Source organism: Ovis aries, chromosome 3 (assembly GCF_016772045.2).
Source record: "Ovis aries strain OAR_USU_Benz2616 breed Rambouillet chromosome 3, ARS-UI_Ramb_v3.0, whole genome shotgun sequence".
Classification (NCBI taxonomy): Eukaryota; Metazoa; Chordata; class Mammalia; order Artiodactyla; family Bovidae; genus Ovis; species Ovis aries.
This window is the reverse complement of record NC_056056.1, coordinates 114,798,678-115,798,806: the sequence shown is the minus strand read 5'-3', so window position 1 is coordinate 115,798,806 and position 1,000,129 is coordinate 114,798,678. Positions and strand designations below refer to the sequence as shown.

At 38.6% G+C, this 1,000,129-nt stretch overlaps 2 protein-coding genes and 1 non-coding gene across 5 annotated transcripts; 1 reads left to right on the top strand and 2 right to left on the bottom strand.

Moving 5' to 3' along the window:
* Nucleotides 1-40,821: 40,821 nt before the first annotated feature.
* On the top strand, nucleotides 40,822-156,420 carry PAWR (pro-apoptotic WT1 regulator). Its single transcript, XM_027967162.3, has 6 exons — nucleotides 40,822-41,515; nucleotides 115,147-115,278; nucleotides 126,818-126,852; nucleotides 143,848-143,995; nucleotides 146,334-146,438; nucleotides 148,760-156,420. The coding sequence occupies exons 1-6, from the start codon at nucleotides 40,985-40,987 to the stop codon at nucleotides 148,844-148,846; spliced, it is 1,038 nt and encodes a 345-aa protein (XP_027822963.2). The 5' UTR covers nucleotides 40,822-40,984; the 3' UTR covers nucleotides 148,847-156,420.
* Nucleotides 156,421-235,999: 79,579 nt separating this feature from the next.
* Nucleotides 236,000-870,294, bottom strand: SYT1 (synaptotagmin 1). 3 transcript variants are annotated; one of them, XM_027967160.3, is made up of 11 exons: nucleotides 869,911-870,294; nucleotides 739,155-739,259; nucleotides 651,551-651,608; nucleotides 472,788-472,970; nucleotides 414,679-414,863; nucleotides 408,000-408,122; nucleotides 403,628-403,795; nucleotides 400,347-400,514; nucleotides 352,979-353,096; nucleotides 244,243-244,376; nucleotides 236,000-239,091 (listed from the first exon to the last, which is right to left on the bottom strand). In XM_027967160.3, exons 4-11 carry the CDS (start codon nucleotides 472,951-472,953, stop codon nucleotides 238,885-238,887), a joined length of 1,269 nt encoding a protein of 422 aa, XP_027822961.1. In that variant the 5' UTR covers nucleotides 472,954-472,970; nucleotides 651,551-651,608; nucleotides 739,155-739,259; nucleotides 869,911-870,294; the 3' UTR covers nucleotides 236,000-238,884. The 3 variants fall into 3 exon arrangements, with proteins under 3 accessions (XP_027822961.1, XP_027822962.1, XP_060268462.1); XM_027967161.3 differs by having other exon boundaries at nucleotides 408,000-408,113; XM_060412479.1 differs by lacking the exon at nucleotides 739,155-739,259.
* Nucleotides 870,295-972,319: 102,025 nt separating this feature from the next.
* On the bottom strand, nucleotides 972,320-972,390 carry TRNAC-GCA (transfer RNA cysteine (anticodon GCA)). The gene has a single exon. It is a non-coding gene; the product is annotated as a tRNA-Cys (tRNA).
* Nucleotides 972,391-1,000,129: the final 27,739 nt, after the last annotated feature.

Here is a 1,000,129-nt window from a genome sequence, read left to right as displayed (position 1 = left end):
TTGACTATGCCAAAGCCTTTGTGTGGATCGCAATAAACTGTAGAAAATTCTGAAAGAGATGGGAATACCAGACCAGCTGACCTGCCTCTTGAGAAACCTATATGCAGGTCAGGAAGCAACAGTTAGAACTGGGCATGGAACAACAGACTGGTTCCAAATAGGAAAAGGAGTACGTCAAGGCTGTTTATTGTCACCCTGCTTATTTAATGTCTATGCAGAGTACATCATGAGAAACGCTGGGCTGGAAGAAGCACAAGCTGGAATCAAGGTTGCTGGGAGAAATATCAATAACCTCAGATATGCAGATGACACCACCTTTATGGCAGAAAGTGAAGAGGAACTAAAAGCCTCTTGATGAAAGTGAAAGAGGAGAGTGAAAAAGTTGGCTTAAAGCTCAACATTCAGAAAACGAAGATCATGGCATCTGGTCCCATCACTTCATGGCAAATAGATGGGGAAACAGTGTCAGACTTTATTTTTGGGGGCTCCAAAATCTCTGCAGATGGTGACTGCAGCCATGAAATTAAAAGACACTTACTCCTTGGAAGGAAAGTTATGACCAACCTAGAGAGCATATTCAAGAGCAGAGACATTACTTTGCCGACTAAGGTCCGTCTAGTCAAGGCTGTGGTTTTTCCAGTGGTCATGTATGGATGTGAGAGTTGGACTGTGAAGAAAGCTGAGTGCCCAAGAATTGATGCTTTTGAACTGTGGTGTTGGAAAAGACTCTTGAGAGTCCCTTGGACTGCAAGGAAATCCAACTAGTCCTTCCTAAAGGTAACCAGTCCTGAGTGTTCATTGGAAGGACTGATGCTTAAGCTGAAACTCCAATACTTCGGCCACCTGATGCAGAGTTGACTCATTGGAAAAGAAAACCCTGATGCTGGAAAGGATTGGGAGCAGGAGGAGAAGGGTATGACAGAGGATGAGATGGCTAGATGGCATCACCGACTCAATGGACATGAGTTTGAGTAGACTCCGGGAGTTGGTGATGGACAGGGAGGCCTGGCGTGCTGCGATTCATGGGGTCGCAAAGAGTCGGACACGACTGAGTGACTGAACTGAAGGTTATACCATTAAAATGACTTTATTATTCAGTACTTAATCAAGTAAAAGTGATGTTTCTATCCATTAGAGGACTGCTGCATCTGGGTGAGGTACAGGATCATTGAAGAAACTCCATTCCTGAGACCAGAGATACAGGGCTTGGCTGAGTCTGAGGCTGAAGCAGGACCACAGCTCTTCTAGCCTCTCATTGCCCACCCCACTTCTGAGCAAGCATCAAATAATAAGGACCAGGTAACTGGACCAGCCAACAGAAATGTGTGGTGGGGGAAGGAGCAAGAGCAAAGAAACATCCCTGTGAGGAAGAAATTAATAGAGCAGACTTAAGGTAGAAGCAGAACACTGAGGTAAAGTCTGTAGTAAACCAAGTCCAGTGAAACTTAAAACCAGTGGTAAATGTAGCACAATGAAAGACAAGCCCAGCTCAACTCACTACGTGGACTCAGCCTTCCATTGACCTAGCAAAAATGTCATACCTGGTAATAAATACTGTGTCTCAATCTCTATGGCTCTACATATTATGTGCAGCAAGCAATCAATAAGTATAAGAAAAAAGCAAAAAAGGAGAGGGTGTGGAGAGAAGGAAACCCTTGTGCACTGTTGGTGGGAATGTAAATTAGTACAGCCATTATTGAGAACAGTATGGAGGTTCCTTAAAAAACTAAAAACAGAGCTACCATATGACTGTGCAGTCCCACTCCTGGGCATATAATCTCCGAGGAAAACATTCTCTGAAAAGATACATGCACCCCAATGTTCATTCTTCATCCTTTTTCTCTCTGATCTTCAGTCAGTTTGGGTATTTTCTCCTGATCTTTCTTCCAGTTCACAGACCCTTTTGCCGTCTTCAGACTGGTGTTATGCTCATCCAGTGAATTTTTTATTTTAGATATTGTACTTTTCAGTTCTAGACTTTCATTTAGTTCTTTTTTTTTTTTTTTTTTTTTTTTGCGTGTTAGTTGCTTAATCAGGTGCAACTGTTTGCATCCCCATGTACTCTAACCTTGCCATGGAATTCTCCAGGCAAGAATACTGGAGTGGGTAGCCATCCTTTCTCCAGGAGATCTTCCCAACCCAGGTATCAAGCGCAGGTCTCTCTTACTGCAGCAGACGCTTTACCGTTGAGTCCATTTTTATTTTTTTCCTGAAATTGCACTTTCTGTTTATTCATTATGACTGCCTTTTTCTATTAAGTTTTTTGAAAATATCTATAATAAAGTCCTTGTCTGCTAATTCTAACATAGAGGTCATCCAGGGTCTGTTTCTGTTGACTACTTTTTTCTTGATCCTGGGTCACATTTTCCTGTGTCCTTACATGTCTAATATATATATTTTTAATTCTAAACGTTATATGTAATACATGAGTTCATCTTCCTCTGAAAAGTTCTGATTTCCATTCTAGCAGCTGAGTCACCAGCTGATGACTTCAAACTTGTGTGTGTGTGTTAGTCGCTCAGTCACGTCTGACTCTGCGACCCCATGAACTGTAGCCTCCCAGGCTCCTCTGTCCATGGGGTTCTCCAGGCAAGAACCTGGGTTTTCGTTCCCTTCTATAGGAGATGTTCCTGACCTAGGGATCACACCTGGGTGTCCCTCGTTGCAGGTGGATTTTTTACCATCTGAGCTACCAGGTAAACCTTTTAAACTTGTGTAAGTTTACTTTATATCTGTGTGTGCTAGTTGCCCAGTCGTTTCTGACTCTTTGTGACCCTATGGACTGTAGCCCACCAGGCTTCTCTGTCCATGTGATTTTCCCAGCAAGAATACTGGAGTGGGTTGACTTTCCCTTCTCCAGGGGATCTTCCTGACCCAGGGATCAAACCCAGGTTTCCTGCATTGCAGACAGGTTCTTTACCATTTGAGCCACCAGAGAAAACAGGAGTAAGCTACTGGTGGCTTTTTGAGGTGGACATATTGTGTACAAAATAATGTAGGAGAGAGGCTCATTCATTCATCCACTTGAACGTCTATTTAATGCAGTAGTGCTCAACGCTTTGGAGGAACAGTGGAGAAGTTTGTAATAATTTACTATTAAAATACCTATTTCAATTTTACTCTTACTCATAGAACAAATCTTCAGTTCTAGGAAACAGTCTTTAGTTCAAAGGTGTGGCCTCAAGTTTTGATTACAAATTTGAAGTGTTTACCAAGCCCCTCAGACTTGGTAGGAGCTATGGTCTGTATTAGGTTCTTGAGGAGATGATTAGGTCATGAGGTAGGTCACGAATAGGGCAGGTGCTTTTATAAGAGAGATCCTACAGAGCTCCCTGCCCCTTTCTGCCAGGTGAGGATATAGCAAGCCTATGACCTGGAAGACTGATCTTCGACTACCAGCCTCTACAACTGTGAGAAAGAAATTTATATTCTTGATGACCCTGTGACATTTTATTATGGTGAGTTCAATTCAGTTGCTCAGTCTTGTCTGACTCTTGTGACCCCACGGACTGCAGCACACCAGGCCTCCCTGTCCATCACCAAATCCCAGAGCTTACTCAAACTCATGTCCATCAAGTCGGTGATGCCATCCAACCATCTCATCCTCTGTCGTCCCCTTCTCCTGCCACATTCAAGCCTTCCCAGCATCAGGGTCTTTTCCAATGAGTCGGTTGTTGTCATCAGGTGGCCAAAGTATTGGAGTTTCAGCGTCAGTGCTTCTAATGAATATTTAGGACTGATTTCCTTTACGATGGACTGGTTGGATCTCCTTGCTGTCCAAGTGACTTTCAAGAGTCTTCTCCAAAACCACAGTTCAAAAGCATCAATTCTTCAGTGCTCAGCTAGCTTTATGGTCCAGTTCTTACATCCATACATGATTACTGGAAAATCCATGGCTTTGACTAAACTGACTTTTGTTGGCAAAGTAATGTCTCTGCTTTTTAATATGCTGTCTAGCTTTTTAATATGCTGGTCATAGCTTTTCTTCCAAGGAGCAAGTGTCTTTTAATTTCATGCCTGCAGTCATCATCTGCAGAGATTTTGGAGCCCCCAAAAATAAAGTCTCTCACTTCAGTTTCTATTGTTTCCCCATCTATTTGCCATGAAATGATAGGACTGGTTGCCATGATCTTAGTTTTCTGAATGTTGAGTTTTAAGCCAACTTTTTCACTCTCCTCTTTCACTTTGATCAAGAGGCTCTTTAGTTCTTCTTCACTTTCTGCCATTAGGATGGTGTCATCTGCATATCTGAGGTTATTGATATTTCTCCCAGCAATCTTCATTGCAGCTTGTGTTTCTTCCAGCCCAGCGTTTCTCATGATGTACTCTGCATATAAGTTAAATAAGCAGGGTGACAATATACAGCCTTGACGTACTCCTTTTCCTATTTGGAACCAGTCTGTTGTTCCATGTCCAGTTCTGTTGTTGCTTGACCTGCATACATATTTCTCAGGAGGCAGTAAGGTGGTCTGGTATTGCCATCTCTTTCAGAATTTTCTACGGTTTGTTGTGATCCACACAGTCAAAGGCTTTGGCCTAGTCAATAAAGCAAAAGTAGATATTTTTCTAGAACTCTGTTGCTTTTTCAGTGACCCAACAGATGTTGGCAATTTGATCTCTGGATCCTTTGCCTTTTCTAAATAGAGCTTGAACGTCTGGAAGTCCGCGGTTCATGTACTATTGAAGCCTGGTTTGGAGAATTTTAAGCATTACTTTGGTAGCATGTGAGATGAGTGCAATTATGCAGTCTAGTTTGAACATATGGCGTTGCCTTTCTTTGGGTTTGGAATGAAAACTGACCTTTTCCAGTCCTGTGGCCACTGCTGAGTTTTCCAAATTTGCTGGCCTATTGAGTGTAGCACTTTAACAGCAACATCTTTCAGAATCTGAAATCCTAAAATGGAATTTTAGAATTGAAATTCCATCACCGCCACTAGGTTTGTTTGCAGTGATGCTTCCTAAGGCCCCGTTGGCTTCACATCCCAGGATGTCTGGCTCTCGGTGAGTGGTCACACCAACGTGATTATCTGGGTCCTGAAGGTATTTTTCGTATAGTTCTCCTGTGTATTCGTGCCACCTTTTCTCAGTATCTTCTGCTTCTGTTAGGGCCATACCATTTCTGTCCTTTATTGAGCCCATCTTTGCATGAAATAATATAATGGTCACCTGAGTTAAATTCACCCATTCCAGTCCATTTTAGTTCACTGATTCCTAGAATGTCGATGTTCACTCTTGCCGTCCATGTCCTGTTTGACCACTTCCAATTTGCCTTGATTCATGGACCTAACACACCAGGTTCCTATGCAGTACTGTTCTTTACAGTATTGGACTTGATTCCCATCACCAGTCACATCCACAACTAGATGTTTTTGCTTTGGCTCTGTCTCTTCATTCTTTCTGGAGTTATGTCTCCACTGATTTCCAGTAGCATATTGGGCACCTACCGACTGGGGAATTCATCTTTCAGTGTCCTATTTTTGCCTTTTCATACTGTTCATGGAGCTCTCAAGGCAGGAATTCTGAAGTGGTTTGCCATTCCCTTTGCCGTCCCCTTATTATGGTAGCCCATGTAAACTCAGAGAGTAGGATTCAGACTCCAAACTCTGTCTGTTCTATAGTGGACAACAATTGAAACTCTACCCAGTATTTTCTAGCTGTTGCTTTCCTGGACATTTTTGAGACCATGTATGTGCAACTCAGAGGTCATCCAAGAATTTGAAAGAGGTTTGTGCACTGATTTTGATAGTCCCATCTTAATGGCTTTCATTTCTAAAATTTTCCTCCTGAATTTCCAACTGGTCTGTCAGCCCCAAATTCTGTCCTCTGATACCTCAAGCCAGTAAGGCTACAGCTAAATTTTTAGTTACTATCTACTCATTGGGGAATGCCCTCAGTGATCAATCTGTTGAAATGTGGATATCACCAAGACTAATTTCCTTTTCTCCAGGGCTAAGTCTTCTCCAGTTTGTAACTGCTTTTGGTCATTCCAGTTATTTTATATATTTTGTCCAAAGCCCATAATTACTGGGATTTCCCTAGGGATCCAGTGGCTAAGACTCCAAGCTCCCAGTGCAGGGGCCTGGGTTCCATTCCCTGATCACGGAACTAGTTCCCACATGCAGAAATTAAGACCTGACTCAACCAAATAAATAGTTTTTAAAGTTCAAAATTATTAGCCGTAGGGAAGCTTCACCCAATATAAGCTACTCTGTCATGACTAGAAACAAAATCTTTATTACTTTTATGATTTAAAACTAAAAAAGGCTTGGAAAATAACAAATAAGTCTTGAGCAAGTGGACCAAAATACAACATTTTATTTTAGGGAGTAGCTGTATAAGTAATATTTTCCCCTCTGTTTTCAAATTTTTCTGTAATATATTTTTAATTAAACTTTTAAAAAATAGAATTTTCATGGAGTGAGAAGCATCCCAGATAGTAGGAAGTATATAAACTAAAGTAAAAGGTGTGTTTATGTGAAGAACATGAGTCATTCTTTGATCAGCTGTTGGGTGGAGATGGATTGGTTTTCCAAGGGTATACTGGAGAAGCTTAAAGAAACCAGGAAACTACCATATTCAAAGGCAGTTAGCCTCAATTCATTGTTAAATGCCTGGGTTATAAACCTGTTGGATTACATTTTATAGTAGAAGAACAACTGAACTGAATCTGCTATAGAAAACCTATTTTGTTTAAAATGTCCAAATAAGAAAGGCAGTGCCAAAGAATGCTCAAACTACCGCACAATTGCACTCGGCTCACACGCTAGTAAAGTAGCGCTCAAAATTCTCCAAGCCAGGCTTCAGCAATACATGAACCGTGAACTTCCAGATGTTCAAGCTGGTTTTAGAAAAGGCAGAGGAACCAGAGATCAAATTGCCAACATCCGCTGGATCATGGAAAAAGCAAGAGAGTTCCAGAAAACATCTATTTCTGCTTTGTTGACTATGCCAAAGCCTTTGACTGTGTGGATCACAACAAACCGTAGAAAATTCTGAAAGAGATGGGAATACCAGACCAGCTGACCTGCCTCTTGAGAAATCTGTATGCAGGTCAGGAAGCAACAGTTAAAACTGGACATGGAACAACAGACTGGTTCCAAATAGGAAAAGGAGTATGTCAAGGCTGTATATTGTCACCCTGCTTATTGAACTTCTATGCAGAGTACATCATGAGAAACACTGGGCTGGATGAAGCACAAACTGGAATCAAGATTGCTGGGAGAAATATCAATAACCTCAGATGTGCAGATGACACCACCCTTATGGCAGAAAGTGAAGAGGAACTAAAAAGCCTCTTGATGAAAGTGAAAGAGGAGAGTGAAAAAGTTGTATTAAAGCTCAACATTCAGAAAACGAAGATCATGGCATCTGGTCCCATCACTTCATGGCAAATAGATGGGGAAACAGTGGAAACAGTGTCAGACTTTATTTTTCTGGGCTCCAAAATCACTGCAGATGGTGACTGCAGCCATGAAATTAAAAGATGCTTACTCCTTGGAAGGAAAGTTATGACCAACCTAGACAAAATATTCAAAAGCGGAGACATTGCTTTGCCAACAATGTCCGTCAAGGCTATGGTTTTTCTGGTGGTCGTGTATGGATGTGAGAGTTGGACTGAAGAAAGCTGAGTGCTGAAGAATTGATGCTTTTGAACTGTGGTGTTGGAGAAGACTCTTGAGAGTCCCTTGGACTGCAAGGAGATCCAACCAGTCCGTTCTAAAGGAGATCAGTCCTGGGTGTTCTTTGGAAGGACTGATGCTAAAGCTGAAACTCCAGTACTTTGGCCACCTCATGCAAAGAGTTGACTCATTGGAAAAGACTCTGATGCTGGGGATTGAGGGCAGGAGGAGAAGGGGACAACAGAGGATGAGATGGCTGGATGGCATCACCCACTTGATGGATGTGAGTCTGAGTGAACTCCGTGAGTTGGTGATGGACAGGGAGGCCTGGTGTGCTGTGATTCATGGGGTGGCAAAGAGTCAGACACGACTGAGCGACTGAACTGAACTGAACTGAACTGAAAATAATGAATGGGGCTTCTCTGGTGGTTCAGTGGTAAAGAATCTGCTTGTCAGTGCAGGAGACACAGGAAATGTGAGTTTGATCCTTGGGTTGGGAAGATCCCCTGGAAAAGGAAATGGCAACCCACTCCAGTATTCTTGCCTGGAGAATTCCGTGGACGGAAGAGTCTGGTGGGCTACAGTCCATGGGGTTGCAGAGTCAGACACAACTGAGCAACTAGTGCTTTCACATTCACTTTCAATCTCTGCTCAAGCCCTTTCCCCCTATTTTAAATAGCACATTTCATTCGCATCACCTTCTCTTGGCTTTTAGTAGTAACCTTCCCGCCTGGTATAACCTGTACTTCAGTCTTAGTTATGGCATGCAGGATCTTTTCTTGCAGTATGTGGGATCTAGTTCCCTGACCAGGGATTGAACCTGTGACCCCTGCATGGTAGCACAGAGCCTTAGCCACTGGACTACCAGAGAAGTTCCCAGTCTCATGTTTTAAAGGAGCTGATGGGATGCATGTATTCACTGGAAGGACTGATGCTGAAGTTGAAGCTCCAGTACTTTTGCCACCTAACGCAAAGAGCTGATTCACTAGAAAAGACTGAGGAAAAGATGTATTGGAAAATGCTGGGCAAGATTGCGGGCAGAAGGAGAAGGGGACGAAGGAGGTTGAGATGGTTGGATGGCATCACTGACTCGATGGACATGAGTTTGAGCAAACTTCAAGAGATAGTGAAGGACAGGGAAGCCTGGTGTGCTGCAGTTCATGGGGTCACAAAGGGTTGGCACTACTTAGCAACTGAACAACAGCATAGAAATGGACTCATTGGCAGGTTTTGTAGGGGAAAGAGATTGCAAGAATCCTTAACTTTCTTCATTATCTCTTTCCACCATGCTTGTGTTTATATCATGAATGTGTGTTTCTTTGTCATCAGGGAGAAGATACACAACTCTATAGTGCGTCCCAGTGAGGCAGCCTCTTCTCTAATTCAGCAGAGGAAACAAACAATGTGTGACCGGCATCAGGCACTGTGCCAGGTTTCATTCTTTGATCTGACTTTGATTTACCCTCTTTATACTCCATCCATGAAAAGAAAGTTGCATTCTCAGAACAGGCTTTGGCTTTCCAGGCCTTTGCCCACCGCGTACCTCGTTTCCTAGGCAGCTGTCACAACGCAGCTAAAATACACCTTTCTCAAGAAGCCTGGTGTTCTTTGGGTTCTCGTGGCGCCACTTTCTGCCTCTGCCACAGTAGTTATAATTGACCATGAGTACATCAGTTCCTTCCACCAGACCATAAGTCAGTAACACATCTTATTTTTGTCTAAGGCCTTAAAATGAGTCATTCCTTCCCTTTACAGTTGTACAAGTTGAATCCATTCTAGAGGCTATTTTAAGCATGAAAGAACAATGTGTATGATATGCTAGGAGATAAAACCAGCTCAGTGACATAGGGGAAAAAAAAGATATTATTATAACAAAAAGAAGATATTCATCATTACAACAAAAAAAATACTCATCATTTTAACAAAAATATAGTAATATCTGTTTAGTGAAGCATTTTGTCGTTGATGAAATTTAATAAAAAGAAAGTTGTAGTGAACACCGTAGAATCACAGAGTTGGGTCTGGTCTTATATAGCCTTTTGGTCATTGTCTCCTAATCAGGGAAAAGAATCCGTGGGCAAACAGGCTGGGATGTTAGAGAGCTGTGAGTGACGAGGGAAGAGCAAGGGAGGTGGGTGCTGGTAACTTACATCGCAGGTGTGAAAGGCGCTCCCTGTCCTCACAACTTCAGAGCCTCTGAGCACATGCCGGTGGGCGAAGCTATGTGGCTCACCCCATCTTTCCTTTCCGTCGGGATCTGGGGGCTGGAACAACGTTGGAAGCCCCTGTCCTCACTTGCACACATGCCTCTTTCCCTGAGATAGAAGAAAGGAGGCTAAGAGGTGAACTGTAACCACCTCGAAGGCAAGTTCAGTAACTGCTCGGATTGTAGAAATGCACTCCTGTGTGTCTCCTGCGGCCCTGGCTAGAACGCGTGCACGAGGAACAACACCGCACACCCACACCTCGCCGTATTGTGAGACACATCCCGAACTGAGTGATCAAATGAACAACTGAATGACCAGCTAAACAGAGTAATAGTAGATGTAAACAGAGACAATAAAATGAATTTGAAAAAGCAAAGAACAATATTGAAGGACTTTTATGTTTTAAATGAGAGAAAACAGACATATTTAGTGACTTAATAACAGAAATATTAAGCAAGATTTAAATGGCAAAGCTATATAAGTAGTTATACTTAGGTACTATTTCTTACATATAACTAGTACTCAAAGTTTTTAAAAGTTTATTTAAGTTTTCCATTTATAATGTTACTTTAAATATTTCCAGATTTTTTAAGAAAGGGCTGAACTCGTCCTTTATCAATGTTCCAACCGTCTTTTTCCTTTTGCTTCATTCATTAATGAACTACTGCATTAAGACTGGATGCCTGTAGGGACAGCTTATTAACGTGATGAGAGTGTGTGAGTTTTAAATTGTTGAGGAGCCCTCATGTAGACACTACATCTCAATAGTGACATTTTCCCAGTTATGGCAGGTTTATGTTTTGGATTTTGAACAGTAATAACATTGGAAGGCATAGTGAGTCTTAAATAGAATCCTTCAAGTTTCTACTCTGTATGTAATTTTATATCTTTGCAAATGTTAGTAAGAGCAAGAGTATTTTCTCAGATCTTAGTACATACAATAATCTCTTTAGATGCCACTGGCTTTTCACGTTTGGTTGACTGAACCCGCAGTCTCCCACATTGCAGGTAGATTCTTTACCATCTGAGCCACAAAGGAAGTCCATTTGGTTGATATTAATCCTAAAAAGGGACTTCCCAGGTGGCACTAGTGGTAAAGAACCCACCTGCCAGTGCAAGAGACATGAGAGACCCTGGTTCTGGTTTGATCCCTGGGTCGGGAAGATCCCCTGAAGGAGGGACTGTCAACTCACTCCAGTTTTCTTGCTTGGAGAATCCCCATCAACAGAGGAGCCTGGCAGGCTACGGTCCGTAGTATCACAAAGAGTCAGACATGATGGAAGCAACTTAAGCACGCTCACAATCCTAAAAATAGAAGTACTCTTTTTGTAGCCTACATGCTTATTTCTTTATTCTTTGAAAAGTTTCATGTTGGCTCTAAACTAAAAAATTTGTGACCTCAAGTTAAAATGGAACAAGTGAAATTCCCTATCTTGTAATTAGAAGATTTAAAAATATGTATCCCTAGGCACAAAACTTACTTGTTATAATTATATGTAATAATAGATTCTTAGGGCATTAAGAATTTTATGTGAGACTTATTAAAAACAGCTCGTGACTTCTTTGCCAGTTCAAGTCTGTGCTGCCAGTGAAACCAAAAGACCATGGGAAAGAATGCTCTGCTGAGTGCTTTACTAAATATTGTCTGGTATGTTTAGTCCCAAAGAAAAAAGAAATTAACATTTCTTAATCACCCATTGTATGCCAAGCATTATAAGCACCTTAACGTGTGTGTGTGTGTGTGTGTGTGTGTGTGTGTATGTATTCAATCCTCTTAACAGCCATAAGAGGCTGTATGATTCCCACTTTACAGAAGAAGAAACTGAAGTCATGAGCTCACGGCATAAGCAACAAAGCCGGGATCTGACCAATAGCTGACTCCATGTCCATTTCCTGTGACTTCAGGAAGTCTGCGTAAAAGACCTCATGTGCTTCCCTTTCAAAATCTATTTTGTTCCCACCTGTCTTCAACATTCAGTCTGAACTGTTTTTACTGCAAAAATCTGAAGGTATTCCAGTCGAGTTCAGAGCTTCAGTTAGTCAGTAGGTAGCTTGCATAAAGAACTTAATATTACCTGACATGACTAATGAGTGCTGCCCATAAACTTCATCTCTGATCCAAGTCCTTGGAAAGGGGCTACATTTGCATGTTTTCTTAATCTCTTTTTAAATTCGTGGTGTGAAAATGTACTTCTACTCAATAGTTAAAAATATTGAATTACTAAAATAAATCGGAAACAATAGCATACGTTGTTCAGGTTGAAATTTTTGTTCAGCTTTGCACAGGTTGAAATTTTTAAGTGAGCATGTAACTATGTTTTTTAAATTTCTCCTGTAGTTAAACTTTTTCAGCATTTTCTCACACCTTTTTCGCTTTTGCCCATGATGGTACCTCACCTCAGTTCCTTAAATGTTTTTCTCTTCTTTTTCTGTCACTGGTCCCATTTTTCTCAATGTCTGTTTTTGCATCCTGCTCAGATTCCCTCCACAGGCTTGTTAACAATTTCCCTTATACTTGTCTACCCAGTATCTTTTACGTATTTGAGTATTTAGTCATCATTGTCATAATTGTTCTGAAAATAGCTTTGGTAAGTGGGCCAGCCCAGAGGACCAGCAATTTCTAAAGTTAATAACACCTTTAGCAAACAAATTATTTTATGATTCACTCCTTCTATGACCCCTCATAAAAGAAAGAAAATTGTTATACGGTGAGAATATAGAAGTAATTAAGCATTTTAAGTTTTCAACAGTTGTTGCAAGGGATTGGTTTGCTCAAATAATTGCTTTGATGTTAGGAAAAAATTATATCTCTTAAAGTATAAGTTTTCATTGAAAGAAATATATGCACATTAGAAAACGTCAGAGTTAAAACCTAATTGTAATCCTTATGATATTAGTCTTTAACATGGTCATAAGTTTTTTTTACACAGTAATATTTAGTAAAAGGTCCGAATTGCAGATTTTGTAAAAAAATAAAAAAGAATGTTAGTACTTTTAAACTTGGCTATCAGTTTTACAGGAATCCTAAGGATCTGTACTAAGTAAGGATTCACTATTCTGACTTAAAAATTAGTTGTAATTAACAATCTGGGTTTGAAAATAATTAAGTGGTTTGCTCTATCAAGAAAGAAAGTTTTTAATTAGCAGATATAAACTTTATAGCTAAACCAAAAACATCTCTTATTTTATATTTAGAAAAGCATTTTCACCTAAAACATCATAGAGGTAAAGTGGCTGAGGCAGCTGGCAATGACTTGTAGTGCATTAGTTAAAATAGCATTAACAAAAGGGGGGACATAAAATGTCTTCTGAAGTACTAGTAATATCTATCACTTGAACCACTAGGTGGCACCAACAAGCTTTTCCCAAATATGTACACTAACTGAAGTATGACACTCCTTGAATTCCACCCACCTACAAACAATATCCAATAGTACCATTACCAACATACCTATAAATTCAACCCATCCATTTAAAGAAAGCTGTATAAAGTTATGTCTGCGTCTCTAGACAACAATAAATGTTACTACGTTAGCAAATTTATTACCTGCTTAAGCTATTTACACCATGATTGGGAGGGCGGGCAGTGGCGGGGACTGGACTATGGGTCAACAGCCTGAGTTCTGTTCTCAGCTCCACCACCAACTATCTTCACGTCTTGAATAAGTTGCTAAACCTCTAAACCTCTCTGGTTACCAGTCTCCTAGTCAATAAAATGAAAGATTAGGACTAGAAGCATTGTTTCCGAAATGCCTTAAGTAAGAAACACTTATACAAGATCCCTCAGAATTCTAATATGGAAAATAAATGAAAACAAGCTTGAGTGGGGAGGGAACAGGGGTGGAATGTTAGAAGGAGAAGGTTGTATAAGAAGCACTTACTACTCTGCTTCTCATCATTTTCCATGATGCCCAACCTGCAGTCCCTATGGTCCAGAAAAAAATACTTTGGAGACTAATGACTTAAGAAATTACTAATATCCCTCCTGTTCTAGAAGTCAGATTTCAGGTTTGTGGCTCTGTGAAAATTCTTAAAATTTTTTTCTCTTTATTTGCCACTTTCAGGATATAGGGCTTCCCTTGTGGCTCAGCTGGTAAAGAATCCGCCTGCAATGTGGGAGACCTGGGTTCCATCTCTGGGTTCGAAAGATCCCCTGAAAAAGGGTAAGGCTACCCATTCCAGTATTCTGGCCTGGAGAATTCCATGGACTGTATAGTCCATGGGGTTGCAAAGAGTCAGACACGCTCGAGAGACTTTTACTTCACTTCACTTTAGGAGGTAGTGCAGATATCATTTCTTCCATTTTACAGATGAGTAAACTAAAGCTGAGTAATTTAATGTCTTCCTAAAAATCACCTACACATAGGACCAGAATCCAGGATTTCTGATCCTTTTTTTTTTTCCATTTAAATTTTTTACTTACAGAAAATTACATATTCACATGCAGTTGTAAAACATAACGTAGAAATTCTATGTACCATTTACCCATTTTTCCCCAATGGTAATATTTTACACAATTATAGTACAACCAGGATACTGATATTAATAGTTAAGATACAGATCAATTACAACAACACAAGAATCCCTCAACTGAGTAACATGGAAACTTACATTACCATATGTAAAATAGAGAGCCAATGGAAATTTTCTGATGACTCAAGGAACTCAAACTAGGGCTCTGTAATGACATAGAGGGGTGGGATCGGGAGGAAGGTGGGAGGGAGGTTCAAGAGGGGAGGGACATATGTATACCTATGGGTGATTGATGTTAATGTTTAACAGAAACTAACACAAATCTGTAAAGCAATTATCCTTCAATTAAAAAAATTAAAAAAAAAAAAAGAATCCCTGCTCCTCCTACCCCCTACTTAGCCCCTGGGACTACTACTTTGTTCTCCATTTCTACGATTTTATCAATTCGAAAATGATATATAGATGGAATCGTACAGTATATAAAGTTCTATGATTTACGTTTTCTTTCTTCATACTTCTCTGGAGATCTATCTAGATTGTTCACATATCCAGAGTTCACACTTTTTTATTGCTGAAGAGTAGTCCATGATATGGATGTGCCAGCGATGGTTAGCTATTGACCCACTGAGGACACCTAGGTTCTTTTCAGTTCTGGGCTCTTATAAATCAAGCTGCTATGAGCATTTGTATGCAGGTTTTGTGAGAACATAAGTTTTTATTTCTCTGGGATAAAGGCCCAGAAGCACAGTTATTGGGCCATTATGTAGTTGCCTGTTTATTTTTTAAAGAAATTGCTATTTTCCAGAGAATGTGCCATTCTGCATTCCTGCCAGCAATGTAGGAATGATCCAGTGTTCCCCTGTCCTCCCCAGGATTTTCACCACTTCTTTTTATTTCAGCTTTTCTGACAGATAGTGATTTATCACTGTATTCTTAATTCATATTTCCTTATTGGTGCTAATTTTGTCAAACAGCTTTTCATGTGCTTATTTACTATCTATTATTCTTTTCAATGAAATGTTGCTATGTCTTTTGCTGATTTTCTAACTGTATTTTTTTCAGCTGTTAAGTTTTGAGAATTCTTTATGTCTTCTAAACACTAGTCTTTGTCTTTTCATCCTCTTAACGAGATCTTTTGTACAGTAAATTTTAAAATTTTGATGAAGTTCAATTCATCAGTTTTCCCTTTGATAGATCAGAGTTTTGGTGGCAAGTCTAAGAATGCTTTGTTTCTAGATCTCAAAGATTTTCTTCTATGTTTTTGTCTAAAATTTTTATTTATTTATTTTTTAATTGAAGGATAATTGCTTTACAGAATTGTGTTGGTTTCTGCCTAATATTTTACATTTATGTCCATGATCCAGTTTGAGTTAACTTTTTGGGTAAGATCTGAGATTAGGTTGAGATTCTTTTTTTTAATGAATGTCCAGTTGCTCTAGCACTGTTTTTTGTTTTTTTTTAAAGGCTACCTTTCTTCCATTGAGTAACACTTGTACCTTTGTCAAAAATCTGTTGTAGGTATTTATGTGGGTCTTTCTCTGGACTCTCTAACCCATCCCACTGATCTCTGTATCTATCTTTCCATCAGTACCAGACTGTCTTGATTAAAGAAGCTATATAATAAATCTTGAAATTGAAAGTATTGATTCCTCTGACTTCAGTCTTTTCTTTTTCAACATTGTCTTAACTATTTTACTTCCTTTGTTTTTCTATATACATTTCAGAGTCATTTTGTTTGTATCTACAAAAATCTTACTGGAATTTGGATAGCAGTTACATTAACTTTGTATATCAAATCAGGGAGTATTGTCATCTTTACTATGTTGATTCTTCCAACCCACAAAAACTGTATATTTCTCCATTTATTTAGATCTTTATTCCTTTTTTCGCTGGTATTTTGTAGTTTTCAGCATAGAAAACCTACCCATGTTTTGTGATATTTACACCTAAGTGTTTTGTTTTTTTGAGTTACTGTTGTTGTTGCTCAGTTGCTAAGTCTTATTCAATTCTTGGCGACCCCATGGGCTGCAGCCTGGCAGGTTCCCTGCCCTTCCCTATCTCCCAGAGTTTGCTCAAACTCATGTCCATTGAGCCAGTGATGCCATCTCGTCTTCTCTCACCGCTTTCTCTTCCTGCCCTCAATGTTTCCCAGCATTAGGGTTTTTTCCAGTGAGTCAGCTCTACGTATCAGGTGGTCAAAGTATTGGAGCTTCAGCTTCAGCATAAGTCCTTCCAATGAATATTCAGGGTTGGTTTCCTTTAGGATTGACTGATTTGATCTCCTTGATGTCTAAGGGACTCTCAACTCTTCTCTAGCACCACAGTTCGAAAGCATTGATTCTTCGGTGCTCAGCCTTCCCCTTTATGGTTGAACTCACATCCTTATATGCCTACTGGAAAAACCATAGCTTTGACTAGACGGACCTTTGTCGGCAAAGTGCTGTCTGCTTTTTAATATGCTGTCTAGGTTTGTCATAGCTTTTCTTCCAAGGAGTGAGCATCTTTTAATTTTGTGGCTGCAGTCACCACCCACAGTGATTTTGGAGCCCAAGAAAATAAAATCTGTTTCTGTTTCCATTTTAGCCCCTTCTATTTGCCAGGGAGTGATTGTAGGGTTACTGTATGGTAATATTATATTTTAATGTTGGTGTCCACATGTTAATTGCTGGTATATAGAAACAGAATCAGCTTTAATATGCTTACTTTGTATTATGCAACCTTGATGAATTCACTGATTTTAAGTTTTTTGTAGATTCTCCAGGATTTTCTATAGACAAATATGTCATTTGCAAATAGAAACAGTTTAATCTCTGCCTTTCTGATCAGTATGCCTTTTATTTCTTTTTCTTGCTGTACTGCACTGGCTAGAACCTTCTAGAGCTATGTTGGAGAAGAGTGGTGAGGGTAGACCTCCCTTCCTTATTCCTGATCTTAGGAGGAAAGCATTATCATTCACCATCAATTTCTGTTTTCTCTTTCCTGTCTTTCTATAGGTTGCTTAAACATTTTTTATATAATTCCATTTCTAGCTATGGGTCTACAAAATACCAGCGAAAAAAGGAATAAATATCTAAATAAATGGAGAAATATACTGTTTTTGTGGGTTGGAAGAATCACTAAGAACCACTAAGCCACAAGAGAAGCTGCCAGTCCCGGATGCATGAGGCAAAAAGAAAACTCACGGAATTTATCACCATGTCATTCCTTGGGTTCCAAAATTCCTAGCTGGTCTGCCTTCTTTTCTCCACCTTTCAGAGTCTCTTTATATTTGTTTTACAGAGAATGTGTGGACTGTTTAAGTATACTTAGCGAGAGAAGTAGGGACAAGTATATCTCCTCCCTCTTGCCAGAAGTAGAAGTCTATTTTCTGTTCTTTTTATCTAATGCTTTGAGGCAATAATCTCTACCCTGCCATGGAAAATAATAATAGAGGTATCTTAAGTGTGCAATTAGTGTCAAATGCAGAAGAGATTGTTGTAACTTAAGGACACTCATGAATCAAGAAGGACTTAACTTCCCATCCTAATAAGTAAATGCTATTGCTACAATTTTTGAAACGTTATCTACTGAAGAGCTCAAAAATAATTTATTGTGCCTTTAGTTTTTACCATGTGCCAGACACTATGCTGGCTGTCTTATATGCGATTAATACTCTCAATATTCAAGTACAGTAAGAATCATTACAGCTATCTATTTTAGAGTTAAGGAAAGTGCAACTTAAAGACTGGAAGTAAATAAGCCAGGTCTTGCATTTAAGCTGGGCCTGTCTGAAACCAAATCCTGAACTTTAACCACTCCGTCATACTGACTCATTCCTTTGAAAGTCGAAGCAAATGCCTGTAGAAGGGACCTTCAGGCACCATCTGTCTAATTCAGACCAAAACTAAACTGTTGCAGACTGACAGATATTGAAAAATTTATGAATACACAGTCATATTGGAAGCTACAAGTTCAGAGTAAGGTGTGGTGATACAAAACAAGAAATGAACAGAAATGTTTAATATAAAAGTGACGATCTTACTCCTATGTTGCTTGCTTTCATGTTCCTCAGTTTCTCTGTGCAAAGATGATGTGGGGAAAACATCATCTGTTCTTTAATTGAGTGTGATGTAAGATGTCCTAGCACCATGAATCACAAAACAATGAAATATTTTATGTGGCTTTAAAGCTTTTGAGCCTCAGGGGAGAATACATTCCTGGCCAATGAAGTCTTATGAAGTTGTGTATCAATTCTGTCCTTTCAAGTTCTATAAAAGTACTTTTTCTATAACCATTAGTGTTGTCCTTTACATTAATCAAATACATCTCAATGATATCATCTTTCAGTTTATTCTTTTTCTCTTTGCACAGATGGATTTTGATTAGTGTCTTTCTAAACAAATGCCTCTCACAACAATTTGAAGATTCAAGCTGAGTCGATCTTCTCTCATTTATGTTCTATCTGCTTTTCTCCAAATCTTCTGAGTTGATTTTAGCAAATATGCTTGCTTTTTCTTCCCCACCTTTTAAATTCCATCACTTTTAGGAACATTCTGTTTGGAAGAACATTTCCTTAGGATTGAAGCTTATGAATGGCAGCACCGCTGTGTCAGAGCTGAATGGAGATTTAAGGAGGGGAGGCAGAGCATGAGCGGTCCCTTCAGATGAATGGCACCGCTCTCACTAGGCCCTGTCAATCCGACTGTTGCCTCCTCTGGCGGAATAAACAACCAAATATGACTTTGTTTGGGCTTCCCTGGGGGCTCCGTGGTAAAGAACCTGCCTGCAAATGCAGGAGATGTGGGTTCCATCCCTGGGTTGGGAAGGTCCCCTCGAGAAGGAAATAGCAACTACGCCAGCATTCTTGCCTGGGAAATCCCATGAACGCAGGAGCCTGGCGGCCTACAGTCCATGGGATTGCAAAGAGTCAAACACGAACATGACTGACTACACAACAACAACACCAAGCCTTTGTTTACCAGAAGACCCAACACAATTTTTGTTTCATTGTATTTTTTTTTTCACATTTTGTCATATAGAACTCTACAAGCAGACACTGTAATTTTTAAGATACGTTAAACAACAGTCTTTGTAGTGTTTCTATGTGGTACTCATTTTGAAATTACAACATTGTTTACACATACAAATTATATGAAACAATGCATCTACAGAATTTATATTTCTAAAAATTCTAATTCACTTTAAAAAAATTAACCAATGACTATTACAGAATATTCAAAGATAACTTTGTAAAGTAAATGACATTTTAACCTTTTTTTTGAATTGGTTAATTTTAGGAAACTGTAATAATATATGCAGGTCAGTAATGCACTCAGGTCAATGTAGTTAATTATTAATAGTAATAGCTAAATTGATTAAGTGTTTCATGAGTTTTCCTTTGAGTACTTTACATAAATCATTTTATTTACTTTTCACAACCACCATAAGAATTAGGTACATCTTTTGCTCATTTTTCAGTGGAAAAAGATGATACTTAAATAAATTCCCACAAAGACAAATCCAGATCTGCTTGACCCTAAAGCCTGATCTTCTCTAGTAAATACACAAAAATACTTAGGAACTCCAAATTCTTATTTGTTTTCACAGAAATGAATGCTAACATTATGGTTTCCTTTCTGGTTGATAGAAATAGCATCATGCATGTAGTAAAAAATTGGTTCCTATGAAAGCACATTTCTAAGCTCATTACACTTTTTTTTAATTTAATCTACTCAAAACACCAATGAAGTATAATTATTTTTCCCTTTTACAGGCAAAGACACTGAGGCAGAAGACAAAACCACACAGTAAGTGGCATAAACAGAATTCAATTAAATGAAGTCTGTCTTTAAATCCATATCTTAACAATATGCTGTTCAGCCCCTGACAGTTCTAATACAGAAGGGCCATTTTCATTTTGTTGAGTCTTTCAAAGCATTAACATGGCATGTACATATCTTTTATTTTAGAAATACTTGCCCTCAATTTTCCTTTTCTTTTTGCTATTAGGTTAAACCATATGAAATTGGTAATATTCAACTATTTACAAAATGGCCAAATATCCCATACTTTCTCAATATAACTCTTTCCCATCCCTTGACTTCTTGATACTATGTCTTACTATTCAAACTTTTAACTCTGTAGACCATACATTTAGAAAAAGAAATTTGGGACTTGCTTCCCTGTGATACAGGCCTATGTCTTTCTGACCTGCTACCTTTGAACACAGCTTTGTACATTTATTGTGATTATTATATCATACCCATAATGATGTTAGTGGTTTAGAGACTAATATCAGTTTTGGAGAAGGAAGGAGAAGGAAATGGCACCTGACTGCAGTATTCTTGGAAAATCCCGTGGACAGAGGAGCTGATGCATAACAGTTCATGGGATTTCAAAGAGTTGGACACAAATGAGCAACTGAGCACCCATGCATGCACCACTCGTAATGTTAGTGGTTTAAAAAATATCGAGCATGGTTTTCCTTGTTATTTGTCTGGGTTTGAAAGATAAAAATGAAGTTAGAAAAAATTTTCAAAGTAAGAGTCTCCTTTCAACACTTTTCAATCAACATGAACTAAGTACCCACACTTAGTACCCCTAGGTGCTGGCACTCTATGAGGCCCTGGGGTGTAGAAAGATAAAACATGGGGGGAAATCATCAACTTGGCCTACAAGAATTTAAAGGACTGCTTATATATTTAACTATCAAGTGTTCTTTGGAATTTTCTGCTTTCCAACATCTATGCTTAGGGTGGAGTTGCTGCTGCTAAGTCGCTTCAGTCGTGTCCGACCCTGTGCAGCCCCATAGATGGCAGCCCACCAGGCTCTGCTGTCCCTGGGATTCTCGAGGCAAGAACACTGGAGTGGGTTGCCATTTCCTTCTCCAATGCATGAAAGTGAAAAGTGAAAATGAAGTCGCTCAGTCGTGTCCAACTCTTAGCGACCCCATGGACTGCAGCCCACCAGGCTTCTCCGTCCCTGGGATTCTCCAGGCTAGAGTACTGGAGTGGGATGTCATTGCCTTCTCCAGGGGAGAGTTACATATACATAAAAATCTGCCAGGAGCTATTGATCACTTCCTTTATTGTTACTAACATTGCAAATTACCAAATGATTTTTTTTTTGAAACTGTGGTTGAGAGTTAAAGTAATTTGGTTGTAAATCTAGATTCCCTTTCTTAAATATGGAGGTGGCTGTCAATAAGGCACTTCAGGTTCTGTGATCGGGTGGTCAGGTGGTTAACAATCTTCCTGCCAATGCAGAAGACATGGGTTCAACCCTCGGTCTGGGAAGATCCCACATGCTGCCGAGGAGCTAAGCTGGGGCACCACAGCTACCGAGCCCACAGTCTAAAGCCCGGGCTCTGCAAGGAGAGAAGCCCGAGAGCAGCGATGAATACCTGGGGCAGCCATAAATAGATAAACGTCCTTAGAATGTTCAAAAATGAGGTGAGGCTTCTGAGGAGCCGAATAGACACACACACACACACAAAGTCCTGTGGTCCTCCAGGTTACTCGGCCTCATAAACACGGGTTCAGGGGACACTGTAGACACAAGCAGTCCCAAGGTTCCACGGGACCCTGGGACCCTACACAATACTAGTGGACGTACAGTGCAGGCTGAGGAGGGACCAGTCCTTCCCTTTAACCTGTTCCCTCTTCCAAACTAGAGTGAAGGATATTTTGTAACATTCGCATCTCATGTTGTTTACTTAAATTTTATTATTATTATTTTTATTTTATTTGTGGCTATGCTGGGCCTTCATTGCTGTGTGGGCTGTCCTCTAGCTGTGGTGTGTGGGCCGTCCTCTAGCTGTGGTGTGTGGGCCTCTCCTTGCAGTGGCTTCTCTTGCTGCAGAACACAAGCTCTATGGCTCCTGCGCTTCCGTCGTTGTGGCTCCCAGGCTCTAGGGCACAGCCTCAATAATCGTGGCACACAGGCTTTGTTGCTCCACGGTGTGTGAGATCTTCCTGGACCAGGCATTGACCCCATGTCTCTTGCATCTCCTGCACTGGCAGGTGGATTCTTTACCACTGAGCCACCAGGGAAGCCCTCTTGTTATTAATATTAAGGGTGGCTCTTTTTCAGTTGTGTATCATTTGGCAAATATGACTTATTCATTTGGCAAATATTTGCTAAGAGCCTGCTTGTGTGCCAGGACCAATGCTATGTTTTGAGGACATAAAATGACTGGAATATGGTTGTTGACCTTGAGGGGCTCACAGTCCCAAAGTACAAATAATTATAAATAGGAGGAAGGCTAAGGCAGGGGACTGTGAGCCAACTGCTGCAGAGGTTGGCTTTGAGAGATGCTTTGAGAATGGGCAGCTAATTTATGACGAATAAGTAGGTGTTTTCAAGACAGAAAAGGGAGCAGCGGGAGCTGCTACAGAAGGAGAGAATAAAATTGTTATATGCTACTTTGTATGGATCCGAACCTACTTCAAAAGGAATCAGAGACTAGATTCCATAGTGCATTAGGTTATGCTAAGATTGGACTTTATCCTGAAGCAAACTAGAGAACAATGAAGGATTTTAATAGTATAATCATCAGATTTATATTTTGGAATACCATTTCTGTTTAACCTTAATGGTTAAGGAAGTCATTCAGGCTAGAACAGATAAGTTTCTAAAATGGAAAACAGGGCAAGAATTTAAGAGATTTGGGAAGTAGAAACGCTAGCTGTTCTAGAAAATACATGGACACAATTCTATCTATAGAAAGAAGTCAATAGGATCAACTACTATAATGTCATAACCAGTCTCCATACTTCTACTCCAGTTCTTCTAAAGTATATTTGCCATGCGTCCACATATCATTTAAAACTGAAATTTCATGTCATTTCCCTGCTCAAAACTGCAGTATTTCCCATCACCCTTAGAATAAAATCTGACTTTAACTCAGCCTACAAGGTCCTGTTTGGTCTGGGCCGCTTAGCTCGGTGATCTGATCTCTTCCTTGTCTCGCTCGCCTGAAGTCGGATCTGCTCTCACACTGCACCCTGCAGCAACACCCATCCTTCTCCCACCTCAGGACCTGTCCTTTTTGGTCCCTCTGCCTGGACTGTCCATCCTCCAGATCTTCTCATAGTGTTCTCCCCTCAGTCAAGTCTTTGTCAACTGTCACTGATCCAGTTAGGTGTTGCCTAAACACCTGACCTAATATATTCAGTGGCCTTTGCTGACCCCATCTTTCCCTTCAGCCTGCACTAATTAATACTACAACCTGAAATTATAGATTAAATTGTTGACAGTAAAATTGTAAAGTAACAAAAGAAGGATTTAATCAGATTCTAAGATCCTTGCCTCAGCAGAATAAAGCAGAGGTCGGGCCACAAATATCAAATATGTTCAGGCTTTCTTCTCCAAAGTGTGCCCTACAAACTCAGCATCTGTGAGTCTGTTAGAAATGCGGGATCTCAGACCGACCTACCCAATTAGAATCTGCGCTTTTAACAAGATCCCTAAGTGATTAAAATCTGAGAAGCACTGATCTATAGCATTATTTTTCAAACTGCAGAGTTACAAGTTACAACCAGCACTATTTTAAATGAATAGAGAAAAAGGGCAGGGGATAGTTTAGGAACAAAAAATAGGAGAATATAAAACATGTAGATCAATTAAGTATCATCTTAAGAGACTATGTGGCATTAAGAAACCAAAACAGTTTCTAGATGGGGAGAGTTCAGGTTAACATTTACTAAGAAGGCAAGAAGAACTGAACTTTGTACTTCAAAAGGAGGTTTTGGTTTTATGAGGTGCTGGTCGTATAAGCTGTTTATTTTTATTTCATCAAAGCCTGCAGGTGTTTGCATTCCAATTTACCATTGATAAAGGCTTACAGGGTAGCTTCTTTTTTAAAAAAAATTTATTTTAAAAGGGGTCAGGAATTAATTCTGTGGGAGAATGAGAATTATAAATACTAGCTTTCCCAAACTTTCAAAAGTTAAGGATGATGCATAATATTACAATTTGTTGTATATTGTGTTTGTAAGCATTCCCTAAAGTATTAAAATTCAGCTAATTTGTGTAAATTGCAAAAGCAGAAACTGTGATGCTTGGTTAGTAGTATATTGTATTAGAATTCTTTTTGAGGTATATGTTATATGCATAGTAAACTATTATTCAGAAAAAACTATATATTTATAGTTTAAACTTATACTATAATTTCATAATGTAAACTATATCTATTGCTATAGATTGTGGTCAAAATGCTTAGAAGCTGCTGATCCACAGGTTAGCTAAGAACCTGAGGTAAGACTAAATCCATGCCGGAAAGTGATACTATATTGTGACAAGTGAATCAATCAGATCTTCTAAAGAGACTTTGGAGAACAAAACCAAAGGGGTTGTTTTGACAAACCTTTTCCAGGCTATTAAAATTGTCCTAGATTCATCTTATCACATGTAGAACAGTGCTTAAATTATTCAACTCTTTCCTCCCACCACTGCAAACTTGAAAAAAATCAAAGGGACTAAAACCTCTTAAAGTCAGCAATTTGGGGCTTTAGAAATGTCCTTACCTCAACATGCATGCTGTTAATGAGTAACAGATTTAGAGGGTTACAGTGCCTTTTGGGTATTTTAAAAGGAAGATGAAAAATAGAATAGCAAAAGATAGAATTAATTTTAACCATATAATTGATAAAGATTCAGTACAAATCCAATTGTTAGTAATCCATAAATATAGGTTTCTAGTAATATGACATTTTGAAACTATTCATCATTAGCTTTTTCAAAAGCTAATGCATATTTAGGCTAAGGTTCCAAATAGGAAAACGAGAACATCAAGGCTGTATTGTCATCCTACTTATTTAACTTATATGCAGAGGACATCATGAGAAATGCTGGGCTGGAGGAAGCATGGCTGGAAGATGCACAGCTGGAATCAAGATTGCCGGGAGAAATATCAATAACCTCAGATATGCAGACGACACCACCCTTATGGCAGAAAGTGAAGAGGAACTAAAAAGGCTCTTGATGAAAGTGAAAGAGGAGAGTGAAAAAGTTGGCTTAAAGCTCAACATTCAGAAAACGAAGATCATGGCATCTGGTCCCATCACTCTATGGCAAATAGATGGGGAAACAGTGGAAACAATGTCAGACTTTTATTTTGGGGGGCTCCAAAATCACTGCAGATGATGACCAGCCATGAAATTAAAAGACGCTTACTCCTTGGAAGGAAAGTTATGACCAACCTAGATAGCATATTCAAAAGCAGAGACATTACTTTGCCAACAAAGGTCCATCTAGTCAAGGCTATGGTTTTTCCGGTGGTCGTGTATGGATGTGAGAGCTGGACTGTGAAGAAAGCTGAGCGCCGAAGAATTGATGCTTTTGAACTGTGGTGTTGGAGAAGACTCTTGAGAGTCCCTTGGACTGCAAGGAGATCCAACCGGTCCATTCTGAAGGAGATCAGTCCTGGGTGTTCATTGGAAGGACTGATGCTAAAGCTGAAAACTCCAATACTATGGCCACCTCATGCGACGAGTTGACTCATTGGAAAAGACTCTGATGCTGGGAAGGATTGAGGGCAGGAGAAGAAGGGGACGACAGAGGATGAGATGGCTGGATGGCATCACCGACTCGATAGACATGAGTTTGAATGAACTCCAGGAGTTGGTGATGGACAGGGAGGCCTGGCATGCTGCGATTCATGGGGTCACAGAGTCGGATACGACTGAGCGACTGAACTGAACTGAACTGAAAGCCCTTCTTTTGTTCCATAGACATTGCAACATATTGCTAATATAAAACCACACAAGGTGCACTAATACTAATCAACAGATCGTTTTAGACATGTTATAATTAAGGCATGGTGGTAAATAGAGGTGAAAGCCTTTGCGCCATCTCAAGGCAGTTTTTCTAGACAGGAAAAGTTGAGTGTTGATAGATAAGACAAGCAGGGGCAAATTTTCCATACATTTGGAGGAAAAAAATAGCCTCTAAATTAAGGCCAACCTTTAACTAATTAGAGGTTAATGAGTTACTGTAATACCAGGTTATTTGGATCTCATACTCCCTTCCTATTCTTTTGTTTGGCAATTTAATTCTCTCCTAGTATATCCCTTAAAGAGCGAGCTATTTCAGAGCAAGGCTCTGAAACATCAATCAGTTACATTTTCTTCGGGGGCATTTTGCCTCTGGATAGAGCCTGTAATCCTTGAAGAGACTGATTTCATATAGTCCTGTATGTATAAAATTGTTAGAATAGTGTTGGGGTAACAAAAAAAGGGTGAAACATGCTAGAATGTTCTTATCAGCACTATTTCTAATAGGCCCAAACTGGAAACTACTGAGCTGTTCATCAGCAGTTGTCTAAATGCATCATGGTATATTCACTGCTTGACTATAAGCAACCATGAGAATCAATAATCTATAGCTACATGCAATAATATGGATGACTCTTACAAAAATAATGTTGAGCAAAAGTAGCCATGCACAAAGATTGTACCCTCTATGATTCTACTTAATGTGAAATATGAAACCAGGCAAAACCAATCTCTGGACCTCTGAGAAAAAAGTCTAAAAAAGAGTAGATATATGTCTAAGTGATATACTTTGCTTTACAGCAGAAAGTAACATAGCACTGTAAATGAAATATACTCCAATAAAATTTTTTTTTGCCCTCTGGAGGGGGAAAAAAAAAAAAGAGTGAAACAAAGAGTAATCAGTGACCACACTGCCTATGGTAGGTATTCCATAAAGACTTGTCAATGAATGAATAAAAGAATAAATAAAAGTGGAAAAATCTCCAAAATCTATTTTAAAGCCAAGAAAGCAAGATGCAGTAGTTTATTCCGTAATAATAGTTTGTATATTTATATATATACATATATATACACACACACACACATTTGTGTATGTGTGCTGAGTCACTTAGTCATGTCTGACTTTTTGCAAGCCCCTGGACTGTAGCCTGTCAGGCTCCCCTGTTCATGGAATTCTCCAGGCAGGAATGCTGGAGTGGGTAGCCATTTCCTTCTCCAGGGTGTCTTCCAGACCCAGGGATTGAACCTGGGTCTTCTGCATTGCAGGCAGATTCTTCACCATCTGAACCACTAGGGAAGCCCATCTGTGTATGTACATGTGCATATACTCACCTCTGCAGAGACGTTCCGGAAGGATATGCCGGAAGCTGTTAGCAGAGGTAGCCCCTGCGAGCAGAAGGCAGAACTTTGTGGCTGGCCATCGTAAATCAAAGGGAACTTGATTTGTCACATATTGCCTTTACAGTTTTTGAATATTACCACACACATGCATTATGTAGTAAAAAAATTTATTTTTAAAAATTGCTTATTTAAAGAACCACCTGAGGAAAGCAGATGCTTCTGAAAGTGACAGAGAATTAACAGGCAGAGGCTCAAGAAGCAGAGAGGGGTGAGAATTCCAGAGGGAAAGTGGGAAAGGCCTCCTGTGCCTTTGGCCCTGTAGACTCAAGTAGTCCCGTTCCTGGGCCTGTGTCCCCTCTGGCCCACCTTTGTCTCCACTCCCAACCTTCCAGGAGCAGCACCTTCTCCATTCCTTGGAGGCACTGACATTTCTGTACTTTTGCCTAAGTGGTTCCATCTACTGGACTGCACAATTCCTCTCTTGTCTACTTAAAAAAATTTCCCATTCAGTCTTGTTGAAGCCATTCTCCTCAGTCTGTGCTTGCACAACTTGGTTGTTTTCAATTTTAAAATTTTTATCAGAGTATAGTTGATTTACAATGGTGTGTTAGTTTCTGCTGTGTAGCTAAGTGACACATAAACATATATCCAGTCTTTTAGATTCTTTTCTCATACAGGACTTTCCTGGTGGCTCAGATTGTAAAGAATCCGCCTGCAAGGCAGGAGACCCAAGTTCAATCCCTGGGTCGGGAAGATCCCCTGGAGAAGGGAATGGTAACCCACTCCAGGATTCTTGCCTGGAGAATTCCATGGACAAAGGAGCCTGGTGGACTGCAGTCCATGGGGTTGAAAAGAGTCAGACATGACTGCGTGACTAACACTATAGGTTATTACAGAGTATTGAGTAGAGTTCCCTGTCTACACATACAGTAGGTCTGTATTAGTTTCGTTTGTTTCATTTTTAAGGTTATTTGGCTGCACCAGGTCCTAGTTGCAGCATGTGTGATCTCGTTCCCTCAAAGTGAAAGAGTTAGTTGCTCAGTCCTGTCCGATTCTTCATTATCCAAGAATAATGAAGTAGCCATTCCCTTCTCCAAGGGATCTTCCAAACCCAGGGATCGAACCTGGGTCTCCTGCATTGGGAACATAGAGTCTTAACCACTGGACAACCAGAGAAGTCCCAGTAGGTTCTTATTAGTTTTATAACAACCCATTCTTATTTCTATTTAGAACTAAACATCATCTTTTTGTTTACAAGTCTTTTTATTCAGTCTTTTTTGCTCGCTCTCTTTGTCTACCTATGTGTTTACACACGTGCAGGCTCCTTGAAGGCAGGAGGTGTCATTTGCCTTTGTACTCTATTGCTTAAACAGTAACTTGTATGGAACAAGCCTGATGCATAGGTAGGTATAACCTGCTATACCTATTTTGTAGGTATAACCTTCAAAATATTCATTGAGTGAATGACCGAATATAATCTTCTTCTTCATACAGCTTATATACTGACATTAAAATTAGGAGGAGCAATTTCTACTGGAAGATCTATTGAGTAGCCTTAGAAAATACTCATAATGAGTACACTAAAGTTATAGTAGAATGCCCACCAATAAAATTGCCTTAGGGGAATTAAGCTTTTAAGAAAAGCCGTTAAATGGATTTTGCAATGATATGCAAATTCACCTGAAAGAGGCCTGACCAATAAAACGGGACTGTAACCAGATTAAAGTCATTAGCATATGCAAAGGAAGAATGTGTCCCTCAGACAAAGGGTGAGCAGCCCCTTTAGCAAACAAGACTAGGAATGCAAAGGTCCTGGGGAGAGCCATTCCGTTGTCTTCAGTTTGGCAGGACTCTCCTTATTTGTGGAGATAAATGTCTCAGGCTCTCTTAGCAGAGGCCAGTAAACACCGAATTCCTCTAATTAACCCCTCCTGTTCATTTTTCCATACTTATCAAGTAAGCTTCCAGGCTGGCTTTCACTCCCATGTAGGTCTGCCTTCTTGAATACACACTGTTCACAATGACCTTAACATTCCTGGATTTCTGACCTTCACATTTCTCATTATAAATTGAGTTATTTGGCTCTTAGAAAATGTAGTCCAGGCAAGTGAGCTATGTTAATGTGACTGTGTGTCCCTGAGACATTAATAAGCTCTTTAAATGCTGACAAAATCAGAGTTCTGAATCTGCAAAGCTGGAGGATCAAAGGCTATGGCACAAACATCAAGGAATACGTCCCCACCCCAAACTGTCTCCACCTCCCAAGTAAAGCTCTGGGAGACAGGCAGCTGACTTCCAGGGCAGCCTTAGGACAGCCATCCTGCCAGTGTGCCATCTGACAAATATTTATATGGAGAGTACCCGCTGTCTGCCAGACCCACGATGCAAGGACAGAGGTGGGAGGGGCTGTGCAGGGGCCTCACGATACGTGGTTTGTCTGGTCCACTTGTTCTTAGCCCTAAAATTCACTGATTATGAAGCCCTAATATTTTGATAAAATCAAAAGAAATCTTTCATAGAAAAATGCCCAAAAAACGAGCTGGTCAAGTTATTTTATTGAAAATTAATTCCTTTGACATATAAGGATGGACTGTGGAATCAGATAGATCCATGCTGAATACTTGGTTTTATCATGTATTAGCTGTGTGATACTGGTAAGTTACTTAATCTCTAATGCCTCAATTCTCTGATCTGTGAAAGGGATGTAATTTAATATTTAAAGGGTTAAATTAGACACTGTATATGAATTAATAGCCTGGTGCTTAGCTTGTGGTAAGCAATAAATAACTGCTATAAGCATTATAATGCAAAATGTTATCTTAATTTAAGTTAAACCTAGGCATCTGCAAAATATAAGGCAATCTTAGCTTTACTCAATAGTGAATTCCAGTGAAAGGCTCCTTTGATCTGAATAAGAAGTCATGTTGTGTCATCTATGTCATCCATTTAATTTTGATTTCTTTTAATGGCAAAAAGCTCTTTAAATTCATGTCTCCTCATCACCACTGTGAATCAATGGAACCATCTTGGGTGAGGTATACATTATTGAAGCTTTCTATGGGCCAAAAAGGATGATGCATTCATGTTTAATTTTAAAGTGATCTAAGTAACAGTAACATTCAAAAGAATCTTATGGTATTTGGGGGTACTGAAGATTTCTACTTGCAGAGAAACTAACAAGACTTTGAGCTTCAAACCACAGGAAGTCCGTCCTCTTCACTGGAAAGTTCACACTGTTGTTTGCTTTCTGTCTTTCTGTCCTTACTTCCTCACATGACAGTTGAGCTGTCAGAGTTGATGGGGTTTCTCAGGTAATGCTCTATGCAGGACCCCGGATCAAAAGATTTATTTAGTGTCATGGTCAAATATACCTATGATGTAACAAAACTAGGAACGCACACCTCTCAGTTGAGTTGTTTCTCTCTCTTCTCTGTCTCTGTGGAGCACATCCACAACTTATGCATGAAGTTCAATCACATACTTTACAGTTTACTCTTTGGAAAGTCAGTGGACTAAGTAAAATAGAGAAAAGTTTCCTTTTCTGATCTCTTTTCCAGTTAAAGTTTCTTGAAAAGGCTGACATCAGGACCGGGCTCTGTGAAAGACTTCCACAGCAGCAAAGTCTCATTTAGGAACCGCTGGCACAGCCCAATTCCTGTTGATGCTGAGAGCAATGAGTCACGATAGTGCCTGGGGTGTCTTTAGCAAAGAAGACCGACCAGGAGTGTCACTGAGCTGAGGTGCTCCATCGGTACCCAGAAACCAAAATATTCCAGTCACATAAAGTTTTCCAGGACAAAGACATTTTTTCACCATTTGGAAAATGACAAGGGCTTGCCAAGTCTCCAAAAGGGGGTCAGAAAAACTGGAATATGTGTTCACTGACACCAGTGTATGAAAAAAAAAGAACAGTAATGGAAGATCTGGTTAAAATGAGAGGCATCAGTGGTTTCATCTGGTTGTTTGCCTGTTGAAGGAAAGTGGTTTAGGAGCCAGTTGAAGAATCTGTTCCCAGATATTAGAAGAAAGATCCACGATTCCAAAGGGAAACATGACTTTTGATATTGGCATGACTTCAGTTTTCTTCCTTTGCCTTAAGCCGTAAACCATTTCAAATATTTCTAGGGTGCATGGCTTCATTAAAGTTTCTAGAATTTGATGTCTTCTTTTGCTTGGCGACATTTTCATGTCAAAGAAAGTGAAAAGTGAAGTCGCTCAGTCATGTCCGACTCTTTACCAGCCGGTGGACTGTAGCCCACCCAGCTCCTCTGTCCATGGGATTCTCCAGGCAAGAATACTGGAGTGGGTTGCCATTTCCTTCGCCAGGGGATCTTCCTGACCCAGGGATCGAACCCAGGTCTCCCGCATTGCAGGCAGATGCTTTAACCTATAAGCCACCACAAAGCCAAGTTCAATTTTGTTAAAGTTTCAGACTTTTAAAACCAAAACTTTTTGCATGAAACTTTATACTACACAAGTTCAAGCATTTTTCCTTTAAAAATTACTTTAAATTCCAGCATATTTCAAATATACAAAAGTCTAGCAAATGATATAACAAATAATCTAGGTAGCCTCTACACTGAGATTTAACAAATGATAATGCATTTTTCTTAGATCTGTTTCCTTTTTAAAGAAATAATACATAAGTAACAGTAACATTACAGCTCCTATACCTTTTCCTTCCATCTGTCTTCAGAAGTATTAATAACTAATAAGCTGAATATGGTATATTTGCATTTGAAGGACCTAAACTACTCCATTTTGTTAACGGAAAAACTCCATTTTGTAAGGTTCCAGGAAAAGAGCCTTTGAAAATCCAAGAGCCTTTGGAAATCCCCTGACCTCACCCCACCACCCTCGAGCCAATCAGACCCCAGACCAAAATCTCCTGACAACTTCAGGAACTCGTGGTCTACCTAGGTAATGGGAACCAATCAGAACCCGTGGCCAGCCCGGGAAATGGGAACCAATCAGAACCCGTGGCCAGCCCGGGGGGGAAATAAAAACCAATCAGAAACCAACACCTAACCCTACCACAGAAGGTAACCAATTAGACGTCTCCCAACCCGGAAACTCCCGTTTTTCAAATTTCTCTCGGGAGAATACCCTATATAAGCAATGAAACCCAGAGCTCAGGGCTCCTCCCTATAGCTGCTGTGTCGGTATTGGTGGGAGCCCCAGCTCAAGCTTGGTAATAAAAACTCTCTTGCTTTTGCATCAGATATCGGCTCCCTGGTGGTCACTGGGAGATTTCGCGACTTGGGCACAACACATTTATATTACAAAAGTATACATCTGTCAACAGTATGGAAATTTATGTGACTAGTGTCATACTGTACATCTTCTCCTCCTCCTTTTTTGCTGCACTGCACTGCTTGGGTGATCTTAGTTTCCTGCCCAGGCATTGGGCAGTGAAAGTGGAATCCTAGCGACTGGACGCACTAGAGTGCCAGGGAATCCCCTACATATCCATTTGAAACTAGTTTGAGATGATGTTTCTGAAATCATATAAATGTTCCATTGTGCTACTAAACAGTAATTTCTATATCCACTTTCCTACTAACTGCAAGTAACTTTTCCGTTTTCTCACTGTTATAATTAGCGCTGCAGTGAACACGTATGTCCATGTGCCCTCTGCTCGTGTCCTCGTCTCCGTAGGGCACATGCCAAAGAGTGCAACTGCTAGGTTGTCGGGAAATCCCATTTTCATCTTCATCAGGTAAGAGAGGAAACGCTGTGTTCCTTTCTTTGAACACATCTGACTCCAACTGTGTGCAGGGGTTTCCCACACTAACCAGTTCTCCCACTCTCTGGACACCAACTGGATGCCCTGCAGTTCAGTTATAACACTAACTAGCCAGTCTGCACAGAGCCCACGGGTTAATGGCCCAGTCCCACAGACTGCAACAGGGAAAGAAGATGACTGTTCCAAGACTTTTGACTGTGAACATGAACAGAGAAAAAGGACATTGACCGGATTAGATTCTAGAGTCAACGAAAGTTTTTTCTTTAAGAGAGGGACAGTAGGAAAAACAATGACTGCCAAGAATTCCAGGCCCTAAACCCCAGAAATTGTGAACATATTAAAAAAGTATATGGCAAAAAAAGATTTGATGTTGAAGATGGAGTTAAGATTGCTAGTCAACTGATTTTAAAATAGATTATCCAGGTGGTCCCAATATAGTCTCAAGGATCCTTACAGGTGGAAAAGGGAGGCAGGAGAGAGTCATGGGGAGATGTGACGGTGGAAGGCAGGCACAGAGAAGGGTCATTGCTTGCTTTGAAGATGACCAAGCGCCAAGGAATGTGGGCGGCCTCTAGAGGCTGGAAGGGGCAAGGAGATGGATTCTTCCAGAGAGCATCCAGAAAGGAATGCAGCACTGCCGGTTCCTTCATTTTAACTCAGAAAGACCCATTCCCTGTAAGGCATCTACAGAACTGTAAGATGATAAAATCATGTTGTTGAAGATGTCAAGTCTGTGGAAGCTTGTTATAGCAGTGAGTAGAAAACAGATACAGAGGGGATTAATATAGAGCGTATTTGTATGTTGGAGGGAATTATTTGAAAGAAATTGATTATGCATGAGAGGAGACTTTAATTGCAGGAGCGAAGCCCTCGAAAGGGGAAAGATACAGATGGCAGGACTGCCTCTGAAAGGAGCTGGGAACTTCATCTAGAAGTAAGGAGGCTGGGAGTAGATCCAGATGGTGGGTAGAGCTGTCGTAGCAAGGCCCTACTTAGCAGGTCCCACTTTAGTCAATGAATGGGAAGGCAAGTTCGTCGACTGAGAGCAAGGGTGGGTTGAGGAGGTTTTGGAGGCTTTAAGGGACTGATGTGAACTACTCATTCTGCGGCACAGGAGAACAAACTTACTAAGACTATAGGACGGCCAGACAGTATATGCTGCCTGCTTCCCCGGTTGAGGCTACGATTACACAATGCATCCCAGGTGGCTCAGTGGTAAAGAAGCCACCTGCCATTGCAAGAGACGTGGATTCGATCCGTGGGTTGGGAAGATCCCTTGGAGTAGGAAATGGCAACCCACTCCAGTTTTTGTGCCTGGAGAACCCCATGGACAGAGGAGCCTGGCGGACACCACGTAGTGACTGAGCAGCACACATAGGAAGGATGCCACCGTATTTTTCATTCAACCTTATTTTAGCTGAGCAGGTGTAGGCACAGAAGAGGCTAATAATGACCAGCTTTAAAATCTAAGCTGAGTAAGGAAGTTAGGACAAGAAAAAGGCGTATCGGATAATGAAAAACTGGCGGGATCAATAGATTAAAAATTGGCTGGAGTGGGGGGTACCAGATTAAGAGGTAGGAAGAATGGTTGAAAAATGGGACGTTTACACTGACAGTTTGGAGGTGCACTGACTGCTGAAGACGTAACTGTGGCAATGGCTAGCTACAGAAGAGTAAAGAGAGAATGAGATTGGAAGTGAGGAGCTCAAGCATCTGAGAAGCCTGGATATTGGATAATCTTTGTACCTATTATCACCAAGAGCTGACATAAGTAGGAGGAAAAGATAGTCAGCCAGGAGCAGAGGTCCTTAGTAAGTCAGAGTGACTGGGAAGTTAGTTGATGAAAGCAGCAAGGAGGTTGCTCTCTGTAGGAGGCAGCAAGTCTGATGGCATTAAATTCAGTCCGTGGGAAATAGCTCTAATCATCAAGGGTGTAAAATTAGCAGAAGATTCTGATTTCACTGACATCCAGTCAAAACAGAAGTTCTCGTCTATTAGTAATATATTCCATAATTCAAGGTGTGAAATGATATATTATTTTTTGATGCAAATAGTACAAATAGAATTTATCAGAGCTCCAGCATTTATGGTGCACAAATCTATGTATTTGTGTACTGCAAATAGAGGATACATGTATGAAGCCAGATATTTTATGCATTAACTCATAATCAATCATAAAAATGTAGATAAACAGGATTTTAGAAATATGTCTGAGAGTAAACTAGTGAATAATTTAGGTTGTTTTTCTGGGTTTTTGTGATGTTTATGGCACTTTTCAATTTGTTAAAATTTACAATTTAAAAAATTGTTCATTCTAAACATTTATTTTTTTAATCTTTTTTTTTTCCTTAAAAAAGGTGCCCTAAGTTTTATAAGCTTCAGACACAACAAAACCTAGATCTTCCCCAAATAGGCCACAAATCTTGCCTAAGGTTTAACAGCAGTCAATGGAAAAAGGGAATATTTTCTAGCTATAAAACACATAGTTTTACTACGGTTAAAAATGTAACAAAGGGAAATTCAACTATTCTTAGTATTAATGTCAGACATTTTTTCCTGGGAACATTATGTGATGCAATTTTCATAAACAGCCTCCAGAAAACAGTACATTTCATAGAGCTCTTCCCAATACTGTCACTCAATAGGGACTTAAGATGTACTTCAGACAGGGTGAGAATAAGAGGCAGAGGTCTCTACTTGTTTAGCCTCATCACAGATCAGATGTGAAAGTATCTAGAAATCTGCACATTGCATACATTAGACCTGTTAAATGTAACAGACTGAACACACTTATCATTACTATTCCCTCAAGTAACTTCACTAAAATGAAAGTAAAGTGATAAACCAGTAACAACCAAGAGGATGGGAAATGAGAGCAAGGTTTTGGAAGATGGAAGATGGAAAACAGACGTTAGCAGAGAAGAAAAAGGTGAATTCTAACCACCTTCAAGAGACCAAGTCAGCAAGGATTCCTTTATGTCCTAAAGAAGAAAGCTGAGGAAGTAGAGGCAGCAGCATATACTTCAGAAACAGAAGAAAGAATGGGAATGAAAAAAAAAAAAAAAGGATTGGCTAAAAATCGACATAAAGGACAGTTAGATTCTCAAGTCCTCGCTGTAAGGCCTAATAACAAGGAGGCTGTCTCTCCTGATATTGGTAGAAGACTGGAAGTTCATGCGCTGGAGCTGTCGGAATTACAAATGTAGGGAACTTGAACACAGCAGGCATTCAACATAGGGACTGCGTGAAATCTGCATATTGAGTTTTGAGACTCCCGCAGTCCCTTCTCTTTACCTGGCACTTGAAACAGCTGACAACCAGTGTCACAGACAGAAACAGTTTCTTTCTGGGAAACTGATGCGGCCAGGAGGAAACGCCAAAGATGCTGACAATTGACACATGCCTCCACCTGGCATGTGGGTCCACCTGGGTCCAAGTACCAACTCCCAGAATGGGGACCATCAGTCAACAAATTCTGCCTTTTGAGAAGAGCATCCAGTCAACTTTTCAATGCTTCAGCCTAAAATATGAATGAACAGGGACTTTCCTGGTGGTCCAGTGGTTAAGACTCTGCCCTTCCACTACAGGGGGCACAGGTCTGATCCCTGGTCAGGGAATTAAGGTCCTGCAGGCCACGCAGGGTGGCCAGTAAATAAATAAAATATGAATGAATAGCAGACCGATAAGGTGAAAACAAGAAAATGAAAAATGAAGACTGAAATAATCAAGAAGATGAAAGGGAACGTATAGATAAGAGACGCAGTGCAGGACCAGCAGAAGAAAAGGTCAAGGAATTTCCTTAGAAAGAGAAAAGATAATGAATGTGATACAAGAACAGGATAATATGGAAGAAGAACATTTAGAGACTAAGAAACAGATCACAGAAAAAATGCTGGCAGAAACAGAAAACTCAATAGGAAGTCTGGCAAATAAGAGACCAAATAGCCCTGAAAACAGAATAACATGCTAAACAGACAGAAACTAGAAAAGACAAATAGTTACTAGGGAACACTTAGAAATTCAGCATCTATTTAGCAGGGGTTCCAGAAAGAGAACAGAGGAAATGGAAGGGAAGAATTACCAAAGATATAAAAAAAGGAAATCTCCCAGCTGAAGGCCAGAGGGTGGATTTAGAGGGCCCACTGAGTGCTTAACATGTAATGAAAGAAGATAAACCATGGCAAACCTTTAAGATAATTAAGAAGGTGGGTTAGAAGTTCCAAAACTTTAGAGAGAAAAGACGAAGGAATCTGAATGCCATTGGTTTTCTGGCAACTCTAATTCTGGAAACTAGAAGACAATATAGTGATGCCCTCAAAATTATAAAGGAACATGGTTTCCAACCTAGAGTTCTAAGCCCCACCAAACTATTAACCAAGTGTGAAGACAAAGGAAAAACAGTTTTCAACATACACAGTCTCCAAGGATGTGCAATCTGATCTCCAGAGTATACTGAAGGAGTACTCAAGTAAAATAAGGGAAAAGAGGCCAATATGGAGTTCAGGAAACAAGGAGTTCTGTGTAGGAAATGATTCCCAGGATGTCAGGCAAGTATAATCCCAGGAGAAGCACAGAGCAATGAACCTTAGAAGTCAGTCCAGGGTAGAGTAGGGGGTGGAGAGCTCCAGGAGAAATCCCTCCCAGAAAACGAGAACCGATGGATCATCTGATATGACTAACTGCATTGCAAGGAAGAAAGTTTGGGACTGACATATAGGAAATACTTGACAAAGTCACAGCTGGGGGTGGACGCAACTCCTGGTAGGTCTCTAGAGGACAGAAGCCAAGGATGCTGCTAAACATCCTGCAGTGGACAGGACGACACCCCCAAATAACTATCCAGTCCCAAAGGTCCACAGTGCTGCAGGTGAGAAAACAGGCCTGGAGTCTTTGAGGATTATTTCATCAGAACGCTGTACATAAAGACTGATGACATGCAAGCATGGCAATTTAGAACTGACTCAGCTAAATATTTTGATGCAATGATGGAAGCAGTCTGGATGTGAAATATATCTTTGGGAATATTGAGAATGGTAAGGTAAAGACAAAAGATATAATAAACAATAATAATATACAGTGCTTTGTACTTTAATAATTGCTTTCATCCATGATTCCTAGGGCACTTTATAGACTAATAATAACTACTCTGGTACTCACATACTACCTTTTATCTAAGGAGCTCGGGCACTTTCACAGCACTCTCACAATGTAGGAAGTATTATTATCCCCATTTTGTATGTAAGTAAACAGAGGCACAAAAGTTAAACAACTTTCCCAAAGTCACACGGTCAATAGCAGCCAACATTCCTGACTCCGGGCTTGTTAATACTAAGAGAACTGGTCTAAGAGATGCCGTGATAAATTATGTGGCAGAGTGTTATCCTAGTTCATTCAGGATCTATTGTTTTCAAGTTAATAATGTGTATTTAGTACCTTATCTTTTTGGTCTGTATCTCCCCTCACCTTTAGAAACCCAGGACTCTGTTCAATATCCTATTAATAAAAGAGACTATATTTACAGAGTGTTTTCCTTGACCAAGCAATGCTCAATTCTTAACTTAAAAATATATGCAGTTATTACTGGCTTTATAGTAAAGCTGAGTTTCAGAGAATTTAAAGAACATGCCCAAGATTGCTCAGCTATTTTATGTTTGAATTCAGGTACATTATATCCTCTTGCCACTATATCCTGCAGTCCCTCCAAGAGAAAATCCTCTGGGAAGTTACAAAGCATATTAACGTGAACCTAATTAATGCCCAAACCTCCTCCCTCCTGCCCTCCTGGCCTTAAAACTCAGAAAACAGAGCAATGAATCATTAATTGAGGAGTTTCAAGTGGCGCACCCAGGTTGGTACCAGCCAGACTCAGCCTTTTAAACCGATTCCCGAGGAAGGCCTTTAATTTTTTAAAGGGTTTTTCCAGAACTCAATCCGGGTTATCCACATGTTCACTCCCAGCAGACAGACCGAAGAGGAGAACGGGGTGTCTTTCCCCTCTGACAAACAGCATGTGAATCACTGTGTCCTGTCCTTATTCCTGGGCAGGCCCACGCGGAGGGCTCACCACCATGTGCCACCTGGGCAAAACAGGTAGTACTAAGTAGGAAGAAAGATTTACGTTAGGTAAGAATGTGACTCAGTGCTCGTACACTTGATAGTGATGTGCCCTGGCACTACTCTGATACAGTGCAGTCTGCCTCCTCAGCTGCCTGACAGTGGAAGTTTAGCCTACCCTGATCCAGAAATCTGAGATGATCTGAATCTGAAGATAAGATTTATCCTATGGCACGTTAACGGCACAAGAATAGAGACAATCACCGCCCCAGCTCATATCAAATCAGCCTCAAAGCAGCTTTAGGACTTCGGGAGGAAGCTTTGCTGCTAAATTCACTATCTGTGAAGAGGTGTAGAGTCAGAGTTAAGAGGAAACTCCAATTTGATTGGGATCGCCGATACAATTTATTTTAAAATGAGTTTAACATTTTGTTCCTGCAAACCTAAGATAATAGTAAAGCCTTGATAATACACTGACAATTGAAGCCCCTCCTTTCAGCCGACACTCTCACCTGAGACCACAGACAGAGAAGGAGGGGGCCTGGCTTTCCGTTCTTCCTACCCTCCTGCCTGCCACCCTAGTGCATCTGAAAAGGAGGCAGTGACGAGGAAGAGAGGTGAGAGTCTTTTCCCATCCTGGCTAGTCAGGCCCTAAATCATCACCAGTTGATTGCCTTTTCCCCTTCAGCCAGCAGCATTTGAGACTTTTCTCTGGAAGAGTATGTCTTGTACTTAAAAGGAAGAGTGGTGGGAGACAGGAGAGGCGGAGAACGGCGTGCAGGGCCTTTCGCGCTCCAGAGTCAGAGGCGCCCGGAGGCCGGACGCCGCGCGGCTGCGCGCCCAGGACTGCGTGGTCGCCGCGGCGTCCGCGGGGCTGGCGGCGGCGGGCCGGACCCGGCGTCGCGCACCTGAGCGCCGGGGGGCGGGGCGTCGGCGGGCACAGCCCCCCGCCGCGCGCCGCGCCCCTCGCGCGCCGCCTCGGTCCTTTCCGCCCGCGCTTCGGCGTCGCTCGGCTCCGGTCCTTCCCCTCCCTCCTCCTTCCCTCCCTCCCAGCCCGGGAGAACCGCGGGCTCCGGACGGCGAGTTGGCGGTGGCTTCTCGCGCGCGGCCGCTTCGGCTCACCTGGGCGCCCGCTCCCAGCCCCGAAACTCGTCCCCCCGCAACTCCGCTCAGGTAAGGGGCCCCCGGGGCGCTGCGCGCTCTCCACGCGAACCTGTGCCCCTGGACTCGGCTGGACGGCTGGGTCAGGACACGTCCCGCCTCCTCCGCGACTCGGTCAGGGGGCTCGGCGCCTCGCCCCGCGATGGTGAGGGTGTTGGCGGCTGGCACCCTGGAGCCGGGCGAGGGCTGGAGATGCGACGGGCCGACAGGTGGCGGGTCTGGCTCGGGTCCCCCGCGACCGCCGGAGACGGGGACCCTGCCTCTCTCTTCCCCTCCAGGGGCGGCGACCGTCCGGGCCCCGCCGTGTAGGTGCGCCGGAGAAACTCGGCGGGGCGGCGACTCGGCGACTCCCCGCCTGCGGGGCTGAGTGGGGGCGCTCTCGGGGAGGAGGGCCCTGAGGGGCGCGGCCCCGGGGCAGACCCTCGAGCCGGGCGAGGACCTCACGCTTCCCTTCCCCGCCCCCTTTTGTGTTTCCCCTGCAGACCGGCCGGTCCCGGCGGGAGGCGCGGCCGCCCCAGCGCCCGGGGGTCGTTCCCTCGCCTCCTCCGGGCGGCGGGAAGGAAGAGGCGGCGGCGGCCGGAGTCGGGGCGGGCGGCCTGAGGTGAGAGCCCGGCCGGCCCCGCTGGGAATATGGCGACCGGTGGCTACCGGACCGGCGGCGGCGGCGGCAGCACCACAGACTTCCTGGAGGAGTGGAAGGCGAAGCGCGAGAAGATGCGCGCCAAGCAGAATCCCCCCGGCCCGGCCGCCCCCGCCGGGGGGACCGGCGACGCGGCCGGCAAGCTCCCGCCGGGGGCCCTGGGCACCTCGGCCGCCGCCGCCGCCGCGGCCAACGAGCTCAACAACAACCTCCCGGGCGGCGGCCCCGCCGGCGCCGCACCTGCCGCCCCCGGCCCCGGGGGCGTGAACTGCGCCGTGGGCCCCGCGCCGCTGAGCCGCGCCGCCCCCGGCCCGCGGCGGCCGGAGGACGAGTCCCCCCCCGCCGCCGCCGCCACTTCGGGGGCAGCGCCCGCCCGGGGCGGCGAGGAGGAGCGGGACTGCGCCCCGGAGAAGGGCAAGAGCTCGGGCCCCAGCGCCAGGAAAGGCAAAGGACAGATCGAGAAGAGGAAGCTGCGGGAGAAGCGGCGATCCACCGGCGTGGTCAACATCCCCGCCGCAGAGGTGAGCCGGGCGGGGCCGCGGCCGGACCCTGGAGGGCTGCCGCCTCCTGGTCTCATCTCTCCGGGACCCAGAGCTTTCCTCCTCGAGCCTGCACTTCTTAGCCTTTCTCTGAGTAGGCAGGCAGGGGGTGATGGAGTTTTACTCTCAACAAACGCTTCCTGGGAAGTTCCCCAACCCAGAGTCGGACACGTGCTTTTCAGGCTTCCTGGCTAAGATCTCAGACACCAGAGCCTTCTTTTCACTGGTGGAAGGATAGCATGGGGCTTCAGAACTTGCCTACCTCGTTTCTGCTTGATCAGTTAGAAAAATTGGTGAATGGTGATGACGACGTACTCTATTTAGTTTCCCAGGTGTCTGTCTTAAGTTATCGGATCGTTTATCTCTTCTTCCCTCTTAGCAGCGTTTAATAGCACCTGTAAAGAAAACTTGGCTTTAGCACTACCCCAGACAGCTTTATCTTTCAGTGGACCCGAGACAAGTATATCCAAACCAAGCATATGTACTACTTCATATATACACACCAGCTGTTGGAAATAGCGCGCGCGCGCAGACACACACACACACGCACACACTTTTTTCCTGAGTGGTATTCTGGACAATAGGAACGCTGTAGCAACCCACAGTTCTTTTGCTCTCTCCATGTGTTGAAGTATTTGACCCTATGTATTCTGGAAAACATTTGTGGTAGGTTTGGGAATTTCTGGGGTGGAGGGGGAGTGGTGGTTGATTTTTTTTTTTTTTTTTGGTATTTTTGAGCAGTCTGAGAAACATTTCTGTGGGCAACAGCAGCGTCTTCCTATTAGAATGCCTGGTGAAACTTTTTTACTTATGGTATAACAGCACTTCTCTCTACTCAACAAAACAATCGTAAACAAGTTTTTAGTTGCTTTCATAGTAACTCACCGGCTTGGGGAAGTGATTCAACAATCCCGTTTCACCGTAAGTAGTTACATCTTTTGCTCATTGGCTCTAAGGTTTTAACTTTTTTTTTTTCTCCTGGCCTTCTAATTTATTCAACTTTGACACACAGTAAGTAAATAGTAAGAATTCACCAACTTTAATTGTGGTTCAGATAAAAACATCTGCAATAAGTTAGGGTGTGTATCAAACATACCAAATTTTTGAGTCTTAATATGATTTCCATACCTAGAAAATCAGTTTGTCTTTGAAGGGTATATTTTTATGCATGTTTCAGGAAGATTTTTATCAGCCAGCAAAACTGTCCTCTGTGGTTTGCTACTTGCACAAAAGATCTGTTATTCATTAAATTGCTTTAAAAGGAATTCATGAGAGTGGTAATCAAATTTCTAGGGTTTTTTTAAGTTAAAAATATGAAGATTAAGGGGAAACTGAAGACAAGGCTTTGGAAAAGTTACATTCCTCAGCGTTATTTTTAAATGTAGCTGATGGTCCAAATAAAATAATTTGTCATTTCCAATCTTTTCCTCATTGTTCATTTGACAGGGATCTTATTTTGGGAGATCTCTTGGCAGATGTTAAAACTTCATTTTTTTGTCTGGCTAGTTGTGCTAAAATTGTTATTTCTCAGTACCTTTTTGTGTTTGTTTTTTTAACAAGGGTAATGTTTACTGGGAGAAATAAGTATGGTGTATCTTGTGAGGTCCTAAGAAACGTCCTTTGTTAATATTCGTGTTTTGGGTAAGGGAACACAGTGCTGAGAATGTAGATGACTCCCCGTTACAACTGAGTCTAATACTCTGGAATGTTTTTTGTTTGGGTGTTGGCAACTCCTAAATTTAATCTTCCTTAAAAACAAACAACCCAGGGTACCATTTTTTTGTCTGTGGAATTTGAACCTTTTTTATTGAATAGGGAATTGAGTACTGCTTTCTTTTTGTGGTAACTATGGCTCTATCTGTTTCATGCTGTAGGACCCAACAAAACATGGTAATATTTTACCACAGTATCTAATTAGCAGGCATATTTCTTGAGTTCCTCCTCCCCATATTTTCAGTTTTTTAAAAAATAAAGTCTTTCACATTATGTGAATCATGTGCCATTTATTTCTCTTAGCAGTTTCAACATTGTAAATACCAGTTGCTGTGGAGTTTCTTGTATAATACAGTTTAGCACTACTATTTTAAAAAGTCATATAATATTTTACGAAATTTTCAGGCATAAAAATATTATAAAATATTTTATAATATTATAAAATATAAAAAGATCATCAGTCAATATTCAAAAGTAGAGTTATATATGTGTATATATATATACACACATATATATATAGTGTTGAATGACTAATCTCTTATTTTCAGGCAGTATTCCCAACCAAGTTTATATTAGTAGATTAGCATGTAACTTGTATGCAAAGAGTCTGTTTTAGTGTTTGATAAACATTAAATTTCTTCAAAAGTATTTGTTAAGCATCTGTGTAAAACATTTGTTGTGACTTTCATTAACTTATTTTACTGATTACAGAGTAACTATAAAATTGTTACAAAAGAACCTGACAGCAGATGAAGATGATACCAGCAAATGGAAGATAGTTTTAGTAAGGAAGCAGTTCAGAATCTTGAAGTGTAGGTGGTGGGGGGATACTGCATGTGATGGCTATAATAAATGCAAATATACAGATACTCATTAATGAGATAAACTTCAGTTGCTCTTGTTTACTAAGAGTTTTTAAAAAAAACTTTTTTCTAAATTTTTGCCTTTTCTGTTAGCCAGAATTGGATAACTTGAATGTAACATACTTAATACTGCTATTTTTTGTACATTTGTTAGATTAGCCACATATTTATTACATGTCTCTGTTCAAGGCACGGTCATAAGCACTCTGGAGAAAACAAGAATAAGGCAGTGTATATTTTCAAGTAGCAAGACTGTAATCTAGGAAGAAGGCATAATTATATGAAGAAACTTAAGTAGGCACTGAGTTAACAGTTTAAAAGCCAACTTAACACAGCATGTAGCTAATTGTTAATTAAAACTTGTCTATTTAAAGGAAAGAGAGGATGGGGCTAAGAGTAGCTGTTGAGGTTGAGGGTCTTGAACTGAGACATTTCTTTACTTATATGTTTATACATATACATACATAAATGCATATATACCTGTTTGTGTAGTTTTTCAAATGTCAAAGTGCAGTGGTTCTTAGCTGTGGCAGCATATCAACACTGTGTGAGGATATTAAAAAATGCTTCCCCTTTGCTGATTATTTGCCTTCTTCCTCCTTGACCCCTTACATTTAATGGGTCTGGGATGGTATGGGTCGAGGTATTAATATTTTGATAAGCTCCCCATGTGAGTCAGGATTTAGGATTATTGGGTTTCATTCAAGGGATGCAGAAATGAATAGGACACAGGCCTTGCCCACAAGAGGGTTCTTAAGTAATACAGGGAACTGTATTAAGTAGTACACTATTAAGTACAGGCCATTTACTGAGCAGGGTACCTAACTTAAGAGGGTTAGTTGGGGAAGGCTTCCTCGACACTTATACCCACGTTTTCAGAGTGCTTGTGAGGTTATTGCCATTGGGTAGGTGTGCATGAATGGATTAACAGAGGTGGTTTTCATAGAAAATATAACATTTCAATAGATAGAGATCTAATGCTAAGTCGCTTTCAATCATGAAAACTCTTTGCGACTCGGTGCTCATCTGTCCATGGGATTCTCCAGGCAAGAATAGTGGAGTGGGTTGCCATTTCCTCCTCCAGGGGATTTTCCTGACCCAGGGATTGAACCCCAGTCTCTTACGTCTCCTGCGTTGGCACGCAGGTTCTTTGCCGCTTCCGCCACCTGGGAAGTCTCAGGTAGAGGTCAAATGATACTGAAGTTTGGATTTAAATATAAAAGTTAAAATTTATTGAAACGTAACTGTTTTCATTGTGGTCAGCTAAAGTGTTTTATGTATTGTCTTAATTAATGCTCACAGCAATCCCCAATGGTAGTTATACTTACTGTTTTCATCCTCATTTCCAAAGGAGAAAATGGAGGCTTAGAGAGTTTAAATGACTCAAGATCACATGGGAAGTGAATAAATGGTAGAGTAGTATTTTAAAAGTGTTTGGTTTTTTGTGTACGTGTGTGTCTAGGGGAAAAGGAGTTTTTAAGAGTTAATAAATCTTGCATTACTTAGCTTATTTCTCTAGATTTTTTTCAATAACTTTTTATTAGAGGTTTATCTTAAATGATTTAAACATATAAATGGGGAAAACAATGAAAGTATGAAATTGAATAGAAACTAAGGTCAAATTTGTAGGCTCAGATTTTGCTTCTAATCCTGTAGTCTGTAGTTTGGTTAGCAAAATTTTGAACACTGAATCATCAACAAAATACAAATCTGCTTTTGGCTAGCAGTCAGAAAGTGTGGATCTTTGATTTTACTTAAGTGATACCTTGTTTTTTAGTCAAGATGGGATTATAACACCTACTCCATAGTTTGAAGGAACATTTGATATATAGAAACTCTTCTAAGTGAACACAATTTAAGTCACAATTATTCAGCATATTTATTGACCATTATATAGGACAAGTTCCACTTAGTAAGTCTTATAAATCCAGGAAGCTTAAGAAATGCCTTTTGGTATGCCCATTATATTCTAGACTGTCTACCTTTCAATGTGATGAGTCAGGGGAAGGACTAATAGTGATTCAGAGTTGGAGAAAATTGGACTGGTGAATAGAGTAGATACAGGGTAGATACCAAGGTTTCTTAATAAGATTTTAGTCCTAGCCTTTCTACATGTTGAGCTCATTGATAAATTGAAATTTTAGTATTATCAGAATTTTTAGTGAGTTTTCTAAGCTGAGAGGCCTTTTTCCATGAAAATAACAATTATGTAATTAAAGCAGATGATACATATGGTATGTTTATTAAGACCCAGGCACTGATTTAAGCATCTTACATGTTTTAGTGCATTTATTCTTACTACCACCCTATGGGAAAATGGGACAGAAAGGGCCAGTTACTTGCCTGAGGGGAAAAAGAGAATCTGTCTTCAAAGCCTGGTTCTTAAGAACCATTTTATCATATTTCACTGTATTGTATAAGTATATACCCAGTTTAAGAAATACAAAAATTATTTTATAAGAAGCGAATAAATTACTGTAGAATTTGAAAATGACCATGTTACAAAAGACAGATGAAGTGGGACTTTATTGGAAAAATTCAAGAGCAAATAAATACATTAACAGTGGCATTAAAATTCTTATTTAAAATTTTTGTCAAGCTAGTGGTCTTACGAACACTCTTCATTATTTCTCCACTGGTTTACAGCATATGTGATATGGGTCAGAAAATAATTATGCTCTTTAATAGTGGTGCTAACATCTTAGAAGTTTAAAATTACTGGAAATATTAAGAGTTTGAAATTTTCCAACACTTTTTTCTTTTCAAAAAGTGAAGTATAATTTATATATCATGAAATTCACCTTTTTAAAGTGTATATCAGTGGTTTTTAGTATGTTCACAAAGTTGTGCTCTAAGTGCTTTTACATTTTCATCTTAATTTTTTATTCATAGAACCTGTGGTATTTGTGGTAGATTTTAGCTCCCTACTCAGTAAAGTACAGCAGTATTCAACAGGAGAAGTTATTAAATTAATATACTATCTGCTTTCCCTGCATTTCACAGAGGAAAATAAAATTGTAGGATCTTCTGTTTTTAATTTCTTAAACTTAGACCTCTACTACCACTTTCTTTACTAGAATTTAGTATAAGAGGTACATAATTTAACTGAATGTAGTATTTTCAACTGTTTAAAATTTTACATATCTTTCATGGAGGTCTGCAAAAACACATTTGGGAACTTTGATTCAGAGTAAACATGGAGTTTTAGGCGATTAAACTTTAGTCATTTATTACTTAAGTCAGGGTCTTAAAAGATGTGGCTGTGGGTGGGGGTATCTGTACCATTATCACCTATGTTATTTATTTTAAATGCAAATTTCTGGGATCTACCTCAGGGAAGAGTTACCTGAGACTTCATTTTAACATATGCTCACGTGATTCTTGTACTGAAGTTCAAGAACTGACTTAAATGCTCTATACTGGCTTACTGATCTGTAAAATGAAATTGATAGATTATTTTATTAATTCATTTAATAGTCCTGTGAGATAATATTTCTGAAAAAGCTTAAGAATGACTAAATGATAAATCATAGTTATTATATAGGTATAACACATTGATAAGTAGTTGTTGATGTCTAATGGAAATTTCTTACTGGGATGTTAAACATTCTTACTTTTTCCACTTAATAAAGAACTTTATAGATATTTTAACAGAGGCAACTTGAGATATTTGGAAATTGAAAGTTTCTTAAACATTTATATAATGTCATATATTTAGGACAAAATGTTGTGTCTGCCTGGCTTCTTGAAGAAGCCTCGCCTACAGAAAAAACCTCTAATACTTAATGTGTAATTTGAACTTTACGTTCACTCATTTTTCTGTGGTGTATTCTTTAAGGGAAAGTGTGTGTTTGTAAATGTTTAATAATTAGTTCAAACCTTTGAAACAGGTTTTGTCCATCTCATTATTAAATATTCTCAAGTGAAGTCTTTCCCTTTTGTTTACTATTACATATTTGACCTGTTGGCATCTGTAACTAGCCAGTTGATTCTTAACATATTTGCTTATTGCTGAGGCAGCGTTTGGTGTAAGTCATATGCGTTTTTGTTTATAGCTGCATACAGACTGGTGTTACAGTTGAGCATCAGCCATGTATTACAGTCTTCTTAGGTTACTTACAAATATACCAGGCTCCATGTCAGAATGAAGTTAGAGGAACATTTAATTTTTTTTTTTTTTCATTTAATTTTTAAAAACAGTAAAATTATTTACTTAAAGGGTAAAAAGAGCTCCAGTGAGTTAGAAACTTAGCATATGAATTGGTTAATAAATATTTATTTGGTGATAGTTTTTAGAAATTTCCTTCACCAGAGTTGTATGGGTTACAGTGTTTTTCAATAATAGTTTTATTCGCTTTATAAGTTGAATTTAAAGAAAAAGGGCTATTGTATTCTGAAAGTGAATGTTTTTTAGAGTTTTGCTGAAATGAGCAGGTAGGAGAGGACTTATGTTGTAGATTACAGTTCTGTGACAGCTAAATTTTGTTTGCAGACTTTTTTTTTTAATTGTAAGAGACTAACTGAATAAGATAAATAAGAATAATAAAATATCAGTTTGAAATACAGTTGAAAACATTAATAAAATTAACTTTAAAAGATACCTTTTAATATTCAGCAAATTTGTGGGCATATGTTTGAGAAATTTACAGGTTATATAAAGTATGAAATGGTTTTTCTATTACTTTTGGAATTCTTTGCAGGATATTTTTAGTAGTATTTAAAAAGAATGGAAATCTGAGTTAGGAAGAGCAAAATTAACATTCAGAAGATGGTGCTTGAGGAATATGATTAAAAATATTTTAGCTGACATAGTCAAAGAAGCTGCATTAAGTCTCAAATTCTTGACAAGACTTCTTGATATTCTGTAATGCAAGCAAAAGTTGATCCAAGCCAAATTTGTATAAACTTATTTTTTTTTCTCCTGCTGGTAAAAACTGTGTTGAAAAAGTAATGTGTTCTTTGTAGTTCTCCTGTGTAAATACAAAAGAAGATAGTGAAACCTATCACCTCTTATCTTATACATTTTATTTGTTTCTAATCTTTTGTCTCCATACAAAATGGAACCACACTGTACAGATTTGTGTGTATATTTAGTCTTTCATTTTATGGTGTTATTCTTCAAAAATAAGGATGGATTTTTTAAAAAATCATGGTAAAATACTATACATAAGATCTTAAATCATTTTTATTCAGTGCTATTAAGTACATTCAGATTGTTGTGCAGAAATTACCACTAGCCATCCCCATAACTCTTTCATCTTATAAAATTGAAACTGTATACTTAACAGTAACTCTCCATTCTACGCTCCTTCCAGCCTCAGACAACCACCAAGGTACTTCTGTCTTTAGGAACGGATATGTTTGTGTTATTTGATACTAAAATATTTAAGCATTGCTTTATTGGGAAAAGACCCTACTGTTAAACAGCTATTTATTTCTTTTCATATATTGTGTTTCCTGAACCATTCAAGAAAAGTGTTTGGGTCATTCAAAGCATCTTATAGGTATGGGCACCTTCAGGTAATTGTGAAGGATGCCCAGAGATTTTTTTTTCATCTCTATTGCCTTTGATTTTGGTGGGAAATTAAGTAGAACTGTAGTAATTACAAGTGTGTGTAAGCTGTATCTCAGCCTATAAGTTCATAAAACTCAACATGGTATGAAGTCACATGATTAAAAACCATAGGGCATATGGAAAAATGGAGTTTAGGGGAATAACACTCAAAAACTTTGTCAGTGACGTGAAAAGACAGAAACCTTGTAAGGACTAGTGCAATTTTATGCATGTTAAATGGTTAAGAAATATAAAAGTACTCAAATTAATATGACATGACTTTGTAAAAGCACTGGAATTTGCTTATAGAAGTGGGTCTCAAAAGGGTTGCGATTTGTGAAGTGATGGAAGAAGGGTCATCTGAAGTTGGATTGAAAATATAACACCAGATTTGGATGAGCATGGCTCACAACACATGCAGTGAACCTAGCTGCATGGTGGAAGTTTGTGGTGTGTATTTTGTGAGTTTCTTTGCAGCCGAGTTGTGTTTTCTCTACTTAGCTAGTGTTTCTTGCAGTTGCACAGAAGCAAATGTGAAATCTGGGTTATGCTCAACTTGTTCCGTAACACACTAGTTGCTTAGGAGCAAATTGAATTTTCTAAGCAAGTGTTACAGTATGTGGTGTGTGTGTGTCTCTCTACCCATACATGTACATCTGTGTGTCTGTCTGTATCTATATGCATGTGTGTGAGCTCAGTGTCTGACTCTTTGCAACCCCATGGACTGTACCCTGCCAGGTTCCTCTGTCCATGGAATTTTCTAGGCAAGACTACTGGAGTGGATCGCCATTTCCAAGAGATCTTGACCCAGGGATCAAACCCATGTCTCTTGCATCTCCTGCATTGGCAGGCAGTTTCTTTACCACTGCACCACTTGGGAAGTGCATAACCATAAATCCGATAATCTAATATGTAAAGTCCAAGTAATGAGGTAGAGAAAGGTCTAGAACTGAGAATGCTTGTTTAAGAGTTTATAATGATACTGATTGCTAGGATAGAGGTAGTAGAAAAGGAAAACAGTTGGATGGATTTTAGAGGTGTTTTATTGGCATTTGAAAATTACATAATTGGGATGTTTTGAACTGGAAAAGTCTTTAGAGATCATCTGTTCCATACAAAAAAGTATTTGGTATTGCCAGACTACTCCTGAAACTGAAATTGTCTGTCAGCCTCAGTCTTAATTCCAGCGGAGTGTTGCTCTCTCCCGCCTGCCTTTCAGCTCTATCCTGATTACTATTGAGAATCTTGCTGATTTTATTCCTTCTTAAATACTCAACCTCTCTCTCTCATCTTGCCATTAAGGAATGTTCCCTTAATTCTCCTTCACCTTTCAACTTACTTTTCCTTCCTTAATTGCTCAACTTAAAGGCCTTGTTTTCACCTGCCAACTCCCATTTCACTGCTCAGTCTCACTACTTTTTAAAAATCGATTTTGCCAAGTTTGCTTGTAGCCTCATAATTGCCAAACGTGACAGCTTCTTTTCTATTTTCATGCTACCTAACCTTTCTTTCAGAGAAGGCAATGGCACCCCACTCCAGTACTCTTGCCTGGAAAATCCCATGGACGGAGGAGCCTGGTGGGCTGCAGTCCATGGGGTCGTGAAGAGTCGGACACGACTGAGAGACTTCACTTTCGCTTTTCACTTTCCTGCATTTGAGAAGGAAATGGCCACCCACTCCAGTGTTCTTGCCTGGAGAATCCCAGGGACGGGGAGCCTGGTGCGCTGCCGTCTATGAGGTCGCACAGAGTCACAACTGAAGCGACTTGGCAGCAGCAGCCTTTCTTAAGCATTTGCCTTTGTCACTCCTCTCCCTTGGGGGCTGCAGCACTTTTGGAGGTTCTTTTTCAGTTGGTTTACTCAAAAGCATTGGCCAGCCTTCTCTGTGCCCCAGGCACAGTGCTAGCTGATACAGTGAGTCACGTTATCCATTATCACCCATCTTTAAGGAACTTCTCTTGGGGATTAAAAAAAAATACTGTCTTAGTTTAGGCAGCTATCACAAGAGTATCATAGACTGGGTGGTTTATAGACAATAGAAGTTTATTTTTCTGGAGGCTGTGAGTCCAAAATCAAGGCTGCAGCAGAATCTGCATTGTTGAGAGCCTGCTTTCTAGTTCACTTGTCCTCACATGATGGAAGAGGATGAGAGAGATCTCTGGGGTCTGTCTTATCTGAACACTAACCCCATCCTTGAGGACTCTAGCCTTGTGACCTAATCTCCTCCCCAAGGCCCCATCTTCTAATATCACATTGGAGTTGATGGTCCCCCCCCACATAGGGATGTTGGAGAAGTACACTCACTCAGTCCGTAGCAGATAATTATAAATTTGATGTTATAAAAACTATGATGGGGAAAAGAACAAAGTACTGAACTAGCTCAGAAAAGGGAGCCACCAGTTCTATAAGGGAGTCAGGGAGGACTTTATATATGGTGGCTTGACTAATGAGGACTTCCCAGGTGCAGAGGGGACACACGAACATTCTGGATAAAGGAAGGCCCAGAACCAGGAGATAATAGCATTATAGTGTGTGTGTACTGTGCGCCCAGCACTGTGCTGGGGGCTTTCTATGCATTATTTCCTCATCTTCGCATTAGCTCACAACATAGATTGAAACAAAAAAAAATTTTTTTTTCCCTCATTTTACAAGATGAGGAAGTTCAGCCTCAGAGAAGTTGTGACTTGCCCAAAGGTTATACTGGCAAACTTGGATATGACTCCACATTTGTTTAGGTGCCAGGGCCCACACGTTGGTTATCATTGTTGAAAGGGGGAGGGATATGTTCTAACTGAGGAAATATTGATGTGCAGCGAGTTCATGGTTGGGAGTGAATGGAAAACACTCAGTAAGAATGATATGGGCCAATTGTGATAGATCTGACGGTCACGCCAGGGAATTTAGACTTTATTCTGCTGTTTGTTAGTATTGTTGGCTGGGCATTTCCTTCCTTTGTCTATATCTATTTATACAATAAGTCTGACTGCTTCTGGAATAAGTTTTGCCTGCATAATTTGCAGTTATTAGGGAAATTTTCTTGTTCAGAGACAGGTACCTATTCAAGCATGGTAAACAATATAAAATCCTATAAAAATAATATGCATATAATAGAATAATTAAATCCATATTTTCACATGGGTTTAAAAAAATGAGAGGATAGGCTCTAAGCAAAGTTATACCAAGTGACTATTACAATAATAATTCTGTACTGAAAATAGATTTGGGGATACCTTTGTGGAGCAGGATTGAGTGAAGATGGATGCTCTGGTGACATTAAATTGTCAGAGTATGTTCTGAGTGTAATTATGGGGAGGTTTATACCTTAATACGATCCCTTGGTTTAGATTTTACCTTGTATTTCTTGTAAAGCAGGTTTTAATTTCCATTCCCAGATTCTTTTTTAGTTCATCTTGGGATATAGATGCTTGGAATACAGGTGCTAAAGGACGGGCATCACCTTTGTCTCTTTACTGCTTATTATTTTCTTAGCTCTACAGATGTTCCCTTTCTCCCTTCCTTCTGCCTTCTCTTACTTTGAGGAAGTGCTTAGCTAAATCACATTTTAGGAGGATTTATATTTGATAATTTAAAGGTAATAGCTTTGCATTATATAAAATTTGAAATTAAACAGCCAAAATAGGATTGTGCAAGCATCAGCTATAGATTACTATTATCAATTTGACATATATTCTTTTATTTTTATTAATTGGGATTATAACCTATATACATTTTTACAACTGATCTTTAAATTTTATATCATAAATATTATTATTCCCTTTTAAATTCTTTTTGAAAGCAAAGAAGTTAACTGCTGCATATTTTTTGGTTTTATAAATGTAATTTCCACTATCCAATGATAGCTATTACTTTATGGTTTTAATATACAATTCCTGAGGATATTTTTGTACATACACCTAAAATAAATATCTAAATCCAGAAATTTAGTCATTGTACAAATATTATAACCTTTTTCTTATCAGTATATTTTTTCTTCTTCTTATTTATTTATTTTTGGCTGTGCTGGGTCTTTGTTGCTGTGCAGGTTTCCATCTAGTTGTGCTGAGTAGAGGCTACTCTTCATTATGGTGTGCCAGCTTCTCACTGCGACTGCTTCTGTTGCAGAGCATGGGCTCTGGGGCACCTAGGCTTTAGTAGGTGTGGCGCGTGGGCTCTGGAGCACAGGCTCTGTAGTTGTGGTTCACTAGGCTTAGTTGCTCTGAAGCCTCTCTTAGATCATATGTCAGTGAATTTGTAACTGTGTTGTGATTCTTGGTGGCTACAGAATATTTAATAATTTAGGTGTTTCAGTAAAGCTGCAACACATTTCACTTCCTTCTTAGTACAGATTATCTGTTAGACACTGAACTTGGCCTTTGGGCATTTGTGTTGCTATATCTGTTCCGTTCTCAGCATTGCTGGGATTTGGACAAACTCTCAATTCCTTGAGAATTTGAAATCTAATATAGAGGACTAAGGTTATATGAGATAATTTTGAAACATTTAAAATGTGTATAATAAGGTGTTAAATATTGTGCCATCCTGTTAGTAATAGAGAAGTGAGAGTTCCCAAAGAGGACTGAATAGTCCAGAAAATTTCACTGAGGGTGTATGAGGTTTGCGTTGGTCTTGAAGGACTGATTAGAAATGGGCGGATAAAAAGGAGAATCACACTTCAGATTGAGAGAGAGCAGAGTGCGCTATGGTAGAAAGGTGGGAATTAGCGGCCCTTGGGATAGAGGCTTGCTTTGTTTATTTATTGGCTGTGCCTTGCAGCTTGCAGTATCTTAGTTCTCCAGCCAGGATTAGAAGACAGGACCTGGTGGCGAGAGCACTGAGTTCTAACCACTGGACTACCAGGGATTTCCTGGGATAAAGGCTTTATGTTAGAAAATGTCTCTACTTTCAAACACACAGAGTGGAAGGATACAGATGTTATAGTGGGTACTTGGATGTTGCCTTCAAAGCTCTACTCTGTAGATCATTTGAATCACTGAAGTTTATTCATAGTAATACTACTTCTTTTTCAGTTACAGGCATACTTCAGATTTTGTTCTAGATCTCCATAATTAACATTGCAGTGAAGCAAATCACATGAATTTTTTGGTTTCTTAGTGCATGTAAAAGTTATGAGTACACTATAGGAATACTATAGTTTCTTAGCATTATATCTTTAAAAATGTACATACCATAATTAAAGAATTACTTATTGCTGAAAAATGCTTACCATCTGAGCTTCCAGCAAGTCGTGATTGTTTTTTTGTTGGTAGAACGTCTTGCCTCAGTATTGATGCCTGCTGAATGATCAGGGCGGTAGTTTCTGCAGATTATGGTAACTGGCAATTTCTTAAAACAAGACAGTGAAGTTTGCCCCATCAGTTAACTCTTCCTTTGACTAATGCTTTCTCTGTAGCATGCAATGCTGTTTGATAGCATTTTACCCGCAGAATTTCTTTCAAAGTTGGAGTAAATCTTTTCAAACCCTGCCACTGCTTTATCAGCTAAGTTTATGTAATATTCTAAATCCTTTGCTGTCATTTCAACAGTCTGCACAGCATCTTCACCAGGAGTAGATTCCACCCCAAGAAACCACTTTTCTTTGCTCATACATAAGAAGCAACTCCTTATCCATTCCAAGTTTTATCATGAAATAGCAGGAACTCAGTCACATCTTCAGGTTTTACTTCTGATTCTAGTTCTCTTGCTCTTTTTACCACATCTGCCGTTACTTTCTTCACTGAAATCTCCCATGGGGTTTGGCATCAACGTCTTCCAAATTCCTGTTAATGCTGGTATTTTGACCTCTTCTTGTAAATCACGAATGTTTTAAATAGCATCTATATAGTGAGTCCTTTCCAGAGATTTTCAGTGTGCACTTGGCTGCCCAGACCTATCAGAGGAATCACTGTCTTATGGTAGCTTTTAGTCCTTGATCCTTGGGTTGCAGAATGAATGTTGTATTGGCAGGCATGAAAATAAAATAAATCTCATTGTCCGTCTCCATCAGAGCCCTTGGGTGACCAGGTGCCTTGTCAGTGAGCAGTCGTATTTTGAAAGGAATCTTCTTTTCTGAGCAGTAGGTCTCAACAGTGGGCTAACCATGTTGTAAATACATGTGCTGTTATCCAGGTTTTGTTGTTCCTTTTATAGAGCCCAAGGGCCTTGGATTTTCAGAATGGTAAGTGAACGCTGGTTTTAACTTCAGTCTGTATAGGCTCCCAACTGACAAGAGAGTCAGCCTGTCCTTTGAGACCAGGCATTGACCTCTTACTTCTGATTGTGAAAGTCCTTAATGGCATCTTCTTCCAGAATAAGGGTACTTTTTTTCCTTCATTGAAAATCTGTTGTTCAGCATAGCCACCTTCATTAATGAGCTTAGGCAGATCTTCTGAATAAACTGCTGCCACTTCTAAGTCAGCACTTCCTCCCTCACCTGTCCTTCCTGTCAGCGATGGCTTGCTTGCTCCAGCCTCAGCAGCCATCCTGCGCTAGCAGCAAGCTTGCCTTGTGCAGTTTCCTCGCCTCTCTCAGCCTTCATAGAGTTGAAAAGACTTAGAGCCTTGTTTTGGATTAGGGTTTAGATTAATGGAATGTCGTGGCCTGGTTTGATCTGTCCAGACCACTAAAACTTTCTCTGTGTTAGCAATAGGGCTGTTTTGTTTTCTAATCATTCAGTTCACTTGAATAGCACTGTTAATTTCCTTCAAGAAGTTTTCCTTTGCATTCACAAGTTGGCTGACTGTCTAGCAGAAGGCTACCTTTAAGCTTGTCTTGGCTTTCAACATGTCTTTCTCAGTAAGCTTAATCCTTCCTAGCGTTTAGTTTTAAAATGAGAGGCTTGGGACTATTCGTTTTACTTAAACACTTAGGAACCATTGTAGGGCTATTAATTGGCTTAATTTCAATATTGTATCTCAGGGAATAGGGAAGCCTGAGGAGAGGGCGAGAGATAGGGGACGTGCTGGTTGGTGGAGCAGTCAAAACACACAGCATTGATCAAAGTTCGTTGTCTTATATGATTGCAGTTTTATTTTTGTTCAGTTGCTCAGTTGTGTCCAACTCTTTGTGACTCCATGGATCCCAAAACATTAAAGATCATTGATCACAGATTATAGCAACAATAATGAGTAAGTTTAAACTGTTGTGAGAATTTGCAAAATCTGACACAGAGATAGGAAGTGAGCAAATGCTGTTGGAAAAAATGGTTCCGAAAGACTTGCTCAACTCAGGGTTGGTGCAAGAAAATGCAGTGTTTGCAAAGTGAGGCAAAGCAAAACAGTAAAATGAGGTATGCCTGTAATAGACTGTTAAAGCTGCTTTAGCTTGTAGAGAAATTGAGTAGAAAGTAGAGAATTCTCATAGTCTCCCTTACTGCCTGGTTTTCCCTATTATTAACGTCTTGCATTGGTGTGGCACATTTGTTACAATTGGTGAACCAGTGTTGATGAGCCAATATTAAATAAAATCCACAGTTTACATTACTGTTCACTCTTTGTTATACAGCTTTTATATATATTTTTATATATATATATATATATATATATAGAGAGAGAGAGAGAGAGAGATCATTGAATGTGTAATATCGTGTATCTACCATTGCAATATCATAGGGAGTAGTTTACTGCCCCCAAAATTCCCTGTGCTTCACCTCCTCCTCTTCCCTGGCAACCACTGATCTATCCACTTTCTCTATAGTTTTGCCTAATCCAAATGTCATATGATTGGAATCCCACTATGCAGCCTTTTCAGACTGGCTTGTTTGATTTTAGCAACATGCATTTAAGGTTCTAACATTTCATTTTTAAAAATCATAATAATTATATTAATTAACCTAATCACCTAAGTTACCCCAGGATGATCTGGGAGAGTTATTTTCAAAGAGTCTATCTACCCTCAGATGCCAAACATTTGTTACCAGTACAGGGTTAGAGCATAAACGAGGTGATGAGTCAATGTTTATCAAATGAACAGTTTTTCAGAAGAATATGCCAAAGCTCTAGTGGAAATTCTAAACGAGCACTAAAAATATTTTGGTTAATAATGGTATTTTCATAAAATGTGTGCAGTTTCATAAGTTGTATATAAAGCCTTGAGAAGGTCCTATTGCTTATTTGATCATGTCAATTAGAATATGTTTGTTAAAATATTAATCACATTCCTTTTGTTTTCTAGTCCACATTTGTAACTTTTTATGTGGTTTTTCACCAAATATCTAAACCTATGTTTTCACATTCTGTCGAAATCTTTGACTTTCCAAAGATCCTTAGAAAGGGATGTTCATTTTTCTTACTTATTCAGTGAAGTGTCAGAGGGGTAAACAATCTAGAGCTTAAGTGCTGCTTTCTTTCCGCCTGACTTCATTTAGAGATGACAGTATATTTGAATTAAGAAAGTTACTTCCACCTTCAGTGTATAGAACTTAAGACCAAGTTAATTCCAGTACAAGCTGGAATCAAGATTGCTCAGAGAGGTATCAGTAACCTCAAATATGCAGATAACACCACTCTTGCAGAAAGGGAAGAGGAGTTAAAGAGCCTCTTGATGAAAGTGAAAGAGGAGAGTGAAAAATTGGCTTAAAGGTCAACATGCAAAAAACTAAGATCGTGGCATCCAGTCCCATCACTTCATGGCAAATAGATGGGGAAAAAATGGAAATAGTGAGAGACTTTATTTTCTTAGGCTTCAAAATCACTGCAGACAGTGACTGCAGCCATGAGATTAAAAGGTGCTTGCTCCTTGGAAGAGAAGCTCTGACCAACCTAGACAGCATTAAGAACCAGAGACATTACTTTGCCAACAAAGGTCCGTCTAGTCAAAGCTATGGTTTTTCCAGTAGTCGTGTGGATATGAGAGTTGGACCATAAAGAAGGCTGAGCTTCGAAGAATTGACGCTTTTGAACTGTGGTGTTGGAGAAGACTCTTGAGAGTCTTGGACTGCAGAGAGATCAAACCAGTCCATCCTAAAGGAAATCAACCCTGAGTATTCATTGGAAAGGCTGATGCAAAGCTGAAACTCCCAATACTTTGGCCACCTGATGCAAAGAACTGACTCACTGGAAAAGACCCTGATGCTGGGAAAGATTGAAGGCAGGAGGAGAAGGGGATGACAGAGGATGAGATGGTTGGATGGCACCACCAACTCAGTGGACATGAATTTGAGCCAATTCTGGGAGATGGTGAAGGACAGGGGAACCTGGCATGCTGCAGTGCATGGGGTTGCAGAGTCAGACACGAGTGAGCAGTTGAACAACAAGGCCGGTGTCTAGCTCATTGATTAAACCTTTCCTGTGTCAACTAAATGTATCCACATACTTCTTCCAGAGAAGTGAGCCAATCTTGAGTTTGGCGGGAATATTTTAGGTGGTAAAATGATTAGAGAAAGGGACTTTAATTACATTCCTCAAATTTTCATTTTGTTGAATCCAAGGTTAAAAGAGTAAACAGAAGGACTTCCCAGATGGTACAGTGGATGAGAATCTGCCTGCCAATGCAGGGGACACCGGTTTGATCCCTGATTGGGGAAAATTCTGCATGTCATAGAACAGTTAACTTGTGCACCACAGCTGCTGAGCCCACATGCTGCAGCTGCTGAAGCCTGCACTCCTAGAGCCTGTGCTCGGCAACAAGGGAAGCCAGCCGCTGCAGTGAGAAGCCCGTGCACCATGACAGAGCGGCCTGCACGCAGCAATGAAGGCCCAGTGCAACAACAATGAACAGTTAAAAAGAGAATAAGGGCGAAAACAAAGCGACTTTAATCTATACCTGGTTCTCAACTAATTATTTGAATGTAGCGTTTTCCTTTTTGATGCTTACCTTTCATTGATAGGCCATTTATTTTAATGTCCTCAACTCTTAGCTCATTGCTTGCAAATGCATAATTAAGACTTTATTGAGAATGAGGCAGTTATGTCTGAATAAATGATTTCATTTATAAATTATACTTCCTCCTAGATTCCTGCTCTAAAAATCACAAAATCTTGAAATTGACTTAAAATTGGAGTTCAGTTGATGATAACCCTTTTTTATTGTGAACTACAGTAGGTAATGTTACGCATTCCAGTGAATAGTTGAGGATAACAAATACTAGAAAATATCTGCCAAAAAATTTGTGGGCATAAGAGTCAGTTACAGTAATTGCTGTTATTTTGCAATTTTGTAAATTATTCCCTTTGTATCATTTGTGTCTTAGGAAACCTTTTTTTTTTAAATGTCAAATGGAATTTTTTAGAATGAAACTGCATTAAAGATATTTTTAGCATTTTATAACCTAATTTTTCTATGAAGAATTTCATTGTTACTGATTGGAATTTTTTGTTCAGGAAAAAAATTTTTTATGATAGTATCACATAAGATGGGCATGATAATGATAAAATATTTTGCCCGTTTAGTTTTGACAAATCTAGGAAGAGATTTGATAGTTTCATTTGTTGTTGTTTTTCAATAGTCTTTATTTTTAAGAGCAGTCTTAGGGTCACAATAAACTTTGAGTGTGAGTTGTAGAGATTTCCCACATGTCTCCTCCCCTTCCATGTGCAGAGCTTTCCCCATTATCAACATTCCCTACCTGAGCGGTATATTTGTAAAAACTGATGAACCTACACAGACACCCAAAGTCCATGGTTTACATCCTGCTTCGCTCTTGGTGTTGTAAGCTCTGTGGGTTTGGATAAGTGCATAATGATATATAGGTATCGACATAGTACTGTACAGAGTAGTTCCCCTGCCCTAAAAATCATCTGTGTTCTCTCTGCCTGTACAGATCTGCTCCTAACCCCTGGCAAACACTGATCTTACTACTGTCTCCATAGTTTTGCCTTTTCTAGTACATCATATAGTAGGAATCATGCAGTAGGTAGTCTTTTCATATTGGCTTCTTGTACTTAGGTAATATGCATTTGAGTTCCTTCCATATCTTTTCATGGCTTGATAGGTCATATCTTTTCAGCACTGAACCATAGTCCATTGTCTGGTTTATTTATCCATTCATCTACTGAAAGACATCTTGGTTGCTTCTGCATTTTGGCATTTATGAATAAAGCAGTTACAGGCATCCATGTACAGGTTTTTGTGTGGACATAGTTTTCAGCTTCTTTGGGTAAATACCAAGGAGCATGATCGATAAATTATATGCTAAGACTATGTTTAACTTTTTAAGAAACTGTCAAACCATTTTTAAGAGTGGCTGTATTATTTCCATCAGCAATCAATAAAAGTTTCTGTTGCTCTGTATCTTCAACAGTATTTGGGGTTGTTACTGTTCCTGGTTTTGACCATTCTAATAGATATGTGATGGTACCTTGTTTTAATTTATATTTCCCTGATGACTCATAATATGGAGCATCTTTTTATATGCTTGTTTGCCATCTGTGTATCTTTCTGATGAAGTGTCTGTTAACAGGTCTTTGGTCCATTTTTAAATTGGCTTGTTTATTTTGTTGAGCTTTAAGAGTTCTTTGTATATTTAGGATGACAGTCCTTTTTCAGACTTGTCTTTTTACTGGCCATGCCACATGGCATGCAAGGCAGGTAGGATCTTAGTTCCCTACCAGAGATGGAACCTGTGCTCCCTTCAGTGGAAGCGTGGAAGTCTTAACCACTAGACTGCCAGGGAAGTCCTAAGATGTGTCTTTTGTAAATGTTTTCTCTCAAACTGTGATTTGTCGTCTTGTCCTCTTGACAGTGTCTTTTGCAGAGCAGAAAGTTCTAATTTTAATGTCTAATAATGTTTAATAATTCATCAATTATTTCTCTTCATAGATTGTACGTTTGCTGTTGTATCTAAAACATCATTGCCAGGGACTTCCTGGTGGTTCAGGGGTTAAGAATCTGTGCTTCCACTGCAGGGAACCCAGGTTTGATCCCTGGTCGGGAAGCTAAGATCCCATGTGCCTGGGGGCAACTAAGCCCACTTGCCACAACTAGAGTAGCCCCCGCTCACTGCTGCTAGAGAGGAAAAGCCCAAGCACTGCAATTAAGATCCACTGTAGCCAAAAAAAAAGAAAAAAATTAAATAAAAAAACAAGTCATTGCCAAACCCAAGGTCATCTAGATTTTCTTCTATGTGAGTTGTCTTCTGTAGCTTTATAATTTTAAGCTTTGCATTTAGATTTGTGATGCATTTTGAGTTAATTTTTATGAAAGGTATAGGTCTGAATCTTGATTCTTTTTTTTTGCACGTGGATGTCCAGCTGTTCCAGACCATTTTTTCTTTACTCCTTTGTCAGGTAACTGTATTTATGCGGATCTGTTTCTGGGCGCTCTGTCTGTTTCGTTTCTCCTATTGGCCTGTTCTTTCACCAGTGCCACAGTGTCTTGCTTACTGTTGCTTTACACTAAGTCTTGAAGTTGGATCGTGTCAGTCCTCCAACTTCCATCTTCTTCTTCAATATTGTGTTGACTACTCTGGGTCTTTGGCCTCTCTGTATAAACTTTAGAATCAGTTTGTCAATATCATTGAAAATAACTTGATTGTCTTTTGATTGTGCTCTTGGTGAATCCATAGATCAAGTTGGAAAGAACTGAAATTTTGACAGTGTTGTATTTTTCTAACTGTGAACACAGAATATCTGTATTTAGTTATTCTGGTATCGTCTCATCAGAATTGTTTTCCTCATATAGATGTTGCACATATTTTGTTAGATTTACATAAATATTTCATTTTAGGGGGAGCTAATGTAAAATGTTTTGTTTTTAATTTCAAATTCCACTTGTTCATTGCTGGTGTATAGGAAAATTATTGACTGAAAATACTAAGCATACATTCTGCAGCCTTGCTGTAATTGATCGTTAGTTCTAGAGATTTTTTGATGATTCTTTCAGTTTTTATACATAGGTGGTCATGTCATCTGTGAACAGTATTATTTGTTCCTTGCCAATCTGTACACATTTCATTTCCTTTTCTTACTGCATTAACTGAGATGATAGTTTCAATTTTTAAGTTTAAATTACCTGATTGCATTGTAATCTTTGAGAATAGTTTTAAAAACAGTAAGATCTCTTTGTAATTTATTAACTTGCCTTGCATTTTTCTTTTAGACTTTGGTTACATACTATCAAACATGCAGGTTTTTAAAATGTTGTTGTTGTTAAAACTGTTTACATTGTTAAAATGGGGGAAAATAATACAAATTTGTTTTGGTGCAAAGAATGAAAGAAACAGTGTGATTAACAACTTTTACTTTCTTGTTTAAAACTAACACCTATCTTTAGCTTTTTATACACCCACAGGTTAAAAATATTGGCATTCTTTTTTTAGAAAAGTAATCCATTAAAAGCAAAGAATAACTGGTATTTATAGAGAATAAGTTATACAAAATTTGGTCCACTGGAGAAGGAAATGGCAAACCACTTCAGTATTCTTGCCTTGAGAACCCCATGAACAGTATGAAAAGGCAAAAAGATAGGACCCTGAAAGATGAGCTCCCCAGGTCAGTAGGTGCCCAATATGCTACTGGAGATCAGTGGAGAAATAGCTCCAGAAAGAATGAAGAGATGGAGCCAAAGCAAAAACAACACCCAGTTGTGGATGTGACTGGTGATAAAGCAAGGTCTGATGCTGTAAAGAACAATATTGCATAGGAACCTGGAATGTTAGGTCCATAAATCAAGGCAAATTGGAAGTGGTCAAACAGGAGATGGCACGAGTGAACATTGATATTGTAGGAATCAAAGAACTAAAATGGACTGGAATGGGTGAATTTAATTCAGATGCCCATTATATCTACTTCTGTGGGCAAGAATCCCTTAGAAGAAATGGAGTAGCCATCATAGTCAACAAAAGAATCTGAAATTCAGTACTTGGATGAAATCTCAAAAATGACTGAATGATCTCTGTTAATTTCCAAGGTGAACCATTCAATACCATGGTAATCCAAGTCTATGCCCTAACCAGTAATGCTGAAGAAGCTGAAGTTGAATGGTTCTGTGGAAACCTACAAGACCTTCTAGAACTAACACCCAAAAAAGATGTCCTTTTCATTATAGGGGACTGGAATGCAAAAGTAGGAGATCGGGAAACACCTGGAGTTTTGCCAAGGAGTACGTCAAGGCTGTATATTATCACCTTGCTTATTTAATTTCTGTGCAGAGTACATCATGAGAAACGCTGGACTGGAAGAAGCACAAGCTGGAATCAAGATTGCCGGGAGAAATATCAATAACCTCAGATGTGCAGATGACACCACCCTTATGGCAGAAAGTGAAGAACTAAAGAGCCTCTTGATGAAAGTGAAAGAGGAGAGTGAAAAAATTGGCTTAAAACTCAGCATTCAGAAATCTAAGTCATGGCATCCTGTCCCGTCACTTCATGGCAAATAGATGGGGAAACAGTGGAAACAGTGACTGACTTTATTTTTGTGGCTCCAAAATCACTGCAGATGGTGACTGCAGCCATGAAATTAAAAGACACTTACTCCTTGGAAGAAAAGTTATGACCAACCTAGATAGTATATTCAAAAGCAGAGACATTACTTTGCCAACAAAGGTCCGTCTAGTCAAGGCTATGGTTTTTCCAGTAGTCATGTATGGATGTGAGAGTTGGACTATAAAGAAAGCTGAGCCCCGAAGAATGATGTTTTTGAACTGTGGTGTTGGAGAAGACTCTTGAGAGTCCCTTGGACTGCAAGGAGATCCAGCCAGTCCATCCTAAAGGAGAACAGTCCTGGGTGTTCTTTGGAAGGACTGATGCTAAAGCTGAAACGCTAATACTTTAGGCACCTGATGTGAAGAGCTGACTCATTTGAAAAGACCCTGATGCTGGAAAAGGTTGAAGGCAGGGGAGAAGGGGACGACTCAATGGAGATGAGTCATCACCAACTCAATGGAGATGAGTTTGAGTAAACTCTGGGAGTTGGAGATGGACTGGAATACCTGGCATGCTGCAGCCTGTTGTGTCATGAAGAGTTGGACACGACTGAGCGACTGAAGTGAACTGAAGTTATTTAACAGTTTCGTCATACTTTTCCATTTATTACCTAATTTTTTATTTTAAAGAACGTTTGAGAGTTTTTCAACTAACAGTGGATTAATAAGGTATTTGTTAGAGTTGCTTCTTTTGGAGAACTTGAAAATGAAGCCTAATTTGGGGTGATTATTGGATGTGGAGATGCTATTTACATAGGTTTCTTAGTTTTATGCTTATGGTGACTGTATTTCTCAAACCAGTAATAATGATATATGACCTGATGACAAGATAAAGTATTTGAAACTTGGATGATACTGGAAGAAGAGACGTGATCCTAGTCTATGATATGGCTTACTCTTGTCATGTGGAGAAAGTTTTGAGGTTTGTGTGATTCATGAATCTATACTGCAAATTACTTAAAATTCTATTAAAATCATAGTGCAGGAAACCGTCAGTTTAATACTACTGGTCTTATATCCTTGATCTTTACGTAGCTTCCATTGGATGGGGAATCTTATATATAGCTCAACCCAGTAACTTTTAGGACTAGTCTTTAAGCACCTCTAGGACTGAAGACTTTGAGAGCAAAATGTAAAGAAGACTCATCAAAGCCCATATCTGAAATAGAAAAGGACAAGAGTGCATTTTTAGCGTGCACCCGTTCCTTCCTTTCCATGGCTCGGTTTTGACCTTTTTCTTCCTTTCAGGGTCTTGGCCATAGCACACAATTAGAAACACATGTGCGTAAGCATGTTGATGTTTGTATTGGTATGAGACAGTATCCTTCCAGTGAGAAATCCCCAACATGCTGTCCTGATCCTTCTCTTTACGTTTGTCCTGTCTATAACCTTCCTTTCTTACCAGGTGTTGTTTTGTTTTGATACTCTTGGAGGTGAAAAGTTCAGAAATAAGATGCTGGAATAACCAAAGACATACTGTTTAGGATTACAGGCAGCTTAATGGGAAGAAATACTTGTTATAAGTATGTACCCTGTGTGTAAATATAATACCCAGGTCAGTAATTTTAACCTTTGGGCAGTCTTCTTATTTCATCTATTTCCCCCAGTTCCCATTATTTGAGGCAATTCTAGAATCTTGCCACTTCATTGTAAACAGTATAAATTTATAAAGATAAGAGTTCTTTAATAATAACCCTAATACCACTATTATATATAAATAATAATTCCTTAATATCAAATATCCAGTGTTCAGGTTTCCATGATTATCTTATGCATGTTTTTTACATTTTGCCCAAACAAGATCTGTAGTACAATGCAATTGCTGGCTGCGCCTCTTAAATTTCTTTTAATCTTCACATTCATCCTCTTTTATTCTTTTGCAGGTTATTGTTTGATTAAAGCTGATTGTCCTGTGCTGACTGCATCTGCATGGTGTTGTTTAATATAATCCTCTGTATTTGTATTTCCTGTAAACACGTAGATCTTGATTTAAACTAGATGTTTAATCAGATCCATGTTCAGCTTTATTTTCTCAAGAATACTTCATAGGTAGTTCGTTGTATTTTCAGGAGGATTAAAACCCTGGTCAGCTCTTATGTTAGCAGATAGTGATGAATTCCCTAGATCATCTGTCCCCAAGTTTTTTAGTTTCAGGATACCTTTATATTCTGTGTTGTTGCTCAGTCATTCAGTTGTGTCCAACTCTTTGCGACTCCATGGGCTGCAGCCAGGCTTCCCTGTCCTTTACTATCTCCTGGAGCTTGCTCAAACTCATGTCCATTGAGTCAGTGATGCCATTCAACTATATCATCCTCTGTCGGCCCCTTCTACTCCTGGCCTCAATCTTTCCCAGCGTCAGGGTCTTTTCCAGTGAGTTGACTCTGCTCAGGTGGCCAAAGTATTGGAGCTTCAGCTTTAGTATCAATCCTTTCAGTGAATAGTCAGGGTTGATTTCCTTTAGGATTGACTGGTTTGATCTTGATGTCCTTGGGGCTCTCAAGAGTCTTGTCCAACACCACAGTTCAAAAGCATCAATTCTTTGGTGCTCAGCTTTCTTTATAGTCCAACTCTCACATCCATACATGACTACTGGAAAAACCACAGCTTTGACTAGACGGACCTTTGTGGGCAAGTTATGTCTCTGCTTTTTAATACACTGTCTAGGTTGGTCACAGCTTTTCTTCCAAGGTGCAAGCATCTTTTAATTTCATGGCTGCAGTCACCAGCCACAGTGATTTTTGGAGCCCAAGAAAATAAAGTCTCTCACTGTTTCCATTTTTTCCCCTTGTATTTGACATGAAGTGATGGGATTGGGTGCCATGATCTTAGTTTTTGGAATGTGGAGTTTGAAGCCAACTTTTTCACTGAATTTTTATATTCTTAAAAATCATTAAAAACCCTAAGGACATTTTTTTTTATTGTAAATGTTATTATATCTATTGGTGTTTACCTTATTAGAAAAAAAGCTAAAAATTAGAAATGTCTGTTATTTATTTAAAAATAACAATAAACTCACTGTATGTTTAAATAAACATTTTTGTGAAAACTATTTTCCAAAACAGAAACTTAGTGAGAAGAGTGGTCTTATTTTTACATTTTTGTAAATCTCTTTATTGTCTGGCTTAAAAGAAGATAGCTGGATTCTCATATCTGCTTTATTTTTTAGTCTGTTGTAATATTACTTATCATGTAATCTTGGGAAACTTCATGTACACTCATGAGAGTGTGTATGTGGAGGGGGGGAGTGAGTAACATCTTAGGGCCATTATAATAATACTTAGTATCATTGTAATAATATAGTCTAAAGCTGTCATTTTTCTAGTAGTCATGCATGGATGTGAAAGTTGGACCATAAAGAAGGCTGAGCACCGGAGAGTTAATGGTTTCGAATTGTGGTGCTGGAGAAGACTCGAGAGGCCTCTGTCTGCAATGAGATCAAATCAGTCCATCCTAAAGGAGATGAGCACTGAATATTCATTGGAAGAACTGATGCTGAACCTCCACTACTTTGGCCACTTGATGCGAAGAGCTGACTCATTGGAAAGACCCTGATGCTGACAAGGATTGAAGGCAAAAGGAGAAGAGGGTGGCAGAGGATGAGGTGGTTAGAGAGCATCACTGACGCAGTGGACATGAGTTTGAGCCAACTCTGGGAGATTGTGAAAGACGGGGAAGCCACGGGGTCGCAACAGCTGAAAACAGCAATTACTGTAGAATGTTTCTGATTCTGCAGATTCTCTGAAAGGGTTTTGGGGACCCACAGGGCTTGCTTTGGACCTTGTTTTGGGGTCTGCTAGTTTATCTTCATTTTATTAGGGGGTTGCAAAATGGTGATACTCCAGTTCTTATTACATTGGAATTTGTTAGTTGGAGTGTTTTATGATGCTTTTCTTTTATCAGCTATTAATAATTACCTTGAGATGTGGCTTGTACAAATAAAGTAAGCTCAGTGCTTGGTTCTTTCCCTTTAGCGAGATGGAAGCTTTATTACATGTTTCACCATGTAAGAGAAAGGATCATGAAGCCCCCCTTTGTACTAATTGAAACCATTGCTTAGTTAGAATCTCCTAGAAGGGAAGGGAAGCCCTCTGCTAATACATTTGAGTTGCCTTCTTAAATTATTAAGGTGTAGTTTGTATCTTACAGGTTGCTTATTTAGTAGTATATCATATAACATTGTAATCTCTTTAAGAAACTACTAGAAGAAGCTAAAAAGGATTGAAGGCTTCCAGGGTATTTGATGCTTTTAGAAATGTATGAAGATTAACAAGCTAATGTCTGTGAATTGTTTTAAAACTCTTGTATATTGTGAGATATATTACTGTTAACTCCATAGAAGGAAGAATATAGGCTTTCTTATGGGATGTTAGGTTTTGCTGCAGTTTGATTTTAGAAAACTGAACTTTCTAATCTAATTCCAGAATTGCTTCCCCAATTTGAGCACTCTTGAAGCAAGACTGGGAGTTGTAAGCTGTCATAAATGATAAAATCCAGAAACTGAAACTTGGAATGAAGTCTGGAGAGAGAAGATATGTGTCAGAGCAGTATAAGCAATAGATTAATTAGGCATAATAAAACTTAATTTCTTAATTCATCTTCCCCACAAATGAAAGGGGAAAGTCATCTTAATTTCTTACTTGTGTGTACTTGAGATGAAGTGTACACTCAGTTTTCCTGTACTTAACAATTTTTATTTTAATTGACTTTTGGAATTTTTATGACACAATAGAAATATGTTGAGATGAGTTTATTGAGCCAACCATCTATAGATCGTAAAATATTTGGCAGTTTAAATAGCTATTTAATGTGGCCTGGAAGTGAGAAGGATGTGAGTTGAAGGATATAAGTTGAACCAAACAGAATAATCTGTCAGCAAAATAAATCTTTTCTAGTAGACTTAATCTCTTGTTGTTTTTGGACCTGGTGAAAATTATTTTAGAGATTACCATTTAATAGCATAGTTACGGTTAGATGGTATCTGTTTTAGTTTTATTTGTAGACTATAAGAAAAAATTTTAAATATTTATATATTTTGAATAATATTTGAATAATAATAAATATTGAATAATATTTGTATTTATAGAAGTTCATTGGAAAAAGTTAACAGTTTTTGGGAGAATCATTTGAGTAGCCACCATCATTCCATGGAAAAATACCTGTTTGGAAAATAAATTAAATCTTTTCATTGTTTGAATAGTTTTTTTCCCCTTATATATTGGGGGTAACCTATCAAACCTCTTTACAGTTGAACCTTATAAATGTTGTTGAATTTTGGGAAAATATTTGGTGAACTTGTCCTTCCTTCCTGGAAGCTGAAGAATTTTCTTGTTTTTAATGAAGAATGAAGTGACTGGATCTTCACTACAAAGTTAAAAAATTTTTTCGATTAAAGTAATGAGGATGCATATTTACTATGTTTACACAATTATCAATATATGTTTTGTTTTCAGTATTTTTTTTTCTTAAAGGATAACCTTTGGAACTTTACCAAAAAAAATGCTTACTTTGACTTTGAAATTTGAAATAGTTTAGTATCACATTTAGGACTTTCTTCTTAATGCTGTGTTTAAAAGCTGTGTTTAAAAGCTTTAAATAACTTTCTGAAAAACAATATATGACCCAAAACAAGCTAATTCCATGTGTTTAAAACATAAACCAAAATATACTTTCAGGGTTGCTGCTGTTGCTAAGTCGCTTCAGTTGTGTCCGACTCTGTGCGACCCCAGAGACAGCAGCCCACTAGGCTCCCCCGTCCCTAGGATTCTCCAGGCAAGAACACGAGTGGGTTGCCATTTCCCTCTCCAGTGCATGAAAGTGAAAAGTGAAAGTGAAGTCGCTCAGTTGTGTCCGACTCTTAGCGACTCCATGAACCGAAGCCTACCAGGCTCCTCCGTCCATGGGATTCCCCAGGCAGGAGTACTGGAGGGGGTGCGCACTTCCAGGGCATGTTCAAGTAAATATAGATTAAATATGGAAACGTGGTGTGATAGTTTATAGTAACTGACAATCTGTCTAAAAGTATGACATGACCCTAAAGGATCAACATCTAGAGAAGACTTAAGGTAGTAAAGAAACTTTTTTGGGTTTAATTTGTTACATATATATATAGAGATAGATAGATAGATAGATTTTTTTTTTTAATGGAGGGAGGATTTTGTAGAGGTGTAGTGAAAGACCAGGACTCAGACAGTAAAGAATCTGCCTAACACATAGTGAAAAAATAGGACCATTCATTCTGGTCATCCTGGGATCCCAGGTGGCACAGTGATAAAGAATTCTCCTGTCAGTTGCACTAGGAGGTACGGGAGACATGGATTCAGTCCCTAGGTCGGGCAGATCCCCTGGAATTGGAAACGGCAACCTGCTCCAGTATTCTTGCCTGGAGGACTGCAGTCTGTGGGGTCCAAGAGAGTCAGACGTGACTGAGCACACACATAGCCTTTCAAGTAATGAAAACTCATTTCAGAAAAACATTTGGAAACTAGCTACAGCCCCCAGACCTTGATTTGGTAGTCTCTAGTGGCTGACTATTTAAAGGACTATTTTTAGCTTTGTATAGCTTTTTGAAAATAATCATTTATGAAAAACAGGTAAATAGTCCTATTAAATTTCTTACTAGGTCTGGTTATTTTTAATAGGCAAATTTTTGTTTAGAATGTAAAATAAACTTCTTTATTATAAGCTGCTACTGCTGAATGTTTTGTTCTCCCTACATTTTTATATTGAAGCCTAGTCCCCAGTGTGCTGGTACTTGAAGGAGGAGTCTTTGGGAATTGATTGGGTCATCAAGATGGAGGCCTCATGAATGGGATTAAGGCCCCTATAAAGGAGGTTCTAGTGATTTACCTTGCTCCTTCCACCACATAAGAAGAGCAGAGAGACCTTCATCTGTGGCTTTGGAAGTGGCTCTCAACAGAAGACTCAGTCTGCCTGGGCCTTGATCCTAGCCTCAAGACTGTGAGAAATAAATTTCTGTTTGTAAGTCTCCTAGTCTGTGGTATTTTGTTTGTGGCAGCCCAAAGGGACTCAGATATGAACTATTATTCTCTTTGATAATTTCATATTTGCCAAGACTTAGTACTTCTCCTGGAATGTTTATTTTGCATGTGCTTTGTAGTTGGATTTATTTTTAATTTTTAAATTTATTTTATTACCCTATAAACACATAGCCTAGTTAACTGCTGCATATAGTATGACTTTATTTCATTTATAAGTTGCTGTATCAGAAGTTCACACTAGCCTGTTTAAAATAAATTTATAAAACTTAAGTTGCCAAATAATCACTAAGGGAGATTTAGTAAGTTTAGGATTGGACCCATGAATTTGCATTTTAAAGACTGTACCAGATAATTTTGGTGAAATGTGGACCATCAGCAGTACCTTTGAAAAATTCTGATTTACAGAATTTATTAATAACTTCATGTTAGCCGAAACATATTACTCAGTTTAAATCTCCAGTTTATTTATCTTGGCTTTCAAAGTTTACTTTTTAAAAGACTTCTTAGAGTTATTAAACATTTGGTATTTTGCCTGTGAAGGTAGAGTAAGGAAGCATTAAGAAAATGCTATTTAAACAATGCTGATCCCTAATCTTAAATAATGAAAATGATATTGTGTTGTCATTGTAAATAAAAATAGCCACCACTTATTTGAGAGCTTTTACTTGACAAATATTTTGGGTAAGCACATTTGATTTATTTAATCCTAACCTTAAAAGATAGGTGAGTGAATCTCCACTTCCCTAATGAGAAATCTGCACTTGATCAGTTTTACACAAGTAATAACTAATGTAACCAAGGTTGAAATCCATGTTTATCTCATCCCGGAATCCATCCTTCTTAATAATTAGCATTGTTAATAGTTAACAATATTCAGTAGTACTTATTAATAATATGAAGAATAAATATTTGAAATTAATAATTCTTAATAATTATCCTTACATTAAAATTTGTATAATGAGAAAATGATGAATAAATAGGTATTTGGTAATGTGAATGTTTATGTTCCCTCTCAGATTGCTCCCTTGGTGTTGGCTTTAGAACCTCAGTCACTTACTCTGAATTTACCATCTTTTTTCATATGGAATATAAAGACCTGCTGAGATTCTTTTTGGTTTCCTGCCCATTTTTCCTATCTCTCTTATGATTTTAAGTGTTGATTCCACATTTTAGAATTTATCTTCTGTCCTCTGGAAATAGACATGATGGGATTAAGTGCCATTTTATGACTTGAAGTTTGCTGATGCATACATAAATGGATGTTATATGATTTGGTATAAGCCATTGTGGATTTCTTACTCTGGAATCTGTAAGAGTTGGGTTCTCCCTTTGATCTTAATGTGTGAATGATGCTTTTGTCTTGAAGAAAGGATAAAGGGAAGCAAGCTGAACTGAATTCTAGTTCACTTTGATGATGTGGTAGGTCCAATTAGTGATGGGCCAGAAGAAGGATGTAAGAGATTATTAATCCCAGGCTATTTCGATTTACCCATAGGGAGATGCAGAAGAAGGGGCTAGATACATAAGAAAGATCCAGGCTAAAGACTTAAAAGATTTTTGATTTTTCTGTAGCTTTTACCTAGCTTTCCTGATCTTTGACTTCTTTATTTGTTAGGATACATCTTAATGTAGTTATTCTAATACCACAGCCTATTTACAGGACTGTTGTGAGAATCAAATGAATGTAAAGTATTTTCCTTGCAAATGATTTTTATCATCATTCCTGTCTCAGATGTCTGGATCTTTTAAGCTCTACTGTACTTATCGACTGGGGTTTTTCTGTATTTCAGATAACATTTACTGCATTTCAGCCTCTTTTGAAAAGGTTGTTTTTTAGCTTGAGAATATTTTCTAGCATTTTTGCAAGTGGCAACATTTGGGTTTTCATTTAAGATGTTTTTATTTATTTTTCATTCTTATTGCTTTCCCATTTTACTTTGTGAATGTGATTAACCAAGCTACAACCCTTCTATAATTCCCTGAATCCTGTCTCCTCTGAGCCCTGCTTAAAGGTATGGCCCTTTTGATTGTGTCTTTTTTACTGAAGATACACAGGCTTTTCTTAAGTGCTTACTGAAATAACTATTTATGGAGATAAGGGAAAGTAATGAAGGGAGGGAGCTTTAGTTTAATGCAACATGATGCAAACGCAGCATTGAACTTGGTAGTTAACAAATTTCCTAGTTCTAATAGGGCTTTAAATTTAGGTGTTACTAATATAAGAATTAGAGGGGAGTAAATAAGAAAGCTATCTTCTTATAACTAAAAGTGAAATATTACCTTAAATGTAATAAATTAACTTTTAAGTTACATGCCCATGATAAAACTTCAAATGGTACAGGCAACCAATGTTACTTTCTTGTGTGCCTTCCAGAGATACTCGACTTTAACCAATAAATATGTATGGATATCCTAAGATTCTTTCTTTCAAGGCTGATGATGAACACTGTCATGAATTTGAAATTTTTTGTTAGTAATTTCCTAGTTAGAAATATTATGGCTAAGAGTTTGAACTATAAGTTCTTAAGGGCAGATTTTTTTCTTTAGCTTTAAGTATATAATACAGTTACTATTTGTATTCTCCAGTTTGTATGATTTCATCTTTTTTCAAAGTCCAATAAAATGCTTTTTTACAGTGTTGCTAGAAAGACTGCATCTGGATTTCAGGGAAGAGGTCTGGCCTAGAGATAACGGTTTGGAGGTAGTCAGTCTACAGTAGTGGTTTTTGTGTTTTAGCACATATCATCACTTGGAGATGGAGAAGGAAATGGCAACCCACTCCAGTACTTTTGCCTGGAAAATCCCATGGACAGAGGAGCGTCGTAGGCTATAGTCCATGGGGTTGCAAAGAGTCGGACACGACTGAACGACTTCAGTTCACTTCACTTTGAGAGCTTGTTATATACACATTACTGAGGTCCACCCAGTGTCCAATTCAGTAGGTCTGGGTTGGTGTCCAAGAATTGCATTTCTGACTTGTTCCAAAGTGATACTGATGCTACTGTGATTTCACACTTTGAGCATCAGTGATCTGTTCTGTTTAAACCATGTGAAAGTAGACTGAGTTAGCTTGGGTGTAAAAGAGCTGACAGTTCTGAGGGCTGAGTCCCTTTAATTAATGGAGGCCAGGGCTGGGTGCGGTAGGGTGAGGTGCTGCCAGGTGGAGGAGGAAAGTTGAGGTAGTCAGGTAAATGTGGAAGAAGATCTTTTGTGTTTTATCACTCTCTTGAAAGTTTCAGTATACACACAGACATGGTAAAGGACTTAAATTCCTAAGAAAAGAATCAGCTGTTTTAAAGACTGGTTCTGTATGTCTGCCTTGAGGGCAGAAAGAAAGGGTTGCAGTAGGGACTGTTTGCCCTTTCCTCTTCGCCAGGGGAGGTTTGGCAGTTACCAAAAGCAAAGTCGTCTGAGTGTATGACAGAGGACATGGTACCAGAACAAAGGGCCTAGCAGAGTTCCTAATTGTGAAAGCAGTTTGCCTGTGCTTGAATTCCAGCCATGTTTAAGAATCACTGATCCTTGTGTTTGTAATTTTTTTTTTTAATATAATGTTAGACACAGTCAGTTCAGTTCAGTCGCTCAATCGTGTCTGGCTCTTTGCGACCCCATGGACTGCAGCACGCCAGGCCTCCCTGACCATCACCAACTCCTGGAGATTACTCAAAGCCATGTCCATTCAGTCGGTGATGCCATCCAATCATCTCATCCTCTGTCGTCCCCTTCTCCTCCCACCTTCAATCTTTCCCAGCATCAGGGTCTTTTCCAGTGAGTCAGTTCTTTGCACCAGGTGGCCAAAGTATTGGAGTTTCAGCTTCAACATCAGTCCTTCCAATGAACTTTCAGGACTGATCTCCTTTAGGATGGACTGGTTGGATCTCCTTGCAGTCCAAGGGACTCTCAAGAGTCTTCTCCAACTGCACAGTTCAAAAGCATCAGTTTTTCAGCAGTCAGCTTTCTTTATAGTCCAACTCTCACATCCATACCTGACCACTGGAAAAACCATAGCCTTGACTGGACAGACCTAGTAAAGTAAAGTAATGTCTCTGCTTTTTAATATGCTGTTGGTTAGTAATGTGTCTGCTTTTTGATATGCTGCCTAGGTTGGTCATAACTTTTCTTCCAAGGACTAAGCGTCTTTTAATTTCATGGCTGTAGTCACCATCTGCAGTGATTTTGGAGCTCCAAAAAATAAAGTCTGCTACTGTTAGACACAGTAGGTACTCAATAAATTATAACTTTCACCAGATAATCTTTTTTGGTTCCTGGTTTGTTGATATACCACAGAATCTTCTTTAATTTTGCTGGTATAGAGAGTTATACTTTTTGTATTATTGAATTCCTCATGCCCTTTTTGCATTAAGTTTTACAGGTTTGCTGTGATAGAGATACAGGGAGAGGGAAGAAGTAAAGGCCGCCTCTTTTAGTGGCTTCAGCAGGATAGGTGAGCATGAATGTCAGGGGCACAGCCTCAGGCCACAGGGGCTCTTTGTCGGTGCCACCACACACCGTTTTCCAGCCTAGCGGAATCGCTGCCACATGTGGTCACCGAGTCCCTGAAATGGGACAAGTTGAGACGGGCTGAGAGTTTAAGACACCCTGGCTGTGGAAGATATTGAAGAAATGTTAATGTTAAATTATTAAACATTATTAAAATGTTAAAGATATACAATGCTTTAGATGAATTATATATTGAAATGATAATTTTGAGCTATTTGATTAAAATGTATTATTGAAATTAATTTTGTCTGCTTGTTTTTACTTTTTTCAACGATGAAGTGGTAGAGACTTCTATAAATTTTTTTTTAATAAGCATTAATTATATAAATGACTTTGGAGAGAGAAAACAGCTGTTTATTAATATGCCCTTTCCTCAAAGAGGTGAGCCATAGTTTTTAAAAAACAAAGCAGACATTTATACTAATTTATATAGATAAGGCTTGACAGTTTGAAGGAAATAAACATGTATCATCTGATTATATTGACCTCATTTTTGGTAATTGTAGAAACAGATTTAATGTTAATGCCACTAATAGGTTTATTATACAAACCAGTGGTACTCAAACTGCCACAAGCAACTCTTGAGTAGGAGAGCACATAGTTTATGTCCCAGGGGGTCTGGATTGCATTAGTATAGCTGCCCAGTTCTTTGAGGTCTTCTGTACTATTCAACAGGATTCCTTGATGCCTCAGTCGTACAGAATCCGCCTGGCAGTGCAGGAGATGACGTGTTTGCTCTTTGGGTTGGAAAAATCCCCTAGAGAAGGAAATGGTAACCCACTCCAGTATTCTTGCCAGGAGAATCCCATGGACAGAGGAGCCTGACGGGCTACAGTCTGTGGGATAACAGAGTCAGACACGACTGAGGGACTGAGCATGCATGAGTGTGCTGTTCGACTCCTCCCACCCCCAATCTCTGAGTACAGTCAGTGCTTTAGGAATAGGTCCTGTATGCACCGTGCCTCTGTGTGCCGTGATGTGTGTTTCCAGGAAGAGCGTATGTACCCTCAAATAAGTACAGCTTCGAAGAAAGTAGAACTAGATCAGATCAAGTGTTCCTTGAAGGCCTCTTTTATGAGTTCTGGATATAATATAGGAGAAGATGATGCCCCTGCTTTCTTTTTTACAGTGTTGAAACTATTCTTAATTGGAGGTTAATTCTGTTACACAGTGTCTCCTTCTATCCCATCACGTATACAAAATTTTTTCTTATAAATGAGAAGACTAAATACTCTGTTTATACATTGCAATTTTTAAAAACAAAATTTTAGTTAACACTTTTATTATAGGTAAAATAACCAAATTCACCAAGTACCTAACTATTTACAGTAATCACAAATCCAAGGACTTAGTCTCTTTTAACCTCAACTTGCTCTCCTATAAAACAGGACTGATTCATCTTGGTGTTGATGTATGCGTTAGTAGTGATAGTGACATTGATGATGATGGCAGCAGAAGTTACTAGGTTTTGTTACTAGGCTCTCTTCCAGGCCTTGGGTGGTTGGTATTGTTACTCCTGTTTTATAAATGAAGAAATTGGCTTTATTTGGAATTCAGATCCATGCACTGTTGTTTTCCTTGAATTTACACATTAATGCCCTTGACCACCATGCTATTTTTGTTGTTGGACTTCGCTGGCGTACTCCTGATAGCTTACAGTGAATGGTGTCGGATTCGTGATCTTGGAAGAAGATTTAGCTTCCAGACCAGGGACCAGGCTTGGTTACTCAAGAGCTTTTGTGTAGCAGAGTTCTATTAAAGTAAGAAAAGGGACAGAGGAAGCTTCTGATGTAGACAGCAGAAGGGGGTGGAGAGTGCCCCCCTCGCTAGTCTTATCAAGGCTTTGTATGCTTTAACCAGACCCAGTCCCACAACATAAGTCTTAAGATAATGGGACTAGAACTAACAATAGAAAGATCTTACCAGACCCATGGGCTTCCCTGGTGGTTCAGTTGGTAAAGAATCCACCTGCAATGCAGGAGACCCTAGTTCTATTCCTGGGTCAGGAAGATCCCCTGGAGAAGGGAATGGCTACCTGCTCCAGGGTTCTTGGGCTTCCCTTGCGGCTCTGCTGGTAAAGAGCCCACCTGCATTGTGGGAGAGCCGGGTTCGATCCCTGGGTTGGGAAGATCCCCTGGAGAAGGGAATGGCTACCCGCTCCAATATTTTGGCCTGGAGAATTCCATGAACTGTATAGTCCATGGGGTCACAAAGAGTCGGACGCAGCTGAGCAACTTTCCCTATTGTTGTTTGGTCACTACGTTGTCTGTCTCTCTGCGACTCCAAAGACTGTACCCTTCCAGCACACAGAGTACTCATTAAATGGTAATAGGTTAATAAATAAGCACAAAACAAAATGGCTATAACAAAAGCCACTGACAGAATAGAAAGAGTGACAGTCAAGCCAGAGGTTAAAAGGCCAAAATTTTTGCCCAAGGCCATTCTACTAGGTGGAGAAGGGCATGGTAACCGACTCCAGTACTCTTGCCTGGAGAATCCCATGGACACAGGAGCCTGGTAAGCTGTAGTCCATGGGGTTGCAAAGAGTCAGATGCGACTACAGTGACTTAGCACTCACGCACGCATTCTCCTAGGAGATAATGGAGGAAAAACAGAGATTTGAGCCTGGGGATCCATTTGACTCTAAAGGCAAATGATTTCATTACATATAGCTTAGTTATGTTGTTCTTCAGTCAGTAAGTCGTGTCCTACTCTTTGGTGACCCCATTAACTATAGCTGACCAGGCTCCTCTCCTCTCTCCATGGGATTTCCCAGGAAGAATACTGGGCTGGGTTGCCATTTCCTTCTTCAGAAGATATTCCTGACCCAGCAATTAAGCCTGTGTCTCCTTCCTTGGCAGACAGGTTATTTACCACTGAGCCACCTGGGAAGCCCCTAGTTATCTCTAAAATGTGGAGAATAGTTATCTGGAGCGGTTGAGTAAATGTAGCTGGTAAGTGTCACTCTCTGACTCATGGAGACTTAGTGAGTTTAGTGATGATGATTAAGAGCATAGATATCTAATGGTAGTATATCCATAATGAATTCTCTTCTCCTCTTGAATTTATCACTCTTGCTGTTTAAAAATATCATCTTTATAATGATGCAAAATATTCATTGGTTTTTCTTCTACTTCTAACTTTTTTGCTTTTTCTGCATTTGTCGAATTTCTACGACTCATGCCCTCCCTATGACATTAGATTGATGTCCAGTTACTGCCATTCTCGGTAAGACTTGGGCAATTCTTTTTGCAAATACTTAAGCATTTATATTGTGCTTTTGTTTTCTATGTCTTTATGCTTGTGTTTCTCTTTTAATCCCCTCTCACCCCATTCACACTACATTCCGTGTTTTTCACAATGGTCTTTATTCAGTAAACAATATTTGGAGACTTATTATATATTCAGTATTGTGCTAGGTGATAGGGATAAGTGATAGGTTTAATAAGAGTTTTTCCCTGCTTTCCAGACAGCAAATATTAAATAAGTGATCATGAGTGGGATGAGTGTCACAAAAGGGTAAAAATAGGACAGTGCATCTTAAAGTGTGGTGTTGGGTCTAACATTATCATCACTGGGGATCTTGTGAAAAACGCAGAGTCTTGGGCTTCTCTCCAGACCTGCTGTCTTAGTGAGCTCTCCAGGTAATGCTGGTGGGTGGTAGAGCTCAAAACCTTTGATGTATGCTGTTACGAAACCGTGTAACACAGCAGAGTATTCTTATCTTCTTAGTTGATGAGGGTGGTGGTTATGGGGTGTGCATATGAAGGTTATCCCCATGAAGTATTTTTAAGCTCTGTTTTCTCTCATTCTCTCCCTCTTCTTTGCTTTTCTCAGTCCCAGCGCTTCTGCTGCTTGCTTTTGTCTGTTACCCTGAACTGTCCTGTGGTACTTCAGTGTCTACTTTCATTCCTGGTTTCTAACATGGTCAGGAAAGAACCAGATTCCCGTCAATGCCGCATTGAAGTTTACTCTTGAAAAAAAGATTTTATCTGTGCTGTCTTCTGCTTCCTTCATTCATTTCCGCTGATACTCCTGACGAGGCTGAACCAGTCAGAGGCTGTTCATAGCCGATTGCAGAACTCCAAGTACTTATATCTATAACCCACCATATCTGTTGGAGAAGGGAATGGCAACCCACTCCAGTAATCTTGCCTGGAGAATCCCATGGGCAGAGGAGCCTGGTGGGCTACAGTCCATGGGGTCCCAAAGAGTTGAACATGACTGTAGTGATTTAGCACCGTGTCCGTGGTAGATTTGCTTTTAATGGCTGGCTATGTCTCCTAAACTGTTATCACGTGCCTGGCACTAAACATAATGAGTACTATATTGTCTTCAGCTTTTTTTTTTTTAATTTATTTGTTGCACCCATATCTAATAAAATAGTTGATTAGAAGGAGTGAATCTTGGGACTTCTTGGTGGTCTGTTGGCTAAGACTTGGTGTTTCCAGTGTAGGCGGTCCAAGTTTGATCCCGTCAGGAAACTAGATCCTGCATGCCACAACTAAGACCTTGTGCAGCCAAATAAATGAAATAAATGAGTATTTAATAGTAATGTCTGTGTGCTCAGTTGCATCTGACTCTCTGAGACTGTGGACTCTAGCCCACCAGTCTCTCCTCTGTCCATGGAACTCTCCAGGTGAAAATACTGGAGTGGGTAGCCATTCCCTTCTCTAGGGGATCTTCCTGACCCAAGGATTGAACCTACGTCTTACGCATTGGCACATTGGCACGTGGATTCTTTACCATTGAGCCACTTGGGAAGCCCAACAATAATAATATGTCCACCCCACCCCACTCCACCCCCGCCACCATGCACGGCAAAAGAAGAGTGAATCTTTTGTTTCCAGGCCCACCCCTCCCACCTCCGCCTTTCAGTTTAGTTTAGCTGCTCAGTCGTGTCCGACTCTTTGCAACCCCATGAACTGCAGCATGCCAGGCCTCCCTGTCCATCGCCAACTCCCGGAGTCCACCCAAACCCACATCCATTGAGTCGGTGATGCCATCCAACCATCTCATCCTCTGTCATCCCCCTCTCCTCCTGCCCTCAATCTTTCCCAGAATAATCTCTCATATAATTTGTAAAACTGCTTTTGGGGAGTATGTAGTCTTTTAAACCCAAATATTCTCTTTTGTTAAATGTCAGGAGAAAAATGAAAACAGGATGAGCACTGACTCCTTACTGAAAATCACGGAAAATAATTTTTTAGAACTTCTCATGCTCTGTTTGTATCATTGATAAGTTTTTAATGAATGTCTGGTCTCATGTTACTATAGCTTATTTCCTTTCTCTTAAATTATATAAGAATATAATTGATGTTATGAATGATTACAGATAGAAATGTTTGTATTTTTAAAATCAGATTTACTGTGAAATTTTTTAACATTTTAGTTTTTTCTAGAATTCGTTGGTCTGGACAATATTGTGAGCTCAGGGGCTTTCTCCAGACATTTATTACTACTGTATGCATGGAGATGAAGCTCCTGAGATAAGGTAGAGAGTAGGGCAAGTGTTGTTTTTTGTTTGTTTGTTTTAAATTAAGTTTTTATTGAATTTGTTACAGTATTGCTTCTGTTGTTTATGTCCTGGTTTCTTGGCCATGGGGTGTATAAGATCTTAGCTCCCCAACCAGGGATCGAACCTGCACCCTCTGCATTGGAAGGCGAAGTGTTAACCACTAGACCAGAAGGGAAGTCCCAGGGCCAGTGTTTGTAATGATAGGAACAAATAAAGCGGGACTTCCTCGATGGTCCAGTGGCTAGGACTCCAAGCTCCCTAGTCAGGGAACTAGATCTCACATGCCCCAACTAAGACATGGCACAGCCAAATAAATACATAATAAAAAAATAAACAGACAAAGCTTGCTTCTGTTTGTGAATGATAAGCAGAATTTGGCCTTCTACATTGACCTATTTAATCGACTATCTAAAATGCTCCTGCTGCAAAGTATTAGAGATTTTTACCTCGAGCTTAGATTTTTATAAGTATGTTAATAGTCAAGAGACTTAACAGATTGAATTTAATAAATATTCCAAAATGAAACAAAAACAGTTACAATTCTATCTGTGTAAACATTTTAAAGAAGCAATTAAAACATGACTACTTACTGGTATTATTTACTTTGAAGGATGACTAGTTTAGTCCCTTGGAATTTTAATGTTAGATATATAAATCTGCATTTTGGAAGATAGTTCATTTAATTCAATTTACTAAATTAAATTCTTATGTGTACTGATGTGCATCTGTATATAAACATAAATTTTTATTCTAACATGAGGCAAAAATTTTACTCTGCTTGGTTGGCTGATAGGATGACCATAAATAACCCCATTACTCATCAAAAAAGAAAAACTGGAAGAATTTCAAGTATTTAGTTGCCTATTAAATTTAGATGGGAAGATAGACCTTCAAGTTGGACTTCCTCTCATGCTTAATGAGTATATGCATTAATAACTCTTAGCTTGAATCTGAATTAATTTCCTTTAAAAACTCAAGGACAGTTAATTACTGTTGTTTATGTTAAATATAACATATTAGTTAGGAGGGTACCAAGGCCAGATGAAAAATAATTACTAGCATCTAGGATTCATGATTTTTCTTAACTGTATTAACTTTAAATACCTATTTAAATACCTATTTTTTTTACTGTCTTTCTAGTTAAAGAAGCGTGTTATTTGATCAAGGATGACTGCCTTGGTGTTCTTTCTCCTGCCCATGAGGAGCACCAAGCCTACCTCATAATCTTCTCTTTTGTACATTGAACTTTTTCGAGGATTTATCTTATATTTGTCATTATAGTTTGCTCTTTCCTTGAAAGACTTCCTGAGAGAAAACTTTTTTCTTGGCTTCAGTTATGACTCATTCTCCAAGTTTCTGCTCTAATTCTTTGAACACACTCCATGATTTCTTTGCTTTATTACTTATTAAATGTTGGTGGTGTTTGTGGTCCTTTTCTAGGCCTTCTTTTGAATCTGTATGTAATTGCTCAGCAATCTCAACTACTCCTGCAGCTTTAGTTTCTGTATATATGTTGATCATTTCTTTGTGGAGATAGATTGACATATGATAAACTGCATAAATTTGAAATGTACCATTTGATAAGTTTGACATGTGTACACCCATAAAACCATTATAATAATCAAGATATTGAACACATCCATGACCCCCAAAAGTTTACTCATGATCTTTTGTAATTTCTCCCCCATCGAAGGAAACCACTGATCTGCTTTCTGTTACAATAGAATATTTGTCATTTTCTAGAATTTTATATAAATGTAATCATACAGGGTATACTCTTTAAAATCTGGCTTTGAGACTTCCCTGGTGGTCTGCTGGCTGACTGTGCTCCCAGTGCAAAGGACTCAGGTTCAAATCCTGCTCAGGGAGCTAGATGCTACAAGCTGCAACTAGGAGTTCACGTGGCACAACTGAAGAGACTGCGTGCTGCAGCCAAGACCTGGCTCAGCCAAATGAGTAAACATTAAAGAAAACTCTGCCTTCATTTAGCATAGTTGTTTGGCTTGTATTAGTTTCCCGCTAATCCTTTCAGACGGATTAGCCTTGGGGTGCATCCTCGTGTGGATGCACTGGTCAGTGTTGTTGTTTAGTTGCTGAGTTGTGTCTGCCGACTCTTTCGCAACCTCATAAACTGTAGCCTGCCAGGCTCCTCTGTCCATGGGATTCTCCACACAAGAACACCGCAGTGGGTTGCTCTTTCCTTCTCCAGGGCATCTTTCCAGTCCAGGCATCGAAGCTGAATTTCCTGCCGTTGGCAGGTGGGTTCTTTACCTCTGAACTACCAGGGAAGCCTCAATGCCTAGCTTAAATCTAGAGAGGAGACCCTTCCAGGTCCCTGGAGATGTTGTGCCGTTCTGTTCAGAACTCTGCTCTGCCTACTCTAGCTCCCTTGGCCTTTCTGGACTCCCACATCCACTTCTTCAGTTCAGGGAGATGATTGGTCCCTGCCCAGGTTCTTTCTCACTGTGCTGTACTCTGGAAACTCTTAAGAGGTAATTAGAGTCACCCTTAGTTTTCTGTCTCTCATTATGCATTAGTGTGTGCTGATAGTTACTGTCTGAAAACCATTGTTTCATGCATTTTATCTATGTTATTGTTTCAGGCAGGCAGATAAATCTGGTCCTTGTTTCTCCAACTTGGCCAGAGTGGATGTCATTTCTGTTAATTGATGAATCTGTATTTCCAATGCCTCTTTTCCTGTAGAGTTTAATACTTGTGTGTCAGTCTGCCTACTAAATGTTTCTGCTTTTTTCCCCTAAAAATATATAGTCTTCTCTGCTAAACCTTGTTCTTGTGTTCCTTAACTTGTGAATGAATAGTACAGCCATCTACCTAGCTTTTCCAGTTTACTGATATTCATATTCTGAGTTACGTGAATATCTTCCGTATTTCCCTGCCCCACCTCCATGTCACAGCCATTCATTCACTGCATGTTGTCAACTTCCTTTCCTAGATATTGCTCAGATTCATCTACTTCTCTCATATCCTAATGACTACTATGCTATTTCATACCACTGATATCACTCATTTGGATTACGGTAGTAGCTCCTAATTAATTTATCTGCCCCCAGTCCATTCTCCATCTTGTCAGAGCTAAATTTCAAGACACAAATAAATGCATACAATTTTCCTGTTGGAAAAGGATTTAGGAAGTCCAAAATCTTTAGTGAGTTCAACACTTTCTCCAGTATCAGAGCTATGTTCAGATTTTGAGTTGCTTTCATGCTTCCTTTCTGAAGTTTACAATGCTTGGAAAGTAGTAATAATATCTAATGAGGCCCGGGGCTTTTGGATGTCCCGCTGTCAGCATCCCTCAGATTTACGTGCAAATCACCTGAAGCTTTTGTAAAAATGCAGATTTCGTTGAAAGTGAGGGTGAGGTGAGGTGGGGTGCCGCCTGAGATTGTACGTTTAAGCAAGAGTAAATGCATTAGAAAACTAACCATGATGTTAAGAAATTTTAATGAAAACAAACTTGTACTTCCTTTTATCTCCTTTATTTTTTTCCGCTCAGTACAACAGCAATACTTCACATGCTGAAACTGTTGCAGATTCCTTCACTGTTACTGAGCAGAAAAGAGGGCATTTAAATATTGCAGTCCCCAGAACCTAAGTGATAATTCCCTCTCCCAAGGGGTGGTAAAGCAACACCAGAATTAGGCTTTTTGAGGAGCTTTCCATCTTAAGAGTCTTCCTTGGTTGGTTGATTGATGGGAAGGAGGAACACGTTTTTACAGAGAAACAAGAGGGCTATCTTTTGAGCCATTGTTTTAGAATTATTGCAAAGTTTTGTCTGTTATATTTGACCATGGCCTCTCTTTTTAATATATTGATTATAGGTACTACCTTATTACTGATATTCTTGTTGTTATTTTTGGCCATAGTACAACTATTTTGGATTGGCTAGTCCAAGTGTTCCCTCTTGGGGAAGCACACACATTCTTTGCTGATACTTTAGTGAAATAGTATTTGTAATTAAGATAAAATTTAAATATAGTCACATTTAACTAAACATTTATACAAATGGAGGGTGCTGTGATTGTGGGTAGACTTTCATCCATTATTCTAATCCCTATTTTTGTGCCAATAAGGGTATTATTTCCCTGAGTCATAGTACTGGGATATTCCACTATTATCACAAGCATCTTCTTGGTTTTCCCCATTTCTGTTCTTCAAGGACTGTCAATTTGTTTTTGTTAATCTTGTTCTCTCAGGTTTGCAGCAGCTCCTCAACATGTTTGACTACTTAAATTAAGCTGATGTGACAGTTTGAGTCTTACAGGAAGAGTGCATATTATTCACATGGTACTTCTAGAGTACTTGCATTTCTGTGATTTACCATGCTACGTGTAAGGATCCTTTAGAACAGTTTGAGTTTTTAGGCCTAAACTAAAAATTACGATTAAATTAAGTTGCCTGTTGTCTACAATTAAAATAATTTGTCAAACAGTTTAAAAAGTAAACTAGAATTTGAAATTGATGAAAGTGTTTTTTTTAAATAAATACTGATATATTCACATGAAAAGTGTTTGAGGAGATTGAAATTGCATCAATTAAAAGAATTATCCTACTTTGTGGTAGAGAACTCTTGTAAGTAGATCAGTTCAGAATTTTAAGTGATACAGTTGAAACAGGATTTCCTGCATTTGGAATATTTAATTTAGTCCCCTTTTTGCTTAAAGTAGAAATGTGATTTCAAATACTGTATTGTAGACAGATAACACAATAATGTGTAGAAAATTATCAAAGGATCATTTTAATTGAGATTCTTTGTTATTTTGTGTCTTTGCTAATGATGGAGAAAATAAATGTGAAAACTAACGAATGAACCTGTTAAGTTCCTCAGAAAAGAAACTCTTTGTCAAATCCTAAATCCAATTCTTTGCTTTTAAGCCAGGTTTCCGTCCCTCACAAACTAATTTAAATCCTCCCAGGAATGCACAGTGTCCCTGCCAAAGGTTTTCTCATGGTGATTGATGAAAAGATTTGCTGCATTCTTTGTAAATACATTTTAGGGACAGGTTAACAGAGAGGTTGGAAAATGAAGTAAGTGCACGATGGTCCATATTTTTGTCTTTTTTTATGATTGAACTCTTTCCAAAGAGCTTTCGAAAAGACGTTCCCTACAGAATCACCAATCTGAAGCTTTTGTATGTAAACAATTCAGGATGACTCTTTTTGAAAGCCTTTCTTTAATCAGCTCAAACACTCACATTTGTCAGGTTGTGGTCTGCATTATAAGGTACATTTAGCCAGTGAGCATCTCTGTGTTGCTTGGTGTATTCAATACTAAAATGCCACTAATGTTCTTCAAAGTTTTTCAGGGTTTTTATAGTTGTGCTTTTAAATTGTTTTTATCTTTCCTTTTTCTTTTTGTATTGTGGTAAAATACATAATACATAACATAAAATTTGCCATGTTAACTATCTTAAAATGTACAGTTCAGTGCATTGTGTATTTACATTGTCAAGCAACCGCTTTTTTATTCATCTTCACAAACTGAAACTCCATCAAACAGTAACTCCTTATTTTTCCTGCCTGGCTGCCTCCTACTCCTAACAGCCACCATTCTTTCTATCCGTGAATTTGAGTGCTTCAAGGTACCTCACGCAAGTAGATTCATATCTACATACTTGTTCATTACTGGCTTATTTCATTTAGCATAATATCTTCAAAGTTTCATCTGTGTTGTAGCATGAGTCAGAATTTCCTTATCAAGGGTGAATAATATTCTACTGTGCATCCATATGATATTTTGTTTATCCGTTCATGGGTCAAATGACACTGAGTTGCTTCCTTTTCTTTCCTTTTGTGCTGAATTTATTATAGAACAAATTCAAGATACTGATTGTATCAGTCGCTTCTGCTGTTTTACAAAAGTGGTTCAGAAATCCACTATAGAAGGGGATCAAGGGACCGAAGCTTTGGGGCTGACTCTTTCTTCCTTGATTTTTCTCATTGTCACTTCAGGCTTTATTTCATGAGTCCAGCCTGGATTTGAGAATAGTCTGATGATCCAGCCAGATCTAAGCTGAAATACCACATGAGACAACTGTGTTGAAAGACTGAGCTGAGATATGAAAGCCTGAGGGCTGGGATCCAGGATTCAGGCCTGGAAGGGAAAGCTTCAAATGAAAATTGTATATGTGCCGTAATTTCTGTAACCAGTTCTCTTTTGGTTGTAATTTGCCTTTCTTTGAAATTGTACGTGTTTACATTACAATTACTTACTATTTGTATTTCCCGAATTGCCTGTTCATGTTTATGGTATATATTTTGTTCATCACGTAGCATCAAAATCTAAGTGAAGAAAGAAAATGACTGTAAACTTCAGAAATGTAATAATGTGCTTTATTTTAAAATTTGTATTTATTTCTTGTGATTATGCTTTATTCATTTCTCAGGCATCTGGTTTTCTCTGTTCAAGATCATTTACTCTAGTATCCAGGGTTCCTAGATTTATTGGTTGCAGATTGTAGCTATAAAATGTGTTTGAATTGAATTGTTTCTTCCCATGCCATACTAGCCTCATTCACACTGCTGTTCTGTAATACAGTGAAGGCGTGCTATGACGTTAAAGTTTGCATTGGGTCTCACAAGCTATTCTTCTCTGAGAGCACTGGTGAAATATTATAACATGCAAATTGAATGTTTGCATAATCAAAATGGAAAGGCATGCAGTATAAGAATCAGCTTTTTGTAAATCCCATACCAGAAAACTAACATCTAAGTCTGTTGACTAGTTTAGCTAAATCTTGACTCAGGGTATGGACTCAGTTGGAAGCACAGTAAAAAGGAGCAGATGTTGATTATGTTTAAAGTATTAGCTCAACCTTTGGGTTTTATGTGAAGGGGTAATTCAGATAATATGATCTCCCCTTGCTCTATGTAACAAGGAGATTTTAAAAGTTAAATTGAGATTGGCTTCCAGTTAGGGAAGAATGCTCATCTAGAGCCAGTGGTATTTACCAACTGCGCCTGTGAAAACATTCCTTTTACCCTCAGATGCTCACTCAGCTTCCTGTTATCCAAGTGACATTATTATAGCCTTTAGTAGTCAGAGAAATTAAAAGCACATTTTAAAAGCATGAATAACAGAATCTCCCTTCAGTTTTACAGAATTACTGCTTTTTATGATAATTCAAATATCAGAGGATTTCTGAAAACGTACACAGTTTGTTTAACTGCTAAACTTCCTGTGACATTTTAAAGACACAGATCATAGAATTATAAAGCATATGTCAGTTGTTTTTGTTGTTTGGTTGAGCTGCTCAGTAACTTCTGACTTCATTTAATTGAAAGTGTGACCATTTGAGAAGTTTGGGCCATTGTTTTTGCTATGTTTTTTCATTGGCTGAACTAGCAATGTGATTAAGTCCTCAGCTATGGTAAGATGAACATATGAATATACTTATCAAATCAAAGTGTTCTATCTGAGTACAGTACCTCTGTGGAGTGCAAAATGGAGTAAGTTTAATTTATTGGCCATTTGTTTACCTACTAGTCTTTAGTCTTTATTCACCTGTTAGTCTTTAGTCATTTACTTTATGGATTTTTATGCAGATTTCTCAATGTTAGGAGTGTAGGAATGTAGAAAATTTTAGTATTGGGAGTGTAATTCTGAAATTTAGTGGATTAATAAATATTTTTTTCCATTATATCACACTTTTTCCTGTTCACCTACCCTTCTTTCCCCCAACTGGAACGTTAAGTAAATTCCTTTGAGTCTGCCTGCAGTGCGGGAGATGTGGGTTTGATTCCTGGTTCGGGAATATCCCCTGGAGAAGGGAGAGGCTACCCACTCCAGTATACTTGCCTGGAGAATTCCATGGACAGAGGAGCCTGGTGGGCTACAGTCCATGGGGTCACAAAGAGTCAGACACGACTGAGTGACTAGCACTTTCTGAGTCTTAGAATTTTAGTTTGTAAAAGGAAGTTGTGTGAAGACTTCCTCTATTGCCTGGCTAACTCGGTGCCTACTATGTAGTAGAAGCTCAGTAAATGATACTTTCAGTGGGGGAAGGAATGGATGGGATGAAGTGAGAGAGTAACATTGATGTATATACATTACCAGGTGGAAAATAGAGAGCAAGTGGGAAATTGCTGTGTAACACAGGTAGCTCAGCCTGGTGCTCTGTGACCTCCCAGATGGGTGGGATTGGCGATTGGGAGGCAGGCCCGAGAGGGAGGAGATACATGTATGCTTATGGATGATTCACAGTTATGGCAGAAGCCAACACAACTTTGTTAAACAATTATCCTTCAGTTAAAATTTTTTTAAAAAATGGTTCAGTTCAGTTCAGTCACTCAGACGTGTCCGACTCTTTTCGACCCCATGAACCACAGCACGCCAGGCCTCCCTGTCCATCACCAACTCCCAGAGTTCACCCAAAGCCATGTCCATCGAGTCAGTGATGCCATCCAACCATCTCATCCTCTGTCGTCCCCTTCTCCTCCTGCCTTCAGTCTTTCCCAACATCAGGGTCTTTTCCAATGACTGAAAGGTGGCCAAAGTATTGGAGTTTCAGCTTCAACATCAGTCCTTCCAATGAACACCCAGGAGTGGTTTCCTTTACAATGGACTGGTTGGAACTCCTTGCAGTCCAAGGGACTCTCAAGGGTCTTCTCCAACACCACAGTTCAAAAGCATCAATTCTTCGGCCCTCAGCTTTCTTTTATAGTCCAGCTCTCACATCCACGCATGACTACTGGGAAAACCATAGCCTTGACTAGACGGACCTTTGTTCGCAAAATAATGTCTCTGCTTTTTAATGTGCTGTCTAGGTTGGTCATAACTTTCCTTCCAGGGAGTAAGCATCTTTTAATATCATGGCTGCAATCACCATCCCCAGTGATTTTGGAGACCAGAAATAAAAAGTCAGCCAATTGTTTCCACTGTTTCCCCATCTATTTCCCATGAAGTGATGGGACCAGATGCCATGATCTTAGTTTTCTGAATGTTGAGCTTTAAGCCAACTTTTTCACTCTCATCAAGAGGCTCTTTAGTTCTTCTTCACTTTCTGCTATAAGGGTGGTGTCATCTGCATATCTGAGGCTATTGATATTTCTCCCGGCAATCTTGATTCCAGCTTGTGCTTCCTCCAGCCCAGAGTTTCTCATGATGTACTCTGCATATAAGTTAAATAAGCAGGGTGATAATATACAGCCTTGACATACTCCTTTTCCTATTTGGAACCAGTCTGTTGTTCCATGTCCAGTTCTAACTGTTGCTTCTTGACCTGCATACAGATATCTCAGTAGGCAGGTCAGGTGGTCTTTTAAGAATTTTCCACAGTTTGCTCTGATCCACACAGTCAAAGGCTCTGGCATAGTCACTAAAGCAGAAATAGATGTTTTTCTGGAACGCTCTTGCTTTTTTGATGATCCGGCGGATGTTGGCGATTTGATCTCTGGTTCTTCTGCCTTTTCTAAAACCAGCTTGAACATCTGGAAGTTCCCTGTTCACGTATTGCTGGTAGTTGCTATTAATTTAATTTACAGTTTTCCTCTTTTCTACCTTATCTGAAGTGTGAAAATTGCTCAGTCACGTCTGACTCTTTGCAACCCCATGGACCCCTGCCAGGCTCCTCTGTCCATGGAATTCTCCAGGCCAGAATATTGGAGTGGGTAGCCATTCCCTTCTCCAGGGGATCTTCCCAACCCAGGGTTTGAACCCATGTCTCCTGCATTGCATGGAAGATTCTTTATCATCTGAGCCACCACGCAAGCCCCTACCTTATCTAAGTGCTTTCTTATTCATGTGACCTATTTTCCAATTTTTAGAGCTTTAAGCTACTATAGCTCAGAGAATACTTTTTTATCTAATGTTGTATCTTGGGAAAATGTGTCTTGAAAAAGCACCACTTTGTTTAACCTGTGTCATGTCAGTGTACTTCCAGAAAACTTTGCTTCCTAAAGTATAGCTATTAAAAATATTCCTAGAATCAGAATTGAAGGCATCTTTGGAGTTTGAAGTAATTTTCGTTTACCTGGCATTAATTTACCATCCAGTTTAGTCATTGTCTGTGCAGTAGTATGCCTCAAAGTTTAGACATTTACATAACATCTGCTGTTTCTGTGAAGTGCTTAAGTTAATAGTTACTTAATAGTTTTTAAATTTAGCCTTAGATAAGCAATAATAGTTTTGAAGTTATAGGCTCTGTAAACTAGCTATATTATTCTAATGTATATTAAAACAATTATATAGCATTTTGTGACTGTTTAAAATTGTATTGAATTACCTTTTATGAATTGCCTGAAGTTTCCCTGACAAGATGATCATCTAGCCTCTGAATATAATTCCCTTTCTTTCTTGTTTCTCTCCCATTCTATATAAACTTGAAAGTAGTAAATCTTTCTTTTTAATAGTGAAATATGGCTCTTTGGTGAACAGTGTTAGTCGCTCTGCTGCTGCTGCTGCTGCTGCTGCTGTTGCTGTTGCTGCTGCTGAATCACTTCAGTCGTGTCCGATTCTCTGCGACCCCATAGACGGCAGCCCACCAGGCTTCCCCGTCCCTGGGATTCTCTAAGCAAGAACACTGGAGTGGGGTGCCATTTCCTTCTCCAGTGTGTGAAGGTGAAGTCGCTCAATCGTGTCCAGTCCTGTGTGATTCTTTGCAGCCCCATGGCCTGCGAGGCTCCTCTGTCCATGGGATTCTCCAGGCAAGAATACTGGAGCGGATTGCCATTCCCTTCTCCAGGGGATCTTCCTAGCCCAGGGATTGAACCTGTGTCTCCCGAATCGCAGGTGGATTCTTTACTTCTTGAGCCACCAGGGAAACAGGAGCCATTATAAATACTGCACACAGCTATCTCATAAGTCTTAAAATATGGCGAGTATTTAATATACTTTTTTCACTTCAATATTTTAAGATATTCACTTGGGGAAGGAGACTGGAAATACCACTATTTTATATGTAGATTTTCCATTCTTTGCAGCCAAAGATGGCATCACCGACTCGATGGACATGAGTTTGAGTGAATTCCAGGAGTTGGTGATGGACAGGGTGGCCTGGCGTGCTGTGATTCATGGGGTCTCAAAGAGTCGGACACGACTGAGCAACTGAACTGAACCGATATGTAGATTTTCCCTGGTTTCAGCAGGATCCCTGCCTCACCTCTACCCTTGACTATTACTAATATCTCAGTGGCGCTTCTTTGGTTCAGTGTTTGTTCAGTTCAGTTGCTTAGTCGTGTCCAACTCTTCATGACCCCATGGACTGTAGCGCACCAGATTTCCCTGTCCATCAGCAACTCCTGGAGCCTGCTCAAACTCAAGTCCATTGTGTCAGTGATGCCATCCAACCATCTCATCCTCTGTCATCCCCTTCTCCTCCCACCTTCAGTCTTTCCCAGCATCAGGGTCTTTTCCAGTGAGTTGGTTCTTCACATAAGGTGGCCAAAGTATTGGAGTTTTAGCTTCAGCATCAGTCCTTCCAATGAATATTCAGGACTGGTTTCCGTTACGATGGACAGGTTGGAACTCCTTGCAGTTCAAGGGACTCTCAAGAGTCTTCTCCAATACCACAGTTCAAAACCATCAATTCTTTGGTGCTTAGCCTTATTTATAGTCCAATCCTCAAATCCATACATGACTACTGGAAAAACAATAGCTTTGACTAGATGAACCTTTGTTGGTAAAATAATGTCTCTGCTTTTTAATATACTGTCTAGGTTGGTCATAGCTTTTCTTCCAAGGAGCAGGCGTCTTTTAATTCCATGGCTGCAATCACCATTTGCGGTGATTTTGGAGCCCCCAAAATAGTATATTACTGTTTCCACTGTTTCCCGTCTATTTTCCATGAAGTGTTGGGACCAGGTGCCATGATCTTAGTTTTCTGAATGTTGAGTTTTAAGACAACTTTTTCACTCTCCTCTTTCACTTTCATCAAGAGGGCTCTTTAGTTGTTCTTCACTTTCTGCCATAAGGGTGATGTCATCTGCATAGCTGAGGTTACTGATATTTTCCCCAGCAGTCTTGATTCCAGCTTGTGCTTCATTCAGCCCAACATTTCGCATGATGTACTCTGCATATAAGTTAATTAAGCAGGGTGACAATATACAGCCTTGACGTACTTCTTTCCCGATTTGGAACCAGTCTGTTGTTCCATTTCTGGTACTAACTGTTGCTTGTTGACCTGCATACAGATATCTCAGTAGGCAGGTCAGGTGGTCTGGTATTCCCATCTCTTTTAAGAATTTTCCACAGTTTGCTGTGATCCACAGCGTCAAAGGCTTTGGCGTAGTCAATAAAGGAGAAGTAGATGTTTTTCTGGGAACTCTCTTGCTTTTTCGATGATCCAGCAGATGTTGGGAATTTGATCTTTGGTTCTTTTGCCTTTTTTAAATCGAGCTAGAATATCTGGAAGTTCACAGTTCACGTCCTGTTGAAGCCTGGCTTGGAGAATTTTGAGTGTTTGTAGAGTAAACCTTTTCCATGGAGATAAGATAGTTGCCTGAAGAGGACAACTCCCTCTTATACAGACTTCTCACCATTCCCCCTGGTTTTGCCCAGTCCTCTCCCTTGACTTTAGGGACTTTTGAACTTTCAGTTCCTAAATCTTTTCCCCAATTTCTTGGTATAGTTTTTCCTCCCTTTTCTGGTTGAAATGTGGATTTCAGCTTTTTCTGCTCTGTGAAATAAGCAGTTCATCTGTATTTTAAAGTCAAAATTTAGCTGTCAGCTCTCTTTTGTCTCAATTTTTGTTGATAAGTGCTAATTTGTTTTTAAACATTTCTTCATTGTCATTTTAGTGGAAGGGAGTTGGGATTAAATATTTATTTCCCAGCTATCAATAGAATCTGAATTCCATGAGGAGAGAATTATTTGTCTTTTTTTTTTTTGCTCCATTGCTATTTGCATGTATATGTTTGAAAGAATGATGGATCCATTTGTTTGTATAATAAATAACATATTATGAAGTGCTTAATAAGCATAATTTCATTTGAAGATTCTTCTGTGTGGTTATAAAAACAAATGAACCTACTTATGGTTGAAAATACTGGTACTTGGGAGGAAGTGGAACTTGCTTAAAGTTAGTGGTAGCAGATCTTGGTTGCTACCCCTTGTTCTTGAGATCCTGAGCTTGGTTCAACTGAAAAGCCTTTTGAATTGCTATGACCAGATCAACATTGGGCTTTGTGGGCCTTGAAATTATCCAGAGGAACACTATTGTTGGGATAATGAGCATACTGTTATGTCAGAATATGGTTCTGAAAGTATTATACTTCGGAGAACTTTCGTATAATATTGACATTGTCAATGTTATATTTATTGTTACCTCGACCCATGTGAATTTGTTGAAGAAGCTGAGTCTTTATCATAAGAATACTAGGTAGTTGTTTTCCCTATTAGGGAAAAAAGATGAATTTGTGGCAGCCCAAATGAAGGCTTAGGAGCATTTTATTCCAGAGATAGCTGCAGAGGCACTAAACTCTTTAGACAAGAGCTGAGCAACAGGGAGAGATGGGGAATGTTCTTTGAACAGGTAAGGACTACTTCAGACATTTGTAGATAGAGTTAATAGAGCCTACATGGTCTTTTGAGGATAATATAGTCATTTAATGTTTCATTAAGTTTATTGATAGTCCCCACAGAGAATGTCGTCAACTTTGGCCTTTTTAGGTTACATATTATTATTTAGGGGGAAATGCTTAGGCTACACATAAAACCTAGTTCTCTGATAATCTAAGGAGGCACCAACTGAGGTCTGCAGCAGATTGTGTCATTGATGATATGTATCCTATTTTAGATTGATAGGAAAAAAGAGATAACCCCAGTTTCAGGGAGTTAAAGGAAAAGATTTCCACCATCTTTTAAAGGGTCTTAAGGTTGTTAGAAAGAAGCAACATAAGGCAGGAGGGAGATTTCTAAGTTTTATCCATATAACCCTCTGCTACTTCTCTTCTTCCCAATAAATAAAACAAGAGGCAAGGTTAAGAAAAAAAAAGTTTAGTGATAGTCCTAGTGGCATTTCATTTTAGACTCAAGAAGGTTCCCAAGCTTTCTCAGTTGACCACACCTCTAGTGTGCCAGTAATTCCTTCAAAGAAATACCAAATTACACCATTTATTAATACTTAGTAGTTAGGTCTAAACAGGTTAAGTATTTATGTTCTAACAACCAAATAATCAATATGAATTCTTTTACTTTTTTCTTTGAAGAAAGCGTTGTTTTTTTTTTTTTTTTTTTACTTAAGCATTGCTCCACTGCATGTGGAATCTTAGTTCCCCGACTAGAGATCAAACTCATGGCCCCTCCAGTGGAAGCACAGAATCCTAACCACTGGACTCCCAAGGACTTTCCCCAAGAAATATTGTAATTTTATTCTTAAGTAGCTGAAATTTTTTTCTAATGGAATGTGTACATCTTATATTGATACTAGACAACTTCTTAAAACTTAGAATGAAATGAGATGGGAACTTCTCTCATTTCATTTTACACATTTATTTTTTGTTTTCGCCATTATTTTTTTTCTTTCCTTTAAAAAATTTTTTATTTAGTTCCAGAGGCTTAGTTTTGCAAGATAATGAGTATGTATAAAGGAATGCAGTAGGATCTAATTTGAAACTGAACTCTTTTGAGCTAGTTGCTGATACAGTGTTCCATAGATGGCAAAAAACATTTGTTTCCCATGGAGGAGCTTGTGGGTTTACTGTACCTTAGTGTGCTGTTTGGGGACCATCATCCTTATTTAAGAATTATTAGAGATAGAATGTATAGATGCAAATGTATTTAAAATCTAACTTTCAATTTGAAATCCTGGTTTCAATTTAGACTTCACATAAGTTGTCTTTACTTCAGGTTTCTAGTCTTTAAAGAGAAAATATATTTATAGCCAAAGTAACAAACATACAAAACTTCCCCTCTCTGCTCATAGACTTTAAAAGTTAATCATTGCTGTAAGTAAAAGTTTTTTTTTTTTAACTTTCTGTAAAAGGGCAATATTGAAATACTAGTTGTTTGATAAAGGGAATAGGAAAACAGCTAAGGCAAGGAGAAATGGAATTTTTGTTACCTAGTGTCCTGTTTAAATCTTTTATGTAAGTGATTTGGTCAACAGTAAATGTGTTCTGAACACTGAAGGAAGGTATGTAAATGAATACTTCATGCTTGTAATTGTTAGGCATATAATTTGATCTGAACTATGTAATGGGAAAGGCATATTATTATCATTCCTTAAAAGACTTTGAAAGTAGGCTACACAAGAGCATTTTTCAGTAAATGGCAGAATTAAGACAAAATGAACTTATCATTTACTATAGACATTTTGTTTTCTGTCTCATTATAAAAGTCTGGTTCATTTTTTCTGACAATGAGTTCAAGAACTTTGGATCCTTTTAAAATAAACTGAAACTCAATGATATGGGATTTTGGCAATTTAAACCAATCTTAAATTTCAATTATAAAGAAAAGAAACCACATAATAAGCATATTTGTACTGAAGGAATGCTCCCCTTTCTAAATAATAAGTAACTATTGTTTGTCAACATTCATTGATTCAGATGTGTGAGATTAAGCATTATTATCTTAATGTTTGTTTTTATTCTAAATGATCTGTATTTATAAAGAAGACATGGACACAAATCAAATAGTAGACCAAAAATGATCACCCTTAGTTTATGTATCTGGTACTCAGTCCAGTAGCTTTGAAATACTTCTGATATGGTTAAGATCCTAATGAAACATTTAAATATTGCTTTCTTTCTGATATTCCTTGACAGTTGAAAATATTACATAGCTCTAGCTTCTCTTCACATGTTTTAAAATAATGGTATATTATAGGTCGGTGAAATTTTCTTTCTCCGTGGCGCATAAAAATAATGGTATTAGAACTGGCAATCACTTTATGACAAATAGATGGCATCACTGACTCAATGGATGTGAGTTTAAGCAAGCTCCAGGAGTTCATGAAGGACAGGGAAGCCTTGCATGCTGCAGTTCATGGAGTCACAAAGAGTTGGACACACTGATTAGAACCAGACGTGGAACAACGGACTGGTTCAAAATTGAGAATGGAGTACGTCAAGGTTGTATATTGTCACCCTCCTTATTTAACTTCTGTGCTGAGTACATCATGCGAAATACCAGACTGGATGAAGTACAGGCTGGAATCAAGATTGCTGGGAGAAATATCAATAATCTCAGGTATGTAGATGACAGCACCCTAATGACAGAAAGTGAAGAGGAACTAAAGAGCCTCTTGATGAAGGTGAAACAAGAGAGAGAAAAGCTGCCTTAAAACTCAACATTCAAAAAACTAAGATCACAGCATTTGGTCCCATCACTTCATGGCAAATAAAGGGGGAAACAATGGAAACAGTGACAGGCTTTATTTTCTTGGGCTCCAAAATCATTGTGGAAAGCTATGACAAACCTAGAGAGCATATTAAAAACAGACATCATTTTGCTGACAAAGGTCCGTGTAGTCAGAGCTGTGGTTTTTCCCGGTAGTCATGTATAGATGTGAGAGTTGGACCAATAAAGAAGGCTGAGTGCTGAAGAATTGATGCTTTTGAACTGTGGTGCTGGAGAAGTCCCTGCAAGGAGATCAAACCAGTCAATCCTAAAGGAAATAAATCAGTCTTGAATATTCATTGGAAGAAATGATCCTGAAGCTGAAGCTCCAGTACTTTGGCTACCTGATGTGAAGAGCTAACTCATTGGAAAAGACCTTGATGCTGGGAAAGATTGAGGCAGGAGGCAAAGGGGGCACCAGAGGATGTGACAGATGGCATTGCCGACTCAATGGAGATGAGTTTGAGCAAACTCTACAGTCCATAGGGTCCCCAAACCGAACACAACTGACTGAACAACAGCAACAGTATTTTCAGTCAGTGGCATCTTTGGATCAGTGAGATGTTTTTCTGATCCTCTGCAACCCCCCCCCCCCCCCGATTCACCCTCTGGTATCTCAGATGAATGAATGTTTACGATTCCTGAAAATGCTCAGGAAAGAGTTGTTACTCAGATTCCCTTGGTTAAATCATTAGACATTCTTAATCCTATTAGTAAACATTGTATAAAATACCTGCTGTATTTGAGATCCTTTTTTATAACAGTGAAAGTAAGGAACAAGCTCAGTCACACAGAATAGTAAATATGGCCTAGTGAATAAGAACGTAGGCTCTGCAGCCAGCTTGTCTGTGCCTAAGTAGCAGTTCCTTCACTTGTTGGGTGTGTGACTTGAGGCAAATTGCTTGTGAGTGTATGTGTGCTCAGTCATGTCCAATTTGTGACTTTCTGGATTGCAGCCTGCCAGGTTCCTCTGCAAGTTGCTTAACTGCTTCCAAATTTGTAAAATAAGGATTATAATAGTTTCTATCTTATAGTGTTGTTGTCTAGATTAAAAGACTTATGCTCTGAAAAATACTTCAAACAGTGACTGGCATATAGTTGCTATATAAATGTCATGTTCTTGTCATTTTTATATTTGAGTTAGCATGAATAGTGTTCTCTCTAAAAACATTTAAAAAATGACAGCTAACTTCGTATAATCAGTATACTTGAGAATTAAGAACAGAAATAGAGTTTGTTATCTAATGAAAGTTAAAGCAAAATGAACCCGTTTGTCTAATACGGTAATTAAACAAAACTTAGTTTCAGTGTTTACTTCCCTTTTTATTGATTCTTTTTCTAGCCACTGCCAATACAGTTGAATTATTTCCCCTAACTTCAGACTCTGAGATGGACATACACATATACTCATAATTTCTCATCCAGGATTCCTTCCCATCAAACCATTACAGGATTGAGTTTCTTTAAGCTGCATTCCTATACTCCCACCTGCTCAGTTCTCTCCTAGTTCCTGTATCCTCTTCATACCCAAGATCTGTGTATCCAAAGTATAAAAGAGCTTGAGAAATTGGAATCTCCTGGTCATGCAGGTTGGGTTGCTTACTTGGCTCATATTATGAGTAGAAGCCTGGGATAAAGGAAGACGGTACAGCAGGTAGGCCTGAGTCCTTGAGTCTTGGGGCCACGGGATGAGAGAGACATGAAAGATGTAGGACTAAGGGAGTGCTGAGGAGAGACCCTCAGTGAGGGGAGCGTGCTGCGCTCAAGTGGATTAGGCAGTTTACTTGTGAAGTTGCTCATTCGCTTATTAGTATTCAAGTACCTGTAGTATGCCTGTCTCTATATTAAGTGCTCACTTACATTCAAGATCAGTTTTAGTTTGTTTGCATGGACAAAACTTTATATTTTTCTGTGAGAGAAACTGTTCTTAAAAATGGAAGTATATATTAGTATGAATGATTTATATGATACATTGCTTTCAGATTGACCACTTGGGGGATGAGAGGATATGCATAGGGGACAAGGAAATTTAAACAGAAATGTAAAGCTTCCTGATGGGGCTAGACAAATGCTCCTGAAGAGAAAGAGGACTGAAAATGAGCTTTGTAGACACCACATCAAAAAGCTACGTTGTCTCTGTAGGATCTGTACAGAGGTTTAGCTGTGCGTGTGGGCCCTGTAGCAAAATTATGACTCTCCACATATTCTTCTCTAGGATCCCTTTTCCTCTAGCCTTTCCTTATTTAGTTGCTTTTTAATAGTACTGACCATTGGCGAAAATTCTGGCCGAAGGAAACAGAGAAGTTGTTTGGTGGCTTTGTTTCTAAAAGCAGAAAAGAGGATTCCAGGACAGTTGCTCATTTTCAGAGATTCAGTGCTATCATTCTTTTTTGTTCGAATATGTATACAAATTATTCTTCATTGTGTTTTTCCAAATATTTCTGAATTCTCAGACAAGCAAATTGCATTGGGGAAATCTTCTCATGTGTCAGATTGCCTTCTGTTCTATTGAATAATCTTTTTTCTCCCTGCCCCCTAAAACTTTAACAGGTGGTTTGACTATAGGAAATTCTGAGTGTTTTTATAAATACCCATACTCACAAAAGCTAGTAAGATAACTTATTTTAAAAGTTTCAGGGCTTCTGCCTACAGTCCTTTTAGACTTGTTTTAGTTTGGGGTCCTCTGAATTTATTAATCACTAGTTTTCATTCTTCAAGAGGAGGGATTTAACGCTGAGAATGATCATATTCATTATGTAAGAGGAAAGTGTTGCTTGCTCATTGCTGAAGAAATGAGCCTTTACTGCATTTACATAGTGTTTCTTACAGTATTCTGTATACAGTGAGTTTTGGAAAATTCTGTTTTTGTTAGAATCTGTAATGAAAGTGACTGTGATTATCAGAAGTTATTTCAAACAGTACAGATTTTTCAAAATGTATTTTTAAGCAAAAGGAATGTTTTTGAATAAAAGGGAATAAATATGCTGTTTAAATTGTTGAAAATTTGTATAGGCCAGTTTTCTTGTTTAGTAGCTAAGTTGAGTCCAACTCTTCTGTGACCCCATGGACTGTAGCCCACCAGGGCTCCTCCGTCCATAGGATTTCCCAGGCAAGAATACTGGTTTGGTTTGCCATTTCCTTCCCCAGAGGATCTTTCCAACCTGGGGATCAAATTCGCATCTCCTGCTTTGGTAGATAGTTTCTTTACCACTGAGCCATCAGTGAAGCCAAAGGACAGTCTTCGGTAAGATTGTTAGGGAATTTGCATGTATATTCATTATGTTCCCATTATATAGGTGTACTGACAAGAAGCTTAAAGATCCAGAAATAATACTGGATGAGGTCTCTGCAGTTTGGAAACCTTGAAACCTAATTAAGTAGGCAGAATTTGCAACATAAAAGGCACCGGTGCTATAAATATATAGTGTATGTAATCAAGAACTAGAATGAGTTAAAAATGAAGGAATTGAGAATTTATAATATGATGTTTTACATTTGAAATAATTAGACAAGGTTTCATTTGGTAAATACAAAGCACCTACCATTTTTGTGGTTGGATTAACACAGAAGAGAAGGGAGAAAGCGATTTCAGTTGAAACAGCATTGAGCAAAGGAATCCGTACTAGTACGTACCTGTGAGGATTAAATGTGATCATCCAAATAAAGTATTAAAATAGTGCCTAGTACATTGTAAATGTCCAATAAAAGTTAGCTATTACTATTATCAGCTTGTTTACTTGTACATCTGAGTGCTCTTTGATGGGAGTTGTTATAATGATAATAAAATATTTACTAAGTTATAATGTTGCTTTGTGCATCACTAGTTTTTAGCTTTTTGTATATGTATTTCCTTTAATCCTTAAAATTTTATGGGACTTAATTATTGTCATCCCCATTTTAAGATGAAAAAAAACTGAAGCATAGAGTAATTAAGTATATTATTGCCCAAACATCTAGGAAGTTGAAGAATCATAATCATGTGACTAGCATGCATCATTGGATATAGCTGTGGAAAGGTTGTGAATGTTGGATTGCTTAAATCAGATAATGTGTTCAGTTGCTCAGTCGTGTCCAACATTGTGCAATCCCTCTGTTTGTAGCTCACCAGGCTCCTCTGTCCATAGTATTTCCCAAGCAAGAATACCTGAATGGATTGTCATTTCCTCCTCCAGGGTATTTTCCCAACTTAGGGATCGAACCCAGGCCTGCATTGGCAGGTGAACTCTTTACTGCTGAACCACCTGGGAATCCCAGTACAGAAATATGGAACCTCTAATAAGCTGGACTGTATTTTTTAGAGTGTATTAAACGGGTGTGCTGTGTGCTCAGTCGTGTCCAACTCTTTGCAACCCCATGGAGTGTAGCACATCCCAGGCTCCTCTGTCCATGGAATTTTCCAGGCAAGACTATTGGAACAGGTTGCCATTTCCTACTCCAGGGACTGAACCCATGTCTTCTGCATTGGCAGGTGGATTCTTTACCTCTCACACTACCAGGGAAGCCCATGTTAAACAAGACATGTTCGTAAATATGCCACCTGGGTCTTTAGCTAATTTCATTTAGGCTGAGTATCTCCATCTTTCTACCCTTTGCTAAAACCTGTTTATACACATAGCCAATTTACTGCCTAGCTTGGGTTTCAGAATTAAAGTGATTTTTAATTAAAAAAAAAAAAGACAAATTATGTCATTGACATTAGTGACATTACTTTTAAAATATAAGCATCAATCAAATGTTCAGTGTGAAAGTGTTAGTTGCTTAGTCATTGTCTGACGCTTTGGGACCCCATGGACTGTAGCCCGCCAGGCTCCTCTGTCCATGGGATTCTTCAGGCAAGAATAGACGAGTGGGTTGCCATCCCCTTCTCCAGGGGATCTTCCCAACCCAGGGACTGAACTCAGGTCTCCTGCATTGCAGGCAGATTCTTTATCATCTTAGCCACCGGGATACTCTAAATGTTCAAAGGTATCTCTAAAATAAAAAAGAAAAAGAAATGTTCAGAGGTTTCACTATTTTTATTGTCATTTAAACCAAGTATGTTGTGAGCTGAAAATCTTAGACAAGGTGTATATCTGTTGAAAGCTAAATATAGGTATTTTGGGTTGTTTGTTTTCTTTGATTACTCATTGCTTCTCCGGGAGTATAATCAATAGCTTTTGAACTACTGAGCTTTAAGAATGTGATGTTTGTTTCTCCAGCCTGAGTACTAAACTTACTAAGAACCATCACTGATACTCTTAAGATAGAATATACTTTACATATTTGTCTCTTTTTTTGTAGTTCCTTTTGAAGATAGTCTCTCTCCTTATTCTCGTGACTAGTTTTTTTCCCTAGCGTTGTTTGTGTGACTCATGTTGAGGAATTTTTATGTTGTAAATACCAAAGGCTAGTACTTGGAATTACTAATCATTAAGACAAATACAGTTATGTTGAGACTTGGATTGTAGTTAATAAAAGAAAGTGAATAGTATAAAGATTGTAGAAAGAATTTTCACCTAAAACTAGTATGATTCTGGAGTCTTTCTTACTAAGTTTGGTAACTTGAAAAAAAAAAATCCAGTGGGAGAAAGTTAGATATTGATAGAAGATGATATTAACGAAGTTGTTATGTTCAAGTATAATTGCACAAATAATATGTTGGATAAGACTTGCTTCTGAGTTACCTGTTTGAACAGTTAAAGGATATGTGGAGATCCTCCTCCTTGCTCATTCCAAAAATTAGACAACTCCTGAAAATATTTATGAATTAAGTTTATACAGTAGAATTGGACTCGCAGCAGTGATAAGCTTTAAATTAGTAACAGCTGATCTGTGAAAAGAAGAGAAACTGAAAAGCAAAGGAGGAAAGGAAAGATATAAGCATCTGAATGCAGAGTTCCCAAGAACAGCAAGGAGAGATAAGAAAGCCTTCCTCAGCGATCAATGCAGAGAAATAGAGGAAAACAACAGAATGGGAAAGACTAGAGATCTCTTCAAGAAAATTAGAGATACCAAGGGAACATTTCATGCAAAGATGGGCTCAATAAAGGAAAGAAATAGTGTGGACCTAACAGAAACAGAAGATATTAAGAAGGGGTGGCAAAAATACACAGAAGAACTGTTCAAAAAAGATCTTCATGACCAAGATAATCACCGTGGTGTGATCACTCACCTAGAGCCAGACATCCTGGAATGTGAAGTCAAGTGGGCCTTAGGGAGCATCACTACGAACAAAGCTAGTGGAGGTGATGGAATTCCAGTTGAGCTATTTCAAATCCTGAAAGATGATGCTGTGAAAGTGCTGCACTCAATATGCCAGCGAATTTGGAAAACTCAGCAGTGGCCACAGGACTGGAAAAGGTCAGTTTTCATTCCAGTCCCAAAGAAAGGCAATGCCAAAGAATGTTCAGACTACCGCATAGTTGCACTCATCTCACATGCTAGTAAAGTAATGCTCAAAGTTCTCCAAGCCAGGCTTCAGCAATACATGAACTGGGAATTTCCAGATGTTCAAGCTGGTTTTAGAAAAGGCAGAGGAACCAGAGATCAAATTGCCAACATCTGCTGAATCATGGAAAAAGCAAGAGAGTTCCAGAAAAACATCTATTTCTGCTTTATTGACTATGCCAGAGCCTTTGACTGTGTGGATCACAATAAACTGTGGAAAATTCTGAAAGAGTTGGGAATACCAGACCATCTCACCTGCCTGTTGAGAAACCTATATGCAGGTCAGGAAGCAACAGTTAGAACTGGACATGGAAAAACAGACTGGTTCCAAATAGGAAAAGGAGTACATCAAGGCTGTATATTGTCACCCTGCTTATTTAACGTCTATGCAGAGTACATCATAAGAAACACTGGGCTGGAAGAAGCACAAGCTGGAATCAAGATTGCTGGGAGAAATATCAAGAACCTCAGATATGCAGATGATACCACCCTTAGTGGCAAAAAGTGAAGAGGAACTAAAAAGCCTCTTGATGAAAGTGAAAGAGGTGAGTGAAAAAGTTGGCTTAAAGCTCAACATTCAGAAAATGAAGATCATGGCATCTGGTCCCATCATTTCATGGCAAATAGATGGGAAACAGGGGAAACAGTGTCAGACTTTATCTTTTGGGGCTCCCAAATCACTGCAGATGGTGATTGCAGCCATGAAATTAAAAGATGCTTACTCCTTGGAAGAAAAGTTATGACCAACCTAGATAGCATATTCAAAAGCAGAGACATTACTTTGCCAACAAAGATCGGTCTAGTCAAGGCTATGGTTTTTCCAGTGTTCATGTATGGATGTGAGAGTTGGACTGTGAAGAAAGCTGAGTGCCGAAGAATTGATGTTTTTGAACTGTGGTGTTGGAGAAGACTCTTGAGAGTCCCTTGGACTCCAAGGAGATCCAGCCAGTCCATCCTAAAGGAGACCAGTCCTGAATGTTCATTGGAAAGAATGATGCTAAAAGCTGAAACTCCAGTACTTAGGCCACCTCATGCAAAGAGCTGACTCATTGGAAAAGACCCTGATGCTGGGAAGGATTGAGGGCAGGAGGAGAAGGGGACGATAGAGGATGAGATGGTTGGATGGCATCACCGATTCGATGGACATAGATTTGGGTGGACTCTGGGAGTTGGTGATCGACAGGGAGGCCTGGTGTGCTGCGGTTTATGGGGTCCCAAAGAGTCGGACACGACTGAGTGACTGAACTGAACATATTTTAAACTTTGAAGCCCGTACCCCACTACCTCGTCCTAAACTTTTACCCATGTATGTCAGCAGATAAGCACAGTTACTTCTCTGAGAAGCTAGAGAACCCTCTGTCAGAACTGTTTCAATTTTTGTTTGCCTGTATTGTCTAACTTATCTGCATTTGAGCCATGTTGAGAGCCTCCCTTGCGGTTTTGCTAGAAGAGGTTTAGCCTTTGAGTTTTCCCTTGGTCCTTCCTTTCCTCTTACATATGCTAAAAATATTTAGATGCTCCATACCAAACTTCTCATCATTTCTTCTCTTTCTAAATTATCTGTGTGCCAGAATGATACCCTGAACTAGAAATCTAGATGTGTCTTGTTACTACTGCTTACTGCTTTTCTGTTTCACTTCATTCAGATTCCACTGCTGTTGGCTGTGTTTGTCCACACTTCTTATCTACTTTCATTTCCTTAGTTCTAACTCATTGCACAACCCTGTTATGCTCCCGTTTTATAAGATCACACAGCTAATTAATGTTGTCTGATTTTCTCCAAATAATTTATACATTAATTCAAATGTGTTGAAATAATTATTCTACCAGAAGAATTTGTGATCTGGGAATGGCCAGACAGTTTTGAAAATGAACATTGTTGAAGGGATACTGCTGGAGACAGTGTGTGTTAGTTGCTCTGTCATATCTGACTCTTTGGGGCCCCAGGGACTGCAGTCTGCCAGGCTTCTTTTGTCCATGGGATTTCCCAGGCAAGAATACTGGAGTGGGTTGCCATTTCCTTCTCTAGGGGATCTTCCCCATCCAGTGATCAAACCTGGGTCTCCAGCATTGTGGATAGATTCTTTACTGTCTGAGCCACCAGGGAAACCCTTAATCCTATTAACTTTGGTGATAAAAATAATGTGATTTGGCCATTAACATAAATTGATCAGTAGAGCATAATAGAAAGCTAAGACATAGCCATATACAGAAACACAAAGATGCCATTTTGAATTGGTGGTGCAGAGTTAGGGATTGCTTAGAGCCCCAGAGGGTGAACCTAGAACTGTTACTCACGCAACCTCCTGCCAGTGCTGCAGCTGTGGGTTATCCATGCCTGTGACTAGAATACTCGCTTATAAAAAAAGAATTACTAGAATCCAGACTCAACTATACAAGAGATTAAATATGAGATGAGAAAGTTTAAAAATGGTAAAAATTAAAGTATGTGTTTATTAGGTCTTTAAAGTGGGAAAAACATTTTATTAACATAGAACCACAGGAAGAAAATCCCAGAAGGAAAACTTAAACAATTAAAAGGTGAGCTAGAACAATAAATTGACAAAATGCTAGACAAGGGTTCCATCTTATTGTAAGAAGAGCTTTTGGAAATACTAAAGAAATGAATAAACCGGTATAAAAATTGAGAGAGGGTATCAGTAAAAAAAAAAGTGAAAATATGTAAAGAACTACATAAAGCCAGTAAAAAGAGAACAGAAGTTCATCCTGCTAACTAGAATTTAGTAAAACCATTATTTGCCTCCTACGTTCGGTGAGAGTTAAAACAATCATAACGGTGTGTTCAGTTGTGTTCGACTCTTTGTGACTCCATGGATTGTAGTCTGCCAGGCTCCTCTGTCTGTGGAATTTTCCAGGCAAGAATACTGAAGCTGGTGGCCATTTTCTTCTCCAGTAGATCTTCCTGATCCAGGGATCAACCCTTGTCTCTAGCACCTCCAGCATTGGCAGGGGATTCTTTACCACTGGGCCACCTGGGAAGGCCAGTGAGACAACCTTAACGTTCTTGAAGGAAAATTTGGCAGCATGTTTAAAGAGCTATAAAAATTAGAGAGGGGCACAAACATTTATTTGAAAGGCTATTTAGCTTATATATCCTACAACATAGATCTGATTGAATAAATCATGCTGTGTTCATAATCTAATACCATACTATGCAGCTACTAACATTTTTGTGAAAATGAAGAGGTGGCTTCCCAAGTGGCCCTAGTGGTAAAGATCCTGCTGCCAACTCTGGAGACGCCGGTTCAATCCCTGGGTCAGGAAGATTCCCTGGAGGAGGTCATGGCAACCCACTCCAGTATTCTTCCTGGGAAAATTGCTTGGACAGAGGAGCCTGGCAGGCTATGGTCTGTGGGGTTGCAGAGTTGGACATGACTGAAGCGACTTAGCATGCACACATGGTATGACTAAATCTCAAAACAAGATACCTGCAACTATAGATTTATGGGTTTAAAAAAGAGTTCTATTAGAGTGATTTGTATTAAAGTGATGATGGTTGTTTATTTTAAAATAAAGGCTGATTTTTATTTTCTTCTTTTCTCTATTTTAAAAGTTTTCCTGTAATGTACATTAATTTTGTGATTAGGAAAAATGTCATTTTCTGTTTAAAAAGTAACTATAGTTTTTAAGCTGTTATTATTATTTGTTGAGTTTGCTGAAAATGAGAATGCTGCCTCTTTAATCATGAATGTTGTTGCTCTTCAAAGACCTTGACACTGCTGAGCCCTGAGATCTGATGGGATCCCAGCAGGAGGTAGTATGGTTGAATTGTCCTTGCCTGAGTCATGTCTGATAGTATCAGTATAGAATTTGTGGGTGGGGAAGGTACTTTAAAATTGTGGAAAATGAAATTCTGTGTTTTAGAGTATTACATTTTTAGGTTCTTTACAAATAAGATTGCTTTTTTAGTCTAATGGTGCAAATTCAGCTTTTAAATTCATGAACAGAAAGTACTTATGTTTTATGTTACCAAGTTGTTACACAGCATAACTGATTCAGTGTGATAGATGAAATTGGTTGCTAGTTTACAAAGTTAATCAGGATGTTTAATGATTAGTCTTGAAATTTTATATATTTTAATTTACCCCACTTAGTTCCCAAACTTTTTCTAGCTTGAGGCTGTGTGTGTGTGTGTGTCTACATGTGCACGTGCTTGTTTGTAGCAGTTTACAATCATTGTGTTACAGATACGTGTGACCTTTTTCAGCTACCTAATGTGAGAACCACAGTTATTTATTTTGCTTAGTTCTTTTTACATAAAAATGCTCATATTAATTTGATCTTCGGCATCCTTTTTGCTGTGCTGTAAAGGTTCTCTTGTTAACCGTTTCTTGACTTCGGAGCAGAGTGGGAAGGCTAGGAAAAGCTAGGCAGAGGTTGGGTATGACAGAGTAGTCTATGCTAGAGAAAGGACTAATGGAGGATGGAAGAAAGTGTCTTACCAAGAGGGAGGCACATGAAGCGACAGTGGTGCTGATAGGATTGGCGTGGTCTCTCTGAAGAGAGCAAGTGAAATCTATCTTTAAACTCTCCTGATATCTTTCCTGGACATAGTAGCTTTCATTTTGGGGAGCACAGTCACTTATCCAAATTCATGGTTTATAATTGTGTGATCCCAAATACAGAATTTTTTCCCCTCCCCTGGAGCTGTGTAGTTATTTCTTTTTTCTAAAAGCTTTGCTTAGATTGCTTAATTGATTTTCTTTTAAATGCGAAGGGAAATCAGCATGCTTTTAGAGCCACATTTGTATGATTTACTGTACATTGATACAATTAAGATTACTTGGGTGTTTAGTTCTGTTTTAATCATGTTCCTTGTTCTGATTCATATGATGAAAATGTACTGCTATTCCCTAGTGTTAGCATCTTATAGAGAAGTAATTATATTGTGCAAAAATTTACTGAAAAACTAAAACACCTGGAGAATTTGTATGGATTCCTTATAGTAAGATCAGATGTGCATAGATGTGCAGAGACTGAGGCATTTGGAAAGAAAAATACGATATTACATTTTGGGGGAGGGATTCTGAAAATTAAGGGAACTAATATTTTAAAATGGATTTTATGACCTATTGTTTGGAGGTGAATGAATTGTCCAATTCATTTGTAAGACTCCTCACTTATGATAGGGAATAAATAAGAAAAAGGAACGTGAACCAGTCTCTAGCTAGGTTTTCCAAAAACTAGATAGTAGACCACACAATTTATTCTAATTATGGAAGTGTCAAAACTTGGCTTAGGCACTTACTGTATTAGAAATTCAATGATTTTTAATGCATATGACATTTTAAAAAATTGTACTTTCTTTAGTTGAATGTGCATAGTTTCAGAAAAATAATAGTTCTGAGTGATGATTGTTGTGCTTAGGTATACCTTTACTGTCCAAGAATTCTAACTGATGTAAGTACAAAGCTCTGTTGACTATATCTCTTCTCCATATATACAAGCACACCACGTCGCTTCAGTCATGTCAGACACTTGTGGCCATGTGGGCTGCAACCTCCAGGCTCCTCTGTCCCTGGGATTCTCCAGGCAAGAATACTGGAGTAGGTTGCCATGCCCTTCTCTAGGAGACCTCGCTGACCAGGGATTGAACCTGCATCTCTTCTGTCTCCTCCACTGGTCAGCAGGTTCTTTACCGTTAGTGTCGCCTGGGAAGCCCCTCTCCGTATACTAGAAGCATTTAAAAAGGTTATTGTGAAGAAAGAAAAAATAATTTAATGTATATTGTGTTTAAAGTAGGCAAATGATATGTTGGTTGCTTTTTTCTCTGGGAATCTCCTTTTTAAAATTGGTAGTGAAAAGCTATCGTGAAATGGGTCCTCTTTAGTTATTTTGGTCTTTGAACCTATTAAATGTTTGATATTTTAAAAACCTTTTTTTGGACTGATAAAAGTGTGCTTTATTAGTGAGTCAAATACCACAAATAGCTTTGCTGCCAGTGACATTTTCCAAAATGTTGAGCAACTTAAAAAAATATTATCATTAACAAAAATGAAATATCTTATTCTCTGCTTTTAAAGGTTAGTTATCTTCTTGGAAAAAAATCCATATGTATTTTAAAATCCTGAAACCTCTACCCATAACACCCTCCCCCCCACCCCCATAAAATGTGTTTAGGCTCAGGTAATTTTTGTGCTCCAAGATCATTGCAGATGGTGACTGCAGCCATGGAATTAAAAAACGCTCCTTGGAAGAAAAGCTATGACCAATGTAGGCAGCATATTAAAAAGCATAGACATTACTTTGCCAACAAAGGCCCGTCTAAGTCTCAAAGCTGTGGTTTTTCCAGTAGTCATGTATGGATGTGAGAGTTGGACTATGAAGAAAGCTGAGCACCAAAGAATTGATACTTTTGAACTGTGGTGTTGGAGAAAACTCTTGAGAGTCCCCTGGACTGCAAGGAGATCCAAAGGAAATCAGTCCTGTGCATTTATTGGAAGGACTGATGCTGAAGCTGAAACTCCAAAAGTTTGACCACCTGATGTGAAAAGCTGACTCATTGGAAAAGACCCTGATGCTGGGAAAGACTGAAGGCAGGAGGAGAAGGGACGACAGAGGATGAGATGGTTGGATGGCATCACTGACTCAATGGACATGAGTTTGAGTAAACTCTGGGAGCTGGTGATGGACAGGGAGGCCTGGCGTGCTGCAGTCCATGGTGTCACAAAGAGTTGGACACGGCTGAGTAACTGAACTGACTAAATTACAAACAGATTTTTCTTCTGCATGACTGTTCAGTATTACAGTCTACATTTGGATGGGATGTGAGTCAATTCTTTCTTAGAGGGACTAATTTTTCAAATTATAAATTTTTCAATTATGCAAGATATCCATTTCATGCATCTGATCCATACACAAGTAATATATATTTTTAAATTATCAACATGAGCAGAAATTCCTCCACAAAATCGCCTGCTTCTTAGGGAGTGGTATTGACTGAATAAGAATCATTGGCCAGAGAAACAGTCAAAAGAACAGGGAATCCTTTCACCAGGCCCAAAGTTATGAAAGAACTTCAAAAACAAATAGCTTCAAGTTGAGTGCAACTTACTGGAGAAAGGTCTTTTTCAAGGAGCCAACTAGGTTTCATTCTGTAGCTGAGAAAAGCAAAATGTTAATCAGCAGGAATTCCAGAGGGCACTAAGGAATAATTTAGAAGGGAGAGGAGGGACAAAGGACTGGGTCAGATTAAGGAATATACCAGGCAGTATGGAAACAAGAGTCTGCCAGTGTTGGGGTGAGACCTGGGGAAGTTTGGTCTGCTGTCAGTGACTGAAATAAACATGGCAATGAGACCTGATAGAATTCCTAGAAGTCCCTTTAAAATGGGAAAAAAAAAAAAAAAAAAAAGGTAAAAATGTTAACGTATACAGAACTAGAGTAGATGAATCTTTATATAACTGTTATCCAGCTACAACAATAGTTAGCTCTTAGCTACTCCATTCGTCCTGTGACTTCCAGTAATTCTGTGTCCTGCACGGTGACCTAAGACCGTCACAAGTAGTATGAAACCAGAGTTCCACTGAAAAAGTGCTCACTGATGCTTTCTCTCTTTTTTCTTCATTTGAACTCTGGGTTATGGTGCACTAAATGGATTTCATGAGTGATATCTAGGTTATACGTGGTAGTTGGAAAATTGAGTTTGTGGTTTGTCTTTAAATGGCTTGGGCTAGAGTTCTGACTACACCCCTCAATAATTTTGTGTCCTTCAGCCTCTTACTTACTTCTGATCCTCACATTCTTCTTCTATAAAGTAGTACACACCTCCTGTGATTTTTGTGAAAATTACTTGTGTTTGAAATACTAGCTGTCAGTGCTCAACAGTGGTCTACACCTAGACGATACTCAGTTATTAGTAGATGTTTATCACTATTTTAAGTGACCAACCTGGAATTTGAATCTTGGTCTCTCAGATTCCAAATCCCAAATTCTTATAATTTTTTCATCTAACATAGAACTCATTTTAATACCTCCACTAACATTTCTTTCTTTGTGAAGTGAAAGTGTTAGTTACTTAGTTGTGTCTGACTCTTTGTGACCCCATAAACTGTAACCAGCCAGGTTCCTCTGTCCGTGGAATTTTCCAGGCAAGAATACTGGAGTGGGTTGCCATTTCCTTCTCCAGGGATCTTCCTGACCCAGGGATTGAACCTGTATCTCTTGCATTGCCTGCATTGGCAGGCAGGTTCCTTACCACTAGCGCCCCCTGGGAAGCCTCTGTTGACCTCTTGGTACTATCTATTGAGGAATTTCTGTACTCCTTTCTCTTTTCTAGAGTTTTTATCATAAGTTTTCATACACTTGAAATGATGAAAATTTATTTCTAATGCTAAAATCTCTTATTCCTCTTCCCCGGTTTTATCAGATAGCACTTCCAGAGTGATGCTAACATCTGTGTTGATCAGTTCAGTTCAGTCGCTCAGTCGTATCCTACTCTTTGCAACCCCATGAACTGCAGCATGCCAGGCCTCCCTGTCCATCACCAACTCCTGGAGTTCACTCAGGCTCACATCCATTGAATCAGTGATGCCATCCAGCCATCCTACCCTCTGTCGTTCCCTTCTCCTCCTGCCCCCAATCCCTCCCAGCATCAGAGTCTTTTCCAATGAGTCAACTCTTTGCATGAGGTGGCCAAGGTACTGGAGTTTCAGCTTTAGCATCATTCCTTCCAAAGAAATCCCAGGGCTAATCTCCTTCAGAATGGACTGGTTGGATCTCCCTTGCAGTCCAAGGGACTCTCAAGAGTCTTCTCCAACACCACAGTTCAAAAGCATCAATTCTTCGGCGCTCAGCCTTCTTCACAGTCCAGCTCTCACATCCATACATGACTACTGGAAAAACCATAGCCTTGACTAGACGGAACTTTGTTGGCAAAGTAATGTCTCTGCTTTTCAATATGCTATCTAGGTTGGTCATAACTCTTCTTCCAAGGAGTAAGCATCTTTTAATTTCATGGCTGCAGTCACCATCTGCAGTAATTTTGGAGCCCCCAAAATAAAGTCTGACAGTATTTCCACTGGTTCCCCATCTATTTCCCATGAAGTGATGGGACCAGATGCCATGATCTTCATTTTCTGAATGTTGAGCTTTAAGCCAACTTTTTCACTCTCCTCATTCACTTTCATTAAGAAGCTTTTAGTTCCTCTTCACTTTCTGCCATAAGGGTGGTGTCGTCTACATATCTGAGGTTCTTGATATTTCTTCCAGCAATCTTGATTCCAGCTTGTGCTTCTCCCAGCCCAGCGTTTCTCATGATGCACTCTGCAAAGAAGTTAAATAAGCAGGGTGACAATATACAGCCTTGACGTACTCCTTTTCCCATTTGGAACCAGTCTGTTGTTCCATGTCCAGTTCTAACTGTTGCTTCCTGACCTGCATATAGGTTTCTCAAGAGGCAGGTCATTGTTGATAGTGGACATCAATGTCTTAACTATGGCTTTGCTTTTAAATTTTGTTGTTACTTTGGCATAAAACATTTATTTCTTGGTTTGAAAAAGTCTTTTGAAAAGTTCTAAGAGATTCTTCTTCTAATCAGTACTAATTTCTTAAACTTTGTTACCCTTTGCTAGATTTCTTTTATTGAGTCTGTTTCCTACCTCAGATATATCTTTTTTTTTTTTTTTTGCCCCTGCTGCATGGCTTGTGGGATCTTAGTTCCCCAACCAGGGGTTGAATGTGGGTCCCAGAAGTGAAAGCACTGAGTCTTATCCACTGGATCTACAGGGAATTCCCAAATACATCATTTTTCATAGGACCACATTGCCTACTGTGTTGTTTAACTAGTCTTTCCACTGTTGGTCCCTGCCCCTATTAATCAGAACTCTGAATTGCTGGTACAAGTTCCTGCCCCAAGTCAGTCTTAATCATGTTTTATTTATATTCCAGGTAATTGTATCACTAGAACATCTTTCCATGTTATGTAACAAAAAGTGCAGACTTCTAAGGCTATTTATTATCTGTATTTCTTTGTGAACAGAGCATATGCCTTTCCATTACTCGCCTCTGTCAAGAACTTTAAAGGATCTGAGATCTTAGCCTCTAACAGGCTAACGAGTTAGCCTCCTATGGGCTCATGGATCCTGGTAGAAGACACTAGTCTCCTGGGTCAGAACAAGAACAGTTTGTTATAGCAATTGCAGCAGCCACAATCTTATCATATTTCTTGTACCAGTTACCTAAGCCCCAGTTCCTACAAGGTGAGATGAGGGCCAGGTGACACCTGTACACACTTAGTTGCATTACAGGAGGGACCCTGAGCATTTTCTGGAATCTCAACCTACCTGTTTCTTTAATTCATCCCTTCCATTCTGTCTCCCAGCTTTCTCTCCATAACATCTTGATTTAAGACTGCATCTCAGCAGATGCTTCTTCCATACCCGCCCCATGGCCCCTGTGTTTGTGAATGTGCCGCTGAGTTTCTGTGTCCTCCTATACCGTAAGCTCTAGTGACCCCTGCTTTGCACAGTGGCTTCAATCTTTCTCTGTGTACATTGTGTAAATCCTGTTGCCTTTCCTGCCGTCCGGCCATTGGTATATCTCAGAGTGCCTGCAGAGGGATTATTTATTTTTTGTCTCTTATAGAACACACAGAGGCACTGTATTGGTTAAGAATGTGTTCAGATACAAGGATTAGATAACCACCATTTCACATGGGGTGTAATGGATAGAGTTTTGTTTTTTGTTTGTGGTTTTTTCCTCCCCCCATGTACAAAGCTTGGAGGTAGATAATGCAGGTGTTGATTCAATTATTTAAACAGTGCTTTTTCATGCAGGCTTTCTCATATGCTCTTCCCATCATCTGAAATTCTTTTTCTGTATTTGCAATTCCAAATTAAACTCATTTTTAAAGTTACAAGTTCTACAAAGTCTTTTGTTGAAGATTTACTCTTGACGTGAAAATACTCACAGGTACTGCTGAGGTAGAAAGAGGGCCACTGTTGTTGAGTCATCTGTGCCCATACACACACATGCGCACACGTCTTCCCATTGGATTCTGCACTCCGTGTCTGTGTGGTGCATCTTGTGTTACCCTCCAAAAGTGCTCTAAGGTACACAGTCCATTTACTTGAAGATGGAGTGATAGAGCGTAAATGAACCCTAGCTTTAAGCAAACCCTGTCACTAGTCGTGATAGCCTCGAGAAAAGATGTTGACAGGGGTGTGCATGTGGAGGTTTGGCGTTTAAGCAGATAATTTAGTGTATAGGAATTAAGTGCACCTGTTGTTGAAAAGAACACTTTTATTGTGTAAAGCAGTTTCTGAATGCTCTGTATTTCTATTCATTAACAAATTTATCATCACGTACTATTAAAACATTTTATTAATATTATATAGAAATAAAATGAAAACTGTTCTTTCTTTCAGTGCTTAGATGAATATGAAGATGACGAAGCTGGGCAGAAAGAGCGGAAACGAGAAGATGCAATTACACAACAGAACACAATGCAAAATGAGGCTGTAAGCTTGTTAGATCCGGGAAGTTCTTACCTGCTACAAGTGAGTATTTAGAAATTCTAGAATGTCACTAGCTATTTTAACAATAGTTTTTTTAAGTTACTGGTAATAATTTTTCCAATTTTATTTTAATTGCATCAGCTCCACTGAAGTACTTTAAATGAATTTAAGTATGTATTTTCCTTATGTCTAAATACCTTTTGATGTAAGCAGTATTTGGTCCTTAGATCCTGATCAATGAATATTTACTGATCAACCAAGTAGGTTTAAACAGTATCCATTGTGAAAATAACCAGGAAAAGTAATTAGCTCTTTTGCTCTTAAAGAAGTAAGGTTTAGCAGACAGTTCTATTTTTAGCTGATATTTACTTTAGAATTACATAGCAAGTAGAGTTGAATAACAAGTTTCTACTAAGTGAAGTGTTTGAACATAATAAAACACAATATGTAGTATTATGAATTGCCAGATACATCAATGTTTCTGTGTAGTTATACTTTTTAAAAGAAAATTTAGGTCAGTTTCAAATTAGCTGTTATCTTGGCTTCTTGTGGCACAGAGAATTGGAAGATGTTGGCATTGGAGTGCCTCAGTTTAAAGCAGATTGCTCTGCAGAATCATTCCATATAAACTATCATTTGGGAATGATCTGTGTATATTTAATCTTAAATTAATTTGATGCTATTTTGAGATGTTAAGCTGCCGTGTTGTCTTTTCAGCATTTGATTTTTTTTAATGTATTTTATTATGATACCACTTTAAAGGAGATTTCCAAGCAGTACATGCATCTCCCTGTTTTATCAATGAAAAAAGATGAAATATAAGGTTGTCTATTAACTTGCAGGGTTATAATAGAAGGCATTTAGCTGAAAGAGGCAAAATGTTTTGAAGTGGTTTGGATATAAATGCAAAATTTCTCTTCCGTCTTCTCTTCGAGGCAGATGCTGAGGTGGTGACTGGTAGAGTAACACGGGTTTGTCTGTTGCCCTGTGTCGCAGTTGCTGCTGCTAGGGGAAGTAGTGCCCTATTGTATTAAACTATCTTTGTATCCTTTGTGTGTCACAGCAAAGTTGAAATGAAACCTGTACATATTCCAGGTGAAGAAATAGGCTTAATTTGTTAGGATAGAGACAGTATAGCATTTAGATTAAGAATCGAGACCTGGTTTCAGTTCTTGATCATGTCACTTAACATCAGGCAGCAGCTTTTGGAAAGAGAGCTGATTTATTTCTGTTGAATGAAGTCCTTACCCTTTCAAAGCTGGGGAGCTTCGTGTTTGTTTAGCTTATTCCCGGGTTTAAACCCAGATACGGAGAAGTGTCAACTGATCTGATCTCTTGCAGGTTAACTTCTTTCCTGTAGCTTTACTAGTCTCTTCCTAGATCTACCCTTCATTTCTCTCATTTTGATTTGTTTCATTAGCGATTAGGATGTGCCTCACTGGTGATCGTGGTTTTAAGTATCTATTTTTCAGGCTGTGTGCTTAGGGTGAAAGAGAAGCAGAGAGTCTCCCGTGGATTGCAGACTGCCACACTGAAGTGGGAATGGGAACAAGACCTCTTCTGTCTACATAGCTGGCCTCTCTCTGAATTACTACCTAAACTCATATATTCTGTTACTCTAAGATAGGATAGATTTTATTTATAATTCCAACTTTAAAAACAATAAATAGAAAATATTGGCATTAAAAAAATATGTATTTATGGCTGCATGAGGGCTTTCTCCAGTGGTGGCAGGTGGAGGGTGGTGGCAGGTGGAGGCTCCTCTCCAGTTGCGGGGCAGGGGCTTCGCATTGTGGAGGCTTCTCTTGATGTAGCGCACTGGCCTGGGGCGCCCAGGCTCAGTGGTTGTGGTGGATGGACTTGGTTGTCCTGCAGCCTGTGGAATCTTCCTGGGCCAGGGATTGAACCCATGTCCCCTGTATTGGCAGGCAGATTCTTAACCACTGGACCACCAAGGAAGTCTTCATTGGTTGTTTTAAGGCTTTCTTTTTTTTTTTTAACAGACCAGGGAGAAAGACTGTTTCTTAGTATTATCTGTGTGGTAGCATAGTGGCCAAGAATCCACCTACAGTGCAGGAGACACAAGAGACACGGGTTCCATCCCTGGGTCAGGAAGATCCGCTGGAGGAGGCAATGGCAACCCATTCTAGGATTCTTACCTGGGAAATCCCATGGGCAGAAGAGCCTGGCAGGCTACAGTCCATGGGGTCACCAAGAGTCCCACACAGCTGAGTACGCAGGGCACATGTGAATCTTAGCCATTCAGTGAAACAGATTTTTTGAAATGAATGAAATGGGAACATGGATTTGGGGTAATAGTATGCTTTGTGAAAGGTTAGAGTATTTTAAGTTTCTGTTTGGCTTTTTTCGAATAATATGGAGTAGCAGTAATAAAATATGAGCCTTTAAATTTTTTTCTTTCATTTTTACCTATGATTCTACACATTTTAACCATGTTTTTTCCTAGGTAGTCATGCCTAATCCTGTCAGTTTTTAAAGTAATATATTAAATCTCTGATTAAATAATACAGGATTAATGGAAAATGTGAAAGACAGGAAAGTACCTTTCTTTTTGTATTTTTATAATAAAATTGTATTAAATTTTAAACATTAGGCTTAATTTAAAAGGAAACATATTGTCACATGCTAAAAAATGCAAAAAGCATAGAAAGGAAAAAATAGTAAAGAGTCTCTCTCAGCTACCTGGTTACCTTCTTTGGAGGCAACTAGTGCTTTCTTTTGGAGAAGGAAATGGCAACCGACTCCAGTGTTCTTGCCTGGAGAATCCCAGGGACGGGAGAGCCTGGTAGGCTGCGGTCTGTAGGGTCGCACAGAGTCGGACACGACTGAAGCGACTTAGCAACAGCAGCAGCAGCAGTGCTTTCTTTTCTTGTACATTCGTCTCAAGGCAGTCCAGAAACAAGTTTGTGTGTGTGTGTATAATATACATATTCCTAATTTTAGGCACATTCTTACAGCTTGTTCTTTTCATTTAATATTGTAGAGAGACTTCTGCGATAGTACATAAAGAGCTTCCTTATTATCTTTTTTGTAACCACAGAATATTCTGTTTTATAGATGTATCATAATTTTTCTGACTTGATCATTTAGTTGAAACATGTAAGTTTTTGATGCTGCAAACAATGTAGTGGTAAAAACCTTTCGATACGTAAGAAACTTACAGTCTTTTGTATATTTGTGTATAAATCAGTAGAATAAAACCCTAGCACTGGAATTTCTGAGTGAAAAGGAATACATGTTTGTAATTTTGATGATATTGCCAAAATTCTCTTTGTAGGTGTTAGAGCATAACATTTTTTCATGTTATTCAAATCTCTTTATATATTATTTTCATTGGCATAGAATTTTCTTTTTTAATGTGAATAGTAGTTGACACAAATTTCCCATTAATAGGATTCCTCAGTGGTTAAACATTTTTACTATTATAAGTACTCCTGAAAGTAACATCTATGTAAATTGAACTTGTTTTGAATTATTTTCTGTGGCCAGATTATCAGAGATAAGCTTATTGGGTCGGAACAGTTTTTAAAAATTATTTATTAGCTATCCCTCATGACTTGTGGGATCTTAGTTCCCCACCAGGGACTGAACCGGTTCTTCCTGCAGTGGAAGCACAAAATCGTAATTACTGGGCCACCGGTGAAAGTGGAACTTGCTCAGTCGTGTCTGACTCTGCGACACCATGGACTATACAGTCCATGGGATTCTCCAGGCCAGGATACTGGAGCGGGTAGCCTTTCCTTTCTCCAGAGGATCTTCCCATCCCAGGGATCGAACCCAGGTCTCCCACATTGGTGGAGAATCCACAAAGGTGGATTCTTTACCAGCTGAGCCCAAGGGACCCCCAGGGAATTCCCTATAATGCATATTTAAGACTAAAAATTTATCAACATATTGCCTAAATTACTTATAAAGAAAAGTTTATCAGTTTATGTAATCAAGAGCATTTTATGAGAGGGCATTTATGAATTTTATTTTACTTCTTTCTTTGATTCATTTATTGATTTTCCTTTTAAAACATTCTGAGGCTAACTGAAAAGTTACAAGTACTGTGTAGAGAATTTTTTTTTTTCCCCTGAAAATGTTTGAGAGTAAGTTGCTAACTTAATGCTTTATTATACCCAATACTTCCCTGTGTGTTTTCTGCAAAGATCTCCTGCATAACTGCAACATAGCTCTTCAAGATAGAAAATTAAAATTGACATTGACACTTTTTTTTTTACCATCTAGTTTATTCAGATACCATCAAGTTTCACCAGTTGTCCCAGTTATAGCCTAAATTATAGCAAAGGGTCTAGTTCAGAATCACACATTCTGTTTAGTTGCTGTATCTCCTTAGTGTCCTTCAGTTTGATCCATCTTTCCTTAGCTTTCTTAATCTTAACACTTTTAAAGATTATAGGTCATTTATTTTTGTCGTGTGACATATCTAATATTTACTTCTGATTAGATTCCTGCTGTGTATTATCACAGAATTGACGCTGTGCTTTTCTCAGTGCGTGGTCTATCCGGTGACACACGGGTTTAATTTGTCGCGTTGCTGCTGCTGACCACTTTGATCGTGTGATTGGGCGACGTTTGCCAGGCCCCCTGCCGCTGCTCCATGAGTGTTTGCGGCTGAGCTCTCCGAGCCTGTAGACTCCTTCGTCTCCGTCAGACTCTCTACTGTCTGCACGCATTGGTCTGTCTAGTTATGTCTGTATCTCTCTAGCAACTCGCTACTCCCCATTTTATCTGATGGGTTTTACCTTGTTATAATCTGTATTAGCTTGATTGCCACAAATCTGGTATCTTAAAACAACACAGATTTATCAACTTGCAGTTTTTAAGTTGGCAGTCTCATTGGACCGGTAAAATTGTGGACCAAAATCAAAGGATAAAGTCAGGATGGCATTCCTTTTTGGATGCTATAGGAGAGAATCCATTTCCTTGCCTCTTCCAGCTCTTAGCAGCTACCTGAATTCCTTGTCCCTCTTCCTCCTTCAAAGTCAAAATTGTGACTTTTCTGCTTTGCTCTATCTCCCTCTGACTTTCTGCCTCTTTCTTCCACTTTGAGTGACCATTATGATTACAGTGAGCCCATTAGATAATGCAGTATAATCTTCCTATTTAAGGTGATTGATTAGCAACCTTAATTTCCCTTTGCTGTGTACCCTAATATGTTTGAAGGTTTTAGAAATTAAGATGTGAACATCTTTGAGGGTCATTATTCTACCTTGTTGTTCAGTTGCTAAGTCATGTCTGACTCCTTGCAGCCCCGTGAACTGCAGCACACCAGGCTTCCCTGTCTCACTATCTCCCAGTTTGCTCTACCACACCATCACTGTTGATTTTAATACTCACATTATCCCAGGTTTGGCCAGTGGGAGCCCCTGTAACCTTTTGTATCGTTTGCTGCATCTCCTCTCTCTCTTAGAATACTTCTTTGTTTTCTGGTGTAATAAGGTATTGCAGACTCATCTGGAGCTTTTACTCCAGCCTTGAAAGCAGCTGTGCCTCTAAGGGGCCCTGATTCCTTTTATTGAGAATGATACTATGAAGCCAAGATCTGGCCTGTAGTTGTGTTCATGTTGTTGAGGTGTCACCGTTCCTAGTCCCTCTGTATGTACAGACCTACTTTGTGTGTCTGTATGCACACACATGCATATCTGTTTGCCGCTTACTTACCTATCTAGCTAGCTACATCTATTTATGTAGATATTGAAACTAATTTATACCAGTATGGCAGTTGTCATCTGATATCGCAAGGCTTAGTCTACTATCCGTAACTCCCTTTTCTGACATTGGGTAACCTGTTTCACATTATCTTGATATGTTTTCTTATTTATTCAGTTCCCCTGTGTGTAACCTCTCGCCCATTGTGACTCCTTCCGCACGCTGATCCCCTCCTCACTGCATGTGGGTTCTGACATCACACGTTGGCTTCACCTTCTGCGTGAACACTCCTCACTTTCTTCAGGCTTGGCCGTTCCCTTGTGAGGCTGCAGAGTACTGTACCCTCTTGACCCTGCTTGATTCTGACTCCTCAGAGCAGGTCACGCCCCCTGTGGACCCCCTGCTCACCCTGCTTTGCTCCTGCCGTCCCATGAGGGCAGCTCCTCCCTCAGGCCTGTCTTTGCCCTGCGCAGACTGAGGCGTCATGCTGGATTACTCCTGTCTGGGGATGCCTTGTCAACCTGGTTGGGTTTTGACCCACCCAGGCCAGGCTACCACTCTGTGGATGCTCTCTTCATCCTATTTATTGGGGCTCTAGCACATCTCCCCTGCTCATTCCCTACAGAGATCCTCTCCACACCCTACACAGGCCGTGAATTCTCCATGCCAGGCCGCCTCTTTGAGGGAATACCTTCTTCACCCTTATGGGCAAAGCCCCCATTTTGGGCCACCCTCCTCCGTGGACGACCGTCATGCCCTCACACTCTGTTTGGGGCTCTCAGTTACCCCTTCATGGGGCTCCCTTTCTGACCTCTCCTCAGGCCTGGTAGCCTGACTTCCCTTTCCTGCTCCGTCCGCCTCTCAGAGTTCTGCTCAGGCTCTGATTTCTCATACCAGGCCAAGTTCCCCTGCTGTATGTCCATTATGTTCGGTTTTCTTATTTTCACCTTTAAATTATTTTATCAGTTATACCTTACAGATATTCCATTCTTCATTCATCTTCAACTTTGTATCCTTAGTATCAATACATTGTGTACACCAACCAGTATAGGTATTTTAATTTAGTCCTGAAAGTCATTTAACGTGGTATACCATAGTTTTACTGGGGGCTCAAATAAATTTGAATAACTTGAGTATTATTTCAGTATATTCTACTGGGCCAGTGTTGGTCTGGTCTTACTTCACATGTGCTTTTGTATTTGTTCATACTTTACAAATTGTGATCTCCCATCGCACCTGTAAGACAATGCTTGTGGGATTTCCTTATTGAGCATTGTAGGCTTGAATGGAGCAGAATGTTTTATTTAAACTTGCATAAACCAATTTGCTTTGCCAACATTTTCTAAGCTCTACATAGATCTTTCCCCTTTCCTTTGTAATATAAACCATCCCATTGCAAGGAAGATTATTTCAGGAAAAGTATATTTTAAATCAGTAGTATAATAGACTTTGGAGTTATTAAAGGTCTAATTACATCGTCTTTGAAACTTTAAAGACCAGTGTAGTCTTAACATTTGTATTTTTTATAAGCAGTTTCAGTGATGCTGAAAGTGTTTCTTCTCCCCCGCCCCCATGTTTAGACTAAAATTGTCAACTTTTTAACAGTTATAGTAATTGTTAAGTTATCACTGTTAGCTCAGAAGTCTTTGTGGTCCCTGAAATATAGAGGCTTATAGTTATATTTGTATAGAATTGTGTATTAACACGTAGAAGCATCAAGCATTTTCCTCCTCAAAATTGTAAGGGACTGTTAAACTGCACTATAGGTGTTGATTTTTTTTTCCTGCTGTCTAACGTTTTAGTTTTGTCTTTTTGTCAGGGCGTAAAGATGGCTTTAAACTCCTATCTGTACATATCAGTTTTGAATACACGCGAGAAGCAGGCTGCCACCCCTCCCAATCTCTGCTGACACTAATGTAGTCTGTCTGATTTGAGGAACATTTGGTTGTTAAGCAATGAAATTTGCTTACCAGAGTCACTGTGAAATAACATTTAGCTACAAAATGTATAATCTAATAAAAACAGTTTTTAAATCTGGCCAATAAGCAATAAGCTTGAGTGTTGGTCTGCGTTATAATCTTAACTTGAATATTAGTTGTATCGAAATAGACTTAAATCTGATTGTTTACATATCTTGGACTTGAGCATGGAGTAGTTTGGTCAAGTATGTCTGAGTTTATAATTTTATCAGTTGTACCAGACGGGTTGTACAGAAAATACTGTAAAACTTGAGATATGTTTTAAGTGACTGTGTGCTCAGTTATGTCTGACTCTTTGCAATCCCATGGACTATAGCCCACCAGGCTCTGCTGCCCATGGAATTTTTCCAGGCAAGAATAATGGAATGGATTGCCATTTCCTACTCCAGAGGATCTTCCCTACCCAGGGATTGAACCCACATCTCCTGCATTGGCAGGCAGATTCTTTACCACTGTGCCACCTGGGAAGCACCTTTTAAGTGACTAGTTGTTTTTTTAAAAGCTGTAAGAAATGAAAAAAAATTAGTAACATACAACTTATTTGTATTAATAGTATACTTCAGTGGTACTTTTAAGTCATTTATAGGTGGGTCAGTGCAACAGTAGTATCATGCCACTATAGTATAGTGTTGCTAAAAACATCCTGCATCTCACATTTCTGTACATGTTAAAATTCTAATCTAAATGTGTATTAGTCTCTAATTCTGCCATGTAAGGGGAAAATGCCTACATGAAGCTTCAGAAATATTTTTTATTGCCAGGTTTCCATACCATTACAGTCAGTATATCAGCTGCACACAAATCCGTAAATGCAGCAGAGGCTCTTATCATTTAGCAGTTATGCTAATTTCATTGCAGTAAGAAGTAGTCTGCTGCTAAGTCGCTTCGTTCATGTCCGACTCTGTGCGATCCCATAGACGGTAGCCCACCAGGCTCCGCCGCCCCTGGGATTCTCCAGGCAAGAACACTGGAGTGGGTTGCCATTTCCTTCTCTGATGCATAAAAGTGAAAGTGAAGTCGCTCAGTCGTGTCCGCCTCTTAGCGACCCCATGGACTGCAGCCTACCAGGCTCCTCCATCCATGGGATTTTCCAGGCAAGAGTACTGGAGTGGGGTGCCATTGCCTCAAGCTGATGTCATTTTTTGAAATATTTCAATTATAACCAAAATCAGAGAAAGGTGTTTATGTTTTGGACCTTACTGTGTCATTAGCATCTTTTCTAATGCATATTAATTTAGATGGACATCCTTTAAGGTCTGTGCCTAAAGTTTTAGTTCAAAAATAATAAGATTAGGGAATATTATGAAAGAAAACCTTGATAAAATATTAGTTGGAATACTGCTTATAAAACTTAAGGGGAAGAGTTGCATTTGAAATCATTACTTTGAGTGTATACACATCAGTTTAGTATTTCTTTCTGCTTTATCTAAATAACCAGGATTAAACATTTTAATCTAGTTACTATGGTTTAAAAAATAATTTAAAAAAACTAGATCTTATAAAGTATATTCTTTGTTGTTATTCACTTAGAGATATCATATTTTTATAAATAGGAGCTCTGTTTTACATGTTTGGTGTTAGATTACAAAGATTCATCTGTCTTATCTTTAGGGTCTCATAGTTTAATGACAGGTAGATAAGAAACTCTTCAAAGTTGACTTGCTAGGCTTTTGTTACTGTCCCTGCTATGAGATCAGTTGGTGCCCAGAGGAGGGTAAAATGTCTTTGAACCAGTTGTTGGACCATGGCTCCTCCAGGGTGATCCTATTAAGGGGCCAGGCCCACACACATGAGTACTTCTTGTATCGTATCACCTGGTTGCTTTTGACAACTTTTTAATTCCAAGGTGATGCTTTTTCTGTAACTGTAGATTACCAGGGAAGTTATTTCTATAGGTTGTCAATATATATTTATTGCCTACTGTTTATACTGAGATTTTTGGGGAAAAAGAAATCAAAGGTAAGAGACCCCTGCTGCCCCTTTATTGCGTTACTTAAAAATGTGGTAAAGTCATATTTAAATAGTGATGCAGGCTGTTGTGGCATGTGCTGTGTGTGCTCAGTCATGTCTGACTCTTTGTGACCCCATGGACTGGAGCCCACCAGGCTCCTCTGTCCATGGAATTTCCCGGGCAAGAATACTGGGGTGGGATGCCATTTGCTTGTAGGCTATAGTAATGGGAATTTATTGATTTGGAGGAATTAAGTCAGATTTATTAAAGTTCTGCTCAGAAAATTCAGTAAAGATTTTTCCACATCCTAGGTTTTTTTAAAAAAACCTTCGCTGTCAATTTTAAATTATTAACCGGTTGTAAAGGAGTTTTGCTAATTGTTTTGATCACTTCCATCATTTAATCCCCACAACAACCTGGTAAAGTAGACATTGTTTCTATTCCTGTTTTAGAGATGAAGAAACTGAGATTAATGGAAGTTAAATGACTTAACCACAATCTCAGAGCTACTGGGTGGCCTGTCTGGTTGGAACTTGAATCTAAGTCTTACTCATAACTGTATGGTTTTCTATCTTGTTTTTCCACATTGATACATTCTTTACTGTATCATGTAGTATTTGCTGTTTCAGGCTGGAATCTGATCATCTTATGGGCTTTCCTAGTGGCTCACATGGTAAAGAATCCACCTGCAATGCAGGAGATCTGGGTTTGATCCCTGGGTCTGGAAGATGCCCTGCAGAAGGGAATGCCTACCCACTCCAGTATTCTTGCCTGGAAATTCCATGGACAGAGGACTCTGGCTGGCTGCAGTCCATGGGGTTGCAGAGTCAAAGACTTACTTATTTAAAAAGTTTTTTTAAAAATTATAGGAGTATAGTTGATTTGTAATCTGTTAATTAAGACATCATTTAATTTTGACTATGTGTTAGTTGCTCAGTCGTGTCCATCTCTTTGCTACCCCATGGACTGTAGTCTGCCAGGCTCCTCCATCAATTTGATTTTCCAGGCAAGAATACTGGAGTGGATTGTCATTTCCTTCTCCAGGGGATGTTCCCGACCCAGGAATTAAACCTGGGTCTCCTGCATTGCAGACAGACTCTTTACTTTACCATCTGAGCCACCAGGGAAGCCCTACTTTTGACCGTGTTATTAAAATGAAACTGCAGAAGACAAAACAGAGTCTTCAGCCAGCAGAAGGCTGCCCTGTTGGTTTCAAGGCAACATAGTTTTCCCATTTCCCTGGTGGCTCAGTGGTAAAGAATCTGCCTGCCAAGCAGGAGATGCAGGTTTGATCCCTGGGTTGGGACAGTTCCTTGGAGAAGGAAATGGCAACCCACTTTAGTATGCTTGGCTGGGAAATCCCATGGACAGAGGAGCCTGGTGGGCTATAGTCCATGGGGTTGTGAAAGAGTTGGACATGACTTAGCGACTAAATAGCAGCAACAATAGTTTTCTCACCCCAATGCTTAATATTAACTTACAGCTATCTTTTGGGGGCGGGGAGGTCTAGCTTAGAATCAGCATAAAAATATTTTCTCACCTTTAATTTTTAGCTATTTTAAAAACTAAGCATTAATCATTATATGTTTGTGGTAAATTGTACCCCCTCCCCCCCCCCCCCAGCTTTTTTTTCTTTTTTTAAACTGAGGGCATAGAAAACACTAGAAGGGGGATATGTTGTGTCTTTTAATGCTTGACTTCCAAAAATGTTAAAATTGGTTGATGAATGATGACCCTTTAAAATTTTTTTCTAAGCTTTTAAAATGTTTCCAAATTAAAGATATAATTTTTAAACAGTGATTGGCTTTGTCTGAAAAATCAAATGTAGGATATTGTTTTGTTTTGATCGGCAATGTGAATTTTTTAAAATAATGGTAATTGTTCCAACATTCTCTATCAATTGGTTTATATAAGCTGAAATTGTGTGTGCTTTTATACATATCCAAACTGATATGTTGTTATTTTTACTTTATAGGAGCCATCTAGAACAGTTTCAGGAAGATACAAAAGGTAAGAATCCGTAAGTTAAGACTAAGAACATATTGTAGACATAAGTATAATGTCAGAAACCTTAATTGTCCTCTTAAAAAGAAACTGCATTGTAGGCAGACCACAACTTACTCTCACATACTCTGCAGTCCGAAAACTGCACACTACATGGATTTGTAAAGGTTTGATGAACTAAGCAAAAGAAAACTTAGAGTCATTTTCACTTGTGTGTTTAAACACTGAAAAGATAAGTATAACAGCTGTATTAGTCAGCTTGGAATGCCATAACAGAATGCCATAGACAGGATGGCTAAAATAGAAATTTATTTTCTCACAGTTCTGGAGGCTGTGAAGTCCAAAATCGATCAGAGTGACAGCATGGTCTGGTTCTGATGAGGGTTCTCCTCTTGACTCTCAGAGAACTGCCTGCTCCCTGTGACCTCATGTGATGGAGAGAGTGGGTAATTTGGTCCAATTCTGCCAGTTGCAGACTTAGCAGCTCGCCGCTGTGTCCTCACGTAGTGGGAGGGGCTGGAGAGCTCTGTGGGGGCAGTGCTCTCACACAGGTGCAGAAGGGCTCCAGCTTTGTGACCTAGGCGCCTCCCGCAGCCGCACCTCCCAGTGCCCTTACAGTGGACATTAGGGTTTCAACATAAGAGTTGGGAGGGACACAAGCATTCAAACCAGAGCAAGTCCATAGCACCACCTATTCACAATTGAATAATGCTTTTTACCAGAAAATGTGTTTGAGTGTATGTGCTTATGTATAGGAGGAAGATCAGAATTAAGTATGAGAAGTTGTTTAACAGAGTTGCCTGAAGTAGTAATGTCCTTCCCTGTTAAAGGCATAAAGTTGCAGAAGATGTGGTCATCATGCTTGTGCTAATAATTATAGAATAATGGAAAATCTTATCAAGTCTTCTAATGTCCAGGGTGCTTTATGGAGATCTCATTCAATTTTTGCAGTTATCTTATAAAGAAGGTACTGTTGGTAAAATATTTGCTTTTACTTTATAGGTGAGGGAAATGAAATAAAGAGGTAGAATCATTTCACTGTGGTTACAAAACTAGTCAGTATGAACCCAGATTTGAACTCAGGCAACCTGACTCCAGAACCCACATGCCTGTGCAAGACAATCTACTTAGATTTATATGTATAAAACCTCTGTTTTCCTCTGTTTTATGTTAAGTTTAAAATATATGGTTAAAAGTTGTGGATGTTATAGTGTATATAAATAAAATATTGAATAGGAAGAGCTGTAATTTTATTACTAACTTATTAAATAGAAAAGATGTAAATGTTTAGTGATAAAACAATGTTTAAGAAGGCTAAGGTAATCAACGACTGAGTAAGTAAATCTGACATATTTGCCACTGCTGCTGCCTTTCACTTTAATTCCTGAGTAATTTTGATATAGGTATAATGAAGACTGTGATTCCTTTAAACTTCTAACATGTAAGCATTGTTTGGTAATTTTTACCTAGCATGACTAGTTTAAACTGGAAAGAATCTTTTTTTGTTTGCTAGCAAGCATTGTCAATCAAAAAGCTTTGATTTGGCCCATTTGCAGGCCACGTTCTCAAACCAAAATATTTTTATCAGTTTTTGTTTTGGGAAATAAAAATGAACTTCAGTAATGATACCACATTTGTTGTATCATTCATACACATTTAGTTCTTAAGTCAGTTCAGTTCATTTGCTCAGTCCTGTCCGACTCTTTGCAACCCCATAAATCGCAGCACTCCGGGCCTCCCTGTCCATCACCAACTCCCGGAGTTTACTCAAACTCATGTCCATTGAGTTGGTAATGCCATCCAGCCATCTCATCTTCTGTCGTCCCCTTCTCCTCCTGCCCCCAATCCCTCCCAGCATCAAGAGTCTTTTCCAATGAGTCAACTCTTCGCATGATACACCTTAAATTATAATTGGCACTTTTCAGATTTGCATTCTTTAGTTAGAGTCATCAGGGGAATAATTTCCTTACAGATCTTCATCAAAAGCTTAACTTACCATTGATCATTTATTTACCATTTATCATTGTGTTAAATCAGGAAGACAATTGATTTCACATGGTGAATGTTTTTATTTTTAAGCTTTTTAGACCATTATTTTACTTGTGACCTGTTTGTGCACTTGTTGCTTCTTTTATTTTCTTAGCCTAGAACATGTGGTTTCTTACTTTTCAACTGTCAAAGGTTTAGCCATGTTTAATACTACTAAAAAAACAAAAAAATTTTAAAGTTTCTAATCATTATTCACAAACTCTTTGCAACTCAGACACAAGATAAAAAACAAAATCTAGATCTGAACTTATCAATGCCTTATCTAGAGGAATTTGTTGTATTGTATATCAACAGTTTATTGCATTCATTAATCTGTCAACAAGTTGCAACAAAGACTGCAACTCTATTTCTTAGAGAGGGTGTCTGCTGATTAATGGGAATGAAAAAAAGGAGGAATGGTCTAAAGGATAGACATTTGGCATTGTATGTTAGAAAATATTTTCAGTAAACCAAATAACTTATACATATGGCTAGACAAACTTTAAAAGCCATTAGAGGATACAAGCCATCCACAAGACCAGTTTGTGTGTGTTATTATAAATTATGAATTAAATATTAATTTTTTCTTACAGTTATCAAGGATGCATTGAATTTGTTAAGCAGTGACTCTAGTTATGCCCTATTTATTGAATCAACTCGTTTACCTAGAACATTTCTTAAATATTCACTGAACTCCTTTTCATAAAACATGTTTAAATGGGCCTCCCTGGTGATCTAGTGGTTAAGGCTTTGCGCTCCCAGTGCAGGTCCTATCCCTGATCAGGGAACTAGATCCCATATACCACAACTGAGAGTTTGTATGCTGCAGCTAAAGGCTCCTCCGCATGCCACAGCAGAGGTTGAAGATCCCTGTGTGCTGCGAGTAAGACCCGACACAGCCAAAGAAATAAATATTTCTTTAAAAAAACAACTATGTTTCAATAACTTTGGAAAATAATTTGGAGGTGGGGGTCATAAAGTTTCTGAAACTTAAGGTTTAGGAAGGCTGGACTGGTGGTCATGTACTTGTGGGTTTTTTTTTTTCTCCCCAATGTGTAATTTTCATAATAGAATGTTTACTTGGTTAAGTTTATAGTGATCTCTTTAAGATAATTTACTGTATTTAACATATGAGAAAAGAACATGTATGATAGCCCCTAACAGAAAAACTTAAATTTATAACAATGAGATAGTGTATATACTGTAATATATGAAAGTTACAATACGGACATTAAACTGATGTTGTAGAAAACATTACCTATAAGAATTAATAATTATAGGAAAAATATTGCCTATTTATATTAAACAAGTAGAGGGAGAGCATATAACAAAGGGTGTGATAATGAAACAGTGTCTCTTATATAAGGTGTTCTAAACTTGAGCTCTATTGACAAGCTGCTAAATTTCTATATAAAAGAATATCATGCTTATTTGGGAGAAGAGCTACATTTTTCATCAGATTTTCAAAGGGATCTGCAATCCAAAAAGGTTATGAGCTACTAATAATTGATATATTGTGGAATTGTGGCTCAGCTGGTAAAGAATCCACCTGCAATACAGGAGGCCTGGGCTCGATCCCTGGGTTGGGAAGACCCCCTGGAGAAGGGAAAGGCTACCCACTCCGGTAGTCTGACCTGGAGAATTCCATGGACTGTATAGTTCATGGGGTCGCAAAGAGTGGGACACGACTGAGCGACTTTCACTTTCACAACATCTGTTGTCTCTGGGTTATTGGGGTTACTGGAGAGATTGATCATATTATATGTTTCCCACGGTGAATGTGTATCGTAATTTTAATAGAGTCTGAGAAGTGACTTTTGTATTTAGCTGTTGCTCTGTTTGTGTGTGTGTGTTTAAAGGGAGAGAGAGCCTACACAGCGGGTGGGGCTGTTAGGACGGTGGGACTGGAGTGGTGGAGTGCAATAAGGCAGTGAACATATTACAACTCGAGGCTAGGCTTGCACTTGCTGGTTATTTAAGAATGTTACAGTTTAGCCAGTACTTCTGGATATTTGATATCCTTTCTAAAAGGAGGATTTTACTCATGAGCCTCGTATTACTTCTAATTGCGAAACTTTAAAATATCTTATTTTAGCATAAAATTCCTCTAGTTGTAATCTCATGGTGCTGCCAATCTTGTCCTTGTGGTAGTTTTAGAATAACAGTGTTTCATCCCCCAACACACCACCTTCTACTCTTCCCGCAGAAAATTCCCAGAGGGGGAACATTTTCAGTAAATGGTGGTGTTTATCCTTGATAATACTGTTTATTCTTTCTCCTTTTCTGAACATTTTGGTTAATAACTTTGTAACTAAGGGCAGAGGAGGATTCTTTTTGGAGGTGTATTAGTTAGAGATTTGTGTTAACATTCCTGAATAGAACATTGCAATCTTTTTGGAGTTAATAAAACAATCTTTTATTCTGGGTATTGTGCACTGTACATATCTAGCCCTGAAAATCAGTTAAAACATTTCTGTTTTTAAAATAAACAGAACTAAATTTGGCAATAAGAGCTAGTAACACAATTATTCACAATTATGACAGTATTCTTTACAAACATAATACATAGTAGGGATAAATCACTGATTTTTTTCAGTAATATTCCTTGTTTTGAGTTTGTATATTATCATTTGCATAAAGCCTAATAAGAAGGACTTTTTAATAAATAGATTAAACTTTTTGAAATCTTACTTTAAGCTTGTATGTACATCAAGCAAATACAAACATAGTAAGGCATATCCACAGTTGGGTTTTTATTTGTAGTTGTCAGCATTGTAGTTTGTATTTGAATAATCATGTGGTTGATGCAGGTGAGTGGACTTCTTTTAAGTGAAAAGAGGCCTTTAAAACGATTCTGGCTCTCTCTTTTGTATGCTGCAACTTAGGCAACACCTTGCTCTCTCGAGTCCCTCCTACCCCTCTGCTGGCATTTCCCGGTTTTGTTTGTATTTCTTCCTTTCCTGTGCTTACTCTTTATGTGTTGGTGTTACTCAGCACTTTGTCTTATTATTTTTATTCTGTTTATTTGCACTAGGAAATTTTTTTCACTCTGATGACTTCAGTTATTATATATGCCTATGCTGATGATTCCAAATCATTAGCTCCATTCCTATATAACCAGCAACTTTAAAATATATATTTTTAGATATCATAGAAGCATCTTAAACTCAGCATGTTCAAAAGCAAACTTGTGAAACTTAGAATTCAGTGAAAGTGAATGTGACGTTGCTCAGTCGTGTCCGACTCTGCCACCCCATGGACTGTGGCTTAACAGGCTCCTCTGTCCGTGGAATTTTCCAGGCAAGAGTACTGGAGTGGGCTGCATTTCATTCTCCAGGGGATCTTCCTGATGCAGGGATCGAACCCGGGTCTCCTGCAGTGGAGACAGACGCTTTACCATCTGAGCCACCAGGGAAGCCCTAGATTTCAGTAGTTGGTATCAAAATCCATTCTTACTCTAGTCAGAAATCTGGACGTTGCTTTTGACCCTTTTTTTTTTTCCCCCTCACTGCCTCGTTAACATTCAGTCATTTACCAAAACTTATTGAATTTACTTCCTGTGTAGCTCTAGTGCCTACCCACCAATCTAGGATATCATCATCTCTTACATAGATGATTATAATAGCTTCCACACTGGTCTCCCTGCCTTCAGTTTTGCTTATTTCCTGTCCACTTTGTTAAAATGATTCTCTCACTTTCCCTGCTTTAATGACTTCCTGTGACCTTTAAATGAGTCTAAGCTAGTTTCCAAGGCAGGGTGAATCTCAAGATAATGTTGGGTGCAGGAGGAAAATATTAGATCTTCTACTTTTATTTACCTTTTAATTTAAAAGACACTAAGACATTTACACTCATCTCTTGATACATGGGGTATTGGGTCCAGGACCACCACAAGATACCAAAATCTGTGGATGCTCAAGTCCCTTATGTAAAATGATGTATTTGTGTATAATTTATGCACATTTTCCTGTATACTTTAAATCTCTAGAATACTTATAGTACCTAATACAGTGTAAGTGCTATATGAATATAAGTTTTGCATTTTGGAAATTTCCGGAATTCCCTTACTCTGAATATTTTCTTCCATGGGGATTGGTTTAGTTTGTGGGTATGGAACCCACAGATTCATAGGACCCACTGATGCTTAGTAACTCACACGCTGTACTAATTCAGTTCAGTCGCTCAGTTGAGTCCAAGTCTTTGTGACCCCATGAATTGCAGCACGCCAGGCCTCCCTGTCCATCACCAACCCACGGAGTTCACTCAAACTCATGTCCATCAAGTCAGTGATGCCATCCAGCCATCTCATCCTCTGTCGTCCCCTTCTCCTCCTGCCCCCAGTCCCTCCCAGCATCAGAGTCTTTTCCAGTGAGTCACCTCTTTGCATGAGGTGGCCAAAGTACTGGAGTTTCAGCTTTAGCATCAGTCCTTCAAGAACTGAGAACACCCAGGGCTGGTCTCCTTTAGAATGGACTGGTTGGATCTCCTTGCAGTCCAAGGGACTCTCAAGAGTCTTCTCCAACACCACAGTTCAAAAGCATCAATTTTTTGGCCCTCAGCTTTCTTCACAGTCCAACTCTCACATCCATACATGACCACAGGAAGAACAATAGCCTTGACTAGACGGACCTTTGTTGGCAAAGTAATGTCTCTGCTTTTGAATATGCTATCTAGGTTGGCCATAACTTTCCTTCCAAGGAGTAAGCATCTTTTAATTTCATGGCTGCAGTCACCATCTGCAGTGATTTTGGAGCCCCCCAAAATAAAGTCTGACACTGTTTCCACTGTTTCCCCATCTGTTTCCCATGAAGTGATGGGACCAGATGCCATGATCTTCGTTTTCTGAATGTTGAGCTTTAAGCCAGCTTGTTCACTCTCCTCTTTCACCTTCATCAAGAGGCTCTTTAGTTCCTTTTCACTTTCTGCTATAAGGATGGTATCGTCTGCATATCTGAGGTTATTGATATTTCTCCCAGCAATCTTGATTCCAGCTGTGCTTCTTCCAGCCCAGCGTTTCTCATGATGCGCACTCTGCATAGAAGTTAAATAAGCAGGGTGACAATATACAGCCTTGACATAACTCCTTTTCCTATTTGGAACCAAGTCTGTTGTTCCATGTCCAGTTCTAACTGTTGCTTCCTGACCTGCATACAGGTTTCTCAAGAGGCAGGTCAGGTGGTCTGGTATTCCCATCTCTGTGCTAGTTACTAACTTGTTATTCCCTTGTTCTGTGTATCAGATAATTATTTGATACTGGAGGTATCCTGAAGAAAGTGTTCTTTTGTTTGACTACCTTCTAAATTTTATACAGTACTGTAATTTGAATGGTTAAATGGATTTACAATTTATTATGTAGTTTAATACTCATAAAGTCGGTAAGTCTGGTGAGGGGAAACTTACGGAGAATATCAAACCAAGCATATAAATGCAAAGGTGGTCATGTGGTTTTTTTAGTTGGCAAGATACATAAAATCAGATCTGTTTTTACAAATTAGAAAAAAAATTTTTGATGCTTTGGATTTTTAAGTGAAAAATTTAAAAACTCTGTGAGGCATCTCTTTCTGTTATAGCCATAAAGATAAAAAATGCATGCTCATCTTAGAACTGTACCTTTGAATCTTTATATTTCATAAGTTAAAATAAGTTCCTCAGAAGTAAAGAAGCATCTTCAAATTATACTTTCGTTAAAAACATTATAGTCAGTTTTTGTAAAAACAAAGAAAACTTACACCATAGTTAAAATGTACACTTAAAATTCTTTTCATCCCTTTATATTTAATTTTTTGTGATACAGATAATAATATTTTAATTATACCATATTCTAAATTATAGTATTTCATTTACATATATATTTGTGTAACAGATTATATATGAATATAATATATAATCACATATACTATAAATCATAATATAAAATAGATAAATATACATACCAATATGTATATAGTGAATAAATTTAGAAACCATTCGTTGAAATTCTTCTTAAAATAGTTTTCAGTCTCCTGCTTGCTTTTCCAGTGTCATATCTTATCACTCCTATGTTTACATTTCATGCTTTAGCCATATTGGATTTTTCTGTTTCTCAATAGACCACATACTCTTTCATATTTGCACATTCTTATTCCTCTTTTAAGTCTTGAGTTTAAACATTCTTTTAATGCTGTTCAAAGTGTGGTCCTTGAACTGTTTGTTTCTAACCTATGACAAAGTAAGAATAAAACATAAAAGTAAATATTTAGAAGCCTGAATTTCATTTTGACATTGTCGTCATCACACCCAAATGCATGATAAGTGGACTCCTTTATGAACAGGATATCAACTAATTCAAGTACCATGGTACATATGTTTTTTTGTTGTTGTTGTTTTTAACTTTTGCCCTAACTTTTTAGAGCAAAATTGAGGAAAAGGTACACAGGTTTCCCATGTAAACCTGTCCTTACAGGTGGATAGCCTCCCTCCTACAGGAGGTGTATTTGTGACAGCTGAGGACCGTACACATCGTAACCAAAGTCCCTGGTTTATGTGGTTCACTCTTGGTGCTGTTCCTTCTGTAGATTTGGACAAGTGCATAATGACATGCCTCCATCGCTATGTAAAATGATACTGTGGTATCATTTTAGTCTCTGATCTTTCTACACTCCATAGTTTTCCCTTTGCCACAGTCATATGATTGAAACCAAACAGTGTATAGCCTTCTCAGCTTGGCTTCTTTCACTTAGTAGTATACAGTTTAAATATCCTCCATATTGTTTCATGCTTTAGTAGCTTATTTCTTTTTATGCGCTGAATAATATTCCATTTTCTGGATATACCACAGTTTATTTATCCACTTACTTAGGAAAGGGCAGTGTGATTGCTCTCAAGTTTTGGCAGTTATGAATAAAGCTTCTGTAAACATCCATGTGTAGGTTTTTGTGTAGACATATGTTTTCAGCTCCTTTAGATTAATACCAAGGAGTACGATCCATGATAAGAGTATGTTTAGTTTTATAAGAAACCACCAAACTGTCTCAGAAGCAGCTGTACCAGTTTACATTCCTGCCAGCAGTGAATAAGAGTTAATGTTGCTCTATATCCTCACCAGTGTTGATCCTGATTTCAGCCATTTTAATGTGTGTGTAGCAGTATCTGATTGTAATTTGCATTTCCCTGATTACAGATGATATGGAACGTCTTCTCATATGCTAATTGGCCATCTGTATATCTTGTTTTCTGAGGTGTCTGTTAAGGTCTTTGGCTCAGTTTTCGGTCTGATGGTTTGTTATTGTTAAATTGTAGAATTCTCTACAGTTGTTTTGGATAATACTTCTTTATCAGATATATCCTTTTGTAAGTATTTTCTTCCAGGTGGCTTGTCTTGTTCTTTTAACATTGTCTTTCACAGAGCAGAGATATTTAGAATTTTAATGAAGTTCAGCTGTCAATCATGGCTTCCCAGGTGGCTCAGTGGTAAAGAACCTGCCTGCCAGTTCAGGAGACGCAGGTTTGATCCCTGGGTCAGGACGGTCTCCTGGAGAAGGAAAGGGCAACCCACTCCATTACACTTGCCTCGGAAATGCAATGGATAGAGGAGCATGGTGGACTGCAGTCCAAGGGGTTGCAAAATAATCAGATACGACTTAGTGACTAAACAGCAACAACTGTCAACTATTTTCCTTGGATTGTGCCTTTGCTGTTGTACCTAAGAATTCATCAGCATACCCAGAGTCTTCTACATTTTCTCCTATGTTAGTTGTCTTCTATGAGATTATATATGAATAGTTTGCATTTTTCCTTTAGGTCTTGATCCATCTTGAGTTATCTTTTGTTAAGGGTATAAGTTCTTTGTTTTATCTTTCATTGCATGCGCACGTCCAGTTGTCTTCCATTTGTTGAAAGACAGTTTTGTTCCATTATATTGCCTGTACTCCTTGTCAGAGAGTTGTGGCTTATTTACGTGAGTCTCTTTCTGCTTCTGTTGCTGTTCCATTGCTCTGTCTGTCTCTTCTTTTATCAGTACTGCACTGTCGTGATTACTGTAGCTTTAAACTAAGTCTTGAAGTTGGGTGGTATTAGCCCTCCAATTTTGTTAGTTAATATTGTGTTGCCTATTCTGGATCTGGCCTCTCCATGTAAACTTTAGAATTAGTTTGTCAGTAGCCACAAAATAGCTTGTTAGGATTTTGATTGGGCTTGCATTGAGCCAAGAGATCAATGGGAAATCAAAGTTGGGAAGAAGTGGCACGTTACCAACATTGACTCTTCCTGTCCACTAACTGGTTTCTCCATTTACTTAGTTCTTCTTTGGTATCTGTCATCAGTTTTTGTTGTTTTCCTCATATAGATGTTTTATATTTTGTTAGATTTGTACATAAGTATCTCATTTTGTAGAGAGCTAATGTAAATGTATTGTTTTAAATTTCAAATCTCACTTGTTCATTGCTAGTGTGTAGGAAAGGGATTGACTTTTGTATATTGCCCTTATATCTTGCAGACTTGCTATAATTACTTATTAGTTTCAGGAATTTTTTTGTGTTGTCCTTTCAGATTTTCTCCATAGGTGATCATATCATCTGTGAACAAAGGCAGTTTTATTTCTTCCTTCCCCGTCTGTATACCTTTTATTTCCTTTTCTTGTCTTATTATATTACCTAAACTTCCAGTGGTGGCTTCCCTGTATGGACTTCCCTGGTGGCTCAGATGGTAAGGTGTCTGCCTACAATGCGGGAGACCTGGGTTCAATCCCTGGGTCAGGAAGATCTCCTGAAGAAGGTAATGGCAACCTACCAGTATTCTTGCCTGGAAAATACCATGGACAGAGGAGCCTGGTAGGCTTCAATTCATGGGATCGCAAAGTCAGACACGACTGAGCAACTTCACAGTCACAGACTTCCAGTAAGATACTGAAAAGGAATTGGTGAAAGGGGGACATTCTTGCCTTGTTGTTGATGTTAGCAGGAAAGCTTTCAGTGTCTCACCACTAGGTATGATGTAGGGTGGGGGTGTGGATGTGGGTGTGGGTGGTGTGTGTTTGTGTGTGTGTGTGTGTGTGTGTAGATATTCTTTATCAGGTTTAGGAAATTCCCTTCTGTGCTTAGTTTGTACTTTTTTTTTTTTAAATCATATATAGATGTTAGATTTTGTCAAATGGTTTTTCTGTGTATGTGTGACACGTGATCCTTCTTTAGCCTGTTACTGCAATAGATTACATAATTGTGTGTGTGTGTGTGTGTGTGTGTGTTTTAACAGAACCAGCCTTGAATAAATTCCAGTTGATTTTTGGTGGATAATTTTTTCTATACATTCTCAAATTCGATGTGCAAATATTTTGTTGAGGATTTTTGCATCAGTGTTCATGAGAGATCGTAATCTTTATTTTTTAGTTTTCTTACGATATCTGTCTGATTTTGGTATTAGAGTGATGCTGGCTTCATAAAATTTAGACGTATTCTTTCTATTTTTACTTCTGAAAGAGATTTTAGTAATCTGTGTAATTTCTTCCTTAGATTTTGGATGGATTCACTAGTGAACTCATCTGGGCCTGGTACTTTCTGTTTTGCAAAGTTATTAATTATTGATTCAATTTCTTTAATATATACCAGCCTGTTGAAATTATTTGTTTCTTCTTGTGTGAATTTTGACAGATTGTTGCTTCCAAGCAATTGATCTGTTTCATCTAGGTTATCAAATTTGTGGTCAGAGTATTCCTTTTTTATTATTTTAATGTCCATGGAATCTTCATTTCTGTTGGTAGTCTGTGTCCTCTCTTTTTCTTAGCTTGGCTAGAGGGCTGTTGGTTTTGTTGATATTTTTAAAGAAATAGCTTTTGATTCATTGATTATTCTGTATTGGTTTCCTGTTTTCAGTTTCATTAGTTTCTGCTCTAGTTCTTGTTATTCTTTTATCTGCTTATTTTGGGTTTAAATGCTCTTTCTTTCCTAGTTTCCTAGGGTGGAAACTTAGAGCACTGGTTTTAGATCTGGCTTTCCTAATAGATGTGTTCAGTGTACACGTTCCTTTCCAAGCACTGCTTTCACTGCATTCCACAGATGATAAGCTGTAAGCTTCTTTGTTTTGTTCAAAATACTTTAAAATTTCTCTTGAGATTTCTTCTTTGACCCATGTGTTATTTAGAAGAGCATCGTTTAATCTCCATGTTATTCGGGAGTTTTCCATTTATCTTTCTGTTATCAGTTCTTGTCTAATTCTATTGTGCTCTAAGACCAGGCCCAATATGATTTCTATTCTTTTAAATTTGTGATGGTGGTTTTTATGACCCAGAGTTTGGTTTATCTTGGTCATCTTGCAAGCTAGAAAAGAATGTATATTCTGCTATGCCTGTGTTATTTTTATGTTAGTCATTTGTAAACTAAAATGTGTTAAGAATTGAAGAAAATGTGAAGATGTATTTACCTTAGAAATCTTGTGTTAAATTTAATCAGACATATTCTTGTTCCATAAATAAAACAATTAAGAAGTAGACATATACTTAAATAAGTAAAAGCTAAAAATCTTTTTTTATTCTTTTCAGTTTCTGCTTTTGTTAGAATTATCTAAATCTAGGAAGTAAATTTTACATTCTTTATCTTTTGTCTTAATTTACTTAGGATAAAACAAACTTTGCTAGACTTTTTAAAAGAAAAGATACATCTTTTTTGAATGTGACAGAAGTAGTAAACCAAATTATGATGATGGTGGAAGTAATTTCAAAGAGATACAGACCAAAAGAGTTTGTACTTGTTTTGTTGAGAAGTATTATCCCTCCTATAGTGAGTTCAGTTTTTAGCCATTATTGATAGGGAGCTGCTAAAACCATAATGGGGTTATTTGCAGTATTGTACTGGCTGCTGAAACAATAAAACCACCAAATTTAAGTGGCATTTATGTGCACAGTGTTACAGTCACAACCACAAATGGCTTATTTGAAAGACAGACTGTCACAGTTAAGAAGCTGACAGAAGCAGATCATCAGGATTTCATTAGTGTTTTGTGAGTTTCTTTTCCAGTCTGACTTCAGGTTGCTGACATTAAAAAAGTAGGTATGACAAGTGAAAGCTGTTTGCTGGAAGTTGTTGGATGAGTTTGTAGCAAAGTAGATAGTTAATGTAATGCTTCCCAGCTACGCCCATAATTTGTTATATTTAGGGATACAGAAGACCAACTGTTTGACAAAGCAGGATAACAGGGGAATTTTTGTTACAATATGATCAATACCTTGATTTTGCTGACATTACAGTAATGTGAAGAAAGAAGTTACTTTTCACCTTCTTTGCTGACAAACACAGCTTGCTGTGAAGTGTATAAAACTTTGAAGGGCCATTAGATGTGGTTTGGCCTTTTTGTTTGTTTTGCGGGAGTGTGTTCTGATTAGAGACAGTGACAGGGACAGTGCTGCAGCCTATGCCAGAGCGTGAATCTGTGTCTGTTGCTGTCACTGCCAAGGCCTGGTCAGGCCAGCTGAGACCAACAGTCACGGCAGGCGTGAATTACCGAGATGCCGATACATTAAAGTTGCAGGTTAAAGAAAATTAAAAGATATTAACTGTTAACCTATGCTGACGTATATAGTAATTTTTAGAGGGAAACATTCTGACAAAAGTGTTTGACTTTTGGGATGAACACTTCGTGTTTTTACAAGCCAAAAACAGGTTTTATAAATCATCTATACTTCAGTCTTCATTCTAATCCCCAAAAAAGGCAATGCCAAAGAACACTCAAACTACCGCACAATTGTGCTCATTTCTTATGCTCAAAATTCTCCAAGCCAGGCTTCAACATTATGCGAACGAGGAACTTCCAGATGATCAAGCTGGATTTAGAAAAGGCAGAGGAACCAGAGATCAAATTGCCAACATCCCATCATAGAAGAAGCAAGAGAGTTCCAGAAAAACATCTACTTCTGCTTCATTGACTATGCTAAAGCCTTTGACCGTGTGGATCACAACAAACTGGAAAATTTACCAGGCTACCTTACCTGCCTCCTGAGAAACATGTATGCAGGTCAGGAAGCAATAGTTATAGCCAGACATGGAACAACGGACTGGTTCCAAATAGGAAGAGGAGTACGTCAAGGCTGTATATTGTCACCCTGCTTATTTAACTTCTATGCAGAGTACATCATGCAAAATGTCGGGCTGGATGAAGCCCAAGCTGGAATGAAGATAGCTAGGAGAAATATCAATAACCTCAGATACGCAAATGACACCACCCTTATGACAGAAAGCGAAGCAGAACTAAAGAGCCTCTTGATAAAAGTGAAAGAGGAGAATTGAAGAAGTTGACCTAAAACTCAACATTCAAAAACAAAGATCATGGCATCTGGTCCCATCATTTCATGGCAAATAGATGGGGAAACAGTGGAAACAGTGACAGACTTTTATTTTCTTGGGCTTCAGAATCACTGCAGATGGTGACTGCAGCCATGAAATTAAAAGACACTAGCTCCTTGAAAGAAAAGCACAAATTTAGACAGCATATTAAAAAACAGAGACATCACTTTGCCAACAAAGATCCGTCTAGTTAAAGCTATGATTTTTCCGGTAGTCATGTATGGATGGGAGAAAGCTATGATTTTTCCGGTAGTCATGTATGGATGGGAGAGTTGGACCATAAAGAAAGCTGAGCACCAAAGAACTGATGCTTTTGAACTACGATGCTGGAGAAGACTCTTGAGAGTCCCTTGGACAGCAAGGAGATCAAACCAGTCAATCCTAAAGTAAATCAACCCTGAATATTCATTGGAAGAACTGATGCTGAAGCTGAAACTCCAGTACTTTGGCCACCTGATATGAAGAGCCAACTCATTAGAAAAGACCCTGATGCTGGGAAAGATTGAAGGCAGGAGGAAAAGGAGATGACAGAGGACGAGATGGTTGGATGGCATCACTGACTAAATGGACATGAGTTTGAGCAAGCTCTGGGGGTTGGTGAAGGACAGGGAAGTCTGATGTGCTGCAGTCCATGGGATTGCAAAGAGTCGGACGTGACTGAACAACTAGAAATATTTCAGTTTTAAAAAAAGAAACTAGTTTGATCCTCAGCCTTTTAAATATGTGTATGAGACTTATTTATCTGATAGCATCATTCTTTTCTTTAAAAAAATGATCTTAATTAGCCTTTTGTGCAAGAAGTGCTATATGTTTTCACTGTTACATAAAGACAAAGAAAAAAATGAAAGTTAGAAATTTGGGGGGGAGAAGATTTTTCAAATTGTTATGGTTCGTTCTACAGTACCTCAGTAAGTGATGATTTTAGTATTGCACATTTTCAAAATGTTATGATCCATTACCTTACAAATTTGATAAGATACACTTGGAATTTTATTTTCCATAAAAAAAAATCCATGCATAGGGAGTTAATGGATCAAAATTCTATTATTTTCATCAAAAATTGATTCACATTTAGCTGTAATTTTGATGGATAAATGATTGGAACTGGCTACCAGTAAAGGATTGAGGACAAACTTTGAAAAGTGTCATTTTCTGCATATTGGGTAAAAGTTAAAAATGAGCATCCTGGGCTTGCTCACATCACTTTAAAGTCTCTTCTCCTCTGGTCAGTATAATCGGTGAAACTGATTTTTCTGTTGTGAACGCTACTAAATCATAGAGGTAGTTTTATATATACTTTACCCCTTGTGATCAGCATTGTCATCAGTCCAACCTAGAGCAGGTTGATTAGCAAGAATGATTCCAGTCTCCGAGAGAGCCGCCAGGAAGCTCTGCCTCCTAGTGTTTTCACCTGATGTAATCCTTTCCCACATCTAGCGCAGGGTTGATGTGGTAGTGTGTCACTTGTGAGGTTAGGTCCTAGAGACTGCAGTGCCTGTCTTGGTGGCTGTGCCACTCTGTCTCTGGAAGCAGCTGTCTTGTGGTGAATGTCCAGTAGAGAAGCCACATACTGAGTAACTGAGGCTTTTGACCAGTCGCCGGTTTGAAACCGAGGCGTTTTGCCATCAGTCCTGTGAATGAGCTTACAGCGAAATTCTCCTCCAGTCCAGGCAAGCCTTCAGATGACTGTGGTCCTGACCAACGTCTTGACTAAAACCTCATACGAGACTCTGAAATATAAACACCCAGCTAATCTGCTTCCAGATTCCTGACCAGCAGAAGCTGTCAAATAATTTTGTTGTTTTAAGCCACTAAATTTTGGCATAATTTTTTATGCACTAATAGATAACTAATGCAAAAAAAAAAAAGAAGCAAGCTTACTATATTAAAGATTTACATGCTGTTAGTTCAGAGTGTGAATTGCTGTTTAATATGAAGAATTGCTATTTCATTGATAACTTTTGGTTAAATAAGAATTACAAAATGACAAAAGTTGCCAGTTTGACAGCTGTTTTTTAATAATAATTGCCTATATGCATACTTCCATTGATGATGACTCATTTTCATGTAATTCTTTTTCTTCTTTATCCTATTACTGAAATATAATTTTACAGGTCTGAATCTAATGCAACATGTAGGCTTATATTTTTTATGATGTTTTTCACTTTTATCTTTCCAGTGCATTTCTTACTAAGATATTGGCCCAGGAGGTAATGGAATTTAAAAATAAAAGGAGAAACGAAGTAGTTCTTCACTACTTTGTACATTTCTACTAGTCTACGTTAGGTCCCCGGTCATAGTTCTCAGAGTACCTTGCACTTAACCTTATTTGATGGTTGTCTTGGTTTATGTTCTTGTTACACTGGAAGTTCTGTGAAAGTCAGAGTCTGTGTCTGTGTTTCCTTTTACACCCTCAGTGCTCAAAACAACGTCTGGTGCTTAGCAGCTTCTCAGTAGATAGATTAGTCGAAAGAATTAATTTTTTTGTATTTTTATTGTATTGAAATAATTATTAACTTTAATAATTATAAGTAATTTGGCTATCATGATCATGTGTCCTCAGGGGAATGGTAATTGTTTATGGTAAATAGAAAATACTCTTGGCACTCTTCCTGCTGAATATGAGGTATCTTTAAAAAAATTTGTATCTTTTTAATTTCCATAGCACAACCACCGCCTCTGAAGAAGATGTCTCAAGTAGATTTCCCCGAACAGATAGAAGTGGATTCAGCAGGTATAACAGGGATGCAAATGCTTCAGGTAATTTGGTCTCAAGTAGCACATTGGAAAAGAAAATTGAAGATCTTGAAAAGGTATGAATTACAAATTATTTAAGATCTATGAAATTAATATACCATTAGGATTCCTTTTTCACTTTCATAGCAGCTGAGAGAGAAAAACTGAAATGTGTAAGGATGAGGCAGTACCAGAAAAGGGAAGAAAATGAGGGGCATGATGGGAGATAACTGTTACTGTTAATTGGTACTTGTACGTGTAGTCAAACAGCAGCTTTGAATCAGTCTTAATTAGATATTTCCTAGATGCGTAGTGGCTAAGCATTTTCTGATTTCTTAGTGCTTTTCTATCCAGTTCTGTTGATGTTAAAACTTTTCGAAATGGAGTCAGTTCTTGAATTGCTTAGTATTTAATGGCTCCTCTCATTCTGCCAAGAGTTATCTTTAATATTGATATATTGGACACAGTCTTTGCCTTTGCAATGGTTAGAAGTCCATGCTAGCAGTGTGTACTGCTGTGTGTTTATCATTATATAATCTATTCAGTTTGTAGACTTTCCTCTACGTTCTGAGTTAGAGCCTAGAGCTGCTGTGATGTCTGCAACAATTTTAAGAGTAAACCTGTTTAAGAGTATCTTTGTGTCTCAGACAGTAAAGAATTGGGCTGCAATGAAGGAACTGTGGATTTCATCCCTGGGTCAGGAAGGTCCACGCTGGAGAAGGGAATGGCTACCCACTCCAGTATTCTTGCCTGGAGAATTCAATGGACAGGAGCCTGACGGACCACAGTCCATGGAGTCATCAAGAGTCGGACACGACTGAGCGACTAACACTTGAGAACATGTCAAATGAATATTGACATTAATTTATTAACCATGGGTTCTCAAGTTTGTTCTGTAGACATTCAATCCCTAAAATTAATAATGATGCTGAATTACTTTCTGGTTGTTGAAAGCATGTCTTGTTGAATTGAAATTATTCCTTTTAAGATAAAAGTTGTTTTAAGTAGAGATTGAATTTTATTCTTTTTTATAACATTATGATTATTTTTAGTTCGCATTTGAACTTTAACACTAGTTTCTGTGAGTTTAAATTGAAAAACTTTAAGGGATATATAGTATAATAGTTTTCAAGTCTGTGCACGCTCAGTTGTGTCTGACTCTTTGTAACCCTTTGAACTGCTCCTCCGTCCTTGGGTTTGTTAGGCAAGAATACTGCAATGGGTTGCCATTTTCTCCTCCAGGGGATCTTCCTGACCCAGGGATTGAACCTGTGTCTCCTGCATTGTAGGGCGGATTCTTTACCTCCGAGCCATCTGGGAAGTCTTAATAGTTTTCAAGGGGGTTCATCAAAAAAGGCTTTTGAAGTTCACAGAAGTTTGGACTGAGTTGTTGGCAGCAGCTGATTAAGGAGACTGCCTGCCTGCTTTCCTCTGAGGTCATAAGAAAGAAGCCAAATTCTGGCTGGGACTTTTTCAGTTCGGCTTCACTTTTGCCTCTAAGATGGCTGACCCAGCCTAACGTCCTGGATTCTAAACAAGATTTCTCTGAAAAAGGTGTTGCACTGTTTCTTTCTGTTTGTTCGTTTGTTTTGTTTGGGGTGGTACTGCATGGCTTGGTGGGTCTCAGTTTCCCCAACCAGGGGTCAGACCCGCACTCCCTGCAGTTACGAGTGTAGAGTCGTAACTACTGGATGGCTGGGGAAGCCACTCCATTCTTTAAGGGGGAAAAAGGTTTAAAAGCTAACAATGATTTTCAGCTCCTTCATTTTACCCGTTTGTCAGTTAACTGGCAGAGCCAAAAGTAAATGGAGGATCCCTATTTTTGTTTTCCACAGAGCAATCTCCTTTTCTTAAACTTTGTATTTTGAACAAAAGTTTTGAATTTCCTTCAGCAGGGTATTAGTCATTTAATATTAAGAGATTTTATTATTAATGGTGGTGATCAACTAAAGAGCTAAAGTCATTGTGCTTAGTTGCTCAGCCATGTCCGACTCTTTGCAACCCTGTGGACTATAGCCCTCCAGGCTCATCTGTCCATGGGGATTCTCCAGGCAAGAAGACTGGAGTGGGTTGCCATGCCCTTAGACAGGGGATCTTCCCAACCCAGGTCCTTGCATTGTAGGCAGATTCTTTACCATCTGAGCCACCAGGGAAGCCCATTTGAGTATTGGTATTTGTTAAAAACTTGGGTAAACATTGCTTTAATCTGAAGTATATTTGACAACTCCTGTATTCCTCTCATTCCCTGGTTTTTTTCTGTGGGATGGGTTCCTCCTTCCCTCCCCAAGTGACTTAAGAAAGTCACTGGAAATCTTCATATGTCTAAGGTACTTCACCAGATTTAGTGGATGTATGCTATTAAGATTAGAAACAACTGTTACTTCTCAGCTAACACTTTGTAATTCTATGTACCAGGAGGTGGTAAGGGAAAGGCAAGAAAACGTAAGACTCGTGAGACTAATGCAAGAGAAAGAAGAAATGATTGGGAAACTCAGAGAAGAGATCGATTTGTTAAACAGAGTGAGTATTCACACAGTTCTCTTTAATGCTTTTGTGTTTTCCTGTCAGTTGGATGAAAATGCATAAATGTGAAGAGTTTAATAATGTGAAGTGAATGGTTCCTTCCTTTGTTAATGTCATGGTAATCTGAGGTAGTCAGGACTGTCGGTTCATTCCGCAAACTGACCTCCTCTGGCCAGTTATCGGTTGTGTTCCTGTTACTCTTCTGGGGATGGACTGTGAATGATTTGTTTTGTGTTATGCTGGAGTCTGGGGGTAAGAGGCGGCTTGGTCAGCACCGCACATAACACGTACAGCAGTCCTGGCACAGAGTTGCCTCGAAGAAGAACTGAAATTGCTCTTTCTTGCCATCAGAAACTCCACGAGTCTCTGTTTTTGTGGTATCTGACCACTTTTGCCCACTCCAGTTATACGTATTCATCCCCAGTTTTAGGCTTAGCCTTACTCCAAGTTCTCTGTTACTACCGGTCATAACACTTTTTCCCTTTCAGCCCCAGGATTTACTTCCTGCTTAAGAAGTAGGTATTAATGCTAGGCCATATTTAGGTAATGGTTATGAGAAGCGATTTCATAGTTTTCCTTTTTTGAAGGCTTTACATAAGATGGAGAAAAGAAATTTGTTTCAGGGGAAAAAGGAACAAATTCTTAATCCAGTCTTAACTCTGATTCTGAAAGCAGAGAAAATAGAAAGCTGCATTATATGCAGCTCATTCTAATACAGCTCCGTGGCATTAACTGTGGGGTGTACAGGAGGACTCTGAAGCTCAGAGTTTACCTTGCTCAAGGCCGTGTGTAGGAATTGCATAGTTATATGCTGAGCCAGTAAGTGACCTTCAGGTATTCAATAGCGTTAATTTTAAGTAAGCTCTTTCATTCTTGTTGACTGCCTTTCATCTTGGTTCAGAACATGGGCATTCCTCTGTTGGCTATAGAATGTGATTTAATAAAATCTGCAAATGTGTTTGATGTCTGTGATGTACTGGCACTGTCTTAGGCAGTGTGTTTATTAAAAAGCATAAGACACCTGCCTTTACAGAGTTTATAACCTAATGCTGCTGCTGCTAAGTCACTTCAGTTGTGTCCGACTCTGTGCGACCCTATAGACAGCAGCCCACCAGGCTCCCCTGTCCCTGGGATTCTCCAGGCAAGAATACTGGAGTGGGTTGCCATTTCCTTCTCCAATGCATGAAAGTGAAAAGTGAAATAATGATATATGAATGTATTATTTTATCATTTAATGATAAATCTTAGATAGGTCTCACTTTTAAGAATCTCATATCTTTATTATTGGTTTTTTTTCCCCCAACAAATTACTTTCCTGATATCATTTATTTAGTTTGTGAGTAAATACAAATTCTGTATTTGTACTTTTATAACTCAGTTCAAAGACAGTATACTAAATGTATCAGAATGCTGCTGTCCAATAGTGTGCTTATAATTCAGATTTATCTCTCCAAGTTTAGTATTTTGAATTGCAAGGGTAAATCTATAAATGTCTGCTTTTCTAACCATCAGTAAATAGTCTGCCTTGAAATCGTGTTTCTTCAAACTAAAAATTACGGTGGATTGTCTTTGTATTTATCGAGTGATTGTATTTATGGCAGTAGGATTAATATAGGCAACAGAGACCTGGAGTCTGATAATTTTAAAGCTGGAGGGTAATTACGTAGTGGCTTTTGCATTTTTGTAAACTTGAAAACCTTTCTCTTAAACGAATTATCATAGAGAAACCCTAATGTAATTTGAACCAGATCAACTCGGTAAGCCCCAGATCTCCTTTTCTGTATGCCTGTTATGTCACCTCCCCAGAGTCTCACTCCCCAACATGAACACTTGTTAAGGTCACCCAAGGTGGTGGAAGTCTGTATAGAACTTGTCCTTGGGTCCTTCGCAATGCCTAATGTGACACAATGTTTGCAGTCTGAGGCCCCAGACCTCTTACTGACTGCATATGTATTTAGCCCTTTCATTTGGGGAAGGAGGGATTTATTTTTAACTAAAAACTTGTTATTGATTATTAAAAATTGGAAGGTTCACAACAAACAGTGCTGCTTTCTGACTTCTCTCTAAAAGCTGAAAGATCTGACAGGAGCTGGTCTGCATCATCCTGGTGCCAGTGAGGAGTCTGGAGCGCGTGCTGCCTTCACCTGGGGCGCGCATTCCTTCCGAAACTGTTTTCAGAATGAGCCCGTGTTTCCAAAGTAATTGTTTATATGAATTATCTTTGAATGTGCATTTTGAAGTGTTTTTTTAAAATCACCTACAGAATATTTTTAAACATTAAAAAACTAATATATTATTTTCCTTTTTGTTTCCTAAAGGACCTAGATGACATAGAAGATGAAAATGAACAACTAAAGCAAGAGAATAAAACTCTTTTGAAGGTTGTTGGGCAGCTAACAAGGTAGAAGATTCAAGGCTCAGTGCGGAGAAATATTTTAAAACTACTGAATGTTATGGTTAATGCTAGGACAATATTCCTATGCTGTAATGCATTAAACTAACTATGTATATTTATTTCTAGAAAACAGTGGGTGTTTCTTTTCAAAATATTTCTTTTTCATTATCAGTTTCCAAAAGTATCAACCTTTTACTCCATGAATAAGTAACATCTTTTAGTTACTAAACTGGTAGGTTAGGCCTCTTTTGGTTTTGTGTGTTATGCAAATAATATATGGTTTAAAGTCACAACCATCTGAATATATTGCATGTATGGTAGTATGTTTTCTCCCTCAAAGAATATACTTAGTGTTTGTTTACATGAATTCAGATACTTTGGGGGAATTACCTGCAAAGGCCTTATTACTGATATGTGCAACTTTTCATATGTTGATGATATTTCATAAAGGCCTGTGTCTACTATCATTTTTCCTTTCAGCTTATTCTAAGCAATTTAGAAGAACATAGAGTCACATTTTTTATAACAGTCATCTTTAAAAAGGAAAGCTAAAAAAGTCACTTAATATCATGTACTAGTTGGCTAAATATAAAATTTAAGAGAATACTTGAATTGTGCTATATAGTAAATTAAAATGTACTATTTTGTATTCAGATATTGAAAAAATTTTTAAATCACTTTGACTTTGGAAAAACAGTTGTAATTTTAATGTATAATTTCTTATGTAGGTACTCCTTTTTTTATAATTATTCCAAGGTTTATAAGTGAACATGGAGTATTTTAAAGGTTGTTTATTCATCAAGCCTAAAGAGTATATATAATTTCAGTGACTGTATAAGAAAAACAATTCATATTCTTAACTACATGCATTAGAATCAAACCAAAATATTTATCCACATTTAAAACATTTATATTTACAGTAACAAAGCAGTGCATAAACAGAAATAGTACTGAAATATTTTGCTTAATTTCTGACTTGGCAGATAACACTGTGACACAGTTGTTCTCATATGAGAAAATTATTCCCCTACCTCAAATTTAAGGACTTTTCCTCTTAACTTTGGATTTTTAAAAACAGAATTATTTTGAAGAATTATGAAAATTTTCTCTTTGATCAAATAATAATAGTATTTAGACTTGTTTTATGTTACGTTTTCATGTTGAGTAAAGAAATTGTCTCCTTTAAGATACATTAAGAATGGTCTGTCTGATGTTGAATCTCTGATAGTACACCAGTTAATGTATGTAAATAGCTTGAACATAGTAAAATCCATTTTGGGTGCCTACCGACTCTTCACTTGCTATGTCACTTCATGATTCAGTTAGAAAATAGGGAGGGTAATTGCAGAGTAAATGGTGAATATCAGATGTTGAATTCTGACACTCTCTTCAGATTGCACCCTCTCGCCTGCCACATTCCCCCACTTCAGAAGTTCAATCTTGAGTAATCATCAGAGTCACCTGGATTGCTTAAAAGGAGTTCCTGGGTTACCACTTCTAGCTAGGTTTAGGTTGAGACCTTGGATAGAATAAGCTCAACATGTGGTGATTCGGATCATAATTTCGATTTGGAAACAGCTCCTCGTGCCTCTTTCCTCCCATAACTTCCATTGGAATCACTGAAATTAACATAATTTTAGCTGTCAGCATTATTTCACCCTTTAGTTTATTTAATAATTAACTTTGTTTCTCGAAAACTTCTCGTATGTCCATATATATATATTTACCAAAAAGTTCAATGATAGATTACCAAACCTGATATAGTTGTAGAATTACTGCATGAGGGCCTCCTTTGGGAGAATATTCCCAGCGTGGGAGTAGTGGTTTGCTGCCCGCTTGTCAGAGTGCCGTGCCACGCTCAGTCACTGGCTTTGGCTGTGAAGTCCTCATCTGCCTTTCTTTACCCTTGGATGTATGGCAGAAATACAGTATTGCCTTGTTTCCCATCTGTGGTTTGGATATTGTGAAAATGGTGTCAGTATCCAGCCTTAAAATATATTAGTGTACTCATTTTCCAAATAAGAGAAGTATTTTGAATTTTCTGTTTAATCCTTTGGGAAGTAGAGAAATATCTCATTTCCCTCTTTAAATTTATACCAGGTATTAATGCTTTTAAAGACCAAGCCATCTTAAAATTTTCCCTTTATTTCAGTTTACCAGGAACGTTTCCAATAATCAACTTTTACATAGTGGTACGTAGTACAGATGCAGAAAGGAGTCTGACAACTTTGGCAAAGCAGTTCATGTGCTATCTTCCCTTCCATCCTTAAAATGTACATTTATATCACATACAGGTTTGACACTGAATGTTGAAAAGCAAAGTAAGATCTGCTACAGATTCCCTTTAAATTTTATAAAAAGCATTGAGATTTTTAAAAGGTTACTTAAATGTACACTATCTTAAAATACTTGACTTTTGTCAATAAAGTGTTAGTATTTGTGAAATTATTAGTCCAATTCAGAAATATTTCTTATATTTCCTGGAAATTTGTGGCATAATAAAGCATATCCAGAGTTTATGTGTTTATGATATTATTTTCCAAACAATAAGTTTATTATCTTTAGGATAAACATGACTTGCTTCTGTGATTTCTGGCATATATTATCTTGCAAATTACTGAAGTTATCTGTTTTATCTTTCTAAAATTGTTACTGATTTTGTTGCACTACAGTTACCTTTAGAGAGGAAGAGGAAGGCTTTCCGCTGTATATTTCTAAGGGGATTTACTAGATGTAAATAGCTTGTCAAACCTGCCCAAGTAGTTTAGCTTGTCATACTTGCTCGAGTAGTTTATAAGCATCAGTAGATACCTGAAGCAGTGTATCTTTTAAAATAACTTTTTAATTCCAGTAGAAAGCAGTGTATTCCTAAAGGTGAAAATCCTACCTCAGTTACATGTGGTTTATATTTTCTGGATTAATCTGGATTTTTATAATTAGAAACTAAGATGCAAGTTTTAAAGTCCACTAATACTTTGTAGAAAACAATGCAAGTCAATGTAGTAGAATATCCACATGTTCAACACTGAAAGACACAATAGGAGGGACCTTGGGTTCGATGATCAGTTGGGTGTCCTAGACAATATTGCTATGTATAGTGATAGTCTTCTTTGTAATTCTTTGATCTTGACTCAGTACCTAGTAAGTTCATGCAGTATTGGCACTTATTTAATAACTACTCATAATGTTGTTGATAACCTGTTATAAGATTCAGGCATATGTTTTCATCTTGCAACACAAAAAAAACAAACACACCAGCTTTTCACTGAGGAGAATTTATTAAGTGAGGAGGAACTAGCATTTGGGAATTAGAACTTTAAGATAACATGCTAAAGTCAGTGGTAAATGTTATTATATCTAAACCATTCCTAATATGTAACAATAAACTTTCTTTTGCACTGGAACTGCGCTCTCATAAACAAAGGACTTCCCATTGATTAGGATTGTAACTAGTATTACTTATCTGAGAACTAGTAACACTTTTCTTTTGTTTCAATGAACTGAAGACATAGTACTAGTTAGACAGCAGATATTTTGCTCATCAGATCCATCAACAGAGGCACTTCCCCCCATGCTGTTGGTTTTCTCATTGATGGATAGAAGTTGGTCATTTGATTCTCAGTGTAGGCTTGAATCATTGCCCAAGAAAACCTGACTCCACATTGTTTTTTAATATGTTAAAGCATATTAAAGTCATATCCCCACCCCCACCCGCAAGTAATTATGTTGTGAGTATGTGGAAAAAGGTATGGTTAGGGGGGTATGTTACATTTTCACACTTACTCTTTTAGCAAGTATATATTAGTCAACTGGGGTATACAATTCTAGATATTACAGAAGTTTCCGAAAAATGGACATGGACCAGCACTTATATCTAGCAGTGTATAATCTGTAATGGTATGTAAGTAGCATTAGCTGGTCTAATCTTAATAGTCATTCAAAAGTATTCCTTTTTGTATTAGTTATCCAGCCATTGTATTTTAGCTCCAGATAATAGGTACTGTTTAATTTGCTGCAGCATTTACTGAATGGTGGAAAGACCTGAACATATTGGGAAGTATCTTTCCATGTTTCTTTCAGATAATTATATATTATGAAAAGAACATTTTAAAGCATTTGGAGCAGTAATGAAGTAAAAAGAATTCAACGTATGTTAGATACACCCAACTGTTGATGCTATTCAAATGTGATTTTGAGTTAGTTTTTCTGTATACATTATTGATTACTGATTTGTTTTTAGGTATTTAAGTCTAAAAAACAGTTCACATATTGGCAGTCACTTTGGTAATAATAGAATATTAGTGATGATCACTTGATGGACATTTATTACATGCTTATTTTGTTTCCCCTTCTGCATACCTTGATAGATGTATATTACTTTTTTTTTTTTTTTTTTTTTTTGGTAAACTTGTTTCTTGAAAGTTTTGACCATGCTATTCAGGGTGTTTAATGTTATGCTTTTCTTCTAAATTTAAGTCTAAGATGTCTGCTGTTACTAGTAAAGACCATATGAAAGCTAAAATTTACTGTTTTGTTGAAAAATCAGCTAATTCAGATAATCCAATTATTTGTAGAGAAATATCTGATAATTTATTGATTACTTTAGTATTGTGTAGACAACTCTCATAATTCTCATTGCATAGGTTTTTACTGGGGTAGTGAACATGATAAAGATTCACTTCTAATATGCTTTGCATGTAAAATAACAAATATTCAATAAAAAAGTAAATTTTCATTTAATTTTTAACACTGGTTAATTTTTTCTTCCTTCCTCTACCATCAGTAAAACCCTGACCTTGAGTTTTATTTTCAAAGTTAAAGGACAGTGCTAATTGTTCTAATTAGCTTTTGTGCCTCTTACTGAAACAATATGCAATACCTTAAAATCTTCAGAATATTATTGTAAAAGGAATTGTGTATTAACAGATGAAAATATAGTATTAATAAATCTGAATACATTTGTGGTGAGGCTTTTTGAAATAGTGAAGATGTGTACACATAATTGTCTTTGTGTTTTGAAACTACACAAATAATTTCTTAATCCAAACTTGGATCTATCATCCACTAAGTCAGATGGTGGTCAAAGAATTTCAGGTCCCTTACAGTTAGAAAAGATAAGTAGAGGTCTGGGAATGTAAAAATCCAGTCTTTTTTTTTTTGTAAATGGTTTACAGAACCTTTTGCCTAATGTGTCATTCTTCATACACCTGCACAGGCTAACGGGCCTTCTTTACTTCTAGAACTGTAGATTAATCTTCTCAGTAATGTCATACATGTCTAACAAGTGAACAGGCATCTTTCAGTCAGGCTGTTTAGACAATGTCTCAAGTCCTTATGTAAGAATGTACTCCATTAGCAAGTTTATCAAAAATATTTTGCAAAGTCTCCTAGTCTGCACTGGAACTGGAGCCCTTTATCTTAGACTTCATCAAATCCACCCCCTCCTCCTTTTTTTTTTTTCCCTCTCTCTCTCCTAGATTCACTCAGTGGGTGCATACAATTCTATGAGTAGCTTTAAACTACCTACATAATTTTTTAATCTCATGCCTCTAGTTTTCTCTTCCCACTTCTACAAGAGGTTACATTTTGTTCCTGGTCAGCTTCTTGGAAAGAACTATGTAATATTAGACCTTTATGTTAAAGAAACAGAACTAGTTATAATACCCTTTACAATCTCCCTCCTCCTCTTTTGGATGTCTAACCATGTAAGGCTGAAAAGAAAGCAAAATTTATCTCTTAATTCTGGACCAAACACACAATTCAGCTGTCACTTTCAAAAAACTACTATGACTAAATAAAGATGCTTTTAATAAAGGAGAAAGCTACTTGGTGTCAGTTAGTTGAGTGATATGAAAAAAAAATGAATATGACCCAGTTAGGAAAGGTAGATTTAAATCACTAAAGAAAATTATGCCAGTAATTTTCATGTTAACTATATTCTGTGTTGAAGTATGCAAAACCACTCAGTATAAATTATAGTCAATCCATATATGATTAGCTGCTGTACATGTTTAGATATACTATGGGACATGAAATTAACAGTATTTGAGCTTTTATCCAGGGAAATATTTGTGTTTCTTTAAAATGTAAACTATTAATATTTCTGTTATTAAATGAAGGTAAATGATGTCATCAGTGGACATTTTAGCTTTATGGAAGCAAATTTTTAAGAAAAATAGTAGAAAGGTATCTGATTCCTTTTATTATTCTTGTAGTGCAGAAGTATAAACAAAGATATCGGTCGGAGGCATAGGAAAGTTCATTTGAAGAACCTGCAAATCACTTTGGGTAAAAATACTTTCATCTTATACAGTGTTCAGAAAATGGGGAAAATTATAGCCTTTTGTAGTAGATTGAAAGTTTCATGTATGAATAGTTCAGGACAGTAAACATCACTAACTTGAAGTAAAATTATGCCAGTAATTTTCACATTAACCGTATTTATTATTTGAAGTAAATCAGTTAATCAGTGAAAATTGTAATTGGATGAATGGACATTTCAGAATGCTAATTAATGATCAATAGACGCCTAAGAGTACCTCTTGTAACTCTTTTAAGAGCAATATATCTTCAGTTCTGTTAAGCAGGGTAACTCAGTTAACAATTTGAACATAACTTTAACCCTAATTTCGTATAGGGCATCCTGAGTGGCTCAGTGGTAAAGAATCTGCCTGCCATTGCAGAAGTCTCGGGTTCGATCCCTAGGTCAGGAAGATCCCCTGGAAAAGGAAATGGCAACCTACTCCAGTATTCTTGCCTGGAGAAGTCCATGGACAGGGAAGCCCGGCAGGCTACAGTCCATGGGATCGCAAAAGGGTCAGGCACCTCTAGTGCCTTAACAATTTCATATATCGTGAAAACATTCGGTGGTTAGTTACTCAGTAGCCATATATGCCAGGCATTGTGTTCAGTGCTCTAAGTATTTATTTGATTCCTTAAACTTATGCAAGAAAAAGATTGGGAGATTAATTTGCTCAAGGTGAGAAAGCAGTGTTTTTTACCTTTTGCTGTGACATACTTTTATGACATAATCACTGTCCTGTTAAATATTTTCCCAGTGGTTCTGAGAGTCTGGTCCTCACACTGGTATCCTTGGCTTCTCTTAGAAACCTGTTAGAATACAAATTCTTGGGCCCCACCCAACAACAGAATGAGGTGAGGCCCAACAATCTGTTTTAACAAGCCCTTCAAATGATTCTCATGCAGGTCAAAGCTTGCAAATTTGCATCATGCATTTCTATTTTTAAGCAAAGATCTTGGTCTTTCTTTTGTCTGGACATTGTATAAGCAACATAACAAGAACTTGGGGGGTGGGGAAGTGATCTTCTCAGTGTTGCTTATGTTGCAAAAGATTGTATCAGGAAAAAGCCTCAGCATGGATACTGGCAGCTTGACATAAACCTATTAGTTTACTATTATCTCTGGAACTCAAATGAATTCTTAAGTCCAAGAGTCTGTAAATGAAATCTTTGTTTTTCTGTGTTAAGGTCGATCTCTTATTGCCTGAAGCTTTTTGGTATCAGAAGTGCATTTTTGTTAAACTTTAAACCTTAATGGGAGCAAATAAATGTATGTTTCATCAGAGTTATGGGTTTGTTTTTGTTTTCTTGCGTGTACAGATACTGTGGGGTAGTCCATGGGGAGACTGAATTTTCAATTTACTCTCTGTGGACTCAGAAATTGAATAGCATTTTCTCCTTAATTGACCAGTGATGGGAAATCCACAAACTTGCATCTCAATGAGTAAAGAAAATTAAAGTCTATTTGGGTTCATTGTTTTCTTATATTATGAGGTAGTTAAAGAATTACATTTTTTGTTTTGTTTTAACTTTCTAAAAGCTCTGGAGCAGGTTTTGATGACATAATTTTTATGAAGATACTACAGAGAGTACTCGAATACCCCCACACCCATTTCCCTCTGTTACTAATGTCTGACATTAGTGTGGTGCATTTGTGACAACTAATGAATCATATTGGTGCATTATCATTTACTGAAGTTCATACTTGGTTCAAATAGTCTCACTTTTCCCCTAATGTCCTTTCTCTGTTCCAGGATCCACTCTACTGTAGCACATGACATTTAGCTGTCATTTCACCTCCTTACACCCTAAATTCTGACAGTTTCTTAGACTTCCTTTGTTTTGATGACCTCAACAGTTCTGAGGTATTACTGGTCAGGTATTTTTCATATCTTACTATGGACATTTCAGATATACACAAAAGAAGAGAAGTTATCCAATCTTAGTTTATCTATGCCCTATTTTTTTTTTCTTTTTTTGCTGAGGTATTTTACAGTTAGATTTCACCTGTAAATACCTGAGTATGTGTGTCTAATAGATACGGGCTTAAAAAATAACCACAGTATGATCATACCCAACACATTTAATGCTCATTTCTTGATGTCATCTGTTTAGTTTGGATTCTCCTGGAAGGCCTGCAAGCTACTTAGTGGGGAAAACACCTGTGAGGAAACATGGGGAAGGAGCTAGGGCAGGTTGGGAAACCTTGGTGCAGATCTGACTGCAGCGAAGAAGAAGGGAAGAAGGATGGTTGAGCAGGAAGTCTTCATCCACAGTAGAGTTTAAAGAAAGTCTTAGCAAGTCTTGAAAAGTCCTCCTGCCGAAGATGCTCGTTCATCAGAGTGGACTCCTGCGTCTTGCAGGAGTGGGCTTGCCTTTGTATTCCTGCTATGCTCCTTTGTTGGCAGGGAGCAGTCAGTAGGAAGCAGGGTGTTAGCTGAACACCGTGGCAGGCTCAGATCGCAGCAGCTGTCAATCAATTGCCCACCCTACAGTAGGAGAGGGGAGAAGCCCATTTTCACGGCTGTCGCACCCTATAATGCTTTATGTTCAAATTTCTGCGCATCCCTCAAAAAACATTCTTTTACTGTTTATTCAAATAAAGATCCAAGTGAAAGTCGTTCATGGCATTTGGTTGCTGTGTCTCTTGTCTCTTTTAACCTCTAAATTAAACACACCTCCCACTTTTGTACCATCTTTCAGGTTAAAATTAGACCGTTTGTCTTGTAGACATTTTGGATTTGACTGATTCTGTCTTTAAGATGCTGTTAAACTTCTCCCTCTATCCCCTCTGTTATCTGTAAATTGTTGATTAGATGTAAGGGACTTTATTAGATTCAATATATATACCTTTTGGGCAGTAATTTTATAGGTACTGTGTACTTCGTTGAATAATCATATTAGAAGGTACTTATTGTCTGGGTTGTCTCATTTTTAATGATGCTAACACAGATGAACAGATTCAGATGTTATTAGATTGATTTCTCTATTTAAAAATTTTTCATATCAACCTTTTATGTAATAGTTTCAGCAAACTTTGATAGGTATTGCAGTGATAATTTTCAGATTCTTTCATTCTATTTACGTAAGTAGTTAGAATTCTTTAAAAAGAAACTCTTCCATCAATTCCTTGGTTTCCCTAGACTCTAAGGAAGCTAAGATCACATCCTCTTCCTTTAATTACCAGTTTTACAGTAATGGACCCTCTAGAGCCCAAGCAACCTCCAAAGGTAAGTCATATATTTGTTTTATGTAGTTGAAGTGTTTAATTCATTGCAGTTGTTTATTATGCCCAGATTATCTCATATTTGGCCACTGGGTGCCCCTTCCAAGTTGGCTTCTGTGTCTTTTATCATGGATAGCCTCCTTGTTTTTCTCTGGCATTAGTTGTTCCAGTCTCATCTTGTGCATTGCCTTTTTAGGACCTGGAATTAAGAGCTACCTTTCTTTTGTAGAAAATTAAAGCCTTGATAATCATCTAAATAATCAGATGAAATAAAAACCAGAGAGCGTTTGCAGAGCTCTTAACTGTAAAAGCTGTAAGGACTTTGAAACATTTTCCAACTGGCACTTTTACTGGAAAATTTTGAAATGATGGAAAGCTCCTTGCTGCTTTGCAGTTCCTCACTCACTCATTTTCCGTGCGAGTGGTAAGCAGATCGTAGATGTCCTGACTTGAAAAAAAATTTAAACCTATTCATGTCTATTAAGCATCTCAGGACATCACTATAAAAATCAAGTTTTTTGGTAGTTAAATCCCATTAAAATGGTGTTCAAATTAGAGTGTAGCACAAAAGTAATAATAGATGTATAGATGTTCATTGAGTTGGATGTGAAATATCAGAGAGCTTATATAATAAGGTATGCTAATAATAAAAGTGGTACCCAAATTGTGACACTCCTCCCCCCCCATTTAAATTTGGCCCAATAGACACTAGACACTTCCATCTCTAGTCACATCTGAATGAGGGTCAGTTCTGAAGTGCAAGCCAGGGAAGTTTTCACAGCGGTTGTGAGGCAGTCATGGTGAGGAGGAGGATGACTAGAGGCAGGTTGGGAAGTTGCCCTCTGACTGAGCCCCCGGAGTCCTTGCTCTTGAGAGTAAAGCCTGGTTGCTGGCAGCTGTCAGCCTAGGGCACCACTTAGTAATGGGCATTGACAAAACCTTTCTTCTCTTCCTGCCGATATCTCCATCCAGAAAGAAGGACCCTCTCTTGTCTTTCAAAATACGGAAACCAGCTGTGGTGCTTGTGGAGCATGGCCTTCTCAGTGCGGGAGCTTCTCTCGTTGCAGAGAAGTGCAGGCTCAGTAGCTGGTACACGGATTTAGTTGCTTCAAAGCATGTGGAATCTTCTCGGACCAGGGATTGAAGCAATGCCCTCCGCATTTGGTAGGCAGATTCTTAACCACTGCACCACCAGGGAAGCTCTAGAATTCTTGTATTTTGCATCTTGCATTGGTTCACAAATATTCACTGTATATTACTTTGTGCTAGTCTCTGATTCTGGGTACTCAGTACATCACAGTGAAGGAAATGACAAATCCTAGCCTACACAAATTTATTTCTATGTTTCCCCCAAGAGAATGTTGGCACAGAGTGGCTGCTTCCTAGAATGTCCTTTGGAACTTTCCAGAAGATGAGAATTGAAATTCACTTATCTTTTGACAGAGAGTAACCTTAATACACATCTTGGGCTATAGTTTGCATCATAAAAGTCATGCTGATAGGTCTAATGTTAGGGAAGGACAAATTTATTCTCCTAATTTTGAGAAATTAGGGATTTTGAGCATAAATTCATACTTCATTCATTTAATTTGTTGTATGAATTTTTTTGTCTCCAAATCATATCCTTAATGGCCAATGCTAGTAAGTTCTCAGTGGAGGTCAGGATTCTACATTTTCCAGTACATTCTGATCATCTGAAGCATTTGTACTTATTTACCATTTCTGTGCTTAATTTTGTAATGGATTTCCAAATATGGATCTGTATTCCTGTAGCTCATAACATTTCCAAAGTCAACCATGGTTAACTAAAACTTACTTCTTGTGTTTTTCTTTCTTTCAGAGCTCTGCAATTGAGGTAGAACTGAGTACAGTGTGCTTTATAAGCTTTTGGTATCTAGTTAGTTGAGAAACCTTCTCCTATCATCATCCATTTACTTTTTTTTACTTTTTTGTGATTGAGTGGTCAGAACAGTATCCTTTTCCTGTGATTTTTGCCTAAAGATTTATTTCTTTTGGGAAGAACCTATGTAGGGGAAGTAGAACCAGTTTTGCAAGGATAAATCCTTCATTCACTTAAAACTCAGGATAGCACTTTCCCTTTTATACTTATATTTTAAAAAGCACTCTTAAAGTAATTTAAATTGGTAAGAGTTATTTCCCTTTCCCAGGATACTTGAGAAGTTTCTCGTATTTTGTCTCAGACAGGTTTATAACATCTTCCTAACTTTGAAAACGTGAATATCTCCATGTTATTGGGGAGATAAGACTGAGAGGAGTATTCTACCTTGAGATCACATGGTGATAAAAACAGAATCAGATACCTTTCTAGTACCTGAAAATGGAGGTGTCTGACCACTAATAAGATTATTCTGCAACACTGGTCTGTTTAGAGAAAGGTCAGATCAAATAATACTATAAAGCCATGTTGTTGTTTAGTCGCTAAGTCACGTGCGACTCGGCCACCTCATGGACCCCACCAGGCTCCTTTGTCCATGGGATTTCTCAGGCAAGAATAGTGAAGTGGATTGCCATTTCCTTCTCCAGGGGATCTTCCCAACCCAGGGATCAAGTCCCAGCCTCCTCTTGGCAGGCAGATTCTGTACCATTGAGCCACCTGGGAAGCTTACTATAAAATCGTAAGAGAAAATCATAAAAATCATTTGAGTGGAGGGAGAATGGAAATTAACTTTTCTCCTTATTTCTTGAGAGCATGATTTCAATTCATGTGTCCAAGGTTCCTCAGGTAGTAGTGGTATAGCCAGGTTCTGAATTCAAGGAGGTCTGACTTGGAAGCCAGCCTTCCCACGTGACGCTAGTGGCAAAGAGCCTGCCTGCCAGTGCAGCAAAGGTAAGCGACACGGTTTGCATTCCTGGGTGGGGAAGATCCCTTGGAGAAGGAAATGGCAACTCACTACAGTATTCTCACCTAGGAAATCCCATGGACAGAGGAGCCTGGCAGTCAACAGTCCATGGGGTCACAGAGTTGGACATGACTGAAGCAACTTAGCATGTGACACGTGAACTTGGAAGCCAGCACTTCATTAGGTGGTGAAGAAACTTAGCTGTAACCCTTGGGTGGGAAACCATGGTTCATCAGATGTTGAGTGTATTTTGCTAAATAACTCTGGCTATGACTGACACCAACCCTCCCTTCCCAATTCCTTCAAACATGCCTCATATTCTAGCTCCTAAAGATGTCTTCTCAGTCCTTTAAGGGATTAATCTCTTCCTAGTTGGTGCACCTCCTGTCTAATCATTTAACCATATGTATGCATTTTGAGAACAGTCTGACTCATGTGAGTGTCCCTGTGAACTCCAGGTGATTCTGAGGCAGGGTTGGAGAGACTGCCACACCTCCTTGAATTCAGAATCTGGCTATACCACTGCTCTCTGAGTAACCTCAGATATACTGCTTTATAATTTCCTCATCTGCTGCCAGGACAAACCAGTGCCTAACTTGGCTGTCTCATTGTGAAGGTTAAATGAAAATGTGATGCTGTGCTTATTTATGACTGATGGGAGAAGAATGAAAATGAAGTACCTTTCATAGTGTGATTTGTACCAATGAAGAAATTGAGATTATAATGATTATCTTCCCTGAAATTAAGCAAAAAAAGTAATCAGGAAGCTCTGATGAGTAATAAAACTGCCATCTGGTCTTATATATCTGTTTTGCTAGGGAGACTGTTTGTACTCAGAAATCCAATGGAAGCAACTCAGAACTCTGTCCTAAGAAAGACTGTTGCACTGTGTTGATACAAATGTAACATGATCTCTTTAGCCCCTGGAAAATTTGTGACTACTCAAGAAACACTGAAGGAAATCTTGTTTGGAGGCAAACATATTTTAGAAAGAAAGAGCTTCTTGATTTAGTTTACTTGAGAAGCTCAGACTGTTATTTCTCAGTTAGCTTTCTCTTCCTTTCCATTCCCCAGGCTCAACCTGGGCTTGTTTCTCTACCGAGAAATATCTCTGCCCGGACTCCTGACCAAATATATTCCAGAGGAGTATCATTAACCGAGCTGATACGGGAACTAAACATGGTGAATCAGCTTGCATTCAGAAAGGCCGGCAGCGAGTCCGTTTCTTTGCTCTACTTCTCTCGTGTTTTCAGTGCACCTGATTACTAGAGACTGGCATGTCCTGATAGCGGAAAACAGGAAGTGTGTCAAAGCAAGGGGCTGTGTGTCCTCTGCCCTGCTACTGTAGAACAACAAACAGTTTCTCTTGACTTGGATATGTGGACTGTTAATGTAAGGCGGCAGAGCAGAGGAGGGCAGTTCCAGGTGTCCTACTAGGGATTTTTTAAAATTAAGTCACTGAGGCAGAACACCACAGTGGCAACCAAAAGGGCTAGAACATTCCGGCCCTCCCCCCTCCTGAATTGCACAAGTTTGAAAGTAATGTTTGTCTTCTGACCTAGAAAAGGAATCTTAACCGGAATGTGGGTGTTTTGTTTTTTCTAGTTACATATATGTATTTGAAATCGTACACACAGCATAATTCCTTTTGTTGTATTTTCTCCTCAGTATCTTGGATCTTAACGCTTGACCATTCTTACACCTAACGTGTGCGTTATCACTCAAGTAGAAAAATACTCTGCTCAGCTTAAATGTGTGTATTGTCATAAGAAATCTGTGGAGTATAAAAACGAAAGTTTAATCTCTATTTTAATTAAGTTCAGAAAGAGTAGGAATGTTTTTTTCCTCCATGAATGATACTGATGAGAAAAAGCAAGTGAGAGACTTTTCAACTAAAAATATTTGGAACTTCAGTTTAAATTGGTGGGGGTTATGAAGGTAATGGGCTTCCCTGGTGGCTCAATGGGAAAGAATCTGGCTGCAGTTCAGGAGGGGTAGGAGATGCGGGTTCCCTGAATTGGAAAGGTCCCCTGGAGGAGGGCATGGCAACCACACCAGTATTGTTGTCCGGAGAATCCCATGGACAGAGGAACCTAGTGGGCTATGGTCCATAGAGTTGCAAAGAGTTGAATATGACTGAAGTGACTTAGCATGCACGCACACATAATACGGTAATATGGATTTAGATAGATGGATTACTTTGAAGGGTTAGTGAAACTTCTTAAGGATCTAGCATTTTTAAGGAATTAAGATTTTTTTTTAAAAAAAATTGAGGTCAAATATGTGTTATTCACACATGGTAAATGCAGAACTGTTAGTATTATTTCCACATATGCTTTGTCTACCTACTTCACACGTTTCTTACTAATCTGTTATGGACAGTGTCTATATTTTTCAGTAGCTCTTCAGTCAATTTATAAATTTCTTTGACTTGATTACTTTTTCTGAAGGATTTTTGTGACTTTTTAGTTTTGTCTTGGACTGAGTTCTGACCAGTATTTTTTCTTTCTCTTTCTGTAGGCCAACTTACGTGTTTTCTTACCTTAATTTTGTGACTCTGAAATTTTTTTTCATGAAAATAAAATTCTAATACAGATTTCCATTGTAGCCTGCTGAATCCTGGAACTCGTCATATGATTTCAGAAAACTCATTTTCTAAACTGTAGAAAAGAAATCCATTTAGTTAACTCTTGTTTAGTCAGGTTTTTTTGGTTTGTGGATTATTCATATTCTTTGTTCCACATTTACAGCTTTGCTTTAATCTGTTTCTTTGCTTGTTAAGCATGAATAGAGAAACAGAAAGAAGCATGGGAACTGAAAAAAAAAAAAAACTGATGGCCAAAATAAGGCTTGGCTTGGAGCATTCCGTTGATAGTAAGAGAGGGTGTCACAGTTTTATCTTATTAGCAAACTCTGACCTATTGATCCTGGCACAGTTAGGATATTGATCAGGGATTTTGTCCTTTGATCCTGCTGCTAAGTTACTGTGTAGCTTGTGCAAACCCATCAGTCTAATAGTGTAATAGGGAAAATGCCTACATAATTTTGGGTTCATGCCCCAAAGGGATGTCTGCAAGAGGAATTTAAAGAATTCACTGATTGTGATTATGATATTCTAGATACTATATAAGAAACCTCGAAACAATGTACCTTCTCACCTAAGATATTGCTGAGCTGAAACTGGTAATGGGCTTTTTTCTCTCGCTCTTCAGAATTTGTGTAACAGCAGCACTAGGTACCATAGAAAATATTTTAGAATTAATGATTTTGTTATTCATATAAAATTTAACGAACACTTTTTATACACATTTTATAGTGTGTAAAACTGTGTCACAGAGCTTGACTCAGAGGATTAATTAGCTGAATAATGCTGAAATGGAAACTAAAATAGTTTTCCTGATTTCCTGTTCACCAAAATGACATACTCTCTAAATAGGAGCATGTTTGTTCTATTTATGGAAGTCTGATACTGCAGATGGTGATTGCAGCCATGAAATTAAAAGACGTTTACTCCTTGGACGAAAAGTTATGACCAACCTAGATAGCATATTCAAAAGCAGAGATATTACTTTGCCAACAAAGGTCCGTCTAGTCAAGGCTGTGGTTTTTCCAGTAGTCATGTATGGATGTGAGAGTTGGACTGTGAAGAAAGCTGAGCGCCGAAGAATTGATGCTTTTGAACTGTGGTGTTGGAGAAGACTCTTGAGAATCCCTTGGACTGCAAGGAGATCCAACCAGTCCATCCTAAATGAGATCAGTCCTGGGTGTTTATTGGAAGGACTGATGCTAAAGCTGAAACTCCAATACTTTGGCTACCTGATGTGAAGAGTTGACTCATTGGAAAAGACTCGGATGCTGGGAGGGATTGGGGGCAGGAGGAGAAGGGGATGACAGAGGATGAGATGGCTGGATGGCATCACGGATTCGATGGACATGAGTTTGAGTGAACTCCGGGAATTGGTGATGGACAGGGAGGCCTGGCGTGCTGCAATTCATGGGGTTGCAAAGAGTCGACTGAACTGAACTGGTCTGCTGTTATAATGTGTTTAATTTTTTTGTTTTTAATTCAAATGAGTTGGATGGTATGTTAAAGCCAAAGATTCAGGACTAAGCAGGAATCTTCTGAATCATGTGTTTGTAGCATAACAGAATCCCACTCCCTAAGTACAAACAGCCAAAAGTTTACATTTTAAACTGAACTTAGATTGAGGAAAAGTAGAAAAGCACACTGCTCAGATAGTCTTAAGATTTGGATGCACAACCTACTGAGTGATCTTGGATGTGTCATTTCCCCTTCTTTAGCCTCCAGTTCTTAATCTACAAAATACACCACATCATCATAATATCTTTCCTGTTTCATGAAAGTGATTTTGAGGTTTCAAAATACAGTGGAAGTTTGTGAGATGAGCCATGACGACGTTAGTGATTTGTCACTGGTGTAAAACCATATGTGGCTGTTACATCAGCTCTTAAATAGATAGCAAATGAAATTCACTTTATGTTAGAGGTAAATCTTGACTTCAAAAGATCTTTTTTTTTTTTTAATGTCTAAAATCCTGGAGATGAAAAGAATCCAAAAGTTACTGGTTGCCAGAATTAAAAGGGAAGTTTTTAATTGAGCTGCTGAATTATCAAAAGACAGAAGCAGGTAAAATGTAAAGCTTATGTTCACAGATTTCACAACATACACGAGGAATACTGAAGGCAGGGGAGAGACGGACTTTAGTGCAGACCTCGAGACCAGAAAAGCAAATAGTTCCCTAAAATCCCTTTTAATGTAGTAACGCCCATCAGTGTAGAGGTCTAATTGTATAACAGGTGCTCAATAAATATTTGTGCAGTGAGTGAACGAATGAATGATGAGTAAATGTACGTAAATGCATCTGCTTCTTCCTTGGCTGCTTCTGTTGAAAGACAATCTTTTCAGATTGAAATTCCACAAGAAACATCTCAACCAAGTCATGTGTTTGGGTCAGTCTGTTTCTAGGCTTGTCTGTGTTTTTCACACTCTTTTTTTTTTTTTTGGCCTGCAATACTACTCTGTGACCTCTTTCAAGAATTCCAGGAGGTCATTCAGTTGGGCCCCAAGGAAGTTAGTAAATTAAACTTGATTTGGAATGAAATACATAGGGTGTGTGGCTTGGATTGGAATCAAATTAGGTCTGGCTAATCTTATTTTGGTTTAATCTATGTGGGAAAGAATAGAAATAGAGGAAAAACAAATAAACAGAAAATAGTGGGAACTATTCTTGTATAATGATAAGCAGTTTCTGTAAGGAATAGTTCCAAGGGTCAAAACCTAAATTATTTTTATTAAACTTTTGGGGACAAGATTCAGCAATGGAAAGGCTAACTTCTCCAGGCTTCATAGCTGATGTTTACTTTTCTAGTTTTCCCAAGCCAGAATCTCTCAGCTTTTAAAATATTGATACTCCGTACAGAAGGCATGCTGCTTAATATATTTCATGCTTTTTAATCTTCTCCAGGGCTCTACAAATGGAAAAGCCCAATCTTTGGGAAACCTCAGCTACTAGGGAGGCAAAAAAGGTATCTAGTTAAATCATCCAGACTCAAGTCTTGAGCCTCTGATGCGGTCCATAGGCAAAGAAATGTTGAGAAAGTGCTCTCAATTCTTGCACTAATATAATTTCTTTAAGCTGACCTCCCTTCAGTCATTTCCAGCTTGCAATATATTGGATGACTGAAGACTTAACCTTGGTGCTCAGAGTTCAGGAAATCCCCTTTCATGGCTTGCTGAGAGCATTTGAATAAAATGGGAAACATCTTCAAAGCTACCTGGGAAGAGGGGTGGTGGGAAGGAGTAAAGTAAAGCCACTGAGTGAGAAACCCCTTAGTCTGGCGTTCTAACTGGGGCCAGGAGTCTGAATGGGGTTGTTGAATGTTTTTTAGTATTTATGTATTTGGCTGTCCCGAGTCTTAGTGGTGGCATGTAGGATCTTTGTTTGGGACATGAGAATTCTTAGTTGTAGCATGTAAACTCTTGGCAGTGTCATGCGGGATCTAGTTCCCTGACCAAGGACTGAACCCAGGTCCCCTATACTGGGAGTGCGGAGTCTTAAGCACTTACTCACCAGGGAAATCTGAATGAGACTGTTTCCTGAAGAAAGTTTCATGTGATTGCCTAATAAGTTCTTATAAAGGAGAGAATGAAGATTTACCATTGGAGTTTCTGGAATGTAGTAATATTTGTTCTTGACAATTGAATTTCCCCTCCCATGGAAGTCAATATTTTGTTCCTTTAATAAAGTAAATTAAGTCTTCACTTTAAAAGGGGAAAGAGTCATTATTTAATTTTTCGTATTTAACCTGTGGATCAAAGGGATGAATTAAGGATGACATTAATGAAACATGGGGAGATGATGTGAAATGTTTCCCGTGCTTCCTGCAGCATTCTAAGTACCCTGTCTCCCACTCGGTTGTCAGCTGTTGTTGAAGGCTTCACTTACCTGAGTAGAGGGAAATAATGGTTTTTCTTTTGTCTAAAGCAGGCAGCTAGACCAAATGGTTTTGTGCAGTTCTTTTAAGAACTCAGATTAATGATTCCAAAGCAGCAAATAAATTATGGCTTTGGTTAGTTTTCCAGGAGCAGATCTAGTTACAATTTTCTAAAAGTATAAAGGAGTTTTGGCTGCTTCAGCAACACTGTAAGTATTTTAAAAAAATTTTGTTAGGTAATATTTTGTATATATATAAAATTATGCACATATATACAATTACACATTCACTTGTAAAATATGTGGGCTTCCCTGATGCCTCAGCTGGCAAAAAATCCACCTGCAATGTGGGAGACCTGGGTTCGATCCCTGGGTTGGGAAGATCCCCTTGGAGAAGGGAACAGCTACCCACTCCAGTATTCTGGCCTGGAGAATTTCATGGCTATTCAGGGGCACAGTGAGTTGGACATGACTGAGTGATTTTCACCATCATACATACACTTGTAAAATACATATTATGCACTATTGATACAGGTTTTAAAATAAGAAAACAAAGACCCAAGTACATACAGTCCAGCTAAAGAAATATTCTGTACTGTTTTTACTGGAGTACAAAGGTCTTAACACGAATGCTGTTACAACAGAAAGGATACCATGATTTCATTTTCTGTTTTAGGAAAGAAGAGATGGTTACCCTTTCGTTAGTTCAGTTCTGATATTCCCTGATAACTAGCTTTTTTGTTTTTACAGCTTAGAAATGTAAACTTACTCCCTCAGGCACTGCTGATAATATTTTACTTAAAGTAACTGTTGAAATGGTTAGATTAAATAAGCTGCATTCTAATAAATGATCTCTTTAAAAGGTTTATAAAAATATGAAGGGATACATACAGATGCCTTAAATCTTTTTTGAAACGGGGATGCATGAATAAAAAAGATTTTTAAATGTTCACTTTGCTGACGTTTTAAAGAGCACATCTAGTATAATCACAACTACTCATCATGGCAGGAAGAAGAATTAAACATCTGTCCTTATCTCTGGGTGACAGAATTCTCTTTTTTCATAGTCATATTTTCCAAACTTTGAGCATATTTGTTCTTACAATGGAAAAATCTCTTTTATTATCTTTATTTATTTTTAGTTGAAGGATGGTTGCTTTACAGTGCTGTGTTGGTTTCTGCCATACCACAGCGTGCATCAGCTGTAAGGGTGCATGTCTCCCCCTCCCTCTTGAGCACCCCCCGGGGTGTCTGGAGCTCCCTGTGTGCAGCCCCCCGCTAGCTCTCCATCGCACGTGTGTGTCAGTGCTGCTCTCACTTCGTCCCACCTCTCCTTCCCCGGCTGTGCTACAGACCCGGTCTCTGACAGTGCCATGAGAAGCCTCTCTGATTTTTATGAAAATGCATGGGTTGCTGCTGCAGCTCCATGATGCCCAGGAGCATTTCTAGGGTGCTTCTGCCACCTTGTGCTCTCTGCAACCCACTGCAGTGATCAAAGAAGAGACAAAGCTCTTAGGCAGGTGGGCATTTCCTTGGCGGTGCATTTTCCTCATGGAGGAGGATGAGGGGGAAACATTTCAGATACATGAAAGGTACATTGTGTGTGTGTGAGAGATTTTTAAAGTTCTGGGGTACTGTTTACTAGATGACATCAGCATGACAATTTTATTTTGTGACTAGGACCTGCAACCTGGCAAAGGAGAAGAGTAAAGACTTTGGTTTCAGTGCTGATAACAGTAAGCTCCTTAATAAGGTTTTAAAACATATTTTGACGCTTTCTATCCTCCTGTTTTTTAAATGTGCTCCTTTCACTTGTACCTCCAGAGGTCTAGGTAGTTTATTGTTAAAGGAGCTTCTTTAAATTAAATCGCCTGCTGTGTTTACAGGACTGTTTCTCTTTTCACATTCTCATTCCAGACGACATTCCATTTGTTCAGTCCCTCCAACTGTTTATATGGTCTGCTGCCCTGGAGTTATGCTGAGCTCCTGAAAAGGGCATCTCACCTGGAACTTTGACCTTCCTGCCAGAGCGTAAACAAGTCCAGTTCCAGGACCTGTCTGAGGAGCTCTCAGATCTTTCTTCTTAGGAATTAATTTAAATACATTTGATTTTGAAAGGGTATTTAAAGAACCTGGATGCAAATGACTTATCTTTGTCATCTCGGTAAACAACTATTTCTAGGATAGTGGAAGTGTCTCCTTGTTCACTAACGCATTGGCAGTAGAAGGCCAAAGGCAGGCTTCTGTTTACCCTTTCGACTCAACGTATTGCATTGAAGAGCTATGACTTTGACTAAAACCACAGTTACAATCTTACAAGGGCTTGAAATGTCCAGAAAACAAGTTTATTGAGCATCCATTACAGAGCAGGCCCAGTACAAGGCTTTTTAAATATATATAGTTATTTATGTTGTTGTTTAGTGGCTAAGTCGTGCCCTTTTGTAACCCCAAGGGCTGTAGAGCGCCAGGCCCCTCTGTCCCTGGGATTTCCCAGGCACGAATACTGGAGTGGGTTGCCATTTCCTACTCTGAGGATCATCCTGACCCAGGGATTGAACTCACGTCTTCTACATTGGCAGGCAGATTTTCCCACCAGGGAAAGTCGCGGTTTTATAGAGTTTTAAATAAAAACTGTGAGATACGTACTTTCTTCCTCCTTCCACGTTTAAGGAAACTGAGCTCAGAGATGAGATGACTTACTGAGGATCAGGTAGCTTGATAATGTCAGAGCAGGAATTTGAACTCAGTGCCCCTGCCTCCAGCTCCATAGCCAATAAAGAGCAGACTGTGTTTCCAAAGCAGGCAGGCTCTCTGGTCCTGGTGCTCTGAAAAGGGAAGGCCCAGCGACAGGAAGCGGGTTAGGACCGACCAGGAGGCCTGCAGGCAGCCTCTGCACCACCTCTTCAGGAGACGGCCTCGCTTCCTGGCCCCGCCCGGCGTACCTTCCAGTTTTCCCCATATGGTCAGTTCTGAGTTATTTCAGAGAAGTAACCTTCTCACTAATCTCCCAGCCTCTCTGGACTCGATAAAGTCCAGATTCCTCAGCCTGGCAGCTTAGCCCCTCCAAGCCCAGACCTCGCTTCTCTCTGCTGCCCACCGCAAGCGCTGCGTCAGCTCACAGGACAGTTCAGTATCGCCCTCAGCATCTGGCTGCTCTGCTGGTCCTAGAGCGTTGCTCATTCTTCCTCCTCTGTCCCTCTTCCTCCTACTTGTCTTTTATGGTCTCTGCTTAAAAGTCCCTGCTTTCGGAAAGCACTCATCAATCTTACTGAGATTTGCCATATTCTATAAAGCTCACCCTTTTAAAGTGTATACAGTTCAGATGGAATCATCACCACTATCTAATTTCAGAACATTTTCATCACCCCAGAAAAAGCCCCACACCCATCAAGCCCCTCCTCACTCCCCTATGATGCCATGCACTGGCAAGTACTAGTTTAATGTCCGTGTCCTCTGGATTTGTCTCTTCTAGGCCTTTCATGTAAATGAAATCTCATAATATTTCTCCTTTGGTGTCTGGCTTCTTCCATTGAGCGTAATGTGTTCAGGGTTCATCCATGTAGCATGTAACAGCACTGCGTTCCTTTCTGGGGCCGGACATTATTCCATCGTATGGAAAAGCGACATTTGTTTATTCCTTCATCAGTCAGTGAACGTTTGCATCGTGTTCTGCTTTTGGTCATTGTGAACAATGCTACTCTGCATATCTGTGTACAGGTTTTCGTCTGATCATGTTTCTAGTTTTCTTGGATGTGTACGTAGGCGTGAAATTGCTGGATTGTATGTTTAGCGTGCTTAGTCACATCAGTCATGTCCGACTCTTGCGACCCCATGGACTGCAGTCCCCCAGACTCTGTTCATGGGATTCTCCAGGCAAGAATGCTGAAGTGGATTGCCATGCCCTCCTCCCAATCCAGGGGATCCTCCCAATCCAGGGACCTAACCCGTGTCTCTTATGTTGTCTTCTGCAGGTGTTTCCCAGAAGCACCACCTGGGAAGCCTGTATGTTTTCCGCAGCAGCAATACCATGTTGTAATTCCTGCTGGCAATGTATGAGCATTCTAATTTCTCCACATCCTTAACTATCATTTGTTATTTTTTTTTTCTTTCCTTTTGTTTTGTTTCAGAAGGTTACAGCTACCTTTGTGGGTGTTAAGTTATAATTGACTTTTCACTGGCTTGTTTCTCTCATGACTAAAGACTATGAAGGCAAAGACTAGGCTAGATCTTACTCATTATTGTACTCCAATGTCTAACACAGTGAGTAGCTGTCCAATTAATATCTGCAAAATGGGTGAGAAGACCCGAAGCTTAGCTATTTGCTGTGTGTCTATAAATCCAGGAAAGATAGGCACTGGAATGGAAAAAGAAGTGCTGGCTGCAGGTGCACACAGTTTTTACGAGGGTGCTGTAGGATTTTGATAACCTCACTAAGTAGCTGACTCTGTGGCGTTAATCGTCTTACCTGAGAAACTCCCCACATGGAGAGCATGCCGCGTGAGTGCTCATTTCAGCAGCTCAGAATGGGGAAGAACATGCTCAGCTCAGCTCAGCTCTGCTGGCATTTTAATCTGTGATTCCAGAGAGTCTTTCTATTCCAAACACATTTTCTGAGGGCAAGTGAACATTGCCTAATGAGAAACCCATTCATTGCAAGCGAAACTGGAGAAGAAAAAGAACAAAAGTTCCTTTCCTGGAAACAGACCACATTGAGTATACATTCCACATAATACAGATGGCAGCTTGGTTGTCATGTTCTGAAACCACTCTATTTACCCAAGTTATAGCTGGGATCTCATCTACTGTTTATCTTTTCCGAGCTCTCTGTTTTAACGTGTCCTCAAATCTTGGATGTGTAAAGGTGAGCTGGAAGCAAAGAGGTGCTTCTTCCCTCATTTCCTGGAGCTGGCGATGTCCTGTAAGGAAAGTGCCTGTTAGAGCAGTGGCCACGGTGCCTTCTTGGAAATGTTCCTGGGGTGAGTGGGTGTGAGGGCCGCAGGTGCCACCTGCAGCACTTGAACTGGGTCTCCACCCTCTGTCAGCATTCTGCCTAGGCAGGTCTTGCTCCATCGGGAGTCATCCTCCATAGCACCTTCTGTCTTTGTTTCTCTGTACTTTTTTCTCTATTCACCTGCTGTGAAACACAGGGCCCAACCCTGGGAGCTTCCTCTTCAAATACTTTTAAATTTTGGGAGTAGTTTTCAGCTTGTCTTCCCATCAGTACACGTGGATTCCCAGAGTTACAAGTCCCCACCCGACTCATTTCAATAAACTTTTCCTGTATTTTATTTTCCCCTTCAAAAGCACAGAATGGACTCATGATCCTTTGAGGGAAGAGAATGGGAAAGGAGAAGAGAGACCTTTGGGAAAGTCTTAGGTAAATAGTACTGACCTTGTTTAAAGAGTGTTAATGTTGTTATATGGCAGTGAAAACACAAAAGAGAAAAAAAGAAACCAAACAGCAACCTCTGTCCAAATATGGCCCACTTGAACTCTGGACGGTATTTCAGCATTGTAGGAAAATTCCAGCTATCCCTCTGGCTGCAAATACTTCACCTTATCTGCCTCTGCTGACAGACTGAAGATGAGCTGGATGTTAGTAGGTGTTGGCTGTTTCCAGAAGTACAGCACCCGTGTTGGGGCAGCGATATCCATGCCCAGGCCCCAGCCCTAACCTGGTACCTCTATTCCTCCCTGATGTATCACTTCCCCCAAGACCTTCAGTCAGTGGGTTCCTTTGCATGGCTTCTTCAAATGCTAATCTCAGGAGTCAGATAGGAGCCTGTCCCCTGGGCCTCAGAGCACCAGGGGAACTCACAGGAAGGGAAATTTTGCCAAAGCCCAAAGCTTCCAGCAACTTTGCTTTTCTTGGCACATTAGTAGGACTGAATCTACTGGGCTCCAGCTCACACTCCCAGAGTCTCCAGCAGAAACATGTCCGCCCCTCCCCCACACCCCCCACCCCTGTCCCCTTGTTTGCGCACATGACTAATCTGAATCGCTTCTGACCAGCCTCGCTTTTGAGCAAGCTGATCTCTTGCAACTTGAACACGGAGAGCAGAGTTTTGTACAAAAAAGGCTATGCACGATTGTTTAACCGTTCATTCCTTTGAAAATTCCTTTTGCTCCTGAGGGCAGAGGAATTCCGGAATGCAGGCAGAAATTCAGGAGGACCAACATGCAAGTTGAAAGCTCCAGCTTGTGACCTGTACCACGTGGCTCAGCAATATGGTTACAGATAGCCCGGAAACTTTGGCCCGGGCAGTTCATGCTGCGCTGTGAAGTGCATCTGGATGGATCCACCCCGAGGTTGTTTATTTACAATGAGTGGAAGGAAAAGTTCTGAAACATCCTGTCACAGGATGTGCGGCCCGGCCTGCCCGAACCCTGCCGCCAGAGAAGACCCGGAACGCTCACCGGGTTAGTGACGACACTGCCCCCCAGTGGTGCGTCTGAGGCCTAGGCGAGTCAGCCGCAGGAGTCTTGCAGTTTCTCCGGAAAGTTTAGCCTGGGAAACTCCCAGCGGGTGTGTGGGAAAGGGGGCGCGGGCGGGGGTGGGGGGGGGGGGGGGGGGGAGAGGCGGAAAGCGAGAGGGTTCTTGCCAGTGGAGCTCATCTCTTAGGCTATAGTGACCGGGCTTCCGAGATCCACTTAGGGCCTCAGCGAAAACGTTTCTCCCCACGGTTCTAGCATGTGATACTAGGGGAAATCCTGATTAAAGATTCGTGCTAGGGCCCTGGGTTCTCCTCCAGCCTCGGAAGCTTCCCCTGGCCCACGTGTGTTTCCCTAAGCAGGCTGAGCGGGAACCAGGTGGTACAAAGGCTCCCCTAGACCAAACTCCCTCACCCTGCGTGTGTGTGTGTGTGTCCAGAATCCGTCTGTGGCACCCTGCGTGTGTGTGTCCAGAATCCGTCTGTGGCACCCTGCGTGTGTGTGTCCAGAATCCGTCTGTGGCACCCTGCGTGTGTGTGTGTGTGTGTGTGTCCAGAATCCCTCTGTGGCACCCTGCGTGTGTGTGCTATCGTCCTCCCTAATACTCTGGCTGCCCTGCGCTTCCTTCCACCTTCCTCCAGATGAACTGTGGCCCAATTCCTCAGGTGCCTGTGGGCAGGAATGTTTATAGAGAGCTGCCTCAGGCCCGGGGGAATGACAGGAATGCTGAGAATTTCAGGCACTACTTTTCAGCCCCGGGGAAAGAAAGTTTGGGCCCAGAGGGAGACGGAGGGGCTTTCGAAAACACCTAAGATCGAAATGACCTTCAGCTAAGGAACCGGCTCTGAAACCAGTCTCCTCCAGGAGCCCTTCTCTGGACCTGGGCACTGTTACCCCTGGGCACGGCGGTGGTGGCGGCTGTATAGCTGACTCTAGATACGCTGTCTATATGTGCTTACTCGCTCACTCGTGTCTGACTCTGCAACGCTGTGGACCTAGCCCGCCAGGTTCTTCTGTCTGTGTGATTCTCCAGGCAAGAATATTGGGGTGGGTTGCCATTTCCTCCTTCAGGGCATCTTCCCGCCCCAGGGATTGAACCCCGGTCTCCTGTGTCTCTGGCGTGGCAGGCGGGTTCTTTACCTGCTGAGCCGTTCTGCCAGCACTATACCATAGACACGTTAGTTGCATCCAACATAATTGGTAAGGGAGCTGAGGCTACATTGTGTTGTAGCCACCAGTCTCCCTGGTTTGAGCTGTAAGTATTGTTCCTGGGTTTGCTCCTCATCCTGGAACTTGCCTTCATTCATGACAGGAAAGAAGGGGGAAATGGCAAGAGCTTGACTCAGAACTCTCACCAGGGCCCCACTGACTTGCTATTCACACTTTTTTATTTGGTAATTTTTTTTTAATGTCTTGCACTTAACTCACATAATTATGAGAATGACCATCGAACTGTGCACTCCATCCCCTTTGTAAAAATCAAGAATCTCACATGGGGAACGTGGTTTGGTTGGTTGCCTAATGTGAGGCTCCTGTTTCAAATTATTTATCATCCTGAGGCATGTCTGGCTCTTGAGAGTTTAAGTTTACCTTCAAACACTGCAGCCACCTCACCCTACCACCCTGCTTCACCTTTGTCCCCATAAACATCTCCTTGGAAACATGAATGTGTTACTTAGGGTAGGAACACTGCCCCTCACATTCAAGGAGTGCAAACATGAGCATGTGTAACCAGTTTTGTGAGAATCTTTCCTTGAGCGAGAGGATAAACATGAAAGGGTCTATATCTTTCCCATAATTGCTACTGTGTTCTGTCAAAACTCTTCTCCTTCTGGGTTGTAAGCGCTTTTAATGGTATCTCTTCAGGATTATAAGTGCCTTTTTTAAAATTTACAATTCAGCAAACATTTATTAAAATTTTTCTAAAAATATATTTAAAAAATTAATTCTAATAGAAGTATAGCTGATATATGATATTATATGCTATTATATTGTGAGTGCTTTTTAATGGTGTTTCAGCCCAATTCCATGATTTGTGTTACTCCCAGTTTATTGAAACAGGGTCACCGAAATCTTAAGACTCAGTCATGTTCGTTTTAAACACTAAATTATTTTTACTTTAAAAATAATTTTCTCTTCAAAGGCCGTCTTCTCTCTGTTGCCCGCGTTGCTAGAGGAACCAGTCATCTTAGATGCTGAGGGCGGGATGGAGGTCTTTGCGCCCTCACACCCCAGTGCCCTTGGCTCTGCTCGCCCCCTCTGATGTAGGAGCAGAAGATGGAAATGGCTCCTCTTAGCAGTCTGCTCCACAGGAGGTCTGGCCTCAGCTCTCTTCGCTGTAGGCTGTGGCACCTTTCTGGCCAACGCTGACTGCCCTTTGCTCGAATCTGTGTGGAAGGAGGCAGAACGCAGTTTCTCCTGGCTCTTCAGTGGGTTCTGCAGATTTTCCCTGGCCAGGCTCCAGGTGGAGCTCTCGCTCAGGTGCAGGTTCCCCTTTAGACCGTGGTCCACATAGCTGCGTGGGAAAGCATGATGGCCAAAGCTCAGTCACCTGTGAAGTCTATCAGAGTCCAGTGGAGTCCTTGTCCTCTTGCTGCTCCAAGGAACCCAACGCAGCCCATCATCTTGCACTGCCTGTCAGCGTCAGCATCTCTTTTGCTCCCCTTTCCACTCTTGCAAGGCTCAGATGTTGTGCCAGAACGATTTGCCAACTGCCAGACCATAGCCCTTCTCCAGTGCTCTATTTAGCAGTCGTGGTGGGAAGTGACATTTCAGCCTCAGTCTTACTGTGTGAGGAGCTCAGATTGAATACCAAGTTTCTAAACAGTGAGGGGCAATGGAAGGGATGGTTGCCACTCTACAGAACGCATTCCTCCCAAGAGGTACCCCCGGTCTCTCTCCCATTCTGTCTCATCAAAGAAGTGGGCCTGCCGGCATGTTGACTGTCTCCAGTGCTTTCGAATTGTGGTGCTGGAGAAGACTCCTGAGAGTCCCCTTGGACCGCAAGGAGATCAAACCAGTCCATCCTAAAGGTAATCAACCCTGAATATTCACCGGAAGGGCTGATGTTGAAGCTCCAATACTTTGGCCACCTGATGCGAAAATCCAACTCAGGGAAAGACTGAGAGCAGGAGGAGAACGAGGTGACAGAGGACGAGATGGTTGGATGGCATCCTTGACTCAATGGACCTAAGTTTGAGCAAACTCTGGGAGACAGTGGAGGACAGGGAAGCCTGGTGTGCTCCAGTCCATGGGGTCACAAGGAGTTGGACATGACTGAGTGACTGAACGCAACAATCCTGCATAAAGGCTTCTGTTTCCTATATCTGTGAGTTCTCAGGACATGGACCATGGTGGGGTGGAATTTTAGTTTGTCGCTACAGGCCTTCCTCAACAGTTCTTGAGCTTTAGTGTCAACAACTGAGTATTATCCAGAGATACACTTGTTCTCAGTTCTGCTTTCGTACTAGATTCAATTAGTCTGAAGTAGGACCTGAGTCTTAATAGTTAAGAGAGAAAAAAAAAAAGCAAACTAGTGATTTTGGTTTCCACGAGGGTTAGAAACTTGACATGAGCAGTGGAAGACAGAACAGGATCTGGAAGGGACGGCATGTAGAATTAATTCTCAAGTCAGGGGGGTAGTATAGGAAACGTGGTTCTTGAGCTGCAGCTAAAAAAAAGCAGGCCTCCTAGCAGAAAGCAGGTTGAGGGATGAAGGATTTTGGGGAGGGGGCCTAGAATAACACTAGTTCCCCCCAAATCTTTCTTTCTAATCATTTTGTTTTTCTTACCAGCAAATGCCCAACCCTACTCTGAAAAAGATTTATTGCTCTTGAACTGGTTCTGAGCACCACTGACTGGGTTGCACAGGGCACTGTGTCCAAGGCCTTGTTGTCAACATGGTCCTTGTCCTGTAACATAGCAGAGAGTAGGAGTAGGAAGAGATGTTTGCAGATAGTTATCAGACAGGGACTTCCCCCTGCTTCCAATGCAGAGCGTGCAGATTCAATCCCCAGTAGAGGAACTAGGATCCCACATTCCTGTGGCAACAAAAACAACAAAGTTCTGTAAAGCAATTATCCTTCAATTAAAAAATAAATTTAAAAATAAATAAATAATAATCATAGATCACTCATTTTTTAAAAATGGTCATCGGACAAACAGCAGCCTCTTTGAAGAGGCTTAGCTCCTGCCTGTGAGAATGATTGCCATTAAATACGTTCTCCTTTGGCACTTAACATATGGCTGCTCAGATACCTAGCTTTTTCTCCTTTCTGGACCTTCTTTTTCACCTGCTAAAATTGTAAGCCCACTGCATAGGTGGTTGACCCCAAAGTCCAGAGGAAGAGTGGGAACATCTCTTTTTGTGTCTCTGTTTTAGGAATGAGAAAACGTTCCACTTCTTTCCATGTCTTGGTAACTGAGATTGGCTCGTGTCCATTTTAGACCAATGACTGGTAAAGGGTGTGGGATTCCTGTAGGTGGATTAGTCTGTTCCTGTGGAGAAGAGTCAGCATTGGAGAGTCAAGCTCCAAGAGCACTTCACTCTGCTTATCTCTCTTACAGCACTTCTCACACAATTTTGTAGTGTTCTCTTCACTTGTCTGTTTTCCCTAATAGGTCTAGACCTTGTCTTACTGATCTTTTTCTCTTCATATCCTCCTAGAGTTATAATCTGGTTAGAAATATAATACCCACCCACACATGAACCATAGACACTTTAAACAGATACATAGTGGCAGTTTTGTTCTTCAACTTGAGTACCCTAAAGGAATCAGCCTTACCAGTTCAGTTCAGTCGCTCAGTCGTGTCCGACTCTTTGCGACCCCATGAATCGCAGCACGCCTGGCCTCCCTGTCTATCACCAACTCCTGGAGTTCACTCAGACTCGTGTCCATCGAGTCAGTGATGCCATCCAGCCATCTCATCCTCTGTTGTCCCCTTCTCCTCCTGCCCCCAATCCCTGCCAGCATCAGAGTCTTTTCCAATGAGTCAACTCTTCACATGAGGTGGCCAAAGTACTGGAGCTTCAGCTTTAGCGTCATTCCTTCCAAAGAAATCCCAGGGCTGATCTCCTTCAGAAAGGACTGGTTGGATCTCCTTGCAATCCAAGGGACTCTCAAGAGTCTTCTCCAACACCACAGTTCAAAAGTATCAATTCTTCAGCGCTCAGCCTTCTTCACAATCCAACTCTCACATCCATGCATGACCACAGGAAAAACCATAGCCTTGACTAGACGGACCTTAGTCGGGAAAGTAATGTCTCTGCTTTTCACTATGCTATCAGCCTTATAGATGGCCATTGTAGCAAAGACTATTGGAAATGCATTTCCACCTGGTAGATTGGCAGTAGCTTTTCCAGTCTCTTCAGCCCCCTTGAAGTTCCAATACAGCTGGAGGTGCCTCCAGCTATATCTTCTGCTAGCTGCATAGTCACGTGATGGTTGTTCAATCCGCCAGAGATGCAGTAATGTTGATGAGGATGTTGATAAAGTCGAAGGACTTCTGAGTAAGTCTTATTGACTATTGTCTGTTTCCTGGAAGGTGCCTGGAGCTGCAATACAGCAAGCATTTGAAGGCCTCCCGTGCTGTTCTTCCTTGCTCTGGTTGGGAAGTGCGGTACTGTCATTTGAGCAGCTTTTCTCAGGCATTATTGATCAGATCTATTTGCCAGAGCACAGAATAAATAAAGACCATACTGGACTAGATAAGACACTAAACTCAGGGCAGCATGGCTGAGAGAGTGTAGCGTACCTACAGCACTCGGCAGAGGGGGAAACATGCATTTGCCAATTATGGGGAAGACACAGAAACATTTATAAAATGCTTTTGGGAAATAATTCAGAAAAGTGGGCTTAGAAAGAATAGATGCTACATGGAATGACATTAACTGTCCTGATATACCAAGTGGTGGCATAGATAACTAGTTTGGGGTGCCTGTTCCACTCATATCTCCTTTTTCAGTTGTAAATGTATAGCCCTGCTGAAAGGATGGGCTCAGGTGGCCAGGTTTGTGCCGTGGAACCTACACACCTGTCCCCCAAATATTGCACCAGGGATGTGGAAACCTGATCCAAGCTGAAGTCATTCCATTTTCTTAGTTTCCTAATGACCCTAAAAGGATGGTCCAGTAATGTTGAGTTAGGTCCAGTACCCCAGTTGAGTTTGACTTTGAGGGGTAGAAAGCAAAAATTGTAATTTCTTAACAAGATAGAGATTTAGGGCTGCTGTGGCAGGCTATTTCATTGCCATCAGGGACTTAGGTTTCTTTTGTCCTACTGCTCTGCCATCTTCAGCACTTGCTTCTTTCTGTCCAGTGGTGTGCTGGTAAACTAATTCTCAGGGGTGCAGTGGGGCATGGGAGTAGAACATCTTGATCTGTAATGTTTGCCTGATTCCTATGTTGAAAATATTCCCACTATGGCCAATTTCAAGCTACCAGTGATTTAATCACTAGTTTGCAGAATTCTTGACTTTTAACAGGCTGCTCTCTTCTAGCCGGCTCTTCCTCATGGTCCAGAATGGCTGCCTCATCTCCAGCCATTAGAACTGCATCTCAACCAGTAGGGAAGAAGGAATGAAAAGGAAGAGTGACTCCTTTCCCTTTAAGATATCTCCCAGAAGTTGTGCACAGCCCTTCCACTTAAATCCCCTTGGACAGAACTTGATCACATGACCATGTCTACCTGGGGTATGTATTGTTCTGAATTTCCGCATGCTCAGCTAAAATTTGTTGTTGTTGTTGTTTTTACCAAAGAAGAAGAAGGGAATAAATGTGGGGGGAAATTAGCAGTATTTATCACTCATTGTGACACCCAGTTCCACATCCATGACTAAGTTCATGAGGAGCAGAAGTCCACATTAAAAAGAAGTTCATTTTCAGAAGGAGAAGAATTTAGTGGATGATAAATAGGTAGTCCCAGATAGAGACGGAATCGCTGCTTATTTTTATGGTTTAGGCTGACCAGTGAGAATACTTCTTTCTCTTCTGAGTTGGAACCAGTTGAGGGACACATACATAAGGCAGATGGAGCTAAAGTGTCATTTTTATTACTGGTTAAACTGTTTGATAAACAACAGCCCTGCAGTAACATAGGGTTCACTCACTTCACCCCCCAAATAAACTTACCCACCTAGTCCAAGCAGGACTGCCCAACTCTTTGCCCTGGGCACCTGCCCTTGAATGCTTCCTACAGAAGGTCCCCTTTCCCCCTCAGCACCGCCCCACCCTCAAAAAAAGGAGAACAAGAGGCTACACGAAGTATGAACTTTCTTTTCCCAAATTAGCCAGACAGGTAAATGAGATTGATTGAGGGGCAGGGAGAGAAGCCATGATATGTCCGTCCATTGCTAAATCATGAGGAATAAGTGTTCCCGTCTGCTATTTGTGACCTTTCAAGCCTCTTGAGGTTTAGCCAGTCATCCTACAGTTGGGTTACATGAAATCTCTCGGAATCCTTACAGCTATCTCTGTTTTTTTAAACCAACACAGATGGTTTCTCTTAAAACAAAACTGTGTCTAATTAAGAAGTGTTACTAAAGACTGTCTTGTGTGGGTCAGACACTGAGTGCTGTAGAATTTTACAGGAAAGATTGTGAGAGAGGATTGGAGCACACAATGGATTTTTCATGCAAGTGGTAGAACTTGAACTTGTTCTTAAAGTCTGGGCAGGATTTTGCTAGGTTGAGGGGATGGAAGTGTTTCAGTCATGGGGAATTTCACAGGGGAAATGAGTATCAATTCAGTTCAGTCACTCAGTCATGTACGACTCTTTGCAACCCCATGAACTGCAGCACGCCAGGCCTCCCTGTCCATCACCAACTCCCGGAGTTCACTCAGACTCACGTTCATCGAATCAGTGATGCCATCCAGCCATGTCATCCTCAGTCGTCCCCTTCTCCTCCTGCCCCCAATCCCTCCCAGCATCAGAGTCTTTTCCAGTGAGTCAACTCTTTGCATGAGGTGGCCAAAGTACTGGAGTTTCAGCTTAGCATCATTCCTTCCAAAGAACACCCAGGACTGATCTCTTATAGAATGGACTGGTTGGTTCTCCTTGCAGTCCAAGGGACTCTCAAGAGTCTTCTCCAACACCACAGTTCAAAAGCATCAATTCTTCGGCGCTCAGCTTTCTTCACAGTCCAACTCTCACATCCATACATGACTACTGGAAAAACCATAGCCTTGACTAGACGGACCTTTGTTGGCAAAGTAATGTCTGCTTTTGAATATGCTATCTAGGTTGGTCATAACTTTTCCTCCAAGGAGTAAGCATCTTTTAATTTCATGACTGCAGTCACCATCTGCAGTGATTTTGGAGCCCCCCCAAATAGTCTGACACTGTTTCCACTGTTTCGCTGTTTATATGCCATGAAGTGATAGGACCAGATGCCATGATCTTCATTTTCTGAATGTTGAGGTTTAAGCCAACTTTCATTCTCCTCTTTCACTTTCATCAAGAGGCTTTTTAGTTTCTCTTCACTTTCTGCCATAAGGGTGGTGTCATCTGCATATCTGAGGTTATTGGTATTTCTCCCAGCAATCTTGATTCCAGCTTGTGTTTCTTCCAGCCCAGCATTTCTCATGATGTACTCTGCACAGAAGTTAAATAAGCAGGGTGACAATATACAGCCTTGATGTACTCCTTTTCCTATTTGAAATAAGTTTGTTGTTCCATGTCTAGTTCTAACTGCTGCTTCCTGACCTGCATATAGGTTTCTCAAGAGCCAGGTGAGGTGGTCTGGTATTCCCATCTCTTGAAGAATTTTCCATGCTTTATTGTGATCCACACAGTCAAAGGCTTTGGCATAATCAATAAAGCAGAAATAGATGTTTTTCTGGAACTCTCTTGCTTTTTCCATGATCCAGCGGATGTTGGCAATTCCATCTCTGGTTCCTCTGCCTTTTCTAAAACCAGCTTGAACATCTGGAGGTTCACAGTTCACGTATTGCTGAAGCCTGGCTTGGAGAATTTTGAGTATTACTTTACTAGCGTGTGAGATGAGGGCAATTATGCAGTATTTGAGTATTCTTTGGCATTGCCTTTCTTTGGGATTGGAATGAAAACTGACCTTTTCCTTTTCCTGTGGCCACTGCTGAGTTTTCCAAATTTGCTGGCATATTGAGTGCAGCACTTTCACAGCACCATCTTTCAGGATTTGAAACAGCTCAACTAGAATTTCATCACCTCCACTAGCTTTGTTCATAGTGATGCTTCCTAAGGGCCATTTGAGTTCACATTCCAGGATCTCTGGCTCTAGGTGAGTGATCACACCATCGTGATTATCCTGGTTGTGAAGATCTTTTTTGCATAGTTCTTCTGTGTATTCTTTGCCGCCTCGTCTTAGTATCTTCTGCTTCTGTTAGGTCCATACCATTTCTGTCCTTTATCAAGCCCATCTTTGCATGAAATGTTCCCTTGGTATCTCTAATTTTCTTTAGAGATCTCTAGTCTTTCCCATTCTGTTGTTTTCCTCTATTTCTTTGCATTGATCGCTGAGCATAGGGGAATAGATATTGTTTTGTCAAGTCACTGATGGGAGACATATTACTCAGCCATTAAAAAGAATGAGAATATGCCATTGCGGCAATGTGGCTGGACCTAGAGATTATCATACTAAGTGAAATAAGTTCAAACGGAGCAAGACAAATGTCATATGATATGACTTATGTGGAACTAAAAAATGATACAAATGAACTTATTTACAAAACAAAAACAGACTGAGAGACATAGAAAACTATGGTTACGAAAGGCAGTAGCTGTTGGTGGGGGGCGGGGGAAGAGATAAATAAGGAGTTTGGAATTAACGTATACTCACTACTATATATAAAGCAAGTAACCAGCAAGGACCCACTCTGTAGCACAGGGAACTAAATATCTTATAACGTCCTATAATGGAAAAGAATCTCAAATAGAGTGTGTGAAATAGAATAAACCGTGACTCTGTTCGCCATATACACTTGTGATTAGCCCAGTATTGTAAATTAAGTATCCTTCAATTAAAAAAAATAAGACGTGGGTGGTGGTGCGGAACCATAAAGATTCTAGCTGTGGTACCTTTCGGAGAGCAGTGAGAAACCAGGTTAGAAAGGGAGCTTGGGAAAACTCTAACAAAGAAGTAGCTGATGGAGATAGAGGTTTGTAGCCATTGAAGAAGAACTAAATAAAATGTATTTCCCAGATTATTCTGGAGGAAAAATTACTCTGAAGTTTTTAGTTGCACAGACCAACAGATTTTTTGTTGCTGTTGTTTAATCCGTTTAAAATAAATAGCCCTGACTAATACATTCCTCTTACAGAATAAAGGGAACTGACTCTAAACTTTCGTGTGCCTGGAAGACGTGTTAACATACAGATTGCTGATGGCACTTACCCCCACACTTTCTGATGCAGTAGTTTGGGGAAGGGCTCAGAATTTCCGTTTTTATAAGGTCCCTGTGATGCTGCTGCTGGTGCTCCTGGGATCACACTCTGGGAATCACTGGATGAATGAGTGAATGAAGGAGAACGAATTCCCTAAGTCATAAAAGGAGAACTTAGACGAGATAATCTCTGAAGTCTTTTAAAGTCTATGCTGCTTCTAGGTGAGAGGATAACCCATTTATATTTTTTTCCATATAGTAAAAATTGCAGTGTTTACTGAGGTTGCTTTTATCCCCTGCTTGTGAATTCATTTTACATTTTACATGTGGGCTTCCCTGGTGGCTCAGATGGTAAAGTATCTGCCTGCAACACGGAAGTTCAGTTCAGTCTCTCAGTCATGTCTGACTCTTTGTGACCCAATGAATTGCAGCACGCCAGGCCTCCCTGTCCATCACCAACTCCCGGAGTTCACTCAAACTCACATTCATCGAGTCAGCGATGCCATCCAGCCATCTCATCCTCTGTCGTCCCCTTCTCCTCCTGCCCCCAATCCCTCCCAGCATCAGAGTCTTTTCCAGTGAGTCAACTCTTTGCATGAGGTGGCCAAAGTACTGGAGTTTCAGCTTTAGCATCATTCCTTCCAAAGAAATCCCAGGGCTAATCTCCTTTAGAATGGACCGGTTGGGTCTCCTTACAGTCCAAGGGACTCTCAAGAGTCTTCTCCAACACCACAGTTCAAAAGCATCAATTCTTCAGCGCTCAGCTTTCTTCACAGTCCAACTTTCACATCCATACATGACCACTGGAAAACCATAGCCTTGACTAGACGGACCTTTGTTGGCAAAGTAATGTCTCTGTTTTTTAATACACTGTCTAGGTTGGTCATAACTTTTCTTCCAAGAAGGAAGCATCTTTCAATTTCATGGCTGCAATCACCATCTGCAGTGATTTTGGAGCCCCAAAAAATAAAGTCTGACACTGTTTCCACTGTTTCCCCATCTATTTGCCATGAAGTGATGGGACCAGATGCCATGATCTTCATTTTCTGAATGTTGAGCTTTAAGCCAACTTTTTTACTCCCCTCTTTCAATTTTCATCAAGATGCTTTTTAGTTCCTCTTCACTTTCTGCAATGTGGGAGACCTGGGTTAAATCCCTGGGTCAGGAAGATCCCCTGGAGAAGGAAATGGCAACCCACTGCAGTCCTCTTGCCTGGAAAATTCCGTGGACTGAGGCTCCTGGTAGGCTACAGTCCATGGGGTCACAAAGAGTCAGACACGACTGAGTGACTTCACTTCACTTCGTGTCATTACATAGGTGGGAATCTGAAGGCATGTGATTGGATTGGAGATGCTTTCTCAAGACAAAAGATCCTCTGAACATGGGCTTCCCACATTTTCATGGCTTCCCACTTTTCTTTCAAGAAAAGAAAAACAGGAAAAAAAGGTAGTAGCTACTTCAAATAGTGTCCACACCACTTTCACAGATAAAAAGAGAAGGGGTGAGACTTTTCCTATAAAGGAAAAGCACATTTGACCCAGTACTTGAAGCCTTGAAGAGCATTTACTCAAACTGTTAAAAACATTCAACCTCAAGAAAATATTTACCTGATTCATCATTGTCCAAAACTACCAGCTGGATGTCTGGCCCCAGGGGTTCGAAGCTTCCTAGGTCAAACTCAACACAGAACCACGGCAGGCTGATCCCACCACAGGTGGAGGGAATGTTGTTAACATTTGCAGCAGCAGCAGAAGCAGCAGCAAAGCCCTCCCTGCTCCGCGAGGCCTGCATTCTGCTGGTTGAGTGAAGGTGGCCGACGACAGCTGTGGGCAGCCAGATGGCAAGCCCCACCGAGACTGGAGGATTTCCAGAGTCGTACCCTGAGTGATCTTTACATGTGGCCCCACATCAAGGAGAGGAGGCAGAGAGCTGATGTATCCAAGACAACCGGATGATGGGAACACGAAGCTCTCAGCAGCAGAGGCAAGATTCTGAGGGATCAGCAGGATGATGAATTTTTTTTTTCTAGTAAGATGGGTTTTGTGGTTCCAGCAAATGAGGAAGTGGTTACCCTTTTTGCTGAGAACTCGCCCACATGATTTCAGCTGTGGGTGAATTCTCCCGTGATCAGGAATTCTTCCATGATAAGTTAACAACTGCGAGAAATCTAAAACCCTCGAGTCTCTGACCTGAGCCTGGAGAACCTGATCTTTGACCCAGCCTTTTTTAGCAAAGGGAAATGTGAGGGTGGGACAGAAGGCAGACGAGTCTACCCACGCGGTCCTTCTGACTCAGGCAGGACTTTACAACGTTGACCTCGCCACTGGATAAGAGTTTATTTTCTAATTTTAATTCATGTATTTTGGATAGGATTTTAAATGCTCTTCGCACTGTGACTTCCTATTTGGAATCTAGACTGACTGATTTTGTGGCTAGCTGCCTTTACAGCCAGTTCACAATCCATTCTCTCTTTCTCTTAGTCTTGACTCGCTAATGTTCTGTCTAATGTTCTAGCTCCATCTGTTACATTGTGAATTGCTTTTCGATTAGGCTGTGTGTTACTATTCATTATATTCTGTACAGTGAATGTCCCTCACTAATATTCTCAGTCCATAGCTATGTTCTAAATCTGATCTCTTGTTTTTGAAAACAGTAGTATAATTCAAAGCTTTGATTCCTACTTGTTCCCTGAGCTCCTGGAGAAAAGTCATCCTGGAAGCGCCTTTGTTGTTGCTCACTCGCTCAGCCGTGTCTGACTCTGTGACCCCATGGACTGCAGCGTGCTCGGCTTCCCTGTCCTTCTGTCTCCCCTGTCTCCTTCTGTTTGCTCCGCCTCATGTCCATTGAGTCGGTGATGCTATCCAACCATCTCGTTCTCTGTCACCCCTTTCTCTTCCTGCCCTCAGTCTTTCCTAGCATCAGGGTCTTTTCCAATGAGTTGGCTGTTTGCATCAGGTGGCCAAAGTATTGGAGCTTCAATTTCAGCATCAGTCCTTCCAATGAATATTCAGGATTGATTTCCTTTAGGATTGACTGGTTTGATCTCCTTGCTGTCCAAGGGACTCGCAAGAGTTCTCCAACACCACGGTTCAAAAGCATCAGTTCTTCTATGCTCAGCCTTCTTTATGGTCCAACTCTCCCATCCATAAAGGAACACTGGAAAAACCATACCTTTGACTGTATGGACCTTTGTTGGAAAAGTGATAGCTCTGCTTTTTAATGTGCTGGCTAGATTTGTCATGGCTTTTCTTCCAAGGAAGAAGCGTCTTTTAATTTCATGGCTGCAGTTATGCAGCCTGCAATGAGCCCAAGAGAATAAATTCTGTCACTGTTTCCATTGTTTCCCCATCTGTTTGCTGTGAAGTGATGGGATCAGATGGAATGATCTTAGTTTTTTGAATGTTGAGTTTTAAGCCTACTTTTCACTCTCCTCTTTCACCTTCATCAAGAGGCTCTTTAGTTCCTCTTCGCTTTCTGCTATAAGTGTGGTGTCACCTAGGGAAGCTCCTCAGTTAGTTCAATTCAGTTCAGTTACTCAGTCGTGTCCGACTCTTTGCCACCCCATGAACTGTAGTACACCAGGCCTCCCTGTCCATCACCAACTCCCGGAGTTTACTAGTATATGAGATGAGTGCAATTGTGTGGTAGTTTGAGCATTCTTTGGCATTGCCTTTCTTTGGGATTGGAATGAAAACTGACCTTTTCCTTTTCCTGTGGCCACTGCTGAGTTTTCCAAATTTGCTGGCATATTGAGTGCAGCACTTTCACAGCATCATCTTTCAGGATTTGAAACAGCTCCACTGGAATTCCATCACCTCCACTAGCTTTGTTCATAGTGATGCTTTCTAAGGGCCACTTGACTTCACATTCCAGGATGTCTGGCTCTAGGTGAGTGATAACACCATCGTGATTATCTAGTAGAGGTTAATTTTAGTGCCAAGGAATTCAGATGTTTTCTTTAGAGGTTGTTAGACAGGGAAAGAACTTGAGAGCAAAACAGGGACAGGAGCATGGGGGAGGGTGGAGATGAACGGTTTATCTTGGGTTACCTAGGATATACTCTGCTTGCTTTGTAATTTCACAAAAGGTTGAAGCCTTCTAATGAGTTAGTCCGATGAAAAATCCAGTGTAAAGTGGAGCCTGAATCGCAATCCTTGAAGCTGGAAAAGAGACAATAGGTATTGCATCCATCAATCATAGATTAAAACTTCATCTGAAATGGCTTTAAAATCTTTAGATGCCAGAGTGGTGGCAGCCTTGAAGCTCTTTGAGTGTTGCTGTGTTGCCAGAAACCGGGCTAAGCTTTGATGCTTTGGAGACCCCGCATTGCAGTATATTAAAGCCTCTGTGTGTGTGTGCGCGTGCTTAGTCATTCAGGCGTGTCTGGCTCCTGGTGGCCCTGGGCCCGCCCGGCCCCTCTGTCCATGGGATTCTCCCGGCAAGACAGCAGGGAGCACTGCCACTTCCCCCAGGTGCTCCTCCTCACCCTGCGACTGAGCCCAAGTCCCCTGCTCCTCCTGCACTGACAGGCGGACTCTTTACTGAGCTACCTGGGAAGTCCCGTATTAAATTCTTCAGTGCAGTTCAGCTGCTCAGTCGTGTCTGACTGCAACCCCATGAATCACAGCACTCCAGGCCTCCCTGTCCATCACCAACTCCCGGAGTCCACCCAAACCCATGTCCATCAAGTCGGCAATGCCATCCAACCATCTCATCCTCTGTTGTCCCCTTCTCCTCCTGCCCCCAATCCCTTCCAGCATCAGAGTCTTTTCCAATGAGTCAGCTCTTCACATGAGATGGCCAAAGTATTGGAGTTTCAGCTTTAGCATCAGTCCTTCCAGTGAATACCAAGGACTGGTCTCCAAGGGACTCTCAAGAAAGTGAAAGAGGAGAGTGAGAAAGTTGGCATAAAGCTCAACATTCAGAAAGCTGAGATCATGGCATCTGGTCCCATCACTTCATGGGAAATAGATGGGAAACAGCGGAAACAGTGTCAGACTTTATTTTTTTAGGCTCCAAAATCACTGCAGATGGTGATTGCAGCCATGAAATTAAAAGATGCTTACTCCTTGGAAGGAAAGTTATGACCAACTTAGACAGCATATTAAAAAGCAGAGATATTACTTTGCCAACAAAGATCCGTCTGGTCAAGGCTATGGTTTATCCAGTGGTCATGTATGTGACAGTTAGACTGGTGAAGAAAGCTGAGCGCCAAAGAATTGATGCTTTTGAACTGTGGTGTTGGAGAAGACTCTTGAGGGTCCCTTGGACTGCAAGGACATCTGTTAAAATATTCCTAGACTTTCCTGAGAAAGATCATCAAGTCCTTTCTGCCCCTTTTCTCCTGGAAGCTAGGCCAGTTGGATATTAATTAGGTCTTGATTTCACATTCTCATAACTATTGGCAGCTTCATAAACAATCTTTTCCCCTAGGCAAGGCTTGAGGGATACCAGTTTGTGAAAAATATTCTTTTTCTTTTAAGAAAAGTTAGTGCTGCCTCTGCTGGTTCCATGGCTGCATCTCTATGCATCTGGATATAGGAAATCATTTGCCTTTTTTTTTTTTTTTAAGTGATTTTATTTCTTTATTTTGACTGTGCTGGGTCATCGTTGCGGTGAGGGCACGTCTCCAGTGAGCGAGGGCTACGTCTTAGTCTGGTGCTCAGTCTTCTCACTGCAGAGGCTTCTCTTGTTGGGGACTGCAGGCACTAGCCCATTGGCTGTTGTTGTGGTGCAAGGGCTTAGCTGTCCCTCAACATGCAAGATTTTCTCGGATCAGAGATGGAACACTTGTCTCCTGCATTGGCGGATTCTTTACTGAGCCACCGGGGAAGCCTGAACATCATTTACGTATAATCATATCATTTTGGGGTCTGACCAGAGTGAGCTTTGTGTTCTGTATTTGTGGTTTTTATATATGTCGCGGTGTCTACTGACGGAGATACATCACTTAGAAGAGAACACTGCTGAAAAGTTACCAGCCTGCAATGGAAATAAAAGAGGTGGGAAGATGGGACAGAATGCAAACAAATTAATCAGTCACTGAGAAGCCTGGGATTCATGTTTAAATCGCTTAGAGATTGTGTCACACCCAAGTAAGAACACAGCGCGCGTCATTGTTCTGCTGCCCTGTGCGTGTTTTTGCAGACTGCCCTGCTGCTGCCTGTCCCCCAGTTTTCTCACCGCTCACAGGTGGCACACCTTTCCTGTGTTGCTTGCCTTCCCCGTTTTTCCACAGAGTGGAGCTGTAACTGCACCGAGATGAGGCCAACAAAATTCCAGAGATCAAATGATAATGAAAACGACCACAAGTGTCTGTTTATCTATTGACAGGCCAGGGGAAATAACTCATCAGGTTTCGTTTGAAGATCTCAGGGTGTGGAAATCAGACTTTTAGATCTTAATCCAGCGAGAATGAAAGACGAACCACCTCTCATGTCTGCTCATGACAAGTCATTTCTTTACTCTGGGTACGAATCTCATCCTCAGTGGTCTGAAATATTCCTTTCAAAGAGATAAGTTGTTTGTTTTTCAGATGACGGCACCTCACAGGTGTGCTCAGCCTGGCAGGACGATAGCATCTGGTATGTGGAAAAGAAGATCCTTTTTTGTGTGTTATTCAGTGAGTTGGCAAATACTTATTGATGCACAGTTTCTGCCAAGAGGTGTTCTTAGTGTTCCCGAGGGTAGAGCAGAGAACTGAACAGGTGAGTCTCTGACCTTAAGGAGCTTCCACTTGAGTGAAGGGAGTCAGTTAATAAAAGTTTAGCCGTGCAAGAAATAAAATAGGGTCACATGTTACAGACTGGCCTAGACTGATCAGGAAAGACCTCTGAGGAGAGACTTCTGAACTGAGGTCTGAATGCTGGGAAGAAACCAACTGGCAGTTTTGAGGGAGCAGGGGCCGAGCTCAACATGCTGGATAGAAACAAGGTCCCTGCATCGGGATGTGATAAGGGAGGAGGAAGGTAGGATGAGGTGGGAGAGGGAGGCAGGGGCTGGGTACCAAAGGCTTTAGAGGCCATGATGAGGAGTCGGGAGCTTCTTCATGATGCCATGCGAAGTCATTGGCACAGGAACGGGGTGTGGGCTGATTTAATTGGAATAAATAACATGGCTGCTGTGGAGAGGATGGACAAACAGGACAGGTTGTGGTGGTGATGGAGACCTGTTAGTGGGCTTTCACTAGGGGGGTAGCAGGCGGGGAAGGGAAGGCGCCAGGTTAGACATACTGAAGTATTGTGACCAGAGCTAACAGACTGTAGATGGACTGGCTGTAGGGTATAAGCCAGAGGAATGGGATGGCTAGTGCGTTTTTGACTCGAGCAGCTAGTAAGTGATGGTGCTATTGGTTAAAGCTTCTCGTGGTTTTGGGGAGAGAGGAGGATTTGGCAGAGAAATGATACTCTGCAGAGTTCTTTTCAGATCTGCGTAAAGGACTTAAATCATTTTGTGCCAAGCTACTCCACTGATGTAATGCGAGCTGCATTAACACTTCTAGCCTATAGGGGGCACTTTTACAAGATAGTTTGATTCCTAGTACTTCGTGATCTATAATGAATGGCCTGAGTGAAGCATTAATATCAGTAATGGGATTTCTTTAGTTAGAATTTTCCCCCCAAGACTAAAATGGTACTAAGGAAGTGAGTTGGAACTGTAATTAATTCTCTAGGCAATAGAGGACTAGGTTACCATTTTATTTTCAGTCAACTGGTTTGCTTATCAGCTCTGGGACTTTTGGAATGTTAAGTGAGTGATTAAAATTAGCCTTGAGGATAAGAATATAAATACAAATAAATTCCTCACATTCTTGGAGCAAAGAATCCCCACTGAGAAGAGCAACTAGATCTAAAATGCCTGATTTTTTTGGGCTATCAGAGATGATAGATACATATTTATATGCGTAATCTTTTTTTCCTGTGAATATATATATTCTTATGACTTGCCTAGATTCACAGGGAAAGAATGATATTTCTATCTACCTATCAATCATCTCCTCCCCTGCCTTCCTCCTGTGAATATGAGACAGCAGGAACAGCCACAATTTTGAATCAAAACAACTGAACAGCATCTTGTAAGAATAATGTCTCAGTTTTCTCTCTATTTCTTCTTTCATTTTTCAGTCATTTGGTCAGTCAACAAGCATCTACTGTATTCTAAGCACTCTCTTACCCTCTGTGGGTACAAAGACTTAGTCTACTGTTCAGTTCAGTTCAGTTCAGTTCAGTTGCTCAGTCACGTCCAACTCTTTGCGACCCCATGAATCGCAGCACGCCAGGCCTCCCTGTGCATCACCAGCTCCCGGAGTTCACTCAAACTCACGTCCATTGAGTCAATGATGCCATCCAGCCATCTCATCCTCTGTCGTCTCCTGTTCCTCCTGCCCCCAGTCCCTCCCAGCATCAGAATCTTTTCCAATGAGTCAACTCTTTGCATGAGGTGGCCAAAGTACTAGAGTTTCAGCTTCAGCATCATTCCCTCCAAAGAATTCCCAGGGCTGATCTCCTTCAGAATGGACTGGTTGGATCTCCTTGCAGTCCAAGGGACTCTTAAGAGTCTTCTCCAACACCACAGTTCAAAAGCATCAATTCTTCGGCACTCAGCCTTCTTCACAGTCCAACTCTCACATCCATACATGACCACTGGAGAAACCATAGCCTTGACTAGACGGACCTTAGTCGGCAAAGTGATGTCTCTGCTTTTGAATATGCTATCTAGGTTGGTCATAACTTTCCCTCCAAGGAGTAAGTGTCTTTTAATTTCATGGCTACAATCACCATCTGCAGTGATTTTGGAGCCCCCCAAAAATAAAGTCTGACACTGTTTCCACTGTTTCCCCATCTATTTCCCATGAAGTGATGGGACTGGATGCCATGATCTTAGCTTTCTGAATGTTGAGCTTTAAGCCAACTTTTTCACTCTCCTCTTTCACTTTCATCAAGAGGCTTTTTAGCTCCTCTTCACTTTCTGCCATAAGGGTGGTGTCATCTGCATATCTGAGGTTATTGATATTTCTCCCGGCAGTCTTGATTCCAGCTTGTGTTTCTTCCAGTCCAGCGTTTCTCATGATGTTCTCTGCATAGAAGTTAAATAAGCACGGTGACAATATACAGCCTTGATGTACTCCTTTTCCTATTTGGAACCAGTCTGTTGTTCCATGTCCAGTTCTAACTGTTGCTTCCTGACCTGCATACAGATCTCTCAAGAGGCAGGTGAGGTGATCTGGTATTTCCATCTCTCTCAGAATTTTCCACAGTCTGCTGTAATTTACTATAAGTTACTATGAACCCTTTTATAGTTAAAATGAATAACGGCAACAAATTTAGTTTGATGGATCCTAGATGGAGAATTTTGTGTCAGATCCTGAGGGTAAGTAGACAGCATATTAAGGGGTTATCTTGACGGCAGTGGGAACCACTGAAGCCTACTACATGTGGAAGAGATTTGATCTAGCTTTGCACATTAGAAAGATTGCTATAGCAACAGTACAACGATGAAAAGTAAATGAGTCGGTGTACTCGTCACCTGCTCCCAGACCTTTGCCTTCCCTTCCAGGTCACTACATGTATATAGGCTTGGGACTTTTCCACCCTTAATTAGTGTATTCTGTGACTCTTAGAAAATATGTGCCTTCTTGAAATTCCCTTAGTAAATGCTTCTAGATCAGAGTAAGAAAACTGCCAAAACAGTTAATACAGTAGCTTTTAAATCTCATCATAATTGCTTTATTATATGCTATCACCTGAGTAATTTTCCAATTCAAGGATATTTCAAGGAAAAATGTGGTTGAACTTTTGCTTTACCAGTCTTTTCTTTTCTTTCCTCTAAGCCTTTTCTTATGAAGTCAAGCAAAGAAAGTAAGCTGGGTGGAGAGTATTACCTTTACAACTGAAGATTTGTAGTAGAGTTCAAGTGAAGTTTCCTCCCGAGGCTTAAAGACTCCTTTGCAATTAACTATATCTGTACTTTGGGGATTCTCTATTTTGTTTTGTTTCCTTTTCTTCTTTCGATCCTGAAGACTTTGGTTTTCTGGAAACATCTTAGAAGCAGCCCAGTGAATTTTCTCTCTGATGGGTTATGTATCTTCCTATTTGTAGGGAATGCAGATACCATGACTCAGGGACCAGTAGCCCAGGCAGAGAAATTAGAAGGAGATGAAAAAGGAGAGATATAAATGTCCAGTTTCCACTCCACAGTGCTTATGTAATATTGTCAGGGAATGAATGAGGGTAAGTTGCTGTGATCATCCAATTCGTCATTCACTTCCGCAGCAGACATCTGTGGAGTACCTCATCCAGCACCCGGCAATGCCAGATCAGCTCTTACCCTCGTGGTTATTTTGGCACAGCCTTGGAGAGGGTTTGGTGCACTCATGAAGGAATAAAAAAATGAGTTCCTTAAAACTTTAAAGTCATTACTGCTTTACTCTGCTAGCTTATTTAAAGATTCATTTATTAACTCACTCAGCAAATATATTTATTTTGATTAATTACTGTAGAAAAGACTATGCTAGGTTTCAGGAGTCATGAAAAAAATAAAGATGCTGCTTTCAAAGAGCAAAGAAGCTCCCTGCATTTCAGTGGTTCCTATGGTGTCAATAAACACATCAGTCGAGTTAAATCCAATATAATAACCAGCAGTGGTTTGGAACACTCGTTTGAAACGTCCTGGGGCTGGAATAAATAATGAATCATTACTATGAAGTGCGAGGTCCCTGGGGAGTATGACCTTCGGACTAGCCAGCGATGGGATGAAAGGCGTCTCTGGTCTCCGCGGTTGTGTGAGGAGATGGCATCTGTAATAATCCACTCGCAGCTCAGGGGCCACGACGGGAGGCAGTGCTGCTGCCTCTCCGAGATCTGCTGTGTGTCTCCAGGTCTTACTTACTGTGCTTTACCTCATCTAAACCCTCCTGTCATTTCCTCTTTGGCTGTAATGAACCTTTTTTTTTTTCTCCAGAAACTGTTGACTACTGTCCCTCTCACAGAGTTACTAACAAATCTCACAAGTTTCAAGGCCAACAAATGGCAAACCGTGTGCAAGCAGAGGATGAAAAGAAAATTCTGGAGTCAAGTGAGCACGAGTTCACAATACTTTTGTCTTTGTGAATCTACAAAGCATCACAACGTCCCTGCAGGCTACTGGGATACCAAAGGAATAAGGTCTCAGTTTTTGAAAGTTGGGAGAGGAGATCTAGTATTGAAGGGATCTGTTGTTATTTCAGGTCTGGAGAAACGTAGAGAGTTCAGAGAGACATCACCAAGATAATTTTTTAAAAAAATAGGTTGAAGGTAGAAGATAGGGTGGGAAAAGTGTGGCTTTCAGTAACAGAAGACACGATGGCTTGTGAAGGAGAGTTTTCTTGGGAGGTGAGCATGAGTGAAAGGGGAGGCAATGTTGAGGCCAGTCTCCTGTGATTATTTTTCAACATCTCTGCAAGGGAGGTTTTGGGCTGCCCCAGTATGTACCATTTCCATTGCAAAACTAGTTGCATTTGAAGTGAGGTGAGTGATTCAGCTTAGAAACATGTTTTTAATAGACGTGCTACAGTCCCAGGAAGAGCACAAGTTTCCAGCTCCATCCGCTTGGAATCCTGACTAGGCTGCTTGGTGGATTTGTGTGATCTTGTTTACATTACTTCGTATTCTCATCTGCACAATTGACCTAAATAAGCCTGTGCTGTAATTGAAAGATGAAGCAGGTAACTGTATGGGAAACACCCATATCAGGCACATGTTAGCTTTTCTACTAAATGGAAACTATTATTATCACAAAGTTACAGAAGATGTTTGCAAAATCCTTATTTCCTGAAGATAGTGAAAAACTACACAGATTTTCATGAAATTGCAATATTAGATGTGGTCCTGGAAGAGGGAATTTGAAAACCCTCTGTACATTCCCAACAAATACACTTTGTTTTATTTCCTCAGTGTAAAATAATGTGGAGTTAACATACTAGTATATAAAGTAAAATTATACCCCCTCTAATGCTATGCTTAAGGTGATCACCATGAACAGCTTGATGTATACCCTTTCATATCTTTCTCTGGTTACATGAAAAAGAAAAATCCCACACATATACATATGCATATATATACTTATAAAAAATAGAATTATATTGTACACGTATTTTTGCAATTTTTTTTACGTAACAATGTATCACAGACATCTTTCTATGACATCTCATGGGGTTCTATCTAGTTTTTATTTTATTTTTGTTTAAATGGTTGTATAATATTCCCTAGTGTGGATATATCATTCTTTGTTCGATCAGTCTCCTTCTGTTTGACTTTTAGATTGTTGCTTTTTTTTTTTTTCTGTAACAAATGATCCTGCAATGCACAACTGTGTAAGTTTTATTTCTGTAGGATTTAGTCCTAGAAATATGCATGGCTATGTCAATGCATATTTGATGTTGTAATAGGTTAGTTTTCAGAAGACATTATTAGTTTCTGGTTAGGATTTATTTTAACTGACTTTAAACCAATGTGTATGGCTTGCATTACTGAAAACAGCTTAAAAGAAATGGCCTATTGACCAATGAGCTAAATGGGACACCAAGTGAATAAAGTTGGAGTCTTTATTTCTCTTGAATTCTGGTAGTTACAAGATTGTCATCTTCCTAGAGCTTGTTTCAGTAATTCTGATCCCCTGGGAACAAAATCATAGCTCTGGGAACTTTGGGATTTGCTGAGGAAGAATATTCTTAGATGCTTTAAAGCTATGCTGGTGGCTCCAGTTAGATCATTAGTACCTTTCAGTCAACAGTGTCACAGAGGTAGGGGAGGTGCGGTTTGGAGTGTGGTCTTTGTTCATATCCCTGAGGACGCTGTCAAGATAACCAAGGCAGTTTTCTCTTGTACTTGTAACAGTGAAATCAGCTCGGAGAAAATTGGTAGCTTATTGTACTTTAGTGGGTGAAATGTAGCATGCTTAGTTATCCAACTCATATACCTGCCACAGGGCTTCGCTTGTGGCTCAGATGGTAAAGTGTCTGCCTACACTGCGGGAGACCCGGGTTCGAGCCCTGGGTTGGGAAGATCCTCTGGAGAAGGAAATGGCAACCCACTCCAGTACTCTTGCCTGGAAAATCCCATGGATGGAGGAGCCCGGTAGGCTACAGTCCATGGGGTCACAAAGAGTCGGACACGACTGAGCGACTTCACTGTGTTAGGAAAATGGAATCTGAGAGCCTGTGTCATTTGCATTGTGTGGAGCAAGAGGAAAACTGGTTGTACTGTAGCTGGGGTACTGTTTCTTTGCCCTCCTAGTTCCCTTATCTCCTATTTCAAACACTTTCACTGCCAAAACCCTAATCCACGTCTGCACAAAGAGAACGCTGCTACACCGCCAGCATGAGGAAAAGCTCTGGGGCCCTTAGAACTCTCCCCGGGTTAAAAGTGCTTCTATTAACTTGTTTGTTGACTTGTTTCTGATAAAGAGCCCTATTTTCTCTCTAGTGGCTCCAGAAGAGGAAATTAATTTCTAGTTTTGAATTCATTTTCTTCTTTATGTAAATAAAGCTTTGATAAAATATAATGCATGCACGTAGTTTAAAAATAAAATAATGCAGGAAGACTTATGATGGGAAATGATTTCCCCACTCCTTTCCCTGTCAGTTCTGATAGCATCTTTAACTTCTGTTTCTTCTGATGACTGCTTCCATCCCTCTGAACGGGATTCCTACACTGTACCTTCCTCTCTTTTGTTAAAATTAATTATATACATATATGTATACTGCACTTACATTTCCTCTTTCCTCTTTGTTTCCTTCTTCCCAGTACATTTAAATCATCATTTTACAATTCTGCAATGGGTTATCATATTTAGGTTGTTTTCATGTCTAGAAAGAGAAAATCAATTCCAAGTATTTAAGCAGTTAGAAAAATGTATTTTCCCACAATAGGATGTTCCAAAATAGGTTGGCTATAAGGTTGATTAATTTAGATAATGTCTAAAGGAATATGGAAGTTCCCTTGGAAAAGGAAATGGCAACCCACTGCAGTATTCTTGCCTGAGAAATTCCATGGACAGAGGAGCCTGGCAAGCTAGAGTCCATGGAGTCCCAGAGAGTCGGACGTGACTGAGCAGGCATGCAAAAGAACGGGAGAGGCTGTTTCCTCCTTCATATCTTTCCCAGAAGCTGCAGATTTTTCTCTCCTGTAGCTTTGGGCGAAACCGACCACATACTCACCACTATCGGCTGACAAGGGCTGTGCAGTTATCATGATGTAGATCAATCACGATTTACCCTTGATTTTTCTGAGCACATGCTTGTAAAGAATAATGTGGACACGTGAACACGATCTGGGCTCTGCTAACGAACAAGAAGCAGGGGGAAGGGGAGGTGGTGACGGGTCAGGCGCCAGTCACGTCCACTCTAATTACCTTGTAACGTTAATTCCTCTTGTCCCTTTAGTTGCTCCTCTGTGGACTCCCCAACCTTTCTCCTCAGCAGTCTTCCTTCCCTTTCACTTCCCAGCATTTGTCATCTGTGCTTTTACGTCACTCGCTACCCTTCACACTCTGCTGTGTATATTAAAAAAAAAATCTTCAAGTTTTGTGTGTAGATTGACTGACCAAAAGTCAATCATTGAGGTTGAGGACAGGGATGTAGGAACATACCTAAATTCGGCAACCCAGCCGTCTCACATGGGGTTCTGATACGAATTGAAGGTGGTTAAAGCTACTATAGAAACAAAATCTTTGGCTTGAGGGAAGTCTCAGCTTGCAAATGTAAATTGCAACACTCTATGATTCCTCTTCTCCCCAAGAATTGGAAGAATCTTCCTTCCAAAACAGGGATAGGGCATGCGTTACTGCCAGCTGGTGGGACTTTGTCCAGTTCTGGACCAGAAATCTGTGTGCAAAATAATTTCCTTTGCTCAGGGCTGGAGAACACACAGCTTTCACACAGATCATACAGGCTTTCAATTAGGATTTACCTCAACAGGCCAGCTCCCTGTGATAAATGACCCACAGGGAAAGACAAATGAAGCCCTGCACTGGGCAAGCTGTTCTCTGAGAATAACTCTGCTCTCTGGGTATTGTCAGTGAGAATTCCTGGTGAGGGGAAATGGATTGTGTCCCAGGGAGAAAAAACACACAGGAGTGAGGATTGCTGTGAGAACTGTGGGTGAGGTGGCTTCAAGGAAGAATCAATAACAGATGGATGGAGAGTTAGCAATGTGAGGTTTTATAGAGGAAATCTTTGTAGCGCTAATTAGAAGCGGAATATGGATTCTGCTCAGACGGCAGCTCTGGAATACTTGCCGCTCCGTTTCCCTATTCATGCAGTTCGCATGATTTAGCGTACTGGTGGGCAGAAACCCTGGTTACAGTGACGCTAATTAGAGTATCTGTACTTGCCCCTAGAGGACCATTTCCCCCAGCTTTGCATCTTAAGTAGTGAATGGAAGAGGGAATTTTAATGATGTCCTATTAAGGCAGCTAAACAGTGCAACAAATAGTTCTCACTTCCTCAGCTGGCATTGTTAAGAAAATTATTTGTTCTAGCGAAATTCTGGGTCCTTAACAATCGAGGGTTATTGTTGGTTCTCAAAGGACCACGGATTTAGATAGCTTTTCAGGTGGATGTAGGAGGAAGGTGTGGAAGATGTTTGGTTTGCACAGAGGAGAGGAATAATTCTTTTCCTCTCACTGACATTCTTTATCCTTATGATAATTATTTTGGAATAATTTTCTCCCATCACGGGCCAACTTAGAGTAACTGTGGAAACTGAATTACATAGAAGTTGTGAGCCAAAATTCCTGCATCATTAAATTTAGAATCAGATAATAACACGGGTTCTTCTAGCAAGTAGCCATTCAAGCAGTCTGCTGCTATTTCACACCAAAAAAGTTCGAATTGACCCTTGAGATTCAGGACTGTTCAATCTGGATCTTGGAACCTCTCTGAAATGGGCACAGCTCTTCCCTGTCCCGCCTCTCTCCTTCATCTTAGGATGAGCCCGTATTAACGCTTAGATGGCTAGCCTCAACCTGGGCCAATCCTCTTGCCTTTCGTCAGCTCCAGGCCTCAGTGTGTGGGTGAGTTGCTCGCTGGAATCTGATTGGACTTGGTGGTAGAGCAGTAGGGCCAGGGTGAATGCTACGATTCACACCATGCCAGGTTCCTTTCAGCATAGATTTATCACTTGGAATTGCTGTCTCTCTGCTCTTTGTATCTGTGTCTTCACTCTCTTTTTCCTCCTTTTTGTTGGTAGCCTGGGCCCTCCAGTGTCAGGCCTGACAGCAAAGAGCTCCATCCCATGATGGCGATGGTTGTATCTGCCTGAGACAGGTGGGCCGGGGCTGGAAGGAGAGCTGGAGAGGTTGCCCATCTGACATGGGTGGTGTGAAGGTAGCCTCTCTGGCTCTAACTGATGGCTGAGTCAGTTCTCCTGTTAGGACCCATCGGAAGTTTTAACCTAGTATCTCTTCTGGTTCACTTTTTTAGTCTTTCCCCCTCTGCTGGCTTCTTCCTTTAGGACCCACAGATGTGTTTTGATTTCATTATAATTGGCCAAGTCATAAGATATGTAGCTCAGCTGGTAAAGAATCTGCCTGCAATGCAGGAGACCTGGGTTCAATCCCTGGGTTGGGAAGACCCCCTGGAGAAGGAAGTGGCAACCCACTCCAGTATTCTTGCCTGGAGAATCCCATGAACAGAGGAGCCTGGTGGGCTACAGTGCATGGGGTTGCAAGAGTCAGACATGACTTAGCAAGTAAACCACCACCACATAATTGGCCAAACCATGTTTATTTCTGTATATGCGTTTATCTCTATCTCTGTCTCCATTTTCTCAGCCCGAGACTCCTCAGTGCTATGGCCAACATTCTTGAATCAAGTCTTCATATTTCATCACCCATGTACTCTTTGGCCCTTTAAAATCCGTCTTCTCCCTGTAATATTTATTTGAAATGGCTTCCTTCAAGGTCACAAGCGACATTTTATATTTAAATATTTTTATTATAGAAAATGCCAAACATACATAAAAGTAGAGATAAGGTTATTCTCACTGAATGCCTGTTGATTTCCTTTTTATAATACTTCCTTTTATAATCATCACTCTCACGTTTATCCCCTTTCCATTGTAAAGTAACTAATGATGTTGGACTCTATATCTTTAACAGAATGGTATTAAAAAAATATAACTACCATATATCTCACTTATCAAAATGAGCAATTCTTTAATATCTTCTGATTCCCAGGTATATATTTAAGTTTTTCTGTAACTAATTACCAAAACCAATGAACTTTTGCTTTTATTCCTTTGATTCAATAGTCATAGTAGACCATTTTAGAGAGGTGATATTAAACTCTGGGTATAACAGTCCCCTGACCTCAATTCCAGCTGTCATCACTTTCCCTTTTCTCAAGTGAGGATTGAGAGAATAGCCTAGACGGTCTCTTAGGTTCCTTCCAGTTCAGCTGTGCATCTCAGAGTCTGCAACAGTTCCCCAAGGAAGCCTTCCTTCCCCAGCTGCTTTCACCTCACCAGGTCCAATTCCTATCCAGCTGTTCCTTGAAAAAAAAAAAACAAATAAACATATATATATATATATATATATATATATATATCTTCACTGAAGAGAGATCTCTATTGGTCTATCTACCTATGTATTCCCATCATTTCTATTCTAGATTCCTGAATTTGTTACTTGTTTAACTGTCTGTCACTCATGGACAATGGACTTCACTGGTGGCTCAGATGGTAAAGAACTCACCTGAAATGCAGGAGACCCAGGTTCGATCCCTGGGTTGGGAAGATCTCCTGCATAAGGAAATGACTACCCACTCCAGTATTCTTGCCTGGGGAATTCCATGGACAGAGAAGCCTGGTGGGTTACATTCCTTGGGTTGCAAAGAGTTAGACACGACTGAGCAATTAACACTTCCACATGGACAATGTCCTCATAGTCATTCTTGTATGTCTAGTGCCTGGTTAAATAGTACTGAACTGTCTAATTAATTCTTAATATCAACATTTCTGTTACTGATATACAGCAGTTATTGATTGCTTACTATGTGTTATGTTGTATGCTAAGTGCTATGCATGCTTTATTTCATTTAATCCTGATAACTCTTTGAATAAAGCCCCATCATCACTCCAGTGCTCTTGCCTAGAAAATCCCGGGGAAAGCAGAGCCTGGTGGGCTGCTGTCTATGGGGTTGCACAGAGTCGGACACGACTGAGCCGCTTAGCAGCAGCAGCCATCATCATTATTATTACTTTATTACATTATTATTACAAAAGGCAGAGGAACCAAAGATCAAATTGCCAACATCTGTTGGATCATAGAAAACGCAAGAGAGTTCCAGAAAAGCATCTACTTCTGCTTTACTGACTATGCCAAAGCCTTTGACTGTGTGGATCACAGCAAACTGGAAAATTCTGAAAGAGATGGGAATACCAGACCACCTGACCTGCCTCCTGAGAAATCCATATGCAGGTCAAGAAGAAATAGAACCGAACATGGAACAATGGACTGGTTCCAAATTGGGAAAGGAGTACGTCAAGGCCGTATGTTGTTACCCTGCTTATTTAACTCATATGCAGAGTATATCATGTGAAATGCTGGGCTGGATGAAGCCCAAACTGGAATCAAGTTTGCCAGGAGAAATATCAATAACCTCAGACATGCAGATGACACCACCCTTATGGCAGAAAAGCGAAGAGGAACAAAAGAGCCCCTTGATGAAGGTGAAAGAGGAGAGTGAAAAAGCTGGCTTAAAACTCAACATTCAAAAAACGAAGATCATAGCATCTGGTTCCATCACTTCATGGCAAATCAATGGGGAAACAGTGGAAACAGTGATAGACTTTATTTTCTTGAGCTCCAAAATCACTGCAGATGGTGACTGCAGCTATAAAATTAAAAGATGCCTGCTCCTTGGAAGAAAAACTATGACAAACCTAGAAGACATATTAAAAAGCAGAGACATTACTTTGCTGACAAAGGTCCATCGAGTCAAAGCTATGGTTTTTCCAGTAGTCATGTATGGATGTGAGAGTTGAACCATGAAGAAAGCTGAGTGCAGAAGAATTGATGCTTTTGAACTATGATGCTGGAGAAGATGCCCGAGAGTCCCTTGGACAGCAAGGAGATAAAACCAGTCCATCCTAAAGGAAATCAGTCCTGAATATTCATTAGAAGGACTAATGCTGAAGCTGAAACTCCAATACTTTTGGCCACCTGATGCAAATAAATGACTCACTGGAAAAGACCTTGATGCTGGGAAAGATTGAAGGCAGGAGAAGAAGGGGAAAACAGAGAATAAGATGATTGGATGGCATCACTGATTCAATGGACATGAATCTGAGCAAGCTCCAGGAGTTGGTGATCAACAGGGAAGCCTTGCGTGCTGCAGTCTGTGGGATCCCCAAGAGTTGGACATGACTGAGCGACTGAACTGAACTGACAAGTGAAGAAGCTGAGGCTTAGTGAGGTCATTAGGCCAAGGTAAGAGAAAGAGTGGAACAGAGAGGTCATTTGATGTAGAGTTTTGAGTCCCAAGTGTACTACTCCTTGACTGTGATTATGGATGAGCTTTGTTGGATAAGGCAGACCTCTGCTTCTCCACTGGCAACATAAGGATTGTGGCAGATCTTTGCCTTACAGAACGGTGATGACTAAATTGGGTGGTGCATTTGAAGCTGCTTGAAAGCTGTTAGGCTTGTGAGAAAATCACACATAATCTTTCAACTATAATTTACTGTTCTCCTTTGCAAATAACTGCCTTCCATTCTTTTCCCTAGTCATGTAATGCACAGAGTTGTAATCATAGCATGCATTCCATTCCGTGACCTACTTTTCCGGTTATGGACATTATTATGTTGCCATATATTTTTCCTTTTTATTGTGAAGTATATCACATACATAGAAGAGTGTATAAAATGCATAAACAGAGTTTAAAGAATAATTATAAAATGAAAAGTTGTAATACACAAGCTAGATCAAACCATTACTGACACTTTGGTAATGGCTGTGTCCCTCTGTGATTGGTACCCTCTTTTTAAAATTTTTTTAAAATTTGTTTTGTTTGTATTAGGCTGTGTTGGGTCTTCGTTGCTGTGCCCATGCTTTCTCTGGCTGCAGCGAGCAAGGGCTGCTCTGCTGCCACGCGTGGGCTTCTCATGCCCGTGTCTTCTCTTGTTGAGGAGCTCAGGGCCTAAGTGTGCAGGCTTCGTAGCTGTGGCGTGAAGGCTTAGGTGTCCTGAGGCATGTGGTATCTTCCGGGACCAGGGATTGAAGCCGTGAGCCCTGCACTGGCAGGCATATTCTCAACCACTGGACCACCAGAGAAATCCTTGTACCCTCTTTTGAAAGGTGATGCTTTTAATCTAAAGGAATCCCTGTATTAGCTCTGTGTTCACTATGGTGTTTCTCATTATAGCTTTATCACTTATGTGTGTATACTTCAACAATACAAGCACAAACCTAGCCATGTAAGGAAAAAGCAATATTGCCCCTTTTAGATGAAACATAAAAAATATAACTTGTTCAGAGTCACTGGATTATAGCCTGGTCTCAGCTTTCCTAAACGTTTTTAAGAGCCCCTTTTTGGGAAGTCATGGTGCATGGTCACGTGTGAATCCTAGGAAGCAGAGCTTACTACAGTTAGGGCGTCTGGCAGGAGTACAGATGGGCCAGGTACTGGATATCTAGTAGGAAAATGTTGAAGGGGAGAGAATGCTTTGTGTTCTCCACTTTGAAGCTACAATGGCCTGCTTCAGACTTACAGGAATAGATCAAAGCAAAACGTTTCTCTAGGAAGAAATGAGTATTCCAAGCTGATCCAAGAGTCGAGGTGCAGAGTAGAGAAGAGAATCATCAAAGTGACAGTGAAGTCGCTCAGTCGTGTCCGACTCTTTACAACCCCATGGATTGTAGCCCACCAGGCTCCTCCGTCCATGGGGTTTTCCAGGCAAGAGTACTGGAGTGGGGTGCCATTTCCTTCTCCAATGCATGAAAGTGAAAAGTGACAGCAAAGTCGCTCAGTCGTGTCCGACTCTTTACGACCCCACGGATTGTAGCCTACCAGGCTCCTCCATCCATGGGATTTTCCAGGCAAGAGTACTGGAGTGGGTTGCCATTGCCTTCTTTCCAGGATCTTCCCAACCCAGGGATCCAGCCCAGGTCTCCCACATTGTAGGCAGATGCTTTGCCATCTGAGCCACCAGGGAAGTCCCCAGAATCACCAATGCATGGTTCAGATAAGCCAAGTGTGTATGGGTAGAGGCTTTAATCCCTCAGATTACAATTATGACAAAAAAGCAGGAGGACCTTGCTAGTTAACGGTAGCTCTCCACATGTCAGTGTCTTGAATAGGGTTGTTCTAGTTGCTGCTCTATACTTGTTCCGTAACTACCTTGGGATCTTCCTTCACTTTTCCCCTGAGAATTCCTTTTTCTTTCTTTACTTTGGATCTCCTATTTTCTCAAACCCCATGTTTTTCTCTTTTTTTGGTTTACTTCTTCATTTCGGTAGAACTAATTATTCAGTTTTACTCAACAATGGGTTAGTGGGAGTTTTTGGTGTTTTTTTTTTTTTTTTTTTGAGAATGTGGATGTCTGAAAATGCCTATATCCCATCGTCTCACCTGTTTGATAGTTTGGTTGTCCTTTGAAGCCAGTTCTCCAGTGTCTTCTCTCTATCAGTCCAGAAAGGTCCAGAAAGGTCCAGGAAGGTCCAGAGTGATATGGATTTCTTCTCCTTTCCTGTCCTCCTTCTCTCTCCCTCTCCCTCTCTGAAAACTTACAGAATCTCCTCTTCGCCCCACTGTTTTGAAATAATGTATACAAAACTGTTCACAGTAACGTGCCTCATTCTAGTCTACTCACCCGCTACTGGCAGACAGTGGGCCTTTTCAAGCTGGCATCTCAATTTTGGGAATGTTCCTTAATTATTGTGTGGATGAGTTTCTCCTCTTTGTTTCTATGTTTCTGGAGCTTGGATTTCCTGGATTGAGTTCCTTATTTTTCTTTTTTTTTTAATTTAAATTTATTTATTTTAATTGGAGGCTAATTACTTTACAATATTGTATTGGTTTATCTCTTATTTTTCTTATCTTTTTTTCTTGTTTCCCAGATTTTTGTCTTTCTTATGTGTGAGAGTGCTCAGTTCAGTCACTCAGTTGAGTCCAACTCTTGCGACCCCATGAACCGCAGCATGCCAGGCCTCCCTGTCCATCACCAACTCCCGGAGTTCCCCTAAGCCCATGTCCATTGAGTTGGTGATGCCATCCAATCATCTCATCCTCTGTCGTCCCCTTCTCCTCCTGCCCTCAGTCTTTCCCAGCGTCTTTTCCAGTGAGTCAGCTCTTCGCATCAGGTGCCCAAAGTATTGGAGTTTCAGCTTTAGCATCAGTCCTTCCAATGAATATTCAGGACTGGTCTCCTTTAGGATGGACTGGTTGGATCTCCTTGCAGTCCAAGGAACTCTCAAGAGTCTTCTCCAACACCACAGGTCAAAAGCATCAATTCTTCGGCACTCAGCCTTCTTCCCAGTCCAACTCTCACATCCATACATGACCACTGGAAAAACCATAGCCTTGACTAGATGGACCTTTGTTGACAAAGTAATGTCTCTGTTTTTCAATATGCTGTCTAGGTTGGTCATAACTTTCCTGCCAAGGAGTAAGCATCTTTTAATTTCATGGCTGCAGTCACCATCTGCAGTGATTTTGGAGCCCAGAAAAATAAAGTCAGCCACTGTTTCCACTGTTTCCCCATCTATTTCCCATGAAGTGATGGGACCAGATGCCATGATCTTTGTTTTCTGAATGTTGAGCTTTAAGCCAACTTTTTCACTCTCCTCTTTCACCTTCATCAAGAAGCTCTTTAGTTCTTCACTTTCTGCCATAGGAAATTTCCTCAACCCTTCTATTTTTTTTTAACTTTTGGTGATCACATTTCTAACTTATGAGAGCATTTTACACGGTTCTCTGAAGATCTCTTTTAAAAAACAGCATCCTATTTTTGTTTTATGCCCACAGTATCTCATCTGATTAATAACAAAATTGTTCATGTTTTCTCTTTTTGCATCGTCACTATTAACTAAGTTCTTTTCCCCTAATTTTGTGTTTTGGGTCTCTATTCTGTGCAGGATTGAGCATGTTTTCATATGTTCAAAGTCATTTGTATTTCCTACACTCTTATTACTATCTATCCATGGCTAGTATTTTAAGGTTGAGAATCATTAATATCGGCATGAATGCAGAACTCTTGGTGGAGTATAAATTTATAACAGCTTTTTTGAAGAGAAAGTAGCAGTGTTTCTCAAAATTTTGAAATGGATGTACCCTTTGATCAAGAATTTAGTATCAGAGAAATGCAAATTAAAGGTACATTTTGAGGTTTCTGGTCAAGAGAAAAATGAAGGGACAAGATTTAACTTGTTACCATAACTGAAAAACTGGACAAAACCTACAAAACAATCATTTTAAGACCTGGAATCATAGGCAGTGGGAGATATTCCTGAGAGAAGGACAGTAAGCACTCAAAACTGCGTGACTGTAGCAGCTTACTCCCTAGGCACTTTCTAGGCCCCAGCACACGAAGGGGAACCTGGCAGTCACAGTTAACTAGGGAGATGGAGGTCGGAGTTTGGGGAGGCAGCTGTTGCCAACATGGCAAGAATTTGTGAGTCAGAGTTCCCTAGAGAACAGGCAGAAAGGAAGGAGACAGAGAAGGAGAGAGGGCACCGCCGGGGGCTCTCCTGAGAGTTTGGCCCAGTACTAAGTGTGAGGGCAGAGCCCTATAAGAGCAGAAAAAGTGACCACCAAAAGGAGGAAAGCGTTTCCCTGGTGGTGCAGTGGTTAAGAATCTACCTGCCCGTGCAGGGGATGTGGGTTCAGCCCCTACTCTGGGAAGATCGTACATTGCTGCGTGGTGACTAGACCTGAGCACCACAGCTGCTGGGCCCATGCAATGCAACTGTTGAAGCCCGTGGTCTGCAACAGGAGAGGCTGCTGTGGTGAGATGCCCAGGCCGTGCAGCTGGAGAGCAGACCCTGCTCGCCGCAACGGAGAAAGTCCATGCGCAGCCAAGAGACCCAGCCCAGCCAGAATCAAATAGACAAACGAATGAGTGAGTGAGCGAAAGTCGCTCAGTCGTGTTTGACTCTTGGCGACCCTGTGGACACTATGCAGTCCATGGAATTCTCCAGGCCCGAATACTGGAGTGGGTAGCCTTTCCCTTCTCCAGGGGATCTTCCTGGCCCAGGGATCAAGCCCAGGTCTCCTGCACTGTGGGCGGATTCTTTACCAACTGAGCTATCAGAGAAGCCCAGATAAATAAATAAATCTAAAAAAAAAAAAAGAAATAGGAAGAACAATTACTGGGATTCAAACAGGCTGGGAACAGTTCATGTTCCCACAAGCCATAGTGGAAAGACCTCATTATATACACGTTGGATAGAAACCACCAAAGAATTTGAGCTTAGTACTCAAACTAAATTAGCTCTTGACTAATGACTGCTCTGGATACAACTTAACAAAGCTTAAAAGTAGGTCTTGAAAGTATTCTGCTTATTCCAATAGATTACCCGTGTGTCAGAAAAATATCCAATCTTATTTAAAGGCATACATAAACTCCAGAGATGGTAGAATTAGCAGAAAAGGATACTAAAGCATCTAAATAGATACATGCCATATGTTAAAAAAGGTGGAAGAAAACATGAGTGTGTTTAGGAGAGAAATGGGAATATAGATATGTGTTCCAAAAGGAATTTTTAAAGATGAAAAAAATACTGTATCTAAGATTAAAAAATAGACCAGGTAGGAGTAACAGCAGGTGAGGGAGTGAAGACATGTTCAGTACATGCTAAGGCAGTAACAGAAACCACCCAAAAGAAAGCGCAGGAAATGAGAAGACTAAAGAAAAACTTCACTAGAGCGTTATTCTGTGGGACAATATTAGGCAGCCTAAACTCTGTGTAATTGGACTTCTGGAAATAAAGGGGAAGGAGAGAGAAAAATATTCAGACGGCTCTGGCCATTACTAGTCATTGGAGGGACTTTGGACAATTTCAGAGGGGCTTTTGGTGACCAAGGCCCATGCTGGACCAGGTCCAGAGTTGGAGAGCCTTGTGTGCACGACACTGTTGTCTCTGGCAGGTCCAGGCAGCAGACTTAGAAAGTTTCAGGGAAGATGCTCCAGAGCACGGGGATCCCTGAGTGGCAAGATGCAGGACAGGGTCCCCACTGGCCTCCAGTCTAATGGTGTGACTGTATCCACATACATTTTATCCCAGGGAAAAATGCTGTGGCCCCCTTTCCTTTTATGCCCAGTTGCATGTCTGCTGCTGATGGAGTGAGATGTAAATAAGGGTAACGAACTTTTATTGTATTAAGTCAGTGAGATTTCAGGGCATGTCTATTATAGTAGCTACACAATAATTATTCAAATTAACCATTCCGCTTCTTCCAAGTTTTAATTACCTTTGAACTTGAGTAACCTCCAGAACGGCTAGTATCTTGTTCTGGTCTTTTTTTCTCATTCTTGTCTGAGTTTCCTCCATCCACCCACTGCACTGTGCTTTTTATAGCTGAAGAACTTCACAACACTTCTAGTTGGCTGATGGCACTTTGTTCTAGTTTCTTTATATCATTCCTGTCATTTTAGGAATTTGGGGTTAAGAAAGTAATTAAATTTGTGTGCTTAATCCACCATCTTGAGTCAATCTTCCTCTCATTGTATTAATTTGCATTTTTTGGATTCCTTATAAGCCTGAACATTTCCCCATATGTTTGTTTCCTGATTACTTCCTAATTTGTGAATTTGCTGCTCATGTCCTTTGCTTTTTCTTTATTGTAATATTCACTTATTATTAAGAATTGAGAACTGCTGCATTCAAATTTATGAATTCTAAAATGTGCCCGGTGCATTTCTGTTTCTCTTTATTTACTCATGTTGGTTCTATTCACTCTCCACTATCCTCTGCTTGTTTAAATTGGACCCTTTGCAACATATCTGAGAGACTTCCTTTTTAGTTACAGACCCAGTCTTCAGTTATCATTCCTCCAATAATGTCAGGCATATCTCATTTTATTTAGCTTCACTTGATGGCATTTTACAGATTCTGAGTTTTTACAAATTAAAGTTTTGTAAGCACTTTGTGGCAAGCAACTCTGTTGGCACCGTTTTTCCTATAGCACCTGCTCACTCTGTGTCTTTGTATCACATTCTGCCAATTCTTGCAGTATTTCAAAGCTTTTCTTTATTATTATATTTGTTACGGTGATCTGTGACCAGGGATCTTTGGTGTTGCTACTATAATTTGGGGGGGGGGCAAGGAGTCACACCCATGTAAGGGTGTGAACTTAGTAGATAAATGTTATATGTATTCTGCTGCCTGGCTGTTCTTCATCTCTCTCCCTTTTCTCAGGACTCCCTGTTCCCTGGGACATATTGATATGGAAACTAGACCACTTAATAACCCTGCAGTGGCTTCTAGGGGTTCAAGTAAAAAGACGAGTCACTTAAAAGAGTCTTTTAAATGACTTTAAAAGAGTCATTTAAAGTCATATCTCTCACTTTAAATCAAAAGCTAGAAGCTTAGCGAAGAAGGCACGTCAGAAGTCAAGACAAGAGAAAAGGCAGTCAGAAGTGCCTATTAGCCAAGTTGTGAATGCAAAGGAGACGTTCTTGAAGGAAATTAAAACTGCTGCCCCAGTGAACACATAGATAATAGGACAGAGAAACAGCCTTATTGGTGATCTGGAAGAAGTTGCAGTGGTCTCGATGGACGATCAAGCCAGCTACAACATTCCCTCATGCCAAAGCCTACTCCACAGGAAGGTCTCAACTTTCTCCCCTTCTATGGAAGTTGAGAGAGGTTAGGAAACTGTGGAAGTAAAGTTTGAAGCTAGCAGAGGTGGGTTCATAAAATTTAAGGAAAGAAGCCATTTCTATAATATACAAGTACAGGTAAAGCAGCAAGTGCTAATATACAAGCTGCAGCGAGTTATCTAGAAAATCTAGCTAAGGTGACTAACAAAGTTGGCTATGGCTACACTAAACTAGATTTTCAACGTAGACGATAAATTGAAATGTAGACAATACATTAACGATACATCAGCTAGATTATACATTAACTCTGTTGGAAGAAGACGGCATATAGGACTTTCATAGTTAGAGAGGAGAAGTTAATGCCTGGTTTCAAAGCATCCAAGGACAGACCGATTTTTGTGTTAGGGGCTGGTGCCTTGAAGTTAAAGCCAGCGCTCACTTACCATTCCCCTAATCCTAAGGCTCTTAAGAAAAATGCTAAACCTACTCTACCTGGGCTCTATAAATGGGACAACAAAGCCTGGATGACAGCACATCTATTTACAACATGGTTTCCTGAATATTTTAAGCCCACTGTTGAGATCTACTGCTCAGAAAAGAAGCTTCTTTCCAAAATATCACTTCTTACTGACAATGCACCTGGTCACCCAAGAGCTCTGATGCCGGTGTACAGTGAGATTCACGTTATTTTCATGCTGCTAACACAGCATTCATTCTGCAGCCTATGGATCAAGGAATAGTTTTAATTTTCAAGTTTTATTTTTTAAGAAATATACTGTGTAAGGCCATCGACAGTGATTCCTCTGACGGGACTGGGCAAAGTAAATTGAAAACCTTCTGGAAAGAAGTCACTATATAGATGCCATTAAGAACATTCATGCTTCATGAGAAGAGGTCAAAATACCAACCTTAACAGGAGTTTGGAAGCAGCTGATCCCAATCCCCATGGAAGGTTTCAGTGGAGAAAGTAACTGCAGATGTGGTGGAAGCAGCGAGAGAACTGGAGTTAAAGGTGAAGTCTGAAGATGGGACTGAGTTGCTGCAATTTCATGATAAAGCTTGAATGAATGGGGAGTTGCTTCTTATGGATGAGCAAAGAAAGTAGTTTCTTGAGATCGAATCTACTCCTATTGAAAATACTGTGAACACTGTTGAAAAGACAACAAATTTAGAATATTACATAAACTTAGTTGATAAAACAGGGGCAGGGTTTGAGAGGATTAACTCCAATTTTGAAAGGAGTTCAACCGTGGGTAAAATGCTTATCAAACAGCATTGATGCTACAGAGAAATAGTTTGTGAAAAGAAAAGTCAGTTAATTCAGCAAACTTCATTGTTGTCTTATTTTGACACAAAATTGTCAAACCCACCCCAACCCTCAGCAACCACCACCCTGATCAGTCAGTAACCATCAACATTGAGGCAAGACCCTCTTCTAGCAAAAATATTATGACTCACTAAGACCCTAGTGATGATTAGCACTTTTAGCAGTAAAGTATTTTTATATTAAGGTCTGTACATTGTTTTTCAAGACATAGTGCTATAAACAGTCAATAGACTGCAGTATATTGTAAATATAACTTTAAATATGCCGGGGAACCAAAACTTTCATATGACTTGCTTTATTGTGATATTCGCTTTATTATAGTGTTCTGGAACTGATCCCATGATATCTCTGAGGTAAGGCTGTATTTGTAATGGGAATATATATTGTGTACTTATTCTCAGTAGACTTCATACCATGCATTTTATGTATGTTATCATATTTGATTCTTTTTTTTAGAGTTCTATTGAATTTTTAAAAACGTTTAATTGGAGGATATTTGCTTTGCACTGTTGTGTTGGTTTCTGCCATGCAACAGTGTAAACCAGTCATCAGTCATATTTAATTCTTAAAACGACTTTGCAATAGTTACAATTATTAAACCTATTTTACAGATGAGGAAACTGAGGTATAGACAGGTAAATTGCCTAAAGTTGCACAGATGAAGTGAGATGGGACAGGGACTCAAGTCCACTCTGCCTGTTTGCAAAGCCCTTACACAGAACACCCTGTTGATTCCTTTGAATTCCTGTTGTCCCTTTGGCTGTGTCACTTGGGTGCAGCATACTTAATTTATGTATAATTATTTATTTTGCCCTATGTATATCCTAAATTTCATATTTGGTTGTAAACTTTTTATGGTTACCCACTTTTGCCATAGAACAGCTCTTCATAGCCTCTGTGTGCATCTCAGTGATAACAAATGATAGGCCTTCAGTGAAGTTTGTTAAGTGTATTAATTGTTCAGGATCACTTTGGGGTTAGATAATTACTTGATGGAGATTCTTTTTGCATGCAAATCTGAGAGGCACCTTCTTTGTAATTTGTCTCCGATAACTCTTGCCACACATTAACTATCACTCCTCTTTGATATGCCTCTTTTTATGGCCGTTTATTTAGAAAGTCCTTATGTGACAACAATCCTTCAGCACTCCATGGAATTCCACTTGTAATTATGAAGAACTAATATGCATGGAAGTTTCCACAAGTGGGCTTGCTTTTCTTGGCCCTTTTTCAACCAGGTGAAACTTCTTGATAGAACCTGGATTCTGTCTCATCAATTTTCCTCCAGTAAAAATTTTCAAGTCTCTGTAGTTACCTTTGAAAATTGCAGGGCAATTTGTCATAATGGCAAAGCACCCTGTCTTCAATGGAACCTCGAGAGTGGCTTGGGTTATTGCCCTTCCATTCTTACAGAGACTAACAGAGTTCAATCATATCTCCCTTCCCAGCCACTGACTGTCTAAAGAAGAGAAAAAAGATTACAGTGCCATCAAGATGATGATAATACTCAGCAATTTATATCCCCTACATTTCCCCGCGTATTTCAGACCTACCCATTCCACGGCATCTTCAAGGCCAGTTGTGCTGGGAACGGAGATGAAGTCCTATTTTCTCCATTCCAAAAGAACAAAGTAGAATTAAAGATATGTGTCTAGATCATGGCATCCCAACAGAAGATAATAATCCTTAAGGATAGTTATTGTTTTTTACAAAGGATGAAATAAAATGCACTACAAAATCTATTTTCATTATTTAAATTATGAATAAAACTATATTTACAAATAGAATTTATAGAAGGCAATTGCTACAGAGTTAAAACTAATGGTTTTGTATTCTTTGATCAATATTCAAGTTTAGAAAAACTTTTACAGACCACTTGTATATTTATTTCTAATTGCTGACCTACAGAAATTTGCAGTGTAGAGCTTGTGATGGTTATAAATACATATATATATATATATATATTTTTGAAGGTGCAGGATGATTTTTATGGTGCACAGTTTGTGTAACTTTTTTGAAAACATGCATAATGAAACCATGTCTTGTTAAAGTAACATGTAAATAGCAAAAGTTTAAAAGCACAAGAGAATGATAAATACCAGATTCAGGAGGGGGCAATTTTAGTGGGGTGGTAGGGGGGAGAAGACACTAGGACAAGCTCATAAGGGTCTTCAAAACATTAGTCACAGAGATCTAAGTGAAAGATCCAGTGCAAATATCTGTTCAGATTCAAAAGAACTAGGGGTGGATTCTTGGGTGTTTATTATGCTTTTAAATACATATATTTTTATTGATTAATATACAATATACCTATTGCCAAGAAGGGTTTGGGGTGATATACAATAAAGTATAAGAATAAGTCTAAAATACAGTCAACTCTTTGCACGATAAAAATGATGGGAAATGTTTGTAAATGTGACTCGATTAATTAAAAGGAAATGTGACAGACAATTGCTTAAATGAGAAAGAAGTTTATTTTTCTGAAACAGAAAGAAGTTCTGGAGCCCAGGGCAGCCCTGTAATGCCTGCAGCAGTCCAGGCTGCTTCCCTCCTGCTGCGTCCCTCTCCTTAGACTGTGCCTCTCCATGTCATGGTTGCAAGGTGCTGGCTGCCCCTCAGTGTCATGACTGTGTTCCAGGCAGGGAGCAGAGACAGAAGCAAAAGGCTATGTGGGCACACCGGCAGAATTTCCATGTTTGAAATAGCTTGCCTAGAAGCCATACCTAGTTACATCTGCTTAGATTTCATTTGCTAAAACTTGGTCACAATATCACAAAGGGATGTAGATTCCGTGTGTGCTTGTAACTGAAAACTTTGCCACATTGGACAAAAGGGATTTGTTCTGTTTTGTAAGGGTAGAAGAAAAAAATGTATATGAAAATATAACTCGCAATGTTTGTTACAGTGACTGATTTTAGTAACTGATTTTAAAAGAGGTATATGTAAAATATATACGTTCAAATGTTCTACAAAAATTATGCACAAAAATCATGTGTTACTTTAAAATAAAATTTTCTTGTTTTATGTCAATTATACCTCAATAATTTTGTTCTAATGTTGATAAACATTTTTTTAAAAAGGCATCTGAGTCAAATTAGTTTGGGACTTCATAATTAAGCAGCAAGAGCCAATAACGTAATTGAAATCTGCTTGTAAATCTCCAGGGTGGAGAATAGGATGAAATAATTCCTAAACTTTTTGGCCTCAGAACTCTTTTGTTGGTTTATTTTTAAGACTAGTATTTCTCAATTTGAGAAATGCTGAGTAGAATTTTATCTTGTGACTGGCCAAAAGAAATTCTTATCTGCATTGTATCCAAAAACTTGAGTTAAACCTATCCTTAGGGTATTTTTTATGAATAGTTTTACCGGAAGGAATTCTAAAGATGTTTTGAGCCATAGCAAATTCATTGGAACTCTCCCTCCTTCACACACACCACACGCAGAATCTTTTCCTTAAACAACCAGTCATATCAATTTCTGTCTTCTTGTTTGACATTATTATTAGTTTTTAATGGCACATGGTATTTTTTAATGGCACATGGCTCAAGAGCTGTTGGAGAAGGCTCTAGGTCTGAAGACATGACTGAGTGACTAAGCAGACATCCAAACAGTTGTCTTTATGGCTACTTTAGCTGTTCTTGAGACTTCCCTGGTGGCTCAAACAGTAAAGCGTCTGTCTACAATGTGAGAGACCTGGGTTCGATCCCTGGGTTGGGAAGATTCCCTAGAGAAGGAAATGGCAACCCACTCCAGTACTCTTGCCTTGAAAATCCCATGGACGGAGGAGCTTGGTGCAGGCTACTAACCGTGGGGTCCCAAAGAGTCGGGCATGGCTGAGTGACTTCACTTTCACTTTAGCTCTTCTTGAGCACAGCCTTTCTGGGAGTTTCTACCAAATGCCCAAGTTGTTCAACATGGTCTCTTTACTCTGACTGGCTGGAGCTCAAATATGTCCTAGGCTCATGTGGGCTTTGGTGGTGTTCAGCTCACAGCATCCCAGTGGCTGTTCCTTCCCTGAGTATTCTTTCTGGCCTAGCCTCATGGAGTCTCCTCTTACACACATAGTTTAGTATTTGGCCAAAAACTCAAGGGACACCTATGCAGAACTTTGGAGCTCCTTCTTTGCACATCTTTTTTTTTTCTAGTACCCTGCCCTACAAATTTCAGCTATCTCAGTAGCTATGAGCTTTGATCTCTGTTTCCTCAGCTCAGCAAGACCCCCATAATTTGTGTGGTCCCCACATCTTTCCTAGTGGCTCAGATGGTAAAGAATCTGCCTGCAATGAAGGAGAGCCAGGTTCATTCCCTGGGCCAGGAAGATCCCTGGAGAAGGGAATGGCAACCCACTCCAGTATTCTTGCCTGGAGAATTCCATGGACAGAAGAGCCTGGTGGGCTACAGTCCACAAGGTCGCAGAGAGTCAGACAGTACTGAGCAGCTAACACGTATTACCCTTCTTTCAGTATCAAAGTTTCTCCAGAAAGAAACCTGAGATGGTTGTGTGGTTCATCTCCTTTTTTTTTTTTTTTTAAATCAGCAAGCTCAGTCCTGTGTATCCTGTTTTTCAATATATAAAAAGTCACTTCAAATATTTTCTCTAGTTTTATAATTGTTCAGTTGTTATAATTGGAGAGGGTAAGTCCAGTAGTGTTTACTTTCATTTATTGTTGTTGTTGTTGTTCAGTTGCTAAGTTGTGTCTGACTCTTCCCAATCCTGAGGACTGTAGCACAAACTCATGCCCATTGTGTGAGTGACGTCATCCAACCATCTCATCTCATCCTCTGTCATCGCCTTCTCCTCCTACCTTCAATCTTTCAGCATCACGGTCTTTTCTCCTGAGTTGGCTCTTCTCATCAGGCGGCAAAAGTACTGGAGTTTCAGCTTCAGCATCAGTCCTTCCAATGAATATTCACGATTGATTTTCTTTGGGATTGACTGGTTGGATCTCCTTGCAGTCCAAGGGACTTTGAAAAGTTTTCTCCAACACCACAGCTTTCATCCTTCTTTATGGTCCAACTCTCACATCCATACATGACTACTGGAAAAACCATAGCTTTGACTGTACAGACCTTTGTCAGCAAAGTAATGTCTCTGTTTTTAATACACTGTCTAGGTTTGTCATAGCTTTTTCTTCCAAGGAGCAAGCATTTATTAATTTCATGGCTACAGTTACCATCTGCAGTGATTTTGGAGCCCAAGAAAATAAAGTCTGTCACTGTTTCCATTGTTTCACATCTATTTGCCACAAAGTGATGGGACCAGATGCCATGATCTTCATTTTTTGACTGTTGAGTTTTAAGACAACATTTTCACTCTCCTCTTTCACCATCTTCAAGAGACTCTTCAGTTCCTCTTTGCTTTTTTGCCATAAGAGTGGTGTCATTTACATATCTGAGGTTACTGATATGTCTTCTGGCAATCTTGATTCCAGTTTTTGCTATATCCAGCCCAGCATTTCACATGATGTACTCTGCGTATAAGTTAAATAAGCAAGGTGACAATATACAGCCTTGACATACTCCTTTCCCAGTTTGGAACCAGTCCATTGTTCCATGTCCGATTCTAGCTGTTGCTTCTTGACCTGCATATGATTTCTCAGGAGGCAGGTAAGGTGATTCCCATCTCTTTTAAGAATTTTAAAAGTTCTTGGTTCATGTACTGCTGAAGCTTGGCTTGGAGAATTTTGAGCATTGCTTTGCTAGCATGTGAGATGAGTGCAACTGTGTAGTAGTTTGAACATTCTCTGGCATTGACCTCTGGGATTGGAATGAAAACTGATCTTTTCCAGTCCTGTGGCCACTGCTGAGTTTTCCAAATTTGCTGACATATTGACATATCATAGCATCATCTTGTAGGATTTGAAATAGCTCAACTGGAATTCCATCAACTCCACTAGCTTTGTTCATAGTGATGCTAAGGCCCACTTGACTTCATATTCCAAAATGTCTGGCTCTAGGTGAGTGATCACACCATCATGGTTATCTGGGTCATGAATATCTTTTTTTGTATAGTTCTTCTGTGTATTCTTGCCACCTCTTCTTAATATCTACTTCTGTTAAGTCCATACTGTTTCTGTCCTTTATTGTGTCCATCTTTGCATGAAATGTTCCCTTGGTATCTCTAACGTTCTTGAAGAGCTCTCTAGTTTTTCCCATTCTGTTATTTTCCTCTATTTCTTTTCATTGTTCACTTAGGAAGGCTTTCTCATATCTCTTTGCTATTCTTTGAAACTCTGCATTCAGATGGATATATCTTTCCTTTTCTCCTTTCCCTTTTGCTTCTCTTCTTTTCTCAGCTATTTGTAAGGCCTCCTCAGACAGCCATTTTGCCTTTTTGCATTTCTTTTCCTTGGGGATGGTTTTGATCACCACCTCCTGTACAATGTCGCGAGCCTCTTTCCATAGTTCTTCAGGCACTCTGTCTATCCGATCTAATCCCTGGAGTCTATTTGTCATTTCTGCTGTATAGTCATAATTATGGCCCAAAGCATATGTCTGATATGAATGACTAAGGATGTGTTTTCTTATCTTTTCTGTTTTCTACCTCTCAACCACAGAGAATGAAAAAGTCAGATACTTTTCATTCAGTAAGCCTTCATCTTTTTCAACAAGGAATGGTTTGGACCTCACCTAGTCAATGAAACAGGATTTTTCTGGAAAGACAGCTTAACTTTCTGGTAAAGGGAGAAAGACACTAAGGGAGAGTTCTCTTTCACTGGCCTGACCTACCTCTCCCTCTTGCTTCAGTTTGTGAGCCCTTGATGTCTTCAATTATGACAGCTATTTTGGATGATGAGACAACCAACCCAAGGACAGAAAGCCAACCCACTGAGGATTGTGAAGAGGAAAGATGACGAGTCTAGGTGCTTAAAAACATCTTTAAGGTACTAAACCAATCCTGGGACTGCCTCCCTTTGGGCTTCGTGTTAAGTCTTAACATGTTTTTTTGTTTGTTTGATTTTATTTTAATTTTATTTATTTATTTTTTTAATTATTATCATTTTTTTACTTTACAATGTTATGTTGGTTTTGCCACATATCAACATGAATCCACCATGGGTGTACATGTGTTCCCAATCCTGAACCCCCCTCCCACCTCCCCCCCTACACCATCCCTCTGGGTCACCCCAGTGCACCAGCCCCAAGCATCCTGCACCCTGCATCCCACCTAGACTGGCGATTCATTTCTTATATGATATTATACATGTTTCAATGCCATTCTCCCAAATCATCCCACCCTCTCCCTCTCCCACAGAGTCCAAAAGACTGTTCTATACATCTGTGTCTCTTTTGCTGTCTCGCATACAGGGTTATCGTTACCATTTTTCTCAATTCCATATATATGCGTTAGTATACTGTATTGGTGTTTTTCTTTCTGGCTTACTTCACTCTGTATAATCGGCTCCAGTTTTATCCACCTCATTAGAACTGATTCAAATGAATTCTTTTTAACGGCTGAGTAATACTCCATTGTGTACATGTACCACAGCTTTCTTATCCATTCATCTGCTGATGGACATCTAGGTTGTTTCCGTGTCCTGGCTATTATAAACAGTGCTGCGATGAACATTGGGGTACATGTGTCTCTTTCAATTCTGGTTTCCTCGGTGTGTATGCCCAGCAGTGGGATTGCTGGGTCATAAGGCAGTCCTATTTCCAGTTTTTTACTTAACATGTTTTAAATCTCCATTAGTTTCTGTTGTTTTATTACTTGAATCCAGAACATTCCTACCTGACATAGAATTTAATCTTTTCCAACTGATGAAACAGCTATAAGACCTTCTACTTTAAAAAAAAGTCTATTGAAATAGCTACTTTTTCATATACTGAATTCTTACATGTATTTTTGGTCTCTTGTGGACTTTTTATTTCATCCAATTTTTGTATCTGTATAGTATGGTGACTCCTTGGAAGGAAAGTTATGACCAACCTAGATAGCATATTGAAAAGCAGAGACATTACTTTGCCAACAAAGGTCTGTCTAGTCAAGGCTATGGTTTTTCCAGTGGTCATGTACGGATGTGAGAGTTGGACTGTGAAGAAAGCTGAGCGCCGAAGAATTGATGCTTTTGAACTGTGGTGTTGGAGAAGACTCTTGAGAGTCCCCTGGACTGCAAGGAGATCCAACCAGTCTATCCTAAAGGAGATCAGTCCTGGGTGTTCATTGGAAGGACTGATGTTGAAGCTGAAACTCCAGTACTTTGGCCACCTGATGCGAAGTGCTGACTCACTGGAAAAGACGCTGATGCTGGGAAAGATTGAGGGCAGGAGGAGAAGGGACGGCAGAGGATGAGATGGTTGGATGGCATCACGGACTCGATGGACATGGGTTTGGGTAAACTCCAGGAGTTGGTGATGGACAGGGAGGCTTGACGTGCTGCAATTCATGGGGCTGCAAAGAGTCGGACATGACTGAGCGACTGAACTGAACTGAGTAGAGTGACCATCTAACTTTTCACTGTCTGGCAGGGCAAGAGTTTCTACTGTCCTCAAATCATGAATTGTGATATTTCTTTTCAACCTTGGAATACTCTTCTTAGGTCCAATTTTCTTGTAATTGATTTAACAGAGCAGCTCCTGCTTTTTATGTCTATAAGGGTTATGAGACTGGTAACAACTGGGGAGAAAATGTAGCCATTACCTCAGGGCTTTATGGAAAGAAGATGAAGGTTGTTGGTAGTTTGAAAGTTTCTTTAAAACATGCCAGTGTTACATACAAATAATAATGTCCTAATGCGATGTTATTTTCAGAAGAATGAAGCAAAGGGAACATTTACTTCAAAGTTTTGAGCAGCTGTTTTCTGTATGGATTGAAAAAAAAGCAATTCAAAAGTTGACATCACCATCTCTAAACACATTAGCAAATAGAGAAATGAAGTTGTACAGTAATAAGAAGATGTAACGTCCCTTTTCCCACTCTGCTTAAGTGATAGGCAATTAGTCTGCTTTCTGAGTCTCTTGATATGACAGGAGTCTGAGACAAGCAGGCCCCTTAGTTTGCTAGCTACAGCTGTCAGTTGGGAAGGATGTTTTGCTTGACAGTTGATTAGGGGTTAAATGAACTGAAAATATCAGTAATTTTGCTGCTTTTCCATTTATTGTAGCAGCAATTATCTACATTCCCCCTGTCATCTCTAAAGACTAGATTTAAACAATTATCTAAGTAAGAAAAACTGATTTTGAATGGCCAAAGGGCAACTAGGATTTGAAGCCACTAGCTCTTTGAGGGATGAAATTCTCATCTGAAAACTGGCTAAAGTGGTTGATGAGTCTTAAAAGATGCCTCTAGAGATCTATTAGAACTAAATAATACAGTTCTGAAAAAATATTGCAGCACCATTATCTGTCTCATCCTTAATTATTTGGCCTAACATTACTAATTCTGAGTCAATTAGTTTATGTATTTATTGATCAATATTTATTGAGTCTCTATGATCAGGATACAGTCTGTAGGACTGCACAGACTGGACACGATGGAACAACTGAGCACACACACACCATGAGCAAGGCACCATTCTAGGACTGAGCAAAGCAGGTGAAAGGCTCGGTCCCTAAGGATGCATTTCTTTGAGAAGAAGCAGGCAATAGGGGCTTGCCTGGTGGTCCAGTGTCTAAGACTCTGTGCTCCAAAGACAGGGGGCCTAGGTTCAATCCCTGGTCAGGGAACTAGAGCCACATGCCACAGCTAAGAGTTTGCATGCCACAACTAGAGATCTTGCATGCTGAAACTAAAAAGAAAAGGATCCTTCATGCTGCAACAGAGATCGAAGGTCCCATGTGCTGCAGCTGAGACCCGCTGCAGCCAAATACATAAATAAATATTAAAAAATAAACAACCAATAGACAGATACACAAGAAAATATTTAGTATGCCAAGCAGTGTTGTTTCATGGAGAAAAATAAAGCAGGTAGGGGGATAGAGGGTAAAGGAATGACGATGGTGGAAGTTGGTGTTTGATTAAGGACTTAAAGAAAATGAAGGAAAGAGTTATGGGCTCTCTGGAGAATGGCTGCTGAAGTGGAGGGAATGGCAAGCACAACAGGTGCAAAGGCCCTGACGCATGTTTGGCTTGTCTGAGTAGCGGCAAAGAGGCAAGTACAAATGCGTGGTGTAAGCCAACGGGAGAGTGCTGAGTCAAAGCAGTAGATCAAAGCAGTAGCTGTGCTGGACCACGCCAGGTCGTGTAGAACCTGGTAAGAAATTCAGTTTTGCTTTTGACTGAGGTGGAAAATCACTGGAGACTTTTAAGATGAAGAATGACATGACCTATGTGTTTTAACATGATAGTTTGGGCTGCTCTGTGAAAAATAAACTGAAAGGGAGAAGGATGAAATTATAGGGGCAAGTTACAGGGCTGAGTTAACCACGTGCAAGACAAAGGTGACTCGGACCAGATGGGAGGGTGCTGAGAAGGAGCAGACACTGGGTGCATTCACAGGTAGGACTGACAGAACTGGCTGATGTGTTTCCTGTGGGTCAGGAAACAACAAGCATAGTCATCGTTACCTTTGAGGTTTGGGGTCTCACTGAGATGGGGGAAAACTGTACCAGCAGCAAGGTAGGATGGAGATTGGGTTTGGTACTGGGGAAGAAAAAGGGTTCAAACAGTCACGTTACATTTGAAATGCTATTAGGCAGCCAAATGAAATATTGAGCAGGTAGCTGGATATGAGACCAGCATTCAAAGACGAGGTCTGGGCTGGAGGCAAAAAGTTTGGCGTCATCATCATGTAAACAGCATTAAAGTCATTGGGCACGATGAGAATGGAAAGCAGAGTCTGAGGCCCAAGCCTGAGCCCCTTTCAAAGTTCTTAGCACTGTTATTGACTTGATTCGTAACTTTTGATAAGTCTCTTGATCTCTGTATTTCTCAATTTCTAATATCATGTTGTCCAATAAAAATATAATGTGAGCTGCAAAAGGGGGCCACATAGGTAACTTAAAATATTTTAGTAGCCACATGGAGGAAAGTTTAAAAAGTGAAATTCATAATGTTTACTATTAAAATGAATTATTATAATTTAAATAATATTTATATAGAACAATGTGATGGGCAGAATGATGACCCCAAGGATGTCCACAATCTCTGAAATGTGAGTATGTTTCTTACATGGCAAAGGGATTTAGCCATGATCAAAGAGTTAAGAGTAAGCTTCTCAGGTGGTGCTAGTGGTAAAGTATCTGCAGGCAACGCAGGAGGTGCAGAAGACCCCAGTTCAATCCCTGGGTTGGGAAGATACCCTGTGTGAGGATATGGCAACCCACTACAGTATTCTTGTCTGCAGAATTCCATGGACAGAGAAGGCTGGTGGGCTACAGTCCATAGGTTCACACAGAGTGGGACACAACTGAAGTGACTGAGCATGCATGTACCTGACGGTAAGGACATTGAGATGAGGAGAGTGTGTTGAAGTATCCAGGTGGGCCCAATTTAGCCACACAAGTCCTTCAAAACGGAGAACTTAGTCTATGGTTAGAGAGAAGGAGCGGAGAAGGCAACGGCACCCCACTCCAGTACTCAGTTCAGTTCAGTCGCTCAGTCGTGACCGACTCTTTGCGACCCCATGAATCGCAGCACGCCAGGCCTCCCTGTCCATCACCAACTCAGACTCACGTCCATCGAGTCCATGATGCCATCCAGCCATCTCATCCTCGGTCATCCCCTTCTCCTCCTGCCCCCAATCCCTCCCAGCACCAGGGTCTTTTCCAGTGAGTCAACTCTTTGCATGAGGTGGCCAAAGTACTGTAGCTTCAGCTTTAGCATCATTCCTTCCAAAGAACACCCAGGGCTGATCTCCTTCAGAATGGACCGGTTGGATCTCCTTGCAGTCCAAGGGACTCTCAAGAGTCTTCTCCAACACCACAGTTCAAAAGCATCAATTCTTCGGCTCTCAGCCTTCTTCACAGTCCAACTTTCACATCCATGCATGACCACTGGAAAAACCATAGGCTTGACTAGACGGACCTTAGTTGGCAAAGTAATGTCTCTGCTTTTGAATATGCTATCTAGGTTGGTCATAACTTTTCTTCCAAGGAGTAAGGGTCTTTTAATTTCATGGCTGCAATCACCATCTGCAGTGACTTTGGAGCCCCCCAAAATAAAGCGTGTGTGTTTCCACTGTTTCCCCATCTATTTGGCATGAAGTGATGGGACCAGATGCCATGATCTTACTTTTCTGAATGTTGAGCTTTAAGCCAACTTTTTCACTGTCCTCTTTCACTTTCTTTCTTTTTTTTTTTTTAGTTTTTTATTTTTTAAATTTTAAAATCTTTAATTCTTACATGCGTTCTCAAATATGAACCTCCTTCCCACCTCCCTCCCCATAACATCTCTCTGGGTCATCCCCATGCACCAGCCCCAAGCATGCTGTATCCTGCATCAGACATAGACTGGCGATTCAGTTCTTACATGATAGTATACATGTTAGAATGCCATTCTCCCAAATCATCCCACCCTCTCCCTCTCCCTCTGAGTCCAAAAGTCCGTTATACACATCTGTGTCTTTTTTCCTGTCTTGCATACAGGGTCGTCATTGCCATCTTCCTAAATTCCATATATATGTGTTAGTATACTGTATTGGTGTTTTTCTTTCTGGCTTACTTCACTCTGTATAATCGGCTCCAGTTTCATCCATCTCATCAGAACTGATTCAAATGAATTCTTTTTAACGGCTGAGTAATACTCCATTGTGTATATGTACCACAGCTTTCTTATCCATTCATCTGCTGATGGACATCTAGGTTGTTTCCATGTCCTGGCTATTATAAACAGTGCTGCGATGAACATTGGGGTACATGTGTCTCTTTCCATTCTGGTTTCCTTGGTGTGTATGCCCAGCAGTGGGATTGCTGGGTCATAAGGTAGTTCTATTTGCAATTTTTAAGGAATCTCCACACTGTTCTCCATAGTGGCTGTACTAGTTTGCATTCCCACCAACAGTGTAGGAGGGTTCCTTTTCTCCACACCCTCTCCAGCATTTATTGCTTTCAGATTTTGGATCGCAGACATTCTGACTCTAATAATGAGTGATGTTGAGCATCTTTTCATGTGTTTGTTAGCCATCCGTATGTCTTCTTTGGAGAAATGTCTATTTAGTTCTTTGGCCCATTTTTTTTTTCATAACATCTTTCTGGGTCATCCCATGCACCAGCCCCAAGCATGCTGCATCCTGCGTCAGACATAGACTGGCGATTCAATTCACATGATAGTATACATGTTAGAATGTCATTCTCCCAAATCATCCCACCCTCTCCCTCTCCCTCTGAGTCCAAAAGTCCGTTATACACATCTGTGTCTCTTTCCTGTCTTGCATACAGGGTCGTCATTGCCATCTTCCTAAATTCCATATATATGTGTTAGTATACTGTATTGGTGTTTTTCTTTCTGGCTTACTTCACTCTGTATAATCGGCTCCAGTTTCATCCATCTCATCAGAACTGATTCAAATGAATTCTTTTTAACGGCTGAGTAATACTCCATTGTGTATATGTACCACAGCTTTCTTATCCATTCATCTGCTGATGGACATCTAGGTTGTTTCCATGTCCTGGCTATTATAAACAGTGCTGCGATGAACATTGGGGTACATGTGTCTCTTTCCATTCTGGTTTCCTTGGTGTGTATGCCCAGCAGTGGGATTGCTGGGTCATAAGGTAGTTCTATTTGCAATTTTTAAGGAATCTCCACACTGTTCTCCATAGTGGCTGTACTAGTTTGCATTCCCACCAACAGTGTAGGAGGGTTCCCTTTCTCCACACCCTCTCCAGCATTTATTGCTTTCAGATTTTTGGATCGCAGACATTCTGACTGGTGTGAAATGGGACCTCATTGTGGTTTTGATTTGCATTTCTCTAATAATGAGTGATGTTGAGCATCTTTTCATGTGTTTGTTAGCCATCGTATGTCTTCTTTGGAGAAATGTCTATTTAGTTCTTTGGCCCATTTTTTGATTGGGTCGTTTATTTTTCTGGAATTGAGCTGCATAAGTTGCTTGTATATTTTTGAGATTAGTTGTTTGTCAGTTGCTTCATTTGCTATTATTTTCTCCCATTCAGAAGGCTGTCTTTTCACCTTGCTTATATTTTCCTTTGTTGTGCAGAAGCTTTTAATTTTAATTAGATCCCATTTGTTTATTTTTGCTTTTATTTCCAGAATTCTGGGAGGTGGATCATAGAGGATCCTGCTATGATTTATGTCTGAGAGTGTTTTGCCTATGTTCTCCTCTAGGAGTTTTATAGTTTCTGATCTTACATTTAGATCTTTAATCCATTTTGAGTTTATTTTTGTGTGCGGTGTTAGAAAGTGATCTAGTTTCATTCTTTTACAAGTGGTTGACCAGTTTTCCCAGCACCACTTGTTAAAGAGATTGTCTTTACTCCATTGTATATTCTTGCCTCCTTTGTCAAAGATAAGGTGTCCATATGTGTGTGGATTTATCTCTGGGCTTTCTATTTTGTTCCATTGATCTATATGTCTGTCTTTGTGCCAGTACCATACTGTCTTGATGACTGTGGCTTTGTAGTAGAGCCTGAAGTCAGGCAAGTTGATTCCTCCAGTTCCATTCTTCTTTCTCAAGATTGCTTTTGGCTATTCGAGGTTTTTTGTATTTCCATACAAATCTTGAAATTATTTGTTCTAGTCCTCTTTCACTTTCATCAAGAGGCTTTTTAGTTCCTCTTCACTTTCTGCCATAAGGGTGGTGTCATCTGCATATCTGAGGTTCTTGATATTTCTCCCAGCAATCTTGATTCCAGCTTGTGCTTCTTCCAGCCTAGCATTTCTCATGATGTACTCTGCATAAAAGTTAAATACTCTTGCCTGGCAAATTCCATGGATGAAGGAGCCTGGTAGGCTGCAAGTCCATGGAGTCGCTGTGAGTCAGGCATGACTGAGCAACTTCACTTTGACTTTTCACTTTCCTGCATTGGAGAAGGAAATGGCAACCCACTCCAGTGTTCTTACCTGGAGAATCCCAGGGACGGGGAGCCTGGTGGGCTACTGTCTATGGGGTCGCACAGAGTCAGACACAACTGAAGTGACTTAGCAGCAGCCGCAGCAGAGAGAAGGAAGAAAGGTCAGAGGAGATAGTGCTGCATGAAACAAGGAGGCCACCAGACAAGGACTGTGGGCAACCTGTGGGCTAAAGCCGAATGAGACCCAGTTCAGACTTTTGAACTACAGAAAAGTAAGAATAAATTTGTGCCTTCTTGAGCCAATAATTTTGTAATAATTTGTATGGCGGCTACAGGAAGCAAATGTAGTCAACCTATACCCCATGATCATTTCCAGGTGAAATCAATGTAAAAAATTATTTTCAAGCTATTTCACATTTTAAAAGCAATTATACCTAGCCTTTGATCTGACGTGTATTTTTACATGTGTAGCACATCTCCACTTGGACTAGCCCCATTTCAAATGCTCAGCAGCCGCATGTGGCTCATGTCTATCATTTGTACGTGGGGCCTCTGACCTGTGAAGCAAGGAAAAGGCTAAACAACTGAGTCAAAGGAAGATACATATGATGGTTAACTTTATGTGCCAACTTAGCTGGTTCACAATGCTCAGATATTTGATTAAATGTTATTCTGGATATTTCTGTGAAGATATTTTAGGAACAAGATTAACATTTAAATCAGTGGACTTTAAGAAAAGCAGATTACTCTCCATAATGTCAGTGGGCCTCACCCAATCAGTTGAAGACCTTAAAGAAAAATTTGATCTTCTCTGAGCAAGAACTGTAGCTGTTCCATGAATATCCACAAATGTGTGAGTGAATTCCTTAAAATCTCTCCCTCCCGCCTGCTTAGTCACTCAGTCGCTCTTTGCCACCCATGGACTGTAGCTTGCCAGGCTCCTCTGTCCGTGAGTTTCTCCAGGCAAGAATACTGGAGTGGGTTGCCACGCCCTCCTCCAGGGGATCTTCCCAACCCAGGGCCTGAACCCACGTCTTCGGATTGCAGGAGGATTCTCTACCATCTGAGCTACCAGGGAAGCCCCCTCTCTCCCTCTGTATGTACATATGCATGTATATATGTGTACACACATCATATGTTACACACACATTGTGTTAGTTCTGGGTTTCTCTGGAGGACACTGACTTTGCATCTGAGACAAAGGAGACACAGCGTGTGTCTAAACCCCCTCCTGTCCCTGTGTCCAGAATCCAGAGGGATTTTTTTCATTATTATTATTTATTTATTTGGCTGTACTGGGTCTTCGTTTCTGCTTGTGGGATCTTTAGTTGCAGCATGTGGGATCTAGCTCCTAGAGTAGGGATAGAACCTGGGGTCTGTACTGGGAGCAGGGGGTCTTAGCCACTGGGCCGCCAGGGAAGTCCCCAGAGTCCAGAATCTTATAGGCTAGTAGTCACTCTGGGGAAAGAAAGATGTGCACTGGGAGTGTGCAAGTGGGGCTGGAGGAGAGCTGTGACATTGCCCAGGAGGCAAGAAGAGGGGAGCACGGGGGAAAGGGTCTGTGTGGGGACCGAATTTGGAAAGAGAGAGTCTATTCTGTTTCAGGTAACACAGGGTCAGAGAGGTCTGATGTGCTGTCCTGGGAACCCTGGTTTCACGTGGGCTGAAGCATTCTGAGTCCTGTCAAGGCCCAAGTGGATAAGCCCTGTATTCATTTTCTGGGATTGCTATAACAAAACAGCCCAGACTGGGGGTCTCAAACAAGACACATTTGTTTTCCCACAGTGCTGGGGGCTGGCTGGGAGGTGCTGGCAGGGCTGGCCTCCTCTGAGGCCTCTCTCCTTGGCTTGCAGATGGCTGCCCTCCTGCTGCCTCTGCACACGGCCTTCTCTCTGTGTGAGTGCAGCCCTGGCATTTCTGTGTCCTCAGCGCCTTTTCTTAGAAGGACATCAGCCAGATTGGAGTAGAGCCCACCCTATGGCTCCTGGTGATGCGATCACCTCTTTAAAAGCCCTGTCTCCAAACAGAGTCCCCTTCTGCAGCACTGTGAGCTGGGGCTTCGACATATGCATTTTGAGGGAGACACAGTTCAGCCCCTAACATGACCCCACTTCAGTCTGCCTGAGACTCCCAGCCAAAGGACTAGCACTCAGCTCAGAATAAGTATTTATTGTAAAGTGATTTTATTTGTTTATTTGGCTGTGCTGGGTCTTCACTGATGCTTGGGGTATGCTCTAGTTGTGGTGCACGGGGTCCTCTTGTTGTGGGGCCCAGCCTCTGGAGCATCCGGGATGTGGCACGCAGTAGGTGCGACATGAGGGCTCAGTGGTTGTGGCTCCCATGGGATCTTCCCAGACCAGGGATTGAACCTGTATCTCCTGTGTTGGCGGGTGGATTCTTTACCACTGAGCCACCCATGGTCCGGTATTAAATAAACAGGTAGAGATGATATATGTCTTGCTGAAGAACTGGTGAAGTAAAAGAACCTTTTCAGGGTGAAAAATGCAGGCTTGGGTGATGAGTCCTGGGGGTGAGGGCAGAAGAGGTCAGATGGTTTCTTCCTGGCCGTGGGACACAGGCTGGGATCATCCTGGCCAGATGCCAGGAGCCAGCACAGGAGATCCCACCCATGACAAGGTCATGTGGAAGAGAACTGTTAAGCAAGGCTTTAGGACTCGAGGGGCTCCCTAGACCAGCTCGAGCATCTACCCCCAAACCAGAATCTGTCTATCTTACTGTTTTGTGCCATTCACCAACTCTCCTGACATTAACAGGGGGCTATCCCCAACCACCTTTCTCTGGAGGAAATCAACTTAGGGCTCTAGCTAATAAGTCTCCTGGACATGAGAGGAATATTTCAATTCAAACCCCCTCTGTTAGCATTCTAGCTTGCTTGGCAGGTTTATCCAGACTCTTGCAGCTACGCATATGATTGTTCACAGCCTCCCAACTGTGAGAGGCATGGGAAACCTAAAACATAGAGCCTTTCAAAGAGTTAAAAGCTATTAGAGTAGTGCTGGTGTAAGATTTCATTATTGGGCCAATGCTTGCTGCTAAGTTCCCATATCTCTTATCCACTGTGCACCTGGGAGTGCATTAGTTAGCATAGTTGGAATGCAAGAAAAACAAGTGTAGCCTTGAAATTAACCACATCAGACCTTTGAGCTAATTGGTTCTTTCTTGTAACTCACTGCACCTTTGCTCCATGAGAAACGTAACTCTGTTTAATATTTTCTGAGGCTGACATAGATTAGAAATATAAAGAAAAAACACTTTGAGGGAAAATAAGTTTTCTGGTTGAGCAGCCTTTATCAAAAGAGGGTCATAAAATGTTCACAAGCCTCCAAGGCCAGAAGATAATGTACACAACATCATTTGTGGGAAAGGTATGCAGAAAAAATCCTGGTTTCAATAAGGGCAAAACTGCTGGAATGTTTGGGCTGACTCTGTATGACCTTGTATCTTTCACTTCCCTCTATGTACAAATTAAGGTATAAAAGTCCCTTTTGAAAATGAAGTAACGGGCCTCGCTCGAAGAAGCTTGGTCACCCCATGTCTCTTTTTTTTCTTTCTTTCTCTCTCTTACTCTCTTTTTCAGTCTGATCCCTTGGAGCATAGAGGCTCTCTGCGTTCACTTATCTGCCCAGGTTTCTAAGACCTGAATGGGAAGATGTTCTGCGTCTTCACTCCCTCGGGAGACTGGGAGGGTGCCTGTGGCCTCCGTGAACAGAGCAAGCTCCTTGTCTCGGGGCTTTATTGGCTTTCTGTGTAAACCAAGGAATATCAGCCTCTTTCTCTCCTCTGTTCCTCTCTCATTCATTCATTCATTCGCCAACGCCGTTTCTCCTTCGGGTTCCCCTGGATCCTGCGGGGGCTGGACCCCGGCAGCCCGAGGCAAAGCCAAAGCTAATGCATCGCTCAACCTAAAAATGACTGTCCCGAGCCTGCCTAATTTGAGTCAGCTGAGTCTGAGTTCTGGCTCTCAGAAGCCAGCAATGCAGATTTTAGAAAAATGTCAGAAAATGAGACCACTGTGACAGTGACAGGAAATTAGCCAAGGAGTGATTGTCCCATTCCTTTTTATAATTTATAAATCATCCGACTATCTCACATTTGCTGGAGGAAGCAGTGCTTTAATATTCCGAAATGTGTTCATTTTCCTCTGAATTAAAAAAAAAAATCTTCAATATATTCGAGGAAAGTGGCGTCTCTTCAGGCATGGTTACTCTAAATAGCACTGTTGCTTGCCTAATGGTCAGAGGTGTATGGGGCTTATGGGTGGCTGGAAGAGCCCAGGACTAGGCCTGAGAACCTCTGCTGTGCTTCCCAGAGACAGTGCATGTGGAACAAAATGTGACCTCTCTCTCCTTCCCCTAACTGCTCAAGTGTCTCTACACCTTGCCTTCCCTTTCTACTTCACTCAGCAACCTGTCAAGTTTCTACAGTATTAACCAATTCAGGAATGTGTTAACATCTCACCGCTCTCCAGAAGAGGCTGCCTAGAATATATAGCAGAGGACAGTTTTCCCTAGCACTACGTAGGAAGGCGAATGACTGTTTGCAGGTCATTGAAAAGTAGTGCATATACCTCTGAGATTTCCTTTCTCATAGTGCTTTTGGCCAAAAGGGAAAATGACCAAGCAAGCCACTGCTGAGGCCTGGCTTTGTGTCCTCTGCATCCCTTCTCTTTGGGCAGAGGTGAACCAGGACCAAAGTGTAGATGCCCGTCGTTTTTGTCTGCTCGGTACCTACTTTTCTTCCTTGGTGAGAGCCCTTTGATTTTCCTTTAAGGAACTATCTCTGCTTCATCTCTATGGCTCTTGGGCTGAGACATGACCTGCTGCTGCTGCTGCTGCTGCTGCTGCTAAGTCGCTTCAGTCATGTCCGACTCTGTGCGACCCCATAGACGGCAGCTCACCAGGCTCCCCCGTCTCTGGGATTCTCCAGGCAAGAATACTGAAGTGGGTTGCCATTTCCTTCTCAGATGCATGAAAGTGAAAAGTGAAAGTGAAGTCGCTCAGTCGTGCCCGACTCACAGCGACCCCATGGACTGCAGCCTACCAAGCTCCTCCATCCATGGGATTTTCCAGGCAACAGTACTGGAGTGGGGTGCCATCGCCTTCTCTGGAGACATGACCTAGGCCTGGCCAAAGTGAACACTGCTGCACATGGCCACAGCGGTAATCTGAGGGAGGGCATGCTCCCCAGGCATGTTGACTCAGGTCTGGGAGCTTTAGCGGCGTAATTGTGAAAGTGGCACTCTCTACAAGTGTGCTAAGCTGGAAGAATAGAAGTTTGAAGGTGCTAGAGGCCTTTGCGGAGACAATGGAACTTGACAATGAAGTAACCGTGAGAACAGAATTGGATGGGGGTGGGGAGGGGTGGGAAGAAAGAGAACAATGACATTGTGTGTGGCCCCTGATCCACCTGTTCCTCAATGGGATCATAACTTGAACTTCCTGGTTAGATGAGCCAACAGTTCCTCTCGTCTCTGCCTCTTATTGTCTCTACTTCTCTCTCCCTCCCCTGCATCCCTTTCCCTCTCTCTCTTTTTTCCCTTAATGCAGCTTAAAGTGGGAGTCTTGCAGAGGCAACTCAAACAATCCTGCCTATAAAGGTCATCAGCCCTTTGCTGCACTCCCCTGCCAGGGGAGGCAGGAAGTGACCGAGGTAAAGTGGACAGGGGAGAAGGCAGAGAGCCCTTCCTTTTTACAGTACCAAATCCTTTTTAACTTTGTGTGTGTCCTGGCAAGGGCAAGTCCACTTTGCACAGGGAAAAAGCCTTTGCTGGCAAGATGCTTACTGTCAAAGAAGAAGGATGAGTGTGGGAACTTTGGGGATGCGTATGGCTGGGGACAGGGAGGAAATTAGTATAGCTGAGGTGCAGTGCAATGCAGGTAACTCACGGCAGCCCCAGAGCTCAGATCACACAAGTCATCAGCAGCAGCTTTGCATGGTGCCTTTATTACTGCTCCCGCTCGATGGTTCCTCCAGCATAATTTTTATTCTGTATGCTTTGGAAATTTTCTTTGTACAGTCAGTATCAGGCTATTTCTCATTTTTACTTTCCTGCTTTTTTTTTTTAACCTTCTTATTCCAAAGTCACCACCTGACTATTTTACAGTAGAGATTTGTATGCAGCTTAAATCAGTTGCTAAACATCAAAGAGTCCTGTGCATACTAACAGAGTGTTGCAGGGAGGGGGTAACTGCACACAGGGTTGGAATTTTCAGATCTGTAATAGTCAACTCTGCATAAATGGAAGAAGAATGTGATTTCTTGCCTCTGTTTCATCAGGTGTGGCTCAGACAGGAATACCTGAATCTTAGGAGAAAGGAACTTGAATGTTTAGAAAGTCTATGCAGTTGCTCAAAGGTTTCCTAATGTTATGGACCAAATGTTTGTGTCCTCCTAAAATTCTTATGTTGAAATCTTAACACTTAAGTGATTGTATTAAGATGGTAGGGGACCTTTGGAGTGACTAGGTTACTATGGTGGAACCCTAATGATTAGGATTGTGCTCTAATAAAATGGACCCCAGAGAGCTCTCTCGTCCCTTCTACTGTGTGAGGATACAGCAAGAAGACCACCTCTCACAGACACTGAACCTGTTGGTGCCTTGACTTTGGGCCACCGACTGGTTCTGGCCCATGGTCGGTTAGGAACTGGGCTACACAGCAGAATGTGAGTGGCTGGTGAAACCGAAACTACTCTCCCCTGCTCCACCCCGGTCCATGGAAAAATTTCTTCCACAAAACTGGTCCCTGGTGCCGAAAAGGTTGGGGACCGTTGGACTGAAACACCTATGTGCTGGTCCTTTGCTTGCTTTTGCTCCATCCTCATCCCCACCTTTTTGTGCTGGTTGTGCCGAAGGCGGCGGGCGCTAAGACCCAGCAGCCTGTTTCCTGGACTCCCGCCCCCGCTGGCTTGGATGAGGTTCTGCAGGTGGAGGGCCCTGGTTGAGTTGGCAGGGAGGAGAGGGGCGGAGGGAATCCTCTTCCTATTTCCATCTTCTGCTGGCTTTCTCTAGCAAGAGTGAGCCGATACGGGACCGATCTTCTGGCAGCGCTAGGACTGCCAATGCAGAGCCTCTTTGTGGGTCGCAACGCCAGCACCTGAGACCCTGTTGTGTTTCCATCGTAATTCCCACAGGTCCTGGCCCCTCCTCTACAGTTACGGGCTATGTTAACATCTCTATTTCGTGTTTGCAGCCTTAGGGGTGGTGTGCCCACCCCCAATTTCTATATTGAAGTCCGAGTGCCCCAATACCTCAGAATGTGTCTGGAGATAGGGTGCTTGAAGAGGTAACTAAGCATAAGTGAGGTCATTAGGGTGGACCCTAATTCATCATGATCCATGTCCTTATAAGAAGTTAGGACAGAGACACACATAGGGGGAGGTCCACTGAAGACACAGGGGCAGGATGCCGCCTACAAGCCAAGGAGAGAGGTCTCAGAAACACCTTGGCCTCAGCCGTCCATCTCCAAAACTCTGAGAAAGGAAACCTGTGTTGATTGAGTCACCAGGTCACGGAATGTGAGCTGCCCCGGGAGGATGTGTGGCCCCAGGTAAGGCAGGCTTCCTGGTGGAGGGCACCGGGATGCGGCTGTGAGCTGTCAGCAGGCAGTGCTTCTAGCAGACTCTACAGGCTGAAGGGGAGTGGCAGTGGCCCACCACAGAGTCCACTAGGATGGGACTGGTGAGAGTTCTCAGGGGCTCAGTGCACGTCACAGCATCTTGAGATGGGGTGCATACATATGTAACCGCATTTATTTGCCTGCCTTGTGTCTCGCTTGAAACGAGGGATCTTTGTGGAATGATGTGAGGCTCTGGCTCTCTAGTTGTGGTCTGCAGGCTTGGTCACCCCGAGGCATGTGGTACCTTCAACCTGAGTCGCCTGCACTGCAAGGCAGATTCTTAACCATTGGCCAACCAGGGAAGTCCCTTGGGATAGTATATTTATATGCCTGCGGGACCTAGTGAATCGTATGACATCATTTGTTGTCTCTGCATCACCCAGGAAAAACACGGTACACAGCAGGCACCTAATAAATGTTGAATTTAGTGAAGGAGAGAGAGTTACTTGTTTTACCTAGTAATTGCAATGGGCAGGGAATTTAATGTGTCCTGCTCTCCTTTGAAAATGGGTTTTAAAATATTTTTATTTCGTCCCATTCTGGAGAGGCTTATGGGACTTGGGCTCTAGAGTATAAAAAGAGGACGCATTTTAGGCAAAGCCGGGAGCCAGAAAGTGTGCCTAGTGAAACGATGATGAATAGGAGCAGAGAAACACGTGTTGAGAATGACACTGCCTAGAAACACTGGGCAGGAACGGCCGCATGCTCTCTGAGCAGTTTTCCCTCCCCAGCCCTTCTGTCATCATAGACGCAGGGGTTGGCATTCAGGGCAAGCTTTTGCTTAGCTGCCTCTGCTTCCAGCTGGACTCCCCACCAGGGTCAGGTAAGAAAAAAGAGTTGAAAGGCGGCAACATCAACAGGAAATAAAACATTTTTATTGAATATCCGTGTAATATGTTAAGTCATTTTTAACAACAATCAGAAAACTACTGTGGAATTCACTACACGAAATGAAACAAAATTTAAACCACCTCATCAAAAATGAAGGTAAAATACAGCTAAAGTAGTTGGCTCGCGGGCCACGAGCCATATGGCAGAAGAAAACACCCCAACGTTTCTACAAGATACAGAGAAAATCCACACAGAGAAGCACTCAAGCAGGCAGTAAATATACACAAAGGCAACTAGGATCGTTCTAGAGCATCAGATTCTAATACTTTACACAGCTTTGTCAGAAGGGTTCGTGTGGCTTATTGGAGGATGAATCTCGGTCTTGAAGCAGGTTCGGTCACTGACTCGTGACAGGTGGTGTAGTACCAGCTGATTCTATGGTGACAATATCCCATGTCTGGCAGTGTTGCAAGAGAACACATTACTCATGCCTTAATACAAGAAATGATTTGTACTTGGCAACTTGAACCTGCTTGTTTCAAAATGTTTGTTTCGGTGCGAACAACTTAAAGCTGAATACAGTGAACTCATGTCAATTTCTGATATTCAAGGAACTTAAAAAAGTCAGTCAACTCCCTTGCTTTGGTAGGGTCTTATCTTTTAAATCGGAAGGAGTCTCATTTGAATCTTTTTTTTTAAAGCAGGTGTTTAATCTGACATCAGGACTTGTGCATTTTCTACTGTCTACTTTTTGGAAAAAAGTGTGGAGCATCCACAGAAGGGGGAGGTCTTATTCTCCCTTCGTCCTTCAGGTCTATCCCAGTCCCGAGGAGTCTGCTGCAACTGGGCTGAAAGGCCAAAGGGCTGGCCTCTGCTTTGATAAGGAAAGAACTAGACAGGAATTCTAGTTTTCTCAGGAAACGGCCAGCCCTACGATTGACGCTTCCCGTTAGGCTTTTTTGAATTCTCTTTGAGGTTTTAAGAACCGTGGCACGAAATCCAAAAGCCTGAACGTGAGGCCAATGCTTAGCTTCCTTCCATTTTGTTCTGGTATTTTTGAAGACAGACTTCCCCTTCAGAGCATTCCTACTCTCTCTGGCCTGGGAGTGAGAAGGAACCACAGAGGCTGGTGGGAGCAAAGGCTAGATGCAGTGTGAGATCAGAGGCTGCCCTTCGGTGAAGTGGTGGTCTGCTGCAGTGGGGATAAATGTGGTATATTGCACAGTGCTTGACAAAATGCTGTGTGATCCACCTCGTGCTTTCTGTCGTTCTTATCCTATGCATAGCTTTTCGGTGCTGAGTTGGTCCTTTGTAATGAGAACTGTTTGTGCTACACACACCTTGGGCAGTGCAGTAGGAGGGAATGGCAGTATTGTTACAATATCACTAAGGAATAGACTGAGTGCTATCCACTGAGGAAACTACGTTACGTGTCTAAGCACACACGGCAGTCACAGTGTTACACAGAGCAGTCCTTTAAGACGCTTATGGAATGACTAGTAGCTTCATAATAGTGCCGTTTACTACATAATAACATTGAAAACATTTAAAAACTCCTCCTAAATCAAGCATCTAGTATACATAAGAGGTTGCTTCAGTTTTCTAGAACTTATTCTTGGTTGTGTTTCACCTTTTTTTATTTTAAAGGACAAATTAAAACTTATTTACGTAAAAAGAGCATATAAAAAGATCACTAGCTAACTGTCTGTTTTGGCTTTAATGGAGGTGCATTCAGAACTATGGCTAGTTATTTCCTTCCTCTTTTGATGGGATTACAATACTGTCTGTTTACCACCAAGTAATCTTGTGTCCTAAGCACAGACTGCTGTGTTAAAAATATTCTGCATTCCTTCTAATCCAGTATAATAAAATGTTCTGTTATGGAGTCTGATGTGCAAACCTTTGGAGTCATTGTAGGTGTGACAGCTGGGACAGAATTCACAGGGTGCACAGGGTGTGTGAAGCTGAGAACGGAGAGCTACTTTTCTTCTTGAATAGTCAGGCAACATTTCGAAATGCCGACTTCTTCTCTCCTCTGCTTCTTTCCCACCCCTCCCATCCCCAGACAAATGTGGGTGTGTACACACACACACACACACACACACAAACACACACACACACGGAACACCATCATGTCGGTACTCTATGTGCAGTAACATGGAATCACTGACCGCTGGTCAGTTGCTTCCGCGAATGTCAGAGTGAAGCTCTGCCTTGAGCTCTGTAGATGTGCACAGACGGATGCTATTCTGTTTGTGCCTGGAGGTCAGGCTGGCTGGGTGCTGCTCAGATCATGCTAATTTGCCTGTGAAGAAATTCTACCAAATTGGATTCACCCACCAAATTTGTGGTGCAAGCGTATCTTGGTGCTCACATGATTCAACAGAAAGCTCAGGTTTAAGTTGTCCTTTAAGGTGTCAGCTTCACCGTACTAGTGCCTTACAAGTTGAGATTGCTGGAATGCAGATGATACTCTATTTACCGTATAATATATTATCAGCTCTCCTATATCTCAGTCAATTTACATAGTTTAAAATAGAACATCTTATTAAAAACATCTAGATATACACAGATTAGGAAACACTTACAACATACAAATACACAAACTAGAAATAAATCTTTAGCATACTGGTATATACAACGGTGTGATACAATAAAGAATTTCCGTCATGCTCTATCTACACATCATATTGCTTAAAAGAAGAGTAGATTTGGAGGGCAGTGGGATGATGAAGGGCTTTGGGGCTCTCTACATTTAAATTTGTGCAAATTAAAACAGGGTTTGAAGTACCACTGAATTGTGTTAGGAATGCATGGCTGGAAAAATGAAAGGACCCATATTACTGAGGTATTTACAGATACTGGCTAAAGAGCACTATGTGGGCAAACACAGAGAGGCTTCTTCCCTTACTTCTTGACTGCCAGCATGGCGTCCACCTCCTCCTCCACCTGCAGGGTGTGCCACTGGGCGATGGGGCGCCGGGGGTTGGCCAGCATGTCTGACCAGTGTCGCAGCTCCGCCCCAGTGCTGTTGTAGCCCACGAACACTTTGCCGATGGCATCGTTCTTGCCAATCTTGTCATAGTCCAAAACAGTTACCACCACTTGCACTTTCTGAGAGAGGACACAAAATACACATTAATCAGCCAGCTCTAGAGATACAGTCCTACCACCCAGCTTCCTTGAGATCCAAGCAATTGGGAGCTAAGAAGAGCCGATCCGCAAGTGCCAGGACGAGGCTGAAAATGACTGGGAACCTAACACAAGTCCAGTCCCTCTTGTCATTATCACATCATCATCATCTGCAGCATCTTCAAAATACTTAATAGATGTCCGTTTTGGCACAGTTCTAAGACTTTCGTGTGGACTGCTGAGTTACATTAGATCCTGTTAACTGCTGTCATACAGATAAGATGCTAAAGCTCAGAGGAGTTAAATCACCTGCCTCAAGTCATATAAGAAATGAGTGGTTTGGTTTCCGGGGTTCATCCTGTAAAATACCATGCCACGCCGCCCATGTCAACCTGTGTTCACTGTTAAATCCATTTGTTTCTATTGTTTTATCAACAAAATTTCTGACATTAGTACTCAGATCATTTTCTTGGAGGGGGCGGTTACAGTTTTCAAAGCAACCATATACTGCAACCCTATTTCAGGTGGGAAGAGCCAGCATAGTTTTATTTAAAACTACTGTAGAATTCCAGCTAATCAATGATTATTGTGAGTATGAAGTGTCACAATAGAGTAAAAGTCTTCAATAAGTAGTAATTAACTAAAGGTATTTTTTTCTCATTCATAAATTCTCTCAATAAAAACGAAGTAACTGTGTATCCAGTGTTGACATCAAATGGAAATAACCCTTTAGGCTGACAAGATTTACTCCAAGTGATTCCGTTAGGTTGTGAGGGTTTATTTTATTTTTTCCAAGATTTAAACTTATTATTTTGTACTGGGGTATAGCCAATTAACAATACTGTGATAGTTTCAGGTGAGCAGCAGAGGCACTCAGCCATACATATACCTGTATCCATCTCCTCTAAACCCCCCTCCCATCCAGGCTGGAACATAACACTGAGCAGAGTTCCATGTGCTGTACAGTAGGATAACCTTGTTGGTTATCCATTTTGAATATGGCTGTATGTTCATGATCTTCCCAAAGTCCCTAATTATCCCTTCCCCCTGAAAACCCTAAGTTTGTTTTCTGTTTCTTTCTGTTTGGCAAGTTCGTTTGTATCAGTTCTTTTTAGATTCCACATAGAAGGGATGTCGTGTGATATTTCTCCTTTTCTGTGTGACTTACTTTATTCCGCGTGACACTCTAGGTCCTGCCATGTTATTGCAAATGGCATTATTTCCTTCTTTTTAAATGGGATTATTTCTTTTTAATGGCTGAAAAATATTGTGATGGTGTATTTAATGCCTTACTATTTTGAACTGGTGAAAGAAAATCTATGCCAGTTTGACATGAAAAAAACATTTTCTAAAAGTACATTTTGGTTCTTTCTAAGTAACTGATTTGCTTAGTCAAAATAGGCAACAGTTCCGATCTAGAAACCAAGGGAAAAGATAAAGGACAAATTTAGAGTAAAGTGAATTTATAACATTTGGTGGCCAGAGTCAAAAGAAGCAGAAAATGTAACGATGGAAGCCAGGGCCAGATGAAGAGCCTGCCCAGCTGTGGCCCTTTACTGCTCTGTTGTCTGAGGATTGCATTCTGTATGAACGTCCTGAGAGAGGCGCCCACACAAAGCTTCAGATCAGAGAAAAAAGATCACTTCTGAGAGTGGAATTGAGAATGTAGAATGTAGCACACGGGCAGTTAGAGGAAACAAATTTCCCTTTTGTGCAGCCGTGGATTGATTCCATTATCAAGAGAATGACCTATTTACTGGATGGCATTCGGGACCAAGAAGAGCATCATGGTGGTTCTGTGTACTTTTCCCAAGTGAATTTATCTGGATGCCATTTTATTGCAGCAAATGGGGGCAGAGACACTAGGGGCATCGTGGACAAAGGGAACTAGGGTTTTGGAGGTTGGAGTGAATAGTTGGAGTGAGTTTTGGTTGTTTCACCTAGGAATATATTGATTAGTAGCAACCAGGACAAAATATCCTTATAAGGGACTTGAGTCAGTTTTTCCAGCTGTGTATGTAGTATATACATTTTTGGGGAGTGGAGGGGTGGTTTGCTGCATTTTCTTGTGATTTGGGGGAATCAGTATATTTTGTTTCTTTCTTGTTTCATGTGGATAGGGGCAGAAAGACACTCTTATAACCTCAGGATAAATGAAACCTAAGTCCCTATCACAGCATGTTAAATGCTCAATTATTTTCTCTTGGGAAATGCAAAGCTTAGGTAAGCAGCCTCTTGGGGGAAAAAAGAGAAAAAAGAGCAAATTGACTCACAGAACAGAGAAGACAGGATACAGTCAAAGGCATGCTCATTTTTTTCATGCCTCATGGACTCTGTATCAGGCTCTCTCTGTCCTGACAAAATGTTATCTTCTCTGAAAGGCTGCCTCAGAAACCCAGCACACATCTTGTTTCTAATGTGCTTCATTTTTCAATACGTTTGCATTTGCTGAAATTTATAGTTGAAAAGGGACATGTATTTTTTTCTTTTGATGTATAGAAGTATAGCTCAGAGGAATAGATTTACAATAGGATTTTTTATTTCAATGTCCTGCCTTAAATAGTTTTGTGGAATTAAAGCACAAAATGCCAGGAGGTGTTAATTTCCATAGGACTAATGTCTCAGAACTAAAAAAAAAAAAAAAAAAAAAAAGAGTTCATCAAGTAAATACTGTAAAATAAATTTCCCGAGAAATCTTGGATGTCTTAATTTGCCAGTGGGTCCAGAGCAGTGAGCTCACTGGTTCAGACTAGTAAACAAGTGACTGGGGACAGGGAATCTTCTGCAATGTCATTTACTTGTAGAAGAGCTATGGAAAGTAAATAAGTGTATACAATCTGCTGACGTGGAAATATATATAAGAAAGGTTATATAAAAACTGTGAACTCATGTGAGGATGGTGGGATTACTGGCAGTTAAAAAACTGGCCTATATTATACAGTAGCTACTAGCCACAGGTGCTTGCTTAGTCGCTTCAGTCGTGTCCGACTCTCTGCAACCCTATGGACCATGGCCTGCCAGGCTCCTCTGTCCATGGGATTCTCCAGGCAAGAATACCGGAGTGGGTTGCCGTTTCCTCCCCCACAGGTAGCTATTTAAATCTAAATAAATTAAAATCGAAGTCCCCTGTTACACTAGTGGCTAAGGTGCTCATGGCCAGCCTATGGCTGGTGGCTGCCATGCTGGACAACGCTGATATTCCCATCCTTACAGAGTTCTGTTGGACCATGCTGATTTACATAGTGCTTTAACCTTCCTGTTAGATCCATTTTCTAATCAAATGCTAATTTGAAAAAAAGATAGTATTGTGAATAATAATGATGGGAACCATTTCCTGAGCGTTCGAATGTGCTTAACACTGTTCCAGATGCTTTTACAGGCATAATCTCGCTTTGACATGGGTTCTGTTATTATTCCTGTCTTCCATATGAGCCTCAGTTTCCTTTTTTTTTTTTTGTTTAATTGTTTCTTTATTGGCTGTGCTGAGTCCTTGCTGCTGCGTGCTGGCTTTCTCTAGTTCTGGCAAGTGGGGGCTACCGTCTGGTTGTGGTGCGAGGGCTTCCTATTGCCGTGGCTTCTCTTGGCATGGAGAAGGGACTCAAGAGCGTGGCTTCACTAGCTGCAGCTTAGGGGCTTAGTTGCCCCGTGGCGTGTAGAATCATCCTGCACCAGGGATCGAACCTGTGTCCCCTGCATTGGCAGCTGGATTCTTACCCACTGGACCACCAGGGAAGTCCCCAGTTTCCTTATATGTATATAAAACTAGGGTAATAATGGGGCCTCTTTCACAGCATAAGGATCAAATGAGCTTACGCAGGTAAAGTGCATAAGTATGTACCTTGGGCCTACGTACAAAATAAGTATACAATAAATGTAGCTATTATATTAACTTTCTTCATGGAATAAAAGTGTGATTCATTCTTACAGTACTGTATTTTAAGAATGGATTAAAAGTAAAAATATGCAACTGAAGACTATTTGCTGACTTTTGTGGTTCTGAACCTGTAGAAGTTTCCATGCTGTAGTTTTAATGCCCACCCTTCATCTTTCCTTCACAAGCAAATTTCCATAGGACTGGAAAGATAGACCCACATCAGATATTTTATAAAGTTTAAAAATAGTGTTGCTTTAACCAGTTTGACTCTCTGCCACCCATTAAAGTTTAGTAAAAATAGCGTATAATTAGTGGATGTGAACTTTGGATCCAATAGCCTAACTATGGACTATGAGGTAAGAAAACCTAAACATATTTAAGAATTGCTAAGTTATTAGTGAAAGTGAAAGTTGCTCAGTTGTGCCCGACTCTTTGTAACCCCATGGACTATGCAGTCCATGGAATTCTCTAAACCAGGATACTGGAGTGGGTAGCCTTTGCCTTCTCCGGGGGATCTTCCCAACCCAGGGATTGAACCCAGGTCTCCCGCATTGCAGGCAGGTTCTTTAACCAGCTGAGCCACCAGGGAAGCCCTAAGTAGTAAGATCATATGCTATCTCCGTGGCTACATGTAGGTCCTATTTTGAACCTATTAACTGCAGGGTCTTTTAATAGAGTACTTTCAATCGTAATAAATATCATCTAGCGAATTAAGGTACCATCTTTACAAAAATAACCATCCATTCCAACTCAGAAACAGGAATCTGAATTTAAACAATTAAAAATACAACTTGGCCTAATTTTTCTACTGGTAAAAGATTAAATTATGCTGCATATCTAGCATCAGCCAAGATATTTTCTTTTCTTACTTTTTAAATTTTTTTTTTTTTTGCTACAAAGAGGTGATAATGAGAAATACTGTGGCTTGAGAGTCAAAAGTTAAAGCTCATTTTTTCTTGACCTTTTAACTTTTGTGGATGTACTTTTTGAATTAGCAGAGTTGTTCTGTTGATGTTCTTTTTCCTACTTTATTTCTGCTCACCAGAATGCCTGCTGCTGTTGCTGATGAAGCAGCATATCCTATGCTGTATATTTTATCATTTCCCTCTTCATGTAGCTTGAGCATCAGATGTGCGTGGAATAAGGATGGCAGTTCAAGTGGAGACATGTGCACTGAGAGTTTACAAGGTCTGTGTGTTTAATTTATGTGGTTTGAAGAAATGAAATCGAATGGGAAGACAAAATATGTTTTACATTACCTGGATTTGCTCAAAGGGTACTTCAAAGCTGAATGACTCATTGTAGTAGGGGTTAAGTGTATTCTTTTTAATTGTTGTCTTTTTCTTCTTCAGCCTCTTGCCATTCTGCATCAGATGAATCTTCACATAAGGATCTGAAAGATAGAAACAAAAACTTTAGGAGATCAGAGACACATATTTTAGATTATAACTGAGTTTATAAAAAATAAGTATTTCATATAGGAAAGTAATTGTGTAGCATATATTTAGAATTTTTAAAAATTTCAAGTGTTTCTTGTTGAAAGATTTTAAGTAACCTATGGGCCATGTTTTTTTGGTCATGATATCTCAATGTTTATAGTTGGGTTTAGGAGATGAGAGCAGTGGTGTGCTGGCAAACCTCCTTTTTGGGAAAAAAAGTCGACATAGCATTTTCTAATGTCCATGGTATAAATATTCTCAGCATGACTAATTTCAAGCTAACTGTTAAACAACTGGCTTAGTAAATTCCTGAAAATTTAGCAGTTGGCTCTTGCAAGCTGGCAAGAAACTGGCTGCAGGATACCACCGCGTGGAATAAAACTCTTGACAGAGAGGACAAAGGAGCCGTTTTGTTCTTTCACTTACTCATTTGCTCAAACAATAATAGCCCTAGGGATATAGCTGTAACCAAACCAGACCATCCCTGTTTTCAGGACAGAACTTCAGCCTTGTGGGAGAAATAGACAATGAACTTGAAGAGAAATACGTGTGAAATTATAACTTGAGAAGAGTGCTCTGGAAGAGAAGAGCAGATAGGTGTATGATCGAGACTCCCGGGGTGGTATGGTGAGTGTAAGGGAGGAATGGAATCATATAGTTAGATCACTTAGGTAAGACCTTTCTGCAGAGGGAACGTTGAAAGTGAGATGTGAATACTGAAAGGTGAGAAGAGGCTATGTGTCTGAGTGTGTATGTGTGTGTGTATGTGAGAGAGAGATATCCAGAAACTGTGCCAGAACATTTCTAGGTAGAAAAGAGCTTCAAGGGTTCAAGGAAAAGCGAATAAGCTGGTAGCACCCCCAAAAGTAATGAGAAAAGGAGCAGGGGAAAGATTCCCTTACCAGTTTCCCAAGTCTCATTGCTAGGGAAGACAATGGAGGGATAAGATGGTTCACATTACTAACAGATGAATGACCTCCCTCCAGGTTGTCAAGAACCAATGCCCAAGTTTGATAGTAAAATCTACTGTTTCCTGAAACATTGTTCCATCTGATAGGCAATGCATGTTCATTATAGAAAAGTATCTGGGGGCAATGACAAACAAAAAGAGGAAGAAATTTTAAATCATCCATGATTTTACTCCCCTGCCATGCCTTCCAGAATTTCTTTCCTTTCTTTCAGAACATGGAGAACTGTTGAAAAAGCTTTGCAGATAATCTAGTCTAATGCCCATGTACTTTTAGAATGTGCAGCTGCAGACCAGAGAAGGTGGTTTTTATACCCCTCTTCCAATCCTCCAGTAGAACATAACTTCAGAAGGACAGAAAATCTGTCTGCCATACTCACTAATTGAATTTACTAAACAGTACCCAGAAGTGTTCAATTTTTGTTGAATTAATAAGTGGAACTTATTTAGGGCCTAATAATCTGGGTCTCCTTACCTTCACTTCTCTGTCTTCTTCCCATTGCCCCAAAGCCCAGATTACTTAAATATGTGTAGTCTGCGTTTTTTGTTTTTAATTTTACATCCAGTCAAGGGGCTTGCAATTAAGATTTTAATCAAAATGAAGAATATCTTTAAAAGCCAGACCAAGAAATGAGAAAACAAGTGTGTCAACTGAATAGTTGGTCAGTTAAAAGAGTACGCTGTGAATACTTGCCAGTGAAGAGGAAAATGAGAAAAGCCTGCTGCTCTCAGGCAACGCTGAGTTTTGGTACAGAGACCTGGCTTGCCAACCAAGCTCCCTGGCTCCTCCATCACAGCCCCTTACGCTGTATAAAGATGGTCACGCCTCCAGTTGCGCCTTGGCACTGACAAAATACCACAGTATTAAACACTCCCAAATCAGCACTGATGGCTCCTATGTTCACGGGTGGAAACTCCATCAACCTAAGGCATGGGCTTTTGCAAGACAAGCATGGTTTATTCCTTTAACACAGTAAATGACAAGAAAATTCCTTGTGCATCTGCCTTTTGAGCAAGCACATTAAAAACCAAGATCCTTTCGGATTTCAACATGATCTCTGATGTGACCAACGCCTGCAGGAGAACAAGGTGACTCAGAAAAACCGATTAGCTAGATTCTCGCCGACTGAGGGGGCCAGGTGTGAGCTAACAACCGAGTAACAGGAAGGAGTCAGTCATCTGAAGGTGTGGGGGCATCTTGAAGCAGCTGGAAGGAACTGTACATGCAGAGCCCTAAGGCTCTCGTCTTTCCTCCTGTTTGTGAATCGTCTTTCCTCCTGTTTGTGAATCGAGAAGGCAAGGGGGAGAGAGGCGGGTGGTGAGGTCAGGGAGGTAACACTGTCAAAAGCAGAATCTGCCAGTTCCCACCCCAATTCAGAGGTACTCTATAATTTCATGACCCCTACAGAGGGCTGGAACAGGAGCAGGTTTGGGACCGTATGAATGGGCAGAGGGAGGCTTTGCCTTTGCAGATTCATTCCTATACAGGCACCAAAACCACTTACTTTATAGGCACAATTCCCAGCTTAATCATAAACAAGACTGGCAGGAACTCAAAGGTCTTTTTCTCTTTTTTTCTTCCCAGATTTATTGAGATATAGTAGACACATAACCTTGTGTAAGTTTAAGGTGTACAATGTGATGACTTGACGTGCATATGAGAAGTGATTACCACAATAAAGTTAGTTAACACAACTGTCAGTTCACATAATTACGACTTTTTTTTGCGGTAAGAACATTTAAGCTCTACTATCTTAGCAACATTGTCACCATGCTATCCATTAGATCCCCAGAACTTACTCATCTTATAACTAGAAGTTTGTACCCCTTGATCAACAACTCCTCACTTCCCTTGCTCCTCAGTTCCTGGAAATCACTATTCTACCTTCTAGGAGTCTGGGAGGTAATACAGCATTTGTCTTTCTCTATCTGACTTATTTCTCTTAGCATAATGCCCTTGAAGTCCATCCATGTTGTCTTCTTTTTTTTTTTTGTAGCTGAATAATAGTCTATCATATATATCACACGTTCATTACCCATTTATCAGTTGACAAACATATAGGTTGCTTCCATGTCTTGGCAGTTGTGAGTAACGCTGCAGCGGACACGGGACTGCAGACGCCTTTTTGAGATAGTGATTTCCTTTACTCCAGATGCGTACCCAGGAGTGGAATTGCTGCATCATACGCTGTCTCTATTTTTAATTTATCTTGAGGAAACTCCATACCGTTTTCCATAGTGACTGCACCCACTTATGTTCCCGCCAACAGTGCATGGGGGTCCCCTTTCCTTCACATCTTGAGCGCCTGTACTCTCTCGTCTTGCTGATGATAGCTAGTCTAGCAGGTGTGAGGAGATATCTCGCTATGGCTTTGATTTTTATTTCCCTGATTATTAGTGATGATTAGCATGTTTTCCTGGATCTGTTGGTAATTTTCATATCTTGTCTGAAAAAATATGATTCATATCCTTTGCCCATTTTTAATTGGATTTTTAAAATTTTACTTTTTTTGTTGTTGCTGTTGAGATGTATGAATTTCTTATATATTTTGGATGTTAGCCCCTTATCTGACATATGGTTTGCAAATATTTTATCCCACTCCACAGGTTGTCAGAAGTCCTCTTTTTCAACATTTGTGCCTGGATAAATCTTAACTGTCTAAGCCCAACAGCTTACATACCCAAGGTGGTCACATTTGAGCATCTTCTTTGTCCAGCCATCCGAAGTCTTACATTAATTCTCCATTTTCTCTACTCTTCTCCATTTTCCTCCACTCTTTGACTGGCTTGATTTTGTAAGTGTCCTCTGGTTGAAGTCTTGCCCTGAATTCTGGTCCCTTTGGAGATGGCCCTAATCTCTTGATTAGTTCACTAGCAACTTCTTTGGGAACCTAGACCTTGCTCCTATCTCCCTAAGTATGGCTGAGACTCCTTAATGGAAATATATGCACCTAACTATGAAACTCCAGTACTTTGGCCACCTCATGCGAAGAGTTGACTCATTGGAAAAGACTCTGATGCTGGGAGGGATTGGGGGCAGGAGGAGAAGGGGACGACAGAGGATGAGATGGCTGGATCGCATCACAGACTCGATGAACGTGAGATTCATGGGGTTGCAAAGAGTCGGACACGACTGAGCGACTGAACTGAACTGAACTGAACTGAACTGAACTGAACTGAACTATGAGACACACCCATGCTTGAAGGACACACACATTTTTCATAGTAAGGATTACCTCTTCTGTAAAGTAGAACTCTGAATACTTAAATTTGCTCTGTTTTAGGGACTGGTCCACAAGCAAATTCTTGTCAATTTCGTTTCTTAATGGCTTAGGAATACTGGTCATTGCATGACAAGACATAATTTTATGGAAATGATAAAATAGGCAGTAATGAGACTCCCTAACGTTGCCATTGCTCTTGAGTACAACTACTAGACACCATGCATGGCATCCAGACATCCATTAGGTTTTTGTAAACCTGTAAATACCACAGGGGAATAGGCAAGCTACAAAGCTGGGCTGCTGTCCTCAGGAACTCCATGTGTCTATGACTACACTGCTTATATTCTGTTCCCAGAACAAGTGCTCATGGAACCCTTCACGATCTAAATACTGACAACCCGCCTTCAACACCAGTTAGATAATCCCTATTGCTACTGAAACAGGGGCAAGACTTGGGACAGTTGGCCTTTTATTTGTTTAATTCATCCTAAACAGGGGGTGGGATCTTTTTGTTTTTCTAACTGTGGTAGAAATGAAGAGCTCTTTTCTGATATCTATCTCATCTCTAATAGTAAATGGTTCTAACTTGTCAGTGCTAGAAAATGATGAGCTAGCATTAAAAGGAAGGTTCTTCCCTCCCAACGGTAAACTGCAGTTACAGAGAGTGCAGATTCGTTGCCACGTTTTGGATGATTTTCAGGTTATCATCTGGTTTTGCTGTCCCTGTGGCACCGCTGCCCTCACTCACCATTTGTCAGGCTCTCTTTCTGTCTGAAATCAGTCGCACTGAACTCTACCTCCTTCTGTCATAATAGCTGTTGTAACTTGGGGGCATTTCAGGACACTCTAATAAAATCACCCTCAAACATTTATATGTTGACAGTCCTCTTTCATATAAAATTTAAGTTTTTTTGTTCCTAAGAAAAACAATTATAGAAGGCAGAGAGATAGTTCCCTCAAAAGACATCCATATCCTAACCCTCGGAATTTGTTAATATGTCACCTTATGTAGCAAAAGAGGCTTTGCAAGTGTAATTAAGGTTAAGGATCTTGAGATGAGAGGGTTGCCTAAGAGGACCCAGTCTAATCGTGTGAGAAAACAGAGGCCCTTTCCTGGTTGTGGTCAGAAGGACATGTAACGCTGGAGACAGGTGCAGAGACAAACCGCACCGCTGGCTTTGGAGATGGGGCAGGGGCCACCAGCCACAGAATGCAGGTCGCCTCTAGAAGCCAGGCAAGCACACAGTGCGCATTTAAAATGGGTAACCAAGGGCCTGCTGCATAGCACGCGAAACTCTGCTCAGTGTCCTGTGGCAGCCTGGATGGGAGGGGAGTTTGGGGGAGGATGGACACACCTGTGTATGGCTGAGCCCCTTCACCCTTCACCTGGCAGTATCACAACATTGTTAATTGGCTATTCCCCAATCCAAAACAAAAAGTTAAAAAAATAAAAGTTGGAAAAGGCAATGGATTCTTGCCTAAAAGGAACACAATTATGCTGACACCTTGATTTTAGTCAAGTGAGACCTGTGTCAGACTTCTACAGAACTATATAAACATGTATTGTTTTTTAAAATTAACTTTGTGGTTGTTTATCTTGGTAGCAATAGAAAATTAATACAGCAACCAAAATTGAAGAGATAATTCTGTTGTTTATCTAGCAAGGTTTGAAGATGAGAGTTTAATTTAAATAGATCTAGAAAACAGTATTTTGGTAAAAGTTGATATTCTTGCCAATCTCCTAAAAATTATTACACTGTTACTCAAAGCAAAATCTTTCAAAAATTTGCTTTTTTTGATTAAAATGTTAACAAATGACATGAAATCAAAAAATGATATTTATGTACAGATGTTTTAGGTCCCTAGGTAACATTAGTGAAAGTGACTGACATGCTAGCTGAGAAGAACTTTTAAAGTAAGATCCATTGCAAGGCTTAATATAATAATGTCCCTTTATATTTGTAGAGTGCTTGAAGGTGATTCATGTACGGGCTTCCCTGGTGGCTCAGACAGTAAAGAATCTGCCTGCAGTGCAGGAAACCCAGGTTTGATCCCTGGGTTGGGAAGTTCCCCTGCAGAAGGGAATGGCTATCCAGTCCAGTATTCTTGCCTAGAGAATTCCATGGACAGAAGATCCTGGCAGGCTACAGTCCATGGGCTTGCAAAGAGTTGGACACGACTGAGTGACTAACACTTTCATATAAAACATATACAATATACATAACATATATGTAACACACATATGTAACATATATATAAACATATTACATATATATGATAAATTATATAATCTCCTTTAATCCATACAACAATCCCAGTGAAAAAACTGGGGCTTAGAAAGGCTGATTTTTTTCCCCCAAGAATGTATACCAAGGTCTTCAGACACTGAACCTGCTACTCTGTGTGATATGTTGGAGAAATAAGTTAGCATACTGTTTATAAGTACAGACTCTGAAGCTAAACTAACTTGAATCTTGGCTGTGCAGCAGCTGTGTAGTTTGGGCAAGTTATTTAAGCTCTTTATTCCATAGTTCCTTCACCTTAAAGTGGTGAGACTGGTCATACCTCGCTCAGAGAATTGTGAAGATTAAATTGAGTTTCTCTTTTGAAAATGCTTCAGAATGTGCTTGGCATATATTTTGTTAATTATTCATATTTATTATAGTGTTGTGAAAGGACTGACATCTAAGTCAGCATCTGTGTGTCAGACCCTCCCCCAAATCACTTTGTAGAACTGGTGCCCACCATTAGCAAATGGAAAAAGTCATTCCAAGCTGACCCCAGTGCCAGATATATTTCTGGAAAGAACACCCACGCTGAGCAACCGGTTCATTACTGAAGAATTTACTCCTGTATGAGATGAAAGAAAAAGAGTTTCTTTCTTTTCTACCTGCAGAGATGGTCTTGAAGTGTGTGATGGGAAACTAACTCAACATCCAGTGTTCCACATCCTCCTGTTCCTGAAGTCAAGACATCAAATTACTCAGAGCTGAGAAGTTAATCTGGAGAGTTCTACCTTCAGTCTTATTACTGTGGTTCTAGGATAGTGTGAGCCAAAACTATGATTTATGGACGTTTCTTTCCAGATATTGAAGCCAGCTAATGTGGGTATACTTGGACATATTATGTATGGAGAATCTACTTTCCTGATGCTGCCCAAAATAAGGAAACAGAGAAAAGGAGGCCCTCAGCTTTGAGATTTGTTGTTAGGAATACGGTAATACCCTTTGGTTGTTGGAGAAAGGTAGTATCTATACCTCCACTCATAATTTTTCTGTGAATTCCTTTTCATTATGAGAAAAAAAAAAAAAGTCTGATTTCTTTCTTTTGCTTCCACCTAGCCTCCAAACTCTTCCATTCTTTTTTCCACTCTTTCCCGTCTAGAGTGAAGGATAGGAAATCATGTTAAAGTTACAGTGAGATGATTTGCTAAGACACTCATTGTACCTCACCTCATAAGCAGTGGAGGCTTGCAAGCACTGACTTTGCCAGGTGAAAGAGTGTGTAGAGGATCCCAGGATGGCGACCAGATGAATGCTTTTGTCTCATTTCCATTTTCAAGGATGAGGATGAAGACCTCCTTTGATTGGTTAGGTGGTCAGCTTCAGCTTATGAGCAACTGCGAAGGTGGGAGGGTCATTCCCTGCCCATTGGGAAGCCTCTTCTCATATGATTTGTGGGGCAGACAGCCTATGGTCTGGGGCCAATCATTGACTTTCATGGTTCCTATTCAGGTGTTGATTTTGAGTGGAAGACTTCTCACATGTATTTTTCACATTAAATGGTAGGAGTCTCCATTCTGCAGGGTTTATTCCAACAACCAATTCCTAGCAGTCTGATCTGGCCCTGGTGCTCCAATATTTAGCTCTAGGTGCAGTGAGCTATCACTACACATAGTCTTCAGACGTTGCCTCCCGTCCCACTCATTTCCACCTGATCCACCCTGGATACACCGAATCTGCCATCCTCTTTTGCTCAGGGAGTAAGAAGACTGATGCCCCTATTTCCTTGCTGTTCCAGATTTCCCCACCATCCACCCTGCTTTACAAAGGCTTGGTTGATTTAATGGCTTTGTCTCTGGAAGGGATGAAAATAGGGAGGTTGGGTATGGCAATCAAAAGAAACTCCAGAAGCCCTCATTCTGCCACGTAATCCTTGATACCACCTTGGCTGGCATTGTTGTGGACTAAATGTGTGTGCTCCCCAGATTTATATGTTCAAATCCTAACCCCTAAGTGTGATGGTATTAAGAGGTGGGGTCTTTGGGAAGTAGTTAGGTCTTGCGGGTGGAGCCTTATAAGAAGAGCCATGATCTTTCTCTGTGAGGGGACAGCTGTTAACCAGGAAGAGAGCCTTTCCTGAGACCCTGACCACGCTGATCTCTGACTTTCAGTGTCTAGGACTGTGAGTAACGAATGTCTGTGGTTTAAGCCACCAGGTCTGTAGTATTGTTATAGCAGCCCTACCTACCTATCCACCTACCTACTTACCTATCCATCCATCCATCCATTCATCCATCCATCCATCTATCGTCTATCCCTCTCCAAACTAAAATGGCATTCTTCCCACTAAACTCTCCCTGGTTCCCTCTGCTTTTTCTCCAGCATTACTGATCCTTCTTTATTTTCTCCGCTCCCTTCATCTGTCCCAAGATTCTCAAGGACAAATGTTTTCAGTTCAATCACATTTGATATTATTTTAGCACAGATTTCATAGGCTTTTTCTCGGTTCTCCTTTGCTCAGACACCCTGCAGTCCAACCTTATGCTTTCAATATTACTGCTACCTCAGTAAAGCAGAGCTTCTGACCACAGAGTCTGGCACTGGAATGCAATGTTTTCACCAACACTGGTGTCCCTGGCACAGTTTCAATGTGTGGAGATACATTCCCAAAAAAGGATAGAGAGTAACCTTGGAGGAAGACTTTGAAACTCAGTATAAAATTCAGTAAATTGTTTTCCTTCAGTTACAAGGACACAACACTGGGTGAACTTTGCAGAAACATAAGGACAGCCCACACACTGTTCTATAAGGTCATAACCATAACCACCTCGGCTCTGTGATCCCTGGGACAGACACCTACTGATCTCATCACCTCCCTGTAGGCCTGTTCTTGCGTCAGGAGTCCAGTCTGATTTGGAGCCATCTTTGATCCCTTCTCCACTTCCCATGAACACTGGGCCACCAGGTGCTGCTCGTTTGCCTTCATCTGGTCACTCTCGTTGGTTCTCTCTTTCTAACTGTTGCCATGCTCTAAAGGTCAGAAATCTAAGCTCTCTTGCTACTATACCTTCAACGTCAGACCAGTCTTCCTATAATTGTTAAAAGGGCATTTGATCCCACTGGCTTTCTCATTAAAAGCCTTTAATGACTTGCCAATGTGAAAAAGTCATTAAAAATAGAAACTCTTTCCATGTGAAAGATAGAAGGCAGGAGGAGAAGGGGATGACAGAGGATGAGATGGTTGGATGGCACCACCGACTCAATGGACATGAGTTTGACCAAACTCCGGGGGATAGTAAAGGACAGGGAGACCTGGCATGCTGCAGTCATGGGGTCACAAAGAGCTGGACACGACTGAGCAACTCAACAACAGCAATGATATAAAACGAATTCCAGACTCGGTCATGGCGTTCACAGCCCCATCCTGACTTCCACAAATCCTGTGCTGCTCTCCAGGTCGATTCTGACTCTTTGCCACAGAGAATTGAAAATGCTCTGTCTTTGAACTGCTGGCCCTTCAACCTGGAATGCCCTTTCTTTCTTTTCCCCTTGTAAATGTGATTTAAAAGTCACCTCTTCCCTGAAGATTTTATTGATGATTTTCTCAGTCAGAACCTTAAGACAAACCTTTCTTTGCCTGGCAGCCTTTTCTTTTGTACTATTGCAAAGCATGCATCTCTTTCTTTTTGGTATTGGAGGACTTCTGTGGTAACCCAATAACATAAAAACAATGTTCTTATGGGGAAATGTGTTTTGAATTCAGAACTACTGGCTTCGGGATGAACTTTGAGGAGACTGTCTCCTTGTAAGAAGGGGGCTCTTTCCATTACTACTCCATACTCTAATGCCCACGAACATGGTCACCCCCTTCTTCCCTCAGGCAGTCCTAATGTTAAATTATGCTAACTTCATAGAAATACAATTGGAAAACAGCTGGCTGTAAGCAATGGTCCTTTTGTGTGAGATATAAAGGAGCCCCTAAAAGCTTTTTGCATTTACAATGAGAACTAGAAAGCAGCAGTTCAAAGCGGAATAATGCCAGATGCCTGCAGTTTTCATCTTGACAATTTTGCATAATTATACTGTCTTCTTTCTTAACTACGACAGTGACTGTGGGCCCTTGTAACCATGGCCTTTCCATTTCAACCAGACTTGATAAGAAATAGCCTCATTTCAGCTGTTTCGTTCAATCCCTTCTGAGCCAGTTCCCAGCTTCTCAGTAACTATAGGTATCATTCCTTTAATCTTTTTTCTCCGCTGTGGATAATGAGTAAATTTCGACGCACAATGTTGGAAGAGGAAAGTAGTGGGTTTATCAAGTAAGGTCTCAAGTTTCAAGTGACTGAAAACTCATTTCAAAATGGTGTAAATTGCAAAGGTAGCTTATTGACTTATATGATGGGAAAGTCCCAAAGTAGGGTTGTGTGGCAAAGATTAATTGTCCCCTAAATCCTTTTCCCCCTTCTTTTAATTTTTTAAATTAAAAAAGTTATTTTTAATTGAAGGACAATTGCTTTACAATATTGTGTTCGTTTCTGCCATACAGCAACATGAGACAGCCGTAGCCATGTATGTCCCCTCCCTCTAGAACCTCCCTCCCACCTCCCACCCAATCCTGCACCTCTAGGTGGTCACAGAGCCCCGGTTTGAGTTCCCTGGGTCATACAGCAAGTTCCCATTGGCAGTCTATTTTATATATGGTAGTGTATATGTTTACTCTCTCTCCCCTCATCCCACTAATTTTTTTTTACTTTGCATTTTTTAAAACAGATGTGTGAAGTTTATTTATTTATTTTTGGTCATGTGGTGTGGCTTGTGGGATGTTAGTTCCCCAACCAGGGACTGAACCCTTGCCCATAGCAGTGACAGCATGGTCCTAACCACCGGACTGCTAGGGAATTCCCTCCGCCTCCTTTTTCATCAATAAAACTCTTTAATTTTACTGAGGCACCATTTCACCCAGCTAGAAAAATTTCTCCAAGCCTCTCTTACCACACAGTATGGTCCACCTAACTAACTTTTGGCTATTGGAAGGTGAATGGAAGTGATATATCTCAACTCCGTAGCATATCTTTTGAAACAGTGGCTCTCAGTGGGGAGCTATTTCATCCTCCAGACATTTTGCAAAATGTCTGGAGGATGAATTTACAAAATTTTGCAAAAATGGAGATACTTTAGATTCTCATAACTTGGGGGACGATACAGGCATCCCCCAAGTGGGTGAGTCAAGGCCAGGGATTCTGCTAAACATCCTACAATGTACAGGACAGCTCTTAACAGTAAAGAATCACAACCTCCTAAATATCATTAGGGCTAAAATGGGTAAACCCTGCCTTCAGGGCTTCCCTGGTGGCTCAGATGGTAAAGAATCTGCCTGCAATGTGGGAGGGAAGATCCCCCGGAGCAGGAATAGGCAACCCACACCAGTAGTCTTGCCTGGAGAATTCCATGGACAGAGGAGCCTGGCGGGCCTTAACATAAGCTTCATGCCCTCCACTTTATTATTTTTTTTCTTGCAACTGAAACATGGGTGTGATAGGGCAGTGAACTAGCTTTTACCTTGCAATGTAAAGACAGTAGGCGGTTAGGGGGACAGGACAAGATAGGAAGATCTTGGGTCCCTAAGTGACCTCACAGCCCTATAACTGCCCACTGATCTCGCCCACCCACCCGGCTGTGGACATGAGGGTGATGAGGAGCTTCAAAGCGCAGTCCCATCGTTTGGAGCCCCTGTGTGGTGGAGTCCCTTTGTTTAGCAGTTCCGTCTGCTCCCTACTTAATGCTCCTGACATCCAGCAGGGCCAGGGTCCCCGGTTTGCTTATGTCTCTACCGTTTTCTACAGACTCCTCTGAGAGCTCCACATGCCGCCTCCTTGAGGTACCCTAGGCTCTTCTCTTAAGGCTATAAATGACTGTACCAGCTTCAAGTCTCATATCACCAGACTATACCATCTGAGGGGAAGAGAATTTTACATCAGAATTTCCAGGAAAAGTCCCAAGTTTACTCTGATTGCACATGTGAACCCCTGTGGTGAACATATCTCAGTGTGATGGGCTAGGCTGGCTTGGTCCTGAGTCATCTGTCCATCCCCAAACCAGTCAAGAGGCCCAGGTATTCTGCCTTCAGTGCTGGGGATAGGTGCAGCTCTAGTCTAAGCCCAGCGTTAAGCATAGAAGAATATGGTGGTTCCTCAAACAGGAGTTAGAAGGCTCTTACCAAGAATGGCGAGAATAGAGATTGGAGGCAACCGACCAGTGTTGATTGAGCTTTTCCTGGGATCTTGAGGATTCCATCTGTGTCTAAACTCGAAAGTGCGCATATGCTTATTTTCAGAGAGTTGCCCCTTCCCACTTGAGATCAAATTCCTAGGAATGAGCCATGAAGCACTTGTATAAAGTGGTCCAAGACACGAAGCTTATTTTTTTTCCCCCAGAGGAAGGCAGAAAAGTATATGTTGGTGTGTCTTACAATAGACAGATAAATCTAATTATCATTGTATTAAAAAAAATAAAGTAGTGCAGTAGTATCAGAGACAGCAGAGTTAAAACATGGCAGATTTAGGATTTAGAGTTTCCCTGCCAGCTGCAGCTTTTTCTTGTAAGCTGATGGAGTATTTTATCAGTAAGCCAATCATTAAGCAGTATACAAATAATTAGATAGTAATAGGGTTCACAGAACAGACAATTTCCATTTCCATCACTGGCAGTTACAACACATTTACTTGAGGGAGGTCTTTATAAATAATTTACAAGTACTAAGAGAAGACTACACTGAAGAATTTAGAGGCCTTTATAGTTTAAAATGCTCCCTGCAATGGTATAGTAAGGAAGCAGCATTAAAAATATATTCTGGGGAAATTTTCCTTCTGAGCCCACGATTTGAAAATGAATTTACATTAGTTAAGTGCAGTGTTTTTTAGAAGAAAATAACGTCACACAAGTGACTGCCACAAAGGAAAGCAGCCTCATTTTAGTGAGACATCATAAAATAGCAAAGGCTGATTTAGTTCACTGATAGTGGCAGAGTGCTCTGAGGAGACAAACACATAAGTGCAAAATGCTATTGTTGTGAATTAAATGGAAAGCATTTCTGGTTGTGAAAGAGGAAGCCACTGAATTCCAACAATCATTTCTGTTGTTGCCAAAATGGACTGTGTGTGACTGCCAGCTTCTTGACTAAAGGTGCGGGAATGCATGTGTGAAACCTATGGAACAGGACTATAGGAAAGAAAGATTTCCCGGACACCGCATGTTTACGGGCATAAAAGAACAGTGTGAGGGTCTGAGGTCCACCCTTGGTAGAGCAAGGGGTTCACTGTGCTTGCAAAACTCAGATCTTTCCTGCTCAGTACTGAAGGTAAAACTCTTTGTCTATAATTCAATCCTCTTCTTCCTGAACTTTGGAAAATCTTTCGGGAAGGGCAAACACGTGAGAATAGGAACAGTGGTAATTATGTCTGATTCTTTCTGGATGACTACATAGAGCATCATGGGATGGCCAAGTATAAACTTTATGAGCTGATCTGAAAAACAAAAACAGGCAAAGGATTCAGCAAAGCAAACAAAATTGCAAACAGCAAATTCGACTTGCCTTTTTTTTTTTGACATTTGGGCTTAGCCTCTTATTTATGCCAGATGAAAGAACACTAGTAAGATAGTTTTTTTCCCTTCCTTCCTTTCTTTTTACAATTATTAGACATTTCTACTGGATGAAATAACATCGATAACACTGTTACTGGATAACATTGCTAAGATTTTTAAGCACGTGTATTACGATATGACAATAAGTGGATGCTACTCCTTATTCACATAGAGAAGGTTTCCAGGCAGCTCAGCCTGAGTTCAAAATAAAAACAACGTGCGAACAGGTGCTCTTACACACGCTAGGGCAGCAGGGCCGTGCTCCTGGCAGGGCCGTGCTCCTGGCAGGGCCACCTGAGGCTCACTCAGTTCTCAGATGGTTCAGTTGGAATGGATTTCATCCTCATTACCTCCCCGTTCCTTGCATGCACTTGCTTTAAAATATCTATGTGTCTTCTAGACATTCTGGATTGAGACTGTCTGGCATAATGGAGGGAAAGACTTGGAAATGTTCCCATGAAGGGTGGAGGAGTTTCTCTCCATGGCCTCCCTTTGAACCACTTCCAGAACCTGTCAAGGGCCTGGGTCTATCTCCGAGGGAGTGGAGGCATGGTCCCTGTTTTCTTCACTGGAAGTTGCCTCACCGCTTCTTTCTCTGCTTGAAAAAGGAAATGCATTCATGATCTCTACAAGGTTTCTTTCTCCTCCTGCTCCCTCCTGCTTTTAAGTGACATTGTTAGCCTGTGGGCCTGGATGAACAAGGTGGCTTTTTTCCATCTCTTCTAGAGAAAGAGATACTGTATTTAAACACTCATAATATCATTGGTAACTCGTGCTTTCCAGCTCTGTTTTAAGATTTTACTGTATGAATAATGCATGCCTTATTTTTAAAAGACACAAAACTTTGAGCACCCTGGTTGGCTCTCGTTATTAAGTTTCTTTATATGAATGTTGATTTCCTTTATCCTTCCAGAGAGATATTTCATTTTGGTTCATTGATGGCCAAATATGGTTCTATTTTCTAAAGCTGTGACACTGTTTGAAATAAGCGGGTGCTTTGCACATCAAGAAGATAAGTAGCTTTGCAAGAGAGATAAACTTCTATGTTGGTAATCTGGTTTTCTTACAATATTGTAGGAAGAAAATAAAAATAAACTATGACTTCAATATTATATTGCATATAAGAAAATGACATGGAGTAATATAATTCTGTGGTGATTTTTACTGCTTTTTATGAGGCAAATTTGTGATTAAAGTCAATCACTGCATCTCAGTATTTCAGATCTCAGTAAAAACTCATTATAATGTTATTGTACACACTGAGTTCTTTGGAATTGACATCATCTAGGATACTTCATCCCTAATCTTGGAGAAATTAGAGTTGAGGCGTTCGAGTTAGTCAGATTCTTTATACAGAAAATTTGGTTTCTGTGGGTTGGTTTAATTCTTTTCAAGATTCCAGAGCCATACACTAAATGGCCACAGAGATGGCCCAGAGGTATAAATGTTAGGGTGACCCCTATTTTCCCCACATTTTCCACTTTCTTGAATCACAGATATTCTGCGGGCTGACATCTTTCACTTTGTTGACTTTTGGTTTAACGTAACTCAAGTGGTTATTTTGTTTTTCTTGACATTATTCCTTAGCTCTGTGGTATAGAATTCACTCTCTTATTCACATGTCTATTCATTTATTCAGCCAGCTGCTCAGTTTCTCACTTACTGAGCTCCATAGTACACCAGGCACTCATCTTTCAGCCAGTGTCCCGTTCAGTCCTGTCCTCTCACGCCTGACATGGAGCTTGGCACCTGGTAAGAGTCCAGTAATATTTGCCAAATGATTGCATCAGCCAGTGAGGTTGAACACCGTTGAGTAACTCCCAGGGAAGAGAGTGAGGACATACAGCAAACTATAGAACCCAGTTAGTCCTTCAAAGAGCTCACAGTTAGTTAGAAAGGGAAGGCAGAAATTCCTGAAGAGTTTAGATCAACTCATAACTTCTGTAGTAGGAGAGAGAGTGTAAGACGGTATACGTTTTCTTGCTGAATGATTTGTATGGCGATGACTGTGAGAGGAGTTCGGAGCAGACGGACATCCTTCACTTGGTTGAAAACGCTTGGTTTGAATTCAAAGCTCTACACTCAGGGCGTCCAAACAAGTGTTATAAAGAGAGAAGCACCTTTAGTCCTAAAAACCACCAGCTCTTATGTCCTCTTTTCCTTCCGCCTCCGCATATAAATGTACAATTTCACAAAACACCAATACAGTGGTGTCTGGATGGTGTTTATGCTCGTGTAGAGAAGCAAAAAGGTCACTAGATGGATTCTTTCTTTGAACTTATTTTTTTCCTTGGCCTTTTCTAGTCTTTCTGGGCATAATGGAATTTCATGGTTACCCTAAAGTGATTTTCATAAACAGGCAATCCGTCCATCTTAAGACGGTTTAAATGAAATGGAATTTTGCATGATGTGCAGAATTCTACAGATAACAGGACGCATATATACCTGCTTGTCACGTTTGCAGGGGTGAGGTTAAAACTGCAAACCCAAGTGTGTGTACCACATGTCTAAACTGTTAATTTGTAAAGTGAAGCGAAAGTGAAAGTGTTTGTCGCTTAGTTGTGTCTGATTCTTTGTGATGCTATAGATTGTAGCCCGCCAGGCTCCTCTGTCCATGGGATTCTCCAGGCAAGAATACTGGAGTGGGTTGCCATTCCCTTCTCGAAGGGATCTTCCAGAACCAGGGATTGAACCAGGGTCTCCTGCTTTGCAGGTAGATTCGTTACCGTCTGAGTCACCAGGGAAGCCTGAATGTTGTAAACTAAGACACAAACTGTTAAAATATGTAGTTTCTATTCTCATGTATTGACAAATAAACATTGATAATAACCAGGAAACCCAGCTTTAAATCAAGAATTCTGAACCCTGGGGCTCAGCAGTGGAAACAGCTCTTTTCCCCTCACTAGACTCCTATGGACACCCTAAGAAGCTCCATCTACACTTATGAGGACACCGCAGCCGGCATGTCCCAGTGTCATTCAGCAGCCCCCACAGGCTGCGCCTCAGCCATGGGGTCCCACCTGTTTTCAGGCGGCACCCAGAGCCTGGTCCACAACGGAGCGCTGGGTCACCCTGAGATGCGCATGCTCTGTTGGTCTTGAGGACCTCTGTGGGCTGCGCCGGGTCTGCGCGGCTGTGCGTGTTCTCGCTGGCTCCTGTGGGCAGGGAATCTGCTTTGTTGCGCTTAGTGGGCTCCTCTCGCTGTGGAGCTCTAGGCACAGGGGCTTGGCAGTTGTGGCTCATGGGCTTAGCTGCCCCATGGTTTGCGGGATCTTCCCAAACCAGGGGTTGAACCTCTGTCCCCTGCATTGGCAGGTGGATTCTTATCCACTGGACCACCAGGGAAGTCCTTAGGGGCTCTTCATTCCCTGGAAGGGTAGGGAGAGGAGGGCCAGAGTGGGTCCTCTAAACTCTGGGTTCCAGGGTAAGGTTCCTTCTTGCCCACATCTAAGGTCTGTACTGCATATTCTTTCCAATTCTTGAAGAGCTCTTAGGCGCTATACTATTCACTCTTTATATTTTATATAAAAAAGCTCATTTATTCTCTGTGACCATCCTGAGAGACATTTCATTGCCTCCCTTTTACAGCCAAGGAACCTGGCTAAGTGGTGGGACCACGGTCAGACACTTAATATTAGTGATCATAGACACCCGGGGCCTTTAAATGTTCCTCCTAATCTAGCATCCATGAGCTCGATCAATTTTAGGCTCTATTCTTTGTATAAGGGAGGGCGATTAAAACACGCCCTAACTCCTTATATGGTTTTCAACCCAGTAATTATAGTGTAACTTACATGTCCACGTCTTAACTAGACTAACAGGCCCTGAATGAGCTGGCTAATCTCTACCCCTCCATTTTCATCTCTCAGGATACCACCCCCGACACCTGCTGTTCCAGCCACACGGCCCTATCAGCATCTTGAATACGCTGTGCTTCATGCACTTTGGGGATCGCATGCCTCCTCTTCATGCCCCTACCCTATGTCTCTGTAAGTTCAGCTCTATATCATGTCTTCATAGGAGCTCTTTGACTCTCCATTTCAAAGCATTCAAAGCATTCTCCTTTTATAATCTTCATCAAGGATGACTATCATCCATGAAAAGGACGGCAAATGAGACTCGGTGAAAACAGTCGATTTATCCAACAGCCTTTCCCCTGAGTTTCTCATCAGAAATACTCTCGCAGGTGCTGCTCCAGAGTGGATCAAATTTGACAGCTGAAATACCTGTGGTGAGCTAACCTCACAATTTGCCTTGGGTCACCAGCAGTGTGGGCATGAGCTTTCTTAGAGCAGAGGGGATAAAGTCATGAACTCTTCTTGGAGAAAGCTATTCCATATCATTCTTCAGAAAGTTATGCCTTGTTTGTAAAGCAAGTTTATCTAGCAAAAGGGGGTGAAATATGGTTTTTCTCTTGGATAACTGCCTGTGGTATGGATGAGGTTAGAACATGCTGTTCTCATTGCTCCCAGTTTGGTGTCAGGGTGGGAAGGATGATGAGGGTTAAATGCTAAGAATAGTCATCTCTAGGAGTGAAGATTAGAGAGCGAATATTCTAAAGCAAGTTTGTGATTTGCCTTGAAAGTGCATCCAAGGGAATGCAGAGTGAGTTAATTTAGTGGAATTGTTGGGCAGAGTGAGAGGTCTGCTGTTGAATCTTGAAACTATTTGGATGATTTGGATACAAGCCTAGTTTCAAAAGGGTTAATCCCTACCCAACCCACCAGAGCAGGTTGTGCAGATACTTCCAACAACTCCCAACTTGTTCGTCTGAAGACCATTTTAAAGGGACAGTTAAATTTCTTTATTGAATACATGAATAAGAGGGCAGACATTATGTTCTAAGATCATTTATGGGCTCTGATCTAAATGGAAAATCTCTCTGTGTTTTTGATACCTCTTTTAGGACATGGCATAAATGAGTCAAAGGCCATCTGCCAATGAGTAACGTTAATGCTTTTTAGGTAAAACTATTCCTAACAACTGTTAGATGGAGAGAAGTCTTACAAGATAAACTTGAATACAATGCTAGACTTTCGGAGTTAAAATTTAGCTAAGGAATTATTCATTAAAATATCAGTGTATTTATCTCTTAAAAATATTGAAAGAGAGTTAGATTTAGTCAAATGAAAGAAAATGGTGTCACGTTGGTATTTTCAATGTGGGAGTCAGAGCAGTCCAAAGAATTTAGTTAGGTAACTTATATGAATTCAATATTTGCCCTCCATTCAGAGTGATGTGACTTCAGGCCAAGGACGAGTCTGTGTACAGAAATTGAAAATAAGGCCTGAATGAGTCAACTGACCTTGACTCAAGATCTTTTCTGAAAACAGACTCACTGCATATTGCTTTAAAAAAGCGAGATTCCTACGTAATCTTGCTGAAGGCCATTGTGAACACGAACAGATGAAAACTGAGTTGGAATGTAAAAAGGTTTTGGACATTCTCAGAGGGCAAATTATAGGATGAGTGAGGCTTATTGAACATTTGTTGTGTGTCCAGTGCTTTGCAAGATGATCTGAAAAGATGGTGAGAAATATGGACACATTGCTATCACCTTGGAGGAAGTTACAATGAATGAGAGTTTTTTCACCTGAAAACATAAGAACAAATATTAAATTTGGAAATTTAGGTCTACTGGTCCTATCTTGGATAATGCTTGGTTTATGTTATGTTGTTTTTCCCCTCCATCTTCAATCATAGTAAAGGATTAATATTTATCACTGGAATTTTTAAGGTCCATATTAAAGTAGTATGAAAAATTTATCAAAAAAAGGCATTAATGGACAGGTGAAGCAGTGAAATGGACAGTAATGGGCAGTGAAATGATTAATGAAAAACATTTAAACTTAAAAAGTCTATAATCACAAACATTAGTTTCATGGAAAAATGGGAAACCAAATAGAATTTACAGCGTGGACTTTGTGGCATATTTCTGAGCAAATCAAAACAACAGCTATCAAGTTTATTCAGGAAATATTAATGGTCAATCAACTGGTTTGTAAAAATCAATCCTTACCAACCAGCTGTCAGCCACACTCCAGCACCCCTAGAAAATCCTCAAAAAACAGAGCCCGGGCAAGAAAAAGAAACTGGGCAAATGGAAGCTATGTTAACACTGCAGAGAAATCAATACAAGCATGTCCATGCATTTCAAATTGTAGCAAGAGGGGAGATGTCTGTATGCTTATTCCTGCTGTTGGGCTTACTTTCTTCTGTGCTCTTAAAGTGCTTTAAGTACAGCTGTCATTCCCCATACACCTTCGCAAATCCTTATTCCAGATAATCCACACCACACACACCCACCCCCACCCCCACCCACCCACATCATATCACATCTACAACATTTGTTTGTAAAGGCACTTTCAGGAAAAGAGCATCATTCCTTTGTATGTAACCTCTCTCTATGGTTATTTGTTTTCTGGCAATGCAGAAATTCCCCTAAATAGGTCATCATGATACTGATAATCATCTCCAAGGTAACCAGCTTTCAAGGCAACTGGCTAAGAATTACATTTCTGGTTAGGGGAAATTACATTAGAAGCATGGTAGTGCCGAGAAGATGCAATCTAGTGCCATTCAAATTCCATTCTAAGTACAGCATTTATCAAATGCTTTCTTCATAGTCTGAACTAAGTGTTTTATTTGGGAGATAATAACCTCTTACTATATACACACAACCTCTTACTATATACAATAAATGTACAACCCCTTACTATATACAGTAAAGGCATACGTGTTTGGTTATTTCTTCACTTAGGTTTGGCAAATAGATAGCTTTAGACACTTGGGTTTTCTCATGCTGACCCGGGGCCCATATCTTAGTTGAAGTCTAGAGACAGGTTTATTCTGACTTCCTGTCTCTGTCTGCTACTATTTGTGTATGCGTTTGATATACTAAGAGGAGAGATTGGATTCTTATGGCCTTGTGCAAGAAAAATCTTGAGCATAAGGTATCATGAAATCGAAGAACTCTCCTGACAAATGTGTTTCCTAGATGTGAAGGAATCCTTTTTTTTTAGTGTCCAGGGGTAAGACTAACCAGCTTCTTAGAAGCGCACTCAAATTCAAGTCCTTGAATGCTTTTTAGTGAAGAGGAGCTGGCGCACAACCCAACTGAACCACTTCAGCTCGATGTTGATTTTATCTGAGCCTTAAAATACTTGGATGATTTTGAGGAAGGAGCTCTTCATGGCAATCTTATATTTGCAGGTCACAGGTAGAGTATTTAATTAGAGTGAAAAAGAAAAGGTTGAGGCCTCCAGCTGAATGCAATAGAGTGAAAACAGAGCATGCAATCATCCCTTCTTTCTCTCACAACTAAAAAAGTGAATGCTGGACACATTTCTCTGGTGGTCCAGTGGTTAAGAATCTGCCTTGTGGTGCAGGGAACGCAGACTCGATCCCTGGTCGGGGGAACTAAAATCCCACATGCTGCAGAGTGGCTGGGCCCATGAGCCACAGCTAAGACCCAGCACAGCCAAAGATAAATAAATAGTTTTTAACAAGTGAGTGCCAACTCTAAGAAACACTAGCTTTATCCTCCCCCAAATAAACCAGCTACCAAATTAGGGAGAGGTGTGCCACCTAACAGTATGGACACAGAAAACAAAACAAATTCATGTGTGTGTGCACACACGTGCAAAATGCAGGCCAAGAAAAGAGAGATTCTGGAGCAACGCCGGGTAGCTCCCAACCTTGACCTACCTCCCCGCCGCTCTGAAGCTTCATTGGCAAATTCAATGAATCGCAAGCCTTCGTTACGGCCCTCAAGTCTAGAGAATGTTGAGCTGAATTACTGTTCTTATTTTTTCTCCTCTTTGGACTGAGGGGTAGGGGAATGGCCGTTAGGCAGAAGTGGGCAAGTTCTTTTGGGTGGGACATTGTATCAGTCAAGATACTACAATGACTATAAACTCAAGAGAAAGGGAATTTTTTCCTCACTTGTTCCCAGTGCCTGGATTAGAATAATGCCTGGCAGAGAAGACGTAATCAAAAGGTGTCAAATGATTGTGGGGAAAAAAAAAATCCCAGTGTTCCCCTTCAGGGTGGATATGAGTCCTGATTGTAGAGAGGGGTTCAAACAGTTCAAAGCACCTATCGAATTCCAGAGGAGAAAGGAGAATGCAGGAGTTAATTCACGCAGGCGCCATGCAGCTTTCACAGGGCCTCCCTTTCCCTTCAGTCTACAGGAAAGTGAGTGGTAGTCAACACCGAGTTCTCAAGCCACAGCTCAGTGGGGAAATAAATCAGAGTCGTGGAAACGGAGTCCAGGAGAAGTCATGTGCTCTAGATCAGAACAAAGAGAAGCTCTGGATAGAACAAGATAGGGGAACAAAACTGCAGTAAATATGCAGACGTGCTAAGGCAACGCGCCCAAACAAAAGCAAACAAGACGAATCAACCTTTAAGAGAAAGGAACCTGGCGTGCAGAGGGATGATAAAACCCCCACTCTTAAAGAAAACAAAATCCAAAGCACAAAACAGAATTCCTCAGAAAGGCTCTGTGCTATGAATCAAGTTAATGAGAACATGCACTCAGAAAAATATGGACTAAAGATGGGATGATAGAGCAACAGGAAAGCTACAGAAATACAAAGGTTGAGGACAAAAACAGTATTATACACAATAAGTAAAGATGATATAACAGGGGATGCGGTAAACATGGCTGCAAAAAAGATTAGTGACCTGGAAGAAAGGCTTGTAAATAAACACAAGGGGAGCAAAGGAATTAGAAGGTAATAGATCGGAGTTCCAAAGCACTTAACATAATTGAGGGTCCCTGAAAAAGAGCCTCCAATAAATGGAACAGGAGAATCTGCAAATATCATACAAGGAAGTATCACTGAAGACAAGCCCACAGATTGAAAGAGTATACCACATTCTCGGACATATTCATAATAGAATGTTTAACATTGCAAGTATATCCCTGAATGAATAATTGAAGTTCAAGAACACAGACATTCCTCAGGCATTGAAGCAGGAAAAAAAAAAAAAAAAAAAAACAAGTCACAGACAAGGAAGCAAAAATTACGCTGCCCTCAAAGATCTCCACGATACATTCAACACAGAAGCAATGTGTATGCCAACCAACACGTCAAGACATATTCTATTGTGAAAGAGTGTCAGTCGAGGATAACAGGTAATTGGGTCTCATGAATCTCTGGTTTCAGTGATTTGGGATGATGGGGTAGCCAGCCTTAGAATATCTATCCTTGCATCTTCTAAAGCATGTCTTCTGAATTCTAACCCTGTCCGGTGTTTCACGGAAAGGGGAACTGCAGTCAAACCACTCAGAAATGCAGAGCCTGCCAGTCTCGCCTGAGAGCTTTATAGTAAAGTGTGAGAGTGTTAGTCGGTCAGTCATATCCTACTCTTTGCAACCCCATGGACTGTAGCCCACCAGGCTCCTCTGTCCATGGAATTCTCCAGGCAAGAATACCGGAGTGGGTAGCCATTCGTTTCTCCAGGGGATCTTCCCGACCCAGGGATCCAACTCAGGTTTCCCCACATTGCAGGCAGGTTCTTTACCATCTGAGCCACCAGGCAAACCCAGAGATTTATAACACACGTCAGCAAATAAATGACTCTAAGGAATTTCTGCATTAGAGAAACCTGATTTTCCTTTAAAAAACATTCTGTAACCCAACATTTTTACTGACATAAATCTTACTCCCCAGAACACCTATTAACATCTTGCTAAAAGAGATCCCATTTGGAGAAATCTATGATAATGGAGGGGGAAAAGATTTAATAACTCAAAACCATAGCCAATCCAAAGCAAATCATATTTATTTGCCTACTTTCCCCCTTAGGAACAGTAATACAACTTTATCATTCATTCATTCATTTTAAAGTATTGACATTTAAAAATCCAGGTACAGGAAGAAAAAAATACTCCCAGCAGAGGGGTGATAGTCAGACTACTTTGAAAGTACTAATAATAAACTCTCTCCTAAAGCAGCCATTTTCAATCCTTAAGCACGGCTCAATTTCACATCTGCTTTGTTGAAAGGAATGCATCTCTGAAGGCTGCGTTCCCACTGTGGAACTCTGGACGTGGCAGGACTAGCTCAGTACAAATGATAGACATTCGAGGAGGTGTACTGAATCCAAACACTCTTTTTCTTCCTTTGTGAACTAAGAACGATGTAACTAAGAAGGCAGAGGAGTACACATCTTCTATTCCAGAAGAAAGACAAAGCCACCGCTGCTTTGCAATACTTTTCCCTACTTCTCAGTAATTTTCCAATTTACATAAACAGTTTCTGACAGTGTGCAATGCCTTCTAATTAGGTTATATACGACGCTGGAGAATGGTTGGAAGACTTTGCTGTCTACTCACATCCTCTCTTATGCCACTTTGAACTGGAGCAAGTATTTATATTCAAGTCTGAGTTGTCTCTATTTTCCTCCCACCCTATTAGGAGAGAGATAGGTGCCGGAATGTGGAGTGAAAGGTGGGAGGGAGCTTTCGGCTTTCAAGTAGTGTTATATATGTCTGTACTTGTAAGATATCACCAGGGAGCTGATGAAGATAAGGTTAAGGAGTAACTAACTTAGGGAAGGTCAAAGGATTTCAAGGAGTGAAGGAAGAGACCCACTAACTGGAATGCAGCCGAAACAACAGGAATCATCAGGATATGCTGCCCCCTGCAGGACATTTTGGGAACAACACACCAGTTAAAATGGTAAACAAAATCAGTGTTGACAGAGGGGTGTTATTTGGTAATGTCTAGAAAAGTTGGAGAAGGAAATGGTAACCCACTCCAGTGTTCTTGCCTGGAGAATCCCAGGGACAGAGGAGCCTGGTGGGCTTCTGTCTATGGGGTCGCACAGAGTCAGACACGACTGAAGCGACTTAGCAGCAGCAGCAGCTGCAGAAAAGTTGAAGATGTACATTCCCTATATCCCAGAAATCTCACTCTTACATAAACGTCCTAGAGATATTCGTCCATTTTTGTATCAGGAGACGTGTATAGGAGCGTCCCCTGTTGCACTGTTTGTGACAGTAAGAAATTGGAAACAACCCAGATGCTCATTAACAGCAAAGTATAAACCTTGATAGGAGTATAGTCCTACCATGGAATCCTGTACAGCAATTTAAAGGTAGCAAGTTTACATTAATCAATATGAATACATCTCAAGAATATTAATTTGGATACATTTCTGCATAAGGATACTTAATATGACGTATGTGTGTATTAGTCTCTCCGTCCTGTCTGACTCTTTGTGACCCCATGGACTGTAGACCACCAAGCTCCTCTGTCTATGGAATTCTCCAGGCAACAATACTGGAGTGGGTAGCCATTCCCTTCTCCAGGGGATCTTCCCCACCCAGGGATCCAACCCCGGTCTCCCGCATTGCAGGCAGATTCTTTACCGTCTGAGCCACCAGGGCAGCCCACATAATATGATTCCATTTATATATATATAAAGTTTGAAAACACATAAAATGCATAGAGTATGATGTCATTTATATAACTGAAGACATGCAAAAACAAACTATATGTGTAATAAAAACATACTTAAGAATAATGAACATAAAACATGAAACTAGGCTGAGAATCACAAACATCAAATTTAAGAAATTTGATTAACTGTTACCTCTGAGGACAGAATGGGAGCAAAAGGACCGGAAAGGGTGCTCAAGGTGGGGTGACTATATGTGCTAAGCTTGGTTTCTCTTGTGTACTGGGTATGTAAGTATTCATTGTATTATACGTAACATCGTAAGGCCTGAAATATTTCATAAAAACAACCGAGGAGCTCTGATCCAGATTTGACTAAGATGTCTGCAGCCCCTGCCGTGAGGGCCCCTTCACATTTGGTAGCATGACTGCTAACACTGAGCCAGTCTGTGCTTCCAAAGGTAACTGAATCCCACGGACCTGAGATGCCCCATGTTACCTTCAGAGGCAGCCCATGTGACCCCGCCTGACTTGCCTGTTAATCAAGCTCCCACCTGACCGCGCCCAGATGGCGTGAGCTCATCATCACGACTGAGGGGTTCATTCAGAGAGGGTGCAGGTAGAGGAGAGGAAAGCAAGGCAGGCTGGGCAGACTTAGGAAAAAGGGGACTTGGTGGGTTTGGAGCTGTGGGTTCCAAACGACGTCAGTTTCCTTCTGTTGAAGGAAACCTTCTCTCTGAACTTGATGAACACTGAGTGATGTGGGCGGAAATAAAGACATCCTCAGTTGTAGCACTGTGAGTGCCTGCTGCGTGAGGAAGAAGGTGAAACATCCTGGATTGCTTGTATTTGGCTATCATGGATAAGACTCAGAGGTCAGTTAGTTGGGTGCTTGAGGTGAGGCTGCTGCTGCTGCAGCTGCTGCGTCGCTTCAGTCGTGTCCGACTCTGTGCGACCCCATAGACGGCAGCCCACCAGGCTCTGCCATCCCTGGGATTCTCCAGGCAAGAACACTGGAGTGGGTTGCCATTTCCTTCTCCAGTGCATGAAAGTGAAAAGTGAAAGTGAAGTCACTGAGTCGTGTCCAACTCTCAGCGACCCCATGGACTGCAGCCTACCAGGCTCCTCCGTCTGTGGGATTTTCCAGGCAAGAGGACTGGAGTGGGATGCTATCGCCTTCTCCAAAGGTGAGGCTAGAGGTCCCATTTGGAGGCCCCTGGAGGGCATTTCAAGCATCCAGTGAGGTGACATCCTCTGTCAGTGTCTGTCAACACTGGCTTCACATTTTAATCACTGGAGACTTTGAAATACTACTGATTCCTTGGGCCACTCCCAGAGATTCTGACTCGGTTGGTCTGGGCCGGTGCCTTTGGTGTTCACACTTTCTAGCTGTCACTTTCCCGCGAGTCTTACACTCATCCAGCACTGAGGACTGCTGAGCTGCAGCTGTTATGTTTGTGGTCCTGATAGACCGTTGAGCAACTTTCTGGGCCACTGGTGGTTGGGATGGCCAGTGCAGGCCTCTCCCGTGGACACGTAACCAAGCAATCACGATAGTATGAGATGTGGAAGGCCGTACCCTCTATACTCAGGGTGTAAACTGAGGACAGAGGGAGCTCCATGCAGTCCAGCTCTGGAAGGGAGGAGTGTTTCCACAGAGGGAGGGATGACTAATGTTTTTAGAGCCTTGTCAGCATGGGTTTTGAGCAGCCTCAGCATGACCTGAGAACTTGATAAAAATGCAGAACTTCAGGCCCCATCCTGTTTGCTGTAGAACTTTGCTGCAGAAGACCAGCAGCAAATCTTATTTTAACAAGGTCCCCCGGAGATTCATATGGGCACGAAGGCCCGAGAAGCACCATGTTGGAGGATGGAATACCAGTTCTCCGGGCTGGAGGCTGGAGCATGGCCGTCCTGTGAGAGTACCGCCTGCGTGTGAAAGGGCGCGGGCCGTCTCAGCTCAGGCAGACGGTGAACGAGGAGCAAATGCTGGCGTCCAGAGAGGCAGGCCTGAGCCTGGTCACGAAGGGGCTTGTGGAGTTTTCTCAGGAATTTGGGTTTCATCCTGAAGGTGGTGAGAGCCTAATTAAAGCCAATTAAGGTTTTTCAGCAGGAGAGTGGCACAGTGAGAGTTTTGGTTTAGGAAGACAGCACCGGCAGGAGTGGGGAGGATGGAAGGAAGGTCAGGGCAGGAGCCCAGGGCCCCGGGTGTGGGAGGCTATTACCATCACAGAGAAGTGGTGAGACCTGAACCCAGGCAGCCCCGGGGTCGGGGGGGGGGGGGGGGGGGGGGGAGATGGAGGTGGGGACAGGGGTTATCTGCGAGGCCTGAGCAACAGGACTTATCACCACTGACAACTCCCGTTTCCTTGAAAAGCCCTTTAGAAATATGCTGTATATCACTGGAAGAAGAAAAACCAATACATAAACAAACCTCAGATCAAAATTTTCAAATACCTGATCCTAAATCAAAAATTCAAGAAAACAGGATTAGGAGGAAAACACAGGTATCCATGATGAATTGTAGAAGCAGGTAAGACCGGATGAAAATGTTTTTTGTTCCATTTTTCTTGTGCTGCCTCAAATTGTGTTACATGGACACTTTTAATGACTGATACTTGATGCACACTTTATAATTTGATGGCTGATAATTGATACACACTTTATAATTTAATTTAAATTTAAAAATGCATTGCTGTCGTACAATTTCGCAGGAAACAAAGCACAGAAAATATGTACACGCACACACACACACTTACACACACATACACACATATCTCTCCAGATTTTTGTTGTAGTTTTGTTGTTTATGGCTACAAAGTATGGTTTCCTTACTGGCCACAAAAGAGCTGTTCATGTCGCATTTCATTGAAGGTGTAATTGTTTTCTAGAGCATATCAAACCTTTTCTACCTCTGTTTATCAGTAGCACATTGGTAAAAGAATTTGTTAGTCCCAAACTTATAAGAGCAGAAATAGATTTCCAGTTGTCTGTTATTTGAAATATTAATGAGGCTGATTGTTTTTTATTCATTCTCTTAACAAAAAATTGAATTCAGTCTTTTCACTTCCATTTTCATCTTTTAGTCAATAACACTAATGGTGTATGAGAAGGCTTAGTTTATTATTAACTGCATTTAAAACAAGATATTTGACAAAACATGAAACCAAATTACCAATGCTGTAATTTTTTATACCTTTGAAAATGTGATTATCTGTTATTTTATCACGAAAGCATGAATGTAAAACCTCATATCTGTTAGGGGAAGCACACTGATTGAAACCGCCCACCCTGGCCAGGCACCATAGTAACCATTTGCATGAGTTGTTTTATGACAGGAGATCCTGATAAGGAATACGGAACTAATAAGCCACCACCAACCGGAAGAGTTCGGGAAAGGTCTAAAGAGACACTGCGTGTCCGTCCACTTCCCGGAATCCCTCTCGCTATCATCCATCTTGGCTGAGCAATGCGTGCGCCACCAGGAAAGACTCTGAATTAGAATGATTGGCCAAAGACCACCTGGAAACTAATCCCATCACCATAAAACCCGAGACTGCGAGCCACGCGGCAGAGCAGTTCTCCTGGGTTCCCTTACCCTACTGCTCTCCACCCGGGTGCCCTGTCCCAATAAAGTCTCTTGCTTTGTCAGCACATGTGTCTCCTCGGACAATTCATTTCTGAGTGTTAGACAAGAGCCCAGTTTCGGGCCCTGGAAGAGGTCCCTCTTCCTGCAACAAATCTACTTAGAAGAGGATTCATAAATATAAACATCAGATGCTAAGGACAATGACTGTTCATGTTTCTGAGCAGTACTGGGTTGGCCAAAAAGTTCTTTTTGAGTTTTTCTGCATGATGATATGGGAAAACGCAAACAAACTTTTTGGCCAACCCAGTGTTTGAACATGAGAGGAAAAAAGCAAAGGAGTTGGACTTTTTGGCTTTGCCCTCAGCCTTGTTGCTGTCTCCTCTTTCAGGCGAATGTCTACCAGGAGACCAGAGTGGTCAGGGAACCACTTCTTCAACTTCCTGACCTTGCCTCTGCTTTGTTTCTTTCTGTCTTTGTGACAACAGCAGCTCAGACTTAACCTTCACAATTCCCTCCTTCTCATTAGTTTACTTTCTCAACAGAATACTCCCTAGGTTTGGAATGAAAATCCTTTAATATCTATTCACACTCCAGAAAACTAACACACAGATGATTTGTAGTGTGAATGGCCCTGCCATTCCAACGGAGCTGTACTGCTTATGCAAACCGCCTGGAGATCTTCAAAGTTCAGAGAAAGCGGAATTTGCATGCATGGCTGGGATCCGGATTGCAGATAGGCTGAGGCTGGCAGAACGAGTTGTATGGTGGCATAGCTCAGCACTTTCTACAAAGAAACCCCAAAATGTCCAGACTGTCTCTTCCATTGACTGTTAACTGGAACATCCGGGGAGGGCAGTTTGGCAACATTTATCAGCGTTTCAGATGCACATCCCCTTCCACTCAGGGATTCTGCTTGGAAGTTTTCAGGCTGTAAATTCTCTTGCCTAAGTATCCAAGATAGCTATATATACGTGCTCAGTTGTATCCGACTCTTTGCAACCTCAGGGACTCTAGCCTTCCCGGGTCCTCTGTCCATGGGATTATCCCAGCAAGAATATTGGAACAGTTTCAGTGCTTTGTCATTTCCTCCTCCAGGGAATCTTCCCGACCCAGGGATCGAACCTGCATCTCCTGCATTGGCAGTTGGGTTCTTTACCACTGTATCACCTGGGAAGCCCAAGTATTCAAAGGTACATGTGAAAGGAGATTCAAAATAATATTGTTTGTGAAGGCAAACAATCTCTATGTATCTACTACTAGGGAATGATTTAAAAATTACTGTCCATTCACACACGAAAATGGTAGGCAATTAATTGCTCTGTGCTCATGCGGACACGCCTCAGTGGTAAAGCCAAGGAATTTCTTGGTGGGGCTTTACTGTTCCCTACCTCACAGCACTCCCCTTTCTTAGATATGGGCCCTTGATGTTCCATTTTATCTAAATATCTTACAACAGAGCTTCCAGACCTTTTGTCAACCAGATGGCCTTTGTCAAGCTCCTTCTAAATCTACATTATAGAGATATAACTATAAACATAATTACATTTTAAAAAGTAAAAAATGTATGATGATATTTATACATAATATAGAATCTATGCATATATGCACATGGAAAATTTCTGGAAGGATTTACCTGAAACAGTGGTTATCTCTGGTTAGAAGGGTTGGCTCTGGGGTTGGAGAGGGACTTTACACTTCAGGTCTGTTTTTACTGTTTTTTTCATGAACACATTACTTTTATAAATTAAAAAATGAATTTAAACAACCTACTCAATATGCACAAGTACATAGAATGAAAAACTGGGAAAGGCCATGGGAAAAGGGCGGTTATCTAAGTCCTTTGTGAGCAGACACTGTAACCAGATGCCACAGATAAGCACAGTCCCTGTGTTTCCTGTGGTGGTCGAGACATCAGAGATGTGTCCGTATTGCCCATCACTGTATCCCTACTGAAGACAGGGTTCCCCTACAGCCCGACTGCCACTTGATTCTTTAGGACCCTGGAGGTTTTGCCGTAAGGCTGGCAGGGGTAGCGAGCATCACGTCCTGCGAGAAGCCTCCTGTGATTCTTGCAGCCCTCACTGTCTTCTTTTCACTCCTATTATAAAAAATTCACTGCTTTAGGGTTCGTGCCTATCTGCCCTTTATTCATACTGACAGCATCCCTTTTCTTTCCAGGCCATTGATGGTAGGAAGAGGTCTTCAGCGTAATCACAGCTGCTCCCGTCATAGTGTGCCCTGTTGCCCTGCAGACTGACTGACAGCAAATGAAGGTTTTACTTCTGTGCCAGTTTGGCAGGTAGGGCTTCTTTGTGTGGCAAAGAGAGATCACACAGCATGTGCCAGGTTGCATACAGGGGGACAGTCCTGCACAGCAGACACAGCTGTCCTGGGAGAGTCTTGATTCAGGACAGAGTCTTGACCTCCTAGCATGAAGTATGTGTTTGCAGCCTGTCAACAAACACGCAATGAGTGTGCATGCGTGTGCGCGAGCACACACACACACAGACACACATACTCAGAGTCCTCATCTGCAGCCACTTCCTGCTACATACCCATACTCCAGCTTCACCAAATTATCTGTCTTCCTGGAATGCACAATGTGTTTTTTATACCATGATAATAATTTATCCCAACTATGGTTCAATGGCATCCAGAATGCAATTAACCCATATTCATTTTCTCCTTCCTTTGCATTTTGCTTAATGATGCTTAACTCTAAATAGCTTCTTCCATAGAAGGAGAAAAAAGACTCCAGTGAGACAGTTGGGAGGATGGGCAACCGCCACCGTGTCTTACAGTCTGATGGGTTTGTAGTGTTCCGTGTTATTGCCTGCTAAATTTTCACAGGGGTGTGCTCTCTATGAGTCACTGTACAACATCTAGCCTAAACTGTGAACAAAAACGAGTATTCGTTTTCCTTACATGTATGGAAGAGAATTGTTAGGCTCACAGAGAAAAAGAGAGAGTTATGGTTCAGTGTTTAATTTTTGGCTCTGCTGGTTGAAGATGAAGTCTATTTTCATTCTTCCTATTTTCGTTGCACCTTAGTATTCAGGCATGTGATGGTCTGAAGTTTTGTCCCCACGATCTAACTGGGAATTCTGTGGTGTTCAAGCGACTTCTTATATTAACTCTTGATTTACTAACTGGCTTCTAGACACAAAGAGAGGATTAAAAATCTGCAGAGATAAACTGTTCCAGAACAATGGATATAACTCACAAGCAAGAAAGTACCTCAGTCCCATTCATAGAGAATTTGTGTCTAAGATATGTGGAGTTCTCTGCTTAGCAAACATCAGGAAATGATCTGGCTACTTATATCGCCCTGGCTTTTGAGGCAGTGAAATGCCGTACGCCCTCAGATGCTTAAAGCCATAGCATTGCTGGCAGCTCAGTTACAAATTTAGATAGGAAAGTATTTTGCGTGAAAATAATTAGCAGATAGATCTTGTGGTTCACTGACTACTTAATTAAATTGGAGATCCTCTGAATAATTTTACCTGCCTCTCCACTGAGACAAGAGCTTGACAGTCAACTCAAGGGAATGACTCGGCTAGGAGAAAACTCACAAGTTACATGGGAAGGATTGTCTATCAAGATCAAGGCAAAATGAACCAAGATCAGGGTGGCTTCTTTCTTAAACAACGGGAAAACAAATTGAGGTACCTTACCTGAAGTGGTCAGGTGGCATCTTCACTGAGTGCCACTGAAATGGAAGGAAACCTCTTCTCTAAAGTTGCCGTTCATAAGCATACATGACTCATCCATGGCTAGGGTCTTGTTCCTTTCAGACCAAAGTTAGTATTTCCAAATTTGAGTTCACGAAGCTCTTTCTCTCATGTCCTGTCTTTTCACAGTAATAAAGAAGGCTACATCTAAGGCAGGGGGAAATGTTCCAATACAATGGTAATCCAAATAAAAGAAATCCAAATAAAAATGAGACTCCTGAGTTGGTTCTATCAGATTGGCAAAGACTTAGAACAATTACATAATGTTCATTGTTGGTCAAAGTGTGCAGTCATCTACTAGGATGGGAGGTAAGAACAATGTAGAATATTAACACTCTTTCTAAAGGGGAGTTTGGCATGCCAAAGCCTTAAGATATGCATATCTTTGAGTGGAAAATACGCCTTCTAAGGTATATTTTGGATGTAATTGAGGATATGAGAAAAGATGTAGTGTCAAAGATAATAACTGTGGTGGTGGTTTAGTCACGAAGTTGTGTCTGATTCTTGTGGCCCCCATGGACTATATAGCTCGCCAGGCTCCCCTGTCCATGGGACTTCCCAGGCAAGGATACTGGAGTGGGTTGTCATTTCCTTCTCCAGGGGATCTTCCCAACCCAGCAGTCAAACTTGGGTCTCCTGCACTGCAGGTGGATTCTTTACCAACTGAAGTATGAGTGAAGTCCTATTAATTGCAGTGTGGCTTATAATACAGAAAAATGAGAAATGACTAAAGAATTTAACAGTTGGATGTTAGTTAAATAAACTATGGTAAAAATCACATAAAGAAATCATCTATAGTCATTTAAAACAACGTTGAAAAATTGTTGATGCAGAATAATGTTCGCAACATCATGTTGTTAACAAAAGTAGATTAAAAATTAGCATGTTTTGTATATTCCAACTTCATAATGCAAAGTATATAGGTATACAGATGTGCATAAAGATAGGCCTAGAATTATGTACTAAAAAAATTAACCCCATTATTTCTGAGTGGTGAGATTCAAGATAGTTTAAAATTTTTTCTAATTATCTGCATTTTCAAAAATTCTATAATTTATATTTACGTTAGTGAAAAACAAAGGCTACTTCTAATTAAATTAATTGATATGAGTGTTCACGGGGAAGCTAAGTCTCCTATGACTGTGACAGTGATAGCGAGTCAAGGAGCCTGTGAATCCATGATGGATACTGTGTGTTGCCTACTCCAGCATCCACTTCACCCCGCGCCCTTAGTTTTAGCGTCCCAAATTGTAGGTGGGCACACTGCCAGAATAAAAAACTACTTTTCCCAGCTCCCCGGCAGGTAAGGTGCTCAAGACTAGATTCAGATCATTGAGACATAAGTGGAAATACCACGTGGGACTTGAAGAATTTTCACTGAAGGGCCTGAGTTTCCTTTCTTTCCCCCCTTTTCCTTCTCACATGGATGTAGCTGTGGCCACAGGGGTCCATGACATGGAAGCCACGTGCAGAGGATGGTAGAGGAGAAAGACAGCTGTAGGTTCCTGCGATACATGGAGGCGTCGTGTCAACTCTGGACTGACGGCTTTCATTCTGTTTCATATTATAGAATCATACATTTCTACTTCCTTTAAAGCTCTGCTATTCAGGGGTTTCAGTTATTTGTTGCTGTGCCCAAGCCTAACTATTATATAGACTAATTGTGTTTGTGGTTGTTGCTAACTGATCAGAACCCTTTACGGAAGGGCTTCTTACAATTGGTTGTCCAGAAAAAGAAAAAATAGGGAACCTTATTAAAACCATACTTTTGATGTAATTTCTTGAATTTCTAGATGACTCTCTCATTAGTTAATTTCTTTTGGATGCAGCAGATAAGCCTATCTGGACATGATCTCAAAGGTTGATACAGCCAATTATAATAGCAATAGCTGCCAAATAGAATTCTTAATTATACGAGTTAAACATTAGATGGATGTTAACGATGATGAGAATAATGACATTTTCACACCAGAGCAAATGTGGCTTTTTAAAGTACAGAAGCTTTTAATAAATGCATTTAGGAAAAAGAGCCAATTACTAAAGGAAAGTTTATCATCTGGGATGTATTGTTAAAGGAATTTTTGCCAAATGAATATTTCTGTGAACCAACTTATGAGTTTGAGAGAAAAACTGCATTGACCTCTGAAATGATACATGGATTCTTTAGCATCAAGTCTTATTGCTACAAAAATTAAGAGGAACAGTATAATTTCTACCATCAATGGATGCCATCTATTATTCTCTTTTGGGGATTTGTACCTTATTTTCCCAGATTTCATCATTATGTGGCCAATTTAGAGAGGAATGTGATTGGGTGCTTCAAGGATTTAAACCTTGATGATGATGAAAAGTTTCTTTTGTCAGTTCTGCTTCTATACAAAAACACTCAGGCATTTTGAAATGATTTTTGAAATGGTCTGGCAATATAGGCAATTAAAAAACATAAAGTTAATTCTTTCCATCCTCCAACTGTAAGACATTATTAGAAATGAAAGTGGCCTGAGTAGAAAAGAAGGAAGAAATTTTTTTTAGAGAGACCTCCTCTTTTTCTTTCTTTTATTTTTCTCCTTATCAATGCAAATGTTCATGTTTTCATCTCTGCAGGAATTTTTCCTCACTGCATTCCGCAAGCCCAGAGAAACTTGCTGGAACTCATACAAAACTCTCTCCTGTTGCCATATTAGGAATCAAAACGCGTAGCAGAGCCCCACTGCCAAGTCGAGATAATCAACAGGGAATGTCTGTGCCTTCAAGCCAAATGAGTGCAGAGAAATGATCAAGGCAGCAATGAATAATAAAACTGAGCACTGGCTTTAGATTATGGTCTTGTTATATCCCACTCACTAATAAAGCTGTGCTGGAAATTTCTGTACCTCTTGGCTAGTCAAGTACCAGAGTCTAGTTCTAATTTTACTGTGGATATAATACACTCTAGGTCACAAGTGTAGCAAAATGAAATAATATATCTCTGTCTTGTTGACTGCATCAAAAATTGTTGTGGTTTGCACACCTCTTCAATCTTCTACCTTAATACCAAACTGATTCTGCAATAGTTTAAGTTTTAGATTTTTCTTTTACCAACTTTTGGAAAGGGCCTGTCAGTATGTGGAAGTTACCAGAAAACTATCCGGCTATTGCTTTCACTCCAATTGAAACTGGTTGTGAGATAAGTATCTGCCTAACTTATACCCAGCACTTGGTCTATCACACACTTGACTGGAAATAAATTTTTAATTAATATAATTAAGAGCTCCTTCAAATCACAACACAGTGGTTCTGGGATCCTAGCGAGGGACAGGGTGGGGATTATATAGAGAGGGCTGAGCAATTATCTAGTGAATTAAACAGACTATTGTGGAACGAACTGCCTGCATTATGAAGACAGTAATGATCACACCTGATAATGTAATGCTAGCACGATGAGAAATTTGACCTTGCGGCCACATTTCAGAAGTTTTAAGGGAGGCAGGTGTAAGAAGTGAGGAGATCAGAGAACAGCAGCTTTCATAAATCAAGACAATAGATAACAAGAGCCTGGGTGAGAGCAAAATTGTAGACTCAGGATAAAGCAAAGAATTCAGAGCTATTACAATGTAATTTGTGTGCTGTAACACCCTGGGAAATTATAATTATCAGGGAAATAATGGACCCATGGTCAAATTGCCTCTGATCAAATTACCTGGATGAGAAAAAGAAAATAACAAAGGGGGAAAACGTGGTCTAGAACATTTGAAGGTACAGGGACAAATCAACAAAAATGCTTTCCTTGTATGATTATAGCATGCCATAGTTTACAGGATTTCCCTGGATCTTGTCTCATTTGACACTTTGTGAAGTCTGCAAGGAGGACCTCCTTACTCCCTTAAGCCAAGTGAGGGCACAGGTTGAATCAATTCTGCTAAATAACTTGCCCCAATTCTCTGCAAGACTGTGCACCAGATCTCAAGTCCTTTCTCAAACTCCCACTAATGTCAACCTAAGAGGTTGTTGGTGCCTTCTGGGGGTTCCTCCTTTCCTTTGCGATGAGACTTAGTAACAGCTTCCCAGTTTGTTCGTTTGGTTGTCCAGCCTTCCATTTGAGCAATCTGTAATAGTCGCGGGAGCCCACAGCTTGGCTTTGGGGAGGTAAAGCTCTGCCCTGAATGGACAGAGAGATGGGGGTGGAGTGCCGCTTGTCAGGAGGACTGGGAAAGGATGCCCAGATACCGTGGCTGCTGCTGCCATCTCCTGTTCAGAGTGCTCACCCAGACCTGCCCTAACGCGCGTTTCAGAAAAGGCAATGGCAGCCCACTCCAGTGTTCTTGCCTGGAGAATCCCAGGGACAGGGGAGCCTGGTGGACTGCCGTCTATGGGGTTGCACAGAGTCGGACACGACTGAAGCGACTTAGCAGCAGCAGCAGCAGCAGCAACACACGTTTGCTGTAAATCCGAGTGCCATACCCAGGTCCATCTGATTCCAGGTGAGGCTCAGGAATGTTCCTCCCTGCCTTTGAGGGTCCCTATTCAACCTCTTCTGGAAGCCGTGACTTCTGGTGGCCAGCATTAGAAGGTGGTGAGAACAGAATGAAGGGAGTGAAGGCTATTGTTTGCAGGAAGAGGGAGCTGGGAAGAAGAGGTCTGTGAGGTGGAGACGTGGTCAAAGATGGAGGCAAGGAAGACGGCGAGGTGCATCTATTCTGAGTGCCTTCCGTGAAACATCACTGCAACGGGAACCTCTGTGCCGGCCACGTGCAAGGGAGGTGAGGGAGCACAGAAAATCGGGCCTGCTCCTGATTTCAGGAGCAGTCATCAAAGGAGCCTCAGATGAAGCTGACTTGTCCAGATAAATCGGTTATCTGCATTCTGGTTACATATCTCACCATCCACCGAGGCTTGGAGATAACTCAGACAAATTCAGCCTTTTTGCTCCTGACGCTGTAGCGTAGATTCTTAAAGGGTCTGGTGAGACGCGTGGCCAGAGTATCTGCAGAGGCTAATGCTATGAGGGTATAGAGTATGTTTGGGGGCCAAGTGTAGCATAATATGGCCTTCCCTGGCGGCTCGGCAATAAAGAATCTGCCTGCAATGAAGAAGCCAAGGAGGGTTTGATCCCTGGGTCAGGAGGATCTCCTGGAGAGGGGAATGGCTTACTCACTGCAGTATTCTTGCCTGGAGAATCCCATGGACAGAAGAGCCTGGTGGGCTATAGTCCACCAGGTTGTCAAAGAGTTGGACATGACTGAGGCAACTTAGCACGTTTGCACGTAGCATAGTATAAATTTGATTCTTGCTCAGAAGTGACCACTTAACAGTACTATTTCTAGGGTTTCATTTTTTAAGAAGGAGAGTAGAATGAATTTTATGAAGATCAACCATTATAATTTAGCCTGCCATTCATGGGAATTTCATAGGCAATGGAGGCCTCCAACCAGACAGATGGCTATTAGACTGCTCCTGAATTTGATAAATTAGCTTTATTGGGACCCACAGTTTTGCTTTTACCCTGTGAGATCCGTACTCAGAGGCGAAGTCCCTTTGCAGTATTGTTATCTTGCTTATCCTTGGAGGTCTGGCTTAGTTCCAATTTTAAGAATAAAATGCATTCTGAGGCCCATTTATAAAATATGACTCAGCTTTATATATTTAAAGAAAATACACGGATTAAACAACATTTTCAGCCACACTGGTTGGAAAATTTCTCAGGTGGCATCGTTCCTGTAATCAAGAAACTTCTACAATTGTTATTCCCAAACGGCAGCCTTTCTGGTGGGCTTACTAAAAACAAATTGCTGAGCCCCACTCACAGATGCAGTAGATACTGGTGGGGTCTGAGAATTTGCCTTTCTAACAGCTTCCAGCTGTTGTTGATGCTGGTGGGCCTGGGACCACACTTTCAGACTCACACACGTTTTTTAATCAACCTCTTCCCACCTCTTTCTTTCTTCATCTCTAGATCATAACGATACTCACTTGGGCCTGTTATGGGCTGAATTAGGTTCCCCCAGTTCATATTGTTGAGGACTTAACCCCTAGTAGTACCCCAGAATGGGACTGTATTTGGTAATAGGGCTTTTAAATAGGGAATTAAGATTAAAACAAGGGCGGGCCTCATCCAATCGAAGGCCATCATATAGAAACGCTGACCTGCGCTGAGCGCCTGCGTTGTGTTCAGTTCATGTCTGACTCTTTGCAAGCCCACGGACGATAGCCCGCCAGGTTCCTCTGTCCGTGGTCTTTCTCAGGCAAGAATACTGGAGGGGGTTGCCGTTTCCTCCTGCAGGGGATCTTCTAGGCCTGGAGACTGACCCCGTGTCACCTGTGTCTCTTGCACTGGCAGGTGGGTTCTTTACCACTGAGCCCCCTGGGCGGCCCTGGCCTTTCCCAAGGAGGAGGGAATTCTGCCCGCAGAATGCCTGCGGATTTTTGAGCTGCAGCGTCAACTCTGCCCTGGTTCTCCAGCCTCCTGCCTACCCTGACAACCTTGAAAATTTCATGTGAGTCAGTTACTTAAATTTTCTTTCTCTTTACACACACGTATCCATCCTATTGGTTCTGTTCTTCTGGAGCAGAGGTCTGCAACCCTTGGTACCAGCCTGTTAGGAACCAGGCCACACAGCAGGAGGTTAAGCAGCAGGCAAGTAAGTAGGCGAGCAAGCTAAGCTCTCCATCACTCACATTACTGCCTGAACCATCCCCTCCCCTCCCCTCCCACCCACCATCCTTAGAAAAATTGCCTTCCACGAAACTGGTCCCTGGTGCCAAAAAGGTTGGGGACTGCTGCTCTGGAGTACCTTCATACAAGGTTTCATTCCCATTCAAGTTCTGGTTGAAGTCTGAGGGTGAATCTTTTCTTAGGAGTATTTTTCGGGATACCTAAAGCACTGGGAAAATGGAACTTGCTGGCTTTCCCTGTCTACCTATCCCCTATCGCTTTTTATGATCGTCTGTTCAGATATGTTGAAGATTTATGATGTATGGGGATTGCTGTGTGCTCAAGAAGAGAACTTAATGGGCGCTCTGTCAAGGGGACCATACTTGGCGTTGCTTTTTTAATAGTCTTGTTTGTGTTCAGTGTTATAAAAAACTCTCCCCCAAGTCTGACTGCTCGTTGGGACTGTGGTTTAACTGCAAGGGCTAATTGAGGCCCTTAATATGCAGGGGAGTCGCGTGGAATTTCCTCGGAGTGTTCAGAATGCTTTACAAATGTGTCAGCATGAGTGGCTATGGTGTCTTACCACCTTCATTTTGACTTTTCCCTAAGTCCTGCCTCACACACTGAGGATTTAATGAGCTTTCACAGAGATGTCTACATGAAAACAGCCCTCGAGGAGCCATAAGCTTTACTCGCTTGCTTGTCTCATCTTCTATTGTGTTTTTTTTTTCCCCTGCCTCCGGCATCCATGTGATTGAACTTAGGGGGCTATTTAAGTTTGCACCACAGAGGGGACACCTGTGAAAATCTGCCTTTTGAGGCTGCCCATCCTAGGGGGGTGTTCTTGGGCTGCCTTGTTTTTAAGTTTGCCTCGTGAACAGAAATTAGAGCTTTCAGAATGGCTTAGTCCTAACCACGGCAGTGAAAAAGCCTTCCATCAAACTTGAAACCTAGGCTTTATCTCCCAAAGCTGGAAACCCTGAGCTTGTGCTGAGGCTGGAAGGAAAGCTCACACCGTGTTGAGATGGTGGCACCTACTGGTCAAGCGTGGTACGGCAGCTTGTGGGAGGCGCGGCCTTGAGGCTGCCCAGGAGCTGGTCCCTGGGGGGCTGTGTGTAGCGGTTGTGGACGCTTTCCACGGGAGGAATGCTTACTCTCTGAGCTCGCGAGGGTTGAAACGACCCCAGCAGCTCGCGAGGGTTGAAACGACCCAAGCTGGAGGGTCGGTCAGTGTCAGAAGGTTCTCTGAAGGGCTTGGTGTTTCTGACAGTGCCACAGCACTCGTCTACAAACAGTGCTGTGAGTATGTACTAACCCACCTTTTTCTTCTTTCCTAAAAAGCTTGCGACTTCTTTATTATTTTTACTTTTTTTGCGATGTAATTATTTTTAATGTCTAGCTTCCATGAGGTAATCCCCTCCTGAGGAGCAAAATACAACTGAAGAGTAAAATGCTTCTCACAGGACTCGCCTAGACGACAAAGGCACCTGGAGAAGACAGGCATTCTGGAGCGGAAGAATGGGCCAGTCTGGGTTTCCCCCCCACAGGCTTTATCATCAGGAGACTTATATTACCAGCTTCATGAATGCCAAGTGAAAGTGTTATGGGAATACTACAGCGATTCTTGATATGTGGTCCATATGCAAACTGATAATTGCCTGCTAGTTAACGGGGTTCTTTCAAGCTAACCACCAGTGTTACATTTGCTTATGTTTGACTTCTTAAAGCATTTTGATACAGTATAATAACAATAAAAAGCAGAAGAGCCAAGCGGCATTAGAGCCATCTTCTAGACGGGGCAACAGACACAAGATACTGGACGTTTCCTGCAGGTCACATTGTTAGGGCTGGCACCCAGGTGACATGTCCCTAACTGCTACCGTGGTGCTTCTCAGACGTGCTGGGGTGATGGCATGCATTCCTAGATTATGATATTGTCTAAAGGGGTGAATGAACAAATAAGGAAGTCCTCCTTTTGGCTTAGAGGTTCTTCTAGGTTCGCGCATGGGCTTTGCAAAAGCCAAATACCCTGGGGTGTTCTACAGATACACGGCAGCGACAACAGTGAGTTAGGAGCGGTGAGTAAGGTGGCACCTGCCTTTCCACACTGTGCCTTTGGTCTCAGACTTGGTCTCGAGCATTAGATGGTCACCTGTCAGACGGCCTGGTTACCTGTAGATAAGCTGTACAGAGGTGACGAAAATGGCCTTCAAGTTCCAGAGCCCTGATTTCTGGCCCTTGACGTTCCTGCAAGCAGCCATCTGCCTACCCTCTTTGTGTTTCTTTGCTTTGTGAAAAATTGAAAACCTTGCCTCCCATCTTCACTCTTGTACTTTTTGCCTGGCACACTCTGTACAAAGTACAGTTGGTAAGGGGATTAATGTAATGACGTGGATGGCCCAGAAGTTCTAGAAGGAGGGAAAGGAAACTTGTTTTGCAGGCAGCAGGAGAGAATCTCCTGTGTGCTGGCATCGTGCTTGCTGCTGTACATGTATCATTTCATTGAGATCATCGATAATAACCAGGAGGTGTAGCTGTTTGTTGCGATGGGGAAATCACGGCTCAGCTGGGTTCTTTGCCTCAGGTCCCCAGGCCTGCTTCTCTCTCCGATGTCACACTGTGTCTGGAAACCTTAAGGAGGATCAGGTCTAGGGGAAGGAGGTTAGAGTGGGGACTCTGAAGACAATGGAAGGTCTTACTAGTGTGTTTGAAGTGAGGCTCAAGAATCGGAGAGAAGGTGGGGGACTAGGTATGTTCCACTCACCTTGGCTTTAGAGAGAAGGGTACTCAAACTCTTTGCTTTCATTTGAGTCATTGTGGTCTGTCCAGCTGTACATAAGTGTGGCGAAAGGCAAGGCTTCTCTTAAGACATTGTTCTTTTGGATATAATAATTCGCTTAAAATGTATTCCTCAAGAAAAGCAGAGGGAGGGCAAACATCCTTTATTTCATTGGTTCTCATTATCGTCAACACCAGCGTCTGCCGGGAGACTTGGGTGAAATGCACATTCTTGGGCTCCACTCCAGAGCTCTGTGGTTGGGTGGATGGGACCAGCAATCTGTATTTTAACCAGATCACCAGATGATTCTGAATTACGCCCAAGTTTGAGAACCACTTCTCTACTCTGTAATATCTACTACCCGAGAATTTTAGTCTTTCCTTATCTATATGTGAAAAGATGCCTTTAAAAACAAATCATCAGCAATCATCAAAAGTGGTTGGTAAGACTTAATTTATTTCTCTCCTGGTGTGTAATGGAAGATAAGTGCAATACTAGGAACTGTCTGGTTATTAGAAAAAAAGCCAGGGAAGGTTTTTCCCTTCCTGGCAATATATTTGAACACTTTAATTCTAGAGAAAATACACCTTCTAAATAGAACGTTACATCTGAATTTTTACTTTATTTTTTATCTTATTTTCTTTGAAATTATCTCCTGAAGACAATAATTGAAATTTTAAAAGGCCAAAAATTATTCAGATAACCACAGATCACTTGTTTCAATGTCCTATGACAAAATTCATTTAAAAGATAACTATCAAAAATACTTCTAAAACTTAAAGAGCAAAGAAAGGATCAATATTTCTTCTATTGCTGTCCTATCCTAATCCCCTAAGACAAGAAATATCTTTGAAATTATAATAAGATTCTGGGTTTGCAAGATTTCAAAGGAGACCAATCTTGGTGGTACTGGACTCTGTACTGATGTTGCCAGCACGGACTCGGTAGGCGGAAACATGGCGTGCAGTGCCCAAGGCTGCATGCCTTAACCTACATGACGAGCTGGATGGTGGTTTGTAGTAAAGGTCTGGAGAGAGACCAGCTAAAAGGGCTGTGACAGAAATACGAAGGGAATCACTGTGAAACATAAAAAATTGTCTTTCTGACTCTTCCAATATCAAGTTATCCCTTCTATTCAAACTCCACTGTTTATAAAACATGCCCGTCCCATATACTTATACCTTTTGGGGGGAAATATTAATTAAGTTCTCCCAGGAAACTTTTCTCATCCATAAATCCTATTTGTGTTTTGATAAATTTGTTACTGATGAAACTTTACACATGTTGATTTATGACATACATTAACATTGATTCAATCATGTTTTCAAATCTGTTTTATTCTTGGCTTCTGGACTAGAGGGACCACATTTCATTAAATGTTTTGTTCAGTGGCTATTTACTGTCCCCTATCACATTGCACCATAAATAAGGCATTAAGACATATGTGCTATATGATTTGATCCCTGTCACAAGGAAAATTGTTAAGTTGGCTGACAATACAAAGCCAGGATGAATTAAGAGGTAAGTTAAGAACTGAACGCAGTTTCATCCATCTCATCAGAACTGATTCAAATGAATTCTTTTAACGGCTGAGTAATACTCCATTGTGTATATGTACCACAGCTTTCTTATCCATTCATCTGCTGATGGACATCTAGGTTGTTTCCATGTCCTGGCTATTATAAACAGTGCTGCGATGAACATTGGGGTACATGTGTCTCTTTCAATTCTGGTTTCTCGGTGTATGCCCAGAAGTGGGATTGCTGGGTCATAAGGTAGTTCTATTTGCAATTTTTAAGGAATCTCACACTGTTTTCCATAGTGGCTGTACTAGTTTGCATTCCCACCAACAGTGTAGGAGGGTTCCTTTCTCCACACCCTCGCCAGCATTTATTGCTTGCAGATTTTGGATCGCAGCCATTCTGACTGGTGTGAAGTGGTACCTCATTGTGGTTTTGATTTGCATTTCTCTAATAATGAGTGATGTTGAGCATCTTTTCATGTGTTTGTTAGCCATCCGTATGTCTTCTTTGGAGAAATGTCTATTTAGTTCTTTGGCCCATTTTTGATTGGGTCGTTTATTTTCTGGAATTGAGCTGCAGAAGTTGCTTGTATATTTTTGAGATTAGTTGTTTGTCAGTTGCTTCATTTGCTATTATTTTCTCCCATTCAGAAGGCTGTCTTTTCACCTTGCTTATATTTTCCTTTGTTGTGCAGAAGCTTTTAATTTTAATTAGATCCCATTTGTTTATTTTTGCTTTTATTTCCAGCATTCTGGGAGGTGGATCATAGAGGATCCTGCTGTGATTTATGTCTGAGAGTGTTTTGCCTATGTTCTCCTCTAGGAGTTTTATAGTTTCTGATCTTACATTTAGATCTTTAATCCATTTTGAGTTTATTTTTGTGTGCGGTGTTAGAAAGTGATCTAGTTTCATTCTTTTACAAGTTGTTGACCAGTTTTCCCAGCACCACTTGTTAAAGAGATTGTCTTTACTCCATTGTATATTCTTGCCTCCTTTGTCAAAGATAAGGTGTCCATATGTGTGGATTTATCTCTGGGCTTTCTATTTTGTTCCATTGATCTATATGTCTGTCTTTGTGCCAGTACCATACTGTCTTGATGACTGTGGCTTTGTAGTAGAGCCTGAAGTCAGGCAAGTTGATTCCTCCAGTTCCATTCTTCTTTCTCAAGATTGCTTTGGCTATTCGAGGTTTTTGTATTTCCATACAAATCTTGAAATTATTTGTTCTAGTTCTGTGAAAATGTGGCTGGTAGCTTGATAGGGATTGCATTGAATTTGTAAATTGCTTTGGGTAGTATACTCATTTTCACTATATTGATTCTTCCACTCCATGAACATGGTATATTTCTCCATCTATTAGTGTCCTCTTTGATTTCTTTCATCAGTGTTTTATAGTTTTCTATATAGGTCTTTAGTTTCTTTAGGTAGATATATTCCTAAGTATTTTATTCTTTTCGTTGCAATGGTGAATGGAATTGTTTCCTTAATTTCTTTTCTACTTTCTCATTATTCGTGTATAGGAATGCAAGGGATTTCTGTGTGTTGATTTTATATCCTGCAACTTTACTATATTCATTGATGAGCTCTAGTAATTTTCTGGTGGAGTCTTTAGGGTTTTCCATGTAGAGGATCATGTCATCTGCAAAGAGTGAGAGTTTTACTTCTTTCCAATTTGGATTCCTTTATTTCTTTTTCTGCTCTGATTGCTGTGGCCAAAACTTCCAGAACTATGTTGAATAGTAGCGGTGAAAGTGGACACCTTGTCTTGTTCCTGACTTTAGGGAAATGCTTTCAATTTTCACCACTGAGGATAATGTTTGCTGTGGGTTTGTCATAGATAGCTTTTATTATGTTGAGGTATGTTCCTTCTATTCCTGCTTTCTGAGTTTTTATCATAAATGGATGTTGAATTTTGTCAAAGGCCTTCTCTGCATCTATTGAGATAATCATATGGTTTTTATTTTCAATTTGTTAATGTGGTGAATTACATTGATTGATTTGCGGATATTGAAGAATCCTTGCATCCCTGGGATAAAGCCCACTTGGTCATGGTGTATGATCTTTTAATGTGTTGTTGGATTCTGATTGCTAGAATTTTGTTGAGGATTTTGCATCTATGTTCATCAGAGATATTGGCCTGTAGTTTTCTTTTTTTGTGACATCTTGTCAGGTTTTGGTATTAGGGTGATGGTGGCCTCATAGAATGAGTTTGGAAGTTTACCTTCCTCTGCAATTTTCTGGAAGAGTTTGAGTAGGTGTTAGCTCTTCTCGAAATTTTGGTAGAATTCAGCTGTGAAGCCATCTGGACCTGGGCTTTTGTTTGCTGGAAGATTTCTGATTACAGTATCAATTTCCGTGCTTGTGATGGGTCTGTTAAGATTTTCGATTTCTTCCTGGTTCAGTTTTGGAAAATTGTACTTTCTAAGAATTTGTCCATTTCTTCCACGTTGTCCATTTTATTGGCATACAACTGCTGATAGTAGTCTCTTATGATCCTTTGTATTTCTGTGTTGTCTGTTGTGATCTCTCCATTTTCATTTCTAATTTTATTGATTTGATTTTTCTCTCTTTGCTTCTTGATGAGTCTGGCTAATGGTTTGTCAATTTTATTTATCCTTTCAAAGAACCAGCTTTTGGCTTTGTTGATTTTTGCTATGGTCTCTTTGTTTCTTTGCATTTATTTCTGCCCTAATTTTTAAGATTTCTTTCCTTCTACTCACTCTGGGGTTCTCCAACTCTTCCTTTTCTAGTTGCTTTAGTTGTAGAGTTAGGTTATTTATTTGACTTTTTTTCTTGTTTCTTGAGGTATGCCTGTATTGCTATGAACTTTCCTCTTAGCACTGCTTTTATAGTGTCCCACAGGTTTGAATCAGTTCTGATGAGATGGATGAAACTGGAGCCAATTATACAGAGTAAAGTAAGCCAGAGAGAAAAACACCAATACAGTATACTAACACATATATATGGAATTTAGGAAGATGGCAATGACGACCCTGTATGCAAGACAGGAAAGAGACACAGATGTGTATAACGGACTTTTGGACTCAGAGGAGAGGAGAGGTGGGATGATTTGGGAGAATGACATTCTAACATGTATACTATCATGTGAATTGAATCGCCAGTCTATGTCTGACGCAGGATGCAGCATGCTTGGGGCTGGTGCATGGGGATGACCCAGAAAGATGTTATGGGGAGGGAGGTGGGAGGGGTTCATGTTTGGGAATGAATGAAAAAAAAAAAATAAATAAATAAATTAAAAAGAAAAAAAAAATTGTCTGAATATATAGGTGTGCAGATACACACATCACAGTTCTGCTCACCTTAGTGAAAGTGTGCTACCAAGTATATGTCAAGTCCTAGATCTAGATTAAATGGAAAAATGTATATTCACTTCTATATCCTAAATGAAAATTAGAGACTATAATGAAGATATACTTGTGGAATATAAGACTAACATGCTGTATATCATCATATAAAGACAAAAGAATATATTTTTAAAAGATTTTCTCAGGAGAATGCTGGAAGCTGAAGTGTTACTACTTAGAGTACCCTATACTCCAAATGCTATTTGACTTTTCTGTTGCTTTTCTTAGTTTTGAAATAAAATTTAATGAAAGACAGAAATAATCCACAGGACAAAAATAAAGAAAACTACTGGTCGTGAGTTTTAATGATAATTATAGAAAATGTTAACTCTTTAATAATTGCTTTTCTTGTACTTGTGACCTCTCCCTCTTCATTCTAAAATACAATTAATTTCTATCAATTTTACATGCCTAAATGAAATATAATTAAATTAGTAATAGGAGAGTTTGAGTATCATGCTAATATATTTACTCTGGGTAATGTTCAAATGTCTTCCAAACATGCATTCTTCAAGCATAGTAAAATCAGTATTAACTTGTTAATCAAGTGAAAATATTTATTTACAAAAAGAGCTTTTCCTCTTTTAGATCCAAGAGTTTTTATAAAATAACATCAAAAATATCTTCATAAGGCTGAAAAGGAGCTGACAGAACTGACACTTGCTTTATTAGATACTTGTTAAATTTTTACATAGTAGGAGGCAGTTTGAACAGCAATATATCTAAATTCATTTTAGTATGAACTCTGTAGTTTATAATTTTAGTTATGGTGCAAATTCCCATGTAAATATAAGACAGTCTTTTATTTTGGTTTCACTTATCAGAAAAGGAAGACTTACATATTCTCATACATTGCCAGTATATTAGTATTTCTAATAAGCCAGGCAACAGACTAGATATTTTCTTATACATTAATTCATTTAACATTCACTATAAGTTAAAATTTAACTATTTTTCAGCAATGGAAATTCAAGCTCAGAAAGATTTTTTAAATGCCTAATATTATGTTGTTAGTAAATTAAGAGTTAGGCTTCAAGCCAAACCAAGATCTGTGTGGTCCTAAGGCTTATTTCTTTCTAGTATTCCACAATACCATTTAAGTACTTATATTACATTGCACATTTAACTTAGAGAATGTTGGAATCTTTGTATTATATCCAAATAATTGGCAAATGTAAAGTATACGTGTATTTTGAAGAAAATCTCAGAAAAGATAAGAATGAAAAAAAAAAAAAAAGAACTGAACGCAGTAACACAAATGGTCTTTTTTTTGGACAGTACTTGCTGAAAAGCCACATCAATTATTGAATACAAGATAATGATTGCTGTAAACTTAGAGTGTAGTTCTTAGTGTTCTGTCCACCTAAAGTGTGAAATTCCTTCAGTAACGTTTGGACAGATTTCCCCTGCTAGTTCAGAGGAGCTCAGCCGATGTTGTAGCAAGGGCCCTGCTCTCCCCCAGTTCTCCTGTTCTGTGGGTCAGACTGACCTTGCATACTGATTGCTTTCTGAGGCATAATAAGTGACAAATAGAATACAGTTGATAGTAACAGGAAAAATACTTTGTATTTAGAAATCAATTAGGTCAACTTTAAACAGCAACTCAGCATCTAATGTTTGCAGTATTAACGTAACCTGACCTCATCCAGTTATAAGGTTAAAAAATTCACCATGATTTTCTGAGACCCCCAAACTTGAGAGATTTCAATTCTACATAGTCATATAGAATTTACAGTTGCTAATGGAAAATACCGTGTAAGTTTTTCCTAGATTGGAAACTGTTGGGATTATAACATCATATAGATGTATAAAAAGATCCTGATATAACATATAAACCATCCTGATATATTTCTCTATGAATCATATCCCCCACCCTACCTCATGTTGAAGATTTAAGACAATGGTGTATTTGATCTAAAATAATGATGAAGAAAAACCATTACTTGAGACATTTGGAGGACCAACTGGAACCTCCCCAGAACCAGGCCATCATCATCTTACTGCAGGGAGGAAGGAAGGACGCTGCCCCCAGTTTTGGCCCTTTCTGCAGACCCTTTCCTCAGTACCAAGCAGAGCAATGTTCAACATTGCAGGCAGGTCTCCCCACTGTAATCTTTTCCTCAAGAACCCTTTTATGGCCAGCTCCCCAGTGCCACTGGATGCAAGCAAATACTGTCCCAAAGTTTCGTAGCTCCTGCAAGAACTTAAGTCTGCCTGCCTCTCAGACTTAATTCCCTTCATGCTCTCGATGGGGTACCAAGGTCCAGCCACACCAGCCTTCCAGATAGTCCTCAAATATACAGCATTTCTTCCCATCTCAGGAACTTGGCACTTTCCTTGTTGCTTGAAAAACTTTCTTCCAGAGTTTCAAACGTCTCTGTTCGCCAGAGCGGTCGGCCCTCTGCAGTCACCTTCTAAATTATTCTGTAGGTTGTTTCCTTAGCATTTAATGGTATCACAAATTATCTTACTTCTCTTTGGTTTTGTTTAATTCTTATTATCTTTCCCTACTAGAATATAAGTCCTTCTGGGTGAATGATCATGTTAACTTGTCTGTTCCCTGTATCTATATGATAGTGCCTGCCACTAAATAAATGCTCAGTAAGTATTTGACACAGACTGTCTGAAAAATACTAATTTTTGATCAAGCCGCACTAAGTATTTGAGCTACAATTTTCTCCATTCAATCTGTGATTATATCTCTTAGCCTGGATATACATGAATTTATAAAACTTCTATTCTCTGAGCTCTATCTCATTCTCAATCAGAAAAAGAATTTAATTTCAATTTGTATAAGATTAGTATCAACTGGGGAAATTAAAGTCATTGCTTCCTGTGACCTTTAGCCAGTGAGACTGGGCATCTATATTTTAAAAAATCTAAGGTGGCTATGTACTGAAAGGATTGAGGAAGACTGGAATAATAGCTTAATATTTAGATATTTAATCTTTACTTTAAAATGCTATAAAATGATCAAGTATATCCTCCTAGCATGTATTTAAGTAAAAAAAAAAAAAACAAACCAAGTATCAATTTAGGGCAGAAATCACATCAACCAACCTTCCTCTAGTAGGGTAAACCTAGCCATCATTACAAAGATTCTTTACTGTTACCTGGAAATCTTTAGCTCCTATAAAGAGTTTGACGTAATAAATACCTCACTTTCTAAAGTATTAAAAGATTTGGTATAGAAATGATTATAAATTATATTCCTAGATATAGTAACCAATTTAGTGTACAAAGTATTGAGTATTTTGCAGCCATACTATAACAAAGATTATCAATGGTTGACTGGGTAGACTATAAAAGTCTCCCTGAATTTAGTACTAAGGATTAATTTAGGAAAACCTGGATACTTTCTTTCTTTACTAAGTGTGGTATAGTAACAGAAATTTAAGTTTACTAAAAGTTATTTTAGTTTTGATATGATATGCATCAACTTCAATTGTTTTCCTCCCCATTGGTGTGTTTCCTGTATCTTTTCTCCTTTCATTATACTGAGTAGAGTGTATACTATACACAGGAGAAGAAATTTCTTTCACTTCATGAATCAAAGATTACTTTTGAAGTCTATAATGAATGTGAAGCTCTCTGCTTCACTAATTAAACAACTAACCCATTCAGAGGAGCTTTTGTAGTGTAGACATGATTGATTAATGTCTTTTCCATATCTAGTCCTCTCTACATCTTTTTCCTATCTTCTCAGTTTGACAACTGTGTTTAATGCCTATTTTGTATTAGGTCTTTTAAAGTCATCTTGGCATTAAGAAATGCTATAAAAAACTGAGTGGTGTGTAAATAGTTTTTAAACATTAGAGTTATCATGAAATTAATCTATTGAATCTTAATTCTACTGATAATTATGGAGGTAATTTTATGTAGACAGGCTAATCCATTTAATAACTAAATACACTCAATAGCAAAACAACTCTATTGTGTAGAAATGTCATTGGTAAGATGAAATTTATGGTCCAGGTGTTTTAGCATTTGAAAAACAGGAAAAATATATCATCTGTTTTAAAACAATACAGTAGAAATCTGTTTTGATGAAGTCTAGTTAGGTATTACAGTTTATTGATGTGGGCTGAAACAAGTTTTCTTTAGCATATGCCAAACAGATCGATTCCTATCCCAGTGGCAAGCATCTTTAAATGTAATAACTGTGAAAAGTGTTAACTCTGATAGGAGATGTTAGGATAAAGGGTAAGTCATATGTCAGTAACTTCTGATAGGTATTGATCTTTGAGCTTAAATAGGTTCATATTTGGATACTGAACCATGCTGCAGACTCTTCTGTTATATATAATTCATGTTAATACCTAGCTACAGACCCCTGGCACTTACTAGGTCCTTATCACCCAGCCATCTGGGCTATGTCAACAGTTTATATATCTGTCTGATTTTAAATAATACATGTGACCAGATGTAATGCATGAGCGTGAACTGTGGCCAGATAATACTGCTTCTCCAGTCAGCCCCTGCTAGAGCTCTCAGTTTATTCAGAGAGAGGGGATACATTGACATGGTGGTTGTTTCTGCCCCTCACGTTCCCAGACACAGATACGTTACAACACAGAGATGGCACAGTGTGGCAGAGGGTAAGTGTCGGCGACGGCTTCCCTGTGGCTCAGCTGGTCGAGAATCTGCCTGCAGTGCAGGAGACCTGGGCTCCACACCTGGGTTGGCATTCCAGTACTTTGGCCTGGAGAATTCCTGTATCAGAGAGGGATGCGGTGGGGAAGGATGGAGGCTGACACACGTCTAAAGAAGTGCTTTCGGGATTGTCTCTCTGGGCAGGGTCAAACTAGATATCCTCAGATTTCTTTAACTGGAGAGACCAGTCTTGACTAAACTGATGCATTTATTTTATGTACACTAGATAAACATATATGTACATACATATTTTATGTACATCATTATACCAACTTACATAGGTTTGCCTCTCTTGATATTCTTTTTCTACTGTTTTTCTTCTTTATACTTCAAATACTTCAAGTAAGTTGTACCTTACAGGTAGGGTCATGTGGGGAGTAAAGAATTACCCTGCATCTTCCGGTCTTCATTTGCTATTGTTAGGATCAAACAGACGCCATGACAGGCTTCAGGGGGCCAAGGTAGGCCTAAGGCTCCTTTACAGAGGGCCTGAGTTATTGCCAAGGAGGAGCTGAGATCATTCTCCGCCGTCGCCAGGACTCGACCAATCAGTGTACTCCCTATCAGGATGAGGATGAAAACCCCCTGAGAAAGCCCGCACGCGTGAAAATCTAGCCAATTAGTAGATGCTAAGGAACCCTTGCAACCACTCCGCCCCTGCCAACTCCCTGTCTTTGTCTTAACCCTATAAACACTGCTGTAATTCAGGGCTCAGGGCTCTTGCTCCACTCCACTGCGTTGGATGAAACTTGGGCCCTGGCTCGAGCTAGCAATAAATTCCCTTTTTGCGTTTGCATTGCTGTGGATATCTTGTTCTCTCAGTTCTGGGGATTGGGACCTTGGGCATAACATTTGGGGGCTCGTCCGGGATCCCCTGACTGAGAAGAACAACATTTTCCAGGCATAAGGGAAGCCTCACTAAGAGGAAGTATATCTGGACGCTGGCATCAGGTCAGGGGGTGAAAGAGTCGCCCAGCCAGCATAAGTCCAAGGCCCAGCATTTGAGCTGGAAGGCAGCTGGCTCTGTGAGGCATTCTGTAAAGGAACAGGGGAAAACGTTTCTCCTGATCCTGAGTCTGGTGGGCAGTGGACGCCCCTCAGTAAGGTAACTTTGGGGAACAGGACAACAGCAACCCGGGATAAACCTAGCTCAGTGTTTTCGGCCGATATCTGTTCGTCTACTGTCTGTCGCTTGTCTCTGTGTGCCGGCGCCGTGCTTGCTTTTTGTGTGCTTATTGTGTGTGTGGCCGGCATGGGTCAGAGTTATTCTACACCGCTATCCGTAATGACTGACGATTTTTCCGATTTTAAGTCCAAGGCTCAGAATCTATCCCTGCTAGTAAAGAAGAGCAAGCTAAAAACCCTATGCTCATCTGAGTGGCTGACATTTCAGGTTGGCTGGCCGCCGGAGGGAACTTTCGGCCTGCTGGTCATCCAGGCTGTTAAAGAAAAGATAATGGCTCCGGACCCTCGGGGCCATCCGGACCAAGCTCCTTACATCCTGGTCTGGCAGAATCTAGTAGAAGACCCTCCCGTTTGGCTGAGACCCTTTATTCACCACCCCCCGCCCCCCCAGTGTTTCTGTTCCACAGGTCCTGGTCATGGAGACCTCTAAGGAAGAAAACCGGGAGGCACGGGAGAGCCGGAAGAAACCGATACTCCAGGAGTCTTCTCTATACCCTAGTCTGATTGATTTAGACTGAAATCTCGCCTCCCCCATATATCCCGCCACCCTTGCTGCTGCAGGTACCTCAGGCATAGTCCGGAGAACAAACAGGGAACTCAGAACCCTCGGCTCCGCAGCAGGAAGGGGGGCCAGCCCAGGGAACTCGCGGAAGGACCCGAGGGGGCGGGGACTCGTCTGACTACGGGAGCTGAGAGGCCCCTTCGTCTACTGTTCGAGCGCTTCCTGTCCCGGTCGGGCTGGCAAATCCTGACGGAGAAAGGAATTATCAATATTGGCTGTTCTCATCTAGTGACCTATATAACTGGAAAGCTCAAAACCCCTCTTTTTCTGAAAAGCCCCAAGGCCTTATTGATCTTTTAGACACTATCCTGTTTACTCACAATCCTACTTGGGATGATTGTCAGCAGCTGTTACAGGTGCTTTTCACCACAGAGGAATGGGAGCGAATTCTGTCGGAAGCGCGGAAACACATTCCCGGAGCGGATGGGAGATGGACCATGCAGCCCCACCTAGTGGAGGAAGGGTTCCCTTCTATGTGGCCGAACTGGGACTTTGAGTGTGCGGACGGTAGGGAGCGTCTTCGGGTCTTTCGCCAGACTCTAATGGCCAGTCTTCGGGCAGACGAATTTATCTAAGGTGAATCTGATAAGACAGGAGCCAAACGAGAGCCCGGCAGCCTTCTTAGAGAGGTTAATGGAAGCCTTTAGGCAGTATACGCCCATGGACCCCCAGGCTGATGAGTCACGCGCAGCAGTTCTGTTAGCTTTCGTGAACCAGGCAGCTCCAGATATCAGGAGAAAGTTACAGAAGATAGAAGGGCTGGGGGAACTGTCAATACAGGATCTGGTAAGGGCAGCTGAGAAAGTGTTTAATAACAGACCCCTGAGGAGAGGGAGGAACGGATTAGACAGGAGGAAAGGGAATATGAGGAACGGATTAGACTGGAGGAAAGGGAATATAGGGCTGAAGAAAACCGGAGAAATCAGAAAGAGCTGGCTCAGATCCTTTTTGCGGGGACGAGAAAGGGGCCTGAAGCCCCGAGAACTAAAGACATCCGGTCGGGAGGAAAGGAAAAACCAGCTAGACCTGCCCTAAAGAGAGACCAATGCGCTTACTGCAAAGAGCAGGGACACTGGAAAAATGAGTGCCCCAAGAGAGATCTGAAAAAAAGGACTGTAAGAAAGGAGGAATCTTCCTCAGGGACCCACGTCTTATATGCAGGGGAAGATAGTGATTAGGGGGTCAGGGCCTGGCACCTCTCCCCGAGTCCTGGGTAACTATTAATGTGGAGGGGAAACCGGTTGGCTTCATGGTGGATATGGGAGCCCAATATGCAGTTCTCAACCAAAAATTTGGGCCGATGTCCAAAAAGACTAGCTTGGTCCAGGGAGCCACCGGGACAAAGAGATATTACTGGACTACCAAACGAAAAGTGGACTTGGGAGCCCAATGGGTGTCCCTCTCATTTCTGGTGATCCCGGAATGTCTGGCCCCTTTATTAGGAAGAGACCTATTGGCCAAAGTCAATGTGCAAATTCACTTTGACTCTGGGGGGATATCAGTCACAGACGGGCTTGGACAACCAATTCATGTTTTATCCCTGGCACTGAGAGATGAATACAGACTATATTCACCAAAACCCCCTGCAGTGGTGGATCCTGCTATGCAACAGTGGATTCAGAAATACCCTCTGGCCTGGGCAGAGATAGCGGGAATAGGACTGGCTAAACAAAGACCTCCCATTGTTGTTGAATTAAAAGCAAATGCTACTCCTGTGAGGGTGAAACAGTATCCCATGAGCCAAGAGGCCCGGCAAGGAATTATGCCACACATCCAGTGCCTCCTAAAGGCAGGAATTCTCGAAAAGTGCCGGTCCCCATGGACTACTCCCCTGTTGCCTGTGAAAAAGCCCGGGGGAGCAGACTTTAGACCAGTCCAAGATCTTCGTGAAGTCAACAAACGGGTGAGTGACATTCGTCCCACTGTCCCTAACCCATACACCCTCCTGAGCAGCTTGCCACCAGACTATGTCTGGTATACCATTTTAGACTTGAAAGATGCCTTTTTCGGCTTGCCTTTGGCACCCCAGAGCCAGGAAATCTTCGCATTTGAATGGGCTGACGAGGACGGCCAAACTGTGGGGCAGCTGACCTGGACTCACCTCCCACAGGGGTTCAAAAACTCGCTGACGTTGTTCAGTGAGGCTCTAGGTGAAGATCTCTGTGAGTATCGACCAGCCACCCTGAGGTTGTTCTGTTGCAGGATGTAGATGACCTAATGCTGGCCACTTCTACTATGGAGGTATGCCTAAAGGGCACAGGTGATCTCCTCCAGACTTTGGGGACATTGGGGTACCGGGCAAGTGCGAAGAAGGCCCAAATTGCTAGACAGGAAGTCATTTATTTGGGATATAAAATAAAACAGGGACAAAGATGGTTGACTCAGGCTATGAAAGAGACTATTCTACGGATTCCCGAGCCAACAACTCTCCGGCAGGTGAGGGAGTTTTTAGGGACGGTTGGGTACTGCAGGCTATGGATCATGGGGTTTGCTGAAAAGTCCCGGCCTCTATATGAAGGAAGCAGAGAAAATAGAGACTGGACTTGGACTGAGCCAATGAGGCGGGCATTTCAGGAACTTTGACAGGCGTTACTGGAAGCCCCAGCCCTTGCTCTTCCAGACCCAGCTAAGCCATTTCAACTGTTTGTGGATGAAAAGCAGGGAGTAGGGAAGGGAGTCCTGATGCAGCAATGGGGACTGTGGAGGCAGCCTGTGGCATATCTCTTTAAACGACTGGATCCAGTAGCTGCGGGATGGCCACCCTGTCTCTGTATCATCGCGGCCACTGCTCTCCTTGTCCATGATGCTGACAAGCTGACTTATGGACAGCGTCTCCTGGTCTACACTCCTCACGCCATAGAGGGGATCCTCAAACAGCCACCTGGTAAGTGGATTTCTAATGCTGGCTTAACCCATTACCAGGCCCTGCTGCTGGATGCTCCCCGGATACACTTTCAAACACCTTGTTTTCTGAACCCTGCCACTTTGCTACCCATCCCGGAGGAGGACGGGCCCCTCCATGACTGTGTTGAAGTGTTAGCTGAGGTAACCGCCATACAAAAAGACCTCAGCGACTTGCCATTAGAAAACAGTGAGCTGGTATGGTTCACGGACGGGAGCAGTTATATAAAGGATGGACAGAGAAAAGCGGGAGCAGCCATAGTAGACAACACTGGGAGGGTCATCTGGGCTGAGGCCTTGCCCCCTGGAACATCCGCCCAAAAAGCAGAACTGATAGCTGTGATACAAGCACTAGAGAGGGCAAAAGGAAAAAGAGTCACGATTTACACTGACAGCCGATATGCATTCAGCGCTGTGCACATTCAAGGCCCCTTATATAAAGAGCAGGGGCTCTTGATGGCGGAGGAAAAAGAGATTAGAAACGTGCCTGAGATTCGCAGACCCTTGGCAGCGGTCCACTTGCCCCGGGCAGTGTCCATAGTGCATGTCCCTGGACACCAGAAAGGAGAGGGTGTCAGGGCCCGAGGCAACCATGCTGCTGATGCAGCAGCCCGTGAGGCAGCCGCTGGAGACCACGAAGCCCATATACTGACTGTGGGATTGCCACCGCCGGGGATGGGAACACTCCCCCCAAGCCCCACATACTCCCCCTCTGATTTGAGCTGGGTGCAAGATAATACCACCCGTCCTGCTGGCAAAAATGGATGATATCGGCACCAAGATGACAACCTGTTGCTCCCTGCCGATCTGGGCAGGCATCTCTGTACCCATTTACATCAAACCACCCATTTGGGAGAGAAAAAGACTTTGACACTCCTACAAACAGCGCAGCTGTGGTTTCCCCAACAGAAGAAAACCATCCAGGATATAGTCCGCACCTGCAAGGCCTGTCAGATGATGAGACCGGGAAAAGGACAGCACACAGGTGTAAGATATCAGGGGGAAAGGCCAGGACATCATTGGGAAATAGATTTCACTGAGGTAAGGCCAGGCAAGTATGGGTACTGTTACCTGTTAGTTTTGGTTGATACGTTTTCTGGGTGGGTAGAAGCTTACCCTACTAAGGAGACAGCGATAGTAGTAGCTAAGAAGCTCCTAGAAGAGATTATACCTAGGTTTGGGCTGCCAGCATCTATAGGCTCTGATAATGGACCTGCATTTGTGAGTAAAATTGTTCAGGGACTGGCCTCAGCCCTGGGGACCAAATGGAAGTTACATTGCGAGTACAGTCCCCAGAGCTCAGCACAGGTAGAAAGAGTGAATCGGACCCTAAAAGAAACCTTAACAAAACTGGCAATAGAGACTGACGGGGACTGGGTGACCCTCCTTCCCTTCGCGCTTTTTCAGGCACGAAACACCCCCTATAAACTGGGTTTGACTCCCTTTGAAATCGTATATGGAAGTCCGCCCCGCGTTTGTCCAGCATTTGAGGAAAAGACCAAACCACCTCTCCCGCTATGCGCTTTCCAACAGGAGATGCTAGCTTTGAGTAAGGTGCATAAACATATCTGGTCATTGGTACGGGAAATTCATGAGGGCCAAAATGAAGGAACAATCCCGTCTCATAATATAGGCCCGGGAGATTGGGTTTGGGTTAGAAGACACCAGTCAAGGACCTTAGAACCAAGATGGAAGGGCCCTTATGTTGTTCTTCTTACCACCCCTACTGCCCTCAAGGTAGACGGAATTGGACCCTGGGTACATTGCAACCACGTGCTACAGGCCACTCCAGAAGAACAAGAGAGGGCCCAAAGAGAATGGAAGTCAACACTGCATCCCTCCAATCCCTTAAAATTGAAGCTCGTCCGACAGCAGATCTCGGACGGATCACTCTGACTCTCCTGATGATGGCTGTCCTCCTCGACCCCAGAACTGCCAGCAGTGACCCACATCAACCTGTCAAGATCACCTGGAGACTTCAAAATGGGCTGACGCGAGAGGTACTCAATATGACCACCGAGACACATCCTCCGAACACCACCTGGTGGCCTGACTTATATTTTGACCTCAAGGACTTAGTGGACACCACTTGGTCAGTGCCTTTGATCCAATTTAGAGGTTTTTGGGCACGTCCTGGTCATAAAAGTGACGGGGAAACTTGTGGGGGTATACAACACTATTTCTGTAGGTCATGGAGCTGTGTGACTTCAAATGATGGGGTAAGGAGATGGAAAACTAGCAACCGAGATTTAGTCAACTTCTCCTTCACTCAGCCTATGTCAAGAGATGAATTCTAAGAATTCTGTGATCAGGAAGATGAGATACCTAAAGATGAGATTGCTCAGGTAAAATTAATGTTTAACCAGAAGCTGGCTATGCAGGAAAAGTCCTGGGTGTCTGGATTATCTTGGGGCTTCCAGCTACAGGCCGATGGGTTCAGTGTAAACCCTGGGGGAATCTTGATCGTGAGTCAGATCATAGAACCTATCCAAACCCAAAGTGTAGGCCCCAATCAGATTGAAAATCCGGGCCCACAAGGGTGTTTAAGGCAGATCCAACTCAGAGGGCTACAATTCTGAGCCCTATACCCTCCGTTTCCTGACCAGGAGGCCAGCCTAATATAGCGGAGGCCCTCGACCCCTTGTCCTCCACCTCCAACCTAGAAACATCGGACCCGTTATGGGATCTAGCTAAAGCAGGCTTTAAAGCCCTAAACCATTCTAACCCCAGAGCAATTCAATCTTGTTGGCTCTGCTACACTCTTTACCCTCCCTTTTATGAAGCAATAGGCTTAGATGTTTCTTACAACCTGTCCACCAGCTCAGGTCCACCTCAATGTCACTGGAGAAAACATAGGGTTGGTCTCACTATGAAAGAAGTTTGGGGAAGGGGACTTTGCTTAGGTAAAGTTCCACTTGAAAAGACTCCCTTGTGCACCCGAATAGTCAATCTCACAGAACAGGACCAAATAAAATGGATTGTGCCCGGGGCAGGGGGATGATGGGTCTGCTCACATACCGGGCTGACTCCGTGTCTATATGCATCAGTCTTTAATCCGAATAGAGAGTTTTGTGTTTTAGTGACTGTGATGCCAAAAATCTTATATCACCCAGAAGAAGCTATGTATGAGTATTGGGCCAAGGAGACTATAGATCAGTTGGGGAAAAACAGAGTTAAGAGAGAGCCTATCACAACCATCACGCTAGTGAACATGTTCCGTCTCGGGATTGCCGGGGCAGGGATAAGAATAACATCCCTGACTATGCAAGATCAGGGATTCACTTCCCTACGAGCGGCAATAGATAAAGATATTACCCGTATAGAACAGTCAATCAGCCACCTTGACGAATCCCTAACTTCACTGTCAGAAATGGTTTTGCAAAACAGAAGGGGCCTAGACTTGATCTCCCTACACAAAGGCAGATTATGTGCCACTTTGGGAGAAGAATGTTGCTTTTATGCAGACCACCCTGGGGTGGAGAGAAAGTCTATGGCAAAAGTGAGAAAAAGATTAGCACAGCAGAAGAGAGAGCAAGAAGCCCAGCAGGGGTGGTTCGAGTCCTGGTTCCATCAATCTCCTTGGCTAACAACACTAATTTCTACCCTACTCAGACCGCTCATTATACTCCTACTCATTCTAACTTTTGGCCCATGTATTTTAAATAAATTAATAAGCTTTGTAAAAGAACAAATCAGTACCATTCAAGTTGCACTGAGGCAACAATATCAGGCAGTGTCTCAGAATGGAGAGGAAGATTCCTCTCAAGGATAAAAAGACAGGGGGGAATGTTAGGATCAAACAGACGCCATGACAGGCTTCAGGGGCCAAGGTAGGCCTAAGTCTCCTTTACAGAGGGGCTGAGTTATTGCCAAGGAGGAGCTGAGATCATCCTCTGCCGGTGCCAGGACTCGACCAATCAGTGTACTCCCTGTAGCCTGGTTCAGGCCTATCAGGATGAGGATGAAAACTCCCTGAGAAAGCCTGCGCACGCGCGAAAATCTAGCCAATTAGTAGATGCTAAGGAACCCTTGCAACCAATCCGCCCCTGCCAATTCCCTGTCTTTGTCTTAACCCTATAAATACTGCTGTAATTCAGGGCTCAGGGCCCTTGTTCCACTCCACTGCGTTGGATGAAACTTGGGCCCTGGCTCGAGCTAGCAATAAATTCCCTTTTTGCGTTTGCATTGCTGTGGATATCTTGTTCTCTCAGTTCTGGGGATTGGGACCTTGGGCATAACAGCTATAAGTTGTGAATATATTCTCACTTATGTATCAACAGTCAGCATTATTTGCTGTGTTCTTAAAATCTTTGTGCAGCTGATAGCTTTACTGTGAATTATGGGCTCTATATCATTATTTTCCTGTTGCATGTAGTTTCCCACAATGGCAAAAAGCGATGTGGTTTTTATAGATATGTGAGAAAGACAAGAGGATGTTTTAGAAAATGGTTTGTAACTGCTACTTTTTCAAATTATTGTCCACAAGTGCATCCCCATGGAAACTTGCCTATTTAGGGGATTTCAAACGTACATTTTAAAAAAGATTGAAAATGTGGCAGCCATGGAGATAGTCTCATGAAATGATATCTAAACGGTTCCTTTTATGGAGAAACAAACATGATTAATAGCATATTGTTATGTCTCATGTCTGCTGATCCCCGCTCACTCTCCAAAGAGCATTATTTCTGTGGCGACACATGCTGGTCACGTGGTGTGGGCGTGGCGCATTTAGAGAAGAATTTACAGTGTATGCAGATTACAGAGCTTTCAACAGTGGATCGCTATTCGCCACACGGCTTACAAAACTGCTGTAGTGATGGCCTCATTTTTATTCATGACATGTAGCATTTGGCCCATTGTCTCCCAAACCTAGCAGGAAGGTTTGAGCTTCTTGGTATTTTAAAATTCCCTGACTTCTTATCACAACCAATCAGCCACCCTGGATTAAAATAAATCCATCTATTTCTTTCCCTCATTTTCCTGACTGGTATAATCATGTGTAATTCTTACTGTCTACTCAAAACTGTTGGGGGATCAGCTAAAGATTCTATCTTCAGTGGTTATAAAAGATAATATCTTTTCTTTGCTCTTGGCAACATCTTTTCCACATTTAGAAAACAATGAAAATGAGCCATGTTTGTTCTTGGCCATCATCGTAATACAAGCTTTGGAGTTAATGACTTATGGACTGTGTCATTCTTTATTAAACTAGGTTTTTGCATTCTTAGGGGGCTTTCCAAAATTTCTGAGCACTGACTCCAGTGTCCCCCGATGTACACATTTCAGAACTGGGGAAGGAATTTAAAAAAAAATTTTTTTTTATTGAAGGATAATTGCTTTACAGAATTTTGCTGTTTTCTGTCAAACCTCAACATGAATCAGCCATTGGTATACATACATCCCCTCCTGAAAACTTTTTATTGTTTGTTTTCAAAAAACACTTTTGTCCTTTGTTTTGTGTTATATATTGTGAAGTTGGTGTTTCTTAGAGGGTGATTCTTCAAGACTTTGCATCAGAATAACCAGGAGTTGTTATATGCAGACACCTGAGTCTCTATCCCAGAGATGCAGAGTCAGAATCACTGGGGTGGGTCTGGGCACCCGCATTTTTAACAACTATCCGTGGAGATTCTATAATAACACACCCTTCTGATAGAATACAACTGTTTAATGTCTGTGCCTAGCGGCTGTAGCTGATCTTGAAAGTAACGACTCCAGGTGACGTAATTTGCACTGGATGGCTAGAGGGAAGCCCACGAAAGACTGAATTCAACTTAAAGAATTTGGCAATCAAGCTAAATATCCTTGGAAACTTCAGAGTTACATTTAAAATTGTGTCCCATGATATGTGCTAGACGTGAGACTTGAAACTCTTCAACCATTAAGATGAGGTGGCAGCATTTTATGGTGAGATAGCAAAGGAACCCTGAACATAAACATGAAGCTAGGGTGCAGGGTAGAATGATGATTACAGAGCCAGATGAACGTGACTTCTAGCTCTGTCTCCAGAACAGTGAACAGCTATGTAAGTCCTTAGAGTTTTAGCTTCCTCATCTGCAAAATGATGAGTACTTATCCCACAGGGATGCTGTGAGGATGAGACCAGCTATTCTCTGCTACACTCAGCACAGTGTCTGATTCCTATCAAGCGTTTGGCAAATAGCAGTATCTTACATTATTTAAGTTTGCTAAAAACGTTCTCCATTTCCATGGGCTGTCTAATTTAATTTAGGACTTACTAGATCTATTAGAGGACACATTACTGGGAAGAGTATAAATACTAGAATTTTTACAGTGGGGCATCAGTTCAGCATCTTTATACAAAACTATGGTTGACTATTGTGTTGTTGAAAGATGTATTGCTATAATATATTCTATAATTTATTGAAAATATGGCTTGAGCCTGGACTGATATTTCCATACCTTAATTTCCTGTCAGGGTGTGAAATATGAATGAGAATAACCTAATTACACAATTCTATTGCAAGTAGATAATCATGGAGAATAACGGGACAAATAGGATAATTTGACTTAGTAGGTATTTTTTATAAACATGGTATAACTAGATTCCAGGTAGCATGAATACACATCCCTAATAGCATTCAAAAATGAGTTCCTTAGGAGTTTGTTAAACAGCAAGACTTAGGTATGTCATAGGCTTAGCAGATGGAGACAGAAATCGTGTATATAAAATCATGAGTATTATGTCCTTTGTATAATTTTTATGATTAGTGCTAGAAACTGGGATTTGAAGTATCTGTTTTAAGTTTTCTGTGAATAGAAAGAATAGGGAAACCCTTTTTAGAAATTTCTACCACTACATGGTTTCAAGTATACAATTCTTTCCCTGAAATCAGTAGTGGTATTTTTTTTTTTTTTTAAGGAAGACAGTGATGTGTATATGTTGGAGAGAAAAAAGACATAAGTAAAGTGTTAAAAGATGGTGACTAAGGAATTGGAAAAATGTTCCAAGTACATTGCAGGTATTTTCAGGCCCAGCTCCACCTATTGCCCACCTCCCCCATAGCTACATGCAAACATGTTTAAGTATTTACACAACATAGTAGAAGAAAAAGTGTGTACTGGATGTAGAGGATCTTTTGTTTTAATGTAACAAAATGACATTAACTGTTCATGAGAACTTAACGGTGAGATGTTGAAGATTTTGGATTAAATACACCACCTAAAAATGCTCCTATTAGAAACAACTTCCTAAGAAAAGGGTTAAATATGTCCACTTACTAGCATGTATTAGTCAAACCATTCTAATTCTAGCAGTTATTTGTATATTAAGTATGAACAACCGGGATCTATACATAATTAGGTATTACAGATATTATAGAAATTTCCAAGACCATCTAATAGGCATTTTAGCCTCTCTCCTAGCAACTATTATTTGGGCATTTCTTAAGTCTATATTGACATTATAAACAACTTTAAAAATAAATCTTAATTGGCATCCCCAATAGAATGCACATAGAATATTTTGTGCATCATTCTTAATAAAATGCACATAGAAAAAAATCGAATAATAGAGAATTGATTGAAGCTAGTTAGAATTATCCTCCAAATGTCTGCTCAGCTGATATTTGAAATTATTTCTCTTGTTTTTACTCTTTACAGTAATTTCATTTGATAGATGAGCTTTCTAAACCTTATTTAATTAAAAAAGTAATAAAACCATTGATTTTAAAAATATAAGAAAGCTTAGATGTCAAACAGTTAAATTTTTTTATTTGAGAAATTTGATGCCTGGATAAGTTACATGACTTGCCCATAGCTATGGTTCGAATCATGGTATAATCATGACTAGAACTCACGGTGGTGTTTCTCCATTGAATGTTGGTAGAAAAAAGAGCCAGATGTTAACTTTAGAATTACCACTAATTTCCAACCACTTCTCTGGGCCACTGCTGTCTCTGAAAATTACTACCTCTTCAAGCAAAAGGGTATAATATGCAAAAATATTCCTTTTATGAAGGATATTAGCTAAAATATTTAGAGGTTATAAGGTGGGTAGGAGGGTACAGATAGCAGATGTGCTGACAGTGGAGATAACCTGCCTTTATCTCAGTTGCAGATATCTGCCGTGATTGTCATGTGTACTAACACGCGTGTCTACCATCCCACATTCACTTCCTTCATCCCCTGCAGGCAGACATCTTTATGTCAATGCATTCAGAATGACTTTATAACCTGTTGCAGTAGGTTATTCTTCCAACAGCCTGTTTTGAACGTGTGTGGTTAATATTGAGAGGGAAGTCAAGAAGGATGAGAAGGCAGAATGATAGAGGCATTGACTGTGAACAGACAGCAGGAGGAGAGAGAGGGAGGAAAGGGTGGGGAGGTGGACGCGGCGCGAGGCTGCGGCTTCAGGGCACCCTCAGAGCCAGGGCTCGGAGACTGGACACAGACGCCTGGGCCCTGCTAGCCTCAGGAAAGGGTGCTGAGAATGTTTGTAAAACATTATCAGGTTTCAGAGACTAAGGCAGTAATAGCTATTTAAAGACTCAAACACTAGGGAATTTCAGGAATGCAGAGTAGTTATTAATGTTTTCAATAGGAGTATAATGGGCAGGAAAACAGTCCATGCAACAGAAAACAAAAAGGAGAAAAAAACGCCCAAAGACGTATATGAGGGGGGGAGGGAAATGGGGCTGTTTCCAAAGAAATCTTATTATGAACTTTTTGGGGTTGGAAATTCATTGTTTTTAAATAAAAAATATATTAATTATATATTTCTCTATAGATATATTTGATTTGTCAAGAATCAGATACTTCTCTAAAGAGGGATGTGGTTCCTTTCTTTGGGAGTGGTTTAGAGCAATGTTATCTACCAGCAGGGTGATGGACTAGAAACCCTTATGGGTTAACTCAAGACCCAGGATCTAACAGAGCTGATTTAAAGTAGCAGTCCCGACAGCACAAACTGCATCAGAGACCGTGGCGGTGACATTTGCCTGACTGTCTTAATCTCGGACTGGACTGAGTTTCAGTAGCCAATTTTGTTTTCCTTTGGACTGCAGGGATTTTCTAGCTTGTTCATTGAATGATAGACCACTCTATGCACACACTGAAAAGAGCAGGAAAAGCATGGTCTCTGAAGAGGCACGAATCATTGTGCTCTCACCTAAGACCCCAGTGCACAGTCTAATCTTGGCTTTCTTTCACTGAGTGTGCGCATACATAACACATTTTTCTGAAATAAACAGGTAATCGAATTAATACCCACGAGTGATTGACGCTCGCCTCGAATTGGTAACCTCAACCTAATACATCAATTTATTCTAAAATACATAATTGTAGTCTGCATATGTAATCTAGCTTATAATTTTGCCATGACACCATTTTGAACTCTAAATCTTGGCATTCTGCCACCAGTAACTTTGGTATCATGACTTTAATTTTAATTGTGAGTGACATTTTTTTGGAGGGGTGAGCATAAAGAGTCAAGCTATGTTTTCAAGGCTAATCAGACTTGGAAAATCAATGAATATACATAAATCTTGATTGAGCACCCACAAATAGACAACAAAAAGTACACAAAAAGGCCTGGGAATCTACTTCCAATAACTGATTTACATAGAACTGATTTTTGTCTTAGAGATTTGAGGAAAAAGATTTTTGGACTGCTGCTTGTTCCACACTGAATCACAGTTACCCACCCCTGCCCCATGTTCATTATACATTGCTTGGTAGGTATAACTTTTAGCAGAAAAGAAGAAATAATCAAACAACAATTCAAAGACGTTGGTATTAAACACCTATGTATAAACAGATTAGGAACATGATGTCTGTGTAACTCAGGAGAAAGCCAATTAAACCTGTCATATAATAAGCGATGATGTTTTCTCACGTCTGCCCACAAAACTGAATCAACTTTCATTTTTGTTTGCTGACAATGCTTCTATTCTAAGCTTGAAATGATGAGACAATACATTAAAATCATCATGGCTCTAAGTATATGGTGTTCCAGAGCTCCCAGGATAGTGTGAAAAATGTTTGTCAAAACAACCCTGCAACTTAGCGCCACAGCATCTTCGTCCATAACCCATATGGTTAGGCAATGTAAAGCCACTTAAGAATTTTTGCTGAACTTAAATTTTACACGCCAGTGCCAAGTGGAATAATTTTTATACTTATATGAGATACAGGCCAATCTGGTTATAGGGTCTATGTAGCTTGATAAAGCCTGCTTATTTTAATACTAATCTGTTCAATTAGACTTGTTTTTGATATCCCAGCATTAGAGAATTAGAGACATGGAAGAGGCTGTCTAGAGATTTTTGGCATACAAATCTAATCCTATAAAATGTGGTTTCAATTTTGTATATAAAATATGTGTTATCAAAATGTTTACATAAAAGCTTATGGATGAGCAATTGTAATAAACATATGTTTAAGAGATGGTTACTTAAATCTGGGTATTTTCAAAGCCTGGGAACTTTCAGTTGCTGTGTTAACTGTGTTAATTCAGCACTCAACAAAAGATAAAAACATGATACATGTGGAGAACTTGCTTCAATTGCTAAAACTCAATTCCCTTTATTTATGAAAAGTCTTCCATATTAAAATGACCATCTCTCAGCCTACCCTCAATGTTAAGTTTTCCAGAGCAGGGAAAGTCCTTTGGTTGTAAGACTATGACACAAATAATACTTCTATTAAATTCTAGTTTCCATAGGGAATTCCCAAATAATAGGTATAATCCATAAGAGGTTATATTCTTAGGTACGTTGATCATAATTGAATAGTGTTCTGGAGAGGAATTCCTCTTGTTAGCTCATCAAAATAACAAAGATACAGGATTGGCGTCTTTTGGAAGGGCACACGTGCTTTTCCATGTTGATGAACGGAGGGATGCAATAGTTTATTCCTTTATTGTGAAATAAAGGAATCTAAAGATTCACTCCTTTATAAGATGAAAGATATTTGTTTTGTTGCAACAACAAAAAGACTAATTAAATTCTGATCATTTGATGGTGTGTTTTGTCTAACTGTAAATTCTGTGAGGGATGACAGCAAAATGTTCATAAAGATTACAGAAGCACAAGAGGTTTTTTCCATTTGTTTTAGGAAAAACTCTTTCTGAATTGAAAAAGTGGATATCTTGAAGAGCCATCTGTACCACATGAATGTATTTTGCTCTTGTGCCATATTGAACAGGATTAAGTATAGTTAGGGAGGAAACGGAAATCTTTTTTTTTTTTTCTGTAAAGCATATTAGGACCTCTACATTATGTTAGGAATAAATATTGCAAGAGCTCTGTTTAGGTGTGGATGAATTTCCCTTAGAGCATTCATAGTAGACGTAGAACCAGATGATCAATAGTACCAAACAGCACACAGTCTACTGGGGAGAAAATCATATTTTATAAGCAGTCCAGACGAGCTTGCATTTCTACAATACCTGAATTTCTTTAGAAATTCCAAGAGGGGACTGCACTCTGACATTTATACTTCATCACAACCCAAGAATCGCTACTCAGTGTTTGGAGTAGAAATCATTTACCATAGTGTTGAACCATTTTTTCCCCTCTTTGAAACCTTATAATCCCTTGTAACAGGGCTACAAAGTGTTAGAACCATATCATCTTAAGATGAATCATTTCCAGAAGGGCAGAACACGTGTACATATTCAACTTTTTGATAAAGCCTCATGTTTCTTTTATTTCTGTTACTTCCTTTTCTTCTCTGAAGTCTCTAATATTCTTTTTTTCCCCTTCTATAGATTCTTTACTATCTATGAGTACACAGCAAGGAGAATTACCCCCAGCTCTCCTTTTCCAGGTGAAATAAGGGTGTTGGGAAAGAGTTTCTCAAGAGGATGTGGAAAGGATCAAAGCACGTGGGTTTACGTACTTGTGAAAATAAATTTCCTGAGGTCAGAGTTCATTCTAAACATTATCCGGAACTATGTAGGACCTTACATCCAAATTTTTAGGGGGAAAGGAATCTCTCGGGGAATGTAAGTGTAGGAAAGTGTCTGGTGTCTCCTTTAGGAAGAAACTTACAGAGCAAGACAAGCAAAGACGTCCCTTTCAGAAAACGCCTCCCACAGTAAGATCAGTCTCTGACTGTTCAGTCCCTTCCCTGAAGCAACAGACTCTATGCCTGAGAATCGCTGTGTCATTTCCGTAGGAAGCATTTTTCTAACCAGGAGTGGGTACCTTGACAACTTGAATGAAAAGCGCGTTGACTAAAATGTTCTTAATAAGCATGCCTCATGACCTTCCTCCCCTGTGGTCTCATCAGTGGCCAATAAACTGGACTCATGATCCTCAATTCTTGCAGAAAAACTCATCTGTCAGAGAAGTAATTACCCAGCTAGAGGTATGCCCCTCTGAGGTGAAGCCCAGGAATCATTATAATACTCTGTAATTAGAGTTTATTATTTGAACCTTTCATGTCAGTGGCAGCAGAAAGAAGTGCCCCTCCGGCTGGACGTTCCTATCATAACAAGGCACAGAGGATATTCATGTAAAAGCTTTGCATTGTCTTCATCTTCCTTGCCATGGCAACTTAGAATCCGCTTGCTTCCAAGCAATTTGTAGCTCAACTTGCTCGCTTGACCGCGGATAGCAGACCTGGCATTTCATCCGGGAGTACTGAAATCTTTAGCCTGACAACAGGTGTTATCCTGACAAAGACCTGCATGCTAAGCTCCTCATTTTTCTCTTCGGGGACAAGTAGTGCGTCCAGGGCTTGTTCTTGGCAGATGTTACTCTAACAGAAATTCAGAAATCCAATCCCGATGTGAAGCCCCTGCCACGCTGCGGGCTGCGACGGGAGTGAGCGCGCAGATGCTGCTGCGTCTCAGTGCGGCCCTGTCACCTGGACTTCGGCTTTTGTTGCGCAGTGCTTTGCAACCACACTGGTCTTCTGTCTTCTTTACGGGGCTCGGATAAGGAATATTTGATTATGAGGATTTGAGACAGCCTCAACTGTGGGCTTTTACAAAGTGGAAATATACAGTTTTACCTTTGAAGAAAGGATAGGTTACTTTGGGGAGAGCAAAAGAAAGGCGCCTGTAATCCTTCAAAGGAAAACCAATGCTGTTGTGTTTTAAAGTAGAAATCAGGGAATTCAGAATAACGGTATTATAGCTTAATACAGGCCATTGATCTTCCATTTTTCAAGAAATGAAAGCTATTAAATCCTGAGAAAGTATGGTGCGGTAGCTAAGGGCATAGGCTTTAGATGACTTAGGTCTCTAAGCCATAGTTATCTCAACTGCAAATGTTGATAATGATAGTATATATTTCCTAGAACGGCCACTGGAGTCATGGGGTAAGGACTGTCGCCTGTTGAGCACGCAGGAAGCACAGACTTCTAGTCCTGCCACCTATTTCAGTCAGACTGCACGGGCTCACACGCTGGTGCCAGTCCTCGTAGGGGGTTAGCATCCTGGGACGCACGCACACTGCTCTATCTTAGAAATCCTACATATGGGGGTTGCTCAAGCAGGTCCAGGACACTTGGGCTTTCGAATCTGGGTGCCAGGAGATAATAGGATTGAGGGGGAAACATCTGGCAAAATTCCACTTGGGGGAACTGTAAGGGAAGCTGCTTCTAGTTCTGCTAAACAAGCCCTCTTCACTTTTAGGAAAGCGCTTGTTAGATGTCGGGTGCAGAGAGAGGAGTGACAGGTATTTACTGATTGAATAAAGGAGCCACGTGAATAAACACGCTTGAGGAACACAGTTCAAATCGTATCCATCCAAAGAGTGTCTCTAAACTCCCAGCCCTATCTGTCTTTCAGAGTATGCTAATTATTTCCTGCTGTTAATATCTGCTCAAAAGCTCCAAATGACAGGTGCTGTTAAATCCTCAATTTTCGGGGGAGTTGAAGGAGTGTTATAAGAAATGCCAAGATTAGAGTTAAAATCTTACTTTAGAAGATTCCATCTGCTATGAAAATTAAAGTAAAATAGGCCAACTTGAAATTTCCCAAAGAGGTGATATTGATTCCAGAAAGGGGTTTTGGATTCATCCATCAGGAAGCACGACCCAAGTAGGGTTAGAAGGTGGGGTTTGCATCCCTGGTTCAGTCATTTCCCTCTCTGCTGTGAACCTGGTGAGGTATGTGACTTCCTCATGCCGTCTCGTCAATGGGGTAAATAAGACCTGTCTTGGGTCTCTTATTGGAGACGGAAACAGCAATCCACTCCAGTACTATTGCCTGGAAAATCCCATGGACAGGGGAGCCTGGTAGGCTACAATCCATGGGGTCACAAAGAGTCGGACACGACTGAGCAACTTCACTTGATAAGCAACTTCAGCCTGATAAGATGTCAGGCTGCATGTAAACTATTAAGCACCGCTGGTGGAAAACCTTTAATAATGGCTATTTTTAAAATTGTTATATATCCTTTGGGTACTTTTAGTACTCTCTTAGTAAACATGCTTTTCAAATATAGAGTTGTTCTAGATGATTCTGTATACAGATATATCTATGATTAATATATTAAGAAGCAAAAGACGCAGAGAGATTTATTTGAAATCACAGCTTTCAAGGTGTTTGATACTGAGTGTGGAAATAAGGATTTCAACCATTCCAAAAGCTTGGGCTCACTAGGACTTTCCATAAAACATCAGGAGGCTTTATGTGGCTTTACTGTATTATTGTGTAGTTTAGACTGCTCTTTGAGATTTTAAGATAATTAACCAATCCCTTTAGTATTTTCGGAGTCCTCTAAGGACTCCTTAGAATGGTACGCAGTTCACACCTGCCAGTAACCTTCAAAAGAGCCAATTTTCCTTATTCTTTGAAAATGTACATGTCATTATCCAGAATATTTTCAACTGAGTTTTAAAAAAATGGCAGGGTTTCATTTTGTGGCAGTCTTGCAAACCTAATTAAGTAATCAAGTGATTTGTTATTTCAAGCGTCATCCCATTGTCTTGCCTGCATTTTGATTAATTTTCTAAAAAATGTCTGCTGATATGCTTATTGGGTCTGAGGACCATTTACGAAACCATAATCTCAGAACGGAAAATGAGGATGTAAATGATCAGAAACATGTCAAGAACACTAGAATTAAATTCATTTCTTTTCTCAGGAGGAGATTACCATGGAAGGATATAGAAGGTAATTCCTTCTAAATCCAGATCTTCAATTCCCACCCCCATTTTGAAAATAAACATTTTGACCCAAGCCCTATTTTCAAACATACACTCCTTTTGTTTTGACTTCAGAAGCCACTGTCGTGACTTCTACAAATTTCCTAGTCTCTTCATGCAAGTAATTGATGTAAGTGCTTTCCCAGTGTGGGCTGTAAGTTCATGCAAGTAATTGATGTAGGAGCTTTCCCAATGTGGGCTGTAAGTTCGTCTAGTGACCATTTTTAGTTATGATATTTGGTGCTTCCCCAAGTGGGGTCCTTAGTTTGGATGTGTGTGGGGCGTTCTAGCATATTCCTTGAGTTAATCACTGCTGATCTGGGTTCTAATCTTTATACTTTTGTTCTTGGCATGAGTTCATCATCTAATGCTAGCTTTTCATCCAAATCATGTGCCCAGCTGTGGGTCATGTTTTCTTTTTTATAGCCAATGAGATTAATAAATTGTGCTTTTGACCTTCACAAGTGGTTCTTAGGTAGGAATGGTGTGACAGTCACTGCCAAATCAGAACCTAGACTTGCTTTCAGTGCCTCATAAGCATTATTAAACTAACCTCTCATCAATTCTTTTAAAAATAGTTTCTTTACAAGTACATTTCTGTAAATTTACTTAATAGACTATATAGCCCTTCCTCTTTAGTAGTAAGAACCAAAAAGATTGCTTCCAATGGACTCCTTCTCTTGGAGCATTAAGAGTTGCTATTTGTGTCACAGATTATAAAACAGTAGACGTTTCTTGAAGCTAGGTCATTCTTGTGATATTTTTGAAGGTGGCTGGATTTGTCCTGGAGACAGGTATGGGCCGGTAAACTAGGGTTGGATTGAAAGGATTTCATAAAGGAATTAAGCCTTGAACACCTTCCAGTTAGTGAGGAAAAGATTTATAGGGGAAATGAAATCTGAGTTTGATCATCTGAGAGACAAGTATTGATATCTTCAGTATGGTGTGTGGCATAAGAAGTAATGCAAATCTAGGATGAGGATTATATGTGAGGATGAGAGTAAATTCCATGGCGAATGGCCTGTGTTTTCTATAATTTTTAGTGGCTTTCAGAGTGAGATGATAAGAGCAAGAAAGATACTCTAGCCAATAACTCTGAAATGTTCTTAATGGGATAAACACCTAGGAGTAATCTGTCATTGTTAAGATGAAGAAAAGGCAGGTTTAAAAGTTAAATGAAAGGAAAATATAAGCAAGGTGAAAAGACAGCCTTCAGAATGGGAGAAAATAATAGCAAATGAAGCAACTGACAAAGAACTAATCTCAAAAATATACAAGCAACTCCTGCAGCTCAATTCCAGAAAAATAAACAACCCAATCAGAAAATGGGCCAAAGAACTAAACAGACATTTCTCCAAAGAAGACATACAGATGGCTAACAAACACATGAAAAGATGCTCAACATCACTCATTATCAGAGAAATGCAAATCAAAACCACAATGAGGTCCCATTTCACGCCAGTCAGAATGGCTGCTATCCAAGTCTACAAGCAATAAATGCTGGAGAGGGTGTGGCAAAAAGGGAACCCTCCTACACTGTTGGTTGGAATGTAAACTAGTACAGCCACTATGGAGAACAGTGTGGAGATTCCTTAAAAAACTGGAAATAGAACTGCCTTCTGACCCAGCAATCCCACTGCTGGGCATATACACCAAGGAAACCAGAATTGAAAGAGACACGTGTACCCCAATGTTCATTTCAGCACTGTTTATAATAGCCAGGACATGGAAGCAACCTAGATGTCCATCAGCAGATGAATGGATAAGAAAGTTGTGGTACATGTACACAATGGAGTATTACTCAGCCATTAAAAAGAATACATTTGAATCAGTTCTAATGAGGTGGATAAAACTGGAGCCGATTATACAGAGTGAAGTAAGCCAGAAAGAAAAACACCAATACAGTATACTAACGCATATATATGGAATTTAGAAAGATGGTAACGATAACCCTGTATGCGAGACAGCAGAAGAAACACAGATGTATAGAACAGTCTTTTGGACTCTGTGGGAGAGGGAGAGGGTGGGGTGATTTGGGAGAATGGCATTGAAACATGTATAATATCATGTAAGAAATGAATCGCCAGTCTAGGTGTGAGGCAGGATACAGGATGCTTGGGGCTGGTGCACTGGGATGACCCAGAGAGATGGTATGGGGAGGGAGGTGCGAGGGGGTTCAGGATTGGGAACACATGTACACCCGTGGTGGATTCATGCTGATGTATGGCAAAACCAATACAATATTGTAAAGTAATTAGCCTCCAATTAAAATAAATGAATTCATATTTAAAAAATGTTAAATGAAATAGGAAGTTATAACTTTGGTTAAAGACATACTGGATCTTTCCATTTGTTCTAACTGGTGTCATAAATTAAACATGTTCCAGAGGAAGCCCATGCTGCCCACCCTCCCTGAACCTGACCTGTGTAGATTTCCCCACCCAGGGCACAGCAGCTCCATTCTTCATTTCTCAGGCCAAAAGCTATGCCCTCATCTCTGGCTCCTCACTCTTCCACAGACACAAATCCTGTTGGCACTTCTTTCGAAATATATTCAGAATCTGACCACTTAAACAGTCCCATTTTCATTTTTCTCCTAAAAACTGATTATCTAATACGCGTTGTAGTTTACTCATTTATCTTGTTTAGCATTTCTCTCCCTCTCTAGAATATCAGCCTCATGAAACAGAGTTGACTCTTATTCACTGCCATATCCTTAGCCTCCAGACCTGCCTAGGACATAGTGTGCATGCCCAGTTCCTTCAGTTGTGTCCGCCTCTCTGTGACCCTGTGGACTGTAGCCTGCCGGGCCCCTCTGTCATGGGGTTCTCCAGGCAAGGACACTGGAGTGGGTTGCTGTGCCCTTCTCCAGGGGATCTACCCGACCCAGGGATCGAACCTGTGTTTCTTAGGTCTACTTGCATTGGCAGGCGGGTTCTTTACCACTAGGGCCACATGGGAAGCCCAAGGACATAGTAGGCACGCTTTATTTTATAATCAATGAGCAAATAAAACTTACAGAAAAAGGGGCAGCACACACTAGATTTAACTGATTCAACATCTCATCCTCTGCTGTCCCCTTCTCCCCTCACCTTCAATCTTTCCCAGCATCAGGGTCTTTTCAAATGAGTCAGCTCTTCGTATCAGGTGGCCAAGTATTAGAGTTTCAGCTTCAACATCAGTCCTTCCAATGAATATTCAGGACTGATTTCCTTTAGGATGGACTGGTTGGTTCTCCTTGCAGTCCAAGGGACTCTCAAGAGTCTTCAACACCACAGTTCAAAAGCATCAATTCTTTGGCACTCAGCTTTCTTTATAGTCCAACTCTCACATCCATACATGACTACTGGAAAAACCATAGCCTTGACTAGATGGACCTTTGTTGGCAAAGTAATGTCTCTGCTTTTTAATATTCTGTCTAGGTTGGCCATAACTTTTCTTCCAAGGAGTAAGCATCTTTTAATTTCATGGCTGCAGTCACCATCTGCAGTGATTTTGGAGCCCAAGAAAGTAAAGTCTGTCGCTGTTTCCCCTGTTTCCCCATCTATTTGCATGACATGATGGAACCAGATGCCATGATCTTAGTTTTCTGAATGTTGAGCTTTAAGCCGACTTTTTCACTCTCCTCTTTCACTTTCATCAAGAGGCTCTTTAGTTCCTCTACACTTTCTGCCATAAGGGTGTTGTCATCTGCATATCTGAGGTGATGGATATTTCTCCCGGCAATTTTCATTTCAGTTTGTGCTTCCTCCAGCCCAGCGTTTCTCATGATGTACTCGGCATATCAGTCAAATAAGCAGGGTGACAATATACAGCCTTGACGTACTCCTTTTCCTATTTGGAACCAGTCTATTATTCCATGTCCAGTTCTAACTGTTGCTTCCTGAACTGCATAGATTTCTCAAGAGGCAGGTCAGGTGGTCTGGTATTCCCATCTTTTGAAGAATTTTCCAGAGTTTGTTGTGGTCCACACGATCAAAGACTTTGGCATAGTCGATAAAGCAGAAGTAGATATTTTTCTGGAACTCTCTTGCTTTTTTGATGATCCAGTGGATGTTGGCAATTTGATCTCTTGGTCCGCTGTCTTTTCTAAAACCAGCTTGAACATCTGGAAGTTCACGGTTCACGTACTGTTGAAGCCTGGCTTGGAGAATTTTGAGCATTACTTTACTAGCTAGTGAGATGAGTGCAATTGTGTGGTAGTTTGAGCATTCTTTGGCATTGCCTTTCTTAGGGATTAGAATGAAAACTGACCTTTTCCAGTCCTGTGGCCACTGCTGAGATTTCCTAATTTGTGGCATATTGAGTGTTAACACTTTCACAGCATCATCTTTCAGGATTTGAAGTAGGTCAACTGGAATTCTATCACCTCCACAAGCTTTGTTCATAGTGATGCTTCTTAAGGCCCACTTGACTTCACATTCCAGGGTGTCTGGCTCTAGGTGAATGATCACACCATCATGGTTATCTGGGTCGTGAAGATCTTTTTTGTATAGTTTTGTGTATTCTTGCCACCTCTTCTTAATATCTTCTGCTTCTGTTAGGTCCATACCATTTCTGTCCTTTATTGAGCCAATCTTTGCATGAAATGTTCCCTTGGTATCTCTCATTTTTTAAAGAGATCTCTAGTCTTTCTCATTCTATTGTTTTCCTCTATTTCTTTGCATTGATCGCTGAGGAAGGTTTTCTTATCTCTCCTTGCTATTCTTTGGAACTCTGCATTCAAATGGGTTTATCTTTCCTTTTCTCCTTGCTTTTCACAGCTATTTGTAAGGCCTCTTCAGACAGCCATTTTGCCTTTTTGCTTTTCTTTTCCATGGGGATGGTCTTGATCCCTGTCTCCTGTAAAATGTCACGAGCCTCCGTCCATAGTTCATCAGGCACTCTATCTATCAGATCTAGGCCCTTAAATCTATTTCTCACTTCCACTGTATAATCATAAGGGATTTGATTTAGGTCATGCCTGAATGGTCTAGTCGTTTTCCCTACTTTCTTCAAAAATGACAGAATTATCTCTGTTCATTTCCAAGGCAAACCATTAAATATCATGGTAATCCAAGTCTATGCCCCCATCAGTAATGCTGAAGAAGCTGAAGTTGAACATTTCTGTGAAGACCTACAAGACTTTCTAGAACTAACACCCAAAAAAGATGTCCTTTTCATTATAAGAGACTGGAATGCAAATGTAGGAAGTGAAGAAACACCTGGAGTGACAGGCAAATTTGGTCTTGGAGTACAGAATGAAGGAGGGTAAAGGCTAATAGAGTTTTGCCAAGAGGACTCACTGGTCATAGCAAACACCCTCTTCCAACAACACAAAAGAAGACTCTGCACATGAACATCACCAGATGGTCAATACCAAAATCAGACTGATTATATTCTTTGCAGCCAAAGATGGAGAAGCTCTATACAGTCAGCCAAAACAAGACCAGGAGCTGACTCTTGCTCAGCTTATTGCCAAATTCAGACTTAAATTGGAGATAGTTGTTTGGAGGATGATTAATCATTTTTTTCTCAATGCCCTTATTCCAAATTTTAAATAAATGTTTCAACATACTTATCCTTGCAAAACAAGAGGCATATATGGACTGCGATAGAATGACAAGGTAGGAGAATGTTGGCCTCGATGGAATTGTTTCATTTATTCCTTAACTACTTTTGTGTACTTGCTCTGTCCAACACAATGTTAGGCACTTGGTGTACATTGGTAATAACATGTTCCTATAAGCCAGAGGGTCATCAGTCCAACAACCAGTTAGCAATGACTAATGTTATCAATGAAACCATGAGCAATAATGGAAGCAAATAATGAAAAATAGAAAATTCTAGGGGAAGAATTATCTTTGTTTTGCTTTTCCATTATAGTTTATTACAAGATTCTGAATATAGTTCCCTGTACTATACTGCTGCTGCTACTAAGTCGCTTCAGTTGTGTCCGACCCTGTGCGACCCCATCAATGGCAGCCCACCAGGCTCTCCCGTCCCTGGGATTCTCCAGGCAAGAACACTGGAGTGGGTTGCCATTTCCTTCTCCACTCTGTACTATACAGTGGAACCTTACTATCTTTTTTACATATAGTTGCTTTTATCCACTCGGAGTTTCCCTGGTTGCTCAGATGGTAAAGAACCTGCCTGCAGTGTGGGAGACCCAGGTTTGATCCCTTGGGCAAGGGACTAGCTACCCACTCCAGTATTCTTGCCTGGATAATTCCATGGACAGATGAGCCTAGGTGGGGGTACAGTCCAGGGGGTTGCAAAGAGTCAAAAACAACTGAGTGACTAACACTTTAAGTTTGTATCCACTAATCCTAAACCTCTAATTACCCTCCTCTTATCTTTCCCCTGTGGTCAACATGCTGGTCAGAATGGCCATCATGAAAAAGTCTACAAATACTAAACGCTGGAGAGGGTGCAGAGAAATGGGAACTGTTTCTATATAGGAACTTACATTCCTACCTCCTATACTGTAGGTAGGAGTGTAAATTGGTACAACTACTATGGGAAATAGGATAGAGATTCCTTAAAAAAATAAAAATAGAGTTGTGACATGATCCAGCAGTCCTATTCCTGGGCATATATCTGGAGAAAAACTCTAATTTGAAAAGATCCATGCACCCCTGTGTTCACAGCAGCACTGTTTGCAACAGCTAAGACGTGCGTGCTCAGTCACTTCAGGCGTGTTCAGCTCTCGTGCCCTTGTGGCCCATCAGGCTCCTCCGTCCATGGGGATTCTCCAGGCAAGACTATTGGAGTAGGTTGCTGTGCCCTCCTCCAAGGGATCTTCCAGACCCAGGGATAGAACCTACATCTCTTATGTCTTTCACACTGGCAGGTAAGCCAAGACATGATAGCAACCTAAACGTCCATCAGCAGATGAATGGATAAAGAAGGGTGTGTGTGTGGGTGTGGGTGTGTGTCTGTGTCTGTGTGTGTGTCTGTGTGTGTGTGTGTTACTCAGCCATGAAAAAGAATGCAATAATGCCATTCGCAGCAACATGGATGGACCTAGAGAGTGTCTTTGAGTTTTGGACGAGAGGACTCAGAGTTAAAAGAGATGAGAAGCTAGTTTGAAGTTACATGTGTGGTCAGTGGTAGGATGTGGATTCTACATAGAGCTAGAACTGTCATTCCAGAATTCCCCACTGTTGATTATTCCAACACAAACTCCCTGCTTAGACCCATCAGTGTTACCCTAACACCCTGAGAGCATAACGTTCTAGTCCCTGGATCTGGCTTTGCCTCTCTCTAATTAATTGCTCCTTCTCTGCTGTAGCATTTTCATCACACTTGCCCATGGGTTACACACAGATGTGCCTTTGCTCACACTATGCTTAGGCCTGTCCTCTTGAGCGTCATAACCCCTCACCCAGTTCTTTCTTCAGGAAGCCTTCATGAATACACACACAGTAGGGGTTATCTTCCCTCCCTCTGGCCTCAGGGCTACTGAAATTATTGCCTTTGGACCAAATCTGGCTGCATTTTTTCAGAGGAGTGGGGCATGAACTAAAGAGGTTTTTACGTTTTTAAAAGTTGGAAAAAAATTTAAAAAATTCCATGAGATGTGAAATTATATGAAATCAAATGTCAGTGTCCTGAAATAAAGTTTTATTAGAGGATTGTGACCTCTATTCCTAACATACTGTCTATAGCTGTTTGTGTTACAGGGGCAGAGTTGAATAGTTCCAAGAAACCAGGTGGCTTGCAAAGCCTGAAATATTTATCTTGCAGTCTTGCAAAGTCTGAAATATTTCTCTCATTCGCTAGTCAATAAATTACAATGCATTGCCCTCCTGGTTAATGAATAATTGACTTTTTTAAGGAAGGATAATTGAAACAACGTGATATAATATCTTCTGTCTGTGGTATAAGAAAAGAAAGGAAAAGAAAATGTAGTATGATTGGCAGAGTTTTGGCATATAAACTGGAAACTTAGTTTTCTGGGGTCTTCAATGTAGAGTCAAGTGTTCTCCATGGGGAAGAAAATATTAGAATTTCTGATTTCATCTTTTTTTTTCTTCTAAGAATAAGACCAGGTTAGAGATTTGCAAAGAGTTGAGGCACAGAACCACTTGGGGCCTTTGTTTGGGCATTATCCACAGGCAGTGTGCAGGGGCTCCTGTGGGGGTGCCTGGGGGCCCTTGCTTGGCTTGTTTATTTGCTTACTGCATTCTGCTATGTACTGGAGCTTATGTGAATTAAGTGATACTTATTTATGGATTATATTTAATTTTAGCCAAACTAATCCTCACAAAATGATTCTTGAAAAATGAAGGTGGCTTAAATTTGATAATGCAAATATATTTTACATGAGTAAAAAGTAAGAATGTGACAGAACTCGTGATTTCTAGAGTGAGCTCAGTGTCAGACATAGAGGTAAAAATGATCTATTTCACGTTAGAGAAGTGGCTAAAAATCTTTTTATTTAAAAATGTCAGAAACTGATTTATATTTACTGTGAATCTCAATTCATAGTAAATATTGTGACTTTGTGAGGTATTTTTTTCAAATTTGACACTTCTTTTTAGAACTAAGTGAAATAAACTTGTGAATTCCTGTGTTACAAGGTTAAAACAGTATTTTCAATTGAGACATATTTACTGACAATAGCTATAGTAATAACATTGAAAGGGAGAATTATGTTTTTGTCTTTCATAAATGTAAAACATGTATTTTATTTTTGCATAGGTTTTACTTTTATTTTTAAAGTTCATAATGTTCATTTTATATTACTGTAATATTAAATGTATAAAATCTATAAACCCACAATAAACATGCAAGAAGAATGTGCTCTAGAAGTCTTACTAATTAGAAATCTTACAAGTGATGTTATTAGACAATTCATTATTAGAAAATGTCATTATTAGACAATTGTATGCTGCTTAAACATTGATTGTAAAGGGATAGCTTCTCCTCAGTCTGTTCTCACTTAGATCTTCATAAAATATTTAATTGGCTTGTAAATAATTTTTGAAAAAACATTTGCTTGAGAAGAATTGCTTATAACTCTGAAGTCGGAGTCTGCAGACATTGGGTGAGGGAAACCTTTAATTTCATACCTTGTTTTTTTTCTAATAAATAGAATTTGTATGCTTCATTCTTTTTGAGACTATAGAGTCCATATGGGGATGGGGATGGGCCATGTCTATTTTATTGGCTGCATCTTGAGTACCCAGTGTAGGGCTTACCCCGATGGTGACTGACTTGCTGATTACCTCTGACTTTAAAACCAGTGACAAGAGAAGAGTGAGGTGAAGGCCTGATGGTGCTGGACCTTCTCCCTCTCACAGGGCTGACAGCACATCTTGGACTGAGAAAGTGACTTAGCCTGGGAAATGAAATTTAAAATCTTCTTGTTGGAGGAATCCTCCTGTATAATCAACAGTGTAATGTTAATTCATGCTATTTTATACATTATTTGCTTTTTCAGACATACTGTCAGCCTTCCAGAGGTTTGTTCTTCATTTCCTAGTTATTCTATAAATCTACAGTGTTTTAGACTGTCTACCAGGATGGGCTCAGTTGAAGGAAATAACTACGGTATTATGCCTAAAGATACTGTCCTTTCTGTGATAGCGTAATGGGTGATCCGAGGAGTATCAGTCATTAGAATTGCACAGCGTCACAGCTGGGCTGTGCTAATGTTTGTCTATATGTATACGAGTAGTCTGGAAACTTTTATTGTGACACAGTGTACTCACTTCAGCTTTTGATTCCGCTCACTTCAGTTCATATTATAAGCCCAATATGGGAGCATAAAATGAATTCGCATTTTCACTTTATTTCAACCCTTAAGGGGCCCTACTTCAGGCAGCGCTGGAAGATGACCACACAGAAATGAATTTAGTCAGGTCTCTGGTGAAAGGAATTCAGAACGAGCCACAGACACCTACAACATGTGATAAATCACACATGGGAAGGGATAACTCTAGTGTGCTGGGGCAGCAGAGTAAAAGGAATAAACAGAGCGCCTGGCGGCCCTAATGATTAAAGAACGCAGTCTCCTGAACGAGGAAAGGCATTTATGGGACACCCTGAGACAGACAAGCATGTGTTCATGAAATCCGTGGAAGTTCAAGGTAAAGACCAACGATGACGGGACTAGGATAATGGGGAAGTTTCCTGGAGAAGCAAAGACTTAAATTGCTTCCGCTCAGTCTCATTGGTTCTGCTCTTCTTGAGACTTTGTGCCAAACTGGAGAAAGGAGGAGTGAAAAAGAAAGGCAAAGGAAGCTTTTTAGCTCACACCTCTGAGGCACGGCTTCTGAAATGATTAAAGGAAATGAAAACTGCCCTGGAACTCCCTGGCTGCATGTGACTGCCTTCCCACTGGGAAGCCACAGCTCTCTGTTTCATGCCTGCTCACTTCTGTATTATGTAAACTTGTAAACACTCGCCTTTTCCCTGTTCCCTGGATCTTTCTTTTTTCTTTTTAGTTGGAAAGAACATAAATTCCTTCTGGACATTATTTTCCAGCAGAAATAAGAAACACACAGAAAAAAAAATAGCAGCTTCTTTTTTGTTGTTCATGAGGACATTCACTGTTTGTCTGTGACGTCTCAGGCATTTGCATGTGTTGGCATTTGCAGGCACAACTGGATATCGTTACTTTGTCAAAATAATCTATAGAGGGTATTAATTGTGAGTCAACTGATCATTTTGCAGCTCAAAAGCACTTATTATCTCTTGTGGCTGAGGTTTCTATGGTTTGGGGATTATGGCCAATTGAAATTAGTGTGCATCGTCTAGACAGTGGAATGTAGTTGGTAAGCAGACAAGCTGAGGTAACAGACGCGGCTGGCGTGAGGAGCTGGAACCTGACTTCATTTCCTCTGTGGCCTAGAGCAAGTCTATTAATTTTACAAGCTTTGGTTTCCTCATTTGCATATGGGGGAGAATCTTGACCTCATGGGATTAGGATGAAACAAGACCAAAAGTAGCACTGGCTAGATGATAGAATTCTCCTCATCACCAGGCTTAGTCCTCCATTCTCATTTTTTTATGAAAAAAAATTACTGGTGCTTCATGGGGATAAACGTGTTTTTAATAGATACAGTCTTCCATGTGTTAATAGTAGCTTTAGGCTCAGCATGATCATTAGAGCTTCAGTTATCATCTAGAATGAGACAGTCTTAGGAGATGGGGGGTCAACCTGTTAAATCCTTCCAAACCTTTGGCAGTGAGTGGGTCACCATTTCTGACCCAATGTTCTACTAAGCTTGCCTATAAGCCTTTGGCTAGGTGCTGAAATGGAACTGACTATGGATCTCCACTGCATATACCCACTGATCCCTGTTCAGATCTTCAGAGTTAACAAGAGTAAATTCAATTATTTTCCCATGAATTTGCAGGTGGTTGACATCCTGTCCTGTCTAAGTCTGTTCTTTAGTAGCTTTAGCATGTCCAATTCCTTGAATGGTTCCTTAACTGAGACTGGATCTGCTTTCTACATGACTCTGATTTCCCTCCAAATTTGCTTCAGAAAGTTAATATCTCTCCTCTTAACTGTGCTTCCAGAAACTAATGTGGTATTCCAGATTTCTCAGTATAGAGTACATAAGCTCTGTTGCCAGAGTCTCATCTTTGAAATGTATAATCTCAGTTGGTAAGAAAATTATACAGCTGTTTTTATATTTCAAATTAAATGGAAATTTAAATGGTTAGGGAGGTAATGACAGGACCCATCCATACCAACAGAGGTCAAACATAAAAATCTTTGTGCACATGGACCCACTCAAGATGAAAAAAAAAATCCCATTCCTATATCTTGTTTGCAGGCAAATGTTAAGTTCTAGTAGCTTTTAAAACTAGTTTCTCTGATAGCATTAAAGATGGCTAACCTAGTTTTGATTAAAAAAATTTTCAAGTGGCAATTTTTAGAATGAAAATCTATATGCTATAATCATGTGGGTAAGTTAATTTGAAAGCTGTATCTATTTATATATAAAAATCTGTAAATCTAATTTGGATTAAGGATAGCATCTTCAGTTTTGGACTAAACTTACATAATACTTTAATTCTATTGTGTTGAATATTATTTCAGGAATACTAAATAGATCTTGATTAAAAAAAAATAAAAGCAGCCCTGATCGAAATAGGTTTGTGACGAGTTTTTAAATGTGAGGATCAAGCTGGAATGTACCTCCTAATCTTGTGTTTATATCTGTCTTGGCATCCTGTGAAGCTCTGACACTTTTTATCCCTGGAATAGAGATAGTCTTCAGGTTCTTGCTTCTACAGAAAATGCTTCTTAAGCAATGGGTTTAACCTTGGGTCAGGCTTGCTAGTTTGAGGGAGGCACAGTTCAATGTTACTGATGTAGGCAAATTTAGCAATTAGTTAAATAAATCAAAGTGACATAGAGGGGTCGTCTCTACTATAGGACAGCTCTTCACATTTCTTCACTACTTTCTTAGTATTTTATCTGAGCTGCTTTCCTGTTGGTAGGTAGAAACCATTCATTTGATTTAAGGTGAAGGCTGCAGAGTAGAAGCATAATTCAACCAGAATGTTCCCCATTTTTAAACATTCCAGGATGGCCCCAACCTTGGGGATATGTTTCATACAGAAAAGGAGAATTTTAGCTAGAGGAGAACAAGCTAAAGAGAGTCAAGGGCTACAAGGATGTGGGAGTTTACATGCGTACTTCTCTTTTGGTGGTGTAGAGATTTGAGAATTTGTAGAGCTAAGTTGAAAGCTGGAATCTTGACCACTCAGTTATGCAGTAACAATGAGCAACGAGTGCTGACTCACTGTATATACTTGGAAATAAAGGTATTCATTATTTGGAAAGACAAGGGGGAGTTGCCCTGGGACAAGGCCCTGCCCCTTCTCGTCAAGTGAACAAAGCAACACCAGGTTCCATCTTGCAGTGTTTTCATTTTAGAGAGAGTTTATGCAGCTACCAGGCCTCAAATAGATAATTAAGATAACAGTCTCTATTTTTTATTCCTATTTGTTAGCCCAGTGAACTGTGTTTATCTTGGGTCTGTGATCATAAAGAACCACTTGGAGGAGAACTCTTAGAGAATTCAAATATCTGAGTTGAAAGTGGTAGAAATACATACTCGGGAAATACACTGCTGGCCTAACTGCTTATCCGACCTGCTAGGCTTTGTGGTCAAGTACTAACAGAAGAGGAGAGCAGGCTCTGCTGGCCTTGGCATAGGTCTCCTAGAGTAGGTGAGCCCAAGCACGAGATGCCATCCAGCTAGTGGGAGCGCATTCTTTAAATATGTGCATTAGCTGCAGAGGACTGTATCTTCTAGGAACCAGGATATGGTGAGAAAAACAGTTCGCCTAGAAGTCTTTGGCTTTAGAATAACCAGCACTTACATAGTGCCGTCAGACTGGTTTCCACCGACATCCCTTCATTTGCTAATACCACAGCCTTGCTGTTAATACTGCAGCGGTACAAATGGTCAGAATCAGAAAGGTTAAAGGCTTCAGATCCAGGTTTTCCAATGCCAGTTGCTGTTCCTTTTTCTGCTGCATCCTGCCGTCTCTTAGGAGAGGGTCTGTTTATGGCTGAGCTGCCACTCCAGTGGAGACCGAGGAGACAGGGACAAATACTGGTGTTTTCAGATAGGTCTTTATTATTAGGCTCTGCCCTGTAATAACTGTTAAATTATGCCTAAGGCAGGCCTTTTGGCAAGGTCAGGGCACTATAAAGCCTTTCTGTAAAGCTAAATTCCTGTTGGGAGGCTTTTAAGGTTTTTATATTTTAATGAAGTTATTAAAATGAAAGTTCAGACTTGCATAATTCATAAGTGTTCACTGCCTCTTTTAAAATCTCTGCCACAAAACTCTTCTTAAAAATTTTTCAGTGAAATCCTTACATAAAACAAGTGCACACCTTCCAGTTAAGGTTAAAATAGATTTCTAATTATAGTAAACTGAAGTTTCCCTGTAATACAGCTTTTCAGGGCTGGTTTCCTTTATAATGTTCTCACTGCATGTAAAAAGGTACTAGAAAATTCAAGAGTATTTTCTAGATACTATACACTTGGAATTGGCAACTTTAGTATAAAGTGAAGTAAAGTGAAGTCGCTCAGTCGTGTCCGACTCTTTGCGACCCCATAGACTGCAGCCTGCCAGGCTCCTCTGTCCGTGGGATTTTCCAGGCAATAGTACTGGAGTGGATTGCCATTTCCTTCTCCAGGGGATCTTCCCAACCCAGGGCTCAAACCCAGGTCTCCCACACTGTAGACAGAGGCTTTACTGTCTGAGCCACCAGGGAAGTCTTGTTTAAGTAGTCTTGTAAAATCTAGAAATCAAGAAATCCTCTGAAACATGTTGGTTTTGACTTTGGTAAAGGTATGCAGTATGCTTTTACTTTTTAGAGATTGTCACAGATAAATGCAACTTTTATCAAAACAATGCTGCTGGATTGAGTGTGTTAATGGATTCAGAAACCTGCAAATTATACCTGATGAAAATTTGAAAATTTACAAGCTAATGTCCTGATTTTGTGTGTGAGTGTGTATATTCTTTGCAATCAATCCTGGTTGTCTTTTTAAGCAACGCATTTTTAGGTTTTGAACTTAGGGTAATTGCATCTTACTTTAAAATCTTTTCTTATTTAGAGGTATGATGAAACTGTGTAAATGTAATATTTTACCTTTCAACAACAGGAGCCAATAGTAGAAGCAGCAGCAAGAAAATTTTAGAAACATTAAAAAATTGGAACTTTCCCATTGGTTTCTTTCTCTTATTGATATGTAGGAATACTGTGTATTGCAGGGATATTGATGCCTTTGCTCTCTTTCAGTCTGTTCACGGGACTTGATTTGGGAGGAGCTGATATCTTGATTATATTCCTATCCAGGAACACATTATTCTATTTCGGTCTTGCTTTAAGTCCTTTGGTGAAGTTAGTTTTCTTTACAGTTATATTTATAAGGGAATTACTGAATATATTATGGTATATCCAAACGAGAGCATGTCATACAACTAGAAGAAGTAATGGTACATCTATACATGCTGGCCTGGAGGGGTCTCTATTACCTACTGCTAGGTGAAAAAATATTAGAGTAATTCTGATATTTATGATCTCATTCCTATAGGATGCATAAATTATATGTACATATATACAATATGTAAATAAAACACTTGAATAAGTTTCAAATTATTTCTTTGAACTCTCTGTGAATGGAAAGGGATTAGAAGGACTAGTTTGGGGACTTAATAGTTTACCTTCCATTGAAAATGAGTGGTGGAGTTGTAAGTTATCTTAGTTTTATGAAGCTTCTCCATAATTTGAAAACTAAAGATAAGGAAAAAGAGTGTAACAGTGCCATGTGTGAAGGCATTTGTTTACTTGATTAGGATATGAAAGTCCATAATGCTAACAAATGGCAGCTGTAACATCCGTAGATAACTGACAGCTCACAGTTCCATATGTACGTGTATTAGCTCTGCAAGTGTGCCATCTCAAAATATGCATTTAACTCTTTTTGGTTCACATGGAACAATTAATCACACTGTCATATTGTTGGCCGACATCAGTAGTTTGAAGTCTAGAATGTTTTAACTCAGTCTCAATCACATTACTTTAGTTTTGACTAAAAGCATTTTGAGATTTCCCAAGGAGATCAAATCATGTGCTCATCTCAAATTTTCCAGTTAAAAAGTTAACTTTGCGAGGAAACAGTCTTTTTTTTTTTGTAGAAGAAAAAATTATAGGAAACCTGCTAGTTTTCCTGGGAGCACTGAGAATGATAGCAAAAATTAGGCTATTAGGAATTCAAAAAGGCAACCAGCTGCTATGGTCTCTTGACTTTCATAAGGAGTTAGTCTATAAAGGAGTGAAAAAGTAAGGTGCTGAGCCACATTTTTATCTGTTCTTGCTGGGCTAAAGATGTGACTAGGGGACCATTTTTGTCTTCACTTCTTCACAGGAAAATGTCTTTATGACCCTCATTGAGGAATAAATATTGGAAATGTGTGCATTTCTGGGTTACTCTTTTCCTTTACCTCCTGGAGAGTGTCTGTTCCACTTTTGCTTTTTAAGTACTAAGGGAGTGGGGGAATAAAGGAAAAAATGAAAATCTGGAAATGACAGCTAAATTTAATTTCAAGAACGGTTTTGTTTCTAATCTTATTTCTTAGTTGGTATTTCTATTATAGTATTACTACTCTGATGCCAAAATAATTTCATTAAATGGAAAAAAATTAAAGTCAGATTAGTTGGAAGATAAAGGCAAAATAACCAATCAGATTGGCAGAATCTTAAAATCCATAACTGATTGTTTAGGTAGGGAGGGTTGAAATATTTCTCCCTAATATTAGTGCCAAGGCCTCTGAGAAGACAAACATACAATCCCTGTTCTCAAGGTAGCTTGTGGGACAAGCAAGTGGCAAGGCCATAAAAAGGAAGAAAAAAGAGATAAATTTATAACAAATCAGGAATAAGGGATGAAGGGGCCAAACACAAACAATATATCCTTTTGAAAGTGGAAGTGACTATAATAAAGTGCAATTTTTTTTAAAAAAGATTGTTTTTGATGTTTCTATGTCTCTGAGCATCATTATGGTATTTTGGACTTGATAGTATTTTCCATTTTTGTTACCTAACTGTTCCAGGCCTAATGGGAAACAGGCAGTTTCATGAAAGGAAGTGAAAAATAGCAAAGCCATTTGTAATATATTTAAAAAATTTTAAGTATAGTTAATTTAGGTGGCGCAATGGTACAGAATCTTGTAGGAGATGCGAGAGATGCAGGTTCAGTCCCTGGGTCGAATTCCCTGAAGTAGGAAGTGGCAACCCACCCCAGTATTCTTGCCTGGAAAATTCCCTGGACAGAGGAGTCTGGTGGGCTACAGTCCATGAGGCCACAGAGAGTAGGCCAGGAGTGAGTACACATAGTTAATTTATAACATTGACACAAATGCAATATATTTTTACTAGTTTTATTTAAAAACTAAAATAGTTTTTTGTTTTAAATAAATAGTTTTATCAAATACTTACAGTATAGATAATAAAACCTCTTAAAGCCCACCAAACACAGTTTTAAAAACAATTATTTTGGACTTCAACGCTACCAGTGCAATCATCGATTAAATCTGACTTTCCCTGTTCATTCTGTATCCTGAATGGAAAACAGGATAGTGGGAATGAATGGAAACTCAGGGAAGCAAATAGAGCCATTCTAGGTTGAATCAGTGAGTTGCACAGCTGTGGGGTCTGTTTCTGATGGTTACTCATGGGAAAGCACAGGGTCCTACAAGACATCACATGGTAAAGGCTTAGAGATTCCCCTTTCAAGCCTAGAACTCAAAACAGATCCATACATTGTTCTCAACCCATTCCACCTCCTACAGCAACAAGTTTTACTACTCAACTATAAAGCAGCAGAGAAATTTTGGCAAAGAACTTGAGTAGAAAGGTGCCTTTGAGATGATTCTCAGTGGCCCTCCCTTTTATCTATTCTCTTTCAAGCATCAGAGTCCCTCCCTAATCCTAGCATTGTGGGATGTGACAAACAGGTAGATTTCACTGTAGCTCAGCCTTTCATGATTCAGACTTTAATCATCTCTCTGTTCAGCTTTCCTTTTCCGTACTACAAAGTCCCAATCTTCTAAGCCTGTCCTCACACACAGCTCCTTCATCCCTGTTTCAGCTGCCTCTCTGGCAGCTGGTCCTTTAACCCTACTCTCTTTCGGACCATAACCACAGGCACACCATACATGAATGGGCTATAGTCTGGGTCAAGGGAGGGTATTTTCCCCTCTTGTATTTGTAAAATCCTCCATGACAACACCAAGCCTCTTTGGTTGTAATGGGACACTTGATAAATGTCTTCAAAGGATGACTCTAGGTGACTTTTCTTGGCTTATAATTGACCCTATTATTTTTATACTCTAACACTTTTCCTTTCAATATAGTCTAAGCTTACCCACACTGAAGCTCATCTACCACACTGGATTACTCAACCTACTCAACAAGGATTTTTTTTTAATTCACTGAGCTCAGAATTTCAGTGGCTGGAAACATGTATGTTACCTTCAAAATGGAAGCTTCAAGATGACTTAGTCAAAATACACAGGCTTCTTTGGAAGTATTTCTACTTCTCCATCTGTGGATCTTTTTAACATTGTTCAGCAGCGCTCTCTTTTCTTGGTATGTTGTCTGTTGCAATTCTAATTTCTTTGATTTTATTATTTAAATACATAAGATTGGCTCACAGAGTCGCATAGCATTTTATAGGGAGAGTGAGATTTCAATCAGCCATTGATGCTGAGTAGCTGGTAAAACTTTTCTTTAGTCTTCCTCTAGCAGCTAATTGGAGAGGGAAATGGCAAGCCACTTCAGTATTTTTGCCTGGAAAATTCCATGGACAGAGGAGCCTGGCAGGCTACATTCCTTGGGGTTCGGACATGACTGAACATGAATACCTAATAGTCACTCGGGTCCCTTAGACATGAACTTTCTTTCTTAATGTTCCCAACAGCATTCCTACTCTTCTGATACATTTGAAATCTCACTGTTTTGTATCTCATCCTCTTTGGTGCATAATGAATCAATCATTAAAAATAACCTACCAATCTGAACACTGAGAAAATGACACAATCAGCCTAGAAATCTACTAATAATTTATGTCTGATCTTATGAACTCACTGATCCTGTCTTTGCTATTTAAGTAACCAAAATCCAGTTGAACAGCCCATCAAATTTATTACATATTAATGGCTTCCATGGAGAAGGCAATGGCACCCCACTCCAGTACTCTTGCCTGGAAAATCCCATGGGCGGAGGAGCCTGGTGGGCTGCCGCCTATGGGGTCACATAGAATCGGACATGACTGAAGCGACTTCACTTTCACTTTTCACTTTCATGCATTGGAGAAGGAAAGGGCAACCCATTCCAGTGTTCTTGCCTGGAGAATCCCAGTGGCAGGGGAGCCTGGTGGGCTGTCGTCTATGGGGTCGCACAGAGTTGGACACGACTGATGCGACTTAGCAGCAGCACAATGGCTTACAGCAGCAATGGCTTACATGATCTAGTTTTAGTTTCAGCATAAAGCAGTTTTGGAATCAGGTAGAATTTTTGGCCATCTCTCAAACTATAACAGGTAGTTAACCATCTGTCATCCAGGTTGAACCTGGTGAGAAAGAATAATGCCTGAGAAGTCATGTTTTATTCATAGAGTCTGAAGACTTCTTGGGTTGAGATCCTAAATCTGCCAAATACTGACTGTGACCTTGGGAAAGTTACCTCTCTGTGCTTTACTTCTACCAATAAAATAGCATTAAAAATAGTTACCTACCTTATAGGGTTGTAAGTGGGAATTAAGTCAGCTCACACATGCAAAGCATTTAGAAGGGTATCTGGCTCACATTGTGTTGTGTGTGTCTGCTGTTGTTTTCACGTGTACAGCCAAGGACTGGCGTCGTGCCCGGCACTGACTGTGTGCTCAAATGATGTTTGTCGTAAGATTGGGTATGTACCTGCTGGCTAAGGGACTGATTTAGGAGTTTTGGTGCTGTTCTGAATGAATGCTTTCAGCCTGTTGTTCATATTTTCCGATGTCTGATCTAGCCCACATCTCATTTCTGCTCTTCTCACTTTATCCAAACCAGTGAGTCCTTCAGGCATAGCATCGCTGTGTGTTCGGTGGTAAATGGGGCTGCTAAGTCGCTTCAGTTGTGTCCGACTCTGTGTGACCCCACAGACAGCAGCCCACCAGGCTCCCCCGTCCCTGGGATTCTCCAGGGAAGAACACTGGAATGGGTTGCCACCTCCTTCTCCAATGCATGAAAGTGAAAAGTGAAAGGGAAGTCGCCCAGTCATGTCCGACTCTTCGCAAGCCCGTGGACCACAGCCTACCAGGCTCCTCCGTCCATGGGATTTTCCAGGCAAGAGTACTGGAGTGGGCTGCCATCGCCTTCTCCGAAATGTGGCTGGGTCTCACATTTTTGGATGATCCAGTTTAAAGATCTGTCATTTCTTTCACAGGTCAGTTTGTTCACATCTTAGGGATTCAGACGATTTTATCCATGTTGTAATTAAGCCTTTCAAGTGTCACATAATTTTATATTGCAACATTCAAGCCTAAAATTAGGATGAAGCCTCCTGGCATCATGACCAACTTACTATGCACGTTCCTATCTCGTTAGCTCCGTAAGATGCCAGTTTATGCATATTGTTGCTTGACCCTGATATCATGGCCAATTAATTTGCATATCCCTATCTAATTGGCTCAAATAAGTTTCTGCCACTTTATTTGTTGGCTCAGCTCCCAGACTAGTGTCTTTTGGTCCAAATCAATGGAATTTGAAGTGGTTTTCTTTGTCATGCTTTCAATACCAATGGAAAGACAGATAAGAGTGGTGGTCATGAATGTATAAAGGAATAACCTACCGCATTTGTTTCTGGTTGGAAAAAATTGAAGAAAAGACAATAACTTAGATACGTGGTCAAGGTACTTTTTAGGGAAGAGGATACAGCTAGTTAAGAAAAAGTAGGAATTTTTTTTTTTGTGTGTGTGTGAAATTTCAGTGGATGGGGCAAGGGGTGTATTCTGTATCACTGATGAAAATTCTAACTTGGAATTTGGCTGACCTGTGCCTCAACTGAAATTATGATGTAGAATCTAAGCCTCTATAACATATTTTTCTTTTTCTATTTTTTTAAACAAAAGACTTGTGGTATAATTGACAAACATTGTAAGTTTAAAGTGTACAGTGTGTTGATTTCAAATATTTATATATATTGCAATATGATTTCCACCCTAGCTTCAGCTAACTCTATACATTCCCTATAAAGTATATTTTCCTATTGAGATGCATAAGAATAACATAGAGGAATTTTAAAATGCCATTTTCAGATTCTCACTCATTGATATTCAATTATAGCGTGGTCTGATGTCATCTGGGAAATCTTAAAATTTAACATGTGCCTTGGGTGATTCTGATGTAGGTAGAATGTCACATCTTGATGAAATAGTACTTGAAAGAATAACAGACCTGTACTCATTCATGGTTTCTGTGTGGAGTCTAGTGGTTCCCCAATGGTGGGTAAATTGCTCTTTCCTAGATAACTTCAAGAATATAAATTATTATATTTCTGCTGCCGCTGCTAAGTCGCTTCAGTCGTGTCCGACTCTGTGCGACCCTATAGACGGCAGCCCACCAGGCTCCTCCATCCCTGGGATTCCCCGGGCAAGAACACTGGAGTGGGTTGCCATTTCCTTCTCCAATGCATAAAAGTGAAAAGTGAAAGCGAAGCCGCTCAGTCATGTCTGACTCTTCGTGACCCCATGGACTGCGGCCTACCAGGCTCCTCTGCCCATGGGATTTTCCAGGTAAGAGTACTGGAGTGGGTTGCCATTGCCTTCTCCCTGTTATATTTCTAGGCTAGTAGAGATGAGAAGACAAACCCATGACAATGAAAAAAACATTACACTTTGAAGAAAGGAAAGGAGTGTGTGTGTGTGGCAGGGCTGGGGAAGCAGAGCAAATCATACTGGTTTAGGCATCAGTCTGCCATAAAGTGATGGTGACTCCTTTACTACCGTGCACCTCCTTTTCTCTTTCTCCCATCATCTCCCTCAAATAGTTGGTGCCATTTGTTAAATCCATTGCCCCTTCTTTTGGGACTTAAGATGCTTTGGGGACCTCTCCTGTAATCCTACTCTTTGCTTTTCACAATATACATTCCCTAGTGATAAGACAGTTCTGGGGACTGGCAGGAAGAAGACTGGAGGTGAAACTTGTGGTGAAAAGTGAAAGAGAGAAAAAATGTCAGAGGGAACAGTTTCTGTTCACAATCGCCAAGACATGGAAACAATCTCAGTGTCCACTGACAGATGGATGGATAATGAAGGTGTGGTATGCATCTGTAATGGAATACTACTCAGCCATAAAGAAGAAGGAAACAATGCCATTGGCAGCAACGTGGATGCCACTAGAGGTTATCATACTGAATGACATAAGTCAGAAAGAGAAAGACAAACACCATATGATATCGCATATGTGGAATCTAAAATATAGCACAAATGAACTTATCTACAAAACAGAAATAGACTCAGACATAGAGAACAGATTTGTGTTTGCCAAAGGGGAGAGGGGGTGGGTAAGGATGGAGTGGGAGGTTGAGGTGAGTAGATGTAAGCCATTATATATAGGATGGATAAACAATGAGGTGCTATTGTGTAGCACAGGGAGCTATAATATGTTCAATATCCAGAGATAAACCATAATGGAAAGGAATATGAATAAGAATGTGTGTGTATGCACACATAGATACAACTGAATCACTTTGCTATATAGCAGAAATTACCAACATGTGCAGTTAACAACATTGTAAAGAAACTGCACTTCAATAAAAAAGTTTTAAAAAGAGAATAAGTTTCCGCCACACTCTTTCCAACCAGTCCTCAAGTTGTCGCTGAACTGACGGTACTTGGTGATCACCTCTCAGCATCCTGACATCAGCAGACTGCTGCGACAGCTGCATATGGATTCAGTCCTTCACATGTTTCCCCTGCACTCTCTTGCTGCCAATGGTTGGCAGATTTCTGATGTTCTTTTCACAATTTAAGTGAACACAAACCATATGAACGGGCTGGGCTGCAAATTTTTACCTTGATCTGCTTGCCATGGTTCCTAGCGGTACAAAAACTTTAAAAATTTTCGGAATAATTCTGTCCTACTTTAAGGAGAAGAGGGAAATGGAACAGCCTTTGAGATGTTCTGTGTTGAAATTGTATGACCTAGACTTCAGTCCTAGCTCTACCATCACAAATTGGGTGACTTTGAATGTCAATACTGACAAAAGCAATGGCCAGTATTGAATGCCACCTATGTGCCAGATGTGGAACAAGATGATTTATGTACATTATCTAGTGTCTCTAAGCTTCAATTTTCTGAGAATATTACCTTTATAACAACCTTGCAGGCCTATCTTGAGGACCACATGAGAAAAACATGTAAGAAAAGTGAAGTGAAAGTTGCTCAGTCATGTCCAACATTTTGCAACCCCATGTACTATACAGTCCATGGAATTCTCCAGGCCAGAATACTGGAGTGGGTAGCCTTTCCCTTCTCCAGGGGTTCTTCCCAACCCAAGGATCGAACAGGGGTCTTCTGCATTTCAGGCAGATTCTTTACCAACTGAACTATCAGGGAAGCCTAAGTAAGGAAAGGTATTCAACTCAGACGGTAAAGCGTCTGTCTATAATGTGGGAGACCTGGATTTGATCCCTGGGTTGGGAAGATTCCCTGGAGAAGGAAACAGCAACCCACTCCAGTACCCTTGCCTAGAAAATCCCATGGACGGAGGAGCCTGGGAGCCTGCAGTCCATGGGGTCGCAAAGAGTTGGGCACGACTGAGCAACTTCACTTCACTTCACTTCTATAACTATGTGATAATGAGTTCTTAACACTCAAAAACAATTTTCAGATTCAAGTTAAAAATAGAACTTCCCTCTAATATAGTAGACTTAGAAACTTGTCACTTCCATCTTGCTGATTCAAAAGTTTTGTCTTTCCTTCTTGAAACAGCTAGGTACTCATTGGAAAACTTCCAAAATTTTGTTTATCTTGTGATATAGAGCCCAAACTGAATTTAGAGTTTAGATATTCCTCATTAAAGCTGTACTTGGAATTCTCATTTTGGGGATGACTAGAAAACACACACACCCGCACACCCACACATCCACACACACACACCCACACACAATCAAAACAAGCAAACCTGGGAAGAGTAATTGTATAATAACAACCAGGACCAAGATTAGAAGCAAGGTATCTAATTATTTCACTTGTGAATCTACACAGGTAGAAATTTGAATATAAAAATTAGACAGGAAAAAAATGCAGAAATAGGACCTGACACCTTTAGGAATTCTCAACTCTTCTGATGCTTTCAATCTCTTAGACCTCTTTGCTATAGACTATTAATGTCCCCCTAAAAATCATACACTGGAACAGAGTCCCCAGTGTGATGGTATTTGGAGGTGGGACCTTTGTGAACTGATTAGGTCTTGAGGGTCAAACCCTCAGGGATGAGATTAGTGGCCTTATAAAAGAGACCCCAAAGAGATGCACTCCTTTTACCTGTGAGGACACAGAAAACATCTGTGAAGGAGGTTCTCATCAGACAGAACCTGTGGACACCTTAATCCTAGAAGCCTCAGCCTCCAGAACTGTGAGAAATACCTGTTTAAGAGATACTCATGTTATGGTATTCTGTTAGAACAGCCTGAACAAACTAAGGCACTCTTCATATTCCTACCTCAATTTTCACAAAGAGAAAACATGTGAAGGTTGCAGAGGTATATTAAGATATGGTTACTAACAGAAGGCTTGATTTATTCCCCCCTCCCAAGTACAGGGCACAAAAGCTACTCATTTCCTACCATACTAGTTTGCTCCTGAAGAATAGCCTTACAGCCTGAAAGACTTAATATTTCAATACAAATAGTTAGATTCAGAAACTCTTGTTGTTGCTTACAAATACTTGAGAGTTGGAATAGGAAGCATCCAGGTTCAAGCCTCTACTGTAGATAAGTGAATGGTCTGATTGAATTTGTGACTGTAAAGTAGGAGTTGGGATTTGCATTGCTAGCTATATTGGGCATATGATGGAGGCAGAATCTTTGAGCACTACATTTTGAATTAACGCAGTAAAAGAGACAGAAACTGACTATGTTGAAGAAAGTATGAAATTATTTTTAAACTGTTTCTATTTCTTATTTTTTCAATATTTAATTCCATACCTAGTCTTAATCTGATATTGGGTCTTGGTAAACATGGGTCTACTGATATCTTTTTGTTTGAATTGACCAGCCAATCCCATCACTTTAAAAAAATATACTCTATGTCATTTATCATCATATGTCAATTATACATCAGTAACTTTAAACTATAAGATGTTATAGTTAACTTAAACTATAAGTAACTTAAACTATAAGATGTTAATTGCATTCTTATTTATAGAGCCCAAAACAGAAACAACACACAGTAAGGGAATGGATAATTAAATAATAATGCATCCATTTCAGTGCAGTTAAGTTCAGTTGCTCAGTCGTATCCTACTCTTTGCAACCTCATGGACTGCAGCACACCAGGCCTCTCTGTCCATCACCAACTCCCGGAGTTTACTCAAACTCATGTCTATCAAGTCAGTGATACCATCCAGCCATCTTATCCTCTGTTGTCCCCTTCTCCTCCCTCCTTCAATCTTTCCGAGCATCAGAGTCTTTTCCAATGCGTCAGTTCTTCGCATCAGGTGGTCAAAGTATGGAGTTTCAGCTTCAGCATCAGTCATTCCAATGAATATTCAGGACTGATCTCCTTTAGGATGGACTGGTTGGATCTCCTTGCAGTCCAAGGGACTCTCAAGAGTCTTCTCCAACACTATAGTTCAAAAGCATCAGTTCTTCGGCGCTCAGCTTTCTTTATAGTCCAACTCTCACATCCATACATGACTACTGGAAAAACCATAGCTTTCACTAGACAGACCTTTGTTGGCAAAGTAATGTCTCTGCTTTTTAATAAAATTTCTAGGTTGGTCATAACTTTTCTTCCAAGGAGCAAGTGTCTTTTAATTTCATGGCTGCAGTCACCATCTGCAGTGATTTTGGAGCCCCCCAAAATAAAGTCTGTCACTGTTTCCACTGTTTCCCCATCTGGTGATGGGACCAGATGCCATGATCTTAGTTTTCTGGATGTTGAGTTTTAAGCCAACTTTTCGCTCTCCTCTTTCACTTTCAACAGGAGGCTCTTCAGTTCCTCTTCACTTTCTGCCATAAAAGTGGTGTCATCTGCATATCTGAGGTTATTGATATTTCTCCCAGAAATCTTTTTTTTTCTTTTTTCACTTTTTTTGGAAGCTAATTACAATATTTGGTGGTTTTCCCCATACATTCACATGAATCAGCCATGGGTGTACATGCGATCCCCATCCTGACCCTCCCTCCCACCTCCCTCCTCATCCCATCTCTCTGGGTCATCCCAGTGCACCAGCCCTGAGCACCCTGTCTCATGCATTGAACCTGGACTGGCGATCTGTTTCACATATGATAATATACATGTTTCAATGCTATTCTCTCAAATCATCCCACCCTCTCCCTCTCCCACAGAGTCCGACAGTCTGTTCTTTACATCTGTGTCTCTTTTGCTGTCTCGCATATAGGGTCATTGTTACCATCTTTCTAAATTCTATATGTATGTGTTAATATACTGTATTCGTGTTTTTCTTTCTGACTTACTTCACTCTGTATCCTATGCTCCAGTTTCATCCACCTCATTAGAACTGATTCAAATGTATTCTTTTTAATGGCTGAGTAATACTCCATTGTGTATATGTGTCACAGCTTTCTTATCCATTCATCTGCTGATGGACATCTAGGTTGCTTCCATATCCTGGCTATTGTAAACAGTGCTGTGATGAACATTGGGGTTCACGTGTCTCTTTCAATTCTGGTTTCCTTGGTGTGTATGCCCAGCAGTGGGATTGCTGTGTCATAAGACAGTTCTATTTCCAGTTTTTTTAAGGAATCTCCACACTGTTTTCCATAGGGTCTGTACTAGTTTGCCTTCCCACCAGCAGTGTAAGAGGGTTCCTTTTTCTCTGCACCCTCTCCAGCATTTATTGTTTGTAGACTTCAATAGCAGCCATTCTGACTGGCGTGAGATGGTACCTCATTGTGGTTTTGATTAGTATTTCTGTGATAATGAGTGATGCTGAGCATCTTTTCATGTGTTTGTTTGCCATTTGTATGTCTTTGGAGAAATGTCTGTTTAGTTCTTTGGCCCATTTTTTGATTGGGTCATTTATTTTTCTGGAATTGAGCTGCAGTAGTTGTATATTTTTGAGATCAATTCTTTGTCAGTTGCTTCATTTGCTATTATTTTCTATCATTCTGAAGGCTGTCTTTTCACTTTGCTTATAGTTTCCTTCATTGTGCAAAAGTCTTTAAGTTTAATTAGGTCCTGTTTGTTTATTTTTGCTTTTATTTCTGTTGCTTTGGGAGGTGGGTCATAGAGAATCCTGGTATGATTTATGTCAGAGAGTGTTTTGCTTTGTTTTCCTCTAGGAGTTTTATAGTTTCTGGTCTTACATTTAGATCCTTAACCCATTTTGAGTTTATTTTTGTGTATGGTGTTAGAAAGTGTTCTAGTTTCATTCTTTTAAAAGTAGTTGACCAGTTTTCCCAGCACCACTTGTTAAAGATATTGTCTTTTCTCCATTGTATATTCTTGCCTCCTCTGTCAAAGATAAGGTGTCCATAGGTGTGTGGATCTATCTCTGGGCTTTCTATTTCATTCCATTGATCTATATTTCTGTCTTTGTGTCAGTACCATACTGTCTTGATGACTGTTGCTTTGTAGTATAGCCTGAAGTCAGGCAGGTTGATTCCTCCAGTTCCATTCTTCTTTCTCAAGATTGGTTTGGCTATTTGAGATTTTTTGTAATTCCATGCAAATTGTGAAATTATTTGTTCTAGTTCTGTGAAAAATACCATTGGTAGCTTGATAGGTATTGCATTGAATCTATAGATTGCTTTGGGTAGTATACTCATTTTCACTATATTGATTCTTCTGATCCATGAACATGGTATATTTTTCCATCTATTTGTGTCACCTTTGATTTGTTTCACCAGTGTTTTATAGTTTTCTATATATAGGTGTTTTGTTTCTGTAGGTAGATTTATTCTTAAGTATTTTATTCTTTTCATCACAATGGCGAATGGAATTGTTTTCTTAATTTTTCGTTCTGTTTTCTCAATGTTACTGTATAGGAATGCAAGGGATTTCTGTGTGTTGATTTTATATCCTGCAACTTTACTGTATTCATTGATTAGCTCTAGTAATTTTCTGGTGGAGTCTTTAGGGTCTTCTATATAGAGGATCATGTCACCTGCAAACAGTGAGAGTTTTACTTCTTCTTTTCCAATCTGGATTCCTTTTATTTCTTTTTCTGCTCTGATTGTTGTGGCTAAAACTTCCAAAACTATGTTGAACAGTAGTGGTGAGAGTGGGCATCCTTGTCTTGTTCCTGACTTTCAAGGAAATGTTTTCAATTTTTCACCATTGTGGGTAATGTTGCGGTGGCTTTATCATATATGGCTTTTATTATGTTGAGGTATGTTCCTTCTATGCCTGTTTTCTGGAGGGTTTTTATCATAAATGGATGTTGAATTCTGTCAAAGGCTTTCTCTGCATCTATTGAGATGATCATATGGTTTTTATCTTTCAACTTGTTATTGTGTTGTATCACATTGATTAATTTGCAGATATTGAAGAATCCTTGCATTGCTGGGCTAAAGTCCAGTTGGTCATGATGTATGATCTTTTTAATATGTTGTTGGATTCTGTTTGCTAGAATTTTGTTAAGGATTTTTACATCTATATTCATCAGTGATATTGTCCTGTAGTTTTCTTTTTTTGTGGCATCTTTGTCTGGTTTTGGTATTAGGGTGATGGTGGCCTCATTGAATGAGTTTGGAAGTTTAACTTCCTCTGCAATTTTCTGGAAGAGTTTGAGTAGGATAGGTGTTAGCTCTTCTCTAAATTTTTGGTAGAATTCAGCTGTGAAGCCGTCTGGTCCTGGGCTTTGGCTTGTTGGAAGATTTCTGATTACAGTTTTGATTTTCTTGCTTGTGATTGGTCTGTTAAGATTTTCTATTCCTTCCTGGTTCAGTTTTAGAAAGTTATACTTTTCCAAGAATTTGTCCATTTCTTCCAAGTTGTCCATTTTATTGGCATATAGTTACTGATAGTAGTCTCTGATGATCCTTCGTATTTCTGTGTTGTCTGTTGTGATTTCTCCATTTTCATTTTTAATTTTGTTGATTCTTCTCCCTTTGTTTCTTGATGAGTCTGGCTAATGGTTTTTCTATTTTATTTACCTTCTTGAAGAACCAGCTTTTAGCTTTGTTGATTTTTGCTATGGTCTCTTTTGTTTGTTTGTTTGTTTTTTGCATTTATTTCTTCCCCAATTTTAAAATTTCTTTCCTTCTACTAACCCTGGGGTTCTTCACTTCTTCCTTTTCTAGTTGCTTTAGTTGTAGAGTTAGGTTATTTACTTGACTTTTTCCTTGTTTCTTGAGGTAAGCTTGTATTGCTATGAACCTTCCCCTTCAGTTCAGTTCAATTCAGTCGCTCAGTCGTGTCCGACTCTTTGCGACTCCATGAATCGCAGCACGCCAGGCCTCCCTGTTCATCACCATCTCCTGGAGTTCACTCAGACTCACGTCCATCGAGACCGTGATGCCATCCAGCCATCTCATCCTCGGTCGTCCCCTTCTCCTCCTGCCCCCAATCCCTCCCAGCATCAGAGTCTTTTCCAATGAGTCAACTCTTCGCATGAGGTGGCCAAAGTACTGGAGCTTCAGCTTTAGCATCATTCCTTCCAAAGAAATCCCAGGGCTGATCTCCTTCAGAATGGACTGGTTGGATCTCCTTACAGTCCAAGGGACTCTTAAGAGTCTTCTCCAGCACCACAGTTCAAAAGCATCAATTCTTCAGCCCTCAGCCTTCTTCACAGTCCAACTCTCACATCCATACATGACCACAGGAAAAACTATAGCCTTGACTAGACGGACCTTAGTCGGCAAAGTAATGTCTCTGCTTCTGAATATACTATGTAGGTTGGTCATAACTTTTCTTCCAAGGAGTAAGCGTCTTTTAATTTCATGGCTGCACTCACCATCTGCAGTGATCCTGGAGCCCCCAAAAATAAACTCTGACACTGTTTCCACTGTTTCCCATCTATTTCCCATGAAGTGATGGGACTGGATGCCATGATCTTCATTTTCTGAATGTTGAGCTTTAAGCCAACTTTTTCACTCTCTTTCACTTTCATCAAGAGGCTCCTTAGCTCCTCTTCACTTTCTGCCATAAGGGTGGTGTCATCTGCATATCTGAGGTTATTGATATTTCTCCTGGCAATCTTGATTCCAGCTTGTGTTTCATCCAGTCCAGCGTTTCTCATGATGTACTCTGCATATAAGTTAAAGAAGCAGGGTGACAATATACAGCCTTGACGTACTCCTTTTCCTATTTGGAACCAGTCTGTTGTGCCATGTCCAGTTCTAACTGTTGCTTCCTGGCCTGCATACAGATTTCTCAAGAGGCAGGTTAGGTGGTCTGGTATTCCCATCTCTTTCAGAATTTTCCACAGTTTATTGTGATCCACACTGGCATAGTCAATAAAGCAGAAGTAGGTGTTTTTCCGGAACTCTCTTGCTTTTTTGATGATCCAGTGGATGTTGGCAATTTGATCTCTGGTTCCTCTGCCTTTTCTAAAACCAGCTTGAACATCAGGAGGTTCACGGTTCATGTATTGCTGAAGCCTGGCTTGGAGAATTTTGAGCATTACTTTACTAGCATGTGAGATGAGTGCAGTTGTGTGGTAGTTTGAGCATTCTTTGGCATTGCCTTTCTTTGGAATTGGAATGAAAACTTCCCCTTAGCACTGCTTTTACTGAGTCCCAAAGGTGTTGGGTTGTTGTGTTTTAATTTTCATTTGTTTCTATGAAGATTTTGATTTCTTTTTTGAATTCTTCTGTGATTTGTTGGTTATCCAGAAGTGTGTTGTTTAGCCTCCATATGTTGGAATTTTTAATAGTTTTTTTTTTTTCCTGTAGTTGACATCTAATTTTACTGCATTGTGATCAGAAAAGATGCTTGGAATTATTTCAGTTTTTTGAATTTATCAAGGTTATATTTATGGCCCAGGATGTGATCTATTCTGGAGAAGGTTTCATGTGCACTTGAGAAAAATGTGAAATTCATTGCTCTTCTCCCAGCAATCTTGATTCCAGCTTGTGCTTCATCCAGTCCAGCATTTCTCATGATGTACTCTGTATATAAGTTAAATAAGCTGGGTGACAGTATACAGCCTTGATGTACTTCTTTCCCGATTTGGAGCCAGTCTGTTGTTCCATATCCAGTTTAACTGTTGTTTCCTGACCTGCATACAGATTTCTCGAGAGGCAGGTCAGGTGGTCTGATGTCCCCATATTTGGGAGAATTTTCCAGAGTTTGTGGTGATCCACACAGACTAAGGCTTTGGCATAGTTAATAAAGCAGAAGTAGATATTTTTCTGGAACTCTCTTGCTTTTTTGATAATCCAACAGATGTTGGCAATTTGATCTCTGGTTCCTCTGCCTTTTCTAAAACCAGCTTGGACATCTAGAAGTTCATGGTTCATGTACTGTTGAAACCTGGCTTGCAGAATTTAAAGTATCACTTTGCTAGTGTGTGAGATGAGTGCAATTGTGTGGTACTTTGAGCATTCTTTGGAGTTGCCTTCCTTTGGGATTGGAATGAAAACTGACCTTTTCCAGTCCTGTGGCCACTGCTGAGATTTCCTAATTTGCTGGCATATTGAGTGCAGTGCTTTCACAGAATCATCTTTTAGGATTTGAAGCAGCTCAACTGGAATTCCATCACCTCCACTAGCTTTGTTCGTAGTGATGCTTCCTAAGGCCAACTTGACTTCACATTCCAGGATGTCTGGCTCTAGGTGAGTGATCACACTATCATGATTATCTGGGTTGTGAAGATTTTTTGGTAGTTCTTCTGTGTATTCTTGCCACCTCTTCTTAATATCTTCTGCTTCTGTTAGGTCCATACCATTTCTGTCCTTTATTGTGGTCATCTTTGCATGAAATGTTCCCTTGGTAACTCTCATTTTCTTGAAGAGATCTCTAGTCTTTCCCATTCTGATCTCTGAGGGAGGCTTTCTTATCTCTCCTTGCTATTTTTTGGGACTCTGCATTCAGATGGGTATATCTTTCCTTTCCTCCTTTGCTTTTTGCTTCTCTTCTTTTCACAGGTATTTGTAAGTCCTCCTCAGACAGCCATCTTGCTTTTTTACATTTCTTTTTCTTGGGGATGGTCTTGATCCCTGCCTCCTGTAATATGTCATGAACCTCTGTCCATAGTTCTTTAGGAACTCTGTCTATCATCTAATCCCTTGAATCTACTTGTCACTTCCACTGTATAATTGGAAGTGTATGGGATTTGATTTAGGTCATACCTGAATGGTCTGATTATTTCCCCTACTTTCTTCAATTTCAGTCTGAATTTGGCAATGAAGAGTTCATGATCTGAGCCACAGTCAGCTCTGGGTCTTGTTTTGGCTGACTGTATTGAGTTTTTCCATCTTTGGCTGCAAAGAATATAATCAATCTGACTTCAGTATTGACCATCTAGTGATGTCCATGTGTAGAGTCTTCTCTTGTGTTGTTGGAAGAGGTTGTTTGCTATAATCAGCGCATTCTCTTGGCAAACTCTGTTAGCCTTTGCCCTGCTTCATTCTGCATTCCAAGGCCAAATTTGCCTGTTACTCCAGGTATCTCTTGACTTCCTACTTTTGCATTCCAGTCCCCTATAATGAAAAGGATATCTCTTTGGGTGTTAGTTCTAGAAGGTCTTGTACGTCTTCATAGAACCCTTCACTTTCAGCTTCTTCAGCATTACTGTTCGGGGCATAGACTTGGATTACTATCCTATGAATTGTTTGCCTTGGAAACGAACAGAGATCATTCTGTCATTTTGAGACTGCATCCAAGTACTGCATTTTGAACTCTTGACTATGATGGCTCCATTTCTTCTAAGGGATTCTGCCCACAGAAGTAGATATAATGGTCATCTGAGTTAAATTCACCCAATTCCATTCCATTTTAGTTCACTGATTCCTAAAATGTTGATGCTCACTCTTGCCATCTCCTGTTTGACCACTTCCAATTTGCTTTGATTCATGGACCTAACATTCCGGGTTCCTATGCAATATTGCTCTTTATAGCATTGGACTTTACTACCATCACTAGTCACATCCACAACTCGGTGTTGTTTTTGCTTTGTCTTCGTCTATTCATTCTTTCTGGAGTTATTTCTCCACTGATCTCCAGTAGCATATTGGGCACCTACTGACTTGGGGCATTCATCTTTCAGTGTCCTATCCTTTTGCCTTTCATACTGTTCATGGGGTTCTCAAGGCAAGAATACTAAAGTGGGTTGCCATTCCCTTCTTCAGTGGACCAGGTTTTTTCATAATTCTCCACCATGACCCGTCTGTCTTGGGTGGCCCTACATGGCATGGCTCATAGTTTCATTGAGTTATACAAGGCTGTGGTCCATGTGATCCGATGGGTTAGTTTTCTGTGATTGTGGTTTTCAGTCTGTCTGCCCTCTCATGGAGAAGGCTAAGAGGCTTAAAGAAGCTGATGGGAGAGACTGACTGAGGGGGACAATGGGTCTTGTCCTGATGGGCAGGGCCATGCTCACTAAATCTTTAATCCAATTTTCTGTTGATGTATTCATAAAATGTAATTATCCCATCAAAAAATTTTCCCCCCATGAATCAAGCCATTGATTTAACTGTCCACTGGTTGCTTTCACATTTTGCATATTTAGCCCAAGATTTTATAACATTCTTAATAGAAACAATTACAATAATATTTAGTGAGCACTTTATTGTGCTTTCATTTATTTCTCACAATAACCTGATAAACAAGATTCTCTTAGTATTCCAACTTTACAGATAATGCAACTGAGGCTTAGGAAGCTAAATAACTTGTCCAATGTCAAATTGCTAACAGTGGGAGACTGGGATTTAAACACTGGCAATAACCCCATTTTGGTTCCAATTTACTAGCCATTTCCAACAAATGTGTTTTGGCATTCAAATTACCTGAAATGACCTGATTATATAATTTTGGTCTCCTTGGTAGTTCAATTCACTTTGAGACAGACCATCCAAATACTTAAAGTTACTTTAATGGTAAGTAGGTTAAATAAATTTGAAATGCACGACTTGTTTTTTCAGGCCATAACTCCTTTCTAAATAATTCATTATTCATTTAGCAGCTCGGCTTGGTGCTACCGTCAGTGTGGGCATGGTGGGATATATAAATACAGATCACAGTCTAGTGAGAGAAGTGTGAAGTTTGAAGGAAGTAAACAAAGTACTGGCATTAAAGAAAGAGAAAGATTTTTTCTTTTAGGATAGATCAAAAAAGGCTTCATGGAATCCGTCCACCTAAATTGCCCTCTCTCCCAGGCACCCCTAGAGCTCACTTCCTCACCTCTCCCTGGCCATTGCCAAAAGGTTAGCTACTCATGGGACTTTCTCTGACCACCCCATTTAAACTTCTCCCCAGCATCTGTCATCCTACATGTCTGCTTTGCTTTCTTCATAGCACTTATCATCTCTTGTTGTACCATGTGCCTTTCGATTTATTGGCTTCCTGTTTGTTTCCCCACATTACAATATAAGGTGCCTAAGGGCAGGGCCCTTTGGTTATTTTAGCCACTGATGTAAACCCAGTTTCAGAACAGTGCCTAATATAAAGTAGGGAAACAATGCATAGTTGTTCAATGGATGGAGGAAATAAGACTTAAGCTGGGCCTGAAGAATGATGAGGATTTAGCTAGACCCTGGTGTATGGAAGAGAATTCCAGGTGAAGGGCATGACTTAAGCAAAGAGCGGAGGCAGCAAATCGCATAGCCTGTTCACTGTGCCGGTCAAGTTGGTTAAAATTCAAAAATATGGTGGGGCATAGTCTGGAAGTATCTATTATGCAGACCTATGTGCCTGTGATAATTTTACAGACAGCAGGAAGCCCATATGATTAGCACTCTTCAAGGGTATTTAGCCTTTAAATACCCTTAATTTAATATTTAACGGTTCAGCAAAATCATTTCAGGTAATTCAAATTTAGGAATGGAAATGGGATGAGTGGGTGGTGAAGCTAATATAATCATAAACACTGGCAAAAAAGCCCACTTTGGTTTCACTTAACTGTTTTCAGCAAAGTGTAGTTCAACATTTGAAAGAAGAATATATTTCTTCTTTTTTTTTTTATCAAGTTAGGAAGTCGAATCAGATATGACCTCTGGCCTTGCTCCTCTCATGTCACAATGTTGAGTTAGCACTATGGGTGGTACGAGTCACGCCAGGGTCCCTTCCTTCACTCAACACCCGGCAATAACCCAGCTACACATGGGTATGATGGCAATCCACGCAGATATGTCTGGCTAGACCCAACTTTCCTTAGATAAACCTCAAAAGTACCTGTAGCATCTCTGATGCTGCTAGATAACAAGCAAGATGGAAGATAGAAGTCAGAGTGTTAAGAGGCACAAGCTGTGATTAGCAAATATGTAACATCTATCTACATCAGTATCTATCTATGGCCACGGGAAGTCATTTCTAGGACCTTGGAAGGAGACAACACATAAGGGACCTAAAGTTTTCTTGGCTTCATGGTAGAGCTGTTTCTGGAACTCTGAAGGGTGAAAGGTGAATTGGGAGGAAGTTCAGGGGAGCATGAGATACAGGTGAGTGAGGAGGCGGTTGGCACAGGAGTCTGAACAGAAACGTGTGAGAGAAGATACAGACGAACTACATGATGATACTTGGCTGTTGAACCAAAGGAAGTGGAGAGGTCATAGGTGTCTGAAGTCAGACTTTAGGATACTAAGTAGTACTCTGGGAGTGAAATATTCTTGTGCCTCAAAGTTTGCACATAAATTCAAAACAAAAGAGTATCCTCTTTTGTTTTCAGGTTCAGATATACTGTATTTATTCTGTTACTGATGCTCAAATGGTCACATCTTTGGCCAATGGAAGTCACTGCAAGGTGACTCCTAAGCCTATTGACATGAGGCTTCCTTGCTTTCTGTTATGATGAGATGTTCTAGGCTTATCTTGAGTGCCTTCTGTGCCACACCTAGGATCTACCACAGAGCCAATAAACTCCATGTTCTTCTAGTGAGAAATTGTATTTCAAACCATCTCTGGTTCTAGGGATTCCCATGGCTACTGTTTATAGGCCTTTTTACTGGACAGAACCAGGACAAGGTGGATGTGTACAGACACACACATATGTGTCTGCATATATTTTGCACCTTTGGCACAATAAATACTCTACATTTTTAAAAGAAACTGCTCATTGCCTAATGGTATGAACAAAGCAAATTTAAAGCAGTAAGTTTTTAAATGGGGTCCCAGTGACATAAGTGAAAGAAGTGAAAGAAGTAGTGCAGATTTCCTGGGTGACTTATTTATAAAGAGAAATAAATTTAGGCACCAGGAGTATTTGGCTGACAAATTAGTGGTTCAGTACATGGAACCTTCACTTTAGCATATTTTAGCTGTTTTGCTTTAGAATATAAAATCCCCATGCTCCGTGAGAGTGACCTTTAGAAGTTTGCAATATTTTTATTAGAGAAAGCACTGGATAACCAGTAATGTTGGTTCTACTTCCATAGCCACAAACAGTGACAACCATAGTTTATCTGTGATGACCCTGTGCCATATCAAGGAAATTCCTCCACATTTTAAGTTATTAGAAAATATATATTGATTTAATTACAGAGAAGAAAATAAAAACAATGGTATTCAGCTGTGGAAATGATAAGCCCTTGAGTCTACTTTTCTTTTGAGCAAGAGTTTACTTCTTTGAAAACTAAAATTGGGTTGTACAGAATTTTAAATCTCAAAGTCTCTCCATTACCAACATAAGCTGTAGAGAATAAATATATTACCATGAGAGTTTACCCTCAGATTTTACTGTTCATATATATTCGAAATACTGAATGTTTAATAAAATAGTATTATTAAAAGCAACATTAGGCTATATTTGATAAATTTACCTAATATTTGTCTTTGCTTATATAAATATAAATACTTAAATAATACCTGACACATCTCAGATAAAAAATTATTTTTCACATCATAAATGAATTTTGACCAAATATCAAAAGCAAAAACTGAATGAAATCATAATTGGTCATAGATGTCACCTTTCAAAAGATAAGCAAACATTTTTAGCTTTCAGTGCTATAGGATAATTGATATTTGGGCTATGAAGCAGGAAAATAGGCTTCATCTTCTCTGCCAGTTCCAATAAATTGAGAGCAACTTCCTGGGGCTCTGTGTTGGGATGAATTCTGAGAGTGCTTTCAGGCTCCGAGGGAAAAGAGAACAGTCACCAATGAAGGAGTGGGGCGTCGTGGCGTGTGTACTATTTTGTGTCCATGATGAAATTGCATTTAAAAACCCCACAATAAACATCACAGACTTACCAGACAAGCCACCCACATCCATCTTCTTCAGGTTCTTTGCTTCCAGAATGACAACAGTCAGCTTGCCAGCAGTAGGTACATAGCGAAGGGAGAAGCAGATATCACCCAATTTCTCTTGCTATGAAAACCAATAGGAAAGTATAAATAATCTTTCAAATAAAGGTGAATGCAGTTTATATATATACATTGTAAACACCTCAGGAAGGAGGATTATCACAATTAGAATTGGAAAACTCGTACATTCACTGGCATTTACTCAGTGGTCTGTCATTCACTAAGGTATCATCAAGAGTGATTGTATCTTTCAGTTTTTAAATAGCTCATTTATGCTTTAACATTCATCAAAATACATCCATAATTCAATGGTTCAGGAGATGAGATCAAGATGGCTTTTTTTAGAGATTACATTCTGAATGTACTGTAGAACTCTTGGCAAATATTCATAACTTGATTAAATAGCTTTGAAAAGAGACTAGCAGGTTTTTTTTTTTTTTCTTGGTAGGATCAACCTACCTCCTTTTTTCCTCTTTTTACATTTCAAATAGGATTATGTGTAATATCTAGACTTTTGGAGGAAATGGACTTGCTTTTGTGTTTCTAAACTCTATTTATTGATGAGAAATTATAAATTCCTAACAGCAGAAATGCAACAAAGTATAAGATTTTGCACTTTTAGTTTCACTCATTGAGGTCTAAATTTCTTTTTCCTTATCCTAAAATTTATAAAAATCTAAGTGATGGTTTAAAAAGTGAAATATATGGTAATACAAAATTTCTCGCATGCCCTCGAGTTATTTCACTGGTACCATATTTCAGTTCCAAGAACATTCACTAATCCTATATTTGAGCATTTCTGAACAACTGATGAAGAGCTTAAAGTGATGATGCTATGTAGAACTTTTACCTTTTTCCGAAGACATCTATAGGTTCAACTGTCTTAAATGTCTTACTCTTTAAGATAACTAAGGACTGTATTGAACACAAGCAAGATTTCGTTCATTCATAAGTGTGAGAGAGGGGCAAGGGTGTAGACTCTGTTGCATTCTCAGATGCTGGAGGCACTAGACTGTTCCCTGATGTATGGGGTTAAGTATATGTAAAGAGCCTCTTGATGAAAGTGAAAGAGGAGCATGAAAAAGTTGGCTGAAAACTCAACATTCAAAAAATTAAGATCATGGCATCTGGTCGCATCACTTCATGGCAAATTGGGAAACAATGGAAACAGTGACAGACTTTATTTTTTGGGCTCCGAAATCACTGCAGATAGTGACTGCAGCCATGAAATTAAAAGATATTTTCTCTTTGGAAGAAAAGCTATGACCAACCTAGATAACATATTAAAAAGGAGAGATATTACTTTATCAACAAAGGTCCATCTAGTCAAGGCTATGGTTTTTCCAGTAATAAATGAATGGATGTGAGAGTTGGACTATGAAGAAAGCTGAGCACCAAAGAATTGATGCTTTTGAACTGTGGTGTTGGAGAAGACTCTTGAGAGTCCCTTGGACAGCAAGGAGATCCAATCAGTCCATCCTAAAAGAGATCAGTCCTGGGTGTTCATTGGAAAGACTGATGCCGAAGCTGAAACTCCAATACTTTGGCCACCTGATACGAAGAGTTGACTTATTTGAAAATACCCTGATGCTGGGAAAGATTGAGGGTAGGAGGAGAAGGGGACAACAGAGGATAAGATGGTTGGATGGCATCACTGACTCGAAGGACATGAGTTTGAGCAAGCTCTGGGAGTTGGTGATGGACTGGAAGGCCCCGGTGTGCCATGGGGTCACAAAGAATCAGACATGACTGAGTGAACTGAACTGATGGCAAATCCGGTTTTAATTCTTTGTATCTTTCCCCAGTCCCCACCTCTCCCCCAACCCCCCCCCCCCCCAGTAACTCCAAAGAAGGTAATGTAATTGTTGCGTCAGACCTCTGCAGATAGGTTTCTAACATAGGAATGAGGTATAGAAGGCCATATCCTCAGGTCTTCTCCTGTTGTATTCCTAATATGACTGCTTTGGCCTTCTACATAACTTGACATGTTAGGTTAGCTAAAGTAGCCAGAATCTCCACTGTGGAAATAATAGCCTAGATGTAATCCAACAATTTAAGAAAATGCAATTCCTGTTTTTGGGCACTCATTAAATCCATCTTTCAAAAAGGAAAGGGTATCTATCTGTTCTATGATTTATCTTTAGGTGAGAAGTAATATTTTCAGTGAGTGTGTATGTGAGAGAGAGAAAGAGAAAAGGAGAGAGAAAAACAGAAATGGTGCTGACGCAATGCGTTTGGAAATATCACTCTGTGTGTGTAGAACCATGGTTCTCTCATTCCTTGAGTTAACAGTGTCTTACCTATGTATCTCTTATGTTACTGAGTGCCGGGAGCCAGCACGGGAGATCCCATCCATGATAAGGTCATGCAGAGAGGCCTGATGGGCAAGGTGAGTCAGGCTTCAGGGGTTCCCCCTGGGTTTTCCTGAACATCTACCCCCCAAAACCAGAGTCTGCCTGCTTTATTACTGTGCTTTCCACTCTTCTGACATTCTCTGGAAAAAAGTTAACTCAGGGCTTCAGTCTCCTGCATATGAAAGGAATGTTTCAGCTCAAACCCTTTTGATGGCTCTCTAACTTGCCTGACAGGTTCCCCCAGACTTTTACAATTTGTGAATTGCTTACAGCCCCCCAACCGTGAGAGGCACAAAGCTTAAACATCTTAAAGATATAGAGCCTTTTAGAGTTAAGATTAGTTTGGTGAAGAGTTTGTTGAGTTAATGTTTGCCACCAGGCCTCCATATCCTTTTTCTTTTAGGCACCTGGGAGGGTATTAATCAATGTAATCAGAATGCAGAAATCGGAATATAGTAGTTTTGATGTTAGCAACACTAGACTTTTGAGTTAATTACTTTTCTCTTTGTTATAAATCACTCTACTTCTTTCATTGTTATAAATTGTTGTGTCCTTGTTATGTAAGAACGTAACTTTATTTAGTGCTTTCTGGGACTGGCACCAGACTTTGGCAAGAACACTTTTAAGACAAGTAAGTCTTCTGGTTGACAAACCCTTATCAGAAAAGGGCTGTAAAATGTTAATTGGCCTTCTGGCCAGAAGATGATGTAAATCACCTAAGACTTGTGTATACAACTAAGTATGCAGAGAAAAACCCTGGTCTTGATAAGAGTCGAGGCTGCTGACGCTGCATAATTTTATATTACCCATTGATTTCTATGTACAATCAAAAAGTATAAAAGGCCTTCTGAACAATAAAGGATGGACCAGTTTCTCGGACTAGTCTCTCGAACTAGTTTCTTGGAAATCTGGTTTCCCCCGTCTTTCTCTCTCTCTCTCTCTTTCTCCCTCTCCTTCCCTCTCCTTTATCTGGCTGAATTCCCATCTGGAGTGGGGAGGCTCACCACGTCTACTAACTTGCCCCAGCTTTTAAGTCCCGTGAGGGAGGGAGCCCAAGGCGGGGCACCCTCCACTATTCAAACGAGCGCCGGTGGCCTAACGTAGATGGTGCAAACTTCTTGTCCTGAAGTTTTATTGGCTTTCCCCATGAACCAAGTTATTTAGCATCTTTTCTCCACTAAATTTTCCTACTATACTATTTCTTCTTAATCTCTTTTATATTTCTAAATAAATAAGTTTTCCTTGCCTACGCTGTCTCCCCTTCGAATTCCCTGGATCCACCAGGGCAGGACCCTGGCAACTGAGGATTTTAATTTGGTCTTACCTGTGCAAGTCTTAATTTCCCCACATAACTAGAAATTCTTTGAAGACAACATCATTCCCTAAATTATCACTTTCCACAAGTTTTCAGAAAGGAAATACATGGAAATTTGAGATCATTCTCCCGTTTTGAATTTTCCAGGTAATGCCTCCCTTTCATTAGTGTAGATAATAGAGAGTTACATATAATGTGCTAAATTCACCTGAAGTGCCTAGTCACCCCTAGGAATTAATTTGCACATCAGGAGAATCTAGTAGAATAAATTACTTTTCATAGCCTGTGAAAATTCAGAATGGGCCTCAACAGCACAGAAATTAATACAAAGGATGGACAAATTCGTCTGAACCTTAGGAGACAAGAGAAATGTAAACGAACAAAATTGCTGTTCAGAAATGCTTGTTAGGAGGGCTGTTTTTTTGCAGGATTCTGTCTGTTCACCACAATAGCCTCCCTGGTGGACTCTGTTGGAGAACTGGGTTACTCTAATGATTCTAACGAGGCATTTTGACATGACTGTTCTCCCTCAAATGATACCTCTCTTCATGGCCCCAAATCTAATTCTGCAGTTTGCAGTCATCTCAGTTGTTCTGAACAGAGAGTTGTCCTAGCTTCCAGTCTACTTTTATTCTTCAGTCTTAAGGCATATACAGAATCTTTAAGATTTTACACAGTTTCAGAAGAATGCAGTTGCTGTTTTAAGAAGCATACCTCAAGTAGAAGAACTATGTGAAGTTACCTGTAATTTCACAGCTATGGGATGGGGGAAGAATGAGTGACTGAAAGATAACATTTCAAAATGGATGTTTTGGGAGAAAGGGAATTAAGGAAAAGTACTTATTTTAGCACCTTTTACAGATATACATTTAATTCATTAATTTTGGAACTTCAACAGGTAAGATTTCATTCACTCAAATGTCAAATTAAGCAAGCATTTTATGTTATCCAGTTGATGTTGCTTTTCAATGCTAAATATTTTAAGCTCAGTTTACATTAGATTACTTGATGTGCCAGCATGGAACAAAGGCTTTGGACTCAATCCCGAGTTTTCTTTGCTATCAGACTGCCATCTGGAATAATATAAACTAATACTGCTAACTGACCACCCACGAGGATATTCTCTCTTCACTTTAAGGTCATCTTACTAAATGTATGTTCATCAGCAAACATTCCCCTCAGCTGTTTTCCTTCCTAATACCCCTTTCTGTCAGGGTCGCCAACGAATCTGTTTCCACTGGCCACCTTCCTTTTTGCTGTCCTCTAGTCACTCAACCTGACATTGCTTGATTTTGGTAAATGTGTCTTCAAGTATATTTTGTCTTTCACTTTTTCCTGCCGCAGTCATCTGCATGGCCCCTGTCCTCACCACTTCCACTTCCAGTACAATTGCATCTCTACTGTATTTGCTACCATCACTACCATCATCCCACACCGTGGTCTCCAATACCACCTCTATCCCCTCTACCTCCAGTTCACCACTGCCATCTCCACTATGTGAGATCATGCCTTAAATACTTCTGTCATCTCTTTCGAAACAGTCTGACCAAAGATTGCCATAATCTCTCCAAAGTCCAATGTCAATCACATACTAACGACAAGCTTATCTTTGAAAGGCCCAAACCCATCTTCCTGTCTTTCCAGAAGCTCTATACTTGGCCCCAGCTATCCAAATATTTTTCTTCAACTTCACTACCTACTTAACTTTCAGAATATATTTTGAATTTGACACATACTTTCCATTTATAGGGTCATCATTCTAGTCTGAGAAGGGTGACCAACCATCCTGGTTGCCTCAAGACTTGACTAGTTTTAGCCTCATAAGTTCTGTATCCTGGGAAACCTTGGTCCCAGGCAAACCATGACTATTGGTATCCTTAAGTCTAAATCATCATAATTCTGGATCTAGGCTTCTGTAGTAGTCTCCCGACAGTGACTTTGTTTCAACTCTTGCTCTTTCCTTGACTCTTCTTCACATAAAAAGGCAGACTGATAATTTTAAATTGGAACCTGCTCATGAGACGATCCTTCTCAAAGCCCTCCCATGTATTCCCATTTCACTTAAAATAATCTGGATTTCTTATGCTAAGAGGCTTTATATGATTTGACCCCTTCATCTCCTACCACTGTTCTCCCAATTTTACCTTCTCTCCTCCAAACCTGTTAGGCACACATGGACCCAGAGCCTTTGCTATGCTCTTCTGTCTGCCTGCAGTCTTCTTCCCCTAGATACTATCAGGGACTGCTCCATTAGTTTACTCAGCTTTCTGCTTAATGTAACACCTCTTTAGAGAGGTGTTATATGGCCATGCTATTAAAGAAGTCCCGCCCACTCCTCAACACTCACACCACCTCCCCCTCGCCCTGCTTCTTTCCTATCCTGGCACATATCACCAGAAGGTCTATTTGGTTGAGGTTTTCCCCACCAGAATAGGAGACCCACAAGTGCCAGCAGACAGAATAGAGCCACATAGGCCTGTTGATGGAATAAGTGCAGTGTCCTCAGCATCCTCAGGTTGGGTTCTCCAGGGAAGCAAACTCAGATTTGCATGTGGGAGGTTGACTAGGATGTGTCTTTTGAATCAATACCTGTGAGAGAGTGTAGAAAGCAGAATGGTTTGGGCGAAGTTGGGCTGTGGTTCAGTCATATCAGAAGCTTCAGCTGATCCTATGGGAAGTTTTAGAGCTCTGATAACTCTTCAGAGTTGATCTGAATTCTGATGAGGGATGAGATTCTATGCTCCTAAATCTACCAGTGTTTCCCTACATCTTGCACCAGGGGTCTCCTCAGCTGTGATGGAGATGCTGAGAAGGGGGAACTCTGTTGCTCTGAGCTGTTAGCCATCAACATTCTTGGCCAGTGAAATCAGTGCCTTCATTATGAGGATGGTCCAACACTGTGAGTGAGTGGAGGCATCACCGCAGCAATGACTGTCTTTATGAGCTATCTTCTTTCCCCTCAGCAGATTTTTGCTTAGCTGGGGCATTCATCTACAATGACTTTGGTACCTTATGACTAATCAAATTACCCCTAAGTATGAAGCCCTTAGTCCAAGTTCCATATCTCTAATTCAGTATCTCTGTAGCACACAAGGATTTCTGCTAGTAATTGCTTGATAGCCATTAGCCAGTAGTATGGTGCCTAGAAATGATATTTTCTCCTATTCATGTATGTGAGTTTCCCCCACCCTAAACTCCAGAAGAACAGGGGTGTTACCTAATAAGGCACATAATAGGGACTTAGAAATAACTGTTGGTTGATTGCATTGAAAGGAGAGCCTTACCCATCTTACTCTGTAAATAGCTTGGGCACTAGTACTCAGGATAGCAACAGAGTTTCTAGTTTAGCCAAGGAGTCCGCTAATGAGCATATTTGGAAGTCCGTTTTTGTTCCTAGTGCTGTAGACACGGCTCTGTTAGTCCTTTCATAAAACTGGAAATGAAACATTTCTGAAAGTACAGTTTTTATACGATAGACCCCATAGAGTTGCAGCCAACAGATGAGTGCTTTTGCTGATGTGATTAGCTCGAGAAGGGACCTTATTACTATCAGGAATCTCAGCTTTATGTGTAATTTATTTTAGTCAATTGCCTTGATCACTAGGTGGAACTGCCAGTTAGTGTTAGACAGTTCCAAATGTGAGATTCAGAGAAAGTAACCTGCTCTTTTAGAATATGGAGCTGACAATCAGAAAGCACCTTTGTTCTGAGCAGCTTGATAATTCTGATAATTTTAAAAGCACCCACTGAATAGAGTGGACGTGAATTAAGGACTTAATAGAGACAACTACAGCAATATCTTTCCTTTTTGAAAAGCATTATAGATATTAGAACAGAGGTCATCTCCATTGGGTAAATAGAAAACTTGATTAAAATGAATATTTATTTGATGGCTTTTATAGCAGCATCCATCATTTTAAGTGTAAGAAGAGGTGTTCACTTTAATGACCTTTGCAAATGAGGCTAAGTTCACATGCTTGTTGGAAATATTGTACTTTTGAATGAGTTTTAAAAAGGTACCTGAATTGGCTCAATGCTGTGACATTTTAAAAGGACATATTCTATTTATATTAATCTTAAGATTTCTCTGTGTGTTAAATTGGTGATAAATTCTCTGAATAGAAGGTTTTTCTCTGAGGTTGAGAATCTATTTAGAGGTGACAGACAAATGGCAGTCCAACACTCTCTCCAAACGAATCTGGACTCTGAATGTTCTCCATTTGTAAAAATACAAAGATGCTATTCATTTATAGGAAAGGTCAATGTCAGGTTTTTAATTTTAATAACATAAGGGTGATTTTAAATATATCCTTTGTGTGGTGGTATCTTTCAAATTCATTTAATTCCCATAACTCCTCTTCTACCCCTGAAAGTGAAAGTGAAGTCGCTCAGTCGTGTCCAACTCTTTGAGACCCTGTGGACTGTAGCCCACCATGCTCCTCTGTCCCTGGGATTTTCCACGCAAGAGTACTGGAGTGGGGTGCCATTTCCTTCTCCAGAGGATCTTCCCGACCCAGGGATTGAACCCCGGTCTCCCACATTGTAAGCAGATGCTTTACCGTCTGAGACACCGGGGCAGTCCTAAGGCATCTGCCAAATTGGCATTTCTGTCTAATGGTCCAGATGGTGACAGTGTGAAATGTTGCTGTGGATGTACCCAGGTTAAAAAGACTGAATCTGACCTAGAGTGCAAATGGACAGTGAATCGTTTAGGTGAATAAGATTATATTATTTTAATATTTATTTTGTGAGGGTACTATTTAATTTGGATTAACTTTATATTCAGCCTCATTCATTGGTTTCTTACTAAGCAAAGATTGAGTTCCACCAAGACTTGTCCAGAGTCTAGCCTAGGCTCCATAGATCCCTAGAGGGATAGGATGACTTTAAAGAAGTTCAGGTTGCAGTGGAGAGACAAATTTAAACACAATAACAATGTCATGTGTTAGCCTCATTGAACAGGGAACTCAAATGCTCTGGCAGAAAGAGGAGAAGGTTGACGTTTCCAGAGTCTAGTGATAGGACTAAGGAAGGAAGACTTTATTTGAAGGTTAATATCCCCCAATAAGTAAGATCAGTTTTTCCAGCCAGGAAGGTTTTCCTTCTCAGGGAGGGCTGGGTGAGAGAGGGTGAAAGGTCTTCAGACCAGAGTTCTGCCACCAACCACCTTGGAGGGAGGGCATCTGGCGTGGCGGGGGTGCAGTGCTCCAAGCAAGTTCTTCCTGAACCATTAAACTAGATGCCTCATATCTTTTTTTCTTTCTGTGAGGATTGCATGAATGAGAATCACCTGTGAGCCCAGGGGAGTTCACAATCAGGGAGGAGAAGACCAGAAAGAAGGTGACAGAAAGAGCACGGCAGAAGCTAGGCTAGTTACACAGAAGCTGGCAAGGGGAGAAAAGCCATTTAAAAGCAAGGTTAGGAAGGGACAGTTAGGGATGGACATGTACACACTGATATATTTAAAATGGATAACTAACAAGGACCTATGGTATAGCATAGGGAACTCTGCTCAATGTTATGGGGCAGCCTGGATGGGAGGGGAGTCTGGGGGAGAATGGGTACAAGTGTATATGTATGGGTGAGTCCCTTCACTGTTCTGAAACATCACAACATTGTTAATCAGCTATGCCCCAATACAAAATAAAACCTTAAGAAACAAACAATCGAAAGCAAGATTAGGGTGGTCAGGGGTCCAAACTCAGTTTTCCACTTCTGGCTTCAGCTTGCCAAAGGGTCTGCCCATAACAAATAGGAGCCTTGAGAAAAGATAAAAGACAAGAACAAAAAAGCTGATAAATTGAGATTTATCAATAAATTGAGACAAAGCAGTGGGGAAAAAATAGAGAAAGGAATAGAAGGGAGAAACGAAACTTGGAAAAGAGTAAAGGGGAAAAATGGCCAGTTTGCTTATTTTATCTGCCATTAGCAAGAGGGCAGAAGGAGGGGAAAGATAAGGAAAATCAAATAACTTGGGACTGGTGAGGAAAGAGGTGGGCGGATTTTGAGGTGGGTGTGTGTGTGGATTCACCTCATAAGGGATGAACTGTTGCCTAGGGAGGGCCTCGGTGCTGGGACCCTAATTATTTGTTCAACTAGGAAGAACCCAGGAGAGATATTTGCCATAATTAAAATCTACAGAAATAAAGAGTTTGATGTGAACCTCAAATGACAGAGAAAATGGATATATTTTGTAGACTGTATCAGACGGAAAAGGACAAGGCGCTGCAGTGATTTCCCCCAAGCAAATGAAAGCCAAATCCTGTTAGTTCTCTTCAGGGTTGAAACAGGATATAGGTCACATGGCAATTTCATTGAAACAAAACAAAATATGAAACGTTGAAGCTGCATTAACAGCAGCAGAGAGATTTAGCATTAGGATAGGGAAGCGGAACAGGTGGAAAGAGAAAGCTGTTGAGAGGAATATGAGCACTCCACTTTGCAGCCACTTTTAACCCAGAATAGAAATGCATCCTGGCTATTGCTGGAACAGTCAGAAGCGTCCTTGATATGTGTGTCAACAAATGACAAGGCAACATGAGGTGTTAAGCAAGAAAGGAAAGTGAAGTGTTTGGGGTAGGTGGCCCGTTAAGAAGGTGGCAGTTGGGTTCTTCTGGGGGACATGAGAAAATTATTATTGATTAAATGAGGAAATTAGCATCAGTGCTACATATTATTTATGGTTCTTTGAAAATGGATTTGAACATGCACCAGACATTTAGATAAGCTAGCCAGAAAGGGGAAGAATTAAGGGAAAAATTCCAGGAGAAGATGGCAGAGTGCCAAAATCTAGAGGCAGAATGAAATCTTACAATAGAGTACAAGTACTTGACAATAAAGAGGGAGGTGAATATTCCTGAAGGGACTGGCTCGAGGCTTCCTGATACCCACCGATAGGGGAAGAATGTCATGGGGGGTGGGGGATGGATTGTCGGAAAGGGGTGGACTGTAGGTTAGATGTGTGTGTGAGGATATAGCAGGGGAAAAAAGACTAACTTTTGTGACTGTTCCTGGCTCTTATGATCCACATGAGCAAGAATTAAGACAGCAAAAAAGAGAGGAGTTAGGTTAAACAAAACAGCCTTTTTGAGAGACTCTTGGAAAGGGTGGTCCCACTTGAACAGATTTTTGACCATACAAAGGGCAGCCTATGAAGAAGACACTAGAGGATGAAGGCCTTGGAGATACAGAGGAAAATGGTAAAAGTATTATATAAAGATTTACTGCAGGAGGTATCACACTTACACAGCAGAAATGTTGCTTCATGAAAGCAAAGTCATTTTGGGTTGCAGAAAATAGAACCAGAACTATTGCATATTCTTAATGGCACCATGGTCTGTTGTGCTTTCAAGTCTTTGAACATCCGGCTTCCTTTGCCTGGTATAACCTCCTTCCCTTTGTTTTACTGCTGGACTCCTCCGTTCTCAGCTGTCATCTCTACTGAGTCATTCCCTGGCCATGCTCAACAGAAACTGGCTCTTCTTCCCTCTTTGCATTTCAATGGCACCTTTCCAAACTCTCAGTATAGCACTTGTAATATTGATATTCCTAAAGATGTCTGTTCCCTCTTTGCCTCTTTCATTAAGCAAGACCTATATTTTCATCAGTTTGGACTAACAAAGGGTCTGCCATATGGCAAAACGCTGATATAAAATTAGAGGTCAAGAGCAGTTGTGTTTTACTGTGGGAAAGGGACAGGATAGGGAAAATGACATTTTTTTTTAGTTTTTGTATTATTGTAAGAAAAATTTGGAATTAGTTGGCCAACACACTGATGGGGAGAAATGGAAAGCTATGCCAAGTGTATGAGTGACATTAAAAAAAATAGAACTGTCTAGCACATAGCTGATAAAAAGTTTCTTTAGGTTTAAGATCTCATTTGAGTTTCTTATTAAAGGCAAAGGGAATATGGAATCAGAGTCTTGGGAATCAAGCTTTCTGGGAGAGGATACATGCCAAGGACAATGTAGAAATATAATTAGTAAATAACTGGACAGGAAAAAAATATAAAAGAGTCAGAGAGAAAACAGTACTATTTGGGAATAGGTTTTAAACATGATATGTGAGTAACATTGGTAATTTGGCTAGTTTGCTTGGAGAGAAACTCTAACTAGATTCATAGATAATAGTGCAACTACGTTTTCTAGTAAGAACTGGTAAAATAAAATGAAAGAAAAGAGCTTTGAAATATTAAACCTATACTTGAAGCATATTAATCTCTTTTCTTGCTAGTTTAATATCAGTAGAATAATTTGAAAGTTTCTACTACTTCTTTACTATTCAACATTGAGCAACTGGCTCTTGTAAAGATGTGAAAAGATTCTCATTACTTGATGATACAATAGCTAAGGTGGAATATCTGAATTTCTGAATATGTATAAATCCCAATTATGACTATGGTCATTTCCAGGGACATTATCACCCTCCTAGATGGAATGCTGGGAGAACTGTAAGGATCCCTTGAAATGAAGGAAAAAATTCAGTCCATCTTCTGTACCACAAACGTCTTGCATCTACTTGACAGTTTGAGTGTCACTATGGAAATAGTACTATAATTAGATTGTGGATAATGGAAACAAACTCTTTCTCATGCACAGCCCAGTTAATTCAGTTTTCAAATAAAGATGAGACTATCTGGAGTAGCAAATTACAGGCATATAGATTAGATATTTGAATTTAGATTTTCATCTTGGCTATGTGATTGACTTGAAGCAGGGTTAAGAAATTTGCTTGGCTTGAGTTATCCCCTTCACACAACAGATCATCAGTCTCAAAGGTGATAACTGAACACCTCTAACAGCATCTACGTGAATCTTAGTTTCTTAGTGAAACTGTCCCATCTGTATATTACTTCTCTTTTATAATTTTTGGCTTTTCTCTCTCCAGTGGTGATCTGTTCTCATTTGTTTCTCCTTAAAGGTTATGCAGCTAATTAGTGTATTTCTCATGCAGACCTTCAATGCATTGCATGTTGTGCTAGACTTACATAGGAAGTCAAGATTATCTCTAAGCATATTTGGAATTCAATTTGCCAAGATTTCACAAATTGTTCATTTTGCAGAAGCAATTTTGTTTCCATCTGGTTTGCCTAGGGGAAAGGTCACTGGTGTTCATTGTTAAGAAAATCAGAGCATCATTTAGGGAATTCAACAGTCCTTTGCATGGAAATGTGGATATCACTACATTACACAGTACAAAAATATAGTTTATCTGCAAATGAGTATGATATGAATTTGAATGGAAGCTATCCTCTTCAGACAAAGAAGCACATAGGTGTATCTTATTTGCTTCATTTTGCATGGATTCAGACTGACAGATGCAGTGCCCTGCTGAGATGTCAGGGTTCTTTTTTATGTAAAGGACATCATAGCTTTTTATGAGACATGATGACTAAAAGGATGTAAGAACATGTGTCATGCAATTGTAACTCAGGGTATTTTAAACTACAGTACTTTCCCTCTTTCATTTACAATAGCATTGTGGTTTTCAACTTTTCCACATCATATTTTTAATGAAGAAAACTTAGTTTCTAGAAAATGTGACTGAAAAAATAGACTGATAAATTTTGGTCAGTTTCACCAGATGATTTTTTTTAATCATTTGATTAGGATGAGTTTTTATATATGATTTTCATATATGGTTTTACTATGCAATATCCTGCTCCTAGAGGTCAATACAAAAAATTTTTAAGAGGAGTTTTTCATATTTGAAAATCTCATAAAAGTAAGTTTGCCAACACTGTACCCTAAAGTAGCTTGCAAATTTCCATGGAAATCTATTTCAGAAAAGTAGTACCCTGATTGTTCAATAAATTCTGCAAAGGGACAAATCCAGAGCCTGAGGTAACCCTTATTTCCATTGCTTTGAAATGCATATTCTTGACAAATAAATGAAAAAAATTACATAAGAAAAATCACCATACAAACTTCAGATTATCCCCCCAAATCTTTCAACTAGGAGAAAGAATATGTGAAATCTAAGGGAAATCATTTCGAATTTGAAGCTAGAAAAATATGTATGAAATTGTGTTATCTGCAAAAATCCTATAGGTCCTTGAATATTTGAAAAGATTTGGTTGAATATAATGAATCGTAGATCATATGACTACTTTTATGAGATAAGATAGAAGAGGCTTACAGGCTTAAGCTCATGGGAAAAAAGACAAAAATGTAAATAAAATATGTAATAGTATAAAAGATTACTTTCAAATTTACCCCAAGTGAATTAAAGGCAGCAAAATGAATCAGTGATGTCCCTTGTTGGTTACAATGGTACAGGTTAAGGTGGGAAATCTTTCTGAAAGAAGTTGTGTACAGCATAAATTAAGAATAACCATTTTCGTGTGAGGGTAAATTTGAACTGCTTACAGAGGTAACCAGAGACAATTTTTCCTGATGTCATTGAGTAAGACTTTCCTGTGCTTACAAATAAGGTATATCAGAAAGGAAAATGGGTCAGAGGTTAAGTTTTTATTCCTAAAATGTGCGAGGTTCCCCAAACTGATTTTTAGAGACAGTTCCATGATTAACACTGCAGTGAGACTATCGAGTTCAAATCTTGACATATCATGTCATGTCTGGTTGTGTGATCCAGGAACATTTTTAACCTTTGGGTGCCTTTGTATCCTTATCAGTAGAATTGTTGTTCAGTCACTAAGTCGTGTCTGACTCTTTGTGACCCCATGAACTGCAGCACACCAGGCTTCCCTGTCTTTCACTATCTCCTGGAGTTTGCTCAAACTCATGTCCATTGAGTCAGTGATGCCGTCCAACCATCTCATCCTGATAATAAACTAAATTGAAGGACTGTTGTGAGGATGAAAGAGTTAATATATGCAATGTGTATACAACAGAAGCTGGCACACAGGAAGTGCTCAATTAATGTTAGTCGTTGATTGATACCAGACTGCCGTTCATAGACCAGCGTCTCTAATTTGGAAGCTGGATACTTCATATAATTTATTCCATATCTTCATAGCCCTGAAATACAGGTTATCATTATCTCCTTTTTATAACTGGACAGACTGGGGCTCAGCCCTGTGGAGTAACTTTGTTAAGATAAGATGCTCCTTCGAACCCAGAACGCAGGTTTGTTAAGCATTGAAGCCCCTGCTCTTTCTTCTCTGTGGCAAATACTGTGAATTTTAATATTCTTTTTATATGGGGTCATTATTCAATCATATCTAAGACTAATCCAGTAAGATACTATTAGCACGATGTGCTGAACTGGGAAAAAAAAATTCAGATGGCAGCATGTCCCTGGTGGACGTGTTCACAGCCAGGTTCTTCAACTCTAATCTTATGCATCATCTGTTAAGCAATTTGTAATTGCTTTCATGTCTTCCTGAGTGTGCAGGAATCAGCAGGCTACAATTCCTAAATGACTGTCTCAAGGTCTTCCATGGATATCTGCAGACTGTTGAAATGAAAGGGTTTCTCAGAGGAGCAGAAACATGTTGAAACAAACTCCCCACTTCTCCTTTCTGATCCTGAGGTTTTCGGAGTTAAATATATCGACTGAAAGGAGATGGATGACATCACCTTGAATCAGAAGGGATAATAATCAAATGTATTCTTCTCTTCTCATAGGGATTCACTGAGGTCAAATAAGGAAAAAAATAGGTAAAAGGATAAGCTTTCTGTAAAAGGGAAGATAAATAAATGCAAGAAAGGGATTATTTTAAGCAAGGAATTAGAAAAATAAAAAAGTAAGCCGCCATCTCTAAACACACGAGAAGTGCTATATTCTCTGGACTCATGTGGCCAGAGGTCAACAGACGTGGTACCAGGATGGCTCTGTGGCTGAGGAGGAAGCGGAGGTATAGAGCTGGTATGGTACAGGGATGGTACCAGTTATGGGAGAGGGATGGCTCTGTTAGGAAGTCCAGGTGCAGAGCTGGGGTCTCAGGCCATGTAGACCTAGATTAGAAACCCTGGTTTGCCACTGCCCAGCTGGGTGACTTTGGGCAGGTTGTTTTATCACCCTAAGCTGCGGTTCCCTACTGGATAAAAGGGGATAACGGTAGTACTGATCTCAACTGGTAGTTCTGAGGATCAAAAGAGATGAGATGTATCAAAGGGCTTAGAATGATGCCTAAAACATGGTTTAAGTGTACATTGCATGCTCGTTATTTTATTCTTATCCACAAAAAATTACAAATCAGTTTTTACAACATACTATTGTATCCATCTTTGTGTGTTCCTCACTCAGCTGGTGTCAGGTGCAGTGCCTGGCACAAAACACTCGTGTTTTCATTGTATTAGTGACCGGAAGGATAATGTCGCGTGAATGCTTATATAATTTATTATTATTATTTGGCCACACCACTTGGCATGTGCAATCTTAGTTCCCCAACCAGGGATCAAATCTGTGCCCCCGGCAGTGGAAGGCCAAGTCTTAACCACTGGGACACCAGGGAAGTCCTGCATGGACTTCCCACTCTTGTCAGTCCTTTTACGAGCTGATTCTTAGACACGCAGGTGGGCCACAGACATGGACAGCCAGCCGTGGGGACTGGTCAAATGTCTGCGGAAATGCCGTTCCGGCTGCACGTGCCCCCTGCCTACGGTCCTCCTTCTGCAGGGAGGCTCGGGGTCTTCTCACATCGTGGGTCTCTCAGAGTTAAAATCCACTGAATCCTACCCTGGGGTAAAACATGGTTTGGATTTTGTTCCCCACTTCACCTGTCAGTGGCCTTGAGCTTGGATCAGCCCAGGAAGGAGTGCGGCTTGAAGTGGTTTGTTATACTTGGCTGCTAACTGGGAGGAGTGGAAACGGAAATCAGACAGTTCCAATGGAAGCCAGGAAATATGCTAGCTTAATGGCAAAGATGAAGGCCATTTTCTTCACTTCCTTTTCTTCAGGACATTGTTTTTCTCCTTCAGAGATTTCTTTTCTGAAGAAAGGACCTGACTTTTGGCTTTATTTATAAGCAATTTAGAAAAGTACTAGATTCTTAAGGAGATGATGGAATCAGAAAAATTGAAGCAATGCAGGCTGGTAGGCATGGTACTATTTTGGAGAACATAAAATACAGTATATAAAGCATTTAAATTAAGTCTGTGGTGGGGGAAAAGGAGGGTGTTAAAATGATCTCAAAGGGAAATGAATTCTGTTTTAATCAATATGTCCAAAAACAGAACTTAATGTTAACCTTTAAAATTAGTGCATTTTTCTTTTTTAAAAAAATTAATTTAATTGGAGGCAGTTTTTGCCATACATCGACATGAATCAGCCATGGGTGTACATATGTACCCCCATTGTGAACCCCCCTCCCCATCCCATCCCTTTGGGTTGTCCCAGAGCACCCACTTTGAGTGCCCTGCTTCATGAATTGAACTTGCACTGATCATCTATTTTGCACATGGTAATACACATTTTCAATGCTATTCTCTCAAATCATCCCACCCTCAGCTTCTCCCATGTAGTCCAAAATCCTGTTCTTTACATCGGTGTCTCTCCTGCTGCCTTGCAAGTAGGATCATCATTACTGTCTTTCTAACTTCCATATATACACATTAATATACTATATTGGTGTTTCTCTTTATGACTTACTTCACTCTGTATAATCGGCTCCAGTTTCATCCACCTCATTAGAACTGATTCAAATGTATTCTTTTTAATGGCTGAGTAATACTCCATTGTGTATATGTACCACAGCTTTCTTATCCGTTCATCTGCTGATGGGAATCTAGGTTGCTTCCATGTCCTGGCTATTATAAACAGTGCTGCAATGAACATTGGGGTACATGTGTCTCTTTCAATTCTGGTTTCCTCGGTGCGTATGCCCAGCAGTGGGATTGCTGGGTCATAAGGCAGTTCTATTTCCAGTTTTTTTAAGGAATCTCCACAATGTTCTCCATAGTGGCTGTACTAGTTTGCATTCCCACCAACAGTGTAAGAGGGTCCCCTTTTCTCCACACCCTCTCCAGCATTTATTGCTTGTAGACTTTTGGATCGCAGCCATTCTGACGTGAAATGGTACCTCATTGTGGTTTTGATGTGCATTTCTCTGATAATGAGTGATGTTGAGCATCTTTCAAGTGTTTGCTAGCCATCTGTATGTCTTCTTTGGTAGTGCATCTTTCTATAATTTCATTTATTGCCCTGTTTGCTCACTTCTCAGTTAATATAGCTAGAACTGGAATCACTTTCAATGGCCTTCACACCCTTACCCTCTGTCTAATTGAAAACAGAGTACTATAAATCATTTCTTCAAAACTTTTCCAAATTCTTAGTTTCACTGTGATGTAGTTTCGTGGACTCTGCCTCCTAAATGGAAGCAAGAGCCTTCAACTCACAGTCATACTGCCAAATGATTAGCTTCCTAAACCATAGAGCTAATATGGCCACTGGCAGCTTTAATACCCTCCTGGCTCCCAGCTATCAGAATAAAATGACAGCATCCACATTCAAGGTACTAAAATATTACCCTTGTTTATTTTTCTGACTTAGCCCCTGCCTTCCTCATTTTCCTCTTACATGTACTAGATCATAGCCAGATGTTGTTTCTCTTTGAAATGTCTCAAATGCTCACCCTTCTTCCCTGATTGCAAATCCTTATTCTTGACCTGTTGAATTTCTAATCATTTATAACCCACCTCAAATTCACATTCTGATTATCCCTCTGAACTCCCCACCTCCAGACAGCATTATACTTTCCTCTTTGCCTCTGAACTACTTGAGTAGTGATATGTAAATCATCTTTATCACCAGGGCCCAGCACAGGATGATCTGTAATAGAAACGTCTGTTGGACTGAAGAATCAGCTTAACGAAAGACTTTCTTCCAGGGAGCTATTTGCTTTGCTGATGTGTTTTCACTTGAGATTGTTAAATGTAGAAGAAACAGAATAGGAGGCCTTTAATACACACAGTGGATTGATGGGTGGAAAAAAGGGGCTTTGTGGTTATGTGTCACAAGGAGCATAGGCTTATACTGACCTGAGCTGAAATACAGACCGTAACTTTCAATATTCATATGACTTTGCGGGAGAGGGAGTCCCTTTACTTTTCCTTTAGGAAAGGAGGATAATATTTCCAATACTCTGTAGGACAGCTGTGGCTGTTAAACAATATATGTAGCCTGGAATACAGTGTTCTTAATTTATTGAAATAAAGACTTTTATGTAATACAAATTTAAAAATTGGGTGGTGTATCAATAGTATTCCTGAACAGACAGGAAACAGAAATGCGTTGAGATACATAAAAGAGGTGTAGAGGTGTATTATTACAGCTTGCTATTATCTGGTTGCTAGACTGAACTGTTGAGTTTTTAGTAAGAGGAGGCACACAGCTTTCTTAAACTATTGTTTTTGTTGTTTAGTTACTAAGTCATGTCCACCTCTTTGCTATCCCATGGACTGTAGCTCACCACACTGCTCTGTCCATGAGATTTCCCAGGCAAGAATACTGGAGTGGGTTGCCATTTCTTTCTCCAGAAATTATTATATAATTCCTCCTTAAATTATTACTTAACTATTATTAACTTCCCTGGTGGCACCCGGGTTCCATCCCTGGGTTGGGAAGATCTCCTGGAGAAAGAAATGGCAATCTACTCCAGTGTTCTTGCCTGGAAAATCCCCCGAGAGAGGAGCCTTTTAGGCTGCAATACATGGGGTCGCAGAGAGTCAGACACAACTAAGCGACTTCACTTTACTTTAAACTATTAATTTTATATTAAACTACTATATATTATACAATATATTATATAAAACTTATAATCACATAATATAAACTATTATATAATTACATAATTTAATAAAATAATTACATAGTTACATAATATAAATTAGTAAATGGTTCTTGTCTATAGTAACTATGTAACAGGGAAATCTTCATTTTCCTCATAATTTAATTTCTGGTTGCAGCTGTTAACACACTAGAGCTCAAATAGATAAAAGGCACGATATTACACCAGTCACGCTGGTCATCCTAGGATCTTTTCTTCTGAAATTCAGCATGTGTTTTTCAACTGTCTGCAGACAGCATATTTATTTATGCCAGTGGCCGGGCATGTGTGTGGGAATCTGAAGTCTCTGGAATGAACACAACCATTAGGACTTTAAAATGCCACTTGAGGGTCATCCATTTAAAAGCTATTACCAATCAGCTGCCTCTTGTAGGCTGAGGCAGAAAAAAAATATCTGTGGGTTGAAGATACTTGAAATCAGAGATTAGCAGGAAGATGCCCTCTCATTACCAAACAGGGAGCCAGAATGTCAAACAGCTCTAGTTGCTGTAAAGACACAATCTCTTTTCCGGAGTTTTTGTAAAGGGCAAAATGAACTAAGACAACTCTTCCCTCACTGCACCATGCTTGCGGAAGTCATATCCTGTATCTCTCTGCCTGCGCCTGCCCACCCCCAACCCTGTGCCTGCAGAGGCAGCCCTGCTCTAGTGAGCGCATCTCATTCTGCCCTACCACTTTGCTCTTTCTCACTTCTGCCTGACCATATTTGGAAATGTCATTCACATTTATATGCAGGCCAGTGCACAAACCAAAATTAATTTAACTCACAATGGCACGTTAATATTATTACTTTTGACACCGTGGAAAACTTATTAACTCTAGCTTGTCACAGGCCTCTCAGACTGAATAGTTCAACTACAGCATGGAAAAAAATGTAATCTGAGCTAAAGGTTTTTTGGATTGCCAGAAAAAGTCAAAATAGTCAAAATAGTTGAGTTTTGCAATAGTCAGGCTAGAATTAACTGTCTATGAATGGCAAGAAAACCTTGGTCCCATTTTGTTGGACTGCCCTATAAAAATACTTTATGGCACAGGGATTTAGGCTTTATGTATCTTTCCCCTCTATCAATAAATATAGTCTTTGTATTTCAAAAAGGTAGTAGGGAATTTAAGTAATGGTTATTGTATAAGTTATAATAGTTCAAGAGTCTGCTGCTGCTGCTGCTACTGTTAAGTCACTTCAGTCGTGTCCGAATAGACGTCTGTGACCCCATAGACGGCAGCCCACCAGGCTCCCCCGTCCCGGGGATTCTCCAGGCAAGAACACTGGAGTGGGTTGCCATGTCCTTCTCCAATGCATGAAAGTGAAAAGTGAAAGTGAAGTCGCTCAGTCGTGTCCAACTCTTCGCGACCCCATGGACTGTAGCCCACCAGGCTCCTCTGTCCATGGGATTTTCCAGGCAAGAGTACTGGAGTAGAAGGATGAAAATGAGGAAGGAAGCTAGTGTTCACTGCATGATTCCTAGCTCTGGGTGTTCTGCAATAGTCTGTGATGAGTGTTTTTCTTACTGAGGTATAATTGACCCAGTGCTACGTTTTGTATTCTCCATCTTGCACAGAAGGAAATGAGAGCGCAGAGAGGTTAGCTGACTTCTCCAAGTTTGCACGGACATTAATAGCAGAGGCAGTTTGAACTGAGTTCTACCGAAGACCCTCCTTGATCTGCCACAGTATAAATCAATATGAAACGAAAACATCTTAGGTCTCCCACAAAATGGACAACCTTTCCTCTGTTTTCCATGAACTGTGGCTTTCATGGTAGTGATTTTACATACATTTTGAATTACTCAAAGCTGGCATTTACAGAGAGATCTCACCTTGGCATTGTAAAGGCAATAATAAGGTCAACAAAGTTATAACATGTTGGCCAAAAACTTCGTTTGGGTTTTTCTGTACGATGGTATCGAAAACCTGAATGAACTTTCTGGACAACCCAGTATATTTTTGGTATGAAACTAGGTGCATAACTGTGTTTTTTTTTTCCTTGTTAAGCACCCAATGTGGTTTGTTGTTCTGCATCTACCAAGAATGAGGGAATATGCTTATTTTTTTTTTTAGGGCATAGCACAATTTTTCCCCACCAAGAATGTATATACTGTATCATATTCTGTCTGAAACTGTGATTTAGAAAGTGACACAGTAAATACCAGGAAGTTCATTTCCTGAGCTTTTGGTAGGCCAGCCAGAAAGTCGAATCTCCTTAGCTGTCAGAGCAAGCCAAAGGTCATGTAGAGAGAAACACATGGTTCAGGTTCCCTCTGCGATGATACTGAAGTGGGATTCAGATACCACAGTGGGAAATCCATGGGTTCAGTTCAGTTCATTTGCTCAGTCGTGTCCGACTCTTTGTGACCCCATGCACCGCAGCACGCCAGGCCTCCCTGTCCATCACCAATTCCTGGAGTTTACCCAAACCCATCTCTATTGAGTCGGGGATGCCATCCAACTATCTCATCCTCTGTTGTCCCCTTCTCCTCCTGCCCTCAATCTTTCCCAGCATCAGGCTCTTTTCCAATGAGTCAGCTCTTCGCATCAGGTGGCCAAAATACTGGAGTTTTAGCTTCAACATTAGTCCTTCCAATGAACACCCAGGACTGATCCTCTTTAGGAATGGACTGGTTGGATCTCCTTGCAGTCCAAGGGACTCTCAAGAGTCTTCTCCAACACCACAGTTCAAAAGCATCAATTCTTTGGTGCTCAGCTTTCTTTACAGTCCAACTCTCACAACCATACATGACCGCTGGAAAAATCATAGCTTTGACTAGACAAACCTTTGTTGGTGAAGTAATGTCTCTGCTTTTTAATATCCTGTCTAGGTTGGTCATAACTTTCCTTCCAAGGAGCAAGTGTCTTCATGGCTGCAATCACCATCTGCAATGATTTTGGAGCCCAGAAAAATAAAGTCTGACACTGTTTCCACTATCTATTTATGGATAGATATGTATCCCCACTATGTATCCCCATCTATTTCCCATGAAGTGATGGGACCAGATGCCATGATCTTAGTTTTTGGAATGTTTAGCTTTAAGCCAACTTTTTCACTCTTTCATTTTCATCAAGAGGCTCTTTGGTTCTTTACTTTCTGCCATAAGGGTGGTGTCATCTGCATATCTGAGGTTATTGATATTTCTCCCAGCAATCTTGATTCCAGCTTGTTCTTCATCCAGCCCAGCATTTCTCATGATGTACTCTGCATATAAGTTAAATAAGCTGGGTGACAGTATACAGACTTGATGTACTCCTTTTCCTATTTTGAACCAGTCTGTTGTTCCATGTCCAGTTCTAACTGTTGCTTCCTGACCTGAATACAGGTTTCTCAAGAGGCAAGTCAGGTGGTCTGGTATTCTCATCTCTTGAAGAATTTTCCACAGTTTATTGTGACCCACATAGTCAAAGGCTTTGGCATAGTCAATAAAGCAGAAATAGATGTTTTTCTGGAACTCTCTTGCTTTTTCGATGATCCAGCAGATGTTGGCAATTTGATCTCTGGTTCCTCTGCTTTTTCTAAAACCAGCTTGAACATCTGGAAGTTCACAGTTCACGTATTGCTGAAGCCTGGCTTGGAGAATTTTAAGCATTACTTTACTAGCGTGTGAGATGAGTGCAATTGTGCAGTAGTTTGAATATTCTTTGGCATTGCCTTTCTTTGGGATTGGAATGAAAACTGACCTTTTCCAGTCCTGTGGCCACTGCTGAGTTTTCCAAATTTGCTGGCATATTGAGTGCAGCACTTTCACAGCATCATCTTTCAGGATTTGAAATAACTCAACTGGAATGCTATCACCTCCACTAGCTTTGTTCATAGTGATGCTTCCTAAGGCCCACTTGACTTCGCATTCCAGGATTTCTGGCTCTAGGTGAGTGATCACACCATCATGATTATCTGTGTCATGAAGATATTTTTGTACAGTTCTTTTGTGTATTCTTGCCACCTCTTCTTAATATCTTCTGCTTCTGTTAGGTCCCTACCATTTCTGTCCTTTATTAAGCCCATCTTTACTAAGTTTAATTGCAGTGGAGCAAATCTGCCAATCGCTAGAGTTTCTGGAGGTGACCAGGAGAAGGGAACACAAATTTGATGGCTATTGAGACTAGAACTCAGCTGGCAGGCAAAATGCAAGAGCTTTAAAATTCATGCTTCAAGGAAGCATTTTGAATCAATGTGATGGTATTTCAAAGGCATCAAAAGTTTTTAACAATTTATTTTCTGTTGCGTTAAACCAAGGTATAAGTCTTGATCTTTTTATTTGCCCTGTTTCTTTGTTGGGCATGGAAACACTCACCATAGAAACTTCTCTTTGCCAGTTAAGATTTTGTTAATGCCATACAGTTTTTGTAGCTCCTTTCAGATTTATCACTTTGCCACTGACAAAAGATGTGATATTACACATCTCAGCTGCCATGGAAACACAGCAGGACTGCTCTCTCTTATTTTATATGTTAATCTTTATATTTCTAATTAAGGGCAAATACTAAATGCTTTCTGGAACAATCTAGGGGAAAATTTCTGGGGCAAACTCATTTGGGAAAGGGAAAAGAAAAAACTCATCAGCTGAATATAAGTTAAAATGGAAATCCATTTCAGTATGTGGTTATTGCAGCTGGAGGGGATCTTAAGAGCAGGGAAGTGAATGACGGAGGGATCATGTGGGTTTACTTTCATATATATATATATATTTGTAACTCATCATGGTAGAGCATTAAGAAAAAAAGCATGTGCTGAAACCAGAACATACTAGACTGAAGTTTAAAAGAGCTGATCATTTGTTACATCAAATGTGCATGAGTGTGTGCATTTGTATTTATACATGTACGTTAAAAATGGGACCCAAAATACCATTTTAGCATCCTAAAACAATCTCATTTTCATAGATTTCCCAGATTATTTTCATCCATATACAATTACTTGAAAAACCTATAACACAAGTATGCATGTATTATAAAATTTTATATTTAGCTTTTTCTGCTTCACTTACTAAAGCATTTTTCCATATAATTATGTCTAATGGATAATATTCTATTAAGTTGCAGTATAATTAGCAATTTCCTTATTTCTGAGCACTGAGCCCATTATAATGTGTGAGTTATAAGTTAAAGCTGGCTTCCATGAATATGAATTTCTATGTAGTATAGATAGGATGGCCAGAGGCTCAGCTTGCTACTGCTCATTTGCAAGAACTCCACTGTGTGAAAGCTTACATCTCTGGAAAAAATGTTTTGCTGTATATAACCTTCATTAAAAATAGATTTTTAACCTGGTACTTAAAAAAAATCTACCTGGTAGAAAAGTCAACATGATACGGCTTTTGTTTTTATTGCATTTGTCTAAATTTCCACTGAGATATGCTGCCGGTGGGCACTTGACCAAGAAAAGTTGGCCAGGGGCTGATACATGGAAAGCTTCTCTGCTAAATCAATTCTCCAGATCTATCACTGGAGTCCAGAGCTTCAGGAATCGGTTTCTGCTATTTTTCACTGTCAAAAATTGATGAAAGAGACTGAAAACCGAAGTGCTGATACCATTGTTTGTCAAAGTAATTGCAGAGGGTACATCCTACAGTGATAGGTCCTATGAAAATGCAGGGAGAGATTAGAATTTAAAAAAAAAAGAGAAAGTGTATGTAGCCTTGATTTAGATGGATGCTGCGACTCTTCCTCTTTCATGGCTTTGCTCTTTAAACACCTTCTATGATGAATCACCAGGCTGCTAGATCCCATAAGAGATCACCTTGTTTATCCCCTTACTTTGAAGCAGGATTACAAATCCATGGCCTAATTTCTTATTTTTAAAAACCCTGCAGAGAGGTAGACCCTCTGAGATAGCGTTTCAACACTGTATGCTGCCAGGAGGGTCATCTTTGGTTTCCAAGCCGGATTCAAACACCTTTTTATTTGGAATTCAGTGGCTTCAGAAGGTCATTCTAAGCTGCCTCACATGGATATCTTACTGCCAATTAATAGACACTGATTATTCAGTTATTATGAGAGCCCCAGCCAGGCAACTAACACGGACGCCACAACTCTGAGACTTGAGGGAAGAGTGGATTCGTTTGGAAGCACAGGGCTGTTTCCCAGTGGCGTCGAGAGAACATGAAAGCATCCCACAAAAGCAAAGCAACGCTAACCACTGTTGCTGCTGTTGAGTCACTAAGTCGTGTCCAACTCTTTTGTGACTCCATGGACTGTAGCCCGCCAGGCTCCTCTGTCCATGGAATTTCCCAGGGAAAGTACTGGAGTGGGTTGCCGTTTCCTTCTCCAGGGGATCTTCCCAACCCATGGATCGAACCATTGAGCCACCAGGGAAGCCCAGCATTAAATATATTTACTGTTAAACTTGTAAAAACAGAGATAATATAAATCTTAGACTTATTTCTTATTTAATCTACATTTTGGGGGACACATATGAATTTGATGAATGTTGAAATACATGGGACACAAAAGATAATCCAGACAGATGCAGCCTTTTTTAAAAGTAAGAAAATAATCTCAGAATTATTTTAGTAGGAAGAAAAAAAAAAGCATAGAAGGTGTCAGTTAGAACTTTCCATTCGGGGATCGATTACCCTTAATTTTCACAGTCTGAGAATATGTTTGAATAACTGATGTCTGAAACTCTTAGGGAGATTGTTAGCTTACCATGCACAAGTCCTTGTTTAGATGTGCCAGAATTTGAGCTTGGAAAATGAACCATTTGGGTTTTCAGTTCTGAGGCCAAGTGCATGTGATTTTATGTGGAAAGAAGGCACTCAGAAGCATTTTCTTTGAGAACATTGGTGGGAGGGTATGCTGAGCATGTCCCAGGTGGCGCTGGTGGTAAAGAACCTGCCTGTTAATGCAGGAGAAGCAAGAGACGCAGGTTTGATCCCTGGGTGGGGAAGATCCTCTGGAGGAGGGCATGGCAACCCACTCCTGTATTCTTGCCTGGAGAAGCCCATGGACAGAGGAGGCTGGTGGGCTACAGTCCAGTCCGTAGGGGGTTGCAAAGAGTCGGACACTACTGAATCAACTTAGCACGCATGCACATGCTGAGCATGGGAAGAGAGGTGGGCAGTGGTGGTCACCACATGGGGGCCTGGAGAGAAATAGTTCACTACAGCTTCTCTGTTGGGCTCTCTGCCTCTGGTTTCTGCCTTCTGCACTGGCACTCTAATGGCTGGGCAAGCAGCTTCCTGCTCCACTTACAGGAGATCACGCAGTGTCTCAAGCATTATCTTCCTGTAGAAATGACACATGATGAGCTGGGTTTTGCTCCTAGTTACTTAAGTTCTAGCCCAGGGCACTGAATTCATTATGTGCTGAACTTGAGGAGTTGAAAGGGGGTTTGATCCTTGTGATTGTGTACTGGGTTTTTCTAAAAAATCATCCCCTGGTGACTTGTACAATAGTACATCCTGGTAAATATTAATACTTTTCTCAGACACAAACCAAAGGCCCCAAACAGCAGCTTGGGCCTAAATCAACCTTGTTAAAATGCAGCTGTGTCTCATCTCTTTTCTGTCTTGAGATTCAGCACTGTGGGATACGGAGTCACAGTCACAGGGATAAACAATGTCCTTTCCTCCACCACACCAAAAAAGGAAGAAAAAGAATTCAGACTGCATGTATGCTGTTTAAACAGGCACCCTTCTGATCCTGATTGCTACTTCAGGAAAAACCTCATCCATTCTTTAAAGGTCACCACCATCACATGCTACATTTCTTTCCTAAGTGAATTACCAGGGTCCCTTTATACTTGGCTTGAACAATTCCTAACTCCCAACCCCAGGAATTTGATTGTGTAGTCCCTACTTCACATCAGAATTTAAAAATAGAGTAAATAGTAATTAACATGGCTTTTAAGGCAAACTATTTAAATGTCTCGTCCTTACTTCCTAATTATGTGATTTCAGACAAGTTTCTGAGCCCCTGTGAGTCTTGATTTCCTCATTTGCATCTTTGGCTTAATATGTATACACAAGTGTGTGAGATTTCATTGAGCTAATGTATTTAATTATTTCAGCTTTAAATTAAATTTGTAAATTGCTTTTTACCTCCCAAGGGAATGGATCAGCAATTAGAATTACAAAGTTAGGTAATTTTTGGACAGAGACCATAAACCAGCAGGTGGAAGATGCTGGATTTGTGTGGGGTGGTGTTGGTGAGAGTCAAGGTCTCTAGAAATCAACTGATGTTCTGATGTAGGAAACCAGGTCTGGTGACTGATATGAGGCTTTGGAATTCATGATTGATAGTGACAACTGCTACTGCTCAGTTATTAAAGGCTAGTTATCTTGATAAAATTCAGACCTAATATACAAGATTGCCAGGAGAAATATCAACAACCTCAAATATGCAGATGAGACCACTCTAATAGCAAAAAGCAAAGAGGAACTAAAGAGCCTCTTGATGAAGATGAAAGAGGAGAATGAAAAGCTCTTAGTTTGAACATGGCATCCAGTCCCATCACTTCGTGGCAAATAGATGGGGGAAAAGTGGAAACAGTGACAGACTTTATTTTCTTGGGCTCCAAAATCACTGCAGATGGAGACTGCAGCCACAAAATTAAAAGATGCTTGCTTCTTGAAAGAAAAGCTATGACAAACCTAGAGAGAGCATTAAAAAGCAGAGACAACACTTTGCCAACAAAGGTCTGTATAGTCAAAGCCATGGTTTTTCCATTGCTCATGTGTGGATGTGAGAGTGGGACCATAAAGAAGGCTGAGCACTGAAGAATTGATGCTTTCAAACTGTGGTGCTGGAGGAGACTCTTAAGAGTCACTTGGACAGCAAGGAGATCAAAGCACTCAATCCTAGAGGAAATCAACCTTGAATATTCATTGGAAGGACTGATGCTGAAGCTCCAATACTTTGGCCACCTGATGCAAAAAACCTAATCACTGGAAAAGACCCTGATGCTGGGAAAGATAGAAGGCAGGAAGACAAGGGGACGACAGAGGATGAGATGTGGGATGGCATCACTGACTCAATGGGCATGAGTTTGAGCAAACTCGAGGAGATAGTGAAGGACAGGAAAGCCTGGCCTGCTGCAGTCCATGGGGTCACAAAGAGTCAGATGCTGCTTAGCGACTGAACAACAGCAACATACAAAGTGTTTAAAAATTGGGCTAAGGTGTATGTGACACTGATTGAGATAATTCACATAAAGATGACATGAAAATTTCCAGGCAGGAATGCTATGACTTTATTCTTGCAAATATTAAATATTTGGATTTGCCAAAGGTTAAATTGAAAACTGGAAGATAGGTACCTGGTAATCATCTGGTTTTATAAGATGTAGCTCATGCATTTTCTCTCCCTCTTATTTTTTCTAAGAGGTAGAGTTTTGAAATGGAAATCTAGGAGAATCATCGTCTTTCTTTGCGTGCTCAGTTGCTCAGTCATGACTGACTCTTTTGCTACCCCAGGGACTGTAGCCCACTTGGCTCCTCTGTCCTTGGGATTGTCTCAGCAAGAATACTGGAGTGGATATCCATTTCCTCAGCCAGGGGATCTTCCCAGCCCAGGGACTGTACCCGCTTCACTGCAGGCAGATTCTTTACTGCTGAGCCACCAGGGGAGCCCAGGAGAGTGGCCAGGGCCATGTTGTCTGCAGTGCCTCAGAAAGGAATCATCCATTTTTGGCAGATTCATTGCTCTTTAAAAAAATTATTTTGGGAGTGACAAAAAAAAATTGAGAAATTCTACAGAGCTCAAAATCTTCCATCTAGGGTGAGAATAAGGAGCTTTTCTTGCTTTGTAATACACAGGGGCTTAGAAAACTCTAAGCAGAAAAAGATACTTTGTTTTACAAAGAAATTTCTCTTTTAAGATGCAAGTATACCTCATTAAGCACCCTCTGGACAATGTTTCATTGATCTTTGGCGTCTTAGGGATAGGTACAAGGCAGATGTCCAAATCCAAGTTCGTCATTATACCTGGTATCAGCAAAGGTGGTGAAAGAGATGGAAGCAGTTAGATTCTCCTGCTGGAAACTTGTGAGGGGATGGAGTGGAACAGGTTGGAAGAGGGGGAGTAGAGAGCCTGGAAACAAACATGGGAATCCTATGTGGGTCTGTCCCAGATGGATTTACAGCACAGAAAGACACCCAGAAAGCTGGGGGATGGCTAAGAGGGTTGAGAATAGGGATGGGTGTCGAATCCAGCAGGCTGTGGCAGCCCTCTCTTTGCATCGTGTAGTGGCAGCCTTCGAGTTGAGAGCGTATGACTAAGAGAGAGTGCAAAGTGTCTGCAGAGTGGGTTGTGTGTGCACACTGAAACATCTTCCCTAGCACAGGCCCGGTAACCTTGAGCCTTTGCAGTCAGACCAAGTGTGAAGTTCAGGCCTCCCGTTAGCTGCATGCCCTCATGCTATTCAGGCTCTCTGAACTCCAGCTTCTTTGTCTATCATTTGGGGATACAGAGGGTACCACCCTAGCGTGTCATTGTGAGGAATAAATGAGTGAGCACACTTAACCCAGTGTCTGCCTCATATACCAATTCAATAGATGTGAGTTTAAACACAGTTAAGATAAGCTTGTGTTCTACCCCATCTTTCCAGGTAACAGAGCTTGCAAAATGCTGTCTACCAAAAAGAAAAAGATATCATAATTTCTCCTAAATATAGGCAATCCTACTGTGACACTCAGGTTCCACAGCCTCGATGTCATGTTCAAACGTGGCCTCAGGATAGACAAAGCATCAGTATGATGGTGCTTGGAGAGCCAATGGCCTCAAAGTACACATATCTCCTCAGATTCTTAGTTAAACATTGATGTTGATTAAAAAAATTTATTTTTTTATCAAGCAAAATTTCAAAGGCTGTTGTCTACATTCCCTCTTTTTGATGTAGGCTATCCAAAAATATATTCAATCTCAAAACATACAACTCCAGACTCTTGACCTATTTAACTATCCTCATCTCACTCTGCTGCACTCAATATGCCAGCAAATTTGGAAAACTCAGCAGTGGCCTCAGGACTGGAAAAGGTCAGTTTTCATTCCAATCCCAAAGAAAGACAATGCCAAAGAATGCTCCGACTACCATACAATTGCACTCATCTCACATGCTAGTAAAGTAATGCTCAAAATTCTCCAACCCAGGCTTCAGCAACACGTGAACCATAAACTTCCTGATGTTCACACTGGTTTTAGAAAAGGCAGAGGAACCAGAGATCAAATTGCCACCATCCGTGGATCATGGAAAAAGCAAGAGAGTTCCAGAAAAACATCTATTTCTGCGTTATTGACTATGCCAAAACCCTTTGACTGTGTGGATCACAATGAACTGTGGAAAATTCTGAAAGCGATGGGAATACCAGACCACCTGACCTGCCTCTTGAGAAACCTATATGCAGGCTAGGAAGCAACAGTTAGAACTGGACATGGAACAACAGACTGGTTCCAAATAGGAAAAGGAATACGTCAAGGCTGTATACTGTCACCCTGCTTATTTAACTTTTATGCAGAGTACATCATGAGAAACGCTGGGCTGAAGGAAGCAGAAGCTGGAATTAAGATTGCTGGGAGAAATATCAATAACCTCAGATATGCAGATGACACCACCCTTATGGCAGAAAGTGAAGAGGAACTAAAACGCCTCTTGATGAAAGTGAAAAGGAGAGTGAAAAAGTTGGCTTAAAGCTCAACATTCAGAAAACAGATCATGGCATCTGGTTCCATTACTTCAAGGGGAAACAGTGGAAACAGTGGCAGACTTTATTGTTTTGGGCTCCAAAATCACTGCAGATGGTGATTGCAGCCATGAAATTAAAAGACCCTTACTCCTTGGAAGGAAAGTTATGACCAACCTAGATAGCATATTTCAAAAGTAGAGACATTACTTTGCCAACAAAGGTCCATCTAGTCAAGGCTATAGTTTTCCAGTAATCATGTGTGGATGTGAAAGTTGGACTGTGAAGAAGGCTGAGTGCCGAAGAATTGATGCTTTTGAACTGTGGTGTTGGAGAAGACTCTTGGGAGTCCCTTGGACTGCAAGTAGATCCAACCAGTCCATCCTAAAGATCAGTCCTGGGTGTTTTTGGAAGGAATGATGCTGAAGCTGAAACTCCAATACTTTGGCCACCTGATGCAAAGAGCTGACTCATTTGAAAAGACCCTGATGCTGGGAAAGATTGAGGGCAGGAGGAGATGGGGACGACAGAGGATGAAATGGCTGGATGGCATCACCGACTCAATGGACATGAGTTTGGGTGAACTCCGGGAGTTGGTGATGGACAGGGAGGCCTGGTGTGCTGCTATCCATGGGGTCGCAAATTCGGACACGACTGATCGACTGAACTCAGCTGAACTAAGTCTCACTCTATTTTTACTTTTTGACACTGAGATACAGTAAGAATAGACAATTCCTGATACTATGCTGGTTCCTAAAAAACAGTTACCCTCTGCTCTCTTTAAACACTAGCAGATAGAACTCAGGGAAGCACCTGGTTGGAATATTGATTGATACATGTAGAAGCAGCGTCTTACACTGAAGAGCAGTTGGCTAACGTTTGTTGAACACACTCTTGCCATATTCCAGAGTGTTTGTGGGTTAGAAAATGAGAAGACATGACTAGAAATATTTTTCAAACAAAGAAAAAATTTTCCCTTTAATGGAATTGTCTGTAGGGGCCTCATACTTTACTCACAAATCCTCGTCTTTACACTCCAGTGTTATCTGAAGTTCAGAAAATTGTTCTTGCGTATAAACTAATTATGTTCCATACAAAAACAAAAATACTGATTTAGAAGGTACTTTCGGAAAGGATGTTGAAAGGAGGGGCTAGTTCTAGAAGAAGGGCATCATTTCTAAGAATCTTCTTCTCTTAATTGTTTTAAAGACTGTCTGTCCGAGGCTGGGTTCCCTGTTCTCTGGGGCCTCCTCCTGCCCGACGCTGTCCTGTGTTTTCCAGGGTGGGTGCTTGCTGGCTCATGGAGGGCAGGAAAGCCCCCAGGAGCACTCTGACAGACACGCCTGGTTCACAACCTTGCTGTGTTCCATCTCAGGGAGAAAATAATCGCATATTATTAGCAACTTGGGGGATATTTAATGTGGAGCAGAAAAGCAACCTAAATGGTTTATATGTTCCCTGCGTTCTCCTTCTGGGGAGAGAAGAGAGGAGATGAGGCCGGCAGGGGACAGCAAGCGCCAGGAGTTCTGTTTGCCAGGGACTGACAGAGTCCTCCCGTCAGTCTCCCCCAAAGCTGGCCTGCCACTCCTTTTCATCTTCAGGCACTTGAAATCTGGAAAGGGTGGACAAGAGTGCTGAAAGAGACGGAGGCTGTCAGTGGCCCTACAGAGAGAGGAAAAATACTCACGAAACTTAAATGGTACTGGAAACAATGAATACTTTCCCCCATAAAATGGAGCAAGTGATTTTCTACTTGATGTATCTGTTTACTTTAGGAATTTATTTGGCATCAGATAGACCTGGGTTTCAAAAATAACTTTTTCAAGGTCACATATTATGAGATTATGTTGACAGGCAGTGTCTAGAATAGGCACCCCTAAAGACAGAGAGTAGATGGCTGCTGGCCTACGGATGAGGGTGGGGAATGGGAGTGATTACAGATGAGCACTGGGTGATGGAAATGTTCTATAATTAGGTTCTGACAGTTGGACATTTCTATAAATTTTCTAAACATGATTGGAAAAAACCAAGAAAAATAAATTTCAAACACATAACTACGTATCATTTTGCATTTTTCAACTGCATTGTACATATAAGGAAATGAGGCTCAGAGAGCTGATGGGACTTGGAGCCCAACTTCTGTCCCATTTGATCCCTACCGCATGCATTCCTGGTGGCTCAGCTGGTAAAGAGTCTGCCTGCAAGGAGGGAGACCCGGGTTTGATCTCTGGGTTGGGAAGGTCCCCTGGAGAAGGGAATGGCAGCCCACTCCAGTATGCCTGCCTGGAGAATCCCATGGACAGAGGAGCCTGGAGGGCTACTGTCCATGGGGGTCATCAAGAGTCTCCTAAGAGCTAACTACTGCGATGTGCAAAAGTAGTTGACATGTTCCTTACTTACGAGGAGCTTATATTCCTGTGGGTAAGCAAGCCATCTTTTTGCATAACAGCACTATGTGGCTGACACTTAGAGAACAGGGATGTGTGTAATGAGGTGCCAATCATACGGTACAGCAGAGAAACATACTGTGGGGTTAAAGATCAAAGTGATACTGAGCATCATCAGGACACCTGGTGGAGATGAGGAGAAAACACCATTGAACGCCATACAGTATCACAGTACATTCCTGTATAGGCACCAAGATACCTTGGGGACTTCTAGATGGTAAAAAAATGTTCTGCAGCTTGATTGGAGAGGTGCTTATCCTGGTATGTACAGTTGTGAAGACACATTGAACTGTATACTTAATTTCTGCACCTCATTATATGTCAAGTTCGACCTCAATTTAAAAAGGCGTGATGTTGCTACGAAAGACGCAGAAAAGAGCACAGAAAAGGCTGGAGGAATCTCTGAGAAGCAACTGCAAAAGGGATCGGGTAGTCCTCATATTTAGAACACAGTTCTTGTGTCAGGAGAAGGAAGTTCAAGCTTCTTACCCCACAGGAGAGCAGACTAGTGGAAAATGGCTTTGGAATCAGAAAAACAAGTGTCTGAGTCCTGAGTTCTCACTGGCTAGCCACGTGGCCCGAGTCTGGCTTCATCTATCCAAAGGGGTCTTAGCATTGACCTTACACTGAGGTGTGGTGCTGACGAGCGGGATCTTGGAGAAGAATGCTCTGGTTTAAAGAGAGACTGGAAAAATGTGAGGAAATATCCCTTAACTTTGGAAATAGTAGTGGGAGAAAATTCATAGCATACCTCAGTTCTGTTTCAAATGGGGCCCCAGGTTAACCTAGATACCATGCTTCCATGTAGAGGGTTTTAGTACCCGAAACATTTTTTTTTTTTTAAAGCAGCGTCATTGAGGTAGAATTCATACACTAGAAAATTTACCTTTTTGAAGTATACAACTGAGTGGATTTTTAGTACATTCAGAGTTGGGTAACCATCGCCACTAATTTAAGAATATTTTCATCACCCCACAAAGAAACTCACAGCCATTAGCTGGCATTCCTCACTTCTTGCCTGCTCTCCACCTGCAGCTCTGAGCCTTCAGTTCAGCTCAGTCGCTCAGTCGTGTCCGACTCTTTTCGACCCCATGAATCACAGCACGCCAGGCCTCCCTGTGCATCACCAACTCCTGGAGTTCACTCAGAGCCTTAGGCAACCATTAATCTGCTTTCTGTCTGTGTGGATTTGTCTATTCTGGTTTATCCATGTTGTGGCACGTGTCAGTACTACATTCCTTTTTTATGGCTGAATAATATTCCGTTATGTGACTGTAGCATATATTGTCTAATTATTCACCAGTTGAAAGGAATTTGAGTTCTTTCCACTTCCAGCATTTGTGAACGTATGGCTACGGACCTTCTCGTACAATTATTTTCTGTGTGGAAATGTGTCTCTACTTTGCAGGGCAGGTATATACCTAGGAATAGAATTGCTAGGTCACATGAATCCTCTCTTTTGAACATTTTGAGAAACTTGTGGCTAAACCCCTCAGAGATGTGTGAGGGTTTCAGTTTCACCACATCTTTGCTGACACTTGGCAGTCTTTTTGACTTTTAGGAGATCCTGAACGTTGAGCTCTGTTTCGTGGTGGTAGAGCAGAGCCGTATGTGTTATGGCTTATCTCCTTGTATGTGCTAAGGCTTATCTTGGATTGGCCTTTGTGATCTCTCCTCACATCTAAGGTCTCCCACACGGGGCTAACCTTGGATATCTTGTCTTTGATCAAAACTGTATGACAATGTTCTCTGAATTGTTGGGCTGTCTCAGTCTCCTCATAAAAGAAAGGATAGAAGTCTGGTGGCCAGAGCCGTGCTTTTTCAGAGGCAAGGAGATAAGGGCTCTAATCAGTGTTTTCCATAATTTAAAAAACCCTAGTATTTATTGAGAGTTTATTAGATGCCAAATATTAATTAAGCACTTTACATGATTTATTATTATTTTTGGCCACGCCACTCAGCATGTGGGATCTTAGTTCCCTGACTAGGGATCAAATCTGTGTCCTGAGCATTGGAAGCACAGAGTCTTAATCACTAGACCAGCAGGGAGGTCCCTTTACATGAGTTATCTTTAGAGTGTATCACAACTCATGGAGGTGGGTAATATTAATCCCGTTTTATAGAAGGGTTAAGTAACAAGCCTAAGGACACACTGAGAGTAAGTGGAGTTATGGGTGGATACACACTGGTTTTGTCCAGGGCTAGAACTTTTATCTACTTGAGGGGCAGTCTCATCATTAGATTACAATCTACTATGCTTAATGGATCTGTTTATCTTCAGCATTGTTTTTCTAAAAGCTTGTACAGTCCCTGGCTCACAAAAGAGGCTTAATAAATACATGTTGAATAAATGAGAGAATGAAGAAATAAAAGTAATTTGCAGTATTGAAGGCCTCCTCTGGTTCAAAATTGGAAAGAACATTTAGCTACATGTAAAGCAAGTAGATGTGTGTGTGTGTCTGCATGCCCCCTCTCTCATCTTTTAATTATTTAAGTTCTTGTTTATCAGCAAGTCCTCATTCTTCTCCCTTATTCTGCAGCACAATAATTGTACAGCTAAACTGCTGACATTTCATCTAATTGCAGAGTAACAGATTGTAATGGATTAAAGATTTCACAATACAAACATTTTGGCCTGCTCAAAGCAAGGTAGGAGTAAAACAGAAGGTGAAAACATTTAATTCGAAGATGTCACAAACAAGATATTAAAAAAAAAATTGTCCAAAGCATGTGATGAACTCACTAGAAAAGGTGATACTGTAAAAGATCCAATTGAGATTGGAGGACAGGACAGAACAAGACATTCTCTTGCATTGATCACACTGTTTCCCACTCAAAGTCCTCTTTGCTGTTTCAGTAATAAAACAACCAGGGATGGGAAAGACGGTGCTTGTCTGTATCATTTTTCTCATTCTTCTTTTTTTTCTATTTGTTCCTGTTTCAACTCCCACTCCTCACTTTCTGCTCCTCTCATCTATATTCATGATATCCATGCTTCTGAACCACTTGGTTTTATTTAAAATTCTACTGAAAACTCTCACTCTTTATTCTTAGGGGGAAAAAAAAAACCCAAAAAACTAACACCTACACTAGTTTCTATTAAAACAGATTTCCTTGGCTCTGAATGTATCCAGAACTCCCATCTCTTGATGATTTTTCCCATAGTGAGGGAGCATGTAATGATGTTATAATGGACATGAACTTGGGCAAACTTCAGGAGATGGTGAGGGACAGAGGCCTGGTGTGTTGCAGTCCATGGGGTCGCAAAGAGTTGGACACAACTAGGTGACTGGACAACAACAATGATATTAGTGGCTCAAGACATTTTGGTCAGAGTCAGAATAGAAATCTCACAAGGATATCCACTTCATGACTTTACCGCAGTAACTATAACTGTTTTACTCAATTGGATCGTCAACTTATAAGCTGTACTTGGAGACAGCTTATGACCATTTCAATCGAAGTTACCTTTTAAAGACAGGCCAAAGGACAGAAAAATAGAGGACAGAGAGAGAGAAGGGCAGAGAGGACAGAGAGAAGGCTGTATCGTATATGGAGGAAGACTTTTGGAGAGAGGGGCTAGAATTCAAAATATATAGGGGTACCATATAGGCAGTAGGACCTGCCTACAAGGTCGGAGACCTGGGTTCAATCCCTACGTCAGGAAGATCCTCTGGAGAAGGAAATGGCAACCCACTCCAGTATTCTTGCCTGGAAAATCCCATGGACAGAGGAGCCTGATAGCTACAGTCCACGGGGTAGCAAAGAGTTGGACATGACTGAGTGACTAAACTTTCACTTTAAACTTATATAGACAGTACAACTGGAATAATTGCATGTCCTTCAAAGATGACTTCCTTGAAGGTGGCATGAAGCATGATGCATGTTTGCAAAATAAAATTTTTATTTTAATTTAGCCACCAATTCACTTGAAAATGCTTATCTAAGCACTTTGCATGTTTCAGGCACAGTGCCAGGCACTGGGAATAAAAAGATAAGACTGGTAATATCCTTGGACTCACTGAGTGTTAGTCAACTAAGTAGCAATATGGTGGAGTAGAGAGAAAATGAGTTTGGGAGTTGAAACTGGGTCTATCCTGGGGCTTATTTTCTGGGAGGCACTGGACCATTACATTTTCTGATATGTGAAATAGGGATAGGAAGAATTACTCCACAGGACCTCATCAAGGATTACCTGAGATAATGTGAAAAAGGCACTTAGTAGAGTGCTTTGGCATAGAGGAGGACCTGGCTTCCATATTCCAGTTCTTATCCTGAGAAAGAACAAGTTTTACAAGCTTTACTTGATGTCCTGAGTTTTAGGTTGATCAGTCTGACATTGTAAGGGGCAAACTGACACTAAGCTACTACATTTGATCTGTTTCTCAGAATATCTGTTCAAGCTCTCACTGCATTCCCACCTGGGCCTGTCCCTGGCAGTCTCAGCTCTCTCAACCAGCTCTTAATCATCTCTTAACTTCCAGAGGCATTCTTAGTTTCTTTCTGCCTATTCAAATGCTACCCAGTTTTAAACTAGCTCACTTTTTTCAGCTCTTCCATGCATCTTCCCTGTCCATGCCTTTTCTTTGTGCTGAAAACTTATGGTCCATTTTAATTTATACTTTGAATTTGGTGCTTTGTGAAGCTCCTTTTGTTCATTTGCATTATGAAATTTTACTATTATTCTTGACCATTTCTCATATGTGAATCTTAATCTTCCATTTTATGTACTTTACAGTGATAATTTCACAAAAGATATAGTTTTGAATAAATGAATGGGAATTTATATTCTGTTTAGTGAAGAATTGTTTTAATGGGAAGAAAAATCCCTCTGACTTCATTAAATTCATCAGCACTCATGAGTGAGTATATCAGTTTGGTTTTGAGTTTTCTGTTTGTGTGTGTTTTTGTTTTTTTTGTTTTGCATTTAAATTGAATTTATAGCTACACTTCTAGGCTAAAGAGACTGAGAGAGACTGTTTAAAGAAAAAGGTATGGTGAAGTAGAAAGAGTGTAGGCTTCAGACCCGTGTTTGAACTTTAGCTCTGGCACTGGTTGTACGACTTTGGACAAACTACTTAGACTTTCCTAGGCTTCAATTTTGTTTTTCCCTCATTTTGTAACCAGATTTAATCTGCCAGTTTTGAAGAATGTTTTAATAATGTTTTTTGTGGACATACAGTAGATTCTCAGTACATAGTAGCTTTTATTAATATTAATGTTTATAACTTAGGTAGAGAAGTTAGGTAAGCTTTTAATAAGATGAGACTTGGAAACTTGGGAGTTGGGCTGGGAATCCAGCGCTCTGGCTAGACAACTGTTGAGGGGAGGGTGATGCCGAAGGTTGAGGGGTGACGACGGGAAAACCATAGAAGGTCATTTTTCAAAGTGCCCAGGGTCTCTTCCTCCACTTAATTCTTTAGAGTCTAAATTTATATTTTCTAGGGAATTCACAACTTTTTAAAAAAGTTCCAAGTAACATAGGTCTCTTGCCATCTGTTCTACAAGGACTGAGGCATTAGCTTCTGTAGTTGCTGACCTCTAACGCCCCCTGAAAGGAACGCAGCTGGGAGAGCAGGAATGAGGCACTCTGTGCTCTGGGAAAACTGGCAGAACAAGGCCCTCACAGCATATTTTCAGAAAGATCTTATGAACCCACATGCTTACCTCTTCCTGTACTGAAAGCATTAAAACCATGAATGAAGATATCTGGACCATAAAGAAGGCTGAGCATGGAAGAACTGATGCTTTCGAACTGTGGTGCTGGAGAAGACTCTTGAGAGTCCCTCGGACTGCAAGGAGAGCCAACCAGTCAATCATGAAGGAAATCAGTTCTGAATATTCATTGGAAGGACTGCTATTGAAGCTGAGGCTCCAGTACTTTGGCCACCTGATGCAAAGAGCTGACTCATTGGAAAAGACCCTGATGCTGAGAAAGACTGAGGGCAGGAGGAGAAGGGGGTGACAGAGAATGAGATGGCTGGATGGCATCACTGACTCAAGGGACATGAATTTGAGCAATCAGGGAGATAGTGAAGGACAGAGAAGCCTGGCGTGCTGCAGTCCATGGGGCCGTGAAGAGTTGAGCATGAATTAGTGACTGAAAACAAGTTATCTGTCCCTTGTGGTTAGCAGCAGCCTTCTACAGAGATGCATCTAATGGCACAGACCCCCATTCACCAAAATCACATATATACTAACCTCTCCCCTTAAGTCTCCCACCTTAGAGTTCCTCAGAGCTCTCTGAGAGGCTGTCTCTGGAGCTACAGTCCTCTAAATCCCCCAATAAAATTGAAACTCACAGTTCTCACACTTTTATTTCTGTTGACAAATGATATCAAATTTTAATTTGGAACCTCAGTGAAGTGAGAATTTAGTTTCATCCATTTTCTTTAACTAGAAAGGCAATCAAATTACAGTCCTATACACTAGAGGGATATTTCAAGTTATCTGCTGTTTCCTATGATGATTTTAGAAACCGCATCACGAAGCTTGACAATAATTATTGTGCATAGCAACACAGTTATAATTGGTGATTACAATTCTGGCTGAAAACTCAGAGGCAAGTAAACCACAGCTACGGCCAAAGACATTTCAAAAAGTCAAATGCAACTCTACCTCTGTGCTAGTTTAAAGGGAAAGTATTATGTTGTATGTACCACAAGTGGACGCAGAGATACTAAGTACACTAAAAGATGGTCTAAATATAATAGTATTGAATTGTTTTATATCCTATTGTTATAAATTTGGCTAGAAACAAATAATCTAGATACAATAAACATAGATTTTGTTCATATTCTTGGACTTCTCCTTGGAGCTGATTCCTTCCCAATTCCCTCTGAGTAAATTTCCATGTTGCCAGCAGAGACTTAAATCAGAGCTTTAACTAAATTTTAGCCTTAAATAAAAGTTAAATTAAGCTAAGCCACAAGCTCTCCATGCATCATGGAAACTGGATAAAAAGGTTATAGAAAAAAAAAAGTTATAGAGAGAAAGGAGATTCTGAATAAGACTTTACCTCCATTCCGTGCAAAAATTAGTGAGAGAAAGCCATTATTTTCATGGCCATCAATAAAACGATAAGCCTGATTTTGCTGTTTCTATTCTGCCTACATTTGATAGAAAATGATCCAAAAAGCAAAAGGATACTAAATCATTCTCATCGTTTGGCACTAAGATATTTTGTTGACAGGTTTTCAGAATACTTTAGACTTCATTTGTAAAATAAAATAATTATTACAACATGGACTTTAAAATAAGAGTTCTGAAATATCTCTCATGGTATAATAAACTCCTCTGCCTCATTCATTCATTTAAAATTACACCTACTGTGTGCTTGCCTCTGTGATCAAACTTGGTTTCACAGTTGGGAACAACAGACATGGTTGTTTACAATCCAGTGGGGAAAGACAGACAATGAATAAGTAAATGCATACAAATAAGTATACCTTCCTGCAATGTTATGGGTCAAAATGAGTATCTTTGTGGCATTTCTGTGATAGATTGTGAGTGACAAGAAAGATTCTTCCTGGCTTTCATATTAAAGTTCCTGCAATTAATCTTTTATAAGAATTTCTGCTCAGGGCATTGATGTGTTGTGCAGACATTGTTGGAGGGCGTACGTTACTATCTGACTGCGAAGTAAACTTAGAAACAGCATCAGTTCATGATCCTTAGGCAAAAGAGATGCTTAACGAATAATGACCTGAACCCATTTCAAAGGACTATCAAGTAATTTGTATAAGCTTACAAAAAGCTTGGCTTTTTGATTGGATCTGTAATCTTGAAATGCTTTTTTGTGAAGTAAATGTTTTTCTAATTAGGCTTAAAAATGTGAAATTTTCTTGCAAAATTGATTTTCTATTAAGGCACTAAAGTAGTTTCTCTTTCCTTCTGCTTGGGTACTAATTAAATTATGTCCCAAACTTGTTTTAATTCAGCAATCAATTTTTTTTCCATTTGTACTAGATTACAGAATCTCATTTAAAAATCACTCTTTAATGAATTCTACACAAAGCAGAGGTGATGAACATTCTCTAATGGGGACAAAATTGTACTGGTCAAGCTATGAGACAGTCTCCTTCAAAAACAAAGGGATTGCATTCTGGTGGTATCTTATGCCATTTTTAGGGGTTAAAAAGCAGTAGTGGAAGGCATCGGCTTCCCAGGTGGTACTAGTGGTAAAGGACCTGCCTGCCGATGCAGGAGATGTAAGAGACTCTGGTTCCATCCCTGGGAAGGGCAGAGGCCCTGGAGGAGGATCCCCTCCAGGATTCTTTCCTGGAGAATCCCATGAAGGGAGCCTGGTGGGCTATGGCCCAAAGGGTCGCAAAGAGTCAGACATGACTGCAGCGACTCAGCATGCACACATGCAGTAGAAGGCTTAGGGATAAAAACTAGGAATACATGCTAAAATAAGGAGTCTAAATGCCTTGAAGATGTACCTGATGCTGGGGTACAGACTGATACAGTTTTTACAATAATTATAAATAAAATTTATTATAAAAAGAAAATGGAATCATAAGCTATTGATCATAACATTTGAAATAATTAAGTGAAAATGCTAAATGAATGGGTTTTTCCAAATGTTGTAAGGTTGGCTTCAGGTTTGACTTGTGGGTGGCATAAATACATATTTCTCGAATGATTAGAATGAAAAAAATTTCAAATTCATCAGGCAGTCAGAGGCTATACATGTTAGAAACCTTTTGCAAATGGAAGAACTGTATATACTGATTATAGAGGATGATTTTTGAGACCTTAACTTGAGAAGGGGGAAGACTAAGACAACGGTTTTATGTGTAAGTGTCTCTTGAAACTCAAAGGATTTCTGTTTTAAAGAGACAAAAAGAAGAGAAAGGCTTAGCTGTCTTGCAAGGTCAGATTCCCTTTTTATCTGTGGGAAATGGGAGAGTGGGTGATCAGTCAAAAAAAAAACAAAAAACAGGCAAGTGAACCTAAACTGCTAGTAAGGGGACTTGGATCATGTTAATGAGAGAAATGTTAATCAAGTCGGAATGGAAACTTTGGCAGAGAGGTTTTCTCCAGGGGCTAGAATCTTAACAGTGGGAGTTGTGTGCATGTTGAGGCTCTTCCGGCATAGCTCACCTTTGCAGCACCCCATACGCTTCAAACATGTGCTTAGTAACTTTCAGATAAGGCTCCTTTCCATTTTTTTCCCCCAAATTGCTTACACATTTAATTGCTTACTAAAATAACACATTAATTTTTTCACTTACATAATGAACACGTAATTCTTTAATTTACATAATTGCTTCATCATCTTATGACTTTAACTTTCAACAACAAAAGCCTACCCCCTTCTATCTCAGGGCTAGATCCTAGTGGGCTGTAATTAACCCATTTAAATCCAAATCTCTCCTTGAACAGACTATTATGAACAGCAGTTCAGTTTCTATTCAATAGATTCCAAATCTGTTTCTTGAATTCCTTTTTCTGTCTCTCTTTGGTATCTTTCACTCATTATGACATTAAAAAATAAGATTTAATACTTTAGAGGAAAGCAAAACAAAAAATCTTAAACAAAATTGCTCATGTAAAATGCAAAAAAATTTGTTTGAAACCATGAGAACTAAAGTTAATCTAAGACTTCCATTTATTCATCCCACTTTACTTTTCTCTAAATAATGAACAGTAAAGTGAAAAGAGAGCGCATATCAATGAGAATAAGTAATTCTTTAGACATAAAATGTAATTAGAATCTTATTTCATTTATTAAGAGAAAGTTTATATCTGAATCTAGTCATCCAGAGATATTCTGTAAGCTAGACATCTGCTTTATAAGGAAACAGTCGCTCAACTGAAAACCAAAAGTCATTATTCCCAAAGAGGAAAGACTCCAGAGTTTAAAAATACAGTTGTAGAATTATTTCCCATTAAAAACCTCCAGAGATATTCAATAAGTGCAGTGGTGGTGAGAAAAAGAACAGAGAAATACATATAGAGGAAAGCTGCTGCTGCTGCCCAGATGCTCAGTCGTGCCCGACTCTGTGTGACCCCATGGACTGCAGCCCACCAGGCTCCCCAGTCCCTGGGATTCTCCAGGCAAGAACACTGGAGTGGGTTGCCATTTCCTTCTCCAATGCGTGAAAGTGAAAAGTGAAAATGAAGTTGTTCAGTCGTGTCTAACTCTCAGCGACCCCATGGACTGCAGCCCACCAGGCTCCTCCGTCCATGGGATTTTCCAGGCAAGAGGATTGGAGTGGGGTGCCATTGCCTTCTCCAACAGAGGAAAGAGTGGAGAACAAATAGGGAGATGAAAGCTTAAGAAGGAAAGGACATCAAAAAGACTGGGTAGGAAGAAAAAATGGGAGATTGCTTGCTGATTGAACATATCAAATATCAGGCCCCATGCTAGCCACTTTATACTCTATCCTACTTAATCTATAAGATAATGTTAGACCACTTTCTAGATTAAAAAAATACTGAATTTTAGAGCACGTAAGTGACTTGTCTAAGTATTCAGAGCTAGTAAATGTATCGATCAGGACTGAAACCTAGGAGTGTTTGATCTTAAAGGCAAAATTTTATAGAATTCCGTCTATGGGATCGCACAGAGTCAGACACGACTGAAGTGACTTAGCAGCAGCAGCAATAAGCAAGGCAAAGATTAAAATGAGGGAGGAAAATGAGACAACACTGAACTCCATGAAAGCAGAAGCTGTGTCCACCCTTTTCACTTTTTTTTTTTTAAACACTTGGCATAGTCCCAGGAATACAGCAGTACATAATAAACGTCTGCATAATGAGTCATCTAGAATACGCTGAATGACAAAACCATCTTCTACAGGGAGAGAAGCCATGGAGGAAAAAAGTTAGGAAAGAAACAGAGAACAGGCAAGCCAAGGGTGAGAATGAAAATGTGATTATTTTGGGGCAATCTACCTAACGATGGAAATTTCAGAATCAAATCTTTCAGCTTAGTGTCAAGTCTCAAACTCTGCCCATATTCAAAGAATTTAAAAAAGAAGATAATGGTTCAATGGCTTACATTTCCTAATTCACACAAAAATATTTACCAATTTTTCAGAGACCTGGTGAGGTATGGTCTTGGAATCCCATATCACTTGACATGACCAGGTAGAGGGAAGAAACATGAGCCATGCCCTCTGGACAGGAGAGTTGTGAAGCACAAGTGGGTCACCTCTGGGACTCACCAAAAAGCCAACCACTTAACAAAAACCTATCAGCTAATGAATACTAATGGCCCCATGTTAGTCCTGGCCATGAGGAATTTACATGAACTGTACGTGAACCATGAACTTCCAGATGTTCAAGCTGGATTTAGAAAAGGCAGAGGAACCAGAGATCAAATTGCCAACATCCGCTGGATCATCGAAAAAGCAACAGAGTTCCAGAAAAACATCTATTTCTGCTTTACTGGCTATGCCAAAGACTTTGACTGTGTGGATCACAATAAACTGTGGAAAATTCTGAAAGAGATGGGAATACAGACCACCTGACCTGCCTCTTGAGAAACCTATATGCAGGTCAGGAAGCAACAGTTAGAACTGGACATGGAACAACAGACTGTTTCCAAACCAGGAAAGGAGTCTGTCAAGGGTGAATATTGTCACCCTGCTTATTTAACTTCTATGCAGAGTACATCATGAGAAACACTGGGCTGGATGAAGCACAAGCTGGAATCAACATTGCCAGGAAAAATATCAGTAACCTCAGATATGCAGATGACACCACCTTTATGGCAAAAGTGAAGAAAGAAGAACTAAAGAGCCTCTTGATGAGAGTGAAAGAGGAGAGTGAAAAAGCTGGCTTAAAACTCAGCATTCAGAAAACTTAAGATCCTGGCATCTGGTCCCTTCACTTCATGGCAAATCATTGGGGAAACAGTGGAACAGTGACAGACTTTATTTTCTTGGGCTCCAGAATCACTGCAGATGTTGACTGCAGCCATGAAATTAAAAGACACTTGCTCCTTGGAAGAAAAGTTATGACCAACTTAGACAGCATATTAAAAAGCAGAGACAATACTTTACCAACAAAGGTCCATCTAGTCAAAGCTATGGTTTTTCCAGTAGTCATGTATGGATATGAGAGTTGGACTATAAAGAAAGCTGAGTGCCAAAGAATGGATGCTTTTGAACTGTGGTGTTGGAGAAGACTCTTGAGAGTCCCTTGGACTGCAAGGAGACCCAACCAGTCCATCCTAAAGGAAATCAGTCCTGAGTATTCATTGGAAGGACTGATGCTAAAGCTGAAACTCCAATAGTTCAGCTACCTGATGTGAAGAACTGACTCATTGGAAAACACTCTGATGCTGGGAAAGATTGAAGGCAGGAGGAGAAAGGGACGGCAGAGGATGAGAGGTTGGATGGCATCACTGACTCGATAGACATAAGTTTGAGTAAACTCCGGGAGTTGGTGATGGACAGGGAGGCCTGGATTGCTGTAGTCCATGGGGTTGTAAAGAGTCGGACACGACTGAGCGACTGAACTGAACAAGGAATTTACACAAAGTCAAATATGCCGATAAAAGATAAAAATTCAATGAACAGATCACTACTTTGTTAAATGATTAGAAACTATGTCCAAGTGAGTAAATGTTTTTCATACATATATTGGATATTAAAATAGATATTGGTCTACTCATTTGGAAGAACAACTTATAAAAGTTATAAAACTTAAAAACTCAATATTATCCATGGGTGGTTCTATCCACGGTGGGGCTCAATGTATTTCAATATCCAGGAATCTAATTTTGACTAACTTCTTTGGGTAAGTTATGTATATTTCCTTTCAAAGAAAAAACAGAACTTAACTTAATTTTGACTTCTTTTGTACTACCAAGAAATTTTAGAGCACTAATAAAATTCAGTTTCAGAATGGTAGTAAACAAACTGTTCTAAAACCTCCCTGAGTAATAATAATGGTCACAGAAAACCTTAGATTGAAAGGATTCCCAGGTTATGGTCTTGGCTGAGTTTCTCTGAAGGCTTGGCTTACTTTCTGATTTCCCTGGTGGCCTCAAAGTGACCAAACCTTACAAAATCCATGAGGTTTAAGGATCCTAAATGACAAAGGCAGTTGAAATCCCTCTGGTAATTATAGACTATGTTAGGAACAAAAAAATGGTTGGGAAAGGAGTTGCTTTAGCAATTAAGGGAAGCTAAGAGTTGTTTGCTTCCCTGGTATTGGCCTGTTGAGACAGTAGCAGAGAAAAACGCTAGTGTTAGACTGGCATAGCATAATCATAGAGAAGTTTAAATGCACTAAGGATATTGAATTTCCCATTTTTAAATCATAGGAAAATCCTGGGCTAACCTATTAAAACTGGGGAAAAACAATGTGAAGGATACTATAAAAATGTGAATCATTTAAAAAATGGACTTAATATCTATCTACCTTTGTGAATTTTATTTGATGTTTTATTGTGCTCTGAAATTCTTAGAAACAATGATCTGACTGTGATATGCAGAAATAATCAATGAAAAAGTGGCATTTCATTTCTATTTAATAGCTACATAACCTATGTAGGAAACAAAATCTTTGTAGAAAAATACAAGGGGTAAGATGACTTTTTCCCTGTCTTTTTAAAGAAGTACATGTGTGTGTATGTGTGTCTGGCTCCAGGGAATGATCCAAGACCTGCACAAATCTCTCTTTTCCTTCAAATAAGATTCAGTAGACCTGCATACTTTTTAACGAGGTTATGCAATCCCCTGACCCTATTTTGCCAGCTGTCAGCAGCTGGAGGCCCACATTACTCACACCAGCCCAGCATCTCTCAGTAGGTTAGTTTGAGAGTAGCAACTGGCGAGTCCAGCTTGTCATGTTAGAAATGCTAATGTTTTCCTTACCTCTTCCTTCTCTGCACTTTGCAGATCACGCCACTCCTCAGTTACGTGACCAAAATCCACCGTGTTCATGGGGACTTTAAATTCCCCGATGATGTCATGCTTAGAGAAGCGATCAAAGTCATAGACAGCCATCACCAGAGTTTTGCCACCCAATTCCGAATATGGCACCTAGATAAAAAAGACCAGGATAAAATATCTGGTGACCAAAAAATGCTTAAAATATGTTACTTTTTCATAGTGTTTAATTTTAATATTTATGTTGGATAAACAGAACAGGGAGAAAAGTAGCACTTTTTTTCCCCCTTAAATTGCATCATTTGACTAACTACTTGGGGCTTAAGTTACTTGGGTGAAAGTGAGGGCTTACCATAGTGATTTATCACTTTCTCCCAAAGTTCTAGAAGCTGTTAGTGTTATTAATAATGGCTCCTGCTATTAGTCATGCTAGAAATACTTCAAGAGTAAAACAGGAGTAAACCAAGCTGATTGCACTTGACTATATAAGGCACTTTTTCTTGAAGAATGTTTTGTTGTTATTGTTAAGTTATATTGTCAGGGGACAACTTACTCAGGGGTAGTTATTCCAAAAGTTCTATTAACTCTTTGAGGTCATTTGGATGCCATAGTTTAATGAAGCAGTGCTTAATGAGAAGACATGCTAGGAGTCTGTAAGGATTGCAATGAAATTCACAAGGTGCCTCCCCTATTCCTTAAAATAATTTGCTGATTGACAGGAGCTGACTAGAAAATTGATGTTTTGAATATCAGATTCATTATAATCTAGATCTTGAAGTTCATTCTTAGGAATGACACTCTTTAGGATGAGCAGAGGCAAAAGGCCAAAAACTGATGAATTCTCCAGCTGTTCAAAAATATCTGGGACAGATGCTATGGGCTGGGATGTTTATTAGTGACATTTTTAATATTCAGAGAAAGCAGGGCAATTCCACGGAAGCTACACTTCAGTAACTGGGAAGAAATGCCTAATTAAGAAATTGTTTAGACTTGTATTGAAGGTTTCATCAATTTTCAGACACTTGTTATTATTTTATCAGTGTAAATAGTTGTCTTATGCTCCAGCAAACATTTCTCAATTAATTCCGTATATTAAGAAAGAAAGGAGAAGGAAGAAGTTTTGACCGTATATATACAAGAAATTTTGCTTTTTTCCAAAGAGCTTTTGTTGTCTATCATTTGTCATCTATTAGGAATTGGGTTAAAATACTATGATTAAAAACTAGGCATAACCCATTTTCCACTTTAGAATGAAAAAGTAAACCCTTCCAAAGAGATGACTTTGAAAGAAAGAAATTAATTTTAGAGTAGGGATGAGCTCTTGAGAATTGCATCTTATTTCTGAAATTTGTCTAGATTGGTTGGTGATTATACGAAATGACAGTCAAAAACCCGAGTTGGAGGTCAGACAGGTCCAAGACTGGGTTTCCCCCTCTTCCAGCTGAAGGGCCTGGGACAAGTAAATAAACCTAGAATGATGATAATAGTGTCTATTTCTCGGGAGCTGGTTGAGGCCAAATGAATACATGTAAAGCATTTAGCACAGTGCTGGCACACAGCAGGTACTTAATAAATATTTATTGTTTGAATATAAGTAGCTCTTTCAAGTGGACGTTTATTGTGGAGAAAAGGAGCGTTTCATTTGGGGCATGTCAAGTTCATTTTCAGTGGATTTGAACTCAGTTTTAAAGCCAATCCCCTTTAAACTATTTTGCTTCATTTAAGATGCATAATCTACAAAGCCTAAAAGGAGAAACTGGCTAGTTCTCTAGAAACAGTGGTGTATTTTTTAAATGTAGGAAAATATATTGTACTTTGGCTTGATTTATGATGTGATCAACTCTCTTAAAATGAAATGGAACCTGATTAAATTTTATAGGCAATTTCAAAATCTCCCGTGATTATAATTCTTGAAGTTATAGACATTACTAGAAATTATTAGCAGTACACATTTTAAAAAAGAAATAGCATATAGATAACTCAAAACAAAGCCTCACAATATTTCAAATAATTTAAGAATGTGCTAGCTAAACAGTGGCTAGAAACTACTGACCTAAATTGAGATCCACACAGAGTCAAATAGAATGATTCTGATTACCTTTTGCAATATTTTTGTTTTGTTTGTTTTCATTGTACGTTCTGTGGCATATTGATCTCAATGATTAGTTTTTCTTAAACTGAGTAGTTTCAGAATGTTTCTAGAGCTATTCTACATTAGCTGTCTTGGTTTAGAAAAGTGTAGATTTTAAATAGGATTGCTGACAGCACAGAAGGGATTTTTCTTGTCTTACAAACTGAAATTGTAGAGTGAATAGAACGTCAGTACTCTCTTGGAAAACTAGAAGCCAGGTTCATGAGACTGACTCACACCTGAAGTTTCCTCCATTTATTTGGGATATTTGTTGACATGCAGTGTGTGCTGTCGCTAAGGCTGGCTGGTAGATGAGTGATTCTGACTCTGCCTGCTGGCATATTCACAGACATGTATCGTTTTAAGGAATGCATTAAAGAATTTCACATGTTAAAGACACCAACCAAGAGACTGTTTTTACGCATGACTTCAGGTGGAGAACTACAGAGCTTGTACATAGGAGATGCCTGAAGCCCGCCAGGCACCTTTTCCTGTTATTCTGGGGCCAGAATTCCTCTTTGTTATCGTTTGTTAATTGAGGTGTCTCAACAAGATGAAGAACACCAGGAAGAGCCAAGAGGAAAGGAAAAATGCTAGAGCTGGAAAAAAAAAATAATTGGCTTGTATTCTTTTTATTTATGGATTTAGAATGTTTTCAAATACTCAGATTGGCCCTGTACACAAAGAATTTTGCAATGAGAGTAATACCTATTTGTATCATTTGAAATAATGTTGGATAGCTTACTTTATTCTGTGGTTGTGATTGGTTTTCAAAACTTGGAAACCTGGGAAAAGTCTGTAATTTTTTGGCTTTATTTTAGAGAGGGGGAAATGTTCAGGTCCATGGACACACTGGAAGCTGAACTCACTTTATGGACACGAATGACATCCTTGTTCTATGCCAGTCCACACTCTATTCTGAAATAGCTGAGCTGAATCCTATTTGGATCAAATTTAATGCATAGTAGAGCCCTCATTACATTGAAAATAAGAATTATGGATATTCTGAGCAGAATCACTTGTGAGTCTCTGAAAGTGGTCATGCGCATGTATCTGTATATGTCAGGATGAGACTGGTCTGTTATCTAAAACAACAGAGAAGAAGTTCAACAGTAAATACACACACAAAATATACCTTGAAAGTAAACTGCTCGTTGAAGACAGGATTAAGGGTCTTTCGGTGGACTTTTGTCTCAAATTTCTTCTTTTTATCGGGCAGCAGAAAAACCTTCACATAGGGATCAGAGGTGCCCCCCATGTCCAAGGCAGGCAGCTCGGCAGCCTGGATGATTCCTACCAGGAGCTGAAATGAGAGGCAGAAGATGGCCAACATCGGCATTGGTGAACATGTTGGAAAAGACTGATTTGTTCACAAGGCTGCACATTGTGATTGCTCTTTTCTTCTTTGCTTTTGATAAACTTCTATTCTCTTAAGAAGCTGAACACAGAAGGCAAAAGAAATGATATACCCAGACTTCAGAAACTCAATTATGATATACGCAAGCTCTAGGAAGCCTGGTTTTAAACACAAAAGAGGCTTTTTAAAAGGTTGCTGATTACATTTAAATATGGAATTCATATTTGCAAAAGGATTGCAATCAAATAACTTCCCAGTTGCTAAAAGCCCTTGTGTATTATTTTTCTTACCAGAGTGTGATTTGTAAGTGGAAATAAGTTGTTAAACAATCACAAGCCTGTAATTATAAAGCAGGAACATTTTATTTTGAACCAAAGCTTCAGACCAGCTAGATAGAAATTTCTTAGAAACTGGGTAGCTTTTTGAGATAAAAACAAGATCTTCAAGTTTCTATCACATTTGGCCTTTACTTGTATGCTAGCTACTTCTTGTTTTAACTTAGAGTAAAATAATTATTATATATTAAATTCTGTATTTAAATATAGGACATAGGGTCAAAGAAAAATAATTTCAGCTTCATCTAAAAGAGATTACAGTTATGGTTTTAATGCTAAGTGACTGTCTGATTTTATTCAAATATAGCAGAAATCTCTGCATTCTTCACATCTGATTTTCTCAGTGATACATTCCTATTTCTTATTATGAACATGAGTGTTGACTGGCATTGTTCATGTTTTTGCAAAGGAAACAGAAGGTGTGAGTGGACTGTTCTGATGCTCTGCCATCAGTCATGCTGTGTCAACAGACTGGTTTAGATTCATATGGGAAACAAAAGTAGACTCTTACTGTTATTCGAGGGATATACTATTCAGAAAATGCAGAATGTATAGCTTTCACATCTTAAAATGGGGTCTGAAATTTTGAGACTGTACTTTTTTCAACCAATAGGGTGGAAAAGCAATTCACCTCTGAAAAAAAAAGTCACAGCAACTTTTTACAAAATTGATCCATAAGTGCATAAGTGCACTTTGGCCCATTGGCTCAATTTTTAATCTAGACCAATACCCTTAAAGATTGCTATTTCCATTTTAATGTTTCAGTATCTTTTTGTGACTTCATACAACAGTAGCAATAATAATGCTGGATTGTAAGTACACAAAATGTAGACAGATGGTCAAAGGATGGCTAAAATAGACATAAGCTTATAAAGACATGATTAGTAAAGCAAACAGTTTGTCTCTTGCTTTGCCAAGTTGGTATTTGGAATTTGCTTTTGGTTAGCAATGTGAATAAGTGAGATTATATTCTCTCCTTCTCTCTTTTTGCAATACTTTTTCTTTGGGGCAGGGAAAGAACTAGTGATATAGCCTAAAGTCTTTTAAACTTGATCATCTATACTTGAAAGGTTTGGGGGCATTTTGTTGATAAGAGATGGAATTACTTCTTCCAACTCCCCTCTGGCTTCTGCTTGAGAGATAAACATCACATTTTTCTCCACCATGAAAGCTTCTTAGGGGACTTTAAGGATTGTCTTTTAGTTTTGGTAAGCAAGTGTGTATATTTGATTACAGCCTTATCTACAAAAATCCTCAGACTTTATGTTCCATGACTCACAGGAATCATTTTATAAATCAGATTAGCTAAGAACATTCAGAAAAATAAATGCAGAATATTAAATTTTATCAGGTAGAATATTATAGATGCTCAGAACGAAAGACCTCCTAAAATGTGTTTGTTAGAAAGAGAAGAATAAATACATTGCATCATGTTTGAGTAAAAAAAAAATTCAATTCTATATTTTTTTTCAGTACTATATTCTTAAAAATACTACTTTATAAAATGGTACTTATAATACTCAAAACCAATGTAGGAGTTTCAAAATTATGACTAACCAGGATGAGGTACCCCTAGATTTCTATTGAAAAATATGAAAGTAGAATTAATTAGTAGAAAAAGGTTGGATACATATATAAAAGCAGTTTGAGTGAGAATGGGTGAGTGAAAGTCGCTCAGTTGTGTCCGACTCTTTGCGACCCCATGGACTATATAGTCCATGGAATTCTCTAGGCCAGAATACTGGGGTGGGTAGCCATTCCCTTCTCCAGGGGATCTTCCCAACCCAGGGATTGAACCCAGGTCTCCCACATTGCAGGCAGATTCTTTACCAGCTGAGTCACAAGGGAAGCTGTCTGTATTTCTGCAAAAGATGTTTTGTGTTAAGATAACATTTGCTGACCTTGACCTCCCCTAGAATTTATAAATAATAGGCAGTTTTGCTCTTAACCAACCCCTGATAGTCAAATCATGGTATAAATGATAAAAATAACCTAAAATGCCATATTTACTTAAGTAGAAATAGTAGACCTATAATTCTGTACAAATTCATACTTACAAGGCTGTATCTGTAACCAACATGCGGCTTTCTGGAAAGTAAGATAAAATAACGAACTAGGACTGTAATGAAGCTAATTAAATGTAATTATTTACAATATGACCATGCATATCAATACATTCTTTGTAAGGAATCCTCTGGACACTTCAAAAAGTAAAGATGTTATCTGAACTAAATAAAGCCCAGAATTCCTGCCATTACTTAGGGCTCACAGTATTACTGACTTTGGGCATTAGTTATCAGAGCTGACTTTTGGTGTTTGATTTATTTATCATTTACTTCTCATTAAACTGGACATAATTAACACATGCTACAGTTAGGTAGTAACTGTATTTACGTCTATCAAGTTCTTTCCCACCCTGAAAGATCAGTGAACTGATCAAACCAGAAAGATTTAAAACAAACTGGAGAGATTTAAAGCTACCCTAGTTGACAAAGAACTGTGTCTTAATGATTCTTAAGAACCTGATCTCTAACTCAGCTAATTCTTATCTAATTTTTAAAATTTCTTGAACAGTTTAGAAGGTAAAGGGATATCATCATCAAAGTCATAGATCCTAGAAGGTCTTTTTAGGTAAAGAGATTTTTCTTTTTAAACATTTATCTTGGGGTACCATGAAAACAGGGAGTTAATAAAAGCTAGCTAATATTATCCCCCACTCCAGTACTCTTGCCTGGAGAATCCCAGGGGAGGAGGAGCCTGGTGGGCTGCAGTCCAGGGGGTCACTGGGAGTCGGACACGACTGAGCGACTTCACTTTCACTTTTCACTCTCACGCATTGGAGAAGGAAATGGCAACCCACTCCAGTGTTCTTGCCTGGAGAATCCCCAGGATGGGGGAGCCTGGTGGGCTGGCGTCTATGGGGTTGCGCAGAGTCGGACACGACTGAAGTGACTTAGCAGCAGATGCACCAGCAGCTAATATTATCATTCATCTTGGTGGCACTTCACGACTTTTAAAGCCGGAAGGTCTGTTTTTGACACAACTTTTATGGTGGCTCAGATGGTAAAGCATCGGCCTACGATGTGGGAGACCTGGGTTCAATCCCTGGGTTAGGAAGATCCCCTGGAGAAGGAAATGGCACCGCACTCCAGTACTCTTGCCTGGAGAATCCCATGGACAGAGGAACCAGAGTTCATGGGGTGGCCAAGAGTCGGACATGACTGAGAGACTTCACTTTCATTTCGTTGTTACTTTTGGGGATGCATGCAAAGGCACTAGAAGTCAATTAGCTGGTCTTTCTACTTTTCTAGAGCTGTTAACTCATTTGTGCCAGGAGTCCTACGCAGTGTCATAGAAGGAAATGAAACTCATGGAAAGTCGATTTTTAAATCCTTGATTCCTTATCAGGCAGTTAAATTTTTTCTTTTCAAATCTTTGGCTTAACTGATGGTCTAACTTGCCCTATTTGGAGCTAAATCCATGAATTCTGAAGAAGATCGTTATAGCTAAGGCTGAGGGATCTATGCCTAGGAACTCTCAGAATCAGTCAGATGGCTTCAAGGTAATTTGTATTCTGCCTGCCTGCTGAAAGTGCCATAGTAGATGTAATCAGCTGAACCCTGTGGATTCTAATTACCAGCAGTTAAATTAGCAAGTGGGGGACCACCTGTACTTAGAAATTATTTCATCAATAGCTTCGATAATTGCATTTTCTCCTTGTAGCAAATGAAATGTTTTAAGAAGTATCTTGTTTCAATTTCTGGTTGATATTTCAGAAAATGTAATGGAATTACAAGACATTTCCCCCCTCGGACCTGGTTATTCTGGAAATCATAATCCAGTGAGTATTGAAGTTTTCCCAGTTTCTCCTCTTCTTTGGGTTCTTCTTTCTCTTCACCATCAGTCAATCCGGTTTCAGCATCATCATCCTTCAGGGCCTGTAAGCAAGGGAAAGGGGATCATATGTGAATTCAAGTGAATTTTCACCGAACCCAAATGATACTGGGCCTGTGGTTAATACTTCCACGCTGTCAGAAGCAAGCACTGAGATGCGGGAATCTCCATTTGTCTGACACACATTCACATCTGCTACTGACATATTTTTAAAAATTCCATTTGTGCAAGGAATTTTCCCCCCAATCAGCAAGCAACATGGAAGCAATGGAAAAAGCCCCTCAGAATATTGCAAGCAAAAAATGTAAAGTTGTTGCAAAGAAAACATCAACTTGGCATTATATTTGACTCTGATAAAATCGCTTCTTTCTGAGGTGTGGTAAACATGCTATTAACCAGGCCAGTTTTCACATTCATGTAGTTTAAAGAGATCTACGCTAAGCACCATGTAAAACACCCTTGTTACATGCAGTGGAGTAATTTATATGAAATGTGTGGCCTTTTCTTGCCTTGCTTCCTAAGAAAAAGATAGTAGACTAAGTTATTCTCAGACAAATCATAATTTCCTATGTCTTGCATATACATTTACAATGGTTATGGAAAAAGAGGAAAAAAGAAACATGCCACCAGCAAATGCATGTTTAGAGAAAAATCTACTCCAGTTCCAGTTGAAGTTTGCTGTTTTATTTTTATAACAGCTCCAAAGAAAGCTAGGCTGAATTAAATTGATTTATGGGTCTATTTGATACCAAAAGGTAAAAGGAATTATGTTTGCAATTTTGTCAAACTGAACTTTGTATAAAAACTAATTTTGTGGTGACAAGCAAAAATCATGACATAAAATTCTCGAAACTCAGTTTGGACCAGTTGAATGTTCCTTATAACCTAAAACTTCAGTATGATGTAAATGGAAATACTAGAAAGCTCATAATTTCATAAAATTCACACATATGTTCCCTTTATTTAAAAATATATAATGTATTTTCCCAATATGTGTAAAAATTTTACTCAAAAAGTCATAGGCTGTAAAGATTATAAATAATAGAAGTTCTGTTTCTAGGGGTGTGCCTTCTCACTGCTTTAAAGAATTAGAAAAGATAATTAGAAATCCATAAGTAGTTATTATTCAAAGTGAAAAATGATACAGTGTTACATTTTCCTGAACACTATTGAGGTTTAAAACTTTAAAAATCTTTACATGAACCATTTGTATTTTTTCTTCTGGGGATTGCCTGTATAAGATACCCTTTGCTAATTTTTCTGCTCTGTTGTTTGCCACTTAGATATCTGTAGAGACTCAATCTTTCTGCTGTTATATATGGCAAGTATTCTCTCCTAGGTTTTGGTTATGGCATTTTCATTGCCTTCTGTGTGTTACTGAAGAATCTAAAAAAATTGCAGATAAGACAGATGAATGGTGGGCTGCTTAATATCTCTGACAATGTAAAAAAAAATCTAAACTCTTGTCAGTGATCAAATTATATCTGAGAACCCTTGTAGAACACAAATACAAGAAGTATAACCAGGCTTCAGAAAGGCTTCAGAGTCACTAGACTACAGGTCTACCACCAGTCTCCCCCCGTCATCCAGATTACATAGTCTTTTTTCTCTGCTCAGAGAAAGGTTTCTGTTCACTTATCCATTTATACAGAGACCTGCAGTAATGCCTGAAAATGGCAGCCTCAGTCTCCGAGCTGACAAGACTTTGCAATTTGGCTCTACTTATCGAACTCTAATTTGATCCTAAAAATCAGACTTGGCATCATCTTACTAGAACTTATTTGGGTGGAAAGATCGCAAAAAACAGAGAGCTGAACTGTAGTCAGAGATGCTTCCCATTTTGTGCTTCCTGAAAAATTTCAGGAGCCTACAATGACTTTGGAAAATTGCCATTATTACATCTGTGCAAACACCTTTCAGAACTGGTTAGCCATACCCCATATTATTTGGAAGTTTATACTTCGTTGTCTCCTTCAATAGTAAAATGCTGATTTAGCAATATCCCAAGACAGGAAAACAACATAATTATTTAAATATTAATCTTTTAGCTTGAAGGTGTTGCTAATAGAAAAATAATAGTAAAGTGACAAGAAACGACTGTTGAGTTTAATTGGAGGACTTGAAGCCTTTTCAAAACCTCAGCTGTGTATAGGTCTTTAACGCTGTGAAAAGATGTGTTCAGAAAATGGCAATGTAGGTAATTTGCTTCCTGCAAGATTTTAATTTTTTGAATGGCAAACTATTTAACGCAAATTTTTGCCTGAAAAAAATCTTCACACTATTCCACCATAAACATAAAAAAATTCATGGATTAAAATAGTTTTTCAAATTCTCTTTCAGAACTGACAATTTACATATCATATTTCAGCTCAGTGTAATTGGAAAGGGTTGAGATATTAAATCTCCTTTTCCCTAAGTGGTTTTTATCCTAATAAAAGGTGCAAGACCATCTCTGCAATTATTCTGCATGAAATAGGGCTAAATTTTTGATAATTTCTCAGTGTCACTGTTCATCTCTGATGTGATTAAGTCTATTCTTGTGCCAAAGGCTGAGCTTAAGCAAGACATTTTCTGTACCTTTACATTAAATTCAGACCTATTAAATCAGTAGCTATTATAAAATCTAAAGAGCACTTAGTCCCTACTCCCAAACCCTAACAGTATGCAGAGGAAAAGGCATGTAAGCCCACAAGTTCTCAGAGTTTGATAAACTGTACTAGAAAAAACTGTGTTGGGAAAAAGACTTTGTTTTAAATTGCAAAAATTTAGCGCATATGCTTCTGGCTTGATTCAACATTCATAAGGTGCTTAGTTGTACTTGGATAAACTGTCAGAAGGTGCTTTGTCCATGCTAAGTTAAACTGTGCAGACTTGGAATTGATAAGGCACTCCAAAAATGGAGCATAAGACACTGAATTTTCTTTCTGTGCCCATCGATTAAAACGTGAGCTTTCTAATACTGTTCTCTTTAATCAGTTAGGAATGTTTAAAATGAGAATCCTTTATCTTAAAAAAAATCAATTTAGTTCAGCCTTTTGATGTGTGTCAGAATGGTACACCCTCAGCTGTGGAGCCCCAGCTGCCAGGCCACTAAATGTATCTGAGCATTGACTTAGGGGTGTCTAATAGGAGAGGGAACCTACCGCAAGGGACAGTCCCGAACAGTCATGAGACACAACACAGATAGGGAGGACATAGAAGGAAGAAATAAAAATTTAAATATCCACACACATTAGTAAAAACCATGGAGAAATGACCTCTCCAGACCTCTGACTTTGCAAGCTGATATTGCGCCTCTGTATTTTTAGTGCTTTTAAGTTTTAAACCATTAAAAACCTTTAAATATGTTTACTTTGCTGTATAAAAATACTATCTATCATCACCATTTTGTTGTCATTGAAGAATATTTAAAAATTCTTCCTTGGTTATGAAATCATCATAGAGACATAGTCATGATTATTGAGCTTTGAATTTATATGGGTTCTTATTTGCAATGAAATGGTAAAAACTTACTGATTTCTCCTAGAGCTTAGGTATCTTAGGAAAGCATATCTAACATGCCTCTTACACCTGTCTACTTTCTAGATATGAAGAGCCATGCGTTATCACTATTGCTTTCCTCATGTTTATGTCAGTATTTTGTCTAAAATTGCTTGAAAATGTAAGTAAAGAATAATTTAACCTTGTTTATGCTATTTTGAACTTGGATGATCAGATGATCACCACATGACATAACATCTTAAAATCTGTACATTTTGTTCTGATGCTTTATCCTTTCTTTTACAAAAATGATAGAAATTGATTGGTTACTTTTATCTTCTTAAAAAGTAGCATAAGCTATTATTACATAACTGTTTACCAATGGGGCCTATTTTCACTTGCTCAAATTATATTTCCTTCTGTACATTTTATTGGTCATAAGTTAAAATAAAACCTATAAAATCCTAGTAGACAAACCGACCTACTTAAAATGATTAAAAAACACCTTTTGAGTTGTTGAAATTCTAAATGCTATATTGTAATAGTAGACTGCTATAAACTATCGATGACTTCTAGTATTTTCTTATTTGACTCATTTCCCTTCCCCTCTCATCCAAAAGACTTGGTGAGCAATGAAAAATTAACCATCAGTTCTCTGTATTTACTGTTTTTGAGATCTTGGTCATTTATCCATGTCATAACAGGGGTAATAAACATTGCTACTATGCTATAAATTACAGTCTTACATCCTACAGAACAAATTCCACAAAGAAAAATACAAATTTATTGTCCTAGGAAGAAAGGCTGTAGTAATCATTTAACATTATTTAGTGCTTTTAACTGTTAATTCTAGCATACATGAAAACCACATTTGAATTTTATTGAAGATATGAAAATGATAGTATTATATTTCCAGTTTGTTTCATAGATACAGATGAAATTCACATACAAATTATTCAGATCATCCATGTCCATCTAGAAGATTTTTAGTACATTTCATCTCCCAAATATGTTGTCTAAAGAAATCTATCAAGTCCTGCTGGTTACACAAAATGATGAAATAAGCAAGACATGATTTAAAACTTCAGTTTCTATGTAACAAATTAGCCCAAAAGAAAAATCCTTCTTAGACATCTTTGGCTGAACATTGGCGCCTGGGCTCCTCTGGCTGTGGTTAGGTACTTTGAGAAAAACGTAACCTTTGATACTGAGCTCAGAATGAGGCTCTCTGAATGGGAATGCAAGTATTGTGTTCATTCTATAGCTCTGAAACCAAGCAAAAGTTTGAAAATGAGCCTTTGTGAAATCGTTTTCAAGAGACATTACTGTGTCTTTGAGAAAAGTGTTTAAAACTCAAGCAAGGGAGAGAGATTAGTGTCCTGACTGTGTGGAGAACTGTGAAAATGTACTAAAAAGGCTCTCCTTAACTAAATTATTCTTAAGGGGATACACATATTTAAGAGTATAATTAATAGTAATACTATAGGAGAATTTATAAAACTACGTATATATGTTGCTATTAGGGAATAAATAGAAATTTTGATTTATTTGCAGAGAAGCAGTGGTAACTTGAAATATTATCTGAAAAATCTTTACATTTACTTTTTATATGAAATAAGTGTTCTTTAGAAATATTCCAAAATGAATATGATTCCAAAAAAGAAGTGAAGGGGCACTTAATTATTATAACTATTAATAGTAGACTTTATTCTCAACCAAATCATTTAGTCTAGGAAAAATAGACAATGGTGTAAAGCAGGGGTCCCCAACCCTGGGCCACTGACCAGGCTGCAGAGCAGGAGGTGAGTGACTACTGAGCAAAGCTTCATCTGCTGCTCCACGTCACTCACGGTACTGCCTGAACCCTCCTCATCCCCCTCATCCCCATCCACAGAAAAATTGTCTTCCATAAAACTGTCCTCTGGTGCCAGAAAGGCTGGGGACCGCTGGTGTCAAGGAGCAGTCGTTAGCCTTGGGGAGATAACTCAGGCAGATGGATTTTATAACCTGCATTATGGTTCTAACTGTCCTGAAGTGGAAGAATAAGGGTTTTGCCTTAAAATTCTACCCTGTTCTTTAGCTCCAATTCATCATTCTCTTCCTTCTCTTGTATAACTCATTGTTCCTAAAGCACTCATCACTGAGCTGGATGACTGCATAGGGATGGTAACTTTCATCATGTGTGATAAATAGCTATAAGACTCAGCATTTAATGGTGATTATGGACAGTGATAATGTTAAAAAGATGCCAGGCCCAAGAGAGAGAACAGATACTCTTTATTCTGTTTCTCAAAATCTAGACCCACTTATAATGGGTTAAACAGATGTAATAAAAATATTTAGGTATCATTTCAGTATGCTGGGCCTATCAAGATGGCCCTGACGGTCATGGATGCCCTTTCTCAGTTTATATGCCTGGTGGTGGTGGTTTGGTGGTTTAGTTCCGAAGTTATCTCTGACTCTAGCGACCCCATGGACTGTAGCCCACCAGGCTCCTCTGATCATGGGATTTCCCCAGGCAAGAATACTGGAGTGGTTTGGGATCTTCCTAACCCAGGGATTGAACCCACTTCCCTGGTGGCTCAGGTGGTAAAAAATCTGCTTTCAATGCAGGAGATGGAGGTTCAATCCCTGGGTCAGGAAGATTCCCCTGCAGAAGGGAATGGCTACCCACTTTAGTATTATTGCCTAGAGAATTCTATAGACTAAGAAGAACAAATTACTTTCAAGTAGGGTGGAACTGTATATGCTTAGGAGATTGGAAAACTACTGCTTGTTTTCATTGTACCTTTGGATGTTGAGCAATGACCGAAAGGATTGCAAAACGTTTCTACCACACTGGCAAGTGTCTGGATATTGTTATGTCTTCATTTGGCAAGAAATAATAAACTGTCTCTTCTTAAATTTTTAAAAAAATTTTTAAATTTTTTTATTTATTATTTTTTTATCTTTAATTTAAATTTTATTTTTTTACTTTACAATACTGTATTGGTTTTGCCATACCTTGACATGAATCCACCACAGGTGTACATGAGTTCCCAACCCTGAACCCCCCTCCCACCACCCTCCCCATACCATCGATAAAATCATATAAGGAGAAATATGGAGTGAACACGTTACCTGGTCTTTCATGGTCTTCCCCAGATCTTTCACATCTTTCATGTTAATGGCATTCTTCCCTCCCTTTTCCTTCCCCTTCTTCTTGTTTTTCTTTTTGAACAAGCATTTCTTACAGATACAAAAGCAGCAGGTCAGGACTAAAAGGACCGCAACTATGGCTATGGCAATTAAGGCCCATGGTGGCACTGAAAGAAAAAAAAATGTGCAGAGACTATTAGTAATAAAGCATTTACGTATGCAAGACCTTTAAATTCACTTGCTGGAAAGCTACTCACTCGCCCGTTTGTATTTAGTGAGCTCCAGGCACACTGCCGCACGCTGCTTTATCTGTGTTTGCTCTGCCTATAGCGTCTCTCTTTCCCTTCTCACCCTTCCAGGCGTGCCAGATGTCACCTCCTCTCTACAGCTTTCCCTGCCCCTCCTGCTAGATTTTTATTGATCCATTCCTTCATTTTTTCAGAGCATATCTCTGGAGTTTGGCCTTTGAATTTAAACCCTGGCTCCCTTACTTACTACTTGGGTGACCTTGGGCAAGTTCCTAACCTCTCTCTGTCTCAGTGTCTTCATCTCTAAGATCTGGTACATATATACAATGGAATATTACTCAACCATAAAAAGGAATTAAACTGGGTCATTTGTAGAGATGTGGATGGAGCTAGAGAGTGTCTTACAGAGTGAAGTAAAAGAGAAAAGCAAATGTTCGATATTAATGCAAATATGTGGAATCTAGAAAATGGTATAAATGATATTTTTTGGAAAGCAGAAATAGAGGAACAGATGTAGAGGACAGATGGGGGAAAGGGGAGAGGTGGGAGGAACTGGAAGATTGGGATAGCCATGTATATATGATTGGAGTCATGTATGAAAGAGACAACTGATAGTCTTTCTGAAGATTAAAATAAGACGTAGTGCTTGGCACATGGCAAAAACTTAATACATATTAGCTGCTGCTGTTACTTATCTATTAAACACTACAGGTTCTAGTAACATGTTCTGGGCACAGTGGAAGATGTAGACATTAATAGTAATAATAAAAAAAAACCAGAAAAGCAAATGTAAAATCCTAACAGTAGCGAAGGTTAGGAAGAAGGACTTGGGGGTCTGAAAGTAGATCACGGGGAGAGTTACCCACACAGGGTCCCTGGAAGCAGGGCAGTGCTTATAAGGCCAGGCTTAGATTCAGGCTTGACTGCTTACAGGCCGTGTGACTGGCCAGACTGTTTAACTGGTATGGATTTCTGTTTGCCTCTCCATAACGCGAAGATAATCATGGTTCCCATTTCATCTCCTTTCCAGGCTGAGTTAATAGACTAATAGTCTGAGAATGGCATCCAGCACATAGCAAAAATTCAATGAATAGTAGCTATTTTTTTTTAAAAAAATTCAAGGCATGAGGCTAAGTATTATGGGTGACAGAGCTCAGAATACATGTGGGGACATAAAACATGCACATATGAAAAAGGGGGTGAACAACTGACAGGATTTAGGTAAGAAAATGGGAGAAGGAAGAGAGATTTTTTTAGATATAAGAGCATAGACTTCGGATTTACAGGATCTATTTAATAAAGCATATACAAATAAAGATATGCAAACATGTTTTTCTATCACAAGTTGCCCAACTACTAAAAATAGCTCTATTTTCTCATTTGTTATCCCCTACATATGTACTTATAAAAAAATCAGTTCTCATGGAAACATGGAGGATTTCAGTTTGCCTAGAAAGTAATTATTTATCCACTGAGATTAATCAGAAGAAGTAGTAATTAGATTTGTCTGTTGTAATAAAAAAAAAAAGACATTGGGTACTGAAATGGTAAGGAAAAGTGCTATTTTCTTTAGTTACATAAACATCATTAGTATTAATGATTGTTGAACACAAGTCAGGAGTACTTCGGTAATGTAAAAACACTTAAAAGTTACCTTTTCTTCAAATCGAGAAAATTCACTCACTTGGCTCCTTTTGCACTTAGCTTCATAGTGGAAAAGACTTACTCTGCATATTATTCTAGCGTAATGACGACTAGATGTTATACCCTACGGATGTCTAAAACCATAACTGCTGAAACTGTGTTTTCAGCCAAAGAAAGATTTGTGTGAAAGTTACAGATGGGCCCTTCAGTTCAGTTGCTCAGTCGTGTCTAACTCTTTGTGACCCCATGGACTGCAGCGTGCCAGGCTTCCCTGTCCATCAACAACTCCCCGAATTTATTCAAACTCATGTTCATTGAGTCAGTGATGCCATCCAGCCATCTCATCCTCGGTCGTCCCCTTTTCCTCCCGCCTTCAATCTTTCCCAGCATCAGGGTCTTCTCGCATCAGGTGGCCAAACTATTGAGTTTGAAACTATTGAGTTTCAGCTTCAGCATCAGTCTTTCCAATGAATATTCAGAACTCATTTCCTTTAGACACCCCACTCCAGTACTCTTGCCTGGAAAATCCCATGGATGGAGGAGCCTGGTAGGCAGCAGTCCATGGGGTCGCTAAGAGTCGGACACGACTGAGCGACTCCACTTTCACTTCTCACTTTCATACATTGGAGAAGGAAATGGCAACCCACTCCAGTGTTCTTGCCTGGAGAATCCCAGGGACAGGGGAGCTTGGTGGGCTGCCGTCCATGGGGTCGCACAGAGTCGGACACGACTTAAGTGACTTAGCAGCAGCAGCATTTCCTTTAGAATGGACTGGTTGGATCTCCTTGCAGTCCAAGGAACCCTCAAGAATCTTCTCCAACACCACAATTCAAAAGCACCAATTCTTTGGCACTCAGCTTTGTTTATAGTCCAACTCTCACATCCATACATGACTACTGGAAAAACCACAGCTTTGACTAGATGGACCTTTGTTGGCGAAGTAATGTCTCTGCTTTTAATATGCTGTCTAAGTTGGTCATAACTTTTCTTCCAAGAAGCATGTGTCTTTTAATTTCATGACTGCAGTCACTATCTGCAGTGATTTTGGAGCCCCCCAAAATAAAGTCTGTCACTGTTTCCATTGTTTCCCCATCTATTTGCCATGAAATGATGGGACTGGATGCCATGATCTTAGCTTTCTGAATGTTGAATTTTAAGCCACCTTTTTCACTCTCCTCTTTTGCTTTCATCAAGAGGCTCTTTAGTTCTTCACTTTCTGCCATAAGGGTGGTGTCATCTGCATATCTCAGGTTATTGATATTTTTCCTGGCAATCTTGATTCCAGCTTGTGCTTTATCCAGCCCAGCATTTCTCATGAAACGCTGCATGTAAGTTAAATAAGCAGGGTGACAATATACAGCCTTGACGTACTCTTTTTCCTATTTGGAACCAGTCTGTTGTTCCATGTCCAGTTCTAACTGTTGCTTCCTGACCTGCATATAGGTTTCTCAAGAGGCAGGTCAGGTGGTCTGGTATTCGTATCTCTCTAAGAATTTTCCACAGTTTGTTGTAAGACATATTTTCTGAGAGTTCTCTAAGCAATCGTATTTTTTAAAAAACATAAAGCAAGTTTCTGTAACCAATGATATCATTCACAGTACTTCGTTTAAAAGCCTTTAAGTCTTTTGATCTAGTTAAAACCTTGCCATGCATGAATGAGACAGCCTATGAATTCATTATAGGCAAGACAGTGTTAATAATGACCCTTCATTTTGAACCTCGTAAATTATCCTCTTAGTCGGACTTGTGTGAGAGTCTCTCAGAGAGCTACATAAAACTCTCTTAAATTACCCAAGGCAAGATGGAGATCATTTGACAACCTCACAAAAAGAAAACAGCCTGTGAAAGCCCAGGAACATTATTTGTAAGAGTTAGAAACAGGATTACAGGAATAAGTTTGATATATAGTAACTTGAAGGTGAATTATAACCTTTGAAAACCTTTTGTTTTTGACCTCTGGTTTTTATAGTGCTGCCGTCTTCTAGATTTGCTTTCAGCTGATCTTCTGAATAGCTTAACTTTACCTTTGAATATGCTATATTAAACATATGAAATCAGCAAAAATTTCCTCACACTATATTGGCACCTTTAGATAGAATTAAAGAGAAAGCCTTAATGCTATAATTTTGTGTACCCGTGTGAAAACTGGACTGAATAGTTAATTATAAAACACCATTTTAAATTAAAAGAAGTTATTGGAATTGAATTTTCATGTTAATCTTTTTCTGTTTTGTAGAGCAACTAAATCTTGAGAATTTGGTAAGTTTAGTTAGAAATACTGTCCACAGTATTATTGCTTTGTAGTATTTATGAAAATAAGTTTCAATATTAGTGACCAAATCTCCTGAAATATATTTTGGATTACACCAAAAGTTTATTGAAGATCTACTTATGGGCCAGCAGCTGTGCTACAGCTTTACATATATAATCGTCACAGAAATTTTGTTCATTATTAAGCAAAATAATAGTGGGAGAAATTGAAATATGTTTTTATATCATTATTAGTTTAAAATGCACATATTATAAATGTGTACAAAGGAAAAATGCTTGTCTAGCTGTGAAGCCTGCTTCATAGGACATTCTACTTTTGAAAAAAATGGACAAAATAAATAACAGCATAAGATGCTGCCAAGAGTGATTTCTTTAATATAAATCTAGTTTCAATCAAAAATAGGCTCATCAAAATATTGCTACTGGCAGAAAGCTATCAATTTGTTTTTATTGCTATCTAAGGATCTTTATATGGAATTTTACAACATGAATTTTAACATTTAACTTAAGGACCTTTCAGCAGAATAGAATAGACTAATGGAAAAACGTCCCATTAAAAATGTTATTTTCATCTTCTAGTTAATGAATTAATCTCACATATCATTTAACCTGAAGGTAAACTGATGTGCAAGAATTTAGTCAAAGTCAATTCTGTTTCTGATGGTTGGACTTTGTGGTACCCAGAATAATGACTCTTCAACAATGCACACATTCTGTTCCCTGGAACCTCAGAATGTGTTACTCAACCAAAAAAAAAAAAAAAAAAAAGACTTTTCAAATGTGATCTTGAGATGGTGAGACTATCTTGGGTTATCTGGATGGACTTATACTCCTTCTAAGTGGGAAAGGGAGGCAAGAGTTTCAGAATCAGAGAGATGTGAGGATTCTGTGCTGTTGATTTTGAAGATGGAGGAAAGGACCACGAGCCAAGGAAGGTAGCTTCTCTAGAAGCTGGAAAAGCAACAAAATGGATTCTGTCCTAGAGCACCAACCGTTGTCGATGCATCCTTTCCCATGCCTTGAGCTTTAGGCTCGTGACCATGCTTGCTTCTGCATTCCAGAGCTGTGCTCCCAACTGCCTAGGAAACGTTCGTTATGAATCTTTCATTATCTTCTCAAACCAGTTCTCAGACTGTGTGGCTTTTGTCAGTGCTTCTATAATTTCCTGCCTCTTGGATATTGGAACCATATAACCCGTATGCAACTGATTGGAGAGTCTTGTCATTTCTATTTTGATGCATTTTATTCTATTTTTTTACATATATTTAGACTTGGAAGGCCTGATGTTACCTCCTATCTGATCTCCCTTCCCTTCAGTTACTGCTTCTCTCCATTTTATCTGTTCATTGTTATCAAACAAAGCTTTCTTTTTAAATTTTTTATTGAAGTATAGTTGATTTACATGTAAGAATCGAATCGATTCTTACATGTAAATGTCTATGTCCGACGCAGGATACAGCATGCTTGGGGCTGGTGCACGGTGAAGACCCAGAGAGATGTTATGGGGAGCGAGGTGGGAGGGGGGTTCATGTTTGGGAATGCATGTACACCCGTGGTGGATTCATGTCAATGTATGGCAAAACCAATACAGTATTGTAAAGTAAAATAAAGTAAAAAAAAAAAAAAGTATAGTTGATTTACAATGTTGTATTAGTTTCTGCTGTGCAGCAGTGACTCAGTTGTACATATATGTAATATATATTCTTCATATTCTGTTTCATTATAGTTTCTTAAAGGGTGTTGAATATAGTTCCCTGTGCTATACAGTAGGACCTTGTTTGTGAACAAAATTTTCTAATACATAATTTTCAATTATTTTGTGCATAGCTTTTATAGTCCTCTGTGATTTGGCCCAGTCCATCTGTACACCTTGCCTTCTCTCTGCTCTTCTATCCCCACCTGTAGGCTCATCAGACTGGACCACTTATTGGGCTTTGCTCAATTTTACCCCCATGTTTTTCTAAAGCAGATTCATTCTTTTTCAAAATGGCTGTTCTTTCCCTCTTTAGTCATTTAAATAATACTTTTTTTTCCCAAGGCTCAATACAAGCCTCATTGAATGTTGACAGATTTTAAAATACAAATATTGCATGTATTTGCTAAAATTGCCCTCTCTTACCTAGCTGGGAATGGGAACTCTGTGGTATACCCTGGGTGGTTTGTTAGACTGGCAGAAAAAAGATGAATGATGCAAAGATAAAAAGACAAACCTGTAAAAATGTGTAAAAGATATTTAAAAACCCCTTCTATACATGAAATTAACTTCTTGCTGACTTAAAGCTTAGCTCTTTGTAGATTATTCATGACACAAATATTTAATTCAAACATAATAAAAATAATTTGGAACCCATTAGAAATAAATTTTCATTAGCAAGTCTTCTGGTAGAGAAAAAAACCCTAAACTATTTTCCCTTATCAAGAGAGGCTGTAGGGGTTCATGTTTGGGAATGCATGTAAGAATTAAAGATTTTAAAATTTAAAAAATAAAAAAAATAAAATAAAATAAAATAAAAAAAAAAGAAAAAAAAAAGAGAGGCTGTTATTTTATGAGAAGTTGACAGTTTAAAAAAGTAATTATTTCATCAATTACTTACTGAGGATCTACTGTGTGTCAGACTTTTTCCTCAGGTTTGGAATACAGTGGTAAATATGGTTTCTGCAATCATGAAGCTTACTTTTGGCTTCCAAGTTGTTAAAAGTTGCTAAATTCAGTCATCAGAACATAATATAGTACATTTTCAGATGGAAACTGCATGGCTTAATGCACTCCTGTGGACAAATTTAGAACTCCAGGGGTACGTTCATGGATGAACTCAACTAGTAAATATTCTTTCTATAACAAAAATGCAACACTCAAATTGAAAAGTCTCATTCCCCCCACCCCAGAGAGTTTTGGCCCTAAATAAATTTCTTAAATTATTACTTAAGGGAACCTGACATATACTTTAAAACAGTAGACACTCCAAATATCCTTTTCTTCAATAGAACAAGAAATATTCTTTTCCTTAATACATGGTAAAATCAAAGATGAAAAAGGGTATTGCACAGAATACATTTATAAAAGAGAACATTTTAGCATTACTGATAGCAACCGTCTGTGTCAACTTCATGCTCCCAGATCATCATACGTGCATCAGACGTGCATCAGACGTGTGTCGTGCCTCAGACTTATGGTATGAGCAGTTGGTGAAAAGGGGTTTTTCTAATTTACATGGAAGGCCCTTATGGCTGAGAGGTGGCCTGCTTAAGCTCTCCTAAATTCTGAACTCTCACCGCCAAAGAGATTTTTTTTTTTTTTTTGCCTTCTCTAAAATACCTGACTCAGTACTTTCTACTTAATGGTGCTCAGTACTATATGCTTAAGGGTGCTCAGTAAATGAAACCCACATCCCTATGCTCCTTCTTTTTCTTAGGATTTTTTCTGTATTGAAGTATAATTGGTTTACAATATCATGTCAGTTTCAGGTATACAGCAAAGTGATTCAGATATATATATGTGTGTGTGTGTATGTGTATATGTATATATATATATATATATATATCTTTTTTCAATTATTTTTCATTACAGGTTATTACATGATATTGAATATAATTCCATGTAAGACCAAGGTTTTAATCTCAAATTTTATTTCCTTTTGTTCCATCTGTTATAAAAACAAACAAAAGCAAAAAAAAAAAAAAAGCCAACAAGAAACAAATCCTGTACAGTATGAAAATATTTACATACATTATTTCCCCCATTTTGAACTAGAAAAAATGGTCACTACACTCTATATTCTTGAGCTCAAGCAGGAGAGAACTGGACAGTTCCTAAGTCACCCCCATACTCCCACATTTTTTTCTGTAGGTCAGCTACTCAATTCCATGCTCTTGGCTCTGATTCTCTCCTTTATTTATAGTTAGCTACTGCTATCGCCTAGGCTGGCAAACTTTTGGTGGACTGGCTCATTGGTTTCAAGTTTTAATCAAGGGCGAAACTTAACTGGTTTTGTCTTTCTGCCTTGATTTCACTTTCTAGGGCTGCTCTGCATTTTCTCTCCATTCCATTTCCATTCATCATATTAAGAAACAACCTTAAATACTTATCTCTTTTACAAGATGGACAATATTTTCCTCTCTGAGAAATGTAAGCTTATACATTTACATCAGTCCTTGGTATTTGAGCCAAGAGCCTCAGGATACATAGGTGATATCATTGCTATGGCCACTGTAAAAATTCAGCAATATTCTTCAGAAATTTTTACCTTTCATATATCTCTATTTGTTATATGAGTGCCTCCCCACTGCCCTAAGGTCTGTGTAATTCATTTTATGAATCATTTATATAAAACTTAATTCTTACATTTATTGAAGAATTTGCCAACTTCTAGGTTTATCCCATACAAGCCATCTTTCTATATCATAATATATTGATGTAAGATGCAGAATATCATAGAAAAATAATAACTCTGCTCCTAGTCAGCCAGAAAAATAACCTATATTTTTCAAGCTTTGCTTTTAGACTATAAGTAATTATTAAAAACATAAAAGGATAATTTTTCAAAACTTGGCAAAAAAAGAAGCCTTGCATTTCAAAGATTTTCCTAAATTAAAGAATGCAAATGGCAAAAAGTTCTGAAAATATGTGAATTAATATACTCATTAACCACCTCTGGAGACAGAATATTAAATGGAAAATTTGAAATAGTGTATGAAGTGATTCAGAATATGACTTAAGATTAAACCCACCACTCAAAGATCAGAATGAAGAATTTCTCATTATAGCCTGAAATGGCTTCAAAGATCATTCATCTTTGGCTTCTAGGTATTAAGCTTAATTTTCTTCACTCTTTAGAATGGTGGTTGTAAGCCCCCTTTGAGTTGTATTCTCCTTTTAGAATATGACTAAAGCTTTGAATTCTTGATGGGAAAGTATGTATATGTATGTTTTAAAATTTCCACACAACTGGGAGAGTGTGGTACCCTTGTGGAAATCACAGTTCCCTAGATCAGCAAGACCACGGGACTCTGAATTAAAAACTCCTTTTCTAGAGCATCAGAATAAAACTCAAGATTAGTGAATTAGGGAGAATATATTCTTTATTTGGTCATTTAACCTTTTATTTCTGGTGCTAGTGGTAAAAAAAATCTTCCTACCAATGTAGGCATACTGCCTACCAACGTATGCCTACTAATCTGCCTACAAAATCTGCATATCAACATATGCCTACCATCTGCTTACCAATGTATGCATACAATACTTTGGCCACCTGTTGCAAAGAACTGATTCACTGGAAAAGACCCTGATGCTGGGAAAGATTGAAGGCAGGAAGAGAAGGGGACAACAGAGGATGAGATGGTTGGATGGCATCACCGACTTGATGGACATGATTTTAAGTAAGCTCTGGGAGTTGGTGATGGACAGGGAAGCCTGGCGTGCTGCAGTCCATGGGGTCACAAAGAGTCAGACATGACTGAGCGACTGAATTGACTGACCAGTGTAGATGTGGGCTAAGGGAATGGCAACCTGTTCCAGTAGTCTTGGCTGGGACATCCCATGCACAGAGGAGCCTGGTGGGCTACAGTCCATGGGGTCACAAAGTGTTGGACACGACTGAGCACAACATTTCACTTATTTCTTCTTGGCAACCTGCTGTGTGCTTATAAATGCTGGAAGTGGGGGGGGGGAAACAAAACAGAGAATATGGGCCCCTTTCTCCAGGAGCTTATGAAAACTAACTCCCAGGAAAGAACTATACGAGACAGGAGGCAATACCGAGTTAAACACGGGAACTCACTGCATGAGATGGGCTCTGTAGGTAGCAGGTTAGAGAAGGGTAAGATGAAAGTCCTAGAGTTCAAGGACGGCTTCATCAGGGAGATGAGTTTCACAGTGAATGTCACACAGTGAAAATAGCATTTGGGGAATTCCAGTTTTTTCCTTCCCTCTCTCCCTTCCTGACTCCCTACCTTCCTATCTGTCTCCCTCCTTCTCTTTGTTCTTTTCTCCTTCCTTTCCTTTGAGTTTTAGACTCCTTATAATCAAACTTATTACCCAGTGGCTACCTTGGTAAACAAAACTCTCAAAAAGACACAGACGTAAATCTATGTTTAGATTTTTAAAAATCATAGTAAATGGAAAGACATTTCCTTGAAGTAAACACAAATAACCTTCAGAATTGCCTTTGCTACAACACACTTCACATTTCCTCTAACATAGTTCTGTTTAGCTTTTCAGTATGAGGCCTGACAAGAGCAAACTGGGAAACGTATCTGTATAAATATGTGGTAAAAACGATCCGAGTTACCGACTGGAGTCAGCTGTGCTGTGATTAGTCTCTCAGTTGAGACCGACTCTATGTGACCCCGTGGACTGTAACCTGCTAGGCTCCTCTGTCCATGGGGACTCTCCAGGCAAGAATACTGGAGTGGGTTGCCATGTCTTCCTTAGGGGGATCTTTCCAACCTAGGGATTGAACCTAGGTCTCCCACTTTGCAGGTGGATTCTTTACCATCTGAGCCACCAGGGAAGCCAGGAGCCAACTAATGGTGACTCTTTGAGGGCGATGTATTGTGTAAAAAATAACGTCAAAGAGAGGCTCATTCAATCATTCATTCATCCACTTGATGTCTATTCAATGCAGTAATTCTCAACCCATTGGAGGAACAGTGAAGAAGTTTGAAATAATATACTTAAACAACTTACAGTCCAGTTGGGCAGATTTGATTAATAGAAGTGAAGCAATTGTGAACAATATCAGCATGTTAAATACCAAATTAAATGGTGGCTTTTGTTAGATTCCAATTTTATATGGTCACAGCAATCTTATTCAACTTGCCTAATGAGCACTAGCTTAAAATTGCTTTTAAAAACTTTAAAACTTAATAAAATAGGAAATCAGTTTCTTTGTTCATATATGCTTAAAAAACTTAACACAAAATAAGACTTCAGTAAAATACATTGCTTTGATAGACAGGAAATCACAACCTACACATTGATAATTTTTTTTTTTTTACCAGTATCTCTATTCGTTGATTTAAAATGCACTGTGCTACTGAACAAATTCAGTCCCTGCTGACAACTGATTAAGGTCATGGATATTCTTGCTTTAGCAAGGCTCGGTCATTACCAAAAGTTAGTTGACTCAAGGCCATTTTGTCTGCGCAGATATTAATCAAATAACTAATTTTATAAAATGTCTGTAATAATTGTCAGCTATCAATGATAAGGCCAAGTCATCCATATCTTCCTGATATTGGACTGTCTGAAATTTGACATGGAAAATGATGTTGGGTCTTTAGGCAGAGATAAGCCCCCTGCACAACTTTCAGGGGATTTAGATAAGGCTCCAGAGTCAGCTCAGGAGCTTGCTGTCTGCTGGCTCCAGGGAGAAGTGTATTGGTAAACATGGAGGGTTGCCAGGTAAGTTGGCAGATGTGAAAGCAATTCATGGGCTAATCAGTGCTGAAGCCCTTGGAAGTTCGTAACATTCTTCAATCATGCTGTGGACAACACAATTTCCTGGTTAAAGGGAAATCCATTTATCTTGTAACACTTGCAGCATGTTTTCCTTGAGTTTTGATTTCTAAGTTCAAAACTAATAAAGAATTATGTCTCAGATTGTTCTTCCCCTAGTAGAAGCTAACTTTTTTCTTGACCTTGGTACATAAAGGCTTCAAAATAAGCATCACTTGGATTTCAGTCCAATTAGTATTTGCTTTTATTTTGATGCTTTGAATTAGGTCAACCATGTCTTTAATCTGTTTTCTGTCTTTGGCAAAGATGGCCAAGAAAAAAGACTATTCCAAGAATTGAATATGGCACCTGTTGTTAACTTTGGGATAATTCAATAGTTGAGAGTCTATTTGTTTCTTTACTCAGCAATTTAATATTATTAGGATGAAATACAATTATGATAAAATATGGGCAGATATATTCCCTGCTTCCCTATGCTCTTTTACAACAGAAGAAACAAACAAAAAGGACAGTTGCCTTTATTATCTGCTTTTTGGAAGGATCCCCTCCTCCCCCATACTTCCTGCTTAGTATTCTAGGAGTGAACATTGCATTTTTAGAATTCCCTGTAACTTGGAGAGATTTGATTGTACTGACAGGAGAACCGTGTGGTTGCCATGCATGAGCGAAGAAGGGCAGGACTTTCGAGTCTTTCCAGTCATGAAAGGAGAGTCAGGTTCATTAATTTCATTACTATACAAAGTGACAGGTAGACAACAGTGAAAAGAAAGCCGCTTGCTTGTCTAGCTCTCCACAGGACATTTTTTTCCTTGATGATCCAACGGATGGCTGCTGCTGCAGACTACACTTATTAATTTTCCTCTCCAACTGTTGTTTTCTCTGTTTGTCTCAATCTATTTCTCCCCATGGCAGTTTTATCTTTCCAATTCTCAATTTGTAGCATTATCTTTTTGTTTCTTGGTTCTTGGATGTGAACTTCCATTTTCAGCTTACAGCTCCCGTGATCCTTGATCTCCAGTTTCTGGCTTTTGACAGGGTTTCCCTATGCTGGTCAGTCGTGTATACGGTGACTTTTTACATATTTGTTTTTTTTTTCCTTTTAATTATGATTTTTCTTCTGTGCAGAGCTTGTGCTTTTAAGCACTGCAACAGTGAGCATGTGACCTCAAAGTCCTGCACAGATCTTGGTTTTTGTAGTTCCTGACAGATCTCCACTAAGAATGCAGAATTCCCTTTATGCTCCTCATTAAACTCAGTTAAACTCAGTTGTTTCTTCCTCTGAATGACGACCATTAGACTTCCTCCAAACGCCCACCACCTGAGTAACACCATGCAGGGGTGTTCACATTGTCACTCATCCACATTCATTTACGCCTTCTGACTTGCATTATCACATCTTGAGCCGTGGTTTCTAGTATCTTTGTTATTTGTCTCTTCAACATGAAGATGCTATATGAAGAGGGATACTATTATCTTCCTTTCCTTTGCCTTCTATGAAGTATCAGTTAGGCTGAGTACATGGTAAGTCTTAAGAAATGCTTACTGAATAAATGAAAGTATAATCAAAGGCGGAGACAACCTTTTTCAAATACTTTTTACACATAGTGAGGGCCCGGCTTCTGGGACACCTTGTTGAAACTAAAACACACTATTTATTTATTATTATTATTTTTTTACTTTATAATATTGTGGTGGTTTTTGCCATATATTGACATGAATCTGCCACGGGTGTACATGTGTTTCCCATCCTGAACCCCCCTCCCACCTCCCTCCTTATCCCATCCCTCTGGGTCATCCCAGTGCACCAGCCCCGAGCACCCTGTATCATGCATCGAACCTGGACTGGTGATTCGTGTTACATATGATAATATACATGTTTCAATGCCATTCTCCCAGATCATCCCACCCTCACCCTCTCCCACAGAGTCCAAAAGACTGTTCTATACATCTCTGTCTCTTTTGCTGTCTCACATACAGGGTTATTGTTACCATCTTTCTAAATTCCATATATATGTGTAAAATGCACAATTTAAAAAAGATTACAGATTAAATCCTGTTAAGACTTCAAAGACATATCAGCTTTTCTAGATTATTTAGAAAATCTGTGCAAGTATCCTTTATTATTTTATTCTAGGCTGACTATGGAAAAAGCAGCAAACTGGCTCAATTTTTCCTGTCAATTATTTTTTCTAAATAATTTTTATGTTGTCTATCCCCTTCAAAGTTTCTCTTAAAATTGTACTAGTGATGCAGATGTGGTTTTCCTTTTCTTATATCCAGTCTCTGCAGTATCTCCTCATTTAACCTCTCATTTATAAAGTTCTTGCATTTTGTGACACTTTCACATTACCTCGACTGATTTGACCCTAAAAGCCAAATTGTAGAGTAGCTAAAGTAGACACCGTAAGTAGATCTCCATTTTATAGATCAGAACACTGAGGATTTGAACTATGGTTTCTGTAATGTGATTTCTTTTAGAGTGGGATAATACTTAAGTCATTGGGGTTTAATTTCCATGCTCTTATATATTCTGGCATTCTATATAAAAATGAGCAAATATTCACTAAACTGCTAAGAAGAGTTTAGTTTTGTGAACATATTTATATGTTACTGTCTGGCTTCTTTTAACTGAAATAATTTTTAATTGTTTATACCAAATCAATGAAAATCATGTGTCAGAAGATACTGATAATAATTATAATAACTGGGTAACATCAGATATAACAAAGATCATGCCATTTAAATTACCAAATCAATTTCATCAAGTTATTTAGACTTCCTGAATTTCAGTTTCTCTATCTGTAACAAGGAAGCTGGGTGAAGCAAGGAAATAATTATATAAACTCTGATTTGTGATATGTACATTTATGAATACAGAGTACTTAGAATGGTAAATAATATGAAAGAAAGTTTAAAATGTCAGTTAGTATTATTTGCCAGCAATTCCTATTAAATTTCACAACTTAAATGCTCAAAACTTGGCTGAAAAAACAAGTTCTAAAATTTAGGTTAGATAAAAGATGAAAACCAAGTAATTTTGTATGCATTATACAACTCCCAGTATACTCAATGTTTTCTGCCTTAACACTGTATTAGAATGTCAGGGTAACATTCTAAAATCAAGATTGCTGTCAAAAAACTGAAAGGCAAAGCATTTTGGTAGTGATCAAGCTATTCATGGGTAAATAATAGAATGCATAAATCATACTCTGGGGGAGAATAAATAATAGTCCCTCAAAACTGCAGTGGCCAACAAATGGTTATGCTATTCAAATATTGCAAGCAGCATTAGGATAATATTAAATTTGTATTAATGGAAATAAACATGTACTACTTTGCATTTTCAATAATTTGTCAATCCAGCCAACGCTTCCTGAGATAAATGTTTTAATATAGCAGTAAAGAAACCAGTGGAAGAATTTTTTACTCTTTCTACTGGCAGAATGGTAGATTTTGCTTGAACTCATTCCCCATTCTATAGTGCTTGTGCATTAATAACAACTTGCTCTTGAATGCTGTTTTTCTTTCTCCTTAAAAATTAGCCAAGTATTGTAAGTGATTGAAAAGCTATCTTGAATTCAGCATTATGTTCAGTAATTATTTACATACACATTTAAATTATAATGATCAATTTCTATCAGGAACAAACTTTGATCTTACACCATTTGTTTCCACTGAATAATTTATAAAACATTTGGGTTTATTATTTCATTTAGACAATATTATCCTTATTCGTAGATGGTAAATCTGAAGTACCCAAAATAATATGACTGTCCTAAGATTTTGGGAAAAAACCATGACTCAGTCTCGAGCTCACTCTTTTGAACATTAAGCTGTTTGTACTAATCCACTTGTTGATAATTCTTATTTCAAATCAATCAACAATGTTAGGATTTAAACTTACCTAGGATCATAATTTTTGGTCCTTTATTATTTAAATCGTTCAAATGTCATATTCATTTATAGAAAACCTTTATTTTCTTCTGGTTTTGCTCATTATTTTCAAGAAAATAAAGTTAGGAGCCTATAGTTTTCTTTTGATGATTTTGACTAGAATTGAAAATTAGCTGACATTATGATTTAGTAGAATAGTGAAACAGATAGAGGATTTTCTTTAAAGATTGAATGCTATGGAACTTAATGGAAGGGATGGCTGTGTTCCCCAGCCCCCGCAGTGTTTTGCTTATGTGTAACCGTCAAAGTCAAAATCCTAGTTGCTGTGCAAATATTGCAATATTAACATGTACCCTTGGAGGGTCACTAAGTCCAGATACTGCCTGGAAGAAATAGAATTATCTTACTAGACAGTGGCCTTTTATGATTCTTTGGAAAAGGATAGTAGATCCATTACTTAACATATTGAGGCAGATGCCTTTCAAGCAATATAAATTTTATATTTGAAGTTCATCTTAATTTCAAATGAAATTATAAAAATTGGAGGAATCTATGAACTGATGTGGGTAAATCTTTTTGACTAAAGGTCAAACTACTATCTCTGAAAAAGATGTTTAAATTAAATATTGATGGACAGAAAGGAGGAAAATATAGCACTGAACACAAAACAGATCATCAGAAGAAGTATCTTGGGGGGGAAAAAAGAGAATGGAGAGTGCTATCCCCTACTGAACAAGCATCCCGCTAATCTCAGAAGGATAGCTCACTGACTTAAAAGTGGCAATTGATTGCACTAAGTCATTTCTTTAATCATTGGTCTTAGAAGTTCTGTCACGCGTGTCTAGAACAAAACCAGGAATGCATTTTATGGACATTGGACAAGGGGCAGTAAGTGACCATGTGTATGATAACCTGGGTCAGCCCCAGCTTTGAACCCAGGGATCCTAACGTCACCCTTGGTCCTTCTTGAAGCACGTGATGCTGCCTTGTGCCTTGGTTTTCTTTTTTTCCATTCTCGCTACCTCCTCTTGTGCATACAGGATAATGCGGAGGAGTCAAGAGAGGGAAGAATACAGTACAGAGTTTGGGGAAGCTATTTTGGGGCGATATGTTCTTTGGCACTTTTTCTGATTGTCTCTGAGCAGCCATCTAAATAGTGAAATGTGGGGAAGGTGGGGAGCTTGTAAGTGGTCTGAGTTGCATGCATTTCTAGGAGAAGAGCTGAAGAGCCATCTCGGCTTCAACAGTGCAAAGAAGGAGGCATCAAAAGCATTTTCACCTCCTGGCTCCTAAATTGTGAGAAGGGTGTCAGTTGCTTTACTTAAGGGTTGTTTGGGTGAGAATCTTGGGTAAATTGCAAAAATACAAATGTGAAAATGATTAAGATGAGCTTAAAGAAGTAGATTGTTTTGTAAAGTTTCAGTCATCTTTGTAATTGGACATGTGGCATGATTACATAATGTTTAATGTAAAAAGTGATCTTGGCTCTGATCCTCACCCCAGTCTACCCCAACCAAAACCAAAGATTTTACAACAGCAGATGTTAACACCTACGGCTGAGAAAATATTAGGGAAGAGCCATGAGGCTGGCGTCAGACAGAAGTGTTTTTCTTCAGAAAGATGAGATGGTGTTCATTTTGAGGTTCTCTAGGCAAAAGTCCAACTATGGTATAAAACAAAATAGGTTTCTTGGAAAAAATGCAAAGCATAAGGAGAAAAAGTCTTGTTAACACAACTAATCAGAATCACAATTAATACACAATAATGGAAAATAAGTTTCTGAAATGGCTGAAACGTAGTGATTGAGTATTTGATTGCTGTTCTAAAGCAACGCCCAAGAGTTTTACCTTTCTAGATGCAAATAGATTTGGATTAATTTTCCTCGTAGAGCAGTTATTTTGGCTGCTTACATGTCAATATAATTTGATTTTTCATTAAGACAAATGTTTTTGTGTGGATTTTAATAAATGTGAAATGTAATAACTGAAACAGTAAAATCATGGAATATCAATTATGATGCTATATATTACTTCAACTCATGATGGTATACTAAAAGGTAGTCGAGGTTTAGAGTCAGAGGATACTGTGTTTTAAGCACTGTTAGTCTTTTTCTTCTTTGAGCCTCATATTTCTCTACTTGAGAAGCGGGATTAATAACACCACAGTAAAAATAGAGAAAATTCCGTGAGATATCACCATCTGACACTTGGCACACAGAGGAAGTTTAGTAAATGCTAATTCTCTTTCCCATTTTTTATGAAAATAAATATGTATCAAATTTTGTTCAAAAAATGTAATACTTTTCATTCAGAAAGTATTTCTCGGTAACATGTTTAAAATGATTAGACCCAAGTAATAAAACTATATGAAACCTGCTGTGCTCCCTCTAAAGATCTGGTTCTCTTTGCCTCTTAAAAATTAAAGGAAAAGAAAATTGGCCCAATGTAATTGCTACAAGTTGGAAGGAATATAGATAATTTGGAGTTAACCCAGCATCAAATAAAGAAGACATTTAAATCTTAGTCAGTGGGACTTATGAGGGAATTTAGGACCTGTTTCCCATGAAGGGAGAATGAGCAAAAATAAACAGAATGTAACAGAAGAGATTGAACATATTGGGGTCAGAGAAGTAGAAATCTCTTAGCTTTAAGTATCGACATAGACTGAAAATTTTAAAAACAGTAGATCTGATACAGATCGTGAAATCTTAGAGGCAACGAAGGCTGTCAAGCAATGATGCCTGGACATCACTTATACTGTCTCACTGGGTTTTAAGCATGTGGTCTTAAAGTATATTAATTCCTGTTTGAGAACCCTGCATATTAAAAAAAAAAATCTTGAACTGTAGTTGGTTTGCAATGTTGCTAATTCCTGCTGTACAGCAAAGTGATTCAGTTACATACATACACGTATATATTTTTCATATTTCCATTTATGATCTATCATAGGATATTGAATATATCGTTTCCTGTTCTATACAATAGGATCTTGCTTTATCCATCCTCTATAACCCCATCTATTGAATCTATTAACCCCTACTCTCTCTCCTTCCCTCTCCCAGGGAAAAGTGCATATTACTAGAAGACTACTGAGCACCAAGGCTTTTGGCGCCTCAGAGAACAGGGGCAGGCAGGAGAGGGGATTTGAGGGACTGCCCACGGAGGCTCAGGCCCTAACAGTGGGGTGACCCCTGGGCCATGCTGAGTGACTCAAGATGATTTCAGTATGCAGAGTTTCTCCAGCTAGAGGGAATTACTGATGATTGTCAAAGTGAGACTCTATCCTTTGATCTCATAATACGGTCAGATATTGTAATATAATAAAATTACTTCTCTTTCCCTTTAACAGGAGGGCTTGAGACCTAGGTCTATGGGGAAAAATACGACATTTCTATAAAAATAGAATATTACATTTTCCCCTAGGAAAATGATCCAGCGTTTACATATGAAGGGTCCTTAATTTCAGCTTTTGAATATTTGATCATTGAGAAGTATGGAGTAGAGGAAAATAAAATGGGATTTAGGATTTTCAAGAAGGATTTCAGCCACATGAGAGAATTAAAACCTGGGAAAGGTGAGGTGCTCATGGCTTAGCACCATCCTAGGCACAAGCTCCTTATGGCAGAAAGTGAAGAGGAACTAAAAAGCCTCTTGATGAAAGTGAAAGAAGAACGCAAAAAAGTTGGCTTAAAGCTCAACATTCAGGAAACGAAGATCATGGCATCTGGTCCCATCACTCCATGGGAAATAGGTGAACAAACAGTGAAAACAGTGTCAGACTTAATTTTTTTGGGCTCCAAAATCACTGCAGATGGTGACTGCAGCTATGAAATTAAAAGACGCTTACTCCTTGGAAGAAAAGTTACGACCAACCTAGATAGTATATTCAAAAGCAGAGACATTACTTTGCTGACTAAGGTCCATCTAGTCAAGGCTATGGTTTTTCCAGTGGTCATGTATGGATGTGAGAGTTGGACTGGGAAGAAGGCTGAGCGCTGAAGAATTGATGCTTTTGAACTGTGGTGTTGGAGAAGACTCTTGAGAGTCCCTTGGACTGCAAGGAGATCCAACCAGTCCATTCTGAAGGAGATCAGCCCTGGGATTTCTTTGGAAGGAATGATGCTAAAGCTGAAACTCCAGTACCTCATGCGAAGAGTTGACTCATTGGAAAAAACTCTGATGCTGGGAGGGATTGGGGTTAGGAGGCGAAGGGGACGACAGAGGATGAGATGGCTGGATGGCATCACTGACTGGATGGATGCGAGGCTGAGTGAACTCCGGGAGTTGGTGATGGACAGGGAGGCCTGGCGTGCTGCGATTCATGGGGTCGCAAAGAGTCGGACACGACTGAGCGATTGAACTGAACTGAGGCACGAGACACAGTTTTAGTTTAGAAAAATGGGATTACCAGAACAAAGCAGAATTTTCTCTTCCAGTTCATTTTATGAGCCTTGGAGAGTTGCTGTCACTTCATGGGTATTAAGACTGATTTTAAAATGCTTACATTTTGATTCCATAAATATGATTTTCTTAGCTAAATTTTATTTTTTTTTATTGAAGTATTAGTTGATTGTACAATGTCATGTTAATTTCAGGTGTACAGCACAGTAATTCAGTTATACATGAGTATATTCCTTTTCAAAGTCTTTTCCCTTGTAATTTATTACAAAATACTGAGTATAGTTCCCTTTTCTATACAGCAGGTCCTTGCTGATTATTTTATGCATACTAGTGTGTATATATGAACTCCAGACTCCTAATTAAGCCTGAATTCCTTGTTACGTAGCATTACATCCAAATGGAACTTTATGGTGTTTGTGGTTTTCTGAGGGAGCACCTTGGGCATCAGTTTCTGAAGGCATTTTGGTGTGTATGCATGCGAAGTAAGCCACCAATAAAACTTTCTTCTCAGAAGATTTCTGTACTGTTATAACTGCATTATTAACAAAGTCTTTGAGATTTCTTTTCTTTGCAGTTCAATGAAATAGCTTTTTTTCTCTAACAGCTTATTTACTTCAACTAGTCGTGACAAGATACTCATTTAGAATACTTGCCAAATTCCAAGCATTCAAGAGAACTTGACTGAAATTGATCAAAATGAAGTAAATCCAACAGAACTATAGCAGATAAATGAGAAGTTCTACTGCGAATTTTACCAAAACAATGCTGCCTTTGAATTTATCCAAGGCCATGGAAAATAAGGAACAGTGACATTAAAACAAAGAAAAATCTTTTTTCCCAATTAGACTCAGCAAGTTTTGCTTTCTGGCTGTGAATCCCTGTAAGAAAAATAAGTATTTCTAAATCTTAGTTGTTTTTGCTTCTTGCCTCCTATATCTCCATATAATCAAGTCCTTTTGGAAAAGAAAGCTGAACTTTTTTAAATGGCACAGTTATGACAGAAGTGAGAAATTCTCCTTTTATTTAATCGCTCTCTTATTTCACATGCCTCATTTAAGCTTTAAGCCTACAAGTGTTAGAATATATAAAATTCAGAATATATAATAAATAGGAAATTCAATTGAATGCCAATTATTGTGTTTATAATATATACAAAACCGTGGATGTACTTTCACCTTGTTTTAAATTCAGAGGTCTGAATTGTATGTTCTTGTAGAACTCTAAATGTTCACTCCTGGTGTTCATATGAAAAGAATTTTTCTTAATGGGAAGAATTTAAAATGGTAGAATGAATAGAGACAGAGGAGAGGAGAAAGAAAAAACCCAGGTCAAATTGGCTGTATGCTGAATGTTTAAACTGATTTCTACTGAACATTTCCATCATTTTATGTGAAAGAAGTTTCCATTTTCTTCAGATTCTGTTTTCCCTTTATTGATCACTGAACTTTCAGATCACCTCTCTCATCAATTTCCATACAAATGGCTCATAATTCTATTACTTTATGAAGTCACTTCTTTATATCTTTCCTTTCCCTCATCAGTACACGGTATATAGGGGATATTGTGTGTACTGTGACAGCACATGCAATTTTATATTCAGCTTTTTTCATTATGAATATTCACATGATACTGCATGGACTTGAATTCTTTCCAACATGATCACAATTTAAGTCGAGCAAAAAGGAGTAAAGCGTGAGGTCCATTTACCTCACACCAAGCTGAAAACCTTAAAAGATACTGACTGTGGAGGCCACACAGGCTCACTTCTGATTGCACTTCCTCTCTCTTCTCAGGAGGAAAACTCTGCATGAAGTAAAATGTTTTTTTTTTTTTTTTTTAAATTCCTGCCCATTTCTTTATGCTTTTACATAAGTGTTCTTAAGGAACTTTGTAGACTTAACTCTCGATTCCTAAGAGAACTGCAGTAAACATTATAGTGAAATCTTCACAGCAGTTTGAACTTTCAGTGTCACAGTCAAATTGGCCTTCGGTTCAGTTCAGTTTCACTTGCGTCCGACTCTTTGCGACCCCAAGGACCGCAGCACGCCAGGCCTCCCTGTCCATCACCAACTCCCGGAGTTCACTCAGACTCATGTCCATTGAGTCGGTGATGCCATCCAACTATCTCATCCTCGGTTGTCCCCTTCTCCTCCTGCCTTCAATCTTTTCAAGAATCAGGGTTTTTTCCAATAAGTCAGTTCTTTGCATCAGGTGGCCTAAGTATTGGAGTTTCAGCTTTCAGTCCTTCCGATGAATACTCAGGACTGATCTCTTTTAGGATAGACTGGTTGGATCTCCTTGCAGTCCAAGGGACTCTCAAGAGTCTTCTCCAACACCACAGTTCAAGAACATCAGTTCTTCAGCACTCAGCTTTCTTTATAGTCCAACTCTCATATCCATACAGGACCACTGGAAAACCATAGCTTTGACTAGAGGGACATTTGTTGGCAAAGTAAGGTTTCTGCTTTTCAATATGCTGTCTAGGTTGGTCATAACTTTCCTTCCAAAGAGCAAGTGTCTTTTAATTTCATGGCTGCAGTCACCATCTGCAGTGATTTTGGAGCCCCCCAAAATAAGTCAGCCACTGTTTCCCCATCTATTTTCCATGAAGTGATGGGATGCCATGATCTTTGTTTTGTGAATGTTGAGCTTTAAGCTAACTTTTTCACTCTCCTTTCACTTTCATCAAGAGGCTCTTTAGTTCTTCCCTTTCTGCCATAAGGGTGGTGTCATCTGCATAACTGAGGTTATTGATATTTCTCCCAGAAATCTTGATTCCAGCTTGTGCTTCATCCAGCCCAGCATTTCTCATGATGTACTCTGCATATAAGTTAAATAAGCAGGGTGACAGTATACAGCCTTGATGTACTCCTTTTCCTATTTGGAACCAGTCTGTTGTTCCATGTCCAGTTCTAACTGTTGCTTCCTGACCTGCTTACAGATTTCTCAGGAAGCAGATCAGGTGGTCTGGTATTCCCATCTCTTTCAGAATTTTCCACAGTTTGTGATCCACACAGTCAAAGGCTTTGACATAGTCAATAAAGCAGAAATAGATGTTTTTCTGGAACTCTCTTGCTTTCTCGATGATCCAGCAGATGTTGGCAATTTGATCTCTGGTTCCTCTGCCTTTTCTAAACCCAGCTTGAACATCTGGAAGTTCACAGTTCACATATTGTTGAAGCCTGGCTTGGAGAATTTTGAGTATTACTTTTTTTTTAAATTTTTTAAAATATAAATTTATTTATTTTAATTAGAAGCTAATTACTTTACAATATTGTATTGGTTTTGTCATACATCAACATGAATCCGCCATGGGTGTATTACTTTACTAGCACGTGAGATGAGTGCAATTGTGTGGTAGTTTGAGCATTCTTTAGCATTGCCTTTCTTTGTAATTGGAATGAAAACTGACCTTTTCCAGTCCTGTGGCCACTGCTGAGTTTTCCAAATTTGCTCGCATATGGAATGCAGCACTTTCACAGCATCATCTTTTAGGATTTGAAGTAGCTCAGCTAGAAATCCGTCACCTCCACTAGCTTTGTTCGTAGTGATGCTTCCTAAGGTCAACTCGACTTCACATTCCAGGATGTCTGGCTCTAGGTAATTAATCACATCATCAGGATTATATGATCGTGAAGATCTTTTTTGTACAGTTCTTCTGTGTATTCTTGCCACCTCTTCTTAATATTTTCTGCTTCTGTTAGGTCCCTACCATTTCTGTCCTTTATTGAGCCCATCTTTGCATGAAATGTTCCCTTGGTATCTCTAATTTTCTTGAAGTGATCTCTAGTCTTTCCTAAATTATTGTTTTCCTCTATTTCTTTGCACTGATCACTGAGGAAGGCTTTCTTATGTCTCCTTGCTATTCCTTTGAACTCTGCATTCAGATGCTTATATCTTTCCTTTTCTCCTTTGCTTTTTGCTTCTCTTCTTTTCACAGCTATTTGTAAGGCCTCCTCAGATAGCCATTTTGCCTTTTTGCATTTCTTTTCCTTAGGGATGTTCTTGATCCCTGTCTCCTGTACAATGTCAGGAACCTCATTCCATAGTTCATCAGGCACTCTATCTATCAGATCTAGTCCCTTAAATTTATTTCTCACTTCAACTGTATAATCATAAGGGATTTGATTTAGGTCATACTTGAATGGTCTAGTGGTTTTCCCTACTTTCTTCAATTTAAGTCTGATTTTGGCAATAAGGAGTTCATGATCCAGTCAGCTCCAGATCTTGTTTTTGCTGACTGTATAGAGCTTCTCCATCTTTGGCTGCAAAGAATACAATCAATCTGATTTTGGTGTTGACCATTTGGTGATGTCCATGTGTAGAGTCTTCTCTTGTGTTGCTGGAATAGGGTGTTTGCTATGACCAGTGCATTCTCTTGGCAAAACTCTATTAGCCTTTGCCCTGCTTCATTCTGTACTCCAAGGCCCAATTTGCCTGTTACTCCAGGTGTTTCTTTACTTCCTACTTTTGCATTCTAGTCCCCTATAATGAAAAGGACATCTTTTTTGGCCTTAAAACGTGGCCTTAACAAAATCCAAATAAATAAGAATCATTATTGTGTGGTCTTCTTAAACATGCAATTTGTAGGGATATGAAAAATGTGTACTTTAAGCTGGTTATCTTCTGAGAAAAGGATGTCTTGTTTGTTTTCATAGCAAAACAAGATAATCTCTTCTTCTATTAACTGTTTAATTTGCTTCTTCTTGAGAACTGATCCTTTTTTACTTTTAGTAGTCTCACCCTTAGGGAAATAAAATGCTAAACATCAGAGGAAATTCAGATGTCATTGTGAACATGACAGTTTTCTTCCTACTAAAACAAGTTAGTTTTCTTCCTACTCTTTTGACCCACTATGTATAAAACAAGGGATTTTCATTCCAAGGCCATAACCCAGGCTATCAAAGAGGCTATGGATGCAAACATCCATTTCCAAATGTACTGGAAGTTAATAGTGAGATGCTTTTCTTCTTTCTTGGTTCATTTAGTAGTAATGTTCCAGTGGGATGATGACAGATTCCTGTTTTCTGTTTGTTCTGTACCAAAAGTGTGACCTCGTGCAATAACCATTGGCAAGATGGTAGATTTAGTTAGTACTAGCCATGAAACTAATACACACTTTAACCTTAATGCATGACTACTAATCATCAAAGTCAAGTCATGTGCTGTCACACATGCTGATTGGCAGTTTTAGAAGGATAGAAGTTGACTGTTTTTCCACATGTCAATTAATATACCTTTGTCTACAGGATTAAAAGTGTTATTGTCTTATTCTAACCTTTAATACATTTCCTTCTGTTTCAGATAAAATTGAATTTTGATTCAAGCTATGAAATACCTGATAAGGTAAAATTCAACAAGGTCATTTATCTTGGCTTCAAAGTCATTTATTTTGGCTTTGAGGTCATTTATCTTGGCTATGGCCACACAGAGGCTCTTCTAACAAGTTGCTGGAAGCTATTTTTGTTGGCAAAATGCTTTCTGGTGGAAAAAGTACTAAAGTTATACTAGCACACTTAGACCTGAGATTTCCTAAAGTTAATTTAAAGGTGAATCATAGATATATACAGGGAAAGAGTACAGTATCCTAAAATTTAAGTTTTCGAATGTTTCTACCCAGAGATAAAATTCAAATGTAGGATAAGTAAGAAACATCAATTAATGAATAGCAGCTTTCTTTTGTATCAGGCAAAGTAATTGGCATTAAATTTTTGGAAGGATTCCTATTGTTAGGAATCTTCTGAAAGGATACTTACTATTAACAGTTGTGTAGATCTCTTGGAAAAAAAAATTGATTTGGGTTTATTGACCAACCCCTTTTAAAGATCTTGGAACTAGAGCGTGAGAAAAATACAAATTTCCATCACCAGACTTGATCAAAATATTCAGTAGAATTCTTGCAATTTTAGCACAGATAACTCAGAAATCACAAGTGTTGGCAAAGCATTTATGCTTGACAGGGTAATGATTTAATAATTTAAATGCCATTCTAAAGCGAGCACAATGGCAAAGAATTAAAAAAATTCCCCAGATTGCAGCTATGTGGTTCTGCAGGCCAACAAAGCCTGCAATTCTTTTTTGGGCTCCTATTTTCAACACTAAGTGGTTTGCGTTCCAACATTTAGAGGCAATTAAATACACCTGTGCCATCAGACACTGGAATTGCAAATATTAGGAAGGAAAGCGTATGCTGCGAGAAGGAATTTACTTTGCTGTTTCCCTTGGCATGCTGCATGCTCGTGTTATGCAAAGACACGGAGGCCACCCTCTTTGCACTTTGAACTGGAATTCATACTGTTAAACTGTAAATTGTGGGATATTTTCAAAGCCATAAGGGGTTGGAGAGTAGATCATCATTCTCTGGTAAGCTCTTCTCTTCCTACATCTCTCACTTTAGAGCAAACAAAGTCACTATTTATTTTGTATCCTGGGTATATATTGTTCTATATATATATATATATTGTTCTATATATATATATATATATATATATATATATAAAGTTGAGATAATCATCATTTAAATAATTAGTTTCTGTAACACATTCTTGCTATTAACATACTTTAGCATCCACCAGATTGTTAGGTATCTGCCTGACAAGGTTGCTGAGCAAGCCTATTTAGAAATCCACATTATTCACTGAAATATGTAAGCAGGGAGATTTACCAGTATACCCCAGAGTCTTCTCAGTAGACTTGAAGTTCTCTCCTGGGACAATTGCATAGACAGGAAGTACAGGGGAACATCATTTTAAAAAGTGCTCTTTCAGTTTTATAAGAAGGCTTGTAGAAGGCCATTGCTCTTGGGAAATATACTCTTGGTTGCTTAGAGAAACAGCCATTCTTCTTCCTTACTCTGCTAAGGCAACACTGACTTTGTTTCTGTATCATGCAGGGATTAGTATACTAAAGAATAGTAGGCCCTATATCGTAATATATATAAAATAGGTAACCACTAAGGAGCTGTATCGCACAGGGAACTCTACTCAATACTCTGTAATGGCTTATATGGGAAAAGAATTTGAAAATGAGTGGATATATGTTTACATATAAGTGATTCGTTTGTTGTACAGCAGAAAGTAATGCAACATTGTAAATAAACTGTATTCTAATAAAATTAAAAAGGAAGAACAGTAGGCCCCTTCCCCAGGCTTATGGGATGATTTACAATTGAATTAAGTCAGTTTTTGTAATTCCTTTTTTGGGGTCACTAATTGGGCTAGAGTTGGACATAACCAGTACTGCCAATACTACTGGGTTAGCCAGAATGTTCATTTGAGTTTTTCTTAAGATGTTATGGAAAAACCCAAATAAACATTTTGGCCAATCTACTGTATGAAATATAAGGGAAATCTGCAGGAGAGTCCTGGGAAAAATGTTTTCCCTGATAGAAGAGATAGCACTGGGGGAAAAGACCCTTTCTCCTTACTATCCCCTTCCGACTGGATTGTATGTATGATGTCTGCAGCTGCCATAGCCATCTTTCAATTATGCAGAGAAGGCCAAGGGAAACTCAGAGTTCCCAGCTGTAAACTAGCTCTGGAACTGCCTAAGGGGAAAAAAAATGTTGCTCAGTCATGTCCGGTTCTTTGCAACTCCATGGCTTGTAGCCCTCCAGGCTCCTCTGTCCCTAGAATTCTCCAGGCAATAATACTGGAGTGGATAGCCATTCCCATCTTCCCGACCCAGGGACTGAACCCATGTCTCCTGCAGTGCAGGCAGATTCTTTACTGTCTGAGCCACCAGGGAAGCCCTCTAAGACTTTATTTTATCTGAAACACTTAAATGCTTTATTGCTTAAGTTGCTTGCATCAGTCAGCCTAAGTTTAATTATGTAGCAGTAACAAACAGTTCAAACCTCAAGGACTTAAAACAACAAGGGGTTATTTCTCATTCACGTTAGAGGTCTTTGTGTATCAGCAGGGGCTTCTGCTTATTGTAGTCACTCAAAGATCTGGGTCGATGGAGCAAGTATATCTCCAAAATTGCTGGTTTGGGTTCTAGAAGGAAGAGTTCTGAATGTTCACACATCTGAATCAAATGTGGTAGCTCAGAAGTAACACACATGACTTTCCCCCACAGCCTGACCTCCCAGAACTAGGGACACAGCCCCACCTACGCTAGGGTGAGGCAGTGCAGTGATGTCGCTTCCCGCTAAGGAGGGACGACCAGAAATACTCCAACAGTACTGATGATCCCTATATCAGCCTAAGATGAGAATCCTGTTACTTGCAGGAAAAAGCAACCTGAGGATGAAAAGGTGGATGATGCCTAAAGTTTCCGAATGTTAACAGTTAGCATAAATCAGCCATTATGCTGAGTTTTAATGTATGTTAATATCTTTAATATGTACAACAGTCTTAGAATGTACTATTATTCTCTGAAAAACTTTCAGAGAAGTTTCTTGCTCAAGATCATTTAGTAGATTAATGTTGATATAGTGTTAACTTAGGCAGTTCAGGTGTAAAATTCAATGTTCCTAACTACCATGTCATAAATACCTAATAACTTTGCTTTTTAAATACACACACACCTATTATTTGCCAATTATCTAGCATGTTAAGAAAAAAATAAACAAGTACAGCTACCATAACACTATTGTTGGAAAAAACCATGTATTTCCTAGTGAAGTTTTATCAGTTGTTATCCAGTTGCCTGGAGTCAGTATATTGGACAAACAAATTTTGAATCAATTTTCCCAAAGCATGGGAGTGGGGGCAGTTTTTCTTCCATGGTTCAGAGGAGCAAAAATAAATTTTATAAATTACTAAGCCTGAGGCCTCAATCACTAATAACTTGAGCTTTCCTCACCTGGGGTGAAACAAAATTGAACATAACTTCCACCGTCTGTGGTAAGAAGAAAGGACCCATAGCCCAGAGCTATTCACTTGGTGGATGTTGAAATTCTATATACAAATAAACTTTAGACAAAGAATGCAGATAGCTCATATCCATGGAAGTGTGTCTACACCCCATTTACTCTCTTGGAAGACTATTTTCCTCGTAGTGTTTGTGGACTAAATGAGGAGGCATCTAGACCAGGTGATTCTGGAAGTTCAGCTGGATTCAAAATATCATTTTCTCCTATTTGAGCAAGTTCTACTTGTTTTCAGGAGAGACTGCTTCATATAAACTCCCTGAATTTGGATTTTGGAATTTTAACTGAACATTTTTCCTCCTAAGCTTAATTTGTTGTTAAAAGTATCCCCACTCTTCTTTCCCACTGTTAAGGTGATCTGAGTGTTATTTACCCTGTTTCCTCTTCTTAAGCATGGGTCTAAGTTGTAGATCTGAACAAGAACATGCCATTCCCCCAGGGCATGATGACTGGGGTGCGGCTGGACACGTGGTATTAAAGTAGTTAGGCCTGGAACTATTCTGACAAATAGTAGCTTTAGAAAAGGCAACGCAGAGACAGAGGTCGTACTGTCTTCTTCAGTGATGTATCTCTACATTCAGAGCGATGCTGGTACACAGTAAGTGTTCAGCGTGTGTGTTTGTTGAATGAGTGGAAAAGGCACTTATGCAGAGTTTGCTCCACTCACTGAATGTTAGCCTGAGCTGCTGGGCAGCTGCCACGTGGAAAATGCCATCCCAGAAGGGAAGTGAAAACTGAAGAAATTCATGCTATAAGCTGAAAAGAGAGAAACCAAATTCTGATGGCATCATTTGAACTGTAGCCCTCAGATATGTGGAAGCCATGGTAGGTGGGTGTTTGTTAGTTCCCAGAACCACAAAAAATCACTCTCATGGATAGAAATTAGAGTTGGATTCCACCAAAATAATGCTAATCAGCCATTTTATGTGTGAAGACTCTTCTAGCCCTGGGCTATTATGGTGGAATAACCCAAATTGTAGTGCCCTAAGTCACTGACTTGTACATTTTATGTATAAATATTTTATTAGAAACTACCTATACTGCAGGAATAAAAACATCTCCAGAGACATAGCACAGTTGTGCATGAGAATCGCTCTCAAATTTAAAATCTTTTAAATGACTCAAGGGAGTTGATATATATAAGAGAGCTTCACCTAGAGTGTTCTAGAGACGTCCTGATGGCAGTAGTAGGACTATGTTTATACCCTGGGATTTTATTAATTGATAAAGGGTATGTGAGAACAGCAGCTATGAGCTTTATCAAAACTGGATGATGACTCACCCTGAAAGGCAAACATACACAGTGGTGGCCTTTTCCTTCCTGGAAGAGCGTCTGGAAGGACTGTTGTTATGACAAGTTCATTCTGGTCAGTAATCCTCATTTTGACCAGACAGCGGTATCTTTTTGTCACATACTTAGAGATTTTCTCATCCTCCTGGCTACATACTAGCTGTGTAATTCTGAGCAAGTTAGTCTTTCTAAAATGGAAACAATAATACATGTATTATAGGATTATATGAGGAGTATATGCTTTGCGTAAAGCAATTATTACAAATTAATAGGAACTATTATTATTATTATTAGAGGGTCCAGAATCCCACCTGTTTCTTGTTTGGGGGCTTTAAGGCTTTCTAGCTGTCTATTAGTCTCATTCTGACTTGGAGATCCACTTCCAGTGTCTGGGCTTCAAAACCTTAACGTTCTACTTAACATTGTAGTTCAATTCCTATAATGGGTTTTTTTTTCCTAAGTCACTATTGGGATGAAAAGTCTTAAACTCCAATTTTTCCAGGGTGAGGAACCTAATCTCTTGCTCATCCAGCTGAAAGAGTGAGATCATCCCTCTCGTTGAGCTCCTGCTATTGCCTCCTCCTCCCGGGAAGTACTCACCACTTCACTGTGCTCAGTGTTTTGCTGGATGTTTGCATAAATAACTGACCTTTGATCCTTCTCCACCTATCTGATTAGGGACCAAGTCCCTAATGTTGCATATGTTCGCCTGGGTCTGTCTCCTCTAGAAGACTTTGTCTTCTCACCATTTACCCTCCCAACTCTTTGGATGGAACACTTTTGGGAAAACATGAGGAAAAGGGATACATTGCATGGTGGTCATCCTTCAAAACCTGTAAGCCTGGAAAAGTGGAAAGTCACCCAGCCCCAGGGACCATGCTTGAGAGATGGACAATATGTAAAATATATACATAAAGTGAAGCAAGTTTTTTCTGTCAAGGATCTTCTACCTCTGAAAACAGGATTAGATTTCATGCATTCTTGCTAGGGTCTCAGATTTTTAAAAATACAGTCAGTTTTTGTGTTATATTTGATCGGTCTCCTTAACTAGCTTCTTTTCATGCCTAACTCCCAACTATGATTTTCTATCTGTCAAGGTCTCCAACTGACTTCAACTTCTGACCCAAAGGTGTTTGTGGTGTTTAGCAATATCTGAAATCATAAATGTTGCAGAATTAAGCCTGTCTTGCCTGCCTGTATCCCACCTGAACTGCTGCTCAGTTTTTTGCTTTTGTTTTTGCATTTTGCTAGCTATATCATCATTTCATCATTCTTCTAGTTTTATTCTTGGGTTAATTCTGCCTTCTCTATCTTTTGTTGCCACCCATTTACGTCCTATCTTCTGCCAAATTCCCCTCGATGGCATTTTTGAGACTCCAGACTGCTTTACTTTCAGAAACACTGTGCTTCTCCTTGCCTTTAATATTTCATATCTGAATTGCTGTGATGATTTCTAAGCAAGAAGACAAGAGCGGTCTCTGGCTTTCACACTCTTTTTCAAAGACTTTTTCTTTTCCCAGAATATATGCTTTCCCCTCCAAGAATGTCAGGTGCAATGGAGGTTCTCCATCAGCTGCACAGCTAAGCTCCTTCTACTGAGTCCTTGTTGGTCATAACAGTCTATGCTGTACTCTTTATTCATCTCACTCCCCTCACTATTAAAAATCCTGTTCTCCATCAATGGAGAAATCTGAGTATTTTCATAGAGGTCACATTAGTTGTGCACTATCCTGTTCAGGTAACTGATTCACTTGCTACAATGGGGAGCATCCTGGATGGGATTAAAGTGTTCTTTGAGTACTAACTGGGTCAGTGGGCTTGCTTCAGCCTCAGTGAACTTTAAAAATTTGATTCAACCAGTCTGAGTACCTTTTTCTAATTTTTTGACCAATAAGATCTTTATTGACTTTAATTTACTTAAATCCCAACTCCAAATGTGCTTTCTTGAGGAGTATTTTCAGCCTACAAGATGGTTCTTGCTACTTTTCTTCTGTGTGCTCTTCCAGTGCAAACTCACGGTGGTTACTATAATTTCCTCTGCTTTTTTGATCCCCTGCTCTGGAGAGTGTCCTCCAGCTCTCTGGTGGTGTCTTGTTTCCTTGTATGGCTGTGAGCCGTATGAGCATCTACGTCTGTGTGCTCCGAGCATCCCCTGGGCTGTACCTCCCCCACTGCCACTGCTGTGCGTTCCAAAAGGTCACTGCGCACACCCCAGGCACTCCTTCAAAACTGAGTGATCACCTCCCAATGTGCAGGGGGCTGTAAAACACCCTGCCATGTGAAGAGGGAATATATGATCTTATTTTTTCCATTTGCTAGTGAGATGTCACTAATAATATCCCTTGTGTCCTTAATAATGCCTTATAAATTGCTTCTCTCATAGCAAAGAGTTGTGAGTCATTGATTTTGTTTGTGCTATTTTTCTTTATACCCTATATATCTCAGCAATATGTTCTGTTTATGCTAACAATGTTTAAAAACAATACTGTACAGGCTAACTATATGAAAAGCATTTCTACTGAATAAGTTGCACCACATACGTTGCTAATTTGCAGCTTTTGATGTCTTTTTAACAACAGTGAAGCAGAAGTGCTGGTAAACAGAAGAGATTAGAATGCATTTGGTTTATTGCCATGCAAAGAGACTTGCTAGTTTTTTACTTTGGAACAGCTTCCTTGAAGTCTTAATATTTTCTGTATAAAACTATACTCTGGAGGTTCACAGGGGATAAAATAATCAGTAAGTTCAATTAACTTCACTTTGCCCTATCTTTTATGATACCTGGAATTAGAGATGGATTTTAAAATTTTAAATTACACAAAAACATCTTCTTTGAAACCCTTGTGGTTATTCTTTGACTTTCCGGCAAGTGTATATTGCTAATTCTGTCACTTTGTCCATGTAACACCTCTAGCAAATACTCTCAGCCTTATACTGGACCCTTACATTCTAGTCACTGGGCTGGATAAGGGTGATAGAAACTAAAGCATCATCTCAAATCTTCTAGAAACTCACAGTAGTTGAGAAGAGGTCAACAGAGGTGACTATGATGAAAGATAGAATTCATAATAATTGCTTCAGAGATAAAGGTTAAAAAAAGAAATTCTGATAAATAATAGGAGAAAGTACAGAAGAATTGGAATGACCTCATTATGATGGTATCATAAAGGATGTGCAGAATTCACATATTTAGAACTGATGATGGAATGACCGCCATTGTGAACCAAAGAAAGGAGACAAAAATAAGTCCCTGATTGGGAAACCGGACAATCCCTTTTACACAGATTTCCTTCTTTGAATTTCTATTTCCACTGTTCAAGTCAGGCGCTAATATTACCTCCTGCCTGGAATACTTGGATCACCTCTTAATTCCCATTCTTCAGCCTCTCCCTTCCCTAATTCATTCTGAATTACAGGCCCAGAGGAAATGCCATAAGCTCTGGCCAGCTTACTTCCCTACTCAGAGTACTTCAGTGGTCTCTGGTGAGACTTGGCATTAAAGGCCTATGATAACTTGGCTCTACTTATTTTTATAGTCTTATTTCCATTTCCTATTAGGAAATACATAGTCAAAATTTCCAACTTTTATCATTGTTCCCCCATTCTCTCAACTTTCTCTGGGCCTAAAGTGTTAATCATCTCTGATTTGCATTCCATTTTCACTTTCCATGCTTAAAATAAAACGTGTATCATACCCACTATTCTCAACAGGACCCTTATCTTTTGAGATTGACTGATAATATGCCTTCTGGCCTTCACAGTTTACCCTCTACTATGTTTTTGCATAGTAGAGGATATGTTTTATAGTTTCTATAAAGTAGCATTTTCAGTGAAAGACTAGTTTGAGGTTTTCTCCTGAGTTATTCCTCAGAAAATTTTGTGTAAATATTGGTAAAAATGAACAAAATTGCAAAAGATGATCATTTTCAGAATTATTTTCTTTTTTTAACCATAATTTTTTCCAGCTATATTTTCTTAACATTTCGCTTATAAATTTCAGCACAAAAATACAATGTTCTACTTGAGAAATCATAGCAAAGTGAAAAGTTATTTATAGTTGAGTTTCCAAGTAATGAGGAGGTGACATTTTTTAAAGCATGGCTTCTACACAGAGATGTAACAATTTCAGAGTCATTCCTTTGGTGAAAAAAAAAAAATCATTGCTGACACTAGATTTTGTAGTTACAACAGCTGTCACTCAGTAAAAACAATGTCCAGTACTCTCATTTCCTTGCTAAGACTGCCACCTACTTCACAGACTAAGTTTTAGAATAACTTTTAAAGTGGTCTTTTCATTTTGCCATGTAAGAAAAGAAACTAAAGAGAGAAATCTTCATTTAGGACAAAATCTTTTCAAAAGTAAAATTAGAATCCCAAAAAGAATTAAAGTGAAATGTTTGAAAACTTGTGGGGAAAGGTAATTATAATATAGATACCTTTAGTTTTATGAGCAAATATATGTGTTTTCTGCATTACTATACAGGAAATGAGAATTTCTATGAAGAGAGAAAAAAATGCTTAAGGGCTGTGTAAAGGAAATCAGGTGGAAGGTTCCTGAGAATCAAGGTTACCAAACAGAGCAAACACAAGCAAATTATAAAGCTAATAAGGGTGCACCGATATGTAAAGCCAATGATGGTGATGAAGATATTAACAAGCGCACCTTAATTTTAGGCTTGGGAAAGAGCAGAGAACACTGGTAACTCACATACTCGAAGGTAGCCTCTACTGCAGTACTTCAAAATGCAATGAATGGTGCTGAAAATGAATCGATCAATTGTTCTAACACATTTGAGAATGTGGGATAAGAGTCCACTATGAAACTGGGTAAAACGGATAACTACTTCTTTTTTCTTTGTGATAAGGGTGTATAGTACCATGATTCTACATCATAAAACCTACACTAGATTCTTAAGCTTTATTAGGTGCAATTTTACTTCTCACCTCTGTTTTCTCCTCCCCACTTCCTTTCCCCTGCTAACTAAATCTGTGTGTAAGGTTGCCTTTCGTCCTACTCCTTGTCAGCCCCATTAACTTTGCTTTCCCTTCTTGAAGTAAGGATACTTAGCACTTGTAGAGAGTAGACTTCTGATCATCAATGCTTCAAGTAAAGCCGATCATTAGCAGCAATGACACATGCCACTCTGGGATGGGCTTAACTTCAGAGACCTCTTGCTGACAAATCTTCGAGACCACTGAGTTGGGAAATAGGGAAAAGGGATGAGATTTTCTGCCCTGCATCTCCAACTTCAGCAGTCCTTGCTCCCGAGTAGTGGCCTCTAATGTACTCTTGTTGCACTGATCTTGTTTTAGAATATTTTTAATAAATAGAGACACAAGAAGGATTTAACACATTTCTTATCTTAATTTACCAGAATAATTGCATCAGTGTGGGGAAAAAAAATCCTCCACCTGACGTTGTGCTTGATACTGAAATGTGAGAAAGCACGTGGCTATACTTGAGCAGTTCTTCAAATTCTATTTAACACACTTTAAAGAAAAAACAAAGTCATGAAAAATGAAGAAGTACGAAAATGATTGCCTTCAAATTTGGGGGACAAGTTAAGGGGGAAAGTGGCAAATAGCCTGTATTAGTCCATTCAGGTTGCTATAACAAAACTATCGTAGACTAGGTCACTTATAAACCAGAGAAATTTGTCACAGTTCTGGAAGCAAGATCAAGGGACCAGCAGATTCTGTGTGTGGTTAGAGCCCAATTCCTAGCTTACAAACAGCTATCTTCTCATTGTATTCTCACATGGCAGAAAGAACAAGGGAGATCTCCGGGATCTCTTTTATAAGGGCACTAAGGCTCAGTCAGTAAAGACTCTGCCTGCAATGTGGGAGACCTGGGTTTGATTCCTGGGTTGGGAAGATCTCCTGGAGGAGGGCATGGCAACCGACACTAGTTTTCTTGCCTGGAGAATCTCCACGGACAGAGGAGCATGGCGGGCTACAGTCCATGGGGTCTCAAAGGGTCGGACATGACTGAGCAACTAAGCACAGCACAATCTCATTCATGAAAACTCCACCTTCATGACTGAATTTCCTCCTAAAGGCCCACCTCCCCATACTGTCACGATGGAGTTAGATATTAGCACATGAATTTGAGGAGGAGGTATGTTGTTGTTCAGTTGCCAGGTTGTGTCCAACTCTTTGTGACTCCATGGACTGCACCTCGCCAGGCCTCCTTGGCCCTCACAATCTGTCAGGGTCTGCCCAAGTTCATGTCCATTGAATGGGTGATGCCCTCCAACTATCCTGTCCTCTGTTGCCTTCTTCTCCTTCTGCTCTCAATCGTTCCCAGCATCAGGGTCTTTTCCAATAAGTTGGCTCTTCCCATCAAGTAGCCGAAGTATTGGAGTTTCAGCTTCAGCATCAGTCCTTCCAATGAATATTCAGGGTTGATTTCCTTTAGGATTGACTAGTTTGTTCTCCTTGCTGTCCACGGGATTCTCAAAAGCCTTTTCCAGCAACACAGTTTGAAAGCATCAATTCTTCAGTGCTCAGCTTTCTTCACAGTCCAACTCTCACATCCATACGTGACTACTGGAAAGACCATAGCCTTGACTATATGTACCTTTGTTGGCTAAGTGATATCTCTGCTTTTTAGTAAACTGTCTAGGTTTGTTATAGCTCTTCGTCCAAGAAGCAAGCATCTTTTAATTTTGTGGCTGTAGGTGATTTTGGAGCCCAAGAAAATAAAACCTCTCACTGTTTCTACTTTTCCCCTTCTATTTGCCGTGAAGTGATGGGACCAGAGGCTATGATCTTCATTTTTTGAATGTGGAGTTTTAAGTCAGCTCTTTCACCTCACAAGAGGTTTTTTAGTTCCTGTTTACTTTCTGCCATTAGAGTGGTATCATCTTCATATCTGAGGTTGTTGATATTTCTCCCAGCAATCTTAGTTCCAGTTTGTAACTCATACAGCCTGGCATTTCACATGGTAGGCTCTGCATATAAGTTAAATAAACAGGGTGACAATATACAGCCTTGTTGTATTCCTTTTTCAATTTTAAACCAGTCAGTTGTTCCACATAAGGTTCTAACTTTTGCATCTTGATCCACATACAGGTTTCTCAGGAGACAGGTAAGATGGTCTGGTATTCCCATTTCTTTAAGAGTTTTCCACAGTTTGTTATGATTCACACAGTTGAAGCCTTTAGCATAGTCAATGAAACAGAATTAGGTATTTTTCTGGAATTCCTTTGCTCTATGATCCAGCGAATGTTAGCAATTTGATCTCTGGTTCCTCTGCCCTTTCTAAACCCAGCCTTTACACCTGGAAGTTCTTGACTCAAGTACTGCTGAAGCCTAGATTGAAGGATTTTAAGCATAACCTTACTAGCATGGGAAGCGAGTGTGATTGTCTGGTAGTTTGAATATTCTTTAGTACTGCCCTTCTTGGGAAGTGGGATGAAGATTGACTTTTTCTAGTCCTGTGGCCACCGCTGGCTTTTCCAAATTTGCTGACATATTGAGTGCATCACTTTATTTTTTTATTTTTTATTTTTTTTGAGTGCATCACTTTAATAGCTATACTAGGATGATGCAATAAGAGGATGTATATGATAGGAGGATGTACATAAGCACCCTTATATACAAGCTACTTATTACATACACCATAAGGTCTTACTCTGTATAGTATGTTTTGGGAGGCAAGAGCATCTTGCAAGAGTTAAGAACCTAGATGGATTTGGATTTGGTTCAAGTTAAACATCAGGATTAGTTTTGCATCCTGAGTGGCTCCTTGGTAGCTGAATGACCTTGATTGCTAAATCTCCCTACGCTTCATCTCATAGACATTATGGAAGCGGTTGATATGAACTCATTATCATTGCCAAAAGATAACCTTTGAAAAATTTGCTAGACTGAGAGTTCTGAAGGGCAAAAACTGCTTCAGCTTTCTCACTCTCTTTAACGTTTCTCAGACACCAAACTGTGTGCACTGAAACATCTCGAAACTTCAGCTCTGCTGCTGCTAATCCTGTGAAAGCACACTATGTCAGTGGCGGTAATGGAATGTTCCCCACTGCCCCCCCCGCCCCCACCCCAGCCAAAAAGGAAATGAACAAGATAAGAATGAATGATGCTTTCCAGTTCAAATCATCTTAATGTTATAAAAAAATGTACACAGTAGGAATAGATACTGGAGAAAAGGAAATCCCTATTGTTTTTTAATTGAGGAAAACTATTTTACTCTCTTTCACATGCTCTTGTTCCCTTTCCATATCTGTGTGGCAGAATTCTGCGGTGGGTTCCAAGACATCCCCTACCACTCTTAGGACCCCGCATGCACACATCCTACAGAATACCTTCTTAATTGTGAGCAAGACTGTGATGTGATAGGTTACTTTATATGCAAGGGTGAAGGGACTTTGCCAATGCAATGGACGTCCCAAGTTAGCTGATTTTGAAATAATCAAAAGGGGGACATTATCCTGGGTGTGCTTGACTTCATCAGTTGAAAGTCCTTTAAGAGAGACTTCACCCTTCCTGATATGAGAGAGAGATTCTTCTGCTCGCCTCAAAGACACAGACAGTTTGTGAAAGCGGTGCCTCTAGGAACTGAGAGTCTTGGTCCTACCACTGGCAAGGAACTGAATTCCTGCCAAAGATCTGAAGGAGCTCAGAAGAGGGGCTTGAGTCCCTCTTCCAGAATTCAGGGACACATAGATTGCAATTTGGTAAGACCCTGAGTGGAGGACTCAGTTAAAATGTGCCTGGATTCTCGACCCACATAATCTGTGGGATAATAAATGTGTGTTTTTTAAGCTACTAAGTTTGTTATAAGCTTTCATGCAGCAGTAGGAAACAAATCTCTCTCTGCAAACCATTTTTTCCATATATTTATAACAGTGAAACACAGACTATAAAACCAATTCAGTAAGTAATTATTTAGTATCTACTTTATAGGAGTAATGGTGTTCCCTGATTGATCAGATGGGAAAAAATCTGCCAGCCATGCAGGAAACTCAGGTTCAGTTTCTGGGTCAGGAAGACCCCTGGAGAAGGGAATGGCTACCCCCTCCAGTATTCTTGCCTGGAGAATTCCATGGATAGAGGAACTTGGCACCTTATAGTCCATGCAGTTGCAAAGAGTTGGACATGACTGAGTTGGACTCACACTTTCACTTTTTCACTATTGGAGCAATACATATAAGAATGTCCATCTCCAACTCTCCTCTAAAATTTTTTAGACTAACATGGAAGCATAAGAGAAACAGCTCTAACATAAGGAAAAAACTGGCAAGTGCCAGCGTGTGAGGCCTATGGAAAGAACAGGGAAAGGGAGACTCTGATCAAGGAAGTAGGAAAATTAGTGCAGACATGGTGGTATGTGGTCTCAGCAACACTTTACAGTCAAAGTGAATCAGTCATGTGAATGTATCAGAAAGAGGTTCTAAGCTTTCTAATGTTGAAGCTCTCAGTGGACAGGACCAGGTTCACAAGTTACTGCCATTGCCCTCCACCCCCACCCACACAAAATAGGGATTTTTGAGAATACCAGGGGCATGGATATGTGATGGTATTCAGAATTAGCCATGAAAGAGCTCACCTTGCCTGTGGTATTGACAGTCTATGTACTTTCATCTCATTCTGCTCTACACCTTAACATTTACCCAATTCTACTTCATCCTGTTGAGTGCGTGAGCTATCATTCTGTTTGGCTTGTCGTGGGAGAGGACAGTTCATACTGCTTTCACTTTCTCTCTCTACTTTCTCACTCACATCACGCCCTGCAAGCTGCTGTCCAATGCCAGCTCTCTAATGAAATGAGGCTTTCCAAGGTCAACAAAGAGCTCTAAATCCACAGGCCTTTTCTCAGCATAGACTTCTATGTTTCTTTATTTCTTCTGATGGTCATGAAAGAAAAAAGAGTTTTAGTTGGACCCATAGTCTGTTCTTTATAATGACCTAAAGGCTTGGGGATGGCAGAGTAAAGTATGACCTGCTTAGCCAAGCATTAAATATTCTCCAAAATGAAGTCATATGACTTCATCAACATGATTTCAATATGTCCTGCAACTCAATCACACTAACCTAAACTGTTAACCATAAGCTCTCTGTTGGCACATAGAACTCATGTTGTTCAATATGGAATGGCTTTCCGTCCATTTGTTTGGTTCTGCAAATCCTTCCATATCTCTCAAGGCATAACTCCAAAGGCACCTCTTTCTTAACTAACTCCGTCAGTTACTCCCATACTATTTCTCCTTCCTTTGTGCTTTGCTTACTTGTACCTTTCTTTAGTACTTACTTCATTATGCCCTGTACCAGAATATGTTTTGCTTAATATATTTGAGATTCTTTACCCCTTTACAAGATTAAAATCATAAATACAACAAGATTGTTATGAGGAATAATTGGTCAAATAATAATAAATAGGTGAGGTCCTGCACTAATCTCTCAAAAATATTGGTAATAATGATGACGATGGTATCTGCTCCCCTCCCCAACTATATTGAAAACATGGTAACGGTAGATCGCATGCTTTCATCATTTCTATTTTTCCAAACTTCAGTCAGTACACTCAGTACATTTCTTCTGAATCAAACTGGTTACTGTTTATCAGAAACTTTTTACTTAGCTTCTGTGACACTCTACACTTCTGCTTTACCCACTACTCTCTGACAGCTCATTTATCCCTTCATCAATTTCACTGCTCATCCAAGACCTTTACATTTTAAGAATTTATCATTGACTTCCCCATGCTCTGATCCCACACATTCTTACTTAGGACAATTATCTGCTTTCACAACCTAAATTTATATGTGGTCAACTCCACAGACCTCAATTTCCAGTGCTGAGCTTTCCCTTACATTCCCTGTTCCCTACAGAGCATCACCGTGAACTGATCACCCAGGTCTTCTGGAATTAATGTTCATTTTCCCCCCTACACACCCTCAGATCCAGTTGCTGTACCTGTCAAGTGCATGTTCATGAATCTATCACACCTGTCTCTTTTGTTCCTCATCAGTCTATGCTCTCATCATCTTTACTGCTCCTCCCCTTGCCTCCTTCCTGCCTGCTCCCTCTCTCCAGGCTCTCCCCTTGTATTCCCTCCTACCTACACATGACTTCCAGATTAATGTTCCTAAAACAAAGCTATAATTATGCTACTTCCATGTTTAAATATCTTGAATGGTTCCTGGCTCCTCTTTAACAATTTAATAAAGTCTAAGCTCTTTAGCCTGATATTGATGGCCCTGTCTAACCTAATTCCAAATTACAATTCCAGGCTCATCTTCGATGATTCTTCTGCTCATTTCTACTGCCTTACATCGCTATTGTCTCTATGCATACCTTGTCTCTCCTACTAGATTATAAGCATGACTACTACTCTATTTGGTATTCTACCACCAAGCAATTCATCCATGCCATACATATTTATCTACTGCCCATCCTTTGTTAGGCACATAGTATGTAGTCTAGAGTATGAAAAAATGGATCAACTCTGAGGTTATTTTCTGAGAACTTAAAATCGAGTAAGGAAGATATGTGCATAATACCACATAGTTGAAGATCTATGGTTAAAAGAATAATATGGTTATTCAGCAGGAGCTTTACTAGCATTTGAATTGAGCCTTAGTCTTTTAGAATATAGAAGCTCGGATATGCAGAGATGAGGGTAATGACATTTCAGATGTAGGATCCCCATGGACTGAGGTACAAAGGCAGGAAATGGAGGCATATCTCTGGGGAACAGTGGACAGTGCAGTTCAAAGAAGATGAATTGAGGCTGGAAAAGCAGGTTGGGGCTAGACTACAGAGGGTCTTGGATCACAAATAACAGAGTTCAAAAACCAGGGGGAAAGTATTAAAGGTTTCTGAGCAAGCGATTGGTGTGTTCAGAGCTGTGCTCTAGGAGGAATCATCTGTAAGATTTATGTACTACAGACTGGCCAGTGGGTAAAGATGATTATGGGAGCCTTTAAGGAGCTCTAGTAATTCTAATACAGATGGAGGACCCAAATAGAGCATAGTGGTGAGAATGGAGAGGAGAAAAGACAGCATTGGACTTGTTAATTACCTAGATGATGGAGACAAAAAATGGGGAGACTCAAAGACAAGGTTAAGGTTTTTAGCTTCTGGGTAGTGGTGCGTGTGTGTTTTGTTGGAGTGGGGGAAAGGCGAGTTTAGTTTGGGATATACTGTCAATAGCAAATGTCATATTCAGATAAATAGATCTTAAAAAGAGCTTTTAAAAAATGGAATTCATTGTAGTTTTGATTTGCATTTTCCAAATAGCTAAAAATGTTGAATGTCAATGATCACTTAATTAATCCTGATATGAGATTATTGGTCATGTGTATCTTCTTTCACTAAGTATCTGTTCAAATCTCTTGCTCATTTTTGTACTGGTTTGTAAAAAATTTTAAAATATATTCCACAAACAACATCTTTGTCAAATATATATACTGCAGATACTCATTCAGTCTGTGACTTGCTTTTTTATTTTCTTAATGGTGCCTTTCAAAAGCAGATGTATTTGCTTTGAAAGAAGTTTAATTTATCAACTTTTAATAGTTGAGCTTTTGGTGTCTTTTAAAGCCTGCCATTGCTGGGTAGGGTAAACGGAGAGTTAATGACCAAAGGGTACAAACTTCCAGTTAAATTAATCCTGAGGATTGAACCTACAACCTGGTGATTATGGTTAAACTATCGTATTTTATACTTGAAATTTGCTAAGAGTAGATCTTGAATGTTCTCAGCTCAAATAAGAAATGGTGATTACATGATGGGATTGAAGTATTAACTAATGCTAAGTTGGTAATGATTTTGTATCAAATCAACATGCTGTATAGTTTCAGTCAGTCAGTCAGTTCATTCTTTCAGTCATGTCTGACTCTTTGTGACCCCATGGACCGCAGCACACCAGGCCTCCCTGTCGATCACCAACTCCCGGAATCTACCCAAACCCATGTCCATTGAGTGGGTGATGCCATCCAACCATCTCATCCTCAGTTGTCCCTTTCTCCCCAAACCTTCAATCTTTCCCAGCATCAAAGTCTTTTCCAGTGAGTCAGTTCTTCACATCAGGTGGCCAAACTATTGGAGTTTCAGCTTAAGCATCAGTCCTTCCAATGAATATTCATGACTGATTTCCTTTAAGATGGACTGGTTGGATCTCCTTGCAGTCCAAGAGACTCTCAAGAGTCTTCTCCAACATGACAGTTCAAAAGCATCAATTCTTTGGCACTCAGCTTTCTTTATAGTCCAACTGTCACATCCATACATGACCACTGAAAAAAACCATAGCCTTGACTAGACAGACCTTTGTTGGCCAAGTAATGTCTCTGCTTTTTTAAAATGCTGTCTAGGTTGGTCATAACTTTTCTTCCAAGGAGTAAGTATCTTGTAATTTCATGGGTACAATCACCATCTGCAATGATTTTGGAGATCCCCCAAAATAAAGTCTGCCACTGTTTCCCCATCTGTTTGCCATGAAGTGACGGGACCAGATGCCATGGTCTTAGTTTTATGAATGTTGAGCTTTAAGCCAACTTTTTCACTCTCCTCTTTCACTTTCATCAACAGGTTCTTTAGTTCTTCTTCACTTTCTGCCATAGGGGTTTGTCATCTGGGTATCTGAGGTTATTGATATTTCTCCTGGCAATCTAGATTCCAGCTTGTGCTTCTTCCAGCCCAGCATTTCTCATGATGTACTCTGCATAGAAGTTAAATAAGCAGGGTGACAATATACAGCCTTGACGTATTCCTTCTCCTATTTGGAACCAGTCTGTTGTTCCATGTCCAGTTCTAACTGTTGCTTCCTGACCTGCAAACAGGTTTCTCAAGAGGCAGGTCAGGTGGTCTGGTATTCCCATCTCTTTCAGAATTTTCCAGTTTGTTGTGATTCACACAGTCAAAGGCTTTGGCATAGTCAATAAACAGAAATAGATGTTTTTTTGGAACTCTCTTGCCTTTTTGATGATCCAACAGATGTTGGCAATTTGATCTCTGATTCTTCTGCCTTTTCTAAAACCAGCTTAAACATCTGGAAGTTCACGGTTCATGTACTGTTGAAGCCTGGCTTTGATAATTTTCAGCACTACTTTGCTAGCATGTGGGATGAGTGCAATTGTGCGGTAGTTTGAACATTCTTTGGCATTGCCTTTCTTTGAGATTGGAATGAAAACTGACCTTTTCCAGTCCTGTGGCCACTGCTGAGTTTTCCAAATTTGCTGGCATATTGAGTGCAGCGCTTTCACAACATCATCTTTTAAGATTTGAAGTAGTTCAACTGGAATTCCATCACCTCCACTAGCTTTGTTCGTAGTGATGCTTCCTAAGGCCAACTTGACTTCACATTCCAGGATGTCTGGCTCTAGGTGAGTGATCATATCATTATGATTATCTGGGTCATGAAGATTTTTTTGTATAGTTTTTCTGTGTATTCTTGCCACCTCTTCTTAATATCTACTTCTGTTAGGTCCATATCATTTCTGTCCTTTACGGTGCCCATCTTTGCATGAAATGTTCCTTCCCTTGGTATCTCTAATTTTCTTGAAGAGATCTCTAGTCTTTCCCATTCTATTGCTTTTTTCTATTTCTTTGCATTGATCACTGAGGAAGACTTTCTTATCTCTCCTTGCTATTCTTTTGAACTTTGCATTCAAATGGGTATATTTTTCTTTTTCTCCTTTGTTTTTTGCTTTTCTTCATTTCACAGCTGTTTGAAAGCCCTCCCCAGATAGCCATTTTGCTTTTTTGCATTTCTTTTTCTTGGGGATGGTCTTGATCCCTGTCTCCTGTATAGTTTAATCTTATACAATGTTATGTTATCAATTATATTTCAATAAAGCTGGGAAAAATCAAGATCACTGAATTACACACTATGTTTTCTTCTAGAATTTTTTAAAATTTTTTGTTTAGATCTACAATCTGTTTTGAGTTACCATGGAAATGCACATTACCATTACAATGATATACACAATACCTGTACTACAAATGGCTAGAAAGCCCAACAATTCCAAGTGATAGCAAGGGCACAGAGCAACTAGAACTTTTATGCATCACTGGTAGGATAGAAATACCACAGTCATTTTTAGGAAAAGTTTGACAATCTTTTTTATACAAAGAAAACAAATATTACATTACTACTCAGCATTTCCTCACGTAGGTACTCCCCAGGAGGAAATATTGTGAAAGTAAAAAGTAAAAGTGTTAGTTGCTCAGTCATATCCAACTTTTTTGAGACCCCATGGGTGCTCCTCTTTCCATGGAATTCTCCAAGCAAGAATAGTAGATTGGGTAACCCTTCCCTTCTCCAGGGGGTTTTCCCAACCCAAGGATCAAATCCGGGTCTCCTGTAAAGAGGCAGATTCTTTACCGTCTGAGCTACCGAGAGAAAACATAAACATAACATAAACATATATCAACTTAAGGATTTACACAAGAATATTTTCAGCAGCTTTATTCTTAAGAGTTCCAAACTGAAAACAACCTGTGTTTTCATTGATTGACAATAGACTGTCGACTATAGAATGGAATGCTGAGCAATAAAAAGGAATGGATTACTGATATGTGAAAGAACATGGATGAATCCCCAAAACATTGGATTAAGTGAAAGAAGCCAGATGCAAGAGACTACACAGTGAATTGTTCCGTTTTTATGAAATTCTTGAATAGTCAAAATGAATTTATAGTGACAGAAAGCAGATCAGTTATCACCTAGAACCAGCGCAGGAATTGCTAGAAAGGGACTTAGAGGCATTGTTTGGAAGGGTGATTACATTTCGTATACTTGTCAAAATGTACATTTGCAATGGGTGCACCTTATTGTAAATAAACCATTTCTTAGTAAAGTGAATTTAGCAAAATGCAGGAGCTCAGTAAAGACATTAAGACTTGGGATTGAGTTTAAAGTGTGATTTACATAAAGAGTATTGGAAGTCCTAAATTTATGAAGAAATCATAGAGGTAGATGAATGCCAAAGGCAGATCATTGGAAAGTACCTATCTGTTAGTGACTAAAGGAGGCCGAGAGAATAAGAACTCTCAGAAAGATGATTAAAGTCTCAGGAACCAAGAGAGAAGAGTAAGGGGAAGGCACATGGCCCTGGGTGCCTGTACGAAAGGTCCACTGTCCCTGGCTGAATGAACGGCCAAGTCAGGAAGTCCAGAGATGCAAAGCAGCATCGAGCTCCAGTGGAGGATAAAAACAGTAGAACTGACTTTGGGAAACTGTGTTCGAGTAATTGAAACACTAGTGAATCACTTGGTGCTCAGGTTTTAGACAGATCATTAAACTGGAACTCTTATGGAAGTACCTGAGCTTTCGTATCAGTAGCAGTGGTGCTAGAGTTGAAGGCTACAGAATGCAAAATAGCAAACAGACTCTCTCCTGATGAGGACCTGGAAGATAGCCAGGTAAATCACATCACTAGAGCCACATTAACAGATCTGGAAAAGAAAGGTGGATGGATGTCAGCTGCAATGGAAAGCTGAGCTGACATGGAACAGTTCCAGTCAGTGTGGGCAAAAGAAGGCTGGCGAGGCCATTCTGAAGCACCGCTTCAAATGGTATCCACAGCGTGGCACCATCGACAACTATAGCCCTGCAAGACCAGAAGGCTGTGCTGTGTGTGGCTGATAAGCGAAACAGGGAGACTCATAGGGTATCCTGTAAACAGCTACTCCCCAGTGAGAACCTCACAGAAGTACCCACTGTGGGAAAAGCTGCTGTAACACATTTGCTGACATCTTTGGGCTCTCAGTGGATGCTCCGGAAACTGGGATGTGTAGTCTGGCAATTGTTAAAGATGTGAGCTCATCTTGTTTCCTGACAATACATTATTTTTAATTTATTTTATTTATTTATTTTTTTACTTTATTTTACTTTACAATACTGTATTGGTTTTGCCATACATTGACATGAATCCACCATTATTTTTAAAATTGAAAGATGAAACTAGTGTTAAATCCCAGGTCTCCACTTGAACAAAAATGTTTGTGGGGAGAACTGTGTACTCTGAGGACCAGTTGGGTGGCTATTTGTGTCTCAGAGCTGAATCAGACTGGCCAAAGAGAATTAATTAGTTCCTAACATTTTAATACAACACAGGCAAGGAAGAAAGAAAACAGATGACAAAGGCTGAGTAAAGTAAAAGAGCTCTGGAGGGTTGGGGATCTTTAGTTCAATGTAACGTTGAATTTAACCTTGAATGTTATTATTGTTATTATGACACCTTTCTGTGATTACCCCTTTGGAAGACCTTTTCTGTTTTTAATAGAGATATAGTTGGCATATGAGACTGTATTCGTTTCAGGTGTATAACATAATGATTTAGTACGTGTGTATGTTATGAAATGATCACCTCTAATAGATCTAACTAACATTCATCATATATGCAGTTACAATTTTTTTCTTGTGATGAGTACTTTTAATATCTAATCTCTTAGCAACTTTCAAATATGCAATACAGTATTATTAACTACAGTCACCATGCTGTGACTTACTTCCCCACTGGTCAGTCAGGGTTGACTGATTTCCTGCCTCTGGGCTCTGCCAGTCTGTCCTCTGTATCTATGACTGGAAGGCCTTTTCTTGTTAATATAATTACCTAGGATCTTTTGAGCTAAAAGAGAATAATAATTTTACCTACTATGAGCCAAGTTTTGCTGGGGTTGAGACAAAAAGATGAAAAGACAGTGTTTTGATCTCATGTAGATTGGTTGGTATTGAGAGAGGCTGGTATTAGGAAAGAAAACAGATAAGCAAACAGCAAAAATTATATGTAAAGCACAGACCTATCACAGGGGAGAATTGCTGATGGATAGTAGATCATGGGGTGGGGAGCGTGAGGACAGGGAGACCTTGAAAAAAAATAGAGTTCTGAAGCGTAACTAGAAGTAGTCCAGCTAGAAGAGCAGGGGCCACCAAGCCATTTCCGGTAGAGGAGTGAGTTTGGGCAAAGACCTAGAAGCATGCAACGACGTGGATAATAAATTCTGTAACTCCGAGGGTCTCTGTATTGCCAAAACAAACTGCGTGAGAGTGAATAAGTGGAGATGAGGTGGGAATGATGAGGCAAAAACAATATCATATCTTACAGTGCTGTCCATGTCTTGCTAAGACACTTTAATTTAGACGTCCTTCTGGTAGAAAAGGAGATAAAATCAGTCAATCTCAAGAGGAAGCCACCCTGAATACTCCTTGGAAGACTTATGCTGAATTTGAAGCTTCAGGATTTTGGTCATCTGACTCATTGGAAAAGTCCCTGATGCAGGGGAAGATTGAGGGCAGAAGGGGAAGAGGGTGTCAGAGGATGAGATGGCTGGATGGTATCACTGAGGCAATGGGCATGAACTTGGGCAAACGTCAGGAGATGGTGGGGGGCAGGGAAGCCTGGCCTGCTGCAGTCTATGGGGTCTCAAAGAGTCAAACACGACTGGGTGACTGAACAATAACAACTGGTAGGAAAATTCTGAGTCTGTAATGCTATTGAGGCCCCAAACAAATTTAAATGATGTGCTTTAGTTTAGTTCCTAAGCATGGAATACCAGCCTAGAACATAGTGGGAGTTATATAAAATAAACATTAGAAGTTTTTGAATTTTGAATATGTCCCATATTATATTCCAGACAACTTCCCAGAGGTAAGTACTATGATTATCCTCATTTTACAGAGAGATTAAATGATTTGCTCAAGGTTACATAGTAGAAACAGCAGAATTGGGACTTTGACCCCAGGCAGATCAACTCCAGAGCTCACACTCTGGCCTTTTATTATAGCAAACAATATTCCACTAAAGCAGGTTAAGTTCCAATACTTTGGCCACCTGATAAGAACTGACTCATTGGAAAAGACCCTGATGCTGGGAAAATTGAGGGCAGGCGGAGAAGGGGATGACAGAGGATGAGATGGTTGCATGGCATCACTGACTCAATGGACATGGGTTTGAGCAAACTCTGGAAGATAGTGAAGGACAGGGAGGCCTGGCATGCTATAGTCTATGGGGGTCACAAAGAGTCGGATACAACTCAGTGACTGAACAACAACAACTAATTTTGGGCCAGAGTCTCTGAGTGACCAACTCAGAATTATGGTCAAAGCCTTAAAACTTCAGGCTACTGAAGTGTACAGAAGTATTTAGGGGGTAATATTTGTTTAATAGCAGTGTTTTTAATCTATTGCAGTAGTTTCGTGATTTTAAAGAATCTGATACAAATCCTTATAAAAGAAAATTATTGTCATAAAATTTTATTTTCAAGGCATCAAATCATATAACTCCATAAATTAAGGCTTATTACCCTGAGATCTTGGCTGGTTTCTGAGTTTCTTTGGACAGGTGCACACTCCTTTCCATAAATGGCATAATTATTAGCCAAGTATATTTCTATTATTTGTAGCTTGCTGTGGCTTAAAAACAGACAAACTTGTTTGTATGTAAAAAGCTTGCAAAGGTGGAGGGTTGAAGTGATTTTGAGACTCCTCCGGGACAGTGGTTTCAGTGGAAGTGTTGCTCGGTGAGGAAATGTTTAAAAGGGCCACTGTCGTCTTCATCTTTATTTCTAAGTTAACTAAGTTCACTTAAAAGGCAGGCTGCGGAGGCATGTGGACTCAGATGATAGCAAGTTCAGACCTTTTATGATGAAAATCAAAATAAAGAAAAATAAAGCCGAGTGCTAAAAGATGATGGCGCACCACATAACTTCCCTCTGGTTTCTGCTTCTAAATTCTTTATCTAATTGAATGGAAACCAGCACAGACCTGACAGGTCAGCAGCGCGATTAAAGATCTACCTAGTCATTAGGGAGAGGAGAAAACAGCAGTCTCTCAGCTTCTTTCGTTTTGCTGTTTCCTGTATAGATTTGCATTTGCAGTCAGACTTCCCTGCGTGAAAACACAGCCTGTATTTTGACCTGCAACTGCCATGTGGTGAGAAATGTATTTAAAAATAATTGTAAACATTTATCTGTCTATTTGTACAGTATTTCGGCAAGGTGACTCCTGAGCTGTTATTAATATATGTCCAAAGTATTGTTCGCTCCCCTTATTTTTCGAGGGGTGTTTACATAATATCTTTGAAATGCTAATGGAATGTAGCTAAATCAGGTCTAGAAACTTCACTGAGATCTTAATTCACTTGGTGGCTTAACGTGCTTAGTGTTACTCTGCATTACCTATACTTTGGAAGCTTATAAAATCTCACAGAACTAGTTCATTTTAAAGGCATGCATTTCCTGGGGGAATTTTCTGCATAATAGACTTCTAAGAGGGAAACAAAATTCGACACATTTAGACAACCTTCCTAAAATACAGCATCGGTAGCACATAATTTTGTTAGGTTTCTATATTGAATATAGGATGTTGGTAGTCAGATTATATACTTGCTCTTTAAAATCAGTATTAAAGCTTTTATTTTATAATAATCCTTTTACTCATAGTATAAATAATAGATGATACAACATACCTACATAAACTTTACAAATCAATACAACGTGCTAACTATAACACAGGAGAAATAATAATTTGTATAATTCACATTTCACTGCAAAAATCTTCAGAACTTCAGAACTTTACTTGTGTCCCAATGAAGTGATCAAATGTTTACAGTTGCTAAAAGGGATATTTGTATTTGGAGACATAAGATGGAAATTCCGCAAAAAGTCAGGAGCAAAAGAAAGTTCAGAGGCAAATATCAGAATAAGAGCTAGAATAGTCAGCTTATATCAGAGCCTTGCAAAAACACTTTCACGTTGTATGTCAAGTTGTTCCAGGTTCAAATCATTATAAACAGGGGTTCCTTTCTTATGCATATCCCAGGGAGACTGTCTCACAAGTTGGAAGATGTTTATGTTCTTGGCCCAGGGCCTGTAAACGCAAGCAGCTGCCCCTCATGCCCATTTTTCAACACACTAAAAACGACCCAGCAAATATTCACAACAGCCTGTAGGGGGCAGTGTGAACTCTATTAAGAACCAAACTGACTAGAACTGTTTTTCCACAGTAGCCATACACACACACACACACACACACACACACACACACACACTGTATTCACACTATATATGTATATATATACACACATATTCACTTCATGTATTTTGAATCAGAATTAAATTTGAGAAATAACTAAATCAAAATGTTTATTGTGCATCAGCATGAAAGCATGCATCACTGCACTGTGCTGTGATGAAATACCACCCTTATCTCTAAGTCTCCTTGTCCCACATAGATCCCTTCAGCATGCACTGAGGGAGTCGCTCAGTATTGCAAAGCACAGAAAATAACCCTCATCTGCACTGTAACTTTTTTCTCATAGATATTTCAATTCAATAGAGGCTAACAATGAATCATTTCATTTAACATCTTAGCCAGTACTTTTCTCAAGTGTGGGAAGAACTGAGTCAACAGATGAGAGCTGAAGTTGGGTCAGTGGATGATAGCTGAGAAATTAATTTCTACAGGGCAGCAGACTCTAACTCTTAGTACTTTGATAGATTGTCATGTGAATAATCTATTACTATCTGAGTGAGTCCAATAAAAGAAATGCAGAAATATAAAGTGAATAAACACTTGTCTTTAAAGCCAAGTGTTAGTCACTCAGTCGTGTCCAACTCTTTGTGACGCCATGGACTGTCGCCCGCCAGGCTCCTCTGTCTATGGGATTCTCCAGGTGAGCATAGTGGAGTGGGTCGCCATTTCTTTCTCCAAGGGGAAACTCAGTATTAAACTTGTTTTCCAATTATTTAGTCATTAAGATGAATAACAAAGACGAACATCAGATATCAACCAGTGTCTCTGAATAGGCACATAGAGTGTTAAGAGTTTCTAGTCAGTTGAGATAAATAATAGTGGAGATGGTTACAGTCTTTGTGATACTCTGTGGAGGCATAATCACAGACGTGCAGAGCTTTTTCCTGACACAGCCTGCTCTATTTGTTCAGCCTCTGCCATGTGTACCTTACTAGGCCTCAGATTTCTTATCCATAAAAGAGGGATAGTAATTATTCTCTCCTAGTAGAGATTTTAGAGGGCAGAATGGAGGTCGATTTCACAAAATGCACAGCCCACGCTTCCCCGCAAAGTTCTCAGTGAACACTGGCAATTTTACAGTAATTATTGTTCTTCCCATGCTACTAAGGGTTCTCCTCTTATGTTTCTTGAACATATCTTCTTGAATTAACACTGCATTCTTGACACTAATAGATGGCAATGTCATGATGTTCATTCTGCAGCCCCATGAGGGAAAAACGTGCTGGACTGCATTGTTTCCTCAGCTTGTGACATATCTAACCAGTTATACCACTACTGGTTGTTGAGTTTCACTAGCTATTGCTGGGAGGGACGCCATTGACATGCTCACTGTTTGTTCAGGCCACCGTCTTCAAAGTGTGTTCCATACAGTCAGGTGTCTCTGTAGTTGGCTGGTATATCTTGGGAGGGTGAGTGAGGAAGAGATCTTTAACTCACCAAGGCAGCTCTGCCTCACTGTCCATAGGTTTCTGTACAATATTTTATTTGATCAAAAGGATCCTTGGCTAAAAGGTTTGAAAACGATTGCTTTCTAGATCATAGTTTCTCCAAGCATGGCATGAGAATCACAGTATTTGGTGTAATGTTAATATCTATAATATTGTTATACCCATACTGTTGTTTCTTGCATGGCGGCAGATACTTTCAGAGGATGCGGGATATGAATGTGTGTCAGAAATTGCATCTGCCCCTGAGCAGTTTGGATGAAGAGCTTTGAAAGCTTGCAGGATGAACTTCTTGTCCAAATGGTAACATTTGAACAGGTTCTTGAGTAATTAAAAAAATGTGTCAGGGTTAATGGGGAAACGGAATACAGGAAGAGAGAAAAGCAAATTGTTGACTGATTTTAAGCAGTTTTTTTTAAAGGAGATTTAACAGGACTTAAATGAATGCAGGTATGGAGCTGGAGTTGCAATAGATCAGGGAGAAAAGGATAATAGTGAGATTTCTTTCCTGAAGAGCAAGGGAATGAGATGGCTCAGGAGAGCATGTAGAATAAGACTGGAACAGGATTAAGAGTGGAAGCCTGTAAACTGTGACCTCTACCACTAAAGGGAAGGAAAGACAATGAAAAGGGAGGACCAGTCAATGAAAGAGAATAAGGAGGGAAAGAAGGAAGATGAGGAAATGAGATTATACTCTTAGGAAATCAAGATTCTTCAGATCATGACTTCTGATCATAATAGTGATGCAGAAATATCCGACCAAATGAAGGTTGAAAGTCACCCTCATAACTGTGCAAAAAGAAGTACCTGGTGACCATTTTACCCGTACCTGATGGATGGAAATCAGAGTGGAAGGAGCTGAGTTGTTAGTGGGAGTTGAAGAAATAGATGTCAGGGTCAAGGCTGTGTTTTCCACTCAGTTTGATGTAGATATGAAGGAGGAAGTAAGAATGGTGGGTGACAGAGGAGGTAAAAAGAAGAAAACTTAGCATGTGTACAGAGAAAACTGACATTTCCAAAGCACATACAATGCATAGAATTTCACTTGCAAATATGTGAACGTTGAGCACACCTCTAGGCTAAAAGGAATGAGGGAGTCAGAGAACGAAATGACAAAAGAAAAGAAAATTAGAGATGATGCAAAGAGGAAACACCAAGAGGGAATTTGTCTTTCCTGGAGCAGGCATCCTTGGAATGGGTTTGAAGAATGTAATGCTTGAATATTTGGCTGCAGAGTTTCTGGAATTTTCTCAATTTGGGTGTCTGTCTGACCTTAATGGAGGGCTTTTCTAAAAGAGAAATAGGCTCGTTAAAAACGAAAATTTGACTCTAATTAATAGCTAACACTTATCGGATGCTTACTCTGTGCCCGACACTCTGCTAAGCACTGCATCTGCATCGATGCTTCTATCCAGCAACTCTATATGGAGATATTATTTTTAATCCCCATTTTATACTAGAAGAAACTGAAGCACAGAAAGTTGAAGTCACATTCTCCAGGTCACATTGAATATGGCAGAGCTAAGAGCTGAACCCATGGAATCTGTAACCAGAGCTTGTGTTTCTAAAGCCTGTGTTAAACCGTCCACCCAATAGTATTTCTACATAAATTACATAACTATTCTCAGCCCACTTGCTCTTATTCTAGACTCAGAATCAAGTTTCAGCTATTTGGTTTTCTGCTGTACTTCAGGAAAGGTGCACTTGACTTCAAGAAGCTCATGAATATCAAAACCTTAATCACAGCTATTTGGATGACATGAGTTCATGCTTTACAAACCAACCATGGCCCTAGTCATATTAAAATCAAAGTTGCAAAATAAAGAAGCATTCTGCAAAACCTTGTCTGCTTCATTTACATAACAGTATGCAGAATGAATGGAAAGATAAAAATGCTCAGAATTTACCATTTCCTTTTCCTTTTTTAAATTTGAAACCCCTTGGTATTATGGATGATATCATCAAGCAGTTTGGTTTGAATATGCTCCGTGCTGGACTCTACAGATTACCCAACTGATGACATGCACACTCCTTGCCATTGTGACACCTCTCTTCTCTCAAGTGGGAATTTCAAGTGACAGACTAAAGCTGTTTGCTATCAATTTTGCAAAAAAACCACATCTGCCAGATAGCCAAGATTTAGTTCAGAGACAGAAATCAATTAATATTCTAATTTGTTACCTGTCATTAGCATCACACCATATTATGCCAAGTCAAAAGTGATAACCTTTATGTAACATATACTCCTAAAGGAGTTTGATTTAGGGAATATGTTTCATTTCTGTGGAGTGTTGCTCCCTGTGTATAAATCCCATTAGAAATTTCAATTACACAGGCAGTAAAAATTGTGATGGATTAAAATGAAAGTGTAAAATACGCAGTTGCACATTTATCATAAAGCTGTGTGGCTGTGTTTATGATTTAGTTTTTCTACTTATTTGCCAAACCATTGAAAATTTTAGGTATTTCAGTTGTTTTTTCCCCATTTAAAAAATCAAGGAGAGAGCTAGCAGCATCAGATTTCTAAGAGATGTTACCTAGATTCTCTGACCTTCTACTATTTTAGGTTGCTGGTCAAAAGTAAATCTCCACAGAGGAAGGCTGATGACCTGATCTGATTTCCAGTGCCCAAGAAAGAAATACAGGAATGTGATAGTGGCTTGGGAGGAAGGAATGAAGTAAGATTAGCCAAGAGAAAGAAAAGGGGAGAGTTGCACAGATATTTTCCCCTGTTGATTCTTTTCCTGTTGATGAACAGGGAGGAAAATATAAAGTATATATGGCGCTAAGTGGAAAAGGCTAAAAGATAAAGTTATCACTATAAATATGGAAAAAACTTGTTTTTTCAATGTGAATGACACAGTCAAGCATTGAAATGATGGTTCTTTGGTGTTAGAAATCAAATTTTTAAAATTTATTATACTTGATTTATAATATTGTGTTTGTATCTACAGTATAGATAGCAAAGTGATTCAGTAATACATATTTATATACTCTTTTTCATATTCCTTTCCATTATGGTTTATCACAGGGTATTGAATATAGTTCCCTGTGCCATACAGGAGGACCTTGTTTTTCACCTTAAAATTTTTTCAGATGCTTTAAAATTTTAGCCTTTTAAGGACTCAAAATCTAAGAGTGGAGGTTCAGCATGTAAGCCAAATCAACACTGGTTCATCCATGTTCTGGACAAACAGAAGTTGGGTGCCCTATATATATTAAGGATCACCAGGGTAAAACTATGCATAGAACAGACCCAGAATTTTCCCTTCATACCGGTTACACAATTTTGAAGAGAGCCACGACAATTTAAAAACCAGTAATAAAATATACAGCACTTAGAATGGTGCTAAGTAATCCAGTGAGAAATAAAGCAAGGGGGAGAGGACAGGAAATGCTGATGAAGTTGGGATGGGGTGAATGGATTATAATTTTGAATAGCATGGTTGGGGAAGTCCTCATGAAGATGACATTGGGTGAAAGCCTAAAGAAAGTGAGAGAATGGGTATTTAATGGGGAACATGAAATCCCACTGTCGTGAACGCTGCCATTGCCTCTCATATTGTTTACCCCTCCAGAGAAGGAAATGATGCTGAAGACAAGGCAGAATATACATTTGATTTGGTGTTAGTCATTGCTTTCTCTGCTTCCCTGTAACACATTTCTTTTAAAGAAAGCATTTTGATAAAATAGCCAAGTGAGAGTTTGCCCTCATGATAGATGCATTTAGTTTTCACCCTGTAGTTGTGACTTCAAAGTCATATCAAAAGTTAGCTGAATCAATCCATTAGCTCAGCAGCAGAGACAGGAAGAGAACCCGAGAGAGCCTGTGTTTCCCCTTTAGGGCTTGCTCTACTGGACCGTCTCTACCTTCCCTAGGTTATGAATCTTCATGCTGAGAATGGAAATTACTGACAGCTGTGCTAAGAGTATCTTTCAGATGTATTTGAATTCATTAAAAGTGGGCGAACAGATCAACAAGTTGTTAGTTCCGGGGAGGATAAGATCCCTTGCAGTTTAATTCAGTGTCCTTATAGACTCTTTCTCTTATGAATTTTGTAAATCTCTCATCTAGATTATTGCAACAACCTGCTTTATTTTTTCTCCTTGTCCCCCTAAGCATATTTTAATACAATAGCAAGAGTGAATTTTAAACTTTTATTTTTAAGTTTTTTATTTTATGTTGGAGTATAGCCGATTAACAATTTTGTGATATTAATAGTTTCTGGTGGACAGCAAAGGGACTCAGATATACATATGCATGTATCCATTCTCTTTCAAGCTCCCCTCCCATCCAGGCTGCCTGATTTTTAAGAAAAGCCTACATGAGATCATGGGATACCTGTGCTCAAAATCTTCCAAAGGCATTTTATTTCACTCAGAGTATAATCCAGTTTCCTCAGAACAATTCACAAGGCTCCATGTCTTGGAGCCTCAGGTTTGCCTCCTGCCATTGCTTTATTCCACCAAAGGCGCACTGAGTTCCTTGCTGTTCCAGGTGGATTCTTGCCTAAGGGGCCTTGTATTTCACAGGTTTTAGAACTTTCTCCTCCAGGTTTCCTTACAAAGGAAGTCAGCTCAGATCATCCAAGCAAATAATAACCTTCTACCCTCTACCCCTTTGCCTTTCTCACTTTACTCTCCTGTTTTCCATATATTATTTATTATTCCATGATGGACCATATACATTTGCCTCCTTATTGATTATTTCTTTTGTGAGGGCAAAAATCTGCTTTCCCATTAGACACTAGACAAGTATCTGTGCATTTAGCCACTCAGTCATGTCCAACTCTTTGCAACCCATGGACTGTAGCCCGCCAGGCTCCTCTGTCCATGGGATTTCCCAGGTGAGAATACTGGAATGGGTTGACATTCCCTTCTCCAGGGGTCTTCCTGACCCAGGGATCAAACCCAGGTCTCCTGCATTATAGATGCAGTCTTTACTGTCTGGGCCACCAGGGAAGCCCAGATAAGTGTCTAGTGTATAGTTAATGTTTACATATAAATGGAAAAGACCAACCTGTAGTTTAAGATTTAAATTAAATGCCATTGATTGGACTCAGTGCTACACAGACTCAAACTTAGGTTCAGTTTATGGTTTCTTTCCAGATAACCACAAAGAAAATATTAAAAATTGTGCAAACATTTTTGAAATATTAACATATGAGTGAACGAAAACTAAACTTCTAATAATGGGAACGTATGTTTTTGCTATTGTTTAGGAATAATCTTTACAATGGAATAATTTCATAAATAAAGATATAAAATACAGCACAACCCATAAACATTAATATTCTCAGGAGAGACAGACATTGAAGAAGATAAAAAGAACCCACCTACATTAAACACAAGATAGTTTTCTTTATAAGTTGGATTTTCATTTATTAAGTATATTTAAACACTTTAGAATACTCCATTTCCAAGACTATACCTTTTTATTTTTGAAATACTACCATTCTAATAGTAAAAAAAAATCAAAGGTACGCTTATATTAAGAAGAATTCTGCTTTTCGCTTCTAATGGGTAAATTGATTCTCAACCATATATTTTTCCACGAATAACAATATGTAATACTCACATGGAATTTTATGCAGCTCATTCATAAACTTCTCCTTCAGCTTGGAGAAGGCATCCTCCTTCCCTTCCCCGGGACTGGCTGGCTCTGTGGCGTTGTGTGGCAGGACCGTGGCCGCAGTGGTGACTGGCGGGGCTGCCAGCGCCTCGTGATGACTCTCGCTCACCATCGTAGGTTCAGCTGAGACTGTGAGGGGAGGGAGGCAAAAAGGCACAGTTCAGAATGGCTTGCCTGACCCGAGTGAGAGCTATTCCAGAGATGGAAGACAGGAGGGGGCACACCTGCTCACTGGGTAAATAGCATGGCATTAGCATATTACTTTATGTTGGCTCATGAAATATTTATGGAGCCACAGAGAAGGTTCTTCCCCAGAAGGGAAGGCCATACATAGTTATTGAAAGCATTCTCTCCTAACAATACAATGAAACTGTCCAATCTCTTAGTTACTTATGCAGGCAATTATTTGCTGTGTAGATTTAACTCTTTAACCCATGTCCTACTGAAATGCACATGAAACAATTATTGACAATATGCATGCTCTGTGCTCTAAACATTTTGTGTTTTTTACAAGGAAAGATGAGATGAAATATTTATATTAAAACTGCTGATAAATGATAGCAAACATTCAAAATGTTAGTCAATTTAAAAATGTTTGTAAAGAATACTATTGTAATAGTGATACTCCAAGATTCCTGAATGTTATACAGAAATTAATTTTTGAATCTCATTTATTGATAGTATACTTTCCTCCCAGGTTTTTTTTTTTTTTTTTTGACATTTACCATAGATAATACTGTGACCAGTAATTCACCTGTCTTGCTGGGTGAATTTTTGAAACCACTGTAAATGTGACATGATTGACTATATATATCAAAGCACTGATGATAAAACATGACTTGTCTAATTATTTTAGTTTATTTGGCTTGATTATATTATTGAACTATTTTATTAAATTTATTCGAGTACTTTATATGTTTACCTAGATGAAACTGTTGATACTGATGATACCTTAGCTTTCACATTTCATGTGACTCAGCAAGACTTCAATTATATACACACACAAATGCAATATGCATGAAATATTTGTATGTATTAAAAAATGGATTTGTTCCTCTACTGTGAGAATCGCCAGATGTGATATGCATCATTACTTGTCTCCATAGGGTAGTTGAGGATATTTGAGGAATTATGGTTTATTGTGGGATTTAAAGGAAATGATTGTGCTAAATAAAATAACTAAGTACGACAGTGTCATCATTAAATTAAAGGTATATTATCTGTTTCAGCTCAATTTCTGTCATGTTCTGAAAGTGGAATGGCATTCCTGGGATGAGCCTGATGTTCAGCTGATTCCTCTAACTGGCTACACACTTGTTCACAGCTTTTGCGCACACAGATGTTTGGGTCCTTTCTCTTGGATTACTAAATATTTTCGTATTACCACAGTTTATTCTGGAATGTAAAACATTTCTATAAGTAAGTTGAATGGTCCAAAAGACAATAGGAAAAATAATGCATGTTAAAGAGAGTCAACATGTAGAAAATGACCTTAAAGTTTATTCAGTATTTTTTGCTGTTGTTGCTAAGGAAGTAAATGAATGTTTCTGTAATTTGCAACAAAGATCCTTTTCAGACATAAGGTATACCTGGAAGGTGTTTCATTAAAAAAGGTGATATCTATAAACGTGTAAATTACTAACCAATGATATTATCCCAACTTTTTCTGATTTTAAAAAAATCAAGAAAAGATTATATAAGAAATATACAGGCAATACTTCTTTTTAGTTAATGTATACCATGTGAAATTAAAAAAGTCTTTTGCAAGTTATAAAGATATAATGGGCAGTTAAGAATCTAATATACTAACAAAGACTAATTGCTGAATTTATTTTTATTTTATATTCTGAGAGGTATTGTCTGTAAATAACAAAACTAAGAATAGTTATGTTGCTCTTGAAAATGCATATTTATGGAAATAAGATGCTTAGGAAGAAGCATCATTCTTGATAAAAAAAAAAGCCAACAATTACTGAGGATTTGATAAGTGGCTTAGATATAGGAAATCAGAGTTCCCATACTATTCCCATGAGATAAGTGTAATTAGAACCCATTTTACAGGTGAGGAGACTAAGACCACCTGGTTTGTAGATAGTAGTAATTAGTGGGGTTGAGATTTGTACCTAGGTGTCCTAGCCACTAGTATCAGAGATATGTATACTATGAGACTAAAATCTAGTAAAACTGTTTTTTGAAAGAGCTTTGGACCATCGCCCTTAGTAAGTAGTACATTGTGCATTGTGCTCCAGTATACACACTCTCCCACTATATGTTATATTTGGAGCACATTTCACATTGGGAAACTTGTCCTTGCTATATGCGAAATATTCTGATATATTCCATTCTATTCTGTTCTATTTTAGTAAATTCTAATTATGCTTATTAGCTTCACAAACAACTATTGGTTTCATAACTGTTTGGAAAATCACTATAGTAAGGGACCTGTTAAGATACAGTAATACTAAATGAGGCTAATAAGAACTAAAGATGCCATTTATTAAGAATTTACTATGTGCCAAAATGCTGGCATTGATTTTTAAGTATAATATCCTCAATCTCTTCCTGAAACTCTGAAAAGTAACTTGGTCTTATTTTATAGGGGAAACAAAAGGATTGTGAAGAGATTAAGTGACTTGTTCTACACAGATTTAGCCTGATCCAAGGTTAAATCTTCCACTAATCTTCTTCAATAATAACATTTAAGTGTTATTAAGCAATTAAATCAGTACTGGAAAGGTATTTTATGACTTTTGAGTTGGAAAAAATTTTGCATTTCTATTCACAAGTTTACCAGTGAATAGAAAACACAAGTCACCTTACTAATAGAAAAGAGATTGATTAATTTTAGAGGTATAGTTACTGAATTTGTTAAAGTGGAATTTAACATCTTGGAGTGTGCCAAGAAAAATATTATTGAATAGAAAAATAAATTCTCCCCCAGAAGAAAGCTGAAGGTCACAAACAAGCAATTCTAAAATATATACATATTGCCCCTGAAAAAAAACCAAAAACAAACCACACTTAATTTCACAAATAGTCAAAGAACTGAAAGTTAATATATATTCATTGTAAACATGGATAAATATAGATGTGAAGGTGAGTATATAAAAAACTTGACAATGGGTAAAAGACCATAGTTTAGAGAAATACTTTACAGAGGTCAAAGTACCAGAACATATAGAAGCATTCAATTTTTTTTTCTAGAAATTCACAATAAAGAATTAATATAAGGATGTTTATAGTAATTCATTTGTAGTATTTTAAGACCAGAAATTACCTAACGATGATATTAAAATTATGATAATCCATAAGATAATGTTATTAAAATTAAAGGCAAATGTTTACAAATCTGGAGATATATTACAGTATTAGATGAAAATGCAAATGACTAAACATTATATAAAGTATGTCCAACTTCTCTGGATAAGACTTTTTTGTAAAAAAAAAGGTTGGAAAGATATACTTAAAAATATCAACATTGTGGTAGTATATTCACATTTTTTAATGTATGTTTACATTGTCAACATATTGTAAGCCTAAATTGTTTTAAATTATGCATAGGGAGAAAAGCTTTAAAACTGTTTTGCTCTTGAGGAAACTGTACCTTGCAAAAAGAGATTTATTTCCTAACACCAGATTTTCTAAAAAATCCTTTATGATGTAATATAAAAAGCTAAATGCTAGAAAGAAGGATTCAGCTACATGTTTAACAAATATAATATGCAAAATAGTGCCTGGGTAAAATAGAATGTAGAAAAATTTTTAAGGTATCATGAAGGCTAATACATTTGTGGAATAAAATGAGGAAAATCAAGATTTTTGGTTGCCATGACAACTTCCCTCTGTTCCTTATGTTTATTCTACTTAGTAGGACTTTAATTATGTCTGTCCTGGGTCTACAAACTGATATGAATTTTTTGGCTTATACAGTGAGATAGTCTACCAACCTGCATCAACATAATGATTTTTGTTGAAAGAACTATTTCCATCTGTTTAAGTATTGCACTTTATCGTTCAGTTCAGTTCAGTTCAGTCTCTCAGTCGTGTCCGACTCTTTGCGACCCCGTCCCCTTCTCCTCCTGCCCCCAATCCCTCCCAGCATCAGAGTCTTTTCCAATGAGTCAACACTTCGCATGAGGTGGCCATAGTACTGGAGTTTCAGCTTTAGCATCATTCCTTCCAAAGAAATCCCAGGGCTGATCTCCTTCAGAACGGACTGGTTGGATCTCCTTGCAGTTCAAGGGACTCTCAAGAGTCTTCTCCAACACCACAGTTCAAGAGCATCAATTCTTCGGTGCTCAGCCTTCTTCACAGTCCAACTCTCACATCCATACATGACAGGAAAAACCATAGCCTTGACTAGACGGACCTTTGTTGGCAAAGTAATGTCTCTGCTTTTCAATATGCTATCTAGGTTGATCATAACTTTCCTTCCAAGGAGTAAGCATCTTTTAATTCCATGGCTGCAATCACCATCTGCAGTGATTTTGCAGCCCAGAAAAATAAAGTCTGACTGTTTCCACTGTTTCCCTATCTATTTCCCATGAAGTGATGGGACCAGATGCCATGATCTTCGTTTTCTGAATGTTGAGCTTTAAGCCAACTTTTTCACTCTCCTCTTTCACCTTCATCAAGAGGCTTTTAGTTCCTCTTCACTTTCTGCCATAAGGGTGGTATCATCTGCATATCTCAGGTTGTTGATATTTCTTGATTCCAGCTTATGTTTCTTCCAGCCCAGCGTTTCTCATGATGTACTCTGCATAGAAGTTAAATAAGCAGGGTGACAATATACAGCCTTGATGTACTCCTTTTCTGATTTGGAACCAGTCTGTTGTTCCATGTCCAGTTCTAACTGTTGCTTCCTGACCTGCATATAGGTATCTCAAGAGGCAGGTCAAGTGGTCTGGTATTCTCATCTCTTTCAGAACTTTCCACAGTTTATTGTGATCCACACAGTCAAAGGCTTTGGCATAGTCATTAAAGCAGAAATAGATGTTTTTCTGGAACTCTCTTGCTTTTTCCATGATCCAGCGGATGTTGGCAATTTGATCTCTGGTTCCTCTGCCTTTTCTAAAACCAGCTTGAACATCTGGAAGTTCACGGTTCACGTATTGCTGAAGCCTGGCTTGGAGAATTTTGAGCATTACTTTACTAGCATGTGAGATGAGTGCAGTTGTGTGGTAGTTTGAGCATTCTTTGGGACTGGAATGAAAACTGACCTTTTCCAGTCCTATGGCCACTGCTTAGTTTTCCAAATTTTCACTTTATCATAATAGCATGCAAAATTAAAGAGCAAACAGGAGAAGAAGGTCAAAAATATTGAAAAGTATATTATTACTAAGAAAATTCTTTGAATGTAGAAATGCTCCAAACTGAAAGTAATTCTTGCCGAAACTATTACAGAATCCAGGAGATACCACAGAATGTATTAGTATGTATTTCTGAGGTGGAGGGCAACATGTAGTGATTTTATTCCATCAGAATTTCCTTTGACCTCCTGTAATTTTAGGTGAAAATCCTAAGAAGATGCCCTGTACATCCCTCCCCCCACTTCAAAATGAGGTCTTCAGCTTCAGGGAGGGCTCTTGCCGACAACTCACAGCTGAAGAATCTCTCCTAAAGAAATGCCTTTGGCTAAAGAGAACTGCTTTGCCCAGGCTTATACCCACATCCCCAGGGACAGCCCACATCCAGTGCCTAGGATGCCAGTGGAAAGGTCTGTCCCCCTGTCTTAATTTGGTTCATCTCTGAAGTGCCCCCTGGGGTCAGCTAAAGGCTGTGGTAACTGCATCTCAGTTTCATCAACCCTCCTTGCCTCAGCCTGTTTCCACCACTCTCTTAACATGGAAAGCATTCACCAGTAAGCCACCTCTGACTCAGGGCAGCTTTCCAGGGAATCCAACTTATGATACCCACTCTGAAAGATTTTTGGGAAAAAAAAAAATAAACCACTGTCAAAAGCTTCATTTAAATTCTTTCCCAACCCAAGGATCCTTAGGCAGTAAGTGAACTCTCACAGCATGATCAAAACCCTCTACAAGTTTGCAAATATTTGAATGTGAGGCTTCAGGTGCTACGTCTCTCTCTTTATATACTTTCCCTTGCAGGAAGTAAGAGGACAGCTAGAGATTGTATGGTCCCTGTCATGGCAGGAGAAAGGTGGCTTCTGGTGACAATGCCAATAAAATGGCAAGAGAGAAAAGGTTGTTTATCAGAACTTAGAGCAAATGGAAGCGTAGCATGCAGACTATCTTTATGAAACCACAAACATACAGGGTCCTGGGCCATTTTTCTTCAAAATATTGATTCAAAATATATCCAGTTTATGTCCAGATTTTAACTATTTGTTTCATCACAAGTCTCCTAAGAGGTGCAGGAAGAATCCTGCTTAAGAGTGTGGTTCTCAGCCAGTGTCTCTCATAGATATCTGCAAATTGTATACAAATGAGCCTGCTTAGCTTTGCTTTGAAAAAAGAGTCAACATTCCTCCTCAGTCCTGCAAATGCCAGTTATGAATACAGCTGCTGCTGCTGCTAAGTCACTTCAGTCGTGTCCAACCCTGTGCGACCTCATAGACGGCAGCCCTCCAGCCTCCTCTGTCCCTGGGATTCTCCAGGCAAGAATACTGAATACTGAGATGTCCTTAATATGTGAATCCCAGTGCTTGCTCATCTGTAGCCCCTTTCCACTGGAACTTCCCGCTCACAGACTCTAATGGTGGAAAAGGATCTATGTAGATTACACCATCACCCCATGGATGCAGCAAGTTTAAGGAAGAATGAATATCTAATTCAAAAGCACCTCACTTAGATGCTGGCCTGAGGCCAATGACACTCTTTAGCATGAAAAGCTGAGTGAGGCCAATAAGATTCTCTCCTTCAGGAACTGAAGCTACGAGACACCCTAAAGAAAGTGAAGCATAGGGAAGAGAAGCAGCATGCACGCTGTCACAGAGTTAATAAGCAAGAGTCAGGGTTCCAAAGGCAGCTGACCCCAGGGCTCACGTCTATGACCACCGTGCAGTCCCTCCCTCTGGCTGTCCTGCTTGCTTTGGCTGGGTTTTCAGTTCTTTCTGAGTTTCACTACATAGTATCTTGCAAAAACTAGTATTGATTGTAATTTGAGTATCTGTACCTTATTAATCAAGAAAGCATAATGAGAAGTAAAATTTGCTATGTGGGTTCACTAGGCTGAGTTGTTTCCGGAGTATCTGAATTTATAGCCAGAGGTGCTAAATTCTGTTACTCAGTCCACTCTACATTCATAACTGGATGTGTGTGGAGGAGAGAAAGACCTGCCGATGTTGAGATATGGCGCTCCTATTGTGCAGGTTTATCAAAGTGCTTTGGAGACGCATTGATTAAAACATTCAGTGCAGTGATTAAAACATTCAACTGTGAATACATTTTTCTCCCACAATACGTTTTCCTCCACGTTTTTACATCTGTGAAATGAAGATTTATTTTCCATATAATCAACGGCATCTCACTATCACTGTCAGCCAGGCCTGTGCACACCCAACTGTCTTCTTACTTCCATTGATGTTCCAGTAACAAATCGTTTAAGGGCCATCTGAGGAAGAGATCTGAATCCTGGCAGTGGTCTGAAGCTTTCTATTGAAAGCTCATACAATCAAAACTAGCAGAATGAGAATCAAACAGTTTGGAAGATTTTAGAAGCACTAATGGAACAGTATTTAAAGAAATGCTTTATCAAAAAAAAAAAAAAAAAAGAAATGCTTTATCAAACACTCTTGATGGCACGAAGGAAAATGGTGTGTAAGAAAAAGATGGGTATCATCAGCTCTGAGCTGAGAACAGATTTACAAGTCTTTGTAATTTATTAACCAATCTCTTTTGCTTTCATTTTCCTTATTTGAATATACGAAAATGACACAAAATAAAATCTGTCTAAATAAGTCAATGATGATTCAAAAAGAACAGAATAAAAATTCAAGTGATACGAAACCATTTCTTGACATAGTTTGCAGTACTTTTTCTTATTGGTCTATGAAATATTGCTGCATCTTATAATTAATGGTTTCTTAGAGTACATGAAATAGATATTTCCTAAAGAATAAGAGAAAGTGTTAGCATTGTTTACAAATAATATATTATAAAGTAATAAACTGTATAAAATTTTAAGCAAACTGAGTTTTTCATTCCCAGAAGATAAATCACAATTATATTTAATAACTATAGTCAACACAAATTTCAGAACTAGCTAAACTAAAAATGAATCCCTGAGCTAAATGAAAACCATGTTCACTGTGACATTATTTCCCCCCTTAGATCTATAACAGAGAGAATAAAAGAATGGAAACAATACATATCCAAGTCAAAACCCAAGTACTGAATTACTGTGGTAATGACACAGAAAATCAAGAATTCTTATACAAATTGAAAATTTCCCACCTATAATAGGGAAAGAAATCTCAAAAACTGGGATATCAGAGATGTTTCTAAAGCATTTAATAATAAATTCACAAATTTAACATTTTTTTCTAGTAATCCACCTATGTCCACCCATTTATGTACTAATGCAGTTTCAAAAACTGTATTTTCAAAGCATCACTCAATAATGGAGAACTTTTATAGCTTTAAAAGGCCTCCCAAGATTTTGGTAAGAATGACAGGGTCATGATCAAGAAAAGACAGCAAAAGAGCTACTTCAAATGTATTATAAAGACTCAAGTGCATTTTGTAGTGTTTAAAAATGAGAGTTAAAGTCTCCCTTTTTAATTTTTTGATTAAAAAAAGACATGAAAGCCTAGAGATGGAAAGGCAATTTTGCAAGGATTAATTTGGCATAATTTTCATTAACAATGTTTTTGTGTACAATATTAATTGAAGTTCCCTCTTGTGTTGTTGTTTAGTCACTAAGTTTTGTCTGACTCTTTTGTGACCCCATGCACCGTAGCCCACCAGGCTCCTCTGTCCATGGGATTTCTCAGGCAAGAATAGTGGAGTGGGTTGCCATTTCCTTCTCCAGGGGATCTTCCTGACTCAGGGAAAAACCCGTGTCTCCAGCACTGCAGGCAGATTCTTTACCACCGAGCCAGCTGGGAACCCCATCTCCGCTATACAATAAGATAAAACTTGATGCTTTTGGCAGTTTTGGAACAGACACAGGTTAACTGGATCCAGCCAACTGACTCTCAAGATGTTTTCTATAGCAGTAACAGAATAATCATTTGGAATTCCCATTCTCCATCGCCTTGCTGAAATCTTGCTCTGAACTCTTGCTGTTTCTGAGCTGCAGGACTTGAGATAAAATGTAAGCTTGTGACTAAAAGCCCTCTTTGATCAAACAGTGTGCAAACTGTCAAAGTTTTGCTACACAGGGAAGGAAAACTTTAAAATTCATCTATCCACAACTCAGATTGTGATAAATATGATAGAAATTGCTTCAGTATCCAGTTAAAAACAGTATATTAATAAAGAAAACACCTAACACTTAATAAGCCTGTACTATTAGCAGACATTTTTTAAGAGCTTGAAACATAGCTCATTTAATGCTCACTAACTAAACCCATGAGTCAGGCCATATCATGTCTTTTATAGACAAGAAACTTTACCAAAGCTTACATAGCTAGTAAGTGTTAGAATGAGGCTTTGAATTGCAACAGGACCCATGGAATTTTGCCTCACTAATAAATAAATACATGTTGAATGAATAAATTTTGCATGTAGAGTGTGTCTGGCATGATACTGGGTACTCTAGATATTGTAAGAAGTTCATTCACCATCTGTATGCATCCCTATGCAGAGGGATGCATATAGATGGTTTAAATCCAATGTGATGTGTGCTCTAGTAGAAATGATTATGAAAGACGGAACCGAGAGGGCACACCAGGAAGAAAACCACACTGGGATTTAAATATCTGTGTAGTTGGTCCTGAAGGCTAAATATATCGGATATGAAGTCTTAAAAAGTGATTTGGCTTTTCCTTCCTGAATTCAACCTTCTATTAGTGTGCTAATGAATTCATTTGGGGATCTGAGACTTGAATGAACAATACACACAATTTACTAAATAGTAATAAACAAGATCATGGGTTAGTTGCTTACCTAACAGTTATTCCTTCCTTCTGATTTTGGAGAAGCCATATTTTTTTATTTTTTCCAGGTAACTACTACCCCTTATCCCCCGCTCATGGCTAAATCTTACTGTCTCTGTGTCAGTCATGGGCATCCCATGCTTCTTCCCATTGGATGGTTAGTGCAATGGCAAGTGATCCAGTTTGGGCCTTTGTGGTATAAGGGGAAGTCTAATGGGACTTGGAAGTCTCCTGGGTGATGTCTGGGAAAGTTTTTATAACTCCTAAAAATATATGCGCAGGAAGTAATTTATCTTTCATTGGTTGGTGTTATATTTGTGTGTGGCAGCTAGAACTGCTTGTAATTATATTGTGATCATGAGAGAATCTAGCAAAGAAGACGATGCTTTAGGGGTAAAGGAGCTGAAAGTTGGGAGGAATCATGGTGCTCAGGATAGGCTGAGCTGCTGTACTATTTAACCCTACAACCACCATACCTTGGAACTTCTTGCAGTGAGACAGAATATATTTTCTTTATGGTTTAATCCACTTTGTGTTGTATTTGCTGTTGCCTACAGTCCTAGGTGGTACCAGTGGTGAAGAATCTACCTGCCAAAGCAGGAGACACGAGAGACAAAGGTTCAATCCCTGGGCCGGGAGGATCCCCTCGGGAAGGAAATGGCAACTCACTCCAGTATTCTTGCCAGGAAAATTCCATGGTCAGAGGAGCCTGGAAGGCTGTAGTCCATGGGATCACAAAGTGCTGGACACAACTGAGCACGCGTGCATGCACACTCAGAGTCAAAAGCTAGCAATTACACACACTTTCTAACATGGTCTCCACAATAACAAAAATGAAATCTCTTCCACAGGCTTATTTTCTACTATGCTACGCTAAGGCTGCTTGCTCGTATTCTTTACTGTGTGTGTATCTGACCTCTAGTTTTTGATTCTTAGTCTAGGAGACACTCATTACATTTTATCCTAATCAGAAGAGACTCTTCCTCTACATGCCGTGAATTATGGTGAAGATCACAGTCCTGCACCCTAAAGTGTAAGATAAATACAAACTGAACTGATCTGAAGTACTGGAAAATTTTGGCTTTGTCATTGGTTATAATTTAGAAGATTTTAAAGGTTTAGGTGATCTAAATTTATACATTTTATTCAAATTGAATGATCTATGTTCTAATATGTCCATCACTAATCAAAGTGTGTGACTTTGGGGACATTGTACAACTGTGCCTTGATTCATTTGGAATATTACAGAAGTAAATCAGGGGGAACCAAACACTTGGAAAGCATATTTGAAAGGCAGGTACCCTATCATGTCTATTACGTGGCACATTCTTCAAGCGTTTCTTTGTTGTTGTTTAGTCGCCAAGTCATGTCCGATTCTCTGCAGCCCCATGAACTGCAGCGTGCCAGTTCCTTAGTGGGTTCCTTTTCTTTTGCTTCTCCTCCTCTCACATTTAAGGATCACTGTGAAAAATATGACTTTGATAAAAACCGTTATTGATAGTTTTTTTTTTTAACCTTCATTTAGCCAGCAATGGGACTCAATGCCATTTCCATTTGAGTAGTTCAGTAACAGGACAGATGAATATATCGCAGTTTGTAACTGAGATCTTCAAAGGAAGAATTCAGTGTAATAGTTTGATGTTAAGAAACAAGATCTGTAAATATCCTCTCATTTGCATAATCAGGCATTCTGGCTTATTGACAGCAATATGTAGAGTCAAATTGCTTTTTCATTGTAGATTTAGTAATTTTAGGCACTATAATTTTCTTGACATAAAGTCATTCCGTGTATAGTCTTATCTCTTTAGGTTTTCCCCCAAACATTTGAATAATCTGATATTATGACACGGTGGAAGAAAACTTGTCCTGAATGTGCCCATCTTCCTCTTTGAAAGCTGTGGGGTGACTTAATCTCAGAATGCCATATTACAACAACTTTCTGATATTTTTAATTAGAAAGTATCTCTAGCTTACTGTGAAGCAACAGATGCAGGGAAGATTTACAACTTGCCCCATTGTGTAGCTCAAGAGCATTGATGTTTAGAACCCCAGGTTTATTTTAACAACCTGGTTATAAACTATGATGCACTTGCTGGGAGAAAATGTTGATATTTAGCCAAACTTTTTTTCTCTCATGCCATTAATATGCAACTGCTTTTCCTTAAAACAGGTAATAGCAATAGCTGAATCTCAATTAATACCCAACTAAGAAGATATTTCAGAATGAGAGCACCCTGTTACAGAGTCATTACTGAATGTCATATTACAGATAAACTAACACTTTTACCAAGGTACAAGTACACTAATAGCATGAATAAAATATGAGTGCTGATTTCAATCAACCAAAAGTCACCCTGTATTATAGAAGGTGAAATGGAGAATCAAATAGGAGCTATGACTTAATATCATTTCAGTTGTTTACCAGAGATTTTATTTTTGGACATCACCTGGGGACTTTTGAAACCAAAGACCAAATCAGTGAGAAAGAAAAGCAACCAAAAAAAAAAAAAACCACACACACCACAAAATAACAAGCTCAAACCAAAAGACTGTGTGAAAGCTTTGTGCCAAACAAAGAAAGAAAAAGGAGGAATACTAGCAAAGCACCACTATAATTAATGGAGTAAAATTATAAAATTGAAGTGAAATATGAGGGTTTTTATAGCAACAACTTCAAATCACATAATGTTCAAGGCTAGAAGTAGAAAGAACAGGCAAAATATAGCTCTATTAGAAACCTTTAAGCTACACAGGTGAAAATAATAACATATTTAAAGGAAAAATAAACCAAAATGTAGGAATTAGGGTGTAAAAATGATAAAATCCATCAAGGGGCAAGGAGACCTAACCCAGGAATCGAACCCAGGTCTCCCACATCAGAGGCAGATTCTTTACTATCTGAGCCATCAGGGAAGCCTACCAGGTAAGTAGGGTAGTTAAAGAAGGAGCTTGTGAGCACACATGAGCTCATGGATGGCCAGCTTGAGAGGGATCTCAGTTCTGACTCTTGTCATAGCTATAAACACAAGAGCATTCTAAGCCAGGGTTCCACCAAAACCAGACAAAGATGCCACAAAAAAAGAAAACTATAGGCCAATATCACTGATGAACATAGATACAAATATCCTCATATTAAAAACATATTAATTAGATCATACTGAATGGATCTTAAAAAGATCATACATATCCTTAAAAATAGCTGTGAAAAGAAGAGAAGCGAAAAGCAAAGGAGAAAAGGAAAGACATAAGCATCGGAATGGAGAGGTCCAAAGAATAGCAAGGAGAGACAAGAAAGACTTCCTCAGAAATCAATGCAAAGAAATAGAGGGAAAAAACAGAATGGGAAAGACTAGAGATCTCTTCAAGAAAATTAGAGATACCAAGGGAACATTTCATGCAAAGACGGGCTTGATAAAGGACAGAAATGGTATGGACCTAAAAGAAGCAGAAGATATTAAGAAGAGTTGGCAAGAATACACGGGAGAACTATACAAAAAAGAGCTTCATGACCCAGATAATCATGATGGTGTGATCACTCATCTAGAGTCAGACATCCTGGAATGTTAAGTCAAGCGGGCCTTAGACAGCATCACTATGAACAAAGCTAGTGGAGGTGATGGAATTCCAGTTGAGCTGTTTCAGTCCTGAAAGATGATGCTGTGAAAGTGCTGCACTCAATATGCCAGCAAATTTGGAAAACTCAGCAGTGGCCATAGGACTGGAAAAGGTCAGTTTTCATTCCAGTCCCAAAGAATGCTCAAACTACCACACAATTGCACTCATCTCACATGCTAGTAAAGTAATGCTCAAAATTCTCCAAGCCAGGCTTCAGCAATACATGAACTGTGAACTTCCAGATGTTCAAGCTGGTTTTAGAAAAGGCAGAGGAACCAGAGATCAAATTGCCAACATCTGCTGGATCATTGAAAAAGCAAGAGAGTTCCAGAAAAACATCTATTTCTGCTTTAATGACTATGCCAAAGCCTTTGACTGTGTGGATCACAATAAACTGTGGGAGATTCTGAAAGAGATGGGAATACCAGACCACCTGACCTGCCTCTTGAGAAATCTGTATGCAGGTCAGGAAGCAACAGTTACAACTGGACGTGGAACAACAGACTGGTTCCAAATAGGAAAAGGAGTACGTCAAGGCTGTATATTGTCACCCTGCAGAGTACATCATGAGAAACGCTGGGCTGGAAGAAACACAAGCTGGAATCAAGATTGCCAGGAGAAATATCAATAACCTCAAATATGCAGATGACACCACCCTTATGGCAGGAAGTGAAGAGGAACTAAAAAGCCTGTTGATGAAAGTGAAAGAGGAGAGTGAAAAAGTTGGCTTAAAGCTCAACATTCAGAAAACGAAGATCATGGCATCTGGTCCCATCACTCCATGGGAAATAGATGGGGAAACAGTGGAAACAGTGTCAGACTTTATTTTGGGGGGCTCCAAAATCACTGCAGATGGTGACTGCAGCCATGAAATTAAAAGATGCTTACTCCTTGGAAGGAAAGTTATGACCAACCTAGATCACATATTAAAAAGCAGAGATATTACTTTGCCAACAGGTCCATCTAGTCAAGGCTATGGTCTTTCCAGTGGTCATGTATGGATGTGAGAGTTGGACTGTGAAGAAAGCTGAGCGCTGAAGAGTTGATACTTCTGAACTGTGGTGTTGGAGAAGACTCTTGAGAGTCCCTTGAACTGCAAGGAGATCCAACCAGTCCATCCTAAAGGAGATCAGTCCTGGGTGTTCTTTGGAAGGACTGATGCTAAAGCTGAAACTCCAATACTTTGGCCACCTGATGTGAAGAGTTGACTCATTGGAAAAGATTCTGATGCTGGGAGGGATTGGGGGCAGGAGGAGAAGGAGATGACAGAGGATGAGATGGCTGATGGCATCACTGACTCGATGGACATGAGTTTGAGTGTACGCCGGGACTTGGTGATGGACAGGGAGGCCTGGTGTGCTGTGATTCATGGGGTTGCAAAGAGTTGGACACGACTGACCCACTGAACTGAACTAAACTGAATATGTATGAGAAAGATCATACATCCTGACCAAGTGGGCTTTATCCTATGGATGCAAGCTGTCTTCAATATTCTCAAATCAATGAGTGTGATACATCACAATAACAAACTGAAGGATAAAAACCATACGATTATCTCAATACATGCAGAGAAAACCTTTGACAAAATTCAACACCCATTTATGATAAAAACTCTCCAAAAAGCAGGCACAGAAGGAAGATACCTCAACATAATAAAAGCCATATATGATAATTCCACCACAAACACTATCCTCAATGGTGAAAAATTGAAATCATATACCCTAAAGTCAGGAACGAGACAAGGGTGCCAACTCTTACCACTAATATTCAACATTGTTTTGGGAATTTTTAGCCACACAAATCAGAGAAGAAAAAGAAGTAAAAAGAATCCAGATTGGAAAAGTGGTAAAACTCCCTGTTTGTAGATGATATTATCCTCTACATAGAAAACCCTAAAGACACCACCAGAAAATTACTAGAGCTAATCAATGAATATAGTAAAGTTGCAGGATATAAAATTAACACACAAAAATCCTTTGCTTTCCTATACAGTAACAATGAGAAAACAGATAGAGAAATTAAGGAAACAATCCCATTCACCATTGTGACAAAAAGAATAAAATACTTGGGATAAATCTACCTTAAAAAAACAAAAGACCTATATACAGAAAACTAAAACACTGATGAAAGAAATCAAAGATGACACAAATAGATGGAGAAATGTACCATGTTCATGGATCAGAAGAATCAATATAGTGAAAATGAGTATACTTACCCAAAGCAATCTATAGATTCAATGTAATTCCTATCAAGCTATCAATGGTATTTTTCACAGAACTAGAACAAATAATTTCACAATTTGTATGGAAATATGAAAAACCTCAAATAGCCAAAGCAATCTTGAGAAAGAAGAATGTAACAGGAGGAATCAACCTGCCTGACTTTAGACTACACTACAAAGCTATAGTCATCAAGAGAGTATGGTACTGGCACAAAGACAGAATTATATGAATGAAACAAAATAGAAAGCCCAGAGATAGATCCACACACATATGGACACCTTATCTTTGACAAAGGAGGCAAGAATATACAATGGATTAAAGACAATCTCTTCAACAAGTTGTGCTGGGAAAACTGGTCAACCACTTGTAAAAGAATGAAACTAGAACACTTTCTAACACCATACACAAAAAATAAACTCAAAATGGATTAAAGATCTAAATGTAAGATCAGAACACTCTTAGAGGAAAACATAGGCAAAACACTGTCTGACATAAATCAACAGCAAGATCCTCTATGACCCACCTTCCAGAGACAAATGGGACCTAATTAAACTTAAAAGCTTTTGTACAATGAAGTAAACTATAAGCAAGTTGAAAAGACAGTTTTCAGAATGGGAGGAAATAATAGCAAATGAAGTAACTGGCAAAGAATTAATCTCAAGAATATACAATCAGCTCATGCAGCTCAATACCAGAAAAATAGATGATCCAATCAAAAAATGGATCAAAAAACTAAACAGACATTTCTCCAAAGAAAACATATAGATGGCTAACAAACACATGACAAGATGCTCAGCATCACTCATTATCAGAGAAATGCAGATCAAAACCATAATGAGGTACCATCTCATGCCTGTCAGAATGGCTGCTATCAAAAAGTCTATAAACAAGAAATGCTGGAGAAGGTGTGGAGAAAAGAGAACCCTCTTACACTGTTGGTTGGAATGCAAACTAGTACAGCCACTGTGGAGAACAGTGTGGAGATTAAAAACTGGAAATAGAACTGCCATATGACCCAGCAATCCCACTGCTGGGCATACACACTGAGGAAACCAGAATTGAAAGAGACGCATGTACCCCAATGTTCATCGCAGCACTGTTTACAATAGCCAGGAGATAGAAGCAACCTAGATGTCTATTAGTAGATGAATGGATAAGAAAGTTGTGGTACACATACACGATGGAATATTACTCAGCTATTAAAAAGTATGCATTTGAATCATTTCTAATGAGGTGGGTGAAACTGGAGCTTATTATACAGAGTGAAGTAAGTCAGAAAGAAAAACACCAATACAGTATATTAATACATATATATGGAATTTAGAAGGATGATAATGACAGCCCTATATGTGAGATAGCAAAAGAGACACAGATAAAAAAAAAAAAACAACAGACTTCTGGATTCTGTGGGAGAAGGCGAGGGTGGGATGATTTGAGAGAATAGCATTGAAACATGTATACTACCATATGTGAAATATATGGCCAGTCCAAGTTTGATGCATGAAACAGGGCACCCAAAGCTAGTGCACTGGGACAACCCAGAGGGATGGGATGGGGAGGGAGGTTGGATGGGGTTTGGGAGGGGGACACATGTACACCTGTGGCTGATTCATGTCAGTGTATGGCAAAACCCACAGTATTGTAAAGTAATTAGCCTCAAATTAAAATAAATAATTTAAAAATTAAAAAAGCCAGTGTTTCCTAACTTGTTAAAAATTAGTATAATAATATACAACTCATACAGTCATTATGAAATTAGATGATATATGAATAAATATATAGCAGGCACTCAATGATAGTTGATAATTGATTTAATGCAATGTTAATGATGATGATAGTTATAACCATCATTGGTAACATCATCATCATTAACATCATCATCACCATCACCATCGTCTTGTCCCTGTAGCAAATATATTCCCATTACAGAGCTAGATGCAAAGAACATCTCCTGCTCTGATACATGAAGGTTCGGTTCAGTTCAGTTCAGTTCAGTTCATTTCAGTTCAGTTGCTCTGTCTTAACATAATATTGTTTGCACGTAGATTTTCCTGCTAGGAAAGAATTTATAAGAGATCCCTAGATGCCTAGTCCTTAAACAAATATTGGCATTCTAACTTATACATTAGTCTCTTGTGAATTGGTAAGTGTTAATTATATCAAAAGATAACTTTCAAAATAATTTTCTATCACTTTGAAGACCAGATCCTGAAATATGGTCCACTTTGTCTGTCTACCTCTCTACCTTACCACCCTCTGCTCCCACAGTAACAATTCGACTCAGAAAGAAATGAAACAAAATTTTTTTTTCTGTTTCTTGATGAAGGTGTTCACCTTTCTCTGGAGTAGGATCTAAATGTATATTTCAGATTTTATCAAATGTTAAATAAAAGGGCTGCTGCTGTGGCTGCTGCTGCTAAGTCGCTTCAGTTGTGTCTGACTCTGTGCGACCCCATAGATGGCAGCCCACCAGGCTCCCCCGTCCCTGGGATTCTCCAGGCAAGAACACTGGAGTGGGTTGCCATTTCCTTCTCCAATGCATGAAAGTGAAAACTGAAAGTGAAGTCGCTCAGTTGTGTCTGACTCTTTGCAACCCCATGGACTGCAGCCTACCAGGCTTCTCCATCCATGGGATTTTCCAGGCAAGAGTACTGGAGTGGGGTGCCATTGCCTTCTCCAAATAAAAGGGCAGCTGCTACTAAAGGAGGTTTTCAGAATTCTGTGTCAAATTGGCTCAAATTTCTGAATTTCTTCATGGCCTTGGCAAGGTTTTGTAGGAAGCTGAGAGGTAGGCATCCATTTAAGAAGCCCCAACTTCCACATAGTACATATATGGAAACCACCTTTCCTAACACTAGCCACTCTAATATAGCTGTAAGACCATTAGCCCCCAAACCACGAGGCTTCCAGAAACCTGCTACTTCAGAAATTAACAAGTTCCGAGAATCAGAAAGAGCCAGGAATGGATCTAAGGCTGACTCCATGGAATAATGGTTGATCCATGTGGTAATGCTCTGGTTCCAAATTTTATTTCCTTGATTTTTTTTTTTTAAACTTTCTCAATACTTGTATAGGTGGCTGTTTCACCAACTCAGTACCTGCCTGACTTGTTAAACTATCCCCTCCAATTAGTAGAAATATGACATAGATGTGAGGGGCAAGTTCTGTTACTAAGTTAGGTAGACTGGGCCTATACATACGTGCTAGGTAAGAGCGTGGGCTCTGACGCCAGGATGTCTGTGCTGCTTAACATTAGCGACTGGTGTGGATTTCTTCTAAATGAGGCAAGTCTCTCACCAGTTAACTCCCTTGTGAATGGAGGGGTTGACTGGGAGCTCAGGGTACCTGGTTGGAATGTACTGATGAGCAGCCTTCTATAGATACCTGGGCAGGTAGTGGCAGGTAGGCCAGCAATGACCTCCATTATCCAGGTGGGGAAGGCACGTCTGTGAAAGTGGACCCTGCTTGCTTTTTGACAAAGGGCTGACTCCTGTTCTTTGTAATAGCCTTTGGGGTACACAGTGCCCCATTCTGCTTCTCCTTTGGTGCTAACTCTTCCCAGACCCCTCCCCACATTAGTCAGCATGCTCCTGTGTAAACTGGAGCCAGTGGCCTAGTTGTGAGTGGGCAATTTTCCATTAGCAAATTACTCCATTACAATTGCTCTCCAGGCAAAAGTCTTTGGTCAGTTTGTTAAAATATCTGGGGCCAGTTAGGGAAAAGGGTTCTTCTCTCTGGAATGCATTTTCATCAAGTACTTTCAATTATAGTCTTCCCAGATTTGGTGCCTTAATCAGTTATTATAAAATGCTTTCTGTCTGCAGAAAGTATTCCAACTTCTGATTTGTTAAGGTGCTTTTACATTGCCCAGTTTTATGCGCTTCACCCCTTTCTTTTCTATCATTTGAACAGCTTTTGGAAGGAAGCATAAACAATCTCTGTGGTAAATATGCCACCAGGAATATGATGAAAACATGACCATGTTTTCTGTGATATATAAAAAGACTCCTGTCCTTTATGTTGGAAATGGGGAAAAAATTAGGACTTTATGGTATTCTTGTTGCATTTCTAGAATTATATCATGAGTATCTACTTATGTATTTATTTTCCTCACCAGCATCTGAGCCCCTTGAGTTTTGGGATAGGATGGTATTTGCAATATTTGACACAAAGTCTCAATATCTACTATAGCATGGTAGAAATTTGATTGTGTTTAGGGTATATACTTACAATATTTGTAGAAGCAGATATTGTATTTTCCTGGCATGAGGGAGTAAAACATATAAACAGGTACAATAGATGAATTTGCCTGTGATTCTTCATGACTTTTCCTGAGTAGGTGTCACGAGTAGGCTCTAGATGCAGTTCTGAATTTTATATGTTAGATCAGCTTAAGTTCAGTTTTGAAGAGAATCGGGATTAGCAGAGATGACATAGTATTTGAACAGTGAGAATGGGGCCTGTTTCAAACCCTGAGTGAATATAAATCCTATGCAATATTAGGTACAGTTTGTCATTGAATCTTTTTCATCAAAAAATGCTGACAGTGAAGACAGAAGGCAGCTGGTAGACAGCAAAAGGATAGGGAGCATTCAGTGTTGAAAGAGAGATCTACAAAATCATGCTCTTATTCATGATAACAAGTAAAGAAGCCAGCCAGCATCTTGGGAAGGGTGTTAGAAGAAAAGAAGGAATCAGCTGATTCAGATGGCACATTGTAGAAATTCATCATCAGAGACTGAGTAGGGTTCTGAATGAGAAAACAGCATTCCAGATGAGGTAAGAAAGGTGTGGCATTGAAGGGAATAATTAGGAGTTTGGGATTAACACGTACAACTATTGTTGTTAAGTCACTAGATTGTGTCTGACTCTGCGACCCATGGACTGTAGCACATCAAGCCTCTCTGTCCTCCCCTAACTCCTGGATTTTGCTCAAAGTCATCTCCATTGAGTTGGTGATGCCATCCATTCATCTCATCCTCTGTCACCACCTTCTTCTCCTGACCTCAATCTTTCCCAGCATCAGAATCTTTTCCAATGAGTCGGCTCTTTGCATCAGCTGGCCAAAGTATTGGAGCTTCAGCTTCACGATCAGTCCTTCCAATGAATATTCAGAATCGATTACCTTTAGGATTGACTGATTTGATCTCCTTGCTGTACAAGGGACTCTCAAGAGTCTTCACCACCACAATTTAAAGCATCCATTGTTCAGTGTTCAGCCTTCTTTATGGTCCAACTCTCATATCCATACATGAAAACTGGAAAAACCAGAGCTTTGACTATACAGACTTTGTCAGCAAAGTGAAGTATCTACTTTTTAAGAAAATATCTGGTCTAGGTTTGCTTTTCTTCCAAGGAGAAAGCATCTTTTAATTTTGTGGTTGCAGTCACTGTCCACAGTGATTTTGGAGCCAAGAAAAAAAATCTGCCACTGCTTCCACTTTTTCCACTTCTATTTGCCGTGAAGTGATGGGACAAGATGCCATGACCTTAGTTTTTTCAGTGTTGAGTTTTAAGCCAGATTTTTCACTCTCCTCTTTCATTCTTATCAAAAGGTTCCTTAATTCCTCTTCACTTTCTGCCATTACAGTAGTATGATCTGCATATCCAACATTGTTGATATTTCTCCCAGAAGTCTTGATTCCAGCTTGTGATTCATCTAGCCTGGTATTTCACATGATGTACTTTGCATAGCAGTTAAATAGGAAGGGTAACAATATACAGCTTTTACATACCCCTTCCCAATTTGGAACCAGTTCATTGTTCCACATCCAGTTCTAACTGTTGCTTCTTGATCTACACACAGGTTTCTCATGAGACTGTTAAGGTGGTCTGATATTCCCATCACTTGAAGAACTTTCCACAGTTTGTTGTGATTCACACAGCCAAAGGCTTTAGCATAGTCAGTGAAGCAGAAGTAGATGTTTTTCAGAAATTCTCTTGCTTTCTCCATGATCCAATGAATGTTGGTAGTTTGATCTCTGGTTTCTCTGATTTTTCTAAACCCAGCTTGAACATCTGGAAATTCTAGGTTCATATACTGTTGAAGCCTAGCTTGGAGGATTTTGAGAATTACTTTGCTAGCATGTGAAATGAGTGCAGTTGTGTGGTAGTTTGAATATTCTTTGGCATTTCACTTCTTTGGGATTGGAATGAAAACTGACCTTTTCCAGTCCTGTGGCCACTGCTGAGTTTTCCAAATTTGTTGGCATATTGACTGCAGCACTTTAACAGCATCATCTTTTAGGATTTGAAATAGTTCAGCTGGAATTCCATCACCTCCACTAGCTTTGTTCATAGTAATGCTTTCTAAGACTCACTTGACTTCACACTCCAGGATGTCTGATCCTAGGTGAGTGATCACACCATCGTGGTTATCTGGGTCATGAAGATCTTTTTTGTATAGTTCTTCTGTGTATTCTTGCTGCTTTTTCTTAATACCTTCTGCTTCTGGTAGGTCCTTGCCATTTCTGTCCTTTATCGAGCCCATCTTTGCATGAAATGTTCCCTTGGTATCTCCAATTTTCTTGTCTTTTCCATTCTATTGTTTCCCCCTATTTCTTGGCATAGTTCACATAAGAAGGCTTTCTTATTTCTCCTTTCTATTCTCTGGAACTTGGATTACTGCGATATTGAATGGTTTGCCTTGGAAACTAACAAGATCATTCTGTCGTTTTTGAGATTGCATCCAACTACTGCATTTCGGACTCTTTTGTTGACCATGATGGCTACTCCATTTCTTCTAAGGGATTCCTGCTCACAGTAGTAGATATAATGGTCATCTGAGTTGAATTCACCCATTCCAGTATATTTTAGTTTGCTCATTGATGAAAGTGAAAGAGGAAAGTGAAAAGGTTGGCTTAAAGCTCAACATTCAGAAAACGAAGATCATGGCATCTGGTCCCATCACTCCACGGGAAATAGATGGGGAAACAGTGGAAACAGTGTCAGACTTCATTTTTTTGGGCTCCAAAATCACTGCAGATGGTGATTGCAGCCATGAAATTAAAAGATGCTTACTCCTTGGAAGGAAAGTTATGACTAACCTAGATCGCATATTCAAAAGCAGAGACAACTTTGCCAACAAAGGTCCGTCTAGTCGAGGCTATGGTTTTTCCTGTGGTCATGTATGGATGTGAGAGTTGGACTGTGAAGAGAGCTGAGCGCCAAAGAATTGATGCTTTTGAACTGTGGTGTTGGAGAAGACTCTTGAGAGTCCCTTGGACTGCAAGGAGATCCAACTGGTCCATTCTAAAGGAGATCAGCCCTGGGATTTCTTGGGAAGGAATGATGCTAAAGCTGAAACTCCAGTATTTTGGCCACCTCATGCAAAGAGTTGACTCATTCGAAAGACTCTGATGCTGGAAGGAATTGGGGGCAGGAGGCGAAGGGGACGACAGAGGATGAGATGGCTGGGTGGCATCACCGACTCAATGGACATGAGTTTGGGTGACCTTTGGGAGTTGGTGATGGACAGGGAGGCCTGGCATGCTGTGATTCATGGGGTCGCAGAGAATTGGACACCACTGAGCGACTGAACTGAACTGAACTGATTCTCTGGAATTCTGCATTCAGATGGGTGTGTCTTTCCTTTTCTCCTTCGCCTTTTGGTTCTTTTCTTTTCTCAGCTGTTTGTAAGGCCTCAGACACTCATTTTGCCTTCTCGCATATCCTTTTCTTTGTATGGTTTTGGTCACTACCTTCTGTACAATGTCATTAGCCTCCATTCTTCAGGCACTCTGTCTGCTAGATCTATTCCCTTGAATCTATTCATCACCTCCACTGTATAATCATAAGGGCTTTATTTTAGGTCATACCTTAACGGCCTGTTTTCCTTACTTTCTTCAATTTAAGCCTGAAATTTTGAAAAGGAGTTCATGATCTGAGCCACAGTCAACTCCAGGTTTTGTTTTCCATCTTTGGCTGCAAAGAATATAATCAATCTAATTTCAGTATTGACCATCTGGATGATGTTCATGTGTTGAGTTGTCTCTTAGTGTATATATACTTGTCTCTTGGTTAATATAATGCCATTATATAAAAAAAATATGTAACCAACAAGGACCTATTGTATAGCATACAGGACCATCTTCAATATTTTGTAATAAGCTATAAGAGACAAGAATCTGAAAAAGAATGTATATATATATGTGTGTGTGTATATATACATATATACAGAGGGACAGAACTGAATCACTTTTCTATAGACTTGAAGCTAACACAATATTGTAAATCAAGTACACTTCAAAGAAAAAAAACACAAAACCAACAACAACTTAGCAACAATTGCAGGAGTCCACACTGCCCTTGAGGCTTCTCCTTTGGCATGACTGGTTAAAGATTATACACACTGCCCCAGTGAAGAAGCCAAGAAATCTGTATCAGAATGTCAGTGGATTTCAGAATGTCAGTGTCCAAGGTTTGTAGTTCAAAAAATTCACCCACACTTCCCTTTCTTACTGCAGTCTGTCTCCATCATGTCTGGCCATTTACTTGACTGCATATATAATTTATAATTGAGGCCTGAGTCTTCAGCTGCTCTCAACCCAGATGGGAAGAATAGGACTGAAGTCCTTAAATTTAAGTATTTTTCTTTATGAACAGGAATGAAAGAGAGAAGAACTGTAGCAATTTCTTCCCACGTGATCAGTCTGTCATCTTTCACACATGCATCTTTTTCGCTGAAGCTGTTATCTACACAGTCACTCCTTTGACTTTCCACCCATAGACATTTACACAACTGCAAATGACGAAAGGCTCGCATAAATGAATGTTCAACTTGATTTAAGCATGAAATTCTAAAACCATCCAGAGAGGGATTATGCTGTTTCAAAATAATTTTTAGTGTAATTCTACAAATAAACCATTTATACCAATAAAATACTTGTTTTCTGTGTATTGCATAAAATCAATTTATATTCAAACATTTGGCTATTGCCAAATCCATGTTTTTTAGTAAGCTTAGAAACAAATTACTATAGAGACCAACTGTGAAACATTTTTACTCTATGAAGAACAATAAAACAAATTAGAATATTTAAAAGATAGTGGAGCAATGGTGACAAGATCACTTTGGTAGCCGTGGGTCCGCTCTAACAATTTTCTACCTCTGTTCTTGCAGCCGATATTTTTTTTCCCCCAGCTTTTGATTTACTTACTCATTAAGTAGAGGGATTCATAGAATTAGTTACAGCACAAAAGTTGATATAAGTACTAAAATATCACAGACGAGGAACATAAGTTTTCATTTTCTTTATAGTTAATTTCTAGAACTGACTTACAAAATGGAATTTATAACACATTTCTACAAGATTTTTATTTAAAAGTTAGGAAACCTTATGTGAGATGTGATGGATTCTTCCCTGTTTTGATCTAGAAGTAGATTTAATATTTAGAATTAGTTTTCTCTGTGAGTATTACCATGTTTTCCGGGTGATAGTGATATTTTGTTTGCCTGCCTTATTTCTTAGTTGTCCTATTTGTATCCAGCAGAGAGGTTTTTTTTTTCTTTTTTTTTTTTTTTTAGCAAGAGTTTATTCATTCATCAATGTAACGGTGCTACCTTTTTAAAAATGTATTTTCTCCGAGGTATTAAATTTGAGTAACTTTAGAGCATTACTCGAAGAATGTGTTTGGGTTTTAAATATTATTAGACACACACATTAACATCAGTAATTTATGTATTCCTTTATTGAAGTCTGGATAAACTAGTAGATATGTGAAACTGATCAGGGATTTGCATTCTGGGGTGAAGTAGCTTTGATCATTATTAAGTAAGGACAGGCAAATCTCCAAGCTTAAAATCTGGTAGAATTATGGCTTTGAAACTGCTTCTTATATCTTGCTTTAAAAGAAAAAGAATGTGTGTTAAAGTTCTTGAACATTTTGCTTGTTTCACTGTTTTCAGTGAAATGTTCTTGGCTATTTCTCATTCCTGTTTTCTCATTCCCTGGACCAGAGGGACTCCTTTGTCTTGCCAGGCTCAGACTTCCAGATTATTCTGCTGGAGATATGACTTTAAGTTCACTTAGAGCTAGACCATCACCCTTGGCCCACCTGATTTCTACCCCTACCTTGACTTTTATATGATGATATTGCAACAAAGAAATAATCTAGAATTCTATGTGACTCCATCAAATTACATTGACTTCAAGTTGACTTGAAATTGTATTTTTTGGGTGTATTTTCATCAATCTCATAAATTCAGAATACTCCTATATAATGCATTTTTCTAAATACAGATATGAATTAAATATGGACTCCAAAGAAAAGACACACCAGGTTGCACTGAATGATTTGTTCCTGAAATTTCCAAGCTAAGACCTATAGAAGGGGAGTCATGGAACTGCATCCTTAAATTAATAACGTTGAGCTTTTCAAGAACGCTTCAGCCACATCATGTCAAAGTGAAAATCAGCAGGTTTCCAAAACCAAGAACACAACTTGACTAGTTTTGACAGTCTATTTATTAATTGCTGCCAAACTGTAATTGCTATTGCATTAACGTTGCCTATCTGCAGAAGAGCAGTGTCAGCTAAGCATCTGCCTCTGAAGTTTGAATATAAATTTATTTCTTTAGGTTTCATCACTGATCTTTAATGTTCTTAATATTTTCCGGCAATTTCATCTACAGTGTCAAATAAATTGTGGAAACTGGAACTAATTGTTTCTCCTAATTGATTAACTCTCTTACCTCCTGTTGTGTGTACAATGCATGTCATCCCGGCTGCACACAGCAACAGGAGGGAAACTATTAATCAATCATTGAACAATTAGTTCTGATGGGAAGATTTCTCCCCTCTGTTGAAAGGGAAAATAACCTCCTCAAAGGTTAAAGGGACACACTTCTTTTCTGTATTTGCTGCTAAAGCAGAAAATATATAGATTAGGCTGATTGTTTTTCCACACAAAACTTTAATTCTCAGTTAGGGTTCCTTACACTTGGCAGGAGTACCCAGGCATTACGATTAGGACCCAAATCCCTTGATATGCTCCATCATAGGTCCACGAACGTCTGTTTCCACAGCCAGCACAAGTTATTGCTGTGAGTTATTTCTTGGTGTGCTTTAATTGCCAGGTTGAACAAGGGATGTGCGTTCACCACTGTATTTCCTTCACCGAACCCGAGTCACATAGAAGTTGCTTAATGAATATGTGTTAAGTAAATGTATAGCTCAATTGGTAAAGAATCTGCCTGTAATGCAAGAGACCCCGGTTCAATTCCAGCGTGGGGAAGATCCGCTGGAAAAGGAATAGGCTACCCACTCCAGTATTCTTGGGCTTCTGTTGTGGCTCAGCTGGTAAAGAATCTGCCTGCGATGCGGGAATCTGCTCATAATGAGGGAGACCTGGGTTCGATCCCTGGGTTGGGAAAATCCCTTGGCGAAGGGACAAGCGACCCACTCCAGTATTCCGGCTTCGAGAATTTTAAGGACTGTATAGTCCATGGGGTCGCAAAGAGTCAGACTTTCAAATGTATAAGTAGAATTTAATTGTCTTCAAAAATAAACGCTGCAGGCAATTTTAGATTATTCATGCCACAGAAGGCAGTTCTCTACATGAAATTCACAGACAGGACAATGCAAGTGAGATATGTTTGAACTCTTTTTCTTTTATTGGAGTATTATTGCTTAACAATGCTGTGTTAGTTTCGACTGTACAGTGAAGTGAATCGGCTATATGTATACATATGTCCCCTCTCTCTTGAACCTCCCTCCTAACTTTCATCCCATCACATCCCTCTAGGTCATCACAGAGGACCCAGCTGAGCTTCCTGTGTTTTACAGCAGGTTCCCCCTAGCTACTTATTTTACATATGATAGTGTATATATGTCTGTCCTAATCTCCCAATTCATTCCCCTTCCCGCACCATATCCATAGGTTTATCCTCTACATCGGTGTCTCTATTTCTGCTTTGTAAATAAGATCGTCTATACCATTTTTCTAGATTCCACATATATATGTTAATATATGATATTTATTTTTCTCTTTCTGACTTAGTTCACTCTGAATGGCAGACTCTAGGTCCATCCACATCTCTACAAACAACCCAGTTTTGTTCCTTTTTATGGCCGAGTAATATTCCATTGTATACATGTACTACTTTTTATCCATTCATCTGTCATTGGATATAACTTTACATGAACTTATAAAAGGGAAAAAGTAAGTGATTTTTTATATTTAAAATTATATATTTATATATCTTTTACCTTAGTTCCTCTGAAGTTAGACTACAAAACAAGGTAGGTCATGTATGAAACTGAATTTGTCACATTTTAATCTGTTATACCTGAATCTTTCCTCTATGTAAAGATGCCTTATCTCCTACTTAAGACATCCTTCCCTTTCCCTTTAATTAGCCCCAAAGCCTGATGATGACAATGTGCTACTCTTTTCAGTTGTCAAACAGTCCCCATGCTTCCAAGCTTCTGAATTCTCATGTTCCCCAGTTCCAGTTTATCTGCATTGTATTCTCTTATTTCAGGATTATCTCTTTTTCTTAGGTATATGATTGTGCAAAGGATAATTCTGAATTAAGTTGGAAGGCCAAATGTACTACTTAACCCAACAAAATACAGCACTCATTTTTAAAATAATGAAACAAATATGATCATTTTGGTGGAGTGAAAAAGCAAGTTAAAAATTTTGGACTCTGAAAACAGAGACAGGTATAGGAAAAAATGAGAACGTTAAGAGAGGAATGAAATGGTGACAGCAATCATTTTTCAAATGTTTTCATAGTTTCTACAAATGTAGATAAGCTACTAGTAAAGTCACATCAGGTAACCACATCTAATGTAACACGGAGAAAAGAGAAAATAAAGACCTAGCACATAGAGAACAGGTTTCATTACAGTCTGACATGCCCTTACAAATTAAAAGGGGTAGCCATAAATATGCAAAATGGGCTTAGTTAACAATAGGGATTTCTGCAGTAACTTGTGTTTGAATCAGGGCTTCAGGGTTAACAGAATTTGTGTTATTAAAGTTGAGCAAAGTAGCTTATTGAAATGCCACTTTTCTATCTATCTTCCTGACATTAAATTCACCCAGGCAGGATTCTATTGACAATTTGACCTCAGCATTTAAGGCATTCCCAGCAGATGAGAATTGGTTTTGCCAGCTCTGTGCATCAAAACAGCTCTACAGAGCAGAAGTGGTTATATTCACCACTGAACAACAAAGGAAGGATCAATAGATGAAAGAATGTAGTTGGCTGAATGATGCACACACATGGGCATTTTTTTTAAGAAATGGAAAAGAGTTTTACTTGAGTCAAACTGAGGATTGTAGCCTCAGAGACACAGATTTGAGAAGTACTTGGATTGTGTTTTGTTGGATTACACAATGGGGGAGGCTTATATAGTCAAAACCCAAAATTGCATAAATTGTTGAGAATTAGGATTGGAGCTGACAAGAAGCAAGGGTGCTTGTTAAGCAAGGATTGACTGGGGTCCAAAATGATTGCATAGCTACATGGGGGAGACCTTGAGACTATAAGGTTGTAGCTGGTAGCTGCTACCAGATACACTTTTGAAAACAACTGCACACATGGGTATCTTTAAAACACACACACACTCTCTCTCTCTCTCTCTCTCTCTCTCTCTCTCTCTCTCTCTCTCTGAACCAGCAGTATCAGCCTTATTGGTAATTTGTTGAAAATGTGAATTTGGAAGCCTTACTCCAGACCTACTGAGGGTAGAATTCTGCAGCTAGTTCAACAGACAGCTCTCTAAGGCGTTTTGATGCATGGTATATCTGCATGAGAACCACTGCAGTAGTGTTCTAATTAAACAGAGGCAACGTCAACCAAAAGCAACAATTAAAGTTTTTCATACAATATGCCTGCTAGCTTGTGTGATTATTTCAATTCAGTCTCTTGCTGAGAACAGTGATCTCCTTCAATGTTGTGTTAGATTTACTGAAATACAGGAAAAATCAGAATACTGAATTTTGTGGTAAGCTTATTTTCGAAAGTCATTTAGACTACAGATAAAGTTTGCTTCAGATGCTCACTCTGTGTAAAACACTGCTCTTCTAAAAAATTTAAACACGTTTCAGCGGTCAGCAGAGACTTGAAAATTCAGGGTTCAACAGAAATCAGATGATTGTCATAATAAGAGTCTATGAATTATATAGCCAGTTACATTTTTACTTAAATTTCAGTTTTTAAATTAGTCTGGGCATTTGATAATACCAATATGCTGTATGATTTACCAGAGCATATAGGGATTTTAAAATATCTAAGAAATAGAGAAAAATAAAACAAAAATGAAACCCAAATAAATCCACAAAGAACAAAATGTTTTGAAATTTGAAGTAAAGAAATAAGAAACATATCTAAAGTTAGCATCATCCATTTTCATGTATTGAACAAACTAAGATACATTTTGGTCATGATATCTTGATGGATCTTAATAACAGTAAAAAAAAAAAAGAAAATACAGAAATAAGTAATTTAAATACTTTAAAGAGAATTTAAAATAAACTCTTGGTGTAAAATACCCCTGAATTTCTGCTTTATTAAGTAATTTGCCATAATGGTAAGGGACCCAGCTACCTCCAGTTGCAGCAAATTTTCTATCTAAACTCTGTCCCCATCTAATTCTTTACTATCTGAATCATCTTAATGCTTCAAGTTCCAAGTCAATGGTTTCCTTCTCTGAGCCTGCCCACACAAAATTCATTAATTTCCCTCATGTGTCTCATATGTTCTACTGCCTGGTACATATATGTTTACACATACTCTTCTTACACTAGATTGTAAACTCCTTGAGTGTCCGGTAGTGGTAGTATTGCACCTTCTTTAGGTCTAGAACAATTCCTCGCATGATGAGGGTGTTTGAAAAACTTTTCTAGGGCTGTTTTCATTATCCTGTGTTTTTTCTGAAGTTTGTTGGAAAGTTACAAGAACCTTTTCAGCCTGCTGAGAAACTGTTTGGGGTCTTTGGGGTAGTACACTGATCACAGCACAGTGTAGAATGGAATGGAATGGAGAGTCACCTGAGTAGAACTGACTGTAAGGTCAGGTATTATTTGCTAGTTTGGGAGACCACAGTTTGAAAGGAATTTGTTCTAGAGAATGCATTTATGTGAAGCACAGCTAGTGGTATCAACTTATTTGAAAGGAAAGAAGGACAAAAAAAATACCAATATTGATTCTCTTAGAGGTCAGTGAGTGCTAATATTTGAATAAATGATAAATGGTAGATGCATTCACTTTAATCAGTTCTGACACCCTGGGGGTGATGTTGCGGGGGCAGTTACTTTGGCCCTCCAGGAATGATGAGAGACAGTCACCACAGCTGGCCCCTGAGTAAGCCAGAATGATTTCACAGAATCCATCAGGCGTAAGCAAGATCACTCAGCTTAGCTGTGGGAGAAAGGCCACTTTGCCATCATCAAAAGAGGTGCCCTGTCCTCATTTGTGTCTTTTTCTTTGCATTCTCTTTTCTAGATGTTCACATTAGGAAACATTACACCGTCAATAACTGAAGCATTTCTAACTTTATCCTCATTTCTTGAGAAATAAGCATCTGAGCTTAGAATGCTTTATATATGAGATCAGAAAACAGATTCTACTCTGACATTGGGTCAACTTGGGCAATGAATAAACTAGACTGCTTTGGCGGTGTTGACGGGTGGTTGTGTCAAAGGAACATTAAACCATGACTTTCCTTCTCCCCCTTCTTATTTGTAACTGATGAGGTATAAGGTTTTTCCTGTTTCCATCTTTTGCAATCTCTCTTTCAAGAAAACATAACTCTTCTTCCTTCTCACTCAGAGTCCTTGTGAAGTCCTCCCAATATTCTCCTGCCTTCCATCTCTTCCTCTTTTTCCTTGCTCCCTCATCTTCATGACACGCTTTGCCAAGGTATATTTCATTTATGTTTGTTTACCACAAGAGCAATGTTAGTGATACACATCTAAAGGGGAAGAGGAAGTCATAGGATTTAAATTAACATTAGAAATACCTCTTCTTTTCCTCTCAGATCTGACAGTAATATTACCTTTTCAAGGATGTTTTAAAAGTATCTTCAGATACAAGGAGACTTTCTTCTGTACATCTGTTGTTACATGTCTCTGTATTTGGCTTTTAGCAGTCATCATTGTATGTCTTAAGTTGTAGTGATACAGGGCATAATTCCCATCCTCCATACGATGAGCAGATCAGCAGGTAACTCACAGGTTGATGTGAGGATTAAATGAGGAGATTCTATGTATGGGTGAAGTTCCTGGGACACAGCAATGCCCAGTGCAAGTTTGACAGGCAGAGAAACAACACTTATCATCCAATTTTGAAGTCAAAATTCACATTAGAATCGCAACCAGATATCTCTACTTAATCACCGTGGTATAATGAAACCCACGTATCCTCATGTGTAAGCATATTGGGAGGTAGAAGAAAAGAGAAATGTTGATTGCATGGCAACTAAGATATAGGACGTTACACTGTAATTAGAAATATTCCTATTGGTAGGAATCATCAGTAAAAGGAATCATCTCGTCTTTGTTCCCAAGGCTTCTCATGTACTGGAATCTAATACTTCAGAAGAAAATTTCACGTCTGTATTTTTAAACAGTGACATGGTTTGCTTTACACATGTTCCTGATAAGTGCAATTTAACAAGTGAAAAATCTATTTTAATAAGATAGATAGATATTTAGATAGGTATTACTGATCCCTATCTATCCATCCATCTATTCATCTGTCTATACCTATCATCACTGGCTTTTGCTAAAGAAATAGGAATCTGTTGAGAGATCCTGTGACTAATTTGAATTTAGCATTAACAGTTCCAAGAGTAAACAATTAATAGGATACTTGAGAAACAGAGCAAAGAGTTTACATATATTCAGTGTAAATTAGGAGTCAATAATATGTTACACAAGCAGCTAAATTCCTGATCCTCTCTGCTCCAAGACTCATACTTCAATTGTTTCATTGCTAAGTGAAAGGGCTCACAGAACTTTCTGTGCAAATTAGCACAAGAAACACAAACCTTTTTGCTTTTGTAAGTACCTGCTCTCTTTGCAAAGGGAGTCTACACATCTTTTAGATGGAAATATGTCATAGATTACTCTATCAAAAGTGATTGTGGAACACAAGGTCCTGGAAAACAGGAGCAACTGGAAGTAAAAGGATCCAATGCTACAAAAATTAGCCTTGCAAACAGAACTAATGAAAAGCTAGGCTTTTTAAGTCCATCAATCCATGATATTAGTGAATGATGGCTGTGACTGAATGAATATAAATTGCTTCTCAAATGAAGGGCATATATCTAAAGTAGCTGAAAGTCATTTGTCTGAAATAAAGGAATTAATCTGGAGAATGAGACAGATGGTCTTTCCCAGTCTGGTGAAGTGTTGCATATGAGGACCTGGGGATTGAAATGTGGTGATTTCAAATGTCTTAATTTCCACCATCTGCAGAAAACAATGGCATTAAAACTCTGACCTCTGATATTTGAAATGAAGGTGTATGTGTGCTCATGTTGATGTAATTTTTTCTATGAGGCTCTTACAGGCCTTTCAACATTAGTTTCATCTAGTTTTAGGTGAATTCCAGATTGGATGTTAATAGGTCTCTGAGATTCCCAAGAAACTTGATCCTTAATATGTGATTCTGAAAGGAAAGGAGGGAGGTGAATAACGACTCATGGTTTAAAAACACTCTTTGACTATGTGGGGTTCATATCTTCAAAAAAGTTCACTGGCAATTTTGGAAGAGAATTAATGTAAATCAAATAGGGACCATGAAAATGATTCTGAAAGAGATGAGAGGTTTATTTTTATTAGGATCTCATGCTGCATGTAATTAGGGTTTAGAAATCTACATGGAAGCTTGAAGACTAGAGTGGAAGGGAGGATAGCATAGTGATTAAAGGAATGAACCCTGGGGGATAAACTCTGAAACACCACTTCTGGCAGTATTTTTTATTTGTTTGACTGTGTGATCATCTAAGCCTTTGTTTTGTCATTGGTGAAATAAAGATAATTGTATCTTCTACAGTGTGTTATTTAGAGGATTAAATGAGATTTACAAATGAAGGACTTACTGTTTGGCACATAATAAGCACTTGATAAACAAAATCAGCTATAATACAAATATCTAAAATCATATTAACATTTTTCAGTTATGCTGTTTAATGTATCTGTGATAACTTGACTTGTAACTCTTAAAATTAAGTAATAGCTAAAAATGAATAGATGCTAACTAAGCACTCACTCCATTTGATGCAGTTCCTTCCAAGGTAGGCACGGCAGTCATCTCTATTGTAGAGATGAGAAAAGTAAGATTTACACAGCTTAAATAGATTACATAAGATTCCATGGCTAGCAGAGAGACACAGTCCACATTTAAATCCTGTGACAGAAGATTGTTGCAGAGCCATTAAAATAGAACTGCCTTATGACCCAGCAATCCCACTGCTGGGCATACACACCAAGGAAACCAGAACTGAAAGAGACACGTGTACCCCAATGTTCATTGCAGCACTGTTTACAATAGCCAGGACATGGAAGCAACCTAGATGTCCATCAGCAGATGAATGGATAAGAAAGCTGTGGTACATATACACAATGGAATATTACTCAGCCATTAAAAAGAATACATTTGAATTAGTTCTAATGAGGTGGATGAAACTTGAGCCGATTATACAGAGTGAAGTAAGCCAGAAAGAAAAACACCAATACAGTATACTAACACATATATATGGAATTTAGAAAGATGGTAACGATAACCCTGTATGCGAGACAGTAAAAGAGACACAGATGTATAGAACAGTCTTTTGGACTCTGTGGGAGAGGGAGAGGGTGGGATGATTTGGGAGAATGGCATTGAAACATGTATAATATCATATAAGAAACGAAACGCCAGTCTAGGTTCGATGCAGGATACAGGATGCTTGGGGCTGATGCACTGGGATGACCCAGAGGGATGGTATGGGGAGGGAGGTGGGAGGGGGGTTCAGGATTGGGAGCATGTGTACACCCGGGGTGGATGCATGCTGATGTATGGCAAAACCAATACAATATTGTAAAGTGAAATAAAGTAAAATTAAAAAAAAAAGATACTATTGAGACTCCTAATTTTAGAGGAGGAAAATAACATTCAGAAAGGCACAGTTGCTTCCAAAAATCAGAATGCTAGTTAATGGCAAATCAGACTATACTTGGATTTTTGGTTTCCAACCTAGTCATCTTTATATTCAATTAGCTTTTTTCTTTCTTAAACTTAATTAACTGTGTTTAAAATTAATGGAAGTTGATGCAGCCATCATAGCAGGAATAAGTCCGACAGAGAGCACTTTCAAATTTGGAGAATCAAGATCATAAAATTTGGGTTAGTGATTGAATACTCAGTTGTTGGTTTTCATAAGAATAGCAAAATGGGACTCTCCCTACTTCTGTATACATTTTCAAAGACTTGCAAAATTTCCAGTTACAACTCCTAGATAACTATCTCACATTCATGACTGTAGTTCTACCATTAGTGATCCTTTCGTTTGGGTTGATTATTTCCTTTTTTTAACTCTCTGAAGGGAGAAAAGAGCAAGCTCTCTCTGGGCGATACTATAAGATAATAAGACCCTTCCTTCAGGATAGTGAAAAAGAGTGTTGGCTAGAAAGCCACAGAGCATCGATAATGGAGATGTAGGACTGAGAAGGTAAAATGGAACAAAGGGAAATGAAGCCTTATTTACAGCTCTGCCTAAGGTGCATCCTTGTAAAAGACCTGCGATAATATATAAGCTTCCTGCTCCATGAGGATGCAATGGGAATAAAGGAAGTCACACAAGTGAAAAAAATATAAGCCCTCAGAAAAGGGTTCAAAATCCAAATTACATCCTTCTTTCTCCTTAAAAATCAATTCAGCATGGCTACTTTTAGAAAAAGGAAATGGCTTTTAAATCACAGATCTGAATTCTAAAATCCAATAAAAAATCTTGTACTGAGATGTTCCAGATACATTTTTTATAAGTTTGAAATCCATTTTTCATTAGGCCTAAAATGGGAAAAAAAATCTGTCAGTTGGTGAATGTCTCCATTCTAAAAATATATTCTAGTATTTGGGGCTTTTCACTATATCACATTTTATATAATCTTATAAAGCTCCCTGGATGAATAAGGGAAATGGAATAGAAAATTAAAAAATAAAAACAGCACAGTAAATATAAAAGTTACAAGATACCAAGATGGTGTGAAAAATGATTTGCAATTGAAAAGGAGTAAACTTAATGTCTATGTACTCATTTTTTTTAATAAAGATTCAGCTCTTTCCCAATGCAATCTTGATTATCTCACAGAAAGAAATGAGGAAATAAGGAAACACGACACATCCTCTAAATAATACAAATGGAAAGATTTGGGGGGAACAAGAAAGAAAAGATGAACTGGTGCCTTACAATTCGTGAACAGACACATTGTGGCAGGCTGTCTGAGGAGAACCAAAATTAGATATTTGCACACATCAAGGAGGTCCTCTGTGGCTTGAAGTTTTCCTTTTGTTCATTACCAAATACGTTGTCTTTGAAGGGAATTCTTATCTGCCCTCTCAGGAAGAGAGAGAAAAAAACAGTCTACTAGAAAAGTGAGAAAGCTATTTGCAGGGCTCCTACTAATCTTTTATGAAGCCTCATCCGCTGTCTCCATTAGAGACTAAACATAACACGGGGTGAAACATGGACATGCAATGAAATTTTAAAGCATTCGCCCAACTTGGGGGGAAGGTTCTCACTGTTACAATCGGGAAATTATCAAAATTAATGTGAATTTATGAAATCCTGCAGGAATTGAATCCCAGGTGCTTGTCAGCTCTTGAGATTGAGTGATAGACAGGCATGAAAACTAAAGGAAAAAGTGGAGGCGCCTCAAGCGTTGCTTTCTGGACTGTACCTGCGGCATGATGATGGGAGAATTATTCCAGCGCTCCTGGAGCAGCTGCTGCTATGACCTCCTTATTATTCCCACTGTTATGCTCAATGACTTTTAAAAACCTATTTTGGGCACAGTTCCTGGGCTCTATCCAACATATATTTTTTTATTCTTCACTGGTATATTGCCACTCGAATGGGCTTAGAGAGTTATGTAAAACAAGCCAGATGGCAGCTGCTTGGGGTTTGAGAGACCTTGTGCTGTAAGGGGGTGGAGAAACAAAGAAACAAACAAAAAAAATCTAAAACCAAGCATAAATAAAATAATGTTTAGAAGAGGTGACTATATTTCTTGTATCTAATTAGCAAAACACTCCTAAAGTTATATGCAGAGAAGACAAATGTTAAGTAAACTCTTAAATGAAACCAGATTAGATGGTCTTTTAAGGAGGAAAACAATAATAATATTTGTGTTCATCATCTCCAAGAATTGGTGTGTCATCACAGCTAGAGAGTCTGTTAAGTATGGTAACATAACGGCTTTTGTCTTTTGCATGGACTAAGAAAACATGAACCTGACATTCACTAATTATTCATTTGCAATGAAAATGAATCTCAGACCTTAATTGCCTCGTCCTTAGAAAATGACAAATTACAATTGCAGGAGAAAGCTGGTGGGAGGAAGTGTATCCTACCGCTGATGTATTATGCTGGGGGAAACCATGGGGATGAGAGAGTCCATTTTCCACTTGGCCGCTTAATTTCTGAGGAATCAGCCTCTCGGAGGTATTTTTACTAACTGAAATGGGCTTCATGAATAAAATTACTTCCTTTCTTTCAAAGAAAGAATTCTGAAAGTTCAATTTCTTTTCTAGCACTGAGAAGGTAAGAAATTAGGGCATGTATCAATAAAAAACACACATATCATAATAAGTTCCAGGAAAATGAACACAATCAATTTCAATATTGCTATTCTATGCATGACGAAAGAAAGTGCCAAGCTCTGTGGGATTAAAACCAAAGTCTCCTAGACACTCTCCACTGTACTGTTAAAATACTTTTTACAAAGTAATAGTTGGTGTGCAATATAGATAAAATGCAAACCAACTACAGGTATGATGCATGTAAGGTGAAATCAGTACCAGGAAGTTTGAATGTGAAGAGAGGATAAAGTGAGAAACTGAATTTCCTGTTATGTCATTTGTTAGTATTTTACACTTGATGTGTAAAACCCAGGCAATACTAAAAAATTACAGGTAAAGAAAGGCAAGGGTCAAGTTTGAGAAGATGTGAATGTGTGGGGATCCTTGAGCCTCAAGAAAATCTTGTAGTTTTATGGAAAAGAGGACTTGAAAGGGCTTGCTGAACAAAGACAGGTGATATGGAAAATGCTCTAACAGCAATGTGAACTCTTTTTGGGGACTGAAATGTTAGACAAACACTTCAATTCCTGACATGCTGTAGGGTTGCACTTAGAACAGAAATCCTTGGCTATAAAATAACTATAAAGTGATAAATTACTTGGTTAGGTGGAACTGGATCATAATCACAGGTATTTTCAAACCATTTCTTCTATATACTTATTTTCTCCATCTTTAGTTCATACTGCTTGAAGATAGCTGGTACTATGATGATTTGTAGTAAGTCATATTTACAGCAAATTGATTTGTTCTAAACCAACAAAGTAGTTTTGGAATGGGTTATTTACTTTTTACATATATTTATGTTTTATCTCCAGGGAAGATATTGGCTGCTTGAAGAATCAGACCATTTCTTCCATAATGCAAACCTGGATAATAAGATGTACCCTGACTACTTGTTATCTGGGTATTGTGAAGAAATCTAACACAGAGGGGATGCTGGAAAGGTGGGATGGTGATTCTGTGAAATATCACAGGAGAATCATTTAGTGTGCATTCAACCTCCAAAGTACCTGAGGTGGAGATGTTACTAGAGTCAATAGGAGGACCTAGAAAAATTGTCTGGAGAAACTGAAGTACAAGTGGATAGGTGAAGTGTAAATGAAGTAGTGTTTAATTTCATTTAAATAAAACCTAGCTCAGAACCTAGCTATTTGTCAGTCAAATGGGTGACCTCTTGGGAGCACAGGTAATTGGGGAAAAAATCATGGAATCCAGAAATGATGTCTGAATTCTACTCCAGCTACCCACACACAAATGTGTCCCTTTTCCTTCTCTGGACCAAGAAATCATGGGGTTTTCTGAAAATGAACTATAGCACTCTTGAGGATCAGTAGCTGCAGATCAACATGCCAGGTCGTAGTGGATGGGACCTTGCTCTCCAAGCTTCTGTTTTGCTAGTGAAGATGTTCTTGCTGAAAGAACAGAGCTCACGCAGTTTTATGACAAGAATGAAGACACTGAGATGGGAGACTTTTCAGAGGAAATATTCAACTTTTACTAAAAATGAACATTTTGTTTATAATGTATAAGTAGTTCCTAGTGGATCTAAACTAGGTGTGCATGTTAAGAAATTTGGAATCATTGGGGTAAAAATTACATCTCCACTCTTATACTTCTGAGACTACAAAGTATAATTATTTTACTAGGAAAACACTGAAACACAAAGTTTAAAAACCTACCTAATTTTGGCCAATTCAGACATCCTAAATATTGGATGTCATCTCTTAGACACGTTGTAGGGTAATACCTAGTTGTGTCTATAGACGTAGAAGACACAGTCCGCATAACCATCTAGTGGTGACAACAGCAATGGCGAAAATCTTTGTAATACTCACCTTAATCTCACTGTAATCTCTACAGTCTAAATGGTGGGATGGCTCGCTGATGACATCACCGGTTTGGGCAGTGTGAACAAATTCAAACCCAGGATTCTCCTGCCAGGTACTAGCTCAACTTATTTATTTAATGCATCACAAAATTCAGCCCTATGAAAGATTAAGTGAGTTATCTAACGTTATGGAAGTCATAAAAGTATAAATTCCATCTGGAGTTCAGCTGTTATGTGACTTAGTTGATACCTTGCCATAGAGTTAGACAGGTAAAGTGATGACATTATAATCTATAAAGTTAAGACAGCATCTAAAAGAAAGGGAAAACACAAGTGAATTTTGGACTAACAACCAAGACCCCTGCTATAATATGAATTATAACACTGCTAATGAATAACACGATTAACTTGCCCTTCCATTCATGAATTAAATAATAACTTCTTGGCTATTTTATATAGCTGTATAACCACTGTAGGGGAAAAACAGTGATCCATATAGGCAAAAACTGCAGAATGGTTCCTCACCCTGGGAGGTTTGCTGCTTCTGATATTTTAGGAAGATGGCTAGAATAATGGTGGCTGGTGCAGACTGATTTGGCCCTGCTGTGAGCTGCTGAGGGCACAAACATATTGGAAAAAAAATAGTAATTTGTAGATTGTGCTTGTGCTTCTTGTTAGGAGATTCTGAAAATGAAGTTGTTTTCTATAATTATGCCCAGCAGGCTCAGAACTTACCTTAGTGCTTGCTCGAAAACTTTAGTAAGCATTGGTTGACCCTGAGAACAGCTCAGGAAAACAGAAGGTACAGATCTCAATTGAATATTATATGTTTTCCCATGGAACAAAAAAGAACGGAAAAATAAACCTGAAGGGAGTCTATATGATCAGAGGTAGGAGAAAGGCTGTGGAATAACCTGGCTTATGTCCCTCTTCTAAGAGAGAACTCAAGCCACCTGGGCTCTCTTGCCCAGAGCCTGGACTCTCAGCCTTGGCATTGTTGACCTTGCAGATGAAATAATTCATTAGGAGGTTGTCCTGTGCCTTGTAGGAACCCTTCCCCATCAGCTGGGTCAACAAAAATGGTTTGCTAACATTGCCCAAAGTTCCCTGGGGGAAAGATCACCCCTGGTTTTGAACCGCTGGCCACGATGAACAGTTCCTCCGTATAGAAGAGAAACATCTTCCTAGCTGCCCAGTTTGGTGGGTTCACTGAAAGCTGGTACACCCTGCACAGCATCACTCACTGCAGGCAGGACAGGTATAAGGTACAAGCTACAAATTCCATATCATCTAAGCCAGTCTAGTTCATTCAGATGAAAGGCATATGCTCCTAGGGCAAAGATTTTTGTCTGGTGCGAATCTTTAATGCTTGAACAATGGCTTGCATGTGATTGGTACACAACAAATATTTGCTGTAAATTAGGCAACAGATGTGTGATTAAATCTTGCCTAAATTCCTGGCTTAAAGGAATATAACATGTTTGGCTCTTATTCTGAATGTGAACTATAAAGACCAGGTTACATCATCTATGTCAGGTGAGGCTGTAACAATTTTTTTATTGTAGAAAATATGTATAAAATATTTTTAGGTGTTTAAGAAATAGAGCTGATTTCTAACAAGTAATGGATGATCATTGATGACTTAACTAAGGTCAGTTTAGACATAGAATAATATGATGCAGTTTGCTTTTGGGTATTAGATTAAAAGAAAATATTTTCAGTAGAAAAGTTAAAAAGAAGGGTTACCATTTTATATTTTTAAATTATAGTTCAGATCTCTGCTTTCAGTCAGTTAAAAACTGTTGTTGGATATTGTTGTTGTAATTGCCTAAGAAATATTGGCCCACAAATATTGTGATACATATTGGCCCAAGAAATACTTAGAACTACATGGCCCATTATCTGAACCTATCCATAACTGTTACCTACTGCCATAAATTTAATCTGAACCTACCCACATAGGTTCAGATTACCCATGACTCTCAGGCTTCATGAAGTGAAATGAGCTCTCCAGTATGCATTCTGCTGTTTTCACAAACCAGGAAACATACCCTCATGTGTTGCCTTCCAACTTGCTGTTTACGTTGTGAACTACTCAAATAAACCTTATGGAAGACTTTTAGGAAATCTCTAGTTTTAAGAGTTGGGACAAACTAGTGAACAAGAGGGAGAAGGAATGTTGAGGAGGAAAGCTGTGATAACAAAGGGTCCTGATAAAAACTAAGAGGGAGTTTAAAGAAGAAACCGATCAGGAGGGCCAAACATGCAGTGAGCTTGAGAAGTAAGAGACTTCTGGAATTAGAGATTAGAGGTCACTTGAGACTTTTAAAAGAACATATTTTGTTCTTTTGTTCTTTAGAAGCCAGATCACAAGGGCTTGATGAGAATAAACAGAAGTTGTGATTTTTTTAAAACAGTGACTTTCAGAATTTTGCCACTGAAAGGACAAGAAAAAGTAATAACTCCAAGAAGGTAAAGAAAGCTGCCTTTAGAATGTGAGAGGCCTATGCATGCGTGTAGACAGAGAGCAGTTGCCAGGAGAGAGATTAGTCAATTGCAAGCTAAAAAGGAGATGATTTATGGAGCATAGCCGCAGAGGGAGAGTGTGGGTGTGTGGAAGGAAGAAGGAGAGTTAATCTGCAGGGAGAAACAGGAAGAGCGAAAATAAAAAGGGAGGATAGAGTTGGTATAAATACAGATTGAATGCCCTTGGTTTCCAAGTGAAGTAAATGCTGAGGTCGTCAGCTAAAAGAACAGGAATACAGGGGTGAACTTCAGACATCTGGAACCTGGGGAAGAAGTACTGCTGAGTGGCAGAGAAAGCCGCTTGGTGGCCCTGCCATCTGCCAAGGGGAGTTGATGGTGGCTCAGTCACATGAGTTGATCTCCCACACTTTTAGTGGCTTGAGAATGGGACCTAATAAACCAGATTGTGAGATCTTGGGAAGTTTTTAAAATACTAGAAATCTTGTAGAAAGGTATAAAGTTGATACAGAGACTGAGAGCCCTACAGGAAAAATTAAGACAGAAGATTATGTTTTGAGTGAGAGTACCATAAGTACTATATAGATACAGTCACACTGTAAGAAGTAGCAAATGTGATATGTATTCCCTCATGTTTATGTTGTAAAGTACTTCATTTGCTTCTAATTCACAAAGATCAGTCTCAGACTTATTTTCACTCTAAATTTCCATTATATGGATTATTTAGCTTTATTTTACATTTTTAATTAGTCCAAGAGAAAAAGTCAAATACTACAATTTCAAAATAAACTACTTTTCCAGTTTTGTCTAGTACTACAGTCAGCTCTGTTTCTGTATATTTATATAATATATAATAATTACAATAAATACTATGTAATATACAATAATTGCAATAAATATTGTGTAGTATACAATCATAAATATTGTATAATATACATAAATACTGTAGAATATGTAAGAATATATAAATCTGCCATGCATATAATTTAAATTTGAGTTTGGAATCAAGAAGTGGATGTGTAAGGAATTCCTAAACTTGCTCTATAAAATTTTTAATTGCCTAATATTATTTAAACAATTAGCACTATTAACATTTTCAGGGAGAATGAATAATTTGGTTATTTTAAGAAGTACAATGACAGAAGTGAAAAGTGGCAGTACGGAGGGGAATTTGGCAGTATTTGATGAAAGTATCCCTGGTATCCTTCTAGGAATTTACCCTGAAGAGACACCTTCAAAAATACAAAACAATATAAACAAGGCTAGTCACTGTGGCCCAATATTGAAGAAAAGAACCCTCAAATGCCAAATTATAGATTGGTTGAGTAAATGCTGCTGTATCGGTAAAATGGAGCACTATGTGTGTGCCTGTGGGCTATGTTGCTCTAGTCACGCCCGGCTCTTTGAGACTCTATGGACCATAGCCCACTAGGTTACTCTGTCCATGGGATTCTCTAGGCAAGAACACTGGAGTGGTTGCCATGGCCTCCTCCAGTGGATACACCTGACCCAGGTATCAAACCTGTGTCTCTTAGGTCTCCTGCACTGACAGGCAGGTTCTTTACCACTAGAGCCACCCAGGAAGCCTGAAATGGAGTACTATAAAGCCATAAAAAATGAATAAAAGATATCTCTGTGAACTGGCATAAGCTTCAAGATGCATTGTGAGGTGAGATACCTTAGTGGTACATAGTCTATGTACATAAAAGAATAGTTTAGCAGTTTTGAGGGATAGGGTGGGAAGGGAGGTGGGAAGGGGATTCAGGACGTGGGGGACACATTGCTGATTCATGTTGATGTATGGCAAAAACCATCACAATATTGTAAAGTGATTATAATCCAATTAAAATAAATTAATTAAAAAGTAAAAATCTCGAGACTGACATAGCAGGATTTTCAGTACTGTTATTGGTATAGTAATTGAAGCTTTTGTGTACTATAGGATGGAGCAAATGAGAATACACAGATGATGTTAGAAATTTGTGTTCTCACAGAGGAATGTGGAGATGCGTATATGGAATGGAAAAAAGTGAAGAAGAATCCTGTGTTGTTGAACTTGACTTAGAGGTGTAAGTTTGAATGCATTATTAATTTTATTTTATTTTTTAAAAAACATATTTAGTTTAATTGGAGGTTAATTACTTTACAATATTGTATTGGTTTTGCCATACATCAACATGTATCCACCACAGGTATACACATGTCCCCCATCCTGAACCCCTTCCCTCCTCCCTCCCCATACCATCCCTCTGGGTCGTCCCAGTGCACCAGCCCTAAGCAAGCTCTGTCTACCAAGAGAGCCTAGAAGATGATATTTCAGTAAAAATGAGTATATCTTGATTTCTAAATAACCATTACCCATGGGAGACGGAAGTCACAATAGGACTTCTTGTGTCTAAGTCATGGGCAGGGAAGGTATATGATGGGCTTAGAGCACCTTTTTTTTTTTTAAGAATGTAAGGATGAGCCCATATCGACAGAGATGTGTCAGAAAGACACACAGCCAGTTTTCAGGGCCCCATATTGATCAAATTTGGTACAATGTGAATGTGAAAAGTAAAATGATAGTGATAAATGATAAAACAGGAGTCCATGAACCCAGGGTGATGCTATTAAATAAAAGGAAAAGAACTTTCTTCTTTACAGTAAAATGCTATCTCAAATGTAGAAGTAATGATAAAATTAGAAAATCACCTTGTTTGCAGTAGCCAGTATAATAAGCCATTCGGCAAGAATCCATAGATGTTAAAACCATTTTGTAAAAGGTATCTGAGGATGTTTATTGTAAAGACTGAAGTGTGCCTCTACAATGGAGCTATTAAGGGCATTTTGGATAATTGGGGAAATGTAAATTTAGATAATATATTTGATAATATTATTGCACGTATGTTCAATTTTTAGGTGTGTGATGTTGGTATTATGAGTATGTAGGAGAGTGCTCTTGCTCTTAAGATGCACAAGGAAGTAACTTAAGGATGAAACACGTGCATGCTAAGTCGCTTCAGTCATGTCAAACGCTCTGTGACCCTCTGGACTGTAGCCCACCAGGCTCCTCTGTCCATAGGATTCTTCAGGCAAGAATACTGGTGTGGATTGCCATGCCCTTGTCCAGGGGATCTTCCTGACCCAGGGATTGAACCCATATCTCTTATGTCTCCCTGCATCGGCAGTTGGGTTCTTTACCACTACTGCCATCTGAAGTGCCTATAGCTTATTTTCACACTGCTCAGCCAAAAAGTGTGTGTATATATGTATACACACACACATACACAAAGCAAGTGTGGCAAAAAGTTACCATTTGGCATAAGCAAAAGATATACATGTGTTCACTGTACTATTCTTTCAACTGTTTTGGTAAGCTTAAAATTTTTCCAAATGTGAAGTTTAAAAAAATAGTAATAACCAGCCAACCAAAAGTTCATTGCATGAAGCAGATTGTAGAGTGGTAGAGTTTAATAAAAATGTTTCAGTATTAATATTGGTAAGTGTTACGCCCTATATGATTACGTAAGTCAAGATCAAATGCAGTAACTCAAATGATCTATAAAGCTTCTCTCTATTGATTGTTGTCATCAGCTTTGCCTCTCAGCCTCAGTAGCATTAGATCTCTTGCTCACACAGTCCTGAAAATCTTCAGACAGTTCCATCATTTATGTCAATACCACCTTCTTCTCCTAACCCATTCTTTATTTTCTGAATTGAATTTAAGCAGTCTAAGGACAAATAGTGTGAAAATAATTGACAAATAGCTCCAATCACTTTAAAAATATATATATATATAACTCTAAAATTGAAATGATTTAAAATATTCCATCAGTTTAACATAGTTGACTGTGGTAACACTACCCTTCCAGGTCTTTAAGAACAATATCAGATACTAATGTACATTTTCTAGGGTGGCTTAGATATGTTTATGCCTGCTGATAAAGGGACAAACCAAAAGGCCTTTTCATAGATTCCCATCAGTGAACTATTTAGTAATTCCTCATACAATGATAAAGATGAAACTGTCACTATTCTTGCCTTTGTTTCATGAAAAGATAAAGTAGTTACCTCAATAAAGCTAATCTACCATGGAGATTCAAATAATGAATTTCTGTGGCAATGGAAAATTTTATTGTCAGAGGTTTGCATGTCCCAAATCTGATGTCTCTAAAAATATGTGCAATGAATTTGAAAGCTGTGCTTTTATAAAGATTTTGAGAGGGGCTTCTGCTAATGGCAGCTTGATTTATCTTGTTAACAGCAAAATGAAAGTTTCCTAAATAAATTTGCCCATGTAAACTTAGAGACAAACTGAGACTATGTATAAGTCAAGTCAAAGTAGGTACTATATTATTACTGTACTGAGTATTCTGTGAAGGATAAAACCCAGAACAGCAATAAAATCATAGCAGAAAATGTCCATTACTTCCCTATGATCAACCAGGCCCATGTCGCCAGTGTTATTTTCCGTTGTGTTTCTATTAGGACTAAAATTGAATACAGTGTAAGGGCCATTATTTCATGGTTCCTTATTGCATTAATTTCGATAGGAGACAGGCTAAATCATGTTTCCCATGCATAACACATATAGAAAACAAGCTGGATGTAACTCTATTAGTTTAGAAGTGAGTGACAAATCAAATCCCTCCTCTGTGATTTTTTGAAGATACAATAAAATGCTTTTCATAAAAGCCTGCTGAAGTGTAGATGAATATTCACTATAAAATAAATTACGTTCTTAAAGAGCAACGGACAGTATCTGTCAAAGTAACCAAACTAACCACTGGATGGCACTGTCACTAAATTAGAATGTGTTGGTGAGACCACATGTCTGTCTCTAAAATTCTGTCTCAGAAATTCCCACATTGGTTGCTAGCAGCAAGTGCCAATTCCTCTTCCTAAATATAAGGTGCTGGAAGAAAGTAATTTTTCAACATCCCAAAGTAGCTTGGCAATACCATGTTCAGAGGACTTTATATGATTACATTATGCCACCTCCTGTACTGTCAACAGTTCCCTGGAGCTTCACTCTCAAATGATTATTTCCTTAATCCTTGCTAGTGGTAGTTCCACATCCTTTTTCCTATCTAGATTTTTCCTCTTCCCCAGGTGACTTAGACTCTGGCCCAGTCCCTTTTTACTGACCCATGCATAGTATGTTATTGACTGCCTGCATTTCACTGCACCTGGTAATAAATCCTGGTGACAGATTCAAGGGACTAGATCTGAGAGAATGCCTGAAGAACTATGGACAGAGGTTCATGACATTGTACAGGAGGCAGTGATCAAACCATCCTCAAGAAAAAGAAATGCAAAAAGGCAAAATGGTTGTCTGAGGAGGCCTTATGAATAGCGGAGAAAAGAAAAGATGCAAAAGGCAAAGGAGAAAAGGAAATATATACCCTTTTGAATGCAGAGTTCCAAAGCATAGCAAGGAGAGATAAGAAAGCCTTCCTCAGAGATCAATGCAAAGAAATAGAGGAAAACAACAGAACAGGAAAGATGAGCAATCTCTTCAAGAAAATTAGAGATACCATGGGAATATTTCATGCAATGATGGGTACAATAAAGGGCAGAAATGGTATGGACCTAACAGAAGGAGAAGATATTAAGAGGTGGCAAGAATACAACTATACAAAAATGATCTTCATGACCCAGATAACGACAATGGTGTGATCACTCATCTAGAGCCAGACATCCTGGAATGCGAAGTCAAGTGGGCCTTGGGAAGCATCACTATGAACAAAGCTAGTGGAGGTGATGGAATTCCAGTGGAGCTATTTCAAATCCTGAAAGATGATGCTGTGAAAGTGCTGCACTCAATATGCCAGCAAACTTGGAAAACTCAGCAGTGACCACAGGACTGGAAAAGGTCAATTTTCATTCTAATCCCAAAGAAAGGCAATGCCAAAAAATGGTCAAACTACCACACAATCACACTCATCTCACATGCTAGCAAAGTAATGCTCAAAATTCTCTAAGCCAGGCTTCAACAGTACATGAACCATGAACTTCCAGATGTTCAAGCTGGATTTGGAAAAGGCAGGGGAACCAGGGATCAATTTTCTAACATCTGCTGGAGCATCAAAAAAGCAAGAGAGTTCCAGAAAAACTTTTACTTCTGCTTTATTGACTATGTCAAAGCCTTTGACTGTGTGGATCACAACAAACTGTGGAAAATTCTTCAAGAGATGGGAATACCAGACCACCTGACCTGCATCCTGAGAAATCTGTATTCAGGTCAAGAAGCAACAGTTAGAACTGGACATGAAACAACAGACTGATTCCAAATCAGGAAAGGAGTACATCAAGGTTGCATATTGTCAACTTGCTTATTTAACTTATATGCAGATTACATCATGAGAAATGCTGAGCTGGATGAAGCAAAAGCTGGAATCAAGTTTGCCAGGACAAATATCAATAACCTCAGATATGCAAATGACACCACCATTACGGCAGAAAGGGAAGAAGAACTAAAGAACTCCTTGATGAAAGTGAAAGAGGAGAGAGAAAAAGTTGGCTAAAATTCAACACTGAGAAAACTAAGATCACGGCATCCAGCCCCATCACTTCATGGCAAATAGATGGGAAAGCAATGGAAACAGTGACAGATTTTTTTTTTTTTTTTGGCTCTAAAATCACTGCAGATAGTGACTACAGCCATGAAATTAAAAGCTGCTTGCTCCTTGGAAGAAAAGTCATGACCAACCTATCCAGCTTGTTGAAGAGCAGAGACATTACTTTGCCAACAAATGTCCGTCTAGTCAGAGCTATGGTTTTTCCAGTGGTCATGTATGGATGTGAGAGTTGGACTATAAAGAAGACTGAGCTCCAAAGAATTGATGCTTTTGAATTGTGTTGTTGGAGAAGACTCTTGAGAGTCCCTTGGACTGCAAGGAGATCCAACCAGTCCATCCTAAAGGAAATCAGTCCTGGGTGTTCATTGGAAGGACTGATGCTGAAGCTGCAGCTCTAGTGCTTTGGCCACTTGATGTGAAGAACTGACTCACTGGAAAAAACCCTGATAATGGGAAAGATTGAGGGCGGGAGAAGAGGGGGACAACAGAGGATGAGATCTTTGGATGGCATCACCGACTCGATTGACATGAGTTTGAGTAATCTGCAGGAGTTGGTGATGGATAGGGAGGCCTGGTGTGCTGCAGTCCATGGGGGTCACAAAGAGTTGGACATAACTGAGCAACTGAACTGAACTGAATAAATCCTCAAAATTTTCTTCTAAACTCTTACTATCTTCTATTAACTGACACCCAAGATCCTGCTGATGTCTCCTAGTCTCTTATTTCCCTATAAGGGCAGGAGAAAGAGTCAGCAGAGTATGTATGTCTCAATACTACTTCCAGAAAATTAACTACAGCCCTTCCTTAAGCCACTTACATTTTCTGTACTTATGCTAGTCATTTCTTCATTATTGTCATGAACAATTTGTAGGATGGGTGTCCACCTTCCTCCACTGGCTTATACTGCATTTTGCCAACATCCTTTGAGGCATTCTTAGTGATTTCAATATCTCTGTCATTTGGGCATCAACATTGTTTCTTTTTTTTTTATTTTAATGATTTTTGTAATTATAGTATGGGTTTCATCTCTGGGCAGCACTCCACTTTCCATATTGTATATTCAAAAATTCCTTTTGAGATAGCCTTCTGTCTTCTCTTCATTATAAAACTGTTCATTGTTTTTTTTCTTCATTGACTACCCCTTCTAGTGTGTGATATAGATGCAGTTTCATTCATCCAGCAATTGAACCAGAGCCACACAATATCTATTATTAATATACTATTTCCACAGACTGTCACACATGTTAAATATACACTGCATTTGCTCACAAATCTTTAACACTGCATGACTGGCTATTTTTTTTTGCCTCCTAAATATTAATAAAGTCTCAATCATTTTAAGTTTATTAAAAATTCACCTCAATGTCAACTTTGATGGGTCCTCTTTGATGCCTGAAAATTCTTCTACTCATTTCTTCTGGACTTACTGCCAGGCTCCTCATGGAAGCTCAGTTCAGTGATCTTGCCTATCTAATTTATATTCCTTTTTTAGAACATATCCCCGATATTATCTACCTCTTTAAATTGCTTTCTGTTCCTTTCAACCATCTGAGACTCTTCTTTGAACCCCTATATATGCTGTCTCCTTTAGGACAAAAACACTTATTTTTTCCTTCTCATATTCCCACCAAGTGAAGGGGAACTTTCGATAGAAGCATTTAAAGGAAAGACCAAGGGAGTGATGTTCCTGTTTTTTGGGCTTCTTCCCTCTGTCTATCTTTCCCAAGAGAGGAATGCCTGGCCCTATTGATAAATGTGAGAGAAGCAATTGCAAGCTCAATTCAAGGAACTTCAGTGAGGCCATACATTTAAGCCCCCTAATGCAGTTAATATGCTCCCCAAAGCTACTGTTTTGAACTTCAGTAGCTTGATTCCTCAGTCTACCTCTCAGGTGGTTCTGGACTCTAGAGGGAGAAGATAGGTATGCTTTGAATTAATCCCCTTGAATCTTAAGAGTTGGTATGCCTTTTATACCACATCATTTTATTCCTTGAGCATCTCTAGTTGCAAAAGTTTTTTGAGGGCGAGAATTCTTATTGATCTGTGACATATGTAGTAACACCTTGACACGCATTCATTGAATTAAACTGTGATGCCCATGTAGGCATCTAGAATTTGAAATTCTGTGTCATTGTCAAATGATCATAGTATTTCCAAGGAGAGATATTTCTGCCATAGGCTTAGGAAAAAATGTCTTTTTCTCTAAAAAAATAACTGAAAGAAATATAGGATACATCATAGACACTCCAGATTCCAAGTTTCTTAATAATGGAGAACTCTAATTCACTTAGAAAAGTGATATATCCTAGATGATATTAATAATTTTTGTCACGGATAAATTTAATGCAGGACATTCTAAATATCATATTAGGTTGTCAATATGTAACTAACCCCATTCTTTAAAAAAAAATTCTAGGAGAAAGCAAAACAAGTAAAATGCATTAAACAATAACAGCAAAAAACCGAGAAAAAAGATCTATCTAATCTCTTCCAATTACTAAGACCTGCTTTTAAATAGACAGTAAAGTTATCTTAACCTCATACTGTCTTAACCACAGATACCGTCTTCATAAATTTTCATGATTTTATTTCTTTGCAACAAATGTCTTATCACTTAAAAAATGAATCATTTAAAAGTAAAGTTCCAAAGTAAGTTAGATTATCTAGTGTGTACATTTTATATTTTAAAAAATTTAGGATATGAAATTTTAGCTATTACTTCAAAGCGTTTAGAACCATTTTAAACTGAATGGTTGTACCACTCTGAATTAAAACATTGTTGTAATTTTAAAATGTCTATATCTCTATTTAGAAAAAACTTAGGAACTTATATAATTCAGTTTGAATTTTGCAGTTTTGACAGCACTATTCTCTATTACAGAAATCAAGATATACAGATTTACATGGAGTAGTAATGAATATACCTTAAAGACAAGTGATCTCTTTATCCTACAGATGGTAATAACTAGCATTTATTGAATGTTATAATACTAAATATTGAGTTAGTACTTTCTTGACAGCTCTACCATTTAGTCCTGTCATTAAAAAAGAGGGGAGACATTATGTTACCCCAATCTTATAGATGAGGAGACCGAGGTTAGGAGAGACTACATAGTTTATTGAAATTACACAGCTGGCAAGGAGAATAGCCAGAGTCCACATCCACATGGTCCAGAGCCCACATTTCTCCTCACTCTGCTACCTTATCCTTCTGGAAAATCATGCAATGGTTTTGGCAGATTAACCCTCTAATGAACAAATAGTTAAATTCTGGAGGGATATATGAAATCAGTGAGTGGGAATTACTTTGAAAGACCAGTTTCATAAATGGCAATGTGACTAATAGGAAGGTCAAATGACTCTTCCTCTTCTATGGTTATTTAGTAACTGCAGGGATCATCTTTGTGAATTATTGATATCCTTCTGCCACACTCCTTCTGAGAAACATAGATGGCAAAGCCCACAGCAGCTTTCAAAGGCAGCTGCTTCATCTCACACCGCCGAGAGGTCAGATCTGCTTGCAGCCCTGGCAGATGAATTTCCCCCACCTTTGAGCCTTCACTGATGCTATCTTCTTCCAGAGAGGCCTTCTGTTTACCTCACAGTATCTGAGAAACCTCTAAATTATTGACCATAGACTCATGTGATAAAAATAAGCAGGTAAAAAAGATTGCATATATTTCTATTTACCCCTGAGATAAGTTCTTATAATTCTCTTTAGTTTTTAAAAACATTTTTTTATACAATTTTTATTTAAACTTTCAGACGTCAGGACATAAATAATTTGTAGGAGTCCTCCAATAACCATATTTAGTGACATTTATAATTTGCTGGTGTATGTATAAAGCTGGCTATTTTACTTATTGGGTTCTTGTGTGAAATTTTAGAGCAACATTATTGCTCATATGTGGAATATAAAAAATATAGAAATGGATTTAACCAAACAGAAACAGACTCACAGATATAGAAAACAAACTCGTGGTTACCAGCAGGGAGGTGGGAAGGGGAGGGGCAAGATAGGGGTAGAGGAATAAGAGATATAAAGTACTATATATAAGATAAAAAAGCTAAAAGGATATATTGTACAGTACAGGGAATATAGCCAATAGTTTATAATAGCTTTAAATGGAGAACATCTATAAAGATTTCAAATCACAAATATCAACGCTGTACATCTGAAACTAACATAATGACTTTAAAAAGAATTATTTTAGGAAATACTGAGGCACTGGCATTAATGGGTTAACATCTGTAGGAGCTAAGGCTGACATTTTTTAGAAAGACATTTGCAAATGAAGAAAATCACAGACTTCCTGCTGTCCCTTGATTCATCCATAATTTCATTGGGACTCTCATTTAAAAGTATCTACATTGTTGAAAATCCATTTAATTTCCCATTCACAAAAGCATTCAACTGGTGATTGCTGCAAACAGGGAAAATTGCTGCTCAAGTATTCAAGAAGTCTTGAAAAGAATATTGAAAACTTTAAAGATGAAAGAACTAATGGCCCAAAGGGATATGTGAAAGCTATTTAGAAACTTGACTGCTGATTATTATTGTTGAGGCCAAGTTAAAGTAGAAAATCGTACTTGCTAATTAAGGCAAATCTATTTATAATTAGCCTCTCATATTCCTTTATCTTATACACATTTCATAAATAATACTGGTTGTGACCTCAAAAATCACATCCTTGTTAACTTCAAAACATGATAATATACCTGAGCTCACATATTCTGAGGATAAAGCACTAGTCTGAAACATTTCTTTCAGTGGAAAAGAATTTAGAAAACTATATGCTATTTTTTAAGCATAATGAATACTGTATTTGTTTTCCTTGTGACTATACTGAAAGCATTTAAAATGTGAAAATGAGATGTCTTTATTCCGTAAATACTAATGCTTCATCAGTAAGAACTAGCAGTATTCTATGGGAAAGGGAAAGAATCATTACATTTAGCACAGGGTATCTCATCTTTGCCAGACTGAAACATCACTTGTTGGGTTTATTAAAGTTGAACATTCCTCTTCAAAAAACTAAAAGTAGTCCGATCCAGCAGTTTCACTCCTGGGTATATATGTGAAGAAAAAAAAAAAAAAACATTTAAAAGATACATGCTCTCCAACGTTCAGAGCAGCATTATTTACAACAGCCAAGATATAGAAGCAACTTAAGTGTCTACCAATAGATGGATGGATAAAGAAGATGTGGTGTGTGTGTGTTACACACACATGCACACACATATAGACACAATGGAAAACTATTCAGCCAAAAAAGAATGGAATTTTGCCATTTGCAGTAATATAAATAGATTTGGATGGTATTATATGCAGAGTACATTATGAGAAACACTGGGCTGGAAGAAGCACAAGCTCGAATCAAGACTGCCAAAAGAAATATCAATAAGCTCAGATATGCAGATGACACTACCCTTATGGCAGAAAGTGAAGAGGAACTAAAAAGCCTCTTGATGAAAGTGAAAGAGGAGAGTGAAAAAGTGGGCTTAAAGCTCAACATTCAGAAAACGAAGATCATGGCATCTGGTCCCATCACTTCATGGGAAATAGATGGGGAAACAGTGGAAACAGTGTCAGACTTTATTTTTCTGGACTCCAAAATCATTGCAGATGGTGATTCCAGCCATGAAATTAAAAGACGCTTACTCCTTGGAAGGAAAGTTATGACCAACCTAGATAGCATATTGAAAAGCAGAGACATTACTTTGCCAACAAAAGTCCGTCTAGCCAAGGCTATGGTTTTTCCTGTGGTCATGCATGGACATGAGAGTTGGACTGTGAAGAAAGCTGAGCACCGAAGAATTGATGCTTTTGAACTGTGATGTTGGAGAAGACTCTTGAGAGTCCCTTGGACTGCAAGGAGATCCAACCAGTCCAACCTAAAGGAGATCAGTCCTGAGTGTTCACTGGAAGGACTGATGCTGAAACTCCAATACTTTGGCCACCTCATGGGAAGAGTTGACTCATTGGAAAAGATCCTGATGCTGGGAGGGATTGGGGGCAGGAGGAGAAGGGATGAGATGGCTGGATGGCATCATCGACTTGATGGATGTGAGTCTGAGTGAACTCCGGGAGTTGATGATGGACAGGGAGGCTTGGCGTGCTGCAATTCATGGGGTCACAAAGAGTCAGACATGACTGAGCAACTGAACTGAACTGATGGCTTACTGAAATGTCAGAGAAAGATAAATACTATACAATATCATGATATGTGGAATCTAAAAAATACAGCAAATGAATAAATGAATGAAAACATGCAAGTAGGGAGAAGAGAAGAGTGGTTGTCAGTGAGGAGAGGTCAAAGAAAGGGGGCATTATGGGGGTATGGGATTAAGAGGTTAAAAGAAAAAAGGAAATTCCAACTTGCTGAACATTGTTGCTTACTAGTTGAACTCCAAGCACTGTCTGGCCAGTGTGGGTCACTTTTGTTCATTATAATGCTGAATCCTACAACAATCCAGTAAGATAGAACTTTCCTCATTTACAGATGAGGGAACTGAAGCTCAGTGAGACAGTTTGACAACAGTCACTTGAATAAGGCTTTCCACCAGATCTTACTGATTCTTCTAAGTTCCCTGTTTAAACAGATCACTAGATGACTAAGAAGTTAAGTGTACAGACATGTGTTAGACCTTAACATAATGTCTTAATTCTTTGCTTTAATTATAGTATATATTGGAATTTGGGAAATTTATAGCTAAATATTCAGTATTTGGCAATCTTGTCTTTAATATTTATATTTTGTGGAAATAAAGACCCGTTTCAACATAGTAGGTGCAATATGTCCTGATAATACATTCTGGTACAAGCCTTTTTATACTCATACTATGCTTCTTCATGGTATAAAATTTTGATGTTTCACAAATGAATAAGTTTGTTGTATGAAGGGAGAAATTTTCACCTTTGTAGTATACATTTCAACTTCATTCTGCCCTCCCCACCCCACACACTCATACACTCCTACAAATCAGGGCATAGGACAATGTTTTGAACACAACTAATTCTCAATAAACAAGAATAACTGATGCTACATGACAGACTTAATCATTCAAGTGGCTTATGATGTGAATACATTTTTAACAATTTCCTTTATATCTTGTAGAGACTCAAAGTATGCCTTGAAATAGTAAGATGTTCAAGGCCAGGACTTGTCCACCATTTCTCTGCCCTTGCATAGAGACACTGTGATAGTCATTTGATAAGTACCCAAGAAAGAACTCACTTCAATTGCCTAACCTTTCTAAATAGATATTCTCATTAAACAATTTACTTTGCTATTATTTTGCCTTTACTATACTTAATAAATAACCACTCTAACAATATACCAGTGCTTTGTTCACAAAGCACTTTTACTGTGGATCTTATTTTGTTGGAGGGTGTTTACAAAACAGCAATGTGGTAGAAATTACTTGTTTTATGTATAGAAAAGTTAGACTCAATTTTAAATGAGTTGCTGAAGGAAACAGAGCTAGTAAAACTAAGGTGTTTCCAGCACTGAGTAAGAGTGTCCTACTGTGCCAAAGCTGTCTCTATTCCCCTGGAATCCAACTAGCATTTGTATAGCGTCGGTAGTGCTTTCATGCACACTGTCTCATTGATCCTCCCAAGATCTAGGGAGGTTAGGTATTTTTATACCTGTTTTGCTTCAACTGGATTTCTAAAACTAGAAGAAGAATATGCGATCACCCAGGATTTAGGACTATTTGTGATGTTACTGAATCGTTTTATCACAAAAATAAAATTTAATGAAATTTTGGTCTAAAAAGATGACTTAGATGGCTATGCTAGGTCATAGACGCTAGGCCTAGATGGCTAGTTTTTCTTCCTAAAATACTTTTGTTTAGAATAGCATCTCTGTCTCCCAGATAGCCTCCATGGTTTATACATCAATATAATGCTGTGTCTTCCCTTCATAGAATATGAAGTGACCACTATTAAAATCAGTTTTGAATTCTACTCTATATATTGCATTAAACTTTAATGTTCATTATTAATGCATTCTATTGCAATTAATAAGATAGTATTGACCAGAATTGCATTAAAGAAACTAATTACCATCAGAACTTTTTGTAGATTCTGACAACTGGTATACATTTCAAAATCCTGAGCTGCCTTCTAAAGGATTATCTGTATCAAAATGATGTTTTGCAAAGACATTATCTGTATCAAAATGATGTTTTGCAAAGACAGGTCTCACACCTCTTAAGTTTCAGAAAATATAAAAACATAACTTTTTCTCTGTAAGTACAGATCCATGTTTTGTATAATCAAGTTGGAACCCCCAAGTTGATGAATCTGGCACAATATCCAAATTTGATCATTGTCTTAGGTTTACCATTTCCATTTGAAAAGATAGGATAATGACTTCTTGTAAAATGTAAAAGGTAAAATGATTTTGTGTAAGAAGTCAGGTAGTCAAAATGAGAAAAGGTAAGGAAAACTAATGAATTCAGTGGGTGAACTTTTAGTAAATAATTAGATTTTAGCCTGAAGCAGCTAAGGAAACTTTCCTATAATCATTTAAAACAAAATGTGCTTTGGTGCTCATCCTATTGCATTTGCATAATAAATATCTCTAAAAACAATGGAGAAGGTGGACAATTCAGTTTCCTTTTTGTATAAACTCATTAGTTCATAGAATAGGCTTGTAAAAGATTTTGTGCTGCAAGGATTAAACATAAGCAGATTAATATTCACTTATTTAGGAATGGGAATCAGGTCTTCAAATAGCAAGTGCTTGATGATAAAAGCTCTTGAGTTATTATAAGAATAAATAATTGTTCCAAATTGCCATCTTCCACTGCAATCAAGATAAATTTCTTAGGCGTCTGTTCAAGGGATAAATTTTCAGTGAAGCACATTTTAATAGAAGCATTTTTACAGCACAACCATCTGATAAAATCAGCAACTATATCCTCCTTCAAGAATGTAGAACCTTAGAAAATTTGGAATAAGTTTAGTGAACGAAACCTTTCCAACACTATTCTAAATCTGATTTGGGTTGGCGCCCAACCTACAGAAATCTTTAATTTGTGAAAAATTCTCTCGATACAAATATGTAATAAATGAGGCTGTTTAAAGACCGCATAAGCTATTAATCAACAGAGATGCTATCTGTTCAATTACAACTTTTAACCATAAATGTCATAAAAAGTTTAAAATTGTTTCTAAAGATAAACAGCAAAAATTTCATGCCCGCTCACTTCCTTTGAATGAGCTTAGATGATATATAAGAAAAATAACATTTCTCAATACAAATTGGATATCGATGAACAAACTTTTTGAAGGTGGCAAAAAGCCCGTTATTATTGTTCTGCCACTTCCACAAGGGTTCAGATGGAAGGTTCCTCAGTCCCTGCCTCTTATCAAACTTTGTGCCCAACTGCTTTACCAAAGGCTAATGACAGTCAACAGGTCACTCTTCTAAAATGCATGCTTTTTATTTTATATCAAAGTCTTAGCCATTAAAGGGCTCTCAGATGGCTCAGCTGGTAAAGAATCCACCCACAATTCGGGAGACCTGGGTTCAATACCTGGGTTGGGAGGATCCCCTGGAGAAGGGAACAGCTACCCCCTCCAGTATTCTGACCTGGAAAATTTCATGGACTGTATAGTCCATGGGGTCAAGAGTTGGACAGGACTGAGCAACTTTCACTTCGCTTAGTCTTTAAAGGGGTAAGGTAAATCTCATCAACATAAACTTAGGTATCTACCAGAGTTCTGTCTGGAGAAGGCAACCCATGATTGGAGGAGCCTGGTAGGGTACAGTCCATGGGGTCGCCAAGAGTTAGACACGACTGAGTGACTTCACTTTCACTTTTCACTTTCACGCACTGGAGAAGGAAATGGCAGCCCACACCATATTTTTGCCTGGAGAACCCCAGGATGGGAGCCTGGTGGGCTGCCGGCCATGGCGTCGCACAGAGTCGGACACGACTGAAGTGACTTAGCAGCAGAGTTCTGTCTAGATCACCATTTCCTTCTGTGCCATTTCTCATTTGTTAAATACAAAAACTAAATATTTTTTGATCTGCTTAGAAATTAAATTTCAATCTAATTCATCCAGTTTGCAACACAATGTTTATTACTACATGCCCCCACTCATGAGAAACTAATAGTTTCACACACTAGAAAATGGTTTACACTAAATTCCCAAAGATAAAACAAGGGGCGCACCGGCGACAGCAACCACCGAAAACAGTCATTCCTAAAGAATTCTCTTTACATTGTGTTTCTCTGTGCGTGCATAAGAGCTAAATCGCTTCTGTTGCGTCCGACTCTTGGTGACCCGATGGACTGTAGCCCACCAGGCTCCTCTGTTCATGGGATTCCCCGGGCAAGAATACTGGTGTGTTACCATGCCCTCCTGCAAGAGATCTTCCCCACCCAGGGACTGGACTCACGCGTCTTACGTCTCCTGCACTGGCAGGCGGGTTCTTTACCTCTAGCGCCACCGGGGGAGCCCACTGAGCATGAGCCAAGAGTAAACGGATCTGGTTCTTTCCTGTGCTTCTCCCGGCAGAGGTGAGGGAGCACTTTGTGAATATCTATTCATACATACACTTTAATTTAGTGATGCATCTGACATAACTTCTTGCGATGTTTTTATAAGACGAATGGAAACATGAGGGCTGAAAGGACAGCCTAGTTTAGGTAAACCAATAGTTAGGGGAACACTCAAAAGCCAAAAAAGAAAAAAGTACAGCACACTGTAAATTCTCTGTGAATGCTTCCAAGTTAAATGGTTCTCCACTGCAGTGTCTTGCCATAGTAGGGATTCATCACTGACAGTAAAATACCAACGATTCTTAATTATCCACTCTACAAAATATATCTGACTTGATTACATAATTATTCTCATAAACAGGCACGATTTAGTATTTAATTCTACTCATAGGCAGTTTTCCTTTAGCTTTACTGGTGTTTAAAATAATGTATCTTATTAAAAATGGACAGTTTCACCCAGCATTTCAAGTTTGCACCTTCCCTGAAAAACAAACCTGAGGATTTGGCAATACAAGACTTTGAGGGGTTGCCACCTTCTTAGATGGGGGTTCTACGCTCCACTTTGCTATAGTCTTTATCATTCTCTGTGTCCTAGGTGTGGAATTCAAGCACCTTTTGCTGTTATTACATTGCTATTTTCTTAGGGAAGAGAAATATTTGTGTCTATGTTTCAATCAAAAGTGGGAAAAATGAAAATAGAGTAAGGGTCATATTTCTCTAAGAAAAGCTTTTTGTAGAAGTGAAGAATGTCTCTTCATAGTTGAAAGAAGGGTGACAGTCAGGAGCAGATGATTCGAGATAGCATTAGGGATAGATCAGCTCAGGTCTCTCAAACACTACTTACTTGTGTCCTCTCTAAGCATTTAGGTTTGTTACACGGGCTCTGTAAAGAAGAGGGGCAATATTGGACAGTGACAGGAAGCTGGGCTTTGTGTAGGCTGGAGTGCATTAGGAAGCAGGAGGGCTTGCAAGCAAAAGTCTTAGGTTCAAATCCCCATTAAGCCACTTCCTAGAGGCGTAACCCTTGGAAACTTACTAAACCTCAGATTTTATTCATTTATGAGAAGGAGATTTGAGTATTTAAGTAAATAGTCACTCAGTCATATCTAGCTCTTTGCGAATCCATGGACTGTAGCCCACCAGGTTCTTCTGTTCATGGAATTCTCCAGGCCAGAATACTGATGTGGGTGGCTATTTCCTTCTCCAGGAGCTCTTCCTGAAACCAGAGATTGAACCCATGTCTCCTGCGTTGGCTGGTGGATTCTTTATCATCTGAGCCACCAGCCACTTCCTTGATGTGTAACCCTAAGAAAGTTTCTAAACCTCAGATTTTCTTCATTTATGAGATGGAGGTTTGAGTATCTCCTATACAGCTATTTAGAAGTATTATAAATATCAGAGGTAAAATGGTCACACATATAAGCATTCAATAAATTATAGTCATTTTATCATTAAATAAGTCATTTATTGTTAAATAATATTATTTAGTATCAGATAGAATTACTTTTTTCACCCAAGTATAACTTACTTTCAGGTTCTATGATTAAATTGTTTCTACCATCCCTTTCTATTTTTATCTCAACAATCTTCTATACCACAGCAACAACTTTCACTATGAACAGACGACTCTCAAATTTATCTCTCTAGATCTGACCCATCTGCAGAAATACAGGTTATAAACTACTCTTAGGTCATTTTCACTTGTGTATTCTGACAGCACTTTCAACACAGAGTATCTAGAATTGAAATTTTTCCTCATTATCAACCAAACTGTTATACTTCTTAACTTGCCATATCATTCAATAGAACCACCTTTTTCCCACTCCTTAAACATTTTCAGCATCAAGACTGAGAAACTTTATCTTCATAGTATTTCTTGAATCTATCTCCACTCATTTATTCACAATGATTTCCCCTAGTTCAAGCCAATATTACCTCTTGGCAAGATTTTTAGGTGGCTCCATCCACTTCCACATTGTCACTGACCACATGATTTGGATGCTTCTTAAATTAATTTGTCCAACCCTGTCTTCTTTTTTTTAAACAGGAACCAGGCACTGATTCTAAATACCAGCTGACATTCCCACATGCAAGACCTATCTTTATTTCAACCTCAGCATGTCCAATATCAAACTCATAATGCCATGGCCCAATATTTTCATAAGAAGGCTTTTGGTCAGCCTTCTTAGACCTTTAACAGCTATCTTTAAAGCTTCTTTCCTTCTTTTTCTGCATTCAGTAGGACAACAAAACTTCAAAAGTCTATTTCTAAAAGATCTTATATCCCATATCATCTTTCCCTTAATCACTATTGCCATTTACTCTCAGCATATCCATTGTATTTCTATACAACAATATTCAATAAGCATTTGTTTGGTGAATTTAGGTTCTAATGAACTCAGTGACTGGTATAAGTTATTAAAGCTACTACCATCTTTCATAGATTCTAAGATGCACTCGTTCTTACATTTTAACATTAGTGAAATTGGAATGCTTTTTATGATACATAGTGTTTAATTGGAAGCATTTTTATTTCTTATATTTCTTAAAATCATGCACTTTAAAATCAAGGGTGCCTTGATGAAACATGCTAATGGTTTTCTGAATACCTTCCCAGCCTCTCTCTGTTTCATCTCTTCAACTGATTTGTTGTCATTGTTTGTAGTCAAAACAAGTCTTAAAATCAAAATGCTGACTGTGACATCTCTGCATAATCCCTCAGTTCAGTTCAGTTGCTCAGTCGTGTCCGATTCTTTGCGACCCCATGAATCGCAGCACGCCAGGCCTCCCTGTCCATCACCAACTCCCGGAGTTCACTCAGACTCACATCCATCGAGTCAGTGATGCCATCCAGCCATCTCATCCTCTGTCGTCCCCTTCTCCTCCTGCCCCCAATCTCTCCCAGCATCAGAGTCTTTTCCAATGAGTCAACTCTTTGCATAATCCCTAAGTTTACCTAATTTCCACATTGGAATTTTTTCTCTTATTTGATCTGAATCCATGAGCCTGTACTTCAGCTTAACATTTACTTCTACTCACCTGCTTTGGGAATCTCTGCTGTCTCTCTGTTGTTTGTAGGATGAATAGTCATACTTCTTCAGCATAATATAAAAGGCTCTTCAGCATCTCGTCCTAATGGAATTTCCCTGCCTCATTTCTTGAACACATTTTAAATATCATTTTTATAGACTTTGTCAGTGTTCCCTAAACAAACTGTCATGCCTCAGTATGTGGGATATGTTTTGCCTTGAAAGACTGTTCTTTGACTAATTCAATCTATCTTTTGGAGTTTAGTTCTAACATCATCTCTCAGAAGTGTTTCCTGGATGCCCTGGAGAGAGTCACTATTTTTAGTGTTCCAAAGCAGGGTGACTGATATTGTGGACTCTGGAGCCAGGCTGCCTAAGCTTGAGTCCTAGCTTCAGCTCTTGAGATAAATTAACCTGTCTGGATCTCATTTCCTCTATCAGTAAAATGGGAAAGTTAATAGCAACTGGTGGCTCAGATGGTAAAAAATCTGCCTGCAATGCAGGAGACCCATGTTCAGTCCCTGGGTTGGAAAGATTTCCTGGGAAAGGGAAAGGCTACCCACTCTAGTATCCAAGTCTGGAGAATTCCACAGAGAGAGGAGCCTGGCAGGCTACAGCCCATGGGATCACAAAGAGCTGGATACGACAGAGCGACAAACACACCAAAAGGTTTGGAGAATTATATGAGTTATACATTTAAATCACTTAGGAGAGTTTCAGGGCCATAATCAAGGTACAGATTTTAGTATAATGTTCTATAATTGTTTGCACCCCACTCCAGTTCAAGAGTAAGTCTTGCTCTGACAGGAACAATGTCCCCTTTTTTCTTGGCATCTTCAACCCCCAATCTAGTTCCTGCTAAATGTCCACACTCTATAAGTACGTACTGAATGAGTAGTGCCATCAGATACACGTCGAAACACAAGTTGATCATGATGGTCAATTGGGTAAGTTATTTTTCTGCTGTGTTTCATGTACAGAGGGAATTAAATATGCTTAGAGTTTCATTTAAGTAAGGGATACCTTGTCATCCCCTTTAAACAGGAAATCTTAAAACAGTGGTGGGACCGAGGCTGTGCTTGAGGTGGCTATTTCAGCTCTCTCACTTTCTGCCGGTCTGACTTCTGCAGTTTTTAATTGGCCAAGGAGAATACCTGGTGTCAGGACTCCAACTAGCCAAATCAGTGCAAGGGTGAATGATAGTCATGCCTATAGAACACTGTGCTTTTAAAGATCACCGCTGAAAGATTCCCTTGAGCAAGCAGGTCACTTTGTCTTGTGGAACAAGCCTGCCTGACAGTGGAAAGGATGGGGTCCTAAGCACAGTGGGGTGCGGAGGTGGCAGGAGATGGAATGATCTGTGATCAGGCTAGTGGTCCTACTTGAACTCTTCATCTTTCTCTTCTCAGCACCTTCCTCTGATACCATGTCCTGTGCTTCCTCTCCATCAGTCTGTCTCTCTCCTGTCTGAGCCAGTATTGGAGGGGATGCTTTGGACACTTTGTGTACCTGGCTTGGTGAGGGGAAAGGCTACCTGGAAATGCTTGTTCATGCAGTTGGCTCTAATGTTTGCCAAGGAGGACCCTTTTCTGAGTGATGTCACTGCTTGCATCCTATCAGAACTTTAAGATGTGTTAGATTTTACTATTTTTATTAAATAAATGAACAACAACAACAAAAAACAGCCTGTATTTTTCATGTAGTTTGGGGTGAGCATGGCCTCTGATGGCAAACTACCTCAAAGAAATGAATACACACAAATAATGACCCTACAAAAGCAAACTGCATATCAAATGAGTGCCTACTGACCTTCCCTGACAAATATGAGGCCATGTGGCCATAACGAAAGCTGAGCTCTGAAGAACTGATGCTTTTGAACTGTGGTTATGGAGAAGACTCTTGAGAGTCCCTTGGACTGCAAGGAGATCCAACCGGTCCATCCTAAAGGAAATCAGTCCTGAATATTCATTGGGAGGACTGATGCTGAAGCTGAAACTCCAATATTTTGGCCACCTGATGCGAAGAACTGACTCACTGGAAAAGACCCTGATGCTGGGAGGGATTGGGGGCAGGAAGAGAAGGGGACGACAAAGGATGGCCTCACCCACTCAATGGACATGAGTTTGAGCAAGCTATGGGAGTTGGTGTGGGACAGGGAGGCCTGGCATGCTGCATGAGGTCGCAAAGAGTCGGACACAACTGAGCGACTGACCTGAACTGAACTAAACTGATGTGGCCTTCTGCACGGATCCTGGGCTTTACAGTTATATAGACCTACCTGAATTAGCCTCAAAATTCTGCAGTTCTGCTAATTCATTTTGTAAAAGTCTGCTGAGTCTTGGCTTTGCCATTTGTAGAAAAAAGTAATAATAGTATCCATCTTGCTTGAGGTTGTTCTTAGTATGAGGTCGTATATGTGACACATGTATGAAACAGTACTTGATGTCGGTATATAATGACCAAAGGTTAGATGCACATGGATTTTAATTTGTGGTTCCTCTGGAAATACCGGTTAGATACTGAACATAGGACTGGGTAATCTTCCCCATCCATATAACAATAGATGATTTAGCAAGCAGATCATATACTCAAGTTACATAATTGTTACCAACTTTCCACCGAATGTTAAAAATACTCACTAAGTTCTACTCTGTAAATAGGGAGTACTTGAAAGGGGCCTGAAAGCAGTAGAAGAATTCCATCTTGTTTTTCCTGCTGAAATGGAATTACCACTAAAAACTTACCAGAGAAAACTTTCTTCAATTTTCATGCCTATTTTTTAAAGCTGAATTAAATATTTCTAATTTTTCCACAGAGTGCATTAATGGAATCACAACTCTGATAGACTCTTTCCTGATCTATAAATTGCATTTTAAACATGATTTGTATCCTTTAGAGGCATCACCCAGTGAATCTAAGGGAATCTAAGACACTACTAAATTCACAGATTTTAAACAAAATATGTACAGTTAATTTGTTGGCTAGATGGAAAGAAAGTTTTATTCTACTTTAAAAGAATACAGTGTCAACAAGGAAATTGAAGCATGTTTGCACTTTGGCTCAGACAGGGTGTATAGCTAAATATGGATTTTTAAAAATTAAATACTTGAATTCTAAAGAATCTTTACCTTTAGACATCTGAATTTTTAATCAATAAGGATGAACAACATCATTTCTGATATTCTGAAACAGAGGCTAAACAACCCTTCTTGGCTAAAAAACAGAGCCCATTCTAATATTGCATTATCTTTTTGATAATTCTTCCTTTGAAAAGTTACAGTCTTTATGTTCATCTCTCTTTAATTTGTTTGGCCCATCGTGGCAATGAGCATTTTTTTTTTTTTTTTACTACGTCCTTTAGCAAGACATTGCATATTTTAAGAAGAGCAGTCTCATTTTTCCATGAACTTGATGTTGGTATCCTTTCAGTTTCTAAACGTGGCTCATAAATTCAATCAAATATTTATTTTTACCTTTTCTGGCTCATCAGATCGTGAGCATAAGAGCTCAGAGGAGTGGAATGGTGGTGCCGTGGCCATACGGCTGTTTTATGTGGGAAGAGAGAGAATTTCTTGGCTCTTTTGTAAGTTTATTGGTACATGGATTCAGCAATGAGTGCCTCCCTGCTTACAGGGTAACTTCAGTCACACGGAAACAGCAATTCTCCGCACACTTTGGTTGTCATGTTGACTCAGATCCATATGCTTTCCCTTGTGAACGTGTCTCCACAAATTCCCAAATGAAGCCATGAAGCAATTTGCCTTCAGAGTCCCCTGTTCTAGACATTCCACAGTGTCTTCCTATTGTCACTGTGTGGTCACGCTTGGCTATCAGATGCTCCAAAAGTAAGATTCCCTCAGCGCTTCACTCTACTGAATTTTTCCTTTGTTCCACCCAAGTGTATTAGACAAAAGTCCTTAACTGGATAGAGTTTTATGATCCTTTTTCCCCTTATCCCCTCCTGAGAATGATGTGGAGCATGGAGGCAGACCTCTTAGCTTGTATTTTACTCTTTTGTCCTTCAGATTCCTTATTTGTTAAAAAGGGAGGGAAAAATGTATGTATGACACAGAGTTCTGAGAATTAGATAAATCCTACCTGTGAAGTTCTCAGAGAAATGTGGCAACCCCTTAAGAAGTGTTAAATACTCTTTCAAGGTAACACTGATAATCTAAAATAATAGTTTTCAGGGGAGTAATTTCTAAAGTCATAACTTTTTAGTGGCTTCCTGGTATCCTTTGAAGCATTTTAACTCTGAGTTATACCATGGAAATTTAATAATGAATCAGGTTAGTATCAATACAAGCCCATAAATCCTAGTCATACTAATGACTAGGAGAGAGTGGTTGAAGACCATATGATATAGTGAAGATATACTGGACTTCAAGTTTATAAAGTCAGAGGTTCAGTTCTCAGATTTGCCGCTTAAAATTGGCTTGGCTTTATAAGTTCTTTAACTTTTTGAACATAAATTTCCTTTAGTGTAAACTAGAGACTAGAGACTTCAGTCTCACTTTTCACTTTCACTCATTGGAGAAGGAAATGGCAACCCGCTCCAGTGTTCTTGCCTGGAGAATCCCAGGGGCGGGGAAGCCTGGTGGGCTGCCGTCTATGGGGTCGCACAGAGTCGGACACGACTGAAGCAACTTAGTAGCAGCAGCAGGTGGTATATGATTTACGTTCAGTTGATAAATATTCAACTTGGCTTCATTTCTGAACCTTGAATATCTAGTTGAATACATGGGCAGACCATTGAGAGAGAAATAGCACCATTGTGATAACTCACTTTAAAGAAAAACCTATGAAATTGAAAATTTCCTAAGAAACTGTGGTAACAACTAAACTGGTTTTTTCAAGCCAGAAAACAAACATCGTCTGTGAAGTCCACTCAACAAAGGGAAACCATCTGAAAGTCATACCATTTCAGAAAAGGAAGGATTGACCATGCTACCGAGTTTGAACCAGCCTCCTCCTATGGCAGGATAATTTGTGCAGAAAACATATTATCTCTTCTGTGCCTGTGTTTATTGTTCCAGTCATAATTAATGTGTCCCTATGGTTCATAAATTGAGTTTTTAATCATAGCCATTCTGTAACAGCGATGCATTAGGGTAGTCTATTAAAAAGTGTAGCTCAATTTTTCTTTTAGATAATAAAATAGAATTTTCCTGTACTTTCAATGGATGTTTTCCCATCCATAATTTTGATGAAATCCAGGGGCATAAATTTATTGTCAAAAATTTGAGCTCAGGAAAATCTGGGCTTATTGGCATCTTTCTGATGGTAGGGGTCATAAAGACTACCTAGTTTAAAGCTTCCATTTTCTAGATGACAAAATCCTAGGAAATTAAATAATCTGGCAAATCCCCAGACCCTGCCCTGAAATCTAGCCATACCTCCCCAACATCTCCTAGTGAAGCTTCCTTTTAAGTTTGATGTATTATTAGAATTCATGTTTTGTGTTGGGCCATTGATCAAGACCTGGGACATAGGTGTTTGTGGTTCACTGTCCAAATAAATCCTTTCAAGTCTTGATTTTTCTTATATATAATTACTAAGGAGAGTCTTAAGGCTGGATGAAGCTGGGTGTATCTTCATTTACTAAAATTAATAGATTTTCCTTTTGTAATTAACAATATCATGATATTGATCCACTGGAATTCTTCTATTACCTACATGGAAAATTTTCACACACTCCCCTGCTTTGATCATTGGAATTTGCTTAGTTTCCTAAAATCCTGGGCTTTATCTTGGATCAAAGTGAAGTGCAAACTGGAAAACACACTGATACTCTTTTAAACTTCATATCTATAAAATGTGATTTTTAATTGCCTAAAGTTGGGAATATTCTCTCTCTGCCCATCACCCCCCCCACCCCCTACCACTTAGAATGTTTAGAAGACAGGAAACACCAAAGAGTACTTATAGGAAAGGTTGTGGATGGGATAAGACACTTTATAATCATTGAAAGAATTAAAACCAGGAAACAACCTGTAACTCAATTTGGGACATCCATTTCATGCCAGAAATTCCATAAGGAAGCTGTCATTCAACAATTTCATGTAAAACTGTGCCTGAGAAAATACAGCTTGTGTATTCAAAAGGCAGGTGATGCTATATCCTCCAGAAGTTAAGTAAGCTGTTCATGAAATGATTCCTGAAGTTCTTCCTATATTTTTTAAGAACAAAGCAATCATGGGAGTAAAAAATTCCCAAGAATATGTGATCGCATTCCCTCCTGTTCTTCTAGCATTCCGCTCACTGCTTCTCAACCATCTACCAAGCTTCTCTTTCTGAATGAGCAGAGTTCCTTTCTCAGTCCTGTGACTCACTGCATCTCTCGAGCTACGTCTCATACACATGCTGCGGCCTTCAACTTTACTGATGAGCCTGAAATTCCTCTCTCCTGAGTTTCAGATCATTTTCTTCCTTCTCTTGGCAGCGCAACACTCATCTTTTTGTACCAATGATACCATAGAATTTTGTCCTCCTAGCCTCAACTCTCCAGACCAACCAGAAATCTGGGAGTTACCTGAGATTCCATACACCCCTGATCATGATAATTCTATATTCTAAGTATCTCTCCTGTCACTGCTGCTGCTGCTAAGTCGCTTCAGTCATGTCCGACTCTGTGCGACCCCATAGACGGCAGCCCACCAGGCTCCCCCGTCCCTGGGATTCTCCAGGCAAGAACACTGGACTGGGTTGCCATTTCCTTCTCCAATGCATGAAAGTGAAAAGTGAAAGTGAAGTCGCTCAGTTGTGTCCGACTCTGTGCGACCCCATGGACTGCAGCCCACCAGGCTCCTCCGTCCCTGGGATTTTCCAGGCAAGAGCACTGGAGTGGGGTGCTGTTGCCTTCTCCACTCCTGTCACTAGTCCCCTTTCTATTCTTAAAATCTTAGGTTCAACTCATCATCTCTAGACTGCCTCATTGCTCAAACTTAGGCAACTTCCCACTAGTTGATTGCTAGCCAACCCAAACTTCTATTACCATTAGGGTGATACTTATAAAATTTAATGTAAACTTGTAATTTCCCTAACAGAAAACCATCAGTGGCTTACTTTCTTCTGAATTGGTTGAAACATATTAGTTTGCTAAATGATGCCTTTCAACCTCTCTTGGTTAATTAAGTAGCACATATGAATCTAAATTTACAAATTCAAATAACAGGAGATATTGCATTCCTGAATTTTCTTAAATGCACTTTAAACCTGTCTAAGCTTCCGTCCTTCCTGGCAAGTGGGAAAGTCATTTAGTGAATATGGACTTTATCACCTCAAGGTTATCCCAAAGTTCCCAAAGTTGGGAATTGCAGAATGCCCAAATTACGGACGTTCCTCTGGCCATGATTCATCTTCTTCTCCTGGTCATCCCTGTGATATCCAGCATCTCAGCCAGCATGGTCTCTCAGTGGCTTTCTCACCCTAATAGCTCTTTGCTGTCCATCCCATGCTTGAGGCACAGGAATCTTTGGTGAAGCTGACAGCTTCTGGGTCTGTGGCACAGTCATTACTGTCATCCTAAGATACTGACATGGAGAAGGCAATGGCACCCCACGCCAGTACTCTTGCCTGGAAAATCCCATGGACAGAGGAGCCTGGTGGGCTGTAGTCCATGGGGTTGCTAAGAGTCGGCATGACTGAGCGACTTCACTTTCGCTTTTCACTTTCATGCATTGGAGAAGGAAATGGCAACCTACTCCAGTATTCTTGCCTGGAATATCCCAGAGACAGAGGAGCCTAGTGGGCTGCCATCTATGGGGTCGCACAGAGTCGGACACGACTGAAGCGACTTAGCAGCAGCAAGATACTGACAACCAGCTCTCATTATCTGTCTCAAGGAGTCTCTCTTCTTCCTCTCTCCTTGTCTTCCAAAGCATGCTCCCCTTATGCTCCTTTCCATGGAACTAAACACATTTCTTTAATGCATTAATGGTCTTACCAAATGCAACAAGTGCCATCAACTTCTGACTGTTTTTCTTCCCTGAAAAGAAACAGTCTAGGCAAGGAGCAAGGAGCAGGTTACTTGCCTGATGTGCAGAAAAAGGTTAAGATGAAAAAAACAAAAAAACAAAAAAACATATTCTGCATCACTGTAATTTCACACTTCTATGTGTATTCTAGCTGTTCCAGATAACAGCTCTGTGCTCCTTGTCACCTCTGTCCCTTTGTGTGTGCTATGCCTTTCCTGTCCATATTTATCTGGACTTTCCTTTATAGCTTAGTTGAGTTCTCACTTAAAATTGGTTTGGTCTAGGTTAAATAATAGAACATCCTATTTATACCTCTCATTCATCATTAACTCTTATTCATTTATTCAACATGAATGCATAGAGCAGCTGTTACATGTCAGAAATGGCGCTGGGCACTGATGATGCTAAGGTGAACAAGAAAAATATATAGGTCTCTATAGAGTTTATGGTCTATCAGGAAGATAGATTTGAAAAAGTAATTGGCAAACCGAATGTGGGATACTTTTTAATAGGGGCAGTTTAGTGTGCTAAGGCAGTATATTATAAGGGGATAAACCTAGTTTATTGGTCCCTGAGGCAGTAATGTTTAAGTGGACCCATAGAGCAGTCATCATACAATTTTTCAATTTTCCTTTGTCCATCTTTTCCATTATATTGTGGGTTCTTCAAGGACCAACGCAAGACTTTTCATCTCTTTCATATTAAAAAAAAAGGTGTTGTATATTGCAATGATGCAAGAGAAAGTCTATTTAAAAAACTATTTTATACTACTTAAATTTAATAGATATAATTTAGAAAAAAATATCATGAAAGCCTTAAAATAATATAAAAACAGGTCATTTTGCTTATAGAAATTATACACAGCTAACAAGTCTTAGTAAGAAACTACCCAAAGTTGAGTTAAAAATCACTGACAGAAAAAACAAATCTGTTTTTGTCATTTCATTTAGAAATGTCACACCATTATCTTTTAAGTAATACTTTCAAAGAGCAATAAAACAGTATTCACTTTCAAAGATATAAAGCAAACAGACACATTCTTCTTTCATAGTAACATCTTTTTGGGTTAGAAGGGGTCTATAACTCAAAAGGTCAAATAGAAAATGTTAATGAAAATAAAATGTAGTCAAATTAAACAAAATAAGAAAATAAACCAAGCTTTTCCTTCAGGCATTGCAAATCTGATTTAAATAGTATTCTTGGAAGATTAAAGCTGCTATTCACTGAAATGTAGTCATGTTCTTATACTTACTTATCAATAATTCTCCTTTTTAACATAAGAATGCAGCATTCTTCCGTATATAATAATCTAAAATTATTTGTAAGGACTAATTTAAATGATCATTGAGAAGCTAATTTTTAAAACCTATACTTAACAAATAGGTTAAAAAACCTTATGAAATGAATAATTGCAAGTATTTAATATAGAAAGCAATGGATAATTTCAATACTAATGTCTTAGAACCAAATTACAGATATTTTAGTGGTGATTAAACAAATCTATGATCATTACTGTTTCAAAGCTGTAGAAATTAATTTAACTTGTTGCAAATACAGACCTAGCACCTCACGTCTTTGGGAGCTACAGTGCATCATTTATAGGAGCCAAAGATGTTTCTGTAGAACAATGCCCACATACATTCTAAGGTGTGTAATCTTGATTACAGAGTGATTCTTGGACTCATGATATTCTCAACAACATAACACCTCAGGAACATTGAAATACTCTTCATTTATGTGAAATTATGCAATCTCTTCATTAGTTACCATGAAACATGTGCTTATTAACTGATCTTTCATTGGACAGGTCAAGGATAATTTGGGAAGCATTTTCTCCTAAAATTAAAAGTGTCCATTGCATAATCAAATAGCAATTTAACAGCAGAATTAATTTTGCACAGTTTTATGGAAAAGAAGATTATCATTAAAAACTATTTCCATTGTCTGCCGTGAATTGATTAGTCCTCTCTCAGGGTCTCCAGGCTTTCATAAAGGTTTTAACGGTAGATTGGAAGGAATTTGTTGCCCACTTGTGATGATGCTTCAGAAAAAAAAGGTTCTTCAGAATGGATCAAAGGCTGTAATTTCCATTCCATTTCTGTTCAATTTTCTTTTCTCCTAATGTTTTCATTTTTGAAATGGCTATGATTGCAATCCAATTTTGCCCACACAGCACTGTATGCCTAAATGAACCATTTATCACAAACTCTCTGTCTTTTTGATGTTTGAGATTTTTATTTGCTTAGAAGTCTTTTTTTTTTTTCTTCCCATTAATGTTTACCATTCAAGCTGCATTACAATTACCTTCGGTAATTACTACCTGTAGTGGCTCATATTATTCTATTCTCCAGATGTGGCATCAAAAGTTCCTATTTCAAACCAATTATATGTTAGTGCTGGAATTCACCACAACTGCACCGTAATGATTCCTTTCTACATCCCTGAAAGATTATAAACTTGTGTCATCCTGACTTAAAGATACTAAAACTTAAAAATTCCTAGGGTTGATATTTCATGAGAATCTCACAGATTTTCATGAACTCATTAGATGTAAGTTCCTTTCCATCAGTTGATATTTCTGAATTTTTGTGATATTGTAGCTACTAGTATATGGCATTGAGACACCAAGTCTAAGAAATATAGTTGACGAACTGTTGAATTTAAGGTCTTTTAATGTAGTTTAGCTTTACAAAGGCTACTTAAAATTGTCCAAACCTACATTATAGTCATCACAATCGACAGTATAATAATAAACCCTTTTCCCCACTTTCAGCACTTACAAAGATAGAAGAAAAGTCAGTTTGAATTTAGAGTAAAACAGGTATAGACCTTAAAGTATACACATTTCAGCTCCTTTCCTTGTTTTTTAATCTTCATGGAAATATACAATTAGGGGAACAGTTGAAGTATATTTGCTAAAGACCTGTGTTTTCTTTTCATGTACTTGGAAAATAAAGACATAATTGTTAAGAATAAGTGCAGAATTAGCTTAGATATGGAAGAGGAGAACACATAGTAGGCAACAGTACTTTTTGGTAATGATTGTAAAGATTCTTCTTATAAGCTAATTTTATATTCTGGAGATTTATGTATTTTTTAAAAAGCAGATACTATGCTATTTAGTTTTTCTCTCTCCTTTACCTTGTGGACCTATGTCCCAACTAAAATTTTCAACCTCTCTGCCCTGGGTCAGGTCTAATAACATTCAGAAAATATTTTCTGGTGAATTTCAATAGGTTCTGACCATTCTTCTACCTTATGACTCCATAAGGCCATATTTTGAAGTTTATTAATTTCCTGAATTGCTGAAGTGGAGTAACTGGTTGTCATTAGGGACATCTCCTACTAGGTTCTGTGGTACAATCTGTCATGGGCTTGGATTCAGAACCCAGTTTAAATTCCAGCTCTTTCATAATCATCTGTGTGGTCCTGAGAAAATTATTAAACTTCTTTAAGCCTCAGTTTTACCTTCTATAAAGTGATGAAGATTACAGGAGATGGTATATGGAAAAGGTCTGGCGTGTAGTTTATAATCTCTATGTGTTAGTTCTGATCATTTTAACAAACTGTTCTTATACACAGGTTAACTTAACCCTCCTGTAGCTTGCTTTGTACGTTTAAGTGTGTATATGGATCTGGGTATAAAGTGTCTTTGCTGAGAGTGTGCTCAGTCTCTCTGTGGGAATTTGTGGAGAGCTAGGAGGTTGGTTAACGTATTGGGCTATAAATTCTCTTATCATTAAAAGTTCTTTAAGGTCTGAAGTGGTTTTTATTTGTTGTTGTGGTTGTTTCTGTAATGATATTCTTTTCCCTTTCCCGTAGGACCTAAAATGCTATATGCATAAAGAGAAGCAGTGTAGATAGCATGATTATATAAATCTTGACCTCTGGAGTCCAGTTGTTTAAGTCTGAATCACTAGTTTTGTGATGTTTGGAAAGTTGTTTAAATATTTTCTCTCTTTACTCACCTGCAAAGGAGATCTGTTGATAATGATGTCAATCTCATTGGGTTTTTACCAAAAGTTTAATATATGAAAAGCATAAAAAATGATGATGTCCTCTTGCACACTGTGAGTACACACACCTGTTACTTATTACTAATTCTTAAATCACTTATGTTCAGTGTGGCTAAACAGTACTTGCCATAAACAAAATGATTTAAATGAACCCATTAAAATAAGCATTAAATATTTTTGATGAGTTCTGTGTAATTACAATATTTAAAATTTGTGTAAAACAGAATAAGGTATATAAAATCATATTTTTTAAAAAAAGTTAACATTCTAAATAAAGTTAGAAAAATAAACTTTTAATGAAGATGAGCAAAAGCCATATAGATTTAGAAAACTGGGCAATGTATTATTAGGCATGTATAGTACAAATTAGAGAATACTAAGTGAAATTGATACCATCTAAAACATTTAAGGTAATGGGGATAAAGGTCTTGATTTTTTTAAGAGTGGAGATTGTTCTGTAAAGTCAGTTAATAAACTGATGAAACAAATACTGAGAAAAGAATCTCCAAAAATCCACAATGCAGAAGCCACAAGCAATTTGGGCACTGGAAAATATACAGAAAGAATAGCATAGTTGCTTGTAGTATTGAACTTGTTAAATATAGTACAGATATTGTCATTAAAAAAAAGATATGTAGTAAGTTGCATAGTAAACACTACATATGTTTCTTGATTAGTAACTATGACTAAAATTTTCCTATTTAATAAAGATATCTCCTATGAAACTTGAGTGTGAGGAATTACATCAGCCATTTTTTCAGTCTCCAGACATCAACTTTTGCAATGATGTTTAGCCAAAATGATGCATACTTGAGTTAATTGATCTGTTGTTTATTATTTTAGAAAGAGTCTGGCTATTATTTTCTCAATGCCAAGCCATTTTTTCTTCTTGAGGTATAGTTTAACTCACTCCTTCAGTTTCTATTTCCCTGCTGGGTACTTCTCCATTAAGAGAGTGGAGTTCCAATGGTGAGAAATGACTCAGCTGGAAATCTAATACATTTTGTCCACCAATATCTTTTTTAAGATAATCACTAGCCGTTCTTTAGATATAGCTGAATTAAAAAGTAAGGTCATATTTATATTTCTAGGCCATTCATAACCATGCAAGAAATACTAAAAGTGATGATGTACAGAGGTTACTTTATCAATTGCTTACACTAATGGACATTTTATCAGAATAAAATTGTATCCATCTTTTCATTCATTTCTTCACTTGTTCGATAAGTATTTACTGTATAACTATTAAATGCCATATACTATGCTAGACACATAGTAAGTGAGTTGAGATGGAGATTGGATAGTAAACAAGATGTATAACTATTAATACTCCCTTCATAGAACCTACAATTTAGTTGAAGACTCAGACATTACACAAATAATTACACAATTACCTTTGTAATGGATTACATGAAGGAAAAGTTTTATCAGAGCGCTAAAAGGATGAAATCCATGCAAAGTAACTTACAGGCGTGCTCAAAATAACTTACAGGCGTGCTTATTTAAAAATCTAAAGTACTCATCTGGAAGCTGACATGGGAAGTTTGCTAAAGACATACGGAATTGACATTGCAGTGCAATGCTAGGGCACTTGCAAGAGAGGTTGTGACAAATGGTTCCAAGATGGTAAGCAACAAAGTAAGAAAAAGAAAGGATAATTGACTTGAAGAAATAAACACCAGTAAAATCATATCCTCTGTGGCATGGCTTATACAAACATCTCTTTCAATGCTGTTAATAGAACTTCTGGTGATTCTTTGGGAACTTAGTTTTATTCTTTATCGTTTTGTGGCTAGCTTTTATACAGCAATGCAGAATCTGAGTTTAATTAAATCTCCACTGTTAATTGTTGTACGGATAAGTTTTGATTTACAAAGTTTCTCTGAAACTAAATTTTACTAAATTTTCTAGTTTACCTTCGAGGCTTAAGAAACATAATGCTTTTATTTCAACTTGCTGTTTGAGAATAGAATGCAATATAACATTTGTTGAGCAACAGCCACGCAAAACACTTGCTATGTGATTTTAGGCACGAAACAGGCTTCTCTGACATGGTTTCAACTCCAAAGGAGCTTTGACACGGTGTGCAATATATGTGTACATTTGTGTTCAGGAGTCCTTCTTTTGCACACAGCTATCAGGATATGAAAAAACACAAGTGAGACTGAGAAGTATAGAAAATAAGTAAAATAAGGACTTGACCATACAATGAAATAAAATTCAATTGTCTTTTGAGGCAATCTAATTAAAAGTAGAAATTGCAAAACCTTACACTAATAAGCAATAGGGAATGTGAATATTATATTACAGAAGATAAATAAACACTGGTGCTTTGATCAAAGGAGAACAATACGTGAGAAAATCTTTAGGAAAGCATGAAGATTTAAAAAAATGACTAGGTTGGCCATCAGTATATGGAAGACTGAGGGGTAGAATTATAAAGCTTGGAAAGCTTGGAAGTACTCTGGGTCATAATTACAAATAATAGAATGGAATGAATGAAAATATAAAATTTGGTCTATCAGGAAAGGTCTTTGACAGTAAAAGTTATTGATTATGAGAGTTTTTCAAGGGTAACAGAAGGCGCTTCATCACTGGGACCTTAGAAATGAACGCTGGACAAAACCAGTGGTGCAGGGTAGACAGTGGGCAAGCAGGTTTGATGACTTGTTAGGTTTTTAATTTTTGGTTTCTCTGACTTTATGATTTTTCTACATTGCATCATTTAAGTTATGAGCAGCAATGTTCTAATTGCCTCTTGTAGCAGGAATTTATTTTTTATGATATATTTGCTTTTCCATGGGCATTTCTGTTTATCAAGTTTTGGGAAACACACACCTGGAACTTGAATTAATTTTGTAGATTTCGTATCTAAGGCTCATGAATGATAGTCACAAGAGAAATGAATTGTAAAATAAGCCCAAATAAAACTGGTTACAATTAGAGATATTAGTCTAATTTCCTTTTGAACCAGGTCTGCAGATAATGTAGAGGCTCTCCTATTTTCAAGAGCTTTTATATTCCAGTTACTGTACTATGGACCCTTATATGCATTATTTAGTTTAGGCCTCATTAATGTCCACCTGGGACTTCCCAGGTGGTGCTAGTGGTAAAGAAGCTGCCTACTAAGGCAAGAGACTTAAGAGACTTAAGTTTGATCACTGGGTCAGGAAGATCTCCTGGAGAAGGGAATGGCATCCCACCCCAGTATTCTTGCCTGGATAATCCCATGGGCAGAGGAGTCTGGTGGGCTACAGTCCATGGGGTCGCAAATAGACAACTTAGTACCAATAGTCCAATACCATGGAGTAAAGCAATGCTCTTATTTTCCTATATATGGAAGTGGAGGTTTACAGATGTGTTGACATCAAGGCTCTTGCTCTTTCTATGATGACTATAGGGAGGGCAGATTGTCCAGGGCAAAGTCAGGTTCTGATACTCTTGGTTACTAAGAGTAGCAAGCCCTGAATACAATGGAGGACTCTGACAGGACTGGAAAATTTAGTGCCTTCAGGCTACAGCTAAATGGGGTAGAGAAGTGTTTCTCATTTTGGTGGTGCAGGGAGACACAAGGGTTCTTCCATCCCGGCAAGGTAAAAGAGAATTCTTCCTTGTTTAAAGTGAAATCCTATTGGAAGCTTATCCCATGGATAGTTTCTTGGGAGACAAGATTCTCAAAGCAAAACGAGCCAGGCTGTGAAGAGGGTGAAGGAATATTCTAGCGTTCCCAGGGTTGGGTGAGCAGTTGTCATGACTCTCCAGGTTAGGGGTCTGGTGGAAAGATCACCTTCTAGTGCACAGTCATTTGTAAGTGGAATTACACCACGTGGACTGTGGATGTCTGGGGTCTGGGGAAGTGTGGTCACAGAGACTAGTCAGAAGCCTGTTTCCCTCCTCTCAGTGTGGCCTGATAAGAGTGTTAAGGCAGGCTCTCTTGCCTAACAGGGAGTGTCTCATTAAGGAATGTCAGGGAAGAGACTGGTGTCTGGGTCCCATATCCCTCTGTTCTCTCTATCACTGAGGTAGTATGTTATGTGTGCTGTTGGATGGATTATCCCTGTTAATAGGTGTTATTGACTCTGCTTTTCTGCCCTGTCTATCGCCTAGTTGCAATAATAGATAGCATAATTTATTGATAAAAATTGAGAGGGAATTTGATCTATAGTAAGCAAAAAGGAGCTAATTTTGGAGGAAAGGATAGGTCAAAGAAACAATGATGGGTGTGACATTACCAGAAGTATATCATGCTCAACTGTGGTGTGTTTTGTCTTTCGTGACACCCCTCCCAAATTCCCAACTATGGTATTTCAGGAAATCCTGCAGTAGTGCACAGTTTCCCAATCATGACATGTAAATGCTATTCCAGATTTGTCTTCTGGCAATATGTTAACAGTTACATCCTGAATTCAGACTTCAAATATTTGATTTTAGAGAGATCTTTAACCTGAGCTAACATATTCCTTGAACAGTAAACTATAGGCCTGTAATCAGTATTCTCTTCTGAAAAGAAGAGAAGTGAAAAGTGAAGGAGAAAAGGAAAGATATTCCCATTTGAATACAGAGTTCCAAAGAATAGCAAGGAGAGATAAGAAAGCCTTCCTCAGTGATCAATGCAAAGAAATAGAGGAAAACAACAGAATGGGAAAGACTAGACATCTCTTCAAGAAAATTAGAGATACCAAGGGAACATTTCATGCAAAGATGGGCTCGATAAAGGACAGAAATGGTATGGACCTAAGAGAAGCAGAAGATATTAAGAAGAGGTGGCAAGAATACACAGAAGGGCTGTACAAAAAAGATCTTCACGACCCAGATAATCACGATGGTGTGATCATTCACCTAGAGCCAGACATCCTGGAATGTGAAGTCAAGTGGGCCTTGGGAAGCATCACTATGAACAAAGCTGGTGGAGGTGATAGAATTCCAGTTGAGCTATTTCAATCCTGAAAGATGATGCTGTGAAAGTGCTGCACTCATTGTGTCAGCAAATTTGGAAAACTCAGCAATGGCCACAGGACTGGAAAGGTCAGTTTTCATTCCAATCTCAAAGAAAGGCAATGCCAAAGAATGTTCAAATACTACACAAGTGCACTCATCTCACATGCTAGTAAAGTAATGCTCAAAATTCTCCAAGCCAGGCTTCAGCAATACATAAACCGTGAACTTCCAGATGTTCAAGCTGGTTTTAGAAAAGGCAGAGGAACCAGAGATCAAATTGCCAACATCTGCTGGATAATTGACAAAGCAAGAGAGTTCCAGAAAAACATCTATTTCTGTTTTATTGACTATGCCAAAGCCTTTGATTGTGTGGATCACAAAAAACTGAAAAATTCTGAAAGAGATGGGAATATCAGACCACCTGACCTGCCTCTTCAGAAACCAATATGCAGGTCAGGAAGCAACAGTTAGAGCTATACCTGGAACAACAGACTGGTTCCAAATAGGAAAAGGAGTACGTCAAGGCTGTATCTTGTCACCTGTGTCTTGTCACTTATGTGCAGAGTACATCATGAGAAATACTGGGCTGGAATCAAGGCTGTTGGGAGAAATATTAATAAGATCAGATATGCAAATGACACTACCCTTATGGCAGAAAGTGAAGAGGAACTAAAAAGCCTCTTGATGAAAGTGAAAGAGGAGAGTGAAAAAGTGGGCTTAAAGCTCAACATTCAGAAAACGAAGATCATGGCATCTGGTCCCATCACTTCATGGGAAATAGATGGAGAAACAGTGGAAACAGTGCCAGACTTTATTTTTCTGGGTTCCAAAATCACTGCAGATGGTGACTGCAGCCACGAAATTAAAAGACACTTACTCTTTGAAAGGAAACTTATGACCAACCTAGATAGCATATTCAAAAGCAGAGACATTACTTTGCCAACAAATATCTGTCTAATCAAGGCTATGGTTTTTCCAGTAGTCATGTATGGATGTGAGAGTTGGTCTGTGAAGAAAGCTGAGCACCGAAGAATTGATGCTTTTGAACTGTGGTGTTGGAAAAGACTCTTGAGAGTCCCTTGGACTGCAAGGAGATCCAACCAGTCCATCCTAAAGGAGACCAGTTCTGGGTGTTCATTGGAAGGACTGATCCTGAAGCTGAAACTCCAGTACTTTGGCCACCTGATGTGAAGAGTTGACTCATTGGGAAAGACCCTGATGCTGGGAGGGATTGGGGGCAGGAGGAGAAGGGGACAACAGGATGAGATGGCTGAATGGCATCACCAACTCAATGCACGTGAGTTTGGGTGAACTCCGGGAGTTGTTGATGGACAGGGAGGCCTGGAATGCTGCAATTCATGGGGTCACAAAGAGTCGGACATGACTGAGTGACTGAACTGAACTGAACTGAATCAATATCTATGTAATGGAGTTATGTTAACCATATTTTTAAGGGAAAAAGTAGAGTAGTATTTTCCAAAGTTGCTTGAGCCCAACTCTTTTCCATTTGATCAGAATTTATAATTTTTAATGAAAAAATGAGAAGCCTATTTTAAGGAATTTGAGAATGACTACTTGTTCTGATTTTGTTTTCAAAATAATACTCAAGATAAGATTACTAGGTTATGGGTACAGCATGACTGAAATCTGTAGCAGTGCAAAGTTTTATTTGATTTTCCTATTTGATTATGGCACCACTCCATCAGGGCTGAGCACCCACTGCTGCTGTGATTCAATGTTCCCAATAAAAATGACTGTTGAGTTCAGAATATTAAAGTTTTAATCCCCTTATATGCTGAAGAAAGACAAAATTTCAATATAACAAAGTGACTGAGAATTTAAACTAATAAAAAGTGACAGTGGGAAAATTTACTCATGCTTACCTAAAAAAGGGGCTTAATAGATTATACTATCCACACAAGTGCTGCAAAGGGCAGCACTATAAAATTCTAAAGGTATTTTAATAAATTTCTTTTGAGTCTGCGTGTTATGTGTGTGTAAGTAATGCTTACTAGCAACGTTGTTCCTATGGTAACAATTCTAGCAACATGAAAAGATATTAATAAGATCGGCTCTTAAGAATCCACTTTTGAAGTATCATCAGAGGAATCTATATGTTACTCTCTAGATCTAATCATTCATCTTTTCTTTCTTTTTTTTTTTTCTCAAAATCATAGATCCATAGGTTACACAAAAACAATCTAGGGCTTGAGGTTCTGTTATTTCTGCTTCTCACTTGTCCAAGGACAACTTGAGTTTGACCTCTTATCTTAAAACCCACGTGAAGCATAGGAATATATCCTACCATGCCTACTGCAGTTTTCTGTAAGGAAAATTTATATTCCTCAAGCAATTTGAGGCTGACAAAAATCAAATAAATGATTCTCTGATTCAGACCCTGGACCTTGGACTCATAACACAGGTACATTCAGCAATAAGTGATAAAACTCTGAAAAGAATTCCGGTACTCAAGTGATTAAAACAGTGACAGTCATTTTAATTCTGCTTCTCAAGAGACAAATGAAAGTTCATATGAAATAGTGATCTGCTTACAGTGTCTTATTTCTCCTTATTTTACTAATGTTCATATTTGATTGATTAAGTCTGTCTCCACCTCCAAGCATTTTGCCAAATGGAAACATTCTATTTCATCTATCTTAGTAAGTGTCTGCTTCCTGGCATGGGAGATCAATAAAAAGTCTTATTGCTAAGTCTCTCATGGTTGGTCTACATTGTAGGTTGATTTGGTTTTCTGGCCACATTTTCAGTATACTTAGCTCAGACAGCCATAGATTTATTCCCATCTTTAGTACCCTCTGGAAAATGTACCTATGCAAGCCCTCTCATAAAAAGATGAATAATGTAAATTTATCAAGCAGCAGCTAAGAAGAGTCTTAATTTCTCCATGATGTTTTCAGTGCTTCAGACTAGTAGAAATGAAGGTGAGCTGCTTACCTGGTACCACAGGGGCTGCTTTGAACTCTGGATAGATGTGCTGTGAGAGAGCTATGGGTCCCCGGGCGCAACACTGACCTGCGCTGTCTGTGTGTTCATCGCTTGACAATGATCCTTTCCAGAGATACCAAACTAGACCCAGCCACTCAGAATTACTGCCTGGACACTGCTTCTTCTCTGGCTCTTGGTAATTCTGCTCAGTCCTCACGCAAGACAGCTCCTCAAGCACCTTCAAGGACATTCCCTAAGAAACTGCATGCTGATTCTCTATTTCAAACTGCTGCTAGCTGAGCTGGGTCCTGATGTACCTTAGGAGCGCCCCCAAGAAAGAAACCCTAGTCAATGACACATGCTGTTGAACCTAATGAATTATGCAGCCTAAGGCCATGTGTTCTTACAGCCCCATGATATTCCTGAGAAAGGATGGGAACAAAAAAAGCATGAAAGCAGTAGAAGCAATTAATATCACCTCCTGGGCTACCTTAACTATGTTAAATGAAACATTTCTAAATAGTTTATATCTTTTTAAACTTTTTTTAAAGAGCAATTTGAGGTTCACATGTATTGTTTTTTTAAAGAGATAATATCTGTCCTTCTACATTCAAGTCACTACTAGCCTAAATAGTTTCATTCTTTGCCCTGAAATCTAGCCATACCTGATTTCTTTTTCATCAACAATATTAGAACATTGGTTTTAAGTTATCAAATGCAAAATAATTTGCATTATTCAAATAGCAAGTATTTCTCATGTTTTTCAAATGTGTTAACCTATATAGCCACAATAATATTAATGGAAGTAAACAGAATAGCTTATTTTAATTAGCTATCCATTCTACTATGTCTGCCTAATGTCACATGTAACATTTCATGCATCTTAATAATAAATTTAAGAAGCAGCAAAGATACAAGTATATGTTATTTGTACATTGTCAAAGGAGTACATTTTTTAAAACAAAATCCATATGGTGCCACAGAATATTAAAACATAAAATTCCTTAGGCGTAAATTAAGAAAAAATGAAGCATAAAGTATAGATTAGTGAGACAAAGGATATATTGAATCTGATCATAGGAAAGTGTCATGAAAAGGGAGGTGAGGATGAATAAGAAGGGGTGAAGTGAATACTTGTTGTGGAATGAAAAACATTTTGGAGCTTTGATATCTGCAGGAGACAGATGGCAAAACATGCTTGCTTCCACAGATAACAGGCTTCATTTTTACAAAACTGAAGAGAGACGGCAAGGCAAAAGAGCTGGCCTACTTTTTTTCAAGATGAACACTTAGGAGTTGACTCCCTTGATTCTGACGGCCAGTTCATTCTGATGTAGGCAGGCTGAGCTCAGGGTCGGGGAGGGACTAGAGTCTGCTGACACCAAGCAACCGTGTGGGTTTTTTTTTTTTTTTTAGAAAGAGAGGCAAAGACAATTGTCATAGTGGTGCTGGTAACATGTAAACCTACAGACTCCTCCTCCTAAGATAACAAGACCTCCAAATCCATAAGGAGTCAATACAACCTGGGTGCAGATCAGGGGTGCTCAAACTTCAGGGTGCATGAGTCAAGTGGCAGCTCAGAGAAGTAACAGTTCTTTAGCCCCACCCTCGTAGAGTATGATTCAGGAATAAATCTAGGGAGCTGTCCTGCATTTTTAAAACATTTCAGTTGACCCTGATGCGTGGTAATGAAACACAGTCTTTATAAATCAGGTAGGCTTGGGTTCAAACTCATTCATTTGCTCTGAGAACTCAATAGGCACTTAACTTTGCACATGGTCGGAATAAATACATTTCAGAGATGTTAATCTGCTTCAGACCAAACTGTGTATAGAAACTGCCTAGTTAAAGTGTACTAAATCAAGGAGTGTTCTAGAAAAGCCAGAATTCTAGAGGCAGATATACTGTGAAGGAAACCCAGTTCCGCTTTCTTTATCAGAAGCAAATGTGAGCTTCCTGGGGAAAGTTTGCAGAAGAATCTGAAGGGTCTATAAAGTTTGTAAATACTCCCTTAATGGAAGCACATAGGTTACTAGACTGTGTCTCCCTGGTGTCATAGAGCCCATGTTTTCGGAGACTTGGCATAGTAAGGACTTGGCTATATTTTCAGTGCTAGCAGGACCTTCCCAGATGAAGGGAGTCTGGCAGCTGCGTGCCCCTCAGGGAAGCCAGGGGCAAGAGAAAAGCCATATGCTGCCTATCTGCTCTTGCTGTGGGGAGCCATCGCATTTCCATTCATTTCAGCATACCTGTTAAATAAACCGGGGACTTTCGGTAGCTTCCTGTGGTCTTTTCCTGCCATTCCTAGTTCACACGAAACGCTGCATATAGGGCCACACTCACTGCAGATATGTTCTGTGCATAACTTGGTAACTGAGGCATAGAAACACTGTCACCTACTCATTCTACTCCATGGCTTGGTTGACCTGTTTACCAGGTTGCCCACCGCTGACATAATTCTTTAACCTGGAGCAAACCAAAGAGGGCAAGGATTCTTGTTTCAGGGAAACAGCAATCCTAACCAAGTCACATCAAGCACTAACTTCATTATAATTTGGCTTTAGTAGATGCAGATTTAAATATTTAGGAATAGCTGCAATATGAAATACAAAAACCATTGTAGACAGAGGATGGACCAATCCTATTTTTCAAAAGCACAGTTAAAATTAGATAGCAAGTGGAAATTTGCTGTATAACTCAGGGAGCTCAAATCTGGTGCTCTGTAATAACCTAAAAGGGTAGAAGAGGGGAGGGAAGTTCAAAAGGGAGGGAACATAGGTATCAGCTCAGTTCAGTCGCTCAGTCGTGTCCAACTCTTTGCGACACCATGAATCGCAGCACACCAGGCCTCCCTGTCCATCACCAACTCTCGGAGTTCACTCAAACTCATGTCCATCAAGTCGGTGATACCATCCAGCCATCTCATCCTCTGTCATCCCCTTCTCCTCCTGCCTCCAATCCCTCCCAGCATCAGGGTCTTTTCCAATGAGTCAACTCTTCTCATGAGGTGGCCAAAGTAGACTCATGTTGATATATAGCAGAAAGCAACACAATATTGTAAAATAATTATCCTCCAACTAAAAATTAATTTAAAAAAGTTTAAAAAGCACTATTAAAATCAACTCTACATATACTGAGTACTTAGAAAACTGTTAATTATCAGGCATTTTTCTCCATTTGTTGTTCAGTTGCCAAGTCATGTCCAACTTTTTGTGACCCCATGGGCTGCAACACGCCAGGCTTCCCTGTCCTCCACTATCTCCCAGAGCTTGCTCAGACTCATGCATCGAGTCAGTGAGGCCATCCAACCATCTCATCCTCTGTCATTCCCTTTTCCTCCTGCCTTCAGTCTTTTCCAGCATCAGGGTATTTTCCAAAGAGTAGGCTCTTTGCATCAGGTGGCCAAAGTATTAACAGCAGTCCTTCCAATGAATATTCAGAATTGATTTCCTTTAGGTTTGACTGGTTTGATCTCCTTTCAGTCCAAGGGACTCTCAAAAGTCTTCTCCAGCACCACAATTTGAAAGCATCAATTCTTTGGTGCTCAGCCTTCTTATGGTCCAACTCTCACAGCCATACATGACTGCTGGAAACACTATAGCCTTGACAATACATACCTTTGTCAGCAAAGTGACATCTCTGCTTTTTAATACACTGTCTAGGTTTGTCATAGCTTTTCTTCCAAGGAGTAAGCATCTTTTAATTTCATGGCTGCAGTCACTGTCTGCAGTGATTTTGGAACCCAAGAAAATAAAATCTGTCCCTGTTTCTACTTTTTCCCTACCTATTTGCCATGAAGTGATGGGGGACTAGATGCCATGATCTTAGTTTTTTAAATGTTGAGTTTTAAGCCAGCTTTTTCACTCTACTCTTTCACTTTCATCAAGTCAGTCCTTAGTTCCTCTTCGCTTTCTGCCATTAGAGTGGTATCATCTACGTATCTAAGGGTATTGATATTTCTCCCGGCATTCTTGACTCCAGCTTGTGCTTCATCCAGCCTGCCATTTCACATGATGTACTCTGCATATAAGTTAAATAAGCAGGGTGGCAATATACAGCCTTGAGATCTTCCTTTCCCAATTTGGAACCAGTCTATTGTTCCATGTCCAGTTCTAACTGTTGCTTCTTGACCCGCATACAGGTTTTAGGAGGCAGGGAAGGTGGTCTGGTATTCCCATTTCTTTAAGAATTTTCCACAGCTTGTTGTGATCCATACAGTCAAAGGCTTTAATGTAGTCAATGATGCATAAGTAGATGCTTTTCTGGAATTCCCTTGCTTTTTCTATGTTTCATCGGATGTTGGCAATTTAGTCTCTGGTTCCTCTGGCTTTTCTAAATCCAGCTTGAACATCTGGAAGGCCTGGGGTCACATACTGTTGAAGCCTAGCTTGAAGGATTTTGAGCATTACTTTGCTAGCATGTGAAATGAGCTCAGTCTTATAGTAGTTTGAACATTCTTTGACATTACCTTTCTTTAGGATTGGAATGAAAACTGACCTTGTACAACCCTTGGCCACTGCTGAGTTTTCCAAACTTTCTCCCCTGCTCCAACAGAAAGGAAAATAATTCTGGAGTACTTTGTTACATTCACAGGCTTATGCACCAGAAATGTATTCAGTGCCTCCCCAGATCATTATAGAAACATGTCATGGTGAGAAATCCTTCTTGGATGACGAAAGCTGAAGGAGCAAAGAGACAGTAGTCCTTGGCCTTTTCAAGGCTGGCATATTTAGAACAAAAGCTCTCTCATCACTAGATCTCTGATGCTCTGCCCTCTCTCATTCTTAATTTTTCAAGTTCTCAGCTCTTACTTCAGCCTTTATTGCTATCTCCAATTTCAAACCTTAAAGCTTTTAGCCTTAAACACGGGGTAAAAATAGGCTGTGAGCTACCACATGCAAGAGGCCTGGGAGTAAGAACACAGACATGCTGAATATTTTTCCTACAGAGAGGCTGTGAGCGCTGAAACATGCCTAGGCGTGTCTGGTGACCGCAGTGCTGGGCTGAGCCCTAACAGAGCCCAGGGCAAAGGAAGGGCCAGCAATATTGATTTCACTTTGCCTAAAAATCTTGTTATTGTATTTATCTATCATGGAATTTTGATAAATTTTGATTTTTAAAAATTGCTTTAAAATATTTACTTGATTATGGATTTTTTTGTATTATCTTAAATTTTGTATATGAAGCAATTACCTCATTCTGTTCCTTCCTGAGTGAAGGCCTTAAAAAATATAATGTATTTAACAAATATGTGTATAGATTGTGATACAGAGGTAATACAGAATAGGGTAAAGTATAATGCATATTTACACATTGTACTTTATACATACAGTTTACAGTATGTGAAAAAAGTACAATATAGTTAATGGATACATATCCAGTAACTATATTGTAGGAAAAAAACGGGAAGGAAATTACACTTATTGAGAATGAACGGCATGTATGGATGCATGGAGGCATTGTTTCTATGAGATTATATTTATATATATATATATATATATATATATATATATATAATCATATAATATCTATATCCTGACAGCATTTAATGTATTTATCTTAACAAATTGATATATATATATATAATGTACATACACATATTTTCATTGAATCCATGGATTTATTTTATGTTAAAGATGAGGAAATGATAGTTTGGAGAATTTAAGTAACTTGCCCAAAGTTGCAGATCTGTGAACAAGGAAGAAGTGAATAAAAGTCAGAGAGAGTGATCTGTTTGTAAATTAGGAAGTAGGTTGTAAATTAGGAAGTCGACTATAAATTCTAACAGACTACTACTTTTTAGTATTATTGTATTTAGAAAATACTACAAAATACTTTTCAAGCTTTCATGAAAGAGCAGTGATGTTTATGTCTCTTCCATTGAGATTGAAAATATAAATTTGATGCTGAAATGTAAGTTTCTAGTGATATCTTTTTATTTTTTTTATTTTTATTTTTATTTTTTTTGACTTTTATAGAGCTTTATCATTTATTCAATGGCAAATTAATATAAACATATTTTTTGGAAGATTGGTGGTTATGTACTTCAATGATGGGGATGCTAGGACATTTAGACAGCACTAGTATTTTAGCAGCTAAATATACTACTTTCTATATAAAATAAACAAAATAGTGTTCTAAACACAGAGCCAACTCCCTTAAAATATGAATTGTTACATGAAGTATTAACTAGAATACAATCATTTCTGTGATGCTTCATGCCTTTATAAATGTCTTCCTTCCTTGATTTAGTCAGCAGTGGTTTTTCATTCTCTCAAAACAGGAATTATTTAAATCTTAAGCAACTTAAGCAGTTGCTTTTAAATTTTTTTTTTTTTTTTTTTTACATTTTAAAATCTTTAATTCTTACATGCATTCCCAAACATGAACCCCCCTCCCACCTCCCTCCCCATAACATCTTTCTGGGTCATCCCCATGCACCAGCCCCAAGCATGCTGCATCCTGCGTCAGACATAGACTGGCGATTCAATTCACATGATAGTATACATGTTAGAATGGCATTCTCCCAAATCATCCCACCCTCTCCCTCTCCCTCTGAGTCCAAAAGTCCGTTATACACATCTGTGTCTCTTTCCCTGTCTTGCATACAGGGTCGTCATTGCCATCTTCCTAAATTCCATATATATGTGTTAGTATACTGTATTGGTGTTTTTCTTTCTGGCTTACTTCACTCTGTATAATCGGCTCCAGTTTCATCCATCTCATCAGAACTGATTCAAATGAATTCTTTTTAACCGCTGAGTAATACTCCATTGTGTATATGTACCACAGCTTTCTTATCCATTCATCTGCTGATGGACATCTAGGTTGTTTCCATGTCCTGGCTATTATAAACAGTGCTGCGTCTTAAAGATATTTTTGGCTTCAGCTGGTTTCTCAAATTATTAGTTTGAATTACTGCTTTTTTGGTAGGTTTTTTTTTTTATGCATCTCAGCAATATTTTTAGCCAGCTATGAAATGGAAATTAAGTATTTAACCATCAGAGAGCTTCAGAGGTAAAGTATTTATCAATCCATCAGTACTAGTGAAAGCTGCATGGTTACAGGTAAGATCAGGGAAATCAATATTAATTATTTACATTGCTCTACTTGTCATAATGAACAATGTGATGCTTAAATCAGTATGTGTTTGGGCTTGAAAAAGGACATGAATATCTACAATCATATTTTTATGCATCACTGCCTGCAGAGTAGAATAAACATCTCCTAATAATGTGGCAGAAAAGAGCTTCGTGCAGGGGTAAAGAAATATCTATAGTTAATTCAAAAACATGCTCCTATACATAAATACCAGTGCTGGGAAAGGTCAGCCATGCTAACAAAGGGTTGATGTGATGTTGAATGTATAAAGAAATAAACTATAGAGTTACAGCTACATTTAATCCTTATTCATCTAAGATTAAAGAATATGTCTTAAAATGTTTATGAAGTGCATATATGCATAGTTACTCAGTTGTGTCTGATTCTGCCACCCCATGGATAACCAAAAGGAAGATCTTATTTTTAAACTGATATCTAATTTTCAATATTTTCAAAGGTATCTTGGTAGAAGCACAGTGACAGGGTAAAAGTTTACCGTCAGGGTGGAGATAGTCTTGGTTTTGGAAAAAGCTTTTGTCACATCTAATTTATGACGAGTTATTTAACATCTCTGAGTCACACTGCTGTTGTTTGATTGTGGGAAATGATAGCTACTTTGTGGGATAGTCATGGATATTAATGATGCAGTGGATATAAAGTGCCAAATACAAAAGAAGTTCTAAGTGTAGTACCTGAAACATATCAGTCATTTAATAAATGAGAGATCTAACTTGTCATTGATGTCTTTGGATACAAAGTAATAATACTTTGGAACAAATATTTGATATGATCTACAGAAATGACTAACCATACATTTCATATATGGAATAATGAAAAGAATTGATAAGTTTTCTTGTTTCCAGATGAATAATATCTGCACTAATAAAAGAGGAGAGAAAAATCAATTTTAATATGTGAGGGAACCCATATTTAAAATTGATCAGTGCCATTATAATTAATGAAAAACACAACTGTTTTTTAATAAATAGAAGAGATTTACCATTTACATGTAATAACTTCATTGAACAAATTTTTTTCTTCTAACAGAAACAAATTATTGGCTAAGAAGAATTAGTTAAGTAAAACCGCATTAGAATACATGTTAAAAATGAAAATTACATGGCCAAAATACATTGGCCATCTTCAATAATAATTGTCATTATTATAATGTTATTACTAGAAGCTTTGGAAAATAGCTTATCAGTAATGTACAATATAAAAGAAATACTTGGAGAGTAGAGGTCTGTATGAGGTCAGGAACTAACTTACCTAGCACATTCATTTGTGAAATTCACTGCTGGTCAAGTTTGGTAATACCAGACAGTGGTTAACAAGATGACTTTGGGGTTGGCAGGTTTGGGTTTTAATCCCAGCCTCACTTGTGAGCTGATAGATCTTGAACAAGTTACTTAACTTCTTCAGAGTTTTATTTTTTCCTCTGTAAAAATGGGATAAAATACCAATCTATAATATTATGTGAGTTTAACCAAGATAATTCAGTTAGCAGATGTCTGGCTGTTCATAAAAGCACAATAGATAGCAGCTGAAATGATGTCTGCTCTACTAATGAGAATGATATATTTATTTTTATAATAATGGAAAATTAAGTGATTTTCTGTCTAACTGTTAAACTTTTAACATTCCCCATTTATTTTAAACATAAACATATTTTCCAGTCTAGACTGAACTCTACACAAATCCCTTCAAGCAAATTTCCTGGAAGGAAATTTCCAGGCAGTGTTGTTTCAGGCTACCCGTCTGCGATTCAGAACAATGATATGACTTGGAGTGAAAGTTCGCCACATTGATTTGCCTTCCTCCAACTGAGATATAAAAAGCTTTTAATTAGCAGCTTATTCTAATTGCTCTTGCTAGGATCTTATTTGTTCAGAAACTCAACCACTCCAAAAGATACCTGAAGCCCTCCATCCTCCAACTACTGCCAAGAGAATAAGCATCCACTCACTACCTCAACCCAGGTCCTGTTGACCTGAAAGTAAAGCCATGGACTGGAACAATCTGATATCCCCATAAATGTCTTTTTTGATCAAAAGCCAAATGCTCATGTCAACCAAATTTGCACCCAACTCTTAATTTTCCTTATCGCAGAAAGAAAGTCAAATACTTCTGACTGTCTAATCTCGCCTCCCCAGTAGATCTTAATTTCTTCTGTCTTAAACTTCCATAATGTTCAGCCTTGTTTTAGACATATGATTGATAAACCATTGAACTCTTGCTACTTATTTATTGGTATCTGAGAAAAGCACAGAATAATTTTATGCTTACAAAGACACAAAGGTAGAAAAATACATTCAAATTCAAGGTTTGAAATTTAATGAGTGAGACATATATTGATATGTTAACCAAATAATATATTACTAAAAAGAGTATATATTAAAAGAAAACAAAACCTTGAATGTAAAATAAAGGAACATTCTAGTATAGTCTAGTACAGACAGTGTCTCTGAAAGTTGGATTTCATACCTTCATGAAGCCACAATCAAATCTTGCTATGTTCCAATCATCAGTGTGCGCTAAAGTACAAAATCATCATCGTTACCCCGACATTTTCCATTCGCTTCTGCTGAATTCCCAGCGAATTCTTCCAACATTCAGAAAAATGCTCCTTGGCATTTACCTTGTCATTTTGATGATGCTATACATCCCACAATCTGACAGAAATTGTCAGGTTTCCTTTGCTTTCATAATAATTCAAACATGCCTTCGTAAACTGGAATTACTTGTAGTGATTGATGAAAATGATTTTTTATTATTTTCTCACACTTTCATATTGCTCAGGGAAAGGAAGATGTAATTACTCCGTTTATATATGCACAACACTGCTTTTAAAAATTTTTACACTTAAAGAGAAGGTAGATTTGGGTTTGACACGCTGCAGCAAGGAAAATGGTGTTTGAGATTTGGGACAATTTATTGAATCACAGTGAAATCAGAATGTGGACTTTTTATTGGGAAGAGTAGCAGGAAATCGCCAGTATGACCAGCACTTCCAGATTCAAGAATAACGGGTAATTTCTGATACCTGAAGCCTGCAATCTGGACACAGATGACTACCAAATCTGTGTTTCTACCAAGGCCTTTATCCTGGATTCGGTCTGTTCATTAGGGATTTATACCAGATGGTCTGCTATCTCGTCAAACTCCAACTTTCTTAAACTGTGCTCATAATCTTTCTTTTCTAAACTGGTTACTCGTCAACTTTCCTACTTCTATCAAAGTTGCATCATTTCCCCAGTCACTTAGATGCAAGAACAATGATTAGATGTTTCCGCACATGAATCAGCCATTGGATTCTTTTTCTTTGTCCATATTGCCTTTTACGCACATCTCTTTTCCATTCTGGCTTGTTCCTCTGAAGTTCAGATCCATCCTTTCACCTTTGGAGATAGCATCACCAAGCCAGAACAAAAGAAAACTTTTTGTTCAAGGAAACATTTATGTTCAAGGAAACCTTTAATAATGATTTTCTGGTAGAAAGAAAAGCTACTGCAGTAAACCCACACTCCAAATTATTGCAGTATTCAACTCTTTGACCTCAGAAGAAACAATAGCATTCTCAAATCAAAAGGAAAACAAATTTCAACTAAATTATAGTAGTCCCACAAATAGTTAGCTTTTCTGCCTCTACTTCCCTTCTTTACTTCTCTCTCTCCAATTCATTATATTCCCTTTCAATCAGACATCTAACAGTCCTGAAATGCATCAGTGTTTCGTGTCTCTGATTGATAAAATCAGCATTTCAAAGTGGTTTGTTGCTTTTAACTCATTTAAATAGCAGTCAAAAGAAATAATTTTATCCGTGTCGGTTTATTTTTGAAATTAGATTGTATGGCCCTTGCAATTTGTAAGGTCCATGAGGCTATGTCCCTTCATTGTTGGTCTTGTCTTCTTTGTGGTTGCATTTAGCTTTTAACACATTTCAATATCGATGTGGTTTTGTTTCAATTTAAAAACTAGTTTATACTTAACATGAGAAATAAAACAATCAAGAATTCTGGAGTTTCCAAATCTTCTTTGAAGAATCCTGGAGTTTATTAGAGCATAGCTATGGAAATACCTGGAATAGATCGTCCCTAAGGAACTTCTGCAAGCTAATATTCTGTGACTCTGGTATATGTGGTTACCATATACCACACACCATATATATTTATAGGATACCTATATAAATCACATGGTGGAAATGAGGGAGAGAGTTATGGGAATACTGAAAGAATTATAAATCTGAAGAATTTAAAATCATAAGGACCTTAAAAGGCTACTTCCCTCCTCTGATTATTTTATAGATGAGAACATTGAGGGCCAGAGAGAAATGGAGTAATTTGTTCTTTCACTCAAAAAGGTTATAGTCTGGTGAGATTACAATTTATCTCTGGACCGCTGTCCCATGCCCTGTCTAGGACTCAGATTAAATATGATTATCACAATTGTGATTTGTTCTGCTCTGCCCTATCCATGTGTGTTAAGAGCTATAAAACAACTAAGATTTTGCCCTAAGTAAGTTAACAAGGGAGCCATCTACAAATCCATGGATGCTGGCAGAAGACAGGAAACTCCAGGGCCAAAGACAAAGGATTTCTATGCATGGCATAGCAAGCGGGCATGAGCTTACTTTTTCAATCCCCTCTGAAGGTCCAGGTCTCAGGAGGATTATGTGGATGAGCTGCTCATAGGGGAACAGTGTCACAGCTGAGTCCGAGGCTTAGAACACCCGAATCTTTGGTAATGATATGCAAAGAAACCAGCCTAACTTTTGCTCTGGATCTCTACCTGCCAAAGCTCTTTGCCACACAACATTCTTGAAAAGACTGAGAATCAAGGTAGTTGGTTCTTACACTCTCAAGAGTACCAAAACACGACACCCACAAGCTGTCTTGGAGCAACAATGATGCTTCTCCATTAGGTTAGTGATGACGGACAATACAAGGCATGGGATGAAAATGACTTCCAGGTAATGGCAGTTATTCCTAGAGTGAATATGTGTTCCAGTTGCAGTTGGCAAGCCTGGTATGGATCAAGTGATACTTTTTCATTTGTTTTAGCACCGTGTCTAACTCTCAATAGTGTCCTATTTTAGTATGCAAATTGTATAGCCACCTATAGTTCACTGTGGAAAAACACACAATTTTTGAAAAACAGTCCCTTCCAGATCAAAAAAATTTTTCATTGATCATGACAATATGCCTAAGAATTTCTGATGAATCTTAGCAAATTCTCCAGTTTTTATGTACAAAGAAAAGTTTACTTGTTTATAGAAGGGTTTCTGAGAAAGATCTTCAAATTTCCTTTAAAAGTGTTATTTGAGTTTTGTTTGTAGGTAATTCTCTCCATCCGTCCATTTGCAAAATAAAACATCTTTGAAAATGTTACACACAGATTGAATTATCTTTGATATAACTTTATATTCCACACAACACTATATAACACATAGGTTATATTTAACCTGTGACTTAAATGGAATTTTACACATTTATACTTAGATTCATTTATTAAAAAGTCTCTCTCTCCATCTGGTTATGGCATTCTGCTAACAGGTATCAGTAAGTCTCCTGATCTAAACTGCAAAATTTAACCCAGAGATTCCCAAACATTTTGCATTTTTAGCACCATTTCAAATACTAAATTTGTAGAAACTCATAGTCAAATATGGTGAATGGGGCAGTATATTTTGCAATAGAATTCCTCCCAGAGTCCATCAGCGTTCCTACATGGGTTTAGGAAAGAACCCACAGTCACTGCAATTCAGTTCCTTCTGTAGTGACTCTTCCTTCTCATACAATTTCCATTGACCTGACTGCTCTCTCACAGACCCACGAGGGGCAGGTTTTATGGGTCTACTGGGTGTGCGCCTTGACATGCGTCTGTGCTTGTTTCCTCTTACTCAGAGCAGACTGTGTCCTGTTCTCCACCGCATCTCACAGCCTGTTATGCTTCTTTTTTTCATTGACCTTAATAGCATGTGCGTTTGGTTTTAGCAAAAATTAATATATGTGTTGCTGAAGTAAAAACAAAACAAAAATTGTAAAGAGTTTGTATTTCAGACCGCACCAATTGTTGTGACTCTTTAACTAACAATGTGTTTCTCAAATATTTAACCAAACTGCCCATAAAGACAAAGAAGAAGGGATATCATTAGGAAAGCCTAGGGGACTGTAACCCAAGGTCACTCTTTTCTAACATAAACTGTCATGATTTTTTTTTTTCTTAAAAGTTACTCATGCCTTTATACCTTGTTGCATTATATATTTATACTTTTTGAAACAAACTAAAAGTTCTTCCCAATTACTTGAAGACTATAGAATTTCCAGGAAAATGTAACAGGTTTGTCTTGTAACTTGGGAAGGACGTGCTGCAGTCTAAAGATCACAGGCTTGAAAGGTTAAGTTTGCTTGGTTGTAGTTCAAAAGGGAGATAGGGTTCTAATAATTTCCCTCTTTACCTTGAATTCCATACCACGATGTTTCTCATACCTTATTCATAACATGACATCCATCTATCCATCCATCCAACGTACATGATTTCATCTTTCTGAATATATTTCTGTCAATGTATCCATCTAGGCATATATCTACCTTTTTGTCTGTCTGGCCATCTACCCATATATGATTCAATGTCTGTCTTTCCATCCATGCATTAATTTACCTAAGTTCCATCTACATCTTTCTGTCTATCTCTCTGTCTGGGTAGACACTTCATTTCTTAAATAGCTGAATGTAAACAATATTAACTCATATTAGTCACCCCTGCCAACATGATTCAACATTTATTCCTACAGAAGAGCTGTTCTATTGCTCTTAAGGTAATCATTGTTTTTCCTCTCAGGTTTTATTCTTATATATGGCAGATTAAAGACAGCTGGAAACAGAAACAGCCACACTGAGGCAGGATTTTGGTAGCAAGACAGAGTTCCATGAACTAGATCCTTCCCAGGGGAGGGCAGAAGAAAAGGAAATGAGCATGCTGACCCTCTCAGTGACAGCCATTTCCTGCCCACTATTCTTCCAGTCATCAGGACAACTTTGCTGAGGACTTACCCAGCATCGTTGTATCAGTCCTCTGAGCTAGGTGCTATTTTTACTCCTTTATAGTTGAGGAATCTAGGTTTTATAATATTAAGTAGCTTGCTCATATTCACATGGTTATAATTCTCAGACTCAGATATTATACAAATCAGGCTGGCTTCAAAGCTCTTGCTTTTAAATATTACTAAACTCTTGACCCTCCATTTATTTCATGACAGAAATAGTCCTGACTTTTTCCATCTCTTTCTTGCAACCAGTGCTAAATTAAGGGAAAGTCAGATTAAGGGTAGGTTAGTCTGGCATTTTCCAGAAAACCAATGCATAAGTGGCACTAAAATAAATCTATGGATTGTAAGAAGTGGAGAAAACTGTATCAAAATTTGCTTCTGCCTCTGGGAAGAATACTCTGATGAACAGCCACACTGAGGGAAGAGGCTCTAAAGGATTAAGGGATTATGCTTAAGTAACAAATGTCATTGGACTACTTTGAATGGGAGGTAGGTCTAGATTATTCCTCAGCTTTTATTTGGTTGAATAGGATATAAAGCGGAGGAGCCTGGTGGGCTACAGCCCACAGGGTCGCAAAGAGTTGGACATGACTGAGCGACTTTACTTACTTAGGATATAAAGCTTTGGGGCTACACTGTAGGTTAGGTGAGTTAATACATTCAATGCCAAGAGATAACTGCCAGCAATATGCCAACAGCTTCCTGGTAAAGTGTGGTCCTTCACCAGGGGTGGGGTCCCCTATGAATCTGAATGACACGAAGCTGTAATCAAGTAGCTTGAGTGCTAATTCTTCAGTTGAAGTCCTAAGATTTTAGTGACTTTAGTACTAACATCACAGAGCTGACAAACAGAGCTCATGTAACAGGTAGACCCTATCCTAACTTCAATCTTGAGTCCAAGATACGTAACAGAGTCACCAATCCCGTATCTCTTACTCTAGCAACCCTCCATAGCAGTTCACTTAGTAACCCAGGACATTTGGGGCCCTACCTTATTCTGGGCCTAAAAATCCTTTTTTACCAACACCATTTTGAAGTTGTCCAGATAACACACCCCAAATGAGGTCAGTTGATGCTGCGTATATAATCCTTCCAAAGTAGCTTTGCCATTGGAGTTACTTCAGTGACAATTCTAGCATATTACACCTTTAGTAGTGCTACTCTCTCTCAAGATGTGTACACACACACACACACACACACACACACAGTCTCTCTATGTATGTGTATATAACATACACACACACATGAACTACATAATAAAGATATAAGCTCTTTATTTTAAATATGCTGATATTGATTATTTATTTTCTTCCTCATAATCATCTCTTGGTTGCTATCCTTTTTTTTTGTTTTTTTTTTTTTGTTTTTTTGCATGAGGGAACGGACGTTCTGAGGGACTGGATTTTGTCTCTAAGATGATACAATAAGAAAGTTTCAGAGTATATTCAAACACTGGGTGTCTATGCTATTCCCATTATATCATGTTGCTGCTGGGGAATTCCTCCCTAAGGCAGGCTGCACAATCTGAAAGACCATAGATTTCTGTCTCTGCTTAGGGCAGAGTCAGAAATGTGAATTTGAGGTTAGCTTTGAGAATATAAGTCTTGGTCTTCAGTATATAAGGGTTTTCTTTGAAAGTTTCACAGTGACATAGTTCATGAAAACCCCATGCGGTTGTGGGAAGCATTGAATATATCAGTGTAGGTTCTCATTAGAATGTCTGGCATATAGTATGTGCTTGATAAATATTAGTTAAAAATATGACAAGAACATCAACGAAAAAGAAGCAGAGTAGGGAAAGATATTAATATTTCCCCCATTAGCATCTGAAAGAGTCCTTAACTAGTCTCCTATTCACTTAAGGGGAAGAGTAGAGCTATTCTGGACTTTTTTTCTCCTTTATTAATTTACTGGTCAAGAATATACAGAACTTTTACTTGTTAACTTTTAAAAACCATTCTTGTTTATTTCAAGTTTATGGGGAATTGCTAATTTGAGCTCAGTGAGTCTAACAGCAAAAATGGAAAACATAATCTATAGATATCTGCTGTCGTTTAAGGAAGTATAAAATGCTTCAATTTTATTTGAGCCAGTGGGGAAAATATAGTAAAATTATATGCACAAAAGAACCAGATTTGTGCAGCAAATATATTTCTAATGGGCTTCCCAGGTGGTTCAGTGGTCAAGAATCTGCCTGCCAATGCAGGAGCCACAGGAGATGCAGGTTCAACTCCTGGGTCTGGAAGATCCCCTGGAGAAGGAAATGGCAACCCACTCCAGTGTTCTTGCCTGAAGAATCCCATGGACAGGGGAGCCTGGAGGGCTACAGTCCATGGGATTGCAGAGTTGGACATGATGGAGCACCCACGTAGTGACTGTGTTTCTAAAATGTACCTAAATGAAATGTTGTGTTACCATAATATAGTGCTGTGATTTCAAGCTTGAATAAGTCACTCAATCCCCGTGAGCCTCTGTTTCCTTATCTATAGAGTGGGGCTGCTCTTAGTATCTAGAGGATCAGATGAATTAAACATTACATGTTGTTATTTTTAACATAATTACCTATTTTGTTTTCTATAAGATTCTTCATACTCTCCCCTATGTGATTTCTGATGTGATAGGTAAGGAATCAGAAAATCGGTTCTATAAACTTTGTTAATAGGACATGTATTCTTTCCTATTTTCTCTCTCACAACTACTCCCTACACACACACATACCACCATTGAGATGAACACCTTCAGAACAGTGGCCTGGCCTGAAGATTTCAACTGGATGATGGGAACTGCAATGTTGAGGCAGTCAGCATCAGACACTTTTTATTTTTTAAATTTACTTTTATTTATCTATTCATTTTTGAGCAAGTCATTTTATTTCTCTGGAGTTCAGTGTCCTCATCAGTTAAAAAAAGGCATTAGACTAGATGACTGCCTAAGCTCTCTTTCAAATCTTACATCTTTTGATATTGCAAACACCTTTTTAGACAGATGGAAGCTGAAGGTAGGAATCCAAGAACAACTTCTCTTGTTTAGTGCTAGAGCCTATTGGAAACATGGGGAATAAATGGCAAGTTGGTTTGAAGCCTTTGAAGGATATTCATTCTTTCTCCGTCATAACTGAATTAAACACACATTGGGTGACTCTGCAGAACTTGTCTACAAATGGAAGGAAGAAATACTGTCTTGTAAAACTAGGCTCCTCTGATCATAATCCTTTATTTTTAGACAAATTGCTTATAGAAATGATGGATGTTCATGATCACCTTACTTAGGAGATGTCATCATTTATTTTTAAAAAATAGAGCAAATTAGATTAATAGTTAGAATTATTACTTGAAGGCTAGGGATGTATGGGGGAGATAAAAACAATATTTCTCAAAATAATTAAGAATTTAATAAATGTGAAGTGAAGTGGGCCTCACTATGAACAAAGCTAGTGGAGCTGATGAAATTCCGGTAGAGCTATTTTAAATCCTGAAAGATGATGCTGTGAAAGTGCTACACTCAATATGCCAGCAAATTTGGAAAACTCAGCAGTGGCCACAAGACTGGAAAAGGTCAGTTTTCATTCCAATTCCAAAGAAAGGCAATGCCAAAGAATGCTCAAACTACCGCACAATTGCACTCATCTCACACACTAGTAAATTAATGCTCAAAATTCTCCAAGCCAGGCTTCAGCAATACGTGAAATATGAACTTCCAGATGTTCAAGCTGGTTTTAGAAAAGGCAGAGGAACCAGATATCAAATTGCCAACATCCGCTGGATCATGGAAAAGGCAAGAGAGTTCCAGAAAAACATCTATTTCTGCTTTATTGACTATGCCAAAGCCTTTGACTGTGTGGATCACAATAAACTGTGGAAAATTCTGAAAGAGATGGGAATACCAGACCACATGACCTGCCTCTTGAGAAATCTATATGCAGGTCAGGAAGCAACAGTTAGAACTGGACATGGAATAACAGACTGGTTCCAAATAGGAAAAGGAGTACGTCAAGGCTGCATATTGTCACCCTGCTTATTTAACTTCTATGCAGAGTACATCATGAGAAACGCTGGACTGGAAGAAGCACAAGCTGGAATCAAGATTGCCAGGAGAAATATCAATAACCTCAGATATGCAGATGACACCACCCTTATGGCAGAAAATGAAGAGGAACGAAGAAGCCTCTTGATGAAAGTGAAAGAGGAGAGTGAAAAAGTTGAGTTAAAGCTCAACATTCCAAAAATGAAGATCATGGCATCTGGTCCCATCACTTCATGGTAAATCAATGGGGAAACAGTGGCAACAGTGTCAGACTTTATTTTTTTGGGTTCCAAAATCACTGCAGATGGTGACTGCAACCAATACAATATTGTAAAATAAAAAAATAATAATAAATAAATGATAAATGGTTAAAAAGAAAAAGCAGAGACATTACTTTGCCAACAAAGGTCCATCTAGTTAAGGCTATGGTTTTTCCAGTGGTCATGTATGGATGTGAGAGTTGGACTGGAAGAAAGCTGAGCACTGGAGAATTGATGCTTTTGAACTGTGGTGTTGGAGAAGACTCTTGAGAGTCCCTTAGACTGCAAGGAGATCCAACCAGTCCATTCTGAAGGAGATCGGTGCTGGGTGTTCTTTGGAAGGAATGATGCTGAAGCTGAAACTCCAATACTTTGGCCACCTCACGCGAAGAGTTGACTCATTGGAAAAGACTCTGATGCTGGGAGGGATTGGGGGCAGGAGGAGAAGGGGACGACCGAGGATGAGATGGCTGGATGGCATCACTGACTCGATGGACATGAGCTTGAGTAAACTCTGAGAGTTGGTGATGGACAGGGAGGCCTGGTGTGCTGCGATTCATGGGGTCGCAAAGGGTCAGACACGACTGAGCAACTGAACTGAACTGAAGAACTTGGTGGAAATAAGGAATCACCTTAAATATCATCATGCCACTCAAATATTTTCATATCTCTAATTCAAACTTACCAGCCTTAATTCTAGGCAATAAAATGAATATATACGACCAGTTAAATTTTCTTTAGTTACCACATTTCAATCTGAGTTAGATATAATCAAGTTCAAAATAGCCCCATTTAAAGGAAAGTTTTCCAGTTGAAAAGCTTCCCCCCAAATTAATTTTTAGGAAACTAGTTAAAAATTCACACACTTGTTTGGAGTGTGAATCTTTTCATTGACCTTGTTTCAAAGAAATTTCATATCACTTCTGGTCTTTTATATCTAATTATATGAGTGATGATGAGCTTGAAGAACAAGAATATGATTAAGACATGTGCTTAGTTCTGTAATTTGAAAGATCTAAAAAAATCTTGCCAGGAAAGATGATAGACAGGTATCTGCCTCAAAGAGTGCTGAAAAGCAATGAACAGAGGGGAACAGTTACATTAAAATGTGTGGTTAAAATGCAGCTTTTCTAAGTTCCCTATCACCAAGACAGGCAGGACTTTTCATTTTTGTTTATGTCTGGTTATCATGTATTAGGAACTCAATAACTACTAGCTGCTTTGCCTGGCATCTTCTGTGCTGTGTATCACTCAGTGCCTTGGGGTTCCCCTGGTGGCTCAGATGCTAAAGCGTCTGCATGCAATGAGGGAGACCTGGGATCGATCCCTGGGTTGGGAAGATCTCCTGGAGAAGGAAATGACAACCCACTCCAGTACTCTTGCCTGGAAAATTCCATGGATGGAGGAGCCTGGTAGGCTACAGTCCATGGGGTCACAAAGAGTCGGACACAACTGGGTGACTTCACCTTGACATAGTATTAATACCTTAACACAGTATTAATAATTAAGCAACTAGAAGGTTTGACTTCTCTCTATAAAGTCTCTCTTTGGGACATTAAAAAACACTACATGAGCTCCAGAACATTTTTTGAAAGCAGGTAACAAGAATATTTCCTTTCTGGTAGCATCTCAGGTGGCCAAGTACACAAGTTTGACAGACTCATCAACCTGATCTCAAAGCTAACCCATAAATACCTGCCTCCTGAGAAACCTGCATGCAGGTCAAGAATCAACACTTAGAGTTGGACATGGAAAAATAGACTGGTTCCAAATCAGGAAAGGAGTATGTCATGGCTGTATATTGTCACCCTGCTTATTTAACTTCTATGCAGAGTACATCACGAGAAATGCTGGACTGGATGAAGCACAGCTGGAATCAAGATTGCCAGGAGAAATATTAATAACCTCAGATATGCAGATGACACCACCCTTGTGGCTGAAAGCAAAGAAGAACTAAAGAGCCTCTTGATGAAAGTGAAAGAAGAGAGTGAAAAAGTTGGCTTAAAGCTCAACATTCAGAAACCTAAGATCATGGCATCTGGTCCCATCAATTCATGGGAAATAGATGTGGAAACAGTGTCAGACTTTATTTTTCGGGGCTCCAAAATCACTGCAGATCGTGACTACAGCCATGAAATTAAAAGACGCTTGCTCCTTGGAAGGGAAGTTATGACTAACCTAGACAGCATATTAAAAAGCAGAGACATTACTTTGCCAACAAAGTTCTGTCTAGTCAAAGCTATGGTTTTTCCAGTAGTCATGTATGGATGGGTGAGTCGGACTATAAAGAAAGCTGAGTGCTGAAGAATTGATGCTTTTGAACTGTGGTGTTGGAGAAGACTCTTGAGAGTCCCTTGGACTGCAAGGAGTTCCACCCAGTCCAACCTAAAGGAGATCAGTCCTGGGTGTTCATTGGAACGACTGATGCTGAAGCTGAAACTCCAGTACTTTGGCCACCTCATGCGAAGAGTTGACTCATTGGAGAAGACCCTGATGCTGGGAGGGATTTGGGGCAGGAGGAGAAGGGCACGACAGAGGATGAGATAGTTGGATGGCATCACTGACCTGATAGACCTGAGTCTGAGTAAACTCCGGGAGTTGTTAATGGACAGGGAGGCCTGGCATGCTGCAGTCCATGGGGTTGCAAAGAGTCAGACTCTACTGAGTGACTGAACTGAACTGATGTCATAAATAGCCAGGGAGGGGCACGAGAGGAGCTTGTGGGTGATGGTGGATGCAGAGAGTGAGCATGGATTAAAGAGCCCGAAGTGGGAAGAGGAGAAAAGGGTAAACTTGAACTCACCATTGCAGAGACCCTGCTTCTGAAATTAACAAGAGGCTATAGCAATATTCAATAGCAGTCTGCCTTCCTTTCTGGATTTATTTGATGTCCCTTCAAAGTGCATTGTACATTTTATTCCAGATTGTTCTAGGATGTTAGAAAACTCTGTAGACAAAGCAGTTTTTCGCTTTCAATTAACATATGAGGTTGCCTGTTTCAATAGCTCAAAAACATTCGTATTTCAAGTCCAGGAATGCCTGGGAAAGAGGTAGCTTGCAGCATGTCTCCTGGTTTCTAAACTCAAGCGCCACATGTTGGGAATCAGGTAGGGCAGTGAGTGGTGTGGATGTGAACAACAGGATCCTCATGCCTGGGAAATGGGTTTGCCAGAGAAGAAAAGGAAAATATAGGCTAAGAGTCATTGCAGGGAAGAGAGACTGACCCCAACTTTGGAGTGTATATGGAAGAAATGTAACGATATGGACCAAGACCCACTGTCTCATAAGGGATCATTAGAGATAATACGTAGGTGATTTCTGCTGATTTGAAGCATGCGAACTCACTACTGTAAATACTGGCTCATACTCCTAAATCATTACTTTTTGAAGAAAAGAACTTACAAGGTCCAGTTGAACTTTCTTCTAGGTCAGGGGACAGTCATGAGTGAATATGGGTCAGATGATACCTGGATGGCTTCCAAAGTAGAAGAGTGAAACGTTTAAGGAAAGTCTCCTCTTGGAATCACATATTTGATCACATGAAACATCACGTAACTTGCTGATGAACATAAACTTTTCATATGGAGTCCTTCCTTTTTTTAAATGTGTTGATTTAACTAGCTAATGTATGTGGGGAAAAGAAATGTCTCAGTGGATGTCATGTAAGTGCAGCATTGCTGATAATGTGTTATTTTGGACAAGTTATATACTCTAAAACTCTTGATTATTCAATTGAATTCAGAAAATATGGACACCAGGAAGCTATCCTATGCAGTTCCCTTGCAAATGATGTAATTTGCATTTAAGAAATTACATGGAAGTTAATCGCGCTGTTCTCTTGAGTTGGCTAGGTTCACATCACTACGTAAGACAGAAGAATGTTCTGACTTGGATACATGATTTTTCTTATGTAAGTACAGGCTGCTTCTTTGTGTACTAATATTTCCCATTAAGTAGAAGAATGGGTAGCTGAATTCATTGCTTTGGGGAGGCCTTTGCAACCAAATGTTGAGCTTGGTTGGCTGGCCCTGTCTCTTGGACCCAATTGCTCCACAGCAGGCCTTTAGGATGCAGCTGGGATCTTCACTACATCTGGTTATACTGGGGATTAAGAAAGGAGGAAGGGAGATGATATTTTCCCATCTGTGCTTTGGAGGATGCCTGATTAGTTTCTGTCTGTACACAAGGGAAGAATACAGCTACTTAAGCAAATTAGCTTAGACAAAAAAGTACAAGTTAATTCAGGAAGTAAAGGAATCTTCCACAATGGATTTGAAGTGTTCCTCTTTGTTTCAGCAATTTTTAGGCCTTTCAAGGTCATTTGCAAGCATACAGTTCTGCTTCGTCAGCTCAAACTGTGAGGTCATGTCAACTCTCTAGACCTGTAGATAGCAACTTCCAAATGTAGGATTGGGCCAGAGAAGAATTCTTTTGATAGCGACACTTACTGAATCTTAAAAGGTGAGGAAGAAACAGCTAGAAAAAGTGAGGGTGTAGATATAGGACCTTCTGGGCTGAAGGACCCTGACGCTGGAAAGATTGAAGGCGAAAGGAGAAGAGGGTGGCAGAGGATGAGATGGTTGGATGGCATCATCCACTTAATGGACATGAATGTGAGCAAACTGGGAGACAGTGAAGGACAGGGAAGCCTGGCCTGCTGCAGTCCATGAGGTTGAAAAGAGTTGGACACAACTTAGCGACAGAAAAACAACAGTCTTCTTATGACTGAAGAAAAATCATGGTTTATGAAAAGAAGTATAAGGAGTTGGTGTTTCTGGAGAATAAAGTGAGACTTAAGGATGGAGAGAGATGAAGCTTTATGGGAGAAACATGGACCAGGAACTCATGTACACCCGTGGCGGATTCATGTCGATGGATGGCAAAACCAATACAGTATTGTAAAGTAAAATAAAGTAAAAATAAAAATTAAAAAAAAAAAAAGATCAGATCAAAGACGTGGTAAGGAGCTCAACCTGCTTTCCTTAGGAAACAGCCACAGGTTTTTCAAAAGGGGCGTGGCATATTCATATTGTTTATGTAGATTTCTCCAGCAGTGTTGAGGGGGTGAGTCTGAAAGTAGGAGGCCTTGATAAGAGTCTGCTGCTGCTACTAAGTCGCTCCAGCTGTGTCTGACTCTTAGCGACCCCATGGACTGCAGCCTACCAGGCTCCTCCGTCCATGGGATTTTCCAGGCAAGAGTACTGGAGTGGGGTGCCATCGCCTTCTCCATGATAAGAGTCTAGGAAAGAGATGATGATAGATGTAGTGGAGAGAGGTTAGGGAGGGCAGAGAGATGGACATAGACTCTCTTTAGTTGTACTTGGATGATACTGAGGAGGTGAAATATGTAGAAGGATATTGGGGTAGCAGAGGAAGATAGCATACACCCGTCCTCTCCTACCCTGGTTGGGTGGTGGTGTCAACAAACAGGAATACAGGAGCCAGGAGAGGGAAATCACTAGTGGGTGTCTGGAGTGGGCGGTTTCTAGGGAACAAGGAAGGGCAGATATCTTAGGCGGTTAGGCCTATAGGTCTGAGGTTCGAGGTTTGAGAGAGAGGTTTCAGTGGGAAATAAAGGATTTCAGAGTAAAAAGTAGCAACTGAAAGCATGCAAAGGGCTGAGAGCACTCAGGAATATGATGCACCATGGGACAGAAATCTGTGGAGTTAAAGCATTTAAGGAACCAGCAAGGCATATGTGGTAAATTACTTAACTCCCTGGAAAAAAGAACTACTTGATTTTTGTGTTATGAAACTTAACAGATGGTAACACACGTACAGTGTTTGACTCCACTTGAGGTTCACTAAATGATCCCTTTTCTTTCTAACTTCAGTCCTGTTTGCTTTATTACATAGCAGAGATGGTAAACTGGATTAGCATTTTAAACAAGAGAAGAGACAAAGGAGTGCCATTTGTTTCTGCACCAATACTTGCACATGAAAACTATATGTAGACCAGAATGAAATGACTTGTCAGTTCAAGTTAAGTGAAAAGAGTTTCCCTTAATATTGCATCTGAAAAATGCTTACCCTTGTGATGTACAATCAAAATCTGAAAATCTCCATTAGACTGTTGTGCATACACTTCTAGAAACATTCATTTCTTCACTAAAATCATACTTTTATGATTTTATAGAGGAGCCAGAAGAGCCTGACAGGCTGTAGTCCATAGTGTTGCCAAGAGTTGGACATGACTGAACACGCACGAACAACATGCAGTTCACAAGGGCAAGGTGATAGGGTGATTGATAATATAGTTCAAAAATAAAGGATCTTGTCAAGGATCGTTTCTATGATCATCCAATTATTTGGAACAGCAGATAAAGAAAGTCAGAGGCAAGAGCAGGGAGGTCAAGTGCACAAAGGGGAAGCTTTCCTAGCTTTGTGCTCTAGACTTGGTTATTGCACGTATCCACTTCGCTATAAGTTCATTTAGTAAATACAGCTATCTTAATTGATGACAGCCATTTGTGTAAAATTCCTAAACATTTAGGCTCCAGTCCCCTAGCCATGAAAATTAGGAGTTTTAAGCTGTTACCCTGAGAGATCTATACTTTTTTCTAAAACTAAATATAAGCATTTATGATATATGGCTATCACCAACTATGCTGTAAATATGACCTAACTTTTACATGGAATAAAGACCAGTTTGACAATTTTCTCTGTGCCATCTATATATTTTCCCTTATCTTCTCTGCAGCTTTTTTAAAAAAAGATAAAAATCCAGTCCTGTGCTAGAGGCAGCTCAGTTGCCTGCAGCTGTGCACTCCATGAGAGAAAATGGGGTCTCCCAGGCCCACAGCTGCTGCTGCTGACAGGCGACTGATTGCATCCATGCTCATACGTTGGGAGTTTTTTGCTTGATACGAGTTTACTCCTGAAGAGCGATGGTGTGGAACTGCAGTCAGCAGTCATCCACTGTGGAGTTGGTTCCTCCTTCTGAAATTGAAATAAATTGGCCGGGGGGATGTGCAGAACAGCAGTTGGTGAATTTAACATGGAGCACTGTGGGCCCACACGGATAACGACTGCATTATAAGATAGCACAGAAAAGGAAAGGGAAAACCCACTTAAGAATATAATGGTTCTCCATATGCATCAAGGCATCAGAAATGTCAACAGACCTTTTGTATTTTAAATGCAGCAAAACAGTGTGAAGAGGGAATTTAATTAGTCTATGAATGAGTTTACTGGAACTTCCATCTCTTGCTCATCTGTCTTTGTACATTGCTGCTAGATTAATCTTTCTAATACAGGACTTTTAAAATGCTACTCCCCAGATCAAGAGTTTATCCTTAGTGCAGAATTAAAACACTTTAAATTTTGTACCCTGGCTTTTTCATTACCCTTTATTATTTTTTTAACATTCATTTTTTCTTTATTATTATTATTATTTTTACTTTATTTTACTTTACAATACTGTATTGGTTTTGCCATACATCAACATGAATCCGCCAGGGGTGTACATGTGCTTCCAATCCTGAACCCCCCTCCCACCTCCCTCCCCATACCGTCTCTCTTTATTATTCACCAGTCTCTACATGCCTGTTTCTCCATTCACAAAGGTGCTTCCAGATTCTAAAGAGGCCCAGAAGAGCCCTAGTTGTCACCTTCACTGGAGTGGGAAATAAGTGATGTGCACACCAAGGCTTCGGAGGTGGAATTCAGATTCGGGTATAGGTCTTAAAATACTGAGATGCACAAGAAATTCTTTTTAACCTCCTGGAGCTCAAAATTTAGTGGAAAGAGATATTAGAGCAGATATTTATGCTATAATAAAGTGAGTAGAACATACAACAAGAATTAAAAATAGGTGATGACTAAGAGTTTGTCTGGTTTGGGAAGAATATTATGGGAAGAACTGATGTCCTGAAAGCAGGGCTTTGGATTCAGATTCTGGACTTTGGATTTGGATTCTGACTTTGGATTCAGAAATCTGAGGTCTGAATCCTTGTTCAATCATGTTGGGTGTATTACATTAATACTCTAAGCCTGGTGTTTCTATGTAAAGTGGGATACTTATTAGAGAATTTTTTATTTTATGAGAGATTTTGTGTGCCCTCTTAATACATAGAGGGCTTCCCTGCTAGCAAAGGGGGGTTTACGTCAGATGGTAAAGACTCTGCCTGCAATGCAGGAGACTTGGGTTCGATCCCTGGGTTGGGAAGATTCCCTGGGGGAGGGCATGGCAACCCACTCCAGTATTCTTGCCTGAAGAATCCCCATGGACAGAGGAGCCTGGCTGGCTATAGTCCGTAGGGTCACAAAGAGTTGGACAGGACTGAGCGACTAAGCAGAGCCAGTATTTTTGCCTGGAGAATCTCATGGACAGAGGAGCGTGGCGGGCTACAGTCCACAGTGTCACAAAGAGGCGGACGTGACTGAGCAACACAGTACGCGGTAATGCACAGAGGAAATACTTTGTTTCCTTACTAGTCGGTTAGCCGTCCTCCATTGTGCCGCGTGCACATCACTGCCAGGGTAAAATCCCAACCACGTCTCCGAGAGAACTCTAGTACCAACCCTAAATTTATCTGGGCTTCCTGGCCTTCATGCTCCATCATTCCCACAGACGTGGTGATCCTGCTAACAGCAAGAACACCAGCAACAGCGATAGAAAATAGTAACTGCAGACCCGGACCAAAGACCAGGGTGTTTGGCTATCACTTGTTTTCCATAAGTGATCTCAGTCCTTATCTGACTCTGAGGTGGACGTTATTATTTCCATTTAAATGCCAAAGGGTCTGAGACTCAAACAGTATACATGACATTTCCAAGGTCATCTAGCTAGTCAGTGACAGAACCAGGTATCAGAAAGATCTTTCTCACTTCGGAGATTGTACACTACCGTTTTCATATCACTAGAGCCTACCTCTAGTGATATTATAAGCCTGCCTTGTAATTTTCAGAGTATGGCAAAGAGAGAAACCTTGCAGGAACTAAGTATAGATTTCACTAACTGACAGATACATGGTCTCAGAACTGCTCTAGAAATTCTCAAAGCAGCCCCAAATTGTGGAAGGGCAGACTTCAGAAGTGATCCTTGAAGGTGTGCTGAGTGATAAAAGGAGAATAGTACATTATGTTAAACCTTTTAGGGGAATTCCAGCGTCTCCCAGATTTCCAATGAAAAATTTTAATTACAATCTAAGAAAATTACTAATGTCCTCCAACATCAGTGGGTCAAAAGCTATGCTGACATTATGGTTTCTGTCAGAATAACAAAATGTTTCTGTGCACAAGTTAGCTTATTGTTTCACTCTTAAGACATTTAAAAAATCTTTGACGAGGTGGTTAAAAATTTATCTATCTAGTGCTGTCTTTCAGACAAAAATAGAAATATCAAGGCAAACAAATGAAAGGGTTTTCAAAAACTTCTGGGGCAAAGTCAGTGACAGATTTCTTTATTTAATTTTGTGGTTTTGTTGTTGTTCAGAGACCATTCCTTGTGTTGAGGAAGTAAAATGTGATTTTTTTTGAGAATTTAATTGAATATAAACATAAGGAAACATTAAGAACTGTGGCATATGGGAAAAATATCTGTCTCTCTATAAGTGTAATTGAGCCCTGTGGCTAACAAGAATAATTGTTGGACCTTCTCTTTAGATAGTTATTTTTTCTGGAATTATTTGCAACTCAGTCCTGCCCAGAAGTAAGGAAAATGAGCTAGACATATTTTTAAAACTCTTTTCAGAGTTGCAATTTTATAACATTGTAATAAATTCCAAGATGACCATGGGGAGTGTGTTGTTCTACACAAGCATTTTACTGCTACTATGAATTTGCAATAATTGGAGATAATTTACCATTTTATGAAGCATAACAGAATAATTGCACCATTTTCAAATTTAGAGAGAAAAGAGTAAGAGGTCTGGGCAGGATGATAAATGATTCACAGCCTCCTGTGACTGCTTCCTTTTGAAAATGTAGAATCAATGCACATAATAACATACTCCAGTTTTTCATTTTTAAGAGATTTTCATCTTCATTTTATTAGAGTGCTGCCAATTTGGTGTTTTTTTAGTTTGTGTGAATAATGCTGACATTTTCATTTTAGAGACACTTTTCATTTGCTTATTTGGGACATGCATATTGGCTTCACAATCCAGTAGACCTCCCCCTCAAAGACAAATCAGTGTTTTGACAAGAAATGAACATCCATATAGACCCGGCCAGCAGTATCCTAACATATCCCACATTTAGTGATATACTTCAAATAGCTATATTCTGTCTCAAAGAAGTGTCTCTGGTCTTGATGTATGGTTGTCTCCACGGCTAAAAGTCAAATGCTGCCTGACGGAGCTTCGAGGTTGGATAAAACCATAGATGAAGCAGTGTAGGAGGGGCTGTTGGTTAGCTAGGTTCCTCTTTGTAACTCCAGACTTAAATCATGGTTGGGCTGGGAGGGTAATTCCATTAGCTCCTTGCTTCCACCTAATCAAGCGACAGAGGGTCAAGCTTCTAAAAGGCATGAAGCCATCTCCTCTTGCCTTTGGATTATCGTCCAAGTCCAACATTGGAATAGAGTTTCTACTATCCTAAGAAGGAAAATCTAATAGGAAGGAAAAGATTTTCCCTTGGAAGCCGTACTGCATGGTTGGAGTGAATTACTGCATTCAGTTTCCTCATAGCAGTACCTTAATCCACCAGGCAGTATGCACGCTCCTCATCTGTGTTCCCACACAGGTGTTTTCCTTAACAGGAACATAGCAGACTCTTTTCTTGTCCCTTTTTTTCACTACACTGCTTCTTTGTTAGGGTGAGCACCATAGGATCTGTATGCTATTTATTTCCAGAATATACCATCCTCCCTGTCATGGAGTCAGAACAGGGAAAACTTGGATCAAAAGAATGGATGATGGCAACGGAGATGGGGAGACACAAGCATCAGAGATAATGTCTCATTCTGTGGGCTACAAAGCACCTCATGAGCACCTATGATAGATCCGAGTAATCCGTGGTTGACTCCGTCCAGAACTCCAGTAGCAGTGTTTTAGGAAGCAGGGTTAGTGGTAAGCAGCTACTTCCTTAAAACTTTATATTTCCCTGATATGTAATGCTGTCTTTCTTATTCACTGGAAATATTCCATAAAGTCAGTGTGGAATATGAATAAATATGAAAGGAAAATAGATTATATGGCATATAAAGTTTGTAAAGGCACTGGGTTGAATAAAGTTAAATAGGTTCTATATTTAGGTAGGCTATATCAGACTTGACTGTGCTGATATGCTGTATATATCTCCAAGGAAAAAGACATACAAGTTCCCCAAATGTAACTGACAATAGAAATTTTCTTCTGTAGATCATCTCATGGAACTTATAATGCAGATTTTTTTTTGCTATCCAATAATATACTGTTCGTAAGCCGTATCTCTTTAGTATAAAACATCTATCAGTAAAGAAATATTTATTTAAAGCTCATAAGTTCATGCTTTAATCGTATATAGCAGTGCAACAAGTGTCTCCTTATTCTGTTTGATAAAGCATCATTAAGTCATGGAAATTGATCCCCTAAGGCATGTTGGGATATCAGTTATTAAAGACATATTTAGTCATGTAAACTTATATAAATACGATTAAAATTGACACATAGTACATAAAATATTTTGACTCACTTATACATGAAACACAAATACCTTAAAATGACTCCTTTTGAAAACAGTAATCAAAAGTGCTTGACCTTCCTGTGAAACACATTTAGGAATTGAAAGATCTGGGCTTGCTCATTCATCAGCAGCTACGCTAGACAAGTTCATTATCTCTTTATATAGTTCTGTTGGTATTCGTGGACCAGTCTGAAGAAACCCTTTTATTAGTCTAATTTATATGCCTTTTCCTGGTCTGCACCCTGCCAGTTTAGATGTCACCTGTAATAACTATGAAAAATTGCTATGTGCTTCATTCTCTTCTTCTTTTAAAAAGTGCAATGGAACTTCTCTACAACTACCAAAGGGAGTTTTGTTCTAAGAAAGAACAAATCTAATTTAGCTATACTGAGTGGCAATCTCTTGTCCTGATAGGCATTTTGTTTAGTATGAAAACTCATCAGTGGAGATTCTCTTAAATTTGTTTCATTTATTTTCAGGGAACATAAGAAAAATAAAAGACTGTATTTATTTTAGATCACCTAAATATTTTCTGTGCTATAATGGTATAATTAAATGACGCTACCTTATTATCCCTAGCTTTGAAACTTCAGTTTCTTACTGCATCCTACATATACCAGGTAGATAAATCTTACAAATCCCACCTTGAACAATATCATACTGGTCCTAAAAATTCTCATAAGATCCCATTGTTGTTCAGTCACTCAGTCAAGTCCGAATCTTTGTGACCCTGTGGACTGCAGCATGCCAGGCTTTCCTGTCCTTCACCATCTCCTGGAGCTTGCTCAAACTCATGTCCATTGAGTCAGTGATGCCGTTCAATTATCTCATCTCTGTCATCCCCTTCTCTTCCTGCCTTCAATCTTTCCCAGCATCAGGGTCTTTTCCAATGAATCAGTTCTTTGCATCAGGTGGCCAAAGTATTGGAGTTTCAGCTTCAGCATCAGTCCTTCCAAGAATATTCAGGACTGATTTCCTTTAGGATGGATTGGTTGGATCTCCTTGAAGTACAAGGGATACTCAAGAGTCTTCTCTAACACCACAGTTCAAAAGCATCAGTTTTTTAGCACTTGGCTTTCTTTATAGTCCAACTCTCACATCCATACATGACTACTGGAAAAACCAGAGCTTTGACTAGATGGGCCTTTGTTAGCACAGTAATGTCTCTGCTTTTTAATATGCTGTCTAGGTTTGTCAGAGCTTTTCTTCCAGGGAACAAGCATCTTATAATTTCATGGCTGCAGTCACCATCTGCAGTGATTTTGAAGCCCCTGAAAATAAAATCTGTCACTGTTTCCACTGTTTCCCCATCTACTTGCCATGAAGTGATGGGACCACGATATTAGTTTTTTGAATGTTGAGTTTTAAGCCAACTTTTTCACTCTCTTTCACCTTCATCAAGAGGCTCTTTTAATTCCTCTTCATTTTCTGCCATAAGGGAGGTGTCATCTGTATATCTGAGGTTATTGATGTTTTTCCTGGAATCTTGATTCCAGCTTATGTTTCATCTGGCCCGGCATTTCTCATGATGTACTCTGCATGTAAGTTAAATAAGCAGAGTGACAATATACAGCCTTGATGTATTCCTTTCACAATTCGGAACCAGTTCATTGTTCCATGTCTGGTTCTAACTGTTGCTTCTTGACCTGCATACAGGTTTCTTAGGAGCCAGGTAAGGTGGTCTGGTACTTCAATCTCTTTAAGAATTTTCCACAGCTTGTTTTGATACACAGTCAAAAGCTTTAGCGTACTCAGTGAGGCAGATGTTTTTCCTAGAATTCTCTTGCTTTTTCTCTCTCCAAAGGATGTTGGCAATTTGATCTCTGGTTCCTTTGCCTTTTCTAAATCCAGCTTGAATACCTGGAATTTCATGGTTCACGTTCTGTTGAAGCCTTCCTTGAAGAATTTTCAGCATTCCTTTGCTAGTGTGTGAAATGAGTGCAATTGTGCAGTAGTTTGAACATCCTTTGACATTGCTTTTCTTTGGGGTAAGAATGAAAACAGATCTTTTCCAGTCCTGTGGCCACTGATGAGTTTTCCAAATTTGTTGGCCTATTGACTGCAGCACTTTAACAGCATCATCTTTTAGGACACGATAAAACAGCTGGAATTCCATTATCTCCACTAGCTTTGTTCATAGTGATGCTTCACTTTGTTCATAGTGATGGAGGCCCATTTGACTTTGCACTCCAGGATATCTGGCTCTAAGTGAGTGATCACACCATCATGGATATCTGGGTCATGAAAATCTTTTTGTATAGTTCTTCTGTGTATTCTTACTATCTCTTCTTAATATCTTCTGCTTCTGTTAGGTCCATATTGTTTCTGTCTTTCAGTGAGCCCATCTTTGCAAGAAATGTTCCCTTGGTATCTCTAACTTTCTTGAAGAGATCTCTAGTTTTCCCCATTCTATTGTTATTTATCAAATTATGAATTAATTCCTTAGTCTAGCATATAAGGTCCTGACATTTCATCCTTTTTCATCCATTTTCCCCCTTTAACTCTCTGAGTAAACTGATTCTCTTGAAAACATGCCCCACATGTTTCTATTATGTTGCCTTTGGCTATTGTCTCTTTCAGAGAAGGCAATGGCACCCCACTCCAGTACTCTTGCCTGGAAAATCCCATGGAAGGAGGAGCCTGGTGGGCTGCCGTCCATTGGGTCGTGAAGAGTCGGACATGACTAAGCGACTGCACTTTCACTTTTCACTTTCATGCATTGGAGAAGGAAATGGCAACCCACTCCAGTGTTCTTGTCTGGAGAATCCCAGGGACGGTGGAGCCTGGTGGGCTGCAGTCTGGGGTCGCACAGAGTCGGACACGACTGAAGCAACTTAGCAATGTCTCTTTATGTTCCAGAATGACCACCTTTATTCTTATTCTCTGAAGGTCAAACAGCACTCTAAGTTTCCTCTCAGTTTCCACCACTTCCATGAGTCTAGTCGTAATTCAACCCATTGGATTTTGCTTTCTTTTGGGAACCCACTATCCCATTTTAAAATCTGCATATATCTAATCCATTGCACAAAGCCTGGCACAAATTAGCTATTTAATTTGTCCAGTGAGCTCCTGATTCTCTTGTAGCCGCTCTTTCTTGCCTTGAGTTAAATTTATTTGCATTTTCCTCTAATCCTTTCAACTGAGCTCTAAGTTTCCAGAAGGGCAAAGATTGTATCTATTATTTACTCCTTCGATGCTCTACAGTAAACAGTTCATAATTAATTGAAGAAGTCTTATTTTCTTCATTAAGCTTGGAATGAAAAGTTAAAATTTTCTGTCATGATACCACTTCAGTGTAGTAAAACTTTTTCAGAGCATGAAATCTAATACCTCTTATACTCCTCTTGGAGACTAAGATTTCTCATCTTAGTTATAAGGAAAACTCCAATGGACAGATTCCAAAGATACGCATTTGAGTCTGGGGCTTTTTTTTTTTTTTTTCTCAAAAATATTTTTAATTGAATATTTTCATTGATTTGCAATGTTTTGTTAGTTTCAAATATATAGCAGAGTGATTCACCTTATATATATGTTCTTTTTCAGATTCTTTTCCATTTAGATTCTTATAAGATATTCAGTATAGTTTCCTGTGCTATACAGCAAATCCTTAGTGTTTACCTACTTTATATACAGTGGTGTATATCAGTAATCAGTTTTGTTGCAGCACTTGTGACTTTGGACAAGTTTCTTAACTTTTATGCATTTCGGTTTCCTAATTATTTAAAAATAAAAAAAAGAATATACTCACTAAAGAGGTATAACATGAAAGTTAAATGCCTGAACACATGAGAAAAAACATTGAAACCTGTGAGATGACTTGAAATATATTTGTTCATTAAACAAATACTTTTTGAGTGTTGAGTCTGTGACAGGCACTGTGGTACTTGAGACAAAAATAATAGTTTTATTTTTTACAATTTATTACTACAGTAGGATGAGTGAAAAACTCATTGTCTTTGGAAGGATCTGATGGTCTAGAAGAGACTAACACGTCAATAGCGAATTAAAGTACCATGTGTGCATGTTAGAGGGAAAGGGAGTGAGAGAGAGGAACATCGTGTGATGGGAAAGAGGCGCTGTGCACTGGAAGGGAAAGGGCACCTAATCAAGAAGTACCTATAGGCAGGCTTCCTGGGGAAGGCAACGTGTGAGTGGAGACCTGCAGGATAAAGTTAGCCATGAACTAGGACAGAAGCAGAAAGCGTGTTCCAGGGAGAGGAAGAGTGTTTCAGATACGTACATACGTCAGGCATGAGAGAGAATGGTGAGAAATGCTGGAGCTGGGAGGTGGGTGAGCAGAGCATACAACAGCCCTCTTGGATTCTGATATATTCCTCTAAAGGTGTTTCCTTCTTTGCTCCATAGCCTCCTGTCTCAAATTTTGTTAGAAATACTACTGTAGACCAAGGAGTCATCTCAGGATTTTCTTTGAAGTGAAACTAGAATTTTTAAATTTTCAGTGAGGAGCATTTAAATTCACAATAGTCTTCATATTTGACTGGAGGGGGCTCAGGGGAACATGTGTACGCCCGTGGCGGATTCATGTTGATATGCGGCAGAACCAATACAATATTGTAAAGTAATTAGCCTCCAATTAAAATAAATAAATTTAAATTAAAAAAATAAAAAACAAGTAAGTTATTAAGAATTACTCATAGTGTGTTTCCTGGAGCTTCCCTTGTAGCTCAGCTGGTAAAAGATCTGCCTGCAATGTGGGAGACCTGTGTTCGATCCCTGGGTTGGGAAGATCCCCTGGAGAAGGGAATGGCTCCCCACCCCAGTATTTTTGCCTGGAAAACTCCATGACCAGCAGCCTGGTGGGCTGCAGTCCATGGCGTCACAGAGTCGTACCAACTGAGAGACTTTCACTTTTCATAGTATGGGTAAGTGGTAAGGAGTACTCTTTGTAGTTAGACCAGTGGGAGCATAGTCCAGCTTCATCACTTTATTGTTGCGTGTCCTTGGGCTGTTCGCTTAATCATTTGACTTTAAAATGACAATGGTATTTATTTATAAAATTATTGTGAGCATTAAAGGAAATGCTTGTGATAACTAGATGCTTGTGATAACTAAATATGACATCTGACACTTGGTTAACAGTTCAAGAATTGCTGGCTTTTGTTACTTAAAAGCCAATAAGAAGCAAGTTTCTCTGTGTTCTTCTATTTATGCTCTCTTTCAATCATACACGTTTAATGTTCTTTTTGGATTAGTTAATATTTATATAGTTAAAACAGACTGATTTTAAGCTTTATAAAATTAAAAACCCATTTTATCAATCAGTGATTTAGAAAAGTAGCAAATTTCTCATATTAACAATTAGCTTTAGAATTAAAATGCAAATATATTATACCTAAATTCAGAGTGAAATGTTTTCTGGATTTCCATAGATGTCCGATGATTTAAAGATTAGAGTCTCCAACTACTCGCAAGAAACTAGGATCTAAACCCTATGAAAATCTGTATTTTAGAAAGGAATGGATTTATTCACAGGTCGCTATGGACCTAAGGGAAACTCGTTCTTGTTTTCAGATTCATTTTTGGTTCTTCCTATATCTTAGCACAGAGAATAAAACCAGGAGCTAATATTAGAGATCAGCCCAGTTTCTCCCCCACTGGAAAAGTTGACCTAGATCTCTACCTATTTCTTGTGTAGGACTCTGGATTCCTGGCAGTCTTCCTTCAATCTTGTTTTCATAAATGAAAAAAAAAAAAAAAAGGGTGGGAGTTAAAATTTTTGTCACTTCTCATAAAATGAAGCAGAAGTCAAAAGGAAACAACAGGAAGAATTATATTATCCAGATGAAATTAAGGCAATGAAGTATCATAAGTAAAATGTAATTCAACCAAAAAATTTATTTAAGGTGATAAAAAATACTTGTCTGAAAAGTGTTCGCTACATTTTTAATAAGAAATGGTTAATGTTTTTTCTCTCACATCTCATCAAGGGCCCTTTGGCAGTAGTAATACATATGGGGAAACTTGCTATAGATATTATTGTTCTGCTGCATCTAAAGCCTTACATGCAAAGAAAGATTCTGTGGTTAGGACTGGCAGTAACTAGCAACACTGAGTGGACAATGCTTCAGATACTAGACTCAACAAAGAACAACAATTTCTTCTAGAACATATCAGATTTTTAAAAGGAGCAAGGAAAATAAATGATACTGAGAAAGATACTTTTTAGAAAAAAACCCTTATCTAAATACTTAACCTAAACTCCATTTTTCTACAATCTTGCTTTAAATTGACAGAATTTGCTATTCAGAGTGCTTTCATATATAGCACATCATTTGGGTTTTACAACACTGCCAAGGGTTATTATTTTCATTTTACAGCTGAGTTGAGAACGTTTTGGTGCAAATAAGTTATGTGATCTCTTAAAAAAGATGGCAAGCAAGCAGCAGAGCAGGGCATAAGATCCTGGTCTCCCATCTCAGCAGTCACAGTGCTGTCCTCCACATTTACTTAAAAAACAGTGTCAGAAAAGTTATCTGTAAATCGGTAAAGATAATAATACTCAACATATAGGGTTTGATGATTGTGTTAATTCCTCGGAAGAGCCTAACACAGTGTCCAGAATATGTTAATGTTAAATATTTTAACTATTACTACTCTTATTATTATTATTTATTTAACCAAGTATCCCTATGAGAAGAAATTTGTGTATTTTCATCTCAGTTACTAGAATATTATGGGTGAACTGACTTGGGAGAGGAATTGAGGCCATAGCCATGTTTGAAGCTCACAAGTAAATTAAGAAAAGCAGTGATTTAAGAAGTACCAAATTAAAAAAAATCCTAATTGCTGAATTTACATTAAACAACTTTTACTGATTTTTGAAAATGCTTTTTATTTTTCTGATTATAAAAAGTAGTATATAAACGATGCATAATATGTTAATATTGTAACATTTAAATATGTAAATATTATAGGAATTTTTAAAAATCCACAAAATATGAGATGGAAAATCAAAATGCATTGTGATCTCACAGACAAGATTTTTGCTGACCCATTTACATTTCTATAAGAAGAGTCCAGGAGGGCCTCTGTTATTTATCTTATCATTCTTAAATAGTAACATTTTAAACAAAATCAAAAGGGTAAATACTGTATCTATATTTTGTTTTAAATTTATTTTATTACTTATGATAGTAAACTTTCAATGAGTTTATTTTTTACCAGTTAACTAATAATATTACAGTTTCTACTAGAATACATTTAGCATTATTATTGAAATGAAATATATCTTTACATATTAAATATAGTAAGCATTCATTGTGTTATCTTAAATACTTACCAGATTTTCATATTTTATTGTTCTAATAGTGTCTTTTAAAAACTGAAAATGATAGGAGAAAGTAAAAATCATTCCCACTTTAAAAAAATAGGAAAAAACCCCACAAAACCTCACTGCTTTATCAAGCTCTTTTAATCCCACCTCAACTATTCTTATCTGCTTGGTGGATATCTTCATCTTTTGCTCTTTAAAGAATGTTAGAACCAGATATTTAAACTCTCAAAGTAGTCCAATGACGTATTACATAAGATTACATTAAATCTCTAAATTTAGTAAGGAAGAATTTATATTTTTATAATATTTAAGTTTCCCTTCCAGTATCCCATCTACTACATCTTCCTATTTAATTTTTTTCTTTTTAAATAAAACTTTATAGTTTCTTTGACATAGTTCCCACAAATTTTTCAGGATTATTTCTGGATATATCTTATTTTTTCTTAGTTGGTAATTATTTCTGTCTTGTAACTACTCACGGGTGATACAAATTCAAGTTGCCATTTTTCAGGTATTTATATTGTGTCTAAATTCTTGTAGCTAAAATCTTTAACAAAAGCTAAATAGAAGGCAATGGCACCCCACTCCAGTACTCTTGCCTGGAAAATCCCATGGATGGAGGAGCCTGGTGGGCTACAGTCCATGGGGTTGCTAAGAGTCGGACACGACTGAGCGTCTTCACTTTCACTTTTCACTTTCATGCATTGGAGAAGGAAATGCCAACCCACTCCAGCGTTCTTGCCTGGAGAATCCCAGGGATGGGGGAGCCTGGTGGGCTGCCGTCTATGGGGCCGCACAGAGTCGGACGCGACTAAAGTGACTTAGCAGTAGCAGTAGCAATAGATTCTTAGAGAATTTTCAGGGACTATTCTATGCAGATAAGCATGTGCTCTGCAGATAATGATAACTTTGTCTTATTCTAAAATAAAAGAGGGGATAAGAACACCATGTTTCTGATTCTAATTCACTGATTTAATTAAGCTTTCTGGGAACAAACCTACCTTCATCATAATGGATTGTACCTTTAATGTATTTTTGGAATTACTTTGTTAGTACATTTTAAATACATTTTGTACATTTAATTGTATATTTTGTACAAATACATTTCAGTTTGTATCCATCTTTATTAATAGGTTTCATGCATTTTTGTTGTATGTTTATTCATATTGATCAAATTTTAAATCAAGAATAACAAAGGATAGCTATTTTACTCTTTTTATATTATAGAAAAAAATGTTATTTCTTGAATTTAAAAATTCAATTGATAAACTTTCTGGCTCTGGAATTCTTTGATAATAATTAAAATTTCATCTTGCTTTACTGCTCTATTTACACTTCTTGAGTTAATTTTGATCATTTTTAATTTTCTACAAATTTATTTACCTGAAATTTTCAGGTTTATTAACATATACTTAGTCATAGCTTGTGTTTCAATATTTTATATCAGTTGTTGAGTTGCTAAGTGGTGTCCGATTCTTTGCGACCCTATGGACTGCAGCATGCCAGTCTTCTTTGTCTTTCACTGTCTCCTGGCGTTTGCTCAAATTCATGTCCAGTGAGTTGGTGATGCTATTTAACCATCTCATTCTCTGCTACCCTCTTCTCCTTTTGCCTTCAGTCTTTGCTATCATCAGGATCTCTTCCAATGAGTCCACTCTTTGAATCAGGTGGCCAAAGTATTGGAGTTCATTCAACTTCAGTATCAGTCCTTCTAATGAATATTCTGGGTTGATTTCCTTTAGGATTGAATGGTTTGATCCCCTTGGAGTCCAAGGGACACTAATTTTATTTATCAAAATAAGCCTGCCTATTTGAAGGAGAAAAACTTTTTTCCCCTATTAACTTTTGTTCTATACAACACAATGTGAAATATGGGCATGAACAATTAGGGTATGAAACAATCTAAATCATTTTTGTTTATATTTGCTGATTTTGTTTATACTTCCCTTCTATCATGATTAAAAGTAAAGCAAGGGGAAAGGTGAAGCATTAAAAAAGGGTTTTGTGATAATACCTCATCTATTATGCATTCCTAATGCCACCCTGGGAACTGAGTCATTTAAAGAGGCAATAATTCCATTGCCTTTTAGCTAATATGTCAAAAGAAAAGTTTTTTCATCCTGTTGACAGGACTTATTTTCTAGGTAGTATGCAGGGTCTGACTATTTCACAACTTCCTTATGAAATGATTCTATGCTTTACAAATGGAACATTTTAAAAAAGACCTCTTTATGAGGGTTTTATAAATAAAAAGATGTACACAAGAAAAAAGACACAGCTCAAGAATTTTACATTATCAGAGTGAGAAGCATCATCAACAAGTTTTGAATGAGTTGTTTTCGCATCCTGTAAACTAATTATCTGAATAAAAGTGTTCAAGTTCATTACTTAACTATCATTTACATACATCAATTGATGTGTAGCATCTGCTCAACGTGCTACTAGCTGTCCTGTTCACATGGCTTCCGCCCTTCCCTGTCTCATTCCCAGTCTTCTAGTTTCTTTAGTGAAATATATTTGGACACTGGGACTATGCCCTTAGCATCCTTTGCTTTTCTCTCCGTTCTCTCTGGGCAGAGATATCCCACCAATAGTCAGGGCTTCAGGTACAATCTGAATGTTGATGATACTCCAACCTACATTTCCAACTAATACATTTCCCTTTTTCTTTTTCTTTTGTCCTACATTTTCTCCCACTGGCTGGATATCCTACCTGTGTGCCGACAGCTGAGTCATCTTCCAACACAAACTGGGTCCTTTCATTGTCATCTCTTCAGTTATTCTCTTAGGCCTTGACGCCTGTCCTCATTCACTTAGTCACAAAGTCCTGTCAACTTGACCTCCATAACATCTGCAATCCTTTCTGTCCTTTGGGTCTTTATTGTAGAAGTAATTAAATTACTTCTGTAGTTCAAGTGTCCAAAATATTCTGTAGACAACTGATCCATTAATCTTTCCAAAGTACAACACTTCCACACACAACAAATATTTAATGATTCTTCCAGCTTAAGGGACAGTCTGGTGGTATACTGGTTGATTCTGTGTACTCTGGTTTCAGTTATATTTGTAGACTTACCTTCCCTTACTCTTCTTTATTTGTTACAGTCAAGCTAGACTAAACTATATTCCCCAAATACTCACATTTTTATTAGTGCCAAACATTTGGCTAAGCCCTTTTCATACATTATACTTATTAGTACTCACTGCAAACTGTAGCGAGTACATCATTGTAGTATAGGCATCATTGTTATTTTTGCATAAAGATGTGGAAAGTGAAGCCTGATGAAATAGGAAAGTTGGCCAATACTAACAGTTAGGAAGCGGAAGAGCTAGACCTTGAAGGCAAGCCATTTGCTTCCAAAGCACATGTGTGTTCAATGGCGAAGTCTGAATCCTTTCTGAGCTCATACCCAATATTTATTCATATTTTATTAAAATTTAGTATTCAGATTGTTGAACACTTATTGAGACATATATTTCCAGAAAGTCCTACCTTACAAAAAAAGGTCCTTTTCTCTCCTCTTTTAGCCAACTCATTCGCTATGATATTATCCTATTTTATTGTTTTAAAGAAGTTTCTCATATTGGAATTTGCTTATTAGAATGAATGACAGTTGGGATCTAGTCAGCTTTACTCAACCATTCTGTCAAGCCTTAGCAAAAGTACATAATACAGTGTTAAATTAATAACTTTAATCAACAGAGCTTTCTATTGTTAGGACCAAACTGGAGCCAGGACAGGCTCTAAGGGGCAGGCTAGGCCTGAGGTTTAGTCTCTAGGAAAGCTGAGGCACTGGGAACTCCTGCAGGCAGTGTAGCTCGACCAATCAGAAAAATCCCTGTAGCCCCCTGCCCACGCCGGACCTGAGCCAATCCAGATAGGGATGCGAGGTTTAAAAGTCCTGCGCGCGCGTACGGTTTAACCAATCAGCTATGCTGTTACAGAAACAAAGAACCATCTGTATAAAAGTAAATGTGATTCAGAGCTCGGGGCTCTTGTCGGATTCCATTGTGCTGGATGAAACCTGGGCCCCTAACTCGAGCTAGCAATAAACCCCTTTATGCTTTTGCATTGCTGTGGACGTCTTATTCTCTCAGGTTTGGGGACTCGGACTCTGGGCATAACACTATCTATACAAAGCTGACTAATCTGTCAGTATCCAAAATAAAGCCACCACTTAAAAAAGGCAGTGAGTTCTGTATCTTCACCATTGTTGCCCAGTCATACTGGTCATGATCACTTGTTTCTTTGGGAGGTCATAACTTAGCACTTTATAACTATAATAAAGGAACACGCTACTTATACATTGCATATACTGTATACTGTCGCTTTAAAATTCTACACCCTGCTACTTTGTGAGTTCCTAGAGGACAAGTATGGTCTCTCGCTCAGTTTTTTAAGCACCATTTTTCCTTATTTATATGCTCTCCATAGTTTCTCAATAAATCTCTATTAAACTTTAAGAAAGAATTCTCCATAGTGTGAGGTACATTTAGAGATGAATATTTTATAGTGGATAGACCAAACTACCAAAAAAAAAAAAATTGACTTCACTGAGTGATGTCAACACAATAGTTTTAATGATAACCTATCATATAACATTGCAATATGCTAAGCAAAAGCTATTTTCCAGTGACAATAGCCCATAATAATACACCAAAACAACAAATCCTGAGTAGGCTATTATTAAACAGTTCATTTTTCACTCTAGCAGTATTCTCATATTCTTTTCTATTTGCTGTCTCAAGTTCTTAAAACGTACTTTTGAAGTATCTGTAATGGTAGATTTATAGATCCAAGAATACTTGTGCACTACTAGTGTGGGTAAGAACATTACTTTTAGAGATCCCCATCCTCTGGTGTAATTTACTGAAGATTTTAATAACTTTTTTAGCACACAGAAAATTGCCTGGACAGACCAAACACTTTCTCAATTTGATCAGTGATCTGAGATACATGTAAATCAGGAGAGTTGAGTTGGACACTGATAGGTCACATCCTTCTCATTTCTCTGAAGATTCTAGAAGCTATTATGCATCAAACATTAATAACTGCTTAAAATATGTTTTTAGTTTTTAGATTAAATATTATGCTATATAGCTTGATAAAGACTATGAAAAACTCTTTATATGTACTTACAGGAAAAAAATATACCTTCTGTCTACCAGATAAGATTGTAAATGACATTTTTCAACAAACAATCCTCCACTCCTAATTCCAGATTATCAGTATCAGAAAAGAAATGGATGGGTAAAACAAACAAAACACTTGCAAAAGAAAAAACGTATCCTTTAAGAGTTTTCTTATCCTGGACTTTTACACATTTGTTATTTTCATTCTTTTGAGTTTCTTTTAAAGTGTCTGTGGGAGAAGGCAATGGCGACCCACTCCAGTATTCTTGCCTGGAAAATCCCATGGGTGGAGGAGCCTGATAGGCTGCAGTCCATGGGGTCGTTAAGAGTCGGACACGACTGAGTGACTTCACTTTCACTCTTCACTTTCATGCATTGGAGAAGGACATAGCACCCCACTCCAGTGTTCTTGCCTGGAGAATCCCAGGGATGGGGGAGCCTGGTGGGCTGCCGTCTATGGGGTCACACAGAGTCGGACACGACTGACGCGACTTAGCAGCAGCAGCTGCAGCAGGAAAGCAAAAATTAGAATAATCCATTTTAAAAGTAGTTTAGATGGAGGTTTAGGGATAATCTGTACTTTCTCACATTTTCGTATCTTTACAATTTTGAATGAATATATATGTTTTTATATAATAATAAAAATAAATGCCATGACAAATAGGTGTCTGTGTTTAAGGAAAATCATATTTAGTGCTGTTTAAAAGCACTGGCTCTAGAGTCATTGCTGATGCTGAAATTCAGCTCAAATACTGACTTGACCTTGGGCAAATTGCTATCTTCAGTTTTTATATCTATACAACTGGAATAATAATAAAATTTGCCTTATCTTTTTTTTTTTTTAGAATGAAATGATACAAACAATGTAAGACACTTTGGAAAATACATGACAAAGGTCAACATTCAAATTATTTCTCAGTAGAGACAAAGGGTGTCTCCCTTTCGTCAGCTTCATCAGTTTCTACTATCCACAGTCAGGATGTTATCTCAGAGGATAATGACCGCCAGTGCAAATACATAAAATGATTCAGACATGGCTCATTTTACTATTGAAAGCCTTAATACTATTTTATCTATATCAGGAATATAAATAACAGCCCAAGTGGTATTTTGCATATTTTTATGCAGTTACTGATGGAACGAACATTTGCAGAGTATTTACTTTGTGACAGGCACTGTTCTAAGTGTTAAGACACTGTAAATTCAGTGTCAGCAAAACAGTAAAGATGCTTGCTTCTCTAGAGCTTACATTCCAGTCTGCAAATGAAAACAAACAAACAAATACAGAAGTAAAGCATGATACTCCTTCAGTTCTTGGTAAATACTAGGGCAGAAAAGCAGAAGCATAATGGACAGAGTGCGGCTACATCGTACAGGCAACACTATTTCTGATGGGTCTTTAGGCCCATCACGGAGGAGGTACATGCAAGTGTAGGGGCAGCTTTCCAAGTGGAGAAAGCTGCGAGTATCAGGCCATTGACTTTCAAGGGTTGCTATGTACCAGAACCAGCAAGAAGCTTGTACAGCTAAGGTGAGGGTGAGGTGGGATGGGGAGATGGAGATGGAGAGGACAAATATGTGTACGTACATTTGTAAGCATGGAGACTGGCTTATCAATGGTCTTTTATAGAATTTAGATTTTATTCATAATGTGAATGATAGCCCTGAAAAGAGTGCAGGAGCAGAGAGAGATATATTATGATCAAAGAGGAGACACATTCAAGGAAACTTTTAAAAAAGATGCTGATGTCTGATGAAGCATCTTCATGAACACATCACTTCAAGACTTTCAGAGGGTGCTCATTTTTAAAGGCAGTAACAAATGAAAGAAATAATATGTAACATATTTCCACTTCTTTATTGTGGAAAATTATATATAAATAGAAAATTTCCCATTTTAACCATTTTAAAGTATACAGTTCTATAGCAATAAGCACATTTACATTGTTGTGCAACCATTACCATCATCTATCTTCAGAACTTTCTCATTTTCCCCAAATGAATCTCTGGACCCATGAAACACTAACTTCCTCTCCCTCCCTTCACCTAGAAAGGAATTCTGTTCTATTTCTTGTCTCACAACAAACTGTGGAAAATTCTTAAACAGATGGGAATACCAGACCACCTGACCTGCCTCCTGAAATCTGTATGCAGGTCAAGAAGCAACAGTTATAACTGGACAAGGAACAACAGACTGGTTCAAAATTGGGAAAGGAGTATGTCAAGGCTGTATATTGTCACCCTGCTTATTTAAGTTATATGCAGAGTACATCATGAGAAATGCTGGGCTGGATGAAGCACAAGCTGGAATCAAGATTGCCGGGAGAAATATCAATAACTTCAGATATGCAGATGACACCAACCTATGGCAGAAAGTGAAAGGAACTAAAAAGCGTCTTAATGCAAGTGAAAGAGGATAGTGAAAAAATTGGCTTAAAGATCAACATTCAGAAAACTAAGATCATGGCATCTGGTCCCATCACTTCATGTCAAATAGAGAGAAACAGTGACATAATTTATTTGTTTAGGCTCCAAAATCGCTGCAGATGGTGACTGCAGCCATGAAATTAAAAGCACTTGCTCCTTGGAAGAAAGTTATGACAAACCTAGACAGCATATGAAAAAGCAGAGACATTACTTTGCCAACAAAGGTTCGTCTAGTCAAAGCTTTGGTTTTTCTAGTAGTCATGTGAGAGTTGGACTATAAAGGCCGAGTGCCAAAGAATTGATGCTTTTGAACTGTGGTGTTGGAGAAGACTCTTGAGAGTCCCTTGGACTGCAAGGAGATTTGACCAGTCCATTCTAAAGGAGATCAGTCCTGAGTGTTCATTGGAAGGACTGATGCTGAAGCTGAGACTCCAATTACTTTGTCCACCTGATGCAAAGAACTGACTCACTGGGAAAGACCCTGATGCTGGGAAAGATTGAGGGTAGGAGGAGAAGGGGACGACAGAGGGTGAGATGGTTGGATGGCACCCCCAACTCAATGAACATGAGTTTGAGAAAGCTCTGGGAGTTGGTGAAGGACTGGGAGGCCTGGCGTGCTGCAGCCCATGGGGTTGCAAAGAGTCAGACACGACTGAGAGATTGAACTGGACTGCATTGACTCTGGGTACTTCAGGTATGTGGAATTGTACGTGATTTCTCCTTTTGTAACTGACTTATTTCACTTGGCATAACATCTTCAAGTTTCATCCATGTTGTAGCACATGTCAGAATTGCCTTCGTTTTTAAAGTTGAAGAATTCGCTAGCAATGCATGAGACCCGGGTTTGATCCCTGAGTTGGAAGATCCCTTGGAAAAAGGAATGGCAACCCACTCCAGTATTTTTGCCTGGAGAATTCCATGGACAGAGGAGTGTGGCAGGCTACAGCTCATGGAGTTGCTAAGAGTTGTACACGACTGAACGGTTAACACATAAGGCTGAAAAACATTCCATTGTGTGTATATACAATGTTTTGTTTATTCATTCATTCATTGACATTTAGGTTGCTTCTAAATTTTGGCTATTGTAAATAATGCTATGAAAATGGGTACACATATATCTGTCTTTTCCCTGTTAAGGTATGATTTATTTTTCTGGATGTTAATATTAAAATATATCATGTTGGTAATAATACAATAAACCTACTGATAAATAACCTTATTTATTCCCTTACGAACATATGAATATTGGGGAACAAGATATGATTTGATTAAGTTTACATGGCAGTGGTCTAGCAGTAGCATATTTATTTTTCATGCTATGACATAGTTTGATTCTTGTTTTTGACAGAGAAACTGAAAGTAACATAAAAATAAAGGATTTGTGTATAAAAATTAAGCCATTCAAATGAGAAAGAAAACCCAGCTACTGATAGATACATACTTTGTGGTTTTAAAAGAGTTAAGCATAAACAAAGTGAACTAAAAATTTAGATCAACTGATATTTTTATGAATTTTATCAGTCATTACTACATGTAATTATTCCATAAACTGACTCAGTTTTTATTTTCTGATTACAAAAATGAATCATTCTCACTCATTATCTTGTTACAGAGAAACAGAAAATGGAGCGAACACAATAAACACTGCAACCCCATAATCAATTAAGTGTTTTGGTCTCTACCTTTTCATTATTTTTGTAGGCATATTTTCACTCGTATTTGCAAGATGAAAAAAAATGAACGTGTTAGCTGTTCAGTTGTGTCTGACTCTTTGCAACCCTATGGACTGTAGCCCACCATGGTTCCTCTGTCCATGGGATTCTCCAGGCAAGAATACTGGAGACAGTAGCAATTTCCTTCTCCAGGGAATCTTCCTGACCCAGGGATCAAACCCAAGTTTCCTGCATGGCAGGCAGCTTCTTTACCATCTGAGCCATCAGGAAAGCTCAGTATAAGATCCTTTCTTTCCTTCGCCCTACCATCCTCTTTTCATTCTACAGAAACCAAATGTTGGGAGCATTTTTTCCTATTATTATGACTTTTTAAGTTGTCCAGTTTGCAATGACAAACACTTAACACAAAGTATGACCTGATTGTTAAGATGAGGCTTTGGGAGACAGATTGTGTGAGGTCAGATCTGTGGCCCTTTCTAGCTGTGTGACCCTGGGCAAATTATTCAGCCTCTCTGTGCCTCTTTCCCTCATCCTGGAAATGGAGGTAAACCTAATACCTCATACAGTTGCTGTGAGTGCTCAATAAATTAACATTAATGCATTATTGCTTAAAACACTACCCGGCATGAAATGAACGCTTACAGGTTGCTTACTATTATTTAACATCAAATGTATTTTAAAATTCTGTTCTATATTACGTATAGATAATGTATCTTCAAGTTGCAAAATTATGGAACTTAACACTCTGACAATACCTGGGAAATATCTATGGCATCATATGAATTACTGTGACTTTAACCCTTCAGCGTGTGTAAGAATCACTCGGATATTGAACAGAAATGTACCCCTGAGGTTCAGATCTGGAGGATCGGAATAAGGTCACAGTCTTAGTGCTGTGCCCTGAAAAAGCTGCGCTAGCTGCATCTCCAGCAGAACTCGACAAGTAAGCCACTGCCCTAATCGGAGACCAGTGTCACTGCCATTTAAATAAAATCACACAGGGCAAAACTAATATTTTAAAGTGTCCGAGTGTTTGCTGTTAACAAAGACACAGATTTACAAGAAAAATTCTCACTCTTTTAGAGATATTTACCAAAGATATTTATAAAAACTTTTCTTTACATTATTAGAAATAATCGATATAGTTTTTGATATTTTACTTTGTATTCACGAAGGACTCCATAACCATCCAAAAAGTTGTAATTCCATCAGTATTTCTGATTTTTGTATAATTTTCGCTCTTTCTCGAGTACATTTCTATCAAACCAGTTGCGTAACAACTATATGCTTCAAATTATTAATTTTTATTCTTCACTTAAAGGATAAGATTAACCAAGCATATGTTTATTCCAAGCTGCTTTGTTTAAGAACTCCTGGTGGCAATGAATAAATAATGGTCAGACAAAAAGAGCATTATTGTCCTAGGGCTTTTGTGGGGAAAAACACGTTTTATTTGTTTGTTTGTTTTGGATTAATGTATTTCTTGGTTGGTGAAAAGGACTAAGTCACATCAAAGAGAAATTAACATTTTTCTCAGGGTCAATAACAATGGATTGTGAGCCAAGTAGAAAAATTCACCTCCTGGCTGCATGGCCTTATTTGGTAAAGTTTACAGAGGTTTGTTTTTGCCAAGATTGGATGGTGCTACCGAGAATAACACTCAAGTAGAGCATTTATTTATTTTTTTTCCTTTCTCGTGTTCACAATGTAGAAAATTACCATTGACTGGCTTTTTGAAATGATTTCCTCATTTGTCCTTAAGTGGCCACACTAAATCTCTGAAGGACAGAAAAATCAATACTCATACATCAGGCCAGTTGAAGCTGCTCTTCACCCAACCTATTTAGTGGGCTGTCCACCTGTTCTGAAATAACAGAGGACAGGTAACAATTTGGGGATCATACTCTACTTAAATCTGATCTGGCACAGGAACTGCTGACTAGTTCACAAAGAGGTTCAGCCCCTTGCTGGGTCCTGATAGGTGCCTGTTCTGATGTGTGGCTCTCTCCTGCTGCCCCATCACTGGGCACCACCTGGCTCAGATGGAGCAGGGCAAAAGCATGAGGATGGAAACAGCATGTGAGTCACCACTAGCCAGAAACTCTAGAGTTTCCACTTGGGATAAACTGGATTTAGGGCCCCTGGTAGCTCAGTTGGTAAAGAATCCACTTGTATTGCAGGAGACCCCGGTTTGATTCCTGAATTGGGAAAATCCCCTGGAGAAGGGATAGGCTATCCACTCCAGTATTCTTGGGTTTTCCTGGTGGCTCAGGTGGTAAAGAATCCACCTGCAATGTGGGAGACCTGGGTTTGATCCCTGGGTTGGGAAGATCCCCTGGAGGAGGGCATGGCAACCCACTCCAGTATTCTTGCCTGGAGAATCCCCATGTATAGAGGGGCCTGGTGGCCTATAGTCCACGGGGTTACAAAGAGTCATAAGCACACCACAGCATAGTACAAACTGGATCCTCTGTAAAAATAATTCCTTTTTGAAGACTACTTTAAAATATTTAGTTGAAATGACTTCTTCACAACCTAAAGATCTAGTCTACCCTTTGACATGGGGTAACGTGATAACATGTTATGACACTGAAAGATGAACTCCCCAGGTCGGTAGGCGCCCAATATGCTATAAGAGATCGGTGGAGAAATAACACCAGAAAGAATGAAGAGGCAGAGACAAAGCAAAAACAACACCCAGCTTTGGATGTGACTGGTGATGGAAGCAAGGGCCGATGCTGTAAAGAGCAATATCACATAGGAACCTGGGATGTTAGGTCCACGAATCAAGGCAAATTGGAAGTGGTCAAACAGGAGATGGCAAGAGTGAACATCGACATTTTAGGAATCAATGAACTAAAACGGACTGGAATGGGTGAATTTCACTCAGAAGACTATGACATCTACTACTGTGGGCAAGAATCCCCTAGAAGAAATGGAGTAGCCATCATAGTCAACAAAAGAGTCCGAAATGCAGTACTTGGATACAATCTCAAAAACGACAGAATGATCTCTGTTCATTTCCAAGGCAAACCATTCAATATCACAGAATCCAAGCCTATGCTCTGACCTGTAATGCTGAAGAAGCTGAAGTTGAATGGTTCTACGAAGACCTACAAGACCTTCTAGAACTAACACCCAAGAAAGATGTCCTTTTCATTATAGGGGACTGGGATGCAAAAGTAGGAAGTCAAGAAACACCTACTGTAGTAACAGGCAAATTTGGCCTTGGAGTATGGAATGAAGCATGGCAAAGGCTAATAGAGTTCTGCCAAGAGAATGCACTGGTCAGAGCAAACACCCTCTTCCAACAACACAAGAGAAGACTCTACACATGGACATCTCCAGACGGTCAACACCGAAATCAGATTGATTATATTCTTTGCAGCCAAAGATGGAGAAGCTCTATACAGTCAGCAAAAACAAGACCAGTAACTGACTGTGGCTCAGATGATGAACTTCTTATTGCCAAATTCAGACTTAAATTGAAGAAAGTAGGGAAAACCACTAGATCATTCAGGTATGACCTAAATCAAATCCCTAATGATTATACAGTGGATGTGAGAAATAGATTTAAGGGACTAGATCTGATAGATAGAGTGCCTGATGAACTATGGAATGAGGTTCGTGACATTGTACAGGAGACAGGGATCAAGACCATCCCCATGGAAAAGAAATGCATAAAAGCAAAATGGTTGTCTTAGGAGGCCTAACATATAGCTGTGAAAAGAAGATAAGCCAAAAGCAAAGGGAAAAAGAAAAGATATACCCATCTGAATGCAGAGTTCCAAAGAATAGCAAGGAGAGATAAGAACGCCTCCCTCAGTGATCAGTGCAAAGAAATAGAGGAAAACAATAGAATGGGAAAGACTAGAGATCTCTTAAAAAAAAAAGAGAGATACCAAGGGAACATTTCATGCAAAGATGGGCTCGATAAAGGACAGAAATGGTATGGACCTAACAGAAGCAGAAGATATTAAGAAGAGGTGGCAAGAATACACAGAAGAACTGTACAAAAAGATCTTCACAACCCAGATAATCATGATAGCGTGATCACTCACCTAGAGCCAGACATCCTGGAATGTGAAGTCAAGTGGGCCTTGGGAAGCATCACTATGAACAAAGCTAGTGGAGGTGATGGAATTTCAGTTGAGCTATTTCAAATCCTAAAAGATGGTGCTATGAAAGTGCTGCACTCAATATGCCAGCAAATTTGGAAAACTCAGCAGTGGCCACAGGACTGGAAAAGGTCAGTTTTCATTCCAATCCCAAAGAAAGGCAATGCCAAAGAATGCTCAAACTACCGCACAATTGCACTCATCTCACACGCTAACAAACTGATGCTCAAAATTCTCCAAGCCAGGCTTCAGCAATATGTGAACCGTGAACTTCCATATGTTCAAGCTGGTTTTAAAAAAGGCAGAGGAACCAGAGATCACATTGCCAGCATCCACCGGATCATCAAAAAAGCAAGAGAGTTGCAGAAAAACATCTATTTCTGCTTTAATGACTATGCCAAAACCTTTGACTGTGTGGATCACAATAAACTGTGGAAAATTCTGAAAGAGATGGGTATACCAGACCACCTGACCTGCCTCTTGAGAAATCTGTATGCAGGTCAGGAAGCAACAGTTAGAACTGGATATGGAACAACAGACTGGTTCCAAATAGGAAAAAGAGTACATCAAGGCTGTATATTGTCACCCTGCTTATTTAACTTCTATGCAGAGTACATCATGAGAAATACTGGGCTGGAATCAAGACTGCTGGGAGAAATATTAATAAGCTCAGATATGCAGATGACACTACTCTTATGGCAGAAAGTGAAGAGGAACTAAAAAGCCTCTTGATGAAAGTGAAAGAGGAGAGTGAAAAAGTTGGCTTAAAGCTCAACATTCAGAAAACGAAGATCATGGCATCCTGTCCCATCACTTCATGGCAAATAGATGGGGAAACAGTGGAAATAGTGACAGACTATTTTTTTGGGCTCCAAAATCACTGCAGATGGTGACTGCAGACATGAAATAAAAAGATGCTTACTCTTTGGAAGAAAAGTTATGACCAGCCTAGACAGCATATTAAAAAGCAGAGACATTACTTTGCCAACAAAGGTCCATCTAATCAAGGCTATGGTTTTTCCAGTAGTCATATATGTATGTGAGAGTTGGACTACAAAGAAAGCTGAGCACCAAAGAACTGATGTTTTTGAACTGTGGTGATGGAGAAGACTCTTGAGAGTCCCTTGGACTGCAAGGAGTTACAACCAGTCCATCCTAAAGGAGATCAGTCCTGAGTGTTCATTGGAAGGACTGATTTTGAAGCTGAAACTCCAACACTTTGGTCACCTGATGCGAACAACTGACTCATTGGAAAAGACCCTGATGCTGGGAAAGATTGATGGCAGGAGGAGAAGGGGACAACAGAGGATAAGATGTTTGGATGCATCACTGACTCAATGGACATGAGTCTGCGAAAACTCCAGTAGTTGTTGGACAGGGTGGCCTGGCATACTGCAGTCCATGGGGTAGCAAAGAGTCGAACATGACTGAGCGACTGAAGTGAACTGAACATGATAACATTGTTTGACTTAGACAAGCTTAGATCTGGCCAATATTATTTCAGTCCCTATTGCTGGGTGTTTCATTGTTATTGCCTTCTTGTTGCCAGTATTTTGTGATTTCCTATCCCTGGTTTTATTACTAGCTTACAAATAGCTTGCTATTAAATGCTGTTATGGCATTAACAGATTCAAGGTAATGGATGATTGCCTGAGTAGAAGGGACTGCCTTCTACTCAGCTCATTTGGAGATGACAATGTTTTGGAAGCAGTGGGGACTTTTGTGTCAGAAAGATAGTTTCAAACACACATACTTCTACATGTGTGAAAGTTGGTTAGCCTATTTCAGATTCAGATTTCTGTATACAACTCCATGTTAAAATCTCATTCATATAAGTAACACAAGAGGAAATGAAATAAAGAATGTGAAACTCCTATGGTTTGGCACATCCAAGAAACTTATTAAATGGTGGTTAAGAGGAAACGTTAAGCACAGAGAGATTAAGTAAAAACATCACCAAGCAAACTGTTGAGGGGGGAAAATGAATTTTTAAAGATCATGGATGATATACTGGATTTACACACAGGCTTGGAAAGCAAGGGTCTCCTCTACTTAGTAATTAGCAATGTAACTTTGAAAGCCCTCTTTTCCATGTCTAAGCAGGATCTTCAAAAGGTAAAATTTCCATCATTACTAAATATACAGTGATAGTTGTGATATTTTTACAATTATTCCCTGGAGAAGGCAAATAGGCCATTTTTCAGAAGTCAAAAGGACTGCTTTCCTCCTTGAAAAGGGCTGGGTAAGGTTTTATTTGACAAGATCTTAGCTTTATTTTATGAGTGTTTTCATTTTCCAGAGGGACTTTCAAAGATTGCGCAGTATCTTGTAGTGATACCAGCTCCTGTGGGTATTCGTAAGTAAAGGGAGAATTATGTTTCTGTAGCCCCTCAGAAAACTGCTTTTTAAGACCCCAGAGGTTTAAACCTTGTGGCTAGATGATATCAGTGATCTCTGCTAATGGACTGTCTGGCAGTCTCATGCATCATTAAAAGATGAGAATACCTTACTTGAATTTTGCAAACCAGGAAAAGTATATTTGAGGTCTCTCAGAAGTGTGGCTGACATCCCTTAGACTAATTTAGAGGAACCAGCTCCATTCAGGGGCTCGTGGACTTTGACTGCAGTGGTAAAGGAACAAATCTGTGCTCTTGGAACAGTCTCAAGTGTTTCTGTTTCATCGCACATTCTGTATCAGTCTACACGGTCTACCTTGAGTCACTGTGTCCATGCTATGACTTTTCCACCTACGTAAAGACTCCTGAGTGTGTAACTCAGCTTAGCTCACAGGATCTTTACCCCCAGCACTTTCAAAACCAGTGATATGATCTTCCTCATGCTGGGTCAACTCCAGCCAATATCTCTTTCATTCTCTATTTGGTTAATGCTGCTGCTGCTGCTGCTAAGTCGCCTCAGTCGTGTCCGACTCTGTGCGACCCCATAGACGGCAGCCCACCAGGCTCCCCCGTCCCTGGGACTCTCCAGGCAAGAATACTGGAGTGGGTTCCCATTTCCTCCTCCAATGCATGAAAGTGAAAAGCGAAAGTGAAGTCGCTCAGTCGTGTCCAACTCTTAGCGACCCCATGGACTGCAGCCCACCAGGCTCCTCCATCCAAATAAATTTAACTCAAGGCAAGAAAGAGAGGCTACAAGAGAATCAGGAGCTCACTGGACAAATTAAATAGCTAATTTGTGCCAGGCCTTGTGCAATGGATTAGATATATGAAGATTTTAAAATGGGATAGTGGGTTCCCAAAAGAAAGCAAAATCCAGTGGGTTGAATTACGACTAGACTCATGGAAGTGGTGGAAACTGAGAGGAAACTTAGAGTGCTGTTTGACCTTCAGAGAATAAGAATAAAGGTGGTCATTCTGGAACATAAAGAGACGTTGCTAAGTTGCTTCAGTTGTGTCCGACTCTGTGCGACCCCACAGACTGCAGCCCACCAGGCTCCACCATCCCTGGGATTCTCCAGGCAAGAACACTGGAGTGGGTTGCCATTTCCTTCTCCAGTGCATGAAAATGAAAAGTGAAAGTGAAGTTGCTCAGTGTCCGACTCTTCACGACCCAATGGACTGCAGCCCACCAGGCTCCTCCGTCCCTGGGACTTTCCAGGCAAGAGTACTGGGGTGGGGTGCCATAGAGCCTGGGAATTGCCCTTTACTTCTGCCTTCTCCTGTACTGTGTCATTAACTGATGTGGAATCTGATCTCCTGTAAATCCCTTGATTCTGCCCCAGTCTCCTATGTCTGTGGCAGTAGACTGTCATTGCACTTGGTACCCATGGTGACTCATCTTCCGCGCTGCTTCTGATGGGATGATGGCTTTTCTCAGTCTTTTAGCAGCGGCCAGACAGCATCTGGTCCCTCACCTTCACCACGCTTCTTTCCGGTCTCATCTAACTTCCTTCTTTTCTCCAAATAAATCATAGCATCGCCTTCCTCTGTTCCCTCTATCATACTGCTTTTGGTAAACTTAAAATGCCTTCCCTCATTGGCAAATGTTTACTTATGCTTTAAGATTCGGCTGAATATTACCTCTGCAGTATTCCTTGATTGACCCAGAAAAAGTCAAAGCCCTCTCCTCTGGATAATATCTACAGAGAATGAATCTTCCTTAGTAGAAGCTGTCTACGTGTCCTGTTTCTCAGGAGTTCGGGAGATCCTTGTGAGCTGATGATATACCATCTGCCGGGCAAACATGACTTTCATGAGCCCCAATACCGAAAAAGGTCAGTGTTCAGAGTTGTTGCAGGCTATGGAAGTGAGGGCTTCTCTTTCTTTTGGGAGCTAGTCAGATATCTGGAACATTCTCAGCAACTTCAAATACTCTGACAACATGAGTGTTTTGAATTAATACCAGAACAGACCCAGGGAACTTACCATCTTAGTTAGAGTTCCTATATGAGTATAAACCATTTCTTTCCGGTTTACTCCCACAATTACTGAGTACAGACTACATGTGAGGCTCTGTGTGGGCCAGGGATAGCACAAAGGTGAACGAGGTGCCAGGGAATTTATAATCTAGTGGGCGAGTGAACCACGTGAACAGTTAACTCAATATAAATAAATAAATGTGAAGACAACCCGGAGCGTTACAAATTTTGTGGTAGTATAACAGCTCTGCTAAAGGACTCACCACTTAATTCAAAACAGAAACATACTATAGAGACCTAAAGTTAGACATGGCTTGAGTTGTGACTAACACAGCTGTGGAGGAAACTTTGCGGACTTGGTTTTCAGCTTTTCATTCATTTCTGACTGTTATAACTCTGGTTTTTCATACTTCAGTTCAATCTAATCAGGCTATTTCAAGCTTGTCAGAATATAATGTCAAAAGAATATTACAACGGTGATTGGAAAGAACATAAGATTAATTTGAAGTTAAAAACTGCTGCCAATCAACTAGTAAATTGTAGCTTCAACTGTTCATCCTAGCAGTCTAGGCACTGATCCCTTCTTTCCAGTTTTAATCCTTATTATCGTTCTACTTGATGCTTCTCATTTGGAGCCTAACGGTCTTTCTCTTTTATGAGTGCAATTTTTGCCCACCTCTCACTTTGGATCTTCAAGCCATGATAGTATCTTTCTTCATTTCATTTCTATCCCTCTTTCCTGAGCACGCATGCTCAGTCCTGTCTGACTCTTTGCGAACCTATGGACTGTACCCTGCCAGGCTTCTCTTGTCCATGGGATTCTCCAGGCAAGAATACTGGAGTGGGTTGGCATTTCCTCCTCCAGGGGATCTTCCCAATGCAGGGATCGAACCCATATCTTCTGTGTTGGCAAGGAGGTTCCTTACCACTGAGCGACCTGAGAAGCCCCACATCCATCCCCACATCCATCCAAGCCCCACATCCTAACCTGGGTCAATTCCTTGGTCTTTTATAATACCATAGAGTCATCAATATATTCAATATTAACTTGCTTGAAAATAAAATCTTTATTTTGCTGCCAATTTTCTTCCTCATAAATCTTTCTTCATTTCAAGAAATGCCAGCTTTGATCTACCACCTTAGGCCAAAATTCTGGAACCTTTTCTTGAACACCATGTATCCAATCCATCAGTGAATTCTCCCTGGAAATCATCAAAATATACCCAGATTTTGACCACTTTGCTCTGTACCTTTCATCCCCACCTCCGACCCCCCAGTATTGACCCCAAGCCACAGCTGTCTGAATAATCTTCTAATTGTTCTTCTAACTCGTCTACTCTCTCCACCCCTGCCTTTCTTCAATCTATTCCGTGTGTAATTCTTTCAGAGCATAAGTTAGATCTTTTTTTTTTTGGCTTAAAAGTCTATTTTTTTTTCACGTTTACAAAATTCCTATGCAATCTGTGTTTTCCCTCGCCCAGCAAATCTTTCAACTTCATTTATTTCATTCTCTCCTTCTGTCTTCTCTTGGCTACACTGTAAACTCCATGAAGATTAGCTTTTGCTTTGCTCACAATTAGTGTTTAGAGAAGTATCTGGCATTCTCATACTGCTAGTAAGAACCAGCTTATACAACACTGATTTTGAACCAAGCACTGTTTTATGTCACTAGCATACATTATCTCATTTCTGCCTCATAATAATCTTAGGAGAGGTATAATTGTTATGCTAATTTTACAGATGGGGAGTTGAGGGACAGAGGGAGTATGTACTCAATAACTATTTGTTGAGTTATCTCATTCAGATAACAGTCACTGAGTTGGGAACGCTGCAAGTCAGTTTTCTAACTTATAAGATAGGTATTGGTTTGTACATGGTAAGGATAACCCTGTATGCGAGACAGCAAAAGAGACACAGATGTATAGAATGGACTTTTGGACTCTGAGGGAGAAGGAGAGGGTGGGATGATTTGGGAGAATGGCACTGAAACATGTATACTATCGTGTAAGAAACGAATCGCCAGTTTATGTTCGAAACAGGATACAGGATGCTTGGGGCTGGTGCACGGGGATGATCCAGAGAGATGATGTGGGGTGGGAGGTGGGAGGGGGTTCAGGATTGGGAACTCAGGTACACCTGTGGCGGATTCATGTCAATGTATGGCAAAACCAATACAGTATTGTAAAGCAAAATAAAGTAAAAATAAAAATTAAAAGAAAAGAGAGGAAGGAGTGAGTGAATATATGAAAGTGCTATTTAAACATAAAGCCCCATGCATATTGTTCAGTTTCCCTGATTCAATTAGACTTTATCAATACTTGGATCCTTCCATTTACCAAATGCCCAAAGTCTGACTTCCCATACTGTCTGTCGTTATTTCACTCCTTTTCGTCTGACTCAGAGACCACTTTCTCCAGGAAGCCTTCCTTGAACTCCCATTCTCTTCTGCTGCTCCTGTATCTACTTCTTTGGGGCTTTGATGTACCTTACATATTCCTTGTTTGCTTTTCTTCCTCCTTTATCAGACCGAGAATGCTTTGAAGACACTTTGTGCCATTTACTTCTGAATTCCAAAAGTCAGGCACACAGGAAGTGCCAATTACATGCTTATTAAATGAATGGAACACATATTATGGCGGAGAATTTAAAGAAATATAGTAATATTTGAACCTGAATGGGCATTAAACTATATATCCAGGAAGAAAAAAAAATCTAGATTGATGGACTGAAATAAATGTCCTATTCAGATTAATCACCACATAAGCTAGTGCTTTTCCATCACGAGACACGTGATACCCATCCTTCTGTTTTTTCAGCAGCTTTTCCATAAACCAACACTGAAGTCCCACTTGCAGTGAAAGTCAGAGAACAGCCAGGAGTGTTCCAAATTTTAGAGAAGTCTTAACTGCTCTGTAAAAATACCCACAACTGAATTCAAAACAAAGACAGCATGTAGAGGCCTAAAACTATGCAGGGCCTGACTTGGCAGCAGTGCAGCTGTGAAGGTAACTTTGTAGACTTGCTTTTCATTTTTTTCAAGTTTTCAGGTTTTCATTTATTTCCGACTTTTGTAACTCTGGTTTTTTATACCTCAGTTCAATCCGATCAAGCTATTTCAAGCTTGTCAGAATATAAAGTCAAAAGAGTATTACAATGGTGATTGGAAAGAACATAAGATTAATTTGAAGTAGAAAGAAGGCATTTTATAAATGAACGTGAAATGCCTGGAGGGCTACTAAGAATACCCAGCTATGCACTAGTTTTTCAGCTCCGATTTGATGTACACAGCATGCCATGGCCTTGGGAGAAAACCCCATGTCAAATGTCATTGGAAGCTGCTCAGCCAGGCACATAGAAAGGCACATTGCATCAATGATATATGACAAGCCTGGTGGTGATTTTTCTGCTTCAGTGGCCAACTCGTTCAAAGTCTGGACAAGCCAACACACAAATAGTTCATAAAGAACGGGGGTTGTCAGAATCATCTTTACAAGGCAGTGACTAGGATGCTTCTTTTAATGAACACTTCACATTTCCATGTAGCCAATGTCTCAACCACTAAAATATCCAGAGAAGCAGATACTAAACTGTTGGGGATGGAGGAAAATTTCTAACAAAAGTACCATTAGCTCAATATTCAATCTAATCTGCAGAAAAAAACTATTTCTCATCAATGTGTTTTGAGATTGCTGTCTTAGCCCACCTTACTTTTGCATATACCAGTACTATGTATTTTTTGAGCCCCTTACAGAATGGATATCTTTGGCATTAAAGTAGGAAAAATGATGGAGGTGTAATACACATCTTGTGCCAGGCAACTGCTAGGGTTTTTTTTTTTTTAATATACATTTGATGAATTTCATATCAATGAAAACATCAATGATGATGGTGGTGGTAGTGGTAAATTGATCAGTAGATTATTGATCTTTTTGTAGGTTCAAGGCACTTTGCTAGGTACTTCACATGTATTATCTTATTTAATGTCCACAACACTCTTGAGGTAGGTTATAAGGAACTAATTTTATATCAGCTAGGTACTTTGCTCAATGTCAGACAGCTAGTAATTAGAGGATCTGGGATTCAGACTGTGTTGGTCATATTTTGGGGCCCTCAATTGCTCCTTAATTAATTTAATCTTAAATTAGAATTCATCTTGTCCAGTATATATTTTTTTTTTCCATGACTTATCTCTGGATTGTTCCAAAGTGTTCCTGGAGACATGTTAAAGGATTTGGGGAGAGTTCTCAATGTCCCCTTTTCCAGGCTCAAATGGATACATTTGACTTTGGCTTAAAATTTCAAGTAAATATACAAGTTGAGGAATCAGATGTGGGCTTTAATCCACACCTCACAACTCTCATGAGCTTCAGGAAAAATGCTGAGCCTCTTAGGGCCTGGGTCTCCTTCCATGGGATGAGAGAGTTGCTGTTTCCTGGTTATTGGAGGAGTTAAGGTATGGCAACCCACTCCAGTATTCTTATCTGGAGAATCCCATGGACAGAGTGGACAGAGGAGGCTGGCGGGCTACAGTCTATGGGGGTACAAAGAGTCGGACAGGACTGAGCAGCTAACGCTTTCAAAAGTAAATTATGGAGAGTGCTGGAGCCTAGTGGATGTTCAACTAATGCTTGTGATTAAATTACCATATCATTCCACTTTCCATCACAACATCTTCATGACATTACATGCTTAGGCATTACACGCTTTTAATATCTTGATGAATGGACTATGTGCCCTTTGACATTTATGGACAATTTATTCTGGGCACAGCGCCAGTTGTTTCATATATGCTGCCTGAGTACAGTTTGCTTCACAATAATACCATGTAAGTGATTCCATTACCATCTTCACTTTATAGGAGAAAACTTGGCATCTTCAAGAGGTTAAATAGTTCCCTGAAAGATTCAGGTCTAGTCTAGGAAACGGTGGCATCTGGATTCTTCCGTGCTTGGTCCCAAAGCACACCACCAAGCCACTGTCCTCTTTACCTCTATGACATTTGACCTTTCTGCTCTATCTTGTCCCCTGACAAGCCGTGGTTTTTGTCTTTGTTAAGAGGTGTGTCTGTGAACTCTCTCACTCTAATGTGGTTTCATCAAATAAAAATAGTATTACCCAGGATGTCCTCTGCCATGAATAAACAGATGCTGACCTCTCTGCATCAAGGCTCTCCTGTTCAGAATCAAATGTAGCACATGTAGCTAGAAACTACCCTCTTCCTTTCTCCTCCCTTCCTTCTCAGCTGTAACTACCTTCCTGACAATGATAGATGTATGCATAACTTTTATATTTTATAAAATACAGATCTCTTTGTAAACAATATATCATATTATAGACATTTTTAAAGTTTTTATATAATTTTTTTTAAAGGCATTTTCTACGTTGAATATATTTTGACGAGTTCAAATCATTTCATACTTAAAAAAAATTTACCTTGGTGTTTCAAAATCAGCTTGCCTATTGCAATTTATTCAGGTCAGTATTTGTAGATAGAGTTCATTTGTTTTCATTTTGGTTCACTGCTGAACTGTGTGGACAAATCTTATCCATTTATGCAGTGAAGAATAATTGGGTTGTTGCTATGTCTCACTCTTACAAAGGGAGTAGGCCTGAGCATTTTTGTACATAAGTTAAAATGAAAATGTGCCAGCGTCACTATGGAATTCACCTAGTAGGAACACTAGTGAGCCAGGGCTTGTGAGCACACTCAGTTTTACCAGGTGTTTTAAAGCTGCTCTCCCTTGTAGTGGTACCAAGCTTGCTGCAACCAATAATGTCTATGAGTCTTTCCTTTCCACAACTTCATTACTACCTTGGTATAAGATTAATTTGGGTCCATATTTCTTAATTGGTATTTCAGATGTTATTAGTGAGCTTTAATATCTTTTGATTCTTTTATTGGCATTCAATTTTTTCTCAATGAAATGCCTACTCTATCCCCCATTTTTCTTCTAGGCTAATCTGATTTTAAAAAAATATATTTTCTTTGTTTTGGCTTGTCCTTTCACTTCTTAAAGTTTATTTTTATGTAAGTTTTTAATCTTAGAAGGGTCATCTTGAAAAATCATTGCTCTTATGGTTTTTGACTCATGATTTAAAAAAAAAAAGCATTCGTTCACCAAGAAGCTGCTTAAGGCCTAGGGAAATTGGTAGACCCAGCAAGGACCACTCTTGCAGGCAGCCTCTGTTCATCCACCTCTCAAGCCAGACTTTCCTGGAATCTACCACATTCACTGGAGTTTTCCTTCAGGTCTCTTCCCCGCTGGTCCCTGCCTCTTCCTTGGCTCATGAAGTATAATCTCTCCCACGTGCTCTTTCTTTCAAGGCCCCATCAGCACATAAGCCTTTGTAGCTGCCTGGGTCAGAGACAGGAGCAGTAAAGGGCATAGGGAATACTCGAGCTAGCATCTTCCCATAATAATCCAGTAGTTATTCTCAACCATTGGCCAATTTGTTTCTTTCACTGAGCTTATTCGAAGGTGTGTGTTTGTATGTGTAACATACTTTGCTTTCCACACAATTCCCTAGCGGTTATCACTTATCACTGCAGAAATCGTATTTTTTGTGTGGGGCATGTTTGTGTTATTTTTCCTCTTGTCTGACTTCTCTGTTCTGTCAGCTCTCTGAGGATACGAACCACGTCTCTTCATAGTTACACCAAGTTATGCTGGGCTGGAGTAAGGATAACAAAAATTTCTGTTAAATGAATTAGCAAATGAGAGACTGAATTTCCTTACCACATCTGGGAGGTTGCTATTCTCTGTTGCTACCTGAGGCTGCTTCTTGCAGACCACTGAGCTGAAGATGGGCTTATAAACTTTTGTGAAAATTGATAAACTAAAAAATACACATGCCTGGATAAAAGGCCATGTGACTTCTACTCTTAGATAATGGCTACAGAATATCAAACTTCCTTCCCCAAATCTGTGTTGAATCTCCCTCAGCATTCCAGTATGTTTGAGGCCCAGGTTACTACACTATTCATCTCGACTACAGTAGTTTAGGTGAGAAAAAGTTTAATGACAATGTATACGCTATTTCTATTTTGTAGAGATGACTGAGACACAAAGAAACCAAAGTTTTAAGGTCACAAAGTCAGCTACAGTGTAAGAAAATAAGACACTTATAATGGCAAACATTCCTTTATAGTGAGATAAATTAAATGACAAGCAAGCCACTTGTAGTCTTGCTGCTGCTGCTAAGTCGCTTCAGTCGTGTCCGACTCTGTGCGACCCCATAGACAGCAGCCCATCAGGCTCCCCCATCCCTGGGATTCTCCAGCCAAGAACACTGGAGTGGGTTGCCATTTCCTTCTCCAATGCATGAAAGTGAAAAGTGAAAGTGAAGTCTCTTAGTCATGCCCGACTCTTTGCGACCCCATGGACTGCAGCCCTCCAGGCTCCTCCATCCATGGGATTTTCCAGGCAAGAGTACTGGAGTGGGGTGCCATTGCCTTCTCCACTTGTGGTCTTAGAAGCTCCCAAAGAAAGCTGGCAGAAGTGCTTGAACTGACAGAGACACGACTGAGCGACGGAACTGAACTGAACTGACTGATGTTATATCAGAAAAACAAATTATCGAAGGCAATTTATAATTTGATAGGGAGAAGACATTGTGGAATAAAGAGAGAAATCAGGACCTATTACCAGATATGGGAGAGTAAGCCATATTTATAACTTGGACAAAAAGTGAATTTGTGAGGCATAACAATGTCCATATTGCATCATACAGGTAAAAAATGCAGTAGTTTACTTTTTTCCTTTTTTTGGGTAGATCTTATACACAGGCTTTAAAATGATTGTATCTGTATGGTCTTCCCTGGAAAGGGAGTCAAAATGAGGGCGTCAAGGAGGAGAATGCACCAGGCTACATGGACAGGTTTGCACAAATATGAATATGCATACAGTGATAGCCTTGACATGATACAGGACTCTTCCAATCTCTCTTATTTTTTATCTTTTTAGTCCCAGTCTTTGTCAGTTCCATTCCTACCATACTCAGACTTCTCAATGCCCAGATATATAGCTCTAACACCTAAATAGCTTGGCAGCATGATTCCAAATCTCCCATTGGGCTGTATCAATTTTTCATCAGTCTGATCTTATCATAAAGCTACAACTTTAGATAAAGTATCAACAACCATAGACACTTTCTTATCTTAGTCCATTGTCAAGGCTTCTAAATTCCCAGACCCATCTGTCATTCTAAACCATTTTGATAAAATAATGACAGTGGAAATGACCAACTTGACCAGTCTAGCAGCATCCTTATGGCAGCTAGGTTGCCTCTTTGGAGCTGTGGTACCCAAGCAGAAGGCTTGAGTTGCTGCTTTAAGACCCCAATGTCTTTAACAGCAGTGAATCTTTCTCGTCAGCTTTTCACTTGTGAAATTAAGCTCATGAATCTTACATATATATATTCAACTCCACCATCTTTTTTGTGATTTTTGTTTTGTCTTAAAAATCAAAGAAATGTATATGCCTCTACTGTCAGCAATCATGATTTCTTTTAGATACAGATTTAGGCTACAGGCTTTATTGTAGTGAATGGCTTCTCTTTCTGTTTCACAACAGAAAAATTTTAGCTCTTCTTGGACTTGAAGGTTAATTAATAATAGTTAAATCTATTTCTTCTAGGTGCCAAATCACTTAAATAAAAATAAAATGCTTTGGTTAATCATATTATGTTTTGTGTTGTCAAACATTCAACGTCCCAAGATTTTGGTACAATATAAAAATAAATAAGTTATTTGCAGAATTTTTCTTTTTGTTGATCAACTATCATGATATATAAATGTGTAAATGTCTACATACTGAACCCTCAAGTCTGTTTGTCTGCAGGACCCAAGAATATAATCTTAAATTTGAAATGAGTGTTATTAAAAATGCTTGATATCATTGAAAGAGCAGGAGATTTCCTTCTGAAGTAAAAGTTTTAATTTTGTAATGATGACTCACATATGAAGAATAGAAAATATTGCAGTGTGAATTTAAGATTCTCTTCATCCATATCAATAAGCTAACCACAAGTACCAATGTTGTTTCTAAGATATTCTCATTGAGTTGGCAAAAAGGACAGATGGTCCATTTTTCATGTCTATGGATGTGTTCAGTGTTAATAACAGTCATTATAACCTTAAGACCTAAAGTCTGTTTTATCACTAGTATATTTCATTTTAGGGAATGTCAACAGCAAATAATTCTTTGAAATTATTGTGGCGTTTAAAAAGAATAAGGTTATTCATGTTTATAATATAACATATTCCGTAGTTTCTGTAGCTTATACAGAACACCACTGTAATTAAAAACGAACAAATGTAAATATCTGAAAATGTCATCTCTACTATCATATTCTGATACATTAATTTTATTTGATTTATCTCTCTATAAAATATCTAGATAGTTAAATAACATATGATCTCAATTAAATGAGATAATCTGATTTAGTGGGAATTTTGTTAGATAAAATTTCCTGCTCTACGTTCTAAAAAAATAATCCCACAAATATATGCTAATCATCTTATAACATTCTAAGGTTTTTATAGCCTGGACTTAGGGCCTTTGATATATCTAATGCTTCATACATCACAGGAGCCATTTAAATCACTGTCTTTATATGGATTATACAAAATAAAAATTCTTACCCTATTAATCTCTGCTTCAGGGAGAGGTTAAAATCATTGAAATATCCTTCTCACATTCTTTACAAATTGTAACAGTACTTTTTATAGTAGTCTTATTTTTTTCCCCACTGTGATTCTATGTTAAGTATTTTATATTATTTCTTTATTTCCTCCAAATTTTGTAGAGTATTCCAAAATACCCTAAATCAGAAATGTTCAATGTTCTGGGGATTCTGAATTGTAGCCTAAATGAGTCGTATCAGAAAGTAATTTTTAGTTGGATCTTGTGGTAGTCTTTTAAGTCGTGGGACTTTTAATTCAATCCCTTAACATAGCTGAGTTTACTTATTGCTTTCCATTGAGTACAGTTGACTCTCTGTGAAGTTGTAACATGTGGTTTAAGTATCCAGTAGCATCCAGGGGCTGGAGAAGGCAATGGCACCCCACTCCAGCACTCTTGCCTGGAGAATCCCATGGATGGAGGAGCTTGGTAGGCTGCAGTCCATGGGGTCGCGAAGAGTCGGACACAACTGAGCGACTTCACTTTGACTTTTCACTTTCATGCACTGGAGAAGGACCCTAATGGCAACCCACTCCAGTATTCTTGTCTGGAGAATCCCAGGGATGGCGGAGCCTGGTGGGCTGCCATCTATGGGGTTGCAGAGTTGGACACGACTGAAGTGACTTAGCAGTATCCAGGGGCAAGCCAGTATACAGAAGACCTTCATAAAAATATAAACCAGGAAATAACTCCCCTCTCTTTCTCTGTATAGGCATGTGTGTGTATATGCACACATATACACACATGTTTCCTGAGAAAGACTGAAGGCAGGAGAAGGGGATGACAGAATATGAGATGGTTGGTTGGCATCACTGACTTGATGGACATGAGTTTGAACAAGCTCTGGGAGTTGGTGATGGACAGGGAAGCCTGGCGTGCTGCAGTCCATGGGGTCACAAAGAGCTGAACACAACTGAGCGATGAACTGATGGATATATGTTTCTATATGTGTGTATGTATACATATGGCTAGCATGTAATATTATATTGTATATTTATATTATATGTAATTTACATAATCATGCAGTATACAATTATATTTTATAACGGTTTTTATATGTAATTATATAATTCTTAAAAAAAACAATTCTCTCATAAAATAGAATCTTACAGAATACTCTGTGTTTCAAATAGTAGCTATGGGTTCTACCTTTAAAAGTCAATTTATTAGCATTATGTAAAATGATGGAAAACATGAAGGCTTTTAGTAAAGCCATGGGTATAATTAGAACATTTTTGAGCATTGCATTATAACATCTACCTCAATTACTCCAGATGTACATAATTAATGTTATTTTTAATAATTTTTAATTAAGCTCCTACTGTGTGTCAATGAACTGAGTGCTTTACATACATTTTCTATTTTCATCCTCACAATGACGCTCAAATAAGAAAGACACCAACACTCTAACTGTTCAGCGATGAGACAATTGGTGGGCTAGAGGGGGTAAGATCTTAGAGTGGAATGGAAGGAGTGCAGAAGCCAGAATTCAGTGCCAGCTCCGCTGAATCTGCAGTGAGCATGCTTCTCTGCAGTATGTCTCTGCCCATCGAATGGTGGTCAGAAAGTTAAGTTAGAACTGGAGAGTGACCGTAGGTGGAAAAAAAGGGTAACCTTAGCTGGTGGCCCTATGAATAGCTTATAGAGATCTTAGAAAAATTTTCTTTCATGGGAAGTAACAGTTTCAAAAACCAGAAATACAATGCTCAATTTTAGTTTCAAAAAAATTTATCCTATTCCTACTAACATATCAATTTGTCTAGAAATACTTCAAAAAATGAACCAGAAAAAAATGTGAATAATATTTAATACTTTTTAATGACTTGAAATTTAAATGCAAGTAATTACCAGAAGAAAGCATATCTGTTTTAAAATGAGCATATTATTTCCAAAAGGGCCAGAAAGATTGAAGTGATAATAATGAATGGCCCAGGGAATGCTTATTTTGATGTGATGTTATTTTCAAACAGCTTTTTAAAAGTCCCCTTCAGCTAACAACCTGTAAGAAAAGCAAAAACAGACTGAAAAGCAGAAGATACATAATGCTCTTGTCGAAGTTTCTGTCTTTATCTAAATAATTCTTATTTACCTCTGTAAACACTACATGGTTGACTACCTCAATACCTTATTTAATTACTATTTTATTTTAAAAGAAGAATGTTCATAAATAGTCTTGATTGCTTTCCCATTGAATGCCCAAGTTATGAAAGAGTCAAACAATTATGTAATTTCCTTTCCTATGTCAGAATGAGTCAGAGTGATATTTCATCAACAAGAGGCAGTGGAAAGAGATCAGGGGGATGAAACTTGAAGCTGGAAAGCAGACTTATCCGTGGGGCTGTCCTGTGTAAAGTGACAAATCTCTGTGTGGTGACTGTGGGCGTTGCATCCAATGTATGCATGGGCCAGCTGTGGGACAACCAGCAGTAGTTCAAGGCCAAAACAGCTGCATGACAGTGCTGTGTCTTTAGGTTGAGGGACCCATTCCTGGAAGGACCATGGCAATGTGGGACTAAATAGCTTCTTGTTCTCTAGAGGTGGGACCAACAAGAACCAGGGAGACGAAGGACTTGTTTATGGGAGCTCAAGTCTGTCAGGAATTTGAAGCAGACACTCAATGGTAGGTCCAGGCAGTGGTTGGAGCTGGGCAACGAAGGCAGGGCTAGAACTTACTGGGGCACTTTTAGTAAGACATTCCAGACCTTCTGCTGGGTTGAGGCTGACAAACATTCGTACTTTGTCAGGAATGACTCAGGAATTGATAGGGTGGATCTAACAAGTGAGAGGACAGAAAAGATAAACCCCTTGCTGAGCTATACACATTTGTTCAGAAAATTAAGAAATCATTCTAACTAACTAAAAAAATCCTCATTATGTCGAATCTCCCAGATATTGTAATGGGGCTCCCCAGGTGGTGCAGTGGTAAAGAATCTGCCTGCCAGGGCAGGAGATGCCTGAGATGGAGCTTTGATCCATGGGTCGGGAAGATCCGCTGGAGGAAGAAATGGTAACCCACCCCAGTATCTTGCCTGGAAAGTTCCCTGGACAGAGGAGCCTGATGGGCTGCAGTCCATGGGGCTGCGAAGAGTCGGATGCCACTGAGCGTCTGAGCACACACACAGACAGTGTGACTGGCTGAGTCTTCACTCTCAAATAAGTTCTTTAAACATTATTCAGTTCAGCTAAGTTCAGTTCAGTCACTCAGTTGTGTCTGAGTCTCTGCAATGTCATGGACTGCTGCATGCCAGGCCTCCCTGTCCATCACCATCTCCTTGAGCCTCCTCAAACTCAAGCCCATTGTGTCGGTGATGCCATCCAACCATCTCATCCTCTGTCGTCAACTTCTCCTCCCACCTTCAATCTTTCCCAGCATCAGGGTCTTTTCCAATGAGCTGGTTCTTTGAATCAGATGGCCAAAGTATTGGAGTTTCAGCTTCAGCATCAGTTCTTCCAATGAATATTCAGGACTGATTTCCTTTAGGATAGACAGGTTGGATCTCCTTGCAGTCCAAGGACTCTCAAGAGTCTTCTTCAACACCACAGTTTAAAATAATCAATTCTTTGGTGCTCAGCCTTCTTTATCATTCAACTCTCCCATCCATACATGACTACTGGAAAAACCAGAGCTTTGACTCAATAGAACTTTGTTGGTAAAGTAATGTCTCTGCTTTTTAATATGCTGTCTAGGTTGGTCATAGCTTTTCTTCCAAGGAGCAAGCGTCTTTTAATTTCATGGCTGCAGTCACCATCTGCAGTGATATTGGAGCCTAAAAAAATAAAATCTGCCACTGTTTCCATTATTTCCCCATCTATTTGACATGAAGTGATGGGACTGGTTGACTCATTGGAAAACACCCTGATGCTCGGAGGGATTGGGGGCAGGAGGAAAAGGGGACAAAAGAGGATGAGATGGCTGGATGGCATCATGGACTCAATGCACATGAGTTTGAGTGAGCTCCGGGAGCTGGTGATGGACAGGGAGGCCTGGCGTGCTGTGATTCATGGGGTCGCAAAGAGTTGGACATGACTGAGTGACTGAGCTGAACTGATGGGACTGGATGCCATGATCTTAGTTTTCTGAATGTTGAGTTTTAAGCCAACTTTTTCACTCTCCTCTTTCACTTTCATCAAGAGGCTCTTTAATTCTTCGTCTCTTTCTGCCATAAGGGTGGTGTCATCGGCATATCTGAGGTTATTGATATTTCTCCCTGCAATCTTGATTCCAGTTTGTGCTTCATGCAGCATTTCTTATGATGTACTCTGCATAGAAGTTAAATAAGCAGGGTGACAATATACAGCCTTGGCGTACTCCTTTCCTGATTTGGAACCAGTCTGTTTTTCCAAGTCCAGTTTTAACTGTTGCTTCTTGACCTGCATACAGATTTCTCAGGAGGCAGGTCAGGTGGTCTGTTATTTCAGTCTCTTGAAGAATGTTCCACGGTTTGTTGTGATCCACACAAAGGCTTTGGTTTAGTCAATAAAGCAGAAGTAGATGTTTTTCTGGAACTCTCTTGCTTTTTCAATGATCCAATGGATGTTGGCAATTTGATCTCTGGTTCCTCTGCCTTTTCTAAACCTAGCTTGAACATCTGGAAGTTCACAGTTTCTGTACTGTTGAAGCCTGGCTTGGAGAATTTTGAGCAATACTGTGCCAGCATGTAAGATGAGTGCAATTGTGTGGTAGTTTGAACATTATTAATGTATACGTAATTCTGGAGTGTATTTTATGATACAAGTATTCCTCACGCTTAATAGTCTTATCAATAGACTCACACCGAACGTTTTACACTTGAAGCATCCAGTATGGAAAGCAAAAACAGAGGATTAGGAATCACAATTATGTTTCCTCTGATCTGTTTGACCTTGAAATAGCTAAAACTGTGTGTATAACTCACTTCCAAATAAAGCAGTAAAGAACTGACAGAAAGAAAATAGGTAAAAATATATAAGAGGTCACAGTCCTTCTTCTTAGGAAAGTTTAGTAATCTCTCTGTTTTCAACGCTGATATAATTTGTGATTTATAATCATCAAATATACATTTATTTCTAATAATTAATCATAGTTACCTCTTCTTATGGCTTTCTGAGAAAGACATATATGACTATGAAGATAGAAATCGTGGTATAGCAAACTCATGCCTTAGATCATTTTTGTTCTCTGATTCCATAGGCTTGTGTTTTATAAAGAGGAGAGGAACTGCCAAATGTGATGAATAATTGCATCAGACACCAAGAGGCGGAGGTGACCTTGGAGCTCACATAGCCAGTATCCTCCTTTTCTAAATGAGGAAACTAAGACTTGGGGATTAGGTTCACAGAACTAATAGTTAGACATTTTAGATGTGGAACATAAATATCAGAGCATCAGAAGCACTCTCCCATAGCAAAAAGGATATTTATGTTTCTCCTCTTGAGACCAAGTTAAACATGGCTCTGTTTACTTACATGGGGAAAGGCCCTTTGGCTAAGCTTTGCATCAGACTTCAGAGGCAGACACATTTCAGGACAAAAGAGCCAGATGTCCACCAGAGCCACGTTTGGACTAGCACAAAGATGAGACAGTTTAGTGGTGTAAGGGGGAAAGACTCAAAGAGATGTAACAAAGGTGTAGAGTGTATCTGTAGACCAAAAAGAGAAATTCATATGAAATTCAGTGAACCTTGACAACTTTGGCCAGGAAGAAAATGATGGCATGAATTGAGAGGGAGGAAGTCATGTTAACTCTTCTGTAAGAGTATGATTAGAAATGTTTTCAATTCTGCAAATACAGGACTCCTCTAATGTCTGGTTCTGGAAGCAGATAACAATACATACATGGTTCCTCTAATTAGTGATCCTTGAGATGTGCAATATTTATAACATTTTTGATTGGAGGGTTCAGAGTAAAGTAAGTAGAAATGTAGGACTTATTCTCACTCTGGAAAGCAAGAAATAAGGAGCAATACCCAACCAGTTCATTACTAGGCACAGGGGAGCGGCTTGGCTTACGTCCCAGTGTCCTAGCCCAACAGCTTCCAGTGAGGGCTTTCAGGGAATCATGTTCTGATTGAGTGTGAGTGTGTACACCGAGAGCAGATCCCCGTGCTGGTGCTCGGAGGAAGCTGGTCTATCAAGCAAACCATGACTTGTGTCAGGAACCTTGGCAACAGCGGGGCTCAAGTCCAAGTGAAAAGTCAAGAAAGGGAGTCTGAGGAGTTGATTTGGGCTGTCTTGGCCTCTGAGCAAGCAAACTTCCGGGATGAAGGACGATTTTACTCAAAAAACTATATCCGTAGGCAAAATGATTTCAACAACCAGGCCCGAGATCAGAGAACAAGTGGATTGTAGACGTGTTAATGACAAGAGAAAGGCCAAGTTCCAGGTCTCTAGGGGCTGGAATATTGGGAAATTACTAAGTCAGAGATTAAGGGATGAGAATGAAGGCAGAACTGGAACATAAATGCTATCCAAGTGTCCCTTGCATGAAAAGCTGTTTAAATCCCTGATGTTTAAAATGGGGAGCCATGCTGAATCCACCATTTGAGATGACGGAGACCACCTCCACGGTGAGAGATGGCAGTGTGCGGTGTGACAGAAGGTCAAATGGACACTGATTTTCAAAACAAAGAGTGAGATGAACAGTTGTGCGCATTTGAGTTCTGATATGTGGTGGTATTTTGAAGGTTTACCAATTGCTAGTAAATCCACAGGGTCTGATGAGAGATTTCTTTAAACAAAAATACTCCCTGCATCTCAGTCTGTTGCAAAATGCACAATGCGCGGAACTCTAACATACTTATGGAATATGAATGCATTCTTATTTATAGATGGAAGCTAATGACTGTAATGAAAGCAGAGCATTTTAGTTAAATAAGCAAATGATTAAAATTGACAACACAAATGTAAATAAGGCCCAGATTAATTAAGTTGCTCATTACTTTTCCTTGTAGCAGATATTACTTTGTGTTGAGTGTCCCCCTCCCCCTCAGTTCAGTTCAGTTGCTCAGTCACGTCCGACTCTTTGCAACCCCATGGACTGCAGCATGCCAGGCCTCCCTGCCCATCACCAACTCCAGGAGCCTACGTCAGTGATGCCATCCAACCATCTCATTGCTCCCCCTGTTCCAACACCCTGACTCTTGGTTCCCTGGGAACCCAACAGTGTTCCAGCCTCATATTTATACCTACTGTCTCCTTAGCCAGGAAAGCTCTTCCTCCAGGCAGGGGTAAAGACCACACCCTCACTTCCTTCGAGCATCTGCTCAAAGCTCTCCTCCTTGTTGGGTGTTTCTGTCTGATAAATGCATTGGTAACCCTGTATTTTGGCATCATCTCCAGTTCTCCTATCATTCCTGCCTTTTTCATCCTAGTATTTATCACCTATGCCACTTTTGCATGTTTTATTTTCTGTCTCCCTACCTTAGTACTGTCAGATTTAGCAAATAAAAATACAAGGCACCCAGCTAAATTTGAATTTCAGGTGAAATTCAAAATTAAAACAAAACACTTTTTAGTTTGAGTGTGTTCTAAATATTGTATGAGACATTCTTGTACTAAAATATTATTACTTGTCACTACTTAAACTGAAAACTCATTCATTGTATCAATATAATTATTCAAGTGTCCCAAATATTGTACTGCACATACTAAATGTATTCTTTGTTTATCTGAAATTCAAATTTAACAGGCCATGCTGTATATTTTCTGATGACACCTCTCTGCCCTCCTCCCGCCACCCCACCCCAGAATTTAAACTACTTGAAGACAGGAACTTGGAACACTGTTTACTGCCGCATTCCCAGTACCTCGAATAGTGCCACGCTCTCAAACATATTACCAGATAATAAATTAACCATTCTATTTTCCTGAAATATTGATTTGATCCTGCAGTTCTCATCCTGGTGAAATATCTTAGGTCCCTTATTTATATAAATAAATCATACAGCAATACTGTGCTCCTGGTAGATACCTTGTTTCTCTGCAGGGTCCAGTATACAGTTTGGAATTTGCTCAGCACAGTAAGTTTGTAATATGTAACTACAGTACACAAAAAGTTGCAAATATTTTAATGTACCATTTGTGAATTCTGGAGACTGTAGGAAACTCAAATATTACAAAATAGTGTATTTTCAGGTTGGACATGCATTATACACGTAAGTACCTTTTACAAATAAAATCTGTCAGTCTTATGTAAACATTTTTGCTTATGTGTTTTCAGATTTTGTTGTATCCCAATGATTGTCATTGAAGTTACTCTGGGAGGTCATTTTGTACCCTTCCTCAGCTGTAGGCAAGATTTCATCATCTTATTTCCTTAGCTTACCTATTTCAACAAATCACCAGTGATAGTGGTCCCATAGTGACCATAATTAGCCTGTATTAGAGCCATTGCTCTTTTTCAGCCCCATCTTTGCTAATTAGACCTAGTTTATCTTTTTCCTTGTTCAGAGAATCCTCTTCATCTGAACAGAATGAATAATAAATGGTACAGATAGGAATAAAAACCTGATAACTATAAATACATAAGCCCATCTATAGGCCTGTAAACTGCAGAAAACTGAGGAATTCTTTTATTGTCTGAATTTTTAATTAAACCATTATTATCTTTTAAACCAAGGAGAACAATAATTAGTGTTTTAATGAGTACCTCGGGTTGTGTTTTCAAAGGTGTCCCTCCAAAAGATATGTTGAGGTCCTGGTACTAGTCAATGTGATCTTATCTGGGGATGAGGACTCGGCAGATGTCTTTAAGATGAGGTCATAAAGTGAAAGTCGCTCAGTCGTGTCCGACTCTTTGCGACCCCATGGACTATGTAGTCCATGGAATTCTCCAGGGCAGATTACTGGAGTGGGTAGCCGTTCCCTTCTCCAGGATACTGCAGTAGGGAGAGCCCTAAGTCCAATGTGGTTGGTGCCCTTGGTAGAAGAAGAAAAGGGACAGAGACACAGAGGGGAGACAGCCACAGAAAGCCACAGGCAGAGACTGGCATTATGCTTCTGTGAAGCAAGGGATGCCTAGGGCTGCCAGAAGCTTGAGGAGGCAAGATGGGCTCTTTCTCTGGGAAGCTCTGGGGCAGCAGGGCCTAGCCAACTATTTCATTTTTAAATTGAAGTACAGTTGATTTATAATATTGTGTTAATTCCGTCTGTACAGCAAAGTGACTCAGTTACATATATATTTGTCTATCTACCTATACATTCTTTTCCATTATGGTTTATCACAGAATACTGAATAGTTCTCTATGCTATACAGTAGGACACTTGTTATCAGCTAACTCTCTTAGATTTCTAGCCCCCAGAACTATGAGAAAATAAATTCCTGTTTTTTAAGCCATCCAAAGTTCTGATAATTTAAGGCAGACCTAGGAGAGAAATATGGTAAACATTTAATAATACAACATTTACTGTCCTCAAAAGTAATTACTTTTCCCCTTGTACTCTCTTAATGCAGATTAATTTTTTTTTTCTTTTCTTCTCTCTCTCTTTTTTCTTAGGCTGAGCTTTTCCAAGGCCGGGTTCATGTCACTTATTACCATAACTCCCGTGCTCATAATAGTGTCTGGCATAAAAGATTGTATATAGAATGTTGTGAATTAACAGATTATTTTTTAAATAAGCAGTGTTGATTTACAAAGGTTTCCCTACACTTTAGCCCAATAATGTACTAAAGAGTGTGCTGCTTTCAAACACTAACCCCAAACTGAACAAAGATTGAATTCCCTCTGTTTTTGCATTGTTTCTCTAGTTAGGATAAATGGATCGAAATTTTGAGTCATCTGTTGTCTTTTGTCCATACCTCCTCACCTTTGAGAGGCAAAACTCTCTGTATTCAGACTGCTCTAAGAGGGATGAAAGTCTGAGTAATCTTATATTCATGGAGCTTGAAGAATTTTCTATCACTTGCGACTGTTATCTATGTCAAGTTTTGATTAACTGAAATATGACCAAACAGTTTTTTAAGATATAACTCTTCAGTTAAATTTTCTGGAAGAAGAAAATCAAGCTTGGGATAGAAAAAAAGAGCAAACCTTAAGCTAGTTAGTGAGGGAAACAGGACTTAAAATAGAAGTGTAATCTCAAGTACAAGTATAGGTTTGCAGTAACAAATGATGACAAATTCCTAAAATGAATTTAAAAAAAAAAGTTAGAAAAAAAAAGTGCAATCCAAATAATCAATTGGGCTTTAAAAATTAAAGCTGAAAACCTTAATGTGACTTTTGTTGGCCTTGGGAAAATTAGCTAGCCAAGAGTTTCTTTATCATAGATTGTCAATAAGAGCAAACTACCTCTCAGGCGTGGTTAGAATTTTTGAGGTCTATAAAATATTTTGAAGACAAAAATCCTACGACAAGACAAACTGTTATTCTTGCACTGATGTGTACGTAGGTTACTGAGTCTGTCCTGGTCAGTTTGGATGTTATTCATTCTGTAGGTTGGTAGGCCCATTAAATAACATAGTGGGAACTGGTGATAAGCAGCTTTCAAAAGATAGGCTATAGTTAAAATGGAAGCATTATTATTTATTTATCTATGACACCTTAAGCAGCTTTTGAAAAATTTAAGAGGATGAAAATAGAAGGCATTTTGAAAATTCTTAGCACTCTTCAAAGCTTTATGTTCAAGGTTATATTTGAGCTTCTACTTTGTATTTCTTTTTCTTATTTATAATGCATTCAGTCTGTTGGACAAGGTGATATTTAATTCAGTTCTTTCTGAGTTTTCCATTTTGCTTGTCAAATAGCAGCACACGCATTTTTAGAAAATATAAAAGTAAAAATTATCCTTTCACCCAGGCACTTTTTTTCCCCAATTGTAATATGAAGAGTTACACAATACTTATGTTTGCCAAGAGGGCTGAGCTCCAGAAAATAATTTTAACATCTGAGTTAAATACAACACAGGTTGTATTTATCACGTATTCATCACCAGACACACTTATATATTCTCCTGTCAATGGCATGTCATGGACAAATGGTCTGTAGTAGCCATCATTCTATATGGAATGGAAAGTTTCCTTTTTCTAAAAGGAAACTTAAGATTCCTTTTTATAGTTTAATGTTAATTTTTAATTGTTACTAAAGCTAATGTTATAATGTCCATAAATAAAATAACAAAAAAGAAAAAAAAAGTCATAACAGTCAAACACAAACCCAATTTTGGAAAAATAGGAATGTGCAAATAATAAAAATTGAAATTAAAAAAATAAAGTAACAAAAATAAAAAAGAAAAATGTGGAAAATTTTCTTAATTTTTCAAACACATTTTAAACAAGAAATTAAGTCAGTATCATGGCTTTACTTATATACATAGTATATTTTGTAAAACCTAAGAAAAATAGGAGGGCAAACAGTGTGGAAAAGAAGTTCTTGATTGCTTTGTCTGCTTATGAATCCAAGATCTCTGCACTTGCTGTGGTTTAACCATTTGTGAAACTCTTACCAGGGGTATTAGTTTCTGTGTTCACAGTTAAGAACACAGGCATATGTGTTCTTAGTCTCAGACTGCTCATTGCCATGAAAGAGAAGACTGGGGAAAATGTGTCTTCACATAACTTAAGAGACTTTATATTAAAGATAGCAACATTTAGAAACAAGATTCAAGCAAGAAGAGCTGTCACTCCAAATGAGAAATTTTAGGTTAGTTTGCAGAAAGGATTTCCATTGTTGAATATTAATAAAATTGAGAATTAGTCCTTAGAGGATGACATAATATTGTCTTTAAAATGATTTTTTTTTCTATTTGTAATTGGTAAGAAATCATACTGTCTTGTGTAAATATTAGGATGTGAGGTAATTATCTATATTTTCCACCTTTCATACAGTATCTCTTTCATATAGCTTTTCTGATGGAAAGCTCTTCAAAAAACCAATCTCACAGACAAGCCAAATTGTATTTAGCATTTCTGCTTGATTTCTTGTGAATGTGGCCTTAAAATGTTAGTTGAAAAAAGCTATTTTTCAAATAAAAACATACTGTACTAGCATCTGAAAGGGACAAAGACATGATACCAGGCTTCATGGAACTCATTAAAACATACATAAACCAGGAACAAATAATATATAAATGAGAACTCAGAGGTCTGGCTAAAATTAAGTACTAAGAATATTAAATGCATAAAAGAATAAAAACTATCTTTGCTAAGAATCATTTGAGCAAATAATTGCTCTTGCTTCCGATGCTTATGTTGGCTCCTAATGGTTGGTCAAATAAAATTTTCTATAATGAACAATGATATAATTCAAACTCAAGAGTTTGTGACTAGCTGTGTTTTACATCTGGTTACATGTAGGTCTTGAAGATCATTAGTGCCTGTGAAAATAAACAACTGCAATCTGGAATGTGAAGAATTAATTTAAAATACTTGGGAGTCCATACAAAATATGGTATGGTAGTGCAGGGCACACTTTTATAAGCACAAGTTATGTGCTGCTGTCTTTAAGGGAAAAAAAAATCTTTGAGAATGTCTTGAATGCCCTGTTTGAAAAATCAAACAACTAAAAATCAGGCTTAACAACTGAAATGATTCTATTAAGATATTTTTCTTGTTTGATAAGCGCCAAGCAGCAGTTTTATATTCACAAGTGGTGAAATATATATATTTTAAAATTATTATTGAAATGAAAGGACAGAATTTTAAAAAAGGTCTCAAGAACTAGGAAAACTTAATCTGGGATTCCCAATGTAACAAACACTAATAATGACAAAAGAGGGAGGCAGGGCAAAAGATTTGGAATTACAAAGGCCTGAATTCAGTTCCTCAATCTCATCCTTATTAATTTTAAAAATCATTCAGTCTTCCTGGATTTCTCCCTCTCAATCTGTAAAATTGACATATCAATTATAATATCATATTTTATTACTAGACCTAATGGGAAAATGTGGGTAAACTCCTCACTATAGAAGATCATACAACATGTACATTCTCCTGGTCGTTACTGTACCAACGTACAGATGATTAGAAATACTTAGAATAGAGTAAAAGGAAAATAATTCGTCCATATGCAGTGAACACATTCAGAGAGAGGGCTTATTTTGCCTAAGAGGCATTTGTCTGTTGGATGATGTTTATGAGATTTGAAAAAAGGAATAATATTAAGACAAGAAAATAATTCCAGAGCACACCTAGCACTCGAGCTGTGGAAGAATTTATCTCCCTCACATATGTTAGCAATTTATCCCTACAGTAATTTTTTTTCAACCTCCATCACCAAAGGATTATGCCCAATTATAATTAATTCTTTAATAATGAAATTGATACCTTTTCAAGTATTTAGACCAGATAGTAGATTAGACTACACTATGAAATATGCTTCTGAGTAATTATGACCTAATTAATTATTTTAGACAGCTTTAAAAGTTTGATTTACTAATTGGACTCTCTGAAATTGAAAGCAGAAAATAGAGCTGTCCAGCCCACCAGAGGCTTCATTCCATTTGGCACAAAACCAGAGTGAAAGTTGACTTAATTTGTGCTGTTCTGCATGGTTGGGTTTGACAAGTGTGTTTGGGTTTCATAAAATAATCAAAGGTCATTTCTGGCCTGAATTTTTGCAACTACAATCCAAGTTAATAAGAATGAAACCCAAAACCTGCCAGGGACTCTAAGCATAATGTGAACTCCATCTTCCTCCTTCAGACTTGCCCCTTGGGTGTGCAGTGGAGGAGATAAAAATGTAGAGGCAATGATGCCAAATGATGATTCTTCATCCTGAAATATGCAGGTATACCCCATGTGCTACATCATTTTGTACTTGGACCACATTTGTGTGTGGTCCTGAACAAATATATTCTCAGAGTCTCTGTTTGTAGCTTGGGGTGGTTTGACCTAGTGGGGGACGTAGGCTCTCGTGAAGAACTGGGGACATTTAAGTGAACCTTTACAGTCCAGGGCCTAGTGCACACCTCTGACTGTTTCCCTCTGCCTTTTTATACCACTGAGATGAAAGTACAGTTGGCATTTGATGTTTTACCTGGAAACCACAAAAGTCTATATCGCAAGATCTCCTTGCAAACTAACTGCTAGATAGCATCATCTGTGGCCTTGCTGGTGTTCATATCTTGCTAGTTATTGGCTTCCAAGTTCAGTTACAGCTGCTTGGAAAAATATGGTTTTTGTACAATCTTAGATTTATAAGAAACTTTTCTCTAAGGGATTCCAAGTCAAGAAGCTTAAAGTTTAAAATGAAAAAAATAACTTAGAATTGACTCTTAAAAATGCCTGTGTATCAGTACAGTTTCCTAATACTTTTAATATTTAAATGGCATTGAAGTGTGCATCTCCAAATCCTAATTCCATCATTCCATGACTATTTCTTTGCTTAATACAGGAAGTCGAATTTAAGTCAACTATAAGAATTCAATACAGATAAGAACTCTATTTTCGTAGGAAGGACATCTGAATGAATGGATGGCCTGAGGTATATTATTTTAATAACATACAACTATCTTTAACCAACATCTGTAACGTTCTCTTAATGTTTCAAAAAATTTTAAAAATGCTTTCACTTAAAAAAGTATGTTTATTTTTATAAACTGGGGTGAATCTCAGAACTTAACCAAGTTGTCCTAGCAGAAAGATTTCTCTGGTGTATGGATATATGATCTGAAGTTACAGTCAACTAGCTGCCTTGTGGAAATATATATGTAGTATATATTTCTTATATAGTATGTGTATATTTCTGTATATATATTCTATATATATATTCTATATATATTCTATATATATATTTCTGGTCTGTCTTGGAAAGTTTTAAGGTTTTATTCAGATTTCAGAAACAGATTAATGCAGACTATGTGGTCTTTAGTATTTCTTAGAAAATGAAAAGGTCATCAGATTGGAAAACAGAATTGCTTTATTTAAGATCTAAGCTAGTAGATTATATGAGGGAAAGCAACCAAACCAAGAGCAGCTGAAAATCATTTGTAACAAAGAGGTAAAATTTTACCTTGCCCTTCTTCAGTGCTTTTTTGTGTGTGTGTGTGTGCTCCAGGCATTGTATTGGTGTGTTAAAACATTATTTCGTTTTATTCCTCATTCAATTCAGTTCAGTCGTTCAGTTGTGTCCGACCCTTTGCGACCCCATGAATCACAGCGAGCACGGGCTTAGTGGCCCCTATTAGACCCCCGCGGGAAGGGGTCCCTCTCAGCGTGCCGTCAGCAGCACTTGAAACGCCGGGAACAGGCCTCCCTGTCCATCACCAACTCCCGGAGTTCACTCAAACTCATGTCCATCAAGACGGTGATGCCATCCAGCCATCTAATCCTCTGTCGTCCCCTTCTGCTCCTGCCCCCAGTCCCTCCCATCATCAGGGTCTTTTCCAATGAGTCAACTCTTTGCATGAGATGGCCAAAGTACTGGAGTTTCAGCTTTAGCATCAGTCCTTCCAAAGAACACCCAGGGCTGATCTCCTTTAGAATGGACTGGTTGGATCTCCTTGCAGTCCAAGGGACTCTCAAGAGTCTTCTCCAACACCGCAGTTCAAAAGCATCAATTCTTCAGCGCTCTGCTTTCTTCACGGTCCAACTCTCACATCCATACATGACCACTGGAAAAACCATAGCCTTGACTAGACGGACCTTTGTTGGAAAAGTAATGTGTCTGCTTTTCAGTATGCTATCTAGGTTGGTCATAACTTTTCTTCCAAGGAGTAAGCGTCTTTTAATGTCATGGCTGCAGTCACCATCTGCAGTGATTTTGCAGCCCCCCAAAATAAAATCTGACACTGTTTCCATTGTTTCCCCATCTATTTCCCATGAAGTGATGGGACCAGATGCCATGATCTTCGTTTTCTGAATGTTGAGCTTTAAGCCAACTGTTTCACTCTCCTCTTTTACTTTCATCAAGAGGCTTTTTAGCTCCTCTTCACTTTCTGCCATAAGGGTGGTGTCATCTGTTCCTCATTAGGCAAGTGTTATTATTTCCACTGTATGGATTCAGCATTAGGGTATTTTGTTTTACAGTGGGTCAGTTGTGTCCAACTCTTTGCCACCCCATGGACTGTAACATTCCAGGCTTCCCTGTCCTTCACCATCTCCCAGAGCTGGCTCAAATTCATGTCCGTTGAGTCGATGATGACATCCAACCATCTCATCCTCTGTTACCCCCTTCTCTTCTTGCCTTCCATCTTTCCCAGCATCAGAGTCTTTTCCAATGAGTCAGTTCTTTGCATCAGGTGGCCAAAGTATTGGAGTTTCAGCTTCAGCATCAGTTCTTCCCATGAATATTCAGGGTTGATTTCCTTGAGGATGACTGGTTTGATTTCCTTGCAGTCCAAGGGACTCTCCAACACCACGGTTCAAAAGCATCAGTTCTTTAGTGCTCACCCTTCTTTATGATCCAGCTCTCACATCCATGACTACTGGAAAAACCACAGCTTTGACTAGATGGACCTTTGTTGGCAAAGTAATGTCTCTGCTTTTTACTATGCTGTCTAGGTTTTTTATAGGTTTTCTCCCAAGGAGCAATCATCTGTTAATTTCATGGCTGTAATCCCCATCTGCAGTGATTTTGGCGCCCAAGGAAATAAAGTCTCTTACTGTTTCCATTGTTTCCCCATCTATTTGCCTTGAAGTGATTGGACTAGATGCCATGATCTTTGATTTTTGAATGTTGTTTTAATCCAGCTTTTGCACTCTCATCTTTCAACTTCATCAAGAGGCTCTTCAGTTCCTCTTCACATTCTGCCATAAAGGTGGTTTATCTGCATATCTGAGGTTATCTATATTTCTCTTGGCAATCTTGATTCCAGTTGTGCTTCATTCAGTCTAGCATTTCGCATGATGTCCTCTGCATAGAAGCTAAATAAGCAGGGTGACAAATATACAGCCTTGATGTATCCCTCTTCCAATTTGATCTCTGGTTCCTCTGCCTTTTCTAAATCCAGCTTGAACATCTAGATGTTCTCAGTTCACATACTGTTGAAGCCTAACTTGGAGAATTTGGAGCATTATTTTGCTACCATGTGAAATGTGTGCAGTCATGCAGTAGTTTGAACATTCTTTGGCAATATTTAATGCAAGGGAATGCAATATTGCTTGTTACTCCTGGACACGGACTCTGCTCTCTCACCTTGGATGGTCACTGAATTTGCTTTGGGAACCAAAAGATACGACATCCTTAATCTGAAGCAGAAAGACATAAATTTAAGACTTTTCTAGAATGATACTGTACAACAGTATATAAAGCGAAGCCTCTATGAGATATAGGAGCATAGCTTTGCTGCATCTGTGTGTGTGAGCACGTGAGCAGGAGTGCCATCTGGGCTTCTTTGCCTGTGGATGATACCTGGGTGGCAGTCTGTGCGTGTGTACACCCTTGTGTGTCGTCAGGATATGGTGTGTGTGGCTGATGCATGAGTGTATAAGGCTGTGTATGTATGTGGTCTTTTCCTTCCAACCCATAATCCAACTCATTGGTGTTAAATCTCTCATTTTCTAGCTTGTGAATAACTATTCAGTACTTTCTTTGGTAAGTTTTGCAATTTTGGGGGGTAATTTTTTTTGTACTTTTCGCAACCCTTCGTCTAGAGCACTCAATTTTCCTCTTCCAGTCTATCTTCTTTTTTCCCATCTTTTTTGACTTTCTGCTCATTACTAGTTGAACCATAAGATAATAATGAATGGAAGAAAAATTCAAACCAGTTCACAGTATCTTCTATGCTTGTAAAAGGACAAAGACTAATAAACATTCTCTTTGTGTAACATTTGACTGCCCTATAGATTTTAATAGTGGGACACATGTTGGTTAGATCTGATTTAGAAACTGGGAAATTATTATGAGATAATTATTATTATCAAGGTCTTATAAATTTTCAACAATCACCCTTGATTTTCTTTTTCTCAAGATTTATTTTTCATTCAATTTTGCTTTTCATGACTGCTAGCTATTGCTTTTGGGATATTTATCTTTGTGTAGCAGGCAGACAGGAAGAAAAATAAAACATCACCTTTTTATTTAAAACATTGTCTGTTTGCAGGTATTGCGAGATTTAGAACCCGGTCTCAGTCATTAAGCAGAGCAATGCATCTTCTGATACTCACAGTCTACTTGTGAGTGTCTGGCTGGAAAGCATGAAGAACAGCAGAAGGAGAGCATGCGACCCTTCCAGAGATGATGGAAAAACCAGAGGCTTCTTAGGACCCATGAGGGCAGGGCTGAGAAATCAAAGCCTCAGTGTGCCTGAGCAGGAGAATGAATAGTGAAGGGTGTTTCCCTGGAGAACAGTTAGTTCCTATTAGGAGCACTGGTGTCAATTAGCATAATCAGTCTCACAGATACCAAAACCGAAAACACACCCTCACACATGTGGATTTTGCATTATTTAGGAATATTTTAATGCAGTAATTTGTAGACTGGGAGATAAAATTCTTTTGTCTTCTTATTTGGTGCATTATAAATACACATAAGAAGTCTGTTTCTAAAATTTGTTAAGGAGTGAACAAAGACCTTGCCTTATAATAAAAGTGGAAATATTTTAGTAATAAGAACATTAAACTTCTAAATCAGTGGGAAAACAAATCTACAACCTGACTTTCATAAAATTCATTTCCCTCTGTGTGAGTTCTGAAGTACTCTGGAATATTTATTTGTTCAAATAAGTATCTTTGCTCAAAAGAATAAGTTTTCTATGTACCACTACATGCTAGATTAAATTATTACATTGTTATTTATATCCTTGGCTTTCTTTCCTTCCCCTTCCCCTCTCATTCTTTCTTCCTTTTTTTTCTCTCTTTCCTTCCTTCCCTACCTTCTCAATTTCCTTTCTTCTACCGTTCCTAGAGGACAGAGCTCAGAATTAGCATAGGGTCTGGTGCTGTAGAATCCTCTGCTGTTTGCTGGGCATTGTGTTCAAAGTGCTGGACTGCTCTCTGGAGAGACAGGGGTGAGGCGGTGGCGAGGCCACCCTACTGATGGCTGACTTTGCTCTTATCCAGCATATCTGGTGCGTGCTGTGGTAGATGCTCTGAGAATGTGGACGAAAGGTGGAAACTCAGCCTCGGAGGAAGTTAAATCTGGAAAAGCGGGGTCACACTGCTGAGCCAAAGCTCTGGTGTTTGAATGAATAGGGAACTTTCTGAAATGATGAGTAGGGTGGTTTGTGATCCCAAGGGGGATGGGAGACAACATATGGCTTTGTTTTATGTTTTTTTTTTTTAATATTTAATCTTTAAACTTTTTGTTTGTTCTCCCCATTACGCAATTGGTACTTTCCATCCCTTACTTAATGTCAGAGAATCTGCTGTCATTGAGTGGAACTACCAGTGATGAGATAGAATTGTGCTTAGTATCGAATCTCCTGTCACCCTATCCTGGTGTAATACTGTACGGTGTCCTTTTTCTCTGCGTTTGTCTATTTCCTCCCCTCTTCCCCATGTTTGTTCATGCATATGACTGAACAGGATGCTTTGGTACATGTGGAGATATGGGAACAGTCTGCATGGACTAGAATATCTTTATATTTCTAAACGGCAGGATGCTGTGGGCTGGGATTTCGGTAGGAGACAGTAAAAAAATAGCAGCTGTGTATATAAGCTTTACACAGACTTCTTGGGCATACAGTTTTGATCTCGAAACAGTATGCTTCTGCTTTAGGCTGTTATTGCCCGGGTAAGTATAATCCCCCGAATTCTTTAAGGACATCAACAAGCAAGCCCTCCAATTGCCTTTACCCCTGATAAAACGGAAACATAAACTGGTAGTGGTAGTAAAGAAGCCATTATGACAAATGATGCCAACTTAAGGCAGTGGTACCCCACTCCAGTGTTCTTGCCTGGAGAATCCCAGGGACGGGGGAGCCTGGTGGGCTGCCGTCTATGGGGTCGCACAGAGTCGGACACGACTGAAGCGACTTAGCAGCAGCAGCAGCAGCAGCTAACTTAAGAAGGGGTCATGTTTCAGCACCGGGAAATATGCAATCCCCCTCTGAATCTAGAGCTTTAGGATGGTCTTATAGAGAATAAGATGAAATAGAAAGTATTGATTTCAGTTCTGTGAGGTTAGAAAGAGGTACCTTATGTGAAACTGCTGTGCAAACTGGGAAGTGCTGTATAAGTAAAACAATCTCACTATCACTTTAGATGCTAAAATTCAAGCATGATTAGAGAGAGAGAAGTAATTATTATTATCTTGGGCAAGTGAAAATTTCTCAGAGTCTTAGTTTCCTCATTTGTAATATGGGGTAATACCTACCTTATAGACTTGTCAAAATTACATATAAAATGTGAAAACTGCGAGGCACAGAGCTTAGCAAATAGCAGGCATTCATTAAATGATAGTTACTTTTTATTATGATTATAACAGATTTCTAACCATCTTGAATTTTAGAAGACTCGTAAAGAAAACTTTTTTTTAAAATTATTAATAAAACAGGTATACGTATTTCCATCTATTGTGGATTCTAAGTGCCCCCCAAATAAGAAAATATCTATGACTTTATGTTTCAGTCAGCATGGGGGATTTCTAAGAATGAAGTTTAAAATAGAGATGCATTGGAGTGTCTGAAAGAATAAAACAGAGAAGGAAAAAAATGACAGGAAACACAACTGTGAGTGTAGCAGCCTCGGACAAGCGGTTATTTCAGAATGATAATGAGCTCTCACCACTCTGGTTCAGGACTGCTCCAACTTCATGCGCAGTGGGGAATCTTCTCTGCCCTTCAACATCAACTTGTACATGCACGTAATTTGTAACAGGACATTGAAAAGTCAATGAAGGCAAACCTGGTAGGCAGCTACTGCCAGAAAACATCTGAATCAATAGGTCACTATGAGCATTGTCTTCCCCAAACAAAACACAAAACTGTATTAACCAAACGCATGACAGCACTTGGAAGTTTCCTCACTATAGTAACTTAAAGCAACATACACCTTGGGAAGTAGGCTTTCTGACCCAACAGGTCAGAAAATAGCAACGTAATGTTATTATGAATCATACTACTGAGGATCCCCTGAGAGATGGTTCTGAACACAAGGCAAAGTCATACTCTTAAATCCTGACTCATTTCTATAATGTGAAAACATTAACAAGCTAACAACAATTATTTTTCTGAAGCTTTTCTTAACAACTGCTATTACTCTATTACTAAGGCTTCTATGGACTGAGATTAAGCAGAAAAAATAACAGCATGAAAACAATGGTTTTCTAGTGGCTAAATGTCAAACACTTGAACTTGACCTTCATGATCTTATTCAGCCTTGACCGTCACCAACCATACCATGTGCTTGAGTAAATTATTTGGCAATCAAAGTAGAAAACCAGCATGGAAGTCAGCCATGTAAGGTGAAGATGGATGCCTTTTTACTCTGTGAAGTTTTTCAGGCTATGTTAAGCCATATCCAGCTGGATTCCAAGTATTTATCTTTGTACTGTTTGTACTATTCTATTGAATGTTAGACTGCCCACCCATTCCACTAGGATTCGGATGACTCCAGGGTGGAGATGCTGTCTCGCCCTGCATGTAACACCGTGCAAGGCATGTGGGAGGTGGCAGTGTGAAGTAGCAGACAGCCCTGCACCTAGAATTCCAACTCTTGTCACTTACCAGCTGTGAAAATCACGTAACCTCTCTGATCCCCAGCTTCCTCATCTGTAAAAATGGTGACATAGCTTGTCTACTGGAAGATACACCCAGATATAAACATGGGTATGTGTGTGTATCTTGCATTCAGTAAATTCTATCTATAAAATTATAAGCACATAAGAAACATTTGTGGAAAACATGAAAGGATGAATAGATGATTTCTTATTAAGATGCATCCAGTAATTTCTTGAGCAGTGTTTCATAATGCATAGATGAGTAGTTAAATGGTAGTGTTAAAAAATTTGAAGGCTATAAATTTGCATTTTTATTTTGAATCAACAGTCCTCTTCTTACCATTCTATTTAGTTTCAGAGATATAGCAATTTAAAAATACCCCTAGGTTCTCAAATTTTCTAAAGAAAAGTTGATGGATAAAAACATCAATCAGATGAAGACTGGCTAACTCTAGTCACAGCAGTTAAAACACGGCATATTTATGACTCATACACCCTAATTATGTTAAATCTATTTCTTTTGCTGATTACCTACTCAGCTAGCTTTCTGTGATTAATTTTAGAGTTTATGACATAAAAAGATAGCTGTCCTAGAAGTCAAAAACTTGCTGCATTTCTATATTTGCAGCTTAAGTGAGGCAACAGCAAAAACATTCCAGTGGGACAACGGCGTTATTCAGTAAGTTATAGGATAAACAGATAAGCAATATAGAGCATATACACACAATGGCTTATTATTCAGGCTTAAGAAGGATAAAAACTCTAACACATGCTGTAACGTGGATGGATTTTGAAGACATTATACTAAATGAAGTAAGTCAGATATAAATACTGCATGGTTCCACTCTTATGAGATATCTACAGTAGTCAAATTGATAGAGAAAGTAGAATGGTGGTTTCCAGGGGCTGCGGAGAAAGGGAATGGGGAGTTATTGTTTAAAGGATATGAGTTTCAGTTTGGAAAGATGAAAAAGTTCTGAAGGAGCTGGCTGGACATCAGTGTGAATGAACATAATGCCACTGAACTGAACATTTAAAAATGGTTAAAACAGCCAAGTTTTATATTATATATATTTTATCACAATTTTGCAAAGGTCAAAATAAATGATGGATTTGTATAGGGCTAAAGATACAACTCTTAAAAGCTTCTTGTAATGGACTGTTTGGAGATGTGGATTAATCCAGCTTTGAGGAAAAATAAGAGAGAAGAAAGTTTTCAATAAAGCTACTTCTATGATAGATCTGAGAGAACAAAAAGTAATCAGTTGTTTGGTTAAACCAGCTCTGAGCAGCTACGCAGTCTGAGTCTGGGGTGCAAAGATGGGAAGCCTACCATGTATGGAGAGTTCACACTCCTGTGCAGATAGAAACTCCTCAAACATCGTTTTGGTTCAAGTAAGTCTGAAATTTGTTTACGAGTATGGATTTTAGCACTACATAGACTCGGGTCTGTATCTGGCTCAAAAATTAAAAGACATATTAAGAAAGTTAGTCTGCCTCTCAGAATCACAGTATGCTCATTTATGAAGCAGGGAAATTGCATGTAAAGTGCTCTGTGCTCTGCTTGGTCCTTCAGTCGTGCCTGACTCTTTGTGACCCCACGGACTGTAGCCCACCAGGCTCTTCTGTCCATGCGGATTCTCCAGGCAAGGATACTAGAGTAGGTTGCTATGCCCTCCTCCAGGGGATCTTCCCAGTGCAAGAATCGAACCCAGGTCTCCCATATTGCAGGCAGATTCTTTACCTTCTGAGTCACCAAGGAAACCCTGCAAAGTGCTCAGGAGGAAGTAAGTGTCCAGTTAAGGGTGGCAACCACTGCTGTCAGTCCCAGGACAGAGGCAAGGCAGGTGTGGCCGCCTCTGTGCCACTTCCATAACTGTTGACACCAGCACAGAAAGAAAATAGCAATTGTTTCATCATTACTAGTGGGGTTATTCTTGAAAGCGTAATCATTATGTTTATATCTAGAGTTGCGGTACAAATTAAACTTTAGTATTACTTGCTTGATCTGAGTTGTCTAATAGAACAGGTGGTACAGATGGTTGTGATGGACTGAAAGTTTATGTCCCTGCACAGGGCCTGTGGTTCCTGTCCCCAGCTATTTCCACCTACACCACCTAAGCTCATCATTTCAGAACTTTTCACTGTGTACAATCTCCTATGTCATTTGCTTATTTGGGTTAACAACTGTGTGTGAGGGGCTTGTGGGGAGCAGAGAGAATCCAGGGTTGCTGTGAATACTCTGAGCCAGTTTTTTCCTTCTTAGAAGCTTCCCTAAACCAGCTGCAATGAGGCATGCTGACCAAGGGAAAAGCAGGGATAGGAAAACTGAAGCTGAAACCACGTTAAAGAAAAGGCAGCTGGAGGATGTAGGGTGGGAGGCAGAATTACATCAGGAAAATGGCAAAGGTTAGAAAGAGATAAGGCAGTGTGGAAAGTGGCTTTACTTATTGTTCACATTTTGGACGGGGTTTGATGGAGTGTCAGGAGACTTGCTGCTGTCTCCCCTCATCCATCCCAACCCCATTCCTGATGCAGTAAATACTGTGGCTCAGCAGACACTGCAGGTTTTCATAGCTTTGTTTGTGCAACAACTGAGTAAATACCCCTCTCATGAAATAGAAAGAAAACATAACAGGTGAGGGACAGCCTGTATTTTCTCCATTTTTTTCCAACTGTCTCAACAACAAATTTGGCTCTGCCTTTTGTAAAAATATATTGACAGTTGTTCAAATCTTACTGTAATTTAAAATAATGGACATATTAGTGATTACACAGTTAAGCAGGCCTATCTTTTCTAGTTATGTGAATAGGCATAATCCAGAGAAGTTTTAAAAATCTTGCATTCTAGAATACAAACCAATGCATTTGGGGCATTTGTTTAGAGACCTTATTTCCTTGGTCTGAAACATTTTGTACCAATTCATAAATACAGGCTCTGCCAGGATACTTTTGAAAGTGGAAAATAAAAACAATAGCAGGGTTAAGCAATTTGTATTACATAAGAACAGGAGATGTAAATTGCTCAAATGTGCAGTGGAACATATGCCAAACTATATTTTTCCCATTTCAGAATAGGAATGAAATAAAGTTGTCTGTAGTTTATGTAAAGATTAACTTTTAAGGGAAAGAGACAAACAAGATACCATGAACTACATTTTGGTGATAAATGAATTGTTATTATTAAGACTGGGATATGCTTACCTTTATAGGTAGAAAAGAATTTGACATAAAATGGGAGAGTGGTGTTGCTATTGTTATTCCTTGTCAGTATCATAGATTTTTTTTTGATATTTGCAAAATAAAATGGTAGATATGAAATTTGCTAACAGAAAATAGTTGAGGTACTAAAATAAGGAGAACCTAAGATGATTCCTTATCATGGGGGAAAATTGGCAAGATAAAAATTTTGTTATCTAAGATTTCATTGGTGAAAGAGCTTTGTGATTTCAATTTTTCACGTATAAAATTTTATTTAACTTTTTAACAGAAGTGTTTTATTTTTGCCATGTAGTGGCATAAACTGCCCTTAACTTTACAGTGGCGTATGTAATAATGTGTTGGGTATAATTTATTTCTAGAAACCTGCTTGGCCCACAATTTGGTTAGATTTATTTCCTCTGATGAAAATGACCTCATTTGTAAGTTGAAAGGAAGGCATCTCATGGCAGGGTAGAAAGTGTTTTTGGTGCCCTTCACATCAAGATGCATCCTGATTCAATTTAATTTAAGAGCCATGAAAACTGTCAGAGTGTTTCAAGTCTTACTTTTGACCTCTCTGAGAGGGACCCGTGCTATCGACCTTGTTTCATTTCAGTAGCATTTGCTTTAGGGAGGAAGAGGCCTTCTAGGAGATGGCTCATGGTAGACTCCTACTGTATCAAAACCAAATTTCACCTTGCATTCAGGATTTCTAATCAGCCTTCATTCCTCCTCTTCCTTCATACCTCACTTCCTTTTTATTCCTTTCAGACTTGTATGTGTTTTAGGGTTTTAAAAGAACTTCCCTCACCTATTGCAAAGGAAATATCTTAAATAGCAATATAATACAGAAGTACTATTTGCTGGTATTACTGTATTAACTTTTGTAATAAACATTTAATTCTGGAATTCTCACATGAAAGCTATAAAGTAGGATTTATTATCTCCATTGCAACACATAAGGACATTGAAGCAAAGAAGTTAAATTGTCTTCCTGAGGTTTTTCAGTAAGTAAGTGGCAGAAAAAGGATCTGAATGCAGCTCCTTTCTCTACTGCCAATGTTTCTAATTACCCAAATGAATAACACAACCCAAAATAATGCCCCAGTGCAGACAAATAGGTACATAAATCTCAACGTTAGTGCCGATCAGATTTAACATTAATCACTCAGATAGCTGAGTCATTGGTTTTAAAATCTTACTAACTTTAGACTCCAAATATTTTTAAAACCACATTGCTGATTTTAAAGCAATTCCCCTTGTCTATTGTAGCTATACAACTTATATTGCAGAGTTATGAAAGACAAGAAAATTTTCAGAACAAATAACAGAAAAGACTAATATCACTGAAAGCATCCAATAAAAACTTAAAGTTTCTATTGACTTCTGTTGAATAAGTACAAGAGCTAACTTTAATGTAGTACTTAAAATTTCAGGGTCTACTAAATTGTCCTAAATCCCATTGCTAACAAAAGTAGAGCTGAGTTTTGAACACAGAGTGAGTTCCCAAAGCCAGTACAAGGCTATAATATGATTAAGAAGGCTCCTACTGAGGTGGTCTAGAAAATGCCCCAAGTCATGAAATAGAGTTTAATTTTGCTTTATAATGAATAATAATGATTGTGGGAAACCCATCTTACCCAATGTCCTAAATAAAGCAACAAAATTCTCAGTCATTTAGCAAGGCAAAGTGATTCTGACCACAGTGCATCAGATGACTATCTTCCATTATGGTAAGTCAAAGCACTATCATTCTCTTTATAAAATAGACATTGCAATATTTGTGATTACTAGATAAAAGCTCCGGCCCACTAGGCTCCTCCGTCCATGGGATTTTCCAGGCAAGAGTGCTGGAGTGGGGTGCCACTGCCTTCTCCAAAGAAAAGCTACTTGATTACAGAGGCTCTTCTTTGGTCACACCTGTATTTTAACACCTGGAACAGTGTAGACTACAGACACTCACTAGCAACTACTCAAAAAGAAGAATAATGAATAAATAATCAATTTCCAAAATTTGACAAAACATTTTAAGGGAATAAGTCCAGATAATGTTATAAGCATAGAAATCTAAGAAGCACATCTTGTAAGCATCAACTTAATTGTCAATTAATTTACAAATAAAATGTAGAATAAATACAGTTCTCTTTCTTTAGGTGATCTTTTACACTTAAGGCTATCATTCATTTCAATTTTGGTTCTACTTTTTCTATCTAAAGATCATCTTTAATAATTAAATCCTTCTACCATGCTTTAATTTTATCATATGAGGGACAAATAGGCATGACGCAATCTAATGCTCATGGTAAAAAGTGATAAAGTAGTATTATATGCACATCAAATATTCTTCACAGAGAACTAACACTTTAATAAGTGATACATTCTTTACTTTACCATGCCATCACTCATGGCTGGAAAATAAAACAGGCTTTGCCTTCATCAGTTGTTAAGGGTTTACTTGAGAGTGAAAACTTGAAAAGGGGTAAATCATGCAGAGCTGAGTTCAAATGGTAACTCTGCGGCTTACTAAGTTAGGCTAACTTATAAGGCTTTCAATTCTTGCTTTCATCATCTACAAAACCATTACAACAAAGGAGGAGTTCTTTTGATACCAAATGAAATTTAATTGTGTAAATAGTAGAGCTTCTGACACAAACTAAGCCCCGTTTCCTTTTCCTTTCCCACTCTCTTCTTTTTTAATAAGAAGTCTCTCAGGTCTATGTGTGAGAAAGCTGATCAAGGTTAAGGGTAAATTATAAATTCAAGAAAAAGGGAATTTTTTGCTGGATGACTATTATTGTCTAGAACAGATATCAATCAATAACTTTGATTTAATCAGCAATGACAGTTATAAATGAAATATTGGATTTCCAAAACAGTAAAGGCAAATTTTCACACAATAGGAAGTTGTTCTTTTTATAGAAACACAGTGTAAGGTTTTATATAACAATGTAATAATGAAAATTTATAATTATGCATCACTGCGGCAATCTAATTAGCTCTCAGAAAGTCTCAGGAAGTAGATTGGAAAAAACATTTTTCATCATCCAGACACAAGAGTGGAGACTTAAAGAGATAATTGCCTAATTGTTGCTGAAGGTAGAGTGAGTGTATGTATCACTGTTTACCGGTGGTAATTTAGCTGCGTCATCTTGAATGTCATCACCTTCCCTGGGACTCTTCACTATGAGAGGAGGAATTGATGAAGTCTAGATTCAAACTCAGATTCTCTAACTCTTTCAGCTATGAACATCATCCTAATGGACCATATGACAAAATTGTTGGAAGGTAGGGAATAGGCATTGTTATTTATATAAATTTTCATTAGAGCTTCGGTTAAAAGAAGTTTAAATTTTGAGAAGATGATATTTGAACCTGTTTAAGACCCTCAGTTTTTCTATAAGTGCTTTCAATTAACATGACAGATAAGAAAAATAGTGGGTGGTTAAGAAAGTCAGAATTTTCCTTGATTCCATCACTAGATACAGGAGCATAGATAAATGACTTGTCTTACCTGCTTCTCTCTAAATGAGGATATTACAGGAGGCAATGACTATAAAATAACATTAGACCAGATAAGTTTCTTCCATCAATCCCAATAGTATTTAAAGAGGTTTAACAAATCTAGAATAACAAAAATAGTTTCTAAGAAATCTTCCCAAGCATCTGATTTTTTCAAATGTATCCTCTCTGTATTATTATTTTCCAGTGTATTTAGAGTCTATAAAGAGCTGACCCATTGAGTTATTAAAAGTACCACTGAGTGTTCAGCAATTGAGAAGAAAGTTATTAATATACAATATCTAAAATTATCCTCTGTCCTTATTTTCTTAAGCACAAGAAGTTTGTGATATACAGTACAATGTGCTCTAAAAAACTTCAGTAATATTTTATCAATTATCATTTTTAATGATTGTTTCAAATGCAAGTTGTTAAAGGTCATTTAATAGTCATTTAATAGGCTTATAATACAAGCACATATTCTATAGATTAAAAACAAGAAAAACAGTCATTGTAACATCCAGTCTCTTCACCTTATTTCATGCTTTACTCAAAGCACTGACACCGCTTACTCATGAATTCTTTGGAGGTTAAGACATAAGGCAAAATGGTTGTCTGAGGAGGCCTTACAAATAGCTGTGAAAAAGAAGAGAAGCAAAAGGCAAAGGAGAAAAGGAAAGATATAACTTGTTGAATGCAGAGTTCCAAAGAATAGCAAGGAGAGATAAGAAAGCCTTCCTCAGTGATCAGTGCAAAGAAGTAGACAAAAATAATAGAATGGGAAAGACTAGAGATCTCTTCAGGAAAATTAGAGATACCAAGGGAACATTTCATGCAAAGATGGGCTCAATAAAGGACAGAAATGGTATGGACCTAACAGAAGCAGAAGATGTAAGAAGAGGTGGCAAGAATACACAGAAGAACTATACAAAAAAGATCTTCAAGACCCAGATAATCATGATGGTATGATCAATTATCTGGAATGAGACATCCTGCAGTGTGAAGTCTAGTGGCCTTAGGAAGCATCACTGTGAACAAAGCTAGTGGGGTGATGGAATTCCAGTTGAGCTATTTCAAATCCTAAAAGATGATGCTGGGAAAGTGCTACACTCAATATGCCAGCAAATTTGGAAAACTCGGGAGTGGCCAAAGGACTGGAAAAGGTAGGTTTTCATTACAATCTCAAAGGCAATGCCAAAGAATGTTCAGACTACCACAAAATTGCACTCATCTCACATGCTAGTAAAGTAATCCTCAAAATTCTCCAAGCCAGGCTTCAACAATATGTGAACCATGAGTTTCCAGATGTTCAAGCTGGTTTTAGAAAAGGCAGAGGGACCAGATCAAGTGCCAATATCCATTGGATCATCAAGCAAGAGAGTTCCAGAAAAACATCTATTTCTGCTTTATTAACTATGCCAAAGCCTCTGACTGTGTGGATCACCACAAACTGTGGAAAATTCTTAAAGAGATGGGGATACCAGACCACCTTACCTGCCTCTTGAGAAACCTATATGCAGGTCAGGAACCAACAGTCAGAACTGGACATGGAACAACAGACTGGTTCCAAATTGGGAAAAGAGTATGTCAAGGATGTATACTGTCACCCTGCTTATTTAACTTCTATGCAGAGTACATCATGAGAAACGCTGGGCTGGATACAGCACATGCTGGAATCAAGATTTTTTGGAGAAATATCAATAAGCTCAGATATGCAAATGACACCACCCTAATGGCAGAAAGTGAAGAGGAGCTAAAAGCCTCTTGATGAAAGTGAAAGAGGAGAGTGAAAAGTTGGCTTAAAGCTCAACATTCAGAAAACGAAGATCATGGCATCTGGTCCCATCACTTCATGGGAAATGAAATCGATGGGGAAAGAGTGGAAACAGTGTCAGACTTTATCTTTGGGGGGGCTCCAAAATCACTGCAGATGGTGACTGTAGCCATGAAATTAAAAGATGCTTACTCCTTGCAAGGAAAGTTATGACCATCCTAGACAGAATATTAAAAAGCAGAGACATTACTTTGCCAACAAAGGTCCGTCTAGTCAAAGCTATGGTTTTTCCAGTAGTCATTTATGGATGTGAGAGTTTGACTATAAAGAAAGCTGAGTGCCAAAGAACTAATGCTTTTGAACTATGGTGTTGGAGAAGACTCTTGCGAGTCCCTTGGACTGCAAGGAGATCAAACCAGTCCATCCTAAAGGGGATCAGTCCTGAATATTCATTGGAAGGACTGATGTTGAAGCTGAAGCTCCAATACTTTGTTCACCTGATGTGAAGAATTGACTCATTTTAAAAGACCCTGATGCTGGGAAACATTGAAGATGGGAGGAGAAGGGGACGACAGAGGATGAGATGGTCAGATGGCATCGCCGACTCAATGGACATGAGTTTGAGTGCACTCTGGGAATTGGCGATAGATGGTGAGCCCTGGCGTCCTGTGTTTCATTGGGTTGCAAAGAGTCCAACACAGCTGAGTGACTGAACTGACTGACTGATTGAATATACATGTAGGCAATATCATTTTAATTCAGATTATTTTGCTTCATGACTATTTTATAAAATCTTAAAGAAATAAAATATCTTTTTAAAATAATGTACTTTGTGTAAAGTGAAGCAGCATGAGGATACTATTCAGGTAGGTAAGTAAAGGAAAATTCTCTCCCTGCTTCTCTCACACTTCAAAACAAACAAGATAAAGCACATATATATCATCATTAGCATGATTAAATGTATTTAATTTTTTGAAATTAAGATGTAATTCATGCATTGAAGTTCTCTAGGTGTTAGAAAATCTTATTATATAATTTATGTATATCCTAGAAAAATTATTTATGAATTTCTTTTTTTGCATCACATATCCTTCCGTTGGATTTTATTCTATTTTGATATATATCAAGATATAGACCTATTATCATGTTACCTCATTTTACTTCAGTGATTCTGTTTTAGATAAATGCATCTGCAAACTCATTTCATAACTACCAGGGTATTAAAATAGTGGTATACCATAGGTCATCAAAGTGGGTTTTGCTTTTCTATATGTATTTTATTTTTTTGCTGTTCACATATTTAAAATTTACAATTGTTTACATCTAGGAAATCATTATTATATTACTAGTTCTACTAGAAAGAATGACATCAAGAACGCACTTAATTTTGTTTAATAAAAACATATTTAGAAAAGCAATTATTACTATCAAATATTAGCCATGTAATGCAATACAGGTCATAATTAAGCTGTGAAACGATTGGAAAGAAAGGCATTAATGAGACTAAGCTCCATCTTAAAGCCTGCAGATGGTTGCTATTTTTAAATAATACTAATTTAATGACTATAAACAAGCCAAGCACATTGTTTCTGCTTAAAGTTTTGTTTGAAGTTAAAAAAATTTTGTATCACATGCATATAATGTGAGATACTTTGATTAAATTTTACTTATTACTTTTCTTCTTCTATAGAATTTAAAATGATATGATACTAGTCAAAAGATATGATGGAACCAACATAAACATTTCTGCCACATATACCTATCACAAGGATTGCCCTGGCCTCTTATCTAAGAGGATTATAGGATAAATGATTATCAGTTTGCTCCAGTAAAGTGAAATTGAGTTTTAGAAGGCTGCACTTTATTTAGTATGTTAGTTTCTTATCTTAGAAAATAACAAGGTGAACATTTCTATTAAAAAAAATTAAGGTTTTCTAATTTTATAGAAGCTCTAGAATAATAATTGTCTCATTAAAATACTTACTGTTCTTTTGGAATTCTGGGTATTTTGTTCTTTGTTTTCTTTCTCTTGGATGTTTTTCCTAAAAGGAGACAATATGCCCAGTGGTTAGGTCAATATACATAGTGCAGAGACATTTCTTATTGTCATGAAGTATAATTGCTTCATTTTATTATTTAACATTTCTACTTAAACACCTTGCAATATATACATCCAAATTCAACACAGTACCATACATATACTTAGTAGATGCAGTTTGAGATGGATGGGATAGGGATTTTAAAGTTGAAGATTCACAGATCACGGTTCTGTGCATAATTTATACACTGATTTTGTGGAAGTTATGCTGTTGCCTACATTATAGTTTTTCAGTTTGAAAACTGAAATGCTACTAATAGACAGACCTTATTGGAGAATATTATTTTATTCAGTATTCAATTACCCTCTTGCTATATTATCATATAATTATTATAAATTAAACTTCTACATCTCATGTTACTCTTGGATTTTATATTTTCAGTCAAGTTAAGAGCACTTCAATATATTATACTTATTTGCCTATTTTCCGAGGCAAATCAGGTCCAGAATTTCCTAGTGTGAGTATATATACATACACATACTAGTATCTATATACATTATATCTATATGCACACATAAATATATATAATCCTACTGGGGCAAGGAAAAAACCTTACATCATCACAGAAAGGAAAATTTTCACTTTAGAGAGGAAAATTAAATCCTTCCCCAAAGTCAATATCAGGAATTGTTTTAATGTAATAAAGATTCAAGAATTTCTGATTTGGTTCGACAAGTGAGCAACTCAAAAATGAACAATATCACAGTGCTACACAAGTACTGTTTTATTATTATTATAAGTTCTCATTAGTTTCGGTCTTCCAAATATTTAAGTAGAATGAAAACCAAGACAATGAAATAGTCAAAAATAGGTTGATAACAGGCTCGTTGCTGTGTTTTGTGAGTTCTCACAGTGTCTATTTTACACAAAACTATGAAAACATTATAATGCCAGAAGCTCTGGCAGTTGGCTCACATAGGAACTCAGTGGAAAAGATCTGAAGTGACAGCTATATTTCCAAAGCTGCATTTAGAGCATCTGTTCCATGGTTAAGACTCCAATGTCTCCTTTCATTTTAGTCCTGCTTGAAACTCGAGTGTTTTCTAGCAAAATCCATTAGAAAGAGCAACGGGAAAACTGCATTTAGATTTACCTGACTGCCTCTTAAAATATGACTCTGAGCCACAATCAATTTTAGATAAGCTTTGCATACATGGTTCCTGAATACTGACACTTTTCTTATGTAAAACAAAAGCTACAATAGAATGCTGTGGACGTACATATTAAGGTAACACAGTGACAGAAACCTCTTTGTAAGAAATATGGGTGAAAATCTGTTAGAGCAAAAGGAGGCTTTCTACTAAAAAGCTAAAATATTTGACATTATATGTATTGCATGTCATTACTTACCAAGGGGCAGGCTTCCCAAAGGGATGCCGTGAAAAGATTAAACAGTTTTTGTGACTTAGGAGCCATCTGCAGGGATTCGATTTCATTTTGGTCTTGTATGCGTATCTATCACAAGGATGAATGGGTAAGCCTGTTCTACTGTAAGGAACAAACAACTATTTTATTTTTAATCTGTGTGCTGAATATGGATGTGCATAGTATTTTTCTGGTAGCTAATTTCTGTCTCTTGCATGTGTAAACATCTCTTGTTTTCAGAGGGAAAATGCGAAAATAACATGGGAGGATTTTGTGCCTCCTGTCATCTATCTGGATTTTCAGTAGTGTAATTGCTATCAGTGGATCTAACTCAGTTTTCTGGCATCAAGACTTGGTACTTTTGAGTGTTATTATAATACTTAAAAAAATAAAATGAATCTGTTTAGGTAGGTTCATTTACTTTAAAACCAAAGGCTCTTTCATGTTCTTTTTATCTAGTTTTAGAAGGAAGCCTGACATGGAAAAAAAAAAAGAAAATTTTCTGAGACTTAGGGATTACTATTGCTCAATAGTGACTAGAAATCACCGCTAAAACCCTGTAGCCCTCATCATAATTCTATTTATAGAACTAAGTAAAACACTGCATGCTTTGGGCATCATAAATACTACAAATCTGTGTTACTTGCTTTTTTTTTTTTTTTTGAGGGGAAGGAACTAATTGCATCCACTTTACTTCTAGACATTTAAAAATACACAGCTTTTTTTTTTTTAAAGAGGAATTTTGGATTAAAAAATGACAATATTTATATCCAAACTTTAAAAAATATCTCCAGCATTTCATTCTGATGAAAATATTGATTTTAACTGAGGTTTCACTAACACAACACTGAGCTAAATATTTATTTAGGTTTGGATTTAAGCGCTTACTGCAAATCTGTGTAACATGACTATTTGTAAACACTATTCTTCGACTAGAAAGGCAACAGTATCTCTCTCCCAAGTTTTAAATTTCAAAACTGCAAAGTAGTGATAAACTCAGAGTTCTCTTTCTTGTGCTGTCTTCCTATAATGCCAAAACTTGTGGTCACAACAGGGCTTTACAGCTGATGTGCTATTTCCTCAGCACAGACATTCCTGTTGCTAACGGATTTTGGTAGCCAGCTTTGGCTTCACTTTCTGTTCTTGGAACAGTAGTCAGCCTGCAGAAATCACTTTCAAAAGAGATACTGTCCAGGTCATTAGTGACTGAATATAAGCTTTTAAACAAAAAAACTAAAGCACAGCATGACAACTAAATGGATTACATGATTTTAGATTGGATCTTAGGCCAGTGGGACAAAACACTTAACTATTAAGAATGTTATCATGACAGAGGATGATATTTGAATATGGTCTACGAATTAGGTAACAGTATTATGTCAATGACATCTTACCTGTGTTTGATTCTTGTTTTGTATGATGTAAGAGAATGTCCTGTACTCAGGAAATACATTGAAATATATGCTAAAGTATTTAGGATAAGTCATACCCTGTCTGCAACTTAATCTCCAATGGTTTGAAAAATATATGAACTGTGTATACACACATATAATATGATGAATGCATATATAGGTATAAAATATGATGAGATATATATATAAATATGATGATATATATATGATATATATATATATATATATATAGGTATATCATGTTTTATGAGACTGAAAGAGAAATAGACATATAGGATAAAATATAAACAGTTGGTTAATTGAGGCAAAGGGCACATGAGAACTTCCTGTCCTATTCTTGCAATGTTTTATGAAAGTTTGAAACAGCAAACATGACCCCAAAAGAGAATGTAAAACTATCTGTTAAAAACCTTAAATAATAGAAAATGCCATTTTTCAATATCTCTATGAAACACTGCCCTGTAGCTATTCTTACTTTGTTCATTAGGCACAAGATGGTTTTATTCTGTCTGTAACTACAAAAGATAATGACATTTATCTGGATAACTATTAGGGAATATTAGGTGATAAAACGGAGAAGGCGATGGCACCCCACTCCAGTGCTCTTGGCCTGGAAACTCCCATGGATGGAGGAGCCTGGTGGACTGCAGTCCATGGGGTTGCTAGGAGTCGGGCACGACTGAGTGACTTCACTTTCACTTTTTGCTTTCATTCATTGGAGAAGGAAATGGCAACCCGCTCCAGTGTCCTTGCCTGGAAGATCCCAGGGACTGGGGAGCCTGGCGGGCTGCCGTCTATGGGGTCGCACACAGTCGGACATGACTGAGGTGACTTAGCAGCAGCAGCAGCAGGTGATAAAAGAAAAATATTCCATCAAGTAATAGCGTAAATAAACAAATGTTCTGAAACTAGATGCAATCACTGTAGTTGCTGGTAGGAATGATAGGGCAACAACACTGAATATGGACTTTCCTTAAAAGGAAGGTAGGAGGCCAAAGGCCATAGTAGAGCAAGGAACATTTTCTATTAAAGCTCAATGTTCAAAAAATGAAGATCATGGCATCCGGTCCCATCACTTCATGGGAAATAGATGGGGAAACAGTGGAAACAGTGTCAGACTTTATTTATCAACTGGACTCCAAAATCACTGCAGATGGTGATTGCAGCCATGAAATTAAAAGATGCTTACTCTTTGGAAGAAAGGTTATGAGCAACCTACATAGTATATTCAAAAGCACAGACATTACCTTGCTGACTAAGGTCCGTCTAGTCAAGGCTATGGTTTTTCCAGTGGTCATGTATGGATGTGAGAGTTGGACTGTGAAGAAGGCTGAGCACAGAAGAATTGATGCTTTTGAACTGTGGTGTTGGAGAAGACTCTTGAGAGTCCCTTGGACTGCAAGGAGATCCAACCAGTCCATTTTGAAGGCGATCAGCCCTGGGATTTCTTTGGAAGGAATGATGCTAAAGCTGAAGCTCCAGTACTTTGGCCACCTCATGCAAAGAGATGACTCATTGGAAAAGACTCTGATGCTGGGAGGGACTGGGGGCAGGAGGAGAAGGGGACGACCGAGGATGAGATGGCTGGATGGCATCGCTGACTCGAAGGACATGAGTCTGAGTGAACTCCGGGAGATGGTGATGGACAGGGATGCCTGGTGTGCTGCGATTCATGGGGTCTTAAAGAGTCGGACACGACTGAGCAACTGAACTGAACTGAACCATTGACAATCACTTAAGATGCTTAAGCCTAACAAGCCTGCCATTACAATAGAAGCAGATATTTACCAACAAAGACTGGAGTGGGTGGGGTCAGGGGAAGGATGAAGGGTTTGCTCATGTTTTTGATGTGACATTTTGTTATACAAGTCAAAACATACTGTAAACCATTTGTTGGCAGTCAGAGTTATAACAAATCACATATTGAGTTCAACCACATGTAACATTTTAATTATACTCAATTATTTTAGAATGGGGGCCTGATAATGAGGCAAAATGGCACCAAGTCAGGAGTCAGTTTGCACCTTGAAAAGGCGGATGAGAACTAATTAAATGAAAAGCTGGGGGAAGTTAATTGGGCCTGGGTGAAGATAAAGACACTATCAATGCTTAAAGAAATAAAACTGTTTTTAAAAAGGGATAGCAGAAAGCCACAGTGAAGACAGCTAAGGGAGAAGACACCTGAAGAAACAGTGTCGTGAACAGAAGTGTGCCTAGGGGAGCCTCTGTTGGCCTTCAGCTCCTAGGATTGTGCCTATCACACAAATACATGTTTTTTGAATGAATAATATTGCATGTTGATGAAAGTAAAACTGTCTTATCTAGTGTGTGACTTTAGGCAAATCACCTAATTTATTTTGACCTCAATTACATCAGTCTTGCAGGTTTCACCTTGCTCCTTTGTGTGCCATGAAATGAGAGTATGGAAAAAGGTGATTTTCTAACGTGCCTTTCATTTTTAAATATTTCTGTATGTAGTTCTATTTATTAAAATGGGCAACTGTAAACATTTCTGTAGAAGAGAATATCCCGGTATGAGTTTTAAATGATGAGAAATGGGGGTAGGAGGAGAAAAAGATGAATAAAAGAGGAATGTATTGATTTCAAGTAATGGGAAATAAAGCCCATGAGAAGAAACTTTAATATAGAAGACAGAATGTAAATTGTGATTTATAGCTTTGTGAAATGACATTTACATATACTATTGATAGAAGCATCAGATTAAGAAATTTTTATCTGTTCTTATTAAAATGACTCTATACACTCTCTGTTTCTACATCTAGAGTTTCCAAGTGAATAGAAAAGGAGAGTATTCAAAAGAAGCCATGAAATAGCAGGAGTTTACATAAATAGTCTTTTCTACAAAGTCATAGAATTGTTACTGTTCATCTGAGAAAGCTGAAGAAACTCTTAGGATCTATCCTTAATTCCATGAAGAGTTATTTCATTTAAGACCCACCAGGCACAATTGTAGATACCTCCATGATGCCTTTGATGATCAACAACTGGCTTCCTATCATTTACAATAGCCAAGACATGAAAGCAATATAAGTGTCCATCAATAGATAAATGGATAAAGAAAATGTGATATACACATACACAATGAAATACTACTCAGCCATTAAAAAGGATGAAATAGTGCTCTTTGAAGCAATACAAATGGACTTAGATATGATCATACTAGGTGAAGTTAAGTCAGAGAGAGACAAATATCTTATATTGCTTATATGGGGAATCTAAAACATAACACAAATGAACCTATCTGTGAAAAAAAAAAAACAGATTCACAGGCATAGAGAACAGACTTGTAGTTGTCAAGATGAAGGTGAGGAGGGATTGGGAATTTGCAATTAACAAGTGCAAACTATTATATTTATGTATAACTGAATCCCTCTGCTATATACCAGAAACGAACATAACTTGTAAATCAACTATACTTCAATAAAACAAATTGAAGAAAACCACTCTTATGTTTCTTTCCTACAAGCTTGTTGAGCACTCATATTCTGTAACATAATTTAGCTCTTGTTTATTATCTCATCGCTTTCCCCAGTTTCAATATTGATTTTGAATTGATAACTAGAGGTACACATTTGTTTCCCTACAATGAGGTGGTGCTTAAACACTCCTCTGTTGATGGAGATGGGCAGAGTATATTTTGAACTCAAAATACGTACTGGAATAATGATTGGTTCAGTTCAATCAGTTCAGTTGCTCAGTCGTGTACAACTCTTTGCAACCCCATGAACCACAGCACGCTGGGCCTCCCTGTTCATCACCAGCTCCCAGAGTTTACCCAAACTCCTGTCCATTGAGTCAGTGATGCCATCCAACCATCTCATCCTCTGTTGTCCCCTTCTTCTCCTGCCTTCAATCTTTTCCAGCATCAGAGTCTTTTCCAGTGAGTCAACTCTTCGCATTGGGTGGCCAAAGTATTGGAGTTTCAGGTTCAACATCATTCCTTCCAATGAACACCCAGGACTGATTTATTTTAGAATGGACTGGTTGGATCTCCTTGCAGTGGGACTTTCAAGAGTCTTCTCCAACACCACAGTTCAAAAACATCAATTCTTTGGCGCTCAGCTTTCTTCACAGTCCAACTCTCACATCCATACATGACCACTGGAAAAACCATAGCCTTGACTAGATGGACTTTTGTTGGCAAAGTAATGTCTCTGCTTTTTCATAGGCTCTCTAGGTTGGTCATAATTTTCCTTCCAAGGAGTAAGTGTCTTTCAATATCATGGCTGCAATCACCATCTTCAGTGACTTTGGAACCCCCAAAAATAAAGCCAGCCACTGTCTCCACTGTTTCCCCATCTATCTGCCATGAACTGATGGGATCAGATGCCATGATCTTCAGAGTTTTCTGAATGTTGAGCCTTAAGCCAACTTTTTCGCTCTCCTCTTTCACTTTCATCAAGAGGCTCTTTAGTTCTTCTTCATTTTCTGTCATAAGGGTGGTTTGGTAGCCACCAAAAAATGATTCTGTGCCCATCAAGCACAGTTGATGATCCTGAGACAGCTGTGGAGCCCCTACCTTATTTCCTTATCAGCACCTATTCCTCCACACATTTTTTGGAAAGAGAATCAAGGACCTAGCATATGAGGATGAAAGGTGTACTGTTCTTTAACTAGAAAGGCCTAGTCAAATATCCTGAAAGGCCCCTGAAGCTATGAGTTGATATTTGCCAATTAAGGCTGACCCACTTGAGAGGGGCCACTTTCCCAGCTTGTCATAAGACAGCAGAACGTGCTTTACGGTTCAACATTCCAATCAAGACTGCTGATGGCGATGCCCCTTTAAGAAAGCTGAAGGGTTGCTGCTGGCCAAATTAGTGTCTCTTTGGGTGGCCAGGGGTATAAAAGATGCGGAAGGCTTAAGGGAAAGAGAAGACAAAACAATTGGACTAGTTTCAGATGGTTTTGATGTCTACAGATTCTGGTGCTCCAACAATTAGAGACAGTGGAGAATATTCACATACCATAGATGCTGACATAATTGTTGGCTTTATAAAAAGGAGAAGGCCACCAAATAGCTTTACAAAGGGCTCCAAGGTAGATATAAAAACCACACGTGCCCTAATAACACATGATGAAGTGACAAGAAATGAAAACAAGATGACTCAACGTCCTCAGCTTTTTGAGGTTGGGTGGGAAGGGTTGGGCAGCAATTCTGGATACAGCTTTAGGATCAAAAGAGAGAAAATGACATTTGAACCTTGACTTACTGCAAATCCAAGCCCAAAGAACCATGATGTTGGGATGTATGCATGACATTTTTACAGTTCTATGCTGATGGGCTCAGTTCAGCACCATGGAAAAATACCAAGCTGGAAGTTCAAGGCTAGAGACAAAGTGATCTTCAGTCCTTTCTATTCAACTGGGGAACAAGTGTAGAGATAAAACAGAAAGTAAGCAATTTATCACATTAAACTAGTTCCAAGACACCATCTTTGTTATCTCTTTCTTGCTGGTACATTTTAAAAAGTGTACAGATACAAACATCAATACAAATTTGCTCCTAGGTATCCTGGCTCTTTATATTCACATGAAAAATGTCCTCCTCAAAGATTCATTTCCGGGAAGCAGATGATTTTAAAAAGTAATTATAACTGCTATTCAATAAGCTGCACTCAGCAGAAGGCATATATTTATCACATTCATCTTCACAAGGACAAAGTGAAGCAGGTGTTAAATCTCTATTAGCATATGAGCAAACTTAGGTCACCGCTTATTTGGAATTAGTAAGTGGTAGAGTCAGTATCTACATTCAACTCTGTATCAGAACGCTATTTTTCCTTTGCAACAAGGTCTCTGTAGTGTTGGAATGGACTTTGAGAATGTAGAAAATCTATTTTCTAGACATTCCTCTTCTACTTATTTGATGTGTATCACCTGAAGCAGTTCAAAAGTTTTCTGCATCTTAATGACTTCATCTGTAAGATGGGGTCACACAATACCTACCCTTAGGAAACAAAGACTAGGTTATTTGATTTAATGAGGTATCTTTGATTTCAAAAAGTAATTGAATATGTCTAATCTCCAAAGAATAAAAAAGCCTTAAAAGTAGAAGTCTTTTCAAGGAATGTTCAATATATAACCTTGTAAAATTCATTACTACTCCTGGAAATTTTACCTGAATAACATTATTCCTACACTAAACAAAAGATTTCTAAATCAACAGAATCGTTTCATCTACATATAAGGATTTACTACTGTGAGATTACCTTCAAGGGTATATTTATGAGATGCATAAAAGATTCATCCTCCTATTTTTAACTTCAAATACCTACATAGCTCACACAGAATTAGGCAGGAAGTAAAAATGCACCACCATGGCTGTGTAGAGATACATTTTCTGTTTCTAACTAGAGTCTACTGAGTGAATATCAAAGTTAAGAACTAATTGCCACAGGGATGGCTAAAAGATGTTATGTGATGACTCAACACAAAGTTCATGTTAATTCAAACAGCCACACTCTCAGCTCTTTAATTGGACAATGTTTATTTAATCTAAAAGCGTTAGAAATTAAAAACAAAAACAAAATCCAAAAAATGTTACTTGGAGAGTGTGTCTTTTAAAAACTAGTTCTTAGAATTAGATGTATGGGTATCGGAAATGGTAAGAATTTCAAAGCATAGAATGGGATTTCCCTTCTGATAATGAATGCATATAAAGCCAGAGTTTCAGAACACCAGATTCTAGATCCCCCATCAGTGGATGAAAACAAATTGATAAACAGAAAAGACCAAAAGCGAGAAGAAACTAAATAAGACACTGACTATAAGTGAGAACTAACCACTTAATTCTGATAAAACTATTTTTCTTAAAATAACCATAAATGCAATCCTATACAATCCTAAACTAATGATTTATACATAGATTTCAAAGATGTTGTAAAAACCTAAATATATTTGAGAGAAATGAGTATCCAATAAGTTAACTTATATATAGTTAAGTCATAATAAATTTTTCACTAGCGAAAGCAATTGAGTCCTCTTGTATTAGAAATTTGGGGGAGACTTCAATAAAATTTTATGTAAAAATTTGCCATTATTTTACTTAAGTTTGAAAGAGACTTTCATTTCATTTCACCCATGAAATGATATAATGAATAGAGTATCAGCAGATCAAGCGAGGCTGCTTTCTCAGCTTCTACTCTTTGATCCTTTAGGTGTCTAACATGAATGGCAACTAATTTTCACTGACAAAAGGAATACAATCAAGATTAATTCCTGAGAACTAATTCCTTAGAACAGGCAAATTCCCTTGCAGGCAGGATTCTAGGCAGGGATTATAAGGGCCTGAGTTTTAGGCCTTCTGATAGAAAACTCAAGAGAGCCATCTTCAATTTAAAATAAAAAATTTTTTAGAATTACATATTATACAAGTGAATTTTTACTGTGCCTCTCAGTGGTGTCACTGTGGTTTTTGCCATAGAATCCCCTAGCATTGTAATTTCCTCTTTAAGGTCATGTCATTTTTGAAAAGAAACTGATTTCATTATTGTCATTTCCATCTCTTTGATACAGGGGAGACCCAGAACATAATCATGCAATAAGTCACTTTAAGAGACTAATGGAGTCTATGTAATACCATCTACCACATGTGGATATCTAATTTTACTAACAATCAAAACATGGATGCAAATGTCAATGTAATGAAATCATTTAACTGCTAATTATATTAAGAATAGTAAACTTGGTTGGCAGAGGTTAGGGGAAGCACAAACCTTCTCCGAGCTGAATACAAATTATAATCTAATTTTCAATATACTGGAGGTGGTCCCATGTCAACTCACAGTTCCATTTCCCTAATAGGCAAAACTCAGCAAATGTCCTTTTATTTCTCTAGGACTATTCTAGGAGTGGCATGGAACAAATGAAGGAGAAGAAAAGCAGAAGATGCTATGTCCACAGCATCCCGATCCAGACATCTGTACCAAAGCAGTGAGCACATCATGTCAATGATGAACGAAGCAGTGGGCTGCCATGGAGACAGAGACTCTGGCAACAGCATCTTGGGAGGCGTGGCACCTGGCAGAAGTCCTCCTGAAGGAGGTTGCTGTTAGCTCCACTACAGAGCTGTGGGCGGGCGACTCACGAATTGGAGAGCAATTATACCAAAGAAGTTCTCACCCTGCTGTGAAAGTCCCATGCCCCACAACAGACTTCCCAACCCAGGGATCCAGCAAATGGACTGAGTATCTCCAGAGAATCTGATCTTGAAGGTCAGAAGGATTCCATTACAGAAATTCCACAGGGCTAGGGAAACAGAGTCTTGGAGGGCACAGACAAAACTGTCCATCAAGACTGGAGAAAGGAGCAGTGACCTCAGAAGACACTGAGCCAAACTTGCCTATGAGTGCTTGGGCATCTCCGGTGGAGGCATGGGTTGACAGTGGCCTGCCTAGGGGTCAGGGGCATGGACTACAACAGTCTTAGAGGCCCTGTGTGCTGACATAAGTCCTTTTGAAGGAGATTACCCTTACTGCCATCATACCTACCATAGTTTGGCCTCAGGTCAAAATACAGGGAGGGAAGACAGCCCCACCCATCAGCAGAAATTTTTATTAAAGACTTACTGAGCATGGCCTTGCCCACAGAACAAGACTCAGTTTTCCCCACAGGCAGTCCCTCCCATCAGGAAGCTTGCACAAGCCTCTTATCCTCATCAATCAGAGGGCAGACAGGATGAAAACCGCAATCACGGGAAACTAATCAAGCTGATCACATGGACCAACTTTGCCTAATTCAATGAAACCACGAGCCACGCTGCATAGGCCCACCCTAGACCGACGGGTCATAGTGGAGAGTTCTGACGAAACGTGGCCCATTGAAGAAGGGAATGGCAAACCACTGCAGTATTCTTGCCTTGAGAACTCCAGGAACAGTATGAAAAGTCAAAATGATAAGACACTGAAAGATGAACTCCCCAGGGCAGTAGGTGCCCAATATGCTACTGGAGAAGAGCAGAGAAATAGCTCTAGAAGGAATGAAAGGCTGAGCCAAAGCAGAAACAATGCCAAGTTGTGGATGTGACTGGTGGTGAAAATAAAACGCAATGCTGTAAGGAACAGGATTGCATAGGAACCTGGAATGTTAGGTCCATGAGTCAAGGTAAATGGTAAAGGGTCAAACAGGAGATGGAAAGACTGAACATTGACATTTTTGGAATCAGCCAAATAAAATGGACCAGAACGGGTGAATTTAATTCACATTACCATTATATCAACTACTGTGGTCAAGAATCCCATAAAAGAAATGGACCAGCCCTCAGACAACAAAAGACTCTGAAATGCGGTGCTTGGGTGCAGTCTTAAAAACAACAGAATGATCTCTCTTCATTTCCAAGGCAAACCATTCAATATCACAATAATCCAAGTCTATGCCCTAACCACTAAAGCTGAAGAACCTTAAGTTGAATAGTTCAAGAAAACCTATCAGATTTTCTACAACCAACACCAAAAAAAAAAAAAAAAAAAAGATGTCCTTTCAATTCTGAAAGAGATGAGAATACCAGACCACCTGATCTGCCTCTTGAGAAACCTGTATACAAGCCAGGAAGCAACAGTTAGAACTGGACGTGGAACAACAGAATGGTTCCAAATAGGAAAAGGAGTGTGTCAAGGCTGTATATTGTCACCCTGCTTATTTAATTATATGCAGAGACATCATGAGAAACACTGGGCTGGAGGAAGTACAAGCTGGAATCAAGATTGCCAGGAGAAATATCAATAACCTCAGATATGCAGATGACACCACCCTTATGGCAGAAAGTGAAGAACTAAAGAGCCTCTTGATGAAAGTGAAAGAAGAGAGTGAAAAAGTTGGCTTAAAGCTCAACATTCAGAAAATGAAGATCATGGCATCTGGTCCCATCAGTTCATGGCAGATAGATGGGGAAACAGTGGAGACAGTGGCTGACTTTATTTTTCTGGGCTCCAAAATCACTGCAGATGATGATTGCAGCCATGAAATTAAAAGACACTTGCTCCTTGGAAGGAAAGTTATGACCAACCTAGAGAGCATATGAAAAAGCAGAGACATTACTTTGCCAAAAGGTCCATCTAGTCAAGGCTATGGTTTTCCAATAGTCATGTATGGATGTGAGAGTTGAACTGTGAAGAAAGCTGAGCGCCAAAGAATTGATGCTTTTGAACTGTGGTGTTGGAGAAGACTCTTTTTTTTTTTCTTTTTTTTTGCTTCTGTTCATGATTTGATTTTATTGTTTTTTTTTTTTTGTTGTTGTTGTTGTTAAATTTTTATTTGTACTTTACAATACTGTATTGGTTTTGCCATACATTGACATGAATCCACCACGGGTATACATGCGTTCCCAAACATGAACCCCCTCCCACCTCCCTCCCCATAACATCTCTCTGGCTCTTGAGAGTCCCTTGGACTGCAAGGAGACCCAATTAGTCCATTCTGAAGGAGATCAGTCCTAGGTGTTCTTTGGAAGGACTGATGCTGAAGCTGAAACTCTAATACTTTGGCCACCTGATGCAAAGAGCTGACTCATTTGAAAAGACCCTGATGCTGGGAAAGATTGAGGGCAGGAGGGAAAGGGGACAACAGAGGATGAGATGGTTGGATGGCATCATCGACTCGATGCACATGGTTCATGGGCTTGTAAAGAGTTGGGCATGACTGAGCAACCGAACTGAACTGAACTTTCATTGTAGGGGACTGGAACGCTAAAGGAGGAAGTCAAGACATACCTGGAGTAACAGGCAAGTTCGGCTTTGGAGTACAAAATGAAACAGGACAAAGGCTAACAGAGTTTTGTCAAGAGAACGCACTGGTCATAGCAAACACCCTCTTCCAACAACACAAGAGAGGACTCTACACATGGACATCACCAGATGGTTGATTCTGAAATTGGACTGATTATATTCTTTTTAGGCAAAGATGGAAAAGCTGTATACAATTAGCAAAAACAAGTCTGGGAGTTGACTGTAGCTCAGATCATGAACTCCTTATTGCAAAATTCAGACTTAAATTGAAGAAAGTAGGGAAAACCACTAGGCCATTCAGGTATGACCTAAATCAAATCAGTGGAAGTGAGAAATAGATCTGATAGACAGAGTGCCTGAAGAACTATGGATGGAGGTATGTAACATCATACAGGAGACAGGGATCAAAACCATCCCCAAGAAAAACAAATGTAAAAAATGAAAAATGGTTGTCTGAGTAGGCCTTAAAAAGAGCTGAGAAAAGAAGAGAAGCAAATGGCAAAGGTTAAAAGAAAGATATACTGATCTGAATGCAGAGTTCCAGAAAATAGCAAGGAGAAATAAGAAAGCCTTCCTCAGTGATCAGTGCAAGGAAATATAGGAAAACAATAGAGTGGGAAAGACTAGAGATCTCTTCAAGAAAACTAGAGAAACCAAGGGAACATGTCATGTAAAGATGGGCTCAATAAAGGACAGAAATGGTATGGACCTAACAGAAGCAGAAGATATTAAGAGGAGGTGGCAAGAATACACAGAACTATACAAAAAGATCTCAATGACCCAGATAACCACAATGGTATGATCACTCACCTAGAGCCAGACATCCTGGAATGAGAAGTCAAGTGGGCCTTAGGAAGCATCACTATGAACAAAGCTAGTGGAGGTGATATAATTCCAGCTGACTATTTAAATCATAAAAGATGGTGCTGTTAAAGTGCTGTACTCAATATGCTAGCAAATTTGAAAAACTCAGCAGTGCCAGGACTGGAAAATGTCAGTTTTCATTCCAATCCCAAAGAAAGGCAATGCCAAAGAATATTCAAATTACTTCACAATTGAACTCATTCCACATGCTAGCAAAGTGATGCTCAAAATGCTCCAAGACAGGCTTCAACAGTACATGAATGGAGAACTTCCAGATGTTCAAGCTGGATTTAGAAAAGGCAAAGGAACCAGAGATCAAATTGCCAACATCCGTTGGATCATAGGAAAAAGCAAGAGAATTCCAGAAAATATCTGCTTCATTGACCATGCTAGAGCCTTTGACTGTGTGGATCACAACAAAATGTGGAAAATTCTTAACGAGGTGGGAATATCAGACCACCTAACTGCCTCCTGTGAAATTTGTATGCAGGTCAAGAAGCAACAGTTATAACTGGATATGGAAAAAAGGCACTGGTTCCATATTGGGAAAGGAGTATGTCAAGGATGTATATTGTCACACTGCTTATTTAATTGATATGCAGAATACATCATGAGAAATGCCAGGCTGGATGAAGCACATGCTGGAATCAAGATTGCCGGGAGAAATATTAACAACCTCAGACATGCAGACGCTGCCGCTGCTAGGTCGCTTTAGTTGTGTCTGACTCTGTGACTTTATACATGGCCTCCCACTAGGCTCCTCTGTCCCTGGGATTCTCCAGGCAAGAATACTGGAGTGGGTTGCCATTTCCTTCTCCAATGCATGAAAGTAAAAAGTGAAAGTGAAGTTGCTCAGTTGTGTCCGACTCTTAATGACCCCATGGACTGCAGCCCACCAGGCTCCTCCATCCATGGGATTTTCCAGGCAAGAGTATGGATTGGGTTGCCATTTCCTTCTCCAGATATGCAGATGAGACCACCCTTATGTAAGAAAGAGAAGAGGAACTCAAGAGCCTCTTGATGAAGGTGAAAGAGGAGCATGAAAAAACTGGCTTAAAACTCAACATTCAAAAATGAATATCATGGCATCCAGTTCCATCACTTCATGGCAGAATGATGGGGAAACAATGGTGACAGATTTTATATTCTAGGGCACGAAAATCACTGTGGATGGTGACTGCAACCATGAACTTAAAAGGCACTTACTCCTTGGAGGAAAATCTATGATTAACCTAGACAGGGTATGAAAAAAGCAGAACCCTCACTTTGGCGACAAAGGTCCATATAGTAAAAGCTATGGTTTTTCCAGTTCAAAAGAATTGATGCTTTTGAACTGTGGTGTTGGAGAAGACTCTTGGGAGTCCCTTGGACTGCAAAGAGATCCAACCAGTCCATTCTAAATGAGATCAGTCCTGGGTGTTCTTTGGAAGGAATGATGCTGAAGCTGAAACTCCAATACTTTGGCCACCTGATGTGAAGAGTTGACCCATTGGAAAAGACTCTGATGCTGGGAGGGATTGGGGGCAGGAGGAGAAGGGGACAACAGAGGATGAGATGGCTGGATGGCATCACCGACTCAATGGACGTGAGTTTGAGTGAACTCCGGGAGTTGGTGATGGACAGGGAGGCCTGGCGTGCTGCAGTCCATGGGTTCACAAAGAATCAGACATGACGGAGTGACTGAACTGAACTGATGGTTTTTCCAGTAGTCATGCATGGATGTGAGAGTTCGACCAAAAAAAAAAAAAAAAGCTGAATGCTGAAGAATTGATAATTTGGAACTCTGGTGTTGGAGAAGACTCTTGAGAGTCCTTTGGGTAGCAAGAACAAACCAGTCAGTCCTAAAGGAAATCAACCCTGAATATTCATTGGAAGGACTGGTGCTGAAACTGAAGCTCCGATACTTTGGCCACCTGAAGTTAAGAGCTGGCTCATTGGAAAAGACCCTGATGCTGGGAAAGATTGAAGGCTGAAGGAGAAGAGGGCAACAGAGGTTGAAATGGTTGGATGCCATCATCTGTTCTGTGGACATGAACTTGGGTAATCTCTGTGTGATACTGAGGCACAGCAAAGTCTGTTGTGCTGCAGTCCACTGGGTCCCAGAAAGTCCGACATGATGGAGCAACTGAACAACCAAGAAAGCAAGGTTATTTCTGTGATGTGTCTAATATAAAAACTACGTGATAGGGAACTAATATGGATCATCACTTTAACAGGAGTAAGAGGTGATGATATGGTGAATTAGGGACATTCAAGCCTAAAATGGAAAATTCTTCTGTGTTTTCTGATCAGCTATGGAAGACCCAATCAACACATCAGGCACAGTTTACCACAATGTCAAATTTTATCTTACTATTAAAATGATGAGCAGAAGTCTTTGAAGGAAGCATATAATAAAATTTATAAGCTGCTTAGATTAGGAAAATCCAAATGACTTTTTAAAATAGACCCTTAATATGAGAGGAGTCAAATAATTATAGCATTCATGGTTAAATTCATTGCAAATAATACTGATATTATTTTAATTCATCTCTATTTTATCAAGGATTTATTTAGTAGGTATTATTTATGTAAATCAAGCCTGAAAATTTAGATAAACATTTATTTTGTTATTAAATACAAATGTTTATTCTTTCTGTAATGAATAAATATGTATATATGTGTGTGTGTGTGTGTGTGTGTGTGTGTGTGTGTGTGTGTGTGTGTGTGTGTATGTACGAGCAATAGCCTCAGAAGTCTAGAAGGTGTTCTTGGCAGGCGAGTGCATATTAGAGGTAAGAACTGAAGTAACACTATTGGATACATAGTACATACTTGAAGAAATCTGAATCTGTTTTAGCTAAATAAAGTCACTATTTAATGATAATGAAGGTGTATATCTGAGCTGACAGTATCACTTTGGATCTCCACTTAAACATAAGACTTTCACTTAAGACTCTCCACTTAAACATAATTGTTTCAACAATTATTCTTCTTCCTTTTATTTTATGAAAACTTCACCAAAGCATCTGATGTGATTCCTTCATGATGCATCTTCATTTAATAGATTTTGCTGATAGAATACTTTGGACAAGGTACCTGCCAAACACTGTTCTGAATTTAAAAAATGAGAAATTCCAAGAAATTTCTATCTAGCAGATAAGAGTGGGGAAGAGAGCATTAAACCTACTCATAACTCCTACACAAAGCAATTTATAATGAGTTCTCTTTGCATACAAACTAAAATCCACAGAAGTAGTGAAAGCTCCAGTGGCTTAGGGTACATGGAAGATCTATGTGTTTTGATGGGGAAAAGGTCTCAGGAGAGCAGTTATGGAGGAGTAAAGCTATGGGGGAGGACAAGCACTGGGCATGTTTGGCTTCTAGACAGTAGGCTGGCACGGCAGGAGAACGAAGAGAAAAAAAGGCTGGAAAAGTAGCTTGGACCATATTGTAGACAATCTTAGAATGAGGTTAGAGATGGTGACAAGGAGTAAATGCAGGCTTCTCAAGCGATGAATTGATCTTCTCAGAAGATCAACGTAGCGAAGCAACTGGGTACTAGTGTTCTGATTAGGTAATGCTCCGTTTTGTTTTTGTGCTATAACAATAGCTGAATAAAATATAACAAAGCATTGTAAGGAAACTCTTTGAAAGTGCATTATAAAGTGCACAATGTTTTTATTTCTTCTCTGGAAATGTTCTTGACACTGAAATTCATGACACATGGAAGAGAAAGATATTGAATTAGAATAACAAAATGTCCTATAATTTGTTCTATGTGGCACAATCTGTACTCAAGAGGGAGAAAGAGAAGTAAATGTAGACAGTAAAGCAAGTTTGATATAAAAATTAAACATTAGTTTAACGTATTAATACATTAGAATTCACACTAAGCAGGTTAAAAACATTGTAAATCACTGCAGATGGTGATTGTAGCCATGAAATTAAAAGACGCTTACTCCTTGGAAGGAAAGTTATGACCAACCTAGATAGCATATTCAAAAGCAGAGACATTACTTTGCCAACAACGGTCCATCTAGTCAAGGCTATGATTTCTCCAGTGGTCATGTATGGATGTGAGAGTTGGACTATAAAGAAAACTGAGCACAGAAGAATTAATGCTTTTGAACTGTGGTGTTGGAGAAGACTCTTGAGAGTCCCTTGGACTGCAAGGAGGTCTAACCAGTCAATCCTAAAGGAGATCAGTCCTGAGTGTTCATTGGAAGGACTGATGCTGAAGCTGAAACTCCATACTTTGGCCACCTGATGGGAAGAGCTGACTCATTTGAAAAGACCCTGATGCTGGGAAAGATTGAGAGCAGGAGAAGGGGATGACAGGATGAAATGGTTGGATAGCATCACTGACTCAATGGACATGGGTTTGGGTGGACTGCGGGAGTTGGTGATGGACAAGGAGGCCTGGCGTGCTGCAGTCCATGGGTTCACAAAGAATCAGACATGACGGAGTGACTGAACTGAACTGAATAACTAATTAACTTACAATTACCAAATAACCCCCCCTGTTTACACTTAGCATATCTATATAAATAAAGCTTCATTTAAAGTTCATTAGGTAGAAAAAAGCATTACGTACATGGAAAACATTTTAGTTTCATTGATTTCACAAGTGATGTTACATTACTCATCAAGTCAGAAGTCACAAGTATTTCTGAATCTGGATGGTGGGAAGAAGGCAGCATATATGTTTGGTTTCATAGTCTGTTTTGTTTACTTCCCTTTCTGTTGCTCAATTTGAGAAGCTTTCAAAAAGTACACTTGCTCCAGCCACACAAATTTCCAGAACCAACTTCAGTCATTTTTTTTTAAACTGATTGTACAATGTAGTATACCAGCACAGTATGTAGATAAAACACACACACACACACACACACACACACACACACACAATTTGCACTGTTGTTGCTGATGTATGGAGTAATTTTCTCAGACTCTTTCAACGCAATCTGCAAATGCATTAACAAAGGCTATAAAACAAAACCAACCTGTACTACCCATAACGCATGGGGTGAGATATTGAAATGTTTGAAAGCATAATTGATATCTGCATTAGTAGAAATTACCTAGGGAAGAGAAAATATCCTACCACCATGTAGGGCTTCCAAAGCCAAATATATCTTTTACAGCTTCCTGAATAAGAGAATAATGCTCCAACCACTGAACATAGGAGAAAAAAAAATATCTGCATGATGACTGTTAACATAAAAGACTCCTTTGAAATAATGCTCTTAGAAAATATATCACCGTTATTTTTCCATGCTGAATGGCCCGGACCCCTGCTTGCATTTTCTACTTCTTATTCCCATCTCAACTACTCTGTTGCTCTTGAGACAAGGTCACTAGTAAAGTGCAATTTTTACTTAAGGAAATGCATAAAATTGTCACTGAGTTACCTAATCATCATGCTCTATCCATATTAGTTTATTTATATGTTTTTGAACTTTGAATTTCTAAAGCATTAGAGTGGCCAGGAACATGTATTATATTACAGAATTTACACTTAAAGTTTCAGAAGGACAATGATAATACAAGAAGATTATGTTTCAAAGTACATTTTTCTATTGCAATAAAGAAATATCTGACAAGGTCTGATGGGGCTGATAGAACACACATAACTTCACAGAAAGGAAATCTGAAGTGGCTTGTGAACCAATAATAAGTTATTTTGCCAAAGTTTTCTAACACACTTTTCATGGAGACATCTTTGAGATGATGGAAATAACAATGTATTTCTATAGTATTACTTGAACAAGTGAGCATTAATCTCGTCTTAAAGATCTGATGATATTCAATACACCTCATTTGCTCCTTTATCCTGATCCAATATAGAGATCTTTATCAAGTCATACAATGTCTATACAAAGAAACAGGCAAACTGAAATGAATATAGCCTGGGGATGTATAAGGAGGTCTCTTCACCCACAGACAGGCAATCTGACCAGTTTTAACTCAGCCAGTGGTTGATGTGAATCTCATAGCTAATTTGGTCTCTATTTATTTAAAGCAATTACAGAATAATTGGTGTGATGCTATATCTTTAAATTAATTTTTGTGAATAGAATTTATCTTAATAAAACTTCTTTTTCATGAGTTTAAATAATTTAATTCTTCTGTTATAAGTTAAAATATCTATAGCATATCATGCTTTCGTTTGCTTATTCCTTGGGAAAAAAAGGAATTCATTTTTTTCCCCAGATATTTTGGGTATGAGATCATTTAATCATAAATTAGCTTCAAGTGTGTGTGGTTGTCACTTGTGTAAATCTTTTGGTTTTCAACTTGCTTTCTACATTGATTAAGCAAGGGTTTGATGTATATAGATGTGTAAATAATTAAATATATACACGAAATACATAATATTTAGAGCACCTCCAATATGACAGGCACTATTGAGGGAGGGGAATAGAGCACATAACATCCTTATTTTCATGGAATCAATAAATTCCAATAAATACAAGGAACTGTTGTAACTCCAGATAGCAGTAATGGCTATGAAGATAAATATAGGTAAGTGGGTAAGACTTAAGAGAATTAAGCAGAAAGGCAGGAGAGGTTATACTACATAAAGTAGTTCCAGAAAGCCACTCCAGAAGATATTTGAACAGAGACAAAAGTAAGGGAGACAGCTGTGTGGGGACCTAGGTAAGAACTTTCTGGATGGAGAGAATATATTTTTCTCAGACATGGAAGCACCATGTCTGAGGCAGGGAAAGCTGGTTGTGCTCAAGAAGCAGCGAAACAAGAAACTTAAGTTCCCCCAATACAACAGAATAAAGCATTTTCCAAATACTGAGGTGAGGTTATTGTGTGGAGAATTTCAAGAGGTTTATTAAAAGATGTTAAAGTAACACATTGGTGTCCAATGCTGTGCGGGTTTTCAAGCAGTTTTAAATACATTCTAACAGCTGCAAACAAATACTTAGGCAAATACACTAGTGGTTTCAATAAAACAAAAGCACAGCGTTTTATGTAATACTATTGTTCAGTTGCTAAGTCATATCTGACTCTGTGACCCCGTGAACTGTAGAACGCCAGGCTTCCCGGTCCTTCACCATTTCCCAGAGTTTGCTCAAACTCGCGTCCATTTATTTAATATGCCTTGTTGTTTTTTTTCCTAATTGCAGAATGGCATTTTCTTGTCAGGAAAGAACATGTTAAATGGATGAGAATGGGCAATCTTTTTTTCCGGTGATCAATATACAAATGCATTAAACACTCACAGAATGAAACTATTTCTGAGTGTTCACTTCCTTGTTTCTATAACCAGGACACTAAAGTCTCCTTGGTCAGGAAACAATAATAACTCCGTGTCCTTGAAATATGTTTATAGAACAGATATGATTCTTATCTCAATGGGTTAATAACTTCTTTCTTAAAAGTGTTCAAACAGAAGAATAAATGCTGTAGCCAATCTGTTAACTTAAAATTCGAAGAGCAAGTGATTTTACATGCTTGAATAGTAGTATTTCCTTAAGAAATGAGAAACTAAAATAAAGCAGGCATAAAATGAAATAAATATTTAAAATATCATTCTTCACTATAATATTATGCCACAACATTTATATTTCAAGGGCCTTTTGAAATATCAACTTTCAGTTTCTTACATCTAGGAAGATTCATTTTGAAATAATTGCACACTTGTATGCAGATATAAGCTACTTTAGCAAAATCACAGTATACTTTCCAATAATGTATATATGCATCAATATTACCATCCTTCTTGAAAGGTCACTTACACAAGTACAAAGTTTGGCATTTAAAATAAAAAAGAAAAAGAGTTAGAGTCAGACAATCTTTATCACTTTCTACTACTTCATAGCTCTTCCACACACAAATATATATAAACATATATATGTGTATACATTGCATTCATGGCAGAATAAAAAAGCTTGTATATACATGTATATTTATATATGCATAAAACACAGATGCACAAATACACACATACGATATACATGTTGTATGAGAATATGCATGTCTATATCTAAATGTATGTGTATCACATGATCAAGAAATCAAATTACATTTATTTTATAATGTAAAATACACTTCAGATTTTTCTCTAGATTTGAGTCTAGAATGACTTTCCCAAGCCAAGCCATTAAACTTATATAGTTATAATGATTTTAAAAATGACCATTAGAAAATCCAAGGTTCAATATGATTTAAGCCTCATTTCCAGGCTTGCTAATGCTTCTGTAAAGCTTAACAAGCAAATATCATTACATTTTTGCTTTGAGTTGAAGAGTTTTTGGAGTCAGCTTAGAGGAGGTGGAATCATGCTGATGAGGCTCGTGATTCACATTGAAGTAACAGTAATGATGTCTCAGATTTTTTTTTTTTTTTGCCTCTAAGTAATTTCAAGGGAAAATTACTCTGAATTCAGGCTCGAGTGTTTAGTATGTGTATCATGTCAAAACACTTTGAGACAAATAAGAGGTGCCTAAATGGTAAAACCACACATATAACTTTGGAAAGAAAACACTTCATACATGGCATTCATAAACAGTTATTCAATTAGTATATTTACATATGGGCTTTAGCTTCTGAATGTATGAATTCTATGTGCCTCAAGAAACATTTCATGAGCATATTTTAAATAAGGGTGCTGGTAAGGTCATGCTTAAAATCTTGCATGCTAGGCTTAAGCATTGCACGAACCAAGAACTTTCAGATGTCCAAGATGGGTTTAGAAAAGTCAGAGGAACCAGAGATCAAATACCAACATTCACTGGATCATAGAGAAAGTAAGGGAGTTCCAGAAAAACATCTACCTCTGTTTTATTGACTATGCCAAAGCCTTTGACTGTGTGGATCATGACAAACTGTGGAAAGCTCTTAAAGAGATGGGATTATCAGACCATCTTACCTGTCTCCTGAGAAACCTGTGTGCAGTCGAGAGGCAAGAGTTAGAACCCCGTATGGAACAACAGGGTTTAGGATTGAGAAAGGAGTGCAACAGGGCTGTCTGTTTTCACCCTATTTATTTAACCTATATGTTGAACACATCATGACAAATGCCAGGCTGGATGAGTTACAAGCTGGAATCAAGATAGGTGGGAGAAACATCAATAACCTCAGATGTGCAGATGATACTACTTTAACGGCAGAAAGCAAAGAGGGAACTAAAGAACCTCTCGATGAAGGTGAAGGAAGAGAGTGAAAAAGCAAGATTATAACTAAATATTAAAAAACAAAAACAAACTAAGATCATGACATCTGACTCCATTACCTAATGGCAAATAGAAAGGGAAAAGGTAGCAGCAATGACAGATTTCCTCTTCTTGGGCTCTAAAGTCACTGCAGATGGTGACTGCAGCCATGAAATCAGAGGATGATTGCTTCTTGGCAGGAAAGCTTTGACAAACCTAGACAGTGTGTTGAAAAGCAGAGACATCACTCTGCTGACAAAGGTCCATATAGGCAAGCGTATGGTCTTCCCAGTGGTCACGTACGGTTATGACAGCTGGGCCATAAAGAAGGCAGAGAGCCAAAGAATTGATGCCTTTGAACTGTGGTGCTGGAGAAGACTCCTGAGTGTCCCTGGACAGCAAGGAGAAGAAACTAGTCAATCTTAAAGGAAACCAACCCTGAACACCCATTGGAAGGACTGATGCTGAAGCTGAAGCTCCAGTATTTTGGTCATCTGATGTGAACAGCCGACTCATGGGTAAAGTCCCTGATGTTGGGAAAGATTGAGGGCAGAAGGAAAAGAGGGCATCAGAGGATGAGATGGCTGGATGGGATCACCAATGCAATGGATATGAACTTGGGCAAACTGGGAGATGTGAGTGAGGCCTGTCATGCTGCCGTCCATGAGGTCATAAAGAGTTGGACACAACTGGGTGACTGAAAACACAACAAATTCTGCTTTGCAACTGACTGTCAAAAGGTCATAGTAACTGTAGGATTAAGTAGCTACTATCCTGGAGCTATTAAAGAATAAAATATGTGGCAAGACTTCAAGAAGTCAATAAGACAATACATCATCACAGAGGAACAAATGTGTACTAAATTGTCCATGAGCTTCAATCTCTGATCCAGATTCTTTTTTAATCAATATAGCATAAAACTATAGCATCTGTATAACAAAATATCTTTGCAGCATCCATCCCCCTTGAAGATATAATCACCAAGCACAACCTGGACAACAGAAAAGAAAGCAGCTTCCTGGTGAGCAGGGATCTTGGCCATTTTAGTCAAAACACTATCTTCTTAACACCTACAAAGCCTGGTACATACTTCTCAGGAAATATGTGTTGAATGAATGAATGAATGAATGTTGAGACTATGCAGAAATGTATCTTATTCTAGGACTTTATGAGGTACACATACAGTATGAAAACAATATACGTTTAGTTAATATTTGATAATTAAATGAAGAAATGTCTCTATAGCTCTAAAATGGTAAAGACATGTTACAGATAACATACTGTCAAGTAAAATTCTGGCTTTAGATTTTAATGTGTATGTGTTAGTCACAGTCATGTCTGACTCTTTGTGACCCCATAAGAGCCCAAGCAGGCTCCCTTGTCCATGGAATTCTCCAGGCAAGAATACTGGAGTGGGTAGCCATTCCCTTCTCCAGGGGATCTTCCTGACTCAGGGATCAAACTCCAGTCTCCTGCATTGTAGCAGATTAGCTTCTGTGTTAACTGGATATTAATATAGCAATTAATCTTGGCCACTGAGCATGAACAACCTCTACCTGTTGAAGAAGCATGTTGCTGGGCTCCTCTATCGAGTCTGACATTAAGAAGAAAGCTTGTGACAGGTGCATTCCAATCTGCCCTTGAATTTACCCCACTGTTAGCTGGCCAGGTATCTCTTTCAACCCCATTTTCCACAAAATAAATCCTTGAGTTGTTCCTCAATGAATGAGTCCTTTCTATCACCAACTGCAATTTCCTAGAACCCTTGTCAGTGATGCAAGGCTGGGTTAGAGACTTATGCATTTTCATCTGTTCCCCCTTCAAACTTCCTCTCTCAGCCTTTGGGAGATCAGCATTTCTATTCCTAGGTGGAGTCAGGATGCCCTTCTTGGGAAGAATCTGAAACAATTCCAGCCATAGATTATGTAATACTATGATAACAATGAGGAATTTCATGATACTGATAACAACACTGTGGTTATATTAAAAAAAAGTGCTTATTTTTAGAAAGTACACATTCAAGTATTTAGGGAAAAAGAAGCATGGTATCTTTAACCTACAGGCAAGTGGTTCAGAAAAAAAGTGTGTGTGTGTGTGTAGATTAAGCAAAGAAAGTGAAAATGTTAGTCGCTCAGTCGTGCCTGACTCTTTGTGAAACCATGGACTGTAGCCCTCCAAGCGTCTCTGTCCATGGGATTCTGCAAGCAAGAATACTGGAGTGGATTGCCATTTACTTCTCCAGGGGGCCTTCCCAACCCAGGGATGGAAATCCTGCCCTGAAGGCAGATTCTTCTCCATCTGAGCCACCATTGGAGTAGATGATAAAGCAAATGGCCCAGCATATGCAAAGAGTTTATGGTAATTCTTGGTAGCCATCTTGTAACTCTTCTGTAGGGGTGAACATAATCATGTAATACTAAACGTATCATAATAAACTGTGGAAAATTCTGAAGGAGATAGGAATACCAGACCACCTGACCTGCCTCTTGAGAAACCTACATGCAGGTCAGGAAGCAACAGTTAGAACTGGACATGGAACAACAGACTGGTTCCAAATAGGAAAAGGAGTACGGCAAGGCTGTATATTGTTACCCTGCTTATTTAACTTCTATGCAGAGTACATCATGAGAAGCGCTGGGCTGGAAGAAGCACAAGCTGAAATCAAGACTGCCGGGAGAAATATCAATAACCTCAGATATGCAGATGACACCACCCTTATGGCAGAAAGTGAAGAGAAGCTAAAAAGCCTCTTGATGAAAGTGAAAGAGGAGAGTGAAAAAGTTGGATTAAAGCTCAACATTCAGAAAACGAAGATCATGGTATCCAGTCCCATCACTTCATGGGAAATAGATAGGGAAACAGTGGCTGACTTTATTTTTGGGGCTCCAAAATCACTGCAGATGGTGATTGCAGCCATGAAATTAAAAGACGCTTACTCCTTGGAAGAAAAGTTGTGACCAACCTAGATCGCATATGAAAAAGCAGAGACATTACTTTGCCAACAAAGGTCCATCTAGTCAAGGCTATGGTTTTTCTAGGGGTCATGTATGGATGTGAGAGTTAGACTGTGAAGAAAGCTGAGCACCGAAGAATTGATGCTTTTGAACTGTGGTGTTGGAGAAGACTCTTGAGAGTCCCTTGGACTGCAAGGAGACCCAACCAGTCCATCCTAAAAGAGACCAGTCCTGGGTGTTCATTGGAAGGACTGATGCTGAGGCTGAAACTCCAATACTTTGGCCACCTCATGCAAAGAGTTGACTCATTGGAAAAGATCCTGATGCTGGGAGGGATTGGCGGCAGGAGGAGAAGGAGACGACAGAGGATGAGATGGCTGGATGGCATCACCGACTCGATGGACATGAGTTTGCGTGAACCTCAGGAGTGGGTGATGGACAGGGAGGCCTGGCGTGCTGCGATTCATGGAGTTGCAGAATCAGACACAACTGAGCAACTGAACTGAACTGAAATGTATTACTATGAATTCTACAATGTATAGCAACAAAACATTTAAAAGTGACAAAAAACAACAACTCCAGGCTGTTTCTTCAGTACTTGGCCCTGAGGAAATGCTCACCACACTTAGCCCTGTCAACTTCCTTGAGTCTAGACTGCTGTCAGTGAAGCCTCTTCATGCTCCTCTATCTGAAACCTGAGCCACTCACAATATCCTACATTCTGGTTTTTCCTACCATGGGCCAGGTATCAAGTGCGGGGCCACAGAGACTCCATCATAGAATCTTCAAATGGCCTCTCTAAAGCCCCTTTTCTCCAGGTTTCATGCAAGAGGGAAGCTATGTTTTCCCTACTCCCTACAATAACTCAGAACATACCAACAAATATAGTTAAAGAAACTGTTCAGTTTTCGCCAACCTGGCTTCTCCTACTTTGACCCTTTTATTTTATCCTGGTAAGAGAGGACATGAGTTTGAGCAAACTCCGGGAGATAGTGAAAGATGGGGAAGCCTGGCATGCTGCAGTTGATGGGGTTGCAGAGTCAGACACAACTTAGCAACTGAACAGCAACAATAAAAGGTCTTGCCAAACTAATTTTAAAAATCATCTTTGAAAGTTTTACATCAATTTCCACCCCTCACTTTGGGATGTGCAGATTTTATCATCTCTCATTTCCTTCTTGACCTTTGAGAGCTTTGCTGAAAGTAAGTCAAAGAGTTAGATTTTAAATACCTGATTATACAGACAATTCATAAAAGACCTCCAAGAAAAGAACAATAGTTACTGATTTCCTTGTAGGACAAGTTAAGTGAAAGAACAACACGGCAGCAAGGTTTTACCTAGAGATCATTTCGAGCCCTAAGCCTGACGTACACATAGGTTTTCTTGTCTTTTGAAAGACAGGTCCTGTTTTGTTCAGTGAAGAGGCTTCATCTAATATGGAGGCCCTCAAATGTTTTTGGTTCCAGAACTCCTGTTCTAAAAATTTATTGAGGATTCTATGAGAGTGCTTGTGTATGTGTTACATCTGCATATATATAACTTATTAAAAATTAAAAGTTAGAGATGTAAAATTTTATTAATTCATTTTTAAAAACAGCAAAATAACATATAACATGTTAATATAGTTAACATGCTTTAAAAAATAACTATATTCCAAAATAAAAAAATTAGTGAAAACACTGCCATTGTCTTCAGCTCAGTTCGGTTCAGTCACTCAGTCGTGTCTGACTCTTTGCGACCTGATGAATTGCAGCACGCCAGGCCTCCCTGTCCATCACCAACTCCCGGAGTCTATTCAAACTCACGTCCATCGAGTTGGTGATGCCATCCAGCCATCTCATCCTCTGTCGTCCCCTCCTCCTCCTGCTCCCAATCCCTCCCAGCATCAGGGTCTTTTCCAGTGAGTTAACTCTTCGAGTGAGGTGGCCATTGTCTTACATGTTTGCAAATCTTTTTAGATTTCTTTTTTAATAGAAGGTAGCTATAAAGTCTCACGTCTGCTGCTTTAGTCAATTTATTGTGTTGCTATACATCACATAACCTCTGAAAAACATTATAAAGTTATTAGGCTAGGAGATTGAAAAGGTATAAAAATAGTTTTGATTAAAATAATTTTGACCAAAACGTATAAAAATAGTCTATGATTTTGTAGACTTCGTCTTTGGCCTGCAAGGAGTCCCTAGCCTAAAAGACATTTATTTTTGTGGTAAGAATCCTGATTTTGAATCTTTGTGACTCTACACAGTTCTAAGGCTTCAGTTGAATTATTTACGCTGTCTCAGTACATCATTTGGGAAACTGAGCTAATGCTTCTTCATAGAGAGGTAAATGAAATAACATATATAGAGCTTCCCCTGGAGGAGGAAATGGTAGCCCACTCTAGCATTCTTGTCTGGAAAATCCCATGAACGGAGGAGCCTGGTCCATAGGGTCGCAAAGAGTTGGGCACGACTGAAGCGACTTCATTTCACTTCACTTACTTGTTTAGATGAATGAGTCAATATTTGGTATATAAGCTTCCCCTCTGATATACCTTCTACAAATTCATTGGCACTCATAGTCATATTGTCATTGTCTGTATACATTGGTTTGTGAACTTTGTAGGGTTATATTTTAGCTTTTTCCTTTTCAGTGTCCTCAGTGGGGGTGGAGGGAGGACACTAAATAAATACAAATACCTACTTTATTAGAGCACTATGATGATAAATGGAGAAGGCAATGGCACCCCACTCCAGTACTCTTGCCTGGAAAATCCTATGGATGAAGGAGCCTGGTAGGCTGCAGTCCATGGGGTTGCTAAGAGTCGGATATGACTGAGCAGCTTCCCTTTCACTTTTCACTTTCATGCATTGGAGAAGGAAATGGCAACTCACTCCAGTGTTCTTGCCTGGAGAAGCCCAGAGACGGGGGAGCCTGGTGGGCTGCCGTCTATGGGGTCGCACAGAGTTGGACACAAATGAAGCGACTTAGCAGATGATGACAAAACAAAATGGTAGATTTTGAGATGCTTTGAAAAAGTAGACGGGACATTAAAATATAAATAAATGCACTTATTTGGGAAAATAATAAAAATATTAAGGAATAAATTTGCTACCTAGACCAAATTCAACTCTTTGAAAGATGAGTTATGATTAATTCTTTCCTTAAAAAGTCTAGGTTTGTGAACTATACGTTTTCCAAATCACTCATTCTATTTTCAAGTTGTTAAGCACACTGAAAAATAAAGAATGCTTTTCTAGGGGGCAGGTGACAGCATTCTCTCTGTCCTCCTATCACAAGGTAACTTTCCAATTTGGAGCAAATTGACCTCTTTGGACAGTAGTTTTCATCTTTAACATGATTTTTTGAAGGTTTAGGTGCATCTTTTTAGCTTCTAAGTTGTATAATGCTATTATTCTTTTTCCATATGTTTGTAACATATCAGGCTCATCTCATCACTACATATATACTTGCTGTTGCATGCACAATGCTAACTGAGGGCCACTGTGCAACACATGGAGAAAATGTACAACGCATCTCGATAACGACCATTCTCCATGCAAAGGAAAATAAGCCAGTGTTAGAAAAATTCACCAGAAGAAGAAAAAGTTCCTATTTTATGGGCTCATGATAGAATTTCTCTCCTTTAGCTCCATTTCTTTTCTCAATAGCCCAAAACCAATTTTATAACTCAGTTGTCTCCCAGCTAAATGTGCAGCCTGCTGCAGAGATGAAAAGTTTGTGAAGCTTAACCATACAAAATGGTTTACCTAAGGAGCGCCTGCATATATTTCCAGGGTTGTTTTTATAGTTGAAAGGCGCTTTGCTTCTGTTTGTTTTCCCTTTCTGCTGTAGGCTTACAAAAACCATTAACAAAAAGAGATCTATCAAGAATAGAACACAGAGAAATTGAATTGGACTGGAAAGACTAGGGTCTACATGTGTAATTATATTAAAAGTGCAGTACCCACCAGTGTTGACTGAGGATGAGACAATGTCAGAGTTTCTGATCTCATTAAAGTATTATTGCAAAACAGCATCAATTCTTCATGGAACCATCTGGCATCCTCATCACACTGTGTACACTGCCACCCATTAGGTCACCTTGCTTAGCACCAGCCTTGGAGGAATTAAACACCACAGGTTTCTTCAAAGCGTTCATAAAGTAAATCAGACTTAAATATTAGAGTGATGCATTTTCCTCAACGTGATTCCTCTCCAAAGCACAGGAAACACAGATCTATTGCTATGGACGGGTAAGAGTAGGTCATATCAGAAATGTGAATTGATGAATGTGTTCATAATCAATCTTTTTTTTTTTTTTACAGAATTGGAAGAATTAGGAAAAGATGCCTGGCACGTATGTGGAATAAAATATACATGCACATATGTAATACATATAATGTATATAACATATAATATATTGTATAATTTATATGTAATTTTCCATTATTTATATTCATTTCCTGCTAAAATGTTATGTTCTGGAAAAAAAAGGAAGTTGACTTCATTTTAGCAATACATCATATTTTCTTTTTTTTCAGAGAGGAGGCAAATTAGTGCATACTTTCATTATCCTGACAGGGAAATGTCCTGGGTGTCCTGTTAATTGAAATGGACAACTTCCTAGGCTCAAAAACCTGTCAGGTGGTCTTGTTGTAGCAACATAATGCTAAGTATGGGCACAGATGAAGTGAGTCACATTTGCAACATGCTGCTGGGTAAATTGATTTAGGGAGACAGAACTTACACTTTGGAAAATAAACTGATGATCACAGCTGCTGCTGCTGCTGCTGCTAAGTCGCTTCAGTCGTGTCCGACTCTGTGCGACCCCATAGATGGCAGCCCACCAGGCTCCCCCGTCCCTGGGATTGTCCAGGCAAGAACACTGGAGTGGGTTGCCATTTCCTTCTCCAATGCATAAAAGTGAAAAGTGAAAGTGAAGTCGCTCAGTCATGTCTGACCCTCAGGGACCCCATGGACTGCAGCCTTCCAGGCTCCTCTGTCCATGGGATTTTCCAGTCAAGAGTACTGGAATGGGGTGCCATTGCCTTCTCTGGATGATCACAGAAACATACATTAAAAAGCTGCTTATTCAAGCTGATTAAGAACATATTAGACTTCATTTGCATTCAAGGTCACAAATACTGTGAATACCCAAGGTCAGGGAAAAAAGATAGTGCACCTTCCAAATAATTTAGTTTAGATTTGAAGTGTCAGATCCTATATCAACTTAGAATGTTCTATTCATTCTTTTGCCGAATAAATTGACACTGCTTCTGTTTTCCAAATGAGGCTTTGCATCAGCTCTCTGGGTAAGTACCCTACGGTGCAGTATATTACACAAAAGCAATTTGTAGAGGTGTGGAGAGAAAAAAATATTAATGTATTTTTCATCAAGGGAAACATCTATTTGTTAAATAGGTTATGAAAATGAAACCTTTTAAGTATATATTGCAATAATTTATTAGTATTTTGATTTCATTTGCAAATTTGGCTTCTGGTTTCTCCAGGCAACAGTTTCCTTTTTCTCTGACATGAATGGAGTTTGGTAGGAAAAAAAAAATCCTGAACGTTGTTTCCCCACTTCTTAAAAAAAAAATCCAAACCCCAAACGGCATTTTGCCTAGCAAAGTTAAAAGTAACATAGGACTACCAACTGGCAGATGCTTTATATAAAAAAAAAGTCTCTCATGTTGGCTACTATTGATCATTATATCTATACTGATAGCAACTGGATTAGGTACATACTATGGGCCACAATGTTTGCATTTATCATGAGTCATCACTACACAAGTTTATTTATATGGCTATATCCGCTGTAAGTTTTACAATATAATTCTGGCACTGCTGATGGTAATTCAAACTAGTTGCTTTTTGGGTAACTCAAACCAAGTTTCACATTTATGCAATAATTTTCAGAATTATTCCCATGCTAAATTATTTATAAAAAACATTAGCAGAATACACATTAATGAAATATGCCCATATATTTATAAACTGTGAGATCATATTACACTGTCTTCATTCTACTGTTGGACCATAACCAGCAATCCTATACCCCCAAATGTTTTTGATACAGGGCAAGTGCTCAAAAACTACTTGCTGAATGAATAAAGGAGACAAACAAGATATACAAGACTGTGAAATTGAGTTATAAAAAAGTTCCTCAATTTAACTGACAGATGTCCTACTTTCAATAGGAATGTGATAAATAGCTACCATTTACAAAGTGGTTATTATGTGCTAAGGAGAACATTGTATCTACATTATTTCATTTAATTCTTGAAATAATTCTGTGAGGCAGGTAGTATTCCCTCACTTTAAGGATAATAAAATTGTCTCAGAGAGTCATGTGAAGTGAAGTGAAAGTTGCTCAGTTGTGTCCAACTCTTTGCAACCCCATAGGTGCCCATGGAATTCTCCAGGCCAGAATACTGGAGTGGGTAGCCTTTCCCTTCTCCAGGGGATCTTCCCAACCCAGGGATTGAATCCAGGTCTCCCGCATTACAAGCAGATTCTTCACTAGCTGAACAAAGGGAAGCCCAAGAATACTGGAATGGGTAGCCTAACTCTTTTCCAGAGGATCTTCCTGACCCAGGAATCGAACTGGGGTCTCCTGCATTGCAGGAGGATTCTTTACCAGCTGAGCTACCAGGGAAAGGTCATGCACCTAGCAATTCAAGGAACTGATAAATAAATGTTCTGTTCAGTTCAGTCACTCAACCGTGTCCAACTCTTTGTGACCCCATGGACTGCAGCATGCCAGGCTTCCCTGTCCATCACCAACTCCCAAAGCTTACTCAAACTCATGTACATCGAGTCAGTGATGCCATCCAACCATTTCATACATCTGAAAACACATGTTATCTTTTCCAAAGTATTCTAAAGAAATGCTCTAACTATCAAAGAACCCAGTCTGGGTCTTGCTTATTGAAGTTAAGTGATGATATACCTAAGGAGCAGTTTTTCTCCCAACAAAGCCCTTCTGCTCAGCTCTAGACACTTCTCCACCCACAAATAGCATCTCTTTCTATAGGTCTTAATATGACTTATATTGGTCCTTGGTTTTCACTCAAAATATTTATCATATATAATAAAGAATTTAATGAATATAAAAATTTTTGAAAAGTCATATCTTTTGCCCTAAATCTAGACCTCCTCCCACTCCCTCCTTATTCACTGCCACCCATCCATCTAAATAAACAGTAACAATTTTATTTTGAATCAACTACCTTTTTTTTGGTTTGTTTTACCGTTGCTAATGACCTCTGTATTTTCTGCTTGGACCATCTCCATGGTTTCCTTTATAGACTCTCTGCTAGTTTCTTCCTTTCTTCTTTGTTAAAATTTTAAACTTTCTTATTTTTATTAAACTTTCTTTTTCACTAAACTTTTTATTTGGATTACAGTATAGCCAATTAAAAATGCTGTGATAGTTTCAAGTGAACAGCAAAGGGACTCAACCACACACATACATGTATCCATTCTCCCCCGAACTATGTCCATCCAGGCTGCCAGATTATATCAAGCAGAGTTTCCTGAGCTATACAGTAGGTCCTTGAAGGTTATCCATTTTAAATATAGCAGTGTCTGTAAGTCCTAATTTCTAATGCCTCATATTACTCCTTCTATCCATTGATAACCTTGCTGACAGTTATTTTATCAAAGTGCAATCTAATCATGTCAATTTTGTGCTTAAAAGTCTTCAACAACTGAGATTCTTTAGCAGACTATGCAGGGCTTTCAGCTATCTCTCTTTTTCTATTTTCTACCTCTTCTCCCCATATTGGCTCCCACCTCTCACAACACGTTCTGACTCTGTTGACGTCCGTACTTACAATGTGTCATGCTCTTTCATATTTTTCAAAATAGTGTTGCACAGTGTGTTCACAATTCCTGCTTATTGACAAATTCTGTTATTAAAAAAATATTTTGAAAAACGATTAAGCCATTACCTCTTTAGTGAAACCTTTACTTTTTTTTTTTTTTTTCCAAACTACCCTACGTGATGTTCCTTGGTTATGTATTGTCCCAGTTAGACTCTCCTGGGCTTACTCCAGTACTCTTGCCTGGAAAATCCCATGGACAGAGGAGCCTGGTAGGCTGCAGTCCATGGGGTCGCAAAGAGTCGGACACGACTGAGCGACTTCCCTTTCACTTTTCACTTTCATGCATTGGAGAAGGAAATGGCAACCCACTAAAGTGTTCTTGCCTGGAGAATCCTAGGGATGGGGGAGCCTGGTGAGCTGCCGTCTATGGGGTCACACAGAGTCGGACACGACTGAAGTGACTTAGCAGCAGCAGCAGGGCTTACCTGGTGACTCAGATAGTAAGGAATCTGCCTGCATTGCAGAAGACCGGGGTTTGATTCCTAGGTCAGGAAGATCCTCTGAGAAGGGAATGGCTACCTACTCCAGCATTCTTGCCTGGAGAATTCCATGGACAGAAGAGGCTGGTGGGCTAAAGTCTATGGGGTCGCAAAGAGTCAGACACAACTGAGTGACTAATACTTACTTATTCTATTATAATTGTTTCCTCACATGCCTAATTATTATATTAGCTTGTGAGCTCAGTGAAGGTAAGAGCTATGATTAGTTATTTCTGTCTTAACATTTAGCACAGTGCCTGGCACAAAATATGTGCCTAATTCAAATAAGTATGAAATGTACCTTAGTTCTAGAGGACATGGCAAACCACCTTGCCTGGAGAATTCCACGGACAGAGGAGCCTGGCCAGCTACCGTCCATAGGACTGCAGAGAGTTGGACATGACCAAAGTGACTTAGCATGCCCGCACATGCCTTAGTGACTAAACAATAACAACACAAAATAATGAAATGTGCCTACTACTAGGCCCATATTGTCAAAGCTATGGTTTTTCCAGTAGTCATGTACAGATGTGAGAGTTGGACCATAAAGAAGGCTGAGCAGCAAAGAATTGATGGTTTCCAACTGTAGTTCTAGAGAAGACTCTTGAGAGTCCCAGGGATAGCAAGGAGATCAAACCAGTCCATCCTAAAGGAAATCAGTCCTGAATATTCATTGGAAAGACTAGTGTTGAAGCTGAAGCTCCAATACTTTGGCCACCTGATGCAAAGAACTGACTCACTGGAAAAGACCCTGATGTTGGGAAAGATTGAGGGCAAGAGAAGAAGGGGTGATGTTGGGAAAGACTGAGGGCAAGAGAAGAAGGGGTGGCAGAGCATGAGATGGTTGGATGGTATCACTGACTCAAGGGACATGAATCTGAGCAAACACAGGGAGACAGTTTAGAACAGGGAAGCCTGGCATGCTGCATTTCATGGGGTTGCAAGGAGTTGGACACAAGTTAGTGACTGAACAACAACGATTATTTCTAATATTCTCTTCTCCTTATCTGAAGTCATATTTTCGTAAGTGTAAATATCTACTATGAGAAAGCAAAACAGATCTTAGGTCTCAGCTAACTGTCTTGAGGTTCTCTTTTCCAACACCTTTGGAAATCTTGCAAAGTTTTACAGAGTCACTGTACTTCCCCGCCATTCCCATAAGGGATTTCAAAGAAGTCAACAAATCTCACAGCTGGTAACTTCAAAAGTGGGTGAATTACACTTCATTTTTTTTAAGTGTTGCGAAAAAGAGACCAAGGTCTTAAAAAAAAAAAAGTGGGCGATGGAAGTAAGAGAATTGATATGAATACAATAAACCTTTGTCCTGATCTGGGAGCAGGTAATTAAAGAGACTGATGCTTTGTTAATTCAAATGTCCAAATTGATTTTAGCTAGTATATAGTAGAATTTGGATCTATGGAGGCCTTTATCCATCATACTACCCTATCCTTCTAAAAACAATACTTTTTCCCAAATTATGTCTAGCTGGGAGTTATTTTTTTAAACTGTCACAAACTAAATATAAGACCAAGTGTTGATATTTAAATCCTAAGCATAAACAGGAACTTAACCATTGTCTCCTCCATGACACCATTAGAAAAAATTTTACTCTGTTTAAAAATCCATTTCAAATTAAGTTGCAGAAAGCACTGCTAACCATTTAATGCACATGGATTTGGGGATTGAGTTTTTCCCCTCTAAATTTATAAATATACCACAGGAGAATATTTCTGACACTGGTGCACTTAGTAAATGATTTAATTGATGCCAGTTCTGAAAAACTGACCTCTATGTAGCTGAAGTTGTTCTCCTTTGCCAAGTCATACATAAAAATGCAGCAACAGTTTTCAGCTAAAGTATAATTATGACCACTATGATAGCAGAACTGAGGACGGCTATTTAAGTAGGAACAATGTGACTCCGAAGAAAAACATAATGCTTATGGAAACATACTCAATGCAGCCTTAGTTCTAAAAACAACAAGTAAGAGATTAGAGCGCTGAAGAGCCATGGATTTATTCTTTTTAGCTTTTATCTGGACATAATATGTGAGAAAATTCACTATAAATGCCATACCTTACACAGATGCTGTGATGGTGAAAGGGTATATCTTCAATGTAATTAGTACAAAACAACTGTTTTCTTTTACTTTTTTTTTTTCTTCATTACACACTCCATTTAGAATGGCAACACACAAATAAAAGATTGCAGCTATATTGTTGAATGTGTTTTGGTGGAGGAAGAACTATCATCTGACCCAATTAATCTTGATTTGGGATAAGTGCCTGATAAATGACTTCCCAGGAAGGGAGGCACCATGGCTCATTGCCTGTCATTTTCATCTTAGATCTGCTGTGTACTCACTGTGCGACCTTGGCAAAGTCATTTAACTTCTTACCTCTTTTTTGTTGGTAAAATCCTAGCCTACCTCACTTAGCAAAAATAAACACTAACTCTATAAATTCACTAGATGTGAGTGAGAAAGATTACTGATACAAAGGCTAAACATGGTAGAAGTGACTATATCACACAAGCCTCTGAACAAGTTGCTCTAGATAAAAACCAAGTGTTTTCAAAACCTATGTGCTTTCAATGAATTTATTAAGCAGGTGGTATAGTATTTATTTTGGTCCACTGGACAAAGATCTGCTGGCTGCCTAAAATTGGCACAATACAAATACTCTCTTTATTGGCTAACACTATTGGCTAAGACTATTGTCTCAGCCAATATACTTTGGTCCTATTTGCTATTTAGCCTCTGACTCTTCTGGTTTAAACCATCAGCAAGGTAGTGCAGATAAAAGCAGTAAAAATATTAATCAATAAAAGACACTACCAGCAAGACAATAGCTGGTGGCAATTGATATGCACAATTGAAAAAGAGGAAAAGTAAAGTTGATTACTCAATGTTATTTAAAATAAAGGGATAATATTACAAACAATTTAAATGGAGTCAGGTATATGAATTACAAGCTTACATAAGAGTAAACCTATAGCTTTGAATCTTAAATTCAATATGAAGCTTTTTGAATATGTTTTCAAACAAACGAAATATTTCCCCCAAATATAGGTATGATATAGAATGGTTAGAGGGAAGAATCTAAACGCTACTCTAAATGGTATCATTCAGATGGTATCTAATGGTATCATTAGAACTTTTTGAAAAGAGTTCTAATCACATTTGAATGTAGATTTTCAGCTCAGTAGTTCAGTCACTCAGTCGTGTCCGACTCTGCGACCCCATGGACTGCAGCAGGCCAGGCTTCCCTGTCCATCACCAACTCCTGGAGCTTACTCAGACTCATGTCCATAGAGTCAGTGATGCCATCCAAACATCTCGATCTCTGTTGTCCCCTTCTCCTCCTGCCTTCAATCTTTCCCAGCATCAGGGTCTTTTCCAAGGAGTCAGTTCTTCGCATCAAGCAACCAAAGTATTGGAGTTTCAGATTCAGCATCAGTCTTTCCAATGAATATTCAGAACTCATTTCCTTTAGGTGCAAATAGCTATTGGTATAAAAATGTTTCCTAGTTTATTTGAACTATTTCTTAGTAAGATCTCTCAGAAGGCCCCTGTACAGTAAACTCTCTGAAGCCAGGGCCCCCATGCTTTTCAACATTCTCTCTTTAACACTAGGATAAAGTTAACACATTGTTCTTTGGACCTCAAATGAAATGTCATTGCCTTCTTAACTAGATGGATTGTTCCTGCTACAGTTCCATAGACTTCTATGAGTTCCCAAATCACTCATCATACTTTGTTATAAATTGATTGTTTTTCTTCTAAGTTATTAGTAAACTCTGGGAGAAATTGTCTGCTTTATGCCCATTAGCACTGGTAATATGGAGCAGAGGACCCGACCCTTAATAACTTATTAATTAAAAAATATATGCACTAAATATTAAGCAAATGTTTCCATTACTAGAATACTGTGATCTCACATAACCTTCTCTTCACCAGTAAAAAGATATTTCATTTAAGGTTTCACATGAGATACTAAAGCAACTTTCCAGGATAATGTCAAGAAATAAACATCAAATTCTGCTAGAACTTATCAATAATGCCTGGTATGACAGCGCCAGTCTGGCCACATGTCACCATTTCTGCAGCCACAGTCCTAGTCCAAAATGCCTCTTTCCCTTGACTAGACAATCAGATAGAATTGGAAAATGTAGGCATCCTCATGGAAGCAGTCAAGAACTAGATATTAAATAAAGGTATGTTGAGAGGATCTAGCTTTAGAAGAAGATTGTTTTCAATGATTGAGATAATGAAAATTTAGATAAAATGATAAAAGAGTTAGGGTGGGGTATTGAAAAGAATCTTGAGTGTCCACAGGGATGGCTTAACAACTGATTGCAGAGCAAGACTCTGTGACTCTATATTGCAGAAATAGAGCAAATATAAGTGAGCATAAAATGATCAGGATCTAGGTATCTGGGAGGCATTAAAGGAGACATGGAGGTTGTTAATCAAGAACCCAGATTTCATAAAGAATATAGTAAAGAATAATTTAGCAGGCTTTGATAAGTGGGGTTTTCAAATATGAATGACTTCCCTCACTCTCGCATCAACTGCTCAACTGCTCAGCTGCTTAGTCATGTCCAACTCTTTGCAACCCTATGGACTGTTGTCTGCCCAGCTCCTATGTCCGTGGGATTCTCCGGGCAAGAATAGTGGAGTGGGTTGCCATTTCCTACCCCATTCATATCAAAAGAAGTAGCAAAAGGTATGATCTTCATGGGAAAAAAGGCAATGGGAAATGTTATTATGGACAACTTGGTCCCTGTTATGAACATACAAGAGGGCGTGATTTTGAGAGGATAGTTTGTTCAGAATGGAATTAAGTATTCCATGGAAGACAACCTAAGTAAGGACATGATACATGAGAGATATTCCCCATCTTTTATTTTCTAAGAGAGGCAAGAGACAGCTAATCCAATCTTCAATTTAGAATGGAAAAAAAATCATTTAATTTGTTTCTCTCCAATTTTTATCTTGTCACAGGCTCTTTTCAATTCTAATTCTATTGATTTTTCTACTTCTTTCTTCATAGTACTAGAAAGTTATTGAAAGAACAGGATAAAGAAACATCAACCTACTGTAATAGGAATGCCATAGCATCCATTTAGCAATAAAAAGAAACTCAGAAAGCCTCTAGTAAGACCTCAGAATCCACACAGAAGTGTTCCACTTGGAGACACTGAAAAGCACGTTAAGAAATCTTAGAAATATAATTAGAGTTTCAGGATTGTGAATCCAGGAGAGAGCATGGTGGCAGCAACGGCAGCAAGTGTCATGAAGTATAAAGAATGCTTCTCTGGGCAGAGTGTTCAATATCTACGGAATAAAACACCAAATCTGGGCAAGGGAGAAAAGATGATAATGGAAAAAAGGTAGAATACAAGGAGGGCTTCCCTGGTGGCTCAGATGGTAAAGAATCTGCCTGCAATGCAGCAGAGCTGGGTTCAGTCCCTGAGTGGGAAAGATCCCTTGGAGAAGGGAATGGCCACCCTCCTCAATATTCTTGCCTGGAGAACTCTATGGACAGAGAAGCCTGGTGGGTCCCTGGAGTCACAAAGAGTTGGATTGAGCAACTAACGCTAACAGAATAAAAGGATGAAACAAACAGAGCTGATAATGATGGTAAATGAAAGAGGACACAGGTTAAAGCACAGAATAGCAAAATGTTGGAAAATATAAACATTTAAAGTTAATCAAATTATAAAAATAATCAAAATATCAACTGGATTTACTGTCTCATGTCAATATGCAATACACCTTACAGTTAAGAGTCTGAGTTGTGGATTTATACTTATTTCAGTTCTTTTGATTGACAGCTAGGTGATCTTAGGCACTGACTTTACTCTTTAAAGTCTCAGCTTGTCAGTAAAATGGGAATCACTAGATTAGTTACTTCATCAGGTATTTATACTGATTAAATGAAATAAAAGATACGACTATTTATCAGGGTACCAGGAAGCAAGCAAGAACTTTACACATGTAACTTAGTATTAATAACTATGATTTGCTTTGTTGTCTTTGCTAAAACTCATCAATAATGAAGTGTACAGACAACCAGAGATTATTCTGGGTGTCAGGGGAAAATATAGAGTTGTCTTGTGTTTTAGACAATCCACAGGGTGAATGGCCTTGCATAAACTACTGAAAATTCAAAACAGATGAAAAAAATCAGCAGAATCTTCATATAAATGGTAAAGATAAAGTCACCAAGATTTAAATATTGTTCTAAGAATGCACAGTATACAAATGTTGATACATATTTATTTTCTCATGCAAAGTACTAAAACCTTATAAAGCCTTTAAAATACCATCTTGCCTTTCACGACAGTCTTAACAGAAGTTGTTACATGATAACCAGAAAGGTATTCTTGGTGCAATTTAAACATGTTATTAAAGTGAGCAATTCAGATTTTAAATTTAATGTAAGGCATCTAAATGGAGCAGTTATCTTTACGTAATCTTGGGAACATAAATACATTTAAAGCAATGTTAAAGTTTCTAAAAGCTTCACTACAGTGTTTTTCTCATGGAAGAAAACCGTTCTTGGGTAATATTTTCGTGTTCAAGTGGTAAGGAAGCTAAATCAACAGAGTTTTCACTGAACTCCTGCTGTGTAGCTGCTATGGGCACTGAATACAGTGGGGCACTTATCCATGAGGATGTTAGCTGGGGAAATAAGACCAACAAGAAACAGGGGGAAACAGTGGAGGATGACGCAGCCATCTGGAACACCTTACGCATTCAGCCTGAGGCTCAGGTCAGGATCCTGGGAGTCATTTGTGATTCCTCTCTTTCCTATAATCTCTATATTATCAAAATCTACCTATTCCACCTCCACAAAATGGTCCCAATCTGACCACCCCTCTGCATCCTCATGGCCATAATTATAGACCGAAACACCTTCACCTTTCCTTTGAATAAATGCTTTAGTTTCTTAATTCCACTCCTTTTAATTTACAGCCAGTATTCTTCCCAATAGCTTGTATAAGCAAGTAAGTACTAGTCACTCAGTCATGTCTCACTGTTTGCGACCCCATGGACTGTAGCCCATCAGGCTCCTCTGTCCATAGGATTCTCCAGGCAAGAATACTGGAGTGGGATGCCATTTCCTTCTCTAAATCTCCTAATAAAGGGAAACAATCCTAAAGGACATTAACCCTGAATATTCCTTGGAAGGACTGATGCTGAAGCTGAAGCTCTAATACTCTGGCCACCTGATGCAAAAAGCCAACTCACTGGAAAAGACCCTGATTCTGGGAAAGATTGAGAGCAGGAGGAGAAGGGGACGAGAGAGAATGAGATGGTTGGATGGCATCACTGACTCAATGGACATGAGTTGAGCAAACTCTGGGAGATAGTGAAGGAGAGGGAAGTCTGGTGTGCTGCAGTCTACAGGGTTGCAAAGAGTCAAACACGACTGAGTAACTGAACAACAAATGGTAAACAAAACTGACTGGAAAAAAAAAGATAGAAATGCCACATAAAATATGTCTTCATTCCAGGAAAATAGTTTCATGTGCCAAACTTATACATGCACTTGTAAAATACATCTTCACTTTAATTTCATAACTACCTGAATTAACTGTGAGCTATACCAGCCCAGAGGACAGGGAGGTCATTGTGGCCTGAAGTAATTAAAAAAGCATCTTGGAGGAGGTTGTGCGGGGGACTTGAGATGGGCCTTGAATTATGACTGGATTTAAATAGCTGCTATACTTAGTCACATAATTTCCCCTCACTTAATTTTGAGGGGAAATTTGCATCTCCTTTCTGCCCAGTTTCTCCTGGCTGGCTCCCATGCCTGTCAATAGCAGCAGCCCATTTGCTAAAAAATGGCCAACAAGGTAACTGTGAATAATTTCAGGCTGAAAACACTTGAAATGTCCACAGACTGAAATGTTAATGGGTAGAGCACCTTAAGAATACATTTGTCTGGACTTTAAAAAATTTTTTCTTGGCAGCTTTAAACATGTACAAAGCAACAAAATAGCAGGAGCTATATGTTTACTGAAGTCAGTCATCATTGTATAACATCTTAATTACTTGCAACCAAACTGTGCTTCCAAGATATTAATCACAGTAATAATGTGTTTCACCATATGGTTTGACATGGTTCATCATAGGAAAAGTGGGAACTGTGTTGTAGGACTTCCCTCTTATTCTGCTCTAGAATCAAACTTACTGAAGACAGCTGTGAAACTTTCTGAGAATATCTTCTGTGAATCTCTAATAATCCTATATAGTAAATTTTAGATAAGCCAAAACAAAGCAAAAGGACAAAAGTACAAACAAAAACAGTTGGGAGAGATGTCATTTCAGGGAGTTTCAGAAGGTGGCACCAAATATTCATCTGTACTGACTGCCAAAAGTCAAGAAAAGCCCAACATTCCAGCCTGCAATGTCATCATTCCTAGTAGCATGACTAGTTGTCCAGAAGGAGCATCTGTTGCCTGGAGCTCATTCACGGTCATTGGCACTTCTGCCTTCCCTTGTCCCCTCATAGTACTCCAATTACAACTTATTATGGAAACTGCTCCTTGCATAACTGCCACCCTTTAGCCTTGCAACTTCGGCCAAACAGGTGTCAGATGTTGGAAACTGTTGCACCGGCCAGTCCTCACCAAGTGGTCCCTTGATAACCCAGAGTCTAATATCTTGATTCCCATGTCTTATGTACCTGATCTTCATATACGAGCACAAGTAAACCCATCTGAGATAGAAAATCCTAAAGTAATGAATGCCATCACTTCCTCTCCAAGCTAGAATGGAAATTGGTATTTCTAGTCAATTTCAGGGCTTCTGTGGTGGCTCAGATGATAAAGAATCTGCCTGCAATGCAGGAGACCCAGGTTCAATCCCTGAGCCAGAAAAATCCCCTGGAGAAGGGAATGGCAATCCAACAAGCATTCTTGCCTGGAGAATTCCATGGACAGAGGAAGACTTTGTTCTTCCTGGAAAAGGATCTTAGGTGAAACACACTTTTTTTAAAAAAATTTAAACACAGTTATTCCATTTCATAGGAACTAAACTGTGTCACCCTGCTTATTTAACTTATATATAGAGTACATCATGAGAAGCACTTGGCTGGAAGAAGCAAAAACTGGAATCAAGGTTGCCAGGAGAAATATCAATAACCTCAGATATGCAGATGATACCACCCTTATGGCAGAAAGTGAAGAGGAACTAAGAACCCCTTGATGAGAGTGAAACAGGAGAGTGAAAAAGTTGGCTTAAAGCTCAACATTCAGAAAACGAAGATCATGGCATCCAGTCCCATCACTTCATGGGAAATAGATGGGGAAACAGTGGAAACAGTGTCAGACTTTATTTTTTTGGGCTCCAAAATCACTACAGATGGTGACTGCAACCATGACATTAAAAGATGCTTACTCCTTGGAAGGAAAGTTATGACCAACCTAGATAGCATATTCAAAAGCAGAGACATTACTTTGCCAACAAAGTTCTGTCTAGTCAAGGCTATGGTTTTTCTAGTGGTCATGTATGGATGTGAGAGTTGGACTGTGAAGAAAGCTTAGTGCTGAAGAATTGATGCTTTTGAACTGTGGTGTTGGAGAAGACTCTTGAGTGTCACTTGGACTGCAAGAAGATCCAACCAATCTATTCTAAAGGAGATCAGCCCTGGGATTTCTTTGGAAGGAATAATGCTAAAGTTGAAACTGCAGTACTTTGGCCATCTCATGCGAAAAGTTGGCTCATTGGAAAAGACTCTGAGGCTGGGAGGGATTGGGAGCAGGAGGAGAAGGGGACGACCGAGGATGAGATGGCTGGATGGCATCATCGACTCGATGGACGTGTGTTTGAGTGAACTCTGGGAGATGGTGATGGACAGGGAGGCTTGACGTGCTACAATTCATGGGGTCGCAAAGAGTCAGACACGACTGAGCGACTGAACTGAACTGAAACTGTCTAATCTTTTGACATTCTGGAAAGTATATCATCACTCTTCAATGGAAACCAATTAGAGAAAGTAAAAGTAGGCAAACAGAGTGCTTCTCAAAACTACAGCACTACCCTAGGTCTGATATTAAACTATTAGGGCTCAGGTGTGTCCATGATGGTAAGACCTACGTCAAGATGTAGGACTGGATTGGGACTCTCATGAAATACATACCTTCAGTGGGGCCAGTTCTCAATGTGGAATGGTTTTTTAAACTAAGTGAAGGATTTTTTTAAACTCTTGTTGAGTTTAATTCTCTTTCAGAATACTAATAAGCTAAGCAAAACAAGGGACACATACAGACTGAAAGTGAAGGTCTGGAAAAAGATATTTCATGCAAATCAGATAAAATAGACTTTAAAATAAAGGCTGTGAAAAAAAGACAAAGAGGGACACTACATAATGATCAAAGGATCAATCCAAGAAGAAGCTATAACAAGTATAGATATATATGTACCCAACATAGGAACATCGAAATATGTAAGGCAAATGCTAACAAGTATGAAAGGGGAAATTAAAAATAACACAATAATAGTGGGAGACTTTAATACTCCACTCACACCTATGGATAGATCAACTAATCAGAAAATTAACAAGGAAACACAAACTTTAAATGACATAATGGACCAGCTAGACCTAATTTATATCTATAGGATATTTCACCCCAAGACAATTAATTTCAACTTCTTCTCAAGTGCACATGGAAACTTCTCCAGGATAGATCAAATCTTGGGCCATAAGTCTCAGTTCAGTCCAGGCACTCAGTCATGTCCAACTCTGTGCGACCCCATTAATTGCAGCATGCCAGGCCTCCCTGTCCATCACTAACTCCCGGAGTTCACCCAAACTCATATGCATCAAGTCGGTGATGCCATCCAGCCATCTCATCCTCTTTTGTCCCCTTCTCCTCCTGCCCTCATTCCCTCCCAGCATCAGAGTGTTTTCCAATGAGTCAGCTCTTTGCATAAGGCAGCCAAAGTATTGGAGTTTCAGCTTCAACATCAGTCCTTCCAATGAACACCCAGGACTGATCTCCTTTAGGATGGATTGGTTGGATCTCCTTGTAGTCCAAGGGACTCGCAAGAGTTTTCTCCAACACCACAGTTCAAAAGCATCAATTCTTCAGTGCTCAGCTTTCTTTATAGTCCAACTCTCACATCTATACATGACTACTGGAAAAACCATAGCCTTGACTAGATGGACCTTTGCTGGCAAAGTAATGTCTCTGCTGTCTAGGTTGGTCATAACTTTCCTAACAAGGAGTAAGCATCTTTTTTTTTTTTAAACTTTTTTAAAAAATATAAATTTATTTATTTTAATTGGAGGCTAATTACTTTACAATATTGTATTGGTTTTGCCATACATCAACATGAATCCGCACAGGTATACACGTGTTCCCCATCCTGGACCTCCCTCCCTCTTCCCTCTCCCCTCCCCATACCATCCCTCTGGGTCATCTCAGTGTATAGTAAGCATCTTTTAATTTCATAGCTGCAATCACCATCTGCAGTGATTTTAGAAAGAACACTTTCTAACACCATACACAAAAATAAACTCTAAATGGATTAAAGATCTAAATGTAACACCAGAAACTACAAAACTTCTAGAGGAAAACATAGGCAAGACACTCTCTGACGTAAGTCACAGCAGGATCCTCTATGACCCACCTCCCAGAGTTTTGGAAATATAACCAAAAATAAACAAATGGGACCTAATTAAACTTAAAAGCTTTTGCACAAGGAAGGAAACTATAAGCAAAGTGAAAAGATAGCCTTCAGAATGGGAGAAAATAATAGCAAATGAAGCGACTGACAAAGAATTAATCTCAAAAATAAACTAGCAAATCCAGAAGCTCAATTCAAGAAAAATAAATGACCCAATCAAAAAGTGGGCCAAAGAACTAAACAGACAGTTCTCCAAAGACATACAGATGGCTAAGAAACACATGAAAAGATGCTCAACATCACTCATTATCAGAGACATGTAAATCGAAACCACAATGAGGTACCATCTCACGCTGGTCAGAATGGCTGCTATCAAAAAGTCTACACACAATAAATGCTGGAGAGGGTGTGGAGAAAAGGGAATCCTCTTATACTGTTGGTGGGAATGCAAACTAGTACAACCACTATGGAGAACAGTGTGGAGATTCCTTTAAAAACTGGAAAGAGAACTGCCATACGACCCAGCAATCCCACTGCTGGGCATACACACTGAAGAAACCAGAATTGAAAGAGACACGTGTACCCCAATGTTCACCACAGCACTGTTTATAATAGCCAGGACATGGAAGCAACCTAGATGTCCATCAGCAGATGAATGGATAAGAAAGCTGTGGTACATATACACAATGGAATATTACTCAGCCATTAAAAAGAATGCATTTGAATCAGTTCTAATGAGGTAGATGAAACTGGAGCCTATTATACAGAGTGAAATAAGCCAGAAAGAAAAACACCAATACAGAATACTAACACATATATATGGAATTTAGAAAGATGGTAATGATAACCCTATATGTGAGACAGCGAAAGAGACACAGATGTATAGAACAGTCTTTGGACTCTGTGGGAGAAGGCGAGGGTGGGACAATTTGAGAGAATAGCATTGAAACATGTATATTATCATATATGAAAGAGATCCCCAGTCCACGTTTGATGCATGAGATGGGGTGCTCAGGGCTGGTGCACTGGGATGACCCAGAGGGATGGGATGGGGAGGGGGGTTCAGAATGGGGAACACATGTATATCCATGGCTGATTCACGTCACTGTATGGGAAAAACCACCGTAATATTGTAATTAGCCTCCAACTAAAATAAATAAATTTAAAAAATAAAAAAGACCTAAAAATAAAAAAAAATTAAAAAGAAAAGAAAAAGAAACGAAGGAAAAAAAAAAAAGAATACTAATAAGTAAACTGCTGGGATTCCCTGGTGGCTCAGATGTTAAAAAATCTGCCTGCAATGCAGGAGACCTGGGTTCAGTCCCTGGGTTGGGAAGATCTTCTGGAGAAAGGAACAGCTACCCATTTCAGTATTCCTCTGGAGAATCCCGTGGACAGAGGAGTGTGGCAGGCTACAGTCCATGGGGTTGCACAGAGTTGGACACAAAGGAATGAGTAAGCACACACACATGGCCATACTTGTTTACCTGTCTATTGTTTCAGTCCAAAGCCTCTAAGTCTAAGTTGGGGCCATGTCTACTCACTCGTAAGGATCATGTAGGCTATCTGACATATATTAATAATAATTTTAGTGAATGAGTAAAAATAATAATTTCTGAAGGGCTTCCTATAGGTCAGATACTGCTGTGATTTATATGTATTATCTCATTTTATACGTATTAATATACTAAAGCCCTGTGAGAGAGACATTATAAGCCTTATTTTTCCTATATAGAAACTGCACATTAGTGCATTGGAAAGACTTGCTCAGCTTCAGAACTAGTAAAAAGAAAGCTAGGATTGTGATCCAGGTTTCTGTGACTTTAAAAATCCATGTTCTTTATCTTTGTGAGGGTACTTTTTCCCATTAGCAAACATTTGTTTAATTATGAATATGTAAACATTTATTTACATAAAATGAATAAAGTATTGTCAGGTTTAAACATTAAATGGTTTCAGACATTTTGTGACTTCATTCCTGTTCCTTTTCTAAAGTCTACAGTTAGCCTCTAACACATAAGGTTAGCTGGGACCCTTGAAACAAGAGGTTTTGCAAGCATAGTTTTAAAGGAGGCTTGTTACTTCTTACAATGCAGAGGGCTACCAGACAATTTTGTTGTGCCCACACGGTAAGGATTCGAGACTCTATGAGATGCCATCTGTCAAGGTTTTAAAGTTGTGTTCTAGGAAACCCTTCTTTTCACGGCAGTATTATACATACAGAGTTAAGCTTCAGGGGTTTACGTTCTCATCTGAAGTTAAAATGAGCATATGAACACATTAGTCACCAAACCAGCATCACTATGGAGTGGGGACAGTTTTGGAGTCAGCTACTTTGAACTATCAATATATAATATGAACTGTCACATATAAATAGGTGACCTTGAGTCAGTTACTGAACCCCGTTCTGTCCTATTTTCTTTATCTAAGTATGGAACTAATAATGTTTTTCATCATAATATTGTTGTGAAGTGAAATGACATAAAGTAATTAAAGGAAATGGCACACATTAAAAACTCGAAACATTCTCACAACTATATTCAAATTTTATTTTGATTTTCACCCTGTATTAACAGGTGCTACTATCCTATTGAAATATTCCAAACCAACAGCAATGTCAAATACCTCTCTTTAGCTCCAATCCACCAAATAACAAAATAACTTAAACGTAAGGTATTATTGAAAATTTATTGAAATACAATTACTTATACTAACTAAACAATAATAATGATAAAGTTTGTATAGAGTTCAGTGTTTCTCAGCAATAAGTGCTTTATATCCAAATCATGGAATTTATTAGGCACATAAGTCAGTAAGAATTAGCTAAATTAGTTAACATATTATAATTATTAGAGAGAAGCTGCAATTGGCATCAGCTTTATATTTTATTTATTTTCAAAAAGAATGTAAGTCACCTTTAAATGTCCAAATGTATTGTTGGGAAATTTAGAAAACTGGTAACTTTCACCACAAATAATTATAAACCAAACGAAATTAAGTGAATAGAAGTATGTTTGCTTCATCACTGCTTTGCATACATAAACTACCTGTGATTTTTTTTTTGTCTTGACTAGAATACTAGGTTAAAAAAGAGGGTTCTTAGATATTTGAAAGCATAGAAGTTGAATTCTTAGTGGCATCATAGTTACCTTAAAGATGTTTTATTATGGTTTCTGCTCAAGGCAGTCTTTCCACATAAATGATGGTTTTTAAGATGCTGGCAATTGTTATTTTAAAACTAGAGGAAAAGAGAAATAATCCTTTTAGAGGGAGTGCTGATTCAAACCTGCTAGAAAAAGAAATAGCTCTAATCTGACTTCAAAGCAGAAGAGTTTCCATAGAATTATGAAAGGGACTGTCTAATGTACTGATGAATTGAGAAGATAGATTCCATCACTGAAAAATAAAATATGAGGAGGTCACAAGTTATGAAAATATCTAATGCTTCTTCAAAATGGAAAATTAAATGTATATATGTATTTTTAAATTCACCTGTAGAAGGATCATTGTCACTCAGGACTTTGGAAGGATCTACAGCACAATGTAAATGAAAACAGAGCTTTTTGTAGTCAGAAACAAAGAAACAATAGTCCCTCAATGACACATATTAGGTCTGTTTTTATTATAATATTATTTACTTGGCTTCCCTGAATCTCTCAAATTGTTTTCTAATTTTGCAGTGATGTCTTAAGTTTGTATCCATTAATATTTACAAGAAATTAGAAAAGTTTATTTTACCGCCTACAACTTTGCCACCTTGGGTTTTAAATAACACATTTATTACAATCTTGTTATCATTGACCAAGACAGGTGATGTACGCAAGGAGACATGCAGGTGGGAATCCAGGTGCATTGGAAGAGTGGACACTGGAAAGTCATTAAATGGATTTTGTTTTTTCTGGATCAGTTCTGGACCAGTAATTATCAAGGGACTAGATCCAGGAGATGTCACATGTGGTAAACACTAAATTGTCTAGACACTGACACCTGGGTCAAGGCAACTATAATATTTCAGGGAAAAATTGGAATGGAGTGGAGTGTTTAGCCTGACTATCTTGGCCCCATTCCAAGTTGAGAGACTGTAGTCAGGTTTTCTTAAATCCCCACTGTTGTTTCTTACGGAGGATGTACTCTCATTCAATTCCTTTCTTAAATGATTTTGCAGTATTGTTGTGTTCAGTTAAACAACTGCTGTGTTCCACTCCAGTGGTGGATAAAGTGATTTCTGTGCTCAGTGTAGAGTTTGTAACACATTCCTTAGGGGGTGAACAGCACAGCACAAATGTATCTTCTACTCATTTTAAAAGAAAGCTACATACTGATCTTAATATAATAGATATGTATTTTTTAAGCCCAATACTACAGGGTTCATACAATCATTTTCCAAAAAAGAGAATAAGAGTTCAAGCTTTGTTTAATGTTGGACCCCATTCTTCTTATCATGCCTTACTTCAAGATAGAAGAATCCCAATGGAATGACTCAGTGAACTTGAGATTCAAGCACACGGTCATTAAGCAAATGGAATGTGCTTAGTGATGCTCAACTAAACTCACAGTTTGCATAGATATGGAATATAAATGAAATAAGATCAGGGCAAGAGACCAGGGCATCTCAGTAAACACAGCATGAGAACATTTTCTGTGTGGCTTGCTCACTACCTGGATACTGAACTTGAGGTTCAAAAGCCAAACTTCATTCACTGGAAAAAACCTGTAAAGCTATGAAATGATGACACAACTTGCATTCTAAGCAAAATTTCCCCTCATAATAAGAAAAAACGACAACGTAAGAAAAAGCCAAGCAAGAAATATTCCACCTTGCAGTTCCAAGTGCACTGCTATTCTTTCTGCCAAAGAAATGTCAACTTAAGGTAAACAGGTTGTTCATAAATGAAAGTTATTACAAGTAACCAGCAAGCACATGCTGGGATGCATTTTAATTTATAATTTTTCTTGCCAGAAGGGAGCACACCACACTAACACTCTCCCCGTCCCCACGCCCATCAAACTTACTTCCTCCATGAATTTTTGCCGTTCTTTTTAACTAGTGAAAGATTATGATAAAAATTATGGTAACATTGCTTTAACTTTTTCAAAAGTTTAAGAAGAAAAAAAGCATACACATTTCTATCTTTTTTCTTTAAGAAAGGATCTGTAAACATTTCTATGCATACTGCAACAGCAGGCTTTTCCTGAAATGTTTTATTTTACTATGCAGATGATGAAGGCAGAGCACTCTCTTATCGTGGAATTAGAAAACCTTGAAATTACTAAAGGCAAAACCTCTCAGTTAATCCAGCCACTGAAATAAATCCACATGCTCTGTTTATGATTTTTAATTTTGAAGCAAGTGCCAAAAAAAAAGAACACTGATGTGGATGAAGACAGTCGAAGTGAATACTCATGATAAATTTCATGAGATGAAAAGCAGATGGTCACTCTGAACCTTTTAATAAGGAATACAGTTGTTCCTCAGTATCCCAAGGAATTGGTTCCAGGACCCCTGCATATGCTGAAATCCAAGGATGCTCAAGTCCCTAATATAAACTGGCATGGTATTTGCATAAAATGGTACATACTCCCATAAACATTGAGTTGTCTATAGATTACTTTAAAAAATCTATTTAAATACTATGTAAATAGTTGTAAATGCAATGCAAATACTATATAAATAGTTGCTGGGGTGCAGAAAATTTAGGAGTTGTTTTTTGGAACTTTCTGGAAATTTTTTTCTGGATATTTTTAATCCACATTTGATTGAATTCTGTGGATGTGGGGCCCTTGGATATGGAGGGCTGACTATTTGAAAATCCACATCACTTTGACAAAAATATTCTCCTCTGAAAAACAGACTTTACAATGTGCTGTTCTCCCAGGCATCATTGACACTAAGAATAGACCATAAATTGGTAGTTTAGGGTGCCTTTCAGTTCCAGTTTTTCTGAAAGCACTTCACAAAGCAATTAGTCACATAATGGTGGTGTGCTGGCTTCTTTGCAGCCTCTCTGTAGCCACCAGTAGCACCCCATCCTTCCAGCCAGCAGAATGGACTGTAGAGGTGGCCATGTAACATCTTTAGTATTCTCAACTCCGATCACATTCTCTTCTTAAACAGAATGTTTGGACTTTCTTCTTATTTATAAAACAGCTTAGAGTTAACATATGTGGTAATTAAAAAAAAATCCCTAAGCATTGATTAAAAAAAAAAATCTAATTAGGATCTACAGTTGATGTCCTTTAAATCATCCATGACTGATGAAACTCCAGAATGTTCTACTGTCACTCCAGGAGCAGCTTTGGGGGCTTTTTTTCTTTTTAACTGAAGTGAACTTTATAAAGGCATTGTAAAATATCACCATTTTAGTCTATAAAATATAATATGTACAAGAGAGGAACTGGCTACCATACTGGCAGCTTTCAGCTATTTTAAAGGTTAAATAGGAATTGTCCCTTAAACTTACTGTGATTTTTTTTACACTAGAATAGTAATGAATACAGATATAGACAGTAGTGGTATTCTGACTATAAAAGGATCCTAAGGGCAAATACTTTGGAAGTCTTCACTTTCAGAATTCTTTAATGTTTCATTACTTAATTTATTTGAAATGATTTCTGTTGATAATTTGGTTAAGACAACTTTAGTTTTTCTTTTCAAGTAAAGATGTATTGGGGAATTTAAGTTGGCATTTCATGGAGTGTCCAAGTACATAGACATTTCACCAATGGACATCAAAATAAAGGGTAAATCACTTGGTCCAACAACAGTATTTTGAATTTATGAAAAGATCATAAAAAAACATTTTCTATGGAAAACAAAATACCAATTGGAATCTTTCAGCCCTAGAATAGCGTCTTTAAGGATTATTAGACAATCCAGCATCAGTCTTGATTGTTTCCATTGTAGAGATGAAGTATAATTTTCTTTCAAGGATAGAAAGCTTCATATCTTCAAAATGAAAAAGTAGTTAAAGCAGTTCTAAAAGGTGATTTTTAAAAAAACCATTTATCTTTGAAAGCAAGAGAGGTATTTTGTTTCCAAGGGGAAAGTTTACAATTTTTAATATTTCCTCTTTTTAGCTGAGGGAGAAAAATAGCACTTTCTTTTCCATTTTGCTTTGCCTCTGGATCACAGCTTAGTAATGGTGAATTAATGTTGTATTACTTTTGAAATAGACCCTGTCCTATATTTTAACATAGCTTAATCCAATTTAATATAGTCTGATCTCACATCAGTAATGTTTGCATTTATTTCACGTTTCAAACATTTTGCATATTTCCACAAAACCTCACTGATATATTTTAAATAGTCAGCATTTCTCAGTATGAACCAATTGTATAATCAAAATCCTGCCACCTATTAAGTGCAAGTGCTTATTTAAATATGTGGTGATTAGAACTTTTCTCTCAAATCACATCTTGTTGAAGCTAATGAATTCTTAGTAGGAATATTCACCAGCTTCGACATTTCAGTGATGATCCCTTCCCCTCCTTTTCACCAACATGTTGAATATATTAACTACTAACAGTGACTGATACCTGAAAAACCTCTGATACAGCAGCAAAGGACTGCATTGGACCCTGCATGACACATACCTTTTCTCTTTCAAACACACAAGCTCAAAGTCTGAATATGGGATTATTTTAATTCTAGTTGCTATTAAGTACATACGTTCTGATAGATGTAAATTTAGTCCAGGAGAGACAATTTCTGCCAGGCTGAAAGGATTATAAAAGGAAGGGCACTATAAGTCATCACTGAACTTGTCCTTGGAAGGGTTGTCAGAAGCAGTTTATACCATGATTATCCTGGTTTTGAGCATCACCATTAGTCTCCCACTTTTAGACCAAAGAATATAAAAACATATCAAAGATCTAGATTCTTTAAAAATAAGCTCCAGAAAATGAAACTATAGATACACAAAATAATCTCCCTTTAGCAATCATACCATCATCACATCCAAATCACTAGCTGTTCTTCTATGGGTCCAAAACACTCACAGTCTCAGCCAAGAGCATGCTAATGCTTTTGAATCATGCAACGTTGGGGAAAATAAAAAACACACAAAAACCCAGCAGATATGAATTCACTTGGTGGTCAGCACATAACTATGAGAATATATTAAAATGTATTTATTGATGAGTGGAAGAGAGGAGAACTATATAATATTAGCTGGGTCGTGTCACACTACTCATGGAGCCTTGCTGCTGTAGAACTTCAATGTCATTACCCTAGAGCAGGACCTTTTTATCACCTCTCTTCTTTCCACCCATCCCTTGATAAGTAATAATGTAACAGAGTGAAATTTTCTACCAACACTAAACTCAAGGGATGTACAAAATTTGGTTGGATTTTGCATATAACTAGGCAAGACAACTTGCTATACTTAACATTTCTGAGCACATGGTGTGTGGCAGGAGATAGGATAAATGCTTTCTGTGCACTAGCTGATTTATTTTTAAGAACTATCTCAGGAGGAAGTCCTGATTATTATCTCAGTCTTGGAGAGAAGGAAAGCAAGTTTAGTGAGGTTAAACAAATCAGCAGAGGTCACAAAGCTAGAAAATGGCGGTCCTGATTTGAATCAACTCCATCTAACTCACCTGAGGGGTTTTCTTCTTAAACATGGTGGTAATTCCACACTGCCTCCACACATTTCCCCAAGGTCATGTTGCTGCTTAGACACTATTTACTGATTTCATATCTTTCAGCATGTGTTCCTCAGTGCCTCCATGGGCAGCCCTGTACTAGGTGCTGGGTATTCATTCGTTACACAGAAGACATATCGGCTGTCCGCACAGAACTTAGTGTCCAGCAGCCTAGACAAAGGCAGTGGCGCTTTTCCCTGGCAAAGAGGGCTGACTTCAGATAGGGAATAAGGATGGCACTGAGTTCACACATTCAGGGTTACCTTTCAAGGACAGCAAGTGAAATTTGCTTCTTAATGAAATTCTGACCCCTGTGCTCTTACCCTTCCAACCTTCCCTTCACCTATTTTAAAGGTCAATATCCATAAATTAAATCCATACTTGGTCTTCATTTCAGTGTTTTTATTTCTCATAGGCAAACAAAATGACTTCTAATCAAGGGCAGCACCAGGGAAACTATGAAGACAGCAAGAGATTTTCAGGGTGCAGGGCTCTCGCATTCTGTCCTTTCCCCCACTGTTCCTTTTGGGTTGTTATAATTCTTCTGTTCCTCTCCTTGTTCTTGGGCAAAGATTTGATATGGGTCAATATCTAACTTGTTTTGACTTAAATCCACCTGACCCTTCCTTGTTAAACATGGACTCAAGCTCTGAATGTTTGTGAAGTTATTTTAGGTATTCACAGCACTGACAAGAGAGACAGGGTCGACTGAAGGGACCAGACTCAGCCATCTAGAGCTATTCCTCAGAGAAGCTGCTTCCTCTAACCTCATTAGGTTACTGAGTGAGAGGATACTCTGAACATGGTGTCAAAACACACGCTTTTCTTCCCCCATTCCTGCCTCTGTCTTCTCTTTATCTTCCTTCCCACCCATCTTCTCAACCTAACTCTACTCTTTGCTTCTCCATTTCTCTTTCCAAATAGGGAACGAGAAAGAGGAAAAGAAATTGGAAAGTGACAGGTTTAGGGTAGAAGTCAGCCCTGAGAAGAAAGAAAATCACCTCTGTACACACTCCTATTGCATTCACTCAAGAAACTCAAGAGGAAAGGAACAATCACCCATTCTCAAGCTTGCCTGTGTTCCTGTGCTTCACAAAGCAAAACATGAACACCTCCTCTCAAAGCACAGTTACTATTAGCAGCATGAATATACAACAATTTAGGCAAATTAGAAAGGCCTGAGGCTTCAGGAATAGCATGATCCACAGATGTCCTTGTATTTTGATGATCTCTTCCTTTCTTTTCAGAATTCTAAGAAAATATTCATAATAGAATTCTGTTGAGTGGTCTGGGGCTTGCTGGTTGAGAACAACCACATTGTCCATAGGAATGACTCCCAGGGGCCAGGTGTTGTTCCAAGAACAGCTTTCCTGGCTATTGACAATTAATACAGGATAGGCCCTTCACCCTAAATGGAAAAATCAAATAACTTTCCTGCTACTTTGGAATTTGAACTGAGAGATACAAGGCGCTAAGCTGTTGGACCTCTAGGAGAATTCTAGAAGCCAAGATAATATATTCTCGTCACTGAGACCTCTCTCAATGCACTGGATCCCATTCTACCTAAGGTGTGAAAGCTTATTGCTTCCTTGAGTTCTGTAGATATCATAGTGCCTTTCTGATAATATCACTGAGAATATGTCAGCTCAAATGGTTTCTATAGCTTGCCATTCAAAGATTCTTACTTAATACTGTGACCAGATCTATGTTTAGGTCTGGTCAATCCAATCCCTCTGAACAGTCCAATCTCTGTTTCTCTGAGATCCTTTAAAACATTGCATTTCCAAAGTCACTTGTGTGAGTTTATCTGTGTTCTTTATCTTTCTCATTTATTTGTTCCATTTTCTGAATTTTGCCAGACTGGATTTGAGTGGGTAGGGTAAGGAAGACAGATGGAAGTGTAGGATTTGATATATGACTCTGTAGCATCCTCAACTCCTACTGTGCTTTGGGATTATTCTTATGTGTGCTATTTGAAGTAGTATTTAGAAGCAAATTTCTTGACCGTCTAGAGCATCAAAGAGCATATGATCTTTCTGAATTTTGAGGTTCTTCAATAATACCCTTTACTCTTAGCATCAAAACTAAACACTAAGGGAAGTTTGAAGCTCTTCTCTAGGGCTTTAACAAAGTTCCAGTGAAACAAAACTTTCAGAAACCTAGTAGGGTTCATATTTCATGCTCTCCTCTTAGTGTCAATATACTATAGCTTTTACTCAAAAAGAAATGTGTTTTTGCAAGACTCCCCAATGAAATCCTGGAACCAACATTTCCCTTAGGTAGAGATCATGCTTAGTTGCGTTTCCCTAAGCCCAAATTGGCTTCCCTGGTGGCTCAGAGGTTAAAGCGTCTGCATCCAAAGCGGGAGACCTGGGTTTGATCCCTGGGTCGGGAAGATCCCCTGGAGAAGGAAATGGCAACGCACTCCAGTACTCTTGCCTGGAGAATCTCACGAACACAGGAGCCTGATAGGCTATAGTCCACGGGGTCACAAAGAATTGGACACGACTGAGCGACTTCACTTTCACTTTCAGGCCCAAATTATGACTGTAGAGGTGATCAAGGAACTCTCTTGAAAGAAGCTAGTCTTTGATATGAAACAGAAAGTTATATTCATTGAAAATTACGATTAGTATCCATTTCTCATGAGTTACCAAATGCACTGAGACACTGAAACATAAAAATGACAGCAAAAGCTGACAGAGATCCTCCAGTTCTCTTAAATGACATGAAGGTGGAAAGGGGCAGAATTATACCCACAATTTTATTTGCAGACCTTTCTATAATAATAATGGATGGAAAGAGACCTGGATTATTAGGGAAACTGACACATGGAAACCAGCAAGTTCAGTTCAGAAACGTCAGGCAAATTTTTGATTCTAAAAGTGTATACTATTACTTAGCAAATCTTTCTTTCTCAGCTAAAGAATGTCAATGTAAATTAAGACTGAACCCAAATAACAGCACACAGTTCATTCAAATGGGGATTAATTTGGGGATTGGATACCCCTTGGGGCTATTTCTTACCCAGTATTCCTTTTTTTTTTTTTTTTTTTTTTTCTGGGGAAGCTTGGCAGCAACTGCAGGAATTGTGTACTGAGTCAAAGGAGATTAGATAAAATTCTCTAGTAGGCTTTCCCAGTCTAACCTACTTGGGGGAACTAGCATAGATAGAATGTAGTTATTTAGTAGAAATTAATCTCTTTCTGTTATTCAGTCTTCCAATGCTTCATTCTAATACTGGCTACATTGATGTCCTAGGCTATGCTGGCAAAATGCTGCTGTAACACAACATCTTTGCTGCTAGAAACAAAAAGCTCTTGAGAATGCACTTGCTTACACAGCTGCTTCAGGTGATTACATCTTTACACAGATGCTAATTACTCTCAGGAGAAAGCTGCTCAAAGCATCGGGTGAGTAACATAATCTTGCAGTGGATCCCAAAGCGTGACTTCAGGGCTATTGTGTATGGTGGATATTATTCCTCACTCTTGTTCAAAATCTGAACTCTTCTCTGAAGAAAGTAGGACAGATGGTAAAGCCTTTATAAATGATATCCAGCTGATCATCAGAATGGGTTACTGAAAGTAGATATACACATTAGATTTTAGCTCATTCCAGAGTGGGGGCCCAGTTTCTACGAGCCTGAAGACTCACAGCCAGCTTGACCTAGGAACTCTTGCTAACATGTCAGTCAGTGGGCCTCAGGCTTCACTGTGTGTTAGACTTCCTCTGGGAAATTTTTTGAAAGATTAATGCCCAGGCCTCAGTATGGATTAATTTGTTCAGGGTCTCAGGAGCAGAACCCAGCTGCCAGTATTTTTAAGGCTCTGCAGGTGATTCTAAGTTGTAGCCAAGGTTGAGAATCACCGCATGCCTTGGCACTGCCGCGCTGTTCTCAGTCTATATTTGGTGACCTCAGTGCGATTGTGGCAGGTGGAATGGTTGATTGAAGGAAACAACCCAAGGACTCTCTGATGGAAACAAAAGCCCTGCCACACGGGGCAGTGATGATTGGCAGCGATCATTTCAAAAACATCAACCACAGAACAAAAGACTCCCTCCAAACAAAATGAAACCCAATAACACAACTCCAAAAGTAAACATGAAAAGAGCTAGAAATAGCAACAGACGGGCTGTCCAGTGACTGTCTTATAAAAGGGCAAACTATGCAGATATCTGCTCATCATTCTCCAAAAGTGAAGTAACAGTAATACAGGAACAACTGTAATGTCGTATTGATCGCGGCTGGTACAGTTAAAATATTAAAGAGTCACCTGAGTGCTTCTTTAATGCTTCAAGATGTAGAGAGACTTTAGGTGGTTACATTCCCATGTGTGTACCCAGCTGTGTCTGACTCTTTGCTACCCCATGGACTGTAGCCCACCAGGCTCCTCTGTCCATGGAATTTTCCAGGCAAGAATACTGGAGTGGGTTGCCATTTCCTTCTCCATTACATTCTTACAGTAGGTCATTAGCATGAAAGATCGATCGTGAATGGATACCTACGAAAGACTAAAGGACCCTGGTAAGTTGATTGGAGAGAGAATCTACTCAGGACAAAGTAAATATAGGGACAATACAGGAAGGGGTTGGATGATTCTAATACCAAACTGAGGCCATATTTTTTAAAAAACAACACACACATCTTAATTGGCTATCAAGTTTTGTGTCACTTTTATGAGTGAAAACTTTGTTTTGCCACCAGCCTACTAGCAATCAGAAAAAATATTATATGATTCCTAAAGGTCTTTTGGCTTTAGCTTTGTCTTTACTACATGCCTGGTCCTCTGAACATATTTGGAACTGAGAAAAATATTTATTAAATATAAGGATGAAGAACAGCTTCAGCCCATATCTCCTCCTGGCTGAACTCAAGGTCTGGCTACTTAAAAGAAAATGTATATCGAATATGGGCTTCCCAGGTGGTACTACTGGTAAGAACCCACCAGCCAGGGCAGAAGATGTAAGAGACGTGGGTTTGATTCCTGGGTCAGGAAGATCACCTGGAGAAGGAAAGGGCATCTGACACCAGTATTCTTGCCAGGAGAATCCCATGGACAGAGGAGCCTCGTAAGCTACACTCCGTGGGGTCACAATGAGTTGGATATGATTGAAGTGACTTAGCATGTACATATATTGAACAGAGGATATGGTCTTTTCCAGAAGTATTATTAGACTGAACTATATGAAGCTACCATCTTTATAGGTCAAAGTAAGTTGAATAGCAGTTTCATATGATTCAACATATATGCTTCCCCCCCCCTTTTTTGGTTATTTAAAGAATTTGGTGTAATCAAAATGACCACACTCTGCTTAGTTTGAAAGTGTTTCTTTCCAGAAGCCAGATGCTATGAATGCATAACTCTCCTAGAAATACAAAAGTGGGGTCTCAGTGGAAAAGCTGAATTTCTGACCAGGCCTCCATATCAGCAAGCAATATGTAAAACAGCATCACAGGACCTGATGTCAAAGGCTTCAAATATTCAAGGATGGATGATTTGATGCATGAACCGGATCTCATCAAGAATGTGGAAACTGATTATTCTGAAGGGGAGAATATCAAACTGACAGAAAATAAAAGTACAGATATTTGAATATGACTCTCCTTCTTTGCAAGAAGAAGATTAAGCAGCTTAGTCAATATTCAAGCACACCTGTTTGTTCTGATAAGAAATAAATTTTTCCCATGATTATGTGTTCTTTCACAGTTTGAGGTCCAGGATAATTTAGGTCTGACAGTTTCGTATGCTGTTTCAGAGAACAGAGAAATCTAACACAGGCTTTAAGTCATTAGGACGCTATTGGAATAGAAGTGTTGTTGGTTGGTGCACAGGGATTTATTAGCCTATACTAGCCATCGTGCGGCTCACAAAAAAATGTCAGAGAACAAACGTCAAAGCATGAAGAGGAAACAAAATTCTCTCTGCAGTAGTCTTAGCACTAAGTATTTTGAGGAAATATACTTTTGAGGCGGAAACATGCTTTTGAGGAAATACTCCAGGGCTTCCCTGGTGGCTCAGCTGGTAAAGAATCTGCCTGCAATGCAGGAGACCTGAGTTTGATCACCAGGTTAGGAAGATCCCCTGAAGAAAGGAACAGCTACTGAATCCAGCATTCTGGCCTGGAGAATTCCATGGACTGTATAAACCATGGGTCACATAGAGTCAGACATGACTGAGAGGCTTTCTATTATTATATTATTTTGAAGAAAGGTGTCTAAAAATGGTTCTTAAATAAACCAAATAAGGATATGCCAATCTATTCACTTTCTTCTCCCAAGCACCCAACAGAATGGATATTGTGAATTTCTAAATATCACACATGGACATTTACAGCTCAGCTACTCAATGCAATGACATCAGTAAGAAATATATTCAGTCACAATTCAGTCATACAAGGCAAACACATAACTGAAACAAAACTGTCAAAAGGCAATACTAATCCTTATTGCATCTGATGTACCTTATATTTTTGATTTTGTTCTATTCTATTCCATTTAAAATAATTGTTCACAAGCAAGTAATTTGATTCCATGACCCATTAACAGGTCACCATCCACCATCTAACAGGCACTATTTTAAGTTACATCTTAATGGAACCTCATGCCACTGATAAATGAGAAGTCAAAATAGTTGGGAAAACCATATCTACCTTCAGTTCTTGTCTTTGGAATGGTGTTGGGAGGACCCTTTTCAATTACTGCGTCTAAAGGACATTCTGCTAGAAAGGTCAAACACCTTGCCCAGAGTCACATGGGACTGGCAGAGATCAAATTCAGGTCCAGATGTAAGCACTTCTGAAACTTTTGAATATTCCATCCATCCACCATGATCTTCTGGTGATATTTGTTGTTTATTGCTCTGGAGCAAAGGTAAGGAGGAGCTCTTCTTTTCCTTTCCATATAAACGGATCTTCCTGACCACTAGGGTGACTTTGAACTGAGAAAAGGGCAATAGCAGGAGCAGGACAATGACCTTGGTGGAGAGTTTGGTTCCTAGCCTGCTTCTGAGGCCCTAAAATTAAGGTTCCAGGAAATAATGACTCTTCATGTAATGACCCTCACTACAAAACCATCAGCCTTTCCCTCAAACAGTAATCAATTTGACAAAAACATACTTATCCACAAAACAATTCAGCATGATTTTACAGAATATATAAAAAGGTTCAGTGCTTACGTATAGCTATCAGTTTTAGAAATAGTATCCAAAATGATGAGATTGTGAAAACTTGTTAATCTAAGAGAGTTCATAGAAAATGCTGAATGTCTGAGTTTTTCTAATCCATTTGCAAATAAAAATGATTTCTCTAGAATTTTCTTGGATAAAAATGTCAGTTTATGATTTCAGATGAATGATGAAAAATATTCTTTCAGATAAATGATTTAAAAAGACTAAGTCTGCCCTTCCTCTAATTGCAAATTAAATTTTGCTTTCATCTGTGAAGTCCAAGGGAAATGAAATGAATTATCTAGGGGTCTACAATTTTAAAATATCTATATTAAATAATCACAGTGTTTTTGGCATTAGCTATAGGCCCAGAAAAGACCTTGATTCTGGGAAAGATTGAGGGCAGGAAGAGAAGCGGGTGACAGAGGATCATATGGGTGGATAGCATTACCGACTCAATGGACATGAGCTTGAGTGAACTCTAGGAGATGGTGAAGGACAAGGAAGCCTGGTGTGCTGTGCAGTCCATGGGGTTGCAAAGAGCCAGACATGACTTAGTGACTGAATAATCACAATAGACCCCAGAAGACATGATACTCTGCTACTAATTTTTTAAGAAAAAGAAAACACAGGGTTACTATGGAATATAAAACATTTGAGTTAGATAGAAGGAAGTGTTTCTAAAAGACGTTTACGAGTCCCTTTTTAAGAAGGCTTTTACTAATTTCAAAATTGCCTAGAACTACCCTGGTGGTCCAGTGGTTAAAACTCCATGGTATCACTGGAGGAGGCATGGGTTGACCCCTGACTGGTAAAATCCCACAGGCCATGCAGTGTGGTGTGGACAAGCAAACAAAACCTGGCTAGAGTCAGGCAAGAACTATGTAACTTCTCGGCATTTCTTTAATGTTATGTTTTTCCTCAAATATTTTAAATCTGATAGTTATTTAAGATCTGTTCAAATGGAGTAAATGGAGCACTAAAGAGGAGCACGTCTTCTCATCTTCACGTCATTGTTATTCATAAGTTGTTAGGTGAGAAGAATGCTGTTGTTCCCAAGTAAAAAGTAACGTAATACAAGGGATGCGTTCATGAAATTATTTTATCTTAAAAGTAAAACATAGATTCTCACAAGACCCCATTCACTTGCTCTGTTTCAGTCATTTACACCTTCACGCATTTGCCACAGACATGTTGTCCCCTGCCAATGGTGTTCGTCTTTGATACCAGTGAGCCTGACTTGCAGCATGCAGCCCACGTTTCTCCCAATATTAGTTTGACACAAAAGTTGGACAGATGCTTGAATAGCGAGTACATGTGGCTGTTCCTTTGTATTTTCCTTCTTTATTACATTTGCAGAATCAAAAGCAGATAAGCTCTTACACCAGCCACTGTTTTCAATATCAAGGAGACATACACAAAAGATATGTGAACAAAATACAATTTGACATGTCAATAAGAGACAGACTGTTGTAGGAAAGTACCAGATAATTAAATTTAAGAAGGAACCTAAATTTTGGACTTTTCACAATACAATGTGATATGGCAGACAGAGATAAGAATTTGTACTTAAAAACTCATACAGATATCAGCTCACATTGTTTTTCTCTGTAATGGAACAAATAGAACAAAGTAGCGCTATGGAAGGACAGTGTAAGCTTGATAGTCATGATTTAAATGCCAATGGATTCCTTGGATTATTAGTTTTTGACTTTGGGGAAAAAATCCTGCAATAATAGGAAAGTTGTGGAAAATATGTTTTATCACATTGCTTATTTACTTATCTCCCCATCAGAAGTTATGACCTTGAGGACAATGGCCTGTCTTTTATTCATCTCTGCCAGGGTGCTTGGCATATGAGAGAGCCTCACTAAGTGGATGAACAGTTAATACTGATAAGCCCTACTCATAGAGGTGGCCACTGAATCGCAAGAGGCTACCTAACACATTCACACACACAAGCTCCTATTCAAATACCATCCAAAGACCCTCTACCAAAGGTGCATGCATCCTGAAACTTGTTTTTTGAAATTCAGTTTCTTCAGTTCTCTTGTGCAGTTTCTAAGCTCTCCTTTCAATATTTCTGATTGTCCCATTTCTGATCCTGCAATAGTCTGTCTATCCCTTCTCTTATGCCGATTTAATCTCTCCTTTGCCTATTGATTTCATTAATTACATTAATTTCCCTGAGTCAGATATGTTTACATCTGAACTTTATTATTTTTACCCAGCAATCTTTCTCTCTCTGAGTCCCATTTATCCTGTTAATTTCACCTCACATACTACTTTTCCAACTAGGCTGTGGAACACTCAAATGCATTAATCACATTTTATTTATCTGAAAAACTCTAATGTTGAATTCACTTGTTGTCACTTAGCAAAGGCCGTTCAAATAATCCTTGTGATATTAACTATTCTTCCTCCCTCCCTATGTTCCAATTTATATGTTTTAGACCTACAAACCCAGAAATATAGGCATATTTTTCCCCAGGATTTTTTATTTATATCTTGGTTCATAGGGAGATGATTAATTTCAAAATTATAAAAACATAGTACAAAATGGTAGGCCATTGTTAAGACATCCCATTTCCAAATTAAGAGGCACTGGAGCACATAGGTTAAGAGTCAACAAGTATGAAAATGAATATGTATACGAATCATTACAACCATATGAAAAGTTTCATGACTGGATCCTCTGATACTTAGTGCCATCCTCAAATCAATTGCTATGTCTAGGAACACACAATCTTGTACTTTCATTCAGCCGATATTTTTTTTTTTTTTACTTTGAAGTAGAAAATGTAGATTTTAAAGAAAGGAGGAGGTCAACTAAGCCATAAGCACTAGTAGGACAGTGACTTAAGAATGATTTCTACATGTAAAAATAATTTATTTTCCCAATTAAGGAAAAAAAATTCAACAGATGTCACTTAAAATCTTTTCAGAAATCACAGAATTTGTGTATTCTTAAAGATGATAGACCCATTATTTTCAAAGTATCCTCATTTACAGAAGCACAAATGAATCCCGACTGAGTATCTACCTCATAGCACATCCTGTGATAGGTGCTGGAAGCCCACAGATAAAGCAGGCATCCCCGACCTAACCGAGGGTGGGGAGGAAACCTTATGCATGCCCAATCAAAAATATATACAATGTTGTGTTAGTGATAACTTCTGCACAATAGAAGCAGATATTTAAATATGTATTACATAAAGAGGGACTTGGTATAGATACAGATGCTCAGTAAAGGGGTCGAGGCAAGAGGCCCTAGGAAAATGAATCTGAATGATGAAAACTGATTGGCCTCCGAAAGATCTAGAGGAGGTAATTTCCAGGCAGAAGGGGCAGGGCAAGAGCAAAAGCCCAGAGATGAGACTTTTATGGCCTATGGCTATTATCAAGATCTGCTGAAGTTCAATCCCTAATAAATATATGTAAAATAATGATATTCTAGGCTGTGTTTTCCCCTAAGCTATTAAGAAAACATGAAGTTACTGGAAATCATGGTGTGTGTGTGTGTGTGTGTGTGTGTGTGTACGCTTGCACGCATGCATGTGTGTGTGCGTGTAGATGATTCTCATTTGTGATGACAGATAATCTTCAAGATAGCCTGTTTCATGTGTTATGATATTCTTTCACTTCTAGAAGCAATGAATTTGTAGGTGGTACTCTAGGCTTGCTGAGTATATGATTTCATTCTTGCAGTGGCCATATAAAAAAGGGTATTGCAGAGAGAGGGTGAAAATATTTTGAGTGTACAGTGGATATATTTTTGGTGACATCATCTTACCCTGATTTAAAAGCCAATGTCTCCTGTAGCAGACATGGATGGTTACCTTCCTTAGACATTCTGGCATATTATTTAAGAAAATAATTAATGATGGAATCTTGGCCATGAGAAATGACTCACTTGTCAATTTAGACAGTACTCTTTCCTTCTCCAGGGAAAGGGCATTTGATACTGCTCTGAACAAGAGACATTGGGGAAATCTGCTGGTGATTTTCTGGAAAAAAGTTTGCTTTCCAATGAGGAGAGAAGATAACTGAAAAAAATGATCACCCTTTCAAGTAATACAATATTCTTTCATTTACCCTGCTTTCTCTGTTGCCACTTGAAGATACGATGCCTGGACTGCGGCACTGACGCTGCAAACCTGGGGGCCAAACCAAGAGACACTCCCAGAGGCTGACCCAGGGTTTGTATGTCAATTATCTGCTGAGTTAACCCCAGTGCTCTCTGAAGTTAAACCTCACACATAGACACGGCAAAATGACAACACAAATGTCAGGAGTATTTATCTTTAAGTGACTTCTGGTAAGGTGTTCTTTTATTTGCTGCCAAGAGCATCTTACTTATTACAAATATTCTTTTTATCTTTCCATCTCAGCCATTTCTCCTGGGGCCCAGCCTCTTGTATCTAATGGCCATTTCGTCATCCCTTGAAAGTCCGAGAGTCCCAAACGTATTATGTAGAACTACAGCTTTCTTTATCCTCTCTTATCTGATCCTGCTTTAATTCATCTCCATCACAGCAAAAGGCTTTGCCAAATTGTTCAGGGCCAAAGTCTAGTATAATTATTTAATTTTCTTCCTCTTTTCCTCCATAACCATTCTATCAACAAGTCATATAGGCTCTACTTTGAAAATACGTCTCACATCAGTTTACTTTTCTCCTCTATACTGCTGTGAGCCTAATCAAAGCTACTAATCCTCTGATAGCTTTTTGCCTACATTGTGGCAATAACTCCTTCCTGGTCTCTCTGCCTGTGCTTTTGACACCTAAATATATCTTCTCCACAGGAACTAGAATGAATTTCTAAAGTGGTCAATCAGTTCATGGCATTTTCCCATTGAACACACTATAATGGTTTCCCATTACACTTGGTACAAAATCCAAACTCTCTGCCACTTCCCACAGAAAGATACCATGAGGAAGAATACTGGAGACCAATATCTCTCAGGATTTCAACCAAAATTGATTGTTCATCCTGCATGCCTGAAAAGTCAGACTAATTACCAGCCCTGATTCAGTCAGTCACTTTTTGCCAGAAGATTTTTTAAAATTAACTTATTTTTTATTGAAGGATAACTGCTTTACAGAATTTTGCTCTTTTCATCAAATCTCAACATGAATCAGCCACAGGCATACACACATCCCCTCCCTTTTGAACCTCCTTGCCATCTCCCTCCCCATCTCTGCCTCTAGGTTGATGAAGAGCCTCTGTTTGATTTTCTTGAGCAATACAGCAAATTCCCATTGGCTCTCTATTTCACGTATGGTAACCTAGATAGCATATTGAAAAGCAGAGACATTACTTTGCCAACAAAGGTCCGTCTAGTCAAAGCTATGGTTTTTCCAGTGGTCATGTATGGATGTGAGAGTTGGACTGTGAAGAAGGCTGAGCACAGAAGAATTGATGCTTTTGAACTGTGGTGTTAGAGAAGACACTTGAGAGTCCTTTGGACTGCAAGGAGATCCAACCAGTCCACATCAAAGGAGATCAGCCCTGGGATTTCTTTGGAAGGAATGATGCTAAAGCTGAAACTCCAGTACTTTGGCCACCTCATGCAAAGAGTTGACTCATTGGAAAAGACTCTGATGCTGGGAGGGATTGGGGGCAGGAGGAGAAGGGGATGACAGAGGATGAGATGGCTGGATGGCATCACGGACTCGATGGACGTGAGTCTGAGTGAACTCCGGGAGTTGGTGATGGACAGGGAGGCCTGGCGTGCTGCGATTCATGGGGTCGCAAAGAGTTGGACACGACTGAGCGACTGAACTGAACTGAACTGAACTGAACTGAATGTAAGTTTCCATGTTACTCTCTCCATACATCTCACCCTCTCCCCGCCTCTCCCCATGGCCATAAGTCTGTTCTCTATGTCTGTTTTCAGTCCCTTATTAATTCATTTATCAATGAGTATTTTTTGAGCGTGTGCAAGGTATCTGGCCTTATACCTGATGTGTGTGCTCAGCCACTCAGTCATGTCTGCCTTTTTGCAACCTTGTGGACTATCGCCCACCAGACTCCTCTGTCTGTGGAATTTTCTAGGCAAGGATACTAGAATGGGTTACTATTTCCTACTCCAGGGCATCTTTCCAATCGAGGGATTAAACCCATGTCTCCTGTGTCTCCTGTGTTTGCAGGAGACTCCTAACCCCTGCGCCATCAGGGAAGGTCCATTATACCTAGTGTTGGAGAAGACCCTTGAGAGTCCCTTGGACTGCAAGGAGATCCAACCAGTCCATCCTAAAGGAAATCAGTCCTGAATATTCTTTGGAAGGACTGATGCAGAAGCTGAAACTCCAACACTTTGGCCACCTCATGCGAAGAACTGACTCATTGGAAAAGACCCTGATGCTGGGAAAGGCTGAAAGCAGGAGAAGGGGACGACAGAGATTGAGATGACTGGATGGCATCACCAACTCGATGGACATGAGTTTGAGTAAGCTTTGGGAATTGATGATGGACAGGGAGGCCTAGTGTGCTGCAGTCCATAGGGTCGGAGTCAGACACGACTGAGTGATTTAACTGACTAAATGCAAAGTGAATATCAAACAGCATCTATGTAGAGTACTATAGGCTCTGGGAAAGTTTTATTCTGTTAAAGAGCAGTAGCAGGGGGCAGGTCATGTACAGTCCTATGGATTCTAGTAATAACCTTATATATTTGTCTGGGATTAAGAAAGAACTAAATAAGAAGTGAGTAAAACAATGAACCCATACTCCTTGATCCAGCCTAAGAATCTGTGTTTCTTGTTTTTTTAATATCTAAAGAGTCCACGGTTCTGAGCATAGCCTATGAAGGCCTTTAACCAACATGAGACCTCATGATTCTACAAGCCTCATATGTTGCAGATATGTATATTTTTCATCTAGGGAAAAAGAGAGTACTATTTAGAATTAAAATATACTTTATGAATGCCTATTTAACGTGAAGAGGGCACAGACACATTAAAATAAATAATCTCAGATCAAAGAAAACACAGAATGTCATTCTGAGTATCTTAGAGCTGTAGACTTAGTGCTTTTGAAAAATTTAGATAAATATAGTCACAATATTAAAAAAAAAAACTACAAAAGAAAGAAATACATCCTAAAGTGTGCCTTCACATTTGCACTGATCATGATAACATAATGCCTTTCCAGCGTCCTTTGAGGAATGCTTCCTGGAGCACACATTGACAGACCTCAAAATATGTTAACAAAATACTTTGACCAACAGCAGCATTTCTGAAATCCAAGGTGACAACAGCGAAGGGCAACATTCATTTGAATATAAATTTCAGTACATGAGCTTTATTGAAAAAAAGGTTTTGTTATTTCATGGTCATGCTTTATTAAATTTTAGTAGTTATTCATTCTGCATTGTGTCTTTTTTTTTTTTAAAAGAAATATCAGAAACACTAAGGCAGTTTTCCACCTATATTCAAAGACTAACAATGCTGATGGCATTTTTGGAAAAAAGGAAGCTATGTATCTAATCCTTTCCGTGTGTATGGAAACCCACTCATCATACTCCAGAATCCTATTATAAAGAGACATATAAAAAACATATATTCAGTTTCACAAGCTGAAGTTTCAGCATCCACACCAAGCAAATGGATGATTTATATTCCGCAAGCTAAAAAATGTAGTCAGGATATGAACAGAAATCGTTTCTTACTGAGAAAGAATAATTCATTTCTTTTAGACAAAATCTGAATTTCATTATATATAAAAAAGAACTGTAAGTATTAGAAACCTAATAACTTTTATTCTTTATAGAATTGTTAGTTAATACACTTAAATTTTACTTTCTGAACAATAAATAATAGGCAGGGGCCATTTTTAGTTATGAAATGTGTTAGCTAAAACTTTGCAAAAACTGTGGCAAGCATGTAATTGTTTCATTTTTTTAAGGAAAAAATACTATAAGCTTAAAAAGTTTTAGAGAAAACACAGATTTCTTTGAACTGTCATATGTTCTAAAGTATCAGAGATCTACAAACTAAATGGCATATTAGAGATACACAAAAACAAACTGGAATAAATGTTTGATAGCAATATAAATTCCATACTATGGTAAACACAAAGATTATATTTTACAAGGTCAGATAATATTTGTTTCAGTACAAGAATACAAACTGTTAGATTTTTGGTTTGGAAGCTCTTGCATATACAGAAGAAACTGGTGGGAGAACATTACCCTACCCATACACAACATAATGGAATCAGAGAAGATTAGATAAATATAAAACGGTAGTCCATTTGAAAAGCAGGTAGAGTCAATACAATTTTTAAAGTTTTATATAATTTTTCCTCTCTTTGTGATCTTTTAAATGTTGTCCCTCCTTCAAAGTGCTTTTACAAAGAAAAGAACAAGGATGCTGGTAAATAAAAATAGATTAACATATATTTTCCTAACCACAGAGAATTTCTATGGGTGAATAGTTTTTGGAATTATTTCCCTTGTTGATTTCAGCAGACTCTGTAGGACATTTTGCCTCCAAAATCAAATTGAAGCATAATGAGCATAAATCAGTTTATAAAGTCTTATTCAAGGGTCTAAATTATAAAAAAAAAATTTCCTCACATCTATACTCAGAGGAAGAAGCAGTAGATTAAGAACCTCCAATATTTTTAGAATTAAAATTGCTGAAATGACAAAGAATTTATTTTCTGTTCTCCACCTAGAATGTGCCCATTGGGACTGTGAAGGATGTTGAGTGGGATGACTCTGAGTCTATTCCTGCAGGAGGACTTCCTAGAATAACATCACAGGATGAGCATTTTACCTTCTATACAACATCAAAACAACCATTAAACCCAAATGATTAATCTGGTCATTCTCCAGACTTGGCTGCCGTATTTAGAGACATCATTTTGGAAACAGACTTTTTTTCCCTGAAAGATATCTATATCTATATCTATCTATCTATATATATAGATATAAAGATCTATGTATGTATGCATATATATATATATATATATATATATAACTCTCCCATTGCTCATTCAGTGTTGTAACAAATTTATAAAAAAGTTATAGTTATAAAAAAACATATTTTACAAAGTTATAATATAACAGCACCTAGAAATTTAAGATGTTGTACTCCTAATTTAGAAAATCTTCAGATTTATCACCTCAAGCCTTCCAAGTACAGTGTCAAACTTATCTATAAATATTTGATAATTGAGAAGTATTCTAAAAATTTCTTTCATCGACAGGAAAAACTGTATAACTTTTTTCACAAAAGATAATTTTCTATCTTTACAATAAATTCAAGAACAGATTTCAGCACTCTCTTCTGTACAGTATCACGTCCCCTCTTCTGCAGTTTCTTCAGACAGTGTAACACATTCTGCCCTTTATGGCCTTCAGTGTCCACCATTTCTTATGATGGTCTACATGTATTTTAAATTCATATTTCATGCTTCTCCATTTCTCATTTTAATATCTTGAAATTTCTTTGCTCTCTTCTCACAAAGTGATGTCTCACACCTTAAATAATTTGGATTTTGTTGCTCTTTCTAAATTTCTTTGAATTCTTTTCTTTTAAAATTTATTCTAACAATTCCATTCACCATTGCAACGAACAGAATAAAATACTTAGGAATATATCTACCTAAAGAAACTAAAGACCTATATATAGAAAACTATAAAACACTGATGAAAGAAATCAAAGAGGACAGTAATAGATGGAGAAATATACCATGTTCATGGATTGGAAGAATCAATATAGTGAAAATGAGTATACTACCCAAAGCAATTTACAAATTCAATGCAATCCCTATCAAGCTACCAGCCATATTTTTCACAGAACTAGAACAAATAATTTCACAATTTGTATGGAAATACAAAAAACCTCGAATAGCCAAAGCAATCTTGAGAAAGAAGAATGGAACTGGAGGAATCAACTTGCCTGACTTCAGGCTCTACTACAAAGCCACAGTCATCAAGACAGTATGGTACTGGCACAAAGACAGAAATATAGATCAATGGAACAAAATAGAAAGCCCAGAGATAAATCCACACACATATGGACACCTTATCTTTGACAAAGGAGGCGAGAATATACAATGGAGTAAAGACAATCTCTTTAACAAGGGTGCTGGGAAAACTGGTCAACCACTTGTAAAAGAATGAAACTAGATCACTTTCTAACACTGCACACAAAAATAAACTCAAAATGAATTAAAGATCTAAATGTAAGACCAGAAACTATAAAACTCCTAGAGGAGAACATAGGGCAAAACACTCTCAGACATAAATCACAGCAGGATCCTCTATGATCCACCTCCCAGAATTCTGGAAATAAAAGCAAACATAAACAAATGGAATCTAATTAAAATTAAAAGCTTCTGCACAACAAAGGAAATATAAGCAAGGTGAAAAGACAGCCTTCTGAATGGGAGAAAATAATAGCAAATGAAGCAACTGACAAACAACTAATCTCAAAAATATACAAGCAACTTATGCAGCTCAATTCCAAAAATAAACGACCCAATCAAAAAATGGGCCAAAGAACTAAATAGACATTTCTCCAAAGAAGATTTACGGATGGCTAACAAACACATGAAAAGATGCTCAACATCACTCATTATTAGAGAAATGCAAATCAAAACCACAATGAGGTACCACTTCACACCAGTCAGAATGGCTGCGATCCAAAAATCTGCAAGCAATAAATGCTGGAGAGGGCGTGGAGAAAAGGGAACCCTCCTACACTGTTGGTGGGAATGCAAACTAGTACAGCCACTATGAAGAACAGTGTGGAGATTCCTTAAAAAATTGCAAATAGAACTACCTTATGACCCAGCAATCCCACTGCTGGGCATACACACCGAGGAAACCAGAATTGAAAGAGACACATGTACCCCAATGTTCATCGCAGCACTATTTTTAATAGCCAGGACATGGAAACAACCTAGATGTCCATCAGCAGATGAATGGATAAGAAAGCCGTGGTACATATACACAATGGAGTATTACTCAGCCTTTAAAAAGAATACATTTGAATCAGTTCTGATGAGATGGATGAAACTGGAGCCGATTATACAGAGTGAAGTAAGCCAGAAAGAAAAACCAGTACTGTATACTAACACATATATATGGAATTTAGAAAGATGGCAATGACGACCCTGTATGCAAGACAGCAAAAAGACACAGATGTGTATAGTGGACTTTTGGACTCAGAGGGAGAGGGAGAGGGTGGGATGATTCGGGAGAATGGCATTGAAACATGTATACTATCATGTAAGAATCGAATCACCAGTCTATGTCTGATGCAGGATACAGCATGCTTGGGGCTGGTACACGGGGATGACCCGGAGGGTTGTTGTGGGGAGGCAGGTGGGAGGGGCTTCATGTTTGGGATCGCATGTACACCCGTGGTGGATTCATGTCAAAGTATGGCAAAATCAATACAGTATTATAAAGTAAAATAAAGTAAAAATAAAAAGTTAAAAAATTTATTCTATTAGAGTATAGTTGATTTACAATGTTGTGTTAATTTCTGCTGTACAGCAAAGTAATTAATTATACATACATATATTCTTTTTCAGATTCTTTGCCATTATAGTTTATTATAGGATAATGGATATAGTTCCTTACGTTAATTCTTGTTTTTTAAACTTTTATTGGAATACAATTGATCTGCACTATTGTGTTAGTTTCAGGTATGCAGCAAATCAAATCAATTATATCCACCCTTTTTTAGATCCTATATAAGTCATTACAAAGTATTGAGTAGAGTTCCCTGTGCTATACTATATATTCTTATTAGTTATCTTATACATAGTAGTGTGTATATGTCAATTCTTATGTTAATTCTTGCTACTGTGTTTCAGTTATGAATTTAAATTAGAACTAGAGTCTCTAATACAGTGATTGTACCTGCATTACTCTTATGTTTCTATTTGAAGATCTTACAATAATGCTGATTTTTAAAAGTAGCAAATTTTCAACACTTCAGCTGTTCTGAACCAAAAATTCCATTTAATTCACTACATATTTGATAGCAAATCTGAATTCACCTTTATAGTATGTTTCTTTCATAAATGTTTTAATTCTTTCCTGTTAAATTCATCCTTTATGTTTCCTAATTTTTGACCATCATAATAAATACATTAGTTTCAAGAATTAGGTAGGATAAAATAATGTTTACATACCATTTTATTGCTAGGAAGTTCTGAGTTTTTAATTATCTTGTCCAGGTCATAAGAAAACATCAAAGATATATGAAAGGTTATAATTGATTTGTGAATGTTTGTGTACAATTTGAAGAGTAGATAAGTGACTAATACAAATTTATTTGTCTTAGTAGTTGATCTGTCTCTAGTTCTTAAAGCTTTGCCCTGGATAAAAACACCCTTGCTAAACCACTCACAGTTATTAGTTCTGTTCCTGTGTAGAATTCTCTAGTGCCCTTCCACCTTCTTCACAGAGTCACTTTATTACATGAAGAAGTTGTTAATGATCATAAGCTGTCTGGCAAGAACTTATTCCAATTACCCCAACAGTCTTTTCTGTATCTCTAGTTCAACTAGCTTGTTTTCACTCAGAGTGCTTGACACAAAGATGGTTTAAAGGTTCAACTATGGTTCTTTACCCACTACAGTATTCTTGCCTGGGAAATCCCATGGACAAAGGAGCCTGGCTCGCTATAGTCCATGGGGTTGTAAAAGAGTCAGACACAATTTAGCAACTAAACAATAACACTGAGTATTTATCTTTCACACTATTACAGGATAGTTGAGAAAGATAGGCATTCACATATGTACATATTTCAATGTCTGGATTTGCATTTTTAAATGCAATAGTCTACATTTAATGATGGGTCAAGAATGATAACGATGATTTAGAAGACACATTTGAAGCTCTGTTCAGAAGAATGACAATGTTACAGATTAGATATCTGAAGAAGTAAATGATAAGGACAGTGAAGCTTGTGTATTTTAGGCCAGGTAACTACCTATTAAAAGGGCATTCTCTGATGCTATTAAAATTTCAGCCTTTTGACACAGAGATATGTCAGCAATGAACTTGGTTTGTAACAATATGCCATTGATGATAATGTCTTTTTAGTTAATGAATCCTAGAATAACCAAATTTTCAAGGCTGAAAACTGGGGTTTGACTAAAATCACTATATATATATATATATATATATATATATATATATATATGGTGGTCGCTAAGTTGTGTCCAACTCTTGTGACCCCATGGACTGTAGCCTGCCAGGCTCCTCTGTCCATTGGATTCTCCAGGCAAGAATACTGGAGTGGGTTGCCATTTCCTTCTCCATATATATATATACATACATATATATATACAGTTACTCAAAATTATTTATGAGTGGTGAACTTCTTTAAGTCATTTCCTGCAAAAGAACCAATACATTGATTTTGCTCTCATTATTGATAAAAGTTTATATAAATATGGAACTCAAGTTTTCTCTTTTCCTTCAACATATGAAATTATTTTTGCATCGTCATCTTGTATTTTAGTTGACGGGATATCTATTCTTTTTTCCTTGCTTCTTTATCTGCTGTTTGTTCTACCTGATTTTTAAGATCTTTGCATTATCTTTGTAGTTCTGCAGCTTTGTTAAAATATGTTTGAATTTGTTTTTCCTTATCTGGTTTGTGGCTTGGAGTGATTTTCTATATGATATTCATAGCTGTGTGCTCAGCCACTCAGTTGTGTCCAACTTTCTGTGACCCCATAAACTGTAGCCTGCCAGGCTCCTCTGTCTATGGAATGTTCCAGGCATGTCTTTCTTCAGATATGGAAAACTTTCAGCTATTATCTTGTAATTAATCATCTGGCATTCCTAATAGACATTAGTGTGCTTTCTCATTTTATTCCTCTGTGTCTATTTCCATCTCTTAACATTCTGTGTTTATTCTAGAAAAATTCTTCAGGTGTAATTCACAGCCCATTAATATACTCTTAGGTCATTTCTCTTTTTATCCTAAAAGTTTTCATTAATTTTGAAAACTGACTATATAGTACAAGGAACTCTACTCAGTGCCCTGTGGTGACCTAAATGGCAAGAAAGTCCAAGAAAGAGGGGTTATATATCTATATCTATCTCTATCTATCTATATATAGATAGATAGAGATAGATATAGATATAGATAGATAGATAGATAGCTGACTCACTTTGCTGTACAGCAGATGTTAATAGATAGATATAGATATAGATAGATAGATAGATATAGATATAGATAGATATAAATATAGATAGATAGATATAGATAGATATAGATAGATAGATAGATAGATATAGATAGATAGATAGAGATAGATAGATAGATAGATAGCTGACTCACTTTGCTGTACAGTGGAAAGCAACTATACACCAAGAAAAGAAGCTATGGTTTTCTTATGTTTGAGCACTTGATACTTCAAAAATTTGCTAATTTGTTCTCATAGTTTCTTATTGTTGGTTTTTATTTCTTTCTTTATCTCTATAATTTTTTAAATGACTAGTTTGCCGGGAGCCAGCACGGGAGATCCCACCCATGACAAGGTCATGTAGAAGAGACCTGACGAGCAAGGCAGATCAGGACTCGAGGGACCCCCTGGACCTGCTTGAACATCTACCCCAAAACCAGAATCTGTCTGTCTTACTACTTTGCTCCTTTCACCAACTCTTCTGACATTAACAAGGGGCTATCCCTGATCACCTTTCTCTGAAAAAAATCAACTTAGGGCTCCAGTTGATAAGTCTCTTGGACATGAAAGGAATATTTCAATTCAAACCCCTTCTGCTGACATTCTAGCTTGCTTGACAGGTTTATTCAGACTCTTACAGCTACACATGTGATTGTTTACAGCCTCCCAACCATGAGAGACATGGGAAGTTTAAAACATTCTAAAAATATAGAGCCTTTCAAAGAGTTAAAAACTATTAGAGTAGTGCCGGTGTAGGATTTCACTGTTGAGCCAATGCTTGCTGCCAAGTTCCCATATCACTTATCCATTTTACACCTGGGAGTGCATTAGTTAACATAATTGGAATGTAAGAAAAACAAGTGGTAGCCTTGAAATTAACCACATCAGACCTTTGAGATAATAAGTTCTTTCTTTGTTGTAACTCACTACACCCTTGCTCTGTGAAAATGTAACTCTGTTTAATACTTTCTGAGGGTGACATAGATTAAAATATATATATATATATATATAAATATATAAATTTCAAGAAAAAATAAGTTTTCTGGCTGAACAGCCTTTATCAAAAGAGGGTCATAAAATGTCCACAGGCCTCCAAGGCCAAAAGATAATGTACACAACATTGTTTATAAAAAGGTATACACAAAAAAAATCCTGGTTTTGATAAAGACAAAACAGATATAATGTTTGGGCTGACTCTACATGACTTTGCATCTTTCATTTCCCTCTATGTACAAGTCAAAGTATAAAAATTCCATTTAAAAATAAAGTTATGGACCTCACTCACCAAAGCTTGGTCTCCCCGTGTCATTTTTTCTCTCTCCCTTTCTTTTTCAGACTGATCCCTTAGAACAGAGAGGCTCTCTGAGTTCACTTTCCTGCCGGGCTTCTAAGACCCTCTCAAGAAGGTGCTCTGCACCTTCTCCCCATCAAGAGGGCATCTGTGGCCTACGTGAACAGAACAAGTCCTGTGCTGGGGCTTTATTAGCTTTCTGCGTAAACCAAAAAATATCAACATCTTTCTCTCCTCTATTTTCTTAACTACAACATTCTTTCTTTATCTCACTCTAAATCTCTCTCACCAATGCTGTCTCTCCTGAGGGTACCCCTAGATCCTGCTGGGACTAGACTCCAACACTAGTTTATGTTTTTTTTTCATATTGTTAAGAGCATTTAGGATTCAAATGCTCTTCCTTATAGTGTCTGCTTATTCTTTATGTTGATAATTCTCATGTGGGGCTTTATCACTATTAATTAAACTGTAAACTCATTTTCAGGCTTTTTTTCCTTCAGGAGTCCTATGTGCCTTGGTTCAGACATGTTTCCATACAGAATTGTAGGTTTTCAGTAGTTTATATCAATTACATTTGAAGGATTCCAGGCACTGTGAATAATACACAATTCAAGTCCCATACTGATATATGCCCAAGCATGGTCTTTTGATGTGTCACAAGAGAGGTACTTTCCCCCTCTATTTCATCTAGATTCCTATGGAGACAAGCTCTAGTCACTTCCCTGGATTATTGGGTGCAATTTTCTTGCTGCTTCATCAAGGAGGAAGGAGCTCCTTGCTGGTCTTGAGTTTAGATGAGAATTCCAGTTCCAGATCTCTAACCTATCTTCAATTAGATAATTTTCCTTCTTATTGCCACAACGAATTCTCAAAAGTCTATTCTTTCATACCGACTAGACACACACAATCCTACTAAATTTAAAAATGGCTAGTATGACTTCATCCATAGTGAAGTTCCTTTGACAGACAGATAGAACAACAGAGCAAAAGATTTATTCTGATTTGTCTCAGAATCAAACACTTAGTCATTGGGGAATGTAATAATGAAAACTTTGAGGATCAGAAATTATGCTATTAGTACCTTGGATTGTGGAGTATTAGACTCCATAATCACCACAATGTAGTCACCCTGACATTACTCAGCCCTAGTTAACAGGAGCAGAAGAGATTAAGAAGAGGGGGCAAGAATACACAGAAGAACTGTATCAAAAAAGCTGTTAATGATCTGGACAATCAGAGCCAGACATCCAGCAGTGTGAAGTCAAGTGGGCCTTAGGAAGCCTTAGGAAGGCCTTACTACAAAAAAAGCTAGTGGGAGGTGATGGAATTTCAGCTGAGCTATTTCAAATGCCAAAAGAAGATTCTGTTGAAGTGCTACACTCAATATGCCAGCAAATTTGGAAAACTATACAGTGGCCACAGGAATGGAAAAGGTCAGTTTTCATTCCAATCCCAAAGAAAGGCAATGCCAAAGAATGCTCAAACTACCGTACAACTGCACTCATCTCACATGCTAGAAGGTAATACTCAAAATCCTTCAAGCTAGGCTTCAACAGTTTGTGAACAGAGCACTTCCAGATATAAAAGCTGGATTTAGGCAAAGTCAGAGGAACCAGAGATCAAATTGCCAACATCAGGTTATCATCGAAAAAGCAAGAGAATTAAAACAAAAAAAAAAAGTCTAATTCTTTTTCATTGACTATACTAAAGCCTTTGACTGTGTGGATCACAACAAACTGTGGAAAATTCTGAAAGAGATGGGAATACCAGACCACCTTGCCTACATCTGGAGAAATCTGTATGCAGGTCAAGAAGCAATAGTTAGAACCAGACGTGAACAATGGACTGGTTCAAAATTGGGAAAGGAGTATGTCAAGGCTGTATAATATGACCCTGCTCATTTAACTTGTATGCAGAGTACATCATGCGAAATGTCTGACTAGATGAATCCCATGCTGGCATCAAGACTTCTAGGAGAAATATCAACAACCTCAGATATACAGATGATACCACCCTAATGGCTGAAAGCAAAGAGGAACTAAAGATGTTCTTGATCAAAGTGAAAGAGAAGAGTGAAAAAGCTGGCTTAAAACTCAGTATTCAAAAAACTGGATCATGGCATCCAGTTCTATCATTTCATAGCAAATAGATGGGGAAACAATGGAAACAGTGACAGACTTTATTTTCTTGGGCTCCAAAATCATTGCAGATGGTGGCTGCAGCCATGAAATTAAGAGATGATTGCTCTTTGGAAGAAACCTATAACAAACTTTGATAGTGTATTAAAAAGCAGAGACATCATTTGTAGACAAAGGTCCAAAGCTATGCTTTAGACAAAGCTATGGTTTTTCCAGCAGTCATGAATATGGATGTGAGAGCTGGACCATAATGAAGCCTGAGTGCGGAAGAACTAATGCCTTCGAACTGTGGTGCTGGAGAAGACTCTTGAGAGTCCCTTGGAGTGCAAGGAGATCAAGCCAGTCAATCCTAAAGGAAATCAGTCCTGAACATTCATTTGAAGAACTGAGGTTGTAGCTCCAATATTTTGGCCACTTGATGCAAAGAACTGACTCATTGGAAAAGACCCTGATGCTGGGAAAGATTGAGGGCAGGAGGAGAAGGGGGCAACAGAGGATGAGATGGTTGGAATGCATCACTGACTCAATGAATATGAGTTTGAACAAGCTCCAGGAGATGGTGAGGGACTGGGAAACCTGGCGTGCTGCAGACCCTGGGGTCAGAAAGAGTCGGACATGAGTTATCGACTGCACAACAACAATGCAAATTAGGTTTCTCAGGCAATATAGATCTAAATTTATACATGGCATTTAAGAATTATAAAGCTTTAAAAGAGTTAAAATAAGTGGATCAGACAGATTTTAACACATGAGCGACAACAGGTAGAATCAGTGAGATTAAAGAGAGTAGGATCATTGGAAAAAATTTGAAGGAAGAAAATGTAGATTAGAGCTATTGGATGCCAACTATTTTCGTGGGTCTGAATATGTATGCATTTGTTTCCTGTTAATAGTCTGCCTCTCCACTAACATGAAACCTCTATGAGAACAGGAGCCTGGACATAGTGCTTGGAAAACTGACTGGCACAGGAGGCAATATTGATTCAATAAGCATATGACCCAGGCTTTACAATGGACAAGGTTTACTGTGCCAAGGACTAGTAGAGAACAAAGATATATTGGTTGAAAACCTACGAAACATCCCACAAGCTTATATGTGATGATAACTGGTGATATAGGACTGGCCAAGCAATTTCAAGTGTCACTTCAAAGGCAGGGAGGAACAGAAGCATTTGGGGAACTCACACAAGGTTGAGTGGCAATACCATTGTGGTCTTATTAAGCCAGAGGTTTCATAGTGGTTTTTGAAAGCTGTGAAGCAGAGATAGAAATAACTCAATGTAGACATTGACCATTCCTGTTCTAAGACTTTCATTTGAATGTTGCCAATATTCCATTTTATCCTTCACTCTTGAGAATGGGTTGGGAAAGAGGGATGTTTTACATTAAAAATCTCTTCAAATCTTTCTTCAATGGAAAAAGAACCATTTTTCCCCCCAGTGGAATTTCTGCTGTGAAGAGGGATTTTAGGAACCTACATGATTATTTCTGTTGTGCCTCAACCTAAATAGTAATAGAGATTCTGGAAACTTTTCCTTTAGACAATTTATTTTACTAAAAATTAGAACCAATGAAGTGCTATGGACACTTTTTCCAGGAAAGGTATCTAACTTCTTGCTTCTTACACTGCAGATTAGCTTAGTATTGAGACTTGATCGAATCAAGAGATGCTAACGATTACAGGCCTTTATTTTGCAATTATCAATTTTTCTTTGAAGGAATAATTTTAGTCATGAGGATATAGTTCTGTTTTCTTTCCACCTCCACCACTTGTTCTTTAGGGTAAATAAAAGCAAAGGGGACTCAGAGCTGCTACGACTTCCTTGACCTCCAAAGAAGAGAGGAGGAATAGGACAGATATGCCCTTATTGGGGACACATTCCTTGGGTTATCTAGACTCCCCGTCACCATCCCAGGTACAGATGCTCTCTGTGTTTCCTCAAACTATCCAAATTTAATGAATAGAAAAGTAAGAGAAGTAGTAAAATAGAAAATGCTAAAATTCAAATAGAGCAAAATATTCTTTTGGGTCTAAAGTCTGGTCTAAAACTAGCAAATTTAGCAAAGTACCTAAAACAGAGTAGATATTCAAGAACTACTTGGCAAATTAAAGAAAAACCTGTAGGGATAGATATAGCAAATAGGTAATAATTTTGGTCCAATTGAACATGATGCTGAATTTTTTGAAAGTCACAGAGGATAGAATACCTTGGGCAATGGGGTCCAATTAAAACCTTGAGTGGTAGCTTGAGTCACTGAGAGCAAAAGCTGTTGGTATAAGGCTATGAGATCACCAGTTCTCTCTTTCCATATCACTTGCTAATGTCCATTGAATTAATTCATGCTCACTGTCTCCGCTTAAACATTTCTCTTGATCTGCTTTCTAAATGGATGTGAGCCTACAGTATGGATCGATCCACTTAAAAAACTGAATACGCCTGATGCCAGTGGTAAAAGACTCTGCCTATCAATGCAGAAGACACAAGAGACACATGTGCGATCCCTGGGTTGGGAAGATCCTTTGGAGAGGGAGATGGCAACCTGCCCCAGTATTCTTGCCTGGAGAAAGTTCACGGACAGAGGAGCCAGGCAGGCCACAGTCTGTTGCAAAGAACTGAACACAACTGAGTGACTAAACATGCACACACACACACACACACACACACCCCTGTTTCCTTGAGTGAGAAACAGACCATTATCAAGCATCTTCTCTACTTAACAGTCAGTTTAATACTGCTTGGGTACCTGTATTTGATACCGCTTGCTCCTCAAGCTCCATCTCTTCCTATTTTCTCTTCTACTTTTCCTCTGTTCTGAAGAATACTACTCATGTTATAGCTCCTATCTCGGTGTTTTACAAAAATCCCCTACCCTCTCTTTCAGTTTCTCATTTACTTATAATCAAACATGTTTTCCTTAAGTGTTCAAATTCAAAGTAAACAAGTATTTTAAAAATATTTTGTTTAATTGGTTTACTTTTTAGAATCAGATAGTATTGTTTCCTACGATTTTCCACTTCAGAGCTGTTTCTTTTACAAATCACATAATTTGACTATAATTTTGTGGATTAAAAAAAACTGAATGTGAGCATCCAACATCATTTATAGCATCATATGTATGTGAAAATGTTTTGAGTTCTAAATATTCAACTTATAAGTTAAACTTTTTAAATACAACCCAATTGAATTGAATGTCTGCCTGTGTTGTAAGTGTGATCTTTAAAATCATCTGAAAACCAGGAATATTTTATTGATAAAATGATTCTTATGAATTTGGAAGACAAATTATTCCAACTATTTCAGGACATGTTTACTTTATAAAGTAAGTACACCTGAAAACCTAAAGATTTTTATGATTGCCCCTTTTAACCTTTGTCTCAGTAGATTCCACAATGTAGGAAGCAAGAATTAATTTTATAGGTCAAATAGTCTCTACAGTTTTCCTGTTAAATCTCGTGTTGCTTTTTTGTGCTCATCCAGTGCCAGAGGTAATCACAGTTCAGTTCAGTTCAGCTCAGTCACTCAGTCGTGTCCGACTCTTTGCGACCCCATGAATCACAGCACGCCAGGCCTCCCTGTCCATCACCATCTCCCAGAGTTCACTCAGACTCACATCCATCGAGTCCGTGATGCCATCCAGCCATCTCATCCTGGGTCGTCCCCTTCTCCTCCTGCCCTCAATCCCTCCCAGCATCAGGGTCTTTTCCAATGAGTCAACTCTTCACATGAGGTGGCCAAAGTACTGGAGCTTCAGCTTTAGCATCATTCCTTCCAAAGAAATCCCAGGGCTGATCTCCTTCAGAATGGACTGGTTGGATCTCCTTGCAGTCCAAGGGACTCTCAAGAGTCTTCTCCAACACCACTGTTCAAAAGCATCAGTTCTTCGGGGCTCAGCCTTCTTCAAAGTCCAACTCTCACATCCATACATGACCACAGGAAAAACCATAGCCTTAACTAGACGGACCTTAGTCGGCAAAGTAATGTCTCTGCTTTTCAATATGCTATCTAGGTTGGTCATAACTTTTCTTCCAAGGCGTAAGCGTCTTTTAATTTCATGGCTGCAGTCACCATCTGCAGTGATCTTGGAGCCCCCCAAAATAAAGTGTGACACTGTTTCCACTGTTTCCCAATCTATTTCCCATGAAGTGATGGGACCAGATGCCATGATCTTCGTTTTCTGAATGTTGAGCTTTAAGCCAACTTTTTCTCTCTCCTCTTTCACTTTCATCAAGAGGCTTTTGAGTTCCTCTTCACTTTCTGCCATAAGGGTGGTGTCATCTGCATATCTGAGGTTATTGATAATTCTCCCAGCATCTTGATTCCAGCTTGTGTTTCTTCCAGTCCAGCGTTTCTCATGATGTACTCTGCATAGAAGTTGAATAAGCAGGGTGACAATATACAGCCTTGACGTACTCCTTTTCCTATTTGGAACCAGTCTGTTTTTCCATGTCCAGTTCTAACTGTTGCTTCCTGACCTGCATACAGATTTCTCAAGAGCCAGGTCAGGCGGTCTGGTATTCCCATCTCTTTCAGAATTTTCCACAGTTTATTGTGATCTACACAGTCAAAGGCTTTGGCATAGTCAATAAAGCAGAAATAGATGTTTTTCTGGAACTCTCTTGCTTTTTCCATGATCCAGTGGATGTTGGCAATTTGATCTCTGGTTCCTCTGCCTTTTCTAAAACCAGCTTAAACATCAAGGATTTCATGGTTCATGTATTGCTGAAGCCTGGCTTGGAGAATTTTGAGCATTACTTTACTAGCATGTGAGATGAGTGCAATTGTGTGGTAGTTTGAGCATTCTTTGGCATTGCCTTTCTTTGGAATTGGAATGAAAACTGACCTTTTCCAGTCCTGTGGCCCCTGCTGAGTTTTCCAAATTTGCTGGCATATTGAGTGCAGCACTTTCACAGCATCATCTTTCAGGATTTGAAACAGCTCTACTGGAATTCCATCACCTCCACTAGCTTTGTTCATAGTGATGCTTTCTAAGGCCCACTTGACTTCACATTCCAAGATGTCTGGCTCTAGATTAGTGATCATATCATCATGATTATCTTGGTCGTGAAGATCTTTTTTGTACAGTTCCGTGTATTCTTGCCACCTCTTCTTAATACCTTCTGCTTCTGTTAGGTCCAGACCATTTCTGTCCTTTATCGAGCCTGTCTTTGCATGAAATGTTCCCTTGGTATCTCTCATTTTCTTGAAGAGATCTCTAGTCTTTCCTATTCTGTTGTTTTCCTCTATTTCTTTGCACTGCTCGCTGAAGAAGGCTTTCTTATCTCTTCTTGCTAGTCTTTGGAACTCTGCATTCAGATGCTTATATCTTTCCTTTTCTCCTTTGCTTTTCACTTCTCTTCTTTTCACAGCTATATGTAAGGCCTCCCCCGACAGCCATTTTGCTTTTTTGCATTTCTTTTCCATGGGGATGGTCTTTCCTTTTTTCATGGTTCAGAAGACAGTCCTTTGTCCCTTCTAACTTCAGTGCATACTTCAGAATTTGGCATTTTAAGTTGGCAAATTGTGTCTGACATTAGGAAATTCCCTCACTAAAATCAGATAACAGAAAAAATATTCACTTACGAATAAATGTTGGTATCCTGAGCCAAAAGGTTTTACTTAGTTGTACCAGTAGATTATCTTTTGAAAGTTTGACCCCCACAGGAGTTATCTCAGTGAAAAGTGTAACAAAAGTACAGACTGGAATTCTTAAAGAAATGTTGTTTGTTAGACATATCTGATATTGAAAGAATGACTTGACATTTGAAAATTTCGTAAAACTAGATCCAAGTGTGAAAATAATAATGGTACAAATATGAATTTAATACACTTTACTATCACAGAGATCATGTACTATTTGGTGACAAATGTTTATCTCCTTAACATCTTTACTATTTAGTTTTTAATTTCAAAATGTTTAAGACTCAAATGAAAGGAAAAACAGTCTAAAATCCTTTGCACAGTCCTAGGAATTAAAAATATGTAGGAAAAATAAAAATCCTACTTCGTTTTCAATATATTCATGTCAATTACATGACTATAGCTTTACAACGTTTTCCTCTTGTCTGTCTCCTTGCTGCCATATTGAAGAGTATTGCAGTGCTCTGAGATGATCTGATGTACATATTGAAAATGCTGATTCTAGAGCCCATTACCAAAGATTCATATCGAATGTAGGAAGAGATACTTTCTTAGGTTTGCTTCAGGCTACATTTTGAGATGTTTCTCAAAATATTTGCAGAGTAGAAGATGAAACTGTTTCTAAAAGGCATCAAAGTAGAAGGGAACAAAATGGAAATATTTTAAGAACTGTATGGTGAGAACCACACTGTCAGAACAGCAGCAGTGTCTTTCATTATATAATGATTGAGATAACCATTATATATTCACAGTGACAATTATTACCTAGGAAACTACTTTTGAGTCCTGGTAATATGCAGTTTCAGAGTCACTTCATTTGTTTTAATAATCTATGTAGGGAAATCGTAAAAATTAGAAAAAAAATGTTTCAGCAGTTACAGTGATCCTATAAAATCATACTGCATTAGAGATAGGAGAAAATTCTAGTATTGTAATGGTTAATTCCCCAAAGGTGAAGAACTGTTTTATAACACAATCCTACTGGACAGATTTATTTAATAAGGTGATGAATTTGTAGGAGTATACCATTGTTTTATTTGTGTGTGACTTTAGTATTGGAGACCTACTGTAGCCAACTTCCTTAGGAAGAAAAAACTAAGATGCAAATAGAAGAATAAAGCCCAAGATACAGCCTCATACTGTAATATTATTTCCCCTGTATACAATGAGAATCATGTGAAAGGTGATTCTTTAGAAATCCAAAACTTCAGTAACATGGTATTCCCAGTAATAATAAGTGAGATAATTTAATCACCTCCAATTTACTTCAGAGAATCTTGTTTATGACTAGTGAAAGGGTGTTAGACATGACAGACCAAAGAAGCAATTTGATTGGTTAATGAAGAGTCTAAGAATGATAATTGAATTTGCTGGAATTCATTAGTTAGGACATTCAAGCAGACACTTTGCAACTGCAATTATGAACTCTAACATAGGTAATAGTCACAATATGATGTATGTTCTTCATTGTTGAATTTGGCTTACAGGAAAGAGTAAGACATAGAGTGGCACAAAGAAACATCAGCCTGAGACAAATTCTGCCTCCACCCCCTCCCCTTACCCAATACTGTTGCTAAAATCCCATCTGAATAGCAGGGCACAGAAGCACAGAGGCAGATGCTATGGCATATTCTTTCAGAATGCAAGGCTGCTCAAGATCATCTACAGATAATGAACCATGACAACTTTGGATCTGATAAAGTACAGAATGAAATGGGAAAAGGCAACAACGTCATAGAGGTGGCCAGGGCTCCATCAACTAAACTAGCACATCAAGGACATTAATACCTAGTAGTAATTTCAAAAGATATGAACAATACTATTTCCTTTACTGCCAAAAAATATTCATTTGAAATAAGAGACACTGTCCTATAATTTTCCATACAAATGCATTTTCTTCCACATATCACAAGATAATCAACAAAAGATATCAAGGTTTCTTTTTCCATGTACCTTAGACAGCTGCAGTGCAGTGTCCAGGAATGACAGGTGACTGGTCTTCCAATCTGAAGGCAGGTGTTTGTCAAGCTCTTGCTAGTTCTCGTTTTCTTGGTTTTCCTTGAGAGAAAGAATTAAAACATTCAGAAAAATGCTGGCCTGCAACTCTGTACTCGCCTTCGCTACTGTGTATATAGACTTTCGCAGAGGCAACCCATTCATTACACACATCCAGCTCTAGCTTCCTTAATTCCCAGTTGCATTAGGTGCTCCAGGCTAAGAACCAAGAAGTATGAATCATGCAGACATACAGAAAAATCTAGAAGAAGAAATGTTTCAAGAAAACAACTTTTTCCATTATTCTAGAAGGGGAGTCAAAAAGAATCTTGCTGCGATTTATGTCAAGGAATGTTCCTACTTCCAGGGCAGGGAGAGAGATGCTGATGTAGAGAGTACTATTACTGACATGATTGTTCATTTTAATATCATGTTAACACGATTTCAAATTTAAAAACACTAGACCCTTGTGGACACAGGGGGAAAAGAAGAGGGTGAGACAAATGGAGAGAATAGCACTAACATATATATACACACTACCATACGTAAAACACAGAGCTAGTGAGAAGCTGCTGTATAGCATGAGTGGCTTACTTGGCGCTCTCTGATAACGCAGAGAGGTGGGTTGTAGGGTGGGAGGGGGGATCAAGAGCGAAGGGATATATGGATACATATAGCTGACTCACGTGTTGTACAGCAGAAACTAACACAATCTTGTAAAGCAATTATACTCCAATTAAAAAAAAAAAAAAGAAAAGAAAGCAACTTTCCCCCTATTTCTTCCAACATAGCCTGTTCCATAGCACCGCTCCGTAGAGGAGAAATAGCATGTGCTGCCACAGAAGGCACCCAGAGGAATTACCTCCTGCGGGGAATTATCTCTAAGCAATCCACACTTTGTTTTGCTAACAAGACTCCTTGTTAGGATACTGGAGTGCTATTCTTCTCTGGCAGTGTTCCCCCACCTTTTAGAATTATTGAAAAGCTAACTGAGTCTATTTTGATTTGTGAATCTCTTTGTAAGCAACAGCGGCTGCAACCATGCTAATAAAAAGGAAAGGCATGGCTATTTACCTTAGGAAGGACACTGCAATACTGCACGTACGAAAGCATTTGAGTTGTGGAGGAGGTCTATCAAATATTTTCTTAGTTCCCTTCCTTCCCTGCCTCTTTTATCCTTTTCTCCTCCCTCCTTTCTTTCCAATCCTTCCCCCCCATTCTTTCCTTCTCCTTTTATTCTGTTTAATACACTTTTTATTGCATTTATATATTCTCAGAAAGAACAACCTATCTTATATTTGAGATTTTTGAATAATGATTTTAGAATATGAAATCTCAAAAGTAAAGTAGCAGAACTCATTCACACATATGGACACACACAGGGAGGCTTTAAGTTATCAGCTGCATCTTGTAGCTCCGATTAAGAATGGAGGTTCTGCTGATTCCAGCGGCTCTGATACTTATCAGACCATTCTGCTCTCTTTACCATTAGAGTTTCAGTTCTCTGGAGAATGTTAACATGGAAATACCCTGTTATTTGAGGATTCACGTTTCCTACTACCAGTTAAATGAATACACAATCCCCTACAGCTTTCCTTATATTCTGACTAGCATTTTATAGTTCCTCTGCCATTATTAAGGAGTCCTCTTTGCCAACTGATGGACCAGAATCGGTCTGTCTTACATCCATGTTGGAAAATCTTTTGGGGGTTTCCTGGGTTTGTGAAAACCTTAGTTGTTGGTTTCAAGGAAAAGAAGATGCATAAGAGAACGAAACTCCTTAAGTGGCTTCTGAGCTCCACTTTGCCTGGCTGAGACAGACAAGGGAAGGTTGACTTCAGCTCATGCTGTTCCCATTATATTTAACAAATATTAATTGAAAGTCTACTGTGGACAATTTGTTTTTGTTGGCGAGGTAGGTCTCATGATAAAAAAATGGGACAAGATACTTTCTTGCCTCTGAAAGAACTGGAGAGACAGATGAGAATATAAACTATTATGACAAATAGGCTAAGTGCCACAGTGGAGATTTAGGATATGGTAGGCATTGATAAATGATTCTTCAGCCCTCAAGGATAATTCCAAGATCTCATTTGGAAAAATGTAGAAAACACTAGTGTGTGTTTATGCACATTGATGTGGGTGCCCGCCACTCATGTGAGGTGAGGGGATGGAATAATAAAGTCCAGATCTACATTGCTCTCTGCAATGATTTATTAGTTTACCCAACTGTAGCTTTTCACAATTGCATCTTCTTTGCAACAATGCTTCCAAGCATAAAATGGCTTTTCTTATCAGAAAGCATTAAAAATCTCTCTCCCATGGTTACAAGTCCCAGAAAGTATCTGATTTCTCAGAGCACAGTCCCTGGAGTCACTTTCTAAATGTTGGTGAGAATACGTGAGTTAGTAATATACACCCATTTTGGAAGCCAAATAGCAAAGATTAAAAAACATCTGTCTTTGGGACTATGAGCCTATAAGCAAGCAGTAGACTTCCAGCAGAGTCTGGGGCAGGAACAGTGTATAACACAGATTTAAAAACAAAAGATTCAACTAGAATCATTTAGCTCAGTCACATAGTTTAACAGGATATTACCAACTCCCATCAGAACCTACTTTACAATGTGTTACATAAAACCATGTGTTGTAAACCTAAGACAATTTTGATGAAAATTATTTCTCTTAGAAGCAATTTTCTAAACGCTTATTCATGTCAGGCAGGGTGCAAGAGAGTGAGTGCTCACTGGCAAGCAGACAAACAGCTTCCTCTAGTGTCCGCCACACCTCAGCCCACAGAGCTTGCAGGCTAATGAAAGAGAGAGATGATAAAAACATACACACAGGGTATGTATGATACACACTTTAAATGTATTTAAATTTATTATTTCCAAAAGGTAAAGATGCTGGGAGAGTGAGAGCGGGGGCGATTCACCCAGAATTGGAGTCCTTACAGAAATCACATCTAGGAATTAGCTGGATTTGCAGGTAGGGTGGGGTCAAGGGGTAGATTCAAGGTAGAACAATACAAGCTCAAGTTGTGATGCAGAAAGGAGCTTCCTGTGTTTGAGGAACAAGGACAAGAGAAAAGGTCAGTGTGGTTGTAATGTAGTGAGTATGGAGAGGCGCGGAGGGTGTCAGCCTGGAGGCAGGCATGGGGCAGCCTCTGCTCACGATGTGAAGAACCATGGAAGCCACTGAGGCATCAAACCCCTTTAGCTACTCTTTGGATAACAGACTGAGTTGGGGGTATTTATTACTATTAAAATTTGTTTTCTTTTACCTATTCTTAGGAGTAACATTTATTGCATTGATTTAAAAATTAATTTTCTGACTTGCTGATGTTTAATAGGTCTAGGTAGATTTGTACTCTTAACTTCTGATTAATGTAATTTTCTTCCTAGCACTTATCATTCCATACATGTTTGTCTGTTTCTTCCTCTCACCACCACCATCTCTTCAAATATCTGTAAGAATTAGTTGTTGTTTTTTTTTTTTTTTTTCAGTTTGCCTAGAATATCATTTGGCTACTGCTCTACATAACAGTAGCTCAACAGATACATGTTGAATCTACAAACGAATAGGTAAGTTAGAAAACTGTCTCCCAGTGCTAGCAATCATTTACTATTATTTTTATCCCAAAGTTACTTTCTTATGAGGTCAACTTTGCATGGTAAAGAGGAGTCTCTTAGACTAATAACATTGCTCCTGGTGATTCATCATTAAAAACAATATTTATAAACATAAAGACAGCTCGTGCAATTCAGTAACAAAACAAACAAACAATCCAATCGAAAACTGGGCAGAATACCCAAGAAAACATAAAGATGCACCAACAGACACATGAAAAGATACTCAACTTTGCTAAGTATCAGAGAAATGCAAATAAAAACTACACTGAGGTATCATCCGAAGCCAGTCAGCATGGCCATTATCAAAAAGTCGACAAATAACAAGTGCTGGAGAGGATTTATAGAAAAGGGGCTCCTCCTACATTGTTGGTAGGAACATAAACTGGTGCAGCCAATACAAAAAGCAATATGGAGGTTCCTTAAAAAAAGCTAGAGTTGCCATATGATGTGGCAATATACTGGGTATATATCTGGAGAAAGCATTAATGTGAAAAGTTTCCAGCACCCCCAATGTTCATGGCAGCACTACTTATAATGGCCAGGACAACAAGGAAGCAACCTAAAGGTCCATCAGCAAATGAATGGATAAAGATGTGGTATATAGATATACAATGGAATACTATACAGTTGTAAAAAGTAGGGAACTTATGCCATTTGCAGCAACATGGATACCTAGAGATTACTATACTAAGTGAAGACAAACAGAGAAAGACAAACATCATATCTCTTATATATGAACCATAAACTATGATACGAATGAACTTATTTAAAAACTAAAAATAGACTCAGACACAGAAAATGAATTTACAGTTACCAAAGAGGGTGGGGAAGGGATAAATTAAGAGTTTTGGATTAGCAAGTACAAAGTACTATATATAAAACAGATTATAACAAGGTCCTACTGTATAGCACAGGGAACTATATTCATTATTCTGTGATAAACCATAATGGGAAAGAATATGAAAAAATATATTAATATATGTGTATACATATATATGTATACACTATACATATTCAATATACAAATTGAATCACCTTGCTATACACCAGAAACTAACACCACATGGTAAGTCAACTATATTTCAATTTAAAAAAGGGTATTTATAATTGTAGCTTATGGAAAACGTAAGTAAACCAATTTGGCAAAACAAATGAATATAAAAGATAAGGATGAGTAAGTTAACTTGAAAGCAAAATACATTTTGTCTTAATGTGCTTCTTTTAGACATTCAGTTCAATCATTTTAAGATTAGACACAATTATTTTTCAGCAAATTATCTTGATATTTTCACAAAATTCTAAATCCTTTTAGTTATTATCAATTTAGAGATAAAGATAAAAGACTCTCTGGGGCTATCTATTTGATGGGAACTTATCTGGACTTCCCTCAGAGCTCAGTTGGAAAAGAATCCACCTGCAATGCAGGAGATGCTGGTTCAATTCCCTGGTTGGGAAGATCCACTGGAGAAGGGATAGGGATACTCACTCCAGTATTCTTGGGCTTCCCTTGTGGTTCAGCTGCTAAAGAATCTGCCTGCAATGCGGGAGACCTGGGTTCCATTCTTGCATTGAGAAGATAAAAAGGAAAGGCTACCCACTCCAGTATTCTGGCCTGGAGAATTCCATGGACTATATAGTCCATGGGGTCACAAAGAGTGGGACATGACTGACGAATTTCATTTTCACTTTAGAGGAATTTAACAAATATATCTACTTTAAATTTCATAATATTAAAAGGTTATATTTTTATGATACAGATGAATTCATAAAAGCCTAGAGATAAAAAATCTAATAAATTACAAATTTTAATAGACATCTCCCACAGAGTGAGATGTTTAATTTATCAATTACTGTCTTCTGTGGAACACATGTACTATAAATTTCACCAGGTTAGATACACACTGTTTTAATATACTAAATAGCTTAAATAATCGAAAGGAATGTGCTTAAGCTAAAGTTTTCCAAGAAAAAGCAAAAGGTTATTTGGTTATGAGCCCCTTGATTTTTACTTATGTATGCTGATTTTTTATAGTGTAATTTAAAAAGGTTAATTTGAGTACTGCTTTAATATGGAAAATTAATGTTACAGTAGTCAGTGTAAGTTAAATGGCTCAGTGAATCTAGGTAAAGAAAATATAAATGACTAGTTTATGATGCATTGCTTCAGATTTTACTTTGTATATAAATAGATCATAGACAATATACCGCAGAATTACCCAAGACACAAAAATGTAAAGAATGATTACATTTGAATGTCCTTACGCCAAGATGCCCTGCAAGATAATTGCATGGAAAAATCTTGTTCGTGATGTGCAAAGGCAAAACATAGGAGAGAAGGGAGAAGGGAGAGTTAGGCTCTCAACTGCACCCAAATTTTTCCCTGTTAAAGAAATAACAAGACAAAATGTTTGCAAACTATATAAGAAACACAGAATGCGAAAGGACTTAAGGAATTATCTAGCCCTTGATTTCATTACCTGTTGGACTGCAAACCCCTAAAATAGTAGATAAAATTACAGGTATTTATGTATTTGTGCATTTTCAGCAGCTTCTCTAAAGGAGTTGGTGATAAAATGTTGATAAAATGTTTAGAAACAGAGATTCACCTGCCCAAGTACTCATGGCTTAGTACTAAGTACTACATTGGTAGCTCAGTAGAAGCTGTGATTTGTCTCTTTTGATTCTCAGTCCAGTGAATAGAAGTGCCTTTTTCATTACTGACATATTTCCTTGCTATAAAACATAGTCCAAGTCAAACCAACATAGCAATTTACTTCTAAGTATAGAATGTTAACAACAGCATAAAATACTTAGAAAAACAAGTTTTTTCTTTATTATTAGAATTAAAATTTATTTGGATTTTTTTAAAAGCAAAAAAAAAAAAAAAAAGGCCAAGGGAGAATTTCTTTACCATGTTGATCAATATAGGATAAAAGCTAAAAATAATTTTATAATATTTCTGTGTAAATTGATCAGAATAATGGAGTTTGAAAGCGCTGGCCCTCTTGTTTGATTTAATCCACAAAACAATGCATCTGCTTTCATCTTTTTCTTTTGAAAATTTCAACATAGACTACACCATGAATTTTAACAATCTGTTTTTGTTCAATTGAATGTCTTCAGTTTCTCTACTCCTTTGTTAGTGAGGACAAATGAAATATATATCTTTTTTTCTTTTGCAAATGAATATGTTTCATTTTTTCTTTTGTAAATGTGTTTTCAAGTTTGATTTTAAATTATTCAAAAGAGATTTGGATCTCATCATAATATAAATTTATTTAGGAAAAGAATCTGGTCTAGAGATCTGCTGAAACTTCTATAGTCCACATCATTTATACTTTTATGCCATGAACTACTGTTGACCATGATTGCTGCTGCTGCTGCTGCTAAGTCACTTCAGTCGTGTCCGACTCTGTGTGACCCCAGAGACGGCAGCCCACCAGGCTCTGCCATCCCTGGGATTCTCCAGGCAAGAACACTGGAGTGGGTTGCCATTTCCTTCTCCAATGCATGAAAGTGAAAAGTGAAAGTGAAGTCGCTCAGTCATGTCTGACTCGTTGCTACCCAATGGACTGCAGCCTACCAGGCTCCTCCATCCATGGGATTTTCAAGGCACGAGTACTGGAGTGGGGTGCCATTGCCTTCTCCGGTTGACCATGGTTAGTGGTATACTAATTACTAGACAACACACTAACAACACCAGCAACTTTGACCACTGTGGGAATTTAGGTGAACTCTGATCTGAAGTGCAATTTTGTAAAAGCTACTGGGAGAACAGATTTATATATATATATATATATATATATATATATATATAATATGAGACTCAGGTCAGTTCAGTTGCTTAGTCATGTCTGACTCTTTGTGACCCCATGAATCGCAGCAAGCCAGGTCTCCCTGTCCATCACCAACTCCTGGAGTCTACCCAACTTCATGTTCATCGAGTCGGTGATGCCATCCAGCCATCTCATCCTCGGTCGTCCCCTTCACCTCCTACCCCCAATCCCTCCCAGCATCAGAGTCTTCAAATGAGTCAACGCTTCTCATGAGGTGGCCAAAGTACTGGAGTTTCAGCTTCAGCATCAGTCCTTCCAATGAACACCCAGGACTGGGCTCCTTTAGGATGGACTGGTTGGATCTCCTTGCAGTCCAAGGGACTGGCAAGAGTCTTTTCCAACACCACAGTTCAAAAGCATCAATCCTTTGGCACTCAGCTTTCTTCACAGTCCAACTCTCACATCCATACATGACCACAGGAAAAACCATAGCCTTGACTAGACGGACCTCTGTTGGCAAAGTAATGTCTCTGCTTTTCAATATGCTATCTAGGTTGGTCATAACTTTCCTTCCAAGGAGTAAGCGTCTTTTAATTTCATGGCTGCAGTCACCATCTGCAGTGATTTTGCAGCCCTCCGAAATAAAGTCTCACACTGTTTCCACTGTTTCCCCATCTATTTCCCATGAAGTGATGGGACCAGATGACATGATCTTAGTTTCCTGAATGTTGAGCTTTAAGCCAACTTTTTCACTATCCTCTTTCACTTTCATCAAGAGGTTTTTTAGTTCCTCTTCACTTTCTGCCATAAGGGTGGTGTCATCTACCTATCTGAGGTTATTGATATTTCTCCTGGAAATCTTGATTCCACCCCACTAAAGACATGTAATTTATTTTATGCTGTTGATTCAGTCACAGCCTCAATTTATTACAATAACTTTAAGCATATTACAATCATTCTTAGGTTGAATAAGCCAAGAAATTAACATTTTATTCTGCACAGCTCAAGTTCTAGCAGACTTTCTTCCATGTATGAGTAGAACAAGGAAAGAATGAGAAAGAGTGAGAAAGAGGAAATTCATAGTCGAGGTTACAAATCTAGAGACATAAAATGTTAGAATCAGCACAACACCAATATGTTTTTAGATGTTCTTTAGTTGTCTGTTTCAAGAGTACTCTTTCAATAAGATATTCAAAGAAGCATAATAAAAATGTGTGCTATTAAACACGCTTGAACTTTTTTTTTAGTTTTTTATTTTTTTAAATTTTAAAATCTTTAATTCTTACATGCATTCCCAAACATGAACCCCCCTCCCACCTCCCTCCCCACAACATCTCTCTGGGTCATCCCTATGCACCAGCCCCAAGCATGCTGCACCCTGAGTCAGACATAGACTGGCGATTCAATTCTTACATGATAGTATACATGTTAGAATGCCATTCTCCCAAATCATCCCACCCTCTCCCTCTCCCTCTGAGTCCAAAAGTCCATTATACACATCTGTGTCTTTTTTCCTGTCTTGCATACAGGGTCGTCATTGCCATCTTTCTAAATTCCATATATATGTGTTAGTATACTGTATTGGTATTTTTCTTTCTGGCTTACTTCACTCTGTATAATTGGCTCCAGTTTCATCCATCTCATCAGAACTGATTCAAATGAATTCTTTTTAATGGCTGAGTAATACTCCATTGTGTATATGTACCACAGCTTTCTTATCCATTCATCTGCTGATGGACATCTAGGTTGTTTCCATGTCCTGGCTATTATAAACAGTGCTGCGATGAACATTGGGGTACATGTGTCTCTTTCAATTCTGGTTTCCTCGGTGTGTATGCCCAGCAGTGGGATTGCTGGGTCATAAGGCAGCTCTATTTGCAATTTTTTAAGGAATCTCCACACTGTTCTCCATAGTGGCTGTACTAGTTTGCATTCCCACCAACAGTGTAGGAGGGTTCCCTTTTCTCCACACCCTCTCCAGCATTTATTGCTTGCAGATTTTTGGATCGCAGCCATTCTGACTGGGGCGAAGTGGTACCTCATTGTGGTTTTGATTTGCATTTCTCTAATAATGAGTGATGTTGAGCATCTTATCATGTGTTTGAACTTTTAAATAGTGTGAAATAATATTTATATTGTTACAATTATTTATAACTATTTTATTTATCCCACTTCTGACAGGCCCGTTTTTGGGCTTCCCTGAATCCACCTGCAATGCAGGAGACCCCGGTTCAATTCCTGGGATGGGAAGATACCCTGGAGAAAGCAATAGGCTACCTACTCCAGTATTCTTGCACTTCCCTTGTGGTTCTGCTGGTAAGGAATCTGCCTGCAATGTGGGAGACCAGGGTTCGATCCCCAGGTTGGGAAGATCCCCTGAAGAAGGGAAAGGCTACCCACTCCAGTATCCTGGCTTGGAGAATTCCATGGACTGTATGGTCCATGAGGGTCCCAAAGAGTCTGACACGACTGAGAGACTTACACTTTCACTATTTTACTATAAATCCAATTTAAGAAAAAATGATAAAATTGAAATAAAAAGACAAACCTGTATGAAAAAAGGTTTTTTTGAGTTATATTTACAGTAAAGGCCTGAATTGAACTTTCACAGTCTTATTTTTTTGTTAACATTGGGTTCTAATTTTAGAACTTTCTAGTTATAATTCTCAATTCCTTTATCTAAAATTAGAGATACCAAGGGAACATTTCATGCAAAGATGGGCTTGATAAAGGACAGAAATGGTCTGGACCTAACAGAAGCAGAAGATATTAAGAAGAGGTGGCAAGAATACATGGAAGAACTGTACAAAAAGATCTTCACGACCCACATAATCATGATGATGCGATCACTAATCTAGAGCCAGACATCTTGGAATTTGAGGTCAAGTGGGCCTTAGAAAGCATCACTACGAACAAAGCTAGTGGAGGTGACAGAATTCCAGTTGAGCTATTTCAAATCCTGAAAGATGATGCTGTGAAAGTGCTGCACTCAATACGCCAGCAAATTTGGAAAACTCAGCAGTGGCCACAGGACTGGAAAAGGTCAGTTTTCATTCCAATTCCAAAGAAAGGCAATGCCAAAGAATGCTCAAACTACCACACAATTGCACTCATCTCACACGCTAGTAAAGTAATGCTCAAAATTCTCCAAGCCAGGCTTCAGCAATACATGAACCGTGAACTCCGATGTTCAAGCTGGTTTTAGAAAAGGCAGAGGAACCAGAGATCAAATTGCCAACATCTGCTGGATCATGGAAAAAGCAAGAGAGTTCCAGAAAGACATCTATTTCTGCTTTATTGACTATGCCAAAGCCTTTGACTGTGTAGATCACAATAAACTGTGGAAAATTCTGAAAGAGATGGGAACACCAGACCACCTGACCTGGCTCTTGAGAAATCTGTATGTAGGTCAGGAAGCAACAGTTAGAACTGGACATGGAACAACAGACTGGTTCCAAATAGGAAAAGGAGTACGGCAAGGCTGTATATTGTCACCCTGCTTATTTAACTTCTATGCAGAGTACATCATGAGAAACGCTGGACTGGAAGAAACACAAGCTGGAATCAAGATTGATGGGAGAAATATCAATAACCTCAGTTATGCAGATGACACCACCCTTACGGCAGAAAGTGAAGAGGAGCTAAAAAGCTTCTTGATGAAAGTGAAAGAGGAAAGTGAAAAAGTTAGCTTAAATCTCAACATTCAGAAAACGAAGATCATGGCATCCAGTCCCATCACTTCATGGGAAATAGATGGGGAAACAGTGGAAACAGTGTCAGACTTTATTTTGGGGGGCTCCAAGATCACTGCAGATGGTGACTGCAGCCATGAAATTAAAAGATGCTTACTCCTTGGAAGAAAAGTTATGACCAACCTAGACAGTATATTCAAAAGCAGAGACATTACTTTGCCAACTAAGGTCCGTCTAGTCAAGGCTATGGTTTTTCCAGTGGTCATGTATGGATGTGAGAGTTGGACTGTGAAGGCTGAGCGCCGAAGAATTGATGCTTTTGTACTGTGGTGTTGGAGAAGACTCTTGAGAGTCCCTTGGACTGCAAGGAGATCCAACCAGTCCATTCTGAAGGAGATTAACCCTGGGATTTCTTTGGAGGGAATGATGCTAAAGCTGAAGCTCCAGTACTTTGGCCACCTCATGCAGAGTTGACTCATTGGAAAAGACTCTGATGCTGGGAGGGATTGGGGGTAGGAGGAGAAGGGGACGACAGAGGATGAGATGGCTGGATGGCATCATGGACTCGATGGACGTGAGTCTGAGTGACCTCTGGGAGATAGTGATGGACAGGGAGGCCTGGAGTGCTGTGATTCATGGGGTTGCAAAGAGTCAGACATGACTGAGCTACTGAACTGAACTGAATTGCAAAGAAATATGTATAATAAATAATAATTCTCTAGTATTGCTATTGTGAGGACTGGATAAATTAATTCACTTGAAATAGCACTAATAAGTCTTGTTGGGTTGACTAGTGTTAATGTTACCATTACTGCCATTATTACCCTTTTTAACAAGAAGTTAACACAATTTCAAATTTAAAAACACTACAGCCTAAAGGTTCCCATTCTTGAGTGCTGAAAGAACATATAATTATGGTATATTGGAATGCATGTCACTGTGTTGATTGCTAATCATAGTTTTTTTATGCACATAATGTATTTCCCTATCTGGCCTCTAAGTCTCTTCAGGAAAAGAACTGTCTTATTAATTCATTTTTCTTTTTCTCTTGTTGTCAATCTCTTCTTTCTTCTCTCCTTTATATCACTATATTTGTAGAGCACCTGCTTTGTGCTAGACACTTCTGTAGGTCTGAATTTACAGGAGCAAGTAAGGCAGATCAACTCTATCTTCATGTTGCCTAGGTTCTTGTAAAATTCAGTTAATACTCTGTTACTACTGTATTTGCTAAATTCTATATCAGTGCAAATATTAGAGCTCCAAGTAAAAAATTTAAGACATGAACAAATATATACATAGTAAACATTTTAGAAAATCTATTTAAAATTTAAGAAATTTTAAAAGGTGCAAATGTTCATTAAAAGGCGACAAAAATCATGAAAAATTAACTACAATAATGAAGATTCTATGTTATTATCATGTAAACATGTTCAAACTTTTTTATGTAAATAGAAACTAAATGAACCAGGTTATAGCTGAGTCACAATAGAAACTTTTATAATTTACAAAAGAGGCTTTCTACTTTGATGAGAAAATAGTCTATAAATAAACAAATAAATTTAATTATAAAAATATGGTGTAATTTATAGAATAAGATTATTTTGAGCAAAGTGCTCAGTCACAGGTTTTTGGATAACACTGTCACTGTTAGAAGAATCCATATATGAGAAAACCCAGACTTAAGAAAGTACAATGCAATAGGATTAGAAAGCCTCTATTGAAATAGCTTGTTCACATCATAGGAATCACAAAGTAGTGAACCTAAACTTCATAAATTATCTATAATTTTCAAAAAATGATGTACGTTTCTATGATTATTTAGGCAGTAAAAAATAATATAAGTAGACAAAAATGGTATCAACTTTGAACAGTTAAATAAACTTTTGCTGCTGCTGCTGCTTAGTCACTTGTATCCATCTCTGCGACCCCATGGACTGCACCCCACCAGGCTCCTCTGTTCGTGAGATTTCCCAGGCAAGAATACTGGAGTAGGTTGACATTTCCTTCTCCAGGGGATCCTTCCAACCCAGGAACAGAGCCCACGTCTCTTGGTTGGCAGGTGGATTCTTTACCACTGAAAAGCCCAGAATTTACCAGTTTCTTAAATCAGATATAAAATAAAATAATTTACAAAATTTTATAAATTTTAAACCAAGTCTAATTAATGACTGAACCATTATTTGTAATAAACAGATGAAATTTCAGGGTTATAACCAAAAAATGCAAGCTACTTTAATTATTTTCTTATTTTTAAAAATATGTACATACACAGCAGTGAAATATGTTTACTTTGGAAACTCTTAGAACTTTAAGCACTGCAAATTAAGACAATGTACAAAATTATCTAAACATACTATATTAGAATACATCTATCTCAATCTAAAGCACTATACTCAAGATAGTGTCTTGGACAAAGAGAGAAACAATCAGTCTCTCTTTGTAGAAATCCTGGATAATATAGTTATCTAGTGATATCATTGGTCTGCAAACCTTGGGTTTCTAGTGTATTGTTGAAGGCTAGTGGTAGTATATCACTTGTCTAGTTCTATCTCATGAAAATGATTATACTATACTATTACAGCCATCTCCCACCTCATTTCTTCACTTTCAGCAGTTTTCACATCACAGTCAAATCAAACTTCTGGAATAAGTCAAGACACTTCCTCCAATATTCAGGTGACATTTTCCTATTCCAATTCTTGACCAAAGCCCATAAACCTCGGCTGGCCTCATCTCCCTTCCTCATCTCTGTCTTCTCCAGCTCAACAGACCGTGTTCCTACCTAGGGCCTTTGTTGTTGCTCTTCTACCACTAATGATCCCCAGATATTTGCATGGCTCAATTCCTCAGTTTATTCTAGTCTTTCATCAAATGTCAGGAAGTCTTCCGTTGCCACTGTACCCACTGCCCCTGTATGCTTTCTTTATAACACTTATCAAGACCTGACATGATAGACTCTGGTTTATTTGTCCACTTGTTTGTCTCCCTCTTGCTACCACACATGAAGGCAGATACTTTGTCTTATTCATGCCCACAGTATCAGCATGTGGAGAGTATCTGGCCTATATGGGCACCTGATAAGCATTTGTTGAATGAATTGGTTGTGTTTCAGCTTAGATATTTTGTCTGCTAAAATATTACTCAATCCTGTTGGCATGGCTTCCTTAATCTAGGTTAGATGTCCTGTCTAATTGAGTCTGCTGTACTCTATGCCTGACACAGATTGGGCAAGTACTCAGTTATCTCTCTTAGGTAATATGTACAGTGAAGATCCTTTTCGATCTATTTACTTTTCTGAATTCAGAGTAAATTAAGACATGATATAAGATATTCTTTTCCAAATACATGGAACACTTAGAGATTCACAGATGAAATTTGCAATGAAATGGCATAGCAGATACATCCTCTTGAATTAATTTGATGCTGTTTTCTTGGGTATTGCCATAAAATGTTCCTGTTGTATATTTCAGAGATTGCAAAATTTATTTGGGGGGAGGTAGAAGTGAGAACTATAGATCCTTATGAGAATCTCATAACTCTTCACACAAAAATTCACTCAATATATTGTCTATGCTTTTAAGATTTCAAAGTCAACCTGAAGCTCTAAATAGACTCCTACTCTTTTGACCTTGGATTAAGAATCTTTGTTCTTTCCTTCTGTATTTTTGTTTTTGACCAGTTTATAAACAAGTTCATTTTTCTTCACATTAGGCCCCAAAATATTAATTCCACATCAACTATCCTTTTAGTCTTTACTCACTTTTCTCTTCATCACTTTCATAGTGAAGTGAAGTCGCTCAGTCGTGTCCGACTCTTTGCGACCCCATGAATGGTAGCCTGTCATGTTCGTTCATGGGGTTTTCCATGAACGAGCACTGGAGTGGGTTGCCATTTCCTTCTCCAGGATACCTTCCCCACCCAGGGATTGAACTCAGGTCTCCCACGTTGTAGGCAAACGCTTTATCATCTGAGCCACCAGGGAAGTCCGAGTGAAAAAGACATAGTGAACTTTTCTGCATTTAATTCCACATATCTATTCAGTCTTCAGGAATCTGGCTTCCTCATTCATTATATTGAAGCCATCATGCATCTCATGGATGTCAAACCCAACACCTAATTCTCAGTCTTCAGCGGTCTAAGCGCCATTCCACTATTTCAAACTGTGGTGCTGTGTCAATGCCCATACTTTTTGGTTTCTGTGGTTTTGTGTTTTATTGTAGCTTCTTTTTCTGCTTCCTCCTCACTATATTCTAGACTCAAATCTCCTCTAGATGGCTAGCTACTTGTAGATATCCTACTGGTACATTAAATCCACAAACCTCAAATGAAACACTGAATTTCCCTCACATCTTTTTTCTTATTTTGTGTTCCCTGGCTTAGTATCTGATAAGAAAACTGAAATTCATCTTTGACTCGACTTAACTTCCACTCCCATATCTGATTAAATGTCACAGATTATTGATTCTTTCCCTGAAATGTCCCTGATATTCTTTCCCTTCTATTCTTTCAGGCCACCAATTAATCCACCTCTTATCATGTTACTGCCTATATATGCTTGAGCTTCATAACTGATGTCTTCCCTTTAATAGCCTGCCACTTCATTCCAAGCTCCATAGTGCCCTGACCTCTAACCTTGCTCTTTTTACAATATTAGAGTACTTTGTGTTGCTATTAAAAGACATACTTCTTTCTTCTAAATACCTCAGTTGATTGCATACAAGTCTGTTTTTGCCATCAGGTTATGAATTCCTCAAGGGGAAAGATTATATTCTAACCTCTCTTATACCCTCCATGGTTACCCTTTGGGCTTCCCTGGTGGCCCTAGTAGTAAAGAACCCACCTGTCAAAGCAGGAGATGCAGGAGACACAGGTTCCATCCCTGGCTTGGGAAGGTCTCCTGGAGTTGGAAATGGCAACCCATTCCAACATTCTTGCCTGGAAAATTCCATGGACAGAGAAGCCTGGTGAAACTACAGTCTGTGGGGCCACAAAGTTAGACATGACTGAGCACATTGCGATTCTTTGACCACAGTATGCACCTAATAAAATATTTGATGAATTGAGCATAAGATATGTGAGAAAAAATAATTCAGAAAATATGTCATCACTGTGACAGGCTGGCCAAGATGCCCTTCTCTACTTTAACACAAGAATATAAAACTACATCATTGTCCCTAATAGTTTACACTCAAATATTAGCTAATATCTTACTTGCCATCCTTGGTATTTAATTTTTGAACAAGGAATTGTTTAAAAATATACTGGAAAATTTAAAGAGATTAGAAGCATATACTGACTTAGTAGTCATATGTAATCAGAAGTCAATGATTATTTCACTAAAATTTCTCACAACAGTTATGAGCAAAACAAGGATTTTATGAATATTAACTTTTTGAGTGTTTTATATGTACAAAAATAACATAGGAGTAGTAAGTACTTTCTTCAATATGCTATCTAAAATATATAATAATAATTCATAAACTTCAATTTTTGAACCATACCTCTGAATTCTGTCTAAGGTTCTGTAAATAAACAGATTTACAGTTAGAACTTTTACTCTGACTCATCTGAAGCAAGTGATATGACAGAATGTTTGACATATATGCTGTGAAAAGCTAAAAATGTGGTGTAAGAGGAAGCTACTCTAGATTGCCAGGCAAAATAAATAGGCAAAATGGTGTATTAGAAAGATTGCGGGTCATTAGAATCAGACAGGCTTGGAATTAAACTATGATTTTAACATACACCAGCTCAGGAATCTTAAGAGAATTATTCAAACTCTTGAGTCTTCTCCTCTTTCAAGCTATGATAATGTTACCAGCCTTAGAGTTATGAAGAGAGAATGAGGAGAAATGACCAATGAATGATTAAGGTTTTTAAATGCTTCCTGTTCAGAAAGGATGGGCCCCTTCTCACTTCCTGTCTTCTAACAGAACATAAAACAGATACAGTCAAAATGCAAACTCTGAACTAATAAACTAGGGTTCATTACACTCACTTATTAAAGAATATGTTTGCATGTTCTACTAGGTTCCAGAAAACACGGTCTCTTTGGCAACGACTCTTACAAAAGGTGCCTGACGAGCAGTCTCAGTCCAGCCGTCAGGTCCAGGACTCACGCTGCGGGATTCCTGTCAGCTGGCTGACCCGTGTCCCACCCATGAGGCACTCAGGAAGTTGTTTCCCATAAAACATAACTAGAGTAACATTCAGTTTACCAGATAACGCCTTTAAAGATGTTAAGTGTTATGGGGACTAGATGTAGACTTGAGGGGAAAGCATGTACTCATTTTAGATTTAAATATCTTGTATTTGAAATACCAGGAGGTCAACCAGACACAGAAATCTAGTAGGAAGCCAAAAGAGAAGATTATAGACTATACACCGCAGTAGTAGTCTATAGTAGAACAGCAGAGGTCAGGTTCTGTTTCCTTTACTTAGTGGTATGTCTCCCTGCTCATGCTATCTGCTCAATCAGTAATAATAATGGCAACAACAATGAATCTAATAGAACACTTATTATGTGCCAGATTATATTCCAAAGAATTTTACTGATAGTTAATTATCACAACCATATGATGGAATATGAAAAACTCAGCCACACAAAAACTAAGCAATTTGCACATCTAACCACTAAGTCAGACTGACATCTAACCAGTAATTTAGATTGACAAAAAGAAGTTGACATTTACACCCAAGCATTTTCTCTTTAAAAATCTACACTCTTAATTATCCTCTCTAGCTTGCAAAAGTAAGGAATAAAAAACAAAACAGGGAGCTTAAAATAGTCATACAATACTTAATTTCTATTTTTCAAGAAGTAATTCAGACAACAAACATTCTTTTTCAAGATATGTGAAACTAACAAGTAGAGAGAAATAAAAATGAATAATGAAATCTTGAGAGATTTAAAATTATGAACAATCTTTTAAAGTTGAGAAGTAAGATTAGGAATATTTTCTCATCTCTAATTGGGTCTCACTTCTCTTTTATTTAGTGCACATAAAATAGGTCAATTTTCTCCATAGCATATCAGAATTTATTGGCATTCTATTAGTTAATAGAAAAGTGTTATTACTCATATCAACAATTTAGAATTGTACAGGATTCTAAGTTTTCACACTCATTTGGTCACAACAAAATTGTTACATAGAGAGTAAAGCTCAGAAGTTATATATTTGTTTTTTCTACCCTAAGAATGGAAGAAAATTTATCAGCTTCTGTAGTCCAAACACTTTTTCTTTCGAAGTAATTCTTTGTACTCACAGTTCCTCATCTTAACCAACCTAAGCTGCTATGAGAGGGGACTTGTACAATTAGAGAGTAATATTGTGAAGCTTCCATTTATCTTTTTTTCTCCTTTTAAGATTTTTTTTTTACTTTATTATCTCTGTCTGGCTACACTTTCACAATATCTTCCTTAGATCACAAATTGTAAAGCAGTTTTAATATCACATACAGCATATTCACTAATACAGTTGTTACCATTCAATACAGATTTAATACATGAAATTAATCATTTCATTTTTTGGTGAACTTTGTCTTTACTTCAAAATCTTCCAAAACTTTAGAGAGAGACTATATTACTCCTTCCCCTTTTATTATTGTATTAATCCTAAAATCTGAAAAGAACACAGTTGCAGATAAAGGACTTTTTTTCCTCTACTAACATAATAAGAAATGTTTCAAAAATTCAGATACATGAACGTGAATCCAAAGAAGAGAATCTTTAAATTGAGTTTGAACTTTAGTCTAGTATAAAATTACATAAAGGGAAAACTAATGAAAAAAATTTCAAATTATCTTTTATTACAGAGAAGCTCTGTAACATCCTATTAACCATTCACTTTTTCATTCATGCTACATATATTGTGGAGCAATTATTATGTGCCAGGCACTGTGTTGAGATAAAAATTATAGTTAAAACTTAGTGGAGCAAAGCCTGCAGGGAAAAGGGTTCCAGGGAGGTGGCTCAGCATATGCAGAGTTTCTAATGTGCCTGAGCATGTGACCAGGGCCACTGAACCACAGAAAGTACAGCATGAGTGGGGAGCCATAAAACTGGGAAGATAAGGAGAATTCAGACCCCAGAGGTCTTTATATGTCATAGCAAGGACATTGGATTTTTTTTCTTAAAGTTTACAAAATCATCAAAGAGCTCTAAGTGGGATAGGAGGGGCAGTAACTTAATCAGAGCTGTTTTCAAAATGCCACTTTGGCTGTGGTGTGGTGAATAGATTTCAGGAAAACAATAATAGAAGAGTTAAGTTACACAATTATTTATTCCCAAAACCTATTCAATAAATTCACTGTTCCTATAAACCAATTCTCTTAAAAAGCTTAAATGACAGCTTGTTTTTGGAATATCCTGTATAGATGAGGTCTGAGAACACAGCAGGCCACCTCCCTGCTTCCTTGCCCTGAACAGATTCCCAGATGCCATTTTCCCATCACCTTACAAAGCTGAAATACTTGGTTGATATAATATTTACATTATAAACTTTGAGCTAATTTTTCAGTAATGTCATTCAGTTTATATTGATCATTTATAGGCTACCTAGGATAAATTTGCTTGGAGAAAAGTAAAGGTAACTGACCTATGGAGTGATAATAGTTAACTACAACACCCTAAAAAGAGTGTTGTTGGAGCGATTAGTGTATGCCAGGCAGTGCTCCAAACACTTTATCTTGTATTGTAATTTAAACTTTGTAAGAATCCTACGAGATAATACCCTAGGAGACCAAAACCTCTATCATAGACTATCCATATCATCACAGTTAAGAAGTCTGAAGTGAGCAAAACAAAAATCAAACTAATGAACTTTAAAACCAACAAAAAGGAGAAAAATCCTATAAAAGAACCCCAAACACAATCTTTTTATCTCAAAACACTTCTGTTATAGTAGATTGCTGTTGTCGTAGTTTAGTGGCTAAATTGCGCCTGACTCTCTTGTGACCTAATGGACTGTAATTCTCCAGGCTCCTCTGTCCACAGGATTTACCAGACAAGAATACTGGAGTGGTTGTCATTTCCTTCTCCAGGGAATCTTCCTGACCCAGGGATCAAACCTGCGTCTCTTGCCTTGGAAGTGAATTCTTTACCACTGAGCCACCCAGGGAAGCCCTTATCATAGATTATGTGACATTAAAGAAACACTACAATATCACATTTGGCCTCTGATTAGGTCTGAGTAACTTATGAGTCAAAAGGTTAAAGTATAGCACCAGGTATGTAGTAAACGATGATGTTCATTTACCAAAAGATGAAACATCAAGCAGAAAAACAGGGACGCAGTAGTTAACAGTTATTCCAGTTCAGTTCTACAGCTTCCATCTTCTGGAAGGATGATCATTTTATCTGGTGTTAAGGGTCCTTTTGTCTAAGTAGTTCTCAAGTTGCCATTAGTAATGTGTGAGAACTGCTCATCAGTCAAGTAATGCCTACAACCACTTTCTCATTTCTCTTATATGACATACTGCTTGTGATTCAGAGAAAAAGCAGACTGCTACAGGAGACAGGGTTGCAAAGATAATAACACCACTTAGGAAGACAAAGGGGATATAATCAACTTCAACAAAAGATATGAAGGCAGTCGATTGGGTCAACATGAACTTGCTCACAAAAATGTTGAATCACTAGAATTTAAGAGAGTAACAACTGCTTAAAGCTTGAAATAGCAAACTTAAGATAACAAAACAAATACTAAATAGACCACAAAATGGACCTTTGAATCTAGAAGTACACACTTCGGAGAGGTAGAATGAAAAGATAAGTTTCTTTAAGGAAAACTACATAATTAATGGATTACAGCTCCATTCTGGGCTATTAAAGACAGAGTTGCGTTAGTTTTATAGAGCTCTCTTCTCCACTGTCTGCTCCTTTGCCAGTATATAGGCACAAACCATAAACTAAAAGCAAGTTTTGTAGTTCAAGTATAAGCTGATTTTTTAGTTCTACAGAGAAAACCATGGCATTCCCTTTAAAATTTTTAGCTACCTTAACATTTTCTGTTGAAATTCTTCAAAAATGATCTTCACTCCTATTCACATCTGTCAGAAGCCATCCTTACCCCCACCCCGATGTATGCAGGATCATTTCTGTGTCCCCTAGAACATTCCACGAACCTCCCTTAATGTGACATTAATGTACTGCTTTGCTCCAGCATCTTTACTTGATGCGTTTTTTTTTTTCCCCCAACAGATTGTGCTGTCCCAGGCAGGGAGTACATTTAAGACATCTGTCCCTCACACCTGCTTTACCAAGTGATTCCATTAGTTGCGAAAGGAACTTCTTTGAGATGAAGAACTAGGTGAGAAAAACTGAGTCAGAAAGGTGTTTCTATTTTCCAGTTATATATAGTTACCTATTCACTCAAGAAATAAGCAGATCACTGTATTGCCAGATTCTGTATATATTTAAATTAGAGCAGAAAAGGTGAGAATTCCTAAAATTTATGCCATCACTTAAAATGCTTGTTAAGAGAAAATCTGGAAATGGTAATGGTTAGAGAGAACTCTCAATGAGTGGAGTCAAACAGGGTGAAAACATAAACATAAATTTTCTCTTTTACCTTCTTTTATTTTTCCATGACATGCAAAACTCCCAACAAAGCATGAGTAGTAAAGTTGCCTTTTTTGTTGCTTCTGTACTAAGATGTTAGGCCATAAAGTATACATAAGGGTCAAAAATTATATAAATTACTCTGAAATTATGTGCCATTTTTATTTAAAAAATGTTAAAAGAAACTCTGGAAAACAGTTCTTCCCAATTTGAGCTTTATATGGTTTTTCAAAATCATCAGTAGCTTTTCTTTGTTTCTTGAATCCTGTAGTTCAGACTCATTAGAACTGCTTTCTTCAGAAATGGAAACACTTCATGTGGCCTCCCTGCTCACAGCATAACAGGCAAATGTACTTACAGTTCCAAAGTTCTCGAAAGCATTTCAAACTGGTATCTCACTTTTCCACTGCGTTCCTCTATAGCTTACGGAGCTGGCATCGTGACTGTGGTTTTATTTGTTTCCAATAGGGTAGAACTCAGCAGTATTCCGTGATGGGTACACATTTTCTTAAGAAGCTCTGACACCTGTTGTTCTGTGATAAGAACTAGAACCTATATGTTTGATTGATTGTTTCTTTTTTATGGGCCTCTCATAAGAATCATCCATCAGAGTTACTGCATATATTAAGCTCTCTTTTGTGTTCATATAGAAAAGTCTAATGGGATACACTCTCATTTACATTTTAAGGTAGCATAAGCAACATGTTTGTACTAACAGATGGGTACAGAAGGATTAAAGGATGTTTGAAGCAAATTACAATCAGTATTTTTATGTGAGGAAGCTTTTTGATTATAATTACTCTTAAATAGGATTATAATTTTCATAATTCTAAGCATACATCTTAAAATATTGTATTTGTAGTTCTATGTAATTTTATTGCAAATACATCCATAACATATATTTAATAAGAAAATCTTTCTTCCAGTTGATTCAGTGTTTTGGAACACTACTTAAGCTCCATACATTAGAGTTTATGCTAGTTAATATATATAGTTTTATGTCAGTTTGTGAAATAAACTGAATAATTGGCTGAAAAGTGAGACTAAATTTAAAATTAATATAAGAATATTTGCATATAAAATAATTTCGTATATATACAACAGACTCTTTGGTCCTATACACGTTCTTCTCAATTGATATTTAATGGATTTTAAATGTTTTTCACACTAGCAAAATGATATCAAAGCATAGGGCACTTTCCCTTACTTAGATTATAGCTACTAGTAATAAAACTCAATCACTAGAAAGAATAATACATGTAATTTTGAGTAATCTTTGGTAAGTGCCTGAATTTGCCTAGTAGGGTGAGGTATGAATTCTAACACTGGATGAAGAAACAAACAAAAAATACAAACCCAAACCAAACAAAAACATAGCCAGAAAGTGATCAACAAACTTCTGCTGTATCTGGAAACTAATTTAAATAGAGAAACTTGACGTATCTATTGATTTCTTGGTTTCTAAGCAACAGCTCTTATATACAGTGTTCGTGTTATAGTTTGGAACTATCTGGGCCACAGAAGCATAATCCATTTATTAAAGGGTACTTGGAGAAGGGAGATAAAACTTTAACTTTCTCACAAGGAAAGATGAGAAGTACTCTCAAAAATGGTTTTTCTTTTCCTTAAAAATTACACCTTGAATAGAATTAGAAGAGGCTATGATCTCAACTGAAACTATCTAAAGGATCTAGGGGATAAGAGGAAATTGAGGGAAATGAAATTGCTAAATTGTTTCTACTGATGTTTGAAAATTGTCTGAATGCTAGAATGTAAATAAAAATGCAGGTTGACTAAATTGATTTTAAAATTTTAAATGAGTTCCTAACCAAATGGTATGGTATAATGTTTACTGCTTTATCACATTTTGTGAGATTCTCATAATTATTTGGGAAGTATTTTTTGAAACTACCTTACAAGATTAAGATTTTCAGTGTTTTATTATTTTATTCAATGTATATATGACTCAATTGAGTCAAAGAAAAAAATGTAGTATATTTGGGCAAGCTCAGAGTATTCTGACTTCCAAAGAAAAGCAAAGAATATAGGCTTTTCATGTCAAAAAACAGAAGATCAAATTCTGGTTTCTACCCACCTATTAGCTGTTAACCATAAACAAATGACTTAACTTTTCTGAGTCCATTTAGATGCAAATACAGTTAATAAAATCAACCCCCTAGACCTTTATAAGTTGAAGTTTTAACCTCAGTGATTGAATATAGTAACTGCTTCAACATCATATTAACCACTTGTGGGCCAATGTTGACAATACACAGCTCTCCACCCTAGTTGCCAATTTCCATAAATCTGAGCCATGTTAAGTGATGAGTGTTGTCTATCACTCTATAACTCTTTGATAGTGCCTCAATTCCTAGGATTCCCACGACTGTGTCTTTAATGCATGTCTTAGAGGCAATTTTATTAGGCCTGAAAATTAAGCACAATAAAGTAGAAATCTTTGCATGAAATGTTCCCTTGGTATCTCTCATTTTCTTGAAGAGATCTCTAGTCTTTCCCATTCTGTTGTTTTCCTCTATTACTTTGCAATGATCCCTGAGGAAGGCTTTCTTATCTCTTCTTGCTATTCTTTGGAACTCTGCATTCAGATGCTTTCCTTTTCTCCTTTGCTTTTCGCTTCTCTTCTTTTCACAGCTATTTGTAAGGCCTCCTCAGACAGCCATTTTGCTTTTTTGCATTTCTTTTCCATGGGGATGGTCTTGATCCCTGTCTCCTGTACAATGTCACGAACCTCAGTCTATAGTTCATCAGGAACTCTATCTATCAGAGTTAGTCCCTTAAATCTATTTCTCATGTCCACTGTTTAATCATAAGGGATTTGATTTAGCTCATACCTGAATGGTCTAGTGGTTTTCCCTACTTCTTTCAATTTGTCTGAATTTGGTAATAAGGAGTTCATGATCTGAGCCACAGTCAGCTTCTGGTCTTGTTTTTGTTGACTGTATAGAGCTTCTCCATCTTTGGCTGCAAAGAATATAATCAATCTGATTTCGGTGTTGACCATCTGGTGATGTCCATGTGTAGAGTCTTCTCTTGTGTTTTTGAAAGAGGGTGTTTGCTATGACCAGTGCATTCTTTTGGCAAAACTCTATTAGCCTTTGCCCTGCTTCATTCCATATTCCAAGGCTAAATTTGCCTGTTACTCCAGGTGTTTCTTGATTTCCTACTTTTGCATTCCAGTCCCCTATAATGAAAAGGACATCTTTTGGGGGTGTTAGTTCTAAAAGGTCTTGTAGTTCTTCATAGAACCTTTCAAATTCAGCTTCTTCAGTGTTACTGGTCAGGGCATAGTCTTGGATTACCATGATATTGAATGGTTTGCCATGGAAACAAACAGAGACCATTCTGTCGTTTTTGAGACTGCATCCAAGTACTGCATTTTGGACTCTTTTGTTGACCATAATGGCTACTCCATTTCTTCTAAGGGATTCCTACACGCAGTAGTAGATATAATGGTCATCTGAGTTAAATTCACCCATTCCAGTCCATTTTAGTTCGCTAAAACCTAGAATGTCAATATTCACTCTTGCCATCTCCTGTTTGACCATTTCCAATTGGCTCTGATTCATGGACCTAACTTTCCAGGTTCCTATGCAATATTGCTCTTTACAGCATCGGACCTTGCTTCTATCACCAGTCATATCCACAACTGGGTATTGTTTTTGCTTTGGCTCCATCCCTTCTTTCTTTCCGGAGTTATTTGTCCACTGATCTCCAGTAGCATACTCGGCACCTACAAACCCAGGGAGTTCCTCTTTCAGTATCCTATCATTTTGCCTTTTCATAATGTTCATGGGGTTCTCAAGCCAAGAATATTGAAGTGGTTTGCCATTCCCTTCTCCAGTGGACCACATTCTGTTCAGACCTCTCCATCATGACCAACCCATCTTGGGTGGCCCCACAGGGCGTGGCTTAGTTTCATTGAGCTAGACAAGGCTGTGGTTCTAGTGTGATTAGATTGACTAGTTTTCTGTGATTATGGTTTCAGTGTGTCTGCCCTCTGATGCCCTCTTGCAACAATTCATGCAAAGATGGGCTCGATAAAGGACAGAAATGGTATGGACCTAACAGAAGCAGAAGACATTAAGAAGAGGTAGCAAGAATACACAGAAGAACTGTACAAAAAAGATCTTCACAACCAGGATAATCACGATGTTGTGATCACTCACCTAGAGCCAGACATCCTGGAATGTGAAGTCAAGTGGGCCTTAGGAAACGTCACTACGAACAAAGCTAGTGGAGGTGATGGAATTCCAGTTGAGCTCTTTCAAATCCTGAAAGATGATGCTGTGAAAGTGCTGCATTCAATATGCCAGCAAATTTAGAAAACTCAGCAGTGGCCACAGGACTGGGAAAGGTCAGTTTTCATTCCAATCCCAAAGAAAGGCAATGCAAAAGAATGCTCAAACTACCGCACAGTTGCACTCATCTCACATGCTAGTAAAGTAATGCTCAAAATTCTCCAAGCCAGGCTTCAGCAATACGTGAACCATGAACTCCCTGATGTTCAAGCTGGTTTTAGAAAAGGCAGAGGAACGAGAGATCAAATTGCCAACATCAAAAAAGCAAGACCATTCCAGAAAAATATCTACTTCTGTTTTATTGACTATGCCAAAGCCTTTGACCGTGTGGATCACAATAAACTGTGGAAAATTCTGAAAGAGATGGGAATAGCAGACCACCTGACCTGCCTCTTGAGAAATCTATATGCAGGTCAGGAAGCAACAGTTAGAACTGGACATGGAACAACAAACTGGTTCCAAATAGGAAAAGGAGTACATCAAGGTTGTATATTGTCACCCTGCTTATTTAACTTCTATGCAGAGTACATCATGAGAAATGCTGGGCTGGAAGAAGCACAAGCTGGAATCTAGATTGCCAGGAGAAATATCAATAACCTCAGATATGCAGATGACACCACCCTTATGGCAGAAAGTGAAGAGGAACTTAAAAGCCTCTTGATGAAAGTGAAAGAGGAGAGTCAAAAAGTTGGCTTGAAGCTCAACATTCAGAAAACTAAGATCATGGCATCTGGTCCCATCACTTCATGGGAAATAGATGGGGAAACAGTGGAAACAGTGTCAGACTTTATTTTTTGGGGCTCCAAAATCACTGCAGATGGTGACTGCAGCCATGAAATTAAAAGACGCCTACTCCTTGGAAGGAAAGTTATGACCAACCTAGACAGCATATTAAAAAGCAGAGACATTACTTTGCTGACTAAGGTCCGTCTAGTCAAGGCTATGGTTTCTCCAGTGGTCATGTACGGATGTGAGAGTTGGACTGTGAAGAAAGCTGAGCACCGAAGAATTGAATTTTTGAACTGTGGTGTTGGAGAAGACTCTTGAGAGTCCCTTGGACTGCAAGGAGATTCAACCAGTCCATTCTGAAGGAGATGAGCCCTGGGATTTGTTTGGAAGGAATGATGCTAAAGCTGAAACTCCAGTATCTTGGCCACCTCATGCGAAGAGTTGACTCATTGGAAAAGACTCTGATGCTGGGAGGGATTGGGGGCAGGAGGAGAAGGGGACGACAGAGGATGAGATGGCTGGATTTCATCACCGACTCAGTGAACATGAGTTTGAGTGAACTCCAGGAGTTGGTGATGGACAGAATGGCCTGGCATCCTGCTATTCATGGGGTTGCAAAGAGTTGGACATGAATAAGTGACTGAACTGAACTGAACTGAAAGTAAAAATTCATTTAAATGGACTAACCCTTTTTCATTTTTTATGATTTGTTCATCTAACCACCATTCACTTAGAGCCTGCCCTGTGCCTGGCACTGTGCTAGGTATCAAAGTGAAAAGTCGCTCATTTGTGCTGGGCTCTTTGGGACACCATGGACTATACAGTCCATGGAATTCTCCAGGCCAGAATACTGGAGTGGGTAGCCTATCCCTTTTCCAGATGCTCTTCCCGACCCAGGGATTGAACTCATGTCTTCCACATTGCAGGCAGATTCTTTACCAGCTGAGCCACAAGGGAAGCCTGCTACATATGAGGGGAAGCTATGAAGAGAAATCCGCTGCCCTGCAGCAAGTAACACTACACGGAGCAAGAACAGTTTGATTAAGGAAGTATAAGAGGTTACACAGTACAAATAATTTACTATTTGTGTGTGTGTGTGTGTGTGCTTTAAAAAAATTAGGTATATTGAGATATAATTAGCATATTAAAGCTTAAGCTTTAGTGAGATAATTTACAGATAAAAATTTCAAGTTAATGAGGTACAACTGACATAGAAAATTGTAATTTTTATCTTTAACTTCCTTATGTATTTATTTTTAAACATATATTGATCTTCAATACTAAATTACTTATGTATTTGCTTGTTCGTTTTTGTATTTTTTTAATTAATTTATTTTAATTGGAGGCTAATTACTTTATAATGTTATATTGGTTTTGCCATACATCGACATGAATCCACCATGGGTGTACATGTGTTCCCCATCCTGAACCCCCCTCCCACCTCCTTTCCCATGCCATCCCTCTGGGTCATCCCAGTGCACTAGCCTCGAGCATCCTGTATCATGCATCGAACCTGGACTGGCAATTCGTTTCACATATGACATTATACATGTTTCAATGCCATTCTCCCAAATAGATTTACTATTAATACTAGAACAATTATATCAAATATCAAATGTGGTGTGATCAGTGTCATCAAGGCTGGCTATCAAGCTTACTTAAACTGATAATTACAACTTAGCAAAAAAAAAAAAAAAAAGAAAAGAAAATTACTCAAGAAGTGATTATCCTTTTACCATAATGGACTTCATGTCCTGAACAACAAAATCTTTTAAGGGGTCTGTCATTAAGACACATAAGAAACAAAAATCCCTGCAGTGTTCTTAGTTAGTAAACTGTGATGCTAAGACAGTATTTTATCCATGAAAATCCAAAGGGAACTTACCATAATAAGCAAATTTTTATTCCAACAATAATCGTATTTTTAGAGTTCTATAATTATTTCTTTCTGATTAATTTATCAAACTATATAGGAGGTCAAATCTCAATAAAAGAGTCATCTTGTAGTAAACTTCTAATAAAACATGAAGTCTATGCATAAATGTCCTTGCCAGTGATTAATTTTGCTAGGAAACATTTTTCCCCTCCCATTTCTAATGAGTATTTTCAATTTTAAATCATTACCACCATTGTTTCAGGTATTCAGGACACATCCTTTAAAAACAAAAAAACTTAAATTTTCTTTGCTGAGAAAAGGAGGGAGTAGAATATTAACTTACTTAATCCTCAAGGCAATTTAATAATGTAGATGCGATTACCACCATTTTACAGATAAGGAAACAGAGGTACAGGTAGATTAAATAAATAGCCTGTCCCAGAAAAAAACAGGTGGAGGAGCCAGGATTCCAACTCAAGTGGTATGCCTCCAGAATCTCTGTGCACTTTACATTAATGCTTGTGTTAATTTGTTCCAGCTATTTCTCATAATGTTATTTCACATTTATTAAACATAATACCCAAACATACAAACAAAACCAGTCACTCTAACAATGCCTTCCCAAATCACTATACACCATATGCTCAGTCAGAAAAAATAAGACCTAAGTTCAAACAGTTAAAGCAACTTCACTTTATCAAAATTTCTCATATTTATAAGAGTTTCCATTCTGATTCAAATACTTTGTCACACCACCCTGTTCCACACTAATCAATTCAATGATTTTTTCAGCCAAAGAAAAATATTAATCTTAAGATACATTTGACCTTTAAATTTTGAAAGACAGGAGAAAATGCAATTGATCTGCTAGCTTACCATAGAGCAAAAAGACGTGTTTCTCCTCATTGCTCCACTGCATTCTTTATCTACACACACACACACACACACACACACACACACACACACACACAATATCTGGGAGGAAAATAAAATGCATGGTCCCATAAAACTTTTAGGTGATGGTTGAGGGAAGATTATTTTCTTCCTGGTCATTATAAAGGTATAATTCATTGACACTAGACTACTAATGATACAAATAAATACATACATAACCTATAAGCATTTATTTCTCTCTGAGGACCAAACAGTACTACCTCACTCAAGATATACTGATAAAACTGGGATGCTGGGCTTGGAAAGTTAAATAAGCAACACTTTTCTCTTCTTGTGAATTATGATCCTGCTAATCATCCAGACACTACCTTAAAATGATAGTTGTAGAGCGTCTAGGCAACTCCTAAAATTATTGGCACTCCTAAGTTATTGTTAATCACTTGGAAAAGTGTGCTTTTCACTCAAAGTATTTGAAAATACTTTAGAAACTATTTAACTGTCATTTTAAGTTGAAGGAGTATTTAAAGATAACAAGAAATACTGCTTTTTAGAGGAGAAAGGGTTTTTAAAAACTAGAAATGTGAAATTATACAATTGAAAAGAAAATCTCAAAAGGCATATGAATTCAGTGCCTGCATTCACACAGCTTTACCATCTTCAAGGTGCAGATAAAGATTTTAATTAGGTCCCTTGAAAACTGTTTTTAATGCTAAAATAAAAATTCCATCATTACAGTCTTTTCACATAGTACTCAGGACTCAGGATACCATGCCTAAAGATAGGATTTAAATTCATGATTAACACTGAAATAAAAGAGTAGATAAATATAATGCAGGCCATACTGCATTCATTTAAGTGCATTTTAGCAAATAGGCTTTTAACATTAAGGATTCATTATTATACACATAGAGATAGGTTGTATATTTTTTCCCTCACTTGCTAATATTTTATAAAATCCCAAATGAAAAAAATACATATCTAAAGTTATTTATAATAACAAACATGCCATTACTGAAAAAATGCTCTAGGGTAATTACTGTATACGTATCAAACTGACTGAGTTCAATATTAAGAAGATATTTACATATATTCTCTCTCTCTCTTTTAAAGCATCTTTTCCATGTCTATATTTACCATAACAAAAGATGAAGAGAATACATGTGAGATTATTTTTAATCATTATCTGCTAGTCATTTTGATAATTATTGTTATCTTCAAATATAAAATCAATGTTAATAAGTAAGCAAAATGAAAAATTCATTTATCAAATGCATGTTCATTCAACTTGCATTACACAAATAATCGAAGTTACTGCTAGATTTAATTCTGAAGCTGTGATTTGCAGGAATCTTGTTTTCATGGTCAAGGTGACTTCTGGCTATACTGAATGAATCCTTACACAGAACTGCACCAAACAGAAAACAACATGTGTCAACCCTGTGGGTGGAGGTGACACACAATTTAAAATGTCTAATTACACGTTTCACCTTAGCTAAACACCCTGAAAGATGACATGATCTAATTACAGATTAATGCATTATTTCTCTAAGGCTACAAATGAAGCAGCTAGAGGAAATCTCACACTGATTCACTAAGTCATCCAAGACTTATACTAAATGCCTTTGCTTGCCATGTAAATATGAATAATCCTCCTGCATAGCACTGACTCCAAAATATAACTAAAATATTACAGGCCATTGAAATATCACTAAGGATTGTTTTTGAAAACTGAATAGGTAAAAATAATCCCAGGCTAGGTACCCAAAACAAACCAGGCTAGACCTAATGAAAAATCAGATACACTGTCTTCTTTCTTTCCGTTTCTTCCTTCATATTCCCTACTTCTTTCTCTCCCTCTCCATTCCTTACTTTCTCATTTTCTTGAATTTTTAATGAAATATTAAAAAAAAAAAAACACCTTTTTTTCTTCTGGCAATGCCTATTTGGATTTTTTTTTAACTTCATACTGTGGTTTGAATTTTCAAATTTCATCAAAATTTGTGCTTGCTGGATGCCTAAATTCTTTGAGACACTGCTTCCGGTGGATTATACAATTTGCCTAACTTCTCAATATAATAGCTCAATTCTCTTTAAACTGGGAAAGACTTGAGAATTTGATGATAATGATACTGGTTCAGTCCATCCATAAATGTTATCTTACTACTCATTAATGTGCCACATTCTATGCTATGAATGAAAAGCTGCACCCACTCCATGGAAGTGCCCCAGGAGCCATAACAATGCAATGTGTTGGCTGCAACCACAGCACATGAGCAATATGTGCTCTGAGGAGGGGGTTGTTCATTTTGAGGTTGCGACAGATAAAATACGGCTGTCACCCCGAATTTATATTTTGAATTCCTAGCTACAAATGTAATAGACTTAAGAGATGGGGTCTTTGGGCTGGTGATTAGGTCATGAGGGTGGAAGCCACCTGAATGATATTAGTGCTCTTTAAACGACACTCGCTGACCCCACCCACCAGGTGTGGGCACAGTGAGATGCCTGCCATCTGGTGATTTGTTGTAGCAGCCCAAACGGACTTGGACAGAGGTGAAGACTTAGGCTGGACAATTATCTTTTTTAGTTCTTCTCTAGATCAATCAGTCCTATTTCCACATTTAACTATTTTTTCGAATTTTCTCCAACCTCCCAATGATCTAGCCACATAACCTGTCTTCCAGAATCATTCATTCCTGCATCTATCTCTGCCACTCATCTTTATTGTGTGCTTACTATGTGGTTAAGGGCTAAGGCTGCAGAGATGAAAAAGAGAAGACTATTCAGCTTTCAGGAAACCTACGGTGTGAACTGAATTAAATTTAATATTTATCTAATTGTAATGATTAAGCACTAAGCATGACAAAAAATTCTGTCCTGATTTTGTTATTTAAGGTTAACTTTTCCTTTCTTTCATCTGATTCTGACTTGCTTTGTTTTTAATAGTTTGCTTGTGAGAGAAAAAACTTACCTCAGAATGCAGAATGTGATTCAATAAATCTATAGTCTCTCCTTTGAGAAAACCACAAATGTTGGTCTCTTTTCTTGATGGAGAAAGGAGTGTATTACCCTGAGCAATTTTCCTACAGCAATGGCCATTTTAAGGGACCAGAATCTACACAGTTTTCATTATGTCATTGATTGAATTTTACCCTGCAATGAAAATGAATATAAGGAAATATAGGAGTAGAATTTTGTGGGGCTAAAACCTGTATAAAAACAAACGTACAAACCAAAAGCTCTAGTCTAGGAATATTCCAGAATTGCCAGTAAACGAATAATGACAATAGTGCTTTTTGGTACAACTACTATACAGTACTCATCTAAACCGAGCATGAGTCATGCCATTCTGACAATCCACGCTGAATTTGAAACACATTGGAACTATAATTTATAGTACAATGGAACCTAAGTCTCAGGCACATGTAGTCCAGCCTCTTTAAATATTCTATAAATAATAGCTCACAGAGGCACAATTGACAATGAGCAGAGGCTGGATGATGAATCATCAGTAGTTTAAGTAAAACCCTGCCTGATTAAATGCTTTGTTTTTAAACCACCTGCATCAGTGTCTGTTGTAGCAGGACAGATCAAATTGTTCTCAGGCTTTTTTCGAAAAAAGCAGACAGGCTTACAAATGACAAGTTTTATCATATTATGAAACTGATGCCAAACTGAAATGCTGAGCATGGTGTAAGTGCAATTATCTGTGTTTTGGCCCAGGGTGGCGTGCCAGACAATGCCAAATACAGGACTGATGTACATGATCGAGCTTGTATGGCTTTGGCTTGTTGACTTGTAATTGCGTTTTGGTTTTCATGGCCTGGAGAATTCATTTTTCCTGCCCTCACTTCAGGAGTCTCTTTTGTTTATCCCACCAACCAGTTACCAGATGCTGCATCGACGAAGCTAATTAGCAGAGTCTCCTTCGGAAGCTGGGGCTTGCTGAGTGTGGTCGTTAGAACAGACAGAAGTGTAGAGGCTGGGGACATCCTGAATGACACAGAAGCTCCAGCAAGTGCTCTTGTTGCCAAACCACATGGTGCACGGTGGCTGTGACCGCACAATGGCAAAATGTCCACTCAGGTGAATACAAGACCTGGTTGTTTTTAATCTGGCTTTTAACATGATGCTGAATAGTGGGTTGACTAACTTGTTCATTGTGCTGAGTCACAACACAGACTAAAAGAGTCTTACTTTAATGTTAACTAGACATTTTGTTTAAACAGTTACAGACTGACATCACATATTTAATAATACATTTTAAACTAGTCCTCTCCCCTTTCCCTTGGAGTATCCTAATTACTTTAAAAACGTTATACCATTAAAACTGATATTACTGTTGTCCTAAACCCTATTTAACATGACTTCTCATGTGTTTTCTGTATTAGGACCCCAAATTATCACTAGGCTGTCATTTTACCTTATATCATACTTTGTATCAATTGTTTGCTCATGTCCCTTCTCTACCTGCCACCTACACTGGTGGCTCCTGGAGGAATGGAGACAGAGATGCTTTCTAATTTATTTTTTTATCACTAGAATTCAGCACAAATCCAGTAACAATTGCTTAATAAACCAATGAATGAAGTTCCTGAGCCCATAATATAATGACATATAGATAATTAGGAGATAATATTTTATCCAAAAGGAAAATCTTTGTTTTGTAAAACAACAACAACAAAAAAATTAGATGTGAAGCTTTACTGTGATAACAATGGGACTACACTGAACTAGTGCGAAGAGTTAATCCATAGGCGGACAGTCTGGACTTCACTATTATTCCGGAAAAAATACACTGCCTATTTACATAGAGGATGACCTCACATTCCATTAAAAAACAATCACCTCCAAATTAGTAAAATATGTATTGGATGAAAAAGTTTATCTCTTGATGTGCATGAGTGATGTTGTTTTATATTTAAAATTAAAAGATACAAAAACCCATCAATTCTCATGACACTATTTATGGGTTGGTTCTTTGGTGATAGTGCAGTGGCTCCTCCATCTTGGCCTGAAAGTGAAAGTGAAAGTTGCTCAGTTGTGTCTGACTCTTTGCAACCCCATGAACTATACAGTACATGAAATTCTCCCGGCCAGAATACTGGAGTGGGTAGCCATCCCCTTCTCCAAGGACCTTCCCAAAACAGGGATTGACCCAGGGCTCCCGCAGTGCAGGCAGATTCTTTACCAGCTGAGCCCCAAGGAAATCCCAACTTGTTCTAAGCAACTAAATTTTCTGTTACATATGTTAGAGGGAAAAAAATGGCACCATTTTGTTCAATAATTCTATTAATTACAAGGGCTGATCAGAAACTATTTCCACTGTTTCCCCATCTATTTGCCATGAAGTGATGGGACCAGATGTGATGATCTTAGTTTTCTGAAGGTTGAGCTCTAAGCCAACTTTTTCACTCTCCTCTTTCACTTTCATCAAAAGGCTCTTTAGTTCCTCCTCACTTTCTGCCATAACAGTGGTATCATCTGCATATCTGAGGTAATTGATATTTCTCCCAGCAATCTTGATTCCAGTTTGTGGTTCTTCCAGCCCAGCATTTCTCATGATGTACTCTGCATAGAAGTTAAATAAGCAGGGAGACAATATAAAGCCTTGATGTACTCCTTTTCCTATTTGGAACCAGTCTGTTTTTCCATGTCTAGTTCTAACTATTGCTTCCTGACCTGCATACAGGTTTCCCAAGAGGCAGGTAAGGTGGTCTGGTATTGCTGGGAGAAATATCAATAACCTCAGATATGCAGATGACACCACACTTACGGCAGAATGTGAAGTACTAAAGATCCTCTTGATGACAGTGAAAGAGGAAAGTGAAAAAGTTGGCTTAAAACTCAACATTCAGAAAACTAACGTCATGGCATCCAGTCCCATCACTTCATGGCAAATAGATGGGGAAACAGTGGAAACAGTGGCTGACTTAATTTTGGGGGGCTCCAAAATCATTGCAGATGGTGATTGCAGCCATGAAATTAAAAGACACTTACTCCTTGGAAGGAAAGTTATGACCAACCTAGACAACATATTAAAAAGCAGAGACATTACTTTGTCAACAAAAGTCTGTCTAGTCTAGGCTATGGTTTTTCCAGCAGTCATGTATGGATGTGAGAGTTAGACTATAAAGAAAGCTAAGCGCCAAAGAATTGATGCTTTTGAACTGTGGTACTGGAGACTCTTGAGAGTCCCTTGGACTGCAAAGAGATCCAACCAGTCCATCCCAAAGGAGATCAGTCCTGAATATTCATTAGAAGGACTGAAGTTGAAGCTGAAACTCCATACTTTGGCCACCTGATGTGAAGAGCTGACTCATTTGAAAAGACCCTGATGCTGGGAAGGATTGAGGGCAGGAGGAGAAGTGGGTGGCAGAGGATGAGATGGTTGGATGGCATCACTGACTCAATGGACATGAGGTTGAGCAAACTCCAGGAGATAGTGAAGGACAGGGAGGCCTGGTGTGCTGCAGTCCATGGGGTCGCAAAGAGATGGACACAACTGAGCGATGGAACTGAACTGAACTGATCAGAAACTGTTAGAACCTAAATTTCACTAGAATTTATATTATATTATATTTATATGCTATCACATTAAGAATATACTTCAGAAGGGGATAGCTTAAATGAAATATGGTGCATCCATTTAATGAAACACAGTGGTGTCAAAATTATAAAGTAGGCTCCTATGAATGTACACATTACTTACATCTTATATGACTGGTAAAATATTAACCTGAAGAATATTATAAAAAACCCATTAGTGTAAATATACATATATATGCACATTTATTTATTTATGTATTGTATAAAGTATGAAAGGATTTGCACCAAACTGAAAATTTTAGTTATTTTTAGCAGCTGTCATTCCAGAGAGGCTTTACATTTTTTCCTTTGTGTTTTTGAAATATCTGAGAGTTATGATTTCACAGAAAAATTCTGAAACATTTGTAATTTTTGAAAAAAATAATGTTATTCTGCTGCTAGGCACAAACACTGATTATAATATTCATTTACATGTTTTCTGTTTCTGTTCAAGTAGAGGCAAATTCATATCCCAAAGGTTTTTATAGTTCAGATAATTCAGTGTAATTTAGGTGGCCTAGTCTCACCTTTGTGCCCTGTTCAAGCTAATGGGAGGGAAACTTCTTATCTATTGACTCTAGAGCCTCTGTTTTTCTCAAATTCTTCCTTTTCGATGTGAGGCATAAGCCTCAAAGAGGGATTTGAAAGCCTGATGTATTTTTTCACTCAGAAATGAATTTCCCTACCTGGTTCCTTTTAATTTTCTTCTTTTAGACAGACTTATTTTTGCTATAACCCATCTTAGATACTTTCTTTAGCAATCACTCAGAAACACCTGTCCCTGTCAGTCAATCGTGGGAATATAGACACTTAAAAGTGAATTATAAGTGAAATGGTGTTGTGATTGAAGTCTCTCAAACTGGGTATTATTTAAGGTTTTGAAAACTCAGCTATATTATTTTGTGACAGCTCACACCTTCTAAATTCACTTGGAACTATCTTGAAACCAATGGATACATCTTACTCATTATCATAGCTCTGCAAATATGACTTGGTATCATTTTAGGAAAATGAACTTTGTTTCATATTCATTACTAATGGTGAATCTTGACTATTCATACAATCTATTTATCAGTATTTCTCCAAGTATTCTGTGCTTCCTCTACACCTAAAGAAACTAGAAAAGGAAGAAATGAAGAACCCCAGGGTTAGTAGAAGGAAAGAAATCTTAAAAATTAGGGCAGAAATAAATGCAAAAGAAACAAAAGAGACCATAGCAAAAATCAACAAACCCCAAAGCTGGTTCTTTGAGAAGATAAATCAAATTGACAAACCATTAGCCAGACTCATCAAGAAACAAAGGGAGAAGAATAAAATCAACAAAATTAGAAATGAAAATGGAGAGATCACAACAGACAACACAGAAATACAAAGAATCATAAGAGACTACTACCAGCAACTATACACCAATAAAATGGACAACTTGGAAGAAATGGACAAATTCTTAGAAAAGTAGAACTTTCCAAAACTGAACCAGGAAGAAATAGAAAATGTTAACAGACCCATCACAAGCACAGAAATAGAAACTGTAATCAGAAATCTTCCAGCAAACAAAAGCCCAGGACCAGACAGCTTCACAGCTGAATTCTACCAAACATTTAGAGAAGAGTTAACACCTATCCTACTCAAACTCTTCCAGAAAATTGCAGAGGAAGGTAAACTTCCAAACTCATTCTATGAGGTCACCATCACCTTAATACCAAAACCAGACAAAGATGCCACAAAAAAGAAAACTACAGGCCAATATCACTGATGAACATAGATGCAAAAATCCTTAACAAAATTCTACCCAACAGAATCCAACAACATATTAAAAAGATCATGCATTATGACCAAGTGGGCTTTATCCCAGGGATTCAAGGATTCTTCAATATCTGCAAACCAATCAATGTAATACACCACATTAACAAATTGAAAGATTAACAACCATATGATTATCTCAATAGATTCAGAGAAGGCCTTTGACAAAATTCAACATCCATTTATGATAAAAACCCTCCAGAAAGCAGGAATAGAAGGAACATACCTCAACATAATAAAAACTATATATGACGAACCCACAGTAAACATTATCCTCAATGGTGAAAAATTGAAAGCATTTCCCCTAAAGTCAGGAAGAAGACAAGAGTGCCCACTCTCACCACTACTATTCAACATAGTTTTGGAAGTTTTGGCCACAGCAATCAGAGCAGAAAAAGAAATAAAAGGAATCCAAATTGGAAAAGTAAAACTCTCACTGTTTGCAGATGACATGATCCTCTATGTAGAAAACCCTAAAGATTCCACCAGAAAATTACTAGAGCTAATCAATGAATACAGTAAAGTTTCAGGATATAAAATTAATACACAGAAATCCCTTGCATAGGAATACACTAACAATGAGAAAACAGAGAGAGAAATTAAGGAAACAATTTCATTCACCATTGCAATGAAAAGAATAAAATAATTAGGACTATATCTATTTAAGAAACAAAGGACCTATATATAGAAAACTATAAACACTGATGAAAGAAATCAAAGAGGACAAAAATACATGGAGAAATATACCATGTTCATGGATTAGAACAATCAATATAGTGAAAATGAGTATACTACCCAAAGCAATCTATAGATTCAATGCAACTGCTATCAAGCTACCAACAGTATTTTTCACAGAACTAGAACGAATAATTTCACAATTTGTATGGCAATACAAAAAAACCTTGAGTAGGCAAATCTTGAAAAAGAAGAATGGAACTGGAAGAATCAACCTGCCTGACTTCAGGCTCCACTACAAAGCCATAGTCATCAAGACAGTATGGTACCGGCAAAAAGACAGAAATATAGATCAATGGAACAAAATAGGAAGCCCTTAAATCCATGCACCTATGGACACCTTGTCTTTGACAAAGGAGGCAAGAATATACAATGGAGAAAAGACAATCTCTTTAACAAGTGGTGCTGGGAAAACTGGTCAACCACTTATAAAAGAATGAAACTAGAACACTTTCTAACACCATACACAAAAATAAACTCTAAATGGATTAAAGATCTAAATGTTTACACCAGAAACTACAAAACTCCTAGAGGAAAACATAGGCAAAACACTCTCTGACATAAACCACAACAGGATCCTCTATGACCCACCTCCCAGAGTATTGGAAATAAAAGCAAAAATAAACAAATGGGACCCAATTAAATTTAAAAGCTTTTGCACAACAAAGGAAACTATAAGCAGAGTGAAAAGAAAGCCTTCAGAATGGGAGAAAATAATAGCAAATGAAGCAACTGACAAACAACTAAATCTCAAAAATATACAAGCAACTTATGCAGCTCAATTCCAGAAAAATAAACGACCCAATAAAAAAATGGGCCAAAGAACTAAACAGACATTTCTCCAAAGAAGACATACAGACAGCTAACAAACACATGAAAAGATGCTCAACATCACTCATTATCAGAGAAATGCACATCAAAACCACAATGAGGTACCATCTCATGCCAGTCAGAATGGCTGCTATCCAAAAGTCTAAAAGCAATAAATGCTGGAGAGGGTGTGGAGAAAAGGGAACCCTCTTACACTGTTGGTGGGAATGCAAACTAGTACAGCCACTATGAAGAACACTGTGGAGATTCCTTAAAAACTGGAAATAGAACTGCCATATGACCCAGCAATCGCACTTCTGGGCATACACACTGAGGAAACCAGAATGGAAAAAGACACATGTACTCCAATGTTCATCGCAGAACTGTTTATAATAGCCAGGACACGGAAGCAACCTAGCTATCCATTAGACAAATGGATAAGAAATCTGTGGTACATATACACAATGGAATATTACTCAGCCTTTAAAAAGAATACATTTGAATCAGTTCTAATGAGGTGGATGAAACTGGAGCCTATTATACAGAGTGAAATAAGCCAGAAAGAAAAACACCATAACAGCATACTAACGCATATACATGGAATCTAGAAAGATGGTAATGATAACCCTATACGTGAGACAGCAAAAGAGACACAGATGTATAGAACAGTCTTTTGGAGTCTGTGGGAGAGGGCGAGGGTGGAATGATTTGGGAGAATGGCATTGAAACATGTATATTATCATATGTGAAATAGATCGCCAGTCTAGGTTCGATGCATGAGACAGGGTGCTTGGGGCTGGTGCACTGGGATGACCCAGAGGGATAGGATGGGGATGGAGTTGGGAGCGGGGTTCAGGATGGGGAACATATGTGCACATGGCTGATTCATGAAAATGTATGGCAACCCCTCCCAATATTGTAAAGTAATTAGCCTCCAATTAAAATAAATAAATTTATATTAAAAAATAAACTTTGCTTCACATTCATTATTAATGGTGACATCTTGACTCTTCATACAATCTATTTATCAGTATTCCTCCAAGTATTCTGTACTTCCAAACATATCTTCTATAGCAAAACTATTAAGACATTCTTTCTAGTGTTTTTATGTCTATGGCTCCAAAAATAACTGTTCCCGTGTTAGCCCAGGGATATACCATGTCTTTCTTATTATCATAGTTCTTGGCTTGGAGAGGTCATAGCCAGTCACTAGCTGCTGGTATAAAGAAAGTGACTGAATTCAGTGGGACTAAAAATGAGGTGAGCTTATTTGAGAATCCGGAATTTTACAATTGACATACTATAATGTAAGAGGCCCTGCTATCCACTCTAGGAAAAAGGGATTCTAATTTAAACTAGGTAAGGAACATATATTTGAGATGTCAAACTGGAGATATCATGCCTTTAGTATCAGTGCATGCTATGGAAGCACCTCTCTACGGAGAGTAAACAAGTCTATGTCTGTCTGTGGACACGATCTTGCTTTAGGCTCAAGGAGCAGGAAGGGAATGTATGCTACTTAAAATGTGAACGTGCTCAGTCTAATTTAAAATGCTCATAAGTCTATGAAAGTCTATGATATGATGAATGGGAAATAAACTCTTGACCAGATTAGAATCTTGAAGAGACTGTCAGTCTAACACTACTTGTCAAGCCTTGAGATGATTAAATTCATATAATTGTATACATACATGAATATAATGAATGCAAATTTTACTCCATGAAGCCCAAATTAATAAACAGAATGAATATAACTTCATTTCATAGGATTATACAGAACAGATATAAAATGGCCAACAATTTAAGTATATTATGTCTGTGGAATGTTTATCATTAATAACAGTATATTTTCATTAAAATATGGGTTGTGAACTATGCTAAATGCCACAGGCATCATTAATCCGTCACAGTATATTATAAAATTTAAAAAGGCCGTAAGTGACCTGACACAAGTCTTTCTTACCAGCCAGTGGTTAATTTCTAGATGAAATAATACATTCTCTCAATTACATTTTGACTAGGAATAAAGAAAGCAATATGACTAAACAAGAAAATTAAATGTGTCATTAATTGTAGGAAATGTTATTCCATGACTAATTCCCTCATTTTGAGAGCCTTTAGTATAGTGAGTGTGGTAATACCTACTTAAAAAATTATCTGAGAAGTGCTATTCTCACTTTTCTTAATTAAGTGGTTAAAATAATCTATAAGACCTTTCATGTATTATATTTGAATCCTTCTCTATCACTCCTGTTAAATTTATTTGTTTTTATATATGCTTTCTATGGCTCTTTAAAAGTTCCCCAAAAAATGAACTTGAAAATTTTACCTGATATTTTAAAACACTACTTGACTATGGGGGCTTTTTAAGATTAAAATATAAAGTACTTATTAAGACTGCTTTGGTAAGATTGGTTTATATATAAAAGACCTAGTTAACTTATCCATATAAGAGGAAGAGAAAAATAGCTCTAATGCTATCACATTTTAGACAGTATTTCTTGCAACAAGTCCAGGCTTTCCTACATTAGTGAAAATCCCCCAAGCAGTTCTATAAAGAACAACAATAATTTTAATAAAACATAGAAACAAAAAACCAAACAAAATGGGTATCATTCTCTAAAGCCCCACCATCTGTATGAACCCTTTCTGTGGCCTGTCAGCAGTGAGAAATTATTAGCCTCAGCAATACTAATTTTAGCACATATTTAAAATTTTAATCTCTTACTTTCACTTATGTGACTCTAGTTTGCCTTTTAGATTCAAAGTTTTGCCAGACACTGTTTCATCTGGTTGAATTTGATAGTCTGTATGAACAGTTCATGACTCTAACTAAAATTGTTTGGCTTGTTTCACAGCAAAGTCTCAATTCATCAGCCACTAGGTTCCCAATTCCAGGTCATTGTGTATAATCTAGACTAAATGTGAGTGATGTTTCTTTCAAGAAAAGGACTTCGCCAGTGAAAAATCTCCAATGCAAACATTTCCTTCTGCATTTTTTGGTATATTATCACTTTGCCAAATTGTGCCCATAAGAGAAGATAAAGAATTGAGCAGTACACACAGACATTGCCATCTAAACCACCTTCTTGAAGGTTAATTCCCAAACCTATAACATTCCTGCTGTTTCCCAGGAAACTAGGACTCCAGGGGAGAAAAGGAAGGAACCAAGCTGATGGGGAAAAGTAGCTGCAAATCTTTCAGAAATAGCAAAAACAGCAACAACAACAACAAAAACCTCATGTGGTAGTCTACCACAACATACAAACCATCCGTAACTAATAAGTACGTGTGGTGGAAAATTTTGGAAATAAAACTTGTAGAGTCTTCTTTTTTCAGTAGATGTAAATAATTTTTTATATTCTTTATACTAAGAGGCAGACTCAAAACAAATAAATATTTCTTTTCTATGTTTTGATCAAAGCCAGAGCTTTTGTTTGTTCACCCTAAAGCAGAGATATTCTAACTAAGAATTTAATGACCTTCCAATTTGGTGAGTAAATGTATCATTAAACAAGTACTTACTACATATTTAGTGTAAGATGTCATGGGCACTATAGAGTTACTGAGTCTAATGGTTTTAAGGGTAGGTTCTCAGATGGTAAAGAATCTGCCTGCAATGCAGGAGACCTTGGTTCGAACCCTGGGCTGGGAAGATCCCCTGAAGAAGGGAATGGCTACCCACTCCAGTATTCTTGCCTGGAGAATTCCACAGAACAAGGAGCCTGGTGGGTTATAGTCCATGGTGTTGCAAAGAGTTGGACAGGACTAAGCAATTAATGCAAACACACACAGACACGTTTTATAAATACAAGCTTTTACTCATTACGTATTACTAGATACAGAAACTTTGCATTCCTTTTCCTACTTTGTCTCCAGTAAGGATATGCCTGGCACATACAAGATACCCAGAAAATTCTTATAGAAGGAATAAATGTGTCCCCTCCTTGTAAGAGAGAATCTGTTGGGAATCATTTTTTCTTCAGATTTTAAACATTTTTAAAAGAACATTTTACTGAAAAATACATGAAAACATTTTTATGTTAGAATTCTCTAACATATAAATATACAAAATTCTCTAATACGTAAATGGAAATCTACTGTAACATGATATACCTGGGTTATAGCCTAAAAGCTCTTGTATGGATATGACTACTTTAAAAAGGAAAAAGGTTCTGAGTTTCTCTTTGAACAAGCCTAGTGGTGATATTCAAGAGGAAGTCACCTATTTTAAACTAAATTTCTCCTATTCCTCCTCCAATCTTCTCCCACAAGGCTAAGAAATATTAGAAAAAATAGAAAAGCCAAGAGAGACTGCCTCCAGTTCCAGGTGGGATATGGGTGTGGGAGAGTGAACAAAGGACTGAGGAAGGGCGGACAGGGCACAATTACCCATCAATAACTCTCTCTCTCCAAACAGAAGTGATTGCCATTAATATCATTAGATTTGTGCTCAAACCCATGTTATCAGCAAAGCACAATGCTAATGTGACTAGATGATCATCAAAGACTGATGTCTTGATGTGCGTTTCACATAAGCACTGCTGATCTCATTTCCTCAACAGAGGGTCGGGGCAGGGGGGTCTTGCTTGGTAATGCCTGCCTAAGCACATCACCAAATAACCAGAAATTGTGCCAACTAAAAAGGAAAAATGGATCATCATATAACACATAAGTTAGACATGTGACTATATATGTATGTATGCATATGGATAATATATGTATATCATATGAAATAGTCTCTTACATTATGAAACAAATCCAACAGCTATATTGCTGTGTTATTTCCAAATTCCTTTTACTCTCACAAATGTCTGAGCATTCTTTTTAACTTGCTTTAAGAAACTGTCAAAGGAGAATTAATGTGGTGGTAATGAACTAATGAAGTGATAGAAGCTGTCATTTCTCATTATTTTTCATGTACGTATAACCAGATTTTGGCATATAGAAACAGAAATTGCCATGAAAATTTTATTTTGAATTTGAGTAGTGACTATAACATATTAACTTTCCCTAAAACTCTGCAGATTCCTTGGACTAATCCACTAATCTAACTTGACACATTACTTTAAGGTTTTTGAATGCTACTGATTTACCAGAGGCTTCATGAACCATGACCTTTTTCTTTAGGAAAAGTGTATTTAAAAAATAAAATTGAGCTCCAAGCAACCATCCCCAAATTTTGTGTTGTAGACTAATTTTGTCACATCAAATTTTACCTGAAGAAAGTGGAACATTAATGAAACCTGGAAATATGTTTTACTTTGTTCTTATGACATTTGACCTCTATAAAATAAAAAGGAGCCTTGAAAATGAAATAAAGAGAAACAATGTGGGAATAGAGAAAAGCAACCAACAAAATGACTTACCATTTCTCATGATTGTCCTTACCTGCACTGAGGACAGATATAGTAAAGCAAATTAGCTACAACTAGATTTCAAAAAAAATATTAAAAACCAGCATATGCTGATAAATGACTTAATACAGAGAATTGTGTTAAGCTCTGACAATTAGCATTCAAGGACTTCTCATTAAGGTGGAGTGATGTCAAAAGCTACTTAATATAGCTATCTATATCCATATTATAGATTTATATATGTTAATATCCTCAGTTCAGTTCAGTCAGTCAGTCATGTTCGACTCTTTGAGACCCTATGAACCATAGCATGCCAGGCCTCCCTGTCCATCACCAACTCCCGGAGCCCACCCAAACCCATGTCCATTGAGTCAGTGATGCCATCCAATCATCTCAACCTCTGTTGTCCCCTTCTCCTCCTGCCTTCAATCTTTCCCAGCATCAGGGTGTTTTCAAATGAGTCAGTTCTTTGCGTCAGGTGGCCAAAGTATTGGAGTTTCACCTTCAGCATCAGTCCTCCCTTACGAAAGGAGCCAAAACTAAATAACAGATGGATATTGAGATTAGTAAAATTTCAGGGGCTTCCATGGTAGCTCAGCTGGTAAAGAATCTGCCTGCAATGCAGGAGACCCCTGTTCTATTCCTGGGTCGGGCATTTCCCCTGGAGAAGAGATAGGTTATGCACTCCATTATTCTTGGGCTTCCCTGGTGGCTCAAATGGCAAAGACTCTGCCTACAATGCAGGAGACCTGGGTTTGATCCCTAATTTGGGAAGACCCCCTGGAGGAGGGCATGGCCAACCACATCAGTATTCTTGTCTGGAAAATCCCATGGACAGGGGAGCCTGGTCAGCTACAGTGCCTGCGGTCACAAAGGGTCGGACATGACTGAGCGACTGAAAATACAGCACGATTTCAGGAAGTAGACACTGATCTGGACTTTTAAGATACAACATAAGAAATAGTAAAAATGACAGTCATTTTGACCATCAGTGCCTTCTACTGTTAATCTCAGGGTTGCAGGAGACTGTTGTATGATGCTTATATCATGCTTGTAATAGTAAATAATAACCTCTTCTGAACACTTGTTGCTGCCACTGCTAAGTCATTTCAGCCATGTCCGACTCTGTGCGACCCCATAGACGGCAGCCCACCAGGCTCCCCTGTCCCTGGGATTCTCCAGGCAAGAACACTGGAGTGGGTTGCCATTTCCTCCTCCAATGCATGAAAGTGAAAAGTGAAGGTGAAGTTGCTCAGTTGTGTCTGACTCTTTGCTACCCCATGGACTGCAGCCTACCAGGCTCCTCCGTCCATGGGATTTTCCAGGCAATAGTACTGCAGTGGGGTCCAAGCCACATTTGCAATATTCTTAGTAAGTGCAGAAAATGAATCCAGGGTTCCTACTGCTTTCATGTAACCTGAATGCCTGTGTGGAGGTTGGTTTAGGCTGGAGTTAGTTTCTCTTAGAGGAGAGGGACTGGATTAAGTATCTGGAGATCCTTCCAGCTGTGTAATTATTTTGTATCGATTTTAATTATCCACAAAGCATGAAACTGCTGAGAGCTCTGATTCCAAAGCTACTACCTAAATGTTGCAGAGTCCTACCCTTGCCCCTGCTAATTCAGTTCCTCTGTCTTTACGGGAAAATTAATGTTGCAGATAAAGCTTTAGGTAGCATTTGTCTTTTAACAGTGAAAATAAAGAACTGAAATTCCTACCAGTAAGATTTAAGTTTAGAAGCTTCCTGTGTAAGTTCAAAAGGTGACTTTGATCCCAGGTGTCTAGAAAAACAAGAATATGAAAAGCCACATTCTCTTTAATAACGCATAGTTCACATTTACATTTAAATGAAATATCCTTTGAAATGCTTTCACATCAAACTATTCAACAGCTAACTTTATAAAGTTTTTTTTTTTTTTAAACCTAGTTAGAAGTTTCTTGCCACGGTAAGAAATTCAGCAGTACCACAGATGTTAAGGCATTCCATATGTTATCATTCTTTACTTGCTCAGTCATATCCAAGTCTCTTGTGACCTCATAGACTGTAGCCTGTCAGGTCCTCTGTCCATGAAATTCTCCAGGCAAGAATACTGGAGTGGGTTACCATTTCCTCCTCCAGGAGATCTTCCTGACCCAGGGACTGAACCTAGTCTCCTGAAGTGGCAGGTGGATTCTTTACCTACTGAGCCCCCAGGGAAGCCCACATATGTCTACATCATTCAATAACTGCATGATGAATGCTCTCCTGAAGGAACAGATGTTTACACAGAAAACATTCTTTTTTTTTTTCTATAAATTCTGACATCCAGCAAGAATAGCATTAGCCAAAATATTGTTTCATTTTAATGATTCTTCAGTAAGGTATCCTTGATTTGGGGCAATTTCTAATCTGCTAATTTGTTATCATTAGGATCTACAAAAACAGCCTAGGTGTGAGCTACACAAAGATAGCAGCTGTTCCCATAATGTTACTGTGGCAGAATTAAACCGTCTGGATAGCTTAGATTTATGTCTGTGGTCCAATCTGTCAACTTCTTTCAAAATTATTTTTTAATTTGTGTTATGAGTAAATCATGAATGATGAGTCACAGGACTTCATAACATTTACTTTACTGATGAAATATTCTTTTCTATAATTTAGTATGCCTGGCACGCTTATGTGTATGTGTATCTGTGTGTACATTTTAGGATCTTTTTTTTTTTTTATTTCCTTGCACCTGCACAAATAGGTGGAGGGTCATTATCCTAGGTGCGATGTCCATAGAAGTCACAGAGTAAAAAAGGCATTATAATAGCAACAAAACACTCCAGAAGTAAATCTAGTGAACTGCGGCTAATTCACAGTTTATGGTGCGGTTGCCTTATCAGTGGAGCCACATTTCTCAATTCCTTTTCCACAACCAGCTTTATCCTATTAAACCCAGAGAGAAGGCTGCGTCTTCAGATGTGGCTGACCGAGTACCAGCATGATTAGGACTTACTTCTTGATGGCTGCCAGATGTTATATATTGGTTTTGTGTCCTAATTTCCTAAAGAACAGTGCCAAAGGAGAACAAATAGAAGGAAAAGATGGAAAGGAAGAGTGAGGAGAGAGATGCCAACGATTCAGCTGCTGTAAGAATGGCAGAAAGCAAGAAGAAAAGACAGGAGTGCAAAAATGATTTTTAGTCCTTGCTCTGATTCTTTCAGTTCTAGTTCAAAGGCTCCCAGTTCCAAATCTTCATATCTACTGTTAACTGCCTCACCTTCACGTCCCCTCACACGCTCAGCGTCACATTAGCTCCATAAAATTGTGATCTCAGCAATCCCAGTCACATCTGCTCTTTCCCCAGTAACTGGAAAATCATATCTAATTACCCTCAATAGCATTCAAAATATAGGTATTAGAGAGCTTTAGCTTTCAGAGAACCAAGAATTAGCTAGGTAGTTCTTTTTTATCAAAATTTTTATGATTTATTTTATTCTGAATAATGTTTCAGCTTTAGAGGACTAGAGAATTTTCCAGTAAAGAAGGCTTTTTGTTTTAAAGGTTCTGAAGGAGGATGAGAATTTATAATTATTACCAATTCCTTAGAAGATGGTACAAAAACACTTTGTCTTTTAATTCCAGTTTGAAGTTAAGAAGCTGCTCATAAAAGAAGGCTATTCTATTTAAGTAATTGTTCAACACAACTTACCTTAATTTACCTGTCTTTATAATATAACCACATCTCTCTTATATGCATCATGATGGTTCATTCAATACAAGTACTAAAAATACTACTACTACTTATATTTCTGTGATAATCTTCTATGTAATTCCAATAACTCAAGATATTTCATTATTGTTTGTTACTAGGATAAATATCTCATTTATCCTCAAATTATAGTATTTAAAAGCCCCAAAGCATCCTCTCAAGAAATAAATAGTTGGTAACAGAATAAAGAAGGGTATGAAAGCATTCTCATTGTTCTTTCCCTTTTCCAAAAGTCCAAATGAGTCACACCCATAGGTCCAGAATCAAAGACTCTTGGAGATGAAGTCCAAACTATAATATAATCACAACATAATATAGCACTCAAGTTGGTCCCCCTCAGCTTGACTAAACTTTACACAGTTACCTTCCTGACTCGAAGCTGTCTTTGAAGCTATAACTCAAAGTTACTGTCCCTTTATCTCTCTTTTACTACTTGTACCACGAGTGCACACAGTCCGACTCTGTGACCCCATGGACTGGAGCCGGCCAGGTTTTCTGTCCATGGGATTTCACAGACAAAAATACTGGAGTGGGTTGCCCTTTCCTTTTCCAGGGGAATTTTCCTGATCCAGAGCTCGAAAATTCCATCTTTTGTGTCTCCTAAATAGGCAGGCAGGGTTGTTTTTTTTTTTTTTTTTCCCACCATTGGTGCCATCAGAGAAGTCCTTATATTTTCTAATATATCATTGTAAAATCTTTCTCTGCTCCTGTGAAATGTAAATATCTTTAAAAGGTCCTTGCTAGTTTTACAACCAAGAAATGACCTGAAAGTCAACCCTTTGAAATCTAAACATCCAGGAAGACAATTACTCAGTTGCTAAGTCATGTCTGACTCTTTGTCACCCCATGGACTGCAGGAAGACAGTACCTGTATCTTTCTGTGTCTGTAGGAAGGTAAGTCACTAAATTGCTTCAGTTGTGTCTGACTCTTTGAGACCCTATGGACTGTAGCCCTTAAGGCTTCTCTGACCGTGGGGATTCTCCAGGCAGGAATACTGGAGTGGGTTGCCATGCCCTCATCCAGAGGATCTTCCCCACCCGGGGATGGAACAGGTGTCTCTCACATCGCCTGCATTGTCAGGTGGGTTTTTTACCACTGGTGCCACCTGGATAAATCCAATTAGCAAACAAAGGTGGTTTGAGAGACTTCCACCCCACCTCTTAAAACTCTCCTGCCCTTTGTTTTCCTTGGATTAGAGCTCAGACTGAGACTGGCCTCTCCTCCTGTTGCCATAGCTTTGAATTAGGCTTGCTTATGAAAAGATCCCAGACTGGGCTACATTCAGAGGAAATTATTTTCCACATCCACTAATAAAGAATTAACATTTACTATTACTTAGTAAATACAAAGGGCTTCCCTGGTGGCTCAGATGGTAGAGAATCTGCCTGCAGTGCTGGAGACCTGGATTCGATCTCTGGAGGGGGAAGATCCACTAGAGAAGGGAATGGCTACCAACTCCAGTATTCTTGCCTGGAGAATTCCTTGGACAGAGGAGCCTGGTGGGCTACAGTTCATGGGGTCACAAAGAGTCAGACACGACTGAGCAACTAACATCCACACCCACACACAGTAGACACAAAATTTGGAAGAGACCTGGTGCTGGGGAAGACTGAGGGCAAGAGAACAGCCGATAGACTTTAGAGCAACCTTCATGACTAATGGGACCACTGCCACCCAGGAGATGAGATGCTCTGGTGTCATCATAGGAGGGCCCAATCTCCCCATTCCTGTCCCGCTGTTCAGATACAGAATTCAAATTATCTAGGTCCAGAATGTACCATCTTTACATCTTACATTTTAAATTTATCTGAGGTTCAATTTTAGGTTTTTTTTTTTTTTTTAAAATTCTCCCTGCCCTTAATTCACAGGAGAAGGAACCAAATCTAAATTTAAGAGTCAGGCATGATTTCTATGGCACACAAGCCAGAGTATGGTCCTTTGGTCTTTCATGGCTTGGTTACCAACATGTGAAATGACTTGTTAGAATTCACAAATTCAAGATACTCTTTCCCTCCAAGAAGGCAGGCTTCCTGCAGCTGCTCCTTGCGCTTATACTATTCTCCAGTTGTACATCAACTTCAGAGGAACTCTTACATTCTTTCTGCAGTAAATTTCAGTGTGTGTGCTCAGATGCTTAATCGTGTTTGACTCTTTGCGACCTCATGGACTGTAGCCTGCAAGACTCCTCTGTCCATGGGATTCTCCAGGCAAGAATACTGGAGTGGGTTGCCATTCCCTTCCTCAGGGCATCTTTCTGACCCAGGGATTGAGCCCCCATCTCTTATGTCTCCTGCATTAGCAGGTGGGTTCTTTACCACTAGCACCACGTGGGAAGTCTCAGTGTACCTTTTTGAAAAACAGGTCATATTAATATTTAATTATAAACATATTTAGCTATTCAGATTTCTCACTTCAATATCTAGTTTTTTTTTTTTTTTTTCCTTACCACATAAGCAATTAACCCATGTTTTGATTGGGTGACAGATTTTTAATTCTAGATGGTGAGATAAAACCAGTGGTTTTAATATCTCAATTTCTGTTTGTTCAGATACCTCCTAGGTCTTTCACAAATGGAGTGTATTGATACTGATTTTGGGTCAAGCAGTCAAGTTAGCAACAACACTAGAAAGAGATATACTACTGCTTTTTCTCATCCCAAAGGATTGTCCTGAAGATCAAACATTCTATAAATTTTATTCAAGCCTATTTACTCAATCAAAATGTATTCAAGTTTCTTTCACTTGAGAAACCATGGCCAATAAGACATGCAAACTATTTCCCTTATTGATTACCCTCAATTTCTTCTAATATATTTCCTGTTTCTGGAAAGAATCAAACACAAATCGGACACATTTCTTTAAATCTTAATTCCATCTCTTCTCATCTCTTGTTTTTCCCTCTTGAAGAAGCAAAACAAGCATTTAAAAAAGAAAACTTGCCTTATAGATATGTTAAAAAATTTCTGTGATACAAGTTTATGAGAGTATTTATAAAGTATTAAACTATACATAAAATGGATTGTCTCCCAGGGGATCCAAAACATGAGGTGGAGACTGTTTGACCCTTTCTACTGTTCCAAATGGAATCTGTACTAGAAAAATTGCAATATACTTTCCCATGGTCTGAACTTGACAATTGGTTTAGATGGCAGAGAAATGGTTCCTCAGGAAATAGGATATTTAAACTTAAATCAATTTTTTTTAATATTGTTAGAGTCAAGGATTTAGAAGCCATAAGAATAATTTTTTTGAACTACTCAATGCATATGACAAAATTTTTATTTATAAAGTTATATATACCTTTTTTCAACCTTTTTCACTTTCCCTTCCCAAACTTTAGTCTTCTTTCTTCAAGTCACGGTTTCTTTGAGGCTCTATAGCTCAACCAACAAATTCTATTGAGAACAGCCAGACTCACAGAAGTTGACACACTGGGGTCAAGATTGCTCCAAAATTTGTCACACAGATTCACTTAAATTATATGCAACTCAACCCCAGAGTATAAAATAAGATGAGATGAGTATAAAAGAAGAGAGATGAGTAAATTATATATGACTTACATAGATCTTCATAGGCATATCCTTAATGCAAAGGAAAGTTAAAAATATTGAACTTGATCGGTTAAAGAATTTCCACAAAAATCAAACAATTTCCAATGATACTGAGTGATGCCTGATAATCTTTATAATTATGAAGTCTCGATATGATAGACATTTGCTTTATGTAGAATTAAAAAAACATTATTTTTACATGGGCAAGACTTTCTTAATTTTTGTTTCAGAAGGCTTTAAGAGTTTGTTAGCCTATAATTGAAGTAAGGAAATAAAATGAACCAGCTTTAGAATAAAAACTGTTTTAGCAGAATTCAATGAACTGCCTCTTATCCAAGTCAATAAAATGTACAATTTTGTATAATCTTTGATTTATATTGATAAGAATTGATAGGAGTTAAATTAGAACTAAGTAGAGTTCTCATATTTTTCCCAAAGGCAACTGAAAAAAAGAAAAAAATGAGAACAGTCAGATTAAAAAAAAAAAAAAGAAATTGAACAAAATGTGATTTCCATGTGCTGTTAATATTTACACAAAATTTCATGTAGTAAACTTAACTTGAAGTGGATTTTCCTTTTTAAATAAGATTGAAATCAAAATATTTTAAACTGACAGCTTAACTATAAATCACATTACCACAGGGATCCTTTTAAAATTAGTATGTTTGTAAGAGTAGGCAATCTGGGGGACAAAAATAGCTTTGCAAGTGTTTTGAAACAAACACAATTGACATTCAGTATAATCTTATGAGGTAAATAAAAAATAGTGACATACCTCCCACGAATACATAGGAGGAAACTGAGGTACAGAAAGCATAAAGGCAGCAGGCACATTCTCCTAGTTGCCACTATCAAGCTAGTGTACAATTACTACAATTACTTTCTCATTAGGAGAATCATTATGCTAATAAACAAATAAATAATATAAGAGGAAACCTAACCCAACTCTAAAATTTGGATATTCAGATTAAATTCTTAAGATATTATAGATTTGGAAGAAGAATCAAGTTTGGCCTCTCTCAATTTCTCAAACAGGGGCATAAATCAAAACACCACTAAGGATAAAAGAAAAAATAAACGTCTGCTTCATTGACTAGTCTAAAACCTTTCACTCTATGGATCACAACAAACTATGGAAAATTCTGAAAGAGATGGGAATACCAGACACTTTACCTGTCTCCTGAGAAACTTGTATGCAGGTCAAGAAGCAACAGTTAGAACTGGACATGGAACATAGACTGGTTCAAAATTGGGAAAGGAGTAAGTCAAGGCTGTATAAGGTCAGCCTGCTTATTTAACTTATAGGCAGAGTACATCATGAAAAATGCCAGGCTAGATGACTCACAAGCTGGAATAAAGATTGCCAGGAAAAATATCAATAACTTCAGATATGCAGATGACACCACCCTTAGGGCAGAAAGTAAAGAGGAATTAAAGAGCCTCTTGATAAAGATGAAAGAAGAGAGTGAAAAGGCTGGCTTAAAACTCAACATTCAAAAAAATAAGATCAAGGCATCTGGTCCCATCACTTCATGGCAAATAGTTGGGGGGGAAATGGAAATAGTGACAGACTTTATTTTGTTGGTCTCCAAAATCACTGTAGTGACTGCAGCCATGAAATTAAAAGATGCTTGCTCCTCAGAGGAAAAGCCCTGACAAACCTAGACAGCATATTAAAAAGCAGAGACATCACCACCAACAAAGGTCCATACAGTCAAAGCAACAGTATTTCCAGGTAATCACAAACGGACAAGAGAGTTGGACCATAAAGAAAGCAGAGTGCCGAACAATTGATGTGTTTGAACTGTGGTGTTGGGAGAAGATTCTGGAGAATCCCTTGGACAGCAAGGAGATCAAACTAGTCAGTCCTAAAGGAAACCAACCCTGAATATTCACTGGATGGACTGATGCTGAAGCTGAAGCTCCAATAAATACTTAGGCCCCTTGATGCAAAGAGCCAACTCACTGGAATAGACTCTGATGCTGGGAAAGACTGTGGGCAGGAATAGAAGTGGGTAACAGGGGATGAAATGGTTGGACAGCATCAGTGGACACGATGGACAGATGGACTCAGTGGACACGAGTTTGAGCAAACTCCAAGAGCGTAAAGGACAGGGAAACCTGGTTGCTGCAGTCCTGCTGCTGCTAAGTCACTTCAGTCGTGTCTGACTCTATGCGACCACATATATGGCAGCCCACCAGGCTCCCCCGTCCATAGGATTCTCCAGGCAAGAACACTGGAGTGGGTTGCCATTTCCTTCTCCAATGCATGAAAGTGAAAAGTAAAAGTGAAGTCGCTCAGTCATGTCCGACTCTTCGAGACCCCATGGACTACAGCCCACCGGGCTCCTCCATCCATGGGATTCTCCAGGCAAGAGTACTGGAGTGGGGTGCCAGTGCTGCAGTCCAGGGGACCTCAAAGAATCAGACACGGCTGAGTGACTGAACAAGAACAAACACACCGGGAGACTCAGCCACACAGGCTCAGACGTGATAATGTCCATAGAATCACCTTGGTCAAGCCATGTCAGATTTTGTGAATTCCTACAGAACGTGGCTCCAGCACTAGCTCGTCCTACATGGATGGAGAGGTGGCTCCAGAAAATAAACTCTGCTTTTACCAACATTATCTCTCCCGAAAGCTCAGTTCTCTTTTCGGTTAGATTAGGGCAGCCACTGTATGACAGCCACACTTTGCCCCCCAGAGCTCCTCTCTAGTAAAAGGCAGCCTGAGATAAATCGGCCCACCTCTACTGAAGAAAGAAGGTGCCAACAAGAGACAGAACAAGTGAAGCTGGTACAAGTCTGTTAGAATTCTCAAAGCAAAACTGTGAAGTTAACTCCCAAGATTAACAACAAATAAGCCTCCATAATGGGCACATGCTCATTCACTCACTTCTATGGCACCAATTGGAATTCTCAAGACACGGATTGAAGTCCTTGGTTCTACGCGCAGAAGCAAGCTCCACCTGGGATCTTAGTTCAAATCTGTCTTGCACGACAACTTATGCTGTGGCTTTACTTGTTGATCACTTTAGCCTTCAGCCAAGGAAGAGATAAACTGAATTCAGTAGGTCTAAAGCTGGTTGTATCACTTACACCTCCTGACTGCTCAGCCCTCTACCTGGTTGGATTAGGGTAGCTATCTGCACCCCCGCAAGAGCTCTTCTCTCTCCTACAGAGAGCTAAACATCAGATCAACTGGCCCACCTCTATGACAGAAAGTAGGTGCCAGCTCTACAGCATAACTAAGTTCACAGTTTAGAAAATATTTTCATTCTGTCCTTTAGCCATTTTTAGCCTGTAATAGTAACAGACACGTCAAGCACCTTTCCCAAATCTAATGACCATTTTAGGCTTCACAGCTTAGTGCTATTTCTAAAAGTGTCTTAGTCTCTATTTTCCCCAATTCCTGACATTTTGTCTTCTATGTTAATTTTTCTTTAACTTCTCACCTCTCTCCTCCAGGCTAGCATTTGGTCTTGTTTGAAAATGTTTTCTGATAATTTTCCACCTGTGCCTCCAGTTTTTCAATATCAGCTTTCTTTATAGGATTCTATTCTTTTTTTACAAATAGGTATACCTAATACGTCTCTTTCTGAATTATCAATGAGTACCTGTAAGTCAGCATAAAACTGTACATATTTAGAATAATGAAACCAGTTTCTCATAAAGATAACCTTACATAAAAATTGGATTTCTAAAGCATCCCAAGAAATTGCTGGAGTTCAGAATATGGTTAGGGACCAAAAGCAGCCTGGTAATGACAGGAGCAAGTTCCACTCAACTCACTAGCAGTAAGGACAGAAGTGGTCACATAAGGGTATATGAGAGGTCAGAAAAGAGAGAAATTTTCTGGATGGGTGGTGATGTACAAAAATGAGAGCCATTGGGAGCCCTAGCCATGTGGCATGGAGAACACGTGGGTTCTGAGGGGTTCTGAGGGGCTGCTGTAGTATTGACCACGTTTAGAAGATGAGACTCAGGAATATGAAAATTGGGTAATAAACAAGCAGCAAGCATCTGTATATTGCTCAAAAAAACTCCTGTGCTGGGGGGTAGGGGTGAGAGGAAGGCTCAAGAGGGAGGGGATATATGTATACTTACAGCTGATTCACCGTGCTGTACAGGAGAGACCAACATAACATTGTAAAGCAAATATCCTCCAATTAAAAAAAAAATCCCTCTGCACTAAAGATATATTAATGTTTTCCTACAAATGAATCAGTGTTTAGCATATCTGTGCTATAGAATTGCATATTAAATTTTCCATTTGAATGAAGATATTGAACAACTCTAAGTTCACACTGCTATTAACAGATGGATAAGAAAATATGTTTCTACTCTGTCAAGAATATATAAAATATATTTAATAGTAAATACCTCAGGGGGATTATCATGTTGTTGATACCTACATGGTTATTACATTTTGCTCGACATATTATCTCTATTTGCTTCTCAAAAATGATGAAGATCCATGGTTATTTTTTGTTATTTATGAATTCTCTAGAAATATACTTTTCCTTTTTGTTTCTTCCATTGCTTAGTTATGCTATCATAGTACAATTAAATTTGATTATAAATTTTTAATGAATTTCAATATTTTATACATAGTCATAAAAAGAAATATACAGATGTTTTATTGAGAATATATATATTTCTCCTAATGAAAGAAACATCTTACTTTTTATCCAGAAATACTATTGCAAACCTTTAACATTGAGAAGAAATCTGTTCTCTGGCTTATTTATTGAATATCTTTAGTTCTGCACACACAGCAGTATCACGAGTTAAGTATGCACATAACCCATGAGAAAAATGCAGCAATATTAGATGCTTCCAGAAACAAAGCTTTTTCTTAAAAGAATTACATTAAAATAAAAGTGATTCTAATGATGTAATGCTTCCTCCCCCAACTTCCTTTGTGGTGCATGACTTCGTCTAGACACATTAGCTCTCAGAATGAGTTAGGCATGTAATCCACTCATTTCTTGAGACATACCTAGAGAGTCTTTGTTTTAACCCAGTCTGACAATTACAACCTTCATATAGAATCACAGCTATTTTCTTCCTGTGGAAGGCACCAGTGAAGCGAGGTGTTATTTTGATACGTTTTCTACATAACTCCTCCTGTAACATTATGCTTGTCCACAGACAGTAAGCATATTCTACTTTTTAAAGTGATAAGATAGGCCATTAATTAACTGGGGAACTAAACACAATGGTGTTTTGTGATCAACTGTGATAAGGATATCAAAATAGTCTGTTCCCAGTAAGACTTAAAATATCAAAACTGGATAAGAATTTTATTTGCACTGTTGCATTCCAATTTGGTTTTGCTGATGGGAAGAAAATGAATGAAATATTTAAGCAGTGTGTAACTGAAAAGGTAAAGCAATATTATTACATGAATAGCTAGATGGGACTTTCTGGAATCTAAATAGGTCCAATCTAAACATTATCTTATTTATTCAACAAAAAAGTTCCATGAAAGAAGAAGAGGGTGGGATAATCCTTCTCTGAATAGAATGTCTAGTAAAATTCTAATTTTTGGAAATGGTTAATGTTTTACATATTAAAAAAAAAAAAAGACAACATTGCTGGGAGGGACCCAAATCTAAAAACCCAAAACAGAAATATGGACAGTCATGTGTTTGTATCAAATGAATAACATAGCCACACTGGGTGTGGGGGGGAGAGGGGGGATGCAGGTAACTTTTAAACTGTTTGGACTTTGTATATTTGGACTGTATATCCTCAGTTCGAAGACACAGAGAATTCTAAACAGCTATTAAATTCTACACAGTAGGTATCTTTTTAAAGATTTATTGGTTAATGATTTTGAAACTATTTTCTATGTGTTCTAGAATTGAACAAATAATATATTACAGAAGTGAGATCTAGATCTTGTACTGTCAGAAATGGGAGTTACAAATATGGGAAAGAGGAAAGATACAATTAACTCCATGATGTCGGTGGAAATGAACTTGAACTTGTTTGAACCTGAACCAGTATGAATTTACAACTTCTGTGATATAGATAGGAAGCAAGAAAGGTAGGAGGGGAGGAAGAAATATATATGGGTATGTATGCACATACATATATGGTGGTACATATACCCATCTCTGCTAAAAGGCCTAGAAGTGATGACACCCAGTAGCAACAAGAAGTTTACCAGGCTCTAAGCTCTTGCTTTCAAAATACCTTTCTTTCACTCATATAAACCAAGGCATTTTGATGAAATTAATAGTTTCAGGAGGCAGTCAGGGAAGATAAAATATCAGTCTGAAGTACCTTCTTATGTCAGAAATTAGGGATGTACTCAAATAATGATGGAGTCATGTCAAAAGGATATAAGGGCCAGCTTGAGGGGGGCTCTCTCTACCCAAATCTCGAACAACCAGAGCATGAAAATAAATAAGGATTTGTAAGTTTAACTAGCAAACACGTTCTTGGTAGATAGAACCTTGGCTAAGAGATGAAGTGATCTAGCTTAACATGGCCATAATGGGCCAACATACAGGAGCAAATGGATGTCATGTGCCTCCTGATATGATGCATGCAAAGGACATGTCACAGCTTTGTGATCACTACTGAAAGTGCACAAGTACGTCTAATTAGGAGGAAACAAAGGACAAACCTAAACTGAGAAATAGTCTGCAAACTAACTGGCCGATATCATTAAAAAGAAAAAAAAAATCCACGTCATGGAACAATACCAAGATTGAGAAACTGTATCAGAGTAAAGGAGATTAAAGAGAGATGCAAATTGAATGCAAAGCATAAGATGGCATTTGCTTTGGAGATAAAAGACATTATTGGGACAACTACTGAAAACTGAATAAGGTCTGTAGATTAGATAATAGTATTATGACTAGTAAATGTTAATTTCCTGATTTAGGTAAGATAATGTCTTTATTTTTAGGAAATGCACACAAGTATATAGAAAAAGGAAAGAGGAATCATGTCTGCAACTTACTCTTGAGTGGTTCAGGGCATTAATCATATACACAAAGAGACAGAGAGAGAAAAGGAAAAAATAGAGGGGAGGAGGGAAGAAAGAAGAGAGACAGAAGAAGGGAGAGAGACACAGAGAGAGAGACAAAGTAATAACTACTGGGGATTCCAAGTGAAGTGAACATAGTAATTCTTTGTTGTGTTCTTGCATTGTTTCCTATAACTCTGAAATTATGTCAAATAAAAAATATTTTTTAAAAAGGGGGATCTCTGGTGGCTCAGTGCTAAAGAACCCACTTGCAGTACAGGAGACTGCCTGCAATGCAGGAGACACAGGTTTGATTCCTGGGTCAGGAAGATCCCCTGAAGAAGGAAATGGCAACCCACTCCAGTATCCTTCCCTGGGAAATCCCATGGACAGAGGAGCCTGACGGGCTACAGCCCATGGGGTCGCAAGAGTTGAACATACCTTAGCGACTAAATCACCACCATTTTTAAAAAGCTGAATGATGGGCTTCCCTGGTGGTCCAGTGGTTAAGAATCTGCCTTGCAATGCAAGAGATAACAGTTCAATCCCTGGTCCAGGAAGACTGCACATGCCTCAGGGCAGATGAGCCTATGTACCCAAACTAATGAGCCCACATTCTGGATGCTGTGAGCTGCAGCTACGGAGCCCACGTGCCACAACTACTGAGCCCGTGCACCTTAGATCCTGTGCTCCACAGCAAGAGAGGCTACCATCATGAGAAACTCACACCCTGCAATGAGAGAAAGCCTGAGAGCAGCAATGAAAATCCAGCACAGCCTTAAATAAATAAATATTAAAAAAAAAAACAAGCTACAGATGTTAAAAAAAAAGCTCAATGATGCAACTTAATTAATATCCTAATTTAATGGTAAGTCAACTCCACCCTCTGAGTGTGGAAAAAGCCAAAGGTGGCTACTAGCTACCAAACTGGACTATAAAGATAAAGTATATTTCCTTCATGGAACTGTGCTGGTCTAGACTCTGAAATGGTACAGAATTCAAAAGCATGCTTCTTATATCTATCCACAGTTGTATGCAGGGAGCAGAGGATTCCCATATTCCGTGTCACCTGGGGAGGGTGCACCATGCTGGTTACGTTAGGGTTATAGACTCTGAGGATTGTCTCCATCCTGACTGTCGAGATTCAAGTCTCACTCTGAGTCACGGTGCAAGTAACATTACAATTCTTTTTTCTTTTTTCTACATTTCCTCATCTCTAAAACAGAGATAAAAGTCTTCCTTCTCATTATATGAGGATTTAAAGAGTGGAGTAAAGTCCTGATATGACACTCCTATATAACTCAAAGGATAGAGCTAAAACCCTTATGTAAAAAGTAAAATTGCATGTCATATCCATCACATCCCTATTTAGAAAGATAATGAAGTATCACCGGTATGGTTGAACTTAATAACTTTTAAGGTCTCTTAATACAGAGACTCTGTGATTCCATGATATTAAGACCATTGTTCTTCTGCCTTCAGTTCAGTTCAGTCGCTCAGTCATGTCTGACTCTTTGTGACCCCATGAATCGCAGCACGCCAGGCCTCCCTGTCTATCACCAACTCCCGGATTTCACTCAGACTCATGTCCATCGAGTCAGTGATGCCATCCAGCCATCTCATCCTCTGTCGTCCCCTTCTCCTCCTGCCCCCAATCCCTCCCAGCATCAGAGTCTTTTCCAATGAGTCAACTCTTCGCATGAGGTGGCCAAAGTACTGGAGTTTCAGCTTCAGCATAATTCCTTCCAATGAACACCCAGGACTGGTCTCCTTTAGGATGGATTGCTTGGATCTCCTTGCAGTCCAAGAGACTCTCAAGATCCTTCTCCAACATCACAGTTCAAGCATCAGTTCTTTGGCACTCAGCCTTCTTTATAGTCCAGTTCTCACATCCATACATGACCACTGGAAAAACCATAGCTTTGACTAGACGGATATTTCTTGGTAAAGTAACATCTCTGCTTTTGAATATGCTATCTAGATTGGTCATAACTTTCCTTCCAAGGAGTTCAGTTCAGTAGCTCAGTCGTGTTCAACTCCTTGCAACCCCATGAATCGCAGCATGCCAGGCCTCCCTGTCGATCACCAACTCCCGGAGTTCACTCAGATTCAGGTCCATTGAGTCAGTGATGCCATCCAGCCATCTCATCCTCTGTCGTCCCCTTCTCCTCCTGCCCCCAATCCCTCCCAGCATCAAAGTAGTAAGCGTCTTTTAATTTCATGGCTGCAATCACCATCTGCACTGATTTTGGAGCCCAACTAAATAAAGTCTGACACTGTTTCCACTGTTTCTCAGTTTCCCATGAAGTGATGGGACCGGATGCCATGATCTTAGTTTTCTGAATGTTGAGCTTTAAGCCAACTTTTTCACTCTCCTCTTTCACTTTCCTCAAGAGGCTTTTTAGTTCCTCTTCACTTTCTGCCATAAGGGTGGTGTCATCGGCATATCTAAGGTTATTGATATTTCTCCTGGCAATCTAGATTCCACATTGTGTTTCATCCAGTCCAGCGTTTCTCATGATGTACTCTGCATAGAAGTTAAATAAGCAAGGTGACAATATGCAGCCTTGACGTACTCCTTTTCCTATTTGGAACCAGTCTGTTGTTCCATGTCCAGTTCTAACTGTTGCTTCCTGACCTGCATATAGGTTTCTCAAGAGGCAGGTCAGGTGGTCTGTATTCCCATCTCTTGAAGAATTTTCCACACTTCATTGCGATTCACACAAAGGCTTTGGCATAGTCAATAAAGCAGAAATAGATATTTTTCTGGAATTCTCTTGCTTTTTTGATGATCCAGCAGATGTTAGCAATTTGATCTCTGGTTCCTCTGCCTTTTCTAAAACCAGCTTGAACACCTGGAAGTTCACGGTTCATGTACTGCTGAAGCTTGGCTTGGAGAATTTTGAGCATTACTTTACTAGCGTTTGAGATGAGTGCAATTGTGTGGTAGTTTGAGCATTCTTTGGCATTACTGTTCTTTGGGATTGGAATGAAAACTGACCTTTCCCAGTCCTATGGCCACTGCTGAGTTTTTCAAATTTGCTGGCATATTGAGTGCAGTACTTTCATAGCATCATCTTCCAGGATTTGAAATAGCTCCACTGGAATTCCATCACCTCCACTAGCTTTGTGCATAGTAATGCTTCATTCCAGGATGTCTGGCTCTAGGTGAGTGATCACACCATCGTGATTATCTTGGTCGTGAAGATCTTTTTTGTACAGATCTTCTGTGTATTCTTGCCACCTCTTCTTAATATCTTGTGCTTCTCTTAGGTCCATACCATTTCTGTCCTTTATTGAGCCCATCTTTGCATGAAATGTTCCCTTGGTATCTCTAATTTTCTTGAAGAGATCTCTAGTCTTTCCCATTCTGTTGTTTTCCTCTATTTCTTTGCATTGATTGTTGAAGAAGGCTTTCTTATCTCTCCTTGCTATTCTTCGGAACTCTGCATTCAGATGCTTCTATCTTTCCTTTTCTCCTTTGCTTTTCGCTTCTCTTCTTTTCATAGCTATTTGTAAGGCCTCCTCAGACAGCCATTTTGCTTTTCTGCGTTTCTTTTCCATTCTGCCTTAGAAATGGCTTTATAATTGTTAGCATTTATAATTTTCAAAGAAAATTTACAAATATCTTCTTAATAGAGACAAAGAAAATTATTTTTAAAATTTTAGAAATACATAAATTTACATTCTAAGAAGTTAAATTACTTGCTGAAAGCTAAATAATCAGCAAGTGGCAAGGTCCTATAGAAGGTCCTACTGAAGATAAGTGCTATTATTTCATGCCATGTAACTCCATTAGTTATACATTTGTTGAACACATAGTATATACAGGACATGCTGGTACCTGCTTGGAAAAACCATATGAATATGGAGAACTGTCTCCTATATTCAGTATAAGTGACAGCCCAGTTCAAGACCTGCAAACTGACCATAGTATCTCATAGTTGAGAGAACTTTATTTGATTTAGAATTGCACAGAGAAAAGCCAAATAATTCTGTACCTCTCTCAGTTTGTGTAACCCTAGTGAAGAAGTGAAGTGAAGTGAAGTCTCTCAGTCGCGTCCGACTCTTTGCAACCCCATGGACTGTAGCCTACCAGGCTTCTCAGTCTATGGGATTTTCCAGGCAAGAGTACTGGAGTGGGGTGCTATTTCCTTCTCCATGTGTAACCCTAAGGAAACTTTTATAAAGAAATATTTAGATGTAACTTTTTGATGCAAGATAAAATATATTGAAATTTCTGCAGTGATCGTAAAAGATATGTTGTTTTAAAAAATATTATCTCTTATCTTCTCTTAGACCTAAGCTTCTCTTATATAGTTTTCATGAACTACAGAGACATTCAAAAAAAGATGCTCTTTTGGTTATTTATAAAATCCAGGTATCATTTAGTTTTCACCTCATTCTCACCATCTTTTATTTTTTCCTGACCCTGTCTCTGCAGTACTTTGTGACTCAAGCCATAGAAAAATTCCAAATAAAATTCAATAACATTGAGATGATCTCAGAAGTACCATGTAAATATACTTTGTGTACCTAAATTGATTCCAAACACCATTCATTGTTAAATATGACTATATCATGGTAGCATACCCAACAAGATGAAATCTTTTCAGGTACATACACCCTTGTAAGCATTTTTACTTATTCTATTCACCCCGAACATTAGAATCATGACCTGACCGGTATATAACACATAACTGAAACGTTTCAGTTTTAGGAATTTTAGTGCACACAATTAGAATTTCTTGTATAGATAAAAATCTACTTTAAGGATTCAAAGAATTATTTTTAAGAATCTCAATGGCCATAAATTTTAGTATTCTTTATTTATGATACACTAGTAGTATTCTCTCCTTAAATAATTTTGATCAAAACTAATAGCTGACTTCTCTTTGTTGCTTTCTACCAGATACTCCAATAAGTATATCTTTGTTGCAATAGTCTGAAACATAGTTTCCATTATAATATTCCCATTTTATGATTAGATAGCTGAAGTCATAGATAATCTGTTAGAGCCATAAAGTGAAGGAGAAATAACCTGAAATCAGGTATGTCCGACCAGAATTCCTATTATTAACTATCTCTTATACTGGTTGCTAATTATTACAGCATGTTAGGAAAACATATTAAAGTAATAAAAGGATGAAATTAATTATTTACAATCACACTATAATAATGTCTCCAATGAACATTTTAATTAGTTTCCTTTTAATCTTATTTATTTTGTGGTCATCATGGTCTTCATTATTATGAAAGGTATATTGCTAAATAAGATGGATACCTTTCCCTCTAAAAAGAGGAGAAAATATATATTCAATGAATATTGCATGGATTGGAAGTATGGACTCTAGAACTAGACTGCTTAAGACTGAATCTTAGTACTTTATTTATAAGTGGTACAACCTTGGATAAATTAGCTAATCTGTTTAAACTTTGATTGTCTAATCATTAAGGGTTCATTATTATCATCATTGTTCTCATCATCATATGATGTAAATTTAAATGAGATAATACAGGTAAAAGCAAAGTTCTGGGAAACATGGAGGAGAAGAAAGAGAACTGATTTCAACTGAGAAAATCATAGAAGGCTTTGAATTGTCAACTAAGACTTCATTTATACATACAAAAGACAACACTATTTAATGGGCTCTTTCCTTTCTTCCTCAATTAAAAAAAAAACATTTATGTGGGACCTATCACTAAAAATGCATATTTAGAGATCTTTAGGCTACAAAGTTTATAAAATTACATCTGACTGCATAAAATGAAGAAATAGAAAACATGAATTTTTGAAAATTCAATTGCTTCTTGAATTTGTATTAAAGAAACCTCAATGTGTTTAAGCCATTCCAATATCCCATAGCACACATTTGTAAATAATATAGTCCTATATTTATCTGTGATGTCTATTCTGTTTTTCCATGTTCATCTGTTAAATGTCATCTATTAGCTCATAAAACAACTCAGTGGCAGCTACTACAACTATAACTTTCTCTGTGACCTTGTAAAACATCTTATAAAAGTGCAGCTAACACGCTTAATAAATATTGTTCTACTAGCAAGAAGTTCTTGCTACATTATTAACCTAATTGTGGATTACCATAACTTTAGTTTGGATTTTCCTTTCAAGCCTATTAATCCAAAGAAGACAGGCTACTATCTATTATTCAAAAAATAAAAATACTTGTATGTGTTTTTGAATTTAGATTTGTATAGTTAGTTTAGTAGCTTCCTCTTCCTTCCTTAGTATTTCAAAAGGACTAAATTTAATAGCTCTCTTGAGCAAAAAACATCCTGATGGTACTCTAAAGTATATTGACACTAATATATAGTGTCTGAGGCTGGCAATGTATATATAAATTATTTCACGTATTGGTCTCTGGGGGAAGAATGCATTTCTATTCTGAGCTACATAATACATATTATTGAAATATTCTGGAGTCTTAGGAATTGTGGCATACACAGACTTTCTTGTACAGATAAAATTCTATCTTAAGAAACCAGTTCAAAGATTTTAAGCATCACCAGAGAAATACTAACACAATTTTTTACTATCTCTTCCAACATTTGATGTCTAGAACATGTGCCATTACTTAGCATCTAAGAAGCTTTCTATTGGAAGATGGTGATAGAAATCTCAAAATTAGAGGTGTGTCTCCACCTGAAGAGGTTCCCTGGTGGCTCAGGGTGAAGAATCCCCCTGCCAAGCAGGAGACACAGGTTTGATCCCTGGGTCAGGAAGATCCCCTGGAGAAGGAAATGACAACCCACTCCAGTCTTCTTGCCTGTGAAATTCTGTGGACAGAGGGACCTGGTGGGGCTAGAGTCCATAGAGTTGCAAAAGAGTAGGATACAAGTTAGCACCTTAACAACAATTCCACCTGAAGCCAAGGGGGGCAGACAGTAACCATGCAGAGCCCTAAAAGCTTGGGCGTGGACATATAGTATGGGTTACTATGGACTTTTGTATCTGAACACAGTGAGGCTAAGCTGTAAGGAGAGCGAGTGATTATTCTGAGCATAGGAAAAGAGGTCAAGTGTCAAGATCAAAGTCCAGTGACAAAGGTACCAGCGGAGGAGTTCTACGTACACCATTCCCTTATTCTGCCTGGTCTAGTTCTTTATTCAGCTGTCCTGGCCTCCCTCAGTATTCAGCTTCCCCTGACGTCTTTCTCAATTTTGAATTCAGCATATTTGGGAAGTCTTTTGGTAAGTTTCCAACACATCATTAAAATAAAAAAAGTTCCCTAGAGCGGGTTTCCGGATTGTAATCTGGAAATATTATGTTTCTATGCATCACGCTGGTTTTTGAGTTTTAAATTATAAATGCTTCTATTACAAAAGCAATAACTTTATATTCTGTGTGTTTGCATGGTACCTATAAACACAAATACTGAAATTAAAATAATCATGTCATCAGTACCTCTCTACCGTCTAGTAATATTCTAAAATTTTGTTTGATAATCATTAACTCCTATTTCCACATCTCATTCTCAATTATTGTTATCTCCCAATATCTCGCTTATGCTTTTTAACAAAATGCCAGCATGATATTGCCTTGAAATTTGAATTTTGATCTAGTATCTCACCAACTTTTATAGAAATTGAAGGTTTTTCTTTGGCATCATTACACAGGATGCATAATATTTCCTTAAATGAATATCCTACAATTAATTGTATAATTTTTGGCCATTCAGGCTGTATGCTTTTTCCTTCCCACTGTGTTAATAAATTCTATAAGGAAGATCCTTTATATAAAATTTGGCCCCAACTGATGTCTCTACGTATTGTTTTGTTTGTTTGCTTTTGTCTAGGGGGTTCTCCGGTGAATAATGCTCCATGAATAACACACCTGTGATGAGGGTCATTTGCACCATTCAAGAGAGTCTGTTGGTTTAGCCACTCAAGCCTTTTCTATGTTACCAAGAGGTTTATCTCCCAAGCTTGAAAAAGGACCAAAATGTAACCTGCTTATAAGAGCACAGGACAGCCCTCTTGTCTCAGAGCCTGTAGCTTTTGATTCTCTCAATCATTCAGCCCTGCCCTAATATTGCTTCCCAGAAAAGCAAATTGCACAGACTTGCTGCATGAAGTGGTGCTGGCAGTCTTACAGGGAGGGACGAGGTTTGGCAGGCGACCAGCCTGGAATGGCGAGGACGGCCAGAGAGAGACTCTTTTCGATCAGTGCTTTCTCAGTCTCTTCCGGGGAGGAATCAAGCCCACTCGGAGCGCCTATGACATCACTGACTTATTTAAGCCAAAAAGATTGCTACTTTTGTACATTTCTGAGATAAATTATTTTTTATAGGATTTGACATGGGAGTATTTAAAAACCTTACAGAGGACTTACAAATCTCCTAACAGTGTATGGCTTTTAAAATTTCTAAAAGATGTGTTCAATGATAACATGAGTTCTTAACATACAACTGTTATTTCGTTGATCTAGCCAACAATTGATGCTTCAATTCCATCTCAAGCCCACCTTCTAGTTTATTTTATATTTAATATGCATCACCATGATGAAACAATCATTTGAGAAACTAATCTGATCAGGTATTAACGCAGATATATTATTAAGTCTAGATCCAACTTTATTCTGTGATGTTCAGGCTAATGCTAGAGTCCTGACTATAAACAATAATTGGAATTATATTCAGAAGATAGGAGGGTAAAGAAATCAAAGCCATGACTCATGAAAAACTGCCCGGAGCATAGAGGGTGTGAAAAGTGAAAGTGAAGTTGCTCAGTCCTTTCTCTTTGGGACCCCATGGACTCTAGCTCCCAGGCTCCACTGTCCATGGGATTCTCCAGACAAGAGTACTGGAGCAGGGTGCCATTTCCTTCTCCAGGGGATCCTCCTGACAGGGATCGAACCTGGATCTCCTACATTGTAGGCAGATGCTTTTACCATCTGAGCCACCAGGGAAGCCAGAGATGGTGTAGGAGTATGAATAAAACCATTTTCAAATACTTGAAAGGCTGTTGTGTGGATTATGATTTGTTCTGTCTAGCCATGAGGGGTTGAGCTATAGGTTGAAATATAAGAAAACATTTCAACTCAATAAAAGACAGAAGTTTCTAATAAAGCACGGGGTCAGTTATAACTGCTTTGAGAATTTATACTGAGACTGTGAAGAGGTTTTCCAGTTTATATTACTAGAAATAAATGAGGTGGCAAAACAATACTTAAACACAATGGTTTCATAAGTAGTAAGTGCAGAGGCTTGGACAGAGAAGAGAGTTCTAGTTGTAATTAAAAAGGGTTTTCATAGTTTCAGTGGATAAAACTAACCAAGCACTTGTAAATAAAGAATACTATGCTCCTTCTCCGGAGAAGGCAATGGCACCCCACTCCAGTACTCTTGCCTGGAAAATCCTATGGATGGAGGAGCCTGGTAGGCTGCAGTCCATGGGGTCGCTAAGAGTTGGACACGACTGAGCAACTTCACTTTCACTTTTCACTTTCATGCATTGGAGAAGGAAATGGCAACCCACTCCAGTGTTCTTGCCTGGAGAATCCCAGGGACGGGGGAGCCTGGTGGGCTGCTGTCTATGGGGTTGCACAGAGTTGGACACGACTGACGCGACTTAGCAGCAGCAGCATGCTCCTTCTCTATGTACATGAATAGGAAAAGAAAACTGTATAGGTCAAAGGAACAGTTCAATACTAAGCAATAAACTAACTATATCTGCTGGCCCATAAACAAAAACATAGAAGGGAAATGAATTTAACTGGACTGAACTTCAGAATTAGAAAAAGAGATATATCACCTGAGGAATGTTGGTTTCAATAATCGAATGTGAGCCCACCTCAAGTATTATTTATTTAAAAAGGAGTTTTGAATGACCTTATTTGCATTACCTGTATCATCACTTACTCATATAAGATATTTGGTTTGGCCATGATTCCAATATGACTTAATAGAAAACCACACAGTTGGCTAAATAATTTATTTAGACATTTCAATGAAACTAAATAAGAGAATCTGACTCAACAGACAGGTCCTATACATGATTTCCGATCTTATCTGGCTGGTTTACTTGGAGAGCTGAGCTACCTTATTTAAAAAAAAAAAACAAAACTGCAACCCAAATCTTCCACTGGGTTCCTTTTCCCTTAGCTTTTCTTATCATATTTTTGCACAGTCTACCGTTTAAATTAAAATGCTGCTGTATAGCACCGGGAGCTCAGCTCAGGGCTCTGTGTTGACCAGAAAGAGTGGGATGGAGGCTTAAAAGGGTGGGAAAATATGTACACATATAGCTGATTCATGTTGTTGTACAGCAGAAACTAACACACCTTTGTCAAGCAATTATATTCCAAAAAAAAAAAGGACTATTTCATTTAGGCCCAGAAACATCTGATTAAATTCTACAATAGAATCACCAGTCTAGATTCGATACAGGAGACAGGATGCTTGGGGCTGGTGCACTGGGATGACCCAGAGAGATGGTATGGGGAGGGAGATGAGAGGGAGATTCAGGATTGGGAACACATGTATACCCGTGGCGGATTCATGTTGATGTATGGCAAAACTAATACAGTACTGTAAAGTGAAATAAAGTTAAAAAAATATATATAAATAAATAAATAAGAAACTTAAAAAAAAAAAATCTCTAAAACATGGCACAATTAAATACCAAAATGCTAAATGTAGGCTTAAAAATAAATCAGTTTCTGTCATATATTTGCGAATCTCTAAAAATATAGAGAATTTGAGATGGAAAATGATTAGCAAGGCCTGAAAACTTGTTTAAAACATAATGGTTCTCTTTCTTGATCAGCTGATACTATTTTTTTATAAAAGTATCCATGGTAGCAATTTAAAATCTTCATTGCAATTGCAAAAGGACTTAAAATCTTAAAATAACTTCAGAATTACAGTCAGCATGAGTAGAAAGAAGACACGATTTTGAGACTTAATTTGACAGAATTTGTTGTGATGTCAAATGAGAGAAAAATGGCAAGAAAATAAATGGAAAATACCCTATAAATATAGTAACAAAATAAGTGAGAAAAAAATTTCCACAAGTGCATTTCACAAACTGCAAACAGCAAAAGTTATAATTTTGAGTGTTGGGCATTAATAATAGCTAAAATACTTTCTATGGCAATCCGATTTTGTTTCTTTTTTCCACCATTAGCTTATCCTAAGTCTAGTTTCTTTTCATACTGTCTCACAGGGTTCTTAACATTATGAACAAAGAGAGTGGAGGTGACAGAATTCCAGTGGAGCTATTTCAAATCCTAAAAGATGCTGCTGTTAAAGTGTTGCATTCAATATACCATGTAATTTGGAAAACTCAGCAGTGGCCACAGGACTGGAAAAAGGACAGTTTTCATTCCAGTCCGTAAGAAAGGCAATGCCAAAGAGTGCTCAAACTACTGCACAATTGCACTCATCTCACACGCTAGCAAAGTAATGCTCAAATTTCTTCAAGCTAGGCTTCAACAGTGCATGAACTGAGAACTTCCAGATGTTCAAGCTGGATTTAGAAAAGGCAGCATAAACAGAGATCAAATTGCCAACACCTGTTGATCATAAAAAAAAGCAAAATAGTTCTAGAAAATATATCTACTCTGTTTCCTTGACTATGCCCAAGCCTTTGACGTTGCAGATTACAACAAACTGTGGAAAATTCTGAAAGAGATGGGAATACCAGACTACCTGACCTGCCTCCTGAGATCTGTATGCAGGTCAGGAAGCAACAGTTAGAACTGGACATGGAACAATGGACTGGTTCCAAATTGGGAAAGGAGTACGTCAAGGCTGTATATTGTCACCTTGCTTATTTAACTTATATGCAGAGCATATCAAGAGAAATACTAGACTGAATGAAGCATAAACTGGAATTAAGATTGCCAGGAGAAATATCAATAACCTCAGATATGCAGATGACACTACCCTTATGGCAGAAAGCAAAGAGGAACTAAAGAGCCTCTTGACGAAAGTAAAAAAGCAGAATGAAAAAGCTAGCTTAAAACTCAACATTTAAAAACTAAGGTCATGGCATCCTGTCCCATTACTTCAGCAAATAGATGGGGAAACAGTGGAAACAGAGGCAGACTTTATTTTCTAGGGCTCCAAAATAACTGCGGGTGGTGACTCAGTTCAGTTCAGTTCAGTTCAGCCACTCAGTTGTGTCCGACTCTTTGTGACCCCATGAACCACAGCACGCCAGGCCTCCCTGTCCATCACCAATTCCCAGAGTCCACCCAAACTCACGTCCATCGAGTCAGCGATACCATCCAACTGTCTCATGCTCTGTCATCCCCTTCTCCTCCTGCCCTCAATCTTTCCCAGCATAGGGTCTTTTCAAATAAGTCAGCTCTTTGTATCAGGTGGCCAAAGTATTGGAGTTTCAGCTTCAGCATCAGTCCTTCCAATGAACACCCAGGACTAATCTCCTTTAGGAGGGACTGGTTGGATCTCCTTGCAGTCCAAGGGACTCTCAAGAGTCTTCTCCAACACCACAGTTCAAAAGCATTGTTTTGAGGGTCCTACCTCAGATCCACTGAATCAGAGTTATAGGAGGGACCTGGAAATTAAATTTGCTGCTTAAAAACTTCTCTGTAGATGCTTCTGCACCAGGGATGCTTGGGAACTGTGGGTGTATTATATAATCCCCTAGCTGTACTTCTATTTGCAGAAATCACTCCCTGTGTTCTAGCCAATCCGGTTTGAGACACCACTTTTATCTTCCTAAAGTGTCTCTTTAATGATAGTATCATTTGATTCTAAAACTTTCAATAGCTCATATTGATATCCAGTCTATCTTTTTCAGGATATTACCGTCATCTTTCAAGGTACATCTCAAAAGGCACATCCTCTAAGATGCCCACTTTCACAACTCGTGATAAGTTATCACTACTTGTTTGGAATCCCCATTCATTCTGTATTACCCATGGGATACTTATAACCTTCACTTCTGTATTATGTGTGTACATGTTGTATTTTTGCATTAGATGACATGTAAATTAAGGATAGTTACAATATATTATGCATAAATGATTCCCAAATGTAGATATTTGTTTGTATGAAATAATGTATGAAAAGACATAGAAAACAAAACAGCATTCTTGACTCAGAGTTAAATTCAGAGGTTTCATAAGAAGAAAAATAAGAACTGTCTCTGAGACAGCATTTGAGTTCTATATGTCTTTAAACAGACATCACAAAGTGTAGGGAACCATACACTATCACACATCATCCACAGAGCTATAATTCATATGCCTATTTAAACTTATGTAAATGAGGACATTAAAGTGGAAACATATATATAACGTGCATCAATAAAAGAAAACAAATTACTCTATGATTTGTTGCTGTTAAAATAAGCTTAACTTGTTAAACTGCTTGGTGGCTAAGACACATAAAAACATCTGCTGCAGATGGTCACAGGTTATTATCACCATAGATTCCAGGAACAAACCCAGGAAACAAAAATCCTTTTCTTTGTGTTTCTAGTCCCCAGTTATGCACCTCACTCTTCAATATGAACACAACTCTTTCTTCACACCCATGGAAATACTTTTCAGGGTACTTTACTAAAGTGTCCATTTCTTCAGACCTCCTAATCATTTCCCCAAAATCTTTTTGAAAATTGACTTTAATCTATTTTCTCAGAATTTTACTCAGGGATGCATTTTATAGGGGAGCAAAAGAATAATTAATTGAAGATTAGTGCCATCTTTCAGTGTGGAAAAAGTCACATAAGTTGTCTTACTTAAGAGTTAGAACAATATCCATGATAAATAAAGATTATCTGTATTTTGCATATAAAAATCCAAAATAAGATGAATTGATATTCCCAAGGCAAGTCCAGTTTAGTGTCCTTTCCAAAATACCCTGTTTTCTCAAAGATATTTAAATTTTTAGGGGACTCTTAGAGACACAATATTTTTTAATAGGAATATATTACACCCTTTCAATCTCCCCACTTAGGTGACTAGTGATGCATAAGGCTAATTTATTCATCATCTAGATTACTGATTAATAACTAATTTCAACTATTGTAAGTTTAATCACTTTCTATATATATCATTGTGAGTCAAGTAAATCACATATTTTACCAGATCAAATAAATATTGCAAAATATTTGATTATTATTCAATCAAGGCAAAAAACCAAACAGTGACAATAACAAAAAATCCTAAAACTCACATACTGGTAAAATTTACTTAAAGACCTGTCTGGAACAAGGAAAGAAGGAAGACTTCTGTGTTTAACAAAAATCATAACTACCATTAGCTGAGGAAATTTTTCAAATAATCTGGAAAATGTGCATAATAGAAGATTCTGCAAGCAGGCATACACTTAAAATTATTATGAGACCTAGAGAGAAAATACATAAAGTTTCTCATATATTGATAAAATATCCAATATTATGTTAAATATAAATTTGATACTCTTTTGAAGAAATATCATTCTTCAAACTTTAAATTTCTTCTCATGTGTTTACTCAGCTAATGGAGAAAAAAGAATATGGTTGACTTATGTTAAATTTTTTCTTTTGGCCACACCACGCAGCATACCTTATTTTAGTTCCCCAGCCAGGGATCAAACCTTGAACCCCTGTAGTGAAGCATGGAGTTCTAACCATTGGACTGCTAAGGAATTTCCTAGTCTAAAATTATCTAACAATTCTTGGTCACTGTTAGACCTTGGAGTAAGTAGAGACTGATCTAAAATGAGTATGATTAAAAACTGTATGAAAAAAAAAAAGAAAAACAATAGATAAATAAAACCTATCTTTAAAGGAAAAAGAAATGAAATTTAGAATTTGGTTCCCTAAAAAAGAAGCCATCACTTTTAAGATTTCTATGGGAATCAAGATGCATATGACGAAGTTAAGAGGTTTTATTTAAGTCATTTGAAACAGACACAGGAACACATCCTGAGAATAAACAAAAGGATTTCACTTACAATTAAAAGTAAAATTTCACTTTCCATTCTGATGTAAGTTAATATACCTAAATAGATTTGCAATGGACTTTCTCACTTGTCTTTATTAATTCAAGGCATATGTTAAAAATGGCAGTTACTGAGTGGGCCTTCCCAGGAAGTCCTGGAGGAAATGTTTAGGTGGCTACACAGTAATTCTACACATTTGTATTTTTTTCTGCCTTAGTATATATGTGCTTGGATGTCCTGCCAATATCTGATACCTAATATGTTGCAAATTAAGCTTTTACTTATTAAAAATATGTCCCTCACAAAGTATTTTGCATGTAAAACTCCTTTTGACTTCACATCTGATTGCCTTTCTCTGAAGCATGTCCCCAGTGATTACTGAGACTTGAGAATACTTCCATGGCCTAATGTATCTTATTTATGTTTATTTCCCGAAGTCAAGGTCTAGGATCATTACAATAACCAGTGTCTCTTTACATGGTTTTTCCAGTAGTCATGTATGGATGTGAGAGTTGGATTGTGAAGAAAGCTGAGCGCTGAAGAGTTGATACTTCTGAACTGTGGTGTTGGAGAAGACTCTTGAGAGTCCCTTGGACTGCAAGGAGATCCAACCATTCCATCCTAAAGGAGACCAGTCCTGGGTGTTCATTGGAAGGACTGATGCTAAAGCTGAAACTCCAATACTTTGGCCACCTCATGCGAAGAGTTGACTCACTGGAAAAGACTCTGATGCTGGGAGGGATTGGGAGCAGGAGGAGAAGGGGACGACAGAGGATGAGATGGCTGGATGGCATCATCGACTCGATGGACGTGAGTTTGAGTGAACTTGGGGAGTTGGTGATGGACAGGGAGGCCTGGCGTGCTGCAATTCATGGGGTCACAAAGAGTCGCACATGACTGAGTGACTGAACCGAACTGAGAACTTCTAGAATAATCTCTAAGTTTATTTTCTTAATAATATTCTATTAATCACTACATCACAGCCTTGCATTCAAAGATATCTATCGCTTGCATTTTCTTAATCCCATTCTGTTCAGTCTTATCTTTCTTTATTCTGATGTAGCTATTCTGTTTTAGCAATTTCAGTGTTTTTATCATTATGTCTTCATTTACCCTTACTACTTATCAGCAAATACTTTGCGTATTATAGAACAAACATTAGGTATTCATTTCTTAAAAGGGAAAGAATAAGAAAAGAAATAAGGAAAGAAGGGGAGATGGAGTAAAGTATAATAAGAAATCCATTCTCATTTTCTGAGATATTATAGCTGACTCATATCTAATATTCCATCCCTGATATTACCTTTCTTATGTACCCCAATTCTAAGTTCCCTTGCACACATTCCACATAGGAAACTCAGAAATATCATAGAAACTCACCCAGGAAGTCATGGAATTAAGAAGTCAGACATAGATGTCATCAATTATGCTGTACATTGAGTCTTGCAGAAGACTTTGTGATTCTATTAATACAGTCAGTATAGTGGGCAAATATTCATCACATTCAATAAGTTAACAAAGTGGGGATACATTCTAGTACTCCATCATCACTAATTTGTTTATAATAAAGAGGGAACAAGAAATAAGGCAATGGCAAAGGGGTTTCCTGGAAATTAAGTCACCTTACTTTCCCAGAAAGTCACCAACTTCATCATCACAAAGCATTAGAGAGGTTAAAGCTGTCTACACTTACGTTCATTTTAACTTTCACTTACTTCTCACCCATCATCCTGACTTGTGGTCTCTTAAGTCCATTGAAACAATCCTTGCTGAAACTCCCAGTGATATCCATTGTCACTAAACCTAATCAACATTTCTCAGACTTTAGGTGATATAACAGCAGTCTTTGACACAATGTCTTCTCCCACTTTCCAAGCATATTTTTCACTGGTCATCTGTCCCATTGGTCTTATACTCCTACCTCTGTGCCCCCTCTTTGTTACTTGCAGATCCATTTGTGTATGCAGTTCAGTCACTAAGTTGTGTCTGACTCTTTTGCAACCCCATGGACTATAGACCACCAGGCTCTTCTGTTCATGACATTTTCCAGGCAAGAATACTGGAATGGATTGCCATTTCATTCTCCAGGGGATGTTCTAGACCCAGGAATTGAACCCACATCCCCTTCATGCACTGGAGAAGGAAATGGCAACCCACTCCAGTGTTCTTGCCTGGAGAATCCCAGGGACAGGGGAGCCTGGTGGGCTGCCATCTATGGGGTCATGCAGAGTCGGACACAACTGAAGCAACTTAGCAGCAGCAGCAGCAGCAGCAGCCCCTTCATTGGCATACATTAAACAGTGGAGTACCTTGAAGTTCAGATTTAAGCTTTCCTTCTTTTTATTCTATGCTCTCTTTCACTTCCACAGTTTGAAAAATGACCTAACACAAATGATTTCTTCTGAGCTCTAAGTCAATATATTCAATTTCCTATAAGACATCTCTTCTAGGATTTATTTCCAAACACACATTCACGTCTGAAATAAAATTCACAATCTTCCCACCCACTCGGTGCATTTTCTATCTCGATGAATAACACCCACATCCATCTAGCTGTACAAGCCAGAAAACTCCTCTAGATGACAAACTAATCTATCCACATTCACCTCAGTGTCCCTTTAGTTTCCTCACAACACTGCAGCTTGGATGATCATTTAAAAATGAAAACCTGATCACCTCCCTCCCCTGTTCAACCCCTCTCAGTGGCCTCCTGTCACTCTTGGACAAATCTTGACACGTTCTAAAAACCTTCATGGTCTCTATTTCTTTAATCTTTTCTTATAGCATACTATTAGGTCCCTGTACTTTAGCAGCATGGCCTTTTCCGTCCTTTGCCCTCCTGCAAGAATTTGCCAGGATTCTTTCACCCATATGTATCATCAAGTTAATTTCCGCTGTGTCCTCTAGCTATCAGCTCATGTGTACCTTACTTAGGAAAACCTGGCTTATCCAGAAAGACAAAATGTGCTTATAACAAGCTCTCAGTACACTATACATCTTACTTTCTCTTGTAGCATTTTCCAGAGTTGTAACTTAACATTTTCTGTGATTATGATGTAATTACTCTTTCTCCTTTCGTAGGTTACAGTTTTCATGAAGGCAAAGGCTGTGCTTGTTTTTGCTTCTCTTTGTATCCAAAATGCCTATCACATAGCAAGAAATCAATAAACACCAACTGAATAAATGAACAATGAATATTTGTGATCTGAACTGGATGGGTGTAAATATCTAGGGAGTAATGCTAGTATGAGGTATGTGTGTGGTATTTAACACTGTAAAGACTAAGTTAAAATGACATACTATCAGACTATAGAAGAATCAAAATAACTCGATTATATTAAGGTACGTGTTATTGAAGTACCAGCTTGATGATGACGATATTCAAGAATAAATACTATTTAATGATGATAATTATCTGCATTTTTTTCAGTGAGGATAATGAAGGTCAAATCTCTATGTGTACTTATATCTGTATATCTAATTGGCAGAAATTACAAAAGGACTGATATTTAACTATAAGGAAATACGGCCACAAATAAATCTGGTTAGAATGATTCTTGTAACATTCTCTGGGGATACAAAGATAAAGTATATATATGCACCTGGATTTTTGTTTCCCCATGTGTAAAGCCTAAGCTTGTATTCATGATTTTTGGTGCAGTCAGAATTTAGATTCTTAACAGTAGAAAGAAATTATATATTCTGGAAAAGTTTGATGGCAAAATCAGAAAAAGATTATCGTTTCTACTTGAAAAACAAGGAAAGAGATGAAGCACAAACAATTTACAAGCAATTCACTCTGAGAGATGTTTTGTAAATGAGTGGCTGATAAGAAATAATGGCATATTCTAATCCCAGAAAGCCACTAAACCAATCGTATGTTTATATAAAGTAACTGCTCACTTGGGAAATATTTATAAGTTAATGAAATTGTGAATGGGGGCATGGAATCTGCATGGAGGCTAAAATAGAAGAGAAATATAATGTATGCACTGAAGATTATACCAGTAAGATAAATATTTCTTTGTCATAAAATGCAGTTTCCAAGTTTTTTCTGTCCTGAAGAGACTGTGAATATTTTTGGTTGACTGAAATGGCTTTAATTGTACATTAATGAACTATGTTCAGATTTTAAATCAATTATTTATGAAAATGTTTACTATTGCTCAGTGTATCAGAAACTGATTGATCCTCAGGTCAGTTCAGTCACTAAGTCATGTCCAAAACCTCGTGACCCCCATGGACTGCAGCACGCCAGGCTTCTCTGACCATGACTAACTCCCAGAGCTTACTCAAACTCATGTCCATTGAGTTGGTGATGCCATCCAATCATCTCATCCTCTGTTGTCCCCTTCTCCTCCTGCCTTCAATCATTCCCAGCATCAGGGTCTTTTCCAATGAGTAAGTTCAGGTGGCCAAAGTATTGGAGCTTCAGCTTCAGCATCAGTCCTTCCAATGAATATTCAGGACTGATTTCCTTCAGAATTGACTGGTTAGATCTCCTTTCAGTCCAAGGGACTCTCAGGAGATTTCTCCAATACCAAGTTCAAAAGTATCAATTCTTTGGCGCTCAGCTTTCTTCACAGTCCAACTCTCACATCCATACATGACTACTAGAAAAACCTAATGATTGATCCTAATGAAGTATTAAAACTGATTGCCTAGAAATGCGAGGTAAGAGAACCAACCGAGACATGTAGCAACTCTTCTAAGAGCCAAAATAGTAGACTCTGCCCTCAACCTAACCATGAGTCCTTCTTAATTTATTACAATCCCAACATTTTCTTAAGCCTATTTTATTTATAGAAATAAGGAATAAAACGGTAAATTGGAAACATTATAAAATAATGATTGGAACATGGTATAACTATGTTTTAGAGATTAGGGGGAAAAATCATGGCTTTACATTAGGAGCAGTAGACCAAATTGATTAACACAAATTTTGGCCTAAGAATGAACTGTTGAATTCTGTTCAGCTTTGTATTGTTAAAATATGTTATCATTAAAACTAGCTGAAATGCTGGCCTGAGTTTCCGTTATCTTTGAAGTTGTACCAGGTGCCCTAAAGGCAACACTATTTTTAGAAATTATATAACTGGCACTCAAAAAAAACCCCAACTATCCTCAGATTCTCCAAGTTTAAATATACTATTTCAACCAGAATAATGGAATAAGACAGAGTCCATGGGTTTTGAAATTACACATTCCATGAATATGAGTTGAATGAGTAAATAGAATTTTTCCAGAATTATGAATATTGTGGATATGAGGAAAATCAAAGTTTTTTTTTTTAATTTTTATTTTTACTTTATTTTGCTGTACAATACTGTATTGGTTTTGCCATACATTGACATGAATCAGCCACGGGTGTACATGAGTTCCCAATCCTGAACCCCCCTCCCACCTTCCATCCCATATCCTCTCTCTGGATCATCCCCGTGCACCAGCCCCAAGCATCCTGTATCCTGTATCGAACATAGACTGGTGATTTGTTTCTTACCTGATAGTATACATGTTTCAATGCCATTCTCCCAAATCATCCCACCCTCTCCCTCTCCCACAGAGTCTAAAAGTCCGTTCTATACATCTGTGTCTCTTTTGCTGTCTCACATACAGGGTTATCGTTACCATCTTTCTAAATTCCATATATATGTGTTAGTATACTGTATTGGTGTTTTTCTTTCTGGCTTACTTCACTCTGTATAATAGGCTCCAGTTTCATTCACCTCATTAGAACTGATTCAAATGTATTCTTTTTAATGGCTGAGTAATATTCCATTGTGTATATGTACCACGGCTTTCTTATCAATTCATCTGCTGATGGACATCTAGGTTGTTTCCATGTCCTGGCTATTATAAATAGTGCTGTGATGAACATTGGGGTACACATGTCTCTTTCAATTCTAGTTTCCTCAGTGTGTATGCCCAGCAGTGGGATTGCTGGGTCATAAGGCAGTTCTATTTGCAATTTTTTAAGGAATCTCCACACTGTTCTCCATAGTGGCTGTACGAGTTTGCATTCCCACCAACAGGGTAAGAGGGTTCCCTTTTCTCCACACCCTCTCCAGCATTTATTGTTTGTAGACATTTGGATTGCAGCCATTCTGACTGGTGTGAAATGGTACCTCACTGTGGTTTTGATTTGCATTTCTCTGATAATGAGTGATGTTGAGCATCTTTTCATGTGTTTGTTAGCCATCTGTATGTCTTCTTTGGAGAAATGTTTATTTAGTTCTTTGACCCATTTTTTGATTGTGTCATTTATTTTTCTGGAATTGAGCTGCACGAGTTACTCATATATTTTTGAGATTAGTTGTTTGTCAGGTGCTTCATTTGCTATTATTTTCTCCCATTCAGAAGGCTGTCTTTTCACCTTGCTTATAGTTTCCTTTGTTGTGCAGAAGCTTTTAAGTTTAATTAGATCCCATTTGTTTATTTTTGCTTTTATTTCCAGTAGTCTGGGAGGTGGATCATAGAGGATCCTGCTGTGATTTATGTCCAAGCATGTTTTGCCTACGTGCTCCTCTAGGAGTTTTATAGTTTCTGGTCTTACATTTAAATCTTTAATCCATTTTGAGTTTATTTTTGTGTACAGTGTTAGAAAGTGATCTAGTTTCATTCTTTTACAAGTGGTTGACCAGTTTTCCCAGCACCACTTGTTAAAGAGATTGTCTTTACTCCATTGTATATTCTCGCCTCCTTTGTCGAAGATAAGGTGTCCATAGGTGTGTGGATTTATCTCTGGGCTTTCTATTTTGTTCCATTGATCTATATTTCTGTCTTCATGCCAGTACCATACTGTCTTGATGACTGTGGCTTTGTAGTAGAGCCTGAAGTCAGGCAGGTTGATTCCTCCAGTTCCATTCTTCTTTCTCAAGATTGCTTTGGCTATTAGAGGTTTTTTGTATTTCCATACAAATTGTGAAATTATTTGTTCTAGCTCTATGAAAAATACCGCTGGTAGCTTGATAGGGATTACATTGAATCTATAGATTGCTTTGGTTAGTATACTCATTTTCACTATATTGCTTCTTCTGATCCATGAATATGATATATTCCTCCATCTATTGGTGTCTTCTTTGATTTATTTCATGAGTGTTTTATAATTTTCTATATATAGGTCTTTAGTCTCTTTAAGTAGGTATATTCCTAAGTATTTTATTCTTTTTTTTTTTTTTTTGCAATGGTGAATGGAATTGTTTCCTTAATTTCTTTTTCTACTTGCTCATTATTAGTGTATAGGAATGCAAGGGATAAAAACCAAAGTTAAGAAGGGTAAAGTAACTTACTACCAATTGAACCACCAGCCTGTGAAGTACAAAGAACACTTGACAGATTCTCTTCTTTGAGTTTCTGAAAACTCTAGCTTTGTATTACTTGCCAGAGCCAAACTGAATTTATGCATATATAAAGAGAGAGTGATTTATATAAAAGTATTGGTGCCTTTGCATAAACAAGGAGATTAAGTAACTAAAAAAAAAGACTAATGTAATGTGATCTAAAAATTTCTCCTTCTAATAAACCCAATTACTTACACCTTTGGGGCATAAAATTAATCTGGATATTTTCTATGAAATGTGGCTATTGTCCTAGTAATTCCAGATATTGGAGTCAGACTTCAAGAAATGGTTGGAGAAATGCCTTTCTTCCCTCTATAGCTGAGAGGTAACTCAAATTATTCCTTCCTTTCAAAGCATTACACACAGAAATAGACCAATGTTTTATGTAAGCAGCCATCTGAATCATTTTGCTTATGTTAAGAACTTGTGATTTTGATACTGCTTCTCTGGCGGTAAGGCATACACAAACTCACATTTTTATTTCATTTGACAAATAGAAAGTAGCTTCATGACAGTAATAACTGATAGACAGATCAGAGTTTCTGACCTAACTGCACATGGCATTATATATTTTGGCTTCAATGTGCCTTTTGAGACTTCCATCAGTACATAAAAGGAGAATTTAGTAGTTAATGCTCTAATAAGTATGAAACTTCTAGAAAGGAGGACTTCTTTGAAGATGTAAATCTCTAAGCATTATCATCTAGACTTGATCACTTTGCTAGGATCTCTTGGTCCTTTTATTAGAGAAATGTTGTTCTAAATACACATACATAGTATTATCTTTGATTTTACACATCCTCATATAATTTAATTAATTTTCCATAAATACAGGCAATTATGATATCATCAAGCTACTAAGTGAATCTCTCTCATTATTCAGTCCCTAAGTCATGTCAGAGTCTTTGCAACCTCAAATACTGCACCAGGCTCCTCTGTCCTCCACTATCTCCCAGAGTTTGCTCAAATTCTTGACTATTGAGTCAGTGATGCTATCTAACCATTTCATCCTCTGCCACTCCCTTCTCCTTTGGCCTTCAATATTTCCCAGCATCAGGGTCTTTTCCAATGATTCGGCTCTTTGCATCGGGTGGCCAAAGTATCAGAGCTTCAGCTTCAGCATGTCCTTCCAATGAATATTCAGGACTGTGTTCCTTTAGGATTAACTGGTTTGATCCCCTTGCTATCCAAGGGACTCTCAAGAGCCTTCTTTAAATCACAATTCAAAAGCATCAATTCTTTTGTGCTCAGCCTTCTTTACAGTCCAACTCTCACATCTGAACATGACTACTGGAAAAACCATAGCTTTGACTATATGGACTTTTGTCAGTAAAGTGATATCTGCTTTTTAATATACTATAGAGGTTTGTCATCTCTTGGGGTAGCTTTTTAATATATCATATCTTGACAGAAAGAATGAAGACTTAGTCTTTTTTGCTCTTTGCCTACTCCATGACCTTGGATACCATTTTTTTCCCATCATAAAATAATCATAATATCCAATTTCTGGGAATATATTCTTGAGTTTATGAAGCCCCTACCCCAGAACCTAAACACAAAAAGGTTTAATTCCTATTCTGAGAGCACTTTATCATAAATATATGCTTTAACAAATCAAAACATGAAAATCTAATCTTTAAATATTTTACTTCAAAGAGTCAATACCAATAGGTAGCATTAAAGTGCCAGAATTAAGCTTTTCATGTGCAGTTATGAAGTCTTCATCATCTTTGTATTCACAAGATGCAGCATAACTCCTGGCATAAATAGGCACTCAAATCCAAGCTTAAGAGATGAGATGTAATGAAATGGCAGAATGGCCTGGGGGTGGGAGGAACACTGTGTGCTCTGGCAGAGTGAGAACGGAGTCCAGAACACAGCTTTCTCCTGGTAGGGACCCTTTCCGAACACTCCCAGTCCGATCACTACCTGCATGAAGACACACAGAGCTAATTCTGCTTGTTCTAATTGCACTTCTGTGTCATTCCTCTTGCATGCTAATTTCAGTATGAGTGGGTGGCCAGGGACAACTCACACTCCTGCTGCAGTCGTCGCTTCCCCCTTTTTTTCCCAGCAGCAATTTTGCCATTGGACATGCTCAGTATTTTATTTTTTTAGTATATCTGTCTGCCTTTCACATTAGAATATAAACTGCATGAGGGCAAACATTTTTATCTGTTTTATTCACTTCTATATTTTTAGCATGCACTCTGGCAACCTCACAGGTACCCATAGCTATTGGTTGAATTGTTTGCATAAACTTCCACTTTTCATAATTATTTTTATATTAGGTCTCCTTCTATTCTTTGGGATATATATTCAAATGCCTAGAATAAAATTAGTTATCAGCACTTAATAGGAGTAATGTTTAATCTTTTTTTCCCCTACAGTTTAAACACCTTAATATTATTTAATATAACTGAATCCATCCCCTATTTCCATGAAAAGAAAACACTTTCTATAGTTGTAGTTTTTAAATATACAAATTTCTTTATTTAATTCATATCTTTACTCAGTGGCTTGATTGAGAGTACACTAAAAACACTGCTTTGAGTTTTTCAGATTCCTTGAAACACATTACAAAGAGGAGTACTCTTAAATTATGAATATTTTTATCTTACTTCAGCAAAGGAAAAACTCATCAGTGTTTACAAATTATGAGAAACCTCCCTGGAAAAATAAAACTTCCTGGATGCAACATTTCATATAATCAGAACTATTTTTTTTTCTATATTAGAGATTTAAGTAGGTTTTATGTTATTTACAACTTTTTATAGCACTGATAAGTGCTGTAATTTTTAAATCATTTAAATAGGTCAGAGAATCAATTTTTCCTTTTCCAAGGTCATTTCCCTTAAAAAGAATAGGATTTCTACATTCATGCATTTATCTTTATTTTGCTGAAACTGAAACTATAGCAAAGCAAAGCTAATCTACAGTATGTGATATATATTAAAAGGTCAGAGATATAATGAGTGGTTTACTCTTTTTCAAATTGTTCCTACTTTGAAGATTTTAATGCACAAACTGTTTTTAAAAATGTTTCAATAATTAATAACTGACAATATTTTCAGTTTGCTTAGAAAATATATGCATAGGGCTTGAGGCATTTTACACTTAAGCATAACATATGAAGCCTAGAAAGTTTTATAAACAATTTTCAAGCTTCTTGAAGCTGGTTTTAGCAATGATGTTTTGGGTTTGATGCCAAAAGCAAAGGCAACAAAAGCAAAAACAAAAAAAAAAAAAAAAAAAAAAGAAAGTGGAATTACTTTAAACTAAAAAGCTTCTGCACAACACAGGGAACCACCACCAAAGTGAAAAATCAGTCTACCAAATGGAAGAAAATATTTGCAAATTATGTATGTGTAAAGAGTTAATATTCAAAATATATGAAGAACTCATCCAACTCAATAGCAAAACATACAAATAATTTGATTAAGAAATGGGCAAAAAAATGAATAGACATTTTCCTGAGGAAGACATATACATCACCAACAGGCACACTCTAACATGCTTAGCAACACTAATAATCAGGGAAATGTAGAGGAAAACCACAATGAGGTATCAATTCACACTATAAGAATGGCTATTTTCAAAAAGACTAGAAATAACAAGTGTCAGCAAGGAAGTGGAGAAAAGGGAACACTTGTGTACTGTTGGTGGGAATGCAAATTGGTGTAGTCACTTTGGAAAACAGCATGGAAGCTCCTCAAAATATTAAAAATAGAACTAGCATATTATCTGGCAATGCTACATGTGGGTGTTTATCCAAAGAAAACCAAGACACTAAACCCAAAAGATCTATGCACCCTCATCTTCATTCCAGTGTTGTTTGCAATAGCCAAGGTATGGAAAAAACCTGTGTCTATCAATGGATGACTGGATTTAAAAAAATTAAAAACGTGATACACACAGAGAAGATTTTGTATAACTGTATAGTATTCAGCTATACAAAAGAAGATTTTGCCATTGGAGACAAACTAGTTGGACCCTGGGGTGTTACATTAAAATAGGTCAGTTCAGTTCAGTCGCTCAGTCGTGTCCGACTCTTTGCGATCCCATGAATCGCAGCACGCCAGGCCTCCCAGTCCATCACCAACTCCCGGAGTTCACTCAGAGTTGCATCCATCCAGTCTGTGATGCCATCCAACCATCTCATCCTCGGTCATCCCCTTCTCCTTCTGCCCCCAATCCCTCCCAGCATCAGAGTCTTTTCCATTGAGTCAACTCTTTGCGTGAGGTGGCCAAAGTAATGGAGTTTCAGCTTTAGCATCATTCCTTCCAAAGAAATCCCAGGGCTGATCTCCTTTAGAACGGACTGGTTGGATCTCCTTGCAGTCCAAGGGACTCTCAAAAGTCTTCTCCAGCACCACAGTTCAAAAGCATCAACTCTTTGGCACTCAGCCTTCTTCACAGCCCAACTCTCACATCCATACATGACCACAGGAAAAACCATAGCCTTGACTAGATGAACTTTAGTTGGCAAAGTAATGTCTCTGCTTTCGAATATACTATCTAGGTTGGTCATAATTTTTCATCCAAGGAGCAAGCGTCTTTTAATTTCATGGCTGTAATCACCATCTGCAGCGATTTTGGAGCCCCCCAAAATAAAGTCTGACATTGTTTCCACTGTTTCCCATCTATTTCCCATGAAGTGATGGGACTAGATGCCATGATCTTCATTTTCTGAATGTTGAGCTTTAAGCAAACTTTTCACTCTCCTCTTTCACTTTCATCAAGAGGCTTTTAGTTCCTCTTCACTTTCTGCCATAAGAGTGGTGTCATCTGCACATCTGAGGTTACTGATATTTCTCCCGGCAATCTTGATTCCAGCTTGTGTTTCTTCCAGTCCAGCGTTTCTCATGATGTACTCTGCATAGAAGTTAAATAAGCAGGGTGATAATATACAGCCTTGACGTACTCCTTTTCCTATTTGGAACCAGTCTGTTGTTCCATGTCCAACTGGAACTGTTGCTTCCTGACCTGCATACAGATTTCTCAAGAGGCAGGTCAGGTGGTCTGTATTCCCATCTCTTTCAGAATTTTCCACAGTTTATTTAGGTCACTTTAAAAGGAGAGATACTTTTCTGTGAGTGCAACTCTTTTACCTTGGGACCTCACCATTAACAATTTTCCACTCAGAGATGTTTCCCTTCCTAATTGTACTTTATATTTTTAAGCCACTTCTCCTATAGCAAAGCACCACCCCCGAACAATAGACTCAAGTTTTGTTTTTCTAAATTAAATAATTTCTGGGTCAAATCCATATTGTAAGCTTTGTAAAAGTTAACATGTAGGTTAACTTTAGATATCATTCAGGTCCTGCTGGATAAGCAAGCATCTATCAACATTAAAAACTACTGACATACAGCTTTATCCTGCGAGTTTCAAAAAGTATATTTTTAAGCAAATATATGGAATATTGTTGAGTTTTCTTAATCAACAAATTCTAATAAAAGAAATAATTTAATTTACTTTTTGACAATTATAATTTCAGGTAAGCAAACTTTCAAGGAATTTGATGTTATAAGCTGATCTACGGAGCAGTTTTTTGAGGCCCTATGAATGGCTACAGAATTTATCACCATATATGAACAATGTTTCTAATTAAGCAACTAACCAAGTATCTTAGTATAACTTGTATTTAGTATAACAAGTATTTAGTATAACTTGTGTTTTTGTCTTGTCATTTAAATATATTTAAAAGTTCTTAAAAACCTGTAAAAGTGATATTTTTATACTTTAAATTTCATCACTGATGAAAATACAAAATTTTTGGACATAATGGATTAGTTTATTACTCTGTATAGAAGATATTATACAAAAATCTTGATTATAAAGGCAAGTAAAGTTAATATTCTAAAAAAATCTCAGTAAAAGAGATACAAAGAGATACTATCAAAGTATCTAATACAAAGTATCTTTATCGGCTAAAATTTGACATTTTTGTTTTAAATTAAAAAAGTATCAGAAGCTCAGAAGCTGGGGATGCTGAATGATTACTCTTCTTTCCCAGAGGAAGCTAAACAACTTTGGGATCCTTAAAGAGTAACTATCTTTGAGGAAACTATTGTTCATTTTTTATATGCAGTAAAGGTCTAAAGTTGTTCCAAAATTCATAGGACAGAAAGGAAATTTAATACCTAACTGATAGATTCAAGGTTATGCTGAACCTAACCACTATTAAGTGAGTGATAAATTCCTTTGAAAATCTCCATTCTGTTTTACCTTTAAGTATTGAAAGTAGACTTATTTTACTTATAATTAACACTTTAGTCTGTTTTTAAATTGGAAGTAGAGAGCAACTGCTTCCTCTTTTATGGCACTGAAAGTACTTAATTTGTAGAGAAATGAGACAATTTCATCTTTTTTTATGACTTTTAACCTTATTTTGCTACATTACTTGCATTATCTCATCTTATGTGTTTCTTTCTGGTAAAAAAGAAAAACAAAAATGGATCTATTAATTCTTCTATTTTAATAATGTAAAACATCTGAAGAGCCTGTCATCTTCCTTTAATACAAATATATATACTGTATTTTATAAGATTTCACTAACCCAAGGAGATTTATAGAAATATATTTGTTAATTATTCCAAATTTAAGAATGTAAATAATTTTCAAATGTCTAATGAGAAATTATTTATAAAAGATTTAGCCAATTTGGGGGAAATAGATTCTTTCTTAGACTGACATATGCAAATTGAACTAATTGCAATGTATGAATGTTACCCTAATTTTGAAAAAGGGTTCAACTCTACTTTGCCATTCTTTGTCTCGTGTGTGTGTGTTTGTGTGTGTGTGTGTGTGTGTGTATCTTACAAAATGATCAGCAGTGAGTTTATAGCAGAACCTGCTCATGGAAAGTGCTCAGTGAGTGGGCAATACTCGTCATTCTCATTATTTAAAAGTTAAAACAAAAACCGAGTTAAAATACAGTTCCACTTAAACCAAAACTCCCTTTTCTCCCAACATTCCCCAAATATTTGTGGAATTCTGCATGCTTGTCAAATGAGAATTAAAACTGAGTATGGTAGTTCCTAATTCATAGCACCAGACACACCTACTACTTACAGTTTTTTAGAATAATGCATACTATTAAATAAATGTACAATGTTCACATTTAGATTCACTCATTTACTTACTACAAGTCAAATATAACGATTTTCCCAGAATAGGTGGGCATTAAATACTTAGCAAGCAATCAATTTTTGTATTTTTTATGGGGTAATGGTCACTGTCTTCAATTCATCTAATTTACATAAGCTTTCCAATGGATGAATCACATTGCAGACTAATACACAATTAACTAAAGGGCTCAGTCTCCTTCAGATGGTGACTGATTTGATATTTTGTAATAACTAAAGGCAAATTTATCTAAGAAAAAAATTAAAATGCAATACTAGCATTTCCTATTTGCTTTTCAAATTACGACATGAAAAATAAAGTTGATAAATTCATTTATACCAATTTTAGTTAATTAGGATTCTGACACTATTATGCTGGCTGCATAATTATTGATAATTTATTGGTTTTTTTTTTACTAAATATACTATTTATTGGTGCAATTAATCAGATAGATTAAGTTTTGTATCATATAGATTTAGGGATATATTTTGTGATTCTTTAACAGGAATAAAGATAAAGTGGTATTTTTATGGCCACCCAGCTTAAGAATACAAGAAATTGTTTTTGTGGTTAGAAGACTCTAAAAAGTTCCTGAAATTTTTATATATAAATATATGTATACCTATTTACATTATATATTGTCATTAAATTAACAATATATAAAATTATAGGCTATTTATCATACAAGATTATGAGGACTATAAATACATACATATACATATATATACACACACACACACACATATATATATATATATACACCCATGATCTACATGTGAAAACGTTTTTGCAGGTCAGAATATCCTAAACATCATTTCACTCAGGAATTCTTGAAATTCTTATATTTGTGTATCCCTTTAACTAATTAAAACTACAACAAACTCAGAAAGTATTAAAAAATCACAATATCCTATAACACAAGTATTACAAATAACATATTAAATATTTAGAGATGCTTTCCTACTTTTTTGACATAAATGTCAAAGATATATCCATGTTTACCTTTAAAGATTTATTTGAGATATAATAATTGTATATTTTACTTCCAGCTTTGAATTAATATAAAGTCTAAAGTAAAGGGCTATTATCACTGTGGCTTTAATTTTGGCTATCTGTATGTCTTCTTTGAAAAATGTCTACATAGAGGAACCTCAAAAAACTGAAAGGAGAACTACCCTATTTTCCAGCAATTCTACTCTATCCAAAGAAAACAGAAACACTAATCCAGAAAGATATATGCACCTCAATATTCATAAGAGCTTTATTTATAATAGCTGAGAAATGGAAGCAATCTAACTGTCTATCAACAGATAAATATGGAAAATGTGGTATACAATAAAATATTACTCAAGTATTAAAAAAAAGAGAATGAAATTCTGCCATTTGCAACAATGTAGATGGATGTACAGGGCATTATGCTTAGTGAAACATGTCAGACAGAAAAGGACAAATACTCTATGTTATCGCTCATGCAATCTAAAAAATAAAATAAACAAATGTATATAACAAAACAGAAACAGACTCAGAGATATAGAGAACAAACTAGAAGTTTCCAGTGGGGAGAGGGAAGGGGATAGGGGCACGGTAGGGCTATGGAACTAAGAGATACAAACTACTGTGTATAAAATAAGTAACAAGGACATATTGTACAGCACAAGGAAACATAGTCAATTTTAGATGGAATAAAACCTATAAAACACTTGAAAAAAATTAAGGACTATCATCAGTTCTTTGAGTTTAAAACTGATTCTCTACAATTATGTCTATAATAAATTTAGCTAACAGTATTTTTAACCCCATCTCAGAAGGCAGTGGCATCCCACTCCAGCACTCTTGCCTGGAAAATCCCATGGACAGAGGAGCCTGGTGGGCCGCAGTCCATGGGGTCGCTAAGAGTTGGACACGACTGAGCGACTTCACTTTCACTTTTCACTTTCATGCATTGGAGAAGGAAATGGCAACCCACTCCAGTGTTCTTGCCTGGAGAATCCCAGGCACGGGGGAGCCTCATGGGCTGCCGTCTATGGGGTCACACAGAATCAGACACGACTGAAGTGACTTGGCTGCAGTAGCAGCAGCTCCTAGTAACATATACTACTAGGGTTTAAATTATAAGATCTGAATTTCAAGGTACCTGTTTTATGGTACAATCCCACTAGTTATTTTCAAAAAAACTGAAAACACCAAGTGTTTTATACTATTTACATATCCAAAGTTTTTTTTGAGGCTTCAAACTGTCATCAACATCTTGTGATGAGTCTTTCAGAAAGGCTACAAATTCCACAACTGTCAGAGGACAGAATATTATTTTTCTGAGGGATCAAGATCAAGCAAAAGCACATAATTAGTTATATACATAATGTTAAGATTGTTTTTGTGAAGTTGTTAAGTCATGTCCGACTCTTGTGACCCCATGGATTGTAGCCAGCTAGGATCCTCTTTCCATGGGTTTTCCCTCCAGACTAGAATTCTGGAGTGGGTTGCCATTGCCTTCTCCAGGGGATCTACTTGATGCAGGTATCTAATCCAGGTCTCCTGCATTGGCAGGCAGATTCTTTACCGGTGAAGCCAATGTTAAGAATAAATGTCCTCCACAGGTATACACATGTTCCCATCCTGAACCCCCCTCCCTCCTCCCTCCCCGTACCATCCCAATTCATGTTGATGTATGGCAAAACCAATACAATATTATAAAGTGTTTAACCTCCAATTAAAATAAACAAATTTATATTAAAAAAAGAATAAGTATCCTTACATGATCAAAGTTAAAGATTGGTTATAGCACAGAGCTAAAATGCAAATACACTTTCAGACAAAGAGGTAAAGAAGCAGCACCCACATTTCTTTTCTTTTAAAGATGCTGTCTCAAGAATGGGTGATGGGATGTGATCACATTAGTACTGTGAAGGCTAAATACTTAGCAACAACAAATTGGTGCCTGAGAACATTAGCTTGGACTGATGATCACCATTTTGTTGACAACAACATGAACAAATATTTGGACATATTTTCACAGCAGCAAATTTTCCCCTTCAATTACCCTCCAATTTGTACTTGTGCTAGTTTTAACAGCTAGATTGTCTTTTTGCACAAATAATGAAGACCTCAACCACTAAAATGAAATTCAAAAGGAAGGAAAAGCTTAGTTTTATTAATGCTGAGACAGAAATGTAAATTACAGAGGATAATGAAATATAAAAGAACTCCCTCTGCTGTCTCCAATCTCTTTTGAACGTCTCAGGGGTTTAAATGTAATGTTTGCTTGGCAGTTTTTCACATCTAGAAAATAAAGAAAAGGAAAAATACTATACCAAAATAAAATCTTAAAAACTCACTAGCCAACTCTAATCTTTATCAATCAAAGAAGATTATTGCCTTTGGGCAAAAATTCTTTTAAGAAGTCCAAATTCAATTTGAAGTTTCTTTGCTAGAAAACACATAATTTTATCATCATAAAAAAATATTGATGGCTAAATGACTGAACAGAAAACACTGTTCATGACTATTCTTCCTAGTTAGAGAAGTAATGAATTAATATGTCAGATAGACATACTTATACATATACCCTTAAAAATAATGTGTGAAGTTTCTGTTTGGGAATGCATGTAAGAATTAAAGATTTTAAAATTTAAAAAATAAAAAAAAATACAGTAAATAAATGGATTGAATCTTATTTAATTGAAATATCCTATTATAAAAGAACTTAAAATGCAGTTGTACAAATGTATTAAAAGGAAAATAGCATTGCCTAATGATTTTAATTGCCTTTCCAGTGTTCTGACTAACCTCATTAAGTTAAAAATTATGTGCATTTTGACAGTGTTGAGTGTTTAAATTAAGTAACAAGAATACATCATAACAGATATCTAAACATATGTAACTTTAAAGTACAGAACAAATATTCTTTCACATAGGATTTTTTTTTTCTAAAATTATACAGAAGAGCCTGACACTATGCTGTTTACAATTTTCCACTGTGCTTGGAGTACATCCCAACTCTTTTCATGGTTTTCACAGGGTGTTACTTAGAAATACCTAGCATTCTCTCCTCTCCTTTCCCTAGTATAACATGATTGAGTCAAATATGCCTTGTTTCCATCTCTCAAACACTCCCTTGGGGCCCTTTGGCTTCTCTGCCTAGAGCATCTGACACATGGCTGGCATCTTCTCATTTCAGTTCAAATAAGACTTTCTTGACTATTCACTCAGAATTAGCTGTTATCTCTCCACAGTCTATCTCTAGACTGTTTTATTTTGCTCTGCACTTAAATCTAACATACTTCACCATATTGATTTACCCATGTACTTATTAATGGGCTTCCTGGGTGGCTCAGTGGTAAAGAATCTGCCTGCAAGGTAGGAGACCCGGGTTTGATCCCTGGGTCAAGAAGATTCCCTGGAGGAGGAAATGGCAACCTACTCCAGTATTCTTGCCTGGAGAATCCCATGGACAGTGGAGCCTGGTGGGCGACAGTCCATGGGATCACAGAATCAGACATGCCTGAGCTTATTAGCGTTTGTCTTGTCCTCCTGAACGTAAGTTTCAAGAGAACAGTATGATGTCTACATTATTCACCAGGTGAGCCCTGGTAATAGAAGGGTACTGGGCACAATGTCCAAATTAACATGTGCTGAATGAAATAATTAAACTAAATAAATAAACATCCTTCCAGTTATTTTCCCTATCAAAACATTTTACCAGAAAACTACCAAAATACAGCTATCCTTATCTACTGTCTCTCTTAATCACTACCAAAGGATCTATTAACAATTTTCAATGACCAGTTATTTGATTAACTTGTTTTTTTCACATTTGTGTTTGGTTATACCATACTACAATTACAAGGTAATTTGAATTTAGATAAGGAGTCTATCTATTCATATAATTTTCTTAATCTGTGTTTTGAAAGGCATGAGATAAAAACTAGGAGCTAAATTCAATTATGTAACAAAATTAATGACTTCCTTCAAAAAGCCTTCCTATAGCAAGAATATTCTGTTGTACTTATAAAAAACTATTAAGTCGAAAATTATTTTGGACTTTTTAATTACATTAAAATGAATTGATAAAAAATATAAAGCATATTGAACTAAGTATATTAAAGAGAAAGTTTTCACATAGTGTTTTAAAAACCAGATTAAAAAAAAAAAACCCAATCATGTTAAGTTTGTAGATTGAATAGAGAGAATAGAACATTTTTAAGAGCTGCATTAAATTGCAAATAGAAAAATCATCTTGGATAAGAAAAAAAACCTAAAAGGAAAAATCTTCTTTGGGGAAAAATGTTAATATTTTATAAGAATATTTTTGAAACTATAAAATGATATAAGTTGTATCCATCTATACTTACATATACATTTTACCTATATTAATATATGTTTAGTATGCAATAAACATAAAGAAAAATTGTATCTGGAGAATTTCACATAGATTTTGAAATTATAACCATTTTTCCCAGGGTTTGTAGCTTTTCATTGTTACTTCAGTTCCCCTAATTGGCATCCTAGATTACTTGGTTTTTCATATTTATTCACTCAATTATTTATTGCATTGCACTTTTAAACTTGTGCCAGGCACTGTTCTAGTTCCAGGAATGCACTGGAGGATACACAAAGTCCTTCACTAGAGACTACTACTACTAAGCCGCTTCAGTCGTGCCCGACTCTGTGTGACCTCACAGACGGCAGCCCACCAGGCTCCCCCGTCCCTGGGATTCTCCAGGCAACAACACTGGAGTGGGTTGCCATTTCCTTCTCCAGTTTTCCCCTAAAATTGGAGGAAGTTACAGTTCAGTACACACAGGCAAAGTCGTATCCGACTCTTTGTGACCCCATGGACTGTAGCCCACCAGGCTAGAGACACTCATGAGGAATTCATCGATAGCCTTAAATATTAAGAGAGCTAAGTGAGAAATGGAATGAATTTTATTTTAAAATAGAGATATTTAGTGAGCATTATTGTCTAGAACTGGAGAAGGAAATGGCAATCCACTCCAGTACTCTTGCCTGGAAAATCCCATGGACGGAGGAGCCTGATAGGCTACAGTCCATGGGGTCGCACAGAGTCGGACACGACTGAGCGACTTCACTTTCACTATTGCCTAGAACTAGCCCTGTATAAGAGACAGTAACATATCAGAAGTTGCCAATTCAAAGACACCAAAAATGAAGTGAATTCATCTAAGGTTAAGTGCTAGACACACAGCAAGCACTGCCTATTGAAGAGATGAATAAAAGGACTGAATGAAACATTTCAGTATCAACAATTTTTACCATTGTGTTTCTTAGTGAATCTGCAGTTAACTGTTGGAAAACATCCTATATTATAAATAACCAGTTTTAGCTGATAATTTACCACTATCCATTTGGAAAAGATAACATATTTAAAAGTTGCATTTTTTCAATGTTAAAGATATAACTTCACTGCATGTGAAACTGTTGTTAAAGGTTTTCTTCTTTATTGTAAACTGTGCTCAAATTGGCCAGCAGAATAAAAAAAAATCTGTTCTCCTATTCTCCAAAACCCAGACTACAGTGGAAAGCCAGCTGGCAGGGCCCACTGGCAGGCTGCCATTCTCATCTATGGTTGCAATGCAATCCTAGGGGAAAAAACAATCATGAATTCTGTTTAACTAGGGCCATAGAATGACAGTTGTTTCTTGATGGGCTGCGGGTCTATTACTAAGACAAACTAGATGAAAGCCATTCAAATCCTACTCTCTGTGACTCTGGGAAGATCAGAGGGCTGAGGAAGTTTTGAGAATAGAGACTATGCTGTTTGTTATTCTTTAACACAGTGATAAAACAATCAGAAAGGAAAATGAGTTCCAGCGCCAACCCATTATTTGACAAACACCATTTCCCCCTCAAGTTGACTGAATTGTCTTGGTATGGTATAGGATCAACCTGCTTATGAGGAAATAACAACAAAACGATAACAATCATAATAATTAGCAGTTATTGTTACCTTTTTCCAGGGATTTCTGCAAGAATATCGGTGTTTATTAAGTTACTGAAATACTCCAAACACGTCTATAGGTAGTTGTATTCTTATTCACATTTTACAGGTAAGAAATAGGAGAAGGAAGACTAAGTAATTTACTCAGGGTTAATTTGATTCCATATAACACTTTTTCAACTGTACAGACAGGGTAAAGATTTATAAACTACAGTCACTGACATTCAAGCATTCGTGAATGCCTTAGTAAATTCTTGGTTATTAAAGATAGGAATTCGGCTAGTAGGATTTTTCAGTCTGAGATGTCCCACCCCTTTGGGAGTTAAAGATGAGGAGGAAGGCTACCTAAGCACAAGTTCCAAATGACCTTTTATATTATATTTAGTTCATTTCCTAACTTTGAATTTCAGCTTTGTCCATGCAGAAGTGTGGTGTGGATTAACTCGATAAGCTAAAATAACATCATTTTTATGTGGATGAAACTGGAGCCGATTATACAGAGTGAAGTAAGCCAGAAAGAAAAACACCAATACAGTATACTAACACATATATATGGAATTTAGGAAGATGGCAATGACGACCCTGTATGCAAGACAGGGAAAGAGACACAGATGTGTACAACGGACTTTTGGACTCAGAGGGAGAGGGAGAGGGTGGGATGATTTGGGAGAATGACATTCTAACATGTATACTATCATGTGAATTGAATCGCCAGTCTATGTCTGACGCAGGATGCAGCATGCTTGGGGCTGGTGCATGGGGATGACCCAGAAAGATGTTATGGGGAGGGAGGTGGGAGGGGGGTTCATGTTTGGGAATGCATGTAAGAATTAAAGATTTTAAAATTTAAAAAATAAAAAACAACAAAAAAATATAATATAATACAAATGAGCATACATACAAAACAGAAACAGACTCACAGGTATAGAAAACAAACGTGGGGTTACCAAACAGGAGACGAAAGAAGGGAGGGGCAAATGAGGGCTATGGGATTAACAGGTACACACTATATGAAACAGATAACGCAACAAGTATTTACTATATAAGACAGGGAACTAGACCCACCTTATAATTACCTATAAATGGATGTAATCTATAAAAACACTGAATTGGTAAGCTGCACACCTGAAATCAACTATACTTCAATAAAAAAATAAAAAATACCAGAGCCTCATCACTGATCAACACTGACCCTGATCAACACACTATTCCTATTCCATAGCTGAGAAGAAAAACTTTCCCCTACCATATTTTTATTTTGTAGTACACACTTATGAATAGGTAAGTATGATCTTTGTGCGATGGTAGATGAAAAACTTCAGTATAGGGTGTACTCTGTGGCACAATAAATATATGGATCCTTATTAGTTAAAGAAAGCAAATCAGTAGATAAGATCTAATTAAATCAGTACTAGAGCATCAATTGTCTATTCTTTTAAATGATCAAAACAAACTGCTTCATATGCCTCAACACAGCAGTCTTGAACTGTCATTTTTTTCAGGCTTACAAAATTTTCGCAGTGATAAAGATTCACCTCTGAGACTAACTTCTACTCACTAAACATTTCATCTTGCCCAAAGTACTCTAAGGATAGTTTATTAAGTACTATTTCTATGTTGATACCATCGAACTACAGAAAAAGGAAAGTCACTTTTCTCTTAAGCTCCAAAATCATTAATAATACCCGGATATTTGACATTTGATAGAAAATAAATTAACCTGAATATTTTTCAAATGATATTTCAAGGAAACAAAGTACAAAAGCTATTTTGTAATGCATTTTAGCTTAACCAGTGTGAAGGTACTACGTATTTAAATGCATGGTCTACTACTTTTAGAGTCTATATGTAACAAATTTAAGAGAAATTAAAAAAAAAACAAGCTTACATATCTTGTTATTAAATTGACTGCTGATATTGTCATCAATCTCCTTAGATACTACATACAGGTATTGTCACAAATCTATTTAGGTATTATACATAGGTCAAAAGGACTAAAGTACATTCCTCTGAGGAGGGTTCAGGATGGGGAACACGTGTATACCTATGGCGGATACATGTTGATGTATGGCAAAACCAATACAATATTATAAAGTAATTAACCTCCAATTAAAATAAATAGATTTATACTAAAAACAAGAATATTTTTTTGGTATGAATTTTTCAATTAAAGACATTTTTGGTAAAACAAAAAAAATTTAAGGAAGATAAATATTCTAATTATAGGTTTCTGTTATTTGAAACTAAGCTAATTTTTTTGTAAAAAATGTTTTATATTGAACTTTAAAATGCCTATTATCCTTTGTAAAATTACTTTTTTTTCTTTTTCATCAAGGAGAAATGAAGAACTGATTCCTTCTTTTCAAATATTTTTAGTATTTATTTCATACTTTACACTATGTTAAATCAAAACAGAATTAATGACTTTAGTATCTATACTATAAATGATTAGTAGAAATATCTTGAGTCCTAAATACTGTAAAGGCTCCATTTACATGAGTATATGCAGTCTGGGGACATCGGTCCCTAGGGGAGAGTGTTTGCTATTCACTTCAAATTAAGTTCACCTCATCTTTGTTTCAGAATGTGTGTTATGTCCTATATTAAGCGTACACTTTAGATAAAATCTGCAGTTGTCTCAGAAAAATCTGTTTTCCCACGAGATTTACACTTGTTCCATTGACCACGTTTTCCTATTTGTTCAACAAAAAATGAAACTAAAATGCTGCTCTTTACCCTGAGGCATTTCCCTAGTTGCTTACCATGTGTTTTCACATCTCTTTTCTCTCAAGCACATTTTTCCAATGTATTCATCTTATAAGTCTTGAGAAGACACTACACACCCACTAGTCAGGACGGTTGAAATAGCCAATTCTTTTGGCAAACAGGGCATAAATGTAGCAGTCAAAGTTAGAAAAGAATAAACTCAATTCTAACTTTACACTAAATACTAAAGAAAAAAGAACTAGAGAGGATTTCCGTGATGCTTAAGAAGTGAATTTCTAACACAGATTCCTTCCTTCACTTTTATATACTGTAAAGTCTCAGACTATACTCCAGAAATTGATCTAGGTGCTTTCCGTACATCTGCCTTTGAAGTCAGCATAACAGTTTCCATCTTACATTTGGGGAAAAACCTTAATGGTAAGGAAATTGCCCATTGCATGGCAACTAAACAGCTGAACGTGCCTCTGTCCTTAGGTTTCTTTGGCCATTTTCTTTCTCCTATACCATTACATTTTTCATAAGGTCCTCAGTATAGCAGGAGGACTGATTTCTTTACCTTGGAACTGTAGTCAGAGTCCATAAACTACAGTAGTGCCCATATATTCAAATATAAAGTTAAGAAAACATTTGACACAGGTACTGTTACTCTTGCACCTTTTTTCTTTTTGTCTTTAATAGATCTGAATTAGCTTTCCTTATTCAAATAGTTTGCACATGTCATAATCATTCATTGTTGGACTTCAAATGCACACCTTGTTTAAAATATGTTGGATTTATCAAAAACATGGATTAACAACTAAAGAGGTTTTTTATAGAATACCTTCAGCAATATTTTTAAAATAAATCAATCACAGAGAAATGAAAATGTTTCTGTGATAATATATTTTAGTTTTCAAATGAAAATGCCATTGTTCAAGCCACCAACTGTGTTTTTTTTAGTCTTTTTATTATGTGGGAAGTACACAAATGCCAATTCTTTAGTAATTGCTAAGGTAAATATTATTTTACATTAAGTTCTTAGCAGAATAAATATTATACCAAGTATTTTTGATTGTTTTATTTACCATGTTGATTACTTAATCCTCTAATCCTAAATGTCATAAAGTAGTTTTACAAACAAACATTTTTTGCCTTTTCTCATTTTGTATTTCAAAATGATCTTGTAACTTGAAATAATCAAATCTTTTATGAATAATTCATATCAGTCCTCAATTCAAGCTCTGATGATACAGAATCTACCTTTAATGCAGGAGACCTACATTCGATCCCTGGGTCGGGAAGATCTGCTAGAGGAGGGAATGGAAACCCACTCCAATATTTTTGCCTGGAGAATCCCATGGACAGAGGAGCCTGGTGGGGCTACGGTCCATGGTGTCAGAGTGTCTGACATGACTGAGTAACTAACAAATGCGCACACACACACGTCAGCACAAATTTATTTTTGCAGTATTTTATGGGATTCTATGGAAACCTAAAATTCTGACTTAAATAGGCATAACTGTAAGAAACTAACTCATGAGTTTTTACTACTGTCCAAGCTTTCTAATAAGCACCTAACATTAATCATCTTATTTACTCCTGACAACAAGTCTATGAGGAGAATATTATTATTTTGATATCCATGTGATAGTGAGGGAATGGGTCCCAGAGAGAGCAATAGAATGAGGAACTTGCCTCTCACACAACTAGGAAGACATAAGGCTTGGGAGCAAGTCTCCATCAGATTAACTATTAGACAGGAGCCAACTGTTACTAGACTAGACAAGCAGTGAAAAGAAAGAAAAAACATATTCAAGTCATACATTAAGACTAACACTGAAAATAAATGTGTTCAAAGTTCAATAAACAAATCAGAGCACATACATAGAAGAGGCAGTTGGAATAAGCTTTGAATGACAGGTAGGCTTTTAACAAGTGGGGATAAGGGGGAGAGAGATTTAGGCAAAGGGAAAGTGAACAGGAGCAGTTTCAGGCATTGAGTTTTATGACACTTGGACAATTCCGAGGGCACTTTGGAGAAAAAAAAATCATAAAAGCACTAGGAATACAAAGTTAGGTGAAAAGGACATAGTCATATCACTAATTATGGTTAACATATCATATTTTTGCATATTTTACTTAAAAAAAAATCCACTGCCAGCTGCTCTGTTCCCCCAGGATCTTGGAAGGGTCTGTGTGCATCAGAGGCCCTAAATATTAAACTCCTAAGGAGAAAATAGAGGACATCTTATTATGTTTTGTATCATTACCTTGGTGATGACGTGTGTGGGTATCTACACAGTATGCATTTAAATTCATTTCCAATTTATTAACTTAATGCACCAAAACCAAATGTTTGTCTTGGTTATCTATATAACAGGAGATTAATCCAATCTTTAATGTATCTTTAAAATTAGATTTAATTGCACTTAAGAGAAATTTCTTTTCTTTAACACATTATCATCCACTGCTCAGGTTTTAGCAGAAATTAGAGTATATTAAATTGCATTCTGGAAGGAGGCTAAATATTTTTGACTCAACTTTTCTGTAGTAGCCCCAATTAGTATGGGTTTCATGAGTATCCAAGTTTTCAGGCTTATTTTTCAAGTATTCCATGAATGTTGGTACTGAGATTTTCTTCCTCTTCAATGCAAATGAAGAAGAGGGTATGAACCTAGATCATCTGGCTTTAAAAATTGTGCTTAGTATTAAAACCAAATTTTGCAAACTATAATAAAGTTTATGTATTCTATTCAGAAATAAAGTTATTGGTTGATGCTAACAACTTTACCATCAGTGTTAATCTATATGTTTTGACAATTTAACCAATGAAAAGTAAAAAAATGAAGGCAAGAATCATTACTGGTAGACTGGAAAAAGTGACCTGTCATTAACTATTAATTAATTTGACTTTTGATGTTGCAACTGCCCAATAATCTAAAGTGGTTTCCATTTGCAAGCTCACATTCAGCGCGTTCATACTGGCTGCAATCATGACGGGCATCCATTTGTCTGCACAGTCCTAATAGAGCTTAGTAACAGTTTGGTGGCAAAGGTCATCAGCAGATTAACCATGTTAGGTGACTTAGTTACTGGAGAAAACAAATAATAATGAGAACACCATAATAATACATTATATGTGCTATTTTTCAATTTTAGAATTTGACTTATGTTTGTCTCTTTTTTTCTATTAAAATGACTTTTCTCATAATAAGACTTATATATAGCTATCTTTAATGTATTGTGAGATTTTCAAAAGTACCACCCTTTCATTATTAATTGTCATTTCAACTTGGGATGATTTGGGGAAAGAAAATACACTGCTAAATCTAATGTGTATTTGTATCTTACAAATACCAAACATCTTTGATTAATAAGCACTGAGAAAAAAGAATATACATCAAGAGTCATTAGTTCAGTGCAGATAAGTTGCTCAGCCATGTCTGACTCTTTGTGACCCATGGACTGCAGTACCCCAGACCTCCCTGTCCATAACCAACTCCCGGAGTTTACCCAAACTCATGTCCATTGAGTCGGTGATGCCATCCGACCATGTCATCTCTGCCATCCCCTTCTCCTTCCACCTTCAAACTTTCCCAGTATCAGGGTCTTTTCAAATGAGTCAACTCTTTGCATCAAGTGGCCAAAGTATTGGAGTTTCAGCTTCAATATCAGTCCTTCCAATGAACACTCAGGACTGATCTCTTTTAGGATGGACTGGTTGGATCTCCTTGCAGTGCAAGGGACTCTCAAGAGTCTTCTCCATCACTGTAGTTCAAAAGCATCAATTTCTTGGCACTCAGCTTTCTTTATTAGCCCAACTCTGACATCCATACATGACTACTGAAAAAACCATAGCCTTGACTAGATGGATATTTGCTGACAAAGTAATGTCTCTTCATTTTAATATGCTGTCTAGGTTGGTCATAACTTTTCTTCCAAGGAGTAAGTGTCTTTTAATTTCATGGCTACAGTCACCATCTGCAGTGATTTTGGAGTCCCCAAAATAAAGTCAGCCACTGTTTCCACTGTTTCCCCAACTATTTGCCATGAAGTGATGGGACCGGATGCCATGATCTTAGTTTTCTGAATGTTGAGCTTTAAGCCAACCTCTTCACTCTCCTCTTTCACTTTCTCAAGAGGTTCTTTAGTTCTTCTTCGCTTTCTGCCATAAGGCTGGTGTCATCTGCATATCTGAGGTTATTGATATTTCTCCCGGCAATCTTGATTCCAGCTTGTACTCCATCCAGCCCAGTGTTTCATATGATATGCTCTGCATATAAGTTAAATAAGCAGGGAGACAATCTAGAGCCTTTATTTACTCCTATTCCTATTTGGAACCAGTCTATTGTTCCATGTCCGATTCTAACTGTTGCTTCCTGACCTGCATACAGATTTCTTAGGAGGCAGATCAGGTGGTCTGCTTTTCCCATCTCTTTCAGAATTTTCCACAGTCTGTGGTGATCCACACAGCCAAAGGCTTTGGCATAGTCAACAGAGCAGAAATAGATGTTTTTCTGGAACTCTCTTGCTTTTTCCATGATCCAGCGGATGTTGGCAATTTGATCTTTGGTTCCTCTGCCTTTTCTAATACCAGCTTGAACATCTGGAAGTTCATGGTTCACGGATTGCTGAAGGCTGGCTTGGAGAATTTTGATCATTACTTTACTAGCATGTGAGATGAGTGTAATTGTGCAGTAGTTTGAGCATTCTTTGGCATTGCCTTTCTTTGGGATTGGAATGAAAACTGACCTTTTCCAGTCCTATGGCTACTGATGAGTTTTCCAAATTTGCTGGCATATTGAGTGCAGCACTTTCACAGCATCTTTTAGGATTTCAAATAGCTCAGTTGGAATTCTACCACCTCCACTAGCTTTGTTCGTAGTGATGCTTCCTAGGGCCCACTTGACTTCACATTCCAGGATGTCTGGCTCTAGGTGAGTGATCACACCATCGTGATTATCTGGGTCATGAAAATCTTTTTTGTACAGTTCTTCTGTATATTCTTGCCACCTCTTCTTAATATCTTCTGCTTCTGTTAGGTCCATACAATTTTTGTCCTTTATCAAGCCCATCTTTGCATGAAATGTTCCCTTGGTATCTCTAATTTTCTTGAAGCGATCTCTAGTTTTTCCCATTCTATTGTTTTCCTCTATTTCTTTGCACTGATCACTGAGGAAGGCTTTCTTATCTCTCCTTGCTATTCTCTGGAACTCTGCATTCAAATGGGTATATCTTTCCTTTTCTCCTTTGCTTTTCACTTCTCTTCTATTCACAGCCATCTGTAAGGCCTCCTCAGACACCCATTTTGCTTTCTTGCATCTCTTTTTTTGGGGAATGGTCTTGATTCCTGTCACCTGTACAATGTCACAAACCTCCCTCCATAGTTCATCAGTCACTCTCTCTATCAGATCTAGTCCCTTAAATCTATTTCTGACTTCCACTGTATAATTGTAAGGGATTTGATATAGGTCATACCTGAATGGTCTACTGGTTTTCTCTGCTTTCTTCAATTTGTCTGAATTTGGCAATAAGGTGTTCATGATCTGAGTCACACTCAGCTCCTGGTCTTGTTTTTGCTGACTGTATAGCGCTTCTCCATCTTTGGCTGCACGGAGTATAATCAATCTGATTTCAGTGTTGACCATCTGGTGATACTGATGTATAGAGTCTTCTCATGTGTTGTTGGAAGAGGGTGTTTGCTGTGACCAGTGCATTATCTTGGCAAAACTCTATTAGCCTTTGCCCTGCTTCATTCTGTACTCCAAGGCCAAATTTGCCTGTTACTCCAGGTGTTTCCTGACTTCCTACTTTTGCATTCCAGTCCCCTAAAATGTGGAGAAGGCAATGGCACCCCACTCCAGTACTCTTGCCTGGAAAATCCCATGGAAGGAGGAGCCTGGTAGGCTGCAGTCTATGGGGTCGCTAAGAGTTGGACACAACTGAGCAACTTCACTTTGACTTTTCACTTTCATGCATTGGAGAAGGAAATGGCTACCCACTCCAGTGTTGTTGCCTGGAGAATCCCAGGGATAGGGGAGCCTGGTGGCTACCATCTATGGGGTCGCACAGAGTCAGACACGACTGAAGTGACTTAGCAGCAGCAGCAGCAGCAGCCCCTATAATGAAAAGAACATCTTTTGCGTGTGTTAGTTCTAAAAGGTCTTGTAGGTCTTCATAGAATTGTTCAACTTCAGCTTCTTCAGCGTTACTGGTTTGGGCATAGACTTGGATTACTGTGGTATTGAATGGTTAGCCTTGGAAACGAATAGAGATCATACTGTCATTTTTGAGATTGCATCCAAGTACTACATTTCAGACTCCTTTGTTGACCATGATGGCTACTCCATTTCTTCTAAGGGATTCTTGCCCACAGTAGTAGATATAATAGTCATCTGAGTTAAATTCACCCATTCCAGTCCATCTTAGTTCGCTGATTCCTAGAATGTCAACGTTCACTCTTGCCATCTCTTGTTTGACCACTTCCAATTTGCCTTGATTCATGGACCTAACATTTCAGGTTCCTATGGAATATTGCTCTTACATGGAATGGAAAATTGCTAATTTGTAAAATTATGATACAGCTATTAACCTATTCATAGTTTTCTTGGATCTTTTATCTCTTGATCTTTTGTCACACCTAGAAAGATTTATCTTAATAATTTTCACCACTTGAGCTTAACAACACTGGCTTTGTGTATCTAAGACGACACACATGACATAACATGCATCTAAGTTTGAGGTTGGTTTGTTTTGGTACCCATTACCATGCTTTTAAAGGGAAAGACTGCTTAATGAAAATCAATGAGAAGTGACTTGTAACCTTCCTCCTGAGCACAGTTCAAATTGTCACAGGTTTCTGGGGACGTTACCATCAGTTTCCTTTTATCCTACATATTCTGAGAAATCTTTAAGTTTTATACCTTAAAAGGCTGTCAAAAATGCCTCCTTCCCAATATAAGTAAATACCAATTCACTGTCATTTCACAGTGGATCCTTCGCAATTCAGTAACGTCTAGAACTTTTATTAGCTTTTTTTTAATTTAATTTTTTTTCATAAATTTATTTTAATTGGAGGTTAATTACTTTAAAATGTTGTATTGATTTTGCCATACATCAACATATCTTGATAAATTTGGTCCAGACCCATTGCCCTTTGAGTATTAGAAACTCTTCAGTCTTTTAACGTTCTTTTATAATACACAGCCCTAGAAGACAGCTATTGTAACATGGAAAGCTGGATACAGAGCAGAAGTATTGAGTTTAATGCTTAGGTCAGGCATTTCCTAATTTCCTATTCCTGACCAAGTCTGTTTCCATATCTTCGAAAGGAAGATGATGATACATGATGGTGTTAGTAAATGAAGAAAAGCATGTGAAAATGCTTTGCATGTACAGTGTAAATTACAAAGTATGTTAGTATTGATTATGTATCATTCTCTCCTAAAATCTTGCCTTGATGTGTAGTTTTAAAACTAACTACACATCACAAGCCCATTTTGTGCCTAATGATGTGATGGATGAAAAACACAACAAAACAAACAAACAAAAAGACCAGGGATTGGACCCTTGATGCAGTTAGCAAAAATATTTTGGTTAAGGTGGAAAGCTAAGTAACATCTATATATGTGAAGAATCAGCAAGATTAATTCCACATAAATGCAAATACAAAATATAGTATAAAACAGTGTACTGTCTGCATACTTAAAATCTAGAAGTATTCGTGTTAGGATCATGATTACTGCTTTATAGTTCTTATTTAGAAATATTCTAGCTAATGGCTTCTCAGTTAAGCCTTCAAGGTAGGGTGACATTTACACTGATGGAAAGGAAAGAGTTAGGATCTCTTAACTCTGGATAGGAGATCCGTGGTAACAGAAATGTCAGTGAGTAGAGAAAAAAGATGTAAAATATGGTATAAGGAGAAGATGAAGAAAGTTTTCTGGGAAGAAGGGATCAATTTGGGGAAGAATGAGTGAGTTGGAAGATGAAGGACTGATCGCAATTGAGACAATGCAACATTTGGAAGGGAAGGGAAAGAAAAGGAGGATGAAGATACTGTGATTTGAAGGAAGAAGGTCATGAGCAGTCCAGTTTAATATAGCACTGTGATATTCAAGTACAGATGTCTACACTTAAAAGCTACGAAATCTGAACTTTTATTTTTCTTCTAATTGGATAGACAGAAGCCTAGAAACAAAACACACTGGATCTATTTAAGAACACTAAAATAATCAGCCTAGGTCAGTGTAAGCTGTTATAATTCGCTACTGAAGATATGTACTTCATGTCTTTTTGAAATGGACCATAGTGTCTTTCTTCATGACAAATCATGCTGATTATTGTTATTTTACAAAAAAAAAAAAAAATCTTGAGGAATACTTAAAGTCTTCAGAATCTAAATGTTTTTAAATCTAAGAAAGATTAGCTAAAAGATACCTGCCATGAATATTATTATTCAACATTTTAAACCATAGCAATTATTAATACATCATCTACTCAACATTTTTATTTATAAACAAATATAATTCAAGTAGGCTCTTCATTATCTTCTCAGACACTCTAATCAATATTACAAATTCTAAGGACTTGTTCATATTCTTTTCTCTACAGGTTGGAAATCCCAGAAAACTTTAATAAATAACATTTCTAAACCCAGATGAAGTTCCAGTTCTTCCAACCAATGTGTTACTGATTTTTCTCTTCTTACATATTGTACTATATATCACTTCACCCTTATTTTTATACTGTCATTTACCTGTTAATTTCACCTGCATTGTAAGTTCCTCTTCCAGAGGAATGGGTTTTATTCATTTTTTCCGCTCTTGTGGGTGCATTTTGATCTTTTTGACATCTTTACCCTTTGACAATCTGATGGAAAATATGAGCTTATTCCACAAAAAAGAAGGCACCTGCAAACATACATACCACGTTTTCCACATAATTTCAAGGAAGTGAAATAAAGTAAAAAGTGAAATCACTCAGTTGTGCCCAACTCTTTGTGACCCAATGGACTGTAGCCCACCAGGCTCCTCCATCCATGGAATTTTCCAGGCAAGAATACTGGAGTGGGTTGCCATTCCCTTTTCCAATTTCAAGGAAACTATTCTGAAATCCTTGGGGCAATATGGATTCAAGGATAATATATCCTGAATTCGTGTTTAACAAACATCCCTGGATAGAGCAAGAATTCAATAAATGCTTTTTAACAGATTTAACTGTAGGTAACCAAGTCACTTTTTATTGGTTTGACAAAATTAACTGGGCCAGGCACTTGGGGAGAACTAGGGCAGAAAACTGATAACACTCAGCCCAAGGAATGGAAAGAGTGGGAGATGTAGGAGAAAAGAAAAGTGTTGACCTTAGGTATTAATCTAGCTACCGCAGTCTTTCCCTAGTAAGGATTTGTTACCAAGTACACATTTCTTATAGAGGGGCAGGTAGTAAAATCTGTGGATGTCGGAAACCTCAGAATATAAAATGCCTTAAAGAACCTTATGCTCTAAAGTAAAAATAGAAGTGACAGTGAGTAGGAGGAAGGAGGAGGATATGCTGGGATGCAAATCACACCCTTGGTTTCCTGATAAAGCATGACTCAGAAGCTACCAAAGATACTAACCATTACCAGGGAGAGGTATACTGAGCAATGTAAAGTGAAGAAGAGTTCAAAACAGGTAAATGGAAAAAGCGATCTCTGAAGATTTCAAATAGTGAACAACTCTAACAAGATCAGTAAGAATAATAATAGCAATTATAGATACAATTGTCATTTTGAAGATTTTTCCTTAAAAACTCTAGAATTTCTGGCTGAATGTTCATCTCATAGTAAGCAAGTAAAGAAAAAATATTCCCTGATGGTTTATGGAAACAGATCATCATTATACTGACTGAAACAGATTATCACAGCTCTAAGGGTTATAAACACTTTTAAATTCTGTATATGTTGCTATGAATTTGACTAGGATAAGCACTACTTGGATGATGGTTAATTTTAGAGAATTATATCAAAAGTCTTATAACTCTCAAAATATGCCTTCAGTAGAGTGGGTATCATTTGATATGTTGATATTGATACATTTTTGTTTAAAATGAATTAAATGTAAAATATTGCAAAGCATTTCATCCAAAAATATTAAACTTGAAGAGCAGTGTCAATCCAGGTATTTTATGGGAGATGGCTTTTAGAACCAATTGCATTTACTCTATATTCATGAATCTTAATGCTTCTCTTCCTCTAAATGTTTGAAAGTGCATTCATTAGTAAGTGTTTCAGGCAAATAAATAAATAAATAAAAAGATTTTTCTCTGCCACTTTTCCAGATGCCTTGAAGTTAGACCAACTTTTATCTGCCTGCCCAAAGACAGAGATGACATATATAAAATGCTAAAAGGAAAAAAGAAAGAAGAGAGAGAGAGAGAAGAAAAAAGTGGAAGTGAAAGTATTAGTCCCCTAGTTGTCCAACTCTGCGACCCCATGGACTGTAGCCTGCCAGGCTCCTCTGTCCATTAGATTATCCAGGCAAGAATACTGGAGTGGGTATTCTCCAGGGGATCTTCTCTGGAGAGGGTTCTTCTCCAGGGGATCTTCCCAACCCAGGGGTAAAACCCAGGTCTCCTGCATTGTAGGCAGATTCTTTACCATCTGAGCCACCAGGAAAGCCCAAAATGGGGGGAAAAATACCTTTCTCATTTCCTAAATGGTCATAACAATAGTACAAACCTCATAAAAAGTTTGAAATAGTATTAAATGAGCAATGCACTAAAATACTTGATATAGCAACTGCATGTAATGAAAGCTCTCTACATATAAAGAAAGTTTGCAAAGACCCCTAAAAACTTCATATTCTTTCAAATATTTTCCACATTCTTTCTATTGTGAAATACTTGTAATGCAGCCAAAATAGGCAAGATTATTCTTAATTATTTTACAACTTGAAACACTTTATAATCCTTAAGATTAACATATTTCACCCTTAAACAAAGACATAGTAAATGTGATTATAATATCATATTTATAATAGTGTCTGAGCATTAAAAATACCATAGAGGAATATGATTTCTAATAATAGTTACTTGTAAAAAAGTCATGTAAACAAGATATTATACCTGCTGACAGAAATATACTTTGCAATATGAGAAAAGTAAAACTTTATAAAAATCCTTAAATATGATCAAATCTATAAAATAATTTAATATACCTATGTGAATTATCACTATCATCATGAATTATATAAGAAAAGACTTAAAATTATAAACCTGTTTTAGCTTAAAGTTAAACTGCATCCCTTGCAATTAACATATTTTATAGAATTAAAAATATGTTAATGTAAAATGCAAAAAATTTGGAAAATTCAGCAGTGGTCACAGGACTGGAAAATATCATTTTTCATTCCAATGCCAAAGAATGTTCAAACTACTGCACAATGCATCATTTCACATGCTAGCAAGGTAATGTTCAAAATCCTTCAAGCTAGACTCCAACATTACGTGAATCAAGAACTTTCAGATGTATAAGCTGGATTTAGAAAAGACAGAGGAACTAGAGATCAAATTGGCAAAATCCACTGGATCATGGAAAAATCAAGGAAATTCCAGAAAAACATAGACTATGCTAAAGCCTTTGACAGTGTAGATCACAACAAACTCTGGAAAATTCTGAAAGAGACGGGAATACGAGACTACCTTACCTACCTCCTGAGAAACCTGTATGCAGGTCAAAAAGCAACAGTTAGACCTGGAGATGGAACAATGGACCAGTTCAAAACTGGGAAAGGAGTACGTTAGGCTGTATATCGCTACCCTGCTTATTTAACTTCTATGCAGAGTACATCATGAGAAATGCTGGGTTGGATGAAGCACAAGCTTGAATCAAGATTGCTGGGACAAATATCAGTGCCCTCAGATATGCAGATGACACCACCCTAACAGCAGAAAGCAAAGAGGAACTAAAGAGCATCTTGATGAAATTGAAAGGCGAGAGTGGAAAAACTGGCTTAAAACCCAACATCCAAAAAAACTAAAATCATGGCATCCAGTTCTATCACCTCATGGCAAATAGATGGGAAACAATGGAAACAGTGGCAGACTTTACTTTCTTCGGCTCCAAAATTACTGCAGACAGTGATGGCAGCCATTAAATTAAAAGATACTTTCTCTTTGGAAGAAAAGTTATGACAAACTGAGACAGCATATTAAATAGCAGAGATATCATTTTGCCAACAAAGGTACATATAGTCAAGGCTATGGTTTTTCCAGTAGTCATGTACAGATGTGACAGTTGGACTATAAAGAAGGCTGAGTCCCCAGGAATTGATGCTTTCGAATTGTGGTGCTGGAGAAGACTCTTGAGAATCCCTTGGACTGCAAGGAGATCAAAAAGGTCAATCCTAAAGGAAATCAACCCTGAATATTCAGTGGAAGGACTGATGCTGGAGCTAAAGCGCCAATACTTTGGCCACCTGTTGAGAAGAGCTGACTCACTGGAAAAGACCCTGATGATAGGAAAGATTGAGAGCAGGAGAAGGGGACAACAGAGGATGAGATGTTGGGATGGTATCATTGACTCAATGGACATGAGTTTGAGTAAACTTCTGGAGATGGTGAAGGACAGGGAAGCCTGGGATGCTGCAGTTCATGGGGTCGCAAAAAGTTGAACACAACTGAGCTACTGAACAACAACAACAACCACATATTTAGTTCATGTTACATTAACCAAAAATGTTAGTTATAATGTAACATACAAAATATATTATGTTCACTATGAAATAATCCCAGTTTGTACAAAATGAAATATCATACAAGATAAATAACAGTATTTAAAAGATGTATAAAGCATTGTATATATAATGGAACATTAATTTTAAATGTGATATATATTTGCATATGGACATATTTATGCTTGGGGATATAAGAGGCTATTAACAATGGTTGCAGAGAAGGCAATGGAACCCCACTCCAGTGCTCTTGCTTGGAAAATCCCATGGATGGAGAAGCCTAGTAGGCTGCAGTTCATGGGGTCGCACAGAGTTGGACACGACCGAGTGACTTCACTCTCACTTTTCACTTTCATGCATTGGAGAAGGAAATGGCAACCCACTCCAGTGTTCTTGCCTGGAGAATCCCAAGGACGGGGAAGCCTGGTGGGCTGCCATTTATGGGGTGGAACAGAGTCAGACACAACTGGAGTGACTTAGCAGCAGCAGCAGCAACAATGGTTGACTTTGGGAAGATAAGAAGTTACTTTCAATTCACATAGTTTTGGATTATTTTAAAATTATAAATATTTTAATAAAATACACTTTCATTTAAAAATCAAGTTCAGTTCACTTCAGTTCAGTTGCTCAGTTGTATCCGACTCTTTGCAACCCCATGAATTGCAGCATGCCAGGCCTCCCTGTCCATCACCAACTCCGGGAGTTCACTCAAACTCATATCCATGGAGTGGGTGATGCCATCCAGCCATCTCATCCTCTGTCAATAAACCATAATGGAAAAGAATATGAAAAAATATGTGTATATACATGTGTAACTGAGTCACTTTGCTGTACACCAGAAATTAACACAAGTTTGTAAATCAACTGTATGTCATATTTCAAAAATCAAGCTAAAATATTTCTTTAAAAACATTACTCTTTAGTAGCAATAAACCATACTTTTCTATAAAAATGCCAGTTTCCAGTATAGAATATTATGCATATATTGAAGATCTATACAGAAAGAATTTTTTTTCTTACTAATAGAACTTTTTCTGTGCTTTGAATGCAATAGATACTTTTGATAAAATTGAGAAGTCATTAAAAACAGAGAAGGAAGAAAAGGTGATAAAAGGGGAAAAGTAAAGCAAAAGAATGATTATCTGTTTCAAAGATAGTTAGCACTGACCCAAATAATCCAAAATAGTGCCCCCATTAAAGTGGAATTTGAATAAATTAATATATAACATGCTTTTACTCTTAATTTTCTATCACATTTGAATTAGCACACATTCATTTGGAACTTAGTAGTGAGCTAGTGGGATGATTTATTCTAGAGAAGTACAGAATGATTAAAGAAAATAAGTCATGTTTCACCTTGGATGAATAAGTCAACTATAACTAATTTCAGTTCATAAAGATTCATTACCAAGGCCAAACATTGAGTTTGAAGAAAAGTGGAAATGAGAAACAAATTAAAAAAAAGATATCAACAGGATGATTCATCCAGTAATTTCCACAAAGTGTTTTAAGTTCCTACTTAGTGAAGTGTTATTGACTACGACAAAGCCTTTGACGGTGTGGATCACAATAAACTGTGGAAAAGTCTGAAAGGGATGGGAATACCAGACCACCTGACCTGCCTCTTGAGAAACCTATATGCAGATCAGGAAGCAACAGTTAGAACTGGACATGAAACAACAGACTGGTTCCAAGTAGGAAAAGGAGTACGTCAAGGCTGTATACTGTCACCTTGCTTATTTAACTTACATGCAGAATACATCATGAGAAATGCTGGGCTGGAAGAAGCACAAGCTAGAACCAAGATTGCGGGGAGAAATATCAATAACCTCAGATATGCAGATGACACCATCCTTATGGCAGAAAGTGAAGAGGATCTAAAATGTCTCTTGATGAAAGTGAAAGAGGAGAGTGAAAAAGTTGGCTTAAAGCTCAACATTCAGGAAACTAAGATCATGGCATCTGGTCCCATCACTTCATGGGAAATAGATGGGGAAACAGTGGAAACAGTGTCAGACTTTATTTTTTTGGGTCCCAAAGTCACTGGTGATTGCAGCCATGAAATTAAAAGACACTTACTCCTTGGAAGGAAAGTTATGACCAACCTAGACAGCATATTTAAAAGCAGAGACATTACTTCGCCAATAAAGGTCCTTCTAGTCAAGGCTATGGTTTTTCCAGTGGTAATGAATGCATGTGAGAGTTGGACTGTGAAGAAAGCTGAGCACTGAAGAATAGATGCTTTTGAACTGTGGTGTTGAAGACTCTTGAGTGTCCCTTGGACTGCAAGGAGATCCAACCAGTCCATTCTGAAGGAGATCAGTCCTGGATGTTCATTGGAAAGACTGATGCTGAAGCTGAAACTCCAATACTTTGGCCACCTCATGTGAAGAGTTGACTCATTGGAAAAAACTCTGATGCTGGGAGGGATTGGGGGCAGGAGGAGAAGGGGACGACAGAGGATGAGATGGCTGATGGCATCACCGACTCAATGGACATGAGTTTGGGTAATCTCCGGGAATTGGTAATGGACAGGGAGGCCTGGCGTGCTGCGATTCATGGGGTCACAAAGAGTTGGACACAACTGAGTGACTGAACTGAACTGAACTAGTGAACTGTTAAGCTCGATCAGCTGACACTGATGATATATAATTGGAAACAATATGATAAGCATTAATTCTTCATTATTGTAATTTTATAATTTAGTGACTTATTGTTTGAAGAAAACTATAGAAATATACACATAAATGTAAGAGATTTTTTTAACACAGTCTCAGATTTTTCAGTCTCAGTAATCAGTAATCTCAGTATTCAGAGATCTTAAAAAATCATATCAATTTGTATTTCTGTTACAGCCTTTTTTATCTTTAGTTAGAATATTTATTTTTCACTGCATTTTTTTCAAGTATTTTCTGAAAATGTGTTTTCACACCCAGAGGATGTGAAGATCAGAGTGTTCCCATTACAAAGAAAGAAACAAACAAGGGTGGGGGGAAATGATGGCATGACTTTGAGAAAACATGTTCTAAACTGGAAAAAATCCTAAGGTTAAAATTTTAGCAATATATATTTAAAGCACTATTCTATATCCCACTAAAGATTTCCTTCAATTGAATTTAGTTTCTTCTGTACCCTTACCTGTATGAGATGAATTTATAAATACATTTCTTCTTTAACTGCAGCTAACTATTCAACATCTTCAAACTTATACTCTACTTAGGGTTTTCCAAACTATAAAAATGTTTCAATTACTGTTCAAACCCCTTTCTACCACACAGCGATTGTCCGTTCTTGACAACTCTGCCGCATTTTGAAAAGTGATATATTTAAACTCATAATATGGAAAAACTGAACCTTTACTCTCAGATCTAAAGAATAAAAATTAGTTTTAAAAAGTTGGCCACATTGCATTGCTGAGTTTACAGCGTTAGTGTCTGCCAACAGTAGACATGTTCAATGGCAACCCAAGCATAGGGAGAAGCCTGTGCCAGGGCCCTGAGGCAGGAAGAAGTCTGGAGCATCAAAACGACCAAAGGCCAAAGGGGCCTGCACATGAGAATGAGAGAGACAATAAGAGAAATTATTCTATTGAATAGGAGGAGCCAGATAATAAATGGACTGGAAAGTCTGAGTAATAACAGGAGAATTGAAAAGTCAAGGTTGGTTGGATTATGGTGTGGCAACAGACATAAAGAAAAGTAAACAGATTTAAAAGGTACTTACAAACTAAAAATAATAAAGATATCAAATATTTTAGACCTGAGGTCAAGAGAGACAAGAAAACAAAGATGACTCCCAGGTTTCTAGATAACACAACTAGACGGAAAATGGAATCATTTGTATCAAAGAAGTGAAAGTTTAGTTTTTACAAGGTGAATCTGAGGTGTCTTTGAGCTATCCAAACGAAAGTGAAAAGTGTGTCCCACTCTTTGCAACCCCATGGACTATATAGTCCATGGAATTCTCCAGGTCAGAATACTGGAGTGGGTAGCCTTTCCCTTCTCCAGGGGATCTTCCCAACCCAGGGATCGAACCCAGGTCTCCCACATTGCAGGCAGATTCTTTACCAGCTGAGCCACAGGGGAAGCCCAAGAATACTGGAGTGGGCAGCCTATCCCTTCTCCAGCAGATCTTCCTGACCCAGGAATCAAACCAGTGTCTCCTGCTTTGCAGGCAGATTCTTTACTAACTGAGCGATCAGGGAAGAGATCCAAATAAATTTGTTAAATTGACAGTTGTATTTTATGTCAGCACTTCTAGTAAGACAGAAATGATTTAGTTCACTCACCAAACCTACAGGAGTGATGGCATGCTTAAATACATATTCAGTGTTTGAGATTCAGGTAAAAAAGAGAAGTCTTAATTAAATAATGAACTAAGTGTCTTTTATGATAATAGAAATGTCCCTTAGAGCGCAGCTCGTGCGTGCATTGCCTCCTCTGTGAAGCCATAGCTGTCTGACTAATTGATCACTCACTCTCACATGCTTTCAGAAAGTTTTCACTTTTTTGTTGCAGCTAATAAAAGAGGCTTTAAGAACCTGGCAACATCCTGTCCTTTCAAGCCCCTAGTATTCATAGTATTGTTATCCCATCACATCTCTGCATTTTCTTCTACTCTATAACATTGTTTATCCATAACCCAAAGAGAAGCACAATATATCGACATCATTTCAACTAAAAGCTTAATAGCTTTTAAACTGAAAGCTATTAACAGAAGGAAAGAGACTGACATGAATCTGCTTGGTTGAGAGTGATCAGTAACAGCACTGGTGCCAGACTCATTGTGAGCTTAAAAATTTGGAGAACCCTTGTAGTTATAGGCCACGTTGACCGGATCTGGCAAATGGTCTCTAAGTAGAAATTCTATATGCCTCTTACAGGGTCAAAGTAGTAAACTGCTGGTGAGAAACCATGCAGAGCTTTCCTCCTGACTGTAACGAATTCTTCATACCATTGTATCATTAATGTCATTATTTGGAAAGACAGTGTTATAAGTCATTGACGCTCTCAACAGTATGGGTTCCTGAATAACCCAAACCAGAGGATCTTCTGCCACCCCCTCCAAATACACACATACTTTTCCACAGCGGTTACACTGTACAAACAAGAAGTCAGGTTTATGTGTTAAAGACACTGAGGCTTTCCTACTGTTTGTTACCATAGCATATCCCAACCAATCCTGACTACTTCACAGCATGCATCTGAATAAATTATGACTGCTTGCTTCTATAAGTGGTTGGCAGTGTCTGAGAGTTTGTGCTCTCAGATATTTTGGGGCAGACTGATGAATGACTAAAAGATTCAGGACATATCTCCAACCTTATCCACTATCGTGAGAAAACTCACATGGGCGGTAGGAACGCCAAAGAAGCATCTCTGTGCTGAGACACTTGAATATCTAATTCCCTTGCAGAGAAATATCATGATCAACTATAGATCCTGGTAGCACAGAAGGGTATCAGGGAGACCATATTGTAAAATCACGACATCACACACTTAATGACAGATTGAGGGGGTTATACTATTAGCTCATTTTTATTTTTGAATACGAAACTCTAAATATTTATGCTCAATCTTCACTGTCCGTTGGCTACCATAGACTGGTTCTCTACTCACCACTTTAAAGAAAGAATCTGCCACATCTCTGTATTCTCTTCTACTCTACAAAAATGTTTATCCATAACCAAAAGAGAAGCAAAATGCGTTGACACCATTGCAACAAACAAAAAGATTAATAGCATTTCAGTTCAGTTCAGTTCAGTTGCTCAGTCGTGTCTGACTCTTTGCGACCCCATGAATCGCAGCACGCCAGGCCTCCCTGTCCATCACCAACTCCCGGAGTTCACTCAGACTCATGTCCATCGAGTCAGTGATGCCATCCAGCCATCTCATCCTCTGTCAACAGCAATTAGCTGAATTCCTCAGAAGATAGCAGACGAACATTAATCTGCTTGGTTGAGAGTGACCAGTAAGAGCAAATAGTGCCAGGTTCATTGTAAGCTTAAAAAACTACAGTGGAAGTTCACACAAAATCACATATATGTGACTACAGTTGAGAACACTGTAATTTTGATCTGGGAGAGCTACTGAATTTCATTCATTTATAGTATGATACTTTTATGTTTCAAATAAGCCACCGCAATTCTTGTATATCCATTATATTATACTTACATATGCTTAATGAGGTCGGAAATATACTATAATTCTTTGAAAATTGATAATACTGTTTTAGGGAACTGTTTTTATTTAAAACTGAAGATTGGTGTGCTTAGTATGCTGTTACATTAACTTAACTGGTCACAACCAGTATTTTTTTTTTAATGAATTAAGGACAAAAGGAAAAGAATTGAAAAGGAGGCATCATAATACAACACCAGTAAGAAATAGTTCATAGAACTTTTGTTCATATAATGTGTATGTGTCTTTCGCAGCAAACTGTGTTTCAATGTCATTCAAAAACATTAGAAAATATAGATTTAGTGGATTAATTCACTTATTCAATAAACATTTTATTAAATGCTCTTTTCCTACTGTTTGTCAGAGTCAAAAGATGATAAAAATATATATCATTGCAAAATCTTGAAAAACTTGCATTTTTTGTGTGATCACATACATTAAAAATCTACATATACTATATGTGCAAGTATAAATGTACAGATGTAGAACAAGAAGATGTTTAGGATACAAAAGAGCCTGGTGCCCACAGGTAAGGAAAACAGAGCATATCACTTGCCAAGAATGGTCCATTATAATACTTTACTATAAACCACCTCTCATATAGGTGGTCTTGTGTGAATTCAGCAAAGAATACTTCTTTAGAAATATGCTATTATCAGCACATAATGCCTATGGGAGTCTTAAGGGGGAAAAGAGGGCCATTTAAGACTGATGCTGTAATTACTAATTCACGACTGCTGCAGCATGGCATGCCACTGGACTTCCACTGACTGGGTTAATATGCCTCTGTAAGCACCTAGTTTGGGCTTCCCTGGTGGCTCAGAGGGTAAAGCATCTGCCTGCAATGCAGGAGTCCCAGGTTCGATTCCTGGGTTGTGAAGATCCCCTGGAGAAGGAAATAACAACCCACTCCAGTATTCTTGCCTGGAAAATCCCATGGATGGAGGAGCCTGGTAGGCTATAGTCCGTGGGGTCACAAAGAGTCGGACACGACTGAGCGACTTCACTTCACTTCAAGCACCTAGTTTACTACTACAGACTGATCCAGGGAGACTTGGGTTATTGAGTTCTTGAAACCAAGAAATGAGACCAGATAGAGGAAAAATAATTTCTGGTTAATGCTCTGAGACCCATGTTGTCTAAATGATAATTGACACAAAACAATGTGTTTCTTTCTGCTTTCAGTGTTTGTTTACTTTTGTGTCCAAATAAAAATTTGAGTTTTGTTGGATATAATCAAATATATACTCAAAGGAAATTACATGGAGGAAAAAAGCATAGTGTGATTTAAAAGCCAAGGTATTCATTTAAATCTAGAGAAACCATAAAAATTGAGGGTGGGCTCGGTGTTCAATTCCTTTAGAAATGAGGGCAAAAGGAGAAAGGCTATTAAGATTTAACAAAAGATATACAGAAACTGTCTAAGGAATCTATGTCATTAAAAAAAGAAGTAACTCTTTTAAAGAGAAAATGGAAGATAAAAACATCTGCCTGGTAGTCACCTGAGAGAGCAATTTGAAAGTCAGGGCAGAAACTGTATGTATTCCATGACTATAATCACACAAAAAAATGTACACATGATTACATAGACTGGAAACGTATTACACAGAAATAAGATACTACATATATCTAAGTAACATTGAGGTGAAGTATGATCATCTTGTTCTGAAAACCTCCTTAATAATGTGTGTAGATTGCTTTTAGTTAAAATATTAAAGCAGGGTTGCACTCATGAAGCCAATATCTTTACAACTTGAGCTGTATTTGTCTTTTATCTCTTTCGTAAGTAGAACAAACTCACCCCCACTGCAAATCTTCAGTACTTAGAGTTTCCTTTGTCTACTATGCTCTTTTCCTGATGTTTACATAGTCTTTCATGCCTCAACTTATATATTTTTGGTTGACCAGAGTCCCCAATTTTACTTTATTAGCCTGTTTACTATGTAGTAGCAGCTCTCATTATTTTAAGACTACCGTAGTTTTGTTGTTGTTTTTAGCTGTTTGTATCTTTCCCTAAAATGCTAGCTCCCTAAATGCAAGGAACGTGTCTACTCTGTTTGCTTGTATATTCCCAGCACCCAGAAGAGTGCCTGGCATATAACACGCATGTCCTGGTGCTTATGAAGTGAAAGTGAAGTCGCTCAGTCATGTCCAACTCTTTGCGACCCGTGGACTGTAGCCCATCAAGCCTCTCCGTCCATGGGATTCTCTAAGCAAGAATACTGGAGTGGGTTGCCATTTCCTTCTCCAGGTGCTTATGAAGGAAGGTCATTATTCCCTAATAATTCACTTTCCTTTCAATTTGAAAAGGTAATAGTGTTTTTGTACAAATTTATTCTATTGCATCTGTATCAATACAAAAGTAGTTACGGTAATTATAAAATAAAACTCTATATAAACTCCTGAGAATAAGGCCTCAAGCAAAACAAAACAAAAATTTGAGGTATTGACATATACACACATGGGCCTGTACATGGCTGTTGGATGGCGTCACCGACTCAATGGACCTGAGTGTGAGCAAACTCCAGGAGATGGCAAAGGACAGGCAAGTCTGGTGTGGTGCAGTCCATGGGGTCTCAAAGAGTTGCACGTGACTTAGCCATTATACAACAAGCCCTCTGGGCTCTGAATCTAAGAGTCCTCAAATTAGTTAAGTATTTTCCCCACTGCATTAAAAAGGAGGAAGGCAAGGCAAAAGGCAAGGACCCAATTAGAGTTAAACGACACTCAGCTTAGCCCTCAGCCTCTGAAATGCATTCCTTTTACATGGTTATGGTCATACCAGTTGTTTAATTATTGACTACATACATACCTGTTTATAAGTGACCATCAAGTCTTTCCAGTGCCACTCCTTTCTACATCCTCAACTATTAACACTATGGACCTTTCACTAGAATTCCCTGGATCTTATCCTGACCCATCAACCAAAGGTTTAGTGGTGGAAAAACCAAAGGCTCTGGAGGAGTCTACTCCAGCATTAATGCCAGCAGGCATCCACTCTGACAGGTCAGCACCCGAACCTTATGAGCTAGGTATTTGTTGTTTTGCTTGCTCTAAATTTAGTCATTTCCCTTCTTTTAACAGCAGAGCTCTCTTTCTATGTGGTCAAGTGATGCTTTGTTCAACTCTCAAATCCAGGGATGATACAAGGATCAGCTCAGGAAAAAAATCATATTTCATAGCCTTCATCATAGTGATGAACTTGGGGAAAGTGACCCAAGTTGTTCCAGTCGAGGTGATCCTAGATATTTTTTGGGAAAAAAAGTGTTCTCTTTATATGGGGGTTTCTTATATGTCTGTAGCCACTGAGAACATTCTTGCCACTTTAAAGAAAGATCCTGATTGTAAATAAAGCAATGGCAGAGAAGCAGAACTGAGGAGATAGGGAGGGATTGGGGTTGGGGGGCAATAGGTCTGATCTTGACCATATAGCTTGATTTCCCATTTTCAGCTCTGATGAAATCCATAATATTCCTGGATATTATGGCAACATGAGCTTTAAAATCACTTTCTCTCTAAACTATTTCGAGTTAGATGGCTTTATTGAAAGTTAAAGAGTTCTCCACATTTGCGTCAATTCTAAGGAGATAGATGAAACTGGAGCCTATTATACAGAGTTAGGTAAGTCAGAAAGAGAAACACCAATACAGTATATTAATGCATTTATATGGAATTTAGAAGGACAGAAGTGATATGGACCATATATGCAAGACAGCAAGAGACACAGATGTAAAGAACAGACTTTTGGACTCTGTGGGAGAAGGCAAGAGTGGCATGATTTGAGAGAATAGCATTGAAACATGTATATTACCATATGTGAAACAGACGACCAGTGCAAGCTGATGCATGAAGCAGGCACTCACAGCAGGTGCTCTGGGACAACCCAGAGGAAAGGGATGGGGAAGGGTTTCAGGATGGGGAGACACCTAGACATACCCATGGCTGATTCATGTTGATTTAAAACCCACAATATTGTAAAGTAATTAGCTTCCAATTAATGTAAATAAATTAACTTTTTAAAAAGTGAAAGAGTTCTTGACTAATAAATAAGGGTGAAGAGTGATCAGATCTGCCGACAGCAGACAATTTGCAAAATCGTTACATTTCCATTCCTGGTGAAGTGAAGCTTCTAGTAATGAAATAGCTTACTGAGGCTCGCCATGTCAGAGGAGGCCTTTACACCCAGATCTATGAGACTCCAAATTTCATGCTTTTAGCACACTGCCGTAATGGTCATCTGGACTCAAACCACGAAGTACAGTTTGCTTATGGCCCTTCAGCTTCTTGTGATCACTTCTATCTCCTTGCTTCCATCTGTCCTGCATCTTCTCCCACTGAGGAGTCTGATGATGATGATTTCTCATGGTTGAGTATTCACTCTAGAAATAGACTCTTGGGTTTGAATCCAATTCCTTCTACATAACAGTTGTGAGACCTTAGCAAGTTACTTCTTTTCCACATTTTTCTCATCTAAAAAATATAAATTTGTACCAATCTCATAAAATTCTTAGGAATGTTAAATGGAATGAAGTGTGGAAAGTACATTAAAAAGTGCTTGACATAGTAAGAATACAAGAATATGATTAACCTTTAATCATAAATTAAATTTTGGACAAATTTTGTGTTTGTCCAAAAATCCCCATAAATACCAATCTTACATTCCAATTAATCTTGCATTCTTTCCGTAAGCCTTTCTCAATGAAAACTCCTGTTTCCTTCTATCAGATCAGCTAGAAAGTCAATTATGATAATCCACATTGCAGTGCACAGCTATTGGCAATCACTTTCAAATGTGCTTGATTCTTAACATAAAGAATTGTCAATTGATGGACTTCACATTAGAAGGGCATAATAACTGGGGCTTGAGTATATTCCCTGCTCAGCCATTTCCATCTTGAAACAAAGAACCAATAGATTCAACAACTTCCAACAATGTTTAGGAAACAGTGAGAAGCTGTATAAGTGCAAATGAGAAAAACAATGTGAGATGAGGTTGGAAATCTTCTAGTAAAACTACAACACACATTTTCCCATCACCTCTTTGTAGCCTCCAGGAGGTACCTTATAACTCTGTGCTTTACAAATAAGGAAATACATATATAAAGATAACATTTAATATCATAGTGATATAGCGATGACTAAAGGCTAACTGAATCAAGTGACTCAGGATCAGTGACTTTTCTTATAGATTAGAGAATCATTCCTTGAGTAATTTTTAAAATAAATTTATTCCAAAGTTAGAATCACAAAAGTAATGACAATATATTAAATTGTCAGTATATTTAATGACAGTATTAAATGACAGTATATTAAATTCTCTTTTTCAATAGAAAGAATAAAGACTATTTATTCAATACACAGTGAAGATGTTAGATTTTTGTTTTTATTTTTGATAAGAGCAAACTAGAGAGAACTTAAAATTTTACTTGAGTTTTTCTTTATTAACCACTGAAACTATATGAGTCAGTAAGTGAAAATTATTAAAGGCTTCCTAAGTGTGCAATTATAGGCAGGTAACCTAACTTCTAAGTCTCCTTTATTGCATCTGTAAAATGGAGAATCTCTCCATTATCCAAAGCATATAAGGCAACAATATTTTTTTAAATTCAGTGAGATACAACTGTCATGAAAACAGTGATGTAAATGTTATCATTGGAAGAATAAAATTTGAAAAGATGCCTGAAAATACATGCCATTTATTTGGACTTTTAATTATCACTGTCTTACCTGTAGTCAATCAATTTTGTTCTAAAAATTACCACTGGGATAATTTTTACATGGAAGCTCTCAAAAACTTTCAAATCATGGTATATTCCATTTAAGTGTGTCAAATAGATGAACAAATTACTCTCCTTTTTTTTTTAAATCTATACATACCTTTTGTGAAACTAATCTGAACTGAATACAAACTAAGAGGGAAATTTCTTGGTTACTGACAAAAAATAAATTCAGCAGGTAGAGATGAGTATGGGGTCTAGAGTACCAAGTTCCCAGTAGTTTCTAGAGTAAGATGATTCATTAAGATATGAAGAAAAAAGTAGGAAAGAAGGAAGGAAGAAAAAGAGGGCAGGCAGGAAGGAGATAAAACAGGGAAAAAAATGGCAGGGAAGGAAGAGAATATAAGAGAATTACTGTATCATGCTCTTAGCTGGAGAGTTGAACAAATCTTCTGGCAGTGAGCAGTAACATGCTTCAATGCATACGGGTCTGAACGTCCAGCAGTCAGAGAAATCAAACTGTTGCTATGTGTTCAATATATAAGTGATGAAACAGATTCTCAAAGGCATAACAGAACTCATCCATGTTACTCTTCCCTGAAGGAGTCGACTCTCTCCTATCATTAATATTCATTCTGTGTTATCTAGGAATGGTTCTGAAAGTATCTATGATTCTCCAGGAAAAAAAAAAAAAATCTAAAACCAAACAGGAACCTTGCATTTTAAGTACTTTCCTCCCCACCCCCCAATTTTAAAGCAGGCAGTTTTAAACCATTTAGGAATAGGTCGGCTTTTGGTGGCTTTTCTAGAATTATTAAACTCAACTATATCTCAAGATGATTGTTTGGCATTTTATATTTAATATTATAATTGAATAAAATACAAAAATAGGTATATTACTTGCAATGTCACATTGTTAACTAAGCTTTCATGTACAGGAAATTCTGTACAAAGACAAAAGATTCAAGCACTTTTAGGCATATAATGGTCTGGTTTATAGATATTTATAAATAAAACTTGTGGCCTTGGATTCTGGACATTGGTTAAAATAAGATAGTGATGTTATTCTATTTAAAAAGAGATGTTAGTGGTCTAGAAATACGCTCTAATGCCCAACAGTTCACTTTATTCATTCCTCAAATCTGATAAAAATGCTACGGATTAGGCAGAAAGCCAGCCCTGTAAACCAGGATCTGGCAGACACTCCAAGCCAGAAACAGATTCCATGCTTTGCTACCGTGTCTTTCTCCTGAAGAAATCGTGACAATTTATCCTCCTAATAATCATGCTAACTCAGAGCCTGGTTGTTAGAGGAGCTTAGCCAGGCCTTGGTAACCTGTGTTGTATCATTTATCCTTGTCTCAAAGGCCATCAAGTCATTTGTCTAAAACAGAGTTGTTAATGACTTTTCCCTCAAAAATAAGCAGCTTCCATATTTCAAGGGTAGAGAACAAGGACTGACCCACTGTTTATAATACACAGAATACCAGGGTGGGGTTGTGTGCACAGAACATCATCTGGAAAAGATATACTTGACTGACTCTTTCTCCTTCTCAAGGAAAGGACAAACAGTTCCAAATTGACATTTTCATGAGTGTAGCCTGCTGCTCTGCTGCTCTATGCTGTTTATACTTACAGTTACTTTCACATAAAATTATGTCTGAAAAAAAGAATAACAATAATCTAGCCTAAAAGCAACCCTATGTGATGTTTCACAGTAATATTCAGAGATTCTACAGGAGTACGAACCAGTTCTCAGGTATCTGTGATGATCAGGATGAGGCACATGAATGCTCAAGAGTCTCTGTAACAAGACACAGGTGGATTCTGGAAGTATTAGAGCCAATCTAAGGATGTGAAAATATTTTAAATAATTATTTCAGCTTTACCCACTGATGTTAACAAGTTAAAAAGTTAGACTGATTCATGGTTTTAACAGTCTCACCTTTTGCTTGGGTCACTCGTGAGTAATCACAAGAAATTCCATGAAAGAAAAGCTATTTTGTCAATTATGTAAAACTTATATACATTGTATTTTGAAAGTGTTGATGTGAAGTTTGTTATAGCTGAGCATGTTTTGTGTATTTCCATGTGTTTTTGCCTTCACGTTGATGAAAATATGCCAATAAATCTGAAAGTAGCAATTACTAAATCCAATTATCTGCCTCCAGCTAGAGTGAGGCTTGGGCTGGCATGCAAGGAGAATGGCCCGGAAGCGAAATTAGCCTCAGATAAAAACAGAAGGCTGTCCCCTGGAGGCCACATCCAGGGAACTGTCTCCAGAGGTGTTTGTCTGCTTTCTTCTTTATTCGCTTACGGAGTAAAAGTTGGTTGTAGTCTGGAAGGGTGTGGGAGGCCAACAAGAGATATCGTGTCTCATTTAAGCAACTGGAGTATCAGAAGGCTTTGTATTTAAATAATTCTCTGATTCTACTAGTGCTTAAATACCTACGTGCATTTTATCCTTGATTAGCTAGGTGAATGATTTAGAAAGAAAAAGAAAACCTCAATTGCAGGAAACAACATATAACCCTCCTTACTTGTATAATACCCTTTGGCAAAAATAGTATTGCACTGTATGAACTCTAAGCACTTTAGAATTATAAGCAAAGCTACACTGAACAAACATAGTAACAACAGGTTTAGTAGGATGAGGCAAGACCAAGTTTCAGTATCATACCTGCACTGATTAACTGGATATTTTGACCAAAATTCATTCTTGACTGAATCACTTAGTTAAATGTCGTAGGCACAGTCTGGGGGCTGCTGCAGCAGGACTGTTATCTAGCATATGCAATGAATTGTTGTGTGACAGGGCTGCTAGGAAATTGCATTTTAACCAAACTATTTCAGAAACCAAATTATTTCACCAGATTCTTATACTAGCTGAGAAAGGCCATTCTCATCCTACATGGAAATTTTCCAGCTCCCATTTTGCAAAAACAGTTAAAGTATAGAAGGCATTTATTATCTTTATAAGCTTTACAGTCTTCCAGGGCTCCTCTTCAACAAAGTGACTCCATATGTGGATAACTAATATGCTCAACATACTACTAGTGAGACCAATACAGGAATGATTGATTTCTTTTTATCTACACAACGGCAAAACCCCAAATGATGAACTCTGACCTCCTCTCAATTACATTACAGGTAAGTTATGGAAACCAATGTGCCACATTCCTTCCAAGAATTGAATGTATTTGTAAAGAATCAGAATTAGTTCTAAACAATTAGAAGTTGTGGTTTAACTAAGTAGAAACAATTATAAAAATTACAGAAAATTTTTTAAACTGCTTTGGAATTTCCAAAGACATGTCACAAAATTTCTTTCTAACACAGTATAAATGTGCTATTGTTATTCTGACATAGGTTCCAATTTGTTTTAGAACTCTCTGAAATAACATTTTTAAATTTGGAAAGCAAATATTTTAAAAGGAGGTTTCCTTGATATAGGACTTCTGCAATTATATTTAAAACTATAGAAATAACATCCCCAGTGCTTACTCTTCCTATAACATAGTAATGTTTCTGATTGCACACTTTAAAAGTTTTCCTTTTTTAAATAATCTAGCAAAGGTTAAAGTTTTATTCTTATACAACAAGAAAATACTGTGTGCTCTCTTACTTCCAGTAGATAACATGATTATATTTACAATATTATTTAATACACATTTATTTTCTTATACTAACACATATAAGTAGAATGATGCTCATACATGCCCAGCTATCACAGTTCATCTTATAGTCCATATAAAAATGGTTCTTCAAGAAAGAACACTCCTAAAATGACAGAGAAGATAAAAGAAAAACACTATTTCATTCAGACGGGAAAGATTAAATCCTGTTTTTAAAAAATGGCCACACTTAATGGAGAGGTTTGAATCAAGTTTATAAAAACATTATGAAAAAATAATGCTCATTCTTAAAGAAATTACTAAAAATACCGATCTAAACCCCCTTCCCTGAAAAAGCAATGATAATCATGTTGGTTATATGAAAGATTAAGAACAAATTTACCTTTATGCAAATGTTGAAAGAAACAAAATATTAGAAAGAAAGAAAATCTTAGAAAGAAAGAAAGAAAGAAAGAAACAAAATCTTTAATGCCCTGTTATATCTAAATCATATGAAAATATGATTTCAGGTTATTTGTTACCTGCATATAAAAGTGTATCTTGTACTGAGAGGTTTTTTTTTTTTTTTTTTCCAAATCCATGATTCATATGAAAATCACTTCTTCCCTAAGCTGTATAAAGGGAAAGATCTATACCCCCATTAATTTTGCCTCTGGGTATTCCTAGTCTTTTCAACCAAATAAATATTAAAAGCATCCCTAAGACACTGTCATCTTTCATTAAATGATACTTTTTACAGAAGTACTCCCTAGTTTCAGCAGATTATATGCTACTGCCCATTAGTATTGAATCCCTTCAGAAAATATTACATAATATATACATATATATACACACACATACACATACCTATATACACACACATGTGTACATATATATATTCTAAAATACTAGTTGAAATTATTTATTTGGACTGCCATATACTTTATTCCTATTTAAATAGCTTTGAACAATTTCAATGGCAAACAGTTTCAACTAGAAAGCATCTCAGACGTTAAACTTTTGATACAGATGTATTTATGACAAGCAAATGATTGAAAAATTTTTAGAATCACCGTGTTTTAGGTATTTAATTTTAGTAAGCATTAGTTTTTAGCAAAACACTTGTAAAACCCACCCCTACATTATTCTATGCCAAAAAATCTAACTTTGGTCTTGGTGTTCTGTAATATTAGATCAAATTTGCTCTGTTATGTAACCACACTGTTTACTTTTGCTTTCCTTTCCCCAAATAATTTAATCACTACCATTAGAAAAAAATATATATTATGTTCCAATTTGGAATTAATGCTATCTCTTCCTAGCTATTACACATACCAGAACTCTTAAGAGCTCAAAGTATTTCAGGCTCACATAATTGTCTATGTTAAGTGTGAGATTTTTAAGATCAGATGGCTGTAAAAACCTAATTTGGGAATCCAGTATAAATCGATTTAGTACATTGAACTTAAAGGAGATGAATTGATGTTATATCTATGGTGTCATTAGGCAAGTTCAAATTAGCTTTCAGATCTAACATATTCTGCATTTTATTTATTACTCATCTGGTTCATTTTGCAAATACAATTAAGAGAAGTTACTATATTCTAGCTTTATTTTCAGTTAGCACCAAGTCTAATATGCAAATATTATAAATACCATAACCATTTTCATATTTCTGGACTAGAACTATCTGACAATTTGACCAGACAGAATAACTAATATTCTTCATTATGAAATGAAGTTCAAAACTACTCTGCAACAATTCTCTATTGTGTGGTATTTTATAAAATTAGTATTTTAGATTTCCCCTGTAGAGTAGCAACCTTTAGTTCTGATAAAAATACATTAAAGCCTAATTACCATATTTGCTCTGAAACATTAAGATGATTTACTAAGATATCCTTTTAAAGGGAGAAAAGATGAAAGTTGTATGAAACTGTTATACTAGAACATTTTATGGGATGACAGGGCAATAATTTCCTACAATATATTATTTAAAGTCTTACTTCTATCCACTCACTATTTATTGGAATTAGTTCTGACTTCCGGTATATAAAGGCGTAATTTTTTTTTTTTTGTAAGCATGTGAAAAACTCAAGACTCATGTGCATTTCTTTTACATGTCACTGCTATAATTAACATTTGTTAAGAGTTTCAAACATCAATGTCACAAACCAAGCCCAAATTTGCAACTTTCCTAAGACACAGTGAGAAATAACCAAGTAAAATCTTAATTTGCTCACATGGAAAGCAGTCGGTTTCCTTTCTCTCTTCATGTCTAAACTTGTTAATTCAGATGTACACATGTGAGGCAATTAGACGATTGTCCCTTTGTCCTTGTAACCGAAAGGTGGCACCTCTAAAAATTAGAGTTAGCTTTCAACAGAGGTACTACATTAAAAAGGAAAAAAAAAAAAAAAAAACCAAACAGGCATTTAAATGTCAAAGCCTTAGAAAGAAGATCTTGTTTCTGTGACCTGAGGTTAATTCTACTGAAATAGGAAAGATAAGTGTCTCGAATGGAAAATAGTTTAGAAAATAAAACCTATTACATTGATGGTAAATAAATGCAGCTCTTCTCTAGATCAGTGTATAAACTTGTCCACTTAAGATATATAGTGAAAATAATACTTTTTGGGATACATAGATTAGTGTGGAAGGTCAAGCAGAGTTGAAAAAGAAGGCTCCTTTTTCTTATCCCAAGTGGACACATTTAAAAAAAAAAGTAAGACTTGGCATTTCCTTTGATAAATCAAAGGGGAAGATTTATCTGGACACCGACATGTGATTTCTCTGCACTCATGTAGGATCCACTTGGAATGCTTTCCCATTGCATTGAACTAAGCACTTCTTTCTACCTCCTCCCATCTGACAGCCATCACTTATCTGTCTCAGATGAATAACAAGAAAGGAAAGCTTATACCATTGACGATGGAATTAGAAATTTCTGAGGCTGCCTTCAAGGTTCTGTCCACCAAGTCCTGTTCACTTAACCTATCATTCAGGCAGCCAGGGCAGAGTTGTTTTGACATCTTTCTCTGTATTATAATAAGAGATGAGAACAAACACATTTTTCCCATTAAGATTTTTGAAATTTGAGGCTATCTTCCTACCATTACTTTCTAAACTTTGTTCCAGTACAAGAGAATTCTTGGCCAACTGAGCCTCCATGTGCCTTCTAAATGGAGTACTAAAATTGTATAAGCATCACGTTTACATCTGTTAAATATACTTATTGAAAGAAAAGAAGGCAAAGCATGAATTCAATATCTGGGAAACAATGCAAACAGCAGAAAGAGAGAAGGAAATCATAATTCATACACAAATGCAGCTTTAACACAAAAGTTAAATGTTTGCTTTATTTTAAAGGGTTAATCTTCAAGAAAGTCAAAATCAACACATACACAAAGCTAACTAGATTAGCTTTCTCAAAGTAGAAAACCAAGCCTCCTGATAGGACTAGTGTCACTTAAAAATGTTTTGAAACTTTATACATATACATACATATATCTATATCCATCTATCTATCTATCTATATTGCTCCTCACCATAAAGGCCATACCAAAGAATCTCAGGAAATTAATGTTTTTAATTTTTTTTCTCTATTGGAAAAGCTTCTCCAAGTTCAGACATTACCACTGATGGACAATACCAAATAGCCCTACAGGACAGATGGAAACAGGAAGAGTCAAATGGTGGGCACTTAAAAGCAACAGCAATTAAGCAGTTGCAAGTGGGTTGAAACGGTGGTTTATTTTTGTTCCATTTGAAGGAATCAAGTGAGAGACACAGCCTCTTGCAAGGAGGAGATCAAGTCAAACTTGACGCTTCCCCTCTTTGCACATCTTGTCTACTTCCTTTATTCAGTTTAATTGCTTTCCCTATTCTAATTTTCGCAGAGGTTGTATTCTATCTTGTTCCTTCTCTCCTGCCCTGGGCAGGAAAGAAAAAAAAAATCTTTCTCCTTTCATCACTACCTTCCTCTTTCCTCTGAGAAAAGGCAATCCTCTCCAGGAGGAGAAAAAAGCCCTGTGCGTGCTTCGGATGGGAGGAGGGAGAAGAAGAGAGATTGAGAAAGGAGTTGGAGGGGGGTGGGTGGTGAGGGATAGAAATTGAGGGTGGGGGGCGGAGGAGAGGGGAGGAGAGAAGGAAAGGAGAAGATGGGGGATGCCCAACATCAACTCCAGGCTCTGAATCACAGGCGCCGTGCTAAGTGCTTCTCCGGGAGATGCACATGTGGTCTCATTACACTGCTCACAATAGGCCACCCGGGGCTCCCTTCCCAGGTCTCAGTCTCCCCCCACCAAAACCCAAGTGTGCCGAGAAGAAACCCTTCTGGACGGATTCAAGCAAATAGGCACCACCGAGGTGGCCGTGCCGCCACTCCCGCTGCCTTACCTGGAGCGGGGAGCAGGAGGTGGTGCCTGCTCGCTGGTCCCTACCGCTTCCCGGGGCTGACCGGTGCACACGACTCCTTTCGCTGCCTCTGCTCTTGGAGGGGCAGCCTGCAACACAAAAGGGGGGTGTGGGTGTGGGTGTGTGGGAGGTTTTCCAGGGCCACCAGCTGGTCCCAGCTGGCCGCCCTCACCCTACACACACCCCTCCGGGGCACCAAGCCCCGCTCTCCGGGGAGCACCACCCTGGGGGCTTGCCCCGGTGCAGTCTCAAGTTGCCGCTGCCAAGTGCTGCCGCCGCCGCTGCAGGAGGAGGAGGTGGAAAGACACTGGGGGCAGCACTCGGTCTAGAGCATCCCCACACTGCAGCTTCTCCAGGAATCCCTCCAGTGAGGAGGCGGCCGCCCGTCATCTCCCAGCCCCAGCCGCCTGATTGGCTCCACCGCCGGTACGCTGAGCCCGGGAGCCAATCCGGGCGCACTAATAATAGGTGGATCCGCGCAGCCAACAGCGCCCATCCCAGTTCTGTTAGTGTCTCTCCATCCCCACAGCGGACAGGGACTTGAGGAGGGGGTTGAGGAGCGTTGGGGGAGGGGGGTAAGTCTGAGGGGGTCAGATCCCAAGGAGACGTAATCAAGGGCATCCGATAAACCCTCTGGGTAGTTACAGGAATGCCCCGCAACCTGTTCAGCAAGCCATAAGCACAGGGGAGGGAGACAGCATAATAAAAAGCTTTTTTTTTTTTTTCCCCTCTCTCTTTTCTTTCTTTTTTTTTTTTTACTTTCAATCAAAACCTGCCCTGATACTGAGCATGCCCAGACTGCAACAGCGCCCTAGGAGTTCCGATGTGTGTGGGTTTGCAGGCTGTGGGTGTCTTAAAATGTGGGCGCTGGGAAGAAGAGACAGAAGTTTGTCTTTGGCTATTTGACCCGGAGGAGTTGTGAAAGCAAAGCAGGGCGGGGATAAGAAAGGAGTCCGCCGGAGAGTGCTCACCCTGAACCATAGGAAGGTGGCCCTCTGGGCCACTGGAGGCTGTTAATACCATTGTGTGGGTTCAAGGGTGGAAGCGGGGTAAGAATAATCGGAGCGTTTCTAGACGCCTGGAGACTTTTCTTGAATCAAGGGTGCGGTGCTTGGGAGATGCCGGGATGCGGGCATGGGAAGCTCCTTCCCCTAGGTGGGGCCGGGAAGCGACTCCACCCTGTCGCGGGGGCTGCCAGGCAGGGGAGAGCGCTCTGGGAGTTTCCACTGCGGCGACCAGTAAGTTTGTAGACTTAGGTCAGGTGCGACAACGTTGGGGATGCAGTTTCTGCCAGCTCCGTTCCCCATCTCTCCACCCCTTGCCAGCGACGACTGAAGCGTGGGTACTCCCCCTCCTTTCTCTCTTTCCCCTGAACGATTCTGCTCGGAAGTAAGAAGCTTTTCCCCTGTGACAGCAGTGCTGACCTGATTGCCTCTAAGCTCTAGGGCAATTTATAGCTTGGTAATACGGAGAAGCCAAACTGGGAGATTCAGCGATAGGGGGCAGGGACAGCAAGCAAGGCAAGGGGCGGAGCGGAACCTGGCTCCGGTAGGACCAGGTCCAGTCTCTGCTCCACAGGTGCAAGGCTTCTGAAACGCTGAGAAGTATCTCTCTCTCTCACCCACTGACCTTGTTTACTGGCCTTTAAACCCCTGACTTGTTTTGCTTAGAAATGCTTCCAGTTTGTGTAAACTTTGTCAATGGCTCCAATTGAGAACTCTCCTAATTGGGTTCTTTATTTTACTGAGAAGATTATCATGGCGTCTCAGTTAAGGAAATAAATAGCTATCTCAATTCCCCAAACCCATCCACTTTGAACTGGAGTTTCATTAACACTGGTTTGCAAAGGTAACTGTATCAAGAATTCAATTAACAGTAACACATTTCTTCAAGTTTTTAATTAAATCTCTGCAATTTATGTAATGTTTAGGATCCTTATTCTAAGTTTAGGGGAAAAGAAGACAACTTGATACAAATTAGTCGTTTTAATAACAAATGCTTGTGTATCCCCCCAAATTGTAACTAAACGTAAATATTTATTTCGTATTTTAAAAAATCCTCAAATCTTAAGAGTAATTTCATAGCTAGAGAAAGATAATAGATGTTAGTTTAAAATCAACTCAAGTATTTGATTAAGCAGAAAAAGAATGAGGAGGCTGAAGGTGGAAGAGAAGGAGAAAAAGAATGAATTACCAGTCTAACACTGCTTTCCAATAAATGTCCTCATGCAAAAGGATCATATTGAAGTGAAGTGAAGTCGCTCAGTCGTTTCCAACTCTTTGTGACCCCATGGACTGTAGCCTACCAGGCTCCTCCCATACATGGGATTCTCCAGGCAAGAATGCTAGAGTGGGTTGCCATTGCCTTCTCCAGGGGATCTTCCTGACCCAGGCATTGAACCCAGGTCTCCCGCATTGTGCGAAGATACTTTACCCTCTGAGGCACCTGGGAAATCCTAATAAAGATCTCTATTTTAAAAAATACTCTTGGCACACTCTCTAGATTCCAGTAATTAAAATGTTTTTAAAAGTTGTGTCCAATAGCTGCATGTGGAAACGAGTAAATTTGTTTTAGAATGAATTAGTAAGTAGAATATGATTCCATACTAGTTATCTGTTACAGACTCTGATTCTATCATTAATATCTTAGCCAATGTCTCTTCCTGTCTACTTCACATCCTATCCAATAATCAACTCTCTTTCAGTGGTCGGAATCCTAGACAACATGAATGGTGTTAGACGTTTGCATCCTAACGTTCCGTGCAGAAGGAACTAACCTTCCTGGTTAGCTGGCTAACATAAAAAATGGATTTTACAGGTACAGTATGATTCACTTTAGAATAAATAGTGTTTCTGATCATGAATATTAGGAAGACTCCACTTCCATACTGGATATTAATATACTGTAATTTTTACAGGACTAAGATTTTTATCCTTTCCTTTATTCTTATGTTTTCCCAGACTCTGGGAAGGAGCTAAAGACCTCCACCTGGGTTCACATACCATGCTATTCTGTTGCACAGGGTATATATCATCTTTGACTTTATAGCAGACTCACCTCCATTAAAAGAAAGATCAGGTCAATTGTCTTTTGTCTCTAACCAGTTTCTCGGGTACTTTTAAAATCTAGAATGCCTATGTCTTATGCTACTAAGATTGAATTCATTCCCTGGTCATACAGTATTTAAATATATACATATGTATATTTGCTATTTTAAAACTGCGTTGATTTTGTTCAATGTTTTCCTTCATCATTCTTTGCTGAAAAAACATCCTTGATCATTTTTCTGCTTCACAGTTTTGCTCTGAGATCTTATGATTTTCTTTATTCCCTTTTCAATGGACTCATCTATTTACTACTTTAATGTTCCCTTTGCCATCTATTTTAGACTATGGGATCAGAATAGAAATTAAATTGGATTGGGGCACTGAGGAGAAAAGTGTGTCTTATGGCAAGAGTGGGAATTAGAGACTTTAGAAACTAGAAATTCATTAAGTGCGAACATGGCTGTCTTCTGTAGACCATAGAAAGAATAAATGAAAAAGGTACCAAGAAATTCTCTGTGTTGTTGGAAAAGCTTGTATATGCTCATTGACCAATTATACTGAGGAGTTCCATTTAATCAACACTCCCATGTACTATTAAAGTTTATATCTTTAATAACCACACTAATTGATGATACCTAAAGTATCATTTCTAAGAGTTGTGAAACATTAAAAAATAACCAACATTTCCATATTTTGCCTGTATAGATTTATTTTGTTTTTATCAGTTCAGTTCAGTCGTTCAGTCGTGTCTGACTCTTTGTGACCTCATGAATCATAGCACGCCAGGCCTCCCTGTCCATCACCAACTCCCGGAGTTCACTCAGACTCATGTCCATCGAGTCAGTGATGCCATCCAGCCATCTCATCCTCTGTTGTCCCCTTCTCCTCCTGCCCCCAATCTCTCCCAACTAGATTCATATTTTATTATTCTTTTAATTTTATATCTATATATTCTGCCACTGCCTTTCAAGAAACAGCCTTTTTCCTCCCTCTTTCCCGATGAGAAGATTCATTGTTTGTTTTCTGGAACAATAATCTGGATAGACTTTCACCTTCAACACTGTTTAAGTGATCATCAAAAATACCCCTCCAAGCCTCAGTTTTCTCATCTGTAACACAAAGGACATGTACATATCTTTAGAACTTTTTGTGAGGATAAAGTAATGCAATATACATACAGTGTTAGTTTCAACCACATAGCAAGGACTTAATTACATTAATCACTATTATTATTATTATATTATTATAATCTCTTCTACTATTGTTTTTATTTTTCAGATTTCTAGGAGATGGGACTTCCTATCTCCTAGAGATTGGGAGATCAAGTCCATTTAAGACAACAGTGAATTGGACATGCTTTACATATGAGCATTGAAGTTAGAAGAAAATTAATACATGTGGTAAAAACTTGTTTATACATGAAGTGTGAATAGCCTTCTATCTTGCATGTGTTGATCTTAGACTATAAGTTTCTAGGAGATGAACAATTTTTAGAGAATGTGCACTTATGTATTTTGTTGTTAACACTTAACTTGTATTATTCTTCAAAATTGGCTTCCTTGGTGGCTCAGATGGTAAAGAATCTGCCTGTAATGCAGGAGACCTGGGTTCGATCCCTGGATAGGGAAGATCCCCTGGAGAATGGAATGGCAACCCACTCCAGTATTCTTGCCTAGAGAATTCCATGACCTGAGGAGCCTGGTGGGTTATATAGTCCATGGGGTCACAAAGAGTCAGCACAACTGAGCAACTACACTTTCACTTTTTTTCACTTTTTAAAATTAAGAAAAATCTATTCTTGTGCAAAAAATATGATCACTGATGTTTTTGGGTTTTAGGAAGCAAGTGGAACCATCCACATGTTTTCAAAACACTTAAAGACAGTGGAGTCATTCATTTTGGTTTCCTTTTTCTCAAGATGTTTTGGCCTGACAGTATTGCTAATGATGTCATAGGCAATAGGCAAGGAAAAAAATATCAGAGCTGTATTGGAATTAGACAAAAAGAAATTAACCACAGTGAATTTTTTTTTTAAACTGGGAACCCACAGTTTTAAACAAAGAGAACCTAGAATTGAAAGAGGACAAAAAGAAAATGAATACAGATGGGAATCAAGTCAAATCTTAGTCTCTAGGGTAGAGAGTAAGAGCTCTATAATTGAACTACAATACGTTACAATTTTCACAGAAAAGAAAATAAACAGCTAGCAGTATTCAATATGGCTTTACAAAAGCCTTTTCTTAAAGTTATGGCTAAGAAAATATTGAAAATGAAAAGGAGGACAGTGACTCAAAAAGTAATATACTGTGTCAGGCAGTTGAGGTTAGTAAGAAAAATAATATTTAAGCGAATCTATCTATCTCAAGGGGAAAATAAAAGTAGTTTGAGCTAATGTTAGCCAAAGGTTTTAGAGGGAAAACCAGCAGTATGTTTTTCAAATACCCTGTCACAGAAGAAATATACTGTAGCAAAAAACAAATTTGCTAGTAAAGAAAGCAACATTAAATTTGATATTAAGTCCCTTTAAAATCAAGCAGAGAATTCTATTTAACTGAAAACATATGAGTATCATACTTCAACTACTATCTTTAATTTTTGTAAAACAAAGTGTACAGAGATTAATTACTTATTAAAATCTACAGAGAGAGTTAAGGTATGGTAAGGCTGTGGAGGAAGAGTAATATTCTTTGTTTTCAACAAGCTAAAATGTTTTAATAATGTTTAGGACAGAAACAGGACATCCACCAGGACTTCAAAATTTGATTCTGGAGTGGTGCCTAGTGTTCTGAGAGAGGGCAGGAAAACACAAATACATCTGGTTTATTCTAAGACACTCCTAGAAAGGTTTTTGTAGAATGGATTATCTGAGTTTGCTTCAATAATTTATAGGCAACCTGGTCCATTTGTCTCTAAGTTGTCTCTAATTCACCTAATACTAAATTAAGCATCAGAAACTGCTAGGCTCCTGAAGGAAAAAGTTCATTTATTGGCTATTGAACAAAAGTGCTAGTCACTCAGTCATGTCTGACCCTTTGTGACGCCATGGACTGCAGCCTGCCAGGCTCCTCTGTTCATGGGACTCTCCAGGAAACAAAACTGGAATGGGTAGCCATTCCCTTCTCCAGGGGATCTTCCTGACACATGGATCGAACCCAGGTCTCCCACATAGCAGGCAGATTCCTTGCTGTCTGAGCAACCAGAGAAGCCCATTTACTGGATATTGAACAAAAAGGAAAGATTAAAAAGAACACAGGTCCTCTACCTACAGCCTCAGAATAAAAATCTCTCATGGGTTGGGAAGATGCCCTGGAGAAGGGAAAGGCTACCCACTCCAGTATTCTGGCCTGGAGAATTCCACGAACAGAGGACTGTCTAGCCCATTGGGTCGCAAAGAGTCGGACACCACTGAGTGGCTGTCACTCACATTTTCACTATGGAGCTGGGCGTGCTTCCCTTTTGGATACTGAAGATTTCTGACAGAGGTGACAGGGCCTGAGAGATTGACCTCTTGGTCTGTGAGTATGCATCCACCCCAGGTAGCTGGAACTTTCTATGGATGCCACGATGATGACATCTCCTGGACCACGGTTACCTAGTATGTGTGTCCCTGTGGTTTCTATCTTAAGGAAAAATAGAGGAGTAGACGTGGCTATCAGAAAGTTGGGCTTCCCTGGTGGTGCAGACAGTAAAGAATATGTCTGTAATACAGGAGACTTGGGTTGATCCCTGGGAAGGGAAGGTCCCCTGGAGGAGGCATGGCAACCCACTCCAGTATCCTCCCCGAGAGAGGAATCTGGCAGGTTATAGTCCATGGGGTCACAAAGAGTTGGACATGACTGAGCAACTAAGCACAGCACATCAGGAAGTCAATGGGATATAACTATTAAAAATATATTTGAGAAAATTGAAACATAAATGTTCATTTGTCCAGCATCACCCAGTGTATCTCAATCCCCAGGACATGACAATATTAAGAGAAATTTAATATGCATTCAAAATAACTATTTCAAGGATTCCAATCCTTCTTTAATAGGCTCCAAAAATATAGTAAATGGAAAGATTTATGGATTAAGGAATAGCTCAGATAACATTGATAAAACTGTCTCATCATCACCAAGAGAAATGCATGAAACCAGAACAGGAATATTTTGCCAGCCACTCGCCTTAAGGAATAAGGTTACTGAGTTTTAGCTATTGGCCTTAGAACTCTTAGAAGTGTTTATTATAAAATAGTATGCATAGTTGAAAGTTCATTAATAAAGACAGCGTTATATTCACCATCCAGCTTCAGAAATTAAGAACTAAAAATTAACTTTGCCAGCATTCATTTGCTCTTCCTCATCTGATACTCTTTCCTACCTGCACCACCAAAGTAACCACTATCCTATCTTTTGTATTTACCATTATCTTGATACTCTAGTCAAGGCTATGGTTTTTCCAGTAGTTATGTATGGATGTGAGAGTTGGACTGGGAAGAAGGCTGGGGCCGAAGAATTGATGCTTTTGAACTGTGGTGTTGGAGAAGACTCTTGAGAGTCCGTTGGACTGCAAGGAGATCCAACCAGTCCATGCTAAAGGAGATCAGTCCTGGGTGTTTTTTTTTTTTTAATTTTTTTTTAAATTTTACTTTATTTACCTCACAATACTGTATTGGTTTTGCCATACATTAACATGAATCTACCACGGGTGTACGTGAGTTCCCAATCCTGAACCACCCCCCCCCCCCACCTCCCTCCCCATCCCATCTCTCTGGGTCATCCCAGTGCACCAGCCCCAAGCATCCTGTCTTCTGCATCGAATGTAGACTGGTGATTTGTTTCTTATGTGATCTGTGCTAAAGCTGAAACTCCTATACTTTGGCCACCTCGTGTGAAGAGTTGACTCATTGGAAAAGACTCTGATGCTGGGAGGGATTGGGGGCAGGAGGAGAAGGGGACGACAGAGGATGAGATGGCTGGATGGCATCACCGACTCGATGGACATGAGTCTGGGTGAACTCCGGGAGTTGATGATGGACAGGGAGGCCTGGCATGCTGCGATTCATGGGGTTGCAAAGTCAGACACGAATGAGCAACTGAACTGAACAGAACTGATACTCTATAGTTTTACCACATATATATATATATATATATATATATATATATATATATATAAATAGTCATTTTTAGTTTTTACTGTTTTTGAATTTTTTATAAATACAGTTGTTCAATAATATATATTCCTTCAATTCACTAGCCTGAGTACATTGAGATTTGTCCATGTAGCTGAAATTTATTCACTATAACTCATATATTATACTCACATATGAATATGGCATTGTTTTTACCCATTTTTTGTCTATAGATATTTGCATTGTATGCTATTACATACAGTACTTCTATGATCAGTTTCAGCCATGTCTTTTGTTCCATATGTGCATGAGTTTCTCTTGGGTATACACCTAGAACAGGGGTCCACAACCCCAGGGCTGCGGGCTGATACTGGTCTGTGGCCTGGCACAGCAGGAGGTAAGTGGCAGGCCAAACCAAGACCATCTCCCCAACCCTAGTACATGGAAAAATTGTCTACCATGAAACCAGTCCCAGGTGCCACAAAGGTTGATGACTGCTACTCTAGAGAATTCACAGAAGCTATAAAATCTATTACACAAAGTGTAGTGATAATAACCCCATGTTGAGTATTCTTAACCACCACTTTAAATACAGTTTCTAAAAGAGAAAGATATCAGTGCTGTATCTCAGAATATTAAAAATATGTTTCAAAATTAGCATATTTTGTAATGGCAATATGTTGGATTTTATAGAGAATTTTTGCTCATATCCTCTTAATGTCATAGTCCTCTGATGTCATTTCCATTGTTCCCACTTAACAGGGGATGAAAGAGGGTCACATTGTTTATGAGTCTTGAAATTAAGGGTAATAGGGAGTGTAATCTGGTACTACCGATGCAATGTCTTGTTTTACCCATTCTCCCTCTTTACTTTCTGCTTTGGTAGCAGTGGAGACATACTGATGCCAGGCAAATCTAGAATGTAGTATCTATGGTTAGGTTCAGGGTATGGCAGTAAGCATGAACAAAACTTGGAACAACCAGGTAAAAATATCCACTTTGAGTCAATGATCAAAAAAGTCTTTTCCAAGAAATGAAAGAACTGTGGTGGCGTTAAGTTAAAGAGTTTAACATTAGGGGTGTTCACATGAGCAGATGGGAAGCAGATTCTGTACATGTCAAATAGGTCAGAGGACTTAGAAATTGACTAGAGAAAGACTGTGGACTGCTTTGAGAACAGGTAGCAAAGAACCAGTAAATAATGATAATTTAACTAAGCTTGAATTGACCTAAACTTTGGGAAATTAACTTCTCTATCCTGTCTGTTTCTAAAGTAGTAAGTTAGATATTTTTTCATAAGAGAGGGGCTGTAGTAAAAAATTAAAGTGTGTACAATTGATGTTTCTATGATTTGACTTTAAATAATGTGTCTGCAAGATGCAGCTTTCTTAGGTTTTTTTTAAATCAAAATCAGGCTGAGTGTTTTGGCATTGTTGTTGTTCAGTCACTCAGTTGCTCTGACTCTTTGTGATCCCATGGACTACAGCACATCAGGCTTCCCTGTCCTTCACCACCTCCTGGAGCTTGCTCAAACTCATGTCCACTGAATCGGTGATGCCATCCAACCATCTCATCCTCTGTCATCCCCTTCTCCTCCTGCCTTCAATCCCCACCCCCACCCCAGCATCAGGGTCTTTTCCAGTGAGTCAGTTCTTCACATCAGGTGGCCAAAGTATTGGAGCATCAGCTTCAGCATCAGTTCTACCAATGAATATTCAGGACTAATTTCCTTTAGGATGGACTGGTTTGATCTCCTTGCAGTCCAAGGGACTCTGAAGAGCCGTCTCAATACCCACAGTTCAAAAGCATCAATCCTTCAATGCTCAGCCTTCTTTATGGTCCAACTCTCACATCCATACATGACTACTGGAAAAACCATAGCTTTGACTAGACAGAACATTTGTCGGCAAAGTAATATCTCTGCTTTTTAACATGCTGTCTAGGTTGGTCACAGCTTTTCTTCCAAGGAGCAAGCATCTTTTAATTTCATGGCTATAGTTACCATCTGCAGTGATTTTGGAGCCCTCCAAAATAAAGTGTGTCACTGTTTCCATATATATTTGTTTCCCCATATATTTGCCATGAAGTGATGGGACCAGATCCCTTGATCTTCATTTTTTGAATGTTGAGTTTTAAGCCAATTTTTTCACTCTCCTCTTTTGCCTTCATCAAGAGGTTCTTTAGTTCCTCTTTGGCATAACTATGTAAACATTCACGATGAAAGAATTAAGAACTTCATATAATCTATTTAATAATTTTTGTTTTTAGTTGTTTTATTCTTTTCAAAATGTCTCCATTTCCTTGCTTAACCATTTCCTAGGGTTACTCAACTGAACAATCGAAATGTTTACACTTTCCCTTAAACTGCAGAGTTTTCAAAATGTTAAAAAAAATGAACTAGAGTTTTTATTTAATCTCAATTAGGATAGATGTATTTAATCTCAAACTTAATGTATGGGGTTTTAAGTTTTATACAGTACTTTATATTTTTATAGCATGTATCTTTTTGTAAACAATTACTGAATACTGCTAATGTAAAAATTACTGAGCAATCTAGATTGATAATATGCACAGAAATGGAAAGAAATATAAATTTTAAACAAAATAAATTGTTTACAATTTAATTTCAGTGCTTTTCCCCTTTAAATAATTTTCTCAAACAAGTATTTTTTCATGAACTACCTTAAGTCTCAATTCTGATATTTTCCAGGCAATGAATAAGGTAGAAAATTATTTCATATCTTTTCTACATTAAAAATGTTTTGCCCTGAATGCCTAACAATATTTTTTGTTGTTTGCACTTTGAAAAGCTGTTAGAGGTTTAAGTTATTCATTCTTTATAATTACAAGCTTAGCGTTCATAAGGACTTAACAGACGACGTTTATGGAAAGATAACTGGAAATTTCTGCCTGCCTTCTTATTTCTGTAGGTCTGCAGCCAAGCGTCTTGTTATGGGTCATTGAGCATTATTGAGAAAGAGAACTGGACATGGAAATAGATGCACGAACAAGCTAAAAATTATCGGGTTCTTTCTGTTACATGTAATCTGCCAGGTTCTATTTGATACCATGTCTAAGCATTATGACCTTCAGACAACAATACCTACAATTTGACTTCTGTCTTCCATATGTCACCCAGGTACCTCTAGAGCAACTCTATTTAGGCATTAGACATAGAAGAAGATTCTCGAAAATGGTCTTATCTAAAATGGACATGGACACAGAATAATAAATTTATAGATAAAATTCAATACCAATGTTAATGAAAATTGACAAGCTGATTAAAAATTTGTAATGGAGCTAAAAAGATTTATCATTTGTGTGAAGTTTTCAGACATTTGATAGAGTTGAGTAGGTTTGTAAGATTACTATTGTTAATCTTACAATATTAGATATGAAACTTGCTATAAAGTCTCATACTCAAAACTATATGATATTGGCATAAGAACAAACAGTTCAATAGATCTAAAAGTAAAGTCCAGAAACATTCTCACATATGAACAGTCACCTGATTTATAGGAAAGAAACATCTATAATTCACTGAGGGAAAAGATTTATTTTCAACAAATGATGCCACACCAACTAAATATATTTATCCAATTGAGTAACTGGAAATAGATCATAGACATACATGTGAAAAGTAAAACAGTAAATCTTCTGGAATAAAGTATAGGAGAAAAACTTCATCAGCCTGAAGTGGCAAATAATTATTAAAAAAACACAGAAATAGCTAACCATTAATGGGAAGATTGATATAATGGACTTCATTAAATTAAGAACTTCTGATCAAAGACAATAATCAAACAGTGAAAAGGCAGATCACAAACAGAGAAATCATTGCTAATGCATATATCTGACAAAAGAATTAAATTCAGAACACTTAAAGAATCCCTATGCTCTTAGAATGAATTAGTAACTATGAAGGAAAATACAAATCAAGTTAATCAATATTAAAAAACTATTCAAAAGAAACTTAAGAAACTAAACAGGCAAGACACATACTGGGAAATATTACTCACAAACAAATATCTTGTTTGTGTCCAGAATATACTAACAATTCCCATGACAGAAAAATGAAGACAGCTAAACAATCCAAAAATTGTGGACAGATGCTTCACATAGTATGAATGGATAATAAGTACATGAAAACATGCTCATATCCTTAGTGTACAGAAAATTCAAATTAAAAAAAGTGAAATATCCCAACAAAACCTGCTAATAAAGCAAAGTACAAGAGCAGATGACTTTACTGATTAATTTTATCAAAATTTTATAGAAGAATTCTTTTAAAATCTTTCTCAAATGTGTTTCAAAAACCAAAAGAGGAGAAAACACCTTCTTCACACATTCATTGAGGCTAGCCTGACAAAAAGCCAAGAAAAATATGTCCTTTTCATCATAAGGGACTGGAATAGAAAAGTAGGAAGTCAAGAGACCCTAGAGTAACAGGCACGATGGCCTTAGAGTACAAAATGAAGATAGGCAGAGGCTAACAGAGTTTTGCCAAGAGAACACACTGGTCATACATAGTTAACATCCTCTGCCAACAACATAAGAGACAATTCTACCAGATGGTCAATACTGAAATCAGATTGAGTATATTCTCTGCAGCCAAAGATGGAGAAGTTCTATACAGTCAGCAAAAACAAGACCGGGAGCTGACTGTGGCTCAGATCATGAACTCCTTATTGCCAAATTCAGACTTAAATTGAAGAAAGTAGGGAGAACCACTAGACCATGCAGGTATGACCTAAATCAAATCCCCTAAGATTATGCAGTGAAAGTGACAAACAGATTCAAGGGATTAGATCTGATAGACAGTTCCTGAAGAACTATGGATGGAGGTTCATGACATTGTACATGAGGTGTTGATCAAGACTATCCCCAAGAAAAAGGAATGCAAAAAGGCAAAATGGTTGTCTGAGGAGGCCTTACAAATAGCTCAGAAAAGAAGAGATGCTAAAGGCAAAGGAGAAAAGGAGAGATATACCCATCTGAATCCAGAGTTCCAAAGAATAGCAAAGAGCGATAAGAAAGCCTTCTTCAGTGATCAACACAAAGAAATAAAGGAAAACAATAGAATGGGAAAGACTAGAGATCTCTTCAAGAAAATTAGAGATACCAGGGGAACATTTCATGCAAAGATGGGGACAATAAAACACAGAAATGGTATGGACCTAAGAGAAGCAGAAGACATTAAGAAGAGGTGGAAAAAATACACAGAACTATTAAAAAAAAATTTTTTAATGACCCAGATAACCACAATGCTGTGATTACTTACCTAGAGCCAGACATCCTGGAATACTAAGTCAAATGGGCCTTAGGAAGCATCACTACAAACAAAGCCAGTGGAGGTGACGGAATTCCAGTTGAGGTATTTCAAGTCCTAAAAGATGATGTGTGAAAGTGCTTCACTCAATATGCCAGCAAATTTGGAAAATTCAGCTGTGGTCATAGAACTGGAAAATGTCAGCTTTCATCCAAATCCCACAGAAAAGCAATGCCAAATAATGTTCAAACTACCACATAATTGTACTCATCTCCTGTGCTAGCAAAGTAATGCTCAAAGTTCTCCAAGCCAGGCTTCAACAGTATGTGAACAGAGAACTTCCAGATATTCAAGCTGGATTTAGAAAAGGCAGAGGAACCAGAGATCAAATTGCCAATATCTGTTGGATCATAGAAAAAGCAAGAGAGTTCCAGAAAAATATCTACTTCTGCTTTATTGACTATGCCAAAGCATTTGACAGTGTGGATCACAACAAACTGGAAAATTCTTCAAGAGGTGGGGATACCAGACCGCCTAATCTGCCTCCGGAGAAATCTGTATGCAGGTCAAAAAGAAACAGATAGAACTGGACATGGAACAGTAGACTGATTCTAAATTGGAGAAGGGAGGACATCAAGGTTGTATATTGTCACCCTGCTTATTTAACTTATATGCAGAGTACGTCATGCAAAATGCTGGGCTGGTTTAAGCACAAGCTGGAACCAAGACTGCTGGGAGAAATATCAATAACCTCAGATATGCAGATGATACCACCCTTATGGTAGAAAGTGAAGAGAAACTAAAGAGCTTCTTGATGAAGATAAGAAAGGAGAGTGAAAAAGCTATCTTAAAATTCAACATTCAAAAAATGAAGATCATGGCATCTGGTCCCATCACTTCATGGCAAATAGATGGGGAAACAGTGGAAACAGTGTCAGACTTTATTTTTCTGGGCTCCAAAATCATTGCAGATGGTGACTGCAGCCATGAAATTAAAAGATGCTTACTCTTTGGAATAAAAGCCATGACCAACCTAGACAGCATATTAAAAATCAGAGACATTACATTGCTAACAAATGTCTGTCTAGTCAAAACTATGGTTTTTTTCAGTAGTCATGTATGGATGTGAGAGTTGGACCATAAAGAAAGTTGAGTGCTGAAGAATTGATGTGGTATTGGAGAAGACTCATGAGAGTCCCTTGGACTGCAAGGAGATCCAACCAGTCCATCCTAAAGGAAACCAGTCCTGACTATGCATTCAAAGAACTGATGCTGATGTTCCAATACTTCAGCTACCTGACTGGAAGAACTTACTCATTGGAAAAGACCCTGATGCTGGGAAGGATTGAAGGCAGGAGAAGAAGGGGATGACAGAGGATGAGACGGTTGGATGGCATTACCGACTTGATGGACATGAGTTTGAGCAAGCTCCAGGACTTGGTGATGGACAGGGAAGCCTGGCGTGCTGCAGTCCACGGGGTCACAAAGAGTTGGACACGACTGAACAACTGAACTGAACTGAACTGACAAAAAACCAAAGACATCACAAGAAAAGTACTGACCAATATCTCTAATGAACACAGATGCAAAAGTCCTGGATAACATACTAGCAAACTGAATCTAATATCTATTAAAGGATTAAACAAACCATAACAAAGTGGGATTTATTCCATGAATGTAAGAGGGCTCTAACATGGAAAATCAATCTAATGTTATCCTTATGAAGGAAAGTTAAAAAAAAAAATGGTCATCTCAATTGAAGCACAAAAACACTTCACAGAATCTAGTCCATTTTATGATGATGTGCTCATTTGCATCCAACTGTTGGTAACCCCTTGGACTATAGCCCACTAGGCCCCTCTGCCATCTGATTTTCCAGTCACCAATGCTTGATTAGGGTGCTATGTCCTACTCCACGGGATCTCCTGTGCCAGAGATCAAACCCACGTCCTTGAATCTCCTGCACTGGCAGGTGGATTCTTGACCACTAGTGCCACCCAGGAACCCCATTTCATGATGATAACATTCAGCAATCTAGAAATAGAAGGATCTTACTCAACAAGATGAAGGCCACTTATGAATAACCCACATCTAACATAACTGTCAATGGTGAAATACTGAAAGCTTTTCCCTTAATGAGAAAAAAGAAAATGATTTCACTTTTGCACTTCTATTGAACACTATACTGGAAGTCATAGCTAGAGTAATTAGGCCAGAAAAATACTAAAAGTCATCCACATGGCAATAGAATAAATAACTAAATATATTCTCAGATAATGGGAGCTTTTGTATGTAAAATCTTAAAGAATGCACAATATAACTGATAAAGGAATAAGCAAATTCAGGAAAGTTAGAGGATACAATATCAACACACAAATAATATTTGTATATCTATACATTATCAATGAACAATAACAAAATTTAGCAAACAATTCCATTTATAATAACATCAAAAAGAATAAAATACTTAGGAATAATTTTTAAAGAAAACTTGCACTTCAAAAACAATGAAACTTGCTGAAAAAATAGAAAAAGCTTAAATAAATGTAAAGATATCTCATATTCATGAATTGTAAGATTTAATTTTGTTAAAATGGCAGCACTCCCCAAAGTGATGTATAGAATCAATGAAATCTCTATCAAAATCCAATGAACATATTGCTGAAAAGGAAATCTGATTATAAAGTTACCATGGGACTGCAAGGGACTCTGAAAAGTCAAGGCAATCATACTTCCTGACTGCAAAACTAACAACAAAGCTACAGTAATCAAAACAGTGGCATTGGAGGAGGAGATCAAGATGGTGGAGTGGTGGGATATGGATCTCACCTTCTTTCCATAGATATATCAAAAATACATCTACATATGAAACAACTGTCACCAAACATCCACTCAATGCCGGCACAAGACCTCAGACTTCCAAAAGGGCAGGACAATCTCAGTAACTGAGTAGGTCAAAAGAAAAAGGAAGGGGAAAAATTAGAGGAATCAGGATGGGACCTGTGCCTCTGGGAGGGAGCTGTGAAGGAGGAAAGGTTTCTATACACTGGGAAGTCCCCTCACTGGTGGGGACAGAGAGGGAGCTTTGGAAAAGAGAAGAGCTTGAAGAAGAGCACAGTAACAGAGAGCAAAGTGGAGAGAGACTTGCACAGAGGGTCTGTGCCTGAGATGCTTGTCCAGTGGGGTGGTGGGGGCTGGGTACTGAGCTGGGTTTCAGAGGTCAGACCCAGTGAGAGGATTCGGGTTGATTGCGTGAAGACAGCCCACGGGTGCTAAGTGTAGTGTACCACAAGTGAGGGAGTCTGGGAAGAAGCCTGGGCCTATCAGAGAGGCAAGGGACCATTGTTCTGGACTGTAGGAGGAGAGGGGTGGACTTGCCATAGGAGCTTCTTTCTCTGTGTGCTCATGGAGGGTAGGACACTGCCTGCAGGGGTGAGCATGATCTGTGACTATCATCTTGGACCCCAGAGGCCAGTGTAGACTGTTGTTGCTGTTTCCACTCAGGGTCCTATGAACAAGCGCAGGTCCAGGGCCAGCTTCCCTGGAGAGTGCATGTGCATCCCAGCCTTCCACAATTTCCTCTTCCACTAGAGACTGCAGGACACAAAATTAATGCACAGAAGTCTCTTGCATTCTTATAGACTAACAATGAAAGATCAGTGAGAGAAATTAGGAAGCAATCCCATTTACCACTGCAATTTCATTTATTCCTAGATAGTGTAAAAGTACCTAGGAATAAACCTACCTAAGGAGGTAAATCACCTGTACTTGTTACAGGGAAGAGCCAGTTCTGACTCTATGATGGATCTGTTTCATTGACTTTAACTTTGGTTTCTCATTGCTTTTGTTATTATAATTACACATAATGACCTGCCTCAGGAAACACTGGACCTCTGCTTGAAGGGGTAACACATCCTATTCCTGAGGCTGCCATTCCAGAAGATGTTTGCAAAATAATGGTCTTTACTCCTTCAACTCCTCCCCCTCTCTGTTTTATGAAAGAATCTGGCATCCAGACCCTATGATATGTTTGTTTTCAGACATTAGTCTGCCGTCTTCTCAGCCAGCCAGCTTTCCAAGTAACGTTGTATTCCTTGCCTCAACATCTAGCCTCTTAGTTAAGTTGCCTGCCATGCAGCGAGCTGACTGAGCTTGGACTCAGTAACAGATTTAGAAAACTATAAGATACTGATGAAAGAAATAATTAAAAAAAAAAGTGACACAAACAGATGGAAAGATATACCGTGTTCTTTGAAAGAAAAAAGTCAATATTGTAAAAATGACTATACTACCCAGAGCAATCCACAGATTCAATGCAATCCCTATCAAATTACCAATGGCATCTTTCACAGAATTAGAGCAAAAAAGTTTTACAATTTGTATGGAAACACTAAAGACACTGAATAGCCAAAGCAATCTTGAAAAAGAGAGATGGAGCTGGAGGAATCAAGCTCCCTGACTTCAAACTAGATAAAGGAGACAAGAATAGACAACGGAGACAAGACAGTCTTTTCAATAAGTGGTGCTGGGAAAACTGAACAGGCACATGTAAAAGAATGAAATTAGAACACTCCCTAACATTATACATAAAAATAAACTCAAAACAGATTAAATACCTCAACGTAAGGCTGTTCTACTCCTAAATGTAAGAATTCTATAAACTCTTAGAGGAAAGCATGGGCAGAACCCTCTATGGCATAAATCACAGCAAGATAATTTGACCCAACTCCTATTGTAATGAAAATAAAAACAAACAAACTAAAACAACAACAACAACAACAAATGGGACCTAACAATTTAAAATCACAGCAAAGTGAAAGTGAAAGTGAAGCCGATCAGTCGTGGTTGCAAAGTGTTGGACACCATAAATAAGACAAAAAGACAACCCTCAGTATGGGAGAAAATGTTTGCAAATGAACAACTGACAAGGGGTTAACCTCCAAAATATAGAAACAGCTCATGCTCAATATAAAAACACAAAAAACAAACCGATAACCTAATCAAAAATGAGCAGAAGACCTATATAGACATTTCTCCAAAGAAGACATACAGATGGCAACAAACACATGAAATGATGCTCATAGCCACTAATTATCAAAGAAATGCAAACCAAAACCACAATGAACTTTGCAGTTTTGTAGCTTCACATCAGTCAAAATGGCCATCATCAAAAATCTGCAAACAAATGCTAAAGAGGGTGTGGAGTAAAGAGAATCCACTTATACTGTTGATGGTAACATAAACTGGTCCAGCCACTATGGAGAACATTATGGGGATTCCTTGAAAAACTAAAAATAGAACTACCATATGATCCAGCAGTACCACTCCTGGGGTTTTCCATGGGATTTTCCAGGCATGAATGAATACTGGAGGGGGTTGCCAATCCCTTCTCCAGTGGGTCTTTCCAACCCAGGGATCGAATCCGGGTCTCCCGTATTGTAGGCAGACGCTTTACTGTCGAGCTAACAAGGAAGCGAATATAAATTGGTCCAGCCACTATGCAGAACATTATGGGGATTCCTTGAAAAACTAAAAAATAAAACTATCCATATGACCCAGAAATACCACTCCTAGGCATTTTCCCCGAGAAAAACATAATTCAAAAAATATATATACATGTACCCCAATGTTCACTGTAGCAATATTTACAATAGCCATTTAGTTTACAAAACCAACCTAAATGTCCATCAAAAGAGGGATGGGATAAAGGAGATGTGGTGTGTATGTGTGCTCGGTCACTCAATCAAATTTTGTCCCTTTTAACAGCTGAGTAACAGTTGAGAATAGGTATTCAACAGAATATAGGTATTCGATGGAATATTACTCAACTATAAGAAGGGGTGAAATTGTGCCATTTGCAGAGATGTGGATGGGCCTAGAGACTGTCATATAGAGTGAAGTAAGTCAGAAAAAGAAAAACAAATATCAAATAATGTTGCTTACATGCACAATCTAGAAAAATGATACAGATAAACTTATTTGCAAAGCAGAAACAGAGAAGCAAACAGAGAACAAATATGGACACCAAGGTGGGAAGAGAGTGGGATGAATTAGGAGACTGAGACTGCCATATACACAACTATAATATATATATACAATAGATAACTAATGAGAACCTACTGTATAGCACAGAGAACTTTACTCAATGTCCTTTGGTGACCTAAATGAGAAGGAAATTCAAAAAAGAGGAGATATATTTATGCATACGGCTGTTTCACTTTGCTTACAGCAGAAACGAGCACAACACTGTGAAGCAACTATACTCCAATAAAAATTAACTTTAAAAAAAAGGCACTGGCATAAGGGTAGCTTGTAAACCAATGAAACAGACTTGAGAGTGCCGAAATAAGCCAAATATCTATGGCCAACTAAATTTTAACAAGGGTGCCAAGAACGCTTAATAAGGAGAGGGAGAGTATTTTCAATGGATGGTTCTGGGACTACTGTATATCCATTTGCAGGAGAATGAAGTTGTGTGTTTACCTCAAGCCATATATAAAAATAAACTCAGAACACTTCATAGTCTTAAAATTAAGAGCTAAAACTCTTAGAAGAAAACAGGTAAATCTTCATGATCTTGGACTTGGCAATGATTTCTTAGATATACATAAAGAGCATAAGCAACAAAAGATAACAGATAAATCAGATTTCATCAAAATTTATATTGTTCATGGAATTTTCCAGGCAAGAGTACTGGAGTGGGTTGCCATTTCCTTCTGCAGAGGATCTTCCGAACCCAGGGATTGAACCCAGGTCTCCCGCACTGCAGGCAGACGCTTTACCATCTGAGCCACCAGGGAAGCTCAATATTTTGTTCATTAAATCTCACTATCAAGAGATTTCAGACAACCCGCAAATGGGTCAAAAACGTTTTCAAGTCATATATCTTATCAGGGTCTTTAGTATCCTCTCTCTCTCTCTCTCTCTCTATATATATATATATATAACATTTACAACTTACCAACAAAGAGACAAGCAACCCAATTAAAAATGGGCAAAAAATTAAATGCATATTTTTCCAAAAGGAGATATACAAATTGCCGAAAAACTTATCAAAAGTACTGAATATCATCAGTCATTTAGGAACTTAGGACCACAATGATACAACAACTCATATCCATCAGAAAAGGAAAAAGTGAAAATAAATGTTGGCAAGAGTGTGGAGAAATGTTAACCTTCATACACTGCTGGTGCGTGTGTGCACAGTCAGTTCAGTCACGCCGGACTCTCTGCAGCCCTATGGACTGAAGTCCACAAGACTCCTCTGTCCATGAGATTTTCCAGGCAAGAATACTGGAGTCTGTTTCCGTTTCCTCCTCCAGGGGATTTTCTCTACCCAGGGACTGAACCTGTGTTTCTTAACTCTCTTGCATTGGCAGGTGGGTTCTTTACCACTAAGCGCCACCTGGGAAGCCGGTACACTGCTGGCGGGAATATCAAATAGTGCAGCTGCTCTGATTCCAGTTTGTCAGTTTCTCAATAAGTACAACAGAGTTGCCACATGACCCAGTAACTTTACACCTAGATAAATACCCAAAAGAATGGAACGCAGATATTCAAATAAATGCCTGCACAAAATATTCATAGCAGCACTATTCACAATAGCGAAAATACAACTCAAATTTCCGTCAACAGATGAATGGATATTGCGGTGTGTGTGTATAAAATGGAATATTGTTCATCCATGAAAACTACTGAAATACTGAAACATGCTACAACACGAATAAAACTTGAAAGCATTATGCTAAATGAAAGGAATCAGGCAGAAAAGAAAATGTATTTTAGGATTCCATTTATATGAAATATCCGGAAGAGTTAAATCCATACAGACACAAAGCACATTAGTCACTCCCAGAGACTGAGGAGAGGCATGAGTAAAGAGTTATGGCTTAATAAGTATAGGGTTTCCTCTTGTTTATTTGATTTTTAATTACTTTTTTTGTTATTGAAGTATAGTTGAATTACAGTGGTGTGTTAATTTTCTTAGGGTTTTCTTTTGGATTGATGATAACTTTCTGGAACTAGATAGTGGAAATAATTGAATAACATTGTGGAAGTACAGAATGCCACTGAATCGTACACTTTAAAATGGTTAAGCTAGTGAATTTTATGTTATATGGTTATGTTATGTTGTATATATGTTTTGCCACATTTTTTAAATCAGTGAAAAAAATACAGATGATTCCATGTGCCCAGAGGGAGAGAAGGAGGGAAGAGAATGACACTGTCTTACGTGTTTAGAATATCACTTTTGATTTATGTGGGCAGTAGGGCTAAGAGGGATCAAGGAAATAGTTTTGGAACATGGATTCTAATTGAATATTTATGGGGTGCTGGCCTGAAGTGTTTTCTTTAAGGGAGCTGCTTTGCTGTTTAGCATCTATATAGGAAGTTTACTAATTCACTTTTATACTGAATGTAACTTTTTTGACTCCAAAGTTAAATCTGACGCATTTTCAGGAATCTCAGTAGAGATGCCCTCCTTGATAAAATATCAGTGTATAACCTCTGTCTTCACAATATTAAACAAATTAAGTCTGAGGAGGAATGCTGAGGTCTTTTTATTCTGTTTTTGCTTTTTGTTTTACATTACAACTTTATTTTTTTAGCTTCCCCATATAATTCTTTACTCACAGAGTCCTCTAAATTTTCTAATTGTTTTTTCAGAATTGTGTCCAGCACCATGAAAGCTCTGCCTGCAGTTAAATAGCTCCTAAATCCAAGTCACTTTAGAACATTTACTTCTAGGATATTTTAAAGTTATTCTAACTTAATCATACATCTTCTAGACGTATAGGTTCCAGCTTTACAGGACTATATAGATGTGGTATTTTTTATTTGATGAGATTCAGGAAAAGATGGAGCAACATACATATGCTGATTTCTCTGTGTAACTATAGGTTTATTTTTAAAACATGAGAATTATATCTTTTCTAGTCTTTTAAAATGATATGAATGTTTGTACTGAAGAGATTCCATTGCTCTCAAATACATACCAGTGCAGGAGTTCACTTCTCTTGTTTTCATTCCAATGGATTGTAGAAAGTTTTCCAATTTAAAATTACTATAAAAGCATTTACTAGGGTAAGATTTTCAGGCATATTCTTTAACAAGTTCTCCCTTTTTGTGTACATGATAAAAACTTATATTGTTAAAAATATTGATAACCTTTCTCATTTCTTCACTACACATTTCACATAAATGCTTTTCCTGTATGTTTCAGAATTCTAAAACGATGTAAATGATTTGATTAACTTCTATTTCCACCTCATTTCATAGAATATAAAATTCCATGTGATTATGAAACTATGCACTTTACATTTCGCCTCTCAAATAAACAGAGTCAGTATTTAATCATCTAAGAGCAATAGAGAAATTACAATTTAGTGAGCATCATTAAGTGATGAGACTATGCACATTTAATACTTTATTTCACTTAATAAAATGTCAGTATAACCTAAAGTGGAAGATATTGATATTATAAGCTATTTAAGACTTAAAAATAGAATAATAAAGCCATGATTCTTGAATAGGTACTTTTATTTGAATTTGGAAAACTTCACTTATAATACAAAATTTATGTAATTTATATATTGGTAAAATCTAAAGTATGCCAATAAAACCCCTTGAAACACATGTTCTTCTATTTATAAATTTTTTAGAAAAGAGATACATATTAAGTTGTAACACGACATGAGGAAAGAAGCAAGGTTAAAAAGGTAAAAATTAATAAAATATATATTTTCAGGAAGAGTAGCAATAGGCAGAAATATTTTAGTCAAATATAAATAATTTAAGATTTTAAAGTGATGTAACACTATAGACATTTCAGTAAAAGATTAAATGGATGTACAGGAAAAGAAAATAATAATTCAATACAGCAACTGAGAAAATAACTAATTTGTCTCATATATTAATAGCATTTTGATTTTCTCTAAAATAGTTTAATCAATGTTGTTTAGACAGCTTTTATTATTTAGAAATTGTATAAATAATCAAACAAAATGATACCTCATGAAATCAGGAGTCCCCTCCCCTCACCCCAATGTGTAAGAGAAGGAATTCACTTGTACATAATGGAGAATATTCCTCTGGGATAAACCTCCAAGGAAGTAAAATTAAGAATGTCAAGAAACTTTTAAAGCAATATCAACAAAAATGACAGAATAAATTTCATGGGTATAATTCTGAACTCCATTACTGTGACTTTTATTATTAAGTCTAATAATTCTTTTAAGAAGTAACTTAGAAAAAATTCACCGTGGAGAAAGAATAATTTTCTAAAATTATCTGTAATTAAAAATAAGTGAGGCATTAAATGAAATGTTAATTCTATAAGAGATCTGAGATCATATCAAGTGTCTTTTCAACCAGAAGAGTATAAAACTGGAAATCAATTACAAGAATAAAACTGGAAAACTTAAAAAAAGTGAGATTAAACAACATACTCCTGAAGAACCAATGAGTCAAAGAAGAAATCAAATAGGAAATTAATAAAAAGAAATCTTGATACAAATGAAAATGGAAAGATGACAACCAAAACTTACAGGATACAACAAAAGCAGTTCTTTGAGGAAAGTTCATACCAAAAAAAAAAAAAAGCATACATGAAGAAACAAGAAAGATCTCATAAAAATGACATAACTTTACACCTCAAGGAACTAGAAATAGATTAAGCTCAAATTTAGTAGAAGGAAGAAAACAATAAAAATCATAGTGGAAATAGAGACTAAAAAGGCAGTGAAACTGAGTTGTTTTTTGTTTAAAGGAATAAACATGAACAAACCTTTAGCTAGACTCACCAAGAAGGAAAAGAGAGAAAAGGCTTAAATAGAATTCAGAAACAAAAGAGAGCTGTTACAACTGATACCACAGAAATACCAAGGATCTTAAAAGACTACTATAAACAACAATATGCTAAAAATTTAAAGTACTTTTGCTTTCCTGTGCAAGTATAAGGAATGTCATCTGTTGTTAATAAGAATCCTGGCACTTTTTGTATTTTGTTCAATATAGATATAATATTATACTTCTTTTTCTTTTTATTCAAAATAGATATAATAAAAAGTTTCTAAGTAGAAAATTTCTGAATTACTAAAATTCTTTCAAATGAGTATTCTTTGACTTTACATTACATGCGATGTACTCTAAGAAAATAATTTCATATATGATACATGTATAAGATTTTTCATCACAGACACTCTTCTTAATAGTGAAAAATTTGAAGTGCTATGAAAACCTATCAAAATAGAGTTGGTTAAGTAAACTGTGGTATATGTACACATGACAGACTACACAGTAATATTTAAAATACAGTTATAAGATTTTATGGTATGCAATGTTACATAAAACAGTATGCATTACTTGCTTTACCACAGCTATATGAGGAGGATGGTTATTATTGTTTTCCAACACAGACATGAATTTCAAGAGAGTTATGCAATTTGTCTTGTGTTCTACAATAACTAAATGGCAGCTCTATATCGGAAAACTAGGACATTTGAATCTAGGGACAATGATTTTGTCATTAGGCTTCTGAATTCTCCCTATGTTTATTGACAGGAAATATATCCTTAATATATTACTTAATTACCAATTATTCAGGATAAAAATTGGAAAAGTGAAATATATAGCTATATCTTAAAATATTTCCAGTAGCTATATCTGAGAGTGAGGATTTATAGTAATTCCAATTTATTATATTTTGTCTTTCATCTTTTTCTAACTTTCTATAATATTTGTATTCAATTAGAAAATATAAGATTCATGCATATAAAATACTCTTCATGTATTGGTAAATAACGAGTGTATGAGGAAAAAGAAAACAAAGAAAAACACATTCACTCATATAAATACATCTGAACAGTTATTAGCTAAAATATTAATAGGTTTCATATTTAAATGCTAGGTTTCAGGACAAATTTTTTATCTTTTATGTATATTTTATTTTCTCTTTAGTGACAATGTTTCATAAGTGATAAAAGTACAAAGAAAATTTAAAATAAAAATATGACACAATTTGCTTTGCTTATACTGAGTACCCAGTGTTTATAGATTATGACAGTGGCAGGATGGAAACACCACTATGAGCCTTTCTATCCCTACAGCAATGTAAACTGCTTAAGTAGTACACAGATAATTTAAGGATGATATAGTCAATGTTCTCAGAGTAAGCAATTTTCATTCCCTTACCACAGCTGCATAAAGGACAACTCTCAACCACCTGCAAAAATTTCTTTAAACTATGTCCTAGGAGAATCTTAGCATGCAACTTAGCAGCTTTCTCTTTAAATGTGTCTTTATAAAGCAAAGAGAAATAGCCACTCATTGGACTTGAAACTTTTAAGAATCCATATAAGGGTAGAATCACTGTTTTATGCTAAACTAAGCTCAAAATTTGTCTTTGTAAGTAATCTGAACACATGACCCTAAGAAATGAATTTTGTAAATATGAATAGATGGCATGTATATTCTTTTAATCCCAAATTAAATGTCACATCTTCTAACTGTATTTTATTGGGAAAGATCATAGAGCTGGATAATCACAATGACAAAAAATGAAAACTTTAGCTAACATTAATCTCACTAGATTAGCTAGATAATTAGTTTATCTTTAAAAAAATCTTGTTAAATCTGGTTAGTCCATGTTCCCTTTGTCACTTTTCTAACACTAGAGAAATATATTAATAATTCATTTTGAGTTACTTCTTAGAGGACCAGAATCAACAACTGAGAACTATTACTATACAAAGTCAAAAATGTCATTGAGAGTGATTGTGATTTCACAATATTCCTTATCATCATGTTTATTAAAGCATTCATTAAAAGTCCATCATGCTAATTTAACAGGGAATATCTAATAGATTGCCACTGGATAGCTTCCACTAAATTAATGCAGGAGAATAATAATCAGAGCCTTAGCCATTGCAATTAAGAAATAAAAACTGTAATGAAATTAATTGTAAGCAGAAATCAATGACACTATTAATGAGTGAGATTAAACCTGTAAGACAAAATTTAGTAAAATTTTTGGTTCTCATTTTTTCCTTATAATTCATTGCTATTTTGGTCTCAGTGTTAGTTAATGCATCTTACTCATTATATTGTAATTTAGACTTGTATACACTAATTTGAAGTGCTATAGGCGTAAATGATTCCTGTTTCCTTCCTTCTGAATGTATTCATAAGATATCACATTTCTTCCTTATTCCTCTGGTGGCAGACTCTTTTTTAGGGGTGGCTGGCCCAGTACAAAACTTCAAAGTCGGTAAATTAGTCTATTTCTGTGAGTTCAGTGAGCAAAACAATTTTGATTCTTCCATTATGTCCTTCCTCTTAACTTTTATCAGCAGTAAAGGAGATACTTTGATTCTTCTTCTACTGGCCTTTTATATTGCTTCCCAATTCATCTAGGATCAAGGCAGTGAAGGAAGGTACTCTATTTGGCTTCATCAAGGAACCTAACCTAGAGAATTTTGTGTATTGAGTGTGTCATTAGCCATTTTATCTTCATCTTTCCTATGGTGACCATTTCATATTTGGGTAAAAGATGATTACAAATCAGGAGAAACTCAATTTTTTTTAATGAGTATAGGATTCAATGAATTAACAAATAGCATAAAGGCAATATATTGTATATAACTGACTATCATCAATCTGTAGCATTTATTAAGTGTTTGGTATTTTATGGAGAACTAGCATAAAAACAAATAAGACCAAAACTTCCAGAACTATGTTGAATAGTAGCGGTCAAAGTGGGCGCCCTTGTCTTGTTCCTGACTTTAGGGGAAATGCTTTCAATTTTTCACCATTGAGGATAATGTTTGCTGTGGGTTTGTCATATATAGCTTTTATTATGCTGAGGTATGTTCCTTCTATTCCTGCTTTCTGGAGAGTTTTTATCATAAATGGATGTGGAGTTTTGTCAAAGGCCTTCTCTGCATCTATTGAGATAATCATATGGTTTTTATTTTCAATTTGTTAATGTGGTGAATTACATTGATTGATTTGCGGATATTGAAGAATCCTTGCATCCCTGGGATAAAGCCCACTTGGTCATGGTGTATGATCTTTTTAATGTGTTGTTGGATTCTGATTGCTAGAATTTTGTTAAGGATTTTTGCATCTATGTTCATCTGTGATATTGGCCTGTAGTTTTCTTTTTTTGTGTGGCATCTTTGTCAGGTTTTGGTATTAGGGTGATGGTGGCCTCATAGAATGAGTTTGGAAGTTTACCTTCCTCTGCAATTTTCTGAAAGAGTTTGAGTAGGATAGGTGTTAGCTGTTTTCTGAATTTTTGGTAGAATTCAGCTGTGAAGCCGTCTGGACCTGGGCTTTTGTTTGCTGGAAGATTTCTGATTACAGTTTCAATTTCCGTGCTTGTGATGGGTCTGTTAAGATTTTCTATTTCTTCCTGGTTCAGTTTTGGAAAGTTGTACTTTTCTAAGAATTTGTCCATTTCTTCCACGTTGTCCATTTTATTGGCATATAATTGCTGATAGTAGTCTCTTATGATCCTTTGTATTTCTGTGTTGTCTGTTTTGATCTCTCCATTTTCATTTCTAATTTTATTGATTTGATTTTTCTCTCTTTGTTTCTTGATGAGTCTGGCTAATGGTTTGTCAATTTTATTTATCCTTTCAAAGAACCAGCTTTATGGCAAAACCAATACAGTATTGTAAAAGTAAAATAAAGTAAAAATAAAAATTTAATAAAAGAAAAAAAAAACAAGACTTAAGTGACATCAACAAGAAGGCAGAACAGGAATCCCTGGACTTCCCTACCACTGGCATACAAATTCAACAGCAATACACAGATAAATTCCCTTTGTGAGAAATCCAGAAACTAGTTGAGGGGCTCCTGCAGTCTGGACAAGTACAAAGCCAGTTACAGCAAAACTGGTAGTAAAACTGGAGAAATCCTCTTGCCATAATCCTTTCTCTGAAACAGTGCTGTAAAATTGAGAGGAAAACCCCAACTTCCAGCTTACTCATAAGGAAAGAAATAATTAGACAACACATATAGTATCCGATTTTTCTGGGTGCTTCCCAAGGGACTGGCTTTCACCTCACCTATCTCAGAATGCTGAGAGGATCAACATAGGCTAGGCTCCATGGAAAACAAAGGCAGGGATTTAAACTAAAATTCACACACTCAGCACAGCTACTCAAGCTTAACACAAAACATGTGGGGGGCAGGAGCTGCCACCTCACCTCCTAGATTCTCCCTAGGAAAGAAAAGATTTGGATCACACATTCAGCTTTAACAATCTCTCCAGTTACTACCAAAGGGATTGACTTCCATCTCTTCTATTTAAGGGTACCTAAGGGGAAAAAAATGGTTGTTTGGACTACAAAATGTTTTAAAGGACAACAGAAGCTCTAGCTGGCTTGACTAGTCAATATCATCTTTTGCAGAAAGCCAATGTTAAAGACAGAGAGCTGGATTTTTTTCCCCCCTGTATAGCTAACAACACAATTAGTTAAAGGAAATGAAGAAATATGGAGCTAAGCTGAAATACAGGGCAAGGTAAAATTTCCCAAACCAGCCCTAATGAAGTGAAGATATGTGAATTATCTGATAGTACAATAATGCATGAGTAAACGGAGGATTTCAACAAAACCACACATTTATAAAAATAACCACATATTACATATGGAGTTTAACAATACAATAACTGAAATGAAAATCTCAACAGAGGAGTTCAAGAACAAACTAGAGCAAGCAGAAGAAAGAATTAGCAACTTGAAGACAGGTCCTTTGAAATTAGCCAGTCAGAGGAGCAGAAAACAGAGAAAGTGAAGAATGCTTTCATGGGATTCCAAAAAGATGATCAATATACACGATATTATGCAAGTCCCAGAAGAAGAATATAGACAGCAAACAAAACAATTAGCAAAATAGCAATATTAAATCGACTTACTTCCCTATTATTAATTTCTTTAAATGTAAAAAAATTAAACTCTTCAGTCAAAAGGCATAAAGTGGCTGAGTGGATTAAGGAAACAAAAATAAAACAGAAAAAGCCAAGATCCAACTATGTACTGACTACAAGAGACTAACTTTACATTTATGGACATGCATAGGCTGGGGGGATAAAAGAATGGAAAAATATAGTCCATGCAAATAAAAAACAAAAGAGAGCAAGAGTAGCTACACTTATATCACATAAAAATGATTTTGAGTAAAAATTGTTACAAGAGATATGTATATTAAATGACAATAAAAAGGTCAACTCAATAGGAACTTATAGCAGTTATAAATATATATATGTCCACATCAATAAATACAGAAAATATTTCTGAACTAAAGTAGCAAATAGGCAGCAACACTGTAAGAATAAGAGTATCACACTTTCAATGATGGATAGAACAACTGAACAAAATATCAATACAGAAAGAACAAACAATAATATAGATTAAATCAGTAACATGCAAGTTAGGCCTGGGGTACAAAATGAAGCAGGGGAAAAGCTAACAGACTTCTGCCAAGAGAATGCACTGGTCACAGCAAACACCCTCTTCCAGCAACACAAGAGATTAGGCTGATTATATTCTTTGCAGCTGAAGATGGAAAAGCTCTATAGAGTCAACAAAAAAAAGACAAGGAGCTGGCTGTGGCTCATGAGCTCATTACTGCAAAATTCAGACTTAAAAATTGTAGAGAAAAGCACTAGGCCATTCAGGTATGATCTAAATCAAATCCCTTATGATTATACAGTGGAAGTGACAAATAGATTCAAAGGATTAGATATAATAGACAGAGTGCATGAAAAGCAATGGATGAAGGTTTGTAATATTGTATAGGAGGTGGTGACCAAACTCATCCCCAAGAAAAAGATGGAACAAGGCAAAACAGTTATCTGAGGATGTCGTACATAAAACTGAGGAAAGAAGAGATGTGAAAGGCAGAGGAGAAAAGGAAAGATATGTTCTTCTGAATGAACAGTTCCAAAAATAGCAAGGAGAGATAAGAAAGCCTTCCTATGTGACCGTTCCAATGAAACAGAGGAAAACAATACAATGGGAAAGACTAGAGATCTCTTCAAGAAAATTAAGATACCGAGGGAACAGTTCATGAAAGATGGGCATACACACACACACAAAACACAGACAGTACAGACCTAACAGAAGCAGAAGATATTAAGAAGAGGGGCAAGAATAAAAAGAACTGTACAAAAAAAGATATTAAAGACTCAGATAACCACGATGGTGTGGGCATTCACCTAGGGCCAGACATCCTGGTGTGCGAAGTCAAGTGGGCCTTCAGTTCAGCACAGTTTAGTTGCTCAGTCATGTCCGACTCTTGGCAACCTGATGGACTGCACCACGCCAGGCTTCCCTGTCCATCACCAACTCCTGGTACATACTCAAACTCATGTCCATTGACTCAGTGATGCCATCCAACCACCTCATCCTTGATTGTCCTCTTCTTCTCCCACCTTCAATCTTGCACAACATGAGAGGCTTTTTCCACGAGTCAGTTCTTTGCAACAGGTGCCCAAATTATTGGAGTTTCAGCTTCCCTGGTGACTCAAACAGTAAAGCATCTGCCTACAATGTGGGAGACCTGGGTTCAATCCCAGCGTCGGAAAGATCCTCTGGAAAGTAAATGAGAACCCACTGCAGTACTCTTGCCTAGAAAATCCCATGGAAGGAGGAGGCTAGTAGGCTATAGTTCATGGGGTTACAAAGAGTTAGACACTACTGAGTGACTTCACTAACAGCTTCAGCACCAGTCCTTCCAATGAGTATGCAGGACTGATTTCCTTTAAGATAGACTGGTTGAACCTCCTTGCAGTCCAAGGGACTCTCAAGAGTCTTATCCAACACCACAGTTCAAAAGCATCAGTTCCTTGGCACTCAACTTTCTTTATAGTCCAGTTCTCACATCCATACATGACTACTGGAAAATCCATAGCTTTGACTAGATGGATATTTGTTGGCAAAGTAACATCTCTGCTTTTCAATATGCTGCATAGGTTAGTCATAACTTTTCTTCCAAGAAACAAGTGTCTTTTAATTTCATGGCTGCAGTCACCATCTGCAGTGATTTTGGAGACCCCCAAATAAAGTCTGTCACTGTTTCCATCGTTTCCCCATGTATTTGCGATGAATTGATTGGACCAATGCCATGATCTTAGCTTTCTGAATGTTGAATTTAAGCCGACGTTTTTACTCTCCTCTTTCACTTTCATCAAGAGGCTCTTTAGTTCTTTTTCACTTTCTGCCATAAATGTGGTGTCATCTGCATATCTGAGGTTATTGATATTTCTCCCCGCAATCTTTGGTTCCAGTTTGTGCTTCATCCAGTCCAGCGTTTCTCATGATGTACTCTGCATAGAAGTTAAATAAGCAGGGTGACAATATACAGCCTTGATGTACTCCTTTTCCTATTTGGAACCAGTCTGTTGTTCCATGTCCGGTACTAGCTGTTGCTTCCTGACCTGCATATAGATTTTTTTCAGGAGGCAGGTCAGGTCAGGTGGTCTGGTATTCCCATCTCTTTCAGAATTTTCCACAGTTTGTTGTGATCCACACAGTCAAAGGCTTTGGCATAGTAAATAAAGCAAAAATAGATGTTTTTCTGGAACTCTCTTGCTTTTTCTATAATCCAACGGATATTGCCAATTTGATCTCTGGTTCCCATTCCTTTTCTAAATGCAGCCTAAACATCTGGAATTTCATGGTTCATGTAGTGTTGAAGCCTCGCTTGGGCAATTTTGAGCATTACTTTGCTAGGGTGTGAGATGAGTGCAGTTTGTGGTAGTTTGAACATTCTTTGGCATTGCCTTTCTTTGGGATTGGAATGAAAACTGACCTTTTCCAGTCCTGTGGCCACTGCTGAGTTTTCCAAATTTGCTGGCATATTGAGTGCACCACTTTCACAGCATCATCTTTTAGGATTTGAAATAGGTCAACTAGAATTCCATCACCTCCACTAGCTTTGTTTGCAGTGATGCTTCCTAAGGCCCACTTGACTTCACATTCCATATGTCTGTCTCTAGGTGAGTAATCACACCATCCTGGTTATCTCGGTCATATAGATCTTTTTTGTATAGTTCTTCTGTGTATTGCCACCTCTTCTTAATGTCTTCTGCTTCTGTTAGGTCCATACCATTTCTGTCCTTTATTGTACCCATCGTTGCATGAAATGTTCCCTTGGTATCTCTAATTTTCTTGAAGAGATCACTAGTCTTTCCCATTCTATTGTTTGCTTCTATTTTTTGTATTGATCAGTGAGGGAGCCTTTCTTGCTATTATCTTATTTTGCTATTCTTTGAAACTGTGCATTCAGATGTGTATATCTCTCCTTTTTTCCTTTGCCTTCGCTTCTCTTCTTTTCTCAGCTATTTGCAACACCTCCTGAGACAACCATTTTGCCTTCTTGCATTTCTTTTTCTTGGGAACGGTCTTGTTCACTGCCTCCTGCACAATGTCATGAGCCTCTGTCCATAGTTCTTCAGGCACTCCGTCTATCAGATCTAATCCCTTGAATCTATATGTCACTTCCACTGTATAATCTTAAGGGATTTGGCTTAGGTCATACCTGAATGGTCTAGTGGTTTTCCTTACTTTCTTCAATTTAAGTCTGAATTTGGCAATAAGGAGTTCATGATCTGAGCCACAGTCAGCTCCTGGTTTGTCTTTGCTGACTGTATATACTTTTTCATCTTTGGCTGCAGAGAATATAATCAATTTAATTTCAGTATTGGCCATCTAGTGATATCCATGTAGTTTCTTCTCTTGTGTTGTTGCAAGAAGCTGTATGGTATGACCAGTGAATTCTCTTGACAAAACTCTGTCTTTGCCCTGCTTCATTTTGTATGCCAAGGCCAAAGTTGTCTGTTACTCCAGGTTATCTCTTGACTTCCTCCTTTTTTTTTATTCCAGTCCTCTATAATGAAAAGGACATTTTGAGGGGATGTTAGTTCTTGAAGGTCTTGTAGGTCTTCATAGATCTGTTAAACTTCAGCTTCTTCAGCCTTACTGGTTGGTTCATAGACTTGGATTACTGTGATATTGAATGGTTTGCCTCGGAAACAAACAGATCATTCTGTCATTTTTGAGACTGTACCCAAGAACTGCAATTTGGACTCTTTTGTTGACTCTGAGGGCTACTTCATTTCTTCTAAGGGATTGTTGTCCACAGTAATAGGTATAATGGTCATCTGAGTTAAATTCACCCATTCCAGTCCATTTTAGTTCACTGATTCCAAAAATGTCAATGTTCACTCTTGACATCTCTTGTTTGACCCTTTCCAATTTACCTCGATTCATGGACCTAACATCCCAAGTTCCTGTGCAATATTGTTCTTTACAGCATTGGACTTTACTTCCATCACCAGTCACATCCACAACAGGACATTGTTTTTGCTGTTGCTCTGCATCTTCATTCTTTCTGGAGTTATTTCTTCAATGATCTCCAATAACATGTTGGGCACCTACTGACCTGGGTAGGTCATTTTCAGTGTCCTATCTTTTTGCCTTTCATACTGTTCATGGGGTTCTCAAGGCAAGAATACAGAAGTGTTTTGCCATTCCCTTCTCCAGTGGACCATGTTTGGTCAGAACTCTCCACCATGACCCACCCATCTTGGGTGGCCCTATATGGCATGGCTCATAATTAAACAAGTCATTGAGTTAAACAAGTTGATGAGTTAAACAAGTCGATGAGTTAAACTAGTGATTACTGTGGTCCATGTGGTCCATTTGATTAGTTTTCTGTGACTGTGGTTTTCATTCTTTCTGCCCTCTGAGGGTTAAGGTTAAGAGGCTTACAGAAGCCTCCTGATGAGAGAGACTGACTAGGGGAAACTGGGTCTTGTTCTGATGGGCAGGGCCATGCTCAGCAAATCTTTAATCCATTTTTTGTTGATTGGCAGGGCTGTGTTCCCTCCCCATTGTTTGACTGGAGACCAAGCTATGGTAGAGATAAGGAAGTTAATGGTGATCTCTTTCAAAAGTGCCCTGGACCCTGAAGCAGGCCACCACACCCACGCCTCCGCTGGAGACTCCTGGACACTGACAGGCAAGTCTGGGTCAGTCTCTTGTAGGGTCACTGCCCCTTTCTCCTGGGTCCTGGTGCCCACAGGGTTTTGCCTGCGCACTCTAAGAGTCTGTTTCCCAGTCCTGTGTAAGTTCTGGTGGCTCTATGGTGGGGTTAATGGTGACCTCCTCCAAGAGGGCTTATGCCATACCCAGGTCTGCTGCACGCAGAGCCCCTGCCCCACAGCAGTCCACTGCTGACCTGTACCTGCGGGAGACACTCAAACACTCAAAGGCAGGTCTGACAGTCTCTGTGGGGTCTCCTGGTGTTCACAAAGTTTTGTTTGAGCCCTCTGAGCATCTCTGGCAGGTATGGGGTTTGATTCTAAAAGTATTTCACCCCTCCCACGGTCTTTCTGGGGTTTCTCCTTTGCCCTTGGATGTGGGAAATCTTTTTTTGGTGGGATCCAACATTCTCCTGTGGACGGTTGTCCAGCAGTGAATTGTAATTCTGGAGTTCTCACAGGAGAAGATAAGCGTACATCCTTCTATTCCACCATCTTGATTTGGATTGGATTGATTCCAGTATTCTGACCTGGAGAATTCCATGGACTGTATAGTCCATGGCGTCGCAGAGAGTCGGAAACAATTGAGCAACTTTCACTTTCTCTTTAACATAGTATTCTTCTTTACCATTCTCTCTCCCTCTGTTTCTCTTTCAATACTCCTTTTACTTTACTCACCTATAAGCACCCTTCTTCCATCACTCCTTTAATTAATCTTTTTCTAAGAAGTTGATCTTTTTCTTTTCAACCTATTCAACTGCTTCCTTCTTAAGAATTATTCCACAGTTCATAAGTAGAAGACTGACAAAACTCAACTGAGTTATCATTCAGGGGTGAAGGCTGATTAAACCAGGAGGTGGTAGTGGTAAAGACTCCGCCTGCCAATGCAGGAGATGTAAGAGATGCCAGTTTGATCCCTTCATCAGGAAGATCCCCTGGAGAAGAACATGGCAACCCACTTCAGTATTCTTGCCTGGAGAATCCCGTGGACAGCGGAGCCTGGCGAGTTATGGTCCATAGTGTCCCAAAGAGTTGGACACAACTGAAGTGACTTAGCATAGCACACAGCACTGATTAGGGGTAGATTCTTGATCCAACTGGGTTATATGAACTCCTCTGCTATTTTGAGATTAAAATTCAGAATCCTAGCTAGTCTCTGATGCTAATTACACTGAGTAGATGTGAAAATAGACACTGAAAGAAAACTAAACTTCTAATCAGAAGCCAGTCTGCAGAAAAAGAAAGAACTGGAAAAAGAGATGAGTGGAACAGAGCCCTTGACACTGTCAGCTTTCCAGTTCCTGGGGCTAGTCCTTAGACCTGGCCAAATTTCATGTCTTGTGTTCTCTGAGATGCTTTTGTATCTTTATCAGATATTTTCTTTTTAATTAATTGTAGTATAGTTGTGGTGAGACTGTATAAGCTAAGTCGCTTCAGGCGTGTCTGACTCTGTGCAACCCCATAGACGGCAGCCCACAAGGTTCCCCCGTCCCTGGGATTCTCCAAGCGAGAACACTGGAGTGGGTTGCCATTTCCTTCTCCAATGCATGAAAATGAAAAGTGAAAGTGAAGTCACTCAGTCGTGTCTGACTCCTAGCAACCCCATGGACTGCAGGCTCCTCTGCCCATGGGATTCTCCAGGCAAGAGTACTGGAGTGGGGTGCCATTGCCTTCTCCAGGTGAGACTGTATAAACCTAGTAAAAAGAATCCTGACATGGAATTTCTTTTTCTTCTGACTCTCCCTCAAGCTCTTCCTTCACTTCCTCTCTTTGTCATTTCTGACATTGCCCGCCCCACCCCACCCTCTTTTCAGGATTGAGATAATCCTCTTTACTAACAGTTTTCTCTTCTTTCCCTGTTGCCTTGTTCTTCTTAGTATCTACGTCTCTTTTTCTACTTCTCCATCTGTGTTTTCCTCCTAATGATTCTTCCGGCCCTTTCCCGCCCATTCTTAACATAATTCTCCTCTATCATTTCTAGGTCTGTTCTCACTTCATTGCTTTCTTTTTCTTTCTCATTCACCATTGTCCATTCTTGAATCTAATGTGTCTCCAATGTGAGGCTTGTGAAAGTGAAAGAAAGTGAAGTCACTCAGTCGTGTCCGACTCTATGTGACCCCGTGGACTGTAGCCTACCAGGTTCCTCCGTCCACGGGATTCTCCAGGCAAGAATACTGGAGTGGGTTGCCATTTCATTCTCCAGGGGATCTTCCTGACCCAGGGGTTGAACCCGCGCCTCCCGCGTTGCAGGCAGACGCTTTAACCTCTGAGCCACAAGTGAGGCTTGTACCTGTACCCAAAACTTTCTTTAAGGCTTTTTAAGCTCTGAAACTTCCCATCTATGTGAGATAGAAACCTATAATTCTATATTATTAAAAAACAAAACTAAAGGAAAAAGCTGTTTCATCTCAAAATATAAAAACATGCTACACACAAAAACATATGTAAATATTGTATGAATTTTTCTCATCAAGACAATTTACCAAAATCTATTTCAATTTTCTTTTCAGTGAAAGAAAATTAAACAGACCTCAAGTACTTCAGGGTCAATATGTCATGATTTTACTAAAGCATGCAGACCAAAATTATCAGCTTGTACTATGTGAAAATCTGATAAGTAAGGTTTAATCTTGTCCTCAGTTAAAAACCCCACCATCTAATTGTCCTTCATTGTTCTCCTTACACAAGCTGAAAATATGCAGATGAGTGAAATTTCGATGAAGGTAATGTTTGTAGTCATTTCTGGGTTAAAGAACAAGATTTATTTCACTTTATGGGAATGTATTTCCTGACATTTGTCTTATTGCATTATTATCAAAGTGCTGTAGTGCTAAATTTGGGAACTTTCCCAGGAATACAGACTTTAAGTGATTATGCAAACATCTAAGCAAAGGCAATCTCCATTATGCACCCCTACTGTCAGAAATCCTTTGCAGTTTACATTTCGTTGAATATAACAGTTTTCTGTCTGCTGAAATTCCAGAGGAAAATTTAAATTGTTTTATAAGTATGAAAATATATAGGTATGCTATTGCCAATAATTTGAACTCAAAGAGATGAACCTGTTTGAATCATTCCCATGGACATTCATTTTCTTTTATCAATAGATTAAGAAAATTTTGCTAGCCAATATAAAACAAAAGTTGGGTTTCAGATTATGATCTCTAACATACCATATAAGAAAAGTGGCCTGAATAATCATATAATTCTCTGAGCCTCTATATGTCAACCATAAGTCAAATGTGCTTGTTTTGCTACTGCTAATAAGGTATAAGATTATAAATTCTTCATGCTAATTGTTGCTGGGGAGTGACTAGGATGTGACATGAAATTATTCAGGTTTTAGTTTACTGATTTCCATGCATGCATAAAATATTCAAAAAGACTTGCAATAAAAAGCTTTATGCATTGAATTTTGTAATCATTATTTCATTCAGGTGTCTGTTCAAATATCTCCTCCTCAGAATCCAAATTCAGCTTGTCTAAATAAGAACTTCCCTATTACCATTTATAACCATATCTTGCCTTACTGTGTTTATAGATATATGATCCCTTTAAAATTGTGGACAGTTATCTGTTTACTGTTCCTTTCCCAGCTATAACATTGGCTTCACAGAGGAAGCCAATTGGCCTTCTTTAGTCCCAACTATGTCCCCTTGCCTGAAAAGATTCTTTCTTGGAGAATGAACAAATCATAGAACTAGCTATAATGATTAAAAAAAAAATGAAAGTGAAGGAAAAAGAGATGAAAGTAAGCTAAATGAGTCACAAAAGAATGATTGTTGAATAATCTAGTATATACACGTAACTTAAATAATTAACATGATGCCTACTTTGTAGTAAAGGTTTTCTGTTTTTTTGGGGGGATGGATAACATTACATGAATAAATCAGGACCTGGAATTTTATATCCAATATAATCAACACAGTGTAAATTATACCTGGGTGGGGGGAAGACTGAGAAGAAAAACCACAAAATAGAGCTAAACATGTTTCTGGATGAAGACATAATGGATTTTATTTCTAAATATTTTGCAATTATTATTTATCACCTGTACTCAGATGAATGCAACTGTGCGGTAGTTTGAGCATTCTTTGGCATTGCCTTTCTTTGGGATTGGAGTTAAAACTAACCTTTTCCAGTCCTGTGGCCACTGCTGAGTTTTCCAGATTTGCTGGCATATTGAGTGCAGCACTTTCACAGCATCATCTTTCAGGATTTGAAACAGCTCCACTGGAATTCCATCACCTCCACTAGCTTTGTTTATAGTGATGCTTTCTAAGGTCCATTTGACTTCGCATTCCAGGATGTCTGGCTCTAGGTGAGTGATCACACCATCGTGATTATCTTGAAGATCTTTTTTGTACAGTTCTCCTGTGTATTCTTGCCACCTCTTCTTAATATCTTCTGCTTCTGTTAGGTCCATACCATTTCTGTCCTTTATTGGGCCCATCTGTGCATGAAATGTTCCTTGGTATCTCTCATTTTCTTGAAGAAATCTCTAGTCTTTCCCATTCTGTTGTTTTCCTCTATTTCTTTGCATTGATCACTGAGGAAGGCTTTCTTATCTCTTCTTTCTATTCTTTGGAACTCTGCATTCAGATGCTTATATCTTTCCTTTTCTCCTTTGCTTTTCGCTTCTCTTCTTTTCACAGCTATTTGTAAGGCTATGGTTTTTCCAGTGGTCATGTATGGATGTGAGAGTTGTACTGTGAAGGAAGCTGAGCACTGAAGAATTGATGCTTTTGAAAATTGTGGTGTTGGAGATCCAACCAGTCCATTCTAAAGGAGATCAGCCCTGGGTGTTCTTTGGAAGGAATGGTGCTAAAGCTGAAGAAGCTCCAGTACTTTGGCCACCTCATGCGAAGAGTTGACTCATTGGAAAAGATCCTGATGCTTGGAGGGATTGGGGGCAGGAGGAGAAGGGGATGACAGAGGATGAGATGGCTGGATGGCATCACAGACTCCATGGACGAGAGTTTGAGTGAACTCCGGGAGATGGTGATGGACAGGGAGGCCTGGTGTGCTGCGATTCATGGGGTTGCAAAGAGTCGGACATGACTGAGTGACTGAACTGAACTGAACTGTACTCAGAATAAATAAGGAAAAAAGGAAGAAAAAAAAATAGTGATTGAGAATTGACTATTGGAGACTGACAGATTAGCTAACATGCCAAAACACTGTAATATGAAGACTTTAACAACTAATAATAGTCCATGATGTCTTTTGAGTACTCATTATGTGCAGGTATCATTTGAAGTCTTTATATGAACAAAAAATTGCCTAGTTCTTCTAATTACCAAATGAGGTCAGTATTATTATTATTGTTGTTGATACTAGTACTATTATTTCTATTGTATAAATATAACCCACAGAGGTTACACTACTTCCCAAAGTTATCCAGCTAAGAGATGGTGGGCCTGGAATTTAAAGTCAAAGTGTTAGTCTTTCATTTGTGTCTGACTCTTTGCAAACCCATGGACTGTAGCCCCACCAGGCTCCTCCGTACATGGGATTTCCCAGGCAAGAATACTGGGGTGGGTTGCCATTTCCTTCTCCAGGGGATCTTTCTGGCCCAAGGATTGAACCCATGTCTCTGGCATTGCAGGCATATTCTTTACCACCTGAACCACCAGGGAAGCTTATAAATTTAAAGCCTTGTCTAATTCAGGGTCTTAAAAGTAAGAAAGGAAATAGTTGATTTAAAAATAAGAATAAAGAACGAAATGTCATTTAATTCATAAATTCTTATTTAGTTTTTTTCAAAATAAAGCAGTGTAAAATGTATTGTTTACTATTTGAAAAGGCTCATTTGGGGTTTAGGCAAACATACAAAGCAGTCTTGAGTATTTGGACATAAATGTGCAAGCTGCTGCTACAATGTAAATTGGTGAGCTACAAGACACATATTATGTTATAATTATAGTCTTTTGATAACATACCAGGCTACTCTGAATGGCAAGTGGACTTAATAACTCAGAAATCTGTATGTAAATGAATCTCATTGAGTCTCATCTTTTTAAATTTTTTATTTTAACATGTACAATACTTTTATGGATTTGGGTCTAGATGGCATTTGGAAGTGGTCTGAAAACTCTTCTTTCTATTTTTAATTTCTATTTAAATCTATGTTTAATATATATAATATAAATTTATATATATTTAAATCTATATTTTAAAAATATAAACCCTTTGGAATTAAATGGCTTGGGTTTGAACTCAAATGAACATTTTTCTCTAGGATAGTATTCATGAGGCACTATACACAGAATAGATGTATGATGGAAGCTTAGGTAAGAGGATTTAATATTTCTCTAATGTTCAGAATATAGGCCATTGTGGTTCCATAGAGCTAAGTAACCCAATTGTTATTTTCAAAATTTAGAATTCCAGGTATTTATGACTTATTAATTATAATAAATGGGTTAATTATATAACTATAAAAGTGATTGAAGTCACAGCTGACAGCTGAAAATGCCTTTACAAAACAATATACCCAATTCTGTTCTCAGTGAAAACAGTTCAGGAAATTTAATTTAGGATGCCAGGTGGCACAATAGGTTATACATTAACTTGTCCCCTCTGGAAAATTAAATTTGAATTTGGCTCTGGTCACAAATGAAATGAGTCATTTGGTACATGCCACTAAGGATACTCACAAAAAGCCAAAATGACATTTCATTGAAAAATCACCTGTTAAGAAAAATATCTGCAGTCACTGGGGAATTTTCAAGAAAAATAAACAAGTGCTAAGGCAAAGTGAATGGGATCTAAGGCCTATTGTAGACTGTAGCCTTGCTGGAAGTCTGGAGGAAGGATCATGCTGTGAAATTTATGAGTTTATATGCAGAGAGAAAACCTTAATTTTTAGCCTGTACTTCCTGCTTTCCCCCGTTTCTAGATCTGAGGAGAGTGTTCACTTATGTCCAAAGAAAATTTTCCTTTTTTCCTTGTCACAGGTTTAGTCAAATGTCATTTTGTATCAAATTATGAAGGATTACTGAGGTCACTGCAAGAAATCATCTAATTGTGATTTTGAACCATATGTTTCGATCTTCCTCGTTTTTCAGATAAGTAAACAATCCAATTATGAATTGTGTTCTCTCCTTATTAGGGGATGAAGAAAAGGTACAGTTGACAGACTTCAAAGATAATCTTTTTTGCATGAAGGCTTGTTCTTTTCACTGTTTCATTCTTGTCCATACAATAATCACACAGCAAGAGTGTGGAGAGATGGTGACATTAATAAGGGAGCAATACAATTCCCAACATAAACAATAAAAGCTCAGTCCTTTCATACTAACTAGTGGAGAAATAAAGTATAAAAGTTCTAAAATCACATTAATTGCTCATGTTTCAAGTACTTATTACTGGATTCTAAAAAGACATTTTAAATTCTTTGTTTTGGGGCCTACAAACTATTTCTTTCTGCTCAAAGTAATATCCAGACGCATACTTAATTATTCCATGACTGTTGTCAGGCCTCTTTCTGATAGTTGACACTTTCAAAGTCTGAGTGGTCTTAGGCATCTTAGCTGTCAGGCCTGAATGCAGGGGCAAACCAAGGAAACCTCTAGCTTACAGTCTTCCCTCAGCAGGCAGATCTCAGACCATTATACCTGTCACTGAAGAGAGCTTATGATAAAAATTTATAGCATGACTAGGTTATGTTAATGACCAAAATTTATTCACAGGATCCCTGAATTTTATTCCCAACAGTACTTGCTAGATAAAAGTCCTTGTTTAGCAATCTTATGAGACCTTAAACAAGGGACAAACCTCACTCTAAGTAGATTAAAACAATTGGGTCATGCAGCAAGATCTTAAAAAAAAAAAAGTCATAGGATTTGCATATGTTAATACATCCTTCCTTAGTGCAAACATGCAAATGTATCTTTACAGAAAAAAATGCACTGACCTTCTGGTAAACCTTACTTAGGAACAATGGCCCTAGATTTATTAATATTCTCTATGCACATAGAAAGGAGAAATTATTGCAATTGGGATGATTGGGAAAAAAACCAAACCAATAGCAAAACTCAATAAATACACATGCATAAAAATGGATATATTCAATTCTTCTACAGAAAAGAAGAAAAAAAATTTATAAGCATAGCTTCTGTCTTCTCTATGGCCTAACAGAAAATTAGCTCCTTGTACACTATTTTATGTTTTTTTCTTTTATTATCTTGGGAAGCCTAAAAACTAAAAATTATTGCCAGCTTTATGTGATAACATCTAGACCTATATTCTCTAGCAAGGGCACAATATATACAAATAACAAGGAACTCTTGCTGAAATGTTCAAATGTAATGGATGAAATTATTGGTATTATTATTTTGCTTTGATTATTTTCAGATTTATAAAATCTGACAAGGAGACTGGCAACTGTGAAAACAAAGACAGAACTAGCAATATGTATTGATGCACCATCTCACTTCTAAGAGATAGGCACTGAGTTTGAGCCACTATAAACAAAATTTTCTTAGGCTTCTGCACGATCATATATTTCTATCTTAGTCTGGAGACAAATTCCACTTTTCAATGATAGGTATAAAACCTTTCAATTTACTATCTATTTTTCAAATGACAAATTGAAAAGCAAGTGGCAGTTTTATTAAATGTTAAATCTAGTCTTACTTTTTCAGAACTTCTTTTGTTACCTTTAAAATAGAGTTCCAAGCATAACCAGAATCTGTGAAAGCACTTTAAAATCAATGGTGAATAGAAAATCAGGTCTGTGGAACTTTCAGAATACATTTTCTTAGCCATACCATTATAGAAACTGTTTCTCAGGATTGGAAAGACTATATTAGGCCTGAGTTGGGATTTATTTAAGGTTAGCATTGTAATGAGAACACAATATCACTATATTGTTTCTTCTAATATTTACAATTCTCAGATTTATGACTTAATTAATGGGAAAAGTCTATCAATATCTTTATTTTTAATGACTGTTTCAATAGACTTCTAATTTGTAAAATACACTTCTAATTGTATGTTTTTAAAGGTTATTTAGGCTTATTATAGCACAATTGGATCATGTAATTCATCAATTTAAACTCCTTCAATGAATACTTATGGCTTTTAGGGTAAAAAACCATGTGTGCATATACATATTTCTTTTAGGGTTCTTAGTTATGAGCACCAAAACCACTCTATTTTAAGGAAGAAAAGATTTTCCTGTTGGAGTGCCCATGCTAATAACGGATAGCTAATGGAGAGACTTGGAAGACACAGATATACGGGAAGGCTAGTGCCATATGCTCTGTCGTGTCTGACTCTTGGCAACCACAAGGTCTATTGCCCGCCAAGCTCCTCTGTTCATGGGATTCTCCAGGAAAGAACACTGCAGTGGGTTGCCATTTCTTCTTCCAGGGGATCTTCTGGACCCAAGGATAGAAACTGTAACTTCTGTATCTTCTGTACCACAGGTGGATTCTTTATCCCTGAGCCATTGGGGAAGCTCATATTTGGCAGGGTTTCAAATACAAGTTCCAAAAAGAGTTAATAATTGTAAAATATTTGTAAGATACTTGTTAATATTTGTAAAATATTTAGAGCTGGACTGGATGCATAGGAAGATCTATATGCATACTTGCTAAATAAAATATATAGCCAGGTAATCTGTGCCTGGGCACAGTCACAGCTAACTTTTAACAAATACTAATCATTTTATCCAAAGAATAGCAAGGAGAGATAAGAAAGCCTTCCTCAGCAATCAATGCAAAGAAATAGAAGAAAACAACAGAATGGGAAAGACTAGAGATCTCTTCAAGAAAATCAGAGATACCAAGGGACATTTTATGCAAAGATGGGCTTGATAAAGGACAGAAATAGTATGGATTTAACAGAAGCAGAAGATATTAAGAAGAGGTGGCAAGAATACACAGAAGAACTGTACAAAAAAGATCTTCATGACCCAGATAATCACAATGGTGTGATCACTCACCTAGAGGCAGACATCCTGGAATGTGAAGTCAAGTGGGCCTTACGAAGCATCACTATGAACAAAGCTAACAGAGGTTATGGAATTCCAGTTGACCTACTTCAAATCCTAAAAGATGATGCTGTGAAAGTGCTGCACTCAATATGCCAGCAAATTTGGAAAACTCAGCTGTGGCCACAGGACTGGAAAAGGTCAGTTTTCATTTCAATCCCAAAGAAAGGCAATGCCGAAGAATGCTCAAACTACTGCACAATTGCACTCATCTCACACACTAGTAAAGTAATGCTCAAAATTCTCCAAGCCAGGCTTCAGCAATACATAAACTGTGAACTTCCAGATGTTTAGGCTGGTTTTAGAAAAGGCAGAGGAACCAGAGATCAAATTGCCAACATTCGTTGGATCATAGAAAAAGCAAGAGAGTTCCAGAAAAACATCTGCTTTATGGACTATGCCAAAGCCTTTGACTGTGTGGATCACAATAAACTGTGGTAAATTCTGAAAGAGATGGGAATAGCAGACCACCTGACCTGCCTCTTGAGAAACCTATATGCAGGTCAGAAAGCAACACTTGGAACTGGACATGGAACAACAGACTGGTTCCAAATAGGAAAAGGAATACGTCAAGGCTGTATATTGTCACCATGTTTATTTAACTTATATGCAGAGCGTATCATGAGAAACACTGAGCTGGAAGAAGCACAAGCTGGAATCAAGATTGCCGGGAGAAATATCAATAACCTCAGATATGCAGATGACACCACCCTTATGGCAGAAAGTGAAGAGGAACCAAAGAGCCTCTTGATGAAAGTGAAAGAGGAGAGTGAATAAGTTGGCTTAAAGCTCAACATTCAGAAAACGAAGATCATGGCATCTGGTCCTATCACTTCATGGCAAATAGATGGGGAAACAGTGGAAACAGTGTCAGACTTTATTTTGGGGGGCTCCAAAATCACTGCAGACAGTGATTGCGGCCATGAATTTAAAAGATGCCAGTCTATGTCTGATGCAGGATACAGGATGCTTGGGGCTGGTGCACGGGGATGACCCAGAGAGATGTTATGGAGAGGGAGGTGGGAGGGGAGTTCATTTTGGGAACTCATGTACACCCATGGTGGATTCATGTTAATGTATGGCAAAACCAATACAGTATTGTAAAGTAAAATAAAGTAAAAAAAAAAAAAAGATGTTTACTCCTTGGAAGGAAAGTTATGACCAACATAGATAGCATATTCAAAAGCAGAGACATTACTTGGCCAACCAAGGTCCGTCTAGTCAAGGCTATGGTTTTTTCAGTGGTCATGTATGGATGTGAGAGTTGGACTGTGAAGAAAGCTGAGCGCTGAAGAATTGATGCTTTTGAACTGTGGGGTTGAAAAAGACTCTTGAAGGTCCCTTGGGCTGCAAGGAGATCCAACCAATCCATCCTAAAGGAGATCAGTCCTGGGAGTTCTTTGGAAGGACTGATGCTGAAGCTGAAACTCCAATACTTTGGCCACCTCATGCGAAGAGTTGAATCATTGGAAAAGACTCTGATGCTGGGAGGGATTGGGGGCAGGAGAAGAAGGGAATGACAGAGGATGAGATGGCTGGATGGCATCACCGACTCAATGGACATGAGTCAGTGTACTCCAGGAGTTGGTGATGGATAGGGAGGCCTGGTGTGCTGCAATTGATGGAGTTGAAAAGAGTCAGATACAACTGAGCAACTGAACTGAACGGAATCATTTTACTGCCTTTACATCATTCATTTCAGATCCTTTCCTGGCATCAGGTGCCATTTCCTTCAGTCTCCATAGTGAGAATTTAAATGGATATTGTACATGTTGGCTCCTCTTTTACCAATAGAAGGAAAGGTTAAAGCCGATGGTACCCTATGCCATGAAATGTTCAGAAAATTACTCCCTTGGTTCTCTGATTTCCTCATTCATCTTTCTACTTATACCACATTTCAAAAAACAATATTCCCCCTATAACATAACCAGCCTTAAAACTGCAAACATACATAACCCAGTTCCCTCCAGGAAGGAAAACGATCTGAAATCTCATCAGTTTTTTCAGAGAGCTGCTAGAATTTTGGTGTATAAGCCCAAGATTTTTAGGTGGCACCTTTTATTTCCTAAGGTCTATTTATATCCCATCTCAATAAAAAATGATCTATAAATGCTAGTAAAAGAAAGGGGAAAAGAACCAAAAATATAAGCAAAAATATAGGCACAACCAATCTCTCTTTCTGCAGGCATAGTTCTGCAATGGGGCTACTGTTGATATCTATGGTTTTTAACTCTTTTGCCAGCTCATTATTACTTTTGCCTTTAGCAAGAACTTTGACCATGTTTGTTTATTCCAACTTGGAAGGATGACCCAGAACATTCTTGTGGGATGTGAGCTTTACAGAAATGGGAATGGAATACAATAGGCTTCCCTTCCCTTCTTCACAGAGCAGTTGAAATTAGGGGAATCTCTGGTTCCATTCATGCTTCAATTTATTCTCTCTCTTTCTCTCTAGATAGATAGATAGATAGATAACTGATATATTCTAGGCACAGCTCTATTCTATGGAAATTTTTAGTAGACAAAATAAGACAATGATCTCTGTTCTTGAGTCACTTATATTTAAGCACGAAAGTGATATATGATTAATACTGAACATTAAATTGTATATAGCATTAGAATGTAATAAGTATGAAAGAGAATATGTAAAGAAGCAGAAAGAGGGTTGGAATTTCCGGACTGCTGAAGTATAACCCAATTTTCCTTAAAACAGATCCACTGCCCATGGTGACCATATAAACTTCTCTTTGGGATTATTCAATAAGTGGCATAAAAAACTCCCAAAGCCCAGGTAGTAGTCAATTTTTGATTGGTGGAGATATTGGTTCAGTTACACAAGGAAAAACAAACAACTCACAAGTGGATCATTGAGTTTTCTAAGGGCAGGCTCCATGTCAAACTAAATGCCAAGAGGCCTGACACTTGAGTTCTGGTTATTAGAGAAAGTAAAAGTTGCTCAGTCGGGTTCAGCTCTTTGTGACCTTGTGGACTGTAACCTGCCAGGCTCCTCTGTCCATGGAATTCTCCAGGCAAGAACACTGGATTGGGTTGCCATTACCTTCTCCAGGTTATTAGAAAAAGACAACAAAAATACAAACCATTTAGCATGTCCTTTAGTATGAGATACTGTCCAAGCCTGAAAATGATTTGACATCTTGTGCTGAAGAAATACATTTTTAATAGACATTTTATCAGATACTTCTTGATCAGTTAACTGATAAGGCTTATGAATCATAGTTTTGAAATTTACTTTTTCCATAACATGATTCCTTTACAAGAATCATATCACCATACCAGGAGAGTGGATAAGGTGTTTACCAATCCCATGAATGTTTGTGCTGGCATAACATGATGAGCAGAGAAAACAAATCTCAATCTGGAGCAGGGGTCCCCAACTGGGATATAATGCTTGATAATTTGAGATGGCCCTGATGTAATAATAATAGAAATAAAGCACACAATAAATAGAATGTACTTGAATCATCCCCAAACCATCCCCTCCCCTCCCAGGTTGATGGAAAAATTGTCTCCCATAAAATGGGTGCCTGGCACCAAACACACTGGGGACCTCTATGAGAGTGCATGTCTCTTCCATATATCCTCCAAATGGAAGGTGTTCAGTGTCATAAGCTGAATAGCAGATATCTAGTTGGGTGGACTCTTTGCGGTATGTTATTGAGTTGGGGTCTCGGGGTGGTGGGTGTTACTGAGTCCCTTGGACTGCAAGGAGATAAAACCCATCAATTCTAAAGGAAATCAATCCTGAATATTCATTGAAAGGACTGATGCTGAAGCTGAAGCTCCAATACTTTGGCTACCTGATGCAAAGAACTGAGTCATTGGAAACGATCCTGATGCTGGGAAAGACTGAGGGAAGGAGACGGGGATGACAGAGGATGAGATGGTTGGATGGCATCACCGACTCGATGGACATGAGTCTGAGCAAGCTCTGGTACTTGGTGATGGACAATGAAGCGTGGCGTGCTGCAGTCCAAGGGGTCACAGTGTTGGACATGACTGAGTGACTGAACTGAACTGATCACCTATCAGTGATCAGTAGTACCTAGTACCCAGGAGAAATTGATGTATACAATCTCTTTAATGGCCACACTGCTCAATCTTCAATTCGCCTTCCAGCTGCCACCAGAGTAATTTCCTATATCAGAAATTATATTCTGCATCACTCCTTAGAATGTTACAGGTGTCCTTAACTATCAAACTCCAGAGCTCTGTCTCTTTGAATTCATTCTCTATTATTCTTGTCTCTATTCAGTCCACCTCCTACCAGCTTGTCAGCTGTTCCCTAAGGACCTAACATAAAATCTTTCTATTATCCAAGTTTATGCCATTTGTGCTTTTCTTTATCTGGAACATCCTTGACTACTCTTACTTGAATTTGAAAGTGAAAGTTGATCAGTTGTGTCCAACTCTTTGTGATCCCATGGACTATACAGTCCATGGAATTCTCCAGGCCAGAATACTGGAGTGGGCATCTTTTCCCTTCTCCAGGGAATCTTCCCAACACAGGGATCCAAGTGGGGTCTCCTGCATTGCAGGTGGATTCTTTACCAGTTGAACCACAAGGGAAGTCCAAGAATACTGCAGTGGGTAGCCTATCCCTTCTCTAGCAGATCTTCCTGACCCAGGAATTGAACTGGGGTCTCCTGATTTCAGGAGGATTCTTTACTAACTGAGCTATAATTCTATCACCATTTACAGAAGATCTGCTACACACTAGGCCATTAGACTATATATTAATATATCAGAAACGTGCAACAATCTTTCTAGTAGTTATACTTTCATGAAATGTATGAGGAAATTGAAGCTCCGAGAATTGATGTCATGTATCTCAAGTTCATACTGAGGTGCCAGATTTGACTCTAGCCCGGAGGTAATCCCTTTTCTGTACCATGTATGTTTTAGAAAATGACACTCCTGGAGATGGTCTCTTACATATCCAAGTTCTCTTAACTTATGGCACTCTCATCTATATTAAGTGATCACTCTAAATTCTCTATAGTATTGTACTTCTGTTATAATTCTATTACGTTGTATTATAATCATATTTTCCTAAATAATATCTTATTAATCTTTGTATGTTTGGTCCATAGTAAGGACTCAATACTCACCAAATGATTAAATGCATTAATGGAATTCACAATATCTACCCACCAATTTAGATTCTATTTTTTGATCTATGATAATTTTTTCTAGCATTTACACATACTTTTGGATATTAGCAAGAAAACAGAATTTAAACTTCCCAGTACATTGCTTCATTTAAATCTATTTTTTAACGTTTTGCTTTTCTGTAATCAATGAATGCTAAATTATTTACTCTTTTTACTCAAACCAATACTGTAATGTAGAAATTTTATTGGTGATTAACACATGCAGGAGGGCAGGATCTTTGTGTTTTTATGTCACTGGTATGTATTCATACCTACCGCCATGAAAATGCTTGGTAAGCACATGAAGTTGGAACCATAAAAGGCCCTGAATAGCTAAATCAGTCTTGAGAAAGAAGAAAGCTGAAGGCATCACAGTCCTTGACTTCACATGATGTTACAAAACTACAGTGATCAAAACCATATAGTGGCATAGAAACAGACACACAGATTTCACACAATGAAACAATAGAAAACCCAGAAATAAATTCATACCTATATGATTTCTGATGAAGGATCTAAGCATATACAATTGCAGAAGGACAATTGTCTTCAGTAAATAATGCTGGGAAAACTGAACAGTCACATGCAAAAGAATGAAACTGAAGCACGATCTTATTCAAAACACAAAATTAACTTAAAATGAGTTAAGATTTAAATATATGACTTGAGACCATAAAATGCTTAGAAGAAAACACAGGCAACAAGCTTTTTGACATCGATCTTAATGAATTTTTTTTTTTTGACATCAAAAGCAAAGGCAACATGAGCAAAAATAAACAAGTTGGTACTACTTTAAACTGAAAAGCTTCTGTGTAGCAAAGGAAGAAGTGAAGTGAAGTGAAGTTGCTCAGTTGTGTCCGATTCTTTGTGACCCCATGGACTGTACCCTACCAGGCTCCTCTGTCCATGGGATTTTCCAGGCAATAGTCCTAGAGTGGATTGCCAAAAAAAAAGCATCATCAAAATAAAAAGGCAACCTACTGAATGAGAGAAAATATTTGGAAACAATGTATCTGATAAAGGATTAATCTTCAAACTATATAAGAACTCATACAACTCAATAGCAAAAATAACTCAAATAATCTGATTTTAGAATGGGCAGAGGTTGTACAGAAATTGTTACAAAGACATACAGCTGGCCAAGGGGTACATGAAAAAAGGTTCAATATCACTAGTCATGAAGGAAATGCAAATCAAAGCCACAGTAAGATATTACATCACACCCGTCGGAATGGCTGTTCTCAAAACTAGAAATAAAGAGTGTGAGTGAGGATGTAGAGAGACAGGAGCCCTTCTGCACTGTTGGTGGAAATGTAGATTGGTACAACCACTATAGAAAACAGGATGGAGGTTACTAAAACATTAAAAATAGAAATACCATATAACTCAGCAATTCCCCTTTTAAAAATAACTCAAAGATATAGACACCCCATGACCACTGTAACATCATTTATAATAATGAAGAAAAAACCTGTGTCTGTTGATGGATAAGTGACCAAAGAAGATGTGGTTTATATAGACAACGGAATATTATTCAGCCTTCAAAGGAATGAAACATTGCCATCTGTGTTCACATGGATGGGCTTCCAGGGTGACTGCTATGTCAGACAGAGAAAGATGAATACCATATAATCACACTTATATTTGGAATCTAAAAAAAGAAACAAAAATTTAGCTTACAGATACAAATAATTAATTGGTGGCTGTCAGAGGAAGGGGATGTTGGGGTGAGTGAAACGAGTGAAGGAAGGTGTCAAAAGATACAAACTTCTAGTTATAAAATAAATGTTACAGGATGTAACATATAACATGAGGATTATAGTTAATAATATTCTATTTTATATTTGAAAGTTGCTTAAGAGAGTAGACCATAAGAGCTTCCATCACATGAAAAAATATTTATAACTATGAATGGGGATGGATGTTAAGTAGACAGTGTGGTCATTTCACAATATACACAAATATTAAATAAATATGCTGTATGTAATGAAACCAACATAAGGTTACATATCAGTTATATCTCAAAAACCTAGTAAATAACGTATATACAATAAAAAAAAAACTTTTAAGTGACCAAATGTAAGAATTAGAGAAATATGTGGGGGAAATTTGCCTGCATCTACTTCAATATAAGCAACATTTTCTCTCCCATAAGCATTCGAGGAAGGGAAACTCTCCTCTAAGTTGGTGGGGGAGTGGGATGACAGCCATATTCAAGAATATGAAAGGACAAAATGTGTCAATTATTACATAGTGTCTTGAAGCTTTCTGCCAGGTTCAGAATTTAAATCTTTTCATATTTACATATTACATTTCTTCTCTAGGTTGTTCCCTTAGGAAATTCCTCCAAAAGTATCAATTCTGGGAAGTAATATATTATGGAAAATGCAGTCTTTTTCATTTGAACTACATAATATCTGTGCACTTACCTGTCCCAGGTGTGGAATAACATTTTCTAGATTTTTGCTAGAGTTAGCTTAATTATCAGACTAATCTGAATTCATTTATAACATGCTCTAAGAAAAGTCAGAGAGTACTGCTCTGAAGTTTTATTGGAGCATTTTCTTTCCTGGTTTGTATTTTATTTTTTTGATTAATCATGGAGATGATCTATAGCATAAGTGATATTTTTGATACAAATTCAGGCTATAAGAGATGAATTTAATTTTAATTCACGTTATCTATAGTTATTCATGCATTTATTCACTCAGCATACATTTACTGAGTACTTACAATGTGCCAGAAATAATGGTATCAACACGCAATGGTGAATGGAATTTTAAGAAAAACTGTGACAAAATCAATTGGTATGTAATATACTGGAGAAGGCAATGGCACCCTACTCCAGTATACTCACTTACTTGAACTATGATTCCTAGAAAAAAGAATAACATCTCTGGTATGTAATAAAAGTTATCCATATGAAATTCAATATTCATTTCAGAAAATAGTCATCATTTTTTAATTTGGTGAAAGTTCGTACAGTTATGTCTCACTCAACACCTCAGAAACTGTCAAAAGTATAATTACAGCATTTTAGAGAGGTAGCTAATCTTAGAGACAATTCAGTCAGGAAACTCAAAATGGAATTTCAAAGTTTAATGATTTGCCTGTTTATTCACATATTAAAGGTGGAGGCAACATAAGGCCCAGGTATAATGAATCTTAATTCATCCTATTTTTATGACACCATAACGTAGATATTTTCCACCATAGGAACTCAGTTTTTTTCACTTAACATCATTCAGATGTTAAAATACAGCACAGAGCTAATTTCTACTGTAGACTGCTGTTCACTGAAACCCATTTGCTCTTCTTCCTAGGCACGCAAATTGACTACAGGCCTCACTCTTCCTTACAGTTAGGTGTGAACCTGTCCCTGAATTCTAGCAATTGGATAAAATGGAAATATTCTGTGCCATATCAGGGACTAGGATTAAGCAGATGGGTGGCTATGTCTACACACTTTCTTTCTCCAATGGCTGGCTGCAAATGATAATGAGAGTATGCAGTATAGAAGCAAGAGATGAAAGAACCCTGCGTCTCCTAATTAGTGCTTAAAGAACTGCCTGGAGTCCAGGATTCACCCACCTGTGAACTGCTAAATGAGTACAAAATACATTTCATTTCTTTTCTTCTTTTTAGTTCTACCAGTTTATTGCTACCACCCCATTTCCCTCCACCTTCATGCACATGTGCTCAGTCATGTAATCCCATGGACTGCAGCCTGCCAGACTCCTCTGTCCATGGACTTTTCCAGGCAAGAATACTGGAGTGGGTTGCCATTTCCTCCAAGAAATAAATTCCCTTTGAGCCTTTGTCACTAGAATTTTGTTGATCAGTTGATTTATTTCTGCAGTTTTTGCATTACGCGTCATTTAGGATTCTTACAAACTTCTTGGAATATGAATATTTGAGCATCTGAATATTAAGCATTGTATAGAATAAAAATTCTATATAATGAAAATTCATGCAACTGTGTTTACAGGGAGAGTCTAGGTGAAAAAGGGAAACTGATTTTGGTATAAAATGAACATATAAGTGTAATTTTAAGTATAGAAATAGCTCTATTTTGACATAGTAACTATTTTATGACTAATTTGAGAGCTAAGAAGTTTTAAAGCCATATAAGAAGTGCCAGTATAAATCTATTAAGTTATTTTTAAAATTTGTCCCTTGTCAACTCTTATGAAACTGTTCGTGAGTGTCTGCCAAGAAATGAAGAGGAGTTTTAATTACATTTCTCAATGGATAAAGGATGCAATAAAATTATGTTTCTCATTTTATAATCACATGCACTAAAAAAAACAATGGGCTAACACTTATATTCTCCAATGGTTTTAGTTCAAAAATATGTTGGTCTATTTTTCTCCATAAACTGTACTCATTCCTCATATGCTACATTTTTCTGCCATGGTAGAGATAAGTACTTTTATCATAAAGCTTTAAAGGATTATTTATCATTATTTTAATGAGTAATTAAAGTGTAAAAATTATATGTGTACATTTATGTGTAATATTGGCTCAGATGGTGAAGAATCTGCCTGCAATGCAGAAGACCCAGGTTCAGCCCCTGAATCGTGCAGACATCCTGGAGAAGGGAATGAGTATCCACTCCAGTATTCTTACCTGGAGAATTCCATGGACAGAGGAGCCTGGGAGGTTACAGTTCAAGGGGTTGCAAAGAGTTGGACATGACTGAGCAACTACACAAATACTGTAGTAATATACCATACGAAATAAAACACATGCATGTATATGTGTTTGTGTATATATGTGTGTGTATACACACATACACCTGCTACAAGGAATTTTTCTGGGCAGAATATTTCACAGTAGTCATTTGTAACCACACACAAACATCTATCATGTTGTTTCTGCTTCATATTTAAAAAATTCAATGAAAAAGTAATAAAAACAATAAAATGCAACCAGTTACTAATTTTATCATTTTCTTTAAAAGATATTTCAAAAATCTGGAAAGATTAAAACAAAAAATTCAAATGTGCAATATCATCTTGAAATAAACACATATCTAAAAAGTAATATCCCGTTATTTTTATTTCAGTTTGTGATAAAAATATCAAGGTTTTCCAAAGCTGTGTTCTTCTCCACTGTACTTAAGAGCAAGAATGAGATGAGTAATAAATTATAGTTCATTAAACACATTTATTGTTGTCAGTACTCAGTGCACTTTTGTTTGGTTATTTTTGTATATTTTAATAATGTTAATAAATTTAATTATGTAATAAGCACCAGAAAACTCACCAAGGAAAATCTAAATCATCTTGTCAACATTTTAGTTTCTGATGGATTTCATGTCTTTTAAATATTTATTTTTATATATCACAGTTTTCTTTTTCTTTTACTCTTTTTTTTTTCTTTTCTTTGGGGTATATTCTATAATAATTAAAATTTTTTCTGATACATGTTGAATTCATTTATTCTGATGCTTCCTACCATTCTCATATAAATATTTAAGGCTATAAGATTTCCATAAAGCATGTGTTTTGCTGAATTCTGAAGGTTTTTATAAGTACTGTTTTTACAATCATTCATTTCTACAGATATTATAATCAGTGTAATTGAGGTATAGGCTCAATTATAGTCAATTTTAAGGGAACTGTATTAAATTTTGAGACAAATATATGTAGTCATATAACTACCTCTATAATGACTACATAGAACATCTCCATCATCCCAAGATTGCATCATGCTCTTTTGCAGTAATTCCCCTCCACACATCCACTTCAAGCTTGGTAATTAGTGATTATTAAATGTGCCTTTGTGGAATTTTATATAAGCAAAATTATGTAGCATGTGACTTTTTTTATCTCAAGCTTTTTTATTTTATTAAGCACGATTTCTTTACCTATTCATCAGTTGATGGACATTTGGGCTGTTTACAGTTTGTAGGCTTTATGAATAAAACTTTTTTCATGTGCAAGCCTTTTTCTGTTTTGTGACTGCTTTTATTTTTTCCCTAATAGCTATTTATTTTAAATATATCAGTCCTGCTGGTCCCATGGTTAAGACTTCAAGCTCCCAAAGCAGTGGGCACAAGTTTGATCCCTGATTGGGGAACTAAGATATTTCAAGCCACATGTCACAGCCAACGGTTAATCAATCTATCATGTACAAGTTTTTGAGTGGACATATTTTATCCTTTTTCCTCCATGAATACCCTAGGATTACTGGTAAACACACATGTGTTAAGTGTGTGCTTACCTTTATATAAATGAACTGGCAAAATATATACTAATGTGGAAACCATACCAGTAATATTTGAGCATTCCAGTTCTACTTTCTCACAGGTACTTGTTACCAGTTTCTTTCATTTTACCCATAGTAATGTAAGTTATAATAGCATTACATAGTTAAATTTGTATTTCCCAAATAAGTAATGGTGTTGAGTATCTTTTACTGCACTGATTGGGCATTCATATAACTTCTTTTGTCTATTCCTTTTAAAGAAAATATTACTAAACCTTTTTTTTTTTTTAACTTTACAATACTGTTTTGGTTTTGCCATACACTGACATGAATCTGCCACAGGTGTACATGAGTTCCCAATCCTGAACCCCCCTCCCACCTCTCTCCCCATATTATCTCTCTGGGTCAACCCAGTGCACTAGTCCCAAGCATAAAATTCCATTTTCTCAGAAATAGACCAACAAATATAGAAAGCAAACATAGTTATGATGAAAGAGAGGAGGGATAAATAAGGAGTTTGGTATTAATATATACATACTACTATATATAGAACACATAACTAACAAGCACTTACTGTATAACACAGGTGATTCTCCTCAATATTTTATAATACCTATAACAGAAAACGATCTGAACAAGAATATATACATGTATAACTGAATCACTTTAATGTACACCTGAATCTAACAACATTGCAAATTAACTATACATCAATTTCTTTCGTTTCTTTTTTTTAAATATAAATTTATTTATTTTAATTGGTGGTTAATTACTTTACAATATTGTATTGGTTTTGCCATACATCAACATGAATCCGCCACAGGTATACACATGTTCCCCATCCTGAACCCTCCTCCCTGTACCATCCCTCTGGGTCATCCCAGTGCACCAGCCCCAAGCATCCAGTATCATGCATCAAACCTGGACTGGTGATTAGTTTCATATATGACATTATACATGTTTCCATGCCATTCTCCCAAATCACCCCATCCTCTCCCTCTCGCACAGAGTCCAAAAGACTGTTCTATACATATGTGTCTCTTTTTCTGTCGTTACCATCTTTCTAAATTCCATATATATGAGTTAGTATACTGCATTGGTGTTTTTCTTTCTGTCTTACTTCACTCTGTATAATTGGCTCCAGTTTCATCCACCTCATTAGAACTGATTCAAATGTATTCTTTTTAATGGCTGAGTAGTACTCCATTGTGTATATGTACCACAACTTTCTTATCTATTCATATGATGATGGACATCTAGGTTGCTTCCGTGTCCTGGCTATTATAAACAGTGCTGAAATGAACATTGGGGTACACGTGTCTCTTTCAATTCTGGTTTCCTCAGTGTGTATGCCCAGCAGTGGGATTGCTGGGTCATACGGTAGTTCTATTTCCAGTTTTTTAAGGAATCTCCACAGTGTTCTCCATAGTGGCTGTACTAGTTTATATTCCCACCAACAGTGTAGGAGGGTTCCCTTTTCTCCACACCCTCTCCAGCATTTATTGCTTGTAGACTTTTTGATCGCAGCCATTCTGACTGGCGTGAAATGGTACCTCATTGTGGCTTGATTTGCATTTCTCTGATAATGAGTGATGTTGAGCATCTTTTTATGTGTTTGTTAGCCATCTGTATGTCTTCTTTGGAGAAATGTCTATTTAGTTGTTTGACCCATTTTTTGATTGGGTCGTTTATTTTTCTGGAATTGAGCTGTAGGAGTTGCTTGTATATTTTTGAGATTAGTTGTTTGTTAGTTGCTTCATTTGCTATTATTTTCTTCCATTCAGAAGGCTGTCTTTTCACCTTGCTTATAGTTTACTTTGTTGTGCAGAAGCTTTTAAGTTCAATTAGGTCCCATTTGTTTATTTTTGCTTTTATTTCCAGTATTCTGGGAGGTGGGTTGTAGAGGATCCTGCTGCGATTTATGTCGGAGAGTGTTTGGCCTATGTTCTCCTCTAGGAGTTTTACAGTTTCTGGTCTTACATTTAGATCTTTAATCCATTTTGAGTTTATTTTTGTGTATGGTATTAGAAAGTGTTCTAGTTTCATTCTTTTACAAGTGGTTGACCAGTTTTCCCAGCACCACTTGTTAAAGAGATTGTCTTTTTTCCATTGTGTATTCTTGCCTCCTTTGTCAAAGATAAAGTGTCCATAGGTGTGTGGATTTATCTCTGGACTTTCTACTTTGTTTCATTGATCTATATTTCTGTCTTTGTGCCATTACCATACTGTCTTGATGACTGTGGCTTTGTAGTAGAGCCTGAAGTCAGGCAGGTTGATTCCTCCAGTTCCATTCTTCTTTCTCAATATTGCTTTGGCTGTTTGAAGTTTTTTGTATTTCCATACAAATTGTGAAATTATTTGTTCTAACTCTGTGAAAAATACCGTTGGTAGCTTGATAGAGATTGCATTGAATCTGTAGATTGCTTTGGGTAGTATACTCATTTTCACTATATTGCTTCTTCTGATCCATGAACATGGTATATTTCTCCATCTATTAGTGTCCTCTTTATTTCTTTCACCAGCGTTTTATAGTTTTCTATGTATAGGTCTTTAGTTTCTTTAGGTAGATATATTCCTAAGTATTTTATTCTTTTCATTGCAATGGTGAATGGAATTGTTTCCTTAATTTCTCTTTCTATTTTCTCATTATTAATGTATAGTGATACAAGAGATTTCTCTTTGTTGATTGTATAGCCTGCAACTTTACTATATTCATTGATTAGCTCTATTAATTTTCTGGTGGAGTCTTTAGGGTTTTCTATGTAGAGGAGCATGTCATCTGCAAACAGTGAGAGTTTTACTTCTTCTTTTCCAATCTGGATTCTTTTTATTTCTTTTCTGCTCTGATTGCTGTGGCCAAAACTTCCAAAACTATTTTGAATAATAGTGGTGAAAATGGGCACCCTTGAATAACCAACAAATCACAGAAGAAATCAAAAAAGAAATCAAAATATGCATAGAAATGAATGAAAATGAAAACACAACAACCCAAAACCTGTGGGACACTGTAAAAGAAGTGCTAAGGGGAAAGTTCATAACAATACAGGCATACCTCAAGAAACAAGAATAAAGTCAAATAAATAACCTAACTCTATACTTACAGCAACTAGAAAAGGAAGAAGTGAAGAACCCCAGGGTTAGTAGAAGGAAAGAAATCTTAAAAAACAAGGGCAGAAATAAATGCAAAAGAAACAAAAGAGACCATAGCAAAAATCAACAAAACCAAAAGCTGGTTCTTTGAAAGGATAAATAAAATTGACAAACCATTAGCCAGACTCATCAAGAAACAAAGGGAGAAAAATCAAATCAATAAAATTAGAAATGAAAATGGAGAGATCAAAACAGACAACACAGAAATACAAAGGATCATAAGAGACTACTATCAGCAACTATGCCAATAAAATGGACAACATGGAAGAAATGGACAAATTCTTAGAAAAGTACAACTTTCCAAAACTGAACCAGGAAGAAATAGAAAATCTTAACAGACCCATCACAAGCACGGAAACGGAAACTGTAATCAGAAATCTTCCAGCAAACAAAAGCCCAGGTCCAGACGGCTTCACAGCTGAATTCTACCAAAAATTTCGAGAAGAGCTAACACCTATCCTACTCAAACTCTTCCAGAAAATTGCAGAGGAAGGTAAACTTCCAAACTCATTCTATGAGGCCACCATCACCCTAATACCAAAACCTGACAAAGATGCCACAAGGAAAGAAAACTACAGGCCGATATCACTGATGAACATAGATGCAAAAATCCTCAACAAAATTCTAGCAATCAGAATCCAACAACACATTAAAAAGATCATATGCCATGACCAAGTGGGCTTTATCCCAGGGATGCAAGCATTATTCGATATCCGCAAATCAATCAATGTAATACACCAAATTAACAAATTGAAAGATAAAAACCATATTATTACCTCAATAGATGCAGAGAAAGCCTTTGACACACTTCATCATCCATTTATGATAAAAACTCTCCAGAAAGCAGGAATAGAAGGAACATACCTCAACATAATAAAAGCTATATATGACAAACCCACAGCAAACATTATCCTCAATGGTGAAAAATTGAAAGCATTTCCCCTAAAGTCAGGAACTATACTTCAATTAAGCAAAGAAATGTTAAAAATAAAATACCACAAAATTCAGTTTTCTAGTCACACTTGTCACATTTCAAGTGTGACATGCAAAAATGCAAACTATAAACTGGGAGAAAAGATTTGAAAACAAAAATCTGATAAAATATTTATTCAACATAGATTTGGATGTCCTAGTTATGGCAATCAGAGAAGAAAAAGAAATAAAAGGAATCTAGATTGGAAAAGAAGTAAAACTCTCGCTATTCACAGATGGAATGATACTATACATAGAAAACCCTAAGGATATCATCAGAAAACCAGTAGAGCTAATCAGTGAATTTAGCAAAGTTGTAGGATACAAAATCAGTACATAGAATTCCTACACACTAACAATTTCAGAAAGAAACTAAGGAGTCATTTCATTTACCACTGAAACAGAAAGAATACAATACCTAAGAATAACTCTACCTAAGGAGACAAAAGAGCTATACAAAAAACTATGACACTGATGAAAGAAATTAAAGACAACATAAACAGTTGGAGAGATATTTGATGTTCCTGGGTTGAAAGAATCAATATCGTAAAAATGACTACACTAACAAATGTAATCTATAGATTCAATGCAGTGCTTATCAAATTACCAATGGCATTTTTCACAGAACTAGAGCAAAAAAAAAAAAAAATCCCACAATTCATATGGAAAACATAAAGACTCTGAGTAGCGAAAGCAATCTTCAGAGATAAGAATGGAGCTGGAGAAATCAACCTTCCTGACTTCACACTATACTACAAAGCTATAGTCATCAAGACAGTATGGTAATGGACAAAAATAGAAATATAGACCAATGGAACAAGAGAGAAAGCCCAGGGATAAACGATGCATCAATGGATACCTTACTATTGACAGAGCAGGCAAGAATATACAATGGGAAAAAATATTTTCTTCAATAAATGCTGCTGGGAAAACTGGACAGCTATGTGTAAAAAAATGAAATTAGAACACTCCTAATACCATACACAAAGATAAACTCAAAATGGATCAAAGATCTAAATGTAAGACCAGAAACTGTAAAACTCTTAGAGGAAAACATAGGCAGAACACTCGATGACATATATCACAGCAAGATCCTCTATGACCCACATCCTAGAGTAATGGAAATAAAAACAAGAATAAACAAGTGGGATCTACCTAAAGCTAAAAGTTTTTGCACAGCAAAGGAAACTTCAAACAAGGTGAAAAGATAACCCTCAGAATTGGAGAAAATAATAGCAAATGAAAAAATTGATCGACCTAAACCAAATCCCTTATGATTATACAGTGGAAGTGAGAAATAGATTTAAGGGCATAGATCTGATAGATAGAGTGCCTGATGAATTATGGAATGAGGTTCGTGACATTGTACAGAAGACAGGGATCAAGACCATCCACATGGAAAAGAAATGCAAAAAAGCAAAATGGCTGTCTTGGGAGGCCTTACAATAGCTGTGAAAAAAAGAGAAGTGAAAAGCAAAGGAGAAAAGGAAATATATAAGCATCTGAATGCAGAGTTCCAGAGAATAACAAGAAGAGATAAGAAAGCCTTCTTCAGTGATCAATGCAAAGAAAGAGAGGAAAACAACAGAATGGGAAAGACTAGAGATCTATTCAAGAAAATGAGAGATACCAAGGGAACATATCATGCAAAGATGGGCTCAATAAAGGACAGAAATGGTCTGGACCTAACAGAAGCAGAAGATATTAAGAAGAGGTGGCAAGAATACATGGAAGAACTGTACAAAAAGATCTTCACAACCCGGACAATCACCGTGGTGTGATCACTCATCTAGAGCCAGACATCCTGGAATGTGAAGTCAAGTGGGCCTTAGAAAGCATTACTACGAACAAAGCTAGCGGAGGTGATGGAATTACAGGTGAGCTGTTTCAAATCCTGAAAGATGATGCTGTGAAAGTGCTGCACTCAATATGCCAGCAAATTTGGAAAACTCAGCAGTGGCCACAGGACTGGAAATGGTCAGTTTTCATTCCAATCCCAAAGAAAGGCAATGCTCAAACTACTGCACAATTGCACTCATCTCACATGCTAGTAAAGTAATGCTCAAAATTCTCCAAGCCAGGCTTCAGCAATACGTGAACCGTGAACTTCCAGGTGTTCAAGCTGGTTTTAGAAAAGGCAGAGGAACCAGAGATTAAATTTCCAACATTCGCTGGATCACGGAAAAAGCAAGAGAGTTCCAGAAAAACATCTATTTCTGCTCTGTTGACTATGCCAAAGCCTTTGACTATGTGGATCACAAGAAAGTGGAAAATTCTGAAAGAGATGGGAATACAGACCACCTGACCTGCCTCTTGAGAAATCTGCATGCAGGTCAGGAAGCAACAGTTAGAACTGGACATGGAACAACAGACTGGTTCCAAATAGGAAAAGGAGTACATCAAGGCTATGTATTGTCACCATGCTTATTTAAGCTGTATGCAGAGTATATCATGAGAAACACTGGACTGGAAGAAACACAAGCTGGAATCCAGATTGCTGGGAGAAATATCAATAACCTCAGATATGCAGATGACACCACCCTCATGGCAGAAAGTGAAGAGGAACTAAAAAGCCTCTTGATGAAAGTAAAAGCGGAGAGTGAAAAAGTTGGCTTAAAGCTCAACATTCACAAAACGAAGATCATGGCATCTGGCCCCATCACTTCATGGGAAATAGATGGGGAAACAGTGGAAACAATGTCAGACTTTATTTTTCTGGGCTCCAAAATCACTGCAGATGGTGACTATAGCCATGAAATAAAAGACACTCCTTGGAAGAAAAGTTATGACCAACCTAGATAGTATATTCAAAAGCAGAGACATTACTTTGCTGACTAAGTTCCGTCTAGTCAAGGCTATGGTTTTTGGACTGTGAAGAAAGCTGAGCGCTGAAGAATTGATGCTTTTGAACTGTGGTTTTGGAGAAGCCTCTTGAGAGTTGCTTGGACTGCAAGGAGATCCAACCAGTCCATTCTGAAGGAGATCAGCCCTGGGATATCTTTGGAAGGAATGATGCTAAAGCTGAAACTCCAGTACTTCGGCCACCTCATGCGAAGAGTTGAATCATTGGAAGAGACTCTGATGCTGGGAGGGATTGGGGGCAGGAGGAGAAGGGGACGACAGAGGATGAGATGGCTGGATGGCATCACTGATTCGTAGGACATGAGTCTGAGCGACCTCCAGGAGTTGGTGGTGGATAGGGACCCTTGGCGTGCTGTGATTCATGGAGTCGCAAAGAGTTGGACACGACTGAGCGACAGAACTGAACTGAACTGAAAAAAAATACAATCAGTTTGCACAACTCAATACCAGATAAATAACAACCCAATCAAACAGTGGGGAAAATTCCTAAACAGACATTTCTTCAACAAGACATACAGATGGTTAACAAACTCATGAAAAGATCTCAACATTGCTCATTATTCAGTTCAGTTCAGTTCAGTCACTCAGTCGTGTCCGACTCTTTGCCACCCCATGAATCTCAGCACATCAGGCCCCCCTGTCCCATCACCAACTCTGGGTGTTTACCCAAACTCATGTGCATTTAGTCAGGGATGCCATCCAGCCATCTCATCCTCTGTCGTCCCCTTCTCCTCCTGCCCCTAGTCCCTCCCAGCATCAGGGTCTTTTCCAACAAGTCGACTCTTCACATGAGGTGGCCAAAGTATTGGAGTTTCAGCTTCAGCATCAGTCCTTCCAATGAACACCCAGGACTAATCTCCTTTAGAATGGACTGGTTGGATCTCCTTGCAGTCCAAGGGACTCTCAAGAGTCTTCTCCATCACCACAGTTCAAAAGCATCAATTCTTCGGCGCTCAGCTTTCTTCACAGTCCAATTCTCACATCCATACATGACCACTGGAAAAACCATAGCCTTGACTAGATGGACCTTTGTTGGCAAAGAAATGTCTCTGCTTCTGAATATGCTGTCTAGGTTGGTCATAACTTTCCTTCCAAGGAGTAAGTGTCTTTTAATTTCATGGCTGCAATCATCATCTGCAGGGATTTTGGAACCCCCCAAAATTAAGCCTGACACTGTTTCCACTGTTTCCCCATCTATTTTCCATGAAGTGATGGGATCAGATGCCATGATCTTCGTTTTCTGAAGTTGAGCTTTAAGCCAAATTTTTCACTCTCCTCTTTCACTTTCAAGAGGCTTTTTAGTACCTCTTCACTTTCTGCCATAAGGGTGCTCATTATTAGAGAAATTCAAATCAAAATTACAATGAGGTATCATTTACGGTCAGAATGGCCATCATCAAAACAATCTATAAAGAATAAATGCTGGAGAAAGTGTGGAGAAATGGGAAAGCTCTCGCACTGTTGGTGGGAATGTATATTCATATAGCTGCTATGGAGATTTTCCAGTAGTCATGTATGGATGTGAGAGTTATACTATAAAGAAAGCTGAGTACTGAAGAATTGATGCTTTTGAACTGTGGTGTTGGAGAAGACTCTTCAAACCAGTCCATCCTAAAGGAGATCAGTCCTGGGAAAACATTGGAAGGACTGATATTGAAGCTGAAACTCCAATACTTTGGCCAACTGATGCGAAGAGCTGACTCATTTGGAAAGACCCCGATGCTGTGAAAGACTGAGGGCAGGAGGAGAAGGGGACAAAAGAGAATGAGATGATTGGATGGCATCACTGACTCTATGGACATGAGTTTGGGTGGACTCCAGGAGTTGGTGATAGACAGGGAGGCCTGGCGTGCTGAAATTCATGGGGTCGCAAAGAGTCAGACACAACTGAGCAGCTGAACTGAACTGGTACAGATCAACAGGGAGATTCCTTAAAAAGCTAGGAATAAAACCACCATATGACCCAACAATCCCACTACTAGGCTTACACCCTAAGGTAACCAAAATTGAAAAAGACACATGTGCCTCAACGTTCATTACAGCTCTATTTACAATAGCTAGTACATGGAAGCAACCTAGATGTCCACCAACAGATGAATGGATAAGAAACGGTGGCATGTATACACAATGGAACATTACTCAGCCATAAAAATGAATGCATTTGAGTCAGTTCTAATGATGTTGATGAACCTAGAGCCTACTATACAGAGTGAAGTAAGTCATAAGGAGAAAAGCAAATATCATATACTAACACGTAAGTCTCATATATGGAATATAGAAAGATGGTACTGATGAACCTATCTGCAGAACAGGAATGGAAACACAGACAGTGTGAACAAACTTACGGACATGGCTTCAGGGCGAGAAGGGAGAGGTACGGACAGAGTAACATAGAAACGTACATTACCATACGTAAAATAGATAGCCAGAGGGAAATTGCTGTATGACTCAGGGAAACCAACCTGGGGCTCCATAACAAGGTAGATGGGTGTGATGGGGAGGGAGGTGGGAGAGATGTTCAAGTGGGAGGGGACATGGGTAAAACTATGGCTGATTCATGCTGATGTTTGGTGGAAATCAACACAATACTGTAAATCAATTATCCTTCAATTAAAAATAAACAATGAAAAAAAAATCTGATAAAATATTTTAACATAGAACATATAAATAACTCATAACTCAATAAAAAGTGAACCAACTTAGTTTAAACAACAGGAAAAGTTTTGAACAGACACTTCACACAAGAAGTTTTATTCATATGAATTTCTTCATTTTCTAAGTAACTTTGTTTCACCTTACTTTGATATATTTTGGACTTGACCCTTTCAAGTTAATTTTTCTAGGAACAAAGATAGACAGTTTTAATAAAAAGAGCAGGTCTTCTTTTATGTCAGAATTTTTAATATTTAGTTCTATTATTCAGTTTTGTTCCTCTATCTTCTTTTTCTGATTTTAAGTATGTTGGGTCTCCTGTATCTACCTTCTGTATCTTTTTTTTTTTACATAATTTAATCTTTTCTCTCAGATTTCATTTTTATTCCTTTATTTCCTGTATCTGTTAGTGTGTATTCAGTCATATTTTCTCTCCTCTCAGCGGATACGTTTTCACTTCAATATTTATTTTTGAGTCGATTTTCTGTTTTTCTTCAATTAATTTCATGAATATTTTGTTTTCCATTTTGCTTTGAATTTCTGATTTATCATGGTAAACCTTATCTGTGACAATTATTAGGTTTAATTCATATTGATGTTATGCACCAGTTTTTCTTTGCTTTGTGGTTTGGGGTATTTCTTCAACTGAAAAAAAATTGGTTTTTTATCTTTTTTTTTCACACTGGCTATTTATGACTAATTTGTTCCTTTTACTGTTCTTGATAAGCCTTGTACTATTTTTCTGGACCAGTAATAATGAATTATTCTATGGATGGAGGATAAAAGTGTTTGTGTGATTTCATCTATTAGTTTGAGATTACCTCCAGAGTAAAGGACATTTAACAAATGGTGTGTTGGGAGAGGTTGATTTTTGATTTTATATTACCCAGTGAGCTCATTTGCCTTCAGAATATTTGCTATTTGTCAGTGATGTGGGAAGGCAATGACAGCTCCAAACAGCTGAGGGAAAAAGGGCAAATGAACCCTGAGGTTGAAGACTCAGAGTCATCAGAGAACCAGAGGCAACTCACTTTTTACTACCTAGAATCAGAAAAGACTTATCCTTTCTCCCATCAAGACAACTTTAGGAGCTGATCCTATTTGGCTTTAATCAGTCCATTAAGTTAAGAAAAGGATGGATGGGGAAGAACTGCATAAATTTGGTTATTTTAATGTATTTTTATCACATCCTTAAATACATAGGATTTCCAATTTTACTCCAGACAAATCCCTGAAAGTACCCTAGGTCATTGACAATGTCAGGGAGGCTCCATTTGCCCAAAGTCATTGTGTAAGGAGAAGCAAGAACATAATCCCATTTGTTCTCTTTTTCAGTTTTATGTTTTTGCAGCATTGAATGCCCCAAGCCCCAAATTCTACTCCCTGCCTTGTCCTCCAAACCTTGATAAGACACACTACTTCAAAACAGAACACTAGAAGCTTTGTGTGGTTTTTCGTTTGTTTTGTTTTCCATTAATGAGTGTTTTCTATTTATCACCCCACATTGACCTCATGGGAGGAAATCAGCCAAAGTATTATATGAGCACTAAAACAGTACTCCTACAAAATGAAAACATTGAATCCCTTTAACATATGTGAAGAGTTCCTGCAACTAGCATAATTCTGAAACTTTTATGAGAACAATTTATTTGGATTTCTTTTAACAAGAGAAATTCTTAATGGAGGTAAGCCTTATAAATTCTGAAATTTTAATCATTCAGATGATTTTAGATGGAAAAAGATGCTTATTTGGTTAACACATTTGCTTTAGTAGGTAATCATGGCAATTAAGTTTTAAATGATATTTTCCTTTATTAGAATAAATTATTAACTCAAATTTTAAAAGTATATGTAGAGGTAAGAAGAAACAACACTTTTTGGAGACAGAAGTTAATAGATTTTGTTTTACTGAGGCAAAAAAATGAACTACAAAACAACTGGTATTACTTTTTATATAAATATTTGTTTAACAAAAGATTTTAAATTTGGATCAAAGATTAAAACAGGAGTATTTCAGGCATAAATATATAAACCAGATAGACAATCTCAGACTTGTTCATAGTTTCTTATGAGATTTTTCATCCTTGGTTTCTTCTGGATGCTATTTAAAGGACCAAAATCCTCTGTTTTGAGAATTAAATACTTAAGGATGTAAATATAACAAAGGATAGTAGTAATTCAGTTTATGTTCACATGTCATTTTCCTGCTAAATCCATGAATAGTGAATGAGAAAATACCAGCATAGCAAACTAGGCAATAGGAATCTGGCAATGTGCCATATAACACATTAGAGAATTTACCTAACCGTCTAGAATCTCAATATACATAGCAAAGATAAAATCATCTCTAAACCTCTCAGGTAGAATTCTTGAACAAAATATTTCATTAAGAGAATAGTTGGCATTATCTTAGAAGTCTCCTTAAGTCGTTTAAGTGAAATTTTGTATGAGTAGATCAGGAGGGGCTGAAGATTTTCAATAAAATGGAGATTTTTTTTTATAACTTTCTATTCTGAAATAGAGAATAAGTTAAAAGACTAGAGCAGGTATAAAGTTTTATAGACCATAGGGCAATGTCGGCTACCTTTCAGAGAACCATACATCTCTATTTTATAATCCATTCTCTAAGGGCCTTGGGATTTCAGATAAATTTAAATAAATCAGCCTTGAGTTTTCAGACAGAATTAGAGAACCTCTGATTTATGGCCCACTCAGACTTGTACCTGTAATAGTGTAATGACAAAGTAGGAGAGAATTTGAGATAAATGTCAGCTAAGATTACACGTAAAACTCATGCTCAATTGGGTCTTGTCCATGTGGTATGCTCTTTGTAGCTTTATCAGTGTATCAAAAGACACTTATATTTTATAGAACCTTTCAAAATTTATTACTTTCACAAAGGAAAAAATAAATATAAATTGAAAAAAATTCTGTGTGCTGATTTGAAGCCCACACTAAGGTTTAAAAGGTAAAATCAAAATATTATTCTATCTTGTGCTCTATCAACCTTGTTTTAAAAATTTCTCTTTTTGGCTATAAACTAGAAACCAGCACTTCAGAGATTAAAATTTTGTTGGCATGGTCATCATATTGAATTACTCTGAAGGTGACTGGCTAGAGATTTTTTCCACCATTGTTTTTGTATTCAGTATATGCAATTTCAATTGGGAATATAACTGAGAGATGATGGAGTAATTAACTTTCCTCAGTTTGCAATAGTAAATGAGGTATTTTGCTATACTTTACATTTCTGATAGAGTAATAAGAGGTACATAGTTGTCTGAGGGCACAATATCAGACTGGGCACAGTATCAGATTACACATGAATGAAGTAAGGCAATGACTTTTAAGAATTTAAATACTGCTAATTTCAAAAATAAATCCATTAATCAAAATATATTTAAAAACATGACTAAATGAATATAATTTATAAAAGTTTAATATGCATTCACTATAGAAATTCTGTGAAATAGAGAAAGGCATAAGGAATAAAAGCAATATTATATCTAATCTCACTTGCTAGCTCCCAAAACCCTCAGCATATATAATATTATTTTGGTGTATTAATTTTCAGCATTTTATATGTTGATATATGTATTTACATTTGAAATTGGAATTACTTATGATTATAGAAGTATTGTATCTTGCTTTTGTTTATTTTAGATGATTTAAAAAATATTTTCCCTTATCAGCCAATATTCTTTCACAGAATTTTAAGATTAACATAGTAGTTTGTGATATATATATTATTTATGTATGCAGCATTATTTAACTGTTTATTAAAATAAACATGATTCTCTTGCACTAGACACAATGTAGTGAGCTATACATGAATATCAGTTGATGATGATATAACTTTTACTTGCGAGTTAGAAATCTGAATAAATAAGAGACAAAATGAAGAAAGACATGATATGAAAACAAGAGCTAGAAATTAATGATGTCTATAAAGAGATACATTTAAGTCCCAAATTAAAGGAATTAATGTATTCATGTTGCATTATTTTACTAAATTGAGTTAAAATTGAGTTTTTAAATATTCTTTTAGTGACTCAAACTAACTTAACTAAGTTTAAACCATATATGCATAGTTCAAGTATTTTGATTTATTTTCACATTTTAATTCAAATGTTAATTTTCCATATGGTTATGCAATTTTTATTGTGTTCCAGATGTGACATGCAAATTAAATTACTTTCACATTATGCTATCTAATTAGACATTAATAGGAAAAAATCTCAATGTTATTTCTCATTTTGTAGCTCTCATTGAAAGGTAAAAATTTTAAGGAAAAAATTAATAAGCTTTTAATAAATAAGTTTCTGCTAATTAAGATTGCCTTTTCAGTTAAATAACATAAGGGGATAGAAACAATCCTTGAGTAAAGCATGTAAATTCACTCCTAAAAGCAAACTGAAATACAGCTGTATATGAGAGAGAAGAAATTAATCTGGTACTTATGAGAGAAGGAGGAGAGAATAAAATCTTTTCATAAATTTTATTGGAAATTTCATCAGATGTTGGTTCTGATATTTTAGATTTTTGGCGTTGTCAATATATTGGACCACAGAAAGTCAAAGACTAATCATAAGCTATTAAAATACATACATATATATATATATATATATATATATATATATATATATATATGTAAAGCAGATGAATTAAATATACCCATAATTTCCATTAATCACTGAAGTACATTTTCTTTTAGCTTTCTTACTAATATTATTATATCTTATACTCTTAACCTTAGACAGTTCTATATATCTCCTTTTTAAAGGTAAGTACAAATAAAAGAACTAAGTTCAAAATTTAAATATGTAGTTTTAAAGGATATATAACTCTCATTACACCAATGGTCAGATCATCTGCACATAAAATCAACAAGGAAACATCAACTTAAGTGTCAGATTAGACCAGACAGACTTAATAGATATATAAATACACAAACACACACACTTGTTTCCTCCCCAAACAGCAGAATGCTTATATTTTCAAGCACACAGGGAGTCTTCTTCAGGAAGGATCACACACTAGGCCACAAAACAAATCTTAATAATTTTAAGAAGACTGAAATTATATCAAGGATTTTTTCTGACCTTAAGAGTGTGAAACTGAACATAAGTTACAAGAAGAAAACTGAAAATGTCTCAAACATATACAGGTTAAATAACATCCAACTGAGTTATTCATCCAACCAAGAATCAAAGAAGAAAACAAGAGAGAAATAAAAATAATTTTGAGAAAAAAGAAAATGAAAATACAATATAACAAAATTAATGGGAATGCAGAAAAAGTAGTTCTAAGAGGAACATTTCCAGCCATACATGTTCAGCTCAGGAAACATTAAAAATCTCAAATAAACATCTGAAGTTTACTCTTCAAGGAACTAGAAAAAGAAATGAAACCCCAAATGCAAAGGAAAGAAAAAACAAACACCAGAACAGAAATAAATCAAATAGAGACTAAAAAAGTCAATAGAAAAAAAAAATCAATGAAACCAAGAGCTGGGTTTTTTGGAAAATTAAATAAAATTGACAAACTATCATCTAGATTCACCAATGTAAAGAGAAAGGGCTAAATAAATAAAATCAGAAATAAAAGAGAAGACATTACAATAGATATCATAGATCAAGGATCATAAGAGACTACTATAAACATTTATATACCAAAATTGAGCTTTGTAAAATAAATGCATACATTCCCAGAAACCTACAGCCTTTTCAACTAAAACGTGAAGAAAGAAAATATGAACAGACTGCTTACTAGCAAGGAGACTGAATCAGTAATTAAACAACAAAAAAAGACTAACTCCCAACAAAACAAGTCCAGAACCAGATAGTTTCACTCATGTATTCTATCAAACATTCAAATAAGAATTAATACCAAGCAAGAATACCAAAAGTATTCTAATACCAAATAAGAATTAATTCTTCTCAAACTCCTTCAAAAATAGAAGGGAATACTTCCAAATGCACATTACAAGGGCATCATTATTCTAATACCAAAACCAGATGAGGATACCACAGAAAAGAAAATTATATGATAGTATCTTTGTTGAATACAAACTCAAAAATTCCCAGCAGAACTTTAGCAAACTAAATTCAACAATACATTAAAAGGATCATACACTATGATCAAGTAGGATTTATTCCAAGGATCAAAGATAGTTCAATATCTACAGATCAATTAATGGGATACATCGCATTAACAAAATGAAAAATAAAAATGACATGACTATCTCAATAAATGCATAAAAAGCATCTAACAAAATTCAACATTCATTTATGATAAATACTCTCAGTAAATGGGGGATATGGAACAAATGTACCTCAACAAAATACAGGCCATATATAACAAGTCCACAGCTGACATCATACTCAAGGCTAAAACCTGAAAGCTTTTCCTCTAAGATCAGGAATAAGACAAAAATGTCCACATGTGCTGTTTTGATTGTCATAGTATGGGAAACCCTAGCCAGAGCAATTACACAAGAAAAAGTAATAAAAGGCATGCAAATCAGAAAGGAAAAAGTAAAATTATCCCTATTTGGAACAGTTAGAACAGACATGGAACAACTGACTGGTTCAAAATTTGGAAAGGAGTACGTCAAGGCTTTATATTGTCACCCTGCTTATTTAACTTACATGCAGTGTACATCATGTAAAAATGCTGGGCTAGATGAATCACAAACTGGAATCAAGATTGTCAGGAGAAATATCAACAACCTAAGACATGCAGATGATACCATTCTAACGCCAGAAAATGAAGAGGAATTCAAGAGCCTTTTGATAACAGTGAAGGAGGAAAATGAAAAAGCTAACTTAAAACTCAGCATTCAGAAAGCTAAGATCATGGCATTCAGTCCCATCTCTTCCTGGCAAACAGGGAAAAATTGGAAGCAGTGACAGCTTTTATTTTTGGGGGCTCCAAAATCACTGCAGACAGTGGCTGCAGCCATAAAATTAAAAGACGCTTGCTCTTTGAAAGGAAAGCTATGATAAACCTGCTGCTGCTGCTGCTGCTAAATCGCTTCAGTCGTGTCCGACTCTGTGCGACCCCATAGATGGCAGCCCATCAGGCTCAACCATTCCTGTGATTCTCCAGGCCAGAACACTGGAGTGGGTTGCCATTTCCTTCTCCAATGCATGAAAGTAAAAAGTGAAAGTGAAGTTGCTCAGTAGCAACCCCATGGACTGCAGCCGACCAGGCTCCTCCATCCATGGGATTTTCCAGGCAAGAGTACTGGAGTGGGGTGCCATTGCCTTCTCCATGATAAACCTAGACAACATATTAAAAAACACAGACATCACTTTGCCGACAAAGGTCTGTATAGTCAAAGCTATGGTTTTTCCAGTAGTCATGTACAGATGTGAGAGTTGGATCATAAAGAAGTCTGAGCACCAAAGAATTGATGCTTTCAAATTGTGGTGCTGGAGCAGACTCTTGAAATTCCTTTGGATAGCAAGGTGATCAAACCAGTCAATCCTAAAGGAAATCAACTCTGAATATTCATTGGAAGGACTGTTGCTGAAGCGTCAATACTTTGGTTAGCTAATGCAAAGAGCTGACTCATTGGAAAAGACCATAATGCTGGGAAAGACTGAAAGCAAAAGGAGAAGGGGGCAGCAGAGGATAAGATGTTTAAATAACATCATGGATTTAATGGATATTAGTTTGAGCAAACTCTTGGAGATAGTGGAAGATGGAGGAGCCTGGCGTGTTACAGCCCACGGGGTCACAAAGAGTCATACATGACTTAGTGACTGAACAAGAACAACTGCATAAAAAGTCTGTCATTCAATCTGTCTTTGGTTAAAAGCATATAGAACCTGGGGCTACCCTGGTGGCTCAGTGGTAAAGAATCTGCCTGCCAATGCAGGAGACATGAGTTTGATCCCTGATCCAAGAAGGTCCCACATGCTATGGAATGACCAAGTCCTGTGTGCCTCACCTATGGAGTCTATGCCCTAGAGCCTGGGAGCCATAGCTACTGAGCCCATGAGCCACAGTTACTGATGCCTGCATGCCCTAGAGCCCCTATTCTGCAACAAGCCACAGAGTCCCTGCTCTGCAACAAAAGAAGCTACAGCAATGAGAAGCCTGCACGCTGCAACTAGAGAGTAGCCACCACTCGCTGCAACTAGAGAACAGCCCGTGCAACAGTGAAGACCCAGCACAGCCAAAACTTTAAAAAAAAAAATTGTAAAAGTATATACAGCTCCAGAATAAAATCTATGTATCATTTTGAACATAAATGCATTCTGTCCTTAAAACTCCCCCAACTATATTTGCTCTGAGCAATGAACAGTGGCTATGGATTAAGTACTATCCTCCTCACATATTTCATATGATAGGTGCTCTATAACTCAATAACAACTCCAAATTTGTGCACAAATTTGGAATTGAATTTTTCTGTATGCACAGCTGGATTCATAATGCATGACTATTTATAAATAACTTAGATACACAAAAATGCAAGGATAATATATAGATAATCTTGATGTTCAAACCTTAAGCTGGTGACCCAAGCGGCATCATCATGCCCCATCTGTGAAAAGTAATCAGTATCCACTGTAATCTTCTGGGCCAATTGCTTTAAAATATATTATTTTGTGCAGTTTAGAAAGGATTTTTGTCATACAATAAAGTCTTTCCATGTGATAAAATAAGAGTTAAGCATTATGATACAGAATCCATGAAAAAAAAAGCAATGTTTTATAAAAAGGAATAAACTTTTGTCATATGTTGAGTAAAGAAATGTTTTTGTATCTTTAGTTGTTTATATGTTGCAGACCATTTGGAGCATAGGTTAACTGAAAATTCATTTTATACAGTCAACTTTTAAAGTACAATTAATAATTTATATTTGAAAACATTCATTATATATGAAGAACAAATTTGTCCAAGAGCTCCTCAGCCCGCACTTCATCTGCTCAATGGAGAGCCTGTTGGCATCAGTTATTGTGGATGGTTTGCAGAAGACCATCCCAAATCCCTAGCAATCACTGGATATCCTCCAGAATCAGCCTCAATTTAAGCATGAAGGAGAATTAATGCAGAGGTTCCCTCCAGCTCCTAAGCTCTGAGCATTTAATCACTGCCTTGGCTCTGCCGAGGGCAATCGGCGCATCAGAGCTGTGACTCATCCATGAGTGAGCCGAGTCTGGTATGGACCTGGATGGATGAGAGCTTAATTATACTCTTGTCTTTTTCACAGCAGGAGCAACCAGTAAATTTACAGTCCTCTGCACTGTCTGAGATCATATTTGATTTACTGACCTGAGGATGAAAAACTTCCAATATGAATAGCCAACTCATGAAATAGCTAGTCTCTCCTTTTTTCTCCGTCTCTTCCTATTCTTATTGATGGTGGGTAAGATTTCATCTTAAATATTTCTGACATTTTTTTATTTGAAGTTTATGGAAATGAAATTGTGTTTCTCTCTGGCTTTTCTTTACATCTTAGATTGCCTCAATTTCTTTTTCAATATGAACTCATTAAATTTCCTGATTTTAGGTCAATACATCTGTTGATACTAGAGATCACTTAGTTCAAGTCATATAACTGCCAGTTAAATGTGTTCTTTCAAGGTTTACTATTGGTACCTTGCAACCCTGAAAGTCTGGACAGTTATTAAGAGGCATACATAGATTTCCCAACTAGTACAATGATTTTCTATAGTGAGTTTGCATCTAACCTGATGTTCACTATCCTAAATTATTTCAATCTCCACAAAAATTTCTATGAGATAATTTTTTGTCATCTCCATTTAATAAATTTGAAAAGAAAGACTTTGATTTTATGAGATTCAAAAAGCCAGGCTCCAAAAGCAAGTAAGTGGTGGACCACAGAGTGAATCCATGTCCCATGATCTTAATCAATAGTACATACTACCTCACACACACAAAAAGGTACATACTGAAAGCTATGAAAGTATTTAGATAGGCTGTCTTAAAATAGCTAAATTCTATAAAACTGAAATACATTTTCTGTGTCTAATCTGAGGCAATCCATTGAGAGTTTTTAAGAGTTTAGATTTAACTGTAATCTTTTATATAAGAGCCAGATCTTTAGCTGAATTAATTTTTATCAGACTCTATGATGATTTGACAGTGTTCAACACAGCTAAACTATTAACGTATACCAATGATCTTTAGTCTGTATTTTGAAAAATCTTTGTCAAATATGAGACTACAATCTTTGACAAAAATATTGTACTGATTTGCAATTTTTAAAGGAATCTCCACACTGTTCTCCATAGTGGCTGTACTAGTTTGCATTCCCACCAACAGTGTAGGAGGGTTCCCTTTTCTCCACACCCTCTCCAGCATTTATTGCTTGCAGATTTTTGGATCGCAAACATTCTGACTGGTGTGAAGTGGTACCTCATTGTGGTTCTGATTTGCATTTCTCTAATAATGAGTGATGTTGAGCAATCCCACTGCTGGGCATACACAACGAGGAAACCAGAATTGAAAGAGACACATGTACCCCAATGTTCATCGCAGCACTGTTTATAATAGCCAGGACATGGAAACAACCTAGATGTCCATCAGCAGATGAATGGATAAGAAAGCTGTGGTACATATACACAATGGAGTATTACTCAGCTGTTAAAAAGAATACATTTAAGTCAGTTCTGATGAGATGGGTGAAACTGGAGCCAATTATACAGAGTGAAGTAAGCCAGAAAGAAAAACACCAATACAGTATACTAACACATATATATGGAATTTAGAAAGATGGCAATGATGACCCTGTATGTAAGACAGCAAAAAAGACAGATGTGTATAGCGGACTTTTGAACTCAGAGGGAGAGGGAGAGGGTGGGATGATTTGGGAGAATGGCATTGAAACATGTATACTATCATGTAAGAAACGAATTGCCAGTCTATGTCCGATGCAGGATACAGCATGCTTGGGGCTGGTGCACGGGGATGACCCAGAGAGATGTTATGGGGAGGGAGGTGGGAGGGGGGGGTTCATGTTTGGGAATGCATGTACACCCGTGGTGGATTCATGTCAATGTATGGCAAAACCAATACAGTATTGTAAAGTAAAATAAAGTAAAAATAAGAATTTTAAAAAAATAGCCACGTGAAAAAAAAAATATTGTACTGAGATCCATTACTTCAGTTCAGTTCAGTTCAGTCACTCAGTCATGTCCGACTCTTTGCGACCCCATGAATTGCAGCACGCCAGGCCTCCCTGTCCATCACCAACTCCCGGAGTTCACTCAGACTCACACACTGTCAAATGGAAATCCTGGTGAATATTCTATTCATGAGATTTCTTAATGTAAGTTTTCAAGATATTAAGCAGCCTAATTATTTTCAAAAGTAGATCTGTGCAGTAAGAGCAATAGGAATATGATTTTAGAATTAGGCTATTTTCACATTAGTTCTATAGCACAGATTTTAGAACACACTTGAAATGTGGAACTTGTAAAAACACGTTAGTCTTTCCCATCTTATCAAAATGAAATAAACTGGTATCTATACTCACACTTGTAATGGAGAATTCCCCAAAGCATCCTGAATTGTCCACCTAGTTGGACATTTCTACCATGAGTAAATATTTTTTAATTCCAAAAATTTCACACTATGATTTGACCAAAATTTCTGGAAGAATTAGATGTATATTCAACTTGATAACTATTTTTCTATGTTTATATTTAACTGTCCATTCCTGGACAGTTGTGGCCCCTCTTTTTGTATGTAAGATTTCACATATAATAAAGGGAAGTAAGCACATCAAATAACTGGAGGCTCTGATTCATGGTGCAGGCCTTTGACACAGACCTGACTGAGCGACCACTTGTGTGATCACCTTCAGAACTTCAAAGAACAGGAGTCTTTAAGGTTTCACATCTTCCCATCTTGTTTTATATATCAGTTCAGTTGCTCAGTCAGGTCTGACTCTTTGCGACCCCATGGACTGCACCATGCCAGGCTTCCCTGTCCATCACCAACTTCTGGAGCCTACTCAAACTCATGTCCATTGAGTTGGTGATGCCATCAATCATCTCATCCTCTGTCACCCCTTTCTAATGCCTTTAATCTTTCCCAGCATCAGGGTCTTTTCCAGTGAGTAAGTTCTTTGCATCAGGTTGCCAATGTACTGTAGTTTCAGCTTCAGCATCAGTCCTTCCAATGAATATTCAGGACTGATTTCCTTTTGGATGGACTGGTTGGATCTCCTTGCCATCCAAAGGACTCTGAAGAGTCTTCTCAACATCACAGTTCAAAAGCATCAATTCTTCAGCACTCAGCTTTCTTCATAGTCCAGCTCTCACATCCATGCATGACTACTGGAAAAACCATAGCTTTGGCTAGATGGACCTTTGTTGGAAAATGTTTTAATATGCTATCTAGGTTGGTCATAGCTTTTCTTCCAAGGAGCAAGTGTCTTTTAATTCCATGGCTGCAGTCACTTTCTGCAGTGATTTTGGAGCCCAAGAAAACAAAGTCTCTCACTGTTTTCATTGTTTCCCCATCTGTTTGCCATGAAGTGATGGGACTAGATGCCATGATCTTAGTTTTTTGAATGTTGAGTTTTGAGCCAGATTTTTCACTCTCCTCTTTCAATTTTATCAAGAGGCTCTTTAGTTCTTTCCTTTCTGCCATTAGGGTGGTGTCATCTGCATTTCTGATATTTCTTCTGGCAATCTTGATTCAGCTTGTGCTTCATCCAGCCTGGCATTTCGCATGATATACTCTGCATATAAGTTAAATAAGCAGGGTGACAATGACATACTTGATGCACTCCTTTCCCAATTTAGAACCAGTCTGTTGTTTCATGTGCGATTGTAACTGTTGCTCTTGACCTGCATACAGATTTCTCAGGAGGCAGGTCAGGTGGTCTAGTATCTCCATCTCTTTAAGAATTTTTCACAGTTTGTTGTGATCCACACAGTCAAAGGCTTTGGCACAGTCAATAAAACAGAAGTAGATGTTTTATGTACAGCTCCAACTAAAATAACGACTGATAATAGTGGACTATCCTATGAATTTGTAACCCCATCAGAAACTACTGTTGTACACATTCCTGTGTGTAAGGATCACAGGCCTTATCTATGCCTTAACATATGTGACTGTGTCTAAGAAATACTACATCTTTCCATACATTCTTAAACAGTTTACCTTGGGAACTGAATTCACATGAACAGTCTAAGGTGGTTTAAAAGTTGTGTTGTTGAAGTAAAGAGCGTGTTGATATATTGATACAACACAATTTTCAATATTTATCCATACCAAATGTATTGCTGATCCTGTTCACAGCGCCAGTTGTCTTGCTATATCTCATTGTGTGCACTGTTTGTTGAACCCATGGTAGACAAGATGTGGGTGGAAAAGCTGGAAGAAAACTCAAGGAGCCGTAGGAACTGCAGATGCGGTTATTCTCTTCTGGCAGCAGACATGCTATATTCTCTAGTCTCTTGGGTGACCCAACGGGACACAGCAATGCCATTGCTTTTGTAGGTGGAGCTCATACAGGCTTACTACAAATTAGCCTGTGACCAAGTGAGTACCTTGTGATGCGCATGTGCAGTGCTATAAATGAGCTTGGCTGTTACACAGTCATTATTTACAAAACATGAGGTGAGAGACCTTGAACACGACATCTTGGCTATTTTGCTCTCTCCTCACACCAACCCAAATTTTATTTGTGTAATTGGACTATTCATCCCATCCCAAACAAATCAGTCTACTTCCTATATTTTCACCACTTCCACCCCTTTGGAGGAATTGAGAAACAGAAAACATAGCAGTTACCCTAATCTAGTCTTTAATTATGTACCAATTTAATCATGACTCATGATAGCAGTCATAACTCATGGACTTTCCTGGTGGCTCAGATGGTAAAGCATCTGCCTACAATGCGGGAGACCTGGGTTCAAACCCTGCGTCGGGAAGATCACCTGAAGAACGAAATGGCAACCCATTCCAGGATTCTTGCCTGGAAAATCCCATGGACAGAGGAATCTGGTAGGCTACATACAGTCCATGGGGTCACAAAGAGTTGGACACGACTGAGCCACTTAACTTTTCTTTCATGATAGCGATAGGATTCTTAACCATTACTTTCAGAAAGTAGAGTATGATTTTTCCCCAAACCATTTGCTTATTCTTGTCATCATTCTTTTATTATTCCAGTGCTTGAAATTCTGATACAAAGATGTATTTTTAAGTGTTCTTGTTCTTGGAAAAATATCAGTAGGCTCCCAGCAAATCTCTTAAAGCAGTGAAACTGCACTCAGATTTTGCATTAAAATGACAGATGAAAGGAGACAGACACTGATGCAGTATAGGAGCAAGGCAGCCAGGTGCTTAGTAAGGATTATCTTTGCTAATTTAAAAAGGAGAGGGGTGGAGCGGGAAGCTGTGCACATCATTCTAAAACCAGGAACAGAAACCCATTGAATCAAGCTGTGTCATTTGCTCTAGCACTGCCTTGCATGAGCCACCATCCCTTCCTCCTCTACCTTATCCTTCTATTTCTTCAGTTTCCACCCACATGAATTGTTGCTACCACCTTATTCTCCTCCAAGAGAGATAGGAGGGTAGACTGGCAGCTTCAGCTCTCTGGAGAGCTGGTGCAGCGCCAGTTCTGGAAATGAGCTCACTGTGAGTGCTGAATACCTTCTGAGCACTGAGATTTCACACTGTGCTAACATGCTTGCAGTTCCATATTTGAGGCTCTGTGTGATTACAAATGTTTAATAGGCTAGTAAGATTACCTGTAGGAAATATCTGTAGAAACTATATTTTAAAATGATTTCTAAATGTCTTTTTTTTTTTCTTTTCTGAAAAACAGGACAGGATTCAGAGGCTATTCACTTGTAATAGGATAATGACAGAAAGCTATTTATTTCTAAGGCTTCTGGAACTAGCTTTTAAGAAGAGCAATTAAAAATGCATCCATGACAGAATAAGAATGTACACTTATAGTACAAGGAATTTGACTTTATTTTCTTTTCCTACATTCCATATGTGTACCAGGCTCCTTGCATCCTCCTCTCCAAGGGTCTTTGAAATATATTCTTTTAGTTGCAAAGTGTCATACTGAACACAAAACGTGTGACAGTACAATAACAAAGGCAACTACTAACAAATATCACAATAAGTGCTGACCTTCTAAGAACTCCCTCTGGGAGACCATGTTAATTATAATGAAGCTACCCTGGCTGGAAATCTTTTCCAGAATTCTCTTCTGGAATTGTGTTCAGAGAGCCTGTTTTACAAATCACCTAAGAAAATGAATTTCATTACCTTGTGGTCACACCTTGTCTATTCTCGCTGCTGTGAATGCACTCAGGATGGGTTTTAAAACTGAGATGTTTTGAATTTGATGGGAGAGCATTTGTTACCAAGAGAACTTGCCAGTTTCTGATTTTTTTTAAAAAACAGAATCTCTCTTTTCAAGTATTCATGAACTGCTTATTGAATTTCAACAAGAAGTTCATGAATTGTTCAGCATCTAGCAAGACTGATTAAATAATATCTAGACCATTTCCATAGAAATGGGCTTATTATTATTAGCAACTTCCAGTATTTTCACATGGCAGGTCAAAAGAAAATAATGTTTTAAAAACTCATGAAGAAGTATGTTTCTTCAGTTTTCAGAATTTCTACAAAATGAGACACTTACTCTGGGGCGAAAACTCATAGTTAACTCTATCAGCTTCCCCTCCGATCCCCCACTCTCCAAAAATGATATGCACAAAACTGAAAAACTACAATTAAAAATAAAATAATGGTTTCTTGGTTTTGACTATAATAACCGCAGTAAAGAAAAATAAAGTTGGATTCTTCAGTTGCATATGAATAACTCAATCATAGCAACTATAAAGCTCTTAATTTAAAAACAATACAAACACCATTCTTCTTCCTCAGTACCCAAAATTACCTATTTTCTGGGAGAAAAAGCATCACGAACCCCTACTTGAACTGACATGGAAACCATATGCAGAAACCTTCTGAGATTCAAGGATTTTCCCACAACAACACCCCTACTGCCTTAGTGGAATATGATATGGTATAGTTTATTGTTTTAGTTATCACTTAATGTTCACCTTCTGATGGTTTCTATTCATAGAAGTGGAATAAAGGTACTTGCTGTGTACTGAGCTTTGCACTGAGCTTTGCACTGAGCTTTGCCATCTTAGTAGAAATAGAGGATGAGATCTCAATTATCCCTTTTGTAATGATTCCAAATACTCAAAACAGTTAATCTTGCATTTATCATCTTTTCAGTATCTCAGTGTTCAGCTCTCTTTAGAATCTTTCCACTCAAAGTGTGAAATAATCAGTAACACCTTCATCACTTGGGAGTTTGTTAGAAACCAAAAATCCCAGACAAACTTTAGATCTGTTCAATTAAACCCTGCCTTTTAACTTAACTAACTTAACTTAAGCCAACTTAACTATGCAGTTTAATTTTTGTCATACACTGCACTAGGAGACAGAAAACCGGGGTATTAATTTAGGTTTGACCTTTGTGATTGATCAACTAAGGATCATATTCCTTATACATAGGATGAGAATTATATGCCTATAGTTTTTTTATGCATACAGTTTGGCATTTTACAAGGTTTCCTCCACTCTTCCCCTAGGTAACCAAAACATTCCTTCATGTCCTATTGGGATTCACCTAATCTCCTAGCAGCATATCTACTGATAATATTTATTCCTCAGAATATTATATCAGAAAAAAGTCTGCTCCATAGTCAAGCAGAGCTGGATTTCAAAACTGATGCTACCTCTAGGAAGATTTTTAATGAAGATGAAATGAAATAATTTAAAATAAAATGTTTAGCAGTTTTTATGAGATAGAATAAGATTTCAACAATTCAGTTCAAATGAATATGAATTTGTTCTAAACCAACTGAACGAAATGAATATTATATTGTTTTGTTTGTAAAACCAGTAGAATCTGGTTCTAAAGACCTAACTCATTGATCAGAGTTTGATGAGCTTCTCAAAGGTGCACATGTTTTCTATTAAGTGAGGATAGCAGCTAGTCTTTAGCATGTATTGGATATGAAGGCCTTTTGAACCAATTATTTAATTCCTTGGTTATCTGGCCATATCAGTTTTTACTACCCTTTATTTCCTTCTTTTGAGTATCTAATTCTCACGCAAGAGTTAAATTTCCACCCCTTCAGGAAAAAAGAAAATCATTGAAACTAAGTGCTGGTTCTTTGAAAGATAAACAAAATGGACACACCATATACTAGATTCATCAAGAAATAGAGAGAAGCCTAAAGAAATAAAATTAGAAGTGAAAGAGATGCTATAACTGATACTGCAATTCTACAAAACATTGTCAGAAACTACTACGAACAATTATATACCAACAAAATGGACAAAAGAGAAGAAATAGATAAAGTCCAAGAAACATACAACCGACCAAGACTGAATCCTGAAGAAATAGAGTCTGAACAGACAAATAACTAATAAGGAAATTAAATCAGTAATCAAAAACCTTTCAACAAACAAAAGCCCGGGATTGGATTTCTTCTCTGGTAAACTCTACCACACATTCAAAGGAGAATTAACACCAACCATTCTCAAACTCTTCCAAAAGCAGAGGAGGAAGGAATGCTTTCAAACTCATATCATACAGCCAGAATTACCCTGATGCAAAATCAGACAAGAATGCCACAAGACAAGAAAATTACAGAGCAATATCACCGTTGAATACAGGTGCAAAATTCCCAAAAGTATTAGCAAATTGACTTCAACAATACACTAAAAGCATTATGTACCATGATCAAGTGAGATTTATTCCATGGATGCAAGGATGGTTCAATAAAAGATTGATCAAAATCAGTCAATGTGGTATATCACATTAACAAAAGAGAAAAAATAATATAAACATCTCCATAGATGCAGAAAAAGCATTTGAAAATATTCAACATCCGTTTATGATAAAAACTCTCAACAAAGTGGATGTAGTGGGAAATACAACGTGATAAACGCCAGGTATAAGAAGCCCACAGGTAAAACCATACTTGATGGTGAAAAGCTGAAAACTTTTCCCCGATTAACAGGGGCAATACAAGGATGCCACTCTTTCCACTTTTATTCACATAGTATTGGATGTCCCAGCCAGAGCATTTAGGCAAGGAAAGGTAAGGAAAGGCATCCAAATCAGAAAGGAAGAATTAAAACTGTCACTATTTGCAGAGGATGTAATACTACATATAGAAAACCCTAGGAGTCCACCAAAGAACTTAAGACTAATCAATTTACTCAGAAAAATTTCAGGATCTTACATCAGTATAAAGAAATCTGTCATATTTCTATACATGAATAAGAAACTACAAAGAGAAATCAAGCAAACAACCCCATTTACAATTGCTTCAAAATGAATAAATACCTAGGAATCTTTTAACCAAGGAGGTGAAAGATTTGTACACTAAAGCTATAAGTGAAAGTGAAAGTCAATTCGCTCAGTCCTGTCCGACTCTTTGCAACCCCATAGACTGTAGCCTACCAGGCTCCTCTGTCCATGGGATTTTCCAGGCAATAGTACTGAAGCTATAAGACACTGATAAAAGAAATTGAAGAAAATGTAAATAAATGATATTCTGTGTTCCTGAGTTATAAATATTAATACTGTTAAAATGTTTGTACTACCCAAATAGTGTACAGATTCAATGCAATCCCTGTCAAAATTCCAGTGTCGTTTTTCACAGATTTAGAACAAACCATCCTGAAATGTGCGCAGAACCACTAAAGACCTTAAACATACTAAGAGTAGCCTAAGGAATTTCAGGAAAGAAGAACAAAGCTGGAGACTTTGTGCTCTCTGTTTTAAAATATATTACAAAGCTATAGTAATCAAAATAATATGGCATTGGCATAAAAAAAAGACTCACAGATCGATGGAAATGAATAGAGGGCCCAGAAATAAACCTATGCATAAATAGTCAATTCATATTAAAATGAAAACCAAGAAAATACAGTGGAGGAAAAATTACCTTTTCAGAGACAATATTGGGGAAACTGGACAGCCACATACAAGAGAATGAAACTCAACCACTATTTCACATCACACACACACACAACTTAAAATGGGCTAAAGATTTGAATGTAACATTTAAAACCATGAACTTCTAGAAGGAAACATAGGTGGAAAACTTCTTGACCTGTAGCCCTCCAGGAATATGTAGAATGTTCAGTGTTGGGTTCTGAATTTTAATCCCAGTTTTCTTAACAGGTAGAGACTACTGATTTTTTTTTTTTAATTTTTTCATAGCTTGTGCTTGGGTTCTCATCTTTCGTCCCATTTAGCTTAGAAATTTGGCAAGTATCTCGAATAAAAACTGACGAGTATTGGTATCAGTTCTCCGTACCACCCATCTGACTGAGATATCTGCCCCTTATGTTTTCTTTTTGTCTTCGTATTCCCAGAAAGCAGCCTGAAGCTGTGCTGTTTCTCTACCTATTAGTAGAGGCCTTTTCTCTGGGTTTGTCCTTCTGCCTCATGTTTAAAATCGTGAGAAAATGAAAGAGCTATAATATGTTGGTTGGTTTAACCTCCATAATTGTTTATTTCTCAGTGATTATGTCAACAAAATTCTCAGTTGTTCTTCAGTGTCTATAATTTTTAAATATATTTAAAAAAATCAGACTTCTCTTTTTGTTCTCTTGTGGAACATTTGTGTGTTACAAGATACCCTGTCTTAGCCAAAATTAGAAGTCCATGTACGTAGCACTTTTTTCTAGTGGATAAGTTTGTTTAATTTTCTGGTGCAAAGAGTTTATCTGAGTTGTTCATCATTGTATTCCAAATGCCTATCTTCTATAACCATATTGTAATAAGAACTCAACAAATCTGTATTGAATGAATACATACCCACATAAAATATGTATGTCCCAGATAAAATCCATCTACTCCTTTCTTTCCTTTTATTGTCAAATGTAGCTAAGGCAGGCTTAGAAACTAAAGCTCTCAATGTTGGGAATCAGAAGAACAATGTTAAATTTATCTTCTCTGACAATCAGATTTCATTATCTATAAATGCATTTACTCTCTCAGCATCTTGTTCCAAAAGTGAAGTGGCACAATATTTGTAAAGAAGCTTTTAAATCTCAGAGTCAGCCACCAGTTGTATTTCATTCCTCCATCTCACACAAAGAACAGCTCTCCAATCTGTTTTCATTGAAAAGTCCAAGTTAATTGGAAGGAAGAAAAGTAAAAGTAATGCATGAAATATATCTTTCTGGTTTCTATTAACAATATCCACTTTTCCCGTGTTTAAATTCAGTTTTGCTTAGGCTGTAGGAACGTGGGAAGAACTGATTTACTGAATTAGAGCACTGGTGCAGTGATAGGCGAAAGAGTTGATCCAGTCATTCTGAATGGTCAGTGGGATTTTATAAAACAAAAAGACCTATTTAAATTAGTGACACTTGAAAGATCTCTGATTTTAATCATGATGGCCGACCACAGTAGACTCAATGCTTATTAGTTCAAAATCTAATTCTTCTACTTAATTGTTGAAATTTCCTCTCCCCTCCCTGCCTTTGGTCACTGGCAATCTGTGAAGAAGGAATAGTTATCCTTCACAGATTTAGACCCAGGGGGAGCTGTATTAGTATAAAATATAAGTTTATATTCTGCTTATACTTCTACTGATAATAAGCCCTTGAAGCAAAATAATCCTTTATAGTCCAATATGGAGGACTATCAAGAGAAAAAGTCATTTTTATATCCACTGAACTGAATTGAAAATTATAGGCAGATGATGTGATCCAGACATTAGTAATTTCTAGTTCTTCAAAGAACAAATTGATTAAGCTTAAAATAAATGGAAACTAAATCTTTCACTGATGTAGCTTGCTTCAGAATCTTTTCATAACAAAAATATTTTGCTGATTTTAATAAATGAATAAATTCATTTTTTAAGTCCAATACACTTTTACTCAGAATCTATTACATGGCATTAAAACTAGTGATAAATTAAAACCAGCAAAAGTATGTATCTGTTTCAAATCTTAAGAACTGATTCCGAAAGCAATATTTCAAGTATGTATATATGATATCAGTGAAACTTCATTTTTAATTTCTCTTGGGCTATCAATTTTTTGTCTAGAAGCAAAATAATGTTCTTTTAAAATTAAAAAAAAAACACTTTTCCTCTTATTATGGTAATATAAGGTCAAAATTTGAAACCACATATACCTTGATATACGTTAGAAAAATGTTCACATTATCAATATTGCCTTTTATTCATTTAACTACTGACATTATATATTTAACAAAATTCTTTCTAATTCAATTGGGAAGGGAGTATATCCTGAGAGATGTATAATCTCCAAAGCAGAATGCTTTAAAAGATAATTTTATATAGCCAAACTAGTTTTCTATGTAAAGTTACTTTCATTAGAAATATTATTTCCTAATTTTCTTTCTTTTACTAATGATTTAGAGTAAAATTAGAATAATCTCTTTTGATTAGCACTTTTTTTCTGTGTGATAAGGTTAAAAATTATAACTAAGTGATTTAAAGCACCAGGTGAACGGCCACTAGAAACTTGTTCAGGCATGATAAGTGTGGTTATATAAGGGATGTAATATTGGTGAGTGAAATTTATCTCATGAAATATTTCATGAATATATTTATATCTCATGATATATGTTCAGATGACATTATTTTTGAAGCATATAAGAAAAATAATTGAAAAAGAAGCAGTGTTTTAGATGCAGAAAAATAAATCCTGAGAGATACAACAAAATACTAATATTGAACTACCTCAACTAATGAGGGATAGTCTAACAAGTAGTTCATTCATATTGAAACAATAGGGATTTAACTGACATAAAAATCTTCCTTGATGATAAGGATTATCAGTTACTGAAATGTGTTTCTAAGAATTCTGTTGGAATTCCCACTTTTAAACTGGGTATACATAATTGGATATCACAAAAAGTACCCAGTAGTAAACTTTAGGATAGACTGGTTCTCTCTTACAATGATGGACAGTCAGTATCATATTTAAACTCAACTCTGAAAGCATTCTCACAATAATTTGGTTAAGAATACCATTTTAAAAATGAGATTGAATAGCACTTATCTTGTCAGAGCTTAGAAATATATAAAGATAAATTAATTAAAAATTCATAATTTAATTATTGTGTAAATTTTTAAGTAGTATAATGCATAGCTTCTGCAATTTTTTTTCTTTAAGATATCATGAAAAGACAGGAAAAGAAAATTATCATGTTGAAAAAGAAAGATTCAAAGTCAACCTGTTGGCAGATTCAGTGAAGAATTTCCAGTAACCAAAAAACAATGTTTTAATTAAGAATAAATTGGTACTGTGACCTGAAAAAGATCTGAACATTTTCACCTTAAAGAAAGCAAATATGCCTTTCCCTTATTTTCCAAAGTGATCTAACGTTCAGTTCAAAAATTTAAGATTTGTAACAAAAATATTGGAATAGTAATTATATTCAATGACTTTTTCATCAAACCATTTAATCTCCACAGTTCTACAGGTATCTGTTTTAAAATTTTAATCATCTAGTGATTACTTTTGTAAATAAATGTAAGGAAATATGAATATATTACTAGTATATTTCTTGCACAAAAGATGCAAATTGTTTGGCCATGTAAATTGTTTGGCATCTTCCTTTTTTTTACTCTGCAGTATATCCTGGAAATTACTACATATCAATTTATCCAGATATTTGTCATTCCATTTTACAGCTACAAAGTATTAATATTTGATGGTGTAGACAGAAAGTAACTATCCAAGCAGTCTCCAACTGAAGGATATGAGCCATTTCCAATACTTTTCCACTAGAGGTAATACTACAATGAATAGTTATTTGCCCAAATAATTTTATGCTTTTACTGGTACATCTTAGGAATAGATGCACAGAAAAGTACTTATCAGTGAATTGGTAAATGCCCAGCAACTTTTCTAGGTCTTGCCACATTCTTCATCATAAGCGTTGAACTATTTTGCATTCCCATCAGCAATGACTAGACCTTCCTGTTCCCACACAACAGGGTTTATTATCAGATTTGTAGGTTTTTATCAAAGAGCTTAGAAATATGATTTTAATGATTATTTGCATTATCATGAATAAGATTTTCATAAGATTTTCTGTCTCTTCACATGTTTAAGAGTTATTTTCATTTCTTCCTCTCTGAATAATTTATATTAGGACAATTAACATTTTGTGTTTAGATAGTGACAGACAGGGGACCCTGGCATGCTGCAGTCCATGGGGTTGCAAAGAAATGGACATGACTTACTGACTGAACAACAAATAGGCCTCAAATAACGTTTCTCGGTATGTAATTATAATTTTTACTTATTAGTGTTTTCTAGAAAGCAAGTTTTAATATACTCAAATCTAGTAGTGGTTTAAGTCATAATTAAAAGTGCTTCCCTTTCTCTGGTTCTAAAACAATTTGCCCATGCTTCCTTCGAGCACACAGTAGTTTTAAGTTTCCACATTCTCACCTCTAATCCATTTGGAATTTATTGTGCAGTATGGTGTGATATTAATCCAGTTTTATCTCTTTACAAATGACTACTAGTTACAACAATCTTTAGCAGAAGGTTTGTATTTCTTCATATATTTGAGATACCTCTTTGCAGAGTAAATAAAAAATTATACACATGCATGAAGAATAAATAACAGGAATAATATTAACAGAAATGAGGAAAATTGTTTTAATTAAAATAGGAATTAAGTATACAGATAAATTGGAACCACTATACTCCCATCAAAATTACATAAGATCCATAACAAAATATGTCCTGCAAAAGTTTTAAATTTCACAAAGACAGGCCTGTTTCAAAGCCTATAAACCATGGACAAAAATGAAGTAGTTTTGAATTTAAAGATGTCAAAAAGGCCCTAGAATTACTGTTAAAGATATTGAGCAAATAAGTTTAAAATTCAAGAATTTTATAAACAACCAAGTCTTCCATCACAGAAGAGAGTAAAATTTTCAGTGATATATGAGGGCTCAGGAAACATACCACCAATATGGTTTTTTAAAATATACTATTAACAACACACAACATACATATTTTAAAATTTTAAGGTGTTATTTTTCATGAATATTTTAACATGATACTATGCATCAGATATTTTGCCAAGAAATGGGATGAGCTGATGATCAAAACAGAAGTTGACCTTGTCTTCATGGATCATTACAGAGAAAAATACACAAAAAATTATAACCTTAAAAAAAAGAGGCTTGCATTATAAAAGAACTTCTTAAAGTTTTAATACAGTTTGGTTCTTGACTTTGGGAATTCATTCAATTTGTCATTTTTCTCATGTGGGTTGGGTAGCTATTTGTTCTGACTTTCTATTTTTCCTAAGGGAAATGTGATTTTTGAGCCACATCCTTAGTCTTACAACTCACACGAATTTTCCTATCTTTTTAAGAACCCACTTAAAATTACTGTGCTAAGGATAAAAGATAAACTAAACAAACAAAAAATATTCAGTTCTAACTGTTGCTTCCTGACCTGCATATAGGTTTCTCAAGAGGCAGGTCAGCTGGTCTGGTATTCCCATCTCTTGAAGAATTTTCCACACTTTATTGTGATCTACAAAATCAAAGGCTTTGGCATGGTCAATAAAGCAGAAGTAGATGTTTTTCTGGAACTCTCTTGCTTTTTTGATGATCCATCAGATGCTGGCAATTTGATCTCTGGTTCCTCTGCCTTTCCTAAAACCAGCTTGAACATCTGGAAGTTCATGTTTCACGTATTGCTGCAGCCTGGCTTGGAGAATTTTGAGTATTACTCTACTAGCGTGTGAGATGAGTGCAATTGTGCGGTAGTTTGAGCATTCTTTGGCATTGACTTTCTTTGGGATTGGAATGAAAACTTACCTTTTCCAGTCCCATGGCTACTGCTGAGACTGCTGAGTTTTCCAAATGTGCTGGCATATTGAGTGCAGCACTTTCACAGCATCATCTTCCAGGATTTGAAACAGGTCAACTGGAATTCCATCACCTCCACTAGCTTTGTTCATAGTGATGCTTTCTAAGGCTCACTTGACTTCATATTCCAGGATGTCTGGCTCTAGGTGAGTGACCACACCATCATGATTATCTGGGTCATAAAGATCTTTTTTGTACAGTTCTTCTGTGTATTCTTGCCACCTCTTCTTAATATCTTCTGCTTCTGATAGGTCCATACCATTTCTGTCCTTTATCGAGCCCATCTTTGCATGAAATGTCCCTTGGTATCTCTAATTTTCTTGAAGAGATCTCTAGTCTTCCCCATTCTGTTGGTATTCAGTATTGCACAGATGCCTGCTGAAAATCTGATTTGGGTTCTAAGTATATTGGTACAGTTTTGTTTTGTTTTGTTGTATCTTTTTTATTACCAGACTTTGTCTAGGATTTGTGTCTCTTTACCTTATTTAAAATCGTTTTGCGAAGAAGTTGAAGGACTTTTTTCAGATTAGCAGTGTTTTCTTCTTACATTTATTTGATCACTGCTTATAATTCATCTATTCTGTTTCCCATTCTGAAACCTGTATTATATGCAAGTTTAAACTCCTTCTATCTTGCATGAGCTGGTCTCAAGAACAAGTGTCCTCTGCTTCAAATCTGTAGTGGTCATTAATGAAGTTATGCTGCTGCTGCTGCCAAGTCACTTCAGTCATGTCTGACTTTGTGTGACTCCGTAGATGGCAGCCCACCAGGCTCCTCTGTCCCTGGGATTCTCCAGGCAAGAACACTGGAGTGGGTTGCCATTTCCTTCTCCAATGCATGAAAGTGAAAAGTGAAAGTAAAGTCGCTCAGTCATGCCCGACTCTTCATGACCCCATCGACTGGAGCCCAACAGCCTCCTCTGTCCATGGGATTTTCCAGGCAAGAGTACTGGAGTGGGGTGCTATTGCCTTCTTCCAATGAAGTTATGAGTTTTCCTTATTGCTTCTCCTGGATCTGTGCTTTCATATAAGAAGCTCATTCTGCCTGTATAACTAATATAAATTCACTAAAGCTGCACAAGACTGACCTTTTTGCTACTATAAAATTTTCCTCCATATTTTTTTTTCTTCTTTTAGGCCATTTCTGTGGAAATCTGGTATGGAGTTACATCCATCTGTATTCTAATAAAAATATCATACAGATCAAAAGCACTTATTTTATGCAATGTTTTAGTGATTGAAATAGCTATATCCATGTACTGAATGTAATGCCTAAGAAACATATGAATAGAATTATAGGCTCAAAATTATGAACATGATTTTTTTTCATTTTGATATTCTAAAAATTGCATCATTAAGTAAATTTGAATTTTCTCCCAGTGAGGTTGCACATGATTTAACTTGGTGTTTATAAATGATCTTTTCAGGTCCTTGATCTTTTTATAAAGTAGGTTCTAATAGGTCACTTATAAATCTGAAAGAGATCTTTGTACAGCAAGAATGCTAATGTCACATTTTATTAGTTACAGTAGGCTTGCCACTGTAACAAAGAGACTCTTAAAATAAATGTCTTCTCTTTGTAGAGACTTTTACTTTACATACTTGACATTATTTCATATGTGATTTTAACAATGATCAACAAAGGAACAAAGGTTTTCTTGGTCAAGGATTGCCTTTTTGGAGACAGTAATATTCCATTCAATATCACAGTAATCCAAGTCTATATCCCAACCAGTAATGCTGAAGCAGCTGAAGCTGAATGGTTCTATGAAGACCTACAAGACCTTTTAGAACTAACACCCCCCAAAAGATGTTCTTTTCATTATAGGGGACTGGAATGCAAAAGTAGGAAGTCAAGAAACACTTGGGGTAACAGGCAAATTTGGCCTTGGAATATGGAATGAAGCAGGGCTAAGACTAATAGAGTTTTGCCAAGAGAACACACTGGTCATAGAAAACACCCTCTTCCAACAACACAAGAGGAGACTCTACACATGGACATCACCAGATGGTCAATACCAAAATCAGATTGATTATATTCTTTGCAGCCAAAGATGGAGAAGCTCTATACAATAAAAAAAAAAAAAAAAAAAACAAGCCCAGGAGCTGACTGTGGCTCAGATCGTGAACTCCTTATTGCCAAATTCAGACTTAAATTGAAGAAAGTAGGGGAAACCGCTAGACCATTCAGGTATGACCTAAATCAAATCCCTTATGATTATACAGTGGAAGTGAGAAATAGATTTAAGGGCCTAGATCTGATAGATAGAGTGCCTGATGAACTATGGAATGAGGTTCATGACATTATACAGGAGAGAGGGATCAAGACCATCCACATGGAAAAGAAATGCAAAAAAGCAAAATGGCTGTCTGGGGAGGCCTTACAAATAGCTGTGAAAAGAAGAGAAGTGAAAAGCCAAGGAGAAAAGGAAAGATATAAGCATCTGAATGCAGAGTTCCAAAGAATAGCAAGAAGAGATAAGAAAGCCTTCCTCAGTGATCAATGCAAAGAAAGAGAGGAAAACAACAATATGGAAAAGACTAGAGATCTATTCAAGAAAATGAGAGATACCAAGGGAACATTTCATGCAAAGATGGGCTCGATAAAGGACAGAAATGGTCTGGACCTAACAGAAGCAGAAGATATTAAGAAGAGGTGGCAAGAATACACAGAAGAACTGTACAAAAAGATCTTCACAACCCGGATAATCACCGTGGTGTGATCAATCACCTAGAGCCAGACATCCTGGAATGTGAAGTCAAGTGAGCCTTAGAAAGCATCACTAGGAACAAAGCTAGTGGAGGTGATGGAATTCCAGTTGAGCTATTTCAAATCCTGAAAGATGATGCTGTGAAAGTGCTGCACTCAATATGCCAGCAAATTTGGAAAACTCAGCAGTGGCCACAGGACTGGAAAGGTCAGTTTTCATTCCAATCCCAAAGAAAGGCAATACCAAAAAAATGCTCAAACTACCGCACAATTGCACTCATCTCACACGCTAGTAAAGTAATGCTCAAAATTCTGCAAGCCAGGCTTCAGCAATAAGTGAACTGTGAACTTCCAGATGTTCAAGCTGGGTTTAGAAAAGGCAGAGGAGCCAGAGATCAAATTGATAGCATCTGATGGATCATCAAAAAAGCAAGACAGTTTCAGAAAAATATCTCTTCTGCTTTATTGACTATGCCAAAGCCTTCGACTGTGTGGATCACAATGAATTGTGGAAAATTCTTCAAGAGATGGGAATACCAGATCACCTGACCTGCCTCTTGAGAAACCTGTGTGCAGGCCAGGAAACAACAGTTAGAACTGAACATGGAACAACAGACTGGTTCCAAATAGGAAAAGGAGTATGTCAAGGCTGTTTATTGTCACCCTGCTTATTTAACTTATAAGCAGAGTACATCATGAGAAACGCAGGGCTGGAAGAAGCACAAGCTGGAATCAAAATTGCCAGGAGAAATATCAATAACCTCAGATATGCAGATGACAGCACCTTTATGGCAGAAAGTAAAGAGGAACAAAGAAGCCTCTTGATGAAAGTAAAAGAGGAGAGTGAAAAAGTTGGCTTAATGCTCGACATTCAGAAAACGAAGATCATGGCATCTGGTCCCATCATTTCATGGGAAATAGATGGGGAAACAGTGGAAACAGTGTCAGACTTTACTTTTCGGGGCTCCAAAATCACTGCAGATGATGACTGCAGCCATGAAATTAAAAGACACTTACTCCTTGGAAGGAAAGTTATGACCAACCCAGATAGCACATTGAAAAGCAGAGACATTACTTTGCCGACTAGGGTCCATCTAGCCAAGGCTATGGTTTTTGCTGTGGTCATGTATGGATGTGAGAGTTGGACTGTGAAGAAAGCTGAGTGCTGAAGAACTGATGCTTTTGAACTATGGTGTTGGAGAAGACTCTTGAGAGTCCCTTGGACTGCAAGGAGATCCAACCAGTCCATTCTGAAGGAGATCAGCCCTGGGATTTCTTGGAAGGAATGATGCTAAAGCTGAAACTCCAGTACTTTGGCCACCTCATGCGAAGAGTTGACTCATTGGAAAAGACTCTGATGCTGGGAGGGATTGGGGGCAGGAGGAGAAGGGGACGACAGATGATGAGATGGCTGGATGGCATCACTGACTTAATGGACATGAGTCTGAGTGAACTCCGAGAGATGGTGATGGACAGGGAGGCCTGGCCTGCTGCGATTCATGGGGTCGCAAAGAGTCAGACGCGACTGAGCGACTGAACTGAACTGAAAAAAAATAAAATTTTTAAAGTAAAAAGATTGCACTTTCAAAAATATTTATTCAACCAAACTGTCATTCTTTTCAAAGATAAAGTCAAGTCATTCTCAGACATTAGGAGGCCAATATACTTTCTGTAAAACATTAATCAAAGAAATACTTCAATTGACAAATGATAAATGACATGAGGGAAGGAAGAACAAAGAGATTGTGATTTTGAAAGGATTTCAGTTGAGATACAGAAGCAAAGGATTCAATTTAAAAATTAATTCTTGTGGCTAAAATTAATGCAAACACTAAACATTTTCTTTGTAGGAATGTAAATAAAATTTAAAATATAAATATAAATCACTTTCCAGATAACATCAACAAAAATAGAAATTAAACATAAGCAGGATGCTTGGGGCTGGTGCATGGGGATGATCCAGAGAAATGATATGAGGTGGGAGGTGGGAGGGGGGTTCATGTTTGGGAACTCATGCACATCTGTGGCGGATCCATGTCAATGTATGGCAAAACCAATACAGTATTGTAAAGTAAAATAAAGTAAAAATAAAAATTAAAAAATTAAAATAAAAAAACAAAAATAAACATAAGCAGAAGGAGTAGTCCTATCACTTATGAAAATAATAGATTGAGATTTTAAAATATAGGTAAGTCCATTAACGTCTTGCCAGTTTATTGAAAAAAATAAAACCGTAGGAATGCAATAATTGAAATAGACTTTTTCATACTCCTGCTCCCAAATACCACCTAGAGTTCATAGATTTTTCATTCACTCTCCAATATTGACAAAATGCCTCATTTTCTAATTTAGAGAGTCCACCTTGATATAAAGCAAAAGCTGATTTTCTCTTTCCTGTCAAAGCTTTTGTTCTCCCCTCACTTCTTTTCTTCTCAACCCACCAAGTGGAAAGGGGATGTCTTGCCAAGTGTGGCTCCCTCCTCCTCCAGCTAAGCCAGCCCTCAGCAGGAGCGGGAAGTTCCCAGGACTCACAACTTTGTGTGGCAGCTGCTACTCTAGTCCAGCAACCTGGAACTGTGCTCTTGCCAGATATGTAAATCTGGCTGTATCTGCTTTTTCTGCCTGTGAGGTGCTTCTGCAGGCTCTTGGAGACCTATCACTGCACGTCCCCACCCCTCCCCCAACCCCCCCACCCGCCCCGCCCTAACAGCATCCTGATCTGTGCAGTGCTGCCTCCAGGGACCGGTTTTGCCCTTCCCACCGTCCTGCCCTCAGGAGGACCTCCCTACAGGGATCTGATCACTGGGGTTGTTCCCCTTCTGGGAGGACTTTCACCTAACATCCTTTCTCGGAAGTTTCCACAGGAAAACTCACAGCCAAACTCTGAACCTCAGTGCTCCCGCATGTCCCCCTCATCTCTGTCACTCCAGGCTCCTCCAGCCCACTCTGGCCTTTAGACGTTTTTCCAGGCATGTGCCTTTCCAATTCCGGACACGTGTCAGTCTTTCCGAGCGTGCTCTTGGAAGCTTTCATTCTTTGTGGGAGGGAATGACCATCTGTGGCTACAGAAGAAAGGAAGACTCCATAGAATTCCTTATCCTCCTCAGAGTAACTATCTTCTCTAAAGAATGCTTAGCTCTTGCTCACATAATTTGTGGTAGGAGATTTATTAACAGTGGCAGAACCAATTTGGACACCTCTCTTGCATATTCTTCCTGACAGTTCTATATCTAAAATGACAGGTTACCTTGAGCTGATTGTTCTCAGATTTGAGGTCACATTTGAAAACAAAACAGCCTTGAACATTCTCCTACATACTTACTCTGCAAACTCAAAGGCCTCGAGTATTTGGCACACATCTTCTAACCTCAGTCCCACCTGCTCCATGCAGTTTGGCTACAGTGGCTTTCTTTCAGTAAATCTTATGTACCTGCTCTTTCCTCTTCCTACAACACTATTCTCTTAAATCTCTTGAGTGGCTGGATATTCATTCAGAAAGAAGCAATTGCTCAGAGAAACCTTCCCTGGTCGCTTATTTAGAATATCTCATGTCCCCTTTATCTCATTTGATTGCTTTACTACCTCCATAGAGCTTAAATATGATCTGCCTTTTCCCACATGAAGGTAAATTCCAGGGAAGTAAGAGCCTTGGATACATTTCACACCACTCTCTCCCCAGAGACTAGAAAGCTGCCTACTTGAGGCTGTGTACCAATAGTGACTTTACAGAATAAAAAGTTAAAATAGAACAAAGTCTAGAATGTAAAAGAACAGTATATTCTGTATAGAAGAGAAAATCAACAAAGAACTGAGAGAAAGAGGTAAAAAAAAAAGTCAAAGTATAGGTAAAAATTTACTAGGCAAATATAAACTTGCAGAAACTGATGTACAAATATTAAAAGCTGACAGCTTACACTGAGTAGGTATACAGATAAAAAGGGCAAGCCAGAATTAATACAGACCTTTCATTATCTTTTAGTGTCAAATATCAAAGCAATAAAAATGGTACCATGAGATAAGAAAATGAGTTCAGTAAGAGCAGGAATTTTTGGATTTTTCCTTTTAATTAACTATGATATCGACAGTAGAAAAGGCAGCCCACTTCAGTATTCTTGCCCGGGAAATCCCATGGACAGGGGAGCTTGGTGGGCTAGAGTCGAGGAGTTGCAAAAGAGCTGAATATGACTTAGCAACTAAACAACAGCAGCAAAAATCCATGGTGTGAAGAAGCATGCCTGCAATACGATGGGCAGTCAGCAAATGAACAGTGAATGAATGAGCGACTCAATTTAAAGCAAACACTTATTACAAACTCAAAAGATTGAAAACAAAGTGATGGTAGTTGCACTGTTCAAAGTATCATTCAAAGCATGGGCAGACCAATTAGGCTGAAGAGATACTTGATGGGAGTTTAAAATAATGTGATCATGATTAAGATGAATATTACTTTGCAAATACCTTTGATTCTTTCACAGTTCTCTCTTTTTGTGTATTTACCTGGAACAATAACAACTGTGACATTGTCATGTGTTTTTGGAATGAATTTAGTAATATTACTGTGTAATGAAGAAATTATTAATACAGATTGATTCAAATTAAATACTTAACCTTACTAGATCACTTTCTAACACCATATGCAAAAATAAATTCAAAATGGATTACAGATCTAAATGTAAGACCAGACACGATAAAACTCCTAGAGGAGAACATAGGCAAAACACTCTCGGACATAAATCACAGCAGGATCCTCTATGATCCACCCCCCAGAATACTGGAAATAAAAACAAAAATAAACAAATGGGATCTAATTAAAATTAAAAGGTTCTGCACAACAAAGGAAACTATAAACAAGGAGAAAAGACAGCCTTCTGAATGGGAGAAAATAATAGCAAATGAAGCAACTGACAAACAACTAATCTCAAAAATATACAAGCAACTCCTGCAGCTCACTTCCAGAAAAATAAACGACACAATGGAAAAATGGGCCAAAGATCTAAACAGACATTTCTCCAAAGAAGACATACAGATGGCTAACAAACACATGAAAAGATGCTCAACATCACTCATTATTAGAGAAATGCAAATCAAAACCACAATGAGGTACCATCTCACATCAGTCAGAATGGCTGCAATCTAAAAGTCTACAAGCAATAAATGCTGGAGAGGGTGTGGAGAAAAGGGAACCCTCCTACACTGTTGGTGGGAATGTAAACTAGTACAGCCACTATGGAGAACATGGTGGAGATTCCTTAAAAAATTGCAAATAGAACTACCTTATGACCCAGCAATCCCACCGCTGGGCATACACACTGAGGAAACCAGAATTGAAAGAGACACGTGTACCCCAATGTTCATTTCAGCACTGTTTTTAATAGCCAGGATATGGAAGCAACCTAGATGTCCATCAGCAGATGAATGGATAAGCAAACTGCGGTACACATATACAATGGAGTATTACACAGCCATTAAAAAGAATACATTTGAATCGATTCTAATGAGGTGGATGAAACTGGAGCCTATTATACAGAGTGAAGTAAGCCAGAAAGAAAAACACCAATAAAGTATACTGTGACATTGTACAGGAGACAGGGATCAAGACCATCCCCATGGAAAAGAAATGCAAAAAAGCAAAATGGCTGTCTGAGGAGGCCTTACAAATAGCTGTGAAAAGAAGAGAAGTGAAAAGCCAAGGAGAAAAGGAAAGATATAAGCATCTGAATGCAGAGTTTCAAAGAATAGCAAGAAGAGATAAGAAAGCCTTCTTCAGCAATCAATGCAAATAAATAGAGGAAAAGAACAGAATGGGAAAGACTAGAGATCCCTTCAAGAAAATTAGAGATACAAAGGGAACATTTCATGCAAAGATGGGCTCGATAAAGGACAGAAATGGTCTGGACCTAACAGAAGCAGAAGATATTAAGAAGAGATGGCAAGAAAACACAGAAGAACTGTACAAAAAGGATCTTCAAGACCTGGATAATCACGATGGTGTGATCACTCATCTAGAGCCAGACATCCTGGAATGTGAAGTCAAGTGGGCCTCAGAAAGCATCACTACGAACAAAGCTAGTGAAGGTGATGGAATTCCAGTAGAGCTATTTCAAATCCTAAAAGATGATGCTATGAAAGTGCTGCACTCAATATGCCAGCAAATTTGGAAAACTCAGCAGTGGCCACAGGACTGGAAATGGTCAGTTTTCATTCCAATCCCAAAGAAAGGCAATGCCAAAGAATGCTCAAACTACTGCACAATTGCACTCATCTCACACACTAGTAAAGTAATGGTCAAATTCTCCAAGCCAGGCTTCAGCAATACGTGAACCGTGAACTTCCTGTTGTTCAAGCTAGTTTTAGAAAAGGCAGAGGAACCAGAGATCAAATTGCCAACATCCACTGGATCATGGAAAAAGCAAGAGAGTTTCAGAAAAACATCTATTTCTGCTTGGTTGACTATACCAAAGCCTTTGACTGTGTGGATCACAATAAACTGTGGAAAATTCTGAAAGAGATGGGAATACAGACCACCTAACCTGCCTCTTGAGAAATCTGTATGCAGGTTAGGAAGCAACAGTTAGAACTGGACATGGAACAACAGACTGGTTCCAAATAGGAAAAGGAGTACATCAAGGCTGTATATTGTCACCCTGTTTATTTAACTTCTATGCAGAGTACATCATGAGAAACGCTGGACTGGAAGAAACACAAGCTGGAATCAAGATTGCCGGGGGAAATATCAACAACCTCAGATATGCAGGGCACACCACCCTTATGGCAGAAAGTGAAGAGGAACTAAAAGCCTCTTGATGAAGGTGAAAGAGGAGAGTGAAAAAGTTGGCTTAAAGCTCAACATTCAGAAAACGAAGATCATGGCATCTGGTCCCATCACTCCATGGGAAATAGATGGGGAAACAGTGGAAACAGTGTCAGACTTTATTTTTTGGGGCTCCAAAATCACTGCAGATGGTGACTGCAGCCATGAAATTAAAAGACACTTACTCCTTGGAAGAAAAGTTATGAGCAACCTAGATAACATATTCAAAAGCAGAGACTTTACTTTGCCTACGAAGGTCCGTCTAGTCAAAGCTATGGTTTTTCCAGTAGTCATGTATGGATGTGAGAGTTGCACTGGGAAGAAAGCTGGGGCCGAAGAATTGATGCTTTTGAACTGTGGTGTTGGAGAAGACTCTTGAGAGTCCCTTGGACTGCAAGGAGATCCAACCAGTCCATTCTGAAGGAGATCAGCCCTGGGATTTCTTTGGAAGGAATGATGCTAAAGCTGAAACTCCAGTACTTTGGCCACCTCATGCGAAGAGTTGACTCATTGGAAAAGACTTTGATGATTGGAGGGATTGGGGCAGGAGGAGAAGGGGACGACAGAGGATGAGATGGCTGGATGGCATCACTGACTTGATGGACGCTACTCTGAGTGAACTCTGGGTGTTGGTGATGGACAGGGAGGCCTGGCGTGCTGCGATTCATGGGGTTGCAAAGAGTCAGAGACGACTCAGCAACTGAACTGAACTTAACAGATATATATGGACTTTAGAAAGATTGTAACAGTAACCCTCTATGCGAGACAGCAAAAGAGACACAGATGTTTAAAACAGACTCTTGGACTCTGTGGGAGAGTGGGAGGGTGGGATGATTTGGGAGAATGGCATTGAAACATGTATACTATCATGGAAGAAACAAATTGCCAGTCTTTGTTTGATACAGGATAGAGGATGCTTGGGGCTGGTGCACGGGGATAATTCAGAGAGATGATATGGGGAGGAAGTGGGAGGGGGGTTCAGGATTGGGAACACATGTACACCCGTGGCAGATTCATGTCAATGTATGGCAAAACCAATACAGTATTGTAAAGCAAAATAAAGTAAAAATAAAAATTAAAAATTAATAAATAAAGGGAAAGGGTGGGATGATTTGGGAGAAAAAAATAAACTACCAACTTTCTAGTGTTTCTAAATATCATGTAATTTGTATGAATGAGAAAATTTGTATTTCTTAATAAATCTAATTTATAAAAAACAAAAACAAACAAACAAACAAATAAATAAATAAATATTTAACCTTGCAAGGGAAGAATATATACTTTTGCAAATATTTACATACTTTATTATAAAGCAGGCTACACTTAATACGGTGCTTCCCCGATGGCTCAGTGGTAAAGAATCCACTATCAATGTCGGAGACATAGGAGATGCAGGTTCAGTCCCTGGGTTGGGAAGATCCCCTGGAGAAGGAAATGAAAACCCACTCAAGCACTCTTGCCTGGAGAGTTTCATTATCAGAGGAGTCTGGTGGACTCCATGGGGTCGCAGAGTTGGACATGACTAAGCAACTGAGCACAGCACACACTTGATGAATATTTTAATCAGCTCTTAAATGTAATAGTATCAAATTACAAACACAGTAATATCAAATTACTCTAACAAACTAGGTATTAATGAAAAAAGTTTAAATAAGAAACATTAATTCACCGTCAAATTAAAAAAAGAAACTCTCAAACAATGATTGTTTCAAAGGAGAAGCAAAAACAAAATTTGAAAAACAAATTGTTAATAAAAAGCACAAATTATGTAGTAAAATATACACCCAAGAGCTAATCATACATGCTTAAGTTATTATATTACTTAATAATTAAGGAAAAATATGTTAATCCTTCAATTCAGCATTCTAGAAAAGGAACCACAAATGGAAGTAGAGAAATAAAAACTTTCCCTAGCTTTATTCACGTTTATATTGGTATATATTTTGTGATATCTGTTCATTATGTAGTCATACAATTACAAAAGCAATACGGTAAATAGATAAATGAGTATGGGAGAACAGCTTTTATATCTACTGCATGCTAGTGCTTCCAAATCACTGTCCCACAAAGCCTTGATTTGTAGTATATTTATAGTTATGTTTTTGTGTGATGGTAGAAGTACCTACGTTCAAGTATGTTTGGGAACTTTCAAACTAAACAAAAATAAGGAGATATTTTGACTAAGAATTTTTAAAAGATCAGATAAGTATGGCATACTGCTGATTTCTAATTTCCCTGTTACACTGTACAAATTTATTTTATTAAGGAATATTTCTCTTGGCCCATTTCTTGGCAAATGCATGCATGCATGCGTGCTCAGTCATGTCTAACTCTTTTGAGACCCTATGGACTGTAGCCTGCCAGGCTCCTCTGTCCATGGGGATTCTCCCAGCAAGAATACTGGAGTAGGTTTCCATGTCCTCTTCCAGGGGATCTTCCCAACCCAGGGATCGAACCCAGGTCTTCTGCATTGCAGGCAGATTCTCTACCACTGAGCCACTTGGGAATCTTGTTTCTTGGCACATCTGTTATCAATTCCTGAATCCAGTATCTCCAAAAGCCCATTTTATGCTATTATTATACATTTTAAGATTTTATTAAAGTGGTGATTTTCTAGGAAAACATACAAGGACCAAAATTGAATACAGAACAAAATGTATCAATAATAATGGCATAAATAAAAAGCTAAAGAATTGCAATCAGATCATGCAATGACCCTAAACCATTTAATAAATGATCTTTTCAATCATTTTAGATAAAAAGTCAGTAAAAATATGCCAAGAAATAGAAAATATTGGTTGTTTCTGTTAATTTTATAAATCTTGCTTACCACTGATACACAAATGTATCAAAGATACCAAAATTTATCTGTTTAGAGGGGTCAACACCAAGTAAAATATCTAGCAGTATAGTAAAAAAAAAAAAAGGAAAAGAAAATTTAACAAAGTATCACTCCATGGGAAATAGATGGAGAAATAGTGGAAACAGTGTCAGACTTTATTTTTTTGGCCTCCAAAATCACTGCAGATGGTGACTGCAGCCATGAAATTAAAAGACACTTACACCTTGGAAGAAAAGTTATGACCAACCTAGACAGCATATTCAAAAGCAGCGACGTTACTTTGCCAAATAAGGTCCGTCTAGTCAAGGCTATGGTTTTTCCCATGGTCACGTATGGATGTGAGAGTTGGACTGTGAAGAAGGCTGAGCGCCGAAGAATTGATGCTTTTGAACTGTGGTGTTGGAGAAGACTCTTGAGAGTCTTGGACTGTAAGGAGATCCAACCAGTCCATTCTGAAGGAGATCAGCTCTGGGATTTCTTTGGAAGCAATGATGCTATAGCTGAAACTCTGAGGAATTCAGCTAATTGCTCTTGACAGAGGATGAGATGGCTGGATGGCATCACTGACTCGATGGACATGAGTTTGAGTGAACTCTGGGAGTTGGTGATGGACAGGGAGGCCTGGCGTGCTGCGATTCATGGGGTTGCAAAGAGTCGGACACGACTGAGCGACTGAACTGAACTGAACCAAGGATTACTTATCACACATTTAAAGATTGCTTGTGCTTTATGAAATGCATACATATAAATCATCCTATCAATGATTCAGAGAAAAAATGGCTTAGTAATCACAGTTATGTAATCCAGCCCTGAACAACATCAACTCTAATGTTAGATTATAATTCCTGACATTCTCCCATGAGTCTTGTATAGTCACTTTGTCATGATATAAATGGCTCTGTAGTTTGCTTTGATAAGCATTTCATCTAGCTTCTAGAATTATGAGCATGAGAGCATCTGAAGTATGTCTTTTAATAGAGTTGCACATGAAAATGTTGGTAAAAATCTTTTAGTTACTAAAATCTTTCATTTTAAAATCTTTCTCCTTTACCTGATCTCTTTATGGTATTTCTACCTTGGGTGGTCATTTAAATTTTTCCTTTTTTAAAAAAATTAATTAATTATTAGTATTTTTACTTTACAATATTGTATTGGTTTTACTCATACTCATGTGTGATAAACAGTAACATGAAGAACATGTTGAAAGATTGAAGGCAGAAGGAGAATGGGATGACAGAGGATGAGATGACTGGATGGCACCACTGACTCAATGGATACAAATTTGAGTAAACTCTGGGAGTTGGTGATGGACAGGAAAGCCTTGGTGTTCTGTAGTCCATGGAGTTGCAAAGAGTTGGACATGACTGAGCAACTGAACTGAACTGATGAATAAGATAATTAAAATCTATATTCACTGTTACCTTCCCAATGTAAGATTATCCAGTGAGGGATTACAATAAAAAATTGTGAGTCAGAAGCTTTAAAACTTTCATGCCCTACCAAGATGGTACATTTGGAATTTAGAAGTAATGAAAATAAAAATTTGTCTTTAATTTTCCACCTCACTTTTGTGAGATGGATTTTATTCATTTTTAAATATATCAGAGACATTTATCTGAGGAAACATAAGAGTCAATATAAAGTTCATGCTATGCAAATATGCTCTTCTATCTGGGAAGGCTGAAGCTCTAAAGTTCCTGTTGAGATTAGCATAGTCCCAACATTTCAGACTTTAGAGATAGCTAGGAAGTGAGAAGAAGACTGAACTACAATAAATATCAAAAAGGTCAATTATAAGCCTTGGTCCAGTATTTTTCTGGAAGATTACTGCTCCTAAATCTCCCATTTGGCCAACTGGCATACTGGTACATGCATTTTTGTCATTACAAGGAAGAAATTCTTGTTCCCTACATAGGAAGTTACTAGAATTTTAGTATTTTTTTGTCCACCCAACTCATCCATCCAGTCATTCATTTAGTCAATCAGCCAGTCATATATCAACATGGTGTACACATAGAAGAATTAATATGGCTGAATATGCAAAAAAGAAAAAAAAACAAAGAGTATTTACAATAATAAGGACAAAATATTGCAGATGAAAAATACCATTCCATCCAATCTTTATCTAATAAAACATAATATTTGTCCATATATTTCTGTTAGAATGGATGAGCATCATAAATTGTAAAGGAAAGAATGCTACCCCTGAGTATGAGAAGATATAATTACATTACTTGAGCAAACTGTGTGTCTGTCTTTAATATAAAGGTGCTATCAGAGTACATGATTAAATGTGGTACCTGTGTAATAATCCATTTGAGAAATCTTTCTTTGATGTTGGGATGAAAAAACTCGCTCACTCGTTTGTTCTCCATCTAGGTTCTTTTTCAGCATTACAGATACTATGTTCACTTTTCTTTCTTTATTTCCTAGGAATCTCATAGCCATATGTGTGGCTCCTTTAACATGATTTTAGATTTTAATTCTTTGATCTAAATTTTATTTCTCCTTATCCTTGATGAAATATCTATTTTTACTCTATGCCAATGTTCACATTTCTACAATCTTTATAAAAAAGAGGCTTTTGAAATGAAGTATGGCAAATAAATAAATAAAACCAGCAGAGCCTTCTTATCCTTTGCCCTCTACTTTCCCCTATTTCCACATTATTATGTTAATTTAGATACTGCAGTAGCCTCTGCAGGCTTTCCAAGTGGTGGAGTGGTAAAGAATGTGCCTGCTGATGCAGGAGAAACAGGGGACTTGGGTTCCTTCCCTGGGTTGGAAAGATCCCCTGGAGGAGGAAATACCCATCAACTCCAGTATTCTTGCCTAAGAAATCCCACGGACAGAGTAGCCTGGTGAGCTACAGTCCATGGGGTTGCAAAGAGTCAGACATGACTGAGCGACTGAGTATGCACACATGCATGTAGCCTCCAAAACATAATATCCTCTTCACGAGGTTTTCTTTATATCACCCTCTGTAACACTGGCATATTGAGCAGCACTTTCACAGCATCATCTTTCAGGGTTTGAAACAGCTCAACTGGAATTCCATCACCTCCACTAGCTTTGTTCGTAGTGATGCTTTCTAAGGCCCACTTGACTTCACATTCCAAGAAGTCTGGTTCTAGATTAGTAATCACATCATCATGACTATCTGGGTCATGAAGATCTTTTATGTACAGTTCTTCCATGTATTCTTGCCACCTTTTCTTAATATCTTCTGCTTCTGATAGGTCCAGACCATTTCTGTCCTTTATCGAGCCCATCTTTGCATGAAATTTTCCCTTGGTATCTCTCATTTTCTTGAAGAGATCTCTAGTCTTTCCCAATCTGTTGTTTTCCTCTATTTCTTCGCATTGACTGCTGAAGAAGGCTTTCTTATCTCTTCTTGCTGTTCTTTGGAACTCTGCATTCAGATGCCTATATCTTTCCTTTTCTCCTTTGCTTTTCACCTCTCTTCTCTTCACAGCTATTTGTAAGGCCTCCCCAGACAGCCATTTTGCTTTTTTGCATTTCTTTTCCATGGGATGGTCTTAATCCCTGTCTCCTGCACAATGTCATGAACTTCATTCCATAGTTCATCAGGCACTCTATCTATCAGATCTAGGCCCTTAAATCTATTTCTCACTTCCACTGTATAATCATAAGGGATTTGATTTAGGTCATACCTGAATGGTCTAGTGGTTTTCCCTGCTTTCTTCAATTTAAGTCTGAATTTGGTAATAAGGAGTTCATGATCTGAGCCACAGTCAGCTCCTGGTCTTTTTTTTTTTTTTTTTTGTCTGTATAGAGCTTTTCCATCTTTGGCTGCATAGAATATAATCAATCTGATTTCATTGTTGACCATCTGGTGATGTCCATGTGCAGAGTCTTCTCTTGTGTTGTTGGAAGAGGGTGTATGCTATGACCAGTGCATTTTCTTGGCAAAACTCTATTAGTCTTTGCCCTGCTTCATTCCACATTCCAAGGCCAGCAAATTTGGAAAACTCAGCAGTGGCCACAGGACTGGAAAAGTCAGTTTTAACTCCAATCCCAAAGAAAGGCAATGCCAAAGAATGCTCAAACTACCGCACAATTGCACTCATCTCACATGCTAGTAAAGTAACGCTCAAAATTCTCCAAGCCAGGCTTCAGCAATATGTGAACCATGAACTGAACTTCCTGACATTCAAACTCATTTCATAAAAGGCAGAGGAACCAGAGATCAAATTGCCAACATCCGCTGGATCATCGACAAAGCAAGAGAGTTCCAGAAAAACATCTATTTCTGCTTTATTGCCTATGCCAAAGCCTTTGACTGCACAATAAACTGGAAAATTCTGAAACAGATCGGAATACCAGACCATGTGACCTGCCTCTTGAGAAATCTGTATGCAGGTCAGGAAGCAACAGTTAGAACTGGACATGGGACAACAGACTGGTTCCAAATAGGAAAAGGAGTATGTCAAGGCTGTATATTGTCACCCTGCTTATTTAACTTCTATACAGAGTACATCATGAGAAACGCTGGACTGGAAGAAACACAAGCTGGAATCCAGATTGCTGGGAGAAATATCAATAACCTCAGTTATGCAGATGACACCACCCTTATGGCAGAAAGTGAAGAGGAGCTAAAAGCCTCTTGATGAAAGTGAAAGAAGAGAGCGAAAAAGTTGGCCTAAAGCTCAACATTTAGAAAACGAAGATCATGGCATCCGGTCCCATCACTTCATGGGAAATAGATGGGGAAACAGTGGAAACAGTGTCAGACTTTATTTTTTGGGGCTCCAGAATCACTGCAGATGGTGATTGCAGCCATGAAATTAAAAGACGCTTACTCCTTGGAAGAAAAGTTATGACCAACCTAGATAACATATTCAAAAGCAGAGACATTACTTTGCTGACCAAGATCCTTCTAGTCAAGGCTATGGTTTTTCCTGTGGTCATGTATGGATGTGAGAGTTGGACTGTGAAGAAGGCTGAGCGCCAAAGAATTGATGCTTTTGAAATGGTGTTGGAGAAGACTCTTGAGAGTCCCTTGGATTGCAAGGAGATCCAACCAGTCCATTCTGAAGGAGATCAAGCCTGGGATTTCTTTGGAAGGAATGATGCTAAAGCTGAAACTCCAGTATATTGGCCACCTCATGAGAAGAGTTGACTCAGTGGAAAAAAACTCTGATGCTGGGAGGGATTGGGGGCAGGAGGAGAAGGGAACAACCGAGGATAAGATGGCTGGATGGCATCACGGACTTGATGGACGTGAGTCTGAGTGAACTCTGGGAGATGGTGATGAACAGCGAGGCCTGGCGTGCTGCAATTCACGGGATCGCAAAGAGTCAGACATGACTGAGCAACTGAACTGAACTATAACACTACTCCTCTTTCATCATCCTAATTCTTTTAACTTACCACTCCAATATTTAATGTTTCTATTTACTACTTTATTGCTATAGAATATAATTACTATCCTTCAAGGAGTTTCTAAATTGTAAACTGATTTTTAACCAAGAACAATATGCTTCATGAAAAATACTATAAAAAATGAAAGTCACTCAGTCACTCTTCGCAACCCCATGGACTATACAGTCCATGGAGTTCTCTAGGCCAGAATACTGGAGTGGGTAGCTGTTCCCTTCTCCAGGGGATCTTCCCAACCCAGGGGTTGAATCCAAGTCTCCGGCATTGCAGGCAAATACTTTACCAGCTGAGCCACCAGGGAAGACCAAGAATACTGGAGTAGGTAGCCTATCTCTTCTCCAGTGGATCTTCCTGACCCAGGAATCAAACCAGCGTTCCCCTGCATTGCAGACAGATTCTTTAGTAGCTCAGCTACCAGGGAACACCCTCCACCCCCAACAAAATAGACACACACACTCATCAAAGCTAAAAATTGGATATATGTGCGTTATCTCAGAACAAAATATTTTAAGAGTGGAGAAAAACATTTTATAAATACCAATTATTATCAATTTACAATATAGTGTAAAAGCTAAATGATAAGAGGCCCCTAATGAAGACTAGACTTGCTGCTTCTGCAAACAACTATAAAACTGGACAAAATACTAAGGAAAACTGCTTACATAAATCCTTCTCAAGAGAAGGGAGACACACCTGATTTGCTCTTTGTTTAATGCCTGTAGGAGAAGGCAATGGCAACCCAATCTAGTACTCTTGCCTGGAAAATTCCATGGATGGAGGAGCCTGCTTAGGCTGCAGTCCGTGGGGCCGTGAAGGGTCAGACATGACTAAGTGACTTCACTTTCACTTTCATTCATTGGAGAAGAAAATGGCAACCCACTTCAGTGTTCTTGCCTGGAGAATCCCAGGGACGGGGGAGCCTGGTGGGCTCCTGTCTATGGAGTTGCACAGAGTCGGACACGACTGAAGTGATTTAGCAGGAGCAGCAGCAGCAGTCTCACTTTAGATTATGCTACAAGAAGATGGGTTTAAGTAGAGTACAGAAGTCTTGCTAAGTTGAGATAGCAGATATCAGAGATGTTACTGAAGTAGACAGAATTAACTGAAAAAAATTCTGAGCAGAGAACCAAAAGGAGAAAGTTGCCCAGAGAGATGGGCACAGAGTCCCACATGTCTTTGGCTGAGAGCTGTCGAATCTATGTTCAAATGAGTAAAACTAAAGCTATTCACACACACACACACACACACACACACACACACCCCAGTCTGATAAGTTAAAATTAATTATCTGATAGTAATTGATCTTACTAAGCAAAATCTGATACCCTTCAAGGAAGAAAACATTCAAATTGTCTACAGCATCACCACAATACCATAATAAATTTTAAAACTTTTTTTCTAATTTTTTAATCCATTTATACCTGTTTCATAGCCACTTAGTCTTGTTTGGTACAACTAGATTTAAAATTGCTATGTTTTAATTGGAAACTTATTTTCTACTTAAAATAGTATTCTTCAAAACAGAAACATCATGAAATTTGAAACATATAAAATTAAATGTTACATATATCTACTGTTAGAGAAAATTATAAATATAAACCATTTTTTAAAAAAATTGGGGTCATATTCTAGATAAACATTTGTTTTCATTGTGGCAAAATTTGTGTCTGTGCAAAATAGACATCTTCAAAGTTTAATCCTATGCATTTTCATGAATGTACACAGAACCATATAAGAAATGTCCCAATGAAAGTATAGAATATCTCCATCATCCCAACAGGTTTACTTGTACTACCCTTCAAGTAAGTTTCTCTCATAATTTTACTGATAATACGTTTTTGAATTTCATATAAAACATACCAGATAGAAAGTATATTTTTGTCTGGTTTCTTCCACTCAAATACTGTTTTTGAGATGCACGTATGTTGTTGCATGCACAATTGGCTCAGATGTTTTTTATTATTAAGTAGTGCTCTATCTTATGAGTGAAAATAATTTTTACCCACCATCTTGATAAATGGTATTTGAGTTGTTTCCAAGTTTTGGCTATTACAAATATTAGCAAAACAAAACAAAACAAAACAAAATCACTGCTAACATGTTTCCCAAAATGATTATGTCATTTAGCCCTTTCATCTGCAATATGTGAATAACCTCTTGTTCCATGTTCATGAAACTTTTGACAATAGCAGCTTTTATTTTTTCTTTCTGTTTTTATTTTTTAAAATATAAATTTATTTATTTTAATTGAAGATCAATTACTTAACAATATTGTATTGGTTTTGCCATACATCAACATGAATCTGCCACAGGTATACATGTGTTCCCCATCCTGAGCCCCCCTTTTTTAACTAGATGTGATACAAAGTTTAGCATAAGTGACATTTAGTCAACAGTGTTGGCAAAACCATCACCACTACAGTTCCAGAATACTTTCATCACTCCAAAAGGAAACCCCAATCTCAGTAGTCATTTCTTATTCTTCACCTCACCCTGAATTGTTTTTTTTTTCAGTGCAGTATCTTGCTTTCTTCTTTTTATTGAACTCCCAAGTATACAAAAATACAATTGAAGTGAAATTTTAGTTATTTTAGATATCCATTATCAGTATGATAAAATCAGATATATAAATTAAATATCATTGTGTAATAGTCACACAGTTGAAAGATTAATTTAGTTCCATTTAAAGGAATTATTATGTTTTATAGCTTAGTTTTCTCTTTAGGTGAAGAGATTCCAGAATATATCGAAAATACCAGAATTGAAAACTCCCAAGGAGCCTTCCTTAATCTTTGGCTTTTTCTTCCATTATCTTTCTTGACCTTTCTTCTCCAGAATCTGAACATTTAATGGCTATATTTTCTCTGTTGCCCAGTGCCGGGAGCCAGCGTGAGGAACTCCGCCCATGGCAAAGGTCATGAGGAAGGAGGCTTCAGCATACACAAAGCCGGGATCGAGCCTCAGGAAACCCCCCGTTCCCGAGTATCTACCCCCAAAACCAGAGTCTACCTACTTTACTGTTTCATGCTCTCACCTATACCTCTGACTTTACGGGGGGCTGACCCCCATTATCTCTCTCGGAGAAGGAGTTCACTTACAGCTCCAAGTCAATAAAAATTCCTGGGCGTGACAAGACTGTTTCAACTTTCGAACTCCTCTGAAGGTTATCTAGCCTGCCTGTACAGGTTTGTCCGGCCACATGTGATTGTTTACAGCCTCCCAATCGTGAGAGGCATGAGATGTTTTAGACTTACTAAAGGCAGATTCTTTTGGGAAGTTAGAAATTATTAGTGTAGTGGGTTGGTTAGGAATTATATTGGTGAAGGGTTTTTCATTTGTTGTGCCAATAATTGTTGCTAATTCCCTGCCCTGGGTGTGACAAGGGTGTCTCAGGTCAAACCTCTCTGCTGACAGACTAGCTTGTGGGACAACCTCTCAACCATAAACAGCACAGAGAGCTTGGAGTATTTTCAAAGTCTTAATTAGCATAGGGCTTTTCTCATTGTTGAGTCAATGATTGCCACCAGGCCTCCATATCCTTAGGCACCTGGGAATATATTAATCAATGTTTGGAATATAGAAAAGGAAATATAGTAGTTTTTGATGTTAGCAATACTAGACTTTTTGAGTTAATGAATTTTCTCTTCTGTTATAGATTACTGTACTTTGTTATAAATCATTGTGTCCTTGCTATGCAAAAATGTAACTTTATCACTATCTTAAGATTAAATAGATCTTAAGGGAAACATTGGTGAAGGGTTTTCATTTGTTGGGCTGATGTTTGCTGCTAAATCTCCATATTCCCTGCCCTTATAATGAATATAACTAGTATATAGGAGAAATAAGTATTAAGCTTTAAGATTAATCATGTTAACCTTAGGTTAAATAAATTCCTTTCTTAGTTGTAACCCACTACACCCTCACCCTATAGGAATGCAACTTTATCTGCTACCTTCAGAGGGTGGCACCTGGTTTAAGAAAAAACACCCTTGGAAAAAATAAGGTTTTTGGTTATCAGAAAGAAAGGATCATAAAATGTCAGCAGGCCTCATGGCCAGAAGATCATGTAAAACCCCTAAGACCTGGTTTTTTTATACATTTATATGAAGCACCTGATTTTGATAAAGGTTAGGACTGCTGACTCCTGCGTGACTTTAAAATTTCCATTTGTCTCTATGTGTAACAAAAGGTATATAAGCAAACCTAAAAAATAAAGAAATCGGATCAGTTTCTGGAAAGACTGGTTCCCCCATGTCGTTCCTTATTGCTCCTCATTTTTCTGGCTGAATTCCCATCTGGAGCTTGGGTGCTCACCACGTCTACTTACTTGCCCTGGCTTTTAAGTTCCACGCAAGAAGGAGCCCAAGGAGGGGCACCTTCTGATATTCAAGTGGTGCCGGTGGCCCAACATAGATGGTGCAAATTCCTTGTCTTGGAATTGTATTGGTATCCCACATAAACCAAGTTATTCAGCCTCTTTTTCTCCACTAATATTTCCTACTACACTATCTGTTTCTAATCTCTCTATATATCTTTAATTAAGCAATTAATTCCTAGGATGCCGATTCTGTCTCCCCTTTGAATTACCCTGGATCCACTAGGGCTGGACCCTGGCAGCCCAGGGCTCATCTGATTTGCAAAGTATAGACAGAGACTAGCATGGGTACTTGTGCTAAGAGGCCTCCAACCACAAATAAAATGAGACCACAACTAGTCTATTCTAGAGCAGTCAGTATTTTCATTCTACAGAAAGTATTGGTGCAAATACTTCCACCTTTGAGGTGTGAGTGATAATGGAAAATTTTCAAATGTTCTTACAAATTCTTTGACACGGTTATATCAACAAATGAAATCTAATCCTCCCCCCCCCCTTTTTGACTGTAGTCAGTTACTTTAGTGACTTGTTTCTAATAAATGGAATAAAGTGGACTTATATCACAAGCCTACTGAAGCAGGACCATTTAAACTGAGACAGCTTCCACCAGTTCTCTCACTTAGAGAGGTTATCCTTAAAAACCAGCTATCAAGAAATGAAGAGGCCCACATAGAGAAGTTACATGTATGTCCCCCAATGACAGCAGTTGGCTGAATTTCCAGTCAACAATTATCAAGCAGCAGATATTTAATTTAAAAAAATTCTTCAAAAAACTATGAATAAAAGATTACTGCCTCTTTTATATTCTTCACATAAAGAATTTATACAAAAATCATACAGATAGCATTATATCTAATGATCAGAAACTGGACTTTTTCCTTCCTAGATCAGAAACTATGCAAGAATGTTTTCACTCACTATTGGATTTCTAGAATTACAATGTAATATAGGTTGCTGAAACATCACTTATTCACAGCTTGATCTGTATATTCAATGCCATTCCAGTTAAATTCCCAGCAAGCTATTTCTTAGATAACAGCAGACTTATTCTAAAGTTCATATGGAAAGAAAAAAGACCTATGATAGATAACAATACCAAAGAACAAAGTTGAAGATCTCATACTACGTGATTTCAAGACCAATTATAACACAACCCAGATAGTCATGATGATGTGATCACTAATCTAGAATCAGACATCTTGGAATGTGAAGTCAAGTGGGCCTTAGAAAGCATTACTACGAACAAAGCTAGTGGAGGTGATGGAATTCCAGTGGAGTTGTTTCAAATCCTGAAAGATGCTGTGAAAGTGCTGCACTCAATATGCCAGCAAATTTGGAAAACTCAGCAGTGGCCACAGGACTGGAAAAGGTCAGTTTTCATTCCAATCCCAAAGAGAGGCAATGCCAAAGAATGCTCAAACTACCGCACAATTGCACTCATCTCACACACTAGTAAAGTAATGTTCAAAATTCTCCAAGCCAGGCTTCAGCAATACATGAACCATGAACTCCCTACGTTCAAGCTGCTATTAGAAAAGGCAGAGGAACCAGAGATCAAATTGCCAACATCCGCTGGATCATGGAAAAGAAAGAGAGTTCCAGGAAAACATCTATTTCTGCTTTATTGACTATGCCAAAGCCTTTGACTGTGTAGATCACAATAAACTGTGGAAAATTCTGAAACAGATGGGAATACCGGACCACCTGACCTGCCTCTTGAGAAATCTGTATGCAGGTCAGGAAGCAACAGTTAGAACTGGACATGGAACAACAGACTGGTTCCAAATAGGAAAATGAGTATGTCAAGGTTGTATATTGTCACCCTGCTTATTTAACTTCTATGCAGAGTACATCATGAGAAATGCTGGGCTGGAAGAAACACAAGCTGGAATCCAGATTGCTGGGAGAAATATCAATAACCTCAGATATGCAGATGACATCACCCTTATGGCAGAAAGTGAAGAGGAGCTAAAAAGCCTCTTGATGAAAGTGAAAGAGGAGAGCGAAACAGTTGGCCTAAAGCTCAACATTCAGAAAACAACGATCATGGAATCCGGTCCCATCACTTCATGGAAAATAGATGGGGAAACAGTGGAAACAGTGCCAGACTTTATTTTTTTGGGCTCCAGAATCACTGCAGATGGTGACTGCAGCCATGAAATTAAAAGACGCTTACTCCTTGGAAGAAAAGTTATGACCAACCTAGATAACATATTCAAAAGCAGAGACATTACTTTGCCGACTAAGGTCCGTCTAGTCAAGGCTATGGTTTTTCCTGTGGTCATGTATGGATGTGAGAGTTGGACTGTGAAGAAGGCTGAGCACAAAAGAATAGATGCTTCTGAAATGGTGTTGGAGAAGACTCTTGAGAGTCCCTTGGACTGCAAGGAGATCCAACCAGTCCATTCTGAAGGAGATCAGCCCTGGGATTTCTTTGGAAGGAATGATGCTAAAGCTGAATAAACTGAATAAACTCCAGTATTTTGGCCACCTCATGAGAAGAGTTGACTCATTGGAAAAAAACTTTGATGCTGTGAGGGATTGGGGGCAGGAGGAGAAGGGGATGACTGAGGATGAGATGGCTGGATGGCATCACGGACTCGATGGACATGAGTCTGAGTGAACTCTAGGAGATGGTGAACAGGGAGGCCTGGCGTCCTGCGATTCATGGGGTCACAAAGAGTCGGACACGACTGAGCGACTGAACTGAACTATAAAGCTATATTAATCAGGATAGAAGCATTGGAAGAAAAATAAGACATAAATCAATGAAACAGATACACACAAACATAATTAACTAATCTCTGATAATGATACGGATAACATTTAATGGAGAAATAGTCATCTTTTCAACAAAAGCAACTCCAAGTATATATGCAAAAAATTGTCTAAACATAGACCTTATATCTCACAAAAAATTAACTCAAAATGGGTCACATACCTTAATGTGAAATTCAGTTATGAAATGTCTGATGGAAACATAAAATAGTATCTACATGAACTTGAACTAACAATTAGCTTTCAAATATGATACCAACAGTATGATCCATGAAATTAAAAAGAAATAAAGATGTACTTCATTAAAAATTTCTTTTCTGAAAATGACATTGTTGAGAGAATGAAAAAATTAGGCACTAAGAGAAAATATTTACGAAACACATATTTGATAAAAGATTTGTATTCAAAACAAACCAAGAACTATTAACACTCAGTAATTATAAAACTAAGATCATGGCATCTTGTCCCATCACTTCATGGCAAATAGATGGGGAAACAGTGGAAACAATGACTGACTATTTTTCTGGGCTCCAAAATTACTGTAGATGATGACTGCAGCCATGAAATTAAAAGACGCTTACTCCTTGGAAGGAAAGTTATGGCCAACCTAGATAGCATATTCAAAAGCAGAGACATTACTTTGCCAACAAAGATCCATCTAGTCAAGGCCATGGTTTTTCCAGCGGTCATGTATGGATGTGAGAGTTGGATTGTGAAGAAAGCTGAGCACCAAAGAACTAATGCTTTTGAACTGTGATGTTGGAGAAGACTCTTGAGAGTTCCTTGGACTGCAAGTAGATCCAACCAGTCCATCTTAAAGGAAATCAGTCCTGAATATTCATTGGAAGGACTGATGCTGAAGGTGAAACTCCAGTACTTTGGCCACCTGATGCAAAGTACTGACTCATCTGAAAATACCCTGATGATGGGAAAGATTGAGCAGAAGGGGACGACAGAGGATGAGATGGTTGGATGGCATAACCAACTCTATGGAAATGAGTTTGAGTAAACTCTGGGAGTTGGTGATGGACAGGGAAGCCTGGCTTGCTCTAGTCCATGGGGTCACAAAGAGTCAGACACGACTGAGTGACTGAACTGAACTGAAAAGGGTATAAATAGACATCTCATCAAAGAAAATACAAAAATGGCAACCTAAGTATCTTGAAAAGGTTCCACATCACCTGCCTTTAGGGAACTTCAAATCGAAACAGCAGTGAGATAATTCTCTTTATCTATTACAATGGCCAAAATCTGAAAAGAGTGACAATACTAATATTTTTAAAATGAAGAACAGCAAGAACTCTCATTTACTACTATGGGGATATAAGATGGTATAATGACTTAGAAGATGCGTTGGCAGTTTCTTACAGAAGTCAATATAGTCTTACCATATAATCCTACCACCATGCTTCTATATATTTATTCAATTGATTTGAAAACCTGCTGCTGCTGCTAAGTAGCTTCAGTTGTGTCTAACTCTTAGTGACCCCATGGACTGTAGCCTACCAGGCTCCTCCTTCCATGGGATTTTCCAGGCAAGAGTACTGGAGTGGGTTGCCATTGCCTTCTCCGATTTGAAAACCTATGCCTGTACAAAAACCTGCAGAAGTTTATGGCAAATTTATTCATAATTTCCCAAGCTGGAAGTAACCAAGATGTCCTATAAGAGGTGAATAGGTAAACTATATCTATATAATATAATTTAGCAATAAAAAATGAGTTGTCAAGCCATACAGAACATAAATGAATCTTAAATGCATATTGCTAGTAAAATAAACCAGTCTGAACCATACAGAGGACAGAAAATAGCAGAATTCTCTAAAGCAATGATCCATCAAAAAATTAATTAATTAAAAAGAACAGTCTGAGAAAGCTCCATAAACTATTATACCAACTATGTAACATTTTGGAAAGGCAAAAATACATCATGGGTTGTCAGGAGTTCAAGAGATAGGGGTTGCAATAGATGAAGTACAGGAAATCTGGGGGTGATTAAACTGTTCTGTGAGACTCTCTAATGGTAAGTACAGGACATCAAGCATTTGTCAAAACTCACAGAACTTTACAGCAGGAACGGTGAACCTCAAAGTATGCAAATATTTGTGAGATTATTCAGGGCTTTAGGGGAGTCATGGGATGAAACGCTAGATGTGACCAGAACATTGAACTATATTACAGCTATATGAAACCATGTCACTGAATGGTATGGAGAACAATTGGCTGAGCTAAGTAACACTGGAAATTAGCGGAGTATATTCTACTAAAGGAAAAAAGAGCTGTACATAAGTACTGTAGTCTAGTTGATAAAATTGTTTCCCATGGGCATATGTATTAGTAATTCTGAACCCACTTTATTTGTATGCAGGAGCTAAGCAATAAGGAAATGTTAGGGGATGGTAGGAGTAAGCTTTCTCAGTGTTGGAATGGGAAGTTATAGACTAGGGAAAGAAAGCTAGATTAGAGTTGAGACCTCAGTATCAATTCATAGTTAGTACAGATATAGATAGCTAAAAATAAAAACGTGCATATTCATAGGTTAGTATACAAATATCTACCTCCATGCTGTGTCAGCTGAAAGACCCTAGAAATATTAATGCCCTACTGGCAACAAGAGTACCTAGCACCTAGACTTTGGACCTCAGTAAAAGAGACAAGAGAAAAGGATGGTTGTTGCAATGGCACAGGAAGTATATAAACAAGACTAGAGCATCTTATAATTCCAGAAAGTAAGAAAGCGCTAAAAAAAAAAAAAGAAAAGAAAAAAAATCCCACAATTATGAGGATAAGTCAAAGGAATCAGGAGTCATCTCAATGAGTTCTCAATATCCAAAATGGAAAAACTTGAGAAACAAAGTAAGCCAAGCAGTATTATACTATAATCCAAAGTATAAAACAGAGACGCAAGAGTCCATAGGAAAAACTAGGGATTCAGTTCAGTTCAGTTGCTCAGTCGTTTCTGACTCTTTGCGACCCCATGAACTGCAGCACGCCAGGCCTCCCTGTCCATCACCAACTCCTGGAGTTCACTCAGACTCACGTCCATCGAGTCAGTGATGCCATCCAGCCATCTCATCCTGGGTCGTCCCCTTCTCCTCCTGCCCCCAATCCCTCCCAGCATCAGAGTCTTTTCCAATGAGTCAACTCTTCGCATGAGGTGGCCAAAGTACTGGAGTTTCAGCGTTAGCATCATTCCTTCCAAAAGAAATCCCAGGGCTGATCTCCTTCAGAATGGACTGGTTGGATCTCCTTGCAGTCCGAGGGACTCTAAGAGTCTTCTCCAACACCACAGTTCAAAAGCATCAATTCTTCGCTCAGCCTTCTTCACAGTCCAACTCTCACATCCATATATGACCACTGGAAAAACCATAGCCTTGACTAGACGGACCTTAGTCGGCAAAGTAATGTCTCTGCTTTTGAATATGCTATCTAGATTGGTCATAACTTTTCTTCCAAGGAGTAAGCGTCTTTTAATTTCATGGCTGCAGTCACCATCTGCAGTGATTTTGGAGCCCCCGAAAATAAAGTCTGAAATGAAAGAGAAAAATAGATGACTCTCAAGTAACTTATGTAGATATACTGCCCTTAAGGAGGCATAAAATAATAATTTCCCAGTCCTTAAGTGTGAACTACACACACTGACTTTCTTCCAGAGGGTATATAATGAAAGAGAGGGGAAAACATACCTCAAGCAAATGATCAAGATTAAACTGGTAGGAAGAATACTGGCCTCTATGATGTATACGTTGTAGGCCCTGGAACATGTGGATATGTTATGGTACATGGCAAAGGCAAATTAAGGGTGCAGTTGGAATTAAGTTTTCTAATCAGCTGACCTTCAGATAAGGGAGGTATTCTTGTATTATTCAGATGGGCTTAATGTAATCACAAGGGTCCTTAAAAATGGAAGAGGGAGACAGAAGAGGAAAGTCAGAAAAAGACGTGACTGAAAAAAGGCACTGAGGAGTATGGCATTGCTGAATGTGAAGGCGGGGGAGAGGGGCTAGGAGTCAAGAAATAAGGAAAGCCTCTAGAAAGGTGGAATGGCAAGAACACAGATGCTACCCCAGAGCCTACGAAAAAAAATACAGTTCCTGTGACATCTTGATTTTAGCCCAGAAGACCAATGTTGGATTTGTAAACTATCGAAACAGAAGGTCATATTTTCTTGTTTCTTAAGCTTCTAAAGTTTGTGGTAATTCATTACAGCAAAACTTAAAATGAACAAAGGTAACATCAACAATGGGAAGTCACACTGGTAATATACACCTTTGATATTTTATGATGAGAATTGCACATTATCTCTGCAGTTTCACCCTCAAAATATATTACCCCAGTCTAATAATGAGAAACACATCAAACAAATCATAACTTAAGCATATTATACAAAAACACCTGACCAATAATTCTTGAAAATTACAAGGTCATCGAATGTAAAGGAAGTCTGAGAAACTCTTGAGGCCAAGAAGAGTTTAAGGAGACATGACCATGTATGCAATATAATGTGTTATCTAGAATGAAATGCTGAAACAGAAAAAAGGACATTAGGATAAAACTGAAAAGATCTGACAGAGAAGACAATGGCACCCCACTCCAGTATTCTTGCTTGGAAAATCCCATGGACGGAGGAGCCTGGTGGGCTGCGGTCCATGGGGTCACAAAGAGTCGGACATGACTGAACGACTTCACTTTCACGCATTGGAGAAGGAAATAGTAACCCACCCACTCCAGTTTTCTTGCCTGGAGAATCCTGGGGACGGGGGAGTCTGGTGGGCTGCAGTCTATGGGGTCGCGCAGTCGGACACGACTGAAGCGACTTAGCAGAGAAGATCTGAACACGTGATAGTTCAGCACTTCCAGTCAGTCAGTCAGTTCAGTCGCTCAGTTGTGTCCGATTCTTTGCGACCCCATGAATTGCGCACACCAGGCCTCCCTGTTCATCACCATCTCCCGGAGTTCACTCAGACTCACGTCCATGGAGTCCGTGATGCCATCCAGCCATCTCATCCTCTGTCATCCCCTTCTCCTCCTGCCCCCAATCCCTCCCAGCATCAGAGTCTTTGGCCACCTCATGCGAAGAGTTGACTCATTGGAAAAGACTTTGATGCTGGGAGGGATTGGAGTTTCAGCTTTAGCATCATTCCTTCGTAAGTTGATACTAATATATCAATATCGATTCATTACTTGTGATAAAAGTACTATACTAATGTAAGATGTAATAGGAATGGAAACTGGGTATGGAGTATTCAGGAACTGTTTACTATCTTTGAAAAAAATCATAAATATAAAATTGTTATCTAACAAAAAGTTGATTATAAAAAAGAAGCCTTTGAGATGACTCAAATTCTAGACATTGTCTGACTTCTGTGACATGAGTGATCCTAAGGGAGAGAAACTTGACTAATATCAACCCCAGAACTATGAGAGACACTATTTTTTAATGTTGTTTTTAATACCATCAGATTCAACGTGGTTTGTTTTGCAGAAATAGATAAAGGGAACAATCTCAAAAACTAAGAAATGTCCTTTGCACCCCTTTCCCTGACCCTCACTAAGCTCTCCTCTGCAAAGGTGGCCTAGGCTTTACAGAGATGGGATCTTTAAAATAAACCTGAATCTTGTCACTCTGCATAGTCTCCTCATTTTTCTATTTTGAGGTGAGTGTTCTATAAACTAAAATCAATTCTGCTGATTATGAGTAAGACTGTATAGTTTTTATTAACTGTCCTGTTTTGAATCTTAAATCAATGCCATCATCTTCTTATACATACAAAAATAGCAATAGTAAAAGCCAAACCCATTTAGTGAGTGCTTATTTTATGCCATAATCTTTATATATATATATATATGTATATATACATATATATAAAATATATACATAATGACATTCAATCCTACAGCTCCATGATGAACCTACTATATTGATCATCTTATAGATGATGAAACCAAAACTCCGGGAAATTAGGTAACTTCTTAAAGTTGCACAGCTAGTAGGCACTGCAGGAAGACCTGTAACTAAATGATTTGACTCCACAATCCATGTAGTAACTAACACAATACACTTCCAACTAACAAATAAGCCATCTGCACCACCTGGACTGCATGAACACTGAAAAAAAAAGAAAGAAACCAGAATTATCACTTCATGGCAAAGAGACGGGGAAACGATGGAATCAGTGACAGACTTTCTTATTCACCTCCCAAATCATTGCAGGTGGGGACTGCAGTCATGAAATTAAAAGATGCTTGCTCCATGAAAGAAAAGCTATGACAAACCTAGACAGCATATTAAAAAGCAAAGCAGAGACATTACTTTGTTGACAAAGGTCTGTCTAGTCAAAGCTATGGTTTCTCCAGTAGTCATGTATGGATGTGAGAGTTGAACCATAAAGAAGGCTGAGCACTGAAGAACTGATGCTTTTGAACTATGGTGTTGGAGAAGACTCTTAAAGAGTCCCTTGGACTGCAAGGAGATCCAACCAGTCATTCCTAAAGGAAATCAACCCTGAATATTCATTGGAAAGACTGATACTGAAATTGAAGCTCCAGTACTTTGATCACCTTATGCAAAGAGTTGACTTATTAGAAAAGACCCTGACACTGGGGAAGATTGAAGACAGGAAGAGAAGGGGATGACAGAGGATGAGATGGATGGCATCACTAATTCAATGGACATGAGTTTTAGCAAGCTCTGGGAAATGGTGAAGGACAGGGAAGCCTGGTGTGCTGCAGTCCATGGGATGGCAAAGAGTCAGACACGACTGAGAGACTGAAAAACACCAAAAGACTTATTCCAGGATCTTGGCGATCAAGCCATCCTACAGTAGTCACATACCCCATCCTCAGATACCACTTTACATTCCTTTATTCTTGACACCTGTCTTTTCTTGTAAACTTATTCCCATATTTTCTGGGCTTTCTCTCCCTACTCCATTTTCCTCTCTGTTCCCTTCTAATTCTTCCCTTTGGCCTCTGGAATGACCCTTTCATGGTCAACAAACTTTCCTACGTACTCAACTCTCTCACAGCATGCTAACTCCATTCAGCTTAGTTTCTCTCATCACTGATAAAAATTTTATTGGTGGTAATGATGATAGTGGTTGTTGTCAAATTATAACTTGGTATTAAGAACCCTCTCTTGAGATTTGTGATATCCATTGATATATATCTGCACAATCTTGTTATCTTTCCTTAATACCATTATTTACCATCCTGATAAAATCTATAGCCATTGAAGGCTGTGGTGGGTTGACCCAGGTGTGGCTCTGTCTCCAGCATCTAGATTTGGAATTTCATCTCCTTAACTCAAGATCCTGCAACTCTTCTTTACAGAAGTCACCCACATGCACAGTCAAATATTAGCTACTGCTGATTTTCTCAAAAGTTCTGCCTCCAATTTGCAAGTTTTAATAATCCATTTTCTTAGTACCTTTTTTGGAGGCTTCAACTGTACTCTTGTAACAGTATCAGTGATGTTGCTTTTGTTTGATCTTTTATAATTATTTGGAAAAACAAGTAATGTCAGTGCTCGAATCCTGAATATTTCTAACATTCTATCTTTCCATCTTCTCTGCAATTCTCAATACAGTTGAGAGAAAGTGACTTAATTGTGTTATTTTTGTCACTGTAAATTTATAGTCCTCCCAAACTTCTTGGAAATCTCTGCATACGACAGAGTTGGCTTCCTTTGCTATTCCTCAGGGCTTAATTATACCTCCATATAAACTAGAGATTCTCTATGGCCTTCTAAAATGTTCCTCAAAATGTTACAGATGCTCACAGAGAATTTTGATATAACCTGCCACCTCTATTACATAAACGAGGTGATCAGTAAACTTACCTAGAATGATTCTGGCTATGTATTTTCTTACTCATAGATAACTATTTTTAGACATTTTTTCAGATGCTTTATAAGAATTTCAACACTTAGTCATCATGAGAATCTATCAAGATATATATCATTACCATTTTCAGATGAGGAAAAGGGATTAGAGACCATAGCTCAGGTCACATAGAATATGAGTATCAGCGTTCAGAATTGAACTCTTCCAACATTAAACTGATGCTTTGGTCCACCATGCCTCTTGTCTCAGCAGTCTCAAACGCACTGTCAGGTATATTTTCACACTGGTCATTCCAATGTAAATGTAGAGCTGGCTGCATTTCTCTGCAGCAGAGAAAAAGAGAGCATTTGCAGGCCTAGGGGAAATCATTCTGACATTTTCAAGTTTTAGCAAAGTTTCAGACTCTACATGTTTCAAAGCACTTGAAAAGCTATCCTCTGCATTTGTTTGAAAGCTGCACAATGACATCGAAAGAGTAGAGGTTCAAAGTCTGCAGTAGCCCTGAGGAGGCACAGATCTCCAAGATACTGACAGGAGACTGACTTTCTGAGCTGAGCAAAAATTAAGAACTGTGGAGTGTTCACTTTCTCGTCCCTCTTGTCCCTTCTGTTTTCAATGCCCTGATAATTCGATTCAGATTATATAAACCTCATCAGGTTAAAGGAATCGGTCCATGGCTAATTACTAACTTGATGACAACATGACTTGTTGACAGCAGGATCACTAGATAAACCAGATGTCACAGGTTGCTGCAGACTTTCTTTAAAATGAATTCTCTTATTTAGCTTAATGAACTATTTCTGAGGAGATAGGTGGAAATTTCACCGTATTACTGAGAAAAGTTTATGTATTGGGGAAAAAACCCTTTCTGCAAAAACTGAATTATATTTTAAAATGTGAAATGTGTGCCCTGCACACAGACACTGAGTTTTCTTTGGGCCAACCTTCAAAAACTTAACCATATTCTTGCTTGTGGAATGTGTGTGTGTGTGTGTGTGTGTGTGTGTCTGTGTCTGTGTTTGTGTGTCTGTGTGTGTTTTCTTTCAGGTAATACAAGCTTAACTAGAACAAAAGCAACAAACCAATGGGTCCAGAGAATCAAAATCTAGTTTTAGAGGCAACTGCTTTATGTTTTTTTTCCCCCCATAGCATAATTTTTAGCACCTTTTTGTTTTTTACAGTTGATGAATATATTAGTTCAATACACACCTGCTTAATTTTTTCCATATAAATCTACCACTTTCAAAGTTTGCATAGGCATAATCTCATTTTTTACACAACAAGCATAAGTTGATTTGCATTTCGTATTCTCATGTGAGACTACAGTTACTTTTTTTAAATTAACTTATCCTTTACTATATTGAGTTGTTTAAACATGTTAGTTACTATCTTTTCATCTTTGTAAATTCTGATCTTCTAGATGATTTGCAAAGTTTAAAGAGAATTTAACATTTTATACATTGTCATGTTAAAGCATGCAGCAGAAAGGCATTCTTGCTATAACATTTTAAAACAGTTCTCTGAATTGATACTGGAAGGCTTTGGTCATTTGTGAATCTGATTCTTAATCTTTGGAGTGCACCAGAAATGCACTAAAAATTTAGGTGTCTCTTGAGACTGCAAGAGATGGAGACTTGAGCATTTCTATGTTAAACAACCTTCACAGGGGACTCTGTAGCATATGAAGTCTGAGATCCAGTGCACTGTCAGATTTTTTTCAAAATTCTCTCTCAACAGCTTTGAGTTTATTAGGTGTCACTTTCATTATGTTTTTAGCAAATGAATGAGAACAATAAATTCTATGCTAGCTCTTGGAAAACTTTTGCCCAAGCATAAAACTTTTAATGTGAGCCTATCTAGTCCATTGGGATGGGTAATCATCCGATGGTGACACACAGAGAATGACTGACAAAATTAACAGGGAAAGTTTTTATTAAAATTATTACCCTACTGCCTAAATTGATGACAACATGTAATTTTCTTCTTTGTAGCCCTTACTATAATTTGCTTGATTTAGTTCACTAAGAGAAAAGTTATATTTTTCTATGATCACTGTAGCAACATCAAAAGAAGGTGCTTTCATGTGGTAAGCATTTTATAATGCCAACCAAAAGGAACATCCTTAATAGGAAGAAACCAAAAGGTTAATTTCAATTATGATCATCCTATGCTTGTGATGACTTGAGTGATCCTGCTCAGATCATATAGAATACACAAAGCACACTTCCCCTACACATGCCAACCCGTGAGAGAGATACCCTGCTCTTTAAATGTTCCAGTCCTTAAAATAGATATTTCTAAAGATCAGCCTTGGAACTCAGAATTCACAGTCCCAACTTCCTTATAAAAAAAAATTACTAAGATAACTCTCACTGTATTTATTTTTTTCCTGAGTCCTTGGTACCTCTCATTGGCATTGGTCTAATGCCAAGAATATATTTCTCTTCCTAAACTCTGGATTTCCTCAAGGATAAAGGCAATGCATCCTATAGAGATAAAGTTGATTTCTGAGGCCATACAATTCTCAAGGAGAGAAATACATCCTTTACCTCTAAATCTAACCATATCATTTTCCACCTTAAAATCCATGTGCTATCTCCTTAGCATAAAATTAAAGCTCCACAATATGGCTTAAGCCTTATCTACAAACTTGTTTCTTCGGCTTTCTCCAGTCTGATCTCCTATGATTTTTGTCTTCCCCATGAAAAGTCAGGGCCACAGTAACCTGTCTGTAGCTTCGTGAACATTCCATTTTGCTTCTTTTCTCACTGCTTATGCTCTCTCTGTAGTATATGTCCTCAGGTTCTGCAGCCTAACTTTCTTCTGAAACTTAATTTTACAGCTCACAAAAGGCATATAATAAGAATCATCCTTGGGTTTCAGTCTAGGTTACATGATATGCCCTACAGTTCCATAATACTTTGTGTACATTCTGCCAGAGTGGATTTCACTTTTTAAAAAATTTTATTCCTTTCCCATCACACTGACCTATTGATGGAGAGGAAATATGTCTAATTCATCTTGGAAATGTCTAGAAATTGTCTCACAGTTGACCCTCAATAAATGTTGAATAAGGGAATGAATGGATATTTCTAACTCCTAAATAGGAGATACAATAAGCCTATGGGTTTATTCACAATGCAGATACATAGGCCCATATTTTATCTATTAAAACTGAACATCAGGGTGTGGGGCCTGTAATATGACTTTTATTAGCTGTCCAGGTGATTTAGATATACATTATATTTTGAGAAGAGTAAGTCAAGAAATTTCTAAGCCTTTCTCTGAGGAAGCTATTGTTTACTTAAGTATCAAGCTGCATAACTAAATGATAAATGTAATCCAAATTATTATGGGGTGCATGAATCACCAACACAACACTTATTTTTAAAATCCTTTAATGTTTTAAAGATTTATCCCATGGAGCTGTTTATTTCTTCAACCAGGGCAGAAGTGTGAAAGATTTCTTCACAGTTCTTCTAATTATACAATCACACCATCAACGATGTAAAATGAATCAATACTGCAATGCTGTTTCAGTACACAGCTTTTGGAAGAAATGCACTATGAAGCTAGGCTACATTGTCAATTTAAAACAAAACTGAGTCTAGAATGAAATGAAACAGAGCATCCCAAAATCAAACACAGAAATGTATTCTATTTTTCCCCTCCTGTTATCCCCAGAAAAAGACACTTATAAGAGCTTATAAGGGATCACTCAGTATCATTTTTAAGTTTACTCTTTTTAATAAGATGTTATCACACAACATTCTCCTTATTTCCATTAAAACCTATTTTAAAAATAAAACCTTGGGATTCTACATTTTTCATTCCATTTTTAGAAAAATGAGTGTAAATAGAAATTGGGTTAGAATGTTTCCTTAGCCTTACATGATCTTTCATTTTTGCAGCCCAACCTACATTTCCCTATGATCAATCAAGAACTGTGGAGGAATAATGCAAGAGTCTGCCAAGGTCAAAATACAAATTCTTCAAAAGAATTCAGGATAGGTAGAACTTTGTTGAGAAATAACAGTGGAAACAGTGTCAGACTTTATTTTGGGGGGCTCCAAAATCACTGCAAATGGTGACTGCAGCCATGAAATTAAAAGAAGCTTACTCCTTGGAAGGAAAGTTATGACCAACCTAGACAGCATATTAAAAAGCAGAGATATTACTTTACCAACAAAGGTCCATCTAGTCAAGGCTATGGTTTTTCCAGCGGTCATGTATGGATGTGAGAGTTCTACTGTGAAGAAAGCTGAGCGCCAAAGAATTGATGCTTTTGAACTGTGGTGTTGGAGAAGACTCTTGAGAGTCCCTTGAGCTGCAAGGAGGTCCAACCAGTCTATCCTAAAGGAAATCAGTCCTGGGTGTTCACTGGAAGGACTGATGCTGAAGCTGAAACTCCAATACTTTGGCCACCTGATGTGAAGAGTTGACTCATTGGAAAAGACCCTGATGCTGGGAGGGATTGGGGGCAAAACAAGAAGGGGACGACAGAGGATGAGATGGCTGGATGGCGTCACCGACTCTATGCACATGAGTTTGGGTGAACTTCGGGAGTTGGTGATGGACAGGGAGGCCTGGCGTACTGCGATTCATGGGGTTGCAAAGAGTCAGACATGACTGAGTGACAGAACTGAACATTCATGAACTGATATAGTTCACTTATTTAATGGACAGTCAGAGGATGTGGGTCACATGGGAAAGCTGTACCAAACTAGGTATGATCTTGTTTGTAATTTACCCACAAGTGACTTTTGAAAGGCAAGAAAGATTCCCACTGTAATTGGCTAGAATTTCAATAAAAAGGAAGACATTTCTACAACAATGATTACATCCTAATGAAAAGCCAAATATGTTAGCACATATGATATTCCTGGTGGATAGATGGGGAAACAGTGGAAACAGGCTCAGACTTTATTTTTTTGGGCTCCAAAATCACTGCAGATGGTGAGTGCAGCCATGAAATTAAAAGACGCTTACTCCTTGGAAGAAAAGTTATGACCAACCTAGATAGCATATTCAAAAGCAGAGACATTACTTTGCCAACAAAGGTCTGTCTAGTCACGGCTATGGTTTTTCCTCTGGTCATGTATGGATGTGAGAGTTGGACTGTGAAGCAGGCTGAGCGCCGAAGAATTGATGCGCTTGAACTGTGGTGTCGGAGAAGACTCTTGAGAGTCCATTGGACTGCAAGGAGATCCAACCAGTCCATTCTGAAGGAGATCAGCCCTGGGATTTCTTTGGAAGGAATGATGCTAAAGGTGAAACTCCAATACTTTGGCCACCTCATGCGAAGAGTTGACTCATTGGAAAAGACTCTGATGCTGGGAAGGATTGGGGGCAGGAGGAGAAGGGGACGACTGAGGATGAGATGGCTGGATGGCATCACCAACTCGATGGACATGAGTTTGAGTGAGCTTTGGGAATTGATGATGGACAGGGAGTCCTGGCGTGCTGCGATTCATGGGGTCGCAAAGAGTAGGACACAACTGAGTGACTGAACTGAACTGATGATATTCCAAAGATAATTAACACTGCTGTTTCAATGGACTATTGTTTTGGGCTTTATTTGGAAAGGAAACTGTCTTGGTGCAATCATGCAAAATATTATTTGAACAAGGGATAAACCATTTTGCTAAAAGAGTAGGGAGGTAACAAACATGGAAAAATGGTATCTATGTTGGAATTTGTATTTCTTTTAAGTGCTGTCTATGTATCAGACAATGTCAGTGCTTTAGACCAGTACTTGATTTAACAGCTATACCATTCTGGTATGTATTATCATCATGAAAATTTACAGATGGTGAATCTAGGCATCACAAAATCAGTACTTGGCACAGAATGACTCCATAAGAATCCAAGTGAATCTAACTGAAGCACATCCTTTTTCCCCTACACCGTAGTTTACAGATCATGGATTTGCAGTCACTTTGACCTTCATGGTGTCTACCTTCTTGTCTCCAATGATCACCAATCTCTCCAACTGACTTGTTAATTATGCCTTCCATTCTCTTTCTTTCCCAATTCAGTATTTGGCAATTCTGTTGAACTGTAAGACTCAAAAATAACAATAATATTAAATACATTATAGTTCCCTTTGATTTGCAAATCACTTCAACTAGAAAAACTTAAAAATGGTAATTAATAGCAATGGGAGTCCTGAAATATATTTGCTTTTGTAAAAATGTTAAAAGATCATTTAACACCTCCAGAACACCTTTTTATTAAATGTTTGGAGCGATCTTGAGTTGGCCTAACAGACATAACTTATACACAGCTTAAGGGTAAGTAAATCTCATTTTATCTTTTCTTTCATTTATTTATCTTATCAATATAATCATATAATTTAATACCAATGTCATAATCCAACAGTATAAAAACAGAAAAAAAGACTTTCTTCCTTCTGCCTCTGTACCTCCCTTTTTTTCTTTCCTTTTTCTTTCTTTCATTTTTGCTCTTTCTCAAAGAGTGAATGAATGTCCTCTGTGTTCTATACCCCATTTTAAGCAAGGACCTACCTCAGTAGCTAAGTCATGTCTAACTCTTTGTGACCCTATGGACTGTATCCTGCCAGGTTCCTCTGTCCAGCAATATCTCCCAGAGTCTCCTCAAATTCATCTCTATTGAGCTGGTGATGCATCACATCCTCAGGGAAGTCCTGTGGTGCAGCAGTAAAGCATCTGCCTGCAACGAAGGAGACATGGGTTCAATCCCTGGGTGGGGAAGATTTCCTGGAGAATGAAATGGCAACCCGCTCCAGTATTCTTGCCTGGGAAATGCCATGGACAGAGGAGCCTGGCAGGCTATGGTCCATGGAGTCACAAAAGAGTCAGATATGACTTAGTGACTACACATACACACACACACACACACACACACACACATAGATAACAAGAGTCTACTCTATAGCACAGGGAATTACACTCAACATTTTGAAATAATATACGAGAAAAAATTCTGAAAAAATGTATAAAATTGATTCATTGTGCTGTCCACC

Coding starts and splice junctions, on each gene's coding strand:
- PAWR (XM_027967162.3), top strand. CDS start 40,985: ATGGCGACCGGTGGCTACCGGACCGGCGGCGGCGGCGGCAGCACCACA. Junction 41,516..115,146: donor TCAACATCCCCGCCGCAGAG/GTGAGCCGGGCG, acceptor TCTTTCTTTCAG/TGCTTAGATGAATATGAAGA. Junction 126,853..143,847: donor GTTTCAGGAAGATACAAAAG/GTAAGAATCCGT, acceptor TAATTTCCATAG/CACAACCACCGCCTCTGAAG.
- SYT1 (XM_027967160.3), bottom strand. CDS start 472,953: ATGGTGAGCGAGAGTCATCACGAGGCGCTGGCAGCCCCGCCAGTCACC. Junction 408,123..414,678: donor GGAAGACCATGAAAGACCAG/GTAACGTGTTCA, acceptor CCTTGCTTACAG/GCCCTGAAGGATGATGATGC. Junction 244,377..352,978: donor GGATGTGGGTGGCTTGTCTG/GTAAGTCTGTGA, acceptor TCTATCTTTCAG/ATCCTTATGTGAAGATTCAT.